The sequence below is a fragment of the Kogia breviceps genome, chromosome 10 (genome assembly GCF_026419965.1).
Source record: "Kogia breviceps isolate mKogBre1 chromosome 10, mKogBre1 haplotype 1, whole genome shotgun sequence".
In the NCBI taxonomy this organism is placed as follows: Eukaryota; Metazoa; Chordata; class Mammalia; order Artiodactyla; family Physeteridae; genus Kogia; species Kogia breviceps.
In genome coordinates, this window is record NC_081319.1 from 22,696,126 (window position 1) to 23,775,745 (window position 1,079,620).

General features: G+C 40.2%; 3 protein-coding genes and 2 non-coding genes across 9 annotated transcripts; 2 read left to right on the plus strand and 3 right to left on the minus strand.

Annotated features, from left to right (window-relative positions):
• Positions 1-59,512: 59,512 nt before the first annotated feature.
• SUCLG2 (succinate-CoA ligase GDP-forming subunit beta) lies at positions 59,513-680,905 on the plus strand. 5 transcript variants are annotated; one of them, XR_010842511.1, is made up of 15 exons: positions 59,520-59,650; positions 130,825-130,966; positions 197,394-197,493; positions 198,431-198,521; positions 202,440-202,592; positions 204,153-204,242; positions 211,630-211,726; positions 221,485-221,646; positions 223,786-223,928; positions 304,360-304,480; positions 384,228-384,368; positions 409,917-410,080; positions 444,712-444,792; positions 447,723-448,091; positions 680,833-680,905. XR_010842511.1 is itself a non-coding variant. In XM_067043690.1 (13 exons), exons 1-12 carry the CDS (start codon positions 59,567-59,569, stop codon positions 410,069-410,071), a joined length of 1,479 nt encoding a protein of 492 aa, XP_066899791.1. In that variant the 5' UTR covers positions 59,520-59,566; the 3' UTR covers positions 410,072-410,080; positions 430,579-431,590. The 5 variants fall into 5 exon arrangements, 4 of the variants coding, with proteins under 4 accessions (XP_058931098.1, XP_066899793.1, XP_066899791.1 ...); XM_067043690.1 differs by lacking the exons at positions 444,712-444,792; positions 447,723-448,091; positions 680,833-680,905 and adding an exon at positions 430,579-431,590; XM_059075115.2 differs by lacking the exons at positions 384,228-384,368; positions 409,917-410,080; positions 444,712-444,792; positions 447,723-448,091; positions 680,833-680,905 and adding an exon at positions 331,072-332,151 and having other exon boundaries at positions 59,513-59,650.
• Positions 304,838-305,864, minus strand: LOC131763179 (heterogeneous nuclear ribonucleoprotein A1-like). The gene has a single exon (XM_059075119.2). It carries the CDS (start codon positions 305,810-305,812, stop codon positions 304,985-304,987), a length of 828 nt encoding a protein of 275 aa, XP_058931102.1. The 5' UTR covers positions 305,813-305,864; the 3' UTR covers positions 304,838-304,984.
• KBTBD8 (kelch repeat and BTB domain containing 8) lies at positions 657,905-669,579 on the minus strand. Its single transcript, XM_059075107.2, has 4 exons — positions 669,510-669,579; positions 668,626-668,836; positions 663,890-665,004; positions 657,905-661,191 (listed from the first exon to the last, which is right to left on the minus strand). The coding sequence occupies exons 1-4, from the start codon at positions 669,523-669,525 to the stop codon at positions 660,728-660,730; spliced, it is 1,806 nt and encodes a 601-aa protein (XP_058931090.1). The 5' UTR covers positions 669,526-669,579; the 3' UTR covers positions 657,905-660,727.
• Positions 680,906-901,230: 220,325 nt separating the features above from the next.
• Positions 901,231-901,337, plus strand: LOC131764740 (U6 spliceosomal RNA). The gene has a single exon (XR_009337940.1). It is a non-coding gene; the product is annotated as a U6 spliceosomal RNA (small nuclear RNA).
• Positions 901,338-1,056,706: 155,369 nt separating this feature from the next.
• Positions 1,056,707-1,056,779, minus strand: TRNAW-CCA (transfer RNA tryptophan (anticodon CCA)). Its single transcript has one exon. It is a non-coding gene; the product is annotated as a tRNA-Trp (tRNA).
• Positions 1,056,780-1,079,620: the final 22,841 nt, after the last annotated feature.

Here is a 1,079,620-nt window from a genome sequence, read left to right on the forward strand (position 1 = left end):
TTTGACTGTATCAATAAAAATATCCTGGTTGTCATTATGAAGAACAGTATGGAGGTTCCTTAAAAAACTAAAAATAGAGCTACCATATGATCCAGCAATCCCACTCCTGGGCCAATAACTATCCAGAGAAAACCATAATTTGAAAAGATACATGCACCCCAATGTTCATTGCAGCACTATTTACAAAGCGAAGACATGGAAGCAATCTAAATGCCCATCAACAGAGGAATGGATTAAAAAGATGGGGTACACATAGACAATGGAATATTACTCAGCCATAAAAAAAGAATGAAATAATGCCATTTGCAGCAACATGGATGGACCTAGAAATTATCATACTAAGTGAAGTAAGTCATACAGAGAAAGACAAATATCATATGATATAATTTATATGTGGAATCTACAAAGATGATCCAAATGAACCTATTTACAAAACAGAAACAGACTCACAGACTTTGAAAACAAACTTATGGCTACCAAAGGGGAAAGGTGGGGGAAAGGATAAATTAAGAGTTTGGGATTAACATATACACACTACTATATATAAAATAGATAATCACCAAGGACCTACTGTATAGCACAGGGAACTCTACTGAGTATTCTATAATAACCTATATGGGAAAAGAATCTGAAAAAGAATGAATATATGTATATGTATAACTGAATCACTTTGCTGTACACCTGAAACTAATACAACATTGTAAATCAACTATACCCCAATATAAAATTAAAATAAATTGAAAAATAATCCTGGTGTGACATGGTACTATAGCTTTGCAATATTTTACCATTTGGGGAAACTGGGGAAAGAGTACATTAAATTTCTTACAACTGCATGTGAATCTACTTTTTGAGATAATCATAATTATCTCAAAGTGAAAAGATTAATTTTAAAAAGACACTGCTCATTAGTATGAATGCAGCCATCTGCTAACAACAATAGGAGTGTCTACAAAATGTATGCTTAGCTCTAGTTAAAAATGAAATAAAGTACAATGTGGATCTAAAATATACACATCTTTCTACAAATTAAATCCTGACAGTCCTGAGTATATTCTCAGCTGTTTTCAGCACAGATTTGAAATATCTGGATCCATAAGTTGTCAGTCCAACATTCACTTAAAATGATTTAATTAAATCTTAGACCCCCTCTCTCTTCTTTTGTTAAATTATTAGAAACAAAACCTATTTTCTAAATGACCTGACAAAAAAATACATGTGTAATATATATTATCTGATTTCCCTATAATTAGAACAACCATGACAAACCTGTTCCTTTGACACAAACCTCATAATTACACATAATGTTAATAAGTCAAATGGGTTGATTGATGAGACCCTGTAAGGCAGAACCTCTGGGGAATAACAGACAGCAGTTTTCTCAAGTACCCCCCTGCCTGATTCCTGGAAACAGCCACAGGGAGAAGCCAGAGTAGACGGGAAGCCACATTTCTCTCCACACCGTACTGTCTTAAGTACACCTCGCTTTAACCACCATCAAACCTCCTCCTAACACTGAAACTCTAGCAGTAGTACACTAGCTAGTGTCTTCTGAGCACTTACTATGTGCTGGGCATTGTGCTAAGCATATATTTAATGTTAATAGTAATCTCATGCACCAGATATTATATTATCTCCAATTTAAAGAAAAATGAAGGAAGGAAGGAAGGGAGGGAGGGAGGAAGGAAAGAAGGGAGGAAAAAAAGGGAAGAAAAGGAAAGAACACCCAAGTTCAGAGATGTTGAAAAACTAGACCAAAGTCATATAGCCTAGTGGTAAAGCTGGAATTTGAAATAAGATCTGTCTGAATTTAAAGCTGAAGCCTTTAACCATTACTCCAGTGGTTCTCAGCCTTTGCTGTACATTAGAACTGATGGTGAACTTTTAAAAAATCTTCATGCCAGGTAATTTCCACATAGTGAAATTAGAATGTCTGGAGTAGAAGCCAGCTTCAGTATGTTTTAAAAGATCACACATGCATTCTAATGTGCTGGCCACTTGGGAATCACTTTACTATTAACTAGACTTTAGATTAAAACTCTGGCTGCCCAGGCACATCCCATTACCAACCTTCACCCACAAAGCTTTGCCTATTCTACCCTGAAAGTCTTAAGTACACCCTGCTTTGTTGAATGCCCTCATCCTGAATCTGGCCCCTGAGAAACTGCTTAGAATTTCTGGATTACCCAGGAGAGTCATCTACACTAGGGTTTAGGCTAATGAAGGCTCAACACCTTTCCTCTCTGATGTAATGATTCAGATTGTGGCCTTGGATGCCTCAGCCCCAGAGCAATATAGAAATGTAGACATCTGGGGGCCCTGAAGCTTTGCAGTTGGAAGCCAACATCACAGCAGACTTAGCAACAGCAGACCTGAATAGATGTGAGACCCACTCCTGAGAAAGGAGTATAACAAATTAGAAAATATGAACAGGGTCCCCAACATATGAACCATTGACTTTCGTAAATAAAAACCTCAGCAATGGCTTGTAAAGATTCTCAATGTGAATTGTGTATCAGTTAAGCTCATCATGCTGGCAGAAGAGACTTCGGTTAATAAAAATGAGGCACTGAAAGTAGAAAAAGCAAGGCCACACAGCTAGTAAGGTCAACAGATATCACCTGGGCCATTAGCTTCTTTTTCCTTGTTCAACATCTTCACAGACATTGCAAAATTGGGGAGACATGGGTAATTGCTGGGCACAAAAGTTGGTAGACAGAGAAAAGAAAAATAAAGATGGAAAGAGCTAATAAATTCCACGAATCCAAAAGCAAACAATCAAAGTCAATGTGTATGGCCCAAAATAAGTTGCATATTTGGAAGAAATGGAATTTAGCTACCACTCTGTCTGAATCCAAATTTGAGACCAAAGTCAACTGGGAGACACGCAGAACACAAATGCATTCTGATTGTTCTTGCCTGTCTCTCATCCCCCGTACGAGCAGTTGAATTCATCAGCTTGTTAACAGTGGCTTGGAGAAACGTGATATCTTGAAAATTTCCAGAACAGTGTTGGCAATTGTCCCTTCACAAATTACCCTAGAAGCCATTTCTTACTGGGTTTATGCTCTAGTTTTCTTTGTCCAATTTAGTGACCATGTGTCCCTTTAAAAATTTTTCAGAATATCACTCTTGACACTTTTCCTTTACATTAGACAATGATAAAGTCCTGAAAAGATGTCTGCCTCCCAAGAACTGGATTTGACTGGGCTGGTGATGAGAGAAGGAAACTGTTTCCTTCATGCAGCTGGTATGTGGATGGTATGGAGGGTGACAGTGGGAGGGTCAGGACTCACTACCAAACAATCTCTGGCAATGCTTCTTCAGGGCTAAGGCTGGTGAGTCCTGCTTCTGAAGAAGGTCTCAGGCACACATCTGCTCTTCTCAAGCAACCTTCAGGCCCACCAAGTGACAAAGAGACAAAGCTGAAGGAAAATGCTACTTACGTAGAGAGTAACTCTTTTCAAGGCACTAATCCAGTGTGCTCCTGAAGGAAGCATTAACCCCACATCATTCCCTTTAGCTGTGCCTTCATAGAGTAGTCACTATCTACTTAAAATATGGCCACTTTCTATACAGCAGAAGGAAGAAATGTTCATAATGAACATAACACGATGCTTTGCTCTCAAGTCTCAATATCACTCTACAGAGTTAGTAAATGTCACCAGTATAGTTCAGTCAATAAATTCACTTATTCTGAAATAAGTAGACATTTCAGTAGAAGGTATACACGTGTATCCTGAAAAGTGAAACCAACACATATTAGCTATCTATTGCTGCATAAGAAATTATCCCCAAACACAGCAAATTAAAATAACAAGTATTTATTATCTCACAGTGTCTGAAGGTCATGAATCACGGCACAGGTCAGCAGGGTGCATCTGTCTCAGGGTCTCACCAGGCTGCACCAGCTGGGTCTACAGTCTTTTCACACCTTAACTGGGGGAGGATCTGAGACCAAGCTCACTGACAAGAGGCCTGTTGGCAGGCCTCATGGCCTTGATGTCTGTTGGCTGGACACACAAGTTCCTTGCCACATGGGCCTCTCCATGAGGTTACTCATAGTACAGCAGCTTATTTTCCCCAGAGCAAGGGCTGCAAGAAGGAGCAAAAGAGGGAAGAGCAATGTGGAAGTCACAGTGTTTTATAATCTAATCTGAGGTGACAAACCCACCATGTTTTTTCCTATTCTATTCATAGAAGCCATTAAGACCAGCCCAGACTCAAAGGGAGAGGATTATATAAGGGCATGAACACTCACAGGCAGGGATCATTGAGGCCATTTTAGAGGCTGCCTATCACACAACACAATTCCTTCTCCCCATATTAAATAATACTGAGATGGGGCATGCTTCCCCTACATTAAACAACACCTAGAACAAACAAATATTACTTAGAGGCTTGCACCAGGAAACACCTGCTCCTGGAAGGTAAGAGTGTAAACTAAGATAGCTTACTCAGCAAGACTAAAATCTTGCTCATCAAGGTTTCTTCAAGACCCTCACCTCAGTAGGTTTAGTAAGAGCTTTGCATGACCAACAGATTTTTCTGTGGGTCTTCTGAGATGTCAAGAGTGGACAATTTCAAGTATAAGTGATTATTTCAGTTTCTTATTACCCGTGAAATGTTGACCTACTGTCACTGTAGAATGACAAATGATTTTAATCAAATTCTTTTTGAAAGAAAAAGGAAGTAAAATTATAATTAACCTCTTCAAGAAAAAGTACTGTGGCTTGCTATACATTCAACTGTTAAAGCTAGATCATCTTACTTAGAAGTATACACTGGACACTTTATGACTAGCAAAAAGTCCAATCTAATGTCCATATTTTCTTCACATCATTCTGTTCTTTCCTAATTATTTATCAGTGTTGGGGATTTTGCTGCCCTTCCCTACCATCACAAGAACAGGGAAGTTGTAGAACTTCTGAACTCTCACTTTTTCCACGCAGGCAAAAATTTCACTAGATCCATACAAAATAAAATTCTCTCACATTTCAAAATGTTAACTTGGTGTTTCAGTGTTTTTAAGCTATTTGTAATATTAATATATTTAGAATCCTTCCTGACATTTTTAAAATGAAATTTAAAGCACCAAGCTCTATTCTGTGTCCAGTGTCAGAAGCAAACATCCCTGTGACTCACAGCACTTATCTCCAAGGCTCTTAATTAAAATGAAAATGTTTCATGGGGTGGGGTGTTTTGTTGTTGGTGGTAGCCCATGAAAATTAATGGTGTTATTCATGTGGAAATTATAGATGATACTTAGAATTCTCACATGACTGTAATCCAAAACACAAAATAATTTGACGTCTTTCAGATTGCATCTTGTATTTAGATTTGTTTCAGGATATTCATCTTTACTTAATAGCAGGTTTTCCTCCACTCTGAGCTGCAGTGTTTAGTGGTAATGATGGAGAAACTATTTTTAATATTTTAAAAAGTCATCCTTACATGCACTATTTATCTTGTAATTATGATTAATGATGTTAATCTGATGTCCAATTGAATTTATGAATTTTTAAATTTGGTTTTACTGTTTAAACAGCCACGTAGGCCACCTTGCTAAAATAGTACCCACACAATTAGCCATGGGGAATTGAGAACTTTTACCTTATCTGTAGATGATGAAGCATTCAATAGGTTAAAAAAAATTACACATTCCAAATTTTTAACTTTTAAAATATATGTAGATAGATGGAAACCTGGTTCTTTATCTCAAAGTGGGGACTTTTGATTAAATAACCATATACTAAAGAAAGGTTTCATTTGGTTAGAGTAACTTTAGACCATCCTAAGATAATTTCCCTTTCATTTGAGATCAAAACCATGCTCTTAAAGCTCAGAATACAAACCCACTGAGAATTTGGGACCTAGCCAACACTTTTAATGAAAATCACTATATTTTCTCAAGTCCTAGGGTATTTTACTCCTTGCATTCTAATGAGTAATTGGTACCACTACCAACCCATTAATCATACATATGGCTGCTTTAATAAGTAATTTTTCTGTGAATATAGCTTAAAGACTATGATTGAAATGAAAATGCCCCTGATTTATCAGCTTATTGATATTCTTGATGAATTAATTCAAGCCCCATGTCTTCATGTATTTGGGATTGGTTTCACAAAATAAATTATATCATTTTTCATAAATGTTTGTACTTTTTTATGTTCAATATTCAATCTGATCAAGCATTACAGTGTGAAATATTAAGATCCAGTGAAAAGTCTGATGTCAACATGTAACAGAATAAATCATTTTAAATAAATCATTTTATTTTTACATGAATCACTGTTGATTTACAAATATGCCTCTAGACAGTGTGTTACATAGATATTTAATGTCTGCATGTGCATAATTCCTTCAACTACAGAAAACCTGCCCTGCCAGCCTTCAGTCATTCTGGTTTCCAACTGAGGAATTTGATAATCAAAAGAAAAAAATCAAGTTCTAAGCCTATTTCTTTCGAGAACTGAGGTTCGAAAAGACAAAAACTCTTCTTTTTTTTCTCTGCAGGCTGATATTTATCTGCCTAACCACCACCACCAGGAGGAGAAGGAATTGGTTAAGAAATGACCAACTTTCCATTACAATTTCTTCCAGTGCCAACTTCCCAAAGGTATTTTACCTGTCCAAACCATAATTCTGAATCTAAATCACTATTTTTAATCTAATGATTTTTAAATTCATTTTAAAATTCAAAGAAGTAAAACTTTGAGAAAAAAGGTTTGAACAATCAAAAAAGTACGTGCTATAAGCAGTAAAATCCTTCCTAGCACACTCCCTTCTCCTTTCCCTTTCCATGGTGGTAGTCGACCTTATTTGTTTTTAAAGCTTTCAGACATTTTGAAATTCATTTTGAAATTTTATATACATATATATATGAGCAGCATTTTTAGTACTAGCAAAAGATTGGGGAAAAGCTTAATGTCCATTACTAGGAGACTAATACATGATTCATCCATATAATAAAATTCTCTGAGGCCACAAGAGACAAGTCAGGAAACTTTTAGGTATAAATATGGCAAGGTCTCAAATATACTGTCAAATGAAAAAAGCAAGGTACAGGACACTGTGTAAAGTATGCATCCATTTTTTAAAAATGTATGAAAATATTTCTGAAAAGATTAAAAAGATAAAACAAACTTGATAACCTTCAGGAAAAGGAATCAAGTGTCTGAGACAGAGGTGGGAAAGAGTCTCAACACAGATAAGCTTTTGTACATTTTTAATTTAAGTAAGTAAATAAAATTCAAATTTTAATTAATAAACACATTTTAATTGTGAAAAATTTAAGTTCTGTATTATGGCTTGTTTTTTACATTAATGGAATTTCACTATATGTATTATTCTGCATTATGCTTTTTTTTTTTTTTTTTCGGTATGCGGGCCTCTCACTGTTGTGGCCTCTCCCGTTGCGGAGCACAGGCTCCGGACGCGCAGGCCTAGCGGCCATGGCTCACGGGCTTAGTTGCTCCGCGGCATGTGGGATCTTCCCGGACCAGGGCACGAACCCGTGTCTCCTGCATCAGCAGGCGGATTCTCAACCACTGCACCACCAGGGAAACCCTGCATTATGCTTTTTCTCACTTAACATTTCTTATAGATTTTTTCTTTTCAATACTTAGGAAACTACTGAATTCTTTTTTAAAGCTATATATTATTCCAACACAGATAAACCAAAGTTTATTTTTATTTATTTATTTATTTATTTATTTTTATTTTTTTTGCAGTAGGCGGGCCTGTCACTGCTGTGGTCTCTCCCGTTGCGGAGCAGAAGCTCCGGACGCACAGACCCAGCGGCCACGGCTCACAGGCCCAGCCGCTTTGCGGCATGCAGGATCCTCCCAGACGGGGGCACGAACCCGTGTCCCCTGCATCGGCAGATGGACTCTCAACCACTGTGCCACCAGCAAAGCCCCAAAGTTTATTTTTAAATTCTTCTATTAATACACTAAATCACTGGGTTGCAGGCCAGTCAATAAATGCTTCATGGCGCAATTTAATTAAGCTCTCTTAATTTACTATTAACACTTCCTTTGGTCTATTACTAGACAATAAATATAAAAAACAAATATGTTCAACCTTACTAATAATCAAACAAATGAAAATTAAAATAGCAATGGGAGGAATTCACTGCTTGCAAAAAAATCCATTGCTTGTGAATAACAGGGCATCATCTTACATTTCTAGTAAGATATAAAATGGTAGTTTGCAAAGCAATTTGGTAATTTGATTGAAAGCATTAACATGCATATATTTTTCTTCCATTAATTCCATGTCCATGAATTATTTTTAATTAAGCAATTGGACAAATTAGCCAAAATAAATGTGCAGTTTTTATTACATCATTTTCATGAAAGTAAAAAAAAAATGAAGACAATGAGAATATCTAATCATAACAGGTGATCAGTTAATTTATTATGATATGTCCATATAATAAAATACATTAAGCCATTTAAAACAAAGCTGTGGAGAATTATTTATTGAAATTGTTAAAAGAAAATCTGATTGCAAACAGTATATAAATCATTACCTCATTCTGAGAAAACAGTATATTTGAATAGAAAAATATCCTGAAGGAATATATCCCCCAAACATTAAACAGCAATTTTTGCCCAAAATTGGAAGCACAGGTAATCTTTTATTACTTTCCTAATAAATATTTTATAATTTTTCTGAAATCAGCATGCATCACTTGTAATATACCACTAACATGTATTATAAAGAAGTAAAACAAGGCTCAGTAATTGTTTAGTCATCAAACTCTATCTACCATAAGCTGTAACATATCAAAGACCAAAGCATAGAAATAATGGATTCGATAACCTTCTACAATTGCATTTTAACACCTAAAACTTGCAACTTTTTGTGTATGGTGCCCTTGGTTGAAAAACATTGTTTAAAATTATAGCCACCTCCAATAAAGATGTTAAAAATATATATATATATATGTATATATATATATAGCCACTAAAAGGTACAAACTTTCAGTTACAAGACTAAGTTCTGGGGATCTAATGTACAGTACAGTGAATATAGTTAATTATACTGTATTACAGACTTAAATTTATTAAGAGAGTAGATCTTAAATGTTCACACCATGAAAAGAAAATGGTAATTATGTGACATGATGGAGGTGTTAGATATGGTAGTAATCATTTTTGCAATATATAAATGTATCAAATCAACACATTTTTCACCTTAAATGTATACAATGTTATATGTCAATTATATGTCTATAAAGCTGGAAAAAATAAAGTAAAATAAAGCTGCAGTTGGGGAGTGGACAATGAATCCACCTCTAACTAAGAATTAGACTCAGTAGTCATTACTATACTCCTTGATGTATATAAATGACAAGACCTATTTTCTTGAAATAATCTGTATTTGATCTGGCAAAAGTAGAAAGCAACTCTTAGAACTTCAGAATATCATATATGCACAGCTAGTACCATGGAAAAAAGTGTCTGAATGAGTAAGAAGAATGTGGGCAATACTGAAGGAAGAACTCTATGTGTGAGGCTTACCCCTAAGTAACCAGTATGACATTTTTCTTTGTAAATATTCTTTGATGCTCTGTGAAGCATTTTATAGGAACCCCCTGCACCCCAACCTCACCCTAATAGCGCTCAGAACAGAGCTTTTATCGCACCATGTTTATTACTTGTGTAAACACATTTCTCCCCATGGACTTCATGTGGAGTCTGTGAAGAGGCCCTGTGATGTGACATGGCTTTGTGCTAAATATTCTCTGAAGGCTTTGTTTTTGCTGTCTAGTTACACTGTTTTTGTGTGGGGCCTTAGATAGATTGAAAAATCATGTCCCCAGCTGGAATCTTCCCTTTACAATACATTTTTCAGGGAAAAACTGTAACTTACAAACAGTATAGATCATAGGATCAGTAGGATACCAATATCTTTAAAGAGCATAGATAATCTCTATAAAAGGACACCTTGCTATTCAAATCCGATCTCTGTTAGGGGGAGTTTACACAGCAATTTCTAATAACAAGGCATTCTTAGTTATCCAAAATCTATTTAGCAGCAGCAGTTTGGTTAGTGGAATTATCAGGAAATGTATCCAAATCTATTGGTCTCCAGAGTTCAAATAGGGAACATTCAAAATTTAATTAAATATTGGATGTTACATCTTAATCGTAAACGTTCAAGATGCAATTTCAGGAGATGAGGTGATTTTTACTTTCTTCTCTATTCCCTCTATGTTCTAGAAATTTTCTAAATCAAACTTGAGTGTTTCATTTTCTAAGAAAAGATTTTGAGTAGTGACTCACATTTCAATATTTCTTTAAGGGGAAAAGATCTAAGTCAGTTCAATGTGAATTCTCTGACTGACCCTCGGAGTGTTGCTCATTCAACATAAAAAGTATTACACAGTGAGAGGCATCTTCTTGATCAAAATAAGCTTTGCAATCATCTGAATGAGAAAGAGAAATTCTAAGAAATGTGTTTTCTAACTGCCCCAAACAATTCTGCACAACTCTAAATAAAATTCATCATCTTCTTTACTTACTATATTAAAGCCAATAAAATTTTGAAGGAAAAAAATCATCTGTAATGAAATAGGAAGGAAAATTATTTTTCTCATAACGACTATGTCTTTTAGTCAGGTCGCTGTGAATTCAATAAAACCAATCTATTTTTGCTTCGTCTGCCTTGTTGAGATCAATTCTTCAATTGCAAATGCAATAAAAAAGTTTTAAATGTCCGAATTAAAATCAATATAATTTATTCCAGAATCCACTCCCATTTTCTTGAAATGATGTACCTAAGGTCTTTGGAGAATCTCTGCATGCCCATTGATATGAGTGTAAAAACAAAGCATATTCTAAATAGAGCGAAGTAAATACAACAGTAGCAGCAAAAATAATGAGACATTTATTGTCTGTGGTAGGTGGGGTATTATGAGAGGCAATAGAAATGCAAATGCCTGAGATGTGAATGTGTAAGACATGAATCCTATGTCTCAAAATCTTATATGCTCATGTATAGGTCAGACGGAGTCTTTGCACAAAAATATATCATTTGGGGCTTAGGGCAGATCATTATAATAATGATCCCATAATGAGTCACATTCTCTGTGCCCATGCTCCACTGTCATTCCTTCTATCAAGAGGCCAAGTCTATTCAGCTACTCAGTTGAATTCTGGCAAGTCTTGTGCCTTTCTTTAACCAGTAGAATCTGGCAAATGTGACTTTGTGCATGTTCCAGTCTGTGTCTTAAAAGGCCTTGCAGCTCCTGCTCTCACCCTTTTAAGCTCTGAGATCACCATACCTGAATAAATTAAAGAATATAAGATGAAAGAATGTGTAGAGAAAGAGGCTCAGGCGCCCCAGCTGCCACAAGGGAGCCACCCAGACCACGCACAGAAAACAGAATTGCCTGATCACCCACCAGTCCAGACGAAGAATACATGGGTTTTGATTTCAGCTACTTTGTTTTGAGGGTAGTTTGTTAGGCAGCAATAAGTAAAGTACTGCTTCAGCTATTTATTCATCCAACCAATATGTACGGAGTGCAAACTATATGCCAATTATCAGCAATGGACAAACAGGTGAACATCAACAATGGTCCCTTTTTCCAAGGAGTTTATGTTCTAGTACTTGAGGATAGGGAAGGGAAAGACCAATGATTTAAAAATAGTAAAATAAATAATAATTTTACATACAAAGAGATGATGGCTGTGAGAAAAACAAAGCAGGATAAAGAGATGGAGAGTGACCAAGGTGAGCAGGGGAGCAAAGAAGATGGTCAGAGAAGGCTTCTCAGGTTTGATGATGTTTAATCAGAAACCTGAATGTTGAGAAGAAGCAAGCCAGGCCCCCCAAAAATATGTAAGGGAACAGCTTTCTATCAATAAATGCTATCTATCAACACACATGGGGAACATCAAGGTCAGGGGCAGGAGGGCAATGACTACTGGTGGATGGCTGAAGTTGAGTTCTGAGAAACAGGGGCTGAAAAGATCTTGTGGGACCTTGTGCACCATAGGAAGGTCTGTTATATTTGAAGTAGTGAGGATCTTCTTCACTTTTAACATTTAGTTATGCAGAGACACAAATATCCATTGCTATAAAATGATTCAACCAACATAGCAACAGACTCTCCTCTTTACCCCTAAGGCCAGCCCACTGTAACGGCCATTTTGCCCCTTGATTTAAAAATAAAATCTAGGGGGACTTCCCTGGTGACACAGTGATTAAGACTCCACGCTCCCAGAAAAGGGAACCCTGTTGCATGTTTGGTGGGAATGTAAATTGATACAGCCACGATGGAGAACAGTATGGACGTTCCTTATAAAACTAAAAACATAACTACCATACGACCCAGCAATCCCACTACTGGGCATATACCCTGAGAAAACCATAATTCAAAAAGAGTCATGTACCAAAATGTTCATTGCAGCTCTATTTACAATAGCCAGGACATGGAAGCAACCTAAGTGTCCATCGACAGATGAATGGATAAAGAAGATGTGGCACATATATACAATGGAATATTACTCAGCCATAAAAAGAAATGAAACTGAGTTATTTGTAGTGAGGTGGATGGACCTAGAGTCTGTCATACAGAGTGAAGTAAGTCAGAAAGAGAAAAACAAATACATATATACGGAATCTAAAAGAAACCAAAAAAATGGTTCTGAAGAACCTAGGGACAGGATGGGAATAAAGACACAGATGTAGAGAATGGACTTGAGGACATGGGAGAAGGAAGGGTAAGCTGGGATGAAGTGAGAGAGTGGCATGGACAGATATACACTACCAAATGTAAAATAGATAGCTAGTGGGAAGCAGCCGCGTAGCACAGGGAGACCAGCTCGGTGCTTTGTGACCACCTAGAGGGGTGGGATAGGGAGGGTGGGAGGGAGATGCAAGAGGGAGGGGTTGTGGGGATGTATCTATACATAAAGCTGATTCACTTTATTATACAGCATAAACTAACACACATTGTAAAGCAATTATATTCCAATAAAGATGTTAAAAAAAAAAAAAAAAAAGACTCCACGCTCCCAATGCAGGGGACCCAGGTTTGATCCCTGGTCAGGGAAATAGATCCCACATGCATGCCGCAAGTAAGGAGCCTGCCTGCTGCAACTAAGACCCGGTGCAACTAAATAAATAAATAAATGAAGTAAATATTAAATAAATAAATAAATAATGAAAATAAAATCTGGGACTATTCTGGAGGTCAAGTGGGTTGACTCTGTGCTTCCACCGCAGGGGGAATGGGTTCGATCCCTGGTCAGAAAACTAAGATCCCATGTGCCACACAGCAGGGCCAAAAAACAAAAACTAAAAATAAAATCTGCATTATTTGAGCTTTAGAAATTGTCTATTTCATGGATTCACATGTGATAAGCAAAAATTCACTGCTGGGAGGCATGTCTTCAAAGTAACTTGTTTTTAACCCAGGAATCCCTGACACTGGAGGGAAAATTGGGGTCCACAGATTAGGAGCTTAGAAAGCACATATTGTGAGGACAGCTCTAAAACTGAAGAAGCTGTCACTTGGCCAGAAACTCAGAGGGAAAGCTTAGCCAAGCAACAAAAGCCTTTTCAGGACTCTTCACACCATGCAGTTGAAACAGTGGTTGATTTTATAGCTAATAAGGCATTAAACTGAATCTCTTAAGCTTTCCATATTGAAAGTAATTGTAAATTGAATTTGCTAAAACAATAACTTAAAGAGGCAAGACTTGAATGTTGTCGGAGCAAAGCAAATGATGATGCAGAATTTAAAGAGCCACTGAAACAAGTGTCTTCAAGTACTTTATTGATCTGCCAGAAGCAGCTGCTGTCAACCCTGAGCTTTGCTTAGCAAGTGGAATTATTGTGCATTGATTATGCATCATGTAGTCAGGCTATTAGACTCCAGCTCCAGGTGGGCTGGTCATTTGCATTTCAACACTTTGACTCAATAGAAATAATGTGCCTTGGAAAGAACAGAGAGATAGCATCTCCCCTGGGCTCGGGGCTTCGTTCCATGGCTTGTAAAGCAACACTCCAATCTCTGCCTTCCTCTTTGCATGGTGTTCCCCAGACCTGGGTGTCTGCCTCTAAATATCCACTTTGCATAAGGATACCAGTCATACTGAATGAGAGCCCTCCTGTTGGTCTCATTTTAACTTGATTACCTCTGTAAGGACTCTATTTCCAAATAAGGTACTAGGGGTTAGGACTCCAGCCAAAGAATTTGGGGGGAGGGGAGACACAATTCAAGCCCTAACAGTGATAGTCCAAAAGGGTAGGGAATGGCTTAGTATTCTCAGTCTTGGCTGTGTCTCACCATCTCCTGGCAAGCTTTGAAAAATAGCTTGTTCCCACTTTCAATGGCTTTGATTTGATTGGTCTGGGTTAGGGGCCCAGGCATAAGTATAGTGAAGAAGCATCTTAGGTGGTTCTAAAGTGGAGCCAGGATTGAAAACTATTCACTAAATATCTCATCTAGTAGAATATTGAAGAATAGGGGACACTCATTCAGTACGGAAACTCAAAAATAGATCAATTATTTTAAGCACCATGAGGGCAGAGACTATCTGCTCTGATCACCAACACATCCCTAGGACTTATCAATGTCTAGCCTGTGGTGGCTGTCCCATTAATATTAACACAAGAATGCATAATTGAATACATTCAATATATTCACTGAGTATTATATGTTAAGCATTACAGTGAGCACTGAAGAAATGTAAATTGTTTTGAGTAATTTAATGAGTGAATGAAGGAATGAGATTATACCCAATGTTCTCTTCCAGTCTACTTATAATATGAAATGGGGTGTTACAGTATAGGAATCAGTATTTTGAGTATGCTGGAACAAATCCGCTCTAACAAAAATATTTATCTTAACTCAACTAAACAGCCTGCCTTTTGCCTGGAAAATTTTGTGGGGTTTTGTTTTCTTTCTTTTTTCTTTTCGTAATGGCTCTTACACAACTAGACCTTGGGGCCATCCTCTTTTACTGAGGATATAAATGCTTATGTAACAGGTGATGTACTCTTTATTGACACATTTCAGTATCACTGCATAATGTTTAAGAGTTGGCACTACTCTGTAGGAGAGAAAGACAGTATACACTCACAAAATTATCATAAGAAATTCTTTCATTCAAAATAATACCATTCAGATGCCATTGCCAATGGAGTAATACAATCTAAGATATAGATATCAGGGTTTATCCTTCACAGCATTAATCAGAGATCGACTAGAATAAAGAGATGAGCAATTAATTACCTGTTGAATCTGATCAGTTTTGATAACTAGACTGGACAGTAGTTTTAGCCCAGTGAAAAAGCTTCTTTAGCTTTTTTGTTTTTTAAATAGCTCTAGGAATTATGGTGAACTTAATTCACTTGTTTGTTTATCCACCCATCCAACCAGGTCTGCTATTAACCCATACAATAGCCCCTATGGAAGTTGCAAAAAGGGGTTTTCCTTGGTAAACAGTTATAAAATAGCTGCCCCTCCTTAGGGCTGCTACAGACCTACATCAGGGTACACACCATGGCAAGCTGGATTTTAGTGCACTGCCTCTTAGCTAGATGTTTTTGTGTATGAAGCTAATCATCATATAAAGAAGCCCTGAATCTAACAAACATCTATGAAGAACCTACCATGTGCCAGGACTGGGCTGGGCTCTGGAGACACAAAAATGACTGAGATATGGCCCTGTCCCTCTGGAAGTCCACAGTCCACTCGGGCAGACCCAAGCCAAATGAATAACTTAGGATAATGTACACAGTCAGGTCAAGAGTCCTCTTGAGGAATGCAACCAAGGCGTCATAGAGGAGGGAATATTGGAAATGGGTCCTCAAAGATGAGTAGGAGTTTATCACAGGAAAAACTAACAAACAAACCAAAAACAAAAGCAGAGAGTGAATAGTAAATGCCAATGTGTGATCACAGTAAGATATAATCAGGGGAAACCAAACAGTCCTAGAGAGCCAGGAAAAAAAATTGTGTGTGATGGGAATATTTGTGAAATTAGCCGGGAAATGTACATTGGCGATAGATAACTCAGATTAGTTGGATAATAGATAAAGATGGATCTATTCATTTAAGAGAGGGGAAAAGATCTGGGTAACCAGAGTAATGTTAGGAAGCAAGGAGGCTTAAGCAAACCAGCACTGGGAGGAAATGCACTTGTTTATCTCTGAAAACGGGAAATTTCCACTATCACATGGCTTCCGCTCTTTAAGCCACGTTTTTGAATTACTTGGTTTATTATATGAATGGATTTTCAAATGTCTCATGTTGTATTTCATTTAAATTATGTTTTCACTAAAAAGAAACTGAGGCATCAACCCAGAGCTGTGAAGCCATTTTGGTTTTAATTTTTAAATTCAAGGTACAGGATAATTTTCCAATATTCTTTCTTTTGCAAATAAAGAAACTAAACCTGTGACTTCTTCTGTCAGCATTGCTGATGGGGTAATGATGCTGTTAATCCTGGGGTATGCATTGCTTTGCCCTGAAGCCAGCAAATACTTTTCAATAAAGCTGGCATACACCCCTCTGAGTCTTTGGCTTATAACCATCTTTTGTCTTCTTCCCTGTTTGACCTCTGCACAGCAGTGAAAGGTTGTAATAATTAACAAACCCAGTTTATGGTTAGTATCAATTTGACATTACATGGTATCATAACAATTTGTGACTGCCCAGTTTCTATGAAATTTCAAATTTGATCACTTTTTGGTAAGGTTGTCAGTCTATATTCTTTTTCCTTTTTTAGTTGCTTATATTTCCCTAGTGCCTTCAGGCTCTGTAAGTTCCTACTCAGCTAAAATAACATGGAATTTAATTTGAAAAATCCAGTGGAGTTTAACTATAAATTATTCTGTGTTATATTCAAAGCCTAGAGGTTTTGAAATTGATCATATCAGCAATGTGTGGCTCTAATTGCATTAGGTTATTTGATAATGTTCTAACATAACAATTTTCGAAGAGTGTTGCTTGAAAGATATTTCTTTGGAATGAATGGAAGCATGAAGCATTGAACGCAAAAGCAAAAGGAAACTGTCAGATTTTAAATCAGTTATGGACATACATAGGGCCAAATTAATTGCCTTGTCATACTATACAATTGACATATATCATGGCAACTCTATGGATTGGGAGACTTTGAGCATTAATCATTTTTTACCATAATTCTGCTTTGCCATATAAAAATATTTGCACAACATTTTGTGAACTCCTTGAGAGTAAGTTAAACAGGGCTCACCTTTGTATCTCCAGTATTTGGTCTATGTCCAGTACATACTAGGTATTCAAAACACATTTAACAAGCAAATGAACAATAGTGATAACCTCTTCCTATATACCAAACTCTATGCAGAATGTTTTCTGTGAATTTGCTCATTAATTCTTCACAATAACACCATGAAGTCATTACCTTTGTTAATTTAACAGATGATAAACAGAGGCTTAGAAAGGTCACACAGCAAGTAAATGATAAAGAATGGGTCTTGGTAGCTCTAAACTCCTCATTCTTAACTGCTATGTTATACTAGATGAGTGCTTAGAGAGTTTAAGCAAATAGTAGCTGGCCTGTGTGAATCTTCCATGGGAATCCATCTAGGAAATAAACTTCTCTTCTACCATACTCACGATACCCTGACGCTGAATGCGGGGTATGGGGGGGTCCCCTACACCAAGCAATTCTCTGCAACACCAGCTGGATGCCCTACAATTCAATTCAATTCTGATACTAATTGGAGTTAGTGTAGATCCCACAGGTTAAAGGATAGAAAACAGGAGAAAAAGAGGAAAAGAAAAGAAAAGAAAGGGGAGGAAGGGAAGAGAGAAAAAATCCCAGGGTCATGTTGAGGTCTAAATGAGATACAGTTATAAAAGTACTTTGAGATACAGAAAGCAAATATGCAAGGTACAACCACATAATAGTACTGGTACATATTAGTAAGCCTTGGGAATGAAATGTCAATACCAGTGGAGAAAACTACTGTAAATAAGGCACTATAAAGCAAAGTAAATTAAAAAGAATGACTTGACTGATTATTTTCTAAAATTACAGGCAAAATGCATTTTCGTAACCCAGTCAGCGACACAGCTACGAAATCTTGTCTCTCCTTTAAGTGCAGAGGATGAATGTGCTTTAACTGAGGAAAAGTCCTCCTGCAGCCTCACTCACAGCACAAAATGATAGCACAGAGAACCTGGCCTGAATCCACTGGCATCAAACAGATTTAAGCATTCCAATGTCGCAAATAGCCCAGGAAGGCATTTATTCCACCAGACTTACCAGGCAGTTCATACAGCATTGCACCACCCTAAAATAGCCCTCCTATTTCCTCTCTACCATTCATAACAAAGAAAAGAAACAATCAGGTTTCAAAGAGTCACTTGGAGATACAGTCGGCGACTACAGGTGAATGAATATATTTCACACAAAATGGTTTATCACCTACAGCAGAGATTCATTCAACACGGGGAAAATGGGATAGTTGCAAGCAGTAAGCACTAAAACACAAAAACAAAAAAAGCAGCCCTAGAAGAACATGGGTGTCAGGCTTTGTATCTAGTGTTCTAAGCAAGATTCCAGGAATGATCCTAAAAATGTGGTAAGATTCACCAAGGTACCTTAAGTGCCTTGAGAAAAGGGGTCTGAAAAATCCATTTTGTTCTTTAAGCCACTGTTTAAAAGCCACTTCATCAGAAGTCTTTTGATCTTCAGCCGAGACTAGGTTCTCTGTATACACTATCAAGAGCATTCTGTTCCTCTACCTCAAAGCCTTTGTAGTAATTTTCACTTTTTGAATTTTTTGTTATAACAAATTTTAAAATACCCAAGAATATTTTCCCATATACTCAGCACTCAGATTCAACAATTGTAATTTTACCACATTGCTTCATCTACTCCTTTCCTTCTCCTTCTTCTTTTATGTTGGTGAAATATTTATTTTTATTTTCTTTATTAAAGTATAGGAAATACACAATATTAAATAAGTTACAGGTATACAATATAGTGATTCACAATTTTAAAGGCCATACTCCATTTATAGTTATTATAAAATATTGGTTATATTCCCCATGTTGTACAATATATCCTTGTAGCTGATTTTATACATAATAGTTTGTAACTCTTAATCCCCTACCCCTATGTTGCCCCTCCCCGCCTCCCTCTAATCACTAGTTTGTTCTAGGGTATCTGTGAGTCTGTTTCTTTTTTGTTATATTCACTAGTTTGTCTTATTTTCTAGATTTTACATACAAGTGATATCACACATTATTTGTCTTTCTCTGTCTGACTTATTTCACTTAGCATAATCCATGTTGCTGCAAATTACAAATTTTCATTCTTTTTATGGCTGAGTAGTATTCCATTGTGTGTGTGTGTGTGTGTGTGTGTGTGTGTGTGTGTGTGTGTGTATATACCACATCTTCTTTACCCATTCATCTCTTGATGACACTTAGGTTGCTTGCATATCTTGGCAATTATAAATAATGCTGCTATGAATACTGGGGTGCATGTATCTTTTTGAATTAGTGTGTGTTTTTTTGGATATATCCTGAGGAGTGGAATTGTTGGGTCATATGGTAGTTCTATTTTTAGTTTTCTGAGAAACCTCCATACTGTTCTCCACAGTGGCTGTATGTTGGTGAAATATTTACAGCAAAACCCAGGGATCATGTCATTTCATCTCTGAATACCTCAAAATGTGTGTCTCAAAAATGATAAATTTGTTTCATAACCACTGTCTCCACCTAGGTTCCTCCCTAAAGCAGAGGCTGAAACAAAGGCTTGCATGCAAGCCGTTACTTTGGGAAGTGATCCCAAGGGAGAATGCAGGGCTGGGAAGAGTGTGAAGAGAAGGAGGGAAAGTGATCCAAGGATGCATTATCAGAGGATCAGCCCTGGGGGCACCTGGGGCTTGATCTTGTGGAGGACTCTCTGAGGAGCTGTTGAATTTTTTTCAAATTGTGCATAGAGTGACCAAAATGGGGAATAGGGCTGTCTGTGCACTGGTTTCCATACCACCTACAGTCGGGGATGCCCCGTTGGGTGGGTGTTAACTCTCTTACACTCCCAGGTTTGCAATGCAATGCTTCAGAATGAGACAGAAGGGCTGGAAGCGTCCCTACAGGTGATCTGCAGGATGCGACAGAGAAACCTGGAGCAGAAGGTGAGAGGTCTGTGGGGCAGTTGAGGGGAGGTGATATCAGTTTCCACCCGCACAATTCTGGGTACAACAGCTGGATGAACACGGAGCTGAGAGCACCAGATCCAGGACACAAGAGGTGCCTGACACAGCTACAATGCCATTGCCACAGCTAACTAAATTCATCCCAATTCCTTAGTATCATCAAATACTCAGTCCAAAATCAAATTCCCCCAGTTACCTCAAAGGTGGCTTTTTAGAACTGCTTTGGTCTAATTAGGATCTGAACAAGGACCACAAATTATGTCCTTAATTAGTTAAGGTTATTATGTCCTCAAATCTCTTTTAGTCTAAAATAGACTGCCTCGTCTTTTAAAATGTCATGGGTTTGGGACTTCCCTGGTGGTTCAGTGGTAAAGAATCCCTCTTCCAATGCAGGGGATGCGGGTTCAATCCCTGGTCAGGGAACTGAGATCCTACATGCTGCGGGGCAACTAAGCCTGTGAGCCACAACTACTGCGCTCACACACCTCAGTGAGAGAGCCCGCGTGCCGCAAACTACAGAGCCCACACGCCCTTGATCCTGCGCGCCACAACTAGAGAGAAGCCTGTGCGCCACGATGAAGACCCGATGCAGCCAAAAACATAAATAAAATAAATAAATATTTAAAATTTTTAAATGTCATTGGTTTTATACAAAAAAATATGTTAGTCGTCCTGTACACTGTTCTACATTTGGTTTTGCCATGTTGTAGAGTCATTTCACTTACTTCTCTATCTCAAATACTTCCTGTAAAGGATCATAGCTCTACAGGCTTTATTAAACTCAGATATAACTTTTATGGCAAGAAATCATGACAAGTGATGCCATGTGCTTCATAGCGCACCCCATTAGAAGACAGATCTGGTGGAAAGAATGTGGTCCCTCAAAAGATATGTCTATATTCGAATCCCCAGAACCTGTGACGATTACCTTTTATGGCAAAAGAGGTGATTAATTTAATGACTGTAAAAAGAAGAACTTATCCTAGATCATCTGAGTGGACTGTAAATACAGTCAGATGTACCTTTGTAAGAGGAAGTGTGGGGCAGCCCCACAGAGGCTATGTGAAGATGGAGGCAGAGATCGGAGTGATGCGGTCACAAGCCCAGGAACTTCCAGGGCAGGAACCAGAAGCTGGAAGAGGCATGGAATGAATTCTCTAGAGTTCCTGAAGGGAATGCAGCAGTGCTGGATTTCAGGCTTCTAGCCTCTAGAACTCTGAGACAATACATTTCAGGTAACAGTCGGGATGTAAAAGCCTGATCCCTCCATTGCCAAGTTCCCCAGGAACTTTCCTTCTAATGGTTCCATTCATTGATGAGTGTGACCTGCATTAGTTATCATTTAAGGGTAGTAAAATGGTGATTCCTCACTCCTTTCCCCTTTATTAGTAAGAGCTCTTTTATAAAGAACTTTCCCTTATCAGGTTGGGCTCTTTGCTTATCCTAAAATGCTGTTCATATAAGAAACACTAAAGATAAATACTTAATTCTTCTCTTTTAATTGCTATTCCCCAAGTGAGGAAATGGTCATGATCGTAATTTTTTTAAATTTTAATTGCTATTCCCCAAGTAAGGAAATGGTCATGATAGTAAATTTTTTTTTAATTTTAAGACTTTTTTTAAAGAGCAGTTTTAGGTCCACAGCAGAATTGAGCAGAAAGTGCAGAGATTTTGCATATACCTTCTGCCCCCGCAGACGCACAGACTCCCTCACTACCAACATCCCCCGCCAGAGGGGGACATTTGTTGCAATCAATAAAGCAACAATGACACACCATTATCTCCCAAAGTCCGTGGTTTGTATTAGGGTTCACTCTTGGTGTACTCTCGATGGATTTGGACAGACACATAATGACATGTATCCACCATTCTAGTATCATATAGAATAGTTTCACTGCTCTAAAAACCCTCGTTCTCTGCCTCTTCATGACAGTAATTTAAATTCTTATTTGTGTCATTGTTTAATATCTGTCTCCCCTACTGGAGTTTAAAACTCTGTGTGAACAAAAAAATCTGTCAACCTGCTTCACTGCCTAATCTGTCCTGCCTGCCACAGGGAAGGAACACACCTACGATATTTTAATAAACAGGAATTTCTACTATCCCTGAGAAATCTCAGAGCCCCAAGAGGAATGTGGAGCCCTCCCCCACCCCCTCCTGCTTGCCTCTTCTTTTGATCACAAAGCAGTGAAAATACTTTAGGGGATTTTTTTCCCCAAGCCCTAAAGCAAGGAAGCAAAATCCTGTCAGGCAATATCAGCAACTCCTTGTGAAGGGAAGCAAACTTTGAAGGGAATGGATCTTAGGGATGCTTAGGTGGAGTTTTTGGCATTATTTTTCTCACCAGAACCATCTTCTAGGATGTTAGAATGGGGAGGGACTTTAACAATCATCTAGTCGAGTAGTGCTTTAAAACAATGCAATTCAAAACAGCCACCACTATAATAATAACAATAATAATAATACACCATTCAAAGTCCTAGGATAACTGAATCAACAGCTTCAGGAACAAACCTAGGAGTCTGCATTTTAAGCTTTTCAGGTAATTCTTAGCCTTGGACTTGGAAAGTACTGCTACCTATAGTGGCAGGGTTTTCAAGTTGATAGTAATAAAACTTTGGGCAAAACTTCAATAGATGTCCAGTAGTTTTAAAAAATTAATTCATTCTAAAAATACTAAGTGCCTTCTAAGGGCCAGGGACTATTCTAGAAACTGGGAATACGGAAATGAACAAAACCAAGAAGGTCCTTGCCCTCATGGAGTTTATATTAGGAGAGAGGAAGTGCTTAAAATGAGCTAAAAATAAGTAAATAATAAACATATCCACACATACAGTAACAGCCCCTCGTACCTTTTTTAGAAACTTTAGGGGCTTCCTGGGGCAGAATTTGAAAATGTATCCTCTCTACAAGCACGTGGAAGTGCAGAAAGAAGTGAGTTACCCAAACTCACAGAGCTAGACCCTGGCAGAATGGGGCTAATGCCAACATTCCCCTGGGCCTTGTCTGTACAAGGTTCTTCTTAACATAGGAACAAGGATGGTTTGCCTGTTCGTTTGACTTGAGTTTTCACAAGTTAACAAGGCTGAGGAGAGGAGGATCACTACTGGACAGGAGAATAGGAATACACCAGCCTCCAAGCTGCAAAGCCCCACTCCAGATCAGGCACAGAGGTTCAAGAGCAGGGGTCTGTCTGGAGCGCCATTTAGCCCAGGGTTGCCAAACTGAATCAGTATTACCTAAAGACCCTTTTCAAACTACTGAGTCCTAGAATTTTGTTACCGTGTACTCTCATTTGGTGGGACAGGTGTGAGGCCTGGGAATATGTATTTTTATGAATCTCTGTATCAGGGCTTTTTTTTTTTTTTTTTTTTTGCAGTACGCAGGTCTCTCAATGTCGTGGCCTCTCCCATTGTGGAGCACAGGCTCCGGACGCACAGGCTCAGCGGCCATGGCTCACGGGCCCAGCCGCTCCGCGGCATGTGGGATCTTCCGGGACCGGGGCACGAACCCCTGGTCCCCTGCATCGGCAGGCGGAATCCCAACCACTGCGCCACCAGGGAAGCCCCAGGGGGGCTTTTCTGTTTGTTTGTTTGGTTGGTTGGTTGGCTGGTTGGTTCAAGTAACAAACAAAAACAAACTCTAGTTTACTTAAGGCAAAAATAAATATTTTGGGAGTGGCTCACAGAATCAAAGGAAGGCTAAAAACATAGCCTTTTAAAAGGACAAGAACTGGAACAGCTCCAGGGGCCTGCATAGCAACAATTAAAGGTTGGATTCCCCACAGGCCTTAGTTAGAAAGAATCGGCCCCTGCCATTATCCGCACATGTGTCACTCTACTCAAGATTAAATGACAATGGGAAAGTGTGACTAACCTATCTTGGGCCACAGTCCTACTTCTTGGCTAGGGAAGAAGGAATTATCCGATTGTCAATCCCAACAAAACTACAAATAATAGAGTGGCAATTGATCAAAGACAAAAGACAGGATGCTATTAGCAGAAAAGGGGGCAAGGATACTGGCAGGTAAAAAGAGCTGTTGTCCACTTCTACCTCCCCAAGTTGATGCTGAGAGACAGCCAGGTTTAAAGACCAATGGCTTGGTTCAACTCCCAGCCAGCTATTTGAACTGTGCCTGCAACAGACATATCAATGTGCTTGAAAGTATCCTTCGCAAGATGACCCAAAGATCTTTCTTCTTGCAGTAAATATATCCGTTCCTTTTCCAAAGAAGGCTTCCCTCCCTCACGGCCCTGGTGCAAAAATAGGGTATCTCATTTCACAGCATCACCTGTTCTTCTCCCAGCCCAGTCTCCAAGCTCACATTGGCATCTTATTCTTTACATATACCAGTACATGCCTACCTAAGTTCTTCTGCTGTTGCCAATTCCCTGAGTGGAACACTTTTCTCCCAGAAACCATACAGCTTGCCCTCTGTCTTTTCTTCATTCAGTTTTTTGCTTTAATGTCACCTGCTTAAAAATCAACCTCATCGTCCCACCCTGGCACTCCCTAACTCCCTTCCTGCTTTTTGTTTTCTCTATACCACTACCTGAAATAATGTAAATTTTCCTAATGTATTTCTTCATTGTCTGTCTTTCCTCTCTAGAATATGAGCCCCTTGAGGACAGGAAGCTGGTAAGTTTTATTCACTGCTGTATCCCCACATTTATAATGGTGCCTGGTATATTGTAAATGCTCAATATAACCCTGATGAGTAAATGAATAAATAAATACGTGAATAAGGTCCTTGAAACACCTGTATAAGAATCAGCCGTGGCAGTTTATTTAAAATTCAGCTTTATGTCCTTACCCTCCACCAGCTGAATTGGAACCACCGGTGGATGGAGCCTGGGGACCTGCGTTTAGAAGCTTCACAATGATGCTAATGAACACTAAGGCCTGAGAGCTGCATTCTCCAGAACAGCGCAGGCCCTCTTCCACGTTACACGCCATTGGATGCTTGAAGACAGCTCTTCTAACCTCTTCCTCTCACTCACCCCTGGATTTTGTCTTAGACTGAATGGTTAAATCTTCTACACTTACCCCTCCTAGGAGATCCCTCACTTCCCCCAGCAGGTCAGGCTGTGTTCTTTGAATGCACCTCTATTCATTTTCTTTCCTTTTAGAGTGATCTTGGCTGGAGAGTGACTTTCTAACCAACTGCTGTCTTAAGACCCTGCAGAGCTTTTGGAAAATTAGTTCTTATCCATGAAATCCTGCCCTTTTTCCTCCACCCTCCCATTCTTTGGGAAGAAGTTGGAAAAGACTGACATGTTGTGCTGTTCAGACCTGTGATCTCGGAGTGGAAAACAGTAGGTTTTGTTTCATCAAAAGGAAAGGGAAGGGCTTCCCTGGTGGCGCAGTGGTTGAGAATCCGCCTGCCGATGCAGGGGACACGGGTTCGTGCCCCGGTCCGGGAAGATCCCACATACCGCGGAGCGGCTGGGCCCGTGAGCCGTGGCCGCTGAGCCTACGCGTCCGGAGCCTGGGCTCCGCAATGGGAGAGGCCACAACAGTGAGAGGCCCGCGTACCACAAAAAAAAAAAAAAAAAAAAAAAAGGAAAGGGAAAATGGTGTTTTAATACACATTTTCACTACAAGTCTATCTACTGTGTAGGTGATCTGTGTCAGCTAACTGATCGTGCTACTGAGTTTTCTTGTATTGTTTTTAAAAACTGAAAAGCAAAGTTGGCAAAATTCTGGAGCTCAGCTTTCCTACAAACTAGGGTGCGTGCTTGCTGACTGGCTCACAGAACCAGTTTGAACAGGCAGAAGAGTAGCTCCACCACCTCCTAAGACATTCACACCGTCATCCTCAGAACATGGCACAAATATGTTACATGGCAAAAGGCAGAGGTGATTAAATTAGAACCACGAGACAGGTAGAATATCATGAATTATCTGGATGTGTCTAATCTAATCACATGAGTCCTTAAAATCAAATAATCTTTCCTACGGTGCAGAGAGAGAGAGATGTGATTATGAAAGGATCATCAGAGAGGCAAGGCTGTTGGTGTTGAAAACAGAGCAAGGGACTAAGAGACAAGGCAGCCTCTAGAGTCTGGAAAAGGCATGGAAACAGATTCTTCCCTGGAGCTTCCCGAAAGGAACACAGCCCTGCCGACACTTTGATTTTAGTCCAGTGAGACCTGTGTCAGACTTCTGACTTGCAGAACTGTAAGATAATAAATTTATACTGTTTAAGCTACTAAATGTATGATAATCTGTTACAGAAGCAATAGAAAATGAATACGACCAATGTACAAATATAGTTGTAAAGTAGATCAGACATCGTGCTCATAATAGCACTGTTAGTAAAAACCCCAAATTGGAAACAATTCAAATGTCCACCCAGAGGTGACTATGGCCTGGTTGCTGGTCACATGGTAATAGCCAGTTTGTGAAAACTCATCAAGCTATTATATATACATACACCTTTCTATATGTATATTACTGTATAATAAAATTTATAAAAAGCAATGATAATAGAAATGTCCACATAATGGAGTATTATGCAGTCATTTAAAAAATACAGTTTAGAACAGAGGTCAGCAAATAATCTAGCCCACCACCTGATCTAAGCACAGCCATTCCCATTCATTACATAATTCTCTGGCAGCTTTCATACTACAAAAGCAGAGTTGATGGTATTTGTGATACAGACTGTGTGTCCCTCAAAGCCTATGATATTTATTATATGACCTTTTTCAGAAAAAAAGTTTGCTGACCCCATGTTCAATGGCATTGTTATAACTCAAAAAAGTAGTTTACAATAGTAAATATATTAAATGATCCTAAATGTTTAAAACACACATATATAGGGAAAAGTCCATACCTCAAATGTGTTCTTCAGAAACTAGCTCTGTAGAATATTTATAATAAGTGCTATGTATGTATAAACAAGCTCGCTTCTATGGTCAAACAATCTTAAGGACTTCTGTGTTAAAAGAAGTTGCAAATGTTTCCTGACTCAAAGCTTCAAAATTATCAATGACCTTTAAATCTACAAAATAAAGGTAGAAAACGCACATCCTCCAAACTTAGTTGGTCACTTCAGTAGGCAGAATGCTCCCCCAAACTTGTCCCCTCCCTAATCCCTGGAACCTGTTAATATATTACCTTATCTGGCAAAAGGGATTTTCTAGATGAGATTAATGTTTCAGCCCTTAAAATAGGAAGATTATTTCAGATTATCTGGGCAGGTCCAATATAAACACATAAACACTTAAAAGCAGAGGATTTTCACCAGCTGGAGGTTGGAGAGGTGAGACAGAAGGAGAAGCCAGAGAGGTTCAAAACATGAGGGGACTTGACTCTGATGCTGCCTTTGAAGATGAAGGGAGTCACAAGCCAGGGAATGGAGGTCACCTCTTAAAGTTAAGAATGATCCCTGGCTGACAATCAGCAAAGACATCTGTCCTCTGTCCTTTAACCACGTGAAACGGAATTCTCTCGACGATCTGAATGAGTCTGGAAGTAGAGTTTCCAACCACTCACTCACCCTTCTTCAAGACTCTAGCTAAGAGCCCAGGCTAGCCAACATCCTAACTTTCAACCTTGTGAGATCCTAAGCAGAGTACTTAGCTAAGCCGACTGGACTTCTGACCAGAAGGACTTCTGAACAGAGCTGTGAGATAATAAACAGGTATTATCTTAAACTGTTAAGTTTGTGGCAATTTGTTACAGCAGCAATAGAAAACTAATACAATAATGGATCCTCTTTTGGAGGGACATATCATGGGATCAGTGTCCACTGGGACAGACTGTAGGAAATGCTGCTGTAAAGACATATACCTACATATTTGCATTGCTAATCTGTTGAAGAGGTTTCAAGAAGTTTAAAAGTTTTTCTTCTTTACACTTTTTTGTATTTTCTAAATTATCTGTAATGTACATTTATTACTTTCATAATCATATAGGATTTTTTTTATTGTGGGAAACTCTACAGGACAGAAGTCTACCAGGTTTATATCAATGAATAAATTTCAAGAAAAAAAAAAGGAAATGAAAGAAAACCAACAGACCAAAAGAGATTTAAGAAATATCAACTGATTGCAATTTATGGATCTTACTTGAACCCCAAATCAAACAAATTAATTATATATAGTTATATAATATTGATCAACTGGAAACTGAGTTATTGATAATTAAATTTGGGTATGATAATGATATTATGGATTTAAAAAAATGTGTCCTTATCTCTTAGAGATACATATAGAAGTATTTATGAGAAAAATAAATTGTTAAAATGTGAATGCTGTAGTGTATCTCTCAGATACACCTGCTCTGCTCCCAGGACTGCAGTACTCATTTCCTCAGCTGCTGAGAAGGTTGGCTACTGACAGCTCACAGCTCGGGCCCCCTCTAGAAACTCTCCTCTGACAATTCTTCTTTCACTTCCCAACAGGTATTGATCCCAAGAGCAGCACACAATAAACTTCCTGCATACTAATCTCTGTCTCAGGGTCTGCTTACCCAGGAAACCAACAAGCAATGATGTCAATAATAACAACAAAGTCAAAATCATAGAGTCTGTGTTTCAGGGCATATGACAGGAGTTCCATGTAGGATTTTCTAGTTTCTTAATATTCTTCACGGAAACTGGCACAACCAAACGTACAGCCTTCAAGCCAAACTTCTCACCTACCAGGTTGGTAGCCAAGCTCACAACTGTACAGGGTGCTTCCAGGACACATAAGTAGAGTGAAGAGGGGGAGGGGCTCGTATGGTTGTGGGACCTGGAACGGGACCTGATTCCGCTCAGAGACAGGCTCCGAGGTGGGGTGACCAACTGAGGTAGTGGCTTCTGGGGAGTACCAGGCAACTTTCTGAATGCTGTCAGGGTGCACACAGCTGCAAATGCCTAGAGTAATATCTGTTATAATGAAGTAGAGGGTACAGTTTCTTCACACACACTCTAAAGCAAACCTGTTTGCTGTATCAGGTTACAGAGACTGGTAACTGGGATAATGAGCCCTGAGTTAAACTAGAAAGTGGCTCATAAAGTTATGTCCATCACAGCTCTGAACAACTAGATGCCAATGTCTCAGGGCAAGCCCAAGTAGAAGAGCAAAATGGGTTTCTACTTAGGTTTCACCTTCCTAACTTATTTATCCTCCCCCTCAGACCTTCTCTTTTCTCTCCCTGACTTCCCTCCTATTTTCTTTTGTACCTAACTCAGGGGTCAGCAAAGTACAGCTTTGCCGGCCAGCTGCCTATGTTTTCATAGTCCTCAAATGAAAAACAGCTTTAAATGATGACACTGTAAATGATTATATCAGTATCTGCACAATCGTCTCGATTTTGCCTCCTCTTTGCCTGCACAGCCTGAAGTATTTATAAACTGGGCCTTCTAGAAGAAGTTTGTTGACCCCTGGTCTAGCTCACAAAGCAGCATTCGTGGACCAGAAAGATTGCAAATGAGTGTCTTTTCTCAGGATTCATGAGACTGTATTAGTTCTAGAGCAGGTAAAAGCTTTTTATTCATCCATTTGACAAATATGTGTTGAGTGCTGAGTAAAGACAGGTCAGGCCCTGTGATAGAGGCTGGATATACTTAAATGAATGAAATGCATAAGTTCAGGGCCTTGTGGAGATTGCAATCCAAACATCCTATGCCGAGAGTCCGGATGTTTGTGATGCTCAAAGGTGGTCTGTGACCCAGCAGCATCAGCATTACCTGCGAACTTGTCACAAATACAAATTCTGGGGAATTCCCTGGCGGTCCAATGGTTAGGACTCAGTGCTTTCATTGCCGGGGCCCAGGTTCGATACTGATTGGGAAACTAAGATTCCGCAAGCAGTGTGGCACGGTCGAAAAAAAAAAATTCTGGGGCTGCACACTAGACCTCTTGAATCAGATATCTGGACAGTGGGACCCAACCATGTGTGCTTTTGCCAGCCCTCCAGGTGATTCTGACTCATGCTTAAGTTTTAGAACTACTGAGCTAAACCAACAAGGTTTGTCCTGGGATAGTGGTTTTATGAACCAGGTTTTAGGAAAGTAATTAGCTGTAATGCTCATGTTAGAAGGTACTTTGGCCACCTTACTATCCTATGTTAATTATTTATTTTTACTAAAATTATAGGAAATAGATAGTAAAAGTATGCTGCAGAATGTATAGGTGGCTGAATATATACAGAACACTGAGCTCGGCACTGCAGTGAATGTCTGGGAAATAAAGGCTGCTTGGTGCCTTGAGGTCTTCCAGTGAAAAAGAAAATAAACCCATAGTATCAGCATCATTATATGCCAGGGATCAGCAAACATATTCTATAAAGATCCAGATAGTCAATATTTTAGGCTTTGTGGGCATATGGTCTCTGTCTCAACTATTCAACTTTGCTATTGTACCACAAAAGCATCATATCTATAGATGATATATAAATGAATGAGCATTGTTACGTTCCAATAAAGGTTTATTTACAAAAAGAGGCAGCAGGACCCTGGTTTGCCAACCCATGTTATATACCATCACATACCATATACTATTACATATGATGCCATAAACCATCCTGTATGGTTTCATTATATATTTCATCCTGTTCATATGTTTTATACAATTCTCCCGATAATTTTGTCATATTTGATCATCTAACTTTGACCCTCCTAACTTTGGTTTCCAAAACTCTATTAATATGTTATTTGTGCAAAACTTGTTCAGAGCAGTAAGCTTCAAAGTATAACCTTACTCCAATGAGTGAATATACCCTACTTGTATATTATCACAGTACTATAAACTACTGACCAAAAAAGTCCCTAAAGTTAATATTATTATTTTAGAGGTTGGAAACTAAGTCTGAAAGAAGTTAAACAAATCATTGAAGTTCATACAATTAATAAGTTTTGGAGCCCAGGCTCAAACTGTTTTTTCTAGAGCCAAAGCTCAGATCTTTACTGAGAACTGCCTCCCAGTGCACTGAATACCAGTATATGCTTAATGTGTAACCAGAAACTGGGTTAAGGGCGCAAATGCAACATTTATGTTTGATTGGCTATTTCTGTTCTTGACTCTTCTATGTCTGTGATCTCAGTTTCAGGGCAATTAATATCCTTAAGTCTCAGAACAATCACACATGTTGTAGGTGGGTCATAATCTAAAACCTTAAGCGCAATACCAACGAAGTAAATCTGGAATAGTAGATGTTCTTTAACAGCCCTATCACCAGTACAGTTTCCTTTGCAACATGGTTTTACAGTTATTTATCCAGGGTCTAACTCCCCATGTGACCATGGCAGATCTTTCCCCTCCTAGTACGTTAACTTGTCCATCTGAAACTAAGGGTCTTAGTCTATATATTATCAAGAAGTCTGCCTTTGAACTCAAAATTCTAATTCTGTATCAACATGACATTCTTCCTCCAAGTTTTCCACTCTTACAGAGACAACCCCATGTGTTTTTCCATGGTTACAGAATGCACACTTCTTCTGTTGATACATATGTTAAACCAAATGCCCAACTTTGTAGAATTTACAATCTTAAAAATTAAGGTAAGCATCACTGCCAAATGTATAGAATAAATGAATACTTGTGGGCATCTTCACGTCTAAAGAAATTGTAAGCAAAACCATGGATGACAAGATTTTTCAGGAGTTCACCTGTGGTGCTCTGAAAATGGGAAGGGAAAATAAAGCATGCTAAATCTAAGAATGTGAGCAGATCTGTACAGATGGGAACATTAGTGAACAAGCACCCATATGCATGTTTTCAGGTCAGATGGAGAGCCACTGAAAATAGATCAGAAAGCAGCAAAGCCTGACAGGGACACATTTGAAAGAGCAGAATTTAAACTCAATCTCAGTGGGTAAAAAAAGACTCGACATCATCCTATTTCCCTAATAAAATATGACTGTGACATGTTGACCATTCAGAAAACAAGAGGAGCCCAGCCAAGGAGAGAAACATGGCTTTAGACAAACACATCAACAAAGAAAGGATTCCAGGCTTTCCTGAGAATTCATCAGTCCAACCAATGCCTGCTTCGGATGAATTGTTTTTACCATTCATAGTGAAATGAAAAAAAGTAAGAACTTCTTACAAAGATGTATTAATTAGATGTAAAGGATATTGATAGTATTATTTTCTTGGATTATGTGCTTCCTTCTTTTGTTGTTGCTGTTGCAAAAATTCCTTTCTTTAAGATAAAATGATGAGAGTAAATGATAGTTGGATTGACTTTCTCTGTATTGTCTTCACTTAACAAGATAAAAGTAAAGTTTGTCAACTTTCTATAAGCTCTAACAAAAAAAATTAATTATCTTAGTTCATGAAATCCAAAACACTAGGGGGGCTGACTTGTGCGACACTTGGAATCACTTTGTGGGTCCTCATGATAGCTTTATTGTTGAAGGCCTGTTTTGAATCATACAGTTTACATGTCATTTATAACTGTCCCCTGAATCGTGCAAGACATGTATTGCCATTCATAGTTTACAGATGAGGATGCTGAAGTTTGTAGAAGTCAAGAAAGAAGCTTAAGGTAAAACAGATATTAAAATAGCCATCCCACCTCATATAACATCAGAGGAATGCAAATTAAAGCAACAGTGAGAAACCACTACACTCCTACTAGAATGGGCAAAATCCAGAACACTGACAATACCAAATGCTCATGAGGATGTACAGCAAAATGAATTCTCATTCCCTGCTGGTGAGAATGCAAAATGGTACAGTCATTTTGGAAGACAGTTTGGCTGTTTCTGACAAAACTAAACATACTGTTACCATACGATTCAGCAATTGCATTCCTTGGTATTTAACCAAAGGATTTGAAAACTTAGGTACACACAAAAACCTACATATAAATGTCTGCAGCAGCTTTATTTATAATTTCCAAAACCAGAAAGCAAACAAGATATCCTTTAGTAGATGAATGGATAAACTATAGTACATCCAGACAATGGACTATTTTTCAGTGCTAAAAAGAAATGAGCTATCAAGACATTCGAAAAGACATGAAGGAATCTTAAATGCATATGACTAAGTGAAAGCAGCCAATCTGAAAAGACTACATACTGTACGATTCCAACTATATGGCATTATGAAAAAGGCAAAACTATGGAGACAGTAAAAGATCAGTGTGTGCCAGGCTTGAAAGAGTTGGGGATGAATAGGTAGAGCACAGAGGATTTTTAGGTCAGTGAAACTACTCTGTATGATACCATAATGAGAGATACATATCCTTATACACAGAATGCAAACCAAGCGTGAACTCTCATGTAAATTATGAACTTTGGGAGATTATGATGTGTCAAGGTAATTTCATCATTGTTATGTAACAAATGTCCCATTTGGCAGGGATGTTGATCGTGGGGAGGCTCTACATGTGCAGGGGTTGGAGGTGTGTGGGAAATCTCTGTACCTTCCCTTCAATTTCTCTGTGAATAAAACTGCTCTAGCTCATACAATTCAATATCAAAAACACAAACAACCCAATCAAAAAATGGACAGAAGATCTAAATAGACATTTCTCCAAAGAAGACGTGCAGATAGACAACAGCCCTATGAAAAGATGCTCAACATTGCTAATTATTGGAGAAATGCAAACCAAAACCACAGTGATGTATCACCTTACACTGGTCAGAATGGCTGTCATTAAAAGTCTAGAAATAATAAATGCTAGAGAGGGTGTGGAGAAAAGGGAACTCTCCTACACTGTTGATAGGAATGTAAATCGCTGTAGCCACTATGGAGAATATCATGAAGGTTCCTTAAAAAACTAAAAATAGAACTACCATATGATCCAGCAACCCCACTTCTGGGTATATACCCAGAAAAGATGAAAACTCTATTTCAAAAAGATGAAAACTCTAATTCAAAAAGATACAGGCACCCCAATGTTCATAGTAGTACTATTTACAATAGGCAAGACATGGAAACAACCCAAGTGCCCATCAACAGACTATTGGCTTAACAAGATGTGGTACATGTATAATATGGAATATTACTCAGCCATAAAAAAGAATGAAATGTTGCCATTTGCAGTAACATGGATGGACCTAGAGAATATTATATTTAGTGAAGTAAGTCAGACAAAGAAAGACAACTACTATATATATATATATATATTTATATATATATCACTTATATGTGGAAACTAAAAAATAATAGAAATGAATCTATATAAAAAACAGAAACAGACTCACAGACAAAGAAAAGAAATTTATGGTTACCAAAAGGGAAAGGGAGGAAGGGAAGAATAAATTAGAATTATAGGATTAACAGATACAAACTACTATACATAAAAGAGATAAGCAACAAGGATTTTCTGTACAGCACAGGGAATTATATTCAATATCTATTTTAATTAATTAATTAATTAATTTTTGGCAGCATTTGGTCTTCATTATTGCATGCAGCCTTTCTCTAGTTGGGGAGAGCGGGGGCTATACTTTGTTGCAGTGCATGGGCTTCTCATTGCGGTGGCGTCTCTTGTTGCGGACCACAGGCTCTAGGCACGTGGGCTTCAGTAGCTGTGGTACGTGAGCTCAGTAGTTGTGGCTCACGGGCTCTAGAGCGCAAGCTCAGTAGTTGTGGGGAGCCCTATACTCAATATCTTGTAATAACTTGTAACAGAAAATAATCTGAAAAATATATATATATAACTGAATCACTTTGCTGTACACCTGAAACTAACACAATAGTGTAAATCAACCATACTTCAATTAAAGAAAAAAAGAGTGGAAAATGAAAGTTCTAGTAAAAAACATAAAACTGCTCTAAAAAAATTAAGTATTGGGCTTCCCTGGTGGCGCAGTGTTTGGGAGTCCACCTGACGATGCGGGGGACACGGGTTCGTGCCCCGGTCCGGGAAGATCCCACATGCCGCGGAGTGGCTGGGCCCGTGAGCCATGGCCACTGAGCCTGCGCGTCTGGAGCCTGTGCTCCGCAACGGGAGAGGCCACAACAGTGAGAGGCCCGCGTACCGCAAAAAAAAAAAAAAAAAAATTAAGTATTGGTCTTCCCTGGTGGTGCAGTGGTTAAGAATCTGCCTGCCAGTGCAGGGGACAGGGGTTTGAGCGCTGGTCCGGGAAGATCCCACATGCCATGAAGCAACTAAGCCCATGCGCCACAACTACTGAGCCTGCGCTCTAGAGCCTGCAAACCACAACTACTGAGCCCGCGTGCCACAGCTACCAAAGCCCACACGCGTACAGCCCATGCTTCGCAACAAGAGAAGCCACCACAGTGAGAAGCCCGTGTACCGTGAAGAAGAGTAGCCCCCGCTCGCTGCAACCAGAGACAAGCCCACGCGCGGCAACGAAGACCCAATGCAGCCAAAATAAACTAAATAATTTTTTTTTAAAGGAGAGAAAATGCTTAACTTAAAAAAAAAATTAAGTATTAATTTTTTTACTGGTTCTGTCCTTCCTCATAAGCAATGCAGCCTCAGACATTTGATCATAAATAGCAGAAATCTCAGTGGTGGACAACTGAAAATTGACAAAATTCACTCTTAACTTCAAAGGAAAGTAGAGGGCAATCAACAGATTGATGCTCATCCTTACCAGCAACCTCCATGACTCGTTAAGGTTTTCCCCAAACAGTAAAGAAGATGTAAGTGATTCTTAAATGTTTATGTGTCTTAATGTGGCTCAATCTTCAGAATGCTTTGTAGCATTTTGGATATACTCCACTTTGGAAGAGTTGGAGAAACAGCAGCATTTTGTGCATTTCACTTTAATTGGGGGGGGGACATTTGAGATTAATCTGCAATTAAAAAGAGGTTTGGCTGTGATTAACTGATGTAATTCACAATTTAGACTTATTTGAGGAAAATAACAACAGTCACATTTGCCATGGGCAAAAATGGGATGCACCATGGGGAGAGGGGAGTACCAGCTTGTTGATAGTACTACAGATTAGGAATTAAAAGGGCAGGACAAACATCCAGGGACAATCATTTCACATTTTATGAAATAAAGTGGAGACTTTGCCTAGCAATCTTTTCAAAGGGATTCATCCAGGAAGCTTTGATACTGATACCCTGGGTGTAGCTACAACCTAACCATGGGTGCAGTATTAAAAGAAAGAAATATTTCACATTGAATTGTTAAATTAAGAATGTGGGCTGGAATGCGGAGTGATATGAAAGATGTGGAACCAGTAATCCTAGAGGAAATCCTTCCATTCCATCCTTTCATAGGAGAAAACTCAAAGGCTCAGGGTTTGAGATTTTAAATCCTGGGGAAATTACAAATGGTTCAGCTTACTTGGTGAGTCACTCTGGGTCTGCTAAACCAATATTTACCCTTTGAGTGCTTTTCCAGAAAGCCTATGTCCTTGTGAGGCTTACTGCAACATTCCCTCTCTGAAAAATCCTCTAGTGTTGCAAGTGAAATAAATAATGACAAAACGTGGTTTCCTTCCAAGCTTTGGGGACGTGAAAAGGAGAATAAAGTTAAGTTTCATTTCCCAGAAGAAGAACTCTAGCTATGGCTCAATGTTTTTAATTTTTCATTTAATTAATAAACATATATGGTGGGAATGAAAGTTTCAAATATCAAACTGTAATTTGCTTCTTTGGAGGAAGCTGGTTTCCCCCAACCACAGCCCTTCTGCCATGATGCTTAGGTCAAGAACCTGAGACAGATTAGCTCAGGGAAGGAGAAAGGTATGATGTAAGACCATATTTTTCCAAGAGGGAAACTGGGAAGCTTTTGCGGAGTGGACAGGAGGAGTCTTGGGGGAGACAAGAAAAAAGTCAAGAATTCATACCCTTGTGTTTTCCCAGCCATGCCTAGTAGATACCATCTTAGGCTGCCAAGATACCAGATGAAACACGCTAGATACAGACAAAGCCAGAATTAAAGATTTTCACCATAGACACCAGAATGTTCTGGGAGGTCCCCAAAAGGGCTTGCTGCAGGAAGAAAAGCCAGAGAAGTGGAAGGCAAGAATCCAGAAGAGCACAGCCAGCAGAAATATCATGCAAATCACATATACAATTAAAATTTTTCTAATAACCACATTGCAAAAGTAAAAATAAACAGGTAAAATTAATTTTAATAATGTAGCTTATTTAACCTGATACAATCAAAATATTATTTTGATAACTAATCAATACAAAAGTATTAATCAGATATTTTACATCTCTGAAAGCCAGTATATATTTCACAGGATTTCATTTACAGCGATCTTATTTCAGACTAGACATATTTCAGGTGCCCAGTAGCTATATGTATTGGATAGCACAGATCTAGAATAAACTGCATGTAAATCCTGGGGTAGTTAAAAACAGAAGAAACCAAATGACTATGACTGGACAACTCTGTTTGCTTATTTTCTGCTACAAATCTGGAACAATGGTTAAAGAAAAAGGAAAGATCAGTACTAGGAAAAATTTTAAAGCTATGGGATTATTTAATGAGTTTATTGGATTCTTAGGTATTACATAGAAAATCCAACCCCTCAACACACAAGTCTATTCAATGTCTACTGTGTGTAAGGGACTGGACCGGGTTAAGGGAATGCAGTGGTGAATAAGACACTGAATTGCTCATGATGCTTAGAGGTGGGCCCATAATAAAAAAATAAAGACATCATATAAATAGAGACAAAAACAGAAAACAGTGTGGGAACGAAGGAAGGCAGTCCTTAATTGTGCTGGATTTGTCTAGGCTTGTAAGCTCCATGAGGGCTGGAACCATATCTGTCTTATTTGTCCCTTTCTCAACAGTAGCCAACAGAGGGCTCCATAAAACTTTGGTGAGTGAGTGATTGAATGATTGCTGCTCAGAGACAACTAGGTCAGGAGTAGCCTCACATTGGACATGATGTTCGAAATTGGTTTAGAAGAACAAATTGCTCTTCACCTTGGAGAGTGGGATACTTGAGACCAAACATTTGAACGTCTTGGAAGGTGAACATTAAGGCACATTCAGTCAATGATATTTGACTTATGAGGCAGGAGTGTAGGTGGGGATGGAAGATGAGATGGGAAAGATAAGCCGGGGCCAGATGGTGAAAAGTGTGGAAGGCTTTTTATGAATTATTTGCAGGATTAGTCTATTCTAGCCACCTGCTGATAGCACTACAGCGGGGTAAAGATTCCCACGATGCGAAAGCATACTTCTTTTGCAGCATATTGATCTCCTGTTTTTAGAGCCTTCAGAAAGCAATCAACCATCAGACAGCCAGATGGTGGCAGGCGACAGTATACATTCTTTGAGCCTACTGTACTTTGCTATTGAATTTTCCCCATCTCAGTTAACGTTTTTCTTCCCTCTTAAATAAAGTTACCGGGAGAACAATAAAAGCAGGGCATAAGATGAAAATGTGCTGGTTTACATTTCACCACAAAATAATAGAATGAGATTTGTTTAAATGGGAAGAGGAGTGGCAATCTTTGCTCACTGTTATCATCAAGCCGCCTTTCAAGGATTTCTTATCTACTGAAGTAATATCAAGTACACCATCCAACTGGTGATATTAATGCATAAATTCCAGGAATACATCTGGAAATGGTTGTGCTATAGAAAAACAGAATGCTCCTAACTAATATGGTACTTTATAAATTCAATGTGCATATTGCAATAGCAAGTTTACAGAGTGGCAATAAACAAAACAAAACAAAGAGGGGAGGATAGTTTATGAAGCTGATAAAGGCATTTACTCCAGCATTTGGATAATTGGAAATTTGATTATGGCCAACACCATTGGGGTCCTTCTTAAAACAGAGATGGTGCAGCGTGATGGTTAATCAGATAAACAAAGTCAGATAAATAAGGACTCCAGCATTGGCTCCTTTTCTTCCTAGAAAGTGACTTAATTATCTGATACTCATATTTTTCGTCTGTAAAATGAAACAACAAAAATAGTACCGAACTGAGCATTCTTAAGAACAATAAGTGATATTTTAAAGAAATGCCTGACACATGGTAAAAAGCTCATTAAAAGATACTATTGTTTTATCTTTTGTCCACTGAACAATTATTGAACAGCTACTATGTGCAAGGTCCTGGAAATTCAGAGGTAAAAAAACATCTGACTTGAAAAAGTTCACTATTGAACCTAACAAATATTTTCTACAAAAGCATCCATCATTACTTAGACTTAGAATGTATGCTCTCTACAGTAATGGTCATGTTTTCTCAAGCTGTTTCACATAGCCCAGGGTTTCTCAGCCTTGGCACAAGTGACATTCAGTGCTGGTCAATACTTTGTTGTGGGGACTATCCTGCACATTATAGAATGTTTAGACACGTCATTGGCGTCTACCCACAGACGCCAGTAGGATCCCTAGTTGTGATAACCAACAATGTCTCCAGATATTACCAAATGTTCCCTGGGGGTGGGGAGAGGGTGTAAAATCTTCTTTGGTTGAAAACCACTAGCCTAGCCTGATGGTGAATGTGTTCCCAAGTCTTCATAAATAAGTAGGAGTAAACTGACAGAACTAAAAATAGAAAATATTTTATCATCTAAGTTAGGGTTTTTAATTCTTATTTGTTAAGGAGCTATTGCCTAAATCAGACAGCACAGTTAAGGTTCTATTTTGTCACCAAACCCTACTCCACATCTACCAACGTGATGGTGTGGTCACTTACCACTACAGGGTCATCTGAATCCTGCCCCTCCTCTGTATTCTGAGAGATTCCTTCCTAATTCAAGCACCTTCTTCTCTCAGCAGAGCCTCTGTGCCACTCGAGCTGGTCTCAGAGACTCTTCTCTCTCCCCAGGCATCCTACATACGGTAAGTAGATTGATCTCCCCACAACACAGCTCTGATTAGATACTCTCCTCTTCAAAAACCTACCCTTATTCTGGGCAATAATTTGTAAATGTTTCATTGGCAGTGATTGAGTAACCAGTTCATCCTGTTTTGTTCAAGATTTTCCCAGTTTTAGCATTTTAACATTGAAAGACTGAGGGAACCCCTGTCCCAGGCAAACTAGCATGATGGGTGACCCATAGCAGTGAGCCCCGATTATTTCCAGATAATTCTGTGTAACTCCAGAACGTATATAACAGATATGAATCTTGGATTCAAAGACAGGTAGGTGAAATCTGTCATAACTCTTTACTACTTAAAAAATAATTCAGCCTAAGTTCTGACTTCATTTTTCTGACAGTTCCCCGTTTTTTTAGAAGGACAGAAAATCTCAGTCTAACCTGTGACCTCGCCTCCAGGGTGAGCCAAAGTGCTGGCATCCTAAGCAGAGCCGACAAGCGAGGGAAAAAGGGACCAACCTGGCCCTCAGTCAAGCGTGGTGCCTGGGAAGTGGCTGCTGAGTTCCTCACTGTCCCTGTGCCTTTGGCCCCTTCCGGTGCAAAGGCCTCTGCTGCATCCACCTCATGTCTGCCAAATGCAGCCACTGCTCTGAGGCCTTGATTCCTGTGAAGCAGCCTGGATGGGAGGAATTCAGGGGCTTTATAAGCCCTCCCTTTGGTCCCTTCCTGCCCTAATCAGGAGGAATCCCCCCAATTTAGGGGATAGAAAGGGGAAATTGCAATCTCCCCTCTGCTTCTTTAACACATTTTAGTATACCTGCAGATTTGGTACTTTAAAAAATTTTTGCCACCTTCTTCACCCAATTCGTCCAAAGTTTAGTCCAAAGGACATAAACTTGGGTGCTTGGGCTGATGACAGCCTGCAGACAAGCTTTATGTGGCTTGCCCAGTGTCTTTGTTTGTTTCTTTCTTTAAGTTCAAATTTGAATCCTTTAAGAGAGAAAAGTGCTCCCCAGTTTTCCACAGACCTCATCATTCCTTGGTTCTCCTGCACCCAATCCACTTGACCTGTTTCCACCACCCAACTGATCCTTCAAGGTAACTTAAGTTTCCAATTCATGTCCCCCACTGGAGAAACAGAATAGGCAATGAGCACAGAGCAAACCTCTGTGTGAATGGAGAGAAATACAGAGAGGAAAGATAACAGATTTGTATCTCCAAATACTGTCCTAGCCACATATGAAAAGACAATGCAGTTGAGGTGTAGACAGGACGTCCAGAGCCCTGACACTCAGCCTCCCAAGTTGAAAATCCCCAAGTCTGTTGAACGAATGCAAATCTTTACAACATTCTCGCCTGTTCATCATATGACAACCTGCTCCTTTTGTCATCCTCTCTCCCTCTCAGCCTCAACAATCAAATTATGAAACTTGCTCTTCTCTGTATCTGCTCACTTTGTCCTGAACGATTTAGCTCATTACGTTTCCTCCATCCCTGAATGTCTTTTCTACTGATTTCTGGTCAGAAACTTAATTATCCTTCAATTAGGAGCTCAAACTCTGTCTTCCTATGCTTTTACAAAAGGTTCTTGTCACCTTTTCAGGTGTAGCCTCTTCTATCAGCCCATTAGCTATAGGGAATTCTTCAAGAATCCTAGACCCTCTCCTTTGACCCCCAACCTCCCCCATCCAACACCCCATAATCTCACCCATGATCACAGCTTCAGTTATGACTATTTTGCAGATGGCCCACATATGTATATTTCTAGCCCAATAGTGACCATATATTTACTTGCCTTTTGGACATCTCTTTTTTGAATATTTCAAAGGCATCTCAAGAACAACTTAACTAATGACTTTTCTCTACTAAACCTGAGTTATTTTTTCAATGAATGATGGCCGCCACCAACCAGCTGTGTTGTTAGCAACCAGAAATCTAGAAGTCATCCAGGATCTTCCCTTCTCTCTTCCTCTCCATATGTAAACCATCAGAAATCCAGTTTTTCACAAGAAGGGGATGACCTGACCAAGCCAACTCAAAATGGTCTTTCCAACTACTGCAGTGTAAATTATTGGCATTTGGATTTCCTTCCTCAGTATTTTGGAAAGCATCACTCATCAACTCTGGGGCATAGATAATGTGAATTTCAGAATTGGTCAGGCTGAGAAGGGAACCATGAGAGCCAATGATACAACTTCCAGTTAGAGTCCAAGTCCAAGTCTGAAGGCAGGTAAAGACTGATGTCACGGGAGCTTGAAGACAGTCGGTCAGAGAGAGACAATTCTTTCTCACTTAGCCTTTTATTCTACTCAGGGCTTCAGTGAATTGCAGGAGGCCCACCCACACTGGGGAGGGCAATTTGCTTTACTCTGTCTATGGATTCAAATGTTAATCTCATCTAAAAATACCATCACAGACACACCACGAAATAATGTTTAACCAAATTCTGAAGACTCTGGTCGGAAGACCAACTTGACTTGGCCCAGTCAAGTTGACACATAAAATTAACCATCACAAGAGCTAAACTTAGCCATTTTTCCTCTTACCTGGCCTGGCCTTTCTAATTCACTGGCTTCATGCCACACCAAGTCCAGGTCCTCTAAAAGAGCATACATCCCTTTTTTTCCTAATCAGAACAAGGTCTGCCTATTCCTGGAAGCAAAATGTTGTGTTTTGACCATTAACCTTTCTCCAAAAGAGAGAAGAAAGTCATTAAAAATGCAGCATTTCTAAAAGTTAACTTTATGGAATGCCAGTCCCATAAGATATGCTGGGAAAAAAGAAAGGATTTCTTGACAGTTAAGTGCTATATCCCTGTGTTAGTTTTCTATGCTACATAACATATTACCATAAACTTAGCAGCTTAAAACAATAGCCATTTATTATCTCACAGTTTCCTTGGGTCAGGAGTCCAAGCTTGTCCTAGCTGGGTCCTCTGCTCAGATTCTCAGGGGGTTTCATCACGGTGTTGGCTGGGCTGTGTTCTTTTCTGGAGCTCAGGTTCTCTTCCAAGCTCATACGGTTTCTGGCAGAATTCAGTTCCTTGTGGAGATTGGATCGAAGCCCTCAGCAACTAGAGACAGCCCCTCTCCACAGGCAATGACACATGGCTGCTTGTTTTTCAAGGTCAGCAGGATGACTTCAGTCCATCTTTGAAGGACTTTCACCTGATTACATCAGGTTCTTCCAGGATCATCTCATTTTTTATTGACTCAAAGTCAACCGTTTTGGGACCCTTCACATTTGCCATGTAATGTAGCCTAATCACAGGCATGATATCCCATCAATTTCACCAGTCTCATCCTCACTCAAGGGGACAAGATTATGCTGGACTCATACACCTAGGGGTTGGAATCTTTGGGACTCTCTTAGAATTATTCCTGCCACAACCCAGATTCAGTTTGTGAATTAGCATGTTATGGCCTCTGAAAAATCCTAGAGGAAAGAAATCTGCTTGACTTTTTTCCACCTATTGTTCTCCAAATTCATTTGGCCTCAATGAAAACCTTATTTTCATATAACATCCAGCATAGTCCTTGAAATTAGCATTCTGTTTCATCTGTGTTTTGGGATACACTGGAACAGAAAAATACCTGGACCACCAAGTTAGTTCAGGATTCATATTCCCATCCCATCACTTCCCAGTGACTCCAGCTTGGCACATTCCCTGACCTCACAGGGACTTGGTAAAATGGCTGCAGAAGAGCAGTATGGGCTTCTCAAGGCTGTTACAACAATGGAACGAAAGTAAATAACACCATGGGACATGCCTAGCACAAATTAGAGATCCAATAAGATAAAAAAAAATCCCGTTGACCCCTCCCTCTCCTTTTTCATATGAAATTTTATTAACAATTATGAAAATGTACCCTATTGATGTTAGAGTGTATATGATTTCAGATCTCAAACTTGAAGCTTTGTAACATCCTTAAGCTAAAAAATCTAAAATTAAAATTTAAGAGGAAGAATATTTCTTTGTTCTGCTCATGATAGTTAATTTATGTTTTAAACAGTCTTTCATCAATACCATCAGATAATAATAAATCCAAAAAATGAATTATTAGCACTTGTAGGTACCTTCTGCATTCTTTTTAACTACCAGAATAACAAAAACATGAAAAATTTGGTGTTATTGTTAAAGTTGAATAGGTTAAAATTGATGGAGATGTCACAACAAAGTTAACTACCACTCCTTTCAAGCAAAAGTAATAATTACTTTAAAGCAAAGTAATATGGAACGCTTTCAACCATATAACGTGAGTATGAACTACTTAATGCCTTTGGAACAAGTGCCAAGTTTTAGAGATAAAATACTTGACATTTAGGCTAACTTGCAGGGCAGGGTCTGTATGGCAAGACTAAATAGGACTAATTATAAAGGTATAAAATGACAAAACTTGTGGGTAAAATTTAAACACTGTAATAATTGTGTGACCCTCAGCCAAGTATTTATCCTTTCTAAGCCTCAGTTTGCTTACCTAAAAAATGTGTATAATAGCATCTGTATCATAGGCATGTTGTAAAGATAAAATAAATGAAAACTTAGTGTAGTGTGTGTCACTTGAGTGCAAAGTTAATTATTGTATACACTTAAGCTATCATTTGATCTCAACTCTTGTGTTTTAAATCCTTGAATGAAAAGGTGGTGCTAAATTCTGAAAAAGTTGGCAAACTTTAGATCGAAGTTCATGTTGGACCTCTTATTAAAAAGAAAAGAGGGTTTCCCTGGTGGTGCAGTGTTTAAGAACCTGCCTGCCAATGCAGGGAACACGGGTTCGACCCCTGGTCCGGGAAGATCCCACATGCCGCAGAGCAACTAAGCCCGTGTGCCGCAACTACTGGGCCTGCATGCCATAACCACTGAAGCCTATGCACCTAGAGCCCATGCTCCACAACAAGAGAAGCCACCACAATGAGAAGCCCGCACACCGCAACAAAAAGTAGCCCTCCCTTGCCACAGCTAGAGAAAGCCTGCATGCAGCAACGAAGACCCAACGCAGCCAAAAATAAATAAATATATTTTTTTTAAAAAAGAGAGAAACAGCATTCTTATATTATTCAATGTCATTAGTCATTAACAGAGCAGAGAAAAGTGCACAGAATATATTACTCATAAACAAAACTCTTTCTAAATGGAATCCTTTGCTATGTATCCCATGAGGTATCTGTATGTCTTTAGGGACACAAAACAATTTGTTGAAACTTCTGTGCAAATTGAAACTCATATTTGGAGAAATGCATTAAGAATCTACAGATCATTTATTCATGTTCTTCGCTGAAAGAATTGCAGACATCACTTTTATTATACAAATTCTCCTTCGGTGATTAAAATTCCTTCTCTCTGGCACACGGATGGAAAAGAAACAAAAGCAAGTGAGTAAGAAATGTAACCTGCTCTGATACTGATAGATAAATTGCATATATTCAAGAACAAGGAAAGTAGTGTGTGTGCATGCACGTGTGTGTGTTTCATATTAAAAAATAAAATATCTTGGGAACTCCTTGAATTTTCTTCCTCAGTAATGAGTGGCAAGGATGAAAATGTTCACTTATAGCAATTTCACTGGCACACCATCAGTTATGCCAGAGTGGATGGTAGAAAGAAACGTGAATAGGGTATCATTTTGATATTACTTCTGCAAACACAGCTAGGAGAGCTAATGTTCATTTTAAATTGCATGTCAAGGCTTCAAAAGAGTCACAACAAAAAAAGAAAAAACATCCATGCAATTTAACTAGTTTTTCCTGGAGCTATTCTTTCTTGGGTACTATCAAATATATAAGAAAAAGATGTTGGCATTTCCCAGGGTCACTAGGTGAGCTTGTATTAATTGTGCACACCACAACACCAAGGGGCCTGGACTGAGAGTTTTGATAGAGTATAAAACATAGAATTGGGAGTCACTCAGAATTCACGGGAACCCAATTCGCCACTTAATGTGTGAAGTTGGGGTGTTTCTTAACTTTTCAAAGACTCAATTTCTTCATTAGTCAAATGGGAATAAAAAATACCTACCTCTTACATTAATTACGGGAATTGGTTAATATATAGGAAACAACCCAATATGCTGTAGATGTGTAGCAGTGGTTGCTATTACTTTGTATGGTTGCTATAGTATATGTCTTTGTTTGGCTTTTCCAACAGAAACCAAAGGTAGAAGAGTTGGGAATGGAGACAGAGAAGGGAAGAAAGACATTAACAGGTGACTTATTGAGCAGGTGACTAGTGGGGGTAACGGGCTCAGTTCCTCTGGGGAACTCTACGAGACAAAGCAGAACAGCTTCAGTATTATCCCCACCCAAGAGGTGAGAAAGCTGAGGTATTTACCCACCAACTCTCTGTTATTGGTTGAGGACTGTTCCTGGGGACATTAACCTTCCTGAACTTCTGTCCTGTCCTGCATGCTGGACCAGTCTGTCCCAAAAGCAGAAAAATGACCACAGGCAGAAAGAATCAAAGGGATTTCAGTAAGTGGCCTTTCAAGTACAGAAGTGAGAACTTAGGGGATATGGGTAGAGCTCCAGCAGGATCTGCTTCATTCTCCTTAACCCAGTCTTTATTAATCTCCTTAAGTCGTTTATGATGATCCTACTTTATGATGCTATTATAATATAGGTAAAATCTTTCAAACTATATTCTTAGGCATCTTCTCATCTGAAGACTGTAGTCTGGCAAGATTAGAGTGTATGTACCCTCCAGCTGAATGGACTTAGAACTTTGAGCTTGGACATCCAGATTTTATACAGGGTTGGTTTGGTAGATGCTCTTACAGAATTTACAGTTGAACTGGAGAGATTGGACATACACAAGTAAAAAAATGTAAATTTAGAAATTTAAGGTACCAAAGTAAGTGCATTGGATTTTTCTAAGTGAGATGTGAGGTTTTGTCACTGGGAAAACTGCTGAAATTCCTAATGCTTTCACCTACTATAATTTCCCATTTCACTCTGAAACTTCGAGGGATCTAAATAGGGCACACACTTAGTGCTGACTTCTTAAACTATCAACTACATAGCTCAGTAGTGAAATGATAAAGGATTTGGTGCAGCAGAGTAAAAATGGCCAAAGATTGGACACTTGCTAGGAAACATCCTATTGCATTATTCTGTTTCGTTATTTTTAAGAGGAAGGAGACTAGGAAATGGGTTGTTTCCCAACTGTGGCATAAAGAAAACATCAAAGCTGGAGACAAGACTTCTAAGTAAGAGTTTAAAATTGGAAAACACCTTTTGAGTACGTAAACGTTGCTAATTAGAGTGACTAACAATCAATTACTGAGTGTCAAATTTGTGTTCTTAGAAAGATGGGGAGGATGAAAACAGCACAGACTTTGCTGAGGGAAAAACCTGAGATCTAAGGTCCACTACTTATGAGCTAAGATATCGGGTAACTTAGCTCGTCTCTCTGAGCCTAAACACCTCTTTTGTAAAAAGAGTATAGTAAGACCTGCACCCACAGTATGGTGAAAAGAATATGCCATATAAATATAATATGATACATAAAAATGCTAGAGTCCGATTAATTTCAATAGTTTCCTAAACATGAGCTCTTTGCCTGTCCTAATCTGAAATCTTTAAAAACAAAAAACAAAACACAAAACAGGGCTTCCCTGGTGGTGCAGTGGTTGAGAGTCCGCCTGCCGATGCAGGGGATGCGGGTTCGTGCCCCGGTCCGGGAGGATCCCACGTGCCGCGGAGCGGCTGGGCCCGTGAGCCATGGCCGCTGAGCCTGCGCATCCGGAGCCTGTGCTCCGCAACGGGAGAGGCCACAGCAGTGAGTGAGAGGTCCGCGTACCGAAAAAAAAAAAAAAATGCTAGAGTCCATCAACAGATGAACAGATAAACAAATTGTGGTACATCTTTACAATACAGAGTTGCCCAGCAATAAAAACGAATGAACTATTGATGCACAAAACAACACGGATTAATCTCAAATTAATCATGTCAAACCAAAAGGCAAAGAGTATATAGTGAAGGATTCCATTTATATAAAATTCTAGAAAATACAAAATAATCTATAGTGACAGAAAGCACATGAGCAATTGCTTGAGGATGGAGGAACCAGGAAAGGTAGGGAGTGATAGGTTAGAAAGAGGAACTTCTGTAGTGATAGAGATGTTTATCACCTTGATTGCTATGATGGTTTCATGGGTGTATATACATATGTCAAAGTTTATCAAAGTTATACTCTAAATATGTGCCCTTTATTGTGTGATAATTATACTTCAATGAAGCTGTTAACAAAAACAGTGTTAGTGACATAGTAGATTCTCAGTAAATGTAATTTTCCTTCTCGAAATGTGTGTTTACCTGACCTTGACTCAACCTTCCTGGGGTCAAATTTGGTGAGTACAAATCAAGTGAAGCCAGATAGAACTGATATTCATTATTCTGTCTGCCCCTTTCTTGTTCCTGTAACAGGATCTTCCCTTTTTTAGTAAATTATTCCTCTTTGGCTCAAAAATGTGGTTCTGGTTGGAGTTACCAATCATAGAGAACCAGTCCTTTGGCCACTCAGGGATAAGCATGTGCAGCAAACACCAGTGCTGTGTGCCCAGCCCCCAGCATCCCTGACCTATGCTGCAGAACGCTGGTACCTGCAACCTTCCACAGAGGCTTGCACTTGGGCTACTAGAGTTGCCTCACCTCCAGCGAGTCAGAGCTGGAAGTGCCTAGGAGATTATATCCTCTCAGGGCAACCTGTAGCCAATGACTGGGGCACAGGTACAAAGCCCAGCTCCCCTGCTTCCACATAGGGACAAACTCTGATGTGCAATTTATGTTCTGGAGCTCCCTGTGGGATCAGAGGGAGGCTGGCACTTCATCTGATATTGCAGCTTTGACAGACTCTTTTCCTTCCCTTATCCTGTTACCCTCATTTGCTTACCATTTTCTACTGGGAGAACTTCCTTAATAAAACCACCTGTACTTGAATCCAATCTAAAACATCATGGCAGCCCTTTTTCACCACAGAGATGTGTCCAGGAATGGAACTGGGACCCCAGATGGCCTCATCAGAATCTTTTAGATATTTTTAGACCTTGAGCTAGGGGATGAGGGCTCTCTTTCTTCTATAATCAACAGGCGGTAAGGATGTGATGTGGAAGTTCCTAGTACCCACTTCTTCATCTTGTGAAAAACGATTTTAAAAGAAGAAAGCCAAACTGAGAGAAACTCAGACCAGAGATGATGATGATGATGATGATGATGATGATGATGGTGATGGTGGGAGGGGAGGAGGGGTGGGGAGAGACAGAGAGAGAGACAGACAGAGAGACAGAGAGACAGAGAGACAGAGAGAGAGAGAGAGAGAGAGAGAGAGTGAGCCTCCTCATGATGTTTAGGTCCAAATAGTTATATTTCAGAACAGACACTCTTTCCTTCTGGAGTGTTTTATGTTGGCCAATAAATACCCTGAGTTTGGTTTAAGTTTTTGTCACTTGCAATAGAAGTCTTGATCAAAATTCCTGGTAAGCATTGGGACTTCCCTGGTGCCTCAGTGGTTAAGAATCTGCCTGCCAATGCAGGGTACACAGGTTCGATCCCTGCTCTGGGAAGATCCCACATGCCGTGGAACAAGTAAGCCTCTGTACCGCAACTATTGAGCCTGCAGTCTAGAGCCTGCGAGCCACAACTACTGAGCCCACGTGCCACAGCTACTGAGCCCACGCGCCGCAACTACTGAAGCCTGTGTGCTCTAGGGCCTATGTGCCGCAACTACGGAACCCGCGTGCTGCAACTACTGAAGCCCATGCTCTGCAACAACAGAAGCCACTGCATTGTGAAGCCCGCTCACCACAACGAAGAGTAGCCCCCGCTTACCACAACCAGAGAAAGCCCAAGTGCAGCAACGAAGACCCAACACAGCCAAATAAATAAATAAATATTTTTTAAAAAAATCCTGGTAAGCAATGGAACTAGGACTTTCTGTCCTTGCCATGTGAAATGAACAGTTTAGAACAAATTGGATCAAACAGGTGAATTGCTCTTATCCAGTTAGGCCATAGGCAATAGTCGATATTCAATGTTCAAAATTTTGCCTTTCAGAATTAGAGCTCAAATAGTTTTCACTTTTTTTTCCTGGCAAAGAAATACAACTTGTATTTTGAGGTATAATCAAATACTGTTACAATATTTTTCATACTATATGTCAGTTGTTTTTAATAATATGAGTTGATTTTCTTTAGAATATGAAACTCTCCCTTTGCACAGACTGATGTTATAAAATCACTTAGGGAGACTATGGAGGTTAATCTTAGATTTCTTCCATTAAAAATTATACGTTTCCCTGAGACACAGAATGATAACATAAAAACCCATTTTATCGTAGAAAGAAATGATCCTAATGGCATAGACTAACAGTGATAGTATAAAAATGACTTTCTGGGAAAGTTTAGCTAACAAATGCTCTGAACCTTTACTAAATCAAATGGATAGCAGGACCATTAACTGCTTGGAGAACTTTCAAATTGAAATTTGCTATTTCTTGCAGAATCTTGGAATAGTACTTCCTTGGCTTGGCTAAAATCAGACTAATGACATGAGAATTACTATTTTAATTCATTTAATGATCGTTTGATGACTTAGAACTTTTTTGCTTCCTTCCTGCTATGGAATTTAATGAAATTAATCTATGAAAGGGTTAGATATATAAAATGCACAACATTTTGTGCAATAATTTCTGTTGTTCTCAGAGTTGGATATTTGGTGGGGGAGGAGATACATGTGGGACTATGAAAGTCCATAAAAAGGGGAATGACAATATTAAGTATTACATTTCTGCTCTAAGGACAAGTATTTATACCAGTGGTATAAATATTTATACTAGGGGAGGTTTTGCTCCTTCTCGCCCTCCACCAATACCCTGCCCATTTCAGGGACATTTGGCAATATATGGAAACAGTTTTGATTGTCAGTACTTAGGGCATTTTCTACTGGCATATAGCAAATAGAGGCTAAGCACGTTAAAAAATATCCTACAATGCACAGGACAGCCTCTATAACAAAGAATTATCCAGTCTAAAATGTCAACAGTACTGAGGTTGAGAAACCCTAACTTATACTTTTGCTACCATACATTCCCTTTCTTTCAACACTTCTGAGCTGCACAACACAGTGGCTGAGTGGTTAATTTGCAGAAGATGTATATTCATTGTACAACTTCTGGATCAGACTCTGGATTCAAGTCAGCCCTGCCACCCCCTAGCCATATGACCTCAGGCAGATCACTGCCTCTTTCTATGTCTTTTTTTCTAATCTTTAAGAGAGGAACAGCATTTATCTCACAAGGCTATCTTTAGAACTGAGTCAGGTGTCCACGCTCTCAGTAAGCGTGCTTAACACAGTAACTGCCCATAATACAGACTCAACTCAACTTAGCTATTGCTGTTTTTATTATTTTGAGAAGAACTTGGGTACAGGTATGGGTGATGAAGCAAGCTATTTTATTTGGTCTGTTTTGATGAAGCCATTTTGACACTAGGGATATTCTGATATAGCCTAAAACATAAAACACTAGAATTTCATTTTAAAAATTACTTCATAACTTCTACCACAGACATCCTTACTCCAGTCTTAAATCCTACCCCCTCCCTTCTCTTTAAGCCTGAAACCTCTTGTCCATCCCTCATTCTCAACCTACCCCCATCCTACTTTTGGACCTCCATTAACTCTCACCTTCTGCCCCTCTTTCTGCATCCCTAAACCCCACGGGCTTCAGGAAAAAGTTCCAAGCAGTTTATATGCCCATACAGTATAAGCTGTAGGGTAAATTTTGTCAGCAGTCTTGCTTTGTTTGGTCTGCCTTTAAAAACAAATTTATTTTTTCATTTGTCTGCCTTTAGATAGGACATGTACTTGTTGCCATGGTCCCCACGACTCCTTATTCCCCTGTATGGTGTACTACGTCGTTCATTTAGGTTTTCTTGCTTTGTCTCCTAAAGGAAACCAGATTTGCCACCCATGGCAGTAGATGCTGTAGAAGGATGATGCTGTGGGAAGGACTTAGGAATGCTACTGGGAAGAACTGGATGCTTCAGTGGCAGGCTCAGGAAGGTGGAGAAAAGGATGGCATTCTGGACAGGACAAAAGCTATGACTGAGTGCACCAAGGTAGAATTTATGAGGCCTTTTCTGAGGACAAAGAGTGATATCCAAGTCTGGCTGAACAAACCTTTCATGAAGGAAAGCCACTGGGGAGACAAACACAGGTATTTAAACCAGTGGCTCAATAGCCTTAAGCCCTGGGTGGAAGAATTTAGATTTAACTGATAGGAATGGAAAGTAATAAATGATTTAAAATAGGACAGAGAAGGGACAAGATGAAAAGGACCTTCTGAGTCCTTTAAAAATATATTTAATATTTTTTTACTATCAATATGTGTTAATTAGGATAAATTTAGATAACAATAAAGAAAATAAAAATCACCCCAATCCCACCTCCTAGATTTCAAATTGTTTATGGTTATACACACACATTTTCAATAACAAAAATTAAAGTAACAAAAACTTTAGCTTTTTAAAAAAATTTGATATATCAATATGTTTCCCACATCATTAAATATTCTCCAAAGTACTATTTCTGATATAATTACAGAAGTAAACAAATATCTGTGTTCATTGCAGCATTATTTGTAATACTAAAACAAACACTTAATGTGAAAACCACACAACTGTGCATTAGCAGGAGCAACTGGTCCTGTTAATTCATTCCACAAATATTTACTGAGCACCTACTATATGCCAGGCACTGTTCTAGGCATTGGGAATTACGACAGCAAACAAAGCAGACAAAAATATTTGCACTCTCTGAGGTAACATTGTAATGAGTTTGTATGCTGGTGCAGGGGTTTGCAATGTTTTTCTGTAAAGGGCCAGATAGTACATATTTTTAGCCATAGGTTCTCTGTTGCATCTATTCAACTTTGCCATTGTAACTGGAAACCAACCATAGATAGTACATAAACAAATGGGTGTGAGTGAGTTCCAATAAAACTTTATTTACAAAGACAAGTAGTGGGCCAGATAGATAGATAGATAGATAAATAGGGATAGAGATATATACACTGATATATCAAAATAGAAAATGTATATAGAGAAAATTTGTTGAATAAAACTCCTTAAAGAAATGAACTATTAACAGTGGCTACTACCTTCAGAGACTTGAAAAATCTTACAGTGTGCATACACTGCTTCTTTAAATAAATTAAAATTTTATAATATGTTTTTTGGCATTGTTCAATATTCTAGTGTGGTTTTTAAATTAACTATTCACCAGCTATGTGGTTTCCAAATTTTCGTTGTTTAAATAAATTGCTGCAAATATCTTTGAACAAAAATCTTTGACTGCAAATTTAAGTATTTGTTTAGGATAAACACTAGAAATAACATTATTTGACTAGAGGATTTAAACTCTTAGGCTCTGGAGATATATTGCCAAATTGTCCTCTAGAAGGATGGAACAGTTCACACTTCTACTGACAATATTAAAAAGTATTAATTTGCTCCACAACTGAACCCAAATTGGGCATTTTTATTGGTTTAAAAACATATACATTTTAAAAGGTAATATTATCTTTTATTTTGCATTTCTTCAATGCTATTAGTGAAGCTGGCTTTCTTATTTACTGGTCACTTTTACCTTTTCTTTTTTGAATTTTTTATTCACATCATTTGTTCATCATGGTGTTTTTTATTTTCCTCAGAGCTTCTAGGTACTTGAAATATTTCCATGTGAAATTTTTACTTGTCTCCATTCATTTTCTCCCTTGTGGCATTACTGTCTTCACTCTTGTGGACACTGTTGCCCTCACTTTGGTGTAAGGCTATTCCTATTTCTTCTTAAACATAATTTTTGAAAGGAAATTTATAGAGGTTTGTAGCATGAAGAAATCTCTTCAGGAAGGTTCTTTGAGGTAGCTAAGCTCTTCTTACCCTCCATGGATGGCCATTGTCTCTGAAAGAAATCTGGTAACATTCCTTTCGCCTACACTATCAAGAGTTCTCCATGTTCTTTCAGCCCAAGGTTGTAAGGACCAGCAGCCGATCTAGGTAGAGAGGCTAGGACTCTTTACCTACTGTCTTTATAGAAGCCAGGGCATCTCTTCAGAAGCTGATCTGCCTTTTTGACTTGGCTTTCAGTTGATTCACTTCTTTCATAATTACATGTTTCCTCTTTCCAGAGCTCAACAGAGCTTGATATCAGAGGAGGAGAAATCACTATTTGCGTCACTTCTATTTCTTCTTTAAAACTATATATTTTTTTATTTTGTTTTTTTTTTTGAGGTACACGGGTATCTCACTGCTGTGGCCTCTCCCGTTGCGGAGCGCAGGCTCCAGACGCGCAGGCTCAGCGGCCATGGCTCACGGGCCCAGCTGCTCCGCGGCATGTGGGATCTTCCCAGACCGGGGTTGAACCTGCGTCCCCTGCATTGGCAGGAGGATTCTTAACCACTGTGCCATGAGGGAAGTCCCTATTTTGGTATTTGAATGAAGGATGTCTTAATAATATTGAAAGTGCTAAATTCCACGGCTCTCAATTGCAGTGGGAAAACATTTCTTTCTGAAGGGAATTTCTTTCCCACAATCTGGTACCATTTTTCTCTTTCAGTCCATGTTTCTCCACTGTTCTTTGGGTAACTGTTCTTCACTCCACTTTTACCATCTTCTTTATCCATTTCTAAATTTCCCAACCAATAGAATGTTATTGCCTTTGTTTCTATCCTTAACTCTCGTTCTCCACTTGTAGTCTTCCAGCTGACCTTGTCCCTGAATGCTCCTTCTCCTGGTTTCTGATGTTCCTTATTCTTACTTCTTTTTCAGCTTGACTTTGACCTGTTACTATGGCTCTACCTTCCCTCACCCAGGTTCTCTCCAGGATATAGTGAGAATTTCTCTTGAGCTCACTGTGGTTTTGTCAGAGGAGACACTTTTAGTTTCAGATCCCTTTTCTTCTGTGCACCTTATAACTTAAATAAGCTGCTGGAAAATGTCATCAGAATTAATCATTTTAATGCATTATTGAAGAGGGAAAAAATAACTGCAGCACAATGGAACTTCTTTCTGCGCCATTGGCAAATAACACAATTGAAGCATTGGTTAAAATGGCTGTCACAAACAGCAACAGAGATATTACCAGTGTACATAATGAAAGCCCAAAGTTTCTTTGCCTGTAAATTCAAGAAATCTGTTAACCATTAAAGAAGAAATAACCAAGCAAAATCCACAAATGCCCTTTGTTTCATCATGTTAATAGTGATTTTCATTCCCGACAGGGAGTGGCATGAACTCAAATATGTTATCCATGAAAATTAGGATTGTTTTGTAAAAAATTGTATTCATTTCTACTGGTTACAGTGAGTCTGTATTTGTCAAACGGTTTTTATGCTTAAATGGAAAGGTAACGATAAACAACCACTGGAACTGCTAGATGCATGATCCCTGTGCTAGGTTTCCTGACATGCCTCTTTGGCAAATCTGGGCCCAGGGAGTAATCAGTGTGGATATGAAAATGAGCACATTATTTCACTGTTAACAGGCACTGCTAAAATGAAAGAGAAGGTGTGTGGGTCTACTGATGTTTTTATTTTCTTTCCTGGAACAATTAACTCAATAAGAAATGGCGTAGGTAGGTTGTTCTAAATCCAAAGTTTGATCAAGGAGTTTTGGAACTTAATCTTTCCAGTGTATGCAAAGTTTATGAGAAGTGCTACATTGTTAACTCCTAGTTCAAATAAGATGCTGTCATACTTGGCCTTCATTTTACTAATGGGGAAACAGACTCACTGATGTAAATGGTAAAGAAACAAACATGAAAAAGGATTTCTTAGTCAAGCAAAGAAAGCCTAGTGGCTAACAACCACTGGGATCTCCAGGGCTTGACAATGCACTTGTAATGGGGAAGAACCCTTTGTATTTTATTAGCAGTTAATCACTAAACGGATGTTGCCTGTAAGCTTAAATTATACATAATGGCCCATCTCTGGGAACCCTGCCTCCCAGGTAATGAGCATTAAGCTAAAATACCTTTGTTTAGCTCTCAGGAAACATGCTGACCAGACCCACCCGTGAATGACTGCAGGGAGGAAGAAATGAACACATCCTCTCTGGAGGCAGACCAGAGCCAGGAAATGTTTGACTTTACTCCCTCCCCTTTCAGTATAAAAAAAAGCCTGAAATCTAACTCAGGCAAGATGGGTTCTTTGGGGCATGAGTCCACCATCTTCTCAGCTTGCTGGCTTTCCGAATAAAGTCTCTATTCCTTGCTCCAGCAACTTGTCTCTCGATTTATTAGCCTGTTGTGCAGCAAGTAGTACAAGCTTGGACTCAGTAACACAGTGGCAAAATACACACTATTATAATCCCCCTTTCACAGATAAAGGATTGAGGCTGTGAAATAAGTGGCCCAAGATCAGAGTTAGTAAATCACAGAGTCAAGACCTGAACTCAGTTTGTCTGATATCTACCTCTGTGCTTCAATCTGATCCCAGACAGTACAGAATGCTTTTGGTAGTGGTATTGCCTATGGCCACAGTTACTACTCAAGCGGTTCACAATTGCAATACTGATAAAGAAAAAGCATAGAATCACTATTTATTCACCCTTAGCCAATGCTTCTACATGTCGGGGCTCACCTAGACCCCTGGTAGAAGATAGGGCTTGTACCCATGTGTCAAGACTCTCTGAGAGCAGCATTTAGGCATCACCTCCATCTACGAATCATAGGATTTTCATTCTACATTTAGGAACCCAATGGAAGAAGGCAGAGTAACTTGTCTCTTGATTCACTGGGAAACTTCTTGAGAGTTTACCGCTATGGTTTGGTTTGTCTGCTTTTTTAAAATTTTTTTAATTTTTTTAGTTCTCAAACTAAATAACTCCTTGAGAAGATTATTTAAAATGCAGATGTTGGACTCCATCCTTAGTGATTCTGATTCAGTTGGTCTAGAGTGGAGCCCAGGAATCAGTATTTGCAAAGCTCTAAAAATGTAAAGGTTCCCTGACCCCTATCCTCCACCCTCTTCCTAGAGACAACCACTTTACACTGTTTGAATACTTTCATCTGGCACATACACGTCTCTACGGTTCTCCAGTGCTATCAAGATAGTTACAAAGTGTCAGGGGCCTTATGACCCATATCTCAGGTTGGCTCTGGTGTTTCACATTAGACATCAAATATTTATTAAGAATATATCAGAGGAAGAAACACAACATTTGCTGTGTGCAAGGTCTTTACATACAACATCTCACTGAATACTTACTATCACTGTGTGTCCTAGGTAGTTCCTCAGGTCACAGATTCACAGAAGGCAGAGATGAGATTTGAATCCAATCCGGTTTCACTGAAAACCCAGTGCTTATCTCAGCAAAGCACAGTGCAGAACTCTCTGGTGCATCCTTGACCTCAAAGAGCTTCCTATTGGGGAAAAAAGGGTAGAAAATAGCCAGAAGTCTTGGGAGGAACTCAATAAGTGTGAGTCATCCTACGCGTGTTTATTTCACACCTTCTCTAACCCTGGCCCGGTGCTAAGTACTGGAGATGCCATCCGAAGGTCCTTCTGCCTCATACCCCCAACCCCTTGGCTGCAGAGACGGCAGAATTAGAGAATGTGGATGAAGGCACTGAGGAATTGCTGATGCAGGACTTGGGCCCCAAAGCTGAGGACTAGGCAGTCTTCCAATTGAAACAGGAAAACTCGTATGATGCTACCCAGCCCAGAAATTCACTAGTAGATAATGAACCAATCAAAGATTGCCACATGTACATAAATGGTAATCAGAAAGATTCTGCCCACTCCACTACCAAAAATCCTGCCCTAATAGAAAAAAATCCCATCCTAACAGAACACTCATCAGACTGTCTAAGGAGGCTCTCCTTTCTCTTTATGAATTGCACTCTTCTTTTCAAACCCTTTCAGGTCTCTGCTGGAAGGAAAGTGATAGTAGCCAACACCCTTGCCATAGTACTGTCTGAATAAACCACCTTTGATGAATTCTACAGGAGGTCTGCTTCCTTCTGACAACACGTTCAAAGCTCTCACCAAGCTTAAACATTCAGTCTGTAAACATGAATGAGTCTTTGCTCATCCTGGCTAGAAGGCAGACCCAGTACAAGTAATGATAGATGAGGTGGGAACTCAGATCCCCTCATGCCAACAGAAGGGTGTGGTCAGATTTCAGCTTTGGGGTCTGGTCCCAGGCTGTGACCCTGGGCAAGTTACATAGTGTTTCTGTAGTACAGTTCCCCCTCTGGTAAAATGGGAATAACATCATCACCCCTTACAGGGGTCCTGTGAGGATTAAATGACCCATATTCAGAGGCAGCTGAGTACACGTAAAAGGAATGAGCATAGGTTTGGCACTGAATAAAAAGTCCAATCAATATGAGTCCATATTGATACAAGTGAATACAAGGATAAATAAAGAAACGTGGGAGATGGTAAAGCTCTTCTCAGAGTAGAATGTAAACTAAAAAATGTAGAAAGGAATGGAATTAGACAATCATGATTTTGCAACCATTACAGTAATAACTGACTCAAGAAATAATCAACAATGGATGCTAAATCTAGCCAGTAAATTTGTGATTAAGAATGGGCTATAAAGCTATGTATCTATATCTATGAAAAATGGGGAATGAGGCAAAATATAAATAAGCGGTAAATCTGGGTAAAGGATACTTGGGAGTGTGGGGGTAATGTTCTTGCAACTTTTCTGTAGATTTGTTTTGTCAAAATAAAAATTAAAAAAAATTATAAGCAGAAAAAGTAAAAAGGGACGTAAAGCAGAAAAAGTTTCCTAGTTCTGTTACATTGTACATTTTCTCATGATCATAGGCTCAAGAACAGAGTAAGGTTAAAAAGAATTGTAGGGCTTCCTTGGTGGCGCAGTGGTTGAGAGTCCGCCTGCCGATGCAGGGGACACGGGTTCGTGCCCCGATCTGGGAAGATCCCACATGCCGCGGAGCGGCTGGGCCCGTGAGCCATGGCCGCTGAGCCTGCGCGTCCGGAGCCTGTGCTCCGCAACGGGAGAGGCCACAACGGTGAGAGGCCCGCTTATGGCAAAAAAAAAAAAAAAAAAAGAATTCTAAAATGGTACTTAATAGGGTGGGGAGAAGAGAGCATGGGTTTGAACCATTTTTAATACTTATCAGATCTCTGACCTTAAAAAATTCTTACTGAGGTGTAGAGGGGATCCACCAACCTCATCAGACCCACTTGCTTCTCCCGTACTCCCTCAAGGCTCAGCTCAAATATCGCTTCCCTAGCGAGCCTCTAGGGCCCAAGGACCAGACCAGAGGTGTCCCTTACTTGGCGTCAGCTCCGTGGGCCGGTCCTCAGAGCACTCACGGCACCGGCCAACGTGCACTGGCCTGTCGCCCCAGCGTAGTTTAAGCCTCACGACCGTAGGGCTCGGGATGTGGTTTTGCTCACATCGTGACTGGGGTAGCACGGTGAGGAAGCCACGGGGCCTCTGAAGGCTGAAAGTGAACTTGGGGCCGAGGTGGGAGTCGCGGTGGCGGACGCAGGGCTAGAGCAGGCGCTCCCCCTCAGCGGCGCTGCCACGTCCCGGGGGCAGCAGGCGGGCCCGGGCGAAGGGGGCGGTGCGTGAGGGGCGGCAAGGCCCGGCCCCGCCCCCTCCCCTCCCACTCCCACTCCCGCCCTCGCCGCGCCCCGCCTGGCTCTCAGCGCAGGTTTCCTGGTTAAGATGGCGGCCCATGTGGCGGCGCAGGCCTGGAAACTACTGAGAAAACTGGCGCTCCGGTCCCCGCTCCTGGCGGCCAGGTCCCAGGTGAGCGAGCCTCTTGGTGGGAGCCTGGAGCAGCCAGTGTTGCCCTCCTGTCCCTGTCTGTCCACCTCCTCCTGGCCCCGGTGCGCGGCCGCTAGGGCGCCGCACCTGTGGAGGAGACGCGCGGTGCTGCGCCCGGGGCGCACGTGAGACCTCAGCACCCCGCCCCCCGCACCCCGCCCCCGCTTCAGGTGTCGGGGGTCCCAGGCGGAGCGGGGAATGATAGTCCGGGCCACCCCGGAGTGAGAGCCACCCAGCTGTCAGTTGTCGCTGACGTGGGTTTCCCTAGCGCTGCGGAGGGCGTCTGGCCCTGTACCAGGCGCTGCAGGCAAGTTAAGGAAAAGTCCCTGGGACTGGGTTTTGGAGTCCTGAGGTGTTATTATGTCGACAGAAAAAAAATGCACAGCCTGAAAGGTGGGAAGTACATTTTATTGGAGGCATTATTGAGGGCTGTGGCCTGGGGAAGTTTTTGGATAGCTCTGAGGAACTGTTCCAAAGAGGTAAGGGAGGAGCCAGGATATATGGGAGTTTTGGCTGAAAAAAAACAGAAAAAAACTTGTAGTGGAACATCAAAAGATTAGGGCTAATCACAAAAATCAGATATGTCAAGGTAGTGATTTTAATGCTTTGCTCAATTTGGAAAGGTATAAGAGTCTGGGCTTATTGAAGTTATTCCTTTGATATGCATCTTAACTCTCTAGGACCTGTATCCTGTTTTTCTGCATCCTGAAGTCCCCTGAGGGTGCACTGTCTTGGGTGGCTGCAGTGACTGCTGACTTGATGGCAAGCAACATTCTTGTTTACTAAAATGGCAGGCAATATTTTTTTGTCCTCTTTTACCTGCTTTGCCAATTCTGCTTTTGAACCGTCTCTCTCTCTTGAGCCTATTAGTTAGGCCACATGATGAAGGTGCCTACAAACCCAACCCAGCCTTGCCGGTTTAGTAACTCACCTCCTGGAGTGAGCTCTCTGCAGGCTGCCTGCTTTTGCAGACTTGGGTGGGTGGGTAGTGGTGCTTGAGTTGGTGAAATGAGGAGGTCAAAGAGAAAGATGGGAAACGCTCTCCCTCAGTTCAGTGAACAGTCAGTCCCACCACTAAAACACCTCAGAGCATCTGCCCTGTCCTCTTTCTCCTTGTTTCAAGAGAATAAAAACCTAGGAGGGCCAGTGGTGGATGCCGAATAGCTATTAGAACTTGGCTTCCTGTAGATTTGATCAATACCTTTTGCAGGTGGCAAGAGTCACAGTAGTCAAAAGGTCTTTGGGGCGTTATGAGCTGGTGATGACTCATGGACAAATGACTCAACCACTTGACTTCTTATTCTCCGTTAGTAATATCGCTCCTCTTTTAAAGAAAGGATGATTGGGGCTCATCCACAGCAGAGCATCGTCCTTGTCAGTTTTCCCATCTTTAATTGATGAGAGACAAATGATCACTCCTGCAGTTTTAACTAGGATATGCGTAGTATATTTTTTAAAAAAATTGAAAGATAGCTACTATTGATTTTTTGAGTTACTCTAAGCTTTGGTTAATTATGACTTCTGAAAGGGTTTTTATTTCCTTCTTTCATTTCCTGACTTCTCATTTGTCTGTTTTTCTTAATGTAAATTTAAAAGGTGCTAATAACTTATTACTGTAGTATCTTTAATAGGCACTTGACAGTATGGTGGGATAGCAAAAGGAATGGTGGTTTTGTCTGATTAAAATCACTAATAACTGTTGTAATAGAGTAAGGAGAATACCTCCAGGTGATCAAGTTCTATTCATTATTTAAGTGTTAGAAAAAACAAGAACTGTGGTGCTAACTATGAGAGTAGACTTGAATTGATGGGAAACATGGGGCCTAAGGCAGTGAAAACTCAAGCAAAGGAAATAATTGTGCGGAGAAATCCAACTGTTTAGCTGAAGTATGATAGGGCTTCTTGCCTTACCAAGAAATGGGAGTCTGAACACAACACTGTAGACAATCTGGGTGGGTGATACCCTTGGTTTGGCAAGAAGACTGGGTAAAAGGATCTCCTACCTCACTGCATCTAGTAACTTTGATTTACGTACTTGTGGATGGCGTATTGTCCTGTGAACATAAGCTTAGGAAATGAGGTATTTTTTAAAGTCAGGAATAGTACGCAGTGTTCAAGAACTGGAAATGGGCATTAACAAGCATCAGATCCAACTAGCTTATTTCACAGGTAGAAAAATTGAGCACTAAAGAAGTTCAAGGACTTGTTCAAGGTTATAAAGAGAGTTTGTGGCAGAGCTGATTACAGATTAAAGGTTTACTTTTCAGTTTCCATTATACCAGGGTGTGGTGTAAATTTCCTCATGAAAATAAGTTATATCAGCAGGTAAGTTACTCTGCATAGCATAAAGTTACTATGTAACATCCAAGTCACCAACACCACTGACACATTTTAATTTTTTCTTTATAAACATCTTAGAATTGGCAATAAAAGTAGGTGAGTATTGTTTGTGATTTGTAAGGAACCCTTTTCATATTCTTGAATGTTTCTTTGTATCTTCTCCACCTACCTTTGCATGTATGTTGTGCTACCTACTCCCTTGCCCATGGCAGACATTACAGTTGAATATGACCCTCTTTTTCTTGGAAACTTAAGAATCCTCACCAAGCATCTCAGAAATCTCTTGCTACTGTTCTTGGCTCAGACCTTCTTTGTACCAGGCCTTGTGCAAAACTGTTGTGTGTACAGAGATAAATGACCCAGTTTCTGCTGTGAGAAGTAACTTTAACCACTCTCACAGAGGTGCCAAAGAATGACACTTTATCTACCCCCTCCTCATTGTTAAATTTAACATTTGACACATATCCCTGATGCTAAATGTCATTGACATTTTATTATTTTTTTTTTTTTGTGGTACGCGGGCCTCTCACTGTTGTGGCCTCTCCCGTTGCGGAGCGCAGGCTCCGGACGCGCAGGCTCAGCGGCCATGGCTCACGGGCCCAGCCGCTCCGCGGCACGTGGGATCTTCCCGGACCGGGGCACGAACCCGCGTCCCCTGCATCGGCAGGCGGACTCTCAACCGCTGCGCCACCGGGGAAGCCCTCATTGACATTTTTTATTCTGCTGTTGGCTTCTCTGTTTTGACTTTTGATTGATGTTATATCCTTAAAGGGCCACGCTTTTGCCATTTCTTATTTAACATATATTTCTCTATTCAGCTTATACCTAGAACAAGACTCTTATAGGTACTGATATTTGGGGATAGTAAACAAGGCAGGCAGAGATCTTGGCCACATGATACTGTATTTTAATGGGGGTGGGGAAGGGCTAGACTGTACATACATAAACAATAATGAAAATGATTTCAGCCAGTGACACATGCTATGAAGAAAATAAAACAGGGTCATGGGCTGGAGAATGACTAGCTTAGCCAAGATGGTGGGTCATAGATTAGATGATCACAGAAAACCAATTCGACATTGCATTGTAACAAATGTAATAAAAATATACATATTATAAGTGAACAGCTTGATGAGTTTTCACAAACTGAACATGCCCAGGAGATCAGATCCATATCAAGAAATTAATCATTTAGCAGCAACCCAGAGGGCCCCCTGGTGCTCCTCCCCTTTACTACTCCCACCCAGAAAAGAGCAGCCAGTCCCCTGAATTATGCCACTGGACACTGGTTTTGTTCCTTTTTGTACTTTATGTAAATGGAATTATACAGTGGATTATCTGAGTGCATGCTCACATAATCAACATTATGTTTATGAGATCCTGGATGTGACTTTTTGACATTTGAACTGAGACCTAGGTAATGAAAAGTAGCCAGGTGACACTTGGGAAGAGAGGACAGCAAATGCAAAGGCGCTGAGGTGGGACCTGAACTCAACGTATCCAGACAGTGAAAGAGGTGGAAAGTGACAGTACTAGTCGTGGTCTGAGAGGTAGGCAGGGGCTGGATCAAGTGGGGTCTTGTAGGGTCTGATAAAGAGTTTTTAAAAGCTTAGAGTGCTTTGCCCAAAGTTACTCAGCTAGTAAAAAATAGCTGAATCCCAGTCCGGCAGCCAGTGTGCACTCCCTATTATAAGTAGCACAATACAGCAAGGCACAGCCATGTTGGGCACAGAGATGAGCCTGTTACATTAGTTATGTCTTAGGGGAAATCTTGGCTGAGGGCACTGAGTTTAAATGGTTAGTGATAATCTGATCATGGTATTTTGCCTTTTAGTGCATTTCCCCTCTCATAATGGCTGGGTGAAATTCACAGAGCTGTTCTGTTGTAGATGAAGTAAAGACATTGTACGAAACACTGCCCCTCAGGCCCCTAGTTGTAGAATCCTTGTTGTGTGGTTCTCTACAAAGCCCAGAGCTTCTGTCCAGGAACTCAGGGAGGAATGTGTATTGTTGAAGGAAACCGAAACCCTGTCCCTGCTGTTGTGTATCTCAGAATAGAGGACTCCAGCTTAATTTTCTGTTCTTTCCAGAAGTAAGAGGAGAAAGATGGATTCCTGGCTTTTAGAAGTGAAGGACTGAAGCTTATGTGCAAGTTTCTGTCAGCTAACTATGGCTGTGGAGGCTGCATTGGAAGTTGTGGCTCAACTTTATCTGCCTTCTTGCCTAGAAGAATAAATATCTGACTCTTTTCTTTTTAAAAATGAAGTGCACTTGCAATTTCTGCTGTTAGAAAAGGAAATTCATCTCAAATAATTTAGTTGCTAAACTACTGACTTCTGTGTGGGGAAGACCTTTAAATGATAGCTCTTGTCCCAGGTTGGTTTTGTTTACTGTAAATGAAACACTTCTTTCATGGATGAGTACACAGACCCATAGTAGTGAGACTTTTGTTGCCCTTGTATCCTGGCCCAATTCTGTAAGCACAACACCCAGAAACTCACTGACATATCTCGTACTTTGGGGAGGAAAATAAATTACATATGCAACTTCAGATCATTTGTCTTTCAACTCTTTTTACTATTCACTCAATCTGGAGTTGTCCTTTGCTAGCTGTGCACCCATCATTTTCTGTTACTTGATGAAAACGTTTTGTCTGAAGAACTTGAGTGATTTCTACACGTTTGAGCAAGTGGTAAAGTCAGTATACTAATGAAATTTGGGGAAATGACACTAGAATTAGTCTGGTAAAGAAGATGCAGGGGAAGGCATGCCAGGTGGAGTGGACTGCGGGCAAAGGCAGAGAGGAGAGAGAAGATGGGGAGATTAGAGGAGTCATTGGGGAACAGTTTGGTATGGAGAAGGAGAGGCAGGTGAGTAACAGAAGTGAAGAGCTAGTGGTGATCTTTTTGACAAATGAAGGAAAGAAGAGCTGTAGAAAGCCCAGAATTCAGCATGGTATAGAACTAGATATCTGAACATCAAGCACATATTGTTCACTTAGTGAATATTTTCTCAGTGCTTAGTCTTTGCCCGATGCTATTTGTTGTAAGCTCCTTGAAGGCAGAAACTATATTGATTAATTCTTCACTGTAAATCTAGTGCTTTAGAGAATGCTGAGCATATAGATACCTTTAATAAATGAGTTCTATGAGTGAGTGAATGCAGGAAGATACACAGCCGTACCCTCAGGGGGCTCATAGTCTAGTGGCAAAATTGGCAGGTAAACCAATAATTATACAGTAGCATCGTGAGATCAGTAGAGCTATGTTCTTAGTCTTCTGTGACACTGTGCGCGGTCTTGCATGGGGGCACTTGCTGTTTCCCTTTCTGAAACACTTCCTTCTGATCTCAGGCCTTGTTCTATCCCATCATTCAGCTTTCTGATTCAAAGTGGTCTTCCCACAGGACGTTCCCGAATTATCTTATCTGACTCACTTTTTCCCCAGAGATTATTTTCTGCCCCTTGCCTGCTTTTTAACACTTTACCTGGTGGTTTATTATGTGTTTTTTGTTTGTTTGTTTTATTGTCTGTCTGCTTTCCTTTTCCACAAATGTAAGAATGTAAGCTCTGTGAGGGCAAAGATTTTTCTTATGCACTGCTATTTCCCCAGCCTGCCTGACCAGGTATTCAGTAAGCTTTTGTGGTCCAAATGAATGCGTGGGGTACACAGAGAAATGAGAGGCAGTTAAGTGAGAGAGATGAGGGTTGATGCAGATGATTTAGGCAAATGAGGAAGGAAAGGGCTATAGAAAGTCTCGTTGTGAAAAGACTTTCAAAATAATAGGACTGTGCATTTCATATGGGACAGACCCTGTGCAAAGTGATGTCTGCACATTATCTCCTTAACCCTTACAATGTTACTGCAGGGGAGATCGTACTGTCTTCATGTTACAAATAACGGAAAAGAGGCATAGAAGGGTCATACGAAATAACCTGCTGAAAATCACGGGGCCAGGGAGTCACCTGCCTCATGCTGATAAGTGACTTACGCTGTTGAAACATTAAGTTACATTGCCAAAGGGTCCTTTTTGAGCTGAACTATCCGGTTATGCTGATTGCTGACCTTTCCCCCTTTCTTTGTCCCTGAGTAATGGGCAACTTGGTCTTTGCACTTATGCCGACTTAGGTGGACTAATCAACAGTGCATGATTGTCCTCGTATCTGACTCCCTCCTTCTCTGGTTCCAGGGTCTGGGAAACAGAAGAAAAAGGTATGGTTCTGTGTTCAAATAGGACTAAGTTCAAATTCTGGGTCTGCCAGGTTCTTGCTCTACTAATTATTGAACTTGACTGAACCTCAATTTATTGTTCTCTGAAAGGAGATGATTCTTACAGATAGTTACAAAGATTAAATAAGATGATATGCATGATGTCTGACATTATGGTTAGATAGTAGGCTCAGAGAGATTACTTCTCTCGCAGTAAATTTGAAGCTAAATTTACTTGAATTTTTTTTTTTTTTGGCTTTATTAAGCCAGAATAGTTTTCCTTTCACAGATTTGATAAGCATTTAGTGTTTGCTGCCATATCAGGGTTAGGTGCTGGCTTGGTGTTTCCAAATGGTTTATTTCACTTAATCCTGCAACAACGACGTGAAACAGAGGTGATTATTCTCAGTTTACATCTAGGGAACTTGAGGCTCAGAGAGTTCAAGGCCTGTCTCCTGGGCCCCAGTTATCTTCATTATTCCACAGGTGGGGTGAAGGTCTGGTGAGGCGTGAGGTGGCAGTGGGGAGGGTTGTGTGGGGAACTCAGTTGCACCACCCTGGGTGTTGCTTGTTCCAGAAGTGTTTGCACATCTTGGTGTTGACTTAGTAGATATGGCTTCTGGACCTCTTATGCATCAAAGATTTGAGGTTGGGGGACACCCGAACACTAGACTATAGTCATAACATGTATGCAAGGGCAACTGGCACATGCCCTTCACTGTCTGCCCTGTGCACAGGACTGCCTTCAGGGTTTCAGGAATGCTGGAGAAATTGTGAAATTGCATTTCCTTTGGAGGTTGAGTTTTGGGGGATGGTGATAGAAGGTGGAGTTTCCTGAGTTCAGACTTTGATCAGTGTGCTTATTACGTGGCCAGCTTTTGCCCCTTTCTAGAAATGATTCCCAAAGAATAGCACGTGGATACTAGTCACAAAGGCATAGATTTCTAACATGTACCTCTAACATTTACTTTTATTTTAAAATTAGAGGGGTTGGAGAGTTGATATTGGAGGCATGGCAAAGCTTAAGGAATAGGTCTGAGTTTGGGTCCTGTGAGTGGGGGCGGGATGGGAGTCTGGCATCTCTTTTTCTCCCCCTGTCCATTTCTCCATGCGCTTAGCCCATTTCCATTTCTAGGCTGTCTTAGTCCCAGGTTTGTGACTTGACGACCCTGAGGAATTTCAGGAGGGCTGCTTTGTGGAGTTAGAGGTGGGGGAAGCAGTGAGAGATGAGACTGGAGACATAAGCAGGGGCAAAATTTTGCTGATCTTGTGAGTCTGGTAATGGAGTCAAGGTTCGTTCTTGAGGGCAGTGGGGAGCCATTGAAGGGTTTTAATAGGGGCTAATTTTTCTGTTTTCTTTTCTTCTTCTTCTTTTTTTTTTTTTTTTTTTTGCGGTACGTGGGCCTCTCACTGTTGTGGCCCCTCCCATTGCAGAGCACAGGCTCCGGGCACACAGGCTCAGCGGCCATGGCTCACAGGCCCAGCCGCTCTGCGGCGTGTGGGATCCTCCCGGACCGGAGCACGAACCTGCGTCCCCTGCATTGGCAGGCGGACTCTCAACCACTGCGCCACCAGGGAAGCCCAATAGGGGCTAATTTTTTTTTTTTTTTTTTTTTTTTTTTTTTTTGTGGTATGCGGGCCTCACTGTTGTGGCCTCTCCCGTTGTGGAGCACAGGCTCCGGACGCTCAGGCTCAGCGGCCATGGCTCACGGGCCCAGCCGCTCCGCGGCATGTGGGATCTTCCCAGACCGGGGCACGAACCCGTGTCCCCTGCATCGGCAGGCGGATTCTCAACCACTGCGCCACCAGGGAAGCCCAGGGGCTAATTTTTAAAAAAATTTTTTTAATTTTATTTTTTGGATATGTTAGGTCTTCGTTGCTGTGTGTGGGCTTCTCATTGCAGTGGCTTCTCGTGTTGCGGACCACAGGCTGTAGGTGCACGGGCTTCAGTAGTTGTGGCACGTGGGCTCAGTAGTAGTTGTGGGCTCAGTAGTTGTGGCTCAGTGTTGGGCTCAGTAGTTGTGGCTCTAAAGCACAGCCTCAGTAGTTGTGGCACACGGGCTTAGTGGCTCCGTGGCATGTGGGATCTTCCCAGACGAGGGTTCAAACCTGTATCCCCTGCATTGGCAGGCGGATTCTTAACCACTGTGCCACCAGGGAAGTCCCCATTGAAGGGTTTAGACAGAGGACTGGCAGGAGCTGTTTTATGCTTCAGAGTATTCTTCATACAGTGTGGAAAGGGTTGGAGGGATTAAGAATGGAAATCATTCAGGTGACTATTGTACTAATTCAGTGCCAGTAGTAGTTATGCCACAATAATAGGCATAAACCAGGACTGGAATCACACTGCTTGGGTTTAAATCTTGCCCTCAATACTGGTTATCTTTGTGATGTGTGACAATTACTTACATATTTTATTAGAGGACTCACGTTTTTTCTTTTTCACATTTCAACATCTCTGAAAACTGCATGTGTTTGTACACCTGTGTCCCAGATTGAGTGACAGTTTTCTTTTTTTTTTCTCCAGTGGTACATGAAGTAGAAGAAGCTGGGGGTTTGGATCAAAATCAGGGTGACCACATAATTTTTTGCCAAATCAGGATACTTTTGAGAGTGAACGTGAGCACTGTGAATAATTACACCAGCAGGTATAGCAGAAACCCAGACTGTGCCTGGAAAGCTGATATATGGTCCCCCTGACTAAAATGGACTACATGGTGGCAGTGGGGATAGAAGAGAAAGATGGGCATTATTAAGGAAAGAGGCTGGACAGGATTCATGCTTTCCCTCCTGAGTGCCCATTGCTGGCTTCTTCTCTCCACTGACATATACCAAAAAGGTGATAAAGGCTGTGTACCATCCCTGAGCAGAGAAGGTGTGAGGAGCTACCGTTGTTATAAAAGATCCCTGCTTGTCTCTGCCGTGGGACCATGTGCTCCGTCCTTATGCCCAAGTGTTCCCTGGACATACTGTTAACGGTCTCAGAACAAGAACAGGCAAATAAAAGAAGAGAAATAGGAAGACCCATAAATATGCCAGGCTTGCAAAGTGCACGTTTCTAAACTTGAGCGCAGTGAAGAGCTTTCCAAAGCTCCAAGCCTCCCTTATCCTGCGTTCACAACATTCTGGGCCCTGGTGGAATCGTGCAGTCTGGCTTAGTTATTTCCTTTTTGTGCTCTCAGTCTTGTGTGGATGATGCAGTTGATTATTAAGGCTTCTTTGATTGAAAGATCTCCTTGGACTTTTCTTTAGGGGAAAAAAAAAAGGTTTATTGAAAGGGACACATACTGGAACTCAAGACTAACCTTCCTTGGTGTTAGCTCCTCTGTGCCTCTTCTGTTGTGTTAACTGGTGGCTAGCTCGTGGTACCATTTCTCTATAACTTGTACCTGCCCATGACTTTGTCCATTCCTGGGTGCACTCCAGTTTCCTAACTGTAACACATCATTCAGCTTCTGTCTCTCAGAATGTCACGGTTCTAATAACAAGACCATCTCATCAGTCTAGCTCATCCTTTTGCACTCACATTTGGGTCACTGGCCAGCTGAACGACTGGCTGGTTCTTTTTAAGGTATCCACCTCCGCCTTACTACCTGTGGCTGAGGTGGAGAGGTCTTGGAGAGGAGCAGCACCACGGCCCCCTGAGTAGGAGGGCTCTGAGTGCAGTGTTGATAGGGTGGCCTCATCCATTTACAGTTCCTTCATGAGCTGCTGCTAACTTGTCCATCTTCATTTCTGCAGGTTCACATGTTCACGTTTGCTTTGTTTCCTTTTTCACATTCCCAAATACCTGAAGATCTTCTTACTATTCACTTGGGTGGTTTTAGATTAATTTATCAGAGATTAAGGTAATGGTAGTGGGCCTTGTTTTAGACTGCTTTCTTATAATCATAACTAAAATAATTCTCAGGAGAGAATTATTAATTGGGAAAATGGGGTATCATGGGAAGTCAGCTTGTCCACCCAAGTAGCCACGTGAGTGTTTCCAAGACAAATGTAGACAATAGGCTTCATATGGCCCTGGAATACTTCATCAGCTTTGCTTGGAGCAATGTTCTGAGTTGAAATAACCCAACTTCTCTTGGTTCACCTCCACTTTATGCTTCCCAAAGGGGATTTGTTTGGGTCCTCTTGCCACCACTCAGTAAAAAGCTGCCATATTGGGCAGGACCTCCTTGAAGCCGCCTGCAGAGGATGCTAGCTCCCACATTAGTCACTGGTGCAGTGAGGTGGGTCTCAGGGCACAGGGTTTATTTCATTTAAACCATGAGCAGGAAGGCTATATTTTATCCTTAAAACTGGGGCACTTTTTTTTTTTTTTTTTTTTTTTTTGCAGTACGCAGGCCTCTCACTGCTGTGGCCTCTCCCGTCGCGAAGCACAGGCTCCGCACACACAGGCTTAGCAGCCATAGCCATGGCTCACGGGCCCAGCCACTCCGCGGCATGTGGGATCCTCCCGGACCGGGGCACGAACCCATGTCCCCTGCATCGGTAGGCGGACTCTCAACCACTGCGCCACCAGGGAAGCCCCTGGGGCACTTTTGATAGTTAAAAGGGAGCACTGTTAATAATTATGCCAGGATAATAGGCATAAACCAGGACTGGAAACAGACTGCCTGTGTTCAAATCTTGCTTGCAACACTTAGTAGATTTGTGACCTTCTGAAAATTTCTTAGGTATTTCATTGTAAGACACACTTTTTCTTTTTCACGTTTCAGCATCTCTGAAATAGGGATGTGTTTTACAGCTGTGTCATAGATTGATTGGCAGGTTTTTCCCAGTGATACATTAGAGTGGTCCAAAAAAGTTGTTCATTCTTAAACTTGATGAAGTTTCTGTGCCTCAGTTTTCTCATCTGTAAAATGTAGGGAGCTACAGTATTCACCTCCCAGAGTTACAATGAGGATTAACTGAGGCCATGCATATCATCTTAGCACCATGCCCTAGATGATCAATAAATTTTAGTTATTGGTTTTGGTATTATGGTCACTAGCTTTAATAAATTGTAGTTAAATCATATTACATAATATGTGATGAATTGGGAGATTGGGATTGACATGTGTACACTGATGTGTATAAAATGGATGACCGATAAGAAAATAAATAAATAAACATAAAAATATAAAAGGGATGTTCTCAGAAAAAAAAACTGTAGTTAAATCATAGTTAATTAAATCATATTACATAATATGATTAAATCACATTTAACTTACATGTGTTGATTAAATAAAATATGTTATTTAAGTAAAATAGATTAAATAAAGTATAAAAATATATTAATTAAAATATACTAATTGAAAATGGTTAATTAAAATATATTAAATACATATAATAAATATATAATTAAGTTACGGTTATGTAAGTAATAATTTTTGTAAAAAGCCTCCTTCAATGTTTTCCGTGCCTTCCTCCTAAACCCCCTCAACATTGCACCTTGCAAGGGAGATGAACAGTGTAAGCAAAGTAGGGGATTAGAACAGTCAAGTTGGGGAAATGACATGGAAGGAGAGAGGGGCTCTCTGTAGTGCCTTATTGGTGTCAGGAGTGGAGGACTATAATGAAGTCTCTCGGGAAAAGGACTTTCTTGCACGTAGCCCCAGATTGGGAGTGGAGACCAGCCATTTAGCTTTATCAGAAAATTTACAGTTTTCACCTTATCAATGGAGATCTCTTCACATTTTTATAAGGAAACTATCTTTATCTTTTCTTTGATGTCACTATCTTCTGCTAGTGCTCTCCTAATTGCTGTCCAAATGACCACCTGGACTTTGACGGACATATTTGGGTTAACTTAACTTTGAAAAGAAGGGGAGGAAAACCACATTTAATATGCACTCTTATACCAGCCTTAGGGCTTACATAGGCCTTTAATAAGTGATATAAAGAAAGCTGAGAGTTATTAATTATTTTTCATTAAGCGAATAAACTATTAATGGTGAATGTTTCTTTGTTAAGGTTCAGAGCTCTTTTTAAAGTGATGTATCAATAAAATTGAAAACCAACAATACAGGGACAGAAATATTTTTTTCAGTTTTTAACCTTTTTATAATTAGCATGAGAAAGTAAATGTGCTATTTGGCTAATTAGAAAAACTAAGTTTTGAGATAGTGAATTTGTAAACAGATTATCCTCACTAATTTAAAAATGATTACGGATTGAATGGCTGAGTCAACAATTACAAGTCTTGTGACTGGTTTTTGGGGAGGCTGAGCCTAAGGGTGTAGATTCTAACATCAGTTCCAGTGTATGGGTTTTCCAATGCCACCAAGCAATTCTCCACCAGCTGGCTGTCCTACAATCCAACTAAATTCTGACACTGTTGATGTGGAAATAGCATTAGATTCCACAAGTTAAGGGCACAGTCCAACAAGACTGCCCCCACCCCACGTCAGAGGCCAATATCAAGTCTACGTTGTCACTTGTACTTCTGTGTGACTGGCTATAGATTGAAGGTTCCCATGACCCACTCCTCAGGTTCCATTACTTTTCTAGAGTGGCTCACAGAATGTAGAGAAACATTTTACTTCCTAGGTTACCAGTTTATTGTAAAAGGCTATATAACTCAGTAACAGCCGGATGGAAGAGATGCCCTGGGCAAGGTGTGTAGAGAGGGTTATAGAGCATAGCACTCTCCCTGAATCTCCACATGTTCACCACCCCGGAAGCTCTCCGAGTCTCCTGGTACAGGGATTTTTATGGAGGCTTTATTACATAGGCAAGTTTGATTAAATCATTGGCCTTCAGTGATTGAACTTAATCTCTAGCTCCTCTCCCCTCCTCTGAGGTGGAGGAGTGGGACTGAAAGTCCCTACCCTCTAATCACTAGGCTGGTTCCCCTGGCAACCACCCCCCATCCTTAGGTTACCCTAGTGGCTTTTCAAAAGTTGTCTCTTTCATTTAACACAGACACCTTTATCACTCTCTTCACTTAGGAAGTTCCAAGGGTTTTAGGAGCTCAGTACAAGGACTGGGGATGAAGACCGAATATATATTTATTATAAATCACAGAATCACAGGGTGCTGTTAGGATTCGAGTACCAATTCCAAAACTCCTAGCAGGCATGTTGTGAGTGTAATGGATGCTTTCTTTTTTGTTTGATATACGTTTATGGTGAGGTTTTTATGAGTGATATAAAATTGATTTTATAACTATATTTTATATAAAATATTTTAATGTGCAGGGAAAACTTACAGAGTTAAATTTTAGATAAGGACAAGAGAAAATTATTAAATTTCCTTTTCCGCTAAAGTGCCCCAAGTAGGAATGGCATTTCATTTCTCTTAATATTGGCAGTATATCAATAACTTTATGTTTACACTAATCCATGAGTTACAGTATTCCTTACTTGAAGATACTTTGTTCTGTGCTACAGTATGATTCTACCCCCCCCCCCCCAACATACTTCAAAGTCTTCTTTAATATGTCAGACAAGAATCCCTTTCGTGGAACTTTGAAGTTTTAAATAAGCAACATTGTCATAATTTAAGTAAAATTAATTATGAATGTAAAGCAGCATTTTTGTGATTGAATTTTTAAAAATATCTTTATTGGCGTATAATTGCTTTACAATGTTGTGTTAGTTTCTGCTGTATAACAAAGTGAATCAACTATACGTATACATATATCCCCATATCCCCTCCCTCTTGCATTTCCCTCCCACCCTCCCTATCCCACCCCACCCCTCTATGTGGTCACAAAGCACCGAGCTGATCTCCCTGTGTTATGCGGCTGCTTCCCACTAGATATCTATTTTACATTTGATAGTGTGTATATGTCCATGCCACTCTCTCACTTCGTCCCAGCTTACCCTTCCCCCTCCTTATATCTTCAAGTCCGTTCTCTGTGTTTGCATTTTTATTCCTGTCCTGCCCCTAAGTTCTTTAGAACCATTTTATTTTCTTTTTAGATTCCATACATATGTGTTAGCATATGGTATTCGTTTTTCTCTTTCTGACTTACTTCCCTCTGTGACAGACTCTAGGTCCATGCATCTCACTACAAATAACTCAGTTTCATTTCTTTTTATGGCTGAGTAATATTCCACTGTATATATGTGCCACATCTTCTTTATCCATTCATCATCTGTCATTGGACATTTAGATTGCTTCCATCTCCTGGCTATTGTAAATAGTGCTGCAGTGAACATTGTGGTACATGACTCTTTTCGAAGTACGGTTTTCTCAGCGTGTATGCCCAGTAGGGGGATTGCTGGGTCATATGGTAGTCCTAATTTTAGTTTTTTATGGAACCTCCATACTGTTCTCCATAGTGACTCTATCAATTTACTTTCTCACCAACAGTGGAAGAGTGTTCCCTTTTCTCCACACCCTCTCCAGCATTTATTGTTTGTAGATTTTTTGATGATGCCCATTCTGACCGGTGTGAGGTGATACCTCGTTGTAGTTTTGATTTGCATTTCTCTAATGATTAGTGATGTTGAACATCCTTTCATGAGTTTGTTGGGAAACTGTGTATCTTCTTTAGAGAAATGTCTAGTTAGGTCTTCTGCCCATTTTTGGATTGGGTTGTTAGTTTTTTTGATATTGAGCTGCATGAGCTGCTTGTAAAGTTTGGAGATTAATCCTTTGTCAGTTGCTTCATTTGCAAATATTTTCTGCCATTCGAGGGTTGTCTTCTCTTATTTAAGGTTTCCTTTGCTGTGCAAAAGCTTTTAAGTTTCATTAGGTCCCATTTGTTTATTTTTGTTTTTATTTCCCTTTCTAAGGATCTTGCTATTATTTATGTCATATTGTGTTCTGCCTATGTTTTCCTCTAAGAGTTTGATAGTGTCTGGCCTTACATTTAGGTCTTTAATCTGCTTTGAATTTATTTTTGTGTATGGTGTTAGGGTGTGTTCTAATTTCATTCTTTTATGTATAGCTGTCTTGTCCAGTTTTCCAGCACCACTTACTGAAGAGGCTGTCTTTTCTCCGTTGTATATTCTTGCCTCCTTTATTAAAGATAAGGTGACCATATGTGCATGGTTTATCTCTGGGCTTTCTGTCCTGTTCCATGGATCTATATTTCTGTTTTTGTGTCAGTACCATACTGTCTTGATTACTGTAGCTTTGTAGTATAGTCTGAAGTCAGGGATCCTGATTCCTCCAGCTCCATTTTTCGTTCTCAAGATTGCTTTGGCTATTTGGGGTCGTTGTGTTTCCATACAAACTGAAATTTTTTGTTCTAGTTCTGTGAAAAATGCCATTGGTAGTTTGGTAAGGATTGCATTGAATCTGTAGATTGCTTTGGGTAGTATAATCATTTTCACAATGCTGATTCTTCCAATCCAAGAACATGGTATATTTCTCCATCTGTTGGTATCATCTTTAATTTCTTTAATCAGTGTCTTACAGCTTTCTGCATACAGGTCTTTTGTCTCCTTAGGTAGGTTAATCCCTAGGTATTTTATTCTTTTTGTTGAGATCGTAAATGAGAGTGTTTCTTTAATTTCTCTTTCAGATTTTTCAATATTAGTGTAAAGGAATGCAAGAGATTCCTGTGCATTAATTTTGTATCCTGCTACTTTACCAGATTCATTGATTAGCTCTAGTAGTTTTCTGGTAGCATATTTAGGAGTCTCTATGTATAGTATCATGTCATCTGCAAACAGTGACAGCTTTGCTTCTTCTTTTCCGATTAGGATTCCTTTTATTTCTTTTTCTTCTCTGATTGCTGGGGCTAAAACTTCCAAAACTATGTTGAATGCGAGTGTTGAGAGTGGGCAGCCTTGTCTTGTTCCTGATCTTAGTGGAAATGGTTTCAGTTTTTCACCATTGAGAATGATGTTGGCTGTGGGTTTGTCATATATGGCCTTTATTATGTTGAGATATGTTCCCTCTATGTCTACTTTCTGGAGGATTTTTATCACATATGGGTGTTGAATCTTGTTGAAAGCTTTTTCTGCATCTCTTGAGATGATCATATGGTTTTTCTCCTTCAATTTGTTAATATGGTGTATCACATTGATTGATTTGCATATATTGAAGAATCCTTGCATTCCTGGGATAAAGCCTGCTTGATCATGTTGTATGATCCTTTCAATGTGCTGCTGGATTCTGTTTGTTAGTATTTTGTTGAGGATTTTTGCATCTATGTTCATCAGTGACATTGGCCTGTAGTTTTCTTCCTTTGTGACATCTTTGTCTGGTTTTGGTATCAAGGTGATGGTGGCCTCATAGAATGAGTTTGGGAGTGTTCCTCCCTCTGCTATCTTTTGGAAGAGTTTGAGAAGGATAGGTGTTAGCTCTTCTCTAAGTGTTTTATAGAATTCACCTGTGAAGCCATCTGGTCCTGGGCTTTTGTTTGTTGGAAGATTTTTATTCAGTTTCAATTTCAGTGCTTGTAGTGATTGGTCTGTTTATAGTTTCTGTTTCTTCCCGGTTTAGTCTTGGAAGGTTGTGCTCTTCTAAGAATTTGTCCATTTCTTCCAGGTTGTACATTTTATTGGCATATAGTTGCTTGTAGTAATCTCTCATGATCCTTTGTACTTGTGCAATATCACTTGTTACTTCTCCTTTTTCATTTCTAATTCTGTTGATTTGAGTCTTCTCCCTTTTTTTCTTGATGAGTCTGGCTGATGGTTTATCAATTTTGTTTATCTTCTCAAAGAACCAGCTTTTAGTTTTATTGATCTTTGCTATTGTTTCCTTCATTTATTTCTGATCTGATCTTTATGATTTCTTTCCTTCTGCTGACTTTGTGATTGTTGTGTTCTTTTTTCTCTAATTGCTTTAGGTGTCAGGTTAGGTTGTTTATTTGAGAATTTTCTTATTTCTTGAGGTAGGATTGTATTGCTCTTATCTTCCCTCTTACCACTGCTTTTGTTGCGTCCCATAGGTTTTGGGTTGTTGGGTTTTTATTGTCATTTGTTTCTAGATATTTTTTGATTTCCTCTTTGATTTCTTCTGTGATCTGTTGGTTATTTAGTAGTGGATTGTTTAGCCTCCTGTGTTTGTATTTTTTATAGTTTTTTACCTGTAATTGATATCTAGCCTTATAGTGTTGTGGTTGGAAAAGGTACTTGATATGATTTCAGTTTTCTTAAGTTTATGAAGGCTTGATTTGTGACCCAAGATATAATCTATCCTGGAGAATGTTCCATGAGCAGTTAAAAAGAAAGTATATTCTGTTGTTTTTGGATGGATTGTCCTATAAATATCAATGAAGTCCATCTTGTTAAATGTGGCATTTAAAGCTTGTGTTTCCTTATTTATTTTCATTTTGGATGATCTGTCCATTGGTGAAAGTGGGGTGGTAAAGTCCCCTACTATGTTGTGTTACTGTCAGTTTCCCCTTTTATGGCTTTTAGCATTTGCCGTATGTACTGTGGTGCTCCTATGTTGGGTGCATAAATATTTACAATTGTTATATCTTGTTCTTGGATTGATCCCTTGATCATTATGTAGTGTCCTTCTTTGTCTCTTGTAATAGTCTTTGTTTTAAAGTCTATTTTGTTGATATGAGGATTGCTACTCCAGCTATCTTCTGATTTCCATTTGCAGGGAATATCTTTTTCCATCCCCTCACTTCCAGTCTGTATGTGTCCCTAGGTCTGAAGTGGGGTCTTTGTCTTTTGTTTGGAGCATTTAATCCATTTACATTTAAGGTAATTATCGATATGTATGTTCCTATTACCATTTTCTTAATTGTTTTGGGTTTTTTATTGTAGGTCTTTTCCTCCTCTTGTGTTTCCTGCCTAGAGAAGTTCCTTTAGCATTTGTTGTAAAGCTGGTTTGGTGGTGCTGAATTCTCTTAGCTTTTGCTTGTCTGTAAAGGTTGTAATTTCTCCATCGAATCTGAATGAGATCCTTGCTGGGTAGAATAATATTGGTTGTAGGTTTTTCCCTGTCATCACTTTAAATATGTCCTGCCATACCTTTCTGGCTTGCAGAGTTTCTGCTGAAAGGTCAGCTGTTAACCTTATGGGGATTCCGTTGTGTGTTATTTGTTGCTTTTCCCTTGCTGCTTTTAATATTTTTTCTTTGTATTCATTTTTTGATATTTTGATTAATATGTGTCTTGGCGTGTTTCTCCTTGGATTTATCCTGTATGGGACTCTCTGCACTTCCTGGAGTTGATTGACTATTTCCTTTCCCATATTAGGAAAGTTTTCAACTATAATCTCTTCAAATGTTTTCTCAGTCCCTTTCTTTTTCTCTTCTTCTTTTGGGACCCCTATAATTCGAATGTTGGTGTGTTTGATGTTGTCCCAGAGGTCTCTGAGACTGTCCCCAGTTCTTTTCATTCTTTTTTCTTTATTCTCCTCTGTGGTAGTTATTTCCACTATTTTATCTTCCAGGTCATTTATCCTGCAGTTCTTCTGCCTCAGTTATTCTTGATTCCTTCTAGAGAATTTTAAATTTCATTTATTGTGCTGTTCATCATTGTTTGTTTGCTCCTTAGTTCTTCTAGGTCCTTGGTAAACATTTCTTGTATTTTCTTCATTTGATTTCCAAGACTTTGGGTCATCTTTACTATCATTACTCTCAATTTAGGCTTCTTATTTCCTCTTCATTTGTTTGGTCTGGTGGGTTTTTACCTTGCTCCTTCATCTGCTATGTATTTCTCCTTCTTTCCATTTTACTTAACTTAATTTGTTTGGGGTCTCCTTTTCACAGGCTGTAGGTTGTAGTTCTCATTGTTTTTGGTGTCTGCCCCCAGTGGGTAAGATTGGTTCAGTGGGTTGTGTAGGCTTCCTGGTGTAGGGGACTGGTGCCTGTGTTCTGGTGGATGAGGCTGGATCTTGTCTTTCTGGTGGGCAGGACCATGTGCGGTGGTGTGTTTTGAGGTGTCTGTGGCCTTATGATTTTAGGCAGCCTCTCTGCTAATGGGTGGGGTTGTGTTCCTGTCTTGCTAGTTGTTTGGCATGGGGTGTTCAGCACTGGAGTTTGATGGTCGTTTAGTGGAGCTGGGTCTTAGCATTGAGATGGAGATCTCTGGGAGAGCACTCACCGATTGATATTACGAGGGGCCAGGAGGTCTCTGATGGACCAATATCCTGATCTCGGCTCTCCCACCTCAGAGGCTGAGGCCTGACACCCGGCCGGAGCACCAAGACCCTCTCAGCCCCGGTTCATGTGCTTCCCATCACTCTCCCAGCTCCTGCCTCTGTGCCTCCCTTCCTTTAGTTTGATCTTTACTTCCCACACCAGGTGGGGGGCAGAAGGCAGCGCAGAGGATGCCAGTGGGCAGCTGCCCTGCTGTGTCCTTGTCTGCACCCCATGCCGGGCTTGCTGGGTCCCTCCCAGTCATGGGGCAGGGTCCGCAAAGACAGCCCAACCACCGGACAGACCCACAGACCCTGTGATTGAATTTTGGGGTGTTGAGGCAAGTAGCAAAGGAATTGCTTTTTTGATTCAAAGTTTGGAGCAGCAAATGCCTTTTATGTCTCTGAAACCTTGTTTTTGCTCCCCATGCTTCTAAAGGTACTAAATTTATAACTGAATATACTTCTTATTTTTAAATGTATAACTTTTTTTATTGTGGTAAAATATACATAACATACAATATTTACCTTTTAACTATTTTTAAGTGCACCTTTTTGTGGCATTAAGTGTATTTACATTGTTTTGCAACCATCACTACCATATGTCTCTAGAACTTTTTCATCTTCCCCCATCTGAAATTTTCGTATCCGTTAAACACTAATTCTCCATTTTCCTCTTCCTCCCAGACCCTGGAAACAGCCATTTTGCTCTCTGTCTCTATGAATTTGACTACTTTAGAATCTTACATAAGAGGATTCATAAAATACTTGTTTTTTGTGACTGGCTTATTTCGCTTAGCATAATGTTCTCAAGTTTCATCCATGTTGTTGCATGTGTCAAGCCAAATCCCTGTAAAATTGAGTTCCTCTGCCAAGTTCATGATTAACCTCTCTTTCTAAAACTGTATTCCTTTTCTTGTCCCACCTGTTCCCCTCAAGCTTGAGGAGTATCAAAGAAAAGAGGGCATCGAAGCTGAGCAGGGTCCTGAAGGGCCTTTCTGGGTACAAAAGCCTTTCCATGTCCCCAGTTTCTTGTTTGTAGGAAAAAGACTTCAGCCTCCTGTACCTTCCCTGAGTGTCAAAGGGCAGATTCAAGCAGTTACTAATTAGGGAAGTGAGGGAATGCAGAAACAAAGTTAAAGCAGTCAAGAAACAATTACGCAGTGATAAGGCGGGGTCCTAGTTCCTCCTCGAGGGATGGACATAGCAATCTGATATATATCTTCGAGTTGTTCTGTAGGAACTAAGGCCCTCCACTCAGGTGGATGGCAGCTGCATGCTGAGATCCCAGACTGGTCGGAACCAGAAGGTTGACGGATGAGATTACTAGACCACCACCCTCTTACCACACCAGTAACCAATCAAAAGAAAGTCATACACCTTGCAGCTGTCTCCTCAAATGTTGCCTTTAAAAACTGTTCCCTGAAAACCATTGAGGAGTTCGTGTCTTTCGAGCATGAGCCTTCTGTCCTCTTTGCTTGGCCCTTGCAATAAACCCTTCTCTGCTCCAAACTCCAATGTTTTGGTTTGTTTGGCCTCATGGTGCATCAGTTCCACAAACGTGGGTTCAACAGCGTGTGTCAGAATTTTCTTGCTTTTTAAGGCTGGATAATATTCTGCTATATGTGTATATATAACATTTGTTTATATCCTTCATCAGTGGACCCTTGGGTTGCTTCCACCTTCCCGTATCTGGTCAAAATGTCTGTTAAGAAATACCTTTAAGGTTAATTTTTTATTAAATATTCACAATCATTTATCCTTCTTTTGGGTATTTTTTAAATGCATAATAGGTGTATTATTAGGCCCAGAAGATAGTGGGTTGGTAGGAAGCTTGGGCATATGAGACAGCTATTGCCTTTAAGGAACATACAGACGTGTGGTTGAGACCAATGGGAAATGGACAATTACAGTGAGAGGTGTTTGGTGTTCAAGAGGGCTTCCCAGGGCTCTCTGGGTGTACAGCTCTACTGCTTCTCTTGGACTCCCCTACACAGTGGCTGTTAATAGTGTCTGTCGGGATCATCTGAAGGTAGGCCCATGTAGAAACAGACACCTGACATTTATCAAGCACATTCCTTAGGCCCAGTCTGGTACTGTGCACCTGAAGAGGACTGTCACCTTGAGTCCTCATAGTGACCCTAGGAGGTAGGCACTCTCATTTCCATTGCTAAGCCCATTTTAAAGCGCAGCAAACCGTGGTTCAGAGACTTTAAACAACTTCCCTATTGTCACAGCTGTTGTCCTGCACAGCTCCTTGCTGTGTCACTCACACTGATCTCTTCTGTTGTGCCTGTTATGCGTTGAATTGTGTCTTCAAAATTCATACCTTGAAGGCCTAACCACCGGTACCTCAGAATGTGACCTTATTTGGAAATGGAGTGTTTATGGAGATAATCAAGTTAAAAGGAGGTTATTAGGGTGGGCTCTAATCCAATAGGACTGATGTCCTTATAAAACGGGAAATTTAGACTGAGAAATGCAAGCAGGGAGAATACTATCTGAATGCAAAAAAAAGAGATAAGGATGATGCTTCTATAAGCTAAGAAACACCAGAGATTACCAGCATACTACTAGAAGCTAGCTGAGAGGCATGGTTACAGATTGTCCCCCACAGCATCAGATGGAATCAACCCTCAGATCAACCCTTGATCTCAGACTTCTAGTTTCCAGAACTGGGAGACAATACATTTCTCTTGTTTAAGCTGTCCAGTCTATGGTACTTTGTTATGGCAGCTCTAGGAAGCGAATATTGTGCCCCTTGGCATTGTGTGGTGTGCATGCTGCTTGGTTCACCTTGAGCTTTTATACCTAGACATTTTTGGAGTCTCTGCGCTTATCCTAGACATGTACATCATCTTTTATTCCTGCTTGGGTAGCTAGCCCATGAATGATGACCACGAGTTGTCTTGCTTTAATAGGCTTAATGTACTTGTTTTGGAACCAAAACATTGTTTCCCACTATCCCATTCACCACTGTTGGATTTGAGAAGCTCTGACCATTTCTGAAAGTGAAATCGATTTAAAGGAAGAAGAAAAGAATATTCTGAGGAATGGGGCACAGGCTTTGATACCGCTTCTGAAATAGGAGTTCTAGAAATACTTTGAACAGTAGCAAAAAAATGGAATAAATACAGAGCCTTACTTCTTCAGATGTTTCAATTTCTGGTATTTTTCCTTTTGCTTAAATAAAATAACAATAAACCTCATTATTTTTTTTTATCTCACCCAGTTCTTAACTATTCTTTTTATTCAGACAGCTCATCCAAGGTTAAACAGAAAAACTACATTTTAAAACTTGTGTTACAGACCTTTTAAAAAACAGTTAAATAACTTAATGCAGCTGATTTTGTAATCAGAAGCATAACACCAAGCACTGTTTTTCTTCAGTAGTATAAAGTTGAAATTTAACAATAATCAGCATGCAATCAAAAGCTGATTATAACTGAACAATAATGGACATAAAAATGAAATCAGTTCTGAGGGTTATAATGAAAGAAAAAAAGGAGTAATAGCAGTAGTCAAAAAAGGAGAGCAATAAAAAGAGGGTATTGTTATGCTAATAGAAAATAGTGGATGAAAATCAGCCAGCAGTGTTCCATGGAATTCTCAAAGAGTTTTGAGGAGAATGGGGGAAACAAACATTCTAAGAGAGTAAAAATCTATATACTTGTATTGATTTACTGCCGTTGATGAAGTCATCTAGGAAACGTCATAGTGGGTTTTTAGGAATGAACCACATCTTGATTCTAGATGCTGGCAGATGGCATGGAAAGAAAAGGTTAACTGTGTCTATTTCTGGCCCACTGGTCAGCTGTGTGGCTTTAGGAAGACATTCGGTTTTTCTCAGACTCAGTTCACTCAATAAACTGTTTAACATTTATTGAACATCAATTATGTACCATGAATTGTGGTATGTGCTGGATACATACACAGCTTTGCAAAATGGCTACTAAAGCAACCCTTCCTTAGTGTGGGGTGTGTACCATTGGCGTTACACAAGACTAGGTGACACGGGGATGCAGCATCAAACACCAGTGAGTCACATAGTGAGGAAGTTACTTTCTTTTAAATATCTTTGAAACCTTAAGATATTGTCAAGGAGAATTATTTGGTCCTGTGCCAGTGTACTTTTAAGATCTTCAGCTCAGAACTTTCTGCCTGGACTAGCCAGAATTGAATTTCTTTTGTTTTTAAATTGTATTGGTATCACCTCCTAGTAATGCAAACAGCATGGGCAGTGATATAAAGTAACCTTTTAAAATAAAGTTCTTTAATTTAAAATCAGCCACATAAAGAAATCGGTAATAGTATTAGTGTTCTGTGGATATAGCAAGAATTGGGTGTGAGTGATTGTCATTTGGGGAACTTGGAACCAGTATAACCCTTAGATTTCTTTTAGTTTGTGTTCCCTGGTAGCAGATCCTGAGAAAAAGGATTCATGTGAAAGTGATTTTAGGGCGAGGTATTCCTAGGAAAATCTGGAAGGATTGGGGAAGTTGAACCTGTAGGAGGAGGAGGCTGAGAAGGGTGTGTTATTCAGCTGAGTCTTGAGGAGGTAACTTTGCTTTATTTCTACAGGGCAGCTTTGGAAAAAGTGTGTGACCACCTCAGAACTGTCCCTATGAGCAGAAGGGGAGTTGAGGTATTTATACACCCTCATCCCTCCCATAGGGATGTAAATTCCCAGGCACTCTGAGTCTTCATGCCTAAGGGCAAGTTGGCTTCGGTACCCCGTGGCAAAGGGCCCCAGGGTCTGGCTGTTGGAAGTGAGAGCATGCAGAGCCTGCATGCAAAATATGGTGGAGGGATCTGAGGCCACGCGGGTGGCGCACCCATGGCATCCGCCGCAAGTCTCTTTCATATTTAGGTGACGTGTGAGCCACTTACTAGCCTTGTGCCTTGGACATTTGGTTTAAGCCTTTGTGTCTTGATTTCCATGTCTAGATTAGAATAACAGAATTGTCTCTGGGGTTTTTGTGATGTTTAAATAACAGTATTATAGGTTTAATACTTTTCTTGTGAATCTGTTCACTGTTCTTTAAAAAGTTAAATCCACAGTTAAGCTTCACCTTAAGCAACGATATCCTTGAAATTATGGGCTTGATAAGTAATTGATACATATTCCTTTCCTAATGTATGTGTTAATAAGCACACAGAAGAGAGTCTTGACACAGAAAAAAACACTCATGTCAAAACTATTATCTCTTCATTGAAGCCGTCTCTCCTTCTCTCCAGACGCACAGCTGTATGGTGTTTCTCAGCCTGCCTTGCAGCTGGTCCTGTGACTGAGCTCTAGGCCAGTGGAATGTGACTAGATGTGGTGTGGGCAAGTTTAGCTTATGAAGACTATATGGTTCCTACATGGTTCCTTTATGCTCTTGGGCCTTTCTGTTGCTTGAGATGGTGATGATCCAGGTAGTTTGGAAGCTTTGTGGTCAAGGTGGCGGAGCCTCTGTCACCTGGGTTTCTGAGCAACCCCCATAGAGTAGAACCCCCTACCTACCTGTTCACTCTCCCAGGACTGCGACTTTATTTATTTATTTGTTTTTAACTTTTTAATTTTTATTTTTGGCCATGCCACATGGCACACAGGATCTTAGTTCCCTGACCAGGGATCAAACCCATGCCCCCTGGAGTGGAAGCGTGGAGTCTTAACTACTGGACCGCCAAGGAGGTCCCCCAGGACTGTGACTTTAGCAAAAAGGACACTTTGAGCCACATTGTGTTTGGGTGTATTTGTTACCGTGAGCCTGAACTGATACAGAGCTCAATAAATGTTGGCTAAAATCCCACATATGACCTTGAGCAAATCAGCTTACCTCATACATAAAATGGGGATAATTAGTGTGACTTCAAGGGTAGATGTGAGAGTCAAAATAGAGTTGAGGAATACTTTGTGGACAGTGTAGAGCTCCATCCACATAGAAATGGGTTATTATTGTCTTTTACTTTGTGCCTGTGAAGAGGAGGGAATAGGAGATTCTGTGAATTTCCATCTTGGGTTGGAGGGCAACGTAATTTGGCTGCCATTTTCACCTCTGAGATTCCTCTCAAACTTAAGCATATTTACAGGGCTCCTCCTTCCTTGTGACCCTCATTACACTGCATGTGGTGAACCATGGGGACAGGAGAAGGCCAACATTTGCCTTGATGTGATGTGCAGACAGCTGGTGGCACCAAGGCTGATGTTTGGGATACCTAGGTGAACATTCTAAATGTTAATAGTTATGCAGTTTATAATAGAAGAAATATATAACTCACATTCTAAACCTGTAATTTCATGCATATTATTGCTTAAGGTGAGGCTCAAGTAGGTATTTAAGTAACACATAGATAGTAGACTTAAAAAATGTGAGTATTTGTACTTCTCGTAAGGAGCTGTAGCAAAAATTAAGGAAGTTGGGTTTGGAAAGTACTATAATAGGAAGAGACCCATATATATATCATCTTTAGTTCATCTAGCTTTAGTTTATCATTTAGCAAGTAATATTCAAAAACCTACTATCATTTAGGAACATTTTTAGTCACCACGGATATAACAGTACAAAACAGACAAAAAAATCTCTGTCACCTTTCTAGTGGGGACAGAGAGACAGTAAACAAAGAACATGTATGGTGTGACACGTGGCAGTATGTGCTACCGAGAAAGATAAGGCAGGGAAGAGATAAGGAGTGTGGGTAATGGAGTTGCACAGTTAATTAATAATTAATAAGGCGGCATTTGGGCAAAGATCTGAAGGTGGGAGAGCCATAGAGAAATCTGGGAGGAGAGAGTTCCAGGTAGGGGAAGGGGCAAGTGCAGAGGCCCTGAGATGGGGGCGTGTGCTTGGCATGTTTGAGTAACAAGTAGCCAGTATATCTGGGGAGAGAAAGGAGCTTGGCCAGATGGACAGAGCATTATTTTCCTAGAGCTGCCATAAGTTACCACAAATGAGCTGGCTTCTGACAGCAGAAATTTTTTTCTCTTGGAGTGGAGATCAGAAGCCCTGAATCAAGGTGTTGGTAGAGTTTGCTCCCCCTGATGGCTCTAGAGGGGAATCCTTCCTTGTCTCTTCCAGCTGCTGGTGACTCCAGGCATTCCTTGGCTTGTGGCTGCATAGTTCCAGTCTTTACCTCCATCTCCATATGGCTTTTTCCTCTTCTCCTGGGTACCGTCTTACCTTTTCTCTCTTACAGGGACACTTGTCATTGGAATTATGGCCCACCTGGATAATCCAGTTTCATCTCCTCTGCAGATGCTTATTGTAATTACATCTGCAAAGATTGTTTTTTCAAATAAGGTCGTATTCAGAGGTTCTTGGATGTGGGTGTTACAGATGGGGACCACCAGTCAATCCATTACAGAGAGAGTCTAGAGTATTACATGTTTTGAAGGACCTGTAGGGAGTTTTGAGGACTTTAGTTTTTACTCATAAGTGAAGTCTTTGAAAGATTCGACCTAGCTTTTAAAGAGACCTAAAGGAGGTCCTTTTTCTGTGAAAAGAATACACTGTGTGTATGAGCAGGGAGAACAGACAATAATCCAGAGAAAGGAAGATGGCTTGGACCAGAGTGTTGGGTATAGATGATAAGAAATGGTAGGATTCTGGAAACATTTTGAAAGGAGCCCTAGGATTTCCTGATGAATTGGATGTCAGGAATGAAGTGAAGGATGACTCAATCCTCCTTGCCTAATTGGCAGGGTATTTAGTTATCAATTTTACTCAACACTGAAAAGTTTCCTAGAAAGCTTCTTTTTAAATGTTTTATTTTAAATAAGTATAGATTCACAGAAAGTTGCAAAGATAGTACAGAGAGGTTTCAAAGTACATCTTCTGTAATTACATCTTCTGTGATTAAAAGTTTGCTACCACAACCAGGACTTTGATACTGATATAAAGTTTGTGTGTAGTTGTATGGCATTTTATCACGTGTGCAGATTTTTGTAACCACTACCACAATCAAGACACAGAACTATTTCATCACCACAAAGATCTCCCTTGTCCTAACCCTATATAGTCTTGCTCACTCCCTCATTCCACCATGCCTAATCTCTGGCATCCAGTAATCTGTTTCCCATCTCTATAATTTTTTCATATGTTCTGTAAGTGGAATTGTACATTACCTCACCGTTTGAGATGGCTTTTTTTTCACTCAGCATAAATCCCTTGAGATCCATCCAAGTTTCTTGTATTTGTTCCTTTTCATTACAGAGTACTATTCCATGGTATTGTTGGACTACAGTTTATTCACTTGGCATTTTGGTTGTTTCATTTTTGGCTATTACAAGTAAAATTGCTGTGAATATTTAGGTACAGGTTTTGTGTGGACAGAAGTTTTCATTTCTCTGGGTAAATGCTTAGGAGTGCAAATGCCAGGTCGTATTTTGAGTGTATGCTTATTTTTTAAGAAACTGCCAAACTATTTTACTTATTGGCTGCTCTATTTTCTTTCCCATCAGCAATGTATGTGAGATCCAGTTTCTCTGCATCCTTGCTATCATTTGGTATTATCACCATTAAGAAATTTTAGCTGTCCTAATTGGTGTATAGCAATATCTCATTGTGGTCTTAATCTGCAACTTCCTAGTAGCTAGTGATATTGAACATCTTTTTATTTATTTATTTGAATTTTATTTATTTATTTGTTTTATACAGCAAGTTCTTATTAGTTATCTATTTTATACATATTGGTGTATATATGTCAATCTCAGTCACCCAATTCATCCTACCACCACCACCATCCCCTGAACATCTTTTGATGTGTATATTTTTCATCTGCATATTCTCTTTACTGAAATGTCTCATCTCTTTTGCCCATTTTCTAATTGGATTGTTTCGTTTTTAATGTTGTTTTTGGAAGTTCTTTGTATATTCTAGATACTAGTCCTTTGTCAGTTGTGTGGTTTGCAGATATTTTCTCCCAGTGTATTGCTTGTATTTTTATCCTTTTAACACAATCTTTCAGAGAGCAAAAGTTTTAAATTTTGGTTTAGTCCAATTTATCCATTTTTTGCTTTGATGGACTATGCTTTTGGTGTCATGTCTAAGAAGTCTTCACCAAGCCTTAGATCCACGAGATTTTCTATGTTATCTTTAAAAAGTTGTTATAGTTTTACATTTAAATCTGTGGTCCATTTTGAGTTAACTTTTATGTAAGGTGTGACGATTAGTTCACGGTTATTTTTTTGCCAATGGATATTCAGTTGCTCCAGTGCCATTTACTGGAAAGGCCATCTTTCCTCCATTGAATTGATTTGGCTTAGAAAACTTTCGATTCTTCTGAAGAAATTCTAGAATTTTAGAACTGTTAGGCAACTTTGACATCATCTCTTACATGATAAAGCAACTAAATTGCAGAGAAGTTAAATGTGGTAGACCAGTTAAAGTGCCTTGGTCAAAGCGAGAACTTGAACCCTCGTCTTCTGACTCCCATTCCAGGGCACTTACAGCTTCTAACACCAGTGAAGTAAATATATTTGTGTGTTTGGATATATTTTGTTTTTGATGTAGACTCGGTTGTGTCTTTACATGACATCGTTTACTTTTTAAGCTTTTCTGAATTAAGGACCATTTGAGATCCTGGAAAGAACTATTTCACATTTGTGCTTAGTATTCCCATGGGCCCTGGGCTAATAAACCCCCACTGAGCTCTTCTGTCTGTGTGCATTATAAAGATATTACTCTCAAAACTTGGTATTTTGGTCAAATTAGTTTATGTATTTTCTGTTTAGAAGCTTTCTTCCTACAGTTTTGTAGTGTAGTAGACCACAGGAACCTGGAGAATGTACCCATTGGTGATAGTCTTGGTAACATTTATAGCCTGTTGATCAAATAAAAGGTGTTGAAGTGAGTTCAGGTGGTGTGATGACAACAGATTTGTTTTTCTCAGTTCCTTTCTGTGGTTCTCTTAGGAAAAAAATTGCTAGAAGCTCGAGTTTTCCTTGACTCTTTAAAGAACCTCACACATAGATTGTAATTCTACTTCAGTGGTGGTTTATAGAATCTTAGGACTATAAGGAACTTTGAAAATGATTCAGTCCTAACACAGAAGCCAGTGCCATTTTATATGGGCAATGAAAACCATGTTTTTTTCTCTTTTACACTAGAATATAGCTGTTATATGGAATCAAATTGGTGTTTTTATTTGTTTTTATTCAGTTTTACTAGCAAATACTGTAACTAAGACTCTGAAGCAGTATTCATAGTTTGGTGGGTTAAACACAGGCTGGGGCCAGGTGGTGGGGAAAATAGGGAGAGGTTGGTAAAAGGGTACAAACTTTCAGTTTTAAGATGAATAAGGTCAGAAGATGTAATTATAACATGGTGACTGTAATTGATAACACTATTTTGTGTTTGAAATTTGCTGAGACAGTAGAACTTAATTGTTCTTACAAAGAAAGAAAGAAGAAAAAGAAAAAAGGAAGGAAGGAAGGAAGAAAAGGATAGTAAATATGTGAGGAGATTGATATGGCTGCGTTAATTAACTTGATGTTAATCCTTTCACAAGGTATACATACATCAGATCATCACATTGTATACTTAAATGTCTTGCAATTTTATTTGTCAATTAGACCCCAATAAAGCAGGGGAAAAAATAAAAATTAAGCAATAGAAGGACAAATAAAACAAACAAAAACACATGCTCTAAAGATAGATTTTGGGTTCTAATCCTGGCCCTGGCCTAACTAGCTGTGTTTTCTTAGGCAGGTAACTTAAACTCTGAGAACTTTATTTTTCTTATGTGTCCACTGAGGAAACAACAAGAGAGTTGTGAAGACTTAACAAAGGTTAAAACTGTACAGGATACATAGTAAGTGCTCGATAAAAGGGGATGATGGTGATAGTATTAGTAGTACTAGTTGTTTTGTTAGGCATGATAAAAATAATACATTTTGTCTTTTGAAGTTTAATAAGTTGAACATTTTCTTAATGTATCATCTTATTTAAGGGCATGCTGTAAGGTTGGATTATATAGTATGCTTTCTTTTTTTTAAACATTTTTATTGGAGTATAATTGCTTTACAATGGTGTGTTAGTTTCTGCTTTATAAGGAAGTGAATCAGCTATACATATACATACATCCACATATCTCCTCCCTCTTGCGTCTCCCTCCCACCCCTCTAGGTGGTCACAAAGCACTGAGCTGATCTCCCTGTGCTATGTGGCTGCTTCCCACTAGCTATCTGTTTTACATTTGGTAGTATGTATAAGTCCATGCCACTCTCTCACTTCGTCCCAGCTTACCTTTCCCCCTCCCCATGTCCTCAAGTCCATTCTCTACGTCTGTGTCTTTATTCCTGTCCAGCCCCTAGGTTCTTCAGAACCATTTTTTTTTTTAGATTCCATATATATGTGTTAGCATATGGTATTTTTTTTTTCTCTTTCTGACTTACTTCACTTTGTATGACAGACTCTAGGTCCATCCACCTCACTACAGATAACTCAATTTCAGTTCTTTTTATGGTTGAGTAATATTCCATTGTATATATGTTGCACATCTCTTTATCCATTCATCTGTTGATGGACACTTAGGTTGCTTCCATGTCCTGGCTATTGTCAATAGAGCTGCAGTGAAAATTGTGGTACATGACTCTTTTCGAATTATGGTTTTCTCAGGGTATATGCCCAGCAGTAGGATTGCTTGGTCATACGGTAGTTCTATTTTTAGTTTTTTAAGGAACCTCCATACTGTTCTCCATAGTGGTTGTATCAATTTACATTCCCACCAGCAGTGCAGAAGGGTTCCCTTTTCTCCACACCCTCTCCAGCATTTTTTGTTGGTAGATTTTTTGATGGTGGCCATTCTGACTATTGTGAGGTAATACCTTGTAGTTTTGATTTGCATTTCTCTAATGATTAGTGATGTTGAGCATTCTTTCATGTGTTTGTTGGCAATCCATATATCTTCTCTGGAGAAATGTCTGTTTAGGTCTTCTGCCCATTTTTGGATTGGGTTGTTTGTTTTTTGATATTGAGCTGCATGAGCTGCTTGTAACTTTTGGAGATGAATCCTTCGTCAGTTGCTTCATTTGCAAATATTTTCTCCCATTCTGAGGGTTGTCTTTTCCTCTTGTGTATGGTTTCCTTTGCTGTGCAAAAGCTTTTAAGTTTCATTAGGTTCCGTTTGTTTTTTGTGTGTTTATTTTTGTTTTTATTTCCCTTTCTCTAGGAGGTGGGTCAAAAAGGGTCTTGCTGTGATTTATGTCATAGAGTGTTCAGCCTATGTTTTCCTCTAAGAGTTTGATAGTGTCTGGCCTTACATTTAGGTCTTTAATCCATTTTGAGTTTATTTTTGTGTATGGTGTTAGGGAGTGTTCTAATTTCATTCTTTTACATGTAGCTGTCCAGTTTTCCTAGCACCACTTATTGAAGAGGCTGTCTTTTCTCCACTGTATATTCTTGCCTCCTTTATAAAAAATAAGTGCATAGGTTTATATGTGGGCTTTCTATCCTGTTCCATTGATCTATATTTCTGTTTTTTTGCCAGTACCATACTGTCTTGATTACTGCAGCTTTGTAATACAGTCTGAAGACTAGAAGCTTGATTCCTGCAGCTCCGTTTTTCTTTCTCAAGATTGCTTTGGCTATTCTGGGTCTTTTGTGTTTCCATACAAATTGTGAAATTTTTTGTTCTAGTTCTGTGAAAAATGCCATTGGTAGTTTGGTAAGGATTGCATTGAATCTGTAGATTGCTTTGGGTAGTATAATCATTTTCACAATGCTGATTCTTCCAATCCAAGAACATGGTATATTTCTCCATCTGTTGGTATCATCTTTAATTTCTTTAATCAGTGTCTTACAGTTTTCTGCATACAGGTCTTTTGTCTCCTTAGGTAGGTTAATCCCTAGGTATTTTATTCTTTTTGTTGAGATCGTAAATGGGAATATTTCTTTAATTTCTCTTTCAGATTTTTCAATATTAGTGTAAAGGAATGCAAGAGATTTCTGTGCATTAATTTTGTATCCTGCTACTTTACCAGATTCATTGATTAGCTCTAGTAGTTTTCTGGTAGCATATTTAGGAGTCTCTATATATAGTATCATGTCATCTGCAAACAGTGACAGCTTTGCTTCTTCTTTTCCGATTAGGATTCCTTTTATTTCTTTTTCTTCTCTGATTGCTGGGGCTAAAACTTCCAAAACTATGTTGAATGAGAGTGGTGAGAGTGGGCAACCTTGTCTTGTTCCTGATCTTAGTGGAAATGGTTTCAGTTTTTCACCATTGAGAATGATGTTGGCTGTGGGTTTGTCATATATGGCCTTTATTATGTTGAGATATGTTCCCTCTATGTCTACTTTCTGGAGGATTTTTATCACATATGGGTGCTGAATCTTGTTGAAAGCTTTTTCTGCATCTCTTGAGATGATCATATGGTTTTTCTCCTTCAATTTGTTAATATGGTGTATCACATTGATTGATTTGCGTATATTGAAGAATCCTTGCATTCCTGGGATAAACCCTGCTTGATCATGGTGTATGATCCTTTCAATGTGCTGTTGGATTCTGTTTGCTAGTATTTTGTTGAGGATTTTTGCATCTATGTTCATCAGTGATATTGGCCTGTAGTTTTCTTCCTTTGTGACATCTTTGTCTGGTTTTGGTATCAAGGTGATGGTGGCCTCATAGAATGAGTTTGGGAGTTTTCCTCCCTCTGCTATCTTTTGGAAGAGTTTGAGAAGGATAGGTGTTAGCACTTCTCTAAATGTTTGATAGAATTCACCTGTGAAGCCATCTGGTCCTGGGCTTTTGTTTGTTGGAAGATTTGTATTCACAGTTTCAATTTCAGTGCTGGTGATTTGTCTGTTTATGTTTTCTTTGTCTTCCTGGTTCAGTCTCAGATGGTTGTGCTTTTGTCCATTTCTTCCAGGTTGTCCATTTTATTGGCATATAGTTGCTTGTAGTAATCTCTCATGGTCCTTTTATTTCTTCAGTGTCAGATGGTACTTCTCCTTTTTCATTTCTAATTCTGTTGGTTTGAGTCTTCTCCCTTTTTTTCTTGATGAGTCTGGCTAATGGCTTATCCATTTTGTTTGTCTTCTCAAAGGACCAGCTTTTAGTTTTATTGATCTTTGCTATTGTTTCCTTCATTTCTTTTTTTTCATTTATTTCTGATCTGATCTTTATGATTTCTTTCCTTCTGCTAACTTTGGGGGATTTTTGTTCTTCTTTCTCTAATTGCTTTAGGTGTAAGGAGTATGCTCTCTTAAAGTAGTAGGCTAAATAACTTATGATAAATACCATCACTGACCAGTTTGGAAAGTAAGAATCTGTTCTGATGATATTTTCTCTGGATCATCAGAAGCCTCTCTTAGAGAGTAATCTTGGTCCTATGGTATGTATGGACCATTTTATGTTTCCTCTTGCAGCTCACTGTGAGCCTAATTCTCTTTCTCCTCCTACATGTGGACCTCACATGTAAACCCATACTCCCATGTTCATATCACACTGAACTGTGTGGTTCCTTCAAACACTGGACTTGGACGTCCTTGTGTTTTTGTACATGATGTTTCCTCTGCTGGAAATACCTTTCCTTACATCTTTGTTGTCTTCAAGATTTAGCCCCAGTGGTACTTCTTATAATGTTTTCTGTTTCTCACTGTTAACCTTTCACCCACCCACCTCCAGTGGCCTAGTCTCTTTCATCTTTGTATCGTCAGCATCTAGCACATGGAGGTTCTGTAGAATAAATATGTCCAATTTCTGGTTAGCAGAATCTTACACTTAACTGAAGACGGGGGGTTTTCTGCTTCTGATGAATAATTAGTAACTTTACATTATCTAGGAGAAAGTTTGGGTGTCTGGATAGCATTATCAGAACTTGAAAAGTTTAGAGAATAATTCTATTTCTTATTTAATAAAAAAGTGCCCATGAATAACTGATCAAAATGTAATTGAGAGAATAATGAGATATTGCTGCCAGCCATTCTCCCCTGCCCTCTCCCCATGTGAAAAACCAATTTCTCCACTCTTTTACCTGAGGAACCCTTAATGAGCGTGATTTGGAATAGATCGCAAAGAAGAAGTTAAGAGTTGATACTTTAATATCTGTTCTTAATTTTCAGGGCTGGGAAGCTTTGTGCTATGCCTGTAGTTGGTGCTTTATTATTATTTATAGTTATTAGCATGCTTTTCAATACATTAGAATTTATTGTGGCAGTATTGTGCATAAACATGGGCATAGTTGGAAAAGCTTTTGGTTCTAATGTAAGGTCAGCTTTACAGAGGATAAAATATTTGAAACCTCTTTTGGTTGTGGTGGGGCAGCTGCCCACTTGACATAAAATCAGGAGTACTAACTTATGCGTTAAAAAATTTTGCAGATATTATTTCTGTTGCCAAAGATTTTGTAGAAAAAGGAGGCTGTGCTCACATAGGTGTCCTCATCTATTTTGTTATTTGCTTATTAGTGGGCATTTGTGTTATTTCTGATGCTCCACTGTTTTAATGTTGTGATGAATATTCCTGAGCATGAATTTTTGTTTACTAATCTAATAAATTCTTAAGATGCTTTCTCAGATTGCCCTCCAGAAAGGCTGTACAAATTTACACTTCTATCTGTGGTGATTAATAATAACAACAATAATAGTGGCTCCTATTTATTGGCAGATTATTATATGTAGTATGCTACATCCTTTTCTAAGCACTTTGTGTGGGTTAACTCATTCTTTTTTTTAATATGTTCGTTTTTTTTTTTGCGGTACGCGGGCCTCTCACTGTTGGGGTCTCTCCCGTTGCGCAGCACAGGCTCCGGATGCGCAGGCTCAGCGGCCATGGCTCACGGGCCCAACCGCCCCATGGCATGTGGGATCTTCCCGGACTGGGGCACAAACCTGTGTCCCTTGCATTGACAGGCAGACTCTAAACCATTGCGCCACCAGGGAAGCCACTAATATGTTTTTTTTAAATTAATTTATTTATGGCTGCATTGGGTCTTTGTTGCTGTGCGCGGGCTTTCTCTAGTTGCGACTAGTTGGGACTACTCTTTGTTGCGGTGCACAGGCTTCTCATTGTGGTGGCTTCTCTCGTTGTGGAGCATGGGCTGTAGGTGTGTGGGCTTCAGTAGTTGTGACACGTGGGCTAAGTAGTTGTGGTGCATGGGCTTAGTTGCTCCGCAGAATGTGGGATATTCTTGGACCAGCGGTCGAACCCATGTCCCCCTGCATTGGCAGGCGGATTCTTAACCATTGCGCCACCAGGGAAGCCCCAACTCATTCAATCTTAACAAAATGCTAGCTTCCTTTCAGTGATAAGGAAACCAACATGCAGTATATGAGAATGTCTGTTTTTCAGTACCCTGACCAACATCAAATATCATAATTAAAAATTTTTCTGTTCATTAGGTGGGAAATAACTTCTCATTGTTTCAGATTGCATTGCTCTGATACTAAAAGAATGTACATTTTTTTTCATCTGCCAGAAAGACAACACTGTTATCTTCTCTGTTTTAGGAAGGAATTTGTTCCTGGAAATCTCCTAAGACAAGTTTTAAATTCTCATGAGTCAAACATATAATTACTCCTGATTTCAATAGGAAATGTTTGAATGCACGCTTGACTTACAAAATTAATACCATTTTACACTAAACAACACTAAACCCTGTTAAAACGTACACAGTTTCTTCAGGAATTAGTCATCATGACACAACGTGACAAGATGGTTTCCTTTCATTATTTACCTTGTGTGTCTGTTCACTGCGTTCCTTCAGCATGTTTTTAGCTTTCTACATAGTGCACTTAATAGTCTACTTACCAAGTATTCATTGATACTCAGTGTTTATGTAATTGAAACTTTAATGCAAGCTCCATTCAAGAAAACCATAGGGGCTTCCCTGGTGGCGCAGTGGTTGAGAGTCCGCCTGCCGATGCAGGAGACACGGGTTCGTGCCCTGGTCCGGGAAGATCCCACATGCCGCGGAGCAACTAAGCCCGTGAGCCATGGCCGCTAGGCCTGCGTGTCCGGAGCCTGTGCTCCGCAACGGGAGAGGCCACAACAGTGAGAGGCCCGCATACCGCAAAAAAAAAAAAAAAAAAAGAAAACCATAAAGCATACAAAAAAAAATCAATGAAAACGATGCAAGTGATACATAGGATAATTAGTATGTATTATGAACTAGCAAGCCATGAGTACACTTATATCAAATGTACAAATGTAAGGCTGCTTGCATGATGTTTCTTGTTTCCCAGCATTCGGCTGCTCACAAGGCATGAAGTATCAGAAATGATCCTTGTAAATAAATGTCATGTAAGTTGAACCAGGTTTATTAAATGAAACTCCTCATTAAGTTGAATTCTTGTAACTTGATGGGTGTATCTCAGGATCTTACTGTATTATAAATATTTAGGTTGGGGGAGGAATTGAAGGTTATTTTATGCCATGTTGCTCAGATGTTTTAATTGAGTTTCACAAATGGAGGTTTTAGTGCAAAGAGGCAATATGATTAGAGTTCAGTTTTCAAAGAACCACTTTGACTATTGGATGGAGAGTAGACTGTAGCCACAGAAGTAGCGGTAGAGTCCAGAGGTAGGAGGCTGTTTGGAGAGTCAACTGGAAAGGTCCAAGTGTGAATCTCAGACCACCTGTATCAGGATCACCTGGGATGCTTGTTTAAAATGCTGATTCCTGGGTCCCCTTGGATATAATCTATAGTTAAAAAACAGGAATCTGCATTCTAACAAACGTCTTCCACATTAATGTTTGAGAACCAATGCTCTAGTGATCTGCAGGATCTATTTTAGCTCTGGCATAGAAAAAAGAAAAACACGCTTGGGTCTATTTTATGAATTTTTGAATAAAGGAGAATAAATATTTTAATACCTTTTCATGAGAACTCATTTCAATATTGTGTTTTGAAAAACAGGGCTCATTTATTGGATACTTAATAGTTACCAGGCATTGCCCTAATTGCTTTAAAAAAATTATGTATTTATTTTTGGCTGTGTTGGGTCTTTGTTGCTGTGTGCGGGGTTTCTCCAGTTGCAGTGAGCGGGGGTACTCTTCGTTGTGGTTTGCGGGCTTCTCATTGCGGTGGCTTCTCTTGTTGTGGAGCACGGGCTCTAGGAGTGTGGGCTTCAGTAGTTGTGGCTCATGGGCTCTGGAGCACAGGCTCAGTAGTTGTGGCGCATGGGCTTAGTTGCTCCGCGGCATGTGGGATCTTCCCTGACCAGGGCTCGAACCCGTGTCCCCTTTGTGGTCAGGTGGATTCTTTTTTTTTTTTTTTTTTTTGCGGTACGCGGGCCTCTCACTGCAGTGGCCTCTCCCGTTGCGGAGCACAGGCTCCGGACGCGCAGGCTCCGCAGCCATGGCTCACGGGCCCAGCCGCTCCGCGGCATGTGGGATCTTCCCGGACCGGGGCACGAACCCGCGTCCCCTGCATCGGCAGGCGGACTCTCAACCACTGTGCCACCAGGGAAGCCCGGCAGGTGGATTCTTAACCACTGCGCCACCAGGGAAGCTCCCTAATTGCTTTCGATAATTTTTTTTTTTTTTTCTTAACCCTTCCACAGCTGGGCAAGCTCAGCATTAATAACCCAATTTCGAGATGAGGAAACTGAAATTCATGGAATCTGAAGTCGTTTTCAGTTAGAAAGCTTTTGGCTATAAGTAAAAAAATCTTGACTCAGACTGGCCTAAGTAAGAAATAATTCATTATCCCAATTATCAGGGGCTCCATGTAGGTTGTGCCCCAGGTTGGGTGATTCAGTGGCTTAATGTATGTTATCAAGACTCCAGGATCTTTGCTTTTCTCTGCTGTGAGGGTTTTAGCACTGGTTTTACCTTCATTTTGGAAGCAAGGTGACTTTAGCATTTCTGGGAGAGAGACAACATCCAGAGGAAAAATAGAGATGATCTCTTTTTTTTTTCTTCTTCTCGGGGGAGGAAGTTCTTCCCATAACCCTCTCATCAGGCTTCCTCTCAACATGCCTCAGGGGAGGATTAGGTCATATGCTCATTGCTGGCCAGTAGAGGTGCGATCCCCATCATTGGCTGGGACTACTAAATGATTTAGAAAAGATACTGGGAGTCACTTACAGCGTCTGCTGTGGCCACGCTGCTGTCAAGTGGCAGAGCTAAGACGTGGACCCTCTGTCTGTCAGCCTCCAAAGTCTGCATGATTCCTTCTATGCCATATGCCTCCCTGAATGGCTGTTTGCTTGACACAGAGCCTTCCAGTTGCAGCTTTCCTTATTGGTTTCTTTTTGGCATTAGACCAGTGGCTCGTGATCCTAAATTATGCTCAAATATCCATTTGCTGGCTTTCTTTATGGACCAAACTTGCCTATCCCTAGGCTGTGAGGGCATCTCCTAATCCCTGGAGCTCATAGCCAAGGTAAAAGGTCTGCATTTACATTCAGCTGTCTGCTATCCCAAGGCGGTTTGAACAGCTGCACACTGTCAGCTAAGAGGTGAAAGGTCAAGTGTAACTACCAGCTGGAAATGTGTTGATGTGTGTCATCCTAGAAGCGATGCCAGAGGCAGTTTCTGAGCTTTTAGACAGCCTAGCCGTTATAAGGTCCACTAAGTGCCAGGTTAAGCACTGTAATTGCATTTTCTCCTTTGACACTCACAACAATGCTATGAAGTATGCACTGTCATTATCATTATCTGTCATTATCTTCATTTTACGAAAGAGGAAACTGAAGCTTAGATGGGTTAAGTAGTTTGCCTAAATACACCCAACATATAAATGATAGAGTCTAGATTTGAATTCAGGGCTACGGGACTTCAAAGCTTACACTTTTATTTCAAGCTTTCTAAAATTGTGAAATATAGCATAAAATACTGAAAACAAGTCTATACAACATATGTGTAGTTTCGTTTTTGTTTTTTAATATATATCTACCAGCATTTAAAAAATTTTATTTATTTATTTATTTTTGGCTGTGTTGGGTCTTCGTTGCTGCGCCTGGGCCTTCTCTAGATGTGGGTGAATGGGGGCTACTCCTCACTGCAGTGCATGGACTTCTCATCGTGGTGGCTTCTCTTGTTGTGCAACACAGGCTCTAGGCACGCGTGCGCAGCCTTCAGTAGTTGTGGCACGCAGGCTCAATAGTTGTGGTGCAGGGGCTTAGTTGTTCCACGACATGTGGGATCTTCCCAGACCAGGGCTTGAACCCATGTCCCCTGCATTGCCAGGCAGATTGTTAACCACTGTGTCACTAGGGAAACCCCTATACAACGTATGTTTAGTTTAATTTGTAATTATGAAGTGAACATCACTCCTAGGACCAGAATATAAAGTTACCAATATCCCAGAAAATCCCATCCTCATTCTTTGTACTGATTGGTTTCCATACTGCTAATTTTTATGGTAGTTTTTTAGTTGTGACACTTATACATTTAATTACTCTGTTTAATTATCCTCCTTAGCAATTCATGATATGGCATAAGGGGAGGCGATGTGAACCAGAAATTAGAGGCATAGATGCTCCCCTGCGGTAATTGTATTTACCTTGGCCAAGTCACATGTCTCCAGAAAAGTTAGGCATAAGGCCAAATAACTTCTAAAAAACCTTAACCACCATTATCCAGATAAGGGGTTGGTTAACTAGAAAGTGAAAACCAAGTTAGAGGGCAGGTTTTGCTTGCTTTTTTCTTTGTTAATTTAGTATTAATGCTTATAGAAACCCTTAACAATTTCTGTGACAGACTTCACTCATTTTGAATAGCAAGTATTTTGTTCACTTGTGTAAGTCAGTATATTGCCCTTACACCTTACTGATTAAAATGTCCTGGCTCTTGAAGGACTCACGAGTATAATTTCTCTGAGACACACTGTACTTGAGGGTTTTAAAATCCACTGTTGAGGTCTGTGCATGACAAAGTGGAACCAAGTGGTTATTAATTTTTCATTGAAATCTTCTGAATAAGTGTTTTCTCTTGGTTGGTTTCAAAAGGAGTCATATTCCTGAATATAATTAGAGGCAGTTCATGTACTGTGGGCTTATTAAGATTCAAGGCACTTTTTTATTTTAGCCTGTCTGATATCCCTTTCTGATTTCACTTAAATTTGAATTACTCTAAACATCATCTGGGCATATTGAAGATACTCAGTTATTAATAATGATGATGTTGACGAATCTGTCCCATCCTATTCTTCTCGAGTTCAGTAACCTTATTCTTGATCTTGGCTTGTGACTACATGGGACTGTGCTGCTTCTCTTTTCTTCCTGTGGCAGCATCAGTAATCAATCATGACATTACTCTGATGGGCCCAGACAAAGCCCCTGGGACTTTCTGCACATAATATACCAAGCAGCCAATCCCATCTGGTCAGAGTTGGCAGGCCCTTCACCATTCCTGATCTGATATTGGTTGTCTTAGGTCCAAACTTGTGTATCCCTCTTTATGACCTACTGAGTAAGTTACAATATCAGCTGATTGCTTTTTCTCAATTTCTGCCTTGAACTCCCATTTTTCTACCTGTTTGGATGAAAATATTTCCCTTTACTGGACCTCTCTGTGTTACCTTACTTCCCATGTATACCTCAGATCACTCAAGCTGCCTACATAGTGTGTGCATCTCAGAACAAAGTACTGGACTTATTCCTTGACTAGTCTTTGATCATTTCTTTGGAGTTTGTTCTTGGACGTGTCTCCTTTCTTAAGGTGAGAACTCTTTCCTTTTTTTTTTTTTTTTTTTTCAAAAGTCCAATTGTCCTTTATTCTTTTAAAGTGGTGTGTGTGGTTTTTTTTAACATCTTTATTGGAGTATAATTGCTTTACAATGGTGTGTTTCTGCTTTATAACAAAGTGAATCAGTTATACATATACATATGTTCCCATATCTCTTCCCTCTTGCATCTCCCTCCCTCCCACCCTCCCTATCCCACCCCTCTAGGTGGTCACAAAGCACCCAGCTGATCTCCCTGTGCCATGCGGCTGCTTCCCACTAGCTATGCACCCTACGTTTGGTAGTGTATATATGTCCATGCCACTCTCTCACTTTGTCCCAGCTTACCCTTCCCCCTTCCCATATCCTCAAGTCCATTCTCTAGTAGGTCTGTGTCTTTATTCCCGTCTTACCCCTAGGTTCTTCATGACCTTTTTTTTTTCCCCTTAGATTCCATATATATGTGTTAGCATACAGTATTTGTTTTTCTCTTTCTGACCTACTTCACTCTGTATGACAGACTCTAGATCCATCCACCTCGCTACAAATAACTCAATTTCGTTTCTTTTTATGGCTGAGTAATATTCCATTGTATATATGTGCCACATCTTCTTTATCCATTCATCCGATGATGGACACTTAGATTGCTTCCATGTCCTGACTATTGTAAATAGAGCTGCAATGACCATTTTGGTACATGACTCTTTTTGAATTATGGTTTTCTCAGGGTGTATGCCCAGTAGTAGGATTGCTGGGTTGTATGGTACTTCTATTTGTAGTTTTTTAAGGAACCTCCATACTGTTTTCCATAGTGGCTGTATCAATTTACATTCCCACCAGCAGTGCAAGAGTGTTCCCTTTTCTCCACACCCTCTCCAGCATTTGTTGTTTCTAGATTTTTTATGATGGGCATTCTGACAGGTGTGAGATTATATCATATTGTAGTTTTGATTTGCGTTTCTCTAATGATTAATGATGTTGAGCATTCTTTCATGTGTTTGTTGGCAATCTGTATATCTTCTTTGGAGAAATGTCTGTTTAGGTCTTCTGCCCATTTTTGGATTGGGTTGTTTATTTTTTTGATATTGAGCTGCATGAGCTGCTTGTAAATTTTAGAGATGAATCCTTTGTCATTTGCTTCATTTGCAACTATTTTCTCCCATTCTGAGAGTTGTCTTTTGGTTTTGTTTATGGTATCCTTTGCTGTGCAAAAGCTTTTAAGTTTCATTAGGTCCCATGTATTTATTTTTGTTTTTATTTCCATTTCTCTAGGAGGTGGATCCAAAAGGATCTTGCTGTGATTTATGTCATAGAGTGTTCTGCCTATGTTTTCCTCTAAGAGTTTGATAGTGTCTGGCCTTACATTTAGATCTTTAATCCATTTTGAGCTCATTTTTGTGTATGGTGTTAGGGAGTGTTCTAATCTCATACTTTCACATGTAGCTGTCCAGTTTTCCCAGCACCACTTATTGAAGAGGCTGTCTTTTCTCTACTGTATATTCTTGCTGACTTTATCAAAGATAAGGTGACCATATGTGTGTGGATTTATCTCTGGGCTTTCTATCCTGTTCCATGGATCTGTATTTCTGTTCTTGTGCCAGTACCATACTGTCTTGATTACTATAGCTTTGTAGTATAGTCTGAAGTCAGGGAGCCTGATTCCTCCAGCTCCATTTTTCATTTTCAGGATTGCTTTGGTTATTCGGGGTCTTTTGTGTTTCCATACAAATTGTGAAATTTTTTGTTCTAGTTCTGTAAAAAATGCCAGTGGTAGTTTGATAGGGATTGCATTGAATCTGTAGATTGCTTTGGGTAGTAGAGTCATTTTCACAATGCTGATTCTTCCAATCCAAGGACATGGTATATCTCTCTTATCTATTTGTATCATCTTTAATTTCTTTCATCAGTGTCTTATAATTTTCTGCATACAGGTCTTTTTTCTCTGTAGGTAGGTTTATTCCTAGATATTTTATTCTTTATGTTACAGTGGTAAATGGGAGTGTTTTCTTAATTTCATTTTCAGATTTTTCATCACTAGTGTGTAGGAATGCCAGAGATTTCTGTGCATTAATTTTGTATCCTGCTACTTTACCAAATTCATTGATTAGCTCTAGTATTTTTCTGGTAGCATCTTTGGGATTCTGTATGTATAGTATCATGTCGTCTGCAAACAGTGGCAGCTTTACTTCTTCTTTTTCCGATTTGGATTCCTTTTATTTCATTTTCTTTTCTGATTGCTGTGGCTAAAGCTTCCAAAACTATGTTGAATAAGAGCGGTAAGAGTGGGCAATCTTGTCTTCTTCCTGATCTTAGTGGAAGTGGTTTCAGTTTTTCACCATTGAGGAAGATGTTGGCTGTGGGTTTGTCATATATGGCCTTTATTATGTTGAGGAAAGTTCTCTGTATGCCTACTTTCTGCAGGGTTTTTATCATAAATGAGTGTTGAATTTTGTTGAAAGCTTTCTCTGCATCTATTGAGATGATCATATGGTCTTTCTCCTTCAGTTTGTTAATATGGTATATCACGTTGATTGATTTGCGTATATTGAAGAATCCTTGCATTCCTGGAATAAATTCCACTTGATCATGGTGTATGATCCTCTAAAGTGCTGTTGGATTCTGTTTGCTAGTATTTTGTTGAGAATTTTTGCATCTATGTTCATCAGTGATATTGGCCTGTAGTTTTCTTTCTTTGTGACATCTTTGTCTGGTTTTGGTATCAGGGTGATGGTGGCCTCGTAGAATGAGTTTGGGAGTTTTCCCCCCTCTGCTATATTTTGGAAGAGTTTGAAAAGGATAGGTGTTAGCTCTTCTCTAAATGTTTGATAGAAATCACCTGGGAAGCCATCTGGTCCTGGGCTTTTGTTTGTTGGAAGATTTGTATTCACAGTCTCAATTTCAGTGCTTGTGATAGGTCTGTTCATATTTTCTTTCTTCCTGGTTCAGTCTTGGCAGGTTGTGCATTTCTAAGAATTTGTCCATTTCTTCCAGGTTGTCCATTTTATTGGCATAGAGTTACTTGTAGTAATCTCTCATGATCTTTTGTATTTCTGCAGCGTCAGTTGTTAACGTCTCCGTTTTCATTTCTAATTTTGTTGATTTGAGTCTCCTCCCTTTTTTTCTTGATGAGTCTGGCTGATGGTTTATCAATTTTGTTTATCTTCTCAAAGAACCAGCTTTTACTTTTATTGATCTTTGCTATCATTTCCTTCATTTCTTTTTCATTTATTTCTGATCTGGTCTTTATGATTTCTTTCCTTCTGCTAACTTTGGGGTTTTTTTGTTCTTCTTTCTCTAATTGCTTCAGGAGCAAGTTTAGGTTGTTTATTTGAGATATTTCCTGTTTCTTAAGGTAGGTTTGTATTGCTATAAACTTCCCTCTTAGAACTGCTTTTCCTGCATCCCATAGGTTTGGGGTCATTGTGTCTCCATTGTGATTTATTTCTAGGTATTTTTTGATTTCCTCTTTGATTTTTTTCAGTGATCACTTCGTTATTAAGTAGTGTATTGTTTAGCCTCCATGTGTTTGTATTTTTTACAGATCTTTTCCTGTAATTGATATCTAGTCTCATAGCATTCTGGTCAGAAAAGATACTTGATACAATTTCAATTTTCTCAAATTTACCAAGGCTTGATTTTTGACCCTCGATATGATCTATCCTGGAGAATGTTCCATGAGCACTTGAGAAAAATGTGTATTCTTTTGTTTTTGGATGCAGTGTCCTATAAGTATCAGTGAAGTCCATCTTGTGTAATGTATCATTTAAAGCTTGTGTTTCCTTATTTATTTTCATTTTGGATGATCTGTCCATTGGTGAAAGTGGGATGTTAAAGTCCCTTACTATGATTGTGTTACTTTCAACTTCCCCTTTTATCGCTGTTAGTATTTGCCTTATGTATTGAGGTCTTCTATGTTGGGTGCATAAATATTTACAATTGTTATATCTTCTTCTTAGATTGACCCCTTGATCATTATGTAGTGTCCTTCTTTGTCTCTTGTAATAGTCTTTATTTTAAAGTCTATTTTGTCTGATATGAGAATTGTTACTCCAGCTTTCTTTTGATTTCCATTTGCATGGAATATCTTTTTCCATCACCTCAATTTCAGTCTGTATGTGTCTCTAGGTCTGAAGTGGGTCTCTTGTAGAGAGCATATATATGGGTCTTGTTTTTGTATCCATTCAGCCAGTCTGTGTCTTTTGGTGGGAGCATTTAATCCATTTACATTTAAGGTAATTATCGATATGTATGTTTCTATTCCCATTTTCATAATTGTTTTCAGTTTGTTATTGTAGGTCTTTTCCTTCTGTTGTGTTTCTCGCCTTGAGAAGTTCCTTTAGCATTTGTTGTAAAGCTGGTTTGGTGGTGCTGAACTCTCTCACCTTTTGCTAGTCTGTAAAGGTTTTAATTTCTCCATCAAATCCGAATGAGATCCTTGCTGGGTAGAATAATCTTGGTTGTAGGTTTTTCTCCTTCATCACTCTAAATATGTCCTGCCACTCCCATCTGGCTTGCAGAGCTTCTGCTGAAAGATCAGCTGTTAACCTTATGGGGATTCTCCTGTGTGTTATTTGTTGTTTTTCCCTTGCTGCTTTTAATTTGTCTTCTTTGTATTTAATTTTTGACAGTTTGATTAATATGTGTCTTGGTGTGTTTCTCCTTGGATTTATCCTGTATGGGACTCTCTGTGCTTCCTGGACTTGATTAACTATTTCCTTTCCCATATTAGGGAAGTTTTCAACTATAATCTCTTCAAATATTTTCTCAGTCCCTTTCTTTTTCTCTTCTTCTGGGACCCCTGTAATTCGAATGTTGGTGTGTTTAATGTTGTCCCAGAGGTCTCTGAGACTGTCCTCAGTTCTTTTCATTCTTTTTTAAAATTCTGCTGTGCAGTAATTATTTCCAGTATTTTGTCTTCCAGGTCACTTATCCGTTCTTCTGCCTCAGTTATTCTGCTATTGATCCCTTCTAGAGTATTTTAAATTTCATTTATTGTGTTGTTCATTGTTGCTTGTTTCCTCTTTAGTTCTTCTAGGTCCTTGTTAAGTGTTTCTTGCATTTTCTCTATTCTATTTCCAAGATATTTTATCATCTTTACTATCATTATTCTGAATTCTTTTTCAGGTAGACTGCCTGTTTCCTCTTCATTTGTCAGGTCTGGTGGGTTTTTACCTTGCTCCTTCATCTGCTGTGTTTTTTTTCTATTTTCTCATTTTGCTTATCTTACTGTGCTTGGGGTCTCCTTTTTGCAGGCTGCAGGTTCGTAGTTCCCGTTGTTTTTGGTGTCTGTCCCTAGTGGCTAAAGTTGGTTCAGTAGGCTTCCTGGTGGAGGGGACTAGTGCCTATGTTCTGGTAAATGAGGCTGGATCTTGTCTTTCTGGTGGGCAGGTCCACATCTGGTGGTGTGTTTTGGGGTGTCTGTGGCCTTATTATGATTTTAGGCAGCCTCTCTGCTAATGGGGAGGGTTGTGTTCCTGTCTTTCTAGGTGTTTGGCATAGGGTGTGCAGCACTGTAGCTTGCTGGTCGTTGAGTGTGGCTGGATGTTGGTGTTGAGATGGAGATCTCTGCGAGATTTTCACCGTTTGATATTACGTGGAGCTGGGATTTCTCTTGTGGACCAGTGTCCTGAAGTTGGCTCTCCCACCTCAGAGGCACAGCACGGACTCCTGCCTGCAGCACCAAGAGCCTTTCATCCACATATCTCAAAATAAAAGGGAGAAAAAGTAGAAAGAAAGAAATGAAAGAGAGAAAGGGAGGAAGGGAGGAAGGAAGGGGATAAAATAAAATAAAAGTAATATAAAATAAATTAAGGTTATTAAGATAAAAATAATTATTAAGAAAAATTTTTTTAAAGTGTAAAAAAAAAGAAGACGGACAGGACCCTAGGACCAATGATGAAAGCAAAGCTATACAGACAAAATCTCACACAGAAGCATACACATACACACTCACAAAAAGAGGAAAGGGGGAAAAATAATATATCTTGCTCTCAAAGTCCACCTCCTCAATTCGGGATGATTCATTGTCCATTAAGGTGTTCCACCTATGCCGAGTGCATCAAGTCGATTGTGGAGATTTAATCCACTGCTCCTGAGGCTGCTGGGAGAAATTTCCCTTTCTCTTCTTTGTTCGCACAGCTCCCTGGATTCGTCTTTGGATTTGGCCCAGCCTCTGCATGTAGGTCAACGGAGAGCGTCTGTTCTTTGCTCAGACAGAACGAGGTTAAAAGAGCAGCTGATTCGGGGGCTCTGGCTCACTCAGGCAGGGTGGAGGGAGGGGCATGGATGCGTGGCGAGCCTGTGGCGGCAGAGGCCGGCATGCCGTTGAACCAGCCTGAGGCGCGCCGTGCGTTCTCCTGGGGAAGTTGTCCCTGGATTGCGGGACGCTGGCAGTGGCGGGCTGCACAGGGTCCCGGGAGGGGAGGTGTGGAGAGTGACCTGTGCTCGCACACAGACTTCTTGGTGGAGGCAGCAGCGGCCTTAGCGTCTCATGCTCGTCTCTGGAGCTCCTTTAAGCAGCGCTCTTAATCCCCTCTCCTGGCGCACCAGGAAACAAAGAGGGAAGAAAACTCTCTTGCCTCTTGGGCAGGTCCAGACTTCAACCGGGACTCCCTCCCGGCTAGTTGTGGCGCACCAACCCCTTCAGGCTGTGTTCACGCTTCCAACCCCAGTCCTGTCCCTGCGATCCAACCAAAGCCCGAGCCTCAGCTCCCAGCCCCCGCCTGCCCTGGCCTCTCGTGGTGAGTGCCAGTCGGCACCGATCCTCTGTGGGGGAATCTCTCCGCTTTGCCCTCCACACCCTGTTACTGCGCTCTCCTCCGCCGCTCCGAAGCTTCCCCCTCCGCCACTTGCAGTGTCCGCCCGCAAAGGGGCTTCTAGTGTGTGGAAACCTTTCCTCCTTCACAGCTCCCTCCCACTGGTGCAGGTCCCGTCCCTATTCTTTTGTCTCTGTTTATTCTTTTTTCTTTTGCCCTACCCAGGTACGTGGGGAGTTTCTTGCCTTTTGGAAGGTCTGAGGTCTTCTGCCAGCGTTCAGTGGGTGTTCTATAGGAGCAGTTCCACTTGTAGATGTTCTGATGTATCTGTGAGGAGGAAGGTGATCTCCACGTCTTACTCTTCTGCCATCTTCCCCCTCCCTCTTTCCTGTTTTAATAACACGAACTTACAGAGACTGTCTCTGCTTGAACTCCTCCTGTGTATGTATCAGACAGGCTCCATATACAGTATGGCCATGTAAGCTCTTCACAGACTGAACTTTCCATAGTTAGTGACTATATACTCTGGACAAAATGCAAAAACCAAGAACTTGAAGGTTCTGGGTAGTGAAGAAAAGCAGGAAGATCCCAGATGAGAGTTGAAATTGGAAGGGACCTGTGGACTGAGTTTCCAGTTTTTACTTCCAGGATTTCTCTTGGTAATAGGCTCTAGTGGTATCTGTAAAACTCCAATAGAAAACCTGTAGTCCTTCAGCTCTGAAGAGCCAGAGCACAGAGTTTGGGATAAGCACAGCAGCTGGGAGTGAGGGGGTACCCCAGAAAGGAGAGAGGCAGAGGGGTGAGTCCTGGGTTCTGTGCAGAAACTACCCATATCAGAAGGTATTCGGTGAAGGATATGTGCAGGAGGCTAGCTGCAAGTGGCCCAGCTAAAGTGAAAAAGGACTGAACTCAGATTTGAGCAGCTGCCCAAGAGACAGAGTTTGTAGTCTGGGTCTGAATGTGTGTCACCTGTGAATTACTTTTCACGGAGAACTCAGCTATTTTTTCACTTGTGTGTGATACACGCTATGTAAATATGCTCTTTTCCCACCGTTCAGTTGCCCATCCGAGTTTTATGCTTCTTTCACAGTTCACAGTTGTTGGGCTTAGAAGGCAGGCAAGAGGTCTAAAATGTTGAGAAATAGTGCAAAGCCTCATTCAAGGCAGGAGTTTGATATGAGATTTTAAGGATGATGGTTCTGCCACAATTCCCACTTCTTTTGCACAATTACTGGTGTGTGAAGATAGCCCTCATGCATTCTAATGTCATGGGTTACCTCCTTTGTTGGCTCTTCAACATGGTGTTGGAAGAAGTGTTGAGTATTATAAAAATCACAGTAATAATAAATGGTAACAGCTAATATTTTCTGAGCTCTCATTACACAACAGGTACTGTTCTAAGCACTTTATATGTAGTAACTCATTTTATTCTCATGGTAATCCTGTTTTGTTATTCCTATTTTATGGTTAAGGAAATAAAGGCCTAGAGGTTGAATACATAGCTATAAAATGGTAAAGCCAGGAACCAAGTGAAAGAGGAAGATAGGTCGGTATGGTATATACTCAGGTACACTGTCTGAGAAGCTTGGTTTGGATTGGGAGATAGGTATCATCTGGACTGAGTTCCACTAGATTCCTGAGCAAAGGAGATGTGAAAAATACCATTTTCTTGCTACTGTGTTCTATCACGTTTACTGGCATGAACTTGGTAGGGGTGAGGTTAGGAAATACTTGAGTTAGCCCAAAGATTGAACCCTAATTTAGTTAAAGGAATAATTAACTAGTGAGTAGTTAGCTTATCTCAGTTGAGTTAGGTTCTGTCTGGGCAATTGTTTATTGACTCTTTTTTTTTTATTTTTAAATTTTTTTATTAATTTATTTTTATTTTTGGCTGCATTGAGTCTTCATTGCTGCGCACGGGCTTTCTCTAGTTGTGGCGAGCAGGGGCTCAGTAGTTGTGGCGCACGGGCTCAGTTGCTCCGCGGCATGTGGGATCCTCCCGGACCAGGGCTTGAACCCGTGTCCCCTGCATTGGCAGGTGGACTCTCAACCACTGTGCCACCAGGGAAGCCCTTTATTGACTCTTGTGACTAAAATACCACTGAAAGTTTTATCTGTACTGAGGAGCAAATTATTGAGTGTAGTCGGTTAGAATGAAAGGATGAAAATAAATGACTTATAAGAGAAATAATAGTTTGTTTAGGCTAGAATTTTGAAATCTGCTCAGAGTCCTACAGGCTCTTGACTAGAACCTTGATGATGGTAGTGGTCCTGGTCAAGAATTGGCAAAGGAAAGAGGAATCCCTTTCTACCATGGCACCAAAGAGCTTTTAATGATACACTGAGCACTGCAGTTTACTGATTAGATGACACCGGGTCTCTGTGGATACAAAAGGAAGCTGTTACAGTATTAGGCCTAGGTAATTTATAGAGGTTTGTCCAGGATGGGGGTGTGGTGTTTCAGTTCTGTTCCATATTGTTCAGACCACATCTGGAACTTTGTCCTCTTCTGAACCCCATGGTTATAGAATGGACACTTTATTTCAATAATGGAGTAGCTTGTATTGGACTAACAGATAACACATAAAACAGTGATAACTTCTTGATAAAGTAAGAAAAATTTTCAAAAATATTAAGATATTTGAAGATGTTATAGAGTAACCAAAATGAAGCAGAAACTGGAGAGAATTCCATCCTTTAAGGAAGGGAACTGCACTGAATAAGAGCCACATTTATACAGCTTTTCCTTTGAGGACTCTTCCCATCCTACCCAGTGCATTAAACAGCTGTCCATTGAAATCTTACTTTTCTTTATTTGCCTAGACAAGTTTAGGCTTTACTGTTGCCAGGAAAACTTGTTGACACTGATGGGAAGCATTGTTCTTTAATTGATATTTATTACAACTAGATTATTTTCATGGCATTTCATTATGGAATATATCCTTAATTTCATGTAGACTTGGGGACTTAACACTATTGTATAGGTTATAAGACATGAGGAAATCAAATATGCAATGAAGGAATCAGGGTATATTAACCATATGGATTTGGGTTTAGAACTTGGTTTTTGAAAACATGCAAAATCCATTTGCTGTTTCAATGTTTTAAAGGTTTGACCTCTGTGTAAATGACTTCACTACAGAAACTGATTGCAATGTATTGCAATGTTTTTGAATATTGATATAATAAATATTTAATGGATACATTTTGCTAGTAAGTATTCTATCTAACGTGGAATTAGAGAAATTTTACCTGAATCAGCCTGTGAAACAGCCAGAAATATATAATCATGTCCTTTTGAATAACCTTAAAAACATCTTACTTTTCGTTATTAATTTGTTCTTCCTTTTTGGTTTCTGGCTTAAGCACATTAATTAAAAAATGCAGTACCTGTACATTCATCCTTTTACATTTGTGGGTTCTAGGGATGAGGGCAGTGGAAAAGCAAAATTGTACAACTCAGATTTGTATTTGAATATGAAGAATTATGAAGCATCGTTGTACACATTCATTACATCCATGAAATACCAAATAGGTTATTTTCTTGACTGTTTAGATGTTTATGGCAATGTAATAGTTATAATAAAAGCATTTACTGAGTGTCTTTTTTGTGTTAGGCACTGTTGTACATACTTCAAAGGGAGGATCTCACTGATAGATGAGAACCTGACAGGATAGTGATTAAGCTTATGGGCTCCACAAATTTGATTTGAATTTTAAGACCTTGGAAACATGTCTAGTCTCCCTGTGCTTCAGTTTTCCATCTGCAGTTGGGGGTAATCCTTTTCCTACCTTGCTGTTTCTAAATTAACATACTGGGACAGAGTCACCTCCCCTGGTCACTTCCCATTAATGATCCTGGTCATCATCATAGTGGGACAAGGGCTCAAAAGCAGATCTCTGTCTCCAAAGTCCATGATTTTAATCACCTTACTGTGTGTCTTAGTATGCCTGACACATAGTAGGTGCTAAATAAATGTGCTCTGAGGTACATGTTCCCTGTAGAGTTTGTGTTTGAACTGCCATTTGTAGATAATATATGGCAGAATGTAGAAAGAAACTTCTTAGCTTTGGAGTCTTAGAGATAAATGGTGGGCATATAGACTAAAAACTATATCATTCTAGAAACGTGACTACTGAACTGTTAGCCCAGGAAGTGCCTGGCCTTGTCTAACATAATTTATTGTCACAAGAACTATTGTTATTTGTCTCCCATGAAGGCAGTTTGGTGGCCCCAGTTTTAGGTTGAGATCATTTTGTCTGTGGTCTTTATATCGAATAAATTAGTTATCACTCAGCAGATATTTACATAGCACCTTATACATGGCCAGTACTGTCCAGGCACGAGGGATGCATTGGTGAAGGCATCAGGCCTGGCTTGTGCCTTTGAGGCCATCATAGTCTCTTGGGATGCCCAGACATTGATCACACAAGTATGTAGTCAGTCGCACTTTGAGAGATGCTGTGGGGGAAGATGACGGACTGTAGTGAGAAGGGTTAACCTGGGAGTGGAATGCTGATGTAGGTTTTGGTGGGAGTCAGCAAACTTCTTCCGTAAAGGACCGTGGAGTAAATATTTTAGGCTCCCGGTCCTTACATTCTTGGTTGCAACCACTCCACTCTATCAACTGCACTGTGAAAGCAGCCCTTGACAATATGTAAAAAAGTATCCGGTATTATAATGAAAATGAAATCTCCCACACCCTGGTCCCCTTTCTCAGAGGAGAGCACCCTTGCCAGTTTGGGGTGTAGCATTCTGTGCATAAAGTTCATTTTATAAGCCACACCTATAAATTTAAACTTTTTAAAAGGCCATTTATCTAATAAGCTGAGTTAGGCAAGTTTTGTATGGGAGAAAGGTGGTGCTGCTGCTGGATATGCTGCTGTTCAATGATGAGATGAGGCTAGGGGACTCCACTCAGGGTTCGTCTTCTTTTTCCGTCAATAACGGGACACACTCTTGCAGTCCTTGATGTAGATAAGGATTTGTGAAAATTAGTGTCTGCTCTTGAGACTTTCTGATAATAAAATGATATTAGTGTGAGGAGAAGGAGCACCTCTGGAATGACCATAGAAAGGCTTAGAAAAATGAAATTTACATCTGGAGCTTCTCATGCTGCTTTCACTGTTGTAGTTTTAGAGAAGCAACTGTTCTCCGGGAAGTGGACTATGTGTGGCATTCTGCAGAAAATGTGCCCCAAACCTCGATTTGATAGTCCCTGGATGAAAATTTCCACCTTATTCCCTGTCATGGGATCACATGCTGGGTTAATCCATGGCTGTTTTGCATTTTCTCATTTGGCAAATAAAACAGCATACTCAGAATTCCCCTCCCTTTTCTTTTGCCCTATCCCTCTGGAAGTAGACCTCCTCTCCCATGATCTGGACTGGTAAGAAAGGACATACGATACGGGCTAGCAGGTTGTTGCTGATGATGTCACAGAGGCTTATCAAAATCCATAGCATGATTTTACTTCATGAAGTAATGTCTTAGTGTATCTGCACCGGAAGGCCAGTTGTACGTTTTTACTTAGCTAGGAAAAACCTCTCCTGTGGGACTCTCCATACTGGTGTAGGAGGGTATGAGGAGCGGTTTCCTCCTCTGGACTCTCAAGTAGTTTGTCCCCTTCTCATATTGAGGAAGGGGGTAGTCAAGTTGTTTCTTAAAAGACCAGATAGTAGATATTTTAGGCTTTGCAGCCGTGCAGTCTCTGTTGTGACTGCTCAGCTCTGCAATTACAGTGAGAAAGCAGCCAGAGACAATATATAAACAGGGAGGCTCACCCCAAATAGCCTGTCAAAATCTTCCTTCTAACTGCATATCAGAGTCTGCCTGAGAGAATTTGGGAGTAGATGTATCTTTGTCCATCTTGAACATTCATAAATGCATTTATTCCATTAAAAAAACTGAATTGAGCACCTGCTATGTATCATACAGTGTTCTAGGCACTGGGCATTTATCTGTGAACAAAACAAGTGTGTGCCTGATGGACCTGGCGTTCTAGCTCTGTAAATATATAATATTAGTTACGACTGAGGAATTACAAAACAGGGGGACAGCGTTGTCTAAATTTCTCTGTATTTGTACTTTCCATTCCTGCTTTAGCATTTGGAGTCCAATCAGAAATATAGAAACTGTGCAAGTCATTTTAACAGGGACAATTTAATGTAGCAAATTGATTAAAGAAATGTTGGAGGACTGCAGGGCAAAAAGAGAACTCTGACTAAAGCAGGGATTGTAACTCTAGGAAGCAGCTACCACCCCTGGAGTACAAGGAAATGATTGGAACTGTCCAAGAACTTGGAAACATGGAGGAGGAATCCTGCAGTGCTGGGACCCAGAGCATTAAGGAAGAGGCCCTGCCTGGCTGGCTCTGTTGGCTGTTCTAGGAGTGTAGGCAGAACTTTATAAACTGAAGTCAGCTGCTCTTGGAACCCACTGCTGCATCCAGGGTGAAGAGCTGTGGCTCGGGGCTCTGACGAGAGAGCATTATACACCGAAAGGAGCAGATACTTTCTCCATCCTCCAGCCTTGTAGTCTCACAGTGGTGCCACATGTTGGCAGAACCTAACGGGAAGCCAGCTGACGAAGAAGAAAGTGACGTGCAGAGTTTCAGCTGGCAGAGTGGTGGGCACCTGGAAGGGAGGTTTTGGAGCTGATAAAAAATAGCTTAATAACTAGCACATCATTGATAGGCCCAAGTGTGTGCCCTCTTTCTCTCTCTTTAGAATTGCTGCACTGAATCCCAAAGGGGTTGTGCAGAACAATGAGAAGATAAGTGGAAATAGCTGAATAAACAAAAGTACTTTCACACAAAGGTGAAACAACTCCTGTTTCCTTCTGTCTGGTGTTATGGTTAGTTGTGTACTTGAATTTGTTTGTAGACTGTGGCATTTCCTAAAGGAGTGACTAGTTCCATGGGAACTAAAGCAGATGTCAAGGGAAAATTGGTTTGGGGAAGACTGTAAAATGTATCTAAATATGCGTATTTTTTAAATGGTTGTACTTCTCTTAATCTTTAATAAGATAACGTGTGTTGAGAATTTCTAAGTGAAGGAAGTAAAATTATGTATTCAGCAAATATTTGACCATGAACGTCTCTCCTCCAATTTCTAGTGCATTAATTTATTTTCCGAATATGTTCCCTTCACTTTCAACCTGTCTCTTCTTGCCTGTTTTTTGTTTCAATGATCAATTTTAAATTTTCAAGATTTCTAGTTAAATTTTTTGATTGATGTAATATTCTCTGATATGTAGGATGTATTACACTTTTTAAAGCAGTTTGTGGTTTGTTCTCTGTGAGCTTTATTCCCTCAGTTATTAGTTCTTCTGTTTGTTTCTCTTTCATAATGTTGATGGGCCTCCGTTGTTTAATTATTATTAATTTTACACTTAGAGCATCCTGTCATCAGTGACTGTGTGAGAGGGGCAGAGGGTGTAGCCCCGTGGAATGTGTCAGTAACTGGTCTTTTTCCACGGTATCAGAGGTCGCCTGGACTACTGTGTCATCCCCTGGGCCCAGGTACCCCACAACTACTGTTTTGTCTAGCATATCTTGTGCTACCTCATGTCAGTTATCCTAATGGTTGCCTTGGCCCCCTCCTGTGCTTCCTGTATATCCAGCCTTCAAGTTTAAAGTATAATCAGAGTTACTCCCACTTTTGTTGTTGTCCTGTCCTGGCTGTTTTAGCTGTAGGATTCTGTTTCAGTCTAGTTCTTTTTTTTTTTTTTTTTTTTTTTTTTGCGGTACGCGGGCCTCTCACTGTTGTGTTGTGGCCTCTCCCGTTGCGGAGCACAGGCTCCGGATGCGCAGGCTCAGCGGCCATGGCTCACGGGCCCAGCCGCTCCGCGGCATGTGGGATCTTCCCGGACCGGGGCACGAACCCGTGTCCCCTGCATCGGCAGGCGGACTCTCAACCACTGCGCCACCAGGGAAGCCCTAGTCTAGTTCTTATTTGTCTGACATTCTTCAGGGATTTTTCTCAACTTCTGGTGTGCTAGGCGTACTCCCTTCTTCTTTATTATTTTCTCCAGTGCTGCTATGACTGGTTTGTTTGGACATTCTGGTCCAATCTTGTGTTCTGTGTCCCCACTCTGCTTAGCTCTAGTTCTAACCCTGTAGAGTAGGTGATGTTTACTAGGTGGATTGCTTTTGGGAGGGGGCTTGGTCTCAGGGTCTTGGGTTACTTCTCCAGCTATCATTGTGGCAATACTTCCTTTGGGTATTTCCTCTGCCGTGGGAAGGTCAGGTGCCCCAAAGATGGAAGGATCTGTAGAGATCACTTTTGAGGTGACTGTCCTCCACTAGAGATAAATGAGGAGGTTCTCTAGAAAAGAGAGTGAGGACCAACAAGGGAGGGTTATTTAGGTTATTTATCCTTGGATAGCCATTGGATGCTGGCTGGATCTGGCTACATGGAAAGTAACGGAGCACCATCTTCCCACCATGGCAGCATTTTTTGCCTTTCTGGGGTTGTGTCTTGATCCCAGACCAGATTGAAAAGGGATTTCACAGAAGTTTTTCATTTCACTTTTCCACAACCTTGTGAGGTTGTGGTGGTTGATAGTCTCATTTAACTTAAGTAAAGAAGGTAAAAGGTCATCTGCCAATAAGCGGTAGCACAAAGATGGGCCACCAAGTCTTCAGCCTCACCCTTTTAAGCTCATTTCTCACTATCAACTCCTGAACCCTTCATTATGACATTACCAAGCAGTACATCATATTTTGCTCTTTTGTTTCTCATTTTCTCTGTTAACTTTTAGTTTGGACCAGTTCAATTGTAGTAATATTGTATAACATTTTATTCTAGGTTCTTGAAAGAAAAATGATTAGGATTAAACTTTGTTGAGATTTCTTAGGTTTTTGAATCTCTCAATTTTAAGAGGATATAGCATGATAAGAATATTATTTGCCGCTCAGATATTAAGTGTCACATTGTCTGTTTTGCAAGAGTCCTTTTGTCTGTGTGTGCTTTTTGGATTTTTCTGTCATCACAGTGGTCTTTTCAGATGAATCACAGTATTTCTTTCAAAAGTTTCCTGGAGCAAAGTGAATGTCATGTATCCTATGCTGTGGTATAAATTCTCTTTTCAGGGATTATTTTGACATTTCATTTTCATGTTATCTAGTTTTCTGAAAGCTTGCCTTGAAGATTCACTTCTATGGGTTGTTCATACAGATATATGTAAAATTTAGCAATTCTCTGCCTTCCCAACTTTGGCTAAAGAAACTCAGATTACTGCAAGAGAACAGGTGACTAATATGAATCAAAAGATCTGGCATGTGCTTTTCTTTCATAAGTAGGACATTTACATGGAATATTGGGCAATCAGATTTAACACTTGAGATTCTAATTTCTCCTATAAGTGGGAATTCTGACAATGGAAACGTGAAGAAAGGGACACTGTCTATAATGTTGATATCTTTCTTAATAGACAATCTAAGACCTCACTCTCCAGAGTAGTAATATTTCATTCATCAACAAGAATGAAGTCTCCTTCTAAACTTAAATACTGCGCTTGGAACCTTGCAGACTCCCATTATCATTCTGTACAGCAAACCTTCAGAATGTCAGACGATCTCAGGAATTTCCCCAGCAAAGGTCGATCATTTACTACTCTCTGAGTCATTTCTTCAGCATGCCAAGGTGACAGGCGAACCTGTGAGATTGAGTTAAGTAGGTCAGTCAAAGCTGCTACTATAAAGAAGCCATGAGAAGTCTATTTGTATTGGGTAAATCCCATTAAATTCAAATGTATCCTAAACTGTTGAGTGCTATTAGATTGTTAGAAGGAGCATGAGTGGGTTGATTGAAATAAAGTCTGTGCCTTGCAAGCTTTCTACTGAATTTATTGGAAAGGACTTCAGGGAGTAATTTAAAGAGAGCTAACAAATTGGGAACTGCAGGGCATGGAGCAGGGAAGGTGGCAGGCTCTACTGGGGAGCTGAATCTGATGCACTGAGTTGACACATGTGACTCCTTGTAATGGCCGTGCTGAACACATATAACAAAGCACCTTCACATACCTTATCTGTTTTTATCCTCCCAGCAATCCTGGAAAGTTCGGTGTTCTGCTTTACTAGTATCTGCTCTACTTGCTTAGTGTCACAAGCTCATTGGAGGTGGAGTTCTTGAAAAACACCCCTGTAAGTCTTCTCCCACCTTTGGGCAAGGTTGCTGAAGAACAACAATATCTAGCATTTTCCCTTCTCTGAGTATTATACATAATCTACTCTGATGGCATGTGTAAATGTGTGACATGGTTGGCTGGGGTTAGCTGAGCAGTTAATGGCCCCAGAATACAAGGTTGAGTCCCGGCTGTTGTATTATTGCACTGTTTTGAATTTGTTTTCCAGGGAGCACTTTGCATGAAAACTATTCTTGGAACCCCAAAGCCCTTTTTTGCTACCGCAGAGACACACTTGAGTGAGTGGAGAAAATCTCTCTCTCTCTCACTCACACACACACACACACACACACACACACATACACATTTTTATGAGGTGAAACAATGACCTAATTTTCAGGAAATTACTTCCAGAGTTATTCACTCATGCTAGAAATGAGCAGAAGCTCGACTTTTATGAACATGAACCTGACATAAGAGCAAGTCACCTGACACAAACCTGAGACAGTTCATGGGTGCAAACCTGTATCCTCCCCTCCGTCCCTGAGCTCACCTGTTCTGCACAGCTGTAGTGCTGGTGTTCTGGAAGGGCCTGAGCACACAGATGGACGCCTCACGCTAGCTTGATGGGGCCATGCCAGCTTGGCATATACATGTTGGGGAGGGAAAAACTATTTTCCTCTACCCATCTTAGGTTCATTGTCTGGTGTCCTGCAACTTAGAAAAAACAAGAGAAAAACAAATAGAAGTTTATTAACAGGTGCAGTGTACACACACACGGGAGCACTCAGTGATGAATAACTCAAAGGGGTGGTCAGAACTCAGGCTTTTGTAGCATCTTAAGAGAACAGTAAATGTGTATGGGAGTGACAGACAAAGGAAAAGGGCTTTGAGTTTCTAGTGGGAGCAAATTGTGGGAAAGTAAATAGATGGGAGACCCTGATGGGAGGTAAGGACTAGTTAGTAGGTTCATTGTGTGATCCCTCTCGTGCTGTCTCCATGCTGAGTCTAGATTTGTCTCCCGTGATTAAGAATAATCTTGTCCATCCTGGAGTGTGTGTGTGTGTGTGTGTGTGTGTGTGTGATGGACAGGAGGTAAGGGTGGTCAAGAGCAGAGAGTTTTTGTTGTGTCTACTTCCTTTTGTTTACCTTCAGCTCAAAATAATCCTTATACCTGAATGGCATATTTTGCAGTGGCATATGCTGAACCCCTTTATTTATCTCTGTAAGATTGTTTAATAATATTATTTTTTCCTGTTTAAGTATGCATACTGTTATGTGTCCCTCTTGTCTGTCACTTGCTTGCTTTTCCCTCTCTCTGTTTTGCTTTGGAAGTATGTCTGCATTGATCTATTTTAAGATCTGGCTTATTCATTTGAACCATTTTATGGAATTCCATTGGATATGCCACATTTTATTTATCCTTAGATTTTATTTCTTCCCTTTTACTATTCCTGCTTGCTGTCTCTTTAATCAAGGGAGGCCTTGTGTTTTCTCCTTGGAGAGAAGCTGCAGATGGGCCAGTGTAGCAGGAGAGTGCTATAGCAGGGCAGTTTGTCTGTTGCCTGCTGGGATCAATATTAAATAATGGAAGAAGGTTATAAGATCAAAGACCCAGCAGCTCTGATGTTGTGGAATGATGTACAGAAGTGTCAATAATTAGGTGTAATGCAAAGGCCAGTTTGGGCAAAAAAATCCAAGGTTAAGGTTGTTTCTTTTTTTTTTCTTTTTTTTTTTTTTTTTGTTATGCGGGCCTCTCACTGTTGTGGCCCCTCCCATTGCGGAGCACAGGCTCCGGACGTGCAGGCTCAGCGGCCATGGCTCACGGGCCCAGCTGCTCCGCAGCATGTGGGATCTTCCCGGACCGGTGCACGAACCCGTGTCCCCTGCATCGGCAGGCAGATTCTCAACCACTGCGCCACCAGGGAAGCCCTAAGGTTGCTTCTCAAGAAATGCTTTTTATGACTAGCAGGTACATAAAACTCAATAGGCTTAAATGAACTAACCTTGTAAAGTGTGTGTGTGTGTGTGTGTGTGTGTGTGTGTGTGTGTGTGTGTGTGTGTGTGTGTGTGTTGTGTGCTTGGGTATGTGTCTAATATTAGATTTTCTTTTGCTTTATAACCCACATCTAATCCATGAATAGGCTTTGCTTCATCACCAAACTCTGCAAAGAATCTGTCCATTCTTCTTTGCTTCCCCTCCACCACTTTCTCTGTGTTCTAGGTGAGGAGTCTGCAAACTGTGGCCTGCTGGCCACATCCTGTTTTTATAAATAAAGATTTATTGGAACACATCCCTGCCCATTCTTTTAGGTATTATCTAAGCCTGCTTGTGCTACAAAAGCAGAGTTAAATAGTTGCAACTGAGACTAGTCTCAAAGTCTAAAATATTTACTGTTTGGTTGTTTACAGAAAAAGATGGCAGGCTCTATTCTGGTTTAATGCTGCCCTCTTGTAATTGGTTTCATTCTGTAGACAGAAGACAGAGTGACTTTTCTAAAATGTGAATTTGATATTCTCACACCCCGTGAATGAAAACAAAATCTAAACTCCATACCATAGCTTACAGGCACCTGCATGGTCTGGTCCCTGCTCACTTTTCCACGCTCATGCCTTCTAGGATTCCCCCTTGTTCTGGCCACACGGAGCCTTTCCTGCCTTGGGACATGCTGCTTGGCTTCTCACAGTTGCTTCACATGTTTCACTCCTTTCTATCTTCAGGTCTCTGCACAGATGTCATTGCCTCAGAGGTGGCCTCAGAGGTCATTGCCTCAGAGGTGTCATTTCCTCAGAGGGCACCCCTCAGTGGTGACCACTTGGCCTCCATTGTTCATCATGTCTATTTTATTTCCTTCATAGACTTCCCACTCTCCGTAATCACACTCTTCATTCATGCGCTCACATCTTTCTTCCTTGCCTTCCCTCGTAGGACACAAAATCTGTGATGGCAAAAACCTTGCCTGTGCTGTTGATCTTGGATGCCAAGTGCAGTGGCCGCCACGTTATAAAGCCCAGTGGAAAATTGTTGAATGAATGAACAAGGTACAGGTTCTGCCTGTTTCCTTGGTAGGAGTTAAATGCAAGCGTATGTTTATGCTACCTAATTTGTTTTCTTTCTCTATATAAATAAATCTTGCCCACTCCCGTTCACAGGGTAAACTTAAGGTGATTTTCCTCTACAACATAACTGAGCTGGCATACTCTTCACCAGGGAACAGGCAGGCATTTTGAAATGATGCTTCTCAGGATTTTTAGAGCCTTTTATACATTTGTTTCTGCTGTTGTGTTAATATGCTAATGTTTATCGAGGTTGTATTTTTTCCCCTCCCTTTGTTCCTTGCTGCTGGCAGAGCAGCAGTGTGGAGTTATGGAGCAAAGCCTCCTTTGGGCATTTGTCCTTACTACAAAGAGTTTTACATTTCTTTGCTCCTTAAAAAAAATACACTGCTTTTCTGCTGAACCTAGGATAGAAAGAGCAAGGCAGTATCTTGGAGCATCTTAATTCTGTTGACTAGGTGAAACCCATCCAGGAAGCTCTCTCTCATTCAGAGCTTCTCATTTTCCCCCTGAACCTCGTTTTCAATTCAGCTCTGTACTGTCTTGCATTGATATCTGTAAAGCAGAGCATTCCACTTCTCTTCCCGCCCTGGTTAATTTCACTGTCCAGGACCCACTTTTGTGGGCTGGGAGGCAATTCACAATTTCTGCCTCACTGAAGAGCACAGACTCTGGACTCTGGCACACACACCTGGATTGGAATGTGGCTCTGCCTCTAACCACTGAGCTTTCCTGCACCTTAATTTGCTCACCTATAAAACGGGCTTCTGCTGGTTTCTTTCCTCACAGGGTGGTTGTGAGAATTAATTGATGTAATGCTTTTCTAGTGTCTAGTACAGTTTCCACAGCTTCGTAGCGCTTACACCTGTCAGCTAGTATTTGGTGTAGTTTTAAAATAGGAGACCTTGTCAAGGTACTCTAAGAATTAAATCCAAAATAGCAACCGGCTATGATCCAGTGTCTAGAGAGTCTGAAAGCTCAACTTTCAATTCTTCCCTGGTAGGACAGATGATTTTATTTTATTTTTGTAACAGATGCTGCCCCCCGCCCCCTTACTGTGGGGCCTTAGAGAAGCGGTACTATCAGAGATGCCTTGTAACAGGGGCACAAATGGCCTCAGACTCCTAGTCTGATCCTCATTTCGTTTGTTGTAAAGAAGAGTTCAAGTATTATTTCTCTGGATCAGTGTATGGTCAGGCCACTCAAGATGGCTGTTCTCTTGCTCTCTGTATGTACATCCCCGGCCTGACCAGTGCCTGCTTCACCTACACCCTACCCACTTGATTGACCTTCTTACATACTTGCCCAGGCCCCAGCTAATGATTGGCGTTATGCAAGGGATGGTGAGGGACGTGCCTCTCTGCTGGTTTCCCTGGTAACTAATGAGTCCAGCTGACGTCAGTTCCCCTATAACTGGTAATCCCCCCACCCCACCCCAGTGAAGACTGCCGCCATGTCCTGCCCGCTGTCTACTGCATGCGGTGCGGCGTCACTCGAGGACCTTGCTTCAGACTTACAAGCTCCTCCATCCATTAAACTATTAATGTCTCTGTTGCTGACTCTAGGCTGTTTCTTTGGTGTTGAAGCTGGGCAAGCACAGGCCTTGTAGACCTTCAGGGTACGGCCCAACATTCCGTAAACTTTTTAAAGTACTTTTCCTCTCTGGCCATCTATTCTAAATACCACATCCCATCAACACTGTTTTTTCAGGTACCACACTATCTTTATTAGTGTTCCCAGTTTGTCAGCTGCTTAATTTCCCCTTCTTTTAAATAGAAAACTGTATTTTTAGGTCAGGAATGGCCGTATAGTTTTTGTCTGTGGTAGTTCCAAGGATTGACATAAGATTCACAGAAAGACAAAAAAAAAAAAAAAAAAGTAAAGAAAAGTAATAATGGAAAACTCATAGGTATTTTAGGCAGAGAACTTGGATTCAGATCTTGATTATCACTTAACTAGCTGAATGGCCTTAGACAGATTTCTTAACTTCTTTCCCCTTCAAACTTCCTCATCTGTGACATGGGGATATTCTGGCTGAAATGAGATGTAAAATAAATTTACTTAGCACAAATAGCACACTTTAAGATGCTTACCAAATGTGAGATTTGTGTGGTCCTTCCTCTTGTAAATTACTGTTTGGTTTCTTTCTTTGGCTGTTGAGTGAATTAAGTATAACATTTCACTATTAGAGTTTAAAAATACCTCCCCAAATGCATTTAAAGTGAGCAGCAGGACACCAAGGGTGCTTCTTTATTGTTTATATGATCACCCACTATTTTCATTCTAGCAGTTCCTCAGTGTCTCCTTATCACCCTTTTCTCCTGCTTTGTATTTCTGTATTAAATAACAGTAGCTAATCTTTTTTGGGGTAGTTATTATATGCTGGGTGCTGTTCTAATTGATTTGTACTTAATCCTCACAGCATCCTATGAGGATGGGCCTGTTAGTTTCCTCCCTTGTAAAGGGTGAAACTCATTTCAGCTGCCATTTCTCTCATCCTTAGAGGGTAGCTTCCCTCTGTACCCCTGTTAGAGCTTAGGGACTCAGCCACAGGGGGCTCATTAATTGGTTAATTCATTTCTTTACAGTGTGCAAAATGGGGATAATGTAAATGGCAAGTGGCCAGCTCTGGACAAAAAGGATACTATATTTTCGGAGGTTACCCACATGAAGGCCCCACATTTAGCCTGAACACACATAAAATATAACAGAGTCTCGGTACTCACATTCCTGCTCTTTCTTCCAAGTCTGGCTTTATTCTTTCCTTTCCATAGGCTTAGGTTTCTAATCATGATGCTGCTTTTCTTTATCTGTCTCTTCAGCATGTTTTCTTTGTGAAGCAGGTGTTGGCATGCTGGTGTTTTCATATTAAGGGCTAAACAGAAAAGTGCTGTTATTATTATTGTTGTTATTATTATCTTCCTCTTACAAACAAGATTCTACTTAATCTCTTTTCCAGGGCAACAGTGAAGTGGCTTCTTTATCAGTGCCTGTTTTAAGCAAGCAGGCCTTTTATTTTATGGTACTCATATTGAGACACATCGAGTTATAGCTGTCTTTTCATTTGCACCAACACGTTTATTTGAAGCCTAGTATTTTCTAGGTAATGTGACTAAGGTAGATTTATGGGTGCTAATTTGCATACAGAATAACATTGGCAAAAACTAAAATATAACAAACACATACCAACTCTTGGCGTGCCACAGCCCACCGAGCATCTGCCTTGCTTGCCTGTAATGAGAGGGAAATATATTTTCCTCTGAGTTTACAGCTAATTCCTTGTTTGTATTCCACTGTCATCAATGCTGTTGAGAGCTCAAAATGAGGTTTAAGAGCCTCTTCCTATCTAACAGCAGGAGTTTATATTAGAGGTGATAGTTCTGTGTATAAGAGAAGGCAAGCTTTTCCTCCCCCACCCTGATTTCACACCACATTTGAAGAACCCCTGCTACATTTAAGTACAGGTGCAAGCCCTTCATTTTCTAGGCAAGTTAATAGGCTCGAGGCTATGCATTTGGGTCATAGCTTAGGTTTGATGACTTCCTCTCAATCTTGTTTTTGAGTAAATTGATTTTCATTCCACAAATAATAAATATTTTTTTCTATAATTTTTTTATTTGTTTGTTTTAAATTATAGATTAGGCTAAATCTTCCTTTGGTCACCATGTTCCTGGTCTGCCCTCCTCAGATTTACTGGCATTAAGTTTGGTGACCTTCATCTGGCCCTTTTCCTATTTACTCATATGTCTATCCTTGGAAGATACAGAATATTGCTTTGTATGTGGACATGTGTGTCTGAAATATAAATGTTATTCTACTTTATATACTGCAAGAAACTTGCCATTTTCTTACAGTAACGTGTCTTGGAGAATGGTCAGTGTTAGGCCTCCATACTTAGCAGGCTACACTAGTCAGTGAAGAAGTTATTCTCGAGATCTCAGTGGTCAGTACATCAAAGGTTTATTTCTTTCATTTCTAAAAAAAAATATTTATTTATTTATTTTTTGTTTCATTGGGTCTTTGTTGCTGCGTGCGGGCTTTCTCTAGTTGTGGCGAGCGGGGGCTACTCTTCATTGCAGTGGCTTGTCTTGTTGCGGAGCGCAGGCTCTAGGCACGCAGGCTTCGGTAGTTGTGGCTCACGGGCTCTGGAGCGCAGGCTCAGTAGTTCTGGCGCACGGGCTTAGTTGCTCTGCGGCATGTGGGGTCTTCCCGGACCAGGGCTCAAACCCGTGTCCCCTGCATTGGCAGGTGGATTCTTAACCACTGCGCCACCAGGGACGTCCCAAAGGTTTATCTCTTGTTCATGTAAATGTGTGACTCCAACGCAAGGGTCCTCCATGTAATAACTTCATAATCCATGCTGTTTCAACCCTCTGACTCCACCGTCTCCACATGTGGCTTCCAGGTCCTTTGCAACCACCGGAAAAGGGTCCTGGAGCGTTGCTGGAAAGTTTTGGCACGCTAGGTGCAAGAGAACTGAGAATGGAGGGGAGCACATGGATAGTGGTGCTAGTCTGTTGCCACAGGAGTCTTCAGTGCTTCTTATAGCTTGAATATATTGTGGTTTAATTAGCTGGTCTCCTATTTGATGGGCATTTAGATCACTTCCAACTTTCCCCTTTATTATGTACAGCACTACACAGAAGAGCCTTGTATGTATCCTGGGTACACATGTGACTGTTTTGCTAGTTTAAACACTCAAGAAGTAGACTTCACAGTTCAGAGGATATGGGTGTTCTCGTTACCATCAGTGCTGTCACGTTGTTTTTGAAGGTGGTCATACTGGTGTTTGATTTGCACGGTTAGTGTATGAGAAAGAAATACCTTCACCAATGACGTTATCAAACGTTCATTTTTCCCCCTATCCAATGGCAGCTTTGTTCCTTTTGGCAAAATGGCTTCTCATTTTTGTTTTAATTTCTATTTTCCTGGTTATTTGTGAGTTTTTGGCTCTTTCTCGGACTCTGTTATGCTGCCTGAGTGAAGCAGGACTGTGGAAAGTCAGGCTGAAGAAAGACAGAGGGAGTGCAGAGCCAGTGGGCAGATGTGGCTCGCACGTTCTCCCTCTGGGGGGCGCCCGGCTCAGTGACATGTCTTTCTGTACTCCCTTGATCAATTTTTTTTTCCTCCCATGGCGACATTTCAGTAGTCTTTACACCTCTGGGTTTAAAACCGTGGGGTGAAGGATGCTTTCTCAGTCGTGCCATTTGTTTCTGTGGAGCTGTCTAATTTTGTGCTTTGAGTTTTCTTCTGAATTTTTCCCTGCTTAGTCATTGTCTTTTTATCTCTTGGTTCTCTTTGTCCTTTCCGTCATTTTTCATTCTTTTTCTTTTGTCTCTGCTCCCTTGTTCCCATCGGCCGTTAAATCTTTATGTGCTGCTTTTCTTTTAAGTTGTATTTTCCCCTTCCCCTCCAAGCTTAGAAATGCTTTGCTCTGTCAAAGAAATACAGAAGGGAAGGGAGCAATGGAAAGGTCAGTGCACAAGTCTAGAAGTAACCAAACCCAGGGGCCCACCCCCTCCAGCTGTTTTGAGAACATGATGCTGTTCCTGATATGGTCACTTTGCCAAAATCTGTATGAAAAAAGGAAAGACCATTGGAATTAGTCCATTTCTCACCCTGCCTCTGGCTCACTGTGGGATCCCTCGGCATGTTACTTCTCGTCTTTAGGCCTCAAGTTCTCTGACTCTAAAATGAGGAGGTTGGATCCCAGTAGTCTTTCTATGCCTTGGAACCCCAGTATATGAAACATGTGACTTCCTGGGAAACTGCTGCAGATTAAGGGTCCAAAGTCGCCTTTATAATGGGCCACTGCCATTCCTCTTCCCCTGCGATGCCTTGAAGGGGCGCCTTCAAAATCCGTGCTGCAACAGGTCATTTAATAGTTAACAGGGGAGACAATTCATGACAAAAGCATTAGAACAATTAGAATCCATACAGGGCTGGGGAGGCAAGCCAGAGACTGGCAGCATTAGGAACCCTCCACCAGCCTGAGGAACGGAAGGAGTGGAAAGGGGTGGTGTTGGCAGAGCCCAGGCCAGCTTGTGGGCGCAGCTTGTGGGTCACGGTGGGGAGATAGGAAGAGTTGGAGTTATGGAAGGAAGGGCTGTCTGGAGGGACCTGAGGCTTCAGAGGAGTTGCAGTCACTGTTGGAGTGGCCGCCTGACTCAGAAAGAGGAAGCCAAAGCCTGGTATCTTCTTCTCACTGTCCTGTCTCCAAACAGTCTCAAATTTAGGCAGGAGCCAGTTGCAAAGAGCACAGTTGGAAGGCAAGCCGGCAAATAACTGGCAGAAACAACTGGAAGGCACTGGGTCAGATGATCTTCAAACTCTCTTCCATTTTATTCCAGAGTTCACAGATTCCCTGGAAGGTTCCTGACTTCTGCCGTGAAGATCTTAGTCTAGGGTTTTAACGGGTCGCTCTAGCTAGGAATTGGAATAAACTACTTCTTCTACCATGTTAGAGTCCTAGGACAGCACCTGCTCACATCTCCACTTCCCTCCCTCCCAAAGCCTGGAGCAGCTGCATTTTTCCTTACGTGCGCTGTGCCAGCGTTTCATGAGAATCCTATTCCTGGTATATTTTGGACCGTTTGAAGACAGGAATATGATCTTGCTCATGCCAGTCTCAGTATTTATCACCAAGAGGCCTCTGGGAATGTGGAGCCAGAGTACAAATGGAGGGAATCTATAGTATTACAGTCGAAGCTTTGCTGTTTTACAGTCACCTGTGATAGTGGGCCAGTGACTAACCTTCAGCCTGGGTTTCCTAAATGGTAAGACGGTTTTATTAGGACAGACTAGGTGCTATAGATGGGCTAGGTTCTGCAGCAGCAACAAATACTCCCCAGAATCTCAATGGCTAAAAGTCCACCAAGGTTTATTTTTCACTGCACGTTCATTGTGATTTACCTGGGGTTGTTCAGTCCTCACTTTAACCCCTGGCTCATAGATCAGCTATCATCTTGAATATTGCCAATCCCCAGGTCGAGAGAGAGAATGTTTGGGTGGGTGGGAGGGCTGACAATCAAATGTTGGGCCTGACGTGTCACGCACCATAGGTACTCATACCTTATTAGCTGGAACTAGTTACATGGCCTCACCTAACTTCAGCAAAGGCAAAGAGGTACATGGAAGGAGGACAGTTAGGAATATTTGTTAGTTTGCATTAATGATAGTTCCAGAGAAAGATAATAATACTTGACTTCTCAGGATCTTTTTGGCTGTTAGATAATATAAATACTGATTATAATGCCTAACCTGTAGGAAATGCTCCATCAATAATAGGTGGAGCAATTATTATTCTTGTTATTATTATTCAGCAGCATGCTTTACACCATCCTTCTACTTGGTAACTTCTCTCTTTTTCTTCCCCATGAAAATGCAAAAGTAGACTTAACTTGTTCCTGTCTAGACGTATCACCAATTCTTAATTAATGAAGTTGAGTTAATGAAGTTTTAGACCCAGTCAGGGACCCTACTCTTCCAAGTTTAGGATTGACAGATATAGGTAATTATTCTGTAAAATGATCACTTTGTGGAGTGATAGCTTGAGTATCAGCAGTGACTTTGGAACTATGTCCACTGTGTTGCTTTTCAATTTAAGAGCCACAGACTTTAAGCAGCTTTTCATTTTGAGTCAGTGCAGAAACAGTCAATATGTATTATATGTCTATGAAGCTGGTCTGTGGATCAATTGCAATTAGTTTGTAGCAGATTGCATTAATGTATCTAAAATTAATACAGTGAGTGATCTGATGAAAAGAAATTGACCGTGACCACACTATGGCTGTTTTTAGTCTCTCTCAAATGTCCTTTTCACACAGTATTTCTTTCTTCTTTTTTTTTTCTGTTAATGGCTTTAAATTGGTATGTCAACATAAACTTAATCTATTGATCCTTCCCCATTTGCCTTTTAAAAGTGGTCCCAGAATATGGCACATATCATGTTCAATCTCTTCTTTCTTTAGGGGGCTTTCACTAAATGCCTCAAACTGAATTTTTCTTGGCATGTGTTACATGAGGTGCTATTAAGACTACTAAGTTGATGAGTACATTCATTTTTGAATTGTTGTGTTTTTCAAATTACTAATGTTTCATCAAGACTTAAAAATTCAGAAATAAGAGTAACAAATCATATACAGTTAACAAATTATATACAGTAAACAGTTGTGAGCACTGCTTGTCTGGCACTTTATTTTTATCTTAGCATTATCTGTTTCTAAAGAAGAAGTGCAAGCAACTTCAATTTTAATAACATCATTACCAATATTTATAAGGATGGAACAAAGAGAGAGCTTGAGGCTTGATCATGTTGAAATTTGAATGTTTTTACAAGTGTGTGTAAATTATGTTATGTTTATCTTAGATCTGAAGGGCTTTTACTTTTTTTAGAGAAAGTCAGTTTCTGGAAATGAAAAGTTATCTATATCAGAGGACAAAAAGACAAAAGGGAGGATTTATTTATTTGGCTATCTAACTGATCATTTTTTAGTATCTTCTGATGCCAAGCACCATCACATTCTTCATAAAGAAACAAAGAAGTTGAAGACACCCTCTGTCCTTGAGTAGAACCCAGTCTTGCCCTAAGATTCTGGAGCCTCTTTGGAATGCCTCTCTTCCAAAAGAGCTTCATGCGTGCGTTGTAGCTTGGAGATGCCAGAAGAACATGCCATTTTTAAGGACACGTTAAAGGTCCTGAAAGCTAGTGGTTCCATGTGGTAAAGCCCCGTGGACCTCCGTTTATGGTCTGCATGATATTGCTCGGACATCCACCTAGGTCCTTGACTGAAGCCGCTACGAGGTATGTCAGGTGATCTTCCACCACCAGTCTTGTGAGCCAGTTGTGTGATTGATTTTTTGGGTTAGTTTGTGCATTAATGGCATCGTTATCTTACCTCTAGTGAATTGTGGTTCCTTTGCATCATAACTCATGGATAGGAATGAAACTAAGTGTGTTCATTTTTCTTCTTTTTTTCTGAAAACAAGGCTTATGGATTTGATAGGGAATGTCGATCTTATTCTAAAGAATGAGAAGTATTTTTTTGTTCATGTCACTCCGTCCTTTGATTATTTTCTTCCAGGGCAAATATAAACTAATTGATTAGTGCATATTGGAAAACCACTTTCACATGATTCTTTTTTTTTTTTGCGGTACACGGGCCTCTCACTGTTGTGGCCTCTCCCGTTGTACAGCACAGGCTCCCGACGCACAGGCTCAGCGGCCATGGCTCACGGGCCTAGCCGGTCCGCGGCTTGTGGAATCTTCCCGGACCAAGGCACGAACCCGTGTCCCCTGCATCGGCAGGTGGACTCCAAACCACTGCGCCACCAGGGAAGCCCCGTTTTCACATGATTCTTACGCAGAGTTACTTTAATACACAAATTGCAGCTTTTAGGAACTAGTAGTTTAATTAATGGTGACTTTTTCAGGTTACTGTACTCAGCTTTGGTGTGTGAAAGAGATAATCTCATTAAACACATAATGACTGTACCTAGAGTCCATTAAAAACCACAACAAAGAAATGGATTCGTGTGTGGCCCATTGACCTCAAAGAGTTGAAACAAATTTCCTGAGATACCTTATGATGATTCATGCTATGTGTACAGTTATTAAAATAATGCTTTGAGCTTTGTTTGGAGTGGAGATGGGGGAAAGCATATGCTATATAACAGAGTCCTTAACATTTTTTAAAATAACTTTTTACTGAAGTCCTTATAGACTCACAGGGAGCTGCAAAAATAGTGCAAGAGTACACAGGTGTACTCTTCCTTCAGCGTCCCCTAGTGTTGACATCTTACATAGTTTGAGTACAGTATCAAAACCAGGAAATTGACCTTGGTACATTCCTGTTAACTAAATTACAGACCTTATTCATTTAGGGGTGTGTGTAGTTGTCCTTAACATTTTTGATTAGAAAAACAATTAAGCATGAAGAATTCATAGATTTTTAAAATTTTTCTTTTGCCTCCAAAATCTCTGTTGCTGATTGCCTTCTGAGGGTACCTGTAAGACTGGCCCTATAAGTTGACTGTTATTTTTCGTGCTGTTGTAAGTCTCCTTATCTCTCTCCCCAATTTCTCTAGGTGGTTCAATTAACCCCCAGAAGATGGTTGAACCTGCAGGAATACCAGAGCAAGAAACTAATGTCTGACAACGGAGTGAAAGTTCAAAGATTCTTTGTAGCAGACACTGACAATGAAGCTCTGGAGGCTGCTAAGAGACTAAGTAAGCTAATTCATAATAGGTGAAGTACGCTTGGCCAAATTAGTGAATTCACAGGTAGTGGTTTCCCACTAGTTAAATTTCTTTGTTACCGGTTATACTAACAGTGACAGGTACAGTGTAGAGCTTTGAGTTGCAAGGGCAAAATGCCCAATTAAGAAAACTTTATTCTTTTACATGCGATAGCAGCATATGGGGTGCCACTCTATGGTAATTTTTCCAAGTCTCTCAGTCACCGTTTCACCTAGTTCTCTTATCTGTGGTTTAGTGGCTGCAAGAAAATTGATTGAAGAGTGTAAAGTGTCCGAGAGAAGCCCGTTGCAGGGTAAGTCAGGCAAGACAGTTGGCATCCTTTATTAAGCCTCTTAGAACATGTGGAAAGTTTCCTCTGAGTGACTGGAGGAGAGAAAGGGAAGAATGTGCGTTTTGAAGTCCTGCTGACTTTGGTTCCGTGTTCTGCCCTTTTCATTTATCAGCTCTGTGACTTTGCGTAAGTACCTTTTCTTTTCTGTGCCTCAGTTTCCTTGTCTGTAAATCAGTGCTAATGTGTTTACCTCCCAAAGCTATTTAGAGCCTTTAAGGGAGACTGCACGCTGGTACATGGTAGAAAATCTAATCAGTTTCCCTAGTTATAGATCGAGAAATTAGGACTCAGATTTTGCTGTTTTTCAGTGAATATTCCTTCTTTTGCCGTATAGACTCTCTCGTTGTCAGTCTGGATTAGCATTGTCCATTAGAAATATAATGTGAGCCACACAAGTATTTTTAAATTTTCTAAGTCACCTTAATAAAAATAAAAAGAAACAGGTGAAATAAATTTTAATAATATATTTTATTTACCCCAGTATGTCCAAAATATTATCATTTCAAAATGTAATTAATATAAAACAATTTTCAAGGGGTTATTTTACATTCTGTTTTTGTGCTGATGCTCACAAATCTGATTTATATATTACATCACCAGGACATCTCATTTCACACTAGCCACATTTCAGGTGTTCGAAAGACACATGCTGTCTTGTGGCTACCCTGTCGGACAGTGCGGATCTGGACTCTAGAAGGATGTGCATGTGCATTCTTTGCCTGCAATCTTGGAGAGCAGTTGTTTGCCATTAAAAAAGAAAGCATAGAGCATCTACTCACTGGCCTTTCCCAGGCAGCCGTAGCAGTGTTTGAGAGTGCAAAATAGAGGCAGGCTCTGTATTTCAATTTTCCAATTTTCTGTGCTCTTTTAAGAGTAAGCGATGAGGTGCTTCGGTTAGTAATTCTTCTTTTATCTCCCTTTCAGAGTTCTCCCTGGTGCTTGTATGCCAGATTCTTTCTCTGTTATTTCATTTGAAATGTATATTTATTTTTTCTTTCAACAAATAGTTATTGTCAACCACGTGTTTTAGGCATGGTGGATGCAGCTGTGGAAGATGAGCAAGCCCTTTTTCTTCTTCAAAGTTACATTCTAGAAAGGAACAAAATTGTAATTTTCATATGCTAAATGTAGAAATTGAGAGCAGTCTATATTTTAAGAAATGAAAATTGGTTTTATTCTCAAGAACTATCAAAATTGGTTTTTATGGTTAAAAAAAAACACAGTAAAATTAGACTTAAACCTGGATGAGAGTTCCACAGTGAACTGTGTTAATAGACTCAGTAAAGGTTAGTATTCTAACATCATTACATGAAAGGATCGTTTTTGTTTTATTCTCCTCTGGTTTGGGGATTGGGTAATGAGAGCAAGAAGTGTGAAGTTCAAGTTGGTCTTTGGTCCTCATTTTCCCTATTATTTTCTTAAATGTGCTGACACACTAGTAGTCCAGTTCGAAGGATCCTTCTTAAGGGAATTCTGGAAGCCAGCTGCTTACCCTCCCCCCCCCCCCCCACCTGCCTTAAGTGGAGCACAGCTAAGAGAATTTACCATTCAGATTTTCAAAGAGATTTGGACTTAATTGGACTAATTGGTGTCTTAGTCATGGATTTGTTTTATAAGCATTTATTTAGCCACCACTTTGTGTGTGGGAATTGTATACTGTGTTTGTCAGACAGGATTTTTGCTCTGGAAGAATTAGCAAGGTGATATTTATATGCCAAGGCAGGGTGGACAAAGGGGAAGAGATAGACAGGGAAGCAAGTTTAAATAAAAGAAAGTTAAATTAAAAAATGAAAATCAACTTTTAAAAAAGACATTTTGGTTCCTGGGGAGTGGTTTTTAAGGAGAATGAAACTGCATTGAGAATGATGTGGCTGCATGTGTGCCTTGGCCTGTGCATACCTGTGATCATCCTTTAGATGGGGTGGCCCTGGGAAGGCCTCACTGTGATCCTGCTTAGAGCTAAAAGAGAATTTAGAGAACTAATCCGAGCACCTCATTTTCTGAATGAATGAGTAATCCTCTTCTTACTCAGTAAGTCATTTTGGGAGAAGGAAGATCTCTGATTTTTGTTGTTGAGTAGACAGTTTTGGTCACAGGGGAAAGTTATAGTCCTGGAGAAGGAGATGGTACCGAGTCTAGCTGGTTAAACATGAAACAAGTTGATAGTAAATATGAAAGGAGGTATGCACATCATTGAGATTGCTTGGAGAGAGCAAAACGAAAAGAAGCTGGCAAAACGTCACCCTGTTTATGTTCTTGTCTCTGTCAGATTGACAAAACCAACAGCACAATTGGGAGTTTTACCAAGGAGGTTTGAGGTTAAGGTTAAAGCTGGATCACACATATGTCTTTCTGACTGTCCTGAAAATGGGACCTGCACTTTATAATTACAGTATTTTCAGGGGAAAAAATTACATAGAAGAATAATATGCGCAGTGTGCAGTAAGTGCTATATAAGATTTTATTGTTGTTGTCATCGGCAGCAGCAGCATATAATTCCAAAGGGTTCACTGCTGTCATGATGCAAATTCACAGGCAAATCAGAGACATCTGATAATGAGTATTTGTCGATTGTATGTTCAGAGAGTTCATGTTATACTTTGCAAAGTTTGTAAATGATTGAAATGTATTTGCTTACCTTTCTACTTTATTGATATTTGACTATGTCTTGAAATAAAATGACATTTTGTAAAATATTTTGAAAATAAATACTGATATTAGCCGTGCCTGTGATTTCCATTGTAAGCTGTGTGTAGATCATCTTACAAATCTCTTTCTTTGTGTTTAAAGTCACAATGCTGGTTTTCTGTTTGCCATCCACTTAAGGGTGTCTCTGTTTTTCCTGGCCCAGATGGAGCTTGTCATCTCTTGGTTGCTCCGAACTCTTTCTCCCTCTTAGCTCTTCCCACTTACCCAGCTGAGATATCCCTGTGTCATCTTTAATGCTTCTCATGTCTCTCATATTCAGTCATTTGCCAAAGCCTGCCATTTTTAGTGCAGCATCATTATTTTGCTAAAGCAACTAAACAGGCAAGATAAGGTTAAAAACTTGCCAGGGTTGTACAGCTAATAATTGACAAAGATGGGATTTCTACCCAGCCAGGTTGGATTTAATCTCTTCTCCAAGCGTTTTTCCTCTTTGCTAACTTGATGATGTTGTTCTTGGGAGATTTTAGTACCTGAGTCAGCATTTTTAGGATAGGAAATGCATATTAATAAAATTAGAAGATTGAATTAAAATTAGATGTGGCAGGTTCTAAGTCTCAACTTATAGAAACTGTGTAATCTGAAGATATTTTCTTAATGATTCATTTTATTGTATCTCTTTGGGCAATAGAACCTTTTGCTGTGTAGTTATGGAAATCTTGTTAATTTGACCATTTGTTTCAAATGGGTAATGCAAACCTTTTGTTTCTGAAACAATTCATAACCATAAGCTATTGAGCGAGATCCTCATTTTGTTGCACAGAAAATGAACTTATGTCTGATTGAGAGAGTAAATTTGGTTTGGTGAATTAAGTTTTTAATATATGGATAATATTCATTTCTGCAGCATTTTTTATGAGCTACCTTTTGTAATCACGCTTTCAGGAAGGAGTTGTTTCCTTTGCATATAATTTTCTCAGGAGATTTATTAATTATACAGATTTCTCCTGTATGGATTACATTTAGTGTATACAGTCAGCAAATAATTACAGAATACCTGTTGTGTGCATGACTAATTTTTATGTTGTGTTTCAATTCTCTTTAAAAATGAATGAAGGCATAAGTCTTTCACATAACTCAAAAGGCCTGTCTCAAAGATGTGTATAAAAGCATAGACGAAACTTATCTAGGACCACCACTTTTTAGTTTTTGGAATCTGCACAGTTTATTAATTATTCCATTCATATTGATATGAGACTCTCAACATTTGATTAAGCAAGAAGATGGTGTTTCAAAGACTCACAGTTTTATTTCTTGCCAGGAAAGAAATTGAAATATGAATGGAGAAATTAATCTTTTCTCAGCTAATGACGTGCATCCTAAAATGGAGATACGGAGCTTTTTATTGAACTCGGCCAGCTTTGGAGTGCTTTCAGCTACAACATGTTTCCATTCGTCAATATGATAACTTATTCTTTTCGTTTTATATAATCACATCCTAAAGCCTGGTGAATTACTTACACCATTAAGGAGTTGTACTTTATATAAAAAGGGGACTGCTGCCCATTGACTGCTGATTGACAAGTACTGTTAATCCTGTAGGCAATTAAATGCATAGTAAGCCTCCTTGATTGTTGTGGCTCTGTCATATCACATTATGTGGTTAGGATCTGGCAAAAAGATCTTCTTATAACCTTTGTGTTGAGATGGTGGTCATTATTGTCTTATAATGATAGGTGAGGATAACATTGATTAGTCTGTAGTAAATCTTCTTTTTACCACCGTACCAGCTGTCCAGTATTTTGAGCCTGCAGTCAAGAATGCAGTTGCAAGGGTGATGACAAATGCGGGCCATCAGAGGTTGAAACAGTGTCTACTTTCTAGGAATTGTGGTGGTGACTCATCCAGACAGATGGTGTTTATCGTAGGTCCTGAGACATCGTAAATGCGCAATAAATATTATTGTCACTCACAAAATTTTCATTTGCCCGTGTTTACTTACAAATGCTCCCTAAAAGAACACCTGAATTGACCTTAAAGGCTTTCCCTGACTATGTTTATTAAGAGCATCCCGTTCAACAAATTGTAACCTTTAATAATATTTCCTATTGAATATATTTTGCAAAGAGATCCCCCCCCCCCCCCCGCCTTTTATAAAATGTTCTTTTCTCTTCTTCCTAAGTCTGCACATATAAATGGGCTTGTCTGGTCATCTCCTTAGAATTCCTTTTTGCTAGAACGTCTTTTCCTAATTGTCTTGTGCTGTTCACTGAATAGAAGTAGCAGGAGACCCATCAGGTGAAAGGTGAGATTAAGACCGGTTGTGGGCAGGCAGGCTTCATGGGAGTGAACATTTAGCTTCCTGTCAGTTTCCTTAGAAACAAATGAGAACAGAGCTTTGAAAGTCAATACCTCAACTTGAATTTTGGCTAAGGCAAGGATTAGTTCTTCTCTCATTTTAACCAATAAAAATAATAGTGGTGGGATTTAACCTTTGACCTCTTGCCATGTTTCTGGCATCATGGTGAGCATCTTGTAAGTGTGATTTCATGTAATCCTCATTTAAACCAAAGGGGCTTTCCTTTTGGAACTGGTTCCAAATATCACCAGATCCTGTGTGTCTATGATTGTGTATTCACGGTGACTAACATAATTTCATTCAGTCTTTTCAGTTTGTCATTAATGGACTTACTTATTAATATTTTTTAAAGCTACCTCATTATGAATGAACAAAGAAGTTATGTGCATGGTCTCATTTTCCAGGTCCTTCCTATGAATTATTTGTGCCTGAGGTCTTTGACTTACCCCAGTATATATCGTGGTAGTTCTAAATCTACAGAAGATACCTTATGGGGTTATAAATGTAGAAAAGCTTTGCCTGGGGTAAGTAGGCATAAAAGCTAGCTTCTTATTATCCATCTATCTGGACATATTGGCCTTTTTAAAGAAATCTTAAACATAAACAGATAAATCTCTTTTGATTATCAAAGGAATATGCTTATTATTTTGATTTTGGAAAACATAGAAAGGCACAAAGAAGGAAGAGGCTCCTATAATCCCATTACTCAGAGAGAACCTGCCTTAAGATCAACATATTTCCCTCCATTTTTCTTCTGTATTCATTCAGTCAGCAACATTTATTTCTGTGCACATATTTACATAAATATAATTGAGAGAGAATGCTTGTTTTTAACTCTGGGAAAATACTATGCATATAGTTTTGTGTCCTACTTTTTGAAGTCCATATAATAACATGAGCATTACCTAAATATTAAGTATGTTTTTCAGAAATATTATTGTAATGGTTGTATGGTAATCCCTAGATTGACTATGTTATTTCCCACTGTGACTTACCTAGATTGTTTTTTCTGTTTTTGTATGTTAGAGAATTCTAGCTTATGTAACTTATAAACTGCCCATTTCTCAGTAGCTTAATACAGTAAGGAGTTCTTAGTCACATAAGAGTCCAATATGGTGTTCTTGCTCTGCCTGTAAGTGGTGACTCACAGATCCAGGCTCCTTCATCATTTCACTCTGTCCTCTTCAACACGTGTGTCTCAAAGATGACCTGGGGATTATGTTTGTTTCAGTCACGTAAGAGGGGAGAAGAGCATGGAGGATTGCGTGTGGAAGTTTTGCACATACTGCATCACTTCAGCTCACATTCTATTGGCTAAAATTCATCACATGGTCACAGTGAACTGCAAGAGAGACTGGGAAATACAGTCTCAGTGCATGCGTAGGAAGAAGAGGAAATGGGTTTGGTGATCCTGGTAGCGGTCCCTTGTAGCTTTTAGAATTTGAGGGAAATTTGTCTCTGCTTCTTGGCTTAGAAGGAGCATGGACTGTACAGTCAGAACATCATCCCAGGACTACTTTGGTTACTTAAGCCACAATTTACTTGACTATAAAATTGAGGCTAATAATACGTATGTCAAGGAATGATTCAGATTTAAAAAAAGACAAACATAGCACATGCCTCATATAAACGAGATGCTCACCAATTTACCTTCCTTCTTTCCTGCCTTCTTTTTTGGTCTGAACAGAGTGAATGTTTCAAGCCATCATAAAAGACATATAATAACAGCTATTAAAAACATCAACAGCAGATAAAAAACAAACAATGCTCAGTGCTTTTGCAATAACACTGGAGTGTGGAACTATATTTAGTGTACAGCTCGTCAGATGATTTGATAATGAATATATTACTCATATATTGTTGGTTGATATTTTCTAGGGAGATGGAGGTATGTGAAGTCAAAAGTTGCATAATTTTGAAAGAAAATGAAAACCGTTCTTTCTTTACATTGCAACAGAATAAATATTACCTAAGGAATTATGCTTTTAAGAGGCTATGCTGTTCCCCACGGTGGTTGTTACAGGAGTCGGCAACGTTTAACAGATGTTCATAAATAGTACTAAGGCTCCACTTGAGTTTTCTAGGTTACTTACAAAAAAGTCAGGAAGTGAACTGGAAAAGTTTTAAATACATATATATTGCTTGATCTACCTTAGGATGAAAACCAAATGAGTAAACAAGCTACCTCAACTATGTATCTTTTTTTCCTTTCGTTCAACATGGAACAAGCTAAGGGATTTGTGAGTCTGTTATTTTTCTCAAATTAAATGTGGACCAAGTATTAGAATTTTTTTTGTCTTTCTGAGTGAATATACCAGCCGCTTCAGTATGGGGGAAAAGAATTATATGGGATGTGGATAACAGGGGGAAAATAACAGTGCTGAAAGTATTTGATATGCAAAAATCAGACTGTTGCCAGAGTCTTCAGGTGCAAGGTGTAGCACTGAAAAACAACTTTACATAAATATATATTTTCTTTATAGATAACCTACATGAGTATCATAAACATGAGAAAATCTTCATCCCTTCACTTTTCTTCTTGCTCAGAATCCCTTACTACTTTTCCCTGTTTGCGGATTCACAACCATTAGAAGTTCCCTTCAATTCCTCGTTTACTGAGTGTTTTTTTTTTTATAATGATAAAAAAATTGATGCCGAATAGTATCATGCATCTTCTGTACCTATTTAGAAAATCACCTGTTTTTTCTTTATAATTTATTAATTTATTGAGTTAACATTGATTGAATTTTAAATGTGGAACCAGACTTGCATTCTTGGAATGAACCTGCTTGGTCAAGGTATATGATCTTTTATTTATTATTGAATTCTGTAATAAATATTTTGTTTAGAATTTTTGTGTCTGTATCTCTGAGGGCTGTGGGTCTCTATTTGTTTTTGTAATGTCTCTCTGTGGCTTTGCTATTAGGATAATGTTGGCTGCATAAAATGAAAAAAAGAGCCACCCCCACCTCTTGCCCCCTCCTCTGGCAACCACCAATTTGTTCTTTGTATCTTTGAGTATGGTTTTTTTTTTTTTTTTTTAGATTCCGTGTGTAAGTGAGATCATATGGTATTTGTCTTTTTCGGTCTGACTACTTCACTGAACATAAGAACCTCAAGGTCCATGCATGTTGTCATAAATGACAGGATTTCCTTCTTTTTAATGGCTGATTAATATTCTGGTTTACATACACGTGTATGACATCACATATCCTTTATCTAGTCATCCGTCTATAGACAGTTAGGTTGTGTCCAAGTCTTGGCTGTTTAGTGCTGCAGTGAACATGGGGGCGCATATGTCTTTTCAAGTGAGTGTTTTTATTTTCTGTGGGTAAGTACCCAAAAGTGGAATTGCTGGATGATATAGTGGTTCTGTTTGATGAACTTCCATACTGTTTTTCATAGTGGCTGCACCAATTTACATTCCCGCCAGCAGTGCAGATGATATCATCATATTGCTGTGGTCTTGGCTGTTATAGGGAGTGGTGTGCACCACATCTCAGTGTGCACGGGGTGGGGGCAGAGGCTGTCATTTCACTTGTGGTGTGTTGTTTCTCAGAAAGAGGAAGCACATGACTTATGAGGCAGCTGTGGGCTGACCTCTCCACACCATACTCTTCATATAAGAAAGGGATTGTATGTGTTCCCATCAACCAGGACAGGTTTCAAGATTCATCTGGCATTTAACCTTTTTTTAAGTGTCTCTAAGCATAGATGACCATCCTTATTGGTTTGTCTGGATAGACTTAGAGATACATCTGTTGTTCCAGAACTTTTTTTTTTTTTTTTTTTTGCGGTACACGGGCCTCTCACTGCTGTGGCCTCTCCCATTGCAGAACACAGGCTCTGGACGCGCAGGGCTCACAGGCCTAGCTGCTCCGCTCCGCGGCACGTGGGATCTTCCCGGACCGGGGCACGAACCCACGTCCCCTGCATCCGCAGGCGGACTCTCAACCACTGTGCCACCGGGGAGGCCCCAGAATTATTATTAATAGCAATCACATTCACTCTCAGTTTAAACTGTCTTCATTTAAACAATAAAGTACATGATCACCTTACTTGTAGAGTAACTTTAAGAATGACTCCTTGATAACAATGGTCCTTTACTGAAGCCTGTTTTATGGAATGGATTATGATGGTTTTAAGTATTACCCCATCAATTCATGCAGCTTTTAAATGAAGAATGAAGAGGAGATGAAAGGGCCTTCCTGATACTCTTAGGCAGCGGTCCCCAACCTTTCTGGCACCAGGGACTGGTTTCATGGAAGGGAGTTCTCCCACAGACCTGGGCAGGGGATGGTTTCAGGATGATTCAAGCACATTACATTATTGTGCACCTCATTTCTATTATTATTACATTGTAATATATAATGAAATAATTATACAACTCGTCATAATGCTGACAGGAGGCGGAGCTCAGGCGGTAATGCGAGCGATGGGGAGCGGCTGTAAATACAGATGAAGCTTCGCTTGCTCGCCCGCCGCTCACCTCCTGCTGTGCTGCCTCATACCAGTCCGTGGCCTGGGGGTTGGGGACCCCTGCTCGTAGGGATGACTTCAGGAAGCCAGGGTATAAACACAGGACAAAGCTTAGTTCTCCATTCCAGGGCCAAGGGTGCTTCCCATTCATCTTTGCTTTCCTGGTACCCAGAACGTAGTATAGGTTCCATAAATGGTTACTGAATGGAAAAATTAGTAAGAGAACAAACACTCCAAGAAACCTTCCATCTAGGTTCACAGTTGCCAAGCAGGACTTCTATGATGTACACACTCACTAGGTTTTCTCTTATGCCACTGGGTCATGTCCTTAAATTTGGCTTAGGGAGAAGGCAAAACTAACGGAGCAGCAGCCCCATGGGCCATGGTGGAAAGGTGGGAGGTCACGATGGGAGATGTCAACCTGGCAGCTGCTGCCAGCTTTCTGGCAGAAATTAGTTTAGGATTTTCCTCGGGCTGGTCCTCCTGTCTAAAGCCACAAAACAGCCTTGGTCAATATGTGGGGAGGGTCAGGCCTTCTGATATTGCCAGGAACAAGTCTACTTAGACAAAGACAGCTTCACTTTCTGCCAGGTTCACTCTGAGCTCTAGCAGGTCATGGTATTAATAGTCCCTATTTATATCACCCAGCTCTGCTTTCAGTTATAGCATCGCTGGATGTTTGTTCATTTAAATTGAAAGGTACCTCAAGAATGCTCATTTCAGGGCCATTTTTTGTTACTTCATCTGCCTACCAATGGAAAAAGAATAAATATTGTACAGTATTATACAGTACCTTTCCATCCTTACCATAGTGTTGTGTTTATTACCCTTGGATAAAATAAGAGAGTGGACTGTAAGGAAACCAAGGGAGGACTCAAAAAACACTTGTAATTTAAGTAATCTTTTCTGTGTGATGTTAATTCATTTAACAGTGATTGGGTGCCTCAAATGATTCAGGCACTGAGGTTGGTTGGGCACAAGGATGACCAAGAATAGTTGGTGCTTCTAAGGTGTTCACTGCCTTGTAGAGAGACTGATGCATAACCCCTAGGAATGCAGCTATGGTAGAAGCATGGTTTAATGTTATGGCCACACAGAGGGGAAGGGTGTACCTATCCCATTGGCGATGGTGGACGATCAGGGATGACTTCCTAGAAGAGGTGAAAATTACATTTCCTTTCTGGATCTTTATTAAATCTAATACATCGAATGAACAGACTTTATTCTGACCCTAGAATGGAAACCTTGGCCTTATTTTTTTTCTCTTTGGTTCTGATGGAAATGATCTCTCAAAATGATTGGTGAGATATTGGTAATACTAGCTTTGAGGAGAGAAGCCATAACTTAGATCATTTTGTTATTTGTGTGTCAAGGTAGTTACTTGTAGGAAAGAGCAAAGTGTGCCGTCCAAGGGAAGTGTAGATGGCTGCCTTCTTAGATAGGATTCTGTGGACAGTGCCCTAAGGGATACTACTTTGAGTAAACTCCAGACCTCTCCTTGCCTTTGTAGGTTGTGAAACTTTGGGGAACCCAGTCAGAATTCATCATACTGTAGAGGTTGGATACTCACCAACCAAACTTATGATGAGAATGATGTATAAACCAAAACCAAAAAAGGAATGTTTTCCTTGCAACTGGAATGTTCATATCTGCCATCCTGTTTGATGTCTTAGGAGGCAGACCTGTTGTTTTACCTTTACACGGGATTTTCCCCTTCTCAAGCAGAAGAGTAAACTTCAACAGAAGCTGAGACTTTTCATTTACTCATGGACTCAGTAAATATTTATTGGGTGCATGTGCTAGGTGGTGGAAAATACAACAGCTAACACTGTCTTGAGAACTCTGTGTATGTTTAATAACTGCTGTTAAATGCTTTGCCTGGGTTTTCTCATTGCATCTTCATAAGACATTTCTGAGTTATGTCATCATCCTCACTCCTAGTTTATAAAAGAATCCTCTAAGAGGCCCCAAGTGGTCCATATAGGTTAGACTCTGAGGTTGCACCTTCACTAACTGTACTAGTGGGCTTCACAAATTCCAGGCCAAATGAAGCACCTCTGAGAGACAGAAAAGCAAAGTCAAGGGCCCTTTACTTCTGAGCCCAAAGTCAAGGGACCAGGGCCTCTAGCATCGAGAGCCCTGTTCATAAGGTTGTTTGCCTTCACTCAGGGACTCTGATCCATCTTTTCATACCATCTTGTTCCCTAAAGCTTCATGTAAAACACCCTAGACTGGGCAGGCCCCCACCAAAGCCCTCCCTTCCTGCGTGAGGCCAACCGGACATCCTATCTCCTGGGTTGATTTTATTAGTCAAAACTGTGAGGAGTGCTGGTGTGTCCACCTCCCCTGCCATGAATACTGTAAGCAGCACCCATTAGCTGAACAAGGAACTGGGTCTGTTGTGTTTCACATTACAAAGATATTCTCAATTTAGAAACACATCCGCTGCCATGATTCAATGCCTTTTAACTTCACAGTTGTTGGAGTTTAAAGGGGTCTTTTGTGAACATTGAAGTCCCTGAAGAAGGTGGACAGCTTAAATTTTCCACTAGGCCAATAGTATGGAACAATAACTAATGATGGAAAATGGGCTACAGGTCTTTCATTGCTTCTGTTTTAACTTCTGTAGCTAAAAGGCCAAACAACTTTTTATTTGTTCAGCTTCCTTTGATTTAAGCAAAGTAGTTTTAGTGGTGGTAGAGGGTTGTTAATAGGGGTTTGATATTGAGGTACTCTTTCATTTGGAAAATGTGATACAACTAAAGTCTTGTATAATTCTCTCTGGTTTTTATAAGCTTATGTCCAGCTAGCATTTCACCCCCCACCCCATTAAATCCCTTTTGAACTTTTAATTTAAAAACTGTATCAGTGATGGATAAACATAATCTATAGCACTACTGTTGTATCAATTCTTACTTTCTGTTGTCAATGATAAAAGTCTTTTACACTTCAGACCAGGAAGGTATCAGATTAACAGATTTTCTGGACCACTGGGCATCATTCAGTTGATATTCAGTAACTTATTTAGAAAATATTGACTATTTGAGCTTGGTGGGGATACAGAGTATAAACAGATCAACAGGTTATTTACAGAATGCGAGAAGTGCTGTGACAGAAGTAAACAAGTGGTAAAATCATAGAAAGCTTGGGATGGTCAAGAAAGTCTTTGTGGAGGTGATTGTAAGCAAACATGTAAGGGTGAAAAGGAGCCTGTCATGAGAAGCACCGGGAGTAGGGTGTTCTAGGCAGCAGGTGGCGCTGAGATCGTGTAGTAGAAACAGCTTTCTCAGGCTGAGAAACAGGAAGGAGACCAGGGAGATTGAAAGGCAGAGTGGTGAGAGGGAGATGAGAGCCCAGATCATGCAGGGTTTTGTGGGCCTGGTAAGTATTTTGGATTTTATTCTAAGTGAAATGGGAAGCTACTGAAAGATTTTGATAAGAACCCACATCAATTAGGTATCACCTCAACAGTGCTAGATGCCAAACCATCCCCAAGCTTCAGTGAGTCATTTGTTCTTGCTCAAACATCTGGATATTGGCTGATCCAGGGGGCTCCCACTGGGCTTCGCTATAAGCTACTGTTTGGGTCCAGTTCTGCTCCATGTTACTTTCATCCTCCTGGACCATCAGGCTAGCTGGGGCAAGTCTTCACAGGGAAATGGCCCAGATGCAAGAGTTTGAGCCCAGCCTCTAGCATATTTCAAGCCTCTTTGCAATACCATCTGCTAACATCCTACTGATTGAGCGCAAAGACAAATGACCAGGGTCTGTAGTGGAGGGAAAGTCAGGGGGACATGGCAAAGGGTGTGAATCCACAATAGGGCCAGTGATTCATTTGGCCACAAGCGATGGCCTGATTTTATCTATTTTATAAAAAGTTCACCAGTTGAATTAGGGTGACCAACTATCTTGATTGCCCAGGAATGAATGGTTTCCTGGGCTACAGGTCTTTCAGTGCTAAAAGCAAAAGAGTCCCAGGCAAACCGGGATGAGTTGGTTACCCTATTATGGATTGTCCGATGGTGAGTTGATTAGCAGCGCTGCAGGAGAAGTAGGGAAGAGGTAGGCTGTTAGGATTATCCAAGTGAGAGAAGACAGTGGGTGAATGGTGAGGGTGGCAGAGGAGCTAGGGAGAAGTGGATGTCTTAGGGATATATTTTGAAGTTAGAGCTCATGAGTCTTGCTGATATATGGGATGTGGTGGATGAAGAAAGGAGTTGAGGACATGTTAGACCAGTTGAATATAGTATTTGCTAGAGTATGGTGATCTGAGTAAGCTACAGAGGAGACTAACAAATTTTAATAATTATTGCAAGAATATGATAACAAAGTAGTACTTGCAAATGCATTCTATATGGTAGTCATACAGTATGGTATTTCTTTTGAAAACCACACCAAGGAAATCAGTGAAATAAGTGTGGAAGTTGCTATATATCAACCCAGTCTTAGGTAAACACATTGCATCAGAAAAATGATTGCCACTAACACAGGGAATCTTCCTAATCGCCTTCACTGGCTACCCCAGCTCATCACAGCACTTTACTCCTATAATGAGCAAACAAACCATGGATATTGGAGAATGAGTGTGTTCTCTTCATTTTGATTTGTCAGTGGCTCAACCCGTCCTGATTTATAGTTTACATTGTAACACTGTCTTGTGTGACAGTGTGCCTGGTGTGGTGGAAAGAGTGTCTGAACAGGATTCAGAAGGTCTGAATTTGAGTTGTGGCTTTCATATTCACCATTTTCTACTCTTTTTTTCTTTTTTTTTGTGGGGGGCACGCATTACATAGGTTTGTGATTAGACAATGCCAGTTCTTTTTCCCCACCTGTCTAGTTTGATATCTTGAGTGATTAGGAGGACCGTTTCTCCAGAACATTCAGGGATGCTAGGTGAATTAACATTGAGTTAATACCAGTTTTCATGTGGGCAATGCCGCTGCATACCTTTGTGATCCTGAGTAACTTGCTCGGCATATTTGAACTCAGTTTGTCCTCTGTGAGCTTGGAATCACAATTTAAGGATGTTGTGAGGATCACATGAGACATTGTATATGAAGGTACTCTGTGATGTCCTATCGATAATATGTTCTTCCTTCTCCATCTCCAACTGGACAGTTTCCAGGCCTGAATTCATATTGGCTTCATTTTTTTTTTAATCTACTGTGCCTGTACCCTTACAAGTGGTGGTGATGAACACATATTTTTAGAAGGCATGGCACATAAAGTATCTCCTTTCTGATAGTTCTTGATTCTTCTACTTACCTCTGTGGACTGTTGGCCGCCTCTGTGAAGCCAGACCTCCTGGATTTTTCTTACAGTTTTTTACATGAGGTCTTGGACAAGCTACTTAACCTCTCTGTGCCTTAGGTTCCCCCTCTAAAGGACTAATAATATTTCTGATGTCAGAGACTTGTTGTCTCTTCTTTATGTTAATTGTAATAACTCATTTTGTTAACACAGTTAGATCAGTGCATGGAAATTATAACTGTCCGATGAGTGTTAGCTCCTTTATTATTATTGCTGTTACTGTTTACAAGTTCGTTTCCTGCTGAATTTACTTGATTTGTAGACCTAAGAGTGGGATAGAACTATCTGGTTATATAGAAAATTGCAAAGCCTATGTCATTATGAACTCTAAGGGGTACTTTGGAATAGATTTCCAATATTTATTTTTTGGTGATTTGTGATTTTTCTAGTGGTAAGTGTTACCCCCATTTGATGAGTTTAATGCATTGTGTAAAAGGGTTTTTGATCATCTAAAATGCAGGCTTTTTGAATCTCAGTCCACTGAAGTCTTATTTTGTTTTCCCTTGTCCTGTATTGGACAGAGTCCTAAATTTTAGCTTTTACTGCACTCTGGACAGCTCTCCGCTCTTTTTTTTTTTTTTTTTTTTTTTTTTTTGTGGTACACGGGCCTCTCACTGTTGTGACCTCTCCCATTGCGGAGCACAGGCTCTGGACGCACAGGCTCAGTGGCCATGGCTCACAAGCCCAGCCGCTCCGCAGCATGTGGGATTTTCCCAGACCGGGGCACGAACCCGTGTCACCTGCATCGGCAGGCAGATTCTCAACCACTGCGCCACCAGGGAAGCCCTCTCTGCTCTTTTTAAGTATTTGGGTTTTTCTTTTTTTGCCTTAGCTTCTTTATATTTTCTGTTTGTGCTCTTGATTTATTAAATCTCCAAGATCATCTCTTCTGTGGGATGGGAGGAGAGGCTTCTGGACAGACAGCCTCAGAGATATAACACAGCTTCAAGGGTATACTTCATGCTCAGTTCATTCCAGCAACTGATTAGAGATCAACAAATGCATAGCACTAGTGTATATTATGTGCTTTTCCTGGAAACAGATCTGTATTCAATGTGCTAAATAGTAGAAGAGGCATTTTTCTGTTGGCATGCCTTTGTAACTATAAATAACTGTAAATAATTCTAGAAGGTTTTTTCTTTAAAGAAAAAAGAAAATTCTCTTTTAATATCTAAACTCATGAGCAGTCTGGTATATTTTTTCTTCTGGAAGGACGTGGAACTTTGAAGGATAGAGAAATAATTTTATGAATACTTAACACTTTGAAAAAATGAAATGAATAGCAAAACTCCATCTAGCTCAAAAGTTTCTTAAAGGCCACAGTAGCTTTGAGACTGGCATTGGAAATTGTTATGGTCTTCACTTGTCTAGAATACATAGGGAGGCATGTTAAAAAGAACACAATACAAATATTATTAAATTATACTTTTTATAGATATTTATGTATGATCTCATTTGTTCTTCAGATAATATGGGGGGCAAGATAGGAATTACTTCCCTTTCTCCAGTGAAGAAACAGGCTCGGAGAGCTCAAGAGACTTGATCAAAGACTCACAGTGAGGCTTCCCTGGTGGCGCAGTGGTTGAGAGTCCGCCTGCCGATGCAGGGCACCACGAGTTCGTGCCCCGGTCTGGGAAGATCCCACATGCCGCGGAGCAGCTGGGCCCAAGAGCCACGGCCGCTGGGCCCAAGAGCCACGGCCGCTGAGCCACGGCCGCTGAGCCTGCGTGTCCAGAGCCTGTGCTCCGCAATGGGAGAGGCCACAACAGTGAGAGGCCCGTGTACCAAAAAAAAAAGACTCACAGTGGCACATAGGCCCACGCCCAACATTTGTAGGACCAGATAGAAACCCACATCCCATATGTTCAAAATATAAAGTTATAAGTCAAGCTAACAGTCTATCAGATAGACTAACATATACCCAAAATGGAATAAAATGTCTTACCTAGACAAACATACCTTCATAATGATGTGGGAGGCTTGGCTTAAATTTCATATTCCTGGACTTTTTTTTTTTTTTTTTTTCTGGCCACGCCCTGTGGCTTTCGGGATGTTAGTTCCCTGACCAGGGATTGAACTGGGGCCCTCGGCAGTGAAAGTGTGGAGTGCTAACCACTGGACCACCTGGGAATTCCCCATATTCCTGGACTTCCTGGAGTTTCGTGTAAGGATGTGCAGCATAGGGATTACCAACCCCTGGCCTGTGGTTCCTCTTTTCACCATGGCTCCATCCCATATTGTAAGATGCTTCATTTGCATTCATGCTCAGGTCCATCCACCTCTCCTGTGAATAGCCACCCCACAAGCCTAAGGGTGTACGTAGGGGGTACCATGTTCTTCCCTTGGAAGGCCTGATCTTGAGAAGAGACCCACGCGCAGCCGTTTGGGCACAGACTTCAAGGGGATAGACTCTGGGCATGTTCCCTTGGTTCTATGGACTCCTTATCCCAACCTATCGTTAAGTTTGGTTATGAGGCCAGTGGTGGGATATCCAAGATACGGGTTGGATTCAAATGGATTGTTTGGCCACTTCAGTCACATTATTCGTTAATTTAGAGGAAAACAAAGTTTGTTCCTTCATGCAGTATGCATTTTTTATGTGCAGGTACTTGGGGCTGGAGATGTAGCTGTGAATAAGACATCTATTCAGAAGAACTTTAAATTCTAGTGGGAGGAGATAGAAAAATGAACATGTAATTAATTATAAAATAACGTCTGAAGGTTATCAATGCCATCAAGAAAATAAGATAGTGAGCTAGTGATCTAAGGGGAGGGGAGGGGAGGGACCAATGGTCAAGGAAGGCTTCTCTGGAAGTGACATTTGCAGTGTGAATGCTGAACAGCTGCAAGGAAATCTAGGGGAAGCGTTCCAAGCAGGAGGAATACATGGGTCGTGGCCCCAAGCTTGGAGGCTTCAGGGGACAGAAAGATCATCATGGAAGCTTGGGTGGAGTTGGTCGGGGAGTGGAACGAAATGAGGTTGGGGAGAAAAAAGGTTCTAGGAGGTCACTGGGATGTTGTCAGCCCTGTAAGGGATTTGAATTTTTTCCAGTAGGATCCTTTGGATGATATTAAACAGGGCAGTGATAGTAAAACTTCGTGATGCAATTCATTACCTAACTGTTCACTTAAAGTGGCCTGTCAAACTTTTAATTATTTTTCCAGTATTAAAGGAAGCCCACTGCCATATAAATGCCACTCCTCTCTTACAGTAGTTGAACGTCACAGATATATTTTGTGGACGTTCTGAAGAGTTAAACATTGGTGCTGCCGGTAGATAATGTGAAAAAAAAAAAGGCCATATATTTAGCTATGAAGTTTCTTGTCTTTTGCTAAAAATATAGAACCAGGAGAGCTCTGAGCATACATACAGGCATGCTCTTGGTGTTGGTTATTTTATAACTATTCTTAGGTGCCAAATGTCTTCATCTTTGTGTGATTTATAGTAATGTAAGTAATATGTTGGAGACTAACAAATCAAAATCTCATTTCAGATGTGTGACACAAATGTTGTGTGTTGACTTATTGTTTCATGTGTTAGATTTCTCATGCAGTTCCTAAAATACCTTCTTGAAAGGAGTAACAGGAAGAAACAATTGTGGTACCAGATATTCAGCTGTTTGTACTTTTTTATTGTTAAGAGATTGCTAATAAATTCTTAATTGTATTAAATAACGTGTTAGTGTACCTCAACGTAGGGACACTCAGCAATTTAAAATCTTTTGATAGCAAAACCCTGAGAAGTAGTTTGATGCTTGTTAAGGGAGAACAAAGACAGACCAATTTTAGTTTTTATGTATTATAATGATTTTTTTTTTTTTACTATTAAAGATGTTTTTTCAACAATAACCAGATGTGTAACACAGAAGCAGCTGCATGAAATTTTCATTTTTATGCATGATATTGGAAATCTTAGACAAGGTTTATTGTATGTTTGGAAAATGAAATGATCTTTTTCTAGTCTGAACAGCTGTGTAAAACAGAATGATAACATCTTTTCCTGTCTCCAAGTGACCATCTGTTTTTATGGGATTTGACAGGTAATTTATTAATTTTAAGAGGTTTGTTTTAGTGAAATGTTAGCAAATATGCTTGTAGCAGATTTTTAGGAAATACTTTAAAGCTCTGGCGTTTTTTAGGACTGTCCTGAAGGTCTGTTGGAATCTTTAAGAATCTCTTTTCTTGTGTGTTTTGAATAGATTAAAATATTTGCCCATGGATGATAGAGTAGGGACTGCAGGTGTCAGCGACACATTTGACAGTCATTCATTTTGGTTTTGGTTGTATTTAGGATTACTAACTGTTCCACTGAGAAAGAGTTTAATGAATTTTTTTTCTTTCATGTTTCTCTTGTCTTTAATATAAAAATTAAGTCTAAAAAATAAGTGGTAGTTACTTTTTAAGCTCTGTCATCCTCCATTCCAGCTGTCACTGCACTTTGTTAGGGTCCTCCTGGCATCTTCTCACATCTTGCAAGATGTCAGCTCTTTTTTCTTGTTCATCTGTCATTTTTAAGGTGTCACTGAATTACCCAGGCTGAATGCAAAATGATATGAAACACCACAGTTATTATGCTGATTGCAGACGCATGTGGGAATTCTTAATGATAGGCCCTTACTCATGTCATAGTACTTTATTTATTCCAGTGTGCTTAGCAAGCCAGCCTGGCCTTGTTTTTCTCCAGGTAGATCAGATAGCTGGAAATTGTCCTACTTATTTTTATTTGGGAAGCTGAAATACTTTTAAGATGAGTGATCATGCTGGGTGAATAGAGTCGAGCTTCATCAGTTCTCTCTCTCTGCCTCTCAGTCACCAAGTGATGCTAGAAGATTTAATCATTTTTAGCTCAGTTCCACAGTCTGCAAAATGAGGTTTATGACATTTTATTCTCTACTTCACTGGAACGGCATTAGAAAAATGAATGAATGTGGTGACTGTTTGTTGGATGGCATTTGCTGAGTGTGTCTTTTCAGAGTTCGAGACATGATCAGGTAAACAAAACAGTTTAATTATTGTCTATAATATGGCTGTCTGATAGTGGTGATGAGGATAATGATGACGGTGGTGTTGGTGGAAGAACAGGAGTGATTATTGTAAATGGGAGGCATCTTAGAGTAGTGACCAACCCCATGGACCCTGGAGCTAGACTGTCTTGGTTTAAATCCCTTTCCTGTCATTTACTAGTTGTGTAGCCTTAGGCAGGTTACTTAAATCTCTGAACCTAGTAAATGTCAGATTTGAGATTAGGACCTGCACCTTCTTGGCATGAGTTCCTGACCACTGTACTATGTTGCCTTCAAAACAAAAACAGAAAAGCCCAAGAACATGTTTTAGAGCATTTCAGAAGGTCATCTGACAGAGTGTTTAAAAACAGGAGAAGCTAGAGACATCCTTATATTCTTTAAAATACTCATTAAAATTTTTAAAATACCCCACAGGTTCATGGATATGAGACCAACTGGGGAAGGTAGATTAATTGACTTCCTGAGGACTGAGGTTGGCATATTGGACTCTGCCACAAAGCTTGCTAATTTCTCATCTCTTACAATCAATGAATCTTGTTATTATGAATAGCTCTTTTTAAAAAAATTTAAGCAAAACACTTCATTTGCAAAAAGAGTTTATTGTCCCATGCATTCTAGGTTGTTTTAGGGGCTTGATGAGAAACAACAGCTCTCTGAGGTTAACTGCTACTGTTCTCTGAACTTAGAAGTTTCTGTCATGTGAATCTGGTTATGGAGATTTGGCCATAGTAAGGAAGGAGCTTCTCCAGATTGCCAGTAGCTATAATCTCTGAGGAAATCATTGAGAATTACAAATAAGATACTCTATCGTTGTAACAAAAAGAAAAACAAAAAAAAAAAAAACCAAGAGCCTGGTTAAAAAGTGGAAATAATAGTTTCTTTTGGAATTACGTTGCAATTTATTTCACTGCACAAGTGGTTCTGATAAAGTGGAGGTGATTTTTTGTTAGTTGAGGATATAGGTTGGTTGATGTTGGCATTATTTTGCAAATGTTGAGGAAAATATGTAATGGAAATAATTGAAATAAACAGGGATTCGTGTTGGACAGGGGAGTGAGAGTGGCAGCAGGGAGAAAGCATTTTGACACGGCAGTTTGTGCATTCCCAGTGTAATTGGCAGTTATGCTCTAGCAGCTTATTGGCACCGGTGGCAGCTGGAGAAGGGTGAGGCAGTGGCCCTGTTCCGAAGAATGTCCTTTGCCTGCTCGCCAAGTATCACAGTGCTCAACCTGTACCGAAGATCACAGTTTGATCGTTTTCATTATACCTTCCCTTATCGCGTAGGAGAGCAAAAAGGAGCAGAGGGAAGTATTGAGTGTTCTCTTCCTGTTTCCATGGTCAACACCATGTTGATTCAGAGCTGATTCAAGAGAGAGCTGGATCCAAAGCAGTGATAGTCTCATTTTGAGAGTAGGGTTGGTAGGATAAATTGGAATGGCCCTGAGGCATGAATGTGTAGGGGCTAGTCGGAATAGTAAAGAGGTCAGTATGGCAGAAACAGGCTGATGGGAAAGAGAGAGCACGGTAGGAAATGAGGTCACATTGGGATACTGGGAATTCAAATTGTGTAGGAACTTGTAAGCATTTGGAGGGATGTTGACTTTAAATTTGCATGAAAAGAGAGATCACTTTGCAAAGGTTTTATTTATTTGTAATTTTTTAACAAGTTTATTGAGTCATATTTTACATATCATAAAATGTACTCACTTCAGGAGCATAGTTCAGTGACTTTTAGAAGTAAATTTACTACCATTTACTGCTGTATGCGATCATCACCATAGTCCTGTTTAGAAAATTTTCATCCTCCAGTAAGATCCCTCATGCTTTTTTACTGTTAATCCCAGCTGCAGACAACCATTAATCTACTTTCTGTTCCTATAGATTTGCCTTTTCTGTAAACGGAATCATATATAACATGTAGTCTTGTTTCTGCTTTTTTTCACTTAATGTGATTTTTTTTGAGGTTCATTCATGTCACTGAATGTATTAGTTTCTTTTTTTGTGTTTCTGAATAATATTTTTTGGATTAGTATTCATTGTATGGATATAGCACACTTCATCTATTCACTCACCAGTAGGTGAACATTTAGGTTGTTTTGAATTTTTGCCTGTTGTGATTAGTGCTGCTGTGAACATTTATGTGCAAATCTTTGTGTGGAATGTGTCTTTATTTCTCTTGGGTAGTGTGATAGGCCGAATTCTTGCCCCATGACCTTTACCCCTGGTGTTGCACCCATGAGTATGTGACTTTCCATGGCAAAAGGGACTTTATGGTTATAATTAAGGTTACTAATTAGTTGACCTTAACATAGGGAGATTATCCTGGATTAACTAGGTGGACCCCATGTGATCACTTGATCCCTTAAAAGCAGAAGAGGAAAGTAGAAGAGGAATTCAGAGATTGAAACCATGAGAAGGATTTGATGCAATATTGTTGGCTTGAAGATGAAGGATCATGTGTCAGGAAAATAGAGACCTCTGTCCAACATATGTAAGGAACTGAATTCTGCCAGTAACTAGTGAGCTTGGAAAATGACGCTGAGCCCGAAATAAGTATCATAGTCCTGGCCAAAACCTTGATTTTAGCTGGGTGAGACCCTGCCACACTGTGCCAGACCTCAGACCCACAAACACTGTGAGATAATAAATGAATGTTGTTTTAAACAATTAAGTTTGTTGTAATCTGTTACAACAGCAAAAGAAAACTAAGAGAGTAGATTCCTAGGATGGAGTTGCTGGGTCATATGGTAAATTCCTACTTTAAAAACCTATGCAGTGGTTTTGAACAGAGCAGTGACATGATATTTTGAAAGGATCCTCTGGCCATGCTGAAACAGGCCTGTAGAGGGGCGAAGCAAGGGCACAAGCGGGAAGAACAGGAGGCAAGTCAAGCAGATGGTGGCTCTAACCAGAGTTGCTTTGCCCAAGTTGGAATCAGGATAGAGCCATGGATGACAGAGGCATGTGGAGCAGTTTGGCCTTCTTCTGGGGGTGGCATGGTAGGAGGTGACGGCAGGTATAAGAGGCCTCAGTGACTGAACATCCCAAGAGCACTGGTCAGTCTCCCTTGGAGTCTGAGTCCTCAGAGGAGGTTGATTCACTGAAAAGAAAGACACTGTAAGATATTTTCTCTTTTATCATTCCATGTAAATAAGCATCCCTTACTCACCACTCTGAGAAAACTAGTCACCGGTGAAGGTGATGGTTGGTTGACAGAGGAAAATGAACATCAAAATGAATAGACTAAGATAATTGTCTTAAGAGAGAAACATAATGTGTCATGTAAGAAAAGGTGGTTTTGAGGGTGGAGACTGTCATTCTACACAAATATATGTGTGGTTTGATATGTGCTTAAGTATTTACTATCAGGCATTAAGTACAAAACTTTCAAAGGACATATTTAGCTTGATTTGACCTGGGATAAGCAAGCTTCCTAATTTGGATATTTTAAGTTCATATTTAGTTCTCCAAGTTTTTTGAAGCAAATTGATGACTCGCTCACCATTTTGATGTCTTAAGTGTATGTCTGACAGTTAACCATATTGGTACAAGTTAGCCTTACCTGACCAAATCCCATAAGCTTCTTAAGTACCGTTGGGTCTTTTCATACATGTTATTTTTCTCTCCCTTTGGTACTGTAGTGCTCACCCCACTTCTTAGGCTGATACTCTAAGAAACTTCTCTGACGTTCCATTCAGTCTCCCCTTAAGATGCTGCCACTCCAGGCACTTTCCTCATTGCGTGCTGTTTTGTCTTTGTCTGCTTCTCATCCGTCTCCCTAACTTGATGTTTGGCTCCAAAAGTTTAGGGCTTGGCGTTCACCATTGCATCCCTGGTGCAAAGAACTTGACGCCGAGAAGTGCTTAGTACATACTGGTTGAATTAAGCAAAGAATCACAGGTACCACCTTATTGCATGCCCGTCACTTAAAAAAAATACTTAACATTTAATCTCTTAAAGAAAGAACAAGTGTTCTGGGAAAGTCATTCATGATTGACAGGCCTCCCAATCCTTCTGACAAGCAACTGTGGGAGAGTATATTATGTTGACCACAGACGTGTGTGCCGCATCTGGTTGCTAAGGTCCTTTCAGCGTAAAGGAAACAGCCATATGCTAAGCACTTCCAGTCTTGTGCCATATTAGTTTGGCTGAATCTTTGGAGTTTGCCCTTGAGAAAAAACTGCCATGGGAAAGTCTAAAGATTGTGTTAAACAACATTGGTTAGATGCCTTACTAACTCCCCTTGCATCACTGCCCAGGGATATGTCTGTGATAAATGTGTTTATTAGAAAGTGACTGGACAGCCAAGTATTTAAAGGATAAAGTACTCTTCAGAGGAAATTAGAATGGTTTACTGTGCAGGGTAACATGGAGGGGGAAAAAGCTTTGATTTCAGGAACACAAACTCAACCAAATACATGGGATCTCATTTTCAGAGAGTCTCGCCCAGGTTTCCTGTTCACCCACCTCTAAGTTCCCACAAACAATTCAATTTTATTTGACATTTATTGGATTACACTTGACATTTCCAAGTACAGCATATACTGTTTTCTTCCTGACAACTCAGTTGTGAAATTATGATTGGTATTCTGTAATATTCAGCTCAATTGTGTTCAAAACTGACCAATAGTAAGTTGTAAAAGATGAATCAGTTTCAGAGTTTGTGACCTATGGATGACATTCTCAGCCTAAAAGTGGAGATAATATTAATAGTTAATCAAGGGACTGTCTCTGCTGGTGGTCTGGGGTCTTAGGCTTCATTTCTGGACTCAGGGCTTTGGCCAGTCTGTATGTATCTCTCACCATCCTCTGAGGAGACACTCAGCACATATTGTGTTAAATAATAAATATAGCTACTTTGTGCCTTTCATTATCTTTTACTTAATTTATTTAGCACTTTTTTACTCAATTTAAAAGAAAGATCAATTGGAATCTTCCCACCCAGAGGTTTCCACTGTTGTCAGTTTGATTTATGGCCTTCCAGACTGATGTATGAATGTGTGAGTGCATATACACAGCCATTAAATGTGGCTTATAATGTACCTAACTATTCATTTCACTTAAGACATCATGGCTATCCTTACTTAGGGAGTAGAGCTCTACACCGTAAATATATACAAAATCATTTTTAGCTGTACTTTACCTTATTTAACTAATGCATTTTTTCCCTATTATAAACAGCCCTGCTGTGAACATATCCTTAGTCTACATATCCTTGTTCACTTAGGTGATTAGTGTTGTAGGAGTGAGATTGCTGGTTTCTGCATATATGATCCTTACTGCCTGTGAAAATTGTACCAGTGTACACGCTTAAAGTGAATGATTGAATCACCCTTCGTCAAAGCGAATGTGAATATCCCGGTTTACCCACATCCTCTCTGAAGTTGTGTATAGTCATTTTGAGTTTTTACTAGCATGTCTACTGTCTGTGGGAGAACACTACTAATTCTTTTAGATGGAGAAATAATATAGCAAGCAGTATCATGTTATAGAGCTTATGTTTTACATATTTGAGACCTAGCCATATGCTGTATATTTTAACTCTTCGTACTGGTGAGGTTAGACTGTAAGCTCTTTGAGGACATGGATATATTGTACCCAGCACACAAAACAGCATGTGTAAAGTTGTATACAAATAGATCTTTGATGGCTTCTTCTTCAGTGAAACAGTTCTCCTTGTGAATGCCCCTGACCTCCATCTATGGGCATTTTTCCAATGTTCGTCTTTAAAAATCAGGAGTTAACACTCCCCTGCATGCTTCTACTTGCTTCCTCATGCTATTCTGCTGGACTTATTTCCTACATTTCTTTTTTTGTATTGGAGTCTGCTCTATCTTCCTGCCATCTCTTGCCATTATCCAGCATATTTTATGCTATTTTGGAGAATTGATTCTTTCTAGTTTTTTAAAAAAAATTTTTAAGGCTCCACATGTAATTCACTTTCCTTGGACATTTATTGGATTTTATTTATGCAAATGGTGTGCCTTATAACATAGCTGAAAACAAAATAAAACATGGATTTAGGAGTGATGCTCATCATTTTTGTTCCATTTCTGCTTCTTTTGGTATCATTGTGACTTGAAAAAGTCAGAATACCTCTCAAAGCTCTTTATTCATGTGTAATTTTAGTAAAACGATCTGCTTCATAGGATATGGTGAAGATGAAATGAAATTTCATGAATATAAAAACTTAAACAAAAACTATAAAGTAATTGAAAAATTACGGGTTTTATTATCTCACAAGGAAAAACAAGAGAGTCCAATCAAGCTGTGGACCAAATCCAGGAATGCAGACAACCAAGAGGCTGAAAATATAGAGGGTGGGTCAAGCTGGAAGGCCAAAATTCAGACCGTGGTTAACGGAGAGGCTCCGTAGGAAGTAAAGGGATAACAGTGGGTAGGAAAAGATGGCGAAGTGGCCGTATGGTTAAGGAAAGGGCTTGATTTATATTCCTCTGGCAAGGGATGTTTTCTGTATTTTCAGATAAGAAAACAAAGAACTTAGCGAGGGCCTATAATTGAAAATAAAAAACAAATTTCTGTTTGACTGCAAAACCTGTGTTCTTAACCAGTGAGCTATACAGAACAAGAATCCAGTGATCCTGCTAGAAAAGCCTAGTGTATAGTTCCAGTTTGCTCTGTCTACATTATGAGTGAAACATCATGGACATGGCAAACGGTAGTGACGTGTGCTTTCTCTATGCTGCTTTTCCTGAATATGCTGAAAAAATAAACATACAAACAGAGTATTATTTATCCTATGAACTTTGATGTTTTTTTAAAAAAAATCTTAAAATATTTTTTATAGCAATAGTGTATTTTTTTAAACAAAGTATAGTCAATTTACAGTATTGCATTAGTTTCAGGTATACAGCATAGTGATGCAGTATTTTTACAGATTATACACCATTAAAAGTTATTACAAAATAATGGCTATAATTCCCTGTGCTGTATAATATATCCTTGTTGCTTGTCTGTTTTGTACATAGTAGTTTGTATCTCTTAATCTCTTACACCTAAGATGCTCCTCCCTCCTTACTTTTCCCCACTGGTAACCACTAGTTTGTTTTCTATATCTGAGTCAGTTTCTGTTTTGCTATATATGTTCATTTGTTTTATTTTTTAGATTCTATGTATAAGTGATATGATACAGTATCTGTCTTTCTATGCATGACTTATTTCAATAGGTATAATATTCTCTAGGTCCATCCCTGTTGCTGCAAATGGCAGAATTTCATTCTTTTTTATAGCTGAGTAATATTTCATTATACACACACACACTCACACACACACACACACGCTACATCTTCTTTATCTATTTTCTGTAGATGGACACTTGGGTTGCTTCCATATCTTGGCTCTTGTAAAATAGTGCTGCTATGAACATCGGTGTGTATATATCTTTTAAAATTAGTGTTTTGGGTTTTTTCCAGATATATACCCAGGAGTGGAATTGCTGGATCATGTGTAATTCTATTTTTAGTTTTTTGAGGAACCTCCATACTGTCATCCACAGTGGCTACACCAACTTACATACACCAAATTACATTCCCACCAACAGTGTATGAAGGTTCCCTTTTCTCACCCTCTCCGATGTTTGTTATTTGTAGACTTTCCTCTCCATCATTTGTTTTTGATGATAGCCATTCTGACAGGTGTGAGGTGATATTTCAATGTTGTTTTGATTTGCATTTCTTTAATAATTAGTGATGTTAAGTATCTTTTCATGTGTCTGCTAGCTATTTTTTTAATCTTCTTTGGTAAAGTGTCTTTTCAGGTCTTCTGTCCATTTTTTCATGGGGTTGTTTGTTTTCTTGATATTGAATTATATGCTCTGTTTATATATTTTGGATTTTAATCCCTTGTCAGTCATATAATTTGCAAATATTTTCTCCCATTCTATAGGTTGTCTTTTCATTTTGTTGATAGTTTCCATTGGTGTGCAAAAGCTTTTAAGTTTAATTGGGTCCCATTTGTTTATTTTTGCTTTTATTTCTTTTCTGTTAGGAGGCAGATCCATAAAAACTTCCGCTATAATTTATGTCAAAGAGTGTTCTGCCTTTGTTCTCTCCTAGGAGTTTTAGGGTGTCTGGGTCTTTAATGTGTTTTGAGTTTATTGTTGTATATGTTGTGAGGAAATGTTCTAATCTCATTCTTTTTCATGTAGCTGACCAGTTTTCCAAACACAACTTATTGAAGAGACTGTCTTTTTTCCACTGTATATTCTTGCTTCCTTTGTTGTAGATTAATTGACCATATGTGTGTGTGTTTATTTCTGGGCTCTCTGTCCCATTGATCTATGTGTTTGTTTTGATTACTGTAGCTTTGTAGTATAGTCTGAAGCCTGGGAGGATGATACCTCCAGCATTGTTGTTTTTTCTCAAGATTGCTTTGGGATCTTTTGTGGTGCCATATGAATTTTAGGATTGTTTTAGTTCTGTGAAAAATGTCATGGGTATTTAGATAGAGATTGTGTTAAATTTGTAGATTCCTTTGGGTAGTATGGCCATTTTAACTATATTATTCTTCCAATCCTAGAGCATGGCATATCTTTCCATTTCTTTGTATCATTTTCAGTTTCCTTCATCTGAAAACTTTATAGTTTTCAGAGTATAGGTCTTTCACCTTCTTGGTTAAGTTTATTCTTAGGTGGTTTATTGTTTTTGATGCGATTTTAAATGGTTTTTTTTTAAAATAACTTTCTCTTTGTGATAGTTCATTGTTAGTATATAGAAAAGCAACCGATTTCTGTATCTTAATCTTGTATCCTTTAGCTGCATTGAATTCGTTTATTAGTTCTCATAGTTTTTTCGGGTTTTTTTGGTGGAGACTTTAGGGTTTTCTCTATAAAGTATCATGTCATCTGCAAATAGTGACAGTTTTACTTCTTCCTTTCCAGTTTGGATGCTTTTTATTTCTTTTTCTTATCTGATCACTGTGGCTAGGACTCCAATATTATATTACATAGAGCTGTCAAGAGTGGGTATCCTTGTCTTGTTCCTGAATTTAGAGGAAAGGCTTTCAGCTTTTCACCGTTGATCTGATGTTGGCTGTAAATTTGTCATAAATGACTTTATTATGTTCAGATATGTTTCCTCTTTACACACTTTGATGAGAGCTTTTATCATGAATGGATGTTAAATTTTGTCAAATGCATTTTTTTGCACCTGTTGAGATGATAATGTGATATTTATCCTTCCATTTGGTAGAGTGGTATATCACATTGATTGATTTGTGAATGTTGAACCATCCTTGTTGATTCTGGAATAAATCCAGCTTGATCATGGTGTATGATCCTTTTTATATATTGTTGGATTTGGTTTGCTAATATTTTGTTGACCATTTTTGCATCTATATTCATGAAAGATATTGGCCTGTAGTTTCCTTTTTAGTAATAGTGGAATTAAATAAAGATTGAATAAAATAAGGCTGGACAAAATTATGAAACATTCCATAAATTGAGATTTGCCAGAGTATTTAATAGTAAGATAGTTTCTCATTTCTTTCTTTCCTTTTTTTTTTTTTTTTTAACTTTTTTCTGAGTCTTTCATCATCCTGATTTTTTAGTCTTATGTTATACTGGCTGTACTATGCGTATCTATTTATCTCAGAATAATAGGTGCTATTTTACTTACAAGTCAGTGTCATATGTTCCCCTGTGAACAAGTTTTTTTTTAATGCACTAACATTATTTTTAGAAGATGGCCTTGTAATATGGTTGACAATTGACATGGACTCCATACCCCAGAACTGAATTCAAATTTTATTCTTCTGACAACACACTGATTTGTTTGAAAGCCTATGCTGGTATATCCGGAGGAATTATTATCCATCTTGGAATATCACTGTGTTCCTAAACAGTCTCCTATCAGATGGGAAGAGAAGCTGGGCCAGAGAGCCCCCTTTGGATGTTTCTTGGTTTGGAATTTAGCTATAGTAAGTTTATTAAAATCTGTTTGGATTTTTTCCCTTTGATTTTATATTACACATACTGTGAGTGAAAAGGTTGTTTTTTTTTTAATTGATGAGAAATAAAACCTTTTGTTCTGAAGGATGAGGTATTAGACTGTGATTACTGTTAGTCTCATCCAATTTCAGGTTTCATCTCAGAAAAACAAAGTTCTCCAAGCACTTGGCATTAATTAAAGTAAGTGTAGAGAACCTCACTTAAATTAATGCCACTTGACATTCTAAATTCTTCTACCCTTAATCTTGTAATTGCCTCATTTTTGCCTGATTTATAAATTGTGAACCTGGACCCTTTATCCTAGTGAAAACTCAGTTGTAAAAGGATCTGTTAATGAGGAAGGAAAAATTTCATTTTGAGAAGACACAATTTTTTTTATTTTCAGCTTTAATGTAAATTTTGATATTACATATAACTTGAATGTCTAAATACTTCTTTTAAAGGACATTTTAGGATTTCATGATGTAAGTTTTAGCCTTTGGAAATATTCTCAAATCTTAGAAAGTATCTTGGATGAACCCTAGATTTATGCTAGGCCAGGCGCTCCTGGATCTTTTCACAGAGCCACAGCCTCCTCTGTGCCTCCCTGATGTTGTGGGCCTGAGTGGGTGCTCTTTGTCTCCTTTGAGGCCTAAGCTGAACCACACCAGACCCTCTGAGGCTCAGGCTTCTCCCACCAACTTTTGGCAAACTTTAGTGAGAGAAAGGCGATTGAAGACAGAAAAAGCCTGCAGATAAATCCCTTCCTCTGCCCTTCTGCCCCATCTTATCCCTTACTCCTCCCTCATGGCTCGTCCCAGACCCAGTGGTTCCTATGGCCTCTCTGGAGACATCCCATCCTCCATGACCAACCATCCAGCTGAATCACGGGCCACTTTGCCAGCTACCACTTTGGATTCCTTTCCTTCCTACCTGCCTCGCTGCACTGTTCCTCTCATCCTGGCTCCACTGAGATTCCACCCTCAAATACAAAATACACTTGGCATGCTTTTTAAAAAATATACTCTTGTTTTTTAGAGAAGCCAATCTAAGATGTTTTGAAAACATAAAATATCACCATTATTTTGTCTAAATATTTATTAGGTAACTAGATAATTTCAGCAGACACAAACTCTTATTCTTGTTTAGGTGCCACAATTCTTCACCTGTTGGATAAAAAAATAGCCCCTAAAATTATATATGTATGTAATATATATTACTATATGTTGATTAGATTATTGAAATTATACTATATGTTCATTATAAATAGTATATATTATATATACTATCAATTATATAGCAATATATGATTAATCATCTTAAGGAAAAATAGGCATGTGATTTTTGAAGTGGTACAATTTTAAAATGTTATTTTATGACCAAATCAGAAAGAAAAGCACACAGAGAAAGGAAGACTGAAAAAATTAATAACCCTCATGGCTTTTCCCCAGCCCATCCCCTCTCACCAGACTCTCTTTAATTGGTTGATGTTGTTTTCTGAAATGCACATTTGACAGGTCATTCTCCTTTCCCTTCCTCCAGTTCTTCTTAAGATAGAGAACTAAAGAGAGTATTCTTTACTTTTGCCCATTGTTTTTTTTTGGAAAATGGAGATTTGATTCCATTACTCATTAAGATAAAATTAAATTGAGACAGTGCATGTAAAATATCTAGCATAATGACTGGCTAGACTATAGTGTGGCTGCCCCTCTAGAGTAGAGCTGTATCTGGCTGCCCTGGTTGTATAATCCTTTATGACTTTGGAGAGTTCCTGTCCTCCCTGTTCCCATTCCTGTCATTACTAGAAGAGAAAGATCCCGTCAAAATAGAAGCTCTGTACAGCTTCTTTGGATGTCAGATTTTTGCCCTGAGTATCAAAAACTATTTTAGGTATCCACTGGTTGAAATGCCACCAGGTTTTGAGTCTCTGCTTTATAATAATCAGAAGTCTTTTACTGATATTTAGCATTTAGAAGCTATGAAAAGTTAATGTTGAAATCATATTTTCTTCTCATGTCATTTATTTTCTGTGTGTCCTTTCACTTAGTTTATTTCACTTAACCTAATTTTTTCTAGCTCTTGATTCTGCTTAAACTTATTGACCAAACTGTTCTGAGTCCTAATTCTTTTTGTAACGAAGAGTATACCTTCTTTTCTTAAAAGTCCTTTTATTTATGACTTCCTTATGACTTTGGACATCTCAAAGAAGTACTACTTGTTTTATTTATTGTTTGTTTTATGTGCAGTGTGGGGTCTTTTTTTGACTGTTCTTTAATTTTCTCCAATATGAACTCTCTTCTTTATAGCTTATTTTTAGCACAAAGTGAACTTTACTTTTAACTGCCCTAGTTAACTTAATTCTTTACTTATTTAATTCTTTACCACCCAACTGAGTCAGGTGAACCTGTTGAGTTGTTTATACTCAGGTGACAGCCATTTTGAGTTTTTGTCTTTTTTTAGTCACTGTTTTGGTATTGATAGTAAAAGTTCATTTGGACAATTTGGTTATCAATTCTTAGAATGAATCAAGTGTACTTTCTGTCTTCTCAACCTATATGCTTTTTCCCCTAACCCAGTTGGTATGAGATATTTATATTTAGTTGGCAGAGAGAAGTAACTCTCAACTGAAATTCTCTAAAATCACCAGTTGGGAAAAAATGATGCACTCAGTAAGGTTCTTTGAGAAGGTTTCTATTTTCCTTGAGATAATCTCCATCTTACATAGCACAGCAGTTTTCTCAAGCAGAGGGTGTTTTTGACATTTTCCCAAACTGTCGCCGCTCCTTGAGATTGCTCTGGGAATTTAAATATGTTTATCTAAATTCATCTATTTGCTATTTAAAGAGGAGAATGTTTCAACACATTTGTGAATGGGAAATACTTCTTAAAACGCTGTTTGTTTCTGGAATCAGGAAAATTTCCTGTCTACCTTTATTCTCTTAAAAATTGTACAGATTATTTACTACACACATGAAATGTTTTTGTGGTTTGCTTTATACAAACCATATCATAGCATAGTTTGTCTCTTCCTTCAAAGAGAGTCTCTGGGTTTATGAATGAACAATGTCTCTGCAAATTCAGTGAATCTGTCGTGAAGACAAGACGATCTGTGATCATATCGAGGAGTTCTGTCCTCTCTTCACCATTCTGTTGCTTGGTGGATAATTAAATTTATAGTTATAGTCACATCCACATACAACTTTGGTGTCAAAATAGCAAGGCAACACATTTTCCCCTTAATTATTCATTTATTTGTTCTTCTATTTGTTCCTCCATTTGCTCTTACACTTTTTCATCTACTTGGCCATCTGTCCATCTGTTCTCTCATGCATCCAAGACATATGAGTTAACACATGCAGCATGTCAGGTGTGGTGACAGATTTTGGGGCCTGAGAGGGAAAATTTATGCCTCTTGTTTGAGTAGTTCACTTTAGCATAGAGGGTGGTGGAAGACACCGAGCCAGAAGGAAACAAATTAAGCCTTTTTAGTTTTCAAATATAACATGAACAGTTCTGTGCTCTTAATGATCTGACGTATCAGGCAAGTTGTAGTTTTCTGGGAGATGGTCATATAGGAGGGAGTTACTTACCTGGTAGTTGAGTTTAGCAGGTGCTTGTGTTCAGCTGACTGCCCAGCAGTGTCGTTACTGGATTGCTTGGTTTATTTTCTTTGTCATTGCCTCTAAAGTAACTCTCATGTGTGATATAAATTTTGTTTCTTGGTTCAGAAAAGCTACCATGTGTGATGATGAAAGGAAAGAGGGGGGAAAAAAAGGTCATGGGCAGAGAGGACAAATTTTACATAGAAAGAAATAATTTGTTGGCCGCTCATATTTATGACATCTAAAGGATGTCAGGAGTCATCTGTCTATTCTGCAACACATTAAGAAAAACTGATTTGTAAACCTGCTTTTACCAGTGTTCCAATCATTAAAAAATTTTTTTCACGGTTTTCATTATACAACGACAATTAACTGACAGAGTGAACATTCAGCCAGTGCTTACTTTAGTCCATATACTTTGCTAACTCATTTTAATATATAGCTTTACTTCTTCTCTAAACAATTCTGTGGGGTAAATCTTAATCATTAGTTTCATTTTACAAATTAGGAAATTGGGGGCCAAAGGTTTAGAAGTTTGTCCAATGTCAAACCATAGTGATTTATGTGGAATGGGAATTTGAACACTGCCCCTTGAAATTCAGGTGCTGTCTCCTCACTATTTCTAGAGTTGTCATCTCAGATCTGGGGTTTCACCCTGTGACTGTCAAAGTTCTAATGCAGGGGTTCTCAAACTTGACACCTTTGATAGTTTGGATTGGATAATCCTTTGTTGTGGGGGTGATGCTGTGCATTGTAGGATGTTTAGTAACATCCCTGACCCCTACTCTCTAGAATCTAGTAGCATCCCTCAGTTGAAACCACCAACAATGTGTCCAGACATTGTCAAGCATCCTGTGAGGAATAGAATCACCCTGAGTTTAGAACCACTGTAACTAGCAGGCAGATTAGGATTATGTGCTCTGGTGTACGGAAGGAAATCATGATTAAAAGTTCGGGGCACTTGGAAGAAATGCTACTGCAGTGATGATACCTGAGGTTTCATTCCTACCTGCAGGTAGCCAAACTGCAAAGTTAAAGGGCACAGTCTCCAAGACTGTCTTTAATTCTGACACCAACTTCAAGTTTGGGGGTTTCCAAAAACTACTCTCAGGTTTGCTAGTTTGCTAAGAGGACTCACAGATCTCACGCCAAGCTGTTATGCACATGGGGAAAGGATACAGATTAAAATCAGCCCGAGGAAGACATGCGTAAAGCAGAGTTTGGGAGGGTTCCATACATGAAGTTGCTTTGTCCTTTTTCCTTGGGAAATTCCTTTGTCCTTTCCCTGTGGAGTCAGCACACGTTACCATCCCAGCATTAATGTGTGACAGGACACACACAGCATTGCCAACCAGGGAAGATTGTCTGAGTTTGGTGGTCAGGGTTTTTATTGGCATTCCATTATGTAGGCATAATTAATCTGTTGTTTGATTGCCAATTTTACTGTGAACCTAAAACTGGTCTAAAAAATAAAATACATATGTTATTTTCTTAAATACATTTTTTTTTAAAAAAGAAAGAGAAGTCACTTAAGCTTTCCGTAAGACCAAAATGGAAAGCATTTGTTTTCTCACATTTTCTCTCTCATTTGCCTCTGTTTGTGTTGCTGTAGAATCTTGGGCTTACATAGAAGTAAAGAATCATATTAATTTTTAGACTTCTATTTATTTTTCATCCTTCCCTTACTTTGCCACTTTAAAATTTATTTGATGTTTTTCCTTCAGAGTTGTAGCTGGCTGGGTTCCACCATTTGGTTGGAAAACAACACCCCACACTTTTTTCTCATTTGAAGGATCACTCTGGATTCTCCTTACTCTGTTGCCTTTTGTGTAACATGAATGCCATTTTCTTTAGCACATTTAAGCCCAACAGTGATTTTTTTCTTAAATTGAAAAGTGTTCAATGACTTTTATACAGGTTCTTTTGCTGTTGTGGTCTCCCTCTCAGGTACAACAAAAGTCACCCAAGACTGGCCTCCAAGGTGCCCGTGTTTTATACTTTGGTGGAGTTTCATTTCTGCCAACAATTCTTGAGAGAGCTAATCAACACACGTCTTTCTTCTTTGCTGAGGCGGCTAATAGTGTTGTCATCCTCATCTTTTCTTTTCTCCCTTTCTCTTTTTTGGTGTTACGTACCATTGAATTAACTTTCCAGAGCAATAGTTTCTGAAAACATTTTCTCAAGAGCAAAAAGACAGATTTTCTTTGTGTGTAAAGAAGATGGATTATGCTAGGGGAATGAAGAATCTTTTAATAAAACATTGCCCCTCCTCTACTTTGGTTCAACTGGGAAAAAAATCAAGTTTAGGTTCTTCAAGCGCAAAGAAAGATCAAAAGGAAAAGCTGACAGTCTCAATAGAGGGCAAGGTGGGATGCTTCATTTGGGTCCCATCTCTCCGGTGGACTTTAAGCAACCTCTTTCCAAATGGAATAAATTAAAAAGAGACTAGAATTTTCTTTTGTGGGAGTGGGAATAAAGAGCGACATGAATACAAAGATTGTCAGAATGTTTTCGGATTACTCTTTTCTTTGTCTTGAAAGTTCTGACATAAGAAGTATAGTTCTGTCATAGTAAAATGCAGCATTACCTTATGTTTAAAAGTATTTTGTTGATTTCATTGGTATTTCTTCCTCCTTTCTGAAGGAGCTTAAACATATTGTAGTTATGAGGCATTAAAAATAAAGAATAGAAGAAATCCATAATTATGAGGGTAACCATTAATCTTTAAAATCCTAGATAACTTTATCTTTCAAATTTCTTGAAAATGTATTTGCTATGGAGAGAGGCATAATAGCTCATCTTTACTTGTGGTGTATGTTTATAATGAATACAATTCAATTAAAAATAGAAAAGTATATTAGTGGAAAATAGAGGAAAAATTGTTACTTTGTAAAATCCACTATAATTATCTGTTAAGAACATGTGCTTTTTACTTTTTTAAAAAAGTACATTATTTTCAGAATTTCTATAGGTAATACATAGTCATAGTAGAAAAAGTTGAAACCAGAGAGAATTATGAAGAAGGAAGTAGAACTCACCCATTTAACTTGTCCACAGAGAGGTAATAATTTAGTTGGTCCCTTTTGTTTTTCTATATGCAAGTATACATATATTAACTCTTCTCATACAGCTTTATTTCACAAAATGTAGATCATAGTTTATATACAGTTATAGTCTGTTCTTTATATTAACACAGAGTATATGAGAATTTTCTCTTGTCTTTACATAGTCCCCCCAAATGTAATTATAATGATTGTATTAAAGTCCATCAGTTGATGAATTAGAACTTATTTAACCATTTTCCCCCTGTAGTATTTTCAGATTTATTTCTCTAAATTCTAAATTTACAATCTAAAGGGTAAAGACATAACTTTATAAGGTCAAGACATGCGAGAATGTTCACCATCTTCAAAGAACCAAGGAATTCATTAAAAAGGTTCATCAGCTGCCTGGTGCTTGAGCATCTCCCTGCAAATGCTTGTTTTGAGTTTAAAAATCTTGTCTTAAGTGGACAAGTGTGTGGTTCCTTCCAGTAGGCTGTACTCTCTCTGACCGATGGAGCCGAGGTTGTCACCACAGTAATTGAAATAGAGTGCACCTCAGTAAAGAAAAGATAAGAAGAGAAAGGAATGATTTTCAGATATGGTAGATAGCTGAGATGGATAAGAATTTTAGGGCATTTCCAGTTTAAGCAGTGGATATGCTTTGTGGAACCGTGGAGAACTTTGAGTGAGAGCTGCCCTGCTGGGTTTCATTCACCTTCTGTCACAGATGCATTCAGCAGACCTGTATCCAGTGACTGCAGTATGCCAGGCACTGGAGAAGGTGCTGGTGACACATCACGAATGAGACCTAGTTTCTGCACCCAAGGAGCTCACAGGTTACAGAGGGTGACAGGTAACTCTAGTACAAATCAATAAATATAGTAGTAGAAGGGTAGATAAGTTACCGTGGGAAGGTGGAGGGTACAAACCTTAGCGGGCAGCTGAGAAAGCTTCTTAGGGACAGTGGGATTTCTCACGCGGGTGGCTTCTGAAGGGCATTTGTTTGTATGCCAATGGCAAGTGGTTTGGACTCTGGGTGACCGGTGACATGTGATGCATTTTTAGAAACATGGCGCGTTTGTATCTTAATAGCTAATATTGGATTATAGAGTTGGGTATAAGGCGGAAGTGGTAAAATACCTGGTTTTCACATGGATACCCTCAAGCCATCCTGTAATGCCTGTTAAAAAGAAAACTACACTATATTCACTAGAATTTTTATTACTAACTCTTCATAAATAAGGAACTAGTAAAGAATATATATGTCTTCATCAAATACTTTATGAAATTATATGTGGAATGAGCCCCACTTCCCCACCATACACGGGACATGAACCTGGTCAAAGCAAGGACCCCGTTTATTATATTTGCTTCTCTATCCTAAGCACCGAGCACACTGCCTGGCATATAGCACATATTTAATAAGGCAGTCATGTCAGTTTCTATTTAAGATAAGGTTTGAATCATTCTGTTAGGTTACCGTTACTTTGATTTTCAAATGCTACAGTTTGAAAATATATGTTCATTATTAAAAAAATCCTGTGGGAAGAATAGAAGGACTATAATAGAAGGTACATTTTACAAAGGAAAAATGTTGCTCTAAGATTACAAATAGTAGTCTATGCTTATGTCAGTGATTATTTTTTAAAATTATGCCACTTTTCTACTGGAGTACCAGGATTTCAAGCTCTGACTGTTCTCTGCAGATTCTGAAACGGAGAGTTGAGATGGGGATGCAAAGCACCCATAAGAGGGGATTCCATTTAGGAACTCTTGTTCATTACAATGAATATAGAGATTATAATTGTGTTGTTTGGTTTCTACCCAGTTTCACTAATGTAGCCTGCCACCCCAACTTACATCCTTTCTTATTTTGGAAGACTGTTTTGTAGGTTGCTGAAACTCTAAATCACTTTCTAATATGAAATATATACTGGAGTGAATGAATACTAGCAGGAAAAAAATGCCAGCACAGTGAGCACTGTAAATCAGCTCAGCAAAGTGTCTATGCTGGGATAAAACACTTCAGATGTAATGTTCCAAGGGGAAGAAAGCTGTCCCCCAAAATGGAGACTGTTTACTCCTGATGCTGGCAGTGTGCTCGGAAAGAAAAAAGCCTGTGAAGTTGGTCAGATTACATTGCTCTTGCAGATATGCTTGGTTTTTCTAATAGGAAATATTATAATCTTGAAGTTTTTATCTTCTTATCCTTCCCCCTTTATTTCTTCACACATATTACTTAATTGGCAAAAGAAAACTTCAGGGACAAGTAGTACTTTTCTTTTGTAGCATCTGCTAATAGTTGAAATGTTGCCAGGCCTGGTCAGCCCCTAAGGTAGAGTATTATACATTCTGTTCTGTACTTTGCCATTCTTCACTGAACAACGTCTTAGAGATCATTATATAAGGGACTTCTTCATTCTTTTCTGACACTTCATAATATCCCAGTTTGTGGAAGTACCATATTTACTTAAGCAGTTCCTCTGGCCTCGTCACCCCCTCTGTTCTCATTAAAGGCATGAAAGTATTATTCCAAGGTGGCTGAGGACTTGACACTCAGGGAAGTAGGAATAGAACTTCTTACTGATGGCTGCATGTGATCAAAGTCAGAACAGGACTAGGAGGCTTGGTTCTCCTTATGGAACTACACTTTTCTTCACTGTTCACAGAAGATTTCCGAAGAATTCCCTGAGATGGTGATTTCTGACCCTGGCTTTGGGTGTACGAAAGGCCTTTACAGTCAGTTTCTGTAATGAGATTTTCACAGAATAAGTATAACAAAATACACTTAATGTATTATATGTTATAAATAATAAACTATAATAAAATGAATTCAAATATAAATTATACATATCAATTTATGTTATAAATTATATTGAACATGCAGTTAATATAATAAAATATAAACTATGTAATTATACAATTTAGAAATTATAGTTTTAAAATATATAAATATATTTTTTGTGTTGTGTAAATACATACGGCCCAAACTTTTTAGCCTTAATAATATTCATAGCAGTAATAGGAAACACCACCTACTGAGCACTTACTTTGTGCCAGGTGTTGTCTTGGGGCAATTTATATAAAAATAAGTTCTTTCTTTGTTTGTTTTTCGCCCCGCGGAGTGGCATGCGTGAACGTAGTTCCCGACCAGGGATCGAACCCGTGCCACCTACAGTGGAAGCACGGCGTCTCAACCACTGGACCTCCAGGGAAGTCCCAAATGAGGTCGTTTTAATTCTTCAGCAGCCTTATGAGGTGAAAGACATTGCCTTCATCTTACAGGCAAGGAAATTGATGTTGAAAATGTTTATGTAATTTGCTATGCTCTTGACCATTAATATCATACTGTTACCTTATTATATATAATTGGGGTACTTGGGTCCTTTGGGTGCACTTTAAAGGGCAAGCACGGAGGAAAACCTCCAGGACTGAAGATTATGCAAGGAAGAGTACACGGTGAATATGTCTGTGCTCCACTCATCTGCCCTAAGGGAGGGTGCTGAAGGGGGAGGGTGGCTTTAATGAGCAATGACTTTTCATCCTCTCACTGACTTGTTCCCCTTACCCCATAAAATGAAAAAGGAAATGGAGGCAGGGATGTAGAAACAGGACTAAAACCTTGGTGGAAATCAGATGTTGGTCTGGCCCAGTCTTTGGTTCTAACTTTGTCCTCTGAGCCTCCCGGATGACTGATAAATGGAGGAGTGACCTTCAAAAAAATGGAAGATTGGGTTTGGGAAACCCCGTATAATGTACGGTGATAGCAGACTAGCAACCACTAGATTTATATATCTAAGTGTGTGTCAAGTGTGTATTTGTCTGCATTTTAAACTGGTAAAGACAGGAGTACAGAAACCTAGGATGCACATGATAAACACTTCATCGGAAGTTTGAAAAGTGAGACTCTTAAGAATTTCTTAAGTTATTTTCATGGAGTTGGTGGGAATAAGGTGGAAAAAAGGGGGAAACTGAGAGGGAATGGTTGATCAAATGATGATTGAATATTGAGGGGGGAGGTGTTTGATCAATTTTTTTCCAAATATTTATTTTTGCTGGAATATGAAGATACACATAATCTTTCAGCTCATTTTGTTTTATATGGTTAGCAAAGCAGGTCGGATACTGCAGCTGCTAAGCTTTGCGCTAATTTCTTCTGTCAGCCATAAGGGGTTTTTTTTTTTTTTTTTTTTTTTTTTTTTTGTGGTACGCGGGCCTCTCACTGTTGTGGCCTCTCCCATTGCGGAGCACAGGCTCCGGACGCACAGGCTCAGCGGCCATGGCTCACGGGCCCAGCTGCTCTGCGGCATGTGGGATCTTTCCGGACCGGGGCACGAACCCGTGTCCCCTGCATCGGCAGGCGGACTCTCAACCACTGCGCCACCAGGGAAGCCCAGGGGGGTTTTTTAAAATAGTTGTTTAGAACTTTAATATTTGCTTAGTGTGAAATGCCACGTAAAATATTGCCTTAACATTGGCAGTGTTTAGTCTAAAATTAATGCAAGAAAGCAAAAGATATCAAGGAACTGACTTCATTTTCTTTTTTTATCTTAAAAAATTTTATTTTATTTATTTATTTTTTTACATTAAAAACATTTTTTTGTGCAACAGCAAAATATGGTTAATCATCGGGGAGGGGTGTTCTTTTTTAACATTTTTTTTAAACATCTTTATTGGAGTATAATTGCTTTACAATGATGTGTTAGTTTCTGCTTTATAACAAAGTGAATCGGTTATACATATACATATGTCCCGATATCTCTTCCCTCTTGCATCTCCCTCCCTCCCACCCTCGCTATCCGCCCCCAAGGTGGTCACAAAGCACCGAGCTGATCTCCCTGTGCTATGCGGCTGCTTCCCACTAGCTATCTATTTTACGTTTGGTAGTGTATATATGTCCATGCCACTCTCTCACTTTGTCCCAGCTTACCCTTCCCCGTCCCCGTATCCTCAAGTCCATTCTCTAGTAGGTCTGTGTCTTTATTCCTGTCTTGCCCCGGGTTCTTCATGACCATTTTTTTTTTTTCTTTTTTTTAGATTCCATATATATGTGTTAGCATACGGTATTTGTTTTTCTCTTTCTGACTTACTTCACTCTGTATGACAGACTCTAGGTCCATCCACCTCACTACAAATAACTCAATTTCGTTTCTTTTTATGGCTGAGTAATATTCCATTGTATATATGTGCCACATCTTCTTTATCCATTTATCTGTTGATGGACACTTAGGTTGCTTCCATGTCCTGGCTATTGTAAATAGAGCTGCAATGAACATTTTGATACATGACTCTTTTTGAATTATGGTTTTCTCAGGGTATATGCCCACTAGTGGGATTGCTGGGTCGTATGGTAGTTCTCTTTTTAGTTTTTTAAGGAACCTCCGTACCGTTCTCCATAGTGGCTGTATCATTTTACATTCCCACCAACAGTGCAAGCGGGTTCCCATTTCTTCACACCCTCTCCAGCATTTATTGTTTGTAGATTTTTTGATGATGGCCATTCTGACCAGTGTGAGATGATATGTCATTGTAGTTTGGGTTTGCATTTCTCTAATGATTAATGATGTTGAGCATTCTTTCATGTGTTTGTTTGCAATCTGTATATCTTCTTTGGAGAAATGTCTATTTAGGTCTTCTGCCCATTTTTGTTTTTTTTTGTTTTTTTTTTGTTTTTTTCTTCTGCCCATTTTTGGATTGGGTTGTTTTTTTTTTGATATTGAGCTGCATGAGCTGCTTGTAAATTTTCGAGATTAATCCTCCATCAGTTGCTTCATTTGCAAATATTTTCTCCCATTCTGAGGGTTGTCTTTTCATCTTGTTTATGGTTTCCTTTGCTGTGCAAAAGCTTTTAAGTTTCATTAGGTCCCATTTGTTTATTTTTGGTTTTATTTCCATTTATCCAGGAGGTGGGTCAAAAAGGATCCTGCTGTGATTCATGTGATTTATGTCAGAGTGTTCTGCCTGTGTTTTCCTCTAAGAGTTTTATAGTGTCTGGCCTTACATTTAGGTCTGTAATCCATTTAGAGTGTATTTTTCTGTATGGTGTTAGGGAGTGTTCTAATTTCATTCTTTTACATGTAGCTGTCCAGTTTTCCCAGCACCACTTACTGAAGAGGCTGTCTTCTCTCCATTGTATATTTGTGCCTCCTTTATCAAAGATAAAGTGACCATATGTGCATTGGTTTATCTCTGGGCTTTCTATCCTGTATTTCTGTTTTTGTGCCAGTATCATACTGTCTTGATTATTGTAGCTTTGTAGTATACTCTGATGACTTCATTTTCATGGTGTTCATCAGTGTCCACAAGAAGGGGGTGAATGACTGATGTGCTTAGTGGTTTTTAATTCCTTACAACAAAAAATAAGAGGCACGGTGCTTATTACTTTTGCTCAATGCATTTGTAGGAGGCATGAAAACACAATGCAAATAGCCTCTGAGAATAAGACAAACTGAATGTAATACTAAATGACTGAGAAGATTGTGTCGTTCCTTGCAGGAAAAAAAAAAGGTTAGTTGTAAAAGAGAATTTTTTAGATATTCTCCAAGCATCTGGCAGGGTCAGAAATCTCCCATCCTAGATGAACAAAGTATACAACTATTTATATTAATAGTTATTAAATTTAATATTAATATATATATAATTATATATTAATATATATAATTAATATATATTTGTATATTATATATTATTAATATTAAATTTAATATTAATTTGCTGATTTTATGTTTGTCATGCTGTTTTTATATTCACTCTGTGTGTGTAGGTGAGGGTGGAAGGAAAAAAATAAGTCCGGGTGGGGGAAACTTGTGCGTTTAATAATACTAATGGTAATCTCTGCCACGTAGGGCATCTCAAGGTTGGGCAAAAGACTGGAATTTGGAGGTTTTGCTATTTAGTAATTTGAAAGAAGAGAGGAGTTTGTTATTCCAGGGATGTGAAAAGAGAGATGGGTGTGACAATCCAGGGATGTTGGGGTTACTGGGAAGAGACACTAGAAAGTCACTGGAGGTTGTCCCTTAGTGGCAGAGGCTGGCTTAGTCTCACGGCTGGGGGTGGTGATGAGAAGTTTGGGGGTACAGAGCACTCACCTGCATTACCCTCACACAATGCTGTGAGCACGGTGTGTTACGGCAAGGTTGCTTTCACATAAAAACTTGACAGGTTTAGAGTTGAAAATAGTGAAAGACTAATAAAATTGAGGATTTTGTCACACTGTATATCTTGACTAGAGTCTTGATATGTTTTGCTTTGTTTTTTAACCTCTCAGCTGATGATTCTGCCAAAATTGGACGCTTGGGGAATTGACAAAATTATACCCTATGTTAAGTATAAAAGGGCCATCCATCCAATTAACACACTAGCCTTAGTTTCCAGAGGGAGCGGCTCTTCCCCCAGCCCTCCTTAGCCTAGAACAATTATATTCATGGCTTAAAAAACATCACCTGCTTTCAGTGAGACTGTGTATTTTTCCCCCTGGCTTGGGCAGATGACAGCATTGTTTCAGACATCACCTTTTGGAAATGGGACTGTAGAAAAGTTCTATTACCAGAAATCACCTGTTTCAAAAGGAAACTGTTCTTTCAACCCAGGTCACGTATGTGAAATGGACAGCCTAGGACTTTCTCACAGCTGCCCTGAGGTATTCCACCAGGGGAAAAGCAGTGAAGAAGCAAACATGCAAAAAGCCAAGCGAGAGCTCAATCCTCACCTAGCCACTCTGCCAAGCTAGAAGCTGGAGTATCAGGACATAAATGTGGGAAGTGGGGCATCTTCTTTCTAGAGAGCTACAGATGCTGTTGAAGTTTCAATTTTCTCTGTGGCATTTAAACTGTATGATTTTTTTTTTTTTTTTAGTGTCAAAGAATAGAAAATTAGTTTTAATTGTTACTTATGAGGCACCATATGGCTACTCTATAATTCTGGCTTCCCATGGAGCTGTATTTGCATATGGAAAATGAAATTAATTGGAAATCACACTCTGAAATCTATTATTAAGTTAATATAGCTAACAGCTTGTGGGGTGTCCTCATACTCAGCATGATGTAATTGCACATAACAGCAAGTAACTATAAACTCATAGTTTATAAACAGAGGTCAAAGGGACAGCCTCTGGAAAGGAATAGCATTAATAATGGATGCTACAGCAAACATCTTGGTTCCTCACTGTCCACAAACCCAGGGTAGAGGGAAGCAGTTTAATCATATTCAGATGAATTAATCAGCAGTCTTGTAAATTTCACAGCCAAGGGACTGATTTTTATTTTGCCAACTAGTATTGTAGTGAGCTAAGGTCAGTCTCAGAATTAGTGACGGTTAAGTCAGAAGTTTCCAAACTTAGCTGTGCATCAAAATCCACTGAAGAACTCTTAAAAACACTGAACTCTGAGTCTGAATCCTGGGATTTTGATTCATTAGTACTGGATTTCTGAATTATTAAGAAGTGCCACAGGGGGCTTCCCTGGTGACGCAGTGGTTGGGAGTCCACCTGCTGATGCAGGGGACACGGGTTCGTGCCCCGGTCTGGGAAGATCCCACATGCCGCGGAGTGGCTGGGCCCGTGAGCCACGGCTGCTGAGCCTGCGCATCTGGAGCCTGTGCTCCACAACGGGAGAGGCCACAACAGTGAGAGGCCCGCGTATCGCAAAAAAAATAAAATAAAATAAAATAAAGAAGTGCCACAGGTATTCTGATATAGCTCAGACATGAACATTGGAAACCACTTATTTAGGTGATACACACATGGCTTGATATGTTTAAATGATGAAGCCCACAGCTAGTGTGTATTCAGTTTCCCTAGTTTGGTTCCTAACTTTAAAACAGTAAAATAAGTTAAGATAAAAACATAACCTAAGGTTCAATACTTCATTGGGCAAACCTAGAAACGGTGAACAATTTGATGTCATATGTGCTTTTTATTAAATTTGTTAGTTTACGTGTCTGCCCTTCCCAAGACTGTGGACTCAGTGAGGGCACTGCTGTTTCAGTCATCTTGGTGTTCAAGGCCCAGAGTGGTAGGAATTCAATAAATGTTTATAGACTGTGAATTTTGAATGTGAAAAGGGCAAAGTGTTCATATTTAGAATTAATGACTGTATATTCTCGTTATAGGCATTAGACACAATGATCATAAATTGACATTAACAAGTGTTATAAATGACCACACAATTTGAGATATGAGTATGTCTGAAAGTGTCCGGCCTTCTTCATGTCACTGAGGACAGAATCTGTAGAGTTGAAACTAGGAAGGAGATTTATCATTGTCTCTCTTCTTTTTCCCATGAGTGATAGGTCTGCAAACCTAAGTTACATTGGTAAGAGCAGAGTCTAGAACTCTAGTTGAGAGACTCATTGATCAGACTTTTTGGAAAACTTCTGGTTCAAGTACGTCTTTGTGCTCGTGGTGGATGGTCTCTGTGCTTGGTGTAAAGGTCCCCCAAGGCTGTGGTTCTGAAACCTGCTCTCACTTCTGTTTTATCTTCTACAGTTTGTGCAGTCTTATGCTCCCCACACTGGCTGTGTGTTACACTTATTCTCCTGTTTTCTTGGCATGTTACTTCAGGGCAGAATTCTATCAAGAAGCTCTTGAATGCTGTGTAGATAATATGATGTTGAAAACGCCTTGTTATTTGCCTCAAAATGTATTGCCTGTAGTAACTGTGACTGGTTTGGACATAAGGTGGGTTGGAATCTTATTGATGGACCAGAGGAGAGGAAATGATATTGTTAAAGCAAACAACTAGGACAAGACAATGGGAACAAGGATTATAACTTCAGAGCTGAGCAAAGACAAGAAAGATAATGCAGGTACAACAGCATGCTGTGTGGCCTGACCAGCAGGGACCACTGGCTCTCTCTCAATATCAGGGCTCTCCTTCCTGAACAATGGACCTTGATTTTTTTAATTTAATACTTTATTTTGAAATAAGTTCAAACTTATGGAGAATTCTAAGTACCATACAAACAACTCCCAAATCACTTTCAGCCCAGTTCCCCAACTGTTAACATTTGAGAGCAAGATGCAGACATGATACGTCTTCACCCTAAACATTGTGGTGTGTGTTTCCCCACAAACAAGGAAACTCTCCTACATCATCACCATTCAACCCTCCAAATCAGGAAACCATGTTGATCCACTACTACCATCCCATCCACAAAGCCTATTTGGACTTTACCAGCTGTCCTAATAGTGTCTTTTTCTTTCTTGAACCAAGATCTAAGTCAAAAACACATGTTACATTTGGTTGTCATGTCTATTCAATCTCTTCTACTCTGGAACATTTCCTTGGTCTTTCCCTATCTTTCAAGTCCTTGTTTAAAAATGTCCAGGCCTTTCCTTCAGTGGAATGTCTCTCAGGCTGAGTCCACCCAGTGCCTCCTCATGGTTAGATTCAGGTCCTGCATTCTTGGTAAAAAACTGCCATAAAAATGATAGTCAGCTGTTCATAGCTGGTCACATCAGAAACTATGTGACCTTTCACACCACTAGTCCGGTTGATGTCTGCCAGGTTTCTCTACCTTACATTTGACATTTTCCTTTTGTGATTGACTAGAATTTTGTGGGGAAGAGTTCTGAGATTACACCAGTATCCTTTTCCTCATCTAACTTCCACCCCCCGGCCTTGGCCTTCATGGACTGCTCCTGCCTGAGTCAGTTACCTCTGTGATAGCTGCCAGTTGGTGATTCTCATTCCTATTATTTCTTCTACATTTATGAGGTGGTAATCTGCTATAAAGAAGAGCTTTTCCTTCTGCCTTACAACATTTATTTATATCATCAAGGACCTATGAATTCTTGTTTTATTCAATGGATTGTCATCCATTCCTAAGGATTTTTGACATGGCTTTGTCATTTCTTTGAGCACTTTCTTACTTGCTGGCACAAGATATTCCCATTTCAACTTGTACTTCTCTTGTTCCAGACATAGTATTAGCCATTTCTCTAAGAAGCCGTGGTTCTTTTTAGTAGAGGTAATATTTGAGAACCCCTTGGCATGTGGTTGTGCTCATTATTGTTGAGATGTCATTGCTTTTAGGTCATCTTGAGAGACAATTGGGTATGTATATGCACATACACACGAACACATGTATATGTGTGTGTATGTACACATATTCAAATATACATGTATATAAAATTACACATTCATTCTGCTCTACATACACACACTTACAAACACACTTTATATGTTTCTTTGTCTATGTACATTACAAAAAACATTGTGTTTATGTCAGTACCTCCAATTCTAATCCTAAATCTCAAAGGTATTTCTAGCATCTCACCTTTCCATGTTTGGAAATACTTTCTTCAACAGAGAGAAACCTGGCTCTCATTATCTTCTATATAAACTTATCTCCTCAGTTGATTGTAACCTATGGATATGACCAATTGGAACTGTACTGTCTGCCCACCACCCTGACACCTTCCAAGATCTTCAGTTTTGGGGTGCTGTCAGATATGCTACTGACATGTCTACGAGGTACCTCTCTCCCTCCCTCAGTAACTGTGTACTCGGGCTCCAGCAGACGTGTGCCAGTACCTTCATGACATTTCCCTTCTCCCCCTCAGCACCCCTTGTTCTCAGGTACCAGGGTGCTACTCAGTTTTCCACTAAGCACATGGCTGCCTGGAGCAGAGACCATGTTTCCCAATCTCTGGCAGAGCTAGCTGTGGGCTTATGATTTGGTTACAGCCAATGGCAGCCAATTTGACCATGAAGTCAGAATGATATGTTGAGGGACTGTGATGGTTGTAGGATTATGATACCAGTTCTTAACAGCTCTCCTCTGGACTTCACGTGAGAGAAAAAGAAACTTCTTTCTTATTTAAAATTTCAAAATTATAATTTAAAAAATTTTGGTCCCTTGACAGCTAAACCAAATTCTAACTGATACTACCTCTGTTAGGCAAGAAGGAAACAAAAATAATTCTGAATTCCATGAGGCAGTGAAGAATTGTGTAGAGGAGACCAGCACCAAATTGATTAGAGGTCCAGTAAGTGCTGAATTTAGTCTTGAATCAAGTGACAAATTTTATAGATGTTTAAAGGAATTATAGTAGAATATAAAGGAGCTTATGGGCTAGCATTAAAGTTCTCGAGCAATAAAAAGGCAACTGAAATTCCTAAAAAGCTAAAAAAAAAAACACCCCAGAAACATAAATCACGAAACCATGCATGCAGTAAGTGAGGTAATAGCTGAAGCCCTGCAGAAGGTGGCTGACTTCTGTCTGCTGCCATCAGATGGGATTCAGCAGTATTAGGTTGGTGGTGTAATCTGAGTGATTCTGGGTTATATATAGTCCAGGAGATCCACCTGTTTGGGGTCCCCATTTATCTTGGCAGCTGTTAAAGACAGTTCCATCCTGTCCATCGGGAGTACATGAAAAATCACTCCCACCCTGGATAAGAGCGTGACCTCAGTTCCTTGGAGTTGTGATGTTATCTGTGACACAAGATTTGAAAAGCGTTTCCTTAGTTGTTATGTTACTTTTAACCGAGGTAGGTAGATAACTTAGCAAACAGATGATGAAATTTCTAAAACCCATATGATTAATCCTAATCAATTATTAACTATCTGTATATATTGTTTTAGTTGATGTAATGTTTAAGAGAATTTGACATATTACAGTAACAGAGTAGACATTAAATGACATTACTCTCGTAATTTTTATGTTGAAAGATAAGGCTTTTGACAAAGATTATAAATACTATTGCAGTGGTTTTAAAATTCACTGAATCTTTTAATTTGTTAGGGCATTACTGGTGCAGTTTAGTACTTGAGAAAGTTCTGCTCGTTGGGTCAGACAGTTGAAGTGCTTAAGAAAAGAAAATGGATGCGTTCAATTCATAAATTCCGTTTAAAATGTTTAAGAATAATTAAATGTGTAAATGATACTGATTGCTGGGGGGGAGTTTAGTGTGTCCAACTTGAGTTGTTTGAACCTTAATTAAAAGCCACCTTGAAGGTGAATGTCAAAATTTCAAACTTAGTAGAATGATAAGAATTGCAAGTTGAACTCAAAGGCTTATTAAAAAAATGGGTTTTAAAAAATCTGTCACTTTAGTAAAGCAAATTTAAAATCACAAGTGGGCTCTTCTTTGCAGCAAAGCTACCCTAGGTTTCCCAAACACACTGACACGGTGAGGGGGCCGGGGGAGTGTTCCCCCTGCTGCAGTGGCCTTAATGGAAGATCTGTGGTGGACAAGGTTAGTCCTGGCAGGGCCTGGATGCCAGATGGGTTGCCAAAGCTGATTTCTGGTGATACCCCTAGGCCATGGTGAGACTGGGGGACTGTCAGCTCTCAGTAGATGAGCTGCTGCCCCGGGCAGCAAGATAACATTCACATCCCCCTCTTAGTTGGGATCGAAACTATAATAGAAAAAGCATGCTCTGGAGGTCATATCCCTTAACAAGTCATTCGTAAACTTTTGAACTCCATTCAGTGTTTTCCACTGTAGACTGGGGACAATAATTTCTAAATTATGGAATTATTGGAAGGATTAAAGATAATAGATGCAAAGCACCCATTATATTGCTTGTCACCTAGCAGAGGCTCAAACAAGTAATGACATTTGTTAGAGGAAGATGTGAAGGCTAATGGATTTATTTAGGGCATGTATGAGGCGAAATCAGAGGATGTAAGTCATAAAACCTACAGTAGTTCACATTTTTTAAAAGAAAACACCTGCTGTGTTGCCAGGCATTGTTCAAAGTACTCACATGGATTGCATACTTGAATTTACCCAGTAACCCATGAGAGATTTACTATTATCCTCTCCGTTTTACAGAGGAAAAAACTGAAGTTTAGAGAGGTTAAGTGACCTTTAAGATTTTATACAACTAAGTAAAAGAGTTGAACAAGAGTTTGAATCCAGGAACCCTAATGCTAGAGAGTGGACTCAGGCCCACACTCTGGCATTCCTGTGTCGTGGACACCCCTATCTGAGGTAACAAGTGCCTCAGAGAAGGAAGGGCCAGTGTTGCCTTTGACTTTAGAGAATTCCTCTCTGACACCTGTACCCCATCAACCTGGACTGCTGTCTTTTTTTAAAAAAAAAAAAACATGCATAATGATAAAAAAAGTACTGATAGAGTAGGCTTTGTTTTATTACAAGATGATCAGGTACAATACATCACAAAAACATTTGGTTGTATAGACAGTTAAAAGGTTTGTGAAGCTGTTAATCCGTGTGAGCTACCTTATGGGCATAGGCTTTCGTTTGACTCAAAATGAGAGGTTTTTCTTGGTCTTGCTATTATTGGGTCATCACTTTTTCTTCATTTTAGTTGACAGATCCTAGAACCCATGGTCAAAAATTCTGGTCAAATTTGGAAGTGGGTGGCTTGCCTTCTCTCTGACTACTGTCACCTTACCCACTGCCTACCTCATTCACTCCCGCAAACATGAATTGGTGAGGGTAGTAGGAGGTCATGCTCAGATGGTGTTGGTGGATCTTCAGCTCTGGCCTGAGCCTGTGCTCTGGAATTTACAACTTGTGTGTGATCTTGGACAGGGGACTTTAATTGTTTGAGTTTCAGTGTTCTGCTATCTAGGAATAGTATCTTCTGCAGAGGGCTGATGTGAAGATTAAATGAGATGAGGTGTATAGAGTTCCTTGACTAGTTCTTGGTAGATAGTCCTGAAAATGTGATGTCTTTAAGACACAGGACAACAGCCTCAACCACCATAGTAACAGTGATAGCAATGGCAGTAATGACACTAAAGGACAGAGAGCCATGTGTCCTAACGCTGACGTACAAAACGCCAGCCAAGCTCTGTGTCTGGCTTGCCTCCCAGCTCATTTTCCCTCCCCTGCAGGCTGCCACAGGGCTGGAAGGGACTCAGCATCAGTGCTGGGGGAGGGATGTGCTGTGTTGGTACAAGCCTCAGCCTGCTAATGAGGCCTGAAGTTGAGCGACTCCAGACGGAGTCAAGCAATGAGTTCTCTGCCAGGAAACGTGGCGGATGGGCCAGGGCCACTCGTTCCAGGCAACAAACGGGCAAGGGTATCAAAAGGGGGACGAGCAAAAAGTAAGGAAACATGCAGGCTTGCAACTAAACAAACTACTCTCCAAACGTAAATAAAAACGTGGTGTGCATTTGTGGCAGGGGAATCCTATCTGGGATCCAGAGATACTCAGTTTACTTTACAAAAGCAATAGTCCATCTGGGAGGGGGCAGGAGGACAGTGCTAAATGTCTGTAGATTTGGGCTTCTCTTGAAGGTGTCTGACCTTTTAAAACTTGATTTGAACTAGTATGTTCTCATCAACCATGAGCACATTTTTTGATCATTTCTAAATGATTGGAAAAAACGAAGACATCGGTACCTAAACACTTAGAAAAGTCGGTAAAACTACATTTATTACTTAGTATGAAACATTTTTGCCGAATGGACAACATATTCATCCTTATCATCATCATCTACTATTTACTTGATACTTAAGACATAAATATAAGTGAGGATGTAAGCCAGGTATTGTGTTAAGTAAGTTTACGTACCTCACATACTCCCCCCACCCTGCGCCCCCGCTGCCGCCCCCCCTCCCCCACCAACCCCTAGCATTTAATACTCATAGCAGTTCTCAAAGGTAAGTGCTACTTTTATCAGCTTCATTTCATCGATGAGAAAATGGAGGTTCTGTTATTCTTTGGCCATGGTCACTCAACCGGCTAGTGAGGAGCAAAAGCTTGAGTTGTGATCCAAGGCTGTCTATCTACCAGTGGCTCATTAACTTACCAATATACTCTGATCATCTCCAATATGTTTCCTTCTTTGGGAGGGACTTAAGAGGGATGGTACATTTATGTACATAGAAAGGAGATGCTTTAATAATTCTACACATACATCTGAAGGGCTAAAGGGCACCTCAAGAGGGCACTTGACCCCTGTACGTCCCCCTTAAGGGAACTGGTGACTTGAGCCCCAGTGACTTGTCCTGAATCTCATAGGGACGAATCTTCATGTTTCTTGCATGGATCAGAGGCAACTATTCTGGAAAGCGCAGGTGTGTGAGTCCCTAGGCCCAAGGAACACCATGGCTGGCTTTGAACTGGACGATTAGTTGCTGAATTGAGAAGTGGCCCTGTTTTGCCTCTGTCCTCCATTCTGAGTCACACCGCCCATGAAGTGAGGGAGGGGTGGTAAAGCCCAGTGAAACCGAATGGCAGCGTTCTGTGCACATCTTAGGCACCAGTGTAATCTAATGTGTGATAAACTTGCTTAAAAAATTCACAGAAATAATACATGTTCTTTGTAGCATATTTGCAGTCAAAAAGAAGAAAAAATTACCAGTAATCTCCTCTCCACTCCAAATAATCAGTTAATACTTTGGTATATTTTATTCCAGATTAATCCTCAGTATACATATAATATATGCATGTATGCAAACATGTACATATATTTAATGATATATATTTTTGATTACAGAAAGCTTTTCCCCCCTCCCCCCCACTTAGCAATAACATTGTTATTGTTCTTACTAGGTCACCTAAACATATATTTTATTTAAATCTGAAAGTAGTTTTTCTCTGATTATAAATGGCATAAGCATTTATAAAGCACTTGTAAAAAGTGCAGGTAATATCAAAGCTTTAAAGACGGAAGTAAAAATCATTTGAAACTTCACCCCCTGTAGATAACTGTTGATGTAGACTTTCTGTCATTCCAAACTTTTTTTTTTAAAGCATTTGTATCTGTATTTTCCAAAGTTTGCAAAAGAGTAATGTACTCTAGGTTATAGCGCAGATATGTCTTGGCTTTTGTCTTCTAAATACTTTCTAGCGGTTTTCTTTCAAGAACCCTGGAGGCTTATGGAAAGTCTGGAATCCCAATATGTTAATTTCAGGCAGTGACAGGGACTTTGACAGCCTAGAAAAGTTTTGGGTTAAAGATAGTCATGTTCATCACTCCATCACTTAAGAATAAGATTAAGGCTAGAAGCATCATCCTGGCTTTTCTGGAGGTTGCAAGAATCCCCAGGAGAATTCATTTCCCTTTTCGAAATGGAGTAGCCGCACCAAAACACCAGGACAGACGTGGTGCAAGGAAACACCTTTGGTGCAGCTATTATTGATAGCTTCCCCTGAGCTTCCAAAGTATCAGGGCTGGAAAAGTTCATGTTTTAAAATAATTAGTTGTTTTCAAAGAGTTATATATGCTCGCGGTAAAAAAAATAAATCCCTTTTGAAATCAGTACTTTGCATGTCACTGACTCTGACTAGGAATGTTTTGAGCAGGATTCTGATTTGGAGGTCGTGGGGTGGGTGGGGGAGAACTGATTGCTTTATACACTGCCTTGAATAGTCACATATCTGTTGGTGGCCTGTCTGTAGGCCAGGGAATGATCTTTGTGCTGAGGTGTAAGAATTTAATATTTTGTTATGTTTAGTTTCAGTGAAAATTCAGTAAGAGGCTTAATTAAGATCCCTATTGTCAGTGCTGCTCTATTTAGATTTTTGTCCTAAGGTCACTCTAGTAATATGCTCTCACAAACAACAATGTATTTCCTGGTTAGGATTTGAGTCATACAGGTATATGCATTTGTCAAAACCTACTGAATGGTACATTTCAGATTTGGGCATTTCACTGTATGTAAATTGTATCTCTCGCCAAAAAGGAACTGTAAACAAGTATTAACTTTAGTTGCTGTTATGAGTGCTGAAGAGTGTAAGGGTAACTGCACTGCTGTCTGCAACTTACTTTGAAATGCATGAAAAAATGAGATGGGCTGTGATGGATGGAGAGATTTGGGATAAAGCAAATGTAGTTAAATGTTAGCAGTTATAGAATCCGAGTGGTGAGTGTGTAGATGTTTACTTGTCACTCAACTTTTTCTAATGTGATTGGAAATTTTAATCACAAAATGTTGGGGGAAAAAAACCCAGTAATGAGGCTCTATGTGAAAGGGTTAAAGCACAGTCTCTAGAATTATTTTTCTTGCTGAAATATTCTGACTCTACTTCTTGCTAGCTGTGTTACTCCGGATAACTCAACCTCAGTGGAGCTATTTGTTAAGTGTGGGTAATGAATACACTTAGCACAAATCTTATTCCACAGTAAACACCTAATAAATACTGCGATTATGATTTCACAGTGCAAAAGAAGTGATGATTATAAATGAATGACCATATGCTGAGGGCCCACTGTGTACCTGGCACTCCTGCTTGGTCATTTCCAGGGGAATGAGGCCATCTCATTCTGCATTATGCTGTGTGTGCCCTTCAGTAGCAGCAAACACTAGAGAAGGTGTGAGGGGCATGATTGGCTAAACTGAGTGTGGCTTCCTCAAGTGTGACAGGGCCCTCCCCAGCTCTGTGGCTCCTCTTCAGGGTGGCATCTCCTTTGAACTAGGAGATGGTGGCATCTCCTTCAGAGACGAGAGGTGGCATCTGGCTTGTGAGGCTTTGTAGCATTCCCTTCAGAGGAGAGGTGGCATCTGGCTTGTGAAACTTTGTAGCATTCCGGAGTCAATGTTGATTTAATTCATCATAAAAATCGCTCCCTTTGTATACGGCTAAGCCATCCTATTTTGAGGTTATCATGTTTTAGCTTTACGGACAAGTGTCCTGGGAAATTCATCTAGGGTAGCAAGATCTCCTTCCTTCCCCACAGTGGAATCATGTCTATGCATTATGACAGCCTGTTCCAAACTCTTGGTGGGAGGTAAAGAGAAAGGGTCAGGGACCTGAAAAAAGCTGCAGCTGGATTTAAGGACACTAGCAGTGGGAGCTGAAGGGAATCTTTTAGGTAGTTCTCTGGATGTGCTGTTTAATTCCAGATGTCTGATATCATATTCCTGGAAACTAAGGTGAAAAACAGAGTAAAACAACTGTGATGGTGAGGGAGAGTGTGGGATACAGAACAAATGTTGGCCACATTTTGAAAGGAGACGTCGGTCCGTGGGTAGGAAGAATAGGCTTATCTGGTAGCTTTCCAGCTGCCATAATGAAATGTGGCATTTACTCTTGAGAGTAAATGTCTCCTAGTGATTGGGATTTCAGAGGGTATCCTCATATAGGACTGCTTGCTTGGTCAAGCATGAAACAGGATTTTATTTCTCTGCCACACTAGTACTAGCTACTTAAAACCTGCCAGAATTTCCATTTACTTTTCCCAGGTGTGGATACCAGCTCTTGAGTATTTTACTGTGTTTTCGGGTGTAACAATTCCAAACTCAACTCAAAACATTTTTATTAATTTTTCCCCATGATGTGCATCCTAGAGGGTGCACATCAGCTTGTTAATTATTTAATTTCTTATTTATAACACTTGGGCTGGCTCATTCCAGTATGAATTCTTGCTCAAACCAGGCATTAAAAAAAAAAAAAAAAAAAATGATGCAGGAAGTCCCAGAAGAGACCATCCGAGTTTGAATTCTTCAAAGATAATCAGAAAGGTTGTTCTGAAGACAGTCCAAGAAAGTAGGTCCAGGCTTTGTGGCTTTTGAAGTCAGGTATAAATCGGGTTGATGATGAGTGCTCCAATTCTGAGGGATTTAAGTGTGTTAGTCTTTATTTGGGAGTGGTTTTGAGGAGGGTGTGATGGGAGGTGAAATTTGAAGTTAGTGCTGATCTTTCAGGCTGTTGAAACTGAACTGTTGAAACTGAAGTTAGTTATCTTAGATATAATTGAACTTGCACTTAAATAAATTGGAAATAATACAAGGAAGGGTAAGAGAAAAGGAGGAAGGAAGAAAGGAGGAGAGGGGAAGAAAGGAAGGATGAAAACCAAAGAAAGCTGGCATAGCGGGAAAAGGAAAAAGTAACTATTTCTCAGGCCCTCGCAACCCTGGAAAGTCAGCCAAATATAAACTCTTCCTAGTTCACTGAAATTGCGTGATTTCATCCTCTAGGATGCAATCTAAAGTCCTCCCTGTGTTTAACATTCAAGCAATAGACTTAGATTTCAGAAACAATGAATGGATCAGGACAGGCAATAAAAGAGAAAGACACTGCAATTTAAAACTCAATGCACTTTGAAAGCTACATAACAGTTTATGCTGGACCACAGTAGATTGTGTACATCATGGGAAAGTGGTTCTGAGATCTTTCATCTCCCTTGGGGTGGGTCATTCCTGGCTTCTACTTAACTCCAGAGTGTCATCCACCACTTTAGCACTTTAAAATGGAAAATAAAAACCTCCTGGTTGCCTTTTTATAGCAACATCACCAAGCCAGTGTTTGGAATTCTATATTTCTGGCATTTAGAATGGTTGCACAATTTAAGTCTGGAATATGTGTTTATTTGCAGGTTAGGAGGGGGTGGACATATCCCTAACTCTTGCTATTATTAAACAAATGCTTTGTTTGAATCTCACTGACCCCTTGGGAGCTTTCACAGCCCTGTGTGAGACTGTACCTGATTGGGGGCTTTTTAAAGACCACCATGATAAAATTATTGGAGATCTTAAAAGCACTTAGGGCAAAATAACTAAATTTAACAAAGACCATAAATGTGTTTTTTCATTTGTATGCTGTTCCTGAATATAGATAAATAAACTTTTATTGAAGTAGAGGTTTTCTGAAGATCTGAAATAACAAATTTGAGTGCTGAATCCTTGGCATGCTATAGTGGTTTCTAATTTAAATAGGTAACTAAGACCGCCAAACATGTATAAATAGCCAAACAAGTATAAATAGAAAAGCAAAGTAGCCTTTCACCAATAGTTTACCCCTGGTGTCTTCACTCCCCAGCTTTATCTACCTAGAAAACTCACAGCTCTTCTATTCTTTCTCCTGCCCTGCTTAACTTGACACTATTTCCCCTTCTCACTATACTTTGCTCTTGCCATTTGTGAAAGCATTCATATTTTTCAGTAATTCTTTGTCTGTATCTCTTTCCTTCAGTAGATTTTAAGTTTCTGAAAGGCAGTGACGATGACTTTTTAAAATCTTTGAATTCCTGCAGGTGCTCAAGAGATATTTTAAAAGGGCAAAACGTTTTTCTGCCGCTGTCAATCTTCTTGCATGACACTTTAGGAAGTCATGTTGTTAGATGATGAGCCATATTTCTTAAAGATGCCTTCTGGACGCCTCCTCAAGTATAGGCATCACTGACCCCACAGATAAAACTATAAACACTGATACAGAAAGGAACATTTAAATATTCAAGACAAACCACTATAAATAACTGCCTGTCTTTATCTCACATTTTTTAAGACTCATTTTTATTTTTTATGACAGCACATGACAATTGCAAAATATTTGAATCAGTACTGAAGAAAGGTAATGTTCTACCCATAATACCCCTCCTTACTGCCTTAAGATAACCTCAGTTGATAATTTGGTTATTGTCCATTTAGATTTCATTATGACTATATAATGATTCACAAATGTGACTATTTTAAAATAGTAATCATTCACTCACTTTAAGGCGTATAGTGTCTATGGACATTTCCCCATGTTTATACATAAAGATATACTTAATCATGGTTGATAGATATATAGTATTGTATCATTTCATCATGTGGCTATGTAAAATTTGTTTTTCCAATCCCAAATGTCCAAATGCTGATGGACATTTTGGTTGTTTTTAGTGTTTCCCTCTTATAATTATATTGCAGTGAAAATCCTTGTTTCTGTAGCTGATTTTCACAGAAGTGGGATTGCTCTACCAAAGGGTGGTTCTGTGTGCATTGGACAGATGGACCTCCTAATTGTCTTAGAACATTCCAGGTTTCTTAACTGTCATGAATTTTTCAGGAGCATGGAACAGATGCCCAGTACTATTGCTTGATTTGCATTGGACTCAGGAGGCTGAGAAGGATTTTGAATGCACTCTGCAATTGGGAAATCAGGGCCTGTTAGGAGAAAGAGTCTCTAAAGAGTGGAGCTGGTTAGAAAGTTGAGGGGTTCCTGCTAAATCTCTATGGGCGAGGAAAGGGGAAAGCTGGGCAGCAGGAGCTGTAGCTCTGAGGGCACAAAAGCATCAGGTTTCATTGATCCCAAGTCTCCCCTGGAAACTGTGTCCTCTGGGTTAGAGACTGTGCTGAAAAGGGAAAAGCTGCCTCACTAGGGGCTCAGCCATCTGCTTGAGAAGGTCCCTAGAAAGGACCCCCTTGTGAGAAGCTGGAGGATCTTTCTTGACTAGAGGAAACTGGTGGTGGTGTGGCCAGTAGACCAGGGTGGCAGAATGAGGGCAGCAGACAGCCAGTGGGGCTGATTCCAGACAGTAGCGTATGAGAGCATCTCTCAACAAGTGGAGGGCCAGATAGAGGAATTGACTTAAGTAAGAGAAAATAGGGAATAGACAAGATTTCTAAACATGAAGGTGGAAGATCTCAGAATACTAGTAATAATTGCGTGAAAGTGAAAGAAACATCTTTAAATATGAGTGTAGCCCAGCCATATATATGGTGCATACATGTTAAATTTCACAGTCTTTTCAGTTGTCCCTGAAAATAAAACTGTTGTGAGTTTATCTTCACATAGCAGTTCTGGGCATTGCCACCTTTTTCTCCCCTCTTGTTCATCACTGGTTCAGATCAACAAGAGATCCCCTTATATTTCTGTATGATCATGTAGCTTCCAATTGTCTGCTCCTGAAGGAGGGATATACCCTGGCCCAGGATAGGTTCTCAAGCCGCTCAGAAAAATGTAAAAAAAAAATATTAATTCTGAACCTGCAACAGTTATGGGCTTTGCCTTCTGATTGCTTTATTATCATCTGTGGTAATCTATACTGTGTCAGCTTGGTTAAGGTGGAACTCGGTTTCTGAGAATCCCCTTCCTTGTATATATCAGGTTAGAGTTACCCAGCTTTGGAATTTGCACAGAACTTGAAATGCAGCCATTACTCTGTGATGCAGTGATGGGTAGGTTTAGACTTGCTGGCAAGAGGGTCCGACTTGTCTTCGTTCCTTTGTGCTCCATGTCTAGCTGTTTTCGCAGCTGCTTACCTTGCTGATCAGCATGGACACAAGCCCATCATGAGATGCTTGTCAACAAGTCCCATAGCCTTCTCCACAGCTCCTGCATATGCTAGTTGGTGACTCCTCTGATCGGCTGGTTGGTGACTCCTGATCCTCCAACCGCCCCTTTCTCACCTTCCCTTTCTCAGCATCTCCTACAAATTCGGCTTTAATTCCTGTAATAAATCCCTCATCCATAACTCACAGTGGTTCTGCTTCCCTCATTGAGCCCTGACTGAACACATCTTTGCCTTAAAAATCAGAGAAAAAAATGATTTTTTAATAGCTAGTTTTCCTTTATCATTCTTTTCCTTCAAATATACCACAAAATACTGTAGAAATGCTGTTGATGTTCATAAAATGCTTTTCATCATCTGTGACTGTTTCCAGGATATGTTGAAGTTACAGATGTTATTATTAGTAATGTATATCATTAATCCCTACTATACATAAAACAGTAGAGATTTCTGGAAATTTCTTCTTTTGAAGAAACTTGTTCTGAAAAATTCTTTTTTTGAAGTGGCTTCATTTGCAGAAGATTTGTTTAATGTCCTGTGGTTGCAGTCTTATAGTCTTAGACATTTTTAAAAAATAAATTTATTTTATTTATTTATTTTTGGCTGCTGTGGGTCTTCGTTGCTGCGTGTGGGCTTTCTCTAGTTGCAGTGAGCGGGGGCTACTCTTCGTTGCGGTGCGTGGGCTTCTCATGGCAGTGGCTTCTCTTGTTGCAGAGCACGGGCTCTATGTGCTGGGGCTTCAGTAGTTGTGGCGCACGGGCTCAGCTGCTCCGCAGCATGTGCGAATCTTCCCCGACCAGGGCTCGAACCCATGTCCCCTGCAATGGCAGGCAGATTCTTAACCACTGCACCACCAGGGAAACCTATTAGACATTTTTTGATTAGCTACAGCTGCTTGAATACGATCACATTATTTTTGGCATCAATGTCAGGAGGTTCTATCCTTAACCTTTGTTATGGAAATACATCTTTTAATCTAATAGGCAAAATGTAAGATCGGTTTGTAAGTATTAAACTACAGAAAGAGTAAGATATTACAAGTCAGTCGAGCCTTTCTGGAGGTAATTTTTATCTAGCTTTAAAATTTTTATCACCAACAAAGTATGTATTAAAGGTTATGAAAGCAATTAATAACACCAGTGACAAAATCAGAAGAGTAGGCTAATTTATCATTATAGATTTTAATAAGGCCTATAATGTAGGATTAAATATACAGTATTTTTAAGAGTATGGCAATTTGAAAAAAGAATGATTTATCAAACTTTAATTTAGGGGTTTTTATAAGAGCTCAAAATGATTCCCTTGAAAATAAAATTGTGTTTTGTGTTAAGATAATATTATTATCTTCTTTATAATTAATAAACGGTTCAAATGGGCATTATGCCCCCAACAGTATCCAAATGAAGGAATTATTTTAGATAATGTGGGATTAATTGGCTACCATATTCGTTAAGAAATTAAGATTTAAAACTTACATAAAAGCCTTATCAGTAAAGAATTTTTTAATGTGAAATAATGTCTCCCTGGATAACTTCCTATTTGTATTACAAAACCCCTGTCCTAGAGATCGTCTTATTTCCATCTTTTACTTATATTTGTAAATCACTGTTCCAGGTATGTGTAATTTAAGTCTTTGATGGGTAGCCGTCTGATGGAGAGCCAAGTATCTTCGATTCTGTTTTAGTCTAGGGATGTGACCACTGGTGAAATGGCTTATTCTCATGTCTCATATGTTTGAAATTCTCTATCCCAGTGTTTGGGAGCGCATGTCAGACTTGTTGAAAGTCGAAATAGTTGTTTCAGTCTCAGAAACAGTCTTTTTTCACAGCGAGCTACCTACTCACAATTTGAGGAAATAGGGATCAGTCTACAGGAGATATTACAGTAATGATTAAGATAGATAATTCTCCACTTTTTAGTTGGAGTTCTGGTGTCATAATGAAAACAGGGATGTTAGCTCATTTCCTTTGGGAAGTTGCCACTTGGGTCTCTATTATCACCCTATAAATTGTATGTTCTTTATTAAGATTCATCTTTTCATAGTATCTTTCAACTCTTCTCTTGCCTCCCCCTCCCCTTTCTCCTTGCCTTACAGTAATAGGTAAATCTGAAATGCATTTTAACTTTCTCTATTAAGGATTCTATCAAACCTCATGAAAGGTGATCACTATGTTAGAAATTACACAATGCCATTGTGCTGAAAACTGAATATTCCAACTTTGCTTGTCAGTGAATCATAGAAATCATAGTTCCCCCCCGCCCCAAACTACAGTGTTATTGACTCAAAATAGATGATCATGGCAGTAGTCACCTTGCTACAGTACTGGTATATAGAGTAATACATTTTGTGTTTAGAAAGTATTGCACTTTGGAAGAGCGCAATACTGAAAAAAAGCCAGTTCAGTAATACAAATATTTGATCACCAAACTATTTAAAAAGGATAATTGAAAATAACTTACTCTTATTGATATTCTTTTTTTTTTTTTTTTTTTTTTTTTTTTTTTTTTTTTTTTTTTTTTTTTTGCGGTACGCGGGCCTCTCACTGCTGTGGCCTCTCCCGTTGCGGAGCACAGGCTCCGGACGCACAGGCTCAGCGGCCATGGCTCACGGGCTTAGTTGCTCCGCGGCATGTGGGATCTTCCCGGACCAGGGCACGAACCCGTGTCTCCTGCATCGGCAGGCGGACTCTCAACCACTGCTCCACCAGGGAAGCCCTTATTGATATTCTTGACTAACATTTTCAGACATTTGCTATGGCCCATTTGTGTTCTGGTTCTAAAGTGTGTCTTGTGAACATTATTTTGCATAAATGTATTTTCAGAATTCCATCTCTGAAAAGCAAAGTGAAGTAGTTATACAAAGCCTGCCTAATTTAAAACATTTCTTATTTATTCTATTTAGGTTATGCTTTCCTTAATGAATTTATTTATTCTTTAAGATTTAATAACGCTTCCAAGAATGTTTATTATCCAGCATGGGACTGTTGGGGAACTATAAAAATTGGTATAAAACTGTATTATTGTTGGGCTTCCCTGGTGCCGCAGTGGTTGAGAGTCCGACTGCCGATGCAGAGGACTAGGGTTCGTTCCCCGGTCCAGGAAGATCCCACATGCCGCGGAGCGGCTGGGCCCGTGAGCCATGGCCGCTGGGCCTGCGTGTCCAGAGCCTGTGCTGTGCTCTGCAACCAGAGAGGCCACAACAGTGAGAGGCCCGCATACCGGGAAAAAAAAAAAAAAAACAACACAACAAAACTGTATTATTGTAATTATAATAACACTTGGTGTGGTAGAGAACGAGAGGAAAACAGTGAGAAAGCATTATTTTAATGCAGCTAATAGAGTGAAATAAGACCATGGCTCAGAGGGGTTTTTTTAGGCTTTCCTAATGGCTATAAAATTTGTTCTCTTAAGTGATAATGGTATTTGAAAGTCTTACATATCTGTTAAGTTTATCAAATATGTCTGTATAGTGCTTTTTTCTCCTAAAATATATGTGAATTGCAGTAAAACTGGTTTCCATCAAACCCAATAGAAGCCTAGCCATGAGCACTGCTTGTTATCAGAAACTCACCAGTAAAGGGACAGAATAAAGTGAATGTATTGCATATTTAGGCTACTGCATGTAAAAGTATCAGTTAAGAGCAGGGAATTTGGAGTTATACAGACCTGGGTTATACCAGTAATATGGTTATCAATGTATAGATGCAATCCATTTCTGTACAAAATCTATTGGAGGAGAGCCTTCCCCCCCGTCTCTTTTTAGCTTTATATCCTAAAATAGAGTTAAATCATCTTGTGTATTCATGCAAATATGGAATTTCCTGTATGGGATATTCTTCTGTAATTCTGTTTGGGAACAGAGAGGTAACGTTAGAAAAACAAACAGAAATTTGTACAAGTTTTTGGAGAAATCAGATCTTTAAATAAAATGGAAACTGACATTAAGTGTGAATCCACTTGGTAAATACTGAATGAAAAAACTAGTTACTGTACAGAAGGATTTGGCCACTTAATTTTTAACACTTTGAGTAAATAGCCACCTGAGTTAAATTACTTTATGTGAGTTTCCCTCAAGATGAGACAAACTTATTTTACTTTGGGCTACTGACCTGCTGTACTGATTTAGTATTTGAGATCTAAGCAGAAGAGATGATTGTAGTGAACTTATTTTTGGCCTGGGGTGTAAGCTGCGCAAGATGTACCTAGATTTGATATAATCTTTTTCTTTCCCTTTTGCTATTTGCCCCAGTGTGTGGCTTCACAGTCTCCACCGTGGTTGCTTGGTCTACCAACTGTTGACCAAGTTGGAGTCCTTTAATACATGATCAGTGGTGATATGAATAACTGACAGCACTTCACTGAGCCTACAACTGTTTCTGTGTCTTGATGGTTAGTGCCTAAAGCTTATCTAATCAAACCTATGTAACACCAGTTAACATTGCCCGTTTAGGTAGTCTGCATGGCTTTCAAGTTTTGCTGTTGGAAAGCTTGGAGAGGAAAGCATCTCTTTTTCTGGATGACGATGATATGAAAAATGATAATGGCAATGGAATGCTGGTTATCCTTTTTAAAGAATTTGAAGAGATCACAATTAAAAACTTAAATAGACAGCAAAAAGTGTTTTTCCACTTGATGTCTTCAAAAGAGAAATTGGAAATGTCTTTCTGTATTCTTTTTTGCTTAATTGCTGAAAATAATTATAATGATGATGGCTATCATGTTTTGACTCTTCTTTTAATGTGCCAAACTTTGAGATGAGTACTTTACCTACTATTTTCATTTATTCTTCACATCATTCTAACACCATAGATTATTTTTGTTTTGGCTCTTTTATAGATGGACATGTTACTTTTACCTTTCTGAATCTCATTCTCCTCTTCTCTAAAAATAAAGGGATATGCAGAGTTGGAGATTTTAACTAAGTCTGTTTTTCTTCAAAGTTCTTGATCTTAATACTACTCCTACATGCGATAGCCTAAATATGCAGTAAATTCATTGTACTTGGTTCCATTCCTGTTGAGTTTCTGATAATGAGCGATCACCATAGCTTGTCTTCTACTCAGTTTGATGGGAACTAGTTTATTTTAAGACATTGTTTGACTGACGTTGTTATGGTTCATATCCTGGGCAGAAACTAAGAGGGCAGCAAAGAAGGAACTCTGTATACTTCTGAGAGAAGGTAAACCCTGGTTTTCTGAGTGTGTGCAAATATAGAAGAGAAGACCAACCAAGAAGACAATGAGCCTTAATAATCTGATTATATCAGCTAGAGTGACTGTCTTACCCAGTGCTTTCATACTGTCACATCCTTCCGTAGTGCCCCATTGCCTTCATGATAAAACCTGTAGCTCCTTTTCTTTGAACCTTGGCCTGCTTGCCTACGAGTAACAACAATGATGGTAATAATAGTTGAAATAACCAACAATTACGGACCTTCCACGAGTGGTTGCAGATTCCAACAATTTTTACCATCTCAACCGGAATGGAAATGATCCTTTTGGTTCCTCACACTATACAAAGGTAATAAATGTACTGACTGATCGTGGCAATACTCTTTCATTAGTGAGTTTTTAGGATGTGGGGATATTTGCATATATTTTCTAATTTAATTCTTAAAACAACCCTCAACATTGTTTCATAATTGAGTAAACTGAGTCTTAGAGACATTAACTTGCCCAGTATCACACAGCTGGGCAAGGGATGAAGTCTTGATTTAAACGTGGGTCTGTGATTCTAAACCTGGTGTGCTGAACCAGAAAACCGTTAGAGCCGTATCGGAGATTGTCTGACTTAATCCTCTAATTTCAAACAAAACTGGATCACAAACAGAGAATGCCAAGCTGTGGCCTGAAGATGTGTACTCTTTGATTTATTAAACGCATTTGATTTGGGGGCTGACTTTTTTCTCATTTTTTTTTCTTTTTGTTGGTTGGGTAGGGGAGCATTCCTGTTGGCTGGGGGCGCCTTTTTTTTTTTTTATCACTGGGCTGCTTCACACATCCAGCCTTCCCACCAGTCCTGTAAAGATATTTGAGTTTATGACTTTGGTCTCAAAGGTCAAGCGCAAACAGCTCACTCTTTTCCTTGAGTGTTTTGAGAAACAAAGATTCCACAACCACTTTCCTCTGGGATGTTCTGTTACTCTGCCAACATTGAAAGAATACTGCTTGTTTTTAGTTTTAATCCATTTCCTCCTCCCTTGCCCAGCTCCACTGATACATAGAACAACTGCTCAGAAAACCGTTGATTTCCAAGAATACAGTTCTTCAATACCCCCTTTGCATCTTGTCTTTAATAAACCTTTCCCCCACGTAAACCAGCCTTCCCTTTGACATCTCACATGGCTGACAGGTAGTTAACTCCTCTGATTGGCAGATTGGTGTCTCTGCCACATGGAAGTGTCTTTACACAGTAAAATTAATACTTCCAGCCTGGATTTATTTAGCATCTTCTTACACTCAGAAGAGCCAGGGAACACATGCCTTGCTCTCCCTTGGGATGGTTGAGTATTAGATTAAACTTGCAGGAAATATTTGAATGTCCTCAACAAACAGACCTTGTATTTAGGCACATTAATATTTTTTGAAGTTCTTTATTGCCTTCATTTTCAAAGTCGATTTGAGAGAGCTTTTACCAGTCACTTTAGGAAGTTATGTCATTACCACTTCCCTTGTTGCTTAAAAAAAAAAAAGAATTGTAAATCAACTACTAACTCTGGATTTTCTTTTGCAGATGCAAAAGAAATTGTTTTAAAAGCCCAGATCTTAGCTGGAGGAAGAGGAAAAGGTGTCTTCAGTAGCGGTTTGAAAGGAGGCGTTCATTTAACAAAAGAGTAAGCCAGGAGGTTTTAATTCCTTGTCTTTGGGCCAAGCAATTATGGAAGATCCTGCTCATGACTGAAAGGAGCACTGAGAAAGAGGGTTGCGGTGGGAGTAGGAGCAGGAGGTAGCACATAAGGAAATAAATTACAGGTAGAGGGCTCTGGCAATGCCTTAGTTTTCCTTCTCCTCCCATAAAAGGATTTTTGTTCACTAATTGGTGAAAACTTGACACTCCTCCTGTTCTAGACAATCAGTGATTCATCATGTTTGATATGGTACCACTTACAAATTAAATGCTGCTTCTGTAATGCCACTCTCCTACTCAAGAACCTGTGGTGGCTTCCCATTACCAGTGGCGTCATTGGTCCCTCCTATCTGATAGTCTAATTCTTCCTTTATCTGAACCTGTCTGATTAGCTTTATATCCTATATCTCCACACACTGAACACTTTCCTCTCCTCTCCTGTCACATACCTTTCATGGTTTACTTTGATCCTTCCCCTTCCCTTTATCCCCATCTTTGGTCTTACTTCCCAGATTGCCCACTATCCAGTATTTGTTATTCAGCTCTTATCTTAGTCCGCTATGCATTTCAGCATTGTGTCTCTACTGTGACTGTAACTTGTTTGGGGGGAGAGGATAGCAAATGTAAGCAAGCTTCTTTTTGTTTCCCTTCTCTCCCCTCCCTTCCCATCCCCCCCTTTCCCTCCTACTGTTTCATTCATTCATTCATTCATATATATTTTGCACTCAGTGAGCCTCTGGTACAGTGCTAGGCACCTAGTGTATGAGCAGAAAGCGCCATGGATTCTATGAAGGTGGAGGTGGGCCCTGGGCAGGGTGGCCTTGGGGATATAATACGGACTCTGCTTTAAAGTAATATTCAACAGAGACATTGACTTTCTTTTCTTTCTTCTCTCTCTCTCTTTTTTTTCTCCTCTCTCTTAGTCCTAAAGTGGTGGGACAGCTGGCGAAACAGATGATTGGGTATAATCTAGCAACAAAACAAACTCCAAAAGGAGGTGTGAAAGTTAACAAGGTAACGTGAATGCTTTTGGTCATTTTCTGTGTATGTGTTAAAAAAAAAAAAAAAAGAGAATTTCAATTTTGACAGAATCAAATGAAGCAGTGCACTTTGGCAACGTGCCATTTTATTTTTTAAACCTCACATAGTTATTTCTGTGTGTGATGTAACTTCAAGGAGAAATAAAAAGGATTCTAAAGTAGTACTAGTGTTTATTATCATTAGCATTTAGTAAAGATGGGTAGTGATTGAAATAATACCTTTTTCTTTCAGAACACAGGCACGATTCTGTTTAAAGCCGAAAGACCTTGGCATAACAGCTCCTAGACTCAGTAACAGATATTCTCTGCTCCCTCGCAGCCCCACCCTCATCCTCAGTATATCAGATTTACTGTACCCGTTACAGTTGTTTTTCTTTGTGCCCCTATAACTTACTTTAAGATTGTTACCATTTTGACCCACTGTTCTCACTGAGAGCATGTTGTATTAGTGAGGTCTCTTGGGACAGCCAAGTGTGTATAGGGCACGTACGTGTATACACACACAGAGAAAATAAAGCGGAGAGCAAAGTGGCCTGCCTGCGCCATGAAATTGTGAGTGGCAGAGCTGAGGCCAGAGCCTAACTTACCATGAGAGCGTCTGTCTTGGTCCCGAAAAGGACACTGAGCTGGAGGGAGATGGGGATACTGGAGGGTCATTAGCTCCTTCCCTGTAAGAACACAGCGCCTTTGTAAATGTCGAGGAAGCCCACAAACAAGACTGGTTCTGGTTATTTCCCTTTCCCACTGCCTTGCAGGTAGATGCAAGAACTGTTTACATCTTAAAGTGGTTTTTTGAATTTATTTTTGTTCAGCCCAGCGTGGCACTTTTTTTTTCCTTTTTAAACTGGTTATGAGCCTTTACCTGTGTAACGTGTTCAAAATTTATCCCCAGAGGATATGATTAGTAGTTTTGTTTGTAGGAATTTTTTTTGCTTTATTATGGACACATGGGGTTTTAGATTAGAGTTTGTGATACCTTTAAAAAGCATATAAAAATACACAAAAGAAGATTCACACTATATAGATATGCATAAAATTAGTTTTGTAGATCGGTTCATGAAATACTAGAGATAAGTGCATTCTTGTGAATTGAGTCATTGCCAGGAAGCTACCAGAGTGATTTATTTTTAAGTGTTTTTTTTTTTCCTGATTGCAAAAGTGATTAACATATGTAAAAAAATTCCAATAATACAGAAATATAAAAATTAGAAAAGTGAAATTTCCCTCTATTCTCACCCCTTAATTGCCATGCCGTTTCTGTCCTTTTTCTCCGTAAAATGTGTATTACCACATTTTGTAACAATATTATTATATACAACTTTAAGGAACATGCATTTTTAATTTATGGACTCTTGACCCAGATTGTAGAAACGTTAGATTTCTAAGTTTGTTCAAGAAGCTATTTAAGCACATTACATACATCGATTCACATTGGGTTTGTTTTTCCTAAGTCTGTGTTTGTGGTGTGTTCCCTGGGATAGTAATAGGGGAGATGAGACAGTGCTACATATCATGTGCTCCATGAGTCAGTAGCCGTACTGGTTACTGTTTCGCAAAGAGATTAAGTTAAAAAACTGAGTACCCTGTTAATCCTATCTAATCGCTGTCCTGTTAACACATAGTTTGTACGCTGGCTCTCATCCACAGACTACAATTTGAGTAGCATGATATATAAAAAACAAAACAAAATGAACAAACAACAAAAAAAAATGAAAAACAGGTGCATTGGTCGAATAGGGTAAAGTATGTTAAAAAGCTTTCCATACCGAAGACTCCAAGAAAAGGCTGTGTTGGCGATATTGTTTGTGTCAGTGACAGATGAAGATTGTTGAAATGTCTCTAACTGAACTTCTCATGGCATGAGTGTTGATGGAGTCATTTAGATTCTCTCTGTAACAATCCCTAAAGTGTTTTAATATCGTGGCTCGTATGAAGGGCATCTTAATGTCAAAAAACTGGTCTGTATATAAAAATTTCTTGAATTATCTATTGATAATCATCATTTTCCTGAGAATGTTTTTTTGAAGAGTGATGGGTTGTTTCTACCAAGCAGGAGCTGTTTGAGGCAGCAGCTGGTCTTTACAAATAGAAATTTGATGGAATGCAGAGCATATCTGTCAACACTTTAGAAGATTAAGAATAGGACTCTTGAATGACACTTATCCTAAAACGTTATAACGTTGTATTGCTTGTCAGAATAACTACTGAAAGTTATTAAATCTGGCTCACTAGACTAGCTCTGTATTGGAAAGTGACTTGAAATCAGAATGGTTCTATGAAAATCTTAACACCGTGTGCCAAGAAATATTTCTTACAAACCATGAGCTACCATTTATGATAGAAGAATCACTATGAAACACCTTATAAGGTACTTTATTTTTAACCAGTCATAAATTCCATAAAGGTGTGAAAACAAGGAGTTCTGTATTCATTACATTATAGCTTTCTAGGTCATCATATATTTATTGCATTTCATGTGACTTAAAAATTAATGCTTTTGTGGCTTCTGGGTAGCTAAAATCTAATGTTACTTAATCAGTAACATTTTTTGTGAAACGTATTACTGAACTTTTAGGAAAAGCAATGTATTTGATTTTATTATTTTCACTTCTAGTACTAATTTTTCATGGATATTCTTATTTTCTTTTAAAAAGCGTCCAAGACATCTGTTACTATTTTTGTTGGGAGTGTTGGTACAGCGTCTCTCTCCAAGGAAATTTTAAATATGAACAATGTAAAACTTAGCCATTTTACCTTTATATACCTTGCCCACAGGGATACTAAAACAATGGAGCAAAGCTATACGTACAGAAATAATCACTGAGGCAGCATTTTAGAAACATGAGTCCACATAAATTGTCTGTCATCAGGGACCTTGTCAAATAAATATTGACATATAAGTACTGTGTAGTCACAATGAAGAGAGAAGACCTTGTACAATCCAAGTTGTAGTATTAAGATTAAGAACAAAAAGGAAGAAAGAAAGGCATTCAAGTGTGTGTAATATGCATCTATGTGCAGGATGATTCCATGACTAATGCTTGCAGACGCATAGGGAAGAGGTAAAAGTTAGTAGTGGTTTTTCCTGGCAGGGTTGCTTCGTGCCTCTGTTGAGGTCGTGCAGAGCAAAAGGACACCTGTCTGGCACACGTGTGGAGAAAGAAATCCTTCCATCTGATTTGCCTCTGCCCACTCATGGTCCTGGAATATGACCACATCCTCACAGAGGAAGGGATGACTTTTTCTGATTATCACAAAGGTTCCATATGGACTCGTGATCACTCTGACTACTGGGTCCCAAGGGGTGTGTATATGCAGCAGGGAGCTGCTTTCACTGTCTCCTCTGTATACTTTCAGTATTGTTTGCATTATTTTCAAACAAGCAAATATTATGTTTGTAATTTAAAAGAAAGTATAAATTGAAATAAAAATACAGTGATCCAAGAGACAGAAGTATTCAAACATAGGAAGCATCAGACATACCATAAAAAGAATCCTTCTTTGGCAACCAAACTTGGTTTTCCACCAGTGCAATCTGAGAAAAATCAGTGTAGTAATATATATGTACTGTTAATGTCTCAAATTAAAATAACAGCTGCTTCCCTGGAGTTTTTCTTAAGTGTCAGGGTTTCCGAACGAAGAAGAAAAAGAAGATTAAAGTGGGAAGGTTCCTTGAGGCAAACCGAATACCTGTCACTTGAACCAAGTTATCAGGATCAATTAAGGAGGTGAAAATGGGCATTGTGCACCATGAGAGCAGCACTCTCAAATCTCACTGGGTTTAAAGACCCTGAAAATGAAGCTGTTTGATTTGTGTGGCAAGTTTGTATAGATTTCCAAGTGGAAATCAGCTCGATGCTGACTTAATTTGACTTTCCCACTAATGTGGTAGGTGATGGTTGCTGAAGCCTTGGACATTTCTAGGGAAACCTACTTGGCCATTCTGATGGACCGGTCCTGCAATGGCCCTGTGCTGGTGGGCAGCCCTCAGGGGGGCATTGACATTGAAGAGGTGGCAGCTTCGAATCCAGAACTTATTTTTAAGGTATGTTTAGTTTCCTGACTATGCTCTGTTCATTGATTGTTGCTCTACAACCTGTGGAAAGATTTAGTGTGGAGTCTGAGCCAGGTAGACTGTTCCTGGGATTTAAGGCATGAAGATATTGAGTCCTTTTTCTTACTGGGTGTCCAGTTGAAGGTTGGTTAGGTCCAAAGTATGCACTTTTCAAGGTCTTTTTCTTTGCTTTTCCTCTCCCTTTGTTTTTTCCTCCTTCTTGCCTTTTCTTTCCCCCTCATTTCTTTCCATCCAACTTCCCCCAAGAATTAACCAATGAAAAATGACTGTGATATTTCCATTTCCTCTTGGTTAACTCTACCCCATTTAACAGTATATATGACCCAGAAATTCTCTCCTAGGAAATCAGATGTGAACTAGAGACTGCCTTGATGTCTTTCAGTACTGGTAATGAATCCTTCTAACGCCCAGGTTCTATCAGTTTGTTTCAAATTCATTAAATCTCGTGTGTGGGTTTTTGTTTTGTTTTGGTTTTGATATTAGGATGAGTTTCTAGACAAAGAGACCTGAGGTCAAATCCTAACTAGCCAGTACATTTCCCAGTGTCTCTAAGCCTCATTTTTTGAATGAGTAAAATGAAAATGGGGGTAATTCCCACCCCATAGAATTGTGAGGATTAAATGAGGTGATGTATATAAAGTGCTTATCAACCTACCTCAACTATAAGAAGAAAAACCTAGGGTCTTTAGAGCTATAATCCCAGCTTTTAATTCTGAGTTCTTAGTGTCAAAAAGAAATCACGAAAAAAATTTTTAGCAGAAACATTCATTATTCCTTTTAGAAAGTGATTTATTTTCCCTCCAAAAAGCAAGGATTTTATTTCTTGAAACTCTTCATTTATATAAGGTAGTAATACTTTGGAGATTGGTTTTAAAATATTTTCACCAATGTTACATATTTAAGTTAACTACTTTGGAAGTTAAATTGAGACTTTTACATGCTGACTTACCAATAATACCTACCCGTTTTTTTTTGAAATTAACATGATTTAAAACAAGCCATTCCATTTGTTAAGAGAATACATGAAATAATATATATGAACAGCACTCAGTATCTTGGAGGGAATGGCTCTTTGTAGAGCTAGGGTATTATTAATAATTATCATCATCAATAGAGTGTTTAAATCGTAAGGTAATATTTAACCTGTATAAGACAAGCTCTAAACTTAACAGCAGTATTAGGCAGGAAAAACTTACTTTGGAAGTCTTCCAAAAAATGTCATAAAAGTTAACTGCCTAAATATTCGTCACTGCCATCTGTATAGTAATTAAAAGTGAAAACTGGCCTCCGATTGTCTTGTCAGCATGCCACCCTGAAGAATTATATGGTTTTCGGAAAGGCTGTTTTATAGATGGTCTGCTAATTAAAATATACCCTATAGGCAGCTGTGGTGGCCCAGCTCAGAGATCTCTGGAAAGGTGCCACACTTCAATTACTCATTTGCAAATAAATACTAAGTATTTTCTTTTGAGATTGTAAATCTTTTTATTTGACTGTCTGAATTTTGCTCATTTGATTCATTTTTATTAGGAGCAAATTGACATTGTTGAAGGGATAAAGGACAGCCAAGCTCAGCGGATGGCCGAAAATCTAGGCTTCTTTGGGCCTTTGAAAAACCAGGTACCTGAGCAATTGGAGGCGGGTGTGTCTGACTTGTTTCAGAAAATGTTTGGGAACTTGCTAATTGCCTCTAATGTTTGTGATTATCAGGAAATAGGGTAATTTATTGTTTTCTTTTTTTCCTCTAGTTGTTTATACTGAAAAAATATTTACCTGGTGTTCCAAAGAGGATGTTTATGACGTGTGTTTATATATATAGATATAGATATAGATATAGATATATAGATATATCAGTATATTATGTGTGTGAGAGTGTGTCGCCTGCAGACACATGCACTTTGTTATGTATGTTGGTCTCTTTGTCTTTTTGGTAGCATTGCAGCTCTAGCGCATGAATTTTAAGAGGCAGTATAGTGGTTAGAAGCACAGGCTGTAGAGTCAGGCAGTCCTGAGTTTGAATCCTGTACTGCTACCCAGTACTTGTGTCATTCAGACCATCTGAACGTCACTTTCATCATCTGTAAAATGGGGTGGTGAAATCCTAATTGAGAGGGGTATCATGAGGATTGAGTAACCTGATGTGTGAAAGCGCATATTCAGTACTCCAGAAAGGTCAGTTATTATTGTTATTAATAATATACATTACTTAACTAATTGCTATTCTTTAATAGCTAATGGGCATTTGAGATGACTGTTAATGGCACAGAGGTGATATTTCACTGAAAGCAGCTTAAATTATGTCAATTTAGTAATTATATCCCTTGGTTTCAAAGACAGAAAGATCACCCTCTGAGCTATTAAGGGAGAGAGTCTGTCTTGAGCATCACAGTCCTGCACTGCTTGTTCCTGCCCATAGAGCCTGATTTTATGTCTATGTAGGCAAGCTTCCTTACCTCACAATTAAATCAGAAGAATTTACTGGCTATTGTTTTCCTCTTCGTACTAAGAGGAGCCACCTTGACAACCCTTCATCCTCTGTGTGCATGCGTATTTGTGTGTGTGTGTGTGTGTGTGTGTATGTGAGTGCGTGTTGTCCTAGAGCTCTAGGATTGTTATATTTCCTTTAATTTAGTTGGGCAGCGTTCCTCCAGTAAAACAGTCAGTTGTGCACTCTTTTTTTTTTTTTCCTGCCTTTACTTTTTCTTTTGATTGATTCTATCTCTAGAAGTTTAAAGGGTAACAATAAGGCAAATCATAGAAGGGTGAAGCAGAATAAGACTTTAAAATATATTTGTTTCAATTAGAGAGAACAGCACTTACTTGAAGACTGGGGAAAAGGCTCCAGTGGAAAGCTAAAGGCTCAAAATGGTAGTAGGAAACAGGATCATCGGGGACTAAACGTCGGTAGGAAATAGAAAGGGCCAGGCTTCAGTGGACAGTTAGAGGAATTAATTGTCATTTCCGAAACTGGCAAAGAGACGCCAGGTTAGTGACTTGCTGAAAGAGAGATAATGGAGGATTTGTGGGTAAGGGCTGCAGCGGTTGGTTTCACTTCCTGAGTATGAGGCTACTAACTATATGAGCTGATCATTTGAGATTTATTTAATGGCTTCTTGTGTATGGGTGGTGGTCACGGAGAGCCACTCTCCATGTAGTCACTGTGTTCTAGCCAGACTGTCCTACAGTCAGTTCCAGAATGTGCTCAGTAACCCTGTTTACCTCCTCTGTACCCCTTTGCACATCTGTATTTCTCTTGGACATTTGCAGTTACCTTTGCTGGATTCTCATCCGCACCACAGCAGGGACTTGGTGAATCTTGCTTACGACTGTGTTGCCAACAAAGTGCTTGGCAAATATATTAGATGCCCAAGAAACATCTGTCATTTGCGTGAATAACTGAAATAACACATCTAGGATGTCCACTTGGAAGAGATTCCTAGGGAGTCAGGGATGGGTAGCTGTAAGTGACAAGAGAATAAATTGGGAGTGGATGAAATCTGCTGACCACGTGGCTTGAAAACTCAGGAGGTAAACATAACAGAGTTTTAGCGAAGGCAATAAGAGTATTATGTACACCATCAGTCCCTCCCCCCAACATAATGTAAGAGACAATTAAGTTATTTAAAGCTCTTAAATGACTGAATCATGTTTCCCCAGTACCCTAAACACTCTAGGTTTTAAGTGAGTTATCTATGGAAGGAAGATGAACAAGCAAGTTCTCAGGGGTCATTAGTAGCTATATTGTCATTATATTTTTGACTTAATATACTGAGGAAAGTAAGGAAGTGTTTTAAGTCAGTTTTTTTTTTGTTTTTTTCCTTTTTTCATTGTTGTCTCTGTGAAAGGCTTTAAATCTTCATTTGCTCAGCAAAGTTGGACCAAGGTCATCTGCTGAACCCTGGCGAACAGAGGTGATAAGTAGCCATTGTTTCCTAGGGGCTCAGAGGGCAGTGGTCGGCCTTCTGACAGTGAACACAGGAGGAGGGGGTGTGAAGGAGAGGGAGAGAGATCTCAGCTGTACTTGTGTCCAGATTTGTTCATCTGGGGCCCCCCATTTATATTTGTACAGTAGAACGTGGAACGCATTGGCGTAGCAGCGCGGGGAACTTTTGGAGCTGTAGATTTTGGGATCTCTGCTTTACAGTGCGTCCTCCAGTCATGGGGCTCAGTGTACTGTGAGCAGAGGAGCCACCTGAGAGGAGAAAACATTTATTTAAATGATCAGCCATTGGTGATCTTTTGATAAAGAAATGGTATCTTAGAGGCCCGTCGGCTCAATGTGACTTTGAAAGTTACTTGATTTTCATTTAGGATGTGGTTTGGGCCTTTGGAGGTGCCTCACTCATGGATAAACGACATATAAAATGATTCTCTTATCAAATTATTAGTATCTTTCCTGTGACTCATGCCTGTTGTCTCTAAAATCTGATGTATTAATATTAGGTTTAACCGAAAATAAACATCACCTTGCGTAAAAACCTACCAAGTATATGTTCCTGGTGAAAATACATTTCAGCAAGAGCTGACTAAAAAGACTGAAGCCATGAGAAAACTGAATATGACTAAAATCTGCAAGTTCCTCAAGCATGTCTTAATTATCATCTATACTATTCCTTTCTAAAAATATAGTCACCATGAATTGGCAGCATGCGCCTCTAGGATTTAAGCTGATGAAAATACCCAATAAACCAAGTTAACACAAACTCATTAGCCCTTCTGGGTGTGGTTTTACCTCTGGCTACCTTTAAGAACCGTATATGAATGTTGATGATATTAATTCCTAGAGTGCAAGAGAAGTTTTTCAAATTTTTTTTTAACCTGTTAAAACATTTTTGAAGACATTGGTAAATTTGTCAGGGTTTCATGCATATGGCCCTCAGGATATTTGATGTTAGGCATTTAATTTTTTTGATTGCTTAACAAATAACCTTAAAATAACATTAATTGTGGCAAAAAGAAACAAAACAAATACTCTGTACAGCACGGTTACTGAGGAAGTAGGTGGCAGTGGCAAGCTGGCTAACTGCACATTTACTAGCAGGATGTTTTCTTTGACTGTGTTTAATCTGTTTTTTAAATTTGAACACATTTAGAAAGCATGGGAGCCAACTCAACTTGCCACAGGCCTTGCCATTTCCTGTTATTACACCTGGGCAGACTGTCGCTTTGCCTGGAGAGGCTTTGTAGTCATTTGGTGTATAGCCTCTGGAATAAGGCACGTTCTGTCTCCAAGCCAGGCTGGATCTCCCTTGTGGATATTACAACACAGATTTTGTAACATATACCCCTTGTAGGTCTTACAGCATAGATCTAGTCATGCTTCAAAAAATGTTTATGATCCGCCTTTACACAGTAATAAACAATTTTAATAACGAATGCCCCCCAAGTGCTGTGTCAGTGTATAACTACAATGGCAGTGACACGAGAAAATTCAGGCTTTATGCTAAGCTAGGTTAAGGTAAGCTTTAGAAGTTTGAAAGCAACCCAGGTGTTCATAGACAAATAAATGAGCAAAAGAAATGTAGTATATACATACAATGGAAGGTTGTTCAGCCTCCAAAGAAAGGGAGATCCTGACGCGCTGTGCTGCAGTGTGGATGAGCCTTGAGGACATTTTGCTAAGTGAAATTAGCCAGTTACCAAAAGACAAATATGTATCATTCCATTTATATGCGGTATCTAGAGTAGTCAAAGACTGGTTGTTAGGGACTGGGGGAGGGGAGAATGGGAAGTTGATGTTTAATGGGTATGGAGTTTCCTATTTCAGGATTCTGAAAAAGTTCTGGAGCTTGGATGTACAACATTGTGAGTGTACTTGACCCTGATGAACTATACACTTAAAAATGGTTGAGTTTGTGAATTTTATGTTATGTGTATTAAAAAAAAGTTTTAAAGTAGCTGGGATAAGATCATATATATATATATATATATATATATATATATATATATGCACACAGAAGTTATTTCTATTATGCAGTGTCTCCTTATTATTAAATTAATGATTATTTCAACCATTATTTATTGTGTTGACTCTGCAAGAGGCTGAATAACTATAGTGGATGCCATGGTGCCCAGGGTAGACATCATGCCTCTCTTATGCAGCTCACATCGCACGCTCATATTGATAACCTGGAAAAGCCCTAAAAATACAAAAAATATTCAGCAGTGAGTCACTTACCTACTCTACACTGTAACTCAAATAAAATCTGTTTGCATTTATAAAAATATAGTAAACATTAAATAAATAAAATCTTTAAAAGTTTTTGAAAAAATAATGGGAGAATTGTGAGGGTGGGACCAACCTTTTCCAAGTCCAGCACAAAGCCAGAAGCCAAGAATGACATTATTATTATCAAATTTCCATGCAGCAGGAGTAACAAAAACATGGGCAAATGATAAATGTTAAAATGATAAAAGGGCAAAAATATTTGCAATTTCTCTGAGATGAAGAGCTAAATTCCTTCATATAGAAACGCCTCATATAAATTAAAATGAGAAATACTAAAATCTCAACAGAAGAATCGGCAAAATTCACAGCAGAGGAAATACAGATGCTTCAATATTATAGAGAAATGCTCAGATTCATTCAAAGTAAGAGCGATTCAAATTAAAACCATATATGAGGTACCCGTTTTTACCTAGCATTCTGAAAGATCCAGATAGCTGATGGTTGTGAGTAGAAAAACAGCCTCTATGATGCTGGTTTGGAGAAGGGGACATTAGTGAAAGCTTTTACCAAGAACAATTTAATAAAATCTTTTATTATGTAAAATGCCCACCCATGTTTGCTCCACTCCAGGGAATATATCCTACAGATGTTTAAACATATGTATGATATATATGTACAGATATAGGTAAGGCAGCATTTGAAGTAATGTCAAACTACTGGAAACCAAATGACCATTATTTAAGAGACAGGTTAAATGAATTATGATACATCCATACAGTAAAATATCATGCAGCCATTTACAAGTTTGCTCTGTTGTGTTGCTGATGAAGGCCCTATGAAACCTATTAACAAAGAAACAAGGTATAGAACCAAGTTGGGTTTCTTAAAAACGATGAATGCAGAGTATGTATACTTGCATGTGCATAGCTGTATCTCTTTTTTTGTTTGTTTGGTTTTTTTTTTTTTTTTTTGCGGTACGCAGGCCTCTCACTGCTGTGGCCTCTCCCTTTGCGGAGCACAGGCTCCGGACGCGCAGGCTCAGCGGCCATGGCTCACGGGCCCAGCCGCTCCGTGGCACGTAGGATCTTCCCAGACCGGGGCATGAACCCGTATCCCCTGCATCGGCAGGCGGACTCCCAACCACTGTGCCACCAAGGAAGCCCCATAACTGTATCTCTTAACGAAGCATCAAGCAGTAAGGTGGCTGCTGTAGGAGGACAGATGGGGGCTACGTGGCTGGGGAGTCTGGTGAAGGTTCTGAGGGAGACCCTTGTGTACTTTGGGAATTTTGTATCATGTACGTGTACTATCTAGCCAGAAAAAAAATAATATTAAAAAATATTCAGTCTTACTCATTATGTTTTTTTATGTCCACTGGCTTTCAAATTAGGATTTAAGGAAGTTTACACATGTATATGCAATAAATGAAGATAATATGAATTACATTCATCTCCAGGAGTTCTTTACTCAATACCAGAACAAAGAAATCTCTCCTAGTATTTACCACAGTGGGACTTTATTCTAGGTAATTGGTTATGTAGGTGCTGTGAGAGCAGAGAAGTTGCAGAGTGGACAGAGAGGCAGTGCAGAGCTAAACAGCAACAGGAAATCGTTGCTACCTGTGTGCTCAAGGGACAAAGTGAGGCGGTGGTATTACTGGACTTTGGGATACAGAAGTTGGGATCCTGGTGGGAATTAAAGCCAGAGGAGACAGAAAGAGAGGGGTAGAAATACCCCTCTTTTTCCTTCCTCCCACCTCCTGTCTCTCACCGCTACTTTCCTTTGGCTGAACTGAAGCCAGCTGGCCCAGGAGCCTTGGAAACACAGCCTGAAAGTGTCAGCTCCCTTGATACGAGTAGAGAGATGCGGAAAAGCCAGAAATGAATCTGAGGGCAAATAATGCAGGATGGGAACAATGAACAAAAATGTAGCAATGGGAAAACCATGGCTGGGAAATAAGATGGAGCCAAGAATGAGACTGAACCCCAGGATTCAGCCTTGACTGCATATTGCACAGTCTCACTGTGCTGCATCACAGGCTGTGTTCACTGCAGGTGCGAGCTTTCCAGGGTGCTGTCACGCCTCATTTGTGATTCTTCCCCTAACCCTGGCTCACACAGTGGCAGCCTGCTGTGACATGAGTAGTTAATAAATGTTGGTTGAAAAGAATGAATGAGCGAGTGAATTTCAAGCAGAGTGAGAAAGATGAAGTCAGGGACACAACACCAGGGAAACTGTTGGATATTCTTGCTCTTTGTGGTTTATGCCTTTGGGACAAACTGTTTTCAGTTTGAACTGTGCTACTCAGTAAGTTTACTGTTTGGGACTTTCATCTTCCTGTTTTGCAACCATTTCCATTAGACACTCAGTAATTGTTTTTTCACAGATTATAGGTTTGGATTGATGAATATAATAACAGTTGTATTCCAGCCTAATAAGGAAAACCTTGTCATTATAAACTCTCGAAATCATGTTTACCGTTTACTTAAATGGAGCTTGTTTGTATTAATGATGGTAGCTCATATGGTGCTATAGCTCAGCTAATAGGGACGTGATAATTTTCAAAAAGATTAACAACGTTTTTAGGCCATACTGAAAATATTTTCTTGTCTTGATAATGGTATTTCCTGGCGTCTGGAGGAAAGGTGAGCAATTCCTTCTAATGAATAGCAATAGAAATTAAAATAATTATGCTTTTCTGTTTTTCCCTTCAGAAAACCTAACTGAAAATAAAGACATAACTTGCTATTTTTAAGGTTTCATTAATCCAGCAAAATAAATGTATTTTTTTTTTTTTTACTGCTTTCGTGTAATTTCATTTCACTTGATCACATTTAGGCTACAGATCAAATTAAGAAGCTGTATAATCTCTTCCTGAAAATTGATGCTACTCAGGTGGAAGTGAATCCCTTTGGTGAAACTACAGAAGGACAAGGTAAAAAAAAAAAGAGAGAGAGAGAGAAAACAAATTAATGTAATTATTTATGCAAAGTATAAATTGTACAAAAAGACTGTAGCAGCAGCCTTGCATTAATTTCCTGCAGTAATTTAATTTCTGCCATAGTTTCAAATGCTCCCATGATGCAGTTAAAGATTTCATCCCTTGAGTTTGTTTGTAGCCAAATGCCAAGCCTCCAGGAAAGTTACTTCTTGTTTTACGTAGAAACATCCATCCACCATCACCCCCTAGTTTTCATGCCCCTCACTGCTGCTACAATGGTAAAGGTTTAGGCTGGATCAGGAGCCACAGCACCTGGGTGTAATGAATGCACCTGCTTTTATGGAACTGGAACTGTGTGAAGCTTTTTAGTTTACCTAAATCTGCATGTAATGTCACCTTGTGTCTCCTGCTGAAGTTATGTCATCATGGTGAAGCCTCTAGTGCCCCATTGTCAAATTCTTTCCCATTACTTGGTTAGCAGCTTTCACTTCACGTGGGAGGAGGAGACATTTTTGTGGAGAAGGTTTTTTCTTCCCATTGGGTACTTGTAGTGTATCAATAACTGTCTTACATCTCAGCATCTACCACCCTTGCACCGTGTCTTGCATACAGCAAGTATTCAGTAAGGTCTTATTAATTTGATAGCAAAAGCCTGAAAATGTGCATGTGTTTATGGTGGGGGGGTGGAATATCAAGGGGATAGGATAGTGATCATGTAAATTTCATGAACCTTATCTTTTTTAGTATCTTTCAACACCAGTGTCTTGTTTGCTGCTTAGCATGTTGTGAACAGACAGTAAATAAGGATTTGCCATTGGACTAATAAATACCCATTATGTGCAAGTACAAATAAGTTCTAGACCAGCGTGGATGGTACAGTTTTTTCTTTTTAGTATATTTCAGAGATTGTATAGTCAGACTCAGAAAATTTAAAATACCATGTCCTTGGAACCCAGAGAGGCCTGGGATTGCTGTGTTCCAGCCACATATGTGGGCTAAGCCTCAGTTGTTTTTTGTTTGGTTGGTTGGTTTTGTTCGTAAATCCAAAAGAGTGGGTAAAAATGATACCTGTCTTGTAGGGCAGTTGTCTAAATGAGGTGATTGGTGTAAGCATCCAATGTTAGACATGAAATAGGCTGGGCCCTGACATTCATAAAATGTATTCTTCTCAAGTAGTATAGAAGTAGTCCAGGAAAGGTATAGATTTTATATTTTTATCCTTTTTTTTTTTTTTTTTTTTTTTGCGGTACGCAGGCCTCTCACTGTTGTGGCCTCTCCCATTGCGGAGCACAGGCTCCAGACGCGCAGGCTCAGCGGCCATGGCTCATGGGCCCAGCCGCTTCGCGGCATGTGGGATCTTCCCAGACCGGGGCACGAACCCGTACCTCTGCATCGGCAGGTGGACTCTCAACCACTGCGCCACTAGGGAATACCTGTTTTATTTTTTGTTTTTAAAGATTTTAGATTAGGACAGGCAAAGAGCTCATGTTTAGGAAACCATTGAAATTAATAGGTTTCATGATTTACACAAGTGACCACTAGATAAAATTCTGTGGTTGGTTATTTATAAGCGAACTACCTTTATTCTTAAATATTTGAAAAATTGCATTTGGCTGTAAAATAATCAGTATTTGATATAGAGAGGAGAAAAAAATTTTCCTGGAACCCATACATCAGGCACTGTGATAAACTTTTATGTGTCTTCTTTTTTTATTGTTTATCCTAACTCTGAAGAGTTAGGAGTTGTTATCTCAATTTTATAGAAGATTGAAGAATGAATTTGACTCCCCCATGGGCAGCTAGTTACTGGAGCTGGGATTCAAACCCTTGTCTTTTGGAGTCTGGTGTGCATGTTGATTCTGATATGCCAGGCTAACTTACAGTGACCTGCCTTATTTTTTGTTTTTTCCATCTTAAACGGTTAATTTGCTTTCATCAGAGTGATCTAGAAGTAGTCTCCAGTTTGGGAATATCAGTTAAAATTCATGCTGCATTGAGTGGCTGATAATTAAATCCAAGAGAGGATGTTCAGTTTAAATTCTTAAAGGTCATATATTGCTTTTCAAGCTAATATGCACAAGCAACCTGGTTATTTCATATTAATAAAAAAATGGAAATTCAGCCATCAAGTGGGATAAAAATGGCATTTTCATTTATCCCTTTGGGAAGTTGTCGGTCACAGATTGTGGTCTGGCAGCAGGGAACAGGGCTACAAGAACCTTTTCCTAGAGAGTATTTGTAAAACCTCGTAAAATCTCCGTTTTTCTTTTTAAGTATTAAGAGAAAGGAAAATTATTGAGCTTTTTCGAAGGAATCGTCATAAAATACATTCCATGTATATAGTTCATTAAAACATAAGTCTTATGTGATATTTTTAAGAGCAAAATTATCTTTAGCTATTAATTTGTTCATTGTACCATAAAAGTTCAGCTATTGAATTATAATCACAATTAAATAAGTGTGTTGGTTTATAACTCCTAATGAGCAGTAGTCAAATTAAACCCAGTTAGGAAACGTTGATGAATGACCAGATGTACAAATTGATCTTCATCATTGTCACAGTTCCCTAAAGCAATCCTTTATTTACGAGCTATAAAAGTAGTCATTTCTATCTTAGCAATATTGACCATATTTATAATCAGAATACTTACATTTTTTCTTTTAGATCAGTAATAGCAAAACATATAACCTTTCCCATTAAAACCTTGACTTAACAATTACTCTTTTAATTTAGAAGTTTAAGAAGCTTGGCATTACACCAGACTTTTTACTTTAAAAAGTTTTAAACTTATCCATTGCACAATTTCTTTGTAAAAGAATTTCTTTAGTCTTCTATTGCTTGATGAGGAACATTTAAAAAAATTCCAGGTGAATGGTCATATATATGCATAATAGATGATACACGGTAGAAAGAATAGCATTGGCCTTGACAACATCTACGCGGCTAGGTCACCAGTGGGGAATTTTTGGTACACCCCAAGAATGATTTTTTCCAATGTGATTAATAGTCTGATTTAAACAATATAAATTGGCACTACTGACGGTAATGTAGTTTAGTGACTACTAGTTAGGATTATAATGGTCGTTAGTGACACAAAGCTATATCAGCCTAGTTTTTGTTAAAAAGCCCCCTGGGGAGGTGGGTACTTATTTTTTTTGTGTTACAGAGAAGTTTAAGGAGTGGACTGGCTTAAGGTATGAAGGTAATCAGGGATTCTCTGGTCGCCCAGTGCTGCTTGCCTCTAACTCAGCGTCTTTGTCAGCCAAGGTGGCTCTCAGTTTTCATCATTCTCCTCCAGGAACAGTAACAGCCCTTTCAGATGCTGCTGATTGGCCCTGCTTGGGTCCATGTGCACACCTAGACCATTCACTGAGCTGGAATCACGTGAGAAAAGGCAGCTTCACAAAGGAAAAAGGGACATTGAGTTAAAACATGTCTATGAGAATGACAACTTCTATTGAAATGAAAGCAAACAATTAAATAGAAAGAAATGAACTATTTTCCTTGCTTGTCCAATTGCAGTGCCAGGTTTAATTCATTAAACCTGTAGCCAAGTAAAAAGCAAGGTATTTTAAAATTTTTAATTATTTACCTATCTTCATTTACTTATTTTGTAAGCCACTGTGAGATTTTATATCTTATTTCTTTTCATCCCACTGTCAGCCAGATCTGCCTGCACACAGACTCGTTTCTTTGGTATGTTTAAAACAATGTTTCTCATTGGGGAGGGTGGGCATTTTGTTCCCCAGGGGCTGTTTGGCAATGTCTCGACACATTTTTTTACTAAAATATAATTGACATACAACATTATATTCATTTCAAGTATACAACACAGTGATTTGATTTATATCTATGTCTATCTAGTGAAATGATCACCACAGTGAATCTAGTTAACATCCTTATTTGCTTGTCACAACTTGGGGTGCAGGATGCTACTTGCTTCTAGTGGGTAGATGCCAGGGATGCCACTAAACATTATGCAATGCACAGTGCTGTCCCTCTCATAAGAAAATGATCTCACTCAATATGTCAGCAGTCCTGAGATTAAGAATTCCTGCTCTAAGGCATCTTCATCCGTTGGAGCCCAAATCCGTTCACTGAGCTAAAGGAGTTAAACCCAATTTAAAACAGTGACTATCTGGCCAAGATTCCAAGAGAATTAAGGCTGGGTGATCCAAAGTTAAGTGGCACATCGAATTCCTTTCTTTCTTCAGATTAATTTCCCTAAATAACCACCCTGTTGCTCTGTGTTAGCAAGTGCCCATGTTGTTGGTGGGTGTTTCTCTGTGTTTCTCTCTATACACAAGACTATTTTCAAGAACATTCTCAGTTTTCTACCTTCCTCCAAAGCTCCCTCCCGCCTAGTGTCTATTTTTCTCTTTTCACAGCAACTAAAGAAAAGTTCTCAAGACTATACAACTCTTTGAATATTAACATTTAACGGAAAGTGGACTAATTTGGAAGTATCGGCATTTTAAAGCCTTCTTGGCAAAGAGCATTTCAGTAGCACGTTATGGTTATCACGAATTGAATTCAGTACATTGCTTGAAGACAGATTATTTTCCAAAATAATTATGACAAGTCTTATTTCCTGCTGTTTTTATGTTTCTTTTATGTGTGAGTCTCCCCTCTGAAATGTATTTTTCTTTTCTTTAATTCTGTGGCACATTCTTCTGTTAAAACTCTAGGGTCACAGACCGCTAACTGCCAGTCACGTTCTTCAGTTCTTCATCGCAGTTGTTGAATTAGCAGCTCACAGGATCTCACACCATTAAAACAACAAAAACACCCTATGAATATAAGTACTGCAGCTTTCTTTGATATTTGTTCAGAAGGAAAATTCATCTGTATAAACTATCAAGCATATAACAATACGCTTTTGATGGTGAAAATTGTTTTATAAATATTAATAAGTGGGTTTTTTTCACCCACTTTGTACACAGAATGGCCTTTGTTCGAGTTGAATTTTCTATAGAATTGAGGTTTCGTTAATGTGACATTGAAAAGTTTAATATCTGAACCAAGCTCAGCACCTCCAAAAATACATTTTACCATAGTTTATTGTCTTATTAAATGAAAAAGCCAAGGTCTGAGCAAGGAAGTTTATTTTATTGCGCTATTGTTGATATAGCCAATCCATTTTTTAAAACATCTTTATTGTAGTATAATTGCTTTACAATGTTGTGTTAGTTTCTGCTGTATAACAAAGTGAATCAGCTATACATATAGATATGTTCCCATATTCCCTCCCTCTTGCGTCTCTGTCCCTCCCACCCTCCCTAGCCCACCCCTCTAGGTGGTCACAAAGCACTGAGCTGATTTCCCTGTGCTATGCGGCTGCTTCCCACTAGCCATCCATTTCACATGTAGTAGTGTATATATGTCAATGCTACTCTCTCACTTTGTCCCAGCTTACCCTTCCCCCTCCCCGTGTCCTCAAGTCCATTCTCTATGACTGTGTCTTTATTCCTGTCCTGCCCCTAGGATCATCAGAACCATTTTTTTTTTTTTTTTTTAGATTCCGTATATATGTGTTAGCATACAGTGTTTGTTTTTCTCTTTCTGACTGACTTCACTCTGTATGACAGACTCTAGGTCCATCCACCTCACTACAAATAACTCAATTTCGTTTCTTTTTTTGGCCAAATAATATTCCATTATATATATGTGCCACATATTCTTTACCCATTCATCTGTGGATGGACACTTAGGTTGCTTCCATGTCCTGGCTATTGTAAATAGTGCTGCAGTGAACACTGTGGTATGTGACTCTTTTTTTATTTTTTTAAAATTAATTAATTTATTTATTTTTGGCTGTGTTGGGTCTTCGTTTCTGTGCGAGGACTTTCTCTAGTTGTGGCGAGCGGGGGCCACTCTTCATCGCAGAGCGCAGGCCTCTCACTATCGTGGCCTCTCTTGTTGCGGAGCACAGGCTCCAGCCCCACAGGCTCAGTAGTTGTGGCTCACGGGCCTAGTTGCTCTGCTTCATGTGGGATCTTCCCAGACCAGGGCTCAAACCCATGTCCCCTGCATTAGCAGGCAGATTCTCAACCACTGCGCCAGCAGGGAAGCCCCCATGACTCTTTTTGAATTAGACAATCCATTTTTAACCCACCAGTTCTGAAAATGTACTTGGAGGGGTCTTGCAGGGGGAAATTAGCATATAAGAGTCAAGCAGTATTCAGGGATTGATCTACTGCTTTTGTGCAAGCTGAAAGTTTTGGTTTATTTTGTTTGTTATACTTTTTTGTTTTCACACTAGTATGATGAACTTTCCTCAGTTTCTCCTTCACTCATACAAATATGATACCTGTGACTATTTTTTCAGTTATTAAAGTGGGATACAAATGTGATGAGAACTGTGGTTTAGCTGGGATTGGCAACCTTTTTCTGTAAAGGGCGAGTTAGTAAATATTTTGGGGTTTGGGGGCCATTTAGTCTCTATTGCAGCCACTCATCTCTGCTGTTGTTTTGGGACAGCAACCCTAGAGGTGTGTAAATGAATGGTTGTGACTGAATTCCAGTAAAACTGCATTTACAGAAACAGGCAGTGAGCTGGCCTAAGGGCTGTATGTACTCTGCCACTGCCTGACTTAGAGTCTCACTTGGGGCTGTTTTAGACACATCTATAGCCTCCCTGGCCTTATGCAATGGTGTGGTGTGATTCAAGGATCACCAAAGTCATCTCTTTCATCATCATCCTTTAGGCAAAATCTCCTTCTCTGTCAGTTCCAAAGCCTGAAATGCCAACCATTAAAATCCTTCCTGTGGGAAAATTCTGATATATTCAGAAGATCGTATTTTTATTGAAAACCCTAGGTAACCTGTACATGTGTAAACTCCAGTAGGCATTAGTTTAGGTGTACTCTAAACAGAAGTCTAGGATTATAAGGGAATGGGACAAAGTACAGGTCATTTTTAGTGATAGGAAGAGAAGAGAATCCTGTAGCCTGGGCCATAAGGACCTATCGTATTTCTGAAGCCCTAAGAAAGCACTGTGCATATAGAGGATGGCATTGGTAATAATAAAAATAACCAGTGAGTGTCAGCTTTCAGTGAGGCTCAGTGCTTTGCATGTATCCTTCCCTTCCTTCAATACAGTGCAGTAGAAAATACTCTGGTCCCCATTTGACCAACAAGGCCACTGGGCTTAAGAGAGATGATGGCCCCCTGGTTAGGAAGTGTGAGAGTTATAATTCATACCCAGGTGTTTTTGATGCCGGAGCCTGCATTAAATGGTCAAGTTCAAGGGAAAACTTTCAGATGATGTAACATTATGAACTGAGATTGTAACACAGGAAAGCACTTTGTACGTTTGGGACCATTTTAAAAATATTGAGCAGGTTTAACAAATATGTGTCTAACAGAATCCATGTACCTCCTTAAGATGCTTTATCCCCCCTCCAACGCCACCTTCCCCGAAAAAGATTTAGGCATTAATGGTGGCAGTTAAGTTTGGGATATTTTTCATTACTCCTTCTTAAAGTTGCCTTACTTACTTCCTATTTATGTAGTGTTTTTAATTTCTAACAGCACTTGGACGTACATACATTGACCTAATTATGTTAATTTTCTCTACAGAGGGAGAACAGTTGGCAAGGGACCATAGTAGATACACCTTTTTTCCTAACTATAGATAACCCTATCATCCCACAGTCACTGTCTTTAGGTCCTAGGTTAACTCTAAAGTTCTCTCAAGGTGGTCCCCAAATAGTGAACTCATTTCTGTACTTGGCATACATATCATACTACAAGAAAAAGAGTCTTTTGAAAATCTGATTTTGCAGGCATTTAGCTGGGACTGCCTTCTGCTCTCTGCATACATATCCATTAATTACGCTGTCTCTCAATTAGCTTGTAACTGTAGTCTTTGTAAGGGGCAAAGATCAGCCTGGACCTGTTTTGATTTACCAGTTTATTAATCTTGACCAAGAATTCTTTCCTTTGAAACTCTTCACTTAGGAAGTCAATTTGATAGCATTTGCCCATTCATTCTGAACATGTTGGTTTCAAGTAATCTTGCCAATGAGTAATGGAGGAGCTAAAATTACTAATAAATTAATTAATATATATTTGTAAACCCAATGGAAAGCCAACAATGATGTTGCTTTCCTATCGATTATTATACCAGTCATTAATTGCTGAGAAAATGCTACTGTAGCAAGCAGATAACATTGGTCAATTCCTTTGGTAATGTAGGATTCCATCTTTAAGATTTCAGTATTCTGGAAAGTAATTACTCATTTGCTCTGTATATTCACAGTGTGTGGGTAAAGGGGTTGGACATTTTGTGGCAACACAAAGGACTCAGGCAGACATTAAATTCCATATAAGATTCTCCCTGGTCAGTCAGTGCTACTTTAAGTACTTTGTGGTTTGGACTTTTATTTATGCTGAGAATTCTTAGATGTTAATATGACAATTCTGCACAGATTTGTACCAAAGTGCTCAATTATTGTGGTAGAGAGACCCTTGGAAAAAACCTCTACCTGGGGTCTTTAACTCCAGGATGCTACAGTATAACAATATTTTCTTTTCATAGGAAGCAAGTGGGACTAACAGACCATGGTCATTACTTTAGAGTGAAATATATGAAGGTGGTTCTTTCCCTGTCCAGAGTTAGGTGCCTATCAGCAATGCTGGAGGAGAACGGATAATATCTAAATTCATGGTCAGAGATCCCCGCCTGTCGATATCCCAAGCAGGGTAAAAGAAGGTTATGATGGAATGTCATCATAGACAATTAGTGTCTTCTCTAAGGGATGTAATAAAAGAGATCAGATCCAAGACACCAAGCACACCACCCGTCCCCACTGTAGTCGCTACCTCATTGTACATGTGGAAAATCTGTAAATCAAGGAAAGCTCTGTGGTCCATCCCTGTCGCTGAGTGAGTTTCACTGTGTCCACGGCTCCTGGCCAGTAAAAAGAGTTAGAGATTTCTGCCAGCACCAGAGGGTGGAGACAGTGGTGTTAATAATGCCTGGCAGCATTCCATTGTAACTGACTAGTCTTGGTCTCTTAATGTTTTGTATCTTGAATCACAAGAGTCATAAGATGGTCCTGCTCACATCAAGATGATGGTCTAGTTTTAGCAGACCCCAGAGTAAGTGTATCAGCAGTCTAGGGGTTGTTGTTTCCATTTTCCAAATAAGAAAACTGAGGTCCAGAAAGAAAGTAGGTTATTTTTATCAAAGTTACAGATTTAGTTAAGGATCAAATAATTTAAAAAATGTATTGATTCTGGCCTGGTGTTCTTTGCACTATATCTTCTATACATATTAGTGAGGATACTGATTAAATAAAAACTTCACTTTGCAATATCAAAAGAGGGACATGGGGGACAGCATTAAGCATTATTGTCTAGTCTCTCCTTGCATTGAAGTGAAAGGTTAAATACTAAAAATAAGAACTGTAATAAAAGTTGCAGATCAAATCTGTATGTAGCTATGCCAGTCTGTAGCTTTTAATGAGCAATGGCAACTTTACATTGTCATTTTATAGAAACCAACAGATATACATTATTATGCTTTTTATTAGGATGTAAGTCCCTTGAAAACAGGGACCATCTCATATTTGTCTTTGTAGCCTTAAAGTTTAAAGGTCAAGAAAGCCGTAACAGCTTCTCCTGCCTGAAACATGAGAAAAAAATGACAATATTTTTCTTTCTTTCTCCTGCACTTGTCAGCCTGAAGAACTTAATTTATAGATCCTTAGGAGATATTTAGGTATGTTTCTTTTTTCTTTATTAGTTGTCTGTTTTGATGCCAAGATAAACTTTGATGACAATGCAGAATTCCGGCAAAAGGACATATTTGCTATGGACGACAAATCAGAGAATGAACCCATTGAAAATGAAGCTGCCAAATATGATCTAAAATACATAGGAATGGATGGGAACATTGCCTGCTTTGGTAAGAAAGCAGTTATATCAAAAGAATGATTTGTGGATTTTTGCAGAATTTAGGGCCCCTTGGTTTCTGAAATGTTATTTCCCAATAACAAGTAAACATAAGAGATTTTTGTAGCCAAAAACTCTTAAAGAAACAGCCCCGAATTTCTTCCCAAAGTTCATTTTGGCTGGTGGTCACCAGTTTAAAGCAGGGTTTCTCACTTCTGGCACTGTGAACATTTTGGGTTGGATAATTCTTGACTGTGGGATGCTTTCCTGTGCTGCGTTGTCACCAGTTGTGACAACCAGAAATGTCTCCAGACATTACCTTTTGGTAAGCACAGTCACCCCAGTAGAGGACCACAGCATTAAAGTATTTCAGTTAACCTTTGATTAGTAAAGGTCAGAACCTCTGCTACTCTAGTCAATGTTAATACGTTAGGAATTATTCTGAAATTTGGGTTTAAGGTAAATTGCTTTCTTAGAGGAAGTAGAAGAGAATGAATGCTTTAATCATTATACTAAAGTTTCAGGTGCTGTGAAAACCAAATAATAAAATGTTTACTCCATTATGTCAGTTTATTAATAAGACAATTGATTTTATCATAGTCATCTAAATTTGTAAAATTGGCTTATTAGCAGAGATAAGAGTGGGTCTATAGAGGCAGTAGAATTTCTGCATTGTCTATAGCATATGGTGCTGAGATTTATACACTTCTCCATTTCTGGTGGAAGCAATTCATTGCACTTGAAACCGAGGTCTTAATCTTAATGGAATTAAAATAAAAAAGATCTGTAGCTCATTAAACCAGCGGTATCATGATGTTCAGAACTGAGCAGACCTCATCCAATAGTTTGCTGTTCAATACAATAGAAAATGACACCCAATTACAAGTGATACCAAAGGCTCTTGCTTTGTTTTGGAGTAAAAACTCTGATGTACCAGATCATGTACAATGATGTACTCACATCATTCTGATCTTGATAAGTTAATATGCTCTCAATATTTGTAGGTGTTTAGGAAGGGGAAAGATATAATGGTGTGTTTAGAGCAAATTAAATGCATATTCTTTGTATCCTCTGTAGGAGTGTGCATGACTTGGCCAAGGTAGCAGTCTCATAAGCTACGATTAACACATTTCACATTGTTTTAAGATCATATATAAATGATTTTTATTTTAGTTGTCCCAGACTTAATTAAATTAGTCACAGTTCATAGGCTTAACTGAGGAATTCAGGGGTCAGAAAAAGTGAGAGGTACTTTTCCTGGAGAGATTCTGCTGTGTTCAGCACTTTTTTTTGGCACTTTCTAACCTAAGGAAAGCAATTTCCTTAATTAAGCTTAAGAAGCAGAGGAAGTGCAGTTGATCAGTAAAACTTCGCTCTGGAAAATAAGAATTTTTATGTTAAAACTCTTTCCTTGGTTTCTTAAGAAAAGCTACTAGGATGTTGGCAACATTTTGGTTCTAGTGTTCATGATCAGGTTGCCAGTGAACATTTCTTATATTAATTTGAAACAGGAACAGGAGTTAGGAATATCGTTTTGATGCTGTAATTTGTTCATTTGCTTTCTAAGTTTCTCAGAGAACACATAAGCATGCATGGTTGCGCTAAGTGTAAAAGAGTGTGGAGTCCTATTGAAGTTGGGACCCCTGTGGTTCAACCCCAGAGGGATGCCACATTCAAAGGAGCATATTCTCAGCAAGCAAAAAATGGAAAGAATCACATTCTTTACTCAAATCTCTTAAAGAATATTAAAAAGAATGTAATTCATAAGCTCTAACAGCTTTTCCTATCCTTTTTCCTCTCTTTCCCAGTTCTCTTAAACTCCGTACTTTCCAGAACCTAAAACTCCTTCCTCTTCTAACAGTCCAAATTTATTACTGAAGCTCTTCCCTTCTTTGTGTTTCCCAGATTGATTTACCTTCTCAATAAATCCTTCTTCCCATTCTCAGGTCTTTTTTCTTTATTCTTTGTATGCACATTTCCTGATTATTCTTAAAGTCTATGATTTTATCTGGTTAAATAGAATTCCAAGCAGGGTGGAAACTGGCCTAGTCAAGTCAGGGTTCTCTTTTAGCAATATGGGGGAGGGACAAAATTTATGCACCCTTTCATGTTGTTAAATTTATCCTGTCTTGTGTGCCATTGCATTTCACAGTGAATGGTGCTGGACTCGCCATGGCTACCTGTGACATCATTTTCCTGAATGGTGGGAAGCCAGCCAACTTCTTGGATCTTGGTGGTGGTGTAAAGGAATCTCAAGTATATCAAGCATTCAAATTACTCACAGCGGATCCTAAGGTAACCTCTCTCTTTGTAGGGGAGATTGCATGGTGTAATGATTTCTCACCATCAAGATCTACCTTGTTTCTGCTGCTAAGGGTTGACAAGCCAACCCATGTACTTTGCAGCCCCAGGTGCAAATCCTGCCTTATATCCCCTTGGAATGCATGATGGTTTAAATCATCTGGGTGAAAGGCTTATAAGTGCCCCTAGGATTTTATTTCAGGGTATGTGCTTACGAAGTTCTGGCAGGTAGAAGGAAATTTTTTTTAAAAGTGTAGTGCAAATAATGAAACATTGGTTGGCATGAAATATTTTTTGGGTCCTTCACACTGAAGCGATTAGTTCTACGCTTATGTGACTTAGAGAGGACTGACTCTCAGATTCCTTTCATAAAGATACTGAAGATATTATAAGATTAAGACAGAAGAAAGTTACAGTCTTATAATATTATATATTACTGGAAAATAATGATCCCCACCTCCTTCTATATGCTTTTCAATTTTCATCTCTGACAATTACATACGTTACAGTTCGTAACATATGCTCTAAGTAGCATATAATGTTGTTTCATGGGCATCTTGTTAACTAGAAGGTAGCTATCGTACTCATGCTAGGTGCATAGAAGGTATTCAGTAAAGATTTAATCAATTTAAATACCAATATTGTTTGTTTCCATTGTAGGTATTCAGTTGTCTATGATAGCACGATTTAGGTGGATATTATGATATTGAAAAGACTAATATTTTTTGAATATCTGATATATGTCATTTAATTCTCTTCACAGTTCTTTGGGGTAGTGTATATAGCATAACCATATGATTGTAAACTGTATTTGAGAATCATTATCTTAATATTGTTAATATGTGACACATTCTCTTGGTTCCTGACATATCTGAAGACATGGGAAATCTGAACCATCACTAAGAAAATCATGAATGAAAACAATATCAGATTCTTTTTAAAGAAATGTTGTCTGAACTTAATATGGAAGCTTCCCACTCATAAATAGACTGGCATTTTGGGTCTCATGTGCATGCAGTTTTGTCTTAGGTTAGTGGTATGCTTGTCTGTTTTCATTATGCCTTAGTTGGTAACCTTATATGTTTTTGCTGTCTTTTCTTCTGATTCACATACACTCACATAAAATTGTTAAACATTATTAGCAACTTATCTTCATTGCTCCAGGGTTGTTCAGGAATAGCAAAGTCACTGAAGTCCAAAGTCACCCGGCCGTGAAGTGTCTGCAGTTGATTTTTCTGTTTACGAGAAGCACCTCGTTTTCATTGGTTAAGTAGGAATATTATCAGAGGCTCTGTAATCATTTATTAATTCATTTATCCCTTCTTCCTACTCTTTTCTAAGGGAAGAATAATTTTTATCCCTGAGATTTTCAAACCAATTGAAATCTGTAAATACCATGGACATAACACACAGCTCTTTAAACTGCTTGAACTACAAAGTACCCAGAGGACAGGCAACTGTAATGAAATACTGTACATTTAGTGAAACTCAATGCTGAGAATTAAAGAGAACCATCAAAGGATTAAATCTAATAGGACAATCATTGCATTTTCTTTGGAATATCTTTTCTTAGGGGCTGATCCTGAATTTTAATTTCATAAAAGTACAGGAAGGGAATGAAAAACCACTTGGAGAGCTTTTTTTGTTTTTGTTTTTGAAAAAAACCAGTCTCTTCAAAAATGTTGACTTTACCCTATAGACTATTTTCAAATGCTTGGAGTATTTAATCTTTTTTGAGATTTGACTGTCATCTTGTATAGATAAAGGTATGTGGGAGTTATTTTATTTTTCTCATGCTATATCAGGAAAATGCATGCTTGGCTCATCTCACAGTACATTTTCCAAATCTTGAAATTTCAAAGCCCGTTAAAAAGCATAGAAATGTAATGGGTATTTTCAATCCTGGCATTGTTTCACAGATTTCAGAGAACAGAGGCTAAAAAATAGTTTAGATGAATTGATTTCATCTTGCAAGGAAACTGGTTATAGTTCTGGCAGTAATTATTTCAAGTTGAACCGCATCCATTTTGCCCAGAAGTAGAGATTCCCCAGAGCCCAAAGCTAATTATTTCAAAGGTATTGATTTTCTTGATAGATATAAGGATTAGTCAGTTGAGTACCCTGAAACTCAAAATTACAAAAGGCCTGTTGTTGTTAAACTTAAATCAACTGATACTAACAACTACTTGTTTGTTACATGTACAAGCTAATTCGATTGATCAAGTAATAGGCATCAACATTCAAGAAAAATATTATGGATTGGCATATGTTTCCACTCCTAATGTCAGCCATGGAGCTGCGACTTGTGTTTCTTTCACTTGACTATTAGCCCAAATGCTGATTTTCATTGGGACCTAACCCACGTACCTTTCTAACTGATCTGTTCCTTATTTGTGTGTAATATATATGAAGTGAAGTTCCTCTGCCAAACTGTCTAAAACAAGAGTGTTTACTAGATAGCTTTCTAAACTGGATTCCCATGAAGTGTATCATTAAATATTTTATAATTCTCTTATTTTCCAGCTGGACTTGAGATGAGAGAAAGGTAATAGAGTTTGTTCTGCTGGTGGTAGAATAGATACGATCTCACCCTCATCGTTTTAACTTCCAGGATTCTAAACATTCGTGTTCCTAAAATCACAGGGAGTAAAATTGATATAAAATAAAAAGTAGAAGTAGGATTTTGTGGTAATCTATAAAGAATTTGAACACATTTAAAGGAGAAACACTATCAAGAATGTTAGCCTTAAGTTTTTGTTCTCCTGATTGGTGCTTTGGCTTTTGTTTCTAATTTTAAATTTAGAATTCCAAAGGTGTAGAAAATGAGTGTAATAACATCTAGAGTATGTAAAACATCTTGCATAAATGAATTAAAGAAAAAGATGGTTCATATGAATCTCAACAGTAACCTCGACTGCATTGTCCGAAGATAAGCAAATTTGTTGCCCTCGGGAGGCCTGATTTTGAAAAGCAGTAGCATATGACTGGCGTTAGTGAAGTCACTTCACTTAATTTGACTGTGCTTCCTGGTTTAGATCCAACTTAGAGTCAAATTTTCAAAGCCCTTTAAATGTCTAGCAAGAAATGTGCTGTATAAACACCAAATACTCGTTTCTGAAGGAAGGGATTCTTGGTGGGGCTCTGGTGCCACGCAGCCTGGGTTGCAGTCCTGTCTTTAACACGTATTGGCTGTGGGACCTTAGACATGTCATTTAACTTTTTTGTGTCTTGGTTTCCTCTTTTATAAAATGGAGATGATAACAGTACTTATTACCTCAGAGGGTTACTTTATTGCACGAATTGAGATACACACATTTCCAATTTAAAGGGGCAATGATTTCACAGATAGTACCATCTAAAAATTTAATAAACTTTTATTAAAAGTATAACTTACATAGAGGACACTATACAAATGTTAAGTATATAGTTCGATGAATTATGACAAAGTGAAAATATCTGTGGAACCTCTGACCACATCAACAGCTGGCCAGCGTCGTGGCCTGAATGTTTGTGTTTTCTCATAATTTATGTGTTGAAATCCTACCCCACAATGTGATGGTATGAGGAGGTAGGGCCTTTGGGAGGGAATTAGATCGTGAGGGTAGAGCCCTTATGAATGGGATTAGTGCCCTTATAAAAGAGACCCCAGAGAGCTCTCCCACCTCTTCCACAGTGTGAGGACATAGCTAGAAGTTGGCCGCCTGTATACCATTAAGTGGCCACTGAATCTGCTGGTGCCTTGATCTTGGACTTGCCAGCCTCCAGAATTGTGAGAAATAAATGTTTGTTGTTTAAACCACTCAGTCTATGGTAGTTTGTTATAGCAGCCTGAAGGGACTAAGACAGTCGCCATCCCAATCGTCCCTTATGCCTCCCCACTATCCTCCTCCTACCCTGCTTTCTTCCCAAAGGTAACCCTCTCCTAACTTCTAATATCAAAGATTTGTTTTGCCTGGTTGTGAGCATAATACAAATGGAATCATACATTGTATACACTTTTGTATTTGCCATTCTTCACTTGACTTTTATTTCTCAGATTCACTCATATTTTATGTAGCAGTGGTCCACTTATCATTATTGCTGTATGGTATTCTATTGTATGACCCTGCAAGAACTTTTCTGTCATCTTCTATTGATAGACATTTGTGTGATTCTTATGTTTGACTATTATGAATAATGTTGCTGTGAACATTCTCATACATGTCGTTTGGAGCATGTTTTTGATACTTGGAGCTAGAATTTCTGGGTAATAGGGTATGCATACACTCAGCTTAAATCGATACTGCGAAACAGTTCTCTAGACGTGACAATGTACATTCTCATAGGCGTGTGTGGGAAGTCCAATTTCTCCACACCCTCATCAACATTTTAGTCATTCTGGTAGGTGTGAGGTAGTATCTCATTGTGGTTTAATGCCTTTCCCTCTACTTGAATATACTCCTTCAACTTCTGTCACCTCATATATAAAGTAGACCTGAAAATAATACCCCAGAGCATTGTTTTATTATCATCTTAGATATATGTGGAAGTACTTGGCAAACCTTTCTAAAGCAGGATGAAAACTTTAGCTTGTGTTGGTTTTTTTTTTTTTTTTTTTGAGTGTTCATTTTGATTATCATTTTAAAGGCTTAGATTTAGAATTACTGAAACAGTTGGGGAATAAATGGTCGTCTACAGAAATGGGAGCTGTCTGAAACAGTTCATTGTCACCAGTGTTACTGCCTGGGTTGTTTTGAAATTGATGAAATGTGTAAGCAATTCAGTAGCTTGCAGTGATTCTCCCTTCAGACAACCAAGAAAACACAGTTTAATAAAGGGAGGATTAAATTCATGTTTGGGAGAACCACAAAATATAATTTGGTATAACTGAGGAGAAGCCAGCTGTTTTAGCTCTGTGGTAAGTGCTTGAAAAGTCTTTAGAATTTGAGGCCAGGGACATAAAACTGCACGCTGTATTTTTGATAAAGGGTTTATGCAAAGGCCTTAAGTTGTAATAAATACGTTTTAGAATTAATACATACTAAATGCCTCATGTATTGTTGATTATCATATATTTACAAACAAAACAGTATCCTCTTTTTCTCTTATATACATGCTTATATCAGAGACATGAAGAAAAACTTGTTTTATTACATGCCACATGTATTTACTGAAATGCCTTATCTGCAAGGAAATATTTATTTGGGGGGTTAACAGAACTCTTTAGAGATTCATTTTCAAATGTATTTTAAATATGAGTGATATTTTTGAAATGATTACTCTGCATCTCCATTCTTACAGGCCAGTTTGAAAACAAATTTTACTTTCATATAGAGTCGAAAAGCAGCCATTCTTTATGGTGATCATCTACTTGATAGCCTAGTCTGAAAAGAATAAAAATTTTTTTGTGCTTCTCGATTTGCAACCTGTCATTTGGTTTCCCCTTCCCCTTAGGATAGCCTCTCATTTAGGGTAACCACTGTGCATACACTGGAGAGTGGAAAACCATCCTCCCTGGGCTCATTTCTCTTTGCAGTGGTTTTCCTACTGTCATGAATTCATAAATGCTGATTTTGCATTTCTTTTCCTGATGTCTGTTTATCCGAAATTTCCAAGACTGTCAGGCTCTCTATGCCCAACTTACTTGCCAATACTGTAAGAGCCAGGGCCTGGCTCTTACAGTATTGGCCCTTTCCGTATCTCACACATGATCAGTGTGTCTGATAGCTACTGCATTTTCAAAGCATCTCTAATGGAACACTCTAAATCTCTTTTCATGCTCCTTGCTGACATCGTCTCAGAAATAAATAAAAAATAATATTTGTACGCTTTGCTCTGCTTCTCAAAATTCAGATTTTAATACGCCTTACTTTGTTTTGTGGTAAGTGATTTAAAGAATTTAACAGACTTGGGGATATTTTAGCAAATTTTATGATTAGTCCCAGCATGCTCAGTAATTCATTATGAATCCTGTATGGAGAGGCCTTTGTAGATTGTTAAAAAGAAATGGACCACTAATCAAATTATAATATCATGTAGGTTGGAAATAATATATACTTATTACAAGAGTTAGGATTTTTTTTTCTTCTTAATGTTATTGCATTGAGAAAACAAGTAGTTGAACTCAGCAATTAGAAAATAGTGTATTTCCTAACAAGTTGATCAAATAATGGCCAGGATTAATGTCAAGCATCTCTGAATCTTAAGAATCATCTTATCATGGTAGAGAGATCAAGGCAGTTTTACTATTATTATTTTTGAGGTATTATTTTATAATCCAAATTGGCTGGTAGAGGCATCACTGGATGTGGAGAGTGCACTTAGTAGAATTATTCTGGAGAACAAGGTTAAAAACCTTTGAGCTGTGAAGACCTCTGATTCTTCTGCTCTGCAGAGGTGAACTGTAGTCTGGTGGGATGAGCCCCAGTGGATTCAGGAGATTGAAGACACTGAATACTCTTTCTTCTTCCCTCCATGCTACCCGCCCCCACTGCCAGAGAATTAGGAGTGACTGTCTCATTCCTAAATGAGCAACATGTCCATATGGGCTTGCTGAAGAAATTGGCTTGACTCACAGTGGCTTTCTACGTAGTGTTCTGTCTTTGTTTTAGGGTATTTTATTAAGCAGCATCCCTTTTCCCCTAATTATTAAATAGGGAAACATAAAACAGAAAAGTACAAAAATACATTAAATTACATGTACATAGACTTTTTAATGAATAATATAGTATAGCATTTTTGACAAAACTAGTATCAGTATAACTGACAGTATTATATGGTCTGCTTTTTTCACTTTGTATGAACCTTTTGCCTGTCTTTTTGCAGTACTCTACAACATCCTCAGTGGCTAAATAGTATTCACTTTTATAGATAAATGTTTTCTTAACCAGTCCTCTGTTATTTGGTATTCAGGGTGTTTCCGACTAAAAATAAAGCTCCCGTGGACCTCCTTGTATTCATAACTTTACAAACATGTCGGATTATTTACATAAGATGAACGTTGATAAGCGTGAGGGTAAAAATGGATGCAGAGGTTACGTTTTTTACACTTACTGCCAAATTATTTCAATACTACTTGAAGGAACATAGAGGGTTTTCATCAAATAAGTTTTCCTACATCCTGGCCATCATTACTGTGACTCTTTACTATCATGAGAGGTAACATTTTAAATTATTTTTCTTTTATTGAGCATTTTTGATTACTTCTGTTATGACCGGCCTATTAATATATTTTGCCCAATTTTCCATTTTTATGTCACTCTTTTTCACAGAGATTTAAAATACAGGGATGTGTGTGTGTGTGTGTGTGTGTTTTGGAAATCAAGGGAATGGGTTCTTTTATATATGTTGTCACTCTTTTTTTTCCATCCTGTCTCTTATCTTTGAATTGGTCTATATAAAATTTTATTATGCCATTATATCTATGTCCACCTGAAATAGTTATGTAAAGTGAGACCACTTAATGCATGTTATTATTTTTTGCTATTATTTACTTAGTTTCTCATAAAACTTTTAGTAAGACTTTTAAAATTTGTTGCTTCATGAATCACCATTTAAGGTACAGTTTCAAGTGGAAATGTCGTATTCCCCACCCCTCCAAATGCGACTTAAACCAAGATGGATGTTGTGATTAAAATGGCATGGTTCTTTAGTTATTAATAAGATTCTTAGTTATTTTCAAGGTATTGAAGGAATTTTTTTCAAAGTATTGAAGGAATTTCATTGTAACCTAATATGCATTTTTTCAACCAGGCTTCTTAGTACAGTTGATTACCACTATTTGCAGGTTCGATATTTACAAATTTGCCTATGCTCTAAAATTTATTTGTGACCCCCAAATCAATACTTAGAGTGCTTTCACGGTCATTTGCAAAAGTACACATAGTGTTGAAAAATTTTACTTCTCCGACATGCTGTTCTCAGTGAATCTCAATCAAGGCAAGATTCTCCTTTCATGTTTCAGCTCTCTTACAGTAAACACGTTTCATTTTCACGATCTATTCAGTGCCCCATTTTTCATGTTTTTGTCCTTTTTGGTGTGTTATTTTGCTGTTTAAAATGGACCCACATGTAGTGCTAAAGTACTGTCTAGTGTGATGTGCCTTACAGAGAAAATACATGTTAGATAAGCTTTCTTGAGGCATGATTTACAATGCTATTGGTCACAATTTCAATGTTAATGAATCCACAGTGTATATTAAATAAGACACTGAAACAGAAGCAAACACACAGAAAACAAGGTTATGTACTGATAGGTTGACAAAAATGTTGTGACCAAGGGCTCTCAGGAACCTAACCCTGTATTTCCCTTAGGGGCGATGGATCAGTATTCACTAATTCAGTGTTCATTGCAACTTTATAGACCATAACTGCTCTGAATAATGAGACTTGCCTGTATAAAGTTTTGGATAATTATGGACAGATCTTCAGAATCATATGCTAGAGACTCCATTTTATCTTTTTTAAGAAAGGACATTCCGTAACCCCTAATGTAAAGTTAAGAAAAAAACAAAAAACTTTTCTTCTCATAATTTGCATTTATATGTTTCCTAAAGGGAGGTATTTTGATTATGAGAACCTTTGAAATGGATCACTAATGGCTTTTGAGACATAGTAGCTTTATACCTATGGATTAAGTGAATAAACCTTGAGAACATTTTAATTTAGTTTTCACTTTTCAGATAAGAATGATTTCCTTACCTGGTTAGATCCCTTCACTTTATGCTTTTTGAAAGTTTTCTTTACATTTAAAAAATTGATCATTTTTCACTTTTATAAATTTACCTTTCCTACTTAAAAGTATAAGATTAAAAATATTATCCCTAACTTTATTCCCATCACACAACTGCGGTTACAGTTTGTTAAATTTCCTTCCAGCATTATCTATGCATATCTTCTTTATAAGGTTATAATTAGGATGTCCTTCCTTTTGATGGCCTTTTTTTATTAGTCCAATATTACAGGATAATCATCTTCTCATGTTGTTAGCTGGTCTCCCTGACTGAATTTTACTAGCAATATTAGTAATTGGCAGTGTTTTAAAGGCTTCTTGTTATTTAGAAGATAATTTAAAGAAGCCTAGTATTTAAAATCTTTTTCAAAAAGTATGTGAACTTTGTAAATCAGGTTTGCTAAAACAGGGTACAATATACTTAACAAATGCAACAGTAACAATCATGAAAAGCTTTGTGGTACAAAACAGACTTTTATACAGCAAAAAAAGAAAATCAGTGTAATCCAACATCTACATCCGTTGGAGCTGCCCTCCTTTCCTTTGTCCTTTACTCACTACTGCTTTGCCAAAGTGTTCTAAGTAATGTTGCTTGCTTTATTATGGACCTAAAAAAAGGTTTTTTTCATTTGAATGGTTTACGCTGCAACTTTAATAATTTGGATGGCAACTCTCTTGCAATTAGAGATCCTTTGTGAACATCGATAGATATTTTATCTACATATCCAGGACCCTCTCCTGGGATGCTCGTTTACCACCTTTGAGGTCTTATGAAACAGAGCATTTCGAACACACATATTAGTTAGCATTCCCAACGGGCAGCTGGCACAAATCCTAGTTAATTATTTTTCTTCTAGCTTATCTGTGAGTTCTTTCATTAGCCGTTATCTGTAAACATTCTGGACACATCCCTTTTTCTCAATTAGAACTCCAGCAGAATATTTTTGAGCAAACATTTAGGTGTCTGCTCAGAGGCCTCAGGATCGTAAGCAGTGAACAGAAAATCCATTTGGAGCTTTAACCCATGACCTTCTAGATTTTACTTGTTCTTTAATCCCAAGCAGTACATTTCTCTGAGAAGGAGGCATAAGCGACTTAGAATCTTCACTCTGTAAATGTGATCCAAGAATATTGGCATTTGGCTAGCAGGCGGGCAGGGAAACGTCCAATTCATACTGTATTTAGATGACTTCTGATATTTTGCTGTGTTTTATAATCTGTGATTAGTCGTTGTACTTTATAAATGGAGCTTCTTCATGAAGCTGAAATTCCAAATAGCTAATCCTAATGCCGACAGTGTTAAGCAAATTCCAAAGAAGAGGTGTTTGATATTCAAATGAGAAGAGTGAAAGAAGCAAAAGTAAAAAAATACAAAAGCTAAGAAACATGAAAAGATGTGTTACTGAAAGAATAAATTCTATCATTCCATCTTTATCTCCAAGTACAACCTTAAAACACTGCCTGTTGAAAGGTGCATGAATTTATCAAACAATGCAAGATATCTTAGGTAAGATAAGAGGACAGAAATTAGAGCCCCACCATCACCCTAGCTTCCTCTTCCTAGTGGACACAGCTTGGTATTCTCCATCCAGTGAGGAGTCAACAGATACTTCTTGATGACCTACTGTGTGTCAAGTTCAGGGCTGACTGAGAGAATGGGAATCCATCCAGTATTTGATGTCATTAGTTCCAGTGAGGCTGTTCTTGTCAATTCCTTCTGATTGTAATCATCTCTGTAAAGCAGAGGAAGACCTGTGCCTGACTGACAGATGTAGTCTTTTCTAAGGTCAATAAAGACCCAGTATAAAGCACCTAGTATACGTGAGGTCACATCTCAGTCTCTGAGTTCACAGAGAAGAATCTGCGGAGCCTCACTACTCAAAATGTGGACCATGGACAGTCAGTGTTGACATCAATGTGAAGACTGTTAGAAATGCAGAATCTCAGCCTTACCCCATACCCATCAAGTCAGAATTTGTGTTTTCACAACAGATGGTTCCTATGTAGATTAGACTTTGAGGAACACTGGTCTAGAGCAGGGGCAGGCAAACTGTAATTCATGGCTGAATCCTGCTCCACGCCTGTTTTTGTAAAGTTTGACTGAAACAGAACTTTGCTCATTCGTTTTCTTTTTTTTTTAACATCTTTATTGGAGTACAGTTACTTTACAATGGTGTGTTAGTTTCTGCTTTACAACAAAGTGAACCAGTTATACATATACATATGTTCCCATATCTCTTCCCTCTTGCGTCTCCCTCCCTCCCACCCTCCCTATCCACCCCTCTAGGTGGTCACAAAGAACCGAGCTGATCTCCCTGTGCCATGCGGCTGCTTCCCACTAGCTATCTATTTTACATTTGGTAGTGTATACATGTCCATGCCACTCTGTCACTTTGTCACAGCTTACCCTTCCCCCTCCCCACATCCTCAAGTCCATGCTCTAGTAGGTCTGTGTTTTATTCCGTCCTACCCCTAGTCTCTTCATGACATTTTTTTTTCTTAGATTCCATATATATGTGTTAGCATATGGTATTCGTGTTTCTCCTTCTGAATTACTTCACTCTGTATGACAGACTCCAGGTCCATCCACCTCACTACACATAACTCAGTTTCATTTTTTTTATGGCTGAGTAATATTCCATTGTATATATGTGCCACATCTTCTTTATCCATTCATCTGTTGATGGACACTTAGGCTGTTCCATGTCCTGGCTATTGTAAATAGAGCTGCAATGAACATTTTGGTACATGATTCTTTTTGAATTATGGTTTTCTCAGGGTATATGCCCAGGAGTGGGATTGCCGGGTCGTATGGTAGTTCTATTTGTAGTTTTTTAAGGAACCTCCATACTGTTCTCTATAGTGGCTGTATCAATTTACATTCCCACCAACAGTGCAAGAGGGTTCCCTTTTCTCCACACCCTCTCCAGCATTTGTTGTTTGTAGATTTTCTGATGATGCCCATTCTAACTGGTGTGAGGTGATACCTCATTGTAGTTTTGATTTGCATTTCTCTAATAATGAGTAATGTCGAGCAGCTTTTCATGTGCTTCTTGGCCATCTGTATGTCTTCTTTGGAGAAATGTCTATTTAGGTCATCTGCCCATTTTTGGATTGGGTTGTTTGTTTTTTTGTTATTGAGCTGCATGAGTTGCTTATAAATTTTGGAGATTAATCCTTTGTCAGTTGCTTCATTTGCAACTATTTTCTCCCATTCTGAGGGTTGTCTTTTTGTCTTGTTTATGTGCAAAAGCTTTTAAGTTTCGTTAGGTCCCATTTGTTTATTTTTATTTTTATTTCCATTTCTCTAGGAGATGGGTCAAAAAGGATCTTGCTGTGATTTATGTCATAGTGTTCTGCCTATGTTTTCCTCTAAGAGTTTTATAGTGTCTGGCCTTACATGTAGGTCTTTAATCCATTTTAAGTTTATTTTTGTGTATGGTGTTAGGGAGTGTTCTAATTTCATACTTTCACATGTAGCTGTCCAGTTTTCCCAGCACCGCTTATTGAAGAGGCTGTCTTTTCTCCACTGTATATTCTTGCCTCCTTTTCAAAGATAAGGTGACCATATGTGTGTGGGTTTATTTCTGGGCTTTCTATCCTGTTCCATGGACCTATATTTCTGTTTTTGTACCAGTACCATACTATCTTGATTACCGTAGCTTTATAGTATAGTCTGAAGTCAGGGAGCCTGATTCCTCCAGCTCCATTTTTCGTTCTCAAGATTGCTTTGGTTATTCGGGGTCTTTTGTGTTTCCATACAAATTGTGAAATTTTTTGTTCTAGTTCTGTAAAAAAATGCCAGTGGTAGTTTGATAGGGATTGCATTGAATCTGTAGATTGCTTTAGGTAGTAGAGTCATTTTCACAATGTTGATTCTTCCAATCCAAGAACATGGTATATCTCTCTATCTATTTGTATCATCTTTAATTTCTTTCATCAGTGTCTTATAATTTTCTGCATACAGGTCTTTTTTCTCTGTAGGTAGGTTTATTCCTAGATATTTTATTCTTTTTGTTGCCATGATAAATGGGAGTGTTTTCTTAATTTCACTCTCAGATTTTTCATCATTAGTGTATAAGTATGCCAGAGATTTCTGTGCGTTAATTTTGTATCCTGCTACTTTACCACATTCATTGATTAGCTCTAGTAGTTTTCTGGTAGCATCCTTAGGATTCTCTATGTATAGTATCATGTCATCTGCAAATAGTGACAGCTTTACTTCTTCTTTTCCGATTTGGATTCCTCTTATTTCTTTTTCTTCTGTGACTGCTGTGGCTAAAACTTCCAAAACTATGTTGAATAAGAGTGGTGAGTGTGAGCAACCTTGTCTTTTTCCTGATCTTAGTGGAAATGGTTTCAGTTTTTCACCATTGAGGAAGATGTTGGCTTTGGGTTTGTCATATATGGCCTTTATTATGTTGAGGAAAGTTCCCTCTATGCCTACTTTCTGCAGGGTTTTTATCATAAATGGGTGTTTAATTTTGTCAAAAGCTTTCTCTACATCTATTGAGATGATCATATGGTTTTTCTCCTTCAGTTTGTTGATATGGTGTATTACGTTGATTGATTTGCGTATATTGAAGAATCCCTGTATTCCTGTAATAAACCCCACTTGATCATGGTGTATGATCCTTTTAATGTGCTGTTGGATTCTGTTTTCTATTACTTTGTTGAGGATTTTTGCATCTATGTTCATCAGTGATATTGGCCTGTAGTTTTCTTTCTTTGTGACTTCTTTGTCTGGTTTTGGTATCAGGGTTATGGTGGCCTCATAGAATGAGTTTGGGAGAGTTCCTCCCAATGCTGTCTTTTGGAAGAGTTTGAGAAGGATAGGTGTTAGCACTTCTCTAAATGTTTGATAGAATTGGCCTGTGAAACCGTCTGGTCCTGGGCTTTTGTTTGTTGGAAGATTTTTAATCACAGTTTCATTTTCAGTGCTTGTGATTGGTCTGTTCTTATTTTCTATTTCTTCCTGGTTCAGTCTCGGCAGGTTGTGCATTTCTAAGAATTTGTCCATTTCTTCCAGGTTGTCCATTTTATTGGCATACAGTTGCTTGTAGTAATGTCTAATAATCTTTTGTATTTCTGCAGTGTCCGTTGTTACCTCTCCTTTTTCATTTCTAATTCTATTGATTTGAGTCTTCTTCCTTTTTTTCTTGATGAGTCTGGCTAATGGTTTATCAATTTTGTTTATCTTCTCAAAGAACCAGCTTTTAGTTTTATTGATCTTTGCTATCATTTCCTTCATTTGTTTTTCTTTTATTTCTGATCTGATCTTTATTATTTCTTTCCTTCTGCTAAATTTGGTGGTTTTTTGTTCTTCTTTCTCTAATTGCTCTAGGTGCAAAGTTAGGTTGTTTATTCGAGATGTTTCCTGTTTTTTAAGGTAGGATTGTATTGCTATAAACTTCCCTCTTAGAACTGCTTTTGCTGCATCCCATAGGTTTTAGGTCATCATGTCTCCATTATCATTTGTTTCTAAGTATTTTTTGATTTCCTCTTTGATTTCTTCAGTGATCAATTCGTTTTTAAGTAGTGTATTGTTTAACCTCCATGTGTTTGTATTTTTTACAGATCTTTTCCTGTAATTGATATCTAGTCTCATAGTGTTGTTGGTCAGAAAAGATACTTGATACGATTTCAGTTTTCTTAAATTTGCCAAGGCTAGATTTGTGACCCAATATATGATCGATCCTGGAGAATGTTCCATGAGCCCTTGAGAAGAATGTGTATTCTGTTGTTTTTGAATGGAATGTGCTATAAATATCAATTAAGTCCATCTTGTTTAATGTATCATTTAAAACTTGTGTTTCCTTATTTATTTTCATTTTGGATGATCTGTCCATTGGTGAAAGTGGGGTGTTAAAGTCCCCTACTATGATTGTGTTACTGTCAATTTCCCCTTTTATGGCTGTTAGTATTTGCCTTATGTATTGAGGTGCTCCTGTGTTGGATGCATAAATATTTACAATTGTTACATCTTCTTCATGGATTGATCCCTTGATCATTATGTAGTGTCCTTCTTTGTCTCTTGTAATAGTCTTTATTTTAAAGTCTATTTTTTCTCACATGAGAATTGCTACTCCAGCTTTCTTTTGATTTCCATTTGCATGGAATATCTTTTTCCATCCCCTCACTTTCAGTCTGTATGTGTCCCTAGGTCTGAAGTGGGTCTCTTGTAGACAGCATATATATGGGTCTTGTTTTTGTATCCATTCAGCCAGACTGTATCTTTTGGTGGGAGCATTTAATCCATTTACATTTAAGGTAATTATCGATATGTATGTTCCTATTCCCATTTTCTTAATTGTTTCGAGTTTGTTCTTGTAGTTCTTTTCCTTCTCTTGTATTTCTTGCCTAGAGAAGTTCTTTTAGCAGTTTTTGTAAAGCTGGTTTGGTGGCGCCGAACTCTCTCAGCTTTTGCTTGTCTATAAAGGTTTTAACTTCTCCATCAAATCTGAATGAGATCCTTGCTGGGTAGAGTAATCTTGGTTGTTGGTTTTTCTCCTTCATCACTTTAAATATGTCCTGCTACTCCCTTGGCTTGCAGAGTTTCTGCTGAAAGATCAGCTGTTAATCTTATGGGGATTCCCTTGTGTGTTATTTGTTGTTTTTCCCTTGCTGCTTTTAATATGTTTTCTTTGTATTTAATTTTTGATAGTTTGATTAATATGTGTCTCGGCGTGTTTCTCCTTGCGTTTATCCTGTATGGGACTCTCTGTGCTTCTTTGGCTTGATTAACTATTTCCTTTCCCATATTAGGGAAGTTTTCAGCTATAATCTCTTCAAATATTTTCTCAGTTCCTTTCTTTTTCTCTTCTTCTTCTGAGACCCCTATTCATTCATTTTCTTAACAGGTAATTGTGACAGAGAACTCCTGGCCCACCGAAGTCTAGAGTAGTACTGCTCAAAGTGTGGCATTGGACCAGTGCCAGTTTGTGCAGAAGTGCCTATCTGTGAGCTGTTTGTTTTAGGTTTGTGATAAGTACAAAAACAGAATAGGCATTGAGAAACTTTTATTGCAAATTGCCATTGCCATGACACACAAGTGGAAGATCAGTTTGCTAGCAATTCATAATATTTGTTTTACAAAAATATCAGTCCATGACTGTCAGGGAATAAAAAAAAAAGTAATCCTTCCCCATGGATTATGTGAGAAGCACTACTCTATGAGTAAAGATAGATAATATGTGCATAAAACCAGTAAGTGAATTTGATCGTACTTGGTACATCTTGGTGCCGAAGTGAACTTTACTGTAGGCTGTTAGAATCATATTGTCGTATTATTCTTCGTTCATCATGTTTTCTCATGATTCTTTCTGTTGTTTAAGGATTCTTCTCCTGTTGCCTGTGATCTTGATAATGCCATCAAATTCAGTGCCTCCTCTAAGGCTCTGTGTCCCTGCTTAGATCCTCTCTTCTTCCCCCCTGCCCATGGGGTATCCTTATACTCCAGGTAGGTCAGTTGCTTTACTGCCTCCTTGAAAGCAGGCTGCTTTCAGGAGTGATCTCCTAGCACAGGCCCCTCAGTCCAGTCAGCTTTCCTCCTGAAGCTCATGGCAAAGGCCACCTGTCTCTGGTATCATGAATTAAAACAAGGTGACCCAGGAGGCTCTATTCCTTCCCATCTGTTGAAAGCGTGAGTAAGATGCAGGAGCGTACCTGCATGATGGAGAGTCTCTCAGTCATAGCGCTTCATTCCTGTGTAGCCAGTTGTCTGTAACTCAGTGGTTCTTAAAGTGGTTGACCCAGCAGGAGTGGTGTTACCTAGAACCTTTTTAGAAATGCAAATTCTTGGCCCCCTTCAAAGCTATTGTATCAAAAACTCTGAGGTGGGGCCCAGCCCTGTGTTTTAACAAGTCTTTCTGGTGATTCTCATGTTTGCCTAAATTTGAGAATGACGGTTGTCGATCTGCAGCTCCTCTTTACTTCTGTGAGCTGCTTCACATCTTTTCCAGCTATGAGCCAAATCATTCTTTCTTTTTCCCCTTTGAGTTAGATTTCATTGTCTGTCACTGACAACCCAGCAAGTCTGCTTAATATGCCATACCTTTAATATTCTCACCAAACTGAGAGTTTACCCCTGCATTCTCTTGTGCTGTGTGGTGGCCCTGGGCCCACTTCTGTGAACAATTCTTTTTAGTTCTTTCCCCATACACTCTATACCTCCATGTATTTTAAGATATTTTTATTCTCTTTTTTTTTTTTTTTTTTTTTTTGTGGTATGCGGGCCTCTCACTGTTGTGGCCTCTCCCGTTGCGGAGCACAGGCTCCGGACGCACAGGCCCAGCGGCCATGGCTCACGGGCTTAGTTGCTCCGCGGCATGTGGGATCTTCCCGGACCAGGGCACGAACCCGTGTCTCCTGCATCGGCAGGCGGATTCTCAACCACTGCGCCACCAGGGAAGCCCTATTCTCTTATTTTTATGTCAAAATCTTTCCGTGAAACTCAGAGGGACCTTATCTGTCCTAAAGTGACTTTTCTATCCGAATGAGAATTAAAGATAGTCTCCTAGTTAATAGGTAAAATTCATCAACTGGGATTGTAAATGCATTTCTTTGAAGATAGCTCCCTAGCCGAGAACTTTTCTCTTCTCTTTAAAAGTAGAATACAGCAACAAGTTGTGTAATTCTTCAAGTGACTTTCTATAAACTTGATGAAATTACCTCATCTTGAGCTCAGTCATTGAAGTAAATCTAGTTCATTTTTGTCCCAATTAAGTTACCATCAGCTGCTTCTTTTCACGGGAGATTTCCTTCCTATTATTGTTCTCTGTGCATTTAATCTCTCTTGATACTTTTCTTCTCCTCTCTTGATTTGTAAGTGTTTTGCTGTGATTCAGTCTTCTGTCTATTCTTGTTACAAAATATAACCTTCATTTTTTATCTGGGTTCCTAATGCTATTTGGGGAAAAGGGAAGTGGTCAGATCTTTCAGTATTTGACAAAAGCTGTGATAATAGAATGTTTCAAGGTGAAGATGTTGAATCCATTTTTATGTTTGGTCAAGAAAATTGATTCATGATGATATGTGACACAAGGAAGGCCTTTACTGAATTTTCTTTTGGTATACATGGGGGATGAAAAAATCACTTTTAAAAAGAATACAATTTAATGTTTCTTTATCTTGATGGCTCTTTGTGCAAATTCCTTTTACAGAAACTCTTTGGTCAGAGAATCAGCATATAACTTTCCCTCACCATTAGATAAATCATCTTTATGTCAACCACCATTGGGGAATTGAGATTTGCCTGCTTTTCTTTTAATTCATATGTTCAATAGCAAGGTGAGACCTTGTTGCTATCTCTTCCACCTCTGAGGTTGTTACCATGTTATTGAGTGTTCATGGGTCCCTTAGAGAGTGGACCACACAAGAAACAGGGCATGAGCTAGTTTTCATTCCTCTTTTGGTTGCTGTACGTTTGTCTCTAGTTCACTGATGCCACTATACAGTGGAGACACAGTCCACGTGAAGGGGAGGCTCTAAAGACAGTTCATAAAGCAAAAAGTACAATCAAAATTAGGTTTGAAAGTCCTTTAAGTTACCCATGTGTCTTAATATCTTTAACCATTAAGAGTCCCAGTAGTGTGGTGAGACCCGAGCCATTGAGCATTTGGGAGTGAGCAGTGAGATCTCACTCCCTCCCATTTCCCTCAGGGACTCACGTCCTTTGAATGAAATGGCAGTGGGGTCACCCACTAGATTTTACTCATTAATTTCTAGTCTTTCTCCCTTACTTATTCCATCCCCATGCCTGTATAGATGGATTCATATAAATTAAATGTGTTTTTGATGTGACTCTGTTGTATGAGATGAGACTTGCTAGACTCTAACATGCTAGGGAAGGTATGAAGAGAGCAGTGAAAACCAGGGGCCAAGAAGTTCTGTCAAGGTATTCTTGTCATGCATGTTAGGTAGTTTAAAAAAGTATATAACTCTCCAACTGTAGGGGTCGTTGTGTGGTCGTTAGGAGCTTATACTTCATTGGCAGAAATAGCTCAGCTGAGATCCAGCTCTGCCGGTTCCTAGCTGTGTGACCTTGTGCATGTTAATTCACCTTTCTGTGCCTGACGTTTAATCTGTAAAGTGGAGTTAATAACTTGTGGTACTAGATGAAATGACACATGAAGTGCTTTGAGCACAGTGCCTGGAACTTTAGGCAGTCATTTCATGAAAGCAGTGCCAGTGGTGGGTATCTTCAGGGCGTGGTTGCTGTGGCATTGGTCATGTATATAATAGGGGCAGTTGGCCAGCCTCTGCCACTGGCCAGGCACGGTATAATCTAGTTGATAAGAAGAGGCACTCTAGAGCCAGGCTGCCTCGGTTGGAATCCTGGCTCTCTCACCAAAGTTTGGTCCTGAGCAACTTAATTCGTCTGTGCCTCAGTTCCCTTATCTGTATGATGGATATGACTTTGTACCTCTCTTAGGTTTGTGGTGATAAATAAATGAGTTAACATTTGTAAAGCCCTTAAACCAGTTTCCGGCACATAGTTAATGCCTATATAGTTGTCTCTTGCTGTCTGTAGGAGATTGGTTCTAGGAGCTCCCACAGATACCAAAATCCACGGATGCCCAAGTCTCTCATGTAAAATTGCAGAGTACAATGAATACAGCTGGGTTTTGCATCCGTGGGTTTCACACCCACAGATTCAACTAACCCCCTGATCTAAATTTCTGTTTGGAGGACCAGACTGTATAATGGTTAGCCGCTGTTATTAATATTTTTTTTATTCTTTCAGTTTGGTACAGTTAATTTTTTTTATTCAACCAAATAATTATTCACTGTGCACCATATTTGTGCCATTCTGTGAGGAGTGGAGATGTTCATCATCTGTGCATGGAGCTTACAGTATTGTGGTCCAAACAGACTTCCACAAAGTATCTCACCAGTTTTCTAATTACAGACTGTGATTACAAGGAATCCTGGGAAGAGGCACTGGAGAGGACACAGTGAATAAAGAGATGAATAAGATCTAGAGCTTTCTTTCAGAAAAAAAAGAAAAAAAAAAAAAACCTAAAATGGCCAAAGAGAGTTTAAAAGGACCTGGATTCTCATACTTGTCTGCACATTAGAAACCACTGGGGAGCTATTAACACTACACACACCCAGACCATTTATTCTCTAGATGAATTCCATCGGAATCACTTGGAATGGAGAGGGACTGAGGCTTCAGGAATTTTTAAGTTTTCCTGGTGAGTCCACGGTGCAGCCAGTTTGAGAAAGAATGTTGCAGAAGACACTAACTGCTCTGGGAATGTGAGCCAACTAGTAGATACAAGGAGGTTTACGTGCATGTGCAGATTCAGGAATCACTCAGGAACGTTACAAGGAGTTATTCTGGTTTTAGAGACCTGTTCGAGTTAATCCCAAGAAAATGCTCTTGGTTTTGCCATAAGACTAGAATGCAGAGCTAGAACCAACTACCCTGGTTTTGCTGAGCTTGGAATTATTTTTATCCCTCTGTTAAAAATATCCGTGAGTTTCACTTTTCTCTCTTTTTGCTTCCATTGCTAAGGTTTCCACAAATGCTGGCTCATACCATCTGAAGTCATCAGGCTTGATGGCTAGTCTAGCTTGATGGCTGCATTGCTTGGGAGAAAGTTATGAGGCAAACCTGGTCCCTATCTTCCATGAATGTGGACCTGACTCTCGATCTCTCAGAATCAACCTATAAAACATTAAGGGTGAAAATAGGGTTTATATATTATGTATAAATACACATAAATTGAATCCCATTGAAATCAAGTAGATGGGCAAAATGAGCTTTGCACTGAGAGAAAGAGAGGGAGAAAATATATTTCAAGTTCTGTAGTTCCAAGGGGGATCTTCTGTACTATAATCAATGAAGTTATCCTTCCAGGCAGTATTTCAGGTTCATAACTATGTGGACTTTCAAAAGAAAAAAAGTCAATTATGAAGGAGTAGATGGAGGCAGTGCATCTGCACATTATATCACAGTTGGTGATGGACCTGGAATGTTTCATACTCAGCAAATCATTTAATGTAAAGTTTTTGAACTACAGGCCTGTCTTTTCATGGCAAACTTATAGTAGGACAAATTACAGTGAGCTGGCATGTTCCAGGACCTCCTCAGAATGGCTGGTTCCCACTGCTCTCTGGTGGCCATCCTCTAGAACTCTTCTTTTGGGGAGGTGGGGTAGGGCAGTGCTTTCTGAATTGTGGCGGATTCACCTTTAATCAGAACTTCCAAGCCCAAAGCTTCTGCCACGTGGAGGAGAAACTCGAAGAAAGTTTCTTGCCATTGTTACAATGATGAGAAATAACTCAGTTTTGGTACATATGAAAGAACATTTTCGTTGGAAAAATAGCTCTTAATGTCTTAAGTCAGCAAGTGTTTATATCATTTTTATTCTTTCTCTTTGGCTAATATGAAGTAGACTTAACTAAACTCTCATACTCTGTCAGGGGTTGGTTGCTAGCCCGTGACTTCAGAGCTCAGGGTAATATTCTTGATGACATTTTGTCCATTATGCATGCCATTTACTCACATGGCACTCATGAAAGCGGCGTGAGTGTTAGGACTTCAGTGCTTGTGTTTTTATTCACTACTTGGTGGCACACTTTCTCCTTCTCCTGCTCTAATCTTTTCAGACCAGGAAAGGAGATGGCATTTGGCGCTGGACGTGCTTGCCTTGTTATTGTCATGGGAGAGCAATTCTAAGAACAGGGAAGGTGGAGGCTCGTTATGTGTGGGTTGTAAGGACCACTGAGTCAGTAGCTCAAAAGAGATGAAGTCCCAATCCACATGCCCCTGTCTCTTACTCTTCTTAGGCCTGGGATAGGGCTTTCCTGAGGGAGAAATCTCTGGAATAGGAAAGGATCAGATCTAAGCCTGTGAGTATTGCGAATGACTTGGATGCCTGTATGGGGGCATCAAAACAAAAACACTCAGTAAAGATAAATTAAAGGACACCTACATTAATCCAGTAAAGCATGTGTTTAAATTTGATTTTAAGAGAAGCTTCTTAAAAAACCTATTTTAAAACTTTATGTGCAACAGTATTTTAGAACTGGGTGAGACCTTCTAAATGTGAAAGAAAGCAATATCATAAGGCGAGTTAAATTTGAGCAAATATAGGAAGATTTGGCATGTTTTTCTGAAAGGGGGCCAAACCCATTATTGTCACCCAGCAAATCAGGTCTTGTCTCATTTTTGTCAGCTACTTGGTGTATCCGTGGAAATCCATAGAATGAGACCAGCAAGAACATAGCAAATAAGCTGCCTTTTGAGGCATTATTTTGAGGCGTTTTGGCACAGCAACATTCCTCTCTTCAATGTATAGAAAATAAAAGTTCTAGAAAATGTTATTATGTCAGCACTTTCCAAATCTTTCGTAATTACTTTGGGCCGTGTGGTCTTAAAACATAATGACCACAAGAAGATGCCCATGCCTTTCTGCCATTTCTACGCCTGCAGTAGCCCCTTTAGAGAAGAGCATTGCAGGCCTGAGAGGTCAAGAGGCAATAGTCAATATGAACTCTTGTTCCATTTCCTTAAAGCCAATGGTTTTAATTAAACACCATTCACAACTTTATTGCTGTGGTTAGCAAGCCTTGAGGCAGTCCAGACTGGTCCTGCTGATACTCAGAAATTATCTGTAGAAAACAGCCTGATGTCTTTCCGAAACAAAATCTTTCTAAAATAAAGTTGGGTCAAAACTCAAATAAAACTCACCCCAAAACAAACCGCGCAATGTCTGTTCTTGTACACTTTGCACTTTGTAGTTAAGATTCTTAATGAGCACCTGGGGCCTTGGTGCAGAAGGCTTTTTTTTTTTTAATAAATAAATAAATTTATTTATTTATTTTCTACTGCGTTGTGTCTTCACTGCTGCACGCGGGCTTTCTCTAGTTGCGGCGAGCGGGGGCTACTCTTCGTTGCGGTGTGCAGGCTCTAGGAGCACAGGCTTCAGTAGTTGTGGCACACGGGCTTCAGTAGTTGTGGCTCACAGGCTCTAGAGAGCAGGCTCTAGAGAGCAGGCTCAGTAGCTGTGGCACATGGGCTCAGTTGCTCCGCAGCGTGTGGCATCTTCCCGGACCAGGGAGCAAACTCGAGTCCCCTGCATTGGCAGGCAGGCTCTTAACTACTGCGCCACGAAGGAAGTCCCTAGAAGGCTTTTTAAAAAAATGTTTTTAATAATGTCTAAAACACATCTTTTAACAGTCATTCTTTCTGGAGTTATAAATTAATTTCCACATCACTAGTTATTTGAAAAAAAAAACCTGAGAATTAAATGTCTGAGAGATTTATTTTGTTTCCTAAATAATTGTTCTGTAATTTAATCAATGGTCGGTATGGAGTATTTGGAATACAGGAAAGCACCCAGAAAAAAATAAAATCACTCATAATTCCTTAGCTCAGAGATAACTGCTATTTAAATTTGGCCTGTCTGCTTCCAGTGTCTTCTCTTTCTTTCTGTATAAATACACATATATTTTAAATTATATTGGGATCATACTGTTTTTTTCCACTTAACAGTATACTGAGATCATTTTAGCACATCATTAAATTTTTTTCTGCAGCAAGAATTTTAGCACTCATGTTATGTTCCATCATGTTAATACACCCTTGTATTTTTAGCCTTTTTCCTGTGTTGTTAAGACATTTAGCTGGTTTCCTATTTTTTGCTGCCACCCTAATGTGATCATCTTTTATATTTTTGTAGTATTAGTTTATGCATGGAATTGGAATTATAGTGTCTTTTTCCCCCTTTGGGGACACAGGACTATATTAAATGTTTCTTTTTTAAATTCTGCACCTAAATATGAAATAATTTTGTTTTCCCTCCTTAATATGATACTCTGGCAACAAGTTAGTTAATTGAGCTTGGTTGGCTTTCACTGTTCCTTGAACAAAGTGTTTTACTAAATGATCCCAAATGTTAAATAAAAACCAATTAACAAATAGATGCTTAGATACTAACAGATGTCTTCAGGAGGTCTGTATATTATTAGAGGAAATAAATCTTACTCTGATAGTGACAGTTGGGTTAAAACAAATTATTATCATCAAGGACATTTCATTGTAAGACAACCCAATAAACAGAATCTGTGATAAAATGTAAAAGTCACATAACAATCTAGTATATCTTGTAATAAATATGTGGTTATCAGATTTTGGATCTGATAATAAATATATGATACTTTGTGGTTACTACAGATTTGCCTCCAGTAAGAAAGGAAACATGATCCTTTAAAAAAAATTCTTTTCTTAATCTATAATAGTGGAATATGAACACATGAGTTTTCTAGATTTTACCTTTTTCATATATTGAAGAGATGAATATTACGGTGTTAAAATTGCATCAAATTAGAGTCCAATAAACAGCTTATTTGCTATGTTCTTATTGGACTCATTTGATGGATTTTCATGGATGGACAAAGTAGGTAATTGAAATGAAACTTGGCTTGATTTTTTTTCAGTGTTACTATTAATTTATAATGTAACATTGAATTATTTTCACTTGTTTTATATATTTTAAACCAAGACCCTCAGGCATTCTAAATACATGGAAGATTTTTTGTGAGTTTTTTTTATTGGTAGCATTTTGATGATTTTGCAAGTATCCATGTGTGTGTCTGTGTGTCTACTATTTTTTTCCATCACATTATGGCCTCAGGGGGAACAGGTTTCTTGCATGTACTGACTTTTTCTTCCTTAATGCTATAAGGAGGAGGAAAGCCATGGATCTGATTTGTTTCATTAAAGTACATTTTGTTGGTCAGTGTCTTGGTGGATGTAATCACAGTATGCAGTTAAAAGATCCAGAGCTTCAGGCTTATCGTGGTCACTTTCATAGGTCCTGCCTGAGAATTACACAGGCCAAGGTTCTCCCTCAAAGCTGGCTAAATCAATTTTCTTTCTTCTTCTCTTCATTAGCATCATTTCTGCCCAACCCCCTTCTTTTATAGCCAGCCCCAGAGAAGGCAGGACCAATATAGATCAGACCAAGTGTAGCCATTTACATAGTAAATACCATATGTTCTCTATCTTTCTGTCTACCTTTCCTGTAACTGTAGAAGAGTGAAGTTTCTGGTTTCAGTGGAGTGGGAAGTTAAGAAGCTTGGATTTAGTGGGTTGGAGTAGAGCACAGGAGAGGAGAGAGCAATTACGATGTTCTAATGTCATTAACTAGGATAAAGAAGCCCTCAACAGAGTCATTCTTAGTAAGATTTGGGAGCTCTTACCTCAGCTAATAATAGAGGTCACATTGCCTTTGCCTTACTTTGTTGGCAGATTATCTCTATCATTGGCCTTGTGTGGCCACCCCAGACTCAAGGCTGAGAGATTTCAGGCTTCCCTGGGTGCTCTGGACAAATGTCATTTTTATACCATCCTAATAATACACTGGCACTATGATTTTTAATAATTACTGCTCGAACAATTCTTGTTTATCTTAGAAAATACAGAAAAGCAAACACACAAAACAGAAGAAGACCACCCAGATCCCAACACTGTTATTAGCATCATGTTGTATGTTATTCAGGCTTTTCTTATCACAGTAATTCATGCTTCAGAGAACAAAGTGGTGACCTCCCTTTTTACACAACCCATCGCCCTTCCAGCCTGCAGCCCTCTTTGTAACAAAGGAATGGAGTATTTCAGATCTGCAACAGCTGTGCTTGGAGAGATCTCCATTCTTACGTGTTAGGTGTGTAGGGCGGGGATGGCATTGGGCATCTGTACATCTAAATGATAGTCATTGAAATCACTTGGGCGTTTAGAGACAAGCATGTAACTGAAATAAGAAAATGCACTTACAGACTCGACAGAAGCAGAAAGCTGAAGCAGAAGCTAAAGTATAAGAAGCTCATTATGTCCACATATTTAACTTGGGCCTGAGAAAACCACATGAAATGTGAAAAATTCATTTAAGTTTCTTATTCAAACCATGTCATTCTTTTTGTTTTCTTTAGTTCATTCAATTTAACCACATTCTACTCCCTAAATTATGTCAAATTCTTGTGTGGACTCTGTACTTAAACTAGTGTGAATTGTAAAGTTTGAATTGAGAAAGTTAATTCCCTGGACACCGTCCTCAATTTTTTTTTTTATAAACTAAGATGCTTCTAGACATCTGAGGCCTAATAAAGGCTGGTTTTCACTTCAGGGCATCCTGCTGTTGAGTCTCTAAGACCTCATGTCCAGGCAGATTCCCCACTGAGTCTCCTTGAGACCCTGCTGTGATGACCACAGCAACCACAGATCTGTCACTCCTCTTACGTGGCTCCCGTGGCCCTGAGCATACGGTTCCCAGCGCCCGCCAGGGCTTACAAGGCTCCCTGTGAGCCAGCCCTGCAGCCTGACTCTTGCCCATTCATCGGCTTGGTTCAGTTTGGTCACTGTCCTCCCCCTCTTCCTGCAATGTATGAGCACATCTCCATCCTCAGAACTTTGCCTGGGCTGTTCTTTCTACCCCAAACTCTTCCCCTTTCATCTTTTTCTTTCTTCTACTCACTCTTCACCTCTCATCCTAGATGTTACTTTGCAGAGAGCTTTCCACGAACCCCTCAGACCTGGTTGAAGGCAAGGGTACATTGCTGGTTACGACTTCTCAAATCATACTCCTTTTCAATTATGTAGTCACGTAGGTGATTTTGCGTTCAATTATGTTACGGTTATCCACTGCTTCCTAACAAACTATCCCCCAAGTGTAGTGGCTTTAAACAGCAGTTTATTCTTATTTCTCCTGGTTCTGTGGGGCCACTGAGCTCAGCTGGGCAGTCTTGCTTGGAATATGTCATGAAGCCGCACACATTGGTGGCTGAGGCTGGAGCCATCTGAAGGTTCAGCTGCTCTGGATGTCCTAGATAGCTTCCGCACACGTCTGGAACCCCATTGCTCCTTGACCTCTCTCTTTTCTTTTTCCCCACATCCCATCTCGTCTCTCCATGTGGTTTGGCCTTTCATGGTGGTCTCAGCATGATCATGTGTAGTGACTGGCTTCTGAGAGGCAGGAAATGGAAGCTGCCAGGGCAGGACTGGTACTGTGTCACTTCTGCCATGTCTGTTAGAGAAGTCACAGGTCCTGTTGAGATTCAAGCAGGGTGGAGAAACACACCCCATTTCTTAATGTGGGAGTAGCAGAATCACGTTGCACATGGTGGGAGATACAGCTTCACCGTCTTTGGAAACTGTCCAACCTCTACTGCTCAGCTGTCATTCATGAAGTCATGGTCCATGTCTTACACTATATTGGCACATAGTAGGTGCTGAGAACATACTTTTGAGCAAATAAATGAAAAATAACTCCAGAGAAAAGTCTTGGACAGATACAAGAGAAAGTTAGGAAAGACATTTAAGTGATCTGGATTTCTTGCCTCTTGTTGGGTTAAATTCCATCTCCTACCTGCCCCACCCTTATATCTTTTAGAATTTGTCAACATCCAGGATGCTTTTATTCCACACGTTTGCCCCTCACGTAGCACTTGGCTGAGCAACTGTACTGTAGTTATTTCCTCTCCCACCTGTGTCCCCCCTCACGAAATGAGGTTTCGTGAGGCCGTGCGTTGCATTCTTCAGGGTGCTTATCAGCTCAGTGCTAGACAAGACAGTGTGGCAGCTAAGAACCTGGGCCACTTACACTTCTACCTGGGTTGGAATTCTACCTGTATCCTTCTTAGCTCTATGACCTTGGCAAGCAACTTAACTCCTCTAAGACTCATTTTTTCCCTGCCAGTAAAATGGGCATATTAATAGAAACAATTCCCCAGTGCTCTTACGAGTATTAAATGGCATAATAAGACGTATAAAGCTCTTAGCACATACCATTAGTTATTGTGTATTCCCAGTAACTCTTGGGTGTCATGTTACACTCATGTAGTCCGTTCAGTAGGGATTTGTTAGTAAATAAACATTTTAGAATTTTTGAATACTCCCTTTCAAAACATTCTACCCTGTACCTGTTAAGGTAAAATTACAGTTTCAGTTTCCAAGACATCATCCTTTTACTGAAACTCAATTTGAAAAATATGTCATTCCATGCCTTTCCATTTGTGTTTTTGTTTTGTTTTCGTGTTATAAGAGGGCAGTGGGGCTCCTTTTTTCCTCTCTTCACTTTTCAGAGTTGTTCCCTCAAGAGCTTAAGCAGGTATGATACATGCTTTGACTCAACCCTTTGCATTTGGTAAGAAAATTGTGAGAAACTGAAAAACTTCGTACGCCTCAGTGTTTGAGATTAGAAAAATATATCAGAGCTATTATTCTGATTTGCAAAGTTTAAGAGATTCTGGCCAGTAATGCGAAAATTAGATTTCAGAGGGTAATTATATAGTTAAGTGTATTTATGCCGTTGAGCTGACGATATAAGAGAAAAAGAAAGTTTGGATAACATTTTGAAATTCTACAGATGGCTTTGCAGGCCAGAGGTCCTTAATTAGTAAGAAAGGTCCTCACCTCTGAATTCGTATCATTGTGGATGTTCCCTTTCTCTATTCTTAAAAACAAATTAAGTATTCCTACTTTTCAGAATCCTGACTTGTATCTAAAGTTATAATAGACTAGATTTAATATACTTTTCCCCCGGGGAAAGATAGTTAAGGATTTATGTTAGAAAGGAAACTTTCTGCTACCTCCCTTTTATAAGCAGTAAAGCATGTTATATTCCTTTATCTTGACTGTTCCACCAGGTAGTATTTCATACCTGGCCATCTATAAGTTTCCTGGTTGTAATCAGTCCATTCTGTTGTTATCACACTTGCTTGCCACTGTTCTCCAAAACCTTGGCATTTCTTGCTAGAGATCATACCGCCTGATCTTAAAGGAAAAACAGGAGAACAAGGCACAGGTTTTGCCACATAGAAATCGATATCGAGAAACTTCAGTGCCATTTCATCTTGCCACATGCTATCTTGATAGCGCTACTGCTTTTCCATGTTAACAATAGCAGAAGATCAGATTAAGGTTCCCTCACAAGAGAGAGGTATACACTGAGAAGTTTATTTTTACTGCCTAAAAGCTACGAAGTCAGTTAGAGTTATAGAGGCAGCCATCCACATCCAAATCAATGTTCTAGAAATTCCTTTGGCTTACCTGGTAAGTTAATGTCCATTTATTAAATCCATATTTTAAAAAATAGATGTGAAACACTGACCAGTGTTTAAATTCATTTGTTAAATCAGGGTTATTAAGCAGGGAGGAATACAGTCTAAGGGTTGTGTGTATTATTAAATGTACTGGTTGCTGAGAAATGCACTGGGAATTTGTAAGGCTGAGTCCTGATTCTTACTCTGACTATAATTAGCTGTATACTATTAGGTGTTTGTTTCTCAAACTTGAGTGTGTCCCGGAACCACCTGGAGGGCTTGGTAAAATACAGATTGTTGGGTGCCATTTTAGATCATTTTCTTTAGTGATCAGTGCTAAGAAGATAATAAAACAGGATGAGATGTTACTGCGTATGTTGGTAAGGGTCCCACATACCACCAAAACAGGATTCGTATGCAGAGCTTTTATTGAGGAAGTGCCTCTGATAGAAAATGGGGAAGAAACCAGGAAAGGCTGGGAGGGCCATTGGACTGTGATACAGGTGTGACCCCAAGCGAGGGAGAAGGAGAGGCGAGAGGGGAGGTGTCCCACGGTGAAGAGCAGAGGGACGAACACTTGGCAAGGCTCTAGGGGTGTCCTGCAGCCAAAGCCAGCTGAGAGTGAAGTCCCCTGTCTCCCAGGAATGGGCCTGCCCGAGTGTCCCTCCAGGCTGAGTCATTGGCTGGGAGCAGACCAGGGGTAGCGTGGCCTTGGCACCAGTGCAGCCGGCCTTCCTCCTTCTAGTTGCAGGTCCGAGGTGCATTCTCATGGCCTCACCAGCCAGTAAGCAGTTACTTGAGATGGAGTACCCAGGCAGGGCCTGTCCCTGGGAGGATATGTGAGCCGAGACCTGAATGACTCCAAGGAATGAACCTATGTTGACCTGGGGCTGAGTGGGAAGAGCAGGGGAAACAAGTGCAGAGGCTGGAAGGCAAGAAACAACTCAGGGTATTTCAAGGGCAGAGCAAGTGAGGAGAACTGAGTAGAAAGTCACAGGCTGCAGCCCGTTCAGGAAGGACTTGTGGGCCAAATTGGGAAGTTTTTTTTTTTTTTTTTTCCATTTTATTATTTTTTAATTTTTATTTTTTTAAATAAGTTTTTATTGGAGTATAGTTGATTTACAGTGTTATGTTAGTTTCTGCTGTACAGCAAAGTGAATCAGTTATACAGATACAGATTGGGAACTTTAAATTTTATTCTAAATAAAATGGGAAGCCTCTCCAAGTCTGAGACAGAGATGGAGGTATGCGCTGTGGAAAGGGAAGAGAGAGACTAGAGACTGGTTGGGACTCTAGTTAGCATTAGTCTAGGCAACCCCAAACTATCTTTTCAATAGTTTTTGCTTTTTGAAAAATTATGCCTTTGAATTACCTCTTTTTTCTCTAAGCCTTTAGGATCCTGAAAACATGGCGGGTAATCTACTTATTGTTAGGGAAGCAGCTGCAGGCCCCTGTTTTCTTAACCCCCATCAAGTATCTCAGGCCGTCCTTCTGTCCAGCCCCGCTTCCAAGTCATATCCCGGTGGCTCTCACTCATCACGCAGCCTTCTTTCTCTACTCTGTGTCCCTTTTGGTTTTTGACACCAGGCGGTGCATGCAACCTCACATTTCCTTTCACACACCTTTACCATCGTATCCAAACCAGCTGAGATACTGATCCACTCATCTCCTATCTCTTTCTATATATGGTCTCAGAAATTACAAGCACTAACATTCCCAAGGGCAAAACTGAAGCAGGACATTGGTTAATATATGGAGGCAACTTTTAGACAAAAATAAATGAGTGGAATTTGGGTAAACTTGATTGATGAGAATAATTTCTCCTGTTGTGACAGTTCTTAAGCTGTCCCCCATCCCGCGTCCCATTTTCCCCTTAGAAGCCCAGTGTGTACGAAAGGTGGAAATGCGCGTTTTGCTTTGGAGGTGTGGTGTGTCTCGTCTCCTCCTCCACCCCTGGGCACTCTGGTCTGCCTGGACCTAGCGAGGGCTTTGACACTGGCTTTTTTCCTGTGTCTTCTGATAATTTTTTTTGAGCAGCCACAGTGAGCACGGAGTAAATCCTAGCCATGCTGCTTGAGATTTGGAACGATACCTCTGGGAATGGGGGTGTCCCCATTTCCAAGGGATGCCAGCTGGAAAAGCGCTCTTCCCTAGAAGGATATGTGCGCGCACTTGTAAAATTTCACTCCCATAAGGACTTCTCACCATCTTTCAGTTGTGAGTTTTTCTGTTCTTCCAGCATGTGCGGGGCTCCCCAGCCCAGGAGAAGTTGGTGCTGAGGCTTTAAGTAAAGTGCTGATTGCCCTGTCAGTCAGAGCGCTGAGGAACTGGCAGCTTCCAAGATTGATTCTTGACAGAATAATTAGAAAAGTTTCACTTTCGGTAACCATTTGAGCACTCTCTAAAGGAATGGGCCCAGGCCAGGTCTCTGCTGTCCAAATCCAGAGGCTAAATGTTCAGGAAGACAAAACATAGTGTGTCACAGGAAAAAATTGCCTTAGATGTGCAAGAAGAGATGGCCCTCAAACTCCTGAACAATGACACCCAGTTGTCTGGGTGTTTGCAGGTGTGTTTCCCTGGCCTTCTTCAGACACTGCTGCTATTTTAATACCTGCTTGAGATTATTTTGCTCTCTGTCGGTTGTTTGCCTTGGAGTGATGTGTGCAGACAGCTGGCGAAGCAGCTTTCTCCTTGACCTTTTTGTATGGATGACACTTTCTTCCTCCTCATTTCAAGAGGACACGTGGCCCTTGGGTAACCTCAGAGTCCCAAAGCCGCGTTTTTTTTTTTTTTTTTCCAGACAGTCCCAGTCACTTGATCAGGGCAATGTTTTCCTGACTTACACTATCTCAAGTATAGTGGGATACCAAGAGGTCCTCAGAGAGAGGATAGGAAAGCGGTGGCTTCGTAGACAAATTAATTGCTTCAAGGAAAGGTAAAAAATTAATTTATGTGTTCTCCTTATTTTATAGGAAAATATAAGTTAGGGAACTTAAAACATTTATAATAAAATAGATATAGATAAAGAAAAATATCTATTTTAATATCCTTTGTCGTAAATGGTTTCCTTTTTAAAAAATAAATTTTGGAAAGAAAATAATTCTGTGTGCATATCTGTACATGTGTACAGATATATATTTTTTAAAGGTAACTTTTAAAAATTTATTTATTTTCGCTGCGTTGGGTCTTCGTTGCTGCGCGCGGGCTTTTCTCTAATTGCAGCGAGCGGGGGCTACTCTTCGTTGTGGTGTGCAGGCTTCTCATTGCAGTGGCTTCTCTTGTTGTGGAGCACGGGTTCTAGGCGCGCGGGCTTCAGGAGTTGTGGTGCACGGACTTTGTTGCTCCGTGGCATGTGGGATCCTCCCGGATCAGGGATCGAACCCGTGTTCCATGCATTGGCAGGCAGACTCTCAACCACTGTGCCACCAGGGAAGCCCCTGTACAGATAGTTTTAACACTCCCCAGATACCAGAGTTTCTTGGGGCAGATCTGAGAAATGCTGACATCAGCCATCATTACCTTGTCTTCCTTTAATAAGCAGAGCAGCAGCAATGATAACGTCGAGGAATTCACATTGCTGGGAGTGCTCTGTGTGTGAGGCGAAGTGCAAAATGCTTTCTATGTGTTCAAATATTTCAGTTCTAAAAGTCAAAAAACTTTCAATGGTGTTGAGCTGCTTTGTTAAGTAGACAGTTTGGGAGGGGCGGTTGGTCATTTCTTCATCCCCCAGTTATCTGTAATGAAAGCAGTAAAAGAGCAGAAGCCACAGCAGCACACCCTTAAGCTCACCTCTTAGGACTTGCTTTTTGTCATCGCTCACAAACCTGAGCTGATCCCCATTTTCTGCAGACTAAATTCTAAACTCTTGAGTCAGAGATTCAGAAGCTTGCATCGTCAGGCAGACACCCTTACCTTCCAGTGCTAGCATAGACTCTACCATCTGTTCCAAGTACCCTTGTCTCAGAATGGTCTGCCTCTCCCTCCCCACTTTGCCTGCCTCCGTTTTCACTGCTGCCTTGCAAATCTTCCCACACTGAGTGAACTGGAGGTCATCTACAAAGTCCGTTGAACTAGAGGTCACTGACCAGGAGACATTTGGCGACATCTGGAGACATTGTACCAACGATTTGTGGTGGCTGTGCTCCTGGCATCTAGTGGGAAGAGGCGAGGGATGCTACTAGACATCCTGTAGGGCACAGGGCAGTCCCCACAAGGACTTATGTGGCCCCAAATGACAATAGTAAAGAGATTGAGAAACCTTGCACTAGATGTAAGGTCCTTTTGTTTGATTTATCACTGTCTTCTCAGTGTTCGATACACAGAATGTGATTTAAAACATCTGGAAATTAATACACGTACTCCTTCCTTCCCCGAATGCCATCTTCCTTTGTACTTCTTCAATTATAGTTATATGGAAATCTAATTATGTTTTATGTTTTTACAATGAGTTGGCTTCAATGCATTGTAAATGTTCAAAACCCTGAGTCTTGTTTGGGGTGTTAAACTCACGTACAGCATGGGTAATTTGTTAATGGTCACATTTCAGTTTTTTTCATCTTGCCCCTTGAAAGAGAAACATAAAAATGCATTTTCTTAAGAGCCCATTAAAAGAAAGGGCAGTCTCTCTGTTATAGAATTTTCAGGCATGCACACATGTGGGATGTCTTGCAGCAGGAAAGGTAAGACTCCTGAATGTGCTGGGTCACTGAATACACAGGGCCCTTGGACAGAGTGGACTTGAGTCCTAGCCCCCTACCTCAGAGGCTTGAGACAAAGTACTTAACTTGTCTCTCTCCATGTCCCCTTCTCCATCTATAAATCTTGAACAGAGAATGTTCACCAAAATGCTCACATTGGTAATATTATCTTTGATTGGTGCTTTTTGGGGGTGATTTTTATTTTCTTCTTTTCCATATAGTTTTAATTTTTCCTTTTCAGTGGACATGTATTATGTTTACAATCAAGTGGGAATTACTATTAACATACATAGTCAGCATGAGAAACCAGATTTCCTGTCTCCTTCTCTGGGCCCATTAAGAGGCCAGTGAGTAAAAAAATCATTTTTTACAAACAAAATTCTACCATTGGTTCGAAATTATAGTAAATAATAATTATAGTAAATTTGAAGCATTCCAATTATTTGAACCTTAGTTTCCTCAACTATAAAATGGGAGTATTAATGACCTGATCAGGGTAATGGATAATACCATTGTGATCAGGGTAATGAATAATACCATTGTGGTGGTATTGTAGTTCTGTCTCTTCCTAGTGATGTATATAACCTTTAGAAAAGTCACTTCCCAACTCTGAAGTCAGTGTCTTCTATGTAAAATGGAGTTATTAAAATCCTTGCAAAGTTGATATGAAGATTGGTTAAAATAAGGTATTGCATCACTTGACAAAGAACATGGTGTTCAATAATTTGTATATACTGCTCTACTTTCTGATATTAGTATTAATTATTATTGTCACTTTTAATGTTACTATTATGTAATTGTGTGAACCAAATTATAACTTTCACTTGGAACTTTTTTAGATTTAACTTATCATTACCACTCATTATTTTTAGCTATGCATCTGTCACTGGAAATTATAAGACCTCAGTCAGGGATAATTTACTCCCAAGACATTAACTGGTATAAGGCAGAGACTCTTGGTACTGCGATATCAAATATCAGTTCATTCATTCTTCTTTAGTAGCGTCTCAACAGAATGCCAGTCAATTCTGTGATATTTTTCAGCCTCCCTTTCAGCAAGGTAGAATCATGTGATGGCTTTCTGGCCATTGAGAGATAAACCAAAATATAGTGTGGGACTTCTGGCAAGGCTGTTTTTAATAAGCTTGAAGCGGTTGGAAAAGAAGCCCTTTTGCGTTTTCCCTGTTCTTCCCTGCTGCTTAGAATGCCTTTGTAATGGCAGGAGCTCCAGCAGCACTCTTGGACTAAGAGATAACCTCAGTATGGCAGCTTTGCATGATGAAGGAGAAAGATCAAGGGTGTCTGAGTCCCTGATTGACTTTAGGTAGTGTCAAACCAGTCCTGGCCTGCACACCAGCAGTCTTCTTTTATATGAGAGAATAACTACTTGTATGTTTAAGTCCCTGTATTTCTTTGTTCTTGACTGATCCAGTCTTGCTGCTGAGAGCTTTGGCATACTTCCTCTCATCTACCATGGAATACTTCCAATATTTTTGTTCTTCCTTGGTAAATTTCTCTTCCAGTATAAAGCAAATAAATAAGTTGACTCAAATTTAAACTGGACTTTTGAGCAAATCAACAAACAAAAACTTCCACAGAAAGTGCAAAGACAAAATGTATGCTGTTCCTTGACATGCATTTTAGGCTTATTTGGAAAATGAAATGGTTCTAGAGAAAGGAGTGGTTGGCTTGAAGGAGGTCTGCTGCCTGCATGCCACCTGCATATGTTATCGCAGTCCAGTTGCTCATCTGGTGGTTGATGCTACTTTAGTGTCAATGGAAATGCATGGTGTATGGTCTGCTGTTCAGTACGGGGTTTTTCTAAAGGTGGCACCACTATTTCTGTAAAGCTGTTCTGGTGTTTTCTTTCAAACAGATGGTTGTCGCATGAATCTGGTGGGTTCTTTGTATATATTGATTAAAGAAGGACCTTGGAGAATATGTGTGTGTTCCAGAAAACAAAGAACACTTAGTGTTTTTTTCCCTCTTCTTAAATGTACCTGTCAAACAGGCCATGTTAGCTTAAACAGGAAGAAGGGGAAAGTGTACGAATGTGGTAACTAATTCATATTAAAGCACACACACAACACAGCTAGCTGCCCTTTGAATGGTTCACTGGCCACCAAGATCAGGTGCCTGCTGAATTAAGAGCATTTGGATAATTGACCTTCCATCTGAATAAATTAGAATAGATTAGATTTGATTGACCACATAAAAATTTAAGTCATAAAAAAAAGTCCCTTTCTCCTTCTTAGCTACTTTGTTGTGCTGAGTCTCAAAGGTAATTAACCGTGTGTTTTTCTTTCCTAATCACAAATTAGCAAACTAGAAAGGAATGGTAATACATAGATGTGCCATTTCTTTTTTAATTGAAGGCCTCAAAGGACTGTATGACAGACTGAGTTGTTTAAAGACATTCTAGAAGGGCAGCGTGCTTAGGATGTTTTAATATGCATTGAACCTTCCCTACCATCCTGGTGGGATTGTTAGTGTGATTCCGATCGTTGGGGCAAATTGGGATGTGATGTTCTTAGGGTACTTTTTACCCTCAGTCGAGGCCACATGCTGATGCATGAGATGTGATGTGATGAAGACCATGCTATATAAGCAACAAAGACAAGAGTACTACTTTAAAACAAAGTCATGGAATTGCAGAGCTGACAAGGATCTTAGACAGCCATGGGTTCACTTGCTTTTCTTTATAGATGAGTAGACACAGGCAAGTAAGCGGAAATGCTCTGTCTTCAGATCAGAAACTAAGCTACTGGATGTTGTATAATGTACAGAATTGTTCTTATGCAAGAAGCCCTAGCTCCTGCATTTAATGATGTGTGGCTTTATTCAAATTAGATAAACCCTTCTATAGAAAGAGGATTTTTTTTTTTTTTTTTTTGCGGTACGCGGGCCTCTCACTGCTGTGGCCTCTCCCGTTGTGGAGCACAGGCTCCGGACGCGCAGGCTCAGCGGCCATGGCTCACGGGCCCAGCCGCTTCGCGGCACGTGGGATCTTCCCGGACCGGGGCATGAACCCGCGTCCCCTGCATCGGCAGGCGGACTCTCAACCACTGCGCCACCAGGGAAGCCCGAAAGAGTATATTTTTAATACCTAATTTTTAGGGTTGTTATGAGATTGAAATGAGACAAATGTCTATAATACATTGTTTTGGTTGTTGTTGCTGTGTAGTAAACCATTTGAAAACCTAGTAGCTTAAAACAATAACCATTTTATTTTCTCATAATTCAGCAATCTGGGTTGGGATCAGGTGGGCATTTCTTGGTGTTCACTCTTCTTGGCTGTGTTCAGCTGGTGCGTTGGCGGTGGCTGGGTTCAGCTGTGATGCTAGGGCCGTTGGTCTCTTTGCTCACCCCCATGTTGTTTGAGGGCCTCTACTTCTCCATGTGATCTCTCCACATGGTCCCTTTTTATGGCCTTTCCAGAAGGGTTAACCAGGCTTATTATGTGGCACCTGAAGGCTTCCAACAGGACAATAGCAGAGACTGCCAGGTCTTCTCAAGATATAGGCCTAGAACTGGTATAGCATCTTCTCTGCCACATTCTAGTAGCTAAAGCAGATCACAGGCTCAGCGAGGATTCAAGAAGGAAGGCGCTACAGTAGATCCTTCATAAGTGTTAACATGGCTCAGCGTGGGACAACAATACAGCAGATCATGACAAGGACCCACCTCTGTGCCTGGTGCATGCCAAAGGCACAATAAATGTTAGCCACTCTCTTTTGATGTAGTGGTAGTACTAAGAGTTGTTTTTATTGTTTGGTGTTGCTACTGTTATAAGTAGGCATGAGTGGAAAACAGTTCATATAGAAGTTTTGAAAGATTAAATAATTTTATTTCTATCATCTCCTAGTTTAAATATATCACATCATTATCCAGAGTTTTCCTGGGATATCCACTTTAAAACTACAGATGGAAACGTATTATTTTTACTAGAGCATAGAATAAGTTTCCTATTTCAGTAATTCTCCAATAAGTTCCCCAGTTCTCTAATTCAAGCAGGTCTGGGTTGTGGCCAGAGATTCTACATTTCTAATCAGTGTGACATTGGGAATTATAAACTTGAAATTGTTCAAGTTAGAAAGTTAATTTCTGTACTTTCTCCCCATCAACAAAGTATTTTAGAGTTCCAATATATATCACGTTAGAGCATTACATATTTAGGAGCAGCAAGAAATGAAAAATCTCCTCTTTTCCTCCAGTGTGTTCCTTCCCCTGTTTCCAGGTGATTTTCCTGCTGCTGATGTAGAGAACCATAATTGGAGAAGCAAAGCTATAGTCTACAACTCAGAGGCCCTGGCCTTTGCTATTAGCAGCATCTAAAAATGGGTATCTTTAGGAGGCCCCATTCTTTAAGAGCAAGTTACTAATTTGTTCTGTGGAGGATATTTGGGATATGTTTGGATTCGATGAGCCTTCTCTGTCTAATGTTCATACACTATTATGTTATGACTACTTGAATGCTTTTCTTTGGCAAATGCTCTTTGTCTTAATAATTATAAAAAGTATTCACTTGCAACTTAAAATTTTCAAAGAAGGAAAATAAACTGATAAACTGGAGTCATTCATGTCAGTATTAATATTTTGGTATGTATTATACCAGACTTTTCACTTTAATATCTGCCTCCACCCCAAACACTTTTTCCTCTCTGGCAGATATGTGCATTTGCTTTTAAATATTCACAACCAAAAGTCTTCAAGGAACATTTAACCATTTTGTGTGTGTGAGAGAGAGAAAGAGAAACATAACGATCTATTTTTTTTAATTTGTTTTAAATTTTGCATTTTTATAGTCTCTCCTTAGAAGCTTGAAATTAATTTTTTTTTTCCCTCACTGATTTTGATTCTTTCCTGTCTGGCTTACATTGATTTCACCTCCCTGTGTTTCTAGTGAAGCCTGAAATTTTCTTACCCTGAGTTGAGTGTGTTTTTTCCTGTGCCCTCACATTCCATGGATGGCACAGCAACTCTGTTCCTATTATCAGCTACACCTTCCCCTACTCTCTACATTCAATCCAGCTTTCCAGAAAAACCTTTGAATAAGGTTTATACTGGGACTGAGTAGACGAACATCTCGTGCAGTAACGTGTGAGGAGTATTGGTGTCTTCCATAGAGGAACCTATTTTCCTGTGGATTTTCTGGTGTTCCCTCTCTAAGACCTGCCTGTATTCTGACGGTTGCATGTAATGGGCCATATATTTTTTACTCAATTAATTATTATTTTGGTTGGTAGTAAGGGCAATGAGTCCTATGTAGTTTCACATGAGATAGTCATGCATTTTGGAAGCGGGGAATGACACAGTGGCCAGACTGGATACCACAAGTCCTACACCATACTTTGATTTACATCTCACTGCCCAGAAAGTAGTCACGTGATTCCGAGTTGAAAAGGAGGCTGAAAAGTATCATAGAATTGACGTTCTGTTGAGATTCTGCAACTAACGAAGAAGTAAAGAATCAATGCTTGGTACCCCAGTACCTCTGCCTTACACCAGTTAATGTCTTGGCAGTGAATGGTCACTGATGGAGGTCTTACTCCTTCCAGTAGTTTGATGGTATACCTAAAAATAATAACAGTGGTAATAGTACGTTAAATTTAAAGAGCACTGGGTAAAACAGCACACCATACCCCAGATATCCATAGGGCAGAGTGAGAGTGGCATGGTGAGGACTTGGGACGTTGTGCTGTTCTCATGGGGATTGGAACACTAGGGAGGAAGACAAAAATGGAAAGACTCACCGTTTTTGGTGCCCATATTTGAAAATCTTCAGTCCTCATTTTTTCACTTTCTCTGCCACATTCCCTAATAAGATCTCTATATCATCAGTGTTTTCCTTCACCCTGTACCTGGAGCACATAATATAGTGTATTTTGATTAGAGTAATTATGCTAACATTAGGATTTATAAAATAGAAGTTGTTTAAGTTGGGAAATTAATTTCTTCATACTCTCTCCACCAGACGTTTTTTTACATTTCCAATATGTATCACTTTAAAGCGTTTCATTTATAGGAGCAGGAAGAAATTAAAAATCTCCTTTTTTCCTCCAATCTTGATTCTTTCAAATAGGCTCCCTTTTTAGTCAGGGGTATTAAAATGAGTTGGTTAGGCAGTTATGCAAGATGCTGGTAGTGGTTTATGCCCCAGATCCCACGTGTACGTCAGGTGCAAAACAGTGCCTAACCTGCAGAAGGCTGGCCCACATGACCTCTGCTTACTGGAAGGATGGGAAGGGTGAGCCACATGTCTCCACAATGTCCTTTTCATCTGAATCCACAGAGCTCAGTTTCACGTTACAGATTTAAAAATACTTGATGTAAGTCAGAGGTAAATGGAATAAAAGATTATACAAAGAAATAGAAAATGTGGAATAAGTAAACGTTAAAGACTGAACATTAGACCCTCCCTAAGGACCACAGACACACTGTGTGAACTTTAGTGGATCCTGATTTGGGTATATGTGGCTAATAACACATTCTTGGGATAATTGGGAAAATTTTACTATGGACTGCATATTAGATAATAGGGAATTACTAGAAGTTATAATAATGTCGTGATTGGTTGATAGAGTGTCCTTATCTTAGGAAATGCATCCCAACGTATCTGGAGCAAAGTCTCATTATATAGATAAGTTACTTTGAATGGTTCAACATAAACAATACATATGTGAAGAGAGAGAGAAATAAAGCAAATATGGCAAAATATTAAAAACTTAAATATAGGTAGAGGGCATATGGGTATTCTATACAGTTATTTCAACCTTTCTATATTTTTCTATATATTTAATGTTTTTTGTCCTTCAAAAGGCCAAAAAGCATTGCTTAGTAAACACCAGTACAAGCACAGCCTGCTGTTCATGCTGCCCTCCAGTTCCCAAGCTTGCGTTTAATTATCATTTATTAAACATCTGCTGTGTATGCCAGGTACTATTCCAAGTGCTAGAGATATAAAGAAGATACTGTCTCTTTACTTCAAGAGCTCATAATTTAGTATGTGTCTTTTACTACTTTTATTTAGTTCTAAGCCAAATTCTTATAAAATCTTGGGAATTAAAATTAATATTTGCATCTGCTGACACCTAAGCAATGTATATTAATCTAAGGCTGTTGGCAGTCAGCCCTGTAACATCAAATTTTTGGGGTAAGTTTTATGTAAGAACAATAGGCAGTAATGGATATGTTTAAGGTGTTTGAACATAAAAATGTGACAGTGACAACCTTGGGAGTTTGCACAAGTACATGGTGGCATTCTGTACACATTTAAATGTATTTCCAATATTTGCAGTTAGAGTTGTGTTTGAACTGGAGAGTCCCATTTGTAACCGATGTGCATGTGACCAGTGAACAAGTTTCCAAGAGGCAGAGCCTTTGTAAAAGTCATGTGGCTGATATGGATCCTCCATTAGGGAATGAGTTTCCCACTGCCTGAAAATAACTGTGTTGAAAGATCTTTTTCCTACTTTCTAAGTTTTAGCCAGGTAACCAGAAAGGCAAAAAAACAAAAACAAAAACAAAAAACACCGTCTCTCTAAACATTTTCTTTGCATTATTCCTTTGAAGAAGAAAATGTTCATATAGCTCAAACGTCACAGCATTGGAAATCCAGTGTTGCAGTCCTTGCCTAGGAGCTCCAAGGTAAAGAAAGGGAAAAATATGCTGAGTATGAAGGGCAGTGCAAAAGAAATAAATGATTTCAGGATTATAGTTATCTTAAGGAACGTAAAGGAAAGGGACTAGGAAAGTCTACTATAGACCTTCGTCTGTGATTTGCTTTGAAAAGGAAATAATGCTAGATGCTTCCTTTAAAACACATCATATCATGCAGTTGCAAATGCAACTGATTTGGCTAGAAGACTCTTACAGATATCCACCAAATCTGTAAAATTAAAACAGTGTTCATGACTCGTAAACCAAGCTACTAATTGAACAATAATTTTAAAATGTAGACCTGAATAGAATTTCGGCCACTGAATGACAATTAGATGAATTTATTAGATATTTTCTCTGAGACACAGGACGGTCTTGGGTTGGATTTAGTAGCCTCTACTTGGTTAGACACACAATAAATATTTGAATGGAGGGAGGGAAGAGAAGAAAAGAGGGAGAAGGGAAGAAGGGAGGGAGGGCAGACAGGCTAAAGTGGCTGTGGAATTATTTAGTTACCTTGATGAGGAACTTGTGATAATTAATTTGGAGACTTACTGAAAGTTACCTCTTGTCTCCATGTAAGAAAGTGTTAGATAAACTCATGGAAGAGGATTTTTAATTTGTTAATAGAATTGTTGAGAGAACGTTGCCACCCTGTTAAGCAAAACAGAAGCATCCGTTTAGATAAAACCAATGCACTAATTATAAATTAGTCTCATTTTTGTAAAAGCAGGGCCAAAAGTTTAGAAAATATTCCAGTAGGTATAATTCATGGCCATACATGGAATATACTTGAAACTCATAAAATTTTCAAATACTGTGATAATCCGTGCCGTTGATTAGTGTGTATTTTGTTCATTCCCCAAGTTCATATAAAGGAATGGGGATTTCCTATAGGCAACCGTGAAGTGGGAAAAAGAATTATAGGAGTTCTTCAACTTAGTTGTATTAGAAGCACCTGGGGAGGATTTTTTGGTTTGTTTTCATTTTTGTTTTCTTTATGGAGGAGGGGAATTTCCAGAGATTATTTTTTGATTGCTCTGGAGTGAGGCTAGGTAAAGTGTCTTTCCAAGTTTCCAACTGATTCTATAGAATTGACAGTAACTAGGCTAGAGCAGGCGTCAGTTAACCTGGCTTCTAGACCAGACACTGACATTTTGTTTCTGTGACCTTGAACAACTCATGTAGTTATCTCATAAGTCCCTTTTTTTTTTTTTTTACAGTTTTTTTTCCTTTTTTTTAAATTGAAGCATATAATTGGTTTACAATGTCATGTTAGTTTCAGGTGTACAGCAAAGAGATTCAGTTACATAGCAAAGTGATTCAGTTATTTTATATATGTGTGTGTGTGTGTGTGTGTGTGTGTGTATATATATATATTCTTTTTCAGATTCTTTTCCTGCATAGATTCTTACAAGATATTGAGTATAGTTTCCTGTGCTATACAGTAAGTCCTTGTTGTTTACCTATTTTATAAATAATAGTGTGTATATATTAATCCCAAATTCCTAATTTATCGCCTCCCCCGTTCCCCGTTTGGTTACCATAAGTTTGTTTTCTCTGTGAGTGTGTTTCTGTTTTGTAAGTAAGTTCATTTGTGCCATTTTTTTAGATTCTGCATATAAGTGATATCGTATGATATTTGTCTTTCTCCATCTGGCTTATATTCAGAATCCCTGTTCTTCCAATAACAGAGTTGGAGTATACCAGTAGTGTTAAATATTTAGGAATTTTGTGAGCAGGTTGTTAAACTCTTGGTAACTTGAAATTGGCCATGATTGAATTATTTACACCATGGAAACTGGGGTTTATGCCCCCAACCCAGAGCCAGTTTACCAGCCCCTCACAGACTATACTATCATTGAAGTTCTTTCAAAATTTAAGTTTCTGTGATTCTATGATGTGTTAGTTAGAAAGCAGTCTTACATCATAGATGTTCTGAGAGATTTAACCATCATTTTAAATTAATGCCGTGATATTGTAGGGGTAGGAACATTTTTCCCTTGCGCTCTTCTAGGTTCTTTGGCTAGTCTAATAGATAAATTGACATAAGACAGATTAACAGGAGAAAAACTAATTTCATACATACGGGATCCCCATAAAATATGAGAACTACATGTAAGTCAGGCAATTGAGACCTGTATGCCATCCTTAGCTAAGGAATGGTTTAGGGGCCTGGGGCTTCAAAGGGAAGGAGGGTAATTCACAGGATGATAATAGATGTTTGGTACCTAGATGCTTGTCCTGCCACACAGATAGGTTATTCATATAAATAATTATCTGTGGTAATAGCTCTCTTTCTGGGCCAGGCCACCTGTATAAATTCTTTTAGGTAGATAGGGGAGAAGTAAAAGTTTTTCTTGAATCTCCTTAATTGCCTTCAGCTCAGAACAATCCACATGACAAAGTGGCACATTTGGGGGCAGTCTATTCTGTTCCTCTTAAAGATCTAAGGCAAAGGATGAAAATTTGTATTTATTAAAACAGTCATTTTAATAGAATACTCTTATGTTGACGATTGTATCAAGAGCTGAAGAGTTCACAGATACCAGATAGGTGATGCCTGCTAGGAAAACATAATATGAATATGAATAACCTGAAGTCACTAATGCCTAGTTTACAAGTGTTGGAGGTATTGCCCTGTAGATTATTTAGAATCTACTGGATTTTTGTTTTATCATTCCTTTCTAATAGCTGGCTGTTAGAAATAGTTTCATCCTAGTTGTCTAAAGACTAGCTGACAAAAGTGAAGACCTAGTATCAGTATTTCACTTAGTCCATCCAATGGAAGTCTTGACCTTGTGACTATCGATTCATTTATTAAACTCTCACTTATTAAAATATTTCATCACTTGTCACTGTGGAGCTGACATGAATTGTGTCTAAATGAATAAGATGGGGTAAAGAAAGTGTAGGGAGTGCATTCGAGCAGCTGAAGCCACAGTTTGAAAAGCATGGAATCATGAACAGTGTTAGAAGAAGCATACATGAGGTGAAAGAAGGCTGTTGCAAAAATGAGACAGTGAGTAGAATGGTTTGATGATAGAACTGAAAATCAGGCAGACGTGGGCCAATTTTTAAAATTTTCTCTGCTACCATTTGCTTACTTTAAATTGAGAGTAACGGTAAGACCTTCCTCATAGAGCTGTTTTGAGGGAATATGAAATAAGCAAGTGAAATTCCTAGGACAGGACCTAGCATAGAGTTAGCACTCACTGACTGCTGAATTACCATAAGGTCAAGGGGTGAATTAGGGTCAGGCCAGGAATGGCCTTTTAAGTCATACCGAAGTCTTTCGGCTCAGTGCTGTAATTAATGGAGACTGTAAATGTTTTGTTCAGACAATTTGTGCACTTGTGTGTTAAGGACTAGTTAGGAATAAGGAAGAAGGATGAGGATGGGCCAGATACATTAAGAAGCCATCCCCATGAGCAAAGGAGTTATGACATGATCATGTTATCTTTTAGAACCTTGTTTCCAAAATTGTGGATTGGGAGCTCTTGTGATTCCTTTGAGAACTCTCTCTAGGTGGTTAAATAGCAGCATTAAATAACCGTGACTCCTGCATAGAGAGATGGAAAGAAGTTTAGATAAGTGATAGATATAACAAATGCTATATTGGTGGTCTCTAGATGATGGGTACATGGGTGTTCTCTGCTCAGTTTTTTCACCTTCTCTATATGCTTGAAAAATTCACAGTACAATATTGGAAAAAATGAGAAAGGTTATTCACTCTAATTGTCTTTTAGTTCTTGAAAATCACAAGAAAATTTCTTGGTTCAGTAAGGCTCTAACATTTTGCTTTGGCTCAGAGCCACTGGCAAGATGTGTCTAGCTAGAATTTAATAAAAATACTGTATTTTTTGCATTTCTTGTTACATTCAACTTATGGTAATTAATGCAACTTTTTAAATTGTTGATATTGTTACCGTTCCCTCCTCAAATAATGTGTTTAAGTTTTAAAATATTCAGTAAACAATAGACAGGTGGTGCATTGGTGTGGCAAAAAAACTATTGTAGAGGTGGTATGTACATGACTTCCCTAGTAAAACGTTGGTTATTGAAGCATTTTAAGTGTCCTAATATCTCAGAAATTAAATTATTCAGCTTTGAATACAAAATGAATATAGTTTTTGATTTTTGAACTTCCTCTGGTTACTGTTAAACTTCTATATGTGGTGATGGTTGCCTGTCTCTATGTTCACATTTCTTCAAAAGCTTATGAAAGCTAAGCTCCAAAATAAAGCTTATTGGTTTTTTAGTGCTTAAGGTGTGGCATCCTTTACTTGCTTTGGAGAATATTGGCATATTTCCTGGGGAAAATGTATATGTATATATATTTTCTTGAAATTGGAAAGAGCTGCTTAATTGGAGTGATTTGCCAAGCAAGGCCTGGATTAGGTATAATCTATCACAGTTACTTTTTCTTTATAGAATTTTCTTTTCTTGATAGAATTTAGAAAACATCATAAAGTACATCACTTCTACAAAGTAAATATACAATAATGTGTTTCTGTGAAAGCAAAAAAGCAAGAAATATTCAACAAGTCATTATTTTTATATTACTTTTGTCTGTCTATTGCTAGGATTTTATGTTTGTTACTATCTCAGTGGAATTTAAGTTTTTTTCCATTACCAGAATCAATAAGAACAGAGATCAGCAGTCAGAATAACTGGAGTTCACCCACTAAGAGGGAGAGCTTTTTTATTTTTCCACACATGACTCCAGAATGCAGTATTCTCATCCACTGTTTAAACAATTTAAAAGTGTATTGTTTTCCAGAGTCAGTTACAGTCAGAATTTCGATGTAAGTCTTTTCACTCAACACTTTGATGTGTTTACATGTATGTACACATAGAGACACACACTATTTTAATTTGTTACTTAAATAAATGGACCCAACTTACAAGTATTCTTCTGTGACTTGAATTTTTTACCTAGTAATAGATCTTAGAGAGCTTTTTATGTTAGTATACATGAAACTACTTCATTCATTTTCATGACTGCATAGCATTCTGTAATATGAATGTTTGACCGTTTATTACCCAGTCCTATCATGGTGGGTATTAGGTTGCTCCTAGTTTTTTGGTTTTTCCACAGTGACCATCATTAACTAGTATTTCTTTATGAACATTTGTGTGTATTTTTGATAGATTGTTAGAAATAAAATTGCTAAAACAATGTATGGATATTTTAACTTCAGCTGTTTTTTTAAAACAGACTGTCTCAAGTTTTTATGAACTTTCTTCTCCACTGGCATATATGTTGATTTGGAATATATTTTATTGGTGATCTAATAACCCTACGGTGGGAGTCAAAGTTTCCTCTTAGTATCTTGCTCATGTTTACTGTGTATGCACATTGTGTTATAGTCTGTATCCCTTGCCTCCCCCCACACCACATTCCTTCACACTTCTCCACCCATAGATGGTGAACACATTAAAACCAGAAGTACTGATTTTTGTAGCTAACTCCATCTGTCCCAGTACGTGCCACGTAATAAGTGCTCAACAAATATTTGGAAGACGATGGGGGGTAAAACCCACTCCTACGCGCTTATAAAATCATAATATTTTTTATATTCAGACAGTTGCTTTTCTGTAATGACTTGATAACATTTCCTCACATTGTTAAGAGTTCAACTTTATAGTGAATTTTGTATTTAATTGCAGTATTTTATGGTGCTTCAAGTATTATTACATTTGGGAAATGAGGTAGAAATCATAGAAGGGAGTAAGTAAAACATTTCTAAAAAAATTAACTCAGATCTATAGACCTTGAATTTTGGCATGTTGTCCAATTGAGAGTGATTCCTATTACCATATGCATCTTGAGAATACACATTAAATAAAACTAGTGAACCAAAAGTACAATGTATTTTCATGAGCTAATTTCTAGTGATGATTTTTTAAAACTTGTTTGAAAAACTAATGTTGATCGTTAGATTTTAACTGTTTTCTTCCTCAAATATAGACAATTATTTTAAAATTTGCATCTTATTAAAAAACCATTAATGGAAGTCTGTAATGAATAGATAACCTGACTTTAATAATTCACAATTGCAAGTAGTTAAAATGAATAGTGATTTTCTTAATATATATATACTTTTAAAGTGAAGTGCCCTTTTGATAACCAACATACTTTGAATATCTGGCACGGTTTTGTCCAGACAGATGTGCACATATGTATCTGTGCACATACCAGATAGATCTAAATAATTATTATCTATGTATGTGACTCTTTTATAACGAGAAGGCGATACACATTCTGTATTTGTATTTTTTTTTTTTTTTTTTTGCGGTACGCAGGCCTCTCACTGTTGTGGCCTCTCCCGTCGCGGAGCACAGGCTCCGGACGCGCAGGCTCAGCGGCCATGGCTCACGGGCCCAGTCGCTCCGCGGCACGTGGGTTCTTCCCGGACCGGGGCACGAACCCGTGTCCTCTGCATTGGCAGGCGGACTCCCAACCACTGCGCCAGCAGGGAAGCCCCTGTATTTTTATTTTGTCTGAATTAGGACTGGGAAATGATTAACTACAGGGCAATATTTCTTGTCAAGTTGTGAATAAATATGTTTAGCATTAGTATAGCTGTTTACAAGCAAGAAAACCCATACTGCTTGCCAAGCATTTGATTAAAAAATGCATTCAATTCACCACATAGTCTCTCTGTAGGAAAGAACTTTATATTTGTGTGGCTTGGCATTTAGTAATTAAATCTCTTTAAACATTTTAATTAGGCTGAAGGCCATCCAAAGCCTTTGCTCTCATCTTGAAAACAGTTTTGGCTATAATAGGCATAAAGCTGTAGGGCAACCGTGAGCACTTTCACAAGAGTCTTAAATCTAGAGCAGTGTTTCTCAAATTCCATTGTACATTAAAATCACCTGAAAAGCTTGATAGAACACAGATCCTTGTTTCTTTTTAACAACTTCCCCCTTTTGATCAGACTCTCAGCTTAACTGAGAGTTGTGGTCATAGCTTAAGGCATTTAGTGCCACCCCATTTACTGGTCTGAAGTTCTCGAAGCTTTTATTGATCTTCTTTGTGAGATTCACAACTCATGATTTTTTTCGCTGTCTCTCTGTGCTATTCACATGTCTTGACTTTGTGATCACAATTTTTTATTTTTGTGGTACGCGGGCATCTCACTGCTGTGGAGCACAGGCTCCAGACGCGCAGGCCCAGCCGCTCCGCGGCACATGGGATCTTCCCGGACCGGGGCACGAACCCGCGTCCCCTGCGTCGGCAGGCGGACGCCCAACCACTGCGCCACCAGGGAAGCCCTGTGATCACAATTTTTAAGTCAGTCATTCTCTTTGTTCCTTTTCTGATGTTCTAGTCTTAGGGAGACCATTTGCTTGGTGTTCAGTGCCTGCAAACATGCATTTAAAGCTCTTGAGAGAATATGACACACCGAGAGAGATTACTGTGATTGTTTTAAGCTCCAGTGTTTGGATTGCCCTTCAAAGCCATGGTCCCCAAGACCCAAATCAGTCAAAATCAAATAAGTCAAAGAAACACCCTGTTGAAGGAACCACCTTTTTAAGCCAAGTGATCTTATGATCTTAGTGACCTTATGTAATCTTATGTGATCTTAATGATGTTATGTATAACTGAGTTTCAACTTCCCCAGAGTGTTAATCCAGGTACAACAGGTGGTGTTGGCCACAGCACAGACACCTCCTTACTCAGCTAAAAGATAATCAAGGTCTGTCCTATTATCAAGAACAGGGATTCTGGGGGGCAGCTATTGCTTCAGCAGCAGATTCTGCAGTACTTTCAACACTTAAGGAGAGGTTCCTGATTATAGCCTCACTTATATTTACTCCTAACCAAGGAAATAGGGCATGTCAAAGGAAGTGAATCCTGAATCATGAATGCCTCCTGGTAATTCTCATTTGAATCTGTGGCTCAGGACTGGAAAGATAACAGCCGTGGACACCAGTAAAATTTTAAAGGTCTCTAGACCACATCGGCAGTTTTATTCTGGTTACCGTTGCCTTGTGTCCTTTCTTTGCATAGACCTTGGATGCAAAGTTCCTCAAGCTTGGGGTTGTTAACCATAGCCTGGGAAACACACCAGGGAGTGTCTAGCATCCTGGACAGATCAGAGTTTTCTGATGACGAATCCAGCAGTCTGAATGGTTAACCATCTTAGCAGTGGCCTGGGAGATACAGATGATGGCACTATCTTTCCAGGCCAATGCCAGAGCAAAGGAAAGAAAGAGAAGAAGAAAAGATTTTATGTGTGGTTAAAGTAGGAAGTCTTGATTCAGCATATTTGGAGGAAGCAGTCTACCTTGATGTCAGCCACTGATCTTTGTCAGTTTGAATTGGAGGTCTCCAGCATTTGTACAGGACTAGATGTCAGGTGGTGTCTCTTTCAGCTGTGAGATGTATATACAGGGTTCAAGTCCCTGAAGTTTGGCTGCCATCTGAGTAATGAGAGGGACCTTGTATCATCCCCTCCAAGGAGGTCCAAGGGCAGCCTTTGTTCTTAGTGATTCCAAATCAGAAGGATGGGAGAACATTGGACACATTCGTTTGGAGAGTTGTTGCTAGACATTTTAGGAAACTAGAAGAATTCAGGATCCAGTCCAGTTTACAGGTATATAACAAAACCTCAAAGACAATTAACAGGACTATAATATCTACAAAGGTGCAAATGATTTTCTCTCTGTAATCACCCCCATTTTACCAAAGATAGTCACAGTAAAACTAACTTGTTTGCATTAAACTTGGCCTGATTATTTACATAAGTGCAGCAAGAATAGTGATTGACTATATCAACTCTTTTAAGATTGCTTGGCTGGAACATTGTAAGCAAAGTACCAGGTAGATCTTTCCAAGGAGCTTTATTGGCTCTGTAAAGTCAACCTTAATTCCTTAAAAGTGTCTGGTTACACCTGAGTCTATGCACATCTCTTTCAAAACTTTGGTAATATGAGCACATGTTTCCGGTTGTGTCTTGTTACAAGGAGAAGAGATACTTACTGAACTTATGTAAATAACTATTTTGCCATGAAAAGAGTACTCAGGAGTTTCCAAATTCTGGAGAGATCAGGTAGGGAGAAAAAGCAAATGTTTCATCTTTGTTCACAAAGGTACACTTTACAAATTGTTGTTAAGTTAGAGATTGCTTAAGAGAAACAGTTTCTTTAAATCTAGAAAAACAAAACATTAAGGAATCAGCAGTGATTCAAAAAAGAAGTCATAAAATTATTATCATCCTTAGTTCATTCAGTCCCATGTTATTAATTCTTTTTCTGCTTGAATCCAGTTTTTTTCAGTATTTCTGGAAGTTCTTTTTTTTTTTTTTAAAGCTTTAATAGCTAGCCTTTTTTTTTTTAATTTATTTTTTTCTTTCTTTATTTTTTGGCTGCCACGGGTCTTAGTTATGGTACGCGGGATCTTTGTTGAGGCATGTAGGATCTTTTGTTGTGGCACATGGGATCTTTCATTGCAGTGCATGGACTTCTCTCTAGTTGTGGCGTGTGAGTTTTCTCTCTCTAGTTGTGTTGCGTGGGCTCCAGCGCACATGGGCTCTGTAGTTGTGGCACGTGGGTTTAGTTGCCCCACGGCATGTGGGATCTTAGTTCCCCGACCAGGGATCGAACCCACGTCCCTGCATTGGAACGTGGATTCTTTACCACTGGACCACCAGGGAAGTCCCCAGTTCTGGAAATTCTTACCCAGTTCATTTTTATGATCTTGAAGTTACCAGAAACCTGTGTTTGCCAGAGTCCTTTCCATGAACCTCCTTGAAGATGAAGTACTTTTGCAAAGCACCAGAGTAAAACAATAACTCTCTGTAAATGACAAAAACTTTTTTTAAATGCTCATTGTTAAAGATCTGGTAACAGCTCATTATGTGGAATTGACAAGGAAATCTGGTTATTTCTGTAACATACAACATTTTAAAATGATATCTGTAATTATGATAACATTATACCAGGACATATCACAGTTTAGGAATTTTATTCAATTTTTGGAACACTTACATACCTGTACAAATACAACATAAAGAAAGCTTAGTATTGACAATGATTCCCACGCAATTTAACATATTAAAAAAGCCTAATTCGTTTAACACTTCTCTTTTTATGAGGAGAGAAAACAAATCTTTTGAGATGTTTCAGGAGCTCTCTAGAAAATGCCAAAATTAGTTCTCAGTCACAATTACCTCATTTGAATTTGATTTTGGGAAGTTTGTAAAAATATCAGACTTTGAAACACTTGGTCATTGAGGGTCACAGGTCATTGGAAATAACAGTTATCCATTTAACTGTAGTGACAATTAAAGACTTTGAAGACAAATGTAGTTGCTTAAAAAAAAAACTTTTAATGCTGATAGCTATAAAGACATGCCTATCTTAATTAAACCAACAACCTTAGACTGCCTTTTATACCAAATATTTTCTTAAATCACATGGACCTGAAATTCATTTATGTTAGTTTCTGTTATATTTCTCAGAATTTAATTTACGTAAGTGCCTAATTTCTTTAAGCCAATTAAATAAAGCTCTTTTACAAATTACTTTTAGCAGTACCATCCAGAGGTAGAAACTATCATACATCTACACCACATATAAATAGACACACATAAATAGACAGACACAGAGACCTGATAGTTTTGCTCTAAAATTTTAGTCATGAGATGGGTAGGATAATGCAGAACTCAGTAGCTTTTAAAAGAACAGTTGGGATAAGTTAAATTTATCTACTCAGATTTTTAAAGTTTAGAAGATACTTAAGATTTGTATTTGTCCTTGACAAGTAATCTTAATGTAGTTCTTTCTAAGAAGGTCTTTGGTTTCCTAAGGCCAGATTTTTTTATAATGTTTGCAAGCCTTTTGAGACAAATAGGGGTGGTTTCAGGATTGCTGTAAAAAAAATAGGTGAAATTTGAACTGTCTCTAGAGCGGTATTTCTAGTTTTGTGAAGATTTGCAAGGTTAGGACGGTTGCTCTCAGTTCCTCAATACAACATCAGTTCCTGAATTTGATTGTAGCCTGGCTGATAAAGCAGTGACAGACACTTCTACCTTTGTTGTAATGTTTTTCTTTCCCCTCTGGGTACATTTAGCTTAGAGGAAAAGGCCTTAAAATTTTTCTGTCAGGTGGATGACCTTACTACTGCTGATCAGGGAATTCCAGACTGATTGATTATGCTACGTTCTCAGGAGAGGCTGAAACTGTTAGGCTAGGTATTATATTAAGTCTTGGTTTGCTGATGGGGGACTTGGCACAAGTGACTTCATTTGGGGCTTGTTTCTTAGAACAAACGTAATCTCAGAAGTGACACTATGTTCCCTAGAAGCTAGTCACTAAGTCCTGCCCATACTCAAGTAGAGAAATAAGTTCCATATCTTTTGAAGCTAATATCAAAGAAGCTTTGAATGTATCCTTAAAATCATCACACTATATTAGCATCAGTCTTCTCTTCCATGAAGTGAGAAAGTGAGATATGATAGGACCTTAATAATGGTAGGTATTTTGTTATGATGATGATAATCATCATCATCATTTCTTAAGAACTTTACACTCAACCGAAGTGTATTGGTGTGTGAAATTCTCCCCACCCAAATCTGTATTTTATTAATTGTCACATTTCATAAAACTTCTCTTTTTTAAAAAAAAATTATTTATTTTATTTAGTTTGGGCTGTGTTAGGTCTTCGTTTCTGTGCAAGGGCTTTCTCTAGTTGCGGCGAGTGGGTGCCACTCTTCTTCGCGGTGCTCAGGCCTCTCACATGCCTCTCACTGTCACTCTTCTTGTTGCGGAGCACAGGCTCCAGACGCGCAGGCTCAGTAGTTGTGGCCCAGTTGCTCAGCGGCATGTGGGATCTTCCCAGACCAGGGCTCGAACCCATGTCCCCTGCATTGGCAGGCAGATTCTCAATGACTGCGCCACCAGGGAAGCCCCAATCCCTCTTTTTTTAATGAAGGAAATATACTCTGATAATAAAACCAGACTCTAACCAAAGAAGTTATAGGCTGATGTCATTATGATTGCATATAAGAACATCTGTAATAATTTATTATTGAAAGAAGAATAAAAGAATAAGTTACATCACCATGTAGGGTGTATCCTTCTAACACACAAGGATAGTGACTCTGTCAGGTGACTTAAAAATTACATACCATTTGGCCCCATAATCCATCTCTGTGAGTTTGTCTTAAGAAAATAATGCCAAAATTTTTGATGCAAAAGTATGCTTAGCACAGGATAGAATTTTTGGTTGGTAGCCTCCAAGATGGCCCCTAATAATTGATCCCCATTTCCCGATGTTCACATTGTCGTGTAATCCCCTCCCGTCGAATGGCTGGACCTGGTGCCTCACTTGGAATAAATAGAAATGAAATATCAGGTTATAAAAAGACTGTGGCTTTTGTCTCAGGGGCTGCCACTCTCTCTTTTTATACATGGTAAGTATGATTTTAACTGGGATCAATCTTTTTCTTCTCACCCCAGAAACATACTAGAAAAAAATATACCAAGTAACGACACTGTGTCTTTGAGTGTTACGACTATGTGTGATTTGTTCTACTTTTCTTTGTTTTTCTATTCCCTTTCAATATCATATATTATTTTACAATGGAGAAATGCTTAAAAAGAAGAAGAGAAGGTAAGGAAAATCAGATGAAAAGAACAAAGTAGATGTTTAAACACATGTAGCATTTGAGAAGTGATTGTTTTGGGAGAAAAAAGTTGTGAATTTACACATTTGTATTTAAGTGACTGCAAGGAAAAGATATCATTCAAGAGTATGTAATATTTAAAATTTGTGTAGCAGTCATATACCACTTATAATAAGAAAAATGAAACAAAACGAGATGTTTACAGAAAATACAGGTTACTTTTTACCCTCGCAGATGAGAAGTACTTTGTAAATCCCTGGTAATATTATTGATGATAATTTAGTGACAGTTTAGTTTGAATCCTATAGTAATTTAGGCAACGGAATTCACTAGTACATCTTTGCTAGTTGATTTCTACAGATCTCAGTGCTTCAATCAATGAAGATTTTTGGATTGTAGGTCTTGTTTGGCAACAGGATTTTTGTAAATGGCATTCAGGGGTGCTTTGCTTTCTAACCTTCTCATTGTTAGTTTACCTTCCATCTTCCAATCCATTCTGTAGCATGTCATTGGTTTCCCTGATGGCTGATTCCATCTCCTTTGGAGTCTGCTACAGGTCACTGCAATGTGGCTCTCTAGCCAAGAGCTGGTGAACAGAAGCATTAAATTGCTTCAGATTGTTGGGACCTGTTACCTTTTCTCTAGCAAGGTTTTGTTTCTTTTCTTGTTCATTTGTTATTAGCAGTGGCATTGTGTTTGGAAAAATAGGTTGTATTTTTCCACTTTTGCACCCTTTGTTCTTAATAATTACCTGGAACACTTTGCTAAGATTGGAGTTCATTACATGTATTTCTGTAATGCTCACAACTAACGTTCATTCTTTGTATTTTATTTTATTTTCCGCGGTGGTCAAACCAAATGAAGTAGTCTCCAAAGTACCAAATCTAGTAGAATTCCAAGTTTTAAAAAATACATCTATACTAGAACATATGCATCTCTCTGACAGCAAATACAATTGCAGGAGCCACTTTTGGGGGATACAGCTTTTCACACACTCATGTTTCAGACAGTTAGTAGAACTTCATCTCCAAAATGCAAGAGGAAGAGAACATTAAACTATTTTAAATAGTCAATGTAAATTTCATTTGGCTGCATGCATATTAGTTCCTAAATGAAGTTATTTAAGGGGAAAAAGGTCATAATTGAGAAGAGCATATAATGTTCTTCAGTCTGTACTTGGTTAGTTTAAAAAAATTGATTGCTTTTAGAATGTGTTTTCCTTTAAAAATTACATCATAAAAGAATGTCTTCTTTATTTTGACTAGCTTTTTTATTTCTGCAGTCTTTGAGTTACATATGTGTGTACATAATAATGGGCTAAAATAATGTGTATTCTTTTTAATCTATAAGATGATGCATGTACATTCTCTCTATTGAGTCTTAAGAGCTGCTTCAATTTGAACTGTGCAGTAATTTTGCATTTTCATTTTCTCTGATTTAACTGATGTCTATAAATAAAGGCTGCAACTTAGTTTAATAATAAGAAACCTGTTATCACCGTGTGGTAAAGGTAACATATTACCATTACTACTATTAACAACTGCTGGTGTTAATAACACATATTTTCCCTGCTTCATCCCAGAGCAACCTGCATTTGAAGTAAAGAATTGAGGTATATAGTCTTTTAAGTGTATTCTCTCAATGTTTTGTTCAAAAGGAAAATAATTATTAAAATGTCCTTAAAAAACATTGTTTGGGTCTCAGTCACTACTACAGGGGAGCAAACTATACTCATGCAAGAGTACTTGTGATTTGCTGAGAATTATAGAGAACAGTGGTCCTCGAACCTCGGACCTTCATCAGCTAGCTATAGCCACACCACGAGGTGGAGAGAGATTACTGTAGTTTCCCAATCAAGCAAATCTATAGAGATGCGAGAGAGAAACCATTATAAGGTTGACCTTGAGTCTTTTCTACTTCATTTAAAAACCCAAGTAGATCATATATAGATTAATATATTTAGCTATGATCAGTTACTTGTGATGGACTCACCTAACAACTGATGGGATGCATGAAGAAAGCATACTTAGGAGTAGTGGAACATGGGAGATTAGACTTGGCCCAGCCCTTCCTGGTTATAGTTCTCTTGCCCATTTGTTTGGAATGGAAAGAGGAAATAAATGAAGCCTTTGCAGCTCATCCTGCCACATGGCATGCATGTGCACATGTATACAAAAATTAATAAATAAAGAAGAGGATATATTTTTCAAGTGAAGCGTTTGCTTTGAATTCAGATTGACCACCATCACGCCTCTCCCCAGCCAGCATAAAATTTCACTGCTGCCCTTTCCCATCTCAAGTGTTGAAAAATAATTTTGATATGTCTTTGTGTTTGGTACCCTATATGCAATTTTGAACTGAACTTATTTTAGCTGTATCCCGTTTCATGATTCAGTAAGAACACAGTAATGATCATCATCCTTTGCATGTATGTCTGTGTGTGTGTACTTTTCAAAGATATTTTAAACTGATTATTTCATTTGATCGATTTGCCTATGTAGCATTTACTCTCACCTTAATTATTTGGGGATGCAAGATTAGCACTCCTGAGACCTGTGTATTCCCATGTGTTTTGTCACCCTCTAGATCTGTGGTGGCATTTTGGATTTACTCTCATTGCTCAATTAGAAAGCAATTGAGCTTCCCATCAGTATAGCAGTCTTTTTCTTTACAATTTTTTTATGAACAGAAACTAAAGCAATCATTCAGCCAGCAAGTAGACAGTTAAAAAAGACACGTTGTAGATGCTTTTGTAGAACTAGACTTAACTAAGCATCTCACTGCAAATTAGTTCCCTTTTCAATAAATCCTGCACCTCACAATCCCTGGCTCATATGACCCTGGTTTAGTCATCAGAACTTAAATTTAATTTAGCCAATCTCTGGATTTATTAATTCCCTAGGGGACTATCAGTCCCTCTGGGTGTTTCAGCAATTCGCTCAATCAGCTGAAGTGTTAGGCTCACTCTACTTCACTACTCAGTTTCTATCTCACTTCTCAGTTTTCTTTAGGAAGAAATAGACTCTTTTCCCCACACAGTGACTAAAAAAGAGAAAGGTCACTAAATAACTTGATCCCAGGCCACTGTCTTCTCTCTTCTACAACTAAGAAAGATTTTTTTTTTTTCTCCTCAGCACCTGCCCTCCACCCATCAACTTTTTTATTGTTGAGAGGGAGTCACACCTCCCATCTGAAATGTCTTTTAAGTGAATAAAATTGATCATTTTCAGCCAATTTCAACTGCAGATTAGGTCACAAGTGGTAAATGGAATGAGAAAATAAACTTCAAGTAACATTCCATAACATTCCAGCTAAATATTTTTAATCTTATCAAACAAATGTTTGGGGAAGCGATATATGAAGTGGTTTCTCTTTGAGGTCCACTTTAGGATTTTTAATATGGTTACAAAGTAATGTTTTCTGTGGGTAGCTTTTATAGAAATGCTATTTTGAACTTCTACTAGAAGTTATGACTAGCAGCAATTTCCCCCCAGAAGTACAGTGGAAAGGGCAGACAGTAGACAGACGCACTGTTCCCTACTTTAGCAAACTGTCCACTCAAACGATTTTAAGAAGATAAGAAAATTCAGAAGATATTAGGCATCGCTTGTAATTTAAGTCAACTTAATAAATGTGTACTGAGCCACTGTTCCTTTTAAAACTCTGACTTTGGTGTTGTGGGAAGGGGCTTCAAGGTGGAAGGGTTGCAAAAATAACTAAGGTTCCATTTCTGCCCTCAGACACATTTGGAGTCGGTAAATCATGTTTTGTAGCTGGAATATCCACAGCTGACTACAGAAAGGATCCTTCACAGCTGTTTTCTCAGAGTTTTACTATTGCATGTGAGTTCATCTCTTAAGTTTGGCCTTGGTGACCGTAAAATTAGTATTATCACCTATAGCACTGTCCTAGGCTCCCGAGATATGGCATTTACTGAGACTGATTTCTGTCTGTAAGGAACTCTCAGCCAGTTACTGGCTGCTTGTTTATTGAAACAGGTTTAATAAACCAGCAAAAAATAATGTTCAGCAATCCGAGTTGCCAGATTTTACAGAAAAGATGCTGTTGTCATCTGCCAAGGGTATAGCTGATAAGGTGGTCAGGCCCCCAGATGGTCTCCCACTGTTAAATCTGGCCCCTGCTAGTGCATCTTGAAAAATGCACAGCTGAAAAATGTAGTTGGGACAAAGGGAGTATGAGCAGACCATCCATCATTCCTTCCTGATGTTCTTAAGGTCACGTACCCTCAGTGTAACACCCAGGAGAGCAAACTTGGCCTCCAGTGCCCAACTAAGCCACCAGCTGCTGACCCCTAAGTGATTATTATTTGTTTATGTTTAATTTCAGTTTGAAGTTGAACTGACTTTTCCTACCTAGCTGCAAACTAGTCAGGTGACCGCATTAGTTTCAGGGATATAATATGCCCAAAGAAACAGTGCTGGCCAACTGCTTCCTTGATAACAATGTACTTCTGAAACTAAGCATTTGTATCCATGAACAATAAAGAAAGTCTAGGTCTTGAGTTGGTGACCTGGTTTCTATTGTTAACTCTCTGTTCAAGGGCCTCTCCTCCTTGAAGTTATTTTAAAACCTGATCTCATAGCAGTAGCTTCAGTTTCACATGTGAATTGGTGGGCTATTTGGAAAAGAAAATATTTTTTTGTTAAAAGGAGAAGAGCAAAGCTTTTGCACAGCAAAGGAGACCATAAACAAGATGAAAAGACAACCCTCAGAATGGGACAGAATATTTGCAACCGAAGCAACTGACAAAGGATTAATCTCCAAAATTGCAAGCAGCTTAATATAAAATAAAAAAAAACCCAAGCCAGAAATGGGCAGAAGACGTAAATAGACATTTCTCCAAAGAAGATATACAGATTACCAACAAACACATGAAAGGATGCTCAACATCACTAATCATTAGAGAAATGCAAATCAAAACTACAATGAGGTATCACCTCACACTGCTCAGAATGGCCATCATCAAAAAATCTACAAACAATAAATGCTGGAGAGGGTGTGGAGAAAAGGGGACCCTCTTGCACTGTTGGTGGGAGTGTACATTGATACAGCCACTGTGGAGAACAGTATGGAGGTTCCTTAAAAAACTATAAATAGAACTACCATACGACCCAGCAATCCCATTACTGGGCATATGCCCTGAGAAAACCATAATTCAAAAAGAGTCATGTACCAGAATGTTCATTGCAGCTCTATTTACAATAGCCAGGACATGGAAGCAACCTAAGTGTCCATCGACAGATGAATGGATAAAGAAGATGTGGCACATGTATTCAATGGAATATTACTCAGCCATAAAAAGAAACGAAATTGAGTTATTTGTAGTGAGGTGGATGGACCTAGAGTCTGTCATACAGAGTGAAGTAAGTCAGAAAGAGAAAAACAAATACATATATATGGAATCTAAAAAAAATGGTTCTGAAGAAACTAGGGGCAGGACAGGAATAAAGATGCAGACGTAGAGAATGGACTTGAGGATGCGGGGAGGGGGAAGAGTAAGCTGGGGCGAAGTGAGAGTGACACTGACATATATACGCTACCAAATGTAAATTAGATAGCTAGTGGGAAGCAGCCGCATAGCACAGGGAGATCAGCTCGGTGCTTTGTGACCACCTAGAGTGGTGAGATAGGGAGGATGGGAGGGAGATGCAAGAGGGAGCATTGTAAAGCAATTATACTCCAATAAAGATGTTAAAAAAAAAGAGCAATAAAAACATAAAACACGTATCTGTGATCAGAGTATTATTTAGAGAAAAACTATCCTGTCTCTGATAATATACAAAACTTTTTTGTTCAGTCTTATTATAAGGCTATTAAGCAGGAAGAGATCCTATTGTGAATTATATTCCTAATGTCATTTATTATTTGTTTATGTTTAAGTAGGCAAACGATCCTTGATCAGTAGATGTTTTTTTTTGTTTTGTTTTGTTTTGTTTTGTGGTATGCGGGCCTCTCACTGTTGTGGCCTCTCCCGTTGCGGGGCACAGGCTCGGGATGCTCAGGCCCAGCGGCCATGGCTCACGGGCCCAGCCGCTCCGCAGCATGTGGGATCTTCCCGGACCGGGGCACGAACCCGTATCCCCTGCATCGGCAGGCGGATTCTCAACCACTGCACCACCAGGGAAGCCCTCAGTAGATGTTTTTTGCTACCAATTTTAATTAACAGAAAGGAGTGTCTTGTTATTAAGGAGTCAAGTGTTTATAGATGAGACATTTTCATGCTGGCAAAAAGTTTGTTTCTTCAAATATGTTAAGTATATTCTTCATATTCTTATTTCAATATTTTTTTACTCAGCAAATCCTTTTTCTTAGATAATACAAAGTAAATTTCAGGTAAGTCCACATGTGCATTCTGAACAAATGGAATTTGAAATGAAGAGTTACAGCTGTTTGTGCAAAGCGACATTAGCATTTTGAGAAGTAATCAGAGTGATCTATCAGCCATCAAGTCCTTCCTTGTATCTCTATTTTTTGCGATTAAATTTTTGTTTGTAATTGTACGAACCAGCCTTTATGACCTAATATGACTAATATACTACTATGACACTCGGCTTTATAAGTAGTGAAATAATAGTGATGATGGGGTTTTGTTGTTATTTGTTTCCTTGCTTGTTTTGTTTGGTTTTTTAGCTCAGGAAAAAGTACTATAAAATACTAAGATTTGGGGCTTCCCTGGTGGTGCAGTGGTTGAGAGTCTATCTGCCATTCCAGGGGACACGGGTTCGTGCCCCGGTCCGGGAAGATCCCACATGCCGCAGAGCGACTGGGCCCGTGAGCCTGCACGTCTGAAGCCTGTGTTCTGCTACGGGAGAGGCCACAACAGTGAGAGGCCCACGTACCGCAATAAACAAAAAAAACCCCTAAGATTTGACAGTCCTCCATTCTTGTCTAACTTCCTGGGGGAGAATTCCTTAATATCGTCTATTACTCTCTCACAAAGAGTCTTATACACAGGAGTTGTGTCCTACTTATTTTAAGTGAGTCATTTGATAAATGTGTTGTATTCTAGATTACAGGATGGCAGGGTCCACCTGAGCATGAATTCCTTTCTGAGTGTACATTAAACTGTTTTTGAGATTATGGTAACATTTTACAGGTCTCAATTTAAGACTAAATTTCCTTTATTTTATTTTATTATTTTATTTTATTTTTTTTTGCGGTACGCGGGCCTCTCACTGTCGCGGCCTACGTTGCGGAGCACGGGCTCTGGACGCGCAGGCTCAGCGGCCACGGCTCGCGGGCCCAGCCGCTCCACGGCATGTGGGATCCTCCCTGACCGGGGCACGAACCCGTGTCCCCTGCATCGGCAGGCGGACTCTCAACCACTGCGCTGCCAGGGAAGCCCTAAATTTCCTTTATTTTAGATTGCTGTAATCCTCTACAGCCCTAATGTTAAGCAATATGTTGTCCAGTGAAGATTTACTTTACTTTTCAAGGTTCCTGATATTAATTCTAGAGATAATCAACACACTTAAAATATAAATGTGAGTCCACTGACATTATGTAGATCTTATTCTTCATCCCCAGAATGATGCTAAGTGCAAGAAGGCAATACCAAATAAGAATAGGAAACTCTTTACCCGGTAGTTACTTAAAGACAAGTTGCATTCATGAGTCGATTAGGAAGCCATAAATCATTGTAATCTTCTGTGGCATTGAACTTGAACATTGAACTAACAGATCACTTAATCAGATATGAAATTGTTATCTGAATAAAGGTGAGGAGGAAGGAGAGGTGATTATTGGTTGAAGACTTCGCGTAGGCACAATGAGCAGATTCTTGGAGGCAGGAGAAGTGTTGAAAGAGTAGAAGAGAACAAGTAAGGCCTTTTAGACTGGATGCTCAAGCAGGAAAGGCCAGTAAAGAGATTGTTCACTTTGGAAAAAAGTGGAGTGATAGGTAAGAAATTCAGTTAGGTGAGAAGGGGCCAAGTTGTGTGCGCCCAGGAAAGCTGTTGTCACTTCCCTATCCATTGTTGCACTGAAGGAGCGTCCATCTGGAATTATCCATCAAGCATCAAGAGTAGTGATAATGGTGGTGGTGGTGGTGGTATTTGTAATGGTCACCAGTTATTGAGCTCTTATTATGTACCAGGCTCTTGTACTTTTTGTGGATTATCGTGCTTGAAGACATTATTATTATCTATTTTATAGACAAGGAAAGGAGGCTTAGAAGAGGTTCTTTACGCACCCCAAACCACAGAACGGAGCTAGTATGTTATAAAGGCAGAATTTGAACCCAGGTAATATTACACCAAAGTCTACATTCTTTAACATTTCCCAATATCACCTCTGTGTAATAAGTATTTGTAGAGAGCAGCAGTTCAGAGGCACGATCCTACATTTTTAGAAGAGACATTGGTAACTGGAGTCCATCCAAAGGAGGCTTCGTGGGGTGATAAAGAATCCTTGAATCCCTGTGAACAGAAAAGAGACATCAAGAAGGTAATCTGGTTTGTGAGACAAAGTGAGAGATTTGGCTTTATATCCCCCTTTGTTCTTCTCTTCTTCAGTCTTGGTGGGCTGAGTTCCATCACCATTATATGTTCTAGAGATTGAGGAATTACATAGAAATGTCTAAATGAATTGCAAGATTATTTCAGATGGATGGGACTAGTTTTACCAGTGGCAAAAGAGTTCTCAAGTGTTGTCGTTCAGTGGTCTTTTTTGAATGAGACATCATTTACTTTTATATTCCACTAAAGCAATCCTTAAAGATGCTGTACACACAAAAGAAAATCAGGGTACCCATAAATTCTGGAGCTGATTTCAAGTCAAACACATGGGATCCTTTGGAGACTTCATGAAGCAGAGGAAGAGAAGGAGAGGCTGGTGTAGCATTGAAGTTAGTCTGGGTAGCATTGAAGTTAGTCCTGTTATTGATCAGGACCTAAACAACAGAAACTCAGTGTTCCTTCTTTTCTGGAATACTAACTATTCTAATATGCCATTTAATAATTATGCTGTTTTAATAATGGCATTTTAGGGGCAAAACCCCCTTTCAGTAAAGGAAGACATCTGTTCTAAGTTAGATTTTGATGTCAGAAATGTTTAAATTTCTAAAGGCTTTTGTCTTAGAATAGAGGACAAAGAAGGAAGTTCTGCCCCAGCCTATACAAAATCTTGTAGGGCAAAAGAGAGAGAGAGAGAGAGAGAGAGAGAGAGAGAGAGAGAGAGAGAGAGAGAGAGAGAGAACATCAGGCAAATTTGGGGGAAGGCAACATGATTCGTGGATATTTTGTCTCTAAGAGGTAAAGGAGGGATGGGGAAGACAGAATCAAAGACCAGGCATAGAAAGGGTCAAAATGAAGTTAGTGGGTATCAGAAGGAGGGATTTCTGGTGTCTGGATTAGATACTCTGATCAGTTTAGCATAATATCTGATAGAGGCTACATGAAATCATTCCTTAATGCCCACCCGTTAACTATCACTAAATAAGACCAAATCCACCTTGACAGCCCAATGCAAGGAAATCTACCTTCTTCAGTCTAATAGGTCTGTCTCCAAAGGCACTGGCCACATTGCCCTACTTCCCATTTTCAGATCTGAAGGCTTCACCCTAAGTTGATGGGTGTCCTTATAAACTTCAGACTGCTGGCCATCCCTCTTGGTGCAGATGAAGGAGCTTATTCAATGTAAACTTTTAATAAGATACATAGATGCTAAACAGTACATGGTCATATCCTTGTAGACATCATCGTAAGTAGGTGGTGAATAGCTATTAAATGGGAGTTTTACCATGTATAAAGAGATACTCCTAGTTGAGCTATGCCTTTGAAATATCTTTTTTGCTCTCTGAAGATCAAGTTTACCACTGGATTATAAAATCAGTAAAGGCAGACTCTGACTTTTTGGTCAACAAATTGCTGTATCCCCACATCTCAACATTGTAGAATCTTAGCAAAATTTTGTTGAATGTTCTTTCTTTTAGGGGGAAAAATGAGTTTCGAACCTTAGTCTCTGAAAGCCAGGTGGAGCTAACAGGCACTCACTCCTGTTTTGCATTTACTTGTCTCATTTTTAGTAAACTTCTCCCTACCTTGAAGAAATGTACATACATTTAGACTGATTAATGTACAGATCTTCAGTGCTTTAATTCTAAGAATTGGAAATGCTTCTCATTGAAGTATTCAGCTCCTCTGCAAAACCCATTTTAATAATTTTCCAGTCCAGTTTGTGCCAAAAGATGCAGCTCATTTCTGACAGGGTCTCTGTTAAACTCTTTCAATTTGCAGTTCTTTTTATCAATGTTCATTTATCCGTAAAAGCCAAATTTGACCTAGATGTGTAATGATGGATGACAATACCTTGAGTTTCTAATCCCTGTTCTCCCAATGAATATTGCTTTATCATCTCTTCTTTTTGTAGTATTAAAAGTTTACGTAAACTTAGCACAGTGGAGTAAAAGCAACAGCCTAGCGCTGGTGGTGTTCACTGTGATAGGCACATACGGCTTGATTATACATTTAGTACATTTGTGCAGGGATGTTTCTCCAGGATTTCCTGAAAGGATGATGCAGTTGAGGTCATGAGAGATGAAGAGATGTTTCCAAGGCCATGTACCTAATTCAGGGCAGAGTAAAGATCCAAGCCTCCTACCTGACTAGTAGTGAAATGTTTTATATGCTTGCTTCTTTGCTTGTTTGTTTTTTACTGAAGCAGGATTATTTGGGGAAATATAAAAAGGCTTTCTTTTAGCATGTGTCTGGAGTCATGTTGTACTATAGTAGAGAAGTCTGATGTACCCTCACGGTGGCAAGACAGTGGGTCTCTGAATGTGATAGATCATGTGCCATGTTGGATAAGAGTTTGAGCTTTATGGTCAGGCAGACCTGGATTGAAATTCCAGCTCAGATATCAAGTAGCTGTAGGGTCTTGGGCAAGTTACTAACCTCCATGCCCTGCAGCATCCACTCCTGAACTTGTTATGAGGATAAGAGGACCTAATGCCTATGACATGCTTAGTATATATGTGACACAGTCATGCTCTTAATGAAAAGTTAACTATTCTTAATATTACTTGTTTACCTGGTTATTGATAAAACTCACATGTGCCTGAAGGTGAAACCAGGGTTACGGCAATGGAACAGGACAAAATGATAACCATGTTTCTTATTAATTTCTACTCGGAACATACAACAAGCATGTGTATATGTGTATATCTTTGCTTGTTTAGTTTTTACCATATCATCCTGCCTAGAGGAGGATTTTTTTTTAGCATAAAAAGAGCTCTTTAGCATGTATGTAGGTCATGTTGTAGCATAGTAGTAGACTGGGTGGTACCCTTGAGGTTCCCCTTATTGAAGAAATTTACAGAGAAAGCTCAATAATTTTACTTTGTGGTGCCTGGATTCCCTTAAGTCAAAAGCAAGAAAATATTTTACTATTTCCTACCCTATCCTGTACTCATATCCCTCACACTTTCTTTTTTATTCTATCACCTCTCCTGAAGCCAGAGGTGAAAACTTCAGATAATTTGCCTATAGACAGTCTCATTTATTTTGGAAAACATTGTTCTAGACTGGTGTCTTCCTCACTTACTTCCATTTATGGTACAATGCACTGTTACAAAAGAAAATCTCAAATAATTTTTAAGTCAGCATATTTCAGTACGGTCATTCCATTGTTTTGCATGCTTTCTAGGTAAGGTACCCCAGTTACAATGAATGCCTGGCCTTACATTGGGCTGGCTGTAAATCTTCTTGGACTAAATCCAATTCCATTTTCCTTTTTCTACTCCATTGCATTTCCCCAAATTTTCTTCTGAATTTGTGATTTTAAGCAGGTATTTCATGGAAGCAGCTGTATATAGTGCTTAAAGCTCTTGTAGTCAAACCAACCCATGTTGAAACCCTATCTGACCACTAACTAGCTGCTGAGCGTTGCAAGTTATTTCACCATTCTGAGCCTCAGTTCTCCTGTCTCTAAAAATAATGGTAATAAGTCATACTTTGTAGGAGTTTGGTAAAGATTGAATGAATTATTTGTTGCCTAAACAGTGCCTAGCAGTACTGACGATTACGGAGTACTTATCATTTGCAAGGTAGTAGGCTTTGTGTTTTACTTGAATTACCTCATTTAGTCCTGGCACCAACCCTGCAAGGTGGATATTATTATTATCCTCATTTTACAGATGAAGAAACTGACGTCCAAAGAAGTTAACTAGTTCACATAGCTTGTAACTGATGGAGCCAGTACTTATGGGTCAGAGGTCAGAATCAGAACCACATGGGTGGAATCTTACAGCACCTCAAAGTCAGGATCCTATGTTGTTTTTCTTTGTATCTTGCCTCTTTTTGACCTCAGGAACCAAAACAACATTTTGTTGTGTGTTGGGTGAGTTCTCACCATATGAGGATTAAAGAATAATTTTCAAACATATACAGCCGAGACAATGGAATGGGCCAGCTTGCAAAAGAGGAAGCTCCCTGTCTTTGAAAAGTTTCAAGCTGCTGTTGGCTGACCTCTCAGGTCCTGTCCGTTTCTAAGATATTATGGTTCATTAATCTCCTTGGCATGTGAACATTACATAAGGTGCCTTTCCCTGCTGCAGGAGAGAGGAAGATTACCTGTCTGTGGTTTATGTGTTAAACTGTTCCACCTTCACTCTTAAAAATTAAAATCTCCTACACAGGATCCTACCAACAATTATTGTCTAAGCTTTATTAAAGAATCAGATTCTCATTTCTACTCCTATTTTTAGTTTTGAGAAGCTGGTTCAGTTCCTTGTTAAAAAGTATTGTAAGCATCATGTAGCACCGTTATTAAGAAATGTATTATACAGTATGAATGGAGTGCTAGATGAATTTATGTGAATTATTCCATGTTTGAGAAGGAACCATGAGGTACTTGTTCTAAATAAAATTCTTTAAGGTAAGAAAATTGCAAATGTACAGTTTTTCCACCCCTTCTCAAAGCCTTTGGCATCGTCTGGGCAGCTAGCAATGATGATTGCCCTGAAGATGAGATTACTGTGACACTTTCTAGGTATTGCAGATCTTTAATTATTTTTAATGTTAGTGCCAAATGAAACATTTTTGGAAAAGCTCACAGTTAAGCCAAGTAGGTTGAAAATTTATGCTTACATTGGTGAAATGTCAAACATTATATGGCAGTACTATTTTTTTTTTTTGAGACAAGAATTCTCTTTGCCGCAATTTTTCATGACTCATCTTTTCATAACTCATCTCTCTTACAGTTTGAAACTTCGTCTTCAGAGAATCAAAAAAGCTTTCTTTTTCATTTTTTTCTCCAATTCACAAGAGCTCCACTTTTAAGTGGAAGAAATAATGTTAGTTTTTCCACAGGATTGATTATAAATTCCTTCTCCATGTTGAATTATACTGGCCTCTAGTGGTTACCTGTCACAATTATGTTTCATGTTGCTCTTTCCTTAACTCACTTATTGTAACACTATACCATATATTTTAATAATTTTTGAGAATCTGTATTGAGCAGCACAATCAGAATTGTCAGAGGTTTGAAGTAGATTTCATCATGAAATTGATTACACTTTATGTACCTTGTGCATCTATAAAGAAAGCCATTTGGAACTACAGCATAAAACTGGGCTGGAATTCCTGTTCTCACACCTGCCTGGGCAGCAATTACGATCCTCCCAGCTGATAAGAACTTTGGAGGGAAGCTAGGTGACACGGTGTGAAAGGAAACCTTACAGACCTCAGTGTGAGGCAGAAGTGTCAGCTTCCTGGGGGCGCACAAGAAATGGGAGATGACCTTAACAAGTCTCGAGCAACTTAGAAGACTATCCCAGGGTTTCTGCACTGAAAACTTGGACATGATTTTTTTCCAGAATCATCTTAAAAATAAAAAGAAATTTAAAAAGAGGCACTTCAAGGCATTTATAAAAATGTGTCAATCAAGGAGATTCCCCTTTGGTACAACATGAACAGTCATTAAATAGATTCAAGACTACCCTTTGGATCTAGCACGTAGGAAAGTACACATTCAAGAAACAAACTCATGCTGAGAGACTGTGTGAGATGGACGAAGTGGGCTTCCACAAACAAAGGGATTTTTGTCCAAATGTTTCAGAGGATAAAGATCAGTTGCAGATGCAGGGTAGAGAGAAAGAAACTCTAACATATCAGAAAGCAAATGCTTATCTAAACTGTGTGGATTCAGGGAGTGTGTGTGCATGTCTGGCCTTACCAGGTGCTGTTCACTTCCTGAAAAGCTATGTGGATCTTATGTGATTTGAGAGCTTCTTTTTCCCCCTACATTTTTTCTTGTTTGTAAAGCCATCCTACACCTACTCCCTTGGGGTGTATTTTATTGTTGACCATTAATGGCTCAGTGACACAGTTTATTTACTTGATAAAACAGAATAGTGTGACTTTTGAGATAAATGTGAGGCCACTACTTACAGCTGGGTCATTGGAGTTTCATGGAAGTTAAACATCATCTTTTGTCCAAGGCTGCAGACCTACATTTTTACTTATTAACCATCTTTTCAGGTTTGTCTCCCTGTTACTTGTGTTCCTTTAGACAGACTGGGAGGCTGCACAGGGATTCGGACTTACTGAGCCTGTCTTTCATTATGCTGAAAATAAGAATTGCAAGTCACCTTCTAGACGGGCCTTCCTTAGTTTTCGTTTGCAGCTAATAAACCAGATGAAGTCATTTCAGTGCTGAGAAGCTCATTTCGCCTGACAAGCTATCATTTGTCACTTATAATGGACAGAACCCAAGATACTAAAGGTTTTTGGCTTGTTTTCCTTTTCTGGCCTTTACCTTGGGTGTAGATTCAGACAGTTAATGAGCAGTAATTTCTGATTTGTAGGTGCTAGCCATCTCCCAGAAAGAACAAGGGAAAGTGTTTGAAAATATTCATTAAATGGCTTAAACTGAGTGTTCAGATTTTTCCATTTATTTTATTGTTTAACTCATGTCCATGGATATGTTGTAGAGAGAGGAAAACTAAACTAAAATTAAGCTTCCAGTTCTAGAATCTGTTTCAGCCTCCAAAGAAGGATTTTCTCAAATTGAAGCTGAGTTGGTCAAAATAGGATGTTGTTATCAGTCTTGCTAGGAAATTATGGCTCACTCAACTCAGTATATGGAGGAAAGTTTATTTACAAAGAGATTGATAATGAGAGGGGAGGTAGCCGGTATGCAAACCCTAAGAGAAAGTACAAGAGCCTGGGGCAAGTCTGAAATGAAGACTTCTCCACCTTTTGTGGAGGGACACAGCCGCTCAAGACGACCTTGCTGGGAGGGACCTGGAGGAATAGAAACACCCCAACTTCCCTCTCCTCTTGCCAAGGCTTCCCGGATGCCAGCCGGGGAAAGGAGCCCATTGATGCAGCCCCTGGAGTCAGCCTTCCGGGACCCAGAGGAGCAGGGTGGGAATGCAGGTTTACAGCACAGATACGTCCCAAAGGACATCCTTTGATTGTCTGTTGAGTGTGTGCCTCAGGAGGTAGAGTGTTCTGAATCCTTTTGTAAAGGGAGTCTAACAACTTGAGAACACCACTGAGGTCTGCAAAAGGTTAACCAGGGGAGGGAGATAATCAATGATGTAGACACTGAGGTACAAAGAGTTTGGTTAAATTTCATTCCTACCAGACTGTGGGGAGTGCTTTGCCAATGTAGTTTTTAATTTGCTCCAGACATGGTATTCAAACGTTTGCTGAACAGCTAAATAAATATATCAAACTTCCACACAACAGATTACAGTGAGGTCAGACAATGATATCAGTAATTTTAAAATATTGTCTACAGCAGAGCTGTTTTTCGGTGACAGTGACATCTGATGCTGCTAGTAGATGTAGAGTGAATTCTATAGATTTTCCTCTCCTCCTGATTTTAAATATTACCAGGCAACCGTCCTGCCCAGACATTTCAGAAGAGCCGTAATTCAAATGGGATATTGATTTTTAATAATTTCAGATATTTTAAATGGTACCTTTTTGGGAGTTTTTTTTGGTTTATGTGTTTTGCCTGAATTAATTCACCTGAATTTAAAATTTTGAGGCTAAAGAATATTACCTTCAATGACATTTTTGGAATTTAAGATTCTGGGTGTAAGGTTTGGGGTTGGAGGTCATTTTACTGGGATGAATAAAGGGTGGGACTTCAGGAAATAAATTGGAAGCTTGTTGTTACTAAGAAATATGGCAGTAAACTGATTTTCCCAAATATACTGATGAGATCTGTTATGAAAAAAAACATATGTATGTGTTTTAAAAATTATTTTAGATAAAAGAATTTTAACATAAATTTTAGTGTATAATAAATAGCTTATAACTTATTGAGATCTTAGCTGGAAGCTTATATTTTTACTTTTCCCTGTCACATATTTTTCCATTAGGGGTTTTGATGAGAATCCTTGTCAACCTCTAGTTTTTCCAGAAAACTAAATGATCAGATAGATTTGAACAGATGTATGGGGGCATCACAGGATCATTATATGCCACCTTCATCTTACATAGACTTGTTATTTACAGAAACAGTGGGTTTTGCAATTAACTAAATTTATGTTCATTTCTCTGTGGTGTGAAGTGTGAATCTGTGTGGTCCTAAGTTTTGGCTCTGTCTGCCTAGCTAATTTTTTTCTTTAATTGATGTCAGTCACGTATAAAGGCAAAAATATCACCCGTAGAAACATTTTTTTCCTTTTCTGTAGGAACAGTTACCCTGTGGAGATTATTATGTTACAACAGTAGACAGATAGATATCCTGTTTATAGATTAATAAATGGGTTCTTCACCAAGTTGCCAATTTTATGGGTGTTCTCTGTATTAACTCTCCAACTAATGATGATGGAGTATACATATTCACATTCATCAAGACGACATAAGTCTGAGATGATTGGACAAAATACTGCTCAGAAAGAATGTGCCAATAAATATTCTTAATCTGCACCAATGTAGCTTCCATTACAAATAAAATATAGATATTGCATTAAGAGCAATGAGTGTCCTGCCTTGAAAACAATTATCTGTTAAGCTGGGAAGGCAGTTTTGTAACCAAAATATTTCTTAACAGTCAATTTTAATAGCTCATTTCTTAAGTGAGCTCTCTCTGTCTCTCGCTGTCTCTGTCTCTCTCTTTCCTGAAGTCTTTTGAGGCTTCCAGTGAAAGCATAGAACCAAAATCCTATTGCTCTGTTTTTTCTTTTAGCTTCAAATGGCTCTGTGGCCAAATTACACATCATAGTAGTTTTTGCAAGAGCTATTTTAAACACAGGGCACTCAAAAAGAACCTTGCATTTGCCATTCTAAATGCTCAAGTGGTTTTTGTAATCCTGGCAATGGTTCTGATTCTCAGTTCAAAAGGATTTGCAAAATGTCTCTGTAAAAAGATAAAAAACATGTCTGTGCGGTTCCCTTGAATCTCTGTGTTCTTCAGTCCTTTTAATTTCTTGTCTCCTGTACCTGCTTTTAATGCCAACCAGGATTTCCATCTTTAGATTTTTACCTTCACCTGAAAATCCTGTTAATAGTTGACTTTAACCACCACCACCATGTTTACTGACAACTGGGTAAGCATTTGTGTCCCACACTTTGACTGGCCGAGGCAGTCACGGTTGCTGTTCTTGATTATAAAAGCCTTCCAGTTTTGCAGATACTTGTAAATATAACCTAAATAGTGCAATGATTGACATCTTTGGGGAGACGGACCCTAGATTCCTGTGTCACCTAACCACCCAATATACCAGCTCCTGAACAGTTTTCTTGACAGTTCTCTGGGGATCATATTTTCCACCCTTTGACTCTTCTGCAAAAAATGACTAAAGTTGGGTATTCTAAGTTAGAACACAGATCTTCTGCTAAAGCTCTCATAAGGTAGGATCCATACTATTTGACCAGATTATTTTTTTCGTGAAGCACTATATAAGCCTAATGCCTCATAGAATACACTTTAGAAAGCTTTGACTTAAGGAAATAGGCACTTGTCTTGGGAGCAAGTATGGCTTTATAATTTATATGGTTCAGTATACATAGTATCTTTTAACCTGTTAGAATAAACCAGTATTCATAATGGAAGATGCCTTGGTCCTATCTAGTGCTGCAAGTGCATATTCAATTTTTTTTAAATTTTAATATACCTAAACATGCATAGTTAATGAGATTGTTAGTGATCATGCTGGATGTGAATTGGGTTTTCTGACTGATATTTTCTTTGTGTTGAATAAAAGCCATTAAAAGAGGAAATTTTGGGCTTCCCTGATGGCGCAGTGGTTGAGTGTCCACCTGCCGATGCAGGGGACACGGGTTCGTGCTCCGGTCTGGGAAGATCCCACATGCCGTGGAGCGGCTAGGCCCGTGAGCCATGGCCATTGAGCCTGCGCTCCACAACGGGAGAGGCCACAACAGTGAGAGGCCCGCGTACCACAAAAAAAAAAAAAAAAAAAAAGAGGAAATTGTTGACTAAATCTTCAAGTACTAATTATCAAAATATGTGTTAGGTAGCTCTAAAGTTAGGGAGACATCTATAACACACTTGCTTTGACTCTTTCCTCCCCCACAATAGCAGGCATTATTAATAGGTCACAGAGCTCTGTGAACCAGGACGTGGCTCTATCATTAGTCTGAACGCAGCACTTTGAATAGCCACTCACACAGAGTTACCATACCTCCCACTGGCCATTCCATGGTCTGATATTTAAAATCTGTGTCAACAGTGATGTCTCTAATGGCATAATTCTCCATTAGAATTTTATAACATCATGACCCCTCCATAGTCCTATCTAAGTATGGATTGCAAACCACAAACTCTGGACAAGTCTTTTATCAGTTAACCGGAACATTTTGGGTTGTAAAGAACCAAAACCATTGGTCCACAAAACTATAAAAGATATCTTACCTCTGGTCCATTTTAATTGAGCAGTGAGATTTGAAAACAAGAAATAGTTGGACACCAGAATATAGAACTCAAGACTGTGCCCTTGAAGCTTGGAAACAAAACCAAAATATAAAACCAAAATAGAACTGGGGCTCTTGATTAGTTGTAGAAGTGACTGAAAGACAGTCGGAGGGAGTGAAAAGACCACGGACTTTGAAGTAAGACTGACTTGGTCCAAATCCTCACTCCACTGCTTAATATCTATGTGCCCTTGGACAACTTATTTAAGCTCCTTGAGTCTCAGCTTACTTGCCAGGGAAGGTTGTAGTTCATCACTCTTAAAACCTAGGAAAATTAACATGCAATAAATACTAATCCTCCATACCATTTTACTTATTGTAGTGAGGAGAAGATTGCAGGATACACGCATGGTGAAGAATTCAGGAATAAGTAAATAGAACAAGGATGGTTTAGACACATTTTCCTTGTTTCACCCTGGGTGGTCTCAGAGGTCAAGCTTAATGGAAACTTGGCTCTCCGACCAAATATTGCTCATCCATCCGATGTCATTTCCATGCTATCAGTTTGGGGATAACAGATAGATATTCCAAAGTTATAATCAAATGGTTGGGTGTTTATCTTGATAATTTTTTTTTTTTATTTATTTATGGCTGTGTTGGGTCTTCGTTTCTGTGCGAGGGCTTTCTCTAGTTTCCGCGAGCGGGGGCCACTCTTCATCGCGGTGCGCGGGCCTCTCACTATCGCGGCCTCTCTTGTTGCGGAGCACAGGCTCCAGATGCGCAGGCTCAGTAGCTGTGGCTCACGGGCCCAGTTGCTCCGCGGCATGTGGGATCTTCCCGGACCAGGGCTCGAACCTGTGTCCCCTGCATTGGCAGGCAGATTCTCAACCACTGCGCCACCAGGGAAGCCCTGGGTGTTTATCTTGATTAATTAAAAATGCTGAAATGTTGTTTTGGATTAAGAGTGATGTTTAAGGTATTTCCTTTTATGAGCTTCTCAGGTTGGATTGTTTACTCACTAAAAGCATTTCTTCCTTGGAATAAACTAAAAGGGCAGAGTGAGCAGGTGTTTTTCAAGAAATACTGTTGTTCTCATGTCACTTGTAAATCTGGACATCTTTTGCTTTAACCCAAGGATCCTAGGGCTTGATTTAATACAAAAGAAAATAATTTCAAGCTTCAAGAACAAACTGAAAGTAGAAAAGCAGACTGTAGAAGCTCACTCAGATTTCAGCAAAAGGCAAATCTGGTCCCAAGTGGACTGATCTTTCGGCTTATTTGTAAAATTACAGCAAATCCCAAGATTGAATGCCTCACCTGAATCACTTCCTTATTGACTGACTGAATCCATTTAGACTCCCCTCTAATTTAGCAGAGTGTTTTTATTAAAGCCAGGCATACAAACATCAATTATCCAAGCTGCATCTAATTTCCTTCACCATTTATTTTCCTTCGTTGGCCGCCAATGGATTAGAAGACATGATTAGAATTCATCAGGAAAATAAAAACAACAACAAAAAAGAGAAAAACAGTTCCACAAAAACAGATGCTTAAATAAGAGCAACAACTTTCAGAATTAAAATAACTTGTGATTAAAAGAAAGTCCTTATCTTGCCTAATGTAAACATGCTTGCTTGATTTTTATCAGCAGTGCCTACTTCACTGGGACTAAATTAGCAACCTGAACTGGAAGAAGCAGACAAAACGCAGTAGTTACACTTACTGTGCTTAATGTATACAATACAGTGTGTTTTAAATGCAGTATAGTACTTAACTGTTTGCAATAATCGTTGCAGAATGGCAGGCTTATTGCTGAAGTCTTTCTATTTGTTCATTTCCAGCCAGTGTCAGGGAGAGAAAAAGAATAAAGCAAAGGCATTCAAGTCATTTTATGAACTTGTTAAAGGTACACGTTTGTTCCAAAGGAATGATATTAATGTTGGAATGGACGCATTTATTTAATCAGCCATTGCTACAGCCTAGGTACATTAATGCTGTTGGTGAGAGTGAGAAAATGGTCCAACCAAGGAAGAGAACTTAAAATCTGAAAACCCACTATCAAAGAAATATCAAATGATGCAAAGGAGGAGTGATGGTTGCACTGAATTTGAGGATAGCCATCAGTCAAATTGTGTCGATGTCAGGGGGTGGCAGATCTGGCCATTGGCCAAATCTGGCCTCCCACTTGTTTATGCGAATAAAGTTTTATTGAAACACAGTCTGCTTATTCATTTACATATTGTCTGTGACCGCTTTAATGTTGCAACAGCAGAGTTGAGTAGCTGGAACAGAGACTGGCCCTCAAAGCCGACTAGCCCTTAACAGAACAAGTTTGCTAACCCCTCATGTATGTCAGCAATGCCCCTACGATCACCCAGCTGTTCCAGACAGCCCTGCGTGTGGTATGGTAAAACAAACCCTGGTTGAACTATGACTCCTTAATAGCTAAGAAACCCTGAACTCTCAGAGCCTCAGTCTATCCATGAAATAGAGGTTATAAAACCTATCTTATAAACTTAATGTGAGTGTACTGCGGATGATGCTGAATAAATGATAGTTTCCTTGCCAGATACCTGAAGTCTTCATAGGTGTCTAGAAATCAAAGGCTTTTCAATCCCCTACTCATGGCATTTGCTCTGTAGGACTGATTTGGTTCCTGCTGCTGTGGTCCATCTCATTTCCCACCACTTCACTTTGCAAGCCCCAGCCTCCTGTTACTCCTCTAGGTTCAGTTCAGTTTCTCAAAGGCACCAAGTTCTCTTCTGCCCCCTTGACCTTTGCCCATGGTGTTCTCTTGTCACAAAGTACTTACTCTTTATTCCTCTCATACTCTACCTGGCCTCTTCCAGACTGTCCTTCAGATCCTGCGCTAAATGTCACTGCCTACACGAGGCCCTCCCTGACCACCCAGTGTAACATGAGTCCGGTCCTATGATCTCAAAATACCCAAAGTCTCCCTCCCCTTCATAACCGATATCACGGTTTACGATTTCAGATATGGATACAGAACATTTTTTGGTCTGTTTTAGAAAAACCTTTCTTGTCAGCCTAGCGATTGGACCACACTCAATGGTTAAGAGAGTGCCTAGCACAGAGTAGGCTTTCAAGAATATATTGTTTCATTCAACAATCTGTCAGTATTTGCCTGTCATTAAAAGGAGTCAGGATAACCTTAAAAAAAAAAAAAAAAAAACTAAAGTTTTGATTCTGATGACATACTAGTTGCATAATTTGGTACAACTCATTTTTACCTCTCTGAGCCTCACTTTTCTCATCTGTAAAATGGGATAGGTGTTACCTACCTCCCATGTTTACGTTAGAATCTGTTTTGGTAATGAATGAGAAAATACTAAGCGAAGTACGTATTGTGGGACCTCAATAGGTTTGCTGGCTCCAAAAGATATTTGATGGTAAAGCTGTAGCCCCAGTGGTTCTCCAGATCTTTGGTACTCTCAGTTTTCTTATCTGTAAAAATAAAATAAAAACCTGTGCAGTGGATCTGGTACCATAACTGCCTGACTAGATGATCTTTCCTTTTGTGAAACAGTAAATAGCAACCTTGTAATCCTCAGCCGAGAATGTAGAAAAGCCTGCTCCTGAAAGCACCTGGGAATCTTCTGGGAGAGTTTCGGATTTGTAAATAGACCTAGCATTGACTTTTAAAAAACTTGCCCTTTGCCAGGGGGAAAAAGAGACTATTAAAAAGTTTCTATTGGTATTGTCATGGAGCAGCAATTAGGGGTTGTAAAAATAAATGAACACGTGAAGCACACATTGAAAATTTGACATGCTTTATAAATGCCAAGTAATAATAATGATGTCACAAAGCTTTCATTTTCAAACTGTCTTAATTTCATTCTCAGTCTGAGATTGCAGATTACAGTAGTTAATTATTGGCCCAGAGTGAAACCTTAAATCAGATTTCCATTAAAGTGCGTGAGTGCAGCAAATTACTTTACAGGAGGAGAGAGTGGCATTGTCTCTGGTGGTGTGGGGTCTTCCTATCACTCCTGGTGGTGATTTCCTCTTGCTGCTCCGTGATACGCCACATGTCCTAAAGGATCCCATGTCCCTGAGCTACACAGCGTGTGTACTTCTGTGTCTTGCTGCTCTTGTAAAAATTCTAACTTCTTTGTTAGTATCACTCAAACTCTTTTTCTCCTCTCTCTCCCTCCCCCTCTCCCTCCCTCCCTCCCTCCCTCCCTCCCTCCCTCTCTCTCTCTCTCTCTCTCTCTCAATCTCTCTCTCTCTCTCTCTCTCTCTCTCTCTCTCTCTCTCTCTCTGTCACATTCTCTCATGCTCCCTCTCTCACTGCTGGTCTTTCACTGTCTCTCATGCTCTCACATAGTTGCTCTATGTTTCTCATCTCATGTTTGCTCGTGCATTCACTCTTCTCTCTGTCCCTGTCTCCCTTTCCCATCACTCCCCCTCTACCCCTGAGGGAGTCCTTCAAAGCTTGTCTTCACCCAGCTCTGGGAAAGCAAGGAATAAGCCAAAAGAACCAATCCTGGCCTGTATTGCCTGCCAGTCTTTACCTCACCTGGATTTTATCATGTTACTTCCCCATTCAGCCTGTAGGTCCTGCATGAACTGACTTGGGTGACAGTTCTGCCTTCATCCTGGCTGCCCTCTTTTACCTAAGTTCCTGCTCGCTCTTTGTCACCTGGAACATCACTTCTTCCAAAAGGCCCCTCTCGCTACAGCAGTCTGTACCACTGGTGGTGCCCTGGTCTTAGCTCCGTGAGACTAAGGAGCCAGGATTGTAATTGCCAGTTTGCTGGTCTGCCTCAAACTAGCCTTTGAACTCTTTGAGGTCAGTGATGACATCTTATTCATCTCCATCTCCCAAGCACTTAACTCTGTGCCTGGTTTGGGAGATAGCCATTTAGTGTCTACTAAAATTAATTTAATTCATTCACTCTTGAAACCATTATTTATTAGGTGATTACACTATGTCATGGATTGTGCTAGCTGCTTATAAAAAACTCCTGTTGTAGAGGAGCACAAAGGTGACCCACCCAGGGTGTTGTATCTTGGGCATGGAGATACAGGGTGAGAGGTGAATATACTACATTGGAGAACAGTTGTCCTTTTTTCAGCCCACCTAACAAAGCCACCTATTCATCCACCATTGGAAAAGAGGGCTTTTCCTTGGGTTCAGTACCAGTTGAAGTGGTTGGCTCACTTTTAGGTACATGTCCATATGAAGAGTATCTGTATTTGTCAGATGCTCGTTAAACACAATGAGATACTGACATGAAAGACTCATGGGAACTCATACTAAATGAGGCAGTACCAGAATCACAGCTCATATCTGACACTTGCTCCAGGGTATACATCTCCTGAGAAGCATTGGATCACAGGGCCGGGGCGTCTTCCTGCCGCCTGTGCCTCAGTCCTGCCTATGTGGATGACTTCACATATGTTTGCTGTGTGTGCTATGCCTGCTCTATAGAACAATCATACTGTTTTAGATGGATTAAATAGAATAATTCACCCTAACTCGTTGACACAGAAAAGCTTCACTGAGAAGTTGTTGACACCTGAACTCATCCCTAAGGAATGTGCAGGTTGCACCATGACAGAGGTATAGAGGAGCCACTGTGTACTTTACTAGAAAGCTTAGTTCTTCTACAAAAACTGAATGAGCCTCAGCTCTTTCTGAATTTCTCTCTTGGACCCTGTGGAGTCATTATTGCTCTTGAGTGGTTTTCGTCTTCCATTGTTCTGGCAAGCTCCTCTCCATCCCACAGCTATTTGAAAAGTACTGCTGTACCAGGTCTCAATACTAACAGCATTTTTAATAGCCATCATTAGAAAGCAAACTTCTGCTTACCAGTCAGCCTGCTGTGAATAGTAATGAGAGATTTCTTTTTTGGGAGTAGCTCCAGTGTCTAATTGGTTTGGAAAATATTGCTCATGTATTCTTAAAACATTACCTTTTTACTGAACTTCAGTAAGTTTGTGTTTCTGTTATATTCAAATTCAACATAGGTACCCTACATACCATTAGGTACCTTACAGGCATGTAATGAGCATCTCACACGTCTTATTTAGGCCTTTCAACAACTTTATGGACTAGGTACTATTATTCCCATTTTATAGGTGGAGAAACCATGTTCAAGACAGGGTATGGCCCTTGCCCAAGATTCCAGCTCTAGCAGCTGGCATGAATGAAGAATCAGTAGGCAATCTAGAGGCTGACTTTGAGCCTTACCACTGCTGCTTGTTAGCTGTGTGACACTGGGACACATCATGTGAATTTTCTGAATGGCTTTATCAGCTATAGAGGGCTAACCGTCACTGTAGTTACTATACTGTAATGCAGGGATCAAAATTTAAAATGAGGGTTCATGTAATGGCACTTTTTAAAGAGTTAAGTGCTGAACAAATGTAAGGTATCCTTTTCTCATATGTTTTGTGTAGTTAATTTAGTATATTGAAATAATGGGATTTTAAAATGGCATGCAGCACACACATATATGCTTTGCAATTAGTGTAGCATAATTTAATTGTGACTCCATTGTTGGAATTTTGATACCTCCAGCTTGATGAACAGCCATTATCTGTGGGTGTTATCAATTAATCTAGGTAATGAATTCTCTTCATTATCTCATTCTTCATTTTAATTATACAGGATTTTCTTATACCTATTTATCAAGTCAGGGCAAGTACAATTTTTTTGGCCCACACGCTGTTGAGTATGGAATATGTACAAGCAGGTTAACATGATGGGTTTAAATTTACATTTCTGAAAAATTCTAGTCAGTGGCTTGACTTTTCTTATATCCTTGTAGTGTGAGTTTGTATCTTTTTATTTTGGGGGTCGTTTTTTTTTTAATCAGGAAGGTCATTATCTAAGATAATTAAGTTACCTCTGACTTTTGAGAATATACCTCTAGCATATCAAAGAGGTAATAAGGAAACATAGAAAAATTGGAATTTTTACCTAATAATACAAAACAACAAATAATTAATGTTACTAGTTTTGAAATATTTTATGAGGTACCAGGACAGGTAAAAATTCAAGTATAAACCATGGAGGGAAAAGACGTAACTACATGAAATTTTAAATGGCACTATTCATAAGTAACATCCATTACATCTTACATACAGAAAAACCCAAACGAACTTTCTGGCCAGGCCAATATAAGACGTAGCAGAAGACAATGTATAAGAAATGAGTGGTGGACTTCCCTGGTGGTGCAGTGTTTAGGAATCCGCCTGCCACTGCAGGGGACACGGGTTCGAGCCCTGTTCCGGGAGGATCCCACATGCCATGGAGCAACCGGGCCCGTGTGCTACAACTACTGAGCCTGTGCTCTACAGCTACTGAGCCCACATGCCACAGCTGCTGAGCCTGCGTGCCACAACTACTGAAGCCCGTGCTCCTAGAGCCCGTGCTCCACAACAAGAGAGGCCACCACAGTGAGAGGCCCACGCACCGTAATGAAGAGTAGCCCCGGCTCTCCATAACTAGAGAAAGCCCAGACACAGCCAGGAGGACCCAGTGCAGCCAAAAATAAATAAATTAATTAAAAAAAAAAAAAAAAAAGAAATGAGTGGTGACTGAATTCATTTTGAATTCAGAGAAGTGATTGATAGGATAATCTGGGTTAATATGGTAATGTTATATATCGATATTAATTAAATACTAAATTTTAACTTCAACATTTTCTGGGTCTTGTTTTATAGTTTATGTTCTGTGTTTTTTTTTAAAAGATTATTATTTTAATTGTCTCTTGTTTAGCCAATTATTTGGGGGAATGTTGACTGTCAGCATTTTGATGGGCACCTTCCTATTGTTTATTTCAGGTTGAAGCCATCCTAGTCAATATTTTTGGCGGAATCGTCAACTGTGCCATCATTGCCAATGGGATCACCAAAGCCTGCCGGGAGCTGGAACTCAAGGTGCCGCTGGTGGTCCGGCTTGAAGGTAAGTTACTGTAGATGTGCACAGTGCCAGTACTCCCCTTCTTCAGGATCAGGTGACCAGCACATTCTGCATTCACAAACTTCCTGAGACAACATAAGGAAACACTGGATTACATAAGATGAAGCAAATGCAGTACTTCTCTGAGCTTTTTTTTTTTTTTTAAAGAGACACATTTATTCAGTGTCATGATCAAATTATTACATTTAGCAATCAACCGCATGGGTGCAAAAAAAAAAAAAAATCTACATTAAAACCCTTTGTTGGAATGCTTTACACTTTCCACAGAACAGAAACTAAAATAACCTGTTATACAATTAGCCACAGATACAGTCCTCGAATTTTTTTGCCCAAACACATGAGTATTGTCTAAAATTTGTCTTCTTTGTAGCAGCTAGGCCCTGCCACCACTGTGCTTGGCTGAGTTCACAAATCTGTTGTAACCTGTAGCTTCCCTGTCACTTCTCTGGCTCTCCTCTCCTGCTAAGCTTTGTTTCCTGGCAGTAATCAAAACCTTCTGCCACTGCCATAGCTACTGCTGCTGCTGGAACCACCATAGCCACCTTGGTTTCGGGGTTTGGCAAAGTACTGGCCTCCACCACCATAGGGGCCAGAACTTCTGCCTCCAGAGTTTCCTCCTTTCATGGGTCCAAAATTTGAAGATTGATTGTTGTAACTGTCAAAATCATTGTAGCTTCCACCACCTCCGGAATTGCTTCCATCATTACCAAATCCATTATAGCCATCCCCACTGCCACCATAGCCACCACCACCGTGGCTGCCACCAAAGCCACCCCGACCACTGAAGTTTCCTCCATGACCAAAGTTGCCATTCCCACCAAAACCACGTCCACGACCACCACCAAAGTTTCTAGAACCACTTGGACCTCTTTGGCTGAATGAGACAGTAGCCATGTCTTGCTGAGATAGGGCTTTCCTTACTTTACAGTTGCGGCCATTCACAGTGTGGTATTTCTGAATGGCAATCTTGTCTGCAGAGTCATGGTCATCAAAGGTCACGAAAGCAAAGCGTCTCTTTTTGCCACTGCCTCGATCAGTCATGATTTCAATCACTTCACTTTTCCCATACTGTTCAAAATAATCTCTTAGATGACGTTCTTCAGTGTCTTTTTTAATGCCACCAACAAAAATCTTTTTCACAGTTAAGTGGGCACCAGGTCTTTGAGAATCTTCTCTTGAGACGGCCCTCTTTGGTTCCACAACTCTTCCATCCACCTCGTGCAGCCTTGCCTTCATGGCTGCATCCACCTCCTCCACAGTGGCATATGTGACAAACCCAAAGCCTCTGGAGCGTTTGGTGTTTGGATCCTTCATTACCACACAATCTGTGAGCGTTCCCCATTGCTCCAAATGGCTCCTCAGACTCTCATTGGTTGTTTGAAAACTCACCTCCAATGAAGAGCTTCCGCAGCTGTTCGGGCTCTTTGGGTGACTCTGACTTAGACGTGACGGCAGTGGAGGGCAGGGGGAAGACGTCAACGATGCTTACTCGGCGGCGTCCACGAGCAGAACCTTCTCTGAGCTTTTAATCTGCATTGCAGCTCTCCAAGAGTGGCAACATGTTATGTATCTCCAAATTGTCCAAACATATTCCAGGGTGGAGCCCTTTTATTATGAATCATATCATGAGATTAGAGATTAGTGTTCTGGGAAAAACACTCTTAGAAATGCTGCTCCAAGAATTTTTCATCATGAGACACCAAGGATTCTCAAACTTTTTGGTCTGAGGACTCCCTACTTGTTAAACTGGAGAACCCCAAAGATCTCTTGTTTATTTTGGGTTATATCTGTCGATATTTATTAATTTATTTAACTGATTAATAAATTAATTTGGTAAGAGGAGTAACTACTTGGAACTTTTTAAATACTCATTTTTTAAATAATAAACTATTAATTTTGTATTATATATTTTATATTTAAATATATATACTATATAATTAATGAAGAATTAAATAGTATCTTTTAAAAATTTTAGTAAGAATAGCAGCTTTACAAATCCCTTTAATATCTAGTTTAATATTTGCTTATGCAACAGATCTGTTGCAATATGCTGTTTTGGTGGAAGTATATGCAGAAAATCTGGCCTCATAGAGCCATGTATCTGGAAAACATGTATCTGGAAAACAAAATAATCATTTCATATAATTCTGAATATTATTCTTTGATACTACACTAAAACCTGTAACAGTGTCTTTATTACAGATAAGTTTTAATGTAGAATCTGAAACTATTTCAATGAACTTTTTTTTTTTAATTTTTATTTATTTTTAACATCTTTATTGGAGTATAATTGCTTTACAATTGTGTGTTAGTTTCTGCTGTATAACAAAGTGAATCAACTAATACATATATATATATCCCCATATCCCCTCCCTCTTGCATATCCCTTCCACCCTCCCTATACCACCCCTCTAGGTGGTCAAAAAGCACCAAGCTGATCTCCCTGTGCTATGTGGCTGCTTCCTACTAGCTATCTGTTTTACATTTGGTAGTGCGTATATGTCCATGCCACTCTCTCACTTCGTCCCAGCTTACCCTTCCCCCTCCTGTGTCCTCAAGTCCATTCTCTACGTCTGCATCTTTATTCCTGTCCTGCCCCTAGGTTCTTCAGAACCAATTTTTTCTTTTTTTTTAATAGATTCCATATATATGTGTTAGCATACGGTATTTGTTTTTCTCTTTCTGACTTATTTCACTCTGTATGACAGACTCTAGGTCCATCCACCTCACTACAAATAACTCAATTTTGTTTCTTTTTATGGCTGAGTAATATTCCATTGTATACATGTGTGCCACATCTTCTTTATCCATTCATCTGTCAATGGACACTGAGGTTTCTTCCATATCCTGGCTATTGTAAATAGATCTGCAACGAACATTGTGGTACTTGACTCTTTGTGAATTATGGTTTTCTCAGGGTATATGCCCAGTACTGGGATTGCTGGGTCATATGGTAGTTCTATTTTTAGTTTTTTAAGGAACCTCCATACTGTTCTCCATAGTGGCGGTATCAATTTACATTCCCAACAACAGTGCAAGAGGGTTCCCTTTTCTCCACACCCTCTCCAGCATTTATTGTTTGTAGATTTTTTTGATGATGGCCATTCTGAGCGGTGTGAGGTGATACCTCATTGTAGTTTTGATTTGCATTTCTCTAATGATTAGTGATGTTGAGCATTCTTTCATGTGTTTGTTGGCAATCTGTATATCTTCTTTGGAGAAATGTCTGTTTAGATCTTCTGCCCATTTGGGGATTGGGTTGTTTGTTTTTTTGATATTGAGCTTCCTGAGCCTGCTTGTATATTTTAGAAATTAATCCTTTGTCAGTTGCTTCATTTGCAAATATTTTGTCCCATTCTGAGGGTTGTCTTTTCATCTTGTTTACATTTTCCTTTGCTATGCAAACGCTTTTAAGTTTCATTAGGTCCCATTTGTTGATTTTTGTTTCTATTTCCATTTCTCTAGGAGGTGGGTCAAAAAGGATCCTGCTGTGATTCATGTGATTTATGTCATAGAGTGTTCTGCCTATGTTTTCCTCTAAGAGTTTTATAGTGTCTGGCCTTACATTTAGGTCTTTAATCCATTTTGAGTTTATTTTTGTGTATGGTGTTAGGGAGTGTTCTAATTTCATTCTTTTACATGTAGCTGTCCAGTTTTCCCAGCACCACTGATTGAAGAGGCTGTCTTTTCTCCATGGTATATTCTTGCCTCCTTTATCAAAAATAAGTGCATAGGTTTGTGTCTGGGCTTTCTATCCTGTTCCATTGATCTATATTTCTGTTTTTGTGCCAGTACCGTACTATCTTGATTACTGTAGCTTTGTAGTATAGTCTGAAGTCAGGGAGCCTGAATCCTCCAGCTCCTTTTTTCTTTCTCAGGATTGCTTTGGCTATTCGGGGTCTTAAGTGTTTCCATACAAAGTGTGAAATTTTTTGTTCTAGTTCTGTGAAAAGTGCCATTGGTAGTTCGATAGGGATTGCCTTGAATCTGTAGATTGCTTTGCGTAGTAGAGTCATTTTCACAATGCTGATACTTCCAATCCAAGAACATGGTATATCTCTCTGTTTGTAGTATCTTTAATTTCTTTCATCAGTGTCTTATAGTTTTCTGCATACAGGTCTTTTGTCTCCTTAGGTAGGTTTATTCTTAGGTATTTTATTCTTTTGTTGCAATGGTAAATGAGAGTGTTTCCTTAATTTCTCTTTCATATTTTTCATCATTAGCATATAGAAATGCAAGAGATTTCTGTGCATTAATTTTGTATCCTGTTGCTTTACCAAATTCATTGATTAGCTCTAGTGGTTTTCTGGTAGCATCCTTAGGATCCTCTTTGTATAGTATCATGTCATCTGCAAACAGTGACTGTTTTATTTCTTCTTTTCCGATTTGGCTTCCTTTTATTTCTTTTTCTTCTCTGATTGCTGTGGCTAAAACTTCCAAAACTATGTTGAGTAAGAGTGGTGAGAGTGGGCAACCTTGTCTTCTTCCTAATCTTCGTGGAAATGCTTTCAGTTTTTCACCATTGAGAACTATGTTTGCTGTGCGTTTGTCATATATCGCCTTTATTATGTTGAGGTATGTTCCCTCTATGCCTACTTTCTGGAGGGTTTTTATTATAAATGGGTGCTGAATTTTGTTGAAAGCTTTTCCTGCATCTTTTGAGATAATGATATGGTTTTTCTCCTTCAGGTTGTTAAGATGGTGTACCATATTGATTGATTTGCCTATATTGAAGAATCCTTGCATTCCTGGGATAAACCCCACTTGATCATGGTGGATGATCCTTTTAATGTGTTGTTGGATTCTGTTTGCTAGTATTTTGTTGAGGATTTTTGCATCTATGTTCATCAGTGATATTGGCCTGTAGTTTTCTTTTTTTGTGACATCTTTCTCTGATTTTGGTATCAGGGTGATGGTGGCCTTGTAGAATGAGTTTGGGAGTGTTCCTCCCTCTGCTATATTTTGAAAGAGTTTGAGAAGGATAGATGTTAGCTCTTCTCTAAATGTTTGATAGAATTCACCTTTGAAGCCATCTGGTCCTGTGCTTTTGTTTATTGGAAGATTTTTAATCACAGTTTCAATTTCAGTGCTTGTGATTGGTCTGTTTATATTTTCTATTTCTTCCTGGTTCAGTCTTGGAAGGTTGTGCTTTTCTAAGAATTTGACTCTTTCTTCCAGATTGTCCATTTTATTGGCATATAGTTGCTTGTAGTGATCTCTCATGATCCTTTGTATTTCTGCAGTGTCAGATGGTACTTCTCCTTTTTCTTTTCTAATTCTGTTTATTTGAGTGTTTTTCCCTTTTTTTCTTGATGAGTCTGGCTAATGGTTTATCAGTTTTATCTTCTCAAAGAACCAGCTTTTAGTTTTATTGTTCTTTGCTATTGTTTCCTTCATTTCTTTTTCATTTATTTCTGATCTGATCTTTTTGATTTCTTTCCTTCTGCTAACTTTCCGGTTTTTTTGTTCTTACTCTAATTGCTTTAGGTGTAAGGTTAGGGTATTTATTTGAGATGTTTCTTGTTTCCTGAGATAGGATGGTACTGCTATAAACTTCTCTCTTAGAACTGCTTTTGCTGCATCCCATAGGTTTTAGGCCGTCATGTTTTCATTATCATTTGTTTCTAGGTATTTTTTGATTTCCTCTTTGATTTCTTCAGTGATCTCTTGGTTATTTAGTAGTGTATTGTTTAGCCTCCATGTGTTTGTAGTTTTTATAGTTTTTTTCCTGTAATTGATATCTAGTCCCATAGCATTGTGGTCAGAAAAGATACTTGATACGATTTCAGTTTTCTTAAATTTACCAAGGCTTGATATGTGACCCAAGATACGATCTATCCTGGAGAATGTTCCATGAGCACTTGCAAAGAAAGTGTATTCTGTTGTTTTTGGATGGAATGTCCTATAAATAGCAATTAAGTCCATGTTGTTTAACATGTCATTCAAAGCTTGTGTTTCCTTATTTATTTTCATTTTGGATGATCTGTCCATTGGTGAAAGTGGGATATTAAAGTCCCCTACTGTGATTGTGTTACTCTCAGTTTCTCCTTTTATGGCTGTTAGCATTTGCCTTATGTATTGAGGTGCTTGTATGTTGGGTGCCTACATATTTTCAATTGTTATATCTTCTTCTTGGATTGATCCATTGATCATTATGTAGTGTCCTTCTTTGTCTCTTGTAATAGTCTTTATTTTAAAGTCTATTTTGTCTGATATGAGAATTGCTACTTAAGCTTTCTTTTGATTTCCATTTGCATGGAATATCTTTTTTCCATCCCTTCACTTTCAGTCTCTGTGTGTCCCTAGGTCTGAAGCGGGTCTCTTGTAGACAGCATATATACAAGTCTTGTTTTTGTATCCATTCAGCTAGTCTGTGTCTTTTGGTTGGAGCAATGAATCCATTGAATCCATCCTATTTAAGGTGGTTATTGATATGTATGTTCCTATTACCATTTTCTTAACTGTTTTGGGTTTGTTATTGTGGGTCTTTCCCTTCTCTTTTGTTTCCTGCCTAGAGAAGTTCCTTTAACATTTGCTGTAAAGCTGGTTTGGTGGTGCTGAATTCTCTTTGGGTTTGCTTCTCTGTAAAGGTTTTAATTTCTCCATCAAATCTGAATGTGATCCTTGTTGGGTAGAGTAATCTTGGTTGTAGATTTTTCCTTTTCATCACTTTAAATATGTCCTACCACTGTCTTCTGGCTTCCAGAGTTTCTGCTGAAAGATCAGCTGTTACCCTTATGGGGATTCCCTTGTATGTTATTTGTTGCTTTTCCCTTGCTACTTTTAATATTTTTTCTCTGTATATAATTTTTGATATTTTGATTAATATGTGTCTTGGTGTGTTTCTCCTTGGATTTATCCTGTTTGGGACTCTCTGTGCTTCCTGGACTTGATTATTTCCTTTCCCATATTTGGGAAATTTTCAACTATGATCTCTTGAAATATTTTTCAGACCCTTTCTTTTTCTCTTCTTCCTCTGGGACCCCTATAATTCGAATGTTGGTGCGTTTAATGTTGTCCCAGAGGTCTCTGAGACTGTCCTCAATTCTTTTCATTCTTTTTTCTTTATTCTGCTCTGTAGTAGTTATTTCACCTATTTTATCTTCCAGTTCACTTATCCGTTCTTCTGCCTCAGTATTCTGCTACTGATTCCTTCTAGAGAATTTTAACTTTCATTTATTGTGTTGTTCATCATTGTTTGTTTACTCTTTAGTTCTTCTAGGTCCTTGTTAAATGTTTCTTGTATTTTCTCCATTCTATTTCCAAGAGTTTGGATCATGTTTCCTATCATTACTCTGAATTCTTCTTCAGGTAGACTACCTATTTCCTCTTCATTTGTTTGGTCTGGTGGGTTTTTACCTTGCTCCTTCATCTGCTACTTTTTTCTCTGTCTTGTCTATTTGCTCAACTTGCTTTTTTCACAACTTGTTCTTTTTCACAGGCTGCAGGTTCGTAGTTCCTGTTGTTTTTGGTGTCTTTCTCCAGTGGGTAAGGTCGGTTCAGTGGGTTGTGTAGGCCTCCTGATGGAGGGCACTGGTGCCTGAGTTCTGGTGGATTAGGTTGGATCTTGTCTTTGTGGTGGGCAGGACTGCGTCTGGTGGGGTGTTTGGGGGTGTCTGTGAACTTATTATGTTTTTAGGCAGTCTGTCTGCTAATGAGTGGCATTGTGTTCCTGTCTTCCTAGTTGTTTGGTATCGGGTGTCCAGCACTGGAGCTTGCTGGTCATTGTTGAGTGGAGCTGGGTCTTAGCACTGAGACAGAGATCTCTTGGAGAGCTCTCGCTGATTGATATTACGAGGGGCTGGGGTGAGGGGGTGGGTCTCTGGTGGACCAGTGTCCTGAACTCAACTCTCCCACCTCAGAGGCTCAGGCCTGACACCTGGCCAGAGAACCAAGACCATCAGCCACATGGCTGCTAGTGTTGGAGGGTCTCCTGCAGAGGCAGGGAGCAGCTGTGGCTCACCACAGAGATAAGGACTCTGGCAGCAGAAGTTCTGGGAAGTACTCCTTGGTGTGAGCCCTCCCAGAGTCCACCATTAGTGCCACCAAGGAGCCTGTAGTCAATGAACTTTTTATTCTCTGTTATATTGAAACCCATTGGTCTGTCTTGCACAGTAAGTGGATTCTACACATGCATGATTTAATCATATGGAAAATTGGGGATTATGCAGGTCTTCCAAAGGTTAAATTTCAACATACAATATCAAAACATTTACATCTGTTAATATCACACCATTATCAGAAAAGCTGCTAAGTATTGAGAAGCTGTCAAGTGGTAGATGCAACTTTTCCAGAATTCTGGTTTTCATTTGAAAATACAAATTTTTCTTATAATCCACAGAATGCTAAGCTGTTTTCCTTGAAGTGGCAGACTTACTTCACTCATTTTTGAGAAAATGTCTGCCAGGTATCTAAGACTGAACAACCATAGTGTGTTCGTCACTCTTCCATGGAAAAGTGGGTGGTTTAGCTCGCTACTCAAACAGTTATACAAATACTTTGCCTTAGAACAACCGTCATAATTCAGTATGCAGCAGAGTGCCTTTTGTATGCTTCCCATTTGATCATAAAGAATATTAGAAATATGTGTACTCAAGAGTTGAGATTTAATACAATTAATTTTTTTAACTTCATTAAGAACATTCTTACTTGAAAGTGGCAACTTTTCTTTGTGAATGTGAGATGGTGAAAAATAACATGAATAACTAGTACAGATTCATGCTGCTTGATCCCATGGTAACATGCCCACAGTTTTACCCACAATTACTTTTGCTTCATCAGGGCAGATTATTATTACTACTATTACTACCACCACTACTACTACTACTACTGCTGCTGCTTTAAAAGTAGTTCTTACATCAGGGACCTCCCCCAGGGTTCTGTAAGCCACACTTTGAGAACCACTATAGTAGAGAAGTGAAAATGGACAGTTTAATATGAAAACTATGCAAAAGTCCTGTCCACATCATCAACAGATTCAGATTACAGTGATCAAGCAGCCCCTTGGATAGACTTCTGGAGTATCCTTTTGGAGACAGCTTGATTTCTCCAGTTACTATGCTGGTGCTGTTATTCCCTAGAGTCCTTCTCCTCAAGATAAAGTCTAGGGATATTTTGACCCTACTGTGTAGCCCCATCTTCCTTTGAAGTCAAGCCTCCAGAACAGCTACAGTCCATTTTTCTCTGTTTGCTTCTTTCTTTGTGTCTCTTCTTCTCTCACTCTCTGCCTCCCTGAGATTCTCCACCTCACAAACTTAGATGTACACCATATGGACTTAATAGAAGTAATGATCACAAAAGAAAAATGAAAATAGGAGGGGCTCCAGTTGGCAAAGTTTAATATGGACATTAAACCATATGATTGAATTAAAAGTTCTTAAAAATGTAAATGCAACATAATTGATCCAATTAAAAATAATTTCAGTGAAAGGAAAATGATTGGTAAGGCTGCACTCTAAAGAAAATTCATCAAGGAGTGGATGGGTTCATCAATGTAGGTATATAACTCTGATTAAAATGTTGATCTCAGACTGTTTTCAGGGTCAAAGTGATCAGTGAGCCTCAGGTTGTAAAAGTCATCTCTTCTTGTGTTCTGAAAGGGGAGCGGGTCTCCATAAGCAAATCATACTAGTGTCTATCACTTGGAAATGACTAGAAACTAGCACATGCTGCTAGTGGACTTATTCTGTCTAGTGATCCTCCCTGTAACTGTTGTCAGCAGGGACCCTTAGTTATAATATTAGCTTGTAGTATACTCCTAGAAAAGCAAGTTACCTCACTTTTAATTTTTCCCAAAAGATTAAAAGGAGCACTTCTTTATTTTCACACTATGCTTATTATTCCAGAAGTAATAAATGATCCCCATCATTTAATGTATGCTTATCATATGTAGCAGGATGGTATACATGCTGAAATGTGCAAACTACCACATCTAAGATTAACTCCCTTAATAATCAGTATTGACTATATCAAAGGTCTATCTGAGCTACTAGGAAGAAGCTTTGAAATGCCTAAGTCTGTTAAACAGTCAGGTTTGTATCTCTCTTTTTTTTTTTTTTTAGATTTGTATCATTTAAATTAAAACATTTCCAAGATATATGCCTGTGTTTTTTAAATTAATTAATAAATATGATAAATACTATGTGTAAGCCATTGAGCTTTAGACATTAAGGAGGATGCTTAGAAATATAAGAAATGATGTCAGTTACTAGATAACTAGGGAAATAAAACAAAAAGAAAAATCAACAATACAAACTAATATATATAAAATGTTAACCAGTGTTTGCCCTAAGAGAATCTGCTTCTCTCTTAGTAGCAATAGCCATTGGGGCCTCCCAGATAACCACCAGCCTGGCTTGTGGAAATGTTGATACCTTACGATGTCCACCCTATCAAGGGGAATTGAAGATGAGCTCAAAGAGGATACTGAGCCCCAAATTTATGTCGCCTAAAAATGTGTAGGATGACTTTTTCTGCCACTCGCCTCCTTTCACGATAATAGCTGCTATCCTATAATAAGCACCGAAGACCTTTATCAATACAGGAAAAGCTGGAGAGCTTTTCACATTTCCAGTCTTCAGTGGTATTCTTTTCTTTCTCTTGTGGAAGTTGCATCTAATGTGATAAATGACCTTAGATAGTTACAAGGCTGTCACGCTCCACATGGTCATACCAGGGACACTCACTAATAGCCATATGTGTGATTCCTGGGAACACGGCTGCCCCACACCAAGATAAGACCTATCCCAAAATTCTGTTGGTCCTGCATAATAAACAAGGGAAAATGGAAGAATTCTGCTCTAACTCTACTCTTGGCTCTGATCATAGATAACAAAATACAGAAATTTGGAGATCGTATTATCCATAAAGATCCTGTAAAGGAAACTAAATACAAACCAACCTCTGTGCTCTTTATGCTAAGGGCCTAAATTTGTGTCCTTTAAGTTGTGCCTGTTGTAGCTCAGCCCATGTTTATTAGCATACCCTTTATTTTATTTATTAATTTACTTTATTGAAGTATAGTTGATTTACAATGTTGTGTTAATTTCTACTGTGTATATATATTCTTCTTCATATTCTTTTCCATTATGGTTTATCACAGGATATTGAATATGGCATACCCTTTTTTTAAAGCTTACTCAATATTGACAACTATAATTATAGTACATTTACAGATGTGAGTTAGCAGCGAAATATTATAAAAGGAGAATTTCCAAGTTGAACATGGAAATAAGTAAGATTTGAATCATTGGAAAAAAGGAAGAAGGAGGAAATTTAGTAAAGGATCAGAAGCAAGTCATCAGATCTGATCCATATTTGGGAGTTGGTACTGGGATCATAACAGTGGCAAAGAGTGCAAGCCAGGACCTGAGTAGATCAGTAGGCTGTCCTGTAGAAAGTCATGGTTTTGCAGCAACATGTTATGGGTGAAAAGAACTGAGTAGGACAATCAAGTTAGTAGCCAGAATCTACAGTATTAGGTAGAATCTAAAACCCAAGCAGATTTGCCGTGTAGAGGTAAAAGTGAGTAGGAACAAGAGCAGAGATAGAAAAAGAGATGAGAGAAAGTGGGGAGCTATGGTTTAAATCTATGACCAGGAGAAGGATGGCACAGTTGATGGACTTGGGAAAGTCAAAAGTGGAAACTAGATAGAGGGACTGGGAGAGGATGACACTAGGATCTAGTCATGCTTTGTTTGAGATGAAGCTGTAACATCAGATGGAATCTGTGTGGAGGCAGAGATGTGGGAATACAGGGGAAGATCCAAAGAGAAGTATGACAGACAAATGGATGTCGCCCTCATTATGAAGGGCCCAGTAAACCACACTCAGGACTCACTGCATTGGAAATTATTGTTCCCCTGCAGTACAGCTCAGTTAAAATGAGAAACCAGTCAAAACCCAAAATGCCCTGTCACAGAAAGTCTTGTTCTTAGTGCTTCTAGTGGGGAAAAAGTTGCTAACTACAGGGCCTTCTGAGGAATTTCTCTTAAACTCAATATAAATTTTTCATTTGCTTTCCTCTGGGTCAGAGCATAAATTCTGCTCCTCTCTGCATTCAGTTATATTTTACCCAACCTTAGAGTATGATTTGGTTCCCTCTGTTTTTCTAAACAGAGCAAACTCTTCAATGTCGGTGGTGACAGAGAAAGACAAAGTGATACAAAGAAGCAGGAATATTTTGAACAATCCTAGTGATAGTGTGTGTTTAACTTGACACTATACTTTGTTTTAGCCAATAAAAATTCAAAATTAACTTTATTTCTATTAATATTGAAATTGGTTTACATTCCCAGAACACCCACTATTGTCTAGCTAGTAAAAGTGAGAAGAGACAGGGGTGTCCACCAACCCAGCATCTATGGAAAACTGAGTGACACGTAAAAACTAAGTGTGGGAGAAAAACCTTACCAGAGTCTGAATTACAATAATAAATTATTACTATTGCTAATATCTATTAGCTGCTTTCTAAGTTTTTGATACTCTGACCCATGCTGTATAGTCTGAATAAATGTGAGATTTTTAATGACCAAGATAACAAATATTTCAAAAGCCCAATACTGTGATTTATTACTAGTGTAGTATCTCTTTCCTATAAATAAAGCACGTGGCCTCTCTTGGCTGTCATGTGGCCATTCAGAAGAGCCAGGTTCCTCACCATCAGTCTCACCAATTTGTGGCCCACATTTTAAAGACTCTGTTGCTGCACACAGTGTATTAGAAATGTCCTGATGTTAGAAGTTTTAATCAATCAAATCAGGCTCGTTGATTTAGTGGGATTTTGTGGACAAATCTGTGTTATCAGCTGTATAATAATTATAAGCCGTTTTACCAGTGGATAAGGAAAGGATTACTCTCCTCTTTGAGAATGGTAACTTTATAATTACATGCATTTACTTGCCTTGTCAGAATAGAATTTACCAGCTGAGACACGGGATTATTTTTATTCAAAAGACTTCTGGGTAAATTGAAGAAGCACACTTTTGGGGGCTAGGAGGGGGAGTTTAGCTTTTGTAGGCAGTTGTCCCTGGAATGAATAAAGAACAAATAAAATGAAATGAGTTTTATTTTTACTTTCCTTTTTGAAATGTATTCATACTTGCCACAAAAATTACCTAGATGGTTAATTCAGCCCAACCCCTGATACTGTTGAGAAATGTACAGGCATTGATTGACAACTTGGTGTATTCAGTGTGCACATGTGTTTTAGCCAAAGCTTTGGATTTCATATGGGCATTATTATGGTTCTGGATCAGAATCTGCCAAAACCGTAAGAGAACTTTTCTTTTTTAGAATTCATTTTTCCTTCTAACTGTCCCACTTCAATCTGCAACTAACTTCTATGTCTCAAATATGCCTTGAAGAGGAATTTGCTTTTCTCTCAGGTGTTCATTAGGATTCCAAGTTAAGCTCATAAGAAAATAATAATGAATCTAGATAATCTGCAGATTGGATCCTGTTTCTCCTAGCCAGGTCTTCTCAATTTGATTTTTCCACCCAATACCAAAATTTTGTTTCAGCAACATAAACGTTTTGCTTCTCTTTTGCCAGATGTCTTTAGAAACAGGAAATCCCTTGTGGTCTCCCTCCTTATCCTTTCCAATCTTTCTAGTGTTCCCTAAACTCTCTCTGAAGTTGTTGAGAACATAAACATCCCTGAGTCAGAAACTTCGTCTTTTATTTCTCTTACTTTCTTGATAAGGCACCAGCACCGCTTCTCCGTGGACACTTCTTTATACTTGCTTCCTGAAATACTGACAGATTGGAGCCACAGCCAGAGGAATGCAAATCAAGTGTCCTTAGCGTGGACACCGGGAAACCGCTGTGTGATGGTTTGGTCTGCTTGAGGGGAAGCAAAACCCCGAGCATTCAAGTGTTAAGAGACAGCCGAGCTTTCAGCTGTGTCTGTCTACTTGGCAGCCGTCCATTTGGCAAGGCTCCAGTTATGCTATAGGGCGTGAGGCTCGGAGAGGGGATTATCCTTCTGACTCCCGTCAGAAAGTGACCCTTGGCAGATTGACTGTGACCGACTAGCTTGGAGAAGTTTTCATTCAGAACGTTAGAGCCCTAGGCTTGCCGCTTACACGGAGTCAGCAGAGACTAAGGGACCCCCAGCTGAGTGGTGGCGCCATCTGGGCAGAGGGAGGGCAGATGCCCAGCAGGGCCCGTGTCTGGCTCTGTGTCTGATAACACCCCTGGCCTCTTTGCCTTTTTGCACATTTTCCAGCTGTGCTCTGTACCGAGTTTTCATCTTGTCTTCCTTTCTCAGTTCCTGCTCCCTGCAAGATGAGATAGGCCTGGTCCCTGCCTGCGCCCCAGCCTCACCAGGCACATCTTCCCTTCTTTCCATGTTTCAGGTCTGGTGTGGCTGTCATTGGGAACATGGCTCCCGGGGGGGGGGGGGGGTTCTGACATTCTCTGTCAGAGCACGTCTCTTCTCCTCTCTCTGTTTGATTCTCATTTTCCCTCTGTTCCCACTCTCCCCATTTTCTGCACACCCCGTTCCTCACCTGCCTTTCTGCCTTGCCAGTGTCCACTCACCTCTCTTCACCTCCTCCCTCCTTCACTGTCCCCTGTGGGAGCTTATTTACTGGGACCAATTTCACTTCACATTGACATCTCTCTCCTCTCCTCCTTTTAATCACTAGCATCTTCTCCCTGTGTCATTGGAGACAGTGACATTGGAGACAATCCTGCTCTGTCATCGAGCCCTAAATCCTCTCATTTTCAAAATCAATAAACACTTATGAATGCTTAAACTTCGTCACACTTAAACCTTAGACCAAGTCTCACAGGACCTATCTAAAGTATTAGGCTAGTTAAAGTTTTTTGAGATCTAATATTTATTTAAGTTTCCAGACAAAGAATCTACTATATTTGGCAATGTCAGTCTTCATTTTACCCCTAGGTAGTTCATGTGACTAACTGAAGTTTATATCGTGTCGGACATCTGCTGCCTTGCACAAGAAAAAGCCTACTGCACCTGAAGAAAGTAGTAGTGTAATTACAGGACTAGGGCTCCTTTAAGGAAGATGGCCTCTGTGTTTTGCAGTGTTTTTTTTGTTTGTTTCATTTTTGTGGATGTAATGACTTGATTCTCTGGCCACCTTAATAAAAAGGAGGTTTCGGGTAAGGCTTTGATGGAATTGCACCTGGAAAGCCCCCTACTCAAACCTCTCACTCCCTCTTATTCTTTCTTGGTGCCTCTACCCCCTCAGCCTCTCGCTAAGGCCAGCCTGCTCCCTCTGTGTTCCCTAGAAGTGCAGATCGCACAAGTCATCCGTCTTTTAAACGTATGTAATAACCATCCCTTCTGTTGTCTACAGCCCGTCCAACTAGGCCGTGTTGTTGGGGTCTCTGAGGGGACCCAACCCATCTGGGTCATGGTCCTGGTGAGAAATAGGAAAAAAGACTAAGGAAACCAAAATATCACCTTCATTTCTAACAAAGAAGTTGAAGGAGGTACGAGCTTTCTTACTCTGAACCCCAGAATTAGGCAGCTCTCCACAGCCATTCCTGGCCGCTGCTGGCCTTGGGCAACTCTCCCACCCCGGGGCAGAGGATGACCTGAGCTCACTGTGAGCAGCATGTCAAAAGGAGAGGCAGAGGAAGGGGCTGGGCTGCACATGCCAACCTTCTCCCTTCATATATTTCAGCCAGATAAGTCTCTCCACTGCCACCGTGGAGCCAGTGAGAGTCAAAGAAGAGACCAGGCATGTTATGCCAATGACTGCCCCTCCGCATGGAAGGAAATGCCCCCTCAGGTACATTACAGGTCATTAGTCTCCTTAGGAGTGGGGCTGCCTTTTGGTCAGGTGCCCACCCCAGTCTAGGTAATGGACATCTCTTCAAAAACAAGAGCCCAAAGTTGATTTCCAGAGTAGAAGCTGGGGGTGGAGCACTTTAACAAGGAACATGGCAGGTATGGGGACTGGCATATCCTGCGTCCTGATCTCACAGCACCACCATCTGCTCCCTGAGTATTTTCTCTGTGACCAGGCAGTTCATTTCTTCATGCCTCAGTTTCCTTATGTAACCCTTGAAAGTCATATTTGATCAGCCATCAATGAGAGGGCGCGAGCGAGAAACATTGCTATCAGGGAAAAGACTGAAGCAGATTCAGTCTGCGCTGTTTTACTGGTGACAGGTGTAATAAACCTCTCCCAGAGAGCGCCACCTTGAGGCTGTCTGGAGTCAGAGTTACCTAAGCAGAGAGACTAACGTTCTCGTGGAATGTTTTAGAACAGGGAAGACAGATAGCTTTCATCTCACGCCACCTTCTCTTTATTAGCAGTGGCTGCCTGCAGTCTGTGCCAAGAAAGATTCTGAGACTATATCCCAGCTCAGCAGAAAAGAGTTCTCTGAAGGTTCCTGATGTGGGTAAGGAGAGTGAGGCCCCTTGAGCCAGCTAGTGGCCATCGCTGATTCAAAGAGAGCATAGGTGAGACTTGCTTCCCTAGAAATACTGCTGCCCCTGCATCAGAAGTAGCAAGTGGGAGCTTCAAGCTGGAGAAGCCCCAGATGAGGCTGGGCCACAGGGCCACAAATTTGGATGGTGTAGCAAAAAGGTCTGCAGACTTTTTCTGTGAACGGCCAGATTTTAGGCTTTGTGAGCCATGTATTCCCTGTTGCAATAACTCAGCTCTGCCATCGTGGTGCCAAAGCAGCGTAGACTGTACAGAAAGGAATGGGCATGGTGGTACCACAGTAAATCTTATTTTATAAAGCAAACAGTGAGACATAGTTTCTTGCCTGGTGTAGAGAAGAGACCAATATCAAGATCTAGAACTCTGGAAACTTCCCATGGTACCAGTGTCTAAATCTCCCTCCATCCTCAGCTCTGAAAGATGTCATTAGGAGCCAACAAAGCATTTGACAGGCAATATTAAGCTCTCCAAACCTGCTTCTTCTCAGGAAAATATTAGCAGTGATGTCTACTCAGGAAAGTATTTCTCCCAGATACATTCAGAGCCTGTGCAGTGATACAGTCAGGCCACTTCTTAGGCAGCAGTGGAGTTCCAAAGCCAGCGTTTCAGACAGAAGTCTCGCACCACCGAAATTACCTGTGAAAATTCCTGCAGTCACCTTAAATTAGAATATATCAATACATGGATTGAAAGCCATGAGGTAGACTCAAGGAAGGGGTGAAAGGCAAGTCCACATGCAGATAGATAAAGGCGTATGTAGGAGTGTTGCTTCTTTATAAGAACAGTCCTATCCCAGCAGGTGCGGAACTGTAAAGTGTCCTACTTGCCAGAGGGTTCCTCCCATTTTCGTTTAACATTAAGGCTCCTGTACCTTTGGTTTGCATTAATATCTGTGTTACTTTTTTGAGAATTCATATAGTTGAAAGCAAGAGCATAGGTACCTGTCATAAGCCCTCAACAATTACGTGTCAGACTTGATCCTAAACCTGCTCGTGTGATCGTAAGCGCATACACACCATTCATGGAAATGTTGTAGAAAACCTGGCATTCCGCTTCCTGCCACCACCTGCTGTCATCGTAGGAATGCCTGTCACACTCACACCCTGGGCATTCGGTTTTTTCTTGCCAAGGGAGAAGAAATCATTGAGGCAAGTAGGTGTGCATGATACAGCCCCACAGGCTACCTTATGCTATCTTCAGTTTTTATAAAATGTGATACGAGGTATTTCATTAAGATACTCATCGAGCTGCAGTAACTTTCCCAGGTTGCTCAGCTAGTTGGTTACAGAGCGAAGTTTAAATCTCAGCCTCCTCATCTGTGAAGTGGGAATAAAAATACGGCAGCCTCACAGGGTTATTGTAAGGAGCAGATTCGTTTTAAAATAACCCGGAATGATCCCTGACTCAATAAATGTCAGCTGTCATTTTTATCTGAGCTCTTGTCCACAACTCGACTGATTCCATATGGATGGACTCCACTGGCTGCCTGCAAGGTGCTAGATGTAAGATGACCATCATCTCAGTTGAATGAGGGCCAGTGATGCAGCAGGAGCTTTGCCTCTCATCCTCAATGAATTATTCCGGTTCCGACAGGATAATAACAAGACACAAGAGATGTGATGAGCTTTCTAAATGTACGTGTCCCCGAGAAAATGGACCTCCTCTCTCTGATTGTCACTTGAAAGAATAATGGAGGAGGATCAAGGGCACACAGGGACCGTGAACGTTTGAGGAGGAATCTGCTGCTTTATAGAATTTGGTTTGCTTCCACTGACCTCTCCTACCCCAGGGGGAGGGGAAGAAAAGACTCAATTACTCAAAGCAGAGGTCGAAATATTTTAGGGTTTATGAGCCATGCTGTTTCTGTCACAAGTCCTCAGCTCTGCCACTGTAGCGCAAAAGCAGCCGTTGACAATCTGTAAATGAATCACTTTGGCTGTGTTCCACTGAAACTTTATTTATGGACACTGAAATTTGAATTTCATGTAATTTTCATGTATCACAAAATATTATTCTGATTTTTTTCCCCAACTGTTTAAAAAATGTAAAAACTATTCTTAGTTCCCAGGTGGTACAAAAAGAGGCAGCAGGCTGGGTTTGTCCCCCAGGCCATAGTTTGCTAGCCCTGACAGCACCAGCCAGAGAGTCAGACCTGTTACGGTTCACCGGTTGTTTGACTGAAGAAATTATCTCACATGTCTGGACCTCAGTTTCCTCTAGTGAGAACAAGAGACTTATCCTAAAGGAGCCCTGGGGTTCCTTCTAGCACTAAAAGGCCAAGGCTGTGTGGTTGTCATGTGGTTTTACAATCAGGCAAGCCTGGGCTTGGGCAAGTTCCTAAGCCTCCCAGTGCCTCGGTCGCCTCATCTGTAAAGTGGGGATAAAAGTGATGTCAACTTTAGGGTTGCTGTGAAGATTCAACTGATAGGATACTTGTGAATCCCTTTAGTCACTTGTCCAAAAAACATTTATTATACCTAGTATATACTGAATAAGTGCTAACTGTTGTATTCTTTTTTAAAAAGCTGAATTCCTATTAATATAATACTTTTTAAAAGACAGCTCTGGGGCTTCCCTGGTGGCGCAGTGGTTGAGAATCCGCCTGCCGATGCAGGAGACACGGGTTCGTGCCCTGGTCCGGGAGGATCCCACGTGCCGCGGAGCAACTAAGCCCGTGAGCCATGGCCGCTAGGCCTGCGCGTCCGGAGCCTGTGCTCCGCAACGGGAGAGGCCACAACAGTGAGAGGCCCGCGTACCGCAAAAAAAAAAAAAAAAAAAAAAAAAAAAAGACAGCTCTGCACCCTTTGACTAGAGAGTGGTTTTCTTCACAGCCCTGTGATAAAAAGCTAGCCTGAGTGGCAGGGAGGGGCTGCACCTTTTGAACAAAGCCCTGTAATTTGTATCCACTACTGTTGTCTTCTCTCCACGTAATGAAAGCAAAGAACAAATTTTGATAAATGAACCTGGCATCTCTGTATACAGCTCTCTCACTCCACCCAGTGGCAGGAAGTCAGTGGTAAATCATGCAGAAGAGGTGGAGAATTTTTAAAGATTTTAATAATTATTATTATTCTTTTTATAATATCCTCTACCAATAGAGCAAGATTTCATTTTAAAATCCATCCCCTTTGGCTCTCTATGTATTTCTGTTTTTAAGGCGTGCAGTGGGTAGGTAACGATTTAGCTGAGTGGCTTTCAACAGGCAGATATGAAGAAATGCCTAAAGTTCGACCAGCATGAGTTGATCAGTTAACTGTATAGGTGGTTATTGAAAGTGTTGTCCTGAAGCCTCATTAAAAAGCAATGCAGCGTTTAATAAATATTAGAGCCTGTCAGCAGCGCAATTTAAATGTGGGGAAGAGATCAATTTCCTTTGTAATTGGGTACACAGGCATAAACAGTCTGTTTGGAACTCTTGATTCTGCATCACAGTTTAAAGCAGCTATGATGGTTTCTATTTAGAAATAAAGACTGGGGAGGGAATGGGAGATGTCTGCCACTTGGCAAATCAGGAAGAAACTAACCTGAAATGCTCACCTAATATCCTTAACAAAAGGAATCCACAAACCACCCAGGCTCCCTCTGTTCCTCTTTTCTTTTCCAGTGACCCCATTTCAGTGACTGCTGTTTTTCTTTCTAACCCTCTTCTCTGTGCCTCCCCACTTCCCCTTCCAGCTGCCCTCTCAACAGGAACCAGGAAGCGACTTGTCATTCCTCTGCAAGGCATGGTCCGTGGGCAGCAGGGCCTGCCCTGGCTTTGCTCCTCCCTGGCCTGTCCCTAGCTCTGCCAGCCGAGCAGAAACCGGTCAGGGTGCTGGAAGGGAGATTCTGGCAGGGTCAGGGTAGGGCTGCCGCAGAAAGGACTTGGCCACCTCACTTGTTTTCCCCTCACTCTCTGTTTGGCTCTTTGTCTCTCATTCTCTTCGTTGTCTCTGTCTCTATCTCCTCTTTCATCCCTTCTGCCTCTCTCTCTCTTTTTTTTTTTTTTTTTTTGTCTCTTTCCCTTTCTCCCTCTCTGTCTGTCTGTGTGTCTCTCTCCTGCCTCTCTTTCTGCTTTCTTTTCGACTCTCCTGCCTCGGGCTCTTCCATGCCTTCTGTCTCATCTGTTCTCTGTGTGTGTGTGTGCTTCTCTCTTTCCTGCCTCTGTTTCTGACACCCCCCCCACACACACACCTCACGTGACAGATTTGCACCTGACCAAGGCCCCTCTGTCTGTGCTCCCTTCCTCCTCATGCTCCTGTGCCCGAGCTTTATATTTCAGGGCGAGGTTCTCTTCCAAAGCTGCTTGGTTCTGAGCCTGCCTAGTATGTGCTTAATAATTAAGGCTGTAATTAAAGTGTAACTGCAAGTATAATTACGATTCACTTTCGTGGATCCTGGAATGATGAAGCGATTAGGCATTTTGATACGGCCCCGCAGGAGTAGCTGGAGGGAGAGAAGGGCCGCGTGTTTGTGTGGCGCTGCCCCACCCTCTCTTACCCTGGCCCCGCTGGCTAGTTGTTAACCTTGAGCACAGCAGCCTCTTGTGCCTGGGCGGCCGGCAGGGGCAGCAGCTTGGGGTCCTCCCTCAAGGGCACTCAGTACAGCCAGTTAACACATGGACCTTCTTAGAGGAAAGAGGCCATGACAGAAGCCCCTGAGAACTTTTTTTTTTTTTTTTTTTTTTTTTTTCGGTATGCGGGCCTCTCACTGTTGTGGCCTCTCCCGTTGCGGAGCACAGGCTCCGGACGCGCAGGCTCAGCGGCCATGGCTCACGGGCTTAGTCGCTCCGCGGCATGTGGGATCTTCCCGGACCGGGGCACGAACCCGTGTCTCCTGCATCGGCAGGCGGATTCTCAACCACTGCGCCACCAGGGAAGCCCCCTGAGAACTTAAGAGAAAGCTCAGGAGCAACCCTCCTCATTTTCTCTCAGGCCATTTGGGGTTTTGATTTCAACCTCCTGAAAACGTGTTATTTGGGGGTGTTGGGTCAGCAGTGTGATCGGAAGAGGACTCACACACACTCGCTTTCGCCTCGAGCACACTCTGTATGGATGAGCCCATCTGTAGTTATTCAATCCATCTACAGACACATCCTGTGTGGGGGATGCTATGCTGAGCCTGGAGGTTCGCGGTGAGCAAGGCCGACCGAGTGGCAGCCCTCGTGAAGCGTATGCTTAGTGGGGACAAGAGCAACATCAATAAGCAGTCCAATTAGTGCTGTGTGATTTTAGAGGTACTAAGTATTCTAGAAGCTCATTTTACAATCCCCTCCTCTGGATTGGGGGTTGGGATGTGGTGACAAGAAGGCATCTCCAAAGAAATGTCATTTAAACAGGTAGCTCATGGACGTATGGTGTCTGCCCAGCAGAGAGGGCAACAGAGCTCCAGTTGGAGGGCACAGCAGGCCAAAGCCCCAGCTTGTCTGTAGGTTCACAGATTTCTTTGTCAGTCATTTTCCCCCCTTGGGAATATCTGGTGCTAAGTTGGGTGCTGAAGAGGGGATTAATTAAGGAACTGGCTAGCTGGTTATATCAGTCCATTTATCCCCCCCCACCCCCCGAAAAAGTGATCAGGAGCTTATTTCAACCATACACATGGAAAGGAACTCAGCTAAACATGAACAAACAGTTCTTTCAGTGGCAGGAACCATAATAAAGTTGCCTCAGGAAGAGGAGGGTCTGACTTGGAGGCAGACCTCAGCAACATCATTCTAGCACTTGTCTCTTCACTTGACTTCTTCACCCCCTGAGTATTTGCACAGCCTTTCTCTTATCTGTTTACTTGTGACTGGTAAGTCCTTTTCATGCTACTACTTTCTGTTTCTTGGAAACTACTCATTGAGATTCTCTAGAGAGCGAATCTAATTGGACGAGCTAATGACCATGGTCTGTGTTTGGACCACCCTTGGATCAGGTGCAGTCAGTGTCTTGGGAACCATCGAGGTCCGCCTTGGGACAGAGAATACCCCGCAATCCCTCATAGAGCAGGGGACGGTGGGGATGAAAGTTTTAGCCAGAAGGGGAGATTGGAAAGAGGAGACATCCTAGTTGTGTGTGTTCCTTGTTCTTAAATAACTTATAGCCTCATTGAGGTTCAGATGATCTCATGCATGGGAAAGTGCTGTGTGTTTTAAATGTCAAACAGGAGTCACCAGGAAATCAAAAGAGTCTGAAAAGCGAAGGATTTTTGAAACCAAATCCTGCCAGTCAGCCGCTAAGCCTCAGTGCTCTTGGCTTAAAAAAAAAAAAAAAAAGAACTGATTTATAAACACCGAAGTCACAAGTTCATTTAGAAACATCGAGCTCACAGAGTCCTTGTAAGGGTCAAATAAAGTAATGTGGGAGGACTTTGTAAATCAGAGATTTTTTTTATCGCTGTTATGATGATGATGATGACAGATATTTACAAAATCATAAGAAGGACTTATTCAAGTATAGCGTGGATGTTTCAAGCATTGCCGAATGCTCATTGCACTGCTTCCTATTACGAGCCATGCTCGCTAGACTAGCCTTTAACTTACTTGTGCCTCAGTCCTCTCCTCTGTAAAAGGAAGATCATAATAGAAGCTATCTCAGGGTTTCTACTGAGGAACAAAGGAGCTAGTGTACTTAGAACCCCAGAACAATGTGTGACCCATGCTAAGTGATAGCTGCTATTATTGCTTTTATTATTATTATAGCCACTACTAGCACAGGTAATTCAGTCCAGTTAGACAGAGCTTGGCAGGCACGGTGAGACCTGTACCCACAGGAGGAATCACATGGAGGAAAGGCAGATTAGAAGGTGAGAAATGTTCAGGCAGATGAGACTGCCTCTTGGGGTGATGCATGGGGATCTTGGGAGCTGTGTATTGAGAAAGGAAGAGGGAGAAGAGCCTTTTGTATCTTAACATAGATTTCTTCCCTGGCAGGTTGGAGGCCAGGTGGAGAGTGAGTGCTAGTCCATGTCTCTGTTGAAGGAGATAAACATTTCCATATTTAACTTGCATTGACCTCCTGGTGCAAAGACTGATTCGATTCTGAGTCTGTCAGGACTTTGATTCATGCTGCGTCACTACTCCATGAAAGCACTGCCTACAGGTTAATGTTAGAATCCCTTAGCTTGGTACCCAACACCTCCCACAGTGTGATCCTCTGTCCTACTTTTCAACCTCTGGGACCTTGGCTGAAACGTTACCAAATGAATCAGAACGCACACTGAGGTTGTTCTTAATGAAATAATAAATCTTTACATCTGCATTAGTTAAGTACCAGTGTGAAACAAATTGCCCCGAAATTTAGCTGATTAACCTAAGGAACATTGATCATCTTGAAGTTTCTGTGGTGGGGAGTCCAGGGCTGGCTTAGCTGGGCCCTCTGACTCAAGGTCTGTCACAAGTACAATCACATTGTTGCAGCCTGGGGTCCTGTCACAGCCTGCCTTGGGGAGGGTCGCCTCCGGGCACACTCCCTTGGTTGTTGACAGGATGCAGCTCCTCATGGGTTGTTGGAATGAAGGCCTCAGTTCCTCCTTGGCTTTGGGCTGGAGGCTGCCCTGAGTTCCTTACCTCGTGAGCTTCTCCATAGAGCAGCCCATCGCCCACAGCGTGGAAGTTGGCTTCGTCAGAGTGAACACACAGAAAGTGGACTTGGTCTCAGAAGTGACCTTCCATTACTTTTGCTATATTCTTGTTCATTAGAGGCAGGTCCCTGGCTCCAGCCCACACTCAAGGGGCGTGAGCGCCAAGAAGTTGGGATCAATGATTTGAGAGCCACTTTAGAAGCTGCCTCCCACCCTTACAAAGTAGTATGTCAGTTAAAGTAATGCTGACTCCCGTAACAACAGGTATGTGTTGAAATGTCAGAGGCAACATACTAGAAGTTTCTTTCTCATACATTTAAAGTCAGAGAGGGCTCTGCTCTACAGGGTTACTCAAGCATCCGGGCTGAGGGAGTCGTTGTCTTCTGAAAAAAGTGTCTTCCAAGGTTGTCTTAGCTGACAGCGTTCCAGAAGACAGACAAGGAAAACCAAGAGAGAGAGAATATAGAGAGTACCAATGGAGATGTTATGGGCATGCTTTTCATTTCTGCTCACAGTATATTGGCCAGAACTCAGTCACATGAACCTCCCATCTGCAAGGGAACCTGGGAAATGCAGCTCCTGTTTGGGCAGCCACTTCCCAGCAGTAGCTCTCCCCCTCCCGTAGCAGAGGAGCATGGATCTTTGGAAGACAGCCAGCCGTGACTGCCACAGAGACTTTGCCTTTTACAAACTGCTGTCACATGTATTATTTCATCTGCTTCTCATGTCAACCTGTGCTACCAGCATTATTACCTCATTTTAAAGACAGGGAAACAGACAAGCATGTCGTTAGAACATAATTAAAAAGAGCAGGATTCAAGTACCATCTCTGCCTCTTACAACCTGTGTGACTATGGAGAAGTTCCCCTGTGAAACTCTCTGTGCCTCAGTTATCTCATCTGTGAAACATGGACAATGGGATTTATAAGTCATTGTAAAGTTTTCATAGGCCCCATGTAAGTCACTTAGCATTATATCTGGTATGCAAGATTAGCATTACACTGGTATGCACGTGCTCAATCAGTATTAGTTATGAGGAAGATGATCACAGTGTTATGTCTGGAGATAAAGAAGCTGAGGCGCAAAGGAGTTAAATGATTTACCCAAAATTTTGCAACTAATAGAGTGGCCAGCCAGGATGGGTGACTGGGAATTTTAGGTAACAACTTCTCTACCTTTCAAGTTCTTGCTTGCTCTAGAGGACATTGGTCAAATTCCTGTGTAAAGTTGCAGTGAGTCAGCCTTGACCCGAAGACACAGTGCCCAGTGTCCCCTTCACCATGGCGCTGGTGGACCCAGGGTCCCGGGAAAATCAACACTGCACCACCTTCTCAGCTCATCTGCTCCTCCTCAACTTGGCCTTTGCCTTTTTGTATGAAACATGCTGACCGAGCACCTCCTTTTAATTTATGCTCTGAGGTCCTCCAAGGCCTATATTTCAAGGTCTTTGTTTATAAATAGGCTCTGTCTTGCTAACTAGATGAAAGCACAGGAGATGATGTAAGATGAGATGTTTCATTAAGACACTTAAATTTTATCACGTTTCCGCAGGGGCTTGTTCACACTGAAAGAAGAGAAAAGCATTTCGCATGTTAAGTAGTCATCAAAGAACACATTTGGGTAGGGTAGCTTGGCCTGCAAATGCTACAGATCCACAAGAAATGGCCAGGAGACATCATCAGAGACTACGATGTTCATTTTCATGGCATCTGACCTTTTTGTTATATAGAGCGGGGAAGAAGCATAAATGGACACATTGAATACTGTCATTGTCTCCAAGCAGTGGATTCATGGCCTTAGGTGGGCAGATTCTCTGAACTTCAGATCTCAGATTAGGTCACAACTCAGACCCTTCGTTTCAAGAGATCAATAAGACAAAAGACTTCTGGAATGGGCCAAAAGTACATTAAGTCCACTTGAGTGTGGATTATCAGCAGAAATTTCAGCTTCTATCAGTAAAAAATGTCCATTAGCCTCTTGCAAGTCCTATCTTTCATCTTTTTTTCTAGCTGGACCATCACTTGATACAGATCTTGTCACATCATCTTTCCCGTCAATGCCATTGATTAGAACCTGAATTCAATTTACTTCCTGGTGAAAAGCCACAGATAGATTAGTCCTGGGCACCCTCATGTATTACTGCCAGTACTCCATACCATCCCAACGCCTTGATTGACCATTCTCTTGCTTATTTTTTGTACATAACTTTTTCTTTACATTCCGTATTCAGACTATTCAATCAAAGGATAAATCCATTTTAGAATATTTTCCTCTTTCAAACTAGTTGAACAAGGTGTTGTTAATCTCTCTTTGTTCACAGTCTTCTAAGAACCTCATATTTCCATTTTTTTTTTAATGCCAGAGAAAATATAGGCAGTATCTTTTTAAATGCCAGGCATTTGAGGTGAAAGAGGAAAAAAATAAATTTGTCATCTGGATATATCTAAATAGCCAGATCTGGAAAATAAAAGGCTGAACTGAGTTGTAATTAAATGGTGTTAGGAGAATCGGGCATCCCATGATTTCAGATTGTACAAAACTTCCTGAGGCACCACCTCCAGTTCCATCTCAGTGACTCTACACCGTCCCCCCACCCCCTTCCAGGAACCAATGTCCATGAGGCCCAGAACATTCTCAGTAACAGCGGACTCCCCATTACTTCGGCCGCCGACCTGGAGGATGCAGCCAAGAAAGCTGTGGCCAGCGTGGCTGGGAAGTGATGTCTTTGTCCGGATCCCTTGGAAGAAGAAGTGCATTTACCCATAAAAAGTGATGGTTCTCTCATCACTGTGAAGAAAATGGTTCTCCCACTGGGGAAAAAACAGGGAAGGGAGGAGCAAGAATCACTGTTTAAAAAACTCCAATCTGTATTTTCTTGAATATCTAGACAGCCTAAATAATCTGATTTCCCTTATAGTCTTCATTACATTCATGCCCTGCATTCTAATACTTCTCTGTCACGGTGAGCTAGCTCGGTAGGCATTATTTTGCCAACTTTGGGGAGCAGTCTGTGTGGCCAAGCAGTGTGCAAGTGAGATCAGACCCTGGTTCATTTACAACAATTTTGGTGAGCATTTAATCCTGTGTAATAAAAAAAAAAAAAAAAAATCACAGGCTGTAAAAAAAAAACTCAGACAAGATTACATTTAACAGTTTTACCACCAAAAGGTGCAGCTAAGACATTGAAACAAACAGATGTTATAAACTGCAAAAGTTTTTACAATTTCCAACATGTTTAGAAAATCCATAAATATTACAAAATATATTTTACAATGAAAGATCTGCAGTCAATACCCCGTACATGTATCCTACCATTTGCCTTAATATTGAATACACTGTTTACCTCACACTAAAAGCCAGAAGCCTTATTTGTGATTTTGGAGTAGAAGTTTCTCTTTTCATATCAAAACTGAAGAAGGTTGATTCTTATGGAAATCTCTGACTCTCATTTCAAGATGAGACAACACTGAAAATTAAATTATGCTGCAAGTGTCACTGTCTTCTCTTCCCTCCCGTTTTCCCTCAGAATCTACCACCTGGGAAAATGTAATCGGGAGAATGTGGCTTTTTTGCAGTGTCCATTTTTATGGTGGGAAAGAATGTGATTTAGGTTTTTGTTTAAATTTTGGTAAATTTTTTTCTGTACAGAAATGCAAATAAAATCCTCTGTTTTGTAAACTCTAATATCTGTGTTTCTTATTTTAATCAATTTTATTCCTCAAACAATATTTTTCTTTTACTGAGACACTAGCCTTAGTGTCTTAGGCATATCTCCAAAGTTAGAAAATTTGGGTTGTCCCAGGACTATTCCAGTTCTACTCAACTTTATCAGCAACCATATCTGTTAAGAGATTATTTAATGAAAGAATGAGCATTATATACACACCAGAAGCCCAGGTAAGTGCCACAGATGTCTAATAGGTTAAAATCTGACCTCAGTTTGCATAAGGAAGTATACAGACATAACCTCCTCCCATATATGAGGCTCAGGTGCCAACATTAACAGTTTTCCTCTCAATGTACAAATGTGTCACAGACCAAACCTTTCCGTTGGTCTTTGTTTTGTTTTCTTTTTTTTCCAGTTTTTACATTGTTCTCATAAATTTCATATCTGGACAAAAGTTAAAGAGTCATTCTTTTATAGATCCATATTTGCCATGGAGAAAGAGCTCATTTGATAGATCAGTCTTATGTCCTTTCTTAATTGTTATGCAATGCACGAAAAATATTAACAGTGTCTTTGTCTTTTTAAGTGTGTTTTGGGTTTTGATAGATTAGTTAGTATTGTAAAAGAAATAATGTATACTCTGTCATTTAGACAAAAATTACATATTTAGCTCTTTTACCCTTTGTAAAAGCTTGTGTTCACATGGCTGTATATATTGATGTTTCTAATCAATACTGTTTGGAGGAGGGGATAAAGAAATTAAATCATTCATGTGATTATTTTATAACAGGGTTAATAACAAGCAAATAGTCCTTTATTTTCAAATAAGTGGGAAGCTTTATTTTCTTGGAAGCTCAAAGTATTGAGTTTACGTTGCTTGCATAGTATCCCTGTTGCTCAGCACAGTATAGCTTCCATAAATTTTTATGGAATGAATTTCTGGTGTGTGTGTAGCCACAGCTATACTCAGTACAGAGTAGAAGTGGGGGCACTTGGTGTTGGTTGTGGATCTGAAGTCCATACATTACCTCCTCCAGGGTGCCCTACATTTCTGACCTTCTGGCGTCCCCTTCGAGTCTTTGTCTCAGCTGTACTGTATGTAAGGGTGAAAAACAATTTCCTTTAAATTTGAATAGTATTTTTTAAACTTGGCCCTATCCTAAGCAAGAATATCCACGAAAGGAGGTGACAGTCTAAACACAGCACTCAGTATCCAAGAAGCTTGAAAAGTAGTACACACTTTTTTACCCAAACTGCTCTTTGCACATAAGAGTTTAGTGGATTTGCTAGTCTACCATGTCAGTCTCCTAGAACCAGCATCAGATTTAGAGGAGATTAAAGTCCTGACCCTTTCACTTGCCAACATTCACTTCTTTGGGTTGAATAATCTCTCCTTTGTATAGATTCTTTTGTAGTGGCACAAAACCAACTCAAGCTTAAAAAAAAAGCTTTCTTTAAAAAAAAAAGAAATAGTAATTATGTAATTACAATTTGTTCTTGTAATTACAAAAGGCAGATGTTTTTGGTTACAGTTAAGGCTAGATCTGGAAACTCAGAGCCTCAGAACGTGAACTCTGCATCTCATAGCAGTTTGTCTCTGTGTTGGTTTCATTCTCAGGCAGCCCATTTCTACAAGGTGGCAAAATGGCTGCTGGCAATCCCAGGTACATATTCTCAAGTTTAACATCCCTAAGGGAGAAGGAGTGGGGCAGGGGGCAAGAAAGAGTAAAGGATGGAAGAAAGGGAGGGTGGGAGGGAGAGGGAGAAGGAGAGTGGGAGAGAGAAAGAGAAGGGAGAGAGGAAGGAAGGAAGGGAGGAAGGGAGGGAGGAAAGAAGGAAAGAGGGGAGGGAGGGAGGGAAGGAAGGGAGGAAGGAAGAGAAGGAAGGTGAGGTTGGTTCTCTCCTGGTAATTTTAAGACACATTCCAGAATTGAGATGATCAACTTTAGGTCAAGAACCTATCCCTGAACCAGTCCTCTGGCCAGGAGTTTACAGGGTTCTGATGAGTCCAGACTGGGTTAAATACCCACTTGTTGGCCTGAGAACGAGACCACCCTCACCCAAACTACCAGAGCTGAGAGTAAGAAATGGAGGGGTAATTCCATAAGGAAATTGGGTATCCAATAAGAAGAAGCAGTGTTTTCTGGGAAAGAAAAATAAGAGATGATAACCATAGTCATCAACCATAGAGCAATGATGTTGAACCAGTTGTTCTGTAAGGACTGTTCCAACTCTGAAATGCCATGATTTTATTCTATTAATTTCTCACCATTTCTTTGGAGTCCATTCTTACCCATGCATACAGGTTACCAGGTTTTTTGAATAGATGCTGCTTGAGTCATCCAAATATTTGACTTCGATTTATTTGTCTTGAACAGTAATGTCCACATAAGAAGTAATGGCGTTGAGGCACTTTGCTCAATTTTAGTTTTCTATTTAAGTTGTAATTCAACTCATGAATTAGTAAAATAGCCAGGAAATTTTAAATGACCTGACTGGATCTGTGAATCACTTTTAGTTAGTTATTCTGTAGTCTATATGCTATGTCCATCCCTCTCGGTTTGCTTTCAGCAAGAAAAAAGATTATCATCCTAAAGAATTATTTTATTTTTATTCAAGGTTTTAATAAAATGAGAGGAAAAATTATGTTTTGACATTTCTAAATTAAATATTTAAAAATCTGATTATTTGCAGGATACAATGTATGTTCAAATAATTAAAATAAATGAAAACTCATATAATAGTGGTTAAAAAAAAAAACTGAGGAAGAGCAAGAAAGGTTATGTTCTTCCATATCCTTCTAGATCTGGAGTTGGCAAATTAAAGCCCAAGGGACTATTTAGTAAATAAAGTTTTATTGACACACAGCCGTGCCATTTATTTGCATTTTGTCTATGCTTGCTTTCATGCTACACTAGCAGAGTTAAGTAGCTGTGATAGAAATTTTATGGCCCTAGAATATTTACTTGTTGGCCCTTCACAGAACAAGCTTGCCAACCCCTTCTCTGTATATATTACCCTCAAAATGACAGCACAGATGATTGTTTCCAAACCTGGGAAAGGCAGATTTAGGCATTAAAGTGAAACATGAATAAGAGGAAATATGATCTTTGACCTTTGCATTTTAAACCCTGTGAAAATTGACTAGTCTGCAAAAGGCCATTTGCCAATGAAAACCTTTTAAATTATGTTGGTTTGCTTCTTTCCATCACCACAAGAACTGCCTGTACATAGCTCTTCGTGCTTCTGAACATACGGTATTCTTAACTACTTACAGGTGTATTGGAGTAATATCAAATCATGGCTACGAATACTGAACTCCCAAAGAGCTGTACCTATCGAGTCATACTCAAAGTGGTCCTGGCTAGAGAATTTTTTGTGCATAATTTAATCTTGAGGTCCTGGGAAGATGATAAGAAAGCGAAGGAAAAAGTGAATTCAGTGCACCTGATCCCTACAATATTGTTGTAAAGGCATTATTTCATTTTATCTTTGGGGAAACATAGTGAGATAAAGTTGTTTTGCTAAAGTTACATAGTTAACGCCAAAAATTAGGCTTCTGGACTTCTGGTTCTTGTGAAATTCTGTCACTTCTAGTGCATCATTGCCCAATAGAACTTCCTGTGATGATGACAATGATACGTGGTGCTGTCCATCGTACAGCCACATATGACCATTAAGCACAGAGAACTGAATTTTAAAGACTATTTAATTCCAAATAATTATTAGCCACTTGTTGCTGGTAGCTACCATTTTGGACAGCACGGCTCTGTAGTCTAAATCTACTGGTTTTTTATGCATTACTTTCACATCAGAGGAGCTCACATTGATTCAGTGCTTCCTTCCTTTGTTCTAGGAACTTTACAGCTGTTACCTTAATTAGTCCTCTTAGCATCCCAGTGACTCTCATTCCTCTATTACAGATGAGATGTTTTACAGGTGGTATGTATCTCAGGGCAGGTAAGAACATGACTAAGAACACAATACCGATAAGTGACTGGTCAGGGCTGAAGTCTGATATTCTGAATCCAAAGCTAGTGCTTTTTGTTTTAAACCTGTCATGACCCAAATCCAGTATAGTTGTGCTGCTGATAGCGTTGGATAATTTGAAAGAATGTTAGAGGCAAAGATGTTTAGCAAGCTGGGTGCTTGAATCGTTTGCCTTTTTAGTGTACCTTATACCTTGGAAAGGAAATTTTAAAAGCTGAAAGATCGTCCTGTGCAGTTGGACAAGTTGTATAGACTGTAATGGGAATGGCACCTTTCCACACTCACACAGTAAGACATAAGGCAGGGGCCATTTTCTAGGGACCTAATTCCAAGTGCCTTTTTGTTAATTCATTGCCTTCCCTGATATACAAAATGATGCCCACCCACAAGACAAAAGGCAGAGGGGCAGGAAAGGTTGAAGGCTGGAGACAGTATTATCATAGAAGTAGGAGAAAATTTAGATAGAAGTATCATTATTCTTCTGGAAAATTTAGGTCCAGAAGTCTTGTCTCATATTTTAATATTCAAAATAGGCCAGTTGCAATTCTTAGGAACCTTATGCCAGACATCACAAATCAATTAGATGTTATATGCCAACTATGGAAAAATATATCTTTTTTCTTGTTCCTCTCTTGTGTGTCCAGAGGCAGTGTGTGAAGGCATGGTTTTTTTGGTTTGTTTTTTTAACTGGGAGCCCTTCTAGCCCTTTTCCTAGCTACAGGAGAAAGAAATGAAATACAGTCATTATGTAGCAGTTATTTAGAGATCTGTTCTCAAAGATCAGACAGAAACTGGGATAGACTGGAAGATTTGGAGGTTCTTATTTGGAGTTAATTTTCATTTGTCTTTTAATGTTGACTATTCATGTACTCTAAATCCTTATAATTATTTCCCCTGAGGGGGGAGGGGAAAGTTTAAAAGACCTTATATTAAGAGCACAAGCTACAAACAAAGACTAGATAAACTACAATCTATTAAAATAAAGAAATTGTTTGCAGAAAGTTTTTCCAGAGAGTGGAAGCAACCCAAATGTCCATCAGCCAATGGCTGGATTAAAGAAATGGGGTATATCCATGTTCATGAATAAAAAGGAATGAAGTACAGGAATACTATAGCATGGATGAACCTTGAAAGCATTAAACCAAATGAAGGAATCCAGTCACAAAGGCCATATATTATATGATTCCACTTTTAGGAAATGTCCATGGTGCACAAATCTATAGAGATAACATGTAGATTAGTTGTTGCCAGGACTGGAGAGGAGAGGAGAATGGGGAGTGACTGCTAATGGGTTTTCTTTTGGGGTGACAAAAATGGTCTGAAGTTAGATAGCAGTGATGGATGCACAACTCTTTGAATATACTAAAAACCACTGAACTGTTTACTTTTCAGGGTGAATTTTATAGTATATGAATTCTCAATAAAGCTGTTAGAGATACAGGATGGATAGACAGATAGGTAGGTAGGAGGCCTTGTATTAGGAGTTGCATGTGTTAATAAAGGCATAGGTTGGGTTTTCTTTCCAGCTCTTCATTTATATTATCTCATGGGATTACAGTCAGGTGACCTTATCAGATAGTGATCATTTTGTGCATGTGTTCATGAGAGGAATAGTTAGTAACCTTGCTTACTGGATTCCAAAGAAAAACCTATTACTTTTTAAAAAACATTTGGACCTTTATTTAAGAAGTCATTTTTTCCCACCTCCAACACTATGTCTTGAAACATTTAAATTTATTGTTCTTTTTCAAATCACCCCCTGGTTTTATATAGTTGCTTTAAAAATTGCCTTTGAAAGATGCCTTTTTATACATTAACTTTTAAATAAGAATCCTTTACATTTCTGTTGATTGTTTAGAATGTTATAGAGTTTGTGTGGACACATGGACCTTTATAAGCTTTAAGATATTGCCTGTGGATTTCAAAAAATGATCATAAAATATTTGAATACATTTGAAATACACTAAAATGTATTTTTATAGTTTTATTTTTTAATTTTTACAAAAATCCAGTTATATTAACAATGAGAAAGAAAATAAGCAAGGTTGGCAAGAATATAGGGAAAGAGATACTCCCCTTGCAGGTGGCAATTGCTTTATAATCAGTAAACCTTTCTGGAGGTGGTTTTTTTGTATGCTCAGTAGCCATAAAAATGTTCATAGTTGAGGGGGGAGGGGCCAATATGGTGGAGTAGAAGGAACCTGAACCCACCTCCTCCCACATGCACACCCGAATTACAGCTATTTCAAGAGCAACTATTGATAAGAATGACCTGAGGGCTGGCAGAAAAAAATCTTTTACAACTAAAGGTATAAAGAAGTAACCACAATGAGTTGGGTAGGAGGGGTGGAGACATGGTATAGTCAAAACTCATAACCCAGGTAGGTAACTCCCAAACAGGAGGATAATCACAATTGCAGAGGTTCTGCCTAAGTAGTAAGGGGTCCAAGCCCCACATTGGGCTCCCCAGCCCGGGGGTCCCACACCAGAAAGAAGAGCCCCCAGAATACCTGGCTTTGAAGGCCAGTGGGGCTTACTTTCAGGAGAGCTAGAGGGCTGTAGGAAATAGACTCCACTCTTAAAGAGTGCACACAAAATCTCACAATCTTCGACACCCAGAGCAGAAGCAATAATTTGTTAGAGCCTGGTCAGATCCACTTGCTGACCTTGGAAACCCTCCCTGAGAGGGAGGAGGCAACTGGGACTCATCCCAAGGACATAGATGCTGGTGGTGGCCATTTTGGGGAACCCATTCTATCTTGAGGACGCTGGTGCTAGTGAGCTGCATTTTGGAATACTGCCCCTGGCTTATTAGCTGCAATCTGACACCCCTCACCAGCCAATCAGCACGAGTCCTGGGACTCCCCCAGGATAAGCAGCTGCCTGTGTGGGGTCCCAGCCCCAACCACCACTGGGCTTACACTAGCTGCAGGATCCCTGCAGCCCTGCAGCCAATTGCATTGCAACCCAGCCCACTCACAAGTAGGCTGTCACCAGATGTGGAACTCCCAGGCCCCAGCCCTGCTCCCCAGCAGGCTGACACCAGCTCCAGGATCCCCAGCTATGCAGATAGCCACTCGATGACCTGGCTCTGCCCACCAGCAGAACAGCACCAGAACTGGGACTCCCTGAGCTATGCAGCCAGCCATGCCATGACCTGGCTTCATCCACCAGTGGCCAGCAGCATCCTCACTAGGCAGGACTCGGCAGCTAACTGGCCCAGGGGCCAGCCACACCTATCAGAGTGCCCATAGTAGCTAGCCCCACCACAACACAAGAGACTACACAGCCCACATCAAGGGCACCCCTAGAGCATATACTTCTGGTGACCAAAGGGGAGTGCACTTCTGGGCCCCATGGGACTTCTCCTCTATAAGGCCACTCTTCCAAGATAGAGCATTGTAACTGACCTATATCTCTATAAGAGAATAGGCAAAATAAGGTGACAAAGGAACATGTTTTAAATGAAGAAACAAGATAAAACCCCAGAAGAAGAACTAAGTGAAGTGGAGATTAAACAATCTACCTGATAAAGAATTCAGGGTAGTGATCATACAGATGCTCAAAAAACTAGAGAGAAGAATGGTTGAACATAGTGAAAAGTTTAACAAAGAGTCAGAAAACATAAAGAAGAACCAAACAGAGCTGAAGGAACAAAACTGCAATAAAAAATACACTAGAAGGTATCAACAGACCTGTAGATTAGATGATACAGAGGAACAGACCACTGAACAGGAAGACAGAGTAGTGAAAATACGCTAAACAGAAAAAAGAACAAAAAGAAAAGAGGACAGTTTAAGAGACCTCTAGAACAACATCAAGCATACTAACAACCGCACTGTAGGGATCCCAGAAGTAGAAGAGAGAGAGGAAGGGGCAGAGAACATTTGTGAAGACTTAATAGCTGAAAACTTTCCTAACCTGAGAAAGGAAACAGGCATCCAGGTCCTGAAAGCACAGAGAGTCCCAACAAAGTCAACCCAAAGAGCTCCACACCAAGGCATGTTGTAATTAAAATGGCAAAGATCAAAGAGAGAATGTTAAAAGCAGCAAGGGAAAAGTAACAAGTTACATATAGGGGAACTCCTATAATATCAGCTGACTTTTCAGTAGAAACTGCAGGCCAGAAAGGAGTGAAGTAATATATTTAAAGTGATGAAAGGAAAAAAACCCTAAAACCAAGAATAATCTACTTCGCAAGGCTACCATTCAGATTTCAAAAAGAGTCTTACAGTTAAGCAAAAGCTAAAAGAGTTTGGTACCACAAAACAAGCTCTATATGAAATATTAAAAGGACTTCTCTAAGCAGAAAAGAAAAGCAGAAAAGGCCATAACCAGAAATATGAAAATTATGAAAGGAGAAATCTCATTGGTAAAGGCAACTGTACAGTAAAGGTAGTAGATCAACCACTTATAAAGCTAGTAGGAAGGTTAAAAGGCAGAAGTAGTAAAATCATCTATACCCAAAATAACTAGTTAAGGGATACATGAAAGTCTGTAAAATATGATGTCAAATACAGTAAATGTTGTGGTGGAGAAGTAAAAATGCAGGATTGTTAAAATGCATTCAAACTTAACAGACCAGCAAATTAAAATCATATATCTATCTATATCTATATATCTTGATATATGTATATATATAGAGAGATATATATGGCTATATATAAAACTCACAGTAATCCCAAAAAATCCATAATAGATACACACAAAAAAAAAGAGTAAGAAATCCCAACATACACTAAAGACAGTCATCGAGCCACAAGGGGAATCACCAAAAAAAGAAGAAAGGAACCAAAAAAACCACAAAAACAACTCATGAACAATTAACAAAATGGCAATAAGTACATACCTATCTAATTACTTTAAATATACATGGACCAAATACTATCAGAAGACACAGAGTGGTGGAATGGATACAAAAACAAGACCCATATATATGGTGCCTACAAGAGACTAACCTGAAATCTAAAGACATAAACAGACTGAAAGAGAGAAGCTGGAAAAGGTATTTTATGCAAATGGAAAGGAAAAGAAAGCTGGGGTTGTGATACTTATAACCAACAATAGAGACTTTAAAACAAAAACTGTAACAAGAGACAAAGAAAGATATTACATAGGATAAAGGGATCTATCCAACAGGAAGATATAACAATTGTGTGTATATATATATATATGCACTAAATATAGGAGCACCTAAATGCATTAAAAAAAATATAAACAACCATAAAGAGAGAAATTGAGAGTAACACAATAATACTACAGGACTTATATCAATGGACAGATCATTCATACAGAGAATCAATAAGGAGACATTGGTCTTAAATGATACTCTAGACCAGACAAACTATATATGTATGACATTCTATCCAAAAACAGCAGAGTACACATTCTTTTCAAATGCACATGAAACATTCTCCAGGATAGATCACATGCTAGGCCACAAAACAAGTCTAAGTTAATTTAAGAAAATTGAAATCATATCAAGCGTCTTTTCTGACCTCAAAACTTTGAGACTAGAAGTCAACTACAGGAAAAAAAAATACCCACAAAAAACACAAACACATGGTGTCTAAACAATATGCTACTAAACAACCAACAGATCACTGGAGAAATCAAACAGGAAAACAAAAAAATACCTGGAGACAAATATAAATTAAAACATAGCAATCCAAAATCTATGGCATATAGCGAAAGCAGTTCTAAGAGGGAAGTTTATAGTGATACAAGCCTACCTCAGAAAACAAGAGAAACCTCAAATAACCAATCAGCCTTATACCTAAAGAAATAGAAAAAGAAGACTAAACAAAACCCAAAGTTAGTAGAAAGGAAGAAAGGAGAAAGAGCAGAAGTAAATGAAATAGATACTAAAAAAAAAAAAAACAACAACAACAGAAAAGGTTAATGAAACTAAGAGCTGGTTCTTTGAAAAAATAAAGTTGATAAACCTTTAGCAAGAATCATCAAGAAAAAAAGAGAGGGCCCAAATAAATAAAATCAGAAATGAAAACCCAAACATAAATAGTCAACTAATCTATGACAAAGGAGACAAGAATGTACAATGGGGAAAAGACAGCCTCTTCAATAAATGGGATTGGGAAAAATGGACAGGTACATGCAAAAGAATCAAACTGGACAACTTTCTCATACCATGTACAAAAATAAACTCAAAATGGGTTAAAGATTCAATAAATGGTATTGGGAAAACTGGACAGGTGCATGCAAAAGAAACTGGACAACTTTCTCATATCGTGTACAAAAATAAACTCTAAATGGATTGAAGACTTACATGTAAGACCCCAAACCATAAAATTTCTAGAAGAAAACATCAGCAGTATGTTCTTTGACATCAGTCTTATCAATATTCTTTTGGATATGTCTCCTCAGGCAAGGGAAACAACAGCAAAAATAAACAAATGGGACTACCTCAAATTAAAATGCTTTTGCACAGCAAAGAAAATTATCAACTAAACGAAAAGTTCCCATACTGAATGGGAGACGATATTGGCAAATGATATATCCAAGAAGTGGTTAATATCCAAAATATACAAAGAACACATACAACTTGACATCAAAAACACAAACAACCCAATTAAAAAATGGGCAGATGACTTGAATAAACATTTCAGACAACCTACAGATGGCCAACAGGCACATGAAAAGATGTTCAACATCACTAATCATTAGGAAAATGTAAATCAAAACCACAATGAGGTATCACCTCAAACTGTCAGAATGGCTATTATCAAAAAGACAACAAACAACAAGTATTGGCAAGAAAGTGGAGAAAAGGGATTTCTCATACATTGTTGGTGGGGATGTAAATTGGTGCAGCCACTGTGGAAAACAATATAGACATTTCTCAAAAAATTGAGTTAGAACTACCATATTATCCTGCAATTCCACCCCTGGGTATTTATCAGAGGAAAGCAAAAACACTAATTTGAAAAGATATATGCATCCCTATGTTCATTGCAGTATTATTTACAGTAGCCAAGATATGGAAGCAACCTTTGGGCACATCAATAGATGAATGGATAAAGAAGTTGTGATACACACACACACACACACACACTCACACACACACACTCACACACTGGAATATTACTCAACCATTAAAAAAGAATGAAATCTTGCCATTTGCAACAACATGGATGGACCTAGAGGGTATTATGCTCATTGAAATAAGTCACAGAAAGACAAATATTGTATGATATCACTTATATGGAGTCTAAAAAACAAACGAACATAACAGAAACAGTCATAGATATAGAGAACAAACAGATGGTTGCCAGAGGGGATGGGGTGAATGGAGGAGAGAAGTGAGGGAGATTAAGAGGTACAAGCTTAAAGTTAAAAAATAAATGAGTCATACGTATGAAATATAATGTGTGGTGAATATAAGTCAATGATTATGTAATATCTTTCTATGGTGACAGATGACACCTAGACTTATCATGATGTTCATTTTGAAATGTATAGAAATATGGAATCACTATGTTATGTACCAGGAACTTAACATAGTGTTGTAAGTCAACTATACTTCAAAAACAGTCACATAACAAATTCATACGAAAAGAGATCATATTCGTGGTTACTAAAGGCAGGGGTTAGGGAGAGGAGGAATTGGATGAAGGTGGTCAAAAGGTACAAAATTCCAGTTACAAGATAAATAAATATTAGGGATGTAGTGTACAACATGACTAACATAATTATTACTGCTGTATGTTATACATGAAAGTTGTTAAAAGAGTGAATTCTAGAGATTTTCATCACAAGGAAACTTTTTTTTTCTACTTGTTTTGTATCTATATGAGATATTGAATGTTCACTAAACTCATTATGGTAATCATTTCATGATGTATTTAAGTCAAATCATTATGCTGTACACCTTAAACTTATGCAATGCTGCATATCAATTATATCTCAATAAAAGTGAAAAATTGAATATAAAAATATTTTTAAATGCTCATAGTTGCACCTCTTCAGAGTTTGGAAATGCCTGGTGTATGGCAACAGGTATATCAGGAAGAGGGAACAACTGGGTTGATCTGTCTGACTGAAGCAAAGGCTGGAAGCTCTGTGCTGAAAGCAGGAATGATTTGATGCCAAAGGATTATATCTCCTCACAACCATCAAGGAAATGTGAATGGTGACAGCACACACTACCAACTAGATCAAGATGACCCTGGCCCAGTTGAAGTTTCCCATCCACCCCTCCCCCCAATAATTTTTACCACTGGCACAGACTCAGGAAAGGAGTTGAATATCACTTTCCAGCTCTCAGAGAGGTAGACAACTGATCTCAGATAAGGTGGGCAGTGAATCAAAGAGAATTTGCACACACTATTTCAGAACAAAAATAATAAAGAGATGGCCTGTGTCAGTGATGAGCAAGAAAATGAAGAGAATGGTATCTGTGCTACACAGTAAAGGAGAAAGAGAGAAGCTCCATATATAACAGACAAATGATCCCTTTGGGAAAAACATAAAACCTATTACTCAAGAAATAGAAAACATATTACTGATAGAGTTTCATGGTATGGAAGAACTTAAGAAGAATATTAATTCAGTTACTAAAGAGAAACATGATCACACTGACTTACAAACAACTAGAGGAAGTAAAGGGAGCTAAGGAAACCAATTGAGGACCAGAACAACAATATTCAAGAACTAAATAAGTCACAAGGATCAATGAATCTTAAATATACTGCAATGCACAGGAGACCCCCACACCCCACTATGAAGAGTTTTCTGGCCCCAAATGTCATTAGAGTCAAAGCTGAGAAACCCACATTTAATTGCATTTATTAACTTATGATAGTAAATATGGGTTATTGGTATAATTAAAATAAAGATACCAAAAGAAAAAAAAAGTACTAAAGGGAAAAAAAAGCTGAAACACTGATGTTAAATGAAGGATCGTATGATTTACAATGAATGCAAAGGGGAAAATGAAGAAATTAAAGCACTTGGGAGAAAATAACAAAGAGATAATACAACATAAGGAAAATTGGTGTCATTGAAGGAGGGATACCAACAACAGAAAATGAAAGTTATTTTAAAGATAGAACAAAACCTCATTGGAAAGAATGTGGAATTGTGCCTCAACAATGAAAACACTGTACTCCAGGAAATATCAGTAACACAAGTTGACTATTTAAAGACCAAATTTCTCAACTTTGAGGATAGAGAATTCTTCACTGCCCTGACTGAACATACAAATGAGAATATACAAGAGAGAGACAGTCATACTGGACTTATATTTCTTTCCAGCCATTTTTAATATCAGAAGACAGTGAAACAAAATATGTAAAATTCTTAGGGAAAGCAAGTGATACCCAAGAATATCTTAGCCAGCCAAGTGAGCACTTTTATCACATTATTGTCTGTGAGAAAGATTGGGAATAACTTCAATATCTAAATATAGGTAATTGAGCAAATAAACTATATTCTGTCTAATCAGTGGAATACTATGTAACCATTAAGAATGATGAAGTAGACATAGGCTTATTTGTGAACAAGTGTTCATAATACACGTTATAGCATTTGGACTTAATAGATATCTACAGGACATTTCATCCAAAAGCATCAAAATACATGTTCAAGTGCACATGGAATGTTCTCCAGGATAGTTCACATTCTAGGCCATAACACAAGTTTCAACAATTTTAAGAGGATAGAAATTATATCAAGCATCTTTTCTTACCACAAATGTATGAAACTAGAAATCAATTACAGGAATAAAAATAAAGACAAACACATGTAGACTAAACAACATGCTAATAAAAAACCACTGGGTCAATGAAGAAATCAAAAAAGAAATCAGAAAATATCTCAAGACAAATGAAAACAAAAACACAACCATACAAAATCTATGGGAAGCAGCAAAAGCAGTTCTTAGAGGGAAGTTTATAGTGATACAGTCCTACCTCAAGAAACAAACAAACAAAATATTCTCAAATAAACAACCTAACCTACCATCTACGGGAATTAGAAAAAGAAGAACAAACAAATCCCAAAGTTGGCAAAAGGAAAGTAAAAATCAAGATCAGAGTATAAATAAATAAAACAGAAACCCCCCCAAAAAAAGCTAAAAGAAAAGATCAATGAAACCAAGAACTGTTTTTTTTTGAAAAGATAATCAAAATTGATGAACCTTTAGCAAAGATCATTAGGAAAAAAAGAGAGAGGACCCAGATACACACACACACACACACACACACACACACACACACACACACACACACACAGAGAGAAATGAAAGAAGAGAAATTACAACTGATATCACAGAGATACAATTATAAGAGAATACTGCAAACAGTTACATACAAACTGGACAATCTAGAAGGCATGGATAAATTCCTAGAAACATACAATCTTCTACAGCTGAATCAGGAAGAAATAGATTATCTGAACAGACCTATCACTACTATTGACATTGAATCAGTAATCAAAAACTTCCCAGCAAATTCCAGGACCAGATGGCTTCATGGAGGAATTCTACCAAACTTATAAAGAAGAGCTAATACCTATCCTTCTCGAATTATTCAAAAAAAAACTGAAAAGGAGGGAAGACTCCGAAATTCATTCTGCCTGGCCATCATTACCCTGATACTAAAACCATACAAAGACATACAAAAAGGAAATTACAGGCTAATAACTTTGATGAATATAGATGCAAAAATGCTCAACAAAATATTAGCAAAGTAAATTCAACAATATACAAAAATGATTGTATACCATGATAAACAAAACCACCAGCAAAGTGAAAAAAATAGTTAATGGAATGGCAGAAAAAATTTGCAAATGATATGCCTGATAATGGTTAATACCCAAAATATATTTAAAAATTACTATGTATGAAATAAATAAGATACAAGAATATAATGTACAGCACAGCAAGTATAATCAATATCTTATAATAACTTTAAATGGATTATAATCTATAAAAATATTGAATCCCTGTGTTGTACACCTTGAGCTAATATAATATTGCAAATCAACTATATTTAATTTTGAAAGTGTTCATAATATATGCTACAGAAGAGCAGTAACAAACAATACATGAGATAATATTTTTTAAAATTTGTTCATGTGTTTCTATCTGTATACATAGAAAACTTATCATAAGGATATAAATTAATTTTGTTTTAATTTAACTTATTGGTTCTCAGCTGGGGACACTTTTTCTCCTTCAGGGACATTTGGCAATATCTGAGACTTCTGTTTGTTACAACTGGGAGAATGCAGCTCACTTATAGCACTGAGAATGCAGCTAAATATCCTCACGTACAGGACAGCCCTCCACAAGGAAAAATCATTCAGCCCAAAAATCAATAGTGCTGAGATTGAGAAACCCTGATTTAATTGTACTTACTAATTTACTATGGTAAATATGGGTTCCTGATATAATAAAAATAAAGTTACCAAAAAATACTGTATCAAGTGAAACTGGAGAAGATTTTGCTTAGTAGATGAATGTGTTCAAGTTAAAAAGATATAAATCCATTTATGCCGTCCTTTGTTAGGGGTCTTGAATTAATTTGCAATGCAAATCTTCACTAAGTGAAAACTTAGTAAATCATACTGTTCTTTTAAATATTCTATGTTGGGAGAATAAATATCAAATTGTAAAAGAAAAGAAAATATGGTAAATATAGACCCAAGTAAAAGTTTGTTTTTAAAATGATCTATTTAAATAACCTCCTCATTCACTTTACATTGTAGTGTCTCAGAATAAATGATAATTTAATCTTAGGTCTAGGATTGGAATAATTAGTGATCCCCAACTAGTATATATTTCATGGATATACCACCCCCAATGTTGTTCAATACATAGGAATTATTTTTTCTACAGTATGAGTTGTGAGATGTTAAAAGTGTTTCATTTGTTTGGAGTCCCTTAAACCTTTGAAGTGTGGTGTCTAAAATTCTCACACTTGAAATTATGTCCCATTCGGTTCAAGTGATGCATGTCAGAGTATGTGGATCTATGTTGAAGCCTTTAGTGGGGATAAAACTTGCTGTTTAAGAAGAAGCATAATGTAAAGACAAGCCAGTACTGCAGAAACATGACTGGTTAAAGGGAACGTGGCAGACTTTGCCTCCTGCATATATAAAAATTGTGTTCAAGCCATTCGACAGTTCTTCCCAAACTGCAACAGACTGCTGGAGAGGACCAAATGCTGCTCAAACGTTTCACCACTTTAGTACTCAAGTTGCAAATATGGCTAGTATGTTGAAGGTTTTACTGAGCGTTTTTGTCCTTGGAAGCATAATATCTAAAATTCTAGTACTTGAAAGTGTGCCATGAACACAAAACCTCTTCAGGATCACGGTCCCAGCAAAAGTCATTTTAAAATTAGAGCTTGAAAAATGTAGCTAATTAAATTTAATTCAAACAAATGTTTATCTAACATCTGCTCTTCCCCAGCAACGTGGCAGCTGCTGGGAGAAAACAGTACATAAAGACAAACCCTCTACTCAAGGAATGGACCATCCAGATGTGCTTAGAACTACTCACTGGCACTTGACAGGACTTAGAGAAGTGATGGAAAATGAAACACTAGAAAAACCTGAGATGAATTTTTCTATAGATGATAATCATACCATGTGTTCATGTAATGTTTATGTCAATGTGAGGGATTTTATGTCTTTGGGGGCAGCTTTTATGCCCTAAAAAGATTTTTCAGAGATTTAAATTGGTTTAAAAATTAATAATTGATTAAGTTATAAATTTTAAAGCCTACTTCCTAAACTTATAGATCTTATTCTATTTGTAAATCTATCTAATTTTAACAAATCATGTTTAAGGGGCCTTTGATTCATTTTTTGGTCTTTTTTTAAGCTTAGTGGAATTTCTTTAAACACTCAAACTGTCATACAGATTTAATATGTTCCATTTTATTTTTGATTGTTCTCAATTTTATGACAAGCCATCCCAAGAACTTAAGGAATTCTCAGAAATCTAATAAATTAAATAAGTTAAAATAGTCATACTTAAGTTAAAATAGTCATTCTTAAATTATCTTAAATGTTTATGTATTGATACTTAGTAAGATTTCAATTTAAAATCCAAGTATTTTTCAAGTGCTCATACACGTTAGATTGGAAACTTGATGCTGACTTGTTACTCTAAACATTTCTTACATATAACAAGTGCACAGAATACCATATTTTACACAAAAGTATTGAACATTTTCATGTCTTAAACATTTCTCTGCTTAACTGTTATTCTTCCTGGGCAGCTGCAGTATTGAAAGTAATCAATTTGGCCTGGACACAGGAGGGTGGGACACCTCCTTACAACATGGTCAAAGTGGAAGTCTAGGCTCCCCACTTGTCTTTTGCTGGCTTGGGTGGGGTGGGTCACAGGTTATTTCTGTGGTTTCTCAGTGAAGTAGCAAAATGATGGTCTAAATGTTTTCTTTCTTGCTAGGCTCCTCCTTTTCTTGTCCTTTGGCTACAGAGAACAGGCTTTTGTTGGAGCTTTTCTTGTCTGTACCCATTGGCATTTCCAGGTTGCCAGGTTCTGCAGTTCCAAGTCTGGAATATATGGGACAAAAGGAAAACCCAGTAAACTTGCCACCTTGTTCCTGGTTTCCTGAGGTGCCTAGGAAATCTTTTCTTCACCTTTCAGAGTCATCTTATGTTTGTTTTATACATAGTGTGCAAGATTTTTAGTTGTAATTTTTGAAAGGAAAAGAGGAAAGTGCCTCTACTCCTTCTTCCCCGAAGTGGACGACCCCCTTCATAGACTGTTGAACTGAGTTCATTTAGGAGAAAAAGAATGCCACTGTTCTCTATGATATTTTTGCTCAGTTGCTCATTTGGGTTGTTTTTTGTTTGTTTTATTTACCATGTAAAAAAATTAGTCATGCTTTTGGTTAAAATTTTTGAAACTAAGAAAATATGAAAAAGGAAATTAAAATCTCACATAATTCCACTGCTACTGTTCACATCTTGGTATGCTTCATTTATTTTTCCATGCCTTGATAGGTAAATAGATGGATAGATTTGCTTTACTATTTAGTATTGCACTATGTGCAGCCTTATATCATTTTTCTCTTAACATTACATTATGGGCATTTTTGCAGCCACCATCACCTCTTCTTTAGTTACCTTCTCAAAGCAGCTACCCACATCTATAGGTGAAGATGAAAATCCTGGTAGTCAGATTTCAAACATGCTCTTTACTTGGACGGTTACGTTGAGAATTGCATTATTGTACAGTGGTTCAATTATGGAAACCCACATTTCCGGGAAGGAATAGAACTTTGCTATATGCTCCTACATTTTTTTTTTTTTTTTTTTTTTTTTTTTTTTTTTTGTGGTACGCGGGCCTCTCACTGTTGTGGCCTCTCCCGTTGCGGGGCACAGGCTCCGGGCGCGCAGGCTCAGCGGCCATGGCTCACGGGCCCAGCCGCTCCGCGGCATGTGGGATCTTCCTGGACCGGGGGACGAACCCGTATCCCCTGCATCGGCAGGCGGATTCTCAACCACTGCGCCACCAGGGAAGCCCTGCTCCTACATTTTATTTACCCACTTAAAATCTTATATTTGAAGGAGTTAGTATTAATAATCATGGAGGCTCTAACCAACCCTGAAATTATTAGACATCTGTGAATTTCTGGACCCTTTGAGAAAAGTAAGTTCTTAGTTTCATCTATACGCAGAGTTTTCCCAATGGATAATATTTCAGGGTTCTTAGTTTTCTTTCTTGGATGAGTGAGAAATGCTCAACCTGAACTCATGTCTTTGGTTTGGTTTGCTTAGAAGAGGAACTTGAAACAAAGATTCTTATGCAAATAATTTATTGAGGTCAAGTTCTTTGGAAAAGCATAAGAGGGATGAGGGGGAATGGCATAGTCCAAAGGAAGGGACTAGATAAAGGTGTAGTTTCAGGAGACGTCTTGCCTAAGCCACATTCCATGAGCTTAGTGGCAGTGGTTGTCTCATCCAGAGGAAAGCAGACTAGACTATTCAATATCTGCATCATCATTGGTTATTGGGCTCCCCTTGGAGGAAAGTGTTGGTTTGGGTAACCTCTCAGGTATCTCTGAATGAGGCAGCTCCTGTCACTCAAGGGCATTACTATGGAGAAGTATACAGATGTAAGTTGTTAACTGTCGTTACCAACAGAAGGTGGAGGACAGATACATCTGCTACAACTTCTTTCTTTATTCAGTAAAAACTGGTACTAATCCCTGTATTAGGTATTGTCCACTGCATTAGGGCACCACGGAGACCCATATAACAGTTGTGTTCTCTAAACTCTTGGCCTTTGCGATCCAATGTAGAAGACAGACTTCAAATCAATGTCACAAAAGTTAGAGTGTAACTAATCACAGAGACGTCAGGAGAAAAATGTTCTGATATAACGTAACACATATAAAGTAACACAAATGTCTGGTAAAGAAATTTGTCTTACTCCAGGATGGAAGGAAAGGCTTGCCTAAGGAAGCTGCTTTTGAGCTAAGAATTGATGAGTAAATGTACTGAATTAAGGTACTGGCTAATAAGGGATGAGGGAGAGAAGCATAAGAGACAGTTCCAGGTAGAGGGGGAATCGCATGTGCGAGGATCTTGTGCTGGGGTACATGGCAGAGTCTCTTAAATCGATATGTCTAATGTTGTTCCACTACAGAAAGCAAGGGGGAGAGTGTTGGAGAGGATATCCAAACAATTGCCACATGAATGTTGTATAACAAACTACCTCAAAACACAGTGGCTTAAAACAATAAGCATTTATTTTGCTCCAGAGTCTGAGTCAGTGGTTTAGGCTGGGCTGTTTATGATTTGGCTCTTTACGACATGTCTGCAAACCAGCTAGCTGATGGTTGATTTAGGTTAACTTTGCCTGGGACACCTGGGCAACTTGGCTCTGTTTTATGTGTCTCATCCTTCATCATCCTTGCCAGGGCATGTTCTAACAATCACAGAAGAGCAAGAGCAAAACCCAAAACGCAAGCACTTTTTTAGGCATCTGTTTGCATCACAGCTACCAACATTCTGCAGGCCAAAACAAATTACATGACCAAATTTAGAATCAAGATAATATAAACGCACTCTACTTTTTGGTGGGTGTTGCTTAAAATCGCATGTCGAAAGTCATGGATACAGGAAAAGACGAAGAATTGAGCCATTGATGTAACCAATCTTAAAGCAGAGAGGTGGGCAGGGACCAGACCATTTTGGACCTTAAGCTGTACCAAAGTTGCCATGGCTGCACAATTGCCCATTTACAAGTCCGTGGCAGAAATCTGCCTCATCTATCTCCTCAGCCCTGCCTTAGAAATTAACCCTTTCCATCAGTTGCATCATTTTCCTTTTTCATCTACCGACTGCAGTGGTATTCCACATAACCCCTATCCTGTTCATGCTGTGTTCATGATTCACAGTTTCTATTTCCCTTCCTGTATCACTAGACTTTGTATTTAATGTACATTTTGCATTCCTCTGAGAAGATCAAAGTGATTTATACTCCATGTATTAACTAAGCTGTCAGCTACTCCTTTGAGATAGTTACGTATCACAATAGATGGTAGAGAGCTGTATAATAGAAAAGTATAATTACCATTTATAGGTATAACCCAGAGAGGTGCCAAGAGATTCTTGAGTGATTTTTTTCCCCCGGTATCTCAGAAGGCTAAGACTGAACAATTGGCCCCATGAGTCCTGACTTCTAGTCTAGATTCTATTATAGGCACTCTATTCTCTGTTTTAGAAGAAAACCCTGTGTGTATTTTCAATTTCTGATGGGAGATAAGAAAACTCTCCAGTTTTATGCTACCTTATCCAAATGTCAGCAATCTGAGGGGACCACGGAATTGTTTTCCTAACAAATGAGGGAAAGACGGGGGGGGGGGGAAGGTGTGGTCCTCATAGCATACTACTCCAGTGAGAGAAGAACCAGTAATACGTTCTGTTGATGAATGGGAGTAACAGAGCATTATAGATCTCATAATCTTGTATGTCTAAATATATTGCAAGGAAAAAAACCATTACAAGAATCTATGACTTCAATTTCAAGTACTCTGATGAAGAACAAGGAAGTCGTATATACTAAAAGCAAAAAAACCCCAGAAAACTCAAATGGGAATATAGCTGGTCACCCACCAAAATCTAAATAAGTGTCCCATTGGCATCCTTTTATGTTAAAGGTTAACTTTGCTAGGATACTTTTCCCAAAATTGCTTTCACAAATTAATGAGTATTTTCAAAATTATTTTTATTTTACATTTAACTTCAGCTAACTGGTAATGTAATTAGAACATTGAAACGCATAGATTATACCTGATCAATCCCCAAGAATATTTTAGGGTTGTGTCTAGGTAGGAAATTTGTGGAAGAAATGTGCTTTGATTTTGGCACTTGAAGAGCTATGGGAAAGAAAGGAATGTATAATCAAGGACTATGGTCAGATTTGCTAAGTGTTGGCTTCTTAATTAGATGGAGAATGGGCCATGGGTCCTCTTCTGGACATCTTGTGTAACATGACTGAATTCTGCTCCTTGTTCAGTACTTTGATGGGAGGGAGGCCAAGATTTCAGAAGGTTCTACAGCTTTCTACAAAATTTTTCCCATTTTGTCTTGTTCTTTTCATAAGAGTTGTCATGTAACTATTCCTACTTCAGTCACTAGCAAGGGGAATAGCATTACCTTGATTCTCAGATTAATTAAATTTTTAGTATCTGTGATGTTTCTGTCTCCTTTTTGTTCCTGTTATTGTTTATTTATGCCATCTCTTTTTTAAAAATTAGTCTTTATAGAAATTTGTCTGTTTTCAGAGAACCAGTTTTTGGTTTTGTTAATTCTTCCTGTTGTATTTTTGTTTTATTGATTTCTTGATCATGTTTATTATGTTTTATTCTGCTTTTTGGATTTACTTTTCCAAAAATATTTTTCTAGATCTTCAGTTTGTTTACTCATTTATATTTGGTCTTTCTTGACATTGCATGTATGTATTTAAACTTATCTCTGTTTTTTTTAATCTACATCTCATTAGTTTATGTTATCTTTCATTGGTGCTGTGTCCTAAATATTTTATAATTCTCTCACTGTAATTTTCCTTTTGGATCATGAATTATGTAGCAGTGAATTTCTTAAGGTTCTAAACATGTAGTCTTTAAGCTATTTTTTAATTCTTGGTTTCTACTTTAATTTTATTACCATAGTCTGTAATGATAGTGAAACTTTGAAGTTTGTTGAGAATATAGTCTGTATGATAGTGAAATTTTGAAGTTTGTTGATATTTCTTTATGACATAGTTAATCACTATAGGTGACACATTTATATTTGAAAAGAATTTATTGGTAGAGAATTCAATATATTGCTATTAAATCAGACATAGTAATTCTGTCTTCAAATCTTCTCTATCCTCATGAAGTTTTTGTTAGATTGGTCTCTCCATCTTTAATAGAGTTGTGTTAAAATTCCCAGTTTCAATTTGTCTTTATATATACATTAGGTAATATTGTCAGATGTGTATAAATTAATAATTATTACATCTTTGAGAGAGTGATTCCTTGTGTTACTTTAGTATTCTTCTTTATCCCCAGTAATGCTTTGGACTTAGGTTCTATTGTGTCTGTTGTTATAACCACAGATTTTAGAAGGGTTACCACTTTACTAGCATGTCTTTTTCATTTCCTAACTTTTAATCTTTCATGTTTTGTTTTAGTTTATTCATTGTAAAAAAAAAAAAAAAAAAACATGAAAACATATAGCTGGAGTTTATGTTTCTTTACCCATTTTGAAAATCTATTTTTAGAAATGATTTTATTTATTGTGATAATTGGTTTATTTGTATTTCTTTCTATAGTCTTATTTTGTGTCTTTTGTTTAAAAAAATTGGGGGGTTCCCCTTTTCATTAGGTAGAGTTTGCTGTATTCCTTTATTTAACACCCTATTGCTTGATGGTGAGCTGATGCTGTAGTAGGATGAGACTTGAGGGAACTTCGGGAGGATGAATGACTGTTGGATTTGAAATGATGTGAATTGTTGGAAATCAGAGGGCAAAATGTGGTAGGCAGAATTGTATGGTAGTCCCTAAGATTCCTACCTTCTGGGAATTCCCATCCTGTATAGTCTTCTCCCATTGAGTATGAGCAGGACTGGAGAATATGATGGGACAGTATTCCAGTGGTTAAGTTACATTATATGGCAAAGGTGAAGGGATTTCACATATATAATTGTGGTCTCTAATCAATTGACTTTAAGCTAATCAAGAGGGAGGTTATCCTGATTGAGACTTATCTAATCTGGTGAGCCCTTTAATATGAAGGTCTAAAGGTCAAAAACAAGGCAGAGAGATTCTCCTACTGACCTTGAGAAAACATATAGTCATGGTGTGAACTCACTGTGGAGGGGGACCTGAGAATACACTCCAGGAGCTGAGACCATTCCTCAGCCAATAGCTAGCAAGAAGACCAGGGTTTCAGTCATACAGCTGCAAGAACATGAATTCTGCCAGCAACCTGAGAGAGATTGGAAGCGAATCATTCCTTACTGAGTGTCAGATGAGGGTGCAGCTCAGCCAACACTTTGATTGCAGACTTCTGAGACCCTGAGCAGAGAGGACCCAGCTAACCTGTACCCAGAATCCTGACCCACAAAAACTCAAATATTGAATGTATTTGTTTCAAGCAGCTAAACGTGTGATAATTTGTTATACAGCAGTAGAGAACATAGACAGAGGGCATACACTGTACTCTTTAGTTATAGTAGCAACCCTTGATTTTTTTCCCACATACCTATTTAACTATAACTATTTTAAACAAATCTGAAGTTTTTTATATTATGTCTATCCTCGTTCTTAACACAGTTTAATTAACCAAATTGCTTTCTTCCTCATATCTTGTTTTCACCTAACACAGTATTGTTTAACACACACCCGAAATAGTCAATACTTAAATTTACTGATATATTTCATCAGTTTCTTTAGTCATCATTGTATCTTGTCTCCTAAATCTATATGACATGTTCTACTATTTTAGTGGCTTTTATTCCTTTCTTTTTGTCTTTAAATATCCTAAACATTTATTTTAAGCTCCTTGTGAGACTCTTCTATAAAGTAAATTTCTTTGAGAGTGAATTTTATCAACAAAAACCCCAGTATTTTAAGTTTTGTTTGTTTTCTTGTTTCTACCTCTCTACCTCCCTCTTTTCCTTTCTCTCTCCCTCTTTAGTTGCTGACATTCAGCAGCTGGACCCTTAGTCTTTATAATGTCTCTCTGAGGCTCCTGTTTCACTGTGATATTAGGGATATTGACTCAGTTTCCTTTCATGCAGCTCTGTTTTTGTCCTCTTGCCTCCTGAGGCTTACAGCTTGCTGAAAGCTTTAGTCCCATGTAGTGGTGTGCAATTTTTTCCCCAGCTACCCTATACCTAGCTTCCAGCAGTGAACCTGACTCCAACTTCCCATCTTTTGTGCATCTCTCTTGGTCACTGTTAACACATAGGAGCCTAGCTCTTGGCAGCTACTGCCCACAGTCAGAAACCGAGTCCAACAGCCTGCAGTTTCAGCTCCATTTACTACGTTGTATTTCTGTTCTATTTTTGATTCAAGATATACTTGTCTTGTTTTTGAGCTGCAGCCTACCTTATTGCTTTTTTTCCCTATATTCTTCCTAACATTGTTGTTTGCTTAGAGCAGAGGGAGTATACCAGTGGTTAAATCTTGGGTCCATCTTGCCCAGAGGTCCCCTGGACTTTTAATCCTCACTGCTATCCTTTGAAGTGGGTAATACTATTACCATTTTATCTCTGAAGGAACTGAGGTCCATTGATATTAAGCACTTTTCTCAAGATCACACAAACAGTACATTGAAAAGCCAAAATACAAATCTAAATTTTTTATTCTGGGGCATAATATCTGAAGTTCTGAATCTTGACAAGAAGGAGCTATTAAAGATGCAAATAAGATGGCAGTGAATAATCGATGGAGGAACGCCATAGAGCCTATGAGATGAATAGCCCATGGAAAGCATTGGGTAATGGTCTAAAGGAAACATGGGTCTTCTGTGGAGACAGGAGACATGGGGAAAAGGGAAGGTGGTATTGCAGAGAGATCCCAAAGAAGATACAATGTTGGCTGAGAAATCTAGGTTGATATGTAATAAGTTCTTATTAATTGGAAAGTGAGGTACTCTGCTCAGAGAGGGTGGGGTCAGGAATAGGTATATGTAGGGTGAAGATAGAAAACAATCACTGTAAGAGATTTGATAAAGAATCTGGAAAGAGGGGACTTCTTTGGTGTTCCAGTGGTTAATATTCCATGCTCCCAATGTAGGGAGCCAAAAAAAAAGAATCTGGAAAGAGAATTTTTAATCTAATTAGATTTGGTAAATTAAAGGAACCCAAAACAGCAAATGTAAACATTTGGATCCAGGAAAAATTATTTTTCAATGTTTCTTCTCTCTAATGCCTCAGGCAAGTAGATTGAGACTTTTTTGTCAGATTAGACCCTGTTCCTCTGGCCCTATCTGTATCCACTGCAAGTGTTTTCAAAGACCTACAATTATGTATTTTCCTCTACTCTTCATTTTCTATAATATCTAGTAACAACAAGAGCCAGGGTGACTACATACTTTGGTTTGACTTAGATATCCTTAGTTTACACCTTTTGTCCCTATGTTATTAATAGTACCCCCATCACTCTTATAAGTGTCCAGATTTGTATAATGAATGATATTATATATCACCTTAGTAATAACAATTATTAATGTTTATGTTCCAGATCTCTGCTCAGCATTTACATGCTTAATCATATTTCATTCTCATATCTACCCCATGAAGGAAGGTACATGACTATCCCCATCATTAAATGTATTCTTTTAGTTATTGAATATTTGTTAAGTGCCTACCATGTACCAGCTAATGTATTTTTGTGGGAGATAAAATTATGAGGCCAGTAGATAATTCCCTACTCTTTTGCAGAACTTGATTGAGATTTGATTTGAGATTTCAGATTGATTTGAGATTTACAAAAGTTCAGCTACATGGTCAAGATCACACCATTTGCAAAACCCCCAAATTTTAACCCAGTTCAGTCTGACATCAAAGCCTAAGTTTTAACCACTACCCATTGTATTTTTAGTAATGATAAGTATTTTAAATTATATACTATTGAATGATCCAGGTAGCTATATAAATACTAAAAATATCAACATGTGTAAAATTTTAGTAGCAGATTAAAACATCTCACACAACAGTATTTTATGGTGAAAACATTTGATGCAGATATTTAATTTTAGTATTCATTTCCATTTGGCCTAGTCATCATTCTATTAAAAATTGGGAAGGATTAAACTATAATGGTCCTTATTAGAAATATTGTGGCAGGTATTATGACTATCTGCTACAGGCATTAGAAATCTTTGTATGGGATTTTTGTCAACATTGTGTTTTAAATTTTTTCTATAAAAACAAGTACATCCAATTTTATATAACATAGAACATGCAAAGATAGCTCTTTATGGTTCTTTCATTTTACAAAATTACCTCTTTACAGATGATAAAAATGACAGTGTTCAGAATATCTCATCAAGAACTTTTTAAAATATTGATTGTAAGACATTGAACACATAAACCATTACAAAGAAAAGTAAAAGCTGGCCCTTTTGATAGGGGAAAATTTATCTCTTAGTATCTATCAATTTTTTGAATCAGAAGAATGATAACATGGAGGTGTTAATATTAGGCTGCATGAAGGGCCCTTGGGTGACTTTCCCAGGGAGGTCTGAAATAGAAAAATGGAAACTTGGGAAAAATTAGCATGCTAGTCAAGAGCGCCACTATTCAGGGATCAACCAGTGGTAGGGTTTCATTTAATAGCCTCATTAAAGCATTTTTAAAAATGCTTTTCCAGGTAGATAACAAGATTTGTTTCTTCTAAACTAATTTTATGACATTATTGTTATTGTTTACAATTATTAAGTGTGCATTTTTGCTGTTATTTTCTTGCATTATTCCACCAATTTACTAAAATGAATAAATAGAAATAGTTCAAATTCAAAAGTAGTGATAGGGCTGGGCTTCCCTGGTGGCGCAGTGGTTGAGAATCCGCCTGCCGATGCAGGGGACACGGGTTCGTGCCCCAGTCCGGGAGGATCCCGTGTGCCGCAGAGCGGCTGGGCCCATGAGCCATGGCCGCGGAACCTGTGCATCCGTAGCCTGTGCTCCGCAACGGGAGAGGCCGCAACAGTGAGAGGCCCACGTACCACACACACAAAAAAAAGTAGTGATAGAACAAGTAAAATTATTTACTTTTCATTATTTACTATAGCTTAAGATGAAGCTGTAAGCGTAAGGACTGAACACAAGCTCTGAATCTGAGTTTGCTGGTACCAGCAAACTTACAGGCATGAGATTACTCAGGCAGCCAAACCAGCAAAGTATGTCTAAGAAGTACAGTGAGGAACATCTGAAAGTTGGATTTTATTGTACCACTGCATTATCTATTTTTATAATGATACCATAATGTATCTCATGCTTTCTATCTTTTTCAAATGGTATGCTGATAAACTAATTGTGTTTTCTAAGAAAAAGAAATGTGAAATAAGGTTTCCAGCACAAAAACTGATGAATTGTGTTGATAAAGTCAGAGAAGGGCATAAGACTACAGAGGCATTATGCAGAGCTGCATCCTCATGGCAAAAAGCAGCCGAGTTAGTGACATACACACTTGGGAGAGAGAACTGAGTGAACTTTCAGCACAATTTCTTCATCAAGTGACACTGATGACCATTATATAATGCAAACGACATACACTGGGGAATATAAAGCACTGGTGTTTTGAATTGGCAGGTGCTGTGCATTGCAATTGAATACCAGGCGAAGGTTTCTCAGTGTGTGCATAGTATGTACTTGAGAGAGAAGTGCTTAATGAATTGCTGTTCTGTTTACGAATGAGCATCCGTTGTACAAAAGAGATGTTTTATTTCATTGATAGACATTTGAAAGATATGAGGTAGAATAGAAAATGTATGCTGTAATCAATGATGAAAGAGCACCAACTACCTATGAAGCAATGAAGGACTTTGAATTAAAAGGGTTACACCCGATTATCAATCCAACACCACTTTATTTACAGAGAATAACTAGTAGTCAATAATATGTCGCTGGAGCTTGATCTAGTATTGAAAAAATAGTAAATATATATATTTATATTTTATACTTATAAATCAATACATACTATTTTATATATTAAATATGTAATATATCATATATTAATATATGATATATATAAAATATAACACAACTTTGTATATATTCTATATATTTTTTATTTATAATAAAATACAAATACTATTAAATCATGGCAATTGATTTTTAACTCTTTACATTGTGCACATGTAGCTATGTCAAGGTTCTACTTTTCTACACTGCTGTTGAGGAAAAAAGATGGTTAGATGAACTTTAAAATGAGAGGGGAGATTTAAAAACACATTTCTTCATTACACTGATGATGCCAATAAAGATTATTTCTATGATTTCAGATAGTTTCTCAAGTGGCAGATATTAGTGATTTATTCAGAATCTTGAATGCATGCATCTATCACAAAGAACTAGTGTCATTATTTTTTATTGTTGAAGATAAGACCTCAAAATTTCTAAACAAGAGATATGGTGCAAACACCTCAGTCTTTGCAAATTTAGTTCTTTTCAAATGCTTGGTGGCCTCGCACACTGATCTATGAAGGAAATCTTTGACATATTATTCTGTATGCTTAAAAACTCATCCAAAAGCTGCAACAGGAAAAGGAAAAATTCTTCCTGGGGCTGAAGACCACCAGAGTGCATTGGGATCCCATTCATTGAAATCCTTCAAGTTAAACATTCAGTCTTACAGCCTTTGAGTGTGATATGTGATACTGTTATGCTTAGTATCAGATTGTGAGCTGGCATGGTCTTCAGTGAGAGATTTTCTCACAACCTTGGTCTATATTTGGCCTGGATGTCATTTTATAGAAAAAAAGGATATAGAAATAAACTGAGTGGGTGAGGCACATATCCTACAGCTAATGTTACTTATGCAAGTAGCTATATATACTTTACTTAGCCTATGATATTAGCTTATTAATGTATTATAAAACCATCTCACTGACATTTAACTTTTATTGTCATTAAATAGTAAATGCTGTTGTATTTTTACATATTTTAATTTGCCAAATGTGATGTCAATGTCTGAAAAATCTATTAATTGTTCTATGAATGCCATAATTTGAGAAACACTGGTCCACATTTTAAGGGATAGAATGAGTCTAAGTCTGTCCAATGAAAGGCAGACAAAAATAAGAGTGAAGCATAAATCAATGGGAAGTCCAGCGAAACACCAAATATGTCAAGGGAGCTAAACTAATATTTTAAAGAATCAAGTTCCCAAAGCGCTCATTCCATGAAGTGATTTTTTAATTATTTGATCATCGCCCTCAGTAAAAAATACATTTTATCTCATCCATCCAATACACATATACATCTTTATTAGTCACCTTTGGCCAGGTTATGCTATGGTAACAAACAACTCAAAATCTCTGTGGTTTCAAAACACAGGTTTCTTCCCCATTATGTTACGTGTAGACTGTGCGTCCCCAGTTGCTCTGCCCTACTCTGTAGCTCTGTCTTCCAGGCTGTAGGGAGGCTGTGACTCTGCTCCAAGTAGCTTGTCATTCCAGGACTCAGGACAAAGGAGCAGCCCCATCCTGAGATGTGTTCATGCAGAGGGAAAGGGTAAAGCCCTAAGCCAAACTACATAATTGCTCCAAAAGCTTCTCTGAGGCTTAGCAGTCTCTCACATGTTTATGCAGATGTTCCTCCACTTACAAATGGGGTCAAGTCCTCATAAACCCATCATAAGTGGAAAGTACATTTAATACACCTAAACTAGAGAACATCGTAGCTTAGCCTAGCCTACTTAAATGTGCTCAGAACACTTACGTTGGCCTACGGTTGGGCAAAATCATCTAACACGAAGTCTGTTTCTGTAATAAAGTGTTATATATCTCATATAATTTACTGACTACCGTACCAAAAGTGAAAAACAGAATGGTTCAATACAAAATGGTTATAAGTGTACCGTGGTTCACCCTTGTGATTTTGTGGCTGCCTGGGAACTGCAGTGGCTGCCGCTGCCCAGCATCACTAAGGAGTATCTACTGCATGTCACTAGCCCGGCAGAAGATCCAAATTCAGAATTCAAAGTACAGTTTCTATTGAATGTGTACTGCTCTTGCACCATCCTCAAGTCGAAAAATCATAAGTCAGGGACACTATGTTCCATTGACTCCGGCCCCTCCCAAATATCAGTGCAGTGCGGAAGCATTCCCCTCTCGCAGGAGTCCTGCTAGTCAGCTGGTAACCGGGCAGAATGAATGGTCCTTCAAGAAGGAAAGTGAGAGAGGGGAGGAGGGAAATATTGAGGAAAATGATACAATCCACTTTATGTGTAAGCGTGTATGAGTACATATGTAACTGAACCAAAATTTTACAAAATAATTACCCTTATTACCTTTGATACATTCTGATATTTCCCATTCTGTTGTGTTTTATTTTTTTTAATGCTGGTTGCAGCTCACTAAATTGAATATTCAACTCACTGATGGGTTACTACTGGCATTTTGAAAATCCTGTTCCAATAGCCTAAGCAAGTTCTTGCCATTTTTAGAGTGTCACAGTCAGAGAGTGAACAGGTCCTTGATTACTGCTTTTCTTACAGGTGAATGAGACAAGCCCATCTTTTTTTATTCTAAATTTAAGGATATGTGATAGTAAGGGTGGGATGCTAGAGTAAGGTGACGGAGAGCTTAGTCCTGACTCAGCCTCTGACTGGCTGTGTGGCTCATGCACTCTTTCTGCGCCTCGGTTTCCCCATCTGTACACTGTGGGTGATGACAGCTGCCCAGCCTGCCTCAAGTGACCAGTGACACTTACATGTTCTTAGCACTGTTCTAAGCACCTTATATTTACCAACTCATTTAACCCTCCACAGCAACCCTCTAGATAGGTTCTACTGACTTCCTTGTTTTACAGAAAAAGAAAATGAGGCACCGAGTGGTGATTAATGATTTGTACGTGGTGGACCCAAGATGCAAAGCCGTGCGGTCTGGCTTCACAGCTGTTAGGCTGGTCGGTCTCTATCATGGAAAATAACTGTTTCAGTGTGTGAAACCACCACCTTTAAAATTGTGCTATATTATCCTTGCTCATTCTCTGGGAAACCAATGCTCTGTTTTTGGACTTTTCAAAGTGTCCCCGGTGAAAGTTGCACATCCACTACCAGTGAAATTGGCAACGATTGTGATGAGCAGATGTCTTGGTCCCAAGTCAGTGATGCAGAGCCAGATATAGATTCCTATTTACTTCTGGCTTCCCCGTTGGTCTGTTGAGTCTCTCTCCCGAGGCAAAACGAGAACCAGTAAGTTAGGCTCAGTGAGCATGACTGTACATTTGCCTGATAATAATGACAATTACCATCGCTGCACGTGGACCCCAAATGTTAGATTATTAAAATTCAACCCCGGGCTTCCCTGGTGGCGCAGTGGTTGAGAATCCGCCTGCCGATGCAGAGGACACGGGTTCGTGCCCCGGTCTGGGAAGATCCCACATGCCGCGGAGCGGCTGGGCCCGTGAGCCATGGCCGCTGAGCCTGAGCGTCCGGAGCCTGTGCTCCACAACGGGAGAGGCCACAGCAGTGAGGCCCGCATACCACAAAAAAAAAAAAAAAAAAAAAAATTCAACCCCATTCAGGCTTGGTATATTAATTTTGCTAAAGCATACAAGTAAATGAGGGATATCATCTGTCCTGTAGGTTTATATTTCTGATCTCCACAATGCAATCACTTCCTGGATTGCTTTTTTAAAGGCTTGTTTACAGAGACGTGCAGGCTAGCTACAATAAGGTCATTCTTCCAGGAAAAATTCAAAAACCCCAGATATGTGTTAAGTTTCTTTTTCTTTTTTTTAAAGAAACCATTTTGTCAGGTTTAAAACAAAGCATTTGAGAAAGCACCCTGTAGAAAGAGAACATATAAAAAGACTTGACTACAAGGAAACTCCCTGTTTCCGAGAAACTATTCTAGGGAAGAAAACTCCTTGTATCCAGATATAATTTTCAACTTATATTTATTTGGGGGTCCATTTATGACCATATGTGTTGATGTCTGTTTGCCCGCCTAATAGAGGAATAGTTTGCAATGATATGTAAAATCTGCTTTTTAAAAGAAACAGATAAAGTATGTAGTGTTTACCAAAGCTATCAAAATATTTGTACCATCACTTTGCATTGATATTCTGGTCTAGAAGAATTAGGGCCTGGCAAAATCTTAAATAACTTGGTATGTTTTTAACATTATCTTTTAAAATCAAGATTGCAGTATAATTTACATACATTAAAAGTCTTCTATTTTAAAACTACAAATGGTGAGTTTTAACAATTGTATACAATAAAGTAAGCACCGTCACAATCATAATGAGAACATTTCCATCACCTCAAAAATTCCCCTTGGGCTCCATTACAGACAGTCCCCTCTCCCCACTCCTGGTCCTTGGTGATGACTGATCTACTTATTGTCACTATAATTCTATCTTTTCTAAAATTTCATATAAATGGGAAGATACTCTTTTTAAAAAATTAACAGCTTTAATGAGCTGTAATTCATATACCCTACAAGCCACCCATTTAAAGTATACAGTTCAGTGTTTGTTTGTTTGTTTCAAAATATTCAGAGATATCTGCAACAGCCACCACAGTCAATTTTAGAAAATTTTCATCACCTTTAAAAGAAACTCTGCACCCTTTAGACATCACTCTCCTACCTTTCCATTCCTCTAGTCCTAAGCAACTGCTTATCTATTTTCTGTCTGTAGGAAGAACAGATTTCCCTGTTCTGGACATTTCATAGGAATGGAATCACGTAACCTATAGTCTCTTGTGGCTACCTTCTTTCACTTAGCATCATGTTTTCAAGGTTCATCCACGCTGTAGTGTGTATCAATACTTTCTTTCTGTGGCTGACGAACCCTTCCATCATACAGATGGGCCCCATTTTTTTATCCATTCACCAGCTGATGGATGTTTGGATTGTCTTCCTTAGGCGGTTATAAATATACTACTGTGAACATTCATGTACAAGTTTTTGTGTGGACATATGTTTTCAATTTCCCTGGGTGGAGTAGATTGCTGGGTCATAGGATAACTCTGTGTTTAATTATCTGAGAAAAGTCCGGACTGTTTTCCAAAGCATCTGTACCATTTTACATTCTAGCCTTCAGTATATGAGGATTCTATTTTCTCCATATTCTTTCAACATCGGTTATTATCTGACTTTTTTATTCTAACCATCCTAGTGGGTAGTCTTTGGTAACTAATTCAATCTCCTCACTTGTTAGAGGTATATTAAAATGGTCTGTTTCACCTTGAGTCAGTTTTGGTAGTTTGTATCTTTATAGGAATTTATACATTTCATCTAAATTATTTAATTTGTTGGCATACAATTGTTTGTAGCATTTCTTTATAGTCATTCGTATTTCTGTAAGTTCAATGGTAATGTCCCTTCTTATTTCTGACTTGCGTAATTTGCCTCTTTTCTCTTTTATTCTTGGTTAACCTAGCTAAAGGCTTGTAAATTTTGTTCATCTTTTCAGTGAACCAAGTTTTTGTTTTTTCTATTATTTTTATATTCTCTATTTTACCAATTTATGCTCTAATCTTTATTATTTCCTTCCTTCTGCCTGCTTTAAATTTAGGTTGTTCTTTTCCAAATGTTTTAAGGTGGTAGATAAGGTTTCTGATTTGAGATTGTCCTTCTTTCTTAATAAAGGAATTTACAGCTATAAATTTTCCTCTGAGCAATGCTTTAGCAGTATCACATAAGTTTGGGTAAGTTGTATCTTTATTATCATTCATCTCAAAGTATTTTCTGTTGCCCTTTTGATTTCTTCTTTGATTCACTGTTTATCAGTGTTTTGTTTAATTTCCACATATTTAGAATTTTTTCCTGCTATTGATTTCTAACTTTATTTCTTTATGGTTGGAGAACATACCGTGTATTATTTCTATCCTTTCAAATTTGTTGAGGTTTGTTATATGGCCTACCACACTGACTCTGTTGGAAATAGGTACTTTTTGTTTCTGGCTTCCTTCATTTAGCATAATGCTTTGGGATTCATCCATGGTGTCGCATTCATAATAGTTCTGTTTTTAATGGTGAATAATGCTCCATTGTACAGGTATGCCACAATTTGTTTATTCATTATATAGTTGATGTATATTTGGTTTGTATCCAATTATTGAGTATTATGAATAAATCTGATGTGAGCACTTGCATACAAGATTTTGTATGGAAATATATTTTTGTTTCTCTTGGGAAAATACCCAAAAGAAGGATTCCTGCATCACAGGATGTGTGTATATTTAATTTTATGAGATACTGCCAAACTCTTTTTCCAAAGTATCTGTATCATTTGCTTTCTTACCATTAAATGTATGAGTTTCCAGCTCAACATCCTTTCCAAAACTTGGTATTGTTAGTCATTTTAATTTAACCGTTCTAGTGGATATAATGGTATCTAATTGTGGATTTAATTTGAATTTCCCAAATTAATGATGATGTTGATTGTTGTTTCATGTACTTACTTGCCTTAGTGTATCTTCTTTGGCAAGTGTTTCCTCATTTTTCTAAATTGTATTTTTCATGGTCTTATTAATGCATTGTGAGAGTTTTTTTATGTATCCTAGATAAAATTATTTTTTGTCAGATAATCATTTTGCAAACATTTTTCCCAGTCTGTGACTTTCATTTCTGTAACACTGTCGTTTAAAATTTTAATTTTGATGATGTTCACCATCAAAATTCTCATTCATAGTTTATGCTTTTTGTATCCTAGGAAATCTTGCCTAATCCAAAGCTACAAACCTTCTTCTCTTATGTTTATTTCTAGAAGTTTCTTGTTTATATGTTCTTGTAGCATTTTTGTATATTTCTTAGGATATCCTACAAGGACAATCATGTCATCTGCAAATTAAGACAGTTTACTTTTTCCTTTCCAATGTGTATGATTTTATTATCTTTTTTTTAGGCTTATTGTGTTAGCTACAATGAAATATAATTTATTTTTAGACAAAAATTTTGAGAGGGGACATCCCTGAATAGTTCCCAGTTTTAGGGGAAACAAAATATATATGAATATGAGGTGAAGACTATTTTGTAGATGCCTTTTATCAAGTTAAGGAAGATCCTTTCTTTACTGTTCCTAATTAGTTAAGAGTTTTTATCTTCACAGCATGTTGATTTTGTCAAATGCTTTTTCTGCATCTATTGAGATGGCCATATAATGTTTCTTTTTTCAGTCTATTAATGCTATAAATTACACTGATTTTTGAATGTTAAACCAAACATGCCTACCTATGATGAATCTCACTTGGCCACAATGTATTAGCCTTTCTCTATATTGCCAGACTCAATTCACTAATATTTTGTTAAGGATTTTTTCAGCTTTGCTTATAAGGGATATTTGTCTGGAATTATTTCTTCTTGTAATGTTTTTGTTTTTAATATCAGGGGTATGATGGCCATATAAAATGAACTGAAATGCATTTTCTTCTTTTCCATTTACTGGCTGAGCTTATCTGGATTATTCTTTCTTTTCTATAAATATTTGGTAGAATTCACTAGTGAAAACTGTAGTTTTCTTTGTAGGAAGTTTTTTTTTGTTTTTTGTTTTTTTTTCCGGTACGCGGGCCTCTCACTGTTGTGGCCTCTCCAGTTGCAGAGCACAGGCTCTGGACATGCAGGCTCAGCAGCCATGGTCCACGGGCCCAGCCACTCCGCAGCATGTGGGATCTTCCTGGACCGGGGCACGAACCTGTGTCCCCTGCATCGGCAGGTGGACTTTCAACCACTGTGCCACCAGGGAAGCCCTGTAGGAAGGTTTTTAACTACAAATATAAATTTTCCATCTTTTTGTTTTGAAATTGAAAGTAAAATTACTGCTTTTATGATACTGAAGAACAAAGGTGGATATTTTCTTAAATCAAACAAAGCATCACGTTCTTTGTTTTTAAAATGAGTTTAAAAGCTGTATTTGACTATTAATAGGTTATAGCCAGTACTTTCTTCTCTGTATGTTTCATTCTCCACAAGTATTAAAACTCACTTTTTCTTCCAGGAATGATATTTTAAATCACTCTTTGCAGTGAGTGATTATTCCTACAGCTGCATGGATTACCTATTACTGAAATGTGAATTCTAGTTTCCATTTACTTATAGTTTAATTTTCTATTCAGCTAATTTAGGAAATGTGTTCAGTTTAATTGGAACAGAGTATACCTATATGGTTGAAGGCTTCTTTCAATTTATATATTGAATCCTGCTAAATACTTTTGTGTATTATCTTAAGGATTGTTGTATCAATCACATTCATTCTGTTCTCTCTGAATGAAGTTGAGGCAAATCATCATCCCTTTTCTCCTCTGTAAAGAGGATTTTAGTACTGCTGTTTCTAAAGAGCAAAATGGTGACAGAATGGTGTTTTCAGTGTATTCAAACAGTCACACACATATTTATATTCATATTTATCTATTTCAAGCAAGTACTTGCTTCCTGGAACTACTATTCTGGCCATTGTGGCTTAGAGACTTTGGCAAAAGCAGCCTCTCTGAGGCTGGATTTGTTGCAGGTACATCCATCCGTAGGATGAAGTCGTTGCTGATATATCCATAGAATAAGCGCATCTCTGTTAAGACTAATCTGGAGTCTTCTTAGGCTTTACTTTTTTCCAGCTTTATTAAGATATAATTGACATGTAACATTGTGCATGTTTAAGGTGTACAGTGTGTTGGTTTGATACACTTAGATATTACAGTGTGTCACCTCACACCTGTTAGAATGTCTGTCATCGAAAACACAAGAGATAAGTGTTGGCAAGGATGTAGAGAAAGGGGAACTTTGAGCACTGTTGGTGGGAATGTAAATTGGTACAACCACTATGGAAAACAATATGGAGGTTCTTCTTTGGCTTTAGAAGCTCCAGCTAGAGTGGGAGAAGATACATGGCATACAATAGTTTTGCCTAACCAGATAATCGGAGGAACTGGAATTAAAAGAATGTTTCTGGCTTGTATGTATTAGCTTCTGCCTATAACTATTGCTAGTATTTCTAGATTATTCATGCTAGATCTTCTTTTAGAACTCTATTCATTCCTAACTAATGCCATTTCCCCCTTTCTTCGTCAATTGTTCTGCATATTTTTTCCTACCTTTTAATTCACTCCTTCTTCTCATAACAATACCTCTTCGGTAAGAAATTTAAGACAATTTGCTATTAACTTTCTCAACTTGGTAACTTCATATAGTTTATCCTCACATTCATTTATTTTTTTTTTCTTTCCATTCAATGAGAATAATATTTACTGCTCTCCACTGAGTGTGCTTATTGGTGTGATTACCGGTGAACTGTATGTTAATAATTCTAAAAGAGAGTAAACTTTTGTCTTTGGAGCTCAGATAAAATTAAAGATAGATGAAATTCTCAGAATGTTTTTGGTGGTTGCTACCTAACCTCTATTCTTAAGCCTCATTTATTGAAGTATAATTTGTATAGAATAAAATGAAATTATTTTAATTATAAATCTCATGGATTTTGACCAACAAATATAGTGCTCTAGATACCACTATAATTAAGATACAGAACAGATATAGCATCTCCAAATTCCCTTATTTCTCTTTGTCATCAACCCTTCTCCCCCACCTCCAACCGCAGAAAATCACTGTCTGTTTTCTATCTCTATTGTTTGTCTTTGTAATAGTCATATAAATGGAATTATACAGTACTTAGCCTTTTGAGTCTGGCTTATTTTACTTAGCATAATTCATTTGATATTCATTTATGTTGTTGTGTGAAACAGTACTTCATTCCTTTTTATTGCTGACTGATATTTCATTGCCTGGATGTACTACAGTTTTTTAACCATTTTAAAAATTGAAGTATAATTAATTTACAATGTTCTGTTAGCATCAGGTGTACAGCAAAGTGATTAATATATGTTCTTTTTCAGTGTTTTCCATTATAGGTTATTACAAGACTTTGAATATAGTTCCCTGTGCTATAAAGTAGGTCCTTGTTGTTTATCTATTACATACATAGTAGTGTGTATATGTTAATCCCAAACTCCTAATTTATCTCCTCCCCCATCCTCACCCCCCACTCTAGTAACCATAAGTTTGTTTTCTATGTTGGTAAGTCTGTTTCTGTTTTGTAAATAAGTTCATCTGTATCATTTTTTTAGATTCTACATGTAAGTGATATCATATGATATTTGTCTTAGTCTGACTGATTTCACTTAGTATGATAATCTCTAAGTCTATCCATATTGCTTCAAAAGCATTAATTTATTATTTTTTAAGGCTGAGTAATATTCCATAGTGTATGTATGTACCACATCTTCTTTATCCATTCATCTGTTGATGGATACTCAGGATGTTTCCATGTCTTGGATATTGTAAATAGTGCTGCTATGAATATTGGGGTAGGTGTGTCTTTTCAAATTAGAGTTTTGTCTGGATATATGCCAAGGAGTAGGATTGCTGGATCATGTGGTAGCTCTATGTTTAGTTTTTTAAGGAACCTCCATACTGTTCTCCACAGTGGCTGCACCAGTTTACATTCCCACCAACAGTGTAGGAGGGTTCCTTTTTCTCCACACCCTGTCCAGCATTTATTATTTTGTACTACAATTTTTTCAACCAGTTCATCAACTGAAGGATATTTGGGTTGAGTAGATTGTGGGTTATATGGTAAATGTATGTTTAACTTAATAAGAAAATGCCAGGCTGCTTTCTAAACAACTATACCACTTTGCATCCCCACCAGCAACATATGAGAAATACAATTGTTCTGCATCCTCCCTAGCACTTGGTATTATCAGATTTTTTCTAAAATGTAAGCCATTCTAATAGATATATAGTGGTATCTCATTGGGGTTTTAATTTAAATTTTCCCAATGACTTAGGATGTTGAACATTTTTTGTTTATCTGTTTATTTGCCAGCTCAGGACTTGGCCTACATTACCATGCTGAATAATAAAATAAAATAAAATTATAACTACTTTCAGAGGATGCTGGGCCTGATCTCATAGATACAACTATTGGGCCATTATATATCTATGTGTTTAAATTAGTCGAAGGTCAGTGGATGTGGACCCAGCCTCAGCTAAACTTTGTCTAAATGGTACTTGTCTTAAGTTAGATTGCCCACAAAAAAGTGTTTGAAAAGGGCTTGCATATAGTCATTTATTTTTGGAAATTATCCCAAGGAAGAGGATGGAGGTCAGGGAAGATGAAGCAAAGATCCAAGAGTGTTATTGAGATGATCACTTTTGGGGCAACCATAGCTCAATTCTGGATCAAGATTTAGCTTCACTGAAGCAGCCATGATTTGATTTTCTTCTTGTTTAATTTCTTTTTTCTCTCATCTTCCCCTCCTCCCTCTATCTTTCCTAATATTCCTTCCCATTCTCCCATAGTAACTGTTATGACAAATGCACAATCAAAAGTGAAGAAATATCTATTGTCCAGAAAAGAGAAAAAGGACCCACTTCTCTTTACATCATGATTCCTAAGTCTGTGAGCACTGTGAGGGTAAAAAATTATGCTTTATTCCATTTTTTCAATATTCAGCCTGTGTAGAGAACCTGGAATATAGTAAATGCTCAGAAATCCTATTTTGAATGAATTAATGAATGAATGAGGCTTTAAGCCATTCCCAGATCACTAGAAAGTTCTCCCCCCGACTTTTTTGCATCTAGCTATAGAGAAAACTATGTAGCTAACTATGCTACAATTTTTTAAACACTCCCGAAGCTTCTGAAAAGTAATTCATGAGATTTTCTTTCTTGCTATTCATTGGATGAAGTGCAGACTTCACAGTAGGTCAGCACTTCATGCACGACCTTCTCCAAGGCTCTCAAAATCATCTCTTTTTATATCAGAATAGAATCTATGGAGATTTCTGTGTTGCGTTTGCATTGGAAGCCTGTCTTAACAACCAGTGTTCCTCTCCCTATAATTCAGGCTCTAAGACACCAGTTTTTCTCACCCAGACTTGTGAACAATGATCTATCCACCCAAGTTAGTAATATTAAGTTAAATTTATGCAGCTAGGTTTTCAACATATTTCACATTTCAAGCTGCATTCTTCTTCCATAGCCTGCATATGAACAACAGCTTTAGTTATAAATGTATCCCAGTGAACCAGCACTCCAGATGATAGAAATGAAATTTACTGTATTTCTTACAAAGCTCTGACAGGAATCCCACCAATCACCATGACACTCGGCTCAGAAACCTTACTTGCCTTTGCAACTGGTGTTTTATCTCTCTAATGTGCACTGGCAAGACTTAAAAGTCCTCTGATCGATAACTTTTTTAAGAGCATGGCCAGAGTATTGTCAAGTGAACATATTCTTGACTGGAAAGGAGCAGAAGAACCAGTTCACTTAGTAGAATATAGGGATGATTACATTCTACCTTGAATAATAACAATAATAATTATCAACACTGTTTTTACAAAGGAAAAAGGGGCAGCAGAAAGCATGTCCTGTATTTTAAAATGCCTTTCAAATCTGTCTTCTTTCTGATACCTCACTTTTTTCTTCCTAATGACATATGATCATCTTTTTCACGTCAAATGAATTATTTGAAATAGAAATTTTAATTCATATATATCACTGTTGCTCTTGGATAAAATGAAGATGCCAGTTTGCTGGTCTGCTGAATATTAATTTTCTCTCTCTCTCTTTCTCTCTGTCTAACACACATACACACACACACACACACACACACACACACACACACATTCCCTCACTCATTCACACCCACATGAACTACATTGCTTGTCACTTGTAATATTTGCATGACAACCTACCTTGGAAAGCATTTCTATCAGCCCATTACATCTCATTTTGTCCCCACTGCCTATCTGTAGGTAATTCTCATGCCCATTTTTAAGCGAGAAAGCAGATGCCCAGGGAGATTCAGTGACTTGAACCCACACTGTCTTACTTTTGTCTTGGTGCTCTTCTACTACACTTGTGGAGATTATAAAATCATCTACGGCAAATGGTTATTTTGAGGATTACATAAGACAACACACATGGGGCACTTAGCACAGGGCGTGGTACATAGAAGAGCTAAGAAGACAGTAGTTCAATCTACAGTGACCTAGAAGAAATACATATCATACTAGATACCTTTGTCTGCCCCTTACCCCAGCCTAGTGAGGTAGATATATCTCCTTGGGCACAATTCTCAAAAGATTGTTTATCTTACTCAGCCTTAAAATAGTACTGCTTTCCAAAATGATATGCGTGTTGTACTTTTAACACAGGATTTTTGTGTCAATAAACCTCCATGAAAAGACAAGTTGGCTACCTCCAGTTCCTAGCACGGAAATCCATATTCAAAGTATCAGCACTGTGTGGACTTTTATAAAACTCACTATATTTTTTGATTATCATAACTCAGCTTAAAATTCTGACATTTGAAGAGTTTACATTTGTATCAGAAAGTGGTTTATAATACCTGTCTTAGGTCACACAGGAAGCAGACTGTGAAATAGAGATGAGCATGCCGGAAGTTTGTGGGAGAAGGTCGCTGGGGTCAACATCTGTGAGGCATCTGGAAGCAGGGTTGAGCAGGGAAAGGATGTTGTAGCTGCAACAGAACCTCAGCCTGAAGCTGGGATGCCCTTTCAGAGTTGACCAGCCTAGGCATTTCCATGTCCTCATCAACCAGTCATTGCATGCAGGCCTTCTCTGATGAAGGGCAAGGCCTAGAGTGTAACTCAGCTGAGACGCATCAGCCACCAACACTCCCAGCTACTGTGAATGAGGACTGAGGTGCAGGCCTGAAGAGGGTATCTATGCCTCACAGCACAGCATCTCCTGCAAAGCAGCATCTGCTACGATTCTCTTTCTGCATCTCTCATGTGTGCTTATGTGTTCTGATGCTTTCTTGACCTCATTTTAAAAGAGATGGCAGACAGAATGACTCCTCTTGAATGCTTTTCTTTGGGATTTGTCATTGTGATTCTAGTATCATTTTTTTGGTCTCTTAACCTTAAAAGATACTAGGATTAGGAGTTTTATAAAGCACCTTGCTGGACTGATTTCCATTATGGTAATAATTTGAGTGAGGCCAAGGATCCTGGCAGGAAACAAATGGCACACTCAAATGGGGGTAACCAGAAAGAGTTTAGTGAAGGGACCATTTAGAAATAGGGTGGGCAAAGTTAAGGGAAACTAACAATGAATGATGAAACCCTCGTTTGGGCAGCAGTGGAAATCTATCACAGCCCCTAAGCTTGAAGGACAAGGAGAGGGAGAAATTAAGGAAACTGGAGAGAGAATAGTCTGACAAGAGCCATGAGCTTTGGAAGAGGAACACAACCATTAACAATCCAGCAGGGAAGGTGCTAGATCAATAAGTGCACTGACCTCACTCTTCTGCCACCCTCTGGTCACCTGCTGGTGCCGCCCATAGGCTGAACACAGCCAGAATGCAGTGGGTGAGGGAGCCTGTGGATGAAGAGTTGGTGGGTCAGCCTCCTAGGTACATAGCAGGATAGAGGAGACCTGGAGCAGTAAGTCAAAGGTTTCCCTTTATGGCCGTGTGCCATTTCCAGTGCCATTGAGGTTTTTAACATCCGTGTCCATTTTTGAAGCCTTTTTCTAAGGATCAACTCTAGTGCATATCATCCTCAGTTCCTTCCATACTTGCCTCCTACAAACCTTTTCCACCTAGTAAGCAGAACAGTATTCTTAAAACACAATTCTTCTCCTGCTACATACTTTCTGAAAAAGTCCTCAGTGTCTACCCCCGATCTTAAAAACAAAGGGCAATCATGTAGCATTACCCACAAGATTCTTGGTCTGATCCTATGTATACCTGCCCCAGCCTCATTATGTGCCAGCCATCCCCTTGTGCACATCTCTCTGGTCCTTGAATAATCTTATCTCCTCTTCACTTCCCCTCCTCCTGTCCCCTCTCGCTAGAACACACTGGGCCTAGTTAACCTCCCCTGGTCCTTTACATCTCAGTTCGAAGATCTGCTTCTCCTGCAAAAAAATTCTCTGATCCTTCCTCCTCTATGCCAGAATACTGCAGAATCCCCTGGCAAATGCTTTCATGGCAATCTACATTCTTCCTCCTAGCACTTTTCTAAATTTGCAATTTTATAGAACTGTTTACTGTCCATTTTCCTTAGACTGTACGTTCTAGGAGGGCAGAATCTAGCACCAGGTCTTCTGGCATGTAATAGGTACTCAGGAAATATTTATTGAATGGATGTGTGAATGAATATCTGAATGAATGAGTGAATTGGACTGTGTGGGAAACTTAACAAACTAGATAACTCATACCTGCTTAAAGGGGCAGATATAAAAAAGTCACTGCAGATCACAGGCTCGGTGCTGCCAGGAAGTGATGTGAACCTAATGTTGCTGGAACTTTCTGTGTTTTAACTGAACTCAACAATGACCTTGATCTAATGTAAAATCTCTCGACTTTCAAATGTTAGTCACTATTTCCAGTTTATTTGAAAACAGTATGCAGTCCAAGGAAAACACTGTGTGAACAGAATTCAACCCAGGGGCTACTTGTTTTCATTCTTGGTATACTCAGCTTCAAAGAAGGTAAAATTTCACATCATAGTTTCTCTGTTTAGCATGTAGACCCAAGACATTTTTTTCTAGTGTTGCTATTAACGTGTGAATTAAACTTACATTTATTTATAATCAATTAATGGTCTACCCTAGCTTTCACTTAATCATAATAAATCAAGATATTTTAAAGGAACCATTAGGCAGAAGACAAGATCTACGGAGTTGCCAAATATTCCTACTAAAAATATGAATTTGTAAACATTGGCTCATCTCGCCTTTTTAATGATTACTTACAGAAAATGCATTAATTAAAATGAGTAGTGTTGTTTTCTTAATGGCAAATGATTTTTTCATGAACATAAAACTTTGCTTGAAGACAACTTGCAGCGAGAGAAAAACATGTTTCTGTGGAATTCATCATTCGTTTCAACCCCTGTTTCTATTTTCACCACTCAGTATACATTTGCTTAAAAGAGCTACATATGGGTTTCCGTGGTGGCGCAGTGGTTGAGAGTCCGCCTGCCGATGCAGAGGACACGGGTTCGTGTCCCGGTCCGGGAAGATCCCACGTGCCGCCGAGCGGCTTAGGCCCGTGAGCCATGGCCGCTGAGCCTGCGCATCCAGAGCCTGTGCTCCCGCAACGGAAGAGGCCACAAGAGTGAGAGGCCCGCGTACCACAAAAACAAAACAAACCAAAAAAAAGTGCTACATAGTACAAGCACTGAAGACAAGAAATGGAAGGGAAATTGGGGGATGAACACACCGTGGAACAAATAAAGCTACCACGGAAACTCTCTGAACAGTATATAGCATACTTCCAGAAACATTGCGCAGATTTTTTTAATGCCCTCCTGAGAAGGGGTAGATTTGAGCTCTTTACTCAATCCAGTGAATGTTCTGTTGGGAATCTCACCACACCAAATCACAATTTTCTGAAGAGAGGTGCAGGCCCTCTTAGACCTTTTTTTTTTTTTTTTTTTTTTTTTGTATTTTCAAGAGCTGTATATTATTTTCCCCCATTCTGCCACTGCTTAGAATGAAGAAACGTATCTCACCTGCTGATGTCAAATGCTGTCAACATCAAATGTCTTTCATCCAGGGTTAGGTGTCCTGGAGCCTTTCAAGCTCCTCCCCTTGGAAAGCCTGCATGGCTTGTCACGTGTGATATTTTCCACGCGAAGAGGTATGTGGTATAAATCCCCAGGCATATGTTTTTTTTTTTTTTTTTTTTTTTTTTTGGCGGTATGCTGGCCTCTCACCATTGCGGCCTCTCCCGTTGCGGAGCACAGGCTCCGGACGCGCAGACTCAGCGGCCCTGGCTCACGGGCCCAGCCGCTCCGCGGCATGTGGGATCTTCCCGGACCGGGGCACGAACCCGCGTCCCCTGCATCGGCAGGCGGACTCTCAACCACTGCGCCACCAGGGAAGCCCAGGCATATGTTTTTTAACCATCTTGCTAATACAGAATGTAAACATGAAGCTGCATTGTAATTAGATCACCACTGAATTGAAGACATCCAGACTGTACTGCAGGTCACACCGAGGAATTATTTACAAGCCCTCATTCCGTTCTCCCAAATAGGAAGTTTCACCATGAAGCTGAAAGTGAGCTGTCTTTTCAAACTTGGAAGCAAATTTTGAATGGAAAATATTTTTTTTCCTTTCATATGGAATGTCATTACAAAGAAGACTTTTATAAACAGACTTGATTTCATAGTGTCCTGGTCAAGCTTCACATACATAAGAGTTCATGTTTTTTTTTTGAAGTAATTGTCTATAGCTTTCTAGATATTTTCATTTCAAGACATACATAGAATATATGTACAAGATTTGAGACACTACATATGGTCTAAAGCCTCCCAACCAGAAGCCCTGAAATTTGTAGGGATTAATATCCCTGCACACTTTTAAAGTATTCAGGGCACACTAGTTGGGAAATTCTGACTAGGAGCACCTACCTCTATGAACATTGTGTTTATAGATCAATTTCACATAGCAAAGAGCAATAATGAAAATATTTAAATTATTTCCAATAAGCATCTTTTCTATTACCTTACCAAACATAACATGCTATATTAAAAGATTATTCTAATTATGATCCCCGACACTGATATTTTCTATGTGAGTAGAAATCTTTTTAAGTGTAAATATATCTATTTCATGTTGAGTATAACAGTTTCAGGGACACCTTCAAGAAGTAAATTACAATCCCAAACCATTTAGTGTTTGTCACTTGATGTAGATTCCCACTTGGTAAGTGGACAGGTTTTCTCTTTTTAAATAGACAAGTTTATAATATTTTGAGTAAGGTAAATAATAAGTGCTTGTGAATCAGTATTTTTAAATTGTACCGTGATAATCCATAGAGTATTCACTGAAGATGGGTGGGGAAGGTGAGAAGAAAAAAGAATTCCTAGCATAAAAGTTCCTTATTGACTCTATTATTCATATTTCAATGTTAGAGAAAGCCCCAGATTGGTTTGTTTGACTCTTTACCTGAAATTTCTACCACCAGTTGTTCGAGGAGGCAAACCCATGGGAAACCATAAAAACCTTCAGGAATTTCCACTGCCATGTCTCATTTAAAAATATGTTTATTTCCATATTAAAAAAACATATAGTAGGGTACTTCATCTACCAATAAAGAGACAAATTAATACCAATAACTAGAGTAAGTGAATGTAAGAGTGAAGTATCATCTGTCTTTTCTTACTTTTGAAACAATTACTCTGATGAGAAAAATCTAACACAAGAAATAAAATAATTTAACCAGAGTTAATTACTGACCAAGTTGATGTTGTAGGCTACAGTATTGTCTCACATCTACTAAAAGACATTAGTAGCTTCCATGTCCTCCTCAGTAAATTACAAAATTGTCTCAAAATGAGTACTTTTTAGTAGCTAATTGCATTTTCTCAAGATGTTGCTCCTTATCTTAACTTCCTCTCCATTGTCTTCATGGTGACAGATGGGACTCAATGGCATCCCCCGACTCCATCTCTGGAAACTTCATTTCCTTTAATATCAGTGCCCTGGGCTGTTGTTTCTCCCCATTGCCCTTCCCCCTTTCCACTTTGGAACACATTACCTCATGAAGTATGGTGGCTTTGTTGCATCCTCAGTAGATAGAGTGTCATGGTCTATTGCCCTTCTTTGTAATCACCAATCCATCTCCTGTTTCCATTTCCTATTTGCTCTATGTCCTCCTATTCCATAGGAAGATATTGGCATTAATATCAGTCATGGATCATAGGGCTTGAGATCCTTCCTGTATCTCGAAGCTTTTGCTAATTGCTTATAAAATACCATTTGAATAGTAAAGATGTAGACATGCTGCTTTCAGAGGTGATTCCATACTTCTGCAAGTGCAAGGAAGCTGAAAATAAAGAGTCTCGCAATTGTGCACTATATAAGGAGAGTAAAAATAATATTATAATGTTAATGCTGGGGAATACATACCCTCAATTTTTCAGCTGAAATTTGTGAGAAAATATGAATACAAAAGCAGTCATATGCCACCTTCTTTTTCAGCCTTTTCTGTATTAAGAGGTGAATATGGCATAGGTGTTAGGTGCCAGAAACTATAGCTTCTAGAAGCCAGAGAAGAAAAACTGGAAAATCAGAAAAGTTATTCAGCAGTTTCTGCCTGACAATCATGATTAACTTCCCAAGTAAATTCATCAGAGAGTAACCTGAAACTCTGAGCCTAGGTTACCTCATATTTTGGTTATAGAGATGTCACCAGTATTTCATATGCATTAATTTTTATGCAAATTATGACTTTCTACTTATTCAAATTGGTAATATTGGTCTGAGAATTTTATCAGATTAGAGAATTGATTCTCAAACATTCTCTCAGCATTCCACCTAACCCATCTGCTCTTATTTGTACCTGGATACTAATATACAAACCAAATAAGCTGAATATCTTCCATTCACCCGTCCAGATCCCCTGTGTACCTTTTTTTTTTTTTTTTTTTAACCTGGGTTTCTGTCCCAAGAGGCTGCCATGAGCTTCCTTGTCCTTTGGCTTCCTTTTGATTTCAACCATTGGGAACCCTGAGAGGAGACTGGAGGGGGAAAAGGAAGAGAGGTCTGGATATTTATTCTTCCTTCCTCTGAGGTTACCTTGTCCTGCATTTTCTCCAAACTGCTCTCAGAGTACATTTCTCTGCATGACCAGGTGGTAATGGTAACTGTTTTCTCTGATGTTGCGGGCATGGATGTGGTGAGAGCTGAGCTACCACTAACACTTTATTCTTGCAATATCATTTTTGTAAACAGTTTTCTGTAGTTTTGTGTAGTTTCTGTAAAATAAAACCTCCTCTAATTATATTAATTTGAATATGCTCTCTGTTTTCTATCAGAACTTATCGATATAGCAACTCATCAACTATAGACTTGTGCTCATTACTGGGTGTTTTATATGGTTTATATTCAATATTATAAAATGTGGTCATCTTAGCAATATAGATTTTGTAAAAGATTAGCATAGTTTTGTCACTCTGAGAACCATTAAATAATAAACCAGCCATGTTTTCATCAAGACTAAACTGAGAGGTAAGCAAAAGCATGAATGAATTTGCGAACAAAAAATAAGACCTGCGAAAAGTTTATAATTGGCTCCTAACATTGGCAAATATTACTAGGCAAAGGCTGGGTTTAGATCTCCATAAAGAAGACTAGTTTTTCTTGTTATAAGGTATCATAGTGAAATTACTTTAGCCATGACAGAAAAGAAATTTAAAGCGAGGGAAGTGGGCACTCTAATGCGATCATAGAAGAATCATAAATCTCACTCAGATTTGGCCAGTGTGGATTTGAACAATAGGGTGTTTAATTTTTTTCTGAATGAGAACTTCTACTTTTGGAAAGATGAAATAGATGTACTTTCCCTGATCCTTCCCAATAAAGAAAGCTACAAATTCTGGACATTATAGGTTAAACAAATACAGGGAGACCCTGAAAGATGGAGAAAAAAAGGAAAACCAGCTAGGAACCTTGTAACCCAGGAATGACATGGTGATGTGTTCCAGAGTTTTCTTTTTGGCCTCAGGGAAGAACAGCATAGATGACACAAAATGGAATTCTAAAAAATGTTCAAGTAATCCATAGGAATATAGGAAAAAGAAAATAAAGAAATAAAAAAGAGGAAAGACCCAGGAAACAAAACATGAAATGGCAGACTTAAACCATAATACTCTAAGTACACAAATTTGAAGACAGAGATTAGCAGGATGGATTAAAAAAGATGACCAACTTATATTCTGTGTACAAGAAACTCACTTCAATTATTATGATATAGGTAGGTTGAAAGTAAAAGGATGAATAGAGGGCTTCCCTGGTGGCGCAGTGGTTGAGAGTCCGCCTGCTGATGCAGGAGACATGGGTTCGTGCCCCGGTCCGGGAAGATCCCACATGCCGTGGAGCGGCTGGGCCTGTGAGCCATGGCCGCTGAGCCTGCGCGTCCGGAGCCTGTGCTCTGCAACGGGAGAGGCCACAACAGTGAGAGGCCCGCGTACCACAAAAATTAAAAAAAAAAAAAAGGATGAATAGAGATTTACCAAGCAAACATTAATAATACCATAAACAAATTATCTCAAAATGGATCTAAATGATAGAGATACAATTATAAAACTCTTATAAGACAACTTAGGAGTAAAGTTTTGTGACCTAGGCAGTAGTTTCTTAAGTATGACACCAAAAACAAAAGCAACAAAAGAAAAAATAGATAAACTGAATTTCATCAAAATTGAAACTTTTTTGCTAGAAAGGATACTGTCAAGAAAGTGAAAAGACAGTCCACAGAATTGGAGAAATATTTGCAAATCATGTTTGTGATAAGGGACTTTGAATGTATAAAGAACCCTTACAACTCAGTAATCCAGTTACAAAAATGGGCAAAGGAGTTGAGTAAACATTTCTGTAAACAAGATATGCCATTGGCCAATAAACACATGTAAAGATATTGAACATGATTAGTCATCAGAAAAATGCAAATCAAATTCACATTGAGATACCATGTCACACTCACCAAGATAGCTAAATCAAAGACAATAACAAGTGTTATTGAGGATGTGGAAAATGGGAATTCTCATGCATGTCTGGTGAGATAGTAAAATGGTAAAGTCACTTTGGAAAACAGTTTGACATCTCCTCAAAATGGTAAACATAGAGTTACCATATAACCCAGCGGTTCCAAACCTAGGCATATACCTAAGAGAAAGAAAACATATGTCTACATGAAAACTTGTACATTATTATTCACAGTAGTATTATTCATAATAGCCCAAAGTGGCAAACAACCAAAATGTTCAACAATTGATGAATAGATAAAATGTATATCCATAGGAAATATTATTCAGCCAAAAAAAAAAGAATGAAGTACTGATGCATGCTACAACATGGAGGAACTTTGTAAACATTATGCTTAGTGAAGGAAGTCAGTTACAAAAGGCTACCTATTTTATGATTCCATTTATATGAAAAGTCTGGAGTAGGCAAATCCATAGAGACAGAAAGTAGGTTAGTGTTGCCAGGGGCTGAATGGAGGAAGGAATGGCTATGAGGCTTCCTTTTGGTGATGAAAATGTACTAAAATTAGATAGTGGTGATGGTTATACCACTCTGTAATCATGCTAAAAACCACCGAATTGTATACTTTAAAAGAGTGAATTCTATGGTATATGAATTATATACCAGTAAAGCTGTTATTTATAAAGTTTAAAAAAATAAAACAAAACAAAGTAGGTGTGGTTATACAATGTCAGATAAAGTTGACTTTGGACCAAAGAAAATTACCAGGGACACAGAGGGACAATACATACGATGAAATTGTCAATCCACCAAGTAGTATAGCTATCCTAAATGTGTATGCATCAAATAACCAAAATATGTGAAGTAAAAACTGATAGGGCTGAAAAGAGAAATAGGCAAAATCACAATTATAATTGAAGACTTCAACATTCCTCTCTCAACAATTGATAGAACAACGATCCAAAAAATCAACAGGATATATCATCAACACCACTAACCAGCAGGTTCTAATCAAAACATATAGAACACTCACACTCCTCCCAGCTACAGCAAAATACACATTCTGTTCAAGCATTCATAGAACATATACTAACATAGACCATAACTGGGCCATAAACCAAACCTCAACAAATTTTAAAGAATTGAAATTGTACAGATTATGCTGTCAAGCTGGAAATGAAAAACAGAAAGCACAGGAAACTCTCCAAACACTTGGAAACTAAACAATGCACTTCTAAATAACCCATAGGATTAGAAAAGATGAAAAACCTCATAATCTAATTAGGAAGCTAGAAAAATAAGACCAAATTAAACCCAAAGCAAGTACAAGGAAGGAAATAATAAATATAAGCATGGAAATTAATAAAATTCAAATACTTGCACATGTTTTTGCACATGTGTTTGCATATGTGTGTGCATGTATATGGGTGTGTGCAGGAGTGTGTACATGTATTTGTGCATGTGGGTGTGGGTGTGTGTGCACATACGTTTGTATGCTTATATTGTTACAATGAGGCTCTAGTATTTCACTTTTCCTCTCTTGACAGTGGCTGAAAATCTTTGGCCAGGTGTTCTAATCTTCTCCTTTAAGTGTCTATCATTCTTGTCCCAACCTGTGGTGTGCTAGGGTAGGATTCCTGTTATTCCTAATTTAAAGGAATGAGCTCCCTAACATTTAAAGCAAGGTGCCGGGCTTCTCCTTCTGATTGCATGATTCTGTAGCTTTCTATCTCTCCTTCATAGATCTTTTTATCTGTTCTGCTTGAGCTGCAGGCACAGGATGACATTCAAACCACTTTCCCTTGGAGAGACAAGCTGATTAAGTCCAAGTTGTAAAAATCTTTCTGATTCTAGAAACATAGGCTTGGTGATACCCTCCTCCCATTTGCTATAAAAGCCTAGAATCTTGCATTATTATTCTGTTACTCTCTCCAGAACATTGGTTATGGCAAAAAGTGTTCACATGCACATTTGGATCCACAAGTTCACAGGCTCATGTGCCTGCATAACCATGTCAAAACCAGGCAAGTGCCAGCAGGTGAACCATAGAAGCCATATCAGTGCCGCTGTGCCCAGTTGTACTCCACTGCATCTGGGTGGTTGGAATCCCGTCACGGTAGTGTGGGCAGTGTTTTTTGAGAGGATGATTCCTTCTACCTGATGAGGTCAGAATCTCCCCCAGTGCCTTACTCTTGACTGGAGAGTGATATATTTGACTGGATGAATTATAATTGACAGTTCCTATCCCTGGTTTACAGGAAAGAACATTCCATCCACTTACATTGTAGCAATTTTTGTAAAAATTGCCGTTAAATTATACCTAAATGAAGAAAAGACTACTCATAACCATTGGTGTTAGACACATTTATTCAAAATCCATCATTTTCTATTTAAAATTTACATGAAGGTGGACCTTCAAGATGGCAGAGGAGTAAGACGTGGAGACCACCTTCCTCCCCACAAATGCATCAAAAATACATCTACATGTGGAACAACTCCTGCAGAACGCCCACTGAATGCTGGCAGAAGAGCTCAGACTTCCCAAAAGGCAAGTAACTCCCCACGTACCTGGGTAGGGCAAAAGAAAAAAGGAAAAACAGAGACAAAAGAATAGGGATGGGACCCGCACCTCTGGGAAGGAGCTGTGAAGGAGGAAAAGTTTCCACACACTAGGAAGCCCCTTCACTGGCAGAGACGGGGGGTGTCGGGGGTGAAGGTTCGGAGCCACGGAGGAGAGCGCAGCAACAGGGCTGCAAAGGGCAAAGCGGGGAGATTCCCGTACAGAGAATCAGTGCCAACCAGCACTCACCAGCCTGAGAGACTTCTCTGCTCACCTGCCGGGGTGAGCTGGGGCTGGGAGCTGAGGCTTGGGCTTCGGAGGTCAGACCCCAGGGAAAGGACTGGGGTTGGCTGCATGAACACAGCCTGAAGGGGGCTAATGTGACACAGCTAGCCAGGAGGGAGTCTGGGAAAACTTTGAAACTGCCGAAGAGGCAAGAGACCATTGTTTCGGGGTGCGCAAGGAGAGGGGATTCAGAGCGCCGCTTATAGGAGTTCCAGAGACGGGTGTGAGCCACGGCTATCAGTGCAGACACCAGAGACAGGCATGAGACACTAAGGCTGCTGCTGCCGCCACCAAGAAGCCTGTGTGACAGCACAGGTCACTCTCCACGCCTCCTCTCCTGGGAGCCTGTGCAGCCCGCCACTTCCAGGGTCCCGTGATGCAGGGACAACTTCCCCAGGAGAACACACAGTGCGCCTCAGGCTGTTGCAACGTCATGCTGGCCTCTGCCGCCACAAGCTTGCCCTGCATTACATACCCCTCTTTCCCCACCTGGCCTGAGTGAGCCAGAGCCCCTAATCAGCTGCTTCTTTAACCCTGTCCTGTCTGAGTGAAGAACAGATGCCCTCAGGCGACCTACATGCAGGGGCAGGGCCAAATCCAAAGCTGAACCCCTGGAACTGTGCAAACAAAGAAGAGAAAGGGCAATTTCTTCCAGCAGCCTCAGGAGCAGCAGATTAAATCTCTACAATCGACTTCATGTACACTGCATCTCTGGAATACCTGAATAGACAATGAATCATCCCAAAATTGAGGCAGTGGACTTTGGGAGCAACTGTAGACTTGGGGTTTGCTTTCTGCATCTAATTTGTTTCTGGTTTTATATTTATCTTAGTTTCGTATTTAGAGCTTATTATCATTGGTAGATTTGTTTATTGATTTAGTTGCTCTCTTACTTTTAAAAATATATATATATGTTTTTTCCTTTTTCTCCTTTTGTGAGTGTGTATGTGTATGCTTCTTTGCGTGATTTTCTCTGTATAGCTTTGCTTCTACCATTTGTCCTAGGGTTCTGTCTGTCTGTTTTTTGTCTGTTTTTTTTTTTTTTTTTAGTATCGTTTTTAGTGCTTCTTATCATTGCTGGATTTTTTTGTTGTTGTTGTTTGGTTACTCTCTTCTTCCTTTCTTTTTTATTACTTTTTAAAAATTTTAAACTATTTTTAAAAATTTTTCATTTTAATAACTTTATGGAATTTATTTCTTCTTCTTCTTTCTTTGTTTCTTTTTTTTCCTCCCTTTTCTTCTGAGCTGTGTGGCAGACAGGGTCTTGGTGCTCCAGCCAGGTTTCAGGGCTGAGCCTCTTAGGTGGGACAGCCAAGTTCAGGATATTGGTCCACCAGAGACTTCCAGGCCCCACGTAATATCAAACGGTAGAAGCTCTCCCAGATTTCTCCATCTCAATGGTAAGACCCAGCACCACTCAACGACCAGCAACCTACAGTGCTGGACACCCTATGCCAAACAACTAGCAAGACAAGAGCATAACCCCATCCATTAGCAGAGAAGCTGCCTAAAATCATAATAAGGTCACAGACACCCTCAAACACACCACCGGACATGGCCCTGCCCACCAGAAGGACAAAATCCAGCCTCATCCACCAGAACACAGGCACCAGTCCCCTCCTCCAGGAAGCCTACAAAACCCACTGAACTGACCTTACCCACTGGGGACAGACACCAAAAACAATGGGAACTACGACCCTGCAGTCTGCGAAAAGGAGACCCCAAATACAGAAAGTTAAGCAAAATGAGAAGACAGAGAAATACACAGAAGATGAAGAAGCAAGGTAAAAATCCGACTGACCAAACAATTGTAGAGGAAATAGGCAGTCTACTGAAAAAAGAATTCAGAGTAATGATAGTAAAGATGATCCAAAATCTTGGAAATAGAATGCAGAAAATATAAGAAACATTCAACAGGGACCTAGAAGAAAAAAGAGCAAACAAACAATGATGAACAACACAATAAATGAAATTAAAAATTGTCTAGAAGGAATCAATAGCAGAATAACTGAGGCAGAAGAACGGAGAAGTGACCTGGAAGATAAAATAGTGGAAATAACTACTGCAGAGCAGAATAAAGGAAAAAGAATGAAAAGAATGGAGGGCAGTCTCAGAGACCTCTGGGACAACTTTAAATGCACCAACATTCGAATTATAGGGGTCCCAGAAGAAGAAGAGAAAAAAAAAGAATCTGAGAAAATATTTGAAGAGATTATCCTTGAAAACTTCCCTAATAGGGGAAAGGAAAGAGTCAATCAAGTCCAGGAAGCACAGAGAGTCCCATACAAGATAAATCCAAGGAGAAGCATGCCAAGACATATATTAATCAAACTATCAAAAATTAAATACAGAGAAAAAATATTAAAAAGCAGCAAGGGAAAAGCAACAAATAACATACAAAGCAATCCCCATAAGGTTAACAACGGATCTTTCAGCAGAAACTCTGCAAGCCAGAAGGGAGTGGCAGGACATATTTAAAGTGATGAAAGGGAAAAACCTACAACCAAGATTACTCTACCCAACAAGGATCTCATTCAGATTTGATGGAGAAATTAAAACCTTTACAGACAAGCAAAAGCTAAGAGAATTCAGCACCACCAAACCAGCTCTACAACAAATGCTAAAGGAACTTCTCTAGGCAGGAGACACAAGAGAAGGAAAAGACCCACAATAACACACCCAAAACAATTAAGAAAATGGGAATAGGAACATACATATCGATAATTACCTTAAATGTAAATGGATTAAATGCTCCCACCAAAAGACACAGACTGGCTGAATGGATACAAAAAAAAAAAAAAAAGACCTGTATATATGCTGTCTACAAGAGACCCATTTCAGACCTAGGGACACATACAGACTGAAAGTGAGGAGAAAGAAAAAGATATTCCATGCAAATGGGAATCAGAAGAAAGCTGGAGTAGCAATTCTCATATCAGACAAAATAGACTTTAAAGTAAAGACTATTATAAGAGAAAAAGAAGAACACTACATAATGATTAAGGTCTCAATCCAAGAAGAGGATATAACAATTGTAAATATTTATGCACCCACATAGGAGCACCTCAATGCATAAGGCAAATACTAACAGCCATAAAAGGGGAAATGAACAGTAACACAATCATAGTAGGGGATTTTAACACCCGACTTTCACCAATGGACAGTTCATCCAAAATGAAAATAAATAAGGAAACACAAGCTTTAAATGATACATTAAACAAGATGGACTTAACTGATATTTATAGGACATTCCATCCCAAAACAACAGAATACACATTCTTCTCAAGGGCTCATGGAACATTCTCCAGGAGAGATCATATCTTGGGTCACAACTCAAGCCTTGGTAAATTTAAGAAAATTGAAATTGTATCAAGTATCTTTTCTGACCACAACGCTATGAGACTAGACATCAATTACAGGAAAAAATCTGTAAAAAATCCAAACACATGGAGGCTAAGCAATGCACTACTAAATAACCAAGAGATCAATGAAGAAATCAAACAAGAAATCAAAAAATAGCTGGAAACAAATGACAATGAAAACACGATGACCCAAAACCTATGGGTTGCAGCAAAAGCAGTTCTAAGGGGAAGTTTATAGCAATACAAGCCTACCTCAGGAAACAAGAAAAGTCTCAAATAAACAACCTAACCTTAAACCTAAAGTGATCATACAAAGAAGAACAAAAAAACCCGAAAGTCAGCAGAGGAAAGAAATCATAAAGATCAGGTCAGAAATAAATGAAAAAGAAATGATGGAAACAATAGCAAAGGTCAATAAAACTAAAAGCTGGTTCTTTGAGAAGATAAACAAAATTCATACACCATTAGCCAGACTCATCAAGAAAAACAGGGAAAACACTCAAATCAATAGAAGTAGAAATGAAAAAGGAGAAGTAACAGCTAACACTCCAGAAATACAAAGGATCATGAGAGATTACTACAAGCAACTGTATGCCAGTAAAATGGACAACCTCAAAGAAATGGACAAATTTGTAGAAAAGCACAACCTTCCAAGACTGAACCAAGAAGAAACAGAAAATATAGACAGATCAGTCACAAGCACTGAAATTGAAACTGTGATTAAAAATCTTCCAACAAACAGAAGCCCAGGACCAGATGGCTTTACAGGCTAATTCTATCAAATATTTAGAGAAGAACTAACACCTGTCATTCTCAAATTCTTCCAAAATATAGCAAAGGGAGGAACTCTCCCAAACTCATTCTATGAGGCCACTATCACCCTGATACCAAAACCAAAGATGTCACAAAGAAAGAAAACTACAGGCCAATAACACTAATGAGCATAGATGCAAAAATCCTCAACAAAAGACTAGCAAACAGAATGCTACAGCATATTAAAAGGATCATACACCATGATCAAGTGGTGTTTATCCCAGGAATGCAAGGATCTTCAATATATGCCAATCAATCAGTATGTACACCATATTAACAAACTGAAGGATAAAATACATATGATCATCACAGAAGAGGCAGAAAAAGCTTTTTACAAAATTCAACACCCATTTATGATAAAAACCCTCCAGAAATTAGGCATAGAGGAAACTTACCTCAACATAATAAAGGCCATATATGACAGATCCACAGCAAACATTGTTCTCAATGGTGAAAAACTGAAAGCATTTCCACGAAGATCAGGAACAAGACAAGGTTGCCCACTGTCACCACTATTATTCAACATAGTTTTGTAAGTTTTAGCCACAGCAATCAGAAAAGAAAAAGAAATAAAATGAATTCAGGTCAGAAAAGAAGAAGTAAAACTGTCACTGTTTGCTGATGACATGATACTATACATAGAGAATCCTAAATATGCTACCAGAAAACTACTAGAGCTAATCAATGAAATTGGTAAAGTAGCAGGATACAAAATTAATGCATAGAAATCTCTTGCAATCCTATACACTAATGATGAAAAATCCAAAAGAGTAATTAAGGAAATACTCCCATTAACCACTGCAACAAAAAGAATAATAAGGAGACAAAAGACCTGTATGCAGAAAACGATAAGACACTGATGAAAGAAATTAAAGATACTACAAACAGATGGAGAGATATATACCATGTTCTTGGATTGGAAGAATCAACATTGTGAAAATGACTCTACTACCCAAAGCAATCTACAGATTCAATGCAATCCCTATCGAACTACCAATGGCATTTTTCACAGAGCTAGAACAAAAACTTTCACAATTTGTATGGGAACACAAAAGACCCCGAATAGCCAAAGCAATCTTGAGAAAGAAAAACAGAGCTGGAGGATTCAGGCTCCCAGTCTTCAGACTATACTACACAGCTACAGTCATCAAGACAGTATTGTACTGGCACAAAAACAGAAATATAGGTCAATGGAACAGGATAGAAAGCCCAGAGATAAACCCACACACATATGGTCACCTTATGTTTGATAAAGGAGGCAAGAATATACAATGGAGAAAAGATAGCCTCTTCAATAAGTGGTGCTGGGAAAACTGGACAGCTACATGTAAAAGATTGAAATTAGCACACTCCCTAACACCATACACAAAAATAAAATCAAAATGGATTAAAGACCTAAATGTAAGGCCAGACACTATCAAACTCTTACAGGAAAACACAGGCAGAACACTCTATGACATAAATCACAGCAAGATCCTTTTTGACCCACCTCCTAGAGAAGTGGAAATAAAACCAAAAATAAACAAATGGGACCTAATGAAACTTAAAAGCTTTTGCACAGCAAAGGAAACCATAAACAAGACAAAAAGACAACCCTCAGAATGGGAGAAAATATTTGCAAACGAAGCAACCGACAAAGGATTAATCTCCAAAATATACAAGCAGCTCAATATCAAATAAACAAACAACCCAATCCAAAAATGGGTTGAAGACGTAAACAGACATTGCTCCAAAGAAGATATACAGATTGCCAATAAACACAAGAAAGGATGCTCAACATCACTAATCATTAGAGAAATGCAATTCAAAACTACAATGAGGAATTACCTCACACCTGTCAGAATGGCCATCATGAAAAACTATACAAACAATAAATGCTGGAGAGGGTGTGGAGAAAAGGGAACCCTCTTGCACTGTTGCTGGGAATGTAAATTGATACAGCCACTATGGAGAACAGTATGGAGGTTCCTTAAAAAACTAAAAATAGAACTACCATATGATCCACAACCCCACTACTGGACATATACCCTGAGAAAACCATAATTCAAAAAGAGTCATGTACCACAATGTTCATTGCAGCACTATTTACAATAGCCAGGACATGGAAGCAACCTAAGTGTCCATCGACAGATGAATGGATAAAGAAGATGTGGCACATATGTACAATGGAATATTATGCAGCCATGAAAAGAAACAAAATTGAGTTATTTGTAGTGAGGGGTATGGACCTAGAGACTGTCATACAGGGTGAAGTAAGTCAGAAGAGAAAAACAAATACCATATGCTAACACATATATATGGAATGTAAAAAAAAATAAATGGTTCTGAAGAACCAAGGGGTGGGACAGGAATAAAGATGTAGACGTAGAGAATGGACTTGAGGATACGGGGAGGGGGAAGCATAAGCTCGGACGAAGTGAGAGAGTGGCATGGACATATATACACAACCAAATGTAGAATAGATAGCTAGTGGGAAGCAGCCGCATAGCACAGGGAGATCAGCTTAGTGCTTTATGACCACCTAGAGGGGTGGGATAAGGAGGGTGGAAGGGAGACGCCAGAAGGAGGAGGTATGGGAGGTATGGGGATATATGTATATGTATAGCTGATTCACTTTGTTATACAGTAGAAACTAACACACCATTGTAAAGCAATTTTACTCCAATAAAGATGTTTAAAAATAAATAAATAAAATGAACTTATATTCTATCCCTTAATATGTTCATGTTTGCTGAGTTTTAAGTTTCAGATTACATGTAAGAAAATTTATACCTTTACAACTATGCCATTCTACTAATAGTAGTTTGTTCATTAACTATTTTTACTTGCTTTCCAATTTTTCTTTGAGCAATGAATAAGTAGAAAACAGTACTTCTAGAAGAAAACAGTATTTCAGTTAAAATAGAAAAACATTATAAAATATTTTGTCCGCTTAAAACATACGTTTGTCCACAAAATCTTTTTTTCTTACATATTATTATAAAATAGCTTCTTCAGCTTTCTCATTGTAGCTTGATTTGTAAGAGATTTCAACAATGTCAGCCAAGAACTTTTTCACTTTTTAGAAGCCGCTATACTTGTTTTGTACAGCGAATACACACAAGTGGATATAATCTATAATCAGCCTACATGTTCTTTGGCAATAAATGCAACACTCAGGGACGTGTTATAAACTCTAGTATCTTCCTGTTACATAAGTGGCCCAGAAGAGATAGCAAAGCTTCCCAAAGAGTTTAGCTTACTTCCAGAGAGAAATCTGGCTCACCCACTCACAGATAAGAAATATATAGACATTTTGAATAAGCTTCATGATTGCAATATGTGAGAATATTCATTCCTTTTACTTTCCCCTTGAGAAAGTTAGATTTAATTGAACATTTATTTTAGGATGGAGAAAAAAAGAAAACCGCTCTTTCCTGAACATGAAAACAAATCAAGGACAATTTTTTCCCCTGAAATTTATCTGCATCTCTGCCTTTTTATGGCCTCTGTGTATGAAAGCAGAGCTGCAATAAGTTCATGTATCCATTAAATAAACATTGGTGGAGAACTTACTAGGTATATATGACAGTAACCAAGACAGACATTGTCCTTGCCTTCATGACACTGACATTTTCATGGGGCGATAGACAAGACCATCAACAAGCAAAATCATTGCAAATTTTGATAATTACAATAAAATTAATTGCTTGACAGTATAAGATCTCCAGATATAGCAATGAAGAAACATCTCTTCAGGGAGAGGCTGTTTTAGCTCAGATAGGAGGAAACAAGTGGGATAAAGAGTGATTCAGGCAGGGAGAACAATGGCCTTGAAACAGGAAAGAACTTGAGGATGGCCAAGGGGTGTGGGCATAATGTTTCTGGTTCCATGGGAAACAGGGTTAGACAGAGATGCAGAGGCTAGATTCCAGAAGCTCTGAGTTTAATGAGTTTGGACTTATTCTAAGTGTGAGGGCAAGTCATTGAAGATTTTAAGCTAGATAGATAAACATAATCTTATTATTCTGCCTACTTTGTGGAAGATGCATTAGGGGAGGCCAAGGGTAATAGAGAGAGAAGTTTAAAAACAAAAACTTTTTTAAGAGACCCGGCAACCAGGGATAACTGTTGGATCCAGGATGGAGCTAGAAAAAAACCTTGTGATATATATGTTGGAAGGGAGAATTGATAGAAGTTGTTGATGGCTTTGAAGTGGGAGGAGAGGTAAAGGGAGAAAGCAAAGAGGACTCCTCTGTTTCTGGCTTGAGTGTTTGAGTGGATCTTGGTGCCTTTTACTAAAAAGACCATATTTCATATCTGTACAAGGAATACAACAGTTTTTCTTACTTGTTAGTGTTTCAAATGATGTTAAGCATACAATGTGAGACTTTTACCTTTTATCTCACGCTTAGCAGTTTTTTAATTTCATCATAAATATAGATTTCTGCAGTTACTCAATACATTACATGGATAATGTTGGTATCAGTTGTTGTTTTTAAAAATGAAAGACGTCTACTCTTAGAAGCAATTTCTTACATATATCCAGTGGATGTGACACTGATGTTTATCATGGAAAAATAAGCACAAGCGTTGATGTAAAGCTTTCTTTCAAGTATCCATTGTGTGGTCCATAATTCACCCTGAAGAGCTGGTACTATGATAGCAAGAGGTTCTCTCAAATATATTTATAACAATATACAACCTAAATTTCTGTTTTATACAGGTAAGTGGAGAATCATCACTGCTGAATCAATGTATCTAACTTCTTGAATGTCTGAATTTAAAAAGAATACATTCCTGCTAAGATTCCTATCAACTCTTGCTGATTATGTTTCATAAAAGCAAATTCTTGTACAAGTGGGCTTTTAAAAGGACCAATTTTCTGCTTCTCCTGACTATATGAGACATTCAGGAATTAATGAAAAAAACAATGCCTGTCTGGTTTGTAAGCATCACAGTCATATTTCTGCATAAATTCTCACAGGTCAACTCAAAAAACAGTTCAGAGTCAAAATCTCATCTAGTCACCTAGATTGAAAACTAATTTCTCTAAAGTATATCCTATATTAAAGCTCTTTCATGCAAATAAATAGCAAGGGCCTTATCCTCTCTTCCTTTATTAGTTGGGCATGTCATGAATTTGAATAGAACATTTTGTTCTGTACTCTAATTACATGCATTATCAGGAAAAATCTATTCCTTGCATACATATCATTAGAAGCAGCTCTGCAAGTGTGGTTCTATCATCGGGCTCGTCACGGCAGTTCATCGTAATATAGACAGTTTAATCTTTTTGTTTCATACAAGATTAAAAGTCACTTGATATCCATTTCTTTATAGCCTGGACAGTGAATCCAATTGGACTCAATGTGTATCTAACTACCATCTCTATCGTGATGATGGATTCCATTTTCCCAAATATACTAGGTAATTATCTGCCATTATGGGGAAAATAGTTCATTGATGAGAAAACCCAAGAAAACTGATTTTCTAAAAAATAATGTTTACTCACAACTAAGTGGCTGAACAAGAGGAATCAATGATATCCTTTCCCTTCAGATGAACAGACAAACCAGCATTGTCACCACCTCTTTGGCAGTTTGAGGACAGGGTGGTTCTGTTTGGTCATTTGGTTTATTGGCTGTTGAAACCTAATGGCTACCTTTGAAATGAAATGACTTTTCAAAGCCCTTTATCGGATCTCAGGATCTGTCCGTAAAAAGAAAGAAAACATAAACAGATGGAATTTGGACACAAAGAAAAATGACCTTCATTCAAAAACTACTTATTAAAATGATAGTACAGTGCACTTCGTCTGTAAGGTGTCGAGTCACAAATAAGAAATGGGGGAAACTGTAGAACTGTTGAAATTTAAATTACGTGGCACCTTTCCATCAGAAACGCAACAGTAATTTAGAGTTCAGCTCTCCTGGCAGGTTTATATTTCAGTAAACAAACAAAAGGACTTTCTTGACTGCAGTGCCAGCCACAGGAAACGATCCACATGGATTGGAAAGAATGTTGGGAAATTGATGTGGTTTGTTCCTCTTGTTCAATATATTTACATATTTCATCCATACTTATATTTATACTGAGGATCCAATTAATATGAATGAGAGTCAGCACATCCCGTTGGAATATTCTGAAACACCACCTGTTAGAATAACTGGAAAATGGAGCCTCGGAAAGAAGAAGCAGTTTTCAACTCTTTATAATCCTGCAAACATTCTAGTTTAATTTCTGAACCACATCATGTGTGTTATCTCACAACTGAGATGATTTTCCAACAAGTGCCTAGAACTGTACAAATGAGGACATGTTTTGCTACTCAATAAAAATGAGTGGGTTTGAATAGAAAGGAGAGTTTTGAAGAGTGGTCTTGAATCCTTGGGAGATGTTTTTGGTGCTTTGAAAGGAGCAGCAGATAGCTTCCCTGTTGTCTGTTAGGGGCGTCCCTGTCACCTTTTGTCCCCTGAGATGAGAGCGGGCATCGTCACTTCCTCATTCTCATCATTGTTGCAACAGTCACTTAGGAAAACCTGAGATGGTGGGAAGCTTTTCTTGGAGCCCCAGGCCTTTTTACCCAAAGGCTTAGAGATAGATAATGAGGCTATAGGGTCAGGCTATGAAAAAGTTGGTCATCCAGTTCTCCTTGCCCAGGTAAACCTGAATAATTGATGGTAGGAGGCAATCACACTGGCCTTTGGTCAGTCCAGAGGATCAAATTCAGCTGCTGGCTGTCGTTGCCTGCCTTGGGGGTGATTTTTTAGGATTTTCTTTTGTTTCCTATCTTGTTACCCATGCTTGTAGGATGTATGGCTAAGCGGTCAAACCTAGAGGGTTTCTAAAAGATTCTTAAGGTTGTTCACTTTCTGTTTTTTGCAGCTTTTCTCTGCTCTAACCAAGGTGAGACTGTATATTGAATTCATTCTAATACAGGCACTTTGGGAAGGGTCTGTGAGTTGTGTCAGGCTATTATTGTTATATGCACTGTTCTTAAAGCCCAACTTGTTGGAAACCTTTTTTTTTTTTTTTTTTTTGGAATTCCAAAGACTTGCCCTGGGAAGAAATGTGTTATAATTAATCAATAGCCACTTATAGCCACTTTCACCTCTTCTCTCCTACTCTGATGTTAGTCAGCAATTGCAACAGGGCAATTACGAAAACTAAAATACTCTGTCATATCTATTCCTCAAATTGAAGGATAAAGTAAATGAGTTGTGATGGAATAATTATCAGACAGTAAGAGTACTTTTCAGGAAAAAATGTTTCTTAACCTTTTCTAAATAGTAAGTATCTTCTCAGTCTTAGAGGAGAGGTGTAATTTATTTTTTAAAGTGTGAAAATATTCTGAGGATGTTAAGAAGTCAAACACACAAGTAGAGGGAATATGAGAAGAGATAAAGACTCCAATTTGAATTGGAAATGGGGGGAAACGCCACTCAACAACACCTGCATACATCTTACTTGCCTGGGTCACTCAGCCACCTCTAGCTTCATTAGAGTCTGAGGAAGTAAGTTGACTTTAACTGGGAGCACAATATTGTTGCCTGCACAAAATCAGCATGTTGTTAGTAAGGACAAAGGGAAGAAGAGATGTTGAACAGGCAGTGAACAATGTCTGCCATGCTATGAAAATGCTGCTATTATCATTCAAATGGTTCAATCTGGAAGTAAACCAGGTGGTTTATGCTCATGGACACAACTTTGTGATTCTTTACTTTTCCTTCTTTATTTTAAGCACAGCCAAAGAGAGAGTGGGTATTTCATATATATTTTATTACATGGTTGCCTTCATCTGTTGCAAGACCTGTTTCCCTTAATGAAACTGATGCACATGTTGTTTAGCAGGAAAGGCTTTCCCAGCACATGGTATTATTGGAGGATGGCATTGTCAGCCCACTACCTGGTAGGGTTGTGTTGAGATTTCTGTCTTCTGAAGATGGAAGTGAATTGTCAGTAAGCCATCCAGACTCTAATTTCTCTGAGCTTTTTGGTCATTTCTAGACATCTTAGAGGGTGTAACACATGTCTAAAATAGAAAAAGGCAAAGTTAACTGAACTAGACTTGTCCTCATTAGATATATTATCCACTAAGAGACCAGAGTGACATTTGAAAATGTACCCTCAATCATGTCATTACCAAATGTTATGATAGTTTTTTACATCCCTTCCCCTCTGATAGGAAATAATACTCTAACCCCTTGGCATGACATTTAATGACCTCTGTAGTTTGACCTCTTCCTACTTCACCACCAAGTGATCCTCAGCCTCCCCTTTAGCCTCAAGTAACATGAAATCGCCTGCCCTTCCTCATATCTATCAGGCTGTTTCCCACTGTTCTGTCTTTGTTCTTGCTATGACTTCTTTCAGGAGTACCCCTCCCCCCACTTCCTCACCTCCCTACCTCTCATTCAATCTTTAAGTCATGGGTTCTCAGTTCAGTGATCTCCCCCATTCCCAGCCAGGGGACTTAGGGAATATCTGGAGACATTTACGGTCATCCCAGCTGAGAAGAGGGTGCTACTGCATCTAGTGGGTAGAGGCCAGGGATGTTGCTAAACAACCTATAATTCGCAGAACAGCCCCCTACAACAAAGAATTATCTAGCCCACAATGTCAATCCTGCCAGGGGTTGAGACATGCTTCTTTATGTGTTGACTCCTCCAGAAAAAAACTGTTTCTGAACTTTCTGTTACTGTCTCAGGTACCTCCCTTAACGTTGCCATAAAACTACTAAGACTTCTTAAGAGCCTTATACTTTGGTGATTAAGAACTTAGAGTGAGATCAGAACCTTTGATTTTGAGTTCAGTTTTACCACTCTGTCCACTGGCAAGTTATTGAGCCTCCATTTCTTTATCTGCGAAATTTGGTATCTAATTCTTGCAGTTGTGGTGAGATTGAATGAGATAATGCATGTGAAGTGCTCCGTACAGTGTTGGCAGCTCAATATAGAGTAGTGGCTACTGCTGCTGTTGTTGTTATTGTGCTTATCCGTATCTATCACTCTACTTCTAGAATCAGAGATGGATTTACCAAGAAACCAGGGAAGTTTTAACTTCAGGGCCTCTCATTTTGCTTGGGGCCCTTCCAATGCCCTGTACCTTATTCTGTATTCAAGATTTTACATTATTGTCTCGAAGACACCTCCCCCCCGCCCCCTGCCCCTGCTTCCTCTGCCTATTGTATAAGCTCCAGGCCCTACAGAATTTTAGACTTGCCTCTGGTCAGGGTCTAGTATAAAGCCTTGATATTGGGACACAGTAAATATTCATCCACGGCAATAATCATCAGCAAGTTGCCAACCATCCTGAGAGAAATGTGCTTATCCATTGTTGTATGGTTTTTAAAAAACCCTTCAGGCTTAAACTCCCATTGCTGCCCCTCTTTCTTCTTGTCGGGGTCCTCTGGCAGGCATTGCAGCCTGTCATTCAGGAGCAATGGTATCCCTCTCCTTTTGTTTTCTCTTTCCAGTTGAGGATTCACCATTGTCACAAGGACAATGAGGAAAGAAAGTATGTGCTATCACTGATTATTTACTGAAGAGAATTCTGATGTAACTGCAAGAGCAAAGCCCTGTTTCCATGGGGACTGTCTGGATCTGGGAAACGTCTGTTAGCACAAAATTCAAGTTATTACAGTATTTGCTATGTAGTTATCTGACTTTCATAGCCTCTCAACCTCAGCTGGCTCCAACATCCTGCCCTACATTTTCAGAGATAAATACTTGTGTATGTGTCTATGACCGGCTTCCAGGCTTCCAGTGTCAAGGTTGACATGACAGGAAGGAAAGAGCTGGACAGGTCAATAAGGAAAAAACCCATGATGTTTGAATAATTCCAAAGTCTGAGCTGGCGTTGAAAACTACACGAGGCATTGGAATTCTGTCCACAGAGAAGTCCAGTGACAGACACCTAATAAAAATGGAAAGATAATAATAGAAAAAGGATTGCAAGAAAATTAAACTCTTGAGGTAGGAAGACTCAAATAAGAATGAGAAATAATAATGCAAATATCAAACTTTTCTCACTGTATGGCTGATTGATCAAGGAGGATAGCTTATAGCTTTTCTTCCTTTAAATTTGATAGCTAATCATTATCTTATAGCATCCATCCTTCAGAGTAGAAATCACACAGGTCTTCATTGAGAAACCATAGGCAGAATCTTCTCCTTGAGTGATTTCCATCAGCAACTCATTTTTCATCAGTCCTTATTCTGATTAGGATGAAAGCTGGGGAGGGAACAGCCACATTTAATCCTTTTGATCTAAGAAAAAGTAGAAGATGAAGTAAAAAAAAATGTTTCACCATGGGAGAAGCTCTAATCTGCTTGCCTGTGATCCTCAATTTCCTTATCTGTAAAATGAGGTTAATAATATTCACCCATGAGATGTTTGCAGAGTATAAATGAGGCGAGGCATGGGAGAGATCTGTATCATGGTGCTTTCTCCTCAGAGACTATTTTCCATGGACCCATTGCTTTATTTAATCATAAGGACATGCCAGTGGCTTCCACATTGATGGCTCCAGCCTGGACCACTTTACTAAGTTCTAAGTTCTTATGTTCTATGCTCCGAGGACATCTCCATTTGGCCTTCTCCAAGGCCCCTTAAATGCACACAAACATATTGAAATTGTCATCTTTTCTCTAACATCTGGTCCTTTTCTAATATTCTGCAGCTAATGAATTTGGCATCACCATTTACGTGAACAAGCCAGAAACCTAAGGTTCCCTTTTCCAATCTTTAGTGATGCCATTCTTCTCAGTACAGAGTAAAACATTCTGAATGTAGTTCCAGGTTTCCTTATGTCTGTGAAGACAGGGATATAAAAGAAAAGCAGAGATTATTTTTTATAGAATACAGGTTCTTTAATAAAGTACTCTGTGTCTGAACCAGTTTAGTACCTGGAGTTAAATAAATACTATTCCCTGATCTGCTAACCTGCGGGGATAGAACCAATACATAGGCAAAGAGTGCGATGAAAAGGAGATTCTGGATGTGAATTAGACATGATTTTGTTTCTTTTAGATTCCCTAAAGAGGCAAAGGAAAATCAATAGACTTTAGAAGAAGAAAATAGGAAGAAAGAAAGTAGAGTTGAAATGTTTTATTCTTGCCTCCAAACACACATTACATTTATCAAAGGAAATAATATGATTCTTAAAAATGTTTGTTATTGCCTTTTAATTTCTGTTCAGTAACATCACTCAAGTAGCACTATGCAGCCTGTAGGAGAATATGAAACTAGCTTGAGAGAATGTTTAATTGTTTACAACTTGATTTTATTTCTCATATGAATACATTTCAATATTCACAATTGCTACTGATCTCTGATTTAGGATTTCTGTTGGAATTACAATGCATTAACTTTTTTTCTAAAAGTGCTGTATAGGAACACATAATTTAAGGCTCAGTGCGATATTTGGGATTGCCTAGTTCATAACTTTCATATTCAAAAGAAACTGGGATACAGTGGGGTTAAGACTTGTCCAAAGTTTTCTATAGCATGTCAGAACTGAATCTAGAACCTAGACTTTGTGAATCTCTACCTAGTTCCTTCCCTCTGGTATTGTTGGTCTTTACCTATTGTATTTTAAACTTTTTTTTTTTTTTAACAAAACAGTTCTCACTAAATGTTCACTGAGAAATTTGTTTTGTTAAATTCTTTTTACATGCTTCAGGACACTCTTATCATAATAAAAATAAAAGGAAATTGATACAAAACCAAGGAAAATAAATGCTGTATCTTGACCATTTCATTTCCATGTTATTCTCTCTCCGTTTTCTCTGAATGCCCTCTGCATCTACCATTCTGAATCTTCCTTTGACCTTGATTATTTTACCAATTGCTGCAAGCTTGTCGTTAACGGCCTTTTGACTTCATTACCAAAATAATCTAAACCTATTATTGAAACATTTGTATCCTCACTTGTCTATGTTTAAACATTAAACTTTCACTGAACGTTGAATCCAATAAAATAACTGTATTTTAAAACTCTTGGTAACTGGCTTCCTAACCATCTTTTTAAAGAGTTTGAATTAATTATTAAAATAACAGATTATTTGCCTTGAGATTAACTGCTTGGTTTTTAAAGCCAATTTGTATGGGTAGACAGCCTGCTGTTCCCTGCATATTAAAATTCAGAGTACACAAAGTAGATCTCAGCTTTGTTTAGCTTATATGCTGATCTCACATAATACTACAGTGCACTTGAATCCATTGTACTCATGTGAAATCCACATGTGAGTTGTATTTCTCTACATGTATCACACAGCAACACAATTTCTCACAGATTAGTAACGCTGTCTCCATCAGGAAGTACCATTTATCAGTGATAAATGTAATGAGGACAAATGCACATTTTTTTCAGGTTAAAAAGCATTTTTACCCACCCTGACCCCCACATATAAGCAAAACCAGGCAATTAAATGCCAAAGCAGGCTTGGGAATACGAGTACAATTTCATACTGGTGTTTCTGACTTGACTGAAGTTTCCCGAAGTCTCCTGGAAATTAGAGGGCTCCATTTGCAAAGAACCCTTGGCCCCTGGCCACTATGGTTGGTTCAGAAGAAACATTTGTCCTAATCAGAGCATCTGAGGATCAATGCTTTTATCAGAACTATTGGGAAGGGGGATTCTTGCTTTGATGAAAATATAGTTTTCCTTTAATATGCAAACATACAGTTTGCATTTCTCTTAATTTACAATTATACAAGTCTCACAAAGAACTTTGAATGAAATAGCCCATTCTGTGATTGATCAGAGACGGAACTGATAATATATTAAGCTGATTAAGATGTCTTTCAATGCTAACAGTCATCAAGTCTAGGTCTCTCTCCTTATTTTTGTTTCTTTAGGGGAATCATGTCTGTAATTGCTTTGGCCTTTATATTGCAAATATAGAGTAGATAATCTTAAAAACAGTCAGTGACGAACTCAATTATTTCCTAAAATTCCTCTCCCCTTTTGTGGTATGAAAGAACAACGAGGCTGGTGTTTGCCTCTGTGGTTTATTTCTTGACTCCCTCGTACCTAAATTTCTTTTGTCCAAGGTCTCTCAACCAATACAGTCAAAACCCAGGGAGGAAAAGAAATTATGTCTGGTAGCAAGTTAGGTAAAATTATGACCCTCGCCATTGGCATTTTAGAGATTCAGACAGTCATGCGTTCCAAGTGACTTCACACTCATGGCTGAATGGCAATGAGAAAACTCTCCTTGTATTTCAATATTTATGACATCATTGAGTCACTTTTTTCCGTTTATTTTTTCTGCTTTATATCCACTCAGATATACCAACACATGTGAGATTCTAAGAGTACTCACTCTTCCCTACTTTTCTTATTTTTTTTTCTATTTTTAAAATTAAAGTTTAGTTGGTGTACAATGTTGTATAAGTTACAGGTGGACAACATAGTGATTCGTGATTTATAAAGGTTATATTCCATTTATAGTTATTCTAAAATATTGTCTATATTCCCTGTGTTGTACAATATATCCTTGTAGCTTATTTATTTTATACATAATAATTTGCATCTCTTAATCCCCTACCCCTACGTTGCCCCTTCCCCACCTCCCCACTGATACCCCCTAATTTGTTCTCTGTATCTGTGAGTCTGTTTCTGTTTTGTTATATTCACTAGTTTGTTGTATTTTTTAGATTCCACATATAAGTGATATCATACAGTATTTGTCTTTCTCTGTCTGACTTATTTCCCTTAGGATAACACCCTGCAAGTCCACCCATGTTGTTGCAAATTTCATTCTTTTTTATGGCTTTTTGTTCCATTTTTTTTCCATTGCATATATATACCACCTCTTCTTTATCCATTCATCTGTTGATAGACACTTAGGTTGCTTCCGTATCTTGGCAATTATAAATAATGCTGCTATGAACATTGGGGTGTATGTATCTTTTTGAATTAGCATTTTTGGGTTTTTTTGTATACATACCCAGGAGTGGAATTGCTGAGTCATATGGTAGTTCTATTTTTAGTTTTTTAGTTTTTAGAGAAACCTCCATTCAGTTTTCCACCATGGCTGCACCAATTTACATTCCCACCAATAGCGTATGAGGGTTCCCTTTTCTCCACCTCGCCACCATTTGTTATTTGTGGTCTTTTTGATGATAGCCGTTCTGACAGGAGTGAGGTGATATCTCATTGTGGTTTTAATTTACATTTTTCTGATGATTGGTAATGTTGAGCATCTTTTCATGTGCCCATTGGCCATCTGCATTTCCTCTTTGGAAAAATATCTATTCAGGTTTTCTGCCCGTTTTTTAATCAGGTTGTTTGTTTGTTTGTTTGTTTTTGATGTTGAGTTGTATGAGCTGTTTATATATTTTGGGTCAGTTATATCACATGTAAGTATTTTCTCCCGTTCAGTAGATTGTCTTTTCATTTTGTCGATGATTTCCTTTGCTGTGCAAAGTTTTTAAGTCTAATTAGGCCCCACTTGTTTGGTTTTGCTTTTATTTCCTTTACTTTAGGAGACAGATCAAAAAATTATTGCTGTGGGGATGTATGTATATGTACAGCTGATCCACTTTGTTATACAGCAGATACTCCAATAAAAATGTTAAAAAAATTATTTCTGTGATTTATGTCAAAGGGTGTTCTGCCTATGTTTTCCTCTAAGAGTTTTACATTTTCTGGTCTTACATTTAGGTCTTCAATCCATTTTAAGTTTATTTTTGTATATGGTGTTAAAGAATGTTCTAACTTCATTCTTTTACATATAGCCGTCCAGGTTTCCCAGCACCACTTATTGAAGACCATCTTTTCTCCCTCATATATTGTTGCCTTCTTTCTCATAGATTAATTGAAAATAAGTGCATGGGTTTATTCTGGGCTCTCAATTCTGTTCCATTGATCTACGTTTCTTTTTGTATCTGTACCATACTGTAGCTTTGTAGTATAGTCTGAAGTCAGTAACTGTGATTCCTCCAGATCTGTTCTTCTTTCTCAAGATTGTTTTGGGTATTCGGGATCTTTGGTGTTTCCATACAAATTTTAAAATTATTTATTCTAGTTCTCTGCCTTTGGTAATTTGATAGGGATTGCATTGAATCTGTAGATTGCCTGGGTAATATGGTCATTTTAACAATATTCATTCTTCCAATCCAAAAACATGGTATATCTTTCCATATGTTTGTGTTATCCTCAATTTCTTTCATCAGTGTCTTATAGTTTTCCAAGTACAGGTCTTTTACCTCATTAGATATGTTTGTTCCTAGGTATTTTATTCTTTTTGATGCAATGGTAAATGAGATTGCTTCCTTAATTTCTCTTTCTGATATTTCATTGTTAGTATATAGAAATGCAACAGATTTCTGTATATTTATTTTGTATCCTGCAACTTTACCCAATTTATTGATGAGCTCTAGTAGGTTTCTGGTAGTGTTTTTAGAATTTCTGTAGTATCCTGTCATCTACAAAGAGTGACAGGTTTACTTTTTCCTTTCCAATTTGGATTCCTTTTATTTGTTTTTCTTCTCTGATTGCTGTCACTAAGACTTTCAATACTATGTTGAATAAAAGTGGCAAGAGTGGACATCTGTGTCTTTTTCCTCATCTTAGAGGAAATGCTTTCGGCTTTTCACCATTGAGTATGATGTTAGCTGTGGTTTTGTCATATATGGCCTTTATTATGTTGAGGTATGTTCCCTCTGTGCCCACTTTCTGGAAAGTTTTTATCATAAATGGATGTTGGGCTTCCCTGGTGGCGCAGTGGTTGAGAATCCGCCTGCCGATGCAGGGGACACGGGTTCGTGCACCGGTCCGGGAAGATCCCACATGCCGCGGAGCGGCTGGGCCCGTGAGCCATGGCCACTGAGCCTGTGCGTCCGGAGCCTGTGCTCCGCAACGGGAGAGGCCACAACAGTGAGAGGCCCGCGTACCACAAAAAAAAAAAAAAAAAAAAAAAAAAAAAAAAAAAAAAAATGGATGTTGAATTTTGTCAAAAGGTTTTTTTGCATCTATTGAGATGATCATATGTTTTTATTCTTAAATTTATTGATATGGTTTATTGTATTGATTGATTTGTGGATACTGAAAAATCCTTACATCACTGGGATAAATCTCACTTGATCATGCTTTATGATCCTTTTAATGTATTGTTGGATTTGGTTTGCTAATATTTTATTTAGGATTTTTACATCTATGTTCGTTGTGATATTGGCGTGTAATTTTCTTTTTTTGTGAAATCTCTCTTTGGTTTTGGTATCAGGATGATGCTTGCCTCATCGAATAAGTTTGAAAGCTTTCCTTCCTCTGCAATTTTTTGGAATAGTTTAAGAAAGATAGGTGTTAACTCTTCTCTAAATGTTTGGTAGAATCCACTTGTGAAGCCCTCTGGTCCTGGAGTTTTGTTTGTTTGGAGTTTTTAAACTACTGATTCAATTTCATTACTGGTAATTGGCTCGTTCATGTTTTCTGTTTCTTCCTGGTTCAGTTTTGAGAGATTGTACATTTCTGGTAATTTGTCCATTTCTTCTAAGTTTTTCATTTTATTGGCAGGTAGTTATCTGTAGTAGTCTCTTGTGATCTTTTGTATTTCTGTGGTGTTGGTCATAATGTCTCTTTTTTCATTTTGATTTTGATTTGGGCTCTCTCTTTTTTTCTTGATGAGCCTGGCTAAATATTTATCAATTTTGTTTATCTTTTCAAAGAACAAGCTCTTAGTTTCATTGATGTTTCTATTATTTATTTACTGTATTTCATTGATTTCTGATTTGATCTTTATGATATCTATCCCACTAATTTTGGATTTTATTTGTTCTTCATTTTCAGGTTCCTTTAGGTGTAGGATTAGTTTGTTTGCATTTTTTTCTGATTTCCTGAGGTAGGCTCGTATTGCTATAAACATTTCTCTTAGAACTGCTTTTGTTGCATACCATAGATTTTGGATCATTGTGTTTTCATTTGTCTCCAGGAATTTTTAAATTTCCTCTTTGATTTCTTCAGTGATCCATTGGTTGTTTATTTGCATGTTGTTTAGCCTCCACATGTTTAACTTTTTTGCAGTTTTTTTCTTGTAGTTGATTTCTAGTCTCATAGCATTGTGGTTGGAAAAATAGTTTGATATGGTTTCAGTTTTCTTAAATTTTCTGAGACTTGTTTTGTCACCTAGCATGTGATCTATCCTGGGAAATGTTCCATGTGTACTTGAAAAGAATGTGTGTTCTGCTCCTTTTGGATGGGAAGCTCTATATGTATCAGTTAAGTTTACCTGGCCCAGTATTTCATTTAAGGCCAGTGTTTCCTTATTGATTCTCTATCTGGATGGTCTGTCCATTGATGTAAATAGAATGTTAAAGTTCCCTGCTATTATAGTGTTACTGTCAATTTCTCCCTCTATGTCTGTCAATATATGCTTTATATATTTAGATGTTCCTATGTTGGGTGCATATGTATTTACAATTGTTTTATCTTCTTAGATTGATCCCTTGATCATTATGTAGTGGCCTTCTCTGTCTCTTATAACAATCTTTATTTTAAAGTCTATTTTGTCTGATATAAGTATTGCTACCTTGGCTTTCTTTTGATTTCCATTTGAGTGGAATACCCTTTTTCATTCCCTCACTTTCAGTCTGTGTGTGTCTTTAGAGCTGAAGTGAGTCTCTTATAGGAAGCATATATACAGGTATTGTTTATGTATCTGTTCAGCCACAGTGTGTCTTTTGATTGGAGCATTTAGTCCATTTACATTTAAAGTAATTATTGATATATATGTTCTAATTGCCATTTTGTTCATTGTTTTGGGGTTATTTTTGTAGGTCTCCTTTGTCCTTTCTTCTTCTTTTGTTCTTTTCTCTTATTATTTGATGACTGTTTTTAGTGTTATGTTTGGATTCCTTTTTCTCTGTTGTTTGTGTATCTAGTATAGCTTTTTGGTTTTGGTTACCATGAGGTTTTTATATAGCAATCTATATATATTCATGATTGTTTTAAGTTGCTGATCTCTTAATTTCAGATGCATTTTAACAATCCTACATTTGTACTCTCCTCCCCTCACAATTACTGCTTTTGGTATCATATTTTATATCTCATTGTTTTGTGTATCCTTTAACTGCTTACTGTGGATATAATTGACTTTACTACTTTTGTCTTCTAACCTTCTTACTAGCTTTGTGCATGAGATGATTTCCTGCCTTTACTGTATGTGTGCATTTACCAATGAGGTTTTTCCTTTTATAACTTTCATGTTTCTAGTTTTGGCCTTTTCTTTTTTGCTTAGAGAAGTTCCTTTAACATTTATTGGAAAGCTTTTTTGGTGGTGCTGAACTCTTAATCTTAACTTTTTCTTGTGTAAACCTTGTGATCACTCCATCAAGTCTGAAGGAGAACTTTGCTGGGTAGAGTATTCTTGGTTGTAGGTTTTTCCCTTTTATCACCTAAAATATATTGTGCCACTCCCTTCTGACCCACGGAGTTTCAGTGAAAAGTCACCTGATGCATTATGGGAGTTCCCTTGTATGTCATTTGTTGCATTTCCCTTGGTGCTTTTAATATTCTCTATCTTTAATTTTTTGTCATTTTCATTACTGTGTGTCTTGGTGTGTTCCTCTTTAGATTAATCCTGTATGGGACTCTCTGCGCTTTCTAGACTTGGATGTGTGTTTCCTTTCCCAAGTTAGGGAATTTTTTATCTATTGTGTCTTCAGGTATGTTCTCAGCCTTTTTCTCTCTCTCTTATAGGGGTCCTTCCAGGACCCCTATAATGTGAATATTAGTGCACTTGATGTTGTCCCAGAGGTCTCTTAAACTGTCCTCATTTCTTTTTCTGTTCAGCATCAGTGATTTCCATTACTCTGTCATCCAGCGTGCTGATCCGTTCCCCCGTATCATGTAGTCTGTTGATTCCTTCTAGAGTATTTTTCATTTCAGTTATTGTATTCTTCATCACCATTTGGTTGTTCTTTATATTTTCTAACTCTTTGTTAAAAAATTCTATCTTCTTGCTCTGTGTATCCATTCTTCTCCTAAGTTCTTTCATCATCTTTACTGTCACTACCCTGAACTCTTTCTCAGGTAAATTGCCTATCTCCACTTCATTTAGTTCTTATTCCGGGGTTTTATCTTGTTCCTTTGTTTGGAACATGGTCCGGGGTGTCTTGAAGGCTATACTGGCCTGCTTTTGGGTAGGGTCAGAGCCCAGCTGGTCTCAGGGCAGATTCTGGCCTGCTTCTGGGCAGGCTGGATCTGCAAGCTATGGGATTGTGGTTTTCTTACATCTGGTTTCTGCCCCCTGGTTGATGAAGTTTGTCTAGTGGCTAGAGTAGTCTTCCTGGAGAGCACGGTTGGGACCCAGGGTGTTCTGGGGCTTGTGTCTACACACTGGTGGGTGGAGCTGTGTCCTGGGCCCTCTGGTGGTCAGAGCCATGTCTAGAGGTGGCTGTGGGCTCAGGAGGTCTTAAGGCAGCCTGTCTGCTAATGGGAAGTGCTGTGTCCTCACCCAATTGATTCCTTGGCCTGACACACCCCAGCATTGGTGCCTACAGACTGTTGGGTTAGGGCAGGGCTAGGGCCTAGAGCCAATAAGCTAGATGGAGGATTACACAATGGCACTTGAGAGCACCAGTGTCCATGTGGTAGCAGGAGCTCCCAAGAATGGCTACCGCCAGAGTCTGCGTCCCCAGGGTGAGCTGAAGTTGACTCCTGCCTCGCCAGGAGACTCTCCAAGATCAGCAGGTAGGTTTGACCCAGGTTCTTATCAAATTACTGCTTCTGCCCTGGGTCCCGTGGCATGTGAGATTTTGTGTGTGGCATTTAAGAGTGGAGTCAATTTCCCCCCGCCCTCTGGGACTCCCCAAAGTAAGCCCCATTGGCCTCAAAAACAAATATTCTGGGGGCTTATCTTCCCAGTGCAGGACCCCCAGGCTGGGGAGCCTGACTTAGACCTATGATCTCTCACTCGTTTGCGAGAAACTCTGCAACTTAATTATTCTCTAGTTTGTGGGTCATCCACCTGGGGGTATGGGACTTGACTATATCATGAGTCAGCCTCTGCTGCCCATCTTGTTGTGGTTCCTTTTTATGTCTTTTGTTGTAGAAGGTCTTTTCTGGTAGGATCTTGTCTTTTTCATCAATGGTTGTTCTGTAAATGGTTGTGATTTTGGTGTGCCCATGAGAGGAGGTGAGCCCAAGGTCTTTCTACTCTGCCATCTTGGCTGATCTCTTATTTCTTCATATTTTTGGCTGCTGTCACATGACCCAGGCTTGACAAACCACAGCATTGCACTCGAACCTATATGAGGCTTTAAGATGTATATTCAAGAACTTTTATCAGAATGATTAAAATTATTAGAAAGGGAGGGTCATCTTTCATCCATTGGACTTGAAGCTGAGCAGATGTCAGCCTCGAGTAGTTGGCTTCTAAAGCAAACAGTGTTGGCTTGCTCATAGCCCTGAAGCTCTCACCATTTCCTTGTTCATAGACCCAGTGGCTTCTGGCTGCAAGCCACTATGTCTTTCTCCCTCAGGGCTTTTTCTGGCCATTGCAGCCAGTCCACTCAGCTGGCATGTTTATAGGATAGGCTTCAAGTGCCAGAGAGTTCATGTTCCCAGAGCAGCTTTCCACCAGTGACTGATGGAAGTTGGTAGATCAAAACCCCATCTCCCTCTCCCCTTGGTTGACAAATCTCTGAAGTGTGGACTTGAATTATCAGTGTCAAGCCATTATTTGTTATTTACCTTCATGTGGATATATACATGTGTGTATACACATATGTATACATATATGTATATGTGTTTGTATGAAAACACGTATACATGAATGGATATACATAAAATATTCATATAAACCCATGTACAGTTCATAATATTTTTATATTATTCATAATATTTTTATATTGTTTTATGTTGTTATATATCTCTGACTTAGGTGGGGGAGTATTTTTTTAGTACCTTTCCTGGCTCAGTCCTCGAACATTCTTCTAATGTGTTCAATAAAATCACCCAATATTTATATAATTCCAGAGCTAATATTCAGCCAATGTTTACCAGTACAGTCATATCATTTCTGTAACCAGCACTGATTTTACGGGTGTCCATTCTATTGACCATTGTACATGCCATAATCTCTTACAGGTGGGATTAACATCATGGTTGTCTGCTCACACCCGCCATCAAAACGATGTCCTCATCTCCCTGTCGCCCAGAATCTAATCCCACCTTCTCAGAGAACATTCCTGCTTCCTCCAGCCAAGGCTCAGAATAATGAAAGGAGGATGCTCACTTCCTAGAAAGGAAAGGTAAAGAATGGAACTCTTGACTTCGTATCCTGAAAGCAGGATAAGTTTTTAGAGATATTTGCATTTCCAAGATCTCTTATCTCTCCTCAATTCCAAACAGAGAGCCTTGGTCTCTCTTTGCCTTTGGATTTTGGCAGAACTAAAAACAAAATCTTTTTGGACTCTCTGCTCCCATTATGTTGTGTAAATACCTGAATTCATTGACTTCATTTATGAGGGTCAAGGAACAAGGAGATGGACCTCAGAAAGGAATGGGCGCATAGTAGTGTGTCTCTTGACAGAGAATTAGAAGGATGGTCAACTTCATGGATCAACAATTGGAATAGAGCGGGTGGAGGTCAGCAGACCCTGCCCCTGTTTTCTATCAGATAAATCTCCCAGAACTCAAGTCACACACACTAGTTTCCCTCAGCTGGAGGAATAAAGGTTTGAGTACCTTAATCTGATTTAGGAAAGTATATTTTTAATTTAAAATATTTGTTTTTCAAATAGTTAGGATATAAGTAAGTAGGGAAAATAGGAAATGGGTATTTCTTACCCACTTGAAAATTGGGATCAAAGAACCATACCTTCAATGGCCGTATAGAACAGGCTCATGAAAAGCGGAGACTATCTGCAGTGAGAACATGTTCCCTAGACCAAGGACTTGTTCATAAGAAATCCTAATGGGACCATGTGTGGGAAGGGTTACCTTGTATTTCCTGTATGAACAGGTGAGGTAAACTGTTCCACGGCTCCATGGGATGCCAAGATCAAGGTCTGCTGGTTCAAGATGATGTACAGCTTTCAAGGGCATGCACAGCTTTCTATAATCTGGGATTGAGTGCTTTTTGTTGTGTTTGCAGATGCCTCAACCAGTATTCTAATTTATTTGAGAGATTTTTCCACCTTATGAATAATGCCCCAAGGCTTTAAAAGAGAAAAACATGAACACTTTGACGCAAAGATTTATGGGTTTCAGTGCAAAACATTCCAGTGGGGAGATTTTAAAAATTAATTTGTTTGTGTTCAAGGCAGCACAAACATGGAGTATTTGAAGCATTGAAGAATTTTAAATATGAGGGAGTATGCTGAATGGGGAAGCTGTTCATTTGAAATAGTATATCAGAGTTTAGGACAGGTGGGGAAACTCAACTTTTCTTTTCAATGAAGAAACTGCTACAAAATTGAGTTTTGCTTGGCCCACACAGGAGCACTCAGAAGCCAAAGCAGCAGCCTTCAGCTCTGCTAAAGAGCTCTGAATATGCAATATTGCAGTCACTTCCGCACATTCAGTGCAAGCCACCATGTGTGTTTGTAAACAACTAAAAGACCCAGCTAATCTTGAGCAATACACAAATGAGCCATCTTTGAGAATACCAGTCGCCTGCTAATAACTTTCTAAAATTGCTCTCCAGCCCTAATTGAAACCATAAATCCTCATCACATTCAAAGCCCAACCACTGTATACCATTAGCTCAGTACAGTTCTTAATCTTCTTCTTGTGGGGCACTTTCGTGCTGTGTGCTGTATCCTTCCTCTTGTAGCAGTCACATTTATTTATTACAGTTCACACACCTTGCAGTATTCCTGCTGGAGAGCCATGTAACGTCTCTGTAAGCATGTCAATATGAGGGCCTGCTTACAGGAACACCTACCCCATTCCCACTGGAACAAGGTCAAAAAATGTCAGGGAAATATATTTTCGCTCATTTCATCCTAGATGCCTGTAGATAACACAGATCGAAAGAATATTTAAATTCTGTTTTGTTAAGACAGGCTACTTCTGCTATATAGTGGAGCAGGTAGGAGGTTATGGTTGCCTCTAGACAATTTGCCAGACAAGACAAATGGCTTTGCAGACGATCTGACAGCTTTATTCTTGTGGCTCTGGCAGGAAAATAGGCAAAAAAGATTGCAGAGGCGGCTGAGTGGAATACAACACAACAGTTCAGAAAAATATTAACTGGTTGTAAAATCAGTGGGAGGATGTAGTAAAGGAACTGGCATTTCAGTTTTATAAAATCACTTATTACAACATTTTTATAGACAAATCATGCTCCTTTTCTGTGCGGTATCTTTGGGTCTGTTGCCCGGAATAGACGGTAAAGAATCCTTCCACGAGGCACGGAATGTTTATGTGGAAGGAGAGAGAAGGAGCAGCTATGACTCATTTTATGGCTGAATTATGCTCCTGATTCCAAGAAAGACCCTCTGGCAGTTTAGGTCTGGTTTTATCGTAGGTGCTTTTACAGATCTTTTCTGGCCCCATTTATTTGCCTGCACAACACCTCCCGGGCCTTCTAGTGGACACTGGTAATTAATGTGGAATGCTCTCATACTTGTTTCGACACAAGTCCTTCTGGGGCCTTGAAAAGCTGAGACAGCAATGAATACGGCAAGTTTTCTGTTCCTTGAAGCAGAGGAGACAGACTCAATAAAGTATTTTCTGGGCTTCCCTGGTGGCGCAGTGGTTGAGAGTCTGCCTGCCGATGCAGGGGACGCGGGTTCGTGCCCCGGTCCGGGAAGATCCCACATGACGCGGAGCGGCTGGGCCCGTGAGCCGTGGCCGCTGAGCCTGCGCATCCGGAGCCTGTGCTCCGCGATGGGAGAGGCCACAGCAGGCAGAGGCTCGCGTATCGCAAAAAAAAAAGTATTTTCTGAGATGACAGCCCACCTTGTAGGGTCATCCTCAGTTCATCCCTTTTAACCAGTCTCACTCATTAAACATAGAAGAGAAATCGGCCTCTCAGCTCTCTTGTGGGAAGTAATAAGGACTTGGACATTCCCTAACAAAGCTCTTCTTTGGCATAAAAACTGAAGAACACAGACCTCGCACCCTTGGCAACAATACATCTTATAGTTTTAAGAAGTGTTAAATGTGTTTGTTCAAAGAGAAAAATCAGTAATGAAATACTTGGGAAAACACCGAGTGATACAGAGTTAAGTAGCTTTTCATCCTGCAGTACTTTCCAGGGCTTCTAATATCCTAACAAGCATTTCAGATCTTCAAGAAGGGAATACCTGCATTTCTGATATTTATTTTACCACAGGACTCTTTATTTTATGGAAACTTGCATGTGGCCAGTGTTCCTTAGAATACTCTAAGAAATAATGCACTTCTTTATCCAGAACTCTTTTACACAAGGAGAAATGACATTTCTTTAAGTGTCAAGCAGATTTAAATATTTGCCTTTCCAAAATCGTTTAGCCTTCCCCATTGTCCCCATTAATCATAGAGTAATGATCAATGCCTTTATTTATTTGTTTGCATTCAAGATCACAGATGATCTCATCTCATACTTTCTCCCTTTATGACCCATTACCTAGCTTTCCTTGACCCTCACACGCTAGTCAAATTTGTTCCTTGCTCTTCTGTATATACACTTTGTATCTCTCACCTCTATATTCTTGAACACAGTACTTCCTCTTTGTGGAACAAACAGCTTGTGGAACAAGCTGTTCTTACTTCTACCTATTTGGGACCTAGACAGTTTTCCAGAATCATGCCAAATGCCACCTTCCATGAATCCCTCTTCAGTTTTGCAGTTGGGACTCAGTCTTTCCTGCTTTACTGTTTCTACTCTATTTGGTGTGGACATCTGCTATAACTTACCTCAGCCTTCCAGTGTGCTGGTTGTTTGCTGATTTCTATGAGTTCTTCTGCTTGCATATGAGTTCCTTGAGGGCAGGGACTACGTCTTGTTCATCTTTGGGCACAGAACCTGTTACACTGTCAAAACAGAACCTAGGTCAAGCTAAATTGAGATATGTAACCCCTGGATCCCATTTTTACTTGGCTTTCTCTCTTCAGCTTCCCTGCAGTGTCTTTGAAATGACCAGGCCATAGGACGATGGCAGCTTCCACCTTAGAGCTGGCCTAAGGCCACCCTCCCAGGTCTGAGTATACTGTGCTTTGCTCCAATGTTACACTGTCCGTTTCATAACTCCACGGTTGACAGGGTACTTCTGACTGGAAGACAAGTTTCTTGGGGCCTTTCTAGTTTACCTGTAGAATTGCTCTAGACTTACCCCCATAAGGCTGAGCCTGCAGCTTTGGGGGAGGCAGTTGAACTTACAGGAAGTCTAATGTACCCTCTATCTCAGGTCTAGCAGTCACACATGTGCACAGACGTGTCCCTGATGAAGATGCTATCGCCAAGTTCTTCCTTCACTCAGGCTTTGAAGTCCCTTCCCAGAGTCCTCATGATGGCACTCTTTTCAGATTGTTTTGTTCCCTGAGGCTTCTTCCCTGAGTACTGACTTAGCTCTATGCTCTGCACATTGAGAGACACTGACCAGCCTCACGTTTAGTTTCTTTGTCCAGTTTCAGCTCTGCAAACCCCAGCCTAGGTCAGAGGCCAGCACCTTCCCACTTTATCAGAACACACCTGCAGTTACGTTGCATGGTTCCAAGAAGCAATATAGTACAGATTTAAGAGTAAAGGTGAGCTCTGGATTCCACGTAGCTGGGTTCATTACCCTGGTTTCAACACTAAATATCTGTGAATTGGGGCAAATTAACCTTTGTGACCTCAGTTTACTTAGCTATAAAATAAGATGATGGTGGTTCCTATTGCACGGGCGTTTTATGAGAATTGAAGGAAATGACACATGTGAAGCACCTGGCACAATGCCTGGCGTGTCGTAAGTGCCCCCAAAAGGTAGGTTTTGTTACTGTTTTAGAATCCAGTGGAAAGAATAACTTAAAGCCTGGGGAGGCCCTGGGCAACATGTTTCATAGCGCCACTGTCCTTACCTGTAAAGTGGGTGTGTTCATCATCTACTGATGTGCAACAGGGCATCACAAACTTAGTGGCTTCAAACTACACACATTTGTCATCTCATAGTTTCTCTGGTTCGAGAGTCCAAGCACAGCTTAGCTGGATCTTCTGCCAGGCTGCAGTCAAGATGTCGGCCCCAGCTGGGCTCTCACCTGGAGGCTCCATGGGGCGAGTTCACTCCCAGGCTCCCTCAGGCTGTTGGTGGATCTCCTTTCCCATGGCTGTGGGACTTGTGGCATTTACTTTTCTTCAAAACCACTTTCTTCAAAGTAGAGACAAAGAGACCGAGAGACTCCAACAAGATTGCTCTGCAGTGTGATCAGCACATCCCATCCCCTTCGCCATGTAACATTGGTTAGAAGCCAGTCAAAGGTCCCGCCCATCCTTGAGGGGAAGAGATCACACATATGTATAAATATGGCGGCCATCTTACTGCCTGTCCTCCACGAGGGGGATGATAGCAACAGAAATGGTCTCATGGGTTTTTGTGAGGCTTCGACAAATTAACACACATAAAGTACCTGGCACTTAGTAAGTGTTCAGTAAGGGTTTTCCGTTTCTAATCAGGCCTGTGAGTGGAAGGGGAAGCTGAGTTGGAATGAATGAATGAATGACTAATGGGGCTAAATGCAGTATTTATAACTGGGTAGATTGCTCCCAAGCAAGCTCTTTGCACAGCTGATTTCCCCAGTGGTTGCAGATCAGCAGCTGTGAGCTCTGCTGTGGGTGGTGGTGAATGTCAACTGTAGGTGGGTATTATGCCTTAGTCGTGTGTAACTAATTTAAAGCCCAGTGTGTTTTCAGGTAAGTGTCTGTAATTGACATTTTTGCTAACTGTGAGAATGACTTGTTTGCCATCTTCCCTCACAACTCTTAAGAGAGTTGAGTCAGGAACTGAGGAGTGGGCTTGAATGAATTGGCTTCCTCCTGTGTGAGGTACCGAGATATTGGTTTGGTGCCACAGGTTGGCTTGTAGGCAAAGTTCAGACCATCATAGAGCTAGGAATCAGCTCAGAAATACTGTGGCCAAGTACAGGCTCCCTGGCCCACAGACAAAGAGTACAAAGAATGAATTTCCTCATTTCAACTTGAGGCCTTTTCTGTGCCAGGCTTTGTGCTAGATGCTCGGGGAACAAAGGGAAAGAAACTTAGACAAAAATCATGCTTGTGGAATTTTTACCGCACGGCCCCCAAATTCTTTGACATGCCTTCCACTGAGGGGGAGGGGCAATTTGTGTCTCCTCTCCTCGATCTGGGCTCTGTGACTGTTGACAAGTAGCCTACAGCAGAAATGATGCTGCACCAGTTTCTAGTCTCAGACCTTAAGAAATTTGCAGCCTTCACTCCTTATCTCTTGGGATGTTTCCTCTTGAAACCCAGTCACCATGCCACCACAGAGAGGTCCAGTGCAGACAAAATTATAGCCAGCGTCACCTGCCAGCCATGCGAGAGAGCCAGCTCAGAAGTGTATCCTCCAGCACCAGTAGAGCTGACGCCACATGGAACAGGGGTGAGCTGTCCCCATCAGCTCTTACCCAAATTATCACTGTTGTTTTGAGTCACCAAATTTGGGGGTGGCTTGTTATACAGCAACAAATCGCTGGGACGATGCCCTTACAATGTCTGGAAGAGGAGACAGACACTAACCAAAGACTAAAGCTGGCAACTTATATCTATATGATGAGATTGTTGCTCTGTAGGATAAGAACATCTGTGGGGGCATCAAACTAGGAGCCTCTGGCTTAGGTTCTGCAACCAGGGAGAGTTTCCCTGAAGTGATGCTTGAGCTGAGATTGAAAGAAGCTAATTAAATGAAGGTGGGGCAAGAAAGAGCTTTGCCAGGGCCTCCTGGTGTGCAAGAGCATGAGATATTTGAAGAAGGGAGGAGGTCATTGTGTCTTGAGGGGAGACATGGGGTTTTGGGGAGTGATGCAAGGAGCTGCAGACAGGGTAGGCAGCATCCAGGTGTTGGAGTGGGCCTGTCCCCACGCCAGGCAATGCTCTGAGTTCTCACGGGAGAATAGGATGAGACTGTGGGACTCTCAGGCCTGTGTTGGATGAGTGGGGGAGAAAGTGGGGAAACTCGACAGGGAATTTGGTGTAACCTGCCCGTCTTACCTACAGATGCAACCCACAGTGAGTGACTGCACTGCTGGCACGGGGTGGGGGTCTTGATTCAGTAGGGAATTAATTGTTTCCTGGCAAAAGAAAGGCTGGAAGACTTTTCTTAAGAGTTCTGACTCCTTTTCCAGGCTGCTTTTCTCAGCTGACCTAATTCGGTAGCAGTGTCTACAGGAGTTTTTAATAGATCCACAGGGGCTGGTGTTTCACAGACTGCTCTCTATTTTTACATCTTTACAGGGAAGACAGTATTCCTTACAGCTAAGCATACTTGCTGGAAGTTTGGCCTGCTTTCTCTCCTCTTGCCTCTGTGTAGACAAGAAAACATAGAGCAGAGGCCTTGACATGTATTTCATCCATGTGTGTGAGGATAGTTACTTCCACTCCGTTCTACCCTCCAACTTTTCTAATTGTCCCTTATCTTTCAGGCAGCATGTCCTGCCTTATCCCTCAGATTCACCCCTTCCTTCCTTCCCACACCCACAGCATGTCCACATCCCTTCAAACCTCAGTCTCAGCTTCAGGTAAACGGCAAGTATTTTTTGTGAACCAGACACTAGGCACTGGGGATTCAGGAGTGAAGACTAATGTAATCTGACCAGAGCAGTGGTTCTCAACCCTAGCAGCATGTTAGAATCACTGGAGGGGTGGAGGTGGGGAGCATTAAAATATGTCAGTGCCTTGTACCTATGCCCAGAGAGTCTGATTTAATTGGTTCTTCACTGTTGGAGGGAGAGTTTACAAATAAGGCAGAGGAGTAAGCTAGAATGATCCACGTAGTAATCAATCCGACTCAGAGACATTGGTATGAACTTATGTTTGGTTTAGTACAAAGATAGTTTCATCCAGATAGATAGATAGACAGATGGATGCATATATATTCACATATATATAGCCTTGCTATGTCAGCTAAGAGGACCTAGAAGCAATGATACCCCAGTAACAGTGAGTACACCTAGACCCAGATCTTGGTGTCTAATACCATTCTCCAGTAAAAGGAACCAGAAATCCTTAGAGAAATGGCTGATTTTAGGGCTGGGGCAGGAAATATACAAGATGATCCTGGAGTATCTTGTACTGCCAGAAAGTATGGAAGTACACAAAAATAAAACACCCTAAAACCCCACAATGATGAGGGTATGTCAAAGCGGCACTGAAAGAGCTCCCAGGGGCCAAAGGCAAGACAGTTTGAGCAAGAAAAGAAATAAAGTAGTACTGGATGATAACCCACAATATAAAGTAAATATCCATAAGTCCCTACTGGCATACGTAAATGACAGAATAAAATAAATGGGGAGAAGAGATTAATGAGAGAACTCTCCCATGCAGAAGAATTCCAAATAATTTATGGTCGTGCTCTCCCCTCAGTAAGGTGGAGCATACCTCCCCATTCCTTAAGTATGGACTGTGCATAGTGACTTCTTTCCAAAGAGTATTTGCAATGTGGACAGGGAGGAAAAGAGTAACTTTACAGTGAAGAAACCTGACAAGTATTACCTCAGCCAGCCAGGTGATCAAGGCTAACATCAATAATGATAAGTCTTACTGAGTATATACCGTTGACATGATATGATGCAAATGGCACTTTACCTCTGTGATCTTCCTAAAAACCATAACTTCAGACTAATCATGAGGAAAAATCAGACAAATACCAATTGAATGACAGTTTATAAGATACCTTACCAGTACTCCTTGAAACTGTCACTGTCATAAAAAAAAGGGAAGTCTGTCCGACAAACTGTCTCAACCAAGAGGAGCCTAAGGAGACATGACATACCATGTAAAGTGACATCCTTCTTGAAGTAACACGTTTCTCTAATAAAATTGAGAAGGATTTGGTTGAAGCAAAAAAGAAGTCTATTGAAATCAATTATGATTAAATGATCTCTAAGAAGACCACTGTTAATGTTTTGATAGTCCTTATTTTCTACCATAAAACTGGGATCATGTATCACCTACAATTTTGAAACCTATTATTCATGAATGGTCTGTTACGAACTTTTTCCCATTCCATAAATAATCTTCTTAAAGCATAAAATGAGAACTTTAATAGCTGGATGATGTTTAATTGCTAAATTTGCTCAAGAATATAGGGAAGGAGGGGGAAAGGCAGGATAAAGGGTAGGGAAGAATTGGAGCAGTTGTAGGTGGTAGCAGTGGCTATAGCATTAGATATCAGGGGTTGTGGACTTGGTGGTGTGGTGGGAGTTGAGCAGGCGGAGAGAAAACTAGTTCTTCTGGCTCCTCTCAATCTACTTTTCTGCAGACAAAAGGACCGAGAGAGATCATTTCAATGTTTCTCCTCTTCCACTGCAAATCAGGAGGAAGGATGTTTACCAGCAAGTTGAACAGCATCTTCAGTGCCGTATTATTTCTTTCTCATTAGATAGATATTCCAAGGCTCAGAAATTAATTGGGAGGTATTGAATAGCTCGGTTACGTCTTTGTAGAACTCCAGCTTTTTCAGTTCAAAGCCACTTTCTGGCCCATTTGTAAAATGGCAGAGTGTTTCTAGGGAAGAACTAATGGAGAGAATGCTGGTTTCCCTGCCTCTCCTCAATGTATATTAAAACACAGAGTGATGGGCAAGATATGGCAGTTGACCCCATGTTGCAAATCTTCCATCAGTTTCTACCCTCCCTCCCCCAAAATCAAGTTCCACAGTCCCCAGGCATACTCTCTCCACAGAACAAATTTTACTTGAGATATACTAAGTAATCTTGCATAGGTTTGTAGTTAGGGCAATGCTTATATTTCTTCCTCAACCAATTATCTGGAAGCAGAAAAAGAAAGGCTTTACAAAAACCAGTTGCTGGGGCCCAAATTCTGTGATATCCCTTTCGGACATTTGGAAGGAAAATTGAAGGGAAAACTTTATGTGAGTGGGTTGCTGTGAGTGGAGACTTATTTTTGGCTGGCATAACAAGGACATTTAGGAAACAACGAGTGTTTACATGTGGAGTGAGCAAGGCAGTCACGAAAGTGTGGGACCAGTGTGGATCTGGGGTTTTGAATAGCATGTGGGTGACTGCTGACATTTGAGAACTTTTATCTGGGGTGGATTACAGACATAGCAATTATACAAGTAGGCATTTTAATTGGCATTTAGTAATGCCAAGTCAACAACTGATTCAATTTGGTGAAAAAAATAATCCATGAGTTGATCCGTCCTTTTGAGAAAGATACCATAAGATCCTGTTGAGAAGTATTTCTGGGTGTTAGGGAATGTATGTGACCACTGGAAACCAACCTTTTTGAAATGCTAGAACTTCAAAATTATGTCGTTTTTTGCTGTAGAGAAAATTTCAGAATCCAATGAGTCCATCTTAAATTCCATCCCAGGAAGGTTAGTTGGAAAAATAATTTAAGCCTTTTCTTAAAAGTTATTTTAACTCTTGAGAGATTGAAGAAGGACGAATCAGAAGGTTTAGATTCAAATCGTCACTTTGTTACTACCTTGCTATGAGACAACAGCAAAATACAGCATTGCAGACAATTGTCTGTCAGTGTGGTAAGTGCCGGTGGTGTAGGAACAGAAATTTGGTGTTCAAATCCTTGCTCCCCCCGCTCCTTAGCTATGTGACCACAAACAAGTCAGAGAACTTTTCTGAACTGCAATTTTCTCTTCTATAAAGTGAGAATACTCACAGTAAGTACAAGCCTTAACAACCTCTACCATGTTATCATAAAGCCAGATGTAGATAATATAGTTAGAGTATGAAATGCTGGCACTGACCCCAAACTGGTGTTGCTCTTTGGCTCTAGTTCTGATCCAGGAAGATTTGAGAACTCAGAAATGCATCATTTAATAACGAGTTGCTTTTTGTTGTTGTTGTTGTTATTCACACGAAGCCAAACTAACTCTGTCCCTAGAGTAAAAGGAAACACTTTGTCTGTAGGCATTGTCCCATGTCGGAGGAGGTCACGCTGAGGACGTGACCACCAGTTGATCTGTGAACTGGACCTGGGCAGACTGAGGCTCCTCACGCCCTCCTCTATCCTTGGAATGTCTCTTCTCCCTGTTTCTCCCACAGTGGGAAATGTTCCAAGGACATAGCCTTGAGAGAGTAAGGTGTTGTTGAAACCATCTGGACTGTGTATGTGACTGAATCTAGTTAAGATTTCTATATACACTTTTAAGATTTGGTTTGGTGGGTGGGTACAGAGATCTACTTCTCTTGTGCTCACTCAAGGCAAGCCTCACAAGTAAGTTCCCTTGCTTGTTAAAACCTGCCACCTACCAACCTGGAGTGGTCCGCCTCTTTCTTTGGTCTCTCCTTGCCCTCTGTGTGTGTGGGGTGTGCGGGCAGTCTGCCAACCGACACCCCACCAGAGCACCAAGGAAGTGTTCAGAAAGGTAAAGCGTTTCCAGTGAAGGCTTAACTAGGCCAGGCACTCTGTTTAAGTAGGAGAGGTCGTTTGTGGCTACATCAGGAAGGTCTTAGATTCCAAGGTAGTGCAGTGAATAATGCCTAGGCCAGTATTCTGGTTGGCCTAAGGGCTAGGGAGGGGGAATCTTCCCTGTAACACTCTGTCCATGAGTGACCCTGAGGTCCTTACCAAGAAGGCAGCATCCACTGGGCCAGACCCCACAGCCCTGACATGAGGAGAAGGCCAAGGGTTCCCACAACCAGGACTCCCAGGACACGGGTTCTAGGACCCCCCGCCCCCATTTTGGATTGCCACTTAAATCTTTTAAATTTATACACTCTTGCCTTATATTTCCCACCACTAAAGTATAAGCTCTTTGAAGACAGGCATGTGACTTGTTCATTAGCAAGAAAGCATGTGACAAACGAGGATAAAATATTTGATTTGGAGTTGGAAAAACAAGGTGCAAATCTCATCTCCAAGCAATGAATTTCTCCAAACTCATTATCTGTATGACTTTAGGCAGGAAGCTCTTAAACCCCCCTGAGCCTTATTTTCTGCTTCTGGATAATGGGAATTATTGTAGTCTCCAACAGGATAATTCACTTTTGTTCAAATCCACTTAGTATTTGCACTATACGCTGTGACTCGATGCTTTATATGTATTCACTCCCGAAGACTCAGTGAGGTGCAGTATTATTCCATTCTGCAGGTACAATCATTTGCCATTTTACAGAAACACTGGAAAACCCTGGGGCTCAGCCCTTGGTAGTTCTCAGCCCTTTTGTCATCTGCCCTTATGGCTTTAAACACAATCTAGATGCTAAGGACTTCCAACTTAATATATCAAGCCCAAACCACTCCCCTGAACCTGGGACCCACTGCCCACTCAGTATCTAATAGGCATCTGAATATGGCCTAAGGTGAGCCCCTGATATTCCCCCTAAAAGTTCTCTTTTCCAGTTATACCTTCTCAGTAAGTAACGCTGTTCTTTGAACTGCTCAGGCCAAAACCCTTGGAGTCATCCTTGAATCTTGAGTCTGACCTCCCACATTCAGTCCATCAAAAACTCGTGTCAGCCCTACCTCTAGACCCCTCTTGTATGGGCTTCTACCACCACCCCCTAGACCAAGCCACCATCATCTCTTATCTGGATTTATTGCAAGAACCTCCTGACTGGTCTCCCTACCTCTGACCTTGACCCATGATGGTCTATTCTCCACACGTCATCCAGGGGGATGCTGCTGGAAGGTGATTAGAAGACGTGCCCCCCGCTCTCTGCACCCTCTGATGGCTGCCCATCTCATCAGAGTAAACTCCGAGTCCTCATGTGACATGAGGACCGACATGACTGCTGCCTCCCCCTGACCCCTCAGGCTCCATCTCCTACCAGCCTTGAACCTCCTTGGCCCTTCGCCAGCCTTCTTGCAGCCTCGTGGTCTCTCCAGCACACCGGTCACATTTCCTCCTCAGAACTTCGTGCTCACGGATTCCCCCTGCCTGAAGTTCTCTGCTCCTGGGTAACCGCGTGGCTCCTTCCCTCACTTCCTTCAGGCTCGTCTCATGCTTTCTTGGCAAGGCCTGTCCTGGCCCCACTTTCTAGAACACCAGCCCTAAAGCACCCTGCTCCACTTCCAACCCCCTTCCCTGATTGACCTTTCCCCTAACATGTATCATTGCCTAAAATATTACCTATTTCCTTTGTTTAGAGTCTGTCTCTCCCTCTAGGATGAGAGCTCCACAAGAGTGAATGTGTCCCCAGTGTCCAGAACTGTCCATGACCCTTAGTAGGAGCCCAATACATATTTTTGGAATCAGTGAATAAGGAAACCAAACCTCATGGAGATCAAGACATCGTCCACACTCAAAAAGGTCTAAACAGGCAGTCTGAGGCTTAAGTTCTCTCAGAGATGGGGAAAGGCAGGATTCAGGCCCTTCTGGTTTTGGTCTACTCATTTCTGAAAGCCCCTGAAGTGCTATTCTTGCCAAAAAAGTGTTTTTAGAACTCTCAGCAAGGGTGCCCCTGTGAGAAAGACCCGCTGGGGTGCTTGGCGCATAGCAAGCTGACACTAACTCCTGGAGTTCCAAATTCATAGCCCTTGACGTGGCCTGTCAGCTTCCACTGCCTTCAATTCTAAATTTGTATGATCTTAGCATAATTAGCCCAGTTTTTGTCATTCCACAACTGCTAAGTATTCAGTGGCTGTGGTGTGTTATGGCTCCTCGTGGATGCAGATGACATATCATGAAATATTTATTAAAAAAACAAGTGCAGGCTTTCTTAATTATTACCACTGACTGCTTTCCCCTCCAAGTCCAGGAGAGGTGAGTCTGTGTTTGGCAGAACTGCTTGAATATGATAATTTCCTTTTGATCTTTCATTTTCCTCCTATGCATTAGGGTGCATTTTATGGCTTCTTTGAAAAGCTCCACTCAGCTTCACTGGCTGCTTGTTTATTTTCCCCAATCTGCAGTGCCTTTTGTTTTATCATTTACATTTCTTAGGCTGTTTCAGATGAGTAAATACTGCCCCAGCTGCTCTAGCTTAAAAAAACTATTATTGCTTGTTAACTCTCTGTGCTAGAATTAGCTGGAAAGTACGCACTAGGATCGTTTCCTGCTTTTGTGTATTAATATTTTAAAAAATCACTTTTTTTCTCTGGGATCCCTGAAGTTTATTCTTCAGAGTGGAGAGAGAGATCTTTGGACACAAGTCCATGACTTCAGGTCATTGTTACAGAGGACCCCTTTGTCACTTAAAGGAATTGCTAGTTCTTGGGTGGGCAAGTCAAGTTAGAAAGTGAATGTGCTTCAGCTTTTCACAGGCCCCCTGGAGCTTGTAGGAGGAGAACAGAGCCCTTGAAGCCACTTGGTTTACCTCTTCTTTTCATCCTGGGCCCAGACATCCCTTCTATCTCGGCCCTGTTTCTTTCCCTTTTTTCTCTTGTCCCACAGCTCCCTTCTCAAGTGAATATGAGAAACTCATTTAATGAATTTTCACGTGTGACAGAGCCCAGGGTGCCTCACCTCCACAAAATGGCACCAGAGGATGGAAAGCCTGTTCCGCATGAGAATCATTAGCACATTACTAGGCAGCCACATTAAAGCATCCCTCAAGTTTCCTTTGCCCTTTCTCCACTGTCGTAAGCCTGCCTCCTTTTTGGAGAAGCCAAGGAAATTGGAATGGATAGAAACTGTGGCATGAAGATCTCAAAATATTCATTTATACTCACCTAATGAGGGAAATAAAAGCTAGCCCATTTCATAGATGGAAAAGCTGAAGAATGGAAAAGGCAAGCTCTAAAAATTCAAGTGGAAACTGAGGGTAACTAGAGGGTGTATTTAATACATACCAAAGAATACATGTAATGCAGAAAGACATACAATACAATAACAAAATGACTAGACCAGTACTCATACCATTGAGTTCACCTGTAGATAGCCCCAGAGCTAACTACTACCCTAAATTTTGTGTTTATTATTCCTCTGCTTTTTACCAAATAGTATTAGTACCTTTGTATGTATTTCTAAGCAATATATTATTTCATTTTTATTTTCAAGCCCTGTAAATGGTCACACTTTGTAAGTAGTTCTGTGACTTAACTTTTCTCACTAACATAACACAACCCCGTCATAACCAATACATGTTGTCCAAAAATAGTCAAGCACATAAAATGCAGGGTCACATTCCTTGCAGATTAATGAAGTGATGAGTGCAAACCTGAAAAGCTCATCGGCTAGAGTTCTGGAAGTCCAGACCCACAGTTCGAATCCACCCTGGTCCTGACTGCTCCTGGTGACAGTTGCCTGCTCCTCCTCTTCAGTATCAGTGGGGACAATTCTGCAGTCTTCATCGCCACTGGGAAGAGAACCGGTTGGCCAGCACTGGACTGTTTTCAGGTCACTGAGATTTGTTTTTTTGGCTGCTGGTTTTCACTATCCTCATCAATAAAGCCTCTTTCCATTCAAAATGACTTTTTTCAGATTTTTGCCTTCTCTGTCTCTTGCTCAGCCTCACTAGGGATTTGTTGACTTTATCAGTCTTCTCAAAGAACTGACTTTGGCTGAACAAATGATCTTTATTTAAACGTTCTGTTTTTATTTCATTTAAAAATGCCTCCTACTTTCCTTAAATCCGTGTGGTTGTTGTTTTCTAAATCCTTTAACTAGTTGCTTGGTTCATTCATTTTCAGTCTCTTCTCTTTATTATGTAAGCATCTAGAGCTACACATTTTCTTGAAGTACTAGTTTTGGTGCATTTTGCGAGTCTTGATTTGTGGTTATATCGGTCAGGATAGTCTAGATATGTTGCAGTAATAAACAGCTCCTAACAATAAAGGTTGTTTTTAACAAGTTCCCAGTTTATGCTGATGATGCTGGTTCGTGGACCGCACTTTAAGTAGCACTGATTTAAATTCAGTCTTTTCTCCTTACTAAATGGAAACTGAAGCTAGTAATAGCTATGACATAAACTAGGTATCTTATGCTGTGAAATAGATAAGTATCCTCTATTTAAAAAAATTTTTATTGGAGTATAGTTGATTTACAGTGTTGTATTAGTTTCGGGTGTACAGCAAAGTGAGTCAGTTACACGTATAGTATCCTCTATTCTTGAATTCACTTATTCCTTTTTAATTGTCTCTTCAGACATTCTCTTGGGGCTTCTCTTGACGGTGTCATTTCTTCTTTCCAGGTAGGAAGATTAAGAGACAGAAAGAGATTTCTCCCCAAGGCAGTAGCAGGTATTTGGACCTGGATACTGGCCTCACATGGCCTTATTCAGAGGTCTGGACCACACGTGAAGGCAATTCAGAGAGCTCAGGGGTATGCCATTCTAGTATGCCCTCATCACTTTCCCTGACCTACTTCCCACCTTGAAAGGCCACAACAAATTGAAATTCTATTGTATAGGCTAACTCTCACAATAGCTACCATGCCTCCATCCCACTTAAATGAGTTTCCTTCCACAGACGTCAACATTGGGGTATCTTACAATCCTACTTCACCCACTGATTGGATCTGAGGTGGGCACCTGCCTCAAAGGCAGCCCAGTTGAAAGTGCCATGCAACACGAATAATGAGGATTAAATGGACTACTCAGATTCTCATCCCCCGAGGCCAGATGTATTGTAGTTCTTGTTCTTCCCGTGACACCAGCTTATAAGGCTTTTCGTGTTCACGAGGTTGAAATCTCTATTGCAGCAGGAGAGTTAAGAGGAAAACTAATGTTTTCCAAACCTATGCTCAAAGGGACATAATGCTTGATTGTTCAAAAGGCAGAGGCATCCAAGGGTAAGAAGTAGGAGAGGTCTGCCCCTGGGAAGAGATGAGTATTCTTAAAGGGCCTGCAGGGTGATCATAAAGAAGCAAAAATGTGGATTTTATTATTGTTTTCACAGTGTTTATGGACAAGGCACCCTCTTATTACCTGTCTTGGGACTGTACTCACACCAGCCACATTGGTACGCCATTGTCAGGCTTCTCGGGGTTGAGGGTGCGGTTGATGAGCAAGAGCTGGGCTCCTCTCCCTTGGCATGATAAGGGAACGACCATCATCTCCCACACAGCTCACAGGAGGCAGACCTATAATAAAGGCGGCATGTGTGTGTCTACAGAGTGAGCACTATATGCTGTGGCCCTGGGAGCTGAAATCCAAAAGGGAGTGGATGCCATGAGTGTCTCTGAATGAATTATAGGCGTTGAGTCAAGGAACATCCTAGCTGCCACCCACAATGCGTATGCACATCAGAGACTCTTTCCCAAGTTTACTGGACTTCCATAGATTCCAGGGCACTTATTCATCCATTTCTCCAAAAAGATTAAGATTTTCTACCAATATGGTGGTGAGACATGGGGGAAAGTGATACTAGATTTTATTTTACTTAGAAAAAGTAAGGAATTTGATGTTTCTTGTGTCTGTGTGTCAAGAGGCAAAGTCTCATCTACTAATCTGTTTTGCTTATTTCCATATTTATTTTTATAATAACCCCCATGGCTCGAGGAAAGCTGAGTGATCCTTTACTCCTTGAAGCTAAGAGGGGCAAACTGACTCAGAAACATATTTCAAAATGTCTCCCTCAAACAGCTGTTTGCTGTCTCACGTCAAAGGGGGAATTACCCAATTTCACATGGAAGTTAGTGCCTCAGAAAATGAATTACCAGCTCCAATTCTTTCTTTCTAATGGTATCTGGCAGGCTCCCTTTCCTGTGAGACATTCTGGGCAATACAGAGCGTGAACCTGAGCCAATGAAAGGACAGGTGGGTTCTCAGGAGAAGGGAGGAAAATAGGGAAAGCGAAAATTATATTTCCACAAACATAGAGTATCTTTTTCTTTCCTTCCTGCTGAGCAAATGGCTTATTTGGAATATCATGCATTTCCCCGTAACCTGTCAGAATCTTCTGGACAGCAAACCACATACCTCCTGCAGTGAGACTTACATCTCTTGATAGTTGCCAGCCTAACCTGTGTCCCCGAAAATAGCATCAATGCCTCCTTGAACTTGAAGTCATCATCAGGTGACTGCAGGGCTCCCAGAATTCTTTAACAGTAGGCTTCCAGAAGCTCCTGTTTGCCTATACTTGGTAGATGGATTTTTCTTCCAAAACAGGAGAGAAGTCACAGAGTGTGGATGTTATGATCCCTGATTAAGAGTCCATTCAGGGCTCTAGTGAGAAAGATCTCAGTTCTCACTTTGATAAACAAATGCTCTTCCTCATCCAGAGAATTAAGGTTTGGCCATAGCAACTGTATCAATTCAGGCAGTCTCTTAAATAAGGCTGAGAAGTAGTCTATTTTCTGAGTGCACTCATCTTAGGGCATCTTTCTCTGGTCCCAGTCCCCCCTGTTTTCTTGGAGCAAAAAAAGGACCCACTCTCTCCACGCTGGCCTTAACTTTTTTTGACACTCTTCCTTCTCTGAAAGCTACATTGAAATTAGCCTAGATTGACTTACTCAATGCTAGGACAAATTTAAGATTAGGCATTAATGGCTGCCTTATTTATTTATTGCTACTTAAAATCAACCCAAAATTTAGTGACTTCATTAGCAATGTTGATATATTCTCTCTGCCAGTTTCTGTTGGTCAGATTTCAGGAAATGTATCAGATGGATAGTTCTCATTAGAGTCTCTCATGTAATTTCAGTCCCATGCTGGCTGGGGCTACAATCATCTGAAGTCTTGACTGACGCTGAAACCTCCACTTCCAAGATGACTCATTCACATGCCTGGCAGTTTGGTCCTGGCTATTGGTTGGGGGCTTCAGTTTCTCTCCACAGGGTTGCTTGAGTGTCCTCAATGCATGGCAGCTGGCTTCCCCAATATGAGTGATCCAAGAGAAAGGTGGAAGCTATAATGCCTTTTATGTTCTAGCCTTGGAAGCCACTGCCCCTTCCACTGTATTCTGCTGGTTGAGGCACTTACAAAAGTCTGCCCAGGTTCTAGGGGAGAGAACACCAATGCTACCTCCTGATGCAGGGGTGTCAAAGACACATTGTAAGAAGAGCGTATGGGATGAGATATATATTATTGCAGCCATTTGGGGAAAATATAATCTACCATAATGGATGATAAAAATTTAATAAGCATCCTAAGGGTAACAGCTGGAAATAATAGTTTATTAAATTTCTGAGTGTACAAAGCTTTACCACGAAAGCTTGAATATATAATGTTAAAAAGTAGGGTTGTCTCTTGCAATGTAATTAGACCAGCAACCAGAAACTGCCTATGAGAGATTCAGAAATGAGTGAGATTTAGGACCTGATTTGGGAGATCTCACCAGTGTAAAAAAGAAGGCAAAATATTAGCATTTACAACTTGAGAATGTTCCACTCTTCTTTCCTCCCCACAGTTGCTTAAAATAAAAGTTCTGAGATAGATTTTGCCTAGGGAAGCTCTGACTTCATAAGACAGGCTCTTTGGACTTTGGGGGATGCAGACCGGGGAGAATGAGGCTGGCACAGTGGGGTGGGAGTAGAGAGTGAAATGGGAGGAAGGAAGGGAAAGATAAAGGATTTAGGCCTACAGTCATGAGCTGATCTACTTAACCAAAGGGAGTGAGAAGAAGGGCACTTTGTCCTGGGATAAAGGAGCAGTTGGGACTGTACTTTGGAGGTTATTACAGGACAGTTGTTGGCTGTGAGCGTGGAAGAGGAATGAGAATTTCATGTGTTTGGACTGTGCATTTGCTCTTCTTTAATATTCTTGATGATTTGAGCAAAGAATGGGATTCTTTTTAAATTAGTTTTGCCCACTGAATTGTGCTTTTAGAATGGGATTCATCCCAAAGACTGAACCACTTGGGTGTCGGGTTAAAGAACCAAGAAATTAAATGTGGGGTTAAAAGTAAGGTCTCTGAAGTCACACAGATCTGGGTGTATATCTTGGCTTATAGAGTACTAGCTGTGGGGCTTGGGACAAATAATCCACCTTCTTTGGACCTCAGTTTTATCCCCAGTCAAATGAGGTTATGTGTTTCTAACTCTTTTCTATTAAAATGCTGAGTCTCTTCTAGCATTTTAAATAATAGACCTGATGCAGCCCCAAATCATATGACTTCTTATAGTTTGGCATCTAGGCAAAATCAGGGCTTTGGAAAATAGTGTCCCCGAAATGGATTAATAAGAGAAGTCGCTTAAAATAGAGGTTCTCCAGCAAATCCAGGGCACAGGACTCCTCATTCAAGTCAATTAAAGATTTTCAGCCTTCCTGTGGAAACTGGGACATTCCACCTGGCTCCTTGGCTTCTATCTGACGTATCATTCACATCAGGAAGAAAAATAAGTTGTAAAAGAAGCAAGTAGAATTTCTTAAACAAAACAAAACAAAACCCAAACTGTCTGATATGTCCTGATTAGGTTTTAACTATTTTTCAAACATATGTAAAGTGAAAGCAAAGGTGGAAACTGAGGCAAAGTTTTGTTTGGTAAAATATTCAGGTTATTTTTTTCAAATTTCTTAAGGCTTAGTTAAATGGCATTTTCCCCCTTTGCTATAAAAAGGAGTTGCAATATGATTCATACACAATTTGAATTTATTTTTGAAATTATTTTTAAAGAGGCTACTTTTTTCCCTATCATTTTTCCTAACCTGTAGGGTTATGCTTGAATCTAGAGTCTTAGGTTGCTGACGGTAGTAATGATAGTAATTGAATATGAAAAACCTGCAATATTCTGAAGCCCTCTTAAATCTTCAAATTATTTATTTCTTCCCTCTCTTCTTTTTCCTTCTTCTCTTTCTCTAGGCATCATTTTTAGGACCATCATCTCTGCCGTTTTTTGAGCCTGTCGTAAGGCTTAGAACTTTTCATATATTCTCTAATTTTTATGACAAGCCTCTGAGTCTCATTATGAGCTCCAGTTTAGAGGTAGGAAAATATAAACCCAGCATGATTAATTAACCTGTCCAAGATCCCACAGCCTGCAAAATGGTAGAAATAGGATTTGTAATTCCAAAATTATGATTTCCCTCATAGCATGCAAATACTTCATTTATTTTTTAGTTCAGTCACTAGCACTAGTACTTGACATTTTTCTCCCCCAAAATACCAAGTAACACTTTTCAAGAGTTATTGTATAAAAATAACAAGTAGTTGATCATAGTTGCCTAATTACTTTTTTTAAAAAAAGAAATAGACTTTATTCTTTAGAGACACTTTGGGTTTATAGAAAATTGAGCAGCATATACAGAGAATTCCCATATACCTCCCCTACCCAGTTTACCTATTATTAACATTTTGCATTCCTGTGCTGCATTTATTACAATTGATGCACTAATATTAACCCATTATTATTAACTAGGCATTCCTGTGATGCATTTATTACAATTGATGAACTAATATTAACCCATTATTATTAACTAGAAACCACAGTTTGCACTAGTGTTCCATGTTGTACCATTCTATACATTTTGACAAATGCATTGTCATGTATCCACCATTACAGTATCATACAGAATAATTTCACTGAGGTGATATTTTTATTGTCTCTATAGTTTTTTGTCTTTTCCAAATGTCACATACCTGGAATCAAACAGTATGTAGCCTTTACAGGCTAGTTTCTTTCACCTAGAATATGCATTTAAGGTTTCTCTGTGTCTTTTCGTGACTTTTTAGTTCACTTTTTTTTTTACTGCTGACTTTTTTTTTACTTCCTCTGTATGGGTATACCATAGTATGTTTATCCATTCACCTACTGAAGGACATATTGGTTGCTTCTGGGTTCTGACAATGATAAATAAAGCTGCTGTAAACATTCATATACAGATTTTTGTGTGGACATGTTTTCAACTCACTTGGATGAATACTTTGGAGTGTGATTGCTAGATCATACGGTAAAACTATATGTAGTTTTATAAGAAACTGCCAAACTATTTTCCAGAGTAACTGTACTATTTTGAGTTTCCACCAGCAATGAATGAGACTTCCTACTGTTCCACATTCTTGCCAGCATTTGGTGGTGTCAGTTTTTGTTTTTTTAACTTTTAGCCATTCTAATAGGTATGTAGAGGTATTTAAATTTTGTTTTAATTTGTAATTCCCTAATGATTTATGATGTATCTTTTCACATACTATTTGCCATTCGTATATCTTCTTTGGTGAGATGTATGTTCAGACCTTTTGTTCATTTTAAATAGGGTCATTTGTTTTCTTATTGTTGAGTTTTATGAGTTCTTTGTATACTGGAGCTACAAGTCCTTTTTCAGATATGTGTTTTGCAAATATTTTCTCCATCTATGGCTTTTCTTTTTATTCCTTTAAGCCTTATGGCTTTCTAAGAGAGTCCTTCCAAAACATTGCAAGTTTGAAATGTCCAGGTTCTACAGGTTTAACAAATGTTGCCAGTTGAAGCAAACAAAACAAAACATCAAACCCTTAAATAAAGAAAGTAAATGGTTTCCAGTATTTGTATCCACTTAAGCTGATATTGAGTTTCCAAACATGTGTGAACCTTCACCATGCTACTCACTCCATTATCACCAGAGCATTTATCATGTGGGACCATATGGTGGTCTTACAAATAAATGAGAAGTTTGACCCTGCTAATAAATGTAGTCATTGGGATTTGTTCCTTATTCTCTGTAGCCAAATGGGATGTGTTCCCATGCTTTGATAGTACTTCACAAAAGTTATCTCATTTAATCTTCACAACTATACAAAGAGAGAGGTGCTATTATTCCCATTTTACAGTTAAGAAAACTGAGGCACAGCCAGTAGGCAGAAGAGCTAGGATTCAAACCCAGGCCTGTTAGACTCATAAGGTTAACTTTAGGCTCCACTGCCTCTGTTCATGTTCTGCTTTCATGTTGCCTGGGTTTCTTAAACCCTTTGATTCTAGCAAAATGTGTTGCTCTCTCCTGTATGGAAAAAAAAAGCAAGCATATCCAGAGTCAGGCAACTTAACTGAGGTTAGGTAAGCTCCTTTTTCAGTCCTACAAAAGTTATCAAAAGATTGCTTTTAAAGGATGCTGTTTACTGATTGATTTAACTCTCAATAATTTATTAATCTATTAATGTCTCTTTTTTTTCTATTTTATTCTCAGAGGAAGCAGCCAAGTTTTCTCTCAGCGTGAGTTTTAGTGTGAGGATATGGAGAATAGCTTGTTAATGGGTTTTCCATTATTGCTTGAGACTTTGCACCCTGAGAATGGGGAGGGGCTTGGGCACGAAGAGGAATATGAGCCCACCCTGGGCCTTTTTTCATCTTTCTTCCACAATATCCATTTAGCAAAAGATCCTAAAAATAAAATAAAATAAAATAAAATAAAATGAAATGAAATGAAATAAAATAAAATAGATAAAATAAAATGAAATGAAATGAAATAAAATAAAATAGATAAAATAAAATAAAATAAAACCTTCTGAAGTGCAGACTTTCCTTCCCCGCACAGTCTGGCTTCAGAATCTTGTCCCTTTATTCCTGTAACTGACTTAGCCTCCTAACTCTAGGTGTCTCCCGGAAGCCATCTTTCATGCTACGGCTCATCTTCATGGACTGTATAGAGAACCCTTGCCGGGTACTGAATAGAAGGAGATTAATATAGGGATCTCGTGTTAGTAAACTGCATTGTGGGGATCCTTTCACATCATCAGGCTGTAAATATATGACAGTATTATTTGTCAACTACATCTTAATTATAAAGCTGAGAAAAAGGCAGAGGGATCTAGTTGCAGAGGTGTTGGAGGAGCTGAGAGTAAGCAGGGAAAGGTGAGCCAACCCAGAGTTTAACAAGTACAAGAAGGCACTACTACAGCTAGAACTGGAGCGACTAGGAGAGGAGATGCCGTTGTCAGAGTCCAGGAGTCAGGGACGCCTGGAGGGAGCTGCAGCCTTGGAGGAGGAACTGGACAGGGGGACTCTGTGGCTGGGACTGTCAGTTGAAAGCTGGAATTCAGGAGAATTCAGTATGAACGGGGGCTAAAGCAGGGGTTTCCCAGAGGGAACGAGGAGCACAGAGGGAACAGGTATCCAGTAGAAACTGGGACCACACAGGAGATGCAGCTGCTGAGGGGATGCCAAGTAAAGCAGAGAAGGGGGTAGAAGTATCCTGGCTGCTCCTTTCTTCCTGCCCTCCAGTCTTTCAACATCTCCTCCCATTGGGTGAACCTAGCCAGATACCAGTTGCAAAGGACCCTGGGAATTGTAGTTTTCAGCGTTCCATTTCCTGTGTTGCAGAGCAGAACAGAGAAAGTATACAAATGGATCTGAGAGCAACCAGGCAAATGATCAGTACAGACACTAAAAGTAAATGACATCTGTAATAATCACAATTATTATAGCTTACAAACAGAGGGGCCACAAAGTCTGGAAACAAAAGAATGTATACAACACATGGTTTATTGATATTACCTTATAGTACCTATGTTCAATGACATTGAATGATATGTTCAAAGTTTTGACCCTCATTAGTAGTTCATAGTTCAATGCAGTATGAAAATTGCCACATTACTGGTCATGAATGCGTTTCCACCAAACCCTACACAGGAATCTGAGATCCATTGTCTCTCTTGACTCGTGCCTCTGATTTTCATTGCATACACCTGCATTTTAAGCATATCCCAAATAAACTATGTTCAATCTGTTTTTAGAACAATCATCTATGTTTCCTTCTGCCTCATATACATTAACTTATTTGATTAGCTACTGTTGAGCATTAAACTCCATCTCCAGTTCGTTTCAGAGAAAAAATCTGAGCTAAGCTGCAGCAAAGTAAACTTTTTCCATTGTCACATGCCCGATTTCATGACAAGCAGCTGAGGGCATAGCAGTCAGTATGAGTTGAAGAAATAAATTGGGTATATACTCTGTTGTGTGCCACGATTCATTTCGAAATGGTAGATTGCTGTGTAGAAATCTAGAAATACTGTCCATTTGGCACTTAGAGAATCTAACAGGAGAAGGAGTCCCAGAGAATTGAAGATGTGAAGTTTATTCCTTACTTACCCAAAAAGAAAAGTTTAAGGAAAGAGGAATGTAGTCAGGTTGTTAGATCAAAAGTTAATCTCAGAATCTTCAGAGAACACACCTGATGGGCAGGGCCTGTGACCTATTTTCTCCTCCACCTTCTTCTCTCAGTTATTAGTTTTAATACTTTGTTGTGCAAGCCATAAATCTCAGGCTTCCTCACTCCTTATTGCCTCCCACTTTCCTTGGCAGCAAGTCCTATAAATCTACTTCTTATGCTTTTTTTCCCCCAGTGTTGCTGTCTGGGCATACTCCTGAGCACAGCTTTATTTCAAATTCACATCTCCTCATGCCTCATCCACTACAATAGCTTCCTAACTGTCCTCCATTCAGTACATCTTCCAATCTATATTTCCATGTGGTCAATAGAGTGATTTTTCTAAAATCCTGGTCTAATCAGGTAACTCCTTTGTTAGAACCTAAGTTGGTCCTTTTTCCTATTCACTAAAGTATATTAAGACTTGCCATTGAACCCAGAAAAAGCTGTAAACTCTTTAGCATGACATATAAGACCCTTCCTCATCTGACTCCTCCTAACTTTATATGGCTCCTCGCTGGCAGTTGTCCTCTATTCAAGTCTTTTTGTTGTTCTAAGGAACAGAACCTTATTCCAAAGTGGTTCCAGTGTGGATACAACTATTTTCAGGCATCTGTTTTAATCTTTAGCACTGTTGGTCAAATATTTCTCTTTCTCTCCCTTTGTGATACGTGGTAGGATTGTACCTCCCCTTGCGTTGGCTGGGTCTGTGTGACTAGGCTCCAGCCAGTGTGTTTTGCATGGTTGTGATGTGGGTCACTTCCAGACTGAAGCATTTGATCACTGGTGCCAGACTTTCTGGAGTGTTTTCCCTGTGCCACAACGTTTAGCAGTATTCAGCACGATGCCTGCTCTCTCCCCCTCCTTTCCCAAACAAGGGGCCTCAGAGCAAAGCTCCAAGGTGATAGCATGAGTAAGGAATGAACCTTTCTCATTAAAAGCTTCAAAGATTTGGTGCAGGGATTGGCAAATTTTTTTCTATTAAAGATTTGTGGCCCACATAGGTAGTTGATCCTCCTCCTCCTTTATGATCCTTAAAATGGTAAAAAAAAAAAAAAAAAAAAAAAAATTAGTTCAAGCTGTGCAAAAACAGACCCTAGACTGGGCTCTCCCAAGGGCTCTTGTTTGCCCTCCCCTGATGTAGTATAACCTGGTATATTTTGACTAATACAACATCAGAAGATAGGAAGCAAAATACATGTAGTTCTTTCATCATTGCCGTTTCTGTGCATTCTTGTTTACATGTGGACCAGCCCCGTCTGCTTTCTGGCCCTGCATACGGCCTATGATAGTCACCACAGGGGCCACAATATGGACTTTCATGTCTCAGTTTTCCAGCTGAAGTATCTCTGGTCTGTTACTTCACATTCTCTAAAGACAGTCTGATTGGCTACTTAACAACCATGTGTTGGATGAGGCATCCATCTTTGATCCGATCAGCATTCACTGAACGGGTAGCAGGTACACAGGGCTGTCCCTTCCAGGGGCTGAGTGTAGGACAGCCTTTCCAGGAGGGACCATGAGCAGGGAATGTTGATAGATTTTTCTAGTAGACTACTCCAACATTTTGTACAGACCTTTTCTAGTCCTCTTGTTTGGTACCTGTGGTACATATTTCTTTTCCCTGCTTTTTCACATGGCATTCTTCAATCCATATGTCAACGCTCAGCCTAAACATCACCCCCTCTCTGGGGCCTTTATTGAATCATTAACATCATCTCATACCTGCCATTCAACTAACCAGGCAATGTTAGTTGCTTCTCCTCTGTAGTTCCATGGTACTTTATATCAGCATACCAAATTAATATAGCGTAATGCTTACACATATATATCCCTTAAAAGGGGCTCAACTTGATGCAAGAGACCATAGCTTATTCACTGTCATTGTAGCTTTTCTGGCTGCATGGATGCTACCTCCTTGTCCTTGAGGAACACCGTCTCATCATAATTTCTATCATTGCATATTTATTTATTTATTTATTATTTATTTATTTTTTTAGTACGTGGGCCTCTCACTGTTGTGGCCTCTCCTGTTGCGGAGCACAGGCTCAGCGGCCTAAGCCGCGCATGTGGGATCTTCCCGGACCGGGGCACGAACCCGTGTCCCCTGCATCGGCAGGCGGACTCTCAACCACTGCGCTACCGGGGAAGCCCTATCATTGCATATTTAGATTTGTCTTTGGCATCCATATCCGAGGTCCTTAGTAACAACAATTACTACAAAATAGAGATACAATGAATTTACACTTTTTTAGGAGAACATAATCTTCTGGAAATTAATTTTTAGAAATGCGGAAATGACAAAATCTATATAGCCTGCCATGTATAAATCTTAGCCTCCAAAATAAAATTCTAGCCTGAAGGGCAACAAGAACTACATAACCTCTGCCTGGAACTTAAATTCACATGACGGCTATTTTGCCTTGAGTGCAGTGCAATATTACAGACTTTTCAGTGAGCTGGGATACAGCTTCAGTTACCAAACTGCCACCAGCTGGTTTAACTTTAATAAAACATGCTAAATATGCCATGCCTTTTTGTTTCCAGAATTTGATACGTGTACTGATTGCTTACTGTTTCTGGAATGCAGACAAAGAGTAAATAGAGTAATATGTGTAAAATATTTATTTTAAATTATTTTTGGCAACATTTGGATCCTGTAATGTCATTTTTTAAATATTTAGGAACTTTTTAAAGCATGTAATGTCATTTAAAAGTAGGATTTGTACTCTTAAAAGGGTTTTGAAAATTTGAAAATGCTCCTTTTAAACATTTCAATCAGAAAATGGTCAGTGTCAGTCAGAATAATCAATTGTTAATTGATGGTGAAACTCATTTTGTTCACCAATAAGCACATCCTTTTTCTTTGCTCTCAGATGGGCTGTAAAAATGTCCCTGATATTGCTTGGGAAGAAAGAAACTTGTAGGATGATCAGCAGCTGAATAGAGGCTGGAAGGTAAGGGTGATAAAGAAGAAATAATGTGGAGTAGCCAGTAGGTTAGGGGAGAAAGTAGTGTATGACTTCTGGGGGAATAAGTAGAGAAAAGGAAGAGGCCAAAGTTTAGAGGCAAAGGAAGAGGAAAATGTCCCTAGTGAGAAAATACAGATTGAGAAAAGTAAGGCATATTTTCATAGGCATTGATCATCTACCAATGAGTGGCTGTTGGACTTTGAGATCAGTCTAGTTTGCTACATGTTGTTCCCACGGCCAAGGGCCCCAGGAACATAACTATTCTGCCTTGGGCCAGCCACCCATTTTCCCCCTGAGGTCCTCATGAGAGAGTTATGCCCAGGGATAGTCATTAGTGATAGGATGGTTAGTATCATTATGGTTGAACCTAAACACCAAGGCAGAGTTCTAGTAAGATACTTGACCAAGCTGAATTTCCTTTTCCAAAGCCAGTTAAGCCCAGTCAGACTCAGATAAAACAGGTCATGAGGATGGCTCTGACTCTAACCCCATATCCCAAATGCTCAAACACAGGATTCTGGTTCAGTCACCATGAGACAAGAGATGTCTCACATCTACCAACAGTAGGCAATGGAGCTTGACCAAGCTGCCCTAGGTTCCCTTCCAAAGCTATGCACCAGGAAGGAAAGAGAGCCCTTAAGCAGAGACAGATTCCAGGCCCTGCAGGAATAGCCCTAGGCTATTACCATCTCCTTGGGGTGAAAGGAAGAAAGAGAAGTGAGGCCATGCCACATGTGACATGAAAGTTTATCCCCTCCGAAAGTCAGTCCATCAGTATCCTAAAGTTTCAGCAACTCTTCCATTTTTTGGAGGCCAAGTCTCTTGCTACTGATCCTAGGGAGGTAGGAATCAGGTTGGGGTGAAAAAGGAAGGAAACAGTCTCGACTTCCCCTACAGACAAATAGTGCCTCACTTAATTCCCTTATGCTATATAAATATACTATAGATAGAATAGAATAGTATCTACCAAGTACAATATTCAGGTCATCGCAGACCTTTGTACATTTCCATAGAACAAAACAGTGAATTGTTTATAAGCCTCTGACCTTGGTTCCTAAATATTACCAATATTTCAGACTTTGACCATACTCCTGGCTCTGATATGACTGTTCCTCTTATATCTGACCCCTTTACTTTAATGGTCTTCTTTAAAGATCCCTTACTCCTCTTTAAGTAACCTGACATCTTTAACCCAAGGTTTGGATTCTTGACTTTTGAGAGAGTAGGCATTTGAGCAGCTCACATTTTCAGGTAGGAAAGCTTTTTATTTTTTTTTAAACAACAACAAAAGAGCTACTTACAAGGGACCAATTTAGCAACATTCATTTCCTAAGTCATTTTCTTTTTATAGGCTGTAAATAAATTTGCAAAATCATGTAACTTCATGGTAGTAACATGACCGGGAAATTACAAGGTAATTAAACTCAAAGCATCTAAGTATAGTACTCCAAAAATAATTTACTTCTCTGTGCCAGGAATCAAGATTTCTTGCTGCTAAGTGCTAATGCAAAATGAATTAGTACAGGAAGTTCCAAGCTGCTACACTGCAGGAATTATGGGAGGCTACCTCTGTAGTTGCTGGATATAATCGATGAAGCAGTGGTGCCATAAGAATGTTTGGTGATGACTTGTTACAAAAGTTTATTGTGATTTTAAAGCAAGTTCTGTATTCCTGTTGAAAGGCAACTATAGGCATTAAAGTGGCCTATATAAAGAACTAAAAGTCAGGATTCAACCAAACCTTGATGTAGCCAAAGGTTTGAAGATGGAGGTGATAGTCTGATGGTGTAGCTTGAGTTTAGTGATACCATAGGAAAGGCCTGGAAGAGATTTTTCCAGGGTGAAAATGGAAAGTTTTCAGATCACACTTTGGCCTGTTTGATCCATAGGCTATATCTAGAAAGCCCCTCTCTTACAAGTAGGCTTAGTTTTGAAAGATCTTATTATTAAGTCAGAGAGACCACTAATGCCTTTTGTAGCCATATTTAATGTGCTTTGATCAGTTGTGTGTCTTTGCTCATATTTATAGCAGCTTGCATCAGTGAGAGTTCCAGTGTTGAGAGTGCATAGTTAGAGGATCTTCTGTATACACTCCAATCATTTATCTGCTCCACAATGAGGAAGAGATGGAGTGCTCATTGAGAGTCAGAGCAGACATGTCTAATTCAGATCCCCCTTCCAGAAAGGACTCCTTGCTTAACTGCAAGATGTGTGGTTAGTGGAAAGCCTCCAGCTGTTGTTACCTCGTTCAGTCGACCCTAGCTTTTGAACCAAGATCAAGCTCTTCCCAGAGTAGCCCCAGTCAATGACTGAGCAGCACAGTAGTACCAGGGCTTAACCTTGTCTGCCCAGTGGAAGCCTCCTCTAAAGTGCAGTCTACACTCTGCAGAGTCTTGTAGGGCTGCCAGAAAAATCTGCTCTTTAATTATCTGAGTCACTCAGAGGAGTGGCATCATGTGTCCTAAATACAGTCTCAAGACCCTGTCTGATTCTGCTTCCTCCCTTTTCCTTTCACAAATGTTACTTTCCAGTGACCCTTCTCTGCTCCTGATTCACTCTTAGCATCTACTTTCCAGAGGACCCAACTGACCCCAGAGTTAACGAAAAATGTCCATTCCAATCCAATTATTTTACTTTCTCTCCATGCTGCTTCTGTAATCCTTCTAGAAAGATTAAAGATTTTATTTCAGCATTGGAGTCAGTTTTTATTTCAGCCTGTGAAGTAATGTGCCCAATAGATTCATCAGTAGGTTCAGGAAACCATTGGTTCATAGCACCTGCTACAAAGCTTGTTGAGTCTCAAGGCATTTTGCCTGAGTAAACTCAATAGCATTGGGGCACAAATGTTATATTACAGACACCATTGATCTCCTACAATGTACTGCAAGGAAACGATACATCGATTCCACCCAGAGGTGCCAATCTACATCCATGTAAGGAGACGCCATGCAGGGAGAAGCAGTTTTTTGAGCCATTTGAATGCTAAATGGAAAGTGTTTATTTTGAGAGTGATCTCCAGGTATACCTTTACTGTTCTTTAAAAAAAAAAAAAAAAGGTTAGAATATGAGAGGAGGGTCCATAAACTGTGCTTAGGCAAGGAGGGGGTCAAAGAGTGAAGTGAAGTGAACTCCAGGTAAGAGATACCTGGATGGCTGAGAAGACGGAAAGAAGAAATGAGAATAATAACAGTAAAATCTGCCCTTTAATTATCTGAGTCACTCAGAGCAGTGACATCATGTGTCCAAAATGCACACGAGGATGGTCTCACCATCCACTGCACATGGACTTCCAGCCTTTGGAAATAACTTGTCTCACCTCAGTGTAATGTCCTAACATAACTGTGGATTTACCATGAATATTCAGGGTAGGCATATATTATGGGATGGGTTGAGTGATGGTATAGGGCTGGTGCTGATGGCCTGGCGGGCCACATCCAGTGTGGCTTATAAGGCCCCATGGGGTCCTAAAAAGTGGGTCAAATGTTTGTTCACCACCACCTTTTCCTTTGGTTTGCAACTCAATGAAGCTGACCAGATCCATGCATTTTTAAGCTGTTTTATTTTAGTTTCTCTGTTCAGCTAGTAGCAGCTGGACTGTGATTCCTCCCTGATTGGGAGTAGAGTACGTATGTGTGTTGGGGGTGGGTAGGGAGTTGAGAGTGATGGTAAGTTGATAGTAGTAACAGAAACTGAAGAATTCAATAAGCAAAGATTCATTTACGGGTGGCGGGGGTTATTGGGGGGTAGGCAGGGGTCTCTGTGAAGGTATCATAGACTCTAAGTGATTTGGAACCAGTCTTATTCCCTCTCTGTCCATATGTCCTGGAGGTAATTCCAGATGCCCTGGTAGAGAAGTGCCTGGGACGGGTGAACGGATCACCTTGCTGTCATTAATCACTTGCAGGCAACTGGTTTCTGGAGCTCCCTCCGTCCTGCCCTGGCATAATCTGTAGTCTCTCTCGCCAAGAAGATGTGTGAAAGCTCAGCTCATTCGTGTGCATCTTTCTTTTCTAAATGTCAGCCTTAGAGAACCATCCTCAGGAGGAAATATATATATATATATATATATACACACACACTCTGTAACTCTGTTAAGTCAAAAGCATCCTTTACACATGCATGTTTGGAAGAGGGTTGCAATGCTTACCTTTTTTACTTTGGGTAACCCAATTAATGTGTTAGGCCGTATATAAAATGGGGATCATGTATAAATGGAGTTACTGTACACTTGTCTCCACTACTTCAAAGGATTGTCTCTCATACCCTCAAGTGGCATGTCATTGCTACTTATATTTGTCAAAATGTGTTCTGTGGAACTGGTCCTTGGAGATGCTCATTAAGAAACAGCTGTGATTCAATTTGGTCTTAGGAAGCGCTACCCACCATGGTTCATTCTTAGAGATTCACAGTGCATGCTAAAGGATCTGAGGAGTCATTCAGTCAAGAAACCTATTTCACCTTCTCTAATCGAGTGTTACCTAAACTTAATTAATGATGGAATCCTTTTTGTATGTGTATAACATTTATTAATATCCCCAATATAGAGTACTTACCACAGCTGTGTGCTGAGGACATACAGTAAAATGATTAAGAGCCTATGGGCTTAATGCTTAGGTTAAATCCCAGCTATGTTACTTACTGACTGTGTGACCTTGGACAAGTTTATTATTCTCTTTGAACCTCAGTTTCCTCTTCTGAAAAAATGGGAATAATAATAATACTGCATTAAGGTTGCTGTGAGGTTCAAATAAGTAAGTGTTAGTAGAATGCCTGATACATAGTAAGCATTCCATAAAGTTTCCTGTTATCATTATGACTGTCTGTGTTTATCTTCAGAAAACAACTTTGGCCTAATAATAATGATGAAAAAGAAGTAAATAAGTTATGGTTGACAAACTTTCTCATATGTGCATACTTAATCTTCAAATCCATCTTAATGGAGAGGCATTAGTTTTGTTATACCCGTTTTCCAGGTTCAGAAAAAAAGGCTAAGAAATTTGAATATATTCCATGAGTGGGCAGTAACACGAAGAGCCAGGAATCAAATATGGGTCATGTGCCTTTTCCACTAAATATAATTGGTTTTCCAGTGAATCCAAATTAAAATATGAAAGCTGTCCATTTGTAGTAGCTGAGAAGGTCTGCCTTTCAAAAGACAGATTTTGAAACCAAAAGGTTGAAGATTAGAAGATAGAAGTTAGAAACCCCAAAGATTAAAGATAGAAATTAGAAATTAAAGGCATTACAATGGATGAAATTTAAGCAAAGAAAGTAAGACAGGAAGCTTTTGAGGTATAAAGTTCCTGGACTAGTATTACAGAAGAATGAAGAACACTTACATGGGATATGAACACATTCACCAGGTTATAAACTAAAAATCAGTGCATATAATCTGACCAAGATTATTATGCTTTCAGTGCATGCAAGAGAAAAGTCTAGATGTTAAGATACTGAATTTCTATGACAGTTTGACAGTTATGGGGAAAATGAAACTGAATATTTGAGATTTGGATATGAGTTGAAAAGAATTGATTAGTCCTTACTGTAGCATAATTTATGATCTCCTTCAGCAATACATAATCTGAAAATCAGAAAAATCAGGCTGCGGCACTTAAAGTTTCGTAGAAAATAGAGTTTGCTGCATTAGTCCTGTAGTTCCTCAGACCAGTGTGGTACTCTCATTCTTGACTCATCTTTGGATCTCTGACTAATATTGGAATAATCAAGTGATCTTTGAAGGATTTTTCGGAGGGTTATGTCAAGGTTGCTATGTCAAACTAGCCAAGATATTTGTTTTCAAAAAGGGAGGCAGTTAACAGAGGGTGGAGGTAGAACCATAATCTCACTGATTTGCCATTGTCCACCTTTATAAACCAAGACAGTCTCATAATAGGTTCAATTTCTAGTCAAAAGAGTTAACAAAATCAAGTAAAACACTGTGTGGAGGGGGTGGGTGGGAAGATAGGGAAAAAGATTTCATTCTGTCAAAATCACAGTGGTTCAAGGATGTGAAACCAGATGGGTCCAACTTCACAAATGAAATAGTCACATAAACCTTTCCTTTAGGTCATTATTATTAGATTTTAGTGCCCCATGTTCCCCCAAGAGTTCATCTTTCCTTACGAACTACTTTGCTTCTTTTAATTAGCAAATGGGATCTATTTCTTATTTTGCTTCGCCTGCCAGGTAGCTCAGAGCTAAACTTACTGCCACATCATAGTCATCATTGCATGAGTCTGAAACTTGATGCAGTGTCACCCCCTTTGCTTAAGTCATGATTGCTTATATTAATTTATCTACATATAAATTTGGTTATTTGTGTGCTGGTAATTATGTTCTTTTTCGTCTGTAGAAATGAGAGTGAAATGAAGGAGGGAAGGAAGAAAAACATTTAAGAGAAAGATTTTCAACAATCTTTTTTTATCTGAAAGATTAAAAATTTTTCTTCATTGGCACTCAGTTGATCAGAATTCTTCTTCCCCCCACCCCCCACCTCAGGCATTTTACTTAATGAGACTGTTAGGACCATAATGATACTTAAAGATAAGCATCATGAGAAAACTGAAAAAAAATATGTTTAGATGGGGGACAAAGGGAATGATGGAAAAGGGAGGGTAGGAAGGCTGAACCCAATCAATGCCTGTAACTTTTATTAACAGTTCAAAGGAAACTGCTGTCAAAATTAAGTAAGTACTTCTTAAAGTACAGAAAGCCAGTTACTTCCATCTGTCTTCAAGCAGCCAAAAAGACAAAGATAATTGAAAAGTGAACTTGGGGGGAAATATACTTGTATTACACAGTTTCACACAGAGGTACTCTCTTAGTTACAATTGTCCAAGACATTTTACCTGACTCTAAGATCTTTGCATTTCCAGGTTCTTTTAAAATGTTTCTCTTTTCTCCAGGGCATCAGAAAGGAAATTCCTAGGACCCTTCGCATTTCACAGAAGAAAGAGAATCCATTTGTACTGCAGTTTGGAATGGAAGTGAGTCTGGCCTCATTCCTTACCTGGGGGTCCCTCCAAAATCCTCCCTTCCGCAACAGAAAGAGGTAGAAAGAGCAAATGAGCATCTAGGCTGATGCTTCCCCTCTTCCCCAGGGAGTACTGAAACATTCGCTCTCGGTACTTCTTTGGGCATTTCCTGATGTCTGTGGTGTTGCGATAATGCTATTTTGTCGTTGTTGTTTTATCTCGGATCTCAGTTTGCAAACTTGCATCTTTCTGAAGACCAGTAACTATTTATTCTTAAGCCTCAAGCACCTATTAAGTGTGTATGCGGAGGCAAGTGGAAATGGTGGTGAACACATAAATTGATTTGTACCTGTAATTTACATTATTCTTTGGGTACATTTGACACTAATGTTGTGACTATACTGCCATGATGAAGATTAATTACATAAACATTTTTGCCGACTTTGTGCATGGCCACGTTGATTGTTTTACTTGATTTTCTAAGCTTGGTGCTTAATAGCAGGATGGGAAACATTTCTTGGTTTTGCTCAGCATCTTCATAGATTAAGTGCCCCAGACCAGTCTTACCCAATAAGCACTGGGGGAAACGTTTTTTCTAGCTACAGAGCTCCAGTTTACTTGACTGTGAAGGAAGAAGTGGAAGGTAGCTTAGTTCTTGGAATTTTGCAAACATTTGGATTTGGGCAGGATTCCCCAGAATATAATAAGAATTGAGCTTCTCAAGTGAATAAAAAGTGAATATAAATGTGTTTCACGTATACAGAAAGGGCAATTTGTTTAGGTTTCCTTGCCGAACCTGTTGGCCTAGACCCCAAACATCTTGAGCTGCTGAAGGCTAGGCTCTCAGAGGCTCCATTTCTCTCCTTTGTAAAACGGGGATAAGCATAGTAGCGCTTCGTGCTCGGCGTCCCTGAGTACACGCTGAAGATGCAGTGTGGGGGCCCAATTCAAGTCATACAAAATCAGAAGCACTGAAGGACAGCCTGTGCGTATCCAGTTATGGTGTAGAAGGCACTTTATTCTCCCTTGAGGTTATAGGGAAATCCTGAGGGGGCTTACATGGACCCACCTGTTCTCACTAGAAAGGCCTCTAGTTGTCAGCACATCACGGTCACTGCTATAGGACTCACTGTCCAGGCCCATGTATGCATTTAAATAAGGCAGCTCAGATACTTCTCCAGCAGGCCTGGTGTGGGAGCTCTTTGCCAGGGTTCCAAAGCCCCAGGGTTGATGTTTCAGCCCTTTGGCATCCACAGCTACTCCCCAGAAGTATTGTTCTTGGGAGTGGGGGTGAGCTCCCAGGCCCCCTCAGAACCCCCCATCACTACTGCCTGCAAGCCAGACGGCTCCCAGCCCCAGCCTACCTCCCTGAGCGTCCTCGCCCAAATAAATGGCGTGTCTAGGTTAGCTGGTGACTGCTCTTTTCGTTTCTGAAAAACAAACTCAGACTTAATGAACTACTGAAGCAAGAAAGCCCAGATTTGACAACCAAAGCCTTATAACCTTTGTGTGCTGGGTGGGCCTAAAGAAAAATAGCCCTTGTTTGTCCAAGTCCCATAGGTGGGCCAAAAGGAAGCACGATTTACTATTTTCAGAAATGTTCCTGCCTTGCTTATATTTGAATTTGCTTTCCTAATGTGTGGTTGATGCATTAGTCAGAGCCCTGGAAACAGAGAACAAAGATGTGGAAATATTGTGGGGGAAACCACAGGAATACTCCAGTACCCCAGAATTATCATCAGCAGGGAGCAGTTACCTCCCAATGCCCTGAGGAAGCAAGGGGAGGAGCATTTCTGGGGACTTGAAGACGAAGCAGCTGTGCAGAAAGGGATGCTTTATACCCATTTTGTTGAAGGATGCTTCTTGGAGGAACTGGGAGAAACAAATGCCCTGACCTGACTCTCTCTCATGCCTGCACTCTCGCACTGGAAGCCAGAAAAGGCGAGCGGGCCCAGTGACGTGGCCCAGGCTGGGTGACCTCAGGACGGGGGCAGAGATGGATGGAGAAGGGATAAGGGGGGAAATGAAAGAGACGCAATACACCTCCTTTCCACTATGCTCTTTTTTCAGTTAGCTGACATTCATTGGGTACTAACCACGGGCATTAACTAATACCAGGCATTTCATATCCATTATCCATTATTAGTTTAACCTTCACAACAGAGCTGTGGGATAGACGCAGTTATTTTAGGGATGAAAAATCAGAGGCTCATAGAGTTTAAAGAAACCAGGTCTCTGGTTTCAAAGGTCATTTCATACTCAGGATACTTTATCTATGGAATGGACAGACTAAACAGCCAAACTTTAGCTTCTGTTTGCCAGGAGGTGGTATGGCTGATCCTCTAGGTCTATACTCGGAATTGGTGGAGAATTATATTTTTCATCAGCTGTCATTACAGGAGCTCAAAGCTAGCAGGCAGGGATGCTTGTCTTTCTCTCTTTAGCCCTTATTTATTTTATTTATATATTTATATAAATAAAATTTATATATAAATATTATATATATTTAAAATATTATTTTAAAAATAAATAAATATAACATGCGTGCAGAAGAGTACTCAGATTTAAGTGGGTGGCCTGATGAAATTTCACCAAGTAATTTACTGTGTAACCAGCACCTGGACTAAGAAATGGAACATCACCAATCCTAGGAGTGCCCTGGGCCCTCTTCTAGGACCTAGCTCCCTCCCTGCTGTTCTGATTTCTAATCCCCACCCGTTACTATTGTTTTTAGTCCTTGTTGAGATGCAGCAAGGAAATGAACATACTTATTTTATACTCAGTGCAGGTTCCTCAGTGATTTATTGCACTAGATCAGGGGATACAAACTATGGCCCATGGGCCAAATACAGCCTACCACCTGTTTTTATAAATAAGGTTGTATAGGAATACGGCCAGTATCCCCACCTGGGCATAACACTGGTTTTGTTTCACCCCAACAGGAGCAATAGGGATGCTCTGGAATTATAATGGATGTATGGGTGAGCAGCCTGGCAAGAATCATTTGCAAACACCCCACGTCCCTGGTGTCAGGGGAGGTGATCCAGGAGACCGCATCTGAGCTGCCGTGCAGGGTCGCCCTCCAACATTACTGCCCATGTCTGCGTAATAACCGGATACCAGCTTGTCTGTTCACCTTTAACCTGGAGGCCCAGACATCCCTCTCTTTCATTACGCGGTGACCTCTCCCATCAGCAGCCCATGGCTATGAAGTCTTTGTTCCTGTGAACTTGGCTGCCACGTCTGATTCTGACTGACAACGGAGAGGAGCCCTGGGCCCGGGTGGCAGGTGCAAGCTTCGGGGAAGTAAGGTAGGTTCACATTTAATATTGTCGGGAAAGGTTTCATTTCCTTTTTTGCCCCTCAGGAGTTTGCAAAGTGTACATTTGGGTTTGTTTGGGAAGGAGGAAACCTGCAGTGACTTTTCACTGTTGCCTAGTCCAGAATTGCATGAGAATAGATATACCTGAGCCGTCAGTGAGGGCAGAGGCACTGTGTCAAAGGGGTTCAGCCTCTAGGCCTGCCAAGGGCTAACTCTTGGGTTTTGTGGTTTGATAAGGGGAATGTTCTTTTCCTTCTTTCTTTCCTTTTAAATATTTTATTGAAGAGAAATGTAACCTCCCCAAGCCGGTATCTCAGTTCCCTTGAACTGGGTCTGTAGCTCTGAGAGGTTCAGCTCTAGAGCCGATTATTGGAACAGACATGTTCAAATCGTCCCTAATCGCAGGCTGGTAGCCCTTCGAGCTTTACATGTTCTCAGCACATCTGCAAGAGCAGAGCATGGCCTTGCCCTTGTGAGCTGCCTGCTGAAAAGAGAAAACTTGAAAAAGTTTTCTTGAATTTTTGTCTCTCCCTGAACAAGAAGTCTCAGAAAGACTATCAACACAGACAAGACAGGCAGAAATTTAGAGACACTTACATTTATAGAAATTTAATTTATAGTAATTAGCGATTCTTTAACCCAGGATGGCAAAACCGCCAGGCAAATTTCCACACACATCAGCCCAAGTCAGACATCCATAATCAATCACTGTCCCCTTTTCTGCTGAGCTTAGACAAGGCCTCAGACTCATTCTTAACACTGTATTTATTTCTGGTAGCTACTATCAGGAAATAAAATACAAGCTTAAACAGGTTTATCATTCCTGATTTAAGGATCCCTTTGAGCAGACGGCATATTGTGAATAATAACGATAATAATAGCTGACGTGTACTGAGAATTTATTATTGTGCCAGGTAGCGTTCTACATGCTTAACATGGATTCACTCATTTAATGTAAACCACATGAATACAGACTTTGTTTGGATTATTGTTGCACCATCAGTGCCTACACAAGTCTCTAGAACATAGTGGGTGCTCAGTAAACCCTTGTTATTTAAATGAATTCTAAAAGTAATAATTATTTTTCTCATATTCCAGATGAGGAAACTGAGCTTCAATAACTCTCCTAAGCTAGTAAGGGCAGGAGCCACGATTCGACATTGCTTCAGGAATTTATTCAGACTTTTAACCACGTTGCTCTACTGCTTCTCATAGCAGCTGTTTGATATCTGTGCTCTTGTTTATTACTATTTATTAATATCCAATAAGTTGGTTATTCAGTCTCATTGCATCTCTGTATTCTTGCTTTTCTCCCTTTTAATATTTTAAAGAGCTATTTGTCTCTGAAAATAATGGGAAAAGCAGGAGCTGACATCCAAATGTCTATGGGATTTAGACAGAAGACATAAGTGAGGCAGGCAGGTCAGGTGGGGACCGTGGGGCTGTGGAGAGTACACACCCTCTGGGCAGCCACCCCTTGGCTCTAGCAATTGCAGCTATAGGGAATCCAAGCCAATATTGCCAAATCTTCCCATTTTTCCTCAGAACTAGGAAATTTGAACTTGTGTATGAAAATACCCAATGAAAATATCAATCTGAAAAATCCCATATATAAAATGCTGACAAGCAAGGCAATTTAAAAAACAAAACAGGGCTTCCCTGGTGGCGCAGTGGTTGAGAATCCGCCTGCCGATGCAGGAGACACGGGTTCGTGCCCCGGTCTGGGAAGATCCCACATGCCGCGGAGCAACTAAGCTCGTGAGCCATGGCCGCTGCGCCTGCGCATCCGGAGCCTGTGCTCCGCAATGGGAGAGGCCACAACAGTGAGAGGCCCGAATACCGCAAAAAGAAAAAAAAAAAAAAAAAAAAAAAAAAAACAAAACAAACACAACATTGCAAGTCAAAATATCTGTGGGCTCAATCTAGCCCATGGATCTTTAGTTTGCACCCTGTGAAAGAGAGTGAAATTGAATTTGGGTAACTGATCTTGTAGTTCTAGTTTTACAAAAAAAAAAAAAAAAAAAAAAAAAAACATGGTGGGAGACTGTTGAAACTATTCGTTAAGATTTTAGCATAGGGGATTCTGGGAACCAGAACTGCAATAAGGGTAGCAGCTCAATACTTTTGTGTAGTGCTTCATATTTTTCAGGTCACTTCTATATGTGCCCTTGAATCTCCCTGAAAATCGTTTTGATGGTTCGGTTACTTGGTCACTGTTAAGCAGTAGGATTCAAGATTCAGATCCCGATCTCCCAATTCTCAACCTGTTTTTCCTGCAGGAAGACAAACCCTGAGCGGAGGGTGACTAACCCCCAACCTTCACAGCTCTTAGAGGCCTGTGCTTTTTCATCTGATGTCTAAGCAAGAGGTAAAAGACTACCATAAGAGACAGAGCTCATGCCCAATCTCTAATGAATATTCAGATAGGAGAGAAATAGGACAGTCGTTTGAGGATGTCTGTATGATTGCTAAAGCGTGTTGTTCTTGGCAGATCGAGGTTGTTGATTTACATTTGGTTCTCTCCAGATCATCTCTAATTACAAAAATCAATGCCTAGCAAAGTCTGGAGAAATAATGTAATTGTGGCCTAATCATTGTGTACCTTCCTAAACACTCAGCTAATGACTAGCAGCTTTGGGGTTTTGCTTCTCCAAGTGTAGCTAACTGCCAGCCAGAGCCGAAATGTGGCATGTTTGGCGTGTTCCATGGAAACCATTTTAAATTAAGTGAGTTTGAAAATCATCACATGGAGGGAGATTTTTTCTGATCGCTGGGTCTGTGTGGGCCTGTGGAATGTCAGTGTCATGCAGGAAGGGTTCTTGGCATTTGATGCCTTTCTGCCAGGTTTGTATTTGACAGCTGTTCTGGGGTGTCTTTTCCCAGCCACTGGCCTGGCTACTGTCCTAAAGCCAATTAGAGTCTCAGGCAATTAATGTTATTTTCCTCACGTGCTCCTGGAAATACTTGTTTCATGTGGCACTTTGGCATGAAATCTGTGACCTTTGGAAATACAAGCACAAGAAAGCAAACAAGCCAGGCTAAGCGTATCCTGTGCTCCATTAAGTTATGAAGAATATGAAAACAGACTGTAGTTGCTGCATGCAGAGATGTCCATGGAGCACTTCATGTCTCAGGATTCCTACAAATGACGATATGTGCCTGCTGCACAATCCAGATAAACCCTAGATGGTGGGAGGCATACTGAACAGAGATACATTCACGTATGTTCAGCAAAGTATTTAAGAAAATTTGTGAATTTTAACACATTCAGAAGGGGGCTCCATAACTAGTACTTGACACTAATTTGCCACATTTTCAGAAGGATACAAACAAACTGGAAATGCAAAGAAAACCCTAATACTTTTTAGGAAGGGTTGGAAAAAATGGGCTGTTGGATTTAGAAAAAGAAGACTTTCAGGACGAGGGAATTATCCTCCATAGGTACAATCAACTTTCCGTGAGAAACCTTGTCTTATTCCCTGGTTTATCCCCAGGGATTCCTTGTAACCCTTGGCTGAGAAGACTATGCCTAGAGCAGAGGAAGTGCTTAATACAAATTTTTCAATGAGTTAAAAAGATGAATGAGTACAAGAAATTTGTAAAGAGATGAAAGAAGCGGATATATGCAATGGGTTGCTTTATGAGATGCGATCCCTGTTATCTGCTTAAGCCAGGGCTGTAAACCAGCGGCCTGTGGACCATCACTTATATATGGATGGATGTTTTTTGCTCATTCAGTGTTTTCTTTAAGTTTGGTGTTTCTAAAAAATTTTTAATTGAGATGATTGTGCATTCTCTCTCCACCCCACCTTCTTTCTCTCTCTCTCTCTCTCTCTCTCTCATACACACACACACACACACACACACACACACACACACACACACACACACACACACAGTACCCTCCATTCTGCATTTCAGCAATTGACTGGAGATACTGCTGCTCCCATTCAGTGAAACACGTGTTTTTCAGTTTTCCTCAGACCCCACTTCTCCCTGTTGTTCTAGACTCAGTTCCATTTCACTCATTGATCTTAACCTTCCTTGCCCCTGAAGGTAGCTGAGCTTCCTGCCCTTGGCTAAAGCAGCTGTGGTGGCTCACCACCTCTTGGGTGTGGTAAAGGTGATTCCTATGTTAAGAAGGAGAATCGACCAAACTCTTTACTCCAAGATGCCTTGGTTCAGTGATTAATAACCATGCCTTGTTCATGAGAACAAAAACAGTTCCGGTCTGGTGTCAACCAACACACAAGCACTTCCTTTCAACCCAACCAATCCGTCAGAAGAAGCACTGCCTCAATCACAAAATTCCCAGGCCTAAGCATTATTCCCAGGCAGTCCAGACTGCCCTAAGTGTCCTCAGGATTCAAGGGGATTAGCTACAACTCCATCTTCATTGCATCCTGTGCCCCTCTCCTTTCTCACTTTCATTGGTTTCCGATCAGGTGCACACACAGATCCATCCCTCCAGGATCAAATCCAGGGTTTGTAGGAAATGGAGGTGGGAGAACTCAGAAATGAGTTGTGTCACCAATTAGTGACATCAGCATCAGGAAGTGCTGGAACTGAGCAAGTTTACAGGGAGCTGGGAGCAGGGGCTTGTTTGAATTTAAAGGCTGCCATGGTTGTGCTACATGCTAATCACTTTTCATCACACTGGCTAATGGGTGTGGAATCTTTGGCTCGAGTTCCTTTCAGCTATTCCAGGCTGGCTCCTGAGACAGCTGCAGAATTCTGGCTCCAGCTGTGCCCCTTCCTCTTTGCTCCCTTTAAAGAACGTGAATTATTCTTAGCTGTGGTCCCCCAAAATTTAGGCAATGATTCACAGGAGAGTTGGAGACACAGCAAGAGTGAAGAACAAACCACCTGCTTAGGATTCAAGGTCCAATTGTTGGCAGCACACCTAATCAGGTCAAATTGGTACTAAAACGCTGCATGTGAGTACCTTCGATACCTTACAGATGCTGCATAACCATATTGGAAAAAGCCAAATTCTCATCTTACTCATTGGATAATGGAAGATAGTGAAGTTTATAGGGTGGATCTAATCTACATTCACCTAACAAGTGCTGAATAAATACCAGCAAGCCTCGAAAGGGCGTTTGCATGGAGTCACGGTGTTTGCTGGATTGAGAGGTTTGTGTTTCCACCATCCCTCAGGTGCCGTAAGCCGGCAGCAGGATGGTGTCCTTGGACCACACATGTTTTGGTCCCAGAGTCAGTGTCCAATATGTCAGGCCATCAAGGCAGATGGTGAGCAGGACAATGTTTCTGAACTTTTGGAAAATACACCACTTGAGAGTCCAGCTGGGGAAATGCCTGAAATTGGAAAATAATGTAATAGAATATTTGATTTGCCACCAAAAGACCTTAGCTGGGAAGACTGCCACATTGAAATGAGAGGACAGCTTGGCTGACTTCGACCTTTCAGTTATACTTAGTCACGGCCTGTTTGTGGGCTGGGTCCTGGACTCCCCGTGTGGCACCAGAGTGCCCATTTTACCTCTTCCTCCCCCAGACACTACACATGCCAAGCAAACGTTCCAGATAAGCTTTGGAGCTACATCCACAAACTTGTAACATTAGCCTAAGAACAAAAGCCAAGGCCAGTGGTCCCTGGATGTTTCCTCGGAGGGCCTGAAGGTGGCCCTCAGAGTGGATGGCAAGGTAGACGAGATGTCATTTCCATTTAACTCAGTTTGCTTTTTCTCCGTGCTGCCAGCCACTGACTGGGCGTCTCTGGCAAAGCTGTTTTTCTGCAATTCACCAGACCTTTCTGAATAGGAACACCTCCGTCCTCCAAGTTAGCCTCAGTGGGTCGCTGACTTGAAAGTGTCCATTCACATCCTAGTTCTCAGGGTAAAGAGTCTGTCATTCGCCTGCTGCCCAGTATTCTCTGAACATCTCAGCATGCACTCTACCTATGGAAAGCTGCTTATTTTAAACACCTGCAAATCTCTGTTTTCCCCACCTGGCTAAGGGACCACCCTTGGCAAATCTGAAGTGCCGGAGAGTTACTAGTTCCAGAAGCAGCCTGCGGCCGATAACAAATGGGAGGTCAGTGGAGAATACTCCGGCTTCTTTGCCCCTTTGTTGGGACAGTTCTCTCAAGCTTGTTCCATAGTCTTCCCACAGTTCCCGGTGGGGTTGAGTTCCAAGTGTCCACAGTCCCATCTGACTTGATTGCTGAGAGCACATTGTTTTATGTGCTTCAGTCCTTTTGTACCTCACTTAGGTACTCCCCTCTGGTGTTTCCTGGTACCTCCCCAATAAATTATTTGATAGATTATTTACCCTGGAATTCTCCTCTCAGGCTCTGCTTTAGGAGAATCCAAACGAAGACAGTCGGCCGGCCGCCATGCAGTACGGAGGGTGTGCAAGTTAGATTATGAGATTGTGTATTTGGGGGCCTGCATTTGGCCCTGGCTCTTACTTTACCAGGAAGCATTGACTCTGCCTAGGAAGCATACCAAAAGCAAAGAAAACTAGGTGGGTGAACCTAAGAAAGGAGAAGGTTGACATTTGTTAACATACAAAGATGGCCAACATCTTTACGCATGGTTGGGGTCTGTTTCCCACAGTGAAGTGTAACTCCCAAAGAGGACAAGGGCTCATTCTGTTTTTGTTCACCAGCGTGTCCTCATAAGGTAGACACAAAATATATTATTAAGTAGAGCCCTCATAACAATAGAATACTTTCTATGTATTAACTGGTTAATCTGTGCAGAAAACTGCAATTGTTTGATGGCTCCATGGGTGAATGTTGCCCACTCGGTTGGGGCTGGGGCTGGGGTGGGGGAGGCTGAGTGCTCTCCCTGCTGTCCTGCTGGGTGAGCAGGGAGTCATCATGGTCACCGAGAGGGGGCAGCAGGCTTCTCCTGGGGACCTAGTGAAGGGCACCTTTCATCTGTGTTTTCAATGTTAGTAGGAGCTCAATAGTTAGAAAAGGGGGATGCGGTAGAGGGTAGTCATTGCTTATTCATTCCACAAATGTGCGATTTCGTACCAGCTGTGTGACAAGAATTCTGCTTGGCATGGAAAAGCAGCAGTGAGCGAGATAGACAGGGACACTGCCTTCTGAGACCTGGGATTGAGGCTCCATTCACACGGCATTCTGTGTGGAGTTGTAGCAACTGTCCTGGAGGTACATCAAAGAAGTTAAGAAATACATAAAGCAATCAAGATTATGATCAATGCATTGTGATAGAGCAGTGATTCTCAGACTTTAATGGACATCTCCATCACGTGGGGATCTTATTTCAATGCGGATGCTGATCCAGGAGGTCTGGGGTGAGGCCTGAGACTCTGCATTTCTGACCAGCATTAGATGCTGGTGGTGCCGACGCTGGTGGTCCTTGGGCCACACATCGAGGAGCATGGTGACAGACCACTGATGATCAACTCTGTCTGCACCCTGGAGTTACCTGAGGAAGTTAAAAAATTACTGACGCCTAATCTCACTCCAGTAATTTTCATTTAATTTGACTCAGAGTGCCCTGGACATCGGGAACTTCTTTAAACAGCTTTATTGAGGCGTAATTTATATATCATAAAATCCATTCATTTTATTCTCCATTTTACCTATGCAAGGAAATGATTTTTAGTATAGCTACAGTTTTGCCAACGTCACCACAATACCACTTTAGAATATTTCCCATCATCCCCAAACATCCATTGTATTTGCAGTCAATCTTTATTTGCACCCTCAGCCGCTAGGCAAACACTGTCCTACTTTCTTTCTTTATCAATTTCCCTTTTATGGACATTGCATAGAAATGAAATCATACAATATATGGTCTTTTGTGCCTGGCTTTTCTCATTTAGCCTAATGTTTTTGAGGTTTGGCCATGTTGTAGCACGTATCAGTACGTCATTTCTTTTTGTTGCTTACTTGCTTCTGTTATATGGCTATACTATACTTCGCCTATCTATTTACCAGTTGACTGACGTCACAACTGGCTCCACTTTTTGGTAAATAATGTTGCTTTAAATGTTCACATATAAATCTTTACATGGGCGTATATTTTCCATCCTTTGGGGATATCTAAGAGGGTATTTACTGGGTTATATGGTAACTCTATGTTTAGCTTTTTAAGACAACATCAAACCGTTTTTAAAGTGGCTGTACTATTTTACATTCTCACCAGCAATGTATGAAGATTCTAGTTTCTTCACATCCCCACCAACGCTTGTTATTGTCTCGGTGATTATAGCCATCCTTGTGTGTGGGAAGTAGTATCACATTGTGGCTTTTGTTTGCATTTCCCCGATGCCTAAAGATGTTGAGCATCTTTTCCTGTGATAATTAGCCATATATATATAGCTAATGTATATATATCTTATTTGGTGAAATGTCTGTTCCTATCTTTGCCCATTTTTAACTGGGTTATTTGTCTTCTCATTGTTCTATATTCTGGATATAAGTCCTTTATCAGATATGTACATTTGAAATATTTTCTCCCAGTTTGTGGCTTCTTTTTTCATTTTCTTAACAATATATTCTGGAGTACAAAGCTTTTAATTTTGAAGCAGTCCAATTTATCAATTTTTTTCCTTTATAGTGCATGCTTTTGGTTTCTTAAAACTCTTTACCTAAGCCAAGATTACAAAGATTTTTTTCTATGTTTTTATCTAAAAGTTCTATAGTTTTAGCTCTTGCATTTAAGTTTGTGATCCATTTGAGTAAAGTTTTGTGTATGGTATGAGGTAAGGGTCTAAGCTATCTTTTGGGGTGTGGACATCCAATCATCCCAGCACCATTTATTGAAAAAAAAAAATCCATTCCCCATTGACGTATCTTTCCACCTTTGTCTAAAATCAATTGATCATACATTCAACAGGTTATTTCCAGATTATCAATTCTGTTCCATGTATCCGTATATGTATCCTTATGTCCAGTGCCACATTGTCTTGGGATTTTATTATAATCAGGATTTGTAAAAGGTCCCCAGGTAACTGTAATGGATAGCAAAGTTTGGGGATCGTTATGATAAAAAATATTTTGAGGGGCAGGGTGAGGAGGCCACTTACATTAAGGTGGTCAGAGGAAGGCCTTTCTGGAGCAGTAATGTTTCAGCTCAGACCTGAAAGATGAGAAGAAAACAGCTATGAGATGAGCTGAGGGAAGAGTATCCGTGAGCCATGCTCCAGGAGGCACTTTGCCAGGCCAGGCTGGTGATGGTTGCAGTCTGGCTGAGTGGCTCTGATAACTCACAGGGTCCTGGCCCATGAAGCCCCAAGTTCCCAACTCTGCATAATCAGCCAACACTTCATTCCTCCATTGATTTTCAAAATTGGGGTGGGTGTATGTAACCTCCTTGAATTACTCAAGAATATAGCACAGTACATTCCACAGAGTAAGTTAAGGGTATGGCATTCCCTTATTCATTCATTCACCCATGCATTCAATAGATACTCATGGAGTATCTCCTGCATGCAGAGCCGTATACTAAGCACTAGGGTGTAATGATGAGTGAAACAAAGTCTTTGCTTCATAGAATTGGCAGGGCACCTCCCTAAAACATCAGTTACAAACACACACACACACACACACACAGACACACACGCACGAGTTGTGAGATTTAAGCACAATGGTGGCAAAGGAAGAAATTGGCACACAGCATCTGTATAACTGTTGGACTTCTGCATTTCTTCTAAAGAGACAGAAATAGATATACATACTCTCAAAAGCACCCAGTCTAACTGCTTCATGTAGGATACAATTCTTTATCCCTCGGCTGCAAATCCCCCTTCTTTGCACTGCTTTGTGATACTGGTGCTAGACCCTGTAAACATTTCCCTTTGCTGACCAGGAGAATGTTTAGCTTTTGTCAAAACTGGACAGTAGAATGATCCTTCAAGGCTCTAGAGGCAGGAAGACCTCCCTTCAGGGTTTCAGTCTCCTATTATTTATTATGCAGTGTGGAACCTGAGTGATCTGTACAGACCAGCTCCAGTGGAGCCCCCAGGCCAAGGCTGTCACCCTTGAGTGCCCAGACCTGACAGTGGCAGGCCACTTCCAGAGGCCAGTACAGATCTCTGCCCTCTGGTGAGTTTCTTCTGCATCCGCCGGCTGCACGCTTTCTGCTAGGTGCACCCTCTTCAAAGGGGTCTGCATTTTGCCTTGTGGGCAGAGGCATTACCTCGTGTGCACTTTGGGGGCGTCTGGGCTTTTTTCTTTCTTTTTTGATCCCTGGCCCCTCCAGCCCTTCTTGGCATCCTCCACGTCGGGGGATGTGCTGCTCTCCCTGCCTGTGAGGGAGGCTGGGGCTGCCGGGCCTCCTTCTTCCACCAGCCCCTTCTTCCTTCTCGCCGCCCACACTTCCTCAGCCCAGAGTGAGGAGCCGCTCTTTGCACCTCCTGCTTCTGGGCCTCTTAGAATCTCTTTACCCTTTTTTTTTTTGTAGTTAATGACCTTCTCCTAGTTTACACTTTTTACATTAAAATTTTTCTTTTCAATTAGCCAGTGATGTTTCTATCTTCCAACTGGTCCTTGACTTGAGAGAGCCCAGAATTAAGAAAATCATTCCGTTTCATTTGGGCTCCAGCAGTTAGATACATTGAATGGCTCCTTCAAATTGGGAGGAAAAAAAAAAAGAAAACAGATCGCGTCACTTTTTGAAACCCTGGACTAATTTCACAACCCTGTGTCATACAAGGATCCCATGACCAAGCCATGTTTCCCTAGGCTTTGCGACTCTACCACTCGGTGCCAGCGGTGGTTAAAAATGGACGCTGCCACTCCAGAGAGCAGATTTCATTTTTCTCCCAACTCAGGTTTGCTTCAAGTTTGAGGAAATTGTTGGAATGGATAGAAAAAGATCCAAAGCAGCATCTTAGCCCCTGGGATTTGTAAATAGAAAAGTGTTCATAGCGAACTTAGTAATATGGTGGCGCTTCATGCCCCAAGACTGTATCTTAGAGCTGGTATGATGTAGAATGGAAAATTGGGGGGCATCTGGCCTTATAAATGTGTCCATTTTTCCCTCTTGTTTATTTGTGAAGGGAGCAATACTGCACAGTGTTTTAAGCATACAGAGTCTAGAGGCCAGTCACCTAGTTAACTCCTGGCTCAGCTGCTTTTTTGTGACCTTTCTTGGTCAAGTTACTCCACATGTCTCAGTTTCCTTATCTGTAAAATGGGGACAATAATAGGACCCATATCATAAAAGGCTGTTGTGAGGATTGAATGAGTTAGTACATAGGAAGTGCTTACATGAGTACCTGGTGCATCGTATGGGCTGTAAGTATTAGCTACCATGACACAATGGTGATGATAATGATGAACAGGTAAATGCTAGAAGAGATAAACATGAAGAAGAAATGCTATGAACACTTACTAAATATTATGTTCCATGTATTTACTTGCCAAATCTCACTTAACCCTCTAATATAAGATGGTTTTTATTTTATAGATGAGGAAGCTGAGGCTTAAACAGGTTAAGCCCCAAATCATAGGTAGCCAACTGCAGAGCCCAGTTAGGGTTAGGGTTAGGGATTTCACATGTCTATCTGGCACTGGATAGTTTCAGTGCTTCCATTTCACAGATCTTCTTTTCCCTGCCTATCTTTCCAGCCTTGGGTCGCACCAAGCTCCTGCAAGTTTTCTTGAGAGTAGGGAGTCCTGGATCACGATCACTCCCACCTCAGGACCTTGCTCCATGGTCCCTCTGCCTGGGAAGTTCCTTCTCCTCCTCCTCCCCTAATTAACCTCTCATCAGGTCCTGTCCCAGCTGACGCTGTTTATGATGATGGAGTTTGTTCATGATGCTAGGGTGCTTGCTTCCCAATCCAGGTGCCCTGGCGTGGACTGGTCCGCCTGGCAGAAGGTATGCCTTTTTCTAATTCTTACAAGTTTACTTGTGACACTGTGAGTCCACAGGGCAAATACACTGGAGCCAGAGCCTTTTCCTAATTCACACTAAGGTTCCATTCCTCTGTTATGAGGTCTCATAGCATCACTGACCTTGCCTTTATAGTACTTACCACTGTTATAATTTTTCCAACTTTTTATTATTAAAAAATTCAAGCCCATACAGAAATTGAAAGATGAATACAAGGTACATGCTTACGTTAACTACCTAGATTCCACTATCGTTAACATTTTTCATTTATTTTTACTATCTATATACCTATTTAACTTCATTAAAATTTCATCAAAGAGGAACACCTACAAAAAAATGCACTAATTCTAGGCGTACAGCCCGACGCATGTTCGAAAAGTGAACGCACCCGTTTTGGGGTCACCACTCTGACCCTAGTCTGGGTCAATCTCTGCATAGGTAGGGAATCTGTAGGGCAAAGGGATGTGCACATTTCGTGCTCTTGCCTCTTCTGAGAACCTGGAATTCCAGGTTTTCTGCCCAAATGACCCTGAGTCCACTTTCAGGTCCTGTTTGGTCCTCTTCTCCAGGTCTTTTTCCCAGACCACATCCCCCTAGACCTAGCTGATAGCTTAGGGGTTGCTTTTTACTAGAGATGAGAACAGAGCTTGGACATACAGGATGGGATGTCCAAACACGTTTATGAAAGGTCCCTTTATAGTGTGGGATGAAGCCACGTGTGGGCCTCCAGCTGTTCTCCTGTCCCAGGCCCCGCAAATGTTACAGGTAGGCCTGCTCCTTGAATTCTCAGCATTTACGGGACCTCATATTCCACTTCATTCATTCATCCTATTACTCATTCTTCCATCCATGCAGCCAGTATTTACTGACCATAAGCTGTACGGGGCACTGGGGCCCAGATAGGTTACACAGCAAAGAGCTCTAAGCGTCGCAGGCGGAGCAGACATGCAAACCCGGGAAATGTGGCTTCAGATCCACACTTGACCACAATGCTATTATTGTAGAATATTGAACCACAGAAAGTGAGAAATGTGGGTAAAAAAGAATACATTGTTTTATTCTCTTCTCTGTACTTGTAGCTTTGCTTACTTCCATCCCTGCCCAAACGAACTGTTCGCCAGCAGAGGGGCTAGGCATACACATAGGAAAACCCACGCAGAGAGCAGCATTCAGGTCAGATACTATGTGAGCGCACACGCAAGAAGCACCAGAGACCAGAAGTTGGGGCAGGGAGGCTGGGGGATCTGAAGAGATAGGACTTCAATGGAGCTTGAAAGGAGGTAAGGTTGTGGAGCAACAGAGCGAAGCAAGCAGCCAGCTCCTCGACAGAGAGGTGGCGTCGACACTTCCGGGAGGCCCAACACCCACTGAATGAGTCAAGCTCAGCACAGTGGATAAAGTCTATATCAGCCTCCCCTCCCTTTCTCCGGGATGATTGCTGAGCGCTGCATGCCCACTTTCCCCTTCTTGCCAAGCCCCTGTAAGTAGCAAGGAGCTTTTTGCAATGTTTCCTTAAGGAGAAAGTTAGGAAAGAAAAATGGCTGTCCCCTGGGCTTTCAACCACTGCCTTCCACCACCAGCCTTTTAAACCCTCTACTACTCGGCGTATGTACAAAGCATAGCAAGATTTGCAGCCTTGTCTGTGGCCTCTTTGAATACACATTTTTACCGTCTGTGGGGGGATGGTTCAGCTGGGAGGCCTGAAAGAGGAGGTGGTGCAGGCGGACACTTGGAATGATCTCCTCCAGCCCAAGTGTGAGTCCAAAATGTTTTCATCAGAGCCCATGTCAGTAGGACCTCACAGCCCACATCTCTTGCCCAGTCCCACTTGTTAATGGAAAAATAACTCTTTGCAAACAGAGAATTGGCAAGGGACAAAATGCTGAAACTATACCAAATTGTAATCATCCTTCATCATTCCCTTCCAGTAAGTGGATGAGAACAAACTTGTAATTGAGCATATACTTTAAAATCTTTCCTAGCTGTATTATTTTTCCACATAAGCCAGCAGCAGATGCTATGGGTGTCCCACCCGTATCCACTCACTTTTCCAACTTGATTGCATACCTCCAGGTCTTCCAACTCCCCGCACCTGCATCTCTTCCCCTGTGGGATTTTCTGGCCACCACCCAGCGGCTGGAAATGCGCCAGTAGTGCTCAATGAGTTTCTAATGGTAGTGGACATATGGATACCCCAGCCCGGCATCCTTGTGTGGGATGGCTCTGAGACATGGGGTCTACGCTGACCCCCCAGAGTTCTCCCAGAGGGTTAAGCTTCACTTCCCCATATGACAACAGTTTGACAACACACCCTTTGTTGCCTTCCTTCCCTTCCCTGTCTCACTTCCACCTCCCCTACAGTGCTTCCTAGAATCACCTCCCAGGGAAATAACTTCCACTCAAATCCTTGCCTCAGGGTCTAGTTCTAGGGATCCCACACCTAGAATCTTGGCTGAGCTTTTTCTGTTAGGGAAGCAAGGCACTACAGCTTGAAGACGATCCTTTTAAGTAGGAGAAAAAACAATGAAACTGTTTTCCCTTCGAGCAAATGTTAGGGAATTCTGCTTGCTTTAATTTGGAACTAATTGCCCATAAATCTATTTAGATTGTGCCAAGTCAAGACCCCGTTAGTTCTAAGTAATACAAGACCCACTTAAGCTAGATGACATTTTTGAAAGGAGAAGTGAGGGGTTTTATCATAAAGACCCTGAGATGTCTCTCAAGCCAGGAATATAACCGAGGCAGAGGGGCGAATTGGAACTAGGAAGTGAACAGCCATCTTGCTCTTCCTCTGGAGCTGCAAGTGCTCTTATGTTTACTTCATTTTGCACATCTGCTTCTTCTCTTTCTGTAGACTGGCTTGTTCCACCCCATTGTAGCAATGGACAAAACTTTTGAGTTTTCCTATTTTCTGTTCTACCATGGCGCCAATTCAGAATTCCTGGGAGAGAGCCCTGATTGGCTCACCTTGAGTCAGATGTCATCTCTGATCTAATCAGAGGTGGTAAGCAAACTGGGTTGGGGGAGAGGGTGTTAACACACACCTGCTGGAGTGTATGCCTCTGGGGAGCTCAAAGAAGATGGCTGAGGCCTGGCGATAACCCAAAAGAGTGTTAGGCAAGATTGGAAGCAGAGAAAGATAAGAAAAAAAATTTTCAATTGAAAAACTTTGGTTTTCTGCATTTGGTCCTCACCTATTTGGACATTTGAAAAATGCCATTTAGTTCCAAGAGGGCACATTTTTTTCTTTTTTGACATCTTTATTGGAGTATAATTGCTTTACAATGCTGTGTTAGTTTCTGCTTTATAACAAAATGAATCAGTTATACACATACATATGTTCCCATATCTCTTCCTTCTTGCATCTCCCTCCCTCCCACCCTCCCTATCTCAGCCCTCTAGGTGGTCACAAAGCACGGAGCTGATCTCCCTGTGCTATGCAGCTGCTTCCCACTAGCTATCTGTTTTACATTTGATAGTGTATATATGTCCATGCCACTCTCTCACTTCATCCCAGCTTACCCTTCCCCCTCCCCATGTCCTCAAGTCCATTCTCTACATGTGCGTCTTTATTCCTGTCCTGCCTCTAGGTTCTTCAGAACCTTTTTTTTTTCCTTTAGATTCCATATGTATGTGTTAGCATATGGTATTTGCTTTTCTCCTTCTGACTTACTTCACTCTGTATGACAATCTCTAGGTCCATCCACCCCACTACAAATAACTCAATTTCGTTTCTTTTTATGGCTGAGTAATATTCCATTGTATATATGTGCCACATCTTCTTCATCCGTTCATCTGTCGATGGACACTTAGGTTGCTTCCATACCTGGCTATTGTCAATAGAGCTGCAATGAACATTGTGGTACATGACCAAGAGGGCAAATTGTGCATATGGTATGCAATGCAAAAATGCCCCTACTCATGAATACCATGCCAAAGGTCACTCAACTAAAAAAATCTGCTTATAGTCAGTGAGCTAAAAAAAAAAAGTGGTTTCTAAAGTGCTTTCACCTGGGGAAAGGAGCCAAAATGTGGAGTCAATCCATTCCATTTCCAATGTATAGTACCGTGTAGATACGGCAGGAATGCTGCCCCACTTTGGATGACCTTGGGAGCTAAACTTTCTGTATATATTATTTTTTACTTCAAGCAGACCTGGGTTTGAGTGCCAGCTCTGCCCATTTCTAGCTATTTAATCTCTGAAAACCTTACATTCCTATCTGTAAGATGGGGGTATTAATTTGATAAAGTATTAATTGATAAACTGCCTGGCACATCGGGAGGGGTATAGGAGTACAATAAATGTTAACTATGAATGTTGTTGTTATTATTACTAATCCACCATCCATGTAACCTTTCTCACTAAAATATAGCATTTCTTATCAAGAGGGCAGTGAAAACTTCTGAGAGTCAGTGAAATGGTGGAAATGATGAGTTCCGGGGACTTTCAGCCTCGGTCAAATTCTAGTTCTGACATTTATTACCTGTGTGTAACTTCTCTCTGCCTCAATTTTCTGATCTGTAAAATGGGGGTTAATCATCACAGTAACTACCTCTTATGGTTATAGTTAGGATTGGATGAGATGTAAAGTGCTTAAGACAATGCCTGGTGCAGAGTAAGTACTCAATACATGAGAGCTGGTAATACTGTTAGTATGAGTCACAGCTGTAGGAAGTGTTCTTGTTGGAAATCTACTTTTTACTCTGCCGGTGAGATGAGGTGAGAAGAGAGTCTTTATAGAAATGTACATAGATCCTCATAATTCACACATGATCTGTCACTAGCCCTGTCTCAGGTGAAAGGATATCTCAACAGAATTAGATTAATATCCCAGTTATTAGTGGTGAAGCTTGGTGTCAAAAATCATATTTATTCCTCAAGGCAAAAATAAGCCAGCTCTGTATATAAGGCCACTGGGCATAGGCCAGATTTGCTCATTCAGTATGAAATATTCCAGACCAACAGATTCATAAATATATGTTACAGCCCAAGTTTACTGATAGTAAGAAAAACTCATTTAGGTCTATTTTTGTACATTAGGCAAGCCACCGCTTTAAATACTAACTTGTCTGCTTTTTGAATTGAATTCACATTTATTTCTGCGATTCTGATAAACTGCTGTCCTTAGTTGCAAACCCTTGATTCCATTGTCATCATCACGTTTGCAGCACTGCCCCTGGGTACAGAGCCTTGGGCTTGTCACTGTACAGTTACCTGGGAATCTGTTTTCCAGGTGATTGTGATGTACACTCAGGTTGGAGGACCCCAGGGGTAATGGACATGTGGTGAACTGTAGATTCGGTCCACTGGGTTTTGAATCCCAATGCTACAACTCTTTAGCTGTGTAAACTTAGTAAGTTACTTCATCACCATACCTCTGTCTCTTCTTTTATATGCAGGGCAATAATAGTTCCTCCTTTTTAACATTTATTTATTTTATTTATTTATTTTGCCTGCGCCGCGTCTTAGTTGTGGTACTCAGGATCTTTATCTTTGGCATGTGGACCCTTAGCTGCAGCATGTGGGATCTAGTTCCCCGACTAGGGATTGAACCCGGGCCCCCTGCATTGGGAGCACGGAGTCTTACCCACTGGACCACCAGGGAAGTCCCTATAGTTATTCCTTCATCAGATTGTTGTAATATTTAAATGAGATAATACATGTAAAGCACTTAGTATCTGGCATACAATAAGCCCTCAAAAAATGTCTGTTGTCATGACTATAATAATCCCATTTCACAGATGAGGAAGTTGAAGATAAGAAGATGAGGGGGGGGTGAGAAGATTGCATTGACTGAACTGACATTTAAATTAGGGCTCATGACCCCAAAGTCCTCACTGCATTCTGAAAATAGATCAGATGATATCAGGAAGGGTTGAGATGGGGACCATACCCCCAAGCAGGATTGACCAAATTCAGTTTTCAGGTGCTTTCTAAGTGATCTCACTCAGTGAAAACAACTCTTGGCTTGGATACCAGTCAAAAGAAGAGTCTAGCTTTAAGTGTTGCTACTTACCTAGTTGTTCTCTCTAGCAGCCTGTGCTCAGTGAACCCTTTCCAAGAACCCCACCTCATCTGGGAGGCTGAGAGCAATAAAGAGTCTGTGCGCTCAGTTCACACAAGCAATAGAATTTTTAAAGTTTCCTCTGTAACCTTTGAAAATCTTTAGAAAAACAGGTGAGGAGCCTGAAAGAAAGGCAAACATGGGAGTAAAAAGAAAATCTGTCTCCTCGAGCTGTCCTGAGGATTAACTGAGATCATGTCTACAGAGTGTTTCTAGGTACAGTGACTGGCAGTTACTAAGTAGTTAATAACTGGCAGCTTTGCATGAAGGAACGCAGTCAAACCAGCCAGAAAAAAATGTCCTTCTCTAACTCAGAAAAGGCTTATTTCATTCTACTTGGGATGATAAAATTCCTTTAAAGGGCAAAATCAGCACCCAGTATATAACCCTTTAAGACTGAGGCCCATGCCAGGTGCCAACTCCCACCTTTCAGCAAAGGCCAAACTGCCCTTAACTCAGGTGCTGACCGTGGGGTAAGCAAACTTCCAGGCCACTCACCTTGCCATTAGGATTCTTCATATTTTAGTGGATTTAATCAGCAGCTTTCTTTTTCAGTAACTAAAATCTGCATTCAGTGTGGCATCTCCTTTGCTGTGGTTTCTGCCATCCACACTGTGATGAGAAGTTTCTTTTGAGGGCCCTTCTAGGCAAGCAAACGTCTGGTTTTATCGACGGGGTCTCTCAGATCTGCGTTCAGGTCGTTTCTTCAACTTAACTAGCTGTGTGCTCTTCAACAAGGTGCTTGACCTCCCCAACTCCTCATCTCCTTGTCTGAAAAAGGAAGATAATGATAATGATACATACTTCAGGGTTGTCAAGTTTAAAAAATAATGAACTGAGAGATGAGAGGTTTCTCAGAGCACCCAGCTCCTCGTAAATACTTGGTAAAAGGTGATTGTTGTTATTGTTTTAATTGGTATTATTTCGGCCTCTGCTACAAGTATATTTTAAATTTTCTTATAGATGAGGAAACTGGGGTGAAATGGAGATAATAAGAGAATCTACCATTTGGAGTTATTGGAAGGAATAGTATAGATGCACACTCTGTTGCACTTCTTAAGTGAACATTGATTATGAACAATAGCTAGGGGACAGACACCAAAAACAATGGGAACTACGAAGCTGCAGCCTGCAAAAAGGAGACCCCAAACACAGTAAGATAAGCAAAATGAGAAGACAGAGAAACACACAGCAGATGAAGGAGCAAGGTAAAAAACCACCGGACCTAACAAATGAAGAGGAAATAGGCAGTCTACCTGAAAAACAATTCAGAATAATGATAGTAAAGATGATCCAAAATCTTGGAAATAGAATGCAGAAAATAAAAGAAATGTTTAACAAGGACCTAGAAGAACTAAAGAGCAAACAAGCAAGGATGAACAACACAATAAATGAAATTTAAATCTCTCTAGAAGGGATCAATAGCAGAATAACTGAGGCAGAAGAATGGATAAGTGACCTGGAAGATAAAATACTGGAAATAACTACTGCAGAGCAGAATAAAGAAAAAAGAATGAAAAGAATTGAGGACAGTTTCAGAGACCTCTGCAACAACATTAAATGCACCAACATTCGAATTATAGGGGTCCCAGAAGAAGAAGAGGAAAAGAAAGGGACTGAGAAAATATTTGAAGAGATTATAGTTGAAAACTTCCCTAATATGGGAAAGGAAATAGTCAATCAAGTCCAGGAAGTGCACAGATGCCCATACAGGATAAATCCAGGGAGAAACACGCCAAGACACATATTAATCAAACTATCAAAAATTAAATACAAAGAAAACATATTAAAAGCAGCAAGGGAAAAACAACAAATAACACACAAGGGAATCCCCATAAGGTTAACAGCTGATCTTTCAGCAGAAACTCTGCAAGCCAGAAGGGAGTGGCGGGACATATTTAAAGTGATGCAGGAGAAAAAACCTAAAACCAAGATTACTCTACCCAGCAAGGATCTCATTCAGATTTGATGGAGAAATTAAAACCTTTACAGACAAGCAAAAGCTAAGAGAATTCAACACCACCAAACCAGCTCTACAACAAATGCTAAAGGAACTTCTCTAGGCAGGAGACACAAGATAAGGAAAAGACCTACAATAACAAACCCAAAACAATTAAGAAAATGGGAATAGGAACATACATATCGATAATTACCTTAAATGTAAATGGATTAAATGCTCCCACCAAAAGACATAGACTGGCTGAATGGATACAAAACCAAGACCCATATATATGCTGTCTACAAGAGACCCACTTCAGACCTAGGGACACATACAGACTGAAAGTGAGGGGATGGAAAAAGATATTCCATGCAAATGGAAATCAAAAGAAAGCTGGAGTAGCAATTCTCATATCAGAAAAAATAGACTTTAAAATAAAGACTATGACAAGAGACAAAGAAGGACACTACATAACGATCAAGGGATCGATCCAAGAAGAAGATATAACAATTGTAAATATTTGTGCACCCAACATAGGAGCATCTCAATACATAAGGCAAATACTAACAGCCATAAAAAGGGAAATTGACAGTAACACAATCATAGTAGGGGACTTTAACACCCGACTTTCACCAATGGACAGATCATCCAAAATGAAAATAAATAAGAAAACACAAGCTTTAAATGATACATTAAACAAGATGGACTTAGCTGATATTTATAGGACATTCCATCCCAAAACAACAGAATACACATTCTTCTCAAGGGCTCATTGAACATTCTCCAGGAGAGATCATATCTTGGGTCACAACTCAAGCCTTGGTAAATTTAAGAAAATTGAAATTGTATCAAGTATCTTTTCTGACCACAATGCTATGCAACTAGACATCAATTACAGGAAAAACTCTGTAAAAAATACAAACACATGGAGGCTACACTACTTAATAACCAAGAGATCATTGAAGAAATCAAAGAGGAAATCAAAAAATACTTAGAAACAAATGACACTGAAAACACAATGACCCAAAACCTATGTGATGCAGCAAAAGCCGTTCTAAGAGGGCTTAGAAAAAAATTTCACAATTTGTGTGGAAACACAAGAGACCCCAAATAACCAAAGCAATCTTGAGAAAGAAAAATGGAGCTGGAGGAATCGGGCTCCCTGACTTCAGACTCTACTACAAAGGTACAGTAATCAAGATGGTATGGTACTGGCACATATAGAAATATAGGTCAATGGAACAGGATAGAAAGCCCAGAGATAAACCCACACACGTATGGTCACCTTATTTTTGATAAAGGAGGCAAGAATATACAGTGGAGAAAAAGACAGCCTCTTCAATAAGTGGTGCTGGGAAAACTGGACAGCTACATGTAGAAGTATGAAATTAGAACACTCCCTAACACCATACACAAAAATAAACTCCAAATGGATTAAAGACCTAAATGTAAGGCCAGACACTATCAAACTCTTAGAGGAAAACATAGGTAGAACACTCTATGACATAAATCACAGGAAGATCCTTTTTGACCCACCTCCTAGAGAATGGAAATAAAAATAAACAAATGGGACCTAATGAAACTTAAAAGCTTTTAACGTCAAAGGAAACCATAAATAAGACGAAAAGACAACCCTCAAAATGGGAGAAAATATTTGCAAATTAAGCAACTGACAAAGGTTTAATCTCCAAAATATACAAGCAGCTCATGCAGCTCAATATCAAAAAAAACAAACAACTCAATCCAAATATGGGTAGAAGACCTAAATAGACATTTCTCCAAAGAAGATATACAGATTGCCAACAAACACATGAAAGAATGCTCAACCTCGTAAATCATTAGAGAATTGCAAATCAGAACTACAGTGAGGGCTTCCCTGGTGGTGCAGTGGTTGAGAGTCCGCCTGCCGATGCAGGGGACACAGGTTCGTGCACCGGTCCGGGAAGATCCCACATGCCGCAGAGCGGCTGGGCCTGTGAGCCATGGCCGCTGAGCCTACGCGTCCGGAGCCTGTGCTCCACTACACGAGAGGCCACAACAGTGCTAGGCCTACCGCAAAAAAAAAAACCAAAACACTACAATGAGATATCATCTCACACCAGTCAGAATGGCCATCATCAAAATATCTACAAACAATAAATGCTGGAGAGGGTGTGGAGAAAAGGGAGCCCTCTTGCACTGTTGGTGGGAATGTAAATTGATACAGCCACTATGGAGAACAGTATGGAGGTTCCTTAAAAAACTACAAATAGAACTACCATAGGACCCAGCAATCCCACTACTGGGCATATACCCTGAGAAAACCATAATTCAAAGAGTCATGTACCAAAATGTTCATTGCAGCTCTGTTGACAATATCCAGGACATGGAAGCAACCTAAGTGTCCATCGACAGATGAATGGATAAAGAAGATGTGGCACATATGTACAATGGAATATTACTCAGCCTTAAAAAGAAATGAAAGTGAGTTATTTGTAATGAGGTGGATAGACCTGGAGTCTGTCATACAGAGTGAAGTAAGTCAGAAGGAGAAAAACAAATACCGTATGCTAACACATATATACGGAATCTAAGAAAAAAAGAAAAGGTCATGAAGAACCTAGGGGCAAGACGGGAATAAAGACGCAGACCTACTAGAGAATGGCCTTGAGTATATAGGGAGGAGGAAGGGTAAGCTCTGACAATGTAAGAGAGTGCCATGGACATATATACACTACCGAACGTAAAATAGATAGCTAGTGGGAAGCAGCCGCATAGCACAGGCAGATCAGCTCGGTGCTTTGTGACCACCTAGAGGGGTGGGATAGGGAGGGTGGGAGGGAGGGAGACACAAGAGGGAAGAGATATGGGAACCTATGTATATGTATACGTGATTCGATTTGTTATAAAGCAGAAACTAACACACCATTGTAAAGCAATTATACTCCAATAAAGATGTTTAAAAAAAAAACCCAAAAATAGCTAATTACGACCGTCCTATTGCTACAACTTACTTTTTACACATCTGGCCTGTATCTAGGTTGAAATACAATGAGCAGCTGGAAAACTACCACAGGCAGTGAAGCATTAGCAGTCATGGCTGTTGGCTGACCCAGAACATCAAGTTTTTCAGGGCATGAAGTTATGTTTGTCTTCTAGCTTAGTTTGACAGATTGTTTTAAAGGGTCTCATATTGTCATACTGAAAAAAAATCATCAAAGTGTGCTAAGAAGAGGATATTTGGGGCAGGTTAGAGCACTAAAAATGCCTCCCCCAAATAACCCATACTGTGCAGCTACTCCTTATCAGTCCTGCCAGGAGTGCCATAAATCACTTCTAAATTGACTGTTATGTCATCCTTGGGCATCAGGAATGACAAATAATCTGAGGCAGCCTCCTAGATTCCAAGGAGATCGTTTTCTTGCTCATGTCAACTGAAACAAAAGTACTTAGGAGCAGTGCTGAATTTATGCTCTACCTTTTTAATCTCCCTCTCCCTATTTTAATGCAATAAACAATGAGTATTAGTTCCTGATTCCTGACATAATGATGGTGGATGGAAATGTGGTTAATTCAGAGATGCTGTCATTGTCTTCACCTCTGTTTGAAACTACACACAGAGTGGTAAGAACCTGCCAGGAATACATATTTTTACAGATATCTGAAGGGGACAACCAAGGAGTAAAGAGAATGAAACCATGAGTAGCTAGTGGCCCATCCTTGGCCATAAAGTGTGATCATAACAGCTTTCAAGAGTGATCTTCCTATGACATGCAGTCAGTCCATCAAATGCTTCTGAGCAGGTGGAAGTGAAAAGTTATTCAAGGGTGGTGCTAGGTATTATTTATTTTAAATAAATATTTAAATAAATAAATATTTCATGAGGTCATGAAATAAATATTTATTTATCTTAAATAAACTTGCATGAACCAGAGCACTCAAGTGAAAGCCTTTCAGCCAGAAGGAGGCCACTGAAGAGCCCAGCTATAGATCTCAGTGATGGTTTTTAAATGCTGTGTTTCATGCCTCACATCAGGTGGGAGACTGCCATGCTGGCTCTGACTCATTTCTTAGTTGCAATCTACTCCCATTCCCACATGGATGGCCATCTTAGAGCTTTTTTCATCATGCAGCTTTCAAACAGCTGCACTCCTTGAAATGAAAATTACTGGGGTCACTGGCTTCTTATTTTAGGGGCTATGAGCAGGGTGAAGCAATGTCCCATGGTCTTCCAAGTGCCAGTGGTGCCCTAAGTCATAGATTCCAAAGTCAAAAGGAAGGAGAGAGGGTGGAAAGTTCCACATTGTCTAAGAAGAGGTCAGTGGTAGAGAGAAACAGCAAAAAGGAAGAAGCTTTATTTGGAGAACAGTAAATGCCACCCAGAGATATGTAAGGTGTTAATGTCATGGGCTGCTCACCTCAACTCAAGGTGGGTTTCGGTGATGGATACGTTAAGTGTAATTAATTTTCACAGACCTAGGAATCAAGATACATGTACCTGGGACACTGTCACCTGCTGGATGTCCAATAATCAGTAGCCGAAATCAGTAGGATTGGATGGAGTTCAATTGCAACTATTTGACTCTACACTTACCATCAGCTAATTGTTTGGAGGAAATACTACGAATTTCTAACATTTACTGAGCAATCAATAAGTAGTAGCTGTTTTGGGTTTGTGCATGCATTGTCACATTTAATCCTCTCAACCATAAGGAAACTCAGGCTCAGAAGAGGCTAAGCAACTTTTTTCAGGGTCATATAGCCAGGAAGTGACACAGCTATGACTTGAACCCAAGCAATTCTCTTGCTAGCCCTCTTCAAGACTATGCCATATTATCTAGCACTAGTTCCTTAATTTGTCAAAAGGTGACCATGACCCATGCTTTACCCACCTCACAAGGTTATTACTGATTTCAGTGAAAAAAAGACAGGGGCCCAAAGTGAGAAGTCAAGTGCTACCAAAATGAAGCACATCATTACTATTTGCTAAGTCCAGTCTGTATTCGTGGTTAAAGAGGATAGGCTTCAGGAGCAGATATCTGGGAGTGGATCCAAGCTTTGTTTTTGCCACTTCCCAGCTACGTGACCTTGGGCAAATTATGTAACTGCTGTGAACCTCAGTTGCCCCATTTGTAAACTGCGAATAATAATGGTCCCAACCTCATAGAGGTCTTTTAGGGGCGTAAGTGAGATAATGCCTTTAAGATGTTAAGCACATTGCCTTAGACATGGTCAGCATTCAGGAAAGAGTAACTTCTATTACTATTATTTTCCTGTCCGCTTAAGTTCTCTCCAAGCACTGGCTAGGCTCTGGTTTAAAAACCAGTAGCTAGAGCATCCCACACCTGTCCCTGAGCAGCTGATGAGCCACAGACATTCTGATTACACTCCAGCAGCACTGAGTTAGCGCTTGAGACCTCCTAGACCATCTTGATGGCTAGACTGACAGGAGCAATGATTGTTCAGCTTCTAACCATGATGACAGCAAAGCCTCAATGTCACCAAAACCACCCAGGTGACTGTGTTTGGAGTCTAAGTCTTTGTAGGACTATCTTTCTTATCTAAGTAAATCCTACTGCCCCTTCCTTCCTGGAGGAAATTTGTCACCTCCTCCCATGCACCATATTTAGGGGACTGTTGCTAACAGCTCTGCTTCATTAGAGAAATTAATATACCTTTGCTTTCATTCTGGCCCTGTGGTTTCCCTTAGAATGATTAAAAATCTAATTTATAGTTCAAAAGAGGGTACGAAACTTTCAGCCTGCGTGACCTCATGAAAAAAATACTCCTTCTAGAGGGACACCTGAAATAAAGTTCTGTGCTCATTTATTTGATAAAATATCTATGGAGCACCTATTATATGCCAGATATTTGGTACATTGTTGAGTATGACAGAAGCCCTGGCATCAAGGCACTTCTGATCTTTTTGGAGCAGCAGATCTTACTGAAATAGTTGGCCTGATTTTTTTGGTCTACTTGTCCCCGCCCTGTCTTAACTCCTTCCTAGACTCCAGCTTTCAAGGGGTTGCCAGGATGAGCTTCCTAGGATCATGCTACTCCATTCAGTGGCTTCATACTGACTGCTAAAAAAGAAGAAAAGTCTAATTTCTTGGTGTGCCACTGGAGACCCTGCACCATCTGGCCCCTACTGCCGTACCCACCCTAAGCCCTCCTCCTTCCTCTCCTAAGTCCTCTTCTAGCCAGTGTGAACAGGGGGCTGCTCCCCAGCAGGACAGGGTTTGTGTGTCATGTTCACCACGGCTACGAGGTGGGGGAGCTCTTGGGCTCCGTTCCCTACATGTGCCTGAGTGCCCTGACTTGTCATGCGACGTCTCTGTCTGGTGACCTTCCCATGAATCGTTCGTGCTACAAATCCTGACCTTTAGGGATACTACCTCCCTGGAACCGTCACTGGATTATGAAGTCTTCTCTCACTTGATTATACATTTTTATTCCATATTAGCTTTCTTATCTACCTTTCCTACTGCATCCAGTGCTAGATTACAATAGAAGCTGAATAAATGAATGAATCAGTCAATGAAGCAAGCAATCAGTAAAATACAAAACTCATCCTCTAAAACCATAAAATAATGGTCCTGGCACTCTGATAGAGATGCTAGTGATAACAAGATATAACCTCTTTCCATTACTTCAAATGCACTAATGTTGACACTTCAACACTAGCTCAGACAGTTAAAGATCCAGACTCTGGACCTGAGATTCAAAAGTCCCTGTATGCAGCTGCTCTTCTTGGTCCTCACCCTCTGACCTTGATTTTGAAGAGTGTGATTTGAAGCCGGAATCCACTGACCAGAAGTTAAGGAAATCATTTATTTGAGAATGTGGGGCATTGTAGAAGATTTAACATGGTGTAGGTGTTTGGTACATAACGGGACGTTTTCAAGTTCTCATCTCTGGGATGTATAAGGTAGTGAAAGAGCACTCATCTTGATGGGAGAAAACCTGACTTCACATTTCCCCTTTTATTTTATCCGCACGTTTGATATTGCACAAGTTTTTATGTGTATACTTTTGAGCTTCTCTGGCCCTCAGTTTTGCAAAATGTGGGGGATTAGGCCGAATTATTTTTATCTAAAGTTCCTTCCAGCTTGAAAGCTTATTTCTGAATGTATTGCATGAATGCATCAAGCAAAATATGAATGTATCAATTGAACATAAGAACATATTCTGTACCGAGCCTTGTGCCAGCTCCTGGGGCGGGTGGGACAATCTGGACCGACTCACTCATGACGCTCAAATGGAACTTACACTTATATTTAGTGACATCCTCTGATTTAAATCTGCCAGAAAGCTGAATTTAGAAGATTAAGAGAAAATTATAGTTTCTGCTCAGCTAGGCAAATACATATTTAATTGCTAATGTATATTTAACAAAAATGTCCAAATTGGGTGATTTTTCTTTAATAAAAAGAACAAAGGACTTCAGTTTGACTCCTTGAAACCCCCCTTAATCATTCCTTTGATCAGAATTTCCCCCAAGGGACTCAGTCAACTTGCTAAGATTGTCTTCCCTGGCTCACAGCTGCCTCTATGCTGATGGAGCCCGGGCAGCCTGTCAGGTGCTCAGTTTGGGAGAGCACGTTTAAATTATTAAATTATTAATTGTCCCTGTGCCAGCCTGCCCTTCCCCGCTCACCGCATTATCCTTCTCAGGGCTTTAAACTTTCTCCTCTTTTGATTCTTTGGGGAAGAGACATTCAGAGGGAAAAAGTATGTGCCAAAGCAGAGCTCACCAATTGCTTACAAATTAAACAATTTCTAGTTGTTTCTAGGCCTGCATTTCAGTCAGCTTAGGAAGGATAAAAATGTTAAGAAACTCTGCCTTTCTGTCTTGATTAAGCATAGCAGTGAACTCAAGCATGTGTCTCCCACCCTGGTTTATATTATCTCTGTAGGATGTTCTAATTTTGATTTTTTTCAGAAGCAAGGACATAGGTTTTGTGTATTTATCATGAAGCCTCAGAAGAACAAAACAGGTGTCTCCAATATAAGATCATCTCAGCTACGTTATCCCTAAGACCGCAAACCTTATTTGTATTCATGTTGTAGTTACTTGCTTTTATTTTTATGTATGCATTTGTGCAGCACAGAACTCTACAAGGTGAGAAGTTGAAGAAGTGTGGTGGTTTATAGGCATATGAAACATCTGAGGCTTAAGTTAAACCATGATTTGATTGTGTGGTCCTTTGCAAGGCTTCAGCAAGAAGCAAAATCAGTAAATTATTTCAGGTTATTTCAGTGTGGGATGAAACTTCTTGTTTCCCAGTTTTTTAATCCATTTTGATACAGAATAAGAAGTGGAAAATGCTCAAAAATTCTGTCAATTGTAAACTTAAATGGACACCCAGGAATGGAATTAATTTCTCCTGGTTAAAAAAATAAAAACTCCTTATGGAAAAGAAAAATGCAGTACCATAATGCTATGCTTACAAATACAGTTTTTCCTTCCACCGGGTTCATCCAGGTGACAATTTTTAGACCAATGATGAGGGGAAAGATAAAGTAGAAAACAGTGTCATTACTGGTTAGTGTGAATCATTTGTCATGGCGTACTTTGCTCTCCTCACTTCTGCCATGCCCCTCACTGCTCATAAGTCCTCCCTGATATTTGGCAACTTTTCTTGCCAAAATATCTGGACAGGTGCTTCCCTACTCCAATTGATTTTCATTTGTAGATTTGAACTTTTTAAAAAAAATTTAAACGATTGTTCTTATAAAACTTTGTATAGTATAGTTTCTTTACCTTTAATGATTTTTTTATTGGAAATGTTCTAGTGCTCTATAAACTTAAAGTGTTGGGTTATTTATCACTTTTTAAAATTCTTGCTCCATGTATCATTTTTTCGGTACAGATTATCTAAATCTTGGACCTTTTGTTTGGAATTCTCATTTCACTGAGACCCAATGTATATATCTTTAATTTACTTTTAGAATTTAAAATCATGAGATGGCACTATCATTTAATAAGTGTAAAACTCAACTAAATCACTACTGGCCAGGGCTCTCCAGAGAAACAAAACCAATAGGATATATAGAGATGTATATAAGAGGAAGTTTATTATAAAAATTGGCTCACACAGTTATAAAGGCCAACTAATCCCACAACGTGCCATCTGCAACCTGGAGAACTAGGAAGGTTACTGGTCAATTCAGTCCAAGTTCGTAGGCTCCATAACTAGGAGAGTCAGTGACATAATTCCCAGTCCTAGGTCGAAGGCCTGAGGACGGAGGAGCTCCTGGTATAAGTCCCAGAGTCTGAAAGCCTGAGAACCAGAAGCTCTGATTTCTGAGGACCGGAGAAGATGGATGTCTCAGTTCAAGAAGAGAGAGGGAATTCACCCTTTGTTTGCCTCTTTGTTCTATTCAGGCCCTCAATGGGTTGGATGATGCCTGCCTATACCGGGGAGGACACATCTCTTTACTCAGTCCACAGAACCAAATGCTAATCTCGTCCAGAAACACCCTCATAGCCACTCCCAGAAATAATGTTTTACCAGCATCTCCTAGCCCAGTCAAGTTGATATAAAAGTAACCATCCCAATCACTATGTATGAATTGCCACGCTTGGCCCTTACAACCTTGCCGGGTTGATGACCTGTTCATTCACCTAGCTGTCTTGACAGCAAACAGTTATTGAGAAAATGGCCATAAGATGCAGGTAATATGCTAGATCCTGAGGATACAAGCTTAAAAGTGATTGTACCTGCCTCTAGGAGCTTAGAGATGTGACACTGTCACCCCCATGTTCATTGCAGCATTATTCACAGTAGCGAAGATATGGAAATAATCCAAACGTCCATCAACAGAAGAACAGATTAAGAAAATGTGGTATGTACATACAATAAAATATTATTCAGCCTTAAAAAGAAGGAAACTCTACCCTTTGCAACAACATGGATGAACCTGGAGGACATTATGCTAAGAGAAATAAACCGTTCTCAGAGGACAAATACTGTATGATTTCACTTATACGAGGCATCTAAAATAATCAAACTCATAGAAATGGAGAATAGAATGCTGGTTGTCAGGGGCTGGAGGGAGGGGGAAATGGGAAGTTTTTATTCCAAGGGTATAAAGCTTCAGTTACGCAAGCTGAATAATTTCTTGAGATCTGAGCATGACATTTTGCCTACAGTTAACAACCGGTATTGTGAACCTGACAATTTGTTAAGCGGGTAAACTACCTGTTAAGTGTTCTTACACACTCACACACAGACACACACACACACACACACACATACACACATATCCTCATGCACAGGCACATGCACACACCCACACAAAGACACAGGGAAAATTTAGAGGTGATGGGTACGAACATTACCTTGACTGTAGTGATGGTAACACCACATGGATACTATCATTGCATAGTTCCCTATGCCTATGTCCAGACCCACCAAATTATATATATTAAACATATACAGTTTTTAATAAAAACAAAACCTCAAAGGTGATCTCTGTTATGTGACAAATGACCCATAGCAAGAGTAAATACTTCAGGAATTCATATGAGGAAACACTCACTTGGGGCTGGGGTCATCCATGAAGATTTCTTAGGGGAAGAATTTGAGTTGGAACGGAAGGATGCTTAGAGCATGACGAGCAAAGGAGAGGAAGAAAGGCAGAGAGGTCAGACAGCATGGCATGTGTGGAGACCAGTGATGGGCTGCCTCACAGAGTTTGCTGTAGGGAGAGGGTAAAAGTGTTGAAAAGCCACAGCCTGGTTACGGAGGGCCCTGAACAGTAGAATGGGTAGTTAGGCTTTATACTCTAGCCAAATGAATGTTGCACTCCTTAAAATTAAATTATATGAGTGATTTTATTCCTATTAATGAAATAGAATGAGTACTACAGCTCAACTGTTTCTGTCAGGCACGTTAAAACTGTACACGTTGGTGAGTGTGAAATGGTTTTTCTATTTGTCTCAACCCAAACCTGGAATTTCCACCAAGCACATCGCTGGCTTTATCACAGAAACACATAAATCAAGTATCATCTGAACAACGCCGGGTTAGAGCCACAGGGAATTTCAACCTGAAGATATGTGTTTACAAGCTGTGAGTCTGCACTTAAGGTTGTAGAAAGTTAAACCTTAAACGTGTTGAAACTAAAAAAGGGATTCGACATTTTTGACTAATTTGGCTAAATAGCCCATATTTAATTAATTCAATCTAACATTTAAAATTGGTACATGTCAACACAGACTAAAGCGCTTCTCCAAAATTCTGTATCTTTTTTTTCCCTCTAGGAGCTTTTAATTAATCGAGATGACAGTTTTTATGTATCTTTCCCTTCACAAATGGTAAGTGATGATGTTAGAAATAAACATAGAAAGCTGTCCTTCTCCAAATTACCAGCATGAATTATCAAACATTCCTAATTTTAATCAGAAAAACAGCCTTCATTTGGTTTCATTAGGTCTAAATTCGTGGACACGTCCACATGTTCCTCATCACCATTTGGGGTCCCCACCCATTTTCTTCTTTTAAAGGGGATGGCAGAACAGATGTACATTTATTCCAAAGTAGACTTGATAAAGGAATCTTTATCTCTCTCTGGAAATATAAACAATACTCGGATCCCATGAGTCCCATGAGAAAAACAAGTTCTCGGTGTCTCCCCGAAGTGGATTATGAGGGATTGGCAAACTCCAGCCCATGGGCCAAGTCTAGCCCACTGACAGTTTTAATAAAAACACAGTCTCCGTAAAACATGGCCACGCTGACTGCCTTACACATTGCGTACAACTATGTACTTTCATGCTGCTGCAGAAGAGCCGAGTAGTTGTGACACAGACTGCGTGCCCATAGAGCCTAAAATATTAATGATCTGGCTCTTTCCAGAAATGATTTACTGACCTCTGGATCAGATGACAGTATATCATTAGTGTTGTCACTATTATTAAACATTATTTTTACCTCATGTTACCTTCAGATTTCCAAAGCACTTTCAGAAAGATTTCATTTGAAACATCACATAAGATAGCATATGCAAAAAAAAAAAAAAAATGTTGCTTCAGAAACTGAAAGGCCTTACAGAAATGGAAGTTTTCTGCTTTCTTAATATAAAGTCAGATTATACTGCTCTCATTTTACAAATGAAGAAGCTGAATCTAAAAAGAATCACTGCTTGGCATAACGTCTGCCTGTCTTTTCTTGGGATTCCCAACCTGTGTCCCAATGAGTTATTAATGTGTGTGAGAAAGAAAAGGTTGCCATGATCAAAAAGTATTTCTTTGTCTTGAAATTTATTACAACTATAAATCCTAATATATTAACATATTCAGAGAATATATTAACATATTCAGAGAATATATTAATTTCTCAGGTTCTGAGAAATTCTGCAGTGAAGAAATCAATTTAAACTCATTTTCCTCAGTTCTTTTCTAGTAGTTTTTGAACAGAGACATACCTCCTTCACCTTCAAAATAACTTTCTTCACATCCCACGGAAGCAGTTGGGGAAACCTTGCTTTATACACTTTGGTACGTGAAAGAGAAGTTGACATTGGAACCCACTTCTTTATTTCCTGAAGCCCAGCTCTCCTGTTTTCCCTAAGGATGCACTATTTCTTCTTTAAATGTGTAGATTTTGCCACAAGGGACAATTGTGTACATTTTCTAAAGTATATAAGTAATACATTTTAGAAAAGTAGAAAATTGAATAAGCAAAGGAGAATATAGAACACAAGAAACAGTATCCCCTAGCAACAGCTATTGTGTTCTGGTATAAATTCTTTCAGAATGTTCTCTGTGAAAATAAGCCATTTTATATAAAAATAGAATTGAGCATGCATTTGCTAGTTAACGTCATGTTTTTTCACTAAATATTTAATGGACATCATTTAAAGTCAGTTATAGTCCTATGTTTTTTAATAGTTGGGGTGTGATCCGTCGTATGGATCTAATGCCATTTTAAAGCAAATCTCCTATGGTTGGATATTTGGGCCGTTTCTACCTTTATTCAACCAGAAGAAATTCCTAAGGGGTGGCATTGCCGAGTTGGAGTGTTTGTTAATGTCATTAAATATAAATGTTTGTCTTTTATGTTCAAGATCTACAAGACTCAGGTGACCATTCTGCCCCCACCCCCTGGGGCCTCACTGCACCTGAACAGTTGCCTCAAGCTGCTCTGTATTCCTGTTTCTCTCCAGGCCTCAGACCACCTTCCCTTCACAGAGTTTCTGCGATCTGACCTTGGTCATCTAGTAGTTTTATCTAGTACCTGTCATCTAGTAGATTTGTCCAAGGATGTCTGTTATCTAAATCAGTTATTTCATTTGTAGATCAAAAGTCGGTATTTTTCTAATTCTACCATTTGGTCTCTAAATGATTTTTAAAATACAGCAATATGCCAAAAGGGAGACCTTTCCCAGAATCAGCAATTCAATAAAGTAAACATTTGCAGCCTGGCCTCTTGGTGGCCAAGTTTGCTTTCATGAGAGACTCCCACGAGTTGGAGTGTCTCCAGGAAGGAGAGGCAGTGCCTTTCAAGGCTTCCAGTCTAGCCTGTGCTGGGGTTGGTTTCAAAATGTGGTTCCCATTGAAAAGTTCCCGGTAACTCCTTGTCAGTTGAGACATAACATCACAGTTACAAAAATGCTTAAGATCTCAATTTCTAACTGAAGTGAACTCTTCCTTTCATATGCAAACAATAGTGAACTTGTTGGTTCAAAAAATATAAAAACCAATGAAAAAGATTTAAGGGAGCAATTAATGAGATAATGTCTAGAAAGCAGCTTGAGCCCCTGGGGAGCAATGTGTTTATACCCATAAAGCATTTTTACCATTATGTTTGTACACGAGCCATAATAAATACAGCTGAATTCTTCTGTGAAATCAGTGCCTGGAGGTAGGGGAAAAGGAGTCAATATTTTGTGTCTATGTATCACAGAGATGTTTGTTCACATCCATTTGAATATTTATTTACAATTACTATTAGAGCACAAAACCTTCTTTAAAATGCATGTGACTAATCTCAGTTCAAGAAAAATGACTTCTAGCAATCACCTTCACTGTTACCCTTGAAACTCAAGACTTGCCTATTATTTTAAAATTGGACTGTCATGTTTAGGTTGGCTTTAAGTCTTTTCAGGAAGATTCTGAAGAACCTTTGAACCTTTACCTATTTCTTTATTGACTTTGTGATTTATTTAAAGGACACTGGATTTCTTTATACCATCCATCCCCCTACCAAGGACACTGTCTCCAAGTTACAGGTAAATCCAGAAAAACTAAACTAGATACACTTCCTACATTCATAATGGCTCTGACTGATTGTCCTTACCTTTGCCTAAATATGAAACAAAGACCGTGAAGAACTTTACAAGAGCTTTGGTTCTGACTATGGGAAATTCTAATCCTTTAATCTATCAGATAAATAGGAAAGATAGAGAAGTTGAACATGTCATTTAATCTTGAGAGCCCATATTTTAGAGCAGTGCTTCTCAAATTTTAACGAGCATACTAATCATCTGGAGATCTCCTTTAAAAGCAAACTGTGATTCAGTAGGTCAGGGTAGAGTCTGAAATTCTGCATTTCTAACAAATGCAGTGATGATAAAGCTTTTGGTTCACAGACCAAACTTTGAAATGCAAGGACCTAAAATATTTTAAAATACTGAGCTCATAGACGATTATTTGAATTGAGGTACACACTTGGAAAATATAAAGGCACACCTTCGTATGTGTATCATATACAGATAATATTTGAAAGTTTGTCAAAATTTAGAACTTACTCAAAAGTGAGATTTCAGTGTATGAAAGAGCAGATTACTTGCCAAATTATCCCTTTGAAAATGCATCTATGGTGCTAATATAGACATTCGAAAGAGAATTTGATGCTCCTGAAACTCACTACAAAAATTTGGAGTTTTTTGTAGTGAGGTGACTAGTTTTTGAAGAATAACAGAAGCTTATTTTGGAGTAGAAATAACTCCATATTTTATAGAGGATCTCTACCAACTGATTATTTTTTGTTGTTGCTGTTTTTTTACATCATACCAATTTCCCCTTTGAGCTGATTTTTTCTTTTGTAATTAGTTTTTTGCTTGTTTAAATTTGTTTTTCCCCCAGCTTTACTGAAATACAATTGACATACAACATTGTGGAAGTTTAAGGTATGCAAAATGATCACCACTGTAATGTTAGCCAACACCTCCATCACGTAACTCACACAATTACTGTTTCATTTTTTGTGGTGAGAACATTTAAGATCTACTCTCTTAGAAATTTTGAAGTTTATAGTACAGTATTATTAACTATAATCACCATGCTGCACATTAGATCCCCAGAACTTAATCACCTTATATCTGAAAGTTCGTTTTCTTTGACACTGCTTATTAAAATTCTGTAGACACTTTGACCCAAGATTAGTTAAGGGAAAAAGGTTCAGATAATTCATTTTGGCCAATGTTTATTGAATGACTACCACGTGCAAGGAACTGTAAAAGACACTGTAGTGACCCTAAAGGCAAGTAAGACAGAGCCCATTGCTCGATCAGCAAAGTAGCTAGTGGAAGAGAAAGATAAGCACACTGCTAGTGGTAATTCTGTTAGAACTACAGGAAGAAGGTAATAGTCAGGTAGAGCTGCTATAACAAAATTTCACAGACTGGGTGCTTAACCAACAGAAATTAATTTCCTCACAGCTGTGGAGACTGAAGTCCAAGATCAAGGTATTGGCAGGGTTGGTTTTTCTGAGGCCTCTCTCTTTGGCTTACAGATGGCCACCTTCTCACTGTGTCCTCACGCGGTCTTTCCTCTGTGCTCACATCCCTGGTGTCTCTTTGTGCATCCAGATTTCCTCCTCTAATAAGGACATGAGTCAGATTGGATTAGGGCCTGCCCTCACAGCTTCATTTAAACTCAATCACTGCTTTAAAGGCCCTATCTCCAAATACTGTCACATTCTGAGGCACTAGGGGGTTAGGGGCTTCAACATAGGAATTTGGAGGGGACAAAAAACTTAGCCCATAACAGGAAGGCAAAAATGTTCTTTGGAGCAGTGGGCAGAAAACAATGAATTATTACTGGGGTCGAGGCAGTCAGATGGGGCTGCTTGGATGTAGCATTTGAGGCGAATCAGATTCGGATCACATAGGTTAAAAATTGGAGCAAAAGTCAGGATCAAAAGTCAGAAGCCTTGTTTTAGAAATTTGTTTGAACAGTGAATCAGAAAACTTGGAAAAGCAGAGGAAAAAAATCCCTAATAAAAGCCACAAATGTGGCTTTGTACGGACCCGAGTTGAGCCCCCGCCATAAAGAAACCCTAATCTAGAGCGAGAGACAGGCATCAATATTGTTTAAAATCTTCGCAGATAATTCAGATAATGTGCAGCCACATTTGAGAACCATTGGAATTTTGGAGAAATGGTTCTCAGACATATGTCAGCTGAGGGGCCTATTAAAATCCGTTGGGAGCATTTAAAAACATGGATTCTCCTAACGTAATTAATGCTCTCCCTGGCCCCATCTCTTCGTCAGCAGGTCTGAAGTGAAGCAGGTGAATCTACAGTTTTCAAAAGCTCACCAGCTGAGTCTACGGCACTTCTAGAGTTGGAACCAGGGTGAGTGGAGTGATTAGGAGCTCGGGGGGCGGGGGCTCTCTATTGCTCCCAGGTGTGTGCTTTTAGCAGCGTCCCTGCTTGATTTTGCCAGAGTCGGGCTCAGCAGTTCATGTTGTAGTGAGCTAGGACACATACCGCAGGTGCCTGAAGTGAGAGGGGCTGCTCTGGCCTTTGTGTTTTCAAGATGGCAAGCCTGCTTGCCTAGGTGGCACTGGAGTCTGGAGACAGCAGGAAGAGAGACCACGTTCACATGCAGACAACCTGTCCACAAGGCCCGAGGAGCTCTGCTATTAAGCAGTGAGCACTCTGGCTCCCTTCCGCTGCCTGCATTGGACACGATGGAACTAGAAGCTTCTGAAAGCAGATGAAAGGTAAGACACTCCAGGGAAATGGCTTGTTCCAATTTACCCCCATCACTCAGAACAGGATTCCAACAGAGGAGCTAACCCTTTGCCTGACCCCGCCCCTGGCTCCCTCTCCCACGTATTCTGTGCCTAGCGTGGGCTTTATTTCGAGATACCTTTCAAATATGACTTTATGACTTGAGGCTTCCAGCTTCCCCTCATAGTTCTCAGTTGTGCAGTGTTTGGCATGTTATCTGGGTCATCAGAGTGCTTGAGCTTGGTCAAAATTTATAAGCAGAGGTGCCTTCCTGCCACTTTCAGAATCCCTGGAGCTGGGTGGATTTCAGCAGAGGCTGTCCACCCGCAGCACGAACTGCCTCAGGCTAGGGGTGAAGAAGTGGCGGTATGATACATGCTCATTGTGGTTTATTGATCCTATTAACATCATCTTTTAGGAAAATCAATGCTTCAGTCTTGCAGGGAACATGGAAATAAAGTGATAAGAAATAAACCAAGGCCAATTGTTTCCTGATGGAAAAATGAGAGATGAATTAAGAACATTTATGATCAGCAACAGAGGGGTATTTGTGAGCTAAGGAGGATTTAGAGACAATGAAGACGGGTTGTGTTTGGTGACTCAGTGGTGCCAGCTGTTCTGTGCTCGGAGGACATCCTTGTCCCAAGTGTGTGGTCTGCTCGTTATTAATGGCGTTGTTTGGAATTTGTGCTTTGATCTGATTGAAACCAACATTGTTCCCTCAATTTCCCATCAGTTTTTTTGTTGTGAAATAAAGCTTTGTCTTAACTGAGTTACCTAACTGATAAAAGACGATACTACTGATCATAATAAGGATAATAACAAACTATTACTGGTATCTCCTACATATCTATTTATTCAGCAGTTTTTGGTTTTTTTTTTTTTTTTTTTTTTTGAGTATGTACTCTGCATCAGGTACTATTCTAGGCTCTGGGGTACAATGAGACCAAGACGGACAGTTCCCTGCCTTCTTAGAACCTACCAGTTCATCAGTTCAGTTGGGAGACAGAAGGTAAACAAACCAATGTAATATGATGTCAAATATTAATACAACGAAGAATAAAGCAGAGTAACAGGATGGCAAGTGAATGGGGTACAGTTTGTGTGGCGAGGTCAGAGAATGTCACTCTGAGATGGTATCTAAGCAGAGGGAAAGAGCCACTGTATGACAAAACAGAGACCCAGAAATGATCTCATTTGGGAGGCTGCAAGTATATTGGAAAAAGCCTGATTTATGAAAGCAGGAATCCTGGGATTCTGGTCCTGGCTGCATTTCTGATTAGCTGTATGACTTTGAGAAGTTAAGTACTCTCTCTGTGTATTCTGATTTCTCTAGGTGGAAAAAGGAAATATGGTGGTTCACCTTATAGGATGGCTTTGAATCTTGAATGAGAACCTAACATTTGAAACACGGTGGACTAGGGCATAGGAGGGCCTTGATGAATGTCGGTTCCCTTCTCCTACAGTGCTGGGGATGCTGAGAGATAGTTTGGCAGGTACTCAACTCAGCTCCTGTCCTTAGAGGGGCTTTCATTCGGTCTGTCCGTATGCGTTCGAGAACCTGCTGGGCACTCCCAGGAGCATGCCAGTGAAGAAGGCAAGACAGTATCTGATCCTGTGCATCTCCATATAGAACAAGTTCTCTGATAGCTCAGTGTCTGAGGACTGCACATCCCAGAGCCAGCTGTGTGGGTACAGATCTCCACTTAGTAGCTTTACGGGCTGGCAAGTATGTTTACCTCCCTGCACCTCCATTTCGTCATCTGTAAAATAGGAAAATAATAATAGTACTTACCTCATAAGGTTATCAGGATGATAAAAGGAGTAACTATTTGAAAACCACCTAGAAGGGGGTCCCGCACATGATAGGTACTAGAAGAGTGTTGCAAAGTTAAAAATAAAAAATATTCCATGTGAATGGTTCTGTTCTGTAGAAGAAGAAACAGGCTACCCTTCACTCTATGTTTGCCCCCTCATTTAATCATCCCAACAGCTCATTTTACATATGGGGAGACGGAGACTCAGAAATGTTAAACGCTTTGCCCCAAAGTAACATGCCTGGTTAGTGGGGGAGCTGGAAATGTAAACTGAGTTTGACTCTGGAACCCCTTCTTCACCTCCTTTCCTCCGGGAGGGCTTCCTGAAGCTACAGAGATAGGCACAGGAGAGTTCCTGCCCTCAGAGGATTTAAAGTGGAGAGGGAGAGCCACCAAGGGGTTAAATGATGTGCACAGAATCTCGCAGCTCATGATGAATCCAAATCCAGGACTTCCAATTCTAAGTCCAGAGCAACTTTTCTCTCTGCCATTTGTAGAACTAAATGCAGCAAACATTTATTAAATGATTCTGTATACAAAAAGAGCAAAATAATTCCTGATGTGTTAGGGTCACCAGAAAAGATGATTCTCTCTGGGGAATACTAAGGAGAATAGGAGTGGGAAACTGGAGAGAAGTCTTTTTTTTTTTTTTTTTTTTAGATAAACTTTTTATTTGCGCGTAATTTTAGATTTATAGAAAAAGTTGTGAGAATAATACATAGGTTCCTACATAGCTTTAATTCAGTTTCTCCTAAAATGGTAACATCTTACCTGTATAAAGTGAATTTATCAAAATAAGACATTAACTTTGCTACATTAATATTAACTAAACTACAGACTTGATAAGGATTTCACCACTTTTTCCACTAATATATTTTATCTGGGATCCACTCCAAGATACCAAATTGAATTTAGGAAATCCCTTTTTAAACTTAAGAAATTTTAACTTGCACCCCTATTTACAAGTCTTGCATTCTAGTCAGGGAGTAAAAGGATACTGCATCTCATTTTATGGTTTCCTCTGTTTGTTCAGAAAGGAGGAGTTGGGTGCCTCTGAACTTTGAATGGCGCAGTCCTTACGCAGATTTGTTTCCCTCACTAAAGAAAAAAGGATCAATCAATACAATAGGATAAACTCTAAATTTCTTTGTAATATCCAGAGCCATAAATTTATTGGGGAAATAACTGCCTAGATTTCCTCTTTTTTGAGTTATTGATCTAATACCCCAAAGACAAAATGAATTTATCTATCTGTAATGTGTTAATTGACCCCTCCCAAGATAGATTTTACTTTTCTTTTTAATGCACACCTCTTGAAATTATCCTCTTCTGTGAGTGTGTGTGTGTGTGTGTGTGTGTGTGTGTGTGTTTCTCAAAGCGGGGGTTAATCTAAGGGGTTGAAATGATATTAGAGAAAGCAAATGAAAGAGGTCTTTATGAGTTTCACATTCATTTTTATTAGATAATTTTGTCTGAAATGTTGGTTAACTTAAATGTATAATGTGAACCTGGTGTATTTGCATTCATGCAACAGCTTTTTAGTTTGTTTTTAACAGACGTCTTCCTGACCTTGGAGGTATTAGAAAGATTGCTTTCACATGGGTGGATGGCTTAGGTGTATTTCTCCAGAGTATTAGACAAAAATGGGTTGGTCTTCTCACCAGCACGGTGCCATCCCTCTTTAACCTCCTGTGTATTTGTGTCAACAAAATTAATTATGACCATTAGAGAAGAAAAGTACAACACAAAGCAACTTTTTTCATGTCTAAGCTTCTAGGTGTTTGCCTTGTGGTAAGAAGCTTAGGGGGAGAGGTTACCATTTGATAATTTATACACTTTTCCTGACTCAGTCATTTTTTGCAACACTCTTAGGTCTTCCAGTACCATTTCAGTAGATATCCAGTCATTGTTTATCTGTACAAGTTAAATTCTTTTTGCCCAGTAGGGACTAAGAATGATACTGGTCTGTACTAGTAAGGATTATTAAGGTAGACTCTCTTGTTCTAACTTGAAAGCAGTTGTTTTGAGAAGTAAAAAAACACAGGTGTGGAGACCCGTCAAATTGGAAATCATCAGCCAAACCATGACTGCTTGATAATTTCCCTTCCCTTTAGTGAATTCACCACTTTTCACAGTTTATACTCTGAAGCCTGAGTATACAACCTGAGAGTTTCGACATCTTTGAGAATGGTTTATCTTTATTGCCCATCCAAACCTGTGACACCAGCTGAGCTACCCACTTCCGACAGCTCCTACCTCCTCAGCTTTATTCCTGCATTCCCATGCATCTAACGCTTTTCCTTCTATCTCTGTTTGTGAAGTTCTTTCCATCCTCCAAGAGTCAGTTCAGGTAATTCCCTTAATTCCCTCTATTCACCTCTCCTAAGAAGAATTCTTTATGACATAAACATGCATTCTTGGTGGGAACAATATTATCTTCAAGGGAGCAAAAGTTGATTCACAGTTCAGGGGGGCGGGTAAAAAAATCTTACCCTCTTTGTGTATAATTTACAGATACACATACAGAACATAAACAGATAATCAGTATATTTTTCTATTAAAATTTTATGGAGGAGGCAATTAGGAAAAAAATATCTAAAAAGATTCTCAGGGGGACAATAAGGAAAAAATTTGAGAAACACTGGTTATAGACTAATCCTTGAGTGTTCAGTGTTTCCAGCACCAGGAATCATCTCTCTAGCAGGTGTATCCTCTTAGTGTCCTGAGGTAAATAAAACAACAGATGCAGATGAAAGATAATACTGGCCAGATGTTGTAATTGGGCTGTGCTCCATCCTCTGATCTTCCCATTACCAAGACAGAAAGAAATGGTTTTGATGTTATGTCGTCCAGGGGCTTTGTCTGCCCTTTTGCACTTTCTGATTTACAAAATCATCAGTAAATTTTTCATTGTGTTTAAAGATTCCAAGTTACCAAAGTTTATGTGTTTACATGCCTGGACCTATCAGACAAAATGGAAAAATAGAGACATTCTGTAACAATTGTGGGGAGCAACCAAAGGAACAACCAGAAATGATAGAAAAAATGTCATGTAAACGTGAAAGCCACAAGGAGTAGTGGGAGAGACCTTGTTTGGCTATAAAGAGTCACTTTGAAGGCCACTATCCCCGACCCACCTCCCTAAAGGGTTAGAAAACATGAAATACTTTCTCAGCCATTCTTTCAGCCAGGGGTGTCTGAGTGACAGATCTAATAGAAAATTGCTGTTGGTAAGGATAGACTTTCTGGGAAAGTTTGTGCTCTTACTAAAAGATACAAATGCACTTGGCTCTTTTCCTTTTATTCTGTCTTTGGAAGCAAGTATAATGTCAGGGTCTGGCAGCCACCTTGTAATTTAATTCTGAGGCAGCAAATTCAAGGCCAAAACTCCAGCATGCTGTGGATGACAGAATGGAAAGAGAGGAAGAGACTGAGTTTCTGGTCACACCATTGAATAGCTAGACCAGTGTCAGCAGCTTCCCTGTTGTTCCATGGAATATTTTATGTCTTTCCTGCCTAAGCCACTCTTAATTGGGTTTACTATTACTTGCAGCTAAAAACGTTCCTACCTCATTTAGGAGATAATGTTAGATGATGAGGAAGGAACAGACAAACATTTTGCTGCCTTGCCCTCTAACTCTAAGTGACTTTTAATCTCCCAGGTTATTTCTATAACATCAGGCCTCTGCAACCTTAGCTCATTAATATTCCTTGACAAGGAGTTATTACGTGTCTTACATTTCAAAATAGGTTGGAAGCTCTGGAAGGTGGAAAGCCAAGGCTTTACCGGGAATTTTCTGATCATCTCTCCCACTGATAATAATGCCTTTGATTGTGTTCTGCATACTTGGAATCTAAGTGTCCTCCACCCTATCACCCCATCCAACTAGGAAAGAGGAACTTTTCTCCCTCACCATCCCCTCCTCCACGTTCTGTGCTTACCTCTCAGTGAAACAGAACCTCAGAGGGACAAGTAGACAAGGAGTGAAAACAAACTTCTGCAGTGTCATGCAGAACAGTTTAATTCCTCCTAATCTCATTTCAAGTCCTGGCCGCTCTGGTAAGGTTTTGCTTTTGCATAATCAAAAGTCTCTTTGAAGGGCTGATATTCCCCTTTCTCTCTATGGAAGAACGTTATACTATCACTAACAGAAAAACTACTAGGAATTTCAAAAATTGCTTTTTGTCCCCACTTGTGTAAATAACTATTTCAGAATTACTGAGATTTAACCTCAGTTACAATGGTTTAATTCATACTAAAGTATGTTTTTATTATTAATATAATTTATTTAATGGGTTCATGGTTGAGAAGACTAAGAAGACTTTAGGGTCATGTTTTTTGTTGCAAGTAAGTTGGAAACAAGAGAAAATAAAAAGGAAGAAAGTAAAATTATGATACTATTACCTACAGATGACGTTTGGGAGCAAAATTTTGTTTTATGTATGTGTATACAAATACATGGATTTATATATAAAGAGAAAGGAATGGAAAAATTACATATACATATATGTATATTTGTATATTATATGTATAAAGATTTCTATCTTTACTTAATATATGTTGTTTCCATTTTTGCATTTCACTCAGTATTGCTTGACAACATTTTTTTTAATGATGGCATAAGATTTCATTATATAAAAACATAATTTACAGAATTTATATTTAAAAAGGTCAATTGTTAGATAAATTTTCTCCTATTTTCATCAATATAAATATTGCTAGGTGGAATACTTTTGTAAATAAATCTTTAGGCATGCTTTAAGGTCACTTTAAATTAATTTGCTGGGATTTCATAGCGATTTGAAATCTAGAATTAATCAGAATAAACTACTCTTTTATTCTGTACTCAACCATATCAATAGAGTCTTATGCTTTCCAAGGTTATGTCACTCTTTACTGAGGCCATCAATCCAATTCTAGATGACCAGAATGTCAATATTTTTGTGTTCTTGAGTTACTGAACTTTCAGACCCCTTTAGGTAAAATCAGTCTGTGCTCAGTAAGTTTAATGATCATTTAGTACTTAACCAACCAAGAGGCTGTATTGCCCGATGATAAAGTGACTAAGTGTCTGGTGAGATTTGGTATATTTAAATGACAGGAGCTTCATTTTTCCAGGCAGTTTGATCATCAAGGTTGTCAGCGCACAAATAGATGCATTTCTGTGTTGATGTTATTTTTATGTCTATTAGGCAGTATTGAGTTTTATATAATTAGTTTATAACTCGTTTCATATTCATCAAGTTATTAATGAGAGAAGTAATGCTGGATTTGGCAGCCAAACAGTACTAATGTTACAAGTAGCAGACCCAGAGAGGAAAAATCTTGGTTAAGTCGATTTTTTGTAAGTAATGCTGCTTCCTGTTTTGTTCGATTTGAGACCCAGAATCATATTTATATTTTAATCCTTTATAATTAAAATAAAAATCCATTGTCACTGTGGAAAAATTGAAAATGCAGGAAAATACAAAGCAGAAATAAATATTAACCATAATTTCACCTCCCAAGAAGTAACTGATAATATAGAGTATTTCCTTTAAGTCATTTTTCTGTGCCTACTGAAGATGAAAGTACATATGCTATTTTTTAATTCATCATTATATTGTACCCACTGCTCCATTTTATCAAAAATTCTTAAAAACACCATCAGAATAGCTGTATAACATCCCAGGAATAAGTATGGCATAATGTAATCAATTTTCTGTTGTGAGACATTTTTTGTTTAGGAATATTTCACACTAAGAATAATTTTGAGATGAATATCCTTGAACTTCTTTGTCAAAATACCAAACTACTAATTCCATAGGGTAGATTTCCTAAAGTGAAATTACTAGATTAGAGACTATTAACTTTTTTAAGGTTTGGCAATATATTGCCGAATTGCTTTTCAGAAAGTAATTCACACTCCCACCGTCAGAATAAGAGAATACCTGTCTCAGTGTACCCAAGCCAGCACGGTTGTTTTTTTAAATTTTGCCTAATCTAATAAGCAAAACATTTTTATTAGCGCTGCTAATAAATATATAAACATTTCCATAGGTTTATCAATTAGTTTTGTTTCTTCTGTGAAGTGTAAATTCATGTCCTTCGGAGAATAAAAAAATTGACTATAGTAATCAGGGTGGGGAGGGGTACTGAAAAGTGTTTACTTGAGGATCATTGTACATAAATTACACATGTACTCTGCTGTATAGACAATTCCAATACTATTCATTTCAGAGGGATAAAAAATTTCAATATTAAAAAAGAAAACCAAACAGTTCTGAGAAAAATTATGGATAATTTAATCTTGAAAAGGCCTTAGCAAAAAAACCTCAGAAACTCTAAGGGGAAGAATGTGAAAATTTGACAACAGATTCAAAAGTCCATCATAAGTGAAAATACATCGCTGATGCTGCAGACCATGGTTATTGTGAGGATTTTTGCAGAATCCAAATGCAAACCCTCTCTTGCTGCAGCAGACCATGAACTCGTTCACTTAGCAGCCGGGCTACAATAGCAGTAAGGGCTCTGCAAAACCTCCCCTCCTGCTGTATTTCTCACAGACCAGTCTCTTTTATCTTGATTTGCTGTGTGTATGGCCTCAATTTCCACAGTCAGTATAGGTTTCCAGATGGCTGCTTCAGCCACAGCCATCACATCCACACTCTAGAAGCAGGAAGGAAGGTGGGACAAACAAGAAGAGAATAAAGGGTATGCTCTGGTTGCTTTTAAGGAAGATACCTCCTGAGATTTCTCCATACATATTATTGGACAGAAGTTACACACCAGGCTGTGCTCAGCTATGAGCTCATCTAGAATTCATGGGTCCTCTCACTTGGAAAGAATGGAGAATAGATATTGGGAGGACAACCACAGGCAGAGATTTCCAGGTGGCTGTAGAGCCATCCACTCACCTCCACCCCAGTAGAGGCCTAGTTGTGAGAATTAAGATAAGTAACTACAAATCTGCAAACCAATAATTTTTCTTGAAAATCTGGTGAACAATTCACAAATTCTCTCTAAATTCTTGTAAGGCTCATGGAGCAAGTTTGTCACAAGGCCCCAGGAACAGCTCATTTATCCATAAGTTCACAGTCTGGTTTGATGATTTGTTGGCTTTACTAATGGTCTTAATTTCGTTATCATTACTTACCATTCATCACAACTGACCATGCTAACTGAGAGCTTTACTAAATGACCCAACAAGAGCTTGTGTTAACATCCTTTCCATCATCTGTCACTTTGATGGGCTCAAGAAACAAGTCAGACAGAACAAAGACCCAAAGTCACTGTTGCAGTTATGCATTTGCTCATTCAATCCCTTACACAGTTTTTCCCTAGAGGAATTGGACACTGTGTGACCTTGGGCCTTCCGATTTTATGTAGAGGAGTCCACATCGGCCTCCAAATTATCAATTGAGGATAATGTGGCTAAAATTAAAATTGCCATATATTTTTTTCCCTCTTAATGACTTTTTATAACAACATAGCCTTCTTTTTACAAAAAAAAAAATGAAAAATTATCTGGAGTATTTTTTGGTTTTTTGTTTTTGTCCTTTCCAGATTTTCCTATAGTATTAGATGAAATTACAGAAAATAATAAATTCTGAAAATACTACTTGAGATGCCCTCATGATTGTATTGTAAGGTCACTGGTCTTCATGTCCCCTAGATGCTTATTTGTCTGAAAGGGAGCCCAGATATGTGTGTTGGGTGGGGGAGCAGGAGGAGGGACAGAGTGGTTGTGGGAGAACCTTACTCACAACATTATGAAAGAAATTTAAGATGTTGACTTTTCAAATACAGTATTGAATCATTTATATTATAATACGATGATGGTAGCTATCTTTCCTCATTTAGTTCTCCTTACAGAATTTATCAGTCTGTTTCTACTCACTAACATGTTGCTATTATTTAGTTCTGCATTTAAATGACGCTGATACCAGTACCTACTCATGGATAAGATTTCTCCCTTTTAAGTGAAGTTCCACTAGGTTATTAATAGCTCATGACTCTCCCAAACTCCTCTAGTTTACAGGAGAAATAATTTAACGAAGACTGAGATTGCATGTGTGGCTTTGTTAATGTAAATGAGTAATGTGTATTGATTCTTCACGGTGTAAAAATGTTTGCATTCATGTAGTGCAAGAAAGTCTGTTAAAGAATAACTAATGATGCCATAATTGCTTTAAGATCTATGCCCTAATTAAAACCGTAAATTCTTTATTATGTCTTTATTTTAATTAGATGTACAGAAAGACGATAATTTTTACGAGAAACCCCGTGTAAAATAAAATTATCTCATTTAGCAATGCTTCAGAAAATCTGTAGTAGTGCTCTGTAGAGTCAGCTGAGAACTTCTGAAGTAGAACCACCGTGACTCTACTTCCAGTCAAACTTAAGATGCCATCCTGACTGAAATTAATAATCTTACATAAACTGTTTTACACTTTTAGTGAAGTACAACTCATCTATACCAATAAGTTTCCGCTTCTACTTTTTAATTTAATTTTCATTTCTTAAAAGTATTTTTAAAAGGTTGAAAACCTCAAAAAAGACAAGGCGGAAAATAAGCTTATTGTCATGGAAATTACGTTATATCAGCGGGATTCAATTTGTTTTTGCCGTTGTACTTTGCTCTATTTTTTCAGTTTGCAAGACAGTGCTTTTCAATGATTTGTCCCAAGTTGTGTGTATAGAAGAACCACAACCCAAATCAATAACTGCCTTCCATTTATCAAGTCGTTCTTTTCTACCTGCTTTTCTCTCTTTAATTTGTATGCGTGATTATCTGAGGCAGTTCTCCCTTGTGGATAATGACCACTGACTTGAAGAAGGTTGGGGGGTGGGCGGGGCGAGGGGTTAACATTTGAGTGTAGATCTTGGGTCAGGCACTAGGTTGGGATCTTTTACGATTGTTATTTAATCCTTCTAACGACCCAAACTGGGAAAGTATGGTTGTTCATTTTATAGAGAAAGGAACTGAAGGTTGAGAGCTGCAACCATTTTGATCATTTCAACCAAAGGTCTAAAAAACTATGGCCTGTGGGCAATCTCCAGCTTGCCATCAGATTTTATTATAAAGTTTATTGGAACATAGACACACCTATTTGTTGTTACAACAACAGAGTTGAGTAGTGTAGAGAGAGAGAGACTGTCTGACCTGCCAAACCTAAAATATCTACTGTCGAGCTTTTATGGGGAAGAGTTTGCAGATCCTTGGTCTAACCAAGAAACCCAGAACTGCTCACACAAATTACACCCGCTCCCATTCATCAGATCCCATTGTGTAACATGTTTTGTTTAAAATTATATATCCCCTTTTTCTAGCATACTCTTCCAACTTCATCTATTTTTTTTTTCCTTCTTTTATTTGGATAATTAATATAAGGGTATTTTTCCTATGAGTGACATTTCATCTCTTTTCTGAATGGGCTGAAATAACATCTCTCTAGCCTATCTCTCTCTTAGTCATTATTAATTACTGAACTCTGATCAAGTTATTTAACTCAGTATAGCATTTTGGACCTCAGCTTGTAAGAGGATTCTTATAGCCAAGTATCACTTCACACTGCTCTTCATATAACCTGAGATTTTTCCTTAAAGTTTCCACAGGACAATGGTTATCTGACTGCTGGGTCACAGGCATTTACAGTTTAGAAAAGCCAGCAGCTATCACATAATAAAAATCAGATCGAAGGAGCTCCATGCCCAGTCAGAGAGCATTTAGAGAAAAGGGAGAATAGGGGGATAGGGGGATAGGGAGGGGTTTTCCCACCTTAAGACATATTAGTTAATAGATCATATAATACCAAATAGATCCTCTTTTCTCACAGACACTGCTTGTTATGCAGTGAAAGCTGCCCAGCTCCAGATTTACCTTCAGCAAGCTCAGTTAGGTGGACTAATTTATTAGGTTTCAGATGGAGGGGGCCCAAACAACCCTACATGGGTAGACCCTGAGGAGCTTTGCATACAAGAAAAGGAAGGCCAGAGAAGTTCTAATTTGGCAAAAAATGGTCAAAGATAGTGAACAGGTTAAAAGTAGAATATCTATACTGTGGAACACCATGCAAAATTAATAATATTGTAGAAGAAAATTCAATGACAATGAGACATAGCAGGTTCTTAAATGTATATGTTTAATTTTGTTTACGATTTAAAGATTTTTTAAAAATATACATTAAATATATACAGAAAAAGCATTGGAAGATATATACCGTGATATTAAGAGTAGCTGTCTTTGGGTGATGAAGTTATAACTGACTCTACTGGGGTTTTTTTTTAATGCTTTGCTGTATTTTCCCAGTAAGTATGTATTACTTTTATAATCATAAGATGTTTCTTTTCATGAGCTAAAATGAACACAACTAGGAATGTTATGGTAAACAGAAGAGGACAACAAATGCTCCCTCTCTTAAGTAATCTTGAAGAGTTTTGGTAAATATGTGGTGTTTCTACCACGGAGTTTGGAAAAAAAATCTTAGAAGCAGATGCTTTTACTGAGATGTGTTAAGAGAAAAGGTTTAGGTTGTTTCCTCTGGAGTGTCAAGGAAGCATTAGGATAAACATCACTTTTTAATATTAATATATTATAATATAAAATATTATATTTTAATAAAAATATATTAAATATATTTTAAATGTATTACTATTTTAATAAAAATATTCTATTACTGGTCACTGGATTACTCACTTTGGAGGTCCTTAGAGCTCCCCAAGCTGTCCACAGACTATGTGCTTTCTTGTTAGCAAAACTTAGCCAAGGCTATGCCCTCAGTCAGGACTGTCTTCTTGTTCACCCTTCTCTTCCTGGACCAGCCTAAAAGTTGCCTCTTTTCTGTTTCCCCCATAACCCCTTTCCCCACCTCTTACTTCCCCACTAATTGGCATTCCCTCCTGGTCGTGTACTACTTCTGTAACCACTTCCGGATTGGACTCTATCTATTTGTTTTTCTCACTTTCTCTCTTTTCTTCTATACCACACTGAGGGCAAAATCAGATTTAAATCATCATCATGTTTCCAGTGTTGAGAGGAAGTATTTGAATGGCCTATACTAACCAAATATCTCTATTCAGCAAAATTTCATTTCCATTGGTCGACCAGCTCAGTTCTTAGCTATGTTTCGCCCTCTTGCTCTCCTTTCAAAGCTCTTAGAAGTGACCCAGATGCATGGCTGGAAGTGGAAGGGGTGGTGGACCAGGAGCTCCACTAGAGCAAATTGGTCTAAACTGTCACCTCTTAACAATTTGTCAAGTAATATATTGATACAATATTTATTAAGACTAAGATGAAAAGATGGTAGAGAAAGCAGGAACTTTGCAACTGAAACATGAGTCTTTGTCCTCAGGCTCATAGGGAAGGTAAGCAAGTGATGGTGCCGTTGTGTAGGTGTCGCCGTCCACAGAAAGTACCGGTCGTGCCCCATGCCCACTCTCCCTCGCCCTGGCCCTCCTGGGAGGAACTTTCCTCCACCCTCACATGGGTGGGCCCTCTCCACATTTACTCAGCCCGGAGCTTGTTACCTGCTTTCCTCTCTGCTAATCTGACAGTCATTTGAAGGTTTTGTTGAGATGTTCTCTGTGGCCTAGTAAAAATGTGTAGTCTCTCTAAGGAATAAATTTTAATGCATAGCTATAAAACCAAAGTTATCTATTATTTCTTTTCTCCTCTCTTCTGTACCCTTATTTTTTGGTCTGCTTGATCTGCTAAAGACTGAACACAGTGTGTTCAAGGCTCCACTAAGGAATATTTACGGTAAATGAAAGTGTTTAAGCTAGACAAGGGCTTTATTCAAGGAGGAGTTAGAGAAAAAGGATGAACTTGGCCCCTTTGGGCATCCTCACAAATGTTAAGAAGTGTAGTAAGATGTGAGATGAGGAGAGATAAGGGTGGAAGAGGGAAAAAAAGTCTTGATAAGAAAGTCAATATTGACCTGTTGGTAGAACACCTTGGGCTTTTGAAAGTGAGGCTAGTATCTTATTACTAATCAGCACCAGAGAGAAAAATAGTAATTTATAGACTGCTAATCAGCTAGGCTGATGCCTTCTTAAATTGTCATAATTTTCTGCTGTCTGATGAGATAGGTTACCCACCGGATTTGTTTTCTATCCTTTGTCAGGCACCAACCACAAAACATTCCTGGATCTTGGAACCCAAACTAAAGTGAAATCAGAAATAAAGCCCAACAAAAATTCAGACAGTCATCTTGAGAAGTAAAGCATACTTTGTCCCTTTTTGCATAAGTGCTGTCTGTTTAATGTGCATGAGTAATGAGTATTGGGGGGGGATGGGTCAGGGAGCTCTCTTTGTAGGGAATAGGAGATGGCACTTCCATAGGGGGTTCCCCATATTTTACCATGAACAAAAGGAAGAAGAAGATTTAAAAGTTTGTGATCCCTTGCAAACAATATCCTTCGTGAAGCATGAAACATTTTTATTATTTCCCCTTCCTTTGGAACCTCAACCCAATGTAGTTTTCATGAACAATTAAATTAGAAATAATGTAATAGTAATAATAATAATAACTAGATGCATGCCAGGCACTGTTTGAGGTATTATTTACATACTGACATTTTTAAGACTCACTGTCATTAGTACAATTTTACTTATGAGGAAAATGAGGCAAAGAGAGACTTGTCCAAGATTAAATGGCTTGTAAGTGTCAGAGCCAGGATATGAACCCAGGCAGTTTGCTGTAGACCATTGGGCTACACCATTTCTTAAATGACTGTTAAGTGTGTTTGTGTCTTCATGATCTGCAGACGAAATTCAATTCAAGAGGTAGTTATTGAGATTCAGTCATGTGTGGGGCACTGGGCTAACTGCTGTGGCATGGTTTTTTCTTAGGGAGAAATAAATCCATCCCTTATTTTCAATTGCTTAGAGTTTAGTACGGAGATTAAGACAAGCATGCAAGTATACCTACAACGCAGAAAGGCATTCATGGTGAAAGGATAAGCAAAACACTGTGACAATAAAGGTAGAACAAGTTGCAATGGTCTCTAGTAAAATTTAGTGACTATGTTCTGTCTTTGCTTATCAGTTACAGATCTTATTTGTTGTGTTTTCCAGTGTCCAGTATAAAGAAACAAAGACTTTATTGTCAATTGTTGCACCTCAGAGCTGGGCTTAATCCTTCTGAAATGTGTTACCCTTAATTTCAAGGCTTTTGTTGACTCTAATTTTTGTAAAACAAGCTTTTAGTACTGGCAAGAAGTCACAAAACAAGGCGAATGTGGATGATAAGGATAGCTCATAAATTGCACTTTATTTATTTACTTAAAGTAAATGATGTGTCTAACTCTTTTTCTTAACATTGTTATTTCTCTTTCTCTCTGCCTTGCTCTGAGTCTTTGATTTCCCAGAATATAAGAGTGTAGTGTACTTCCGGGTGTTTCAAGACACAAGCTCAGTTTGTCTTTGCTCCGCAGGGCCTTAAATATTTCTGACAGTTTCCAAACCTTAACACAGTGCAAAGTGTCATGGGAGGACATATGTTGGGCACTTACCACGATGACTGTCATAGAGGAAGGGCTCAATTATTATTGGCTATTATCACTGTTTTGGTTTTTTTAAAATTTCTATCAGACTCCGAACCTCAGAAGCCATTTCTACGACACCCTACTGAGTTGAATCCTGTGACAAGAGCAGAGAAAGTGTGTCTAGCAAAGAAAATTGTTTAACACAAAGTTGGGAAACTATAGGTCATTTAGGACAAGTTCATATTGTCAAATTTGGTTGAAATATATTGGTGGGCAAATTGTAGATATGGACTGATAAAATAAAAGCTAGCATTTGACTGTATTTTGTGACTGTTTAACATTTGAGTCACTTCCATCTGAAATAAACAAAACGGACCTGTCCTCTGAGAACAGTGTGAAAAGTATGGTTCTTTAAAACAATAGGCTTGCCAGGAAGTTAAAAAGCAACAGAATTATGTCTGATTTTTGAATCTACTTTGCCTGTACATCTTATTGCAAACTCATTCTTACCTGATACCATAGCTTGCCCCTCACTTAAAAGTATTTAATTTCACTATAAATTTAGGTAAACCATCATTAGCTGCCTCTGGAATGGGTTAGATATTTAACATATTTTACAGTTAAAATTAAGTTTTTTTAGATTATCTGCTGTTTTGGATTATTTACGCCTCTGCTTTCAGTTATTGCAAAAAAAAAGATCTAGATTTGACTTACTAAAATTCTGAGTTTATCTTCAAGATGTTTATCCTCCAAAGTATACAAGCAGTATGAATAAATCCAATGCATATGTCAAACTCTGTGCAGTGTTCTAGGTTGCACGCATTCAGTATGAACTGTGTTAGGATTCTGTTTTCCCTGGCTCAAGGCAAATATGTTCTTCAAAACGTAGATATGTATAATTAAATATGACTAGTGGATTACACAAATGAAATCTATTTTTCTTTGTAAAACAAGTTGAAAAACAGGACTTAAAGTTCCCCAAGGTTTTCTTTTGAAGTCCTAGTCTATTTAAAAGCAACAACAATAGTTAGAATTACCTGGACCTAGAGTAGAATACACTCTAATGTTTATTAATAAAATGTTAACATGTTTAAGTATTTAAACACTTCATTAAAATACAGTTACCAATCTTGTTCCTTTCAAATATATGCTAAACGGATCTAAAGGATCAAACTTTTGAATGAACAAAACATACTTGTTGATGAGCATATTCAAAGAATGAGGACATAAAACATCCCAGAAAGGGAGTATTTCTCATCACCTCCTCATTCTACCTTCCAGTATGTATGCACTTTAAAGTTGTTCCAAGGTCAAAGGTTTGTTACTCTGTTTGCTATCTTATCTGAAGCAAATCTTCATCAAGTAAAGCTCAGGATAATACAGAAGCAGAGAGAAGTATGAAACCCAAACTGGGGGTAGGGAAGGAAGTGGTGAGGTAAGGGGAAGTTTCCCCAAAGGAGAGTTGCTCGAGCATTATCTCAGCCTCAGAAACCTGGGTGATGGTGGAGGAAGCCCCAGAACACAGACATCCTTGCTTTTAATTCAGTGCCCTTTACACTTCACTGTCGGTTTTACTGCCAGCCCACTATAGCCAATCTACTCATTGCCTGGCATTAGAACAAAAGAATGAATATAAGCAAAGTTACTCCTGTAAGAAAAGGAAATCTGACCAATTGTAGAGTTGATTTTATTATCTGAGAGCAAAGCAGATTCACCCAAACTACAGAGTGGCTCAGAACTCCAGGCAAGAGGAATACATCCATCACCATGTAAGCCCCATGAAGCTCAGGATTCCATGTGAAACACATTTTGGTAGTATGTTATAAACAAGCTCTGTGGAACTGGGGACGTGCAAATAACTGCTTCATCTGCAAAGGCTGGTTCGTCTCTTAGGAAGAGAGTATATTGGGTTGGCCAAAAAGTGCCTTCGGTTTTAAAGTAAAAGTAAAAGACACATTTTTCATTTTCACCAAGAATGTTATTGAACAACACATTCACCCTTTTGTTCCACTACCTTCTGCTGTTTTTCAGGCAACCTCGTAATTCCATCTTACCAAAACTTTTTATCTTTTTGACCAAAGAACTATTCCAGGTGCTTTTTACAGTCTTCCAGGGAATTGAAATTTTTTCTATTAAGAGAATTTTGTAAAGACTGAAATAAATGGAAATCCGAAGGTGCAATGTCTGTTGAATATGGTGGACGAATCAGAACTTCCCAGCCAAGCTGTAACAGTGTTTGCCTGGTCATCAAAGAAACATGCAGTCTTGCGTTATCCTGATGGAAGATTATGCATTTTCTGTTGACTAATTCTGGATACTTTTCTTCGAGTCCTGCTTTCAGTTGGTCTAACTGGGATCAGTACTTGTTGGAATTAATCATTTGGTTTTCCAGAAGAAGCTCATAATAGAGGAATCCCTTCCAATCCCACCATGTACACAACATCACCTTCTTCAGATGGAGACCCGCCTTTGGTGTGATGGGTAGTGTTTCATTTCACTTGCCCCACGATCTCTTCCATTCCACATTATTGTACAGTATTCAATTTTCATCTCCCATCACAATTTGTTTTAAAAACAGAACGTTTTCATTACATTTAAGTAGAGAATTGCATGTGGAAATACAGTTAAGAAGGTTTTCTTCGCTTAACTTGCATGGAACCCAAATATCAAAGCAATTCACATAACCAAGCTGGTGCAAAAGATTTTCAACGCTTGCTTTGGATATTTTTGAGTATGTCCGCTATCTCCCGCGTGGTATAATGTTGATTGTTCTCAGTGAATGTCTCCATTTGATCTCTATCAACTTCAACTGATTTACCCAACCGTGGAGCATCGTCCAGCAAGAAGTCTCCAGCATGAAACTTCGCAAACCACTTCTGACACGTTCAATCAGTCTCAGCACCTTTTCCATATACTGGACAAATCTTTTTTTTGCATTTCAGTTGCATTTTTACCTTTCTTGAAATAATAAAGCATAATATGCCCAAAATATTGCTTTTTTTTCCTTCCATCTTCAGTATTAAAATGGCTACACAAAAATTCACCAATTTTGAAGTCTCTTTTTAAATGTACGGTGATATGACAGCTGTCACGTACAATCTAACAAAATTGTTTCGAATGAAGTTAAAGACAACTAAGTGCTACTAGAGCCATCTTAAGGAAAAAACGAACGAACCTTTTGGCCAACCCAATAACAGAACAACTGCACATGAGTAACACCAGCCCTCTGTAGGTCCTAGGATGCTGCTTAGCCCAGCACACTCAGCATCACAAAGCTGAAAGCTTTGTTCCCACATCAGCCAGGGCCTCTGCGGGCCTGTGTCCTTGGCTCAGGGTTCAATGATTACATAATACTTATTATAAGTGAGCCAGTGGAACAAGAAACCAGAAGGCAGAATGCTTAAAGAAACCAGGATGCTTAAAGGTACCACTGTCAAACCCAGGAGCCACTCTCCAGGTGTGCCTGGGTCCTGAGTCGGGAGCGTCATATTGAAGAGAATTAGCACATCTCAGCAGAGGCGCCAGAGGGGCCACGGTAGTGGGTGCAGTTGTGAAATGAGTTACTGTTACCTGCATCTCCCCACTGTTACTACATACTGATTGGAGTTATTTAATTGAAGAGTGACCAAAAATGTTTTTGTTATTCTTGTCGTGATGGGCCGAAATACTCTTGGCCAGAATTTAGAGGTTGTTTGGGGTTGTTGAGGCCATTCCGCCTGTTTGGGGTCTTTGTCACAGTTTGGCTTCTGGAACAAGACAAAACAGAGCCTCACAGACATTGTCTCATGGTCCCCAAACTCCTAACTTCTTTACCCCACAACACACAGGATGCAATTGGTAGCCCCTTTCCTACCACCCTCCCTTAGTCAAAATTAAACTGTATTTTATAGTTTCCCTCATTGCTTCAACTTTTAAAAAGTCTTTCTAACTTATTTTATTTGTTCATTGACCTATTCTTTTGTTCATTCATTGTCTCAACCTATGTCTATTGAGGCAACTGTACTAGGTGCCTGGGAAAGAAAATGCACGTGGTCCCTGCCCTCGTGGATTCACAATCTAGCAGGGAAGACTGTGAATTTCCACTTTAAAAAGAAGTAGGATTACACATTTTAGTCTGTAAAGAATCCAACATAGTATGTCATATTTAGTAAGACTATTGAAAAAATTAGAAGTCATATGAAAGAAGCATTAGGGTGAAAAAGTATATCAAGAACTTGGAGAAAGATCTAGGCACAGAAATTTACAGGGGGATGCTGAGAAGTGGTGAATTTTCTAGTGTGGTTAGTACAAAATCTCAGGTAGAAGAGCAAGGCTGGGTCTATATTCTAACCCCATTTCAGGAGTGAAAGCTTGCTTAAGCCTACATTTCAGAAATTTCTCTTGCTCATAAGATAAGCCAGTCTCGAGGATGACACAGATGGTACCCAGAGTAGTTTCCTCTGTGTATTATTTAGAAATTTCATTAAGGTACAAGTAACAGTGGGCTCAACAGGAGAGCTGTTAACATAGCCAGTGGTGAATCACCCACGGTGGCCGCTGTAGGTCCATGACTTCATTAGTGTCCTAGCATTTTTCCTGTTTTCTGCCCCCTTTTATTTTAGAATATGATATCCATTCTCAGGGTAATGATTCTAAAATGGTTCCTGGAGCTCTAGCCATTACATTTGATTTCCAGGTGAGAAATAGGAAGACAAGGGGAAAAAGACATATGCTTAAAGTATATTTTCCAGAAACCCTACCCAACAACTGCTTACATCTCAGTGGCCAAAGCTCATTATGCGGCCAGCTTCATTTCCAATCCCAGTAAAATCTGTTAGCAAAGTGTTAAGGGGAGACTGAGTACTGGGTAGTCTAGCAGGCTCCATCACCCCTGCAGCTGAGACAGGAGGAACCTCTCATCTGGAGGAGAAGGTTGTGGGCATGACAGTGGAAAGTCAAGCAAAGGAGACCAAGGCCTAAGGACTCTTCCTGCAGAGAACCGTGTGCTAGCTTTACTCTGGCAAATGTAAAAAGAAATTTGTGACTAACTTCCAGAATTTGGTGCTAAGAAGCTTCATCACCTTTTCCTACTCAAATAACTGGAATTTTGAAAACCTTGAAGAACATTTTTTATAAATGCATGTGTATAATGTACATGGATTTTTGTATGAATATAACTTTCTAATATCTACTTCTTCACACAAACATTGAAGCCTGTGCACTCCTCTCTTAGAGAATAACTGATGTGCTATTTTTAAAATATTGACCCAGGAGCAAATTTGGTGGTGATTGAATTATGATATTTATTTCATATATCTTGGAAAATTTTAACTTTAAAAAATGGTTTATTTTTAGAAGCACTCTTTCAACTATCAACGATGGTATTCCACCCACCCTCCACCCAAAATACTCTTGATTTTTTTTCAAAACAAATATTGACAGTAGAGAAATATTGACATATGAAAATGCATAATCCTTTAAATATAATCCTATCTCATCTTAAAAACAGAATACAGAAACCTGTTTAAATGATGTAGTCAATTTTCATGAAGCTTGTACACAATTGTAAAAAATCAAACACTAGCATTAGCAAGAGGGCAGCAATTAGAGTTCCAACAAGAAACAGTGCACTCAAAGCAGGCTACTTCAGGGAGGGTCCATTTTCAAAGGAACTATTTACAAAGGTGAGGCTAAGGTGTGGGAGAGCCACAAAGGTGGTGCCAGACCTGGACCAAGTAGTGGAGGGAGAGCTATTACCTCTTCTAGATCTGAAGGGCACAAAAGTAGCCAGATGTTAGCAGAACGCAGAGAGAGAGAGTTGAGTAAGGAGAGTTGTCTTGAGGTAAGGTGGTTGTAGGTCCAGGGACACAGCCACCTCTAGTGATCCCAAAGGAGGGAAGCCAAGGAATAAATACCCTGGTCTCCTGCTGAGCTTCCATCAGCTGAATCTAACCAATAGGCAGAGTGCCTGGGAACCCCAGTGATCTGGTCCACGCAGCGCAGCCCTGGCGCAGAGAGCAGAGGGGTGAGGGGAACCAGTGGACCTGGAGTGGTAAAAGGAGGTCATCCCACACAACAAGTTAGGGATGTGTCCATCTGTCGTGTGCAATTCTCTACACCTTGAGATATCAAAGGTTCTTCTTCTTGAGGCAGTATGTCATGTCACACTCTGCTTGTCAACCTAACAGATCTCCTGGTATCACCGAGGCTATTTCAGAGCTACTCTGCTACCTTTCCAGAACCCACCTACAAAAGCTAATTAATGGTGCACCCTTGTTAGCACATGCAGATTTGGCATTATTAGTCTAATTAAAAGGATTTTAATAGTCTCACCCACCCCCACCCCCCAGTGACTGCTATGTACGCTAGTCAAAGTAAATTAAACCCGTTAATCAAAGTGGTAAAAGTAATATAAGGTACAGGATACAGGCAGAACTGTGAGGAGACTAACAGCCCTCATTATGTTTAATTTTGTTCCCCAGCAAAGGATAATAAATTCAAATTGTAACATCACAATACAACATTTAATTCTTCAGGAGCAGGGCAAGGCACATTATAATTAGCTCTGTCTTATGCACGTTCCTTTAGGTGGTAATAGATGCAGTTGAGTAGCCCAGGCAGTCTTAAGCTAAAGACTTGACGTGAGATCTCAACCACTCTGTCACCTTGGAAAATGTCCCTGCCACGTGGAGCTGGCCTTGGGTTGAGGGCGGGTGATGCCTTGAGGTTTGGTGTTCTTGATTCATTCTCAGTCCGGCAGATCTCCGCTGAATGCCAGCTATGTTAAGAGTTCTGGGTCTTGTGGTGCCAACAAGTGAATAAACAGGGTAAGGCCTCCCCTCATGGAACTTTCATGAAGACTGGGACAAAATCCATGCTTCTTCTATTAGCCTTGAAGTTCTCCATGTGCCGTCCCCAGCCTGCTTCGCAGACTTCATCCTGTGCCACCTTCCTCCTTGCTCTCCGTGCTCCTGCCTTTTGCTGTTCCTCAAATGTGCCAGACTCCTTCCTACTTCACGTGCTATGCATTTGCTCTTCCGCCTGTCTAGAATTCGGTTCCCCCCAGATGTCCATGTGACTGGTTCCTTCTTATCATTAAGTTCTCTGATTAAGAGAGCCCTGTCCTGACCATCTTTCTCTAAAAAAGCTCCCCCAAACCCAGTTACTCTAATTTTTAAATATTCTTCATATCACGTATCACTATCCCAAATTAGCTTCCTTGTTTGTTTACTTACTGTTCATCTCTTCACTTACCCTCAGTAGAGCATAAACCTCACAGGAGGTTGCTTGCCTGTCTTCTTCACTGTATTCCCAGTATGTGTGGAGCCTGACGCATAGTAGGTTCTCAGTAAATATTTGTGACTGTGGCTGATCATATTTTCCAAAGATTATGACAGTATCTCCCATACCACCTGTTTTCCTAAAACCTAGTCACATCTTCATCAAGAGGTAGAGAATTAGTCTCCACCTCTTCAATCTTGAGGAGGTGGGGGATGCTTTTGTTTGGCTTTATCACCAGTAGGATATGGTGGCAGTGATACTGTGTAACTTCAGAGGCTAGGTCATACAAGGTGATACATCTTGCCTTTGGAGTCCAAATTAACCCACATGGAGAGGCCCTGAAACTATATGAAGAGAGTGAGGTGCCCATCCATCCTCGAGCTGCTTCAGCTCTATACTCTCCCAACTCTAGCCACCATCTGACTTGAAACCACATGAGAGACCCTAAGCCAAAACCACCCAGCAGAGCCTGTCTAAAATTCCTGAGCCTTAGAAACTAGGAGAGGTAGTAACATGACTATTATTGATTCAAACCACCAAGTTTAGGAGTGATCTGTTACCCAGGAGTAGATAGCCAGGACGGTGAATGACAGGCTGAATGAATGAATGAACTAACAGATAAAGTACAGCTTATTACGGCTGGTCTGAGTCAAAATGGAGAAAAGAACATGCTATTAGGATGGAAGACTGTTTCAAAGATCTGTGTGTCTAAACAGAAATCAAATACTTCAGCAAAATTCCAATATCAAGTGCCTCCAATTTAATACAGATTCAGTTATCCTGTTGATTAAATACTATTCCCTCCAAAATAGCATAAGATATTTTTACCACTGCATAGAAACTATATGGGAACTTTGTTCCCTATCACAAGTTAACACTTTTTCATGGTAGACATTGCTAATTATTTATGGCATTCGTTCTTGCTAACTGTGGCCTCACAGTCCTTTCCAGATAGCCATTAATAGTTGATTCGTTTGACACTCAAGATTTTTGCCCTACCAGCTTTAAGGAGACCCCAACATCTCAAATGAGCATCGCAGGTTGTCTTCATTGCCCACCTCCTACCACCCCTTTCCTGGGATTTCTGCAGTGACACCAGAACTAGGGACAACGTGAGAATTTTGAAAGTTGAAAATATTTGGGCTTGTCTGTCAACACGTCTAGAATTCTATGGGAACATCTGCTTCCATCTCGGATGAGGGAGGCAGCATTTTTTTTTTAAGGCTTTGACACTTCTCACTGATTGACGAGCAGACATGGAGATCTCTATTGATAAGAATTTGCAGAGAGCTGGTAGAATTGTTGCGATGGCGCTTGCACTTTTGAAAACTTTGTCACTTGGTTTGTATTGAGAAACAGTGGATCATTAGTTCTGAAAGGATTTTTTATTTTTTACTCATACTTGCTTCACTCCGAATTGTGTCTCTCACTTTCTCTTTCACCCACATACATATGTCTATTCTTATCCATAAAAATTGACATAGTGTCATTATTCACTTCCACTTAAGCTGAGGAAATCTAAATTCTTTTAGCCAAAGGCATTTGTTTATCATCTCAAATACTGACTTCATCCAGCAATCTATCCTAGTTCCCTATACAGTTAGTGGTTACTCTTACAGAATTCCAATATCGGTTGGCATCTCTTAGAGACTTCCATTATTCCGTGTGATATAATTGTTTTTGCAGTTACTTTAACTTGTCCAATTATGTTGAAACTCCTGAGGGCAGAAACCATTTCTAATTCATCTTTGTATTCCCTGCAGAGTCTGATAAACAGGCAATTCAGAGGATCCAAAATGTCAGTGTTGCTTTGCCACTCAAATTTCTTCTAATGCGTACCCAGGTCTCCCTTTCATAGAAGTCCGTTTCTAATCTGAATAAGAAAGCATATCAGAGGACCATTCTGATGAGTGAGTTACGGTTCTTAGCTGGGGATGTAACTGAGTCCTTCGCCCACAACAGGTAGTTTTTGGAAATGCAGGGGAGGCGTATTTTGTTACAAAATTTGGAGGATTTGCAACTGATGTTTAGTGCCCAGGGTCCAAGGATGCTAAAAATTGAAAAGTGAGCAACAGTCCTGTGTAACAAGAAATTGTCCTGCTAAAACGTCGGTTATGTACCTAGTGAAACACCACTGGACTATTTACCTGGTTGTATTAACAATAACCCTCATTATTTTCACTTATTTTATGCCCGACACTAACTAAAATATTTTCTTACCTGTAATTCTCCAAGTTTAGTGTGCATACAGTTGCCTGGAAGAATGTTTACAACACTGATTGCTGGGCCTCACCCCTAGAATTTCTGATTTAGTAGGTCTTGGATCAGACTGAAAAACTGCATTCTTTACAACCTCCCAGGTGATACTGTTGCTGGTGGTCCAGAGACCAGACTGAGGACCGCAGGCCTACTGGTATTTAACCTACACGTTAGCTGGTCAGTATTGAACCTCATGATTATCCTCTGAGTTACATTTGACATTACTCCTATTTTTCAGATGAGAAAGCCAAATTAGATTAAGTCTACCACTTGTACAGAACTACACAATTAGGATGTTATGAGTATTGTTTAGTACCTATAAGAGTGAGGCAAGAAATTCATTAGCTTGGGCAACGTGCAGAGAGGCTGAAGTGAAGACTCTGGAGCCAGGCTTCTTGGGTTCTCTGTTTCTTAGCCGCATGACTTGGAGAAAATTGCTTGAATTCTCCGAGTCTCAGTTTCCTGAATTTGAAACAATGATGATAATGGTCCTCTCTCATAGGGGGTGTCATGGAGATGGAATGAGATAATGAATGAAAAGCTTAGAAGGTTCTAGTGGGGAAGAGTGGAGTGAACAATCGCTCTCCAGGAGTTCACATCCCGGTGGAAGAGCCAGATAATAAACCTATAAAAATATGAACAAGGAATTGCAAATCCCAGAAGTTCTGTGAAGAAATAGAATCGGGGGATGGCTTGGAGATGAGGAGTAGAGATAATGAGGTCTAAGAGGGCTCTTCCAAAGAGATGACGTTTGAGCTGAAATGTGAATGACAGGAAGGAGCCAGTCACGTAAAATTGAAGAATGAGTGTTGCAGGGAGAGACAGGAATAGGTACAAAGGCGCAGAGGCAGAATACGTTTTTCTTATTCTAGAAACTGAGAGAAAGCTGGAAATATTAGAGTGGAGTGAGTGCCGGCAGTTGGGGCGGTGCTGGGGAGGTGGACGCAGGGGAGAGTAGTAGCGTGGGAAGGGGTAGCATCAGAGGGGTTGGTAGCCATTGATGACCACCCATCTTATCTGTTATGATGACAAATAAGCGTTTTATTCCAAAGACAGGGACACGCTCTTAGAGGGTTTCAAGCAAGGGAGAGCCTCGATTGGGTTTGTTTTTGAACAGGTCATTTCACTGCTATGTAAATAATGGACTATGGCAAGCAAGAATGGAAGCATGCAGGCCAGTTATGCAGCCACAGTGTAGACCCAGTGGCTTGGACTAGGGAGGTGACCAGAGCGATGAGAAGTGGATAGGTTCAGAGTGTCTGGGGCTTGCTGATAGGTACCATATATGGAGAAGCAGGGCATCAGGTTTAAAAACAGTGTGAATGGCAATACAGTCTGCTACAATAGGGATAGCTAAGGCTGGGTGTTTCAAATAAAAAGTCCTGTTTGGGGGATATAAGATGGATTATAACAGGTCACAAGGAAACTTTGGGGGGTTATGAATAAGTTCAGTATCTTAATTGTGGCATTGACTTCACACATATATACGCAGGCTAAAATTCATTACCTTACATGCTTTCAATATGTGCAGTGAGCCAGTTAAACCTCAATAAACCTGTAATTTTTTTTTTTTTTTTTTTTTTTTTGCGGTACGCGGGCCTCTCACTGTTGTGGCCTCTCCCGTTGCAGAGCACAGGCTCTGGACGCGCAGGCTCAGCGGCCATGGCTCACGGGCCCAGCCGCTCCGCGGCATGTGGGATCTTCCCGGACCGGGGCACGAACCCGTGTCCCCTGCATCGGCAGACGGACTCTCAACCACTGCGCCTCCAGGGAAGCCCAAAACCTGTATTTTAAAAAGCTGTGCAAGTGATCATGATATGCCAGGCCAAAATATGCCACTTTTGCATAAGAATTATTTTGTACTGAAGGCATTTGAGTTTCTGAAATCCCTTATCTGCCTGAAAGCAGAGTCTCCCAAAAGAACTCAATTGTCATAAATCCCCTTCTCAGGAGCAACTCTAATCTCTCTGGGAAAGAAGTCGGCATCACACGCAGACAGACATTGTCACAAGCTATCACTGTCCTATCTCCCATCTATTCTCCTAATGGTCCACTTTTCTTCCCCACAAAAGTCATTTGTGTTTCCATAAGGGCCCTTTCTCCCCTTCCTTCTAAGAAATCATTTGTTCTTCCAGAAGTGCCCCTCTGTTCCTCCCTTTCCCCTATTAGCTCTCAAATCTCACCACTCCTTTGGGTACTCACTTCTTTCTCTGATGTGCCTCTGCATATAAAATTAAAACTAGTAAATTTGTTTGCCTTTTCTCCTGTTAATCTGTCTGTTGTCAGTTTAATTCACAAGTCTCCCGGCACTGAATCTAAGAGGGTAGAGGAAAAATTTTTCTTCCCCTACAGCTGTAAAGAACAACAAGCAAAAAAGTAAGATGTTTATTCACCAAGTAGAGGTCGGGTAGGCTGTTGGATAGATGAGTCTGGAACATAGCAAAACAGGTCTCATGAGATTTTTCTTGATAACTTCAGAAACTCAGAGAAGAACATTGCAACCAATCTGTACCAGGGCTCAGTTTGGCTGAAGAAACACAGAATTAGAAGCTAGATTTGGGTTCTGATTCCTGTCGGATATGGGATATCTACACTATAAATATGACACTTGATCTCTTCATCTAAATATGTTTTGCATTGATAAAATAAGGAAAGTCATATTTGGCCGTTGGGAGGGTAAGATGGGCACTGCTGCAGAAGTGTTTGAAAAAGTTAAAATTGCTCCACAAATCTAAATTGCTCTGAGTATTATTCAACAGGAGAATGCTTCAAAGATGGTAGTTTGGAGAAAGTCCTTGGTCAAAACTGAGACCAAGAGGAAGACACACAAGCAAAACCAGTAACCTGGAAAGAAGAGAGAACTTTATATTGTGGGTTTTTCTTTTTTTTCTTTCTTCTTCTTTTTTTTTTTTTTTTTCTTAATGTCCAGAACTCAAGGCTTTTCTCTCCTGTTAGTTTTGAGTAAGAGAGAACTTGGAGGTTCTTCCTGGACTTCCTGGACTGAAATGTATGCAAAGTCATGGTCTGCAAAGCATACATGATCTTGTACCTTTTGAAAATCACTAAATAATTATTATGAGAACACTGAGATGGGAATGGCAATCAATATTCTAAATGTTCTAATGGGTGTGATTTCTCTCTCTACAAAGCCTTCTCTGTAAGATTTATTGTCTTGTTGAGGTGTGTTTAAAAATAAATAAATAAGACAGTACTGAGCTGGGGAGTTACACACAGGCAGCCAGTCGTTTACTCGTTAATCACTGGCTTAAATCCCAGGGTCTCCAGCCATCCAAATTAATACCTGAGATCTTGACTTGAGTCGTGAATAAGCTATCAGACCTTGCATGAGAAAGCCAGTGGGTCCTCAAAAGATGTGAATGCTCTTTCATTTCAAACACATACATTTAAGCTTACAAATTCCCTAAAATATAAATTAATTGATTCCAAACAAGAATTATATTATACAGAGAATCCAACTTGAAGAGAGAGAAAGGGTAGATTTATCACTACTTACCAAACAGTATAGGATGTTAAAAAGAATCATATCCTGTTCACATTTGACTTGGACATATGGTCCCCCCAAATTATCCTACTACTTCAAGTAACAGAAGAGTGATTAGCTCCAACGCTGCAGGGAAAACTGCCTTTGTTGACTTTTTAAGAGATGGTTCAGTAGACAGAAATATCACCTACATTAAATGGGTGATTTAAAGAAATTTCAAGGGTGCTTTTAACTATGCACAGTTTTCAACTTACATGCAACCATCAGCAACTAACTCTGCCTAGGAGGTGATGCTGGCTTTAAATGGCTCATCTACTTTGTTCAAACCTTCACGTATAAAGCTTAGAGTACACTTAGTGCTTGACAAATGAGAGCTGTAGCAAATTAATAGTAGTAACCATACTTGTCGTGGAATCAATAGTAGTAATTATAGCAGCATATGACACAGCTAAAGAAAGATCCCTTTGAACAAATATTAGGGGTTCTCTGAGACAAAATAGAGTTCATTGTCATGAGGTTGAAGGTTTCTAGGCACCCTCATTAAGGAATTGTTCTGAATAATTAAGCAGTTTTAGAATTTGATGATCGTTCCTTTAGGATGTTATTTCTATGGGGTGATAAATGACCATTTACCAAGATTGTTCTTTGTTCTAGCTATAATCTCATTACAGTGACCTTCTACTTTATGATTTTTCAAGTAGAGCTGTTCATTTATCCTGCAGATTGTTTATTACTTTTTCTAGTATAGTCTAAACTAAAGAAGTAATGGAAATTCTAGATTACAGGAAATTTGTAGTTTCTATCAAGTGTTGGGCTGAAACAGAGCTAGAGTTCTGCTCTGTATGATTTATTATTAACATCCACAGCAATTTGATTTACCTTTTAGGTGTTAAAAGTTAAAAGATCCTTCTTTACTTTCTACCTAGGTATACATTTAGGGATATTTATGAACAAATGGGCTTAGCGGTAATATTGATGATTTTTTAAAATCGAAGTTTGCCCAAATTTCATTAGTGAAAACCATTTCTTTCATGGAAGTACCCAAATGAGGGTTGGTGGATTTGAACAGGTACATTTATGGTACCAGGTACTGTGTTGTACCATTTGCGTTATACATTACGGGTTACAAAATGCATTCATATCCAAGATCAAAATCTATTGATATTTTAGGAAACAAGATCCAAACCTAATGGGAATTGAAAAGCAGAGAGGCAGAGTAAAGGAACAATCTAGTCTATGCTTTGCTGTCATAGAATAAGTTAATTATCTCAAGCAGTAGAGTATGTTCCAAATCTGGGCCCCAAAACAAATTGGAACCCGGAGTTTCTCCTCCCTTTTCCTTTATCCCCCTATTTTTTAAAAAATTCTTTCTTGATACAAGAACTTGCAGAGATGCTTTCATCCTCCTCCAGAACTGGCATAGACCGAAGCCACTACTTGCTCCTGGGGCTTCCTGTTACTCTGTCCTTCATCCCACAACTTAATATGGAAGAGAGAGTAGGGATAATGGTGTTTATGAGAACTTGTGCATTACAGGTGATTTGGGGCCAGAACTTATGGTCAGGCCTTGTAATGTAAATTATCACCAGGAAGGAATAATTATCAAATACTAGCTTCAGGGTTCAAAGGACAGTCTCTGAGGTCATTTGTTCTAACATTTCACTTAGCAATTTTCTTATCCAAAAGACCTGGAATAATAGATTGAGTTTGATTTTTTTTTGTAAAGCATATGTTATATATTCAGGAAAGTATAAAATGTTCGTGTACATTTTAAAGAGTAATAGTAAAGGAAACATCTTAGTATCCACCACCTGGCTTCCAAGATATAAGGTTACCAAGACCCCTCATCAGCCCATCAGAGAGGTGTCCGCTACCCTAACCTCTGTGACGCTCATTACCTTGCTTTTCTTCATAGTTGTGCCACTAAGCATGCATCCCTAGACTTTATAGTTTATAGTTTAGCATTGCCTCTTTCTTGAAGCTTACATAAATGGAATTATAAGTATATATTCTTTTGGGTCTGAATTCTCTTACTAAATATGTTCTTTATTCATCCATGTTGTATATAGTTGTACTTCATTCATTTTTATTGTATAGCTTTCCATAATATGAATATATCATAATTTATTGATGGCTTCTGTGGAGAAACATTTGGGTTTTTCTAGACTTTTTAGACTCTTACAAATAATATCTCTTTGAGTACTCTCGTATGTGCCTTATGTCGAATGTGTGAAAGAGTTTTTCTAGGATATACAGAGAGTGGAGTTTCTGGGCTGTGCATATCTTTACCTGTTAATATTCAACTATTTTCTAGTTTTTACTGTTAAAAGATATTTTTAAACCTAAAACCATGATCCTCATACAAATATAAAATTAATACATGTGAAAGATTTTATTTAACTCATTAATCGGTGAACGAAACTATGAGTGTCACAGTCCGTTCAAAGAAGAATCCGAAGAACACACAAATATATAAGCATCAAAAATGCTAAAAAGGGCTTCCCTGGTGGCGCAGTGGTTGAGAGTCCGCCTGCCGATGCAGGGGACGCAGGTTCGTGCCCCGGTCCGGGAAGATCCCACATGCCACGGAGCGGCTGGGCCCGTGAGCCGTGGCCGCTGAGCCTGCGCATCCGGAGCCTGTGCTCCGCAACGGGAGAGGCCACAACGGAGACAGGCCCGCGTACCGCAAAAAAAAAAAAAAAAAAAAAAAAAAATGCTGAAAAGATTTGACAAATAGATGCAAAATTGGTCAATATACATTGAGTAATCATTAATGCCATTCAACTGGACACAATTTGCATTTCTATGAAGAAGAATCATTTGTATTGCTATCAGGTTTGTGCAGTTTACAGAGTTGTAAAGTAGCTCGAAGACAATGAAAGACAGCAATAATCTGGAAGGGTACACTAGATAGTAATCTTTTTGGTTCTTATCAAAGTCATTTACAATTTCTCCCCATAGTATCACTTTGCACTCCTTAGCAGTACATGTGAATTCCCCGTTCCTATATATTCTTTTATTTTTTTAACTTTTATTGGAATGTAGTTGATTTACAGTGTTGTGTTAGTTTCAGGTATACAGCAAAGTGAATCAGTTATACGTATACATATATCCACTCTTTTTTTTTTTAGATTCTTTTCCCATATAAGCCGTTACAGAGTATTGAGTAGAGTTCCCTCTACTATACAGCAGGTTCTTCTTAGTTGTCTATTTTATATATAGTAGTGTATGTATATCTTGCCACATTTGGTAGTGTCAGACCTTTTAATTTTGTCAGTTTGCTGGGTGAGTAATGGTGTCTTATTGTGGTTCTAGTTTACATTTTCCTGATTATTATTAAAGCTAAGCTCCTTTTCATATGTTCATTGGCCACGTGGAGAGCCCCTTTTTGAAGTACTTATTCAAGGTTTGGCCCATTTTCCTATTGTTTAAATTGACTCTTTCAGAGCTTGAAGGAACTTAAGCATTCATCCATCTAGTACAGCATGTCTGCATCTTCCCTCATTCCTGTACCACCTTTACAGTATAGGTCTTATCTGTATGCCTGCTATTATTTACTTGATATTTTTCTTTAAATTGACTCATTTTATTTTTTACATGCTGTATATCGATTTTAAAATTAAAATTTTACAAGTATTGTAAAGGGAAAACCAATGTAAACTTGCCATAAACAGAAGGTAACAGTTAAATGAATACAATAATAGCAAAACCACATTGTTAAATTTAACTAGATTGAGTTAAATTCCTCGGTAGGTTGAGTTCCATTCTCTTTCCTCTATCTCTCTTTATTTCTAAACCTCACCCTAATGAGGAAGGAAATAAGCAAGTATTACAGCAGTCTAAAAGAAGTACTAGCACCGAAGAGACATTTCCCCTATCTTAATATGAAGACTTGAAAGACACTGACAGGGGAATACTATCTCGGTGTATGATTCAGTGTGATTTAATGTCATATGCAGATCCTGGTCCTACCTAAACTTACATTGTGGCTTCCACACACTTTGAGGAACACTGATTTCATCCAGCCCCCTTCTAGAGGTGAAGAAGCTGAGGCAGCCCAAAGAGGTGAGAGATAGGCAGAATAATGACATGCCCCCCCACAAGATGTCTACACTTTAATCCTCAGAACCTATGAATAGGTTACCTTATACAGTAAAAGGGGTCTTTGCAAATGTATTTTTTAACATCTTTATTGGAGTATAATTGCTTTACAATGGTGTGTTAGTTTCTGCTTTATAACAAAGTGAACCAACTATACATATGCATATATCCCCATATCTCCTCCCTCTTGCATCTCCCTCCCTCCCACCCTCCCTATCTCACCCCTCTAGGTGGTCACAAAGCACCGAGAGCTGATCTCCCTGTGCTATATGGCTGCTTCCCATTAGCTATTTTACATTTGGTAGTGTATATATGTCCATGCCACTCTCTCACTTTGTCCCAGCTTACCCTTCCTCCTCCCCATGTCCTCAAATCCATTCTCTACCTCTACGTCTTTATTCCTGTCCTGCCCCTAGGTTCTTCAGAACGTTTTTTTCTTTTTAGATTCCATATATATGTGTTAGCATACGGTATTCATTTTTATCTTTCTGACTTCACTCTGTATGACAGACTCTAGGTCCATCCACCTCACTACAAATAACTCAATTTCATTTCTTTTTATGGGTGAGTAATATTCCATTGTATATATGTGCCATGTCTTCTTTATCCATTCATCTGTCGATGGACATTTAGGTTGATTCCATGTCTATCTATTGTAAATAGAGCTGCACTGAACATTGTGGTACATGACTCTTTTTGAATTATGGTTTTCTCAGGTTATATGCCCAGTAGTGGGATTGCTGGGTTGTATGGTAGTTCTCCTTTTAGTTTTTTAAGGGACCTCCATACTGTTCTCCATAGTGGTTGTCTCAGTTTACATTCCCACCAACAGTGCAGGAGGGTCCCCTTTTCTCCACACCCTCTCCAGCATTTATTGTTTGTAGATTTTTTGATGATGGCCATTCTGACTGGTGTGAGGTGATACACCTCACTGTAGTTTTTTGTTGTTGTTGTTTGTTTGTTTTTTTCTTTTGTGGTATACGGCCCTCTCACTGCTGTGCCCTCTCCCGTTGCGGAGCACAGGCTCTGGACGCACAGGCCCAGCGGCCATGGCTCACGAGCCCAGCCGCTCCGCAGCATGTGGGATCTTCCCAGACTGGGGCACAAACCCGTGTCTCCTGCATCGGCAGGCGGGCTCTCAACCACTGCGCCACCAGGGAAGCCCTCTCACTGTAGTTTTGATTTACATTTCTTTAATGATTAGTGATGTTGAACATCCTTTCATGAGTTTGTTGGGAAACTGTATATCTTCTTTGGAGAAATGTCTAGTTAGGTCTTCTGCCCATTTTTGGATTGGGTTGTTAGTTTTTTAGATATTGAGCTGCATGAGTTGCTTATAAATTTTGGAGATTAACCCTTTGTCAGTTGCTTCATTTGCAAATATTTTCTCCCATTCTGAGGGTTGTCTTTTCATCCTGTTTATGGTTTCCTTTGCTGTGCAAAACCTTTAAGTTTCATTAGGTCCCATTTGTTTATTTTTATTTCCATTCTCTAGGAGGTGGGTCAAAAAGAATCTTGCTGTGATTTATGTCATAGAGTGTTCTGCCTATGTTTTCCTCTAAGAGTTTGATAGTGTCTGGCCTTACATTTAGGTCTTTAATCCATTTGGAGTTTATTTTTGTGTATGGTGTTAGAGAGTGTTCTAATTTCATTGTTTTCCATATAGCTGTCCAGTTTTCCCAGCACCACTTATTGAAGAGGCTGTCTTTTCTCCATTGTATATTCTTGCCTCCTTTTTCAAAAATAAGGTGACCATATATGTGGGGGTTTATCTCTGGGATTTCTATCCTGTTCCATTGACCTATATTTCTGTTTTTGTGCCAGTACCATACTATCTTGACTACTGTAGCTTTGTAGTATAGTCTGAAGTCAGGGAGCCTGATTCCTCCAGCTCCGTTTTTCTTTCTTAAGATTGCTTTGGCTATTGGGGGTCTCTTGCATTTCCATACAAATTGTGAAACTTTTTGTTCTAGTTCTGTGAAAAATGCCATTGGTAGTCTCATAGGGATTGCACTGAATCTGTAGTTTGCTTTGGGTAGTATAGTTATTTACACAGTGTTGATTCTTCCAATCAAAGAACACGGTGTTATGTCCATCTGTTTGTATCATCTTTAATTTCCTTCATCAGTGTCATAGTTTTCTGCATAGAGGTCTTTCATCTCCTTAGGTAGGTTTATTCCTGGGTATTTTATTCTTTTTGTTGCAGTGGTAAATGGAAGTGTTTCCTTAATTTCTCTTTCAGATTTTTCATCATTAGTGTATAGGAATTCAAGAGATTTCTATGCATTAATTTTGTATCCTGCTACTTTACCAAATTCAATGATTAGCTCTAGAAGTCTCCTGGTAGCATCTTTAGGATTCTCTATGTATAGTATCATGTCATCTGCAAACAGTGACAGCTTTACTTCTTTTCCGATTTGGATTCCTTTTATTTCTTTGTCTTCTCTGATTGCTGTGGCTAAAACTTCCAAAACTATGTTGAATAATAGCGGTGAGAGTGGACAACCTTGTCTTATTCCTGATCTTAGAGTAAATGGTTTCAGTTTTTCACCATTGAGAACTATGTTAACCGTGGGTTTGTGATATATGGCCTTTATTATGTTGAGGTAAGTTCCCTCTATGCATGTTTTCTGGAGGGTTTTATCATAAATAGGTGTTGAATATTCTCAAATGCTTTTTCTGCATTTGTTGAGATGATCATATGTTTTTTCTCCTTCATTTTGTTAACATGGTGTATCACATTGATTGATTTGCATACATTGACAAATCCTTGCATTCTTGGGATAAACCCCACTTGATCATGGTGTATGATCCTTTTAATGTGCTGTTGGATTCTGTTTGCTAGTATTTTGTTGAAGATTTTTGCATCTATGTTCATCAGTGATATTGGTTTTCTTTCTTTGTGACATCTTTGTCTGGTTTTGGTATCAGGATGATGGTGAGCTCATGGAATGAGTTTGGGAGTGTTTATCTCTCTGTTATATTTTGGAGGAGTTTGAGAAGAATAGGTGTTAGCTCTTCTCTAAATGTTTGATAGAATTCATCTGTGAAGCCATCTGATCCTGGGCTTTTGTTTGTTGGAGGATTTTTAATCACAGTCTCAATTTCAGCGCTTATGTTTGGTCTGTTTATATTTTCTATGTCTTCCTCGTTCAGTCTCAGAAGGTTGTGGTTTTCTAAGAATTTGTCCATTTCTTCCAGGTTGTCCATTTTATTGGCCTATAGTTGCTTGTAGTAATCTCTCATGATCATTTGTATTTCTGCAGTGTTAGTTGTTACTTCTTTTTCATTTCTAATTCTATTGATTTGAGTCTTCTCCCTGTTTTTCTTGATGAGTCTGGCTAACGGTTTATCAATTTCGTTTATCTTCTCAAAGAACCAGCTTTTAGTTTTATTGATCTTTCCTATTGTTTCCTTCATTTCTTTTTCATTTATTTCTGATCTTTATGATTTCTTTCCTTCTGCACTTTCAGTCCGTATGTGTCCCTAGGTCTGAAGTGGGTCTTTTGTAGACAGCATATATACGGGTCTTATTTTTGTATCCATTCAGCCAGTCTATATCTTTTGGTTGGAGCATTTATTCCATTTACATTTAAGGTAGTTATCGATATGTATGTTCCCATTACCATTTTCTTGTTTTGGTTTGTTATTGTAGGTCTTTTCCTTCTCTTGTGTTTCCTGCCTAGTGAAGTTCCTTTAGGATTTGTTGTGAAGCTGGTTTGGTGGTGCTGAATTCTCTTAGCTTTCGCTTGTCTGTAAAGGTTTTAATTTCTCCATCGAGTCAGGGTGAGATCCTTGCTGGGTAATCTTGGTTTTAGGTTTTTCCCTTTCATCACTTTAAATATGTCCGGACACTCCCTTCTGGCTTGCAGAGTTTCTGCTGAAAGATCAGCTGTTAACCTCTTGCATATTAGTTGTTTTACCCTTGCTGCTTTTAATATTTTTCTCTGTATTCAATTTTTGATAGTTTGATTAATATGTGTCTTGGCATCTTTCTCCTTGGATTTATCCTGTATGGGACTCTCTGCACTTCCTGGACTTGATTGACTATTTCCTTTCCCATATTAGGGAAGTTTTCAACTATAATCTCTTCAAATATTTTCTCAGTCCCTTTATTTTTCTCTTCTTCTGGGACCCCTATAATTCAAATGTTGGTGCATATAATGTTGTCCTAGATGTCTCTGAGACTGTCCTTAATTCTTTTCATTCTTTTTTCTTTATTCTTCTCTGCGGTAGTTACTTCCACTACTTTGTCTTCCAGGTTACTTATCGGTTCTTCTGCCTCAGTTATTCTGCTGTTGATTCCTTCTAGAGAATTTTTAATTTCATTTATTGTGTTGTTCATCATTGTTTGTTTGCTCTTTAGTTCTTCTAGGTCCCTGTTAAACATTTCTTTTATTTTCTGCATTCTATTTCCAAGATTTTGGATCATCTTTACTACGATTACTCTGAATTCTTTTTCAGGTAAACTGACTATTTCCTCTTCATTTGTTTGGTCTGGTGGGTTTTTACCTTGCTCCTTCATCTGCTGTGTGTTTCTCTGTCTTCTCATTTTGCTTAACTTACTGTGTTTTGGGTCTCCTTTTCACAGGCTATGGGTGCATAGTTCCCGTTGTTTTTGGTGTCTGCCCCCAGTGGCTAAGGCTGGTTGAGTGGGTTGTGTCAGCTTCCTGGTGGAGGGGACTGGTGTCTGTGTTCTGGTGGATGAGGCTGGATCTTGTCCTTCTGGTGGGCAGGGCCATGTCCGGTGGTGTGTTTTGGGGTGTCTGTGACCTTATTATGATTTTAGGCAGCTTCTCTGCTAATGGATGGGGTTGTGCTCCTGTCTTGCTAGTTGTTTGGCATAGGGTGTCCAGCACTGTAGGTTGCTGGTCGTTGAGTGGAGCTGGGTCTTACTGTTGAGATGGAGAAATCTGGGAGAGCTTCTGCCATTTGATATTATGTGGGGCCAGGAGGTCTCTGGTGGACCAATATCCTAAACTTGGCTGTCCCACCTAAGAGGCTCAGGCCTGACACCTGGCTGGAGCACCAAGACCCTGTCTGCCACACGGCTCAGAAGAAAAGGGAGGGAAAAAAAGAAACAAAGAAAGAAGAAGAAATAAATTCAATAAAATTATTAAAATGAAAATTTTTTAATATTTTAAAATTTTTAAAAAGTAATAAAAAAGAAAGAAGAGAGTAACCAAACCAAAAAAAAAAAAAAAAAATCCAGCAATGATAACAAGCACTAAAAATGATACTAAAAAAAAAAAAAAAAAAACAGACAAAGAACAGACAGAACCCTAGGACAAATGGTAGAAGCAAAGCTATACAGAGAAAATCACACAAAGAAGCATACACATACACACTCACAAAAGGAGAAAAAGGAAAAAACACACACACACACATATATATATATATATATATATATATATAAAAGTAAGAGAGCAACCAAATCAATAAACAAATCTACCAATGATAATAAGCTCTAAATACTAAGATAAACACAAAACCAGAAACAAATTAGATGCAGAAAGCAAACCCCAAGTCTACAGTTGCTCCCAAAGTCCACTGCCTCAATTTTGGGATGATTCATTGTCTATTCAGGTATTCCAGAGATGCAGGGTACATGAAGTAGATTGTGGAGATTTAATCTGCTGTTCCTGAGGCTGCTGGGAGAGATTTCCCTTTCTCTTCTTTGTTTGCACAGCTCCTTTGGTTCAGCTTTGGATTTGGAGCCACCTCTGCGTGTAGGTCTCCTGAGGGCGTCTGTTCTTTGCTCAGACAGGACAGGGTTAAAGGAGCAGCTGATTAGGGAGCTCTGGCTCACTCAGGCTGGTGGGAGGGAGGGGTATGGAATGCGGGCCAAGCCTGCAGTGGCAGAGGCCACTGTGACGTTGCACCAGCCTGAGGCGCACCGTGCATTCTCCCGGGGAGGTTGTCCCTGGATCACAGGACCCTGGCAGTGGCGGGCTGCACAGGCTCCCGGGAGCAGAGGTGTGGAGAGTGACCTGTGCTCTCACACAGGCTTCTTGGTGGTGGCAGCAGCAGCCTTAGCGTCTCATGCCCATCTTTGGGGTCCGTGCTGATAGCCGTGGCTCATGCCTGTCTCTGGAGCTCCTATAAGCGGCCCTCTGAATCCCCTCTCCTTGCGCACCCCGAAACAATGGTCTCTGGCCTCTTTGGCAGGTCCAGACTTTTTCCCGGACTCCCTCCTGGCTAGCTGTGGCACACTAGCCCCCTTCAGGCTGTGTTCATGCAGCCAACCCCAGTCCTCTCCCTGGGATCCAACCTCCGAAGCCGGAGCCTTAGCTCCCAGCCCCCGCCCTTCCCGGCGGGGGAGCAGACAAGCCTCTCGGGCTGACGAGTGCTGGTCGGCACCGATCCTCTGTGCGGGAATCTCTCCGCTTTGCCCTCCACACCCTGTTACTTTGCTCTCCTGCGTGGCTCTGAGGCTTCCCCCTCCACCACCCACAGTCTCCGCCTGTGAAGGGGCTTCTAGTTTGTGGAAACCTTTCCTCCTCACAGCTCACTCCCACTGGTGCAGGTCCCATCCCTATTCTTTTGTCTCTGTTTTTTCTTTATCCTTTTGCCCTACCCAGGTACGTGGGGAGTTTCTTGCCTTTTGGAAGGTCTGAGGTCGTCTGCCAGTGTTCAGTTAGGTGTTCTGTAGGAGTTGTTCCACATGTAGATGTATTTCTGATGTATCTGTGGGGAGGAAGGTGATCGCCACATCTTACTCCTCCACCATCTTGAAGGTCGCCTCTTGCAAATATGTTTAAAGTTGGACCTTGAGATGGGGAGATTATCCTGATTATCCCTGAGTATCCTGAATTATTATTATTTCAATCTAATTAGAATTCTTAAAAGCAGAAAACCTTCTCTGATAGAGTCATAGACTTGCACAAGCAGAAGAGGTAGGAGGCATTTGAACCTGAGAGGGACTCATGTTGCTGGCTTTGAAAATAAAGGAGACTCAGAGTCAGGAAATGTAGGTGACCTCTAGAAACTGAGAATGACCGTTGACTGACAGCTAGCAAGGAAACATCAGTCCTACAACTGCATGGAGCAAAATTCTGCAAACATTTGTTTGGAACAAATGAGATTGGAAGCATATATTTCCCCAGAGTATCCAGTTGAGAGCCCTGGCTGCCTGACACCTTGATTTCAGCCTTGTGGAACCCAGAGCAGAGAAACCAGTCAAGCTTACTGGACTTATTACCTACCAAACCATGAGATAATAAATTTGTATTATTTTACATGGCTAAGTTTGTAGTAATCTGTTATAGCAGCCATGGAAAACTAAATACAGTCACTTGTTCAAAGGTGCATAGCTATTCTGAATCACAGTTGAAACTAGAACTCAGGTCTTTTGTCTTCCATTCCAAGTTTCTTTATACTATATTGCATAATTATGTTGATTGAAAATATTATTGGAAAATAATAAAATATGTAGGGAAGACTTCTTAAATTGTACTTCCCATTCAGCTCTGTCATGGCTTCTAGCGTGCTTATATATTCCAGGGCCTCATAATTTCAAGAGAATGAGATGTACTGAAAATTTTAACATTATCCTCAGAGCATTAGCATTTGAACCATGTTTTGAGCCCAGCAGTTTTCATACTGGAATATTTTTTTCACAGTAGATAATGTCCCGAAAGGTAAAGGGCACAACATGTGTATCACACTGCTGAGGAGATAACTCATTCTATAGAAGGTTAAAAAAAGAGTAAGGAAAGAAAGAAAAACAAACCTAGGACAACAAAGTTCAGTGCTCTGGTGACAATGCAATCAGTTTATAGTTCACACCACTTTTTCACAGAAGGTAGTAGATAAAGGATCAGCTGAGCCAGCGTCTATTGAATAAGATGTCCTACTGAGGTGGAAATTAAATGTCTCCTGTCAAACACCTCCTGGGTTGGCTCTGATTTACCTAATAAATATAAAACTTTCTGTCTCTCAGTAATAGTTTTGTGGGCCGTAAGCTGTCATCAAGAAAGATGATGGTAGAGAGTTATTTCTTCCCCACGATCATTATTTTTTTCCCTGTTATGTGCAAACCACTCCACTGATGTACAGTGCCATTGACGTTGAGGCAAAAAGAAGGCTTTTCTGTCTCTCTGTTAACTCCTTGATAAGGATGCACAGGATCATGTGACTCTTGGTTCTTGGCCAACGCAAGGTAACAGAAGATGCTACTGCTGGTTACCCTAAGTTATGATTATTTCTTGGTGAATCACTGAGCAGGGAAATCGGGCAAAAATGCAAGAGTTATGCTCCATTTCAGGCTGAAAAGTTTAATGTTCTTTTGACAGTCATGAAGCTCTAACAGGCTGTCCCCCCGACTCCCGCCTTTTTGGCTACACCATCATCAAGAGGTCACAAAAATAAGTTTCACAAACCCAGTGTTGAACTTACAACTGGAATCTGAGCTTCTGCTCTGAGCATGTTTGCCCTCTTAGAAAACAATTTTTCAAACTCCTCATTATCAACATGCTTTCTTTCTGAACAGCACATTATTTTACACTGCAAAATTATGGAGAAAAAATAACAACTCATATCTAGTATTTTAATTTTTATTTATTTATTTTTTTCTAGTATTTTTGTAATCAACTTCAGCTCTAGTCCCTCTAATCAAGATGATTTTTTTTTTTTTTTTTTATGGTATGCAGGCCTCTCACTGTTGTGGCCTCTCCCGTTGCGGAGCACAGGCTCCGGACGCGCAGGCTCAGCGGCCATGGCTCATGGGCGCAGCCGCTCCGCGGCATGTGGGATCTTCCCGTACCGGGGCACGAACCCGCGTCCCCTGCATCGGCAGACGGACTGTCAACCACTGTGCCACCAGGGAAGCCCTCAAGATGAATTTTATATAAAATAATTAACAAGGTCTAAATAAAATGTGTTTTAAGGGCAAACGTTTCTGTCAGTGAACACTCAAAATGGCTGGTGAGGGTAGGAGTAATTAAATACATTCCCAGTCAGAGGAAATCTTACATTTGCAATTTCTATCAACTCCTTTGCTATCCCAAAAGATGTCCTGATCAATGTAAATCAGAAGTTGCATAATTGGTACAGAGGGAAAAATTGAACCGCTTCTGTTCCCACTGTGAAATTTTCCACCGTAGTTCCACAGTGGAATAAGATCACCCTCAGGTTCCTCCACATCAATATCAACCAATTACCTCAGTCTCCTAGTGCACTGAGCAGCTTCCTGGGTGTTCATGTGGGAGAATGATGGGAGAGAGTCATAAATCTGAGTAGTAGATATTTTTCCTTCTGAGTCTTAATTTCCTCTTCTGTAAAAGGGAAGAGTTTCTTGAACTAGATATTGTTTAATGAATTCTACACTCCATTCAGCAACTATAACCTGTAATTCTGTAATGTGGATTCTGTGTATGCTTTAATGTTTTTATTATTTTTTTAATTGAAGCATGCTTGTGATTTTTAAATGTCTACAAATTATAAAAACTGAAAAAAGATTTTAAAAGCCTATAACGTAAATATTCAGAAATTTTTAACATTTAAAGCAATGTCTTTTCAAACTTTTTATTCTGTACTTATAAGTAAATAGTTTGTATAAATATATACACCCAAATGTATATACACAAATTTTTAATGTATTCATTTTTTTAATAGCTCTTTTTTGGAGTATAATTGCTTCACAGTGCTGTGTTTCTGTTGTACACCAAAGCGAATCAGCCATATGCATACATATGTCCCCATATCCCCTCCCTCTTGAGCCTCCCTCCCACCCTCCCTATCCCACCCCACTAGGTGGTCACAAAGCACTGAGCTGATCTCCCTGTGCTATGCTGCTGCTTCCCACTAGCTATTTTACATTCAGTAGTGTATATATGTTGATGCTACTCTCACTTTGCCCCAGCTTCCCCCTCCCACCCCGTGTCCTCAAGTCCATTCTCTATGTCTACATCTTTATTCCTGCCCTGCCACTAGGTTCATCAGTACCATTTTTTTTTTTTTTAGATTCCATATATATGCATTAGAATGCGGTATCTGTTTTTTTCTTTCTGACTTACTTCTCTCTGTATGATAGACTCTCGGTCCATCCACCTCACTACAAATAACTCAATTTCGTTTCTTTTTATGGCTGAGTAATATTCCATTGTATATATATGCCACATCTTCTTTATCCATTCATCTGTCGATGGACATTTAGGTTCTCCATGATAGAAAGTGCACATCTATATAATTTTAACTGCTAGAAAGAATTCCATTGTGTGGATGTACCATAATATATTTAGCCAGTTCTCTATTGGTAGACATTTAAGTTGCTTCCAGTTGTTTATTGTTACAAACAATACTGGAGTGAACATCATGTACACATGTCTTTACCTACTTAAGCCAATTTCTGTGGGATAGAGACCCATTAGTAGTATTAATAGATCAGAGCATATACATATTCGTAGGTATTATACTGTATTTCTATCATATGGGCTGTGGATAAAATGTCAGGGGCAAGAAAAAGTCTATTTCTTTCCCCAAGGACTTGCTGATGTGACTTAGGAACTATGGGAAATAGACTCAAGTCATGTTTGTACTGGAGATTTTTAAGAATTTGCTTTGATTTTTCACTTTGAATTTAGGATTTAACAGTTTACTTGGAAATTACCTCCATGTAATTTCTGAAAGTACCAGCTATACTTAAGATATTCAATTTGGCAATATTGCTATTCTCACCCATTTTGTAAAGACACATAAACATAATATCCCCTAAATCTTCTAAGTACTTAACTTTAGTTGATGTGAACAGATCACTCTTTCAAACAATCCATGAAAGACTCTAAATTGACTGAATTAGCCAACCTAGTTTTGATAAAGTTAAGAACACAGTTGAGTGTTCTTTCCATTACCTTTCTTTTTCCTTCCCTTTCCTTTCTTTTACTTCTTTATGCCTTTGCTTTTTAATTAAAATATTGGTGATAAGACTATGAAGTAAACCAAACAGGGTTAGAAAAGGGGGAGTTGAGTAATAAGGGGTGCTCTTATACATAGGGTGGTTAGGGAAGTCTTCTTGGAGGAGGTGGCAGGGATCTGAATGACAGGGAGAAGCAAACCATGTGAATATGTGAGGGAAGAGAGCTCCAGGTAGTGAGAACAGCAAATGCAAAAAGCCTCAGTTAGAAATACTTCTGGGGCTTCCCTGGTGGCGCAGTGGTTGAGAGTCCACCTGCCGACGCAGGGGACGCGGGTTCGTGGCCCGGTCCAGGAGGATCCCACATGTTGCGGAGCGGCTGGGCCCATGAGCCGTGGCCGCTGAGCCTGCGCGTCCGGAGCCTGTGCTCCGCAATGGGAGAGGCCACAACAGTGAGAGGCCGGCGTACCGCAACAACAACAAAAAAAAAAAAAAAAAAAAAGAAAAAAGAAATACTTCTGGCATTTTATGGAACAGCAGGAAAGCCAGTATATCTCAAGTAGAGTAAACAAAGGAAAAAGTAGTTGGACTGGAGATGTTAAGTTTCAGTGTGTCAGGTAAAGATGTCAGTTAAGGGGTTGGATATAGCCGTTCAGATTTCAGAGTGAGCTTGAAATGTGAGATTTTAAATTTGTGAGTCATACATGTGTAGATGAGCCACAGGCAAAATTGTTGTAGGGTACAGCTTGAACATGGGCAAAAGATGCATACATTTACATATATGTGATACGTGTAAATGGAGGAGTTGGTGGCTTTTTCTGTCCAGGTTCTCTGAAAGGCAGGGCCAAGATAAAATTTAAACATACAAGAGATTTATTGGGGGAAATACCCAGGAAGGATAAAGGAGGGAGGGAGCAGGAGTAGGTGGAGGGACACTTCAGACTGCAGTGCAGGCCTGATACCTAAGAAAGGAGAAAGGAAAGGAAGGGATTTGGGGTGGGAAAAGCCTTCATCTGCAGCACAGTTCTGAGAAAGTCTCGGGCAGACTGGTGGTGAGTCCCCAAGCATAGACCATCCATTAGAAGAGTTCCATGTTGGGCGGGAATGCCCAGCTGTAGAACCCCTGCCATGCTCTAAACACTGTCCATGAGTAGCTCTGGGAACACAAGATACATGCATGAAGGTCATGATGAATCTGTGCGGATAGCAGTTAGAGGCTGTCAGCCAACTACACTCTTCTCAGCTCTTCCTCAAGAGAAAGGAGATCAGAGTGGTATATTCCACGGCCAACACGGCATTCAAAGTACACTTTACTTTGTCACCGTATGCAATCTTTTGGCCCTGGAAATCTGACAAGTAAACTTGTCTATTTACTCTCACTTAAGTTGGAAACGAATAAGGCTGTATGTATGGTTTGAAGATTTTCTAATTGAACACTCCATGGGGTAATGAGATTGAATGAGATTGCTGTCATTCGTATGATCTCACTTAACAGAGGAAGGATGGATGGATAGAAGCTGAGGCATTTCAGAGAAGTCTTTTGCACTCAGGCAGCAGGTGAACGTGATGTGGCCGACCTTTCCAGAGAGTATGCAAAGAAATCATGATTCTTGAGAAAAAGCAAGTAATAAATTCTAAAGGAGATAAGTGGAAAAAAACCCAGTACACATCTCCCCATTCAGTCTTCCATTCTTCCCACACAGATAAAAGCCAGCCTAGGAGCTAAAGTCATTTCTCTTTTTGTCAGTCTTAGCTGTAGTTCCAATAGCTCCTAGAGTTATTGGCCTGGTATTTCTATCAACCAGAGTTGGCCCTGAGAGCCTAGCATAGTTGCTCTGAAAGTAACATTTTTGCAGGAAGATGGGGACCAAATCTGCAAGTATGATTTATTTTAACTCACAAGTAAAGACAAGAAGACCAAAAGAATTCTGTTACTACTCAGTGCTGGCCAGATATTTTAAGGCCCAGTTTCCTAACACCTGGTTAGTAAGGATTGATTTTCTTTTCACCAATGATTTCCATCTAGTTTTATCTCAAACATTTTAGCTTAGCCATCTTCTCTAGGACAGAAAAGAAAGGGAGGAGAGGGCTTCCCTGGTGGCACAGTGGTTAAGAATCCACCTGCCAATGCAGGGGACATGGGTATGAACCCTGGTCCAGGAAGATCCCACATGCTGCAGAGCAGCTAAGCCTGTGCGCCACAACTACTGAGCTTGCGCTCTAGAGCCTGCGTGCCACAACTACTGAAGCCCGTGGGCCTAGAACCCATTCTCCGCAACAAGAGAAGCCACCGCATTGAGAAGCCCACGCCCTGCAATGAAGAGTAGCCCCCGCTCGCCACAACTAGAGAAACCCCGTGCACAGATAGAAACCCTTTCACTCATGCATGAGCATGAACCAAACAGTTCCTCCCACTTCTTTGGAGACCAAAACGAAACATGCATTTTCATCTTATTTTGGTATTAGTGGCTCATCCTGAATTGCACCTGGCAGGCCCATTAATATAAGCCACCCTCATTTAGCATTAGATTTGCATTCGTGGAAGTGAGAGGCTGATTCATTATCTAAAATGAGCACTTGATGAGGGGTTGATTTGCCAGTATAGTTATCTCCTCCCTATTCTTAAGATGCGTTCCCTTTATGTCTCTGGTTAGGCCTAGCCTGACTCGCATTGAACTTATACCCGCCCATGGCAGTGAAATTTGCATTTTGACATCCACACATTAATATTTTAACCACCGCACACATCCCTTATTTTTTTCTCCTTTAAAATATTATCCAACTCTTCCTTGTAAATGAAAAGACAAGCAGTGGGAAAGATAGTAATGGCAGAGACTCCCAGGCTCAGTGGAGCAGAGGGCAGGGTGGTGTATTAGTGCTTATTGGGCAGAGAAAAATAAAAGCTGATACCATTGCTCCCACGCTGACCAGTGGTAGCCTGAATCATTGCTGTGTGGGACTGCACTGAACTATGGGTACCTGCAGCCTCTCGAACCTTGTCTCTTACCCTAATAACTCCCTTATTACACATCAAAACTTGTCTATTGAAAGGTCATGCATCCTAGCATTCCTTGGCAAGCAGAACACTTCTATATTTAAAATAATAATAATTAAGCCAACCCCTATCTTGTCAAGTCTCTAGATTTCTATACCTCCAATGAAGGAGGTATTTATCAACACCCGGGAACTCTTTTTTAAAAGTAAGGAAGTCTGGCACAGCAAGGAGAGGTGTCATCCTGACAGCACAGATGTGTCCCTGTTGCTGAACAGTTGCTCAGCTTCTTGGATGCTCTATGCCCTGGTCAGATATTCTGCTTCTCTGGGAGATAGCTCTCCAATCCCTGGGAAAGGACCATCAGTCATTAGTCTTGGGTCAGAATTTCCAGCAAGGCTAGAGGAAACATTTTGATTAATGCCTACATGGTGACCTGGATGATTCCAAGGGCTAAAAATTGTGGTGAAAATGGGGTAACGAGTAATGGTGTTTTAACAACCTTGGTCATTGTCCTTGTTGTGGCTCTTATCATGAATTCTAAATTTATTCCACAATATTAAAACCCAGTCTAGATACGTTGTTAAGAATGAGTTCCTGTATCCTAAAAACCATAATGTGACAATGCTGTTTTGAGCCCCTGACACACAGTGTGTTTGGGGTTTATGTACTTTTTATTTTCTTTTTCCTGAAGATTCAAACAAAACTTCGATTTCATTTGGCCAAAAGAGCCATTAGTAGTACAGAAAGTAAGGAAGTTGATTCTGATGAGATTTCACCAGGCTTCTTCAAATACTTAAGATATCTTTATCTAAATATTTCTGAATCACAGTTGAACACGTAAGAAGTTCTGTTAGGAGGTTTGATAACAATGTTTACCAAACTAGAAATGTAGAAGCTGTTGAATTCTTCTTCAGTTACAATGATTAGAGCAGTGATTCTCTTAGGTGGTGGTCTAAACTCCTTTTTGTATATGAATGTATAAATAGCAATGAATTTTCATCTATAAATTCTGATGTATAAGAATCATCAATTTTCTTTATTAAAAAAATAATAGAACTTTACTCCCCGGATATGATGTGATGAGAAGGGCACTTCATTAGGGCACTTCACTTCTGCAGTATTTATTCCCAAAACACATAATCCCAATCTAATCATGAGAAAAACAGAAAAACTCTATTGAGGGGTTTTCTACAAAATACCTGACCAGTACTGCTAAAGACAGTCAAGATCATGAAAAACAAGGGGAGAATGAGAAACTCATAGATCAGAGGAGGCTGGGGAGACATGACAACTAAATGCAATGTGGTACCCTGAACTGATCCTGGAACTGTGGAACATTAGTGGAAAAACAGGTGAAATCCAAATAATAGTTTGGATAATAGTAATGTACCAATGTCCATTTCTTAGTTTTGACAAATGTTCCTTGGTAGTGTAAGATGGTAGCTATAGGGCAATGGGTGAGGTATATGTGGGAACTCTGTCTATTCTCTGTGCAATTTTTCTGTAAAAGTATTTCAAAATTAAAAAAGAAAGAAAGCATCCAACCATAGCCCTCATTCTACTAGCCGGGCTGGAAATTCCCTGTCATTATTGGAGCTCCTGGTACCCTCAAGGCATCACGTTTCTTGTCTACCGAAGTTATTACTAATGTCATTGTCTACACCCACAAAGTTGCTTAAAACCGACAATTGTGTTGTCATGTTCAGGGAACACAGGCAAGAAAGGGAGTCCCAGAGCTCGGGTTCCTTTTTCTTAAGTGTACCTGAAAGCCATGCACTTAAGGCTTTGAGTCCATCTGGAAAAAACTGCTCATGGGCCTCCTGACTTCCATCCACTTCCCAGTCTAAGTGTTGGGGGAACAAAAATGCCTGTCTTTTCTTGCTATCCTCAGAAGTGGCTTCTTCTCCCTGCCACTTCCTAGAAATAACTAACATCCTATTTTCCCTGAGTTCAAGCTTTCAAAAAAGAAAGAGTCACTTTCCTACCACTTCTTTTTCGGCCCTGCAAAATTCTGTAGCACGAGGAATGCATAGACTCTGGCTACTTGCTTGGATTGGGTAGAGGGAAAACCACAGCAAAAATGAGCACAAATTAATATATGAATAAGTTATCCTGCCGCTTACGTAATTGCAGACTGCTGTGTTATAGTGATGCCAGTAACTTACGTGAAGGAAGTGCACATAGTTGGGGTCCCCCATACTTCTGCGTTCATCCTTCATCTTGCAGACTGATACCTGTATAGCTCTCCTCTTGCCTCAGGGCTCTTCTCTGCTTGAGTCTGGAGTTCCTAGCATCTTTCTGCTCCAAGAAGAGCGACACGCCCTCTCTGCTGCTCCCACCTTGCTCCTTTCATGACAAGAGACTTAATGAGATCACTCAAGGCACAGGGAAGGCTTAAGCCCAAGCAGAGAGCAAACCCAGGAAGAATGCAAACAGAGCACGGAAACGTGGATGTCGAGAGGAGGTCAAGGTAGAGAAAGGTCCAGAGTAGAACATTAAGGGGAGGAGGAGGCCTCTGAAAATAGATAGAGACCCCGTTTGGTCTGGGAAAGACAGAGCAGATCCCTGCGGCTTGGCTACATCAGTGAAAGGGGTGTGAACTCGATTCATTGTCAGTGTTTACAGGAACAAATCCTAAGTTCTTGAAACCTTAAAATCCTTTAAGTTTGTCAAGGTTGAGTGAAGAGTGAATCAATGTTCACAACTTTTTAGCTATAAAAAATGAAGCTGCTTATGTTAAGTAAAAGTTTTTGGCTGACAGTGAGTCTCGGAGGCAACACTGCAAATAGTCCCTTCAGAGAGTGGTCAGGGTCACTTCTGAAGGGACATGTGTCACAAACTCTGGAAAAAATTCTTGTTTTCCTCACTTATGATCCTAGCATTTGTGAAGACTGGCTGGGGCAAGAGAATAAATGGAAGCCCACATACAATAGCTCTACATGTTTGAAAGTTATAAATCAGTCTAACAAACTATTAAATAAAACAATCTACCTTGCTACCTTGGCAACTAATCTTCATTATACAAAATCAAAAATGTGTGAAAAGGTATCTTTTTCATATCTAGGATAGTTTGTGGAATATCAAAAGCAACTGAATTTAATTATTGTTGAGTACTGTACTGGGTGTTCTGTTAAGACAGTGATGTTTGGTTGAGTAATAAAGGCTTATATATCTATAGCAAAAATTATTTTTCTGGCTTTCATTTCAGCAAAATTATTAGTTATGTTGTTATAATTGTAATTTTCACTTATTTTATATTTTGGTGACAGTAATAAGCTAAAGAATTTAAAAATGAAAGGAAATAATATCCAGTCTGCTTACATTTAAAATGTATTTCACCAGAAATACAAATTAAATGTAAAAAGTTGAACTTAAAATCATTTTTACATGCATTCAAAAAGTTATTTTTCTTAATTATCCAGAAGTATGTGTAAAAATTGAGTCCAAATATTAGTCATAATTATAAGTTATAACTCAGAATTATTTTTTAAAACTAAAGTCATATAAAGTTTTATTTCAATTAAAGTATCTTGTCTACATTTATGAAAATAATAGTACTTGCAGTGCTAGGCTTCGGTCATTGATGGACACTTAGGTTGTTTCCATGTTTTGGCTGTGGTAAATACTGCTGCAGTGAACACGGGGCTGCATATATGTTTTCCAGTTCGTGTTTTTGTTTCCTTCAGGTAAATACCCAGAATTGCAATTGCTGAATCGTATGGTAGTTCTATTTTTAACTTTTTGAGGAATCTCCGTACTGTTTTCCATAGTGGCTACATCAATTTACAGCCCCACCAGCAGTGCATGAGGGATACCTTTTTTCCACATCCTCACCAACATATGTTATTTCTTGTCTTTTTGATAATAGCGGTTTGAACAGATGTGAAGTGTTTTCTCATACTGGCTTTGATTTGCATTTCCCTGATGATTAGTGAGCATCTTTTCATGTCCCTTTTAAATGGTATTTCTTTGTGCAAGAATCTGTTGCATTCTCACAATCTGAGACAAGGATTTGTAGGAGTTAATTTTATCTTTTACCTAAGCTCTTCTACCACTCAGAATCTTTCCACGTTCCATAGCACCTACCCACACATCTACAGTATTTGAAAGCTCTCACTTTTTGTTTTGAATACACAGGAGGTGTAAAGAAGCCTTTATAACTCCTGTGTACTCAGGCACAATAGTGAATGATTAAGATTGTTGATCATGCTGCAGTGATGCAGAGGGCTGGATCCTGAGTGACAGAAGAAGACCCCCATGTTCTTTAATAAACTTATTTTTGTTAGTATTTTGAGAAGAAAGGCTTCTAACATGAGGGTCCCAGGGCTGGGGCCCCTCTTGTCCAAGACCTGGGGCCTTACTTGTTCCTCTTATTGATCTTGGTCACCAATCATTATTACTCAAATCCTGCATCATGTGTCATTAATTTTTTAAAAAATCTCTTTGTTATGGCAGAGGAGGGATTATATTAGTGTCATAGCACCCCAATCAACAAAATTAATTTGGGGGCTACAGATAGTCTTGTGGGGCTAAGAATGGCAGAATAAATATTGTCATATATATTTCTCCTTCTCCTTATGCACTGTGTCAGAAAGGTGTATGAATCACAGATAGTGAAGTGATTGGTTGATAACACCTGCTGGAATTTATACCCAAAGTCAGAGAGGTGGTTATTTGTGGATGCTGTCTCCTCTCTTTGCTGGAAAATTTAATAGAATCCTAATTCAGTACCTGGGACAGAGTTTCTGGAATAAAGTTACTAGATATTGAGCATCAAAATTACCCATATTAACAGCGTGCCAAATGATTCACCTTTTCCCCTATCCCATGAATCCCCTATGCCAGCCCAGCCACCTTGAGAATCACCTTCTCATCTGAGAGTACAGGCCGAGTGTTGTGGCTGGTGAGATTTATATTGGGATATCACTGAGTTTAGTTGTAGGCAGTCCCCAAGAAGAGAGAAGACTCTCAGCAACCAAAGGGAAATGGTATCCCAGCATCCCTCTCTCCTTTTCATGGAGGACATCCCATGCCTGTCCAGAAGCAAGCCTTGGCCCTAGTTTCCATGGTCCAGACTCCAAGACTTCCCCAAGGCCAGTGCCAGATGAGTCACAGGTACAAGCTCCATGTCTTCGAGAACTGGGATCTGTACCCTATTTGCTTGAAAGTAATCAGTTATCCCAACCTTCTGCTTCTCCACGTTATGGTTCAAAGGGCCTACAGGACCACTAAGCCGCTATGAGGGAAATATCTCCTTTTTAAGAATGATAGCCCAGGCCTCTCCTCTAAGAATGCTATGCCAATGAAAATTATGGCCTATTTAACTTAGCCCATAAGGGCCATGTCTTTTTGAGACTTCTGCTTTCTGCAAGTTGTGCCTGTTTTGATAACACCGTATTATGCAAATATCACTTATTTTGAGGACTCCGTCCTCCAGAGGGCTCAGCTGCTGAACCCTGAGGGCCTCGCTGGACCAGAAGTTCCACAGTCTGCAGGCCCTGCTCTAGCTGCTGGGGAGACACAAGAAACATAAACTCCATATGCATCCTTTCCCTTTTTCCTGCATGTTCCCAGGGAAAGAGAGGTCTGAAAAGTCTTGGCCAACATGGAGAACCCAAAACTGAGACCTTGAAGCATTGACTTCTTCTTCCTCCAGTTGAATGATATCCTTTCAGACTAGGTGGAACTAAGTGAACCGCTGCTCCTTGAGAGTCGGTAGGGAGAAAAATTAAAGATACTGGAGTTTGTGAAGAGGAACCGAATTGGCTTTGGGCAAAGTGGGAAACTCCATGTTGCTTAGAAGCATTCTAGAGTGGTGTTTAAAAGTGTGGACCATAAGGCCAAACTTCCTTGGTTAAAATTCCATTTCTGCCACTTAATAACCATATAGCCTGTACAAGGCATTTAAATTCTCTGTGTCCTGGAAGTGGGAATAATCACAAATAATAGGGTCTACATTGCAGTATTATCAGGATTAAATGAATCCTTGTCTGTAAAGCTCATAGATCACTGCTTTGTCATTACCAAATCCTCAGTTAGTGTTATTTAGCGTTATTATTATTATCCATCATAATCATCACTAGCTCTTAGAGGTAGGCTATGGCAGTGCCTGATTCCAGCCCCGTTCTCCATGCAGTATGATCGCCACTGAACAGATTTCATAAGCCTGAGCTGCTTCCTGGAGGATTGATAGGCATCTCCCTTGTAGAAGATATATCCTCATTCTCTGGGCCCCTAGCTGATGTAAAGACACAGCTGGCTGGTGGAGTCCCATACTTTTCATTTATCTGCTCTTGAAAAGCATTAAGATGTAGGTAGGATAGGAAGGGTCTCCTGAAATGTTATTGCAATCTGAGCTCAATCTCAGCCAAGGACTGTGCAAGAGTAAGAACACCCAGAAGGTGCTGAACCGGGCTTCCCAATGGAGACCTCTCCTCCAGGACCCCATCCCAGACTTTGGCCAAGTTTCCCAACTTAAGTGTGTGGCTCACCCTGCTGCAACATGGTCCACCACCCACCACACAGTGTCCCCTGATGCTGACACTGGGACTCAGTTTCTTCATAAGAACAGCTACAAGCAGACCTTGGATCCCCATGTCCTTTACTACAACACTCAAGTTCCTCTGTCATACAGAAGGAAATTGATACCAGGTAGAAGTATGGAACTGTACAAAGAAATAAACAGCACAAAAATAGTAAATATGTGAGTAAATGTAAAAGATTTTTTTGGATTTTTAGAAATCTTTAAAAGATATTTGACTAAAGCAAAAATAATAACATGGGGTTTATAGAGTATGAAGAAATAAAATATATAATATCAGTACAAAAGATAAGAAGGAAGAATGTATGTTTTCTGATGTAATATATGAAGTGGTATAATACTGTTTGAAGGTAGACTCTGATAAGTATTTATTATGAATTCTAGAGCAAATTAAAAAAATAAAGAGGAAGAGTCAAAGAAGCCAGTAGTGGAGATAAAATGAAATAATAAACAATAGTCAATTCAAAGGAAAGAGTAAAACAAACGAAGAAAGAACAAACAAGACACATAGAAAATGAATAGTAAAACAGTGGATTTAAATCCAAACATGTTGATAATCACATTAAATGTAAATGCCCTAAACAATCTAATTAAAACTCAGAGCTTGTTAAACTAGATAAATTATGAGACTCAACTACATGCTGCTTAAAAGAAAACCACTTTAAATATAAAGACACACTAAATAAATAAATGAATGAATGAATGACACAGAGCAGCTAAAATTCAAAAGATGGCCAAGGATATACCATGCAAACACTGATCAAAAAGTTGTAGAGAAGGGCATGGGCCAAGATTTGGCATTGAATCTTAGCTTTGGTGCCTACTTGGTGGTGAACTTGGGCAAGTCACTTAGCTTCTCTGAACCTCATTTTCTTCCATTTGTTTATAATGAGGATAAGATACTTAGAGGATTGTGGTAAAATTCACATGAGTTAATAGAAAGCATATGAATGACTTAGTTCCTAGCCTACAGTAAGTGCCTAAAAAATATTAGAAGTTGTTGCGTTGTTACCACTGTTTCTAGGCTCTGAAATGCCTACCAAATAGTCATGATGTCTAGGAAGCTCTGATTCAGTCTGGGCGGTGGGACACCAGCCAATATACAGAGAACATTTGTACTTTGGTGGCTACAAAACAAAATTCAGTCTGCAGTACAGGTTCCTTACACAATCAGGGTTGCTGTGGAGCTCTTGGAAAAGACAGATTGGCCTTATCTTTAAGTGGCGCTGGGACCGTCTGTCATCCCTGAGCAGGCTGGAGGCTGGCTTCACTCAGCCCCCAAGGAGAAAGGCATATGTCCCACTTGACAAGGAGATGGCTGGGTAAGTGAGTGAAGAAAGGCAGGAAAGACACCTGGAAGCTGCAGGCACACTCGCTGTCAGTGGGGGAACGAGAAGGGAACATCCGTTCTCCCATTTCTGTTGTGACATTACGTAAAGATAATGTAACACAGATGCTCAGGATAAATAATTCAGGGGAAAACAAGACACATAAAACCGGGCACCATGAACAGCAGCCAAGGTATCTGCAGAGGCAGCTCCTGTGTAACCTTGTTGTGACAAAGTCTGCATTTGAACTTTATATCCAGATGTGAATCCTTAATAGGAAAGGGAAATCATAATAATTCCACAGGGCTGGAAGCTGTGTGTTGGGCTCAGCCCAGACTGCTGCCTCAAGCACCTGTTTCCAAGTACTTTGCCTTTTTCTTTGCAACAAACTGCCCTCTCCCCTGGCTTCCTCTCCACAGCCTTCACCCAGCAAGTGTGTAATTATTAGACAACTGAATGTCGAGTCATTATCTTAATGAATAAGAATACTTGATAATCAGTAATGTTGAGCATTTGGCACATGGCACTGTACTAAGCACATGGTCTGTTTTTATTATGTTTAAACCTCGCAAACATCCTTGGAAGAAGATTCTCTTATTTTTCCCATTTTGGAACAGAAAGAAACTGAGATCAGAAAGGTTAAGTAACTTGCCCAAGGCCATACAGATAGGATGTGGTAGGGTAAAAATTAAAAGCTGGGCAGTCTGACTCTAGAGCCAGTTCTCTTAATCACTGCTCCATTACTCCATAAGCTATGCAGCAGTTAGGAAAATTCTTTCAATGCAAGGTGATCATCCACTGCTGGGCTGCTTGTGTAACTCTGAGTTAGAAAACCTGCAGTAGAGTCACTAACAGCACAGGCTTCAGTGCCAGACCTTTCTGGTTTCTATCCTTCCTGTGACAAGTGTCTTCACCTCTTTGAGCCTCATTCCCCATCAGAATAGCAGAGGTCATGAAAGTGCCATGTCCTAGGACCCTGTGGGGATTAAATAAAATAATCCTTGTAAAGAGCATAGCCCAGTTCCTGGAACATACTAAGTGTCCACAAATACATAGTAGAAATTAGTGAACAGCTGACAAGTGCTTAAGCTTTAGTAGATAGTCTCTTGTTGAGAACAGCAGTAGCCAGAGTTCAGCTCCTGTCTGTCCCTCTACATATGGGAATCAGCAATGCACTTATCCTGGAAAAGGTGAAATTAAAAGAGCATGTGAATGAATTAAAAGGGAGGATCTGTTCCAAACAATAATCAGTAACTTATATTTTAAAGACTATTATTTCTGTTATGGTTTTTTTTTTTTTTTAAGAGGAGGGCGGTAGACGCTATCAAGTGATATAGTCACATCTCCATAGGATGGCAGATGAAATCTTGCAATAAGATGGCATATGAAACAAACATGACAACCACGCTTTTTGGAAAAGTCAGGCTTACCAGAAATGAAGGTTCACTGTGGCAGTGGTCCTGGAGATTGCCCACTGGGACTTTGTGGAAAGGTGTAGTAGAATCGAGATGCCCATTAGGTTTGGAGGATGAAGTATTGTACAGGATGGCACTGGCCTTTTCAGTATCCCTTGGCTTGATTGATTGACAACCCTCAGTGTGTTTGTCAGTGAGAAACCTACAGGGGGAGAATGACATCACTCACTATAATATGTGTGTATAAACCAAGCTGCAATCTATGGTGGAATCAAATCCAGATGCTACCTTTTTATCATTAAAATTACACAGTGGATAGAAAAGGGCATAAATGAATCAAATTTTATAACTAAGACTACTGGTTAAGGAGGAAAGAATACCATCTGACTATTTCCAAACAATAATAAACACCTCTGCTGCATAGAGAGACCAACACACATCTCAGAAACACTTATTTTTATTAACCAACTGATGAAACCACTAACAGATCAATCTTATTTGACAAAAGCCCACAAACTATAGATTTCATGAATTATGATACATAATGTGATTTAAAACAAGTTTTAATAATTCATTTTTTATCCTTTTATGACACAACACACTTTTTGAAGAAAGCCTTTATTTTACTCACGGTCGGGAAAGTTCCTTAAATTAGGATCAGAGGTCTATTTTATAAGCCAGGCTGTCTAATAGAGGCCCTTCAACACTTCTGCGATTAATCCTTTTTAGAAAAAGTCCGAATTTATTGTGACTTACACTCTTCTAAAACCAGGAAAGCAATAGTGAAATGCGTTTTTTGTATATATCCTGTAGTACTTGCCATTTTTTCTCTAATTTTGTGGCTGATTGTTTCTTTAGACGCAGTTATTTTGTGAGGGTTTATCTTCTGCACCCTCCAATTACACTTTAAGCAGTGAAAGTTAAATATATTGTGCTGTATCTCCATGGTAACAGCACTAGTAGCATGTTATTTTCATATTAAGAACTGTGTAAATACTTGTTAAAAAATAAATGTCTTTATCCAACCATGCATGCATTTATACACACACACACACACTTTAAAAAGGTAAAAAGAACTGGCAAGTAGAATTTTTCAATGTCATTATTATGACTACCCATTTCATTAAAAGTTATATGAATACTCATTTGCCTTCATTACAAAGCAAGTATATAAATTTTCTAAACCTGTAAAGAATAATAGCTAGCACTTAGCTAGGCACTGTGATAAACATTTTATTTCTTTTATTTAATTTTATTCTTAGGATACAAAATTAAATGCACAGAAATCTCTTGCATTCCTATACACTAACAACAAAAGATTAGAAAGAGAAATTAAGGAAACAATCCCATTCACCATTGCAACAAAAGAATAAAATAGCTAGGAATAAACCTACCTAAGGAGGTAAAAGACCTGTACTCTGAAAACTATAAGACATTGATGAAAGAAATCAAAGATGACACAAACAGATGGAGAGATATACCATGTTCTTGGATTGGAACAATCAATATTGTGAAAATGACTATACTACCCAAAGCAATCTACAGATTCATTGCAATCCCTATCAAATTACCAATGGCATTTTTACAGAACTAGAATAAAAATACTTTAAATTTTTATGGAGACAGAAAAGACCCCAAATAGCCAAAGCAATCTTGAGCAGAAAAAACAGAGCTGGAGGAATCAGACTCCCTGACTTCAGACTGTACTACAAGCTACAATAATTAAGACAATAAGGTACTGCACAAAACCAGAAATATACGTCAATGGAACAGGATAGAAAGCCCAGAGACAAACCCACACACCTATGGTCAACTAATCTATGACAAAGGAGGCAAGGATATACAATGGAGAAAAGACAGTCTGTTCAATAAGTGGTGCTGGGAAAACTGGACAGCTACATGTGAAAGAATGAAGTTAGAACACTCCCTAACACCATACACAAAAATAAACTCCAAATGGATTAAAGACCTAAATGTAAGACCAGGCACTATTTTTCTTAGAGGAAAACATAGGAAGAACACTCTGACATAAATCACAGCAAAATCTTTTTTGACCCACCACCTAGAGTAATGGAAATGAAAACAAAAATAAACAAATGGGACCTAATGAAACTTAAAAGCTTTTGCACAGCAAAGGAAGCTGTAAACAAGATGAAAAGACAACCCTCAGAATGGGAGAAAATATTTGCAAACAAATCAATGGACAAAGGATTAATCTCCAAAATATATAAACAGCTCATGCAGCTCAATATTAAAAAAACAAACAACCCAATCCAAAAATCAGCAGAAGACCTAAATAGACTTCTCTCCAAAGAAGACATACAGATGGCCAAGAGGCACATGAAAAGATGCTCAACATCATTAATTATTAGAGGAATGCAAATCAAAACTACAGTGAGGTATCACCTCACACCAGTTAGAATGGGCATCATTAGAAAATTTACAAACAACAAATGCCGGAGAGGGTGTGGAGAAAAGGAAACCCTCTTGCACTGTTGGTGGGAATGTACACTGATATAGCCACTATGGAGAACAGTATGCAGTTTCCTTAAAAAACTAAAAATAGAATTAACATATGACCCAGTAATCCCACTACTGGACATATACCCAGAGAAAACCATATTTCAATAAGACACATGCACCACAAAGTTCATTGCAGCACTATTTACAATAGCCAGGTCATGGGAGCAACGTAAATGCTCACCGACAGACAAATGGATAAAGAAGGTGTGGTACATATATACAATGGAATATTACTCAGCCTTAAAAAGGAATGAAATTGAGTCATCTGTAGAGTCATGGATGGGCCTAGAGAGTGTCATACAGAGTGAAGTAAGTCAGAAAGAGAAAAACAAATATTGTATATTACTGCATGTATGTGGAATCTAGAAAAATGGTACAGATGAACCAGTTTGCAAGGCAGAAATAGAGACACAGATGTAGAGAACAAATGTATGAACACCAAGGGGGGAAAGCAGGGGGGTGGGGAGTGGTGGTGGGGGGATGAACTGGGAGATTGGGATTGACATACATACAATAATATGTGTAAAAAAGATAACTAATAAGAACCTGCTGTATAAAAATAAATACAACTAAAATTTAAAAAATAGTAAAAAGCAATATCCAACAAAAAACAACAATAATAATTTTATTCTTAAACAACCCAGTGAGGTAGGTACTATAATCATGTCCATTTTACTGAAGAAAAATGTTTTAGCAGCACTAAGTAACCCTTGTGAGTTACTCATCCAGTAAAATGGGAGAAAAATGATGCAAATCCACATCTGCCTGTCTCTGAAGTCCATTTTGTTAGACACTTGGTTAACCTGTCTTTCTTAGAGTTGATCTAACCAACTTATTTTCTTATGAATGAGGCCAGAGTGGTGAAACGGTCTGCCCAGCATTTCGGACCAAAATTTTAATAATGGAGCCAGGACAATAATCACATCTCCTGATTCTTGGTTCAGTGCTTTTCTCCTGGCTCTTGAAAGTTGAGTTTGTTTTTTTTTTTTTTTTTTTTTTTTTTGCCTCCCCAAAGCTCACAAATCTTTTCGCAGTGACAAGGGCTTCAAATATCATTTCTGGTTTTTCCCTTACCAAGAAAATCAGCAGCATGCAATGGCCATAAGGGCACCATGCTGGCTTTGGTGAACACCCTGTGTCGATAAAGGCTACGCGAGGAAGCAACATCTCTGGGAGCATTTTGCAGCCACAGGAAATTCCCAGAGGGTGCTGGCTGATGGAGCACCAGTTGTTCATCTTGTCCTAAAATTCTCCGAGATCCTCCAAGATGTCTCAAAGCACGTTTAAGAGTCCAGGCCTGCTCTCACATGTGCTGTTTCTCATGTACTGGACCAGATGCCCTGCATTTTGGAATTGACATCTGGTGTTGTCAGAGTATTTAATGGTTGCTGATTAGTAATGTGAACAGAATATACTGATCACTTTCCCCCAAGCTCTCTGAAGGAGAAAGAGAAGGAAGAGAGAAAAGAGAGAAAATGTTTATCTGGAATAGTATTTAAATTTGTGTGTCATCAGTTTTGTCTCTCTCCACATTAAGCAGATCACCATGCAGCTAAACAGGTTGTGTAATTATCTGCTCAACACCTGTCTCTACCAGCAGGACATAAACTCCAAGAGGACAGACACAGTGTCTTTTTTTCCCCATACTGCATTGCTAGGGTCCAGTTCTTCAATCACTCAGTGCAATAAGCAGTCTGACTTAAAAGACATGCTCTGAGGGTGACCATGAGAAAAATGCAACAACTCAGATAGATTTACTGAAGCCACAGAACATCGTCTTACTGTAAGAAGCTTCAGGTTGCAATTATTGCTGACTTCAGGAGTGTGGCTCAAATGTTTGTATATGAAAGCGTGCTTCACACACAGAGAGATACAGACCACCCATGTGGAATTTGAAGAGTGAATTCTTTCCACCTTAGAAGGTAAGATAGGACAAATGGATGAATTACAGAGTAGCAGACTGGAAGAAGGCTAATCAGAAAGGTGTGTCTTTTATAACAAAGTAGGATATGTGTGTTCACATCTCCCACCAGTAAAGCATCACCTACAGCTCTGGCATTACTTAAGTACTTACACCAAAGCCTATGTAGCAATCATGTTGGAACAGAAATGTTTCTTGGGTGACTTTTATAACTTGTATCTACTGAGAAGTGGAAAGAAGTATATATTAATACCACCTAGCAGGTTGCACAGAGTAATGCTGACAGTGGCAGACAGTTTTTGGCAAGCCCCTGGGAAAGTTAGCCTGGTTCAAGTTCTCACGTAAACTCTCAGTTACTAAAGGCAGTTGAATTCTCATCCATGTAAAATAGAGATTCGAGAGCTGTGTGCAAGAGAGTTGCAGAATTAGATGCTGATGGTCCATCATTGACACAACGAGTTCTGTTTTTCTGGGAATGGAAATAACGATCGATGGTTTACTTTCTTTCTTAGTACCACTGTTAAGTGCGTGGTGGTGAGAAAAATATCAGGCCTCTCCTCTGAAAGACAATAACAATAAAAAATATTTTAAAGGAAGATAGAACAGTGGCCTCTCTCCCTGAAAGGTTTTATGAGTTTCCTTTCCTGTATGAAGCTATAGCTTTTTATTCAGGTATGATAAAAGGGAGTTTGTTGGGTTTCTTTGTGACTTTTTCATTCAGGGCTCTATTTTCTACTGGAAAACTAAGAAAATGATGTCTTAAAAGCCTGGGAAATTTTTTATCCCAATTTGTCCTCATTTTGGTAGAAAATTTGAAGGAAAACTAAGAATTACGCTTTTGACCTTTTCTTCTGGTTAATGGGATTTTTTTAAAGCCCAAATCATGTTGGTGAAAGAATTCTACGCTTTGATTCCACAGTGCATAGGCATTAGAATATGACATGGATGTGACATTTAAGGCCTCACGCCTTGCATATTAATAGAAGGGAGAGTTAGAAAAAGATGCCTTGAGGGCAAAGCAAGACTTCTATTTTTCTTCAAATGTTCATCGCTTTTCTGCCCTCATCTCAGAAGGGATTATACCTCCTGAACAGCTGCAAGCAGACATCCCTTGCAGCCCAGCCACAGCTCTGAAAAAGAGTTTAAATAACATTTTCTACAGAATTCTCATACTTACAGTTAATGTTTTGGATCACTTCAAAAAACATTAATCATGAATTCTTTCTACATTTTTCTTGTATGTTGCCATAACAACTAGAATCAGATTATGTTCATAAGTAACTCAGCAGAATAGCATGAATTGCCCTACCAGTGAATAAATCACTTATAACCTTATCGTCCCAATAAAAAAATATTTTATCTACCCACTTCTTTCCTGTTACGTTCCATCCTTAGCTGAATTTGTTGTTTAAGAGTTTTGTTTTGATATTTTTTGGTGGCGGTGATAATATTTGAGTTGATAACCAGACACAGAACTAGTCACCTCTTGGAAAGCATTAGCAGTCATCAGCAGGGGATTGATAGGAGGGGATGAAGTCATAGATCAACTGGAAATTGATCAATTTGGCAGAGATCAAATTTGTACTCTGACGTCATTAGCAGCCTGGTCTCATTAATGGAACTGACTGCCCTTATTCAGGCATATAAATATTCCCTTTTTCAGATATTTAACTGTTTGGGTCTGCATTGAATCTGTGTATTACAGAGCATAGAAAAAAGAGATTGACTAGTTGAAAATGTAAGTAAGAAAATGAAATCCCTATACCAGAAATCTTTTCCCCTAAGAAGGCTTCTTTTCATTCATATGAAGGGAAGCAGTATCCATTGTGTTTATTAAACTGGCCCTATCTGTTACTAAGGTTAAGGTCGGAAATCCTAGCCATAGCTATTTAAAAAAAACCAAAACACTTATCCTTGGAGAATGGCATAGTCATCAAAAGTACCTGTCCCATTTTACCTCTAACCACTGTCACTATATCAGTGGTTATCTCTCCCAAGATTATTACAAAGAAATAGACAAGCTACTCACTATTTCAATGCCTAAAGGAGTAAAACTTCTTGAAGATTTGAGCTCCTCTTATGAAAAAGTCATATTTAGAAGGCTCCTGTTGATCCTAAGAGGAGCTAATGCCTATCTCCCATTTCCTTTTTCTCTATCCCTGCCAACTCCTAGATGCATGAAGTTCTTCAGACTTTTACCAAGTAACATGATGAGTTATTTTAACAACCACAATAACAGCCACAAACACCTCAGCACTAATTACTTTCTTTTCTTTGGGGAGACTGTAGACTATCAGGGAGGAATAAGACATTATATTTCTTGTCTCTGAGAAAGAGAGAGCGTGTTGGGTTTTCAGGAAAATTAAGTAATTCCCCTCTCTGTCTCTTTCTGTCTGTCTGTCTCTCTGTGTCACACACACACACACACACACACACACACACACACATACACACACACACACACACACACACACACACACCAATACTCAATACAGACATTCAGACAAGAAGAAAATAGTGTTTGTATTTTAGACCCTGCAGAAGAGTAGGCTCAATTACTTCAAAGTCAGAGAAAATGGCTACCAGCACTGGAAATTCAAGGGGGAACAGGGTTGAGTGCCCTGAACCAGAACAGGACTTCTACAGAAAAAAGAAATAATGGGTTTCCAGTTTACCCAGGAAGTGGTAGGGCCACCAAGTTCCACATATTTGTGAACAACTGCCAACATTTCCATGCTTGCATGCTTGAGGGAGTGGAGTTACTCACCCTTGAATCACTATGAAGGTCTGGACAGTGAGCATTTAGGTGACCACCGTGGTGCACTGAGGCCAGAGGTCTTTTTCCAAGTTTTGTAGATTGCATCAGCCTCCTGAGATAGTGGGAGGAACATGGACAACCAAATAGTGATAAGGCTTCAGAGTCACATTTAATTAATTAAAATGTGGAGGGTTTCTGCACCCAAGTGTGGAATGTAAATTTATACCAATTACAGAAATAATTGATAGAATAGTGTAGGAATGCATTCACCCATGTGCTAGCGTTTGTCTCAGAGGTCCCTAGGAGCAGATCCTGAGATAAAGATTCATGTGCAGGTGGTTTATTTGGGAAATGAATCCAGAAAACCCCAACAGACGAGTGAGAAGTGACACAGGAAAGGGGAGGCAGCCAATAAAATGTGCCTTGTCAAACCAGTTATCACTGTAGTGGGAACTTAACCCTGCTAGGGAAATCTGAGGGTCTCCAGCCTCAGGATCACCCCGTCTGGAGAAAAGGGAACCTGGGCATTTATATGCTAACGAATAACAGTCCTTTTTGATGACTGCTCCCAAGGGACGTTAATTGTCTGGATTTCAAGCCTTTCCAGTGGGGCAAAGTAAGCTCTGGCCAACAGACAAGGCCCTCAGCCATTGGAATTTAAGAGTGTACTACAGTGGTAAAGCCCAAGGAGAAATAGATAGGAGCCTAACAGGGTCTGCTACAGATTTTGACGCAATCTGGGGTTTCAGTGACAACAGCCAATAGCTCCCCATTTATAATCATGCCAATGGCCCAATACTTTTCAGAATTAGGCCAAAATGTAAGTCTCTTCAAGAGGATAGTGAAGTTCTCAAATGTGCTTTAGAAACGGTCTTCGAATTGGAAGGGACCAGTTATGATCTAGGCCATGCCACCAAGTTTACCAGTGAAGTAACTGAAGCTTAGAGAAAATAAGTGGTGCGTTCAGGTTTCCCCTAGTGAGTGGCGCAGCCTGTATTAGCAGCCAGAGGTTCTGATTTGCAGTCCAGCATTGCTTTGAACAAATTGTATGCCTCTTGTCTGTGGCTATTGGCCAAAAGTATAATTTAAGCAAAATATTATACAACATATCGTCTGAGTGGGTATGCTAGTAACACTGATATCATCACGGGGTTATTAGAATGTAACCTCACCCCTTTGCCTCATTCTCAGTGTTGCATACAGTTACAGCATGGGTTATTAACAGAACAGCACCCCGTCCACAAGCCTTACATATCCCTGAGTCTGTGGCTGTGTTCTGTCTCCTTGGATAGTGTCTCTTCTCCTTGGAATGGAGTTCCACAATCCACCCTCACCAGTTATTTCTCTACTGGATAGGCTCATGGTCACCCTTTCAAGCTCAATAAGATGTCACAGTTTTTGTCAAACTTTCCCCCATACCACATCACAAAGTTATTGCTTTGGTTCCTGCTCCACCACGCTTTGCTCTTATATTTCTTAGAGTCTTTTCACTACAGTCTCGTTGGCTATTTACCTGTTTGCTTCCCTCGTCCCCCCACCTCTGAATGATGTAAGTGCTTTAAAAGCAACAGCCTTACACCATTCAGGATAGACCTGGATTATGCTGAGGTAATAAATGACCCTAAATCTAAATGACTTTTTTAACAGTTGATTTCTTGGGCATATTTTAGGTCCATCAAGGGTCAGCTAGAGTCTCTCCTCCACCTTGTCATCATTCTCATTCAGGGACCCAGCCTGGCAGAGCAAACACTCTCTGAAGCACTGTACACTGTTTTGGAGGTGAGGAGAAGAAAAGCATGGCAAAGCACACAGTAGTAGCGTTTGAATCTTTGACATGGCAGTGATGTATATCACTGCTCTCATTTCATTGGCTAACTCAGTTTTTACAACGTGCCAGAGCATTTGTGAGCTGTCTTAATGACTGCATTTGTATTCATCTTGCCTGGCACACAGTAGATGTTTAATAAATCCTTGATGAATGAGTAAATGAACAAGTAAATGGTTATATACATTTCTTGTATATAAATTTGTTTGAGATGCATAAACTATTTTAAGTAATGTAAGTTGACATACCTTGAGGTCTTCATTTCTCTCTTTTCCTTTACAAAGCAGAATCGTCATCATCATCATGGTGGTCATGATCTGTGAAGCACTGTGTGCCAGGCTTCAAGCCAAGTGCTTTACAGACTCAGTCATCACAACAGTTCTCTAAGATGTGTATTATTTTTTTTTCCTATTTCATATTTGATGAAATTAAGGTGCAGAGATGTTATCATTTACCCAAAGTCACATAGAGGATAAGGGATGGAGTCAAGTTTAAATCCAGATCTATTTGGCTCCAAAGCCCACGTTTTTAACCGTTTTGTTATGCCCCTCCCAGAGCTCCCCCTCCTAATATTTTAATAGCCTAGGTAAGCCTACTTCCAAAAATGCCCTAGAAAGGACATTTATTGCTGTCGTTCAATAGGTAAATATGAAATCAACCAACATTAATACAATGGCTATGAAGGGAGTTTCAAATCCACATTGTCCAAAAACTCTTTTCTGCTCTTTGATATTTTGCCCCTGGTTTTTTTTTAGCTCTTTGACACTGTGGCTACCAAGGACAAAACCTGAGGTATCCACTGCAAAAATCCTTAAAGAGATCTAAATTTATTATCTGGAGCAATTAAGGGCTTTTGGCCCCCTGTCTGATCACTGTGAGGCTGTGAAGATTGAGCTAGCCTGCCTGTTGGAGAATCAGTTTTGGCTCCTAAGCATTCTCAACATAATGATCGCCCTGCCCTCTAGTGGAAGGGATATCTGCCTCTGTCCTTGGTCCTGAAATATCAGTCGGCTATGAGTCACAGCTGTTTCTCATTATCTTGGGACCTGAAGAGGGATTCTGGTCTGAGCTATACCAGTGACGAGTTGTTCCTTGTTTCTTTTTCTATCTTGATAAACTGTAGAGCTTATTTCATGTAATATTCACAGTTATGTCATTTTTCTCACCCTTGTTATTTTGATCTAGATCCTAATATTTAGGTCTTACGGATGTAAGCTGTTGTAATTGTCCAAAAAAATATGGAATAATTACATGAAAGTTAGGAGAGTAATCATAGAGTAGTAGTTAAGATTCATGTCTGAATCTTAGCTGTACCATTTACAAGCTGGGAAGAAACTTTTGGAGACTTGTCTAACTTCTCTGACCCTCATTTTTGTCATCCTTAAAATGAAAATACAGCAGAAATTAGAGTCTTGGGAAAATTTAAATGAAATAATGCTTGTTAAATATTCAGTACAGTTCTTGGCTCCCAGTAAGTAATAGTTGTTAGCTGCTACTGTCATTTTGAGGCAGCTGTTATTTTTGTCTTATTATAATTTTGCCAGTCATGGAACTGATTTTAATATAACACCTCTTAAAAATTTACTTACTATAATTTAATTAATATTTTGAAGAAGAACTCATGAAAGCGTTAACTATCCATTTTCTCATTCTTTCCCCATTGTTAAGTAAGTTATGCAGGACACAGAGTACGTGAATCACGTTATCTCAGCTGTTTACCCCCAGAAATGCCAACTTCATTTATGCTTTTATTTATTATACAAGGTTGGTTAAATGATTCTTGCAGGTAATGTACCTCCTACAAAGTTAAATATACTCTTTGCTTTTGGCCCATGAAGTTTTTAAAAGGATTCAGCTGCAAGAAAAACTTTCTATCAAGGAAATTTTTCTGCCTTCTTTTGTCCAAAACAAAATGAATATTATGTAACTTAGTGTGGTTTTCTCTCTCTTAACTACTAGGAAATGTGTAGTCAAACTCAGTTTCTCATAGTAGTAGTGAGTTCATTTCAAATGCCTGATATTGCCTGTACTTGCTGCCACTCACATAATCTTTATTCTATTTTTATTATTAATTGGTTTATTTTGTTTATCTTTCCATGCACAGCCAACTAAAAATTTATTTGTAATTTATAATTCTTACAGTCTATTTTACACCAAATTTTGTCAATGGCTATACATATTTTAATGTAGAGGTGGTACATATTCCATACATATAAATAAATCATAATTCCAATTAACTCTATTCCATGTAACAAGTGTATTTGAAGAGTTATTATTAGAAAATAGCAGCTAATCCTTATATTGCCATGGATGAAATTAACCAGGCCTAGAAAATTAGGTTAGCATGGTTCACTCAGTGTTGTCTCCTATGTAGGCATTCACAGTATATAGAGAAGCCTTCTGGTGGGCAGAAGAACTTGGGTTAAGACCCAGAATGTCTGCACCTTTTTTTTATTAGCTGTGTGATTTGGACAATGGCACTCCTTTCCTCCCTTCCCATTTTTATTTTTCTCCATAGAACTTATCACCATCATACATACTATATGTTTGGCCCATTTGTTTATTTATTTTTCATCTCCTCTACCAGATTGTAGGCAGAGATTTTAATTTTTTAAATTTGTTGTGTTTTATTTTCTTCCATATTTTCAGCACCTAGTAATACCTGGTATGTAGTGGGTTTTTAATAAATATTGGATGTATGAATGAATGAATAGCTTGTCATGGGTAGCTACTGCAATAGTCTTTGCTGGGAGGCAGGACTGTTTAACCCAAAATGTAAAAATGATAACAAAGATGTTAGATGGCAGTGCACAAATTACTCTGGAATGAGAATGCAGATAATTCATCATAGAGCCAATCTGAGCATAATTATTTATCACAACCACTAATACCAAATGTGAGTTTTAAAGGTCAATTTCAAGGTTCTCCTTTTTACAAATGGTATAAACTTTAGGCACTTGGCTGAGAGAGGTTCCTACCACATGACCATGCTCTCTGTCTTGGAGGTAAAGGAGCCTGCATCCTTCAGCTATTTGAGAAGTCTTTCTGTTATGAAACCCCAGATGATGGTAAAGCTCACCATTATTACATCTTGTTTTGTCATCTAATTCCTGCTGATCTTCTCCTGCAAGTCTTTTTTGCTGTTCTGCCTAGATATGGCCATTCTTTTATATCAGAGTTGTAACCATTCTCTTCATCTATAACTTCAAACAGCCCAGACCATATAACTGTGGAACCCTTATCCACCATGTTGTTCAGGTGGGCACCTGCGTCTGATTCACAGTTCCACCATTTACCATCCAGGTGTCTGTCATCAAATTACTTCTGTTAGTTTTTATTTATCTGTAAAATGGGACTGAGAATCAACCTTCACTCTGGAGGCTGTTGTGAAGATGACATGAAGTAAACCACATAAAGTACCAAGCACATAGTAAATGTTCAGTAAATATTAGTTATTACTATATATCCCTCATTTGGCACAGCTTCATTTTTAGAGGTCCTGGGCGTTATAGCTTGACTCTTAGCAAAACTATGAAAAAGTATGTCTTTGGCCCCTCACTTGTCACTGTTCTTTTTCTCGCCACTGAAGTTATTTTCCTACCACCCACCTCCCCTCAAAATATAAATGATGGAAAAACATACTTCATGCTTATTTGTACTTTAATTTACAAATTGGGGCTGGATTGTTTGTAAAACAAAAGCTAAGGTTATGAGATGTCATTTTTCAAATTATTTTTCTCAGTCTTTTGTCCAAAAATGGATATTATGTAAGTCAGTATGGTTTTCTCTCTGTCCTAACTGGGTCCAACCTCAGGGAAAACCTCTTTATACAGTGAAGATAAACTCATTTCAAGGTAGCCTTCAAGTGTTATCTGTGATAATAGGAGAGACTTCAAAGAGTAAGAGCCTAAGAAGCTAGAATAATGACACATCCATGCCTGCAACCCATTTTCTAAATTATAAATTCACTTTCTAAATTCATTTGATTGAGCTGCTACAGACATGTATGAGAAGTTTAGTAGGCACTGCTTCTACAGGAAGCAAAGTTTGGGATTTTAGGTCTGAACAGAAATATATCTGAAGACAATAGGTACAAAGGAAGGGAAAAACTCTGGCAATCATTTTTGAAGTTGGAAATAGCAGGATCATGGAGAAATCTAAATTATTTTTTGAAAAATTCTTTTAAAATAAATGATTAGGGGTGGAGTCAAGAGGGCAGTGTGGAAAGATGATGAGTTAGCATCTCCCCACAACTAGGGTGCCTGCTGGCCACTGGTGGGGAACCCTGACACCCAAGGAGACAGAGAAACCCCCAAGTGAACCGGTTCATGAACCAGGGGTCAGGTCAAAGCTCCTGCAGTGGGAGCTCTGAGTCCAAACCACTGGACTAACAGAGAACCTCAGACCCCAGGGAATTGGAGTGAGGCCTCACAGAGGTCCTCATCTCAGCACCAACACCCAGCTCTACCCAACAGCCTACAAACTCCAGTGTTGGAAGCCTCAGGCCAAATAACCAATAAGACAAGAATACAGCACCACCCATGAAAAAAAAAAAGGAAATGACAACAAAGTTTGTTACAGATGAGGGAGCAAGGTAAAACCTACAAGACCAAATAAATGAAGACAAAATAGGCAACCTACCTGAAAAAGCATTCAGAGTAATGATAGTAAAGATGATCCAGAATCTCGGAAATAGAATGGAGGCACAGGTTGAGAAAATACAAGAAATGTTTAACAAAGATCTAGAAGAACTAAAGAACAAACAAACAGAGATGAACAACACAATAACTGAAATGAAAAATACACTAGAAGGAATCAATAACAGAATAACTGAGGCAGAAGAATGAACAAGTGATCTGGAAGACAAAATGGTGGAAATAACTGCCAAGGAGCAGAATAAAGAAAAAAAAATGAAAAGAATTGAAGGTAATCTCAGAGATCTCTGGGACAACACTAAACGCACCAATGTTTGAATTATAGGGATCCCAGAAGAAGAAGAGAAAAAAAAAGGCTCTGAGAAAATATTTGAAGAGATTGTAGTTGAAAACTTCCCTAACATGGGAAAGGAAATAGTCACCCAAGGCCAGGAAGCACAGAGTCCAATACAGGATAAACCCTAGGAAAAACACACCAAGACATATATTAATCAAACTAACAAAAATTAAATTCAAAGAAAAAATATTAAAAGCAGCAAGGGAAAAACAAAACATAACATACAAAGGAATCCACATAAGGTTATCAGCTGATTTTTCAGCAGAAACTCTGCAGGCCAGAAGGGAGTGGCAGGATATCTTAAAGTGATGAAAGAAAAACCTACAACCAAGGTTACTCTACCCAGCAAGGATCTCATTCAGATTAGACGGAGACATCAGAAGCTTTTCAGACAAACAAAAGTTGAGAATTCAGCACCACCAAACTAGCTCTACAAAAAATGCTAAAGGAACTTCTCTAGGCAGGAGACACAAGAGAAGGAAAAGACTTACAATAACAAACCCCAAACAACTGAGAAAATGGTAATAGGAACATACATATTGATAATTACCTTGAATGTAAATGGATTAAATGCTCCAACCAGAAGACACAGACTGGCTGAATGGGTACAAAAACAAGATCCATATATATGCTGTCTACAGGATACCCACTTCAGACCTAGTGACACATACAGACTGAAAGTGAAGGGATGAGAAAAGATATTCCGTGCAAATGGAAATCAAAAGAAAGCTGGAGTAGCAATACTCATATCAGATAAAGTAGACTTTAAAATAAAGACTGTTAAAGGAGATAAGGAGGGACACTACATAATGATCAAAGGATCAATCCAAGAAGAAGATATAACAATTATTAACGTTTATGCACCCAACATAGGAGCACCTCAATACATAAGGCAAATGATAACAACCATGAAAGGAGAAATCAGTAGTAACACAATCATAGTAGGGGACTTTAACACCCCACTTACACCAATGGACAAATCATCCAAACAGAAAATAAATAAGGAAACACAAGCTTTAAAGGACACAATAGACCAGATAGATCTAATTGATATTTATAGAACATTCCAGCAAAAAGTGGCAGAATACACTTTCTTCTCAAGTGCTCATGGAACATTCTGCAGCATAGATCACATCTTGGGTCACAAATCAAGCCTTGGAAAATTTAAGGAAATTGAAATCGTATCAAACAGCTTTTATGACCACAACACTATGAGATTGGAAATCAATTACAGGAAAAAAAACTGTAAAAAACACAAATGCATGGAGGCGAAACAATACGTTACTAAATAATGCACCGTTATTAATCAAAGAAGAAATTTTAAAAGTACATAGAAACAAATGACAACAAAAACATGACAACCCAAAACCTATGGGATGCAGCAAAAGCAGTTCTAAGAGGGAAGTTTACAGCAATTCAATCTCACCTCAAAAAACAAGAAAAATCTCAAATAAACAATCTAACCCTACACTTAAAAGAATTAGAGAAAGAGGAATGCAGAAAACCCAAAGTCAGTAGAAGGAAAGAAATCATAAAGATAAGAGCAGAAATAAATGAAATAGAAATGAAGAAAACAGTAGTAAAGATCAATAAACCTAAAAGCTGGTTCTTTGAGAAGATAAACAAAATTGATAAACCATTAGCCAGACACATCAAGAAAAAAAGGGAGAGGACAGAAATCAGTAAAATTAGAAATGAAAAAGGAGAAGTTACAACAGACTCCGCAGAAATACAAAGCATCCTAAGAGACTACTACAAGCAACTCTGTGCCAATAAAATGGACAACCTGGAAGAAATTGACAAATTCTTAGAAAGGTATAACCTTCCAAGACTGAACCAGGAAGAAATAGAAAACATGAACAGACCAATCACAAGTAATGAAATTGAAACTGTGATTAAAAACATTCCAACAAACAAAAGTCCAGGACCAGATGGCTTCACAGGTGAATTCTATCAAACATTTAGAGAAGAGCTAACATTGATCTTTTTCAAACTCTTCCAAAAAATTGCAGAGGGAGAAACACTCCCAAATTCATTCTACAAAGCCACCATCATCCTGATACCAAAACCAGAAAAAGATGTCACAAAAAGGAAAACTACAGGCCAATATCACTGATGAACATAGATACAAAAATCCTCAACAAAATACTAGCAAACAGAATCCAACAACACATTAAAAGTATCATACACCATGATCAAGTGGGATTCATCCCAGGGATGCAAGGATTCTTCAATATAGGCAAATCAATCGATGTGATACTCCACATTAACAAACTGAAGAATAAAAACCATATGATCATCTCAATAGATGCAGAAAAAGCTTTTGACAAAATTCAACACCCATTTATGATAAAAAAAAATCTCCAGAAAATGGGCATAGAGGGAACCTACCTCAACATAATAAAGGCCATATATGACAAACCCACAGCAAACATCATACTCAATGGTGTAAAACTGAAAGCATTTCCACTAATATCAGGAACAAGACAAGGATGTCCACTCTCGCCACTATCATTCAACATAGTTTTGGAAGTCCTAGCCACAGCAATCAGAGAAGAAAAGGAATACAAATTGGACAAGAAGTAAAACTGTCACTGTTTGCAGATGACATGATACTATACATAAAAAATCCTAAAGATGCCACCAGTAAGCTACGAGAACTAATCAATGAATTTGGTAAGTTTGCAGGATACAAAATTAATGCATAGAAATCTCTGGCATTCCTATACACCAACAACAAAAATCAGAAAGAGAAATTAAGGAAAGAATCCCATTTACCATCAGAACAAAAATAATAGAATACCTAGAAATAAACCTGCCTAAGGAGGCAAAAGACTTGTACTCAGAAAACTGTAAAATACAGATGAAAGAAAACAAAGATGACATAAACAGATGGAGAAATATACCATCTTCTCAGATTGAAAGAATCAATATTGTGAAAATGACTATACTACCCAAAGCAATCTACAGATTCAGTGCAATCCCTATCAATCTACCAATGGCATTCCTCAGAGAATTAGAACAAAAAATTTTACAGTTCGTATGGAAACACAAAAGACCCCAAATAGCCAAAGCAATTTTGAGAAAGAAAAACGGAGTTGGAGGAATCAGGCTCCCCAACTTCAAACTGTACCACAAAGCTACAGTAATCAAGACAGTGTGGTACTGGCACAAAAACAGAAATATAGATCAATGGTATAGGATAGAATGCCCAGAGATAAACCCACACACCTATGGTCAACTAATTTATGACAAAGGAGGCAAGGATATACAATGGAGAAAAGACAGCCTATTCAATACGTGGTGCTGGGAAAACTGGACAGCTACATTTAAAGAATGAAATTAGAAGACTACCAAACACCATACCAAAAAAAACCTCCAAATGGATTACAGCCCTAAATGTAAGACCAGACACTATAAAGCTCTTAGAGGAAAACATAGGAAAAACACTCTGACATAAACCACAGCAAGATCTTTTTTGACCCACCTCGTAGAGTAATGGAAATAAAAACAAAAATAAATAAATGTGACTTAATTATACTTAAAAGCTTTTGCACAGCAAAGGGAACCATAAACAAGACAAAAAGACAACCCTCAGAATGGAAGAAAGTATTTACAAATGAAGCAACAAAGGATTAATCTGCAAAATATACGAAGAGCTCATGGAGCTCAATATCAAAAAAACAAACAGTCCAATTAAAAAATGGGCAGAAGACCTAAATAGACATTTCACCAAGGAAGACATACAGATGGGCAAGAGGCCCATGAAAAGATGCTCAACATCACTAATTATTAGAGAAATGCAAATCAAAAGTACAATGAGGTATTACCTCACTCCAGTCAGAATGGCCATTATCAAAAAATCTAGGAACAATAAATGCTGGAAAGGGTGTAGTGAAAAGGGAACCCTCATGCACTGTTGGTGGGAATGTAAATTGATACAGCCACTGTGGAAAACAGTATGGGGGTTCCTTAAAAAACTAAAAATAGAACTACCATATGACCCAGCAGTCCCACTCCTGGGCATATACCCTGAGAAAACCATAATTCAAAAAGAGACATGTACCACAATGTTCACTGCAGCACTATTTACAATAGTCAGGACATGGAACCAACCTAAGTGTCCATCAACAGATGAATGGATAAAGAAGATGTGGCACAGGGCTTCCCTGGTGGCGCAGTGGTTGGGAGTCCGCCTGCCAATGCAGGAGACACGGGTTCGTGCCCTGGTCCGGGAGGATCCCACATGCCGCGGAGCAACTAAGCCCGTGAGCCATGGCCGCTGGGCCAGTGTGTCCGGAGCCTGTGCTCTGCAACGGGAGAGGCCACAACAGTGAGAGGCCCGCATACCGCAAAAAAAAAAAAAAAGAAGATGTGGCACATATATACAATGGAATATTACTCAGCCATAAAAAGAAATGAAATTGAGTTATTTGTAGTGAGGTGGATGGACCTAGAGCCTGTCATACAGAGTGAAGTAACTCAGAAAGAGAAAAACAAATACCGTATGCTGATGCATATATGTGGAATCTAACAGCAAACAAAAATTTGGTACTAATGAACCTAGTTGCAGGACAGGAATAAAGATGTAGATGTATAGAATGGACTTGAGGACATGGGGTGGGAGGGGGAAGCTGGGGCGGAGTGAGAGTAGCGTTGACATATATGCACTAGCAAATGTAAAATAGATAGCTAGTGGGAAACAGCAGCATAGCACAGGGAGATCAGCTCAGTGCTTTGTGACCACCTAGAGGGGTGGGTTAGGGAGGGTGGGAGGGAGACACAAGAGAGAGGGGATATGGGGACACATGTATGCATATGGCTGATTCAGTTTGGTGTACAACAGAAACTAACACAGTATTGTGAAGCAATTTTACTCCAGTAAATATCTATTAAAAAAAAAAAAAAAAACAATGAATGATTAGCTTTGAGGCCCAGAACAGCAATTGTATTTACTATAGCTCTCACTGCCCTGCCATGAGCCCCCAAGTGCCACTGACCAGAAGCATAATATCCCATAAATGCAGCAGGTAATTACAGCTGAATATTTTATTTAGAAATAAACAAACTGAATCTAAAAAGAAATTATTTATCAAACATTGAAAAATTACTTGTAAGAAAAGCATTCAAGAATTTTATACTTGTTGACACTACCAGCCAGGAAATCTTAAGTGTGTCCAGAAAGAAAAGGAACATTAATAAAGTCAGCTCTTAGTAGCCAAAGGTCAGGATTTGAATTGGAGAAAGCACTTTGGGAATTTTCTTTGTGTTTTGTTTTGTTTTCGGGGGTTGCTGTTGTATTTTTCTTCTATGAGATAGTCTAGATAAGAGCAAGATTGAACTCTAGTGGTGAAAAGTCAAAACTACAAACTATTTAAAAGTCCCTCTAACTATGAAATAATAGCCCTGGAATTTTGTAACTAAATAAAGAGGTTCAGGAGGCTGCAAGCCCGCGACAGAAGCAGACTTGATCCTAAAAGAAGTGTCTGTTTGAAAGTACCCAAGTTTCCTCCCATATGGTGGGACTGTTATGGCTATGTCAGGGCAGCACACTGTTCTAGGGCAAGTGCCAAGAGATGGTATTTTTAGATTTCTCCAAAGCAACCACTGAATATATATGAATCTACAAGGATAGCATTCATGAAGTAATGTGCTGAAAATAAATTTTATTAAGAATTCCTTAAGTCAACCTTGACTGTAGCCATGTTAATAAGAAACAGGACCAGCCTGAGTTTCATTCAATCCGCAAACATGAATTAAGCTCCTTCTCTGGGCAAGGTGCTGTTGGAGGACAGAAAGGTGTTAGGCAAGTGTCTTGCTTTCCCAGATGGACGATACAGGGGTATACAGAACTCGCAAGCCAGGTTTGCCAGACTAAAAAACTCCAAAGACTGCTGTAAATAGCACCCACCCCATCTGTGAAATTGCCATCCCTTGGAATTGTGTACTACAGAGTCTGCATGTGCTTGCCCTGATTTTTTGCACAGTATCACACAGTGTGTGAATACCTTGTTCCAACTTGAAGCTGAGAGTTTATGCAGATTTCATCCAGGAAGTAGATCTATGTTTATAAAATCTGTGTATTATTCAGAAACAAGGGTATCATTTGCTCTGGTTGGTTGGTTGGCTGGTGATTTGTTGTCCTTTAAAATTTGAGTGCACTGGTCAACAGCTCAGGCTTATTGCTGAGGTTGCCATGTGACGGGATTTCCCAAAGCATATTCAGCAAAAAATGGTGTTGGATATATATTAGTGAAACTCCTCCAGTCTAAAAAAGGAGGAGGGGGTTACTTCCCTGGTAGTCCAGTAGCTAAGACTTCATGCTCCCAATGCAGAGGGCCCAGGTTCAATCCCTGGTCAGGAAACTAGACCCCACATGCCACAACTAAAGATCCTGCGTGCCATAATTAAGAGTTCGCCTGCCACAACTAAAGGTCCTGCATGCGGCAACAAAGATCCTCCTGCATGTGGCAACGAAGATGCCATGTGCTGCAACTAAGACCTGACGCAGCCAAATAAATAAATTTTTTTAATTAAAAAAAATTTTTTTAAGTGGGGAGATATATTTTCTTATGTAACGAAATATCAGGGCAGGGTAGATCTAGCTTCAGGCATGACTGGACTTAGAGGCTTAAATGACCTATTGTTAGTATTTGCTTTCTCCTCCTTTCTTTACATTTCAAATGTAGGTCTCTCTCTAAATTGACTTCTCTCCTGCCACACACAAGCTCTCTCATGTAGCAAAGAGTGTAAACAGGCTACTTAAAAGTTATAGCATTAGATCTATGACCAAAGAGACAAGAGAAGTCTGTCTCCCAGTTTCAGGCTTTAATTCTCAGGGATGGCCTGGTTGGCCTGGCTTGGTTCATGTGCCCACCCCTTAGACTAAGCACTATGATTGGCCCAGTGTGGGTCATGTGCCTGGCTACCCCTGTGCCAGGATATGCAGTGTCTGTATCAGAAGAAGATGGGGTAAAATTATTGCCCTGTCAGGTGACTATCGCAACTACGGAGTTCTTTGCAGAAGGAATTCTGTGCTGATATACATTTAAGACACTTTAAAATAAGACTAATCCAGATCATTTACTGCAGGACTGCTCAGAACCTTCCATATGGTAATGCTCAGAGTGTATCACCATGAAATGGATACAGAATGCAGCATTTATTACCTTTTTTGTCCACATGACAGTTTTGCACAATGAATTATGCAGGACAGGTGTTCACTTGAGCACCTTTTGGGACATACAACTCCAGAGAAACAATACTCATAACGTATATAAGTTGTTTCTACTTGCAAATATGGTTTGCCATCCTTATAACTGGGTTCTCTGATTAACAAAGCTATTCTGGTTTCTACTTCACATTTCCTCATTCATTTAACAAATGCCTATTGGGTACCAAGACATGGTTCTAGGTGCTGGGGAGAGTAGTGAATAAGACAAATAATAATGGGCCCTTGAAGAATTATATTCTAATAAGAAACTACAAAAAATAGATATATAATATTAGGTACTGATAAATGGTTCAAAGGAAAATAAAGCAGAGTAAGGGAAAAGAGAATAAAGGAGGAGCTAGATTAGGTAGGCTGGTCATGAGAGACCTCTCTGTGAGGGTGAAATTTGAGCACGGGCTTTCCTGCAATGCAGGAGCCAGCCATTTAAACACCTGGAGACAGAGCATGCCAGGCCAGTGCGTGAAAAGGCTCTGGGAAGGAAACACCCAATTTGTTTGGGGAAAAGCAAGAAGGCCAAGGATCAAGAAAGTTAAGAAACATTTCTATTACCATGTAGTGGGGCAAGTGTGAAAACTTGAGCAAACGAGTAATGAGTAATTCTGAGCTGCTAAACTTCACTAGGAAAACCAAGCCAGTAGCTTTGGGAAGCATTTTTGGAGGTGACTTATAGGGAAGAAGCAGTTAAGGGACAGCGGTGGTTTGGGTAAAGTGGCTAGGGCAGTACCAGTGGGAATACAAAGGAGATCAGTCAGCCTGATGTTACTAGGTTGGTGTTTTCTACACAGGCTTCAAGGGAGAGGAAGGATTGGGAAAGATGTATAAAGAGTTAACATCCTACGTCCTGGTGGGAAAGATGCTTCAATCACAAATTAAGAAGTCAGGAAGACTGGTGTGAGAAGGTAGTAGAGACATATGAAGCTAAGGGTTTAAGCACCCAGGGAGTGGAAGATAAAGCCACAGAGATAAGTTAGATAAAGATTCCAGGCTGAGGAGTTCGCATCTGATGCAGAGACTCCTGGGAACCACTGAAGGTTTTTGACCTAGAAAATGACATGATCAATGCAAATGTTTGAAGCTCTTGGAGGTCTTCTGTTTTCCCCAGTGCATGTCAACACTTGTTTGTTCCATACTCTACTCTCTCAGGACCCTGATATAAGGCAGGGAACCGATGTGCTTATCTGAAAAAGGCACTAATCATTAGTATGTCCCAAATTCCAGAAAATGCTGCTTCCAACTCTCAAGCAATGGAAGGAAATTTATGATATTTCAAGTCCCTTGGCCGAACAAGATAGGGTGATACCAGGAGACACTATGGCACCGTGGTTTACAAAGTGAACTTGGCCTAGTTCTGTCACATTCTAGCTCTGTGACCATTTCAAGGCTCTCTGTGCTTCAGGTGCTGTATCTATAAGACGGAAATGATAATGGCACTTACTTAAAGGAATTTTATGAGAATTAAGTAAAGCAGTCCACATAGAATGCTTAGAGCAGTATTTGGTACTCTACGAAAAACAGGGAAGTATCTTAGTTCAGTCAACTTTTCTATTTATCCCCTCTCTCCATGTCCCAAATCCCCACCCTCCCCTGTGACAGTCCATCAAATAAGAAGAGAAACTAAAATAAATAAATAAATAAGTAAATAGATTCTCATAATAAAGACATAGTGAAAGGGGGAAAACCTACTAGACTTGGGGTTAGAGAAAATTGAAGAGAGGACTTGGAGCAGTTCGATGTTTTATAGCTTAACTGCCTAATATGGCAGCCACTGGACACATGTGGATATTTAAATTTAAATTAATTTAAATAAAATTAAGGGCTTCCCTGGTGGCGCAGTGGTTGAGAATCCGCCTGCCGATGCAGGGGACACGGGTTCGTGCCCCGGTCCGGGAAGATCCCACGTGTTGCGGAGCGGCTGGGCCCGTGAGCCATGGCCGCTGAGCCTACGCGTCTCCGAAACGGGAGAGACCACGGCAGTGAGAGGCCCGCATACCACAAAAAAAATTAAAAATTTTTAAAAAAATAATAATAAAATAAAATAAAAAATTCAGTTCCTCAATCGCACAAACCACCTTTTAGTATTCAGTGACTACACTGGCTAGTGGCTACCATATTGGACAGCTCAGCTGTAAAGCATAAAATTCCACCCCTGCCTAGGTTTCTGTAAGTCTTAGTGACTTAAGTACTCATTCATTTTTACTGAAGAGTATCCCATTATATGGATGTAACACAGCTTGTTTATCCTGTCACCTATTGAAGGACACCTTGGTTGCTTTCAGTCTGTGGTGTTTAGATTTGGTAAATACCTAGAAGCGTGATTGTTGGAACATACAATAAACCTATTTTTGCTTTGCAAGAAACTGCACAACTCTTCCAAAGTGACTGTAGTATTTTGCATTCACCCCAGCAGTGAGTGATGCTTTCTATTGCTCTGCATCCTTGCCAGAAACTGATATTGTCAATTTTTCTAAATTTTAATCATTTTAATAGGTATCTAGGGGTATCTCATTGTTGTTTTAATTTGCATTTCCCTAGTGACAAATGATGTTTAACATATTTTCATATGCGTATTTGCAATCTTTATATCCTCCTTGATGAGGTGTCTGTTCAGATCTTTTGCCCATTTTTCTTTGGGTTGCTTGTTTTCTTATTGTTGAGTTTATATATATATATATATATATATATATATATATATATATCTTACGTATTATAGATACAAATACAACCTTAGATAGGCATCTTGCAAATATTGTCTCCCAGTGAGTGTATGGCATGTCTTTTCATTCTCTTAACATTGTCTCTTGCAGAACAGAGGTTTTTAATTTTATATAAAGTCAAGTGATCATTTTTTTCTTCCACGTATTGTGTTTTGGTGTTGTATCTAAAGACTAATCACCATGTTGTAATCTTTACTCCGTTAAATTACCTTTGCGCCTTTGCCGAAGGTCAGTTGATTGTATCTGTGTAAGTGTTTTTCTGTTTCCTTGATCTATGTGTCTACTTTTTGCCAATACTATGTTGTCTTGATTTCTGTAACTTTATATTAAGTCTTGAAGCCAGGTATTGTGAATCTTCCAATTATGTTCTTCTTCAGTATTGTTTTAGCTTTTCTAGGTCTTTTCATATTTCATATAAACTTTAGCATCACATTGTTAGTTTCTACAGAATTTCTTGCTTGGATTTTGTTTGGAATTATGTTGAATCTATAGATCAAGTTGGGAAGTATTAGCCTCTTAATAATACTGACTCTTCCAATCCAAGAATATGGAATATCTTTTTATTTGTATCTTCTCTGATTTCTTTCATTAGAACTTTGTAGTCATTTACATATCATCCTGTAAATATTTTGTTAATTTATACCTAAATATTTATCTTCATGTATGTGCATGTTTATGAAACTGTGAATGGTATTTTTTTTTTTAATTCCAAAAGTTCATTGCAGGCATATAAGGTAGAAATTGCCTTTGTGTCTTGACATTCTATCATGCAACCTTGCTATACTTGCTTATTAGTTCCATTAATTTTTTGGTGATTCTTTCAGATTTTCTATGTAGATAATCATGTCATCTGTAAATAAAGACAAATTTATTTCTTCCTTTCCAATCTGTGTACATTTTATCTCTTACTGAGCCAGCTGAGACTTTCAGTATAATGTTGAATAGGAGGGGTGAGAGAGGACATCCTTTCTTCGTTTCTGATCTTAGAGGGAAAGTGTACAATCTCTCACTAATTTTTTTTCTTATTAGTCATCCATATTATACACATCAGTGTATACATGTCAATCCCAATCTCCCAATTCATCACACACACCCCACCTCCCGCCACTTTCCCCCCTTGGTGTCCATACGTTTGGTCTCTACTTCTGTGTCTCAATTTCTGCCCTGCAAACCAGTTCATCTGTACCATGTTCTAGGTTCCACAATATGCGTTAATATATGATATTTTGTTTTTCTCTTTCTGACTTACTTCACTCTGTATGACAGTCTCTAGATGCATCCACGTCTCTACAAATGACCCAACTTTGTTCCTTTTTATGGCTGAGTAATATTCCATTTATATATGTACCACATCTTCTTTATCCATTCATCTGTCGATGGGCATTCAGGTTGTTTCCATGTCTTGGCTATTGTAAATAGTGCTGCAATAAACATTGGGGTGCATGTGTCTTCTTGAACTATGGTTTTCTCTGGGTATATGCCCAGGAGTGGGATTGCTGGGTCATATGGTAGTTCTATTTTTAGTTCTTTAAGGAACCTCCATACTGTTCTCCATAGTGGCTGTATCAATTTACATTCCCACTAGCAGTGCAAGAGGGTTCCCTTTTCTCTACACCCTTTCCAGCATTTTTGTTTGTAGATTTTTTGATGATGGCCATTCTGACTGGTGTGAGGTGATACCTCATTGTAGTTTTGATTTACATTTCTCTAATAATTAGTGATGTTGAGCAGGTTTTCATGTGCTTCTTGGCCATCTGTATGTCTTCTTTGGAGAGATGTCTATTTAGGTCTTCTGCCCATTTTTTGACTGGGTTGTTTGTTTTTCTAATATTGAGCTGCATGAGCTGTTTATATATTTTGGAGATTAATCCTTTGTCTGATGATTCGTTTGCAAATATTTTCTCCCATTCTGAGGGTTGTCTTTTCGTCTTGTTTATGGTTTCCTTTGCTGTGCAAAAGCTTTTAAGTTTCATTAGGTCCCATTTGCTTATTTTTGTTTTTATTTCCATTTCTCTAGGAGGTGGGTCAAAAAAGATCTTGCTGTGATTTATGTCAAATAGTGTTCTTCCTAAGTTTTCCTCTAAGACTTTTATGATGTGTGGTCTTACATTTAGGTCTCTAATACATTTGGAGTTTATTCTTGTTTTTGGTGTTAGGGAGTGTTCTAATTTCATTCTTTTACATGTAGCTGTCCAGTTTTCCCAGCACCACTTATTGAAAAGACTGTCTTTTCCCCATCGTATATCCTTGCCTCCTTTGTCATAGATTAGTTGACCATAGGTGTGTGAGTTTATCTCTGGGCTTTCTATCCTGTTCCATTGATCTATATTTCTGTTTTTGTGCCAGTACCATATTGTCTTGATTACTGTTACTTTGTAGTATAGCCTGAAGTCAGGGAGCCTGATTCCTCCAGCTCCATGTTTTTCCTTCAAGACCTCTTTGGCTATTCAGGGTCTTTTGTGTCTCCATACATATTTTAAGATTTTTTGTTCTACTTCTGTAAAAAATGCCATTGGTAATTTGATAGGGATTGCATTGAATCTGTAGATTGCTTTGGATAGTATAGTCACTTTCACAAGATTGATTCTTCCAATCCAAGAGCATGGTATATATCTCCATCTGTTGGTATCATATTTAATTTCTTTCAACAGTGTCTTATAGTTTTCTGCATACAGGTCTTATGTCTCCCTAGATAGGTTTATTCCTAGCTATTTTATTCTTTTTGTTGCAGTGGTAAATGGGAGTGTTTCCTTAATTTCTCTTTCAGATTTTTCATTATTAGTGTATAGGAGTGCAAGAGATTTCTGTACATTAATTTTGTATACTGCAACTTTATCAGATTCATTGATTAGCTCTAGTAGTTTTCTGGTGGCATCTTTAGGATTCTCTATGTGTAGTATCATGTCATCTGCAAACAGTGACAGTTTTACTTCTTCTTTTCCAATTTGTATTCCTTTTATTTCTTTTTCTTCTCTGATTGCCGTGGCTAGGACTTCCAAAACTATGTTGAATAATAGTGGCAAGAGTGGACATCCTTGTCTTGTTCCTGATCTTAGAGGAAATGCTTTCAGTTTTTCACCATTGAGAATGATGTTTGCTGTGGGTTTGTCATATATGGCCTTTATTATGTTGAGGTAAGTTGCCTCTATGCCCACTTTCTGGAGAGTTTTTATCATAAATGGGTGTTGAATTTTGTCAAAAGCTTTTTCTGCATCTATTGAGATGATCATATGACTTGTCTTCTTCAATTTGTTAATATGGTGTATCACATTGATTTGCCTATATTGAAGAATCCTTGCATCCCTGGGATAAATCCCACTTGATCATGGTGTATGATACTTTCAATCTGTTATTGGATTTTGTTTGCTAGTATTTTGTTGAGGATTTTTGCATCTATATTCATCAGTGATATTGGTCTGTAATTTTCTTTTTCTGTAGTATCTTTGTCTGGTTTTAGTATCAGAGGGATGGTGGCCTCATAGAATGAGTTTGGGAGTGCTCCTTCCTCTGCAATTTTTTGGAAGAGTTTGAGAAGGATGGGTGTTATCCCTTCTGTAAATGTTTGATAGAATTCACCTGTGAAGCCATCTGGTCCTGGACTTTTGTTTGTTGGAATGTTTTTAATCACAGTTTCAATTTCATTACTTGGAATTGGTCTGTTCATATTTTCTATTTCTTCCTGGTTCAGTCTTGGAAGGTTATACCTTTCTAAGAATTTGTCAGTTTCTTCCAGGTTGTCCATTTTATTGGCACAGAGTTGCTTGTAATAGTCTCTTAGGATGCTTTGTATTTCTGCGGTGTCTGTTGTAACTTCTCCTTTTTCATTTCTAATTTTATTGATTTGAGTCCTCTTCCTCTTTTTCTTGATGAGTCTGGCTAATGGCTTATCAATTTTTCTTCTCAAAGAACCAGCTTTTAGTTTTCTTGATCTTTGCTATTGTTTTCTTTGTTTCTATTTCATTTATTTCTGCTCTTATCTTTATGATTTCTTTCCTTCTGCTAACTTTGCATTTTGTTGGTTCTTCTATCTCTAGTTCCTTTAGGTGTAACGTTAGATTGTTTGAGATTTTTATTGTTTCTTGAGCTAGGCTTGTATAGCTATAAACTTCCTTCTTAGAACTGCTTTTGCTGCATCCCATAGGTTTTGGAGCGTTGTGTTTTCTTTGTCATTTGTCTCTAGGTATTTTTTGATTTCCTCTTTTTTTTTTTTTTTTTTTTTTGTGGTAGGCGGGCCTCTCACTGTTGTGGTCTCTCCCCCTGCGGAGCACAGGCTCCGGACGCGCAGGCTCAGAGGCCATGGCTCACGGGCCCAGCCGCTCCGCGGCATGTGGGATCCTCCCGGACCGGGGCACGAACGCGCGTCCCCTGCATCGGCAGGTGGACCCCCAACCACTGCGCCACCAGGGAAGCCCCCTGATTTCCTCTTTGATTTCTTCAGTGATCTCGTGGTTATTTAGTAACGTATTGTTTAGCCTCCACGTGTTTGTGTTTTTTACATTTTTTTCCATGTAACTAATTTCTAATCTCATAGCATTGTGGTCAGAAAAGATGCTTGATATGATTTCAGTTTTCTTAATTTTACTGAGGCTTGATTTGTGACCTAAGATGTGATCTATCCTGGAGAATATTCCATGCACACTTGAGAAGAAAGTGTAATCTGCTGTTTTCAGATGGAATGTCCTATAAATATCAATTAAATCTATCTAGTCTATTGTGTCATTTAAAGCTTGTGTTTCCTTATTAATTTTCTGTTTGGATGATCTGTCCATTGGCATAAGTGAGGTGTTAAAGTCCCCCACTATTATTGTGTTACTGTCTATTTCCTCTTTTAGAGCTGTTAGCAGTTGCCTTATGTATTGAGGTGCTCCTATGTTGGGTGCATATATATTTATAATTGTTATATCTTCTTCTTGGATTGATCCCTTGATCATTATGTAGTGTCTTGCTTGTCTCTTGTAACATTCTTTATTTTAAAGTCTATTTTATCTGATATGAGTATTGCTACTCCAGATTTCTTTTGATTTCTATTTACAGTGGAATACCTTTTTCCGTACTCTCACTTTCAGTCTGTATGCGTCCCTATGTCTGAAGTGGGTATCCTGTAGACAGCATATAAATGGGTCTTGTTTTTGTATCCATTCAGTGAGCCTGTGTCTTTTGGTTGGAGCATTTAATCCATTCACGTTTAAGGTAATTATCAATATGTATGTTCCTATGACCATTTTCTTAATTGTTTTGGGTTTGTTTTTGTAGGTCCTTTTCTTCTCTTGTGTTTCCCACTTAGAGAATTTCCTTTAGCATTTGTTGTAGAGCTGGTTTGGTGGTGCTGAATTCTCTTAGCTTTTGCTTGTCTGTAAAGCTTTTGATTTCTCCATCGAATCTGAATGAGATCCTTGCTGGGTAGAGTAATCTTGGTTGTAGGTTTTCCCTTTCATCACTTTAAGTATATCATGCCACTCCCTTCTGGCTTGTAGAGTTTCTGCTGAGAAATCAGCTGTTAGCCTTATGGGAGTTCCCTTGTATGTTATTTGTCATTTTTCCTTTGCTGCTTTCAATAATTTTTCTTTGTCTTTGATTTTTGCCAATTTGATTACTATGTGTCTCGTCATGTTTCTCCTTGGGTTTATCCTGTATGGGACTCTGCACTTCCTGGACTTGGGTGGCTATTTCCTTTCCCATGTTAGGGAAGTTTTTGACTATAATCTCTTCAAATATTTTCTCGGGTCCTTTCTCTCTCTCTTCTCCTTCTGGGAGCCCTATAATGCAAATGTTGTTGCGTTTAATGTTGTTCCAGAGGTCTCTTAGGCTGTCTTCATTTCTTTTCATTCTTTTTTCTTTATTCTGTTTTGCAGCAGTAAATTCCATCATTCTGTCTTCCAGGTCACTTATCCATTCTTCTGCCTCAGTTATTCTGCTAATGATTCCTTCTAGTGTATTTTTTATTTCAGTTATTGTATTGTTCATCTCTGTTCGTTTGTTCTTTAATTCTTCTAGATCTTTGTTAAACATTTCTTGCATCTTCTCGATCTTTGCCTCCATTCTTTTTTTTTTTTTTTTATGCGGTATGCGGGCCTCTCACTGCTGTGGCCTCTCCCATTGTCTGGAGCACAGGCTCCAGACGCGCAGGCTCAGCAGCCATGGCTCACGGGCCCAGCTGCTCCATGGCATGTAGGATCTTCGCACATGAGGGCACAAACCCATGTCCCCTGCATCGGCAGGCGGACTCTCAACCACCGCACCACCAGGGAAGCCCTGCCTCCATTCTTTTTCTGAGGTCCTGGATCATCTTCACTATCATTATTCTGAATTCTTTTTCCAGAAGATTGACTGTCTCCATTTCATTTAGCTGTTTTTCTGGGGTTTTATCTTGTTCCTTCATCTGATACATAGCCTTCTGCCTTTTCATCTTGTCTATCTTTCTGTGAATGTCGTTTTTGCTCCACTGGCTGCTGGACTGTAGTTCTTCTTGCTTCTGCTGTCTGCCTTCTGGTGGTGCAGTCTCTCACTATTAAGTATGATGTTAGCTGTAGCTTTTTTAGAGCTGTTACTGATTAGGTTGAAACTCTATTCCTAGTTGGCTGCGAGTTATTTTTTGATGACTTAATATTTGATTTTGTCAGATGCTTTTTCATCATCAATTAATATGATCATATGATCTTTCTTCTTTAGTGTGTTGATATGATTGGTTAGATTAAGTAATTTTTAAATGTTGAACCGGGCTTGCATACCCAGACTAAATCCAACTTGATTTATGACATTTATACAAATGTATTTGTACCTATATGTATTTATAAATATGTATTCAATTTGTTAATATTTTGTTGAGGACTCTGCATCTAAGATATTGGTCTGTAGTTTTCCTTTCTTGGTTAATGTCTTTACCTCGTTTTGGTATTAGGGCAATGCTAGAATCAGAATATTTCAGAAGTGTTCCCTCTGCTTCTATTTTCTGGAAGAGATGAAATTGTAGAGAATTGGTATAATTTTTACATTAAATGTTTGGTCAAATTTACTAGTAAACATCTGGATCCAGCTTTTTTTAGAAGGCTATTAATTATTTATTCAAGTTATTTAATAGATATAGGGCTATTCTGGTTATCTATTTGTCCATATGCATTTTGATGTTTTGTATCTTTTGAGAAGTTGGTCTGTTTCATCTAAGTTAACAAATTTGTGGGTGTAGAGCTGTTCATAGCATTTCTTTATTATCTTGTAAATGTCCAGGAGGTCAATAGTGATGTGCCTTTTCTCATCTCTGATGTTGTAATTTGTGTCTACTCTCCTCTTTTTTCTTAGTTAGCCTGGCTAGAGGTTTATTAATTTTATTGATTTTTTTCCTAAGAACTAGCTTTTAATTTCATTGATTTTCTCTATTGTTTTGTGTTTTCACTTTCATTGATTTTTGCTCTAATTTTTATTATTTATTATTCTTTTTTCTGCTTGCTTTAGATTTAAACTGCACTCCTTTCTCTAGTTTTCTATGGCAGAAATTTAGGTTATAGATGTTAGGTTCTCCTAGTCTAATACATGCATTTAATGCTAAAACTTTCCCTCTAAGAACTATTTTCATATGTATCCCATATGTTTTGATAAGTTGTATTTTCACTTTCATTCATTTCCAAATAGTTTTGAGGTTTCTCCTGAAACTTTTTCTTTGACTTATGATTGATTTTTAATTGTATTGTTTAAAACACAGAGATACAGAGAATAGAGTAGTGGTTACCAGAGGGGAAGAGGTAGGGGGAAGGGTAAAGGGGATCAATTATATGGTGACAGATGGAAAATGAAATTTTGGTGGTGAGCATGTAGCCAGGTATACAGAAGTAGAAATATAATGTTGTACACATGAAACTTATATAATGTTATAAATCAATGTTACCTCAATAAAAAATAAAATTAAAATGTGTTAACTGTCAGATATTTGGGGATTTTTCAGATATCTTCATGTTATTGATTCCTAGTTTAATTCCATTGTTGTCTGACGATGTATTTCCTATAAATTCTATTCTTTTAAATCTGTGAAGATGTGTTTTGTGCCCTAGAATGTGGTTTGTTTTGGTGAATTCTCCATGTGTGCTTGAAAAGGATGTACATTCTGCTATTTTTGGATGGATTATTGTATAAATATCAATTAGACCAAGTTGATTGATGGTTCAGATTGTCTCTATCCTCATGGTTTTCTGCCTGCTTGGTCTATCACTTACAGACAGAGGTTTTGGAGGCACCTACTAGAATGGTGAATTTATCTCTTTTTCTTTAGAGTTCTTTTCAGTTTTTACCTCATATATCTTGATACTCTCTTTGTAGGTGTATGTACATTTAAGATTGTCGTGTCTTCTTGGATAATTGTCCCTTTTATAAGAATGTAACACCCCTCTTTATCCTTGATAATTATTCTTGTTCTCAGTATGTCTGGTCTGAAATTAATTTAGCCACTATAGCTTTCTTTTGATTGGTAGCCATTTCATATATCTTTCTCCATCCCTTTTCTTTTAACCTGAGTCTTTATCCATAAAATGGGTATCTAACAACATATAGTTGGAGTGTGTTTTTATATCTACAGTCACAATCTCTGGGGGTTTTCCCCCAGTTTTATTGATACATAATTGCCATACATCATTTTGTAAGTTTAAAGTGCACAGCATGATGGTTTGATTTACATATATTGTGAAAAAATCAGGTTTAATTAACATGCATCATCTCATATAGATACAATAAAAAGAAAAGGAATAAAAAAGAATAACAGCAATGTAATGAGAACTTGGGACGACTTGAGGACTCTTAGGACTTACTCTCCTAACAAGACAGTCTCTCTGTTTATAATTGGTGTTTATAGACCATTCACACTTGAAGTAATTGTTGCTGTGGTTGGATTAATATCTACCATGTCTCTGTTTTCTATTCATTGCACTTATTCTTTATTTTTCCCTCCTATTTTCCTGCCTTTCCTGGTTTTAACTGAGCATTTTTATAATTCCATTTTATCTTCTCTCTTGGAATATGAACTATACTTCTTTTTAAAATTTTTAATGGTTACCTTAAATTTACAATATACCCTTTTAGTGAATGTAAGTCCACTTTCAAATACCATGATACCACATCACATGTAGTGCAGGTATATCATAACAGAATATTGCCAATCCCTCCCTCCCTTTTCTTATGACATTGTTATCAACTATTTCACTTATCTATCTGCTAAAATCAGCCAGTACATTGTTGCTGTTTTCTTTTTTTTTTTTTCTAACATCTTTATTGGAGTATAATTGCTTTACAATGGTATGTTAGTTTCTGCTTTATAACAAAGTGAATCAGCTATACATATACATATATCCCCATATCTCCTGCCTCTTGCATCTCCCTCCCACCCTCCCTATCCCACCCATCTAGGTGGTCACAAAGCTCCTAGCTGATCTCCCTGTGCTATGCGGCTGCTTCCCATTAGCTATCTATTTTACATTTGGTAGTGTATATATGTCCATGCCACTCTCTCACTTCATCCCAGCTTACCCTTCCCCTCCACATGTCCTCAAGTCCATTCTCTACGTCTGCATCTTTATTCCTGTCCTGCCCCTAAGTTCTTTAGAACCTTTTTTTTTTTTTTAGATTCCATATATATGTGTTAGCATATGGTATTTGTTTTCTTTTTCTGACTTACTTCACTGTGTATGACAGTCTCTAGGTCCATCCACCTCACTAGAAATAACTCAATTTCATTTCTTTTATGGCTGAGTAATATTCCATTGTATATATGTGCTACGTCATCTTTATCCATTCATCTGTTGATGGACACTTAGGTTGCTTCCATGTCCTGGCTATTTTCACCTTAAACACATAATTATCTTTTAGAACAAATGAAAAAGGAGAAACATAAAATATTTTATTTTGCCTTATTTTATTCCTTCTTTAATGCTATTCCTTTTTTATGGAGTTCCAGTTTTCTGACCTGTATCATTTTTCTCCTACCTGAAGTTCTTTTGACATTGCTTGAAGGGCAGAGCTTCTGTTGAACTCCCTTAGTTTTTGTTTATCTATTATCTCCTTCACTGATAAAAGATAATTTCACTAGGTATAGAATTCTAACTGGCCGTTTTTTAAATTTCAGCACTATGCTCATCTGTTCTGACTGCTATAACAAAATACTACAGATCAGTGTGTTGAACAACAGTAGTTTATTTTCTCACAGCTCTGGTGGCTGCAAGTCCAAGAACAAAGTTGTGGCCAATTCAGTTGCTGGTGAGTTTTCTCTCCGTGGTTTGCACATGGCCACCTTCTCTCTGTGTGCTCACATGGCCTTTCCTTGGTTCGTAAACTTGGAGATGGGGAGAGGAAGAGAGAGAGTTCTCAACCTTTATTACTTCAAATATTTCTTCTCCATTGTCTCTTTTTTCCATTCTAGAATTACAAATACACATACATTACAACTTTTGCAATTGCCCCATATTTCTTCGACACTATGTTTTCTTTTCCTTCTCTTTCTCTCTGTCTGTCTCTGTCTCTGTCTCTGTCTCTGTCTCTGTCTCTCTCTCTCTCTCTCTCTCTGTATTTCTGGTTGGGAACTTTCTCTTGATCTATCTTCAGCGTCACTGAAATTTTGTCACCTCGTGGAAGACATTCTTCATTTCCGTTACAGCATTTTTGATTTCTACCATTTCCTTTTTGTTCTTTCCTAGAATTTCCATCTCTGTTCTTATATTACACATATGCTCTTGCATGTTGTCTACTTTTCCATTAGAGCCATTAGCATCTTAATCATAGTTATTTTACATTCCTGTTTGATAATTCCAGATGTGGGTAAGTATGTATGTTAGATGTGAGTCTGCTTCTGAGACTTCCTTTGTCTCTTCAGACTGTGGTTTTCTGGCTTCTTTTAAATTTTATTTTACTCATTTATTTTTTTGGTTTGCCTTTTGAAATGCCTTATAACTTTTTGTTGAAAGCTGGATGTATTGCACCAGGTAAAAAGAATTGACATAAATTGGCCTTTAGTGTGTGAGGATTTATGTTAAACTGGCCAGGAATTAGGCTGTGTTTGAAGTTTGATGTACCTATAGATGCCAGAAGCTTCAGATTCCTCTAGTGTCCTTGTCTGAGTCTCCCCTCTTGACTTTAGGTTTTCCTCAGTTCTCCTACTCAGAGAGAATCTGTGTCTTACAACTCTTTCAATGGTAATCCCCTATTATAATACCAGAGCTTTGCTAGTGTGGTGTTATGGTGTGGGGAGGGGAAGTATTCTGTAACCTTCCAGTTAAATCTCAGTGCGTTAGTGGGCCTGTGACTAGGACTGTGCCTTTCAGTAGTGTGTCTCCTGTGGTATAGTTTTTTGCCTCCTGTCTCCTACTTTCTTCCCTGGCTAAAATGTTTCCAGTCTCTTTCCTTAAAGCCTGACCAACGTTGACTTTACATTTCCCCTTAGGTGAGACAGAAAGGCTAAAGAGGGTTGTGAAAAAAAACCTTATCCCAACTGGGATAAGACTCTGGCAAATATTTTCCCATGGATCACAGACCTTTGCTTGTTATGTGGAAGGTTCTGGACATATTTCACAGAGATTATTCTTCCTCTACCCCTTCCAGAGCCACCAGGATATCTTTCTTGGATCTTCACTGTGAGAACCTGGTAGATTCCTAGATGTATAAAGCCAAGAAAGTGTTTGGGCCCCCTCTAAGACTGTGGCCCCCAGGAGTTTCTCCCTCTCACGCTGGTCTACACTCAGCCTCCAGCAACTCATCACACTTTCCATTTAAATGTTCTTCCCAGTTTATGGCTCTAGCAGCTTCTGTTCCAGATAAGCCAGTCTCAGCTGTACCCCTCTGAGAAGCCCTGTCTCCCCATATTTTGGAGTGACAGTTTGCCCTGCAACTTCAGTACTCTGATGGGTCAAGGAAAAATCACTGGTTTTCATTTTGTCCATATTTTTCCTGTTGTAATAACAAGAGTGTTGATTCCCAGGTTCTTTCCATGTCTAAGCTGAAACCAGTGTAGACTTAAACAAAATCCTCATAAGTTATTACAGAGCTGGAACGAATTTCATAGCATAGGAGAGACATCCCTCATCCCTCCTGTGGCCTCTATCCAATTTGAAATAAACTCCTGGAAGCTGAAACAAAGAGCTGTTTCATCCATTCTTTTGGGCTCCTGTTAACAATCAGCTAGTCAGGAAAGGGACCCTATTACCTTTCCTTTCCACTCTGAAGGTTGTAACCCTGGGGTTACACAGATGGTTGTTTACCTGAGTCCCCAGCAAATGGCTTCTGTGACTCATTGACTGCACTCTGTACTTCCCTACACGGACGACTGAGTGAATTTACGTTTATATGATGTTCTGAGACTCTCCTGTTGTTTAACAAGGTAGTTAGCCCCAAGCAGTGTTCTCTTTCCCTCCAAATGGATTCTGGAGAAACCTTGGCCTTGACTCTGACAGTGACAGACACCCAATTCAAAACCGTTCTGGATTTGCCTTGTGCTTAACAGCTGTTTCTATGGAGCAGAGATACATTTGGGGGCCTGCTTCTCATTAGCTTGTACTTCACATATTCAGAAGTTACAAGGTCATTACCGCAGGAGGTGGAATCATAGGCAGTCACCTCATCTATAAAAGCAGTCTCCACGGAACATGGGCATGTGGGGCCCCGACGTGTGTACTAGCTGAGGAGGGGCATCTGTTACCTGCAGAAAGCCATAGGGATCACATAACCGAGCGCAGACATAAAACGCAGGCTCTCGGTGCTCTATATAAAATGGAAAGAAAGCCATGAGAGAAAAATAGGATTCATCACTTATGCTGCACTCCAAATTGTCTGGGCGGTTTGTGATCCTTCATTAGTTATTCTTCATAGCAGACTTGTGGGAAAAAGGATTGGGTTCACTCAGAGGGAGGAGTGTGAACCTTGAATCAGGCATCGTAGCCTTTCTGCGCCTCTTCCATCCCACTCTGCAAGAATCCCCAGGTGGTTGTAAGCCTCAGATGATGGGAGAGCTCGGATTAATAGAAAGGAAGGAATTTTCTGCTCCCAGCTTGCATCTGGTAATAGGAATTCTCCTTCAAAGACCTAAAGTAAAATACATCTGACTATGGCCCATTGGAATTGAGGATGTTTTTATTCAAGCCTCCAAGTGTTATGCTTCTGGATTTGGGCACTGACATTTCTTTATAGAGACGTACTGCCCCTGGGTTGTTTATCCTTGTTCCCAATGGTGTATACGCTCCCTGTGGATTCAATTTTTTAAAACCCAATTTGTCAAGGTATAGAAGAGTCAAGAGTTGGATAGTTACTTGGCTAGTGAGACCATTGGATCACCCATCTGAAGTTTTTGCCTCAGCTGTTTCCAAACATTGCTTCAACTATCCATTTTTTGCTGTTCCTGGTAAAATACTATCCATATGTCTGTGAACTAGAGACCTGTGGTGTGTGATTGTCTGAGAGAGGTGCAAAATGAGCTCTGTTCTGAAGGCCGACCTCAGAGGTAACCATTCCAGGGAACCATGTTGCCTGTCTCCAAATTAGGTCAGATCTGAAGAACCAGTAACTAGCTTCTTGGAAGAGGGCCAGAGGCAGAGCAAACTCTCTGAGCTCTGGATTGAATCAAGGGCTTTATGAGTAGTTTGGAATTTTTGAGGAGAGCAGAGTCCTGCCCATTTGAGGAACCACCCTCCCTCGAATTGGGGTATGTTCTGACTCAAAGGAAAATTAACTCCTGTTAACTGTGGGCCTTTGAAATTTCATCCGAACACCTCAGGCAGTCAACCCATGCTCCCTGAGCAGGACCACAGCCCAGGGGGAGGGGAGGTCTTGGCTTTGGGTGGAGCAGTAGAGTTTTATTCATTCAAAGCATCAAGTCATTTCTTAGTTTTACCAAGAACTTCTCATGTACATGGAGTATTTATTGCTTCTAAATCTCTGTTTCCTGATCTTTCATTGGAGTAATAGTTTATTTTGGAAAGTTAAAAGATTGAAATGAACAATGAACCAGTGTATTTCCTGGTACATAATCCGTGCTCAGTAAACATTTAATAGTATAGCTTCGTCATCAATCGTCAGCATTGTAGTTGCCATCTTAACCTGGATAAGCTGCCTTATGAAAACATCTAATGCCTTCCGCTAGTTTGGGGGTACGTAGTTAGTTCAGACCTGAACAACATTAAGAAATTGGCATTTTGATCACCTTTCCTCTCTCCATTACTGGAGGTCTTTCCCTTTAACCCTGGTCTCTCTCTCGGAAAGGAGGTCAACTCTAATAAGTTGACCATACTTTAAATTACTTTTAGTAAAAATCCTCCCAGGCATTTTTGCATTTTGGAAGAAAAAGCTGATTTTCGAGGGGTGCTCCCCCTCCCTCCTTTTCCCTCTCCCATCTCTCTCGCTCTCGCTCTCGCTCGCTCGCTCGCGCTCTCTCTCTCTCTCTCTCTCTCTCTCTCTCTCTCACACACACACACACACACACACACACACACACACACACACACACACACACAGAGTAAAAATTCAGATACAGACGTAGTCATTAAAGAGAAGGCAGGGGCTTCCCTGGTGGCGCAGTGGTTGAGAGTCCGCCTGCCGATGCAGGGGACACGGGTTCGTGCCCCGGTCCGGGAAGATCCCACGTGCCGCGGAGCGGCTGGGCCCGTGAGCCATGGCCGCTGAGCCTGCGCGTCCAGAGCCTGTGCTCCGCAACGGGAGAGGCCACAGCAGTGAGAGGCCCGCATACCGGAAAAAAAAAAAAAAAAAAGAGAGAAGGCAGAAAGCGTTAGAGACCCTCAAATTACACCAGGCAGGCACATGCACCTGGCATGTATCTGTAGGATGAACTCTGAATAGCATAGTATTTGCTGTCTGTTGCTCTATTGCTTATTTCTAGGAGACAAGTTTGAAGTTAAAATTGTCTTGGAGTTCCATACGCTTATTAATTTCTATATCCTAAAGTATTATTTTAAATAAAACCACATTCCTACCAAAAGTATTCTTTTTTTTTTTTTTTTTTGCGTTACGTGGACCTCTCACTGTTGTGGCCTCTCCCGTAGCGGAGCACAGGCTCCGGACGCGCAGGCTCAACGGCCATGGCTCACGGGCCCAGCCGCTCCACGGCATGTGGGATCTTCCCGGACCGGGGCACGAACCCGTGTCCCCTGCATCGGCAGGCGGACTCTCAACCACTGCGCCACCAGGGAAGCCCCAAAAGTATTCTTTATCAATGCTACACCCATTAAAAAATACCTCCTGCCCCGAGTAAGAAAAATGTTGGTTAAAGACCATAATGAAACATAAGCATAGATATGGAATTCAGCTCTTTTGTGGAAATTGATCTATTTTCTCACCTGTGTACCTCTTTGACCTTCTATGAAGTCTTCAATGTTAGGGCCATTCAAAGGCAATGACCATGCCTCCTTAATTTGAAAAGGCAAAAGTTATGGAAGTAGTTATCTCACAACTGAATTAACTTGGATGACAAAACAGTGAGCCTACTAGAAGATGCATGTGCTCTATTGAGACTTTGAAAATACTGTTTTGATGATTTGAAAAGAAAAGAATGCTTTGGAAGTTGTTCCTAGTTGGACAGACATTCTTTGTCTAATTTAGTTCATAGCCGAATGATTTCAAATGGCCCTAAATGCTTCTTCAAATTGGGGAAAGTTTCTGTTTTGTTGCTGAGATACAGACATCTTCACAAAGCCATGTGCTAAATAAATGGGGGCCTCTCTAGAAGACGTCAGCTGTGGTTGTTGAAATTTTCAATATATTTCTGGATACTTTTCAATGTGAGAATATCTAAATTTTTAGTTTAAGGCTGAGTATTTTTTGACACTACTCCTCATGTAAACATACTGGTTAATGTATTGACATCATCCATCATCAATTACAAATTAGTTCATTCAAATAATTTATTCCTCCATGAAGTTGAGATTCTTACAACAAAGAATTGAGAGTGCTGTTGAGCTGTTGTCCCAATTCATGGCTCTTTGGGGCGTTAAGGACTCACTGCCAGACTCCTGTCTTGGTTTCTGGTTGTCAATGGGCTGAAGATCTACCTCTGTTGATAAGCAAAATGCCTCCTTTCAGACACTTGGGGTAAAGTCTCCTTTGGATGTTGAGAAAGATGACAGACTCAAACTCTTTTCTTTAAAACACAAGAGAGAATCTATTAGATTAAACAGAAAAGGATGTGATATAATTTGGCTCAAAACCAGGATGTGACTTGATGATTCTACTGGTCCATTCTTCACTTTCCCTTGACTGAATTCATTCACAGGATGCCCTAGGATTTAGGGTGTCTGTTTCTGGTGACCTGGTTGAAGCAAAGATCTATTATTTAGGTTGCCTCAGTTTTTATGGTTTTTTTGTGCAAAGGAATTTTGAAGTCATCTGTTTACCAGCATCTTGACGAGCATCAGAAACAGGGAAGAGTCTGTTATCAGTTACTAGTTATTGGTTACTGGTTATTAGCTGGTATCACAGGTTGGAAAGAGTGAGAGGCATGTGGGTAAAGTAGATTTAGCCATCTATTCCCTTCGCATCTGCTGTGCCAAAATATGATCCCTGAATACTGAGAGAGTGACATTTTAGCCCCTTGATACGGCCCCAAGTAACCTCATCCATTTGCCCCACATTCTGTATTGAAAATTGTCATGTTTTATGTAGGAAGGATTGGTCTCAATCTTTGCTTCTCAACATTTAACGCTCATCGAAATCACTTGGAGGGCTTGGTAAAATGCAGATTTCTGCTGCTCCCCCAGAGTTTCAGATTCATAACTCTGGGGCCTGAGAATTTGCATTTCTGGTAAGGGTTCAAGTGGTGTCATTGCTGCTGGTTTAGGCAACACACTTTGAGAACCACTGTTCTAGATGTTCTTAGAAACAAACCAAAAAATCTAGTGGGATAGAGTAAGCAGACAAGAGTGTCACAGAATCTAAGTCCTGTCTTGTCTTGGCTTGCTAGCTGGACATTAAATGAGGGGTTACTCTTAAATGTTTTCTTCATGTCTCCAATTCTGGGAATCTTGTGCAGTTTGCAACCTCTCCAATCCCTATATTTCTCCAGTTAATATTTCCCTACCTCATATCTTAGAAACCTATTTTCTATCCTTAAGGATACAGCCTAGGACTAGCCCTGACTAAATTCCATATTACAACCATTCCTCATTTTTCCAAACTGAATCTGTTTAAACTCAAATCTTCTGAAATCTTAGGTAGGCTGACCAGTCATCCCAGTTTGCCCAGGACTACAGGAGTTTCTTAGGACACAAGACTTTCAGTGCTACAACCAGGAAAGTCTGAGACAAGCTAGGATGAGCTGGTCTCCTTACTTAACAGTGTGACCAAATTTTGGTCATGTCTAAATTTAATGAGCGTGTGCCTTTGTTTTCTAAGTCATTTAAGTAATACCCATACCAGGAATGCACAATATTCTCTTTATTCTCAAGATACAGTTGAATACAGAACATATTTTTGTAGCATATCTTACCTATATATGGTGGTCTTCATGTTAAAAAAGAAAACTTATTATCTACTCCCTTACCAGATCGTAGGAACCATTTGAGAAGAAAAATGGTTTCTTTACTGCAGGCCTCCAGTTATCTGGTGGGAAGAAGAAAATCTTTGACTTTATACAGTTTTCTAAAAGACAAATTTGAAACACTAAATTAACCCTGACCTATAGCCAAATTGGCTCTTAACACTCACATGTTTGGAAGTAAACAGAACCATTTACTTCTACAGCCTTTCCATCTCATCTCTCTTCTGGGAGATTAATTCCATGAACTTTTCTAAAATAGTATGATTTGCCAACAGCAGGAAAAGTGTAACAAATTAATTATAAATGTATGTTAAATTACTTTCATTACCATCCCTGGTTTAGGGATAGGCTCACGTGAGTGGAATGGCTGATCAAAGAGTCTTTCGATCCATCCTCATGGCAATAGCTACTTATGTTATGCTTGTAATGCTGTTCTCAGATAAGGGGAGAAGCCAAGCTCTGATTTGAAGGGCTGGCTGTTTACAGATTCTTGAGGAAAGAACGTGGCTTATCCAGTGTGAAGCATCCAAGTATAAATGTAGATATAACCTTCATTCTCATGGGTTCTAGTACCCTGGGGTTTCTGAATTCATGTAAATACCCAAACTTTTGCCATCATCCATCAGCCCCTCAGTTTTCCTTATTGCCTTCTTGAAGTCTCAGTTTGGGGAAGGCCTTGCGATTCCTCATGCTGACCTCTGCAGTCCTTCGGCAAGCCCTCCTAGTTGTTGCTACTGGCTAGATCTTGAGGATCTGTGTTACTTCCTAACCAAAAGAAACTTCAACGTTTTACAGTGAAGCTAAGCCTGGAATTCACAGGAAATATGGAGTCTTACCTTAGCCACTATGTGTGGAACCTCAAACAACTTAATACACTTAAGTCTCAGTTTTGAGAGACTGAATAAACAAATGGACAATGCCAGACCATATATAAAAATATTCAGAATTGTGATCCACAATCCGCAGCAACCGGTCCAGGAAGCCAAACCACATTTTCTGTAGCAATTGGTCCCACATAGTCAGTACATAATAAGTGACAGATTCTCTAATATTTGTCTCCGTTTCCAACTTAGGACCAAAAGGAGAAAGCTGAATACGCTCCCCAAGACAATCACATAGGTTGCCCTGTTTGCGGCTACCCTGCCTTCGGCATTGCCATGCCAACATCTTCCATCAGAGCACACCTGAAGCCTTCCCTTTCTCCACTGTAAAGCTGGCCCACTCCTCTGCCTGTGCTTCTGTCTCTGCCATATTCAAGTGATGGTGTCTGACTCCTTTGTATAGCAAATTCTGAATAAATAGCCCTCGCGTCTTCGTGTGGGTGATCTCTGTTTGTTTCCAGTTTTCTCTTCTATAAAAGAGGGGTTTGGAAGCAAAAAAGAGCCAGAAGGGGCCTGGGCATTAGAGAACATCAAGGAGCAAGACAGGTCACTTGCCTTTTCTTAAGAGGCTTGGAGGTGGGCATGTCTGTGCCCCACTACCTGCTCGTCCATCTTTTTCACAAATGACAAGTCTGCGTTGGCTTAGACACGAGAGTTTTGCAGCTACAACAAGATTTTCAAACTACCATCTGCCCCCTCCACAGTGGTAAAATAGCTTAGTCAATAGAAAATCAAGCTCAGAGCTACAGTGTAGGAATGTGTAGTAATCCATTTGCCTATTGCTAAGTTTCACATACTTTTTCTAACAAAACCCTAGTTCAGATGAGAAAACAGAGGTTCGGGGAGGTTCTGTAACTGGCTCAAAATCACAGGGCTCCTTAGTGCTGAGCCGCAGTCAGAGCCAGTGACTCTTGGCCATAAAATCTCTGTCAAAGGGAAGTAGCCAAAGTGTTACTTCTTCTCATGCACCACATCTTGATCCACACAGAGGGTGTGGTCAGTGTGGTCAGTGCTTCTGTCTCCTGCAGACAGCTCACACCCGCAGAGCATCTTCTGCTTCTCTCTGCCTGTGGCCATCGGCGTACCGCTCCTGAGGATGGCTGGAAATGCCTGAAAGTTAATGTCCCTGGGGTGACCCTGAAGCAATGACAGAGAAGTATTCATGGATAAACAGAATTCGTACCCAGCTTACTTGTCCTTAAATGGGGCGTTTCTTTTTTTAAAATTTATTTTATTGAAGTATAGTTGATTTACAGTGTTGTGTTAATTTCTGCCATACAGCAAAATGATTCGATTATATACATATATAACTGTATATATATATATATATATATATATATATATATATATATATATATTCCTTTTCACATTCTTTTCCATTATGGTTTATCACAGGATATTGAATATAGTTCCCTGTGTTATACAGTAGGACATTGTTCATCCATTCTATATATAATAATTTGCATCAGCTAATCCCAAACTCCCAATCCATCCTTCCTCCACACCCCTTTGACAACCACAAGTCTTTTCTATATGTCTGTGAGTCTCTCTCTCTTTCACAGATATGTTCATTTGTGTCATATTTTAGCTTCCACATATAAGTGGTTTCATATGGTATTTGTCTTTCTCTTTCTGACTTCACTTAGTATGATAATCTCTAGTTGCATCCATGTTGCTGCAAATGGCATCATTTCATTCTTTTTAATGGCTAAGTAGTATACATGTACCACATCTTCTTTATCCATTCATCTATCAGTGGACATTTACATTGTTTCCATGTGTTGGCTATTGTGAATAGTGCTGCTATGAACATAGGGGTGTGTGTATCTTTTTAAATCATAGTTATGTCCAGATATATGCCCAGGAATGGGATTACTGGATCATATGGCAACTCTATTTTTATTCCTTTGAGGAACCTTCATGCTGTTTTCCATAGTAGCTGCACCAATTTACATTCAGTGGGGTATTTCTTTTTTTTTTTTTTAACATCTTTATTGGAGTATAATTGCTTTACAATGGTGTGTTAGTTTCTGCTTTACAACAAAGTGAATCAGTTATACATATAAATATGTTCCCATATCTCTTCCCTCTTGCAGCTCCCTCCCTCCCAGCCTCCCTATCCCACCCCTCTAGGTGGTCACAAAGAACCCAGCTGATCTCCCTGTGCTATGCGGCTGCTTCCCACTAGCTAGCTATTTTACTTTTGGTAGTGTATATATGCAGTGGGGTATTTTTGAGGCATGTTCCACACAGGTCTCAAAGGGTCTTCAGTGAGAATGAGCTCCGGTTGCCCTCAGAAGTAGGTTGATAATTAACATCTGCTTCTTTATCTTACTCCCTAGTCCTCACTGAGTCTCCTGGTAATCCCTCCCAAATAATTTACTTGCCCCCGCATCCTTGGCTCAGGGATTGCTTTAGGAAGAACCCAAATCAAGACAGAGAGGAAACCAGGTTTTGGAGATAATTTGCCATCCCAGCTTCACTAATCAAAACATCTATTGTCTATAATGGTTTGAATGAAATGCAAACATTATAATCAGATATGAAAATGACATGTTGAAGAAGATACAGCTTGTCAGGGAAGATTCTTGTTAATAAATCATTTGTCATCAAGTTACATAGCCAGCATTATGAGGGTTTTGGAGCCAGAATTACAAGGTGTGGGTGTGTGTTTGTGTGTGTGTGTGTGTGTCCCCAAATCCTTTAATCCTATGTAAATATTCAGAGTATTCAAACTTTCAGACTGGAGAAAATTAACCTTTGATGACTGCACATTTCACTCATATTTTGAAAGCAAATACTTTAAAACTTAAAATATGAAAGATAGTAAAATCAAAATCTCAAAGGCAATATAAAATATATTGTGAATACCTTAATATACCAGGCTTCAGAAACAGACATAAATAACCCTAAGATCATAAAAGAAGGGAATAGAAAGAAGAGATGAAAAAAGTATTTAATTACTGAAATAAAACAATTATACTGTTAAAAATGCATCTCTGAATGAAATATTGATTATGGTGAGTAATACTAGATTAGTACCAGCTAAGGACCAGTGAGTTCCCCCAATGTGTTTAGTGAAAGTTTGTCCTTTCATGTTTACATGTATACTTTATTTTCATTTGTGTGCTTCATATATGCTGTCTAACAAGAACTTCTTCTACCAACAGCAGTTATTGATCAATGATCAAATAAAACAAATTAGAATGTACATGTTTATTTGTATGGAAGTATATGCATGCAAGTGTGTGTGTGTGTTAGAAAGCACATAAAAATCAAAAGAGAAAAAGACCAGTGATGCTATAAAATAAACGCTTCAAAAGTAATAATTACTAGTATTTTAGCCTATATAGCTCAAATTTATTACATTTTAAAATGAAACATTTACATATGTAAATGCACATATATATTAACAGAATTTGGATCAAAATGTATTAACTGTCATCAATTCTTAGTTTTTCACTTAATAATCCTCAGTGTTTTTCCATGTCAAAAAATATTTATTGAAAGTAATCTATAGTTGACTTCTTAATACCTCATTGTATTTATATCCCATAATTTTTGTAACTTTCCCCTATCATTGAACATTTACCATGTTTGCAGATATTTGCCATTATAAATAATGCTGTAATTAACATTTTTATCTATTATCTTTTTCATCTCTTGATTAGTTTATTTTAATAAATTACTATAAGTGGAATTTTCTAAGACATAATTATGAACATTTTAACACTCTTGACACATATTACTAAATTGTTCATTTATATAACTTATATATTCTTGTCAGCAATGTATAACAGTTACTATTTAATCACACTCTTTGTGTATTAACTTTTAATTTTTGTCAATTTAATACATGAAAAAATATCAATTTTTAAATTTAAATATATTTGCTTACTAGTGAATATTTATGTCATTTGCCCATTTTTCTTTATAGCTTTAAGAGTTCTATATATTCTCACAATATTAACCCTTTGTCTTCATTTAACAAGTATTTACTGAGCATCTACTTTATACTAAGCTTTATGCAAGGCACAGGAGACACAATATTGAACAAAATAGAAATCGTTTCTTCTTTTCTCATGGAGCTCAGTCTGCCTTTCTTCTTTGCTCACAGAGATTACAGTCTATGGGAGACAGGCATTTGAACAAGTAGGTTTACAGGAAGAGTAGAAGATGCTATGTGCAGATCAGTGAATATAGCAGGCCTGAGACTGTTTATCCTTAACATTCCTGCTTACAAGTTTGGCCCTTGGATTTCTTGAGAGTTCCCACCATTCCCTGATGAAAATGCTCACTGTGCCTGAACCACTCATCTAAATGATGTGGTTTATTCTGAACACATGCTTTCCTTCTGGGAGTCTTGAATCTTGGTACTTGTCAGGCAAAGGCTGCCTATGTGACCAGCCCCCAACAAAAACTTCGGGCACTTAGTCTCTAATGAGCTTCCCTGGTAGATAACATTCACAAGTGTTGTCACAACTTGTTAGTAGAAGAATCAAGCATGTTCTGTGTGACTCCAGTAAGAGAAGATCCTTGGAAGCTTATACCTTGTTTCCTTCAGACTTCACCCTATGTGCCTTTTCCTTTTGTTGACTTTGATTTCTATCTTTCTGCTGTAATAAATCTTACCTGTGAGTATGACATATGCTGAGTCCTGGGAGTTCTCCTAGCAAATAGAACCCTGGGATAGCTTGGGGACCCTGGACACAGGTACCTAACGCAGTCCTACTACATCTTTTGTGGGGGTATGTGAGGAATTAGAAGCATCAGTTAGACTTGTATCACAGTGTTTCAAAGCAATTTACTCATGTCTGAAAACAAAAACAAGGAATAATTTTAGAGAAAAAAATGATCCAGCGCCCAACAAGTTAAACTTTATAATATCTCGCATCCAATCAAAATTGCCAACCTTTCAAAAAACTGGGCAAATATTACCCATAATGATGAGAAAAATCTATCAAAACTCATCTAGAAATGACACAAATGATACAGGCTAGATAAGGACATTTAAAAAGATATTTATTTCATATATTCACAAAGCTAGAGGAAAGATTGAATATGTTAAGTAGGGACTTATAAACAAATACCCGAATCCAACTTTTAGAGATGAAAACTATAATGGCTGAGATATAAAAAATGCGCAGGATAGGAAAAATAATCAGAGATTACACATTGCAAAAGGAAAGATTAGTGAACTTGAAGGCATAACGGTAGAAATTACCCAAAATAAATCACAGAGAGATAAACAGCTATAACAATTGAAAGGCATATTAGCAAACTGTGAGAAACATCAGACAGCCAGATATATGTATAAATAGAGTCCAAAAAAGGAGAAGATAGAAAGAAATTTTGAATAATTTTAAAAAGGTACAAAGTGCCACAAGAGAGAAATGTGGAGGAGATGAAGCAAACTTCGGCCAGTAAAAGACAAGAGATGAACAGGAACCAGCAACCATTAGAAATGTAGCTTTTCATTCCTCATTCCATTAGACTATTCTTTAATACGTGTATTCTGTACAGCCTTTGAAGAGATATCCCATGTGGGTAAGTGACTGGCTATGTCTCTTTCTATCTCATGAAGAAGTAGACAGCTGAGTAATGCATCACCTTGTGTTTTCTTTCCGTCCTTCCCTGTCTCACACGCCTTCATCCTCGATCCGACTGCCTTAGAACTGCACTTCCCTATAAAGCGTGGGATTTAAGTATAACCTCAAGCCTTTGTTTTAAGAAAACCCCAACTAAGACAGTGCAATACAGGAATGGAAAGAATCACATAGGATAAGGTGATGACGAGATAGGGAATTGAAGGCTTGACAAGAGTGGAGAGTATTTGACATGAGTGCTGTGGAAATTGCGCATGAACTGACTCAGAATAAAAATAGGATTGTTGGAGAAAATACACACCTGTTTGACATCAGTGACCACAAATGTATATTGGCCCCAGTTTGCACAGTTGTATCCACCACTTGTCAACAATCTGGGTATGGAGAAGGTGGACTCTGGGACTTGTCCAAATGTGAATGGAGTTTTTGTCAGTCAAGTGTAAGAGAAGGACAAGAGGTGAAGGACATTAAGGATATTTGCAAGTTAGTTTAAAGAGAAATAGATTCTAAACTGGACAGTGAATAGTAAAAGAAATTAAGAAGGTGGCTGGAGGGAGGTCCAGACAGTATTCTAGGTCTCAGTGCAGAATAAAAAACTAAATTCTTGGGAACAATAGAGAGAATTGGAAGAAAAGGAGCCTGTGACCTGAGAGAAGAATGTGTTCATAGTGTCAGAAGTGGGAAAATATCCCAAATGTAAATGTATGGTAATAAATGGGTGGCTGATATGGTATAAAACCAGAAACTCCAAAAATTAGTGGAGATGTAAAACAAAACTGTTGAGCAAAAACTAGAAAACTAGAACCACATCTTTAGAGTTTTATTGTCATTGCTTTGATCTTTTTTAAAAATTTTTATTGGCGTATAGTTGATTTACAATGTTGTGTCAGTTTCAGGTGTACAGCAAAGTGAATCAGTTGTACATGCAATATATCCATTCTTTTTTAGAGTCTTTTCCCATATAGAACTTACAGAGTATTGAGTAGAGTTCCCTGTGCTATATGGTAGGTCCTTATTAGTCATCTCTTTTATATATAGTAGTGTGTATATGTCAATCCCAATTTTCCAATTTATCCCTCCCCCTCCCTTGCCCCCTGGTAACCATACAGATGATTTCTACATCTGTAACTCTATTTCTGTTTTGCAGATAAGCTCATTTGTACCCTTTTTTTAGATTTCATATATAAGCAATATCATATGATACTTGTATTTCTCTGACTTAACTTCACTCGGTATGATAATCTCTAGGTCCATCGATGTTGCTGCAAATGGCATTATTTCATTCTATTTTATGGCTGAGTAATATTCCATTGTATCTGTGTACCACATCTTCTTTATCCATTCCTCTGTTGATGGACAGTTAAGTTGCTTCCATGTCCTGGCTATTGTAAATAGTGCTGAAATGAACATCTATGACAAAAGAGGCAAGGATATACAATGGAGAAAAGACAATCTCTTCAATAAGTGGTGCTGGGAAAACTGGACAGATACATGTAAAATAATGAAATTAGAACACTCCCTAACACCATATACAAAAATAAACTCAAAATGGATTAATGAGCTAAATGTAAGACCAGACACTGTAAAACTCTTCGAGGAAAACATAGGCAGACCACTCTTTGACATAAATCGCAGCAAGATCTTTTTCAATCCACCTCCTAGAGTAATGAAAATAAAAACAAAAATAAACAAATGGGACCTAATTTATCTTTAGGATATTTTATTGATCTTGTGAACTCTTTTCATATTCTTTAACTAGGCCGCTTATTATGGGGACTATATATCGACTGTTTCACTTCACTAATTTTCCTTCACTGTATCGTATATGCTCACTTGAGTTCAAGAGAACAGAAGCATAGTATTTAGGTAAATGGAAGGTGAAATTCTGGAGGAGGGGTTGGGAGAAGGAACCCGCTTTTTGGTAGGGTTGGGAGGGGCAGGTACAAGCTGAGTCAAGTTGAACCAGTCACCCTAGTTCAGACCCTTTCTAGGTCTTACTTCTCTCATATGTAAAATGAAAATAATACTACTTGTTAAGTTGCTTTAAGGATTAAATAAGTAAATGAAATTAAGTTTGTAATGCTTGATATATGAAAAGAACTTATATAAACCCCCCAATGCACTTTGTTTGAAACAAAGTTCTATTAGTATTATCTTATATTAATGTAAGATTTTAATGATAGATCGTAAATAGTATTACTGACGTACAAAAAAGAATGATTTCTTAAAATAATCATAATAACTATGCTTTCTGGGGGGAGTGTCATAAGATATGCCAGATTTAGCTATTCAAAATTTCTTAGACTGTTTTATTTGGTAACACCTTCCTGTAAGTTACACTAATCAGTTCATTAGTTTTCAGTCTAGTGTGGTAAGTAATTAATTCCTGGAGATTTTCTGCCTGGAGATTCCTGGCGACCTATTTAAAAGAAAATAGAATAAAATGTAAATGATTTTCTTGAAATTAAAAGGTTGTAGGTTAAAGCTTTCATTTCTAGTGAGGATAGAATAAGTGATCTACAAGCCTAAGACAGATCACTGCCAAAGCAGAACAAGCAGGGATGGTGGTAGAGACTTAACAAAGAAAGTGAATTACGTTGAACTCTACTTCTGATCTTTATTTCCACTTGCTTGGAAGGTCTTGAATGGGACATTGGGATGCTGAGCCTCAATTTCTCCACCTCAAAATATAACCCACTTGTTGGTACCTACCCCCAGGGTTTTGTAGATGCCCAAGTGAGATAAATACATGTACCATTTGAATTTTGTAAGTAACTCCACAGAAAAAGGAGATACCATTCATTGGTGGTACCCTGGCCAGCTGGCTTGTATTTTTCAGTTACATTTGGGCTTTCAGCTGTTGCTGGGCAGGAGCCATCTCCCCTACATTTAAAAAAAAAAAATCACTCTGTAAAACATTCTACTTACCAGATGGTTTTCTTTATATTGTAAAGCCCATTGTTTGCTGTTAACTCGAGTCATTGTTTTTCCCAAAGTAAAGAAAAAATACATATTGAATACAAAAGTGGAGCTTTTTTCATAGGGTAAGAAGTTGATTTAATATAAGATGAGCATCTAACCTGGCACATTTAATTGTAGTACTGATGACCCAGGGATTTACTTGAAAATGAGCCAAGTGCGTTTAAAATTCCTATTACCCGGTAACGGGCAGTTCTGGTTTACATGCATATTAATCAACAGGGACTGCTAGGAACCCAGATGTGCAGGTGTTTTGCCTACATAAATGTGCGTGTAAAAATGATTTGCATATTCAATTTCTCATGGCAACTCATCGGAGCATCCTGCAGTTGGGTGCTTTCCTGAAAATCCCAACTGAGAGTTTTCATTTATTTAGAAAAAGAGAAACAGGAAAGCAGGCTCAAACTATAAAGAAATCCTTGATTTCTGTGAAAGACACTTGTGGGCCTTGCTAATTATACAAAATGTTTGTGTCACACAGGATAGTAAAATAATCGTGATGATTTGAGTATAAATTAAAGAAAAACTGAACAGATGAGTAAGTTTTATAAACTATGGATTAAATATGAATATGAAACTAAAGGTAAAAATAGTGGCAAGTGATTTTTGGCTTAAATAGTTTTAGATATTCTCACTGAATATGGATAGACCAAGAAATTATATATAGCATTTTCACAGAAGACCCTTTACAGTGTACCATCAAATGCACATCACACTCAAAAGCTGTAAGATTAAATTAGTAACCTGAAAGATGAGAGCTAATGTATTATTAATCCTCTCTCTAGTTGTTTTGAGGGGCTCTGGAAAACATTCTTCATATGCTTTGTATCATTTGTGCATGTGTGTGTGTGTGTGTGTGTGTGCAAGTGCATGTATGTGCATGTGTGTTTAATGGCCAGTGAGATCGTTGATTTCTTTCTTAAAAAGTGAAAAAACCACTAATTTCAAGGAAAGAGTCAGACTGTTGTCAATCAAGGCATCTGTTCCACAGTTTGATCTTCTTGATAAATCCTACTGTTTGGCTATGAAGTGATACATTTAGGTAGTAGAGATAGAAATACCCTACTGAGATTCTGCTCTTGGGCCGATCTCAGTAAAAGTAACTTCAAACAATTCACATAGGCATTTGGCCATGGACGACCAGAGTGATTAAATAAGGAAAAAACAGTCTTGAACTTGTTGCCGTTCTCCTCCCACTGAACGTGCGTTCACTGAGTCACCAAGATTTAAGCATTTTCACAGTTGTTACTTTGGCCATCAGTGCTGAATCAAGATCGTGAGGTACATCGTTGAATGTCAGTTCTTCCCCGTGAATGAAGCCATGTGCATTCTGGCCCCCTTTTGTTCCCAGAGCAGTGCCCTTTCTGGCTCTTACATTGCTGCTGTCCCATCACTGCTGACCACAGTGTACGTTTTCTAGTCTGCATCGGGCCTGCAAGATGAGCACTGGCTGAATGACAAGTGCCTCCTCCTATGACATGGGTGACAGGTGGAAAGCAAAATTAAAAGCCATTGAGCACTCCTCCATCCTAGATGCACTAGGTTTGTGTGCAGAAAGGAGATTCATATTTTGCATTTTAGTGGTTTCATCCAACTTAGCACACACATGTGCAACTCTTCCACACTAGGCGTTACTGGGATTGTGCTATTGTCCAGCACTGTCATAAAGGAATCTGCCAAGAGTTTTTTTTTCTTTCCACCCAGATATTATATGTCATTAATGTTGTATTTACATGCTTCTTAGATAAAGTATGGCATTTATCCTTTTGGGCAGGGAGGAAAGCAATAAACACGAAGGCATATTCTCAAAGTTTCTTAACAGACAACATAGTGAAGACTAAGAGAAAATATTTAGCTTATCTTTTTAGTTCATATTCACACTCTTTCTACTAGCTGAGCAAAATCCTTATACTGAAGTTTCACTTGTCACTTTATGATCAGGTTCACATCCTACCTTTACCCCAAGGTACTATTCTCCACAGGGTTATTCTGCAATAGCATTTATGTAGTTATTGCATTGGCACTTTTATGCGTCACTGAAGCACTTATGAGCCAGTGAACCATTTTTATAAATTGTGATTATAATATAGTATAATTGCAAAAATCAAAGATGGGAGATTAACAAATGTAAATGTAAGAAATAAACGATGTGAAAACACATTCGAGAAAATATCTGTACCCTGTTACCTAAAAGTTAGCTGAGATGAACTGATCAGCTTTGTTCAGCCCAGACCTCAGAGCACATGTGCAGTGATGTTGAGAATCACGGTTCTGCAGCATTCATATCTTACATTTCCAAATCGTTGCTCAAAATCACAGTTCTGTGGCATTCCTATCTTACATTTAGGCAAAATGCATTTCTGACCATTACTATTATAAGTGCTGTTATAGTTATCTCCATAATAATTAAATTGCCTACTGAGCCCTCAGTAAACCACCTGGGTGCCCACACACCGTATTTTGAGGACCTTTATTCTAAGAAAATTATACCCTTTTCTCTTTGAGGCTAAGGAAACTAGATCCAGGTTACTGGTGAAGTTCCTGCCCCGAGGTCACACAGCTAATGAATTGCACCTGGCAAGAGCTCCGGCCTCCTCCTCCTTCTCCTCCTCCTCCTCCTTCCCCAACTGCTAGGGCACTGACCTCTCACTGCACCATGTGCCCACAGCGCCTGCATTGATAACTGGCAATCTGCCTGGGTGGCAGGCGGCTCTCAAACATTTGTGAGCATCAGCAGCAACCGGAAAGCTTGTTAAAACACGGGTCGCTGGGCCCCACCCCAGAGTTTCTGATTCAGTAGTTCTAGGGTGGGGCTAGGGATTCACATTTCCAACAAGTTCCCAGATGATGTCCAAGCTGGTAGAGGGCTATGGCTCTTGGGGAACACCAGGTGTCTCGCTCTTCTCTGATAGTTGTCTAAAGGAGTGCTTCTCCAGTTTTAATAGGCATACAAATCACTTAGGGATCTTAGAATGCAGATTCTGCCTTTCTAATGAAATCCTAGATAATGCCAGTGGTGCTTGGACCAACCACGTTTTGAGGAAAACTCCAAAACATGCTCAGCTACCAAGTAAACACCAGGAGGAAAAACTAGAAACGTGCAGGTTGGGCCAGAAAAGTAGAGAATTCCTCAAATATAGCATCACTTCCAAGAGGACATGCTTGGATATGCACCTGAAGCCATCCCCACTGATCCTAGGAGGCAAACATGTCACTCACGTCCAGTTCTTTTATGTCATCACAACCACCACTTCCCCAGGGTCTCCTAGGGACCCTAGTTTGGTCTCTGTCTTAGTCTTACTCCGTTCCTTTCTGTAGAGTGGTGGTTTTCAGTATTTCAGGGGCAAGGAGCCCAAATGCTTGCAGGAAGAGGGAGTGTGTCGGAGGTGCCAAGCTGCTAGTATTTTGACCTGGTACTAAGCTGCCTGTCTGTGACCAAGGTTTACACCTGACTCGTTAGACTGTCTTTTCAGCTCAGAGATCTGTATCAAAATGAGCAAACAAGGCTGGGGGCGGGGTCTTCATACATCCAGGTTCTAACCCAGCCTTAGAATCAGAAGTCCTTTACGTAATGTTTACTCTGTGACCCAATAGTAACGACCCTTCCCCCTTTCCCCTCTCTCTTATGCTTTGCCAGTTGCAATTTTGACCTTGGTTTAGAAGCATTCCTAGTTTCCCATCCTAAATGCTGAGACTTCTGCCTTTTGCAGATTAAATTTAAGTGAACCGTTTATGCCTTGGCACACTTTCTCATTCATTTTTTTATTCATTCAGCAATACTTTGTGTTACTGAACCAGCAATACTTTGTGTCATTGAACCAGCAATACTTACTGTGTGTCATTCTTTTTTTTTTTTTTTTTTTTTTTTTTTTTTTTTTTTTTTTTTTTTTTTTTTGCGGTATGCGGGCCTCTCACTGTTGTGGCCTCTCCCGTTGCGGAGCACAGGCTCCGGACACGCAGGCCTAGCGGCCATGGCTCACGGGCTTAGTTGCTCCGCGACATGTGGGATCTTCCCGGACCAGGGCACGAACCCGTGTCTCCTGCATCGGCAGGCGGATTCTCAACCACTGCGCCACCAGGGAAGCCCTGTGTGTCATTCTTAAGGAAATATTTGCTCCATGCCCTGTTAGACCCGGGGATTTACTGGAGTCTTATCCAGATCATGTTCCTGCCTTTGTAGAGATTTATGTTGGTCTAGAGGGCATGTGGAGGGGCCCAGGTTTGCAAACTGACAGTCTCAATCCATCTCCCAATGTGTTATCTATGAGAAGTATAGAGTCTAACATAACCTGGGCTAGGAAAGGCTTAAAGTCACCTCCAAACTGGTCTATCCTGAGAGTGACAGGGAGCCAGCCTCTAACTAGTGTGGGTGACCCAATCTGATTTGTATTTTGGAAAGATCACTGTGGCTGCTCTGTGTGTGTGTGTGTGTGTGTGTGTGTGTGTGTGTGTGTGTGTGTGTGTGTGAGAGAGAGAGAGAGAGAGAGAGAGAGAGAGAGAGCGAGCGAGAGAGAGAAACAGAGATAGAGAGAAGGAGGGGGAGAGTGAAAGAGAGATCAGTTATGCAAAAAGAAATCCAGATAAGAGATGGTGGTGGTCTGAACTAGTGCGGGAATAGAAAGAAAGAGGTACCACCAAGCCATGGGCAGAAGACTGAATCAATGAACTTGATAATAGTTTGGGTTGTGATGGTAAGGGTGGGAGAATGCCAAGGAATCATAAGAGATTCCATTTGTTAGGTGCTTCATAGCCATGCAGGATAGAGGTGACCTATTTTATTGATGGGGAGATGAAAATTCCAAAAAGTTGACCATGGGCTCAAAGTCGAAAGAATTAATGACCAGATAGTAGAACCCAAGTCATTCTGACACGGAAGCCGTGATCCTCATCAGGGTGTGTTCACTTTGGTGTCAACTCATTGTCAGCTTCCTCTGGCTCAGAAAGCAGACTGCCTGAATTGGAATCCAGGTTTCATTACGTGCTAGTGGTGTGAGCCCGAGCACGCTATAGAATCCCTTCAATCTGTGCATTTCTCATGAAGAAAATGAAGATAAAAATAGTTGCAACTTCTTACGTTTGTTGAGTATAATTCCTGGCACATGTAAGCACCTGGTAAAGGTGCCGTTTTATTATTTAGCAGCTACTCTTCCCCCATATTCTTGGAGTGGGCATATGCTTTCCAGGTAGGGGACACACAGACCCAGCTCCTTGACAATACACAGAGGCCTGAGCAATGTGTCAGGTTCCCGTGGCTCTCACTCTGCTTGCCGCTTTCTCAGGGGCTCACCTGTCCCTCTATACCTCCCAGATCTCTAGAGGAGAAGTCTTCCATGACCCATACCTTGGGTCTCTTCTCTTTTCCATCTAGACCCTCTCTCTAAGTGATTGCATCCAATTTCATGATGTTAGATGCCATCTCCATTCTGACCGTCACATTTCTATCTCCAGTCCTTGGCCTATATCTCCAGCTACCTCTTGACATCTCCACGTGGATGCCCAAGAGTCCAAAACTCAGCTCCCGACTTTCTTCCCCACGCCTACTCCTCTGTAGTCTCTCGCTTTTCAGTTAATGGAAATTCCTTCGGTTTGCTTAGACTAAAAACAATGGTGCTATACTTCTTTTTCTTGCATCCCAGAGCTAGTTTGTAGCAAATCCTATTAACTATGACTGCAAAATATATCCAGTCCTACCGCTTCACATTCCCTTTGCTTCTCCCACCCTCACCTAAGCCACCTGTATCCCTCAACTGGATTAGTGCATGAGCCTCCTAATTCATCTTGCTTCTCTCCCTTCCAGCTGCAGAATATGTTCAACAAGGCAGCCACAATGGTCCTTTAAAATGTATGTCAGATCACGTGACTCCTCTGCTCTAAACCCTCTAAAGGTGTCCCATGATCTGAACACCATGATCAGTGCCTGTGTCACCTTTTTGACCACATTGCTCTTCCCTCATGAAGTGCTCCAGCCATGTGGGCCTCATTACTGGTCATGGACCTTAGCAGGCACACTCCCATTTCAGGGACTTCGTCCTAGCAGTGCCCTCTGTCAGGAAGTCTCTTCCTCCAGACCGACAGTTCACTCCCTCACTTTCTGAGGTTCTTACCCTGGTTATCTCTTTGGCGAAGCCCTTCCTGGTGTCTCTAAATTTAAGCCACACCCAATGTTCCTTCTTATCCCACTTTGCTGCTTTATTTTTAGCTTATATCATGTTTATAACTGACCCCACACATACACACACACACTTTTTTTTTTCTTTTCCCTACTGGAAGTAAGGCACATGAGGCTTTGGACTTTGTTTTGTTCACTGCTGTGTCTTCAATACCTAGAATGGAGCCTTACACGCAGCAGTTCCTCAATAAATATTTATTGAATGACTGAATCCACTGAAATTTCTGCTCTTTCTGATTTCACTCCTATTTCATATTAGATGTCCCTTTGACTAATTCTTTACCTCAACATGTCTCATTTTACAGCCTCAGAAAAACAAGAGGTCTCGCATCAGTAAGTAACTGGCTCACTTTTCTGTCCTGGACTTGCTCTTTGCACCACTGACTTGACGCCAATCCAAGCTGTTGGCCATCCACTTTCTTTGCCAATTGTTGCTGCTCTACACTCTCTCCTGGGGCTTTTTCTATCAAAACTGGCTTTGGATGCAGGGTTTCCCCAGCTGTATCTACGTCTTCCTTGATGTTGCCCAAACCCAATCTGTTTGTAAGGGCTATATTAAACAATGTAGGGAAAGGAGCAAAGATGATACACTTTCAACATGTTTTTTATGCTAAAACATTGAAGAAGTTTATCGCACTGTACATGACTCCAGACTCCAAAATATTTCCTGCATGTGGCTTTCCAAATCAGTGTACATTATCACAACCATTCTTGAATGTTGTCCCGTAAGTAACATTGATTTATATTGCTGTGAATGGTTTCTTTTGTATGCTTTTCTAATTTCCCTTATATTAATGTGACCATACATCCCACTGTGTCTAGAATATTCCTAGTTTGGTGTCCCATTCTAAATAATCATAGATCTGCCCTTCATTCATAAGTGTCCATTTGGGGTGACAACTTATATGCGCACCCTACTTAAAGATGGAAGATTTGACCCTTTGTCCTTTGTGCCAGGTAGTTTTCTGTACAGGTTGTTAAATTCCTCCTCCCACTCTATCCTTTTGTTGTCGGTGAGGTTTTAAAATTATTGTTAAATTTACATACAGTAACATTCACTCCTTTTAAAGAATGGTTATAGGAATTTTGACAAATGCCTCAAGTCTTATAACAACAGCCACAATTTAGACTCCCGATCCTTAAACCCTGGTATCCACTCCATCCACATAGTTTCACCTTTTTCAGAATATCATATAATCGAACCACGTAGCCTTTGTGTCTGGCCCTTTTCAGGTAGCATAATGTATTTGAGATGCATGCAAGTTGTCGCGTGTACCAATATTGTTAGTTTTTATTCCTTTTATTCCATTGTACAGATGCACCACAAATTACCCAGTCACCCAATGAGGGTCATTTGGGTTCTTTCCAATTTTTGATGATTATGAATAGAGCTGCTATAAGCATTCATAAACAAATTTTTGTGTGAACATGTTTTAATTCTCCTGGGTTAATATCTAGGAGTAGAATTGCTGGGTTATATGGTAAGTGAATGTTAAACTGTGTAAGAAACTCTCAACCTATTTTGCAAAGTGCTTATCCTATTTTACATTCCTAGCATTGTATGAGAGTTCTAATTGCACTGCATCCTGGCAAGTGTTAGGTTTTATTGTTGTATTTGGTGCTGTCCCTTTGTTTATTATTTTAACCATTCTAATAGATGTTTACAGTATTTCATTGTGGTTTCAATTTGCATTTCCCTACTCACTAACAGTCTTAAGAGTCTTTTCACATGCTTATTTACTATCCTTATATCTTCAATAATGAAGTGTCTATTCAAATCTTTTGCTTATTTTCATAATTGGGTTGTTTGTTTTCATATTGTTGAGTTTTGAAAGCTCTTTTTCTTCTAGATTCAAATATTTTATTAGATATATGATAGCAAATATTTTGTCCCAGTGTTTGACTTGTCTTTGCACTTTTTTAGGATTTTTCCCAGAGCAGAAGTTTTTATTTTGGTGAAACCCATTGAAATGCCTTTGCAAATCTGTCAAAAATCAATTAGGTGTATCTGCATAGGCCTATTTCTAGACTCTCTCTTCTGCTGCATTGATCTGTGTTACTGGAGATTTTATTTAGAATTTAAAATTTGAAATTAGTATCTTTCATATATTAACTGAGAATGTTATATTTTGCAAAATTGATTAAATAACCTTCATTCCAAGGTAATCTACAAAGATAATGACTGTATTAATGTAGAGTTGAAACTCTTCTAATATCACGTCACTTGCCCAATATTTCAGTGAAACCTCAAATGTATTCTGTAATAAAGTTGATGGCATCAACATTTCCCACGGCATTTCCAAAAGTATTTCTTATGGATCCTTTGTGAGGTGCACCACCAAAAATTTAAATTAAAATTCTGTAGTCAAAGCTGTTTCAGAAACCCTGCTTACTCCTGTATGTGTCTTCTTGGTAATTAACAATGTACACATTGCAGGGTCTGAGCAGTCATGTGGTAAAGGGGCATTTTACCATTTAGCCTAGGATGTCCCAATAGAATTTGACTGGAAACCCTTTACTCAAGCGACAACAATCAGAATCTCAAAGATGTGCTCTCTTAACAATTTCACCTACTACTTTTAACTTTCATCAGCTCTTATTAACTTTTTCTAAAACATAGAATATAATTCAACTATGCTAGGACAAACAAACACAGAGCTGTAAGATCCATAACAAGCTATAATCACTCGTATAAGTTACAAAATGAATTTTAAGTTTAGAAGATGGAAAATGTTATTTCAAGAGAAAACGTGAGATTTATGTTCTAAAGAACAACTTTAAGTTGGTTTTAGGTAGAAAAGATGTAATGTTGACATTTCATAGAGTAAATCAGATAATATTTGTGAAACTGTATGCAGGGTTTTTTAACATTGTTTTATTAATATAAATTAGATAGAAAAATAGCATACATGATAAGAATGTATATCTTTCATATGATAAATATTTCTAACCAACTAATTATTTGGAAAGCTACCAAATAACCAAATACTCTTTGGTACCCTTTCAAATAATTAGTTGGTTAGCAACATGAGCTTCTACATATCTTTCTCTAGAAGACCTCTTTTTTTCTTCTTCACATGTTGTGATCTCATGTCCTCTCCGGTGGAAGATCATCAGCATTTCACATGAAAAAGATATGGGAATTAATGCCTTACTTTGGCAGATTATATTTTAGCATATGTACTGTGAATTGCAAAACTCATTGATAGAGTATACTACTTTACAAATGAACATTTAATTTTTAAAAGATATGTGAAAATAACTTTAAAGAATTTCTAAGATATTGTTAAAATCATAAACAAATGGAGACAAGCCTTGAAAATTTGCTGGGCAGACAAAACTAGTTTAGTCATACAACTAAAGCTTAATTTGGCTTATTTTGCAAGACTGCCTTGATCTGGGTCATATTTTGCTTATACCTCTGGAAATCATAAGCAAAATTTGAACTGTTTGCCAAGGTTGGTAAGAGGTAACCACTGAAAATTCTAGTAATGTAACCAATAACTGTAAAGAATAAACAGTTACTGCTTTCTCACTATATAAGATCCTTTTTAACAATATACCCTTGAGCCTCATTCTACATTTTGGTTTGAGTGCTCCCTGGTTGCAAAATGTCTTTTTGGTGTGTGCACAATAAGCTTTTACTAATTATTTATGTTATTGCTGAATTTTGACAATATAAAGTTTTGATTTATACTGGAAATACGCATCTTGTATATTATTCTGCAAGAAAACCTTTACCTAAAAATTTACATATTTCAAATTTTTTTAGAACTGAAAATATTGGCATAATAGTTTTTCAGTCAACACAGTTGAAACATCACAGTTTTAGACATATGATAAAAAATATGTTCATGTCAAATAGCATTCTGTCCTTTCTTTAGCAAATTTAGTTAGGCACTGACCTTCAACCTTATAATTCCATGGCCACCTCATTTATGAGTCAGCCCAGGTTATTTCAGAAGGTGGAATGGAGGACAGAGCATACTCTAAGACTGGATGACCTAAATAATCATTTCCCTTCTCGTAGGCTCCTTTCTGACTCTGATTTTGTGTATATAATCAGGCGGTCATCTCATGTTACCTTGGTTTTCCAACTAAAGACCTTTTTCAAAAAATAGCAATCATTGCAAGATCATGTGTGTCAGGGTGAGGGCAAAGTGATTGCTTTTGCCTTTTCCTTGTTTTAAAACATTCAATAGTTCTATATTTAAATATTAAAATAGTGTGTCACTAAGATTTTCTTTAGGTCTGAGGCTAACTTGTGTAATACAACTAAACAAATATTTTTTAAAGCCCTGACAGTACTTAAGGGAATTAATTATATTAACTAGGGCAGTAATAATTTAACAAGGTTTCAATAGAAAGATTACTGGGTAGTATTTACTGTGATTTAATATAGCCAGTTTTGCTGTAAAATTTGGAGATAGTGGATGCTATATATATATATATATATATATATATATATATATATATATATATATATATTTTTTAGTATACTTTTGGCTGAGTTGGGTCTTTGTTGCTGCGTGCGGGCTTTCTCTAGTTTCAGTGCATGGGGACTCCTCTTCGTCGCGGTGTGCGGGCTTCTCATTGCAGTGGCTTCTCTTGTTGCAGAGCACGGGCTCTAGTTGCTCTGTGACATGTGGGATCTTCCCAGACCAGAGCTCGAACCCGTGTCCCCTGCATTGGCAAGTGGATTCTTAACCACTGCACAACCAGGGAAGCCAGAGATAGTGGATGCTTTATATCAGACTAGGAATCAAGGTTTTATTATATAAGACACTTCCTATTTATAAGCTAGGAGCAAAAGGAGGTGATATAATTAAGTGTCTAAATTAATTCTATAGGAAAACTAAATTCAGACCACTGTAAATGATTTTACTTTTTTTCCAGTTTTATTGAAAAATAATTGACAAACAACACTTTTAAGTTTAAGGCATCCAGCATGATGGTTTGATTTACATATATTATGAAATGATTACCACAAGAGGTTCAGCTAATATCCATCTTCTCATGTAGGTACAATAAAAAGAAAAGAAAGAAAATAGAAAAAAAAAATTCTCCTGTGATGAGAATTCTTAGAATTTACTCTCTTAACAGCTTTCCTAAAGTAACATAGTATTTTACTTCAAATGCTCTTTGAAGGAAAACTATATCTACCAGAAAGTGAGAACAACTGAATCTTTTTAATTTTTTGGATCCAAGGAGCTGATCAGTTTTATCCTTGGGAGTTTCTGATTAACTGAATTAGCATTCATTCTCTTATATCCTCGCAAAGCTTCTTTCATTTATTCTCCATATGTAGCAACCTTCAAGAAAAGAGACATGAGGAGAAACTGAGCATCAGGTAATGATAGCAAAACATTCCCAGCAAAGCATTCCCAGCAGTGCTTGTATATCAGGTAGTTCTCACCATGACTGGGAGAGTTTCAAATGGTAGTGAATCAATCACATCAAAACATACGCTGTTAACAAAATACAAGAGAAACACTTCTGGAATGTCAGAATAAGGACCTCCAAAACTCCGCTCCTTTACAAAGCAACGAGAACACTGGCAAAAATCACGAAAATCAACATTTTCAGAATTTTGGTTGGTAACCAAATGCTTGCAGTCGTTCTTTGGCTGTTTACACATTTATGCAAGAAAAACAGCTGAATCTCAGTAAGACTGCAAGCTTCATGGCTTATGTCTCTCCCTATTCCCTTCCCCATCTCCCCTGCTCTAGTGTCGCCATATAAACAACAGCCTCACAACCATGGTACCTAGGAAAATCAGCAGCCTACAGCCACTATAGGAGGCAGGACAGGTTAGAGTCCCCCCAAAAGCATAATAATTGTCACTCTTTGACTTACTTGAAAACTCCTTGGAGAAGATCCATTTACAGGGCTTGTCTTTGTTTGCCCTACTTCAGAGCTCACTGTGGAAACAGCACCATCACTAAGACATTGGTAAATAAATAAATAAGTAGCAGTTGTTTAACATTACTCTTTCCTGAGGTGGTGATGTCAGTTGTGGCTAACAAGAGCTTGACAAAAACACTTGAAGGGAAAAGCTGGGGAATTCGATGTCCATAGGGAGCTTTGAAAATCCCAGACATATTCTGGGAAACCTAGAACACAGGCATGTGCAGGGCAGTGTGAATGCTCAGGAGAATCCTGAGAAGGCCCTTTTCTCTCACCTTTGGCTGATCATAAGTCTCTATGCAACAGGAGGTGAAGGTCAGGGCAGAGTTTTAAACCGCCAGTCTGTGCACTGAAGGTGTGCCCAAGCACACACAGAGAGCACTGTGGCAAAGGCAGGAAGACTTACTGGTTCAAGGAAATCTCTAAATAACCATTACCTGACTGCCAAGCTAACCAAGCACAGTCTTTGGTGACTTCACGTGACAAAAAATACAGACTTTCCGTGATTTGACCAGGAAAGTTGCAGCATAAGCAAACAGTAGTAACAACGTGATGGAAGAAATTTTCACACGTTGAAGTATGGATACGTCATTCTGCCTTATCTTTGATTTGTCTTGAACTTTATGCTAACTAGAACAGCCTGTCTTATGGCCTGTCGAACATGCCTTGTACATCTGCTTTAACCATTAAAGAAAAGAAAGCATTTAAAAATCAAAATGGAGTAACTGTGGTTCAGGCATCCAATTGGAGCCAGGTGGCCATTGTGGATGTGGTTTCAGACACATTCCTCCTGAGAATTTGAATTCTTGGAACTGTATCAAACTCAAGGACACCACCAGCTGTTCTCAAAATACTATGTGCTAGTAGCTGCCAGCTGCAACTTTATGGTCTCAAGGTCTTCCCTTGTAACTATGCAACCATTTCAGACCTCAACCAATCCTTGCCTAACTAGCATCCCTACCTCTTGCCAGCTCCAATCCTAATTCTTTTTATTTTAATAGACTGATACTTTGTATTTTAATAGAAATTTTCAATTTTAGAAAAACTTTTTAGTGATTTTTAGCCATCTATCATACTTATTCTAAATAGAATAGTTTTTTAAAAAAACATCTTTATTGGAGTATAATAGCTTTACAACGGTGTGTTAGTTTCTGCTTTACAACAAAGTGAATCAGCTATATGTATACAAATGTTCCCATATCTTTTCCCTCTTGCGTCTCCCTCCCTCCCACCCTCCCTATCCCACCCCTCTAGGTGGTCACAAAGCACAGAGGTGATCTCCCTGTGCTATGCGGCAGCTTCCCACTAGCTATCTAATTTACATTTGGTAGTGTATATATGTCCCTGCCACTCTCTCACTTCGTCACATCTTACCTCAAGTGCTTCTTGAATCTGTGTCTTCTGGGACATAGTCCTCAATTTGGCTTGAATAAAATTCTTTCTATTCCTATTATAGATGGCTTATTTATTATTTCCATTGACAGACAATGACAGCAAACAACAAAAACAAAACTGTAAACGTGGAGAGAAAATCTGATCTCCAAAGATTTCACATTATATCATTTAGTATGCCTTTTTTTACTGAAAGTCAGACATGACATATTGGGTGAAAGGAATTGAGGTAACTGGGCCTTTATCATGTGGCTTTATGTTAACCTGACTATGAATTAGGTTTTTTTCACTGTAGCTGTAGCTGTCGGTGTCAGAGGCTAAAATTTTCCCTGGTGACTTTTGGTTTCTGGTTTGGCATCTAAGGAGGTTGGAAGTTGTCACTCCTTTCTAGCAGCTAGTATAAAGCTGAACAAACTGAAAGTCATCAATTCTTCTTAGATCCATCAGAGAACTGAGATTGCAGGGGAAAACACTACTGCCAAAATTGTAAAAGCAGACAGGTGGATACAGAGAGGCATAATATACTGAAATTTATGGTCAGAAAACTCCATAAGCAGTACCTCCTTGGGAACCAGTGCTGGGACAGGAAAACCTGAACTGGAATGGATGAATTGCTGGAGGCTCAATGTGGCCAACTCTGAGAACTACAAACTCTAGGTGGGGGGGGTCCAGTCTTGACAGAGAGGGAGGCACATTTTTGTGAGTTTTACCTCCAGGACCTCTACTAGGTTCTCATAGTGAAGACCTGTAAGACAGAGGGAGAGAGTAGACATTTTGAAATATGTCAGAGCATTCTGGTTTTTTTAATTAGGCCTGACCTCAAGAGAAGCTATTTGACCATGGCATAGCCTACCAAGTCTTTATCAGAGCCTAACTAACCTGATGGAAGGAAAATACCCAACTCTAGGCCCCTCTAGCTATCCTGTCCCACCTAAAGGGGGCAATAAAACCAGGCAGTACTTGTAAAGTTCACAGCTGAGGAGCACAAGCTCACTAAATGTTTAAGACCTAATCATGGGACTATAGAATGCTTCTACTCCCCCATACCTCCCCACAATATTACTAAAGACCTATTTACTCAATTCATTATACACAGTGCATTATGTCAGGCTTTCAACAACAACAACAAAAATTATAAGACATACTGAAGGCAAAAAATACACTTTGAAGAGACAGAGCCAGCATCAGAACCAGACTTAGATGTGTCAGTAATGTTGGAATTAACAGACTGTGAATTTAAAACAACTATGGTTAATATGCTAACAGCTCTAATGGAAAAAGTAGACAGCATGCAAGAACAGATGGGTGATGTAAGCAGAGAGTTGGAAATTCTAAGGAATAATAAAAAAGAAATGCTTGTTTGATAGACACAGCTAAGGAAAGAATCTCTAAACTTGAATATATGTCAATACAAACTTACAAAATTGAAAAGCAAAGATAAAAAAAGATTGAAAGAAATGGAACAGAATATCTAAGAACTGTGGGATATATATAAAATGTGTAACATAGTTGTGGGAAGAAGGAAGGAAGGAAGGAAAGAAAGAAAGGAAGGAAGGGAGGGAGGGAGGGAGGGAGGAAGGGAAAGAGAGATAAAGAAGGAAGGAAAGAAAGAAAGAGAGAGAAGGAAGGAAAGAATGGATAAAGGAAGGGAAAAGGGAAGGGAGACAGGAAGGGAGGAAAGGAACAGAAGGAATATTTGAGGCAATAATGACTGAAAATTTCCCAAATTAATGTCAGACACCAAACCAGAGATCCAGGAAGCTCATAGAACACCAAGCAAGATAAATGCAAAACAAAAGCACAAACAAAAAACTACACCTACACATATCATATTCAAATGGTATAAAATCAAAGATAAAGGAAAAATCTTGAAAGAAGTCAAAGGAAAAAGACATTTTCCCTATAGAGTTGCAAAATGAGAATTATATTGACTTCTCAGATATCACACAAGTAGGAAGAGAGTGGAGTGAAATATTTAAAGTGTTGAGAGAAAACAACCCACCAACCTAGAATTCTGTATCCTGTGAAATTATCCTTCAAACATGAAAGAGAAATAAAAACTTTCCTGGACAAACAAAAATTGGGGGAATTTGTAGCCAGTAGGGACATTTCCTGCCTTGCAAGAAATGTTAAAAGAAGTTCTTGAGAGAAGAGAAAACTGACATATCAGTAACTTACATCTGGTCAAAGAAAGAAATAGCAATCGAGATGAAATAAGTGAAGGTAAGATTAAAATGTTTGTTTTCCTTTTTCTTAATTTATCTAATACATAACTGCTTGTTTAAAATAATAATAGGAACAATGTATTCAATGGTTTTAGCTTATGTGAAAGTGAAATGAATGACAGCAATGATACAAAGGACAAGAGGGAAGAATTAAGAATACTTTGTTTTTATAAGGTTCTTGGACTACCCATGAAACAGTATTGTGTTATTTGAAAGTGAATTTGGATTAGTTGTAAATGTATATTACAACTCCAGGACAACCACTAAATAAAAAAAATCTAAAAATGGAATGTAATTGATATAGTAAGAAAGGAGAGAAAATGGAATCATAGAAAATGCTCAATTAAAACCACAGAGGCAGAAAAAGAGTAGAAAACAAAAATAGAAAAAAGAACAAGGGCAAAAATTAGAAAACAGTAACAAATGTGGTAGATACTAGCCCAGTTATATCAATAATCACCTTAAATGTCAATGTTCTAAAATATCAGTTGAAAGACATTGTCAGAGTGGATGATAAAACAAGACACAATTATATGGTGTGTGCAAGAAATCTACTTTAAATATAAAGAGACATAGATTAAAAGTAAAGGGATAGAGAAAGATATACTATGCTAACACTAATCAAAAGAAAGCTAGAGTCGCTCTATTAACTTCAGACAGAGCAGACTTCAAAGTAAGGACAGTTATTAGGGATAAAGAGGAGCATTTCATAATGATCAAATGGTCATTTCTCCAAGAGGACATAACAATCCTTAATGTGTATGTGTCTAACAGCAGAAAGTCAAAATTTGAGAGAAAAATGGATAAAAGTACAAGGAGAAATAGATAAACCCACTATTTAGTTGATAGTCAATATCTCTCTCAGAAATGGACAGGTCCAGCAAGCAGAAAATCAGTAAGGACAGAGATGAACTCAACAGCACCCCAGTTAGACTGCATATGATGGGCATCTATAGACTGCTTCATCCAACAGTATCAGAGTTCACATTCTTCTAAAGCTTACACAGAAAGTTCACCAGGAGAGACCACATTGTAGGCCTTAAAACACACTTTAACAAATTTAAAAGGATAAAAATCATACAATATATGCTCTCAGACCCACTAGGATGTCTAAAATAAAAAAGGACAGGCTATAACAAGTGTTGGCAAGAATGTGGAGAAATTAGAACCCTTACACTTTGGTAGTGGGTTATAAAAATGTGCAGTCACTTTGGAAAACAGTTTGGCAGTTCCTCAAAATGTTAAATGTAGAGTTACCTTCTGACCTAGTAATTTGACTCTTCAGTTTATGCTAAAGCTAATTGAAAATGTATGTCCACACAAAAACTTGTACATGAATATTCATAGCAGCATTATCCATAATAGGCAAAAAGTGGAAACAATGCACATGTCCTCTACCTGATAATGAATAAACAAAACATGACATATCCAAACAGAATGTCATATATTCATACAATAGTATACTATTTGGCAATAAAAAGGAATGACATTTTGATACGGGCTACAAAATACATGAACCTTGAAAATATTTTGCTAAGTGAAAGAAAACAGTCACAAAAGATGACATACTTTTTAATTCCATTTATATGAAATGTTTAGAATAGGTAAATCTTTAAAGACAGCAAATAGGTTAGTGGTAACAAAAGGCTGGGGGAGGGGAAAAGGGGATTAGCAGTATCTAATGGGTATGGTTTTTTGCAGGGGAGGGATGAAAATCTTCTGGAATTAGATTAGTGGGTACATAACTCTGTGCATACACTAAAAGTCACTGAATTGTTCACTTTAAATGGTGGATTTTTTGAGTATGTAAATTATATCTCAATAAAACCATTGTAACAGAAACACATATAATACTGGAAGAGTTCTTGAAAATTCATGCTAAATCTACATGATCCTCAATATACAGAATTAGCAAACTGTTATCCTATGGAATTAAAGGCTGAACTTGTTTTATATTTTAGATTTAAAACTTGTTTTCGATTCAAGTCCAAGACCTGGAAACCATATGCACAAGACACCAATGCGCTGAGAAGAAGTTGCTATAAATGGTTCATTCCAATGGACTAATTAAAGTATCAGAAACAGCTTTGGAAGGTGTAATGGACTGAATTGTGTTCACCCAACATTTATATGTTGAAGTCCAAATTCCTAGTACTTCAGATTGTTGACTGCATTTGGAGATGGGGTCTTTAAAGAAGTCATGAAGTTAAATGAGATCCTTGGGGTGGGCCCTAATCCAATAAGATCTGTGTCCTTAAAGAAGAGGAGATAGGACAGAGGAAGGACCATGTAAAGACACAGGGAGAAGAAGACAATCTGCAAGCCAAGAAGAGAGGTTCTGAAGAAACCAACCAATCAGCATCTTGATTTTTGGACTAATAGTCTCCAGAATTGAGGCAAAATTAATTTCTGTTGTTTAAGGCACCAGCCCATGGCATTTGTTATGGCAGCCTTACCAAACCAATTCAGAAGGGAAAGACTTTGAATGGTCTTTACAACTCCAACCAAGAAAATTAGCAAATTTTATGCTTTAAAAGGTAGAGTTTAGAAATTACGAATATTAAAGGAGCCATGTGTTTTTCTTCATTGGATGCAGTTTCATTTCATTCACTTCACTGCTCACAGCGTTGACTTTGCTTTCTGTGCCTTTAGGCTGAAGGACCCTTAAAGAATCCCTGCTACCCTAAAGAGAATTCTACCTAAAAAGAAGATAAACTCCCCCTCTGGCCATAGCTACAGTATCAAGTAGTTAAATGTAAGCAGAAAGGCCTGTGTCATCACACTTCTTGTCATTGCAGTGCCATTAGCACTCTTTTAAGTACTTTGAAATCATTCTCAGTGAAGAATATCTCTGAGACCAATTCTTGGAATTGTTCATACCCTCTCCATACAACTTTTTCCTCCCTTGAAGACAAGAGTTAGCATTTAAGTGGTCCTCATGTGCTCAGTACCATGCAGTCCCTCTTTCAATGAAATGGAGCCAAGTCCGAGAGAGACTCACGGGGTTGGTGTAGGCAAAGGGGTCCAGATGATTGCAGTGCTTTATAGTTTGGATTAAAGTTTTTGGTCTTAATCTTAAGAATATTCTAAATCAATAGCATAAACTATCAACCATGTTAACAACATACATATTGTTTTTTCAAAACACTGTCCAAATTCCTACCTTATTTTACACCGACAATAACTTTATTAGATGGCTAAAGCAGGTGAGGATACATGGTACAATCCATAATCCCAGAGAAGCTGACTTCTCATTATCAGAAGTTGAGTTTGAGCTAATGTAAAGTTTCATTACTTCAAACTAATACCAGAAAGATATGATTTATGAAAACTTCTTAATAAAAATTCTCTTTACATTTTTTAAAAATTTATTATCTAACAAATAGATGTCTGTAAGTTTGGGGGGATTTCCAAGTTTTAGTGAGTAATTAAAATTAATTTGTAATCCATTTGCTATATTTTACATAAATGAATGTTTTTTAACTGCCAAGAAATGCTTGATTCTTTCAAGAATGTTTAGAGGACTTCCCTGGTGGCACAGTGGTTAAGAATCTGCCTGCCAATGCAGGGGACATGGGTTCGAGACCTGGTTCAGGAAGATCCCACATGCCGCGGAGCAACTAAGCCGCTGCGCCACAACTACTGAGCCCGTGAGCCTAGAACCTGTGCTCCACAACAAGAGAAGCCACCACAATGAGAAGCCCGCTCACTGCTGTAGAGTAGCTCCCGCTCGCAGCAACTATAGAAAAGCCCACGCGCAGCAACAAAAACCCTATACAGCCAAAAATAAATAAATTAATTAAATACTTAATTTTTTCAAAAAAGAATGTTTAGAGTTAACCGCCCCGTGCCAGAAATTGAAATTTTACATTATAAAGTCAATTATTTAGGAATGTGAGGACACTTTCATTTAGTTGCCTTTTACGTGTTGTTCTTGGGTTGTCAATAATAGTAATTTAAAAATTAAGATACCATATTTATTCACACATTTCCCCTTTTCTGGGTACGTTGATATTTTAGGGTAAAAATGTAAAGTCCTCTTCGTAGCTGCTTATGCTTCCTGCTTTAAAATAAAGATACTATCCCCATGCTTTGCTCCTTACGTTGTTGCCCAAAGAATCGAGATGAAAATGAAAGGATTATATCCATGCTTATCTTCCACTTGACCAGGTGAGAAGAGGAAAGCATTCAGCCCGCCCTTGCAGTGTGGCTCTCACAGCATCCGTTCCTCCTTAGTGTCTCCTCTTCTGGCTGCCCCACAACCCCCTCAGGCAGGGTAGAAGTACAAACTATCACTTCCATCCAGGAATTCCAAGCCATGGGGATATATGGAGAGTCTAAAAGTGAGGCTGGGAGCTGCTTGCTCTGGACCAAGGCCAAATATACGTGTGCCTCAAATCTAGAACTTGAAGTGGAAGGAATACCTAATGGAAATATCACCTTGCTGTCAGCCGTTAATCCCCTCCCTTCTCTTTCATTTGTCTATATCACTGTAGCCCTTAAAACGTCTTGGGCTCCCAGTGGTATTTTTAAGCAATGTATTTATGTATGGAAGGAGGAGAGCTCTTAGGAGATTTAGAATCCAATTAACTTTGGACCTGAGGATTGTTGGATTACCTCTGAATACGTCACTCTGCTCTAGTAAACTGAGTAACATCAGATTAATGATGATGATAAAAGGTGACAGTGAACAAGAAGCCACGTACTATGATAATTTTTTGTCCCCTTTATCCTACTTATAATAGGAAACATCATGAGTAGTATTTCACACCCTCAAGTTGTGCAGTGCACAATCTATACAAGAAATATGACAACTCTGGTTAGAGATTTAAAATTATATAAGTGAGATTCATACAAACTGATGTGGTCCCATGCTACAACTATTGGCCTTCAATCAAGTATATGTACAAAAACACTGGCAATACGACCTAATAAAAAGAAATTGTTAATTCAAATATTGTGGCATAATTGTGCTCAATAACCAAAATGCCATTAAAAGTCATTCATGGACATTTCCACATCTGGAAAGACAGAGTAGACAGTTTTCCCTATTCCTCTTACTAGGCACATCTAAAACCCCTGGGTATTATATATAAAACAAACATAAAAAGAGTCTGAAAGGTAGAGAGAAGAGGCAGATGGGCTAGAGTCCTCAGACCTGAGGAACGGCACAATAACTTCAACTGAAAATCACTCATCATGCAAAGGACCAAGTAAATCTCAACTTATACGAGGAAAGAAAATCAACATCTGCCAAGACCAAAATGACACAGATGTTAGAACTATCAGACAGGGACTTGAAAGAGCCATCATAAAACTGTTTCTGAGCAATTCCTAACACACTTGAAACAGATGAAATAATAGAGTCTAAGCAAAGAAACAGTGTTAGCAAATGAACTGTGATCTAAACCTTACACCTTATCAGAAATTAACTCAAAATGAATCATGGACTCCAGTGTGAAATGTGAAACTATGAATGTTTTTTAAATATAGGAGAAAATCTTCATGATCTAGGGGTAGGCAAAGACTTCTGAGACTTGACACCAACGATTCACAAAGAAAAACGATCAATAAACTGAGCTTCATCAAAACTAAAATTAAAATTTTTTCTTGGGCTTCCCTGGTGGCGCAGTGGTTGAGAGTCCGCCTGCCGATGCAGGGGACACTGGTTCGTGCCCTGGTCCGGGAGGATCCCACGTGCCGCGGAGCGGCTGGGCCCGTGAGCCATGGCCGCTGAGCCTGCATGTCCGGAGCCTGTGGTCCACAACGGGAGAGGCCACAACAGTGAGAGGCCTGCGTACTGCAAAAAAATAATAATGATAATTTTTTCTCTATGAAACACCCTGTTAAGATGATGAAAAGACAAGCTGCAAACTCAAAGAAATATATCTGACAAAGACCTTATATCTAAAATATACAAAGAACTCTCCTAACAGTAAAACAGAATATAACAAAATCCAAACAGTCCTATGTAAACGATATCACTGAAAATGATACATGGATGACCAACACGAAAAGATGCTCGACATCATTAACTGTCATAGACCTAATAATGCCCCCTCAAAATCCGTAATTCGAATCCCCCAAAGCTGTGAATATGTTATCTTACATTCCAAAGGAACTTTGAGGTGATTAAGTTTTTAAGAGTCTTGAGGTGAAATTGTCCTGGATTATGCTGCTGAGCCTGATATAATCACAAGGGTCCTTATAAGAGGGAGGCAGGATCAGAGATAAGAGCAGTTGCTATGACGCTGCATTTGAAGACAGAGGAAAGGGCCAGGAGCCAAAGATCAGCTCTAGAAGTTGGAAAAAGCAAGGAAACAGATTCTTCCCTAGAAGGAATACAGCCCTGCAGACCCATTTTAGACTTCTGATCTCCTCAGTGGTAAGAGAATAAATTTGTGTTGTTTCAAGGCACTAAGTTTGTGGTAAGTTCTTACAGCAGCAATAGGAAATTAATACAACTAGACATTAGAGAAATGCAAATTAAGATCACAATGAGATCTTACTACACATCTATGAGAGCAGTTAAAATATGAAAAATAGTGACAATACCAAATACAGGTGAAGAGACATAGAAGGTAAATCTCCCTTACATTGCTGGTGGAAATGTAAATGATAATGCCTCTCTGGAAAATTGTTTGGCAGTTTCTTAAAAAACTAACCATGTATATACCTTATGATCTAGCAGTTGCACTGCTGGGCATTTATCCCAGATAAATGAAAACTTATGTCCACCAAAAAACCTGTACATGATTGTTCATAGAAGCTTTATTTCTAAAAACCTAAAAACTAGAGACAATTAAAATGTCCCTCAGTAAGTGAATGGTTCAACTGTGGTACATCCATACCTTAGAATACTACTCAGCAAGAAAAAGGATTGAACATTTGATGCACACAACAGCTTGGATGGATCAAGGGCATTATGCTGAGTAAACAAAGCCAGTCTCATACTAGATGATTCCCTTTACATAATATTCTCAAAATGACGCACTTATAGAGATGGAAAGCAGGTTAGTGATTACCAGGGATTAGGGACGATGGGCAGCTGGGGGTGGGTGTGACTATAAAGGTGTAGCATAAGGGAAATCTTTATGGTGGTAGAATTGTCTTGTGTGTTTGCTATAATGATGGTTACACAAATCTACACCTGTTGGCTTCCCTGGTGGCACAGTGGTTGCGAGTCCGCCTGCCAATGCGGGGGACGCGGGTTCGTGCCCCCGTCCGGAAAGATCCCACATGCCACGGAGCAGCTGGGCCCGTGAGCCATGGCCGCTGAGCCTGCGCGTCCGGAGCCTGTGCTCCGCAACGGGAGAGGCGACGACAGTGAGAGGCCCGCGTACCGCAAAAAAAAAAAAAAAAAAAAAAAAAAAAAACTACACCTGTGATAAAATGACATAGAACTATGCACACAATGTCAAGTTATTGATTTGATGGTGTACTATAATTATGTAAGACATAAACATTGGGTGAAGTCAGATAATGGATACTTGAACCTTGAAGCACTATCTTTGCAACTTCCTATGAATTTATAATTATTTTTTAAGTTAAAATAGTCGTGGCAAAAGATGAGGAGTCAACTGATATCTTTCCAAAAGAGACAGCTAAAAGTTTAATAATTAACTGTGAGGCTTTGTTTAGGAAACCCAAGATATAGATATTATAGAGAGAAAGGTTTTCTAGCTCTTATTTTTCACGTCGTTTTCCATTTTTTTAACTTGAAATATATTATGCATACAAAAGAATACATAAAATACATATTTAAAGATGACTCAAGAAGTTGAATATAATCAATGCCTTCCCTAGAAGGCCCCTGTATTCGATGGTTATGGCAGGCCCTCTCTGCCCCAGAGATAACCGCTCTCCTGACATTTGTGATAATCCCCTGGTTAAAATGTTTCCTTTCTATGTATTTATCTCTAAACACTGTTTTGTATATCCTTGTCTGTTTTGAGCTTTATATTAATGGAAGCATATTGCTTGGATTCTTCTGTGAGTTGCCTCTTTTGCTACTATTATGTCTTTAATGTTTCATGAGCCTGGTTGTAGTTCCTTCCTTTTCAGTGCTAAATAGTATTCTATGTATGAAATGACTACTGGTGAACTTCCTGGTCTCCTGCTGTTGAAACCCTCTTTGTTTCTTCTTTTGTTTCTTTCTTCTTAGGAGCAAGTCTGACCAGAGAAAATGTGTTCTCAGTTGTTTCCAGCCAGGTCCATCTGAGACTAGGAGGGTAACTCTAATACTGAGCTCCATGTTGGGAAAGCCACTAGCCTGCCCTGTGGCACTCACATTCTGCAATACCAGTTTTATCCGTAATAATGGCAATGCTTTAAGCATCCATTTGCCTCACTCTTTTTAACTGATTTCTCAACTGTTTCAATTAGGCAGGGAAGAAAAAGATCATATATTTGTTCTCTCTTTTGAAACCCAACATTGACATCCTAATTGCCAAATTTATTCTCTTTTTCTTGATCTTTCAATTGTGTTGATGTCTCCCTCTTTCTTTAATTTCCCCTTCCATGGCTTTGTCCACATTTTCATGGTTCTCCTCTTCTTGTCGAGTTTTCTCTTCTTAAGCTGTTGTATTTAACAGACCTTGAGTGTTTACCATGTGCCAGACTCCATGCTGGAGGCTCACTTCTTTACTCCCTTAGATCAATTTTAGAATCATTTTGTCAAGTGAAAAAAATTTTCTTGTTTTAACGTACGCACTGATTTTGGAATAATGAATATCTTCCAATATTTATTTGTCCTGTATAAAAACCTAGAATGTGTGTATTTTCTTAGTGTATACAAATTGATTTTTTTAATTAATAGGGTATTTTCCTCATATATTTTATTAGTATTGCCATTTAGGTTAATCCCAAAGTGGTGTTTTTGTTCTTAATATTAATGGGATAGATAGATGGATGTGTGTGTGTGTCTGTGTGTGTATGTGTGTGTGTGTAATATTTTTTCTTTTTAAATTATATTTTCTGATTGATGTGTTAAAAAGCCACTAGTATATTTTCATAGATATATATGAATATGTGTATGTGTATGTTTGTTTATATGTAAATGTACATAATTTATATGTAAATATAATATATATTTTATATAGAGACTGGACATATATATATATAATTGAAGGTATATATGTATATGTTGTCTCTATTATACTCATTAATTCTAATAGACTTTTAATTGATTGTATTGGGTTTTTTACATAAAAATATATCATCAGCAATTCATCATGATCATTTGTTCAATTTTACTCCACATATACAACTTTTTTCTGTTTTTTTGCCTTTTCCAGAATTTCAGGAACAATGCTAGATTTGGAATTCTGGTTTTATTTCTAATTTAACACAAATGCTTCTACCATTTCATCCTTATGTATGACATTGGATACTGATCTGAACTAGAAATTGGTTTACTTATTAAGGATAATTCGTTTGAATGTTAGTCTTTTTTTTTTTTTTTTTCCGGCTGCATTGGATCTTCATTGCCAAGCATGGGCTTTCTTTAGTTGTGGCGAGCAGGGGCTACTCTTTGTTGCAGTGCGTGGGCTTCTCATCGTGGTGGCTTCTCTTTGTTGCGGAGCACGGGCTCTAGGCGTACAGGCTTCAGGAGTTGTGGCCCACAGGCTCAGTAGTTGTGGCTCGTGGGCTCTAAAGCACAGGCTCAGTAGTTGTGGCACATGAGCTTAGTTGCTCCGCGGCATGTGGAATCTTCCCGGACCAGAGCTCAAACCCGTATCACCTGCATTGGCAGGCAGATTCTTAACCCCTGCGCCACCAGGGAAGTCCCTTGAATATTAGTCTTAAAGAGATATCTAAATAGGTAATGAGCGTTAAATTTCATCAAAATACCCATTAAAACTTATTGAGACTTCTTCATGGTTTTCTTATTTGCTCTACTGATGAGTTAACATATCATATGATGATATCATATGATGAATTATTTTAACATTTTGGTGAATTCTGTTATTTCTTTTAAACACACCTTATACCATAGTGAGACAGATCTATAGAATGCGTTTTAATGTTGTCTTTGACACGTGTAGATTTTAGGATTTAACTTTGGAAAATGACTTGAGGTAGCCTTCTAATATTTTTCCGTGGTCCAGAATAGTTTGTAATGCACAAGAATTATCTATTGCTTTGATGTTATAGAATTCTTTCATAATATTATTTAGAGCAAGAGCCTTTGATGACTTCCTTAATTTCTCCCTGGATTACCTTTTATTTGGGTTTCCAATTTCTTCTTGAGTCAGGATTTTATATGTGTATTTTTTCAGGAAAATTTATTCCTTTTATTATGTTTTCGAATACATTATACCAGTGTGTATAGTATTCTCTTTTCATTTTCACTTCTCTGTTATCTCTGTAGTAACATCTTTTTCCTTTCTAATTTCATTGATTATGTTTTCTTACGTTCTTAGATTCTTTTAGAAATTTGTCCATTTTCTTTATTTTTATAAAGACTCAGTCTTGAAATCATTAATTTCTACAATCATCTTCATATTCCCTTCAGCTACTTGCCACAGGTTTTAAAGTAGTTATTCATAATGAATTCTTGATGTAAACACATTAAAGACATTCATTCTTTGTCTAAAGAACATATTAACCACTTTCCATAAGTCCTACTGTGTAATTAACATTCAGCTTAAAAATATGCTCATTTTAAAGATAACTGATTTTTAAAGTCAGCTATTTAATTTTTCAAGTATCTTTATTTTTACCAATAGTTATTTTGGGAGATCATTGAAAATTTTTTAAGTAGTATAAATTTTTGGTTTTGAACTCCTATTATTTATTTTTCTTTAAGATGTATAGCTACCAATTTATTATAGAGCTATGAAATGATTAAAATAAGGAGAAAAGTACAGAGAATAATATGGTATATATTCAGCTACCCATGACCCAGAATTGGTAGATGTTAACCTTTTTATGCTTGCTTCAGTGATTATTTTTTAAGAAATAAAAATTACAATTAAGTTTGAAACCCCCTTTTTCAATACTTTCTCCTGACCTAGTCCCTCTTTATTTCTCTCTTCAGAGGTAACCTCTACCCTGAGGATGGTTTTTATCTTTCCTGTCCATGTCTATATATATTTGCTACATAAACTGTATTTTAAATAAAAATATTTAAATAAATATTTATATAAATGGTATAATAAACATTGTGAAACTTGCTTTTCACTCGACATTATATTTCAATACATATAAGGCACATTTATTCATTTTAGCTGCCATGTAGAATCTATCATTTATGTGTCCATTCCTCTACTTGTTTGAACTGCTGTAATGAATATTCTTAGGTGTTTCCTTAGGCATATGTGCAAGAGTTAGGGTATATACCTGAGTGTGGGTATGTTTATCTTCAGCTTTACTAATTGTTACCAAATTACTTTCCCAAGTGGTTGTACCAATTTACACTCCTGCCAGAAGTTTATCAAAGTTTCCTTTTTGAACACATGCTTGCTAATACCTGGTATAAATCTACTATTAAATTTTAAAGCATGAAATGTTATCACTGTAAGTTTTCATTTGCATTCAACAAATTCCTTGTGAGGCTGAGCAGCTTTTAAATACGTTCATTGAGTTTTCTCATCTATGAGTTACCTACTCATATCCTTTGCCCATATTTCTCTTGGGTGGTCTTCTTATAGATTTATAGGAATTATCTGCAGCTTCTCGATAGTGATGCTTTTTCTCTTAAAATCTTGCTAATGTCTTCTCATGTGTCATTGTCTTTTTAACTGAGTTTATAGTTTTTTTTAATATACACTTTTCTTTCCATAGTTAAATTTATCACGCTTTTCTTCTATAATCTATTCCTTTCTGCTTCAGTATCATAAAAATATTCTCCTAACTGCTACAAAAAATTTTTAGAAGTTTCGGTCTTTGATCCACCTGAAACATTTTTTATATGTTATATGAAGCAAAATGAGGGCAAAAAAATGGATAGAATTACCTGTCAAAGCTGAGATAAATGAGGCATAGCCTCTGTACCTTACCTTTGAATAGAATATCTGATTAACATGCTAAATCAGGCCTTCACACCTTTATTGACAGTGTCACCTGCTTCACTCATTTGAGAGCTTTCGAATGTATGTAAATAGGGTTTTTTTCTGGAAACTGGAGTATATGTCAAAGTCCTTCATTTTTCCTACGTGATAGATTAGTTGGGTATTAGTAAATAGAAAGAAAGACATGAGCTCTTTCAAAGCTGCTGCTTTTCTTCAATTATTGGGGTGTTGCATTAAAACCAGAGGAACTGGTCAGCAAAGAAAAAATGGGAAACAGAGATAAGTTTCATGTCTCTTGAGTCAGATAATCATAGTTTGACTGCTATTTAACCTCAGTTTAGGGTGGCTTTATTATTTTTGTAAGCAATATGAATTTCTAGAATGAAGGACACGTCCAAATATACCTGTGTAAATATATTCCAAAAACAAGAATAAATAAGATTTTTCCCATGTGGATTAATAGACCCTCTTCTGATGCTTTCCTGGGTTAGCACTAAACAAGAATTAGCTTTACAGCAGAGCCTTTTTATTGTGCCTTTGGTGGAAAATGTGGTATCTATATACCACGAATCTGCTAGCACAACTTTTTCCCATATCTGGGGATGGAATCATTTAATAGATATTCTATAACCTTTTTCTATCCAGCTAAAATATATCTGAGCAAGAAGGCTAAACTTGATTGCAGAATCTGGCTTTCCAGAGAGTCCGTTAGCTGTATTCAACTGTAACACAATATTATATCTTCCCCACTTCGCGAGTGGGTCCTCTGAACTAGCTACCCTCCTGACATTTTTTTTTTGCCTTCCCACTCTGCTAACCACCTGGCCAAGAGTGCCACGCCACGTTGGGAACATCACCTGGCCAATAAAATATAGAGGTCAAAAGAATAGAACATTGTACCTACAGTCAACAGTAATGTAGGGTGCACTTAAAAATTTGTTAAGAGGGCAGATCTCATGTTAAGTGTTCTTACCACAGTAAAATACATTTTTTTAAAAAGGATCTATTTCCCTTAGTACCTTCATAGAACAGCATAAGGACAAAACAGGAAGAAGATGGGAGAGTGCAAATACAGCTCTCACAACCTGCTAGTGGAAGTCAGAGTTGTGATGGTACCTTTCACAGATTGCTTGATAATGAGAAAAATGTGAGTACAAATCAGGGCTCAAGAATGGCTAAAATCATTAGTATGAATGCTTTAGAGGGAAGTGACTAGTTTTACGTTGCCTATTTACGGAAAGGAGATGGTTACCAGTTTACTACTCTTCTAAAATGGGACAGGAAGGAGAGCAAACAGATATGAAGACAATACATTTTTTAATGGGTTTAATTCCGTGCTGTCTAATTGATACAGAAAATATAAGTTGTAATTTGGCTGTATCTATAGACCCTGGTAATTTGCGTCATTAAGTCAAATCAGTAATATAAAGGATACACACATCAATGTTTTTTATGCTTCCAACTGGATTATCAACCCACTGAGAAAAGTTAGGGAGTCGCCAGATATAGAGAGCAAACTGGTGGTTACTAGTAGGGAGAGGGTCGTGGAGGGACAATATAGGGGCAGGGGATTAAGAGGCACAAACTACTATGTATGTGTCAAGCAAATAAGCTACAAGGATATATTATACAGCACAGGGAACATAGCTGGTATCTTGTAACTACAAATGGAATATAACCATAAAAATTGTGAATTAATATGTTGTACACCTGAAATTTATATAATATTGTAAATCAACTATACTTCAATTTTTAAAAGTTAAGGTGTTGTCTCTTCATCAAAGTTATTTTAGTTCATGACATCTTATACAAAAGACCTTTAGTTGATATGGACAAAAGGTAAAATTAACTAAAGTCCCAACCAGAAAAATTTACTGTGAGACATTCTTAGAAAATGTTCTCCATTATTAACTTAAAGAAAGCTTAATTTTACACTTTTTAGAAAAGAAATGCAGCCTCTTTGTGATAACAATATGAACACATAATGTCAGAGCTCAATATTCTGAAGAAATGAACTTAACACAATTATTATATTAGGCAGGCTTGGGATACATATTGATTTATGAGAAGTTTAAGAAGCCTATTCTCTAAAGAGCTCCAACATACCCTAATTCAGCTCCGAGAATTGCTTTGATAACTCTCTCTTGGGAAAATTAGATGAAAGCTTGCCCTAGGAGTGATTAAGAGATTTATGGGATTTATATACCAACATGAAAGCTCAGGATTTTAGGCTTGTACTAATTGTTCCAACCCTAGGTCCCAAATGTCTGACTCCACTATTGAGATATCTTAAAAGATATTTCAAAATATGCTTTAGGAGTCCCACAATTCTTTAATTCAAACTTTAGTTCATACATTTTTAGATATCATTTAAACTGTAATAGCCTATAGTAGATGCGACTGTTCAAAAGTGTTGAATACCAAATTTTAACACATTAGAGAGAATTAATGCCTGATCTCATACTCTCAGGTGAAATCACTGAGGTACAAATTACAAGATAATAGTTGCTTTGACATCTTTTGCATACAGTTGAACTTCTTATTCATGCAACAGTAATCTTAAAAAATGTATGTGACTTTGCATACATGTCTTTTTTTGAGTATGGAAATGTCATTTTATTACTTTTTTGGAGTATAGTTGATGTACAATGTTGTGATAGTTTCAGGTGTACAGCAGTGATTCTGTTATACATACATATATATATGATATAGATACACATTTTTTTCACATTCTTTTCACTTATAGGTTATTACAAAATATTGAGTATAGTTCCCTGTGCTTTACAGTAGGCCATTGCTGGTTATCTATTTTATATATAGAAGTATGTATATGTTAATCCCAAATTCCTAATTTACATGTCTTTTTTAGTAGTTATTCAGGACTGTGCATGTCTGTCACATTAGATTATACACTTTGCATCAGCTTTTGTGTTTGCCAATCATTTTTACAATATGAATAAGATTCATTAGATTATGCAGATTGTAGTAGTACCATCCTGCCAGCTGCAGACAATATTAGCAGTGAAGGCAAATCTTGAACTTAACATACAAACGAAGTCCATTTTACTGTTTTGAAACTTTAAGTAATAGAGACAAGCATTGAAGTATACAGGAGATTTTTTAAAATAACTATACCAAATGTCACATTATAAGATAAATTTTTAAAATATTTTCTACCAAAAGATATCTTTTTTATCAACTTCTCTGAAATTTAAACACCCACTTAATTATGTGAGCAATAGTTGGATAATAAAATGAATAAATGTAGGAAAATATCTAGCATCCTCTTTGGTGTTTCAGAATCCGTTTCGTTGTCCAGTACCCTGAGAACGCAAAATGAATGGCTTAGAAAAGTGTCATTTTCTCCCATTTAGTGAATTAGGAATTTCTCCCTATTGTGCAAGCAAAACAAAAAACAAAAATGTGTTTGTTGAATGTCGAAGCTGATAAAAGACTGCAACTGTCATAACTACTATGATAATAACCATTGCTTCAAATTATCAGTGTGTCAAAACATCCTAATTATATTCTCTGGTTTTATAAATAAAAAATTGTTATAAATGTGAACTTATAAAACAGGTTAAAATGACTACATTTCTATTTTTGTTTGTTTTATGTATCCAGAGTCTGTGAAAAATAAGTTCTGTTTTTGCTTAAAACTTTTGAAAACTGCTGTGTTAAAATAATACAAAGATCAAAATTACTAGTTTTTAAGTTGTTCAGTAAGCATTCAGTATACTTCCACGATCATCCCTAAGTTTTGTTTGATTTTCTTGTTATTTAGGTTCTAAGACCTAAGATCTAATTCTCATTTTGAAAACTACATCTGCCCAGACAGCCAATTTCAGCGTTGTCCTCTAAGCAATAGAGACCCCCAAAATTGTTTCTGTACTGCCTGGTATTTACCAAGGTTACTTTGTATTTGCATGTTCAAGCTGGCACTTAAGCAGCCTCTAAATTTCTCCTGATCCTCTGCCTTCTGTTTGGTGGTGTTGTCATTTTGTTTGTTTTTTTAATAAATTTATTCATTTATTTATTTTTGGCTGCTTTGGGTCTTAACTGCTGCGCACGGGCTTTCTCTAGTTGCAGCGAACCAGGGCTACTCTTTGTTGCAGTGTGCAAACTTCTCACTGCGGTGGCTTCTCTTGTTGTGGATCACGGGCTCTAGGTGTGCAGCCTTCAGTGGTTGTGGCTCGCAGGCTCTAGAGAGCAGGCTCAGTAGTTGTGGAGCACGGGCTTAGTTGCTCTGCGGCATGTGGGATCCTCCCAGACCAGGGCTCGAACCCGTGTCTTCTGCATTGGCAGGTGGATTCTTAATCACTGCGCCACCAGAAAAGTCCGTTCTCTGCCTAGTGTTTGAACGAACTGTCATCCTGTTCACAATGATCTCTAAGTTACAGCTTCAAACTCTGAATCACTAGCTTGCCGCAGGAGTGATTAACTCAGTCATAGGATTGGCTGAATTTTCTGCTCAGCTTATCTGAAGTAGAATTCTCTATTAAAGAAGACAGCAAAAACATGAAGAAAGACTCTCTTTAAACAAGATGCACTATTTAGAGAAAAACTTAGGAAGATACCAGGTGAGATTGATGTTTTTCTCACTAATCTTCAGCTCTATCGCTCAATGTTTGATTTAACCTTGCGTTTCCCTTCAAAGCTTGAGTGAGTCCCTTGCAGTCTGATTTTTTTAAGTTTTTCTAGGGCTTCTTTAAGGAATTAAAAATTTATCTGCTGTGGTCAGTTATCGAAACCACAGTGGCTTTTCTTCTTCCTAGAGCATTTATACCATAATCTCATCTCGACATCAGCCAGCCTCTTTCTACTTAAAATTTATCAAGAAAAATATTTCATCTAGTTTCTCAAGTTACTTGCCTTGTTTCTCTTATCCTTTATATGCTTCTCAACCAATAAAAAAGGAGAGATTAAAACATCAACAGGCATGACAGTAATTCTAGCTTGCTTGAGATCCTTCCAAGCATCCTTTTTTTAATTGAAATGGAATTTCATTTATTCTAAGCTTGTGTGCTCCCTTCTGCCACCTGCCCTCTATATGCACAAAAATGGTCTTCAGCGTCACCGCTTGCCCTGTTTGAATGAATCCACACTTCCTTTCACAGAATTTAACTTTTTAAAAAAGATATACCTAAACACAATATTAAAATGGTTTTAAATGGAACTCTAAGGCAGCTTCTCCAAAATGTCCAGTTAACCGAAAATACCATTCATGTAAGTAACAAATGAAAATGGCAATTTTCTCCCTCTCTGTCTAATTTCCTATCTTTCTCCTTTGACTGTATGTATACCAGCGGTCCCCAACATTTTTGGCACCAGGGACCGGTTTTGTGGAAGACAATTTTTCCACGGGGGGGGGGGGGGAGCTGGTTTCAGGATGATTCAACTGATTCAACTGCATTACATTTATTGTGCACTTTATTTCTATTATTATTACATTGTAATAGATAATGAAATAATTATACAACTCACCATAATGCTGACAGGAGGTGGAGCTCAGGCAGTAAGGCGAGCGATGGGGAGCGGCTGTAAATACAGATGAAGCTTCGCTTGCTCGCCCGCCGCTCACCTCCTGCCGTGTTGGAACTCACAGGGCTCTGAAGAGGCTAGAGGTCAGGGTAGATCCACAGAAGCCAGGGGAGGAGAGAAAGAAATTGAGTGGGGAGCCTGGTCAACATTCAGGTGCTGTATCACTTCTATTTGCTAAATCTGTATCCTAGTCATGCATTCACTTGCTCAGTTCCTGGCTGCAGAGCCCACTGCCTGGCTCACTGGATTCCTGGAGTTGTACTTCAAAGCCCAGTGGATGGATTCAGAGAGCTATTAAGAATGTGACCAACTATGGCAGTGGCTCTGAGCCACAGAAGGCCAAAACCCAGGAGGACTTTACCCTTCTCAAATTGAGCATTGCTTAAGCATTTTTGTGTATTAGCAACATGTGGTACCACATACTGGGTCAGTTTCTTTTTGATTGATGTCACTGATGTAATTCTGATGCCTTGATGTAATTCTGCAGTTGGTACATATTCTCTGTAACAAATTAATAAAACAAGAATTGATAGAATGAATTAGGGTTTTATAGAAAAAGAAAAGTATTACTAGATATTTTTTATTATTTAAAAATGTTAATTAGTAATACAAAATTAAATAATATAAAAAGAGATTCAAAGAAGAAATTTACTCTCCCCTCTGACCCTCTCCTCCCATTTTCCCAACCTCCACATAAGCACTATTATTGGTTTCTTGTGTATACTTCCAACGTTTTTCATCCCTATACAAACAAATATAAATATATAGCCTGAACTTCCCCCCTTTTCTATGCAAGGTAGCATATTAAAACTGTGTTTTGTACTTCACTTTTTTCACTTATTATCTTGGAGTTCTTTCAATATCAGTACATAGAGAGCTCCCTTATTTTTTTTGTAGCAGCACAGTATTGCAGTGTATGAATCAACATGATTTATTAACTAGTCCCTACAGATGAAATATAAAATGTTTCCAATAGTTTTGCTGTTTCAAGTATTGCTGCAAATATATTTATCAATTAATTAGTGTGTTTTGACTTAGCTTACATTGTTTTCAGCTAAGACTAAATTTTAATGTCATCATATGTACCTTGTTTTATGGCTTCTGACCTTCCAAGATCATAAAGGAATTTTCTCATGTATTCTTCTAATGCTTTTATGACTTCCCTTTTTACATGTATAGTTTTGATGCACTTGGAATTTATCCTGTATATCAATGTATCGGGTAAGGACACAACTTTTTTCTAGATAGCCATCCAGTTGTATCAATACCATATATTGACTACTCTATATTTTTTCCACTAACCTAAGATGGCTTTTGTATCATGTGTGATGTGTTTGGGTCTATTTCTGTATTTTCCATTATGTTTCATTGATTACTCTGTCTAGTCTTGGACTGCTACCATTGTTTAAATTATTGACATATTAGGGTACCATTTTTTATCTGTTATGGCTAGTCTCGCCTCTCTGCTTTTCTTTTTTAGAGTTTTTATGTTTTGGATAGTCACTTATTTTGCCATGTGGATTTTATTTTATATTGGGTTTTGATATTTTATTTTTTATATTTATTTCATATTGAGTTTTTCCATTAAAAAAAGATGAAGAAGACTATTAGTATTTTTATTGGTATCATAACATTAACTTTTAATTACATAGGAAGAATTTATATCTTTATGGTATTGAGTCTTCTTCATCTAGAACCTAATACATCTTTCTTTTTAGTATTTTTTAATTAATTAATTAATTAATTTTTAAATTTTTTTTTTTGCTGCATTGGGTCTTTGTTGCTGAGTTCGGGCTTTCTCTAGTTGAGGCAAGCAGGGGCTACTCTTCGTTGCAGTGCACAGGCTTCTCATTGCCATGGCTTCTCTTGTTGCGGAGCGTGGGCTCGAGACACGCAGGCTTCAGTAGTTGTGGCATGCAGGCTCAGTAGCTGTGGCTCGCAAGCTCTAGAGCGCAGGCTCAGTAGTTGTGGCACAGGGGCTTAGTTGCTCCACGGCATGTGGGATCTTCCCAGACCAGAGGTTGAACCCGTGTCCCCTGCATTGGCAGGTGGATTCTGAACATCTGCACCACGAGGGAAGTCCCTGGTATTTTTTGATAGTGTTTTAAAGGTATCTTTATGTAAGTCTTGCATATTTCTTAGATTTATTCCCTTTTGCTTTTTCATTTGCTACTGTAAATGAGATCCTTCTGCTTTTATACCTTCTGAATTCTTTTCATCTGTAGATTTTTTCAAATCATAATACGCTTGGTTATTTTCATGAATGGTAGTGGAAAAGGGATAACCTGCAAGTCATTCACGTTTGTCAAAGCGGCAGGCATTTATAATGATGTTTGAGCATAAACAACTGGAAAATCTGAGGCCTTTTTTGATAGAAAATAATCACAACCTTAATGGGAAGTCCTTGTATAGGAACTGCTAATTGGTACCATTTCTTCATCTATTCCCAGACCTTTCCCACAACCCACGTCATTTCAGTAACATTTTACTTCCTGCTGATAAATTTATCAAACCATTGCAAAATTGACATTCCTCAGAATTCACTTGCATCAGTTAAGGAATGTTTTCATTTAATTTTTAATTTTAATGTTTATTTTTTAATGGCTTTAAGGTATAGTTTATATTCTTAGTAAGAGTAAACTCTCGACCCATAATTTAAGATTCCCAACTCCCTGGCTCCAACCTACTTTTTCATCCTTCATACCCTAGAGTTGCAGTGCTCACTATTTCTTCTGCAGTCCCATAACTGTCCACCTTCAGATATGTAAGCACTCCATTATCATCAACTAAAATGCCTCCCCAGCTTCACCTCCACCGATCAAAATTCTATCCAAACCTCAAGGCCCCACTTCTAACAGTTCTAGTTGGATAGTACTTTCATAATAGGTGTGTTTTTTCATCATTTAGCTTTAGAAATTTTGTTTGTTTACTCATTTTGAACTGAGGTATAATTGAGATATAACACTGTGTGAGTTTAAGGTGTACAACCTGTTCATTTGATACACTTATATATGGCAAAATGATTACCACCCTAGTGTTAGCTAACACCACCATCACCTCACATAATTAGCATTTCTTTTCTGTGGTAAGAACGTTTAGGATCTATTCTTTTAGCAACTTTCAAGTATATAATAGAGTATTTTTAGCTATACTTACCATGCTGTACATTAGATCCTCGAGAACTATTCATCTGATAACTGAAAGTTTGTACCTCTTGACCAGTATCTCCCTATTTCCCCCGTACACTGGTAATCACCATTCTACTCTCTGTTTCTGTGACTTTGGCTTTTTTAGATTATATGCATATGTGATATTATACAGTATTTGTCTTTCTTTGTCTGACTTATTTCACTTAGCATAATGCCCTCAGAGTCTATCCATGTTGTTGCAAATGGCAGGATTTCCGTCTTTCTCATGGCTGAATAATATTCCATTGTTATGTATACCACATCTTCTTTATCTGTTCATCCATTGACAGACACTTAGGTTGTTTCCATATGTTGGCTATCATCAGTAATACTTCAGTGAATCTGGTAGTGTGGATATCTCTTTGAGATACTGATTTCATTTCCTTTGGATATATATCCCAAAGTGAGAATTGCTGGATGATATGGTAGTTCTACTTTAAATTTTTTGAGGAACCTCCACATTGTTTTCCATAGTGACTCTACCAGGTTACATTGCCACCAAAAGTGCAAAAAAGTCCCCTTTTCTCCACATCCTCACCAACACTTGTTATCTCTTATCTTTTTTTTTTTTTTTTTTTTTTTTGCTGTATGCGGGCCTCTCACTGCTGTGGCCTCTCCCGTTGCGGAGCACAGGCTCCGGACGCGCAGGCCCAGCGGCCATGGCTCACGGGCTTAGGTGCTCCGCGGCATGTGGGATCTTCCCGGACCAGGGCACGAACCCGTGACCCCTGCATCGGCAGGCGGATTCTCAACCACTGCGCCACCAGGGAAGCCCCTCTTATCTTTTTGATGAGAGCCATTCTAACTGGTGTGAGCTGATATGTCATTATGGTTTTGATGTTCCATGACAGTTCTAATTAGAACTGGTTCCTCTCTCTATCTGAATGTCTACGACACTTCACCTGCAAGTCTCTATTGTAGCCTAATGTCCCCAAAGATGTCCACACCCTAATCCTAGGAACCTATAAGTATGTTCCACAGCAAGGGGACTTTGCAGAAGTAATCAGGGTTGGGAAACGTAAGATAGAGAGAGTAGAATTGTCTTGTCCTGGTGGGCCCAATCTAAGCACATGAGTCTTACAAACAGAGAACTCTCTCTAGCCGGAGTCAGGGAAATGTGGCAGAAAGTGAAGTTGGAGAGATTGAAAGCATGAAAAGGACTCATTGCTGGCTTACAGGTGGAACCAGCCACATGAAAAGCCTGAGAAAGAAGTGAGCTTTACAATTATCTTCTAAGAAACCCTGAGATCTGGATGAGAATTGCAGTCCCAGTTGATAGCTTGATTCTGGCTAGATGTTAATTTTTGCCTAATACTTAAGGAATATGAAAAATCCACATCTAAAGAGCATCAAGGGACATTCAGATTGTTATTATGGAATTTAATTCAAGTGAACACATTACTAGAAATCACAGCAAGAACTGGAGATAAAGTGGACATTCACCTTCTCTGAACAGAACTATCTAGTGAGAAAAATGATGGGAAAATTGACAAACAAGAAGTAGACAATACATTGGGTTAATGATGATGGCATCAGTAGAGATAGAAACTTTTAAATAAACATGTATTATCTCCTTCAAAGAATTGACGAGATATGTATATGTGTATGTTTAGTGGTGTGGGTGTTCTGGGGATGGTTTTGTCCTAAGGTAATTGTGACATCTGTGGTGAAAGAGAATAAAAGGAATTGCAAGTTTGGTACTTGATTGTTGAAGGAAAGAACAGTAATGAACTCGGGCACAGATCAATTCACCCTCTCTTCCCATTTACAAGACACTGAGCCTACTCTCAATCACTATTTTTATAGAGAGTAATGATTAAATGGATGGGAAGTAGCAGAAAGTTAATGGTTTACAGAACCGCTCAATCACAGACATTGTAACTAGACCAAAATATTGTATTCGTTATGGAATGTAAGAAAACTTGTTCGTTTCCATTGAATTATTTTTTTGATCTGATGCAGTATTACTTATATTTTGACACAAACAGTATCTTGATGAGTATTTTTAGAAAATTCTTCATTGATTAAAAATTGTAAAGCTTTCTCTGAATGATTCTAAATTATGCCATATTTCCTTTTGCAAATTTTTGTGGCTATCATGCTGGCCTTTAAGTATTTCTGGAAGCATCAGCATCATGTGAGAGACTACTGTATCTCTGTAGTGTCTGTGATCCCCTGACATTAGATATATTGGGGGGATAAGTGCACATTTCTGAAAAGAGAGGTCCTAAGTATCATCAATATTCAAAAGAGTCTGGAACTAAAATAATATTAATAAGAAGAAGAATCCTGTTCCAGAGCTTTACGTGATTCCTCTTTACTCTGGATGGTACAAGCTTTTTATTTCTAATTGAGACTGAATGATGGCCCAGTATGTGTTCTGTTGATCTCCAATAGTGCTTCACATTCATGAGAATGGATGTTCATGCTTGACCCTGTTTGGGAGAGTCCAATAAAATAAATACACATATTTTAAAAATATGTATTACGACTGGAGAGGATGAAAAAATTAGGGCATGTTTTCTTTTTATTTTTAAACTTTTGGCAAATTTTCCACAATCATGTTTTTTCAACCTGTGTAAGACTAGTAGATGTAATTCATAGTAAGCACAATTTTCTGATCCTGTGAGACACAATATAACTAAACAAATACCTAAGTTCAGCCATAATAATAGAATGCCTCTCAGATTGATTAAAAATCATGTATTTAAATCCTTCATGGTGCCCCATGACTCGCAGAATAAATCCCAAATCCCTTCAGTTAGTTTTGCGATCTAGCCCTCGTTTATGTGTACAGGTTTATCTGTAACAGGGCTTCCTAGCCTAGGCACTGTTGACATTGGGGCCATGTAATTCTTTGTTGTAGGAGACGGTTTTGTGCATCATAGTATGTTTAGCATCATCCCTGGCCTCCACCAGCTTGATGCCAGTAGCCTCCCCCCATGTTCAGCAGTGTCTCCAGACATTGATAAATGTCCCCTGGGAGACAAAATCTCCCTGGTTGAGAATCACCAGTGTAGAGTCTTTTACCCCCTCAAACTTGACTTCCCACCATAATGAATTTTTTTCAGTTTCAGAATGCACACTGTTCTTTTTCCTCTGTACTTGTGTACCTTCCGTGCCCTTTTTGTATACAACACTCTCCCCACTCCTTGGTGCGTGGTGACCTCCATCTTATCTTTGGCCTCAACTTAGAAGTCTGGGTAAGGTAGGTACAGCTTTCACCAGCATTCCCCCTTTCGCAGAGTGACCCTGCTCTATGGAGTAGTGGAATGTTTGCTTGTCTGTATCTCCTATTAAACCATAATTGCAAGATGTCAGGAATCATTACTGAGTTACTCACTAGTGTGTCACCACTGCCTGGCACATATTTGATACACAATAAAGAGTTGTTAAATAAACTAACATTTTAGCCAAAAAAAAAATTAGTCAATACTACCGTAGTGCTACTTTAAAAAATACATTTTCTAGTACGGTTATTGAGCATTAAGATTTCAAAAAATAACCTTGGAGAAAACCTGGTACAACATGTGTCAAACACAAATCATTGTTTCAACTTAATTCCTTCCATGCTTTTGACTTTTATGAATTTTCTTGACTTAATTCATTTTATATTTAAAACCTATATTTTATCACAATTTGGCAGACTTTTGTTTGCTGTCTATTAACATAGTAAAGGTCACATCATTAGATGAAGCCTGATGGCAGGAAAAGCACAGTAATTTGCCAATGGGAAACATATAAAAATGACTTCATTTTTTATGTTGTCCTACACCTTTTACCTTGGGGTTGATTTTAAATGTTATTACTCAAAATTGAAAATAATGTCCAAAGTGAATTCTGGAAAGGACACAAAAGAGAAAAATTACTTAGAAGTTCAACTCTAAAACCATGGTTATTTCACACAATTAAATCATAGAAGGGTGCTTAAAATATCTTAGCTGACAAGGGATTAAAAGACTGCTAAATAACAGCTACTTAAGTAGGTCCAAAACCCTGGGCTATGTGTTTCACTTTGTTTCTTATCACTAACATTTTTCTAGTGATAAACGAAAATAATTTCTAAGAACACTTATATGCTGAACAGATAATTATTTGATGTCTACCAAACTGAATACAAGCTACAGTCCATTCTTGATAGTGGTGTGTGGGATGCAGGACAATGCTCACAGTAATTATCTAGGCACCCGTTTCTCCTTTCAAGGACTTGACTATAACGCAAAACAAGGTAATCTGTCACAGTGATTTACTGAGTGTCCACTTTATGCAAACACTAGGGGAGATAACAAGAGATAAGTGATACAGAGCACTTGCTTGGAGGGATTACCCATCTGGTAAGGGAGAAAAGACATGTACTCAAAGGACTACACTTTAGCAAAGAAAGCCCTGTGTGTTAAGGATAAACAGGATGCTACCTGCATTTGACAACAGGAGAGATAACATCATTGTGTGTATGTGTACGTGTGTGTGTTTATGTCTCTGTCTCTGTGTGTTTGTAATGGGGTTGTCTCAGAAAGCAGGGCCTTCTAGATAGGTTAAATAATAGGTTTAAAGAAGCATTTATGTAAAACACATTTTGGTATCAGTGAGCAAAGGTTGTATTTGGAGCTGAGAACTAGAATATTTGGTGCCTCATATGTCACAGTGAAGAATGTGTCTTCACCTTGGTTGACAAGAGTCACATTTTTAAAATTTTTGTCTCTACCCCTCTAGTATTGAAATGCCTGTCATTCAATAATTGGTGGTGGTGGTAGTGTGGCTGTGTGTGAGGGAGAGAGAAAGGAAGGGAGGGAGGGAGGGAGGAGAAGAGGGGAGGAGATACTGTAGGGAGCCACAAGAGATGTTTATATCAGGATTCTGTAACTTCAGCTACAGTGAATAAATCATCTGACCCTGGGCAATAGAATAGACTGTGAGGAAAGAGGTGTGTGATCAGATACCAGCTGAAACTACCGAGATAAGAGAAAATGAGACCCTGACTCTGGGTGACCATGGGCATGAAAAAGAAGACTGATGAGTAAAATATTTTGTATGGAGGATTTCAGGAAGTGATAAATTACTGAATTACGTGTTAGCAAGAAAGACTGGCTACCACTCTGCAAGTTCATGACTGGACAGCTCAGCAATGTTAATAAACAGGGAAGCTGGTGAAGGGGATGTATGGGAATCCTCTATACTATATTCTCAATCTTTCTACAAATCCAAAAATGTTCTATAAATAAAGCCCACTTTAAAAAGGGAGAGAGATTGTAGGTTAACCAATCCACTTTATAAAATGCTGCAGAGATGCTGAGAAGGAAGTCGGAGGATAGGCCCATGGGTTATATGTTCATAAGTTAAATTCCAAAGAGACACTTCAGTGAACATTGGGCAGGGAACTCCATTTACAGGTAATGAAGCGGTGAGTGGGTGATTAGGGCATGGAAGCAGTAGGAAGGGTGATGGTAAAGACAGACTGTCCTAAAGAATCTGGGAGCTCAGATTCTAGGGAAGCTCAAGAGCAGGTACAGGTGGTGAAAGGAACCAAAGAAGAGAGGGAGGCTGAAGGGGCAGTGAAGGAGAGCATGATGAATATGTATTCACTTCCTCTGCTGCAATGAATTATCATACACTTAGAGGCTTAAAATGACATTAATTTATTCTCCTCCTCTTCTGGAGGTCAGAAGTCTGAAATCAGTTCCAGCAGGCTGATGTTGAGCTGTCAGTTGCTCCTCGCTCTAAGTTAGAATGTTTCCTCACCTTTTGCAGCTTCCAGAGGCCACCTGCATTCCTTGGCTTGTGGCCCCTTCCTCCATCCTCAAAGCCAGCAGAGTAGAGAGAGAGAATATTCACCCTTTCTCTGCCTTCTGTTCTATTTGGGCCCTCAACGGATTGGATGATGCCGGCTTACAGAGGTGAGGGCAGATTTTCTTACTCAGTCTACTGATTCAGATGCTAATCTCTTTCAACACAGCCAGAAATATTTTTTTACCAGCAATGTGAGCATGCCTTAGCCCGGTCAGGCAGGCACATAAAATTAACCAGCATAGTCACCCTTCTCATTTATGGGAAGCGTTCACAGAAAAGATGCTGATTGGTTCTTCTCCATGCCCGTGAAGTCATTATTGAGAAGTAACGGGTCTCTTGTCAAGGAGATGAGGATGTAGGGCACATAAGGGAGGACTTGGTTCATGGTGATGCTGAGGAACAACTAACTGTGCACCCGCCTTTCCCAGAGACCCTCCAATGGAGAATGCAACCCTCTTTCTGCTAATCAGATGTTCATCCACCTGAAGATTTTGAGCTGCTCTCTGAAGAACTTTTTGCATAGAGTCATGATTTGATGATCAGAGGCCAAAATGCACTTTCAAACTCATGCCTTTGTCACTGAAGTAAAAGCTAGTAAAATAGGAAAGAGGTAGTAGAGACTTTGTCATTCAGTTTAAAATGAATGTAGACAACTGCTATTGTAGTAAGTTGTAGTAAAAAGGTTGGAAATGCATCTATGAAACAAAGTTCCAGGAAAAAAAGGGAAGAAACCATAAACAATTAGAAATTTTCACATATTTCATTCAATTTTTCTACATTTTCTTAGTTTAAAAAGTTCCAATTCACTGGGTTAGTAGGCTTAGTTCTGTACCAAACATTTCTGATATGAAGATATTTTAATAAAATTACCTCTGTTAAATTCCTGCAGCTAAAAAGACTTCATTTAACCTGACCTCCTGACACCAAAAGAACATATATTATAGTTTTAAAATTCTTTAAAAAGGTTAGGAACTAATTAAAGATTTTTTTAAACCTCTTCTATATATAGTACATTTTGGGAAGTACAAGACATTTGCCAATAATCTTTCTATCTGCTACCAAATTAGTTATGAAATATGATCACTAAGGCTGCATCCAACTCTACCAAAAAGCTAATTTTAGAATTTTAGTATGATCAGTCCCTAAATACAATTAGACTCAGATCTAAAATAACTGAGAAGGGATACATATCACAGAACTTTTTTTTTTAACATCTTTATTGGAATATAATTGCTTTACAATGATGTGTCAGTTTCTGCTTTTTAACAAAGTGAATCAGTTATACATATACATATATCCCCATATCTCTTCCTTCTTGCATCTCCCTCTCTCCCACCCTCCCTATCCCACCCCTCTAGGTGGTCACAAAGCACCCAGCTGATCACCCTATGCTATGTGGCTGCTTCCCACTAGCTATCTATTTTACATTTGATAGTGTATATATGTCCATGCCACTCTCTCACTTCGTCCCAGCTTACCTTTCCCCCTCCCCGTATCCTCAAGTCCATTCTCTAGTAGGTGTGCGTCTTTATTCCCATCTTGCCCCTAGGTTCTTCATGACCTTTTTTTTTTTTTTTAGATTCCATGTATATGTGTTAGCATATTGTATTTGTTTTTCTCTTTCTGACTTACTTCACTCTGTATGACAGACTCTAGGTCCATCCACCTCACTACAAATAACTCAATTTCATTTCTTTTTATGCCTGAGTAATATTCAATTGTATATATATGCCACATCTTCTTTATCCATTCATCTGTCGATGGACACTTAGGTTGCTTCCATGTCCTGGCTATTGTCAATAGAGCTGCAATGAACATTGTGGTACATGACTCTTCTCAGGGTATATGCCCAGTAGTGAATTGCTAGATCATACGGCAACTCTTTTTTTAGTTTTTTAAGGAACCTCCATACTGTTCTCCATAGTGGCTGTATCAATTTACATTCCCACCAACAGTGCAGGAGGGTTCCCTTTTCTCCACACCCTCTCCAGCATTTATTGTTTCTAGATTTTTTGATGATGGACATTCTGATTGGTGTGAGGTGATACCTCATTGTAGTTTTGATTTGCATTTCTCTAATGATTAGTGATGTTGAACATCCTTTCATGTGTTTGTTGGCAACCTGTATATCTTCTTTGGAGAAATGTCTGTTTAGGTCTTCTGCCCATTTTTGGATTGCATTGTTTATTTTCTTGGTATTGAGCTGCATGAGCTGCCTGTATACTTTGGAGATTAATCCTTTGTCGGTTGCTTCGTTTGCAAATATTTTCTCCCATTCTGAGGGTTGTCTTTTCATCTTGTTTATGGTTTCCTTTGCTGTGCAAAAGCTTTTAAGTTTCATTAGGTCCCATTTGTTTATTTTTGTTTTTATTTCCATTTCTCTAGGAGGTGGGTCAAAAAGGATCTTGCTGTGATTTATGTCAATGTTCTGCCTATGTTTTCCTCTAAGAGTTTTATAGTGTCTGGCCTTACACTTAGGTCTTTAATCTGTTTTGAGTTTATTTTTGTGTATGATGTTAGGGAGTGTTCTAATTTCATTCTTTTACATGTAGCTGTCCAGTTTTCCCAGCACCCCTTATTGAAGAGGCTGTCTTTTCTCCACTGTATATTCTTGCCTCCTTTATCCAAGATAAGGTGACCATATGTGCGTGGGTTTATCTCTGGGCTTTCTATCCTATTCCATGGATCTATATTTCTGTTTTTGTGCCAGTACCATTCTGTCTTGATTACTGTAGCTTTGTAGTATAGTCTGAAGTCAGGGAGCCTGATTCCTCCAGCTCCGTTTTTCTTTCTCAAGATTGCTTTGGCTATTTGGGGTCTTTCGTGTTTCTATACAAAGTGTGAAATTTTTTGTTCTAGTTCTGTGAAAAATGCCAGTGGTAGTTTGATAGGGATTGCATTGAATCTCACAGAACTTTTTGACAGTTTTTTGTTTTATAATTAAAATAGGTACATCAAAATCCTCTTAAGATTCACAGTGTAGACCTTCATAAAAAAGAGTTAAAGTAATACTGAGTCCTAACTTGAAAGAGCTGTGAGAGTATTCATCTCACTACTTCTTACCCCAGAATATAATGAAAACACTTTACTTTTTCTATACCTGATAGAGAGTACCATACTAGAAGGACCTGAGTTTATCCTATACAATTTCAAGTTCATATCATCCCTGAGACAGAGGAGAAACTGGTTTTTCAAGCTACCAGTTAACATGGTGACAAAAATATAGCCACAAAACATTAATTACCTTCTCTACTTAAACATACACATAAGAATATCTGCATAAAAAGTTCAAAGTACTTATTTTTTTAACAAAAGATAAATGTATCCTTCTTTTCCAATGGACTCCTGGAAGGAGTTGTTCAAAGTTCTGCAGCCTTTTGGATGTGAGTCATAAAATCAAAGAGCAATGAAATTGGAGGATGGGGGAGATAAAATGAATAAAAAGACAGTTTGATATGTCAAGAGAGTCTATATCTTAGGTAGTGTGTCATTTTTTCTTCATTAAAAATGAAGCAAAAGAAAAATGAGAAAATTGCCATGAAAATCAATTTGTTAACTTAAGCAGTAAAGAAATACAATTATATAAAACATAAGAGGAGATATCCACTTATAACTATATATATCAAAGTTTTATTTAATATGTTATTTATAAAAACTAACTGGTCTTTAAAAAAGTAAGCTAGGGCATATAATTCACAACTATTCAATATGTGCTCCTAAATAATAGTTAACACAGAAGGTTTAAATATGCTAGGAACTTTGTATATGTTTTACATTATATATATTAATATATTAATCCTCTAACAACTGTATGAGGTAGGTACTATGATTATCCCCTCATTAAAGATAAGTAAACTGAAATTGTGAAAATTCAAGTTACTTGCCAAAGATCACACAAGCCAGTGAGTGATAGAGTTTGGGTTCAAATTCAGGGAGTTATGGTGTTAGCTTTGTTTAGTTTGTGTAATAAGTAACACATTCTCTTTGTTTAAACAAGTAAACAAAAATCAACTAAATGAAAAAGCTACTCAGAAACGAACAAACAAAACTCTGCAGAAGAGTATAAAATGAAACAGAGAACATGTCTCCATCTCAGCCTGTAAACACAAACAGTTTTGAGACTTAAGTACATAGAGTTTATACATATGTATACACACAAAAACGAGATACATTTATACCATGTATATCATTCTTTCTTAATATCCAACATACATGTTTCTGTGTCTTTAAAACATATCTTTCTATGTACCATTACAAATAATACAACAATTACTATTCTTATGCACATAAACGTTTTCACATGTGCTGCATTTCTCTGGAACAAATTCCTAGGAGTAGGATTCATGGATCCAAGTGTATGTGTTTTAGGAAATATTGACAGATAATGATAAGTTAGACACCAAAATGAGAATTTATTAATTAATTACCACCTTGAATGTAATGTTAAAATCAGGTCATCCTTTAAAATCATTATTTTGAAAAAGTTTTTTGTTTGCACACGCCATTGTTTTGATTCTTATATTAACAATCATCTGTGATCTCTGCCAAACTCACCAAACTATGAGTTCTACTACACAGTTCTACTAACTACTATAATTAGTTCTACTCTTCTCAGTTTGGTTTTCTTAGATTTTTTTTCTAGGTAGGCAAACCAGTCATTCACAAATAAATAATCTCGTCTCTATTTGCCCACAAAATCTATTTTTCTCCCTTGTCTAATTTTGCAATGGTTGTTGCTACCAAAGCAGGGATAAATAATGGCACCCCTTCTTCTGACTTGAGTAGGAATGTCTGTCCTCCAACACATGTGTTTGGTCAGAGTTTCTTCTAACGTATTCTGTATCAACCAAAGCAGATTTATTTCACTTCCTACCTTACTGAGTACTATTATTCACTTTAGGTGTTCAATTTTACGTATATTGGTATGAGTACAGTTTTCTCCTGTGTAATTTTCAGAAGTCTTTCTCCATGGCCCCGTCTCTATTTTCAGCAGTCTTTTCTACTTTGTTTCTTTTAATGCTGCTTTCTACAGTAATTTGATTAGTTCCCATTTCTTTAGTAAATTTTTCAGCACATTTTCATCTTCTTTTTTGTCTTCTTGCCACTTCTTTGACTTCTTGTTTCTACAGTATATGGTTTCTTCAACTAATATGAGAATATAGATTTGTATGTGTCTGAGGTTTTCTTTTGTTTCCTCAAGTGAGTCTTCTCTCATGTTTTCCTTATCTACAAGTTTCTTGTTATATTTCTCTCTCTCTCTTTTTCTTTCTAGTATTAAACCATAGATGGCAACGTGATTCCTTTCTGCATGTTCCTTTTCTTTGAATGTGGATCGTTTTTCCTGGGCACCTGGTTGACTCAAGAACAAAATAGGGGCAGTTTAGGGGAGGAGTTGTCTGCCGTTAACTCTAATTTGGATTTCTGGTTTTTAAATACTTTTGTCATATCACATCTTCTCTCCTGGGAGCAACACCATTTCTCAGTTTCTAGCATTCTTCAGTTTGGGGTGAACAGGAAGTGCAAGTGGCCTCATGTGTCACAAATCCTTCAGTGATTCAGCGTTGTTTTATCTCTGATCAGTTGACTTGATTAGCACATGCAAAGGTCATTACTGCTGCTCTTCTCTGTCACTTATCTCCTTGCACTTTTAGGCATTTTTTTCTTGGGAAAGGCATCTAGTTCAGAGTAAATCTGGATGGCAAACCCATATATTTCCCTCTCCATCCCTACCCTCCCATTCTACTCTGCAATGACATCCCCATCCCCATAACTAGGTCTTCTTTTCTTTTTTTTTTTCTTTTCTTTTTTTTTTTTGTTTTTGCAGTACACGGGCCTCTCACTGTTGTGGCCTCTCCTGTTGTGGAGCACAGAGTCCGGACGCACAGGCTCAGTGGCCATGGCTCACAGGCCCAGCCGCTCCGCGGCATGTGGGATCTTCCCGGACCGGGGCACGAACCCATGTCCCCTGTACTGGCAGGCAGATTCTCAACCACTGCACCACCAGGGAAGCCCAGGTCTTCTTTTCTTATGGCCTACCCATCCATGAAAGTCATCACTCATTTGTAGGATCTTTCAGGCTACTTTCACTTACTGTTAAGGAAAACGCAGATCTATCCCAGCTAGTCTTAGTATGAGATATTTCCTTGATTCCACATTTCCACATCTACTTGGGTATCATATGAAGCTTGCCCTTTAAATATGAGATGAAAGTTAGGTATTAATGGTATATGGTATCTGTTCAGCCATCCAACATCTCAGGGGAGAGAGGAGTAACCTGGGCTATACGTAACCACAGTGAGCCATCTGAGATACCCTGTACTTTCTCTTTGAAGGTGTTGAATCCTTTGCTTTAAGGGTCAGCTCTGCTAGATTGAATAGCTTTTAGAACCCCTACTAGGGGAACTCCTGAAATCTGAGGGTCAGCAGGCCATTTTGGTAAGAAATTGGGTTAGAATGGCAGCTAACATGTCTTCAATTGATGGATTAACAGCAAATTTATTCTGTTTATTTCTTTGCACAGTTGTGTTCTAAAGTTAAAACACTTGAAAGACTCCCAGATGACCCTTTCAAGCCTTACTTTCTCTGGGATGTGAGACCCAGAAAAAAATACTACTGTGTGGTGATAGCACATATTCTCCAGTCCTAATTGTACTTGTGATTCATGCTGAGGCAGTGGAAGCCTAGTATCTTTCCCACAAACCACCAGCCCCCGTGTAGCCTTTCCTGATGTTTCTAATTTCCAGAATAAAGGTAAAATCCTACATATTTTAGAATGAAGTGAAAACTGGTTATTGGTAAAGGAATAAGAATTAAACTGGCATCAGTCTTCTTATCCATGATACTAAATGCTTGAAGGTAAAGGAGTAATGCCTACAAAGTTCTAAGAGTAAAGGATTGTGAACTTTCCTGATCAAGGGTAAGAGTAAAATAAAAACATAAAAGCATTTTCTGATAAGGATTCAAATATTATACTCCCCATGAACCCTTTATGAACAGGACGGAAGAAAATTTACCTCCAAGTGTTTCTCTTAGAAAAGTGCTAGAGAAGGGGCCCATGCAAAAACAGGCAGAGGTCAAGAAAGAAGAAATAGTAAATCTGACACAGCAGAGTAGGACAAGAGTTCTAAAATGACAGTGGGCAGTGAGCTTTGGGGACAGAAGTGTGGAGGACTCTGAGATGCTTGACTGAGGTCTCCAGAAAAGAGAAAGAAGAGATGAGGGGTGGGGGGGAGAGCAAGGGAGGGGAGATGATGGGCATGTAGAAAAAAACTTAAGAATGTGTATTTAACTGGGGCAATGTTTTTTCTTTTGCCATTCAAGAATTTTTCCCTGGCCCCTAGGAGTTATCTCCTACCGGTGGTTAGAATTCTTTTAGAGAAAGACTGCAGAGAGAGAGGGAATAGAGCAGTACTTAGTTCATGGCATGCAAAATAGGATTATGCAGCAAAAAAGTAATCGTGCAAGGCCAGCTTCCATTCACTTTCACATGACCAAGTGCCAGCCTTAGTCACCTGGAATATAAAGGTTCCTGTGAGACAGGACTCCAGGAGGAGAGAGGGAATGGTGAGAGGTGGACAGGAAGGAAAAGAACTGAGTGGTCAAGATGGCTGTGTCATTATTTCTCTCTCAAAGAGAGGCTGTGTGAGAGATGTGGCAGCAATGTCAAGAGCAGAGGCAGCCTTCATCCTTGTTCAGAATCCTGGACAAGATTATCCCCTGGGCTGTCCCCACACAAACCCAAGACATGGCCACTCTGATTTGGTAGGACAGTCTGCTCAGGCAGAGATGAAACTGGGTGTGTTTATCAAAAAAACTGAAGATTCCTGAAAGGGAACAGTTAAATTTATTGGCTCAAACTTAGCTTTATTATTATTTTTTTAACAACAGAGGGTTGGAGGTTTTGGGGGGATTTATTTATTTATTTTAAGAATTTATTTATTTGGCCACGCCACGAGGCATGTGGGGTCTTAGTTCCCTGACCAGGGATCAAACCCATGTCCCTTGCAGTGGAAGCGCAGAGTCTTAACCACTGGACCTCCAGGGAAGTCCCGGTTGAATCAAACTTAGTTTTAAATGAAAGTGGACATGTTATTAGTTTCTTTCCATTCACCTAGAAGGAAGGCCTGATTGGTTATGTTTAAAATAATGAAATTATTATCCTCCCCTATATCTGAGTTACAATATTGAAGTTTTACAACCTCCTTCTTGCTGCACACAGATCCTTTAGTTTCCAAGATGGGCTCCCACATGTGGTTAAAAAATATTAGTTCCCTTCCCAGTTAATTTTATTTTTTCTTTAACCCTCCTCCTGCATATACAGCATGATAAAATAGATGGAATCGGTACAACTGTACCATTGTTCAAATGGAAAGGAAATCTGAATTCTCCAAAGAGATTCGGTAAGCATTTACAAAAAGTGTATGAAATCTCAACACTGACAAATATTTCACATGCTGTCCTCTTTTCAGTCAGGAGGCTGTGTTTCTACCCACGTGCTCCTGCTGCAAAACAAAGGACAGTGTTCTTCCTAAAATCCGGTAAAACAGAGTTCAAGTGTATCACAGTAAGCAATGATCTCATTATGTATATTGCACATGTGTAGAAAAGCACCAGATATTTCCATCTGTCCATCTTTATCTGTAGCAAATTGATTTCACAACTTTTCCAGATGTTAAATGCCAAGCCCCGTATAAAAGTGTTTGCCAATCACTGCTAAGGCTGAAAAAGTATCTTTCCAAACAGTGGGGGAATGTGGGGTCTGAAAATCCCGGAGAGGAAAAAGAAACCCGTGGTAAGTAGAAAAGGGACTTTCACATCTCCGTTCATCAGACAGTTGGGGGACTTCTGTCTGCCACACACCCTGCTCTGTGCTCAGTGGACACTCAAGATTAAATGCACAACATAACGTGGTCCCTGCCCTCAGGAGCTTCAAATCTAAGCAGGGACAGAGGAGGACCAGCATACTAAGTGAAGGTGCAGCGGGGTAAGGAGGCAATCCAGCAGAGTCAAGGTCCTCTGAGCCATATTGGTTATAGGCAATAGGCGTTCTGATTCATTAAATCATCCGATTATTCTACATAAATAAACAGTTTTCAGAGTCAGAATTTAAAACGTACACTTAACAATGAACTAAGGAGCAAAAGGCTTCACTGAGTTTCCAGGCATCATTTCAGGAGTCATGGCCATTCGGAACACCCGGTTTGCACTTGACACCGCGGCCTCTTTCCTTTCTCAGTACTGCGTTCACGGTTCTCCCAGGACCTCTCTGTTCTTGGCTCCTTAGAAAGGCTCCCTTCCCCTTCCCGTGCCTCATGTGGGCCCTCCAAGGCTTGGCTTTTCCCCACACCCTTCTTTCCACACTCTCTCCGTGAACACTCACATGCCTCCGGGCTCCAGCTCTGCTTAATCTTGGGATGGCTGCCAAATCCACATCTTCGCTTGACCTATCACCTTCATTCAGTTTCCTGTCTCCAGGCCCATCCTGACTGTTTCCCTGCACAGCAATCTATACATAGTTATCCCACCATCACTTGCAACTTGGCTCTTCCAAAAGTGAGCTCACTCGTTTTACATCTGACACTGGCTTCCTTTCCAACTGTCTGCTGTCCTAGCACCAACATGTTCTGATTTTCAATAGAACCCATTCTGGCCATCCTCCTGAGTCCCCACTCACGAGGGACTGGGAAGAAATTCATAAATCCACTTTCATTTACAGCTACATTCGTATCCCGTAAGTTTAACAATTACCTTTCGGTTTCTTAGTTTCTTTGTTTCTTCAACAGTAAAAACGGAGGCAGTGACAGATGACAGCAAAACCAGAAGCAGGATCTAAAAAGATAACATAAACAAACGCATTTCGAAAAGTAGAAAATGTCACGCAAGAATAAGATATCAGCCGGTGGCTCATGAATGTTAAAATATTTTTCACGTAGGAGGCTATTGTCATATACAAGTATGATCAAGAGGCTCCACGGCCTTAAAGTATAGAGTATGCCGTGCTGAACAGCAAATCAAACTTGTGCAGCTCCGTGCCCGGGAAAGTGTGGATAGTATTTTATTTTTGGAGGGGTGAGATGTAGGTTCAAGAGAAAAACAGAATCATCTCTTAGAAACCTTCGTGGAAGACATACAGATATAGATGCACATATTTTGCTATATATCACATTTACATATGACTATAAAAGTATATATCCACGTGCCAAAATTGCCTCCTGTCTCTCCTGCTCCAGCTAGCATTCTCTTGTTATTTTATCAACTGTGGACTACAACTGCTCCAGGATTAAACCCTCAGGCGGGTACTGCACCACCTGGGGTTGAAATTAGAGAAAGTGCCCATTCACTGGGGGCTGGGCCTAGTGCTGGGTACCATCTCCTAGCCTCCCCGGCTGCTGCGCAGACATGCTGTACAAACCCTGTGTGAGAGGAACTAGGTCCTCCACACCTTCACACATGCAGGCTCTGATTAGCTCATCAACTCTTCTGCCTGTGACTTGTGCCAACACCACAACCATCAAATTCTTTAGAAAACACAGGATATTCGAGTACTTATCACAAACCAGATGTTTTGGGTCAGGGGTGGGAACCAGATTTGGCTCTCAACTGAATTTCATCTGGCCTGGGGGGGCAAAGTAGCAAGAAGTTGCAAAAACGGTTAACACTTGTATTCTCTGGCAGAGATGTGAGAGGCCACAAAAAGTGTGTCTGTTTCTTCTGGGTCAGTAGTTTTCTCCGTGGTTTTTCACTCCACTCCTATTTCTAGGAGTTTGTCTTGCGCCGATCCAGAGCTCAGCCTGCAGGTTTGTGTGTGTCCATGTCCTGTAGTTTTCATTACTTTGAGAGGGAACAAGAGTACTGCAGAACTCTCACCTGGGAACAGTCTAGAAATGGGATAGAGTATGATTTAAAGGGTATGGCTTATTTCCTGTTTTTATTGAAAAGGCACGGAGTGCTCTGATTTTTTAAACTCCATGTGTCCAGCGCCTCTGTTTCCGAGTCTTGCCACCTCCAGGCTTCCTGGGCTGAGCTTGCACCTTCACCCATTTGCACCTTGAACCTGAACCTTGATTCACAGCAGTCTGATTTCTGTCCCTAACACTCTGCTGAAACTGCTGCATCGTTTCCAGTCTTTAAACTGCCAGAGCCAGGAGCCTCTTTTTAGTCTTCCTTTTCCTTATTTTCTTCGGATCACATTCTTGAAATTCTCTCCTGCAGTACTACTCTTTCTTGAGTCCCTTTCTCCTCTGATAACTTCTCAGTTGCCTTTCTTCTGCCCTTTCAACCGAATTTCTCAGATTTTTGTTCTTGGCGAATTTTTCTTCTCCTTTTACAGTTTGTTTGAGCCAGTGCATCCATTCACTCAAATTTAACTAAAACCAGCTCTACAGATGTCAGGCTCCTAAGTTCCATTGCTAACCTTGTCCTAAGCTTTCGACCAATTGTCAGAGAGCATCTGTGGATTTCTTGTCATCTCAGAGGCTTACTGGTTACAAGGAAATGCCCCCCTGTGTTGTGTAGGTTCCTCTTGGCAGTGACCTTTAAAACTTGCCTTTGGCCACCAGACTCATGGAGAGAGAGGCCTCAGACATCCTAATTAAGTGTTAGTATACAGTGCTTTGACCTTATCTCGTTATCCTTAAAGGAGCTTTAGAATCAGTATTTCAAGAACTGAACTATGTAACCTGAACTCTACAGATCCCTATCTCTAAATGAGAACAAAGGACAGGATAAACTCTCAGGACAGAGTCTTTTCTGTTCTTAAAAACAGGCAAACAAACAAACAAAAAACCCTAATTTTTATTATGCATACAGAAGTTACAAGCCTTGTATAAATTGCTTTAAGTACCGTTTGTTTAATTTCAATCCTTTACAAATGCACAGTGCAGAAGTGAAAGTGAGAACTGTGTGACTATAAAACTGTGAAAATTGTTTTCATGCGTGGATTGTGGGCACAGTCTCATTAATAAGAGTCCAAATGGCTACCCTTCTTTTTAGCATGTACCTTATATTAGCTATTGAGGAAATACTGTTCTACTAAGGGCGTGTTTTAAGTATATCTAAAAGACAGCAGTATAGCTGTGAATAATACTAACAACAATGACCATTTACAGTGTTTATTAGGTGCCAGGCACTGGGATAACAATTTTTCGTGCTTATTTGATCCTCAGAAAAACTCTGTAAAGTGGATTATATTATTAGCCCTCCTGTATATATGAGAAAATTAAAGTTCTGAGAGTTTAAGTAATCTGCCCAAAGTCACTCAAAACACTGTAATTCCTGTTCATAAAACCAATATAAAATACTTAGAAAATATATTACACATTTTCTGTTTGTTAATATTTATATCTAGTTTTTTTTTCCACCAAAACATATAGTTGTGCATATATTTGCAGAAGGGGAAAGAAAGGGAAAAAAGGATCTATTAATCTCATTTATTTCTAACAAAGTAATCAATAGAAAGTGTTCTGTATGTACATGATAAGGATAATTTTTTTTTTTTTTTTTTTTTTTTTTTTTTTTTTTTTGCGGTATGCGGGCCTCTCACTGTTGTGGCCTCTCCCGTTGCGGAGCACAGGCTCCGGACGCGCAGGCCTAGCGGCCATGGCTCACGGGCTTAGTTGCTCCGCGGCATGTGGGATCTTCCCGGACCAGGGCACGAACCCGTGTCTCCTGTATCGGCAGGCGGATTCTCAACCACTGCGCCACCAGGGAAGCCCATAAGGATAATTTTAAATGATTACATTGTAATGTTCAATTTAGTTTTTTTTTTTTTTTTTTTTTTTTTTTTTTTTTGCGGTATGCGGGCCTCTCACCGCTGTGGCCTCTCCCGTTGCGGAGCACAGGCTCCGGACACGCAGGCCCAGCGGCCATGGCTCACGGGCCCAGCCGCTCCGCGGCACGTGGGATCCTCCCGGACCAGGGCACGAACCCGTGTCTCCTGCATCGGCAGGCGGACTCTCAACCACTGCGCCACCAGGGAAGCCCTCAATTTAGTTTTAATAGTATAATTAAAATATATCTCGGGCTTCCCTGGTGGCGCAGTGGTTGAGAATCCGCCTGCCGATGCAGGAGACACGGGTTCGTGCCCTGGTCCGGGAAGATCTCACATGCCGCGGAGCAACTAAGCCCGTGAGCCATGGCCGCTGAGCCTGTGCGTCCGGAGCCTGTGCTCCGCAACGGGAGAGGCCACAACAGTGAGAGGCCTGCATACCGCAAAAAAAAAAAAAAAAAAAAAAAAAAAAAAGTATATATATATATATATATATATATATATATCTCTCAATATGATTGAAAATTTTAATTAAATTAAATTATATAATTTTGATTTGGCCCTGGAAAGCTGGGCTGTTAGGTACTCAAGAGTCAACAATCACTGAACTATGTATTAAATAATTCTGTGACCATATAAGTTACAAACAAAAGATACCTAAATAAGATTAAGTATATGAACGTGTTTACTAAGTAACACTAACTTTTTAGCTTATTTTTTATTATGAAATATATCATACATATAAAAGAGGACATATGATATTTATGTATGAGGTAAAGAATAACTCATTCACTTAGTAAACAAATAGAAGCTTATTATAGGGACCTCCAGATTCAGCACTGAAATGTAAAGAGTTTGGAAGTTGTCACTCCCAATGTTACAATAAGAAAAAGCTATTCAGCTGAGAATTAATGACTTTTCTTGGACCCATCAAATTAGGTTGCAGGGCAGTCACCCTGAAATCTAGAGTACAAGTGAATTCAGACAATTATAGTCAAGATCTGCTTACCTACACCAGAAATCCCAAGAGCCATAAAGTAATAAGAACACATATGGTAATTTTGATGAACTGCTGGAAGCTGAGTGTGGAGTAGCAGGAGAGTGAGAAACTCCTGGGCCCCTGCACTTTTGTGGGCTTTACCTACAGGAGCCAGGTTCTCGTGGTGAAGAGCTGAGAAAGATTCCCTAGAGGCTCTGGCATGAGGGGAGGGGTAATAATTGTGAAATACGCCCAGAGTCTTTTCCATAACAAAGGCCTCCTCTCCAGGGAAAGATACTTTGACAGAGCTTGATTAAAAACTGGAAGAGAGGGCTTCCCTGGTGGCGCAGTGGTTGAGAATCCGCCTGCCGATGCAGGGGACGCGGGTTACGTGCCCCGGTCCGGGAAGATCCCACATGCCGCAGAGCGGCTGGGCCCGTGAGCCATGGCCGCTGAGCCTGCGCGTCCGGAGCCTGCGCTCCGCAACGGGAGAGGCCACAACAGTGAGAGGCCTGTATACCAGAAAAAAAAAAAAAAAAAAAAAAAAAAAACTGGAAGAGAGCTTCCCTGGTGGCGCAGTGGTTGAGAGTCTGCCTGCCATTGCAGGGGACACAGGTTTGTGCCCCGGTCCAGGAGGATCCCGCTTGCCGCAGAGCCACTGGGCCCGTGAGCCGTGGCCACTGAGCCTGCACGTCCGGAGCCTGTGCTCCGCAACGGGAGAGGCCACAGCAGTGAGAGGCCCGCGTACCGCAAAAAAAAAAAAAAAAAAAAACTTGAAGAAGAGATAGCCTTCCTGTCTCATCTAAGGGGAAAAGGAATGAACACAGTCAACAGGGGTCAGAGCTTCAAGGAAATATATTAGGAACACTGCATCAGGGAAGGGAGGATGGGGCAAGGGAAAATAAAATCCTGTACCACCGGAGAAGGTCACAGCCCAAGATACAGACCCACTAAAATACTGAGATTTAATCATAAAACTTTAAAATGTTCTCCCTCACCCATACTACCACACCAGCAGGGCTGCAGATAATAAGAGTGGATTATAGCTGAAAGAGCCACAAGACACAAACTCTTTCTGAGAAGTACTTAAACAAGCCACCCCAAAAAAGAGGGGAGACAAAACATGCAAGCTATAGGAATTTGATGCCTCTGGTACCAATAGCTAGAGCAGTCATTAAATACAGCCCAAACTCCTAGCCATATTAACATAAATCCTCACATTAAAGGTCTGTTTACCTCAGTTCCTATTACCTGATGCATCATGTCTGGCTTTCAACAATAATTATGACATGCTAAAATAAGGCAAGAAAAACACAATCTGAAGAGAAAAATCAAGCATCAGAACAAGACTCAGATATGTCAAAGACTTTGGAATTGTCCATGTGGGAATTTAAAATAACTCTGATTGACATGTACGGGTCCTAATGTAAAGGGCAGACAACAGGCAAGAACAGATGGGTAATGTAAGCAGAGAAATGGAAATGCTAAGAAAGAATCAAAAGTAAATACTAGAAGTCAAAAACACTATAAAAGAAATGAAAAATGCCATTGATGGACTCATCAGGAGACTGGATATGGCTGATAAAACAATCACTGAATTTGAAGGTATGTCAGTAGAAACTTTGTAAACTGACATGAAGAGATAAAAAAGAATGAAAGCAATGGAACAGAATACCCAAGAACTGTGGGACAATTACAAAAGGTGTAACATGCACATAGTTGGAATACCAGAAGGAGAAGAGAGAAAGGAGCAGAAGAAATATTTAGCAATGACTGAGAATTTCTCTAAATTAATGAGAAACACCAACTTACAGAGCTAGGAAGCTCAGAGAACATCAAGCAAGATAAATAACAAAAACAATCATGTAAAGATATCATATACAAACTGAAGAAAACCAAAGAGAAAGAGAAAATCTTTCTTTTAGATGAGATGAAAAAATCACCCTACTACAGGAACAAAAATAAGAATTACATTATACTTCTCTTTGGAAGCTATGCAAACAGTAAGAGAGTGGAATGAAATATTTAAAAGGTTGAAACAAACAAACAAACAAACAAAACCAGCAACGTAGAATTCTAGATCCAGTTAAATTATCCTTAAAAATGAAGGAGAAATTTTTTCAGACAAACAAAATCTGAAGGAATTCATCACTTACAGATCTGCCCTGCAAGCCATGTTAGAAGTTCTTCAGAAACTGGTAAAACGATATAGGTCAGAAATTCAGATCTACGTAAAGAGATGAACAATGTCAGAGAAGGAATAAATGAAGGTAAAATAAAATATTTTACTTTTCTTATATTAATTGATCTAAAAGAATAACTGTTTGAAGTCAAAATAGTACCAATGTATTGAGTGGTTTATAGCATAAGGTTCAGTGAAATGAATGGCATTGTTACAAGGACTGGAAGGGAAGAATCGGGAACTTTGTTGTAAGGTACCTGAACTCTACATGAAGCAGTAGAGTGTTATTTAAAGGTAAACTTAGCTTTAAAATATATATTGTAAATCTAGGCAACAACTAGAAAAAAATGTTAAAGATGTATAATTGATGTGCTAAAAGAATAGATAAAATAGAATCTGTAAAATACTCAAAACCAGAGAAGGCAGGAAAATAGATGAAAAAAAGAAACAAAGAATAAGGATAACAAAGAGAAAAAAACAGTAACAAATATGGTAGATATTAATCCAACTATATCGATAGTCACATTCAATGTGAATGGTCTAAATATACCAATGAATAGACAGAGGTTCTCACAGTGGATATCAAAACAAGTCCCAAGTATAAGTCATCTACAATAAATCCATTTGGGTTTAAAGATTCAGATAGTTAAAAGAAAAAGGATGGAGAAAGATATATCACAGTAACACTAGTTAAAAGAAAACTGGAGTGGCTGAATTAATTTCAGACAGGAAGTCTCTAGAACAAGGAAATTATCAGGGATTACATAATTATGAAAGGGTTACTTCTCCAAGAAGACATGATAAAGATACTTTGTACTAAACAAAGTGAAAATGCAGCAACATATCAAAATATGTGAAATGTTACAAAAGTAGTGTTTAGAGGGAAATTAATAGGGTTAAGTGCATGTATTAGAAAAAGAAGAAAGATTTAAAATTAGTAACATAAGCTTCCACCTTAAGTAATTAGAGAAAGAGCAATTAAAGCATAAAGCAAACAGAAGAAAATAATATATATTAGAACAGAAATCAGTGAAATTAAAACCAGAAAACAATAGAGAAAACTGTTCAACCAGAATCTGGTTCTTTGACAAGACCAATAAAACTGATAAGCCTCTAGATGGGTAAATCAAGAAAAAAAGGAGAAGACACAAATTACCAACATCAGAATTTCATCAGAAATGAAAGAGCGTCAATCACTACTGATTTAGAAGAATAATAAAGGAATACTCTGAACAACTATATGCCCACAAATTTGATAATGTAGATGAAATGGACCAATTTCTTGAAAGACATAAACAAAATTCACTCAAGGAGAAATATATAACCTGAGTAATCTAATATCTATTTAAGAAGTTGAATTAATTAAAAAAAAACTCTCAAAAGGTAAAGCATCAGGTTCATATCGTTTCAACTGTAAATCCTACCACACATTTAAGGGTAGGAATTATACCAATTTTCCACTATCTGTTCCAGAAAATAGAATCAGAGGGAAAATTTCTTCTTTTTACAATTCCAGCGTTACCCTAACACCAAACCCAGATAAAGACATTACGAGAAAGGAAAACAATTGACAAATATTTCTTATTAACATACACATAAGAATCCTGAACAAAATATTAGGAAATCAAATCCAACAATGTATAAAAAGAATTATATGTCATGACCAAGTGGGTTTTATTCTAGGTACGTAAGCCTGGTTTAACATTTAGAAATCAGTCAGTATAATCCACCATATCATAGGCTGAGGAAGAAAAAGTATAGCATCACGTAAATTATTAAAATGTATTTAAAAAAAAAAAAAAGAAAAGCAGGGGAATTCCCTGGCCGTCCAGTTGTTAGGACTTGGTGCTTTCACTGCAGTGGCCCGGGTTCAATCCCTGGTCAGGGAAGTAATATCCCACAAGCTGTGTGGCGTGGCCAAAAATAAATAAATAAATAAATAAATGTAAAATAAGATAAAATAAAATGCATGAAACAAGCTCACTGAAGTGGATGGGAGGGAAAGGCGCTGACCTAAATAACTCTAGAAATGAGTGGAATCTGTAAGAGTAAGGGCCAAAGAACTGTAAATAAGCACTGTGCTTTCATTAATAAAGTCGTATGGGAGTGTGGGTTAACAATTCTGACACCACTGTATGCGTACACTAGAATTGAACAATTTAGTAAATGGATGGCAGATGCTTGGAGCTAGGCTTCTCACTGTCAGAGTGGAAGAGAAGGCTAGGAGTTTCCATGTAGCAATAGATTAGAGTAGGAGACATCAGTATGAACTAAAATTTAGCCTAATATTGATGTAGTTACATATAGGAATTTTTTAGATATGTGCATATAAAGCAGTTAGAGGACACACACTTCCTTCCTTTTTCAGTCAGGTGAGAGGGTCTAGAAACAAAGACCTCCCAGTAACAATGAGCGCACCAAGTGCCCATATCTCCAGTGACAAGAACTAGAGATCCTTGGAGAAATGGCTGATCCCAGGCCTGGGGAAGGAAACATATGAATTAAGCCTGGAGCATCTTATAGGGTGGGAAAATAGGAACAGCTCATAAAATATTTAAAAAAGAAAAATTAGAACACTCACACTAATGGAAGTATGTCCAAGGGGAACAGGAGCCAACTGAAAGAGCTCCCGGTGGCCAAAGCTGGAACGATTTGAGCCACAGAGTAAAGCAGTAGTAGATCACAGTCCAAAGTATAACAAGAAATATAAAAAATAACCCAAAGTATAAAATGGTTCCACACTGATATAAATAAATGATTGATCAATAAATAAGGGAGAAGAGAAAACTCTTTGCATCAGCATCCCAAATACCTTATGTAGATAACTCTGTCTTCAAGGAGGTGGTGCATAATTCTGTACTCCTTAAGTGGGAGCTGCACACAGTGACTTCCTTTCAAAGGAAAGATGGGGAAATAACTTTACAGAGAAGTAACCTAACAAACACTGTCTCAGCCAGGTGATCAAGGCTAACATGAACAGAGACAAGTCATATTGAGAGTATATACCCTTGACATGATGATGTGGGTGGTACTTTAGCTCTGTGGTCTTCCTTCCTCAAACACATAACCCCAGTCTAATCATGAGAAAAACATCAGAAAGATCCCAGTTGAGGGATCTTCTAAACAATGTCTGACGATTACCCCTCAAAACTGTCAAAATCATCCAAAGCAAGAAAACTTGAGAAACTGTCACAGCCAAAAGGAGCCTAAGGAGACGTGACAACTAGTTGTTATGTATCCTGCATAAGATCCTGGGGCATAAATAGGACATTATGTAAAACCTAAGGATTTCTTAGTAAAGTATAGAATTTAGTTAATAATAATGAATCTATATTGGCTTATTAATATAAGATGTTAATAATAAGGGAAACTAGGTGTGGGATATATGAGAACTCTGTTCTATCTTCTCAATTTTTCTGGCAACTTAAATTATTATTTTTTTAACATCTTTATTAGAGTATAATTGCTTTACAATGGTGTGTTAGTTTCTGCTTTCCAACAAAGCGAATCAGTTATACATATACATATATCCCCATATCTCCTCCCTCTTGCGTCTCCCTCCCTCCCACCCTCCCTATCCCACCCCTCTAGGTGGTCACGTACCACCGAGCTGATCTCCCTGTGCTATGCGGCTGCTTCCCACTAGCTATCCACCCTACGTTTGGTAGTGTATATATGTCCATGCCACTCTCTCACTTCGTCCCAGCTTACCCTTCCCTGTCCCCATATCCTCAAGTCCATGCTCTAGTAGGTCTGTGTTTTATTCCCGTCCTACCCCTAGTCTCTTCATGACATTTTTTTTTTTTTCCTTATATGCGAGACACTTTTCCAGGTACGGGCAAACATTGGATGGCAAATAGGCCTGGGCTCTGCCTTCATAGAGCTTTCTGTTTAGTGGGGAGACACCAAAAGTTGTGGGGAAAAAAAACCACTTTGGGTGGTAAGATCTAGCATGACAGGGGCATTTACTTTAGCTAGGATTGTTTAAACAAAAGTTTAAATACTGCAATAGGATTTAGTTAGGAAGATCTCTTTGAGACCTGAAAGATAAGAATGAAGTGGTCATGCAAAGAGCAGAGGTGAAGGAGAGGCCGTGTTTCCAGGTATAAGAAACAGCATGAGCAAGTCTCATCATATAGGAGCCTTGAGGAATTGAAAAAATGGCCAGTGTCTTAGGTTGAGTTTTTGCAGAAACCAGTCATGAGCAAGGATTTGAATGCAAGAACAAGGATTTGCATGCAAGTAGTTCATTAAGGGGAGGGAAAATGGTCCCAAAAAGCATTGGTTGGAGAGTAGGAAGGTGAATTAGGGAAGATGTGGTTTTCAAGCAGATATAATGGGCAACTAGGGCTTATCCACTTTGGGGAACTCTAGGAGACAGTGTAGAATATGCCTTGCTTATCCCACCTGTGGGACAAAGCTGGGGTCTTTATCAACCAGCTCCCATCAGGAACTGGCTGTAAGCTGCTCCTCAGGGGTAAATACCTGTAACTGGAATACCTGTATGGCAACTGGAAGCCATAAAGGTCAATACACATGGAAACAATGAGTGCCAAGTGTGTATGGGAGGAACGCCCACAAGGTCTTTAGATATAGCCAGTGTATGTAAAGAATAGGTAGCAACAGGGAAAGTGGCACTGGATAAGGTTGGAGAGGTAAGCAAGGGGCTATTTATGTAGCACCTGATGATAAGCAATTGCTGCGTTCTACCCCTGGCAGTAACACAATACCATTTGTTGTAAGATCACTCCGGCTATTGTACTGGGAATGGATTACTGAGAATGTGGACACAAGTTGAAATAGGCAAAACAGTTATGCTGCTGCTATAGCAGTCCAGGCAGTAGAAGCTTGGCTTCAGCATAGGTGGGGTAGTGGAAATGGAGAGAAGTGGACAGATATAAATTGCATTTTGCAGGTGGAGCTTTCAGGGGATGATGGAAAAGGAGGATTTAAAGATTTTAAGTCTGAGATGTCACCACCAACTCAACAGGAGCTATCTAGTAGGCAGTCGGATGGGAGCCTGGAGCCAAGAATAGAGATACGGTTTGAAAATATAAATTTGAAAGTCCTCAGTATGCAAATGACATTCAGTGCCAAAGAAATAGATGAGGTCAAATGAGAAGAGATGACAGAAGAGGACCCAGGGAGAGAAGGAGCCAGTAAAGGCAGGTTAGGAAGGAGAGGCCAGTAACAAGAGAATTTTCAGAACATGGTATCCCAGGAGCCCAGTGAGGAAAGGGCTTCAGAAAAGATATAATGGTCAACTGTGCCAAACATGTCTGTGAAGTCAACGAAGATAAGGACAGAAATGTGAAGAATGAATTTAGAACTTAGTGTTGTTGGAGACCTTGACAACAGCAGTTTTGGTTATGAGGAGAATGTAGTGACTGGAGTGGTTGAAGAGTGAATGAAAGCTGGGAAATAGAAACAGCTTGCAGAAACAAGCGGTTACAAAAGTTTGGCTTTCATGGAGTCCAAGAGAAGGGGCACTAAGTGGAGGGAGGTGCTGGACCAAAGGACAATTTGTTATTGTTTGGTTTGGTTTTGCTCTGTTTTGCTAAGTGGGAGAAAATTACATTTTTTGTTTTATTAGAATGATCTGAGAGGGAATGGTAAAGGACCTGGAGCACAAAGCAACCACAGGTAGAAACAGCACACTTCTTCCACATATTTTAAGAGGAAGAGCAGAGAAGATTCAGGTCGATGGTGGGAGGAAAGGGAACACCTGTGCAATGGCTGCTATCTTCTTGATATCTTCTTGATCATGAAGAAAAGTAGAGAACTAAGAACCAAGAGGGATAGAAGATATATGTGGCAGTTTGAGAAAAGGTAAAAACTGCTCCATTATGTTGAGAACGCACGGGAGGTACATCATGTCAAAGAGAGTCAGCTTGACCATGGAATTTCTCCAGCGGTATTCCTCCACTCAGGGCCGGACACAGAGGTGGCTCATAGCTGGGATTTTCAGGGTTGGGGTGTTTTCAGGCGAGTATGGCAGCAGTAAAGAGAGGGAACTGAGGAAATGTAAAATGACATTATTTCGAATGGATCATGGAATTTAAGATGGGTAATTTCCGAAAAGTGCCCAGTAGGGGCTGATGGATAGTGGAAAAAGTCATGGGGTCAGTGGATTGGCATCTCAATGAAATCCAAAAAACTTAAGTGCAGGATTCTTGAGCAAGTGAGTTTAAATAATAGAGGTGGTAGCTAGTAGGAAGCTTAAAGCAGGTTACAAAAAAAGGAAGGACAAATCAGCAGACCCATGAACCAGATGCCCGACTTTCTAGGTTCTGGGATCTTTTACCAAAGAGATATAGGTTGTCAAAATGAAGTGTGGAGAATGAGAATGATGGACACATTCACTTGATATTTACTAGAACTGGTAGTAGTTAATGCTACCTCTTCATGTTTACTACTGAGAGCCATTTAAGTTCTGTCTACCAAAGTTCCAAATCAAGAAACTTTAGTATACCCTAGACACATTAAATGAGGGAAAATACTTTTTTCCCCACTCAAATCCATTATATACAATTCCAAATTTCACTTCAAAAAACCAGCAGGTGTCATTTACAGCATCCTTCTGATGAGTTAGAGATCCCAGACCACTTATTTTTAATTTCTGTTTTTGCAAATAATTTTTCAATGAAAAACAGTCATACAGCCAAGATTTTAGAATGGCAAGTCATTTTAACTTCACAGAAGCAAACTAACAGTACTCTAAATCAGTATTTCTCAAGCCTTTTCTTTTTTTCTTCAACTCGTTTGAGGGACAGAACCCAGAACAGTGGTATATTAGCATAATGATATAATGATGGGGGTGCAGGATGAATTAAGTGAAGATATTTTCCTACCTCATCTACTCCCTTGTTGGGAATCAATCAGTTACAAATTACAGTAGATATTATAAGTAATAGTGTTGGGAAAAAGGTGGGACTCAGAAAAGGCAACCATTAAACACAAAATACAGAGCATCTGCCTTTGTATCAGTTTTGTTTAGAACTAATGTAGCACATAGAAACTAGGTTGAGGTCAAAGTGGAAAGCTTGGTTTTAATCCCGGCTGAGCCCCTCATTAGTTGGATGACCTTCAGCAATTCACTTGGTCTTTGTTTCTCATCTAATAAAATAGAGGCAATAGCACTGGTTCTACCACTTCTCAGGGTGTTCTAAGACTTAAATGAAAACCCAGTTTTTACAAACATTAAATGCCTAGGATGTCCGAGACACTGAGCTGAGGGGAACAAGAAATAAAATAAATCCCTTGCCTTCATGGAACTTACATTTCAGTGGGGGGAGATAGATGAAAAATAAAGCGGGAGAAGATGGGTGGTACTGGTGGGGGTGGAGTTGGAAGGCATTCTGTCTTACACGAGGTGGTCAGGGAAGGCCTCTCTGGAGCTTTAATAGAAACTTAAATAAAATAAATGAGTGGTCAGGGCTTCCTTGGCAAAAGACATGGCAAGAGCAAAGGCCCTGATGTCGGAGGGGCTTGGTGTGTCTGAGGAACAGCAGTCAGTGTGGCTGGAATGGAGTGAGCGGGTGGAATGGCAGCACGGTCCAAGCAGTGGGATTTCGATTTGATGGTGGAAGGAAGGGGTAAGGCTCTCACATGAAAGGAAATGGGAAGCCACTGGAGGATCTGAGCAGAAGAATGTAACCTGACTTACGTTTTTGTTTTTTGTTTGTTTTTGTTTGTTTGTTTTTTTGCGGTATGCGGGCCTCTCACTGTTGTGGCCTCTCCCGTTGCGGAGCACAGGCTCCGGACGTGCAGGCCCAGCGGCCATGGCTCACGGGCCCAGCCGCTCCGCGGCACGTGGGATCCTCCCAGACCGGGGCACGAACCCGTGTCCCCTGCATCGGCAGGCGGACTCTCAACCACTGCGCCACGAGGGAAGCCCCTGACTTACGTTTTAATAGGATCACTCTGGCTACTGTGTGGAGGACAGAATAGATTACAAGGGGTCAAAGGTGACTGAAAGGAGACCAGTTCAGTGGCACAGCATTAAGGCAGACAGGGTAGGCTAGTTTAGACTAGGGTGATAGTGGTGCAAGCGGTATGTGGTCAGAGTCTAGGTGTATTTTGAAGGAAGAGGCAACAGCATTTTCTGATGGATTAGACATGAATTGTGAGAGAGAGGAGTGGGATACCAAGAGTTGTGGGCAGAACCAGCTCAACAAAGGAGCTGCCGATATGAGTGCGCTTGCTTTAGAATTTCAAGAGCATTATATAAGGTGACGTTAACGAGTTCATTTTGTACCGCAGACCAGGCATTTGATAGAATAAAATCTCCTTCTATCCCTGATATAAGGTATTTCATGATTTTCACCCAGTTTTAATTCTGCAAAACTCACTAGTCAGAGGTCAATTTACGACAATGGAAGTTTTCAGTCAGAAAAGGTTTTATTATAAGAAACAATGCCATCAGATAAAAATGCAAAAAATTGTGCAATTATGGCAAAATGTTTAAAAATGTCTACACGTTTGCCCCCAAAGGACTACAGTACTTACTACATACCTGAGCACTGAACATTTAATGCCATTTTAAACTGCTTCACGTAGGGAATCTGATTCCTTGCAGGTCACGTCCACTTTTTCTCATGCACCAATGAAACCAGCTTGATGCTTAAGCATCAACTTTGTAGGATAACAGAAAACAAAGATGGATAATAAAGAATACAATTTCTACTTTCCTGAAACAGTTATACCACGTACAGTTTTCAGTGTGTAAAAAATATATAGGAAAGTGCTACATACTTTCTTCAAATGCAAAAACAAAGGTCAAGTGGGACTGGCATCTGTCACCCCATATTTTAATTCTGTACCCATTGTGCCTTTTACTTATATTCTCATCATACTATGCAAATGTACCTTAAATATCTAAACAAAGACCCACGCATATTACTAACCTTAGTTTTCTAGGACCTCTTCTGAAATCATTTGAAAAGTGGCAAAATATCCCAGCTATATAATTTAAACAAACAGTTCTTCATAGAAAATTCAATATATATTCTACTTCCGTAGCAAATTCTAAACCTTGGCTTTGACACACTATACTTAGACCACACCCTCAATATAGCAAAAGGATCAACTGTTGTGCAGATAAATAGAATAAATCGCCTGCAGAGTTAACCACAGTACATTGTACTCCTATGCATCACACGGCACATTGTAAATTAACTCAGTATTCTAATGTCATGGTTTCAAGTAACACGTTCTTCTAAATAAATACAGGAGATTGTCAAAAAGCGGCAGGAAGTCTTAGATATGCAACAAAGCTTTCGAAAATAAATTACATGAACATCTCTTATAAAACTTTGCTTTGTTTTTTTTTCCTCCCTTTGCAATGCAGCACAGTAAAGATGCTTCAAAATGCTCACAGAAATAGCCCCAAACCAGCAGGAAGACAAAGAAAAAATGGGGAGAAAAAACATAGGTGATTAGTTGACAAAGTTGATAATATCAAGGAGATTATAGACACACTACCAAGGCCAGCAAGAAGACAGCACGTATCCAGCTTCCCAAGACTAGATTTTTAAATGTGAATTCTCTAAATGCTGTCCACTTTAAATTCGGCTTCAGGAAACGTTCCCTACTTGTATAGGGCTATGACAAGCAGTTTGGAAAGTTTCTGAAAAACGAGGTATGTGATGCAAAGAGGCAATGTTTTAAATTTGTTTCACAGTATCACATTACCATTTGTGCAAGAGTTTTTAATACAAACCATGCCAGTTTGTTTTAACAGAATCAAAATGTTCCAGTTAAGGACAGACTCTGGGCTATACTTATATCCTTTATTAATTATTCCAGGCAGAGTAAAAAATAAGTTACTGATCCAAATAACTGCCTTATGTATAACACATGAGTTGATTTGTCCTCTGTTAATATTTCTAGCTAACTGTTAGAAATCCATCAGTTAAATATGAAAAACTATTTAGTACCTATAATGCTATGGTTCTATTCACTCACTATTTTCCTCCTCAGTCACCTTCAGCTAGAACAAGGTTTTCAATGCAAAATTATTCATAACTGTTAAGTGCAAAACTTTTTAAAAATGAGGTTTTATTTGTTATAGGTAACGTAAAAGCCATTAAGTGAGACTACTGCAGGAGTTTTATGTTTCTGGAAAACAGAATTTTAAAAATAGGAGTAAAACTTCACATTACGCTCTGTGCAGAAGAGAAATAAGTTACCTTTCATTGTACTGATACTGAATGGACAGGTAGAGGATAGGAAAGGGGGTTAGGCGACAAAATGGCCCATGTTAGTGCAAAATGAGTATAATATTCTTTTCACTATTGTAAGATTGAATCCAGTTAGACCAATAACTGGCCATACCTTGCCATCATGCTAGTCGAGAACCCTGTGAAATCACAAGAGTTCAACAGGTAAAGGACTATGGCCATGAAACTAACATACCAGTTTGAAAGGTAAGCATAGGCTCAGACAATTTAAATCTACCTAACTATACACATGAATTAACTTATACTAGCACCAGCCACCTGTGATTTTGAGCCCTTTTCAGGATTTAAAAAAATGAGACAGTGTTAGCACTTGAAAAAATTGTCAACAGAAAACTGCTACTTTAAAATTTAAGCTTAACTTAAAGCAACATGGGAAATATAAAACAATCACACTGAAAGCTCTTTCTGAGACTGATCTGTTTTTCCTTCAATCTACTCTAATAACAGAACACATTTAAATCCAGTACACTTGCAAACAGTACACAAATATACATATATTCAGAGTGAGGGTCTCAGTTAGTGCGTCTCTGTGGTAGAGAGGTCACAGCTAAAGTCCTAGTGATATTGCCTCAGATTTTTACCCGTATTTAAAATAAAAAGTCACATCAAACTCTTTTGGATGTCTCTAACCCATAATTCCCTAACCACTCTTCTAAGAGTGCACAGTTGTCGATTCATCTGGTATCTCAGTGACTATTCATCAGAAAATTCTAGAATGATGTGATTACGTTTATACCAGAAAAAAAAAAATGCTGATAATTGCACTTTGTTACCTTTTGCTTACTGAAGTGAAAACATCACAAGGATGAAAAGAAATCCTCCTACACTCATCTTTAAGAGCACCCGTCTCCATGTATAAACTCTCTCAGCTTTCTTAAATACTGACAGCACTTCTCGTATCATTAAAAGACTAAGTTCCCTCGAGCACAAGGTGCCAGTGAGCTCACTAAGGCCTGCCATTCATTAAAGTACTTTCTGAAGACACTGAGGATAGAGTTTAGCAACAGCACATTCAAAATGCCGGCCAAGGTCCCAGAGCCGATCTGGGGTCTCATACACTTTCATCCACTGGTCAGTGATGTCATCATATTGGTAAAGGGAATTTTTTCTGCTGGTTCTGAAGACATGTTCTTCAACGGTCACTTGAGTAGCTCGAACAAATAAATGGAGTTTATTCTGGAAAAGTACCAGTTTAAGGTATGGGTTTATGGACTCATCACAAGGAAAGTCCTTCTTACGAGTCCATTTATTGAGCTCAATATCATAGGCTTCTACAGTAAACATCCGCTGATGATTTCCACAGGTTCCAGCTATGTAGTAGATCGAGTTCTTGTATACAGCTGCTAAGCCCTGGATTCTAGGCACAGTCATGGGGGTTAAGAAACCCCAGTAGTCTTTCTGAGGCTCATAGAAGAGGAAAAATTCTCCTAAAGAAAGAAAAAGGGAAAAAGAAAAAAGAAAAAACAATAATATGTACATTTACATGTCTCTTTTTGGTTGTATGTTCAAGACTCAAAGGTATAATTTTCCAAATATTTTACTTTCTAAAATATTTCTTTTATAATCTCCATAGATACATTAAATATTATGGTAGCTTAAAACATCTTCATTCCATGCACAACATAACATAACATTAGGGTGAACCTGAATTGGGATGTTCAAAATGGGGAAGTATGAGGCATTAGTTTGGCTTGATGGCAGTATAACAGTTAAGAGCTTGGTGTCATTTACTCTATCCAGTTGGGTATTTCAGAACATTTATTTGAAGCCAGCTCTAAAAAAAGAGCATTATTACTAATGGCTAACCAGTAAGATGAAAATATGTAGATAGCTTCAATCATGAGTAAGCCACTATAAATTTAAGTGCTAATTATTTAATTAGAAGATAGTACATAGAATTGTTCAGATTTGTGTCTATGGGCCACTAATGTGTTTACTTTAGCGTTGGTGTAATGCAAAGACAAATACTCAAGAGGAGGAAACATGACCTTAAGATGATAGAAAACATGCACATTATTTATGGGAATTGACTCTGAGTCGGTTTCAATTCTATTTTGACAATGAAAGGGTGTGCTGAGTCAGACTGCCAATACAAAAATGTCTAAAAGAATTAAACTAGTGAAGATTTATAAGAGCTTGGTAATTATGACATTTGTAGAAAATCCTTGATATGAAAATCTGAATCCTTTATGAACAGATTAAATGATACTCCAATAGCCACTGATAGTAGAGCATAAGCTTCTGACTATTCATGTCAAGTTTATTTATATAGAGAGGCTTTGTTTAGATTATAAGTACCTACTTCCAGATTGAGCTTCCCCTTGAAAACTGTTTTGAACTAGGTTAACTCCTACCAACAAATATAACTGCCTACTTAATCAAAGTGATGCTGTAATTTCAATTTTTCACAAAAGAGCTTGGTAAAGTCCTACGTTTTGCCTGCATATTACGTATGCTTATTGACTAACATATAACAGGATTCTTAATAAAGACAGGAATTAACACTTTCTACCATGTACTACCTCTCTACAAATTTCTTATAAAAAGGAAAGATAATACATTTTAAAAGTTGATTTTTAAAAGCTAAAGTCTTCTTAATAAATTAAAACCAGTGGTGGGCAATTAAGAAAACCCTCAGTGCCTCAGATTCCTCTTTTATAAAATACGATCTCAGATTAAACAATGTTCATTCCAGCCCTGAAATTCTATTAATTCATTGTTACTTTGCCTTACTATTTACATTAATACACAACTTTTACATGCCCTTTGGGAGTCATCTAATTAATTCTATCTCTATCAACTAACTGGTTAGCCAGTAAAACCAAAATATATAAAGAGAGAGCTTCATCATATTGGATGATATAACCTATTCAACCACGCCTGCTCGATTTTACATCCATTCAGGTACTCCATTTTTTGGCAAGACCAACAAACCTAAATCATGTCCATGCTTCTAGTCAACTAAAATAAGGCACTAGAGAGTACTACTCCCTCTGGAGAATTAACTTTACATTGAAGTTTAAACAAATGGGTTTACGCATTTCTAGGAAATTTTAAGTCAGATAAAGGATTAGAGCAAAGAATATTAAAAAAAAAAAAAACAGAATGGGCAAAGACCTAAAAAATCACCTGTGTCTACACAGAAGTTGCCTCCTTTTCCTTGTTTTATTTGAGTAGAGTAGTCAGTGTAAGGAAAACATTTATATATAAGCAGTTAAGAAACACAAAAGAATAAGGATGTTGGTACTGTCAACACTGCATTCAGCATTCAAGCAACTAAGATAAGAATCCAAACACAAGGAAAACAATAGTTAGCACAAATCAGAACCTTGAATCAAATACCTTATTTGCTCTTACTAAGTTCCTCTTTCTACTTCTACTAGACCATCTTTGCCAGGGTAATAGTCTTCAATCGTTTAAACAAAAATTTTTAGGCTAAGTATATTATCGTCCCTCTCATAATGTTAACAGTAAGAAAAAGGAGACATCTCAAAGTTTTTCAGTGAAAAAAACCTGAAAACAATGTTATGGATGACAACACTAACTGCAGTGAAATTAAAATCTTGAAGACTGTAATTGAAAACTCTCGGTAATTAAGTTTCATAACCTTTGCGATCGTAAGGCTTATACAAAATTCTTTGGCAACTGAATAGTACAACTGCAGTTGATGCTTTGTTCTTTTTTCTCTTTTAAACGAATCCAGTAAGTTCCATAAGAAAAGTAGGTGCTACATTTCTTGATTATATATTACTGAAGAGCAAAAAAGTCATGTATCAAGCTTGCTTTCTTGTTGGAAGTGTTAACAATGGCTCTGAAAGAGTTTTCCCCAAATCCTGAACTATTATTTATGAAAAAATATTTTCAAAAATACTTATTCCGCATGATGTGAAAACACAGTAAGAACATAAAACACAGGATCATTTTAGGAACCTGCCTTTTCTGATTGAAAAGTTTATTTTCTTTACTGGTCCTTTAAAGAACAGACTGTTCCAACAAATAGTTTATGATAAGAAAGCCAGAGGCATTCCTCAATGAACAGGAACAACTTATGTTTTACTATGAGTGGGTGAACCACAATTTGACCTGTTACCCTTTCATGAAGAACTAAATCACTTAGGCACCTACCCTGTAAAACATAGATCTTCTCTTTGTACTCCACAGCATTATGAAACTCCATAGCAACAGGCATGGCACAAACGGTCGTCCAGCAGTTCTCTCTGCTGTCGTAGCACTCCACAGATTTTAGTGAGTTTCTCCCATCGCCTTCATAAACTCGCCCTCCGATTGCATACATCTTACCACAGCAATACACCAGTTTGCAGCCTATTCTGGCTCGAAGCAAGGACGGCTTGGATAGCCACCTATTAGTGGAATGGTCATACATCCAGAAATCATTTTCTGCCTTGTGGTCGATGGATACCTCACTACTGCTTGGCCTGTACCCTCCTGCTATGTAAATATCATTATCTGGTGATACGAGAATCCCAACTTCTCTTAGATCATTTGGTGGTTTGCATAGTTTGAACACTCTTCCTGTGAATATATCTAGACAAGGCACTGTTTGCTTCTTTCCTGAGTGTTTGTGGGCAGCATCAAAACATATGATCATTTCCGATGCAGTCATTCCAAGTCTCTGTGTACAGCCATTGGTACTGGATGGTCCCTTTTCCACATAGCTTTTGGCTATAGCCTGTGCAAACTGAGGTGGAATTTTCTCTATAAAGGTGTCTTCCATCAGAGGAAAACGTATGCATTTGGCAAAAATTTCTGGAAGGTGCACTTCTCTTTCATTCTGTTCATGTTCAAACCACCTTACAATGCTCTCATAAACATGCTCTTCCCGGTCTACGTTTAAATCGTCACTGTCTAGGATACTTATCAGTTGGTCTTTCGTCAACTGAAGAAACTCTTGTTCTTTGGTGACACACAGGAACTTTTTACGAATGTATTCTTTAGACCGATCTCCGAGTTCCTGATGACCATAATGATCAGCAAAGATGAAGACTCCAATAGAATTCTGTGGGTCCAGATGACTGATCATGTACTTAGCACACTGGTCTTGGATGGAGGGAATCTGGAAGATGCTAGCTGCAGTGAACAAGGCTTGAACATTGGCCTCTGTCAGAACAACTCTGGAGGTATAGGCATAGTTCAACACTAAATCCATCGACTCAGCTTCAACACCGACGATTCGAACTTCTTTTTGAGTGCTTTCTGTAAGGCCGCTAGTGAACATGGATCTAGGAAGGAAAGAGTGGTGAATTTATGTGTGCTATAAATAAAAATTACTGTGGCAAATTTTTAAAAACATAAAGTTACCACAAAGATAACATTTTGAAACTGTAAAATATTTCCTAATGTGTTTCCCGATATCCTAAATATCAGGAAAACGGATAAAAGTTGATCATCTAGCAGAAGAATTTAGTCTGGCTAAATTTAAAAAACTCTATTCTCAGGACCAGTCAGTCCACTTTGTGCCAACTCTGAGAAAAGGAGCATATACCTAATTAAAGCACACCAGAAGGTGGCATGGAATATTCCGGGACATCTTATTTCCCTTGGAGCCCGATCGAGGCTTCTGGTCAAGATGCCTTAGGGACTTGAGATCTTCAATCACCAGGTCAGTCAGAAAGTTTAAGAATACCCATAGAGTGTCAATGTGACACATTAGCATATAGAGACTATCTCATAAAACTTCTCATGACCCAGTGGAAATTTACGAGGCAACCTGTGCTCAAAACATATCTTTAAAAATTTCAACTTAGAAAAAAAACAAGATGTTCTTCAGAAGTTCATATTTTCTATCTACTCGTTTTTAAAATAATTATCCTTTGAATGCTTCCTTAATGATTATAAAGAATATAAAGAACATCAATTCACTTATCCTTGGATATTTTGAAAACCTTTGCTTGACTCAAAGTTACCATATTTTTACCTATTTATATTTGTATATAAATAAAGATTACAGTAGGGTTAATATAATACCTACTTCTAAAGAGAGTTTAAGAATTAACTGATTCTCTGGAGAAGATAATGGTTTTCAAAATTCCAAACTTTTGTCTTTGAGACCAAGCTTTCTTTTCTTTTTTTTTCTTTTATATTATCTGTGCATTTATGGTACTTTCTTGGCCAAAACATTAAGTAGCCAAAAGCCTGGCTCTTTATTTAAAGTGCTAGTCATTTATAAACATCATTTGCCTTTCTTTCCCCTCCTTTAAGATTTCTTTCTAGTCTGTTCTTAAAATTAAATAAAAAAATAAAATCAAAAGGTCTTTTAAAATCCTCTTGAGAAAAGGACTGTGTGCCCTAGGATGCTTAATAGATGCCTGTTGAAGACACCGACCTAACACTGCCGATAAACTTCATCATTCAGATCCGGACCCCTCCTATTTTATTTTTAAGTGTGATGTTATGAAAAAACATATCCTTGAATGGGAAGTTTTCCGGTCACTTTTAAAGTTTTCATCAAAAACATGAAATTAATTCAAAAATGCAATATGGAATATTGGAGGTATACAAGGGTATCTGGACCCAGCTTGTTGCCTGGACTAACCATCCTTTGAGTCCTGTTTTTACCTCTACTATGTAAACTTTAAGTTTAATATCATGCAGAATTTTTTTTTTCTTAAATGACTAGAAACTAGATGTACCATTGTATGAGCTGGTTTTCAATTCCGGTGCTGAAAAACTCAGTTATACAGTTCCCAATTAAAAAGAAAAATAAAGCCCTTCATCAGGCAAAGATTAACTCCCAAAGGAGAATATTACCACATAGCCCTATTATCATGGGAGCTACTACTGACTTGAATAAGCTGGTCTCACACACAGGAGCAGCGTGACACTCAAGTTCTCTGTTCTAATAGGTTCTTTATGTAAACTCGATATGAAGTAGGCGTACTTCCCCACACAAAACCCTGAGCAGCAAGAAGTTTCTATTAATCGTACGAATTTTACTTCTGACAAGTCGCTGGGAGCAGGAAACAGCCATGCCAGATTTCAAGCTATTCTATTCTTCCACCAGTGATGCAAGACTTAGAAACTATTAAGTATGTCTTTCTACAACTCACATAAGGAGCAACAATGGTACCAAGAAAGTTCTATACAAACAGCTCTAGCAAGAGAGAAGAACCTAATCCTTAAGTCTTCTTGCCAAATATCTTCATTTGAATTCACATATCTTATGCTTAGAAAGTTTTTCAAGCATTTCCTTAACTACTTGGAAATTAAGAAAATCTGTAGCATACTTCTTTCCAAGTGATTTGTCAGGTCTTCAAAACTAATTTTAAGTATGATAGTTAAATTATATAAGCCAGAATATAGAATTACAGTGAGATATAGACATTTTCACTTTATTTCTTTTTACTATTCAAATCTAATATACAGTGAACACTTCCGTATATTAAACTTTAAAGAGAACCCACCCTTGTTCCTTAAACGTCATACAGTGACTAAGAAGCCTGGCTCTGGAATCAAACCCAGCCTCTGCCACTTACTAGTTAGATAGATGATTTAGGCAGGTCACTTAACCTCCTTGAGCCTCAGTTTTTTCACACGTAAAATGGGAATAACAACTATGTAGAGACAGGATTGTAAAGATTGCATAAAACAGTGTATGTAGAGTGAGGCTTGCCCAGAGCTTGATAAGCAGTAATTGTGACAAATATTTAAACACATAAATGACCTAACCTCATCGAATGGATAGCCTAGATAAATGAATCTCACCAGCAGTTTCCATTAGAGGCCCAACTTCATACCTTCTGTGTATACCAGTTTCTTCTTTTTTCTTTCCAGCTCACTGCCTCGTTATGGTTAATACTTAATAGTCCAATGACCTACCCTACGCAAGTCTAAATGGTTACATCACGAGCAGCAAACTGAAGTGACTATATTTAACACAGTATTCTGAGAAAGAGGAACCAGAAACTACTGTCTGGAACACTACACTGCTATATGCCCTAAAAAGGTTGAGAAAATTATTTCACAGTCATTTCATGCACCATTTTTGAATACAGAAAGGCTTAAAGTGAGCACTTGAAACAAAAGGAGAAGTTAAACTACTCAAACAGGAAATTGCCTTTATCACTGATCTTAGAGTATGAAATTATTTTTTAGACCCAAGTTTTGAAATTTTACTTTACAAAGTTTTATGATGTATAAAGATGAATATAAATGAAAATGAAAACTTAGCTTAAAAATACTTCTGGAAATCTTAAGAAATAATCACTAGTCTGGGGCCTAAGACACATAGAAACTGTATTTCATTCATTTTCATTTCACTGCTCTTATCCCCAGGGCATTAAAACAATCCATTAAGTGGGTAATTTGTTTTAAACTCTAAAAGAGTTAATGTGCACGAAAGAAATCCTGGATAAATTTTTGGAACAAATTTCAGATTAGCACTGTCCAATATAACTGTCAGTGATGGAAAGGTTCTGTATCTGGGCTGTACAATGTGGCAGCCACTACCTACATGTGGCTCCTGAGCACTTTAAATGTGGTTAGTGTACATGAGGAAGTGAATTTTTAATTTTATTTAATTTTAGGTTAGTGAAGTTTAAATAGCCACATGCGGCTAGTGGCTGCCATATTGGACAGTGCAATTTTAGATTTTCTGAAACATACAAACAAAAACATGTTCACTAACTTAAAAAACAACCACCTGAATTCTAGAAGAAGCTGTCAAATTTTAAAAGGGGCGGGGGGGGCGCTTAATAAAATAGGGCCTGTTATTTATTCTCAGGAAACAAAATGCATTGGTTTCATCTCATTCTTGCATCTCCGTATAAAAATCAAGTGGGCAATACTGAGGGAGAAAGGGAACTTGGTGAAGATATCAATAGAGGTTTCCACCATCATCATACCTGAAGTAAGGACTGATTGCAGCAAGAACGTTTCTATGACAGGAAAATGTTTTCCCGTGATCCACTTCCACTACAATGTCTGTCAGCTGTCCTTCATCGTACATTGTTTTGAGTTGCTTTAGAATACTGCAAGCATGGAAGGGGTCCATGGCATCGTTGGCTGTGTCTGAAGATGGAATCCCATTCGGTGTTGGGGAAGACTTACTTAAATCTAGGAGGAGAAAAATCGTACAACCACAAGAAGTTCGGAGCCAGTTTCGGCGTCGCGGGTTTTATTTTTTGTTTTTTGGTTTGGGTGGTTTTTTTTTTTTTTTTTTTTTTTTTTTTTTCTTGGTGTGTGTGGGATGGGGCGGGGAGTTGTTTCTTCGCTTGGCTTGTTTTTCCCCCGCTACAGAAATGCATATATGTACACAGACACCCCCAGTGGGACCGCGAGGTAGGATCTGGGAAAGAGCGAGCTGCGATGCAAGTTCACACACCAGCCTGCTCCTCTGGGAGCCCGGCGAGCCCGAAGCCCCGTGCTCGCAGAGGAACCGTGCGGGCAGAACAGGCGAGGTGTCTGCGGCGACTCCGCCGACAGCCAGAACGTCCCAGCTGAGAGCGAAGGGCAGGAGTCTCACGAGGGAAGCTCGATGGATGGCGGCCGCCAGTGCCCCGTCAACCGCCTTGAGAACAGGTCGGAGCGGCGGCGGGTACCCGGCCTCCCATCCCTGTCCGGCCGGACCGCCCACCTCCCTCCACGCCATTCATCCTCCCTCCCCTCATCCCTGTCCACCTCTCCATCCTTCTCTCCGGCTCCTCATCGCCACCGCCTCAGTTCGCAGCCTGAGCCTCGTCCCCGGCCCACCTCCCCTCCACACCTCCCAAGCCACCACACGACCCACCTGCCGACGCGGCCATTTCTCGACGGGGCCCGGGCTCCAGCTATTTAAAGAGGAAATGTCATTTCGCTTCTCTCTCTCCCGGGTTCCGGCTCTTCTAAGCCGCCCCTAGCCAATGGGGTGGCCTATGCATCCGGCTCCGCCCCTAAGCTCTGAACTCCGGGCGCCGATTGGCCACGAGGAGCGCACAGGTGAGTCGGGAAATGTAGTTTTATTGCCCCCGCTCCCGCGTGGTCCGGGTAGGGCGGAGGCCCAAGCCGGGGATTTCTATTGGCTGGTCCGGGAGGAGGCGGAGCGCAGGGAGCCGGCCAGCCTGTGTCTGTGGAGCGCGCAGTGCCTGCAGGGAGAGGTAGTCTTCTGGCTGAGGAGAGCTGTCATTCTGAGAGGCTGGGGTAGGGGAAGCTCTTGAAGTGCAAATTTCCCCATTTTAGGCCTGTCTCCAGGCCCCCGGATCTTTTTTTTGTTTTTCCCACCTTGTTCTTCGTTTCCTAAGTCTCCTGCCAATGACTAGCTTCCGGTATGAAAGCGGGGGTCCGCGTGAGGGCTGTGAAACCCGAAAAATTTGGAAATGGACAAGAAGGCTGTTGTCCAAAAATGCGAAGGAAATCTGACACCCCACCCCGAAGAAAAATATCAGTAGGCCGAAAAGCAAGCCATCTCTGATGAATCACCTGTGACACCCAATTGAAATAGCATCGCCTTGGCCGAGTGCTCCGGTTGCCACAGATTAACTTGGTCTGGTTACAACGGCTGCTCAGGATCTTTAACTCCCACTCAATGCCTTGCTTTTCTCGAGCACCCAGGGAACACCTGTTCCACTTTTAAGAGTACAAGAACATTATAAAGGCATTCAGACGCTTTCCTTTTTGCTTCTGGTAAATGGAGTGGTTAAGATACTAAGTAGACTGGGATTTCCTTTGACGAAATACTGCAAAGTGCCCTGAGTCTGGAGCCAGGGACAATTATTGAATCCCTGGCTCTTTACTTCTTAATGTGGATAAGACCCTTAGATAAGACCCTTTAATTCTTGGACACTTAGCTCCTTCACCTGTAGTGTGTGAATAATAATTCCTATTCTATCTGCCTCATAGGCTGCAAGCCTTTTGAAAAAAAGGAGAAATTTTACTGTTGACATGTTTTGATTTTCTTGTCTCGTGTTTGCAGCATGTAACAGGGTGGCTGGCACATTATAGATACTTAATATTTTAAAAATAAATGTAAGACACAAGTGAGCTAACATTGGAAATGCTATTTCTAAATGTTTAAAATGTAAGGAAGTCTTAACAGTGAATAGGAAGGAAGTTTTAGTAGAGATATAGTTAGCCAATGAGCATAGCTTTTCTAACCCTGAAAAGATCAAACAACTGAATTTCCTGATGAAGGATCTTGGAATTTGTGATTGTGAAACAGAGAGAATGGTGAAAAACAATCCAATTCTGTCCGTTAGGTCTGCTGAATAATTTAGATGTCAAAAGTATTATAATTCTGTGCAAGTTAACAAGAATTGGTGTTTCCTCGGGGCTAGGATATGTGGACATTGATATGCACTTATAAATTCATGTTATGAAAACCCTATCTGCACAGTTCTGCATGGATGAAATTGATTTAACTTTTGTTATTCAGAACTTTAAATTTCCATTTTTTATGAGCCAAACGCTGTTGCTTTCTACCTTATGGAAATATTGGGAGTTTCACTCACAGTATTCATGGTATTAAGAAAAAAAATGGCATCAATCCTTATGGTTGCCAGATTTTAGCAAATAAAAACACAGGACACACAATACTAGGGACATACTTAGAGTAAAATATCACTTGTTATTTGAATCTAATTTAATTGGGTGTTCTATATTTTACCTGGCAACCTTTTCAAACCTGTTAAAATAGGGGTTTTATTGTTTGTGTTTTGTTTTTGGTAGCCACCTGTCTAAGACTTAAGAAATTTGGCCAATTTTGTTTTTCATTTAATTCTCACCTAATTAACAAAGAGACTTGGCAATCTTGTTTAGTTTTTTTTTTTTTAAGTTTCCTGGTTCTTTGATCCCCAAGAATTTCTGAATTTGGAGGTGGGAAGAATACAAAGAACAAAAGCCAATTTAAATATAAATAGGGGAAAAATGAAGATTTATAATTACAAGGGTGCCATTTATATGACACTGTACATAGACTCCATTCTACTGGGCAAATGACATTACATGATAAAGATTCCATCATCATTACAAATACACTCTTTAAAAATACAGAATAAGTGAGAAGATGTAAAAATTGAGCCAATGGTCCCACAATATTCATTCTCAATGATTTATAAGACTACAAAGGAGATTTTATTTCAGGGTTGATACTAAACAGCCAAAGACTACAGCTTGTTTTCAAATAGTTCTAATTTGAAATTTAGTAAGAACTCACTGCTAATCTAGAAAGGCAGCAGCAAGAGTAAACCAGTTTTCTTCTTCACGTATTAGGTACTATATTGTCCTCTGAACCAATCTTCTCAAATAGTTACAGTTTAAAGTAAATTTTAGTAAGGATGAAAATTGAAAAAGCAAACCGGAATAGTTGAAGGACCCATATTTAGTTCAAAGTAGACATTTAGAGCTTTATTATTTTAATGTTTCTTACCTAGGAAGCAAAGGCAAAGAAGATTGCTATAACCATGGTTGTTTGAGAGTAGAAAAGTTTTCACATTTAAATGCTAAAAAGATGAAGGGTTATGAAAGCAGCAAATTTAGAAAATGAGAAAAATGCACAGTTGCCTTGGTTTTTTTCTGCCTCCACTTCAAGAGAACGACTTTAGCAATTATCAGCTGAGCCCAGGCTCCTGTTGATAATAATACCACACAACACAAGAATGATAGCAACTCTGATGAAGAAAGTGTAAAAGAAAATAGGAATTCACTTCTGCAAATCTGTTCTGCAGTTTTCCAATTTCCCTGTTCAGTATGGCTTCAGGCTGTGAAATTGACCAGAGCTACATAAAATGAAAGTAAAGAGAAAATACCTGCGACTCTTTTAACACTTTAGCAAATGACATCCTTATGGTATATTTATTCTTTTCAGGCTACAGCTACAGCAAAGTATGACATTTTTCCTTTCTAAAGACTTTTGTGTTGGCTGGATTAATGCCTGCTGTACAGCAACAGAAATGATTATTTGAATATAAATTTGATATAATATTACATATTGAAAAAGGATTTTAGGGGGTAATTTCTAGAACCTTATATATTGTATATGATTTAGTTTCTTTGGAATACAAAACTCTAAATAGATACTAACATTCAGGTTTACTGATTAAACATTACTGGCCTTGGTTGTATTTTAATTTTTATTCCCTCTAAGGTGATGTGAGGATTCAACATGGTAATAACTAGAAGATTGCATTTTGTGAATCACCGAATTTAATCATACTGGAGGATGTTAAAACACATTAATTTGTCTTTTAAGTATTTGAAATTTAGCATATATGTGAAAAAAAAGAGACTGTAAAATTTGCAGCAGGGATATTCAATTCCTCAGAAATATTTATTGCCTCCATACTCTACCCTGAATCTACTTTCTGGGCAGGCATTGTATAAAGCAATGTTCCTGATACCAAAAAAATAGGTATAGATGATAGAGATAGAGTTAGCAATTCAGATAGAGACTGAATGTGTTCCTGAAAAATTGATGTGGAAACCTGTTCCCCAGTGTGATGGATTTGGAGGTGGGACCTTTGGAATGTGATTAGATGATGAGGGTGAAGCCCTCATGAATGGGATTAGTGCCCTTATAAAAGAGACCCCAGAGAATTTCACCATGTGAGGACACAGTGAAAAAACAGACATCTGTGAACCAGGAAGCAAGTCCTCACTGGAAACCAAATCTGCCATTGCCTTGAGCTTTGATTTTCCAGCCTCCAGAATTGTGAGGCATGAATTTCAGTTGTTTATAAGCCACCCAGTCCATGGTATTCTGTTATAGCAGCTTGAATAGACTAAGGTGTATATATGGATGGATGGATGGACAGAGAGATAGATAGGTAGATACAAATGATATAAGGTGGTATATTCTCTCTGTGTGTGTCTCTTTCTGTCTTTCTCTGTCTCTGTCTCTCTGTCTCTGTCTCTGTCTCTCTGTCTCTGTCTCTCTCTCTGTCTCTCTCTCTGTCTCTCTCTCTCTCTCTCTCTCTCTCTCTCTCTATATATATATATATATATATATATATATATATATATATATATATTTCCTAACCTCAAGGATCTTACGGTTCTTATGATTCATCCATGGAGATAAAACACATTCACATAATAATTAAAAATCGAGGGTTGAGGGCAGCCCCTAGTTAGCAGAAAATGAGTATTTAAAAAAGCTAATGTTGAGGACTTCAGAAGAGAGAAAAGTTTCTGTTCAGCTGGTGTGGGATTTAAGCTAGGCATGAAAAGATACACCATAGAAACAGTCATAAAAGCAGTAGAGTATGTTCTTACCTATTTGCTTTATCTTGGCTTGACCTGGAAAGCAAAGCATTAACACATTCATACTTCAGTATTGATGGGGATTCATTCAGGACTTGAACAAGGAAGGGAAGTTAATGGCTATGTGTTACTTACATTATTTCACTTAATTTCATGTTTTAATTAAGCTTTATAAGAACAGTGTTACAAATGAAGAGGCTAAAACTTGGAGAATTTAAATACCTTGCCCATAGGCATATAGAGATCTATGGCTCCAAAGCCAACTTTCTTTTGATTACAGTATATAAAGGTCCCTGGGAATAAGACAGAGTATTGAAAATGAGAGGTTGTAGGACTTTTTTCTCCATTAAACATGTCTTGTTCTATGTCAAACACATGGTCAATTGGTATCTACTAATATCTATCATGAATGGACAATACTATTGGTATAGGTTTGAGATATTTTTATGCACCAAGAAAAGGGGAAAAAGGAAAAGCTAGAAAGGTAATAGTCATACTGTTAAGTAATTTGACTTTGTCAGACTAAATTGATAGTTTTTGATGTATAGTAATTTAGCATTTTTTAATCTTTCCACTAAATAATTAAATGAAATGGCATATATATATATGACACACACCATGGTTATATATACATGGTTAATTATACATATACAAATGGTTAATCATATATATAATTATATATCATATATGTCATGTATATACATGATTAACAATTGATACTTGTCAAGCTGACCATACTTCACTATTCTCCTACAAGACTGAGTTATTGTACGAGAATGGAGACCCTGAATAGAATTACTCCACTGGACCCTTTACAATATTTAAACTTAGAATGCCAAAGCAGCTATGAAAATATGGGACATCAACACCCTTCCTTGTATGAAGATTTAGTTTATAACCCAAATGGAACTAATAGAATTAAACAATGATTGTTGTTCCTTTCTAACCTCAATCATGATCCAAATATTTTTAAGCTCGTGGTATCACTAAAAAACCTGAAGAGAAGAAACATCAGTGTCTTCAGCATTTAGACATAGGAACCTAGATTCATGGAGAACAGGCATAAGGTATTAGGAAAGAAGTATATTAAACACAGCAGAGAGAACACAGACAATGAGGAGTTGATGGTACTTTAATCCCTAAAATAATCAAATAGTTATAAAGCAAATCTGCTGGCATACCACAATAATTGCAGAGATATTTAATTTTTATTTCTGGTTAGTCTATCACAGGATTTCTTCATCTCAGCAGTATTGATATTTGCAGCCAGATAATTCTTTGTCATGCCGGGCGCGGGGGGGAGTGGGGAGGAGTTTGTCCTGTGCATTATCAAATACTACTCAACAGCATCCGTGGTCTCTACGCACCAGATGCCAGTAGCACCTCCCACCAAGACTTGACAACCAAAGATGTCCCCAGAGATGGTCAGATGTTCCATAGGGGAAAATCATCCCCAGTTGAGAACCAGTGTTCTACAATATGCTCCTGTCTGTTCTGTGCCCTCCTGCTTTGTTAACAGCTCTATTACACTTTACATCAATCTACTATGTTTGTTATTTAAAACTGTTTTGTTTATCTTCCTTTGAAATATTCATTGCAAGGATTTGAGTTAATCATTTTGTGTGTTCATAACACAATATTATCTTTGGTCCAGAAGTCCCATCTCTTGTGTTATAGATGTACTACTTCCTTTACCCCCCATTCTCTACTCCCATCCTCTCTTACTTCATATACGACCATTATAATGGTTTGATGTGGATCCTTGTGTATATATCTGTTCTTGTAAAATATGTATTGAGGTTCTATATATCCTTGTGGTTTATATAATGGTATTATGCTATGGATCTCTTCTGTTTCTTAGTTATTTCACTCAGTACTATGTTTTTAAGGTTTGTATATATTGCTTTGTGTCGATCTGGTCAGTTCTTCCTCTTTACTTTCCCATCAACTACCTCAGTGTCTGATATATATTAGGTGCTGAATAAATGTTCACATAATTAATTGCATAAGTGCATATGTCAAATGGTGAATGGGTGTAGTAGACAGAATAGTGGCTGTCCAAAGATGTCCGTGTTCTGATCCCCAGAATCTGTGAATGTATTACCTTATAAAGCAAAAGAGACTGCAGATGTGCTTAAATTAAGAATTTCGAGATGGGGAGATGATCCTGGATTATCCAGGTGGACCCAGTGTCATCACAAGGATCCCTATAAGGGGAAAAAATAGGGTCAAAGCCAGAAAAAGGAGACGTGATGACAGCAACAGAGGGTGAGTGATGTGCTTTGAAGATGAGTAAGGGAGTGTGAGCCAAGGAATGCAGGTGGCCTCGAGTAGTTAGCAAAGGCAAGGTAATGGATTTTCCCCTAGAGCCTACATGAGGCAGGCTGTCCTGCCAACACTTTGGTCTTAGGATTTCTGACATCCAGGACTGTAAGATAATTTCTGTTGTGTTAAGCCACTAAGCTTGTGGTAATTTGTTACAGCAGCGATAACACAGGAAAGTAACACAGTGGATGAATTAATACATGGATGAGTGTGCAAAGCTTTCCAACAGTTGAACTCTTCTCTTCCTCCTTTTTTCTCCACTAAGTGTTTAATATTCATAAAAGTAGAATCTCAAAATATAAAGGACCTCAAATAAGTAATACTGTAAAGGGAAGACTTATAAAGGGAAAATTATGAGGTAAACTATCACCCCAAGTCTATCTGTTAACTAGATAGTCAGCGTGACTGCACTGGGGGCTCACTGGGTCATCTTGTAAGGAGAGTGAGATTCAAATTGGATGAGGGCTTTAATACCTGGGAAGTATGGTTCCTTCGGGGCCATCTTTGGAGCATAGCTGCTTTACTGGGTTTCGGTCTTAAACAGGTTACTATGATAGAGACATCAAGCCTCATAATTGTGGCAGGATGCTTTCTATGGATCTGGAACCAAAATTATAACACTCAGTACATTAAATGTGACACAAAGCCAAAGATGTGTTACATGTAGCTTTCTTGCATGGCCAGATCCATCCCTAAGAAAGAAATGTATTCACTTAAATACATAAGTTTGATCAATTCAGTTACCATAATCCACAGAGAAGTATCAGGTTTTAATGGATCTTGCTTCATTTCAAATATATGGCTATTTTTTCCAGCCATTTCTTAAGTTCTCCTTGTTAGAGCACATGTAGCCCTAACTTGTGGGGCATATGTCTGCACATGCACCAGGATGTGGTTTTCTAGGGAATCAGAGTGAGAATCATTCTTTAGCAGGTAGATTATCATAGCTGTCAAGAAGCACAGGCTGTGAGATGAGACTGCCCCAATGCAAATTCTTGTTGAACAACTTTCTAGCTGTGACCTCAAACAAACGAATAACTTCTTGAAGGCTTTGTTTCCTCAGCTCCAAAATTGGGCTAATAAGAGCATTTACCTCAGAGAACTGTTATAAGGGACAAAGGAGATAATTTATGTAGATTAATGCAAATTATTTAGTCCATTGACTTGCACAAAGAAAGCACTCAGTGAATATTAGTTAGGAGGAGGAGGAGGAGGAGGACTCTGATAGTGAAAGTTCAGTTTACTTTTCCAGATAATTATGGCAATTAATTTTTTATTCTTCATGGAATATTAACCAGTTTTACAGCTTAATCAAAGTTAAACTTGATCAGGAACCTGAGATGCAGCTATTTTCCTAACTCAGGGCTCACCATCAGTGACCTCTAGCCTTGCTAAGGCTGAGAGAAGAGGAACCAAGGCATCCTCATAGGTGCTCTGAATCTAAATGTCCATGACATTAAAACCAGCATGCATATATTAGAATAGGCTAAAATAAGCTGTGGTAACAAAACAATCCCATACTTCCAGGAGTGTAAGTCACCAAAATTTTACTTTTTACTCTTGCTTATGTCCAACCCAGGCCAGCAAAAGGCTCTGGTCACTCAGAGACCCAGACTGATGCAGGGACCACCGTCATACATGGTGAGGGTCGCCATGTCAGACAGAAAGCAAGCATGTGGTGAATTATGCACTGGCTCTTCAAGTTTCCACCTGGAGAGACAGGCACCACTTTTCTTCCCATTTCACTGGCCAAGAAAGTCAGGTGGCCACCCCTCACTGCAAATAGGACGGGAAGTTCAATTCTACCATTCTCAATAGGAAGAAAACCAGAAATATTTGGGAATCGGCATCAACGACAAACATACTCTACGAAGATTCCGCTAGCCACTTTTAGTGATATGGGAGTAAACAAAACCTAGAACCTACTCTCAGCAACCTGGCAGATAAGAGGCAATCTGTGCATAAGCATGTATGACTTTAAAATTACTTAGCAGTTGCTAAGATTACTTTACCCCAATCATGTGGCAAAAGTAAACCAAAGCCACTGATGGCAGGACTGCTGTGCCAGGGTGAATTTGACCCCCCAGGGGATATTTTTGGTTGTTATCTTTTAGAGTGTGGGCGTTGCTACTGGCACCTAGCAGCTTAGAGGCGGGGGGTGGGGGGGGACTGCTAAGTACCCTACAATTCACAGGACAGCTCCCCACAAAAAGTAATTATCTGACCCCAAATGTCAATAGTGCTGACATTGAGAAACTCTGGGTTGTTGTGATATTCACACTTTGTCACACATACTTCTAAATCCACCAAAATGAAAATTATACCTTTGAAATGTCTTCAGTTGAGACTGTGCACACCAATGCTCATGACAGGACACCTGAGTATACTCCACCATCGTACATTTCACATCCAGGTATATGGTATTTTTATCCAGAAGTGCGAATCTGGTACAACCCTTTTGAAATACACATAGGAGAGTTGACTGTGTTTTCGATTTTTTTCATAAGGACTTTGAAATTCAAATTTGAAACGATTCTCTTCAAAACAGACAGTACCACAAATATATTGGCCAACTTGATTAAGCAAGGTTTAGTCCCAATGAGAAAAAAAAAAAAGTGGCATGACATAATTAGACGCTGACTGTGGATAATAAGATGAGGGCTATGGTGAGACCTTCTTGCCAGAAACACCTTTCTCTAAGAAGAGTCTAGCATGATAAGAGCAGTCAGGAAGTGATCAATGGTTAGAGACCAAGGAAAGGGGGTGTGGGAAAGCTCCATGGTACCAACAGAGTTTGTGAGACCAGCTTTGTCAGACACAAATGAATGCAGAGACAAGGAAGGCAGCGGAAGGAATTGTTATAATACTTAAAGGTCAGGAGCTGTAAGTCAACTACACCAAGGGAATTTTGACCTCCCAGCATCAACCTGTGTTTGAATTTGGGTTTAAAGTTGGATCCCAGGTGGCAAGTTTTGTTTCCTAGTCTGAGCCTCAAGCCTGAGGCTTGCGGAATGACTGGCTCCAGAACGGATGATGTGATGCCTGGCAAAAGGAGATCTGTGGGTTGTTCATCTGTGGATCAAAAAGCAAACCCTGGCCCAGCGGTGTGTTAATCCTAACGGCTGAGAGGGAGCCAGTACAATCATTTAAACGAATGCATCCAGCGTGGGGTCGCAGAAATAGTTTAAGGAAGCTTCAACTATGTTTAGAATGGACCAAATCAATGAATTGCTGATTTTTCCACCTGTGTTAGCCCACTGACTCCTCAGGGGGTTGAAGCCTGTAGTACAAATAGAATCCAAACACTTTTTAAATTTTTATTTATTTTTGACTGTGTTGGTTCTTCACTGCTGCACGCGGGCTTTCTCTAGTTGTGGGGAGCGGGGGGGGGCTATTCTTCATTGCGGTGCGCGGGCTTCTCATTGCGGTGGCTTCTCTTGTTGCGGAGCACGGGCTCTAGGCTCACAAGCTTCAGTAGTTGTGGCACGCGGACCCAGTAGTTGTGGCTCGCAGTCTCTAGATCACAGGCTCAGTAGTTGTGGTGCACAGGCTTAGTTGCTCTGCAGGATGTGGAATCTTCCCGGACCAGGGTTCGAACCCGTGTCCCCTGCATTAGCAGGCGGATTCCTAACTACTGCGCCACCAGGGAAGTCCCCCAAACACTTTCTTAATGATTCAGGTCAAAGGAGCAGGCCTAAACTCAGTTTGGAGTCCCTTCATTTACCGGGTTCCTGCAGTCATATGGGAAATTTAATTGCTCTGCAAATTCTTCATTAAAAAATTGGTCCCTTTCACACCTGTCCTTGGTAAAGATCAGCATTTTCTTCCTTTCATCCTCTGGTTTCTGTTCATTGAGTAAATGCTTTTGTTCTAAGAGAATATAAGTTCAAGTCTTTAGAATATAGGTTCAAGCCTTTGTTCTAAGAGAATATAGGTTGAAGGTTCATTATTCCTGCAACATATTTTCAAATGCTTTGGCATAAATAGTCAGTATAAAAGTATACGCATACAGCAAGGACCTACAGTATAGCACAGGGAACTATACTCAATATTTTGTAATAACCTATAAGGGAAAAGAATCTGAAAAAGTATATATATATATATATATATCTGAATCAGTGTACTGTATACCTGAAACTAACACGCCATTATAAATCAACTATACTTCAATTAAAAATAAATAAATAAATAAATGTATGCACCCACAGGAATAAAGCAAAAGTGGCAAAATGTTAACGTTTTGGTGAATCAAAGTGAAGCATTTATGGGAATTTACTGTTCTACTCTTGCAGACTTACACTTTTTCAAATAAAAAAGTAGAAACAAACAAAGACAACCCCTGATATGTGAGGTAGTAGAAAGAAGGAGGTTCTACTATCAAAGTATGAAATCTTAAAATGAGATGGCAATCAAAATTGTTTTGAATTTTTCCTTAAAGAAAATGTGGTAGACATAAGGCGGTAGCGTGAGTCATTGAGAAAGAGTATTTGGACATGATGGCACGCACTATTTACATCTTTGTTAAATGAAGTGCATGATGCTTCTCTCCTCAGGGTGTTTTTCCATCAGTGATGATGCATGATTCCAGATTTAGCCACACAATGTCAGCTGACGCCTCTGGTTACCAAAAAAGAAAAAGAAAAAAGGAGAGAGGGGCGTAATCAGGATGGTGACAATAAAGGTATGCTTTTTCACAATGACTTAGTCTGAGTTGACTGATTCATCAGGACTGGGCTCTAAGCTGCTTGGCTAACTAGTCCCATATTGTGCTGGGAGAAAAAAAAATGCTTCAGTGGCACTCAGTGCTTATGAGACCTAATAGTTCATTGTAGTGGATCGTACCTTGGAGACCTCTGCTGCTTCGGACTGAGCTGCAGTCTTCCCAAAATTCCTATGTCAAAGCCCCTCCCCCCCAGTATGATGGTATGTGGAGATGGGGCGTTTGGGAGGTAATCAGGTTTAGGTGCATTCATGAGAGTGGGGACCTCATGATGGGACTAGTGCCCTTTTAAGAAGAGACACCAGAGAGCTTACTCTCTTTCTCCCCTCCATGTGAGGACACAGTGACAAAGCAGATAAATTCAAAATAATGTGTAAGTGATAACATATGGCTAGAATTATGTAGTATTTATTTATTTATTTATTTTGGCTGCACTGGGTCTTAGTTGCAGCGCACAAGATCTTTGTTGCGTCATGCAGGATCTTTAGCTGTGTCATGCACACTTCTTAGTTGTAGCATGCAGACTCTTAGTTGCGGCATGCATGCAGGATGATCTAGTTCCCCGACCAGGGATCAAACCCGCGTCTCCTGCATTGGGAGCACGAAGCCTTATCCACTCGACCACCAGGGAAGTCCCGGTTATAATTATTCAGAACATAATATACCTTGCTAATATGAATTAATTGTTCTGTAGACTTCAGTAATAAAAGAAAATTAATTGCACATGTGGGCTCTTTATTTATTTATTTATTTAACATCTTTATCGGAGTATAATTGCTTTACAACGGTGTGTTCGTTTCTGCTTTATAACAAAGTGAATCAGTTACACATATACATATGTTCCCACATCTCTTCCCTCTTGCGTCTCCCTCCCTCCCACCCTCCCTATTCCACCCCTCTAGGTGGTCACAAAGCTCCGAGCTGATCTTCCTGTGCTATGCAGCTTCTTCCATGTGGGCTCTTTAAAAGACCCCACATGCCAGCAACGAAGATCCCGCGTGCCGCAACTAAGACCCAGGGCAGCCAAATAAGTTAATAAATATATATATATGTATATATATTTTAAAGTATACGGGAGGATGTGTGTAGGTTATATGTAAATACTACTCTCATTTTAAAAAAAAGTTAAAACTGGAACTATTATATTACGTGCAGAAGGGGTGACTTGCATAGGATATTATACATGTACACACGTATATCAGCCAGTACAGAAAGGTAGGAACAGTTTTATCTTTTGAATCTTTTGCTATATTGTATTACCAAGAAGATGGTGATAAATAAAATTACAATATAAACTAAAGTCACGCCACAGTATATTTTAACAGTTTCACTTTAGAAAAACATAACACCATTTGGCTACATAGGAAGAATAACACTGTATGCTAAATTTCATAAAAAGGCTGAATATCTCCATGTTATTCTAAGAATTGTCAGTTCTATGCCTATTTCTTGTACTAGAGGGGGAAAGAAAAGGAGTATTAAAGATAACAGCAATAAACATCTTTCAAATGATTTCTTAAGAAAATGATTTTAATTACTATAAGATTCTCAGTTTATGATTGAAGTAGTTTTCATATTATGTTTTATTTTACACTGAACTATGCAACTTATCAGTATATCTTCCAACCCAATTTCAACCTTCCCTACATCTCTGAAGCTGCCATTGAATAGGTCCTGACTCTACCTAATGGATAATGGTCTGAAATGGATGGATAGATTAAGGAATGAGGTCAGATATTGTCAACTGGGGAAAAAAAAAAACAAAAAACAAAACACAACATAAGAGCTGTGAGTTATGTTTTATTGGGGGCAAAATGAGGACTCTAGCCTGGGAGACAGCCTCTCAGATAGCTCTGAGGAACTGCTCCAAACAGGTAAGAGGGAAGGTCAGTATACTTGTTATTTTAGTGAAGGGGGTACGTGCAGTCAAGCACACACTTTGACAGGTTACTGCTAGTCACAAGAATATTGCTGCAAGTCACGAGGAGCATATGTCTTCATTAATGATTTTAGGGCTTTTCTAGATATGAGAAGATGCAAGAATTGGGGCTCATAATATCTCCTGAAAAATATCTAACTGTCTGAAGGCCTGTTCTGCCAGTTTTTCCCAGAGCCCAGAGCATCTCATTCCTGATCTCCACTCTGAACTCCTTTAGGGCGTGTTGAATGTCAGCGACTACAGTGGCTAGCGACGTAATCCTCGTAGAGGGAGATGGCGAGTGATTATTTTTCACCCACAATATAAAACTTCCGTTGCATTTTCACTTGCCACACAGAGTAATCAAGTGGATTCAGTGGGTTTAGGCATAGATTAAGCAAGAAATTTAAACACCTAATTGAAATAGTCTCTCCTACTTTGTCATACGTTGTCACCGAATTATCCCAATGTTTTGCCCTACTGCGATATATACATTAATTATATGTATAAACGATATATGTGAGATATAACTCATATTTTATGTCAAGACAAGAAAAATTTAAACAAAAAACTCTTCTCTGCTCTTTGGCCTCCTCCCTCCCCCAAATGCATTGTGCGTCTGCATTATGCATCAACCAAACCTTCCCCACTGGGAGCTGCTCAACCATAAAGAGCAATATTCTCCTAGTGTCAATAATATGACTCCTGAAAGATAATATTCCTTCTTGATCTCATAAGGGGTCACGTGGTGCTTAGATCTGGATTGTGTAAACTGTCAATTATATGTAATGTATAGTCCTCTATCTCAAAAAACACATAACTGTGCCTTGACTCCTAACAGGTGGAACAGTTCTCAGAGCTTTCTGAGATGTTCTTCCTGGATTATAATCCTCAAATTTGGCTTGTATAAAATTTTCCATTCCTTTCTTAGATCAATTGATTAATTTTTTTGTCAACATATACGTATATATATTACATGTATATGAAAGCTTGAATAGATTTATAACAAATATTTTTAATAAATTTGATTGATATGTCTTTTGCCATATTTGTGGGTACATACTAGTTAATTATTTTATCTTTCCAGAAACTTCAACCTTTTTCATTACAAAGTGACATTCCATATTTTAGTATGAAATTTTTAGTATTTCGTGTTAAAGTCTATTTTGTTGGATATTAAGAAAGCCACATGGGTTTCTTTTTTTTTTTTAATAAGTTTATTTTATTTATTTATTTTTGGCTGCTTGCATCTTTGTTGCTGTGCGTGGGCTTTCTTTAGTTGCGGTGAGCGGGGACTCTTCTTCGTTTCAGGGGGTGGGCTTCTCATTGCGGTGGCTTCTCTTGTTGCACAGCACGGGCTCTGGGCGCGCGGGGCTTCAGTAGCTGTGGCACGCAGGCTAAGTAGTTGTGGCACAAAGGCTCTAGAGCGCAAGCTCAGCAGTTGTGGAGCGCGGGCTTTGTTGCTCCGCGGCATGTGGGATATTCCCGGACCAGGGCTGGAACGCGTGTCCCACGCATGGGCAGACGATTCCCAACCACTGCACCACCAAGGAAGCCCACATGGGTTTCTTTTTAACTAGTATTTACATGGTCTTTTTCTTCCTTTCTCTTTCTTTCCTTATATTTAAGTTGGTACATATTTTTAATATAAATAGGACATTTTAAAATATTTTAAAAGTTAAATTAATATAATATTTATATAGTTAAATATTATATGTAGATATTATATTTAATGTTTTAATATAATAATTTATATAAATTTTTAATATTTTAAATTATTTTAATAACCTGAAAAACTTTAAGTTAGAACAGTTTAGTTCTTCTAGATTTAAAGTAATTACTAGGGAGTGCTACTGGCATCTAGTAGATGTAGGCCCGGATGCTTCTACATATCCTACTCTAAGCAGACAGGGTAGGGAGTCTCCAGAGGAAAAGAGCCAGATACAGCTTTCTGAGTAAGAGAGGCCTTTTTAGGCCCTAGCCATTTGTAATCTAAGCCTGCCCACATGGTTGTCCTTGAATACGTCTCAGTAATAATGACCTTAAGGGTCAAGGGCAAGAGAAGGAACAATAGCAAAGATAATAAATCAGATAATAAAGACTCCCAGTCCCACAGCGCCCAATGGTAAAGATTATCCTGAAGCACTTTTTTGAGCTGTTTGGCAGACTTTAAACCCCCTCAGGTGCTCAACCACTAGATCAATTGGAACCTAAGGAATGAGGATGTTGACCTTTTCTGACCCTCCTGACTCCAATCAACTAAAGCTTGGACTCTGTTGACCTTTGCCCTCATTCTGTGCTCAATTCTTCTCAGCTCAAGCTCCTTCGTGAACATGCTGGTACCTTAATTTAAATCTTCCTCAATTTTGCTGTTTGCAGAGACCCTGCTTGGGAAGGGTCGCCGGTGTTCTCCCTTCTTGCTGCAAGTAATAAATCCTCCTTCTCCCACTCTTTGGCTTGGTTGTGTTTTTGGTGGCTCGACACCCACCAAGAGGTGAACCCAGTTTTCAGGTAACGACACCATGCTCAGGACAGCCTCCCACAACAAAGAATTATCTGGCCCCAAATGTCAAAAGTGCTGGAGATGGAGAAACTCTGGATTAGAGAGCATTCGTTGATCCCCCAAACATGGAAAAGCTATGTGACCCCAAATACTCATTCCTACTTGACTGATAATATCAAATGACTGGAAAAAAGTATTCATGTCCACCTTTAGAAAAACTATTAAGTCAGTTGTGATGCGGGCCTGTAAGGGAACATTGTACAACCAATGAACGTTATATAAAGGTTAACTTAAAAAATGGAAATGCTAATCATATAATGTTGAGTAGATAAGTTGAATTTGCTGATGTTAGTGCAGTGCGCTCTGATAATAAACATGGGAAAATATGTCTAAGATAAAAATACTGTGAATAAACTCACCAGAATGCTATTATTATTCCTGTGTTAGGGTGGTGAGATCATAGAAGATTTTCAAAAACTATTTTTCTCTATTGAAGATGAGTATATAGATTTTAAGAATAATTTTCCTAAAGATTTACGTCTCTCAAAGTTGTTCTTGTCCTCATTTCTCTTTCTAATGTAGGATCTAGATCTATTCCAAATTTGTGGAATTAATTAGATAATTAAGAGGAACCTCAGAACTACAAGGAATGATTAAAGAAGGCATCTGAGGGCTTCCCTGATGGTGCAGTGGTTGAGAATCTGCCTGCTAATGCAGGGGACACGGGTTCGAGCCCTGGTCTGGGAGGATCCCACATGCCGCAGAGCAACTAGGCCCGTGAGCCACAACTGCTGAGCCTGTGCATCTGGAGCCTGTGCTCCACAACAAGAGACGCCGCGATAGTGAGAGGCCCGCGCACCCCGATGAAGAGTGGCCCCAGCTCACCGCAACTAGAGAGCCCTCGCACAGAAACGAAGACGCAACACAGCCAAAAAAAATAAATTAATTAATAAACTCCTACCCCCAACATCTTCTTTAAAAAAAAAAAAGAAGGCATCTGACACATCCTACGAAGAAAAGGAGGATTCCCAAAGATATGAAAGAAAAAAAGGCGTGAAGGTAACTGCGACGTGATAACATTATTTTATGGGCTTGGAATGAGGAAAGCGTGCTCTGTTTTACATCTAGCTGTGGAGAAGCAAACAGCTCTAAGAAAAGGAACACCCTGGGTGGGCATAACTGTCCAGCAATGCTGTGAGCAGATTTCCGTGGGTTCTCAGAGTACAAAATGCAGAAATGTGTTGCAGTGGAAAGTTCCGAGACCTGGGTCCTTGCTCTGACTGAAAGAGCTCAGCAACCTCCCGCATATGGCTCCATCTGTCTGAACAGGATTCGAAAATGAGGACTGTGTCATCTCTGTGTCTTTCCCAGCTCTGCAATTCATTCATTCAGCAGATTCTTATTGAGCATGCACTGCATTCTAGGCACTGCTCTAGGTACTTGTGGAGGTAAAAACAAAACAGAATAAAATGAAACAAAATCGGAATAGGACATGCTTCCCAATCCCCAAATAAGCATGTGAACCCTATTTTAGGGGTGCGGATAGGAGCAAGACAACAGTCGAAAGGCTTTGTTTTGAAGTCACCTTTACAAATAGGTACGTGAAATATACTTAAAAAAAATAACCATGTCCCTTACTAAGACAGTCCATTAGTGCTGATACTATGTTCAGTAAATTAAAAAGCAGTTACAGAATTTTGGTCTCTGCTTAAGAGAACAAATGTTCTAAGGATTCAAGTGAGATAATTAATATGAAACAAAAAATGGTATGATGACCTAGTTGAGAGAGAAATACCCTGTATCTTGAATTTAGATCCTTTATTAGATCTTGGCTCTATCCCTTCCCTGTTATCATTATTTCCATGTTCATTCCCCAAATGGACAAGAGTGTCATTCTAACATTCTCAAATTACCTTCTCATAAGAGGGAGTGAAGAATGTTCACAGTCTGGCCGAGACTTCCTACTAGGTGCCAAAACCCAAACCTTTATTTAAGGTTGACATAAGGCTAGACCAAGACACCCACTAGTCAAATACCATAATGTAAACTTGGCCAGTGACATGCTTAGTGCTTTAAGTCAGTCTGTAAGTTTTAGAATTCTAACATAGTTTCCTTTTCTCCATTTATTACTAAGTCCTTCTATATTCCTATACCTTCTCTCAATAAAAAAAAAAAAAAGCAGCTAACACGTACCAGACATTTGCTGCATGCCAAGAACTTTGCAAAGTACCTTACATACATTATGTGATTTTTAGTCTTCACCCAAATGCTATGAGATAGACACTGAAAGTAGATAAGAAATTAAGAAGTAGCTAAAAGTAACATAGTAGTAGTAACAGGGAACATACACGGTAAGGTAGCCATGTATATAGTTTTGAAATTATGTCACTTAAAAATATAACCTTTCACTTACTGTACAACATCTGAAATCATGGCAATCACTCCTGTAGTGGATGGGCTGCTACACTGCCGAGATCCCCACTTCAGGACTTAATTCACCTGCTTGCTGGGAGTGAAATGGGCTGACAGACCTCAGATCAGTGTCTCTCCGGAGATCACCTCATCTGAAGAGAGCTGCCCTACCCAAGACCATACGCCCTTCCCTCCAAGGACTGGTTACAACAGGCGGATGAAAGCCCGAACATTGGACGACCTAGAAGAGCCATCTCAGCTTCGCAGCATCCTGGAGGGTTGATTGGGGACTTCCTACAACGGCATCCTTCCCTTCTTGTAAGTATTGATTCTGACACCATTCCTTAACAAACCTCTCAAATGTTCATCTCCACCCAGAGTCTGCCTCCCAGGAACTAAATCCAACCCAACCCAACCCAAAATGTGTCAAGAATCCCATAATTTCAAAGCTTGGTCAGCCAAGTGATTATAAACTGGGTGAATGAATGAATGAATGAATGAACTAGCTACAAGGAAGCCCCTCTGTGGCCAGTAGATAGAAATGCCCTCCATCCTTTGCCTGGGTCAGTCTTAGATTATCTGAGGGCTTAAGGAACATATTCCTTGCATAAAACGTATTCACAGCGCTAAGTGCCTTACATGAGCAATCTCGTTTTATTCTTCTAACAACCCTATGAGGCAGATACTATTTTGTTCCCATTTTGAATGTGAGGAAACTGAGGATTAGAGTGGTTAATATCATGTCAAAGGTAAGTAAGTGGGATGCAGAGCTGGAATATGAATGCATATCTTTCTGACCCTAGAACCTGTGTTCTAAAGCTGCCTTGCTATAGTATCTCACTGGCTAGTGTATCTTGGTTTCCTCCACAGTTCCTTATGCATAGAAATAAATTAATGCTTTTTCCTTGATTTGTTGATTTGGCAGTACTTAAAACAGGCCTTTCCATAAGGGTGGTCAAGCATTTGAAAATGACCTTAAGCTGACTTGAACTGTGCACATAAACTCTACTCTGTTGCTCTGCCTTATAGGGATTTAACTGGCTACCTAATAAGGTGGGGAACCCCAATTCCTTATTTGTATCTGAGGCCACAGGCTAGGAACCAGCACATAGTACACTAAGCTGCATTTGCTGGTTGAATGAATGAATAAATTAATGAATAAGAAAAACTTCTTCATTTCAAAATTTTAACAGAGAGGGGAAGAATGCTCCTTTACATTTTACAGAGGATTATTGTGTGTGCAGATTTGCCAATCAATATTTTAGTAGACTGACCTTATGTGTCACCAGAAGAATAATTACTAAGCACACAGAAAACTGATGTTCAATTTTGAACTGAGACGAGTAGTAAATGTCGATTAGTACTGTACAGAATCATAGGTTTTAATCAGTTCAACTCAATACATGTTGACCTTATATATAAGATAACGTGAAGATCCAAACTTGATATCAAGGAAATTACACTGTAAAATTATGAGGATGCACACACACAGATCTTTAATACAGATAACATGTGATAAATGCTAGAAGGCACACAAATAAAGGACTGTGGGAGGAGCCATGAGAAGGAGACGGATTTGGTAAGGGAGAGGAGATAAAGCCTTCATTTTGTAGACTGCCTGAAACACACTTCTGAACAGTTACTCCCCTACTCAAGAACTTTCAAGAGCTCCCTGTTGCCTACAAATACAGCGAAAACCCCTTGACATGGCCTTGAAGACCCTGGTTTGCTAGGCCACCATCCTCTAAGTGTAGGGTCATCATTCATCCTGGTTTTCCCGGACTTACCTATTTTAGTATTGAGAGTCCTGCTTCCCTGGAGAGCACCTCAGTCCCAGGCAAACCAGGACAGGTGGTCACCCTAACAACACATTTCAGTGTTTGATGAAGCCAAAGTGAGCCTCTCTCAGGTGCCTGCAAACTTCCCCTGCTTTCTCACTTCCAAGTTTTTCTCCTTGCCCCATTTCCTTTTTCCAGCCTTGTATTCCAATCCACCTCATAATTCAAGAACCATATTCAGTATCTCCATCACTAAGTCTTGATGATATTACCTGTGTTAATACCACTACTACTAATAATAGCTAACCTTTATTAAAATTTCTGTAGCATTTTAAGTGGATCTTCGTATTAATCTTCACCCTCGATCACGTAAGTTCTACAGTTATCCCTATTTTACAGAAGCATAAAGTGACGTTCAGAGAGAATATTGTAATTCATCCAAAGTGATATAGCTGACAAGTGGCAAGGTGGAGATTTAACTCAGATCTAACACAGCACTCCATGCTTCTCATCACAACGGTACACATCGTCTCCCTTCCTAGATTCTTCCTGTGTGAAATTAACACCATCTGTAAAATAAATGCTTCTTTGGCCACTTAACACTGCAATGCACTAGGAGCAATGTCCACTTGACTTGTTTCAGCTCCCATGCTAGGAGCTGCTTGATACCAGGAGATAAGTCCAAGTCATTTCTTAATCCCCAAGAGTATGAAAGAGACATAAGAATATGTTACATGAGAGACTAGATGTGTGGACAAGTGGAAGAGATTTTTAAAGTGAGCCTTAAAGAAAAAGTAGGTTTTAGATGGAGAGGATATGCCAAGCAAAGTGAATACTAATACTAATTATTATTACTAAGAATATCTGGTCACTTCTTACTCTGCATCAGGCCGTATGGCATCCCATGCTCATAAATAATCTATGGAGAGAATTGCTCTTACGATCCTTGTTTTTCCTGTGGGGAAATCGAGGCTCAGAAAAATGAAACTAGTTGCCCGAAGTTACATAGCTGGTAAACGGCAGAGGCAGATTTCAGAATCACCCTTATGTGACTCCCTAGCAAGAGCTGTGGATTCTGAAGAGAGGGGAGAAATTACAGGGTGTGCGGGCAAAAGCGCCAAGTCAGCTGGTTTAGATGAAGCACGGAGGGCACGAAGAGAATGTTAATAACAATAAGAATGATATGGGGCTTCCCTGGTGGCGCTGTGGTTGAGAGTCCGCCTGCCGATGCAGAGGACACGGGTTCGTGCCCCGGTCTGGGAAGATCCCACATGCCGCGGAGCGGCTGGGTCCGTGAGCCATGGCCACTGCGCCTGCGCGTCCGGAGCCTGTGCTCCGCAACGGGAGAGGCCACAGCAGTGAGAGGCCCGCGTACCGCAAAAAAAACAACAACAACAACAAAAAAAAAAAAAACAATAAGAATGATAACGTTGGTTGGTCCTTGTTTTATCAACCCCTTGCATTCCCTGTGGCATTTGATGGTGGGTGCACCCAGAGTTCACGTTTATTGAGCACGTTATTGACAAAGTGCTTTTCACGGATCACCTCTCTCGTTTACTCCTCACAACAACCCTTTAAATAGGTATTGTTATCCTCATGTTTTTTTTTGTTGTTTTTTTTTGCGGTACGCGGACCGCACGAACCCGCGTCCCCTGCATCAGCAGGCGGACTCTCAACCACTGCGCCACCAGGGAAGCCCTATCCTCATTTTTGAAACAAAGGTAATGAGGCTTAGAGGACTTGGGTGGCTACTGAAGCTTGATGCCTAGAAAAACATCTTCCAGGTTTGTGACCACTGCCGAAAGCTGATCCCAACAACGGCATCCCAGCACACACCGCACCCGCGCGCCTCCCCCACGTGCGCCTTCCAATCAAGCTTCTCTAAGAGGTTTCAGCTGAAGCCCATTCCAGCAGGCGGCGTTCCAGAGAGCAGGAACCGTCTCCACTCTTCCCCCGGAGATTCGGCATTTGTAAGTAATTCAGCGTTTTTTAGGGGGGAAGGGGTCCCCAACTGCCCTCTGGGTGTGTTCCTCTTACTGAGGCGGCCCTGTGTGGTGACACGTGATGTGCTAGACGGAGGAAAAGGGCGGTCTGGCTAGGTCCCCTCAATGCTGGCTTAATCCCCACCAGCCAAATAAGATGCACTGAAAGTTGCCAAGAGTACTGTTTAGCTCACAGCAGTGTCCCGTTGGTGAAGAGGCCGCTGTTGGAAACTCTGGTCAGCCGAAAGGCTTCTCTTTGAGACCAAAGAGAAGGTGAGGGTGAGGCCTCAGCTCGGATTAGAGCTGGTGGAAGAGGCTGGCCGCCTACCCGACTGTCTTCTGCCACGTAAGCGCTGCTCTCGCGATGAAAGGTCGCACTTTTGTTTTTTGATGTTGTTCTCTCTTCTGTGGGCTAGGAATCTAGTTATGTGTTGCAAGGTGTATTCTTTGTGGTACATGAAAGGCTCGTCATCTCCCGGTGCTTTCCACTTCTTTTGAAATTTGGCAACGTCTTGATCTTTTGGAAGATGAGTTTTGATACTCCAGTGCGTGGAGAAATAAAAGTAAACCGAGGTGGGTTGCGGATATCTTGGTATGACTATGAATTTCTTGGAATCAGTTTCAGTTTTAGAGTCAGCCCTTTGACGATACGAGGCAGGCTTCTTTAGTAGAATTTCGCCTGTTGTCCCTGTCCTCTGGCTTCTCAGAAATTGGTCCTTTTATACAGTAAGTATTTGGTTTGACAAAAATGAAGTTGGAAAGCTCCAGAGCAATTTTTGAACTTTGGCCTTCAGTCTTAGAAACCAGGTTTAGTGAACATTCTGAGGGAAAAGATGATGCTCTGCACTTTAGAACTTCCTTGGGAGAAATAATGAGAATATAGCCGTTGTTCCTGTGTGCAGATACAGAAAAGCCCTTAACTTCCTGGTTTTATTTTCCTGGAGTCTCCTCTAGCTTCTGGGTGTTGTGTGTGTTATTCAAGTTTCTGGAGGCTTGTTTCCTTGACTTTTGAGCTTTGCAAAAGAAAAGGTTTCTCTATATGATTACTGTTATTTATTCGTATTTATTCAGGAACTATGCCTATAAAGTTACAAATGTGTTGGAATGTAAATAGCGAAAGCACTATATAAATCCTTATATTTGAATTCATTTTTTCAAAGTCGTTTTAAATGGGTTCAGTTAACTTACTATTACAATGAACTATTTTATGCACAAGCTTAAATTTATAGTAGCTTTAAAGATATCTTTGGGATTTTCACCTCACTTTGCTGTCTTGACTATAAACTCCTTGAAATATCCTAGTGCCTTTTCTGGTTACCCCACAGACCACAATGGGTTTGAGAGTCTGATTGAAACAGAAAATCCTAATGGGCTATTGATTTTCGAATGTTAACAAATGTCACTTCTTACAAGTGGAAACAATTTTATTGAACAACTTTATTGAAACAGATGGTTATCTGTAGTATGGGGGGGGAAGCTTCCCAAATTATTAAAATTTGGTATTGAAGAAAATTTTAAAACCACATGCATATGTCTCCAGAAAGTTAATCTAAAAATGATAGCCTTCATAGATTCTAGTAGGGTCAACAGCAGTTGTAGTTTCAAGGATTCCGGCAGATTATGCTGAGTACTACATAAATGACTACAGCTGGAAAGGATATTCAATCTATGTTGGGGCAATGTCATCGTGTAATTTCTCTTCCTATGGATGTATGGTGATTTTTATTAGGTGCATATTGTATTTATAAGAACAGTAATTTTTAATTTATAAGTACATTGAAGATAAATTGTTTTATAGAACCATTTGATACATTTGTATTAAAAGACAAAAATATATATGAATTTATTTGGGATTCGTTTTTTTCTTATCGAACGCATTCACCTGTTTGCTATGTGGGGTTATTGCATGCACTGCCTCAGTTCAGCATGGCCCTAAAGAAACAGCCCCCAAATAAATGATGATGGTAGTATTGATAATAAGAGAGGTTTACTAGAGGCGTGGCACTCTGCCATAGTACCAGTGTGTATTATCTCATTTAATTTGCGCTCAATCCTATGAGGTGGTATTGTTAATCTCTACTTGACCGATGCAGATTGAGCTTTTTTGACTTCAGTACTTGCAGGTGGTGAGGAAACATTTAAATGAGGGCGATGCATTCATTCCCAGGACGTTCTGGATCGTTATGTTCTCTTTCATTTGACTTGCCTTTTCACCTTATGGTTAGAAACTCAGTGAATTAGAGCAGGTGATGATGAAGCCAGTCACTGTTTGGATCCTTAACTAGTTATTTTTTTGGTCTGTTTTCATTATTTCCTGAAGACCTGGAGTCTGTGCTTAACTGGAGAGAGTTAGGATGTGGCCAACATTGGCTCAGGGTTTCCTCAGGCAACAATCAGCTGCCTGCTGACCGCCTCTAGTCCCTCACATTACCTCCGTGGTCCCTGATGTCATTGGCCTTGTGCCCCTGCTTTATTCCAAGTTCTCCCGAAAGCAAGTGAACTAAGCAGCAAATATTTGTCTATGAGAGGTGTTGAATGTGTTAAACTCTGGTATCTAATACATGTAGTTCATGTGATTTGTTCCTCTACTTATTGTTTGAAGATAATGAAAATTATATAAGATAACATTTTTAAATGGTCATGGAATGCTGGAAGCACATGTGTGAACTCTAAAACTTGGATTCGAAACGACTTTGAGATAAATAGTATTCTCCCTTCCAACCTTAAGTAAAGCAGACATTTTGAAGAGTTTAATTTGCCCTCAATATCGAGGGAAACACAAGGTTGCAGACACGTGTGGACCCTGCCCCCCATCCCCACGGGTACACGTATGCACACATAGGCCGCATTCCAATCTGGATTCTGATACTTATTTGAAATAGGACCTTAAACCACCTGAGTTTTCTCATCAATATAATAAGGGAATTTGGTTGAAGTTCCCTTCGTACAACAAGGTGCTATTAATCTGAAGTTCTGACGTCTGTTTTCTTTCTTTTTACATCTCAAGTAGAAGAGGCAGCAAGTTTCTTTTCCTCATCAGAATTTTAGATGATGAGCAAAATGCTAAACCTTCTTCCAAGGAAGGTCGTGTTAAGATGAACTATAATAAATTCAGATACTCAGAGTTAAATCTACTGGGTTTAAAAAAGCACCATCGGTGCCGGAAGAGTATGGGTGTCGTTCTTCATAACGTCACATACAAGATCAAGTCTTCTGGGCTTCCCTGGTGGCGCAGTGGTTGAGAGTCCGCCTGCCGATGCAGGGGACGCGGGTTCGTGCCCCGGTCCGGGAGGATCCCGCGTGCCGCGGAGCGCCTGGTCCCGTGATCCATGGCCGCTGAGCCTGTGCGTCCGGAGCCTGCGCTCCGCAATGGGAGAGGCCACATCAGTGAAAAAAAGATCAAGTCTTCTACCTAGTGTCTTAAAAATATAGTTAAAAGAAAAACCCTAAATAAGTTTTAATATGCATGAACACTTCCAATGAAGATTAATATTTTACTTTACCCAACAACCCCGGTAACAAAAAAATTGTGTCATTCTATAAACTACTGGTAATTGCCTTAACTGCATTTGATTTTAATTCCATGAACTTGGTTTTTCTATACCTAAGAGGAAATAGCTTAGAGTGTATGTACTTTATTCTTTGCTTTCTGTGAGCTTTGTTGTTTTGAATATAAAATCTAGTTTTCCCTAAGGCAGTAAAAATGTTACTCCTTTTTTTTTTTTAATGTTTTAAGTTGTAAGGAAATTGGATGAACACTGAGAATAGGCTAGGAACTTGACAACAAAATTCCATATACACTTATTCTCAATAGAGATCACTTCATTAACTAACAAAATTATTTTAGCTTTTGTTTTGCAGTGAATTTTTTATTAAATAACTTGTTAAATTGAATAGAGGAAAAGGGTTTTTCGCCGTCAGATTTTTATGGCCAGTATTAGGTGAATGGAAAATCAAGGAATAAGGAATGCAAATAAGGGAGAAAACAGAATGATCTGTATACCTATAAATTGTCAGTCTTTTGCAGACGTTATTCCAGTTAGTCTTGAGAAGAATTCTCTATGGCGGGTTTCACAATTCCTGTTTTGCTGAAAAATAGGTATGCTACAATGTGGTCACAAGCTCACTGCTAGGCAGGATCTGATTTCAGGTTTGTCTGGCTCCAAACCTTGAGAGCTTTCTCTTTCACCATCTTGTGTGGAAGAAATATATTTTTGTGCAATTATTATTTCCTGTCTGTCTTCCCCATTAGACTGTATAAACTCCTTGAGAACAGAGATGGAATTTGCCTCGTTCACTGCCCTGTTCTCTGTCCTGTGCAGTTCCTGAATCTTGAGTAAGCGCTCAAGAAATATGAACTGAATGAACAAACTGGAAATGCTCTAGAAACATAAATCATACAAACTTATTTCACTTCCTGTATTTTGAAACACTTATTTTTCGGCCACTAGTCTTTGTTTACTAGGGAGAATAGCTGTAGGTGTTTCGTGTTCAAGATGGATTTTAGTGAACATATTGAGAGGAATATGTGACTAGAATTTAAAATAATTATCTTCCCTCTAGATCCTGAATTTTTAAAATGAAATATCAATAGCAAAGTGTGTTACAACATCCCTTATTAAAAAGCTTTACAAATAAGACCTGCTGAACCAGTCTGTTCTGATTGGATCTCATCAGATTAACTCCTAATAAAGTAATTTGCAACAGAATGTCTTCCCAAAATGGAGCATTAACTACCTGGTAATTGTTTTGTTGGCGTTACCCCTGAAACCAGGTGTCTTGTTTAGTCTTAGTGAACAAAATCAGTTAAGTGGAATTACTCACCATTCTGAATGCACTTATTTTATAAACATTGCACATATGCCAGTGCCTTCAGGTCGGAAGCTGTGTTCATTATACAAAGGTTCTTGAACTCTCTTTGGATAAAATACTGTGACATCTTCTTTTGTTATTTCAAGCTCATTCATTTTATAGTAATTAGCTCAGGGACTTAGTGTCTCAGTAAACATATTCCTTTTTGTGTGTTTGGGTACTTTTAAGATGAAGATTCTTGAAATCAACTGATTAAATATATGCAAGATTAAAATGATCTTCCTAGATTCTTTTTAAATGCAAAATAACTTTACAAATTATCACCTTAAAGTTCTTCTGTAAATAGATCTTGTTTTGTGGTCAACAGCATTTCCTTTTTCTAACTACTGGACCACCCTTCATAAACTTCTGAAACTGACAGTTGTGCTTTTCTCTGAGAATTGCTGGTTTCTATTTTATGCTTAATGCAAGCAGCGGAAAGACAGAGTACTGAAATTTGGATGATACCCATGTAATAATTACATTTTAGTGTTTCAGTTTGACATTAATTAGCTTTGCAGTGCTATAGTATTTTATACAAATGTACACAGAGAAAACTGAACGAATTTTGTTAAAACCATGGTTCACATTATGTTGAGAAGAATAAACAAATTTTACTCCAGCCTTCAGAAAGAAGTGATTTTATTCCATACCTTTCATGTGAGATCTTATTAATACTATTCACTCTGTATTTCTAATACACAACTGTTAAAATATTTTCTTTTTCCCTTTTAATTCTAGATTAGAACACTGAAAATAACAATTTTAGACCCTAATTGTGTCAGTTTTGCTAATTTTTGTTAATCTCAAACACCATAAAGATAATGTATACCCACTATAATCTACTTTTAAAAATTCTTATTTGAGCTGTAGAGTTTTAGAGATGTCACCTTTGATCTTACATGTTGATCTTACATGTTAATCTTTCTCTTAGTCTTCTATTTTCATAGGTTCCTCATCTTTATTTTATCTTTTTGCTTATATAAAAATAATTCATCTTTGCTGCTAACCCTTTTTTAACTTAATTCAGGGTGTTTTATGTTCCAGGTCAATTTTGGAACCATTATGGCCTGACGTACTTCTTGTCACTATTTTTAATAGTATTTTCATTAAATGTTATTTTTCACTGCCGTTTTAGCCCATCTTTTCTTCCTAGATGTATTCCCGGATGTATATATGGCACATCCCATTATTTGGCATGACTAGATAGTACTGGTTAGAAACTTTCCTACCAGGCAAAGTATATATATTTTTTCCATTCCATAGATGGTGGTGGGACAGTCTAAGAAATTCCTCCCTCCCTCGCTCCCTCCTTCCCTCCTTCCATCAAATAGGATAGAGCATCTTAAACTTACCAGGCCCTGTGCAAGAGCTAAGGATCCAAGGTGAATAGTATACCTTCAGTCCTGGTCCCCCAAATGTCCTGCAGTTAGTCATTGCAGGCTGTCACAGATGCAGGTAAAAAGGATGGCAAGTGATAAGAACTGTGACAACAAGGCATTGAAGGAGCTCTGGGTTCTGAGGGAGACAAGGGACCAACCCTGTTGACTCTAGCCATGGAAGAGTTGGGGGCAGATGAAAATCCAGCCTTTGCTTTGAGAAAGCAGAGGACTCTACCAGGTAGAAAGGTGGGAAAGAACATTGTGAGGAGGGCTTTGCCAGCAGCAGCTCTGAACCTTGGAGGTCACGCTGTGTCAGAAAGGCTGGACCCTGCTCAGCAGCTTCTCTATCACTTCCTGGCTCTCAATGCTTGGAAAAGCCACTTAACATGTTGGAGCCTCGGTGTCCTTGTTGATCGTGTAGATTAAATGAAATATCCACCAAACTCCAGGCACAGCGAGTGACACATCGTAGATGCTCATTAATTTTGGTTTCTTCTGCTATTTGGGTGTTCAGGGATGATCAGGAGCTCCATGAAGCTGGAACAGAGACAGATGATTGGTGAGGAACAAGTGAGTGACCAAAGGTAAAGCTAGAAAGATAGGCTGGAGGCAGGATTGTGAAGAGTCATCTATTTCGTGCTTCTGTTTTATCTTAACATCAGTAAACGTTAATGAAGTAGCAGGAGACTGATGTGATCAGAGCTCTTGTTAAAATTGGACTTCTTGAGGCATTCTGGAAAACCGACTGGGAGAAAATATTGCATGTTCCTGCCATCTGTCTGGAATCCACTGAGAATCCATGTGAGGGGTCAGCCAGAGATGGTGAGAAGGGGGTTCCAGCTACTTAGAAGGGGAAAAAGGTTGCTGGGACAGCATATGGTGATGGCCTGACTCACACTGTATCCCAAGAGGGACTGACCTGGGAGGAGTAGCTGTGGGGTGGTCCCTGAGGCCTTGGGAGCCTCATCATAGTTCTGAACTAAGACACAAGGTATCTACCTCCAAAAGGGCCATCATCCTCTGGAGAAGGAGCCCCTGCTTGAGCAATGCCCAGGGTCAGAAAATCAGGATTAGCCCATCCTCCTACACTGTTTGCCTGGCTACCACTACCCCCAGGGAATAAAGAGTTCTCCTTTTCTTTCATCTTCCAGATCTTATTACTTGTGCTTCTTGATGGCCAGCTCTAATTTAGAACTATATGGGGACAGAGATTGTGGATACACAGTCCCTGACGTCTTCTCTGTGAAACAGAAGAGACCTTTGAAAGATGGTAGTGGTTGATTCCCTATTAAACACCGTATTAAAATAGGGTGACAAAGTTGTGGGAAGGTGGTTATTTTATACCAAGCTGACAACAGACGCTCATTCCTTTGCAGGTAGCAACTAGAGGAAACCCACAGTACTGAAGATAATATGTGTGTCCCTCTCTACCTCATTCCTTTTTGAGTGAGGCCATAAAGGTGACGTTTGATATTACTAAGTTGAATGATAAAATGTGTTCTAGCACTCGTTTGAAATAAGTTGTAATCTTCTCTTAATCAGCTTTTCATAAATTCTGAAAACCACAAGGTCAGAAGGAAAACAGGGATACTGTCTACTCCTTACGTGAACTCTCAAAGAGTTAAAACATCTTTTTATGAGGATAAGTCTTAATACATGTGAAGCAATAGTGTTTAGTATAGATTTTCTGTAACTGTTAGGAAACGTCATACCGAGAGGCACAGAGAAATAAACATCTGGATGAAGAGCTATCATATTTGGAGCTCAAAAGAATAGAAAAACACCTGCGTTTTTTAGACTATAAAATGGTAAACTGTGGTATCTCTTTTTTGCCTGCAGTTCACACAGGGAAACGGAAACCACTCTTTGTATTGCAGGTATAAAAGATGTGAGATAGGAGTTAGGGACTAATACAAAATTTAGAAGCTCTGGGGAGTAAAGGTCAAAGACACCACTACTGAAGGCAGGAGAGCCCACGCAGAGATGTTGACCAAAAGCTTCAAAGCAGGTGCGAGCCTGCTATTAAGGAGGCAAAATAACTGTTAATGAAGTAAACTAGTTGACAGTGCAGCGAACTAGCTATTAATGAGATAAGATACTAGCATTGAGCTAGTATCATGGAAGACCCACTGCAACAGGAACAGTGGTATTCTGCTAATTCTGAAATAATCGCAGGGACCCTCTATTTTTAGATTATTTTGTTATCGTGTTTAATAGGAAATATCTCCAAGGCCTCCTCTTGGATTGCTTATAACTGTCCTTGCATTTGGACATAACTACCCTAAGAGGTCAGGAATGGCTAAAATGTTTCTCTAGCATGGCAGCTTAAGATCACCAGTGGCTTCCTGGCCGACTGTGTTGAGAAGGATTCTGAGCTGCATTTGAGCTCAGCATGGAAGACTGCTTGGTTTGATGTACAGTGGTTCCTATGGTGTAGAAGGGGCTACTCTGACTTGCCTTCTACGTATTTGCCCTCTGTGGCTTCCCATTTTAATCTCCCTACCTTCCAAGTAGAAATGATTCTTTCCTGCTAGGTTCTAGGTGACATGCTAATTTAACATCTTTGTTCCTATGTCTGCAGTATGGTAGACTGCATATTAATATGTGTATGTGCCTGTAAAACACAAAATATAATATGATTTCCAAGACAAATAAGAGATTGCTTTGTTTCTTAGATCTTTGAAATCTTTTCTTCTCTTGCACACATGGCAAATCCTACCGATTCCAACAGGGACCCCTGGGATCATATCAAGATGGCTGAGTAAAGGTCTCGCCCCCTGTGACACTCCGTCTGATGAAAGTGGAGTCAATTTCAAACACAGAATATTATTACATTTGAGGCCGGGATCTCTTACCCTCCCCATGCTGACATTTATTATCTGCTAAAATCACAGCAAGCTGCAATACCAAAGTGGCTGATTGGAGTTACTTAGTAAATAACATTTGATGAAAAGAAAATTAGGTGGTAAAGAGACCCTTGAGAAATTAGAAAATAGCCTTCTAGGCTTTCAACCTATTTATCATTTGCGAAGGCACTGAATAATACAGCACGCCTAAGAACCAGCGACAACCTGCTTCGCATTGCCTGAAATACTGAATCCAGTAGTGGAGCAATCCAGCTTGAGGAATTGTTCAAAGTTGAGTCAAAATAAGCTTTGATTAAGGAAGTAAAAAAAAAAAAGAAAAAGCTAATCTTCAAGTTTAACAGAAAGGCTTAAAAGAGCCATTACAAACAACATGAATTATTCAGGCTGGGGATATTGTGACTTGCCTTTTATACACAAAAGGTTCGAATGTCTGATCTCAAGCCCAGTGCTAATAAATTGATTTATACCAGTTGAGCCATGCTTGGACGAGGAAAAAAGATGAGCCTGTTTTCCTTAGTGCCCTGACTCACAATATGTAGTGAACTTTGAGCTCCTGGCACTTTTGGTACTGGGTTAAGATAGGGGAGGAGAGGCCTCGTGCAACAGACTTTTGTTGGGGCAAATAAATTCTTCTGGAAATGTTACCCCTGAATCACTTCTACATATAACCTCGGGCACCCAAATGGAACAAACCAGTAAAATTGCACCTGTGTGCTGCTTCAAGTACATATCAGGATAGGTGAAAAATACTGTCACTAGATCTTGGTATTAAACCTTTTTTCATTAGAGCAAATAACAACAGGCCTCCTATAGCTTTTCTGCTGTAAAACCCCATCTTTTCCAGGAAGATTTCCCTAATTTCCCCCCCCAGGTATCCCTTGTTCTAAGTTCTCATAACACTTTGTACATCCTTCTCTGTACTGTTCTGAGAGGCACCGTGTAAGTAAACAGAGCATGAGCTGTGAAATCAACCCCAACTCCAACTGGGCAAGTTACCTGTCTTCTCTGCATCTCAAGTTTCTTTGTCTGTATAAAGGCTTTATGTGAGGATTTATGGGATACTGGCAGTTGCCCAATAAATGAGAGTATTTTTCTAGTAATCGAACTAAGAGGTCTTAGGAACAGGGTGTACATCTCACACAGGATACCTCCAGCTATGTGACTGGCACATAGGAGGTGACATTTTTTGAGTGAATGATCTGTGTGGCTCACATGTCATTCCAGGGAACTCGTTGTTCTTTTCAGTGTGTTTCCATATAACTTTAGGCATTCTTCTCTCAAATCCTTCTTTGCAGTATATTTCAGTTTGTTTACATGTCCTGTTGATTCCCACAAGTAGCTTCCCGAGGCCTTATTCTTTTATGGCCGTTGTATCTGATACACTACAAGTCAGCAGGACTGGTTAGCTGAGTGAGAGAAGGGAGGATGGATAAATGAGGGATTGGATGGTTAGAGGGAAAGCCTAAAAGCTAAAGACATTCTACTACTAAATGCAACTTGTATTTTTTATAGTAGTTTAATGTCTGTGCTCACTGCTCCTTTATGTATGTGCCACTATCTTCTTTATCCATTTATCAAACATGTACTGAATACCAATGTGCCGGGTAACATGCTGGGGAATACAGAGAAGAATCAGGGAGAGAGGGAAGGAGGTGGGGAGGGAGGGGGAGAGGGAGAGAAGGATTGCCCAGGGATGGATACCCTTCTCCAGGAAAGGTAGAATGCGGGATACAATAGAACAGATTATAAATTCAAATGATGTTACTCCAACTGTGAAATGTTTACTGGGTTCTCAGGGCTTCTCTCTTCAAATCAAACTCCTTTCTCTAAACTCATGACTCTCCATGATTTCTGCCTTAATCTCTTCTTCCATTCTGTTCTAGCCAGTTCAGCTAAGTCTCCTCCTCCTGAAACATGGCCTCTTTGCCTCTTTCATCCTATGAAAACGCTCCCCAACCCTTTACCTCCACCTGACATAATCTCCACATCTTTTAAAGGCCACCCCCAAAGCCACTTCTTCCTTGGAGCCTCCCCTGAGTCCCCCAACCCAAAGTAATCTTTCTTTCCTTTAAATGCTTTAAGGACTGGCTACTTGTTGTTGACAGCAGAAATGAAAGTAGAAAAGATATTTAAGTTTTTTAAACTGAGATGAGTAGGATACTTGAGTCAATAAGCAGAAAGGAGGTATAGGGGCAGACTGGGTTTACCGAGAGGTGGTGGCTTTGACAAGATTCCTCACCAGAGCTGGGGGCTCCTATCTGGAGCTCAGGAAAGGCCATGCCAATGGCATGGATTTGGGTCTCATGAAGAGAGGTGAAAATGGAAATTTGAGGTGAATCGGATTGACAAGAAGGCATAGCAGGAAACTGAGCAGAGACTTGAGGAACAGCTATGTTTAAAGGTTAAAAAAGGAGAGAAACCTCCGAAAGAAATTGGGAGGGAGCTCTCTGCCACATAGAAGAGAAAACAGCTTATAGAGAAACCAAAGGAGGAATTCAAGAAGAAGTTAGGTAAAATGGAAGATGTAAAGCAAGTGAAAGATGAGGATACCATCTACTTTCTGGGCAGTCAGTCATCTGTGTCCCTGAGGCTTAGGACATGTGCAAATTTATATTGTCATATGACAGTATAATCACCGTTGGGTCATTGTTGCAACACAGCCTTAAGGCCATAGTAAAGAAAGAGCAAGTGTTGACTGGAAGAAGCTCTCAAAGGGCAGCTCAGTCCAGAATTTTATGTGCCCAAATTAATATTTCTTAGAAGAATATTTTGGAGTTTCTTAGAGAAATTCATCAATGCTAAATGGAAAAGAATTTATCATGAGGATATGAGATTTCTTCATTAATTCTTTATCTATGCTAGGTTTCTAGTGAATGCAGATGAGCATGTTCCAGATTTCACTGAATTACTAATAAATATGGATTATTAATATGGATCATATATACAAGATAAATTAAGTCAATGACTGCAAGTAACTCTTTAAAGCTAAGATGTTGCAAGGTTGAAAAGAGAAAAAAAAATGGAAATAGAGGGGAAAGAAACCTCGTTCTAGGTTAAACATCTGATTGACAAGTGTTACATTAAAATTACGTAAGTGAGTCAGCTGAGTGAGTCATCCACCCAGAGAGCTTCTGAAAGTCTCACCAATAAGTGTCCGAATTTGAACATCTAATTGTTTACTCTTGTAACTTTGCTGTGAGATAATTGCCTGCAGAAGCGTAAAGAATGATGTTAGTGAGAGAAGGACAAAAATGGACTTTAATCCACAGGTTTCTATCCTGTTCTCAAATGCAGAAGGGTAGCCCCTTCCCTCACTGACCACCAAAGCCAGTGGTGTAAAGTCTGAAACAGAGATTCAAAGCCCCAAGGTAGAACAGACAGTAGGTATGAGAGATGGATATTGACGTGACACTGCCTGGGTAAGCCACAGACTCTTCTGATGAGGGCCCTAGAGGTTAAAAACAGTGATGATACACATGAAAAGATGCCCCACATCACTAATCATTAAGGAAATGCAAATCCAACCCGCAGTGAGATACCACCTCACACCCATTAAGATGGATACTGTCAAAAACAAAACAAAACAAAACAACAGACAGTAACAAGTGTTGGTGAGAGGGTGGGAAAAATCGGAATCCTTGTGCACTGTTGGTGAGAATGTAATGGTGCAACCACTATAGAAAACAATACAGCACTTCCTCAAAAGGTTAAAAATAGAACTGCTCTCTGATCCCAGAATTCCATTTCTGTCTATTGATAGATGAATAGAAGTTTTGAAATGTGATATATACATATCATGAAATATTATTCAGCCTTAAAAAGGAGGGAAGTTCTGACACATGGATGAAGAACCTTGAGGATATTACATTAAATAAGCCAGTTGCAGAAAGACAAGTAGAGATGTGATTCCACTTATAAGAGGTACCTAAGGTAGTCAAATTCATAAAGAATAGTGGTTGTGAGGAACTGGGGAGAAGGGGGAATGGGGAGTTACTATTTAATGGATAAAGAGTTTCAGTTTTGCAAGATCAAAAGTGTTCTGGAGATGGATCGCACACCAGTGTGAAAGTACTTAATACTGCTGAACTGTACACTTAAAAATGGTTAAGATGGTAAATTTTATGTTGTCCGTTTTATCACCATTTTAAAAAACTTTTAAATGGTGATAATACGTATATGCATTCCTTTAACCTGCTATTTGAGTGTCTCCTGAGGGTCAGGTATTGGAGAACACAGTCAGTAACTCAGCATACAAAAAGCCTACCCCTATGGATGTGACATTGTAGGGAAGGAAGACAAACAAAATAAATGAAATATACAGTATTAGGTGGAGAAAAATGCTCTGGAGGAAATAGGGGATAAGAAGCGTCAGAAATTGGGGGGGGGGTGGATTGGGAAGACCTAATCTCCAGGGTAACATCTGAGCAGTAGGGGTGAGACAGGGAGATGACAGGAGGGAAGGTAGTTCCCACAGAAGGAACAGCCACTGCCAAGGTGGGAACCTGTCTGCTGTGTGGCAGGGGCTACCGGGAGGTCACTGTGTTTGGAACTGAACGAGAGCGGAGGTGAGGGCTATAGGGGACGAGCAGACTGGCAAGGAGACTAAGGCCAAAGAGAGACGTCAGTGCCTTGGATGAAGGAGGTAAGAGCAGAGAGAATAAGAAAGGGTCCTCTTTAGAGTCACAGGGTTTGTTGATGGATCAGGTGGAAAAGTGTGCAAAAAAGAGAGGAGTCGAGAAGGACTGTAACACAGTGGTTCTCAACCAGGAGTGCTTTGGCCCCCAAGGGGACATATCTCAATATCTGGAGGCGGTTTTGGTTGTCACAGTTGGGGAGAGGACACACTTGGCTGCTGCCATCTAGTGGGTGGAGGCCAGCGATGCTGTAACGCTAGTAGAAGGCACAGGACATGCCGCCGCAACGAAGAATTGTCTGGTCCGAAATGTCAGTGCATTGAGAAATCCTGCTCTAGGGTGTTTGACCTAAACAGTCAGACTAAATGACAAAGAAACCTAGACTAAGGGGATTGACTTGAGGTCAGACGCCAGACTGGGAAACAAGGAGAATACTTATACCTAACTTTTATTAATATGCACAATACCTCAGGGACAGTGAGTAACACATCGGATGATCCCATCTAATTGTCAGAATAGTGCTGTGAGGGATGTTTTGACATCCCCCGATACATAGACAGGAACATAGATGGTTTAACCACTTGTAGTGCAGTTAAATCCAGAGAAACTTGGATTCAGTCAAGGTCTGTGGACTCTGCAACTCAGAGCCCTTACTGTATGTCACAGAGGCTTCCTAAATTCACCGTGTTTCCAAGTAAAGCCAACCAGCAGAGGCAGTGCACTCAAAAGGCATATGTGCATATATGTACACACACACGTGTTTGTTTTTTTTTTCCAAAACATGAGTCCAGCAACCTGAAATAATAACCTGCACTGAATTGATGCAATTAAGGTGCCAGATAACACTTTGAGCTGCCAAAAACAGTGAGAAGGGTGAGATTCCCAGCATCAGAGACCCGTCACCTGGCAGCTGGCTTTCCTACTTAAAGAGCAGGTGGTGGAAAGATTTCAGACCTCCTCTCAGTGTCTGTCTTTCTGGCCTCGCAGTGGACCTCCTGACTCGCCAAAGCCTATAGCCACCAGGGTGATTTTTAGATTTGCAAGAGAAATGATGAACAAACAAGTTGATTTCTCAGGAACTCAGACATCTTTGTGTGTGTGTGTGTGTGTGTGTGTGTGTGTGTGTGTGTGTGTGTGTGTGTAGGGGTGGGTGTTGGTGGTGGTGTTTGTTGACTTCGCAGTGGTGGCAACTGGAAATGGGTCGGAAGAGAGGAGAGGGCAGCGAGGTTTAGCATTAGACTGACAGTGAAGGTCAGATGACCGTGCGTAATGTGTAACCAGCCTCCAGGCTGGAAAACAAAGGCCAAGGCAGTCCCTTCCGCATGCAGTGACAAAGAGGGCAGCGTTTCTGTTTGTCTACATTTCCACTCCTTCCCAGGACTTCTGAACCATGTTTAGCAAGAAGTGAAACGAAATGGCAGGCAAGAAAGAAACGTTGCACCCTCTCCTTCTCTACCACTACGCCATTTGCTTTCGGACTACTGACTTTTTCTTAATTATTTCTCTCTTTTGCTTTTCCATACATGTTTTGAATGCTAAGTGATATTTGGCAGATAGGGCTGGCTTTTAGCCTCTGAGTGAAACTCTCAGGATCATCCTAGATCAGCGATGGATTTGCTTTTTGCACTCCCTCCCTGCCAGTACCCGGCATGTAGGAGACACTGTATAAATACGACAAATTTAATAAGCCCACCTAACTCTATGTACTTTAAGGCTCACGTGGCATCTCCCCTCCTCCAAGGTGCCTTTGAGGACCTCTCCATTCACACAGATCTCTTCCCCTGAATCCCACGATACCTACTGGCTGTGCTGCTCATTCATTCAGGAAAAAAATGGTTTTTTTGAGCACTAAATATGTGCTCGTTACTGTGTTAGGAGCTGAGGATGCAGCAGTGACAGACAAACATCCCTCCCCTCCTAGAGCTGACTTTCCAGTCTATCATATTATTAAATATGTCTCCAAACACTGGTTACATTTTTGTGTACTTATTTGCCTCTACAAGTAGACTGTAAATTTTTTTTAAAGCATAGATTTAAATTCATTTTTTTGGTACCCTGTGCTTTGAATACTAGATCTTTGGAAGTGTAGGAGCTCATTAAATGTTTGTTTCAGAATTCGGGACCAGAGGCATTCTCAAATCCTTCCAGTGATAGACTTACAGGAAATCCATAGTTGGTGGTACCCACTCCGGGTGGGTGATGATTTCCACTAATTAGCAAGTTAAATTACCCACCAAGGGTGGGTTCATGAAATAAGTAGCATCTTCTCTAGCTTTAGAGAACACCATGGCTAGAGGGGAAAAATTTCACGATGAGATGAGCATCACGAGTTAATGGCGGACCAAGTTTGTGCTTATCATTCGTGTTTTTCATCTCTTGTAAACTCTATAAGCTAGTTCTGTATCTGAAAAGTAGAGATTTGCCAAGTGGGCTGTGATGTTACTCATGTCCCAGGAGATCACGTGTGGTGCAAGGACAAGTTGCTGTGATTATCATGGCCAGTTACTCGTGGCTTTCAGCAGAGGGAAGCCAGTGGTTACACAGTGGTTCAGGCAGCTTCTTGCGTGGAGAACGCTTGGTCTAAGAGCTTCTGTTTTAGAAAAACAGAACCGTTTGGGAAGCCCAAATCTCAGTGGGACCTTGTTAGCATCTGTCTCTGAGATGTCAGTTAGGAGAAGGGTTGCAAGGGAGAGCCACCACTACCATCCAAAACAAAAGTCTCCATGTATCTGCTGATACTTTAGTTAGGGCATTGTTTTTTTACCCTAATTAAAGAAAGCTTTACAATGCACCTATCCCTATGAAAAGTCATAATCAGCTCTAAAAGGAAAAACAACTCCTTATGAAATCTCCTGCAGACTTTAAAGGCTTCATTTGTACCTAAGACCAGACCACCCTAGATGAATCCATGTTTTGTAATCTGCTCCCATTTGTATAAAGAAGAAATATCTTAAATGCCAAGTTCGTCTCATATCAGAGATTTCTACTTTTTAGTTATTTGATATGTATTTTCTGTTTAAAATAAATCTAAATATGTATCAAGTGATGGGAATTGTAAGGTTACATTTTTAGTCCTACAAAGTATATTTAATGTCAAGTTTGGGCAAATGACAATATGCAGGGTTTATTTAGCTATAATCTTCCTTTTCATTAGTACCTTATCCAGTTTTGCTTCGGATATCGCCAGCGAGTAAACTCTCATTTTCCACTTCATCTGCCTCATAAGAACATATTCAACTTTAATTTAGCTCTAAAGTGGTTTTTGAACGCTGGCCCAGTGTTAGGTGCTATGGAGGAACACCAAAATAAGATGAGAACTCTATTTTTTGAGAGAAACTCCTATAGTGACTTAATACAACTGGAATCCCCAGTAGCTGTACAAACTACAGTTAACCCTTGAACAGCATGGGTTTAAACAATGCAGGTCCACGTAGGAGCGGATTTTCTTCCACTAGTCAACAGGCAGTTCTACGCTGTCTGCATCTGCGTTGGTTGAATCCGCAAATGCGGAAGCACAGATTCAGAGATAGAGAGGGCCAACTATAAGTTACAGGTGGATTTTCCACTGCTTGGAGGGTCACGCCCCAACTCCCTCATTGTTCAAGGGTCAACTGTATATTATAGCGGCTGTCATTACAGAGAAATAATCATACTCAAAACTGATCCGAGGTTACAAAACAAGTTGCCTAACCTTTGTACGCTGATTTATTTTCAGGTTAAACTGTTTTGAATGGGTACATATGTAAGATTATTTTTTTTCAGAAGGTGTCTCCTCTTAGTTCCCGTTCCTGTGGCAGTTTGCCCATACTTTGGCTTTTGCACTTATCATATAGTACTGTGATTGTTTATTAAATAAATGTGTTAAATTAGTTGTTCAGTCTCTTCCTCCAGACACTAAACTCCTCCAGGCCGGAGGCCATCTCTCTCCTTCCTGCTCGCTTTTTGCATCCACAGTACCTAGCACCGTAGCTGGCACAAAGGAACATTCAGCGCATTTTTATCGAGTATGTACTTCAAATGTCCTGAGTTCATACCTATCAATAAGAGCTCTGATCATAACTCACTTCTTTCTCACTACAAGGACAGAGTTAGAATGCAAAGATCTTTTTCCTACTTATTAAATCAGGATTAGGTTTTTGAATAAGAATTGGTTGCTTTATGTGTGTTGCATAGAGTTACTCTAAGTGAAAATAGAATTTTCTCGACTTATCTTCATACATTCAAAATAGAATGTCTAGCCCACATCTATTTTATATTTTCCTTGTAGTTTTTTCTCATCTCTTTTTTTTCTCATCTCTTTCTCAGTATTTCATATGTATAATCCTTTCTTATTCTCCTTCATATGGCTGCCTTAAGCTACACTGCCTTTATGAGTATATTTGTATTCAGAGGCTCCAGTGGTAAATAATTTCCGCGGGATGAAGCTCTTTAATCCTGTTTTATATCTGAAAGGCATGCTCAACACTATCTTCTGCCATCTCTTGAGATTCCACTTTCCTAACATTATACTCCTGAGACTGAATGGAAATTTTCAAAACCTAGAGTTCAAAGTTAAGTATCAAATTCAAACAAAGCCCAGACAATCCAGGCTGAGACTGATTTGTGTGGCCATAAGCAGCAACAATCTTCCAGCGGCTATTGGTATAATAACTATGATTACAGCTTAGCAAAGTCAAGTTTCTCTCCTCTGGCCTCAAGCACTTGGAACTGTTTTTCACACACAGAATTTTTCGAGAATGTAACATTCACAATAAAAGCCACCAGAACATGATAGCAGGTATCCATGTAACTACTAGGTAGCAAAACAGTAGGTAGGATGCAATTTGAGAATAAATTCAGTTATGAATCAAAATCCTGTTACTGAGACATTAAACCAGCATCTCGGTGGAAACCTGCTGAGTACAGCTAGTAGAGGAAGCTTCTAGTCACCAGCTCCTAACTTTCATGACCAACATGCCGAAGTCAAGTGGTCTTTTCTAAGCCTTTTTTTTTTTTTTTTTTTTGGTCCATGAAATACAGAGATGAAAAAATAATTGTGATTTGTTAGTAAATATAATGAAAATTTAAAAATAAAAATAAATCGAGCAGGTAAGACACCCTTCAGCTGCTGGTTTACTGAAACTTCCAGCTAAGCGTTAATTCTAAAATCACTGATGGACCAAGACACAAGCACCCTCAGTACCTATTAGATTTTAAAAATACTTTTGGGGAAATTGGGTCTTTCTTCTTATGCTCTTAGGAAGCATATCTGGGTGACTGACTAGCATAACTGAAAGATCTGCAAGCACTTTATCTGCCTCATTTCTGGGGGTTATTAATTAATTAACCTATATCTCGGTTTTTTATTTAGAATCTCCAGTGCTATAATGGTAATGAATTAGTTCACACCCTTGTTTCCGGACCATGTGGCAAGTTAGAATTAAAGTCACCTGCCCTTCACTGTAATCAGTACAGATAAATGCAGGAATTACCTGCCATAAGGAGCCAGCTTTCATTCCTGAAAGTCCAGGATGAGATGTAGACCAAATAACTGTGAATCTACAAGATCAACTTATTCTAGTCCTACAGCCCCTTAGTCAGCCCTTAAACTATAAATACAATGGAAAGAAGGAAATAAAAATCCAGATAAAATAAATATTTAATAAGGACTTTGAGGAACATAAAATAAACAGACTGATTTTTTTTCAGAAAGGCTTGCTATAATACTCTGACTTGCAATGTGCAGATTCCATTTCCTCAGAAGTTTGGATCATCTTTATAATTAGAGATGGAAGAAAATAAGCCATTTCTGTAAGTCCGATCCTAGACATAATAGGACTTATTAACTATTTTTCTCCGAAAGGGGCTTGCACAGTCCACAGACTGTTGGTCTTTGCTCAAAATGCATCCTGTGGAAAGGACTCTGCTGCCCTCTACTGTCACTAAAAGTAGGGGACACAAAGGAACAGAAAACATTAGCTGCTGTGAATGAGGACCTCTGATGGGAACCTCTCATCACCCGAAGGCAGGCAAGTCAACGCCCCTTCTGAGGGAAAAGACCCTTGTAAAGATCCTTGAGCTGCAAGCCAGTCCAGTCCTTCAACCTAACTGAAGGATGTGATACAAACAAAGAGGGAGCTAAGGCAGCTTTGAAATGCCAAGCCCAGGAGATGAAATCATCCATCTAGGTGAGCAAACTATTTTTTTTTTAATTGGGCATTATCCCAAAAGTAGGTTATAAGAAAACACAAAAACTAATTCCACCCATCCATCCATGTGTTTGCACAGTAATACAATAGAACAGCAGAGGACACAATACCAGTTTAACATGCTTTGAAGAAAAATAAAACAGAGTAAGGGCATATAGAGTGGTAGAAATACACAGAGTAGTTAGGGGATATTCCTCTGAAGAAGTGAAGAATGAAATGAAGAAGCAAGCCATGGTAAAATGTGGGGCAAGAACGTTCTAGGCTGAGGAGACAGCCACTGCAAAGGCCCTGTGGTAGGAACATGTTGGGGGTGTTTTAGGAAGAACAAGGCTGATAACTGAAGTGTGGTAACTGGGAAAGTGAGAATGAGGCTAGAGAAGGTGGCAGAGTTCAAATTGTCAAGGTCAACACTAATAATCATACAGTGTGAGCCACATAAGCAATTTTTAAAAACATCTTTATTTGAGTATAACTGTTTTACAATAGTGTGTTAGTTTCTCCTTTACAACAAAGTGAATCAGTTATACATATACATATGTTCCCATAACTCTTCCCTCTTGTGTCACCCTCCCTCCCACCCTCCCTATCCCACCCCTCTAGGTGGTCACAAAGCACAGAGGTGAACTCCCTGTGCTATGCTGCAGCTTCCCACTAGCTATCTAATTTTGGTAGTGTGTATATGTCCCTGCCACTCTCTCACATCGTCACAGCTTACCCTTCCCCCTCCCCATATCCTCAAGTCCATGCTCTAGTAGGTCTGTGTTTTATTCCCATCCTACCACTAATCTCTTCATGACATTTTTTTTTTAGATTCCATATATATGTGTTAGCATACGGTATTTGTTTTTCTCTTTCTGACTTACTTCACTCTGTATGACAGTCTCTAGGCCCATTCACCTCACTGCAAACAACTCAGTTTCATTTCTTTTTATGGCTGAGTAATATTCCATTGTATATATGTGCCACATCTTCCTTATCCATTCATCTGTTGATGGACACTTAGGTTGCTTCCATGTCCTGGCTATAGTAAATAGAGCTGCAATAAACATTTTGGTACATGACTCTTTTTGAATTATGGTTTTCTCAGGGTATATGCCTAGTAGTTGGATTGCTGGGTCATATGGTAGTTCTATTTTCAGTTCTTTAAGGAACCTCCATACTGTTCTCCATAGTAGCTGTATCAATTTACATTCCCACCAACAGTGCAAGAGTGTTCCCTTTTCTCCACACCCTCTCCAGCATTTATTGTTTCTAGAGTTTTTGATGATGGCCAATCTGGCTGGTGTGAGATGATATCTCATTGTAGTTTTGATTTGCATTTCTCTGATGATTCATGATGTTGAGCATTCTTTCATGTGTTTGTTGGCAATCTGTATATCTTCTTTGGAGAAATGTCTATTTAGTTCTTCTGCCCATTTTTGGATTGGGTTGTTTGTTTTTTTGTTATTGAGCTACCTGAGTTGCTTATAAATTTTGGATATTAATCCTTTGTCAGTTGCCCACATAAGCAATTTTAAAGTTCCCAGTAGCCATGTTAAAAAAGAATAAAAAGAAATAGATGAAATCAATTTTAATTATTTTATTTAACCCAGTATATCTAAAATATTATGTAATCAATATAAGAAACAGAGATATTTTATTTTTTTCTGTACTATATCTTTCAAATTCAATGTGTATCTTAAACTTACATCACACCTCATTTGAACTAGCTACAGGTCAAGTGCTCAATAGTCAAGTGTAGCTATCGCTCCATTTAAAAATTTTTGTTTTATTCTGGGTATGTTTACATTCTTTCCGTATTTAAGGTCATTTTCTTACCTTTTGGAAGTGACCCAGTGGTGATCACCAAATGATTTCAATAGAATTCAGTGGAGAATAAATGAGCAGGAAGCCTTGCAGCTGAAAGGGACTCTCAGCTAACCTTGAATCAGCAAGCTGGGTTTATTTCAGTTGTTTTACTTTGAGAACAAGGTGGGTGGAATTTAGTCAAGCATGATATTGGAATGTTTAGATAGGAATAAATTTTTTATTGAAATAGACTTGACATGTAATATTATGTTAGTTTCAAGTGTACTGCGTAGTGATTTGACTTTTCACACATTACAAAATCACTATAGTAAGTCTAGTAACCATCTGTCCCCGTACCAAGTTATCATATTATTATTGACCATATTCCTTATTCTGTATATTATATCCCTGTGGCTTATTTATTTTATAACTGGAGGTTTGCACCTCTTAATCCCCTTCATCTCTTTCTCCTGGTCCCCCTACTCCCCACCCACACCTCTGGCAACCACCTGTTTGTTCTTTGTATCTTCAAGTCTCTTTTCATTTTGTTTTATTAGATTCCACATATAAGTGAGATCAAATGGTATTTGTCTTTCTCTTTCTGACTTATTTCACTCAGATGATATCCTCTAGATCCATCCACGTTGTCAGAAATGACAAGATTTCATTTTTTAATAGATGAGTAATATTCCATTGTATGTATAGACGACAACTTTTTTATCAGTTTATCTCCTGATGGACACTTAGGTTGCTTCCATGTCTTGGCTATTGTAAATAATGTTGCAGTGAACATTGGGGTGCACATATCTTTTAAATTAGTGTTTTTGTTTTCTTTGGATAAATACCCAGAAGTCAGATTTCTGGATAATATGGTAGTACTATTTTTAACTTTTTGAGGCACCTCCATACTGTTTTCTGTAGTGGCTGCACTAATTAACAATCTCACCAACAGTGCACAGGGTTTCCCTTTTCTTCATATTCTTAGCAACTCTTGTTAATTGCCGTCTTTTTAGTGATACCCATTCTGACAGGTGTGAGGTGGTCATTGTGGTTTTGATTTGCATTTCCCTGATGATTAGTGATGTTGAGCATCTTTTCACGTGCCTTTTGGCTACTGTCTATCTTCTTTGGAAGAACATCTCTTCAGATCCTCTACCCATTTTTTAATTGGGCTGTTTATTTTTCTGATGTTGAGTTATATGAGTTCTTTGTTTATTTTGGATGTTAACTTCTTATCAGATATATTGTTTGCAGATATCTTCTTTCACTCAGTATGCTGCCTTTTCATTTGTTGATGGTTTCCTTCACTGTGCAAAAGGTTTTTAGTTTGATGTAGTGCCATTTCTTTATTTTTGTTTTTGCTTCCCTTTCCTAAAGAGGCAGATCCAAAAAAATATTGGTAAGACCAGTGTCAAAGACCATACTGCCTATGTGTTCTTCTGGGAGCTTTATGGTTTCAGGGGTTACATTTAAGACTTGAATCCATTTTTTGTCTATTTTTGTATGTAAGTGAAAGAAAGTAGTCTGGTTTCATTGTTTTGCATGTAGCTCTTTAGTTTTCTCAGCACCATTTATCAGAAAGGTTGTCTTTTCCCTCATTGAATATTCTTGCCTCCTTTGTCATAGATTAATTGACCATATATGCATGGATTTATTTTCTAGGCTCTCTGTCCTATTCCACTGAACTATGTGTTGGTTTTTGTGCCTGTACCATACTGTTTTGATTATCACATCTCTGTAGTATAGTTTGAAACCAAGGAGTGTGGTACCTCCAGCTTTTTTTTTTTTTTTTTAGTTTTAGTTTTGGCCGCATTGGGTCCTCGTTGCTGCACGCAGGCTTTCCCTAGTTGCAGCAAGCGGGGGCTCCTCTTCTTTGCAGTGCGTGGACTTCTCATTGCGGTGGCTTCTCTTGTTGCAGAGGACAGGCTCTAGGCACATGGGCTTCAGTAGTTGTGGCTCGTGGGCTCTAGAGCAGGCTCAGTAGTTGTGGTGCATGGGCTCAGTTGCTCTGCAGCATGTGGGATCTTCCCGGACCAGGGCTTGAACCTATGTCCCCTGCATTGGCAGGCAGATTCTTAAGCACTGCACCACCAGGGAAGCCGTCCAGCTTTATTTTTGTTTCTCAAGATTGCTTTGCCTTTCCAAGGTCTTTTGTGGTTTCATACAAATTTTAGAATTATTTTTCTAGTTCTGTGAAAAATGACTTTGGTATTTTGACAGAGATTAAATTGAATCTGTAGATTGCCTTGGGTAGCATGTTCATTTTAACAATATTCATTCTTCCAGTCCATGAGCATGGTGTATCTTTCAATTTGTTTGTGTCATGTTCAGTTTCTTTCATCAATGTCTTGTAGTTTTCAGAGTACAATTCTTTAACTTCCTGGCTTAGATTTAGTCCTAGGTATTTTATTCTTTTAGATGCAATTGTAAATGGGATTGTTTTCTTAATTTCTCTGACCATTATTAGTGTATAGAAATGCAACAGATTTCTGTATATTAATTTTGTATTCTGCAACTTTACTGAATTCATTTATTAGTTCTACTAGGTTTTTGGTGGTATCTTTAGGACTTTGTACATGTAGTATCATGTCATCGACAAACAGTAACAGGTGGTTTACTTCTTCCTTGCCAATTTGGATTTCTTTTATTTATTTTTCTTGTCTGATGGCTAGGATTTCCAACAGTACATTGAATAAAAGTGGTGAGAGTCGGAATCTTTGTTTTGTTCCTGATCTTAAAGGAAATGCTTTCAGCTTTTTACCACTGAATATGATGTTAGCCGTGGGCTTGTCATATATGACCTTTGTTAGGTTGAAGTATGTTCCCTCAATACCCATTTTGCTGAGAGTTTTATCATAAATGGATGTTGAATTTTGTCAAACTTTTTCTGCCATTATTGAAAGGATTATATGATTTTTATTCTCCAATATGTTAATGTGGTGTATCACATTGATTGATTTGTGGATATTGAAAAATCTTTGCATCCTTGCAATAAATCCCACTTGATCATGGTGTATGATACTTTTAATATATTGTTGAATTTGGTTTATTTAATATTTTGTTGAGGATTTTTGCATCTATGTTCATCAGTGATATTGGCCTGTAATTTTCTTTTTTTGTGATATCTTTATCTGGTTTTGGTATCAGGGTGATACTGGCCTTGTAGAATGAGATCAGAAGTATTCCTTCCTCTGCACTTGTTGGAATAGTTTGAAAAAGATAGGTATTAACTTTTCTCTAAATGTTTGGTAGAATTCCCCTGTGAATCCATCTGGTCTTGGACTTCTGTTTGTTGAAACTTGTTTTATTACTGATTCAATTTCATTACTGGTAACTGGTCTGTTCATATTTTCTATTTTTTCCCGGTTCAGTATTGGGAGATGGTACATTTCTAGGAATTTGTCCATTGCTTCTAGATTGTCCATTTTATTGGCATATAATTGTTCATAGTAGTCTTTATGCTCCTTTGTATTTCTGTGGTGTTGGTCCTAACTCCTCCTTTTTTGTTTTTTGTTTTATTGATTTGGGCCCTGCTTTTCTTTTCTTTTTTTTTATTTTATGAGTCTGACCAAAGGTTTATCAATTTTGTTTATTTTTTTCAAAAAATCAGCTATTAGTTTATTGATCTTTTCTATTGTTTTTTACTCTCTATTTCATATATTTCCTCTGTGATCTTTATTTCTTTCTTTCTACTAACTTTGGATTTTGTTTGGTTTTCTTTTTCTAGTTCCTTTAGGTTTAAGGTTAGGTTGTTTATTTGAGACTTTTCTTCTTTCCTGAGTTAGGCTTGAATTGCTATCAACTTTCCTCTTAGAACTGCTTTTGCTACATCCCATAGATTTTTGGATCATTGTGTTTTTATTTTCATTTGTCTCCAGGTACTTTTTTACTTTTCTCTTTGATTTCCTCAATGATCCGTTGGCTGTTTAGTAGCATATTGCTTAGCCTCCACTTGTTTGTGTTTTTTGTACTTTCTTTCCTTCTAGTTGATTTCTGGTCTCATAGCGTTGTGGTCAGAATAGACGCTTGATGTTATTTGTGTTGTTAGATTTATTGAGATTTGTTTTGTGGCCTAACCTGTGCTGTATCCTGGAGAATGTTCAGAGTGAACTTTAAAAGAATGTATATTTGGCCACTTTGGGATGGAATGATATATATATAGATAGATATATAGATATATATATATAAAGTCCATCTGATCTAGTGTGTCATTTAAGGCCAATGTTTCCTTGTTGACTTTCTGTCTGGATGATCCGTTCATTGACATAAGTGAGGTGTTATAAAGTCCCCTACTATTATTGTGTTACTGTCAATTTCTCCCTTTATGTTAATGATTTGTTTTATGTATTGATATTTAGATGTTCCTATGTTGGGTTCATATATGTTTACACACTGTTATATCTTCTTGTTGAATTGATCCCTTGATTACAATGTAATGTCTGAGATTGCCTCTTGCAACAGTCTTTGTTTTAAAGTCTGTTTTGTCATATAAGTATTGGTACCCCAGCTTGCCATTTTCATGGATTACCTTTTTCCATCCCCTCACTATTAGCATCTTTATATCTGAAGTGAGTCTCTTGTTTGTAGCACACATTCCTCTCTTGCTTCATTTTGCCAAATTCTCTAGTTTTGTTTCTGTGTATTAGGTGGGTCTGTTATGTCTCAATCTTGGGAAAGTGGCCTTATGTAGGAGATGTCCTATGGTATCCAGCAGCATGCTATCCTTTGGTCACCAGAGCTATGTGCTCTAGGGGTGCCCCCTACGTGTGCCCTGTGCACCCCTGTGCTGTGATGGGCTGACTCTGTGTGTGCACTGGTAGGCAGGGCTGGCCCCTGGCCAGGCAGGCTACAGTGCCCTGCTTTGTGAAATGCCTGTAGGCCCGCTAGAGACGGGGCAGGCCTCACATGCAGCCTGGGAGCATGTGGCTGCTACAGGCCCACTGGTACACAGAGTAGGCTCCCCACACGGTCAGCACACAGCTGCAGGGCCAGGTCCCTGACAGGGCTGGCCACATGGTCTGGTTGTGCACAGCTGCAGTAGGCTCATTCTGACATATTTCAAAATGTCTGCTCCCTCCCTCTGTCTTACAGGTCTTCACTGTGAGAACCTAGTAGAGCTCCTGGAGGTAAAACTCACAAAAATGTGCCTCCCTCTCTGTCAAGACTGGACCCCCCCCACCACCAGAGTTTGTAGCTCTCAGAGTTGGCCACATTGAGCCTTCAGCAATTCATCCATTCCAGTTCAGGTTTTCCTGTCCCAGCACTGGTTCCCAAGGAGGTACTGCTTATGGAGTTTTCTGACCATAAATTTCAGTACATTATGCCTCTCTGTATCTACCTGTCTGCTTTTACAATTTTGGCAGCAGTGTTTTCCCCTGCAATCTCAGTTCTCTGATGGATCTAAGAAGAATTGATGACTTTCAGTTTGTTCAGCTTTATACTAGCTGCTAGAAAGGAGTGACAACTTCCAACCTCCTTAGATGCCAAACCAGAAACCAAAAGTCACCAGGGAAAATTTTAGCCTCTGACACCGACAGCTACAGCTGCAGTGAAAAAAACCTAATTCATAGTCAGGTTAACATAAAGCCACATGATAGAGGCCCTGTTACCTCAATTCCTTTCACCCAATATGTCATGTCTGACTTTCAATAAAAAAAGCATACTAAATGATATAATGTGAAATCCTTGGAGATCAGATTTTCTCTCCACGTTTACAGTTTTGTTTTTGTTGTTTGCTGTCATTGTCTGTCAATGGAAATAATCAATAAGCCATCTATAATAGGAATAGAAAGAATTTTATTCAAGCCAAATTGAGGACTATGTCCCAGAAGACACAGATTCAAGAAGCGCTTGAATTGTGTTCCACCAAACTACAAAGTGGGGGAGGCTTATATAGGCAAAACCCACAAAGTTATGCAAGTTGTTTTTCAAGAATTAGGATTGTTTTTCTCCTTCTGACTTACTTCACTCTGTACGACAGACTCCAGGTCCATCCACACTTGCCATCTCCAGTGTCATCACAGTAGAACAAGCTCACCAAAATGGCTGCTGCCAGCATTTCTGACCTCATGGGGAGTGCCGGTTGACTCTTGCCTTTTGGAGAGGCTCCTTAAGATCAGCAAGTGGGTGTGACCTAGGCTCCTTTCAAACTACTGCCTCTGTGCTGGGACTTGGCGCTTGTGAGATTTTGTATGCATCCTTTAATAGTGGGGTCTCTGTTTCATAGAGCTGTCTTGCTCTCTTGAATGTAATCCCTGCTTATTTTCAAAGCCAGACATTCTGGGGCTTCATCTTTGCAGTGCTGTACCCCCGTGGCTGGGGATCCTGATGTAGGCCTTGGACCCCTACTTCCTGGGGAAGAGCTCTGCAGTTGTGGTATTGCTCCCATTTGTGAATCACCAGCCCCAGGATGTGGGTCCTGATTAGACCACATCTCTGCCACTCCTACCTGTCATATTGTGACTCCTTTGTATCTTTAGTTGTGGAAAATATTTTCCCCTAATCTTTAGGTTTTTCTCATAGATAGTTTGTTTTTTTTTCTTTTTTGCGGTACACGGGCCTGTCGCTGCTGTGGCCTCTCCCGTTGCGGAGCACAGGCTCCTGACGCGCAGGCTCAGCGGCCATGGCTCACGGGCCCAGCCGCTCCACAGCATGTGGGATCCTCTCAGACCGGGGCACGAACCCGTGTCCCCCGCATCGGCAGGCGGACTCTCAACCGCTGCACCACCAGAGCAGCCCGATAGCTGCTCTTTAAGCAGCGATACATTTGGTGTGCCCTTGGGAGGAGATGAGTACAAGGTCTTCCTACTCCACTGCCTTGGGCTGACTTTGAAGGAATAAACTATGCCTAGAGTTCAGTAGAGGTCATTTATGGACCATTGAGTAGAGAGGGCCAGAAAAATGTAAAAGAGTGGGATAACCCCTCTCCCCCACCACACACACACACACACATACACACACACACACACACACACACACACACACACACACACCCATATGGACCATTGAGTAGAGAGGGCCAGGAAAATGTAAAAGAGTGGGATAACCCCTCTCCCCCACAACACACACACACACACACACACACACACACACACACACACACGGACCATTGAGTAGAGACGGCCAGAAAAATGTAAAAGAGTGGGATAACCCCTCTCCCCCACAACACACACACACACACACACACACACACACACACACACACACACACACACACACACACACACGGACCATTGAGTAGAGACGGCCAGAAAAATGTAAAAGAGTGGGATAACCCCTCTCCCCCCACCCCCCACACACACCCATGCTTCAGCCAGCCCAGTTCTATCAGAGGGTATGAGCTTATATGCAGGATTCTGACTCCTGACTTTGCTACTTAATAGCTTTGTGACTTCGAGTGGGTTACTTAGCTTTTGTGCCTCCGTTTTCTTATTTGCAATGTAAGGTGGTTGTGAGGAATAAATGAGTTAACGTCAGAAGCTTAGAACAGTGCTTGGTGTATAATAAATGTTGAAAAATGATAGCTATCTGTGTGGGACATCTCTTGCCCGTCACTGTAAAATCCTCTCAGCCCTGAATCTTATCTCAACCCAGCCACCACTTGTGACAGCTCTGTGCAGGCTTTTTTTTTGGCTCTACAGCATACAGGGTGCTCATTCCCTGAGCAAGGATTGAACCCGTGCCCCCTGCATTGGGAGCACACTCTTAATCACTGGGCCACCAGGGAAGTCCTTTGCAGGCTGTGACAGGCTTTAGCCAGGTACAGTGGCACAGCTCTCCACTGGGGCCATAGCCGTGTACCTTTTGCTTTCAGCCCTTGGGCTTCCTGGAAGCCACAGCATGGGAAACCCTTGGCAACTTGCTTGGCACTCACAATTTTCTCATCCCGGAAATGCAAAGGAGTTAATCTAGTAGACCATCTTTGACCAAGGAGAAAGGGAGACAAAAGAGAAATATTTCCTTTTTTGCCTCTAGGTAGGCCGTTCTAAAACATGTTTTATGAGATTTCCAGAAGGTTTTATGGAATTAAGCACCAGTTGCCTGCAGAGAAGGCCAAGGCCTTATATAAACTTCCTTCCTTCCTGTTTTCCTCCTGCTCTGCTATACTCTTGCTCACTGGGATCACATTCCCAAATAACCCACATTCACTTGAACCTTTGTCTTAGGCTTTGCTTTCAGGGGAACGCAGGATAAGACACTGTTACTTTTAATTTTCTTAGCTGTGACTTTAAAAATGCTTATCCAGTTATTCATACGATATGTCCATTTCCAGGATGGCCTTGACTCTTGTCCTTAGGACCTTGACCCTCTTTTCTCTGGCATCTCCAGTCTCACTCCTTTTATTGGTTCCTTCTGCAAACCCCCTCCATCCTGCAGAGACCTTCCCCCTCACACCGCTGCCCAAGTTCTTGATAGAGGAGTCTGCTTTTGCGGCTTTCATTTGCTCAACTATCATTCATTCATTCATCTCCTCCCCCTCTCTAAAGCCATTGTCACAACTGACCTGTCAAATGACAACTCCAGTCACTCAGAAGAAGTAAAGTGGAACTATTCAGCTGTGGCAGGATGAGTTATTGTGTAAACCATAATCCATTCCACGGAGGGTTTTGTGAATAATGGGAATAAATATGATCATATTAATTAACATGTAATGAGCACTTATGATACTCCAGGAACACTGCTAAATGATGTATATTCATTCTCATTTAATACTCAAAACAAGCCAATGAAGTAGGAATGATTATTGTTCCTGTATTGTAGTTGAGAAAATAGATTCAGAGAAGTTGCCTTTTCAGAAAACACACAGCTAGCCCATGCAGAGCCAGGACTTAACTCCAGGTCTCTCTTCCTAGATGCACAGCTCTTACTCCGCTAAGACCCTCTTTAGCTCTGACCTGTGTGCCTGACCTTGTGCTAATGCTGTCTGTACTCCTCAGCACTGTGAGATGTAGATTTCCTTTCACTGGTTTAAAAAGCAAGAGTGAAAGGAATCCCATTATATAGTGACAGAAAGTAAATTAGAGGTTACTTAGGGTTCTGAGTTAAGGAAAAATGGGGAGTGGCTGCCAGTGGGTACAGGGTTTCGTTTGGGGTGTTGAAAAATGTTCTAAAATTGATGATGGTGGGGCTTCCCTGGTGGCTCAGTGGTTGAGAATCTGCCTGCCGATGCAGGGGACACGGGTTCGTGCCCCGGTCCGGGAAGATCCCACATGCCGCGGAGCGGCTGGGCCCGTGAGCCATGGCCGCCGAGCCTGCGCGTCTCTGAAACGGGAGAGGCCACGGCAGTGAGAGGCCCGCATACCACAAAAAAAAAAAAAAAAAAAAAAAAAATTGATGATGGTGATTGTTGCAAAGCTCTGTGAACATGCTTTTAAAAAACCCTGAATTCTACACTTAAAATGTGTGAATTGCCAGATCTAGATTCTATCTCAATAAAGCTGTGATTAAAAAAAAAAAAAAGAATCCCACTAGAGTATTTACCTTATTTATTGGACAGCCAAATACAGCACATGTGTAGGAACCAGTCAGTAATGCCACTGCTATTTCTCAAATTCACAACCAGTGAGTTTTCGTAAAACGGTGCTTGGTTCTCACTTGCACGCACTTGTGGGGCGGAGGATTTGGGGCTCCAGAAGGTGTTCCTTTTCAGATCATTGCTGATCAGGCACAGGGACACTGAGACCCATTAGTGAGGAAGCCTGCAAGCAGCGCTGGGTGCAGCCAGACTCTTCTGCCTTTAAAGGGAAACGTAAGAAAGAGCATCAGCATCTGAAAGAAAGCAGCACTGGATCCTGAGAATGCCTGCCATTGATGGTAGTGGCCTTACCTAGGGGACCACATCCAGATGTCCCAGGCAGTTTCTTTTTTTTTTTTTTTTTTTTTTGTGTGTGTGTGTGTGGTACGTGGGCCTCTCACTGTTGTGGCCTGTCCCGTTGTGGAGCACAGGCTCCGGACACGCAGGCTCAGCGGCCATGGCTCACGGGCCCAGCAGCTCCGCGGCATGTGGGATCTTCCCGGACCGGGGCACGAACCCGTGTCCCCTGCATTGGCAGGCGGATTCTCAACCACTGCGCCACCAGGGAAGCCCTCCCAGGCAGTTTCGACGACCACTTTGCCTCCAATATATGCTCATTGTCTTAACTCCCAACAACAAAAGGGACAAGAAAAACAAATGAAGCTAGCTGAGTTCCATGACCAACACGCTGTTCATTCCTTTCAGGAGATATTGACTGTAGGTTAGCTGCACGGTAGGGAAAACGCCTTTCAGCTTTGAAAAACTTAGACTCAAAATGAGCCTCAGCTCACCCGAGGGAGGGACATCAAGCAAAAGAAAGACGACTAGCTTGGCAAGACCATTAACTCTCAGGTTCTACCAGCCCTGTTACTTCAGTATCTTGATTAATTTCTCCCTGAACATTGGAGCGGAGGCGAATTTCCTACTTCTCTCCACCTGTGACCTTATTAACTAACGATCGCTTAGGGGTGCCTTCTGTCCTAAACAACTGCCATCCTCAGCAGGTTTTTCCTGATCCACAAAACTAGAGCCGATGCCTGTACCAACACAGAGGGGCTTATGGATCTCCCCGAAGGAACTATTTCTCAGCCTTTTCCCACTTACCTAGCTTGCGGAGAAGAATCCCGGAACTGTAGGTGGTTTTCTCCCCATTTCCGAATCCTAAGGAGAAACGCTTTCTACACAGAAAAGAATGCCTTGTAAATCTATACGATAAAAGACCAGAGAAAGGATAAAGGGAAAATTGTGGGAGGGAAAAGCTGGATAGTCTAGGGAGAAATGGGAGTGTCCTGAGGCGTGCAAGATGCGGGAGGGGCGGGGTGAGGGAAAAAGTGAGGAGAGGAGGGGAGGCTCTGTAGTATTACCGAGGCCACCCCTATATTCCTGAACTGTGAAAGATACCAGTAAGGGGTTTGACCTCAAAGACTCTTTGGGTCGTGGGTCTATTGTCTCTGTTTAACACACTGCCCTGAGACTCACCACATGGGTGAAGAATTCTCTCTGGTTGTTCCCACTGAGAGGACCCCTTAGATCTGTTTTTAAAAAGCAGTTGGTAGTGCATTTAGACAGTGAGCAGAGGGTTTTAGAATACGGGGGGCAAAAAATAAGGACATTGTACTTTACCTAAAGGGAAGCATACTTTCTCCTTGGTTAACAAGAATCAGATTTTTTAAATCAGTAAGATTGGACAGAACTAGTAACAGCTTGCTTTATAAAGTGCTAACTAAATGGAAAAAACTTTGAAAATAGAGGTGGGTAAGTAGATGAAGGTATTTTTTGCCGAAGAGTGTGGGATTCCTCATTACACAGGAATTCTAAAAGTCCTTCTGTTCCTATTTTCTTTTGAGAAAATAGAGAAAAGAGCTCTTGGGGAAAGGGAAGGTCTGAACAAATCCTTGACCCACTTCTTAGCTGTGGGACTCAAGGCAGGCCAGTTTACCTCACTAATCTTCCCTTTTTTTTAAAAATGGATAATAAAGAAAAATATTTCACCTGGCTTTCCCACAACACTATTACTGTGTGTAATTATTACATGTATCTTCTATATATAAATATCCTTATTATATGTAAAGAGGAAGGAACAAATAGTAGCATTGAGTGCTCCTAAGTAAGGAACTTTAAGTATCCTCATTTTATAGATTGGCAAGTTGGCTCTCAGAAAGCTCACTGAGTGATGCCTGCTCAAATACCTAGGAAGTTCCAGGACTAGGGTTCAAACCCAGTCTGTTTCCTTTTAAAGTCTCTCTTCTTCCTGTGGTCACTGTTCCTTTTATTAAGCAGTGAAGTATTCTACATGGAACAGTGTTATTTAGATCACCAAATTTTCACTTGACAGTTTCTTCCTTTTCAGACGGCAGTTTTGTGTTATAATCAGGAGTTTTGTTTCTTCAGACATCTTACTGAAGTTTTCAAGGCTTTGCACCATTTACCACTAGCTGAAGTAGTCCAGATGACAATTCCAGTGGATCTTTGCCTATCTCTTAGCAGCTCAAAGTTAACCTTCTCTTCTGTAACTGAAAGTACAGTAAATGAATGACTATCTTTGTTCAAACTCAACCTGAGTTTTCAGTGTGAAGCAACTGACTGCAGAGTAATAGTATATTTATATGAACTAATTTAAGAATTTCTTTGTTCCTCTTTTCCTTATTCTTCTCAGTAAGAAAGACAAAAGAATATTCTGTTATTGTAAGTAGTGCTGCAATGAACATTGGGGTGCATGTAGACAATGGAAGCAACCCAGTTGTCCATCACCAGATGAATGGGTGAAGAAGATGTGATACATATATACAATGGAATATTACTCAGCCACCAAAAAAGAATGAAATAATGCCATTTGCAGCAACTTGGTTGGACTTAAAGATTATCATACTAAGTGAAGTAAGCCAGACAGAGAAAGGCAAATATCATATGATACCACTTATGTGTAGAATCTAAAAAAAAGATACAAATGAACTTATGTACAAAATAGAAACAGACCCACAGATATGGAAAACAAACTTATGGTTACCAAAGGGTAAGGGGGTGGGAGGGATAAATTAGGAGTTTGGGATTAACAGACACACTACTGTATATAAAACAAATTACCAACAAGGACCTACAGTATAGCACAGAAAACTGTACTCAATATTTTATAATAACCTATAAGGGAAAAGAACCTGGAAGAATATGTATGTATGTGTATAACTGAATCACTTTGCTGTACACCTGAAACTAAGACAACATTGTACATCAACTATACTCCAATAAAAAATATAAATCAGTTAAATTCATTTTAAACCAAAAATTTAAAAAAAAAGGAATATTTGGTTAGGGAAAAAAGCCCTTATTTGGCCCTAGGTAACAAGTTGCCTTCTCTAGGCATATCCACACATGAGTTCTACAAGTTAAGCATGAAAAACTACTGATAAAAAAGGTTGATAATTATTCTGTCCATCGCAGGATGTTATCTACCAGCAGTTCAACCTCAGTTAATAAGCAGACAAAGTTCAGATTCCTTCACAGCTAATTTAAGTATACCATTAATAAGTGAAAACATATTTAAATGAAAATACCCAGAAGATTTAAAAGAAGAAAAAAGGAGGGAGGTGGAAAAACTTTAAAGAGGACCAGAAGGAAATGCATCCGTAATTTCTCTGTCAGGTAACACTTTCTCAAACTGGCCTGAATGCCAAAGATGAAATAGAAATTTCTTTATCAAACGAGAATGTGAAAGAGGGCTGACCTTTGATCAAGTGTCCATTTGTAGTTTTGACAAGGAAATTTGCATGAAAAAAAAAGTACTCTGGACACTTACTACATGAAAAGTTAAGTTGCAGCAATGTAAAGGAAGCCAGAGGTCAAACTTCTTAACAACCTGTCACATAAAAGCTGGATTCCTTCCACTGTGCACGTGGGATGTTTTACAAGTTGCAACGGGTTTTTAAGGAGGACAGATGTGATATTTTTGTTCTGTGCTTCAACAGGAAGTACTTTCCATCTTTTTAGGCCTGAGTTTGAGCTACTAATTTTTCATCTCACACGTATTACCGATTGGGATGGAGAAAAGCAAAAACAGTAACATAAACATCGTCAACCCTCTAATTTGCATTCAGTAATTATTCTGCAAGATAATTCGTTGTAAGCCTATCAGTTTCTTTTTAGCGTCCCCTGTAAAATGCTATCAGAAGACCACGAGCTGTCTTTTAAGAGTTAACTAAAAATGATTGTGTATTATATAATGATCTGAGTGGATATAAGATTATTTATATATAAATCATTGTGGTACAGATATATGATTTTTCTTTTAATTCAGAGGATTTGTCTAATAGTTGGTAATGAACCTGTTTGTAAAGAGATCCTCAGCGTGAAGTCCAGCTAAAGTGCTAACTCAAAATAATGGAAATGACGCAGTGCAAGACCCCTGCCCTGACTTCTCACCCTATGCATTTTTTCATTCAGCCACATTATAGCGTTTTAAAAACTGTATTTCAGGCACGTAATAGGCACTTAGTACATATTTGTAGAATGACAGAATATTGTGTACAATATTGATAGTTATTTGGAAAAAGCAATCAACGGAAGAAAATTCTACTTTTGTCCTTCTAATAGAGCTCTTCACTGGATGGAATTCATTTTTGCTTTGAGGAGACAAATAGAATTATGATGAATTGTATGGGCTTTAGAATCTCACATCTTACTGCAAATCCCAGATAAATCTTAACAACTTGTCACCAACTTGGAAATGTTCTGTAAGTGACAGCTGAATAGCTTTTCAGTTTTATGAATGATTCCACATAAGTTCTCCGCAAAACTCCCATCCTTATCACAAGCATCTTCTGAGTCATGCCTTTAGATATGTGCGTTTGTTTATATGTCTCCCATCCATGTTAACACAAGGGAGTCTTTTTTCAGTTGGCATTGCTTATTGGTCCTGGTTCCTGGTGGTATGCACCACAGCACTGACCTTAGCTGCTTTAGATGGTATGCCTGACAATTCTATGTCTTCAGAGCTGACTTCTCTCTGTAAATAGACCGATACTGTTGACAGTTGTCCACGGGAGGGGGTTTGAGTGGATCATCTCAAGGTCAATACCATCTTTTATCAAGAGCTAAGATAAATATCTAGCTCCTAATTGTTGGTTTATTTCTGCTATAAACTTCACTATGCAAAACACTTTTCCTTTCTTTAATATTCTCTCCAAAATACATAGGACACCTTAAAAGTATCTTTAAGCATGTGATAACCAGTTTCTTCACATAGCCTTTGGCTTTTTTTCTTCTTCTTCTTTGGGTCTACTTAACCTAAGAAGTCAAAAAAGGAGAAAGCAGGGAAATGGAATCTGAAATTAGAGTTAGTGATCTAGGCCTACAGCTCTCCATTCATGAAATATTTATTTCATACTTATCCTTGGTAGCTTGTTATCCTAGTGTTTTGAAAATCAGTAATCCATAATTTAGGAGTCCAGGTGAGCTGACCTTACAAAGGCCAACATCTGGCAGAGAACAATAGGGAAAATGCTTGAATGTACTTCCTTGATTTTAACTAAGAGAGTGAAAAACCTGGATGTCTGGTCTTCGTCCAACAATTCTGACCCTCTGTTGATGAGCTTATACTACACATTGAACACTTTGCAAAATAAGACCTCTTATGGTTTTCATAAAGATCCTTAAAATCTTAGTTCCATTGAAGAACATTTGCAGGGCCAGTATTGATCACACCTGGTGAATGTTGCTCATTATGACCACATTGAAAAATTCTTAGAAATACTCATTTCTGCAATGAGTAATTACTCTGAACTCAGATATTGAATATTATTTTCTGGAAAATAATTCTGGATCAATGATTCTACATAAAGCATAAATATGCCTATATCTCTCAGTGTGAAAGAAATAGGAGGAAAGCAGACTAAACTCCACACCATCAATATATTTGGCCTGACATGTCTGCTACAGGTTTTCTTGAAAATAGTGTTACTGAGAGAGAATTCACATGCCCAACAAATCACCCTTTTAAAGCGTACAGTTCAGTGGTTTTTTTTAGTATGTTCACAGAGTTGTACATTATTTTATTTCAGGAAATTTTCAGCAGCTCAAAAAATATTCTTGTTATTTTCAAGATTGTTTTGGCTCTTCTGGGTTCCTAAAATTTTCATCTGAATTTTAGGATCATCTTCTTCATCTCTGCAAAAGTAGCAGCTGGGATTTTGATAGGGGATTATGTTGAGTTTGTAATGCCATGTTAACCATATTAAGTCTTCCGATCCATAAGCATAGGATGTCTTTACATTTACTTAGGTCTTCTTTAATTTCTCTCAAAAAAGTTCTACAGTTTTTGGTAATAAATTTGATACTTCTTTTGTACTTATTATTTAGTATTTTATTATTTTTGGTACTACTGTAAATGTAATTGTCTTCTTCTTTTTTTTTTTTTTTGCGTTACGCGGGCCTCTCACTGTTGTGGCCTCTCCCGTCGCGGAGCACAGGCTCCGGATGCGCAGGCCCAGCGGCCATGGCTCACGGGCCCAGCCGCTCCACGGCATGTGGGATCTTCCCGGACCGGGGCACGAACCCGTGTCCTCTGCATCGGCAGGCGGGCTCTCAACCACTGCGCCACCAGGGAAGCCCATTGTCTTCTTAATTTTATTTTAGAATTGTTGATTACTAGAGTATCGAAATATAATTGATTTTTTAAGTTGATCTTGTATCCTGTACCTTTTCTGAACTCACTCATTAGATCTAATGTCTGTCAGTTTTTGCTTCCCTGTATTTTGAGGCTCTGTAGTTAGATGCATATATTTTTATAATTGTTATGTATTTCTGATGGATTGATTATTATAAAATGTCCTTTGTCTCTACTAACATTTATTGGTCATAAAGTACTTTTTCTCATATTAACCACTGCTATGTTCTCTAATACTATAGCCACAACAGTGTTTGGTTATTGTTTGCATGGCATATCTTTTTCTGTCCTTTGCTTTCAACCTATTCAAGTCTTTGAATCTAGACAGCATGTAGTTGGATCACCATTTTTTAATCCAGTCTTCCAGTTTCTTCCTTTTGATTGGAGTCATTTATATATAATAAAATTACTGATATGATAGGATTTATACCTGCCATTTTGCTGTTTACTCTCCACATGTCTTATATCCTTTTATACTCCTCTGTTCCTCCATTACTGACTTCTTTCATGTTAAATAGGTATTTTCTAGTGTACTATTTTCATTCCTTTTTTTGTTTCTTTTATTATATATTTTGAGTTATTTTCTTAGTGGTTGCCCTGAGGATTAAAATTAACGTCTTAACTTTAAAAATCTAGTTTGGATTAATACCAATTTAATTTGAATAGCGTAGAAAATTTTGTTCCTACATAGGTCCATTTCCTCCCTGCTCCTTTGTGCTATTTCTGTAATACGAATTACATCTTTATACGTTGTAAGCCCATCATGATAGTGTTATAATTATTACTTTTATTCAGTTGTCTTTTAAATCAGGAGAAGGAAAGTGCTACAAATAAAAAATTCATCATGTGTTCTTTTACATTTACCTATATAGTTACGTTTTCTGGTTCTGTTTCTTCACGTGGTTACACATTACTGTCTGGTATCCTTTCATTTCAGTATTAAATACTCCCTTTAGTATTTTTGGAGGTCAAGTCTGCTAGCAAGGAATTCTGGCATTTAAAAAATCTGATGTCTTAATTTATTCTTTGTTTTTGAAGGATAATTTTGTTAGATACGGAATTCTTGGTGGAGAGTCTTTTTCTCTCAGAACTCTGAGTATGTCATCCCACTGCCATCTGGTCTCCATGCTTTCGCTGTTAATCTTATAGAGGATCTATTGCGTTTACATGATGGATCACTTTTTTCTTACTACTTTCAAGATTCTCTCTTTGTTATTGGCTTTTGACTGTTTGATTGTGATGTCCCAAGTGTGGATCTCTTTGAGTTTATCTTACTGAAATTTTGTTAAGCTTCTGAAGTGTATAGATTAGTGTTCTTTATCAAATTTCGGAAGTTTTCAGTGATTATTTCTTCACATATTCTTTATGCCCCTTTCTTTCTCTCCTTTCTTCCAGGGGTTCCCACTCTGCATATATTGGTGCATGTGATATTGTGCTAACAGGTCTCTGAGACATTGTTGATTTTTCTTTATTCTTTTTTACTTCTCTTCCTTGACTGGATAATCTCAACTGACCTATCCTCAAGTTTGCTCATTCTTTTTTCTGCCAACTTATATCTACTGTTAAACCCCTCTAGTGAATTTTTCATTTGTAATTGTACTTTACAACTCCAGAATTTCTATTTGTTTCTTTTAAATAATTTCTGTCTCCTTATTGATAATCTCTGTTTTGTAGACATTATACACATATTTTGTTTTAGGTCTTTAGATACTGTGTTCTTAAATTCTCTGGATTGAATGGTTTAAAGTTTTGTCTAGTACATCTAATATACTTCCACAAGGATAGTTTCTAGTGGTTGCTTCTTTCTCCCTTGTATAGGCTATACTTTTTGTTTCTTCATTCATATGTCTCATATCTTTTTTTGTTGAAGAGTGAATATCTTAAGTAATGTAATGTCGCAACTCTTGTAATCAGAGTCCCCTTTTTCTGGGTTTCTCGTTGTTCCTTTTTGTTGTTGTCCTTGCTGTTTGTTTAGTGACTTTCCTAAACTAATTCTGTAAAGTTTATATTTTTTGTCACGTGTGGTCACTAAAATCTTAGCTCAGCTTAACAGTCAGCTAATGATTAGATAGAAATTTTCTTAAATTGTTTGGACAAATAAGTCTCTCAGACTTCGCAGTAAGGGTTTTCTGTGCTTGTGGGGGCATGCCTTAAGTGCTCTAGCATGCAGTTCACAACCCTGCTTTAGGGTTTACTTCTTGCTTGTGCAGAGTCTCAAGAGCAGCTGGAGGTGAAATAGAGTCTTGTCAGGCCTTTTCTTGGCATACGTACAGGCTTACACATGCATGTGGTCTTTTAGGCCCCCTGGAATTATATTGGAGCATTTCACATTTCTTCATGGACATCTCATTTCCCTGCTTTTCCTTTCAAGTTTTTTGGTCAGTCCTTTTTTTTTTGTCCCAACTGATAGTCTCACCTCAGACAGCTGTGGTGTTAAACAACTACCACTGATTACTTTCAACAAATGCCACAGGGAAAAGGCTGTTTGCACTGAGCAAGCCGTGAGTATGGTCAAATACAAGCCCTGAAAACGGGGGTTCTTAGGGAGCATCCAGGCAGGTCAAAAGAGGAAACTTCTCTAGGAATGAGGCTTCTGGGGAGCTCTAAACTTACCCTATCCTCCGCCTGGCTACTGATTTTCAAAGCTTCCCTAGTTGTGAGACTGTTGCTTTTCAAGGCTAGCGTGGAACTGGGGTGAGGGGGGTGAAATGAAGGAGAGATAAAATGCTACAAAGCTCACTGTTCTTACTGAGCATCTACCATTCTTCTTGTATAATACTCCTTGAGTTGTGGCAAGCCTTTGGTTAATTTCCAGAGTTCTGATAAAGTTGATGATGACAATTTTTGCCATTGTTCTTTTCTGGATGAACAATTTATAGATTTTTATGGATGAGCAGATTTTCAGAGGCCCTTACTTTCTGTCATTCTGGAAGTTCTTCATACAGGTTAATTTTAAATGGAGAATCAAAGCACCTACATTTTGTGTTAACAAAATTATTCAGGTGTCTTTTACAGTCTCAATCCAGTTGGCCCAAAAGATCCATTCCCAGGCCCCAAAAAGAAAGTGATTCATGAGGACCCAGGCCCTTCTCTGACAGAATAAGACCAATTCTTATTGGATGAAGAAAGGACTTAGTTGTGAGTAGAAAGCTTAGTGACCACTAATGATAGTACAGCATAGGGAAGTTGTCTGAACGCTTCCTAATATTCAACCTGCGTGTCCCCATAGGGGAAAAAAATGTTCTTTAGCAAGTGTAACTCTGGATAGAAAGATTTTCAAAGTATTCAATCTTTGGCACATGTTTACTTTCTGTGCCTGCGTTTTAATAAGAAAATCATCATACCTGGAAAAAAGGTATGAATAGTAACTCATAGGGAATTTGGCATCTTTTGAAGAGAAAGAATACATTTTGTCTTCATGTAAAGTGCAAAGAAAGTGACTGTGAAAAGCTATTAATTTAAGTTGTTGTGGAGATATTTCTAAAGAAAATAAGGTGAAAATGTGACTACCGAGACTCCTATTTATGGATCAGTATAAAAGTTGGTCCAGTATTTGGGGGATTGAGGTTTTCTCTAAAAGAAAATTGTATTTTTTGTATTCACAAGCAACCACAAGTTTCTTGAAGAGTAGCCAGCATTTTGTTTAAGTGGAACAGAAAGTAAATGACCTGAATGACTCTGAGGGGAAACAGGGAGTAAGAATCAAAGTAGTAACATTCACAGTACAAAAAAGTAGAATAGTCCGTCCTATTGAAAAGTGTGACAAAAACCTGAATAGCCAAAAAGGGTTATAAATCACTGTATATAGATCAGTGTCACTGAAGAATTCTGTTGATTGTAGAACCATGAAAATACCTGAAATAGAAACCTGAATGTGTTTCCAAGTTGGGAGGCTTTGTAGCAGCTTCTAAAAGAGGAAAGCATTAAAAAAATAGAGAGAGAGCGCTATCTATGACCTATTTATTTTTTTAAATAAAAAATAACAAAGAAGGAATAGATTTGATTCAGCCAGTGGTATTCAGAGCTAAAGTGGGCCATTACAGAGGATGGTGGGGGGGCATCAGTGGTATGCGATGCTCCAAACATAAGGAACTAAGTGGCTATAACACCTGGTTATCCTTTGCTGACTTCCAATCCAGCATCTTTTATGATGCTCTAATTATAGAGCTCACTGCTAATGGTTGAAGAATACAACTATTTGAGTTATTTGGAATACTTCAGGACAGTGCCATTTACCAAAAAGCATATAGTGTTCCCAAATACCTTGAAACTAAAACAGGACTGCTGAGAAACAGATATATTTTTATAAGCCCAAATGACTTTTCCCTCTTATTCCACCCACCATTCTCTCTGGATTGCTAGGAGTCTGCTCTCTTGTCTTTAACAGGGTTATTTTGCACATATTATTATTGTTTATTTGTTTATTTCTTTTTAAATTTCTGTTCCATGTTTTATCCCTTTATGCATTTTAAATGTATTTGATTTACAGCCTCTGTCATATTATAGCTTTTATGATTCTAATCCTTCTGGGGTTTTTTGTTACTGTTTTTGTTTGTTTGCTGAGTCTTGCTCATGGTAGATCGTTTCTCTTATTTTTTTTTAATGTATGGTTGTGTATTCATTCTAAATAGGGCTAGTTTTGGGGCTTCCCTGGTGGCGCAGTGGTTGAGAATCCGCCTGCCGATGCAGGAGACACGGGTTCGTGCCCTGGTCCGGGAAGATCCCACATGCTGCGGAGCGGCTGGGCCCGTGAGCCATAGCCGCTGAGCCTGCGCGTCCGCAGCCTGTGCTCCGCAATGGGAGAGGCCACAACGGTGAGAGGCCTGCATACCGCAAAAAAAAAAAAAAAAAAAAAAAAAAGATAAATAGGGCTAGTTTTGTGTATGTAAATGCCATGTGACCTGAGTAATTGACGTGCCCTTTCAGAGTGGGTTTTATGGTCCCTTCTCAGGCAAGGATACCACTGGGCCATACCAGTTTCTGTTACTTTCTCAGTTGGTGAGGGGTATGTGTTCCACTTACGTAGTGTACAGTTTGTCTCTAAATTTAGGAGAAGTGTAAGTTCAGAGATGGTTTCTTTTCCAGCTTTATTGAGATATAATTGATTATAACATGGTATAGGTTTGATACAGGTATATATTGTGAAAGGTTTACCACAATCAGTGTTAACACATCTTTCACCTCACATAATTGCCATTTTATTGTTGTTGTTGTTATGATAAAAGCTCTACGTTTTTTTGAAGGCTCTACTTTTATAGCTCTTCTCTTGTAGCAACTTTCAAGTACACAGTACAGTATTGATCACTATAATTATCATGCTGTACATTTGATCCCTGGGCAAGTTCAGAGTTTTGATTTATCCCAGGAAATTTTAATATAACTTTTTACCAGTCAAAGCCAAGATAGAGAAATAATCTCCCGTATCACTTCCCTGAGCTAATGGGTAGAGATTATTTATCCTATTTGCACTGGAGTTATACTCTTTGAGAGCCCAGCTTCATGCAGGGTCTTGGTTTTCTCTCCCCAACATATTGGGCCCTAAAATTTCTTTTCTGTTTTTATGGCATAAAGAGCTGCTAGCAATCCAGAAAGCTCTCAGAGTTGGAGCAAGGTCAGCTCACTTGCCTGGTGCTTTGATTCTCTAAAGTCTGTTTTGTTGTTTATTCTGTCCCTTGGGGATTTGCCTTTCCTTCTTACAATATCGACCATATACTAACTAACAGTCTTGGTTCAGGCTGCTCTAACAAAATATGAGATAGATTGGGTGGCTTAAACAACAGACATGTATTTCTCACAGTTCTGGAGGCTGGGAAGTCCAAGATCAAGGTGCCACCAGATTCAGTGTCTAGTGAGGGTCCTCTTCCTGGTTTGCAGACAGCCACTCTCTCATTGTGTCCTTACATGGTGGAAAGAAAGAACCTTAGTCTCTTCCCCTTCTTATTAGGACATGAACCACATTACGAGGGCTCTACCCTCATGACTTCATCTAAACCTAATTATCCATCAAGAGGTCCCACCTGCAGTTGCCATCACATGAATTAGGGCTCCAACAAATGGATTTGAAGATGCATTCAGTCCAGAGCACAAATTATATAATATTTTATTTACTTTATTTAGACACACTAGCTGAGTGTATACTATCTTGCCAGAACTATAACTTCCTGAGTTCCCACTTTTTTCTTCTCATGCCAATGGCAGCATATTTGTATTTAGATGGGTGTCTTTAGTTCTAACTGGGGATTCCCAGAGTATCCACATCCTTTGTGTAAGATTGAGGGGGACATTAATCTTCTTCCCCTTTAGATGGTTCATTCTTTTTTTTTTTTTTTTTTTCTTTTTTCGGTATGCGGGCCTCTCACTGTTGTGGCCTCTCCCGTTGCGGAGCACAGGCTCCGGACGCGCAGGCCTAGCGGCCATGGCTCATGGGCTTAGTTGCTCCGCAGCATGTGGGATCTTCCCGGACCAGGGCACGAACCCGTGTCTCCTGTATTGGCAGGCAGATTCTCAACCACTGCGCCACCAGGGAAGCCCTGTTCATTCTTATTTTAAAATCACATCTTCAGGAAGTTGAGTGAGGCTACAAAATACAAGAACAAAATACAAAGATTAATTATATTTCTGTCCACCAGCAATGGATAATCCAAAAATGAAGTTAAGAAAACAGTTCCATTTTCAATAGCATAAAAAGAAATAAAATGATTAGGAATACATTTACGAAAAGGAATGCAAAACTTATACACGGAAAGGTATAATATCTCATTCAAAGAAATTAAAATATCTAAAGAAGTGGAAAGAAATTCCAGGTTCATGCATTGAAAGACTTAATATTGTTAAGATGGTAACACTTCCCCAAACTGATCTATAGATTCAGCAGAATCCCTATCAAAATCGTAGCTGCCATTTTTGCAGTTCCATACACTTATTAATTTCTATATCCTAAAGTATTATTTTAAATAAAACCACATTCCTACCAAAAGTATTCTTTATCAATGCTACACCCATTAAAAAATACCCCCCCACCCTGAGTAAGAAAAATGTTGGTTAAAGACCATAATTAAACATAAGCATCACTTTGGAATTCAGCTCTTTTATGGAAATTGATCTGTTTTTTCGTTCTAAAATTCATCTAAAATGCAAGGAGTAGCCAAAACAATCTCTAAAAAGAAGGTCAAAGTTAGAGAATTCATATTTTCCAATCTCAAAACTTACTATAAAGCTGCACTATTCAAGACAATGTGCTATTTTGTAAGGATAGAAATAAGCATCAATGGAGTAGAATTGAAAGTCCAGAAATAAACTCTTTCCTTTGTGGTCAATTGATTTTTGACAAGGCTGCAAGAAAAGTCAATGGACAAAGGATAATCTTTTCAAGAAAGTGTGCTGGGACAGTTGGATAGCGACACACGAAAGAATCAAGTTGAACCTCTTCCTCCTACCATACATAAAATTTAAATTAAAATTCATGGGACTTCCCTGCTGGCTCAGTGGTTACGAATTCACCTGCCAATGCAGGGGACACGGGTTTGAGCCCTGGTCTGGGAAGATCCCACATGCCACGGAGCAGCTAAGCCTGTGTGCCACAACTACTGAGCCTGTGTGCCACAACTACTGAAGCCCGCATGCCTAGAGCCTGTGCTCTGCAACAGGAGAAGCCACCCCAGTGAGAAGCCCGCACACCACAACAAAGAGTAGCCCCCACTCGCTGCAACTAGAGAAAGCCTGCGTGCAGCAACAAAGACCCAATGCAGCCAAAAATAAATAAATAAAATTATTTTAAAAATCAGGATTCTGTCATCAAGTAGAATGGGGACAGTGACTCTTGGTAGGCAGACAACTGTGTCTGCCACAGGAGGGTGTGCAAGAAAAAGGTAATTATAATACATTGGGACAAGTGCTATGATAAGAAAGCATAAAAGAGGCTGTGGCCATTAGCCAGCCTCCAAGATGGCCCCCAATGATCCATGCGTCGTAGTATTTATCCGCTTGTATTAGGTTGGTTTGTTGGACAAATGGAAGTGACGGTATATGACTTTAGAGGTTAGCTCGTAAAAGACACAGCCGCTTCTACCTTATTCTCTTGGAGGGTACATTCTGGGGGAAGCTTTGTTGTGAGAACAATGTAAGTAAACCGTTGAGAGGCCCACCTGGTGAGGAGCTGACCCTTCCTGCCCACAACCATCTCCAGCTTGTCAGCCCCCACTCACCGCAACTAGAGAAAGCCCTTGCACAGCAATGAAGACCCAACACAGCCAGAAGTAGATAAATTTTTTTAAATTAAAATGCATGATATACCTAAATTTAAGAGCTAAAATTATAAAAACATTAGAAAAAAATAGGAGTAATTCTTCATGACCCTTGGATCAGGCAGTGGTTTCTTAGATATGATACTAAAAAAGTAACAAAAGGAAAAATAGATATACTGAACTTCATCAAAATTAAAAGTACCTGGACTTCAAAGGACACCATCAAGAAAGTGAAAATATAACCCATGGAATGGAAAAAAATATTTGCAAATCATATATCTGATAAGGGACTTGTATTAAGAATATAAAAAGAACTGTGTAGCACAGGGAACTGTATTCAATATCTTGTAGTATCCTATAATGGAAAATAATCTGAAAAAGAATATATATACACATATTCATATAACTGAATCACTTTGCTGTACACCTGAATGATTGTAAATCAACTACTTCAATTTTTTTAAAAAAGGAACAAAGAATATTTTAAAAGCCCTTACAACTCAATAATAAAACTATGAATAACCCAATGGGTAAAGGTTATCAATAGACATTTCTTCAAAGAAGAGGTATAAATGGACAATAAGCATGTGAAAAAAATGTTTAACATCATTAATCCTCAGGGAAATGATTTACTACCAGAATGATTTACTACCTCACATTCAGAGGAATGTCTGCAATAAAAAAAAAAAAAAAAAAAAAAATAGTAACAAGCGTTGGTAAGGATGTGGAAGGTTGGAACCCCTCACACATTATTGGCAGGACTGTACAATGGTGCCACCACTTTGGAAAAGAGTTTGGCAGTTTGTCAAAAAAGTAAGCGTAGAGTTTGCATATGACCCAGCAATTCCATTTCTAGATAAATACCTATGATAAATGAAAACAGTCACCTGTAGCTGAATTTTCATAGCAGCATCATTCATAATAGCCAACCTAAATGTTTATCACCTGATAAATGGATAAATAAAATGTGGTGTATCCATACAATGAAATGTTATTTGGCTATTAAAGGAATTAAGTATTGATATGTGCTACAACTTGGACACACCTTGAAAACATTATGCTAAATGAAAGAAACCAAATGCAAAAGCTGCATGGTACAAATTTATTTACACAGAATCTGTGGAATAGGCAAATTCATATGAACTGAAAGTAGGTTGCTGGTTGCCATGGGCTAAGGGGAGGGCAAAATGGGGAATGACTACTAAAGGGTTCCACGTTTCTTTTGGAGATGATGAAAATGTTCTGGAATTAGATAGTGGTGATGATGGTACAGCTCTATGCATATGCTAAAAACCACTGAATTGTACACTTAAAAGGCTGAATGTTACAGTATGTGAATTTTGTCTCCATAAAGCTTTCTTTAAAAAATCACACAGGCTTTCCTGGTGGCGCAGTGGTTGAGAATCCGCCTGCCGATGCAGGGGACTAGGGTTCGTGCCCCGGTCCGGGAAGATCCCACACGCTGCATAGCAGCTGGGCCCGTGAGCCATGGCCGCTGAGCCTGCGCGTCTGGAGTCTGTGCTCCACAACGGGAGAGGCCACAACAGTGACAGGCCTGCGTACCTCAAAAAAAAAAAGTCACACAACACTGTACATTTAGGAAATAAAGATGAAGATAAAAACAGCCAACCAACACGCAGTTTAAAAACTCTCATGGGACAAATTTAATGTGTTTCCTGCTTGCAGTTTATTATGTGTGTATTTTATTATAATTCATATATACATTTAAATCCTGTTTTTTTCCACTTTACATTAGTCCTAAGTGGGTTTTTTTGTTTTGTTTTTTGGTTTTCATTTTGCTACCTGGTCTTGGTAACTACCATTGCTGATAACCACTTAATTTCCACAAGTGGATATACCACATTTTACTTAATACTTCCTTTATTTGCCGTTTGATTTTTATCCATTTCTTTGCTATGATATAAATGCATCAATAAATAACTTAGTGTATATAGTCTTTGCTAGTATAGGCCTTATTTCTTAGACTAGCTTTTAAAAAGTCAGTGTTAATGCTTTGTCAAAGGCTATGACCATTTTCTGATGTTTAATGAATTTTGCCAAATTTCCTTCCAAAAGAGTTTCTCTGTCATTCTGTTAAGAATTGTATAGCCGAGTAACACTCCACTGCCACCAACATTATGCCCACAGGATTTTCCGCAGACCCCACATGTGCAAATTCACTCCAGGACTTTGAGAAATTGGCCGTGTGCCATTAAGAGGGTGAGAGCAAGCATGAAATTGGCTATGAACAGGTGTATTGCACGATTGATTATCCAAGCTTCTGTCTCTTCTATAATTTATCGTAGGCTCTTTACAAGAGTCTTGTGGCAGAGAAACCTGCCACTTACAGAACCAGGAAGGCACGTGGTATCACGCATTGGGATAGGATGGAGGCTAAAGATGAGCAGAGGCAGAGAAAACAGAATGAGTGAGTCTGAAAACATTTCAGAGCGAGTCTGTTCCTTTGGGCCTGGGAACTTCACGTCATGGCAGTGCCCTGAACTGCTTTCTGTCTGCGCATTTAAATCATCAGAGTACAAGCCTGTTCTTTTAAGGGACTGTGTAATCACTGGGGGAACGAGTTTCCTGTGCCAGGTCCCTTTCGATTTGGTAAGTTACCTTTGGGGAACATCCATGCCACCCTAGCAAAGAGTTTTCTACAAGGTGCTTTCATGAAGTAGAGTTTGGTTATTGGCCTAAGTATTCTACCCAGCCATGTATGTCATATGGGAGCCCACAGGCTTTTTTGAGGCTAAGAAAGAAGCCATTTTCTTACTTCTTTCAGTGTAGAACTGAGTCTAAGACCCAGTTCTAGGTGGTCCACCAGAAACAAATGGTGGTGTTGAATTGAACAGCTGGCATCTTTTGCAACATGAGCTCTCAGGGGGAGAAGTTGAAAGCCCATCACCAACTGGCATAGCTTTCTAATTTCTGACAGATGTATTAATCACAATTTTTCATTTCCATAGGTCCACACCCTCACCTCACTCTTGCATACATAATTTATGTGCTTAGTTCATAGTTCAGATTGGTGAAATCTACAGGGTGGATTTAGTTAGAATTCCAATTGATCTTTAAAGTCATTACATTCTCATGTGTCTTTGACACTCAGTCCAGAAAGAGTCTACATTTCTCCCGTAAATGTGAAGATGTTTTGTCTGTGTCACTATTTCCTTTTCCTCAGATTTTGGAAGGTCTGTGCCCCATATTTTTCTTAGCAGCATAGCTCTTCGGGGATGATTCTTACAATTCGTCCATGAAGTCCCCCTGTTTATAATGTACCTTGTCCATCATTCTTCATGTTTTCAGAATCCAAATTAAATCTGCATCTTTGAATATATTCATTTGAGTTTCTTCTCCAACAATCCTGTTCTATCGGTTTTGTCTTTCTTTTACTTTGAACTCTTTCATATCCATCTGCTAACAAAGAATCCTTTTTAAACTCTATTATAATAGTAATCACTATAATAATATTTTTCATGACACTTCAACTTATTTTTTATTCATTTATTCAACACTTTTACCAAGTTCCTACTGTGTTCCCTGCACTTTGCTGAGCACTGGGAAGCCAGTGGTGAACAGAATGGAATTGTATCCCTACTTTCATGGAACTTACAGTCTAGTAGAGGTGCCAGATAAGTAAATAAGAATAAGATTTTTTAAAAATTGTAACTGCCATAAATACTTCTGAAGGAGAGGTGTATGGTGCTAGGAGGGTGTATGAGAGGAGGATATAATCTGGTTAGCAAAGTCAGGGAAGTGAGTTTCTGAGGAAATGACACTGAGCTGGGACACAAAGGGTAAATAGGGATTACTCAGGTTGCCGAGGACCAGCCCCAGCTGAACAGGTTTCACCCAAAGGGGAGACGGAGTCGGCGTGGACAGATCACAAGACACCTCAGAGGATGCAAGGATCTGACAAATTTAATATCATGATTCCAAAGCATTTATACTGTAAAATAATCTCATTTTCAATCTTAACAACAACATTCCCATGCCAAAAAGTCCCTTACATAAACCAAAAAACAAAAGTAGTTTACATCAGCAGGTTAAACAAGTTAAGTAATTTTCTTGTTGTCTCCATTCTCTTTCGTCTCTTGTGTACATTCACATCTAGGTCAGGAACTCTGTCTGCGGTTTCCTCATTCTTCTCAGAAGATTAAGGTGTTTTTGTACCTGCACATTCTGCTCAAAACATGTTAAAAACAATAATATCAAGCCATAAACTTAAACATGTTAAAAACAATAATACAACATTTCATCCACAGATTTTCTAACCCTATCATTATAATCAAAACAATGTACATCATTATTTATACTTCTAGGAGGCCATGGGGGCGGACATTGTACCGTAAACTTATTGAATATACCCACTATTGCACAAAACTTCCTCGTCACCATAGCCAGGTATTTCCCAAGATATTTACAACTCTCCTGGGGAGCTTCTGTTAAGCTTCTGACAGCTTTATTTTTGACATATCATTTCTTATATAGGATTTTCTAAACAATAGCATCAGCACTTTCTATGTAACTCCTGTTTTTGACTCATTACCTCATTTCTACACCTACACACAGAAACATTAGCAAGCATTGTTCCGTCTTAAGATCTTTTCGCGCAAACAGGATGTTTAGGTCTAGAAAGCTAATTATTCTTTTCTACTTCAGCTAACATCATATATTGGCCTAACATCATATATTGGCCTGTGTCCCAGTATTCTCAGTACCTTGTTCAAAACACATTGTGCGAAAATACAATTCTATTTTCTACGTAAGGCAATCAATTTTAACTTTCATAGTTACATATAATTCATTCGTAAAATATTTACAGTAAAGTCCTTCCGCTTCTCTCTTTTTCCTCCAATATACCGGAGAGGGGGCATGCCACATAATCCACCATTTGGGGGCATCCTGTACATAATACCCCACTATTTGCTTCCCTTCTATATCCCTTATTCCTTCTATGGGCCATAACTCATCTAATTCTTCCTATAAACTGCTACTCCTTAATTGAAACACTCCTTTGTTGCCTGACCAAGGGACTTTTTTCCAAAGTAAATTATTTACAGTGGGTATAGCTACTGTTGTGGTTACAGGGGTTGCTGTGGTCTCGTACCGAGGGGGATTTGCTTTGTAATACTTCCATCTTCTTGGCCTAAACCCTCCAGAAACCCCCTCAGTTTTTAGCAAGAATTTTCCTAGAATCAGAAGAGATGCTTTCCGCCGCCCACCAGGAGAGGAGCTTTGCTTCCTCATGCCATAACTTCTTGCCGAGCTTTGCTCAGGCAATAGTTGGCAATGCTGGACGGCTTCCGGCATCAGGTGAGTGGGGGAGGGGAGATAAGGATGTTCCAGGCAGAGGGAACAGTATGTGCAAATCTTATCATGGGAGCAGAAAGTGTCTACGACTCTGACCAAAGGCTATTGTGGCTGAAATACATGGGGTGGGGGGGAGTGTGGTAGGCGATAAAGTTGGTGAAAAAAGTGTTACCAATGCTGCATGAAGGCCACTAAATCGGACACGAGGTGTTGAGACAAGGACTATGACTTTATTCAGAAAGCCGGCGGAGAAGACGGCAGACTGAAGTCTCAAAATAACCATCTTATTGGGGTTTGGATGCCAGTTTCTTTTATAGCACAGAGAGGGGGAGGAGATAAGGAAGTAAAGTAAAAAGGTCATAAGTTTTGCAAATATCACCTGGAATGGCCAGCCTCAGGGAGGGAATGTGTTAATTTCTTCATATCACCTGGAATGGCCAGCCTCAGGGAGGGAATGTGTTAACTTCTTTCTTGTAGCCATCCACAGGTGGAACAGGGTCCCGATGTTTCCCTGAACAAAGGCACTTTGGTTTAACATTCAGGCAGAGGGGCAGGGTTCCCTCAGGCAGGCCACTATGTATAGACAGTATCCTTTTAGTGAACAAAAGCAGCAGAATGCAGAGGTTAAAGTCAAAGAAACAGATCCAACATGTAGTCCAGTTTGGCTCTTCCCTGTTACAAAACCAGTGGCCATGTTAATATTAGCCTTCATTCTAGGAGCACTTACATTAGTTTCAATTATCACTGTCTTAGAGCAGCAAATGTTGATCATCTATAACCATTAGAATTATTATCTCAGCCATCGATTGTACAATATCCAACAAGTCTGAATTCAAATACCCATATGACCTAATGGAGTTACTGGTGTTATTCTTGCTGTTGGCATATGATCTTTCTTGCACTTGATTTTGAAAGTACTCTTTTAAAGTACCCAATAATGCTTTCTGATTCTGTGTTTTCTCTCCCTCATCATCTGTCCTAGCAGTGCCTGGCACAGTGCTTCATGCTTAGCCAATGCTCAATAAATGCTTGTGGAGTAGTGAGTGAGGAAAAAAAAGTGTGTTTGAGGTTGTTAGAGGCCAGTCTGTGAAGGAGTCATTGAGAGAGCCATGTTCTGATGTTCACCCACAAATTTATTTCTAATTCAACAAAAGAGAAAGAGAGTGGAGCTATGAACACTTTCAAACTGAAGTATGTTTCCCTCTGTGAATTATTACTACTTCTTCAATTGACTTCAGCCTTCTAAAATGACGCCCCTCTTTTCAAACCTACTGTGTTGCCATTATCTGGGTTGGGTGTTGACCGATGTAATCAGAGTTGACAGTACGCCAGCCTGTTTTGAAGATAGCTCCTGTCATAGGAACATGAGAGTGTGAAACATCAAACAGCATTGCGATAGATCGTTCACTCCTGTGTTGGAGATAATTGTTTCCCCAGAGTAGCAGAAGAGGCTTTGTAATAACTTGGCTGAAACCCAAGAAGCTAGTTAGGTTCATTTCAGTTCTGCAAACCTTTAAAGAACGGTTTCGGTGTGCACGACAGTGTCCTTTGTGAACCGACAGATAGGAGGTGAATATGCTACAATTCCAGCCCTCACAAATCCCATGCACAAATATAGTTCTCATTCAAAGCAGATCTGATATTTACTGTAGTAATCGAACACTTGGAAAGCTTTGGGAATGAATGTTCAAGAACTCCCTAGAGAAGGTTAACAGTTGGTGTCTTATATTTTGACCTAATTGGTTTATGCAGCTACATCTGTTGAGTGCCCAGTCCCGTGCTGGGTGCTGGAAAAAGGAAGATGGGACATTTCTTGCCCTTGAGGAGCTCACAGGCTAGTGATGAAGACATAAATAGGTCAGTGTCATAAAACGTGGCAACAATAGCATTAGAGGTATGTGTGTAATTCTAAAGGAGCACAAAGGAAGAGGCCTGGAGCCGAGGGTAGAGCTAAGGTCATTTCTCAATAGAATTAGTAGAAACTGGATCCTGAAGGATGAATGGCTAAGGGAACAGATCGACAAGGACATGGAGAGCAGTGGGAAGAGAGTGTGTAAAGACACAAAGGAGTAGAATGTGTCTTGTATGAGGAATGAATAGTCATTCTGCATTCCAGAAGTATCCTCTTCCAACAGAAGGAAACGCTAGACATGTTGCTTGTAGGAAGATTGTAAGCTGACCTAAGAAATTTGGACATTATCTTACAGGGCAACTATGGGTCATTGAAAATTTTAGCCAGTGTCATGATCAAATACACATTTTAGAGGAAGCATAGAAGAGAGGGATCTGGAGGCAGGAGACCCAGATGGGAGGCACACACTCTGACCAAGTAAGAAGAGGTGAGGGCGGGGCTAGAGTAGAGTATTACTGTTGCTGCCCACCTGTTTCAATGTCCCATGCAAGCAGAAGAGGAAAAGGTGTTTTTCTGTCCTCCTTTTTGTGAACTGGCTACCATAATACACACAAATAGAATGTAGCCTGTATTAGATTGCTCAGAGATTTGGTCAGTGTAGTTAAATTGGGCTGAGTTAATTTTCTTAAGGAACCAGGATCAAACTCAACTGATCATGAGCACCAAGATTTTCAGTTCCCATCTGCAAAATGGGGATAATAATAGGACCTTCCTGATAGGGCTGGTCTTGTGAGTACATGAGATAATGTCTGCCAAGCATCTGACCCTGTGCTGGCTCACAGTAGATACATAGTAAGTGTTAGTTATTATTACTGGTTCAATGGAGAGTTAATAAGCATCTAGGCTGAGCCATCAAATACTAAGCCAGACAATAAATAAAGTCATGAAGAGAACAGAGACCTGCTCTCCTTAGTCTCATAGTTCACTTGGAGAAAGCAATATATAAAGAAACGATTACAAGAGTGGGACAAGTTGAAATAAAGGGTATGAGGATGGTGTTAGAGGTTAGAGTAAAGAATATTCATCCCTGACTAGAAGGACAAGGTGCAGGAGTTTTAGGGGAAAGGGCCATTTGCAACTAATCACAAAAAGTAAATGAAAAGGGCATCCCCAGCAGTTGCATAGAGCCTTTCTACTCAAAGCGTGTTCTTTGAACCAGCAGCATCAGAATCAGCAGTACTTGGAATTTGTTATATATGCAGACTCTTGGAGCCCACACCTGTACCACACCTAGAATCTCTGTCTTAGCAAAGTCCCCAGCTGACTTGTATCTATGTTAAAACTTGAGAAGCAGTACAAAGATGTCTTCATGAAAATTAACATGATGAGTGCAGAATGTATTTGCTGAATCCAAATGGTTCAGTTTAAAAAATCAAAATATAACAGGTGAAAGATAGGAATTTTTCCCCCTCCATAATTAATTTTTGAACCAAATTACACTTCAAAATGAACTTATATGCCTAACTAAGTAATGGCTCGGAGAAGTTGCAAGGGAAAGTAGAAAATCATTAGATGAATGAAAATTTAAAATAACATATTAAACTTACGGGATGCTGCTAAAGGAGTTCTTAGAGAGAAATTTATAGCTGTAAATGCCTGTATTATAAGGGAAGAAAGGTCACAAGTCAACAACCTTAACTTCCATATTAAGACACTTTGGGGAAAAAACAAGAGTCAACTAAACCTAGAGCAAGCAAAAAGAAGGAAATAATGAAGATTAGAGTGAAAATTAATAAAAGGAAAATAATACTAAAAAATCATTGAAATAAAAAGTTGTTTCTTTGAAAAGATCAATAAAATTGACAAGTCTTTTGCTAGAATGATCAGAAGAAAAAGAGAGAAGACTGAAATTACTAAAGTCAGGAATGGTCAGAAAAGTGTGGTTAACATAGTAGGTACACAATTTTAAAATGTTGAATAAATGAATGGAAAGTAAGTTGAGGTGCCATAGAAATATTAAGATAAATACCATTATAATATTTGAGTTTGAGAATGATTCTGTGTTAGCACATGGATATGAAAGTTTGAAGTACATGAAAGAAAAAAATCTGTGGAGGAGGATTTTTGGAGAAGAAACTCAAATAAATATATTCATTGATGTAGAACCTTGTTCATGGGCAGATGATTTAATATTGTTAAGATGGCAATATACCCCAATTTGATCTTCAGATTCAATGGAATTTTTGTAATATAAAAATCCCAACTGGATTTTTTTACAGAAATTCACAAACTCATCCTCTAATTCATAGGGAAATAAAAAGCCTCAGAATACCCAATCTTGAAAACACAAAACTGTAGAAGTCATACTTGCCAATTTCAAACCTCATTACAAAGCTACAGTAGTGTGGTACTGGCTTAAGAATAGACATAGAACAATAGAATAGAATAACGAATCCAGAAAGAAACCTTATATTTATGGTCAATTGATCTTTGATGAGAGTGCCAAGACAATTCAACAAGAAAAAAAAATAGTCTTTATTAGAAAGCATTCTAGGACAACTGCATAATCATATACAAAATGATAAGTTGGACCCCTTTCTCACATATGTAAAAATGAACTCAAAGTAGATCCTAGACCAAAATATAAGAGCTAAAACTGTTATAAGAAGACTTAGGAGTAAACCTTGGATCAGATGATAGTTTCTTGATATTACAGCTGACCAAAAAAAAAAAAAGATAAACTGAACTTAATTAAAATAAAAAACTTCAACACTTCAAAGGGCAGTATTTTAAAAAATGAGAAGGCAATCCAGAGAATGACAGAATATATTTACAAATTTTATGTATATAAAAATGATCAGGGACTTACAACTCGGCAATAAAGACAACCCTAATCAAAAAATGAACAAAGGATTTAAACAGATATTTTAACAAAGAAGATATACAAATGTTCAATAAACACATGAAAAGATACTCAACATCACTATTAGAGAAATACAAACAAAACCCACAATAATATACTACTTCATCCCCCACTACAATGGCTAAAATTAAAAAGGTAGATAATAGTAAGTGTTGATGAGGATGTGGAGAAATTGGAGCCTTCCTTATTTGCTGGTAGGAATATAAAGTGGTATAGCCACTTAGAAAAACAGTTTGGCAGTTCCTCAAAATGTTATGGATGGAGTGACCATATAATCCAGCAATTCCACTCCTGGGTATATATACCCAAGAGAATTAAAATACACATGCACACAAATACTTGTACATGAATAATCATAGCAGCATTATTCATAATAGCCAAGAAGTAGAAACAATTCAAAAGCTGATGAATTGATAAATGGGTAAACAAAATGTAGTCTGTCCTACAGTGGACTATTACTCAACAATACAAAGGAATGGAGTACTGCTATGTCATGATCACTGATACATCTTGATCAGTACCACTGATACTACATCATGGATGAACCTTAAAAATATTATAAAGAACCTTTTAAAGAATGATACAAAGAAGCCAATCAATCACAAAAGACCACATACTGTATGATTCCATTTATATGGAATGTCAAGAATAGATAAATCTATGGGGGGGAAAAGGTAGATTAATAGTTACCTAGGGCTAGGGAAGACTGAAAGAGATGGAGAATGACAGCTAATGGGTTTAGGATTTTTGGGGGGAGTGAGTGACAAAAATATTCTAATATTGATTGCAGAGATGGTTGCATAACTGTGCATGTGCTAAACACCACTGAATTACTATATACATCAAATGAGCAAATTGTATGATATGTGAATTATAGCTCCATAAGGCTGTTTTTTAAAAAAGAATCTGTTTGAAATAGGTTAATTTGATGTCTGTGAACCTCTAGTCTAGAGCTACCTGTCCAGTCTAGGCTAGTGGTTACCATATTAGACAGTGCAGATAGAGAACATTTTCATCACAGGATTTTTTTCTGAAGCGCTGGTTTGGAGCACACAGTATAAAGCTTTCACCCCTGAATCCATGGAAACCTGAGGGTGGAGGATATAAAACTTAGAGGATATGGCTTTCAAAGAGGTTAAGTACCAATGCAAACATAGCATTTTCTTACATTACTAAACCGAACTATCAATAGTAAAATATCAAAGTAGGGACCTACTAGTCTTGTACTGAAATGAAATTTCATTTTATTGGAGGGCCTGATTTTACTACCTGTTGAAGACTCCAGAGATGTAACTGTTAGCTCTGCACTGCTTTTACCTGAGAAACCAAAGATTCCATTAAAATCTCCTTAAAGTAATATTTTTTCTTTTTTTTGTTTGTTTGTTTTTTTTCTGTACGTGGGCCTCTCACTGTTGTGGCCTCTCCCGTTGTGGAGCACAGGCTCCGGACGCGCAGGCTCAGCGGCCATGGCGCACGGGCCCAGCCGCTCCGCGGCATGTGGGATCTTCCTGGACCGGGGCACGAACCCGTATCCCCTGCATCGGCAGGCGGACCCTCAACCACTGCACCACCAGGGAAGCCCAATATTTTTTCTTAATTAAATCAGAGCATAGAAATGATTGTGCCCCAAAGCAGTAAAAATTATGCCAGAGCCAGCACTTGTGCAGCTCAGATGGACATTGATCTACAAAGGAAAGTGAAAGCAAATGTCACATTGAATTTGAACTGACAAGAAAGTGGGCATATTGATGAGTGAGAATGATGAGAAGAGACACAATGGTGGAGGGCCCCAGCACGGAAAATCTGAGGGCTCTCTTGGACTGATTTCAGGAGGGCTCAGAGCCTGAGAACAGCCACTCTTTAAAGCATCCTGCTCCAGAATGAAGGTAAATCCCGGGGGAATCCCTGAGAAAGGTCATCCCAAATCACACATCATTGTAGAGATGCAAAGACCTCATAGCTGAAACTCTTTCATTTCATCTGGCGTCTGATGCGATCACCAGCTTGGCTGGAAAAATTGAAATCTGCCACCACAGCTGTCCCTACTGCTGTTTGTTTCTAAAATATCAACACCTGGCACCACACAGTTGCTCTCTCACAACAAGAAATTATTGCTTTGACTAAAAGGATAAAGCGTGGCCACTGTGAGCACGTGTGACCATGGCTGACAAATGGCTTGTGTCAAATTCTCTGGAGATAAATATGTAAGCCCTCCTGAGGAGACAGCACAGATGGATCCTCTTACAGAGGCAATCTCTCGTCCAAGCCAGTGGTCGTTGCTGTCCCAAAAGATCTCTGTTTAGGTCACACACCACTAGCTTTTACTTCTCAATGACAAGAAGCCAGTGTTACTGATGGCCACCACCCCTCCCCCTAAACCATACCACCAGGAAGACCCCTGACTATCAGGTCAAATGCGCAATCACTGGGTGTGCCAGTGGCATGAGGTGTCATACGTACATGCACAGTAGCATCAACAATTCCTAACAAGGCCATTAAAAGAGGGAAAAAAGCTTTTTTCCCTTTGGCATATTATTCAGTTAGTATTTCAAAGTTTTCAAGAAATCACAGTTTGCTTTCTTTCTCCTTCAGATTCTACTTGAATCTGTTGACATGGCGGAGTAGTTAAAAGGATGAACTTTAAGACACTTAGATGAGAGCCCGAGCTCTGCCACTCTTTAGCTGTGTGACCCTGGACAGGTACTCTATTACTCTAAGCCTGTTTTTTTAATCAGGAAAATGGAATAGTAATAGGTGCTCTTTTAAAGGGCAATGAGAATCAAATGTTGTGATTTAAGTACAATTCACAACCGTGCCTGGCTCAGTGTTAGAGGTCCAGAATTGGCAGCTATTGTGAAGCTCCCAAGTTGTGCTAATGGATTTCCGCCTATTTTCTCATTTAATCTTAATTTAAATCTTAATACCAATGGATAAAATCATTAAAAAATAATTATTGGGCAAAGAATGTCTTATGAAATTATTTTTGAAAAACTACATTAATATAGAAATATGTTTTTTTTTTTTTTTTTTTTTTTGTGGTATGTGGGCCTCACTGTTGTGGCCTCTCCCGTTGCGGAGCACAGGCTCCGGACGCGCAGGCTCAGCGGCCATGGCTCACAGGCCCAGCCGCTCCGCGGCATGTGGGATCTTCCCAGACCGGGGCACGAACCCGTGTCCCCTGCATCGGCAGGCGGATTCTCAACCACTGCGCCACCAGGGAAGCCCTAGAAATATGTATCTTAGTAATGTTTATAAGTTTGTATGTCTGTTTTCATGATATTTAGACGAGGTAAACTTTTTCCAACAATTACGTTCTCTCATGCTGTCTGGGAATTTAGCTCCAGATAGAATTGATCTGAATCGTTTGATATTTAGCCTTTCACCATATGACCTGACCATTTTGCTCAGCTCAAGGCCACTGACCACAGGGCTGGGAAATGATGTCATTAAATTGCAGAAAGGGTAAGCTCTAGAACAACAACAACAAAATAGGTCAGGAGTAGCTTTGGTAAATTTGTGGTTTGGGTGGCTTTTGGAGGTCAATTGAGTATAAGACAAGGAAAGATGATGAAAAGATAAATACATTTTAGGACTGTATTCCAAATGAGAGATGTGTTTGGCCTTTGTTCCTCTTTAGTGATACAGTTGAACCTTGAAACCATGAAATTTGAACAGTTGCCAACAAAATAATCCAGTAAGCTTTATGATGAATTTTGCTTCAATACAGAGTTCCTTTGAAGATCCAAATCAATCTAAAACTCATTTATTAATAGCTAAGAATTAAATTATATTTGTTGCTGACCTCCTTGGGGTTGGTCCGTAACTAGATTTCAGTTAAATGACAGAAGAGCTATTTAATAATCCTGACCTTCGGAGCTCTACTCTTGAGTGGTAAGATCATTACAGGCATAAGAAAGATACTGGATGTTCTATAACATGCATACTGTAAGACTTCTACTTTGAGGAGTCAAGTTGGAACTCAACTCCATGTTACCAATCCATATGAGAAAAGTGTTTTTATGAAGAACAGTTCTTGAGGTGCACCTACTCAATTTCTTAGTAATTTCTATAGCATATTGTTTTCATTAGAACCTTAGAAACTCTGATTTACAAAGAGAATACCCAAAGACCCTCGCCTCCTTAATATTACAGATACGAAATAAGCTCAGAGACAGGAAGTAATTTGCCGAAGGACACAGTCTTTTCGTGGCTGAGCTGCGTCTACCAGTAAGGTCTTCTGAGTCTTGATTCACTGTTCAGTTCAGTTAATGAAATGGCTGTATAGAGAGTTTGGGGGACATTTCTAATGCGCGATCTTTCTTTAAAAAATATGGCCACGTTGACTTTAATCAGCAGGTTTATTTGAATCCTACCTGATCACACCCTTTGGGACCAACAGACTGCTTTGGTAAAATGACTTGAGGTATGTGTAGTTCAATATTAACTAGTCCATAGAATAACTGAATATGTAATTTTGGTGTTCCAGTTAGGGTTATTTGGTTACAAGCAGCAGAAACTAGGCCCACAGTGAATTTGTTGAAGCAATAATGAAGAACAACATTCAGAAAGGCACAAACCAGGGTGGTTCTAGTTCAATACCTTCTCCAAGTGAGTATGCAGTTTATGTTGATATTAATGGGCTTTTCGTTTCGTTTTTATTTCGGGGTTTTTTTTTAATCCTCGCATTACTCTCCTCAAGATTTGAATTCCCAAGAGGATGACTCCAAGTGGCATAACTCAGGCCACTTCTGTGTCCCTTGACATCAAAACAAGACTGTGAACGTTGGGAGAAAGAAAGATCAGACGCTTCAAAAGTTCAGGGTGCTGTTAACAATGGAACGGCTAAAGGACGCTGGGCAGCAAAATCAGTACCACCGTCCTTGGCTTCGCTTTATGGTGGTCATCCCGTCCTCTTGGTGAGGCCTCCCAAGGTTCAAGCATCTTTAGTTCAAACATATCTTTTAGAAGTTAACATACGAGGACAGGGACCACATTCTGTGTGTCTTTTATGTCCTTTCCCATGACCCCCCTCTCCTCTCCTGAGTCACGAGAGGGACTTACTAGGCACTCATTTGATTGAACTGGACTGAAGCACTTCAACTAAACTCTTCTGCCTGTTGCGATGAGTTGGCTCATAATCTTATGGAATATGAGAGCTGGGAGAGCGACTTCATAGACAGAGAAGTAAATACTGTAGAATCTGGAATGCCGTGTAAGCACAGCAGTTCTTGGGTTGGCCAACAAGGTCATTCGGGTTTTGACCTTTTTGGCCAACCCAATAGTATGCTAGCACAATCATGACCAATGCCACGAGGAATTTAAAGCACTTGTGCTACTCCCCTGTTCATTGCAGCATTATTCACAATAGCCAAGTATGGAAACAACCTAAGCGTCTCTCAATGGATGAATGGACAAAGAGGAAGACATGGTGCGTTTCCCTGGCGGCGCAGTGGTTAAGAATCCGCCTGCCAATGCAGCGGACGTGGGTTCGAGCCCTGGTCCAGGAAGTTCCCACATGCTGCAGAGCAACTAAGCCCGTGTGCCACAACTACTGAGCCTGCACTCTAGAGCCCACGAGCCACAACTCCTTAGCCCACGTGCCACAACTCCTGAAGCCCGCGCGCCTAGAGTCCACGCTCCGCAACCAGAGAAGCCACCGCGATGAGAAGCCCGCGCACCGCAATGAAGAGTAGCCCTCGTTCGATGCAACTAGAGAAAGCCTTCACGCAGCAATGGCGACCCAACACAGCCCGAAATAGAAATTAATTAATTTTTTTAAAGTTGTATGGGGTGTGTGTGTGTGTATAATATTATTCAGCTGTGCAGCCCTGGGAAAGAAGGAAATCTTGCCGTGTGCAACCAAACGGATGGAACTTGAGGGCATTATGCTAAGTGAAATAAGTCAGACAAAGAAAGATAAATACTGTATGATTTCAGTTATATATGGAATCCAAAATAGCCAAAGCTACAGAAACAGAAAGTAGGTTACCAGGGGCTGTGGGGTGGGGTAAGTGGGAAGAGGTTGATTAAAAAGTACAAACTGCCAGTTAGAAGATGAATAAGTTCTGGAGATCTAATGCACAGTGTCATGATTATAGTCAGTGATGCTTTATTATATGTTTGAAAGTTGCAAAGAGAGTAGATCTTAAATGTTCTCACCACAGAAAAGAATCGGTAATTATGTAATGCGTTGCAGGGAAGCATCAGTTAATGCTGTGGTGTAACCACATTGCACGTGTGTTGACTCACTACACTGTACACCTTACATTTACACAAAGTTGTATGTCAATTATATCTCAATAAACCCGAGGTGGGTGGGAAGCGCATGTCCTAGAGCCAAATTACCAAGTTAGGGTACATTCTGCCACTGATCAACCATGTAACATTAGGCAGGTTATTTCACCTCTATATGCCTCAGATTCCTTATTTGTAAAAATGAGGTTAAATAATCAATTTTATATTGTCATCAGGAATAAACAATTTAATATATGAAGAATGCTTAGAACACCCAGTTAATGGCAACTTAATTGTTATCACCGTTATCAGAAACTTTCAGACAGCATTGACGTTTTGGTGAAGACGGGTCGCTTTCTCCAGCTTTTGTGGCCCTTGTTGCAATGGTGACAACAGATGGATTATAACAAGACCACGTTTAGTAAGGTAACTGCGTTCAGAATTTGTGCTAAAAATTTGCTTTTTGCCTCGTGTCTGTTAAACACTTCTTCAAAAGCTGCCTTTGCGGTTTTCGCTTTATTTTTACAAATACGAAACTTATGAGTAGACTCAGCTGAACTCAAGAAGAGTCTGCCTTCATTTCTTCCCAAGCATATGAATCTGCATTTACAATGGCTTCACATTTAATCAGGGAATTGTCTTGTGATTATTCACTGCCCATTAATCAGTGTGCCCCCTTAAAAGGTGACAAATGGTGGTTTCTTTCAAGTTTCAAAGAGGCCAGTTTAATCTGGGCCTTCTGTTGCTTTGTTAGGGAAATCGAACGCCCAGAATTGTTCTTCGGTTTTCCCTAGTTGCTCAGAGGTCATGGGAAAGTAGATGTGAGAGCTCCAGTGTGATTCATCATTGCCTGATGAAATCCTGTGCTCTCCGGGCACAGCCTTCTGACTGATGGCGCTTACATTCTCTGCCTCTTTGTGCAAATGATCCACTCCCAAGTAAATGCAGCCGTGACTCTGAGAAGGAAAGGTAGTACGCGGTCACACCTGAGGTTACAGCTGTTCCCACCTGGCATTAGAAGTTGACTGGGTTTCTCTGTGTCTGCCTCAATGAAGCTTCCTCCTCCTTTCCTTGGGTCTTTACTTCTCTTGCATTGAGAGTACAGGCTAACAGAACTGTGTAAGTTAAAGCTTAGAATCCATGTCAAACAAAGCACAGCCTCCTCTGAAACAAGGTGCGTAAATGGCCCGGTGAGTATCTATGTCCTGTAGATGTTTGTGCCCAGGGCAGGTTTTGCACAATGAATTTCATTACCCAGCAAATGTTCTTATTCTCTCAGAGTTGGTATTGGACACACTTAGGTCTTTTTATTAGTGATCAGCATGGTGACTTCTGTTTCCTCTCCTTTTTCTGGCTCAGGAGAAGAAACCTTCCTTGAGACCCAGAGGGGGAGGAAATTTTCATCTTAGAGGGAGAAAAGTACTTAGAAAGTATCTAAGAAGGATGTCTGGAAAATGTGTCCAGTTGTGACAACTGGAGAGATACGTCATGCCTCCACAGAAAAGCCCCCCTCTCTTCTAGTGTGTGATTCATTCATCCATCCATCCATTCATTCATTCATTCAGCATTTGCTATGAACTTGTATGTGTCCTCTCTGTACTAAACCTCTGGGAAATAAAATCAGATTTGGTCCTGCCCCTGTCTTCAGTTTGCCCAGAGACAGTTGGTGAGACAGGCAAGTAAACTAATAATTACCTAAAGAGTTTAGAGCCTCGCTATTCCAAGGGTGGTCCCCTGAGACCCTGTTAGAGGTTCAGAATCTCAGCCCCACCCCGGACCTACTGAGTTGAGTCAGCATTTTTACAAGATTCCAGGATGATTCACATGCACATCAAGGTACCATCAGAGGCATGCGTAGTGCACTACCTAAGACTAAGGCACGGGGCGCAAGCCTTCTGGACTCTGTGAGCTCCTTGCCTTTCATGCCCCACAACCATCCTGCTGTCAATTAGCATTTTGTCCCCAGGGCGCTCGGCTGGCAGTTACAATGTGCTAAGGACGTGGTGCAAAGTAGGGAGTTAGGCAGAATGCAGCCACAGCTCTAGGGGGTGCGACTTGTACGCAGCCCCTTAGGCTCCTCCCTGTGACCCTTGAGGCAAAGAATAAGTATTTTGCTTTCCTTCTCACCCCGAATCTCTGCAGAGGGAAGGGGAAAACTTGGGTCAATGATCAAAGGCTTCTGGGTAGCAGATGAAGCAAGGCTGATATGACTGTATGAGTTTCTCTGAGGAGTTTTCTGCTTTTGCCCTTGCACTTCTCACTTCAAGAATCTGATGAAAGCTACGTGCCTGTTTCCCCGACACTCACATAGGGAAGACACGCGAAGTTGCACATCATTTAGGAGACTCACAGATCTTCTCAAGCCCAAACCCCCTTAAGGTTCACATTCCCCAGGTTAAGAGCCTCTGACTCACAGAAATGGTAGACAAAATTATAACTGCTTTTCCTGTAACACACTGAAAGGTTTTACTCCAAGCCGGAGAATTTTACCGTGCAATTGACATTCGTTATATTCCTTAATCTTTGCAACAGTACTATCTGGTAGGTCTTTACCGTCACCATTTAACAGATGAGGAAATTGAAAGATAGGTTTTTAAATTGCCCATGGCCACACACTAATAAGAGTCAGAAGTGGAGACCAAATGCCAACCTGACTGGAGCATTCATGCCCTCAGCACCATGCATACGGCCTTCCCAGAGTGAAATGCCCCTTTTAAAAATAAGGTGACAAATGTACTTAATGCCACTAAATTGTACACTTAAAATGGTTAAAGTGGTCAGTTTTATGTTATGTGTATTTTACTACACTAAAAATAAAAGAGGGCAAAAACTGAGAATATGTACCTCATGCAGAATAAGATGTTTAGAAATGTTCAATGTCTCCAAGTCCCTCTAGACTCTTTGATTCACCATCCTTTTTTTTTCTAAAAAGTAATGAAATAACCAAACCAAAATTTAGGCAACTTTACCCCTTGTTGACCACATTTGGAAACCCTCACTGCGTCCTGCTCAAACCACAGACCCATCCAAAGTCCCCGCGGACTGTTTGCAACATAGACTTTGAATTTGTGGTCACCCTCTAAGAGGCCACAGATTTGAGATATTCATGCAGGCCCTGCAGAGTATAGAACTTTTTAAGAAATATTGTTTCTTATTCTGTCTTTAAGTACCAGTATGAAAAATCCTGTCGAATAACAACCTTTAAGCATCATCTTTAAGGCCGATGCTAAAGGCCGCTTGGAGAAGTCGTTTAAGAACACAGATGGTGACTAGTTCAGATTTTGCATCTGCTTCTTTTTAGTTCTGTGATCCAGGGCACGTTTTAACCTTTTTATGTTTTTTTTCCCCCAATCTGGAAAGTGGGAATAATAGTAAGATACACCTTCTGCAGTGGTTATGAGGATTAAACAAGGTAATACGAGTAAACGTTTTTGTAGGAAGCCTGGTCTATGCAGAGCAAGCACTGAATAAATAAATGCTCATGTTGAGGATGAAGGTGATGATGATGAGATGTTATTCAGAGTCTGAAGATTCTCCTGAATCACTTAGATGTGGTGTCTCACGCTGTCTTTGATAATCCATCCCCATGACCATGACTTCTGTAGTATCTTTGGTTTTTTTGATTTTTTAAATTATTTTTTGTAGTATCTTTATTATTGAAAGAATAAGCCCCTTTTCAGTGTTTGGAGATATAATTGAAGTATACCAAAATGCACATATGTTCAGTGAATGATTTGATGAGGTTTTTTTTTTAATTTATTTATGTATTTATTTTTGGCTGCGTTGGGTCTTCGTTGTTGCGCGCAGGCTTTCTCTAGTTGCGGCGGGCGAGCCTGGGCTACTCTTTGTTGCAGTGTGTGGTCTTCTCATTGCGGTGGCTTCTCTTGTTGCAGAGCACGGGCTCTAGGGCGCAGGCTCAGTAGTTGTGGCTCACGGGCTTAGTTGCACCGCGGCATGTGGGATCTTCCCGGACCAGGGCTCGAACACGTGTCCCCTGCATTGGCAGGCAAATTCTTAACCACTGCGCCACCAGGGAAGTCTCTATTGGATGAGTTTTGAAATACGTTTATACTCATGCAGCTATCAACACAAGCAAGATAATGAATTTATCCATCACCCCCAAAAGTTTCTTTGTACCCCTTTGTCATCCTTCCCTCTCTCTCCCCATGAGTGGTTCTCTCCAGGCAGCCACTGACCTGCTTTATCACAGAATAATCTTGAGGCATATTGAGGCATAGTGGGGGTTCTCCTGCATTTTCTGTTAGACTGAGTATATCATTTTGTTCTCCTCTTAAATTTTATTATTTACGTATTTAGCTTCTCTTAAAAGTGGGAGGGGTTTTTGATGCACAGCCATTCAGCAACTACATAATAGCTTATCTAGATGAAGAAATCAAATATGCCAACCTCTCCTCACTCTGAACTTCTCCTCTGAGTTATCCTGTCAAATGTGGCAGATTCTTCTGCTGTTGTTTGTGTTGCCTGCTCTGTTGGCAACAGTCTTCTCCTTAACCAATATATTTTTGTTTCAGTATTGCAGCACAGTTCATTTTAGAAGACATTTTAGGCAAGTGGAGGTGTTCAAGTTTCAGCTAAGATTCGAATGATCACCCTAAGTGAGGTGTAACTTCTAGAAAGGGATCGGTTCACTCATACGCAAGGGAAGATAACTGTCACAATTTATTTGTCTTCTTTGAAGGTTTCTTTTAACATTAATTGTAAGATACCTCTGAATTTCTAAAACGGTAAATGTGGAAGGAAAGAGTTCCATCTTAGAACCCAAGAAACGTGGTGACCATAAACTGTTGATCGGTATTGTTCTTTAGCTTTTGCATTGTTTAAATTATTTTCTTCCTGTTGAAGAAGAATTATGAATTATATTTCTTTGTGCTCCATGCCATGCCTAACATAGAGTTTAAATATGTACAGAAACGCAGACTTACCTAATGTCATCAGAAAGGGAGCCATAATTTTTTTCGTCCATGCCTCTCATATTGCTCGTGTGGAGAGGCACACAAAGGAGAAACATGTTGCCCAGGTTCATATAGTCTTTCCGAAGTCTGGATTTGATTCCCAGTTGCCTGGTGTTCTGTCTGGTGTTCACTTGAGTAGAGTGCATCATTGGCATAGTGAGGACTGGGAATGAACATTTAAAAAATCTCCCCGAAACTAACACAATGTTGTAAATTAACTGTGCTTCAATTAAAAAAAAGAAAAAAATCTCACAGGTAATCCTTAAATGCACTAGAGTTTGACTTGCTATACATGAGATTCTCAGAATTTATACTCTTGATCTTTCCAGTCTGAAAAATTGAAGAGATTGCTGCAGTCATATGAATATAATGGCTTATAATTTTGCTGAGCCACGTAGTGGAATTATACTGTGGACCACAACACTAATATCTGGGCATGGGTCAGCTACCCAGTGACTGGGGCTTACTCATTACCTCATATCCACACTTAAACTCAGCTTCCTTCCCTCCTTCCTTCATTTATTGACTCATTTCATTAGTCATTTATTAAGATCCTCCTTTTACCAGACACTCGTCTAGAATTTAGACACTGTTATGAGGATTCAATGCCAATTTAGACTGGCAAGTTTCCTGGCTTCTAGTGTGGACGAGTGAAACTATAAACAAATAATTAATAAGATGGATGAACTGTGCTACAATTGCAGACTTTAATAAAGATTATGAAGGAAAATTACAGGGAGTTGCATTTATTCTGAAGCCTGTAGGATGAGCAGAAATCACAGGCAAAAAATGACTCCCCTCTGACGATGTAATCTCAATATTTCATTTGGACACAAACCCAGTGTAATATGAATATTTAATCTTGACTCATACCTCATGGTTCTGAAAACTGGAATTCATCTAGTGCTTTTATTCTGGATATTACATTCCTGATGCCCAAAAGGCTCTGAGTAAACATTTCACAGATGCCTTGGGGAGTAATGGAACACCTTTGACAGGACACTGCTTATGGACAGAAGCCCTGAATGTTGTCCTCTGTAGCCCCAGCCCTACCTCAACACTGACCCAGCCACTGTGAATCTGACAACTCTCCTTCAGTGTCCTAAGGAGACCTTAAGTGTTGGTCACCTTAACTGGATGATAGGTGATGATGGCGTTCCAGGATGGAGGCGTTTGGGAGATTGCAGCCTCTATCCCTCGTGGGTGTTGAGGATCTGCTATAATGTGCCCGTGCCCTGCATGGAGTTTCTTTGAGTTTCTTCCCAAGGAAGCTGTTTTCTTTCATTTTTGCCTCCTTCAAGCATTTCACCTCACATTTATTATACTTTGAAACACACCCTTTATATTAATAGATTGTGTTACTTTTGTTTTCATGTAAATATTTGCATAGATGGGTTTAAATTACAGTTGACCCTTGAACAACATGGGTTTCAACTGCATGGGTCTCCTTATACATGGATTTATTCAATAAATTTGTATAGGACTATAGCATCCACGGTTGGTTGAATCTGTGGAACCGCAGATACAGATAAAAGGGTCCAGTCATCAAGAAGACATAACAAACATGAATGTAAATATGCCTAATAAGAGAGCATCAAAATACATGAAGCAAAAATAGACAGAATTAAAGAGAAAATAGACACATCCACAGTTTGTAGTTGGATATTTCAACACTCCTCTTTCAGCAGTTGACAAGACAACTGCATCAAAAATCCAATAAAACTAATCTATGACAGAGGAGGCAAGGATATACAATGGAGAAAAGACAGTCTCTTCAATAAGTGGTCCTGGGAAAACTGGACAGCTACATGTAAAAGAATGAAATTAGAACATTCCCTAACACTGTACACAAAAATGAACCGAAAATGGAGTAAAGACCTAAATGTAAGACTGGACACTGTAAAACTCTTAGAGGAAAACATAGGCAGAACACTCTGACATAAATCACAGCAAGATCTTTTTTGACCCACCTCCTAGAGAAATGGAAATAAAAACAAAAATAAACAAATGGGACCTAATGAAACTTCAAAGCTTTTGCACAGCAAAGGAAACTATAAACAAGACAAAAAGACAACGCTCAGAATGGGAGAAATATTTGTAAATGAATCAACGGACAAAGGATTAATCTCCAAAATATATAAACAGCTCATGCAGCTCAATATTAGGAAAACAAACTACCCCATCCAAAAATGGACAGAAGAGCTAAACAGACATTTCTCCAAAGAAGATGTACAGATGACCAAGAGGCACATGAAAAGATGCTCAACATCACTAATTATTAGAGAAATGCAAATCAAAACTACAATGAGGTATCACCTCACACCAGTTAGAATGGGCATCATCAGAAAATCTACAAACAACAAATGCTGGAGAGGGTGTGGAGAAAAGGGAACCCTCTTGCACTGTTGGTGGGAATGTAAATTGATACAGCCACTATGGAGAACAGTATGGAGGTTCCTTAAAAAACTAAATATAGAACTACCACATGACCCAGCAATCCCACTCCTGGGCATATACCCTGAGAAAACCATAATTCAAAAAGACACATGCACCCCAATGTTCATTGCAGCACTATTTACAATAGCCAAGTCATGGAAGCAACCTAAATGCCTATTGACAGATGAATGGATAAAGAAGATATGGTACATATATACAATGGAATATTACTCAGCCATAAAAAGGAATGGAATTGTGCTCCCAGCCGCGGCGGGTCCTCAAAGTGCAGCAACAATCGACGAGAGGGGGTAGGGAACTAAAAGCACCAAGGTATGGGATCAGAAGGGCACAAACAACTGATGGTTGCAAGGCAAATTTAATAACAAAGCATAGCCATATATATACCCCTAAAGCAGGGACTTTGCATAGTCATTGTAAAGCAGAAACTTTGTATAACCATTGTTCTGTGGAACTAGTCTTTCATCTTAGGCTTAGTCACCACCATATCTGCATTAGCGGGTTTATCGTCTCTCGGTTTAGTCGCCACCTTATCTGCATCAGGGGTCTAGGGTCTATCGCTTGTTCCACAAAGGCACCAATTTCCCCTCCAGGATTGCTTTTCCTAGCTTTAGGGAACAACCAGGGACTCTCATTAACTGAGCAGGTCCCTGGAGCAATCTGGCCAAAGGCCATCTCCTTTTTTACGTTCATACCATAATGTCCAGGATGCATACCAAGGAGAGTACAATCGGGCCCTGAGGCTTATGAGGGTCTTAATGGCGCATTCCTCAGAGGGCAATGCTCGCCACATTATTGGGTCATTTGTGACCCAATGGATGGACGTGGGTCCAATGTGGATGGACCTAGAGACTGTCATACAGAGTGAAGTAAGTCAGAAAGAGAAAAACAAATACCGTATATTACTGCATATATATGGAATCTAGAAATATGGTACAGATGAACCAGTTTGCAACGCAGAAATACAGACACAGATGTAGAGAATAAACGTATGGACACCAAGGGGGGAAGATGGGGGTGGGGGGGTGGGATGAATTGGGAGATTGGGATTGATATGTATACACTAATGTGTATAAAATGGAAAACTAATAAGAACCTGCTGTATAAGTAAATAAAATTCAAAAAATGAAAAAAGAAAACAATCTAATAAAGATATAGAAGATATGAGCATAATATTAACCCCTTGACCTAGTTGACATTTATAGAACACTTCACCTAACAACAGCAGAATATACATGCTTTTTGAGTGTACATGTTCATACATGTACCACAGCCATATGGTGGGCCATAACACAAGTCTTAAATATAAAAGGATTTCAGGGACTCCCCTGGTGGCACAGTGGTTAAGAATCGGCCTGCCAATGAGGGGACACGGGTTCGATCCCTGGTCCGGGAAGATCCCACATGCTGCAGAGCAACTGAGCCCATGCGCCGCAACTACTGAGCCTGTACTCTAGAGCCCGTGAGCCACAACTATGGAAGTCCGTGTGCCTAGAGCCTGTGCTCCGCAACAAGAGAAGCCACCACAATGAGAAGCCCACGCACCGCAACGAAGAGTACCCCCCGCTCACCTCAACTAGAGAAAGCCTGTGCACAGCAATGAAGACCCAATGCAGCCAAAAATAAATAAATTAATTAAACATATAAATATATTAAAAAAATAAAAGGATTTCAATCATTCTTTGTTTTGTGGCCTAACTTATGATCCTGGGGCATGTTCTATGTGCATCTGAGAACAACGTTTATGCTATTGCTCTTGGATGGAATGTTACATACCTGTTAGGTGCATTAGATCTAACAGGTAGGGCTTCCCTGGTGGCTCAGTGGTTGAGAATCCGCCTGCCGATGCAGGAGACGCAGGTTCGTGCCCCGGTCCGGGAAGATCCCACATGCCGCGGAGCGGCTGGGCCCGTGAGCCGTGGCCGCTGAGCCTGTGCATCCGGAGCCTGTGCTCCGCAATGGGAGAGGCCACAACAGTGAGAGAGGCCCGCGTACCACAAAAAAAAAAAAAAAAAAAAAAAAAAAGATCTAACAGGTAGTTTAAGTCCAATGTTTCCTTATTAATTTTCTGTCTAGATGATCTATCCATTGTTGAAAGTTTACCTGGTTCCTTTTTTTATTTCCCTTTTTTCTGCTAGATCCCCTTTCTTTTTACTCATTATTAGCATTTCTTTATAAACCTTATCTGTTAAACCCAGTATCCGAGTCATCTTAAAGTTGGTCCCTGTAGATTTTTTCTCACAAGTGGATCATGTTTTCTCATTTTTTTCATTTGTTGAGTAGTTTTAGGTAGTATTGTAAGCATTGTCAATTAGATCTAGAGAGTCTGCATTCTGCTGTAGTCCTCTGAAGAATATTGATTTTTTTTCTTTTTCAAAACAGTGTTTAACTTGACTGAACTCAGTCTGTAAAGTCTGTCTTCTCTGCTTTGGGTTGTAGCCGAAATCCTCATGAACTCTTTTTGTAGCCTCACTTGGGCTTCTTGGGATCTGCCCTATAAATATATAGTTCAGGGATCAGTCAGAGATTTGGGAAGAATTTATACATAGAAATTGGTGCTCTCCCTCTCTGAATCTTTTCTTTGGTAATTTCCTCCAACATTTTCTAGTACCTCTGGTTGCTCTGAACTTTGTCCTCTGGTTCTTCAAACCAGTAAGACTGCAAGTGTTCTATGTGAAATTTAAACCCAGCAAAGCACAGTCTAAAGCTTGCCGTGAGGCTGAAAGCTGTAAAAGATTAGGAAATTCAACAACTACCATTCCCTTCTTCCAAGTGGTGACTCTGCTCCAATATGTGACCTTTTGGTCATTCTCTAATGCCTCCAGATACTTGCTTTTAGTATTTATATTTATGCAGAACGATTGTTCTGTTAGGAGCTACTAAAATCAGAATATGTGTATTTACTCTTCACACCGTTTAAAATTTATCTTCTCTTATGTATTCACTTATCACTCTTTTGAGAATCTGTGTGGTATACTCACGTCTTCCCCTTGTTGTGGCACGTCCTTTAACATTATTTGTCTAACCTTTAAAATATCCCATGGAATAAATGCTAAATTTCCAACAACCCAGTGATAATCTCACCAATTGAAATGTAGAAGTGGATATTCAAATAGCTTTTTGGTTCAGATAAAGTGTTAAGTGTACATGATCTCACTCTGTTGGCAAGCTGAAAAGTATAATTGCCTCTTCTACTTCTGATAGAAATAAGTATCTTTCTGTGTCAATAATTCATGTTCCCAAAATCATTGCAAAGAGTAGTATGAAACACACATGAAGATGAAGTTAATCTTTGAGTTCTGTCTCTGCAACTTGTAAGTTGTGTGATCTTGGGCAAGTGGTCCTGGGCTTCAGTTTCCTCATGTGCAAAATCAAGAAAAATTAATGGTTTTTAGCACTTAGAATACTACTGTTAAATGTTAATCGTATATACATTTTGTGTTTAGGTAACTTGATTACACTGATGAATTTGGTATAGTAGGGAGAACTGAATTATGTAATGATCTGAGTTCAGATTCTGCCGCATACTGGAGTCTTGATACTTGGTTCATTGGAGGAGATTTGATATTATATCATGGTAAGATCTACATGATATGATTTGATATATGGTGTGGTATGATGATATATTATTACTAAAAAAAGAAAATAAATTGTTTCCTCCCATGTGGAATGATTTAATTTAATGTGTCATTGGAGACCAAAAGGAAGGGATTGGTAGGCTTTTTGATATCTCTTCTCTCACTGGTTCAGAACCAAAGTAGTGGTTGAAGAAGTTCTCTGTGTTGTGTCTGGGTTGTGGAGCCCAGAGTAATCCTGGGAAGGGGGAGAAGACACTGCCCTTGGAAGTTTAAGTGTGATAAATTCGGCCTTTCTAGATGCTAGACAGTGCTGTTGGAGTTATTCCAGGAAACAGGATCTAGGGTTACCCTATGTGACTTCTCACATCCTGGTTAATATTTTAACAAAATATTTAACTACTAAATTAAATAACTAAATTGTGGCAGTAGTATAGTATTAGTTAGTACATATTTCACATTGCCTTTTTTATTTTTATTTTTTAAATTTTCTATTGGAATATAGTTGATAACATTGTATTACTTTCAGGTGTACAGCAAAGTGATTCAGTTATACATGTATCTATTCTTTTTCGAATTCTTTTCCCATTTACATTATTACAGAGTACTGAGCAGTGCTCCTGATGCTATACTGTAGGTCCTTGTTGGTTATTTTAAATACAGCAGTGTGTACATGTCCATCCCAAACTCACAATCTGTCCCTCCTTCCCACCCTTCCCCCCAGTAACCATAAGTTCATTCTCTAAGTCTATGAGTGTGTTTCACATTGCCTTTTTTAAAATGAAGCAAAGAGAACAAAGGAAGACCAAGACCTCTTAGTTCTTGTAACCTTAAAAATCTTGGGGGAGTAGAGATCATTCTGCCAACACACTCATCAAAATCTAACTTCTATTATAAAGTAATTTCTAATATTTATGCAGTTATAATAAGCTGCATGTCTACTAAACAATCACTAATGTTACATTTTTATTACCTTTTTAAAAATAAATAACCATCAATAATCATATCTTACATTTTTATTGTAGTTTTCAAAGTACCTTCTTAAGTTAGCTCCTCCTTACAACCTTGAGAAGTAAACAGCCCATTGACAGATGAATGTAGAAAGAAGATATAGTGTATATAATACACACACACACACACACACACACACACACATAAACAATAGAATATTAGCCATAAAAAAGAATGAAATAATGCTATTTGCAGCAATATGGATGGACATAGAGATTATCATACTAAGTGGAGTCAGACTGAGAACGATAAATATGATATTGCTTATATGTGGAATCTTAAAAATATACAAATGATCTAATTTACAAAACAGAAATAGACTCATAGACATGGAAAACAAATTTCTGGTTACCAAAGGGGAAAGTGGGGAAGAGACAAATTAGGAATTTGGGATTAACAAATATACACTACTATGTATAAAATATATAAACAACAGAACCTACTGTATAGCACAGGGAACTAGACTCAGTATTTTATAATAACCTATAATGGAAAAGAATCTGAAAAAATATATTTCTGTATATATTTCTGAATCACTTTGCTGTACATCTGAAACTAACCAACATTGTAAATCAACTATACTTCAATAAAAAAAAGAAAAGATAAGCAGATAAGACAGGTATTAGGACACGAAACTGGCACCTAAGGAGACCGTTTTGGTTTTTTTTTTCCTCTCATCCATAGAGGGGACTCATTAGCTGACCCAGGTCTAGGACACTGTCTTCTTAAATTCAGGTGGTCTCAAACACAGTGTTCTGTCTCCTGAAGAGATCATTGTCCTCTGCATCATTTGTAACTCTTAAAATTTTATGAGATAGTTTTCACTTTTTCTTACGAGAATGGTGATAAATGCTATGTAGAAAATACAAAAAAACCTTCAAGAACAAAATAGGTTTCCTATTATCCAGGATACCTTGCTAGCTTTCTAGGTTTTTCTTCTGTGCATAAATATATAGATATATAAAATTTATTTGACTGAATTAGAATATTATGTAATAATACCTTTTCCCATTTACTGTATTGAGAAAACTTTCATGTCATTTAAAGTTCTAAAATAAGACTCTTTTTTTTTTTTTTTTTTTTTTCACATCTCCTCCCATACCTGTCTAATGCATATTCTGGGATGTTTTTAAAAACACTCCATCTCCATTTCTGGATTTTGTACCTTATTCCAACCCATCCCAGCTTTATTTATTTTTTGTTTGTTTTCTGTTTTTAACATCTTTATTGGAGTATAATTGCTTTACAATGGTGTGTTAATTTCTGCTGTATAACAAAGTGAATCAGCTATACATATGCATATATCCCCATATCTCTTCCCTCTTGCATCTCCATCCCACCCTCCCTATCCCACCCCTCTAGGTGGACACAAAGCACTGAGCTGATCTCCCTGTGCTATGCGACTGCTTCCCACTAGCTATCTATTTTACATTTGTTGTGTATATATGTCCATGCCACTCTTTCATTCCATCCCAGCTTACCCTTTCCCCTCCCCGAGTCCTCATGTCCATTCTCTAACGTCTGCATCTTTATTCCTGTCCTGCCCTTAGGTTCTTCAAAACCTTTTTTTTTTCCTTTTTGAGATTCCATATATATGTATTACCATACATTATTTGTTTTCCTCTTTCTGACTTACTTCACTCTGTATGACAGTCTCTATCTAGCTCCCTCCACTTCATTACAAATAACTCAATTTCGTTTCTTTTTATGGCTGAGTAATATTCCGTTGTATATACATGCCACATTTTCTTTATCCATTCATCTGTCGATGGACACTTAGGTTGCTTCCATGTCCTGGCTATTGTAATTAGAGCTGCAATGAACATTGTGGTACATGACTCTTTCTCAATTATGGTTTTCTCAGGGTATATGCCCAGTAGTGGGATTGCTGGGTCATATGGTAGTTCTGTTTTTAGTTTTTGAAGAAACCTCCATACTGTTCTCCATAGTGGCTGTATCAATTTACATTCCTACCAACGGTGCAAGACGGTTCCCTTTTCTCCACAACCTCTCCAACGTTTATTCTGTGTAGATTTTTTTGATGATGGCCGTTCTGACTGGTGTGAAGTGATACCTAATTGTAGTTTTGGTTTTCATTTCTCTCATGATTAGTGATGTTGAGCATCCTTTCATGTGCTTCTTGGCCATCTGTATATCTTCCTTGGAGAAATGTCTATTTAGGTCTTCTGCCCATTTTTGGATTGGGTTGTTTGATATTGAGCTGCATGTATATTTTGCAGATTAATCCTTTGTCAGTTGCTTCATTTGCAAATATTTTCTCCCATTCTAAGGGTTGTCTTTTCATCTTGTTTATAGTTTCCTTTGCTGTGCAAAAGCTTTGAAGTTTCATTAGGTCCCATTTGTTTATTTTTGTTTTTATTTCCATTTCTCTAGGAGGTGGGTCAAAAAGGTTCTTGCTGTGATTTATGTCACAGAGTGTTCTGCCTATGTTTTCCTCTAAGAGTTTGATAGGGTCTGGCCTTACATTTAGGTCTTTAATCCATTTTGAGTTTATGTTTGTGTATAGTGTTAGGGAGTGTTCTAATTACATTCTTTTACATGTAGCTGTCCACGTTTCCCAGTACCACTTATTGAAGAGGCTGTCTTTTCTCCATTGTGTATTCTTGCCTCCTTTATCAAAGATAAGGTGACCATATGTATGTGGGTTTATATCTGGGCTTTCTATCCTATTCCATTGATCTGTATTTCTGTTTTTGTGCCAGTACCATACTGTCTTGATTACTGTAGCTTTGTACTATAGTCTGAAGTCAGGGAGTCTGATTCCTCCAGCTCCATTTTTCGTTCTCAAGATTGCTTTGGGGGGCTTCCCTGGTCGTGCAGTGGTTAAGAATCCGCCTGCCAATGCAGGGGACACGGGTTCGAGCCCTGGTCTGGGAAGATCCCTCATGCCACAGAGCAACTAAGTCTGTGCGCCACAAATACTGAGCCTGTGCTCTAGAGCCCACGAGCCAGAACTACTGAAGCCCACGTGCCAAAACTACTGAAGACTGCGTGCCTAGAGCCCGTGCTCCAAAACGAGAGAAGCCACCACAATGAGAAGCCCGTGCACCGCAACAAAGAGTAGCCCCCACTCACTGCAACTAGAGAAAGGCCGCGTGCAGCAACAAAGACCCAAAACAGACAGAAATAAATAAATAAATTTTTTAAAAAAAGATTGCTGTGGCTTTCGGGGTCTTTTGTGTTTCCATACAAATTGTGCAGTTTTTTGTTCTAGTTCTGTGAAAAATGCCATTGGTAGTTTGATAGGGATTGCATTGAATCTGTAGATTGCTTTGGGTAGTAGTCATTTTTACAATGTTGATTCTTCCAGTCCAAGAACATGGTATATCTCTCCATCTATTTGTATCATCTTTAATTTCTTTCATCAGTGTCATAGTTTTATGCATACAGGTCTTTTGTCTACTTACCTAGGTTTATTCCTAGGTATTTTATTCTTTTTGTTACAATGGTAAATGGGAGTGTTTCCTTAATTTCCCTTTCAGATTTTTCATCATTAGTGTATAGGAATGCAAGAGATTTCTGTGCATTAATTTTGTATCCTGCTACTTTACCAAATTCATTGATTAGCTCTAGTAGTTTTCTGGTGGCATCTTTAGGATCCTCTGTGTATAATATCATGTCATCTGCAAACAGTGACTGTTTTACTTCTTCTTTTCTGATTTTTATTCCTTTTATTTATTTTTCTTCTCTGATTGCTATGGCTAAAACTTCCAAAACTATGTTGTTATTAGTGGTGAGAGTGGGCAACCTTGTCCTGTTCCTGATCTTAGTGGAAGTGGTTTCAGTTGTTCTCCATTGAGGATGATGTTGGCTGTGGGTTTTTCATATACGGTCTTTATTATGTTGAGGTAAGTTCCCTCTGTGCCTACTTTCTAGAGAGTTTTCTTCATAAACAGGTGTTGAATTTTGTCGAAAGCTTTCTCTGCATCTGTTGAGATGCTCATATGGTTTTTCTCCTTCAATTTGTTAATATGGTGTATCACATTGATTGATTTGCATATATTGAAGAATCCTTGCTTTCCTGGGATAAACCCCGCTTGATCATGGTGTGTGATCCTTTTAATGTGCTGTTGGATTCTCTTTGCTAATATTTTGTTGAGGATTTTTGCATCTGTGTTCATCAGTATTATTGGCCTGTAGTTTTCTTTCTTTGTGACGTCTTTGTCTGGTTTTGATATCTGGGTGATGGTGGCCTCGTAGAATGAGTTTGGGAGTGTTCCTCCCTCTGCTATCTTTTGGAAGAGTTTGAGAAGGATAGGTGTTAGCTCTTCTCTAAATGTTTGATAGAATTCACCTGTGAAGCCATCTGGTCCTGGCCTTTTGTTTGTTGGAAGATTTTTAATCCCAGTTTCAATTTCAGTGCTTGTGATTGGTCTGTTATAATTTCTGTTTCTTCCTGGTTCAGTCTCAGAATTTCTTGCTGGTTCAGTTTCTAAGAATTTGTTCATTTCTTCCAGGTTTTCCATTTTATTGGCATAGAGTTGCTTGTATTAATCTCTCATGATCCTTTGTATTTCTCCAGTGTCAGTTGTTACTTCTCTTTCATTTCTAATTCTGTTGATTTGAGTCTTCTCCCTTTTTTTCTTGATGAGTCTGGCTAATGGCTTATCAATTTTATCTTCTCAAAGAACCAGCTTTTAGTTTTATTGATCTTTGCTATTGTTGCCTTCATTTCTTTTTCATTTGTTTCTGATCTGATCTTTATGATTTCTTTCCTTCTGCTAACTTTGGGGTGTTTTTATTCTTCTTTCTCTAATTGCTTTAGGTGTAAGGTTAGGTTTATTTAAGATATTTCTTGTTTCTTGAGATAGGATTGTATTGTTATAAACTTCCCTCTTAGAACTGCTTTTGCTACATCCCATAGATTTTGGATCATGGTGTTTTCATTGTCATTTGTTTCTAGGTAGTTTTTGATTTGCCCTTTGATTTCTTCAGTGATCTATTGGTTATTTAGTAGTGGATTGTTTAGCCTCCATGTGTTTGTATTTTTTACAGATTTTTTTTTCCTTTAATTGATATCTAGTCTCATAGCGTTGTGGTCAGAAAAAATACTTGATACGATTTCAATTTTTTAAAATTTACCAAGGCTTGAGTTGTGACCCAAGACATGATCTATCCTGGAGAAAGTTCCATGAGCACTTGAGAAGAAAGTGTATTCTTTTGTTTTTGAATGGAATGTCCTATAAATGTCATTTAAGTCCATCTTATTTAATGTATCATTTAAAGCTTGTGTTTCCTTGTTTATTTTCATTTTGGATGATCTGTCCACTGGTGAAAGTGGGATGTTAAAATCTCCTACTACGATTGTGTTACTCTTGATTTCCCCTTTTATGGCTGGTACCATTTGCCTCATGTATTGAAGTTCTCCTATGTTGGATGCATAAATATTTACAATTGTTATATCTTCTTCTTGGATCGATTCCTTGGTCATTATGTAGTGTCTTTCTTTGTCTCTTATAATAGTTTTTATTTTAACGTCTGTTTTGTCTGATATGAGAATTGCTACTGCAGCTTTCTTTTGATTTCCATTTGCATGGAATATCTTTTTCCATCCGCTTACTTTCAGTCTCTATGTGTCCCTAGGTCTGAAGTGGGTCTCTTGTAGACAGCATATATACGGGTCTTGTTTTTGTATCCATTCAGCCAGTCTGTGTCTTTTGGGAGGAGCATTTAATCCACTCATGTTTAAGGTAATTATTGAGATGTATGTTCCTATTACCATTTTCTTTATTGTAATGGGTTTGTTTTTGTTGGTCCTTTTTTTCTCTTGTGTTTCCCACTTAGAGAAGTTCTTTAGCATTTGTTGTAGAGCTGGTTTGGTGGTGCTGAATTCTCTTAGCTTTTGCTCATCTGTAAAGGTTTTGATTTCTCTATCAAATCTGAATGAGATCCTTGCTGGGTAGAGTAATCTTGGTTGTAGGTTTTTTTCCTTCATCACTTTAAATATGTCCTGCCACTCCCTTCTGGCTTGCAGGGTTTCTGCCGAAAGATCAGCTGTTCACCTTATGGGGATTCCCTTGTATGTTATTTGTTGCTTTGCCATTGCTGCTTTTAATATGTTTTCTTTGTATTTAATTTTTGATAGTTTGATTAATATGTGTCTTGGTGTGTTTCTCCTTGGATTTATCCTGTATGGAACTCTCTGCACTCCCTGTACTTGAGTGTTTCCTTTCCCATATTACGGATTTTTTCAGCTATAATCTCTTCAAATATTTTCTTAGTCCCTTTTTCTCTTCTTCTTCTGGGACCCCTATAATTCAAATGTAGGTACGTTTAATGTTGTCCCGGAGGTCTCTGAGACTGTCCTCAATTCTTTTCATTCTTTTTTCTTTATTCTGCTCTGTGGTAGCTATTTCCACTATTTTATCTTCCAGGTCACTTATCTGTTTTTCTGCCTCAGTTATTCTGATATTGATTCCTTCCAGAGAATTTTAAATTTCATTTATTTTGTTGTTCATCATTGTTTGTTTGCTCTTTAGTTCTTCTCGGTCGTTGTTAAACGTTTCTTGTATTTTCTCCATTCTATTTCCAAGATATTGTATCATCTTTACTATCATTACTCTGAATTCTTTTTTAGGTAGAAAAAGAATTTCCTGTTCATTTGTTTGGTCTGGTGGGTTTTTACCTTGCTCCTTCATCTGCTGTGCATTTCTCCATCTTCTCATTTTGCTTAACTTACTGTGTTTGGGGTCTCCTTTTCGCAGGCTGCAGGTTCGTAGTTCCCGTTGTTTTTGGTGTCTGCCCCCATTGGCTACGCTTGGTTCAGTGGGTTGTGTAGGCTCCCTGGTGGAGGGACTGGTGCCTGTGTTCTGGTGAATGAGGCTGGATCTTGTTTTTCTGGTGGGTAGAACCACATCTGGTGGTGTGTTTTGGGGTGTCTGTGGACTTAGTATGATTTTAGGTAGCCTCTCTGCTAATGGGTGGGGCTGTGTTCCTATCTTGCTAGTTGTTTGGCATAGGGTGTCTAGCACTGTAGCTTGCTGCTCATTGAATGAAGCTGGATCTTAGCGTTGAGATGGAGGTCTCTGGGAGAGCTTTCACCGTTTGATATTAAGTGGGGCTGGGAGGTCTCTGGTGGACCAATGTCCTGAACTCGGCTCTCCCACCTCAGAGGCTCAGGCCTGACACTCGGCTGGAGCACCAAGACCCTGTGAGCCACACGGCTCAGAAGAATGGAAGAAAAATAAATTAATTAGTTAGTAAAATAAAGTAAATGAAGTTATTAAAAAATAAATAAAAAATTATTTAAAAGTAATAAGAAAAAAAGAAAGAAAGAAAGAAGAGAGCAATCAAACCAAAAACAAATCCACCAATGATAACAAGCGCTAAAGACTATGCTAAAAAAATTAAAAATTGATAGAAACCTAAGACAACTGGCAAAAGCAAAGCTATACAGACAAAATCACACAAAGAAACATACACATACACACTCACAGAAAGAGAAAAAGGAAAAATATGTATATATATTTTTTAAAAAAGGAAGAGAGCAACCAAATCAGTAAACAAATCTACCAATGTTAATAAGCTCTAAATACTAAACTAAGAGAAACATAAAGAAACAAATTAGATGCAAACTCCAAGTCTACAGTTGCTCCCAAAGTCCACCGCCTCACTTTAGGGATGATTTGTTGTCTATTCAGGTATTCCACAGATGCAGGGTACATCAAGTTGATTGTGGAGATTTAATCCACTGCTCCTGAGGCTGCTGGGAGAGATTTCCCTTTCTCTTCTTTGTTCGCACAGCTCCCGGGGTTCAGCTTTGGATTCGGACCCGCCTCTGCGTGTAGGTCTCCTGAGGGCGTCTGTCCCCACCCAGATAGGACGGGGTTAAAGGAGCAGCTGATTATGGGGCTCTGGCTCACTCAGGCCGTGGGGAGGGAGGGGTACGGAATGCAGAGCAAGCCTGCGGCGGCAGAGGCCGGCATGACATTGTACCAGCTTGAGGCGGGCCGTGCGTTCTCCTGGGGAAGTTGTCCCTAGATCACAGGACCCTGGCAGTGGTGGGCTGCACAGGCTCCTGGGAGGGGAGGACTGTGGATAGTGACCTGTGCTCGCACACAGGCTTCTTGGTGGCTGCAGTAGCAGCCTTAGCGTCTCATGCCCGTCTCTGGGGTCCACGCTGATAGCCATGGCTCGCACCCGTCTCTGGAGCTCATTTAGGTGGTGCTCTGAATCCCCTCTCGGTGTGCACCTGGAAACGATGGTCTCTTGCCTCTTAGGCAGCTTCAGACTTTGCCCTGGACTCCCTCCTAGCTAGCTGTGCACTAGCCCTTTCAGGCTGTGTTCACGCAGCCAACCCCAGTCCTCTCCCTGGGACCTGACCTCCAAAGCCCAAGCCTCAGCTCGCAGCCCCCACCCGTCCGGGCGGGTGAGCAGACAAGCCTGTTGGGCTGGGGAGTGCTGGTCAGCAGTGATCCTCTGTGCGGGAATCTCTCTGCTTTGCCCTCCTCACCCCTGTTGCTGCGCTCTCCTCTGTGGCTCTGAGGCTTCCCCCTCCGCCACCCCCAGTCTCCGCCCGAGAAGGGGCTTCTAGTGTGTAGAAACTTTTCCTCCTTCACAGCTCCCTCCCAGAGGGGTAGATCCCGTCCCTATTCTTTTGTCTCTGTTTTTTCTTTTTTCTTTTGCGCTACCCAGGTACCTGGGGAGTTTCTTCCCTTTTGGAAAGTCTGAGGTCTTCTGCCAGCGTTCAGTAGGTGTTCTGTAGGAGTTGTTCCACATGTAGATGTATTTCTGATGTATTTGTGAGGAGGAAGGTGATCTCCGCTTAATAATGTTGGGACTTTTAGTTAAGCACAGCAGAAATGCACTGGAGGTAATTCAATCAACAGCAAAGGTTTGTCATAAAGGATTGTGATGCAACTGGCCTAAAAACTGAGCTAAAACCAGAGCTTATAATACCAGAAGAAATCCTGAGAGTCTTTTCCATATCTCATTTCTGTATCTGTTTTGGGTTTTAAGACTATTATAGCTTTTTGTATTTCTGCCACAAAGAAGAAAATGGGTACCAACATTAGCTAGATTTATATTTCTGCCATCCAAGAGACTAGACACACAAACACTGAGATTGTTCAGTCCTTATTTTAAATTTCCAAGATGCAATTAACAATAGAATCAAAAAGAATAAAATACTTAGGAATAAATTTAACAAAAGATGTACATACTTCTTCTCTGAAAGTAATTAAAGAAGATCTAAATAAATGGAAAGACATCCCATCTTCCTCCAAATCTTCATAGATATGAAGACTTAATATTTGTTAAGATGGCACTAGTCCCCAATTGTGTTTATGTGTTCAAAATAATCCCTGTCAAAATTCCAGGTGCCTTCTTTGCAGAAATTGTCAAGTTCATCCTAAAATTCATACGGAAATGCAGCTGACCCTGTATGACAAAAAACAGTGTTGAAATAGGAGAGTAAAGTTAGAGGACTCTATGTCGTGATTTCAAAGCTACAATAATCATGACAAGTGGTACTGGCATAAGGTAGACATGTAGATCAATGGAATATAATTGAGAATCCAGAAATAAACCCTTACATTTATAGTCAGTTGACTTTCTACAGAGGTGTCAAAATAATTTGATGGGGAAAGAATAGTCTTTTGAACAAGTGGTACTGAGACACCCACATACAAAAGAATGAAGTTGGACCCCAACATCACACTCTACACAAAAATTACCTCAAAATAGATTATAGGCTTAAATGTAAGAGTTAAAACTATGAAACTTTTTAGAAGAAAATACATGCGTATATAAGTAAGTGTTCATGACCTTGAGTTAGGCAATGGTTTCTTCAAGAAACACAAGAAGCACAGTGACCAAAAAAATAAATACATTGGACTAAATCAAAAGTTAAACTTTTCTGCTGAAAGAAAGTGGAAGGACAACCTAATGACTGAGAAAAAATATTTGCAAATATATATCATATTAAAAATATTTGTATCAAGAATATATAAATAACTCTTACAACTAAATAATAAGAAGACTCAATCAAAAAATGGGCAAAGGATTTAAATAGACATTTAACCAAAGAAAATAAACAAATGGCCTTAAGCAATGAAAAGATGCTCAACATTATTAGTTATTAGGGAAATGCAAATCAGTACCACAATAAGAAACCACTTCACACTAGGATGGCTCAAATAGAAAAGATAGACAGTAAGTATTGGTGAGGATGTGGAGAAATTAGAACCCTCATCCATTGTAATGCTAGTGTGAAAGAGTACAGCCACTTCAGAAAACAGTTTGGTAGTTCCTCAAAATGTATGACCCACCAATTCTACTCCTTAGGTTTAGACCTAAGAGAAATAAAAACATAGGACCACACAAAAACTTAAACACAGGGTTTCCCTGGTGGTGCAGTGGGTAGGAATCTGCCTGCCAGTGCAGGGGACGCAGGTTCGTGCCCTGGTCCAGGAGAATCCCACAAGCCACGAAGCAATTAAGCCCGTGAGCCACAACTACTGAGCCTGCGCGCCTGGAGCCTGTGCTCCGCAACGGGAGAGGCCGCGACAGTGAGAGGCCCGCGCACCGCAATGAAGAGTGGCTCCCGCTCGCCGCAACTGGAGAAAGCCCTCGCACAGAAACGAAGACCCAACACAGCCAAAAATAAATTTAAAATAAATAAATAATTTTTAAAAAGATAATAATTTAAAAAAAAAAACGTAAACACAGACGTTCATAGCAAGCAGCGTTATTCATAATAGCCCAAAAGTGGAAACAACCCAAGTGTCTATCAACTGATGAATGGGTAAACAAGATATGATGTATCCACACAGTTGGATATTATTCAGCTGTAAAACAGAATGAAATAATGCATGCTACATTATGGATGAACCTCAGAAATGTTATGCTAAAGGAAAGAAAGTAGTCCCAAAAGACCAGCATCATATGGATACATTTTTATGAAATGTCCAGAATAGGCACATCTGTAGAAACAAAGTAGAAGAGGGCCTTGGGAGTGGGAGAGGAGGGGGAAGAAAGGGAGGTGACAGCTAATGGGCATGAGGTTTCTTTTCTGGGTGATAAAAATGTTCTAAGTGGATTATGGTGATGTTTGTACACTCTGTGAATATACTCGGAAAGTTCGAAGAGGAGAAAAAAATTCCCTAGGGAAGCATTCTGAATGCCTTAGTTTAGGCTGTGTATCTACCCTTGGACCCATCAGCTATGGCCAGAGAGGCAAGAAGTCATGTTTTGTGAATATGTCTGCTTCTGTAAGTATGTGGGTGGAAGTATAGGGAAGGAGAAGGGGCAGTTTTCAGAAAGGATGGAGCAAACAGCAGCTGACTCATAACTGAGTATTCCCTTAACCAGAGCACACTAGTACATAAATACGATGGATATAAATACCTTTTATTAAACTTACCTCTCTCTCTTTGATTTAGTCCGTTGGGAAGGTAGCTAGAACTTGCTTGTTGAAAACATTATTGGACATACTAAGCAATACCTTGACTTACCGACAAGTTCGACTCAATATTATTTTTTCTTTATCTCTGAAGAGACATTTTAACCAAAGGTTGTTAGTAAAGAGGGAGCTGACATTCGCTTTATTTGCATGTCCTCTCCAAACACAAATACTCCTATGTGAAATGCCACCTGGAGACAGTGGCCATGGCCCATAAATTTAATTACTAACCTTTAATTCATCGCTGGCAAAATCAGTTCTTGAAGCATCTAAGCTAATCAGCCTTCTCTGACAATGCTAATCAATCGTTCAGCAGTCCACCTTTGGCTTAATTACTCTTGTACTACATTACATTTTCAAAATGTCAAGAATCCTCTTCTGGAAAAGCAATAAATCATTCCTACATGATGTGAGTAGAGAGCCTGTTATTACTCCCTCACACTTGACCTTGGCTGCATGAAGTTAAAATTGATCATTTGCTGCAGTGGTACATTATAGAGAAAAGAGATTCAATAAGAATCGTAGCACACAAAGAAACAGGGAAGTTTTCAGCACAGTGTTACATCACCTGAAATGAACCAGCTGCTGTCAGATGTTGTTTTTAAGGGTTGGCATGTCTACCACAGCATTTCCTGAAACAGGTGAGCTCTGAGGCTTTTACACTTCCAAATTTCTGAGATCTGAAAAGCATAAAAACACCATCTTATCAGAAATCCAATTAATCTCTTGTTGCAGATTCAAATCCAAAAATGACTACTCATTTTCCTGGTACTTTTCTCCAAATTACAAAAAATCATCTACAAATACTTCTCAGAAAATGAGGAGAAAAGAGTAAAACAAAAGAAGGAAGCTCCATGTTGAGATTCAGTAGCAGATTGAGAGTTGGATCTGGGCTCGAATCCTGATCACACCACTCACTACCTACATGAAGCTGGGCAAGTTATTAAACCTCTGTAAGCCTTGTTTTCCTCATTTCTGCCCTAGGCATAATAACAGGCGAATGCCCCTAGAGCAGTGGTTCTTACCTAGGGGCAGTTTTGCCCCCAGGGCGGACATTTGGCAGCATCAGGAGACATTTTATGGTCAAAACTGGGAGAGGGGTGCATCCCGTAGGTACAAGGCAGGGATGACGCTCAGCATTTTACAGTGCACAGGACAGCCCTTATTACAAGGAATTAGCCAACTCAAAATGTCAGTAGGGTACGCACTGAGAAGTTCTGCTCTCTAGAGCAATTGGTGCAGGTCTTGATACATAAGAAATAACTCAGTCATCTCCTCTGTGGTCCCACCTCCAGCTAGGTTGGCTCCTGGATTCGTACCTCCTCATCTAGTCCCTCAGCCCTGAGGGTGGTAGATGCTTCCACTAATCCCTGGGTCATCATATCACCCCATTTTCAGATCTTTCAACATCGTTTATGGCTGCACTGGAGGGACCAGCAGAATTGGCATCACCTGTGAGCTTGTTGCAAAGATAGGACCATTGTAGGACCCATACCAGATCTCCTGGATCAGAATCTGCATCTAACCAAGATCTCTGGGTGTTTGCATATTGAGAAGCTCTTTCTAAAACGGGTGTGTGTATGAAAATCTTTAGTATCATAACCAACTCAAAAAGCATTTCTATCAGAAAGTTAAATTCCTATTATTCTGGTATTTTAGTATTTGGTAAACCACAACTACAGTGTTCCCTTCAACAAAATGGGTGAAGAATACAACGAATATTATGTCTTAAAAGCAAATAGGAAAACGAGAAGCAGATGACTAGCTTTAACAGCCCATGGCTGAAGTTTGCAGAGTTCATTAGAGTTGGCAAGTCTCCAGGGGCTCACTGGTCCATGTGAGGACATGTCATGTGCTAGCAAAGCACATGCTCTCCAGGGCCTGGCTCTAGCCTGGCTTTGGAGCAACCGTCCATGAGCTTCACAAATAGTTGTATTCATTTTTTTGGAGGCAGAGTTCCCCTTGAAATGGGGCCAAATGAAAGCTACAAAATGCCCTGGAAAGAGAGATCCAATTTAGCGTTGTGATCTGTAGAATTTTATAGACAAAGCAGGTGGCCAGTATTTCGGATCATGATGTTTGTGAGGTTGGACCTGGGGATTTAGAATGACTGTACAAAAAGTATTCATAAGCCGTCAGTATTTCTTACCAGGCCTTTATACTTTAGTAAGAATTAAGTGGAAAGAGCATGTGTTGTATTCTTACCTTCTAATCACCCAGAATGCCTCCATATGCTTCTTATAGTAATGTCTCTAGGTGCTTGTTGAAAACAGGTATGCATGTATGGAAGAGATTATAAGGGCTTATCCATGTCCGTTGCTCATCTCCTTCTTGAGTGCATGGGGCTGGATTATACTTCCCAGACCCCTTTGGTTTAGATGGGACCGTATGACGAATTCTAGCCAATGAAATGTGAGTGGAAGTAATGTATAAAACTTCCAGGCTAAAGCATTTAAGAATTGGTGTGATAAGCCACCTGTTAATATGGTAGTGGTTCAAGTTGAAAACCTGGTCCTCTGGGTCATTGAACAGAGGGAGTCCCCACTTACCTACTTGACTTCACATGAATTACTTTTGCTCAGTCACTGAGATTTTGGAGTTGGTCTTTTGTAGAATCTTGCAGTTTCTTACCTTGATTAATACAACAGAAGCAATCAATATCGTGGACTTTTTGGCTGAAATGTTAATATAGTCTAAAAGCAGTGGATTTGAAGACACAGATTCAAGTTTTTGCTCCAACACTTAGTAAGTGTGTGACATTAGGAAAATCATTAACCATCTCCAGTCTTAAGTAAAATTAGATTGAGCTATATCATCTCTAAGATCCCTTCTTCTCAACTCCAGTATCCTGGAATTATTTGAAGGCCCATATCATGTTTTCTCCTGCTTGTTGGACACTCCTCCCCTCCCCACACTTTGCTTAATTATTATAAATGATAAACTCATGTAAATGCAAGTACATACGCTATGCAAATCCTAAGAGGATATTATTTATAAAGAGTCATGGAATCAGTTCATGCCTATAAAAATACATTTTTTTTTTATGAAGAAGGTTCTATCAGTACATATTTGACTGATTTATTCATCTGCCTGATTCACAACCAGGAGAGTCTTTCAAAGAAGCCATCATTGTCACAGTGAGGGGTCTGCCCAAAGAATCAGTCATATGAAACTGGACTGTTTCTGCTACCTCTAATTAGATGAGTTTCCATCTGCATTTTACCCCAGTCCAGTCTCCAACTGGAATCCTGGAGACCAAGGTAGAATACGGCTGAGAAATTGATTCTCTGGATTTTTAGGAGTTATGTGACTTTTCGGGGCTGCACTTTGTAAACAGCTTGTGCGTAGGTTTCTTTGGGGGCCTTCATGTTCCTCCATACCCTCCTTTTGTGTCCAGGGCACAATGCTGTTGCTGTGACATCAAGTCTCCCCCTCCCTCCCCAATGCATTAACTCCTTTTTTTTTTCTTCTCTGGCCTTGGACATGTCAGATTTTATGCTACCAAGCTTGGACTGCAGTAAACAGTGGTACTTTCCACCCTCCTTTGGAAAAAAGAACACAAACTCTCCACATTTGATATGAGAAGCATGCTTATTATAGATTTTTAAAATGCTAAGCTCTGAGCAGCGATCTGAGGGAAAATAGTGAGGGACTGGAGTGGTGGAAGGGAGTAATTGGGGTGAGAAAGGGCACACAAGGAATAAGCACACTGATTATTTCAGATGGTGCTTTGTTTTTCGTGAAATAAATATATCCTCCCAACTTGGGACAGCTTTTCAGAGTTCTTCTGAAAACAGGATGTGTTTTCTTTCTCACCGCCTGTCTGTTGCTGCTTTGGCCCCTCTGGGGCTGTTTGAGCTGCTGCTGCCTCTGCCCCTGCTGTGGCTGGATGAATTGTGCTGGTCCCACTGTTGCTGTTCACCACCATTCCAGAAGGAAAGTCCTTTTGTCACAGCCTTCTCCGGCTTCACAGCTCAAATGCATGTTCAGGAACACCAGAGAATAAAGCTCTTCCATCTTTCAGGAAATTCGGGGCAACTGCTTTCTTACTACAGGGCCGACAGAAAATAGATTTTTCTCATTTTTTCACAGCAGGTGAAATTCTTTGAGGACAGACTTCAAAAGAGGAGACGGCACAAAATATCAGTGGAGTATTTGGGGTTTTTCTGTTTACATTTGGTCCTTTTTAAAAAAAAAAAAAAAAAATTATTTATTTATTTTTGGCTGTGTTGGGTCTTCGTTGCTGCGCACTGGCTTTCTCTAGTTGCGGCGCATGGGCTTCTCATTGCAGTGGCTTCTCCTGTTGAAGAGCACGGGCTCTAGACGTGTGGGCTTCAGTACTTGTGGCTCATGGGCTTCAGTAGTTGTGGCACATGGGTTTTACAGCGAAGGCTCAGTAGTTGTGGCCCATGGGCCTAATTGCTCTGCGGCATGTGGGATCTTCCCAGACCGGGGCTCAAACCCAGGTCCCCTGCATTGGCAGGCGGATTCTTAACCACGTCGCCACCAGGGAAGTCCCGGTCCTTTTGTTTTTTATACTCAAAATTTGACTGGAAACCGAGGTGCTTCTCAGTTGTTCCTTCTCAAGTGTAGATAAATAACACTAATAACCACTACTGTAAAATCAAATATTTTTCCTACTAATTCATACTAAAAGGAACATTGCTCAAATTTTAGTTCTCTGTTTTACAGTAATTTATTCTCCTGTACTCCCTGAATTCTTTAGAAAGAAGTCTAAATTCTATTGAAATCTTTAAAACAAAAGTTTAATCTTATTTTTAGTCTTTGGCTTCAGACATACATTTGCTCTGGTTTCTTCTTTTCTGATATTCAACTGACTTTGAAATTACCTTTCTTTCTCTCCTGTTTTCTACCCACTCTCTGTCCACTAATATGAGTTTGCGGCCTTACCTCTCTGTCTAGAGATATCTCAGTTTTTCTCTTCTTTGAAATAAGTTGTTTCCTTTTGCCCTCTTTTCCTGTATAACCCTATTTCCCAATTATTATTTCTTTACCTTTTCCTTCCCATTTCTGTCAGAGTCCGAATCAGTTCTACTTCTTTTACCCTACTGGCAGTTGTCAAGAATTATAGTAGAGTGTAGAATAACAAATAAATAAAAAATGGGCTTACTTGCTTATTAAGAAATTTAAATGTATGTTTCTTGTAAGGGTGACATTCTTCCCATGCCTTGGTAGCACCAGGGAAAGAAAGAGTCTTTCCATAAAATCATACTCACCATGATCTTATTCTTGGTAAAATATTGCTGATTTTACTTCATGGTAGATTAAAAAGATAACAATGTTTGATAATTCTCATATCTAGGGGAAGGAATCTCCTCTCCCTTGAACATGGGTGAGCTGTGTGACTGCTCTGAGAAACAGAATTTGGTGAAAGTTTGACTAGGCAGTTTGGGCGTAGGTTTGGAAAGATAGTGTGTCTCCTCATCCTCTCTCTGGGAACACTCACTCTCAGAGCCTTCAATTACCATGAAAAAGTCTGACTCCTCTTGACCATACTGGAGAAGCCATGTGTAGGTGTCCTTGCAGTTGTCCCAGCTAAGCTCAGCCTTCCAGTCAAGGCTCCAGACTCACAAAGTGAAGCCATCATGGACCTCCAGACCAGTCCATCTGTCAGTCAACACGACCAAGTGACCTCAGTCAACATCAGTGAGGGCAGAAGAAGCGTCCTGTCAAACTATACCCAAATTCCAGACCCATAACATTCTGGAAAAACTCGTGAAATGGTTGCTGTTTTGAGACACTGTTTTGGAATGATTTGTTACGCAGCAGTTAATAACTGGAATGCCCTTTATGCTGCCAGATTTTACTGTGGGCTCTTGGGCCTGGAGGGATCCTCAGACAAAATGTAAGTTTCTCCCTGGGGCCAACTTGGAACCGGAGAAGCAGCTGCCCACACTTCTTCCTGGACACTTGAGCAAAAGGATAATATCCTGCTTAGCCTGAAGCTACTCATTGTAATTTGAACCCCAGTCAATAAATTCAGTGTGTAAGAAATGTAAATTTCTTTTCTTTTTTTTTTTTTCAAAACAGCTTCGGCTTTAAGCTCTTATTCCACTTACATGTGTTATCAGAGACTCCTTCCCTTTCCCTGGGATCAGCAAACTATAATTTCTAGGCTGCGTGATTTTTGTATATCCTGCAGGCTTAGAATTTTTTTTTTTAATGCATTTAAAGCGTTGTTTAAAAAAACAAAGAATATGCAACAGAGACAAAACATGGCATGCAAAGTCTAAACTGTTTGGTATTTGACCCTTTACAGAAAAAGTCTGACAACTCTCGGTAAAGACAAAGAGTTGAGGTAGCTAACAATCTACAGTCATCTTATTTTTTTGTTTTTGTTTTTGTTTTTTGTAGTACATGGGCCTCTCACTGTCGTGGCCTCTCCCGTTGTGGAGCACAGGCTCCGGACGCGCAGGCTCAGCGGCCATGGCTCACGGGCCCAGCCGCTCTGCGGCACGTGGGATCCTCCCGGACCGGGGCACGAACCCGCGTCCCCTGCATCGGCAGTCGGATTCTCAACCACTGCGCCACCAGGGAAGCCCAACAGTCATCTTTTTATGCTTATGAACTCTGAGATACTTACTTTCCTGCTTGGATAACAGACATCAGCCAACATACAATTTACCTCTTGTCTCATCTAGAAGTTTCCTTTGGGTCTTGGAGTTCTCCCTGCTATTGCTGTCCACAAAGGGTAATCATTTTGCTACTCCTGCTCCACATACGGGAAACACTTTGGATACTGTCCAAAGCCCTCTGTCACTTCAGTCCTTCTCAGGCCCCCAGATATTATTCACAGAAACCCCATGCAGCTTCATCAAATACTCCCTACCTAGACTGTGCATTTCTCCTCTAGGATATGCTGCCAACGCAATGTTCTGGCTGGGAAAGGGGGCACGGGTCCCCTCCACTCATACGTCCCTCACTTCTATCTGCCAGTCCTGTTTTTCTTCCCCAGGACTCACTCCTGGACAAGAAAGGGAAGAGGTTCATGATGTATTCATTATTTACTGAGCTTCCACTAAATGGCAGGCACTGTGCTGGGCACTTTGATAGACCAGTGAACAAAACAAAGATCCTTGCATCATTCTAAAGGAGGTAGCAGACAATAAACAATAGGAAAAAATGAATAAGTACATTATCTATTTACTAAAAACGTATAGTACTAAAGTAGATACAGAAAGTGCAACCAAAAAAAGAACAAATAGAAGACAGTAAGAGGGATAAGTCAGAGGTGGAGAGTCTTAGGGCAGGCTTTACTGAGGATAACTATTTGACTAAAAATCTGAAGGTCAGTAAATGAGCCATGTAGTTAACCATCCGGGAGAAGAGTATTCCAAGGTACTGAAGACAGCAGTATGCCTGACCTGTTCAAGCAGCATGAGGGAGGCTGGTGTAAACAGAAAGGCGTGTGATCAGAAAGAGAGTAGGGCATGTGTGTGGAGTCTTGTAATCCTTGTTAAGATCTTTTTGGTTTCGACTTTGAGTACCATCAGAAGGCTTGGCAGGATTTTGAGCAGAGGAGTTGGCCTGATCTGGCCTAGGTTACAACAGAAATCACTTTGTCTGCTCTGCTGAAATCAGATTAAGGGTGTGGGGCAAGAGTAAAAGCAGGTATACTTGTTGGGAAATTATCGCAATTGTCTAAGCATGTCATCATAATAGCTCAAATTTAAGGTGACAGCAAGGAGACGATAAAAAGTGCTAAGAGTGCTAAGACTCACCATTTCTAAGATTCCATTATTTCCCCTTCAAAATTGTCCTCCTCAGCTCAAAAATCATTTTATAGATTAAAGGTTTAAGTTTTGCTCTTAAATGATCATGTGGTCTCCAAATCTGTGGACTAAGTCCTGAATTATTGCCCTTCCCTTCAAGACCCAGGCTTTTAAATCTCAAAACCTGGGAAGAATTCCCTTTTTCTCTGCCTTGCAGGGAACAACAAATCCCTTCCCTGCATCCATGAGCCTAGAATAGCCTCACTGCAACTTGATTGATGAGAGAAGACTGGGACAAAGGCGAAGTAGGAAAGACTAGGGGAAAACTACCCATTACTATCATTATTACCATCCCACTCTCACTTTGGTACATCACAAGTAGAGAGGCTTGTTCCAAGTCAAGCTTGTTGTGAGGGAACATACATTACAAGATAATCTCACTTTGATGGAGCTTCTTAACTTTCGTGATCTTCAGCTGGCCTCAGGAGACCACAGGATAACATAAGGCTATTTAGGCAGGAGAGAACCTTCCAGTACCTTGGTAAATAAGGGTATGTTGGATCAGTCTTGGGATCCAGAGTTAGCAGTGAGTATAAGTTAACAAATCCTTTTTTTTTAATCCCAAAGTCCCATTCTCTCTTCCCAATCCTTCTAATGGTTGATTCTTGCCTTCTTAAGGACTCTTATGAGCCCCAAATATGCTGAGTACCTGAAGTCATTTACTCCAGGTCACATGGACATTAAGCCACATAGACAAGCTTCAGGCAAGCCACTCTGACTCAGAGCCTGCACTTTCAGGCACTAGGAAAACTGTATCCCACTATTGTCAGCAGTTTGACTCTAATGTCCTTTGATGTGGCTGGCTGTCTTGTATTTATCTTTCCTGAGTTAACTGACTTCATGAGTCTATGTCTTCTGTGTTTCCCCAGATTTAGGACATGTTGGGCCATTATTTCTTCAGATGTTTTTCCTGCTTCATTCTCTCACTCCTGTCTTTCTGGTACCCCAATTATACATATGTTACTTCTTTGGCTATTGTCCCACAGATCCCTGAGAGTCTGCTGATAACTTTTAATTCTCAGATTGAATCCTTTCTATTGATCTATCCTCCCATGGGCTAACTTTTCTTGCATCTCCAATCTGTTGTTAAGGCCATTCAGAGAATTTTCTATTTTAGGTCCTATATTTTTCAGTTCTGGAATTTCAACTGGGTTCTTTTTAAAAGTTTTAATTTTGCTGCTGATACTTTCTATCTTTTTTTTAATCACAAAAAGCATATCTTCCTTTGTGTCTTTGCGTATAGTTCTAAGACATGCTTTAAAATCCTTGTCTGCTATTTTAGTACCTGGTTCATCTCAAGTTTGGTCTTAGTTGATACTCTTTTCTCTTGAATATGGGTTGCGTTTCCCAGTTTCTTCATGTTATAAGAAAATTTGGATGGTATCTTGGATATTGAGTGTGATTATATCAAAGAGGCTCTGGATTCTGTTATGTTCCTTTGAAAACTGTTGATGATTTTTGTAAGTAGGTTAACTTTGCTGACCTCAAACTGCAAACTTTTTCTCCCCTGCCATTTTAGCCTTAGCTGGGTTGTTTGCAGTCCTCCCATGCATGTGTGATGTGGGGGTCAGCCACAGACTGGGACAAGATTTATATACAAAATCGGGAACTCTCTGTCTGTACCTCTCGTTTCTGTGATATCTCCCCTCACTTTCCAGCTGCTGGACTTACCCTGAACTTTGACTTCCTAATTTCAAGCCATTTCACTGCAAGTTGTTCACTCTGAGTTTGCACTGACCCACATGGCAGAGTAAGGACTTCCCTAAGGCTGAAGCCATGAAAGTGGGAAACTCACCAAGTGCCATTCCCTTTTTTTGTCAAGTGTCCACTCCCCTTGCAGTGTCCGCTTTCCTCTGGTTGTTCTCCCATGCCTTTAGATAGTAGTTTTGTAGTTGTTATCTCCACGAGTGTTAGTCAAACAGGAACTGCTGAAATATTACCGAAAATGAAACCCTCTCACTTTTTGCAAGTCTTCATTTGCTCATCTCTCTTCCATTATTCGAGAGCCAATTGGGGGGCTGTAATTTATTCATCTCTATTTCTGATGCCAAGAGGGTTGTACTCAGTGTGTGATCCCTGGACCGTCGGCATTAGCCTCACGTGGGAGCTTGTTAGAACTGCAGACTCTCCAAGATCTACTGAACCAGAATCTGCACTATAACAGTACCTCAGGCATTTCATCCGTATGTTAAATTTGATAAGCACTGGTACAGAGCGTACTGAGGGCCACAGCATGGGCACATGGCAAATGCTAATTGAAAGTGTAAATAAATAAATTCTTCACCTAGACATTTACTGCTAAGTGTGGTATATTTGCATTGAGAAATCATTTTCCTCTCAGATTTTTTTTTTTTTTTTTTTTTTTTTTTGTGGTTTTTGTGGTATGCGGGCCTCTCACTGTTGTGGCCTCTCCCTTTGTGGGGCAAAGGCTCCGGATGCGCAGGCTCAGCGGCCATGGCTCACGGGCCCAGCCGCTCCGCGGCACGTGGGATCTTCCCAGACCGGGGCACAAACCCGTATCCCCTGCATCGTCAGGCGGATTCTCAACCACTGCGCCACCAGGGAAGCCCTCCTCTCAGATTTTAATAACATTTGGTTTTATATATTTTCCTCCTCAGAAACCTCCTCCTAAACTAGTAGGAGATTTGGTTGGCCAATGTGAGTCTGAACAGTAAAGGAGAGAGATTTTAAAGGGCCATCATAAAATGGAAAGTATGACCAGTGTCAGCAACTGCATTTACAGGAGAACCAGCATCATGTGTGGTTGTAATTGAAATAAGAAATTTTATGAATCACATCTTTGGTCTGCTTTTTTTTTTTTTTAATATTTATTTATTTGGCTGCGCCCGGTCTTAGTTGCAGCACACAGGATCTTTAGTTGCGGCACACAGGATCTTTAGTTGTGGCATGCGCACGCTTAGTTGCAGCATGTGGGATCTAGTTCCCTGACCAGGGTTCAAACCCATGCCCCCTGCATTGGGAGCAGGGAGTCTCAGCCACTGGACCACCAGGGAAGTCCCAACACCCACACACAATTTTTTTAAAATATCTTTACTGGAGTATAATTGCTTTACAATGGTGTGTTAGTTTCTGCTTTATAACAAAGTGAATCAGCTATACATATACATATATTCCCATATCTCCTCCCTCTTGCGTGTCTCTCCCACCCTCCCTATCCTACCCCTCTAGGTGGTCACAGAGCACCAAGCTGATCTCCCTTTGCTGTGTGGCTGCTTCCCACTAGCTATCTATTTTACATATGGTAGTGTATATATGTCCATGCCACTTTCTCACTTCGTCCCAACTTACCCTTCCCCCCCCCCCACGTGTCCTCAAGTCCATTTTCTACGTCTGCGTCTTTATTCCTGTCCTGCCCCTGAGTTCTTCAGAACCACTTTTTTTTTTTTAGATTCCATGTATGTGTTAGCATACGGTATTTGTTTTTCTCTTTCTGACTTACTTCACTCAGCTTTTCCCCCAGCCTCTAGGCTATAGATAAAAATCTCCCTCAAAAAGAATTTCCCGCTCCCATCCCATGCATAAATTCATCCAGATGAAAGCATTCTTTTTTATTGGCAAACAAAGCTGATGATAATTACGGGCCCTGACAAAGCACATCCTGTCATAAAAATATTTCTGGTAAATGTTTATAGTTTAGAAAACTACAAAATAATTTTCAAATATAGATCATAGAAAAAGCTTGACAGAAGCCAAATGAATTTCTTCCTTTACATTTAAAAACCATTCTACTTGATTAAAAATTTGTTCACTCTTCTTCAGCTAATGGTAACTGGATGTAATTTTATATGCATTGCATTCTTTAAAGGAAAATCATAATTTAAAAGCATGCAAATGGAAAACAATGCGAGTGGACAAAAGAACTGTCAAATAGTAAAAAATTGTAAATAAAACAGGAAAAAAAGAGAATCATCAAGAAGAATTTGTAACACATACACAGAGAAGGAACAAACACATGTTTGTGCACCGGGACCATGATAATTATTTTTCCCACAGATATGAAAATAATATCAAAATTCTTACCCATAACGAAATTAGTTAGTTTAACATCCTCTCTCTTTCCAAGTTATCAGTAATTTTTCTGCCACATGGTAGGTGAAAGCTAGTGTTTTCTTTGTTTTCCGCATTCTAAGCACATGATGTTGTTAAGTAAGTGCTGCTTTGTGAGAATGACACTTCTAAATAAGAATGGAAGAAGACATAAAAAACCCTCTTTTAAAAGAAAAGTGTCATTTTTGTCTGAATGCCAACATAAATTCGCTTTTTGATAAATAGTTGGAGTAGCTGTCAGTATTTAAAATCAGCTAATAATTGGCAGCTATGAATTCTCAAATCATGGAAAAGAATCGGCAGTAGAATTACTCTAGAAATGAAAAAATCACTGTCAACCCAGTTTTTTTTTTTGGAGTGGGCATTAGGATTAGCCAAGAATATGTTATCTTACTGGACTAGTTTGGTGCAGGCTTCAGCCAGATCCCTGTGGACCCTAACCCTAGCCCTCACCGTAACCCATCCCTTCCCCCTGGCTTTCCAGCAGGATCAGTGTTAATGGAGACGTGGATCCATCTCTACAAACTCTGAGTTACTGAATGGTCATCAGGAGCATGAGTTCTAGAACCAAACACACCTTGGTTTAAATCCTGGCTCTACCGTATCTTTGTGGTAAAACCTTTGGCGATTTCATTAACTTTTCAGCCTCTGTTTCTTCGTCTTTAGAATGAAGAGGAGTTATAATCTCCCTTTTGTCATAGGACTGTTTAAAAATTAAATGAGACAGCTCATGGAATGTCATCATTATAGTATTTGGCAGACAGTAGGTGCTCTACAAATGGTCCCTCCACTTCCTTCTCCTCCTCTTCCTTCTGTTTTTGCCGTAAACGAATTTTCCGGATGTAAAGTTTGGTGAGTGGATGATAAGTGGTGGTGCCAGCCATGACTCTGAAATAGTTCATGTCTAGAGCAGCGCGATCCAACAGATTCTATTTGATGATAGAAATGTTCTAACCTGTGCTGCTCAATGTAGTAGCCACTAACCAACCACCTGTGGCTAAGGGGCCCTTGAAGTGTGGCTGGTGCAACTGAGGAGCTAAATTTTATTTCCGTTTTTAATTTTAATGTTATTGAAGTATAGTTGATTTATAATGCTGTGTTAATTTCTGCTGTACAGCAATGAGGTGGTCAATTTTCGATTTTATTTAATGTTAAGTTATTTTGAATACAAATTTAACTAGCCACCGGTGGTTAGTAGCTACTGGATTGGACAGTGCAAATCTAGAGCAAAGATCACAAGCTTACGTGCGTTCAGGGAGTAGACAGGTGACAGAAATCGGTGAAGTGGGTTGAGTCTATGATAGGGTGTGGTGGGACTTGAAGAAACTAGAGACACATGCCTTGTCTAAAGGAGTCAGCCCGTACTAGCCTTCGCCAGCGCTGCTGGGTAGGTGTTTGTCCAGCTTTTCTAATGTTTCAGGAGAAGCCAGGAATGCAAGTTTTCATGCAATGTCTTCCTATTCTTTAACGCGTCAACCAATTTAAAAATTTTTGGAGCACTCCAGGCCAAACAAAATATATTTACTCACCAGATGTAGGCCATGAAACATCAGTCTGCAGCCTCTAGCTGAGAGCCTACCCGTGAAATCATGGGAAAGTCACCAAATTAGACCGTCCATAGGAAGAGCAGGGAGCATCAGCCTTGTTAACGTGTCAGGTATTTGCAGGAAGTGGGCCTTCTTGGGGACCCCATGAAAGATGGCCTCATTGCCTACATCAGACCTTCAGAAACGATCTCAATTCTGGGTCCTCCATTGCACGCGGCTTATAAGCTGAAAGAAGCTAGTCTAAGAAGAAGGAATCTTGCAAAGACAGTAGTGTTTCCTGGTCCAGCTCATCCCCAACACTTGGTGTCCACTGGTGCAAGCATCTTACCCAAAGAGAGTGACAGGAACAGGAACCAGGTCCGTCTTCCGTGTTCTAAATTCTTAGGATTCTGGCAAGCCCCAGCTGATGGAAAAAATGAGAAAGATTCTGTCCTGCTTGAGCACGACACTCTGTGGCATCTGGTCACTCTGTTAAGCCACTAGAGTTTTCCCCCAGTGTATTCATTCATTTATTCGCTCACTTACTGAACCAATATATGTTGAGCAGCTCTTACATTTGACTCACCGGTGCTATCTCATTCCCCACCACTTGGGTGTGGAGCATTGTGGACTCAGCTTTCAGCCTTGTCTTCAAGTAGGAGCCAGATGTAAAGGCAACATATCACCCAGGTTAAGAGCATTATCTTTGGCCTCAGGCCCAGGATTCAGATTGTTCACTTTCTATCTGTGTGATCTTAAGCAAGAGACATTTTTTTTTAGGGCACTGAAATTTTATTTCACTACATGTCACTTAAGATGATCACACAATGTCTATTCTTTTTTTTTTTTAATTGAAGTGTAGTTAATTTAAAATATGTTCATTTCTGGTGTATAGCAAAATATATGTATATATAAATATTTCTGTTTCATATTCTTTTCCATTATAGTTTATGACAAGGTATTGAATATAGTTCCCTGCACTATTACAGTAGGACCTTCATGTTTATCTATTTTATACACAGTAGCTAAGCAAGAGACTTTTTAATTCTTAGTACCTCATCTACGAAATGGGAAAAGTAAGAGTATCTTCCTTATAAGTTGGTGAGAAGATTAGATGAGAAAAGCATGTCAAAGACTTAGCATAACCATAGCAAGCTCTCAATTAAAAAAAAAAAAAGGATATTTACAGATAATGGATTACATCTCTTCTCCATACAGTAGCATACCAAGGGGAGGGTGCAGTGGGGGTTATCTGTCTCAGCCAAGACGAGTATTTTATCGTTGACTTTATTTACAATTGCTGGTGCATGCTAATAATGAAAAGCAGACTGACTTGTAGTCAGTTTTATTATTGTTTTGAAGTCCTCTACAGATGTTGCGGTCTGTTACCATCTGCTCCCAGGGAGACTGCTCCCACTGGCCTCCACCGGCCATATTTAGATGCATCACTGGCTTCATTTTTAGTCTTGCTCTCTGAATATCTTTAATACTGATTTTAGTCCCTCTTGGAATCATAGGTGCATTGTGTATGTAATGGTGAGTTGAAAAATAGAATCCATGCAAACACATATTGAGCGCTGTGATACAGGGTGACCAACTTGTACCAGTTTGCCCAGGACTTTGCCAGTTTGAGCACTGAAAGTCCCAAGTTCCCTCAGTTCTGTGTACCCGGGGGACAGCTGCTCACCCTGGACATGCCACACATTAAGGAAAGATGGTGGAAAGGGAAGAAGCCGGGTTCTAATACCAAGAGTTTGAATATCATTTGGTGAAATATCAGTGGAGAATGAACTACAGTTGACCCTTGAACAGCAAGGGTTTAAACTGTGCAGATCCACTTATACGCAGACATTTTTCAATAAATACGTGCAGTCCTACGGGAACAGGCTTGGTTGAATCCGCGGATGCAGAACCACGGATGCCGAGGAACAGCGAATCCCGAGGGGGGATTGTAAGTTAATAGAGACCTTTTTGACTGCGAGAGCGGGCTGAGCCCCTAACCTCCTCACTGTTCAAGGGTCAGCTGTACTCACCAGACACACACACACACACACACATACACACACACACCCCCCATATTTAAGAGCTTGGCTAACACGCTGTGCCCAGATCCCCTGCCCTTGGCATCACTCAAACATCTGCCTCCACCCACTGATCACCTCCGTGTGTCCACGCTCATTTAACCAAACCTGGAAGTACAGAGTTACCAACCAGCTCTTTATGCCCTTTCTTGTCTGCTGTGTTTTTATGTGCCTGCTCAGGGAGTGTTCAATACGCTCTGAAGGTGGCCACACAGACATGCAGCCTGGGCCAAACGGATCGTTGCATAATTGATAATAGGCCATTGTATTCACATTCTATTTAGATTATTGTACAAAGCAGGTGACAGGTGTTCAGAGAACATTACCCAAGCTGCGCGTTGCCGAGAACATCCTGAGACCAGCTGGGGCAGAGAGTCCAGAGGAAATCGCCAGAGTAATTTAATAGTTCACAGGGCTTTGGGTTTGTGAGGATTACAACCAAGAATTAAAGTGATATTGACCACCCACTTAAGAAGGGCCTTTGTGCTTTTCCCTCCTACACTTATTAATTTTGTTCCCAGGGAAATTGCTGCAGGGTGACCGGGATGAAAACTTATTTGCAAAAGGGTGTATGTTGTCACTTAACGCGAGAAACAATGGAAAAGAAAGCATCTAGTAAGGGAGAAGGCTGCTTTGAAACGCCCAGTATTGGGTATGCCAGGTTGGGGTGGATGGGTGTTGCTAACTTCTCTTTTCAAAAGATTTGTACCAGAGCCAGATGTTTAAGGAAAATTGTAGAATGCAACTTTCAGGATCAGAAGCTGGTTCTGAAACAGAGCTAGCCAGAACATTTCACTTGATTTCTCAGAATTCATCCTCTAGATTCACAGCTGAAGTTTTCACACTTAATAGAGCCGCTACATTGCTCTACGTTTGAAAATTTACTTACAGTTGGTCTCACTTTTTGACTATTTCTCCCCTGCTTTCTCATGCATTTTGGTTTTTCAGAACAAGTTTGGGTCAAAATTCATGCACTGGCTCATTCCCCAAACATTTACTAAGTATGCCTTCAACACACTGTGTGAGATGGGATTCATTCAATATCCATCCTACAGATACTTCTGGAGTATCTACTAGGTGACAAGCTCTACGCAAGGCAGTGAGGACACGTTCTGTACAGGGAGCTTACATTCCAGCAGGGCAGACAGCCGTTTGGTGATACTTGCTGTGGAAAAGTGTAGACTGGAGTAAGGGAGGGGTGAAAGGTGCTGGAGTAGGGGAGTAGAAGAGACTATATAACTAAAAATGACGAGTGAATTGGCCAAGTGGACGTTTCTGGGCAAAACGTTCCTGGCACGGGAAACAGGCTGTGTGAAGGCCCTGTGGCAGAGGATATCTGGTATGCTTGAGGCCACAGTAAGGACTTCAGCTTCATTCTGAGTGAAATGGGGAGCCTTTATAGGGGTTTGAATAAAGGAGCTATGGGATCCAAGTCAGATCTTAAGATCACCCTGATTGCTGTCTGAAAAATAGTTAAGGGTCAAGACTAGATGTAGGGAGACTTCTTAGAAGTCTGTTGGAATTATCCAGGGAAGATAAAGCAGTACACAAATATGTAGTTCTAGTCTTCAACAAGCATGTAACTACTTGGGAAAACAGATCTTGGCAGCATTTTATTTAAAAGGAGGCAAAATGGAATAAGAAAAAGTAAATGGAGGAAACAGAGGTTAATTGTTTCCATTAGGGAAGGCTTCTTGGAGGAGGTGTCTGTGAGAGACTTAAATTTTTCATTTCATTCTTTAAGACCTCCTTCATTCTCTCTTCTTTCTCTTACTTCTTCCCTCTCTCCATCTTTCCATATGCCTCTCTCTCTCTTGTTGTCTTTCTTTTGATAACCTTTCTTGCCTTAGTGGTAGTTAAACATTAGCTAAAAGTTAACTTTTATAATACCTTTACAGTACCTTACTTTCACTACCCTCAACTCTGCTGTAACTTCATTTTTCTCTCCTCAAATAGTGTTCAGTACATTGAATACTGTTTTAAAGAGGGTCTTAAGCACTGAAAGATGGATTTTGATATTCAAAATATGACAATTTATTAAACTGATTAAAATATCATTTGTAATGAAGGGGTTGGGAGTAGAGAGGGAAGTACAGATGAAATTTGATAGGCAGAATTTCAGTAATGGCTAAAGCAGAGCCATGGGCGCATAGAGGTTTAGGACACCATTCTCTCTACCTCTGTGAATGTTTGAATTTTTCTCTAATAAAATATTTTAAAACCTCATTAGATCATTCTCATGACAAATTGCCATCCGTGATACTAAATGTTTGGGATCTTTTAGAAGTGATATCTTTGCAAGTCTATTTTTTAGGAACTGATCTCTGAATAGATGGGTTTTTAAGAGTAAATAGTTCAGGAAGGAACTTTTAAACACACGAGCAGACTGGTGCAGATTTTCCTTTGAATTTGACTTAATGATATACCAGCTCTTGTTTTACACTCTTAGTTCCATAATATTGGCTTTCAGTTTGATAATGTGTATCTAGAGGTCATTGGAAATAGCTGTGATGGTTTGAAGCAGCTCTCTAATAAGGCAGACCTTACTAATCAGGGCTCAGCATGGGTTAGGTGTGTAGCAGTATCTGTGGAACTGATTGCCAAAGCAATTTGTTTTCAAATACCCACTCACAATCAGACTTAGTCTACTAATTCTTAAAAAATAGAACACTAGAGGGCAGTCTTTACATTGAGAAAGAATGGAAAGGTATAGCAGGTGACAAGGAGTCAGACTGACTTTTAAATAGCCTTCTATACTGAGAGATTATGTTAGATTAACCTTCACATTTTTTATATAACTTCCCTAGTAGTGTAGCATATTTTATATATTTTCACGTATTTTATATAACTTCACTATTTTATATAAATTCACTACTAGTGTAGCTCGAAAGTATTTAAATCATTTAGATGTGCCTTATATAAGTATATATGTGTTTGCCTTTTCATAGAACGTATAGTAAGAATTGTATTACATCACAAATTTGATTTTTTTATACCTTAATCTAATAAGATATCCTTTAACAATCTTGAAAACCTAATTTAGGAGACAGCATATTGAAACACAAACTTGAATAGGTTAACTAAACTCTCAGCAAACGTACACCCCCAAAATCCAGAGCAATTTAAATGCTTCACAGGGACTGTCTGCTTTTCCTGCTTCATTGGAACCTATTTGCCTTCCCAAATAATGAATGTGATGGATCCAAGCCCATAGTTTCCAGTTAACGAGCCCTTTATCAGTTGTTTTCCTGCTACCAGATTCTTTTTTCTCTCCAAACACTCATTTGAACGTGTGTTTATTCCCATGATACATTTTCTTCTCTTTGTACAGATGACATCTACCAGCATCCCAAAGTCCCAAAAGATTTCACACTGATGATTCCATTTACATAAAATTTCTGAGTAACAGCAGTTTAAAAACTGACAATATGTTAGCGGTTGCTAGGGGGATTAGGACCCATGGGAGGAAGGGAAGGAAGTGGGAGGAAGTTGAGTGTAATTATTAAAGGGCGACTCCATGTAATCCTTGTGGTGATGAAACTGTTCAGTGTCTTGACTGTGGTGGTGGAGACAGGAGCCTACACAGGTCATAACATTGTACAGAACTAAATATACACAAACAGACCCAAGTCCAAGTGAAACTGGAGACATCTGAATATGATTGGCAGATTGTCTCTATGTTAATGTCCTGGTTGTGCTGTTAAACCATAGGTTTTTTGGTTTTGTTTTTAAAGGTCAGGGTTTTCTTGTTGTTGTTTTTGTTTTGTTTGGCCACACTGTGCCGCCCACGGGATCTTAGTTCCCTGACCAGGGATCGAACCTGTGGAAGTGTGGAGTCCTAAGCACTGGACCACCAGGGAATTCCCCTATTAAACTATAGTTTTGCAAAATGTTAACACTGCTGGAAATCAGGTAAAAGGTACATGGAGTTAGCTTCTCTGTTTTATTTGTTGAAACCAAATGTGAATCTTCAATTATCTCAAAGTAAAGTTGCAATTAAAAGACTATATAAAGCAAGCATTAAAAAATTCAAACAGGATGTCCCTGGTGGCGCAGTGGTTAAGAATCTCCTTGTCAATGCAGGGATCATGGGTTCGATCCCTGATCCAGGAAGATCCCACATGTCACAGAGCAACTAAGCCCATGCACCACAACTACTGAGCCCACGCTCTAGAGCCCATGAGCCCCAACTACTGAGCCCATGCGCCACAAGTCCTGAAGCCCGCGCACCTAGAGCCCGTGCTCCGCAGCAAGAGAAGCCACCACAATGAGAAGCTCGTGCACCGCAAAGAAGAGTAGCCCCCGCTCGCCACAACTAGAGACAGCCCGTGGGCAGCAACAAAGACCCAGTGCAGCCCAAAATAAATAAATTTTTTTTAAAAAAGAATTCAAACAACACAGCTCCTCAGTCCATGGAAATTTAAATATGTCTTCAGACTCTTAACCAATTTTTTCCCGTTTATTCAGACTTAAATTTTCTAGAACAACATATGCAAAGTGGTTGTTTCTCGGTCCTAAGACGATGGCTCAAGAGTTGATCAAAATAATCTGAGAAAACAGTTCCCTAAGGCAAAAGGGGAAAAAAGTAATTTCCAAAGTAGATTGGTTATTTGAACACTTGCCACAAAAAATGACAGTATTGGAGAGAAAAATAGTAATTCTGGGAAAGCACAAATCTTTCCTCACTTATCATGCTTTCATCATATTTTGCCAGGCTGTGTGGATGAGACGTGAAATAACATCAGCATGTTTGTTCAGTTGATGCGAGAGCATTGGTAATAAAATCTTTTTTCCCCCCCTATACATCATACTCAGCTCTTCTATGATCCTCTGTCACCTCTCTTCTCACATTATCAGGCTTGTCACTGCCAGATGTCCTGGGCCTTCACTTCTCAGAAGACCTGACTTCTCCAACCTGATTCAAGTAACAAAGTATGTCTAAAAAGCTAAAAGCAGGGGGCTTCCCTGGTGGCGCAGTGGTTGAGAGTCCGCCTGCTGATGCAGGGGACACGGGTTCGTGTCCCGGTCCGGGAAAGATCCCACATGCCGCGGAGCGGCTGGGACCGTGAGCCATGGCCGCTGCGCCTGCGCGTCTGGAGCCTGTGCTCCACAACGGGAGAGGCCACAACAGTGAGAGGCCTGTGTGCCGAAAAAAAAAAAAATAAGTAAAAAGTAAAAAGCAAAGAAAATGTATAGATGTGACACTCCCCCCGCCCCCCTGATCCCACCTCACCCACAAAACCCAGAATCACCTCTGATCTCCAAATGACCAGTGGAAACATTTTTGTCCATGGCTTCTGGCAAAGGAGTATTTTCCAGGAATTAGGTGACCTTTGAGGTTGCACCTAAGTGAAGGGGAGATTAGATGAATGAGTCAGGGTAGGGTAAACTCTGCTGTGGTTAACAACTACCAAATCCTAAAGTGACTAGATATGCTACCCATGGACTCAGATGACAGAGACAAGCCCCGCCCGTCCACCTCCAGCACACACTCATGAGTGCTTGTGAAAACTGGAGGAAATGAAATAAAGTCTGTAGTCTGATTGACGGTATTGTGCCAGTGGCGGGTAGGCAGAGGGAGAGGGACGGGGGAATCAATGAAATCCTCCTAAGTGCTCGGAAGGTGGAAACGTGGAAATACTTGGCAAATAGTATGAACGACTGTCACACTGAAGCAAGCAGTGAGCTGCAAAACAAGCTGTCTGTGGTGTTCCGAATACAAATTCAGGGCCTCTCAACAAGAGATTCAGGGAGTCACCTTACTGAAGAACGTCCTTCCCCCTAGGTGAATTCAGGCTCTGGTACTTATTAATGATGGGACTTTTGAGTCCGTTACAGCACCTCTAAGCTTTAGTTCCTTCATTTGAAAAATGCGTTTGTTGAGAAGATTAAAGGAGATGACGTATGTGAAACGTTCTACGTGAAGTGTACACGGAGGTGCTCAGATAGCAAATACACAACACGTTAGCATTCCTAGTACCATTAGTATTTCTCCTACTCTTGTTTTGTTGTTATTCATTATCTCCACTCTCATTTCCCCTTCCAAGAGCTGTTAGGGCTCAGTCTATCAAGGCAATATGTTGAAGGAGAAATAGAGGATAGGCATGCTGGAAGTTAAAGGGTGTGTACTTATTAATAATTCCACTGAACCCTTATTTACTTCTATTAGATCTTGATTCTTATCGTCTCACCCATCCAGTCCAATCTCTTTGAAGTTCTTTGAGCCTAAGCATATGGTTAGTATTATAAGAGAGAGTGTAGAATAGCAGTTTAAGAGGAATGACTCTCAAGCCTGGCTACCTGAGTTTGCATCTACTTCCATCATTTACTAGCTGTGTGACTTTGGGCAACTTACTTAACCTCTCTGTGCCTCAGTTTCCTCATCCAGGGAACTGGCTGTTGTAGGGATTAGTTTGGGTTTATATTTTGTCCAAAACACCAGGGAAGCTGTGGCAGCCACAGATGACATGATGTGTCCTTCTCCTCTCACTAACCAAATAGATATTAGGAAGACATACAAACTTGCTCATATGCAATCATATAATGGAGTTAATGGCCCCTCAAAATGTAAGAACCCCAGTTTTAGGTGGAGAGAAAAGCAAAGATGTGTGTAACTGATGGAGTGAAAAGAAACTGCTTTTATAGCTTTTTTTTTAAATTAAGGAAACCTAAGATTCACTCTGGGTGGTGAATATTCTCAGAGTTCACACAAGTATGTCCATCTTTGGTTGATGATGTGATTTTTTCATACGAGGCAGCAATGACCATCCTTCTTCCAGAGAAAAGGGACCCCTCTTTTCCTGTCGCTGTGTGCAAGAGTAAGTCTTATTGGTAGCTGGTAATGCCCCACGGACTCATTCACTTTCTCATGGTAGCTGGCAAAGTCAGGGGCTAATCCCAGAACCTTCTATTACGATGACATTTTAAAAACTACATCCCTTGTGCTCTTGCTGCATTTCATCAAAGGCTGAAACGAAAACCTATCTAATCTGTCAGAAGGGCCAATCTAATCTGCCTTATAAACTGTGTTTATGGAGGAAAATGCTTTGTAACCTTATATATCATAAACTCAACACATGAAGCCGATGTAAAATGTTCCTGAAATTGCAAATACTGACTCATGTCTTTTTCTTCCCAGCAGATAAACTTGGGACATACAAAATACATCCTCTGTTATCAAAGGAGAGTAATAGAAAAAAATATGGTCAGACTGTTTATCCCACCACCTCCATTTATTCCATAATGACCATCACAAAACCCCAGCTGCCTAGAAACATTTTATAATAAAGCATAGTTTTAAAATGTTGTTTCAAAATTATATTGGCCACTTTAAATTTGTATACAGTAGAGTACATTACATAGCCTGAATCACATGTTTCCCATACCCCATATTGTTTCTTAACCTCTAACCCTAATTTCTCTCAAAGTGGCATCCATTCATCTGAACTACTGGGGAGCTTGTTAAAGATGCAGGTTCCTAGGCCTCCCCACCAGGCCCCTGAATCAGATCTCTGGGCCTGGGACCCAGGAAATGACATTTTAATCCAGCCTTCCAGCTGGTTTTGGAATTGCTGCAGTCCTACCAAACCAAATCTTTAGTAATATATTTATAATTATGGTTTAAATATGATAAAACCACAGTTATATAATAAATAGATTGATTTATACTATAATTCTTCCTTTTTAAAGATTTTCCTTTAAATATTTCATGTGCCCACCGGTCTTCACAAAGATTATATTTTGTTTGTCGTTCTTTTTTAGGGTTGTATATTTTTAACTTATGGATTATATAAATAAAACGGATCAATAGATACATAGATAGAGGGATAAATAGCTGTAAATATATATAGAGAGATCTTTATATCTAACTTTTAAAAAATTCCCTACACTACAAATGGTAAATGTTTATCAAAAGACAAAAAAAAAAAATAAGGTTTTTCTTGAGGCCTAATAAGGAAGCCTAATAAGCCTAATAAGAACATGTTTGTTTGTTTGTTTTTTTGCGGTACGCGGGCTGCTCACTATCGTGGCCTCTCCCGTTGCGGAGCACAGGCTCCGGACACGCAGGCTCAGCGGCCGTGGCTCACGGGCCCAGCCGCTCCGCGGCACGTGGGATCTTCCCGGACCGGGGCACGAACCCGTGTCCCCTGCATCGGCAGGCGGACCCCCAACCACTGCGCCACCACGGAAGCCCAAGAACATGTAGTTTTTAAATACAAGGGACTAAGGGGGGGAGGTGGTTTTTAATTTTATTTATTTTTTAAATTTCTGTTTTGCTTTACTTGAGATATTTTCTCTAATGGGTAGCATAGCAGTTTTGAAAATATTAAAGTGCTGAAGAAAATGTTTCTTCATATTAAAATGCACGTCTCAGTAAAAGGAGAAAAAGAGAAACAGCTCCCTTAATTTTGCTCTAAATTATAGCTCGAGCCTGATGACAGTGTCTTCCTAAGCCAGTGCTTTCCAAAGCATCTTCCAAGAACATTGGCCCCATATGATGGGCCTCTAGGGAAGGGGGTTGCATGTTTCCAAATATATTTGAGAATTGCTCCAGGCTCTCCCTCCTGGCCCCCACCCCAGCGCTTCAGAAGGTGCATTTTCACATTAAACACTCTGAGGGGTCCTGCGGGAAAGAAACTTGGTTGACTTTGATCAGCAAAGCATTTTTCAAACTTACTTGTCCTCCAGCCCTCCCCCCTCTCTCACTTTAAATCACTTCTATCAGTTCTCGAGCAGTTCCTCAGAACAGGCACACTGGGCTTGTAATAAGCCATCCTGAAGGTATCTGTTCGGTCAATGCTATGGGGTTCCATTGAATTCTTGTACCTGTCGGTTCGATAAGTTTACCCTTCACCCTCATCCCGGCCGTGGGTCACCAGTGGCAGGAAACTTAAGACGACCCCCGTTGCCACCGCCAAAAAGCAGACTCAGAGCCCCTACCCTGCTGGTCATATGCCAACACAGCCTGGCATAAGCAAAACGAGAAGTCAGCTCGGTGCTTCTAGGCTGATAGCTCTTCTCCCTTTAAAGATACCCAACAGAGGTGCTTTCCCAGTCTCCCTTCCTGAAAGATGTTATCTCACCTGTCTCATAAATTAGAGATTTCTGTCTAAGGTGCTCCCTGTAATGTGTGGTCGCCTAGGGCAATACCTTCCAAGGCCCCATATTTGCAGTTCTAGAGTGGCTGAGTTGTGAAATACCACACATGGAGAGTCTTTCAACATTTCAGTGTAAAATAATATTTTTTTCCTAAATGATCAAGCTACTCTGTGGTCCAATAGCAAGACTTTGCCTTACCAACACCCCACTGGGTTTCCAGGTTTTGTCAGCACGTCTTATTCACCACCGTCCCCGGTGCCTAGAATAATAGTGCAGTTCACAAGGACACACAGTGGGTGACTGATAAATACTTGTTGGAAGAGTGAATTAGGCAGAAAGCTCAGTAATGACATCTCTGAGATTGACCTACCGAAATCATACCCATCCACTTCCTCACCCTCTCATTCAGGACCGGCAAGCCTCCCGAAACCCATGGCCCACGTTCCAAACCCTTGTTGCTGTAGGGCAGGGACAACGTCAAGATCTTCTCCAAAAGTCCATAGAATACTGTGTGCGTGCACCCCACCGAGGCTTCGGCCCAAATGAATAAAACACATTCTGGGTCTGTCAGTCACTAAAGGAAAACCACTGTACAGAATAAGGGATTTATCAGAAGAACAGGACAAAGAAGAAAAACAACGCAGAGTAGAGAAATGAGCACAGAGCCTGTATGCAAGCGAGCCCTCCCTTAAGCCTGGGTCATGCCCGGGTCCACTGATGGGATCCACCCAGGGTGGAGGTAGACCAACTCAGGAAGGAGCCCCTCCGTTTTCTTTGAATCTGGGCTTTTCAGCTTCCTTCAAGAGGAATCCTCTCCAAGTCAAAAGGAAAGCGACACAACCGACTGCATCACAAACCCAGGTGCAGAGGGTCGAGAAGATCCTCGGTAGGGCGATTTGACCTTGACCTCCAGTGACATCCCAGAGGAGCCGCCTGAGTGCACGTCCAGGTCTCAGAGAGACGGGCTGTGAGTAGATTCGGAAAGTGCTTCTTCCCTAAATCTGGGTCACATGAATACTTGTAAATCCCTGCTCGGAGCCTCCCTAATGCTAACAGAGCCTCACGAATGAGAAAAGTCTTTCTGTCCTTCCCCCAGCCTCTTGCACCGCTTTGGTGCGTGGACAGATGGAGGGCCCAGTGTGGTCTCGGCAGGGAACTGTGAGGCAGGCCACACTCTCCATGGTCCCAGAGGCAGAGGGGCCACCACCTGTCACCACCTTTCTGCTCAGCAGAGCGACCACTAGTGCTTGAAGCCACTCAAACCATGGGGATGAAAGCGTTCCCTCGAAAGCTTGTGGGGAGGCCTTTGCGGGAAGCTGGAGGTCCTGGGTGTGCACAGGTGAGGGCCAGAGGGTGAGAAGTTTGTACTGCAAGACAGGAAGTTGTCTCTATGATGACAAGACCTCTGTAGCCAGTAAGTTTGGGCTTTCAGGACCTCCTTCTCCGGGAAGTCTTGGGCATGTCCACACAGGTCGGGGACTAGCGTTTTATTTTATTTACTTTTAATTTTTAAAATTGAGATCATATTGATTTATAACATTATATAAGTTGCATGTGTGCATCATTTTGTTTCTACTTCTGTGTACCCTACACTGCGCTCACCACTGAAAATTTAATTTCCATCCGTCAGCACACGGTTGACCCCCTCTACCCAGTTTGGTTTTGTTGGTTCATTTATTTTGTTTTTGTTTAGTTGGGGCAACTAGCATTTTACAGGAAATATTCTGAGAGAGGAACTAGGGACTCTGATGGTTAAATCAAAGAAATGTAGAAGTAAAATGGACTTGGAAGGTGATTTCATTCAAATATGTCCTTTTGTAGGTGAGAAAACATGCTAGAAGAGAAATACGGGAAGTCACTTAGGGGAGGAACAATTGAGTTTTTCCTAAACCATAGTACTAAGTAACCATCCTATTCTAGTTCATGTTGCCTTAGCCCTGGAATTTGAAGGTGGCCTCTGGCCTTTGAGGAGGACCCTCATGGAGTATGTGATAGCCAATGTTAAAATGTCCAGAGCCTTATTGCTCTGCAGATATAAAAGCCTAGTTTTGATCTCCAGAACAAGGTACCTGCTTCAGGCACAGTGGGAAACACCTCCTCTCCAACGTCAAGGCCAGAATTCTGCCACATCAGCTGCTTGGGGCTGCAGTGCCAACCAGCTGGCCCCAAGAAGTACCCTAGGAAATCCATGCTTCTGCTAAGCCTCTAAGCTGCCCGCCCTGGGAACCCTCTAGGCACCTGGGTTATTTAGTACAAGAATATCCCTCTTGGGCTTCCCTGGTGGCGCAGTGGTTGAGAGTCCGCCTGCCGATGCAGGGGACACGGGTTCGTGCCCCGGTCCGGGAAGATCCCACATGCCGCGGAGCGGCCGGGCCCGTGAGCCATGGCTGCTGAGCCTGCGCGTCCGGAGCCTGTGCTCCGCAACGGGAGAGGCCACGACAGTGAGAGGCCCGCGTGCCGCAAAAAAAAAAACAACACACAGTTACTGAGCCCCAGGCACTGCACTCAACATCAGGGATACAACATGGCATGATGGGTCCGTGTCATCACTCAGCCTGCAGCCTGCGGGAGATCCTGATGATTACGCTATAGGGTGAGAAATGCTGGAATTGGCTTCAGTACAGATGGCAGGAGAACATACGGGAGTGACACCTAACTCAGTCTCAGAGGGTCTGGAAGAGTATTCTAGAGGAAGTGATGTTTTAACTAAGATCTTAGGAATAAACCAGTCACTTGTCAAAAGTGAGGGTCCATGGGTATATAGGAAGATTGTGGACCTGCAGATAGAACAGCTTGTCTGCAAAAGCTCAGAGGTGACAGAGGACACCGTTCATTCAGAAGTCAAAAAGATTAAGATGCGGGCTTCCCCGGTGGTGCAGTGGTTGGGAGTCCGCCTGCCGATGCAGGGGACACGGGTTCGTGCCCCGGTCTGGGAGGATCCCACATGCCGCGGAGCGGCTGGGCCCGTGAGCCATGGCCGCTGCGCCTGCGCGTCCGGAGCCTGTGCTCCGCAACGGGAGAGGCCACAGCAGTGAGAGGCCCGCGTACCGCAAAAAAAAAAAAAAAAAAAAAAAAGATTAAGATGCTTTAGATTAAGGGAAAGAAAAGAGCATAAAAATGGGAGTCCTCAGACTGGGGGCTTCAGTCCTGGCACAGAGTTAGACTAACAGTGACTTTGAACAAGTCACTTTATTCTGGTCTTCGTGTCCTCATTCGTAATACAAAGGGACTGGCCTCAAGGGCATTGGAGAGGAGATGGTCATAAAGCCCCTGCCCCTGTGATAATGGCACAAAGGCCCTGCACGGACTCTTGCTGGAAGGGTGAGGACAGTCACCTTGGTCTCAGTCTTTGGAGTCACTTCAAGTTCCTGCAGTCACGTGGCAGGACAGCCCTGGGAGGCTGTGGAAACTTTCTCGAGACTTGGAGCCGCTCTAGTCGCCACTGAGTCCTGTTATCACAGGGAGACATTTGTATAGTCCTCATTCTTTGATAGTCTGTGTCTGAAACGTTTTGTTAAACCCGGAGAAGGGCAAATACTTAGGTGTGATTGCATGGCACGGTGAAAGAACTTGCGTTGTTGAATGAATGGAAAACAAATAGTGATTGGAACTTGTTAAAATTGTGGTGTACAGAATAAGAAACAATGTTTATCAAGGTTCTTAGACTCCTCCTACACATAGTAGGTGCTTAGGGATGATGTTGGCTTGATTTAAATGAATATGTAATATATATATTACTTGTGGTATTACATGGTCGTTACATGGGGCTTGTTACTGTTTGATTTCCCCAAAAACCTAGTTATAGGCTGTGTTCCCACCATGTTGACTCAAACATGGGGGGATATTTTCCCCCGTGTAAATGATTCTCTTCTGATTTGAAACATTATCTGTGGCCGTGGTCAAACAAATGTGAGCCAAGGTAAATCCATATCATCACATCAAAACATGTGGTAATCAAGGTCACAGACCAAACACGTGCTTTATCTTTCATGCGCCAAGGTCTTGGTGCTGCTTAGGACAACTGTTATGAATACTGGCGGACACAGCTTAAGGTCAAACAAAATGTGGACTGGAAGGAATCGGTCCATAAATGATATACATGATAACTGATTTCATTTTCAAAGGAAGCTGCTGTCTGTTGTTAAATAAACATGAGGTAGGTATCCATTGCAGAGCCGGAACCCAGCATTTTAAACTATACCGTAAAACCATTCAAAGATACATTGGTCAGTAAGACTGCATGAAATGAAACAAAGAAGTTACGTTTGGGAAGGTTATAGTTTGGTTTCATGCAAACGCATGTCAAGCTGTTTGGCTGGCCTGACACCTGGTGCAGACATCACACTGTAATCAGTCAGGCTGCGCGTCATTTCATCTCCACTCACCCAAACAAGAGATGTGACCGAGAAAGATATTTGTGAGGTGGGGAGAATTCAGGTCAGAATTCCGAAGCAAGAGAATTTGAAAGCAGCCAGTTCGAGAGTTGTCTCAAAAACTGAAAATTAGAGAAAGCCATATGTACTGTTTGGAACAGGCGTGTAACTGGAATGTCACCACCCCGTTCTTCAGTTTGGAGGTTCCCCGGTGTTCATCTCCAGATCATGCATTCTAACCCCCTACACCCACCCCGCAAGTCCTCTCTGAGAGCAGCTCCAGAAATCACCACAAGGGGGAGCATTGACCTGGTGAGTCAAACCCCAGTAGGGGGTATCAGGCAGATCCTAGTCTGGGGATACAGGGGCAGGTCACAAAGCTGACACTTCATGGCCAAGCTTCCACCATTCACATGCCCAGAAGTTACCTGGGTTGGAAGCTCACCCTCCTACACTGGGTCAGGGAGGGCACAAGCATCTACCACCTATTAGAACCCCTGCCAACCTCTCATGCCACTAGTCACTCCGAGGGCCTGGACTTTTCTCAAGCAAAACATTTTCTAATAGCCCCTTTCCTGAACATTGGAGTGGGCAGCAAAACCTCCCCAGAGAGACTGTCTTACATGCCTGCAAACCTTCTTAGAAAGGGACACATCTACCTTTCGGGCCTTAGAGATAATTTCCCTTCCTAATGCTGACCACGGTGACCCCCCCAAGATCATCTCGGCGAGAGCAAGGGTATCAAACAGTGTTCCGAAGCTTTCCCAGGCATCTGCCGCAATGCGTTCTAGAAGTCCTAAATCGAAAACTCAACTCTCCTATTTATGGTCTCTGTGAGGGTGGCACGTTTCTGCCAGAAATAAGTGTGGGGTCTGGTGTGGAATATTCACTTGAGTCTTGAAGATGACTGGCCAAAGAAAAAGGAGAGAGGAAAGCAATTCATGAAGGACTCCTAACTGTTTAGCACCTGCTCCACCGTAATGTCTGCTCCTTCCCCCGACAAAGCTCTGTAAATGTGAACTCATACCACACATATGCAACGTGCACCCAAATTTAACGGCGCTGTTTGCTTTGGTTGTCCTCTAACTGGCCGTGTGTCCTGTGGCATCTAGAGAAAACTGCAGCTTTTAATTAGTTAATATGGCATTTTTCTTCCAGCTTTTTGAATTTAATTTTTGCAACTGAGGTCTTAGTCCCTTGGTGCCAAGGCCAATACAGTTCATTTTTGTGTAGAAACTTACACTGATCCTGACGATTCACTTTTGCTGAGTTGGCCAAAGAGGAAGAAAAGTGAGAGCGTATCAGTATAAGATGTCCTAGCTTTGGAAATGAGGGTAATTTAAGGATCTGGTTAGAAATGATGGGTCTCCCCACCCTAAGGTTTGGTGTTATTACAGTCACTTTGGAGCGGATAATTTAACCCAATGACTAGGAAGCTAAGAGATTCAGTAGCCTAAGAAGAGGATTAATCAAAGGAAAAAGTCCTAAGTTACTTGTTGAAAACCCCCTCCCCAAAGTGTTTTTCAAGGGAGAGCATTGTCCGTACAGGAGTGTTAAAGCTAATGGTCATTCCTGTTTCTGAAACTCTCGGTACTAAACTACCTTTGCATACATTATTGCTTTTGTTTTTCACAGCAAGCCAGAGAAATGGGCTCCGGATGCTTACGATTCTTCACAAATGAGGAAGGTTTGAGGGTCATGCTTAAGGTCACCCAAATAACCGGCCGAATCGGTACTCACACCACGACCTTTCAGTGTGGGGGTTTCGTGCTTTGCCCTTACCCCTGTCGCTACTTTCTAAGAAGCAGAAAACAGGCTCATTAAATTGTTCGTCCTTTCAAGAATCACCATGCTAGCAGAGGGACAGCATCTTCAAATCCAGCTGCCTCCCTCATTGCAAAAGAGCTCACAAAAACAGGCTTTCTCTCCTCACTTTTACTGTCAGCTGTGAGACATAAGACTTGAAAATGCCTTGAAGGAGTACGTTGGAATTCTGATGCCGTGAACCTTTTAAATACCCCTTTGTCTCCGAGGAGAGGGACAATCGGAGGCTTTGTACTGCGGTGCATTTTCCCTCAATCCCTGATCCCCGGAAGGCCCCCTTGCCTCAGAAGGGCTGTTGTGTTTTTCCTGCCACATCACTGTGACATGTCTCGCACTTAAGACGGCAGCCTACTCAGCCCCATTCATGGATTCCTCTGGAAATTGATGTCTGTTCCACCACCACCCCCTCAAAAAAAAAAAAAAAAATTCTGGCTTTTTCAAAAGAGTGATTGGAAATGGAACTTGTGAAAAACCCTTACTATGCAATGTGAACCCAGACAATAATGTTTTGTAACAGTTTTGTTTGATGTGTGCTGACAGGAATTAATCATTTTAGTTAACAGAATTGCTCTTTGTTATGTAAACTTGGTAAAGTCCGCCTCATCTGACCTCTGGCGTTGGGGAAATCCACTGTTCAAAACTGTCATCTTTCTGTGGGCAGCGGGGTTCTTGTGGCAACTTCTGGAACCAAATTAGCCCTTGACCTTAAAGTTTATACCACCACTGGGTTGGATGCCAAGCCAAGCGAAATCGAAACTACCGTAAAGTATGTATACACACAAGTCCCATTCCCCAAGAATTGATTAAGTGGAGTGAGTATTTGTTTCCCCATTTCTCCTTCTCATTTGCTGGTATCTCAGGGAGCCGACCTCTGTCAAAAATGATCGCCAACCTGAAAATACACCATTTCTAAATTATGTACACTTCTATTCACTTTAGATAGCCAGCACTTCTATACGTATAAATTGAGAAGATAGTTGGCCCTGGGTTGTGTGCTTTTAGATTGGCTCTTTAAGAAGCAAATCAAGGGCTTCCCAAGGGCTTCCCAAGGGCTTCCCAAGGGCTTCCCTGGTGGCGCAGTGGTTGAGAGTCCGCCTGCCGATGCAGGGGACACGGGTTCGTGCCCCGGTCCGGGAAGATCCCACGTGCCGCGGAGCAGCTGGGCCCGTGAGCCGTGGCCGCGCTGATCCTGCGTGTCTGGAGCCTGTGCTCCGCAACGGGAGAGGCCACAACAGTGAGAGGCCCACGTACCGCCAAAAAAAAGAAGCAAATAAAGTAGGCTCCCACATCAACCATCACCTTCCAAACCCCTAAAATAGGAATTCCCTTACCGTACGGTTTCACAAGCATCTCTGACATGGCTCGACCCAGCTTTTGCAATCTCAGCCAAGAGAGCTATATTCCATAAAATCACCCCACCACCATCACCACGAAGACCACCAGGCTCAACTTTATTAGAACTCATTCTTCAGTCTTTTTCTGCCCAGAAGAATCTAGAATGACGTAACCATCTCAAACCTACCAAGACTCCTACAAAGTTAAAAGATTTTGTCTCCTAAGCTGCCAGCCTCCGAGAGTTGCTGGTGAAGGGGTCGGCTTCTGTGTTTTCCCCGAGTATTATTACCCTAAGAAGCCAATGGATAGCCCCAAATTGTTGAGCTGTAAATCTTCCACGAGTGACGAGGGCAGTAGCAATAGATTAGCGTAACATAAGAAGAAAGAAAGCGGGAAAGAGAGGCCTTCAGAAACAAAAAGATCTGAGGTCAAGCCCCACCTCTGCAGCTTACATCCCACCTATGTGTCCTGGGACGTGTTTTCAAATGCCTCAAGACATATTTCCTCTCTTGTACAGTAGAAGTGATGTGTGATAGAATTGAAATGCCTCAGTTCATATTAAAGCTGGACTTCGGTGCATGGCACATAGTAGGTATTTGACAAATGACAGCTGCTAAATTTACCACTGTTACAGCAAATACTGCTAACTCCTTTATGTTATTGAAGTCCGTTTTCCACAGAGTGAAAAATTAGGACATTATACCAGGAAACAGATCATTGTTCTTACATTCTAGATTTCTTTTCTCTCCTGCCCCACGTTTTAAGATAAATAAATCTATAAATCCACTTTGGAATGCCCGTTGCCATCCGTAAGAACACATGTGAGAGTTAAATCATGTGCTTTTTAAAAGAAAAAGTGCAAAGTGGAAAATTACAAAAGCAGAACATTCAGCCCCTAAGACTCTTTTCTTTGGACTGAAAGAAAAAAAGCCCCTTACTGGTTTCACTGCAACTTTATCTGCCATCTTAGTGGAACAAGATTAAAGTTCTAACCTGTGCGTTTAGCACAGCTGATAACCCGGAATGTAAAACGTCGGGTGGTAGCGTGACGTTTGTCAAGCACACACAAACGGTTCCCTTGTAACCCTACCTGGGTCTTCAGTGTTCCCCGTCCTTATCAGAAGCGGGTAGGAAATACAGCACACTTGTTCGCCAGCTGCAGGGGTATACGGTAGCTCTTCCAAATAAAGGGCATGGTAGGCACAGTCATTTGAAAACTTATCTGCCAGGATATCTGCAAGCCCATCAAATGTTCGCTGGTAAACAGGTAATCTGAACTGGTGGATTCCTGCAGACCAGGAGCGATTGAGGTGCCCTTGCCAGGGAGGGAGAGAGGAGTTTGCCTGATTCAGAGTGTGTATGCTGGGCCTCCCAGCCGCTGAATTGGAGCTTTTGCACTGGTTATCAAAAACCTGGGCCTGTGGGCCGAGGGCCCTGCCGTGTCTCCCTGCCAGGACACTGAGACTGAGACCAGGCCGAACAAGCAAGGCCACAGAGGAGATCCCCACCCCACTCGTGTGAAGGAAACTCTCAGCACGGATGACAGCGAGAGTTTTTTCTCACTCTGTTGACCACAACGATGTGTAAACAGATGTATTTGAAACATACATTTGGGAGACAAAATTTCAAAATCGCGTCGCTTTTCATTGGTTTTTATAACATTTATTAGTTTATTTTTTAATACAGGGAAAGAGAAAGAAAACAGCTGGTCTGTAATCTTACTACCCAAGGATTCCTCTTGACATAATTCTTGGAACTTTTATTCCAGCTGCACACGCATGTAGGAATGTATACAAATCAGAAATAGACAGCTTGGTGAATTTTCAGACCGAGCACACCTTTGTTACTGGCACCAGCTCCCAGATCGAGGGAAAACATCATCCTCCCGGAGTCTTCTTGACCTCTTCTAGGGTACTGCTACCCACCTCCAAGCACAAGCTTGATCTGGACTTCTCATGGCATAGATTAGCTTTGCCATGCCATTTCTTTTTCTTGAATTAAAACCAATAATTAGGTAGATATGACCAGAAAAAATTTTAAGTACAGAAACGTAAACCGGAAAGCAAAATCCGTCTCCCTACCCTAAACTTCCATTAATAGATTTTCGGTTTTGTGGTTGGTTTCGTTTCTGATTTATTTCAGGAAAATGATTATGCTCTTTGCCGGAATTATTCTCCTCCTACCCCGTCCCCCCTCTCCTTCCTCCCCTTCTTCTCCTCTTCTTTTTCTTGGAATTTACACACAGCAGATGATACATACGTATTGTCCTATTTGTCGCTTACCTTCTTTGTACCATTTTTCCCCAGAAAGGATGTTCCTACAGATTGCATACTGTTTTGTTAAAAGTACTTTGGTGGTAGGGGAGAGTAGGGAGGAGGGCGAGAAGGGCCGTTTTGTAATTTACAACCAAGTAATTTCTGTTCTTAATTAACAAGGGGAGGGTGGTGCTTTTTCCTTTCTTTGAAAAGATACAATAGATCAGGTCTCCCGTGGTCATCCCTGCCTCTTGTCCAGAATTCTGGGTCCTTTTGTAACAGAGCTCAAAAAAGAAAGCCTCCAGCTCATGAGAATAGCCTGCTATGCTTACACCCCTGGAAACTCAGCCCGCATTAGAGGTGGCCATGTGACAACTTGCAGCAAAGCTCTTTCCTGAACTATGGTGTTTGTGGGTCTCAGATTTCATTATTATTTCATATTTTCTTTGTATCCAGTTAAAAATGAAAGCTTCCCCCCGCCCCACCCGCCCCAATCAAAATACATAGAGCTCACCTACCGTTCCTTCAGTGAGCTGGCTTCACTTTGTTTTTCTTTGGCAGGGAAATTGCCATCGAGGGAGACATTTTCCAATAGTACAACTTTAAGCCTGTAACTTTATTTAAATATATTTTTCCAATAGGTGGCACTAATGTGTTTAGCTAGAGTTAATACATCCCCACCAAGGGAAACTGTACAGGTCAAAAGAGCTGTTCTTACACTTCTCACCCAGTTTCTCTTACACTCTTGGAGGTTGTCTTAACTCAGTACCTCAAACCAGGTGACAAGATACCCAGATAAGCATCTCAGAAACTGGCCCTTGCCTCTTGATAAAGAATAAAAGATCACAGAAAGAGAGGATAGATCTGAAGAGCCTTCCTTTTGTCCTTTAATTCATTTGAGGGAATATTAGTACCTGAAATTCAAAATCTAGGAGTGAAAACGTTCTTTTATGTATAACTAAACACCAAGGAAGCAGCAAAAGTCTAACAGGCCTACAAGTCACCTGCTTGAAATGCAGGCTTGACACACGTCTGGAGGAAACCATGTGCTTTGCTTCTGTTCTACGTTTTCCAGTTGTGTGATAGAGGCCATAGTGGCTTTTGCCAGTTAATCATTGAATGTGAGGATTTGAACAACCTCAAAAGGTTGTTCTTCATTCAAGGTCAATTTATATTATGACCCCAAGAGGGCTTTAATTTTCACCATTTTTCACCAGTATTCTGAATGCAAAATGAGAGCTACTCTTTGTGTATCACAGAATATGGGAAAACTCAAGATGAGACCATCTATGGGTACTTGAATTGTGTTGAATATAATCCCAGTTCTTTCCCTTTTCTATTCTGTATCATCACAGAAGTGTCATCTAAACCCTTTGCTTATTAATCCATCTGTAAAATGGAATTGAATGTAATAACTTCTGCTTCTTTATTCCTTCAGGGCAAACAAAAAGCCACACGGTTTTAAAGCACCAGGCTTGAGTTGTAGATGCAGTTTTATTTTTCATTCTGTTCTTTATACTTGAACTGTTTCACAACTAAACATTAAATAATTCATTTGCAATAAGCATCACTGTGTTTGGAGGGAAAGGCAATTTGCGAATTCAAGATGACTTTATAAAACTTTAACTCATCATAAGAGTGATACCTGATAATTATAGAAAAATTGGAAAATTATGAAAAGTGGAAGTGGAGGGGAGAGCTCACCGGCTCTAGGGGAGATTCCCGCAGCTGCCATGAGCCCGAACACTTGGGAAGATTGTGATTAGCATTTTTCACAAAGGTACCTGTTAGAGAGTAGCAAATCAATAAAATAGCACTGCTTCGGATTGCAGAAACCAAGGAACAAGCTCGGCACCTTAAAAATCCACTTAAATTGTTGAGAAATTTGCACCAGTCAGAAGATTCAACTGAAGTTCTAAGGTCCTTTCCAAAATTGATTCTGTGTTGTTATACATTCGTTCAGCAACTACTTAGGAGTACCTACTACATGGAAAACACTATGCTGGTACTAGGACACACAGTGATGAGCAAATGAAGCAGGAAGACAGGCGTTAACGAATAAATCAGATAATTCATTGCCTGATTACAAATGTGTATAGTAAGGACTGTGGTGAGAGAGAAGGCAGGGTATCTGACCTGGTGTAGAGAGCCAGGAAGCTGAGCTTTGAACACTGGAAGAAAGATAATGGAAAGGAGGGAGCTATGCAAAGGCACCGTGGCAGGAAAGAGCCCCATGTCATCTGAGAAGAGAACACAGTGAGTGGAACGGTAGTGGATACAGGGGCCATCACAGATGAGGTCAGAGGTTTGTTTCGTTTTATTCAAAATAAGGTGGGATTCCATTGAGTTATTTCAAAGTGACTTTTTTTTTTTTAGTTGAAGTGTAGTTGATTTATAATATTATGTTTCAGGTGTTCAACACGGTGATTTGCTATTTTTATAGATGGTACTCCATTTAAAGTTATGACAAAATAATGGCTATATTTCCCTGTGCTATGCAATGTGTCCTTGTTGCTTATTTATTTTATACATAGTGATCTGTACCTCTTAATTCCCTACCCCCATCGGGCCCCTCCCCCTTCCCTCTCCCCACTGGTAACTACTAGTCTCTCTATATCTGTGATTCTGTCTCTGTTTTGTTATATACATTCATTTGTTTTATTTTTTTTAGATTCTCTCTCTATATATATATGATAACAGAGTATTTGGCTTATTTCAGTAAGCATAATACTCTCTAGGTCCATCCACATTGTCGCAAATGGTAAAGTTTCATTCTTTTTTATGGCTGAGTAATAGTCCACTGTGTATCTATCTATCTATATACATACATATATCTATATCTATATCTATATATAGATCTACCACATTTTCTTTATCCATTCCTCTCTTGATGGGCAGTTAGGTTGCTTCCATGTGTTAGATATTATAAATAATGCTGCTGTAAACATTGGGGTGCATATATCATTTCAAATTAGTATTTTCCATTGCGATTAGAACATTTCCTAACACCATATACAAAATAAACTCAAGATGCCTTAAAGACCTAAATGTAAGACTTGAAACCATAAAATTCCTAGAAGAGAACATACGCCGAACAGCCTTTGACATAAATGGTAGCAATGTGGTTTTTTTGATCTGTCTCCTAAGACAAAGAAATAAAAGCAAAAATAAACAAATGGGACCTAATTAAATTTAAAAGCTTTGGCGTGGCAAAGGAGACCATCAACAAAAAAGACAACCTACTGAATGGAAGAATATATTTGGAAATGATATGGCCGATAAGAGGTTAATATCCAAAAATATATGAATAGCTGATATAATTCAGTATGAAAAGACACATGAAACAGGACTTTTTAGGCCTGTAAAGATGCTCCACATACTAATCATCAGAGAAACGCAAATCAAAACCACAATGAGGTATCACCTCACACCTGTCAGAATGGCTATTATTAAAAAGAACAGAAATAACAACTGTTGGCAAGGGTGTGGAGAAAGGGGAACCGTCGTACACTGTTGGTGGGAATGTAAATTGGAGCAGTTACTCTGGAAAACAGTATGGAGGTTTCTCAGAAACTAAAAATACAGCTCCCATATGATACAGCAATTTCACTCCTGGATATGTATCCAAAGAAAAGGAAAAAGCTATTTTGAAAAGATACATGCACCCCAGTGTTCATTGCAGCACTATTTACAGTATCCATTGAGATTTAAGCAGGGCCTGTCTGCCGTTCAGATGTGGCTTGTGTGTTGAGACTGAATTAGATGGTGACAGGAGGGGATATGTGTAGAGACTGACTCCGCTTAAGTAGTTCAGGCAAGAGATGGTGGTGGCAGCGGATGGTGGAGAAAGATATTTTAAAGTAGTATCAATAGGACTTGATGCAATTGAACATGGCTAGAGGGGGAAGGTAGTAGAAAGGATGACTTCCAGGCCAATTATATTAAAGTAGGTTGTGGATGTATCTATTAAATTTCAGGGAATGTGACTTTTTTCAGTCAACAAACCATCTGTTAAGCCGCTGTTATATTTCAGGCCCTGTTCTAGGCCAAGTGAACAAAGTCAACAAATTCCCAAAGCACCTTTGAAACCGTGTTATGAAAACCTTTAGACCAGGTGTCAGCAAACTGCAGCCATGGCCAAATCCAGCCTGCTGCCTGTTTTGTAAGTAATGGTTTCTTGGACAAGAGCCACGCCCACTCGCTCACAGTGTCTGTGGCCGTTTTCACCCAGCAATGGAAGAGGAAAGCAGCTGCAACAGAGACAGTTTGACCCACAAAGCTAAGAGTATTTGCTCTCCAACTCTTAACAAAGTTTGCCAGCCCCTAACTTAGATGATCCTACCTTTCTCTCGAATTTTCTTTGTAACCTTGAGAAAACTAGTTAACCTCTCTTACTCAGTTTTCTCAGAGGTGAAGAGACTATGCTACCCAGGTGCGCAAATTGAGAAACTATCAATGAGGGCTTTGGGTGGTATAAAGTGTGAGCTGATAAAAGTGGTCTAGATCTATCACGAGTGTGCTGTTTTGATTCGAATCTTCTTTGCCTGGTCCCTAACCTCCTTTTCCAACCTGATCTAGCTCCAACTTCTAAATGCGTTTTCTGCTCCAGCAAAACTGAAAACTCTCTGAAGTCTACGCCATGTTTATGCTGCTCCCTTTTTCTTTAACTCTCTAAGTTTACTGAAACCGTGCCTGTCTGTCATCTTGCAAAAGTGTCCCCTTCTTAATGAAATCTTTCCTAAGTGAATCAGACTGATGCCTTTCTTCTGTTCGTTGACTCTTTATGGTAGGTCTGTCCCTCTCTTAACAGCCTACCCACCTCCCCCGTCTGCCCTGGTGTTCGTTTTATTTGTCTTTTTATGACTTTTTATGAGATACGAGGGAAGATGGGCATTGTCACTTGCTCATGTCTGCAGCCCTGCCATGCTTAGCACAAAGGCTTGTCCAAAGGTTCACCAACTAGCCACTGACTTGAATTAAATATACACCTAATAATGACTTTAAGTTTTAGATTGTAACCCTCAAACTAGCTCCTCCATAGGAAGAAAGTTGAGTGGAAGATGAGACTTCCCAGCAACCTAAAGACAAATGCAGTAGTGATTGACTCCGGCCTACAGACCTGTTCTTTTTGACTTGAGTTATGTGCGCCCAGGCATTATAATTATTTTAATTGAGTTACCAACCTCTTAAAATGGGAAAATTTCACCAAAAAAAAAAAATCTGTATTTCTGCTTTCTTTTAAAAGAAGTCCGCATTCCCACATGGCATTCACCTGTCATACTTAGTAGAAACTGTTACTTAGATGAAGCGTATGGTTTCAAACTTGCCATGGTCCCCGCCACTCCCTGTTGTGTGTCTGGTGTTGTGACTCTAACACTCTGACCATTTACCATTGTGCTTGCTCCACTTAAATCTATCTGTTGTCACACATAGAGTTGAAAAAAATGAAATATTTCTTTTGCCCATGTTTTTAATAAAAGTGTAGAATTAAAAAGAGCCTGAGAAGTAGAGTAGCATGTGAGTAAAGCCATGGACTCAGGAGTCAGACTGTCTGGGTTCAAGTTCTGGTAGGCCCTCCTATTTAGGGTTACCAGATGAAATACAGGAAACCCTATTAAACCTATATTTTAGATAAACACTGAATAATCTTTAGTATAAGCATGTCTCAGGTTCTTTGATTTGCTAAATCTGCCAACCCTACTTCTACTTGCTGTGTGACCTAGGGCAAGTTACTTAGCTACTCTGTGCTTCACTTTCCTCATTTGTAAACTGAGGGTAGTAAAGGGACACGGTGATGACAAAATAAATATTAGCTACTATCATTATCAGTTTTTTAAATTTTTTTAAATTGAGATGTACATTGTATAAGTTTAATGTATAAGACGTTGATTTGATATATTTATATGTTGCAATATGATTACCATTGTAGCATTAGCTAACACCTCTGTCATATGATTATCATTTCCTTTTTGTGGTGAGAATGATTAAGATCTAGTCTTTTAACAACTTTAAAGTTTATAATACAGTATTTTTTTTTTTGCGGTATGCGGGCCTCTCACTGCTGTGGCCTCTCCCGTTGCGGAGCACAGGCTCCGGACGCACAGGCCCAGCGGCCATGGCTCACGGGCTTAGTTGCTCCGCGGCATGTGGGATCTTCCCGGACCAGGGCACGAACCCGTGTCTCCTGCATCGGCAGGCGGATTCTCAACCACTGCGCCACCAGGGAAGCCCTATAATACAGTATTATTGCTTATAATCACTGTGCTGTTCTTTGTATCTCCAGGACTTATTTACCTATGAGTTGCAAGTTTGTACCCTTAAATAACATGTCCCAAATTTCCCCACCCCCAGCCCCTGTAACCACCATTCTACTCTAGTTTGGGGAGTTCAACTTCTTTAGATTCCACATATGCATGAGGTGACTTTTCTCATCTAGCATAATGCCCTCAAGGTCCATCCATGTTACAAATGGCAGGATTTCTTTCTTTTTCATGGCTGAATAATATTCCATTGTATATATTTACATATTGCATCATTTTTTTAACCACATTAATTGGTAACATTTAGATTGTTTCCGTATCTTGGCTATTGTGAATGATGCTGCAATGAACATGGGGGTGCAGATATCTCTTTAATACACTGTTTTCATTTCTTTTGGACGTAAACCCAGAAGTTGAGCTGCTGCATCATATGGTAGTTCTAGTTTTAATTTTTTGAGGAAACTCCGTACTGTTTCTGTAATGGCTGAACCAATTTACATTCCCACAGATTGTGCACAAGTATTCCCATCTCCAACCTTGTCAAACACTGGTTATCTCTTGTCTTCTTGATGACAGCCATTCACAGGTGTGAAGTAATATCTCACTGTACTTTTTTTTATTTAATTTTTTTTGGATCTTTGTTGCTGCGCACAGGCTTTCTGTAGTTGCGGCGAGTAGGGGCTGCTCTTCATTACGGTGTGCGGACTTCTCACTGCAGTGGCTTCTCTTCTCTTGTTGCAGAGCACAGGCTCTAGGCACGTGGGCTTCAGTAGTTGCAGTGCGTGGGCTCAGTAGTTGTGGCTTGCAGGCTCAGTAGTTGTGGCACAGGGGCTTAGTTGCTCCACAGCATGTGGGATCTTCCCAGACCAGGGCTTGAACCTGTGTCCCCTGCATTGGCAGGCAGATTCTTAACCACTGCACCACCAGGGAAGTCCCACATTCTACTTTTGATTTGCACTGCTGTGATGATTAGTGGTGTTGAGCATCTTTTCATGTACATGTTGGCCTTTTGGATGTTTCCTCTGGAAACACATCTGTTTAGTTCCTCTGCCCATTTTTTAATCAGATTGTGTGGGAGTTGTTGTTATTGTGTTGTATGAGTCCTTTATAAATTTCAGATATTTTTCAGATATTATTAGTCCTTTATCCTATATATATATAATTTATATATGTAATATAAATTTATATAAACCATATATGTATAATTTGCAAATGCTGATTTTTTTAGGAAAAACAGAAGACAGCATATGCCATCAGGACAGTGAGGAGTGTGTCTATAATTTGATAAACAATGTCTTTGTTCAAGCATACAACTTAAGATGCTGCGTTTGGGTAATTAACATTAACTGGCACTCTGGGCAAAACTTGAAAATCTCATTGGCCTAACAATAAAGATTTCTTTCTACCTAATATACAGTAGAATGTAGATCAGCAGGCCATCTCCCTCTTAGGTAGTTACCTCCAAAGTCATCACAGCTGAGGAAGAAGAAAATAGAGGAGGCTTTCCAGCTGTTAACAGCCTTGATCCAGAAGTGATACAAGCAGCTTTCATGCACAGCCCATTGGCCAGAACTAGTCACATGACCCTAACCTAACTGCAAGGGAGCCTGGGAAATACAAGGAAGCACACGGAATATTTGATGAGTAGTAACTATCTTGGCCACAGTTACCATTGTAAGGCAAATATGGCCGTCTTCACTTTTTGTATTACTCGTCTGGCTACAGTAGACAGTTGGATTTGCAACTCTAGCATATGCAATGGATGCAAAGTCAGAAGACGTGTGTTCTAGTTCTGTTCTTTCTTGAGCCAGAGAAGTATAGGCAGAGGATTTTCTTCCCCTGGGAGGTTCATCTCCTCCTCCTGCCAGTTGAGAAGGAAAGGGATGCTGTTCTCTTCCTATCAGGAGCAGGAAGTTGTTCTAAGTTGAGTTGGTTATACCTCTGACTTGGAAACTTTGAAACAGAATGTGAAGTCAAGCAGAAGAGGAAGGGAAGGAGGAAGCTGAATTATTCTGATTAGTATGAGAAGTAGTAAGGCATTTTTCACATTGTAGCATGTAAACCTGATCTCATTTTCTGTTTTGGATATGGATGTCTTCCAGAATTTAAAGAATGAGTCTCAAAAGAAAGGAAAATGTCTGCACAGGTCCAATCAGTGGAGTGAACCCAGGTGTTTGCCTGGAATGGAATTTAACCAAAAGAGTTCAGAAGATCATCACGTCAATCAATACAGCTGGGCATTGGGGCTCACTGGTCCATCTGAGGGACAGAAGCCAGTGCCAGCTGCCTGGCTGCCAAGGCTAATGAGGCTATGTTGTTGTGACCTCATCTTCAACAGGGTTCTGAGCCATGCACAGGGAGGGAGGGAGAAGTGAGCTGGGGAAAATAGCTTGTGATGAGTGATGAGGCTTTGTCAGTTACACCCAACGTGTACAGTTCATAAATCAGAGAATATTTCCTGATCTGAGAATCTGGATTTGTAACTTTGGTGATTATTTTTAGATAAATTTTGAGAAGCTGCAAGTAGGGACTTGAAAACACAATCAAAACCCCGGAGCAGATAAGCCATCTGTGTGTGCTCAAGGAAAGAGAAGTGACTTTAATTGTATACTCTTTGAAAAAGGAGGAAGGTGCTGCTGGCAGGTCCATAAAATATGTATGATCGTCAGGGTGGCAGACGCTCAAAGTCAGGGAGAGAATCGTTTACCCAGTGTCATCATTCTGCCTGGGTCATCTTCTAAAACGTCATGAGCATCAGTCCCAGTGCCAAAGTAATCTCTGAAAAGAAAAAATTCTTTTCTCACAAACATCACAGGTTTGTTCTGTGACTTATCAATATTGGGAGGTGTTTGTTAAATGTTCAGTAAAGTCAGGAAGACTTATTAGGCGCTTAAATTCTTTGGGGGACTGTAATGGTCCCTTTCACCTCTGCTTCGCTTTGCCTCTTCAAAATCCAGAAAACTCTGACAGCTCCATGGTAATAAGACATCCCAAATATAATCTCACAATACAGTCAAGTGAAAATTAACCAGACCCTTACAATTCATTTTTATTATCAACCATACTTGACAGTTAAGAAAGTTTAAAGCCATATTTAGTGAGGTAAACAGTGTAGACTATGGGTTTAACAAACTAAGAAATACTCTCCTTATATTTTCAGCTTTTTTATTCTTTCAGTATTCATCATAGTTATTATCCGGTTAAAGGAAGATGCCTTTGATGAGTATCTTGCTTTTGGATAGTCTCACTTTGTCTCTGGCCATTTGTTTGTCTTTCCAGTGACTGTGACGTTACTAACATCCTTACGGTAACTTCCTTTTTCTGCTTAAATCAGGTGGTTAGTTTCTGTTGCTTGCCGCCAGAACTTCTGCTTGGTACATTACCTATTCTGCCTGGTATTAGAATTGTTTGCGTTTGTGTGTATCTCCCCAAGGAGGCTCTGACATCTTTTGAGAGGAGTTAACTTAAACTCTGGCATTTGTAATAAAGCCCATCATAGAACCTCACATACTAGGACAGTTAAAAGTGTGGATTCTGGAACCACATCACCTTGATTAACATTCTAGCTTCTCCCTTTACGAACTCCGTGATCCTGGGGAAGCTAACAACCTTTCTAGGTTTTGGTTTCCTTGTGTAAACTTGAGAGCACCGAGCTGTATTCATGCTTAAAACAGGGCCTGGTACGTAGAAAGCGTTTCATAAATATTAGCTATTATAACAGTATTACATTTTATTATCTTACTTCTTATTACTTCATGTTATTTTCATATTATATATATATATTTATGATAGGTTATAAACTTTATTATATATTATGCATATAATGTATAAATTATGTATAATATATATTGTGTTATATAAGATGTATATTGTATTTCATTATATTGTAGTATAATAATTATTATTAAAAGCGTTCAAGACAATAAATGTTTAATTGAGTTTAGCTGTTTCTCCAACTGTAAGCTCCCTTCCAGTGGACACTATGATGTTATTTGTTTGTTTTTAAGAAAAGTTTTCTTCCTACCCTTGGCTTTTTTAACCTCGATGCTAAAAGGCTTCCCTTTGGAGGAAGTAATAATTTTTAATATGCAGGTTAGGAAAATACCAGCAGGAAGTTTTTCATAATATGCTAAATTTCTCAACCTCTGCGCAAGTGGTCTTCACCTAACTGAAGTGTTGTTGAATGTTTTTCTTACTATCCTGATGTTTTTCATGAAGAATCTGTACATTTCATTTGCCTGGAGGTAAATGCTTCCCTGGACCAGCTACATTTTCCATGACGTTGTGAGAGCTGTGAAGTCATCTCTTTATCCAGACCCCTCTTACTTAATCCCAGTATGGCGCCTGACACAGATGATTCTCTTCTTCCTGCATGTCTGAAGGACTGTCTGCTTTCCTTCAGCAGACCCACGAGTCAGTTTGATTCCTGTATCTGAGCTCTCTAACAACTGGCATTGTTTTCACTGTGCTTCTCTGTGGTGTTGCATGGGATTCTTTTGAACTTCATTTCCCCTGTTCTTAGTGCTGATGTCAGATATTTTCTTTTGTTGAGGAGTTTGCATCCTTGGATTGAAGTGCTAATACCTCCATTATAATATCATCAAAATGGCAAGCAGGGATTGGTTTTGTTTTCACTGTTTGCCTTTGGAAATTCCTGGTCCCCGAAAGAGTCTCATTGTGGAACTGCTGTAGTAAAGTAGAATCAATTCATCCGTTTAGCAGTTGTTAACTGGGGACTTACCATGGGCAAGATTTGCTAAGAATGTTGACCCAATTCGGAGATGAATTTGGCATATCCACCCACGTTGTAGAAGCAAACACTCTCAGGGGATGGAATTCTCTGTAGAAGATTAATGCTCATCTTTAGTTCATGTTCACTGCACTTGTCCTTATTTGGGGTACAAATACAGTGAGTTTCCCGAAGAATGGCAGAAAGGCTGAAGTGAGAAGATTGTACAGGGAAAAAGTTGGGTTAAGCATTACCTGGTACCTCAGCGTCCTAGAATTCTTCTCATCCAATTTCACGAATAAGAAAACGAGAGCTCAAAGAAGCCTGGTACCACTTCCATGGTCACACAGCCAGAATGTGCCCAAGCCATTTGCTGGCCTGGGAAACCTGTGCTCTTCCCCTCATCAGCCACACTACCCCACAAACAGGGGATAGAGGGTGATGGGTGACGCACCAGGGCAACACGCTGTTCTCAGTCGTCTAAAGGCCCCTTATTGTCATTGCTCCAGAAACTAAGGAGATAAGTAAAATCAAGGAAGAGTAGTTGAATGATTTTAACTCCTATTAATTGTTCCTACCTAATTAGAGGGTGTTTGGTACAGTCTCTTACATTTTAAAATGTGTCTGTCCATCTTCCCAGCCAGCCTATATCTTGCTATCTACCCTAGAGGAATACCTGCATATGGGTAGAGAAAAAGCATGTACATGAATTGTAGAATTTTATGTAATGTGCAGAAATCGGAAGTAACACAAATGTTCATTGATGATGGAATAATTAAATTCTGCCAAATCTATAATGTTAAATGGTATGCCGATAAGGTAGATCTATACAGGTAGAACTAAAAAGATCTTCAGGACACACTAAGTTAACAAAAAATCAAGTAGTGGGAATATGTGTGTGTAAAAAAAATTAAATAAAATTCTCTATTTCAGAAAAGGGAGTGATGAGTTTAAAAGAGGAAAACAGTACTTCCAGTTTTGAGAGAGAGCAAGTGCACATCGCTTCATGTGTAGGTGATATTGGAATTGCACCTTAGAGCATGGTGAAATGAAGAGATGTAAGGATTTATCCAGAACCACCTAGGTAAACGAGGGCGTTGAGCCGAGATAGGCACCCAGTTCTGAGTCCAAAGCTGCGGCTTTTAACTAAGATTCCTCTCCCAATATGAATTCTAAGCAGCAAACATAAGATGCAGGTAAAACTCACATGCATAGGTAGAGGATATGCATATGCTTTCATTAAGTATTTACCTTGTGTCAAGTACCCTGCTGGAGGTTGTGTGGAATATCCTGATGAATTAGAGTTCCTGGCTTTAATAGCTTGAGGTGTAGTATGGGAAAGAAGATGTCTTTATAAACCTTTTAAACATATGAAAGTTAACCAGACCCTAAAACAAAACTACAGGGAAATTTCAGAAGAAGGATACATGAGCCAAGACAAGAGAAAGATATTTGCAGCTGGCGAGTCTAGAAGATGTACCAGGTAAAATGTGTTAAGATACAAGAAGCAGGAAACTGAATTAACAGTGACTTAAACCATAAGGTTTAACTTTTTAGCAACAAGTCTGAATTTGGCTGTTCCTAAGCCGATTCAGCATCTCAATAATGTCATCAAGGACGTAGGTGTTTCCTATCCTCCTCAGTAATCCTTCATCTTTGGGCTTGTCACGTCATTTTGCAATATGGCAGCCGCAGCTCCGAACATCTCAACCCACATTCAAGGGCAGGAAGCAGGAGGTAGACAGGGCAGCAAAGAAAAGAGCGGGACTTTTAATGAGGACAGTCTCTTTGCGTCTCTGAACAAACTTTTCCCCAGATGCCTTCTGCAGAGATTTCTTCTTATAGTTCATTGGCCAGAATTGGATCACAAGCCCCCCACCCGCCTGGGCCCAAGGGATGCTGTGAGAGTATGATTCTGTCTTTCCCCCTCTCTGTCATGGAATGCTGGCTAGAAATAAAAAGCCTCGTGGTACTGAGGAACATCTGAGAATATCTGCCACAGCAGGTTTCATGGAGGAAGCAGTACTTGGGTTGGATCTGAAACAAGGATAAAAAGAACATTTATTGGATTGTCTATTGAGCACCACTTTTCTAAGAATTGACCCTCCCCAGCTCCAAGTGGGAGTTACCAAGATCATAAAATATGTTCCTGTCTCCTGCGAATGAGTTGTGATAGATGTCATAGATGCTGCCAAATTGGTCTTTGTTTTGTTTGTTCCTTTCAAGCAGCATTTCTGACTTTCTTCCTTTTATTGAAGCTAACTGTGTAAGCACAGTACTCTTGCTTGGCTGTTAGTCTGATGGTCGTTGAATTCTCTGTGCTCAGTTTCCGGCATCAGTCAAGAATCCCAATTATTTTTTCAGAAAGTATTAGTAACCATATATAAGAAAACCGGGCAAAAACGGGACCCAGAGGTAGTAACTGCAGGAAGCTGGCCACCACCCCAAGTGCTGGGGGAACAAAGAAGTTGGGGTACCTGTTGGTGGTGGTATCTCTGAGTTTGATACACCTGGTTCTGATAACAGTAAAAACGTGCAACCTGGAACCAGCTCCTGCTTCTGGAACCAATGGAGTCTGCCAAGTTTAAAACCCATTGCTGGAGAGATGCTGAGGACAGCAGCAAGGAAAACTGGCAGAGGCAAGTCCCTTCTCCCTCCTCCGTCCTTCCGGCTCCCTCTAGCGCCCCCTGTTGGTGAACCTAACAGAAAGCTGCTGTCAAAACAGACGTGGGGCTTGCAGAGTTCCAACCCCAGCATCGCATAGCAGAGTATAGAAGATTTGGAGCTGAAACACCTTAATACCCAGCACATCATTTTATTATTATTGTTTTTAGCACATCCTTATTAAATGGAGGTAGTAATAGAACCTATCTCATAGTATTACTTTGAGGTTTAAATGAGGCAGACCGTGAGAAGTGATTAGCAGGGTGCCTAGAGCCTAACAGGCCCTTAGGAAGTATTAGTGGACGTTATTACTACTTATTGAACAATTTTTGTGTGTGTACCTGTTTTCAGATCTAAGGTCTGAAAATACAGTGATGAGTCAGATAGGCAAGATCCCTGAGACATTCGTATTCTAGTGAGCAGTGGCCCATAATAAATAAGATCATTTCCGAAAGTGGTACATGGTGTAGAGATAAGAAGACAGTCTGGCAGTTGAGAGTTACAGGGAAGAAAATAACTAAGATTCTATAATCAGCAGCTAAGAAAATGAAAAGACAAGCCACAGACAGGGAGAAAGTATTTACAAAACTTGTGTCTGACAAAGGACTTATATCCAGAGTATAGAAAGAACTCTCAAAATCATAAGAGAACAAGCAATCCATTTTTAAAATGGGCAAAAGATTTGGACAGTACATCACAGAAGATATGTAGATGGCAAATAAGCACATGAAAAGGTGCTCAAGATGAAAAGATGACCATTAGTTATCAGTGAAATGAATATTAAAACCACAATGAGATTCTACCTTTTTTAAAAAACTGACAGTACTGCTGATGAGGATACAGAACAACTGGAACTCTCATATATTACTGATGAGAAGGCAAAATGGCACAATCATTTTGGAAAATACTTTGGCAGGTTCTTATGAAGTTAAATATTAACTAACCTTGTAACCCAGCAAACCCTCTCCTAGGTGTTTACTCTAAAGAAACAAAAGCTTAGACTTAACACAAAAACCTGTGTGCAAATAAACATATCCTTTTATTTTATTCATAGTGACTGTATTTATAAAATTTGAAATAATCCCAATTTTTCTTCAGCTGGTGAATGGATAAACAAGCTGTGGTATATCCATAGAGAGGAATATTATTCACCAACAAAAGGAACTATGTAGTATACCTGCAACAACATGGATGAATCTTGAATGCATTACGATAATGAATGAAGCCAGATTCACAAGGCTGTATTCTGTATGTATTCATTATGATGACATTCCAGAAAAGGCAAAATTAGAGGGACAAACAAGGGATCAGTGGTTGCCAGGGGTTGAGAATGGGGTCCATGGTTGACTCCAAAGGGGCAGGAGGGAATTTTGTGGGGGTGAAAGAACTGTTCTCTATCTTGACTGTGTTGATGGTTACATGACTTACACGTTTGTCAAAACTCATAGAATTGTACACTAAAAAGGGTGAATTTTGCTGTATAACAATGCCATAGACTGAATGTTTGTGTCCCCCCCACCACAGAATTTATATGTTGAAGTCTAATCCCCAGTGGGATGGTATTTGGAGGTAGGACTTTGGGGAGGTGATTGGGTCGTGAGGGTGGAGACCTCATGAGTGAGATTAGTGCCCTTTTAAAAGAGGCTCTAGAGAACCTCTAAGCAGAGGGAACAGCAAGGACAAATCCTCCGGACAGAAGGAAGCAAGGAATGTGGAAGAAAGGCCTGTGGGACTAGAAGAATAGAGTGATGAATGGTGAAGAGAGCTGCATCTCAGAGGCCCTGTTTGGTAGGGATACCAGGTTTGGCTAAGTAAATAAATGAATAACTGGACACTCAGTTAAACTGGAATTTGAGGTAAGCAGTAAGTCGTTTTTAGTATGTTGTGTGTAATATTTGGGACATACTTATACTAAAAGTATTGTTCCCTCAATTTCAAATTTAACTGGGAGTCATGTTTTTATCTGGCAACTCTTCACCTAGGGCACGGTATGAATTTTGGATTTTCTTCTGTCTACAGTGAGAAGCCAACGGTAGGGTTTTAAGCGGCACAATGGAGTGATCTGTGTTTACTAAGATCATTCTGATTACTGTGGAGAATGGATTATAAAGAGGCAAAGGCACAGCCATTGTAGTGGTCCAAGAAAGAGAAGATGGTGACCTTGTCTAGGTAGCAGTGGAGACTGAGAGAAGTACTTGGATTGGGGAGATATACTTTGGAGATAGAGATCTAAGGACTTGTTTATAGATTATGTATGGGGGGCAGGGGAAAAGGGGAAAGAGGAAAATGAAGGATGCTCCTAGGATTTTGGCCTCACCAACTGGGCAAATTCTGTACGATCTAATATTAGCAAAGACTTAAATAGTGTGGACAGTGGGCCATGCTTGCTTCTAAGCACTTTACATATATGAACTCATTTAATAGTAACTCATTTAATCCTCAGTATGATTTAAGCACTTGAGAATTACAGGGAGCATTATCCCCATTTTACAGATGAGAAAACTAAGGCACTCAAAGGTTAAGTAGTATGCCCAAGATCATGAAGATAATAAGTTGCAGAGCTGGGTTTCCAACCCAAGCAGCCTGGCTTGAGTCCATGCTGTCAGTTGCTATGCTCTGCTGTCTCTTTTGCTATTGAGCACGTGTTAGGTGCTCAATAAAGAATTGTTGAATCAATGAATGAACGAATGAGTGGTGGAAGGATGGGTTCTCCCACATGTCTTATGTTTATTTCTATGCAAGGTGGTGATGATGTCCTTATGCATGCCAGGTAGACGTTATCTGTATGCTTTTCTCCATTCTCCACACAAATTTTAACTTTACCTCCATTCTCCTGGACATCATCTCATATGTTGGTGTTGGAAGTCATTAAAATAATTTCTGGGAGGTGTTCTTAAGATTTAAACTGTTATGAAGTAGAATTGAGAAACACTCTTTCACAGTGTCCCAAGCAAATTGGCACACGTGGTTAAGTCTGAACTCTAAGGAGGCCACATTGTATCAAGTTCACATCCTCTCTACTGCCAACCGAATTTGTCCTCCAGGTATTCTCTAACCCACAGGGCATAAGATGCAGGTGTACCGTCTCATGCTGAGGGACTCAATACATCCAGCAGGAGGGAATCCAGCATGGTGGTTAAGGCTGCTGCCTGGGTGGTCAGAGAGACCATTCAAATAATGGCTCTGCTCTGTGGCCTAAAGGAAGTAACTAAACTTCTCTGTGCTTAGCTTCCTCATCTGTAAAATGGGGATAGTACCAGTGCCTGTATCATAGGATGATTGTGAGGGCTGAGGAGATACCAGTACCTGACTGAATAAAATGCCAAATAAAAGTTGGCATGCATTATTTTTATATCTCATTCTCACGTAGGAGAAAGCTGGTTGTACCTGGCCCACTAGAAGTATCCATGGCTACAGAATAAGTTCCTTGCCTGGAATTTGCCTTGGTTCTCACAGTCCAACAGTGAGCGTGAAGAAGGATCCATGAGATTGTTCTTACCACTCTCCCTTTTCCCTTGTCTTCAGAAGCGCTGCCATGGAATCCTTCCCACCTCTCAAGACAGATGGACTAGTGTCCATTTGGAGGTATTTAATGATCTTCACAAGATCTCTCAGGCCTCTTGTGGGCCCTGCTTAGATGCCACCTTGGCATCAGAGCAAGTGCAGAACTCAAGAATTCGTAAGCAGACTGATACTCCAAGCATCAAATGAGTCCACATTTCCCATTCAGTTCACCAAATGTGTAAGTGAATTGAATGGAACTAATTGAAGAATATTCAAATATTAAATGCCAAGCAAGGACAGAGAGTGGGGTGCATAGGGTTATTGGTCTTCTTACTGAGAGATGCTGGCCTCTGGGTGGTGAGACCACCAAACAAAACAACTCCCCAGGGAGACCTGTCTGAGTATTTTGCTTGCACAAATTAGTGGGGCATAAATTCTTCTTTATGGCAACATTATTGAGGAAAATGATCTCAAAGAGCCTGCTATATCCAACAAAAATAATTCTTTATGAAGCAGGTGAACTTACTGTTAAGAACACCCTCCATCTAAATACAAGCCCTTGAAACAGGTGAAAATTCGGCATGTTTATTCACTTGACAAAAGGAATTTTTTAGTTTCAAAGCACACTTTTTCCTGGAATTTGTTAAAGTATGAGCTACTGAGACACATATAAATATTATCTGATTCACATGAAATATACCCCTTTACATCCTGCCTTTTTACACAGACCAGCTCAATCATCTTTTCTCTCTGTGTATGTCCTGCTTTGCAAAATAAGGAGCTTAGGATGAATAATTTTGGAGTCTCATCTCTAGGAGCAAAATCCTCTGTTTATGGGACTGGAGAGTAGTTTGACATATTAATTCATTTTGTTCTATAAATATTTTTCCTTTGCTCTTTCCTCCTTTAAGCAGATAGCAGGGTCTGGGCTTCTGAGCATGCAACAGAATTTGGTGGCAAAGAAGAAAGGAGAGCGATCCTGTCGGTTTTTTTTTTTCGGTACGCGGGCCTCTCACTGTTGTGGCCTCTCCCGTCGCAGAGCACAGGCTCTGGACGCGCAGGCTCAGCGGCCGTGGCTCACGGGCCCAGCTGCTCCGCGGCATGTGGGATCTTCCCGGACCGGGGCACAAACCCGTGTCCCCTGCATCGGCAGGCGGACTCTCAACGACTGCGCCACCAGGGAAGCCCCGATCCTATCTTTTTGAGGGCAGAGGCAAAGAGGGTACGGGTTGAGGATGGACTTGGGGAGGTATGGAGGGAAGAGTGCTGTGGCCAACAGGAACAAGTACTGACCAGGGTTCAGCTTCCTGGCAGTGCCCCCAAGGAAATGGCAGAATCCCAGAGAAATATGGCTCAATGAAGCATCTCAGGCAGTCCACCAAATAAGCCTTCTTTCCCAAGCTTAAGCTGAAGCAGCCACAAGCTTTAGAACCAGCCTCTGTAGATGATGATAATGGTATCCCAAGGCCACCTCTGTGGTCTGACAGCCGGAAGGCACCCCCATCACACCACCGCTGGCATGGAGTTAGACCCTAGAAATCAAGAGTGAGGAATCTCCACAATGACTGAGATTAAGGTTCCCCCCAGTACGGCAGGATAAGGGCTCCAAATCGAAAATAAATGCTTAGTTAGATAAAGAAATGTGATGTTTCAGGAACACCAGATATAGGGACTGAGTTCCTATTTACCATACGTCTATATCACAATATTTGCAATCTTTCATTTTTTCTAAATCTCCATTAAATTCCCTTCTGGTTTTGTCCTGTCCTTTTATTTCTCCTCTTTTCAAAACTATACTTGTTACTTGAGAGTATGTTGAAATGATTCCCTCCAGGGCCTATCTTTTTCTCTCTTTTTTTTGGTGTTAGGTAGGCCTCTTACTGTTGTGGCATCTCGCATTGCAGAACACAGGCTCTGGACGCGCAGGCTCAGCGGCCATGGCGCACGGGCCCAGCCGCTCCGCGGCATGTGGGATCCTCCCGGACCGGGGCACGAACCCACGTCCCCTGCATCGGCAGGCGGACTCTAAACCACTGCGCCACCAGGGAAGCCCGATCTTTTTCTCTTTATCTGAGAACTCAAGGGTTTACAAAACACTATGGGGCCCCTGTAGATACTGCTGTCTGGGAGGCATTTGGCAACCAGGACTCCTTGTTGGGTTGCAGGGGCACCATTAGAGAGAGCTGTTAGGACTCCATTCATCAACAAAAGCTTTGTGACTGTCTGGCTGTGTGACAAAATCAGTTTATGTCTCTGAGCCTCCATTCTTAGAATTAAGTGGTGCAGTAGGGGGAAGGAAGAATGAGTCATATCCAGAGCTTCCATGAATGGCTGGGCAGACCGTGCCTTCCTCAAGTGCAGCCCACCGTGCATTCATCAGCCCTGTGCTCAGTGCTGTGGGACGTGGCTGTGTCTGCCTTTTCGTCACCCACACAGGGAAGCAACATGGGCTACCTAGCCCTCATTATAGCTGCATAATCCAGCTTGGATCTTTTGTGATTCCAATCTGCTAAGCCTTTTCTTCTAAAGGATCTTGCTTCTAGCAGTCTTTCTCTGGGGGGTGGGGGGAAACTTGTATAAATACATTCCTTTTTTCCTCAAAAGCACTTTTACATATATATATATATTTAAAATATATGTGTATATATATATATTAGATAGATAAATAATAACATAGATAGGCAGATAGAGTTAATAATAAGAAAGTTGTGACCATGTCAGGCACAACCTCCAAGGACCCCATAAATATCTGCAAAACTAGGGTTTTGTGTCTTTGTTTTTTTTCCTCAAATTAACTGTATGACCAGTGAACAGGGAAGTTTGTCCAGCTAGTATGGAAAGTAATCCTTGTTCATTTTCAGGTCTCTGGTTAGCAGGGCTTAAGGGAAACTGAGAGGGCAGGGGAATTTGACGTCCAGCTAACATTTCTGCAGGAGGGTGCCGTGTAGTTCTGTTTCTGGAAACCACACTGACTGCGTGGAACTCTGGGGCTGGGGGAGGAGGTGCTGTTGTTGCTTCCCTTGTCCTGGGCTTGGGGAAACAGCTCTGAAGTTGCAGCAACTGGCCCAGCTGGGGTTTGTCAGAAGTCCTGCCTTCACCCATGACCCAGTCGTTGCCGAGCTCTCAGTGGAGACGGCAGGCAGCGAACACCTCCTGGGGAGATCACGTCTTGTCCCCTGCTTGGCCCTAGAAGGCAGACACCCGGCTTCAATGATGTCTTTGTTGTCAGCTCAGGCAGGCACTCTGGTTTGCCGTTTTGATGAACATGGGACACCCGGGCTGAAGCACCTCTGCGCCCCCAACTCCACGGCCAGGAGAGCACAGCCTGGGATCTGGGACCTGGAGCTGCCAGGATGCCCTTAGGAAGGCACAGGGGTGTTGGGGAGGGGACTGGGAGGAAAGGGCCCTTCCCCAGGGCCACCGTGGGGGACAGGCAGGATGCCCAAGCGTCCCTTGCTCTGCCGTGCCCTCCTCACTCTCTCCCTCCCAGCAGGGAGTGTACACCACGGGTATTTTTTTCTGTTTTCTGGCTGCAGCTACACGAGGCAGTTGAATTAGAGTCATGACTGTAATTTAATTTCTCCAAACTCAGAGCTATTTTCTTTCCAAATATATCAGGGGCCAGGAAACGTTCAAAGACCTAGGGAAACCATTCCAAATTCAGAAAGGTTAAAGAGGAAGAGAAGTCATAGGATGAATACTACTACTAACATAATCTTTATAATAATTATAATAGCTCATGTACAATGTATTATATACCTTCACATAGCCTGAAATATGTATGTATTCTTATATATATGATAATATATAGTAATCTTATAGATGTGTTATATGTTATGGTAGTTATTGTATAGTAGTGTAGTATATATGTATATATATATACACACACACATATGTAACATAACAGTATTCGAAATGTTCAAAAATCATTTTAATAATGTTAAAAAATTGCAGGACCATTGCAAAATCAGAAAGTTTTAAGAGGAAGAGGAGACAGGGTAAAATAATAATTATTTTATAATAATTTTTATGGAAATTTATATTTAACACATAGTTACCTATATATTCTGTATCATAATTATTTTTACATGATACTATATGATATAAATATTATATTGTTGACATTATTATTGTAATTTAAAATAATATTTGTTGATTTTTTACCAGGCACGGTGCTAAACACTTTACAGGCATTATATGACTTAATTTTTATAATAACACTATGATGCAGATAATGTGGTATTTTTTTCTCCTTTTTAAAAATTACACTTTTATCGAGATATAGTTCACATACCATACAATTCACCCATTTGAAGTATATAACTCAGTGGGTTTTAGTATGTTCAGAGTTTGCAATCATAACCACAATCGATGTTAGAATATTTTCATCATCCCAAAAGGAAACTCCATACCCATTACAAGTCACTCCCCATTCCCCCCTCCCAGCAGCCCTAGGCAACCACTAATCTACTTTCTCTCCCTATGGATTTGCCTTTTCTGGACATTTCTTTTAAAAGGAGTCGTCATATGTGGTCTTTTGTGACTGGCTTTTTTCATTGAGCATAATATTTTCAAAGTTCGTCCACACTGGAGTGCTTTATTCCTTTTTATGACTGAATAGTATTCCATTGTACGGATGTGCCACATTTGTTTATCCATTCATCAGTTAATAGACATTTGGGCTTTTTATAATTTTGGGTTATTATGAATAACTTTCTTCTGGATACTCACGTGCAAGTTCTTGTGTGGATGTATGCTTTCATTTCTGTTGGAGGTAATGTGTCTTTACCCATTGTATAGATGAAGAAACTGAGGTACAGAGATGTTAAGTAACTTGCCCAAGGTCACACAGCTGGTTAATGCTGAGACTCAAAGTCATTTGTGCCTGATGCTCTTAGCTACTCCGCTCTGTTGCCCTCAAGTTTATCACAGGTTAATATGTGGAGGGTGGAGACTCATGTCCCTCAGGGCCTCTCTAGAGACACTGAAAATAAGCACAGCAGGAACAGTTTCTATGCAAGATGTGGATGAACTTTCTCTGTTAAGGCTGGTTAGGTAAGCCTGGGAGTGATTGCCAAGGGAGGGGTGGATTCCCCTTTGGAGATGAAGGATCCTCTGTGGGGATCTTTAAGACATAGCAGGGATGGATGCCTCAGTCCTAGGAATGAGGTTTGGCTCATGGATATCCAAATGGCAACCCTCATTCTGCATCTGGAGTCCAAATGGTGTGAGAGGAGCCAGGCCGCGATTCAGGCCTTCCTCACCCCTTCTCAGCCCTGACCTTACCCGAGCCACCCGAGCGTGTTTCCAAACCCCCGTGCCACAGAGCAGGGCCTCCCAGACCTCCTCCTTGTCCATCCCAGGCCTTGACTTAGCCCTCTCTCTGGCTCTCGCTCAATGTCTGCAGAGGGGAGCTAGCTGGCTGAGGCCAGCGGAACCAAGGCTGGAGCTGGGTGGGGAGGAAAGTGATGAAGTTCAGGGCGGGAAGGAGCTGAGGGGGCCAGAAAAGCCATTTCACAACACCCAGGACAGGGCAGGGCGTGGAGGGCAGGATGCACAAACTCTTCCCTGGGGGAGGTGATGTTACTCAGAGCACGTGACCATAACCTGAGACCTCTGTGCCTGTGTGGCTTATAGAGCCAGTGTCATTTGAAATATTTCTATAGAATATGGGTTTTCTTCTTAATCCTACCAAAGGACAGACCCTGGATTCTGGAATTGTTACTGTAGCATTCTTACGAAAAACAGAATCCACAGGCTCTTCTGAAATGTAGTAGAAACAGCTTCAGTTTTGTGGGGTTTTTTTAACATCCTTATTGGAGTATAATTGCTTTACAGTGGTGTGTTAGTGTCTGCTTTATAACAAAGTGAATCAGCTGTACATATAGTCAGAGGCAGAATCTGTCCCTCAGTAGCTATAGGACCCTAAACAATTTTCTTAACCTTTCAGAGCCCTTGTTTTCATGTACAAGATGGGAATAAACAGAAAGACCTGCCTTGCACAGTTATTGGCAAGATTAAATGAGAATGTGCCCTGTTGGCCAGTATATATTCTTAGCGATCACACTTCTGCAGGATATTGTAATGTGGAAGCAAATGTAATTAGGGGAGCGGTGGCTTAAACAAAGCTAAACAGGTTCTATTCTTGAACTACTTTTCAGAGCATTTAATATACTGACCTGCATTAAGAATATCTAAGAAGAACCACTGTGTCGCATTTCGCAAATTTATTTAACCACGGCACTTTTTGGATCTAACATTCAGGGTAGAGGTTTCAAACTGGTGGTCCATGGGTCAGATCTGGCTAACAGATGTAGAGTCTTTTTTTGACCAGTGCAGTGTTGCTTTTAAAAGTTTCCTGTATTTAAGTATAGTGAGATTTCACATATAGATGGCAAGATTTCATATAAAAATTAACTTTTCAGCTTCTCTTGAAAAATCTAAACACTGGGCCCAGCTGGGTCATTTCCACATGGTGACACTTGGTGGGAAATTGGGTGGGCGGAGCTCTGCGGCAGCTGCCAACTTGAGATGAGGCATGTGCTCTCCACTCAGTCCGCGGCCCCCGAGGCATCCCAGTTTGTGACCCCTGAGAGGCTATTGCTTCCCACGTGCTGCGATGAGGAATGTGAAATAGTGAGTTTTGTCCACACCCTCCTTCATTTACAGATTGCTAGACATCTGCGTATTAATCATATCCATGCCTTACTGAATGATGTGATATATACATTAAAAAGCATAAACCAAGAATAATTTAACAGAATGAGATTAAAAATCAATACAAATCAGGAGTTTTGCTCTCCACCTTTGGCTCTGTGGAGGCCCCTGAGCCAGCTCCTCATACAGAACTGGCACCTGGTCGGGGCTCATGACTTAACAACTCTTATTAGTAGATGATATTATTGGTTGATGGTTTGTGAAGATGTGTAACGTCCTTGTTAAAGAAAAGCTGAACATGGAACCACCATCCCTGTAAGCTGACACTGAGCTCAATGTCTTGTGTATGTGAACTCCTCCATCCTTCCAAGGAGATAGTGAATTAAGTGCTATTTTGCTTTTACTTGGCCGATGAGGGTTACTTTTTCTTTAACTATCCCCAGTAGCATAAACAATAGTCTCTGGAACCCAGGCCCTACCTGAAATATGAATATAGGTAAATACCGGTCTATACAAAGAGGGAAATTGGTGCACAGCATTGTTTTTCCCCGATATTGGTGAGGTGCTTGCTTTAGCCAGAAAGATCTGGGAAAACATCAAACAACTTTGAAGGGACTCTTCAAGTCTCGAAGCAGCCACACTCCGTTACAGTCCCCAAGTGAGGAATATAATAGTAAATAATAACTGCTTGTGAAGTCATCGGAGATTTTTAGATGGAAGGTCAGGCAGAAACATTTTTGAAAGCGTTATTTATTATGTCATTTGGGTCTTAGTTTTCCAAGGTTTCAGCCTCATCCTGTAACAAAATTTCAAAATAGCGAAAAGTAATGTGACAGTTAGTAATTGGTTTTCTTCTTAAAATCTAGTAAGGAGGCTGAGTACAGCTGGGTGGGAAAGTCCTCTCCACTCCACCCTCCACTTGGACATTTTAAGTGCAGTTTCAGGCGCCCACTGAAGAGCTAAGGAATCCAGATTTCTCACAATACTGCTATCCTTGGCAGCGAACGCTAAGACTTCGGGCCCCACTGATGTGAGCAGATGAAGCAGCCATTCCAATGCCCTCTATGACATGGACCCAGTCAGTAAGATAGCCACCTGGTCAAAACTGTGGGCTCTGAATCACCCCTGGGTTCCAGTTCCCACCCTACCACTTACTAGCTGGGTGTGTGGGGCAAGTGACTCAACATCTCTGGGCCTCGGTTTCTTCTGCTGTAAAATGGGAATAATAGCACCTGTCCGGTAGAGCTAAGAAGAGAAAACACATGTGAAGTGCTTGGTCCAGTGGTTAGGCACACAGAAAGTGTTACCACCTGTACGGCAAACAATGAGCTATTTCTCTTGCCTTTCTACTCTCAAGATGAGAAATGTAGGTGTCCTCCTTTAACTATTTGAATCCCCTATTTTTCAGCTGTTCTGACCCACATCTCCATTACTTAAGCCAGGTATTGGAAACCTCTTTCTACCAAGGGCCAGATACATTCGTTTTTGTAGACCGTAAATTCTCCATCACCACTACTCAACTCTACCCTTGTCACTAGAAAGCAGCCATAGAGGATCCAGAAGTAAATGGTTGCGGCTGTGCACCAGTGAAACGTGACTTTAAAAGATAGGCAGCAGCACGTTGCGGCCCACAGGACAAAGTCTGCTGCCCCCTGATCTAGGCTCTGTTTCTCCTCAAAACATGCACAAAGAGGGCAGGAGAGGCCACTCAAGAGAACCCAGTGTTTAGCGCGTGTGCTTCGGAGGGAACCCGGGAAGGGAGCCCGGGCTTGTGTGGATTTAAGGGAAATGGGAGAAAATTGAGCCCCCTTTCCCTGCAGAAAGTCATCCAGCTTCTCTGTGCAGAACAGGACAGTCTCAAAGTAGAAGGAATAGTGCTGTTGGGGAGGGGAGGGGGGGGAGGAGGGAGGGGAGGATAGCTGATATTTTATAATAACTATAAATGGAGTATAACCGTTAAAAATTGTGAATCACTGTATTGTACTCCTGAAGCTTACATAAGATTGTTGTTTAATTAATTTTTATTGGAGTCGAGTTGATTTACAATGTTGTGTGAGTTTCAGGTGTACAGCAAGGTGAATCAGTTATACGTATATCTTACTCCTTTTCAGATTCTTTTCTCATATAGGCCATTACAGAGTATACAGTAGGTTCTTATTAGTTATCCATTTTATATACAGTAGTGTGTATATGTCAGTCCCAATCTCCCAATTTATCCCTGCCCCCTACCTTTCCCCCTGGTAACCATACGTTTTCTACATCTGTCACTGTATTTCTGTTTTATAAATAAGTTCATTTGTATCATTTTTTTAGATTCCACATATAAGAGATATTAAGTATTTGTCTTTCTGTGTCTGAGTCACTTCACTCAGTAGCTTTGATTCTTATATTAACAATCATCTAGATCTCTGCCCAACTCACTAAACTGTATAATTAGTTCCCCTCAGTGATACATATTCTTTTCCATTATGGTTTATCACAGGATATTGAATATAGTTCCCTGTACTATCCAGTAGGACCTTGTTGTTTATCCATTCTATATATAATAGTTGCATCTGCTAACCCCAAACTCCCGATGCTTCCCTCTCCCACACCCACTTCCCCTTGGCAACCACAAGTCTGTCCTCTATGTCTGTGAGTCTCTCTCTGTTTCGTAGATAAGTTCATTTGGGTCATATTTTAGATTCCACATATAAGCAATATCATATAATATTTGTCTTTGTCTGACTTACTTCACTTGGCATGATAATGTCTAGGTCCATCCGTGTCGCTGCAAATGGCTTTATTTCATCCTTTTTTTATGGCTGAGTAATATTCCATTGTATATATGTACCACACCTTCTTTACCCACTCCTCTGTTGATGGACATTTAGGTTGCACATCAACTATACCTCAATTTAAAAATATATTTTAAAAATAAATAAACAATAAAATTCTGAGAAGGGATTTGTAGGTTTCCCGGACTGACAAAGGGATCTGTGCCAAAAAGAGAAAAAGACAAAAAGGTTAAAATTCCCTGATCAGATGATCACAATGACTCCTTGAAGATGGCGAGGCAGTTACTAGTATCCTCTTTCCAACGATGAGGCAGCTTAGGGAAGTCAAGTGACACGTCCAAGGTGGCAGTAGGGGGCTAAGAGAGCCTGAGCCCACATGGGACGCTCAGGGGTCCCAAGTGACCACAGCAGAGTGAGAGGGAGCCGTGGCCCCTCTCTGTGCAGCAGCCAGCACGTGAGATGAAGGAGTGGGGAAGAAAAAAAATCCCTGAGCAGTTCTCGCCTCTAGGGAAGGTGATCACCGGAACAGCCAGAGGATGCGTGGAAGCGAAGAGCCGGGCCTGTCAGTCTGGGGTCCAGTGATTAATTGGTACAGGGAGTACAGCCAAGAGCAGAGAAGCCATACCAGGCCTCCATCCATTTGTCCATGCCCTGGGGTCAGAGATGGAGCCAGTGGAATCTTTTATAAAAGAGGAATGTAGCCGTTGGAGGAGTGCTGCAAGGAATTCACAGGTGTTCTCTTATTGTGCCTGCCCCTCCCTGAGGACCTCTGGGTGTGCTGTTTGCAGTAGAGAGGAGGGGTGCAGGTGCGACCCCCTGTGTGCTCTGTGATCTTTCACACACACCCCTCCCCCAGCCCTGTATTTCTTATGGGCTACAGTGGTTTCTATTGAAATCGCAGAAGCCAAGTTCACGTCACAGGGATCTGGGTCACTGAGAAACTCATCGGGTTCTTCAGCGAACGTCAGCAGGCGAACCCAGAGGGGCTTTGGGTCTTTGGCGGAAGGGTGTCAGTCATCAGGGTCACCCCACTACGGGCCATGAAGCTGACCTTCTATAAGTCATCTCATTGTGGTGATTCTGTAGATTTAGATTCAAGAGAAACTCAGCAAACTCTTCTCGCTCTTGAGGAAAGAAAGCTCCAGGCGTTGGTTCAGCCCGTTTCTTCTAACTGAAATTCTGGTAAGAGTGTGTTGGTAATTGATACGCAGAAGCATTTATTTACATGAAAACACAGCTGTTGTGTATCAGGAGGTCATTTTTTTTCCCTGACACCTACTTGAATTATGAAATGATGGACGATTTGCAAACGTTTTTAAAAAAATAAAATGAGTCACTTTTAACTCATCACCCAGTAAAACCAATGTTAACGTTTTGGTACCTCTTCCTCTGGATAGAAAGGTAGACAAACAGGCAATATGTGAGTAACGTAGAAAGCATGCAAGTACAACCATTCAGCCCATAAAAACTCAGTCCCGTTAGCAGGATATTATGAACACAGAGTCCTACCGTGTTGCCTCTTGGGACATATAAAACCGGGTTCAGAAATGTGAGATCTCCTTTCTTTCTGTCTCCCTCCTTTCCTCTGCCCGCTGCCTCATAGATTTCAGGTTCATCTTCTATCCTGCAGATTTCTACTGTCATACACTTAGTACATGGCAGAGCATGAATTCTAATGCTGACCATCTGATTTGGGAGCCCTTATTTGGAGCAGATTGTGTTACCCTACGGTCAGCAGTTTCCTGTATACTTCCAAGGGATGTGGACCGGGCTAAGGATTTTAGATTCTTTAAGAAAAGAAACCGTATGAGAAAAACAACTTCCTCCTCCTTTTGCCCATATCAACCATCTCTCATGGTGTCATTTAACTCATTTTCACGCTCAAAGACTCTCCCTTCCTACTAGAGAATGGGGGGATGGACGGACATGGCAAGGACAGAGGACCCCTCCTGTTACATTATGTAACAAAGAACTAATATTTTCTAGCACTTCGTATGTGCCAAGTCCTATACTAATTGCTAAACATGAAACTCATCGAATCTTTACATCAACCCTATGAGGATATTGTGGTATAAGAGTAAAGGTAACCCAGACCTTTACTAGCCTGAGGTCATATGGTTAATAAGTAGCACAGCATGATTTCTAACCCAGGCCGTCTAACCTGGGAGCCCCCGTCTTGGCAGGTTGTATTTCCCAAAGATGGCAGCACCAATGTATATCTCATCCCATATGGTTTCTTTCATATTTTGATAATACCCCTCCATCAAGCAGTGGGCATCTGTGTTTCTCCCCCTGAACCTGAATGAACCCTTGTAACTGTCTTGATTAACAGAATGTGCTGGAAGTGACACTGTGTGATTTTCAAGGCCAGGTTATAAAAGGCAATACAATTTTGCCCAGCTCTCTTCCTCTCTAGGGACATTTCCTTTTAGAATCCAGCCACCGTGTTGTAAAAACAAAACCCTGGCTGCGTGGAGAGCCCTTGTATGGTGTTCTGGCTGATGACCCCAGCCAGTGAGGCCCCAGTCAAGAGCCTGCATCTTCCCCCAACACACAAGGGTGAATGGGCCTTTAGATGAGGCCAGCCCCCGTCTTCCTTTTGAGATTCTAGACCACAGAGAGTGGAGACAAGCTGTTCTTAGTCGGCCCTGACCCACAAAACTTGTGAGCAGTAATAAATGATTACCATTGTTTGATGCCACTAAGTTTTAGATAATCTGTTACGTAGCCGGAGTAACTGGAATATTGCTCTTGACTATTACAGCAGGGCTAGAAGAAGCTCTCTGGAACTCTCCATCCCTGCATTTATTCTGGTCCACTCTGGTATATCACCACGCTTGATTTTGCCATGAGGGAGAGTCTTGCATAGATTTTTCTTGATCCAGTTCCATCAGGAGAATTATTCCCATGAGGCTTTCTATTGTTGTTTAAGTTTCTGCATTTTCCTCTGTTTTCCTAGGTCTTTTGTTGGGGATTAAGAGGCTGCCTCGGAGACTGTAAGCCAAATGCTGTTTTAAGCCAGATGTTAAATTGACCTCTTTCAGGAAAGATCTAGCCAGTCCTTCAATAATTATTGACTAAGGAGTTACTCAGACCAGTACTGGGCTTTGTCCAAGTGAGTTTATTCAGTCAAAAGATGCTGTACAAAAATTTTCTGAAAGGAAGAAAGGAAGAAAAGAGGGAAAGAAAGGGAAAAGAAAGGAAAGGAAAAGAAAAGAGAAAAGGAAAGAAAGATCCCATGTGCTTAAAATCGTGACCCTTTGATTCTCTCTGTAATGCTCTTCTCCAGAAAAAGAAACAGAAGGGGGCAGGGGTGGAGACCAGCAAACCAAGGGACAAATATAAAGGCCTAAATACTAGGTGAGGAAAATCTGCTAATGTTGTCTGATTGCAGGAGAGATTCAGGATGTTTAAAATATGCAAACCTGTGGATACCAAGCTTGTCCCTACCCCAGAGCTTTGTACATGTTTTTAGAAATTTTTTTCTCAGATGCAAGCACGGCTCATTTCTTGTAGCCCTCTGCTCAAATTTCCTTCTCAAATGTCCATAGGTGATGATAGAGTTTAAATTGGTGTGCGGAAAAGGGAGAAGAAATGAGAACAGGTCAGCTCTCTCCCATTAGCATAAGGAAAATGCGTGGCCAGGTTCACGTGGATTTTAATGCCCAAATGGTTCCCTTTATGGGGACATCTTTTTGTTCGTGTTACATTTAAGTGTGAAGAGCTAGACTCCTTACTAAACCCCCTCCTGAAATTCTGTGTATGTTTCTTTACATATTCCTGTCCTCACAGGCCATAGGGCTGGGAGTAAAAAAGAAAGGACAAATAGAGGGGAGAGGTGGATCAAAATTAAATATGGAGAAGCCCTGGTTTGAATTGTAAGAGATTAAATATTGCTATACTGGCTCAGGGTCCCAACAAGAACAGATGGCCCGTGCCGAGTAAGATTATTTGGGAAGGTTTTATTTGCAGAGGGTTTCCTTACAGTGGTGTGGGTGTAGGGCACCACGGGGGATAGTGCAGAAACAGGGGCATATCTGGAGTAAAGCTGTCACTACCATGGCCTCAAAGGGAGGGAGAGGTTGCTGGAACTGGAAAGAGAGAGAGTCGCGTAGAAGAGCTACCTTGAGAATAGCTATCGGGACACTTTCTGGTGGGACACAGCTGAGGAGCTCTCACAGAGGGGGCCGGAGGAATTAACAGGCAGATCTCACTCCCGTCCTTCTCTTTTACCCGCTGGAACTTTCCATTGGCTGTACCCACCTGGATGCCAGAGATCCAAGAGGCTGTTGAACTAGTCCATAAAGGTCAGCCTCTGAAGCAGACAGCAGAGTGGAGGGGGTAATGGATCTAGAGGGTAAAGTGGAGGTGTGCGGCACACCTGCCACCGCACACGTATGAAAGTCTGCAAAATCAGAAAATGCTTGCTTGGAGAGAGTGCTAAGTATTGTCAGTAATGCCTAAAAAGTACAAATTCAACTTTAAACCACATACAGACTTTAGGAAGACATTTACAAGAGCCTCGGGTTTATCTTTCATCTTCTCAGCTCAAATATAACTGAGTCCTGTGGGTGTACAGCAATAAACTCCATTCCTGTTTAGCTTCAGGAGGCTGGTCTTCACAGTGATAGGAGATACATCATAAACTCTTGGGTACTAAGCTTCAATAAGTGGGTGGTTTTTGTTTTTTGTTTCTGTTTTTTTTTTTTTTGCGGTACCTGGGCCTCTCACTGTTGTGGCCTCTCCCGTTGCGGAGCACAGGCTCCGGACGCGCAGGCTCAGCGGCCATGGCTCAAGGACCCAGCCGCTCCGCGGCACGTGGGATCTTCCCGGACCGGGGCACGAACCTGCGTCCCCTGCATCGGCAGGCGGACTCTCAACCACTGCGCCACCAGGGAAGCCCAGTAAGTGGTATTTTTAAAACATAAGTCCAATAATGCCTTCGCTCTGTTGACCACCCCCTTCCCTATGGCTTGGAGTAAGAGCGAGAGTCTTCACGATGGCCTACAAGACCCTGGGTAATAAATAAGCCCCTGGCTATTCTGTGAACTTACCACTGCTGTTCTTCCCCTTGCTCACCTGGCTTCAGCCAAAGTGGTTCAGATCCATTCATCATTATCTGCTCCAGGGCCTTTGTCCTTGCTTCCACTGCTCTTTTCCAAATACAAACATGACTCACTCTCTCACTTTTATACGTTCAAATATCACCTTTAAAGAAGCCTGCCTGACAGTCCTATGTAAAGTATTATCTATAGCAAAATGTGTTTTCCTAAAAGGGCCATACCAATATTTCTACTCCCACATGATCTTCCAGAAACTTGCCACTGCACGTCCATCAACAGGTGGAGTCTGTTTTCCCTCTCCTTGGTTGGGACTTGCGACTGCCTCAACAAATAGAATGTAGCGGAAATAATGCTGTGGATTTCCAAGGCTAGTTCAGAAAAGGTGATAGAGTTTTCTTCGGACGCTCTCTCTTCCTGGGACATTTGCCTTTGTAACTCAGCCACCATTTTGTACACAAAGCAAAGGCCACATGAACAGACCACATGTAGGTATCTGTTCAACAGCCTCAGCTGAGGTCTCAGCCAATACCAGCATCAGTACCAGATACGGGAGTGAGTGAGCCATCAGGTGACTCCAGCCTTTAGCCTTCAAGCTGCCCCATCTGATGCCAAGTGGAGCAGACAGAAGCTCTTCCTGCCGAGACCTATTCCCTTTGCAGATTGGTGAGCAAAATAACTGGTTGTTTGTGCTGCTAATTGTTGGAGTAATTTGTTATACAGCCACAAAATCAGAATATGTTTTTGGTGCCAGAAGTGAGATGCAACAGAAACCTAAAAATATGTGGGAATGGCTTTGGAACAAGGCAGTGGACAGAAACTAGAAAAACTCTAAGGGCGGTGTCAGTGAAAGCCCAAAGCATCTCGAGGAGACCAACCAACAAAGGAAGCCGGATAACCCTTGACGAAGCTAGGTCAGGGAGAGCTTCAAGGAAGGTGAAGAAAATATTACGGGCAGCTGGAATGTTATGGAAATCCTTGTTATGTAGTGAGGGAAAGTTTAGCAACACTGTTCCTGCAGTAACGTGGAAAACTGAAGAGGAACGTAACTAGCTGGATCATCTAGCCAAGGGGATTTCAGGCAGAAGGTTATACGTGTCTTCGACTTCTTCCCATTGTCTGTGATGAAATGAGAAAGGAGAGATGAGTTTTTTAGAAAAGGAATTTTTCACTTTTCAAGTAAAATGTAGAGGAATTATCAAGAGCAGGACTTGATGTCTTCACAAATAAATGTAGTTCTACCTCCTGGCCTCTCCAATATTCTCAGATTAAGAGAGAGCTTCAGAGCGAAGGCTAAACCCAAGTTTTCTTGCTAAAAACCTCAGCAGTGCCGAAGGCAGCACCTCCAGAACTCTTCTGCTCGCACAGAAGTCCCTTGAAAGATCTTAAGGGGGTGCTTCACAAATCCTCTCTATCAGCCAACAGAATCTAAGAATCTAGACTCTTAAGAATCTAGACTGTTGTCTGTCAGCAGTTTTGCAGCAAGCCCAAGGTAGAGAAGGGCTTATGTTGACAAGATTTGTGCATGTAGCTTTTTCTAATGGAATGTACCATAATCTGATTCGTAAGGAGTCCACGAGGTTTTAAAAATAGTCATGTCAGCTTGGATAGAAAGGAAGATTTAATCAACATTTTACATGCAGAAAGCAGACTAAGAAAATCATTCGGTAGCCTTTTTTTGCTAATAAGAGGGATTTGAATTACTGTAACCAAATTGTGGTTACAGATTGTGGCAAAGTGTATCTTCAAAAAATGTCATGGCAGTATTTCTGGTCCCACATGCTCATCCATAACCTGCCACTTCCCATTAACAGGTGGAGTCTATTTATCCTTTGGGTATAACCTGAGAAATGTAGCATCCATATAATAGCAATTACAAAAGTTTTGGTGAAACATTGAAAAGGAAACAAAAATAAATGGGGATATGTTTATGTGGGAAGACACCATGTCATAAAAATACGAATTATCCCAAAATTAATCTGTAAGTTTTAAAAATTCTAATTACCATTTTAATAGGCAGGCCTTTTCATGGAACTGGCCGAGCTGGTCCTAAAATTCATGTAGGAGAGGAAACAAATATAAAAAACCAAGGCATTATGAATAAGAATAGAGTAGGATTTGGAGGGAAATATTTACACTGGTGTATATCAACATTATAAAGCTATAGCAATTAAAATATTGTGGAATTGGAACACAGATACATGTACAGACCAATAAAACCGACTAGAGGAAAAAGAGATATAATCATCTATAATGTATGTGCTACTTGATTTATCAGAAAGGTAGCCATACAGAGCAGTAAGGAAATGAAGTGTTTTCAGTAAGTGGTACTGAGATATTTGGTTCTCCATAAAGGAAACAATTAAATCAGAGTTCTCCTCCATTCCAATTCCAGGTGGGATTTTAGACTTAATTGTGTGGATAAAACTATAAAACTTTCAGAATAAATGCAGGAGGGTGTCTGAACAACTTCAGAGTAGGGAAAGGTTTCCTAAGCGATACACAAAAAGCACTAGCTGAATAAAAAGATGGGTAAAATTGACTACATTAAAATTCAGAACTTCTCTTTATCCAGGGCACACCAAAAACAAGATGCAAAGAACTTAACCAACTATTTTTGATGCATAAAAACCCACAAAAGATTAGCATCAATAATATATAAATAACCCCTTCTCATCAGTAGCAATTAGGAAAATGCAAATTAAAACCAGAATGAAATACTATTCACAGACATCAAATTGGTAAAAATAATAATAATAAAATAAAATTCAATCTGTTAATATCCACTGTGGGTAAGAATGTGGGGGAAAGACAAATTTCAAACATGCTGGTGAGATTATAATAAGGTTGAAGCCACACATTGTATATAAGCAGCATTTCCACTTCTAGGCATATATACGCAAAGAAACATGTCCAGGAATATGTGTAGAGGTGTTGTTTGCTATCTGAAAACATTAGAAATAACCTAAATGTTTATCAGCTGGAAAATGGAGAAACCAATTGTGGTTTATTCATACAATGGAATGTTTTATAGCACCCAAAATGAGTGAGTTAAATTAGACACGTAAACGTGAATAAATTTCTAAAGTATGATATTGAGTAAAAAAAAAAGTGTTGTAAATTGATGCACACAGAATGATCCACTTATGGAAAGTTTTAAAACATGCAAAACAATACTGTCGTTTATGATATTGCATAGGTAGTAAAAAATATTAAAATAGACTTAGGAATGATAAAAAACAAAATCCATCTGGGGAAGGAGAAAAATAGGAATAGAGAGAGGTACTAGAGAGTCTCAAGCATATTTCTGACGTTTCATTTCTTTAAAAGGAAAAAAAAGGCCTATTGCAAATTGTTAAGTTATCATCGTTTTGCTGTGGGCAAGTGGGGTGCTCGATACATCACTCTCTGTCCTTTTCTGTTCACAAACTTTTTTAAAGCTTAATGAGAATCATAAGCCTCAGTGGGTCCATATGGTTGGTTGCCTTATTTGTGGATCTAGCTATACATTTGGTACACAAGTTCTGCTGAGAATGTTATAAAGGTATGCATGGAACTCTGTTCTTGCTCTTCTCCAAAGTCACGTGTACACATCATCAGCAAGCCTCTTCCGTTTATTTATTTATTTATTCTGGCCTTGCCGCACGGCATGCGAGATCTTAGTTCCCCAACCAGCAACCAGGGATCAAACCCGTACCCCCTGCAGTGGAAGCAAGGAATCCTAACCACTGGACAGCCAGGGAATTCCCAAACCGCTTCAATTTTAAGTAGCATGAGGAATCAGGTTATTCTCCCCTTCCAGGGAGAGGGGTTTCTTTTAAATTTATCATCAGAAAATCCACTCCCAACGAGTGCAGTCTGCAGAAGAAAGATAAGATGTCAACAGTGTATCCTCCCAACTTGTCTAAAGGCCAGAAAGAAAAGAAATACTCAGCATACCTACTGTGGTGACCAAGGCCAGGTTAAACATCACATTTCAGTTCTCCAGCATGAGGAGGGAGGTTGAATCATCAAAGAGGATGAGCAAGGCTTGAATTAGGGCTCTAGAAATACTTGGTCACTGAAGAGTGTCTAAGAGGTTATTCTGTCTCCATGATGGCTTCTCCATCTGCCTTCACACCATTGTTCTAGGAGCAAAGAGTGATACAGGACAGGGCTTAATTAGGTGGACATAGGTAAATAGCTTTGTTTTATTTATGTATTCATTTTTAGATGGAAATCATAGATATACTGTTTGATTGTATTCCCTTAAAGTAGACCCTAAGAAAAGGATTTAGGTGAAAGTAGTTTACTGGGGGCATCACAGTGAGGGAACGCGGATGAGACAGAAAAGGGAGGGAAGGTCGTCCCAGGGGGATTAATGCGGGGGTTGCTTCCCTGGGCAACTGGGGCTCCGTTTTGCTGGAGGCTTTTTGAGGGCCTGTGGAGAAAATCCTTGAAACTAGCTCGACAAAACATAAGGAAGCAGGAGCGTTTTTTCATCAACTCCTTATTTAAGGATTGTTGCTTGGGAATATTAACTCCTTCCACCAGGCCTGTCCCCCCTGAAAGCTTGCCAAGCAGATTCTTATGGGCCACAGAAAGCTCCCAGGCTGAGTTCAAAAGCCCGCGGCATGCAAGGGAGCTTGCAAAAATTTCAGGTGACATCCACCTTGGCAGGGCCGTGGGGACCTGCCAACAGCATGTGACAAGGATATCTATCACAGACCCCAGTGCGTCCTAGTTCCAAAGCATGGGATAAGTATTGCCAGTGGTTCAGGAGACAGTTTTAGGTGGTTCTGGGTCATGGTGTTAAATAATATTGAATCACATGGTGAGGGAGTTCTGCCCTTTTCCCTTTTGTTTCAACTTTTCTTGTTACTCCAAGCATAATGTCTCATTTTGGTACGACCTGTTATGGGCTGAATTGTGTCCCCCCCAAATTCATATTCTGAAGTCCTAATCCCCAGTAATCTCAGAATGTGACTGAATTTGGACATAGGGTCTTTAAAGACATAATTGAGTTCAATGAGATCATTAGGGTGGGCCCTAATTCAGTATGACTAGTGGCCTTATAAGACGAGGGGATTTGGACACACACTGGTACAGAGGGGAGACCTGTAAAGCCACAAGGAGAGGGCCGTGCATTGTACAAGCCAAGATGGACGTCAGAAGTAATCAACCAGCCAACACCTTGATCTCGGACTTCGAGCTTCCAGAATTGTGAGAAAATAAATTTCTGTTGTTTAAGCCCCCCAGGCTTTGATACTTTGTTATGGCACCCCTAGCAAAGTAATGCACTCATTATGGCTTTAACCTATCTCCAGCTCTTGCTAGCTACCCATTAAGGAGTGTCAGTCAGCCTCAGGCTCAGAAGGTTTACTGATGACCTCAATTGCCTAAAACGTGCCAACAATTGTCCTGTTTTCATGGATTTATTTTTACAATTACCCTCAATCTATGGCAAGTGGGACTATTTATTATCAGCAAGATGCAAAGTTTCCTTTTTAAGTACATGTATTTAATCTTGGAAGCCAGCCAATTTAAAGAACAACATTGAGCAAATAATAGAACCATCAAGATTGTATAAAATGGCTCAAGTCTGGGAAATACTGTGAGCTCTGGAGCAACATGTTATGATGGACAGAAAGAGTTTGACCTTGGGCGAATCACCTAGCCCCCCTGAGCTTCAGTTCCCCTAATACTGACCTCATAGAGTAGCTGGGAAATTCAGATGGGATTTTTGTCAAGCAACAAGCACTCTGCTTAGCAGTAATTAAAAAATCAGTAAATGTTGGTTCTCTCCCCTTGAAATATTTGTAAGAAAATATAGATTTTTTTAATGGGCCTTTGGAAAGTTATTAATCAGATATTAGAACACGGCCAAACGGATGTTAATCAAATCTAGTGTAATTTTCTTTAGAAAAATTCCCTTTTCTATCATTTTGTCCCATCCTAAGAAACTGGGCCCTTTTGATCTGTTTGGAACTGCTCAGCCCATCTTTTCTGGATGTTGGGAAGGTCAAATGAGGTAGCAGGTGTGGAAAGGCATTAGAAAGTTTGCACACAAATGGAGTGGCGATGGGGTTTCTACTTAGGTCCCGCTGTGGCTGTGTGGATTGATTTGTATATCTTGGTTGCATTCATTGAAATGAACCACAGTGCTTAAAAACTACCTTTTTTCCTATGGCTTTTTCTATTAATATGGGAAGTGTTCACAAGTTTCTTATCCAAATAGTAGAGCAATGGGGACCCCGAGAGGACCAGAGGTTTTCAGTAGAGAAACATCCGTCATCTCAGAATTCCCGAGACCTTTACGAGAGAAGGTAGTAGTGAGTCGGTGTTCTTAAAACAGTGCAAGTGCCAATTCTGAATACAATGTCATGTTTCTTTCTTTCATGCGGGAAAAAGAGCAATGTGGAAATCCCCAAAGTATGTGTTATTACGGGGTTTCTTTCTTGTTGTTAGGATATTTGAAGTGGTTTTTTTTTTTCAAGAGGTTTAGCACTGTGTCCTGAAAAGCCCTTACCTGTCAGCAGAGTCTTCAGGAATCTAGTCTCCAGTCACTTCCAAGGGATGCGATTCCTTTCATGAATATGCCACCTCTAGTGAATAAAGGGAAGGGTGGCCCTGGGGAAAAGTAAGGGGGGGGATACAAAGGCGAGAAGGCGATATAAGTAATAGAGTCCTATCTGGCCTTAGGTTATTCTTCAAATTAATCAAATCCTGCCAAACGATAGATTCCTGGACAAAAGAAACAAACACTTGAAATGAACAGAAAAAGTCTCTACCCTCTCGTAACATGTTCTAGTACAGGATTTTAACCTCGTGCCACTCATCCTTTGGCCGTTTCGTAAGGTCTACGGATCCTTTCTCAGAAGAGTGTTTTCAAATGTAGAAACTAAAGTACACAGAATTCAAAGAAAAGCAGTTATGTCGAAATTCAATAACTTGCAGCACTATGTTTGACCCCAATTACTGCACACTCTTTTAGATATAGGCTACTTTAAATAACACACTTCAGGGCTTCCGTGGTGGCGCAGTGGTTGAGAGTCCGCCTGCCGAAGATCCCACATGCCACAGAGCGGCTGGGCCCGTGAGCCATGGCCGCTGAGCCTGCGCGTCCGGAGCCTGTGCTCCGCAACGGGAGAGGCCACAACAGTGAGAGGCCCGCGTACCACAAAAAAAATAATAATAAAAATAAATAACACACTTCAGTAATTATCTCAACCATCACATGTATTTGAACTTACCTAGTCTTTATTCCTAGACTGCATTACTATCCTTGTTACAAAAGGCCTTGCAACCTTATAGAGAGTTAAGAATTCTTATGTGGACTGTCCAGTCTTAGCACCTTTTAACAAACAACAGAAACAACTCACTCTTTCTATGTATTGATTAACATTGTAAATAAGAAATACTAGAAGGCAAGGAGATGTCTGGGTCACCAACATAAGAAACCGTGGCTTCACTGTTTGGTGGCTGAATGATAACCAGGCATAGAACTGCTCTATAATTGGCCATCTATGCCTTGTGAGCGTCTGTACCCGGGAAGGCTCTGATCACATGCCATCTTGCTGCAAGCCCATTGACTACCATAATTTCTAAGCAGTGGGCATAAAGGATATTTCAAGATACTGTCAACAACTGTAATGTCATAGGAGCCACACCTGTGATTTCTTGTCGATAACAAGTCACTGGCACTGCTACACGTTCAGTTTGCTGTCTGTGCTCATAATTGAAAGAGATGTTAAATTTCAGTTAGAGGGCAGTAAAAATAAGCATATGATTATTTTCCTGTCCAAGGACCTCCTAGACTCCCAATTTGACTCTAGGAAAGAATCCCTTGTGGGAAAGCAGGTAGTAAGTAAATAATATCATGTCAAGTGATGGCAAATATTATAAAGGAAAATACCACAAAGTAAGGGAGACGGAGAGAGCCAAGCATGCAGAGCGGACGAGCCACTCTTTTATTTTAGGAATGCCACTCTAGGATGACATTTGAACAGTGATCTGAAAGAATACAGGAAATGAGCCTTGTGACTATGTGCAGAAAGAATGTTCTAGATAGAGGAAGCCCCAAGTATGATCCCACCTCTTAGGACTTGATTGAGTGTATTCGTGAAAATTTAATCAGGAAAGCAGAACCCCTATGAATATCTTGGAATAAGGGCTTTATTACGGGAATTAGACTTTTCACACTTGTGGGAGGAACTGGGGAAGTAACTATCTGGCAGCGGGTATTGCATGTCAGGGAGGAGTCCGTAACCAGCCCTGGTGCAGGGAATAAGCCAGAGCTGGCAAGGGGGATCTGAGCTGGGAGCCAGACGCGTTTGCAGATGCTGGGATGGGGCTACGAGGAGGAGCTAGGGAAGGAGTCCACGGGAGGCTGTAGCCCAGCCCGTGCATTGTCCCTACCTCTGAGTGTCCACAGACGAACATGTGGACTTGGGCCTGGGGCAGCTGTTGGTCAGTAGCCAGGAGGAGCTAGACATCGGCCAGAGGAGAGTGAGAAACACCTGGAATCCACTAGACTCATCTGTGACTGTCCTTCACCATGTTTGACTGGAAAGACCTTCCCAGAGTAATGGCCACTGTTTTTCTTCTGCCTTTCAAATCTTGTGCAGATTCCTCTTTGGCTAACTCTGACTCACAACCGTTCAGGGAAGAGGATTCTGTGAAAATTAGTTCCAGCTTAATCAAGTCGACAAAGTACAAATTCCCACATCTGTCAGTGTGAGGGCTTTGGCTTTTAATGGCGAGATGGGAAGCCACAGGATGGTTTTGCATGATGTAAGTTATAAGAATCTCTCTCGCTCCAGTGTTTGGCACAGTACTAAGAACAATATTTACTGAGTGTTTTGCATTCTTTTGAGAAATGCAGGTTTTCTTCTTTTTTTTTTTTTTAAACTAGGGTAGCCCCAGTCTGAACCAAGCAACTGTGTCCACACGAAATCTCTGCAGTTCTGCATTTTCCTATAACTAGAGGAGCAGAGAGGTGGTTTTGAGGTAAAAGACCTACAGCTTAAAGAAATTGAATGTGTTTTTTTGTTTTTTTAATTAGCTGGTACAGCCACTGTGGAAAACTGTATGGAGGTTCCTCAAAAAATTAAAAATAGAACTATTGAATGATCCAGCAATTCCAGTTCTGGGTATACATCCAAATGAAACGAAATTGCTCTGTAGAAGAGATACCTGCACACCCATTTTAATTGCAGCATTATTTACAATAGCTAAGAAATGGAAACATCTAAGTGTCCACCAGCAGATGAATGGATAAACAAAACGTGTATATATCTATCTGTGTCTGTATCTATCTATCTACCTATTTGTCCACAATGGAAAGCTATTTACCCATAAAAAAGGAAGGACATTCTGCCATTTGCAGCAACATAGATAGACCTTGAGGGCGTTTTGCTAAGTGAAATAAGTCAGAGAGAGAAAGATAAATACTGTATGATCTCACATGTAGGATCTTAAAAAAAAACACACCAGTAAATTAAAAAATTAAAATATACTTAGTACCTTCTGTGTACCCAGTACCAGGGCACTATTCTAGGCATGTGGTATTTATCTTGGACAAAAATGGCTGCCCTTGTGGAGCTAAGACTCTAGTGGGGGCGACAATAACAGAAAAATAATTGTTACACAGTGTTTCGAAGTGCTTTGGAAAAAATAAGTAAAGCAGAATAGAGCAATCCGGAGTCCTGAGGAAGGTTAGGGAGACATAATATAGGATTGAATAGGGTGGTCGGGGGAGGGAGTGCTCCTTGAGACAGTGAGATGTAAGCAGAGTTTTGGAGGAGATGAGAAGCGAGCCTGTGACTGGGGCACAGGGAACAGCTAAAGCACAGGCTCTAAAGCAGACACGTACCTGGCGTGTTCAAAAACAGCAAGGAGTGAACAAGGAAAGAAACTCATAGGAGCCGAGGTCAGAAGGCACAGTGGGGCCTGAAGCCTTGAGCCTTGAAGCCCCTGTAAGGACTGTAGCTTTTACCCTGCGTGAAATAAGGAACCACCGCGGAATTTACAAGAGAGAAATAACAGGACAGCGAATTGTTGGCAAGTTTTTGTTACGTTTTGGAGCTAAAATGCACAGGTAGCCTGAGCTCGTGATTGTTTCCAAAGCCAGATAAGAAGAGTTGAGTCTCTCTGAAAGGAATAGTAAGAATAGAAGAGGAAAAATAAGACTGGGAGCCGAGTCCACAATACCAATCTTAATGCCTGCACCGTGCTCGGGAAAGGAACACTGGACTCACCTGAGAGCATGCTTCACGTTCTTGGAAAGGATTGCGAATGGGCTGAAAGGGCGTTGCTGCAAGATCCCTTGGGGTTTGGAATTAGCCCAGACTTGGTTTCTGCGAGCCCAGAAATACTAACTGGGACTTCCCCAAAGTATACTTGATGTTGCTTAATGGTAAAAGGCCTCCCTGTTCTGTTCCTTTGAGTAAAAGGCAAATCTCCCCATCTCTTGGTGCTATATTCTGCGGGTTGGAAGAATTGTCCTTTGTCATAAAGGAGAAGCTCAAGTAGTGAAAGATACCAGCTCTTGTGATAACCAGACTGGATGGATCTTACCCAAGAGTCAGCCTACGGTTCTCATTCCACCAAATCTGTGATGTTTGAGCCCAACCGTTAAATTACAGTGGTTGCTTCTCAAATTGGTCACACACTAGATTCTTCACGATGAAACCACCCCAAAGGATGTCCTGCAGAAAGAAAGAAAACCTCCCCAGAAAGTCACTTTCCAGCCCTCCACTCCATCACTTCTCAATTCAGGGCTAAAAAAATCCAACACAGACTTCTTTTATATGCAAGAGAGGCAAAACCTACCATTGAAAGCAGGTAAAAAATAGAATAGAAGTACCAGCTTGGAAGGCAGTTGAAGAGAGATTGCCCAATACTTGGAATACACTTTGAAACTGAGTCCCATCGTATGTACAGAAACTGTAATGCAGTCCATGCCCTGAGGCCCTGTGACGAAATCCCCTGTGGAGTAAACAAAAAAAGAATAAGCATCAAGACCCAACAGGACTGAGTCGACCAGAATCAGGGGAGGACTGGCAAACTCACAGCAAAAATTGTAATACAGGTCACAAAATCCTCCCTAAGGCTGCCCGTTTCCAAAAGTGTAGTCAGAGCGCATCAGCATGTTGAAAGATAAATACGAGAGACTCAAACAATGAGACATTTTTTTTGAAGGCATGGCACCCTCGACAGCTCACCTACAGAGGCGCCATAGACGGTGAGGAAGACGAAGGCCTTCCACAGGGAGAGTGAGAAATCAAAAACGTTGCAAACTCCAGGGTAATTTCAAAGGACACTCATTATCTTCCCAAATTTTAAAAGAAACATGGAAGTGGGCCCCTGTGAGCTAAAGATGTACAAACCCAGGCCAAATTCTAACAGTCTCAGCTCCTTCCAGCCAGCTCCAGGAAGCTGCTGTACCAGTTTTGGGGAAAGGAGCCTGAAGAGCTGGAACCACCTGGTTTCGGGGTTACTTGAGGGCATAGAGTTCGCTTGACCTGGTTCTTTAAGAGTCAGAAGATAAAGACTGACATTCACTTACCTGGGCCTTACTGTTGGATGATGAATTGCCTATTATATGCCTGCCCTGGGAAAGGCAAGCTTCATTTTCCCATTAGTTCCTGAAATGAGAATTGCTTCCTTACTGATTTCGTCTAGAGACTGATAGAAACACCGTCTGGGCAAACAATAAGCTTTGTACTGCTGGCAGAAGTCTTCCAGCGAACCCCCCAGGCTACAGTGAGGATGTGAGAACCAAGGCTGTGGAAGCCAGCGGAGGGACAACAAACGTAGGGCCCTGAACATCAAGGATGTCCCGGAAGTCATGTTGGTGGGAGAGAGTCCGGGACAGGGGAGGCTGTTACTGACCAGGACACTTCCGTACACCCAAGGAGGGCCCCCCATCACCTTCAGCAGAAACACGATAGCATCTCTCCTCTTGGACTTGATAGTCATTGTTTGGAATCCCCCTAGAACTTCAGTTGAGTTGGAGAACTGAACTGTCCCCAGCAAAACCATGCAGACTGAAATTCTATGAACAGAAGTTGCTGGTTTGGATATGAGGCCCACGCCGAACACAGTTTGTACCCTCAGCGCAAATTTCTTAGGCCTCACTTGTAACAAAGAGCAATTTTGACTGTAAGCAGAGCAAAATAAGGTAGGGGCATAACCTCGGGCCTTGTTTTCTGAACTCCCAGCATTTTCTTTATATTTTTCTGTTGATTTGGATTTTTAGCCAAAGAAAGAGCTCTGTAGCCTGTGTTGTCAGTCTGCTTTTTCCAAAGAGATTGTTTATTTTATTAAAAACATTGAGTAGAGATTATCATACTAAGTGAAGTGAAACAAAGACAAATATGATACGATATCACTGACATGTGGAATCTAAGAAAATGACACAAATGAACTTCTTTACAAAACAGAGATAGACTCACAGACATAGAGAACAAATTTACGGTTACCAAAGGGGAAGTGGGGAGGATTAATTAGGAGTTTGGGATTAACAGATACACACTACTATACGTAAAGGAGATAAACAACAAGGACCTACTCTATAGCACAGGAAACTGTATTCAATATCTTGTAGTAACCTACAATGGAAAAGAATCTGAAAAAGAAAAATATATATATATAAACTGAATCACACTGGTGTACACCTGAAACTAACACAACATTGTAAATCAACTGTACTTAAATTTAAAAAAAAATTTTTTTAACTTACCTGGTTTTCTAAAAAAACAAACAAAAAACCCACTACAGTCTCTAAAACCAATCGGAAAAAAGAGGGTGAGAGAAGGAGAAGGAGGGATCGTCCTGACCATTTTTAAATCACAATAAGCCTAATTTATTCTGTCAAGATGTGAGTCATAGGATTTCATAAGGCATAATCCACCCATCTCATTTTACATATGAGGAGATTACGGGCCAGAGAGAGGAAATAACTTGTCTAAGGTCATGCATGTTTATGAGTGTAAATATAATGTTAAAATTTACTCCTAGCTACTGATTTCCTTATTATTATTTAATATCCTGATCCTTCTTTCCGTGGGCGTTGATGAGCATCCCGAAATTTGTGATTAAGAAAGAACCTGGCATGTTACAATGAAAAAGAAGAGAAATTCACTTGGACCAGCCTCTTCTTATCTGTCATGGCCTTAGAAACCTGTTGTACCAAGCCCTGGTAAACAGCCCCATCCTTGGGTAACCAGATGGCCCTGGGGGTCATAGTTGCAAGGCCCAGGAGGACAATAACCTCACTTGCACTCTTCTCTCTTTGCTTGGAAAAGAAAACTGTAGAATCAGCTATGCCACTGTCTTACTAAGCATCAGTTTTACCTACAAGGATTCCTTGCCTTTGCAGAAATTAGACTTTTGAATTAAAACTTCAGTTCCCAGAAAATGCAATGATGGTGTTCCAGTGTTGTGGAAAGAATACATCTTTAGTTATCTAAATATGTGGTTCTCATTTTCCTCGAGATGGGATTATTGGGAAATTCAGAGACACTATTTATAAATAGTATGGCCGTTACTATAGCAGTTTGTCATTACTGTGTGTAGCTGGACAAATCTTTCCTCACATTGTCTGAATTAGTAATTTTAATATTTTTCTTTTGGAGAAATCTCTCCAACTTCCTCTTCCTTTTCACCAAACAGTTTTTATGTGATAGACCCTCCATCATGTGTATTCAGGGATCCATATTTAAAATGAATTTTAAGTTCTATTTTATATATATGTATTTAGAAGAAAATAGCTGATCTACTTCAGGGTTTCTCAGCCACAGCACTATTGACATTTGGGGCTGGATAATTCTTTGTTGTGAGGCTGTCCTGTGGACTGTAGGATGTTTAGTAACATACCTGGCCTCTACTCACCAGGTGCCAGGGGCACTTCCCCTTCATAGGTGTGACAACCAAAAATAGGCATTCTAAATATCCTCCGGGGATAAAGTCACCCCTGGTTGAGAACCGTTGATTAACTTGTTTCAAAAACAGGTCCCAGTAGAGGGTATGCTCCATAAGAACAGGAACTGTGTCTGTTTTGTTCACCACTATCACGCACATATAATAGGTTTTTTTAGAAAACTTGTTGATTGAATGAAAGACACATGTGGTATAAAAGAGAAAGCCTTGGGTACAGAATATTCATACATCAATCTACTGCTCCCTAGCCATGCCGTTTGTCTAAATCATTTTATTTCTTTGAATCTTAGGCTCATAATATGTATTGCAGAAAATAATCTTTACCTTGACTCTACTATCTTGTGAATTTCAAACCCGATTATTTGTGCAAATATGTCTGTAACCTGTGAAATGACCTCAGATCTGAAAGATAGTGAGGGACAAATGCCTTGAAGTAGATGCTGAACTCCAGAGGAAGACCCAGATCAACCTGAAACAATAGTTCTTGCTTATCCAGGAACCAAGAGCTCTGAGCTGCACTCTGGCCTTGAGGTGAGGTAAAGAGAGAGGAAGGAAATGGAGCTGGATCAGACAGCTCCAGAAAACCAGAGGAATGAGTCAAACACAAGTGGACAGGGCCTGCTTATGGTTTCTTTATACAACATAGATTGTTCTACACCAACCCAGGTACCAAAGGACAGCAGTACATTCCTAAGAAGGTACAGTGCCATTGGGAATTAAGACTTTCAGAAGCCTTTACACTGAAAGACTATGATTTCTCCACTCCCCTACCTTATCGGCAGATCAACTGAAAAAATTATATGTGTGTGTATGTGTATAAAACACAGAATTTGTCTATATGTTCATTTTTCCTTTAAGCAGCTAGTTTTGCTGGAGGACTAAGGGCATGCCTGGCCCACCTGTTAGAAAGTCCAGTATAAGCTGCTGGACGTGGCGCAAAGAACCACCGGGGGTCAGGTTCTGTGCAGAAGGAGAGGAGATGTATGGATTGTATCTGTGCATCAGTTATAGGCAGATCTCAGTGGTGTGTGCAGGAGTCTTCTGCATGGGGTCCATTTCATAACACAAACAGATTTATCAGTAGATACTAGTGAGCCAAAAGGTGAAGGGTCTGTGCTTCCATGTTATGAGTTCTCCAGGAGCAAAAACGTGCAGGAGGATTCTTGCCCCACTGCGTTATAAATCACCCCATTGGCTGTGTGTGGTGTGGGGAGGGGTCAGGAGAATGCCTGACTTTTTTCTGCCTCAGCTTCCTCACTCAGGAAAGGGAATGGTATTGCTGATTCAGTCGAACTTGGAGTGCTGTTATGGGGGACAAATGCAGTCAGGAGCTTAGCATTTGTTTGCTTTTTTTTTCACATTTATCAGTTGACTATCGTGTTAGTCAGGGTTCTCCAGTTGAAATGGAACCAATGTTGGGGGGTGGTATGTGCACAGGTATACCCGTGGGTGTATTTATGCACACACATACATACCCTAATTCTTCTTTATCACGTCACTTTTTAATTTTTCTGTTCAGACATGTAATACATGTTCATTGTAAAAATTGAAACATGAAGCAGTGAATGTCTGCCAATTCCTACCCATAGGAGTAACTGCTATGAAGCTTTCGATGCATATATATATCTGCAGATTTATTTCTGTGTGTACATTACTATAAATCTGAAAGGATGACTCACTAGTCAATTCCAGATTAACAGTTGTAGTACGCAGGATAAGATTGCCCAAGAGTAGTGCAAAGGCAAGGTTTTGCAGCGGTGCCTGCCAGCCAATCCCGTTCATCATCACAGCCTGCTAGTGGATGTCGCTAGCCCTCACAGACGAGACTGGTCACATTCATGATCACTCGGGCTTTCCAAATGAAACAAAACATTCCTACCTAAATGCGTTGCTTTCCAGGTGGAGCTTCTAATATCCCACAATATTTTTTGCTCTCTCTGTCCTTGTATGCTGCCTCTTCTTTCTCTGGATTTTGTCTTGAACCAGATTCAATAGTACAAGTATTACTGCCATGGCAAGTAATGCTTTGTACACCAAGAGTAGTCCTCTTGTGTGATTAGCCAAAACAGCCAGCACCAGCTATGAATAATCAGGTAAAAAAGAAACAGATGCATGTTGCCGTGGCATTTTTCTCTCTTTGCCTTTGGTCATTCATCTACCATCTCCACTATTTCAGCCACGTTTATGTGCCATCGGTACGACTGTTTACTTAATATTCTTTTAATCAAGTCACGATTTTATCTTAAAGTTGCCTTAAAACTTCTGTCATTGACGTAAAAGGAAGACCAGCATCACTTGCCGTAAGTGAAAGGTAGCCATAAAATAAATACGTAATTATCAACTATTGAAACATATTCACCTAACACCTTTTCCCTAGTTTGGGAAATATTGCTTTAATTGTCTAGCTAGAGATTCACAGCATTAAATTATTAAGGGGATCTCTGAATTCTGGAGAATACCCACAAGGAAAACAAGCTTTAAAGAAAGTTATCCCAAATACAAGCTTTGTCAGTCTCCTGGAACGAAAGTTCGGTGAATCAGAGAAATCGACCCAACGTATTGACAGTGCTTCGTATTCTATAGATTTAGGCGTGTACACGTTTAGAGCCATAGAATCTTAGAACTGGGAGCAGAACTCACTCCAACCTCAGTCATGGAAGCTGAGGACCTGGAGACAGAAGGTACCTGTGAGAAACTCTCATAGGTAGGTGACAATAGAACAAAGCCATTTCCCCCGACCTCCACCCTCTAGGCTTCCTGTAAACCACCAGGTGTTGGAGTCAAGCCAACCTAATGTTTTGCTTATCCACTGCTGTGTAACAGACTGCCCCAGAATTTAGCGGCTTGAAACAGCAACCATTTAATTCCTCACAATTCTGTGGCCGAAGAATGTGGGCAGCACTCAGCAGGATGAAGCTATTGCTCCAGAAGGTGTCAGTGGGGGTCATTCATTCAGCTAGAAATCGGGTTCGGCTGGAAGGTCCAAGAACCCTTCATTCACATTTCTGGCACCCCGCTGCCTCTCCACGTGGCCTCTCTCTCTCCACGCGATAACTTGGGCTTCCTCACAGTATGGAAGCCTCAGGACGATGAAACTTCTTACGTAGCATCTTGCCACTAGGAATGTGAGGGAACATTCCAAGACCAGCAAAAGTGGAGACTGCAGATCACTTAAGACCTGCCTCATTTTTGTTGATCACAGCCAGTCACAGAGGTAGCGAAGGATCAGGATCAGGGAACGTCAACCTTCCCTCTCAAAAGGAGAAATGGCAAAGAATCTGCAGTCTTCTTTTTATTGTTTTTAAATTTTATATTGGAGTATAGTTGATTAACAATGTTGTGTTCGTTTCAGGTGTACAGCCAAGTGATTCACTCGTATACATACATGTATCTATTCTTTTTCAAATTCTTTTCCCATTTAGGTTATTACAGAGTATTGGGCAGAGTCCCCTGTGCTATACAGTAGGTCCTTGTTGGTTACCTGTTTTAATTATAGCCGTGTGTACATGTCAATCCCAAACTCCCAGTCTATCCTCCCCTCTACCCTTCCCCTTAGTAACCATAGGTTCGTTCTCTAAGTCTGTGAGTCTGTTTCTGTTTTCTGCAGTCTTCTTGAATCCGCCACAGTTAGGTTCATCCTCCAGCTCCACTAGCTCTGTCTCCTTAAACACATTATTTCACCTCGGTTCCCTTGTTTGGAATAATTCACATGTAATAATATTTACCCCTTTAGATTGCTGTGAGGATTAATCTCAGATAAGCATATAAAGTGATTAGCACAGTGCCAGGAAGATAGTAAGCGTTCAACAAATTTTAGCTGTTTCCTTCCTTATCTACCAAGAGCTGATTTCCCCCTGATGTTATGAAGGTCAGTAGCCTCCACGGTGAGAACCATGGTCCTGGGATGGAATATTCAAGCATAATAGCAACACTATCTACCGAAATGTTAAGCAAAAGGGAAATGCCCCCCAAATATCAGTCTCCCAGCCATCCCAGACTCAACCTGAGTCCAAGCCAAAACAGAGGCTGTGAATTGAAAGGTTTATCTTCCAAAGCTGACCTTTAAACATTCCGAAGGGCCCTGCAAGAAAACAACCATGGAGCCAGGCCATAGCTGTCTTGAGTCTGATCTCCAAATGGTAATGTCATTGATTGTATTCCAGTTCCTAAATCTGCTCTGTGTCTTAAACAGAATGAATACCGATTCCCCTCTGTTTGCATTCAAAGCCCAATAATTTTATTAAGCTGGGCTATTTACTAGTAGAAAAATAATGGAAATTTTTGCTTGGTAAAGCAATGTGTCCTGTACACTAGAACAGTAATTCTCAACGGGGCCTGATTTTGCCCCACCTACCCAGGGGTTCTTTGGCAGTGTCTGGAGACAGTTTTGGTTGTCACAACTGGAGAGAGGAGGCGGTATTACTGGCATCTAGTGGGTAGAGGCCAGGGATACTGTTAAACATCCTACAGTGCACTGAACAGCTCCCCACGGTGGATAGTTAATGGCCCAAAATGTCAGTAGTGCTGAGGTTGAGAAAGCCAGGTCTAGGACATCACAGCCAGGCGATTTGCTTTAAGAACTCATAAAATTTACACGGGGACAGGCGAACGTGGAATCCCTGTAGCCATTTAGTGACTGAAAGACCAAATGGACTTTATTATTTTGCCTATCAGATAAAATGCATGGATAGATTCAGAAGCATGTGGCCGGGGGTAAGAGGTATACTGTGGCAAGTGTTGCTTCTTCCTAAGCACATACTCCAAAAGTGTTGTCTTTTCAAGAGTTTTAAGGTGGTTTGTAAGATGATAATGAAAAGACAGAAGAGGAAACCATGTGAAAATAAACTCATGTTACCTTGAGAAGGTAACCAAGGATGGCATCCTTTTCATATCCTTACCAACCACCGGCACAGCCCTACTCCTTTCCCAAGCATGTCCTTCCCCGTCCTAGCGCCTGAGGGTACTTCTGTTGGCCCAAAAAGAAAAGTAGCAGAATGTAAGTTCCTTACTCATCTCTACATCCTCCAGCACCTCTAAAAGCATGCAGTGGCTGCGCATTGGTTGCTGACGGAATGAAAAAAACCAAAGAACAAGTCAGCCAGTCACTGAGGCAAACAGACAAGCAAGCTGTGTATTAATTTTTTTGTCACAAGATATCAGCACTTTATTTTTTTAAGGTGCCTAAAAGCAAAGCATAGAATGAAGATTTGAAATTTTGAAAAAGACCGGCATATTTTGAAAAATACCTTCAAGTGAAAATCTGGAGAAAAAGACACACCTTTAAAGAAGTGAGTGAGTACCTCGCAGCAATGAGGATAAATGCACTCGTGACACATGCAACCATGGGGATGGGTTTCTCAGAAATCACAGTGAGCAAAAGCAGCCAGGAAACATCCTGTGTGATTCCATTTGTAAGGCAGCGTTTCTCAACCTTGGTGGTAGTGCCATTTGAGGCCAGGTGACTGATTCTTCGTTGTTGGGGGCTGTGCTGTGCATTGTAGGATGCATAACAACACCTCTGGGCTCACTAATGCCAGTGGCACCCATTCCCCAGTTTTGACAGCCAATAGTGCGTCCAGACGTTGCCAAATACCCTGTGGGGAAGGTCACCCCAGCTTGAGCATGCTGATACAAAGCAATCCACGGTGTTAGAAGAGTGGGTAGTACCAGGGTCGGGGCCCAAAGGGCGATTTCTGGGCTGCTAGTAATACTTTTTTTATCTTGCTACCGACTGATTTCGCGTTTTCACTTTGTTAAAAATTCATCGAGCCAAGCAATTATGTTTTGTGCACGTCTCTGTGTATATAAAGTCTGCTTGGAAAAAAAAAATGAACAGGCCTGTAAGAATAGAGAAAAGAAATTTCAACCACTGATAGGGCAGAGAGTTTGGGCTGGTGGAAGAATCTATACCATATTCCAATATTTTCCAAGAATACAGGTTTCTTTTCTGACGTTTGTTGCTATTTCCAAAGATTCAGGAAGGTTTTAACAAAATGTCATCGGGATGAGGAATTTCCTAGCTCATCTTTAGAGGCAGAAAGCTGGTGGAAAAGTAACAGTGTGTGACCTACAGAGTCCTGGAGCCAGCACGTCCTCTGGGCAGCCCCTGGACTTGGCACACCGTCTCCGAGGTGGAGTTCCACACACATGCACAGATTACATTGTTGAGATTATCATGAAAGGGTTCCGTGTGTCAAATGTCCCTTCCTTGCGGTGATAACTGCCAGGTTCTTAGACAGCCATTGTCCCCGTTTGTTCTCACAGTGAGTCATTGCTGTGACTAAAATAAAATCCTTCTCTGAAATGTCTCTCTTGAGGTACTGGGACCCTTTAAACTTGCCATGGCCCAGAAATCCTATTGAAATGACCTCTGAGGTTCTTGTGGGATCCTTTTCTGATGTGAGAATTTTGCTTTATCTATTACTGTTTTAAATAAATAGACCAATAGCTAGAGCTTAGAAATATTTTCTTTTTTGCTCTTTAGGGATCATCCTGCAACGTGATGATTTGAATTTAACCTATCTGACACCGAGGTCATTCCATTTTAACGTCTCTGCTAAAGGAAAAGCAAAGGCCAGAGAGGTGGTGCCTGAATGGTTTAGAATATGCTCAGGACACTATTTTTCTGGAATCCCCTAAGGGGAAATTATCTCAACTTTCCCACCCTTTATTTTCTCCGTTGGCAAACTAGGTTCTGTAACTTGGTGGCTGTTCTGGAATTTCACTGAGCTTAAGGACACACACAGGCACAAATATATATAAACGAAGTATTCTTTGTAGGTTGATATTTCTAGTGAGATGATGATAAGCCACAGTATGAGCTATTCTTGCAGGAACAGAAACTAGACCGTGTCCTCTGGGCAAATTATAACTCATTTGCCCCAGGTTCTTAGCTGTGTTTCTGGAAAAGGACCATCCATGTGACCACAGCATCCTTGCTCTGGGCTTCCAAGAGATGGCACAGAATCCACTGATCTCTTGTTCTCTTGAGGCACAGAGTCGCCTCCCTTCTTTAAAGACATACAAGATCCAAATTTATGGAACTAGTGAGAAGTTGGGGGAAAGAATCCTGCCCTAGAGTTTCCCATCTCCAAGAGAAAAATGACATTTCCTGACTTAACACAAAAAGTGTGGCCTACTAATGGTGGGAAGTTGATGGAAATGAGTCCCAAGACAATTTCTTCTTTTGAATCCAAAGATGTATTGAGGGCTTCCCTGGTGGCGCAGTGGTTGAGAGTCCGCCTGCCGATGCAGGGGACACGGGTTCGTGCCCTGGTCCGGGAGGATCCCACGTGCCGCGGAGCGGCTGGGCCCGTGAGCCATGGCCGCTGAGCCTGCGCGTCCGGAGCCTGTGCTCCACAACGGGAGAGGCCACAACAGTGAGAGGCCCACGTACCGCAAAAAAAAAAAAAAAAAAAAAAAAAAGATGTATTGAGCTAGTGGAATAGCAGTTACTATTTTATCTGCTAGCATGGGTCCACAGTGACTGCCAGAGGGCCACAGCCAGCCATGCTCATACACTTATGTATCATCTGTGGCTGCTTTCACGGTAGCACGTCACCGTTGAGTCGTTATGACAGAGACCACAGGGCCACAAAATATCTACTCTGTGTCCTTTACACAAAACATTTGCCAACCCTGTGCTGTGACTAGAAAGTCTATTTTGTCTATAAATCTTATTAATGTGTAATTGTCAGAATGATGTTGTTCTCATTTTTAGTTTTAGTCTTAAAAAGTAAAACCTCCTGAGATATATGCTTATAAGGTTCCCATGTAATACATTTGTGGCAACTTGGCATTTTTGTCCCTTGTCACCACCTCCAATCTCTGTCTCCCACTCCCTCGCCTTTTTCTCGTCCCTCTCCCTTCTCTTTCTTTCCAGCTATCTGACTCCTTCCTACCTACCTCCCTGTATCCCTGGTAAAGAGAAAGCATTTTTATATATACAGTTTTTAAAGGTTACTTTCCATTTACAGTTATTACAAAATATTGGCTCTATCTGCCCTGTTGTACAATACATCCTTGAGCCTATCTTAACGCAGTAGTTTGTACCTCCCTCCCCACTGGTGACCACTAGTTTATTCTCTATATCTGTGAGTGTGCTTCCTTTTTGTTGTATTCACTAGTTTGTTGTATTTTTTAGATTTCCCATATAAGCGATATATCACACAGTATTTGTTTTTCTCCGTCTGGCTTATTTCACTTAGCATAATGCCCTCCAAGTCCATCCATGTTGCTGCAAATGGCAATATTTCATGCATTTTTTATGGCTCAGTAGTATTCCATTGTGTGTGTATGTGTGTGTGTGTGTGTGTGTGTGTGTGTGTGTGTGTGTGTGTGTGTATACCACCTCCTTTTTATCCATTTGTGTGTTGATTTGACGGGCATTTAGGTTGCTTCCATATCTTGGCGATTGTAAATAGTGCTGCTGTGAACATTGGGGTGCATGTATCTTTTCAAATTAGTGTTTTGGGTTTTTTTTGGATATATACCCAGGAGTGGAATTGCTGGATCATATTGTAACTCTATTTTTAGTTTTTTTGAGAAACCTCCATACTGTTTTCCACAGTGGCTGCACCAATTTACATTCCCACCAACAGTGTAGGAGGGTTCCCTTTTCTCTGCATCCTCACCACCATTTTTTATTTGTGTTCTTTTTGATGATAGCCATTCTGACAGGTGCGAGATGATATCTCCTTGTGGCTTTGATTTGCGTTTCCCTGACGATTAACAATACTGAGCATCAGCGAAAGGGTTTTTTGTTGTTGTTGTTGTTGTTGTTTGTTCTTGTTTTTGTTTTTTTTTTGTGGCACGCGGGCCTCTCACTGCTGTGGCCTCGCCCGTTGCGGAGCACAGGCTCCGGACGCGCAGGCTCAGCGGCCATGGCTCACGGGCCCAGCTGCTCCGCGGCATGTGGGATCTTCCCGGACCGGGGCACGAACCCGTGTCCCCTGCATCGGCAGGTGGACTCTCAACCGCTGCGCCACCATGGAAGCCCAGCGAAAGGGTTTTTTGATAAGAGAGAGAAAAGGACCAAAGACGTGGTAACATCACATTCCATCAACACGTTTCTGTAAAGGATGATCCTTGCTGCCCATGGATATATTTGTCCTAAAAGATGCTTCAGTATAAAGACTCTGAAGGACACAAATCAGAACCTCTCAGGGACAAAAGAATCTGCCATTTTCACGTACCCATTATAGTTTGAGACCACCCCAGAGGTTAGACTAGGTTCCCAAACTCTTCTATCCATGGACCATTTTCTCTCCACCCCTTGTGATGGATGCTAGCAGGGTTTGTGTTTGGAGATCAAGACAACACACTCTTCTTATCAGCTGTCTTGAATTTCCTCTGCCCTGACCACCAGCTCTCCAAGGGAAACGTAGACATGTTTCACAGGGCCTGGAACACCTTCACGGAGTTAGAACAAATGGCCATCCACGAAGCGTGGAGCTGGACTGCCAAGCTTCGATGTGCTTTCTGCTGAAGTAAGCAAGGATGAGAGGCACAGGAACATGGTTATCCTACAGAAAACGTTTTCTGGATTGGAACCACGTGTGCAGGGGTACCTAGAGGCCATTAAGATGGTGACGGTGCTCAACAAAAGCCATTAAAATCCTGTAAACAACCCCCCCATTTTTATGAGGAAAAGCTCAACGTAAACAAGCTGTTCCCCTGAGACCCATCGTATCGTTGCTGGCTTTTTGAACAGTTTGTAAAGAAATGGCTTCTACTGATAGTGAATTCTTCTTCTAGAATCCATACTTAGTATTAATCACCTTCGGGGTCCCGCAGTGGACCAGAAAGCTTCACCTTACCAATTCACCGGGAAAGTCAGACAGAATTACTCTTCCTGTGCCCCTGTTGATAATTATTTGAGCCTATTTTCCTTTAGGGACTGATGAAAACTCTTATAATCACATGTTTACGGTCCTTGTCACCAGCAAGATTGGGAATTCCTTGAGGACGACCACTTGTTCAACTTTGTATGTCACCTCACACCACGTCTGCTGTGCACCCCTGGTGACATGGAGTGGATGCGTCGGTTAGTTCATTGGTCGGAGAAAGAAGAAAAGCTGCCCTGTGTTTCGTGGCCTGGGGCTGGGATGGTTGATAACGTGGGTCACGTCAGCCAGCTAACTTGCAGAACTTTCTTGCAGCCAGGCAGTGGACATGGAGACCGTTCTCTCAGCCTGGGGGACAGTCGGCGTAGGAACTACCACACACAGCTGCTCACAATTTTGCTTGGGTAGCAGTCATACAGGGCCAAACTATTGCACTTTTTTTCAGACTCAGCCCCATAAATGGACATTTTCTGGACCACAGCTCTCTGCTCAGATGCTTCCTGCCACTCTGTCTTACATTTTCTTCAACCCACAGGGTGATGTGATGGGGATCACATCACCCTGTGGGTTGAAGAAAATGTAAGACCTCGGAGAAGATAAAAAGGCATCTTTAGGCAAGATGGCTGCCACGGCAGCCTCACAGCTGCCTCATTTTCAGCCCTCGGGAGACTCTTCCTTTCCCCCCGTGAGCACCAAAGCTCACATCAAGTCATGCCGGTACAGTGGCAGTGATCTTTAAGGAAAATTGTATTTTCCAACGAACATGTGGGAGAAGAACATTCTTTTTCTTTTGGAGCCTGGCCCCTTCCTCAGCCCAGTGGCAACGTGAGTGACTAAGACACACTCATCCCCGTCTGTGTTGCAGCTGCTGAGGCAAAGGAAGAGGCTAGGATACTTTCTGGCACTGGGGCTGCACCAGGCCCGAGTTGCTTATACGTTGCTTTTGGCACTCGTTTCTGTAAGCACTCAGCCTATTTTCAAGTAAGCCCCTGAGATTTCTTTTTACGAAGAAAAACATTCTCTACATTCCCATCTTCATTGGGGCATGAAGATGGGAGCTTTCCCTTTGTCTCTAGCCAGTACTGTTGTTCAATTTAACAGATGTCATCGAGCAACTACCACATGGCCAGACACGGCCCTGTGGGTTGTAGGAAGTCTGATGCTGAATACGGCAGAATCCTCGCCTTCAGGGACCCCGTGACCTATCAAAGGGGACATACCAGTGAACAACTGACCATAATACAATAGAACAAGTTCCTATAGTATGTAAGTACCCAAGTGCTGTAGACAATAGTAATCAATTCTATTTGGGGGTGACTGAAGGTTGAACTCAAGTTGGAGTTTTAGGGGATCAATTGAAGTTTGCCAAGCAAAAACCAGCATAATAACAATAACTATATATTTATATTATATAATTTATAATAGTGTATATCTATATCCAGTGCCACTTATAGAGCACATATTATATGGCTAGCATCTTGCTGAAGGATTTACTTACATCATCTCATTTATCTTTCCCAGTAATCATTAGAAGAATAGTAAACATATTTCTAATACTTGCTATGTAACAGGCATGATCTACTTTATATATAGACGGAGAAGAAATGGGATGGAATCTTTGGATGGATCACTATTCTGAGAATTCTCAAGAGGAATATGTTAAACATTTTTCCAGTGGTTCTAAATTTATACTATAAGTAAACCATGCTTAACATGTGGAAGAGGAGAAAAAAAAAAGAAAGAGAAAAAGAAAGAAAGGAGGGAGGGGAGAAGGGAGGAAGGAAGGAAAGAAAGAAGGAAGGAAGGAAAGGAAAAGGAAAAGAAAAAGAAAAGGAAAGTTTGTCCTCCTCCTTGTGCTTGGTAAAGATCTATAATGAGCTATCTCGTGATCTTTGTCCAAACTGCATAAAATCTTACTGGGAATTGTCTGCTAGCATGAGGCCATACTTGTGCTTAGCTAAAGCCAAACCTCTTTGGTTTCTGTCTGGAATTGAGCTTGGGAGGCAACATTGTTCTATGGCTGATCTCTAAGACAATGTGTGACTTGGCTTTGGACTTAGTTGTCCTTGGTATATTGCTGACTTTCACCATTAAATCTAAGAAGTCTGTGTTTGTATTTGTATTGGCACAAATTGGGAGGATTCTAGAAAAATGGTACAGATGAACAGGTTTTGCAAGGCAGAAATAGAGACACAGATGTGGAGAAGAAACGTATGGACACCAAGGGGGAAAAGCTGGGAGGAGGGCGGTGGTGGTAGGATGTATTGGAAGATTCGGACTGACACGTATACACCAATATGTGTAAAATAGATAACTTATAAGAACCTGCTGTATGAAAATAAAATAGAAGCGAACAAACTTAAAAATATTAATAATAAATAAAAATATATGATTTATAAAAAAACAGAAAAAATGGGAGGATTGATTGGAATGAGGAAACACTGAGGAAAATTTTTCACATGGTAACAGTTACTTCTTTACGGTATAAAAACTATTCTTCCTAGTTTTCTCTCTTCTTCATCCAACTTCACAGTATAAAAGTGAAGTGAAATAAGACTATGTCATGCTACAGAAACAGGACAATTCCATAAGGGCAACAGTCATTCAGTCAATCAGTGGTTTGATATCCTGTGTCCGTCTCTTGATTTGCCCTAAGTTGCGAACCACCAAATTAAATAAATGCCAATGTCCCGTAACCAACCCAAGCCCAAATCCTGTCAACGGGGCAACCTTCAGAGAAATCCCATGACACCTTCAGAAAAGACCTTTAAAATGCGATAAACTCCTCCCACCACGTGAGGCCACCACCCCCCCACCACCCCGCCACCCTACCGCCGGACAAACTCTTCTCCAGACTGAGAGTGCTCTGGTCCTGGCGCTCACCAGCCAGTCTTTCTGCAGAAACAGCATCCTGGAGGATGGAAAGCCCCTGACTCGTTTTCAATACCCTGTGAAACGAAGTCCGAAACTTCCATGGTGTCGAGATCCATCAAAATAGGCCTTGCACAGAGAGTTCTGGGTCCAGATAACCTAAACAGAGACCAAGTCCATCTCTAGAGTAAATCAAAATGTTCTGCTGGTTTGGTTGAGCAACAACTGTCAGTCCACAGAAGTGCCCCCTGCTCATCAGAGAATCTTCCCATGTTTCTCTATAGAGCAGTTGTAGGGGGTGGAGGAGAGCCGGGCAGGAGTAGATTTTCAAAAGGCAAAGCAAACTTTTTTTTTTTTTTTTTTTGTGGTACGCGGGCCTCTCACCGCCGTGGCCCCCCTGCCCGCCCCCCCACACTGCGGAGCACAGGCTCCGGACGCACAGGCTCAGCGGCCATGGCTCACGGGCCCAGCCGCTCCGCAGCACGTGGGATCTTCCCGGACCGGGGCACGAACCCGTGTCCCCTGCATCGGCAGGCGGACTCTCAACCACTGCGCCACCAGGGAAGGCCCAAACATCCTTTTTAAGACTTGTTTTGTTTGCTTTTTGTTATCTTCTTTGCAACAACATTATTTCTTGGATTTTATTTCTTCTCCCCATTTTGGTTTTCGATATTGTCCTTTATTTGTTAGCAGTTCCTCTCTATTTTATGGGATCATTATGTACAGCATTCTAAATCTCAGATTCATTTAACAATCCCAAGAATTTCAAGGACACCTGAGTGCCCACAAGGCACAGCTTTAGTGAATCCTTGTCCTCACTGTGACACTAACAGTTTTGTGGTTCCCTGAGAAGTAAAGTACATTGTTGAGAGAGAAGGGCGGTAGCTTTGGAAGCTAATCTTCTAAATGTTATTTGAGGTTCTTAAATGTGAGCTCTCACTGCAGGCTCCAGACTCCCCCCAAAATGAAATTACATTGAACATTAAACATTTTTCAGCATGTACGTTCCACTTTAAAGAAGGGGAGGAAAATTGTTGCAGCAATGCAAATGTCTATAAGTATATGCATCAAGAATAATAAAAATAGGTTTTTTAAAAAGAGCATTTAAAAAAAAAAGAAAGAAGAAGGCTGTGGAAAACAGCTCCCAGAGAAGTAATTTTTCAATTTCCTTGATTTGCTTAGTGGGAAATTGCTCTCCAATTTATTATAATTTGAAAAGACAATGAATTCTTCATTTGGAATTAATATAAAAATGACTGAAAAGCGTCTTGCTCATCTCAGAATTTACAACCTGTTTGGATAAAGCATTTTGAGTCATGCATCACTGTTAAAACCCAAGACTTAGTGAAGGCTGGTAATGCTTTCCATATGGTTTCCCTAAATGATAATTATAGCTCATTCCGAGCTACAAATTATGTACACTAAAAATGTTAATTTAATTTAGGGTTACTGACTAGATTTTTTTTTTTCTGAAAGCAGGTGTAATAGGAATTACATTGTCTGAATATTGTCAGTAATACTAGACATGATGAATAGGTATAACCAGATTATTGCTGAATTTGACTTTATTTTGCGGATTCTGCTTGCAAATGTTCAGCCTGCTATGCATTCTCTGTGATTTAGCCTGAAAGGAGAAAACATTAATGAGGGAAATCAAAACAAATGCCTCTCCCGGACTCTCCAATAAGCTGTTTGAAATAGTCTATCTAGGAGAGAGGTGGGCATGAATATAAAACTGCAAACCAGTCTCCATGTGACTTCTTGGAATTTCATGATCAATCAGCATTAAGTCAAACATTAATAAGTATTGAAGTTGAAATTAACTGCAGCCTCTGACTGAAAAGTGTTTACTTATAACCTTTCAGTTAGTTTCTGTAATGAAATATGGCAATGAATTAGCCATGATGGCCTGGAGAAAGGTGCTTAATAAGAAAAACTGCTCGTATTTAGAATCCACATTCTTCTCATGTTTATGTTAATGGATCCTCTTCATCCTTCCCCTGCTCTCCCCACCCAGATTGCCTTTTCGTGAATCCATCACTGCTTACAGTAGAGGCAGATAGTAGGAAGAACTTTAATTAGTCTTCAAATTTGCAGGGTATCAGGAGCCTTAGAAATGGTTAGGATCCAGAGGTTCTCAAAAATCAGTCAGTGTTCAGGAGAGGCAGAGTGTACAATGCAGGGGCTGGGGTTCTGCAGCCAGACCACTTGGATTGGAACCTGGCTCCCCACACTTACTACACCTGAGACCTCGAGAGAGTCACTTAATCATTGTGACTCTCAGTTTCTCCATCTGTCAAATGGGCATAATAATAATAACACATATATCATAGGTAGGTGTGATGACAACAAAGCTTATCGTACAATCTCATACCTAGAAGTAGTCTATAAGTGCCTTATCATAGGAACAATTTAGGGTGCATTTTAATTTATTTTTAAAATTATTTATTTATTTATTTTTGGCTGCATTGGGTCTTTGTTGCCGCTTGCGGTCTTTCTCTAGTTGCAGAGAGCGGGGGCTACTCTTCGTTGTGGTACACAGGCTTCTCATAGCAGTGGCTTCTCTTTGTTGCGGAGCATGGGCTCTAGTTGCGTGGGCTCTAGTAGTTGTGGCCCACGGGCCCCGTTGCTCCACGGCATGTGGGATCCTGCCGGACCAGGGATCGAACCTGTGTCCCCTGCCTTGGCAGGCGGCTTCCCAACCACTGCACCACCAGGGAAGCCCTAGGGTGCATTTTTAAAGTATAGATCTCTCTAGGTCCTCACCCTGAGCAATTCCAATTTATTCAATGCTCATTGAAGTCCAGATATCTGCATTTTGACCAACATCTCAGGCGGTCCTGGACCATACTTGAAGAAACACTGATTTGGCCCAACACCCTTGTTTGGAGGATGAGAAAAGTGAGTCCCGGAGGGTGAAGTGCCTTTGTCAAGGTCACACAGCTATTTAGCGATCCACCTGAGAGAGATCCCAGGTCTCTCATCTTGCATTCTAACATGCTCTCCACCGTAGCTGCCTCCATTTATTGACTCCTTAAAAGTGAGCTTCTTAACCAGAAGTGCACATCAGAAACACCTAAGAAGCCTTTTCACATAGTCATGCCCAAGGCCCAGCCCACACCTGCCGAATCCGATAACAAGTGGCAGCTCTCAGACCTGAACCCGAGGTCCCTGATTGTTTTATAGGACCAGGTGATATCCTTGTGTTAGCTTCTCGTGCTTTTCTCGCGTGGAGCTCAGAACACGTGATTTAACTCATATTTGAGTCCTTTTCATTTCCTGACCACACTGTCGGATCACGGTACTATAATAAAAACACACTTTATTTTTTAGTTTATTTAAATATATTTTTTTAGTTTATTTCCCTTCCCCTCCCACCATGGAAAACTCTGGCATTAGCCACTGCCCTGGCAAAGCATTTTGCCACTCCAGCGCCGTCTCCCAGGGCTTTTAATATACAGATTGGGATAATCCAGCAGTTCTCAACTGGGGTTGCCTTTGCCATCCAGGAGACGTTGGGCAGTGTCCAAAGACATTTTCGGTTGCCATAACTAAGGGGCAGTGCTACTGGCATCTAGTGGGTAGAGGCCAGGGATGCTGATAAACATCCTTCAATGCATAGGACAGCCCCAAAACAAGGAATTATAGGGCCCCAAGTGTCATGAGTACCAAAGTGAAGAAACCATAAGCTAATGAACAGGAAGAAGACCTCGGAGTGAGGATTTGTCTTAGAGAGCTCTGAGAGCCACTTCTAGAAGAAAAAACTCACGTGGAAGAGGCAAGAGTGAGGGCAGAGAAGAGTGAGCTGCCGTTTAGCAGTATAAAAGAGTAGTCTGGGGAGAAAGTGGAGAGTGAGGGTTAAGGAGAAGGAGATCGTGAGAGCTAGCAACTGAGAGGAGATGAGATGGTGCTTTGACTTAGGAAGTGAATCTTCTTTAAGGTTCCTCAACAGAGGCAAGTTAAGATTAGAATGATTTATACTTTTGGTATCTTTCAATGTGATACCACTCCAAGACTGGGCCCATGGAGTGCTGGCTTGTATTACGGTCACAGAAGAGTCCTTAGAATTACATCCCCTTCCTAAAGATGATAAAAATCCTCTTAAAGTATCAAAATAATTTTGCTTTTTCCTTATGTAAGCCTTAGGTCAACATCACATACTTATACCATATACAGCACATATGCTTGTCCGTCAGGAGAAGGAGCAGGAAGCTCAGAGAAGCTGATTCAAAGACCCAGAAAGGCTCTGGTAGCAAGTGTCTGGCTTGGCCTTGCCCCTTGTTTCGTCAGTAACTGACCACACTGACTAAAGGCCATTAACTCTCCTGTTGACCCCAGTATACCAAATAACTATGCAATTTGTAGGTAAAACAAATTTTAGGCTGATGGGGACAGAACTTTCTGGAAATAGTGACTGTGGGACAGAATATCTGGTTGTGGATTGCCTGAATAGCCTGTTGTAGACTGTTACCAGAATGGCCCCAAGTGAATCATGCCTCCCTGTCCATGCACCTCTGCAGTATGATATTGCCTCTCCTCTCCACAAAAGGCAGGGTCTGTTGCTCCATCCCCTGTGATCTGTGCTGGCCTGGTGACTTGCTTTGACCAAGAGAATGTGGTGGAAGTGATGTCGTACAGGTTCTGAAACCTGGGCCACAAGAGGCCTTGAGGCTGGAGCTCTCAGCCTCTTAGAACCCTGGGACCTCCACGAGGCTGTGAAGAAGCCTCTTGTGGTCCATTGGAGGATGGGAGGCAGGTAGAAGAGAGCTGAGGCATTGCCCATCCGCAGCCTGCACCAACTGCCAGGCATGTAAATGAAGTCATCCAAACCTTCCAGCCCCAGTCGAACAGTCAGATAACTGCAGCTAGAAGAGCAGTCCCAGGCAAGACCAGCAGAAGCAACACCTAGATTGCCAACCCACCATATTGGGAGAAATAATAAATCATTGCTCTTTGGGGGTGGTTTGTTTCTCAAGAAGAGGAACCTGAAAATTCCCCCGAAGTCCCCAGGATCAAATTGCTTTAGGCAAGGGTGGCCAAGGTAGCTGAATTCCCCTTTATTGTATCCCTTCTCCTCCCAGGCCAACAACAGTGCCATCTGGATCCCTCAGCAAAATGGGTAATTCAACTAGGTGTGGCTGTGGGGCCTTTCCACTTGTTTGTGAAGCTTTCTTCTTTCCTCTTCTAGGAGCTTCTGTCCTTCCACAGACAGTCCCAAGATTCCAGGGCCACCACAGGGGCATCTTTTCGCTACCAGCTTTCTTCATACTCCCAAGAGGGCCTCCTCCTCCTTCTCAACCACAAAAACCTTTCTTCCCTGAATACCCTGTTCCCACCTCACTGTCACACGGAATATGGTCCAGACCTGTTGATTTATTGAGATGTGAACGACTCATGAGGTGTTTTCACAATATGTATTAATGATAATATCATACTAGATATAAAATAGATCATCAACAAGGACCTACGGTAGAGCACAGGGAACGTTACTCAATAGTCCGTCATAACTTGTTAGGAGAAAAGAATGTGAAAACGAATAGACACATGTATTGATATATGTATAACTGTATCACTTTGCTGTACACCTGAAACTATCAGCATTGTGAATCAACTATATTCCAATATAAAATAAAAATTAGATTAAAAAGAGAATCCTGTGTACCTCAGGCAGACACTCCCTCTAGTCTTACACTGACCAGGTAAGGGGGACACATGAGGAAAAAGAATCAGATGGGTAAGGTGACTCTTGCAAAGTCATAGAGCTTAAAAAGATGGAACGTAAGTCTTTCAGACTCTAAAGATAGTACTTTTCCAGTATTTAACATCACCTGCTCTATAGGTGTGACCTCACATACTTAATTTCAGAAGCTGTGTCAGGAAAAGGAGAGTTGGAAAATGTCTCATTAGTAGGTGTCCATTGAATTCTCGTTGTCCGTGGAACAGTCTAAGCCATCATAGGAGCCACTGAAGATGTATAAGATCCTCTGAAGACTTTTGAGCAAGTGAGCCCATGATGATATTTTTTTCCCCTGAAATATATTTTCTCCAGGAGCCTTGGAGAATAAATTAGGATGTAGAGTGAGCATCTAGGAGGCTCCTTCAATGCACAAGGTAAGTAGGAAGATCTGAAATAAGGCAGGTGGTTAGAAAGTTGTGAAGTTACAAGTTACTTAGAGGCAAAATTCACAGAATTATAGTTAGACCCTGAGAGATGGGATTTAAAAGCTCCTCTCTCTGATGGCGTATCATAATAAGCCTTCATTATGTATTAGCAGAGTGGAGCCAGGTTCTGGAATCATATACAAGTGGATTTGGATCCCAGCTCTGTCCTTTAATAGCTGTATAAACTGGCAAAATACTGTGCCTTCTAAGTCTCCATGTCCTCTTATGTGAAAAGAATGTAATAACATTTCCCACTTCAGAGGACCGTTGTGAGTACTGAATATGGGCCTGTAGGCAAAGCAGCAGGAATATTATGAAATCTCAGTAAGTGGTAGTTACTTTTTAAAGTCATTGTTCTGCTTGTATTTGCTTGCAAGCTTTTACTATGTGCCCAAGTTCCTCTTTCCTTGGCATCCGTTTTTGTTGTGACATTGGGTTGTGTTTGATGATCGGTCAAGCATTGTATGGTCACAGAAAACTGTATAAACATCATCACAGTTGTTTTCAAACTGTGTGCATTTTACGTATTAGTTCTGACTATTTTAAGACGTCTTATGGAGTCTCCAGCACTACTTTAGGGTCTGCATGACCCGTATTGTGATTTAAGGAGCTCAGTTATCTGAGAAACGTGGATAGTTTGCCCCCAAGGAATTAGTCTGTTTAATGGGGAAGGTAACATGCATATTCCCTCCAACTGCAGACTCCTCTGAAATATCAAAGTGTTGCCTAGTGTTTGAATTGAGTCGTATGTCAAGAAAAAAACATATCACATTCCTTTGCCATAAGACAAACGCCATATGTTAAGTTTATTTTTAAAGGGTGGGTAAGAACAGGGAGACCATGTTCCAGTCTGAGAAAATATTGATGCCGTGGTGTCGGCAAGGCAGGTTATGGTTTAATTCATACCTGAGGATTAAAGAATGAAAAATGAACCCACACCCCCGGCCTGACATCTGTGTAAATGGTGCAGAGGGACGGAGGCCTGTCTCCCTTCCTGAATGTTCTCAGGATAAAGTAAATACTGAAGGGCTTGACGTCTCTCCCAAGCCTCACAAAGCTGGCACAGCTGGCGCCCAGATGCACCGTTGGGTGGATGGAAGGTCCTAGGGGCTGGGGAGAAAGGACAGAAGTGAGAAGATGCCTTGGGGTTTAGGGGACTTAGGAGAAATAGTGGGAAACCCCTGCTTTTACCCAGGATGTTTCTTCTGCTCAGTTGAAAAGTGGCTGAAGTTGGAATCTGGGCTGTCCCTTCAGCCACCTCCTTTAGAGCTGGCCATCCTGCCAGCCCACTCCCCGTTCCATACCCCAGCCTCTTCCGTCTCAGGGTTCACAGTCTCACTTGATACGATCATCCAGGGCAGTTTGGAAGAATGTCTTAAACCAAAAAAATGCTCTTACCTTCCCCCTCAGCTCTTCCCCTGCTCATATTCACCCTACCTACACCTGGGCAAGGAGATTTGGTAGCATGTTTGTCATAGCAGGCATTTGGAAACATCATAAACGTCCAGCAGTAGATGACTTGAAGCATGGTCTTTTTCTCCTGGTTCTAAGATTTCTCATTTGGGAAAATGAGACCAGTGTCGGCTGCTTATTTCATGTAGTTTCATGAGGACGAAGTAAGAGCAGTTTTTGGCAAGTTGTCAACAGTCGATAAATTGTTAGGAGTAGGAGTACATGGCATATTATGCAGCTGTTATAAAGAATGATTTCTATTCTTCTGTAACGACTGATATTAAGGACAAAAAATGTGAAAAACTCTAAGCACAGTATTCCATTTATTTTTTTTTTTTTTTTTTTTTTTTTTTTTTTTGTGATAAGCGGGCCTCTCACTATTGTGGCCTCTCCCGTTGCAGAGCACAGGCTCCGGACGCACAGGCTCAGCGGCCATGGCTCACAGGCCCAGCCGCTCCGCGGCACGTGGGATCCTCCCGGACCGGGGCACGAACCCGTGTTCCCTGCATCGGCAGGCGGACTCTCAACCACTGAGCCACCAGGGAAGCCCTCCATTTATATTTTTATTTTTATATTCCTAACAGCATCAGATTGCCTACCGGGAATACACTTGCCCAGCTTTCAACTCTCATTTTGATGAGCATCTCAGACATTCAGTAGAACTGGGAAATAAAAATGTGCAGAAACAGCATCTATCCATTTTTTAAAACCTCACAAAACAATATTATATGAGTTTCTTTGGATATTCCTATGTGTATAACAACAGAAAACCGTCAGAAAAAGGACAGATCAAACCCCTAAAGAAGTGCAGTGAATAAAGTTTGGGGGTTTTTGTGTTTCTTTGCTCTCAAAACAGGGAGGTGATATGGGTTAGGGTTGGAGGTAGGAGCCATTTGAGTCCTATCTCTAATGTTTTCATTTTGTACAGGAATAAATACTCATGTGTGACATGTGCCATTAAAAAATAGTTTAAAAGCGGAAGAGTAACCTGTGCTCAGGTGCTCCCTTTTAATTAAGTCAGGTGTGTTTTTCTGAAGCAGCATGACCTGAATCTTCAACCTCCAAGACCTTCCAGAACAGGTGCCTTGTCTCCAGCTGAGGGAACCAAGAGTTTACTTTTAATTTTATTTATTTTTTTTATCGAAGTATAGCTGATTTGCAATGCTGTGCCCATCTCTGCTGTGCAGCAAAGTGACTCAGTTATACACATATAGACATTCTATTTTTTACATTGTTTTCCATTATGGTTTGTCACGGGATACTGAATATAGTTCCCTGTGCTCTACAGTAGGACCTTGTTGTTTATCCATCCTATGTATATTAGTTTGCATCTGCTAATCCCAAACTCCCAGTCCTTCCCTCCCCCACAGCAACCACAAGTCTGATCTCTATGTCTGTGAGTCTGTTTCTGTTTTGTAGATAGGTGCATTTGTGCCATAATTTAGATTCCACATATAAGTGATATCATATGGTATTTGTCTTTCTCTTTCTGACTCACTTCGCTTAGTATGATCATCTCTAGTTGCATCCATGTGGCTGCAAGTGGCATACTTTCTTTCTTTTTTATGGTTGAGTAATATTCCATTGTATATACGTACCACATCTTCTTTAACCATTCCTCTGTCCATGGACATTTAGGTTGTTTCCCTGTCTTGGCTACTGTGAATAGTGCTGCTATGAACACAGGGGTGCATGTAGCTTTTTGAATTATAGTTTTGTCTGGATATACACCCAGGAGTGGGATTGCTGGATCATAGGGTAATTCTGTTTTCAGTTTTCTGAGGAACCTCCACACTGTTTTCCATAGCACCAACTTACCTTCCCACCAACAGTGTAGGAGGGGGAGCCAAGGGTTTAGCATGGGAGTGAGGAGCTCAAGGCCACATAGCAGAGGGAGGCGGGAGAGTGGCCAGTGTTGGGCTTGGAGAGGAACTAGCGAAGTTGAAGATCAGCTAAGGTTAAGCGGGCAAGGAGGTTGGAAGAAGAGGGGATGAGTTAGAAGGTTCTTCAGAGGTTTAGTAGTCGAGATCCAGAGAAACCAACATCAGCAGGCAAGTTCCTCAGGCTCTCACCTTCCCACTGCTTCCCACGGGGTGCCTGAGTTTGCCTGCAGGGCCTGTGGTTGTATTAATGCTGACAATAGCAAAAGGAGAATTGACAGATAGCCAGAAAATCTAGAAATCTTTACATGAGAAAAGACTAAGACCCTCTTGGTGAAAAGCTGAGGGACAGATCTCAGAGAGGAGCCAGGCTCAAGGGATTTGGAAAAGCATGGGGCCTGGGAGATGCAGCAAGAGTTGGCTGCACTCCAGAGACAGTGGGACAAAGGGGAAAGAGGACTGTCTGAAGTTTCCATGGGTGGGTTTGTAATCCCCTTTGCATGATATTTCCAGAGACTTCAGTAAAAGTTTAAGTTGCTCACTAATATTTTCTGGATGTCAGACTTGGTTTTGCGTTGAATGAACAGTAGCCCAAGATCCTAAAGTTTACACCAAAAAATTACCACTGCTGATGGAGCTAGAAGGAAATACACAACACTCGGAGATTTTAAGTCAATATCAGGAGTGGGATCTGGAGCCCTCTCCCCAAATTCTGCCCCTCAACCATCTTCACTCTTTGCTCTCATCCCTTTGTTTCTCAGACAAAGATAAAAAGGGGATGGTGGTCAGAGAAAGCCCACCTTTGAAGCCACTTCCTTTCCCAGCGGGGTGAAAAAGGGATTTTGTAAGAGCGCCAACTGCCAACCGAGAACACACTTGCCCGGCTTTCAGGTCTCATCTGAAGGAGCCTCTAAGACTTTCAGTGGAGTTAGAAAGTTAAAATGTGCAGAAACAGCAAATATGTCAAATCATCGTGACCTGAAGGATAAAATACACGCACACACACACACACACGCACAAACACACACACACACACACCCCAAGGGGAGGAGAAAAAAGACACATGTCCTTGGTTTGTGCTGGCAGAGTACCGGATAAGGGGGGCTTTGGGAATTAGTATATTTGGTACGCTGTGGAAAGAAAGTTTAAGGTTTTTCTGCTAAGCATCACCCATAGAATCTTGCTTTATCTGCCCTTGGTTCCCTAAGCCTGGTGAATGGATTTTATACGCTGCATTTTCCAGGCAGATCACAATGTGCGTTGACAGTCACTTGCCAAAGGTTACCTGGGTGGCACCTTCTTGTAAGAATGGAAGTGATTCTCCTGAATCCCGCACACGTTGTACGGAGAATAAGCAACCTTGTTGAAATCATCCACATGACCTGGAATACTAAAAGCCTTTGGTTTGCTTGCTGTAGTGCAAAACTATGAGAAATATTTAATCTTTAAAAATACACAATGGAATCATAATTTTGCTGCAGGTTCAAAGACAGCACACTGTATATGACGCAGTGTATTTAAAATCTAATGGCAGTGTATATTTTCAAAATGCAAACAGCAGAGTTTGAGGAATAGCTAAAGAGCACCAGACCATATCTTATCCTTATAAAAATGTCTCCCATGAATGTTAACTGTATCTCTCAGAAAATTCTTAATATGCTCCATGGCTGAGTGTGTAGACAACAAATCGATAGAAATGTGTATGCCTACCTGGTGTGTGGTCTTTGTCAACTCAAAGTGAAGGTTGTATAAACTTTGGGTCTCCAGCCTTTTGCTTTTGAACAAGGAAACAAATGTAAAGTTTACAGTTTTCCAGATCTCTCATATACCTAGTGTTTTAAAAAATCTATTTTTGATACAATATTCTTCTATTTTTAAGTAATCAGACCAGATTAGTATATCTTTATCTGTTTTAATCCATGTTTGATGTTCGACTGTGTATTTAAAACCCTGTTCGTTTTATATCATAAAACTAACATATATTATTGTAAAAAAAAAAAAAAGAATTTGTACAGGGTATGTTCAATTCAGGTACAGGTAACAAAGACATAAATGTCTGGGGCTTTATTCTCTCTTGTAGAGTCTGGAAACAAGCAGTAGAACAGCAGTAGCCAACAGAACTTGCTGCTATGATGGAAGTGTTCTGTTATCTGTGTTGTCCAATTTGGTGGCCACTAGCCACCACTGGGTTGTTATCGAGGACTTGAAATGTAGCTGTTGGACTGAGGGACTGAATTTTTAAATTTTATGTAATTTTAATTAACCTAAAGCTAAGGCATCACGCGTGGCTCGTGGTTGCCATAGTAGACAGCAGAGCCGTGGCGGCTGGCATGGAGGAGACTCATGCTCTTTCATCCTAATATACCAGTTTGTGGCTTCTACACTCAAGATGTCCTCATGGCCCAAGGTGGCTGCTGGAGCTGCACCATGAATCCACAGTCCAGGCAGCAGGAAGGAACATGGGCAAAAGGGCTAGTCCCTTCCCTTTTAACGAGCCTTCCTAGCCGATCTACACAATACTTGTAACCTACAGCTTGCCCAGAACTTAGTCACACGGCTACACCGAGCCACGGGGAGTCTGGGAAAGATTCTGTTTTGCTTTTTGGACCGAAGAAGGGATTTGAGGGCAGGCAGTTGGCAGTCCCTGCCACAAAAATGTATTAAGTCCACCATTCCCATGCATTCCCCCATCCCCAACCCAAACTGATTCCTAGTCTGCAAAGATAACTGCTGTGAATAACGCTGTATATATATCACCCTCTGGCAAATTCATTTGTATACACACATATGGTTTTTTTTTTACATTTGAATCTTTTTATATACTCTGCAAATCACATATTGCATTTTTATAACATATTTTGGATCACAGACAGAATGTATAGATGTAGATCGTTCTGCTTCATCCAACAGACAGTCAAGTGAGGGAAGGCACTGTGTGTACGGCGCTCATCTTTGTGCTCTACCTGTAGTAGACAATGAAAAACTCCAGCAGCACGGTGTCTCCTTTTATGGGTGTACCAGAATTCGGTTACCTCATTCTTTGCTCCTACCCCCAAAATAACAACCCCGCCCCCCCAAAACAACTTTGTTTTGAACCTCTGAGAACTCTAGACAGTTAACCAAAGAAGTGCCACCCATCCGATTTCTTAGTTGTCCTCCCAACCAACTGCACAAATTGATTGTCTCTACTCTGTTGTGATTTGATTCAGTTGTTACGACAACTCAAAACTATGTGCCCGTGTTTCCCTTACTCCATGGAGGTATGCATGCACTCAGAGTGCCAGTTAAGGGAAAAGTCCAACTAGTTAAAAATTCTCTCAGGGAGGGAGAGAGATGACTTCTTTGTGTTTCCAGACCTTCTGTTGGTACAGATGTACTCTACAGCTGGAGATACTTACCTTATAGAAGTAACATGGCTGGCTGACCCTAGACTCCAAAAGTGAGGGCACGGAGTTACTCATTTCCTCAAGGACATATCAGCAGCACAGTGTGATGAGCACAGGATGGAGATACGTAGGAGGTCAAGACATTCCGTTGGCACAGGTGTACTCTACAGCTGGCTACGTACACAGCTTAGGGTAGGAACGCAGTGAACGGATGCTGTGAAGGGCTTTCACCATCCCCAGCAGTGGAAAGTGTAGCTGAAGAAACAGAGAGACAGTTTGACAAACAGGAAGGCAACGACGACACCTTTGGAAACAGACAAAACAGGCTTTGACTCCTGACTCAGCCCCTTCCTAACTCTGCGACTCCAGGAAAGTCGCAAAATGTCCCTGAGGCTTGGTGACCTTATCATGGAAAGGTGATGGTGTCCCTTGCCTCCTAGCATTGTGTGAATTAAATGAAATATTATCTGTTGCCTGGCCCTGTAGCAGGGCTCACACGTTCAGAGCTGTGCATGTGGAAAATATTCATGCGTTTCCAGAATACTGGAGTGGGTCCTAAGAGCCAGTGGGTCGGTGTCAAGAGGGAGATCTTCATGACGGTGGAGGTGCTCGTCAGTGTTGAAACTCAGACTGATCTGGCCTGAAATTGAGCCACACGTTCATTCCGCTATCCAGGCCTCCTCACAGAAACACAGGCCAAATGTACTTGGTCTGATGTACATCCAAATGTACATCCTCACTGATAGACTTGGTCCATCATTTTCGTATGTGGAGGATGTAGAGACCAGTGCAACGAGCAGGGCAGTAGCAACCCAGCAGAGCAGGATCCAGCATCCCAGACTCCGATTTAGAAATATTTCTAAACCGGAGTTTTACACTGACCATCTGCATCAGAAATCCTTAGGGCTGCTGGTTAAATATGCAGATGCCTGGGGCCCGATGAAAAACGCAGCATCAGAATTTATGGGAGTGGGGTCCACAGCCCCCCAGGTTAACAAGCTTACCAGGTAATTTTTGTGCATAGGAAAATTTTAAAACTTTTGTCCCAGAGTGACTTAAATTGAATAACAATAACTAAAGCGAGTAATTGAATATTTTTTAGAATCTACCTCATAGAAGTAACATAACCTAACATAACGTAACTGACCGACACTAGACTACAAAAGTGAGAACACAAGAGTTACACATTTCCTCAAGGACATACCAACAACACAGTTTGATGAGCATAGGTTAGAGATAAGTAGGAGGTCCAGAGAAATAGCAGAGAGGAAGGGGTGATTAACTCCGGCAGGCATTGCTAGAGGAGGCTTTAAAAAAGAGGTGATATCTGAGCTGGGCTTTCAAGGATGAATAGGAGTTCACCAAGTTGCCAAGATAGCATAGTTCAATTCTAGGGAAGCACTTCTCAGGCTTTACTGCAGGTATGAATCACTTGAGGATCCTATTAGTAAAATACAGGTTCTGTTTCAGTGAATCTGGGGTGAGGCTCTTGTGTGCTCGCCTATGGATGGCCTACTCACACTGTGAGTAGCAAAGCTCTGGAGGTAGAAATGGCATTGGTTATAATGCGTCAGATGAGGTTTCTGTTCTACCCATAGTGAGGTGTGTATTACACATTATGTTGATATTTATTGACTCCTCTTCCATGAGGAACAGCTGACCTCCTTCTTTCTGCCCAGGAATATCATAGCTATAACCTATAATGGAAAAGAATCTGAAAAATAATATATATATATATATATATATATATATATACACACACACAATCATATATATACATATATATGTATAACTGAATCACTTTGCTGTACACCTGAAACTAACACGACATTGTAAATCAACTATACTTCAATTTAAAAAATGGTTAGAAAAAAAGGTACCTATGGCATAGTATTTCTGAAAGTAACACGCGATTCTAAGTAAAGGGCACTGCACCTAGTTTATGATGGTGATTGAAAAAGAGTAGCTACATAATCATCCTACTCACCTGCCCTCCTACGGTAACCTCCACCTCACCTCCCTGTACTGACCCGGATGGCTGACTCGCATGCCTGAGCGTCTGGTGCCCACCTCCACCTTCACACGGCTCCTCTCCCCCACGCTGTACTACCCTGTGTTTCACCTGAAGCCAACTCCTGCTGTGTATTTCTTCTAAAGGACTCAATCTTGTTTGCACAGGAAAACAAATACACCCACGCAGACCACATGTTTGCTCTCTCTCCATGTTCCATTATAAGCCTTGTGGACAATCACAGGAGGCCAGGAAAAAGGCAGCTTAGGGAGAAAATGTACTTGGACGCACTTGCCAGGCAAAGGTGCAGCCATGACGACCCATGTACACGCAGGGAGATAACTGAGATTTTTCAGTTAGGGGTTTGACTTTGTAAACTCCTAACTGCATCTACCTGTCTCAGGTACTTGAGGTAACTAAATCCTGTTGTGTCCTGTAGTGCTGTTGCTTCCTGCTATAATGACAGCCATTCCAACCTTTTTTTTTTTTTTTTTTTTTTTTTTTTTTTTGTGGTACGCGGGCCTCTCACTGTTGTGGCCTCTCCCATTGCGGAGCACAGGCTCCGGACGCGCAGGCTCAGCGGCCATGGCTCACGGGCCCAGCTGCTCCACGGCATGTGGGATCTTCCCGGACCGGGGCACGAACCCGTGTCCCCTGCATCGGCAGGCGGACTCTCAACCACTGCGCCACCAGGGAAGCCCCATTCCAACCTTTTGAAAGGCTTGCCACTTATTTTAAGTTGGACCAAGGATGCTTAAGTTGTATCCAGAAACCCTTTAGTAATTAACCATTTTGTTTCAAAATCCGTTAAAATCCTCAGCACTTAACTTCAGGACGTGGGTAGGTAGTGGGTGATGAAGGAGGTGGTGAACACTGACCTCCAACTACTTTTCTTGCTCCTGTCCATCTAGGGGACCTGACATTTCTTTCCTTAACCTGGTGCTTTTCAAACTATCACAAATTGATTGCTTCCTCAAAAAATATTTCCTGCGTGCTTCCTACGCGTGGGAATAGGATCCACTAGGGAGATGCTGGTCCCGGTGCAGCTCCCAGATTTCTCTGTGGCAAAGGTCCTGGGGTGGCATCTGGCTGGAAGGGGGAGGGCTGGGGCCCTTTCCAGGAGGCCACAGGCGCACAGCCAGGGTTTCTCTCCTTTAATTACTTACTTATGCGGGGTGGTGTCAGGTGAAGGTTCTACTCTGAGGGCTTGAAGAGGGGCTGAAACCCCCCTTCGGCCCTGCCCCTAAACGTTAAACATGACAAACAAGTTGCCTCCCTCCGAGGGACTTACAGTCTGATGGCACAAGAAACAGGCACTAAATGAGCAAGCAAACCCCAAGCTGGTTAAAGATGGCAAGAAGTGCTGTGAAGGAGATGAAGACGGTAGCGAGATAAAGAAGAACGAGGAAGACCAGGGGAGGTGACATTTAAGATGGAATTTGAAAGCGAAGAGTCAGAGACACACACAGGACAAAGGGACAAGTGTGTCGGCAGATGGAACCACACCTAGGCCTAGAGGTGATAGCAGAAAGGCCCTGGGACTGCAGCGTGGGAAACCCAGGTGGGGGAGCCCTGCCTGAGGTCAGAGCTGAGATGGAGCCACGTCCCACAAACTCCTTGCCAAGGGGTTTGTGCTTTGATACCCAGTGCAATGGAAAGCCAAAGGTTTAAAGAGCAGGAAACCCCCACATTTTCAAAAAATTATTTAAATGTATGCAGACATGCATGCATCCAGGCTGTGCTGGGTCTTAAATGCGGCATGCAGGATCTTTAGTTGTGGCATGCATGCAGGATCTAGCTCCCCGAGCAGGGATCAAACCCGGGCTCCCTGCATTGAGAGCATGGAGTCTTACCCACTGGACCACCAGGGAAGTTCCCCCAGCCCCTTTTTTAATTAACTAAAATCTTACTCGGAAGACAGATATTTTAAATGATAGAGCAGATCTTTCCTGATTAAAATGAGGAAGGGTACCCCGAGCCAGCCTGAGAAGACTTCTCCTCCTAAGCTATTCGCCAGGCACCCTCCTGGAACCTTAGCTCTGCAAGACACAGTTAACTCACCATTCCAGGCAATGGTAGCCAGTGCTGGTATTGAAGTTTGAGAATGATTTTCAACTAGGAGTGAGTGAAAAGACTGGTGTCAGAGCCTGGAGGCCAGCTTCTCTGGAGGTTGAAAAAGAAGAAGAAAACTCAGGAGAGGATTGGAGGAAGAAAGTAGGTCAAGGAAGTTGAGCCCACCAGGAGGTCCGAGTGAAGATTAGCTGGGCAAGAACATGGAAGAAATAGAAGAAGAGATGATCAGGGGATATTGGACGGAGATGTGCTGGGTGACAAGATCCAAAATGCATCTTGTGAGTTCCTAGGGCAAGTGACGGTCAAGGTTGCTGGGGCAGAGGAGGACCAGGAGCGACAGGGCTGCTGCAGTCATGCAGGTAATGGTAGGGAAGGTGGAGAGGAAAATTGTAGGCTGAGTATGGGTGAGAGCTCATCAATATAGGATGGCAACGAGAGTGGGAAGAGGGTGACATGACTGAGTTATGTGGTCGAAGAGAAAAGTTATTCTGTTTTCATTTACTTTGATCAGTATTTTAGGCCCCCAAAAGTGTACAAAGCAAATAAAATAAATACCTTTGTATCTATCACTCAGCTTAAGAAATAAAGCTCTGTATCAACACCGTTGTAGCCCCCTGGTTAAATCCTCATAGATTATCCCCACTCCTGCCCCCAAGAAAGTAACTACTGTTAAATACAATGCTTATCTTTGCCAGTCTCTCTTTGTGTTTTTCCTCCATATACATGTATCCTTAAAGCTTTGTTTTCCATGTTTAAATATCTTATAGAAATGATACTGTCCATTGTTCTACAATTTCCTTTTATTCATTCACCATTAAATTGTGGGATTCATTCAAGTTGAGTTATATAAATATATATATATATTTATATCCACATACACATATACCTACTTCAGGTTTATTCACATAGAACTACTGTGTTGTTTTCCACTATATGAATATACAGTGTATTTATCCTTCTCTTTAGTGAACATTAAGTTGTTTCCAATTTTTGTCATTTCAAACTGTTGCTCCAGTGAACATTTTTATACATATCTGTGTGCATCTCTGTGAGAGTTGCTCTGGACTCACCTAGCAATGAAACTGTCAGGTCCTAGGGTAGGGGCTTTTTTTTTTTTTTTAACTAACTAGACACTGCCAGATTGCTCTCGGATGTGGTCATAAACATTTATACTCCATCCAGGAGTCTAAGTTTCCATTACTTCATGTTATCATCCCCACTTGATATTGTCCAACTTCTTAATTGAGTGTGAAGTTTTACTTACTAAGGTTTTGGCATGTATTGATATTTCCCTAATTAGAAGTGGAGTTGAACATCTTCGCATGTTCTGTGTGATGTTCAGGTTTCCTGGTCTGTGGATTGCCTCAATGTATCTTGTTCCCATTTGCTTTATGTCGTATGATTTGTTTTTTTATTAATATATAGGATTTCATTATATATTCTAGACACTAATCCTGAGTGATATATGCAGTTAAAACCTCCGTTTTTTCATTTGCTTTTGCTGTCTTTGGTTGAATCTGTGTTCTTAACTTTTCACTTAGACAAATTTATCAAGCTTCTCTGTGCTGTATTTAAGAAATTCTCAAAAGAAGAGTTCCAGAATGAATGTGATCTGGAAGCATCCATGATAAGTCAAGGGAGATCTGAGTCTTACTTTTTGTCTTGGGTTATAGAAAGTAAGCATGAGGGAGTGGGCTGTACTTGCACAGCAGACTTCTATGAAGGGATGAGCGGTTTCTAGAAAAAGACTACAATATAAGGTGATATTTTATGTCAAGCCAATGGTATTCTAGGAGTCAAGTTGACGGGGTTTGGCGGGGGACATGCAGGACAAGGAATCTTAAAGAGAAGGAAAAGAATGAACCAGGTGCAGGTGGAGAAAAAAAGAGAGAAATGTATGGAAGGGACTCACCTCTTAACTAGTGACTATAAATCCCAGGGAAAAGGGAGGCAAAATTGAGGAGGGACCCGCATAGATCTCTTCACCCCAGGGCTCTTCTCAAACTTTACTGTGCATCTGAATCACCTGGGGACCTTATTGAAATTCACACTCTAATTCAGTGGGTCTGCAGCCCAAGATTCTGCATTCCTGACGGACTCCCAAGTAATGCTGATGTTGCTGGTGCAGGGAGCTTCAGGATAGTGCACCATCCTTTGCAGTCAACCTTTTAATAGCATTTCTTTCTTTTTTTTTTTTTTTTTTTTTGCGATACACGGGCCTCTCACTGTTGTGGCCTCTCCCGTTGCGGAGCACAGGCTCCGGACGCGCAGGCTCAACGGCCATGGCTCACGGGCCCAGCCGCTCCGCGGCATGTGGGATCCTCCCGGACCGGGGCACGAACCCGTGTCCCCTGCATCCGCAGGCGGATTCTCAACCACTGCGCCACCGGGGAAGCCCAGCATTTCTTAAGATCAACTAAATGGTCTCAGAAAACGTGTTCAGAAACCGACAGATCTGCAAAAATGTTCTTTGACCCCGAACATTTCTATTGTTCCTTCCAGAGATCGATCCTCCCCCCTCCTTTGCAACTTCCAAGATCTTGAGACTAAAGCCTTTGAATAACAAGGTAGAGGACCGCTGCTCTGATGCGAGAGAGTGTTGGGTTGACTTGCAGCTCAAGCCGGTGCCTGGGCGAGGTGATGCGAACTCTGGTTGATCTGTCTAGGGCTCTGGGGACTGGGAAAGCTGAGCCATTTTAGGCTAATGGTACACAAGTCTCTTACAAGGAAATGTGATCGATTGGGAGTTTGGGATTGACATGTACACGCTACTATATTTAAAATAGATAGCCAACAAGGACCTACTGTGTAGTACAGGGAGCTCTGCTCAGTATTCTGTAATGGCCTAAATGGGAAAAGAATCTGAAAAAGAATAGATACATGTATATGTATTGCTGTACACCTGAAACTAACACAACATTGTGAATCAACTCTCCTCCAATATAAAATAAACATTTTTTTTTTAAAAAAAGGAAATATGATGAAAATGCCTAAAAAGTAAGACTAGGCTCCAAAAGGGAGCGTAGAGGAGCTAACCTGACTTTCCAAGGAAGCTGGATGGGTCACAAAGCTTATTATAGGTTTTCCTAGAACAGACAGTCGGAAAAATATGACATTCCAGGTGTTTGGCTGAACATTGACTTCAGTTATTTCAAGCCCTGGGATAAGCTGAATTAATATTCCTATCCTAAGGAGACATTATCATGAATGGCATCAAAAACAAAAAACCTGAGAACAAATAATAATCTTTCAGAGTTTACTTTCCCCAGAACTGTAATTATTATGAGCCACTAGTTTGTTTCTAAACAATCACACATTATAAAATAGTTTGTATCCTTAGGCTATAATAATGTGTACCTTCAGCTTTAGAAAGAAGCAGTGCCCAAGGCTTTTAAGAAATGAAGGAAATTGATGTTTTCATTGAGAGTTTGTCATTTACTAGGTCTACAACCTGGGGGCAAAGCGGCTTCACATCTTTGGATCTCAATTTCTTCATTGGTAAAACAAGGGAAATGACGTTAATACTGTCTAAAGGTCCAGTCCACGTTTTCCTTTTGTTTGGTTATTTTTTAGCTCGTTTAAATTTAATTTAGCTCGTGGAAATTTCTTTAGAGGAGCTATGAATATGAGTTTTCATGTGCTCAGCAAGCGCTTGCGTCTTTTAGTCTGACAATCTGGGAAACCAGAGAAAAAAGGAACCATCTCTGGAAGAAGCAGTGGAAATATTCTGGCTTAAACTAGCCCGTTGCTAATGTGTTGGTTTGTGGACACTCCGTCCAAGGCCATTTTAGTTTATCTTGAGAAAAGCTGTAACCAACCCAAGGACTCTTAGAACCCTGTTGGAGTTCAACTGACATAGTTTTATGGTGATTTTGTTTTCCTCCATGAAATTCGTTGATTACTACTCTGAACGAACTCAATCGACTGTCTTATTCTCTTGCTATGCTGACTGAACAGGCATCTTTCCATTTGTAGGATTTTATTGCTTTCGGTATGAATTCTCTTCTCCTGGATATGTCTCCTGTGTTGGTTTTTTTCCCCCATTTTCTTTTTCTTTCGCCATAATCTTTAGTGGGGGGTATCAGGATAGTAGCAAAGACTTGCAAATTTTCTTAAATTCAGCACTGAGTTTTTTTAACATGAGCCCCTGGCGTCAGGGGCATCTGGTTTCTTCCTCTTTGTTGTTGTTTCTTGTGCAAGAAGGGAAACCAAAACAAGCCCTTGGAAGACACTGAACGTCATAGCTTGGAAACGTTTATCGTCTTGCAGGATCCTTCAAGGGTTTCAGACCTTGGAGATGAGGACAGGAATCCGAGCGGCCTCAAAAATATTCTACTTTCAGGAAGACCCTTGGATTCAACTAGGGGGCAAAGGCTGAGTTCTAGACAGTGGCGGGCAGCCCCTCTCTTGCTACCAAGGAGATTTCAGAACTGGGCCTTGGCAAGGGCAGGTGGGGACATGGAGGGGGCAAATTCCCTCAACAATGACCACAGTGCTAAAATGCTGAGCTGCCATTACAGCTCAGGGAGATGTCCAGCTGGAAATATTTGAAAGGATTTTGATACCCTGTGGAAAACTCCAGAAGGGGTTCCAGGGTTATGGGTCACATATGTAGCCTTAAAGGCTACGTATGACAGAGTTGTTTTTCTATCAGCACTTGACAGGTGTGTCGTGGACGGCACGTCTGGCTCCTCGGGGGAGCTGACAAAATGTCAGGGCTCTATGCCCAGATCAGTTGAGCCGTCAGTCACTTCAGGCCCTTATACAAATAGTTTTGAGTCTCTGGGCCGTTCCTTTCCCATTCAGGCTTTTTTCAACTTAAACAAAGTCACTGACCATCACAAAGAAAATATTCATAGCATTGTATGGGGGAAAAAGAGTGCAAAATGGAACCGTTTACTTTGCTGTGTTTGGATTATAAACAAATAGGCACACCTGTGCTGGGCCTCCGGCTGATGAAGAACTCAGCCAACTATTTGAAACAAACACATTTTCATACTTTTCATAACTCTCAGTCACTTTAGAGCAGATTGCCAAGACTGAAAATTAAAAGACGAAGAAGAAAAAGAGCAAACACAGTATTCTGTGGGTGATTAACCACAGGGGGGAAACTGCTAACTTGGCTGACATTCATAACCAATCCGTGATACATTCATTTCTCTATTCACCAACCTTGCTGGAGGTGAAATACTTTTAAAGGAGCCTTTAAAGAATTGCTGGCGCTGATAGATTGGTGCAACACAGAAAATGAAAGAGCAATGATTGCATTTCACGACAGTATTCGTGCCAAGTGTTGAAGTTGGAAGAAAAAGCAAAGTCAGGAGAATGAACATGATCAATTTAGTACAAAATGTGGTCAGGTCAGCCTCACCAAGGGTAGTTTCTTGTGTTTAACTGTGGTCTGGTCAGCCCAATAGCACAGTAACTCCATGGCACCCAAATATTGAGTGGGTATCCAGCATTCCGAAGTCTGCTGACTACACAGAGATAGCGCCTGTCAACAAACAAATGAGCCCTTTGCTTCTTCACTCTGTGAAGCAGAGTGCAGTTAAGTGCATCGTCTTGAAAGATCTTTAAAGGTAATTACCTGGCTATTTTTAGAGCCATGAAGGGCACTGTTTCCTTGCTCAATTTCCTCACAGATCTGTGTAGAGTTATTTGCTGGATTTTGATCTCCTGGAATTCAGGGTTGGCTTAGGGATTGAGTTAGTTCGCTCGACGGTGCCAACTGGTAGCCAGACAGCACAGCAGACACAGCCAACGAGGTTCCTCATGCGATGGTGGAGCGCCTTGGGTGGCCCTCATCTTCGCTCGGCTGACTCACCTGCAGACACCGCAGGCAGGTCCAGAGCAACTGTAATATTTGGTGAATGTTAAAAAAAAAAAAAAAGAAAATACATGGAGAACGATTTCCTTAGATGAGATCTAGAGGATTTGTATTAGACTTTTAGACTGAAAATGGGGCCCCTGGGTCTTCCTTCTCCCTGTAAACACTAGTTATGATTGCCACTTGCAAAGCTATTTTGTGGTCAGTCCCAAGGGTATTTTAAATGAATTTTATTTGAAACAGCATAAACATTCATGGAGTGAGGTTGAGGCCAGACTCAAAAATGAATGAAGCAAGGATCCTGGCCCAGGGAAAGTTTTCTTCTATCAGGGAGAGGAACCACACACACAAAGATGATTTTTAACACAAGAAAGAGCTGTGGAAGTTCTAAAGAGGGGTCTAAAGAGTTTTCTTTGAGCCTAGCAGGGAAGGAGACTCATTCAGAAGAGATGTTAATCTAAGGCAGTGTTTTTCAACCTCAGCGCTGTTGACGTTTTGGGCTAGAAAGTTCTCGATTGTGGAGGCTGTCCTCCGCGTCATGAGATGTTGAACAGCATCCCTGGCCTCTACTCACTAGATCCCTGTAAGACACACACACACACACACACACACACACCAGTTGTGACAACCAAAATTTTCTCATGCCATTGCCAAATGTCCCGTGAAGGCAAAAAAAAAAAACCCATCACCCTTAGCAGAAAAGCACTCTTCTAAGGCATTGTTTCTCCAAGTTGAACCAAGGGCAAATTGCACCAGAATCACCTAGGTGCATGTTAAAAATACAGTTTCCCAGGCCTCACCGTGACCCTGCTGAATCCATGACTACCTAGAAGTAGGGCCCAGGAGTCTACCTTTTAGCATGTCCCCCAAGTAATTCTTATATTCACATAGCTGTTAAAAAAAAACTGCAGGCATAAACGCTGCCTATTTGGTAAAGTTACCTTTCCGATCAAAGGACAGAGTATGACTAACGTTTAAGGGCAGCTCTTGGGAACTTGGAATTATGTATTTCTATGGACACAATTCACGGCTGATTTTCCTGTACTGAATCTTGTTCTGTGTCATATTACATTGCAGAGAGGCTCCAGACCAGTGCATCTCCATCTTGACTGTACATTAGAATCAGTCACCTGAGGAGCTTTAAAAATCACAGATGCATGAGCCTCACCACCTGGAGAGTCTAATTGGGTTGGACTGGGATATGGCCTGGGCATTAAGATTTTTTTTCATCTCATTGGGTGGCTCTAATATGTTTCCAAAGTTGAGAACCGCTGTCCTGAACTAGAGATTCTCAAACTTGAATGTGTTGATACAAACCCACAGATGATGCAAAGAGTAATAAAACAGGTCCCTGCTCTAAAAAGTTGTCTAAGTTGATCACAAATCCCTGGTCACAAGCTTGCAGAAAATAGAAAGGCATCCCCAAAAGAAGATAGAAATGGCCAGTGAGTCCAGAATATGTGAGAATTTGAACCTAATGAGATTTTTTTTTCATGTTTTACTCTTTGGGGCAATAAGCTAATGAGTTAAAGAAGGCAGTTCATGAAACTACCAAAAGGCAGCCAGTCTTCTTAAGGATTGTTCCTCTTAAAGAGACCGATATTAAATGAGAGGGTCAGAAGCTCAAAGGCGTGACCTCCAGTGACACACATGGATAGTACCAAACCCACAGAGAGCCCAGTTCAAACACTGGCCACTGGGTGTTGGCCTGGCCCTGCCTGCGTGGACTCAGGCCATCCCCTGTTCTCTGACTGGACAAGCTCTTAGGAGGCCCACCAGAAAGTCAGTTCATTCTTCCTTTTCAAGTGCATTTCACTCAAGCTGGTCACACCTACAACAGTAAACTCTTGAGATTCCATGTCCCAAACACCTGTCTTTCCTATTTCCCTCCTACTTTGTGGCAGCCACCCTCACTGTGATCTCTTGAGAGAGACATTTATGAACAGATCACACCCTCATTGTTCCTGACATACTGGGGCTTCTCAGACACAGGAACAGTATTTGAATCCCAACCCTGCTGTGGGGAAGTTGCCTAGCCTTTCTGAGCTGCTTTTTCCTCCTCTTTGCAATTGGGTTGCGAGGGTCATCCTGAGGATTCATTTTCACCCCCTCACCTTCACTGAGGTGGATCTTCCTTTTATTAAAAAGTTTCAGCTTAAATCTACGCCCCCATCACTGGGGTCTTTCTTAACTACCCAGTGGTTCTCTGTCACATGACTGTGTTTTAATTCCCTGCATAGCACTGACTCTGTTGTGTGTTTGTTTGTTTATGAGCTTGTTGATTGTCTCCTCTTGCTAGAATAGAAGCTGCAAGAAAAGCAGGCGTGTCTTGTTCACTGCTGTATCTTTAGCACCTAGAATGATGCCTGGTACACAGGAGGCTCTCAAGAACTATTGATTGACTCATATGTACCAAGGGCCTCATACAGTGCCAGGCACTCAGTAGGTGCTCGTGAAATGATAGTCATGATTATTATTTCTAATTAAATTTCTTTGAGATGACAGGAGATTCTGATCCAGAAAATCTCCCTATGTTCACAAAGGAGGTGATAGAGGTGCCATGACTGTGAGACTGGTTATTAATTAGGTGTCAAGGAACAAAACTTTGTTGATATTATTTCAAATATTTCTAGTACAACATTTAATGCTGTCTAGTCTGTTTTCTATAGTGCTAATAAAACATGATTATAAGTTTAAAATGAATTCTATCATAGACAATAACAAGAGATAGCGTGCCTTCTTGATTTCTCTCTTTTCATGCGACATTTCTCTCCAGCTTCACTGATCTCAGGTCAATGATAATTGGCTCATGTTGCTTGCTTCTAGCAGCCCCCAAACTAATAACCTCATTGATTTTGCTTCCATCTCACCTTAGAGCAAAGAACAGAGCCATAAATCTGAGCCTCAACCTATAGCAAGAATTTTTTCCTGAAGTTGATGTTCAGAATCATGGCTCAGCCAGGGCCACACACAGTCTCATGAAAAGCATGGTAGATTTGGGCAGAAGCAGTTTGGTGTTAGTTGTTTTTTGTTTGGGGGATTTTTTGGTTTTTTGTGTATTTTTTTACATCTGTGTTATCATTGAAGAGGCTTAAGCAGACAGTTCTAGGCTTTTGTTGAAGGCTCTGGAACTAATCTGGGGCTGACCTTGAGCTCTAAGACAGAGTGATAGCCCTTGGAATCTGACAGGAAATAATATTTATAAAAGTCCAACATGCCTTTGAATAAGAAAGTCAGAACAGAGATAATGATGTATAAAAACCAGAAAAATTGTACTCCCTTCTTTTATTACAAATGAGAGAATACGTCTGACTGTTATTACGGCCACCACTGAGTATGGGGTCTACATTGTGACTGTTTTACAGCTGATTCACTGAGTGTCTGGAGAGGTTGGTTGTATGAACTGCATCCTTGGCTTGACCATTTGTTTTTAAAACTCACACTTGATTACAGCCAGAGCCAGAAACTTTTAAGGAGTAGAAATGTGGTTCACTTTTCCTTTTCTGTGGTTCAGGCTGCCGTGTGCCACGCTCAGATCTTTTTCAGCAAAGAGACATGAACCAAAACAAAAGAAACAACTATGATCCTATTAGCAGCTATTACTTACTGAGCATATACTATGTGCAATGCTCTGAGCTACAGGCATTGTGTATGTGATGTCATAGTCAAACCTTCTTCCCCTTTTTTTCTAATAGAAATGTTAGAATTATTCAAGGGTCTCTGCCGCCAAGTTTACTTTGTATAAAGAACTACCCACACAGTGTGTATGAAGTCTATGTAACGCATAACCTCTCCCAAGATACGGTGTGGACTGGAAAGATACACAGATTCAAAAAAATCAGAACAGGCAAAGGATGTACATTCAGGAGTGTTCACTGCATCATTATTTATATGATCAAAAAAAAATCTGAAATGATTGTCAAATAAGAGACTGGTTGGATAGGGACTTCCCTGGCTGTCCAGTGGTTAAGACTATGCCTTCCGATGCAGGGGGTGCAGGTTCGATCCCTGGTCAGGGAGCTAAGATCCCACATGCCTCGTGACCAAAAAACCAAAATATAAAACAGAAGCAATATTGTAACAAATTCAATAAAGACTTTAAAAAAAAGAGAGAGAGAGACTGGTTGGGTAAATTATGACACATTTCATATCAGCAATACCATGCAGCTATTAAAAATTATGTAAATATTAATCGAGACAAAAACATGTCTGGTGAGACAAATATTTGCACATTCACACCCACACACATACTTACACACACATATACATCCATCCCTATTTATGGAAATTTGAACACATACAGGTATGGCCAGAGAAGTGCCTTCAGGAATGGTCACTAAATCATTGACCCTACTCATCTCACATTAGGGACAGAAGGATACTGGGTGATTTTCACCTCCTTCTTTGTACTTTTCTACAGTTTGACAAGTTTTTAATGAGCTTATGAATGTGTATGATTTTTAAAAACAGACTTTATTTTGTATAGTTTTAGGTTCACAGCAAAATTGAGCTAAGAGTTCCCACATTTCTCCTGCCAACACACATGCAGCTGTACACCTGAAACTAACACATCTATACTCCGATATAAATGGAGGATCTCTCACCAGAGGGGACATGTTTACAATCGATGCGCCTACATTGACACATCCTCATCACCGAAAATTCATAGTTTACGTTAGGGTTCACTCTTGGTGTTATGCATTCTATGGGTGTGATTTTTTAAAAAAACAAACAAACAAACAAAAACACAAAGTATTTTAAAGGTTTTATGGATTAATGAAAAATTCTGAGTTATCACTAGAAACCGGATGTTTATGCTGTCATCCTGTCTCCACCTACCCCCATCTCTTTGGGATTCCTAAATGAGGATGAGTCATTCAAAGGGAGAGGGTGGGTTTAACTACAGCAATATTTTATTTATTCATGTTCTCCCTGCCTTTGGGTTGTTTGAGAAGCTTAAATAAGCCAGCTACTCCCTGCCTTTCCCTTAGCCTGTGTCCCCGTGGATCAAAAGAAGCTGAACTTGGAGTTGTGGTTTTAGGGGCTGGGAAGATAAGAAAGAGCAATGATAAGGCAGAAAGAGAGGTCTAGTTGGCAAGTCCTAGGACAACACTTCAAATTGTAGGGGCAAACTTTGGGGCATACGCATAATGTTTTAGACCCTAGAAATACCTTGGGTTGTATTTCAGTGGTATCCTCTGCATTCTCCATACCCACAGGTGGAAACATGGGGAGAATAGTTTCAACACGAAAGCCCTAAACTTAAGCTTCTGGAGAGCAAGATAAATGTCATGTTCTCCTTATATCCTCAAGATCCCACTTAAAGCCTGGCCTTTAGTCAGCGCTCAGTAAATGGGTGAATGGATGGGAGAAGCAAGGAGCTGAAAAGGGGAAAGGCAAGGGGGTCAAAGGGCAGGAGGCTTTATATGATAGAGCAGTTAGCACTCACTTTTGGGTGAGATCCATTACTTTGTAACAAACTCTCCATGACTTAAAGAATGTTTGTGTTCTTAAAGCTAACTTTGACCACACGTCACCTTGTCATCCACATTTGGCTTCTTCTTGTACGTGGTTCTCCAATGAAAATGAAATTTAATTTACTCTTTCCTCTCTTTTCTCCCACCACCTTCCAAATGCCCACCAACTCCCTTTCCATTGGAAATGACAAACAAAATAATTGTTCATTGCACACTGGTTAGGATTATGTAAACCAACTTTGATTTACAATAGGATTCTCTAAACTTCTGACTACAGGATATCAACTATTTCTCTAGCTCTTGATCCCTGAGAACTCTGTGGTCCACATTCCCATGCTTTTGTTGGGAAAGAACAGCAGACTGGAAAGAGCATGGGTTTGAATCCTGCCTGTGCATCTCAATAGCTGTGTGTCCTTGGGTAAGTTATTGGAACTCTCTGAGTGTCCATTTTCTCATTTGTAGAAGGGTGAAAAGAACTCTATTAGATTGTGAGGATTATATTAAATGAGCGTTTGGAAACTGCTATTTAAATTATTATCTTTCCAGCAAGCCATGTTGCCAAAATAGTGAAGGAGGATCCCATTTTTAAGTTTCTGCATTTCAGTAAGAGGAGAGAGGATGGCCAAAAGCTTCAACCCTTCTTTGAAAATATTTATTTAAAATTTTTACAAGTCAGGGCTGGGTTTTAAGGAAGGCCTAGGAGGTCTGGACACTTGGGTCTGATGAACTCAGTGAGAGACACCTGACTCCAAATTTTTACACAGGGAGGTAACTTTAAAAACAAAAAAGGCACACCACCTGCTGACTTCTTTACTGGGAAACCAAGAATCAAATAACTCCAAATCATAAACAATCCGCATGTGAAATGCAAAGGCTTAGAAGGGACAAGTTTTGTCAAGTTTATGGGCATTCTGAGACCGGTAACAGCAGAACAAGCACAGGTGAAGAAATCTTCAGTTATAAGGCTGCTGGATGCCAAGTCAAAACCTCAGGTTAAACTTGAGGCAGTGAGATTGTGTTATACAGCTCTGGCCTGAGACAGTGGAAGGGCAGTGCATTAGGAAGCCTGGAGGGAGAATACTTTGATGGGTCAACAATTTAGTTTATGGAAAATTATCTCAGATCATTAACTTATGGCCATACAGCAGAAAGAGCTACAGTGAGCAGTAACATCTTGGGGGTTGATGACGTCATGACATGAACTGCTGGCTACTTTTCATTGATAGGGAAAGCAGGTGTATAAACACCCATGAACCTAGCTCAATGTGCAGAGTGTTTTCTTTTAAAGGCTCTCATTTGGCATCAGAACATCTTTCCCTTAGACCAGAGATCAGCAAACATTTTCTGTAAAGAGCCAGAGAGTAAACGTTCTCAGCTTTGCAGGCCATACGGTCACTATCAAAACTATTCAACTCTGCTGTCATGAATGCCTCCAGAGATAATTCGTAAACAAACAAGAATGACTGCCTTCCAATGAAATGTATTTGTAAAAACAGGTTATGAGCCAGACTTAGTCAATGGGCCATAGTTTGCTGACTCCTGCTTTGGACCAATAGTCTCTATTTTGGTCACCCCAGACCCTGAACTACTTATTTTACTGGCTGACCTCATATTCTTATTGTTCAAGAAGAATTTAGTTTGTCTTTTGAGTACAGTGGATTTGTGTTGGGTGTTTCGAATCTGTGACTTAGTCCAGGAAATATTCCTACCATAAAAATATCGCAGTAAGATTATCTCTTCCCTTCTGACTTTTTTTTCCCCTTGGGAGATCTTCGGGACATGGCTATAAACCACCTAATTCAACTGGTATCTCTAGTTTTAATCCCATTTTTCAACAAATTCTCCAAGCACCAATAAACCTCCATCTTTCACCCAGTAGAGAGCGTTTTTTTCGAATGCACTGGTTGAACAAAGACAAGCGAGTTTATCAATGTACACTACAGAGTAACTTGCTACTCATGTGTTCATTGAATATTAGATGAATGAAAAAGTGAACAAGTGAAGGAAGAGAGGGAGGAAGGAGCAAGGAAGGAGGGAGGAAAGGAGGAAAGAGGAAAGCTATGGTGCATCATCGAGTCAGTGATTTAATGTGTTTGCCAGATCGATACTTCTGGTTCTTTTACAGGTAGATTTGTAGTCAAGGGCTTTCTGGTTACATGTTTAGTTTATAAGATCCATCAGAAATAGACTCCCAGACACAGAAAACAAAGTTACAGTTACCAAAGGGGAAAGAGGGAGAGGGATAAATTAGGAACTTGGGATTTACATATACACACTACTATATATAAAATAAACAACAAGAACCTACGGTATAGCACAGGGAACTATAGTCAATACCTTGTAATAACCTATAATGGAAAAGAATCTGAAATATGTACACACACACATAACTGAATCACTTTGCTGTATACCTAAAACATTGTAAATCAACTGTACTTCAGTTTTTTAATTTTTATTTTATATTGGAGTATAGATGTGTTCGTTTCAGGTGTACAGCAGAGTAATTGTTATACATATACATATATGCACTCTCTTTCAGATTCTTTACCCATATAGATTATTACATAGTATTAGGTAGAGTTCCCTGAGCTACAGTCCTTGTTGATTATCTGTTTTATATATAGTAGTGTGTATATGTTATATCCCAACCTCTGAATTTATCCCTCCCCTCCACCTTTCCCCTTTGGTAACCATAAGTTCGTTTTCTGTGTCTGGGAGTCTATTTCTCATTTGTAAATAAGTTCATTTGTATCATTTTTTTAGATTCCACATATAAGTGATATCATATGATATTTGTCTGACTTATATACTTCAATTAAACAAAAAGATTCATTAATAAGTGTGCTCGCTTCAGCAGCACATATACTAAAATTGAAGCAATACAGAGAAGATTAGCATGGCCTCTGTGCAAGGATGACATGGAAATTCATGAAGCAGTCCTAATTTTTATGATCTTATTTGCAAAGCAGAAATAGAGTCACAAACATAGAGAACAAACGTATGGATACCAAGGTGGGGTGAGGGGGGCATGTGATAAATTGGGAGATTGGGATTGAGAACCTACTTTAAATGAGAACCTACTGTGTAGCACAGGGAACTCTACTCTGTGCTCTACGGTGACCTAAATGGGAAGGAAATCCAAAAGAGAGGGGATATACGTATTCATTTGGCTGATTCACTTTGCTGTACAGCAGAAACTGATACAGGAGTCCCACTCCCCTGCGAATAAAAAACCCTTTTTACATAAAAAAATTAAATTTAATTTAAAATTCTTCAATAAGGAGAGAGTCATTCGTTTACTCAACACATATTCATTCAGGAGTGTCACTGTGCTATGATTTGGGGATATAGTTATGAACAAACTAGACAGAATCCCTGCCCTCATGGAGTTTAACATTCTATTGGCAAAGGTGGCCAATAAACAAAACAAGTCAGTGTATAATAAGGTGCCAAGTGATTGGCTTCCAGGCTCACTCCAGAACTATCAGCACTTGCCATTGCTTCTCCCTCATCAATTATTTGCCACAGAAGCGACCCCAGCCCTTTTCTTCCACTTCCCCCCTGCAGAAGAGACCTGCACAATCATCACAGGGTAAAGTTGGGACCATAAAACAGTGAGAATTGGGATAGATTCCCAGACACTGCAAATAGCTTTCTTGCTTCAGCACTGCTGGGAGGAAGGAGGCACTTCTTTCCAGCGATTTGAACTCTCCCAAGCTGGCAGCCTGCGGGGAAGTGTAAAGTGTTAGTGACAGCTTCAGTAACTAGAGCCAGGGGACTGTCCTTGGCAGCTTGAAGCTTGTGCCATCTCGGGACCATATCAATAACACCAACACAGACGTGGCCGGTGCCCGTGGCAGTGACCGTCCCGGGAACATCTGCTTCTTCTCTCCCCAAGCCCCATGGCCTAGAGCCCATGCCTGGAGCCTGGGCTCCTGAGGGGATAAACAGAAAAGGGGATTAGTAGCCAACACGGAGAGGAACGATCAAGACTGTTTGCTGCTGTGCTAGCCAGACCAGCCGCTGCTTGTCCGGACAAAGCCAGACAGGGGCCAGAATCCTACTCACTCTCTCCTCCACCACACTGACGCTCAGACCTCTTACTGGAGAGAGAGGAAAATCAGATGACTCCAGGTGTCCCGACGTTGGGTCTTTCTAGATGCACTCTTGCACCAGGCTTGTGACACACTACGTTGTTCTCTGGGAAAGTTAGGAAGAGAGACAGAAGTAAAATGAAGGAGAGAGCTTGTGTTACGGAAAGCACAGCAAGGTGGACACGTAGAGATGTACCAGAGATGTTGGAAAGAGCATTCCTACATACCGCACAAGGCCAGGAAGATAGAAAGCCACCTGTTCTTTTGTGGGTCCTGTCTCTGACTAGAGCAAATGCTCGTGAAAAGTAAAAGCATGCAACCCTGCCCCCAAAACGTGTACAAAGCAAGTCGCTGCTCTACAGAAATCAACGTACAGAGGGTAGCCTTTAAGAGCATAGATCCTTAGTTCCAATCCCAGCTCTACCCCCTCCGAGCTGTGCAACTTTAGGAGAGTTACTCAATTCCTCTCAGCTTCAAGTTCTCCATCCATGAAATGGAAATGACAGTAGTCCCTGTACCTTAGGATTCATATGGGAATTAAATGTAGGATTTATGAGAATTGTGCAGCAACCACAGAGGCCAGGAACATAGGAAACTGTCTATAAATGGCAGCTGTGAGTCACAAAAAAACTGCATTACCCATGTGTATCAACAGATCTGATTTTTTTTAGACCTATAAAAAACCCATTAAATTGGTTTTTTTCTATTTGATGTAAAACGCTGTGACACTGAGTTTAGGGAAATACAGTGAATTGCATTCATTGGATTATTCATGCAGTTTATTTATGTAGTTGGATGATAAATTTTTGACCAAAGAGAGGAAGAAACAGCATAGCAAATTGTGCTAAGTTGCCTCCGTTTGGGGGTAGACTTAGGGAGGCTCAGCCATGAAAGTAAATTCATTCTCTCATCAGATATTTATTAAGCACTCTTCCACATGCCAGGCAAAGATGAATAAGAAGTAACCCCAACGTTGAAGATTTTGAAATCTGGTAAGAGAGAAAAGGGAAGAACACACATATACAGGTGATACAAGTGCCCCCAAAGAGATACAAAAGTCGCATGAGGACCTCAAAGGAAAGTTAAGTCATATTTAGGTATTGAGACACAAAAGTTTTCATGAAAGAGGTGAATTTCAAAGTGGGCTATGACAGAACTACAAGATTAAACAGAAGGAGGAAGGAGCATTGCAAGAGGCAGAAACAACAGGAGCAAAGCTTTTGTCCATTTTTTCAGTTTGAGTAAGATGCAGGGCAAACGGTGGGAAGATGAAGGGAGAAGGCTGAGCTGAGAGATCAGAGAAAAAATGGAGAGATTTGAACACAGGCTTACAGAACTTAGACTTTATTTGATAAGGCAGTGATAGATGGTACTTTAGGAAGATCAACATCAGTGTAAAGCAAGGAGAAACCCAGGGCAAGGAGATTCAGTTAAGAAGCTTTTGCAATTTTACAGCTAAGATGTGGTGAAAAGTAATGAAGAAGTGAAGTCCAGTTGTAGTGGTGGACAATGGGAGAGACTGAAGTCGAAATCGTTGGACAATGGCATCTTCAGACCTTGATATCACTTATGTAACAGACACTGGTGGCTCTGCAGTTATGAGCCTGGGTCAGTGGGAGAACAGTGGTACCTTTAATAGGATGGGAAGTCAGGCCCATCAGAGGAGTGAGACTGTGAGCTCTGAGCCTGGTTCAGTTATTGATATTACTGTCCACTTACCTACCCAAGCCTGATGCCATCCCAGATGTCTCCCACTTTCTACCGTTGCTTAAGTTATTGTACCAGTTAGCTACAGCTGCCTAACAAATTACCCCCAAATTTAAGCAGCATAAAACAACCACCATTTATCATATCACACAATTTCTGATGGTCAGGCATCCAGTCAAGACTTAGCAGAGTAGTTCTGACTCAGGGTCTTTCATGAGGCAGCAGTCAAGCTGTTGCCAGGGGTGCAGGCGTCTCAAGGCTCAACTAGAACTGGAGAACCCACTTCCCAGCTCCCTTATGTTGTTAGCAGACCTCAGTTTCTTGCTGGCTATTGGCTGGAGGCTTTAGTCTCCTGCCACGTGGGTGTCTCCTTAGGACAGCTCCCAACATGGCAGCTGGTTTTCCCCACAGCAAGTGATCCAAGAGATAGAGCTCGAGATGGAAAGCACAGTCTCTTGTAACCTAATCTTGGGAGTGATCTATCATCACTTCTACCATGTGCTGTTGGTCATCCTGACCACCCCTGGCACAATGTGAGAGGAAACTGTGCAGGAGAATGAATATCAGGAGGCAGGCATCATCAGGGGCCATCTCCAAGGCTGCTTCCACAGCCAGGAAGCCCTGCCAGTCAGCCTCCATATTTGTTAAAGCCGGCCCCTGTTCTCCATCTCACTTCCGCTGCTCCAGTGCAGTGTCTTTATCTCCTGTTTAGTCGGATGCAATTTCAGTCTAGCAGGTCATGCTATTTTGGGCTTTTCTGACCACAGCCTCATCCTTCTTACCCCTGCAAGAGTGATCCCTCAGAACTGGACATCTGCCTATCCCTGTCCCAACACACACCCCTCCTGCACCCTCTGCTTGGAACCCATTGCCCACATGATGTAGGTCAACCTCCTTAGCATGGGTATGAGTCCCTCTGTGTCTCAGTCCCTCCTGATGCTCCTGCCTCCTCCCCTGACACCCTCCACCTTGAACTTCACACTCTAGTAAGTTGGGACTCTGTGTCTCCAGCTCTCTCTGTGCTATTTCACCCAGCCATGCCTTAGCCATACTCTTCCCTCTACCTGCCATATGGTTCCTCATCTCTCCCCAACGTTACAGGACAGCACTGTGACTCAGAGCATGGGTTCAGGAGCCCCACCACCTGATTCAAACCCCAGCTCCACCACTCACTCACTGTATGACTCAGTCAGTTATTTAAACTATATGCTGGGTATTGGTCAAATTATTTATATGCATATATTAACTTATATATCCCTACCACGACCTAAAGGTAGATGATGATTATCATCATCTTTGTACACATGAGGGAGCTAAGGTGCATAGGGTAAGAGCTATAAAAGTTGTTGCAATTGTAACTCTTCCTTGTTCAGGACTAAGTTCAGAGACCATCTCCTCCACTAAATTTCAACCTTTTAAAGACAGATGCCATCCTCCATGAAGCCCATGGCTTCCTGGGTGTAACTCTAACCTAGTAGCTACCATATTGTTTTGAAATGACCTATTTTTTATCTGCTTCTTTAAAAATCAGCTCTTTGAGGGCAGGGACCTCAAAGTCATCTGAGCCAGTTCACCACCCAGTAGACTCTCAGTCAATACATGTTGGTTGAGGTTCGCCAAGTTGGCGGTGCCTGTTGAATATCCAGGTGAAGCTCTAGGCAGTTGCCAAATGAAAAGGGAAAAGAGAGAAGCTAAGGATAGGGCCTTAAACAGAAAGAGAAAGAAGAGGTGGTGAAAGTATTCTTAAGATGAAATTTAACATTTTCCTTAATAAAACTAAAACAATGGCTCTAAACCACTAATCCTGAAAAACTTAACTGAAGTAGCATCGAATGGTCCCATCTAGTAGATGGAATCAAATTGAGAGTCAACTAGAAGTGTGATTCTTTTCATGCTATTTTCTCCGGGGAAGAATGATCATGTATATGTACAGACTCAGGCACAGCCATTAGAATAATCAGTCTACAGCACTCCTTCCCTGAAGACTCCTATTTCTATCTTCCTCAAGAGCCTGAGTGTGTCTCATTGTTACAGGAAGCAGGCTGGCCTGTGTGACCAGGAAAATGGTCACATTTAATCACAAAATAAATAATGGAGGGATTCTATGAAAATAAATGAGCTTCTCTTATTTTTCTTTTGTCGAGTTGCCTTTAAGAGAAAAATATCAAAACAGAGAGTCTTCAGACTATTGTGAACTTTACAAGAATTTCTTTGGGTTCTTTGCAAATGGTGGCTCATGACCCAACAGGCCCATTCAGACCATAATCAGAAATAATATGGCAGTCACCACCATTTATCTTCAGTGATCTAATCTCTGATCGGGCTTGCATCGCAGACACACCTTGTGTTTTGTTGTGTGTTCAATCTGTGTGAAAGAAAAAAAAAATCAGTCCTCCAAATTAGTCTTGCCAGGTGTTTCTAAAAAAAAAAGGTTTCCATATGATAGCAGCTCATGTCAATATCCTGCTAAAGATGTGAAACATTTTTCAAAAGTTTATACAGCCCTGACTTTGTCTAGGGACTCCTCCAGTTTTCCTGTCTCCAGTGATATCATTTTAAACATTCGCTTTCTCCAAATGGTTTGTGTGTTCTGTGTAATTCGACTTGCAGTGCTTCTTGGCATGTAACTGTGGAAATATTAAATCATTCCATATGTGTATGCATTTGCCTCTCCAGGTATATTTTGGAATTTTCTTAAGAAATGTGATTGCATCTCCTTGTCCTTTTCCTCCTCTTCTTTTCCTTTTTCTTTTCCCTAGCAACACCTCAAAGGTGTTCACTGAGCAAGTTCTCCAGCATTCTTGGCTGATTAATTTCCGAATAAAAACATAAAAGCTACAGTAGGTCGACTAGTATGGGCCATGCATAGAATGAAGTGCTCTACGTGTTCTTTCTTTGATCCTTACGACAGCCCTGTGAGTATCGTTCCTACTTTCCAATTGTGGAAACTGAGGCTTAGCAAGAGAAGGTGACTTTCCCAAAAGTCACAGCTAATGAGTGAGTGCCAGAGCTGCGAGTCAGACCCAGGCTGTCTCTAAAACCTATGACTCCCTCTAATCGCACTCATTTTCCATCCTTTTAACTAGCAACTTTTGGGGAGTTATTGCTTTGCAGATTTAGAAAGAAAAGTGTATTCTTTCCTTGGTGACTGCTGAATTCAGTGGTGGAGTTATTGCTTTGCAGATTTAGAAAGAAAAGTGTATTCTTTCCTTGGTGACTGGTGAATTCAGTGGTGGAGTTATTGCTTTGCAGATTTAGAAAGAAAAGTGTATTCCTTCCTTGGTGACTGGTGAATTCAGTGGTGAATTCAATGGTGAATCTGATGTTTCTGACAAGGGGCACGAAGCAGGGTTCTTGTTATAAAGTTGACTGAATTCCTTCTCTGGTCTTCATTTCTAGAAGGCCCTCGTTTCCGTCACCTTTGGAACAGTGCACATGCATCACTGTCACACCCAGCCTGGTCGGTCTATGCAGCCATTCGTTAACTAGCCCACCATCCTCTACCTACTTGCTGCTCAAAATGTGGTCCTTGGACCAGGCGAATCGGCATGAGCTCAGATGTTAGAAATGCAGAGTCACAGGTTCCCTGAGACTTGCTGAATCAGAGCCTACATTTTAACTGTATCCCTGTGTGATTCGTGTACACGTTAAAGTTTGAGAAGCACCGCCCTGCTTGTCACTGTCACATAAAGTGGAACTTCTCTCTCCTGCAACTCTTAGTAAAGAAGCCGGGCTTCCCTGGTGGCGCAGTGGTTGAGAATCAGCCTGCCGATGCAGGGGACACGGGTTCGTGCCCTGGTCCGGGAGGATCCCACATGCCGCGGAGCGACTAAGCCCGTGAGCCATGGCCGCTGGGCCTGCGCGTCCAGAGCCTGTGCTCCGCAACGGGAGAGGCCACAACAGTGAGAGGCCCGCGTACCGAAAAAAAAAAAAAAAAAAAAAAAAAAGAAGTCAAAATGGATCAGACCCGGATTCAGGTGAATCAGAGTGAAGTCACCATGTGGCCCCATCATCCTACCACCTACAGGTGTTCAGTCTCCTTTCTCAACATCACCCTTCCAAGTTAGCTGAAAATTCTCTAGCTGGAGAGACATGCATTAGAATGAAAATATAAAACCTTGTCTAAGGAGGGTTTTAAAATTCACTGTGGTTTCTAGAGCTTGTCCCTAACGCCAATCGCTGCCATAGCCAAAGTTCAGCTGCTAAATTGATGTGACATTTTAATCTAGCCTAATGTCAAAACAGAATAACTTTGGTAAAGGGGAGGTGAGTTGAGGATTACAGGCCCTTTTAAGATCTACGTTAAGAAATGTTTATCCCACCCGTCTCCAGCGTGTGCCAAATTGTGTAGTTGCTGCGGGCAGGAGAATGACCTCATTATTTCTCTCTCTAACCTGTTTGGAGCTGTACAGCCTAAACACGCTTTGTACTCGCACTGTTTGAATGCAGTGTTACTTTGTAAAATAGGACTAGTGATCATTCTGCACGGACTTAACATGTTCTGCATCACCATGTAGACTCTGCTGCTTTTCAAAGAATACATTTACACTGATTGTGTTTCTCCCTGTGTTTCAAGTATTTAGCAAGCAGTGGGGCAGGTACAGAACAAGTCAGACATGAATAATTGCTCTCAGTGAGATTATATTCTGGCTAGAGGACATGGCTGTACACAGCAAAAACTAGGGAAGAGGATAAATTCATTTGTATGATTTATCCAAAAGGTAGTGGGTTCAGGGAGGTAAGGGTATGGCCGTGGTCAGAGAAGGTCTCATAGCAAGCAAAGCAGAGACTTGAAGACAGGAGGGGCAAAGAGTGAAAAAGAGGTTGTTCCGGAAGGAAAATGATCTGAGCAAAAGAGTAAGGCCTAACGAGCCTGGAACCTTGTTCACGACATCTTTGCCAGTAGCTAACATATGTTGACTAATACATCCAGGGCTGCCATGTGTCTCTTCTGCTAACACATTAAATTAAAAGATGCATTTAGTTAACCCATTCTCTAGAGGTTTAAATAATAATTTATAATTACATAAATATATATCATTGCATATGACATAGTATGTCTTATAATAATTATATAATTATAGCTTTATTGATATTACAATTTCTAATTGATTATACTACTTAATTAATATATTAGTAATGTGATTAATATTAATCATGTGTTTGTTAATATTAATACATAATTATGTGATCTAGTGATGTATCTAATAATTTATAACTAGCATTTTTGAGGTCTCTCCATATGCCACAGCTGAGTGCTAGACATTTACTACTCAGAGCAACTTTATGGGAGTATTTTGATCTCCATTTCATTAATAGAGAAACAGACAATTTAGGAACGAGGTCACAGAGTGAGGAACAGTGATAGTACACAAACACAAAATTTGAAGGGAAAACCCACATTCTCAAACACTATGCCATACTGTGCCATATATCTCAAACACCGTGCCGTACTACATGGTGTTGAACCTTGAATATCGTATACTGAGGTGCAATAGAACATTAGGATATCAGGACAGGAAAAACTAAGCCCTTTAAGCAATTTCTATTCTGTATGGGAAGCCAAGGTAAGATGTATAGAGCTGAGACTATTGCAGCAAGAACGTGTGGTGATCACCTCTTTCTCAAGCCCTGAAAGTGTATTAAAAAGGCATGGAGGGGCTTCCCTGGTGGCGCAGTGGTTGAGAATCTGCCTGCCGATGCAGGAGACGCGGGTTCGTGCCCTGGTCCGGGAAGATCCCACATGCCGCGGAGCGACTAAGCCCGTGAGCCATGGCCGCTGAGCCTGCGCGTCCGGAGCCTGCGCTCCGCAACGGGAGAGGCCACAGCAGTGAGAGGCCCGCGTACCACAAAAAAAAAAAAAAAAAAGGCATGGAGGTGAGGTTATTTGGGTAAGACTTCTTAGAACTGATCATTTTGAGGGATCCACGATTCTAGGCCAAAGGATTGTGCCGATTAGATCATTTATATGGCTGTGTGACTGTGTAGTATGCAAACATCCGTTCCCCAAATGGCCCGAAATGCAAGACCCCGAATGAGAAAGACTTGAGTCATTCGGGAAATAGCATCCATTGAATTTTTGATAGGATTTTCTGAGTGTGTGTTTGAATGTTTTTCACTCACTTCTTTTTGGAGCTCGTGGGAGGTAGTTTACCAGAAATGATTAAAAGAATGGATGAAGAATCACACATTCAAATCTGGATTTGAGAGCTGGCCCTGCCACGATGATCATGACCGTTGGTTGTTCACTTCAGCGCTTGGCCAGTGACATCGCAGCAGGGTCCTGGCCAGCAGCCTCAGCACCATCTGGGGACTCGTTAGAAATGCAAATCTCAGGCTGACTGAATAGGACGCTCTAGGGACAGGGACCAGCAATCTCTGTTTCAACAACTTTTCCAGGTTTGGGAAACATTATGCTGGACCACACCTTCTACATCTATAAAAAGGAGATAATGTAGTAATCATACCCTTTCCACAGTATCACTGTAAAGATTAAGTGAGATATTGACAGTATACGTAAAGTACCTAATGTGAAGTCTAAAAGAAGTGTGCTTCATAATTATTATCTTCCATGGCTTTATCTCTTAATTTGGGGCTAAGAAAAAGTAAGAAGCCGGAACCCTAAGCAGCTAACTCTGCCTTAAATTATAGCAGAAATAAATTCTTCCAGTTAGCGATGAAGTCTTGTCCAACGGTCGCCTTATGTTACTAAGAAAATCTGAACTGTATAAACAGGTTTCTGCTGTGGTCTTTCTTGGGCTCCTGTTTGAAAACCAAGGAGGTCTGTCTGTGTCTGTTTTACAGCCAGTGCAGGGGCTCCATAGGAACAGCTCTGATGGATGTGTGTGTCAGATTGCAAAACACCCCTGCCTGGAGCAGTTAAACTGGACGGTTTAGAAAACCACCTCCAGGTTTCTCATTTGGGAACACAAACACTTGTGAAGTGAAATGCTTCTTCCCAGGGAGATGTGGCACTGCTTCAGCTCCCTGGGAAGTGCCTGTATTCATCATGGGCTGGACAGAGTGCCAGTAAGGCCCGGCGTGACCCACTGTGGCCAGTTCCAAACCATCTGAATCCACTCTAATTTCTCTGCACCTTTTGTTCAGGAGTTATTTATGTGCATTTGGGCATTTATCTTCCTGATAGACTTTTTGCTTCTCACTTGCTCTTTTCCCCTTAGACAAAGGGCAGCAAAATATTTACTATCAGGCCCTTTACAGAAAGGCTCTTTACAGAAAGGGCCTGATAGTAAATATTTTGCAGCCATAGGGTCCCTATCACAACTACTCAGTTCTGCCATTGTAACTCAAAAGCAGCCATAGACAATGTGTAACTGAATGAGTGTGGCTGTGTCCCAATAAAACTTTATTTACAAAAACAAGTGGTGGGCCAGATTTGGCCCCAGATTTTGGCTGTGGTTTGCTGACCTCTGACTTAGAATCTCAAAACATCTAATGAAAAGGACCCAGACAACCAGGCAGAAGAATAACTCGGTGTCTGTCCATTCGTGTGTAAAGTTCTGGCTTAGAAGTAGCTCTTGGCCTGAGCTGAGCCATGCCTTGGTAATGGAAGATAAACAACACCAGCTCTCTGTCCCTCCAGACCAGCTGGACCAAGACCCTGAAACCGGTTTGCTCCCACCTGGTGGGAAAACACCTCTCAGTTTTAGAACTTTTTTAAAAATTTATTTATTTACGTTTGGCTGCATTGGGTCTTCATTGCTGTGTGCGGGCTTTCTCTAGTTGAGGTGAGAGGGGGCTACTCTTTGTTGCGGTGTGCGGGCTTCTCTTGTGGAGCACAGGCTGTAGGCGCACGGGCTGAGCCTGTGGCATGCAGGCTCAGTAGTTGTGGCTTGTGGTCTCTAGAGCACAGGCTCAGTAGTTGTGCACAGGCTTAGTTGCTCCACGGCATGTGGGATCTTCCCGGGCCGGGGCCTGAACCCATGTCCCCTGCATTGGCAGGTGGATTGTTAACCACTGCACCAGGGAAGTCCCTCCATTTAAAAACTTTTAATGAAGGTGTTGCCTCACAATTTGGGACAAAGCAAAGCAAGTTCCAAATCTGGAACAAGGAAGTCTTCCTCTGAAAAATGAGATAGAAATGGAGATGCTGTTTAGATCCCAATGAAGCAGGAGTCCAGGGCCCAAACTTAAACCGTAAGAGTAGAAAGTGAGTACCAGTGTCTTACTTTTCTGGAATAATTCAGGGCACGTAACTCCCAGTGTTTAGAAATGACTAAACAGTCCCTTCTGCAAAGAAGTAACCTAGAGGGTGTGAGTGTAATAAATTACCCTGTATTTATGTCCTAGGAATTCTAAAGTAATGATATGAATGTCTATATGAGACTGCAGCAGTAGAAACCAGCTGACACACATTGTGACCCAAGCTGTTCTTTTACGTGAAGGGTTTTACAGTGCCAGGTGTGAGTTGAGACTCAGCCTTGTAGGACTTATTCATTCCCAAGTTGGAATTTGCAAGGTAGCCATTTATAACAGATGTCATTGGTTGCATGTCCTGCAGCCATTCCAATTCCTCCTTTTTATCTTGAAGAAGAGCCCGTGCTTATGTTGGGGTGTCCACATGTAAAAAAGATAAATCTTACTTGGTTTCACTCAATTGCAATCACCTCACTGGCCATACCAGTGACTGGTTTATGGAAGAGCACATGACCCAGTGCTGCCTAATGAAAAATTAAGTCTGCTGGGAAGCTCCTGGTAAAGGTATCTTTTCCCTGAAGAAGAGGCATAGGGGGAAATATGTCCTTCTGTGGACATTCCGGATATAGAGCTTGGAACTATGGTGGCCATCTTGCAACCCTAGGGAAAGCCAAGCTATGGATAACAAAGCAGAATTAATCCTGGAGCTGCCTCGCCTTGAGACATCTTGCTCAATAAATAATAAATAAATAGAATAAATAGAATAGAATAAATGTTCCTTTGATGTAAACTAACTTGGATTTTCTGTTTCTTACATCCAGTAGAACCCCAAATGATACACACTCCTGTTTCGTCTCCCCTAGGTCAGGTCAGGTCTCTCTGCTTCCACCAGCTGTCAAGTTCTATGCTTTCACTGTCCCCACCTCATCTTGCCACCTGGTAGAGACTTGGCAATTGTGTTTTGTTTTGTTTTTGTTTTTTCATAACTTATAGCCCTTAAGGTTGAGGTCTTAACCTGTTAGGATTTCACCACGGAGCCACTGGTCAGTAAAGAGTTACTAAAACAGCTCTTCACAGGCTAAAGTGATTTCAATGTGTTGTTTTGTTATTAGAAGTATTGGTAATAATAATGCTATGTTTCTTTTTCACTCATTTGATAAAATTGCCCTTCCCTAACAAAGATTATAGGCTAGTAGTCAAGTAAGAAATTACATACGATATAATGATGGCCCGTGGGGGATCTGGGAGCTGTGGAAGTCCAAAGAGAGGTGCTGTTGTTGGCTTACCCAATAATCATGCCCTTTGCATTTCTTCCATGCTTGAAGAGACTCTTTCCCTGAAAATGCCAGACGTTCACTTTCCAGCCTCTGTTGCAGCTAGGGCATGTATATATGGGCCCCTTCTCACCAGGGAGATTTAAGGCAAAGTCTTCAAAGGACTTCCGGGAAGGATTTTCCTTGAAGAGTAGATCATCACAGAAGGGGCCCTTCTTCCCTTCCTGCTCTCGGTTGTTTTGTGAGAGGGCATGATTTGGAGCTGCAGCAGCTATCTTATAACCATGAGGCAAAAGCTAAGAGAATCGTGGAAAAGTTGAATCCAGTTCTCGACATTGTCATCACACAGAACTAATCTTGGATCTGTATATCTCCAGATATGTGACATCCAGTTATGTGATAATACCGTCATATTTCATTATCTGTTACTTATAGCCAGTAGTATGCAAATTGGTACAATGCATATCTAACCTGGACTGAGGCAAGCAAAGAAGGCTTCCTGGAGGAGATGACTTATGAGCTAAAGCATGAAAGATATGTACATATTTTGTAATAGAAGGGGAGGTGATAAAGGAGGATCCAAAGACTTGAAGGAGAAATTATGGCAAGTTTAAGCATTCAAAATTGGGAGCTATGGCTGGAGCGTAGAATATTGTTTATGGCGTGGCAAGAGATGAAGCCAAAGAAGTGATGGGTAAGAGCACAAATCATACATGACCTTGTAAATTATGTTAAGAAATGTTGCCCTTTTTCTTAGGAACATTCAGAACACTATTGGGGGCTTTCTCACTCTCAGGGTCAAAGTTAATCACTTCTTTTACACACCCAGATCACATTGCTGATAGTTTGCTGTCAATTGGTCCTATTAGGGCTCGTTCGTTATTCAGTGATCTATTCCCTCCAGTAGACCAGAAGACACAAGGGCAGAGGCTATGTTTTCTCTCATTTAAACCAACCCCCTCTAACAAATCCTGCTAAATTAGGTTTGTTAAGTCACATTACCTCTCCCATTACAGTTGATAAAACCTGAACCTATTTTGAAGTATTTTGTCTTGCTTGATCCTTTCAATACCCCCACGAAGCCTGGAGAAAGAAGGAGAGGGGTCCAAGCTTGCACAGCTTGATAGGGCAGAACTGTAAGGGCTAGAAACAGGTAGTATCTCTCTTGGTCCAAAAATGCTTTTCACTATATCATACGGTTTTGCCCAACACCAAGTGTTTCCAGCACTGAAAGTTTGTACATTGATTCATTTGCTGTGAGGTTGCAATTTGATGAAACTTAAAAAAACAAATTTCCATGTAGTCTTTGCCAGAAGCTTTGTAGTAGTGGAACCATGCAGTCATACTTTCTTTTCCTGAGGAGAACTCAGGGTGGCCTTTGGGAGTTAGCAGATGTAAGGCAAGTATGGTTTGAAAAAGGTTAGTACTTCCCCGTCTCCTGGTCTGCGAAGCTTGTAGAATACTTAAGGGCTGGAGGAGAAATATGTGTAGGAACTGTATTAGTTAGGGTAACTAACTACCTGCCCTAGCAGGTAAACTTGAACATCTCAGTGGCTCAACTCAGTAATTTTCTCATTTGCATAAAGATTAACTTTCGGGGGGCTTCATCAGAGACCTAGCCTCTTTCTCTCTTGTGGGTCCACCTTCTCCTGTAACTCGTGGTAGGTCTTTTGAGTTTAGTAGACAGACAGAGGAGGGGAGAGAGGAACTTTCCACAGAGTTCCCTTCTGCCCACATTACGTTGGGCAGGCCTCAGTCACGTGACCACGCTTAACCTGCGCGTGAGGAGGGGAGATGGAGAACCTCTGTGCCCGGGAAGATAGCTTAGTTGAGTTCGGTAGACAAGTGGTCATCTCTGACTTAGGGACCAAGGTGAATTTTATGAAAAATAGTGGTTATACCCCTAATCTTCCAAGGTTCTACATTATATAGTATTTCCGATGAACTAGGATAGATCCGAGGAGGCTGGAGAGCCCAGAGGAGAATTCACCCTAAGGAATGAGACAGACTTGTCTCCTGATTGACCTCAAAGCCAGGATCATGTTTTTCGTGGGAGAGCATTAGTTCCAAACACCATACGTGGCTAAAGTGAGAAATCTCTCCTTATCCAAATGAGTACTCGAGTGCCCGTATATCAAAAGAGCTGTGTCATAAAGAATTGTAGATATTATTGGGAACCCGTACCCCAACATAACACCACACAATACCATAAAGTGACCCTCTCACTCATTCATTCATTCAACAAAGCTTGAATTGCGTACCGTGCGCCCAGCACATTCTAGGTGCTGGAGATACAGCTCTCCCTGCCCTGAAGCTTAGGTTCCAGAGAAAGAGGAGATAAAGAATAAATAAATGATTTCAAGTAGCCGTAAGTGCTATGAAGAATGTAGAGTTTGGCTGCAACGTTAGGGAATAGAAAGTGACTAGAATAGACGGGCTTGGCACTCTTCTAGACTGGACGGAACGGGATACGATGAACATAACCAAGGGAGAGAAAGGCTTCACTTCCTCATTTCTAAGACCCAACAAGAGTGCTACTGGGCCCACCATGGCGTGTGCCCTGATAACCGAAAGCTTCTCTTCAGTGGTTTAAATCTCCACATTTCTGGACCTCTTGATTTCAAGAGCTGCTGTGTGGTAATAGTGACAAAAGCAGTAGCGCAATGGGAGCTACACGTGCAGAGGAATGTTATCTTCCAGGGTTTTCTCAGTAGGGGGCAGCAATAAAGAAGGACCCCTCTGAATTTAGAAAATATTTTTAACCAGATGTTAACAAAACACTTCAAACTTTGCGGCATCCAGCTAAAGCAATTCCTGGAGGGAAATCTGTAGCTTTAAAATCTTATATTAGAACATCAGAAAGGTCTAAAATCAAAAGAATATACAAGAATGGCTTCCAAATTTTCTATCTAAAACATAGATATGAAAAAAAACAGACATCAATATTTTATTCTGGTTATTTCTCGTGGTAATATGACAAGTGATTTGCAATTTCTTATATGTGCCTTTCTGTATTTTTCACATTTTCGTTTTCTCTAAGGAACACGTATTATTTTAATAATAAAAACATTTTAAACAAACAAAGAAGGACCCCTCTTGCTAGTGAACACCTCTAGGATTCTCAGACTCATCCCAGAAACTCCTTAGACATATTCAGATGAGGGAACGGGTGTCAGAATTGTGCAGTTTGACTAGGAAGAGGAATGGGACCTCACAGGCGAAGGAAGGCACATCAATTTTTCCTTCATTCCACAATTATTTATTAAACACCTTCTTTGTATCAGAAACTGTGTTAAGACCTGGAGACGTCAAGAAAGAAAAGTAAACACATGTGATATAACCCCGGACTTGATATAGATGTTAGTCTAGAGGAAAAGTGAAAGGGCTGGACAGAAAAATCAAAGCCATCCACGCAGGAGTTTCTGTGTAGAGACTACGTACAAAGCACTTTGACCAATGCCGCGAAGCCGGGCATTAGTGGGACACCTCTGTGCTGCATCACTTGTCTCATGAAGACACAAGGACATCTTTCTTCCCTGATGCGCTCTTCCCAGAAGGAGCACTGACTTCCTGTTCCTGTTAACGATTCTGCAGGTGCTTCCCTCCTCAGGGAATTCAGCCTCGTTCTGCTTCGTGATCAGGCAGCTGCGGGGTCCTGCAGGGCGGTGTCCTTACCTTATGCCAGGATCCAGCCCCACCACGCGTGTAATGATCACCACCCTCCCAGGTCACCCTGTGGCTGCCAGAAGCCACCAGTGCCCCTTGTGAGTTGCTCTACCAGAGTTAACCTTGTCATTACACAGATGCTGTCAGAGGCCATGTCTGAACACTGTGTCAAAGCAACTAGTCCAGAAGGAATGTTCGGTCAGCCTGGTTTGTCAGTAAGTCAAAAACTAAGACTTTCATTTGATTGGGTTCGTGTAAGAATTGGTTGGTTTTGTTCTGAGCGGAGTTTGGTCTTGTTAGCTCACGTATCTCAGCACAGTTCTCGTCTCCCAGGGTTACAAGAGCTCACGGAGGAGCAACCACCACAATAAAAATGGGTCTGTGTTTCCCCCAGTGTCTCCGCTTTATCTCCGTAACTAGCCTGGAAAGCGCTTGAGGGCAAGACGGTGTGATCATCTCCGTTGCACACAGTACGTGTTTAATATTTGTGTCATTTGGGGTCTTGCCAGCAAAGAGGTGACCTATTCAAATTGTGTCCCTGGAGGAGAGCCAGCAGAGGGACGGTCTGCAAAGGTGTAGGCAGCTGCAGAAAAACTGTAGGAGGTCGGGCAGGACCTCAGGGAAGTGACAGGAGAACTATCCTTAAGCCCGAAAGGACGTGATGAGGAAGTAGAAAGAACAGAGAGAGAAGGAGAGAGACATGAGCTACCTTTGTCCAAGGAATACATCCATCGTGTATCACATCCAGAGTGGGAGAGTGGGAGAAAGAAAACCCCAACCACACTCTCCTTTGATCCCCTTCCTGGGTTCCCTAGCTGCTAGACTCACCTGGAAACCAGAGAGCTCAGAAACCTGTGGATGTAACTCATATTTGTCAGCCTCCGGGAACACAGAAGAATCTAGAAGAGTGGAAGGTAGAGCTGAAGGGACAGACAAAAGTTATCCAGCCCAGTACTGTGTTAACTAATTTCCAGAAAGAGTTAATTCTACACCCTCCCTGAATCGGCGCCTTACTTTTCAAGGGAAGCAGTCGTGTGGACTCACAGACTTTTGGGCTTGGGGAAATTTTGAAAGCACCAACCCTTTTGGAATCCATAAAACTTCTTTCAGGGATCCTCAGCAAGTGGCCATCCACTTGAATACCCCTTGTGACAGGGAGATCAGTGCATGCCACAGCCTTTCAGGGCACTTCCCAATTAGAAGCCTCCACGACAAGTTCCTAGTTTCAGCCTCTGACATCACCAGAACAAGTCTGGTGACGCCCAGCTCCCATTCAGAAAGAGGGATACTGGAGCCTTAAAATCTCTACATATTATACTAAAAATAGAGTTGCCATATGTTCCATTGATTTCACTCGTAGGCATATATCTGGAGAAAACTCTAATTCGAAAATATGCATGCACCCCAATGTTCATAGCAGCACTATTTACAATAGCCAAGACAAGGAAGCAACCAAAACATCCCCTGACAGATGGATGGATAAAGAAGATGTGGTACATATACACAGTAGAATACTACTCAGCCATAAAAAAGAATGAAATAATGCCATTTGCAGCAACCTGGATGGACCCAGAGATTTTTATAGTGGGTGAAGGAAGTCAGAAAGAGAAAGGCAAATACCATAGAATATCACTTATATGTGGACTCTAAAATATGACACACATGAACCTATCTACAAAACAGAAACAGACTCACAGACATAGAGAACAGACTTGTGGTTCCCAAGGTGGGGGGGTGGGGATTGGGAAGGATGGACTGGGAGTTTGGGATTAGCAGATGAAAACTAGTATATATAGGATGGATAAACAACAAGGTCCTACTGTAGAGCACAGAGAACTATATTCAGTATCCTATAATAAACCATAATGGAAAAGAATATGAAAAAAAAACCAACTCTGCATTTTGTGCATGGATAAGCATGCCCTTAAAACAAGATGGGAGAGAAGCTACAAAGCTTGAGCCAGTCTCCCTGGCAAAGGCAGAAGAGAACTCAAGCTGTGCAGAGGGGAGGAGAACCGTTCTCTCCCTGTATCCCACCACAAACACATCTAAAACTCAGAACATCCTAAAGACAAAGACCTGATGATGAAATCCCTGAGCACAGGAGCTGAGACCCTTCCGACAGATTTAATTATATTTCGAAGCCACATGCTCTCCTCGGCAAGACAGCAGAAATCAAGAGCCGCAGCCAAAAGCAGCCAGTGTAATTAATGAAAACCTAGCAGCTAAAAGTACCCTTTGCCAGCTCTGAGGACCTCACTGCTGCCTGTCAGTTATATTTCATCTTTTTAAAAACCCCAGCCTGCAGAAAGCATTCCGAGTGGAAAGGGCTGGGTTGTTTGCAAGGAATCAGTGTAAAACTTAGACAGTAGTTTATTTGTTAGGCTGGTAACACGTGAGAAATGGAGGAGAGGTTTGTTTTCTGTAGCAGTAAGCAGATCAAGCCAGCTGGCAATGTGCCCGAAACAAATAACCCAGAAACAACTAGATCTGTGTGAAACTCAGTGTGAGAAAGTTTAGAGTTGGTAGGGCAGGGAAGGGGGGCTCCGGTAGAAGAGAAAATGGGTGAGCAGGGAGGACAAAGAGGTTTTCGAGTCCTCTTATTGGTAAAGTCACTGTATAGGAGTCTATATGGATTCGTCCCCTCATTCCCATCTCCTGCCTGTTTTCAACCCTCACCACTTCAGCATTCCAATTAGAGCCCGGGATTTGGTCCAGCTTCCGTTTCACCATTTTTAAGAGTTGGCATTAACTTTGGTTGGTTCCATTTCTTGTGTGTCTATTCAGCAGCTGCAAATCTAGAAGCAGCGAGTTAGAAGTATAAAGAAGTAGTTTCGGTTGTGACACTAGTGTTGACTCTGCAAACGCCCAGCAGCCCCATTGGAGAAGCATCTTTATTGGTCCAGTTATCTTTTTGTCATCTTTTCAAATGTGCATTCAGTAAAATTCACTTTTCTTCTGTACAGTTAGTTCTAGGAGTTTTCATAAGTGCACGGAGTCGTGTAACCACCACAGTGAACAGTTCTGTCACCTCAAAACGTTCCCTTGGGCTACCACTTGGTAGTCCAACGCTCCCCTCACCCAGCCCTGTCCCCTGGAAACCACTGTTTCTCTGTCCCTGCAGTTTTGTCTCCTCTGAAATGTCTTATAAATGAAATCATATAGCACATAGGCTTTTGCGTCTGTATTAGCTACGTTGTGTGAAAAAGGGCCAGCTCAGAGAAGTTCAGTTACGTGTCCAGGGTCACCCAGCTAGAAAAGCAGAGCAGAAGTTTTAAGTGCAAGTCAACTGATTCCAAATCCTATCCGTTCTCCCCAGTACTGAGCTAGAACACTGCCTGACCTCAGTTTCCTTATCTCCCTCATTGAGAAGTTGGGCCTGGGGGCAGACAATGAAACCATGGTTGCATAAGAACTCTGGAAAATGTAAAACCCTTCGTGAAAGCACGTATTGCTTCATGTTTCTACCCATCTTTGCCCTCTGCCAGGCGTTTTACAGGAGGGCATTTGGGCTCTCCAAATCATCCTGCTGAACTTGGTGGCACACATTGGAACCCGGCCGTAATCAATCTGTGTAAAGAAACATGCACGCGTGCGCGCGCGCACACACACACACACACACGTGCACACACCGGCACACATACTCCTGCTAATGCAGGAAACATCTTAGGAGGTTAAAGGACTTGTCTTGACTGTTCTCCACTGAAGAGGCAAAACCTCTCACAGATTTATTTAATGGGATTTGGGTTGTGCCAGGGGTGTTTTGGTCATCTGAAGGGATTTTTCTATTCTCAGGACATGAAAGTAACTGCCGTGAAATAAAATTTGACTTGACTATTATGTCATAAGAAGTAAACATCATCTGCTGGCCTGATGGCTTGGAAGCCTCTCTCTAAACTCCTTCTGCCAGAGGCTTTGAAATGTTTGCTTTCAGGCTGGATTCAACCATCAGAATATTTAGAGAAGCGCATGCCATAGCCCCACAAAACAGATCTCTCTCTTGGTGGAGATAAACCTGCAAAGCTGTAGCTTTCTCCAAGCCACACAAATATGGGTTTGGTTCCTTCCTTTATCACTGCTCCGGTAAATGTTATTGAAAGCAAAAGTCTTCTTTTCTTCATTACTGCTGTAGGGGGTAGAGTTACTGAAACAGGCCAAACAAAGACTCATGAAGCACCTTGGACCTTTTGCTCTATTCCAGAGCTGTCCAGTGGAAGGATAATGTGAACCACATATGCAATTTTAAATTTTTTAGCAGACACTTAGAAAAGTAAGAAGAGTTGCAGTTCGTTTTAATAATATATTTTTAAACCAAGGCTTCCGAAATATGTAATCAGTATACTGCTATTAATGAGATATTTTCATTCCCTTTTCCATGTTGAGTCTTCAAAATCCAGCCCATCTCAGCTCAGACCACCACATTTCAAGTGCTCTGTGACATGTGATTTGTGATTACAGTATTAGTGAGTGCAACTTTACAGGCAGAGGTAAATTCAACTCCCAACGGGGCCTCTTAATAGCAGTGTGGCCTTGGGCAAGTTATTTCAACTCTCCGCACCTCGGTTTTCTCATCCAGGAAAGTGACAATGATGTCTACTCACAGTGTAGGTGTGAGGATTAAATGAGATAATCCAAGTAAAGTGCCTGGTACGTGGCAAGTGGTCAATGAATTTGAGCTGTTATTAGACGCGAAATTATTACTGTTTTTACTGGTGTCATCATTACTGTTACCATTTTTACCGAGAAAGTCAGACCTCACTGGTCTGTCTGCTTTCTCAAGCACATGGAAACTGGAATCAGATTCATTACCTCCAAGGTGGAGGAGAATTAACAAGAAGGCAACCAAAGGAATCAATCATATTTTTACAGCTCTTAAGCTTTTAAAGAATTCTTTCCTCCATGTTCTTTCTTTATAAGAGTCAAAGTTCACCTGTAATGTAGAAAATGGTTTCTCTTCTTTGTGGATGAGGAAAGTTTAGGCTCGTAAAAGTTGGGTAAGGTCGCCCAACCGGAGCAGGAGAGCCAGAACTTAACTGTAAGGCTTTCATCTCCAAAGCTGTATCTCTGATGACATTCTCTAAGCCTTCAGAGCCTCAGGCCTGCGTGTGAATGTGCCAGTTCTGCTGCTCATTCTGTACCCTGGGTCTGACCTTTCTGAGTTCGCTTTCCTCATCTGTGAAGTGGTAATAATATCAGCCTGATGGGGAGTCGGGGAGGTTAAAGATGGTGGGTTTGTAGACGGAGTAACAGAGTGTCCCATAAATAGCACACACTCTGTGTTGGTTGCCTAAGCCAGAATGCCTCCCGTGCTCCCAAGGGGGGATGTTGAGTTGTTTGGATTGTTGGTGTGAGCTTTGGATGGAAACTCTCAGGGGCCAGTAGTCTTAAAGCTGTGCTCACTTAGATCAGAAAAATCATCAAGGTTTGGGGTGATGGCTGGCATTGTGCCTTTTGTGCATGTTGATTGACTTCACTGGGCCCATCCGGCTTCACATGCTTCTTGTTTGCTCTGAAGCATTCCTCATCCCACAGAATCCCAGAAAGAGGCCTCCTCTTGCAGCCATTGCCTCCATTCGGCTGGCACACACAGCATGCTTCGCTCTTCAGTGAAGGCTTAATGGGAAAAAACTTGCTTCACTGCAAGAGAAGTGTGGCTCGAAGTCTTGGCAGGACACACCTGGCTCCCTCCCATGGGAGAGTTGAGGAGAATTTAATAGAAGCGCAGAGTTGTTTATAAAAGTGTAGGTAGGGTTAAGGGGAACCAACAAGGGGTGGTGTAGAACGTTGTGCTTAGTTACAGAGGGACTGTATCAGCCCACACTTGAAGGAGCCAGGAGGCAGAACATGAGCATCACTGGAGCTGGAGGGGGGTGTTCGAGCTACATTAGAGAGCTGCCTTATGGGAGATGGGGCCTTCGGTGGGAAGACAACCCAACGGTAGAGGGAGGAACGAGGACAGAAGGAGGGAAATTAGCATGAGGACCTCATTCTCAGACCTCTTGATGATGTCCTTGATTGGCTGCATTCAACAGAAAGGGGACTTCCCTGGTGGTTAAGAACCAGCCTGCCAATGCAGGGGACATGGGTTCGAGCCCTGTTCCGGGAAGATCCCACATGCCGTGGAGCAACTAAGCCCGTGCGCCACAACTACTGAGCCCACGAGCCACAACTACTGAAGCCCATGTGCCTAGAGCCCGTGCTCCGCAACAGGAGAAGCCACCGCAGTGAGAAGCCCGCACACCACGACGAAGAGTAGCCCCCGCTCGCCCCAACAAGAGAAAGCCCGCACGCAGCAACGAAGACCCAACGCAGGCAAAAATAAATAAAAATAAATCAATAAAGTAATTAATTAATTTTAAAAAACAAAACACAAAGTCAGAGGGCAAAGGATCCCATTGGTGGAGGCCATGATCAGCCTCCCGGGAGCACAGAGCTTGGTCAAGAAGTACAGAGAGTGGATCAAATGGATTTCAGAGTGGAGGAGCAAATGGAAAATATCCACCACAAAAAATATCATTTGGTTTGGATCTCAAAACCTTTCCTTGGTGACTGACTCTCTAGCTCCTAAATTTGGAAGGTGTTTTGTGGGGTTTTTTGTTTGTTTGTTTCTTGTTTTGTTTAAAGTGAAAGAAATTTTATTCAGGGAGATACACACTCCATAGACAAAGCATGGGCCATCTCAGAAAGCTAGAGGCACCAGGGTATGGGGTTGTCAGTTTTTATAGGGGTGGGTAATTTCATAGGCTAATGAGTGGGAGGAGTATTCCAACTATTTGGGAGAAGGGGTGGGGATTTCCAGGAATTGGGCCACCGCCCACTTTTTTGGCCTTTTATGTTCAGCCTCAGAACTGTCATGAGCCCATGGGTGTGTCACATAACTAATGTGTTACGATGAGCCTAGACTGAGGCTCAAGGTCTAGAGGAAGTCAGTCATCTGCCATCTTGGGCCTAGTTGGTCCTAACCAGTTTATGTCATGTCCTCAATGGCTGTCATTCTTTTAAAGGTTATGCCTTGCTCCCTTCCTGTCTCATTCCCCCATCAGAGAGTTTACTCCCATAATCTTATGGGAAGCAGAGGGGCGACGGTCTGTCTTCTGTAGCTGCTTCAGGGCTGTGTAGGAGCATCCACCCTGCCTGTCAGGGAGTATAAATCTCTTGGAAGGTGTTTTGGAAGAGTGTGACCAACCCATTGCCCTTCAAATTCCACACTCATAATCTCTAATGTACTCACTAACTCACAAAGGCCTCTTCGTTTCCAGATGTCTTTCTTCCTGAATGACTTTTTCCAGCCTGCACGTTATAGCAGCTCTGCAAAAATGTGTATGACTTAAGAAACCAGTACAAGAGAACTAACAAACACCCTACAGTAAGCCAGGCATGGTGCTAGGCAGTTAATACAGCTTAACCCTCCGTCTGTGCCCCCAGAGGCTCTATCTTCTAAGGAAAGGAACAAATTGAGCTTGAGTTTCTTCATTTTCAGTGTAAACGTAAATGTTACCATGATATATTATAATGGAAAACCAGGTTAGGCTTTGCATAAATAAGGTTGGGAAATGGTTCACAGTCATCTGAAAGAAGTGATTTACACCAAGAAAGAGGGTTTGATATGATGGAAATCTGGTGGAGGTGGGCTTGGAATTTTACAGTGAACAAGAGGAATATATTTCACACAAACCAAAGTGTTGGCCAAAATGTCTTATAGTCTCTGGACCTGATTTTTTTTTTTTCTTGAGGCTCTGGCTGACTACTTTTAAGCCCTTAATGTAAGAAAGAGGTTAAATCAAAATGAAGAAGCCACGCTCACAGAGCAGCCCCAAGGACCTGTGTAGATACATCTGTGACCCTAGACATAAGACTGAAACCAAAATAGTCCATAAATTGAGTGGTTCTCATGGGCAAGGGCAGAGAAGGAAAGGAAGAAAGGGGACTGGGGGTGGGGGGGATTGGTCACTTGTCATCCTATAGCCCCAGCAAAGGTAAATACTCTTTTTTACTTTTCAGCTGACTCTGGGTACAGACAGAACACATTTGGCTATAGGGACAAGGAGGACACTCAGTGTAGTAGAAGTTGAGATTTGGGGTAATCTCTGGGTTTAACATGGGAAACCTCTCTTCTTCAAAAGAAATTCTTTGACTAATTTACTTACTGTACATTTTTTCTGATTATGTATCTAATACTTATGTAGAAAACTTGAAGTAACACACACAAAAAAATAAATAATGAAATATCAGACATCTTTTATCCCATCTCACAAATATTTCTGCGGATAACTTTTCAGTAAATCTCTGTGTATGTTTGGTTTGTGTGCCTGTTTTTTTCGCCTGGGATACAGTTGGAATTATACTATAATTATTGTTTCTTCTCAGTCACTATCTTAAAGACTACCTATAGTCTAAAAGAAGAGTTCTTACTTAAGGATGTACATTAAAGTCAATTGTAGATTTTATTTCTTAAAACATAATTTTCAAATAAAAACAAGCCTTTCCCTGGAAATGATGATTAGTACACATGAAGTGAATGGACTTTGAGCACCTTTAGATTTTTTCAGCTTCTCTGATGATTCAGATCCATATCACCAATTGTGAATCAGTACATTCTAATGGAAAGAAAAAAATAGCGATGGATTCCCTATAATATGAATAGAAATATGATCATTTTTAACATAGCATCTGGGTTTTTTTAATTACAAGTGTTTTCCTATATCATCAAATAATTCCTTTTTATCTTGGTGAAATATACCTAACATGAAATTTATCATGTTAACCCTTTTTTTTTTTTTTTTTTTTTCTGGTATGCGGGCCTCTCACTGCCATGGCCTCTCCCGTTTCGGAGACGCGCAGGCTCAGCGGCCATGGCTCACGGGCCCAGCCTCTCCGCGGCATGTGGGATCTTCCCGGACCGGGGCACGAACCCACGTCCCCTGCATCGGCAGGCGGACTCTCAACCACTGCGCCACCAGGGAAGCCCCATGTTAACCCTTTTTAAGTGTACAATTCAGTGGCATTAAGTACATTCACAGTGTTATGTAACCATTACCACTATCTATTTCCAGAGGTTTTTCATCATGCCATAAAGAAACTTTATAATCATGCCTCCCATATCCACAGCCCCTGGAGAAAAATCATATTTTTAAACATCGTTTCATATTAACTACAAAATATTCTTTATATGGATATGCTATAATTTACTGAACCGTTATTATAACTTTGGACAATTATGTTGTTTCCAGATTTTTCTAAGACTTAAACATGGGGGGGTGTATGTCTATTTGATTCTTTATATCTTCTGTTTCTATGCTAAGACGTTCTATTTTTTATTTGTTTCAGGTGTGTTTACAATGGCTTGTTGGGTCATTTGTGTAATAGCTGCTGTGAAGTCCTTATCATATAATTCCATATTTATATTCATATATAATTCATATATAACATATAATTATATAATATGTAATTCACACATTATATTATTATATCCTTGAAGTAAACTCATGGAAGTGAAGTTACTAGATCATATGTTCACTATTTTAAAGCTTTAGTGTTCTTAACCAAATAGCTTGATTAAATCTTTATGTTTATTATTAGAAAAGACTTTCACCACATTCTCTCTAGGACTATTTATCATATTTGATAGATAATTATATCTACTAGTTTTGATTTCTCTAAAATAGCTTATTAATAAAGAATTTGGTTGTTTAAATATGTTTGTTAGCCATTTTTATTTTGTAAATTATCAACGTATTTGACTGTTTATCTTCTTGAGTGTTGCTGTTCATTTTATTCATTTATTAGCTGAATGTGACATTTACAGCAAATACTATTCCTGTTTTTTTTTTTAACATCTTTATTGGAGTATAATTGCTTAAGAATGGTGTGTTAGTTTCTGCTTTACAACAAAGTGAATCAGTTATACATATACGTATGTCCTCATATCTCTTCCCTCTTGCATCTCCCTCCCTCCCTCCCACCCTACCTGTCCCACCCCTCTGGGTGGTCACAAAGCACCGAGCTGATCTCCCTGTGCTATGCGGCTGCTTCCCACTAGCTATCTATTTTACGTTTGGTAGTGTATATATGTCCATGCCACTCTCTCACTTTGTCCCAGCTTACCCTTGCCCCTCCCAGTATCCTCAAGTCTATTCTCCAGTAGGTCTGTGTCTTTATTCCCGTCTTGTACCTAAGTTCTTCATGATTATTTTTTATTTTTTTAGATTCCATATAAATGTGTTAGCATATGGTATTTGTTTTTCTCTTTCTGACTTACTTTACTCTGTATGACAGACTCTAGGTCCAGTCACCTCACTACAAATAACTCAATTTTGTTTCCTTTTTATGGCGGAGTAATATTCCATTGTATATATGTGCCACATCTTCTTTATCCATTCATCTGTCAATGGACACTTAGGTTGCTTCCATGTCCTGGCTATTGTAAATAGAGCTGCAATGAACATTTTGGTACATGACTCTTTTTGAGTTATGGTTTTCTCAGGGTATACGCCCAGTAGTGGGATTGCTGGGTCGTATGGTAGTTCCATTTTTAGTTTTTTAAGGAACCTCCATACTGTTCTCCATAGTGGCTGTATCAATTTACATTCCCACCAACAGTGCAAGAGGGTACCCTTTTCTCCACACCCTGTCCAGCAGTTATTGTTTGTAGATTTTTTGATGATGGCCATTCTGACTGGTGTGAGGTGATATCTCATTGTAGTTTTGATTTGCGTTTCTCTAATGATTAATGATGTTGAGCATTCTTTCATGTGTTTGTTGGCAATCTGTATATCTTCTTTGGAGAAATGTCTCTTTAGGTCTTCTGCCCATTTTTGGATTTGTTTGTTTGTTTTTTTGTTATTGAGCTGCATAAGCTGCTTGTAAATTTTTGAGATTAATCCTTTGTCAGTTGCTTCATTTGCAAATATTTTCTCCCATTCTGAAGGTTGTCTTTTTGTCTTGTTTATGGTTTCGTTTTCTGTGCAAAAGCTTTTAAGTTTCATTAGGTCCCATTTGTTTATTTTTTATTTCCATTTCTCTAGGAGGTGGGTCAAAAAGGATCTTGCTGTGATTTATGTTATAGAGGGTTCTGCCTATGTTTTTCTCTAAGAGTTTGATAGTGTCTGGCCTTATATTTAGGTCTTTAATCCATTTTGAGTTTATTTTTGTGTATGGTGTTAGAGAGTGCTCTAATTTCATTCTTTAACATGTAGCTGTCCAGTTTTCCCAGCACCACTTATTGAAGAGGCTGTCTTTTCTCCATTGTATATTCTTGCCTCCTTTATCAAAGATAAGGTGACCATATGTGTGTGGGTTTATCTCTGAACTTTCTATCCTGTTCCATTGATCTATATGTCTGTTTTTGTGCCAGTACCATACTGTCTTGATTACTCTAGCTTTGTAGTATAGTCTGAAGTCAGGGAGCCTGATTCCTCCAGCTCCATTTTTGTTTCTCAAGATTGCTTTGGCTATTTGGGGTCTTTTGTGTTTCCATACAGATTTTTTGTTCTAGTTCTGTGAAAAATGCCAGTGGTCATTTGATAGGGATTGCATTGAATCTGTAGGTTGCTTTGGGTAGTATAGTCATTTTCACGTTGTTGATTCTTCCAATCCAAGAACATGATATATCTCTCCATCTATTTGTATCATCTTTAATTTCTTTCATCAGTGTTGTACAATTTTCTGCATACAGGTCTTGTGTCTCCTTAGGTAGGTTTATTCCTAGATATTTTATTCTTTTTGTTGCAATGGTAAATGGGAGTGTTTTCTTAATTTAACTTTCAGATTTGTCATCATTAGTGTATAGGAATGCAAGAGATTTCTGTGCATTAATTTTGTATCCTGCTACTTTACCAAATTCATTGATTAGCTCTAGTACTTTTCTGGTAACATCTTTAGGATTCTCTATGTATAGTATCATGTCATCTACAAACAGTGACAGCTTTACTTCTTCTTTTCTGATTTGGATTCCTTGTTTTTCTTTTTCTTCTCTGATTGCTACGGCTAAAACTTCCTAAACTGTGTTGAATAATGGTGGTGAGAGTGGGCATCCTTGCCTTGTTCCTGATCTTAGTGGAAACGGTTTCAGTTTTTCACCACTGAGGACGATGTTGGCTGTGGTTTTGTCATATATGGCCTTTATTATGTTGAGGTAAGTTCCCTCTATGCCTACTTTCTGCAGGGTTTTTATCATAAATGGGTGCTGAATTTTGTCGAAAGCTTTCTCTGCATTTATTGAGATGATCATATGGTTTTTCTCCTTCAATTTGTTAATATGGTGTATCACATTGATTGATTTGGGTATATTGAAGAACCCTTGCCTTGCTTGGATAAACCCCACTTGATCATGGTGTATGATCCTTTTAATGTGCTGTTGGATTCTGTTTGCTAGTATTTTGTTGAGGATATTTGCATATATGTTCATCAGTGATACTGGCCTGTAGTTTTCTTTCTTTGTGACATCTTTGTCTGGTTTCAGTATCACGGTGATGGTGGCCTCGTAGAATGAATTTGGGAGTGTTCCTCCCTGTGCTATATTTTGGAAGAGTTTGAGAAGGATAGGTGTTAGCTCTTCTCTAAATGTTTAATAGAATTCACCTGTGAAGCCATCTGGTCCTGGGCTTTTGTTTGTTGGAAGATTTTTAATCACAGTTTCAATTTCAGTGCTTGTGATTGGTCTGTTCATATTTTCTATTTCTTCCTGGTTCAGTCTTGGCAGGTTGTGCATTTCTAAGAATTTGTCCATTTTTTCCAGGTTGTCCATTTTATTGGCATAGAGTTGCTTGTATTAATCTCTCATGATCCTTTGTATTTCTGCAGTGTCAGTTGTTACTTTTCCGTTTTCATTTATAACTCTATTGATTTGAGTCTTCTCCTTTTTTATCTTGATGAGTGTGGCTAATGGTTTATCAATTTTGTTTATCTTCTCAGAGAACCAGCTTTTAGTTTTATTGATCTTTGCTGTCGTTTCCTTCATTTCTTTTTCATTTATTTCTGATCTGATATTTATAATTTCTTTCCTTCTGCTAACTTTCGGGTTTTCTGTTCTTCTTTCTCTAATTGATTTAGGTGTGAGGTTAGGAGGTTGTTTATTTGAGATGTTTCTTGTTTCTTGAGGAATGATTGTATTGTTATAAACTTCCCTCTTAGAACTGCTTTTGCTGCATCCCATAGGTTTTGGGTCATTGTGTTTTCATTGTCATTTGTTTCTAGGTATTTTTTGATTTGGTCTTTGATTCCTTCAGTGATCTCTTGGTTATTAAGTAGTGTGTTGTTTAGGCTCCATGTATTTGTATTTTTTACAGATTTTTTCCTGTAATTGATATCTAGTCTCATAGCATTATGGTCGGAAAAGATACTTGATGCGATTTCAATTTTCTTAAATTTACCAAGGATTGATTTGTTGTTTTTGGATGGAATGTCCTATACATATCTGTTAAGTCCATCTTGTTTAATGTATCATTTAAAGCTTGTGTTTCCTTATTTATTTTCATTTTGGATGATCTGTCCATTGCTGAAAGTGGGGTATTAAAGTCCCCTACTATGATTGTGTTACTGTCGATTTCCCCTTTTATGGCTGTTAGTATTTGCCTTACGTATTGAGGTGCTCCTATGTTGGATGCATAAATATTTACAATTGTTATATTTTCTTCTTGGATTGATCCCTTGATCATTATGTCGTGTCCTTCTTTGTCTCTCGTAATAGTCTTTGTTTTAAAGTCTATTTTGTCTGATATGAGAATTGTTACTCCAGCTTTCTTTTGATTTCCGTTTGCATGGAATATCTTTTTCCATCCCCTCACTTTCAGTCTGTATGTGTCCCTAGGTCTGAAGTGGGTCTCTTATAGACAGCATATATATGGATCTTGTTTTTGTATCCCTTCAGCCAGTCTATGTCTTTTGGTGGGAGCATTTAATCCATTTACATTTAAGGTAATTATTTATATGTATGTTCCTATTGCCATTTTCTTAATTGTTTGGGGTTTGTTATTTTAGGTCTTTTCCTTCTCTTGTGTTTCCTGCCTAGAGAAGTTCCTTTAGCATTTATTGTAAAGCTGGCTTGGTGGTGCTGAATTCTCTTACCGTTTGCTTGTCTGTAAAGCTTTTAATTTCTCCATCAAATCTGAATGAGATCCTTACTGGGTAGAGTAATCTTGGTTGTAGGTTTTTCTCCTTCATCACTTTAAATATGTCCTGCCACTCCCTTCTGGCTTGCAGAGTTTCTGCTGAAAGATCAGCTGTTAACCTTTTGGGGATTCCCTTGTGTCTTATTTGTTGTTTTTCCCTTGCTGCTTTTAATATGTTTTCTTTGTATTTAATTTTTGATAGTTTGATTAATATGTGTCTTGGTGTGTTTCTCCTTGGATTTATCCTGTATGGGACTCTCTGTGCTTCCTGGACTTGATTAACTATTTCCTTTCCCATATTAGGGAAGTTTTCAACTATAATCTCTTCAAATATTTTCTCAGTCCCTTTCTTTTTCTCTTCTTCTGGGACCCCTATAATTTGAATGTTGGTGTGTTTAATGTTGTCCCAGAGGTCTCTGAGACTGTCCTCAATTCTTTTCATTCTTTTTTCTTTATTCTGCTCTGCAGTAGTTATTCCCACTATTTTATTTTCCAGGTCACTTATCCGTTCTTCTGCCTCAGTTATTCTGTTATTGTTCCCTTCTAGAGAATTTTTAATTTCATTTGTTGTGTTGTTCATCACTGTTTGTTTGCTCTTTAGTTCTTCTAGGTCCTTGTTAAACGTTTCTTGTATTTCCTCCATTCTATTTCCAAGATTTTGGATCATCTTTACTATCATTATTCTGAATTCTTTTTCAGGTAGACTGTCTATTTCCTCTTCATTTGTTAGGTCTGGTGGGTTTTTGCCTTGCTCCTTCATCTGCTGTGTGTTTCTCCGTCTTCTTATTTTGCTTAACGTACTGCGTTTGGGGGGTCTCCTTTTCGCAGGCTGCAGGTTTGTAGCTCCCGTTGTTTTTGGTGTCTGTGCCCAGTGTCTAAGGTTGGTTCAGTGGGTTGTGTAGGCTTCCTGGGGGAGAGGACTAGTGCCTCTTTTCTGGTGGATGAGCCTGGATCTTGTCTTTCTGGTGGGCAGGTCCACGTCTGGTGGTGTGTTTTGGGGTATCTGTGGACTTATTATTATTTTAGGCAGCCTCTCTGCTAATGGATGGGGTTGTGCTCCTGTCTTGGTAGTTGTTTGGCATAGGGTGTCCAGCACTGTAGCCTACTGGTCATTGAGTGGAGCTGGGTCTTGGCGTTGAGATGGAGATCTCTGGGAGATTTCTGCTGTTTGATGTTATGTGGAGCTGGGAGGTCTCTTGTGGACCAAAATCCTCAACTTGGCTCTCCCACCTCAGAGGCACAGCCCTGATGCCTGGCTGGAGCACCAAGAGCCTGTCATCCCCATGACTCAGAATAAAAGGGAGGGGGGAAAAGGAAAGAAAGAAGAAGGTAAAATAAAGTAAAATAAAGTTAGTAAAATAAAAAAAAAAATTTAATATTTAAAAAAAAATTGGGGGCTTTCCTGGTGGCGCATTGGTTGAGAGTCTGCCTGCCGATGCAGGAGACATGGGTTCGTGCCTTGGTCTGGGAAGATCCCACATGCCGCAGAGTGGCTGGGCCCATGAGCCATGGCTGCTGAGCCTGCGCATCAAGTGCCTGTGCTCTGCAATGGGAGAGGCCCATATACCGCAAAAAAAAAAAAAAAATTAAGTAATAAAAAAAAAACGGACAGACAGAACCCTAGGACAAATGGTAAAAGCAAAGCTATACAGACAAAATCACACACTGAAGCATACACATACACACTCACAGAAAGAGAAAAAGGGGAAAAAAAAATATATATATATATCGTTGCTTCCAAAATCCAACTCCTCAATTCAGGCTGATGTGTTGTCTATTCAGGTATTCCAAAGACACAGGGTACATCAAGTTGATTGTGGAGATTTAATCCTCTGATCCTGAGGCTGCTGGGAGAAATTTCCCTTTCTCTTCTTGGTTCGCACAGCTCCGGGGGTTCAGCTTTGGATTTGACCCCGCCTCTGCGTGTAGGTCGCCTGAGGGTGTCTCTTCTTCGCTCAGACAGGACAGGGTTAAAGGAGCAGCTGATTCGGGGGCTCTGGCTCACTCCCGCCGGGGGGAGGGAGGAGCACGGAGTGCGAGGCGAGCCTGCAGCAGCAGAGGCCTACATGACATTGCACCAGCCCGAGGTGTGCTGTGCGTTCTCCGGGGGAAGTTGTCCCTGGATCACGGGACCCTGGCAGCGGCGGGCTGCACAGGCTCCCAGGAGGGGAGGTGTGGAGAGTGACCTGTGCTCGCACACAGGCTTTTTGGTGGTGGCGGCAGCAGCAGCCTTAGCGTCTCATGCCCGTCTCTGGGGTCCACGCTGATAGCCGCGGCTCGCGCCCGTCTCTGGAGCTCCTTTAAGCAGGGCTCTTAATCTCCTCTCCTCGCGCACCAGGAAACAAAGAGGCAAGAAAAAGTCTCTTGTCTCTTCAGCAGTTCCAGACTTTTCCCAAACTCCCTCCTGGCTAGCTGTGGCGCACTAGCCCCTTCAGGCTGTGTTCATGCAGCCAACCCCAGTCCTGTCCCTGCGATCCGACCGAAGCCCGAGCCTCAGCTCCCAGCCCCCGCCCGCCCCGGCAGGTGAGCAGACAAGCCTCTCGGGCTGATGAGTGCTGGTCGGCACCGATCCGCTGTGCGGGAATCTCTCCGCTTTGCCCTGTGCATCCCTGTTGCTGCGCTCTTCTCCGTGGCTCCGAAGCTTACCCCCCACTCATCCCTCATCTCGGCCAGTGAAGGGGCTTCTAGTGTGCGGAAACTTTTCCTCCTTCACAGCTCCCTCCCAGAGGTGCAGGTTCCGTCCTTGTTTTCGTCTCTGTTTTTTCTTTTGCCCTACCCAGGTACGTGGGGAGTTTCTTGCCTTTTGGGAGGCCTGAGGTCTTCTGCCAGCGTGCAGTAGGTGTTCTGAAGGAGTTGTTCCACATGTAATTGTATTTTTGATATATTTGTGGGGAGGAAGGTGATCTCCGTGTCTTATTCTTCCACCATGTTGAAGCTCCTCCCCTATTCCTGTTTTATTGTTATTTTAAAAATGTAAAGTGTGAAATGTTTCAATGATAAAATCTTTAACCTTTGCAATTGTTGTCTTTTGTTCTTACTTTAAAAGTTTTTCCCCAAATAGTCAGTAATCACTTATGTTTTTAGATTTTTATGGTCTGACTTTTTTCCATTTAACTCTTACCTGTACCTAGAATTGATTTTGAGGTTTTGTGTTCAGTGAAAAGTAAACTTTTTCCCACAAATAACTAATGCATTACCAGGTACCTATTTGTTAAAAAAAAACAAAAACAAAAAAAAAAACAACTTTCCCACTGATTTATTTTTTTGTTTGTTTTTAAATTGAAGTATAGTTGATTTACAATGTTGTATTAATTTTTGCTGTACAACAAAGTGATTCATTATACATATATATACATTCTTTTTTAATACTTTTTTCCATTATGGTTTATCATAAGATACTGAATATAGTTCTGTGTGCTGTACAATAGGACCTTGTTTTTTATCCATTCCATGAATAATGGCTTACATCTGCTAACCCCAAACTACCAATCCATCCCTCCGCTAACCCCCTCCCCCTTGGCAACCACAAGTCTGTTCTCTATGTCCATGAGTCTGTTTCTGTTTCTTAGATAGATTCATTAGTGTCATATTTTAGATTCCACATATGTGATGTGATATGGTATTTGTCTTTCTCTTTCTGATTTACTTCACTCAGTATGAGAATCTTTAGTTGCATCCATGTTGCTGCAAATGGTAGTATTTCATTCTTTTTTATAGCTGAGTAGTATTCCATTGTATATATAGACCACGTCTTCTTTATCCATTCATCTGTTGATGACGTTTAGGTTGTTTCCATGTCTTGGCTATTGTGAATAGTGCTGCTATGAACATAAGGGTGCATGTATCTTTTTGGATTAGAGTTTTGTCTGGATATGTACCCAGGAGGGGGATTGCTGGATCATATGGTAATTCTATTTTTCATTTTCTGAGGAACCTCCATATTGTTTTCCATAGTGGCTGTAACTTTCCCACTGATTTATGATTGCATCTTCAATGTATAAGTCAGAATGCAATGTGCTAGCTAGGTCAGCTTCAAGACTACCTATTCTATTTCAATAATTATCTTTTTATTCTTGTACCAGTGCCACACTGTTATAATTTCATTAATTTTTAACTTTTAATTTTTTATTGTGGGAAATTTCAAGAATATACAAAATAGATATGATTATATTATAAAATCCTAGGTATTCATCACCCAGATTCAACACTATATTTTTTTAAAGCATGATAAAAAAGCAAAAAAGAAACGGCAAAGAAAATGGAGAAAGGAGACTAATAATCTTACCATTGCATCTTATTCATTTATGATTTAGTTTCTATCAATAAAATAAGTATAAAATAGTAAGACCCATGTAACATGGTGGAGGAAAAATAGCTGTTCCAAGAATACCAGCTAAGGAGAGCCAGTAACAGAAGAACCAGAACAGAGAATATATGAGGTTCTGATATTCCTGAAAGGCAGGACAAAAAGAAAACCTAAGTTGTATAAGAAGCATGTGAGTTCATAAGAAGTGATGGACCTTTTCTTTACATGAAGTTCAAAGAGGAAAGTTTTATTTAAACAACATGGAACAAAATGGACAATGTCCTCCAAAGTAGAGTTGCAAAAGATAACAAAGCAAACTTTAGATTACTTTTTCTCGTCTCAACTTTGGATAAAAACCAAAGTCTGTTTTTCATCACTGTCTTGAGTATATTTCAACTACGAGCTAAAGTAATATCATCCAGGTATATAGTTTTTTAAAGATACTTAACAAATCTAAGATCTTCAGCATAAGGTTTTAATTAATTGTACCTGTGTCATGACTAAAAGACTGATAAACATATAATTGTTCTTTTCTTTGAAGAACATGGGAGACTGAGCCACCTTGCTTTCGACTGATGATTCTCAAATATGGTGCAGGGCTTTTTATGATAGCGTTCAATCTATTTAAAAATGCATGCTTTAAGGTTCTTGTTCCAGTAAAGATGGAATAAGCACTCTGTACGCTGTATCTCCCATTGAACACAACTGTGAAATAGGGACAGAATGCATAGAGCAGTTTGAGATCTCTGAAAAGTAATTAGTAGCAGGTAGATTGGGGAAGAAGACTAGAATTTGAAATGCCACCAAAATGGTTGTGAGTTTCTTATTTTTTTTCCCTTTCAACATCCCCTGGCATAAACACAGTGAAGCCTAAAACCCCAAAGAGAGCCCTGCAGTGCAGACAGTGCTCCAGAAGAAGCCTTCTAGTCCCAGCTTGAGAAGAAGAAAAAGGGGACTCCTAATGCTTGGACTCCTAATGCTTGGAGACAGTGTGAAAATCTGTTTTGCCTTCTTTTTTTCCTTCTCTTGGTTCTCTCCCACCATGTCCCCAAGTTAGTCCCATGGTGGCAATGACAAAAACTTGACCTGAAGCTAGCCGGAGCCAAAACTCTGAGGGAATGGCACCTTTCTTTTCAACGGGTGGAGATGTGATCCCTAGAGAGTGGGGCAACCCGTCCATTGCATTTGGTTCCTTCTCTGTCCTCTGCCACTTGGGCCCAGACATGGGTGCAGTCACAGATATGCATGACAGAAAGGGTAACTAAAGCCCAACTCTCAGACCAGAGGGCCAAAAAGAGGAACACAAGGGAAATGAAAGCACCCAGGGAGATTGGAGAGAAAGAAAGAAACCCCATAAAGTGATTTATGAACAAATGGGCTCCCCCTGAGTTATGCATGCAGGAGTCTGATTCTAATCATCAAATGAAGACTGTGAGAACTGAACTGATAGACCATGGCCAAGGTCTCAAACTAACCACTGAGTGACAGAGTTGTGGGACAGATCCTAATAGAACTGCAAAGCCTTTGAAAATTGAAATGATTTTGGAAACAGTGCTCATAGGTTGGAATTTGTGATCTGAATGTAACCAGTTTGATTGCCTACTAAAACAAAAATATCAATAATTTTCATCAGATTTAAACAAGACACAGAGTTTAGTAATATAGTATTCAAAATACATCCAAATTACTGGACATATAGAGGATGAGAAAAACCTCAAACTGCATGGAAAAGGCAATCAACAGACCTCAACACCATGATAACACACATATTGGAACTATTTGGCTAAGACTTTATAGCAGCTATATGTAAATGCTCCAGCAAGCAATCACAACCACACTTGAAATAAATGAAAAAACAGAATGTCTCAGCAAAGAAATAGAAAATATAAAGAGAGCCAAGTAGAAATTTTAGAACCAAAACATGCAATAACCAAAATAAAAAACTCATTATATAGATCAACAGCAGACTAGAGATGGCAGAGGAAAGAGTCAGTGAACTTGAAGTTAGGTCAGTAGAAATTATGAAGAACAATAGAAAAAAAATTTTTTTTTTTAAACAAAGAGAGCCTCAGGGACCTATGGGCCACTCACAAAGGTCTAACATTTATGTCATTTATGTCATCCGGTGAAGAGAAGGAGAAGGAGTACAGTAATGAATAATTATTTGAAGAAACAATGGCTGAAAACTTCCGAAGTTTGACAAAAGACATTTATCTACAGGTCCAAGAGGCTCCTCAAGACTCAAACTATATAAACCCAAAGAAATTCAAGGCTAAACATAGCCAAATTATGGCATTAAAGACAATGAAAATTTATCAGAGGCAGCCAGAGAAAAACAATACATTACCCAGAGGGCAACAATAAGTCATGTGACTCCAGATTTCTCATCAGAATACCATGGAGGCCAGAAGAAAGTAGCACAACATTTTTAAAGTGCTGCAAGTAAAGAACTGTTGACCCAGAAGTCTATATCCAGTGAAAAAAATCCTTCAGGAATAAGAGTAACATAAATATATTCTTAGTGAAGGAAAAGTAAAAGAATCCATTTCCATCCTACCTACTCTAAAAGAATTGCCAAAGGAGGCTCTTCACCAGAAGGGAAATGACACCAGAAGGAAAGATTGGAACATCAGGAATGAAGGAAAAGCAATAGAAATGGTAAATATTTGAGTAAATGTAATGAACTCTCAATTGAGTTCTTTAAAATATAGCTGATAACTGAAAGCAAAAGTTATGACATTGTATATGGGCTTTTTAATGTATGTGGATATGATATATAACACAACTATAACATAAAGGGGGGGATGTAGTAAGACCTACATAGTTATAAGGTTTCTACATTCCAATTCAAGAGATAAAATACTACTTCTAAATAAATTGTGGGACATCAAGTATGTGTATACTTTAATCATTAGGGCAGTCACTTAAAATCTGTGAAAAGAGTTATAGCCAAAATCACCAATAGATAAATTTAAATGGAATGCTGAAAATACTTAGATAACCACAAAAAAGGTAGGAAAAGGGAAATAGGGAAACAAAAACAGAAAGATAGAAAATAAATAATTATATGGGGGTCCTAAATACAAACATATCAATAAGTACATTATATTTAAATGACTGAAAAGACTAAATACTTTTTCCCTGAGATCAGGAATAAGACAAGGATGCTCACTCTCACCACTCTTACTCAGCATGGTGCTGGAAGTTTCTATCCAGTGCAATAAGGAAAGAGAAAGAATACAGATCAGAAAAGAAGAAATAGAGCCATCTCCTTTTTGCAGATGACACAATTGTCTACTTAGAAAATCGCAAGGTATCTACCAAAAAACTTCTAGAACTAATAAGGGAATTTAGGAAGGTCACAAGATACAAAATAAACATACAAAAATTAATTTTAGGGATTCCCTGGTGGCGCAGCGGTTGAGAGTCTGCCTGCTGATGCAGGGGACGCAGGTTTGTGCCCCGGTTTGGGAAGATCCCACATGCCACAGAGCGGCTAGGCCCACGAGCCATGGCCACTGAGCCTGTGCGTCCAGAGCATGTGCTCCACAACGGGAGAGGCCACAACAATGAGAGGCCCACGTACCGCAAAAAAAAAAAAAATTAATTAATTTTATTTTTATACACTAGCAATGAACATGTAGACACTGAAATTAAAAGTATGATACCATTCAAAATCACTCAAAAACTTAAAATATTGTATAAAATATGTACAGTACTTATATGCTGACAAGTTCAAAATGCTGATGAAAGAAATCAAAGAATATATGAGTAAATGGAGAGACATACTATGTTCATGGATTGAAAGATTCATCATAGAAAAGATGTCAGTCCCCCCCAAATTTTACAGAAGTTTAGTGCAGTTCCTATCAAAATCCCAGCATACTTTTTGTAGATGTAGACAAAATTATTCTAAAGTTTATATTAAAAGCAAGAGAACTAGAATAGCTAAAATAATTTTGAGAAGAATTGGTGGGAAGAATCCGTCTACCTGATTTCAAAATTTATTATATAGCTCCAGTAATCCAGACTGTGTGATACTGGCAGAGAAATAGACACACCATTGGTCAGTGGAACCAAAAAAAGAACCCAGAAATAGATCCAACCAAATATGCCCAACTGATTTTAACAGAGGAGTAAAAACAATTCAATGGAGAAAAGATAGACTTTCTAGCAATTGGTGCTGGAAGAAGTGGACAACCATAGGCAAACCACAGGCAAAAAACTGAACCTAAGGGCTTCCCTGGTGGCGCGGTGATTGAGAGTCTGCCTGCCGATGCAGGGGACGTCGGTTCGTGCCCCGGTCCGGGAAGATCCCACATGCCACGGAGCGGCTGGGCCCGTGAGCCATGGCCGCTGAGCCTGCGCGTCCGGAGCCTGTGCTCCGTGACGGGAGAGGCCACAGCAGTGAGAGGCCTGCGTACCGCAAAAACAAAACAAAACAAAAAAATAAAAACAAAAAAAAACCTGAACCTAAGCCTAAACCTCACATCTTATACAAAAACAAACTCAAAATAGACTGCAGAATTAAATGTAAAACTATAAATCAATATGAAAAAAATGGGAGAAAATAATTGGTATCTAGGGCTAGACAAAGAGTTATTAGACTTGAGATCAAAAGTATGGTCCATAAAAGGAAAAAAAAAAGATAAATTGGACTTCAACAGAATTAAAAACTTTCTTCTGCAAAATATACTGTGAGAAGATGAGAAAACAAGCAACAAAGTGAGAAAAAATATTTGCAAAACACATATCCAACAAAGTACCAATTTCTAGACTCTAAAAGAATTCTCAAACTCAACAGTAAAAAACAAACAAAACATCCAATTAGAAAATGGGCAAAAGACATAAAAAGACGTTTACCTGAAGAGGATATACTGAAGGCAAGTAAATGCCTGAAAAGATGTTCAACATCATCAGCCGTTAGAGAAATGCAAATTAAAACCTCAATAAGGTGTCACTACACACCTATCAGAATGGCTAAAATTAAAAATAGAGGGCTTCCCTGGTGGCGCAGTGGTTGAGAGTCCGCCTGCCGATGCAGGAGACACGGGTTCGTGCCCTGGTCCGGGAGGATCCCACGTGCCGCGGAGCGGCTAAGCCCGTGAGCCATGGCCGCTAGGCCTGTGCGTCCGGAGCCTGTGCCCCGCAGCGGGAGAGGCCACGACAGTGAGAGGCCCGCATACCGCAAAAAAAAAATAGAGAAAACAGCAAATGCTGGAGAGGACGTAAAGAAAATGGATCATTCATACATTTGTGAGAATGTAAAATGGTACAGTCATTCTGAAAAACAATTTGGCGGTTACTTACTATATTATTCTATTGACTAACATTCTTGAGATGAGAAAATTATAGAAATTGAGACCAGATCACAAGTTGCCTGGGGTGAGGAAGAGGGTGGAGATGGGAGAGAAGTAGGTATGGCTACAAAAGGACAACATGAGAAATGCTTGTGTTGATGGAAATACTCTGTATCTTGATTTGTATCAATGTCAGTGTTGTGGTTGTGACATTGTACTATTGTTTTACAAGATATTACCATTGGGGGAGACTTGGTAAAGGCTACACTGGACTCCTCCATCCTATTTCTCACAACTGCATATGAATCTGTGATTGTCTCAAAAGTTAAATTTTTTGATGTATATTTTTTTCTTTTGGGGCTTCTGGGTGAATGATTTGAAATTCCATGGACTGTCACTTCAATGTATGATTAAGGGTTACTTTATAATAACCTAATAAGTGAGTTATTCAGATTTCTTAAAACTTGATAATAATTAATTAGAAATGGATTACTCTGGCTTTTAATTCTGAATTCTTCTAAGAAAGCTGTCTGCTGGACAGGGTTTCACAGAGTTGTGAAGCTTTTGTTGTGCACATAGGCACCACCTAATCATTGGAATCCCTGAACTATGGAGAATACATTACATGGTTATCTTACCTGACTGTAATTTTCACTTTCTCCTGGTGGTGTTTTTGTTTTTGTTTTTCTTAAATTACTCTTAGTTTAGCCTCACAGTGATTGAGTTTGTTGGGGTTGCTTGCTTAACTTGACATTGTATAGAAATTTGTATTTGTCTAAGCAGTATATCTAGCCTATAAACTTTCCAATAACTCGACTTGCACCTATCTTTTGTGTTACAGTTCAAAATGAGTCATCCTCACCTGAAGTGCTGAAACCAACATATACCCAATCTCAAAGAATTTGCTTAGACACTGACCCTTCACTGTTATCAGTGAGCTATTTTTCCACCGGAAAGTGGGAAGAGCTTGGGTGGATGGTCTGGGAAATCTTTTGCTCTACTGACCAACCACTCATGGCAAAAGAAGTGATGAAGCCCTTGACCTTACATTCTCTGGCTTGACTACTAATTTTCCTAGCTGAGTTTAACAGCAAAATGTCCAGATCAGGGATGCTGGTAAATACAGATATTATGCTATTGAATGAAACAAGACCCAGATACATTGAACACCAACTGCATAAATAGCAATGGTGATTGTTGTTATGAACGTTAATGATTCTGACTTGTGTTAATGTCCCGGTGGAAGTTCTTCCTATTTCAGTCCAAGGATGCACTATTAAAAATATGTTTTCATTTCCCACAGAACAAAGTGGACTTTGTACACTTGCTGGTGCCATTTGTGGCAGAGAAGAACTTTCTTGGATTGCTTCGGAATGATAAAGAGCGTGTCTCTCATCCAAGAACTGAAATGATACCTTCAGGTGAGTCCGGAGCCCAAATCCTCAAAGGAGGGATTTAGGAAAGCATTTGAGAGGATCAGGTTTAAACCAAACAATCCCTGAAGAAGAAATTCCATTCAAGTTCTTTCCTTAAAACAGGAAATTAAACAGAGTCATTATAAGGCAAACTCAAGAGAGCGGTAGCACCATCCCTCCCTACTGTTAGTTACATGCACTTAATTTTAGGTCATCTATGAATTGAAAACTTGACTTAAATTTGATCCTGGTAACCATAGCTCATTTCAAGTACAACAATCAGAATTCTAGGCAAAATGCTTCGTTTTCAAAACATGTAATATACCTGAAATATTACTCCTTGCATAATAATCAAGATTTAAGTCTCCTGGAATATTATTTTAAGTAGTTCATTAAATTCATGGGCCTATTTCCAAAATTTGGAGCAGTTGAGAGGGCCATATTATAGAACATGAATTCTTTCAAGACACTGGTAGAGTTAACGTATTTTATTTAAATTACTTGAGGCAAGCCAGAAAGCTGAAATGGTGAAGCAGGCATCGGTTGGCATACTTTCCAGAAGTTTTTATTTTTAAATTTCATTAAGTGAGTATCAACAGAATAGCCAATGCAAGACTGAAACCCCACCCAGTAAGTAAGTTGCAATTGCTTTCAACCAAGCCTTCTCTGCACAACTGAACTGCATATTGTTCTTTAGGAACACAAGAAGAAAGACTTCATACACATCCTCTTCAGTGCTTAGCAGGGCAGGATGTTGGTGAACACTCTTCTTGAAGCATTTAATGGTGAATGCTTAAAATTAATCTGATTGTATTGGGATTCTTTTTTCTATGAGCCAAAATGAGGGATTTGGGGAAAATCGTTCAACTCAATCGGTCTTCATTTGCTTTATTCTAACAGAGCAGAGAGTTAAAGAAGTCCACAAGGTGGGAGCATATAGGGAGACATAAAACTGCCTGGCATATTTAAGGAAAAGCAAGGGGGTCAGTGTAAAGGAGTACAGAGGGGGTGGGGAGGCTGTAGGAGATGAGGTTGGCGTAACAGGGCTGGACTGCATCAAGCTTTGCAGCCCAGTGGAAGCACTTTGGGGTATTTTGCGACAGAATAGTGACAAGATCTGGAGGTGGAAGTAGAATCAACATCCCTGGAACCCCAGATCCCCAAATGGAAATCCGGGACTGTTGAGGAGAAGGGAGGGGAGCAGATGCTGGGGAGACAGCCAACAATGTGTACAGCACACTCAGTTTTCCCACAGTGAATGATAGAAAGAAAATAAAACAAATCATGCTTTTGAAACCAGGAATACTCACACATGTGTAACATACACATACACAGAGAGGGAGAGAGAGAGAAAAAAATTTTGCATCCCAAATACCTTTGTAGCCATGACAAAGTGAAAAAAGTACAGAAACAAAAGAATTAAAAGTCACTGAAGTGCTTTGATCAAAACGATTTTTTTAAGATTAGGGTCACTTGGAGGAGTTCAGACTCCTCAAAAGTACATCTTCTGAGTTCCATCTGTCCAACATTTCAGGAAACGGTCTGTTTTGGCAGTTAACTTTGTCTATAATTCTTACATAAAATATGTTAAACATCTGTCCCTGATCAATTTAAATATCAGTGCCTTTATTGTGTCTAATGCTGGCTCATCAAAATATAACTTACAATAGAAGATTTTTTTTTTTTCCCAGCCAGTCTTAACAACTGCTTCTTTGCAGCATAATTGTTCTCTCAGGACTAAAAAGGAATCTTCTAAGTAAGACAGTTATTCAGTTCCTTTGTAGATAGGTATCATTAATATGGGGACCACATGGGATAAATTTGACCCCTTATTTAAATATATGTCCACTCTTCTTTGTAGCTCATAGCTCAGGGCTAATTCTTTTCATCCACCATGGCAATCCTGAACCCATGCTCCATGAAAGAATGAACTTCCATCAGTACTAACGCACTGACCAATGTGGAATTTCCAGCCAGCCATGATTCTCGTACTCCCCAAGGCAACCCCTTAGGAAAGGTTCTCTCTATGCATGACACCATAAATACTGCCCATTATTGAGACTCTGTTGTGTGCCAGGTACTGAGCTGAGCTCTTCACATATAATAGTCCAGCTTCACCCTTTATAGCTGTGTGACCTTGGGTAATGTACTTAATCTTTCTGAGCCTCAGTTTCCTCATCCTCGGTAAAAATGGGGAGAACTTCACAGGGTTGTTGTAAGGATTAAATAAGTTAACGCACATAAACTACTTAGAACAGTACTTGACACATCATACGCACTAAACATGTAGGCTTTGAATTATCTAATTTAATAATTCTCACAACAAAATTATAAGCTAGTACCATCATGTTTCCCATCTTATTGATTGAAGGTAAGAAGAGATAAATGAAAATAGCAATGATCATGAATAATACAAATAGCTGGGCTATGCAGGTTATATACATTATCACTAATGTTTACCACACCCTTATTCCCATTGGAAAACCAGCCTCAAGGAGGTTAAGATCACATGGCTGGATTGATGGAGCCAGAATTCAAAGCAAAGTCGTCTGATAGAAATATCTGTGCTCTTTCTGTTACACTAGGCTACCTACTTCCTTCAGGAGTTTGGTCTACATGGTAGAAATCACTTCTCAATTAAATTTTCACAAAATTGGCCAGTGGGTTTTGAACAGCTTGTGTTCTTGAGTTGACCAAATCAGTAAGCTTGACGTCTTAAGATCATGATTTTTTAATTTCTTTACTTAAATGGTATCTTTTTTCTCAAATGCTGTGCTTTTTTCTATTTCTTCTCTTGGTTAAGAAGTTAAAGTGATTTTAATAGTGGTCGTTAAAAGTGTTTCTTGATATTAAAGTCTATCTCAGGCAATGACTTGGCCGGCGGAAGGTGAGTGTGTACTCACGTGGGTTGAACACAGGCAGGCCCTGCAACACCAGAGCCAATGTTTTCTTACTTAAGCAACAAGTTTCAAAGTAAAGGAATATTGATGCAGGCATGGGTTAGAACCGTGTTTCTTACAGTGAGGTTCAGGCATGATTCTGCATCATATCCTCTTGGCTGGTAATTAGAAAAGGCGCAGATTGCTGGGCAGGACTGACTGAAGCCAGAGATTCGGAGGTCAGAGCCAGCCATCTTCCTTGTGAGAAGTTCACCGTGGGATCCACAGGCACAGTATAGGTTGGAACTTCTGCTTTACCTATGACTTTTTCTGGTCCTCATCATCTTTAGAACCAGCACCCAGACACAGAATGGAGATCTTTAGATATAAGCAATCAGACAACAAGAAATCTCTTACCACCAGTCACGGAAAGGTTGAGAGCAGAGGATGGGAAATTATAGTCAAGAGAGACCAGGTCTCCATCATGCTTTAATCCTCTGAACCTCGGTTTATGTAAGAAATCCAAGCCTATAAGCTCAATGGCCCAGAAACCCGAAGATGCAGGTCTTTTCCAACTTCGCATCCCACCCAGTTAGTCACAAGATGGACAAGTTACAGTAGAGGAGAAAGCCTGGACCTCCTTTCAGCCTCCCTGTCGCTGTTCATACAACTTTAGGACACCATAAACTGCAGGCGACATTTGTATATCCTGTTCCTGATTAGAGCCAAGCTTCCCAGTGAGACGGTAGGGATGGCAGAGGAAATACAAATCATACTAATGGCCTAAAAATTGAGGACTTAGGAGGGGCTCTCTTTGGCTAAGCACTTTACATGCAGCATCTCATTTTATCTTCAGAACCTAAGAGGTATGTCCTCTTTTATCCCCATTTTGTAGATGAGGAAACAGAGGCATGGAGAGGTTGAGTGATTTAACCAGAGAATTCAGACAGTGGGATGGAAGCACGATACTGTATCCTAATTGTTCTGCTCGGCAGCCTCAGAGCTGTGGCCCCACCTAGTCACAGGATCCCATATGGTAGTAGCCAATCAATTCATTCAGTCAGATACACATATATGGAAAACAGCAGAAAAGGGAGTATGATATGGCCCACATGCCTTTGATGTTGGAATATGGCTATGACTGGGTCTCAGTTGAAACTGATCAGTAGCTAGTGCAAGCAGATCACAGTCTGGTGGAGACTGATTATGTTTCAGTTGATAGGGATTCTAGGCTTTTTGTTCTGGGAGTGGGTCAAACCCAGCAAAGCCACAGCCAGCTTGCTCAGGGTCTGTGCTGTTAAAAGCAGCTGACATTTGTTGGGTAGTCACCATGCACCAAGCACTGAGTGGAAACTTCCCATACATTTCCTCATTTAGCAATCAGAACAATCCCAGTGCAGTGGTAACTTCTGTGACCCCATTTTCCAGATGAGACAAGTGAGGTATACAGTGGATTCAGGCTTCAAAGTGAGATCTGAGTGACCCCAGAGCCTGAAATACCCGGCTATATCAGTCAGGGTTTTCCAGAGAAACAGAACCACTAGGATGTATCTAAATACATATGAGGAGATTTATTACAGGAATTGGCTCATGCAGTTGTGGAGGCTGAGAAGTCCCACCATCTGCGTCTACAACAGAGAATCGGGGAAGCTGGTGGTGTAATTCAGCCCGAGTTCAAAGGCCCACGAACCAGGGAAGCCAGTGGTGTAAGTTCCTGTCTTAGTCTGAATACCCAAGAACTAGGAGCACCAAAGTCCAAGGGTAGAAGATGGATGTCCCAGCTCAAGCAAAAAGAGAGCCAGTTTGACCTTCCTCTGCTTTTTTGTTCTCTTCAGGCCTTCGGCGGATTGGATGATGCCCTGCCTGAAGTGGTGAGGGCCATCTTTACTCCATTTACAGATTCAGATGCTAATCTCTTCCCGAGACAGGCTCACAGACACACCCAGAAATAATGTTTTACCAGCTATCCAGGCATCCTTTTAGCCCAGTCAAGCTGACAATTGAAAGTAACCATGAACCTAGTTGCAGGGCAAGAATAAAGACGTAGACATCGAGAATGGACTTGAGGACACGGGGTGGGAGGGGGAAGCTGGGGTGAAGTGAGAGTAGCATCGACGTATTAAACACTACTGAATGTAAAATAGATAACTGGGGGAAAGTAGCAGCATAGCACAGGGAGATCAGCTCAGTGCTTTGCAACGACCTAGAGGGGTGGGATAGGGAGGGTGGGAGGGAGACTCAAGAGGGAGGGGATATGGGGACATGTGTATGCATATGGCTGATTCACTTTGGTGTACAACAGAAACTAACCACAGTATTGTGAAGCAGTTATACTCCAATAAAGATCTATTTAAAAAAATACAAGTAACCATCACACCTGCCTTTCCAGCATGAAGTAGTTGAGGTAGAGATGAGTGGGAAGAAGCAGGAGACTGGAATTCCACCTCTTACTTTGCCGTTTCCACACTTGGCAATTCTATGATAGTTTTTTGTCCCCATCTGGACTTCAGTCTCTCCCATTCCGAGCTAGAGATATTGCCCTAATTTTCTTCCAAACCACCCATCACTCTTTCAAAGACCTGGAACTTATCATGATAAAAAACAAGTCTCCCTTTTTTTTTTTTTTCCTGAGAAACACAATTTTATAGGCATTCTCTTGGCATAGAAGCCACATATGCAGAATTTTAAGGACCTCAATTGTAGTAGTCCTATAGAAATGCATTAGATGGTGATATCCAACTTTGTCTTGTAACTAGAATAAAATTCCCATGTTCTACCAAGAAACCTTCTCCCCACTCCTGGGGTGAGAACTGCTCCACTTAATAATATTTTTAATTTTATCCCCCCCGACACTAAAATTTGACCAGCCTATGACAGTGTTTCTCATTGAAAGATCAAAGGGGATTGGGGGGAATAGCTTTTGTAATTTATACATCATGTTCCATGTATCTATTGCTGTTCAATACAAACAAAATCTGGGCTGGTAAGGACACTCAGAAGATAGAACATGCATTGTAAGATGCTTAAAATATACTGAGAAACAAGTGCACCCATGGTAATTAATAAAGCATACCATTGAATAAAACAGGTAATTAGCCATGATTATGGAAGTATAAACAGAACCTAATTAGCAGAACTTTTCATTACTGCTCTTGGTTGCAGACAGTAGACATTTGGCATATTGCTCTCATGCCCCTGTGCATAATTGCTTCGTTGATTTTGGCCTGACTGACTGGGTAGTAGTCAAGATGTCCAAACAGTGGAGGGCAGTCACAATGCTGAAGTTTTTGTATTCATTACCATTTCCACTGAGCCAAAGACAACATGAGTATGAATTGGAAGTGTTCTATGTTATCACACCAAGCTTCTTATAAGAATTGCCTTCATCTGATTTCTGTGTTCCAGCAGTTTCCATAATTCCATAGAAACAACCCTTCATCCCCCACTTTCCATTAGTACAGGATGGAAAAGAGGCTGAGTTCCTCAGCTGCAGTGTGGCGTCCACACCCATCAGTCCACCAGATCAGTCACTCGGGATAGTGTTTCCAATGACCACCATGTTGCCAAAGCCGGTAGATACATTTTCCTCCTTATCCTTCTTGACTTCTTTAGTCATTGTTACCCTATTTACCACCCCCTCTATTCTGTGATGCCCCTCTCTCCTGGTTTGCCTTCTGTCCTTGTGGTTACACGTTCACCATTTCCTTTGCCCACTTTCCTTCTTCTGCCCACTTGAAACCAGACTTCATTAGTGATCAGCCACACTTTCCCCCCCATGAATAATCACTATGAAATCTCATACCAGTAACAATTATAATGAAGCTGGAGCTTCCTTTACATTCTTACTGGCAATGCCTTTGCCCCAGCTCTTGTCACTTGCCTCCTGCATTATTTGAATGCCTTCCTAATTTTTCTCCCTCCTCCCAATTTGACATCACCCCTTCAATTTGTTCTGTACCAGTATTTCTAAATTGCAAATTTGATCCCATTTGTTCTTTGTTCTCTGTCCTCTAGGCTTCTCTTTACAAAGTTATCTTGAGTATAGGCAATTAGGGTAGTTACAACTCCTTGGGGCTAAGTGACTTCAGAGGCTGGGGCAATAGAGGTGAGCAGAGACTGCTGTCACAAACATAGGCCTGCTTCTTGGGGAAAAACCATGAAGGAAGGAGGACTCTCCCAGGATCTCCCAAGAGCAGGAGTGTTGCCCTGAACTATGGTTGCCAGAATGCATTCTGATCATTAATTAACTGTTTTCTTTTCAAGTTTCATTCTGGCTTAAGGACAGTATATGGACAAGCATTACAAGAAGAGAGAATCAGTAACCCCCTGACTCAGGGATACTCAGGAAGTCTCTGGTCTGTATTTTCATTTCCCCACCAGCCTGTCATAGTGCCTACTTCATTAAAATTTGATTAATATGACATAAAACCCAAGGTAGCAGAAATCTAGATAGGAATTTAATTCTCTCTCACATAAACCATCCAAAGGTAAGCTGGCCAGGACTGCTGGGATGCTCCCTGGTCCTCAGACACAGGCTTCTTCCAGCTTCCTGCTCCATCACCATCAACACACTACTTCCACCTCCTGACCTCATGATGCAACCTGGCTGCTTGAGCCCCAGCCTTCATGTCTGTGTTCCAGCCAATAGGAAAGGACATAAAAGTTCAGACTACCTTCCATTAAGGACACTTTCAAGAAGTTGCACAGACCACTCTCTTTGGATACCATTGGTCAAAGCTCAGTATCATGGCCACCATAACTACAAGAGAGACTGTCAGATGTAATCTTTCTTTAGGGCAGTCATGGTCTCAGCTAATGAATAGGTATTCCATTATTAAGGAAAGGACAAATTCACTTATGGGAAAACTATCAACTTTTGCTGCAGCATCTGAAAGCCCTTTGCTGGAGATGCAGACCTTTAGTTCTGAAAGATTTTCAGCAACAGACCTAACTCTCTCTTTTAGGTACCATCTTGATTCCTCAGCAATCATTGGTTTATCATTTCCCTTCCAATATGACATCAAGGTCAAGGGGATGTTAAGACCAGAGCAAAGGTTACCACTAGGAGACAGAGGGGTTCAAAAACCAGAAGGAATAAGACATCAAATAGATACCATTCACTTAACACTGGCTTGTCCAAAAAGTGCCTTTGGTTTTTAAATAAAAATAAAAGACACATTTTTCATTTTCACCAAGAACTTTATTGAACAACGTATTCACCATTTTGTTCCACTACCTTCTGCCGTTTTTCAGGCAACTTCATAACTCCATCTTCCCAAAACTTTTTATCTTTTTGAGCGAAGAATGTTCCAGGTGCCTTTTACAGTCTTCCAGGGAATTGAAAATTTTTCCATGAAGAGAATTTTCTAAAGACTGAAGTAAACGGAAATCAGAAGGTGCAATGTCTGATGAATATGGCGGATGAATCAGAACTTCCCAGCCAAGCTATAACAGTTTTTGCCTGGTCATCAAAGAAACATGCGGTCTTATATTATCCTGATGGAAGATTATGAGTTTTCTGTTGACTAATTCTTGATGCTTTTCGTCGAGTGCTGCTTTCAGTTCGTCTAAGTGGGAGCAGTACTTGTTGGTATTAATGGTTTGGTTTTCCAGAAGCAGCTCATAATAGAGGACTCCCTTCCAATCCCACCGTATACATAGCATCACCTTCTTTGGATGGAGAACGACTTTTGGTGTGGTTGGTGGTGGTTCATTTCACTTGCCCCACGATCTCTTCCGTTCTACATTATTGTACAGTATCCACTTTTCATCACCCGTCACAATTTGTTTTAAAAATGGAACGTTTTTGTTACATTTAAGTAGAGAATCACATGCAGAAATATGGTCAAGAAGGTTTTTTTCACTTAACTTATGTGGGAACCCAAACATCAAAGCGATTCACATAACCAAGCTGGTGCAAATGATTTTCAGCTCTTGATTTGGATATTTTGAGTTATGTCAGTTATCTCCCACATGGTATAACGTTGATTGTTCTCAATGAATGTCTCAGTTTGATCGCTATCACCTTCAACTGGTCTACCCGACAGTGGAGCATCATCCAGCAAGAAATCTCCGGCAGGAAACTTTGCAAACCACTTTGACATGTTTGATCAGTCACAGCACGTTCTCCATACTTGGCGCAAATCTTTTTTTGCATTTCAGTTGCATTTTTACCTTTTTTGAAATTAAGGCCAAAAATGTTGCTTTTTTTCTTCCATCTTCAATATTTAAATGGCTATACAAAAATTCACCAATTTTGATAAGTCTTTTTTGAAATGCGTGCTGATATGAAAGCTGTCACATACAATCTAACAAAATTGTTTGAAATGAAGTTAAAGACAACTAAGTTACTAGAGCCATCTTCCGGAAAAAACTGAATGAACCTTTTGACCCACCCAGTAATTTCAGGGAGGAAAGCAGTAAAACAGAGAAGTTAGGACCGGTCTTGGTCAGCTACGTGGACCTGGAATCAGTTTTCCTCACATGTAAAAGAAGAATAATTGGGTCATAAAATAATGAGCATGTTTTAAAGCCCCAGGTCACCTGCCTTGATGGGTAGTAGACATTAGTCTATGTTTCTATGACTAGCTACAAATATTAGGTTGAACAAAAGCCACCAGGTTCAAAATGTAGATCCAATGTTCCCTGTTAGCCCAGTTGATAACAATTTGCCTATTGTTTGCTTCACAAAGGCAGAAGCAGGACCAGTTTCGTTCCCCATTGGATCCTTGGTACCTGACACAGCTGCTGGCATATGATAGGTATTCAGAAAACCTTTCTTTTTAAAAATGTTATTAAAGTATAGTTGATTTATAATGTATCAATTTGTGCTGTACAGCAAAGTGATTCAGTTATACATATATACACATGGTTCTTTTTAATAAATTCTTTTCCATTATGGTTTATCATAGGGTACTGAGTATAGTTCTCTGTGCTATACAGTAGGACCTTGTTGTTTATCCATTCCATACATAATAGCTTACATCTGCTAATCTCAACCTCCCACTCCATCCCTCCCCCAACCCCTCGCCCTTGTCAACCACAAATCTGTTCTCTATATCCATGAGTCTATTCCTATTTTGTAATAGGTTCATTTGTGTCATATTTTAGATGCCACATATAAGTGATATCATATGGTATCTGTCTTTCTCTTTGTGACTTCACTTAGTGTGATAATCTCTAGTTGCATCCATGTTGCTACAAATGGCATTATTTCGTTCTTTCTTATGGCTGAGTAATATTCCATTGTATATATAGACCACATCTTCTTTATCCATTCATCTGTAAATAGACATTTAGGTTTCCATATTTTGGCTATTGTGAATAGTGGTGCTATGAACATAGGGGAGTATTTATCTTTTTGAATTATAGTTTTATGTGGATATATGCCCAGAAGTGGGATTGCTGGATCATACAGTGGCTCTATTTTTAGATTTCTGAGGAACTTCCATGCTGTTTTCCATAGTGGCTGTATCAACTTACATTCCCACCAACAGTGTGGGAGGGTTCCCTTTTCTCCACATCCTCTCCAGCATTTGTTATTTGTAGCATTTTTAATGATGGCCATTCTCACCAGTGTGAGGTGGTACCTCATTGTAGTTTTGATTTGCATTTCTCTAATAATTAGTGATGTTGTGCATCTTTTCATGTGCCTATTGGCCATTTGTATTTCTAGTTTGGAGAATGTCTATTTGGGTCTCCTGCCCATTTTTCGATTGGATTGTTTGTTTTTTTGTTGTTGAGTCGTATGAGCTATTTATATATTTTGGAAATTAAGCCTTTGTCTGTTGCATTGTTTGCAAATATTTTCTCCCATTCTGTAGGTTTTCTTTCTGGTTTTTTTGATGGTTTCCTTTGCTATGCAAAAGCTTGTAAGTTTGATTAGGTCCCATTTGTTTATTTTTATTTCTGTTACCTTGAGAGACTGACCTAAGAAAACATTGGTACAGTTCATGTCAGAGAATGTTTTGCCTATGATCTCCTCTAGGTGTCATGTCTTATGTTTAAGTCTTCTAGCCATTTTGAATTCATTCTTGTGTATGGTGAGAGGGTGTGTTCTAACTTCATTGATTTACCTGTGGCTGTCCAGCTTTCCCAACACCACTCGCTGAAGAGACTGTCTTTTCCACATTGTATATTCTTGCCTCCTTTGTTAAAGATTAATTGACCATAGGTGCATGGGTTTATTTCTGGGATCTCTGTTCTATTCCATTGATCCATATGTCTGTTTTTGTGCCAATACCATGCTTTTTTGACTACTGTAGCTTTGTAGTATTTTCTGAAGTTTGGGAGGGTTATGCCTCCTGCTTTGCTCCTTTTCTTCAGGATTGCTTTGGTAATTCTAGGTCTTTTATGGTTCTACATAAATTTTAGGATTATTTGTTCTAGTTCTGTGAAAAATATCATGGATAATTTGATAGGGATCACATTAAATCTGTAGATTGCTTTGGGTAGTATGACCATTTTAACAATATTAGTTCTCAGGAAAACTTTCTTGAACTAAATGAGTGAATGACCCAAAGGGATTCAATAAATTTTGCAGAAAACGATTAAGGACATCATTGTAGAGAGTGTGTGAAAGTCATCAATCAAATTTGGGGGAAAGTAGTGAAATGAGCAGGAGAGTTTGGGGGATGGGGCATGGCAGTGGGAGGAAGAGCTGATTAGCATATTTGACGCTGGCAAGTATTTGGCAAAATCGTGATTATTTTTTAAACAACTTTGGGAGTTGGACATTTTTTGTTGTTTTTGAATTGGGGGTTTTTAAGTTCTTATTTGGTGCTTTATAAATTACGATGGGATAAAAATGTAAACTGGAATTGATTGAATTACATGGACTCTTATGACACACATGAGGAATTGAAAGACCCATGAGCTCTTGACAACTTCCTCCAAGACAGATTGTTTTTCCCTTGAATTAAACAGATCTAAATGTTTGTAAAATTCTCGAGAAAATATGGTGACCACATGAATAAAGTCAGTAACAGCCTTCTTTTTATAGGTTGTAGCACTCTGTTAACGAGGTATTTATAGTATCAGTACCATCATTCCAGATTCGTCACAGAACATTTAATATCCACCTGGACATTGCATCATGTAACCATTGGAATGTGTAAATATTTCTCACCGGCATTACCGATAGCTCATACTGGACCGATACCATGTAATTCTCTTTTCTTTTTCTTCATTTTATAGGAAAGTCATATATATTTGTCATCAGATGTACTTTTTTTTCTCTCATGTATACCTCATCCCAACTTTATATTAGCCTACTGTGCCTTAGTAATCATTATAACAAAGAGAGAATCTCAATGAACGATTCAGGTATGCAAGGAATAGAATTTTGTTTTTTTAGATATTGCCTTAATTACTATTTCAAATCTCCTTTCCACAAGGATGGAAGAAACTTACTCTCCACCAGTTTAGGGTCTTCCCTCTTTCCCCAGGGTTGCTGCTAAATTCGAAGGATGAGAATGATACAGTGCCAAGGCCATGAGAGGAAGTTCATCTCCTCCCCACTTTCCTCCTGTCCATGTAGCAGATGTTCTGGGTGCCTCCTCCATAACTTCCAGGCTTCTCTAGGAAGAGCGGTTCCAGTTAGTGAAGGGCAATCCTCCTGAGAAGGATGCAAGTGTGAACTTTCAGCAGCTTGATGAGAGCAGGAGCCAGAGAAGAGAACTTGTTCCAAGCACCTAGGGGCCCCGCAGGCTAACAGTCTGTTAAGGTCACTACTGTGTCGGCCCCTGTTCCTACCTGTAAAGCTTCTTCTGATGTGTAGCTCTTCTGTGTCTGTACCACTTCGAGGTGCGGGGGAATTCTTCTGGACTGTGGTGAACCTAATGGGGTTGCCAAGACCCAGTTTGCTGGGACGACCATATGGTCATCTCTTTTCTAGAATCTTGCTGCCGTAACAGAACTCTGTCTGGCAAAGCTGGGGTCCCTTGCCTCTTGGTCCTGAAACCCTATCTGGGGAAAGTGTCCTCCCCTCTCCAGGGGGCAGGCTAGAGAGTTAGAGGTCATCCAGGTCAAAGAAATGAACCTGCATCTTAGCTTTCATGGCATGCCTTTGACCTTTCTCACGCAGGCCTGGAATTCTTTCTAATTTTAGGAGCAAAAAAACTTGCTGTACCTGAATACATTTTCTTCTGGATTTATCCTCTATACCATGAGGCTTTTCTATTCCTTCATTGTCTTGGCCAGTGCTGTTCAATAGAAATATAATTTGAGTTACATATGTAATTTTCTAGTAGCTATATTTTTTAAAGGAAATGGGTAGAATTAATATTAAGAGTATATATTACTTAACCCAATGAAATATTATCATTTCAACATGTAATCAGTTTTAAAAATTAGTGATGAAGTATTTTACATCCCTTTTTTTGTACTAAGTCTTTGAAATCCAATGTGTAGTATGTACTTACAGCACACAGCCTGGCCATATTTTAGGCACTCAGTAGCCACTTAAGGCCAATGGCTGCCATATTGGTCAACACAAGTTTATGCCATGAGTCTTCCTTGCTATTCCTTCTTTGTCTGACTTTTGGAATGCAAATTCCAGAACCATCACCTTTTTATCTGCTTTTCTGCTAGTCCATTTATTCCCTGAGGCAGTGAAACCAGAATAGACAACTTCCCAAATGGGAATCATGGTTATGGGATAAAAGGAAACACTTGGAGAGGGATGTGGGAGCAAAGATTAGTAATTCATAGATGTTACCCTGCCATTGTTTATTGATAAATTATGCATGATTTATTTATAATAAACATAGCATTTATTATTTATTACATTTTATTGTTACATTAATATAATACATATCACTATATATTAACTAATAAACGTTGTTTATTATAAATGCTGTCCTACTATTGTATATTGAGTGCCTACTGTGTGCACTTCATAAACCTTATTTCTAGTGGTTTCAATAACCCTACACAGAAGGTATATTCAAACTTATGAACTGAAGACACAGGCTTATAGATGTTAAGTAACTTGCTCATGATCAGGGTTGACAGAGCCAGGATTTCAAACCCAAATCATTCTGGGGGCCCCCCGAATCCTTTGCCCCTTCCACTGAGCCGTACCAACTTCTTTCTCATCTTGCTTGAACTAGTATTGTTTGTTTCTCCCCATACATCATGGCTTTATCAGAGCATGTAGGAAAGACTGCCTTTTGCCCCTTCATAACTTGGGTTGAATTAGCTCTCAGAGTCAACCGACAGAGGAGGCCAGCGAGGCCATGGAGCAGCTCTTGGAGGGGCTGGTCCAACTAGTGATTGACCTGGCCTTTGCTGCCATCTCAGAGTGGGGCCAGTGCCACTTCTCATGTCAAGAGAACCTTTATTTCTGATAAATAATGGTGGTTGGGGATGAAAACTTCATGCCCAGCCTTTGGCAGTGAGCTACAGGTTCACTCCCTCAAACTGGCTGCCTGCAGTTCATAGGGACAATTGGATGTGAGCACTGGGTTCTCAGCCATCACTTGGGACACAACAGAGACCTGACTTGGGGTTTTAATCCTGGCTTAATCTTTTCTATAATAATTTTCATTCTGTATCTGAAGACAGCTCTTTCTTTCTATTCTGCTCTGTGCTACACAGATCTAATTTCCTTATTTCCTTTTGTAGAGAGTGCAGTCCACCAAGTTCAAAGGGCTGCTTGAATTACCTACCTCAGTTTTGTTTGACTCTTAGGTTGGTTTACAGCATTTGGATTTGATTTTCTGCTTCTTATCAACAATCCTGGGTTAGATCACTTTTTCTCTTACCTACGACTATATAAATGATTATTTATACATCTGTCTTACTCATTTTTAACAACTTAAGGGAAGAGATCTTGTCTTACCAACTTTGTTTTCCTCTTTTCAATACATTCATATAACATATACTTGTCAAGTACCTCCCAGGGACAGCCCACAGAAGATACAAAGAGGGATACAATTTGGTCCTTACTCCAAGGAGCTTAGAGTAGTGTTTCTAAAAATAGAATGGTAATCAATTTTATAGGATAAAGAGATTCCTTGGGCAAATAAATTGGAAGAACACTGTGTTACACTAACCCCACCTCCACCCCTGGATACTGCAGAACTTCTCAGAGCCTTTAATATGCCGAAGTGTACCATGAATCCCCACACGGGAGGAGAGTGATTCATATGTAGTGTTTCCTGAAGTGTTGTGACCATAGAGCTATTTTATGTGGTGTCATCTCACGGGACAAGTATTTTGTGAAACATGCTTTAGGGGATGGTGGCTTAGAGGCTAGGAGAGGGGAGAGACATGGAAAAGTAGTTGAAAAAATGTCAGCTAACAATTATGGAGTTCTTACTCTGGACCAAGATCAATGCAGATGCTGAGATCCTAAGGGAGGCAAAGAAGATATCCTGAGGAGGGGGCTCTTAAGCTGCTGATTGAAAGATTGGACGAAGAGTTATATAGAGATCTTTGAGGATATTTGCTGAGAGAAATGAGTAAAAAAGATATATCTACCTTCAACTTGATATATACTATAATTAGAAATTTTAGTGAGTTTGTTGTTGTTGTTGTTTATATGTTAAAGATCCAATTTGTAAATAACTCAGTGGAATTGTGGTAGGCTGAATAATGGCCCCCAAGATGTCCATGTCCTAATCCCCAGAACATATGTTACCTTATATGGCAAAAGGGACTTTGCAGGTGTGCTTAAGTTAAGGATCTTGGGATGGGGAGATTGGCCTGGATTATCTGGGTCAACCCAGTGTAACCAGTATAAAAGGGAGGCAGGAGATCAGAGAGACAAAAGACAATGTGACCATAAAAGCAGGGAAAGATTTTAATGAGGCTGGACCGCTGGCTTTGAAGATGGAGGAAGGAGGATGGACACCAAGGGTGCAGGCAGTCTCAAGCTGCAGAGGACAAGGAAGTAAATTCTTCTCCTCTGGAGCCTCCAGAAGGAACACAGTCCTGGGGACGTCTTTTAGACTTCTGACCTCCAACACAAGAAGATAATAAATTTGTGTGGTTTTTTCGCCACCACGTTCGTGGCGTTTTGCTACAGCAGTTGCGTAGCAATGGCAGACTAAGGCAGGAATATATTTTTTCTTTGTTTCTAGAGCCACACTCTTAAAAATAATTGGCACCTCCAAACATAGCTTTTGTTTGTGTGAGTGAGAGCTATTGATATTTGCCATATTAGAAATTCAGACTAAGATTGTGTGAAATAATGATTCCTGTACTTAAAATAGCAATAATAAGCTTAGGACATGTTAACCAAAAATGCATCCTTTTATGAAGAATAACTATATTTTCCAAGAAAAATTAGAACAGTGGAATTATTTTATATTTTTGCAAGTTTTTAAAATGACCAGCTTAAAGGAAGACAGGTGGGTTCTCCTAACTGCTTCTGCAACCAGTCTATGATAGTATCACATGTCGTATAGCCTCTGGAAAACTCCACTGTGTACTCATGAGAGAGTAAGAGTGAAAGGGCAAATATATCTTAGTGTCATCAGGAAAACACTTTTGACCTCACAGACCCCCAGCAAGACTCTTCAGCACTCTCCAGACCATGCTGTGAGGATCCCTGAGACAGAGGAGTTCTGTGATTCAGGCTCCCTGTGCTTGGTGAGCAGTCTGACTTAATCCACACAACAGCTCTATATGGTAGATACTAATATTAACCCATTTTACAGGTGAGGATGCTGAGATTTGGAAAAGGTCAATAACTTGTCTCATGCTCCATAGTGGTAGAGCCAGAATTCAAACCCAGGTAGCCTGGCTCCACAGCCTGCGGTGTTCCCCACACCTCTCCCCTGTCCCCAACTATCCTGACCTGTTGTCAGTGGGTATCCTTAACCCACATGCATAGGGTTCCCTCCTTTCTGCCCTTTCCTCTTCCAGATTAGACCACGTGCCAAGCACTTCGGCCCTCCTGTCACATTTTAATCTGGATATCCACTTTTAAACTATTAACAAATTGTAGGATCATAAAGCTGGAAGGCAATTAAAAATCCTCCCCCCTCATTGTACCTACGGAGAGACTGTGGCCCAGAGGATAAATGTCACTTGCACGTGATCGCATAACACAGGTAGTGACTGGCGGAGCCAGAATCAGAACTCAACTGTCCTGACAGTTGAATAGTGATTCTTCCATGATACTGTGTTACCCTGGATCCCATAATTCAAGCAAGGATTTTTAAATATAATAGAAAAATAGCAACTGTCCTCACATAGCATTTCTACTTCGACAGTTGCCTGTCCATGTCTCTTAAAGAATGGTTGAAATTGTGAAGGTCTTGAGGTCAAGAAATGAAGGATACGTCTTTGATCTCTTGCAGGGGTGATGTCCAACTCCATTACAAAAGTGACCTCAGCCCTGAAACCCACTTAACAAATATTTATGGGATGAATAAGTAAATGAATCACGCCATCTCCTCATGCCAACTCTGCCTGTCTTTGTAAAGTCCCTTCTGCAGAAACATGGATGATTTTCACCTCCACTGATCAAGGCCAGCTAGGAGTTTCTCACAGTCAAAGAGAGCCACTGGGATGCCAGGTGGGAAAGCAGCTTCCTGATTTGCCTTTTGTTTCCCTTTCAAATTCCTGCTCAAGACCAAGGCCTCTACCCTCCCTGCCAGAAAAGAGGGAGGGGAACTTTTTTTTTTTTCATAAGAAGAAGAAAAAGAATAAGAAGATAAAGTGCCTTTGTAATAGCTCTGCTTTATCTATGGCTTCCTCTGGAAGCCACCCATCCCTTCCCTTTAGATTGTAATAACTGTACCCTTTTTTAGTTTTTCTTATCAAGGGGGAAATAAGAAAAGAATTGCCTTTTCAAAGCCTTCAGAAGCCATCAGACTGCGTCTCTGAAAGGGGGGAAATGTGCAGACATTCAGGGAGTCAGGCCCAAGGAAGGTTTCCTCCTAGTTACGGCACACCTGCTCCGCAAGAAGGCTCTGAGTCCTGTGTCTGGGGACGGGGGGTTTACCGATTCAGCTGTTTGCTTTGGGAAAATAGCTTACACTGTAAAGACTCCAAGGTATTGTGCCTGGTGTACAAAAATCTTGGTTCCAGAGCAAATACATTAATCTGACCCTGACAGGGGGGAGTTTAGTGGGCCACATGTTCAAAAATGTTCAGTGTTTTCTCTATAAAAGTAGATTGCCTTGGCCTGTGGACTTAGGGGATCCGATTTGCTTTTATCATTTCAAATCCACAGGCTCTCAGAAGAATTGAAAGCAAGCAGGTTACACCAGGTGCTTTGAGGACAATGAGAAACGGCTGCCGGACCTAAAAAGCATTAGTCATTTGTGGAATTTCTTCCTCTTTTTCAGACGAGACATGGTGGAATTAGATGCTCAGAGCAGTTATTACTATTTAGCTGGACCAGGTGGTTTCTTGGTCAGTATCTGTAATAGACCAAGTTCAGTGGGTGTTGTCAAAAATCTGGTTTGTTTCATGAAAAAGGAGACAGCCAAGCAGATGCCAGAGTTCTCCCCAACCCCTCCGCCAAAAAAAAAAAAAAAAAAAAAATCAGTGACGCTGTTGAATTCTAATAAAACCTCTCTCACCAGCTTTCCCCCACTTGTAGTCGCAATCTTCATTGGAGATGCAGTTGAAAACAAGGCTTCTTGGTCCCAAGAAATAGTCCAAAGCAAAATTAGTGCTGAAATCAGTCAACCCTAAACCAAGGACCCAACAAATTACTCAAAACATTTGCTACTCTGACAGTTCGGTTCATTATAGCCACCTCCCTTTGTTACTTTAATTTCTTCCCCCTCCAAAAAGAATGGTGGAAATTTATGGCTAGGAGAAATAACTGATTACTGCTGGCAAGTTAACTGAAGGGGCCAATTGTTCCAGATGGCAAGAATCACAAGGCTCGGGAGCCATTCACCAGGAAAGACTGATGTGCCAAAGGGCAGAGCAATGGTCCCTCCATTGTGTGATGAAGAGTTTCATGTTTGGTTCCAAATTCCTCAAGGCAGCCTGGTGTGCAGCCGGCTGAGGCATGAGGAGAGCATGAGGAAGCAGGGTATACGCTTCACACGCAAGATCAGGGTCAGCTTCCAGGAGACAAAGGTTTCCTGTTCAACTTTTGTTAGAGTGGTCGAGACCTTTTGCTCGATTGTCAAGACAGGACAAGCCAAATGGCTGTTTTGCCATTTTCACATGAAATCTGAATGACCCCAGGCCTCATTAGACTTTAGGAATGAGGTCACAGAGACCCCTGGGCCACCCACACATGCCCCAAAGTGTTTCTAGGGAGCCCGGGGGGGGGGGCTCCCATGTGCTTAAGCCAACTTTAACTGGATGCTGCTGCTGCTGCTACAGGCAACTGCTGTGCATTGCCAGAATGTTTCAGCCGTCTCCTAACAGACAACAGAATCTGAGCCACCGCTGTCTCGCGGTTCCAGATGCTCTCATCGATGTATATGAGGCCAAGGCAGAGATGGGTTCCACGCGGAAGTGGGAGAATGTTCTGTCTCACGTTTTGCCATGTCGCCCTGAGCAATACCACATGCGACCACGTTCCCGGAGCCCGCTTGAAAACAACGGCAACTTTTCCATGTAGTACCCCTGGAGGCTTAGAATCCTCACGGGGCTCGGGAACAGACCCTGCCTTGGTCTGATTGTTCCCCTCCTGCTCACAAAACTTCCTTCTTAGTGAACTCTTTTTCTGACAGAGTCTATCCATTCATCAAATGATACACCAGGAAGACCCTGACCTCTTAAGTCAGTAAAACCCAACCAGACCTTCAACCTCGATGAAGACCAATGCATTACACACGGTAGATCCAAGGGGTCCAATTTGTACGGGTGCCGCTCTCCCTGACTTTCTCCGTTATTACTGAACCAGTCATTTGACGCGTTTATTGTGGGTGTTACTAAGAATGAGAAAGTCATAGAATAAGAAAATGTTATAACTAGGAGGGAGCCACGAGATGATCTGGTCCAGCCAGCTGCGGGAAGGAGAAACCTCAAACCTTATGTCTTCCGCGTGGTCGTCGTAACAATAGCGACTCTGATCACTAACAGGCATCGATTGTTTTAGAATTTATGACGCATTTTACATACATTACGCCATTTAAGTAATAAACTGAACCCAATCCCCTGGACCCCAAGTTGTTAAATAGCAGTGAAATGAAACTTTCTGTTTCTAAGCAGGGAAGCTTTAAAAAAATCTTATTAAAAATAGCTCCCAAAGCAATTTGAACATCAAAGAGCTTTTTATGAAACAGCATTTTGAAGAGTTAAGTGTAAATGAATCAGAAACATATGGATTAAATTTTCTTTAAAATAAACAAGGGTTTAAAAATTAAGAGGCAAAGTAGTTTGAAAACACATCTGACTTAATCCGAAGTGTCTTGACCACAGAAAGGGACTAGGGCTTTGTAAACCAAGGAAGTGAAAAATGGTAATCTTGTTACTGGGGTTCTTGTCCTAGATTCTAGCCAGAGGAAAACTCTATAAACCTTAACTCCTAAATGAGTGGAGACCTATACATTATTTTGAAATTTCCCTTTAAGTTATGAAATTATTGTATTAATACCAGATCACTACAATCATGACTTAAGCTCTCCACAGATTGATAATGCCATAGAGCTTCTGTTTTTCTTACGTGATTTTAACTCTTCTGTGGGATTGCTTTTAGGAACAGTATGCTCAGTTTTCAAAGATGTTTTCCAGGTTTATTTCTCTCACTCTCTCTCTCAACATGCAAATATTTATTTTGAGACATCTTGTTATTGTTTTCCTTCCAAGGTTAATAGGCAGTCCACAGAGTATGAGATTTTTCTTTCCAATTTATTCATCAAAATTTTTGGTTGTTGACCGAGTCAGGTATTTTAAGATATGCAACTTTAAAAATCTACCTGGTTTGGGGAGCCATAGTTGTTTTCCAATGATATCAGAATCCTGGGTTCAAGCCAGTAACCAAAGCTGACAACGTTTTGGTTTGCACAGACGATTTCCTCTTGTCCTGAGAAATTTTTGCCTAACAGTCCTTTATTTACCTTTAGTGGACATTGTAGCCTAGCATGTTTTGCAAATATTCCTTATCTTAAGAGATCAATTTTCCTCTCTCCAGAAGCAAACCTCAGGTTTCAGCTGCAAAGATTCTTTTCCCCTCCTCTGGTGGTGAGCTCCTCAAAGCAGTTGCTCCTTTGGGGCAAGCCCTAGCTGCCACTAAATAAGTACCGCTTGGCAGAGTCACAGACCGTACTTAACAGATTTCTAGGAAAACTTTTAGGCAATGTCTGGGTGTCCTCAGTAAAATTGGGTTGAGACAGGGAGTTTCACAGTACCAATTATCCTCTCTCCATCCGTGTCATCCATCCTTAATTGGGTTCCAGAAACCAGAGCAGCCTGAGGCAAATTGTCAAAATTTGTCTTCGGCATTCTTTCAGCTTCTCATATATTATTATTGCCCACACACAGACTTGGGGCTTTCATGGGTTGGACTGGAAAACCTTATACTTGAAGTCACACAGACATGGCTTCAAGAACCATATTTACGAATCTGGGGTGGATTCAGTAAAATTTTGCTCCGTAAAACATGGCGTTTTTAAATTTTCCAAGTCATTCCTCTTTATTTTGAGCGTGCTGGATTTAAGATGTTCTGTCATCTTGGATTCGCTTGGATGTTCCCTATTTTGGGTGCTATACATTTGAATGTCACCTTCGTTGCGTTCAGAAGGTGCTGTATCCTTGTCTTAGGACTTGACCTTCATCTGTACAGACATGCCGAGCCTTTCTCCCCATGCCGCCATCTTTGCCCTCATGCTTCGTCTCCCCCTCACTGGTCTTAATCCCTGCTATCAAAAAGCCTACCCATCCTTCAGGCCCACCTTTCCCAGAATCTCTTCCTTGCTCAGAAGTGCTTGCTCAGAAGTGATGTCTTCCTCCCTTCATTTCCTGTGCCCCAGCTGTCCCCTCCCCGCGTGGCGTCACTGACTGTCAAGACTTGGTCTACCTCCATCCGATCTCCTCTTCTCATCCTGCTCTGTCCAGTGTAAGAGCCACCAGCCCTGTGCAACATCTTCATTTTAAGTAATTAAACTTAATACAATTTAAAATTCAGTTCCTTGGTTATAGTGGCCACATTTCAAGTGCTCAAGACCCACATGTGACTAAGAGCTATCCCATCTGACAGTGCAGTTAGGGAACATTTCCATCACTCCAGAAAGTTCTCTTGAACCACACCATTCTAGACTCCATAAGAAGTAGGGCAGCCTCTTTCTGCTCTCTGCTGCAAATGCTCCCCCATGATCTACGATACATGCCACGGTGCCTGGCACATGAGATTCTATCCACAGCTGTCAACTGCCTGTCTTCCACGGGGCCGATTCCAGACGTTTTACAGAGCAATGACAGTAAAATCTTATCATTTTAAGTTTCCCGTCCTGTTCTGAGCACTTGCTAATGTAGGTGTTGGTAGTTTCATTTTACAACTGAAAGAATTAAGTGAAGGGATCTGCTCAGGTCATGGGGGCAATAGGTGATGAAGCCAGGATTCGAACCCTGGTCTTTCTGACTCTGGCGCCTTTGTGATTAATCACCATGCTCTGGAACAGGATTTCTCCACCTCAGCAGTATTGACAATACTGTCTGTGTGGGGTCAGATAATTCTTTGTCGTGGGGACTGTCCTGAGCATTGAAGGATGTTTAGCAGCATCCCTGGCCTCTACCCGTTAGAAGCCAGTCCTACCACCTACCCCCGTTGTGACAACCGTAAATATCTCCAGACACTGCCAAACATCCCCTTGGGGGCAACGCCATCCCCCATTCAGACCCAGTTAATGTTGGTCATACGGGTGAAGAGATACCTCTCAAAATACTGACTTCTTGCTTTCAGGAAGTGAGAAGCAAGTTGACACCTCTTCTCTAGGGAAGCCAAAAAAAATCATTATTTTAATCTCCTGTGTAATCCACCAGGCCAACTCCCCATCTGGGAAATGTTCTGCGCTGCTTCCTTTCATGTTCAGGAGAGATAGAGCCTAGGGTCGCTGACAGCCCAGATGCTCTGCGGCGCCCCATGACTCCCCGCAACACCCACGGACCCTGTTCCACAAGGCTGGCCAGCCAGCTTTTCCTTGAGACCACCTGGTTTAGGCAAACAGCACCTCTGTGGGAGGGGGGCGGAGTGGGGTTGAAGAGACGTGGGAAGAGAGAAGAAAGGCCTAATATCTGGCAGACCTCACATGAGACAAAAACTGTTCTGAGTTTTTGAGAGGAGGCAGGACGTCGCCGATGGCTCTAAAACCAGAAGAAGAGCAAACAAACTGCCTGGGAATGAGATTTCAGTCTTTATAAGAAATCACAAGATGAATAAGGCAAATAAGATGTTTTAAAAGCCACAGGATCTTCTTCCTAAGAGCGCTCTGTCCCTGCTGCAGATTCAGCCCCGTCACACACTCGACTTTCCCGGCTTCTCCTTTGTTTGGTTGTGTCCTAAGTATGGTGACTGCAAACACCTAGTAAGAAAGGCATTTGTTTTTCGGAGGTTATATCTAAGGCAGCAGGTCCCTGCTAGTCCTGTGAGAAATGCCACAGATAAGAAGTGGGTCCTACAAGCTCGAGAAATGCTGACTTCTCTTTTCGCCTTTCTGGGGTTCCCAACGTACACTAGCATATAGAGGCTCTGAGAAGGTCTGCAGCAAAGAAATGTAGATCGCAAGCAAAGAAACCTTCTCTGGCTAACTCGAGCAAAAGAGGATCATACTACCCTACAAGCCCTTAGGAAGAAGCAAGATAGGAGAGACAGCAGGTATGAAAGCATTTTTAAACGTTGAGGGTAGAAGTACAAATATCCGGTAGAACTCAATAAGGCTGCTTTCTACAAGGACGCAGGAAAACTGAATTATGGAACGATTTAGTTCACAACAAACTTCCCAGGCTCAAAATTTTTAAGAAAAGATTTTTCTCCAGGAGGATGTAAAGCTTTATTCTTTCAAAAATAATCTGTTTGAAGAGTTTTATTTTAGGTTCAGAATGTCGAATGTTCTCCGCATCTCTTTCTTAGGCGTCCAACTCCTGACTCTAATTAAGGATATTATATATACTCGGCTCTTAATGAGCAGTAAAATCCAGAGCATGAGTAGTTATAGTTTATGAATAATGATCATTGTTAGACTAAAGCAGTAAAAGGCAGCACCTGTCCTGGAGCTGTTTCCTCCTCTTCCCTCCCCGCTTCCTAGCTCTCTATCCAGATTTCCAGGAGAGACATCGTGGGGAGGGGCAGGGGGTAGTGTCAGAGAGGCTACCTGCCTCACCCAGGTCACAGGTCTGGTAGGTGGCAAAGCCATCTGCCCTGGTGTACCAGAAAGTCTTCACTGGTACCCATGCCACCTCTCAGTATAATGGCAGTAGTCACAGCAACATTACCAAATGTAAAATAGCTAGTGGGAAGCAGCCGCATAGAACAGGGAGGTCAGCTCGGTGCTTTGTGACCACCTAGAGGGGTGGGATAGGGAGGGTGGGAGGGAGGGAGACACAAGAGGGAGGAGATATGGGAACATATGTATATGTACAACTGATTCACTTTGTTGTAAAGCAGAAACTAACACACCGTCGTAAAGCGATGATACTCCAATAAAGATGTTAAAATAATAATAATAATAATAATGAAAAGTTCCCTCAAATTTGACTCACCTTGTAGCCGAAGCCACGTCTCTGAAATAAAAGTTTTTGCCATGGCTTCTACTTGAAGCTTTATTATACAACATAATCATATGTGTCATGCCAACTCAAGGTGTTTAAAATGCATTTATTGTGATGAGTTGACGCATGGTCATTTTTCAATTATGTTAATTTAGTTAAATTACAATAATGATAATGTGAATAAAACTGCATTTGTTTTTCCTAAAAAAATAAATAAATAAAAAGAACTAAAGTAGCTTAGTGCCTCATTAGAAGTGCTTTTTTCGACAACCACTATTAACATTTGATAGACATCACTCCAGACATCTTCCTAGGTGCTTATACTGATAAAAGAATGGATGGGGACCTCCCTGGTGGTCCAGAGGTAAAGAATCTGCCTTACACAAACAAAGAAACAACCAGACATGATGTATCCCCTGACAGAATAACAACACACCACCTATACAGTATTCTTGCCACAAAATCAAATCGGAATCTGTTCAAGTCTCTGGCTCCAACTATCAATTTGCAAGAAGTATAGAGGGCAGAAGAATACGTTGAAGACACCATGGGGATATAACCAGCAAAATCCAGACTGTGAAAAGCCCTATAAAATAAATGACCCAGTTTCTTCAAATAAATTCCAAGGAAATTAAAAAAACAGTCGGAAAGGGAAACCTATAGATTAAAAGAGATATGTGATCTAACCATTGGACCTCATTGACCTCACTTAGATCTGAATTTTTAGAAAGTGTAAAATAAATAATTTTTGTAAAACAAACCAATTAAACATTTGGGGAAATGTGAACATTGACTGGATGTCTGATGATATTAAAGAATAACGGAGGGGCTTCCCTGGTGGCACAGTGGTTGAGGATCTGCCTGCCAATGCAGGGGACACATGTTCGAGCCCTGGTCTGGGAAGATCCCACATGTCGCGGAGCAACTGGGCCCGTGAGCCACAACTACTGAGCCTGAGCGTCTGGAGCCTGTACTCTGCAACAACAGAGGCCGCAACAGTGAGAGGCCCGCACACCGTGATGAAGAGTGGCCCCCACTTGCCACAACTAGAGAAAGCCCTTGCACAGAAACGAAGACCCAACACAGCCATAAATTAATTAATTAATTAATTTTTTAAAAAAAAGAATAGTGGAGTTTTTTTTAAAAAAATAAAAAAGAATCCGTCTTACAATGCAGGGGATGGGGGTTCGATCCTTGGTCAGAGAGCTAAGATCCCACATGCCGCGGGGCAACTAAGCCCGCACACCACAACTACCGAGCTCACGCACCTCTACCAGAGAGCCTGCGTGATGCAAACTACAGAGCCCATACGCTCTGGAACCTGCGTGCCACAACTACAGAGCCCAAGTGTCCTGGAGCCTGAGTGCCACGCTAGAGAGAGAAAACCCACAGACCACAACTAGAGAGAAGCCCGCGCCCCGCAATGGAAGATCCCGCATGCCTCAACGAGGACGCCAAAAATAAATAAATAAATAAATAATCTTTTTTAAAAAAGAATGGATGAATGGATGGATAGATGGACACTGTATCAGTCACCTATGGCTGCATAACAAATAACCACACAATAGCAGTGGTATTCAAAAATAAGCATTTATTTCTCATTCAGGCTTCTTTGGGTTGGCTAGGGAAGTTCTTCAACATCCTGCAGGTCTTTCTGTTGACATTGCTTCTTATGTTTCATTTTGGTGCCCGGACTAGAGGGACTGTGTCTACAGGGTATGTTTGTCTCATGGTAATGGCAGAAGTACAAAAGAGTCATGCCAAACCGTACAGACACGTTTCAAGCCTCTGCCTGTATTAGTCTACAAACCTCCCATTGGGCAAAGCAAGTCCTATGGCCAAATCCAAAATCAAGGATCAGGCAAGCACACTTTACTTTCCCTGAGGCCAAGTCAAAGGTATGGACACATAACTCTCTTTATAGGGGAGTGAATAATCAGGACCAGTAATTCAATCTATCACATATGGATGGATGGAGAGACAGTCTGATCATCTGGTAGAATTATACAAAAATATAACTATTCAATTCTATTTTTAAATGAAAGCACTAGGGCTTCCCTGGTGGCTCAGTGGTTGAGAATCTACCAATGCAGATTCTGCCCCTGCCAATTCTGTCCCCTGCCAATGCAGGGGACACGGGTTCGAGCCCTGGTCTGGGAAGATCCCACATGCCATGGAGCAACTAGGCCCGTGAGCCACAACTACTGAGCCTGCTCTCTAGAGCCCACGAGCCACAACTACTGAGCCCGCATGTCTGGAGCCTGTGCTCCGCAACAAGAGAGGCCGCGATAGTGAGAGGCCCACGCACTGCGATGAACAATGGCCCCTGCTTGCCACAACTAGAGAAAGCCCTCGCACAGAAACAAAGACCCAACACAGCCAAAAATAAATAAATAAATAAATAATAAATATAAATGAAAGCATTATATTAAATGTTACTTGAACTTAACAGAAGAAAAAGAAACTAAACTAAATGAATTGCTTCATGTCAAGTAAATGTTTTTCTACCATAGGGTATATTTGGGGTTTTTAAAATCTCTTTTAAATTTTTAATAGGTAAGATTATTTTCAAAAAGAAGTGCTTTTTCAAGAACATTGATGCTATAGACCAAATGTTCATGTCCCCCTTAAAATTTATATGTTGAAACCTAATCCCTAATGTGATAGTGTTAGGAGGTAAGGCCTTTAGGAGATGATTAGGTCATGAGGGTGGAGCCTTCATGACTGGAGTTAGTGTCCTCTTAAAAGATACCCCAGAGAGATCCCTCACCCCTTCCTCCATGTGAGAACATTGAGAAGGAGGCCATCTGTGAACCAGAAAGCAAGTCCTCACCAGACACCAAATCCTCTGGTGACTTGGTCTTAGACTTTGCAGTCTCCAGAACTGTGAGAAATAAATTTCTGTTGTTTATAAGCCACCCAATCTGTAGTATTCTGTTAGAGCAGCCTGAACAGACTTTACATATTGATATTTTGTATATCAACTTGGATGAGGAAAGTAAACATTTTTTTAAAACTTTCAGTAACCTCTAACTGAAATTTAACATTTTCTTCAATTATGAATATAGGCAACAAACCATACAGTAGAATTGGTTAGTATCTGTGACTTTATAACCTGTAGAAATGGTTGATTTTTTAAATGACATTACAGTTATAGATGTCTTAAAATATTATTTTCACTTTTCACAACTTGAAAGTTATGGTAGTTATTATTCCCCTTAATAGCTCTTCCTATTGATAAGTAAAGCAGTATATATATATATACATATGTATATGTACTTAAATGTAATATTTTGATAACTGGATTTGGATAATACTGTATTTAGAAAGCCTAAGTCATTTACCCAAGGTCAAGGGACTTCTGAGGAGCACAGCAAGGATAGGAAACCAGGTAATCTGGCTCCAGAGTGTGTGTCCTTCACCCTACACCTTGTGGCTGCCTTTCTGAGGTTCTATGAGGGCTCCTCTCTGCCAGACTCCAGTGGTGCCCTGGTCTTCCCATAAGTAACTGCAGCTGCTCACCCACATGTTACAAGCAGCCAGGTGTCCTCAAATAAATCCCTTATTGGCTTCCCCTGTACCATCCTGCTTGTTCTGGCCTTTGCGTCCTCTCAGGGTTCATCTCCTTCCTCCCTCCTCTCTCTCCCCCTCCCCCTCCCCGTCCCCCTCTCCCTCCCCCTCCCCCTCCCCCTCTCCCTCTCCCTCTCCTTTCTCCACCTCACAGCCTTTGAACTTCCTCTTTCCTCTCAGGAGTGCTCATCCTCCCTTCACTTCCTTTTCATTCTATGATCTCAGTTTTCCCATCACTGCCTCTCAGCGGGCTTCCATGATTAACTCATCAAGGTAGGCTCTCTCTGTATTTTTTAATGTATTTTGTATATTAATCCTTTTCTCGGCTCTGGGTGTTGCAAATATCATCTCCCAATTTGGGGCTTATCTTTTCACCTTCTTCAGAGAATCATTCAGTGAGCAAAATTCTTAATTTTAATGAGTCAAATTGATCAACCTTTTCCTTGATAGTTGGTGCTTTCTGTTTCTTGTTTAAGAAATCATTCCCCACCTCCAAAGTCATGGAGATGTACTTTTGTATTTCTTCCTGAACATTTTGAAGTTTTACATTTCACATTTAAGCCCTTGATGCATCTGAAATGGACTTTGGTGAAAGTTGTGAAGTAGGGATTCAGTTTCTTTTTTTCTTCCATGTGGATAACGAGGTGTCCTAACATCAATCATTGAATTGTCTGATTTTCCCCTCCTGGTACTACGTGGACCTTTTGTTTCTGAGTTCTGTGAGCCAATCCCTGGACCCATACCACACTGTCTTATTTAACATAGTCTTAATATATGTTATGGCAAGTCTCATTTATTAACTTTTTTAACGGAGTGTCTTATCAATTCTTCCTTTTCTATGTGAATTTCTAAGTAGCCTGTCAAGTTCCACCAAAAAAAGAAAAAAGCAGCATATGTAAAATTTGGCCATGTGTTGGGGCATAAAGCAAGTATCAAGAAATTTACAGCAACTGGTATCATACAGACAATGTCAGTACTTTCTTTATGCCCCAGTACATGGCAAGATTTTATATATGTTGCAAGTATGCAAAAAAATAAAAAGTTTGTTCACTTGTTAAGAATAGTATTCTGGGGTCTCCCTGGTGGCGTGGTGGTTGAGAGTCCACCTGCCGATGCAGGGGACACGGGTTCATGCCCCAGTCTGGGAAGATCCCACATGCCGCGGAGCGGCTGGGCCCGTGAGCCATGGCCGCTGAGCGTGTGCGTCTGGAGCCTGTGCTTCACAACGGGAGAGGCCACAGCAGCGAGAGGCCCATGTACCACAAAAAAAAAAAAAAAAAAAATAGTATTATGTATGTGTCCACTAGGTTATTCTTGCTAATTATTTTGTTTAAATCTTCTATTTCTTATTTTTATTTCCTTTATTATTTTTTATTTCCAATCTATCTTTATCAATTATTGATGAATCTTTTACTAGCTATCATAAAGGACTTGATCATTTTTCTTTGTGGTCCTAAAACTCTTGCTTTAGGTATTTTGAAGTTATATTATTGGAAATATAAGTTTAGAATTGTTCTATCTTCCTAATGGATTGCAACTTTTATCAAAATGTAGTGACCCTCTTTACCTCTAGAAGCATTGTTTCTAGAAATACAGGTACCCATATTTCTTTAGATTAGTACACACCTGTTATATTCTGTTCATCGTTTTATTTTCAATCATTCTGTATTCCTCGATTTTTTGAAATGATATCTAATAACCTTCTATTTCTATTGACATGTTTAGTTTATTTTCACTTATTTGATTGTGATTAATGCTGTAACACTGAATTTACCTCTATAATCTTATTTTAAGCTCTCTGTTGACTGCATTCCATTTCAGACTGGGCAAGACTTTCCTAATTCTATGTCTTCCTCCTGACTAGTTGAGGAATTATATATGGAGTCTTGTTTCTCTTTATATACATGATGACTTTGTTTCCTAATGTTTGTATTGGTTTTGATTGTGAATGTCATTTCTTGATTTTCTTTGAGACCTGGGTTTGACATCTGATTGCGTTTCCGCACCGAGGATTTGAGATTTTTTTCTTCTCCCAGCCACCTAGAACTATCTAAAATTACATTTCTGGTTTGAGGTTGTTTGTTGATATCATGGGTTCCAACCCCAAACCTGCAAACGCCCTTACCATAGGCTTATGGTAAAGAATTGTAAAGGGATTCTGTGATCTTTTTTCTTCACCCAAAGTCAAGGTAGAGGCAGGTACTGTACCCCCAGTGTTTCTCTCATGGCCAGGGTTTGGTTTGATTTTTCATTTCACTCACTAAGACTGTTGCCCTTTTGTCTCCTGGCCTTAATGTAGAGCCCCATGAATCCAATCTCTGCTCAGTCCTTTGCTCCTTCTCTTATCCGCTACACGTGACTCATTCAAGCCCAGGATTTCAGTGACCAGAGATAACAGTTTACTCGTAAGGCAAATGGCAACTCCAGAGCTACCTCTCCCTTTGATGATTCTTGTTTTCTGGTCACTTCTGGCCTCCACACAGTTCCTTACTCTCCCGCGCAGAAAGCCATGCATTTCTTAAAATGTCTTGAGTATTTTACTGAGCATTAAAATCATTGTACTTTACTGAGAGGGGTTTCTGCGAACATCTAGTCTACCAAGAGGCTAGAAGGAGAAGTCCCTTTCTACTCTCCTCTTTCTCAGTCCCTTCTTTATTTCCTTGGTAACACACAATGTATCATTATTCATTTACTTGTTTATTTTTTATCTTCCTTACTAGAGTATACCATCCATGAAGGTAGCAACCCTATTCTTTTCTCTACCCTTTTATCTTCAGCACCTCGCTGGTATCACTAGGTTCTCACTACGTTTCTATTAAATTTATGTATGAATGAATGAACAAACGAATGAAAGTTCTACAAGCTCAGTGACTAGTACATAGTGATAAAGAGAAGGCAGGTCCTTGGAGAAGGTATTTACTCCTCACCTTATATTTGAGGGGAAGGAGTAGAGGGCTCCACGCAGCTAATGCATTTACTCGCAACTGGAGGAAACAGAGTCCAGATAATGCATAGAATTGCCAAATGGTAGGAACCTGTGGTCCTGCTCTCAAGGTGTCAGACTACCTCAGATTTCACAATGGAGTGAGGGAAAAGGGTTTTACTGGCAAAGATAATCTAAAAATACACACTGCCTTTATGCAGTCTACATATTATGAGTTTGATGATCATGTTGTGAAGCTTTTTCATTTTTTTTTTGTCTCATAGACGTTTTCTAAAGGCTTGGTGCACTGATTTAGGTTAGTGAAGGGCTAGATGCCCCAAGGAAATCATGTGCAATGTGAGAACAAAGTACTCTCAATACTATTTATCCTCTGACCACCCTGTTCCCAATTTCTGCTTCAACAGGTTTTATTTATCTTAAGATTAAAGCAGATCACCAGTGGACATGTAGTTATTGCTTCACAGTGAAATGCAAACACGTAAGCCAGAGGCATCAGGGGATTCTGTCACCTTTGAAAAATGATTCTTGTTTTGTGAGCTTTGTTTTTCCTTCATGGGAAACCTGATAATATTTCAGAGAATTAAATCCTTCCCTAAGCGAAAATAACCTGTTGAAAGTAAGTTTAAACCAAATCTAAGGTAGAAGAGCAAAGTTTTTTTTTTTTTTTTGAGTTCCTTGAATTTGGAAAGGTGACTGGTCATAGTATTGCAATTTTTTAAAAAAAAAAATCATAATTGGAATTCACTGAGTCATAATTTATCCTGAAATTGCATTATGTTAGAGAAATCTAAGACTTGTAAATGCACTTATTAACACATCTGCTCTAGACTCTGTACTTTCATTAATCCATCATAGGGCTCCTCCACTGGGCCTCAGAATCATCCTCAACACAGATCAACAGGAGAAACCTAAATGCCATTTCTAGTTCTCAGTGAATAAAGACGTCACCACCATTTGCCATTTTGCCGGGCAAGCTAATGCTAAACTCATCCCTGTGGTGTAGGTTCTGGATTTTATATTGGTTGCCTTTTACTTGGCGGTTCAGGGCTTCATCTCAGAAGTTTGGTAATACTTGCTTTCTGTGTTTCTTTTTCACAGATAATCTATTTTTCATTTATTCTGCCTCTGTCCTGCCATAACTGATTTCCTGCGCTCTCTTTATAATAGTTCAAAGACAAAAATAATATCCTTTACAAGAATAAGGAAATGCCTAACAGCAGAGAAACATGCAGTCAGATAAAAGAAATTGCCTTATTTTCCATAAAATGAACTTAGTGGCTCTGGTCCCTTTTGAACATGCTGGAAGGTGAGAAGCTGTATACAGTGGCTGTGAAAGTTGCGATAGCAACCAGAAAGTGATTTTTCCTCAGTGAAGAGATTTTTCCATCAGATTTCACTTGACCTTGAGCACTGTGTTAGCCATGAATAATTAATGGTACTTATTACAGTAAGGTTCCATTTAACTGACATTATCAGGGAATTAGATGCCTTAAATGAGTGAATTGTCAAGATACTAAGACTTGCTCCCTTTACGGGCTAAAAAAATCTTTATTATAACGATTTTGGTGCATATTTTTCTCAAACGTGTGGCAATATTTTGTGACTTATTGACATTCAAGGAAACATAAACATTTATTTATTCAATACGTAGTTATTGAAGCCTTATATGTACCAGGTACTGTGCCAGGTGCACAATAAACAGGAAAGACAGAGTGTCTGTCCTTATAAAGCCTCTGTTCTGGTGAAGAAGAGAGAAAAACAGGGAATCTCACTGAAGTGCCAGGATAAGAGAAATAAAGACTGTTGTGAACTTCTTTGAATTAGGTGGCAAAACAGTTGAATTCAAAGTTGGCTGGGTTCTCCAGAACAGTTTGCCTTGCCACTCTGATTGCTGTGTCTTGAGTTCTTGTGAATGATCTTGGTACTGTTTGTACTTCCTCCCTTAAATTCAGCTAGTTTCTTGCTGCTTGCTACTGTGCCTACTATCTTTCTGTTCCTACTGCTTGCTACCGCCCCTTCTATCTTTCTGTTCCTCAGTAATGTGCATAAAGTGATTAAAGGAAGGTTGACACATACACGGTATATTGGTCATCTATTGCCGTATAATAAATTACCCTGAAATTTACCAGCTTGGAAGAACACACATTTATTATCGTACAGTTTCTGTGGGTTAGGAATCCAGCCCACTTAGCTGGGTCCTCTTCTTCAGGGTGTCTAACTTGGCTGCCAATCCAAGTGTCAGCCAAAGCTGAGGTCTCATCTGAAGGCAGGATTGTTTTCCTCAAGGACTGTTGGACTGAGACCTTCAGTTCTCTGCTGGCTGTTGTCTGGAGGCCACCCCCAGTTCCTCATTACATGAGCCTTTCCAAGAAGGCAGCTGGCTTGCTTCATCAAAGCCAGCAAGAGAGCATCTTCCAGCAAAATGGAGGTCACAGTTTTCTGTAACCTAATCACAGAGGTGACATTCCATCACTTTTGCTGTATTCTTTTGGTTCCAAGCAAGTCACTAGGTCCCACACATTCTCAAGGGGAAGGATACCAGGAGGGGGATCAGGAGGGACTCCCACCGAGGCTGCTTACCCCACATACCAAACATAACATTGTATTGCTTTCAGAGGCCATAGCAAACATCATTAATCAATCATGGCGCCCTCTCCCACTGAGCCCAGAAATAGTTTCAAAATCCTACCTAGTGGACGACTCCAAGAGGCCTATTACCAATCCGTTGGTGAGATAAAGCCAACTTGCCTTCTCTTATTTAAACAGTAACATTCCAAGTCATTGCAGCGGAGAAAATATTGAGGTCAAGAATCTAGACAGAAACAGAGTCTGTAGTTAGAACTACGACATGGCACAGCAATAACCCTCGTTTGCCAAGCCAATGAGAAGGAAGCAGAGGTGTCAACAGAAATCAACTGGTAAAGTCTTAGAGGCAAATACTTCATGGTAAGGACCAAGAATCAAGAAATGCACATCACCTCGTGCAAGAGCCCTATGAGATCAGATCATATTATGGTTGGACACACACTAGAAGAATCCACTCCTGATCAGGATGGAGGTTATTCCCTTGGCTATACTGAGCAAGAGTTATCATCATTTTAATCAATGAAAAATACCAGAGATGGACATCAGATGCTATGACCTATCCTTTGTCTCTGTCTTATGCCTGTAAGATCTGGGGGTGTCCTGGTAATGTCTATAGCAGAGTTTTTCAACCTTTCTTCACACCCCTCCCTTTGCATAAATATAAAATCTGATTACCCATGTGCCTAGGAACTTCTCTACTCCCCCTTCTTTGAGACTCACCACATATCTCTGCATATTTAATTCCTACTACACAGTGAGGACCTCCTTATTTTTAATGAATCCTTTTGTGTGTGTCCACAGTGGCTTTGGACTCTTAAAGGCTTTATCTTTGTCTGTGGGCTGTCTAAAAAAAATGATGATCTCCAAACTGGGAGATTGCAGTCTCCCAAGAAAGTAAGACTTTTTAATGATTTATTTTAAAATAATTTCAGGGAATTCCCTGGCAGTCTAGCGATTAAGACTCCGTGCTTTCATTGCTGTCGGCGAGGGTTCGATCCCTGGTCGGGGAACTAAGATCCCACAGGCTGCACAGTGCAGCCATAAAATAAAATAAAACAGGAATTCAAACTTTCAGAAAAACTTCAACAGTCGTATAATGAGTTCCTGCATTCTCTTCACTCAGGTTCCTCACGTTTTACTTACCCCTCCCTGAATATGTGTACTTATATTTTTCCAGAGCCATAAAAAAGTACCCTGCAGAGATGACACCTGTTATCCCTTAATACGCCAATGTCTCTTCCCTAAAACTAAGGGCCCTCTCCTACATAGTCATAGTACAGCCATGAAACAATAATGCTTTCTAATCTACAGACCTCTTTGCATTTCACCCATTAACCCAATAATGTCCTTTACAGGTCCAGATCCATTCGTGGTCGTGTGGTGCATTTAGCTTTCAAATCTTTTTAGTGTCCTCCCATTTGGGACAGTTCCTCAGTACTCCCTCGCCTTTTGTGTCTGGACATTTTTGAAGAGTACAGGCCAATTACTCTGTAGAACATCCCTCCATTGGGGTTTGTCTAAATGTTTCCCCAAGATGAGGTTCAGGGTATGCTTTTCAGATAGAAGTGTCAGAGAAATGATGCTGTGCTTTTCTCAGGGCATTTTATCCGTAGGGACCCACTATTTGTCCATATATAGTGTTTGCCACTTTCTCTAATTTATAAGTATTTTGTGTTTAGTGATAATTTATGTTTTGTGGGGAAATACTTTGTCCTGTTCTGCACCAGTTCTAGCCTCCATCGATGATTCTTGCTGGAATCTGTTATTTCTTGGATACTTGCCACAAGGATTTTTAAGGGCAACTTTGCATGAATAGTTTTAAAGGAATAATTTCCAGATTGTCAGCTCCTTTCTAGATGCATCTAAAACTGCTCTGAGAACAGAGGAAACATGTGTCCTTGTGGCAAGTCCCCCTTGTCAGGATTCTGTGTGAATAAGGGCCATCTTGCTCAGAATACGTGTACCATATCAGGCCCACTAGACTGGGAGTAAAGCACAACAGAGTCAGGGAAAAGAAGAAAGCCATTCCTAAATTGCAGGATCCTTGTTAAAATGCAGATTCTTGGGCTTTGACAACAAGATCATCTGATTCGGCGAGCGAGGGGTAAGGCGCAACCTCCACCAGGTAACTTTGTTGTGTTTGGGCTTTGCACCAAACCTAGAGGATCGTTGCCTTAGAGCCTGGTCCTTGATCCTCATCTGGGCTTCTCAGATCCATTCTTTTGTTTCTATCCAGGTGCTCCATACTCCAAAGAGTTCAAATGGATCAGTAAATCAGCCAAGGGTAAGTGAGCTGTGAATGTACAAATTTTTATTTTGGTAGTGTCTTCCAGCCTGATTATTTACATGCAATGACTCTTGTATATTATACTTAAAATATTACCTCTAATTGGAAGCATAATCAAGCACATAGATGATATCAGTAATTGTTTTAAATTTGATTGAATTTTTAAGCTCCAAAAGACATACGTGAATAGGGAAAATAAATTTATAGAAAAAGAGATATAAATGGTAGACGTATTTTAATTGATATTCTCTAATGAAATATAAAAGTATTATGTGTTAACAATGTAATAATTTTGGTGAAAATCCATGACAAGAGTGTGGTGAAATAGATATGAATGGGGTTAAGACTGCGGATCTGTATCATTCCCACACAATTAATGTGGCTGTACCTGTCCACAATATTTTAAAATTCTAGACTCTTTTAGCCAATAATGCCACATCTGTAAACCTACTTAAAGGAAATGCAAAGTTACTAAACTTGTTCATTGTAGAATTATATATTAGTTGTAGACTGACAGTAACAGTAAACAAATACAGCTGATACAAGTGATTGGGGTAAATTAACTGGAATAGTATACAGTTTTTTAAAATGTTGTCAAAACACATTTAATTTGTCTTGTTTTTTATAGAGGCATAATTGAGGCACAAAACACATTTAATGTTAAAGAGATAATGTTCAGGATAGAAAGCTAGATGGATCCTCTGTGTGTGTGTGTGTGTGTGTGTGTGTGTGTGTGTGTGTGTGTGTGTGAGTGAGAGAGAGAGACAGACAGACAGACAGACAGACAGACAGACAGAGACAACGAGAGAGAGAGAAAGGAGAAAGGGAGGGAGGGAAGGAATCTAAAGCACGAATACCGTAAGAAAAAAATAGACAACCATGATAGTGAGATTAAGGGTAATTTTTATTTTCTTGTTTACAGTTCCTTTAGCTTTTAAATTATTTGCAATGAATGTATCAGTTTAATGATCCCAAACAGCATTGCTTTAAACTCATACTGAATGAGTATTCAAACTTCTGAACTGCTGGTTTTGAGGAAAAACAGATTTCGCAGTCCACTGGCAGTGTATTTGTGGTGTCCATTCCCCTGTTCCCCCAGCCTGTGGACAGCAGCTTGACTGAGAGCTAGACCTACAGGCTGATGTATCTCTCTCTCTCTCTCTCTCTCTCTCTCTTTCTCTCTCTCACGCACACACACGATCAGAGGATATTCTAGTGTGTCCCTCGAGAGCCTACTTCCTTTCCTTTATCCTGAATAATTTAAATGAAGCTGAAGGAAGCTGTTCTTTTCCACAAGCTGATATTAAAAGGTCAAGAGAATCATGCAATGAGTTACTTTCATCTGTTAGTGTCATCATGATTAAACGTCCTCTCTTACATTATTCATTCATTCAACAAATAGTTTTGAGTGCCTGTTAAACACTTCGGTAGTCACTTTGTTGGAGATGAAGATGTATTCATTTATTCATCTGTTTAGTCAGTCAATAAGTAGTATTTCCTACAGTCCTTACCCAGTGTGTGACAGCCACTGTTGGAGACACTGCAGATACAGTGGGAAACTAGTTAGATACGGAGCCCACCCTAAGGAGCTCATGGTCCACTAGGAGAGAGAGAAAATTTAATAAATAAAAATAATTACAGTTTGCAGTAGTCCCACGTAAGAATGCCCAGCGTTGCAACAGAAACTAACAGTGGTACTACCTAGACCAGGTAGTCCAGGAAGGCCTCTCTGAGCAGAGAACTTGGGTGTGACTAGGAGAACAATAAGAAATCATTCAGGGGTGAGCTGAGTTCCAGTCCGGGTGGGAGAGCACATTCCAACCTGAGACAGGAAAGGATGTGCGGAGCTCTGGGGGTAGGGAAGGTCTCCATGGGATTGTCCTTAGCAGGCTCTGAGGAGGAGTGGGCAGCCTATTGCCAGGGTCATGAGTTTGGCTGGATCCAAAACAGAGTTCGGTGTCCCAGTTTGGGTCTTAATGAGCAGAAGAGTCTATAGACATAAATAAGTTATAAATCAGAGGTCAACAAGCTTTTCCTGTAAAGGGCTAGATAGCAAATATCTTTGGCTTTGCAAGCCTTTGGGGTCTCTCTTGGGACTACTCAACTCTACCATTGTAAAGGGAAGTAGCCAGAGGTAATAAGTAAAAGAATGGGCATCCTTATTTACAGAAACAGGCATGGGCCAGATTTGGCCAACAAGCTGTAGTTTGCCAACCCTGGATATAAAAGGAAAAGTTACAAAAATCCTCAGTCATGCTATAGGACGTCACAGAAGGAGAAGATGACTTCCTGTGGTGAGATCTGAGCTGGTTCTCGAAAGATAAGGAGAATTCAAAACTGAGATAGTGGGGGCAAAGAAAATGTAAGCAGAGGGAAAGATAGGGGCCACAGCCCAGAGGCAGGAAAGTCCAGAGCCCACAGGGAAGGAGTTACTAGTTTAGTCTGCCGGAGGAGTGGTGAGGAGGTATAGCTCTCTTATTCCTCAGGTATTTTGAGGAACCAGGAAGTAGCACTAGACAGTGGGGGACAGGGATAAAGAATGAATAAAGGAGGAGCCTAGGAACTCAGATACTTAGAGGGGTTGACAGATACAGAAGCAAGTCATCCCACAATTAACTCAGTTTGAGAAAGTCAGGGAAGGCTTCTCAACAAGGATGAGTCAAGAAATTAACGTTTTTTCCTTCATTGTAATTGTTTTATTTGGTGCTTGAATAGGTCAATATATTCATGTGCTAGAAAAATCACAGAAGTACCTAAGGATATACCATGAAAATTCTCTCTCTCAACCTTTATCCCTCAAGCCTACTGAATACCCACCCCACCTCACCCCCGAGGACAACCAGTGTTACTGGTTTCTTCTGGATCCTTCCAAAGACCATCTATGCAGATCCAAACAAATGAGTGTGTTTGGGGTTCTTTGTTTTTCCTCTTGATTATACAGATCATCAGAGCTGAATCTTTAAGTATAAACTTTCCAGAGAGGAGAAAGGCAGTGGAGGTTAAGAGAAAGCATGTGCTTAAAGATGGGAGGAGGAGAGAAGGGGACAGAAGATGGCACAATGCATGGGTTGGCTGCAGAGGACAATCCATTCTGTGTTGCTGAGCACTAAGTGTGAGGCAGAAAGGTAGGGGAGTCAGATCATGGCAAGCCTTGATTGCCATGTTGTGGGACACAGGTTTAATCTGGTTGGTAGCAGGACTCCAACAAAGAATTTTAAGTGCAAGAGTGACATGTGCTGATTGGTGTTTTAGGAAGATCATTCTAGCAGCTGGTAGAAAACAGATACACAGGGGAGCCTTGAACACCACCTGGAAAAGTAGACCTTCTTTCCTTCAATCACTGAAAGTCAATGAAGGTTTTGAAATAGGGGAAGAGCAATATCAGAGGTATGCTTCAGGCAGATTAATCTATTGACACAGTGTTAGATGAATTCAAACTAAGAGAAAACCAACTAAGTGACAATCTAACTCATCACCAACCCTCAGCAGGAATGTACCTTCATTTACTTTTTAACTTTAAGAAAGAAATCTGTATTAGTAATCTACTGCTGAATAACAAACTACCCTAAAACACAGTGGCTTCAGAGAACACATGTTTATTATCCCACAGTTAGCGTGGGTCAGGAATCTGGGCATGCCTTAACTGAGTCTTCTGCTTCAGGGTGGCTCACAGCTAGAATCAAAATGTCAGGCAGGACTGGGGTTTCATCTGAAGGCTCAACTGGTGAAGCATTTACTTCCACACTCACGTCCATGGTTGTAGGCAGGATTCAGTTCCTGGGGGGTTGTTGGGCCTTAGTTCCTTGACATGCGGGTCGCTCCCTGTGGCAGCTTGTTTCATGAAAATGAACAAGGTGAGGGGGCAGTAGAGAGAGTCTGCTGGCAAGACGGACGCTAGACACATTTGTAACCTAATCGCAGAAGTCATGTCCCGTCATCTTTGCCGTTGGTTAGAAGCAAGTCACTAGCTCCACTTCCACACTCAGGGGCAGGGGGTTACACAAAGGCATGAATACAAAGAGGTGGGATCGTGGGACGCTGATTTCGAAGCTGCTTACCAGGGGGGCGTAACGAGGATTGTTCCTGCAAGTATTGCAAACTAGGACGAGGTCTGGAGGAATAAAGCCAGTATTGTTCCTCGTCCGTGATCTAGTCAGGAAATCATCTTGCTCTCCCCTGGCCTGCTGATTACCACCCTCATTACCATCACTGCCGTACCGCTGGCAAGTTTGTCCACTTCTCCTGATGACAAAATGCCGCCCCTCTTGAAGTCAGAGCATCTGGGAGTATTTATATGCAAGCTGTGTTGGGCTGACTCTCCTTGCTGGAGTCGACTTGTTGTGAAAAGTTTCTTCCCAGCTGCTGCTGCAGATATTTATGACATCCACTGACTAAAGGAAACACCTTTAAAAGTGAAGACAAATTCTTCACTCATCCCTTACTCTTTCCAGCAGAACAGACTGGTTGGCTTGGTAAAGACTTGCTTCCACTCCTAGCAGGGCTTTATAAAACCGGTGTGCTAGAGGGGGGCCTACAGCAAGCAACTCAGAGAATGCCTAGAGGAACTCAGAGCTCAGAATCCAGGCTGCGTAAATTGCCGTTCCAAACCAAAGAGAAATTAGTCACATAGAAATCACAACAGCTACCATTGTGTGTGTATACGGTGTGCCAGGGATGGGGTAAGAACCTGACCTTCACTATCTTGTTTTAGTTCACTAACTGAGCAAGGTTAATGCTGTTATCTCCATTTGACAGAGGAGGAAACTGAGACCCAGACGTCAAAAAGCTTGCTCACACAGCTGGGAAGTATAGTACTGCGATTCAAACAATGTTAGTCCGGTTTCGAGCCCTCTTAAATTAGGAACCAGCAATGATTTATCTTTATGAACAGTCATGTTTTGTCTTGAATTACAGAGAGACCTCATCAGCTAAGGATACTCTGGGGAGGAGAAGGGGGGTGGGGGGCAGGCATCATCTAGAATAAATCAACTTGGAAATCAAAATGGCATTGTAAAGAGTTGGCGGGGGAGTTATTAAAAGAGTCTTTAAAAAATAAAAGTAAAAATAAAGAGGAAAAGTTTATTTGGAAAAGAAAATTTAGGTAAGGAGTGAGCAAATTTTTTCTGTAAAGGGCCAGATAGTATTTTTGGCTTTGTGGGCAATGAGATCTCTTCTGTGGCTACTCAAGGCTTCAACTGTAGTGTATAGGCAGCCATGGACAATAAGTAAACCAGTGGCATTGCTGTGCTCCAACATTTATTTACAAAATCAGGTGGTGAGCCAGATTTGGTCCTCAGGCTATAGTTTGCGGATCCTTGACTGGGGTCATAATTGTAAAATATAGTGATTCTTACAAAAAGCACGAATCATGTGAGGGTTTTTTTGACATCATGTTTCTGACAAAATATATGCTAACATAATACAGTAGCTTCCCTTTCTGTTTGACTTTAGCAGTTTTATCAAAAAGAGAGTTCACTGTGCAAAAATATTTGGGAGCTTCTTCATTTCCTCAGGGCCTCTCACAGTCCTTTGATAGCCAAATAATTATCTTTTGAAAACATTAAAACATCATCCTTTTGGATTTTTTCTTCTTCAGGTGTACATTTGTCTAACTCTGCTAGATCCTTCTTTCTATATGACTCAAATAGTTTTCTAACATTTTTTCATCAACTTTATGAAATCTTGTGCTATTTGTAAGATTTGCTGTTCACTTTCCAGTAGATTTTCATTGTGTTTGCTTGTTTGTTAGGTGGGCACCGGATGGACAGTTAGGGGAACCAACTAAGACTCTGACCTAGTGAGCAAAATAGATACTAAGCAAGGAAGGATTTGAGTAGAAACTAATTTTGAAACAGTTGTGTCATTGGTGGATATTTTCCATGTTACCATGATCTCAGCTTCCGTTCACAACTTGCTACCTGCAGAGTCTCAAATAATGAATACTCAGGTAATGAAGATCTTCCCCATGTGATTTATCCACTTTCTTATGCATACATTATTCTCTTGCATTCAGTTTTCTATTACAGACATATATCATTTTATTGCATTTTGCTTTATTTCATTTCACAGTGATTGCATTTCTTACAAACTGAAGGTTTGTGGCAGCCCTGCAACAAAAGCAAGTCCACTGGCTCCATTTTTTCCAACAGCATTTGCTCACTTCAGGTCTTGGTTTCACATTTTGGTGACTCTTGCAGTATTTCAAACTTTTTTTTATTATTGTATTTGTTTTGGTGATCTGCGATCAGTGATCTTTGATGTTATCACTATGACTCACTGAAGGCTCAGAGGATGGTTAGCGTTTTTTAGCAACAAAGTATTTTTAAATTAGGGTATGTAATTTGTTGTTTTAGACATAATGCATACTTAGTAGACTACGGTATAGTGTAAATACAGCTTTTATATGCACTGGGAAACCACAAAATCTGTGTGACTTGCTTTATCGTGATACTCATTTTAATGTGGTGGTCTGGCACCAAATCCACAATATCTCTGAGGTATACCTATGTACCTATCATTTTTTGAGCATCTACTCTATAAAAAGTCTCTTTACCTGTACAAATATCCTTCTCTATCTAAACTCTCACTATCTAAGCTCAATAACCAAATAAGTTGCGATAAATTTTCCAATAAAATCCTTGCTACCTAAAACTCAGGAGCCAAATAGCTTCTAGTGGCAGGGCAGAAATGAAGATGCAGACGTAGAGAACGGACTTGAGGACACATGAGGGGAAGGGGAAGCTGGGACGAAGTGAGGGAGTAGTGTTAACATATATACACTACCAAATGTGAAATGGATGGCTAGTGGGAAGCAGCCGCATAGCACAGGGAGATCAGCTCGGTGCTTTGTGACCACCTAGAGGGGTGGGATAGGGAGGGTGCGAGGGAGGGAATGTGGGGATATATGTATATGCATAGCTGATTCACTTTTTTGTACAGCAGAAACTAAGACACCGTTGTAAAGCAATTATACTCCAGTAAAGATATAAAGTAAAATAAAATAAAATAGATTTTTAACAACAAAAGAGCGTTGTATCCCCTGCTATACAAATTGAATATTTTTAGTCTCATAATCCAGTTAATCTTTGACTAGGAAGGAGTATTTTCTGTTTTTTACTCTTTCTCCTAGCAACTTTGAAAAGTCTTTTACTATCCCCACCTCCAGATGGATATTCTGAGACCCTAAGCCAGCATGTTAACTTGCCCAAGGTCTCCTAGCCAATCAGCAATGAAGTGAAATTAAAAGTCAGGTCCCACTGGCTCTGAAGCCCATGCTCTTTTCTCCTCATGCCTTTTAAATATGGAATCCATGTTGCTGAGAGGTCCATCTCTCTGTCTACCACATGGTCAAAGATACAGATTCCTAAGGCCTTTGAATCACACTTTAACTAATAAGGCTGATTTTCCATCATAAGTAGCAATGCTGCCATTTTAAAAAATCCTGCAGTGCACATCTAATTGTTAAAAGTAATGCAGTTACAGCACAGTTCCCCTGTTTATTATTGAAGTGGTTCTCACACTGTGGTCCCAGAGCAGCAGCAGCAGCAGCACCGGGAAACGTGTTAGACATGCAGATCTCAAGGCCCACCCCTGACAAACAGGATCAGAAACTCTGGGCCCATCCATCTTTCCTCGCACAAATCCTCCAGGTGATTCTAATGCACAGAGTTGAGAACCAGTGAATTATAGGATGCGTGACAATGGTCTGCTGATTCTTGCAATAAGAACCAGATCATATGAGTGCCAGAAGTCCCGATGACTTTTAGACTGTCGTAGAGCTCGGATTAACGCTCCTGTTTCCCTTTTCACTATCCATTCATTCATCTGACACATACTTACTGCGCCCCTACCCTGCATGAGATAATAAGCTGGGAACAAGGTGGAGAAGAAAACGCGCGTGGCCCTAGTCTCCCTTGGGTTTATAACCAGATGTAGGAGACAGACTGAATTCCCTACAGCGTAACGGTGCCGGGAGAGGTCAACACAGGGTGCTGGGGGCAAGGGTTCACTAATCCAACCCCGCAAGTCAAGGAGAATTTCCAGAACAAATGACTCAAGAGGATAGGAGTCCAGAACGTTCTGAGGCCTAGTGCTGTGGGAGGTTGTTCTCTCTCTCCCTCAGGTCCACAGCCTGCGTGAAGCAGCTTCAGATGGAGTAAGGGAGGGCCGGGGGAGCCCTCAACCTGTTGCTTCCAACTTGTTGCAACATTTATCTCCGACACGCATTAAAAACATATGGAAGGTCAAAGCTCCATGTGTTCACTTGGTAGGGGAGCAGAAAATTGGAAAAGCAAATATGCATACCTCCCCGAACCCAACTGTTGGACTCTTACTGCCAATTTACGTAATTTCCTGTGCTTATTTCAAAATAGTCAGGAGGGCAGGAGGCATTGTGAACACCATAACTAGGTCATTTAGACTAGCAGCTGCTGGCACATTCCCCTCTTTCTTGATTAAAAAAAAAAAAAAATTCCAGTGGAATTTGAGGGGAAAGCATCTTTGGGGAAAAGAATGAATAGTCTCTTCTCAAGAGAAATCAGTTTAGATTCAACACACCATTCACAAAACAGATTCCCACTTATTCATTCAGCAAAAGTGCTTTGTGTGACTTCTAGGCAGTGACAGTGGAGGTGGGTGCTGGTGACGTGACAAGTACAAGGAAGCACCCGACTTCAAGGAGCTTAGAGGACAGACATGGAACAGGACATTAAAAAGGTCATATTTAATAAGAATGTACCAGTACAACTGAAGATTGTTAAAATGGTGAAATAATTTCTATGCCGATGGGTGAATGGTATAAGTTTCTTTCTGTAATCCAGAGATGTGCAGGGCCTGAACAGGACCTGGAGTGGTGTTGCAGTGCCCATCTGCTACTCTGGGATGGCCTGTGTCTCTGGGGACGGGGAGCAGGTAACAAGACAAGGGACTTGGGAGGCGCCACTGTTGTCAGAGGTTCTCCTGACCACATGGGAAGCTCTGGCATCCACAAACATGCTCCACCTAAATGTGCAGGTAGTGTCCCTCACCAAAACAAGACAGGCCAGGTACCTCACCACTATTGACGTAACGGGGAAGTTGTTGGAAAACGTCAATGCGGATTCCTCTGGCAAATCATAGCCCAGAAGGGACACATTTAGCTAGTGGCGTCCACATCAAAGATCACACCACACAAACTATTTTTAAAATTCAGGTGACATACTGTGTGAGTTTATTTTATTTTTTTTCCTTTGATAGCATTCTTACTTTTTATTGGAGTACAGCTGATTTACAGTGTTGTGTTAGTTTCTGCTGTACAGCAGAGTCAGTTATGCATATACATATATCCACTCTTTCTTTTCCCGTATAGGTCATTACAGAGAATTGAAGAGAGTTCCCTGTACTATACAGTAGGTTCTTATTAGTTATCCATTTTATATGTAGTAGTGTGTGTATGTCAATACCAACTGTGTGATTTTAAAATAAATTACATACTATTCGATTCCACTGATGCTACATTCTCGAAATGACAAAATTACAGAGATGGAAAACAAATTCGTGCTTGCAAGAATTGGGGACAGGGTGGGAGTGGTGAAGAAATCAACTGACTCTTACTATAAAAGGGAGAACACAGGAGAGCTTTGTGGTGCTGGGACAGTCCTGTGCCTTGATTGTGGTGGTAGTTAAGTCAATCTACACATGTGATATAATTGCATAAAGCTACACACACATACACACATACTCTCCACCCACAAACTGTCTGCTTGCGGGACAGAATTCCAGGGCAGTGGGTTTTGGGAATTGGTTGCTTAAATAAATATGAGTCTCTGGATTATTTTTTTCTTTCAAAGAAATTTCCAAAGTGCATAGACTGGTGAAATCTGAAAAAGTTCTGTGGATTGCACCAATACCAGTGCCCCGGCTTTGATTTTGTACTGGAGTTTGGTAACATGTTACCATGGGAGGGAACTCTAAGAAGGAGACACAGGGCCTCTCTGTATTATTTTTGCAACTTCCTGTGAATCTGTAATTATTTCAAAATAGTTTTTAAGAAGTAACTACAAAATTACTGGAGAAATTTATACTGCAACGTATCACTCAGTAAGTACATTTGTTCAATGTATAGTTTAATTTATGGAGAGAAATACAGTGTGCTATTGAGTGAATTGTGTCCCCCTCAAAATTCACATGTTGAAGCCCTAAGGGTATCTGGAGATGTGGCCTTTGGGAGGGAATTAGGTTTGTATGAGGTCATGAGGGTGAATCCCCCATGATGAGATTAGTGCCCTTATTAGAAGAAACCAGAGAGCTCGCTCTTGCTTTCTCCATCACGTGAGGACACAGTGAGAAGGTGCCTGTTTGCAAGCCAGGAAAAGGGTTCTCACCAGAACCCAACCATGCTGGCACCCTGATCTTGGCCTTCCAGCCTCCAGAACTGTGAGAAAATTAATTTTTGTTGCTTACACTACCCAATATGCTATTTTTTTATAGCATCCCTCACTAACTAAGATAAAGGGAGATGACTCTTCATTTCTTGCATCCATTTGTTCATTACCCAGCAGTGATTATGTATTCTGATTGTCTCCTCTGGTCCTTGGGACGTAAAACAAGGGGTCCAATATGGTCATGGTACCCACAGAGAGTTTCCCTGGGCAGAGCAGGACTCTGAGGGAAAGTGCATCAGGAAGGATGGATCAAGGCCCTGAAGTGGGACAAGGCACATGGAACAAAAGGAATTGGATGGAGCAGAGAGCAGAGGGTTGAGGGAGATGAAAAGAGGCTGAGGAGGCCGACAGGGGTCAGATAGCACAGGGCGTTTGGGGTCTGTGACTCCAGTCATGGGGGTCACGTGACTCCATGTCTTGATTTGCTTGGGACAGCCTCTGCATATATCCTTTGCCCTGGCATAATTTCTACTGCACTCACTTTTACTTTTATTTATTTATTTATTTATTTATTTATTTATTTTTAAACATCTTTATTGGAGTATAACTGTTTTACAATAGTGTGCTAGTTTTTCCTTTGCAACAAAGTGAATCAGTTATACATATACACATGTTCCCATATCTCTTGCCTCTTGCGTCACCCTCTCTCCCACCCTCCCTATCCCACCCCTCTAGGTGGTCACAAAGCACCGAGCTGATCTCCCTGTGCTATGCGGCTGCTTCCCACTAGCTATCTATTTTACATTTGGTAGTGTATGTATGTCCCTGCCACTCTCTCACTTCGTCACAGCTTACCCTTCCCCCTCCCCGTGTCCTCAAGTCCATGCTCTAGTAGGTCTGTGTTTTAGAAATGTCTTTCTTTGGATGATCGCAGTCCCCTTCCACTTGAGTCACAGTTTTCATTGCACCACGTCCTGAGGATGATGGGCAATCCTTTGCAGGGTTTTTAGCCAGAGTGTTAGGGTCTCATTTTTATTTTAGAGCAACCTTCCTGGCTTCAGGGACTAGAGATATTGCTGAAAGGAAAAACAAGATGACCTGAAGGTATGTGCTTAGTTCTCTACAAAGGAAGAAAAAAAAAAAAAATGGGGGAGGGAAGAGGACGGCCAGGGGCTTCACAACCTAATAGAATCTTTCTTTCTTTTTGAAATAAATTTATTTATTTATTCATGGCTGCGTTGGGTCTTTGTTGCTGTGCGTGGGCTTCTCATTGCGGTGGCTTCTGTTGTTGCGGAGCACGGGGCACGGGCTCTAGGCGTGTGGGCTTCAGTAGCTGTGGCTCGTAGGCTCTAAGGCACAGGCTCGGAGGCCATGGCTCACGGGCTTAGTTGCTCCGTGGCATGTGGGATCTTCCCGGACCAGGGCTCGAACCCGTGTTTCCTGCATTGGCAGGCGGATTCTTAACCACGGTGCCACCAGGGAAGCCAACCTAATAGAATCTTTGTGCTAAACTTCAAGCCCATCACCTTAAGGTGGCAGTTAGGATGGCCGCACCCAGCCACCGCAGGGGTTTTATTGTTTACTTCCCACCCACCTCCACCTCCCCAGCCCTCCCAACCCCCAGCTCCTAACCCCCCTTCCTCTTCCAACCCTCTCACCTGCCATACTCACCCCTAGATAAAAATCCACCTGACAAAGGACAACCATAGAAGAGGGAGCAGGCGGCAAACAGGATTCACCGTGTGGGACCAGGTCCTTTATTGCCTTCAGATGCCTTGCTCTGTCTTCAGACCCGGAACTAAGGAGCTGGCAGCATTGCACGCGGACACCCACACTCTAGAGTCAAAACAGCTCTGTCCATCTCTGCACCTGAATTTCCCTCTGCAACATGGCCAGAATCCAATCTTTAGGATAGCTGTATCAATGCTTGAAATTATTACTTTGAGCAGAGATTTCCTGCAGGGTTAAAAAATCAGACTTTCTCCCAATTTCTCCTGTGCTTTCTAACATTAAGTAAAGGGCCCCATCCTCTATCTCAAACAATGCTTTGCTTCCTTTGTTTCAGAACTTTCTAAAGATCAGTGACATTTCTCGAAGAGATTCTTCTCTCACTCCTTTTCCTCTTACCTCCCTCCCTAAGCCCATTACCTTTTTTACTTGCCAGCCACGAGAGGTGTTATCTATTGGTGATTTTTTAACTTAGCTCCAAATTGCTCTCTATAACCATATCCACAAACCCCGTTCTTACAGTACAGGATTTGTTACAGTACAATATTCCTTATTACACCAAGCACTGTTAAAAACGCAACATGACTAACTTTCCATCTTTAATTTAAAATTAAATCTTTTCTTTTAGTGTAAAACTGAAGGGGTCCCTGTCTCTTTAAGTCAGATCCATCATCCCAAATGTGGACTGGAGTTTGTACCGGCACGATCCTGCAAAGAGAATTGGTTCCCGACCTTGCCAGGGAAAGCAAGCTTTCTGGCTATTTGCTAGAGAAGGTAATTTTGATGGAAACTGACATTTCTCAGATGCCCATCTTGGAAGGATTCAATGTGAAGCCCCAAATTTCTGGCAACTGAAACCTCTTCCCAACTGCCAGCCCTGGGCAGAGATAAAAGAATGTGGATGAGCAGCAGGCAGATGGGGTTACAACAAGAGGCCTTTTCTCTGAGCCCAGGGAGATGAGCTGGGGAAGGGGTCAGGGAGGGCAGTGAGGGGGGCAACGCTTTGCAGTGAGAGAATCAACAAAAAAAGACACTTCCTTGGCTTTTCATTGAGAGGGCCCATTTCCCCTGTTTTCCAGCCCATTTTGAGCACCATTCATTGAGAAGCTCCTTTCTTCTCAAGTCTTTCATCCCGGGATGCTGAGACGTTTCCCGTGGCCTTCTCCCAGAGAGGATTCTCCCACACTCCAGCGCAGCCTCCAGCAGCCGCCCTGCGCAGCTCACCACTTGCTGGGTTCTGCTGCTTTCTAGTTGGCTTCAAAAACTCTTTTGTGTTGTTGCTTCTTACACGCTTAAGACCAGACATTTAAAAGTTTGCAAAGGTGATCTCAAAAAGTAGGGACAAATCAAGGGCTTTCCCCCCTTCTTTTTCTTGCGTCTTTCGCTGTTTGGGGGAGGATGCAATAGGGTTGAGATAGGGAAAACTTGGTTTCATTCATTCTTGATCTATTTTATTTTTTTATATCTTTCATGTCTGAGAATTGGAGTTATCTTTTTTTTTTTCTTTAATACTGAACATCTAAAGGAAAGCCATCAAACACTCTCCTTCGCCATCAGGTTTTTAAGATTTCTAATATGGACGTGGGCTTGACAGACAGGTCCAGGATGAGGAATGACAACAGAAACTCCTTCCCTACATCGAGCTGCTTAAATGCAAGTCCCAGCTCCACTGCCGCCGAGCTGTGCAACCTTGCGCAAGTTACTTAACCTCCCTGTTTACTCCTTCAGTAAAATTGGGATAATAATAGCACATATCTCATAGCATTGCTATTAGATTAATTGGGGTATGGTCAACTAGATGCTCAATAAATATTAACTTTTATGTTCATTATATAACTATACCTTTATGTTTCATATATATGTATACCTATATATGTGTGTGTGTATATATATATATATGTATATATATATACAGCTTACATATTTCCTTCTGGGCAAAGACTGATTACCTTTCATTTTACTAATAATTTTTCTAATAAACAGAAAGCTGCGTACCCTTGTATCCAAGGCCAGTTCACATCTTCGTTTTAGTGTTTGCCCCTACCTGAGGCCCTTTGGCAGGAAAAGGCCCCAGACAGCAATACTCTCGGGACAGAATTCCAGGGCAATGGGTTTTGGGAATTGGTCGCTTAAATAAATATGAATCTCCGGATTCTTTTTATTTTTTCTTTCAAAGGAATTTCCAGAGTAAAATTGGCTAGAAGAAAAATCCCAAAGCCCCTGTACATACTTCTATCATTGCCCTGAAGAATGACTGGAGAGTCATGGGGGTGGGGGGGTGTCCGTTTCTACTGTCACGGGAGCCCTTGTCCCTTCCTCGGGATCCCAAAGTCATTCAAGGTCAGGTGGACCCCCAAGAGGCTCATGATCCTCCGTACCCAAATCCAAACACCCCTCTTGGGGGAGGATGGATTGTCCCAGTCCCTGCTCGTGGGTTTTCCAATGTCCCAATTTTATGCTGCTTGTTATGATTTATAAAAGCTTACTGGGTTTGTTTTGAAGACAAGGGAAAAAATAACATTACTCTATTTTAAATGCCTGCAACTATTTCAAATATGACCCAAGGCAGTAAAAATGCCATATTTCCCAAACCACAAACCCCACTCCTTGTTAAAATCCAATTGCCATCTGAGAGTGGGATGGAGAGTCAGGATGCCAAGCCCTGAGTGTCACACATGTGATCTTTCTTTGGGGGAAATCCTGTGAAATACGGTTGTGTCCACGACTTTCGTTTCACAGCCGAAGTTCCTAAAACTGCTGAAAAACCATACTCCCGAGGTACAGCTTCTAGACCCCACTACAGCTTGATCTAAAGGAACAGGGCAGGCTTCCCTGGTGGCGCAGTGGTTGAGAATCCGCCTGCCGATGCGGGGGACACGGGTTCGTGCCCCGGTCCGGGAAGATCCCACATGCCGCGGAGCGGCTGGGCCCGTGAGCCATGGCCGCTGAGCCTGTGCATCCGGAACCTGTGCTCCGCAACGGGAGAGGCCACAGCAGTGAGAGGCCCGCGTACCACAAAAAAATAATAATAATAATTTAAAAAAAATAAAGGAACAGGGCTTGGTGGATAATGAAAAGGCAATGCAAATCGGTTCTGAGAGCTCTCCTTTGAGATATCAGAGATGGCAGAGCACAGGTCAGTGTAAAAGTGGCTCCCAGGGTTTTCCGGCTCTTTCCCTCTGGCGCTCAGAACACAGGGACAGTTTCTGGTTCACTTTAGGGTGAGTCACGCCAAACTCAGTGTCTGACACCGAGCGCCTAGCAGACCTTTGTTGAATGAATGATCTATTTAAAGAACGAGGCCTAAAAGGGAAACAGAACTGGCATAACTTGCTTTATTTTTACTCTTTGTAAGTGAGTGGACTGTTTTATGTTAACTGCATAGTTTAAAATTCAAACACAATATTTGTGCCTACACAAATAGTTGGAAAAGGTAAAATGTCATAACACTGAGTGTTTGTTATTAAAGTTGGAGCTTGCCTTTGGATTATGACAACTTGATTTAAAACAAGGAATGGATTGTTCCTTATTCTACGCACTCTAAATTTCAGTGTTTTGCAGCATCAAGTCTTTCTTTGGGATATAAACAGATGGTGACGAAGGGTAGGCGCCTTGTGGAGAAATTGCATCTGAGCACTGCTGTATCTGGGTGATTAAGGGTAGGGCAGAGAAAAGCTGACCCCAGACCCAGGACAGAGCGACTCTGATGGCAAACCCATCCAACCTACGATGTCCCAGAGAAAAACCAGCCACTTCTCCCCAAGTTCCAGCAGTGCAAGATTTGAACGTGACTAGGCAGTTATCATAGAGACCAGAGAGGTGACATCTTTCCCCTTGGCTTTTTAAGAATTGAGGTATAATTGACATACAAGCTTAAGTTAGTTTTGGGTGTCCAGTACAATGATTCAGTATTTTTAGATATTGCAAGATGATGACCACAATAAGCGTAATTAACATCTGTCACCGTACATAGTTACATAATTGTTTTTTCTTACGATGAAGACTTTTTAAGATCTTCTCTCTTAGCAACTTGCAAACATTCAATACGGTATCATTAACTATGTAGTTACCACGCAGTACATCACATCCCTGACTTCTTACTTTCTGGCTGGGAGTTTGTACCTTTTGACTCCCCTTGACTTTTTAATTAAAAAGTCAAGGATATGTGTGCAGGAGTTGTATGACCTTTGTCTCAATATAAGAGGATAGCTTTCTCTCTGAGACTCAGCACCTGCACCAAAACACACACACACACACACACACACACACAGCCTCTCTAGTATCATGCCTGTGATTATCATAGAGCAATAAGGTTTGGGGGTGACACAGGTTGTCCTCCACTCTAGGGGGCCTGGAATTCTCAGAAAGCCCCCACTGTGTTTGTGGAGTCACATGCTACGTCATCAGGGGCCTTTGGTTCACAAGCTGCCTCTGTGCTCACTGCGTATCAAGCGACGCGGCTGAGATGTGCTATTTCCTTAACACTGAGAAAGTTCTATCGAGTCAAAACAGAAAACCAAATAACCCAAAAGTTCAAAGGGAAGAGACTTTCGGAAGAGTCAGACCAAGTTCAGATTCCAGCCCACCACTTGCGGCCTCTATGGATTTAGGCAAGTCACTTGCTCTTTTGAGCCTCCCTCTATTGCCTCATAAGTAAAAACAGAAATAAGAGGACCTTCCCCATGGAGTTATGAGGCCTGGATGAGATCATCAGGTAAAGCCCTTGGCAAATTGCAAGGCACACAGGAAGGGCTCAGTGAAGGTTTACAACAAATCCATCAATGAGACGTATTCAACTAAAATTCAGGGTCTACTCCAGGACGGCAGCGGTGGAATTTTCTGCAAAAGCAGCATTGCAAAGGGAGGCGCCCAGCCTGCTTCCATCCAGGAGGAGGGGTTGATGCTCTGTCAACAATCAACCATCAAAAGAGAAGAAAGTGCCTATTGCAACCTGCCCAAGGCTTCCTCTCCCGGCTCAGCTGGTTCCCAATTAACACCTTATTATTAGCTTGCACACCTGGGGTGTGACTTTATCCTCTACCAGCCAGCCTTTAACCCTGTCCTGGACTTCTCCTGTCAGGTGTGCAAAGCTGAGTAAGAGTTTCCTCACTGGACGGATGAAACTGGGGAAAGGGCCAGATTCAAGAATTTTAGAGCACTCAGCCTAGAATCCTTCACACTTCCTTTGACACGGGCCCTCTGGCAATCTGCTGAAGACCCCTTCTCAGAATAACGTTTTGAAATGCATAAAACAAGATACATTGGATTGTGAAAGAAAAAAGTATATTAAGACACTGTTTATTTTTTAAAAGTTGTGCTAAAATAATGCGTGAGCTTCTTTAGTAACACACTGAATAAACATGATCTAGCAGCCAGTCTAGAAATCCATTATAATTCTAAAGGAGCAATGAGGGAAAATGCTATTTCAATACCCCGACCACAACTGTGATATGATCTGAAAATTCCTGTCATTTCTACTGGTGGCAGAGTCGCAAGAAGTACCACATGGGTGTGGTTTGTTGCCTAAGTCATAAGGAGAGGAGATGTTCAATTTCAGTCAGAGGTGGTCAGAAATTAACACCCATTTTTTTTCCCATCCAAGTTCATCCAGGTTAGGAACCCCTGACTGGAGATGCTTCCAAACTTCCCTCTCTTTCAAGCCCTGGAGCCAGGGCCAACCTTCCCACCAGGCACAGTAGACCCAATGCCTAAAGCCCAGGACTTCTTTAAGGGCTAGTAAAAATGTTGTAATTTTCATTTCTTTGGAGATCAATAGAAAAAAGAAGGTAATAAGAATGGATGTATGATAATGAATGCATCCGTCTTTACACAACTGCAGTCTTAAGGATGATTTTTACTGTATTTTTTAGGGAGGAGGGGGCCTGCAGAGGCCCAAGTGCCTAGGGCGCATGGGGGTCATAATGCAGCCCTTCCCGGGAACTGGTGGTGTTTCCTCAGGACGCCCTGTCTTTGAAACTTGAAGTGGGAAACAAGCCATGCCAAGGAGATAAGTCATATTGTTGGTTTGGCCACCCCTCACCCGCCTAATAGTGCCTGCTGGGAAGCTGTTTTGCCCCTGAAGGAGCTGTGTGGGTCAAAGTCTCCAGAAAGGTTCATCTTTTTCCCACTTCCTAGTAGGGTCACCCAGTTGTCCTCGTTTGCCTGGGACTTTCCCAGTTAGCACTGAAGGTCCTGTGTCCCAGGAAACCCTCCAGTCCTGTGCAAACCAGGATAGCTTGTCACCCTACTTCCAAGGTCAACAGTCCAGGAAACTTCTGTGGCATAAATGGGATTATCTGCCATGGGTTCCCCTTCCAGTCCCAGCTTCATCGAGAGGAAAAGGCAAACCCAAAAGACGATCAGCAGCACTGAGCTTTATCCACTGTCCTACTCATGCCCCAAGTAACCTATCTCGCCATCCCCGAATAATCTGATTGCTTTAATACAAAAAATAATAAAAACGAAAAGGCCCGCAACCTCAACAAGAAGATAAGCCCTCCTGACATATTCTCCCTTAGCTGAAAGCTAGGCAGGTGCTGGTAAATTGTGTTTTCATATGATACAGGATGACATCCGTACAGAAAAAGGAAAAACATTTCCTCCACCCCCAGCCTCAACGCCAGGCCTTCTTTGCAAAAGTAGCCAACATGAACACTTTCTTATAGATCCCTTCCCAGAAAGATGTGGAGTCAGTCTCACATCAAGTTTGCCTAATTCCAAAGTCTGTATTTCTAACCGCTTAACAGCCCAGCTCCACCATCTACTGGTTGGTTGGCAGTGGGTCACTTCTCGGTACTTTAGTTTCTGCCTCTGTATAGAACAGGGATAATGAGGAAGCCTACCCAGAGGGATGGTCCATGTGAGATGCTTAGGAAGGTACCGAGTGGTCCATCATGATTGTTAATGATCGCAGCGGTCATGGTAATACAGTCATCGTTGCTGTTGGGTGTCTCTCGGCCTTTCTCTCCCCTTACATCGGGTAGCCTGTGGCCCAGGAAAGTGGAATGGTCCAGAGCAGGACAGTGTGTAGCCTTTCTGGCAGGTCGATGGTGGGGCGTCATAGGGATTTATGCTTCGTCCTTGAAAGCAGTGAACCCACCATCTCTCGGGGTGTCCTCGGAGAGCCTGTGTATCGAGAGGCACATGGTTTCTTCTAGACCCATGCTGTCCAGTATGGGAGGCACTAGCCACATGTGGCTATTTAAATTTAAGTTAATTTAAATTTCAGTGCCTCACTTGCACCAGCCACAACCCAAGCGCTCCATCGCTGTATGTGGCCAGTGTCTACCATGTTGGACAACGCAGGTTCCGAACACGTCCACCGTTGCAGAACGTTCAGCTAGACGGTGCTGTTCTAGGGCCCTCCCTTGTCCTAGGACTTGGAAGTAGACACCGCTCTAGGGTGGGGTGGGGGGACACGCAAAAGCCTCGTCCCTCTGTTGTATTGTTTCAACCTCCGTAGAGAGGGTTCTACCCCAAGTCCGTGAACACACTTCACGAGATTTATGAATAGAGGAGTATATAATACACTCTTAGACATATTTCCGTCCTTCCTGAGGCACAAGTAGACAGAATACATTCCTACTTTGCTTCTTGCTTCTTCCAGGCCTCCTCAATCACTTCTGTTAGCTCAGAGCCCACCTGCAACCTCCAGCCCCCAGAAGTTTCACGCGTGTTGCCGTACGTGTGTTTATCCCCGTGTAGCTGCCTTTACACGTCCCCTGGCATTTGGTATGGACTCGCCCCTGGTCTGATCTAAAACCGTGGGACCCCCGGTCCCAGGCGCTGGTGCACAGGCCGGCAGTCTGAGGAAGACTCTCGATCCTCCTCTCTTATGCCTTCGCTCAGGAAATTCCGTTGCTCATCTCTACCTCTCCTTCCTGCCTGCCTTCCCTCCTTTCTTCCCGAATTCAGTCTTTATTATGTCCCGGTGCTGGACTTCCAGAATTAAAGAATAAAAAGTCTTGGTCTCTGCGCTCAAATGGTTTACAGACTAGGAGCAAAAAGCAAAAAAAAAAAAAAAAAAAAAAAAAAAAGACGATGGTAACAGTTTACATTTATTGGAAGATTTCTGTGTATCAGACTGTGCTACATATGTTATAAATAGTTATATACATATACTAACCTCTTTAATCTTTATAGTAACCCGCTCAGGTAGGTATTTTTATTATCCCCATTGTATAGAAGAGGAAACTGAGGCACAGAGAAGTTAAATAATGTACCTAAAGTCACAAAGCTAATAAATGGTAGAACCACAATTTGGACAAAGGCAACCTAGGTGGAAGCCTGTGCTTTGACTACAACACCCACTACCCCTTTAACATAGACCAGTAGCTTCTATCCGTGGGTGACTTTACAACCCCAAGAAATATTTTTGGATGTAACAATTTGGGAAGAGAAAGATACTACTGGCATTAAGTGAGTAGAGGGCAGAGATGCTGCTAAACATCCCGCAGTGCACAGGACAGCTGCACAGCAGAGAACGATCCAGCCTGAAATGTCACTAGTGCTGCGGTTGAGAAACCCTAACATAGACTAACCATTGAATACAAAGGATTTGATAAAGGGCTGTATGTGTGCATCCTTCAACAAAGAATTCAGATATTGATTTTCCCATTGTTCTTATTATTTTCATTGGTTTCATTTTTATTAAAGAAGAGAATGAAAAGATTTTCAAGCATGTCTTTCAAATACGTGTAACCTGATCCCCCAAATCCAAGAACCCAAATGCTGTTACTTAAGTATAAGACGTTGAGCAGTGAAAGAAGATGGATTAACTGCGGGTCAGCCCTCTCCACGCCCAGCGACCAGCCCCCACTGGGAGGCCGCAAACCCCAGGCCCCAGTTTGCCGCGCACATCCTCCTGATCCAGCACCTGCTGGGCCTCCTGAGCGCCCTTCTGTATCTCCTTCGGAAATAATTATCCACTCTGGACCCATGCCAGTTACATTCTCCCATGGCTGCTTGTTAGCGGAAGAGCATGGGGAGGCGGGCTGGTTGGCATTCATCTCCTGTTCATCTCATCTGGGCTCTTCTGCGTCATCAGCAAATGGAGCTTTTTCTCAGGATGCCCACAGCTGCATTCCCAGCCCCGTCAGCCAAACATTCCTGGCCTCACCAGCAGGCCGACCATCCCATTTATAAGGAAAAGGGAAAGAGACAGTTTCCGGAAAGGGCTTGTCTGGAGGTTATCCTCCCTGATGCTAAGAAATCTCGTCTGGAGAGTTCTATTTGGCTGCTGGCTCCAGGCCAGGGAATGGCAGGCAAGGCTGAATCCACCCATCAGCTTGAAGAATGCAAGTGAGGAAGATGGTCCTAGAGATGATACTGACAAACATTTCTCTAAGTATATTCCATGGAGCACTCATTCGGGGAAATTTTTTTTTTTTTTTTTTGCGGTACGCGGGCCTCTCACTGTCGTGGTCTCTCCTGTTGCGGAGCACAGGCTCGGGAGGCGCAGGCTCAGCGGCCGTGTCTCACGTGCCCGGTCGCTCCGCGGCACGTGGGATCTTCCCGGACCGGGGCACGAACCCGTGACCCCTGCATCGGCAGGCGGATTCGCAACCACTGCGCCACCAGGGAAGCCCTCGGGGAAATTTTAAAGATCTTAAGAGTAAAACTTTCTGTGGGCAGATGAGTTTGGGAATCCCTGAATTAAAGAGTGCTAGACGCCTAACTTTGCAGCAGGACTCTTCAGAGCTTTGAATATGTTAATATGCATTTTGCATGTCTGACAGAGGAACATAGCATGCAGTGTTTTCTCCTATTATTTGACCATACGTCTTAGATTGAATTCTCCCAAAAGCAATGACAAACACTTGAGTTCAGGTACAGTTTATTTCTGAGTTGATTCCAGAGATGAAAAGTGAAGGAGTGGGGAGCATGGCACAGGGAAAGAAGAAGATGCATTAAGGAGCTGATTGCAGTTATGAGCAGTTGGAACTCAGTGATGCTAGAGAACATCTGAGGAACCATATAAAATGTGCCTCAAGATTGGCCCACTAAAGATCAGGGCTACTTGGGCTCCCATTCCCTATTGGCTGAAGGTTGTCCAAGGGGGGTTAGATGCCCTGCACTTCCTGGGTTGCAGCTGCGTACTGGCAGAGCAGCCCACCACAGTTTTAGGGAAGGTTCTAAGGCAACAAAGCAAAGAGACACCAAGGGAAACACTTGACGTGGAACTCTGGCAACGTGCACGGAACTTTCCACACAGCTGCCCTGAGCTAAGGTGGGCCAAAGGGATGTGGTGTGGCACACAAGTCTTTATTTTCCTTCTAGAACAACTCAGATTGATACACATAGGAGGAAAGCTTGCTCTAAGCTGACCCCTTTAAATGACAAGTGAGGGATAGAGATTCAGGAGTGTGACTTGTCCAATGTATGTCACAATATTCCAAGAGAGGCTTACTGTGTTTCTGACTCCTCACCTATAAAACTGGACTTTTTACAGCACCTTCCTCCACAGTGAATGCGCGTATCATGTGCTTAGTACAGTGCCTGGCACATAGTAATGGCTCAATAAAGTTTGCCCCACATTGAGAATGATCATACATAGATGATGTACTGCCATCTTGCCATGCTCACACCATGTTTGTGGAAAGATGTGATCCCTCAGATCAGGAAGCTTATATTCTTAAAATGAACAAGGTCCTGAATCATTCCCCCAACAAATAGATTTAAATACCTGCACTGTGGTGGATGGTGTGGGTATAATGGTAAATAAAGTAGAAGTGGTCCCCTCCTCCATGGAGCTGACAACCTGGTAGAGAAGAGAGGAAGTAAACAGATAATCCAGTAACTAATGAATTATTGGGTTGGCCAAAAAGTGCGTTTGGGTTTTTCTTAGACCTTCCGGAAAAAAAAACGAAGACAAACTTTTTGGCCAACCCAATACTTCAGATACAATGGTGGTTTTAAACGAATATTATCTATGCTGTAAGTTTACCTTCTGCACAACCTTTGGCTCCACCTACACACATAAATGTCAACCCAGCTGCATCCCCAGGGGTTGCTGGGGTGACACGAACCAAGTTAAGAAATGAAGAACTGTGTCTCCATAACACCCACAATCCCAATTCAGTTTGGTAAGAAAAAGAATTAAGCTCGTATCTGACATTATTGCCATCCAGCCTCATCTTCCATCCTATACCCAAAGGAGAGTGGCTAGTCTTTTTCCCCTTTCTGGGACAATATCAGCAGGAAAAATAACAGAAGAGCCTGAGAAAAAAATGTTGGCTCTTTCATAAAAATATTTAACATTATCATTACAATAGCTACCATTTGTTAAACATCAACTCACATGCCACTTCTTGGGGTACTTTCTCTATTATTCGTTTAACATTCAACAGTATTGTTTAGGTACCTACTATCTGCCAGGCTCTAAACTAAACAGACCAAAATCCCTACCCTCTTGGGGCTCACAGTATAGTTGGGGGAGGAAGACAGTACATATAGCAAGTAAGTAAATTAATGGTATGTTAGTGTATCAGGTAGCTTTTGCTTCATAACAAACCACCCCAAATCTCAATTGCTTAAATCTGTAACCACTTCTGTATTTCCTGATTCTGTGGATCAGTGATTTAGGTTGGTTGCTTCTCTCAGCTGGGCTTGCTCATGGGTCTGGCTGGCTTACAGCTCAGGGTTCAGTCATCTGGGGTCAGCTGAAGCAAACTAGCTCATTCTGGCACATGTGTCTCTTGCATCCCGCCTGCAGACTAGCCCCAGCAAGTTCTCATGGCTAGGCAGACATGCAAAGGGGAACATTCCAATTCTGCAAAAGGAAAAATGACAAGGCACGCACACTTCTCAAGTCTCTGCTTGCATCCTAGTAACTAATATACCATTGACCAAAGAAAGTCACATGACAGAGCCCGGACTCAGTGAGGAGGACCGCAAAGTGACAGGGCCAAAGATGCAGATTCAGGGAAGCCATTAGCTGGGACGATTCCATAAATCACTTTGCCATAAGTGCTTCAGAAATAAAGGTATTAAGTGCTACAGAAACAAAGCAGGCTTAATGAGATAGAGAGTGCTGAGGCCTTGAAATTTTAAATAGGAAGATCAACATAGCCCCCCTTGGGAAGGTGACATTCGGGAAAGATTTGTTTCTTTGGGAATTACTATATACTAGCATCATTTCTAATTCTCACATTAAAAACACACATTATAAATGTTTACCCCCTCTTTACAAATGTAGAAATTGAAGCTCAGTGTGGTTAAGAAACCACAAGATTTCATAACTAGTAAGCGGTTATAGCATGAAATAGGACCCAAACCGGCATATGCCCCCAAAATGGTGGCTCAGGGACTGATTGGCTTACAAAATTGAAAAAGTCACCAATAGATACATCAATAGAAAAAGACATGGATAGAAAGTGTGTCCTTCAGTTACACTTGGAGTCAGGCCTCGGATTCTGTCACTAGGACCTCATTTCTCTCCCTCTCTCTCTCTCTCTCTCTCTCTTCCTGAGCCAGCTTCCTCTGTTTGTTTCCATTCTTGGACAGTCTCCCCCTGGGTGGCAGGATGGCCACCAGCAGTTTCTTCCAATGTCAAGTCCAGGAAGAAACAATGAGTCTCTTTTGTGGCAGTTCCCACAAACGTTTAGAGATTCACTCCAGTTGGACCAGTTTTGATCCCTAGCATCACTGACCATTCGCAGAAACTGATGGGAAACTGCCTTATGCCCCACCCAGGGGTATGTGCCCCACCCAGGAGGCAGGCTGTCATATTGATAACTAGGCGACATGATAGGTGTTTGACAAGTGTCAAATGGATGAATGAATAAGTAAACAGGGCTTCCCTGGAGGTGCAGTGGTTGAGAGTCCGCCTGCCGATGCAGGGGACGCGGGTTCGTGCCCCGGTCCGGGAAGATCCCACGTGCCGCAGAGCGGCTGGGCCCGTGAGCCGTGGCCCCTGAGCCTGCGCGTCCGGAGCCTGTGCTCCGCAACGAGAGAGGCCACAACAGGGAGAGGCCCGCGTACCGCAAAAATAAATAAATAAATAAGTAAGTAAACAGACCTCAATGCGAGCTTAGTAACTTGACATGCATGCATGTATAGTCTACACAAGCCTATCTTCTTACCAAATAATGTCTAAAGCCCCTCACTTCTTTACAGTAAATGATAGTAACTTTTATAGTGCCTTGCTCTACCCCAGTACACACCTCCCACCTTTATGGATATCAAACAGCTGAACAAGAATTGTTGATTTAACTCTGCAGTGCACAGAAGTGGCTGATGGAGCACCTGTGGCACAGAGAAGCCACTCACTTTACCTGGAGTCACACAGCAGGCCAGTCCTGGAGCCAGAAAACAGACAAGTCTGATTTCCAAAGGCAACCAAGCCATGGCAATGAAGAACACTCAATGTGTTCTTCTCTGAAGGAAAAAACAAGTGAACTGTAGAAGAGCGTTCAGAAAAACCAAGGGTGAGATTCTCTAAAACAAGTGCCAGTATGAAAAATTTTTCACAATCATCCTAACGAAAGGCGTCTCATATGGGTAATTTAAGTCCTCGACTGCTTTTCTGAATCTCATCACCGATGGTTTCGCAGAATGTATCCTTTGAAAATTTGCTTTGCATTGCATTTAAATATGTATCATAAAATTTGAGATCATGATGTGACCCAAAGGGACATATGTTGTTCGGATTAATTCAGGTCCACAAGCATGCACTGAACTCCTACACTGTGCCCGGAGCTGTGCTCTTCTGTGATAATACAGAGATACATAAAGCTCAAGTGATCTATGAGTCTCAGACACGTGCAGTGTCTAACCCTCAGCGGCACAGTCATAGCTGACGTTTATTGAACTCTATGTACTAGGCATTTTTCTAAGCACTTGACAGACATTATCTCATATAATCCCCAGAACAACCCTGTAGGTAGGTATTATTATCCTCACGCTTCAGATTAGGAAACTGAGACACAGAGAGGTTAAGTAACTTTCCCAGGGTCACTCAGCTAGGAAGAGGCAGAGGTGAATCAAACCCAGGCAGTCTGACTCCAGAGCCTGTGCCTCCACCCCTCGCCTGCCACAATGCTTCCTTCTAATTTGTGCAGACCCTGAAGATGGAAGAAGAATGACTTTAACCAAGTGCTCTCAGCACTCATTTTCTAACTGCCATTTCTTGAAGACCTCCTCTGAGCTAGGCACCACCACGCTAGGATAGCTACGTGTATTAGCCCACTTAATCCAAAAAGCAACTCTATGAACTTGGTATTATCACCCCCATATTTCAGTTAGAGAAACCGAGGTTGACACTGGTTAAGTAACAACTAAATGACTAAAAATTGGTGAGGTGATGAGAGGAAGGGAAGTTTGAGCAGGACCTCTCCCCACTCCCACCAGAACTGATTGGAGCTACCACTTATTGTACACTTATTATTTGCCAGCCCTTTTGCTCCATGATTTGTATAAATTATCTCCAATACTCTTCTGAGCAAACTGAGTCGTGGTATTTTGCTGACTTGCCCGAAGTTCACACAGCTAGGAAGTATCAAGCCTAGAATTCAGTCCCATGTTTAGCAGACCCTGAAGCTCTGCTCTTAGCCACTGTGTGAGCATAACTTTTCCATATAAGAAGAGATGAGGTGATATCCCTCAAGTGCGGAATGGGTGAACAAACTGCGGTACGTCCATACAAGGGAAGACGACTCAACCATTGAAAGGAATGAATTAATGATATAACACGATGAACCTCAAATGTGTTATGCTAAGTGAAAGAAGCCAGATTCTAAAGGCTTGCTCCTGTAGGGACAGAAATGAAATCAATGGTTGCCAGGGGCAGGGGTGCAGGGAATGATTAACTGCTAAATAGCCTGGGGTGGGGGGTGGTTGGGAGGTGATGGAACTATTCCACATCTTGATTGTGGTGGTTACGTGACTGAATGCACATGTCAAAACCTGCAGAACCATACAGTAAGAAAGATGATGTTTACTGTTTGTAATGTATATCTTAATTTTTGAAAAGAAGAAAAAAAAAAAGACATGAGGGTGGGAGATAATTTGGAGGAGCTCAGCTGGCGTTGAGTCTTCAGGGAGCCCTGACTTCCTCTCTAGAAAGTACGTTGGATGGAAATGTGTTGATTTGCTCAGCACATATTTACTGCACACCTACTATGTGCCAAGTAGTATATTAGGTATAGAGAATATGACAGCAAACAGAACAGAGGTGTTTCTGTTCCTCTGAACCTCACAGCCTATGTTCTAGTTTAAGTAAAAAATATAATAAAAATTAAGATTAAATAAGAAAATTTCAGCTAGTGGTAATAAGAAAATAAAACTGGGTGACAAGATGCAGTGAATGTCATCTAGGTCAGGGAATGTAAACTGAGTCGTTAACAGGGTACTGGGTACTGGAAAAACCACACCAAAACTAGGAGGGACAATAGTGGATTCAAGAGTTTTTTGACTCATAAAAGTCCTAGACAATAGCACACCCAGTCAACTCTCACTGATGCCTGTATAAGTTATCTCCAGGAATGTTTTGACCCCAGGGACATCGCTTTATGCTGCCCAAAATACGGGTTCCCTTTCTCCAGCCACTCAGGGAATGCTCATTCATTTTAACAATAAATTACAGGAAACATATTTAGAAAGAGAAATATGCCAGGGCAAGATACTGCATTATTCATTCTCAGGACTCGAAGCAATGCTTTTTGGATTATTCATGTGGCTGCTCCTGTCAATTCTAAATGGATTTATCATCTATTCTTTTGTACAATATTAAAACACTACAATTCCTTTCCAACCTGCACTGTTTGCTTAGCTCTAGATTCTGTGAACAAAGCATTCTTCCCTTCCCCTGGACTCCTTCCTGTGCTTTATGCCCAAGAAAACCACACAACTTAAATGCTTTGGCGTTGGGTGGCTTCCTCCTGCATCTCAACCCCTTATGTCCTGAGAACATGATGCCAGAAGTCACCTGCCACATTTACAAGGTATGTTCTTTGTTTGACCAGAACACATCCTTTTGCCTTTTGTCCTGTGCTCACCTGGAGAATGCTTCAAGTTCAAAGTGTCAACATAGAGTCAAGCAATTGTCACAGTTGAGAGTGGGAAGGATTTTGGTATCTTTACAAATATACCATGTTGTCCCATCACCTTCTTTCCAACCCTGTTTGTGTCCCCACCAGTCCCCCAAACTAACATGGTTTGGACTGCTTTCATGGCCATCTTTGACTCTCAGGCCAAAGAACCAGGCAGTTGGTTCTGAGACCGTTCCAGGAATACGATCATTGTGTTGTAATAGCCAGACTCTTGTGAGGGTTGCAAAATCTGATGCAAGTTGTTACTGAATTTCCAGTGCTCAGAAAAGAAACACCTTGTCTTTTGTCTCTGTAAGTTGTTTACTTAGGGCTTTGACTGGGCCCCCCACCTTCCTTACACAGAAAGAATGACTTCCAGCCAGTTGTCGTTTGCTGATTTAATTTGTCCATGAGCACATCTCTTTTTCTTCTTTAACTCTCTGTGAACATCAAGAATCTTTCCTGGGAACTCAGAAAGTAGTTGAGAATTTTGGGGAGTCTCTGGTAGAAGAGATTACAAAATTAGTCCCTGCCAAAGGCCGGCATGCCCCAGCAGGTTTAGACGATGTGAAAACCACATCTTGGGTGAGAATTGGCCATCCTGCCTCACTTCTCTTACAGCCTTGGCTCTCCCATTGGTGTTATTAGGAGGGGGCAAACACTTACCTTTTTCAGTTGAAATGTTTGTGGGTTTGCTGTTGGCCATGGGCTCTTGGTTAAATTCAACAATACAAAGTGATTTCCAAAGCAGTTAGGGTCAAATTGATTCTGAAGAAATCATCAGGGATGTGTGTAAAGAAAGGTTAAGCCACAAAGATGTTCATGATGGTGGTGTTTATAATAGCAAAAAATGAAGAAGGAGGAGGAGAAGGAGAACAGAAAGGAAAGGAAAGGAAAAGAAAAAAGGGGAGAAGGGGCAATCTAAATGTCCAATAATAGAGAACTGGTTGGTGTTAATGGCATGCAGTCCTGAAAATAATGATGCTGTGGAAAGCTACATGATAGCATGAAACAATTTTTCCTCTCCTGTATGTACTGGCACACTAGAAGGAAACTAGTAATATTATTGTTTTAAATATTTTAATTTTGTTGGGGTATAGTTGGTTTACAATGTTGTGTGAGTTTCAGGTGTACAGCAAAGTGATTCAGTTATACGTATACATATATTCATTCTTTTTTAGATTCTTTTCTCGTATAAGTTATCACAGAATATTGAGTAGAGTTCCCTATGCTCTACAGTAGGTCCTTGTTGGTTATCTATCTTATATACAGTAGTGTGTGTTCATCCCAAGCTCCTGATTTATCCTCCCCCACCATGTTCCTCCCCCTTTGGTGACCATAAATTTGTTTTCAATATCTGTAAGTCTGCTTCTGGAAAACTAGTAACATTAGATAAATGAATAAATAAATGTTCAGGAATTTCTTTTAACTTATAAAAGCAAGTGATATGTAATTGTGATCTCATTTTTATTTTAAAAATACAAATAAATACAGGAGAGGGTTTCTTAACATTGGCACAGTTGACATTTGGGGCCAGATCATTTTTGTTGTGGAGACTCTAAGCTGTGCACTGTAGGATATTTAGCAGCATCTTTGACCTATTCGTGGAATTTGCAACCCCCCCCCACCCCAGCTGTGACAACAAAAAGTGTCTCCAGACATAGACAAATGTCCCCAGGCAGGCAGACTTGCCCCTGGCTGAGAACCGCTTGTCTGGCACATAACGATAAAATGTGAAAACCATTACAGAAGAGAGGAACTTTATGAGAATGTGTTGAAGTGGATCTGGTTTGGCCTCTGGGGTCAGAGAAGACCTCCTTGAGGAAGTGATATTTGAGCTGAGGTCTGAAGTTAAGCAGGAGGTACCCAAACAAGGGGGCAGGGAGACAAAAGGGAGAGCATCCTATAGACCAGAGAGCAGGGCTGGAGCACTGAGGATCATTTTGGCTCCATTTTGAGATACTTAGCGGACCAGAATCCCAACGTGTCACCCTGGTTCTCCTCCAAAGAAGAATCTCAAGAGTTACGACCTCTTTGCCATGATTGGAACCTACGTTCCGCCGATGAATCAAAGTGCCCTGTATTTTAATCCTGACTCCTCCACTTACTAGTTGCATAACCTTAGACAAGCTATTGAACTTCTCTGAGTCTCAATTTCCCCATCTGTAAAATAGGTATAATAATTTCATCGTCACAGGGTTTCTGTCAAGATGAATCCTGTAAAGCCCCTTGCAGAGGGCCCAACATGTGCTTTGTGTTACACAAATCGTGGCTGCTGCTGCTGCTGCTAACATTTTGCTTTTTGAGCATTCATTAAGTGCCATGCGTCGTATTTAGAACTTGACACATTATTTCATTTAACCTTCGTAACATTCTTTTGATCTTAACCATTATTTTAATCTTGATTTACACATGAGGACAGTGAGATTTAGAGAGGTTAGGTAATTTGTTCCAAATTACACAGCTGGTAAGTGGTGGAGCTAGACTTTTGATCAAAGACGTTTGAAGAAAGAGCACATCCTCTTCATCACCAAGCCACACTGACCGTCCAACTGCGACTCTGTTGTCTTCTGACTTACTGTTCTGTTGCTGAGTCACAAATTGCCACAAGTTTATTATCTCCCAGTTTCTGTAGGTGAGATGTCTGGGCACAGTGTGGCTAGATTCTCTGTTCAGGATCTCACCGGGTTGAAATCAAGATGTTAGCCAAGACTTGCTAACATTTTGTCTGGGGGCTTTGGCTCCTCTTCAAAGCACATCGGTTGTCGGCAGAATTCATTTCCTTGTGGTTGTAGGACTGATGTCCTCCTAGCTGTCAGGTGGGAGCCATCCTGAGCTCCTACAGGTCACCCACACTCCTTGCCTTGTGGCCACCATGGGCATTTCACAAATGTGGATGTTTGCTTTTCTCTAGGTCTCTCTGACTCTCATCTCTGCCACTCTCTGTCTTTAAAAGACTCATGTGACTAGGTCAGGTCCCTCTGGACCAACACCCGATCTTAAAGTCAGCTGATTTGGGACCTTAATTACATCTGTGAAATTCTTTCACAGCAGTGCTTAGAATAGTGGTTGATTGAATGACCAGAAGATAGTGTGTGTCCACCAGGGGAATCCAGTGGGCCATCTCAGAGTTCTTCCTACCACCACACCTTAGTTCTGTTTTTAAACAGCGGCTGCTGAGGCTATCAGAGAAAGTTGTTCGCCCACGCTGATTCCAGGTCTAACACAGCTCTTTGAAATGACATCTCCCTTCACAGTCTTCCTTCTCTACCTCACTCAGTGCCCTATGCAGGCATACAGGAGTTCACCCCAGGTTTCCTGGTGGCAGTGTTCTGTGCTGCACCTCCATTCTCACCTCCATCAGCACTGTGAATTTCCCTCTGGTTCTTTCCTCCTCTGTTAGGAGAGCCAGGTAATTCCCACTGTGACAAAGGGAAGTCTGTGCTCTTGGAGAAGGGAGAGGGCTAACACTGCCAAATGTAACGAGGACTGATTCCAGTTCAGCTGGCCAGTGCCATTTTGTGGAATCCAAATTTTTTTCTGACTTCTTAGCCACGCTTATCCTCCCCACCTCTTCTCCTCCCTACTATGTTCTCTGGTTTCCCCTGAAAATTCCTGTGTTCTTATAAGCATGCCAAGAAAACTGTACTCAAACCATCTGGACAAGTAATCCCAGCGTGAAAATTATCTTGGTACTTGGACTTCCCAAACTAAAAGGGTTTGGGTTTGAGTCATTCACAGAGACCCACCCTAAAACAGCCTCATTCTTCTTAAGGAAAGGAAATGACACCTTAATAAAAAGGCAGCATCCAGACTATAAAATTTCACCGTGCCATAGATTTCTTCACATCTGATCTCTGCAGAAACTTTCACTGACTTGTTTCAAAAGTAACAAATGAAGAGTGTGAAAGACGGATTGTGGAGAATTAGCTATACCAACCATGTATTTTAGTTTAACGGCTTAAAGGTAAAAGTCCCGGAGCTTCCCTGGTGGCGCAGTGGTTGAGAATCTGCCTGCCAATGCAGGGGACATGGGTTCGAGCCCTGGTGTGGGAAGATCCCACGTGCCGCGGAGCAGCTAGGCCCCTGAGCCACAGCTACTGAGCCTGCGCGTCTGGAGCCTGTGCTCCGCAACAAGAGAGGCCGCGACAGTGAGAGGCCCGCGCACCGCGATGAAGAGTGGTCCCTGCTTGCCGCAACTAGAGAAAGCCCTCGCACAGAAACGAAGACCCAACACAGCCAAAAATAAATAAATAAAAATAATTTTTTTTTTTAAAAAAAGGTAAAAGTCCCTCAGAAGTAATTAGTCACATAAAGCAATATTTTTGATCCACTCTGACTACTTGGCATCTGTTTATCTGGTTCTTGATAATTTCAGTATTGGTGCTGGTGCCTAGAAGGATATAAAGGGACCATACGCTAGAAGTGTGAGTCGACCATCTTGATAGAAAATGGAAGCCAAGACAATTTTTAAAGGACTGTCTCTTCTGCGATTGTATTTAGCGAGATTGAAGATCAGAGAAACAGCAGCTGTGTTCTTGAAAAGAAAATGTGACAAGTAACCGTATGCTTCTCTGATGAGACTAAAGATGAGGTCAAAAGACCTAGGATTTTAACTAAGTCCAAATTCTGCAACTGAACTCATCAAACCCAGCCCTCCCCAGTTCCCACTGTGGAAAGGGAGAAAGGATGGTGAAAGCCAAAGTAGAGAAGCTGGGCTACAAATACCCCAGTTCTCATCAAATTGCTGGTTGAGGGCTGCTCTCTGGGGCATTATCTCTCTAGGGGAGCCATCTGCCTGCCTGAGGGGCGCAGAGGACACCAGCAGCCAGAGAAAAAGCCCTCAGGCAAAGAAATGCAGGCTCTGGCCCTTGGAAGTCAGGCCAGTGTGTCCTGAGGTGGAAAGAACAAGGGGACATGAGAGCCTGAGACGCCGGGAGATTTAGTGAAATGTTCCACTTCTCCTGGAAAGAGCTGTAACAAGTTCTGCCCTGATGTCCTCTTAGAATTTGTGTGTGTGTGGTGGGGGCGGGGGGATTACAGATAGAAAAAACATGCATCTTGACATACAAAACACGTTCAGAAAGTAAGTTATGTTGTTAAATACCAGGATAAAGATCAACATCCTAAATGTTTGGTCCCCACTGGTATCTCCTTGCCTTCTAACCTCAGCCCTCTGTGTTCTCTGGGCTCCTCCATTCTGATCTTCTTTAGGGAACTTGAACTACCTTGCTCCCTCCCATCACAGAACCTTCACACAAACTGTTCTCCCTGTCCAGACTGCCATCCTCGGTCCATCCCACCCCACCCCAGACTAGGTTAGGTCACCCTAGGACATGTACCTGACCACTAACTAGGTCCATGAGTCAGTAAGCTCCGTGAGAGCAGGGACCACCTCTGGCTTTGGTTCCTTACCCTCCCTAGGGTCTGGGACAATGCCTGGCACACAAGGGATTGGTGACTATCGAGTGAATGAACGGACGTTAAAAAAATAAATAAATTCCAAGTGTCCACCTTGATATTTGAGACAGCTCAGACGAATATCCTTTTTCGTGGTTTTTTCTTTGAGTGGGTATTCCATCCACATATAGAAGATCCAGAGGTACAAAATGATTTACCTTATGTTTTAAAATATGCCCTATCATCCCTACCTCCCCTCCTCTAAGGTAAGTGTTTCTAGGATTATTACCTCTCTAGTATTCCATTTGTATGTCTTCCTCTATTTGCACATAGTAACAGATATTCATATGCGTTTCTTTTCTTTTTTTCTACAGTTGGTAGCACACTATGAATACCGTTACTTTTTCACTTAACAATAAACCTGGGATGAATTGGGAGATTGGGATTGACATATATACAGCAATAAGTACAAAATAGATAGCTAATGAGAACCTGCTATATAGCACAGGGAAGGCTACTCAGTGCTCTGTGGTGACCTAAATGGGAAGGAAATCCAGAAAAGAGGGGCTATATGTATGCATACAGCTGACTCACTTCACTGTAATGTAGAAACTAACACAACGGTGTAAAACAACTATACCCCAATTTTAAAAATTTAAAAAAAATAAAACTGGAGATAAGCCCTTATCAGGACATAAAAAGCTTCCTCATTCTTTTTTCCCCCAATACCTTATAAACATTTTCAAAATAGATAAAAGTTTAAGTAAGTTTACTGTGAATACCTGTGAACACTCACCAGCTCAGTTTTCCCATTACCACTTTACCGTGCTCGCTTTATCAAATATGCACCCATCTGCCATCCTTCTATCCATCCATCAAACCACATTACTTTTTGATGCATTTCAAGATAAATTGAAGGCTTCGATACACTTTTTTTAAAAATTTATTTTTGGCTGCGTTGGGTCTTCGTGGCTGCGTGGGCTTTCTATAGTTGCTGCGAGCGGGGGCTACTCTGCGAGCGGGGGCTACTCTTTGTGCGCGGGCGTCTCATTGCAGTGGCTTCTCTTGTTGCGGAGCACGGGCTCTAGGTGCGTGGGCTCCAGTAGTTGTGGCTCGCGGGCTCTGGGTGCACGGGTTTCGGTAGCTGTGGCTTGTGGGCTTAGTTGCTCCACAGCATGTGGGATCTTCGCGGACCAGGGATCGAACCCGTGTGCCCTGCATTGGCAGGCGGATTCTTAACCACTGCGCCACCAGGGACGTCCCAAGACTTAATACACTTTCACCTAAATACTTCAGCAAGTGCATCATTGCCTAGAGTTCAATATCTGTTTACAGTTTTTATGTAAAATATACATGTAATAAAATGCAAGAATCTTAAGTAAATATTCTGAGTGTTGACACATGCACAAACCTTAGGGGTATATTCACTGAGTTTTGACAAATGGATACATTGGTGAAACCCAAACTCTTATCAGGATATAGAATATTAATATCATCCCTTCTCTCATGTCCTCCACCCAGTCAATTCCCACTCTTATATCCTCAGAAACTATTGTTTTTTTCTACCATAAAATACCTTTGCCTGTTCTAGAATTTCCTATAAATGGAACCATACAGTATATACTCCTTTGTTTTTGAGATTCATCCGTGTTGCACGTCTGCGAACTTTGTTCCTTTTTCTTGCTGAGAATTCCTACAATAAGGAGTAGATTTGAATACCCACGGTTTCCTTACCTTCCTCATTCTTCTTCGTAACTACGTCTTATGCCATTATTGGTGAACGTTGAGGCTGTTTCTATCTTATGCTGTCACAAAGAGATGGACCTCTCCTCGCATGGGTTATAAATACATAGCTTATACTTCTAGAAGTGGAATCACTGAGTCAGATAGCCCTTGCTTTTTGATCCTCAAACCTGAGAGAAAATCTTGGTGCATCACAAATTCAGGACTGAGACATTCATCAGCGGTGTTTCAGTGGCAGGTGATTTGTAAGACATCTTATGAAAACGGTAACTGTGAATTCCTCGACCCTTCATTTTCCATTCTGCAAGGAAGGGCTTCAAGGTCGAACGTTTGCTTCCCAGGCCGAACGCCTCGGTTCTATTGCACAGCTGAAAGCAAGCTGAGAGGCTAGTCGTAGAGAACAAATTCCTACAAATATTTGAGTCTTAAACTCCTCTAGAGTGTGGGTGTCATTTGGTATACATTCCTCTAGTTTCCCCCTAAACCTTTTGTTTCTGTCAGGCTTTCTCCCCGAAACTTGGTGGCAGACTGGCTGCTGGGCTTGCTTTCAGTTATAATCCTTTGTTCAAGAATTCACATCCTTGCAAGCCTCTGGGTTTCATTAGATAAGCTTACCCTCCACCCTTTTTTCACACCCATTATCCCAGGCCCTGGAACGGGGTGATGTGTTTTCCTTACTTTCCCCCCTTTCTCTTTTATTTCCCACTGATAAATGGCAAAAGCAGCTGTGGGCTTGGCTTTGAAGGTTTTGATGGATGAGCATGATGAATCGGTGATGGATTAGAGCAAATGAATCACATAACGCGGAAAGGGAAGAGGCCGAGAGCGCGGAGCCGGCTTCCAGCTTTACCGTTTTTCAAACTGGCCTTAAAAGCCAGCGTTTCTTTTAATCTGGTTCCAGTTTCTGCGGTGACTCTGCATATGTTTAAAAGAGGGAGAGTGGAGAAGTCTTGTGGATATAAACAGGGAATTCCATTCTTCAGTCCGGCTCTAAAGCCGCATTGTCATTCAGGGGGAGTTTAAATAGCTAGGAAACCACTTCAAGGCCCCTCAGAAAAACAACTGGGCAGCTCCAGGAAGAGGAACAGTTGGCAAACCAAGTGACAGAATTGAAAACGGTAAATCTTTACCATGAGGACTGACTAGCAAAATACAGCTGTTGCTGATGGTAGCTATCTCCTTGTTTGGAAGGAAAGTGTATTCTTGAGCTGATTATCATAAACCGCTTGGTTACTGTGAAATGGTAAAGCACGAGCAGGTTGGAATCTGGTCTTGTTCTGAACCCAAGAAAAATAAGAACTGCTATTTCATTGCCTCCAGTGTGTTCTTGTTTTAAAGGGACAAAGACAGTAAATTGCAGTTCTGGAGCTACGGGTGAACATTGGGACTGAGAAATTCCAAGTCCTCCTTTGAAATTCAAGAGATACTTAACAGAGAAGAAAGGTCTTGGTGGATGGATGGCTCCTTTGTATTTGAACAAGAGGGGCCCTCTTCCTCCCCACATGGAAAGCCATTCAAAGGAAATCATTAAAGGACATCCCTTTTTGCACAGCTGAGACTCTGGGGATAGATGCAAAATGAAGTGTAGAATTGATGCAATTACCCAAACCTATTCTATCAGGATAGAAAAGAGGAGAAAATCTAGGCTTAGCTGTTTGGCTAATTGCTCAGATCCTGCAATTCCCTCCAACTCTCTCACATATGGCCAACGTGAAGTAGTTACTTCTTACTTTATAATTTCATATTTTAAGGAAAGTACAGAAAATGTTAAAGGTTATCAAAGACAGTTGAATGACAAGGAGGCTAGCTTTTTTTTTTTTTTTTTCTTTTTTTTTTCTTTTTGCGGTATGCGGGCCTCTCACTGTTGTGGCCTCTCCCGTTGCGGAGCACAGGCTCCGGACGCACAGGCCTGGCGGCCATGGCTCACGGGCTTAGTTGCTCCGCGGCATGTGGGATCTTCCCGGACCAGGGCACGAACCCGTGTCTCCTGCATCGGCAGGCGGATTCTCAACCACTGCGCCACCAGGGAAGCCCCAGGAGGCTAGCTTTGATTGAACAAACACTTTTGGCCTCAAGAGAGCTAAGATAATCAGTATAGGTTCTAAGACTAAAGATTTGAAAGAGGCTCTCCCAGCATTGCTGAATAGTAAGAATCCTCGCCAACAGCGTGATTGAGCCCTAGTTGGAGACCACTGGGCTAAATCCTTTCCGTGTATTAACTGATTTAATCTTTACCTCATCCCTGTGGAGATCATGGCATTTCTGTCTCTTGGAGAGCTTTAAGAATCAAGTGGGGAAAAAAAAAAAAAAAAAGAATCAAGTGGGTCATTTTTTAAAATAATTCTGGCTGCCCTGCTGAAGGTAGATCTAACAACATAAAGCAACGATTAGAAAAGATATTTTTTATCTTCTGTCTTTCCTCGCTACACTTCTCACACTGACCTTCCTAAGAATGTGGGTCTAATGGGAGCTCTGAAGGAATCCACGTCAATTGTTACCCCCATCCTCAGTTCCTTTCCACACCTCCTGTTGCCGAGTACTGACCTGATTCTTGGTCATTATGAGTTGACGAATAATAAAAGCAGAAAAGGAGGGAAGTGATGGGATTGCTTTGTTTGTATGCATTTCGACCAGTGCAAATTTTGTAAACCTATTTGCAAGGCTGGCAGAGCTCCCTATCTGTTTAGAAAAGTCATATTAAATATGAATGAAGGTTAAATAATTCATCAGATTTCTCCCCCAGTGTCATGAGTTTTGAATTTAACAAGGTATCTGGGCACTAATAAAACTAGCTCAGAGTCCTAAAAAATGCATGCGGTTTGTTTATGAGCTGTCTCCACCTACATCTTCTTTCTGACCACAGTGAGCTTGTTAGGATTCAGTATTTCTCATTCAACAAGTATTTATTGAGGAACTCCTATGTACCAGGCTACCTACCTGCCAGATTCTGAAGATGCATTAATAAAGAAGATACACATTGCCCCTTTTATGCTAATAGTACAGCAGACTGCTGACATTAGATATACAATCACTCAGATAAAAAAATACAGTTACCAACAATAATAAGTGCTAGGGAAGAAAGGGACCTGAGAGAAAGAGAATACAGAGTATCTCATTTAGATGGGTGCCCCAGAAAGGTCTCTCTGAGAAAGTAACTTACCAATAGGAGTGTAAAATAACTCAAAACTGATGGCAAGGGTCTTCCAGAAAGAAGGACTGGCATTGGCGAAGGCTCTGGGGCTGGTAAGTGTTAGGTGAATTCAGAGAATGGAAAGGAGGCTGGTGGAGCCGTTGCTAGCAGGCTGGGGGCCGGAGGGTGGCCCTGCGGTACAGGGTCAAGGGCAAGACCAGGCACCAGAATGCCAGGGAGGGACTAAACCCAGCAAGACCTAGAAAATGTTTAAAGCTTTATAAGAACAAGGAATGAGGTGCTGTTCGATGGTTTTAAGCAGAGAAGTGGAACGAGGAGATCTCCATTTTAAAAATATCACTCAATTTGGGGACTACAGACTGGGTGGAGGAAAGCAAACTTGGCCTTAAGGAGGAGACCCACTAGGAGGCTAGGGCCGCAGCCCAGGTGCAGGTTGAGGGCAGCTTGGATTACGGTGGTAGTTAGAGAGCTATGACTAGTTTGAAAGATTTGAGAAATACTAGTGCACTCTCCCTGTATCCTGAACAGAAAAACCGTATGCACAACTACAGAGCAAAAGTAAATAACAGCTTTTGTCCATTTAGTTAACCAAATAAAGTAATTCATACCTATGTAGTTTTTTTTTTAAAGGGGAAGGATTTCCTCAATTATTCAGATCAGCTGTTCTTATCAACACTGTCGATGGGCAGATGCTAGCTGTCCACATGTGGACACCGGCATTAAGAAGTCACAAACTGCCTCACAGATTAGCACATTGCTCCTTCCGTTGAATTGTTGAAGAAGACTACAAGTGCCCCCTAGAAGAGGAGAGAGATCTTGTGAGTTGATTTGCCGTGTGCTATAAAGTACTTACTAGAATCCGTCATAAGCTTTCTCCTGCCTCGCCGTAACCCTACCAGGATATGACTCTGCTCCTTCTGAAGTGCGATCGCTCCCTTCGTCAAGCAGAGCCCCCACCTTCGTTCCTGAGCCATGAGGTCCATCTCCCGAACGCCCTGGCTCGTGATGAATGTGGTCCCTATGCACGGTCACGTTCTGTTGCCTGCTCCTTGTTAGTTAATTCTTTGGTGTCCTATCTGGTTACACATGTTGAACTGAGCTCTCGTGAACTTTGCTCATCCTCAGCAGGATTGAACAACAAACTCTGCTTTATGTAACGTTTGTCTTTGCTCACACCACAGCCCTTCACTGGATACAATCTGCAAGTTGCTCTTTCAGTTGAGTTGGCAAGGGTTCGTGCCTTTGGAGGTCAAGGTTGCACATTTCTGTGTCCCATAACACGTGCCTGGGATGAGCCAATAACTGGGCTGCCTGCATTTATGAATGGGTCATTACAACACCCACAGTAATCCTAGCAACACTGTGGTAAACCCCTCCCCAAGAATCAGAGGGACTTTCTTCGTCTTAATGGATTGTATTGCTTAGGATTTGTTAGAAGTGTAGTGTTTTAATATAGTTTTAATGTTTTTTAACATTAATAACTTCTATTCTATACAGGAAGATAAACATTTGATGGATTTCGGCGGCGTCTCTATAAAGTTATCCCATCTGTGCCTGTGCATACATTGAAATGGATAACATTGGGGCTGATTATCTGGATAAAATGCCAAGAGCTGAGATAAGAATCTGAATCAAATCCAAAGTCCCATTGCCTCAGTGTCTCTTCTCATTTGGCTGATGGTCTCCCTTTTCCATTTCTTTCCTTCTTTTTTGTTTACTGCGGCAAAATATAAATAACATAAAATTTATCATTTTAACGATTTTTCAATATAGCATTAAGTACGTTAGTAGCATTAAGTACTCTAGCAATAAGTACATTCAGTAACATTACATTTATTACCAATGTGTGCCCATCACCAATATCTATGTTTCCAGAACTTTTTTATCATCCCACACATTAACTCTGTACCCATCACACCAGGGGTCCCCAGCCCCCGGGCCCAGGACCGCTACCGGTCTGCGGCCTGTTAGGAGCCGGGCCGCACAGCAGGAGGAGAGCGGCGGGCGAGCGAGTCCGGCTTCATCAGCCGCTCCCCTTCGCTCGCATCACCGCCTGATCCGTCCCACGCCCCCCGCTCAGCCCCCCGTCTGTGGAATAATTGTCTTCCATGAAACCGGTCCCTGGTGCCGAAAAGGCTGGAGACCGCCACATTACACAGTAACCCCCCGTTCTCCTCACCCCGCACCCTCCAAGCTCCTGGGAACCTCTGTTGTGCTTTCTGTCTCTATGAATTTGACTATTCTAGGTACTTCATATAAGTGGAATTATACAGTATCGATCCTTTTGTGTCTGGCTTATTTCCCTTAGCACGTGTTTTCAAGGTTCGTCCGTGTTGTGGCATGTGTCAGAATTTCCTGTTCCTTTCTGTGGCTGAACGATATTCCATTGTATGGATATACCACATTTCAATTACCTCTTCATCCATTGATGGACATTTGGGTTATTCCTACGTTGTAGCTCTTGTGACTAATGCTGCTGTGAATGTTGGTGTACAAGAATGTGCTCGAGTCCCTGCTTTCAGTTCTTTTGGGTATATACCTAGAAGTGGAATTGCTAGACCATATGGCAATTCTACATTTAACTTTGTGAGGAATTGCCAGACTGTTTTCCATGGTGGCTGTACCATTTTACATTCCCACCAGCAATGTACCAGGGTTTCAGTTTCTCCACATCCTTACCAACACTTATTATTAGCCATCCTCACAGATATGTCCATTTCTTTCCAAGTGGTCTTATGTCTATATGCCTGGTCATCTTGATAGAATCAACCGATGGCTCTATACAACAAGGCTGAACTAGGTCACAGAAAGTTGCAAATTTTCATTTAGGCAAGAAGTGGAAAAAAAAAATCTTTCATGCAGATTCAAAGTAAGGAAGTAATGATAACCCACAAGAGCCAGTGTAGCAACGTAGCTGAACGCTTGGACTCTGGCACCAGACTGCCAGAGTTTGAACCCCGGGTCTGCTCTAGCCATCTAAGTCTGGGTGACCTTGGGTGAGGTATGTAACTCCTTTGTCTCAGTTTTCTCCCATGTGAAATGAAGATAATAAAGGTACCCACCTCTGAGGGTTACTGTAAGGATTAAATAGGTGAATGTGTGCAACGCTCTTAAAACAGTGCTTCATAAATATTAGTTCAGACAGCACTAATCTGGGAAATTTCTGGAATCCGTATGTAAGAAGACTTTTGGACCTCATCTCACACCCCAGACAGTTAAGTCAGAATCTTGGTGAGGGATGGCATCTGCATTTTTAATGAGCATCCAGTACCCAAATGATCCCTACAAGCAATAGTGTTTGACAACCCCTGCTCTAACCCACAGCCAACTTCTCTCACCTTTGGGTTTCATCTGACCTTCAAGCAGGTCGTGTCCCAAGAAGAGATCCCATTTATGGGTAAAGTTGAAAAACTACAACCGGGATTTTTTTTTTTTTTTTTTTTTTGCGGTACGCGGGCCTCTCACTGTTGTGGCCTCTCCCGCTGCGGAGCACAGGCTCTGGACACACAGGTTCAGTGGCCATGGCTCACGGGCCGAGCCGCTCCACGGCATGTGGGATCCTCCCGGACCGGGGCACGAACCCGTGTGCCCTGCATCGGCAGGCGGACTCTCAACCACTGCGCCACCAGGGAAGCCCTACAACTGGGATTTTTAATTATTAGAACTAATAGCCTATAAAGATTTTAAGATTTCCTAAAGGAAATCTGTTTTAAAATTTTTCACCGTATTAATTTGGTTATATCACTTTCTTCTTACCAGAGTAAGAAGAAGGATTTTTTTCCTCCAATTAAAATGACAAACGCTTACATTGTGTAACCAATTCTGTTTAGTACAACACATTTAAAATATCTCAAAAGTTGTATTTTATTTTTATAAAACAACGATTCAAGCACTCCAGAAAATGCCAGAGCACTCATGTGACAGTCACATGGCCGTCCCCAAGCATCCAGATGGATGGCATTAGATAGATAAAACATCGAAATTGAAGTTTTAGGCCAACTTCTATCTTGGCGTAAAAAAGCCAGAGAAATGTTCCAGGTCCCAAAAGCATTTTAAATAAGGACAGGCGCCCTTATGAGATGCTTTTCACATTTTACATTTCAGAAGTTGTTTCAGCAATCTGGAATTTTCAGACAATTGAAGAGTTGCAGAATATAGAGACTTTACACGTGCAGGCCACACTTTTACAATCAGGCCAGTCTCATCAGGTTCCCACTGGGACAAACCATCAGAATTTCCACTCCATCGCCACAGGGAGTAGAACTGGGATCACCACATGAAGATTTTCTTCAAGGAAAGCTGGGATTACTCAAGATCATGTCAGAGAAAAGAAATAAGAACATTTCAAATACTGAGCCCCAGAATAATTTTGCAAGAAGCATCTCTCAGAATAATTGCAAATAGTGGAAATATTTTGCTCTGAAAACCATGACCAGAGACATCCTATCAGCAGCTTCCCAAGATTTCCCAATGGCCCCAGAACTTTAGGAGTGGCTATTCTGAGATAGAAAAACTGATAGAAATTGTGGTTTTACCTGCCAGAGCTCTGAAAAAATTCTAGTCCTCTGTATCCGGGGTTCCTCCGTACCCACACTGCCAGTCAACTCATCATGGATCACATAGTATTCTAGTATTTACCATGGAAAAAAATCCACATATAAGTGGACCTGTGCAGTTCAAACCCACGTTGTTCAAGGGTCAACTGTATATGACATTCTGGAAACCTATGAAGATGGAAAGAAGGTCACTGGTTGCCAGGTGTTCAAGGGAGGAAGGGAGGAGTCGGTGGGGCTCAGGGGATTGTTAGGGCAGTGAATCTGTTCTGTATGATGCCATAATGGTGGACCCATAGAATGTACAACACCAAGAGCAAACTCTCATGTAAACTATAAATTTTAGTTAATCATAATGTATCAACATGGGCTCATCAGTTGTAACAAATGCACCACCTAAGGCAAGATATTAATAATAGTGGGGGTGGGGGGCTTCCCTGGTGGCACAGCGGTTGGAAGTCCGCCTGCCGATGCAGGGGACGCGGGTTCGTGCCCCGGTCCGGGAAGATCACACATGCCGCGGAGCGGCTGGGCCCGTGAGCCATGGCCGCTGAGCCTGCGCGTCCAGAGCCTGTGCTCCACAACAGGAGAGGCCACGACAGTGAGAGCCCCGCGTACCGCAAATAATAATAATAATAATAATAATAATAGGGGGATTGGGGGAGTTGGGGGTGTGATGGGGTAGATTAGAACCCTCTGTACTTTACACTCAATTTTTCTGTAAACCTAAAGCTGCTCAAAAAAAAAAAGTCTTATTATTATTTTTTTTTTATGAGAAGGGAGGACCATAGCCCCTGGCATTAAGAAGACCTGCAAACAGATAGAAAACAAGGAAACAAAGACATAGCAAGAGCTGGTGCTCCATATAATGGTGAAGACAAACTAGGCAAATGGCAGGCCTGCATTGATGGGGTGGTCAGGGAAGGAGCCTCTTGAGGAGGTGACATCGAAGCAGAGACCTGAAGGTACCCCATGCTAAAGGCAGGATGAGTGTTACACATGCTAAGAAGAGCATGTGCAAAGGCCCTGAGAAGGACGGGAAATTTAGGGACACACAGAGCTCACACAGCTGCCAAACTGTGGACTCAGAATTCAGTTCTCCTCCTAATCCCAGTGCTTTACCCCTGCCTCTTGTTTCATCGGCCACTGTCTTAAATATTGAGCCTCACTCTTTTTCAAATTCTCACTGTCTTCTTTTCCCTATGGTGGCGGACAGTGTAAACATTACTTAAAATGGGAATACATTCTTCTGTGGGTGATGGCAAAGTGTTCCGCCTCACTCTTCAATCAGCAAAGAAAATTCCAGGGCTTCACTTTCCCATCTATCTTTAAAATCCAGGAGGTGGCGGGGTTGCAGGGAGTGGGGGAGAGGCATTTTGTCCTTTGGGGAAAAGGTCATCTATTCTTCATTTTCCAGAACTCTCCAATACACACTGCTCAACTCCTATAGGGCACACCCCTCTGCATTATGAGCACGTCTCCTATGGTCTTTATAAATATTTATGATACACGACTGACCATGTTATATATACTGTGCTTTGCTGATATTAGTCATGGCTTAAAGCTTGTCCGTGCACAGAGCACGCCGATCATGGATGTGTAGAGTGGCATCCTAGCCAGGGGAGAGAGACGTTCATTGCAATTGTTCTGTGGGTCTGCTGACGGAATTGACACATACCCAAATCAAAATACAGGTACATTTCTCTTCTCGAAGGAGATGAAGGAAAAGAAGAAAAACACAAAACAAAACATGTGTTTCAATCCGGATGAAAAAGCGTTTCAAAACTGAAAACACGGCATGTAAAGAAGAAAGAGGTGCGTGTGCTATTTTAAATGGAAAAAACATCTGCTTGGGTCAGATAGAAACCAGATGGGAGAGAAGGAATCAGAAGAGTAAAGCTGAAACGCATTCAGGAAAAAGACATCAGAGGCGAAATGTGCTCCCAAGTCAGAGGAGCCGTAACTCCGCAGACGTTTCTTCCTGTGGTGCTGGACCACGTGGCTCCCAGGAACATGCGAGAAAAACTGAGGCAGACGCACCGAATTCGCCAAGGAGCTGGTCCAGAAAACAATCCGGTCACGCCCCGCACGGCTGGGTGTCTTCATTAGGGAGGTGCAGAACTTGGCATGTTTTCTGAGGGACTGGAGAGATGCCCCAGAAGTAGAAAGATGTGTCTGGGTGTCCTCATCCAGCCCCAGTGCTGGGGGAAATAATCCAGACAGGGAGAGTCAGGCCTTTTAAGCTGATGGTTAGAGGTGCTCTCCTGTGTTATAGCCCACCTGTCTTTTTTTTTTTTTTCTTTTGGCCCTGCTGAGCGGCCTGCAAAGTCTTAGTTCCCCAACCAGGGATCGAACCCGGGCCCCCTGCAGTGGAAGCACCGAGTCCAAACCACTGGCCTGCCAGGGAGGTCCCCCACCTGTCTTTTAACAGGACTCTCTGGGGAGAACGGATGGGTGAACTCAGAGGCATTGCTCAAAGCCCAGCTGCAAAGGCCCTCTTGCCCAGCAGACGTGAGGTAGAAAGTTCCGGTGAACTGTTTCCTCCATGCTGTGTTGTGGCTTTCTCACCCCGGTGGAGCGTATTATTTGAGTTACCACATGCTGACCACAGGCTCCCAGCAGCACCACGTGCTGACCTCAAAGGAGAATGGCTCGCCGTGGAGCTTCCCACCGAGGCCCGCTGTGGTCCTGGAGGAGGTGACGGCGGCCTGGGCGGCTGGCTCAGTGTTCACCCACACAAGGCTGGAGACATGCCTGCCCCTGACTGCTGGTGAGCGTGCCATGCCCGACTCAGCCATTCAAATAACCCACTTTTCATGGCCAAGGGTAGTAATCCTATCTACTTAGCGTTGTCTCAGCTGCTAACGGTGCATGAACACACCAGCTTTGGAAGAACAGCCAGCAAAGAGGACGGCTAGCCCCTCACCAGGCCACAAAAGGACAGAGCTGGCATCCAGGCCTCTCAGCCTCAACCCTTGCACAGCCAGCGTTTAGCAGATAAAAAGAAAGGATCTTATAAAGAGTAACACGGGCTGCTTTCATAAAGTTGTATAACCTCAGGCCAATCACTGAGCCTCAATTTTCACATTCATAAAATGGTGACCATGATGATACCTATCTCACAGAGCAGCTGAGAGAATCAAGTGGGATAATTTATATAAAAAGTTTATTATAAACAGGATCTGTACAGTTAAAAGGAGGAGAACCTCAACTTGAACGAGTTTAAACAGAAAAAAATATAAGGTACTTATTGGCTCCCATCAACTGAGAAGTCCTGAAGTGCATCTGGCTTCAGGCATAGCTGGATCCAGTTACTCAAATTATTTCTTCCAGATGCTCGCTTGCTCTTGTACTCTCGTACTCTCTGTCTCAATCTCTTCATCTCTCTCTCTCTGTTTCTCCCTCCTTCTCTCCTCCTCTCCCTAACTTCCTCTCTTTCTTGCTCTTTCTTTCTTGTATTGGGCTCTGCTTTTTTGTGAGTGAGCTTCATACCCAGGCAGGCTCTCTCAAATAACATGAGAAAGATGGCCTCTTGCAGCTCCAGGCCAGATAGTCTTTACAGAGGAAGTAAGACTTCCCTCCATCCCATTTCATGGAGGCACTCTGATTGGACCTGGAACCCACACCTTGCTTGGACCAATGACTACAAAATGGGAATGGTGACCTATGATTGACCAGACTTAGTCAGATGGGCCCTCAGGGGTAGGGGGTTGGCCAGCTGTAGGGTCTTTGACTGACGGTCCCACCAAAATCATGTGATATAGACAAAGGACAATTCTCCACAAACATAACACAGGTTCACAAAAATGGTTCGGGTCTCCGTAAGTAAGTCCACATAATTCCTACTGGTCTCTCTTCTCTCTCCTCCTATCACAACCTGCTCACTCTGGAGCTCCAGTTTCCTTTTATTTAGCTGTTACTTTAGAAAGGAATTGGACGTAAACTAGCCTCTCATATAGAAAGAGCTTCTGCTAGTGGCCAGAGACCTGCATTCTAGTCCAAGTTTTGTCACTGACTGGCTTGGTGATTTTGGTCCGATTGGTTTAGCCTCCCTGTGGTTGTTTCCTCATGTATCACATACACAAGGGTTGCCATCAGTTCTCTCCAAGATCCCTTCCATCCCAAAGGTCTATGTTTCTATGATTTTATCCTTCTTTCATGACACCACTGGGGGTATTCACATTTTAGCAGAGACTTCCTGAGATGGCAGTGACTTGATACAATGAATAAACCACCAACAGTGGAAGCGTAATAAAAGATATTCAGGCCAGAGAAAGTGGAATCTCTTTCCAAGCCCCCTAAACATCATTCCTCGTGGGCAGTCACCTAATCATGGTGTTTTGGATTTGCTGTTCACGTCGGTCAAAAGCGTGGCTTGGTCAGCTTGTGCCAACAGAGTGGCGGAACACAAGGCTGGGTGACCAGATTTCTGGCTCTCCATTTCTCCTGCCAGTGACCCTTGTCCTCCTTTGGGGTGATCTGGACACTCCTTCCACGGCCTCCCTCTCAGGTCCGTCCTGTTACTACTTGGCCTTCACAAAGCTCCAACCTCCAAAATATCCCTAACCTCCAGGTCTCCACCAAAATTTCCCTTGTCCTCTTTCCTATCACTTCCAAGTTCTACACCCTGCTGAGTGTGACATTACATTCAACAAACTAATCTGTCTTACTATCAAGTGCAGACAAGTTACCATCCAAAACAATACATGCGTACTTCTTGTGGGTCTTGTGAAGAAGATGCCCGAACACAAGGGAGTAAGTCTAATGGAGGAATCTCAGGACCTGTGACAGGAGAGGATGAAGCTGGTTTAGAAGCTAGACCATGTGACCCCACTCTCAGATGGGCAATTTGTTTTTATCATTTTATACACCACTTCTTCCAAACAGTATTGGAGGCCTATAAAAGTATTTATGCCAATAAAAAAAAAGCACATGTAGAACTGATAGAATTTCTTTAAATTTAAAGAAGGCGAAATGTATAGCTCAAGCCCCTAGGCTACTAGACTTATTATGAGTGTAAAAATTCACCCTGTGGACTTCCCTGGTGGCGCAGTGGTTAAGAATCCGCCTGCCAATGCAGGGGACATGGGTTTGAGCCCTGGTCCAGGAAGATCTCACATGCCGCGGAGCACCTAAGCCCGTGCACCACAACTACTGAGCCTGCGCTCTAGAGCCCGCGAGCCACAACTACTGAAGCCTGCGCACCGCAACGAAGAGTAGGCCCCGCTCGCCACGGGCAACAATGAAGACCCAACACAGCCAAAACTAAAATAAAAAAAAAAAAAAATCATCCTGAACTTCTCAATAGCCAAGCAAAAGCAAAACACAGTGAACTAAATCACTTTGAACCACCAGTTAAAAGAAAAAGGCTAGATCCTCATTATAAATTAGCTGAGGAATTCTTATGAAGAAGTTTGAAAAGGGTATAATGAACAATGGCAAAGACTGAAACATGGATGTAGATTTGTTCTTCATATCAACTTTGAGTCTTTGAGAAAAGATGACCTCACAGGGTAGAGGGTTCTCTCGTTTTCTCATGTGTAACCCTGTCTGCACAGCACAAAGTGAAGTGGAGAGTTATCAGTTATCACAGGCAACCAGAGTTGTTCAATTTAGTCTCCTGCCTGATTTGAAGAATGGAGATTCAAATTATCACCCAGTCCTACAATTTCTACATCCAAAATGCTCTCAAACCAATACACTCCTCTTTTTCATCATTGCCCCCAGCCTCGTGGCAGATCCCCATCACCTCTCCTAGGGTACCACCAACCCTCCAGTCCTTTCTTGGCACAGAGCAGTTAGACGTGAACTTTGTAAGAGGTGAACCTGACAGGGCTGCCTGAGGGCTTTCTCACTGCCTCGGGGACGCAGAGGTCTTAGCCTGGGTTCCCAGGCCCTTCATGGTCGGCCCCCTGCCTACCCTGCCAGACCCATCTCCCATTCCTCTCCCATCCTACCCCTCCACCCCTCTCCCATCTGAAATATCTTCACCTCTTCCAAATGCCCCGCAATCTGTGCCTGCCTATTCTTTCTCCTTCTTCAGATCTCAGCTCAGACATCATGTCTCGCATAAACCCTTCCCAGCCTCTCCAGCCAGCCCTTTCTCTGTCTCCGAGCTTATCACTTTTCAAGCCACGTTAGAAGCGCCCATTCGCTCACCTCCTTGCTCCGCTAGACTCCAAACTCCATTGCGTAAGAGCACAGCCATCCTTGTGCTTCCCTTTCCAGCTACGTGATCTTCAACAACTCACTTCATTCCCCCTGGGCTTCAGTTTCCCCATCTCTAAGATAGGACTCACCAGGGTGCCTGCTTCCTAAAGATATCGTGAGGACTAAATGAGAAAATTTATTAAAAACACTTAAACCGTGTCAAGCACCTAGTAAGTATGAATAACAGTTATTATCATGAGTACTATTTGTTATATTAGGATGGAAATTGTATCTGTCTTATTCACTGTTTTATCCACATACAAAGTCCAAAATCTGGCACAGGATATGAGTTCAGCAAACATTTGTTGGATGGAAGGAAGGGAGAGGGGGGGAGGCAAGGGAGGAAGAAAGAAAGAGAGAAAGAAAGAAGGAGAGAGAGAGAAAGAAAGGAAAAAGAGAAAGGAAAAAAAGTGGGACTTCCGTAGTGATCCAGTGGTTAGGACTCGGTGCTTTCATGGCCGTGGCTCGGGTTCAATCCCTGGTCAGGGAACGAAGATCCCACAAGCCACGTGGCTCAGCTGAAAAAAAAAAAAGGAGGGGATGAATAAATGAATGAATGTTGAGTTATCTGGTTTTATTATGTACATAGTTCAGACTTCACTTTATTGGGGTCTGCATAGACCAGAAGAACCAATTGTGCCAGCGCCTTCCACGGTGTGTTTGCTCTGGTGTTTTTTCCATTGACACTGTTAGGAGAATGATTCCATTTTACAAAGAAGGGAGGAGGGGGGCAGCCTGTTTCCAAAGGCTGCTTGTTCTCATTATTAATTTGCCTCTCCTCGTCCAAGTACAGTCTGAATGATTTTGAATGTGCACTCATCTGGAACGGCACCCTCATTCTCTCGTTTCATGCCTGGGTGCAATTAAAGTCAAAAGCAAAATTCAAAAATACGACTTTATTATAGCCTGAAAGAATTGTTGATTCAGGGACTGGCCTGTGATCTCACAACATTACAAAAAGAGAGAGAGAGAGAGAGAGAGAAAGAAAGGGAGAAAAAATAACACTGAGCTGCCAGCCTGTGGGTTTGGTCTCACCAACGGAGACCCGAAACTCCAGAATCGATAACTTGGTTAAGTTTGCTGGGTTTCTAACCCAATTACAAGAATTGGAAAACTGCCCAATGCTCAAAAAGGAATGAAGGTTCTACTAGCACTGCCCCACCCCCTTTTCTAAAGAAATAATTAGGCGATAAAGGCAAAATAACTGCACAGGGAGGGGCGCAGTCGTTTCCAATGTCAGATCAGAGAGCTGGGGAATTTTAGAGCTGGAACGAAGCTTAGAGGTCACCTCGAGGCCATTTCACAGATGAAATAACTGAGACGCAGAGAGGGAAGAGTTTACCCAGGTTCACACCATGGCCATGAATCTTGAAGGATCTCCAACTCAATGTGTTCCATTGTGCAAGGAATATTTACTGAGAGTCTGTTTGGGGCCAGGCATTGTACTAAGCACAGAGAGTTCATGAATTAGACAAACTGCTGTGTTCTCTGCCCTTATAGAGCTTACATTCTACTGGAGAGGCTGACAGTCAAGTAAACCAACAAATGGGTATGTGACAAATGGCCAGAACTAATCAGAGGGCAGTGATAGAGAGCTAGTTATCTGGGGTGGTCAGGAAAGGTGACTCTGAGGAAGGGATGTTCTCAGCTGAGACCTGGGAAAGAGGACAGGGAGGAGGTTGGCAAATTCAAGAAGAGAAAGGGATGCTCAGCCATAAAAGAGAATGTGCATTTTTGCCATTTGCAACAACATGGATGGACTTGGATAGTACTATGCTACGTGAAATAAATTAGATAAAGACAAATACTGTAACAAAATACTAGCAAACAGAATCCAACAGCACATTAAAAGGATCATACACCATGATCAAGTGGGGTTTATCCCAGGAAGGCAAGGATTCTTCAATATATGCAAATCAATCAACGTGATACACCATATCAACAAACTGAAGAAGAAAAACCATATGATCATCTCAATAGATGCAGAGAAAGCTTTTGACAAAATTCAGCACCCATTTATGATAAGAACCCTGCAGAAAGTAGGCATAGAGGGAACTTTCCTCAACATAATAAAGGCCATATATGACAAACCCACAGCCAGCATCATTCTCAATGGTGAAAAACTGAAACCATTTCCACTAAGATCAGGAACAAGACAAGGTTGCCCACTGTCACCACTCTTATTCAGCATAGTTTTGGAAGTTCTAGCCACAGCAGTCAGAGAAGAAAAAGAAATAAAAGGAATCTAAATCGGAAAAGAAGAAGTAAAGGCATCACTGTTTGTAGATGACATGATACTCTACACAGAGAATCCTAAGGATGCTACCAGAAAACTACTAGAGCTAATCAATGAATTTGGTAAAGTAGCAGGATACAAAATTAATGCACAGAAATCTCTGGCATTCTTATACACTAATGATGAAAAATCTGAGAGTGAAATTCAGAAAACACTCCCATTTACCATTGCAACGGAAAGAATAAAATATCTAGGAATAAACCTACCTAAGGAGACAAAAGACCTGTATGCAGAAAACTATAAGAAACTGATGAAAGAAATTAAAGATGATACAAATAGGTGGAGAAATATACCATGTTCTTGGATTGGAAGAATCAACATTGTGAAAATGACTCTACTACCCAAAGCAATCTACAGATTCAATGCAATCCCTATCAAACTACCACTGGCATTTTTTACAGAACTAGGACAAAAAATTTCACAATTTGTATGGAAACACAAAAGACCCCGAATAGCCAAAGCAATCTTGAGAACGAAAAATGGAGCTGGAGGAATCAGGCTCCCTGACCTCAGACTATACTACAAAACTACAGTAATCAACACAGTATGGTCCTGGCACAAAAACAGAAATATAGATCAATGGAACAGGATAGAAATCCCAGAGATAAACCCACACACGTGTGGTCACCTTATCTTTGATAAAGGTGGGAAGGATATACAGTGGAGAAAAGACAGCCTCTTCAATAAGTGGTGCTGGGAAAACTGGATAGGTACATGTAACAGTATGAAATTAGAACACTCCCTAACACCACACACAAAAATAAACTCAAAATGGGTTAAAGACCTACATGTAAGGCCAGACACTATCAAACTCTTAGAGGAAAACATAGGCAGAACACTCTATGACATAAATCACAGCAAGACCCTTTTCGACCCACCTCCTAGAGAAATGGAAATAAAACCAAAAATAAACAAATGGGACCTAATGAAACTTAAAAGCTTTTGCACAGCAAAGGAAACCATAAACAAGACCAAAAGACAACCCTCAGAATGGGAGAAAATATTTGCAAATGAAGCAACTGACAAAGGATTAATCTCCAAAATTTATAAGCAACTCATGCAGCTCAATAACAAAAAAACAAACAACCCAATCCAAAAATGGGCAGAAGAACTAAATAGACATTTCTCCAGAGAAGATATACAGATTGCCAACAAACACATGAAAGAATGCTCAACATCATTAATCATTAGAGAAATGCAAATCAAAACTACAATGAGATATCATCCCACACCGGTCAGAATGGCCATCATCAAAAACTCTAGAAACAGCAAATGCTGGAGAGGGTGTGGAGAAAAGGGAACCCTCTTGCACTGCTGGTGGGAATGTAAATTGATACAGCCACTATGGAGAACAGTATGGAGGTTTCTTCAAAAACTAAAAATAGAACTACCATACGACACCGCAATCCCACTACTGGGCATATACCCTGAGAAAACCATAATTCAAAAAGAGTCCTGTACCAAAATGTTCATTGCAGCTCTATTTACAATAGCCAGGACATGGAAGCAACCTAAGTGTCCATCAACAGATGAATGGATGAAGAAAATCTGGTATATATGTACAATAGAATATTGCTCAGCCATAAAAAGAAATGAAAGTGAGTTATTTGTAATAAGGTGGATAGACCTGGAGTCTGTCATACAGAGTGAAGTAAGTCAGAAGGAGAAAAACAAATACCGTATGCTAACACATATATATGGAATCTAAGAAAAAAAAATGTCATGAAGAGATTAGTGGTAGGACTGGAAAAAAATACAGACCTACTAGAGCATGGACTTGAGGATATGGGGAGGGGGAAGGGTAAGCTGTGACGAAGTGAGAGAGTGGCGTGGACATGTATACACTACCAAATGTAAAATAGATAGCTAGTGGGAAGCAGCCGCATAGCACAGGGAGATCAGCTCGGTGCCTTGTGTCCACCTAGAGGGGTGGGATAGGGAGGGTGGGAGGGAGGCAGACGCAAGAGGGAAGAGATATGGGAACATATGTATATGTATAACTGATTCACTTTGTTGTAAAGCAGAAACTAACACACCATCGTAAAGCAGTTATACTCCAATAAAGATGTTAAAAAAAAAAAAAAAAAAGACAAATACTGTACTGTTATCACCTAGATGTGGGATCTAAAAACTAAAACAAACTGGTGAGTAGAACAAAAAAGAAACGGACTCACAGAGACAACAAACAGTGGCTACCAGTGGGGGAGAGGGGAGGGGGAGGGGCAAGATGGGGGTAGAGGATTAAGAAGTACAAACTACCATGTATAAAATAAATAAGCTACGAAGATATATTGTAAAGCACAGGGAAGATAGCCAATATTTTATAATAACTATAAACAGATTATAACCCTTAAAAACTGTGAATCACTATGTTGTACACCTGAAACTTATATAATATCGTGCATCAGCTATGCCTCAATTTAAAAAAAAAAAAAAAAAAATTTTTTTTTAGGGGAATTCCCTGGCGGTCCAGTGATTAGGACTCGCGCTTTCACTGCCGAGGGCACAGACTCAATCCCTGGTCCAGGAATTAAGATCCCGCAAGCCAGGCAGCGCAGCCAAAAAATTAAATAAATAAATAAATAATAAAATGTTAAAGAAAACAAAGGGACAAGAGTGTGGCCGGATCGCAAAGGATGACAGGACGTTCACATCCTGAAAATGGAACAGAACAGCGTTCACCCTCATGCTCCTCCCCACTGGGATGGCCCTGGCCTTTGGCAGAATAAAGAGGGGCTGGAACCTAACCTCCAACCTACTCCCCACTGAGAGTGGGGGGCCCTGGATGCACTACCACACACACGCCTGTTCCCATTACTTGGGAAAGTTTTTGTTCACGAAGAAGAAAAGAATTTGACCAGACATAGTAGCCAGACTTAATGGTCAGCTTCCAAATCAGGAGAAGGCCACGCTAAGGAGAATGTGGTTTTCATCAGGAAGGTCACGAGAAGAAGTTCCAGCACAGCTAGTGGTCAAGAACACAGACTCTGGAGTCAGACACTCTTGGGGAGAGATGGGTTCAACGATTATGGAGCTGGGCAAGATGCGTAACTTCTCTGAGTCATGGTTTTCCCCTCTGTAAGTGGGTACCTCAGATTTCTCCGTCTCCCTCTCTCTGTCCTCCAAATGCCTGACCATAACACTTTGCACTTGCTCCCAACAATGACGTGCTTAAATTCCATCTATTCTGTTTTATAGTCTTGCTATTTCCCATCTGTTGGCTTTTTCTTTGTAAAGTAGTATATTCTCATGCAGTGTTTTTCAAACCTTGGGTTGGAACCCAATCATTAGTGGGATGTGAAATCATTACTAAATCATAACTTGACCATAACTAGTGAGCCATAAATAAAAACCTTCAAAGAATAAAACAGACGAGTACAGAAGAAAATAGAAGAGAAAAAACAAATCAAAGTATGTGACAGTTGAGTATTCTTTCCTTGCACTTCGGTATGTGTGTCCTGGATCGTGATGTAACTGACGTTTCTGACTCTGAGGCTCAGTCCAGAAATGTTTGAGAAACGTGGTTCAAAGCGTGGGTTCTGGAGCTGGGCTGCCTGAGTTTGAGCCCAGGTCCATCACGAGCTGGCTCTGTGACCTTCTCCAAGCTTCAGTGTCTTGTGTTAAGTGAGGATTACACTAGTGCTTCCTGGGATTGTTGGGAGGACAAAATGAGAGCTTATATGGAAGACTGTAGCACAGTGACTGACACTGTAAATTTGTGTTACTTCTTTTCTTTTTTCCCAAAATAATGTCCATGTTAGGACTCCCTTGCTCAAAATCTCCTCCTTATTATCTACCAGATAAGGCATTAGCATCTAAACCTAGACTTCAGGCCCTCCTCAGTCTGACCCTAAACTACCTCTGCAGCCTTGGTGCCCATCTACAGGGAAAGATTCACCTTTCCCTGCAGCCACACTGGCTGCCTGCCTGACCTGTAGCATGCCTTGTCCCTTCCTGCCTCTGCTAAGGTCCGTCTCTTCCTCCGCCTAAATTATCCTCCTGTCTGTTCTCTGCCTGGTCATATTCTACCAGCTCTCAGGAGCCAACTAAGCCCCAGCTCTAACGCAGAGTCTTAGCGCTCTCTTCCAACCTCTTCATGAACTTGTCTCAACTATTGTTTTAATTTCAGCAGCCAGCCCAGGCGCAGGATTAGAAGGATTAAAGAAGAGAAAGGTGGGGAAGGGGGGAAACCAATAAGCAATCCTTGTCAGGCTTTAGTGGAATCAGAATCCCCTGGAGGGCTTGTGAAATAAAGATTGCCCAGCCCCACCCCCAGAGCTTCTGATTCATAGTTCTTGGGGGGGCAGCGTGGGATAGGGGGTGAGAATTTGCATTTTTAACAAGTTCCCCAGTGATGCTGTTGCCCCTGGTCGTGGGACGAGACTTGGAGAACATTGGTGGCGTGCTTAAGAATAGGGGCTCAGTAAGATGCACCCAGGCTACTGCGGCGACTCCAAACTCAGAGTTGAAATCCGGTCATATCTTTTTTTTTATAATTGATCTTGCCCTAATAGCAGGATGTTCTATAGCATTCTTTTGAGACATCTCCCTCATGCACAACTGACCAAGAACCCCAGAATCTTAACTGAGTCTGGAAGGAGTTACTCCTCTTCCACAAGCGAAGAAATTCTACGTTGATCACTTTCTGCCATTGCTTCTCCCGAACACACGGGGGCGCTGTTGAAGACTGGTCCCGCACCTGCGGGTGCGTGTTAATTACCGAGTTGTCCTGACCGGTCCACGCACCTGCTGAAGCGCATTGACGTCTCGTCTGGGGCTCTATTACAGCACTTTTCCGTTTACATTCCCACATATGGCCGTTTTTCACCAACGCACACCCACTGTGCCAAGACGACTGAGCCCAGGGGAGTTCAGTTCATCACCACACCCTGTGCCAAAAGCAGCCCACCTCTGTGGATTCTGAGCCCTTCGGGTCAGACCTAATCATTAGTGTAAGTCTCCTGAAGGTTAACTATTTTAGGCCCAGATCTCTCTAAAAGAGATTAGGAGCAATTTGCACAAAACTGGTCAATTCTCCCCAGGCACTAGCTCTGCATAACAAAGGGTGAGGCAGCTTTTGGTAAACCGCTCAAAAGAAAAAAAACCGCTGTTCTTTACTCCCTTTTCCAAGGCAGTGGAAACCTATTCGCACTTTCATTTTCACACTAACAGAGCCTTTTCCTGACCGGGTTGATCTGTTTTGGAGACTCGGAGTCTAAGCCACTACCCCATTTAATTTTTCTTTATCAAGCACTAAGGCCGCTTGCAGTTTAGGCTGATAACGGTCAGTGTACTCCAATGGGTCTGGGTCGTAACAACAACTTAGTGGCTGGCAACCCTCCTCATTTACTGAATTAGAATAAAAAGTAAAAGAGTAGTTTGCATGTTTTAAAAGAAAGAATTTATACACGGACTTGTATGTCACTTAGATACAAAAACAAGTCTATACTGGATTAAGATTTTAAGTGGGGCTTCCCTGGTGGCGCAGTGGTTGAGAGTCCACCTGCCGATGCAGGAGACACGGGTTCGTGCCCTGGTCCGGGAAGATCCCACATGCTGCGGAGCAACTAAGCCCGTGAGCCATGGCCGCTGAGCCTGTGTGTCCGGAGCCTGTGCTCCGCAACGGGAGAAGCCACAACAGTGAGAGGCCCGCATACCGCAAAAAAAAAAAAAAAAAAAAAAAAAAAAAAATTTTAAGTGAATTTCTTAAGTGTGGGTCACAGTCAAAGGTTTGAGCCATCTGCTCTCTGCTAAAGGTCTGTTACTAAGACACCCGTGCCTCTTTTCTGGCGTTCTGTGTGTTCTTTAGGCTACACTCTTGGAAGGCTATTTTGGTCTCCTCTTCCCCTTTGAGAAGCTGGCCTCTAAGCTTCTAGAAGATCCTGTGCGTGCCTCGCTGAGTACACTTGCCTCGTTGTTCTGCACTGGGACCCCCTTCCCTGTTACCCGTTCACCCACACACACACACACACACACACACACACACACACACACACCTGCCAAGATCTTGAGCTCCTTGGTGTCTTTAGCTGCGTTGTATTCGCACACAGTACTTGGTACAGTAAATACCTGTTGAATGCCCCCACCAGCCTACTCGAGTTGTTGCTTTTGGCACCTTTCAGATACCACCTTATGTTGTTGTTGATAGAAGTTTTCTCCACTCTTGTATTTGGTAACTTGGTGCACATCTTATTGCTCATCTGTTTCCTTAGTAGAATTTAAACCCCTTGAGGACAGAGAACATCTCTTGTTTTTTTTACGTTGAGTCCTCAGAGAAAAACTGAATGTAAAAGCCCTGTGCTAATTCCAGTTGACTGATGGATAGCTGTGCTGAGCCTCTACCAATCTGAGGACCAGAGGTTAGGCGCGTCTGACTTTCTCTTTTTAATTATGTCTCTGCTTGTTCCAGAAAGTAAGGGTGATCAACGGGATACATTAAGTAAAACAAGATGACCTAAAATAGAAGCCAATGAGAATTTCTAAGAATTTTAATTGCAAGAAGTGTTAATATGTGCATAAAGGTTCAGCTAGAAGAGTGATTATCAAAATATTTCTTTCTGTGAATGGAGAAATTTAGAACTAGCCTAAACTTCACCAGTCCTATATTGGTTGACTAAATTATGGGACATCTACTAGATCCAAGATGTGCGTAAGGTAATGAGTGGGAGTGACAGTTATAAAACACTATATATGGCATTATTTCATTTTGTAAAATATGTGTACTGTGGGGACAGGAGAGAGGGAATATGCTAGAACATAAGGGTGTTTCTCTTCAGGTATGACTATGAATGATTTTTACTAATTTCATGCTTGCGTTTCATAGAAGAACAGAGCGGGAAAGTTTTATATATATATATATATATATATATATATATAATTATTATTATTATTATTTTAAATAGGTAAACCAAAAGAAAGAAAAATAAAAGTAGGGAGCTAAGAATGAGGTTTATTCCAAAAATGAATACCACGAAGATTTAAACAGGCAAGACACAAGTTTGCCTCTGAGCTTTCCAGCAATTCAAACAAAAAGGGAAACAAGGGGCTTCCCTGGTGGCACAGTGGTTGAGAATCCGCCTGCCGATGCAGGGGACACGGGTTCGTGCCCCGGTCCGGGAAGATCCCACATGCCGCGGAGCGGCTGGGCCCGTGAGCCATGGCCGCTGAGCCTGTGCGTCCGGAGCCTGCGCTCCGCAATGGGAGAGGCCACAATAGTGAGAGGCCCGCGTACCACAAAAAAAAAAAAAAAAAAAAAAAAAAAGGGAAACAAGATCAGCTACATAATTCACATTGTCCAGGAAAAACTCTAATCTTCCTGCTAAGTAGGAATCTATCAGTGTCTCCCTTGGAGCCCCCTGAGGATGTTCTGCTAAGTAATAAATAACATCCTCAGCAGATTCTGTCATCCAGGTGAGTTTCCTAGAGCAGTCTCTAAATTAGACTACCACGTTCCCTGCCTTTATTCTAAGGATGGCCTTAAGCAGATATTTAATTCCTCACTAAATACCTCCACTAACTAGTGGTGAATTAATTACTTCATATCAAAGTAACTGGCGATTGTTAATAGCTTCAGTGAGCAATTAGAGTTATTAACCCATCCTGGCCTCTGGCTGGCATCTCTGAAGTGGTTCCCTCCCCCAAATTGCCAGGAGCACCTTTCTTGGGGAGTGGTCTCCTCAGCTTCGCCCTCAGCAGGGCCAAAAGGCAACCCAGTGACTGACCTACACTCCCACCTTACCTCAGCCAGGTGTGCAAAGACAAAAAGTCAGAAGGACTTGATTGTTAAAAAGTTATCTCCTATCTAAAGCCCAAAGTACTCAATACAGTCAAACACGTGATTTTTTTTTTTTTTTTTTCCACAGCCAGGGGCTCTTGGAATGGACACAGAGAGAAACGGAAGGAAAGGCTACAGTAGGGGATTTGGACTCAAAGAAAGTTTATCAGTCTGGGACCCCCAAGGCCTCCTCCCTGGAGACACTTGGGCTCAGAGCCGTTGATTGACTTCTTATGACATCCACCAGTAAATGTGCTTGGCCCTGCACTAGGGGCTGGGATACAAAAGTTGAGCGTGGACAGGTGAGGGAGCTTCCCACCAGGGGAGACAGCTGGACAAGCAGATCATCTCAAATCATAAGTTAAAGAGGCATAAGCAGCTAGGGGAACATTAAGAGATCCTTATCCAACCATAAGCATCAGGAAAGGCCTCCTGGATGAGACGATATCTGAATTGGGACTTGAAGGCTCAATATGGCTTTGCAGAACTGAGCAAAGGGTGAAGGGCATTCCAAGGAAGCAAAGGCATGCTGTTTTCTGGAAACTCAAATCATCTCCTTATTGTCAAAGCATAAAGCTCAGAGCGGGCTGGAGATGAGGCAGGAGGAGTGAGTTGGGGCCTGTGGTAGAGGCCATGGGCCATGGATGTAGGGCTAAAGAAAGAGTCTTTGTTCCTTTAGCCCAGAGGTTTTGTACATGAATGCCAAGACCGGGCAGGTGATGTGAATCAGTCAGTGGCCCAGGGGCAATAGGGCAGGGTGGGGACTGTGGCAAATAGGAGTGCACTTGAGTCACCTAAAGAGGCCACACAATACTCTAGCCAGTGGTTACCGTGAGAGAATACAGGACTAGCCTTGCGGAATCTTCCCATTGTTCAAGAGGAGGCAAGATCCAGACCCCTATACCACTCTCCCTATTTGTAAATGTTGGTGACTAATTCAAATTTAAAACAGAGTGAAGATCCAGTACGGGGAAGGGCCCCACTCCTCTGTCAGCGAGGCTGATTTAACGTGAGGGCTGGATTTGGCCCGTAAATCTACCGTGTTGCCACTTCTGCCTTAGAAAGTGGGAGCCATGGACAGCTCTGAGGTAGTGGGCAAATGTAGACGTGCCTTTTTTTTTTTTTTTTTTTTTTTAAGATGTTGGGGGTAGGAGTTTTTTAATTAATTTATTTATTTTTGCTCTGTTGGGTCTTCGTTTCTGGGCTTCGTTTCAAGGGCTATCTCTAGTTGTGGCAAGCGGGGGCCACTCTTCATCGCGATGCGTGGGGCTCTCACTATAGCGGCCTCTCCCGTTGCGGAGCACAGGCTCCAAACGCGCAGGCTCAGTAGTTGTGGCTCACGGGCCTAGTTTCTCCTCGGCATGTGGGATCCTCCCAGACCAGGGCTCGAACTTGCGTCCCTGCATTAGCAGGCAGATTCTCAACCACTGCGCCACCGGGGAAGCCCTACTTGCCCTTTTTTAAAACCCTGTGTGCATTTGTGTGCAATTTTGGTTAGAAAAGGGCAAGACAGGAGGCCTGAAACATGTTACCTAAAGTGTGTAATTCTAAGAATTGGTTAGTATGAAATGCCAGTAGGTCAGTGAAAATCACCTCAGTGGTTTTCGCTATTAAAATGTAATATCAGACGCATCTGGCAGAACCTAGCAAACATTTGCAAAGGCAAAGGGTCAATGAAAGGACACAGGACTCTCCTGGTCTGTGATCTCCTGCTGTGTGCTAGACACTGTGCTTAAACATGCAGAGCACTACGACGGCTAATGTGGTGAGGGGAAGGACTGGGTCTAACTCATCTTACAACCTCAGCTTTCACCTACAACAAAATCATACAAGGTCAGTGAGTATTGTCATGAACTGATTCCTTTATGAAGGGTCTAGTGGCCAGAGACCCACCTTCACGTCCTGGCTTAGCCACTCATTAAGTTGGTGACTCAGGTCAAGACACCTGGTATTTCAGAACCTTAGTTTCCCGCTCTGTAAATTGGGGATAGTAACACCCGCTTTGTCTACCTCGTAGGCTCAAAATCAAAATGCAAAAATGCTTGGAAGGAAGAGCTTTATATAGTAACTCCTAAGAGCCCTATAGGGTGGACTGGGGTGGTTACTGTCACTTTGCCAAACCTGAGTCTCTTTAAGAACAATATTTTTAGGTGTGTGGCAGAGAGAGAGAATAAACAGCATCTGATACCTTTGAGGTGGGCCTTCCAAACCTTACCAGTTTGCCACCTACTTTGCAAGAGATTTGGAGCCCAGTCTCCAGGCTTCAACCCCGTGCCAAAGAGCCCTGTAGAGCCTTCACAATGCTGTTCCCTCTGCATGGACCACTCTTCCCTAGCTTTTAGGTCTCAGTTTATGTCAGCCCCTGAATGTTGTTGCAAAGACTCTTGAACTCACAAATCAAAGATCTCAAGAGGTTTCAGAGGGAGCTGTTACTTACCAACTGTATCGTATGCATTTCTACCTCTCTCTCTCTTTCAAACAAAAATGTTCATTCTAAGTAATAACAACTACGTAGAATAACTGAGCTAAACTCCCTCCTGAGTTCCAAAAGTACTTTAGGCAGCAATCACTCAGGAGGAATTGATTCATTTTAGTCAAATAACGAATTTAGCAACAGTTTTTCCCAGTCCCTCCTTTTTTCTTTTTCTTTCCATAGTATTTTAGAACGAATCCCTGTCATTCAGAACATGTCGTTCACCCTTTAGCACTTCTGCATGCATCTCTAAAATATAAGGACATTTTCTTACAAAACTGCAATACCATCATCACACGTAACAAATTAGCTATAATTATTTAATATTGTGAAACTAGCCAGCTGGTATTTGAATGTCCCCCAGTTGTCTCAAAAGTGTCTTTGACAATTGGTTTCTCCACATACTGTCCTTGATTGTTACTCCCCTTCCTATTTGCTATCTAGAAGAGCCTCCCCTTCCTTTTCTTTTTTTCATGCCCTTACTGGAAAACAAACAAACAAACAAAAAACTCAGCTGTCCTATTTTCTGAATTTATCTGATTGCATCCAAAGCCTGGAGCTGTTCCTCTCTCTCCCTTGGTTGGCTCTGAGGCTTGGTCAGCATTTTCCTTTTTTGGCCACAATATGTCATAACTGGCTTGTGTGTTTCACTTATCACATCTCATCAGGAGTTGGTACATGTCTGGTTCTCCCAAGGATTTGTGCTTTAAGTCATTAAATGAATTATCTCATTTAATCCTCACAGCAACTCAGAGAGGTGTGTTCCAGAATTAGTCCCATTTTTCAAGTGAGAAAACTAGGGCCTAGAGCAGCTACATGCTTTGCCCAAGTTCACACGTCCAGTAAGTAGCTCTCTGACTTGGAAGCCTTGGATGTGCCTGAAAAATGGGCAGGATGGTAGTTTTAAGTTGCTCAGGACCCTATATCGTAGGCAGTGATCCATCCTGGCCTCTCCTTTTATCTTCCACAACCTTGCTTATAACCATTGCCATGCTTAAGAATCTAGCTGCTCCCAACCCAAGGGTTTTATACAAAAGCCTGGTAGAGAGAATGCGTCCCTTCATTTATCTGCAGTACGCAGAGAACAGATGTTTTTGTATACACCTGTGCAGAAACTCACGCATTCTGTACTTGTAAATTCACCCGCTCACTAAACTTGGTTTGTAGACGCAAAACCAATGCTTGCAGCCCTCTTGCCATCATTCCCAGACACATGCAGAGCAGTGAAAAATTTGAGTCGCCATCAGGCGCAATCCCAGCGGAGATCAAGGAAGGAGACTCTCTAAACTTCCTGTTTCAGCTCTCAGCCTCCGAACAAGTGTCCTTTTCACAGTCTATTTAGCACCACGCTTTTCCCATTTTTGTGCTTTTCGTTGGTGGTTTTGCTATTTACAATGGCCCCCAAGCAGAGTGCTAAAGTGTTATCTGATGTGCCTTACAGAGAAAATATGTGTGTTAGATAAGCTTCATTCAGACATGAGTTATAGTGCTGTTGGCTGCAAGTTCAATTTTATGAATCAACAATATATATTAAATAAGATGTCTTTAAACAGAAATACATACAACAAGGTTATGCGTTGACCGGTTAACAAAAATATTATGGCCAAAGAGTCACAGGGAGGATTTCCCCTAGGAACGATGATTTGCTGTTCACTAATTCAGTGTTTGCTATGACTTTCTAGAACAAAACTACCGCAAATAATGAGAATCGACTGTCTATACATATACTCTCGCCCTAAGGTTATTTTTTTTTTTCAGTTCTACAAAATCTGATTAACTTTGTTTTCAAATTAAATATTTGAATCAGATTTGTTTTAATTGCAAAGAGGAGAAAAATGCACTGAACACATGATGAGGAGTAGGAGTTTATATATGTAAACTCATAGATATATGATTTTGTTTTCTCTGCTCCAATCAATTCAGGATAAACTTTTGCACTGAAGCATGTCCTGATATTCCTGACTCTTCTGAGGCAAACTGGCTTGGGGGGATAGGTTCAAATCTGCTCCCAATTTAACGTTACTCAGTGCTGAAGTATTTATAACATTGTTTTGCTGAATCATTATAAAGTATCTGAGCAAAAGAAAATTAATCAATTCCTGAAGTTTCTGTGCCTCCAGGGCTTTAAGGAGATTAAACTAACAGAATTTTCTTTTATTTAGTTTTCAGCCTTCACTGGAGTCTGTAGCTCTTAATGTAACTAATTTCATATTGACTCTGGGTTTTCTCTTTAATAATAAAAGTTGGGTTCCCATTTGAGAATTCTCAATATTCTCTTTCATTCTAACTGCTAAAGGATAGTGTGAAAAAAAACCTTTATTAGAAAACATTGAAGAAGTATCTCCCTTCCCTAAGATAGACAGTGTGGGCTTTTTGGGTTTTTTTTTAAACATCTTTATTGGAGCATAATTGCTTTACAATGGTGTGTTAGTTTCTGCTTTATAACAAAGTGAATCAGCTATAGGTATACCTATATCCCCATATCTCCTCCCTCTTGCGTCTCCCCAGTGTGGGCTTTTTAATTAGTGTTTTCATAAGTGAGCGCCTTTAAAACATAACATTCATTCCACTGTTTCCATATTTAGAGCAACCTTTCGTATTGTTTTTGCTATTTAACTTTTTCTTATTAAACATGTTTACAAAAATGTAGAATATGACTTTGATGAAAACCATGATCTGAAGAACAGTTCTTAAAACCCAGAGAAGTCACATTTGTAACCCTTTAAATGCAAGCAGTGTTTTGTAGCCAAAAGTTCTGACTCCATCTTCCACCTAGGACTGACTGAAACTTTAATAATAGGTAGCGTGAGATTGAAATGACCTCGGGCAGCCAATTGACAGAATTTATCAATGGTTTTCAAACATCCAATTTAAAAGTTTGATGTGGTTTTTGTTTGGTGTGTGTGTGTGTGTTTAGGCATAAAACTAGTTTTTCTGGCAATGATTTGATACATAATCTTAATTTCTGAAAGTGGCTTTAAAACAATAAAGGGTGATGATTCAAGTTCTGTGAGTTCAGAGATTAGCGCCTCATCTGCCTGGCTGTGTGAAGCAGGCAAGTCACGGAACTTCTGTGGCTCTTCCTCTGTAAAACGGAGTCCTGACACCTACTTCACGTTCATCCACGACCTGCAATTTATCAGAGTGCCCAGAACATAGCAAATGCTCAAAACATGTTGGCTGTTGTTCTTAAAACTTGCACCCTCCAATAATCATATTTACAATGGGAAGACAGTCCTCACATGAGGAATAAGATGCCCAATTATACTTTAACCAACATGTATTTTTAAATCTTCGAGTCATGTAACTGAGGAACGAATATAGGAATTTTCCACTAGAAGTCCTTGTTTACCAAACATCCCTGGACAAATACAGGTTTGTCTTTTTTTTTTTTTTTTTTTTTTTTAAGGGAGGTGGGGCAAGAAGAAAAGAAAGGAATGCCTTCAAAGAGAGGCAGCTTGGTGTAGATTTTCTAAATAAAAAGAGGACTGGCCACCCTGACTCCCGATTGTTTTCCTGTGGCCACCAAAGCTGCAGGTTAGATATCGCTGAGGCTCCCGTTTCTGTGACCTGGTTCTTCCTGATATGCCCTATGAAGTGCTTTCTTGGATGTGGGAAGAGAGAAAAGCATTTTTTTTTCTTTTTTTTGAGTGACAGGAAAGCAACAAGGGGAATGATTGCCAAACCCAAAGCCGCTACCCTTCCTCCTTTAGACAGAACTCTTTTCAGGCAGCAGTGAACCCAGCCTCAAGGGATGCGCCATGATTGGTCTGAGCCAGTTATGACTATCCATTTCTCTCTGCCAGTCATTGGTCTAGGGCAGTGGTTCTCAACCCAGGCCATTTTGAAGACACACACACACACACACACACACACACACACACATAGGACATTGGCAATGTCAGGGGACATTTTGGGTTATTGTAACTGGGAGAATGCTACTGGAATCTAGTGGGTAGAGGTCAGGGATATTACTGAACCTCCTGAAGTGCCCAGGACAACCCCCCACCACAGAGAATTATCTGTGCCAAAATGTCAACAAGGCTGAAGTTGAGACATGCTAGTCTAGGAGTTGAAGTGTGACACGGTTCTGGACAATGAAATGTGACAGGAGGTAGGGGAACTTCTAGAAAGGAATTTTCCTCCTTAAAAAGAGGGTATTTTTTGCCCCACTTCCTTCTTTTTTTTTTTTTGGTAATTGTTTTTGAATGCTGGTGTGTAAAGATGTGATGCTTGGAACTGCTGCAGCCATCTTGGTACCATGAGGGGAGACATCACCAACATGCACCTGTTTCCAGACTTCTTGTTGTATGAGAAAATTGTCTTTACTTTAAAAACTGATATTACTTGGTACCTTTGTCACTTGTAATTAAAAGCATAATTATTAAATCCACTGTGTCATATAATTTTCCCACAAAAGGTCCACATTCAGTAAACTAGACAACAGCAGAACTTTTCTGAGATTCAGATATCAGTCAATGAGCTGGGCTTAGTCACTACCTAAGTGTTTTGCTTCTGGTACCAAGTCTCTTACAGCAAGTGAATTTCAATTCATGCCTCTGAAGTATGACAAATGACTCTACATCTTGGGTCTTCAATGACTCAGGAAGACTGAAATTGTGAAGACATCCTGTCCTAGTTTAAATTCAAGCTCTGCCAGCTAGTAGGTGTGTGATACTGGGTGAGTTTACTTCTCTGCTTCAGTACGTAAGAAGTAAACTCACCCAGTATCACACACCTACTAACTTCACCTTCTTCATCTGTAAAATGGGGTTAATAGTGGTGACCTCAAAGGTTAAATGAGTTGTCACATGTTGAAACAATGCCTAAACTAGAGTCTGGGACATATTAAGCTTTAACATCATCATCATCATCAGTAAATGTTACATCTGCGAAGGCCAAGGCTCTGGTGAACAATGTTCGTATCGGAATCTTACCTGAACACATGACCACCTTTCAAAGTTGAAATTGACAGCCAAGTGGGCATTTTGTGTGAACAACTGAGAGGGGAAAGGATTAGCAATACTCCGCCCAGTCTTACCAAATTCCACCCTTGTGTAGAGGCACAGCCGGGTGACTGACGTCAGTGGCATGATGCTAGCAGACCCATGGCAGGTGTATCACTGGTTCCAGAGAAGCTAATTACAAAAACATGCCTCCTTGTCTCCCAGTGATAATGCTTCCTTCACGCTGAGGTGTGGATCCCGATGGTTGGTTTAGCATTGAGTACAGCTCTGTTTCATGTACGTTCTTAACTTCGTCCAACCAATACCAGACAGATACCATTCAATTCTCTTCCCACATACTCCCTGGTAGAGCAACATTTCTCAGAGCCTTGCTGTCTTCTTCTTTGTGTTTAAAACCCTGTCTGTTGTCTGAACTTCTATAATGAGGCTCTATGAAGCATAATGAGGCTTTGAACTGAGGCATGTCAGGACCTCAGGTAAGTTCCTTAACCTTACTACATTCCCTCATCCTTAAAGTGGAGCTCAGGAGACCCCCTTTTATAGAGTCACTGGGCATAAACTAACAGTAAAAAGTCTTTAACAAGGCTCTTGGCGTAAGGTAGGTGCTTGATAAAAAGTTGCTGCTGGTTGTAATTCTGTCTGGTTCACTCTCACCCCTATTCACTTAACAAAATCAGTATTCCAGAATATTTCAGGGCTTGGTGCAAGTTGATTGCACTGAACTATGATGGATCTCAGACAAGTATTATGCTCCCTCTTTATAAATACCTGAGTAATACTTAAACTCAAGAAGGCAGAGAAAAAGCAGTAGGACCCAGGAGAAGTCAGCCAGAACCTATGTGAATTGTGTATTCGGAGTCGTGCTCCTACAGTCCTGGGGCATAAATCTTAAACTCGGCAGATCTGCTCTTTTTTGAAGGCTCCAAGCCCCACAACTTGACAGCCACTTTAATGGGTTGCCAGGTCTCCGTAGGCAAAAGTCGTCCTGTGCACGATGAGCTTTCCTGTCTTATGTAAACGTTCCAGAGGTGGGCACCAATGTGTCTATTTTCAGGCTTTCTGGAAGGAACCAGCCCCTTTCTCTATCTGCCCTCTCTCTGCCCCAGGCAACAGGCTACATACTTGACCCTGCCTTGAGACAGAAGTGTCAGCAAGAGACAGGATCCTAAAAGTATTCCTCTCCATCCCTGGTGTCCTCCTTCTCATGTTTCTCCGAGTGAATAGTACCTGTGGCCCTGTGGGGAACCTACAGGATGACTTTGGATGGTACCTAGATAATCTTTTCTTTTGAAGTTCCTCTTAAACTAAATTTTAGATTTTTTTTCAACTTTGATCAGTTGATCAAAGTCATGCAAATGAATTGTCTTTTATGGCGAGTTAATTTAAGAATCATGGAATTTTAAGAAACTTTCTCTTTTTTAAGACAATTTTATTTCAAGTTTGAGGATGGTGCATAAAACAGAATTGCAGGCCTAGACGTACTTGGGTTAAATCTGAGATTATAAGCTGGTACTAGCCACCAGGTCAGGCTTGTCGTGGTCACTCACTGACTGTGAGGACTCCAGCTTAGACTCTGAGTGAGGCAGGAGCCATTGGAAGGGACTTCTGTCTGGTCTGTCTCAACTATTTAGAATGGTACCTAACCTAGACGAGGTTCTCAATAAATAGGTGTTGAATGACTGAACTTACTTAGTGTTCTCATGTGCGTGGCATGGTGCCAGGAGCTGGGGATTCAAAGATGAAGCTGATAGATACCATCTTCGCCTTCCTGTAGCTTATTAAAGGATTCATTCCTGGTTTCCCTTTGACATTCAATTGATTTCTGGATTCTTAAATGCTAGAGCGAGCACAAAATGTAAATATCTGTCACCTGAATACATCTCGCAGCCTCAGCTTTCTCACACTGACAGAAACAAAGCCTGGAAGCACAGCTCCCCAAACATCCTTGATGCTGGTCATTCCCTATTCCTACTCAGAATCTCAGAATCTCACCTTTTTCCTTCCAGGAAAAAAAGCCACAGATGCTTCTGGCCTCCACCCAGCTCTCCTCCCCCAGGGAAACCAGGATTCAGCTGACATTCAGCCACGGTGAACACGTGACTTTTTCCCCTGGAGATATGGCATATTAGTCACCCCATAAACATTTAATTTTATTTAGCCATAGTTTATAAGCTGGCACATTATGAGAGGTGTCGCCGCCTCTGTTGCCTCAAGGGCCACTGTTTGAATGTACCCATAATGCCTCTTAATTGTGTCACTCTTTGCTTCTAGTAAAATGTGGGAATATACGAGGGAAAGCAGAAGAGGCAGGCGCTGGGTGGCTTAGCCTAGAGTGCTTATAGAAACCCTCTCTAGGAAGAAATGTGTGCTCCTTCAAGTACCGTGGCTTTCTTGAAGGGGGAGTCCTCTGCTGACCCGCATTGGTCCTGGCTGGGGAGTGATTGTTTCGGTCTGGGAGGGGCCCTGCAATTAGCATTTTAACTTTTCATTGCAGTGTTAATGTACAGAAAAATACAAATAAGTGTCCAGCTCAATGAATTTGTACACACCCCTGTAATCAGCAATATTGCCAGCACCCCCAAAGTGCTTTGTTCCCCTTTTCTTTTAACTTCTTTTATGTTGTTGTTGAAGTATAGTTGATTTTAAATGTTGTGTTAGTTTCAGGTGTTCAGCAAAGTGACTCAGTTATACATGCTTATGTGCGTGTGTGTGTGTGTGTGAGTGTGTGTGTGTGTGTATATATTCTTTTTCAGATCGTTTTCCATTATAGTTTATTACAAGATACTGAATATAGTTCCCTGTGCTACACAGTAGGTCCTTGTTGTTTATCTATTTTATAGATAGTAGTGTGTATCTGTTAATCCCAAACTCTTAATTTATTGCTCCCTCCACCTCCACCTCCACCTCGTTGCTTTTGTCACTGCCTCTCTACAGCAGTTCCTATTATCTTGACTTATAGCCCATAGATTAGGTTTTGCCAATTTCTATACATATAAGTGGAAACATATACTTTTTGGTTTCTGGCTTCTTATGCTCAACATTATGATTTGTGAGATTCATCCACATTGCTGCACGTAGCTGCAGTTTAATCATTCTCATTGCTGTATGGTTTTTTATTGTGAATATTGTCATAATTCTTAGATTTATTCTGAGACTGATGATGGACTGTTGGACTGATTTCAATTTGTAGCTATTATGAATAATACTGTTATGAATATTCTAGTAGATGTCTTCTGATGAATATATGTACACATTTCTGTTGGGTATATAACTTGGAGTGGAATTGCTGGGGCAAATCAGCATCTTAAACAAGCAACTCCAGTAACACTGACTCATGCTGAAATTTAAGAACCATACAGCTAGACGAACCAGCAAGTACCATTTACCAAGATTAGTCAGGTTTGAGTTGTACTTCAATACAGAAGATTTGAACTGCCCACAAAAACTTTATAGTCTTATTGAGAAACAAACAGACAAAACAAACCAAAAAAACATAGATTCACAAAACACATATTGAAGAAAAACACTGTAGAGAAAATAACTCAGGCATCCAATCCAGATGCCTGTTCTAGTTTGGAACAGTGCACACATACATAAAGCAGAGTTGTATATTGGCTTCCTATAGGAAAGACTCTGGGTTTTTGGGTTTTTTTTTCATATCATACCAAAGTTTATTGATTACATCAAACAAAATTTCTGTAAAGAAACAGGCAAGTTGCATTCATAAAAGATGGCATTCACATTCATTATAGAAAGCAAAAATGATGTAAAAAATTGCAGAAGTGAAAAACGTAATATTGCAGTGCCATTTTGCAAGCCGAAGAATGGTTTTTGTCAACACTTACATAAAATCTGCATTTATAGACTGCATGTTATTAAAAAATTCCATCACTAAATTATTATGGATTTTGCAAATTTAGGCTTGTATTTTATACTGTTGCTGGTGTAAATGTGGTAGATATGAAATTTATGTTTTCAATTTAGTAGGTAACATCCTCAAACAATGGAGAACAGTTGTGAAAACTACAAGGACATTCTGTGGTTCAAAATTATTCAAATGATGGGTATATGATCCTATTATTACATTTTACCCCTTTCTCTGACACAAAATAAGGTGGTTAGATTGTAGTGATAGCAATACTGGATGGCTTACTTCAAGTTATTCCATCTGCTAACCCCACACTAACCAATTTTTTTTGCTCACTAGTAAAATATCTTTCAAAAAATAAAGTCAGGCCCCTCTCAAGGATCTAGGCCATGATATTACACATCATTGCCATTGTGAATTTGATCTGCAGTGTAATACGTAGCTTACTAGACACAACTCTAAATCCCCCTCGTCTTTCTTCCAGGAGGCAAGAAATTTTACATGCCACCACTTATATTTCCACTACCCTGGGTGTTCTGATTATGTCAACTCTCCAATAGTCTGCATTAAACAAGAATTATAGGGACTGTGAATACAAAGAGCCCCGCTTAACTAGAGAGTCTTGTTTAATGAAGACTCTGGGCTTTGTTTGGCATAAACAATGTTTCAAAAATGAAGAAATGTTATAAAATGTTTATATTTCTGATTTCTCTTCAAAAATTAAGCTCCAGCAACACCAGTTCCTTGTTCCTACATGGCAACACTTGTCTGGAGCTGGACAACGACTGTCCCCTTTCGATGAAACATGTGGTTTCCAGGTACCACAGTCCCCACCAATCCCTATTGCCTCACTCTGGCCTTCTCTCATTTTACATTAGCTGCCTAACTCCTGCAGGCATTTGGCTTCCCAGTCCCTGGTCTAGAGGATTACAGTAAACATTTTCCTATACAATATTTGAGGGCTCACAAGAACCCTGCAAGCCATCAAGTGCTTGATAAGATTGTCCCCATTTGGACGGCTGAGGAAATTGAGGCTCTGAGAGTGACTGAACAAAGTTGCGTAACTAGCACGTGGTGGCCTTCTGGGGGCTATTTTGAGACGTATTTAAAAATCATGTGTAGGTTTTTTTTATGTGAAGCAGTGACTTAAATAAATCAAGCTATGTGTAATAAGACGTTCGTCATAAAGTTCAGAGAATTTTTTTAAGGCATCAGAGGAGGGAAAAAGTTCTGTAGAATAAAGTGGTCACAGATGTGTTTCCCCCCCAGGATGGGGGATCTCATCTGAGCCTTGATGTATATGACTGTGAGGAGGAGGCGTGATGATGGCATTCTGGGCAGCGGCTCAGCTGGAGCACAGGCACAGAGTCAGAAGCAGGCAGATGGGGTTGAGGTGGGGATGGTGGACATGAGAGAGACCCGGAGGCATGACGGAAATGACTGCTCAGCTGTGTTGCCTTGAGCAAAAGTGGGGGTTTTTTTTAACATGTTTTTTTTATTTATTTAGGCTGCATTGGGTCTTCGTTGCTGTGCATGGGCTTTCTCTAGTTGCAGTGAGTGGGGGCTACTCTTCATTGCGGTGCGCGGGCTTCTCCTTGCAGTGGCTTCTCTTGTTGCGGAGCACGGGCTCTAGGCGCGCGGGCTTCAGTCGTTGTGGTGCGTGGGCTCTACAGCGCAGGCTCAGTAGTCGTGGCGCACGGACTTAGTTGCCCCGCTGCACGTGGGATCTTCCCGGACCAGGGCTCGAACCCATGTTCCCTGCATTGGCAGGCGGATTCTTAACCCCTGCGCCACCAGGGAAGTCCTTGAGCAAAGGTCTTCACCTTGCTGAGTCTCCGGGTCGCGTGAAAGTTCTCGACCTCACTAGGTTTTTGAGAGGAGTAAAGGAAATTCTGTAAGCTCAGTTGGTTGTAGTTTATTCATCCTGATTCGGATGAATAGCACAGGCCTGGCACTGGCAGCACACAAGAAACGATAGCTATTGTGCTCTTACCGTCATGCAGTTGACAGGTAGCGTGCTGGAGGGGAGCTCAGAGGGGAGAATGGGGTGACTTCTCAGGGGATCTGACCTGGGAGCCAGCAAGATCTCCATCTCTCCACCACGCCCCCTCAACCCTGCCCAAACCCCGCTTCTGCTTAACTGCGGGGGGCAGTTTTTTATTCCACCTGAACTATCTTCCCCAACCTATCTCTTTAAGTTGTTCTTAAAGTCACTGCCAAGAAGCAGCATCCATTTGGCAAAGACTATGAAGACAAAAATCTTACCTTAGATGCCCCCACTTTAGGTCTGTTCCCGTCATTAGTGAGGGTGGGTGGCTCTGATGCTTAGGAGGTGAGGCAGTAGGTGTTGTGGAATCAGCGTGAGCTCTAGCATCTGACCTGGGTTTCGTTACATGGACATCTGACTATGTGGCCTGAGGCGAGCTGGTCAACCTCTCCAGGTTTCAATGTGCGTTATCTGCAAAATGGGAAAAACCATCACCGCTCGGGGTGATGGTGAAGGTTCAAGATAAATACACAACGTGGCTGGCACATAGTAGGTGCTCAGCTCATTGCCTTTATTGTTGTTCCAGCGCAAGATCTTTATCAGAAGAGCCTGGGAATTAATTTACACCTCCTGGGGGATGGGGGGAGGGGTTGACCAGGACACAGAGCACAACACTGTAGACACATTAGGGGCTCAGTCCTCTCACTTGACTTCCTAGTCTCAGCTCTGTTGCCATCAAACCTCTGTGACCTGGAGTAGTCCGAGACTCTTAGGTCTGCACTTCTATAGCTATGAAATGGGGGACTGGAGGAGTCAGGGTGACCCTGAATTTTCACTCTGCAGCTAACATTTCAAATTCTGTATGTCTGTGATCAACAGCCGACAGTTTCACATCCTTCTGTTTCTTGTGTCTGCCCTCTGTCCGTTTCTCACACTCTCTCTGGTGGTGACAGATATCATCTCGCTTGCCAATCATAACACCTCAGTCAGGATCCAGCCTAGGAGAGAAAGCCTGACGTCAGTCAGGATCCAGCCTAGCAGAGAAAGCCTGACGTCAGTCAGGATCCAGCCTAGCAGAGAAAGCCTGCAGAATACGGTGTGCAAGCTGGCAGGAAGGGTGGCCGAGGCTGCAGTGCTGAAGTGTTCTTCCCACCGGGTCCTGGTGTCAGGGGCACACAGGGAGAGGCTGCCCAGCAAATGTGGTACGATCTTATCTTCAGACTTCTCTTCAGAGCAAAGAGTTATCTACCAGGAAGGCCGGTGATGGGGTTTAAGGCCATGTAGGGCGATGTATCCATTAGGGTGTGTTAGGCTACCGGTAACAGAAAAAGAACTAAGAGTAAATTTTAAAATAAAATTATCTCACCAGTAAGAACTCAGGACCATTACTGAGGTTTCAGGGTTGTTTCTAAGATGCCACGATCACTGAGCACCTAGGTGTTTCTCACATCTTATCTCTACCATCCTCTTTGTATTAATGATACAAAGCTTCTGCAGCTCCAATCATCACGTCTTTCCCTGAGAATGTCCAGAGACCAGAAGGAAGGACAGTACTTTCTCATGCATTATTTTTTGTGTGTGTGTGGTATGCGGGCCTCTCACTGTTGTGGCCTCTCCCGTTGCGGAGCACAGGCTCCGGACGCGCAGGCTCAGCGGCCATGGCTCACGGGCCCAGCCGCTCCGCGGCACGTGGGATCTTCCCGGACCGGGGCACGAACCCGTGTCCCCCGCATCGGCAGGCGGGCTCTCAACCACTGCGCCACCAGGGAAGCCCTCTTATGCATTATTTTTATATCAGAGATAAAAGTTCTTTTCTCCTAGGCCTCCTCTTGAACTCACAGGCCAGTTTTACCACCTGATAAAGGAAATGGAATTGCCGTGATTTGCTCAGACCAAGATTTCTCAATCGTGGTACTAATGACACTTTGGACAAGAGAATTTACTGTTGGGGGGCTGTCTTACATATTATACGAAATTTAGACACACTCCCTGGCCTCTACCCACTAGATGCCAGTAGTACCCTCGTTGTCTTGATAATCAAAAATGTTTTCAGTAATTGGCAAATGTCCCTTACACAGCAAAATGGTCCCAGTTGGAAAACCACTGATTTATACTAATCAGCACTCTATGCTCCCTGGGGACGGAGAAGGATCACCTTCCTGAAACACATAGCAAAGTCGATACCTGACACCATCAGGGTCCTGCCAGCAAGGAGGAAAGCAGAGGGCTTAAGAGGAACAGCAGAGGTGAGTCTTGGGTCTGATGCAGATGAGGAACTGGTCAAAGAACCAAAGGTACCCATTCCGGAAGTGAGGAGATTTCAGAGAAGAGACTGGACTCTAATACCAATATTGATAACATTGACCTATCGATGGAAGGGAGGATGGAGTGAACATTTACAGAGGATCTCCAGTTTCCAGTCCTGTGCTGGACTCTTTTTTTTTTTTTTTAATTTATTTATTTATTTGCGGTACGCGGGCCCCTCACTGCTGTGGCCTCTCCCGTTGCGGAGCACGGGCTCCGGACGCGCAGGCCCAGCGGCCATGGCTCACGGGCCCAGACGCTCCACGGCATGTGGGATCTTCCCGGACCGGGGCACGAACCCGTGTCCCCTGCGTCGGCAGGCAGACTCTCAACCACTGTGCCACCAGGGAAGCCCTGTGCTGGACTCTTTATATGGGTTTTGCTTTTACCCCTTAGAGTGCTGCAGCGAGAGGCTAAGCTTGGATGGTTTCACTCTAGGAGGGTTATAACCGGGATCTGTGGGGTGAACCCTAGAGGAGACGGACTCCCTTGTTCTTGTTCCATGGACCCTTTGGCGGTCTGGAGAAACCTAACGGATCTCAGGGCAATGTCTTGAACGGCATAAAATAGAATTCAGTACTTACACTTGTTTCAAAAGATTGTGTAAATGCCGATGAGTTTCTTCTCACGAAGGAAGGAAGCATCAAGGGCAAAATGGGACTAAAGGGAAAAGGCAAGCTCTCCTTTCTTATAATCTCCCCATGGCGGCCGCTGCTTCAGAGTGACTCAGAACCTCAGAGGAAGCCATCCTGGGGGAGGGGCAGTGGGTCAGGCTCAGGGAGGGATGATGGCCCAGGGCAGGAAGGGTGATCCAAGATGCACTGCCTAAAAGGAGGTTTAGGATGGGGCCAAATCAAAAAAACAAAAACAAAAAACTATTGCAGTGATTGAAAAAAAAAAAAAAAAAAAAAGAGGGAGTATAGAAAAGTATAAAGATTGTTCATGTTCCTATCACCTGGAAATAATCATTGTTGATTTTAGTTGGTCCTTGCAGACTCGTGCATTTATATACCTATGCACAAAAGATATACTTTTGTTATCATAATGAGACATTGCGTAATTATTTATAACTGGCTTTTTTTCACTTAGCAGTTCGGGAACATTTTTTTGTGTTCGAAAATAGTACTGTAGGTTGGGGACAGCAAACTGTGGCCCAGAAGCCGAATCAGGTCCTCTGCCTGTCTGGGTAAATAAATTGTTATTGGAACACAACCAACCCCCTTGTTTACACCTTGTCTATGACTGCTTTCCTGCCGCACTGGCTGAGAAAGTGCGGCCCCGAGCTTAAAATACTATTTAGCCCTTTACAGAAAAAGTTGGGGAACCCATGAGCTAGCTCACGGGTTTTAAACCTGAGAGTTTATGAATTTGGGTGGGGAAAACGATTACATCTCTATTTTCACGAGTTCTAATGGCAACTTAACCTTTCTTTCAATGATTGATATAGGCAACAAATCAGTCATGTCAGCAGTACCTGTGAATTTGTCTAGAGCTTGTCACAAACATCTTGTTTACCACGACCTCAAAATTATAACTATTAGATCTGCTACTAGATCTTTTTACTTTACACCTTTAAAAAGAAGAATCATATTTACTGACTTATTACCAGAAAAGTTATATTCTGATAACTTTATTTCCATGTAATGTTTCCTTTGCAGTCCTGTGGGTTCTGTTTTGTACATTTCAAAACATTATTCTGAGAAGGGACCATCCATTAGGTTTCTCTAGACTGCCAGAGGGGTCCATGGAACAAGAAAAAGTTAAGAATTCCTGATCTAGGTCATTTGTTTTTGTTTTTGTTTTTGTTTTTGTGTGTGTGTGTGTGGTACGCGGGCCTCTCACTGTTGTGGCCTCTCCCGTTGCGGAGCACAGGCTCCGGACGCGCAGGCTCAGCGGCCATGGCTCACGGGCCCAGCCGCTCCGCGGCATGTGGGATCTTCCCGGACCGGTGCACGAAGCCGTGTCCCCTGCATCGGCAGGTGGATTCTCAACCACTGCGCCACCAGGGAAGCCCGTAGGTAATTTTTAATGGCTGTGTATTACTCCACTGTTACTGCTGTTTAATCAACATATTGGCTATATTGGGGTTTCTTTTCAGGGTGATAAAATGTTCTAAAATTGATTGTGGTAAAGATTGCTCAATCTGTGAATATACTAAAAATGATTGAATTGTAAACTTTAAATGGATGAAGTATATGGTATATGAATTATATCACAGTGAAGCTTTGCGCCCTCAAAAAACGTATGTATCTAATCATCTAAGATAAGAACGTGAGTCATGAAGAGTATGATTTTTGATACCAGAAAGAGTATGGGATGGGAAATCAGAAGCCTCTCCTATGACTGTAGGAGCTTCTGGATCCTCATCTGTTAACACACCTACACAAGGTTAATTGAGGTGATCACATGATAACTCCCTCTTTCATGTAAGAATTTATTGATCACTTACTATGTGCCAGGCATTGTTTTAGGGGCTGGGATACAAGAGTGCACAAAATAGACAAAGGCTCTCAGGAAGCCTTTTCTAGTGGAGGAGACAAGCAATAGCTAACTAACTAAATAAATGTAGCGAATGATGATAAGTGTTAAAAAGAAAAATAAAGCCAGGTAATGAGTTAGAGAGCAATGGCTGGAGGAACTGTTACACATACATGATAGCACGTGTTACGTGGAGGTGCTATTGAGAGAAGCCTCAGTGATGACGTGATATTTGAGTGACTTGAGAAATAGTATAAATGAGCACATTTTATAAATTGCAAAGTACTAAAGAATATTTATTATTGTAACTACTGATGACATAACCATACCTGTAGGTACTCTGCAAGATGTACCTTTAAACTTCAGATTTCTTCTTTCACGTTTATATCTGTTATGGATTGAATTGTGCCCCTTCCCCCACCACCAGAAAAATTCACAGGTTGAATCTGTAACCCACAATGTGACTGTTTGGAGATGGGGCCTTTAAGGAGATAATTAACGCTAAAGGAAGTCATAAGAGCATGGCTCATCTGAGAGGACTGGTGTCCTTATAAGAGGAAGACACAGCAGGAGTGTGGCACACACAGAAAAGGCCACATGAGGACATAGCAAGAAGGGGGCCATCTGCAAGCTAAGGAGAAAGGCCTCACCAAAAACCAACCTGCCAGCACCTTGATCTTGGACTTCCAGCCTCCAGAGCTGTGACAAAATTAATTTCTGTTGTTGAAGCCACCCCGTCTATAGTATTTTATTATGGCAGCCCTAGCATATCTTACTCTGAAAAACTTTATGTATGCAACACAGGACTTATCTAATTTTTGAAGGTTTGAAAACCTCACTTGTTTGGCCTCAGAAGCTACTTTAGAGATGATTTTTTGATACATAGTTCTATTTTCTTCCACAATTATTTGTTAGTTTTATAGTATCTCAGATAATCATTCATTTTTTAAAAATTTATTTAGTTATTTATTTTTATTTATTTATTTTGGCTGCACCGGCTCTTAGTTGCAGCATGTGGGATCTTTTAGTTGCAGCATGCAGACTCTTAGTTGCGGCACGCATGCGGGATCTAGTTCCCCAACCAGGGATCGAACCCGGGCCCCCTGCATTTGGAGCACAGAGTCTTACCCACTGGACCACTAGGGAAGTTCCAATCATTCTCTTCCTTGAAATCCTCAAACATACTAATAGAGAAAAGGGTATCTGATTTTCCCTCACTCTCCTCCATTTAAAATTTCTCTTTTTTTCTGGGTGAAAATGTCCTGAGATTTCTCTATTTCACCTGTTTGTTTTTTAAGCTCATAGAATTATTTATCAATTGTATGGTTATTCTTTTTCAGTTCCACGAATTTTTGCTCTGATATATTTTTTTTTCCTTTTATTTTCAATGTGTATGTTTAATCATTTTGATAAAGGTTTATGTTGAATGCTCACCTCATTTATTTTTATTCTTTCTTATTTAATAATGAAAACATTTAAGCCAGTGATTTTGGTCAGAGTTTGAATTTGGTGGTTTTCTGAAAATAGTCTCTTTTCATTAATTTCCAAGTTGTCATTAAGTATACACTTCATTTCTCCTTTACCTCAATATTTTTTAGAGAGAGTAGTTATATTATTTCTAAGACTTCTATCTTACACTTTTGTTATTCATTTCTTTTTTCTTTTTATAAATTTATTTATTTTATTTATTTATTTTTGGCTGTGTTGGGTCTGTTGCTGTGTGGGCTTTTCTCTAGTTGCGGTGAGCGGGGGCTACTATTCATTGCATGCGCGGGCTTCTCATTGCGGTGGCTTCTCTTGTAGCGGAGCACGAGCTCTAGGCGCACAGGCTTCAGTAGTTGCAGTGCACAGGCTCAGTAGTTGTGGCTCGTGGGCTCTAGAGCGCAGGCTCAGTAGTTGTGGCGCACGGACTTAGTTGCCCCACTGCATGTGGGATCTTCCCAGACCAGGGCTCAAACCCATGTCCCCTGAAGTGGAAGGCAGATTCTTAACCACTGCACCACCTGGGAAGCCTTGTTATTCATTTCTAAACTTATTGCACTATGTGGAGGATATTTGACCTCTGTATTTTCAGTTGGGGAAGTTGTTTTCTCAATGTACCAATACATAGTCAATTTTTATAAACATTGATGGATACCCAAGAGAAGGATATCATTTCTGTATACAGATGTACATATTGATTCTTACTAACTTTATTGTTCAAATTCTCTTCCTGGACCTATTTATAGTTTTTAACCACAAGATTTGTAAAAGTCTGTGAAGAGTGTTTTAAAATCACCCTTGCCTCCTACCTATTTCACCTTTTTTTCGGATCTGTGATAAATGATACATTTAGGTTTTTGACTGTTCTGTCTTTGCTGTGGATCATAACTTTATCTGGACAAAACTGCCTCTTTTGTTTCATTAATGATTTTTGTCTCAGATTCTAAATTGCCAAAACATAATTGTGCCACCTCTGTGATCTTTTTGTTTGCATTTTCATGGAAAATGTTACTCATCCTTTTATTTCTAAGCTTTTCTCTTTAATTCCTTTTAGGTGTGTATACTTTGCTTTTGCTCTTTTAACCTTTGTCAGTTAATTGTGAAGGAAGTGCTTTTGACTTTCTTTTGAGGAAGGAGGCTCCATGCTTTCATAGAACCATAGGTTGTTTTCTTAATACGGTACCATTTGACTTAGGATTGGTGAAAATTCCTCTGATATTCGGCATTTGACCCTCTATCAGGCCTGGTTTCTATCTTTTTCTTAGTTTTCATAAGTATTTGAGCGGAAGTTGGCAGATACTGTGTCGGGGCCTGCAGGCAGATGCCGTTTTAAATTAAAGTCTGCGCGGCCAGATGTTAATGCTTCGTAAGATAATAACATAATAACTTCACAAATAAATAACTTCATAACCTGACATAGACATCAAGTCACAGCTGGGAGTGAACTCTAAAATCATGCCCTCACCTTTCTGTCACTCACTCAAGACTCAGTTTTCCCCCTAAGTAAGCCTGATATAGAACGAATACTAATTCAGTGCAGCTTAACAGGGTTTTAGTGGCCTGCCAGGCCCAGGACTAATTTTCATTTATTTATTCCCTTCACAAAAGTGCACTGAGGGCTTCCCTGGTGGCGCAGTGGTTGAGAATCCGCTTGCCGATGCAGGAGACACGGGTTCGTGCCCTGGTCCGGGAAGATCCCACATGCCGCGGAGCAACTAAACCCGTGAGCCATGGCCGCTAGGCCTGTGCGTCCGGAGCCTGTGCTCCGCAACGGGAGAGGCCACAACAGTGAGAGGCCCGCACACCGCAAAAAAAAAAAAAAAAAAAAGTGCACTGAGCAGTTCCATGTACTCGGCACTGTTCTGAGCTCTGGAGATAAAGTGAGGGAACAAGGCAGGATGTTTGTATCCTCGTGGAGAATACATTTTTAATAGAAAAAATAAACAATCAAAACTAAATACATAGGCTTCCCTGGTGGCGCAGTGGTTGAGAGTCCGCCTGCCGATGCAGGGGACGCGGGTTCGTGCCCCGGTCCGGGAAGATCCCACCTGCCGCGGAGCGGCTGGGCCCGTGAGCCATGGCCGCTGAGCCTGCGCGTCCGGAGCCTGTGCTCCGCAACGGGAGAGACCACAACAGTGAGAGGCCTGCGTACCGCAAAAAAAAAAAAAAACCCAAAAAACCTAAATACATAATTTTAGGTACATGTGCCATGTGCCATGTAGAAGAATAGAGAAGAGAACAGAGAATGACAGGCAGATGAGGGAACTGTTTCAGGTGAGGTGGCCTCTTCCCTAAATGACACCGCGGAGAGACCTGGAAGAAGCAGAGGAGAAGCGAGGGGAATGCTGGGAGCAAAACGGGAGCGCGTAGCATCAGTACCAGGGCCTCAAAACATGAACATGCTGCCGCCATGAAGGAACGTTAATATCCCCGTTGTGATGCTTAGTCAAAATCCAAAGCCCTGGGCAGATGTAGCTGAGTGGCTGCTCCTGGCTCATGTGTTTCTACCCTGGCATCCAGAGGGATGATCTGTCATCTCTCTCTGGCTTCCACTGTAGGAGAGGGAGCCCGCACAATTGGCGATTTCCCCAGACAGAGAGTCAGCTGCTGGACTAATAACAGTGTCTACTTCGGCTTACTCCTCTAGCTGTCCAATATGCCTTGCCACACTTTTTAAAAAAAATTTCCAGCTACCATTGTGCAACCAAATCCCACAGAGCCACGAACATATTCATCCACTTCCCAGAGGAAGACAACACATAGTCTCTTCAGCTCCCGCATGCCCAGCTCAAAATCCAGGACTTCTGCATCATGACCATTCCTCCGGTTCTTTGGGACTCCATCTCAGTACCATGAAACCTTTGGATTAGATTGCAAAGTTAACCACCATAATACATTCTGTTTAAAAATAGCATGGGAAAGAAAGAAGGCAGAGCAGGGAAATTAACAACTGCAAGCATATAGAAATACACATGCATCGTATTTTAAAAAGGTATTAAAGGATACTGTTTTCCAAAGTAATTGAGCCATTTTACATTCCCACCTGCAATACATGGGAATTTCTCCAAGTCCTTGTCAACGCTGGTCATTGTGTCTTTTTTATTACAGCCACTCTAGTGAGTGTGAAGTGGTATTTCATTGTGGTTTTAATTTGCATTTCTCTAATGCCTAATGATACTAATTTATTTTATTTATTTATTTATTTTTTGTGGTACACGGGCCTCTCACTGCTGTGGCCTCTCCCGTTGTGGAGCACAGGCTCCAGACACGCAGTCTCAGCAGCCATGGCTCACGGGCCCAGCCGCTCCGCGGCATGTGGGATCTTCCCGGACCGGGGCATGAACCCGTGTCCCCTGCATCGGCAGGCGGACTCTCAACCACTGCGCCACCAGGGAAAACCATATACTAATTTTTTTTTTCATGCACTTGTCATCCATTTATCTTCTTTGGTGAAATGTGTATTCACATCATTTGGTCATTATTTAATTGGGTTATTACTGAGTTGTAAGAATTCAAGTTCTTTATCAGACAGATGATTTGCACATATTTTCTCTGTCTATTCACTTTCTTAATGGTGCTGTTTGAGGTATATACATTTTAAAAAATATTTTACTGAAGTATAGTTGATTGACAGTGTTGTATTAATTTCTGCTCTATAGCAAAGTGATTCAGTTATACATATATTTTCTCCATTCTAGTTTATCCCAGAATATTGAATATAGTTCCCTGTGCTATACAGTAGGACCTTATAGTTTATCCAACCTATATGTAATAGTTTGCATCTGCTAATCCCAAACTCCCTTACCCGCTCCCCTCTCCCTTGGCAACCACAAGTCTGTTCTCTATGCATGTGGTATGTTTCTGTTTCTTAGATATGTTCATTTGTGTCATATTTTATTTTCCACATATAAGTGATATCTTATGATATTTGTCTTTCTCTTTCTGACTTACTTTGCTTAGTATGATAAACTCTAGGCCCTTCCATGTTGCTACAAATGTCATTTCATTCTTTTTATGGCTGAGTAATATTCCATTTATATACGTACCACATCTTCTTTATCCATTCATCTGTCAATGGACATTTAGGTTGTTTCCATGTCTTGGCTATTGTAAATAGTTCTGCTATGAACATTGGGGTGCATGTATCTTTTCAAATGACAGTTTTGTCTGGGTATATGCCCAGGAGTGGGATTGCTGGATCATATGGCAACTCTATTTTTAGTTTTTTTGAGGAACCTCTGTACTGTTTTCCATAGTGGCTGCACTAATCTACATTCCCACCAAGTGTAAATGAGTTCCCTTTTCTCCATACCCGCTCCAACACTTATTATTTGTAGACTTTTTAATCATGGCCATTCTGACCACTGTGAGGTGGTACCTCATTGTAGTTTTGATTTGCATTTCTCTAATAATTAGCGACATTGAGCATCTTTTCATGTGCCTGTTGGCCATTTGTATTTCTTCTTTGGAGAGATGTTTATTTAGGTCCTCTGCCCATTTTTCGACTGGATCGTTTGTTTTTTTTTGTTACTGAGTTGTAGGAGCTGTACATTTTGGAAATTAAGCCCTTGTTGGTTGCATCATTTGCAAATAGTTTGAAGTATATACATTTTTAATTTTGATGAAGTCCAATTTATGAAATGTTTTCTTTTATCCATTATACTTTTGGTATCCTTTCCAAGCATTTTCTTTTTATTTCAAGGAGGATAACATAATTTTGGTGTAAAAATATATGATACATTTTTCTTACCTCTTCACCCATTTTGAATAAGTCTCATATATGGTGGCAGCAGTCTCCTAATCTAGTATCTGCTTTGCAGGGTAAAAAGTAAGTCACTGGGTGAAACTTTTTGCTATCAGTGCAGCCTAAGCCTGCAAGCCATTATTGGTTGAGTTTTTGCCTATGTCTGCCTGTACTTTCCATCTGATTTCATGGATAACTTTGCACCAGTGACTTAGTCCTGCAGCACAAGGAAAATGCTCCTTTTTGAAAACAAAGGCCAAGCTTTACATGCTCGGCTTCACTGAACCTAAAATAAGACAATGGAAGGTGAGAGACAGTCAGTTTAAGAGCCCACCTGTAAAGCCAGATAGTGTGTGAGCTACTGCTCTGCAACTTGCTAGCAAAGTGAGCTCTGGCAACTTCTTTGGTGTCTCCACACCCCAGGTGGTCCTTTTCTAAGATGGTAACAGTTATAGGTAGGCTAGGCTTGCCCCGTGTATACTAAGCTCTCCATCAGTGTCAGTGATCATTGTCGTTGTGATCATTATTGCCACTGTTAGTTTAACTAGGACTAGCAAAAAAGAATCCCAAAGTTTCAACTTTCGGAAACTTCTTTTGAATCTTGGTTTTCAAGATGCTTAGGAAATCAGAGATATTCCTTGTTACTCAGCGTGGTCTCTAGACCAGCAGTGTCAACATCAAGTGGCAACTTGTTAGAAATGCAGGATCTCAGGCTCCACTCCGTTCTGCTGAACTGGAATCTGCATTTTAACGAGGTGTCCAGGTGATTTGTGTATCCTTTACGGTTTGAGAAGCACTAGACTCTTCCTAGCCTGAAAGGAAGAGTAAATACCCTGGCCTACTTCTTAACTCCTTCCATTCCACCCACCGTCTGACTAATAAACAGTCCCCCCTTCAATTAACCAGGTGTTCTTCAAGGTGATCAAGGTTTGGCTGGGGCTTTCTTTACCGGAGTAAAGGAGGTTAGGGAGAGTCCTGTCTTATCTTAGATACACCATAACAGATAATCACTGTTTCTAGGAACTTCTTTCATGAATGGGGTTACTGTACCCTTTCAAAGAAAAAGATAACTGACAGTTAGCACAGACAAGATATGGACAGATAAGTAGAAGTAGTAGGCTTGGTTTTCCCTTCCCCAGCAACCAAGGAACAGGCTGCCAAAACCAGCTATCAAAGCTCTCAGTTAATCTTTTAAAGAGTCAACATCTGTTGAAATTTTATTAAATCATGGCCCTTCAAAGTGGGCATTTGTGGATTCAGACTTTTCTCAAAGTTACAGGCTTTGATGAGAAAAAGTCATGTTTTCCAGCCTAAGTTAATAGAAAAGATAAGACTTGGACTACACTTAACTGCCAAACTCATCTGTCCCCAATCTCTGAAATGCAGTGCCTCCAACTGTAAAACAAAGTGTCCCTTCTCTCTCTCTCTCTCTCTCTCTCTCTCTTTCTCTCTCTCTCTCTCTCTCTCTCTCTCTCTCTCTTTTTAATTGAAAAGCTCCAGGGAAAACTGTGGGGAAAGTCACAGCAAAAAAAAAAAAAAAAAATCACACATTTGGGATTCTGTTTTACTGAAGTCAAACTAGGGTTTGCCTACCAATGCTCAGATCAAGGGGAGAAGGAAGGGAAGGGAAGAAAGTGTTAAATGGCAAGTTTCACGGACAGTAGAGCCGGGTCTCCCAAAGGGTTTCTTTTTCTTAACCCCGTACCCCTATTTAAACCAGTATTTAAATCACATCAGGAAGAACTACAGTGACTATAGGGAATTCATGTATTAATAAAAGCTTTGGGGGAGGGCTTCCCTGGTGGTACAGTGGTTAAGAATCCGCCTGCCAATGCAGGGGACACAGGTTCGAGACCTGGTCTGGGAGGATCCCACATGCTGTGGAGCAACTCAGCCTGTGCGCCACAGCTACTGAGCCCGCGTGCCACAACTCCTGAGCCCGCATGCCACAACTACTGAGCCCGCACACCTAGAGCCTGTGCTCCGCAACAAGAGAAGCCACCACAGTGAGAAGCCCCCACACTGCAACAAAGAGTAGCCCCCGCTCACCACAACTAGAGAAAGCCCGCCTGCAGCAACAAAGACCCAACACAGCCAAAAAATAAAAATAAATAAATTTATTTAAAAAAAAAAAAAGCTTTGGGAGAGGAAAAGGCATCTAAAGTGAATCTTGCAGGACAAGTAGGAGTTTGACAGGAGGAGAGGAAATGTCAAGAGGAAAATTTGTTAAAATTGAGCTATAATTCACGTACCATAAAATTACCCCTGCTAACGTGTACAGTTCAGTGTTTTTTAGTACGTTTTCAAAGTTGTGCAACCATCAGTGCTATCTAATTCCACAACATTCATCAACCCAGAAGAATGCCAGTACCCATTAGCAGTCATTCCCCTTTTCCTCCTCCCCTCCACCCCTGGCAACCACCCTACTTGCTGTAATAGGACAATTTTTAAGACAGAGAAAGAGCCAGCATGCAGGGTGATGAAGTGAAAGTTTTTCTCAACTAGAGTAAACCAAAGGTGTCCTTCTATCTTGTTTCCAAACATACTGGAATATTGTTTTTATTCAGGCATGGTGAGGCCAACAGATCAGGAGGAAAATGCCATTAAAAAGATACTTTAGGGCTTCCCTGGTGGCGCAGTGGTTGAGAGTCCGCCTGCCGATGCAGGAAACACAGGTTCGTGTCCTGGTCCGGGAAGATCCCACATGCCGCGGAGCGGCTGGGCCCATGAGCCATGGCCGCTGAGCCTGCGCTTACCTCCGCAACGGGAAAGGCCACAACAGTGAGAGGCCCGCATACCGGGGGGGGGGGGGGGGGGGAAGGTAGTTTATTGCTCACAATTCCCAAAGAAGGGACATACCACACCATGCAGTGCTATACAGGGAAGCACCAGGGTGGGTCAGGAGGCGGAATGTAGGGCAAGAGGGTCCAGAGCCTTTGCTTGTGGTTTTCTCAAGAAGGAATGGGCAGGTCAGGGTAGGCGAGCCAAGCAGGTTTAGGATTGGATAGTTTGAATAATTTCAGTGGACTCTGGGCTATAGGGGGGGTCCCTACTGGTCCAGTACCTGGCCCTGGGGTGATTTAGGGTGGTGGGGGGTGGGAGGGGGATAGTGTCCCAGCCTACAGGAGGCTAACAAAAGGAAACAAATGGGGAGTTTGGACTCAGTATTTGTTGTTTGCTTATCAAAGGTGTGCCCTCAGGCAAGTAGTTTGCTCTCTCTAGGAATTTGCTAGCCCTGTAGGGGCAGTCCCTCCCTTCCTGGCTCTGTGAGGCCCCAAGATGTCAAAGCATCATACAATGTAGAAAAAAACATGATTAATGCACACAGTCAAGGTCATCAGCTGGGATACACACCTTAGGAAATCAGACCAGTGTCTAATATAACATGTTAACATCTACTTTTGCATGTTCTTTCTACACTTAAATATTTTTAGCCTCTTTTAAAAGCAGTAACATCCATGAAATCATGGGGTTGATATACGTAGCATATTTCCCAGGTAAATATTAAAGTAAATACATAACAAAATTACCTAAACCATGTTGCGTACCACTGGTGTTTCGTGTGTCCCAGAACGGGAAGCACCAATCTAGTTCAACTGCTTCATTTTACAGAGGAGAAATATGAAGCCTTTCCAGAAAGAGCAAGTGACTTGCCCAAGGTCACATGACTATTTGTGGCAAAGCAACGATTAGAGCCCATTGCCCTTGACTCCCCATCCAATTGCATTTTTTCGTCTGCACCATGCAAGTTTCACTGGTGCTAACAGAAAACAAGGCAGTCACTTGGAGTCACTTCTACCAGAGATTCCTTGTGTTATTCTGATTATTTCATGTCCCAGTCATCCATTTAGAACTACCAGTGTCCTGTGCCTGAAAACAAAAGCACTTTCTCTGGTGTATTTATCTGTATTCTTCATTCTCTACCTCAGGTCACTGTGGAATCGGGGCCACGGGTGGGGGAGGTCTTCTAACCTGGACACCTCAGAGATCCGACACGACTAACACATCCCTTGCTCTGAGAACTGGGCCAGGAGTGCCCAGAATAATCCTGTCCTCAGAAAGTCTGCTCAATTCAAATATTCCAAAGATTAAAATTTGAAGATGGAAACGACACGAAAGCCAAACTACAGAGAATTCCAAAAAGGTAATTAAGAGCGTAGATGCAGGGTTTGGAATTTCATGTAGAAGTACCCTGATATTTTACAAAGCAGACAAGGAATTTCCTTCATATAATGCATAGCAAGAAATGACCTAGTCCACTTGGCAGCTTTTCCTCGAGGTATCTGTGGTCTTATTAACAATAGTGAGAGCTGACGTTGAGTCCTCACTGCCCACCAGGCATCAGTCTAAACACTTAGAACGTGAAGAAAGCACTGTGATTCTCATTTTGCAGATGAGGCTGCTGAAGTTGAGAGAGGTAAATAACTTACCCAACGTCAGACTCGTAGTAAGTGGCAGAAATAGGATGTATTCACGGGGGTGTCTGACCCACGACCTCGGCCACCCTATTACCCCACTCCCACACAAGGGCTTCCCTCCTCCGACAACTTACCATCTCTTTTTCTAGAAATTCACGTGCTTTGTGTCAGGATGCCCGACTCAAACTGAGCTGCCTTGAAAATATTGAAATGTTCAGATTTAGAGCTTTTCCTGGCACAGCTGTTCAACATGAAACAGCCCCTGCGGTCATTAAATAGTAGACCGCAACTCAGGCTGGCCTGTTGTCGATATTGCTGGGTTTCTTGCTACCCTCTAATGGCTCTTTCTTATTCAGTAGGAAATTCATTAAGAATTACCAGGAGATCCTTGACCCTTGCTCTCTCCACAAAGTTAGGATCGCGTTTGGGGTGTCGTTTTTCTAATGAAATAATTACAAGTCTAATAACGTATTACCATATTAAGGATGTGTTCAGGTTCTTTGGTCTGACGGCGGGGAGGAGGGGGCAGCAGAGAGGTTGATTTTTGTTTTAAAGTTGAGAAAACACCTTACGCCCCTTCACCATCCTCCCACCTTGCCAGCTGCAAGTGGTTCACCCTCAACTAATTGAGGCCACTCTTCGTTTTCTAAAACTGTTTAGTGTCAGTGCTAGGAAGCGGGTGGACCCCATCTAATGCAGCGTTCCTACTACTGTTAGTACTGTGACGCTAATAGTAATAATTCACTGCTGATATTTATAATGTGATATAGTTCTTGTCTTGTGTTATATTAATGAAATCCTATGCCCTGGTGTAAAATATGAGAACATACGTACATAAAAATGTCATGCCCTGCCTTTAAGCTCAGTAAATTGGAGTAACTATAAGGTTATGCCTGTCAAAACGTCACTTATATTCTGAGATGATTTCTTGACAGGGAGAGGAAAGGATGTTATCTCTAGAGCCTTGGAAATGTCCTCCAATTGAGACTATGCCCATCCATGCCTGGCAGATGAGAACATTCTCTATCAAGCATGTCATGGAGTTGGGAGCAACTGTTCTTGCTCAGTCCCCTCATTTAACAGAAGAGGAAACCAGAGGTCAGAGAGGTTAGATAACTTCGTTCAAGATCACCTAGGCGGGTGAAGATGAATCTTATGAGAGGTCTGTCAACTCCTGGCCCTCCATAAATATCACTCATTCATTGAGATCTGTACTCGTTTTCTACTATTGCCACAAACCGAGCAGCTTAAACAGCACTAATATATGATTTTGCAGTTCTGGAATTTAGAAGTCTGACTTGCGTCTCATGAGGCTAAACTTAAAGTGTCAGCAGGGCTGCATTCCTTTTCTGGAAGTTGTAGGGGAGGATTTGTTTCCTTGCTCTTCTGTCTGGTAGACAAAATTCAGTTCTTCGCAGTTTTAGGACCACGGTCCCAGATTTTTTTGCTGACTGCAAGCTGGTGACTCCTCCCAGCCTCTGAAGGTGCTGTGTACCCTGGCTCATAACCCTCTTCCTCAATCCGCAAAGCGACGGCCGGTCAAGTTCTTGTCATGTCCCATCTCTCCGACCCTTCTTCCATGGTCACATCTCTGTCTGACCACAACTGGGAAAGGCTCTCCATCTTAAAGATGCATGTGATTAAATTGGGCCCATCTGGTTAATCCAGGATAATCTTCCCATGGCAACGTCCTTGCCGTTACTCACATCTGCAAAGTCCCTTTTACCACATAAGGTAGCATATTCATAGATTCTAGGTATTAGTACGTGGATATTTCTGGCGGCCATTACTTTTCCTGCTAGTCCATACCTTCTGGTACCCCACCTCTACCCCAGAGAGATGTCAGGATGCACCCTCAGTTCTCCATCTGCTGGGCCTTCGTAACTGGCCGCCTACTTTTCATTAACCCCCCCCCCCACCTCCAATCCCACTGGTTTCACACTCTCCAAGGCCCCGGGTTAACAACTTCAGTTCTCTATTCATCCTAGTGGATGGCTCCTCCTCGTCCACTTAACTGAATCTACCTCCTCACCCTGGCATTAAGGCCTTTGGTGATGTCTTCTTTGATTCCAGACTTTCTTTTATTCATATCCCAACAAATCTCTCTTGCAGCCCATTTTCTTCTGTCAAAATGAACCACTCCAGCTTCTCCACATGCATCACTTTCTCACCTCTGTACCCACATTACTTTACCCACATTATTGTCTCTGCCTGGACTGTCCTTAATCCTCTCATCTCTGAATTTCCTAATCCTCAAATTTTCCAAACTCAACTCAAATGTCACTACTTTCTTGAAGCCTTTCCTCCCACCATGATCAAGGCAAGAAACAGAACTTTCTTCTGATTTCTCATAGTTCTCATTTATCCCTTTGTCTTGACTCTAAGCATTTCTGCTTATCTATTGCTACATGGCAAACCATGCCAAAACTTAGTGGCTTAAAACTATAATTTGTTATTATATTTCATGAGCCTCTAGGTCAAAAATTTGGTCATGGCCTAGCAGGGATGGCCTATCTTTGTTCGATGATTTCTGGAACCTCAGCTGAGTTGACTCAGGTATTTCTCTTGCGTGCTCTCTTCCCTCCACAGAGCTTCTGCACATGCCCAGCTTGTGCTTCCTCACAGGCCGCAGGGTAGTTGGAATGTTTACTGGAAGCCCAGGGATCCAACAGACCAAAAGGGAAGCTCCTAGTCCTACAGAGGCCGGCCTGGACCTGGCAGAGCATCACTTCTGTCTTACTTTATCCCCCAAAACAGTCACACACTGGGTGGACTGGAATGTCAAAAAATTTGAGAACACCTTTGAAGTAACCCAAATCATTGTCTAAGTACTTTGATCCGTGCCTGATCTTTTCTCGAAGACTGAGTTTGGAGTGTGATCCATTTAGTGGCTGCCGTGGTGTCTAGCACCTATCTTGGCCTATAACATGTATTCAGCAATTTTTGTTGTTAATGAATACATAGGTTTAGCAAGTTCTTCTTGTCAAAGGTAACCACACCTAATTTTACATTCTATAGAGTGAGAAAAGATTGGCGGGGGATGGGGGGAGGTGGCTAGAATTCCTTTCTTAAAGCCAGGCAAAAGATTTTGAAAATGTCCATATGCACAATAGATCACCATGTTCTTTAGAGGGCAGGCTGTCGGCATGACTATAGATTTGTGCCGTGAATTATGGGTAATCAATTTTAGGTTGTATTGAACCAATCTTTCTAATTGGATTCCTGTGAAGCACCTGCTTTCTGTCAAAACTACAACTTGTGAGTGGGCAAGTCACACAGAAACCCATTTCACATCGATTTTCAATGCTGCCTAATAGTTTGTTTTGCTGATTCAATCAAAATGTAAATCTGTAATGACCAACTCAAGTGCTTGCCATAAAATTGTTTTTTATCAACTCTCTCTTCCGAGGTTACATTGTATCAGCTTTTAGAAATTAAAATTCCTTGTTTAAATATACAATTTTCCTTTCAAAATGCATTTAGCAGCAACCCTTCCCATTTTAACCATTATTATGTCATGAAAAAATATGACCCTTCTCTTTTGTAAGAAGAGCATTGAAAAGGTTTTGCAGAAATTTTGAAAATACATTTAATAACAGTAATAAGATAATCATCATAATAAGATGGCAATTATCATTTTATAAAGAGAAAATTATTAGAAGGCAATGTGAGGAATAAAAAGGAGAAAGATCTTTTTCACAGGCTTGCAAAAGAGCACTCCAGTTGCCTAATTGCTTTGAGCTTTTTCCCTCATCTGCAAACCAGAGCTAATAATGTCTAACTCCCAGCCCTGTTGAAAGGATTCAATGGAAAGTGTACATTTCTGGCACCTAGTGAGTATTCAGTGAATGTTAGCAATTATTATCATTTTTATTATTTTGTTACGGTTTCTTAGGGTGCTTTCCCTAAAGAACTAACTTTCTGGGAATAAAGAAAAAACAAAGGCGTGAGGAAAAAGAAGAAGGAAGAAGAGGGAGAGAGAGAAAGAAGGAGGAGGAGGAAGAAGGCAGAAAATCATGAAAGATTCAGAAGAGACGAGAGGATAAGGGACATCAGTGGAGATGCTTCAGGGGCTCTGGTGTAAGTCAGAGATGGCTTCTCAGAGGATGCTGGCCTTAAAGGGTTTCACCTTAGAGGCTGAATATGTAAATGGACAATGGCAAGACCAGATGTATCAGTAGAATCCTGACCTACCACGTCTGCAGCAAGCACACTAGGAAGCCTAATCACAGCCTCTAACTGCATGACCAGTTCAGTTAACCAGAGCACGACCTCTTCAGTCATGGGCCCAGGACAGTCAAGACCCAGTCAGTGACGGCCAACGTCTCTATTTTTTTGCCCCCCGCTCCCAGCTCAGGAGGAACCCGAGAAAGCCAAGTATGCTTTCAAACCACATAAACCGCCCCACTTCTAGTTAATTGCCCCCCACCTTTCCTGTGCCAACAGCCTCCCATCAGGGAACACCTAAAGCCTTCCCTTTCCCTCACTCTAAAAATTTGCCCCTCTCCTGAGAGCCTTTGAGTCTCGGACAAATGCAAGTGATGGTGGCTGCCTCCCTTGTGTGTTAGTTTCCTAGGGCTGCCGTAACCAATCACCCCAAACTTGGTGGCTTACAACGACAGAAATGTATTCTCTCACATTTCTGGAGGCTAAAAGGCCTAAATCAAGGTAACAGCAGGGCCACGCTCTCGCCGAAGGGTCCAGGGGAGAATCTGTGCCAGGCCTTCTCTTAGCTTCTGGTGTTGCCGGTAATCCTTGCCACTCCAGTGTCTGTCCCTGTCGTTAGGTGGTATTCTTGCTCTGTGTCACTCGCTGTGTCTTTTCTCATCTCCTTGTAAGGACACCAGTCGTATTGGATAAAGGGCCCACCCTACTTCCGTCTGACTTCACCTTAACAAGTTACATCCGCAATGACTCTGTTTCCAAATAAGATCACACTCTGAGGTTCTGGGATAGACGTGAGTTGGGGGAGGCCACCTTGTTACACACAGCTCTAAATAAATAGACATTTATTTCCACGTGACGCGTGAGGACGAAAGCTAAGCGTTGACAGGTTAAAGGGGGAAGGTGGTAGGGAACACATGGGGCGTGTAGTATGGTAAACTATCTGCTGTGACAAACAGTCCCCAAAGTTTAGTGGCTTTTAATACACCAGGTTTATTCCTCACTCATATCGTCGTTCATTGGAGGGGGAGGGGTGCAAGGGTCCAGGCACTGACTTGCTTAGGGAGCCGGGCTTTTCCATCTTAGACTCATTTCTACTCATAGTTCATTGGTCTGAGCTTAGCGAGCCCATACCTGGTCTAAGGGAGGCAAGAAGATGTAGCATAGCTGGGTGCCAGAAGAAGAGAACGTACTGGTGGTGGCCTGCAGCCCTGTGCAGGGCAGGGAAAGGCTCATCTCTGTTCACACTCCCCTCCCCTATCCTATGGCCAGAGGCACCGGGAACCCCAAACTGCAAGCTTCATGAGGGACTCCTCTGGAGCCTGCTCTCTAAACTGTGCCTACCTCCCAACCCATTCTTTCCATGCTTCCCTTATCATCATGACACTGAGCAGTTCATAAAGGATAATTCCTCTGAGGGGGGCATTCACAATTTACCAAGAGACCTAGATTTCCCCCAAAGGAATGAATCTCTAATGGTAAGATCACAGCTCTTAGAAGTAAGACTGCAGGGTGGAGTTAGGGGAGAAGATCACAGTGAGTAAAGACCTTTGTCCTTACCTAAGGGTTAGACCAACCCAGGAGGGCTCTATCAGAAGGGACTTAGTGATCAGGTAGATGGCCTTTAGACAGACCCCAGTTTGACCACCAGCTTAGGCATCTACTCGCTGTGTGAACTCTAGCACCTGTTTCTTTAACATCTCTGATCTTTGGTGGCCTCATCTATTAAATGGGGCAAAAAAGACAACCTACTTCATTGATTGCCTGTGAGAATTAAATAAGGTAAGACAAATTATGTACTCAGTTTACAGTAGCCATTGGTAGCCAGCAAGAGTAGCTTGATTTTTTTTCCAATGATGATGAAACTTACATTCAATTCCCAGTTCTAAATACCTAATTATATTATCCAACACATGCATCCTTTTGCTCAGGTGGGAGCTCCAACCTGGGGGACCCTCCTGTCTTCATCCTTGTATTACACTCGCACTTACTTGCCTCATCCATCAGCCTAGTGCCTTGTATGTAGTAAATGCTCAATAGAAGTGCCATTAAAGCTCCAGACCCTAAGGAATAAGAAAGTGATCCTGAATCATTTTAATGACTTATAATTAATGTGATGAATAAGACATGATCAGTGCTTTGAGTTACTGCTACAGGGCTCTCTGTGAAAGCGACAGCAGATCTTTTTTTTTTTTTTTTATAACATCTTTATTGGAGTATAATTGCTTAACAATGGTGTGTTAGTTTCTGCTTTATAACAAAGTGAGTCAGTTATACATATACATATGTTCCCATGTCTCCTCCTTCTTGCGTCTCCCTCCCTCCCACCCTCCCTATCCCACCCCTCTAGGTGGTCACAAAGCACCGAGCTGATCTCCCTGTGCTATGCGGCTGCTTCCCACTAGCTAGCTATTTTACGTTTGGTAGTATATATATGTCCATGCCACTCTCTCACCTTGTCACAGCTTACCCTTCCCCCTCCCCATATCCTCAAGTCCATTCTCTAGTAGGTCTGTGTCTTTATTCCCATCTTGCCCCTAGGTTCTTCATGACCGTTTTATTTTCTTAGATTCCATACGTGTGTGTTAGCATACGGTATTTTTCTCTTTCTGACTTACTTCACTCTGTATGACAGACTCTAAGTCCATCCACCTCACTACAAATAGCTCAGTTTCGTTTCTTTTTATGGCTGAGTAATATTCCATTGTATCTATGTGCCACATCTTCTTTATCCATTCATCTGTTGATGGACACTTAGGTTGCTTCCATGTCCTGGCTATTGTCAATAAAGCTTCAATGAACATTTTGGAACATGGCTCTTTGAATTATGGTTTTCTCAGGGTATACGCCCAGTAGTGGGATTGCTGGGTCATCTGGTAGTTCTATTTTTAGTTTTTTAAGGAACCTCCATACTGTTCTCCATAGTGGCTGTATCAATTTACATTCCCACCAACAGTGCAAGAGGGTTCCCTTTTCTCCACACCCTCTCCAGCATTTATTATTTGTAGATGTTTTGATGATGGCCATTCTGACCGGTGTGAGATGATATCTCATTGTAGTTTTGATTTGCATTTCTCTAATGATTAATGATGTTGAGCATCCTTTCATGTGTTTGTTGGCAATCTGTATATCTTCTTTGGAGAAATGTCTCTTTAGGTCTTCTGCCCATTTTTTGATTGGGTTGTTTGTTTCTTTGTTATTGAGCTGCACGAGTTGCTTATAAATTTTGGAGATGAATCCTTTGTCAGTTGCTTCATTTGCAAATATTTTCTCCCATTCTGAGGGTTGTCTTTTGGTCTTGTTTATGGTTTCCTTTGCTGTGCAAAAGCTTTTAAGTTTCATTAGGTCCCATTTGTTTATTTTTGTTTTTATTTCCATTTCTGTAGGAGGTGGGTCAAAAAGGATCTTGCTGTGATTTATGTCATAGAGTGTTCTGCCCATGTTTTCCTCTAAAAGTTTGATAGGAGACAGCAGATCTTAACGTTGGAATCCTGCATTTGGGCATTTCTGCCTTTGCCCTAATGCCCACAGGGCCGTTTGGGACTTCGTTGTTTGGAATAGACGCTCAGAGGACGCAGCATCCAGCGCTCAGCCTCAACTTCAGGCCTCTAGGGTAGAACGATGGCAGTGATTTTTCTTTAACAAATTCCGGGTCAGCCTGAGAATCCAGTGTGGTGAAGTCCAAAGGGGACTAACGGTACCTGGGAAATGTGACCATCACGTGTTTAACATTCACCGGACTGCTCACTCGGAGTTGCTGAAACCCACTCTCATCCAACTTTCAGTGGGCAATTGGGAGGATAGAGGCCCCTCCCATGGGCTCTCAGTGGAACGGAAAAATTGCTGCTTAAGATTGAAAGGTTGTGGCTTAAGGAAAACTTCCCTCGAATAGGTGAACCTCACACTGTTCGCCCATCTGTGCTGCTTGGCTGACCCTGAGGGCGTCAGGGGAACCTTCTCCTGTGATCGCGGGACCCAGTGGCCCTGGTCATAAAAGTCTTAACTGCATAAATTTGTTCTCTTGTGTATGGGCTGGGGCCAGTTTTTAAGGAGTCCCTTTCCTTCACGCCCTGATGAGACACAGCTTTTAAGAGCTGCTTACTGTCTTATTTATGTACATGAGAGAAAATCATGAGCCCTGGTTGTTTAAGCTTTTCATAAGGAAATGTGGAAATCCTTAGTTTCGCCCGAGATGAAATGTTTGCTCTCTGAAGAAGAAGTGTGCCTAGCTCCAAGAGTTATGGGCATTATTCAATTGTAGCCATCCTTGGTATTTAGGAAACTCTATTCTATTCTAGATAAGAGAAATCAAGTAGTTGTTGGCTTTTTGTTTTTGTTTTTGTTGTTTTCTGTGACTTAACCACTCCTGTGCACAGTGGCTGGGTGGTATTTTATCTCTGTAGCCCCTGAGCTCAGCATAGCGAAAGGTTTGCAAGAGACCAGTCGAAGGAGCTGTGAGCTGTACGACTGGGGAGTTTTGTCTAGTGGTTTATGCAGATTCTCAATCTCTGAGTGTCTGAGTGCCAGCCGGATGTGTTTAGACAGTGAAGAGACAGCAAAGAACACAGACCAGCTCCCCGCTCTCATGGAATGTGTATTCTCGCAGAGGGAGACCCACAATGAGCTATTTACTGTATGAACAAGAACACCCTAAAATAGTACTAAGCGTTATTGAGTCATTTTAAAAGGTGATGGGAACCTACTAGAGCATGGACTTGAGGATATGGGGAGGGGGAAGGGTAAGCTGTGACGATATGAGAGAGTGGCAGGGACATATATACACTGCCAAATGTAAATTAGATAGCTAGTGGGAAGCAGCCGCATAGCACAGGGAGATCACCTCTGTGCTTTGTGACCACCTAGAGGGGTGGGATAGGGAGGGAGGGTGGGAGGGTGACGCAAGAGGGAAGAGATATGGGAACATATGCATATGTATAACTGATTCACTTTGTTGTAAAGGAGAAACTAACACACTATTGTAAAACAGTTATACTCAAATAAAGATGTTAAAAAAAAAAAAAAAGGTGATGGGAGAGATATGAACAGAGAGGGGAGGGGGCAAGTTGAGCTGGAGGTGTCAGGAAAGGCCTCTGAGAAGCTGAGCTGAGCTTGAGGTACAAGAAAGCACTTCCCACGAGAAGGTCTAAGGCAGAGGGCAGATGGCCCGTCACAAAAACCCTACCTGATAGCAGCTTTTGTGCAGCCTGCCAGCTAAGAGTAGGTTTTACGTTTTTAAATGGTTTGAAAACAAATTTAACTTTTGAAAACAAATTTTTAAAATATTTTGTGACACATAAAAATCATAGGAAATTCAAATTTCAGAGTCCATAAAGGTCTATCAGAACAAAGCCATGTCCACTTGCTTATACACCGTCTGTGGCCACTTTCATGCTACAGTGACAGACTTGAATAGTTACAACGGAGAACTGATGGTGCCCAAAGCCTACAATATTTACTAGGAAATTCAAATTTCAGAGTCCATAAAGGTCTATCAGAACAAAGCCATGTCCACTTGCTTATACACCGTCTGTGGCCACTTTCATGCTACAGTGACAGACTTGAATAGTTACAACGGAGAACTGATGGTGCCCAAAGCCTAAAATATTTACTATCTAGCCTGTTAAAGAGAAAGCGTGCTGACCCTGATCTAAAAGAACATTCAGAGAGAGGGACCCACACATGCTTTTTTTCTTTTTTTTTTACTTGTAATATAGTTTTATTATCACACTTCAATTGTGAAACAATGACATTTCCAAACAAATATCCCAGAGAACTACCGTTTTTCCAATAAAAATGTTACACTACCATGGTTGCTTCTCACATACAATATTTACCCCATATTCAAGTTTCTGATAAATCAACTGTAAGTTGAAATTCTGTTTCTGAGGCATTTCCTGGTATACTAGGCGGTGCATTAGAAAAGAGATTATATTGCATTTAGTCTATAATAATTATCTCTTAAGAGTCTCTATATAGTTAACAACCATTCAAAAAGAAAGTGCAAATGAGAGAGAACAAAGACAGTTTCTAAACATGTAATGCATAATATAGGATAAATCCATACAACTACAAACAATTGCTGACAACATCCTCCTGAGCATTAAATGACACCACCAATTTTGTTTTATATGTATTCTTTCTTCTCAAGTATTCAAAGAATGCAAGACATGCTAAGTTGCAGTGCAGGCTCGGGGGTACGGCAGGGAAGCTGGATAAGGTGGAAAGATGATGTCAGAGGCAGAGACCAGATCCTAAGGACCCAGGGTATTTTTGACATCTAGCCATATGCTACCATATGTTATGAGTAGTATGCTTTTGTCTAGTCTCTACCCCAAACACTTTCAAGTTCCTGAAAGCAAAGCAATGCTTTCGAATTGTAAATGGACAAACTTCTACCCCATCCTCCTTGACCTGCTTAGTCTAAGAGCTCATGAATCTTCCTCCTGCCTCCTTTCAAAACTCAAAGCAGTGGTTTTTCAACTAGAAACTGTATTAGAATCCCCGCTCCGCTGCTTACTGATTGTGTGACCTTGAGCAGGTTACTGAACTTCTCTGTGCTGCGGTCTCCTCATTGGTAAAGTAGGGCTATTACTACCCAGCTTCAGGATTTCTGTGAAGGTTAAATGAGATAGTACAAAGAAAGCACTTAATAAGTGCTGCCATGAGCTGCTGCTAAAATTCTTCTCGGGTAAAAATGTCACTTGGCAAATGTGGATACCTGGCCCCGCCCCCCAGAGATTCAATTCAGTGGGTCTAGGGTAGGGCCCACGAATCTGCCACGAGCTGTGTGAGCCATATATTAAAAAGTACCACCCCAGGGAGACAGGTGTGGGACCACCTGGCCTGGCCTAGAGCACTGATAATCACTGAATGAGTTGGCAGTCCGGGGGTGGGATTTTTTTTTTTTTTTTTTTCCCCTATGGGAGTCCAAGTCTGAGATTAAGCAAAGAAATGGAGGTGAAGGTAAAGTGAGGAGATGGGGTGGGCCTCAAACCAACCCCGCTCTGTGAAAATAATGTTAAGTACTTCCCCATGGTAGGCAGGGGGCCTGTGCAGATTAAGTTGGGTATAGAAAAAGAGTTCTCTTCCTTAATTCTCTGTGAATCCAGGAACCTCTTTATTGCCACCCTTATCTTGTGGATGACGGTCCTTGTATTGTACTTCACAGGGGAGATATTACGAAGGGAGACAGGGCTTCCTCCCCCCCTCCCCCATTAGTCAGAGCCACAGGGGCCAGGAAGGTAAACTAGTGAGGCGTTAGGGAGTGGTGAGGATTGTGGTGAACCAGAGAGCACAGCCTGCACCCCAGGGCCTGGTGGCTCCTCCTCACCAGCCAATTGTGGTCACACAGGAATGCAGACCGAGAATGGGCAGAGAATCCTATTTTCCAAACGAAGCCAGATATCCAGATTTTTCTGCAATATATTCCCAGTAATAAATGTTGGCAAGTAATTTCATTTTTTTTGAACTCCCGTGTGGGCCAAACAAAACACATCTGCTGGCCGGATCCAGCCTGTGGGTGGGCCTCCAATTTACAAACTCTGGTCTAGACTGAATAATTCAAGCTTTGGGACCTGTACCCCGACTCCCATCCTGCCCCTTGGCCTGGTGGAGGCAAAGGATCTCTCCTCGGGTAGTGGCTCTCAACCGTAGCTACCCATTAAAGTCACCAGGAAAGAGAAAAACTATGTCCTGATGCCCAGCTCCACATCCAGAGCTTCTGATTTAGCCTGTCCAGGTAGAGCTCCCCAGGGAATATGCAGTCAGATTTGAGCATCCCCACACAAGGCCAAGAGCAAAGGGGTGTATTTGGAGAAGGAGATGGTCTTGGGAAGAGAGTGCCCAGAAGTCTGAAAAACAAGGCCAGGCTAGAAACCCCTGTCAAGGTGTGAACTCTCTGTGCCTCCCTCTGCTCCATGTAACAGTCATGTCAACAGCTCTGAAGAGTTTGACATTGTTAAAAGTTTTGTCTTCCTATTTCCATCAGATACCTCCAAGCCATCACTAAATTCTCACAGCCTCGTACAGGCGGTGGTGGTGATGGTAGGTTTGTGTGTGTAGGCGGGGAGGGCAGTAAGGGACAAGGTAAAAGCATCTTACTCCTTCCTCTCTCCCCCACTAACACCCACTCAGAGAAGCAGCATTTCCACCACCCCCCCATGGGGCTAAAGTCCAGGAGCTCCCTGGGACAGTAAGCCCCCCGGGGGGAGGGAAGATTCTGCAACACGGAAGCTGTGTCAGGCTGCCCGTGCTGCAGAGTTAAGGCATACCACCCCTTTCCCCAATATTCCGGAGGAAAGTGACTGCTGAAGTTCGGATGAAGGGGGTTGACTCTTGAGTGATGAATATCTTTGCTACCTAGTGTTTGGCCCAAGGTGGCCTATGAATGCTTGTTGAAGGAATGGAGATGATAGAGACAGAGGTAGAGATAGGGAAAGAGACAGACTGAAAGAGAATATGGAGGGGTCAGTAACTGCCTTTCTGCCTTTTGAGGCAAGTCTTTTTCTTCTCCCTCCCTCCCCATGAGCAAATAGGGAGTCTGTATGGGAACTGGGTCCACTAAACTTTGTTTCCCACTAGCTGCTGGGCTTTCCAGCAAGTTCACGACTTGCCAGGGTGGTTTCATACAAAGGCTTCACTCACATGTATTAATTGGCCCTTAACACACAGGAAGACACCAGTGAGTTTTTATAGTGTGTGGAGGGTTTTTGAACCAGGAACCAGATCCCTAGTTTCCCCTGCACCCACTCTTTTCCCTTTGAAGTCAACAGGAGCCCTGCTCAGGGTGTCTAGAGAGAAACAAGGATCTGATCTAGCTGAATTGTTAAGAAAATGCATTAAAGTGCTGAAGTAAGATTAAGTTACCCAGAGAAAATACACTCTGGCCAGAAGAAACTGCAATCAGAACCATCTGAAGGGGGTTTCAGAAAAGAAGAAAACGTATTTTAAAAATTCAGTTAATGGGTTCAGTCGCCTCGAAGGACATAAAGACCCATTGTCTTTTACATGTTTAAAATATGAATTGCCGGGCTTCCCTGGTGGCGCAGTGGTTGAGAATCCGCCTGCCGATGCAGGAGACACGGGTTCGTGCCCTGGTCCGGGAGGATCCCACGTGCCGCGGAGCAACTAAGCCCGTGAGCCATGGCCGCTGAGCCTGCGCGTCCGGAGCCTGTGCTCCG

Coding starts and splice junctions, on each gene's coding strand:
- SUCLG2 (XM_067043690.1), top strand. CDS start 59,567: ATGGCGGCCCATGTGGCGGCGCAGGCCTGGAAACTACTGAGAAAACTG. Junction 197,494..198,430: donor GGCGTTCATTTAACAAAAGA/GTAAGCCAGGAG, acceptor CCTCTCTCTTAG/TCCTAAAGTGGTGGGACAGC. Junction 304,481..384,227: donor GCTGGTGGTCCGGCTTGAAG/GTAAGTTACTGT, acceptor ATTTACATGAAG/GTGGACCTTCAAGATGGCAG.
- LOC131763179 (XM_059075119.2), bottom strand. CDS start 305,812: ATGAAGGATCCAAACACCAAACGCTCCAGAGGCTTTGGGTTTGTCACA.
- KBTBD8 (XM_059075107.2), bottom strand. Junction 665,005..668,625: donor GCAATCAGTCCTTACTTCAG/GTATGATGATGG, acceptor TTTCCTTCCTAG/ATCCATGTTCACTAGCGGCC. Junction 661,192..663,889: donor GAAGATCTATGTTTTACAGG/GTAGGTGCCTAA, acceptor TTCTTTCTTTAG/GAGAATTTTTCCTCTTCTAT.